At 43.0% G+C, this 1153433-nt stretch overlaps 7 protein-coding genes, 1 long non-coding RNA gene and 1 other non-coding gene across 15 annotated transcripts; 5 read left to right on the top strand and 4 right to left on the bottom strand.

Moving 5' to 3' along the window:
• Window positions 1–272187: 272187 nt before the first annotated feature.
• Window positions 272188–818671, bottom strand: BBS9 (Bardet-Biedl syndrome 9). The gene is made up of 23 exons (XM_055119377.1): window positions 818025–818671; window positions 798795–798917; window positions 796729–796879; window positions 792826–792890; window positions 786082–786195; window positions 675787–675961; window positions 667570–667654; window positions 662304–662487; window positions 655252–655381; window positions 581562–581743; window positions 575960–576036; window positions 572360–572410; window positions 567168–567270; window positions 565354–565458; window positions 564462–564476; window positions 559234–559374; window positions 555758–555853; window positions 534741–534913; window positions 527267–527419; window positions 390651–390833; window positions 359443–359665; window positions 275723–275833; window positions 272188–275523 (listed from the first exon to the last, which is right to left on the bottom strand). Exons 2-23 carry the CDS (start codon window positions 798904–798906, stop codon window positions 275498–275500), a joined length of 2655 nt encoding a protein of 884 aa, XP_054975352.1. The 5' UTR covers window positions 798907–798917; window positions 818025–818671; the 3' UTR covers window positions 272188–275497.
• Window positions 539593–539699, top strand: LOC129401271 (U6 spliceosomal RNA). The gene has a single exon (XR_008628202.1). It is a non-coding gene; the product is annotated as a U6 spliceosomal RNA (small nuclear RNA).
• Window positions 818672–819499: 828 nt separating the features above from the next.
• On the top strand, window positions 819500–840933 carry RP9 (RP9 pre-mRNA splicing factor). Of its 2 annotated transcripts, XR_008627246.1 has the most exons (7): window positions 819500–820108; window positions 827496–827526; window positions 829208–829337; window positions 831956–832047; window positions 834213–834274; window positions 835183–835655; window positions 836510–840933. XR_008627246.1 is itself a non-coding variant. In XM_055120504.1 (6 exons), the coding sequence occupies exons 1-6, from the start codon at window positions 819972–819974 to the stop codon at window positions 835379–835381; spliced, it is 651 nt and encodes a 216-aa protein (XP_054976479.1). In that variant the 5' UTR covers window positions 819500–819971; the 3' UTR covers window positions 835382–835690. The 2 variants fall into 2 exon arrangements, 1 of the variants encoding a protein (XP_054976479.1); XM_055120504.1 differs by lacking the exon at window positions 836510–840933 and having other exon boundaries at window positions 835183–835690.
• A 16281-nt stretch (window positions 840934–857214) lies between these two features.
• NT5C3A (5'-nucleotidase, cytosolic IIIA) lies at window positions 857215–911595 on the top strand. Of its 5 annotated transcripts, XM_055143673.1 has the most exons (11): window positions 857407–857502; window positions 885227–885489; window positions 888814–888868; window positions 896494–896592; window positions 898072–898141; window positions 902782–902828; window positions 904104–904189; window positions 907554–907643; window positions 908930–909092; window positions 910077–910277; window positions 910917–911595. In XM_055143673.1, exons 3-11 carry the CDS (start codon window positions 888833–888835, stop codon window positions 911016–911018), a joined length of 894 nt encoding a protein of 297 aa, XP_054999648.1. In that variant the 5' UTR covers window positions 857407–857502; window positions 885227–885489; window positions 888814–888832; the 3' UTR covers window positions 911019–911595. The 5 variants fall into 5 exon arrangements, with proteins under 5 accessions (XP_054999639.1, XP_054999653.1, XP_054999642.1 ...); XM_055143667.1 differs by lacking the exon at window positions 885227–885489 and having other exon boundaries at window positions 857363–857502; XM_055143676.1 differs by lacking the exon at window positions 885227–885489 and having other exon boundaries at window positions 857391–857502; window positions 888817–888868.
• LOC129405956 (protein lin-28 homolog A) lies at window positions 898158–902774 on the top strand. The gene has a single exon (XM_055143680.1). It carries the CDS (start codon window positions 898956–898958, stop codon window positions 899571–899573), a length of 618 nt encoding a protein of 205 aa, XP_054999655.1. The 5' UTR covers window positions 898158–898955; the 3' UTR covers window positions 899574–902774.
• Window positions 911596–911876: 281 nt separating the features above from the next.
• FKBP9 (FKBP prolyl isomerase 9) lies at window positions 911877–973301 on the bottom strand. 2 transcript variants are annotated; one of them, XM_055142534.1, is made up of 10 exons: window positions 972949–973301; window positions 961156–961301; window positions 960576–960765; window positions 959216–959361; window positions 954158–954347; window positions 943307–943452; window positions 934864–935050; window positions 930283–930428; window positions 927759–927922; window positions 911877–912188 (listed from the first exon to the last, which is right to left on the bottom strand). In XM_055142534.1, the coding sequence occupies exons 1-10, from the start codon at window positions 973293–973295 to the stop codon at window positions 912177–912179; spliced, it is 1674 nt and encodes a 557-aa protein (XP_054998509.1). In that variant the 5' UTR covers window positions 973296–973301; the 3' UTR covers window positions 911877–912176. The 2 variants fall into 2 exon arrangements, with proteins under 2 accessions (XP_054998509.1, XP_004606938.2); XM_004606881.2 differs by lacking the exon at window positions 911877–912188 and adding an exon at window positions 921589–922896 and having other exon boundaries at window positions 972949–973299.
• A 46689-nt stretch (window positions 973302–1019990) lies between these two features.
• LOC129400062 (uncharacterized) lies at window positions 1019991–1027181 on the bottom strand. The gene is made up of 3 exons (XR_008627403.1): window positions 1027127–1027181; window positions 1024621–1024707; window positions 1019991–1021093 (listed from the first exon to the last, which is right to left on the bottom strand). It is a non-coding gene; the product is annotated as an uncharacterized LOC129400062 (long non-coding RNA).
• A 24796-nt stretch (window positions 1027182–1051977) lies between these two features.
• UBXN8 (UBX domain protein 8) lies at window positions 1051978–1069085 on the bottom strand. The gene is made up of 8 exons (XM_055122912.1): window positions 1068944–1069085; window positions 1067260–1067382; window positions 1064719–1064789; window positions 1062261–1062383; window positions 1060465–1060602; window positions 1058641–1058682; window positions 1055294–1055368; window positions 1051978–1053037 (listed from the first exon to the last, which is right to left on the bottom strand). The coding sequence occupies exons 1-8, from the start codon at window positions 1069029–1069031 to the stop codon at window positions 1052867–1052869; spliced, it is 831 nt and encodes a 276-aa protein (XP_054978887.1). The 5' UTR covers window positions 1069032–1069085; the 3' UTR covers window positions 1051978–1052866.
• Window positions 1069086–1081694: 12609 nt separating this feature from the next.
• Window positions 1081695–1130677, top strand: GSR (glutathione-disulfide reductase). The gene is made up of 13 exons (XM_004606949.2): window positions 1081695–1081925; window positions 1095464–1095490; window positions 1097356–1097444; window positions 1098312–1098381; window positions 1100874–1101021; window positions 1103342–1103396; window positions 1108908–1109007; window positions 1110537–1110623; window positions 1110876–1111034; window positions 1113115–1113226; window positions 1121106–1121237; window positions 1122791–1122924; window positions 1129416–1130677. Exons 1-13 carry the CDS (start codon window positions 1081707–1081709, stop codon window positions 1129563–1129565), a joined length of 1482 nt encoding a protein of 493 aa, XP_004607006.2. The 5' UTR covers window positions 1081695–1081706; the 3' UTR covers window positions 1129566–1130677.
• The last annotated feature ends 22756 nt before the right edge of the window (window positions 1130678–1153433 follow it).

The raw sequence follows: 1153433 nt of genomic DNA, 5'->3' as shown, positions 1-1153433 counted from the left end.
TCAGAGAAAGTAAATCTTTCTGCCTTATTAGTCAGAGGAGACACATTTCTACAAAGGCCAATGAGGACACTACAAGAAGAGGGCTGCTGTGTGCAAGCCACAGGGAGACCAGGAAAAACCAAACTTGCCAGATTTTCAAGCTCTAGAATTGTGAGAAATGAACCTTTAGACTTCATTTCTCACAATACTTAGAATTTGGCTATAGGAGCCTCAGGGTTGAATGAATCAATGTATGAATAACGAAGAGTGTCCTTTTAGAAAGATATTTCAAGGACTGGGAATATGGCTCAGGAACAGATAAAGCAAATACTTTGCACCCTTGTATATATGAGGCTCTGAATTCAATCCTGACACAAGAAAGAGAGGTGGGGGGGGGTGGAGGGAGGGAGAGAGAGAAGGAAAAGGAAAGAGACAGAGAATACACATGTATTAATCTTATCTTTTGCTATTAAGCAGTATTGGCTTTCACTATGTTAAGAATATGATTTCACCCAAACTTTGACAAATTAATTTAATTTAATTTTGGCTTTAATAAATGGGGAAGAAAGAAGCAAAGGAGCATATAACTCTGCCACTGAAAACAAACAGATATTTTCTCCATAAGCATATCAATATCTCTAATTTTTGAGGTTCTTTTTCTCCCTTTTTAGGTTTGGTTTAGACAGAGAATGATGAACCCAGTAGAGACCCGGGAACTATGCACAAAAAGGAAATATGACCAAGGAAAGGGGTTGCTTTCATCTCCCATGAAAGCAGTGCTGTTTTTTGTTGATACATATGGAAAAAATCAGGCCCAATTATACATTGTGATTTGGCACTGAGGCTGCAGCCTCACTCCAGGCTTTTTCTTTTCTTTCACAGGGGCCGCCCACCAGGCCCCTGTCCCTGTCCCCAGCAAGAGCCATCCCTGGAGCGGTGGATGGAGATGTGTCTACATCATGGCTAGGATGGGTTTCACATGTCAAGAGTGTTTCCTGTGTGTTAGCTCCCAGGAAAAAGAACTGGACTGGCTCAGGCTCCTGCAGGCAACCATGCACTGCTCCACACAAGCAGATTGGGGACACTGACGTAGCACCCCTTCTTGCCTGCAGGGAACCCCAAATCTGGAGTCTCATACCAAAAGTTGCTGACTTCACGTGGATTTTCAGGTGATCATAACCAATCCTCTTTGCTAACTCCTGGCTTTAATCAGGGATTTTTTTGGTTTTGTTTTGTTTTGTTTTTCAGCTATTTTATCTTTCCTTTTCTTTCCTTTGTGGTCATGAAGCTGGGGCAGACACTCTTGGTTTGGGTGCTTGCTGAAGATTACAGAATTGTAGTGACACCTGGGATCATGGCAGCAGTAGCGGCACTCACACTCCGCAATGTGGGATGGTTATGGGGATAGAACTCGCAGCCTTACACACACACACACACACACACACATGCGCACATGTGCACACAACGCATGCACACACACATACACACATGCACATATGCACACAAGGCACAGACATGTATGCACACACACACAAGCACACATGCACAATGGGTTGTCTGTTGGAGCCACATCTCCAGGGCGGAATATCAGGGTTATTCTGCTTTCGACCTGCTCTTGCCTCATTTTCTCTATGATCTTGAGCAAGTGTCTGCCCATTTAAGACTCCCCAGTCTTCTCATCTGTGGAACGAAGAGTTTAGACGATGTGATATCCAAGGTTCTCTACAGCCTAAATCACCTCCTGTGCCATCCTTTTTATGGCATTGACTACACATGACTGTTTAAAGTAATTGAAGAAAACCTAAAATGAAGTTCCTCAACCTCACCTGCCATATCTAAGAGACTTAGAAGCACACATCAGTCAGATAGCAAAAAATGTTTCCCTCATTGCAGAAAGAGGCACCAGTCAACTGGCACAATCGCTCCCATTTTATCATGACTACAAAGAACTTCATAACAAAGCCTGTGCGCTGAATAGCTCCTTTGTGTGTACGTGTCTTTCAAGGCTGCACATTGAACATTCAAACATCCAACATAAGTGAGAGCATAATTATTGTGCTTACCTCATCAGACGTGTGGCAGGCAAGAATCCTACCAGAGCGATAGCACAGCTGGTAGGGCATTTGCCTTGCAGGCAGCTGACCTGGGTTTGATTCCTTTGTCCCTCTGGGAGAGCCCAGCAAGCTACTGAGAGTATCCCGCCCGCACGGCAGAGCCTGGCAAGCCCCTCATGGTGTATTTGATATGCCCAAAACAGTAACAACACACATGCACATACAAACAGTCTCACAATGGAAACATTACTGGTGCCCGCTCGAGCAAATCGATGAACAACGGGACGATAGTGCCATAACAGGGCCATAACATCGTCAGACAAGGATAGAGATATTTGGGGGCTAGTGGGAGTGTTTGGGGCCATGCTCAGCAGTGCCTGGTGGTTACCCCCTGTGTTGCATTTGGGGATCATTCTCAGTGGTGCTCAGGAGACTCTGTGCCCAAAGGGGATTACACCAGGGCCCACAGCATTTAAAGCAAGGGCTGATGGCAGTGCTTTAGTCTGTGTTAATAAACTGCATTCAAGAATGAGCTGCTGATGGTACCTGCCCATATCAATGCCTTCACCCTTGTACTATGTGGCCAGACCCAAGATTTCAAAGGCTTGTTAGATCATGATGTTAGTGAGTAAATATTATCTCCATCCCAGGGCTCACCTCCTCACATGGCAGTATGTCACAAACACAGGTAGCCTGGCAAGACCCCACCAGTCATGGCAGTGTAGGCCTGGCCTAGGCATTAACTGGGAAAACCTTTGCTGTGTGGCCTTGACAAGTTATTTGGTGTCTCTAGGAAACTCCGCCCATCCTTGACAAGTGGAGATGGTGGCACCACCCAGTGATGGGAGTGAGAGCAGGTGAGAGCAAGTGTTCCCTCAGAGCTGGCCACGGCCATGGCGAGCACCGCCACTGCCTGAGGTCCTCTCTGCACACGCCTTTGGAAGGAAAGGGGCACCTCCTTTTTTTTGGCTTTTTTGGGTCACACTCAGCGATTCTCAGGGGTTACTCCTGGTTCTGCCCTCAGAAATTACCACTGGTGGTGCTCAGGGGACCATATGGGATGCTGGGAATCGAACCCGGGTTGGCCACATGCAAGGCAAACGCCTAGCGCTCTGTGCCATCACTCCAGCCCCAGGAAGCACCTTCTCACACGCAGCATTCCTGGGTGCCACAGACACCTAAGCTCCTGAGGCTGTGAGCTCCCCAGTGCATCACAAGCTGCTTTGAACTGTTCTCACGAGTCATTGACTCTGGGTAAGTTTTGCCCTCTAGATTATTTCATCCATCTTTCATCCCAGGAACATGCTGGGTGCCTGTCCCAGAAAGGACAGACTGCAGTAGGTCCTAGAGCCGTGGGTCAGGGCTGAAAAGGGAGGGGGACTCCTGCCAACTGGGATCCAGCTACACTCCAGGTGCTTGCTGGGAAGGAAGAGCGTGCACATGCAGTTCTGCAAGGGCCCCTTCCTCATCTCCCCTGTGGCATTCTGCAAAGAGCAGGATTCACCACAATGGGCACAGTCCTGGGGGCCAGGCTACAAGACCAACTCTACAATAGGAGAGGGGCTACCAGAACACAGGCCAACACCCCTGATATTGCCCACACCTGCCCACCCTCTGCTGTCCAGCTCTGCGCCACGACAGCAAGGAAGGAGCTAGTGGCTAGGCTGCATTTTTCCAGAGTAGGAAGGGGACTGGGGTCACATACTAGGGGCCTTCGTGGCAGAAAAATGAGGTGCTTCTGCTACTGTGCACAGCTACCAAGATCGTGGCACCTAAAGTGGAGTCATCAGCATGGCCACAGGATTGATTCTCTCCGTGGATTCCTCCTTTCTCGGCACCCAGAGCCTGTGCACCCTCACGATCCCAGGCTTGCTCAGACTCCCACACATGCTCCTTCCTTTACTTATCAAACTGGAAGTACTTAGCTCTGGGTCTTAGGATGATTCTGAGATATGCAAAATCAACTTCCTTTTATGAGAACAGTACATTAGCAGGGGGAATGGACAGTATAAAAGAAAAATCTGGGGCAGCAGATCAGGTGTTGGAACTGTATCTATTACAGTATCAGAGGCAGGATAGGGTCAAGGGCTTGAGCTGGGACTCTGTATAAATGAAACTTTTGTGGTGCTGAGATAGAAGTGAAGATGTTGTTGGGAAAATATTGTGCATCCCTGTTGGGGGAGACACTGATGTTTTTGAGGCACTTGGAGAACCACTGTGGAGTTAGAGAGATGTATATTGCATTTAGGGAAAACTTTAATAGACTGAGCAGATATTTTTATGAAGTCTATCTGACTTGTCTACTGACAAGACAGATGAGAATGGAAACAAAGAAAACAATTCAGGGGGCTCTTATGATTATTCAAACAACCAATGATGGGGCTTGTTAACTCACATCCCTGAAAGTACCTGGTGTACAGTGGACATGCAGTCAGGGTTAAAAGAAAGGAGACAGATTGGAAGTGTACTAACCACTCGTACCAGCTGGTCAAGCCAAACTACTTGCCCCCTTGTTCAAGGCTTTTGGCATTTGAGGCCTTATCTCAAGTAATGGTCAGAGTTCATTTGTGTATGTCTTTGTGTGTGTGTTAGCTTTTGGTGTACATCCAAGTGTTTTAAGGGCTTACTCCTGGCTCTGTGCTCAGGGGTGATTCCTGACAGGCTCAAGGGACCATATGGGGTGCCAGGGATTAAACTTGGGTTTGTTGTGCACAAGGCAAGTATCTAGCCTGCTATACTATCTCTCTGGCCCCTATGTTATCTACTCTTGCTCTAATTTCCATCTGTGTCTTCAAGTAGGATCAGTAGAATCACTCGGTTTCTTTCTCTCTGGATCAAATTGTCCTACTAAGCATCTGCCCCATCTCCAGAGTGGTAACAACCCTCTGTTTTGGACTCAAAGGGCCCCATTTAGAGATAATTGCTGGGTCAAGACCATCCTGAGTACCCAGAGAACTTAAAAAAATTCCTACAGAACAAACCTTTGTCCTGAGAATCAGGACAAGAGATGTGGAATAACAAGTCAGCTAAATGCCAAGTATGGGCAAAACACGCCATTCTTCCTGGAGTTCTTCGGAGTCTGGCTACCATGTAGAAGACCCTTTTTGTTTAATTTCTCTCCTTCCCACAGTGAGCACTGTCATTCAATGAAAGCACTTAGAGGAAACTGTCTCCACAGGCCTGATTCCTTTATTTGAAAACATAATGATGCTCAAGAATGACAGCAATGTAAATCACCAGAATCATTAGGCAGAATCTTGATGAATTAAAATTACATCAGGTTAAGATTAGGTCAACTGCCTTGAAGGGAGCCAGATCACCTGGGTTTGTGGACTTTCAGCCTCTCAAAAGCAAATGTTATCAGAGCTCACTGTCTTAGTCTTAGAAGCATGGGCAGACAGTCCCTGATAAGAGCATCCTTGTCTGGAAAGGAACAAATTACTCTGCATCTCTGTCCCAAGACCCCTTCATTACCCATCCACAGAGACAAATCACTCTGAAATGGTGGTACAATGATCCTCTACCTCTCTTAAGCTTGGCTGGTTCTGCTCCATTCAGCCAAGCACATGGGACAGGAGGCGCTGCCCAGGAAGTCCACCTAGCCGATGAGAACAGCTGACTTCATTCACTAAGCAAAGTCCAGGAAGATCGGAGTGCACCAGGGCAGGGGAAAACCTATGCATGAGATAGATCCACTGTGTCTCAGGTCTAGGGAAAGTCTGAGAGATTCTGGTGCCCGAAATAAATGGCAGGAAAAATACGTCAGATGTGCAGTTGGGGCATAAATCATGAGCAAAAACACAAATGACTAGAAGATTCCAGAAGAATGGGAGGAGAAGGAGGACAGTCTAGGCAATGATTGAATACAATTTTCAAGGCTGAGAGCAAGTGGTTTGTACTCAGGTTTATTTTAGTGTGTCAGGAGTGAGTTGCTCTGAGAAGCTTATGATATATATCTTTCCCCCTCCATCCCCCTGCAGCCCCCACTGAACATAAAGCCAAACTTACCTTAGGAAGATCAGAAGTTTGTTCCTTCGAGAATAGAGGTTCAATCTCAGGCCTGAGGTCTCTGTAGGACAGAGAGGAAGAATGCTGGTTAGGCCAGGACACCTGCTGGGGTCCAAATCTCATACTGTTTCTCCTTCCACCCTCACCATTCACAAATAGGCCTTTTTTTAAATTGAAGCAATTTACAAAGTTGTTCATAATTGAGTTTCAGATGTACAATGTTCCATCACGAATCTCTTCACCAGTGTCCACTTCCTTCCACCAATGTCCTAAATTTCCCTCTCATCCTCTTGCCTTCCTCTATGTATGGCACTTTGTTTTCTTTTGAGCATTGTGGTTTACAATACTTTTATTGATGTTTCGTGTATTATACACTATCCCCCTCTTGCACACTGTCCACTGGCCACTTCACCATTATCATAGTATTCCCCTCCCTGTCCAATCCTTCACCCACCCCACAGCGAAATGCGTCCTGTTGAAGACCAGTTCTCATGCTACTAATTTCTATTGATTTTAAGTATATTTTTATTCCTTTACTATGTTTTTAATTATATTTCACATAGAAAAGATATCATTCTGTGTCTGCCCTTCTCCCTCTAAATTTGAACATGATTCTCTCCAGATCCATATATGCAGTAGCAAACTGCATGATTTAATCTTTTCTTACAGATGAGTAGATTCCATTGTTATATGTATCATAGCTTCTTTATCCAGTCATCTGTTCTTGAGAACTTGGGTTGTTTCCAGATTTTGACAAGTAGATATTTTGATTAATGTGTGATTTGTGCCTTTTGATTTTCAGTTCCATTTTCTCCTAGGTAAATGCACAAATCTGGATGCCTGGCTCCTGGGCTAGACCACTGGGCTTCAAATCCCACCACTACCACTTATTAGTTGGATAATCTCAGGGAAGTTGCCTGGTCTGCCCATCTCTTGTCAATAAAACAGCAATAAAAATAAAGTAGACACAATGACTATAGAGCTTCCATGTAAACCAGTTAGCTATCATTTAATATTTTCAGAATTTTATTAAGAATTTATTAGAGATAAGGAGAAGAAAGTAATAATTGAGAGTCTGTATAATAGACAAAACATAAGCCTAGTGAAATCCCTTATCCCAGAATAATCAAAAGTTGATCTAAAAATATAACAACTACATTTCAAAGCAACCCATTTTTATTTAGGGGAAATTGCTCTACAACATCAGTAAGAGAATATGGTTTGAGGTGGGTAATGATCCAAAGGATCTAGTTGACACAGTTTCCAAAATAGAGACAAGTAACACAAAGTAGCATGTCAAGGATACAGAACAATGTAGATAATGCTTATTTTCAGTCTCTGAATCTAGCCATTCCTTACTGTTCTCTCTAAAGAATCCTCTTGATCCTCTTGGTGCATCATCTGGAGGATGGAGCACAAGCGACAGGAGTCAGCCTTTTCAGGAACTGGGAGACTCGGACTGCAGAACAATTCATACACAACACAGTTCTTAAAGCTCCTTAGAATCTTAAGGTCCCAAGGAAGTATCCCTGTGTTACAGATGGGGACACTGGGGCTCAGAAAAGGAGGGAAAGCATTCTGTCCCTCAATGCCTAGTCAAGTGCTCAGGAAGGCAGAAAAACTGGGATTGCATCATTGGTTTTAATAAAGTGGGAGTGGAAAGGTGAGTACCAGGTGAACTAGTAAACTTACTTGGCCACTTTTAGTCCAGCCCACTGAAAGGCTATCCAATCAAAACACATATTGGAATGGCTGAGAGTGGGAGACAGCCACAGATAAAAGGAAGCCCCCTTCTTTTGAGAGAGACCATCTCTTTCTCTTTGTCCCTTCAGCTATGCCTAGACAGATGGCAGGACAGAGGGAATCTCACCCACATGCATGTGCTCAGAGGGGACAGGGGACCACTAGGGTACAGTCTTGGAGAGATCCAGGTACAGGCTACAGAGCTGCAAGCCCCAGAAGAGGATAGGGGTCCAGCTGCAGATTTCTGACTAGGAAAGTGGGCACTGGATGGAGCATGGATGTGACTAGACCAGGTCATTGTACACTGAAAGTGAGCAGATATTGAGGGACAGGACTTAGGACATGGTGCACTTGACTAGGCATTGAGGGACAGAATAAGTGATGCCGTCTATGGGTAAAAGGAGAGACCTGGACATTGGGGAAGGAGCCGGACACATTGACTGAAGCTACACCAAGCACTAACTTCTTAAGCTTCTGTGTTTTATATACAAATGTTTCATACAATTCTCAAGAACCCAGGAGCTCAGGAATAAATCCACTTTCATGCTAACAGTCTGACTTCCAAGCATCAGAGGTCAACAGGCACACTCCCTTGGGGAGAGAGATCAGTTCGTCCAAGCTGCCCATTAACAAGCCAGATGGTGATGCTGGTGAAGGGACCTTGCTCTCTTTCTCTCTCTTACTGGGCCCTCCCTGCCCCCTATCTGCAACCTTCCATTGCAGTCACCCTCGGGCATGTTTCTGAGAGGCAATTTGAGGTTTCAGTATCTCAGAATGTCAAGTTGCCAAGCAGAAAAGAAAGCCAGTTTTAACAATGCATCTCATTTTTCATCTAATTAGTACCAACACACTTAGGGATGTTAAGGGTGAAGTCGGACTTGTCAGCTGCTGGCAAGCCAGACCCATCAGTGGGAACTTCATCCAGGACTAAAATGAGGGGGGCATTTCCCCAGATGAGGGCTGTTGTTCTTGGCTGGGTGATTGACAAAACACGATCCCTTGTCTTCTCTGTCTATGTTTTGGGGAGCATCTGGCAATGCCTAGACTGAGGCTGACCCCCAGTCCCATGACTAGTGATTCCTAACACCTAAGAGGCCCGGCTCAGGGGGAGAATGAAGTGACCCCCTTTTTTTGGCTGGGGAATAGAAGCTGCATTATATCAACTGTCCACCACTATGGATTCTCCCTCCTCTATTTACAAAATGGAAACAGATGAATTCAATCAAGCCTAAGCCCACCGAATTATGGCTTCCTTTCTACCTTGTGGTAAAGGAGTTTATACATAATTGGCACATGATTTTCTCCAGTGGTTTCAAGTTGTTCCCAAATGTAAAAAGGAACCTTTCAGTTTGGGAACGAGATGGTTTTGTTTCAAGCCAATCCATCATGCCTTCCAAAGGCGGTGAGGGTAGGTCAGCTGAGTGAAACCAGGAGAGTAGACGGCTGGGCAGATGGAGGCTGGGAATGGGTCACTAAGGAGGGGCAGCTGTGACCCTTTTGGGGAGTGAGACTGTCATGATTGGACTAGCAACCCCAGACTCCCCTCCTGCCCCTGCCCACAGAGAGCTGGGTGGAGCCTCTCCCATTGGACCAGGCAATCCAGAAGTCAGTACTTCCCCTTTCCAAGTCAAGGTCAGCCAACACCCCAAGACTCCACCTTCTATAGACTGCAGATCAAAACCCCCCTCTACCAGGAAAGGCCAATTTACATAATTGGCTGGCACCAACAGCCACCAAGTCACCAGTCAGCTATGTTTACGCAAATCTCTAATGAAAGTCAGCACAGAAAACAAGGAAAGACCACTTTACACTTGGCTTTAAAAAGCTGGGTTTGGAGCTGGAGAGGTTTTCCTAAATTACTATTAACAAAATCAACAGGTTAATATGCTTGCAGGGCTTCATCCAAATGGGGCACCTAGATAATGATCCTATTACATTGAGGTAAACAAAGGGGGGATTGTGCTCACCCCAGGGTTAGGAGGCATCTTAAAAGCTCTTTCATATTTATTTTCCACAATTTAGCAAGCCCAAAAGGGAAACATTCAACTTCTTTGGAGAGGATTGCTTACATGTTGAGGAAACATCAGGTCACTCCAGGTTCTCAGGGCATTAAAGATTCATTTAGGAGTATTACCCAGATCACAGGCATTGGTGGTTTAGCCTGCACACTCTCCTAGGAGATGGCGGATACAAATTTGGGATGAGACATGAGCCACTCAGTGAGAGAAAACATCTGCCACAACCTGTTCTGAATTTCAATTTGGGGATGAAGAGGCTTTGGTTATCAAGAATGTCAGATACAAGTTTAGGAGACCCCTAAAGGGATGATTTAGGGTGATGCAAGTTAATCAGTGATTTCCTTCCTGAATAAGGTGGAGCAAAGATCTCAGTGCAGAGAGAGAGAGAGAGAGAGAGAGAGAGAGAGAGAGATAGACAGACAGACAGACAGACAGAGACAGAGACAGAGACAGAGAGACAGAGAGAGACAGAGACACAGAGAGAAAGACAGAGAGAGAGAGAGAGAAAGAGAAACCCAGTGGGAGTCAGAGAGCTAAGTGTGCTTTTTTCGTCTTTGACTGTGGAAGCCAAAGGCAAGTTCTGGGTGTGCTCTAGAGAATATAGAGAATATCACCAAACCCAGAGCCAAGACCATCAACTCATTCAGAGCCACTGGAAAAGAACTACTGGAGGCACAACTGAGTTTAGAGACTGTGAATCGCCTCTCACAACTCACAAGGAGTCCAGTAACAACTCTTTGTGGGGCCTGTGCTATGTGAGGGCTCTGTGTTGGCTCCTAGTAAGCCTCTCCATATCGCCTTCTTTTGCAACCTCATCCCTGTGAGTATGGACAAGCCCTAGTCCCCAACTCCAGATAAGAGACTAACAAAAAAGCAATGGGATGTTATTTACTAGATGAAATTACGGTAAAAGAGAATGAAACTAGGGAGAAACTAAAGCTGTAAGACCATTTTTCATTTTGGAGCTGTGGCAGTCTGGGAAAAGAAATCTTGGTGTAGAAATTAACTTGACTTGGATGCAAGTAGGACAGGTGGAAATCTGTGGCCAAAGAGCATGGTGGCTGGTGGTAGGAAGATGGAAAATGACTACGGAATACTAGGGATAAGGGTTCAGAAGGTTCTTGCTGGAGGCAGGCCAGTGTGATAAGACAGAAAAGATTGGGGGTGATCAGATCAGAGTGTTTCCAGATACCAACAACAGAAGATTCTGATTCAGCAGGATTATTGCTAACACTAGAATAAGCAGGCCAAGGACAGAGTCCAGAGTTAAGGCTTGAAAGATTTGGTACTAGAGTTTGGTCAAGGGGAGAATCTTTTAGCACAAAGAGATGTGACTTTTGTCTCACATACCTGCCTACTCTTTTGAATAGAATTCAGTTGCCATGTTAGAGCTGCTCTAAAAAGAGGCCCAAGGAAATGAGGAAAGCTTCCAGCTGACACAAAGAAAAGGACTGAAACTTTCAGTCTAATTTGCTTCTAGGAGTGGAGTTCTGATAAGAAGCACGCGATTGGGCTTAGGAATGGATCTTCCTTCCACCTGCAATTGAAACCATAGCCCTAAGTCACGATGTCAGACTTGGGAGGGCTCTTGGAGCACCTACCAGGCTGGGTCATACCCTCCCTGAAGAAACTGGGAAAATAAGTTATATTTTAAGCATCTAAGTCTAAGGGTTAGTTTTCCGTACAGTAGCACTGCACTGTAGCACTATCATCCCATTGTTCATCGATTTGCTCAAGTGGGCACCACTAACATCTCCATCATGAGACTTGTCATTACTGTTTTTTGGCATGTTGAATACACCATGGGTAGCTTGCCAGGCTCTGCTGCTAGGGCGGGATACTCTCAGTAGCTTGCCGGGCTCTCCGAGAGGAACAGAGGAATGGAACTCAGGTCACCTGCGTGCAAGGTGACCCTATTCGCTGTGCTATCACTCCAGTCCTGTAGAGTAAAACAAACAAACACAGCTGGGGAGGAGGGATTAAAGGTGTTCACAGACATTAGTACCTGATTCCCATGTTTAGGGCATGTAGGGACCATAGACAGATACCAGATACCAAAGGCAGGGGATTCTGATTCAGCAGGATTGTTACTAACACTGGAATAGTGGGCTGACGCCGCCTGTATTGCTTGTCCACTCTAAGGAGGAGAACTTCTGCTTTAGTTCACCATCAACAGGCAGCAACAAAGCCCACCAGCCACAGTAATTATCGAGCAGAGGGAACTGAAAGGAAAACCTGCCAGAACATTCTCCATTCTCTCCAGATAAAGTTTTATGACCGAAAGAGCAGAATTCATGTCCAAGATAATAAGTAAATGGAAGAGTTGCTCAGAGTTTACAAAGTGTTTTATGTCTGTGATGTCATCTAACCCCCACAAACATCCTGAAAGTTTCTTCTTGGAACTTGGAAAGCTTGTTGTAGGAGCACAATTCCTTACATTCTCAAGTCAGAAGAATGACCTTCTCTGTCTGAGGAGACCGTCTCTGATCAAGTGCACAGCTTTAGATGAACAAAGGAATCCCCTGCCTAGTCAGCCAGATGGGCTGCATGCATTCCAGCCAGTGCACAGGGAGAAGCTCTCTAAGTGGTTACTCTGATATCTATTCTTTTGAGCAGAGGTTAACTCCAATTTGGATGAGGACATTAAAATTTGCAGAGCTCCTCTGGGTTGCAGAGTCAAGGCATGGCACTTTTGGAGAACAAGACCAAGCCCTACATCACACCCTTTGGCTTCTCCTCATCTGAAAGAGTTGTCAACTCTCTAGCATGCAGGCCTAAGGTCGTCTTAAGCATTGCCCCCAAATCTCAACAGGAAATAATCAAACTAGGAGGAGAATCTCGGAAAGAGAATTCTGTTTTGGGAATTATCTCATTTCCTCTGATGTAAGTGATAAAAATGAATGAGAATGGCCCTCTTCTTTCATCCATGTTTAGTTGAAGTCATTGTTTTCCTTTATTTCTCAGTTCCAGCCATCATTTGCCTTCTTAATAATTAAGCAACTCTTTTTCTTTCCTCCAGTGTTGTTCATTGCCATAGTGCAGAGCAGGTGATATCCTGACTGCTTTTTAGCCTAACCAGTCTTGGGTTTGTGCCTTAGCCAAAGACTAAATCTATCAAAGCCAGGATCTAGGCCCGCCACTGGCTATTTTCACATCCCACAATGTTACCCCGTATATTCAAACATGAATCATTTCTTACGTAGCATAGAAGGTCTTCTTCCAAGGATCACCATGCTATCATTCATCTCAGCAATCTGAACTCCTACCTCTCCTTGTCTCCTAGTCTATGTTACAGTGATGCTGGAAGGGTGTCTACAATCTGAGAAAGGCTCCTGTTTTCTCACACTGAGACATGCCACCAACCCCATCTGGGCGACCTTCCCTAAATCTTCCTTCATCTCTAAGATCTAGGCATCCCACCTCCTTCTCCTCTGCTGACCCTCCTTCTAATGCCTAGTAAAGTCGTTACTTTCCCCTGCTCCCATTATTCTCCGGGCAGCTCTCCATCATCTACTGACATCATATGCTGGCATCATTATCTCTGTGTGTCTGCCTCCTATACCCACTACACCCACTGGGACTAAATCCTGTGGGTAAAGCCTATGTGAGTGACAGATTCTGAGAATGTTTTTTTTTATTTTATCCCACACAAATAACCTGGTAATGTTCTCACCCTCAGAATGCAAAGACAAAGGAGTGGGTCCCAGCTTAGATAGCTCACTAGCTTTGGAGACAGACATAGACAGGCTTGCTTGCTCTCATCTCAGAGCATATGGTCACATAACTATTCCCAAGTGGTGCATGTGCATGCACACACACACACACATTAATCTTTCTGGATTCCAACCAAGTACATTTGTGAAAGGAGTTTCAGAGGTTTGGTAAGAACATCATTCTAGCAGAAATAGAGAAGTGGGTGCTCCTCAGAGCATTGACACCACAAAATTGGCCCAGCATCAGAGGGGCAAATCACAATTGACATTCCTTGTATTTTTATTCCTTTTGAGGGAAATGAGGTATTTTTTGGTTTTGGTTTTGTTTGCTTTATTTTTGTTTGTTTTGTTTTGGTTTTGTTTGGGGCCCACACCCAGTGGTGCTGAGAGTTTACTCCTGGCTCTGCTCTCAGGAATCACTCCTGGTGGTGCTGGAGAACCATACAGGATGCCAGGAATCAAACCTGGCAAGCCCCCTACCTGCAGTACTATCCTTCTGGCCCCTGGGATGGGGTCTTCTCAAATCAAATTAATTTGAGAAATGTCAAGTAGCAATACCCTAAAAACTCTGAGCAGCTCTGGAGCTTTTCAAAAGCATATTGATGCCTTTGGTCTAATATTCTCAAAATGCACTTGCTCGGACAGCACGCAGCACCATGCCTCTTTCCATCCGTAGTGTTCCCAATCTGGGGCCAAAGAAAAACTGCAGTTGGTAAGGCCCTTGCCTTGCATGTGGCCAACCTGGTCCATTTCCCTGCACCCCTGTGGTCTAGCAAGCACTACAGGAGTGATCTCTGAGCACAGAGCCAAGAGTAAACCCTACACACAGCCCGGTGTGGCTCTGAAACCAAAACCAATGAACTTAACAGCAACAACAAAAAACCATAGTGTTGTCATATAAGGACACTTGCTGAAAGGCCAGGTTAGTAGCATTGTACATAAGTGATAATAAAAAATGAAGCTGGCCTAGTTTGAGTATCTGCTTTACTTTATTCCAGCACCGTGGCCCAACATGCTCTAAACCCAAATTTCCTCACTGCCTACCAAAATGGACAGTAATAGTCATGGTGTGGATTGTCACAGGACCAAAGAGAGATCCCCTAAGTAAGCCACTTGTTACTCACTAAGTACCTGATAGTCACTAATCACTCTCCCCTGCCATTATTAGCTTATTTTTTCTTTATTCTATAAAGTAAAAATGTATGGCCTTAAAACCTCTGTCAGAGAAGCAAATGCTAGTGATATGCTGACTTGCCTTCTAAAACAGCAAACTAACAGCAAGTTTTCCTTTTGATTTACTTGCCTAAAATAATAATCCTACCGCAGGCATACCTTCAAACCATCCTGAACAAACTGACTAATCATTATTTTCAAATAATGTCTTCTTTTGTGCCAGGGATCTTGGAAGACCAGGACACAGATAATAAAGCAAGATGTGGTGGTGCCTCTGTGTCGTTCAGTTATAAATTAGCCCCCATGAGAGGATTGGAACTGCTGGGATCCTATTCAGTGCACACAGTAGACACAGCTTCCATTTTGTTCCTCTTCCTTTAATAATAATGCAGCCTATGCTTCATCTACAATAAAAATATCCTACAAGTTTTAAAAAACAAAAGTAATAACACACTTCATAGATGTGCTTAGCCATGAGATAATGGTGCTTCTCAGTTCATCAATGTCACACTTCCTCTAAGCTGGCTGTTATAATGCAAGCCTTGTAGTGTGGTGGCGCCCTGAGATATTATTCAGAGGACGTTTATAATAACAAAGCATTACCATAATAAATACTGGTCACAAGAGTTTTCTATGGAAGAGAAGTGGCTACTCTTGCTCACATTTCCTACCCCCAATTTAGGATTGAATTCCCCCCTTCTAAATCAAAGTTCTAAATCTTAAGAACTCTAAACCTTGAAATTGATACCCTTTTTTGGAAAGAAAAATTAAATCTGAACTGTCAGAAGGAGCTATCAAACTGACATGAAGCCAATCAGATGACTTGGGTGCAAGAGGCTTTCTCTAGTTCAGCTGTCAGGAACATATTGAAGTGTCTTATCTACCCCAAAGTCCCAAAGTCAGTATCTCAGAACAGGCAAGCCAAAATTGTTTTAAGAAAAAATAAAGGCACAAAGACTTCTTAGGGCATTTTCTTTAAAATGCTCCCTTAAGCCCACACCTCGAACTAGTGCAAAATAAGAATCCAGGAGGGTGGTAGGCATATGAAATAAGAAATTATTTATCCAGAGATCAACTCCTGTTGAAAATGCTTCTAAAGAGACCAGGGTTGTTTAATTATTCTATCCTATTACCCTCTCAAATATTCTTTGAAAATGTGGATTGGGATTTAGAGTCTAGAAATTTGATTATTATGCTTAATTTTTTTGAGGATCACTTGATAGAATATTATTTGATTCTCTGCTTTGATCAAACCCCTTACCCTCTGCTTTCTATAAAATCCCTCAGGGACTGGAAAGAAAGTATAGCAGGCAGGATGCTGGCTTTCACGTGACTGGTCTGAGTTCAATCCTGGCACCACATATGATCCCACACAAAGATCACCCACCAATAGTGATCCTTGCATGCAGAGTCAGGAGTAAGTCTGAATATCCCTGGGTGTGGTACCAAAACCAATAAGTAATGTAAATTAAAAAAATCCCTTCATCACCCAGTTCTGATCATGTCTTGAGCCAATTGAGGAGTCACCATCTGACTCTCAGATCTTTAGACTGAGAAGAGCAGCAGGCATGAGTGTGTAGTCAGTCACATGGAAGTCACTGGCAGTGACAGTTGCTGTGCTGGGAAAGCTAACTGGAACTCCACTTGAGTTAACCCTTAGCAACAAAATATTAGGAAGAGTTTTCACATGTGTGGCCTGATGGCATAAATGACAGCACAATGGCTTGATGCCTGGACAAGAGGCCTTATGGGCCTCCTCATTGCTTGTACCATTAAGTGATCAGAAAAGCAAACTCAAGGCAAACACAGGGGCCTGAAGCAGAAGCTCAATTCATCTAGTGCAAGCTGAACTACAGCCAAAATGACAAAGTGTGCACAGGTTATTTGGGAAGCCCCTAAGTTTAGAGCAGTAACTGACCCAGAAGTCCCTTGATTAAAGTCCTCCTGGAAGTGATCAGGAGTTCCAAGGGCTAAGTTTTAGGGTGCTCATGGGACAATCAGATGCTTCACTTAACTCGAGCTACTTCCCTAGCTCCTGGATCTCTTCTCTTTTCTAAAACAGTTGAGATGCATGTGCTTAAGAGCCACAACATTCCATCTCAATTACAGCCACGACACTGAAGCTCCCTGCGAGCACAGCTTGAGAAGGGTCATAGAAGCTGACCGTCACAACATCTGAGTACAAGAAAAGACACAAAGTTCAATGGTTCTGCCTTGCCAAAGGGTCATCATCTAAAGAGAAAGAGAACTGTTATGCATCAGTACCTAAAATATAAATAGAGAAAAATTTAGATGAAATTTTTTGGGGAAAGAAATGGTCAGAAATTGCTGAGAACCTTTCTGTGATGTGTGGAGCACCCACAGACTCCCTACAGGGCTATGCTTAGTCTTGCAGAAAGAAGAAAAGCTGCTGAGATAGACAGTAGTTGCACAAAAAATGTCTCTGCGCACAGGTTTGCTTATTTTCTCCCTTTCCATATGCAGTTTTCCATTCTTTTAGCTTCTTCAATAGTTTCTGAGTTGCGACTAGTTTTTAGGCAAGAAAAAGAAACTAAAAAGAAGGGGCGAGGGTGGAAGGGTACACAGCACTATCCATGTTCAAATGCTGTCAGAGGCTCTGTTGGGATTAGACACAAGCAAAATGCCTGTTACTGCCCAGGTGAGGATGGGTAAGCATCAAGTCATGCAGTGACTTTATTTTGTCAGTAAGTAAATGGCTTCACTAGCAGGAAAAGGCCATCACCTTTGATTAACCACAAAAACTTTGAGTATGAAGAAAATCACACACCAGTCACAAAGGCACAACTGGGTTTTCCTGACCCTGGGCCTGTCTGTTCCTTGAGCAAGGAACGTTGACTACAGCTGTTTGAGATCAAAACTGCAAGAAGCATTTGCAAATGAGCATGAATTTACAGAAGCCAGCAACTAGTCCTGGGCTCCATTTGTGAGCCAGGGAGCAGGGAAGCAACAGAGCAATGTGATTGACATGGCAGGGACTCAGAAGAAGAAAACCCAGTTTAACTTCCTCTTATGTGGATCATATCACTCTGAGCAAACTGTCCTCTCAAGATTCTGCTCCTCTCTAAGGGAGAGAGGTAATTGTGCTCAGCATTCTCCTGGGAGCATTCCATAGGAAAACATTTAAAGATTATCCAAAAAAGTAAGAATAGAGCTTCCAGATAGCCCAGAAATTCCTCTTCTTCATATAAAAACTCCAGGATACAAAACAGAGTCGTTTGAAAGGACATTTTCACATCATTATTCATTGCAGAACTTAGTGCAATAGGACCTGGAAACAACCCAAATGTTCAATGACACATGAGTGGATAATGTAAGTATGGTATATATGTATAGTGGAATACTATACAGCTGCAAGGAATGGTATGATCATGTGATTTGCTGCAACTTGAATGGAACTAGAGAATCTCATTTATGGTAAGTGAAGTAAGTCAGTATGATCAGATTTCTTCGTCAAAACCCTGAACAAATTGTTCGAGGTTCTTCATGTTCCTGGAGCAAGAAGATACCATTGGGCTACACTAGTACGCAACAGGGACTAATGGAGAAATTACTGGCACCCGCTCGAGCAAATAAAAGATCAACGGGATGACAAGTGATGATGATGATGAAGTCAGAAGAAAATAAAATAAAATTTAAGGTGTCTCCACTCGTCTGTGGCAGATACAGCAATGAGACAAGGAAATGAAGGCTATGAAAGGCATATAATCCCTTGACCCTAGATTATAGAAATGATAAGGCAAGGACAGAAGAGAAATCACGATCACGATCATGAAATCCCATTAATCACTGATTTCTCGGGCGGGCTCAGTAACCTCTCATTTCGTCCTTTCCTTGAGATCTTAGAAGTCTATCTCGACTCGGCCCTCCCAAAGATGTCGCACTGGAGGCTCTTTCAGGGTCAGGGGAATGAGATCCAGCTTGTTACTGGATTTAGCATATGAATACACCACAGGAAGCTTGCAAGGCTGTCCCATGTGCGCAGGAAACTCTCAGAAGATTGCCAGTTTCTCCCAGAGGGAGAAGTAGGCTACAAGATATCACGTGGCCGCAAAGCGGCTGCGCGCTTCTGAGAGTTTGCTTTTAAGTCTCTCTCTGGATGTTGGCCATTGATGGGATTACACACACCTGGGTTCCTCTGCCGGTACCCTCATGCATGAAGCCTGTCCGAACGTGTGGAGAGGGGCCTCCAGCACGGCTGTAGCTAGGTTCCAGTAGTCTTCAGCTGCCAGGAGCTCTGCTTGGGGTGGGGAGGGAAGCTGGAGCTCATCCCCTCTGAGGGGCCCCAGGGAAGGCAGCCAGGCATGTGGGCAAGAGACTCTCTGCAGAAGAAAATGGAGGGAAAAAGAAAGAAGAGGTGGATGGGAGGTAACAGGGGAGGGAGCAGAGAATTGATACACATTGGTTGTGTACAGGTGAAGTGTCTATATACAACCACAGAGCCAACACTTCTATAAGCATGGAACCCAAACTACTGATTTTAACTTAAAAATGTGCCTGTTAAATTGGAGAGCTGGGGTGGTGGGTGGAAAATGGTGAATATTGCTGGAGGGAAGTTCCCACAGCTGGTGAGATTGGTGTTTCAGCATTGTACAGCTGAAACTGTTGTGGACATCTTTCTAAATCAAGGTGCCTAAATAATATTTTTATTAAAAAATAAGAAAATGGAAACAAAACACTCTAGATATTTGTGTGCAAATTAAGGTTGCACACAATGTTCTAAATGCTAGATTGTATACACACATCATGGGCTGCAGCATGTGGCAAAGAGACTACTAACTTCAACAGAAGTTGGGTTAGGTTAGCCAGGCTCAATAAACCCAACGCATTGAGTTGGTCTATACTTCTCAAGAGGTAATAAGAGAAGAACCGCAGAGGAAAAGTGGGGTTTCCACATCAGCACAGGGAAATGAGAACCTGTAAAGGGATGCTGGTCCAGGTGTCATTCTCCCAGTGCACCATGAGGAAGAGCAGTCTTGCCTCGCAGGCAGTGGCAGCTATGAGAAGCTGTGAGGCAGGGGAGACCCCAGCTAGCTAATGTGCCTTTCTTATTCCATCCCAACCTTCTAAACATGCAGCCTGCAAGCTCAGAGCAAAGGCACTGAAGAAATTCAAGAAAGAGCCCAGATTTGTCTCCTCCCTTATTAGTTAGATTCTGCACAGTGGATTACAAGGAACTGCCTGAGACCTCATCTACCCACCAGATGCTGGCTGGGCCAGGTCTCGTGGCCAGGTTGTTGCATTTTTCCAGACCCCCTTTAGGTATAAAAAAATTTTTCCACTAGGAGTCTACTAAATGTCATGATTAATTTAATCCTAAAGACATTTCCACAGAAAAAAAAGTCTGATGGGTGAACCTTTCCTGTGGCCCAATTTCTTGTTACCCTAGCCCTTCACCCATATCTCCACTCCATCTCTCTCTCTCTCTCTCTCAAGGAAGTATAAATGGACAGGGCAGCTGCCGTGAGGGGCCTCTGCTACTTACTAATTTGTTTTCCATTCTTAGCCCCTGGATTTCTTTCTTCTGATCTGGTCTGGGACAGGACATATGGGATGGTGCCAAGGGGAGACTTATTTATCTTGAAAGCATCAATTAACTCCAATTATCAGAATACCAATTACATCCGAGTAAGCACCTCTGTCTCTGCTTAAACATTTTGGTTTCTTAGCTGTTCATTTAAGTTTTAATGAAGTAGCAGAATGTCAGAAAGTCAGGGAGAAATTTGACTGTGCTGTAGATCTAAGTCCCCACTGCCTTTCTCTTCATTCTTTCCTCACTGTCATGGCAGGGACCTGGAATGTTGGAAAGAGACCTACGAAAACATCTTCACCTTGGCATCAGCCCACCTCCACTCATCCACATGGGGCCCAAATCCTAAACTTTGCTGAGATGTACCTATCTTGTTTTGAACAAAAATTTTACCAGGATCTCTTTTAATTCTTAATGATTTCAAATTTCCAACTTAAATTCACTTTTATGTTCCTGAATCATGCTCAGTTTCATTTCAACCTGTGTTGCACACATGTTTCAACACATGTCAGTACATATGTGTTAGCACATATTTTGCTACTTGAAAGGTAATCTTGGGCCAGGTTAGTCTGTATACTATTGCTGGTCTATGATGGAACAAAGAAGCAAATTGAGAAATAGCATCAAAAACTACCTGGCAATTTGATATGGCCACAGCACCCACATGTGTGAGCAGCGGCCTTGTTTTCTTTCTCTTACATGATGAATTATAAGTGGCACAAACTGTTTCTTTGTTGTGTACAACAAGACTACAAAATGGAGTGAGGAAAAAAATCATCACTTCAGCTAAGCCATCTAGATCAGCACAATGGTCAGTCTGAGGCTCTGTTTTCTGCCTCACACAGCACAGTTTTGTGGGGCCTTTTGTGGTGAGAATGGCACTTGCACTCAAAGGGTCTTTCTCCAGGCATTCCATACTCCACTCTTGTGGGGAGAAAAGCCCCAGTGCTACATTCCAGTAAAAGAACATTCTACAACTTAGTTGTCTTCTATTATTACCTAGACTACAATAAATAGTAAGTCTGGAGAGATAGCACAGTGAGTAGGGCATTTGCCTTGCACGTGGCCGATCCAGGTTCGATTCCTCCATCCCTCTCCGAGACCCTGGTAAGCTACTGAGAGTATCACACCCACACAGCAGAGCCTGGCAAGCTACCCGTGGCATATTTGATATGCCTAAAACAGTAACAAGTCTCACAATAGAGACATTAGTAGTGCCCGCTCGAGCAAATCGATGAGCAATGGGATGACAGTGATACAGTGATACAATAAATAGTAATAGCACCATAAATAAGAATATTTCAGGTTTATAAGGTATGCAACAATGAGACATATACTACACTTATCACCAAAGTGTCAATGACTCTCTACCAAAGCCTTAAGGTCCCTACCACTTCTCTCCTCCTTGGTAAACTCAGTAATTCTACAAAATACTATACCAGTACTCCTCAAAACTGTCAGGATAATCAACAATAAGACAAGCACAAGAAATTTCCATAGTCATAAGGAACTAAGAAGACATAAAATTAAAAATAATGTGGCATCTGAAGAGTGTATTGGACAGATGACAGTAGGCAACAAGTCAGGAAATCCAGGTAACTCCAGACTTTAATTTACTTTTAAGCAGAGTTAAAGTGTGCTTACTGCAGATACTTAAATTTTTTCTCTATCATTCACTAACTTATATAATATTCACAAAGATTTCTGAAAGTATGGACAGTGGGTACTATGGCTGCCACGTGATGATTGACCTGGATAAAGAAACCAAGTTAGCAATACTTGGTGAATTATAAAATGATAAATATTCAAATCCATTTCATTTGACTCCAGTCTCTCTCTCTCTCTTTCTCTCTCTCTTTTCCTTTCTCTCATTTTTTATATATTTTGCTTTACTAAATTGACATTTATATTTAACTGATCTTTCTGATTCAAATAGACATAAAATAATTAGAAACTATGTACAAGAATTTAAAAGATTGCCTTTTTTTTTGTTAGTGAATCATTGTGAGGTACAGTTACAGACTTATAAACTTCCATGCTTGCATTTCAGTCATACAATAGTCAAGTATTCATTCCTCCACCACCCATTTTACACCACCAATGGTCCCAGCATTCCTCCCACCATCCCCACCTTATCCCTCCCCCACCCACCTCTGTGGCAGGGCATTCCCTAAAAGATTGCTTTTTAAAAAATTTTTACTAATAATTTTTCAATCCAAGTACAGAGAAAAACAGTTGTGAATCTTTATATTTCTTGGCTCTTTTGTTGTTTCCTGAGCAATTACTGTTTCAAAGTGCAATGGGTAAAGAGTAGATACTGAAGATTGAATAGAGAGAAAAAGAGAGAGAAGAGAGAGAAGAGAGAGAGAGCCATCCCATAAGAGAGCAGGAGATGGAGAATGGGACCATGAAGGATGTAGTATTTTGCTGGAAAGGGAAAGAGGGAACAGAAGACAGCTTCATCTAGCTTTAGCACCACAATTGTGTGTGCACAACCTGAAGGTCTGGCTCTGATGCAGGGTCTGAAACTACTTAGGGAGAGGCTGGGTGGTGAAACAGATCTTGGAAGAGGTGAAAGGGATGGAGACAATGGGTGGGGGGAGGGTTGGAACTTGTGCCGTGCAGAACAAAGACAGGATTGCATATCTCAGAATCAAAATCAGAAACAAAGAGGAAGAGAAAAAATACAGTGTATGATTTCTAAAGTACTAAAGATACAACTCATGTCAAATGACATTTTCTGATTTTTGTTCGCAAAGCAGGAGTACAGTCAGAGATTAGGTGGGTAAGGAATAATGTAAATTTGGGACACGTGGAGTGAAAATTCAGCCTTAAGAAATAAAATAAAAGCAGTTTCTAGCAGAGCTGAGGTAAGAGATGCGTCATTTCTCAGTTCATCCCTATGACAGTGGCCATACTTGACCATGTTGTGTGATCTTAGCTTCATGAAACCAAATCTTGAAGGTAAGCAGTCATCTCCACCAGGCCTGGGCCCCAAATCTTCAAAGGACTGATTTCAGTGTTCACTGAGCACAGTGATCTGTGAATACAATTTAGGAAAAAAGAAATATGCCCACAACCAGAAATATATGGTTGGTATATTACAATAAGGTACTGCAGGTCATAGAGAAAAGCAGCACATTCACTGCAGAACACAAGAGAATCAAAATAAGACTAAAGGACTCGAAACATGGATCAAAGCAGGAGCAAGGCTGTCATGGACATGTCCAGGAGCTAGGGGAGAGAAACCCGGGTCAGTCAATTGTAGACACTTCCAATGGTCACACTGGTATGGCTCTTCCATTCTTCCTTTTAAAAAATGAGGAGTGGGGGAAAACATCTAACTAAAAGCCTATTTCTACGTTAAAAGCTCAACATATAACTTAAAGCCTATTGCCAAGTTTCCTGTGCCAGAGTGTGTGACATCATTCTAACTATATTGGCATTTAGCTCTTTCAGAAGAGCTCCTTAAAATGTGGATGGGTTTGTGGGAGGAGGACAGACTCTGTCTTCTCTTGCTGCCTCATGCTGTGTCTCTTCTGCCTGGAACAAGATGTCAGAGAACTGGTAAAACTGTTGGTGTGTGGTGGGGAAAGCTGGAGATGGCAGTGACCCTGGATCCTGTCATGCCAAGCCGCTGCTCCATGATCTATGCCTCCAGCTGATCTTTATTGGTTTATTTTGGGGTCACATCCTGAGGTGCTCAGGGTTTTAATCCTGGCAGGGCTAGGGGGACCACATGAAAGCCAGGGGTTAAACCTGAGCTGATTCCATGCAAGGCAACCCTACACGCTGCACTATTGCTCTAGTCCCTCTCGATCTGCTCTTTATCTAAGAAAAAAAGAGAGTAATTTGTTTAAGGCTCTGCCCTGGGGTCTTACTTCTCCCAGCTGAATCTAATCTCTACCCCATACAACAGACACTTAATTTTTATCATTAATTTAGAAACACATAGCATGCCAGATATTTGCTTGCATTGAGCTCCACAGAACAAAAATGTCTGGTAAGAACCAGGCCATTCTTCAGGTGCTGGGAAATCCTTTTGTAGAATACAGTGGTATGTTTATTTTTTCTTTTTTCTTGGGGTGGGGGTTTTGTTTTTGCTGTAAAGCAAGCTGCCCTACATGTACAATGTATGATAAGCATGAAACAGCCCAACTGGTTTTATTAGTTTTCCTAGGGCTTTGGTCTAAAAAGATTTCTTGCTGAGTTGATTTCACCCCCGATAACTTTCTTCACACTCAACTTCCTAATCAAAAAAGGCCCACATCAGGGGTAGAGAAACAGAGACTGATCCTTTCCCAACCCTCTCCTGGGACCCCTTAGCTCTTTACTACACTGCCGGGCTGGCTTAGCAAAAGCAATTTGATGTCCAGAATTTCCTGGCAGCCTTCCATAGGTCTGTCTGCCTCATCAAAAATCTCCAATCAGTAAGTCTGTGGGTTAAAGGGAGTCTGAGCTCATCAGTGGTGTTGCCACACTTTGTTCTTTTCTCTGATATGTTCTGCATTCATAGTGGTTTTGTTCTTTCCTAGTGCTAAAGGCTGACATGATTTTGGAAAGTGTAGCATGTTGCCCTAAATTCAGGCTGTATTCCCTCTCTTGAATCTCTTCAAGTCACTTACTTGAAGATAAATATTCTTGGAGAAGATCTTTGTGTATTGGATTCCAACAGCTACCAGTCCTACATAGAGCTTTGTTTTCAAAGCTGTGAGTTGCAATGCAGCTTTTCTGAACTGAACTAAGACTGACATAAAGTGGATCAAAACAGAACTGTCTGAAGGAAGTACAGGTAGCATGTGGGCAAGACAGGTCTGAGGAGGAGATGGACCAGGATAGCCATACTTTTCCTCTACAGGGACCCTGTGGAAAATGTTGGGGTTCCAAGGACACAGTTTGAAACACATTTGGGCACCATGCTTCAGAATAGCAGGATATTTCATCTTTGACTTTAAGATTATAAAAATAATAATAAGAAAACTTGAATCTGGAGCACTCAATTAAGGACTCATCAAGGAGCAATGCCAAATGATCTCTCTCATCTCTGGTCTGTAGATAAATAAAACATAGGAATGGACATTTCCAAATGCCAGTCACAAACCTTTCACCTTAGATTACAAAACTGAGATTGCCAAGTGAGGGAAAAATAAGGGTCATGAGGTGAACTAGAAATGATATAAATGACATTAGGTGGGGAGCAGGAGCAATAGCACAGCGGGTAGGGCTTTGCCTTGCACGTGACCGACCCGGGTTTGATTCCCAGCATCCCACATGGTCCCCTGAGAACCACTAGGAGTAATTCCTGAGTGCAGAGCCAGGAGTAACCCCTGTGCATCGCCAGGCGTGACCCAAAAAGCAAAAATATATATTATAAATAATAAATGATATTAGGTGGCTGTGGAGGCACCTTGGTGGTGGTGTGGTATGGTAATTAATTTCTTACGATCTTAAACTTGAATAAACTATAAATGTGTTATTCAAACTATAATAGAAAAGGCAATAAACATTGAAAAAATAAAAATAAATGCTCTCTACATTTCTAAACTACATTGATTTTTAAAAGGAGGGATGGTGGGGACACACCCAGCTCTGCTCAGAGACCACTCCTGGTGGTGCTCAGGGGGTCATAGCTGGTATTGAGACTCAAGCTGGGTCTGCTGCATGCAAGACAAATGTATTAACCCTGTATGTACAATATCTCCAGTGCCTATATTGGTCATTTTTATGTAGCTAGAATTTTGTTTAGATTTTCCCAAAAGTGCTTGAAAAACTTGCCAATTGTGTAAACCTAAATGGATATAGATCATTTCCAAGTGTAAATAACCTGATGTGATGTTTAGGCAAATGATCTTGTGATGTGACCCTTCTGAATCAAAGGCTGAAGTGAGGGAGAGTATTCATGCTGTGGTGCTTAGGCATGAACAGAAGGGGTTCCCTTCATTTATAAGGCCAGATTTTATTTCCTGTAGGTATCCTAAGATTATGTTTTTGCTTTTCTCTATTATCTGCTTGTGGTCTCAAAATAAGCACTTCCTTATTGGGATTACGTCGAACTCTCTTCAGCATAAACTACAATCATTCACAAGTAAATGTTTGTAAGTTTTTACCTGCAAAGGTAAAAATCCCATGTTCAAAAGATACTCAGTTGACCTGCCAAAAAAATGGTAAGATAATTTCTCAAAGAAACCTGAGGCCTCAATGAAATAAGGTCTTCTGAAAATACTTAGCATACAACTTAGACACTCAACTCATGATTTAATTTTTTCCTTTCATTACTTACTAGTCTTACAGGAAAGACTTTAGGAAAATCATGGCACCGTGGGCTCAAGGCCACTGATCAGCCCTGTGCTGGGAGCCCCAAGCACTGATGCAGCCCAGCTCACACACACAGCACCTCGCTCTTTCTCTCCTTCGTTCTTTGGCTTGTTTGTGATTTGCTCATTAGGCTGCTCAGAGGAACCTGCACCACTTATCCTGGCTCAGTGCTTACAAGTTTTCATTTCATCTTGTAAAAGGTGCTTCTTGAACAAGGGTTTCCTTTGTCCCAGTAGCTGAGTTGAAAGTTAGAGGGAGGACAGTGTGCCTGTTCTCTGCTCGGATTTGAATCCCTTAGGACAGAGTAATAAGACTGAGAACCTCTGGGAATCACATCCAGTGCGGCAAAGAGGGCATTTCCCCTCAGGATTTCTCCTGCCATCCTGATATTCCTCCACAAAGCTGCCTTAACATTACTTTAGAGACTCAGAACTATTTTGCATTCAGATTTCAATTTTAAAAGCTCTCTCTCTCCCTTTATCTCTCTCACACACACCAATACACTCTTTATATAAATATTCAGTTTTTATGTAAATAATCCGTTCTTGACACTGATTTTGAACAAATAATGTAGTAGTGAAAGTAGGTGCTTGAATAATGTTTAATTTTCAACATCATAAAAGTTACCTGAGTGAAATGATATTATTTACAACCTTGTTGTATAGTTGTTTGTGAATACACCAAAATTCCTGTAGCATCTGATGCATAATAAACATCTCATTTCTGACTTTTCCCTCTAATTCCATCTTACCTTTCAAGATTTCGAGGAAATTTTATCTTTTGTCTCTTGCCAAACCCTGGAGAAAGTAATAGGAAGAGCACTGATTTCTTCTTTTTAACTAGTATTGGGGTTAGATACCATGACGGATGCCCTGGCGCTGTAGGTTAAGTGTTATTATTGCCATTTGAAAATGGAGACTCTGAGGCTAACACTGGAATGTATATCATTCAAGTTAAGATCCCACAGTTAGAACTGTGTTTTTGGTTATTCTGGTACACAGATCACTATTCCTGACATGTTGCAAGGACCCAAGGTTCAATCCGTGAAGGCCCAGGAAGTTGACCAAGAATGGAGACTCAGGTCAAGTTTAAGCACTGGAGAGCTGAAGAGAGAGAGGATCTGGAGAAAGATCTTCCTCACATGGGGGCCTTGTCTGGACTTCCTCAATAGGTGATGCGTCTACAAACAAAACTGAACTTAGGGTGGGAGAGAACTGCACTTAAATTCCCTCCCTGCCAGCTAAGGGCAAAATCGCTTTGCAATTTTTAAATGTTCTGTTTATATTTTCACCTTTCATCTGAAACAAGTGGAAAGAACAGTATTATCATAGATTGTTTTGAGTATGGAATGAAAGAACCTGTGTGAGGCGTGTTAGCTTGGATGCTACCCTAGGAAGGATGCCTTCAGCGGTGGTCTCTTCCTTCCCTGGCGCCAAGCTCAGTAAATTTATAGGCTTTCTTCCTATACTAGATGCAGGCTTATGCTATCACAACAACCCCCAATGTTCACGGTCTCAATGTCTTTATGAAATTGAAAAGTATCTAGAAATGATTATTTTTTAAATTCAGAATAATAAAACAAGAATACGATACAGTGGAATTACTGTCTTCGTTTCCCATTTCCCCCCTGTAATTGAAACCATTTTCTAGTTTATTTAGTACAAAATTAATTTCACATTTTCATTGAGGAACTCATGTGGATCCTGGGGTGAATCAGATTTTCCGATACAGAAATTCATAGCATTTATTACTGGTATTTTTCAAGACAAAGGAGCTTATGCAAGAGGAGACCATCTCAATTCTGCTATATGAGCAAAATTAAAAATTTTTACATAGCACTTCCACATTCAGGTCTAACAATTAATGTTTTGTAAGAGAGCGATTAAAAAAATCTCCACAAGTTTATTAGCCTCAAAGTTTTGTAGTTTCCTGAAGTAAAAACATGACTTGCTTTACCTTAGAAATGAACTGGTTTGTGGAAAGGAATAATAGTACAGCATGTAGGGCACTTGCTTTGCATGAGGATGACCTGAATTTTCTCCTGGAATCCAATATAGTCCCCTAAGCCCCGCCAGAATGCAAAGCCAGGACTCAGTCCTGAGCACTGCCAGGTGTAGTCCAAAAACAAGACACAATTTTAAAAACTGCTTTTCTTTTGCACTGAACTAAAGCAATAATCCTGGACTCACTTTGTCCGGGAGACATGCCCATCATGTCAACCTGTGTGGGTAAAGAATCACAGGAATTAGGAAAGTTGGCAGCATTCTGGGTTGCCCCCACTCTGGCACAGGCAACATGGAGTCACCTCCCAGGGTAGATGCAAGGTGGTTCTTTCATTCCTGGCCTGAGGAACAGCATGGAGGTCTATTTCAGCAGGTATGGAGCTCAGGCTTGCCATGTGCAAATCACCTTTGCCTTTAGAGCTATCACCTACTAGTTCTGAGACCACATACATTCTTCTCTAGAAGCCAGATGTTCTGGATTAGGGCATGGGAGCCACACATTTTAGAGAGCACTCTTGCTTATGCCTCCAGAAGATCCAGTAGGCAAGGGAAAAAAAACAGCTAAAATGGGACAAGTGATCAGAGGCTGAGGCCACGGGACAGAGAGCAAGTGCTCTCCCGACCCTGAGCAGATATGTCTCAGAGAAGCTTTGTTGTCCAGAGCTAGGCTGTGCCTGCCTTTTCTCAGGGCTGGGATCAAACCTCCTTCTCCTTGGCTTTTCTCCCAGGCCTCTGGAATATTATCTAGTCTCAAGGACAAGGTCAATTCATGCAAGGTTCTTAGTTCATGCTTTTTTGTTGTTTATTTATTTTCTTATTGGAACTAAATTCGTTGACCAGAAATGGAAATGGTTAAAATGAATTATTTTAACCATTTTAAAGTATACAATTCAGGATTTCTTGGAAAATTCATAATGCTGTATGATCCTGAATAACTTCTAATTCCAGAACATTCTCATCACCCCCTCACCTGCAAAATAATATGATTATTCACAAGATGCCACATTCCCGGCAACCCTTATTTGCCTCTGCCTTATGGATTTGCCCATTTGTAACTACTGATCCCTTTAAGCATTACTTCTTTTTTTTTTTTAACAAAGCTTTCAGGTTTAAGTCTCAGTCATATAATGATCAAACTCCCATCCCTTCACCAGTGCACCTGTTCCCCCACCAAGAACCCCAATATACCCCCCTCTCACCCTGCCTCCTACACCTGAGTGGCCAGTGATCTTCACTTTATTCTCTCTATACTTTGGATACATTCAATATTTTAACAGACAACTATTATTATTTGGAATTTTCCCGCAACAATCAAACCTGCTGAAAAGGCATCATTTGATAGTTTGTTTTCCATTGCTGAGAATGAAGATTATAGGAGCTCGCACGGCCGCAACAGTGGCCGTGCAGTTTTGGATTTCTGTGTTTTAGCTCAGTTGTTGCTGTCGCTGCTATCTTCCTCGTAGAAAGAAAGCATTGGAAGAGAAAATCCTTCCCCCTCCCTGGGCGGCATGGGGTCATAGCTCAGCTCACAGTCTACATGCGTTTCTATTAAGTCTCTGGGTGCCAAAATGGGTTAGTAGACCTCCCGGATCGTAATCTTTAAGGAGCAGAGGGGTTGTGTCGTGCGCGGCTGCTCCGGATCTCACCTCTATTGTCTCCACTAAAAGACTTTGCGACTGTCAAGTAAGAGAAAGTGTATGATGTTCATTTCTAAGGAGAAAGAAGAGCTCTTGATTACACTCTGGAACACAGGAAAAACAGCACTCCTGGGAGTCAGCTAAGCCACACTGGCTTCTGGGCCCCAGGGTCTTTACTCTCCCCTGACCCCCTGTTTGTTCTGATGGACCTCCTGAAAAGGGGTGTCATACATACTCTGATTGGTCTGACTCTCCTGGAGACACTGGGGGAGCACAATACAGTTTTGTTGAATTATGTTCAAAGGTCAACTCCACTTGTTAAGATTCTTAAGGTGTCTGTTTCATTTAAATCAAGTTTTGTGTTTGTACATGTGTGTTGTTCGAGGCAGAATGGAATCTCCTGAGAGAATGATCCCACGTAAATTAGAAACACGTGCAGGCATTCAGTAGGTCAGCTCTGTAAAGATGTGCAATTGTATCTCATGTTTATAGGAATTTTGTTCACAGACAAGGCCAGCAAATAAATTTTATGATTCTCTGGTGCCAGGTTAGCGTGCTCTCCACAACCCCGGAATAGTTGTTTTGACATGCAATCGACTCTTTTCTGCTCCTTCAGCTAGAGATAATGAAGAAAAGAGAGTATTACAACCAAAGATCTAGAACTTCACTAAATAACGCACATGGAATATTGCCCCACGGCATCATCTTCAATACCGAAAGCAAGAGACACAAGGTGTGGACTGCAGGACTTTAAAGTGGAGTTGACCTTTGAACATAATTCAACAAAACTGCATTGTGCTTCCCCAAATGTCACCAGAGATCTCAGACCAATCAGTATGACAACCTCTTCTGAAGGTCCATGAAATCAAGCCATGGGTTGAGGAGAATAAAGTGCTGGGACCTAGATGGGTAGTTTGGCTGAATCTAGGGGTGCTATTTTTCCCTGTGCGCCTCAGCGGTGTTGTTTCACTGAGGCAGCACTACTTGAACGGGAGCCAAAACCATGCTATTATTCATGTGATTTATGTATTAAAAGGAAAAAGTAAAATGGAATGATATTTCAAAAGCTGCTCCCAATGATTACTTCTTTCTTCCCCTACCCTCCCCAAATTACCAAAGCACGTATACTGTTATTGGGGGAGAGAGAAAAGAAGAAATAAGTAAGAAAAGAAAGCTGCGTTTCTCAACTTCCTTGTCTTCTGTGAAGTTCTTATGGATTTGTTCCATTTCAGAACTACACAAGACAGATAAATTTCTCACCATTTTGCAGGTGAGAAAACTGAAATCCAGAGAGATATTGTGGTCAATCTCCTCACACAATGGGACTAGACTCTGAAGCTAGAATTTAACGCCTGACTGGTGTAACTTGAATCACAGAAGAATAGTCAATATCGGTGCTGGACTAGAAGCTCCCATATTCAATGGGAAGAGCAGATGGGAAGTGCTGGGCCATCTTACCCCTGTGCCAAATGTTGCTACTCTTGGTAACATTGTGAGAGTCTTCAGAATTCCCTGAATTCCTCTCTCTCACAGGTGCCACAGGGAATGGCACTCACCTGCCCTGCTGCCTCTCAGAGACAACAGGAACATCAGAAGACAGAGCAGCACATTACAGTACAAAGGGGGGTTCTCAACCCTTTGCCAGTCATGGGGTCTCAACCCTCCACGAAGTAAAATACACAGAGCAGTACTCAAGAGACTAAGGAAGAATCAAGTCTCTCTAACTAGTCCTATATTTCATTTTACCTTCAGAAAAGAAAGATGTACCAGCAGTAAACTTTTGAAATGTATGTATCTCCTTTAATAAATTCACAGATATTGGAGATGGACACCCCAGATTATTTTGCTGATAGGGTACATAGTATCAAACTTTGAGGACAATGTAAGTATACCAATACACAACAGAAATCCAAATCATTATGGTATTGCTACAGGCATATGGGCAGTGGTGGCCATGGACCTACAATGAAACTACCAAATACATAGCTCAAAGTTCCACTAAGAATGACCAAATATTTGTTTTTAATCTGCCAGTATCCCTACGTGATAGAAAAACCAGAAAAGTCACTTTCCCTTTCTTCTGATAATGTATTCTAACTATATAACTGAATCATTCATTTCTTTGTTTAAACACAATACTCATTAGACAGTGTGAACTTTTTTGTTATTTGTTCATTCACTCATTCCTTTATTCAGTTACAATGTCAAGAATTCCATGAAGCCACTCCTCTACTCAAAAACTTCACTTAGGTTTGTTTTATTCATCTATGGAGATGTTAGAGAGATTTATGATTATCATTTCTTTGCTGCTTAAAAATTTACTAATAGACATGTACATTTAAATAACATATGTTTAGTTCTGTTTCTTTTATAGTTTCACAAAAGTGTGGGTTATCCTAAAACACTTCTTTTGTTTTTGTTTTTATTCAACATTAGATTGGATGTAAAAATTAGTATTGTTGTGGGTAGTCCTAATCACTCCATTTCATTGTTGAATAATATTCCATTGTCAATTATAAGTTATTTAGCCACTTCCTTAAGGATGGACATTTGGATTTTCCCCAGTTTTTGCTACAAAGGGCAATACGAGTTTATTTTTGTATCTCCTGGGGCTCATAGTTTTCCAAAAATTTTGGAGAATATACCAAGAACGGGAGATTGTAAGGGCAATGAAAATTTTGTCTAACATAATAAAACAAAGCTTTTTCCTAAGTAATGGTAATAATGGATCATTTTCTAAACTTGTTTACTCTGAGTTGTCAAGAGGAAACCCAGATTTTTTGAAAAATTACCTTCTATAGGAAGCTGTGAATATTTTTTAAATTTTTAATTAAAGAACCGTGATTTAAAAAACTATTGATAGTTCAGTTTTAAGCATATTTCAACATCAGTCCTACCACCAGTGTCAACTTCTGTCCACCAAGTCTTCCCATACTGCATTCAACATTCTATGCCCCTCTCACCCTGTACCCAGACTGCCACCTTGACAGGCACATTACATAATTTGGTGGTTGCATTTACATCTTATGTTTTCAGTGTTGTTGGTCTGTGTTTTTGGTATATAGCTTTACATCTCTCCCACATCACCAATATAACTCAACCCTTGTCCTCCATGACACCCTTTCTCATCTTCTTCCTTCTCCTCTTGAGTTTGTTCCTTCTCTGTCTTTCTTCCTAAGCTTTGGGGTCAAGGCTGACCTAAGCGTCCTCCTTGACTACATAACTTCCTCATCCAATTATTCTATATACCACAGATAAGTGAGATCAACCTGCATTTGTCTTCTTCTCTTCAGGCTTACTTCACTGAACATTACCTGTGAATATTAAAGAAGTTAACAGGAAAGCCCAGCATACTTTCCAGGTAATGCAAGACTTTCAATAAATTAGCATCTAAATCTATTTCTCCAAGTTACTTTAAAACTCTGCAGACTTCTTTTTTCTCACCTATAAAAAGAGAGTATAGGACTGGGGGATCTGTACACTCGCTGCAACTCTTAGGGGGTGGTAAAACAAGCCCTGAGCCTCTAGCCTCTTGCTGTCTTCATGGTGGAATATGCTTTCTTTTCACCTTGCTATTATTTCCTAATCCTTAACACACATCTTGGAATCCCTGTGATTTAAGTGACATTCGTTCTGTTCTTAAACAGTTGAGATTAGAAAGGGAGCAGAGGAAAACAGAGAAGAAAAGTGAGAAATGAAATATCCCCGAGCTCCAGAGCCACCCAGCAGAGCCCGGCTGCTTCTCCCTTCCTTGGGATTGGCCTCCTTCCTCCCCGGATCACAACCATGGGTCTTGTTCAGTTCCTGGAACACACCAGGCTATTTCCTGCCTCAGGTCGCTGCACATGCTATTTCTTCTGTGTATGTGCTTCACCTCTTGCCCACCCCCACTCTTTATAACTGGCTCTTTCTCATGCGTGAGCCCTCAGTGTAAAGTCATCTGCTCTGGAAGACATTCCGCCTCCCACTCTAGGTAGTGAAGTCGTTTCACACTTACTCCAAATGTTCTCAGTTTCAGTCTTTGGGCTCTTTATGACATTTGGCTAAATTCGTAGTATGCTAAAATGTTAACTCCTAGAGGGCAACGACTATCTATCTTAATCACTCCTCTATTCCCTAGCCTCTAGCACTGTGCCAGATGTTTGTTGAATGAATGGATGTATTGATGTCTACTAGGCATCAAGTTCCGTCCAAGCCACCCTACACGTGTAACTATTTTTATTCTCTCCAACCTTGAGACATAGCTATTATTAACCCTATTTAGAAGGCAAGGAAACAGACATGCAGATGTTCTGAAAATCTCTGTAAAGGAGTAGCACAGCTAGAATTTTCATTTATTTATTTTTGTTTTGGGGCCACACTGAGCAGTGCTCAGAACTTACCCTGGCTCTGTGCTCAGGGATCACTCAGGTGATCCTAACAGCTTCAGGTCACCATCTGAGGTACTAGGGATGAACCTGAGCTGGCCACATACACATCAGGTCCCCTGCCCATAGTGCTGTTTCAGCTCCCAGGGCTGGAATTTGAACACAGATTTCACTTAATGCACTTTCCACTAAAATAGGATATTATATAAAAGACTATTCAGGGTCAGAGAGATAGTTCAACAGATTGGAGCTCATGTCTTGCATGCAGGAGGTCCATGATTCATCCCCTGAGTACTTTCAGGAGCAACCTCTGAGCACTGAGCCAGGAGTAGATCCTGAATAAAGCTGGGTGTGGCCCCGAAACAAAACAAAACAAAAAGGTAGTTAAAGAATCCAATGTCACACAGTCTTTTCAAATTCCCAGCCTAGTTTCTCTGAAATTTCCTATCTTATTTGCCAAATCTAGTACCTGTTAATTTTGAAGTACTATATAACACACTTATGAAAAGTGTCACCTGACTACTTTATCTGCTAAACAAACATTAAGAATAGCTATTTGGCTAACTCATTCTATTGTTCCTTCATTTATCACACTACTGTATTACTTATCAATGGAAAAGTATGTTCCAAAATGACACAGCAGGAGTTTAAAGCTAAATATGCCCGCAAATCATTCGCCTAAAGGCAACAAAGCTGACCTCTTAACACTCACATATTTAATCTGCAAATTATTTAGCTTGCAACATTTCTTTTTCACACTGCTTTTAAAGGTCATTTGCATTTCCTTTCGTATTTTACCAAGTTATTAGAAAGTAGCCTCTTCAGAAACACAAGCCCCATTCATATTTTCAAGTAATGAATTATAAGAACAGGTTTCCATGACCCCCTAGATGCACTGAGTTCTCACAAAAGGGTCTGAAATGCCAAAGGAAACTTGCTGAACTATAAGAAACTTTTGTTTTTAAGTAATAGTGATACAGTTGTTTCTCTGTGTTCCACTTTCTTGGAAAAGATGAGGGACCCACACACCTCTCTGCCAACCACAAGGATAGTGTTATTTTTGTCAAAATCCACTGAATGCTGGGAACATTAGGAGAAGTGGCTCAAGTGGTAGAACACATGCACTGCATGTATGAGGGCCTGAGTCCCACTGCTGGCCCCAAAAGGACCATGAGCCCCAATGTATGTGACCCTGCTAGTCTCAGAGCTATGTACAATCACAGCACCACCAAATTGACTTCCATATTTAAAAATATATATACATTGTCTCCCCCACCAGAAACTCTCCCTTTGAGTAGTCCAACTACTGCTGCTTTTATCCTATTTTTCTCAAGATTTATCTATGACACTCACACTACTTTATACTACACATGTCTAGGTACTTCCTTCCTGATGTTTTTGTTGTCTGTTCAAAACGTTTAATGCATGAATAGATGTTCGGTCTTGTCATATTTAGATGGCAAGCATTTCAAGGACAGAAACAATTTATTCTGATTATTTTGTATCCCTTATGCACCCATAAGTGTATATATTCATCCTTCCACTCCTCCACTTTTTAATTTAATTTTAACTTTTGGCCACACCCAGCGGTGCTCAGGGATCACTAGACTACACTCAGGGATCATCCCTGGCTTTGCACTCAAAGATCACTACCGGCAGTGCTTAGAGGGGGACAAGGGAGATTCTGAGGATCAAACCTGGGTTGGACACAAGCAAAGCCAAAAAAAATCATACTATATACAATGTACTAAATAGTACCACTGTACTATCACTCTGACTCATCCTCCATCTGCTATCAGATCTTCCTTCAGAGCAACTTTAAAGCTGTGTAAAAAGTACTTGCATTCCTGTGGGGGAAAAAATGAAAACGTATAAGCAACTTTAATTCTGTTAAAATAAAGAGGTGCTGATTCAATAGTCATATAAAAAAAGTAACTGAATCTTTATAGTGGTGACATAAATTCATTAAGGTCTTAATTAAAGTGACAAAGTTGTCATTGAGCTTTCTATATTTTCAATAATAATGTTCATTTAGTATCAGGGGAAAATATTTTAAACAAAACCTAATCACTAAATTCAAAGAACAAAGTCATACTTGTAGAATATAAAGAAATACTGTAGATAAGCCCTCATACAGAACTTTGCCTTTGAGTTAGAATGTTGCTCTATACTGCCTATTATTTCAAGGGTTGGTGTTCTGCTCTGTATATAAACTGAAAATGAAAATCTGTTGTCTTCATATAGTTTTTCTGAAGATTTCATGAGGCAGTGAGACTAAAACTGTTTTACAGTCCTGTAAAAGACATCAGTATTGAAAGGTACTTATTTACCTTGTGAATTGGGTCTAATTTCCACTGGCCAGTGCTACAAGTCAGGTCTATTGCAGACACCACTAAGTATATTATGGGATTAAGAGGCTCAAGGCCAATTATCCACAACAGTGGCTTAAATGTCTGTTTTACACAAACACAAACACACCCCCTGCCCCCCTAGATGTCACAATTTGCTCCAGATGAGTGAATGTAAAAATATCTGGCCAATTCAAATGCCCAAATAAGACCCAAATTTAAGTAAGACCCAGCACCGGGGACCACAGGGTGAGTGGGTTGGTAAATATCTCAGCTTCACATTTCTTTCATCTCATTCTGTATGAGAGTAAAATGTCAAATATCTCCTCTGATTTTATTTTTGTGTGTGTTTTTTATTTTATTTTACCTTTTTTTTGCTTTTTGGGTCACACCTGGCAATGCACAGGGATCACTCCTGGCTCTGCACTCAGGAATCAGTCCTGGCGGGGCTCAGGGGACCATATGGGATGCTGGGAATCGAACCCAGGTCTGCCGCATGCAAGGCAAATGCCCTACCCGCTGTGCTATCGCTCCAGCCCTTTGATTTTATTCTTACAAGGCAGGGAAACTCTAGAGTTCACTTTGATTTACTTTTCCTATTCATAAAAGGGGATGGGGAATGGAGTTCTGTTTAGAACTAGGATAATAGGAGAAGGGTCAACTTAAGTTTCCAGGAGAAATGCTTGCTTCTCTACACCGATCATGTCTCAGCTCACTACTATCTTGTTTTTTCTCTTTCCTAAAACCTCCCTAACAGTTTTGTAGTTTACTGCTCCTCTTAGAAAGTTCTTCAGGGAACTTAGAGTTCTACCCCCTGCCACTTGCCTAACAAGATAAATGAATCTCACAGAATATTCTGATGCATTTGAAAGTTCTATATACACACACACAAAAAAATAATTTTCCAAAATTACTTTTAAAAAGTTGGTATAAGAACTGCCAAGAAAATCACTAGGCATGATGCTCCCCAACCTGACTTTTAACTTTCTCCCCTCCCCATCTCTCCCCTCCCCTCCCCTCCCCTCCCCTCCTCTTGTCTCCCCTCCCCTCCCCCCTCTCCCCTCCCCTCCCCTCCCCTCCCTTCCCTTACCCTTCTCTCCCCTCCTCTTCTCTCCCCTCCTCTCCTCTCCTCTCCCCTCCCCTCCCCTCCCCTCCCCTCCCCTCCTCTCCTCCCCTCCCCTCCTCTCCTCTCCTCTCCTCTCTTCCTCTCCTCTCCTCTCCTCTCCTCTCTTCCTCTCCTCTCCTCTCCTCTCCTCTCCTCTCCTCTCCTCTCCTCTCCTCTCCTCTCCTCTCCTCTCCTCTCCTCTCCTCTCCTCTCCTCTCCTCTCCTCTCCTCTCCTCTCCTCTCCTCTCCTCTCCTCTCCTCTCCTCTCCTCTCCTCTCCTCTCCTCTCCTCTCCTCTCCTCTCCTCTCCTCTCCTCTCCTCTCCTCTCCTCTTTTTCCCCGTCTGTCTGTCTCTCTTCTAGCAACCATTAACCTGAATTCAAATCCAAGCATCCTCTGTCTGTCTCGGTGTATCTCTCTCTCCTTGTAGTCACTAACATAGATTCAAATCCTGGCTTCCCTACTTACAAGACTTATGGACTTAGTTGCTTCTTGAAACTCCAGTTTCTTTATGCAAATAAGAGTGTGTGGCTTGCAAAACTGTTACAGGATTAAATGAGATTATTGTAAAGCATCAAACACAATGCCTGGCTCATAATCAGGCTCAATAAATAACGAGTTTCTATCTCCCCCTTCTTGGCCCACTTAGTCCCCATCTATGCACACAGCATATGTCTTGATTCTACATTCATCACACATTCCTGGCACATCTGATGTTCCAAGCAGTCAGAGGTAATAAATTGAGGAAACCCCCCAGGGCTGCGGGAAGCCTGGCCGCCCAGCCCCTCGACAGACCACCTACTGCTGTTGAAAACAGCCACTATGGGAAGGGGGCAGCTGCCAGAGCGAGCGACAGGGGCCAGGCCTCCAACATCACCTCCAGTCTCTGGTCTGTGTGGAGAGCAGCAGGGAGGAGGTTGTGTCTCAGATGACATATCAGCCTGTGCTCCCCCACCCTGCCCGACCCTACCAGAGTCATCTCATTCTCCTATGTCACCAGCAAATGATTTTCATTCACTCCCTGGAGACTCTCAGGCATGCTTGGAACAGCACTGCTGTAATCTGGCCCAGCTCTGCAGCAAGCCTTCACCGGGCCATGGGCTTCACATGCTCCACTAATATTTCACTGGCTGTCAGCCTCAGCCTGTCCGGGGAGCCAGGCTGCACATTCAGCATTCTCATGTCCCTGGACAGTTGAAGAGGGTAGAGGCGAGGAGGGGCAGGAGAAGACTCCAAAGGAAGAAGAAAGAGAAGATGCTTAGGACCCAACACGGTGACTTGCAAAGTGTGGTCCCCAGGCCAGAAGCAGCAACAGCAACTGAGAGTTTGTCAGACATGCAAATCCTCAATTCTAGCTCCAACCAGACTGAATCCAAAACTCTGCGTGGGCCAGCAATCTGACTTGTCACAAACCCTCACATGAACCTGATACTTGTGACAAAGTGAAAGCATTGAACTGGCTACAGGGCATTTAGGTAGATGAACAAAAATCTAGAGTCAAAAATGAAATGCAAGATGCCAGGAAATCACAATGATGATAAATAAAACATCTGGACGTGTATCTTAGTTTAAATTTCAGCATTTGCTAATAGGCAAATCTTAGGCTGGTTGCTTGGCCTCAAATCCCCTTGGGTAAATGGGGATAACTGCACCTTCCTTGAGGATCTGGACGATGAGACATGCTGTCTGTGAATGATCAAGCAGGACTCTGTTGAACACTGAAGTACACAACATCCTGCTCCCTTTTAGGGCATGTTCACTGGTGCTGGGGATTCTTCTCTTGGATGTATCCTAAGGAGATTGAGTAGCTTCCCAGTCCTCTGCTTACTGGTTTTTGCAATTATCTCTGGTTGGAACGACCCCAAATATCTCTAGACACTGCAAATGTTCTCATCTAGTGGCAGGTTGGCCCTACAGTGAAGTAAAGAAATGGGTAAAGACTCTGATTGTCACAGACATGAGCTCAATTCCTAGGTTATACTTAATGACATATGAGCTCTGCTATACAACTAAGACTTCTTGAATCTCAATTTTCATATCTTTAAATGTGGAGAAAAATCGTCACCTCCTGAGGTCTTGTTGAGAAGTTATGTGCACTCATGTGTGCATAACACTTAGCACAGAGAGTGAAAGTTACTGTAGCATGACTGTATCCAAACCACAGGAACCATGGTCTTTGTAATATCATATTTTCTAAGCTGAGGACAAGGTCCATTGTCTCTTAACATTGATGACAAGAACTATACTTTTCATGACCAGTATATAGAAATGAGAAACCAGTTCTGCCTTTCATTCTCCACCCGGAAAGGCCACTCAGAGTCGAGAGGCTGATCAAGCAGTAAAGCTATAGCGTTCATCAAAACTTTTGGATGAAGTACAGCATGGATTCAAAAGGACACCCTGTGTACTCAGAGCTATCTCAAAGGGCTGGTGCACATGCATGACATGCACAAGGTCCTGAATTTGATCCTCAACACAACATGTCGCACCAAGCATGGCCACATGTATCCCTGGTAGCCCTCATCACTGCTGTACCTGAGAAGCAGGACCTCGCCCAGCCAAGCACTGACCTGCCCTGCTAGCTATCCTAACAATATTGCTTGAAATGAATCCTGACCCCCTGACACTGCTTGAGAGCCCCTTCCCATAAAAAGAGCACTTTTCTTAATACTCCTAGGTATATTTACATGTGCATACACGTGTGGGGCGTGTGTGTGTGTGTGTGTGTGTTTATTTTTGTAGACACAGAGAAAAAGAATGAGAAAGAGGATCTCCTTGAACTCAATAACAATCAGCTAGAATATCTACTACAAGATAGGAAGGAAAAAAATTCTTTGCAGGAGAACGAGAGTGGCCACACACACGAAACGGCTCCTCTGCTCCTTAAAGACTATGATCCTAATCACTTTTGGCACCCAGCAGCTTCTTACAGAAATGCATCTAGACTGTGAACTGAGCTACAACCCCAGGCAGCCTAGGAAGGGGAAAGGTTTTTCTCTCTCAGCCTTGTCTTTCAGTGACTGCTGGCAGAAATCTCTCTGGACTTAATTACTACAATATCAGAAATCCAAAACCATGCAGCAGCTGTCGAGGCCACACGAGCTCATATATTCTTCACTCTCAGCAATGGAAAACAAATTATCATATTATGACTTTTCAGCAGCTTTGATTGTTGGGTGAAAATTCTAAATAATAATAGTGAGTCCTCTGTTGAAATATTGAATGTACTCAAAGTATAGAGAGAGTAAAGTGAAGATCATCAGCCACTCAGGTGGGGCGCATTGTGGGAAAAGGGATATTTCGGGGTTCTTGGTGGTGGAACATGTGCACTGGTGGGGGTTTGATTACTATATAACTGAGACTTAAACCTGAAAGCTTTGTAACTTTTTTCACAGTGATTCAATAAAATAAAAAATTTTTAAAAATTATTTGCAAACTATCATCTCTGGATCCCTTTCATTAACCTGGTTTACCATATTTCCTGTTTTACTCACTTTAGACTCCATCTTGTTGTACAAGAAGGGAGACATCCACAACATCGGCAACTATCACCTGATCTGCCACTCATTCGTCGTCTACAAGCTGTTCACTCAAGTCATCCTGAATATGATTGGAGAACACTAGATGAAGGACAACCATGCAAGCAAGCCGGGATCCGAAAAGAACTCAGAATGATCAACCATATCCACACGGTGACCAAGCTCATAAGGTTTTGCGAGAGTTCAAGATGCCGCTTTGTCTAATGTTCATCGACTTTAAGAAGGCCTTCGATTCTGTTTGGACTGAAGTGGCCATTGAAGCCCTAGCCAAACAGGGTGGCGTTCAAACTCAGTACATCAAGATCCTCCTCGAGCTGTATTGCGGATTCACCACCAGGATCTCACCATTCTACAAGGAAGTGATCATAGACATAAAGAGAGGGGTTCAGCAGGGTGATGCTATTTTACCAAAACTCTTCAGTGCCACCCTCAAGAACATTATGTGATGACTGGAATTTAAAGGAATAGAAGTGAAGATAGACAGCCGGCAACAACACCACTCCTGCTTCGCTGATAACATTGTTCTCACAACACCAAATATCAGCCAAGTGGCACAAATGCTGGCTGACTTTGACTGTGAGTGTGGGAAGGTCGGACTGCAGCTGAATCTCACGAAGACAATGTACATGAGAAACAGACTAGTTCCTAATGTCCCATTTGCCCTCAATGGAATAAACATCTCCGAATGCAGCAGCTATGTGTACCTGGGTCAAAAACTCAACATGAGGAATGACTTGGTGCCAGAACTGCGCAGGAGGAAGAGAGCAGCATGAAACTCCTTCAAGAGCGTCAAAGAGGTGGTTAAGAGGACAAAGAACCTCCGGCTCCAGGCACATCTTTTCAACTCTACCATTCTTGCACTAACATACACCTCAGAGACCTGGGCCCTATGAAAACAGAATGAGAACACTATTCAGGTATCCCAAAGAAAAATCGAAAGAGCTCTGCTTGGAATATCACGTTTCACTCAAGTGAGAGAAGGAATTCAGAGTTCCAACCTCTGTCAACGATCATGAATCAGGGACACTGTCTCATTTGCCAAGGTGTCAAAAATCAAATGGGCTGGACATGTAATGCGATTTAGAGATGACCGCTGGACTAGAACTGTTACTGACTGGATTCCATGGGACATCAAAAGACCACATGACCGCCCACCTATGAGATGGTCAGACTTATTTGTCAAGACCCTGAATGAATGGTTTGATGCTCTTCATGTTTCTGGAGTGAGCAGATGCCATTGGGTTACACTAGCACGTGACAGGGACGAATGGAGATGTTACTGGTGCCGCTCAAACAAATCGACGAACAATGGGATGACAAGTGATACTCACTTTAGACTAACAATTGCCAGGTGAATATAAAGATGCTCAGATAACTAATTATTTCTATATCAGCTTGAGCAAGCTGAGTTGGTCTAAATAACTCTCTTCTTAATCCATAGAAATTTTCCACCAGTCTTTGACCAGAAAATCACTGTTTAATATTGTCTACAGTCAGAAGAATTTTCCTCCTCTGACTTAAGCTCAAGTTGCTCTATGACCTTGTTGGGGACTGGAGTTGGGGTCAGGGGCTCGATTTATGGTCAGCCCCAAACATCTTTATATTGAGGGCAGCCACAGTTCCAGAGAAAGAAATTCTCAGAGCTGTAATTCAGTATCTCTACTATCTGTACCAGGATGAGGTTCCCAACTGGTTTTATATAAATGGCAGCTGGAAGACACTTATCTTCTCAATGGCATGCAACACCATTCTGGAAGGTGAGACCCTTCTCTTCTTTGGAAAGATTACAAAATTTCACTGGTTCACACACTCTTCATTTCCTGAATTCCAATTGATCATAACTGAAATATGTCTGTTGATTTTCGGTAAATCATTAATATCTGGACTTATTAAGTGAGGTGGGGAGTCCTCAGACATAGCTGTACTTTGAAGCTCCTAAAATCTATATACTGGGAATATGAAGTAGGCTTTGAGAAATCTCCCTGTGGAGATCCTCAGTGGCTTCCTGCAACCAGACCAATAAAGTCTGACTGAAAGACTGATTTGAATGATCTCTTCACATTCATTATTAAATAACAAATGGTAAATTTTTCAAGGTCTTTTAATTTTTAAGATGATATTTATACTTAAGTCTTCTCTAATTCCTTTCTTTTCCTTGCCACACTCAGCTGTGATTAAGAGTTGCTTCCAGCTCCATGCTCCAGGATCACTCCTGGTGTGGCTCAGGAACCATATAGGGTGCCGGGGATTGAGCTTGGATTGGCCATGTACAAGGCAGCACCCTACCCACTGTACTATCTTTTCAGTCCCATCATTATTTTCTCTTCTGAAAAAAATTTTATTTCATCTACTGTGGTGGGTGGAAGTCCACCTGCAACTAGTTAGGGCACAGTATCAAGATCTTTAACCAAGGACAGACTTGGGTATGTGATGCAATGACTTGTAAGATTATCTTACAATACAAGAACTTGCTGGGTCTTCCACTTTTTAAAGCCGAATCTAATAGAATAACCCTTCCCATTGTCAGCAGAAGAAATAAAAACTAAGCATGTTTTGTATTTGGACTTGTGAATTTTTATTTCTAAAGCGTATTTGTCATTGACTCGAGTTGCAGCACTCACTAGGCAGTGGAAATAATATAGGATTAAGGGACACAGTCTTATTAATCCCCAATCTAGTAAAACTACAGTTCATTTTGGAACTGAACTTGTCTCCAAGGTTTTGAGAACATTTGGTCTTTATGTCTTTCCCTCTCTCAGACACATCTGGACGAATAGACTCCCAGCTAATAAGAACGAAACAAAAGCTTAAGTCTTGTGGCTGAAAAATCTGTTTATTTTTATTTGAAGATCTTAAAAAATTGTATCTGGGAGGAAGTGTGGTCTACTTGTTAATACTGTGAGTGATCATGAATGTCTTGAGTTCTAGTCAAGACATTTAGCAAATAATTATCTGAATCTTTGCTGATCTAATTTAAAGTGCCTGGTTGGGCTTTCGCCTTTCACGTGGCCAACCCGTGTTCGATTCCTCCGCCCCTCTCGGAGAGCCCAGCAAGCTACTGAGAGTATTGAGTCCGGACGGCAGAGCCTGGCAAGCTACCCGTGCGTATTGGGTATGCCAAAAACAGTAACAATAAGTCTCTCAATGAGAGATGTTACTGATGCCCACTCGAACAAATCGATGAGCAACGGGATGACAGTGACAGTGACAGTTTTCTTGGTGCCTTAGGTTTGAGAATTAAAGGTGTTACTCATATTACTAAGTACGCACTTCTTTTACAGCAGCAACATAATCATCTGAATTTATAAGATTTCTTCCAGGCACGCAGAAATTCATGATTTGGTTTTCAAACTGGGTTTGAAGTAACCCCTCTACCAGAAGTTTTAGAAGGCAGTAATTAGTTCTGTTGTTGTTGTTGCTTTGAATACTCAGCACTTAAAACAAAAAACCCAGTAAGTTCTGAAAGTTTATCCTTCATAAGACTACATAGGCACTCTATTAAAACACCATATTTCTTTGATTTTTAAGCTGAAGAAATATAACTCATCTGGTAATACTTATATTTTGAGCAGAAGCTCTTACAGTCTTTGATTAATAAAAATCCAACAATAAAGTTTTATCAAAATTAAAGTTTGCTAGATTAAAGCACTCAAGGTATGGGGCCTATGAGAAAAAAAATTCAAAAGTGTTCTCAGTGGGGATGTTTGTTCATTGAGCCATTGGGCACTTGGCTGGTTTGTTTTGAGGAGAACTGGAAATATGGAGAAAACAGGAAAGTGAAAAGGTCAAGCAACCAGCAAGCAACTCACAAAGCTTTCATACATCAAAGGGTCATAGATGATAGCACCACCTAATGGTTGGAGTAGTTGTTGTTTTGATCATTTATTTAGGTTTCATTCAAGGTTCACTTTTTCTACAAGTCAACTTAAGAAGATGGAAAATATATGTTCTCACTGCCACCAAGATGTGATCCCGGGGGGCGCACATGTGTGCGGCCTCTCTGCAGCTGCACGAGCGTGACTCCAGAAGCCAGCTAAATTTTTCGGCATGGGCAGCTCCTCGCAGAATGTATTTCTCTCTCTCGCCTCTTCCTTGCCGGGGGTGAAGGGTGTGGTGACCGCCATATTATGACGACCAGATGGGGTTTACAAGCTTGCAGTGATCCAATACCTGGAAGAAATCTCCCTGGACTTAGTTGCTAAAGTAAAGAAATCCAAAACCGCGCTGCCACGGTATATCCCTTCACAACAGGTCTGACTCTAGTGGGGTACTCCTAACAATAATAGTGACGTTTGTGTTGAAGTATTGAATGTAACCAAAGTAAATAGAAAGTGAAGTGAAATTTATCAGTTACAAGGCGGGGGGCGGGGCGGGATGGGAGATGTACTGTTTTTTTTTTTTTTTGGTGGTGGGATATGGGCACTGGTGAAGGGATGGTTATTTCAGCATTGTATAACTGAGACTTAAGCCTGAAAGCATTGCAATTTTCCACATGGTGATTCAATAAAAAATAAAAATTAAAAAAAAAAGAAAATAGATGTTCTCTAAATAGGATGCTCCCAGATGAGAGACCCAGGAATTTCCAGCTCATCTTCAAGCATGTCCTGATTCCAAGAATATGGGCTTTTGAGGGGCTGATTGACCATGACTTGATGGTGTCTGGCATAGCAATTGGGAGGTGGTGTTCTGTGAATGCTTCCTCCCAGTCGAATGCCACTGCCAACATATTAACATCACTTTACTGGTGGTATACATTACTAAACCCCAAGTTTACACAGACACAATTCTACCAACAGATGGATTCCTAGCAGTCTAGTGAGAGGGTCAGCATATGGTCAGCCCGTGTGACCTTCTTCTCCCCATAGGACACATGCGAGACATAATTAATGAACCATAGAATCTTGCCCAATAAGAATCTCAATGCAACATTCCAGCATTACTACTAATTGACAGAGCTTGGCATATATCCTAATTGCCTACCCAGCCATAAGACAAAAAGGTCACATAAAGTTAAGATATCACTCTTGAGAGGCAGGCAGTAAGTCATAGGAGAAAGAACATAAGTACATAGTCACTTAACACAGTTTTCAATGGCAGCTCTATCATTCAGCGGTGTATGCTTGGACAAGTTACTTTACCTCTCTGGGACTTGGTTTAATTTTGCTGCATTAAACAAGGATCATAACACCCACTAAACAGGATGACTGCAAATATCAAGTGAGAACTCTTCCAAACCAGGCAGCAGAGTGCCTGGAGTTTTATATATGCTTAATAAATATTAATCTCCTCTTTTGCCATTATTAATCATAAAAGTTCTGCACATTACCTATACTTCCAAATTATTTTTTCATTAGTCACTACTGATCTCATCAGTGTTGGCTCTTCAGCTAGTGTGCATTAGGTACCACAGATCAGTAAAACAATGAGAAAGTACATCAATTACATTAATCAATTTTGGAGATAGTCAAAAAAGTAAACATAGACTCATATGCCATCTACTCTGTTTTTTTGGATCAACTTTTAACATCTCCTGCTAATAACTGTTAATAATCTTATGGTACCCAACATGAGCACTAATCAGACAATTTAACCAATGAAAACATATACATATGCAAACAAAACAAAGTGAAGAAAAGCAGAAAAGAGGCATGATTGAATTGATGTACCATTGCCTGGGTCATTTCTGGCCAGCAGCTTCATTCCTGGTCTTGTGGCTAAGAAATCTTTGCTGAGGATCTCATCTTTACTCTAAGAGCGTTCTCCACTCCCTTCTAGAATAAATAAGTATTCAACCTCTCATTCCCCGTGAATTGATCCTCAGTGAAGATCCTACCTCTCCCTGACTCCATGAGCAGAGGGGGCCAAACCAAAGAAACAGCGAAGAGAAGGCTACTATCTTGATCTGTTTCCAAACAGCAACCCTGCTCTTTTTGATGGGCAGACAAGAGCTGTGAAAGTAATTGACCAACACTAAGATTAAACCCATAAATGATTTGGCCTGAGCTTTCACATGAGATCAAAATTGTGTAGCATAGCAGTGTTTACAGGTTTATAGATTTGCCTTGGGGCATCCGACGCCCTTGACTATGATTTATTATTACAGGACAGAGATTATCTCAGACTGGGCTGGAAATGGATCTTGGCTGAGTTATTTAACTCACCGGATGCAATGTGCGAGGGTTGATGGCCTTGTTTCTCAATTTGTCAGTTGTAAAGGGAGTCCCCAAGGCTCAATTTCAGACCCAGTATTGTTTACATAGCCCAGCAATAATACATCACATGTGGCAAAATATTACAAATTCATTTTTATGCTGATGATATGGCTCATGCATAATAGCAGCTAATGTGCTGCACTTTTTAGTTGAAATTGCAGCTAAGTTTCAAAAGGCACAAAGGGTCTTTTGTGTTTTGAACCATAAAGAAGGGAGGGTATATGACAGCTTTTAGAAGGACTAATGAAGGGTTTAATCTGCCTCGACTGCCATCTGTAAAAAAAGTCCCATTGTAGCAGTTATGGTCATTATAATACCAAAACCATCTGAAGATATCTGTCAGGATTTTTAATACTATTATTATTATTATTATTATTTTAGTTATGGAAAATGGCTTCTCCCCATTTGCTGTTTGCATTTAGGTGATGGGAAAGGAACAATTGACACGATGATTTCCATCTGTTCCTTGATTCACAAGGCCTGCATCAGCCATATGGAGACGACACTCTAGAGCATATTCTGTGTACCAAGGGATACACAATTGTTTAAAGCAATCTCCATATAAATCAACTCATAAAGACAACAAATCGCCTTTACTTGCACCCTAAAGAAGCTATAGCAGGAAAAAATGCCAGCATGTCCTAAGGAACCCAGAATGTCCAAAAGTTCTTTGTAAAGAAATAAATGCTATATTCAGTTTCTGGACTTAGAGTGCAAATTCTGGACCACTTTCTCAGTAAAACCTAGCACCTCTTCAATAAGATTCTCTGCTCTTTGACTTCACAAATCAAAAGCATAAATAATTGCGATGGTGACATCATCAGGAATATGGTGTGTAATAATCAACATTTATGAAAAGAAAAATTGACAGAGCTCTTTTGCACTTTTTAAAAGATACATTCTAACCCTAAAACCCATCTCTTTCCCAATACTAAAAGATAGCAAGTCTCTGCTTGGTTATGGGCAATTTGCCCTTAACTGTGTTTGCTTAAACCATGCATTCCACTCCTAAACCATAAAAAAAGAATCCTAGAAATCCCTTGAAAACTGTCGAACCTATGTTTTGTTTGCCTTCTCATGGGGAGATTCCCAAGAAAGTTTTATTGCAACCTGTGTGTTTACCTTTTGGAATTTTTCTAACATGACCCATGTACTTAGCAGCACCTTTTTTAGAAGCACACATAGAAGATCAAAAGATGCAGATTTGGGGCTGGAGCAATAGTTCAGCTGGTAGAGTGCTTGCCTTGCAACCGGCTGACTCAGGTTTAAACCCCAGCATCCCGTATGGTCCTCGAAACCCACCATGAGTGATCCCTGAGTGCAGAACTAGGATTAAACCCTGAGTATAGCCAGGTGTGGCCCAACTCTCCTTCTGCCAACCCCTCCCCAAAAGACGCAGACACAAGCTTCTCTAAAAAGTGATGAAGTGACATCACAGACAATGGTTAAAAGAGGCAGGAATCAGAGAGCAGAAATAATGCCCAATGCTTCTAGTCATGTTTGCACTCAACATGGTTGTAATGACTCATTCATTTGCTGTTTTAACAAACATTTTGGGTGTGCCCATTCTGTGCATAGGAGAAAAAGATCAGTGAAAGCACAAGGTTGGAGTTAGATGGACCTGAGTCTAATAAATGACTTCTTAGCTTTCTAAATCTTGTTGACCTTGAACTGATTATTCAACCCCTATATACTAGACAGAAAGTAGTAGGTCAATGAAGGTTTGTCAGTGTAGCAGATGACTGCAGTCTTGTTTCTTTAGGTAAAATATGGTGCCCCAACACCCTTGTTTGAGTATCTGGCAAGAAAATGAATAGATTAGAGGTAACAAGGATAGTAGTAGTACCAGCCGAAAACGGATAATGGACCAAACATGATGACCTCTCAGTGTCTGTGCTGCAAGCCATAATGCCCAAAAGTAGAAAGAGTATGAGGAATATTGTCTGCCATGGAGGCAGGGGAGGGTGGGAAAAGGGGAATACTGGGAATATTAGTGGTGGGGAAAGTGCACTGGTGGAGGGATGGGTGTGTGATCATTGTATGACTGTAACCCAAACATGAAAGCTTGTAACTATCTTACAGTGATTCAATAAAAAAAATAAATAAAAACAAAACACCAATAATAGTATCAGTAGTAGTGGCAGCAATTGAAGCAGTAGTAATAGTAGTAGAGTAGTTCTTTCACTCATAGTCAGTGGTTCTGAACCATTAGTCTCAAGGGGAAGACAGAAAGCAAATTAATAATTATTTTAAGTGTGGTTGAAGAAAAAAGCCAAACTGGCATGAGAGAGGCAGTGTATGTGAGCAGACTCAGAAAACCTGTTTCAGGGGAGTGACTCGTGTGGCATTTGATGAGGCAGATAACAAGAGCCTGGATACAGAAGGAAGCAGAGCATTCTAGTTCAAGAGCAGGGACACACAGAAGCAGAGGCCTGAAGGATCAGGACATCCCAAGCAAGTTCAGGCTGCCATACACTGCACCTCCTGGGGTGGATACGAACTAGACGTGCCCTGGAAGCTGTGAGCTGTCAAGGGTATCCAGCATCTCTAAATATCACCAGGTGTGGCCCATCCACCCCTCTACATCCTACATCCAGATCCATTATTGCTGACAGGGGCACTGATAGGAGAGTGACCTACAAACAGGAAACCACTTGCTGTGAACACTGTTGCCAGTGGGGAGAGCCAGTGGAAACCACCAGGAAGTCTACCCCGCCCTCCCCCACACACCACACACAACACACACACACACACATTCACACACACACACACCTGGCTCTATATCCCTGCCCATGCACTTGGCTCTAGGATTTCTGAAAACTTAGAGTTCTAATATTTTCAGTTCAGGATTTTCAGATTTGAAGTTTTATTTTATTTTATTTTATTTTATTAGTGAATCACCATGAGACAAAGCTACAGACTTACAGGTTTTCATGCTTACATTTCAGTCATACAATGATACCTATCCCTCCACCAGTGCCCATTTTCCACAACCAATGGTCCCAGCATCCCTCCCACCACCTCCACACTGTCCCATTCACCCCACACTGCCTCTGTGACAGGGCATTCCCATTTGCTCGATCACTTTTTTTGGGTGTTGTGGTTTGCTACAGAGGTATTAAGTAGGCATCATGTTTGGTCTATAGTCTATTTTCAGCCCGTATTTCCCATCCCTAGTGGGCCTGCCTAGCACCCTTTGCTTGGTGATCCCTTCTCTATCAGAGCTGCTTCTTCACCTAGCATGTGAGGTCAGCTTCCAAGCTGTGCAGTACTCCTCTTGGTACTTATCTCTACTATTTTGGGTGTTAGTCTCTCATTCTGTTACTTTATATTCCACAAATGGGTGCGATATTTCTATGTCTGTCCCTCTCTTTCTGACTCATTTCACTTAACATGATACTTTCCATGTTGATCCACCTATATGCAAATTTCCTGACTTCATCTTTTCTAACAGCTGCATAGTATACCATTGTGTAGATGTACCAAAGTTTCTTTAGCCAGTCATCTGTTCTTGGGCACTCGGGTTTTTTTTCAGATTGTAGCTATTGTGAACAGTGCTGCAATGAACATATAGGTGCAGATGTCATTTTTACTATACTTTTTTGCATTTCCGGGATATATTCCCAGAAGTGGTATTGCTGGGTCAAATGGGAGCTCAATTTCTAATTTTTTGAGAAGCTTCCATACTGTTTTCCAAAAGGACTGAACCAGTCGGCATTCCCACCAGCAGTGAAGGAGAGTTCCTTTCTCCCCACATCTGCGCCAACACCGGTCACTTTTGTTCTTTGGGATGTGGGCCAGTCTCTGTGGTGTGAGATGATATCTCATTGTTGTTTTGATCTGCGTCTCCCTGATGATTAGTGACGAGGAGCATTTTTTCATGTGTCTTTTAGCCAATCGGGTTTCTTCCTTGAGAAAGTTTTTGTTCATTTCATCGCCCCATTTTCTGATGTTTTCTTCTTGTGGAGTTTAACCAGTGCTTTGTAAATCCTTGATATCAACCCCTTAACCAATGGGTATTGAGTTAATATCCTTTCCCATTCTGTAGTCTGTCTTTGTATTCTGGTCGCTGTATTATCTTTTGAGGTACAGAAGCTTCTCAGTTTAAGATAGTCCCATTTGTTTATCTCTGTTTCCACTGCCTGGTCAGTGCTGAGTTCTCTTTGAAGATACTTGTAGCTTCAATGTCATGGAGGGTTTTGCTGACCTTGTCTTCAATGTACCTTATGGATTCTGGTCTAATGTTGAGGTCTTTAATCCATTTTGATCTGACTTTTGTGCATGGTGTTAGGTATAAGTCTGAGCCCATTATTTTTTTGCATGTAGCTGTCCAGTGTTGCCAGCACCATTTGTTAAAGAGGCTTTCCCTCTCCACTTTACATTTCTTGCTCCCTTATCAAAGATTAATGATCATATATTTGAGGTTGTGTGTAAGGGTATTCTACCCTGTTCCATTGGTCTACAGCTCTGCCTTTGTTCCAGTACTATGTATTTTTAATTATTACCACTTTGTAGTAGAGCTTGAGGTTGGGGAAGATGATGCCTCCCATCTTCTTTTTCCCCAAAATTGCTTTAGTTATTTGTGAGGGTTGTTGTTCCATATGAATTTTATTCATCTGTTGTTCCATATGAATTTTATTCATATGTTGTTCCATATGAATTTTAGGAGTGTTTGGTCCACTTCCTTGAAGAATGTCATGGGTATCCTTATAGGGATCACATTGAATGTGTATAATGCTTTGGGAAGGTGGTAGGCACCTTTCTTCTTTCTCTCTCCCTCTCCTTTTGCACATTTTGGTTTGCAATACAGGTACTAAGAGGTCATCGTGTTTGTTCAGGGTGTTCAGTATTTTTATCAAGAAGGTAAGGCTGGAGTAACTTTTTTTTAACTGGGTGGCATCTTTGGGGTTGGATGTGACTGGTGGGGCTTCCAGAAGTACAGGGAGGCAAGGAGTAGTAACCTATCCTGACCCCAAGAAAGCCTGGATATTCAGTCACAAAACCCACATATACAAATTTTCTGCAGGTTAATATTTTCATGAGGTCTGTTTCGAGACAGCAGAGTCCAGTGAGAGACATGGCGGTTATTTTGGACTGTGGAGGCAAGCAGCTTCCAAGGGCTCTGCTGGATGGGCACAGGGCTAACTCACACCCCCCTTTGATGTGCCCTAGTTGTTCAGTCTTTCACGGATCCAGGATTAACTATGGCTTTTGATCTCTCTAAATTTATTTATAGGTCTCTGAAGCAAGGCCAGTAGGAGAGCGTGCATGGTGTCACTGGAGTTGGTTCATGGGGGTGACTGGCAAGGCTCCCAGGTGTATAGGGAAATGGGGAGAGGTAATCCATCCCAGCTCCAAGAAAGCCTGGAGACTTCAGTCACAAACTCCACGTACCTGGATTTTCAGCAGGTTAATATCTCTGTGAGACCCATCCTCAGCTGGCTGGGGGCACAAGTGATTATTTGGATTGTAGGAGCAAATGGCTGCCAGGGGCTCTGTTTGGGCAGGCACTGGGCTAACCTGTCCTCTCCTATCTGCTCTGGGTTGTTCAGCCTTGCACAGGCCCTAGATTAACTGCAGCCTTTGATCTCTTTGGAGATTTATTTATGAGTCTCTGAAGCAAGACCAATAAATGAGCGTGTATGGCTGAGCCAGAGTGGTCTAGGGGCATGGCTCCTGTGTACTTTACTTTCGGCATTTTAACTTCTCAGAAAGTTTGGTTCTGAGTTGTTGGAGTCTGGCCAGCCACATAGCAGCAGTCTTGGTGTGTCAGGAAGCCGAGAGCACTGTCATGCTACCCTGCCCCCTTCCCGTGGGTCCAGGTTGACCTGCTGGTGGTGCAGTGCCCCCCCCAGGGCCCCAGTGGCAATGGCAGCAGTGACCCCAACAAGGACCAGGACAGGGCCAGAACTGCTACCATTTACAGTGTGGGCTCTCCAGGCAGGCCACACCACCAGCCCAGCAGAACCTGACTGGGGGCAGGAGCCTCCATCCTTGCTCTTCAGACAGTTGTTTCTCAGGGAGTCCTCATCCATCATAAACATGCTGCAGTCGGCACGGGCTAGTCTGGGGGAAGAAGTGGCAGCGGCGACTCACCCAGGGGACCCCCCAACTCTGGGCCTGCACTCCATGGTGGCACCTAAGAGCCCTATTCAGTCACTTTGAAACTCTGCTGCAGCCCATAGCACCGAGAGGCCAATGCCACTGGGAGGGAGTTCTACCAGCAAAGGAAGTGAGCCAGCATCTGCAAAACCTCCTGGCCTTTGCCTCTGACTCCCCTAAAATGGCCTGAACTCCCCTCCAAGGCTCTATATTTCCCCACAGTCAACTCCACAGAGCCTTGTCCAGCCATATAGAGAGAAAGGAAGACACTGAGAGAAGAGAATGAGAGCGAAAGAGATGCAATCAATTGTCTAAATCTAAGTGCCTGCCCTTCACAGAAGACACGTAATAAACCACACACACACACACACACACACACACACACGCACACACTGGGGCCTGAGGGAGCATCATCAGAGCAGATTTCACATACAAACCCAAACCAGAGAGCTTAGTAAATCTCGAGTCAGATCTGAGGGTCAGAGTTTGTGTCAAATGCCCCCAGGTATTTTGATTTTTGTCTTCAGGCCACACTTTGAGAAACATGACATGACTTAACCCAAATGGACAAAGCTTTTATAATTTTGCTGGGTAACTCTTCTGGGTTCCTTTTACTCCGTCCTGCTGTCTACTTGCAGCTTTGCTTCAGCATGTCCATGGCAGGTACTGTGTTGCTCTCTAGTTTTTTGTTTATTTGTTTGTTTGTTTGTTTGTTTGTTTGTTGTACTCTCTGGTTTTAGCCTGATGCCAAACAGGTTCACCCCATTCTGCTAGGGAAGCGGTCATGTTCCACTAATGATGGAGGAGTCTGGTTTATCCAACCTTTTGCAAAAACATCTTTTTGGCAAGTCGATATATTAACAGGTGGAAAACTCTGCACAAATTACCGCAGAGGTGGCACTGAAGCTCTTGAAGAAAGATTTCTGTAGAAAGAGTTCTCACTCTTCCCTAGAGAGACTATGAATATATAGATAGAATTTCCCTATTATTCGAAAAGAGATCCCAAATAGCATAAAAGTAATCAGCCCTACATCCCAATTCTTCATTTTGAAGGATAAGGGAAGTGGTTTGGGCCAGTCTAGAGGGGCTCCTGGCTCACTCCTGGTAGTGCAGAAGTCAGCCAAATTCAAGCAAGCACTTTAACCCCTGGAGTATCTCTCTAGCCCCTACCTCCCACATCAAAAAGGGACTTTTATTTCTCAGTATAGAAAATTTGGAAAATCAAGGGCAAGAAAACTAAAAGAAAAAATATTTTTTTAATTTACACTGTGTATCGGGCTGGAGTGATAGCACAGCAGGTAGGACGTTTGCCTTGCATGCAGCCGACCTGAGTTCAATTCCTCCACCACTCTCAGAGAGCCCGGCAAGCTACCAAGAGTATCCTGCCCGCACAGCAGAGCCTTGCAAGCTACCCGTGGTGTATTCAATATGCCAAAAACAATCACAACAAGTCTCACAATGGAAACGTTACGGTGCCCACTCGAGCAAACTGAGCAACAGGATGACAGTGACAGTGACAGTGATACTGTGTATCACTTAAAATAACACCCTTGGAAGGAAACACTATTTACATTTGGGAGTGTGTGCACATACATATGTGTTTGCTTTCTCTCATTTAATAAAATAAAATTATATAGGACAAACTATAAGGCAATATGCTTGTCTCTTTTATACGGCTATTATTATAGTTCTAAGTGAATAATAATTATCCAGAAGTCAGAGAGACCCAGATTCCTTCCCCAGCACCAGACAGACCCTCAGCACTGCTGGAAGTGGGTCCCGAGTGTGGAACAGTACCAGGTGTGGGCCAAAACCAAAAAAACTCATCTAGCAAGATTTTATACTTAAATAATTTTAAAGGTGATTTTTAAATACAGCCAAACCACAATATGTTTAAACCTCTATTTAAATTTTTAGACATCAAAACAATATCTTTATGTTATTAAAGTAGTAATGAATATCTTTATAGCCCTGTCTTGAGCACACCCAGTTATTTTCTTCAATGAATTTCCTAGAAAGAGTGTTCCCCCTGGCTATGCAAGTCTGGATGTGCTTTCTGTCCACATGCCACACCATAAGTTTGCATCCATTTAGTAACATGAAAATTCTGGACTCTATACAGCCTCACAGGTATAATACAATATTATTCTTTTGAATTGTTCTTTCTACTCTTTGTCAACATAATAGCTGGCAAGTGGCTCTGCATGTTTATCTGCCTTTTGTGGATTTCAGAGAGTTGAATATTTTTTTATACTGATGCTTTTTTTGTTATTTTTCAAATTATTTCTGTCTGAACTTTGTAGAACTATTTAAATGTGCATTGAAAAAACATTATAAAGATGCTCACAAAAAAATGTGGGGTTTGTTCGGTTTGGTAGGGGACTAACCCTGGCTCAGGGCTTTACCTCTGTCTCTGTGCTCCTGGAGGTGTTCAGAGGACCATATTTTCTGAGAGGGATTTGGACCAGGTTTGCCATGGGCAAGACAAGTGCCATACTTCCTGTAAATCTTTCTGACTCCAAAATATGTTTATTAATTAGCACATGCCAACTTATTTATTCATATTTATTGCTACTTCTAACGAAAGAAAAAGCAGAGCTAAGTTTTTCATTGGTGGCTTAATCACCTAGGGAAGACCATTTTTTATATTTTTGGTTTTGTTGAGCGCTTTGTTTGTTTTTGGGGCCACACCTGGTGATGTTCAGGGCTTACCTCAGCTCTGCACTCAGGGTTCACACCTTGCATTGCTCGGGAGGCAGTATAAAATGCTATGGATTTAACTCAGATCAGCTGCATGCAAGGCAAGTGGCCAAACCACTGTACTATCATTCCACCCCATTTTTGGTTTTGTTTTAAAGCAGAAGAAACTTAGGAATGACCAAATTCTGAAACAGTGCTTTCCAAGAGGTAGTTCGTAAAACTTAAGACGTAGCTTTCTAGGGAACACATAGAAAAGGAGGCTCATGGATTCAAAAATCAAGGGACTCAGATTTAGATGCAACTGTCTTCCTTGTAGGAATTCTCATGGTCTTCATTGAAGGGTTACATGTAATCTTACCAGGTACCTGCTCTTTTCAGTTGTGAAATTTGTACCCCTGTATCTTTACATGCAGAAATTCTATCCCACTGGAATTTGTCTAACTTAGAGCTGCCCTAAAGCAGACCTTCCAATGATCGTGTGACCCTCATAAGAGGACCTGGGTTGAGGCCCATGTCGTATTTCATCTTGCCCTTTCAAATCCACCTATTTGGGCAGCACTGCCACCCCAAAGCAAAAAATAGGCCCTTCCACTTCTGGGTTCCTGCTGCTTGGAACCATCTTGGCTTCATCTCAGATGGCAATAGAAAGGACAGTTTTGGATAGGTCAATGGTTATTTCAGTTGAAGAACTAAGATGCAGTAACTGAAAAAAGATGATGACATTACTGTGTGGTCTGAAAGGAAGCCATGAGGAAGGACAGCCTAAAGTTCTCAACAGAATGAAGGAAACCAAACCAAGAGGGCAGGCATTTGGAGTAAGTGTTTGATAACAACCCAGCAGGCTGCCATTGAAATGCATTATTGTCCAAATCTCCCACAAGTAGAATAGCAGCCAATGGCCTCCTAGCCTACAAACCTTCAGTAGAGTTCAAATTCACACAGATTTCTCAATGGGAGATCGTCAAGACTTGCTCTGAATCCCATCCAACTGAGTGTTGCAATGTCTTTCAAGCCTCCACACACTCTCCAAACTGCATCAGCTTCCCAGGCCTGAATCCCCTCATTGCCGTGTCGAAGAAGGATGATTAAAAACAGGATCACCCCAGAGACCCTGTGGGGACACAGGACACGCTCAATAGGAATTTAAGGTCTGAATCTCATGTGAACAGAAGGAATTGATGTCATCCATGAAAGCAATCATAACTATGCCCCAGTGACCATCCTTTCCATGGCACTAATGGAGTAACATATTCAAGTTGCAGTACAGAAATAACCCAACACCTAAGATCCTGGACTGCTTCTTTTTGAGTTCTTACGTTTTTGTCTGCCTATTATCAAGTTTGTTCTCTTGGCTCTAGTATTTTTATCCTTTATTATGTTTTATCTACCACCTTCTGAGGCCCAGGAGAGGACATAAAGGTCCTAAAACCCGCCTGCAGAGCTGGAGAGACAGTACAGCAGGTAGAGCACTTGCCTTGCACATAGCTAACCTAGGATCAATCCCCAGCATCCCATATGGTCCCCAGGGCATAATCAGGAGTAATTCATGAGCAAAGAGCAGGAGTAAGCCCCAAGCATTGCTGAGTATAGCCTAAAGACAAAGAGAGAGGGAGAGAGAGAGAGAGAGAGAGAGAGAGAGAGAGAGAGAGAGAGAGAGAGAGAGAGAGAGAGAGAGAGATTGCTCCAAAATCGGAAACCCAGGCAAAGTGGAATCACCTTCTGTTATCCACACCCTGAGTTGCAGGCAGGCCTCTCTAACACAGATGCAGGACCTACAGTTTGTAAGGTGGGGTTTTACACAGCTATGGACTTGTGGAGCTGAGCTAATACATGTAGAGTTGGGGGAGAGGATGAAATTGCAGTGTACTCATAATATCAAACTCCAGTCATGTTGCTGGACACTTCTTTGGTTCACCCACTTTTGCTTAACTGTATCTGCTGAGTGTGATTCATTGTTCTCTAGCACCCCAATCTCCTGATCTCCACCCTTTCTTTCCATTACAATTCTATGCGTTCATTAGACGTTTAGAAATAGAGTCCATGGGTCAAATCCTACATCTGTATTCTGAAAGCTGCCCAAGCAAGTGCTTCTGTGCGTCGAATCTCAAGAATACTGCTCTGCGTTTCCATTCCTGGTGGTCTCCTCCCAAGAATAAGCTGCAAACTGGAGTCCTACATGCTCCTTTTCTACCTCAGGACATGGAAGCTACTCACTGACTCTCCCCCTTCTCCCTGCTGCCACCACATATTCCAGCTCTGAGCTTCGAGGCAGACTTGTAGCCTTCCACTGTTGTCCCACCTTCTGAGGACGTTGCTCCGTCCTTGTATCCCAGTCCACATACATTTGCCTAGCAAGATGCCTGCCTGGTCCATCTGTGGGAGTGAACTCTTCAAAAACAAGGAAAGGGTTTTTATTTGCCCTTAGACTACCTGTGCCTGTTCTCATTCTTCTTACCTCTCGTTTACTTGTTAATTTCTCATAGTCAAACTCTGCCCACACCACTGACTGAATTAATTCTGCAGCAATTGTCATGGAAATGATGATATATTATATTAAAGGGGCACTTTACAGCTCATAAAATACTTTGACACACGGTTTGTCATTTGGACTTCATTACCCTGCAAGAGTCTAGGCAAGAAAATAGCAACAAAAAACACATTTAACATCTCAGGGATTTCCCAATTGTATTCTAAATTGTCATATTACTTTTCTGATTTGTCATATTCATTTACCTTTGCAATATTATTATTCTTAATCTCCTCTCTTTTTCTTAATTGTAATTAAATTAACATGATTGCATTAGTGTTAAAAGTTTATCATTTGGGGCCAGAAAGATAGTACAGCAGATTAGGTGCTTGTCTTGCAAGCAGAGTTCAATCCCCAGAATCCTATATGGTCACCAACCCCATCAGCAATAGGCCCTAAGTACCAACAGGTGTGGTCCAAAAATTAAACAAAATAACAAAAATAAATGAATTTCATTCCAATATATGAAAAATACCACTTAAGAAAAATGGGGAACTTTTCTAAAGACATTCAGTGAAAACCATTATTCAACGCGGTTATTAAAGTTTAAAGTTGAAGGGAGTCTGGCTTGTTGATATATAGTCGCAGGATAGCTGCTACACCTTAGACACGAGTTCGCTCCATTTTCCACCACAGGCCCTGTCCAGAGAACAGATCAGGAAAAGTCAGTCCACTACTGAGATTCTCCATGGCCTTTTTGGGTTCACAGACAAAGGGTGAACATCAAATATTCTCCAGTCCCAAATGCAAGACTTCCTAGGACCCAAGCTCAGCCAACACCCTGTAATTATTGTTCAACCCTGGAGAGAAAGCATCACACAAGGTCTTCTCTAAGTTTATCAACTGAATTCAGAACCTTCATTCTTCCTATTTATTCATAGCTGCCTGCATTAGGCCTTAGAAGAAGCCAACAACTAGGCCTGGAGCTTTGTTTACACTATGTTCCTGGCATCTCCTCCAGAATTCTAGAAACTATTGTGTTGTGAGGCTTAGACCCCCAAATCCATTCTGCTGTATTTAAAGATTATATCATTTTATCTGTTAGGTTATTTCAAGAAAAACAAAAGTAAGTGTACACTTGGATTGGAGAAAGAGGAGAGCACATAGGGATATCAAGTGGCACCACCTCAGTGAAAAACAAAATTGTGGGTCTTTGGAAATTCTACTATTGGGGACACACACACGAGAAATGAAAACCAGCTCCAGAAAAGATATTTATAGATCCATGACCATAGTATTATTGAGTATATTAAAAAATAAAAATTTTGAAACCACCCAAGTGTCCATCAGTGGACGGAACACCACTTAGTTTAAAAGAGAACAGAATCATGATATATTTTATAATGTGAATTAACTCCAAAGACATTATGCAAACTAATCCAGACACAAATGGACAAATAGTGTATGGTTCCACTTATAAGAAAGACCTTGATGAGTCAAACTCACAAAGACAGAAAGAGAAAGAAGTTGCCAGAGCCTGAGGGAGGAGGAAAGAGGCATTATTCTTGCACAGACTTCCAGTAGGGTATGATGGAAAAGTTCTGGAGACAGAAAGGGGTGATGGTTGGACCACATTATTACTATATTTAATGGCATTGAATTTTACACCTATAAATGGTTTAAATGTTTATTTTATGTTACATATTATAAAAATTTTCAAATGATAACAGCAAGTTCTAGTCAGAGAAGTGTAAAAGTTTTAAGTGTAAAGGGAAAGTAAAACTCTCTCCTTACCCAGAGACTGACATGGGTGGCAGATCGAACCCTCACTATGTCACGCAGTATTATGGAAGAAGTAACATTCCATTATCTCTGGTAATATATTTTCCAAATTTTGGAAAAACACTTTAAGAGTTTATTTGCTCACCCCACAAATGAAGAAGTTAAATTCCAGATAAAGGAGACATAAGTGAATTTCCCAAGGTCACAGTAAGCTGCTTGTTACATGTTATTTTGATCCTGGTTTAGTGCCAGCCTCATTAACTTAGAGTTTTCCTTTGGTAACTAAGATACTGAATCCTTTTTGTTTTGTGCTCATTTAAAAATATTTTTGCGGTATTAAAACAGTTTATAGAGTTTATTTTTCAAAGTAGCAAATTAATAGAAAATTTGAACAGAAAGTGCAGAGAATTCCCTATTCCTCTATTATTTATCTATTATTAACATCTTGAATTAGTGTAGCCCATTTGTACATATTGGTGATAGATGACTTTGATACAATATTAACTAGAGTTTCTTTTTTTAAATTTTGGTTCACTCTTTGTCTTGCACATTCTTTGACATCACTTTGACAAATGCATGACGAGTTAGAGCCACTATTACAGGACCACCAAAAATAATCAGTTTGTCTTTTTTTTACCCAAATTGAGATTCTCAAAGTTTCAATCCTAGCCCGTTTCTCTCCTTGGTGTCTTCTCCCACTGTGGAAATTATCCCCATCCTCACATTTCCACCTCTTCCCCCCCTTATGCCCTGTTGGCCTGCCGGACGAGCACACTGCAGGTGGAAATGGCCTGCTTGCTCCCCCAGCTCCCCTGCACCTATTTCTCTTAATGACAAGTCTTCCTCCTAGTTACCTCATCACCCTGGAATCAACTTTGACTCTTCTTTCCTTATCCTTTGAGGCAGGAGTCTTGAAAGGAGGGGGGAGGGTATCCCATGACAGGTCGGAGTCATGTTCATGATGGGCTTAGACTCCCTGGCTGCAGGAATCTGTCTTCACGTCCTCTGACCCATGCAAGGTGAATGGCAAAAATAATGACCTGGTGAGCCAGCAGCCATTTTCGCAGAAGTGCCTCTTTGTAGTCAACCTAGCAAAGACCTCTCCCCTCTTTTTACACATCAAACAGGTCTTCCTCAGCCAACCCCACCTGCTCTTCGCCTTTGATGTCTCTCTTCTATGATCAAGATCTTGGCACTGATGGGAAACAAAGTCGGCCAAGACCAGCTTTGCTAGTTACCAATAGAGTGATGGCGCTTATTTTGTGTAGTCAAAGCTCAAAGGATTCATTAAAAGTCTTCTTTTAAACTGAAAGTCAACCAGTTTGGTGAAAATTGTACTTTACCAAGACAGTATATGACCCAATATGTGCCCTCACGAAGTTCAATGAGGAACTGAGCAGAACCCATGTAAGTGATGAACATTTGGTGTGTTGTGTGAAGTAAAAGAAATGGGACACGTTTATGAGAAGACAAATGAGGATATTGCTTAGATTGTGCCCAGGTGCATGTAACAAGATGCTGACAACAACAATGTAATCAAATAAGGGTCGTTCTTCTCTAATAACAATGAATATTTAGCAGTTTGGGGTTGATAGTGAAGCTCCAGGAAGCCTTTGGGATAAAACTCCTTTTATCATTCCCATTGTAATCTTATCAGCAGCCAAGATCCAGAGACTATAAAACAAAACTTCTGGAAGAGAGCGATGCAGTTTTTCCTCTCAGAGGGCTCAGCAAGCTACTGAGAGTATCCTGCCTGCACAGCAGAGCCTGGCAATCTACCCGTGACGTGTTGAATATACCAAAAACAGTAACAATAATGGGCCTCATTCCCCTGACCCTGAAAGAGCCCCCAATGTGGCAGTGTTGGGTAGGATGAGTAAGGAGAGGCTGCTAAAATCTCAGGCTCTTCGTGTTCCTGGAGCGAGCAGAGGCCATTGGGCTATACTAGCATGCAAGAGGGACGAATGAAGATGTTACTGGCATCTGCTTGAGCAAACTGATGAACAACGAGATGACAGTGATACAGTGATTATCATTCCCTTATGTCATTCTACATTTGTGATTTTCATCTTCACATCTGCAAAATGACTCTATGTCCATCCAATATTAAGATGGGTTTGGAGCAGGGAAAAATAGATAAGAGCAAAGGTCCAAAGGAATGCGCAGTGTGACACTGCCCCTTTCCTTCAGAAATCGAGGATCTACTCTGAAAGCTCCACCCCGTAGACCTACACTTCCACTTCTGGGGCCTGAGTCTGTCTTAGAACCAGCAGAGGTGGCAGTGAGGCTGGAAACACAGGAGCAGAACAGGTGCACATTACTGCACTGAACAGAAATTGAGATCAGGAGCAAAGCAAGATCTAGGTCCAGCCCCTAGTCAGCAGGGCCTGTCCACTGAGTCCAGTTAAGAAGCATCAACACAGTGAAGAACTGAGCTTACTAGTATGCCAACAGCTAAACTAATATACTAAGTAGTAAACTAATACACTCAGTGAATGAATCGTTTCAAAAATAGCAGCTCCAGCTCCAGGTAAGACCTCAGCTCATGACAACACAGCTGTAACCCAACCAAAGCTGGTTTCATGAGCTACTTTGGTCAGAATTCATCGCTCAGCCATTATGGAGTTCTCACCCTCAGGGTATGAGACCCTAGAGGATCATCACTTTCCACAAGCATGGGGTGATTTGTTCTGCACGATGGTGAACTGAGAGGGAAAATAAGAGAGAGGAGATGGAAGATCAGCAGGATGAGGGTGACCTGAGGTGTTGGACCCTCCTCCTCACCACATTTTCAAGCAAGTGGTCAGTGAAGGGACATGTGAGCGCTGAGAAGGGCTGTGGTACATGGGGCAGCTGTGCCTCACAGGAGGAGGAGGCAGGAGACCTTGGAGACATAACAACTGACCCCAGTTTAGCCTTCCAGGTAAACCAGATCCCTGGGCTAGAAGCTAGAACCTGCAAGATGGAGGGAAGCTCAAGGTAGAGCAAGGCTAGTGACAAATGTTTTCTCAGAGAGCAGGGAATGCTAAAGTGTTGGGCCTCAGAGGAGCAGAGAGAGAAGCTGGAAACTTAGTCCAGACAACACGCATGCAGCAGCGAGTCAGGACAACTGCATGCTTGGGGGATGCTTCAGGCCAAGGGTTGGTTCCTGCAATGGTGGGCATGGTTCCTATCCAGAATGGGGGCTCATAGCTAGGTCTACACTTCCTGGTGGCAGCAGAGCGGGGGTTTGTTCTGGAGGGCCCACCTACAGGTCTGAAAACTGAATGAGCTTCCATCATGGCATCCCAAGGAGCAACCGCTCTATGCATCTGGCCATGAGTCATGTGAGGGGTATGTTTCTGCCACGGCTGGGGTCGTTACTCATGCTCATCTCATCTAGCATCATGCTCATCTATGGTTCTCTTTGCCTCCTGTAACCTGAAGAGCACTGAGACTGAGTTTAACTCACATTCAGGGAAATGTTAAACATCTTTAGAGTTTGAATTGACACTGAATACATTTACTTGTGTCTACTGTTGAGCCTGCAAAGTGACCAACTGCAGCTCCCGTGTCACTTACCTCCTGTCTGCATCTCTGTAGAAGAGTTGAGCACTGTAGGATTAGGCCACAGTGAAGTACCATCTGAGGCACTGAGAAAGGAAAGTATGACAATTTTACACGAGCTCTCAGCTCCTTCAGACAGACGCCTGGATTCATGGCGCTTTCCAACAGCAATATCTGTTGGCACTAGGTCTTCATCCTTCTAAGTAAGTATAGGTGTATCAGGACATGAAGTACCTGATACCACAATACCCTGGAAAAATATTCTTGATTATATCCTGCAGTGTACAAATCTGACGTTAACTCCTACACAGCAATACAATGGAAGACAACTACTCATTTTAACACAGCATATCATTATACCATGTTAAACAAAATAAACAAAGACAGAAATTTGCTACAAATTATGGGCCAAACAAAAATCTGGAGAATTGCCTGCCTGAAGAAAAGTTTAAGATACCAATTATAACAATGTCAAGTAACTTCAGGGTAAAAGCAATAATGCAGGATTGGTAATAAGGACAGAGAAATAAAATACCTTCAACAGAAATAATGGACTTGAAAAATATAATTATCAAGCTCAAAGTGGTAAGATGGGGCCTTAGGAGGAACCAAGAAGACTTCATCTGTAGTCAGTGAGTTTTAAAGTATGACAGCGAAATAAACCCAAATATAGCAGCAATTATATAAAATAATTATAGAATTTGAAAATAGTGGAAGAGTCCTTTGATACTACAAGGGATATAATATTCATATCACCGTGTGAATGTGAAAAAGATAAGAAAGATAAAGGGTATAAGCCCTATTTGAAGGACTTTTCTCATTGGGTATGGGGCCACAGGGGAGAAGTAAGCATCCAAACAGAAGAAACCCAAAGAGTCTGCCCTCTTCCCTAAAGCATAAACTCAAAGGAGTATCTAAAATGTATTGTAACTTAAGTGGTAAAAACGGAAGAAAATAACTGAATACTATACAGTATACTCTACAAGAGCACACCACTAGCATCTAGGCAAAAACAAATCACATATAAGGTAACCCCCATAGGATTACTTGCAAACCTTTCCACAGAAACCATACAGGATGAATGGAAATGGCACAAAATATTATAAGTCCTGAAAGAAAAGGAGTTCAAACTGAGAATACACTATTTACCAGATTATCATTTAGGATAGAGACAGAATAAAGTCCTTTACAGATAAATAAAAATTAAAGCAATGCATAACTGCCAAATTAACCTTAAAAGAAATACTAACTGGTCTCTTATAAAATGAAAAACAATCTCACCCAGAAGTAGTAAGAAGCCAAAACCATACAATGTGGGAGGGAAGGGGAAATGTAAGATGTGTCCCACTAAAATGAATGTGAGATAAAACTACTTCATATAGAAATTTACATATAAATCTCAGAACTCCTTAAAATTATTTTTTTTAATTTTATTGAATCACCGTGAGATAGTTACAAGCTTTCTTGTTTGGGTTACAATCTCACAATGATCAAACATCCATCCTTCCACCAGTGCACTTTCCCCACCACCAATATTCCCAGTATACCCCCTTTTCCAAGCCTCCCCCTGCTTCCATGGCAGACAATATTCCCCATAGTCTCTCTATTTTGGGGCATCTTGCAACACAGACACTGAGAGGTCATCATGTTTGGTCCATTATCTACTTTCAGCATGCATCTCCCATCCCAACTGGTTCCTCCAGCCATCATTTTCTTAGTGATCCCTTCCCTATTCCATCTGCCTTCTCCCCTCGGCTCATGAAGCAGTCTTCCAGCTGTGCGGCAGTCCCCTGGCCCTTGTATCTACTGTCCTTGGGTGTCAGCCTCATATGATGTTATTCTATACTCCACAAATGAGTACAGTCCTTTTATGTCTGTCCCTCTCTTTCTGACTCATTTCACTTAGCATGATACTCTCCATGTATATCCATTTATAAGCAAATTTCATGACTTCATATCTCCTAACAGCTGCATGGTATTCCATTGTGTAGATGTACCAAAGTTTCTTATTTAACCAGTCATCTGTTCTAGGGCACTTGGGTTGTTTCCAGATTTTGGCTATTGTGAACAGTGCTGCAATGAACATATAGGTACAGATGTCATTTCTACTGTGGTTTTTTGCATCTTCAGGATATATTCCCAGAAGTGGTATTGCGGGGTCATATGGAAGCTCAATTTCTAGTTTTTGAAAGAGTGTCCATATTGTTTTCTAGAAAGGCTGAACCAGTCAGAAAAACATAAAAAAGAAGAAAAAAGTCAAGCACTGTATAAAGGGTTAACATACAAGAGAATAAACATGGAAAATTGACAATTTTCAAAATACACCTGAAAATTAATTAAATGGCAATAGATGCTTTTATTTTAATAATGACTCACAATATTAATGGTCTGAATTCACCGATGAAAGGTACAGAGAGGCAGTATGGATTTGGTGAATGGGAACCTGGTCCTATAATAAGTTCCTCCCTATGAGGTGAGTTCCTTTTCTTTCTCTCCTATCTCCCAACAAATATTTCTACTTTCTAAAAAAATAATCATTGGTGAACAGAATGTGACACTGGTAATGCTGGTAATGATGTGTGTGGACAAATTGCATACCTGGAAGTCAGGACAAATTATAAAATACAAATAATAAATCACAGTGGCTAAATTTTAAAAATGCTAAAAAATGTTAAAAAACCCACAAAATCAAAATAATTTTTAATTCTCTTTTTAAATTTTGTAGGAGAATGGTTACATCTGGAAGTTCTCATGGCTTACTCCTGACTTTGTCCTCAAGAATCACACCGGTGGGGCTCAAGGGACCCTGTGGGTGCTGGGGACCAAATCTAGGTCAGCTGCATGCAAAGCAAGCTCCCTACCTGCTGACTATCACTCTTGTGTCTCAAAACCATGTTGTGCCCTAGAGGAAACACATCTTTGCTTTCAAATACAGTCCACATATTTAAGGTTTGGGGACTGGAAAGAGAGTACAGCGCATAGAGTGCTTACTTGGCGTGTGGCTCATCTGAGTTCTGCTGCTAATCCTGCATCTGGTCCCCATGATCTGTCAGGAGTTGTCCCTAAGCACAGAGCCAGGAATAAGTCCTGAGCTTTGCTGAGTGTAAGCCCACTTCTTGTCCTCCACCCACAATTAAAGTTGGAAAGTAACCTTACAAGCAAATAGTAACTTTAAGGAACAAACGTATGGTTATATCAAATAGCATGAATTTTCAGCTAAAAAACGGCAATAAGAGACAAGAAAATATTCTTATAATAATTGAAAGGTTAATTTGATAATATTTTATATTTATTAACTTATCTATAACAAATGAATGAGTACAAAATATGTCTTGTGATTATTCATAGTAAATTTGTCATTTATTATTCATAGAAAGGAAAACTAATATTGACAGAATATCATAATAGTAAGAGATTCCCCAACCCCCACCCATTTGCAACTATGAACAGAAAAAATACTTTAAAAAATACTGGATTTTTTAGGTGTGGGGCCTTGTGGGCTGCACCCAGTGGTGTTCAAGTATGAAAAGCATTTGATAAGATTCAGTACCCATAAATGAGAATAGAAGGAACATATCTCAAGATAAGAAAGAGTTTATGCTATAAACCTGCATCTAATATAATGCACAATGATTAAAAACAAAATTGAAATATTTCCCTTCAGAGTCAGGGAAGGGGAAAGCTATCTGTTCATTGTCACTCTCCTACTTAATTGAGTAATAGAGATCTTGGCCAAAATAATTAGGCAACAATAGGAGAGAACCAGATGAGAAACTGAGTGAAACTTCCATCATTTGCAGGTGATATGTAATATATAGAAACTTTAATAAACCTCTATTAGAAGATTATTACATTGACAAAGTTACTACCAGCAAAGTTGCTGGTCAAAATCTCAGTACACAAAAATTCTTTTCAGTGGCCTGAGTGATAGTACAGCAGGCAGGGCACTTACCTTGCATGCAACCAACCTGGATTCAGTCTGCAGCACTATACATGGTCCCACCCAGCATCACCAGGAATGATCCCTGAACACAGAGCCAGGAGTGATCCCTGCATATCATAAGGTATGACCAGAAATCACCCCAAAATATTTTTGTTTCATTCCTATATGCAACTAATCAACAAGAAAAAGAACTATAAACAAAATTTATTTTACAGTTGTACCCCCCAAAATCAAATACCTAGGAATGAATTTAGTTGTATTTTACAAAAGATGTGGAAAAACACTGCAAAATGGAAACATTCTGTTAAAAGACCTGAAATGACACAATAAAATGGGGGAAGTACCATATACCTGAGTGGGAGTTTATTAAAGTCAAATGTCCATTCTGTGGACCAGAGAGATAGTACAGAGATCAGGGCTCAGTCTTAAACATACCAAAGCCTAGCAAGGTCCCAGCACCACATCCTCCACAAACACACTATTAGACAGAGCCCTGGAGGCCCTTCACACACTGTCAGGCTGGCCCTGCTGTTCACTCAAACTGCAGGGTCTGTGCAACTTTTCATTCTTGGGCTCTAATATTGAACTTCTAACTTGCTTTATCACTGGGTGTGACCCCCAGACCTTTGAGCACTTCTAGGAAGACCCCCCAAAATGTGCATTCCACTAAAATCAATATAAAAATAAGATGCAATCTCAATCAAAATTGCTATGGCATTTTTAATGAAATAAGAAAGCACTAAGATTTATATGGAAATATTTTTAAAAATACCTCAAAAAGTATGGGAGTAGCAAATGCTCAAGGGCAATGGGAACTGAGAACTTGTCTTTGATAGGAAGCTTGCTCAGGGGACGAGAGTAGGATGGAGATGGTGGGAAGATGGTGGAAGAAGGTGAACACTGGAGAGTATGGTGCTGGAATGTTAGTTGCCGGAACCCTACCATTAACAGTTTTGTAAACTATCGTGTCTAAAATAAAGTCAAAAATAAAAGGAAAGTTTTTTTGTTACCTGATTGCCAACTTTTTTTGTAAAATTACAGTAATTAGAACTGTGTAACATTGGATAAAAATAAAACATGGATCCATGGATCAACAGAATAAAGTTGAAAATCAGAAATTAATCTAGACCTTTCCCAGTATTTAAATTGTGATAAAGGGCCATATCATGGAGAAAAGAGAGTCTCTTCCGCAAATAGTGTTAGAAAAACTGGTCTGCTCACAAACCTTATGTACAAAAATAAATTTGAAATGAATTAAAGGTGAAAATGTAAGGCCCCAAACCACAGAGCACATAACAGATGATATAAGATTATATAAGTGAAATATTATATATCTACAATGTCATGTAGAGATGCTCTGGGTATCTGTGCAGTGGAAGGAGTTCTGGAGAATTACATGAAGTAAAATAAGTTAGGAATAAAATGACAAATATTGGATGATTTCACCTCTGTGTACAGTATAAGGATATAAAATTGATGAATGAACAATACAGAATAAAAAGACTTGAACAGAGAGATAGATCAATGAGCTGACCCTGAACACAGAACCAGAGGTACCTCAATATTGCTCAGTTTGATGCCAAACCCAAACCATACCAAGACAGAAAACAAAGTTAGAGGATAAATCAGTGACAATGATCATAAAATTAAGGTTACCCGAGAAAAAGAAATGAGAGAATGAGGGCAAAATCAGGGAGAAGAGATGAAGGGAATACAGATTGGGCAGCTAGCTAAGTGGACAAGGAGGAGTTAATGTTGCTTCAGTTTTGTAGTTCAGACAAACTACAAAGGAAACATACTTAGTAAGATGCATGCCAACATATAGTCTACCAAACTGAGCAGGTGCGCAGGTAGCATCCTCTCCAGCCAGAAAGAATATTGCATAACTCACTGAACTCTGTAGGGATGAGTTCTGCAAGGGTCACTATTCTGTCTTGCTTGGTGAGGAGGATGGGAAGAGAGGGCTGGGGTGACCGAACAATGGAAGAAGCAGCACAGTTGGGAAAGAGGTGGATTACATGAGATCTCGAGATTCTTAGGAATCTGACAGGTAAGAAGAGCCATTGACTCTAGGGGGTGGGGGCATATCATGATCACATTTGAAAAAAGTCAGTAGCTGTAGATATGCGAAATCATTTAAAGGAATACTATCTCAGGTCAGACAAACTCAACTGACCGAGCATTGACTTTGGAGGACATCTTAGATTATTTTCCTGAGGCAAAGAGCAGCAGATTATTTAAAATCCCTCCCTCCAATTACAAATAGAGAATTGGGGCTGCGTGGGCGCTGGACTCCGAGCTGGTCTTGAATAATATTTGTTATTTAGGTGACTCCTTATGTGGGACACTGTCTGTGCTTCACTCCAAATGACACTGGGGAAACCTCAGAAAATGCCATGTAAATATCTGAGCAAAGATCCTAGTGTGAGGCAGGGAAAACTAATACTCTTCTGTTATGACCTCACTTCACTACAAAACTGTCCACTGGGTGTGACAGATTGAGCTGAAATAGCCACTTCACAGAGGGGCAAAGGGAATGAAGATTTATGCTTATGGCAGAAATATAATTTAAATTTGGGTGTTTGGGTGGTTACAGTGATGCAAATTACTATGTGCCACTTAGTAATGACATTGCTATGCAATGTCACTTCTTTTTTGAAAATGAAAGTTGAGAAATTTCCATGCAAACAAAATGAATAATCAAAATCAGAATAATAGATTATTGACACAACATGACCATGAGTCTTCTCCTGCTTCCAATTTACACATCTGTCCTTCTTACTTTTATTTGCAGCTCTTATTCATAATGTGCATAATGTGCCATAGGGCAACTAATAAGAAGATGATAGCACTTTTCTATGTATGATTTTAGTTTATGTTTGTAACTGTTCAATGTGCAAAAACCAGGCAGTAGTACATATGTTACGTGATTTTAATTTAGGAGAAGTGAGGATCTAAAATGTGTTGCTTGTTCAGTATTTAAAGGTTAATTAGCTCTGCTGAGTCTGGTGAGGTGTAGTATTTCTTGGTGAAGTCAGATCTCAAAAATACCCCTACAAGAGGGTGGGAGCAATGGTACAATGAGTAGGGCACTTGCCCTAAAAATAGCGAACCCAGGTTGCGTCCCTGGCACCCCATATGGTCCTCTGAGCCCTGCCTGGAGTGATCCCTGTGTGGAGAACCAAGAATAAGCCCTGGGAGCTACTGGTTGTGACAAAGAAAAAAAAAAAGAATCTTTCCCTTGGGGCTGGAGATATAGTACAGTTAGTAAGATGCCTGCCTTGCATGCAGCCAACCCAGGATCCATCCCCAGTACCTCATATGGTACCCTGAGCATTGTCAGGAGTGATCCCTGAGCTCAGAGCCAGGGGTAAGACCTGAGAACTGCCTGGGGTGCCCCCCCAAGACAAAATTTTAAATATATATTTGTATATATTCAAATATATATCCTTATGATTCCAGATGATACACTCTATCCTAAGGGGCAACAACCTTCCCTGAAAGTAGTTCCAGCAACATCGGAGTGGTGATAAGGAGGGTGTGTGCACCCCAACCCCCAGATGTGACATTTTGATGGACGAGCCCAAGCCCACCAGAAAGTCATTTGAGCCAGACAAGGTTAGCCTGAGCAAGGTCCAAGGACTCAGTGAAAAATGTTTGGGAAGTTTCCAGTCCCGACATTGCAGGAGGGAAGGGTATGCAGGCAAAACTGGCCTGAGGTGTGGCTAGACAGAGGCTGGAGGCCTCAGGGCCGCCTCAGGAGGCCGGACATGGTCGCAAACACCACAACCAGACCAGCCATTGGCTCCAGGAACTCCCGTCCATCTTGTCTTACAGGCTGGATTCCACAGCATGCCCCTGGCTGCTACTTCCTCCCAATGCCAGCCTCTGAGTTACGGGGAATCAAGGTCTCTGCTGAGCCCCTGGCGACTCAGCTAAGTACTGTGAGTAAAATACCCGATCAAGAGATGCCTAATCTGGGCCAGGAGGGCAATTTATCAAGGAGGCGAATCCGCTGCCAAGAGAAGGGAGTGGCTAGCCCTCAGAGCTGAACTACAACTGCCAGGTGACCCCCATTTCTCTGAAGCCAGGCCCTGCATGCCCCCACCACACGTCCCACCCTGTTGCCTCCGCTCCGGACAGGCATGTGTGCAAGTAGACCTTCTCTTCAGATCTCAGCTCTACGTAAACAGCATCAACCACACAGAAAGGCTTTGGGGTCCACAAAAGTTGTCATGGCCCCACCACACACACACCGCAGCCCAGGGAGTGATCTGCAGCCCTTGCCTCTCCCAGGAACCAATCTGAGCATTGCATAGGGATGCTGGGCCTCCTAGGATAAAAGAAATTCTTTTTTTGGGGGGTGGGGAGTCACACCCGGCCATGCACAGGGCTTAGTCCTGGCTCTGCACTCAGGAATAACTTCTGGTGGTGCTTGGGGGACCATATGGGATGCTGGGAATCAAACCCATTTGACTGCGTGCAAGGCAAACTACCTACCTGCTCCAGCCCCAGGACGGAAGAAATTCTTTATCACCTGGCACATACAAGGCTGCAGGAGGGAGGCCTAGAAACGCCAGAGCCCCCGTGAACAGGGAACACTCTGCCCAATGATTATTCTCACTTGGCACTCACTGCCTAGCGGGCAGACCCTGAGTTCTGGCTCTGGGGCATTGCATGTCCTGTGAGAGGCAGCCCTGCCATCTCAGCTCCCGCTAGTCCTCTCAAGTGACACAGACCTCGCCAAGGCACATAACCTCCCTAGCAAAGCCACACCACTCCCAAGAGTAAGATACACAAGTATTTGGGGGCCAGGACCTCGAAGTGTTTTGTAACACAAGCGCCTTCCAGCCAGGGTGCATAAGTCACGGTGGGGCTGATTGTGGACTCCAATGAGCCCCTATCGCACTGTTATTGTAGCCTCCCGCTCTTCCTCCTGATTGCTCCGCTGCCCATAATCTACAGAGCTCAGCGATAAACCTGCTGGCGCTCAATTTATAGGCAAACAATTCCCGTCTCTTTTCAGGCACTTATCTTTTCCAGCAGTCAAAGAAAAACTATATATAGTGTCTCTCTGGCGTCTAGTTCCCCCGCTTTTTTTGACACAAGGGAGACATCAAGGTTTTATGTTGGTAGAGGAGCAGAATCCAGCTGCTCTCTGGAAATAACAAACGGCTGTGTCTTGGGGCGGGGCAGGCTGGTGAGGCATAGAAAGGAAAGAAAAGGCAAGAGAAGGTGAGCAGGGCGGGAGACAGGAGCCTGGCATGGCCAATGTGTGATGAGCCCCAACACACAGACTCAGACGTGACAACAACACAATCATGGTCAATAAATCCCGGAGTTCTCCATGCTTCCTGCTTCTTCAGAGGGCAGTGGGTGTGCGAATCCCAGAGAAATCAGAGCATTAATGAAGGAGTTCAAAGCTTCCTTGCATGCCCATAGTAATCCCAAGAGGCAGATTAAGATTTGAGAGCTCCTGACACTTTTCGAAAAGAAAATAATCAGTGATATGTAATAAGTGAAATTTCTTGTTTATTTTTTATTTTGGGTCACACACAGCAGAGTTCAGAGACTTATTCCTGGCTCTGCTCGCAGGGGACTCTGTGGTGGGACTCAGGGAACATATGGGATGCTAGGGTTAGTGCCTGCAAGGCAAGAACCCAGGTTACTTTGCCTCTCTGGTCAAATAATCAATGATTTTCCTTTTTCCTTTTCTCTCTCCTTTTTTCCCTTTTTTGTTTTTGGGTCACATCCAATAGTGACCTAGTGGGGACTCCTGGCACTGTACTCAAGAATCACTTCTAGTGGTGCTCGAAGGACCAGATGGGATGCAAGGGATCAAACCCAGCTGCATGCAAGGCAAGAGCCTTATTGGCGTACCATCTCTCTAGCCAAATCAGTGAAATTTTAAGCAGTGATGTCTAATCTATTCTTTTCTCATTTACTGTATTCTAGTTTTACGTATCATTGGCCAACACAGTCTCTCTGTTTCTCTCTGTCTCTCTGTTTTCCTGTCTCTCTGCCTCTGTCTCTCTGTCTCTGTCTCTCTCTGTCTCTGTCTCTGTCTCTCTGTCTCTCTCTGTCTCTCTGTCTCTCTCTCTCTCTCTCTCTCACACACACACACACACACACACACCACTACCTACCTGTAAGTACTCAAAAGGAACCTAGAAAAGTGATTAGTTTCTCCCTCTGACATGTCAAGGTTCTCCGCTGTCTATTGGTTAGAGGTGTCTGTCCTCTACATAGATGCAGTTGTTGACTGCAAAGAAAATACTCTTAGTCCTTCAGAAGGAAACCTGAAGTTCACCAGAATTCAAAATCTTCACATAATTCACTCTTTTATACTTTCTTATTTTAGAGAAAAATAAATAAAGTTGATAAATAGGAATTTATTTCAGTTATGCCCCCAAAAAACTCTGCTCAATTTTCAGGAAAAGACTTTGCAGTTTATGTAAAATGGCATCAGAGTTCAAAACTAATAGGGAAATTTACCTGTGATAAAGTTTAAGAACATGTTCCCAAATTTCAGGTAATGACAGTTTTTCTTCACAGTCTTACTATAAAAAAAGAATCTGCCTGTCAGTTTTAAGTGACCTTTTATGTTTTTGTTGTTGATGTTTTGGCCACACTCAGCACTGCTTCTGACTTAGTCTTAGCTTTGGGCTTAGGAATCAAACTCAGGTCAGCCTCATATGAAATAATCACCTTACCTACTGTACTATCTTTCTTGTCCCTTTAATGAGTTTTTAAAAACCTATTCTTGATTTCCTATCAAATTCTTCTACCAGAAATTCTTTTATTTATTCATTTATTTTTAGATTTATTTTTTTAATTTTTAAAATCGAATCACAGTGAGATACACAATTACAGTGTTCATGATTGGATTTAAGATATATAATGTTTCAATACCCATCTCTTCGCCTGTGTCCCACCACCATATCCTACCACCAATGCACCAATCTCCCCAGTTCCAAGCCGCACTTTTCTTCGCTCTGTCTCTGTCCCCCTTTCCCTCTCTCCCTCTCCCTGTCTCTCTCCCTCTCTTCCTCTATCTCTCTATCCCTCTGTGTAAGAACAGACTTTGGCAGTGGTCAACACAGCACATGTTCCAGCACAAAGGCCCTAGAGGCCCAAGGAGAAGGAGGGTGAGTCTGAGTGATGTCTGGGCAGGTGTGACACCAGCGGTGACACTGGAGTAGAGGCCTGAGAAATTGTTATCAAAACCGTGGGAAGTAGCCTGAGCAACATTACATAATCTGTTGAGGGTCTGCCTCAAATCAGACCCTAAGTCCCAGACCTGTGACTATCTCTTGATTTAGACCAAGTGTTGTTGCACAACATCTCCAAGTAATGTCCCGTGTAATGTGGGAGGTTCCCAAGTCCAATGACAAGTGTTCCCAGAATAAGACAACACACAGAATAAGAAAAGAGTGCTATTGATTCAGGAGCCACTCGCCAAGGTAAGCTTAGAGCCACCAGATGCTGGACAAGGCAAGCAGGGAGAGAACCCCTGAGGGCAGGTAGCTGGGGATACAGATTTGGAACTCTGACTCCCATCACAAAGAGAATCAATGTCTGTTGCTTGGGAGCACCAGGTTCATGGCCCTTAACAGCAGCAGGCCCAGGAACCAACATAACAACATGAAAGGAAATCAAGACCCAGGGTCCTGGCCCCGAGGTCTATTTCTTACTCTCTCTCCTGCCCTGCTTTCTGGTAGTGGGCTGATGGCTGTGGACCCATTCCCATGACTTCCTGCTGGAATCAGCCAGTGGTTGCACCCAGAACACTGTGGGGTGCAGGGTGTGGGGGGGCGGGGAAGGACGCACCAACTTACACCCCCACTCAGCCCCACGGGGCAACACCAGCAGCAGCTGTGTCTCCTCTGGGCTGACTCCAGGTTTCCCAAGTCATCCTCATCCTCTGTTTGAATGTCACCATCGATTCTAGAAGCATCACAGTGTGCAGCATTGATGAAGGAGGCCAAGGAGGAAGGCCTGGAGCCGCAGGCAGGGCAGGGTGGGGATGGGCTCTTTCCTGCATGATAGGCACCCGCATGGCAGCAGCTCAGGGTTTGGGGCTCCTCTAACAAAGCCGGCCTGCACGGGACACGAGCTCTCCTCCTGGGCTTGACCTGGCCCTGCTGCCCGCACCATCAACACGGACACGTCCTGGCAGGAGGTCTAACAGGACAGACATGGAGGCCTCGGAGCAGACTCCTCTCTCTCTCTCTCTCTCTCTCTCTCTCTCTCTCTCTCTCTCTCTCTCTCTCTCTCTCTCTCTCTCTCTCTCTCTTCCTTCCTCCCTTCCTTCCCTTGTTCCTTTCTGTCTCTCTTTCTTCCTTCCTCTTCCTTTCTTCCTTCCTTTCTTTCCTTCTTTATTTCTCTCCCTTCCTTCCTTCCTTCCTTCCTTCCTTCCTTCCTTCCTTCCTTCCTTCCTTCCTTCCTTCCTTCCTTCCTTCGTCCCTTCCTTCCTTTCTCCCTCCCTCCCTCCCTCCCTCCCTCCCTCCCTCCCTCCCTCCCTCCCTCCCTTTATTTCTCTCTCTCTTTCTTCCTTTCTTTGTCACACAGAGCGATGCTCAGGCTTTACTCCTGGCTCTGCACTCAGGTATTCCTCCTGGCAGTGCTCAGGGGACCATTTGAGATGCCAGGGTTCAAACCCAGGTTGACTGCGTGCAAGGCAAACACTACCTACTGCACTATCACCCCAACCCCAACAGGCTAGCTTCTGCCACAGCCACCCTCCTTACCTGGCCGTGCATGTCTGCCTGTCTTCTCCCTAGTGCTCATGTGGCCTCTGACACGTGCTGGTCTGCTCGAACCATGTCTTCCTACAAAATGTCAGTCCCAGTGAATTAAGGACCACTGAGAGGCAGTGGGACTTGGGGGTGGTGAAGAGGGGCTGAGGAGGCAACGTGAATACCATGCAGAGGGGGGTGCCAAGGATAGCACCAGGTTTTAGGGCAGGGTAGGGAGAGGAAAGAAGCAGAAAGCCTTCGTGGGAAGTGACCAAGTGCACAACTGGACTCACTTTTGAGAGAGGTGAGAAACCCATCAAGGGTTTCCAGAAGCTGGAGCTGAGGTTCCAGTGACCAGGAAAGCAAGAATCAAGCCCAAATGCACTGTATCGTGGGAAGAGCACATGTCAAACTGACGAAATCACTAAGGTAAGGAGTAGGGCCATCAACATCTCCCAAGACTCTCACACACACAGATGGTCTTTGGGGTCCTTAGAGGGGCGAAGTATGAAATCAGGTCAGATACTAAAAGGGGAGAAATCTGCTAAGCAAAGGGGACCCCAGCAAGTGCTTCCCATGGGGGGCCCGGTAAGCTCATGGCCAAGAAGGCCACTTGCATGTGTGCCCCTGCCGAAGGCATGCCTGTCACTTGGTCTGCAACAACTCTGCAGGGCGCCCAGCAGTAAATTGCAATTCGCAAAATTTATAAACTGGGATAGCACTACTGAGAGTCCTGTGAATTGTAATTCTCTTGAGCTGACAAATGAACTGCCCTAAGCCACCACAGCCTCGGCGGGGTGAGAGAAATAAATCAGCCGTCCGGACTGGAGTAAGAAAGCAAACAGTTTTATTGGTCTATGGATCTTGAAAAATGTCGATTAAGTCAGATCTGGAATCCCCCACACGTATTTTACAAGTTGCTTTATCCCAAAGACCCCCCAGGCCTTCTCATATTATCACAAATTCCCAAGGAAAAAAAAAAAACGGGAAGTAAGCTATGCTGTGTTTGGAGTAGGAAACAAAAATATATATTTTATGGTCCTGGGAAAAGGTAAGCCTGGTTGTTCAATGAAGCTCTGTGTTCCCCAAGTCTGCGCTAGAGAAAAACTTGATGGACAGCTTTTCATAGCATTGATCACTCCAAAGTCTCTCCTGAGCAGAGAACAGACAGCCAGCAGCTCCAGTTGTGGAGGCCATGATTTGAGGAGATACTTAGAATAATTGGGTTTCACCAGAGGCTGGCTCTTGAACTGATGAAGTCTGGATATATGCAGATGAAAGTAAAAAATACAGTGGGTAATTTTAAACCAGAGACATGAGAAGAACCTACCTCTAAGTATATTTATGTCCTGAGAGAACCTGCTTGCTCTTGAGTAACTCATGCCAAGGACCGACCAACAGAACTGTGGAGGTGCATGCTCCCCCAGTCACTTCTTTCACGTTGATCCAAATTACCAGGTCTGCAGCACTGTAGCACTGTCTTCCCGTTGTTCATTGATTTGCTGGAACGGGCACCAGTAACGTCTCCATTGTGAGACTTCTTGTTACTATTTTTGGCACATTGAATATGCCACGGTAGCTTGCCAGGCTCTGTCGTGCGGGCGGGATACTATCAGTAGCTTGCCGGGCTCTCCGAGAGGGACAGAGAAATCAAACCCGTGTTGGTTGCTTGCAAGGCAAATGCCCTACCTGCTGCGCTATCGCTCTAGTCCCTAATGTAAGAATAGCACTGTATCACTGTCCTCTTGTTCATAGATTTGCTCAAGCGGGCACCAGTAATGTCTCCATTGTGAGACTTGTTACTGTTTTTGGCATCTTATCGAGTACACCACAGGGAGCTTGCCTGCCAGGCTCTGCCGTAAGGGTGGGGTACTCTCAGTAGCTTGCCAGGCTCTCCAAGAGGGACGGAAGAATCGAACCCAGGTCACCGCATGCAAGGCAAATGCCCTACCCGCTGTGCTATCACTCCAGTCCAAATTACCAGGTCAGAACTATTAAATTCAAAAGCAGATTTTTCCAAAACCAGGAAAGGAGCCAGACCAGAGAAGGAACGGAAAGGAAAATGCACATTGGTGAACTATTCACAGGTCAAGGTAGCATGTCAACATCTCCTGAGACTTCAAGAGGTAATGATCATCTCAGTTTAGGGAGAAGACTGGGACTCAGAGAGGGCCATCAGCTGACCATAGTCACATAGCAACAGCTGGAAATGGCAGAAATTAGTTGACTTTAATTAACATTCACAGGTTCATGCCCTTGTATTTAAAACAGAAACCTAAAATCTCCCCAATCCAAGCCTGTGAACACCTACCGGACACCCCTTGTCTGGCTGCCTGCAGATCTAGAACCTCTCTGCCTTATACTTGGCTGCGAGGCTGGAACAGAGGGGAGAGCTGGTGTGTGTGTGTGTGTGTGTGTGTGTGTGTGTGTGTGTGTGTGTGTATGTGTGTGTGTGTGTGTGTAGGCGGGGAGAGCGCAATCTGCCTCACAGCTCACATCAAGCTGAGGTGAGGGCTCTGGCAGTTTCCAGTTTCAGGAGGTGACAGCCCCAAGATGACAAAAAGCAGGTCAGGGCAGTGCTGGGGCAGACCCCAACAATTTGTTGTTACAGCAGGAAACCTCTGGAACGTATTTCCCAGGAGCTCTGTTCGCCCTGAGCAGCTGTGTGTTTGCAGGCTGCAGCCACCGGCCTCCCTCAGCTGACCCTGCCCCCACATCCCCCCCCACACCCCCCACCCCAGGCCAGGCAGAGTCAGCCATCACAGTGAAATCAGGCTTCAAGGGTGCAGTTCCTTTGGTGTCCATTTCCTAAACATCAAGTTCCCACTGGGGGGCATGGTTGGGGCTGATCCCCACAATATCTGGCCCCCTGAGGGGAACCAGGGGGTGGGGGCCAGTTGGGTGGGAAGGCCCGTCTCCACAGACTCTTCCCCTCACACTGCAGCTTCCTCCTGCCTGCTGTCCCAGCTCTCTCACCTCTTCAGAGCGATTGTCCCGCCACCACACTGTAGCCACAGCTCCAAATCCTTCTTACTTCCTCTTACTTACCCCAGTCTTCCTCCCACATTTTCCTTGCACAGTGTTCAGCTAAGGCGCCAAACCTCCCAGTTTCTTGGCAATAAAGATGGTGATTCTTCGAGTCTGGGCTGAGACTTGGGAGTCTGAGTTTCTCCAATTAATTATGTCACAGGGGTGACAGCCCGTGGAGGTCCCCAGGGTGCACTGAGGACACTTGTGGCCACCCTCAGCCAGGAGACACAGTGCGTGGGCCACCGTGGTGATATTTGGAGCAGCACAAACAGAGCACCGGGGTGGGGCTTGGAGCCTCACACACCAGGCATGTGTTTTGTCACTGTGCTCTCTCCCCAGCCAGAGCTTCTTCCCTAACCAGCTCTTCCGTGACAAAAGTGCTGCTGAATGCCTTCGAGCCACGTTTGATTGGCAAAGGCCAATAAGATGATTCCCAGGTTCTGAAAACTTGGGTTGCCTCCCTACCAACTTTCTTCTCTATCATACATTCCCCAGTGCTTGAGCCACTGACCCAGTCCCTCTAGACCTCCTGCACCTGCCCTGGCCCCATCAGCAAATTCTGATTCCTTCTCTCTGCTGGTCAGCAATTTCCTTCCACAAAACATAGCCTTCTCATAAAAATTTCTGATTTTTAATTAGTAAGCTTTAAACTTTAATCAATTGAGCTTAATATAGTTAGCTTAATTATAATGGAAAAATCTAATCCTAAAATATAGACTTTTACCTTGTTTCCCTCTATCTTTCAATTCTTGCAAACAGTTTTCCCTATTGTAATTTCTTGCAATCCTGTGGTACATTTATTATAATTGATGAACCAACAATGGTTATCCACATTTGGCAGTAACCAAGATGTCCTTTAAATACTTAATGGATAAAAAATTTATGGTATATCCATATAACAGAACTCAGTGATGAAAAGACATAAGCTCTGGAAATGATAAAGAAAGAGAGGGGCACCCTTAATGGTATATTTCTCAGTGAATGAAGCCAGTCTGGGAAAGCCTGTACAATGTATAATTTCAACTACATGACTTTCTGGTCAAGACAGAACTATTGAGACTTATCCACAGAGAAGTGAGTATTTCTATAATGCCAGGAGTTGTGGAAATGGTGAGAGGAATGATGCTAGAACACAGAGGATTTTCAAGATAATTTTCCACAGAACTATCAAAGAATCCAGTTGTACTTCCTGTGAGTACTAACTTTCTCCTAAAAACCATTATCTTCCTAACAGAAAAAGTTGAATCGCAGAGGCATGGCATACAACAGGGAAGGTCCTGCTTTCTCAGAAAGTGTCAAGTGTCAAGGATTGTTTGGCAGTGATCTGAACTACCTTTCTTTTTTTATTTTAAATTTATTTATTAAATCACCATGAGAGCAATTACAAAGCTTTTGTGTTTGAGTCTCAGTCATACAATGATCAAACACCCATCCCTTCCTTCACCAGTGCACATTTACCACCAACACCAACCCCAGTATACCTGCCATCCCACCCCTACCCCTGCCTGTGTGGCAAATAATTTCCACATTATTTCTACTCCCTCTACTTTGATTACATTCGATATTTCAACACCATTCACAACATTATTATTTGGAATTTCCCCCAACACTCAGACCTGCCGAAAAGGCAACAAGAGACATTTTATTTCTATTGCTGGTTATAATAGCATATGATGTTATGTGGCTGCTTGCAGCTGCACAACCTTGAAATTCTAAAATTTTAATAATTATGTTTGGAGAGATTTCTGCCAAGAGCCGCTCATGAACCACCTTTCTTGCAATGGGACAAGCCCATGAGGCTGCCTGGGGAACCATCACTGTGTAGCTGAGATCTCTCCTGCTCCCTGGAGATCACTTAGAAAGCTTTGAAGGTTAGCTATGATTTAGGGACCAGAGTGCTTCCGGCATAGAAAGAATTGAGATGACACAAGTAGAACTGGATTTTCCTACTTCAGATGGGGAAGGTCAAATACCAGCTGCTTAAAAATATGTTAGGTGCTTTCTATTAAAATACACTTGTCTGATATTTACTTAGGGGATGAGCTGAACTATCCTGTTTCAATTTAAATAGTCAAAAGTCCCTGTCCTGACAAAACCTCCTAAGAAAGGCAAGCTGCGGAGCTCCTGAGTTTTCCTTTTTTGTTTCCAGACTGTGAAACTCCAACCAATATTACTAGTTATAGAACCTCTTCTGATCTTGATCTCACTGGCTAGGGAATTATTAAGAACTGGAATGAGAATTTCCACCTTATCTTCCCTCTGCTATTTTTCAGGGAAGGTTGTGGCATTATCAGTCACAATGGGGTGTTAGGAGATTTAGTCTCACAGAAAATTTGTTGAGTTTTCTCTTCCACAGATTTCTGTCAGTTGTTTTGAGGGAAATGGGTAACCGGATCTTAGAATCCCTGGCTGTGATGAGATAACATTGACTATAGGCAATTCTATTTACTGAAAAATACATATATAGTTTTCAAATAGTATCCCAGTGAGTCACTTCTAAATAGTCAGAAATATTTCCTACAATTCTTCTTTGAAATTTGAATGAATATTTAAAGAAAATTTCTCCTCTCACTCAGGTAGTTTTATTGCATACATGTAGCCACTATCTGTCTTTGTGAAGCCACTAGAAAGGATCAAAGCTTAGAATATATTTTCTCATGAGAAAGGTCTTCTTCTCACTTTTATCCCTGGAAACAAGAGATAATATGAGCAAAAATCAAACAAAAAATCTACTGGCCAGTATTTCTAGAATCCCAGGACACAGACAAAAGGCAGACACCCCAAGTCATTGCTGAATGCAGCCAAAATCTGTGAGCAGAACTTGGAAACTTAAAGAAAAACTCGAGAAACTTGGGCTCTTCTCCTGCTCTGCCACTCAGGTCTATGAAGTTGACTAAGTGCTTTTTTTACTTTCTATAGATTTTTTTTAGTGAAGTGACATTGACTTATAGCAGTATATGAATTTCGAGGTGCAAAGCATCGGTCACATTTTTAAGCCAGAGAGACTTCCATTTCCTTAACTGAAAAATAGAATTCACAGCTGTCCCATCTCCCTTTCTTAGTGGCTGTGACAGACTAATCAGATTGTCCCCAAGCCAGCTCCTTCTAAAATTATGAAGGGGTGAATTCTGTGTCGTTGGCAGTTAAAACCAGGTGTCTGCTGTATTTGAAGCACTGAAATGCAGTTCTTCTCAAAGCAACCTCCAAAGTTCTCACTCCCCTCTTTGGTACCAGTAGAGGTGGAAATGGAGTGAGAGGGGGCAGAATCTCACCCAGCCTCACCCTGCCTGCTGTGTGATGCAAACCTCTTCTGCATTTCTCTCATCAAGTCCCCCAATCAAACTTCTTCCCCTGCTTTGTAACAGAATTGCTTCATTCAAACTTCCATTGATACTGTAGCTTTTCCCCTTCCACAAGAAGGAGAAACCGTGATTGGAGTTCTAGGGCTTCCTGAAGGGAAATAGTAACAACACTGGTTATCTCATACAAAATTTGGAGGAGAAACTAACTATTAGAAAGGAAGATTTGAAAAGAACTCTATGGTTTCTCTAGGACTGGAGAGGAATGGTGATGGGTCGTCTCATGGGGCAGAGCTGTTACCTCCCCTGAAAGATCCGCTTGGGGAGGTGGCATGGCCTTGGGAAGAAATCACCGTTATGTCAAGAGAAAACAAAGTTAGAAGCCCCAAGTATGTCATCCTGTTAACTGAGGGTCAGAATCCCCTACGTGAGTGCTCGGGGTGGACAAACACAGGAACTCAGAAGAAGAGGGGTGCTTTACAAAGTTCTGAGATAGAATTTCTCAACATCCTGGCAGGAAGGCTACAATAGTGCATTAGATTTAATTTAAAATAATAAAAGAAATGTGACATTTTTTGTTCCTTGTCATGTGGCATGGAATTCACATGCCTGTTATTCTTCCTGGAATGTTCTAGCAGATAATTCTGTGTTCTTTGGACGCATCAGTATGCAGGAAATGGTTCTAAAGCTCTGCATAGGCCCTTTCTGAAGTTATGGTCCACTCACACTCAGAGAGTTTTCCCAGGTAAATATACCAAGACAGCTAGTGTTTCCTTCACATTCTGATACTTAAGCTAGAAGAGGTCCAACTCCCTGCACTTACAAGTAACTCTAACAAATATGTGGTGGAAAAGAATGCCTTGTATTTCTCACATCCAAAAAGTTACACACAACAAACACATCAAGAAATAAATACAAAGCATTTGTCAAGGACTAAATCCAAAATATTATGACTAGCAAGAATGAATGTTGAACTGCTCTTCCAACAAAATTCCCAGTTGTGAAAATGGAGTCATTTATTGTCCTTGCTTTACCCAAGGAAGCTGAGGTACAGAGGTCGGGAATAATTTGTTAAAGATCTCAAGCTATTATGTGATAGAGTTAGGAATAGATCCTAGCTCTGCATTCTGTTCTCTTAGGCTACATAATTTCAATTACGTGGTAACTTGCAACAAAATACCTATGTCTTTCTCTCTTTTTCTATCTCCTCCCCTCTCTTTGGTTTTCCCCCCTTTTCTCCTTCTCACTCTTTCTCCTATCTCTCTCTTCCTTTCTCTACTTTCTCTCTCCTCTCTCACTCTGTGTGTTTGCATGTATGCATGCAATGAAGGGCTCACTGATGAGCAGAGAATAGACAGCACAGATTTTCAAGTGTAACCATTGTCGTATTAGTTTACGTCTGGAAGGAGGCATTACAACCCACAAGGCCCCTGCTGAGCTCAGGCTGAAATGTGCCCATAGCCCGGATTTAATGTGATAATCAGTGTGAGGGAGGGGGGTCCCAGTGACAGGCTATGATGTATTGTCTGTCCTTCTGCACTTTGATATTCCTCGGTATTTGTCTAAACTTCACTTCAGCACTCTAGAAAGTGCTTTGGCTTCATCTGTCCCACCCTGCCTGCAGGAGCAAATGGCAGGGAGCATCTGCCTGGGGAGGGAAGGTCAACGCAGGTGCAGATCAGAGAGTGCGGACTGGTCTGGAGGGGAGGGAACGCAGCTCCAGGTCCAGTCCTCACACCTTCGCTGTCCCTGACAGAACCTTTACAGATCCCTCCCTGCTGAGCTGGGTCAAGGGGAGTACAGGGGAAGGGCTCCGTTCCTACTCCTGTCGTCATGACGGGGGTTGGTGAGCTCCAGGTTAAGAAGGTGGGTGTAGAGATTTGCTCTTCAAGACTGTATTCTGGGGCTGGAGCGATAGCACAGAGGGGAGGGCATTTGCCTTGCACGCGGCCGACCCGGGTTCGATTCCCAGCATCCCAAATGGTCCCCCAAGTACTGCCAGGAGTAATTCCTGAGTGCAGAGCCAGGAGTAACAGCTGAGCATCGCCGGGTGTGACCCAAAAAGCAAAAAGAATAATAAAGACGGTATTTTATCTTAAACATATATCTCACTGGCTTGTCTCTCTGTCTCTGTTTACCTAGTTCCACTCTGGAGAAGCCTACACTCTCTATTGAACATCTGTCATCTTTCCCCTGTTTCTCTCCTCTCACACCCTTCCTAAGCAAGTTCCATTTAATAGAACTACCTTGTTTCACTAAAAAAGAAGAGGGTGGGTGTAGAATGCCAGAGCATGCTGGCTGCACTTGCTCCCTCCAGAATGCTCTCGAGGTCAGAAGGCCATCAGCGCCCATCCCAGAAGCGTACGTCCCCATGCCTGCTGGCCGCTGTGGTTTCGCAGAGGCAGGGTCAGGCTGGAGGCTGTGCTGATGCTCGTGCTCCAGAACCAAATGAGTCACCACCGGGCGTGCCAGCTGGAGATGGGTGTCTGTTTCCCAAGGCTGGTCTAGGCAGCTGAAAGATTCTGGAAGACTGCTGGCACCCAGAGGCAGGACCTGCGGAGCCTTCTGGAGAGCAGCTGGCCTCTGATGGATTGCCTCATCCTGGACGGCAGGATCCTGCACACAGACTCTCCAGCCGGAGGAGAGAGTGGTAGCTTCTCCTGAGGAGACTAGATCTGTCAAATAGGGGGCCAAGATGACACAACCTCTCCTGAGAAGTCAAGACTCAAGAGAATCAAGAAAAGGCATAAAACTCTTTGTTTTATTATTCACTCTCCAAACATCAGTTCCCTAATTTATAACATGACATTTGCAGTGTCCTAGCCTTGGAAGTCATCTGAGATGTAAGTCTGATGGCAGAACATGAATATGCTTAGAACATCTGGTGCATTAAAGTACTTAAGAAACACCCATCATTATCTTTCTTCTGCCCCTTTTCCTTTCCTGGATCAACTACAATATTCTGTAAATGTCCAAATCAAGATAAATCTCAGTTTGCAATAACTAAAGCTTGGTAAAGGGCAAGCGATATTGTCACTTATTCATGGTTGACAAACCATGAAACAGCCAGAAATCAGTTTGCCACCAGGTTTGGTGTCCAGAAAAGCCAGGGACTAATCCCCCAAGGTATGGGCAGAAAACCAGCTGAAGGCTCTTGTCACTACGACTTGCAGAAGCAAAGATTTTATAATATGGGGCTTGAATAGTACCAGATGGGCCTCAGGGGAGAGTAACTGGCCCAGAGAAGTTGCTAATATCTCTCCCATTTCAACTTAAATAAGGGGCTTTCTTGCCAACCCCAGGGACCCTTCAAAGGGCACTTCTGCCTGCAAAATATTATTTCTGATTGAGATGTGTCCTGAATGTTCACTTGGGAACATTAACTATTGAGACACAATTCCAGAAAGGCCAGCAGACATGAAGATGATTTGGCTCCCTGTGTGAGAAGGTGATATCAGCCACACAGATAAATTCCAGAGAACCTATCACCCCTCCAACTATGCTTTACTAGCTTGTAATGTGTTCCTGAGCTCTTTCCATGCTGACAAGTGCTGGGGACCATCCAGGATGTCCTGGAAAATCACAGCAAGAGAGTCTTTCCAATTCTTCCTCATCCACAGCCTCATTTCTTTTAAATTTGGTCTAATTTCATTTTATCAATGACTGTTAAATGGGCAAGGCTGTTCCAATGCTACTTTGAATTCTAGACAGGAAAGTGGGGAAGAGTGACCCAACTGTAGGTTCTGATCAAATGAAGAGGCCAAAGTTGGGAGATTGAAACGATTACACAGCATTGAAATGATTTCTCTTCCTCCATGAGTTCTTGGAATCTGTGGTCAGTGTCTATGTACCCATTCTGCAGATCAAGAGATTGAGGTAAAGATAGAGTAGACATAATATGCTTATGAGTTTTCAGCAGAACAACTATCAGGGATAGGGACAGAACTCAGAGGGATGCGTTACATGCTGCGCACAGACAAGACACCAAATTTGACAGAAGTTTGACACTTCCAGGCATCGTCCTGATGATCACTGCATCACCAGGCCTCAGTGAGATACATCACATAGCAGAGCACCAACCCTTCAGGCTCCCACCACCAGGTCAAGTATCACCAGGAGGAGTCCATGGAACCCCAAGCACACTGGGAGTCCCCCTATACCCCCAAGCAGCTGTCAAAGCAATCCAGAACTCATGCTATCTTGTGTCCTGACTCCTTCATTATCATTATTAATGAATAATGAGTGCAATATTTCAATCAAAGGGAGACCCACTAGGGCTAAAGCAGTGTTCTCCTTGCTCTGCCAAGCTCCCATGTCCTTGAGGGGTCTCCGGGAGAAAAAAGAAGAAAAACCCTGACATTTGTATGGAGTGGGAAGGAGGAAATATATGGAAATCAGTCGAATTCAAGTCAACTTTTACTAGCAGCCCAGATCACTTCACAAAGAAGGGGATCCATGTTCACAAAGAGCTTTTGAAAATGCACATCTCACTTGATGCTGACAGCAAAGCCATAAACCCACTTGCTGACTGCCATTTTTCAGAAGAGGAAACAGAAGTTTGGAGAGGGTACCTAGCCCAGTGTCAGAGAGTTAATAAACAGTAAAACCAGACCACCCACAATCTAGTCTTTCTGAATCCAAGTCCAGTGCTCTCTGCCTTCAGTTTAGAAATTCTTTTGGAGATGAGCTTATGAGAGCTTATTAGCCACCAGTGGAAATGCTTTTCAAAGGAATCATCACCACATACTGGGGAGCATTGGGGGGTTTTGTTTGTTTGGATGATTTTTGATTTGGGCATCATATAAGTGGTGCTCAGGGCTTACTCCTGACTCTGTATTCAGGAATAACTCCTGATAGGGCTTGAGGGACCATATGTGGTTCAAGGGATCAAAACAGTGTTGGCTGCATGTAAGACAAGAGCTTTACCTGCTACATTCCCTCTTTGGCCCTGGGAAGTTGAGTTTCAAGGTAATGTCCACATGTCGACTCCCCAAACATTGGCACAGAGGGACTGAAAGGCAAGGATCACCTAGGAGGTGTTCCTTTCTCTGTTCAGAAACCTCTTGGGGCTGGTATGGCTCCAAGATGAGATTCTTAAGTTCGTACTAGCCCCTCAGGCCTCAGACTGTGGAGCTTAGAGGGAAGCCTGGTTATCTCAGGCCTCTTTAACCCTGGGATGTCCAAGAGAGCAGAAATCTGGGGTCATCTCCTGATCTCACATAAGTTTCCCAGACTTCTTCCCTCTGCACATTCTAAACACACAGAATGGGCCTCGGGAGGTAAAGTGAGGACAGAGTATTGTGCATAGGTGTCACCTTCAGCCTCAGCCTAGGCCTCAGGAATTCAGTCCACAGCAAAAGGACTTGCCCTGGCAAATACAGTCATAAGCAGAGGCGGTCACACTCCAGGCTAAAAAGGCGGAAAACCAGTAGGCCAGGAAACCGTTTTGTCATCCAAGGACAATAAAGTTTATGTATTCCCAGATGTGGGTCCTCCCACTTAATCAAAGCTGAGGCCCGTTCCAGTGAAAAGAGCTTTTCTCCAGCAAAATGGGAAGGCAGCTTCTTCAGGGCTAATTTTAGACTTTACCCACAGGGGAAGGGCTCCAGTTCTTCGAGGCTGCCGACAGAACAAGCGACTGGTTCAGTGTCCCAGCTGGCCACAGCCAGCTCCAGGGCTGAACCAGCATGAGTCCTAAATGTTCCCAGCCCGGAGTGTGGGCCACGGGCCCCAGGCCTGGGCTCTACCCGGCTGGATCACAGCTTGGAGCATGTTTGGCGCTGCTCACTCAGCTGGTGTGTCAGCCCAGTGCACTCATTCTGCTCGACACCCACCTCCCCAAGACCAGGATTCTGAGCTCTCATGGATTTCAAGGGCTAGAAGCTCGAACTTGCTGTTGTGACTGCATCTTGAAAAATCTTTGTATGCCAGGTGGCAAAACTTGCCTAGGGAATGAATCAAGATTTTTTTTTAAAGTCCATCTTGAAATGAGTCCTATGGAACATAGGGCTATACTCAAAAAGTGTTCTGCACTACATGGTACAACTCCCAAGCCACCTCCTGAGAACACTGTCCAGAGCAGAGCTAATCATCCTTTCAGTCTTCACCCTTGCACCCTCCGGCAGTGACTGCACTTATCCTCGGAGGGTTCAGAGAGGGTTAGCAGAGGCCTCCCCCAGAAACTGAGAACTACTCAGAGTGAAGGTCCTGATATTTGTGATCTTGAATGACCAATTCCTACTACATAGGAGCCATTGAGTGAACTTAGATGAATGAATGATTCTTTTTTTTTTTTTTTTGCTTTTTTGGGTCACACCCGGCAATGCACAGGAGTCACTCCTGGCTCTGCACTCAGGAATTACCCCGGTGGTGCTCAGGGGACAATATGGGATGCTGGGAACCGAACCCAGGTCGGCCATGTGCAAGGCAAACACCCTACCCACTGTACTATTGCTCCAGCCCCTTTTGGTTTTTTTTCTTTTGGAATGAATGATTCTTAAATGTAAAAATAAGATCTTTTTTTAAGTGTCTCGATGTCTTTTTGTAGTAAAATAGAGTCTATATAATTCAAAGGTTGGTAGATGTCTAGAAAAGAGATTATGAATCCCAGAACTTCCCCCACCACCCCTCTTTGACCGAATAATGGGTCAGCCATAGTCCACTCCAGACTCAGCAAGAACTTCTCTCTCCCCCCGCCTCTCTTTCAGAGGTGGCTTTGCTAGTTCACTCTGATGCGGATCCTCAGGTTCAAAACAATATGTCAAAGCACCAGTGCACTATCAGCTGTGAAGCCCCTCAGTGACTTCCCAGCCTGTCTGTCCCTGTAACAATGACATGGCTGTAGGCACCATAGGAGAAAGGACCAATCAGATAGATTCAGGAAATCATTCTAATCCATAATACAAAAGACATACTTGGATGAAACATAAAGTATAGATGGAAAGCTCTCACTTAAAGAGTGAAATTATTCTCGGATAAATCAATCAAGCATAAGCAATCACCCACATTCTAACACCAATGTGAAAGATATTGCTATAGAAATATTCAAAAGGAAAATGTAGCATTGCTGTTATTCCCGAGCCAAAATTTGTTGTGCATCTTGCTTGGTCAATCAAAAAGGAGGAAGAAAGTGAAAATCTTTTCTATTTTTTCTTTCTTTGAAAAGATAATAACTGGGGCTAGAGCAATAGCACAGCGGGTAGGCCTTGCATGTGGCCGACCTGAGTTCGATTCCCAGCATCCCATATGGTGCCCTGAGCACCACCAGGAGTGATTCTGTAGTGCAGAGCCAGGTACTCCTGAGCATCGCCAGGTGTGACGCAAAGAACAACAACAACAATAATAATAATAATAATAATAATAATAATATAACAACTTTAATGGCAATTAGATATATTCAAAGGAAGCTTGCACTACACAAAAATGTACCAAATAAGAATACCTAGAGATTGCTGGGTGGAAGGATTTCTAGGAAGGACAAATATGTTCCTTGAAAAACAAATAAATGCGAATAATTATAAATTGCCATCATTGTACTTCTACTTGATATTTAAGGACTAAGCCAGTGGGAATTGTTGCCCTCTACTGGATGGAATGTTGAAAGATCCTCATGATTTCCTATTTGCAGTGGCCCAAAAGAGCCTTCTGATTTCCTATTTGCAGTGGCCCAAATGCTTTTTATGTTTCTAAAAGTGCTGATGGCTTTGGTGGTGATGATGATAATAATGATGGGGGGAGGTAAGAGATGGCCAGAGAGGTAGTAGAGCAGGTAGCATGGTTGCCTTGCAAGCAGCTCCCTGGTATCCCATAGGGCACCCTGAGCACTGCTGGGTGTGCCCACTTCACTTCTTTCAAAAGGCAGGCAAAATAGATGAAGCAGAAAACAACCATGACGATGAGAAGAATCCCTTTGGTTCATATAGTACTTCAGTGTCTTGAAAAGTGTGTTCACATAAATTCTTCCTTCTGCTTCACAATAATCCTCTGAAAACACTGGCACTGGAGGGAAAGACTTGGACAAAGAATTTAAATTTCTTGCCCACAAATTCAAAGCTAGCTAGGGGAAGCACTAAGGTTCTGACTTAGACTTTCTCAATCAAAGCTCTTTTTTATTCAGTGTTTTTAATTATGTATTTTTAGGGGAGACTTTTTTGAAGTATCTTGTATGCACTGAGGCACCATTCAAGAATGCACATTCTAAGCTTGAGCCTCATACTTAAAATTGGGAGATAGCAAAGAAGGAAAGAAAAGTCAGGTACTCATGGTTAATGTTGTCATTAAACAAGGAAGCCATTGATTGATCTTATTAGGATCAAGATTTCACAGTGGCAAGTGTTTGGAAGACTTTAGATCAAAGTGAACATGTACCATGGCCCTCAAACAAGCAAGCACATTACAGAAGATACATTTCAATAGCTAGAATTTTTTTTTGTAAATGTAAATTTCTTTTTTTAAATTTTTTTATTAGTTTATTTTTAATTAGAGAGTCATCGTGAGGGTACAGTTACAGATCCATACATCTTTGTGCTCATGCTTCCCCCATACAAAGTTCGATAACCCATCCCTTCACCAGTGCCCATTCTCCACCACCCGTAAACCAACATCCCTCCCCCCCTCCCCAGACCCGTTTCCCCCCACCCCACCCTGCCACTATGGCCACTATGGCAGGGAATTCCCTTTTGTTCTCTCTCTCTGATTAGGTGTTGTGGTTTGCAATAGAGGTGTTGAGTGGCCATTGTGTTCAGTCTCTAGTCTGTATTCCGCCCGCATCACCCTTCCCCCATATGACCTCCAACCACATTTTACTTGGTGGTCCCTTCCCTGAGTTACCCAGAATGAGAGACCAGCCTCCAAGCCATGGAAACAATCTCCTGGTACTTATTTCTACTATTCTTGGGCGTTAGTCTTATAGTCTATTATTCTATATTCCACAGATGAGTGCAATCTTTCTATGTCTGTCTCTCTCTTTCTGACTCATTTCACTTAGCATGATACTTTCCATGTTGATCCACTTATATGCAAACGTCATGACCTCATTTTTTCTAACAGCTGCATAGTATTCCATTGTATAGATGTACCAGAGTTTCTTTAACCAGTCATCTGTTCTAGGGCACTCGGGTTCTTTCCAGATTCTGGCTATTGTAAACAGTGCTGCGGTGAACATACAAGTGCATATGTCACTTCGACTATACTTTTTGGCTTTTCTGGGATATATTCCCAGCAGTGGTATTGCTGGGTCAAATGGGAGCTCAACCTCTAGTTTTTTGAGAATCGTCCATACTGTTTTCCAAAAGGGCTGAACTAGCCGGCATTCCCACCAGCAGTGTAGAAGGGTCCCTTTCTCCCCACATCCTCTCCAACAGCGGTTGCTTTTGTTCTTTTGGATGTGTGCTAGTCTCTGTGGTGTGAGGTGGTATCTCATGGTTGTTTTGATCTGCATCTCTCTGACGACTAGTGATGTAGAGCACTTTTTCATGTGCCTTTTGGCCATTTGTATCTCTTCCTTGGTAAAGTTTCTGTTCATTTCTTCACCCCATTTTTTGATGGGGTTGGATGTTTTCTTCTTGTACAGTTCAACCAGAGCTTTATATACCCTTGATATAAACCCCTTATCTGATGGGTATTGTGTAAATATCCTTTCCCATTCTGTAGATAGTATTTGTATTCTGGTCACTGTATCTTTTGCGGTGCAGAAGCTTTTTAGTTTAATGTAGTCCCATTTGTTGATCTCTGTTTTTACTAGATTGCTTAGTTCCGTGTCATCTTTGAAGATACCTTTATCTTCAATATCCTGGAGGGTTTTGCCGACCTTGTCTTCAATGTACCTTATATTTTTGGTCTGATGTTGAGGTCTTTAATCCATTTTGATCTGACTTTTGTGCATGGTGTCAGGTCGAGTTCTAAGCCCATTTTTTTTCATGTGATTTTCCAGTTGTGCCAGCACCATTTGTTAAAGAGACTTTCCTTGCTCCACTTCACATCTCTTGCTCCTTTATCAAAGATTAGATGATCATACATTTGAGGTTGTGTGTGGGGATATTCCACCCTGTTCCATTGGTCTGCAGCTCTGCCTTTGTTCCAGTACCATGCTGTTTTAATTGTTACCGCTTTGTAGTAGAGTTTAAGGTTGGGGAGGGTGATGCCTCCCATCATCTTTTTCCCAAGAATTGTTTTAGCTATCCGTGGGCGTTTATTGTTCCATATAAATTTCAGGATTGCTTGCTCCGCTTCTTTGAAGAATGTCATGGGTATCCCTATAGGGATCGTGTTAAATCTGTATAATGCTTTGGGGAGTATTGCCATTTTGACAATGTTTATTCTCCCTATCCATGAGCAGGGGATATGTTTCCATTTCCTCATGTCCTCTTTTATTTCATGGAGTAGAGTTATACAGTTTTCTTTGTAGAGGTCCTTTACTTCTTTAGTTAAGCTGATTCCAAGATATTTGATTCTCTGGGGCACAATTTTGAATGGGATTGCTTTTTTCATGTCCCTTTCCTCTGTCTCATTGTTTGCATATAGGAAGGCCATGGACTTTTGGGTATTGATTTTATAGCCTGCGACTTTACTGTATAGGTCAATTGTTTCTAAGAGTTTCTTACTAGAGCTTTTAGGTTTCTCTAGGTATAGCATCATATCATCTGCGAATAGTGAGAGCTTGATTTCTTCCTTTCCGATCTGAATCCCCTTAATATCTTTTTCTTGCCTGATGGCTATTGCTAATACTTCCAATACTATATTAAAGAGAAGTGGTGAGAGTGGGCATCCTTGTCTTGTCCCCGATCTTAAAGGAAAAGCCCTTAGTTTTTCTCCATTGATGACAATGCTTGCCCTAGGTTCGTGGTAGATGGCTTTGACTATCTTGAGAAAAGTTCCTCCAAAACCCATTTTGGTGAGAGTTTTTATCATGAATGGGTGCTGGATCTTGTCAAATGCTTTCTCTGCATCTATTGATATGATCATATGGTTTTTATCTTTACTTTTGTTGATGTGATGGATTATGTTGATTGATTTCCGAATGTTAAACCGTCCTTGCATCCCCGGGATGAATCCCACTTGGTCATGGTGTATGATCTTTTTGATGAGTTGTTGGATTCTATTTGCTAGTATTTTGTTGAGTATCTTCGCATCGGTGTTCATCAAGGATATTGGTCTATAGTTTTCTTTGTTAGTGTTGTCTTTGTTTGCTTTTGGTATTAGGGAGATATGTGCCTCGTAGAAACTGTTTGGAAGGGTTCCTGTCTTTTCAATTTCCTGGAAAAGCTTGTGGAGAACTGGCAACAAGTCTTCTTTAAATGTTTGGAAGAATTCGCCAGTGAATCCGTCTGGACCTGGGCTTTTGTTTTTGGGGAGACTTTTGATTACAGTTTCGATTTCCTTGATATTTATGGGCCTATTGAGGTATTTCACGTCTTCTTGGCTCAGTCTTGGGAGACTGTAGGAGTCAAGGAATTCGTCCATTTCTTTTAGGTTCTCTTGCTTCGTGGCATACAGACTTTCAAAGTAGTCTCTGATGATCCTTTGAATCTCCTTGGTTTCTGTTGTGATGTCCCCCTTTTCATTTCTGATTCGGTTTATTAGGGTTTTCTCTTTTTCTTTCTTTGTGAGTCTTGCTAGCGGTTTATCAATCTTATTTATTTTCTCGAAGAACCAGCTCTTTGTTTCATTGATCTTACGGATTGTTTTTCGGGTTTCCATATCGTTAGTTTCTGCTCTAAGTTTTATTATTTCTTTCCTTCGATCTGGTTTGGGTTCCTTTTGCTGGTCCTCTTCTAAGATCTTGAGCTGCGAAGTCAAGCTATCTATATAGACCCTTTCTTCCTTTCTGAGGAAGGCTTGCAGAGCTATAAATTTTCCCCTTAACACAGCTTTAGCCGCGTCCCATAGGTTCTGATAGCTTGTGTCTTCATTCTCATTTGTTTCGAGGTATCTCTTAATTTCTTTCTTGATTTCCTCCGTGACCCACTCATTGTTCAATAGTGAGTTGTTTAACTTCCAAGTGTTTGATTTGGTCCTCCGCGTCTGTGCATGATTAACTTCCATCTTCAGTGCATCATGGTCTGAAAAGATAGTTGATACAATTTCTATCTTCCCAATTCTATGAAGGTATAGCTTGTGGCCCAGAACATGGTCTATTTTGGAAAATGTTCCGTGTGTGCTGGAAAAGAATGTGTATTCTTTCTTTTTGGGGTATATAGCCCTGTATAGGTCTATTAGCCCTGTCTCCTCCATTTCTTCCTTCAGGGCCATCGTTTCCTTGCTGAGTGTTGTTCTTGTCGATCTATCCAGAGGTGATAAGGCAGTGTTGAAATCTCCAACTACTATCGTGGTGATAGTTATGTCCTCCTTAAATTCTGTTAGGAGTTCTTTTAAGTATTTAGCTGGTCGTTCATTAGGTGCGTATACGTTTAGGAGTGTGATTTCTTCCTGTTGTATATATCCCTTGATGAATAGAAAATGACCTTCGCTGTTCCTTCTGATCTTTTTCAGCCTGAAATCTGTGTTGTCGGTTACTAGTATGGCCACCCCTGCTTTTTTTTTGAGGGAGCTGTTTGCTTGCAGGATTGTTTTCCATCCTTTGATTTTGAGTCTGTGTTTGTTCTGACTATTCAGATGTGTTTATTGTAAGCAGCAGAAAGTTGGGTTTAGTTTCCAAATCCATTTTGCCACTCTGTGCCTCTTGATTGGTGCATTTAGACCGTTAACATTAAGAGAAATTATTATCATGGGATTTTGTGTCATTGTTCTGTAGGGTTTGTTGTTCTTGTAGGTTTTTTCCTTGTCTTATAGTAGGCCTTTGAGTCCTTCTTTTAAATTTGGTCTTGAGTCTATGAAGTTCCTGAGTTGTTGCTTCTCTGTGAAATAGTGTATGGTTCCTTCAAGTTTAACTGAGAGTTTAGCCGGGTAGAGTATTCTTGGTGAGGCATTCATTTCATGAAGTTTTTTCACTATATCCCACCATTGTCTTCGGGCTTGGAGGGTTTCTTCTGATAGGTCTGCTGTGAATCTGAGGGGTGCACCTTTGTATATGATCTCCTTCTTTGATCTTGCTGCTTGCAGTACTGTGTCTCTATCCACGGCATCTCTCATTCTGACTATGATATGCCTTGGGGATTTTCTAGTTGGGTCCCTTTTAGCTGGCACCCTTCGGACTCCTTGTATCTGGATGTCCGCATTCTCTAGCTCTGGGAATTTTTTAGCAATGATGTCTTTAAAGGTGTTTTTTTCATTGGGATTGGTTCCGTGTGGTTCCGGCACTCCCATGATTCTTATGTTGTTTCTCCTGAGGTCATCCCCTAGGACTCTAACTCGCTCTAGAGCCAGTTTGAGGTCTTTTGCCATTATTTGTTGTTGCCTATATGCTTTGTGCAGCTCATCTTCAAGCTCACTGATTCTGTCTTCGGCTGTAGTCATTCTACTACTGAGGGCTCCTACGGAGTTTTTAATTTCATCTACTGATTCTTTTAGTTGTGTGACTTCTGTTCGTAGCTTTGAAATTTCTGCTCTCATTTCTTCCTGGATTATCTTGGTGGAGCGTTCCAACGCTGCATCCATATCCTCCCTTAATTTATTGGATGTTCGTTCCATAGTTGTGTTGAGTTCGTGGACCATCCTCACAATTTCCTCTCTGAATTCTTTATCTGAGAGGAGGATGTGTTTCTGGGAGGTCGCTGGTGAGGTTAGTGAGATGTTTTCTTGGTTTTCTACTGGTGGTGGGGATTTTCTCTGTTTCTTCAAGTTGTTATGGGCTTTACTGTCTGGAGCTCTCGTTAGCTTGGGAGGAACCTCAACTGAAGATTTTGGGCTATGCTCCTTTGACAGAGGACTTTTGTGTGCAAGTTGATGTGTTCATTGACAGTTTTCGTGAAGTTAGGATAGGGTGGGTTAGTTGAGCATTAACATGTAGTAACTAAGATGATCAGGGAGTTCTTCGAAGGAATGAATTCTATCAATTGTGGCCAAAGGAGAAGGCATGGAATGGTAAAGAAAAATAACTGCGCTCCGGAAAGAGGCCACGCCCACTTTTAGGCCATGCCCCCCTAAGATGAGGACACGCCCCTAAGCAGCAGAGTGGGGATTGGTCAGGCTCTGACGGAGGCAGCGGAAAGGTGCCAGGCAGGGGCTTCAGGAGAAGCCCCGAGAAATGGCTAGAATTTTTAAAGCAGTGACTTTTGAAGCAGAGGACCCACCTCAGTCTTCCCAAATGTCAATTGGAAAATCATCAGTAGATATCAGAGGGTGATTTGGGAAATTATTTGCTCAGACTCAAAATACACAGATAGAAAAGAAGGCCTTCAGAAATAGATATTTTTTATTTTAATAAAGATTAAGGGGAGCTAATTTCAAAAGTCTATGATGATTGTTCTGCATGTAATGTACCCAACCAATCACATGACTTGAGAAACTTTGTATTATCCCAAACCTGGAAACAACTCAGTGTCCTTGAATAGATGAAAGCTAATACAAGTTACGGTACACTACACTATGAAATATTACTTAAGAAAAAAAAGAACAATTCATTGAGTAGATTCTAAGGACATCATGCCAAGTAGAAAAATGACAGTCTAAAGAAAATATATGCTACATGAGACCGTTGATATATTTGTCATTTGAAATATATTAAAAATTTAGAGATGGGGCACAGGTAGGTATCAAATAAAGGATATCATAATGAAAAGGGGAATATGACAACCCCATCAGAAAATGGGAGATAAAATGAACAGAAAGTTTCTCAAGGAAAAAATCCGAATGGCTAAAAGACACATGAAAAAATGCTCCTCATCACTAATCATCAGGGAGATGCAGATCAAAACAATAGTGAGATATCATCTCACATCACAGAGACTGGCCCACATCCAAAAGAACAAAAGTGACCGGTGTTGGCGCAGATGTGGAGTAAAGGGGCTCTCTTTCACTGTTGTTGGGAATGCCAACTGGTTCAGCCCTTTTGGAAAACACTATGGACGCTTCTCAAAAAATTAGAAATTGAGCTCCAATTTGACCCAGCAATACCACTATGGGAATATATCCTGGAGATGCAAAAAAGTATAGTAAAAGTGACATTGCACCTACATGTTCATTGAAGCACTGTTCACAATAGAAAGAATCTGGAAAAAACCCGAGTGCCCGAGAACAGATGACTGGTTAAAGAAACTTTAGTACATATACACAATGGAATACTATGCAGTTGTTAGAAAAGATGAAGTCAGGAAATTTGCATATAGGTGGATCAACATGGAAAGTATCATGTTAAGTGAAATGAGTCAGAAAGAAAGGGACAGACATAGAAATATTGCACCCATTTGTGGAATATAAAGTAACAGAATGGGAGACTAGCACCCAAGAATAGTAGAGATAAGTATCAAGAGGAGTATTCCACAGCTTAGAAGCTGACCTCACATGCTAGATGAAGAAGCAGCTCTGATAGAGAAGGGATCACCAAGCAAAGGTGCTAGGCAGGCCCACTAGGGATGGGAGATACAGGCTGAAAATAGATTATAGACTGAACATGATGCCAACTTAATACCTCTGTAGCAAACCACAACACCCAAAAACAGAGAACAAGCAAATGGGAACGCCCTGCCACAGAGGCAGAGTGGGGTGAAGGGGACATTGTGCGGGTAGTGGGAGGGATGCTGGGACCATTGGTGGTGGAAAATGGGCACTGGTGGAGGGATGGGTATTTGATCATTGTATGACTGAAATGTAAGCATGAAAACCTGTAAGTCTGTAGCTTTGTTTCATGGTGATTCACTAATTAAAAAAAATTTTTTTAAAAGAAAAAGGGGAATATGAGTAGCTCCTCCATGATGAATAAATAATTCTAGGACTTGATGTGGTGTGGCGATGAGAATCTATACATTTGATAAGAAATATTATTATTACACTCAAAAATTAATAATTACATAGCAAAACTAGTGAAATATGATAAAACTATAGTCTAGTGGATGGTATTAAAGTCATGTGAAAGGAAATCAGTGAGAACAGTGGATAATGGAAATCTGAGATCTCTCTGGGCTGCTGTTACAATTTATCTCAAAATTTAATTTTTTTAAAAAAGGACAATAGTGAGAAAGGAGGAGAAGAAAGAAGGAAAAAGAGGAAAATCAAAAGACAAAGATATTATTGGGATTGCCAAATTCACCTGCTACTTTACTGGGCTCTGCCCTCTTAAAGAGAGCTGTCCTGGAATCCTGAACTTAGAACGATGAGAACATAGTTAGATGGTGGGCAAATAATATGACAAGAAGAATGTCCTGTAAGTTATAGGAAAGAAAAGAAAAGAAAAGAAAAGAAAAGAAAAGAAAAGAAAAGAGAAGAGAAGAGAAGAGAAGAGAAGAGAAGAGAAGAGAAGAGAAGAAAAGAAAAGAAAAGAAAAGAAAAGAAAAGAAAAGAAAAGAAAAGAAAGGAAAAGAAAGGAAAAGAAAGGAAAAGAAAAGAAAATCAGGTTTTAGGAGAAACACTAATTTTTTCCTTCAAACCAGAAGTTCTACATGGATAACTCATTCCATCCACATATGACCTTTCTTCCTTGTGCAGTTGAGAAAAGAGAGTGAGGGTGTGCAGCACGGGCCTGGGACAGATGCAGTGCCCTTTGACCTCTTCACTACTGCTCCTCTGGAACTTTGAGGACCTAGATCTGGGGCAGCAGTCAGAGACCACATGGTCCAGTCCTGTGAGTTGGACTCTAAGTGATGTCTTTGGGACACCTGTAGGGCTGTGGTGGCTCAGGAAGCACTAACTCTTTGAGCTGAAGCCAATCAGAGAGATCCTGGAGAGGGCTTGTTTGGGGGCATTTGGGGACCACGTAAGAGAGCAGTTGGTGGGGCAGGTGCAGCTTCTGGGTTGGCTGGCAGGAAGCCTTGGTGTAAATTCAGTCAATTCTGGAAAATATTTTCTTTTTTTAAAAAAATGGGAGTATTGGATTAGATGACTCTTGGGACTCTCCCCACTCTAATATTTTGCATTTCTATGAGTCACCTAAACTAATTTTAGTCACTGTGATTCAGCAATCACTTCTGCTCTTTGCACTCAGCTTCCTGGCAGTTAAAGTGAAATCATCTAGATTTTGTGCCAAGTATTTGACACTCATCATTGGCAACTGTGTTACTGACTATAGTTTTGAGTATCTTGTCCCACAATTAAATTATAAGTTCCCCAAGAAATTACAACTGATTATTTGTAACCCATGTTAAAAATAAAAAAAATGTGTGTGTCTTTTACATCCAAGGTTTAATAGTAGACTTTAATTGAATATAACTCTATACCTAAGACAAGGATTCAGTTGAAAATATTAAGATATCTGGCCACTTGGCTGTATAAACAGTTAAAGTTTTGTAGAGCAAAAATCAATACGAAGCCAAAAGAGTAACTGCAAATTAGACCACGAACTTTGCAAAATAAATGAAGTACAATTAATATGTCAGACAAGAATAAACAATTTACAGAACAGAAACAACTAGCCAAACTGTAATTGAAAAGTTGCTCAGTTTTTCTACTCATTAAAGACATAAAAATGAAAATTATGAGATAACAGGGGACAGAAAGATGGTATCCAGGTAAGGCGCTGTCTTGAACATGGCCCACCCTGGTTCAATCCCCAGCATCCCAGACGGTCCCCCCAAGCACAGCCAGGATTGATACCTGGGCAACCAAGTAGAGCCAGGAGTAACCCCTGAGCATCGACAAGTGTTGCACCCAAACAAACAAAAAATCCACAGCAATCAAAAACTATGCTATGATGACTTTTTGTCTTGCTTTTTCAAAGTAGCAAAAGTTAAAATAAATCAAAATACAGAATGATGGAGATAAAGAGACATTAATATTTTCAGATTCTACTATTTGAACTGGACTGGAGCCATAGCACAGCAGGTAGGGCATTTACCTTGCACACAGCCGACCTGGGTTCAATTCCTCCGTCCCTCTTGGAGAGCCCGGCAAGCTACCAACAGTATCCCACCCACATGGCAGAGCCTGGCAAGCTACTCCTGGTGTAGTAGATATGCCAAAAACATAACAACAAGTCTTACACTGGAGATGTTACTGGTGCCCGCTCTGTAAATCGACGAACAACAGGATATAGTGATGTATTTGAATAAGATGCACATCTTTTGGAAAGGGGCCTTGGTTATACCCAGTGGTACTCAGGGATCACTATTGATGATTCTGGAGATCCAGGGTTAGCTGCATGTAAGGAACGCTCCTTACTCCCTGCACTACATTTTTAGCTCTGAATTTTTAAATTAAAAGAAAACCGACCATCTGTTGGGCTGCCTTCCCCAATGGTTGTATGCTCCACCCTCTGTATTACCATTCCCACCCTCCATTGCTATTTTTAAGGAATATATATCATATTCCAAAAAGGCTATGCAAATTTACATTTCCAAAAATTGTTACTCATAATTCCTTTGCCTCCAAAGCCTCACTTTTATTTTTTTTCTAGCCTTTTGATATAGACCATCCACATGTATATGAGGTGACGTGTTATCATTATGGTTTTGATTTTTAGTTTCCGAATAAAAAGTGACATTGAGCATCCTTTTGTATGCCTGCAGGCTATCTACATGTCTTCTCTGGATTAGGGTCTTTCTAGATCTTTTGCCCAATTTTTGATTGGGTTTTCTTTTGATGTTGTTTTATTCTCTTCCAATTTTTGTTTTAGTTTCTTTTGCTTTATTTAAAAACATTTTGATTTGATATGGTCCCATTGGCATAGCTTTGCATGTGATTTGATTTCTTTACCTGTGGAATTGCATCCCCAAATACATCTCTGCAATCTAAATTCAGGAGAGTGTCACGTATATTTTCTCTAAGTATCTTATGGCTTGGGGTCTTATTTTCCTGTCATTCATCCATTAGTAGTCAATTTTTGTGTAGCATATTAAATAGTGATCTAAATTTAGATTTTGCATGTGGCTGCCCAGTGTTTTACAAGCTCTTTGTTGAAAGAACCTTACTTTCTCCATTATAAGACCTTGACCTCTTCATTAAAAATTAAGCACTATATGTTTGTGAGTTTATTGTTCTGCCCTCATTCTATTTCATTCTCATTCTATTTCTGTGTCCATTCTTATTCCAAGATCAAACTTTTTATTACTATTACTTTGTAGTATAGTCTGAAGCCAGAGAGTAAAATGAATCTGCTGTTACTCTTTTCCTCATGATTTCAGTTTTCTGTCATTGTTCATATTCCCTTACAAATTAATAATTTATTTTATTTACTTCAAAAATGTCACTGGGATTTTAGTAAGTATCACACTGTATGTTTTGGATAATGTGGAAACATAGACAATATTAATTCTCCCAATCAATGAATGTGAGATAAATTTTCATGTTTTGGCATCTTCTATTTCTTTCAAGCATGATTCTTATTTTCTATATATAGGTCCCATTTCCTTTGTTATATGTACTCTCAGGTATTTTACCATTTTCAATGAATTATAAGTGGAACTGTTTCCTTAATTTCTCTTTTGTTTTTAACTCATGGCTGTGTATTCAATATTATGTGGCGTGGGTTGTCCCACATGTGCCTTCAGTATGAGACGCTCCTCTACCCTGGCCTGCTGCCACCGCCAAAAGACATATCAAAGAGGGAACAGGGTCACGAAGTTAGTTGATGATAAGTTGCCATGTATACCAATTTTTTTCGTTGTTTTTTATTTTTTTTATTTTATAAGTTAGTTCACAATATTTTATTACATTTAATATCCAAACACCAATCCCACCACCATTATACCTTCCCACCACCAAATTCAGAATGTTTCATCCCAAACTCCAATCCCTATCCCAAAAGATAAGTGAAATAATATATTTTGTATTGCATGTTATGAAGAACTGCTGAACATGCTTACAAAAATGTGTCTATATAGGAAACAGTGTGAAGATTGTTCTATTTTGGCAGGAGTCATTAAGACATTCTATAGAATATCACTAACATGTTGTTAAAGTTTGGGTGATGTGAGCTTTGGTATATATATATGTATATATACCATATATATGTGTATATATACCTGAAAATATATATAAATGCATATATATGTATATTTCCCTCTACAATTGTTGCCCACTGTCTGAACCTAATCAAATATGGTGTGGTAATTATGGAGAATGGGTAGGGAGTGTCTTATAATGTGTCGTATGGCCACTTTAGCAGCTGAGCCGTCCAGGAATATGTTCACTCCTATTGAGCTTGGCCTGAGCAGGTGGGGTGTGGCCTGGAGCATGGTGGCAGTTGGGTTGTGAAGTTTGGCTGCCGGGGCTGGGTCCCTTGGAGTGGGGAGGGCTCTCACCTGCCCCTTTCTTGGGCACCCCAAGTGAAAACAGCAAGGCACGAAGTCTGGTGTCATGGCTATAGGGACCTCATTTTATGCTCCCTTCCAGAAGGAAGCAGCTGTGTGATCTGGATGGTGGCCAAAGATGAGATTATCAGGAAGTGTCTTATGGGAGTTTGAGTAGAATACGAATATTATCTTCTTTAAAAGTTTGGTAGATTTTATAAGTAAAACCACCTGAACTGGACCTTTCTAAGGAAGACTGTTCATTACTGTTTTAACTCTGTAGTTGTTCAGAAGCACATAATTCTTGATGATTGTTATATGATTATAATGAGCTGTCCATTTTTTCCAGGTTTAAATTTGTTTGCTCTGCCTGAGCTAAGTAACTGAGGTTTCAGAATCTTCCTTTAGGCCAAGACCTGGGTAAATGCTCTTCTTAGTGCATCATTGGGAGAGCCTTGCCTTGATTTCTGATGCATGGGGTCACTCAGCTTCAACAGATTGAATGGATTCTTCTCTTCTCAAGGTCCTACTGTGCTCCACCAGAATTAGGGGCCTCCAAATTCCTGACTGACCCCCTCTTTGGTTTCTGATTCATGCTACAACTCCAACATTCTTTGTCTAGGCATCAACCTCCTCTCTGCTCTTTCCAGCACCATGGGGTGTTAGCCTCCCACCTTCAAAAATGCAAATGTGGACATGAGTGATAGAACAGTGGGTAGGGCACTTGCCTTGCACATGGCCAATCCAGTTCAATCCCCAGTACCCACCATGGTCCCCTGAGCCCACCAAGAGTGATCCCCAAGTGCAGAGACAGGAAATACTCCTGAACACCATCATATGTGACCAAAATACAAACAAACAAACAAAAAAAGCCCCAAACCCTAGAAACAAAATGAAACTGCTTGCATTGAGTAGGCCATGGCCTTCGTGGAAAATTGATGTGAATTGTGTGAGATAGATAACTAGTCACTTCTTTCCTTTTCTTTTTAAAATTAATTTTCATAAAGTTGTTGACAAGAATGGATTATATTCAATATTTTGACACCAGTCCCACCAGCAAAACACCTTCCCACCATCATTATTTTGATTTTCCCACCACCACCCAAGCCTGCCGAAAAGGCAGATGCTAGATCATTTATTTTGTATTGCTTATGAATAGCATAAGATGTCACACAGCCAAGAGAGCGGCCGTGTACTCCTGAAATTCTAAAATTTCAGACAAATAGGGTCTGGAGAAATCTCTGCAGTGAGCTTCTCAGTTCTGATATTCTTTTGTGTCTTTGGATCATAGCTGTTAAGGAGCTTAAATAGCAGTCAAAGGCAGTTTGTGGTGTGACTTCCAGGGTCCCATGGGTGGGGGGGATGAGAAGGACTGGCTCATCATCCCCTATCCCCTTGAGGCCTGAAGTTTGCCATCACTGAATCCGAATACCTGTTCTTCTCATTGGGTTCTGGAAGTTGGTGGCTACTGAGATTCTTAGGGGGCAGGGGGAGGGACGATGCCTGCTCCTGTCTGAGGCATCAGGTGAAATCGGGCTGGATTAAAGTCCGGAGGCATCTCTGCGGGGAGATGCTCAGTTCTGAGATTCTTTTGTGTGTCTCTGGATCATGTGGACCTGCCCATATTTGGATTTTATTTCTCTTCTGGGTCAGTTTGGGGAAATTATATTTTGCTGGAATATTTTCCATTTTATCTTACAGTCGAAGTGATTTGTGTAGAATTGAATGAAACATTGGTGGGTATCTTTGTTTTTAATTATTAATTTTTATTGGAGTATCAGTTTAAAGTTTTTTATAGTTTCTTGGGATTCTTACAATGTTTTCTCTTATGTTCCTTTATCATTACACACTTTTGTTCTTTTATTTAGTACAGTTCTTTTATTTAGCTTCAGAATAGAACACTTAAACTCTTAAAATTATTATTGAATGTCTAGAAACTACTAAAATTGATTTATTCTTCCACTTAAAATACATTTTTTACATAACAGCACTATAAGCAAAGTCAAAAGTTTGACACAGTGGAAAAATTTTCAACTTACATATGTCAAAGGTAAATATCCTTATAAACATATGCGCTATTTTAAAGAGCTTTTATAGGGTTATTGAGGTCGTTCAGTGGTCAGGGTTCTATGCTTTGAATTCAAAATTCAAGTTTTAATACCAGGACTGCACGACTTAAGAGAACCAATGATTATAGCCCTGGAGACCCGCACATGTCACTGGTAAAGCAATGGTGTCCTCCAAGCACTGCTGGGGTAACCTGGTGGTCCCAGCACTACAGACCCTAAACAGTTCCTCATCTGCGGGCAAGTGTAAAGGGAATACTACCTGGGACCACTGAGCTCTGTTTGGCCCCCAGTGATGAAAAAATAATATTTTATAAGTATAGAGGGAAAAAGACCATACTGGAATATCAAAATTACCAATGGGTTTGATTACAGATTTAGAAACAGCAATACAGATGGCTCTTGAACATATAAGTTTCTGCATTCTCATTCAAAAGAGAAATGAACACTAAAATAAAACTAAACTACAATACTGTAGATAAGTAATGAGGAGTTTGATTCCATGCTCTTTGTGGGGTAGGCTGGGAGTAAAGGAGTCTCATATATCACAGATAGAAATAAAATTCCATGCAAGATCTAAGGAAGACATTTTGAGATTCTCTGTTAAACAGGAAAATGCTTTTACACAGACATTCTACCTGCAGATACATAAACTGCATTTCTGGACTGACTGACAGCCAAATGCAACCTTTAACACCAACTCTGCTTCCAGCAAGTTCCACAAAATTTGATGGGCAGATTTCACTCACTGGAGGACAGAAGCTGCAATACACTCACTTCAAAAAAAATTTTTCCATTGCTTATGTTGCCCAGAGTATCTCTCACAGTTGTTTCTCTCTCCTGGGGTACCCACGTCTCTACACACTCCATTATCTGATCTCCCAGTACAACACCCCCAAGTCTTTGGAATGAAAAACCAAAAATGAGTTGGAGACTTTCACCACAATTTCTTGGAGTTTGATTTAAATCTCTCTCTTCATTTAAATTCAAATATTTCTACTAAATTTGTCGCCCAGGGAGTAATTAGCCCACTTTTTCTAAATTTTGTTTGACAATCTTCCTTAATTTCAAATTTTTGCTGCATTTCTAAAGAAACCTTTGGTGAAAGGTACACCCTCTCTTATGCTTACTAACCTGTTTGTGCTGTTTGTGCTTTTCATCACTGCATTTTCTAAATGGCAAAACAAAAAGGGACATGCACTTCCTTTACAAAAAATGGCCATGATCCTGATATAAGAATTTCTTCCCCTTTAACCTCCTTCCTTACCCCAACCCTAACACCCAACCTCTCCCCATACACTGCCATCTCCCCACATCCAACCACAAATCAGTATAACTCTGATTTTGGCAAAGGAGATAAGAGGATGCTGTGTCCGGATCTTAGAGAAAGGTAGCATTCAAAGGGTTACTCTTTTCCCCCACAAAGTACAGTGTTTTGCTGACCCAGTGTGAGATGGGTTGGACCAAATTCAATTTAGCTGCAGTCAACAGGAAAGTAGGAAGGAAAATGGGATTTAACAAACAAAGCATTAAAAAGGGGAGTCCACAGCAGGAAATAATTATTTGGCCAATTGTTCACTTTGTGAAGGGGCTGGCCTGTGTGAGTATCTACATGGATGCAATGCTATGTCCAGGGGGTTCTCTGCAGCACCCTGTCTGGTCTAATTAGTTACAAAAGTGGTTCTCTGGGCTGAAGAAATTTGCAATTGTGTTGTATTTCAGGGGAACAAACACATATGTCATTGAAGTGGAGTCTGGCTCCAGCTTATTCTGGTGAAACCTCGAGTGGCTGGCCAGAATGGAATCAATACGAAAGGAAGCTCTGAATGCCAACAGAAGTGGTTCACACAAATAATTCGCTGACCATTCCATCTGCCTTGGATTAAGCATGTTAAACGGTTCAGTTCAAGTTAACATTTTTAATATATAGATATACATAAATAAACAAAACCACATATTTTTATCAAATATTTGCATTTGAAAACCTCTACTAGCACACACGGAGCTCAGAGAGTGCTCTTTCATCTAACTAGATACTTTTACCCTTCAAACACTTACACTAAAAACACATAATCTGAAAGAGACCTCAGATTGTCCTGTTCAAAAAGAATCAACCCCCTCTGGAAAGGAAAGTGAAAATAATGTTTTCAGAATAAAAATCATTCTATCTGTGCGTGGAGTTTTATAGGTTCGCTTCAGGGAAGTCAGCCAAAAGTTCAACTAACATGAGAACAAAGGGTCTTGGAGAACCCAGACTTAGCGACGATGTGATTCACAGTCTCATCTTTATGCTCTGACCAAACCAATATTCTGTAAATGGGATAAAAACACCAATTTTCATGTGAAATTCATTGAAACTACACAAAAAATCACAGGGAAAAAAAGAAATGTAGGAAATCTTTGACAGATCAATAGCAGATGAAAGTGCCAACATATAGAGAATACTTACTAAGCTAAGTACTTCTCACATGATGGCTACAACCATGCTGTGAGATAGGAATTTCATTATTCCTCCTAGTTAGCAGATGTGGGAACTTGGCAGGTAACTTGTTCAAGCCACACAGCCAGGAAGCATAAGGAACTTGCCAATTAGCTCTAGCTGATGCCCTACCCTGCTCTTGCATTGACACAGAAAGGACTAAGAGGGCCCAAAGAGGAGTCATCCACAGGGAGTCTGAGGCTCAGAGGGTTCACCTGTTCACCTGCAGGCCTCACCTTCCCTTCTCACTCTGGCTACACTGTTGGAGGTTCAAATCAGCCTCCACGCCTTGATGCTCTGCTCTGCCAAACTTGGTTCCCTGCCTGCCCCGACGGGGTTGGCTGCGCTGTCCCCCACCGATGGCGAGGAGAGTGCAATGAGCAGTTTAGAGTATTCCATCCCGGACAGGGAGTTGGCAGCTTCTCGGGTCCTGGGAAGAGCTTGGTTACTTTGAGCCTCTCCCGCAGGTCAAGGTCAAGAACTTGGAGCCCCCCGTGCGTCCACTCCTAAGCTCTGGGGGGCCCAGTCAGGAGCTCGAGCCACACAACAGAGAACCAGAGCGGGCAGAAGGGGAAGAGGAAGGATGCGCGAGCCCCGACGTGAGCTCCTGGGCCGGACCTCGCAGAACCCTGACAATGAGGGATGATGAGCAGCCAGAGTCGCGCCGGCGGGAGGTGGCAGGGCCGGGTCCGAGCTCGGCCCTTACTGGGGGCCTCCCCAAGCTTGGACCGCGCCTTCAGTCTCAAAGGCCACTTTGTGGGACGTGTTAGAGGTGTCCCTAGGTCAAACGCGTTAGAGTCACTGCATAAAATTGCTACCGTCATTCTAAACATCGGGGTGCACACCCTCCCCCCCGCAGGAGTGGCCCTGAGGCCGGGGGTCCAGCGTGCCCTGCCCCGTGGGTCTTCTTTCCTGGAAGTGACCCCCGGGGCGGGGCAGAGAGGGCCCCTCTGCAGGGCCCGGCGTGAGCTCCTGGGGCTCCCCTGCAGGCTGAGCGAGAACCTGTTCCCAGCACCCGAGTAACGGGAAACGCTGAGCGAAGGAGGTGAAAAGCCGCTTCTTAGATTTCCATTTACCTTCTTTGTCTGTCTGAATCAGTGTCATTAATTCAAACCACGGCAAATGGGGCCTGATGATGTGCGAGACCGGAAGCCCCGGCAGCCGCCCTCCCACCACATCCCTGCTGACGCTGTCTCTCGCCGCGAGCGATCAATCGCGCTCCCGCAAATGCGCCGTGAGTGTTGCAGTTCCGCGCCGCTAATGCGCCCGCGTCTGCGTGTGCGCCGGCGCGCGCGGCGGGCGGGGGCAGGGGCTGCCCGCCCGCTCTGCTCCAGACGCGGTTCCCACCCTCCTTCCTAAAGCTTCCCCCGCCGCCTTCGCGAGCAGGCCAGATACACTTCAAAGGGAGGAAAGACGGATGAGCCTGATTTTCTCTCTAGGAAACACCCAGCCAAGCACCCTTTGGTTTGCTTCTTGCAGAGAATGCTTTTCCTAGCGACTGCAGCTCTCAGCGACAAAGCCAGCCTTGACTCCGCTGCAGTCTGCGTCCAGGAGGAAACTCCATCCTCTTCAAAAATCAAGGACAAAGTCTGAAAGCTTAGCAACCCCCAATTTTAATATTTTAGTTGATAATATGCCATGGACTCAGCCTATTTTCCATTTCCTCTCTGTCCTTTTCCCCATTGATTCAGCAGCCTTTCCTGAACCTATCAAAACCAAAATATAGTTAATTAGGTGAACTTTTAACCTAAATAACACACTAGGAAAATGTATGTTCCAAATCAGTCCCATCTTTTTTCCACAGATCCCATTCCTATATGGGGTCAAAACTTATTTCAATGAAGTCTCTGATTCCTACTCTCTCCAAAACACAAATATGCAGGCAAGACACACACCACCTGTGTAGACCCATGCATGCTTATACATATGCACACACAATGCACAATGTACATATGCATATACGAATATATACATGCACACAAATATATGTACACATGCGAAGAGCAAATACACACATGCATGTCTATATGTGTAGTTATGCACAAATCAATTGTCTACATGAGAAGTCATTTTGCAAATGTATTCAGCACTCAATACATTGTTTCAAATAGTCTTCATTGGGTTATAGTATGAGTTATAGGAAAAGCAATGATACTGAGTGTCATGACCAGTGTCAAAAATAGAGGCTTACCTTGAAGATAGTCTAGGTTCAGAACATTACCAAAAATAGAAGTGAATATGGCAATAAGTCACAAAAACATCTTGGTTTCCCAAGGCATATAGCAGTCATATTTACACTATGCTGTAGTTTAGTAAGTGTGCATTAACATTTTGTCTAATAAAATAAGCAATGTACATTTATATATAACACAGAAACAAGTGAGTATATGATAGGAAAAAAATGGTATCAAGAGCTCTTCTCATGGTTGTCGTAAACCTTCAATTTATAAAACTAACAAGAAAAACAAAACAAAATCCTACCATGTCGTGAAATGCAATAAAATAATCATGATCACGAATCAAGAAATCCCGTTGATCGTCGGTTTCTCAAGTGGGCTCAGTAACCTCTCCATTCGTCCTATCCTTGAGATTTTAGAAGCCTCTCTCCACTAGGCCTTCCCAAAGATGCCACATTGAAGGCTCTTTCAGGGTCAGGGGAATGAGATCCATCTTGTTACTGGCTCTAGCATATGAATACACCATGGGAAGCTTGTGAGGCTCTCCCATGTGGGCAGGAAACTCTCAGTAGCTTGCTAGTTTCTCCCACTGGGAGAAGTAGGTTATAAGATATCATCACACAGCCATGCTGCTGGGAGCTTGCCTTTAAGTCTCTGGATGTTGGGCATTGATTGGATTACACACACCTGGGTTCCTCTGCTGGTACCTTCATGCATGAGGCCTGTTCGAACGTGTGGAGAGGGGCCTAGAGCATGGCTGTAGCTAGGTTCGGGTGGTCTTCGGCCGCCAGGAGCTCTGCTCGGGGTGGGGAGAGAAGCTGGAGCCCATCCCCTCCGAGAGTCCCCAGGGAAGACAGTCAGACATACGGGCCAACAAAATGAGGTCTATCTGTGATCAAGGGAGCACAGGACCTTAAGTTCAGGAAGATATTTCATCAGACATTGTGTTTTCCAAGTAATCCCCACCCCCCACTGATGGGGCGCTAGAACAATCCAGGAGGTTACACTTTCTGTTTGTTTGCTTAAAGAAGGTAGATGTTCAGGAAGAATGCTGAGTGACTTTTTTCTTTTTGTAATGAAAAGGAATGGTAAACAAAATTAGTTTGAAAGCTCTGTGCTAGAACTAAAGAAGTGGATTTTCATCACGTGGCTTGTGAATGTTCTCTGTGGACCACTTCAGGTCTGTTCTGAGCAGAGTGAAGCATTACTGGCTAAACAGAGTCTGTAAGCCTCTAAGAGTCTGCTTTCTCACAGCAAGAACGAGGAAACAAGTGGCTGCTTCACCTACCTCAGAGTGTTCCCTGAAGACCTCTTACTGAAAGGACATTTCTTCAGAAGTAATTTGTGCTCTGGTACAATATCCAGAGTGTATTAAAGTTGGGCCATTTCATTTTGATGGGACAGGAGGGCAGAACCCTATCTAACATCCAGTACTCAAATCCTCTTACCACTGAGAGCCTCTGCCAGTGCCTACACAATTCACAGAGCTCAGACAGATGAGGCAATTTGAAAACAAGTCTTTGTACACTGTAAAGGCTAGATAAACATGAGCTTATTCTCCCCAGATTTGCTCTATCAGCCATGGGGCTTATCACCTCTTGTCGTCTATGATCACTACTAAAATAATAATCATTGCAAATGACCTCTAGCAACTTACTGTTCACAAAGGGGCTCCCTGTTTTCTCTAACTCTCATTACTATGACAGGAAGGTCCTAGTGATGGCACCCAAGATTCTCATCATGGGACATTCAATACAACACTTATATAAGCATGCTGGTTAAAAGACTTTGCAGAGGGAGTTCAGGTTATTTTATTTTAAATGGGTTCATTTTAAAATGGGAAGATTGTCCTGGGTTCTCCAGTTGGGGCTTATGTAATCAAATTATGTGCTCCCAAAATACAGAAAGAGAAAACAGACGAATGAGTTAAACATAACTAAAAAGAAAGGCCAAGGATACATAAGTTGGAAGGATGGTCATAGAGATTTAAAGGTGAAAGACAACAGGGTCAGGGTCAAGGGTACTCAGGTACATGGATGGTGTTAAAGAATGATAGAGTTAGATTTCTCCGCGCCCGCACCCCCAGAATGACTGACGAAGAGGATGGAGCTGCTTGGGACACCGGCAGCCCACCAGCAACCTGCACACAGCATCTACCCCACTTCTGAGCACAAAATGGAGAGACGCACCCAAGTGCGCGGCGCGGCTGGCGGGGGATCGAGGGCGGGAAAGTACCGGTCTCCGCCCACATCGGACACTTAAAGAGAGTGCAGCCACGTGGGCTTTCCCATTTCTCCGCGCCCGCACCCCCAGAATGACTGACGAAGAGGATGGAGCTGCTTGGGACACCGGCAGCCCACCAGCAACCTGCAGTATGTGACTTGAGAGTTTCCGCCAGGTCCCCCGAGCGGAAATCTCTCTCTCTCTCTCCTTCAACTTTTTCCCTGGACTTTAGACAGAAACCCAAAACTGCGCGGCCGCTGCCGCGGCCGCGCGACCTAATGTCATCTTAGTATCAGTAGTATGTAATGGTTCCTTCTTAATGGGTCGGACTTTTGTGGGTGATCCTAACAAGAATAGTAAGTATTTTGTTGAAATATTGAAGGCAATCAAAATGGTAGCCATCTCTCTAGACTGAACTAAGCTATATCCCCACACTGGCTGTGAAGAAATATCCTTCTTTCTCGGGAAGAAACGTGGCGTGGTGTCAAACATAGTGTGATGTCCATTAAGCAAACAGACCTGGTGGCGTGGGAATGGGAAATAAGGGGAAAAATTAGGTACATGGACCAGCGGGACGCTGGTGGTATCTCGAGCCGGAGCCGATATCAGCGCAAGAGCTTTGGTTCCAGAAACTGCTTCCAGACACTCTACTAGACTATCAACTAAGCCAGAACCCCACGCCGGCTGATGATGGGAAATAACCATCCTCTTCGGTATTTTTTCCCTTTGTCAGACAGCGTGGCGATTACTAAACAGGCGTGAACTCGGTGGCGCGGGGCAAGGGGGAAAAAGAAAAGTTATGTAACAAACAGCAGGACTTAATATCTCTATATGCTTAGTAATGGAGAATTATCAAATGCCTCATTGGCAATAGGACTGTCTTTTTCTTTTTGGGGGGAAACCCCAGCAACGGTAGTGAGTTGTGTGTTGAAACATGGAATGTAATCGAGATAAGCGCAAATGAAGTGAAACTTATCATGTATAAGGGTGGGGACTAGGGAGGTGGGAGGGGGCGGCAGATAGACTGGGGGGGTTGGGGATGGAAGATGGGCACTGGTGAAGGGAGGGGTGTTTGAATATTGTATAACTGACTTAATCCTGAGAACTTTGTAACCCTCCACTTGGTGATTCAATAAAAAAAAAAAGAATGATAGAGTTAAATATCCAAATCACAGAGTCAACAACACTGAAATCACCAGACCCAGACTTTAATAATCAAACTTAAAAGGTGCCCTTCTGGATGGAGGGCCGAGACTGGGTAGGAGAGGAAGCCTGGTAGAGTGAAGTTGACACTGGTGCTGGGGTTGGTCTTGGAACATGTATGTCACAAAACTAACTTTGAATAGCTCTGTAGCTCACAAAGTTATCAACAAAATAAATAAATAATAATTTAATAAAATAAATTGTGGAGCAAAAAAAAAGCAGAAAGACTCAACTAGTTGCTGTTACAATTCAAATCATGTGAGTGGTTTCTAGAAACTGAGAATGGCCATGATTGACAGGAAAGGATCTTAATCATGGAGCTGAATTCTTTTTTAAAAATATCTTTACATTGAATTATTGTGAAATAGACCTTTACAAAGCTGTTCATGATTGGATTTCAATCATACAGCATTCCAATACCCATCCCTCCACCAGTGTACATTTCCCAGGACCAGCATCCCCTCCCATAACCCCCCCACCCTCTGCTAGTCTTCTTCTTTCTTTCTCTTCCTCTTCTTCCTCTTCCTCTTCTTCCTCTTTGTCTTCTTCTTCTTCTTCTTCTTCTTCTTCTTCTTCTTCTTCTTCTTCTCTTCTTCTTCTTCTTCTTCTTCTTCTTCTTCTTCTTCTTCTTCTTCTTCTTCCTCTTCTTTTTTCTTCTTCTTCTCTCTCTCTCCTTTTGGGGTTTGCAATACAGATACTGATAGATTATCATGTTTGTTACTTTACCTATTTTCAGCACACAGTACTTATCTAGAGCAATCATTTCCAACTACCTATATCATAGTGGTCCTCTCTCTATCCCAACACCTGAGGCAGGCTTCCAACTGTGGGCAAATCCTCCTGGCCCTTATTTCTACTGTCCTTGGGTATTGGTCTCATATTATGTTTCTTATATATACACTTGGGGAGCTTTTAAAAATTCTTATTTTAATTTTCACCTTAAGTCAATTACATCAAAACATTAGGAAGGGAGTCAATGGAATGTAAACATTCCCAGGGTATTCTAATGAAGGCCATGTTTGGGCATCACCAATCTACTGACTATCTAGACCTGAAGAGAGAAGAAACTTAAACTAGGCAAACTTTTCATTTATTGATAGAAGTTTTGGAAAATGTTCAAAGAGTAAATAATTATGTTTAGGTAATGCTAAGTTATGCTGATGGAGCTGATGTTCATTAATAATGTTTTCAGCAAAAATGTAAGGATTCTCAATCTTGGAAACTTTAATATACCCCCTAAATTCAGAATTTTACAGATTTAATACACAAAGTGTTTATGAATAATCTTATTTGGAGGGTTTTTTTGGTCTTACTTGGAGGAATATGGAAACATTGCAAAGTTGTCTAATGTAAGAATCAAGTGCATTTTCATGGATACAAGCCCTCCTTCCACCTTTGCAGAGAATAACCTTCAGAAGTATATTGTGGCACAATAGGACTGCTGGCTTTACAATGGGGATTAAAGGTCAGTCTGCCCATATTAATACAATTTTCAGACCTCAAAATATTATGTACATCTTCAATAATTGGTCAAAAACACAAGGCAAAAGTAGAAGAGGGTTTAGATTTTGTTGAGTGGGTCTGTAGGATGTGTTCACTGGCTAGTATAAACTCTTAGATATCAGGTAGCTACTAGTTTTCAGAATCTTTCCCACATGAGTTACATCCTTTGACATGAATTGGCACTTTGATCTTGTATTCTCCATTGTCTGGAAAGATCTTTCCCAAATTCCAACATTTGAGAATCATTACCTCTGTGTGGATTTTCTCATAGTGGCTCAAGCTAAATATTCTAACAGGAGATTTTCCCACAATGAAAATGTACAAGGCTTCTCTCTTGTGTGTATTCACTTGTGGTCAGTTTACACCTGAAGCTTCTCCTCAGGTAGTTCTGTGGCTCTTTCAGTCCTGATAATCTGTAAAGGTTCATGGAAGTGTCCTACAACTTCATAAGTATGAATCTGTTTTCATTTGACTGGCTGATAGCCTCAACAAATAACTTTAGTATTTTGAGCACAGGTTAGCATAACAAAATGTTTTTTGAACACACAAATATTACCTTGTCAAAGGTCAAAGAAACAGGATGAATTTTCTCAACTTTTGCTGATGAGAACACTACTTTACGTTTCCCTGACATACCCCATTGAACAGCCAGTTAGTTTAAAGGAAAAATGCAAATGGAGGAGAAATGTCCTAGGAGGAGAGCTTAAATGTAAAACTCGGGTAGCTAAAAAGGTTATATACTTAGTAAAGCTCTTTTCTGATTCAAAAAGCTACTCTAAAAGCAATTTCCTTTGCATTAACTAAAAATGGATATATCTATTGAAAGAAGACAATGGCTGTTATGTTGGGAAGTGTATGTGTGTGTGTGTGTACGCATGCGTGCACTCGCACCTGGGTGCATGTGTTTCTGCACATGCATGAAGCACTAAAGAAAGTGCAGAGGCAAGACTGGTGGAAAGATTGTCACAGGGTTGCTGTCAGTTATTATTTATACAGCTTCATAAATGCACGGCTGTCAAAGCCAATGGCCATCTTACATAACTGCTACCTAAGTGCTGGCAATGTGAAACCTCAGAAGAATGACTTGCCTATTTAATATTTAACCAGATGCTTCCATTTTTGAAAATATATTCTGCTCCTTGTGGAGGAAGGAAGGGAGGCTGGCTTGCAACTTCAGTGATGTATGAGCTAAAGTTGGGAGTCACAGAAAAGCAGTTACTTTTGTTCTAACTTCTCTGTCAATATTTCTACTATGTCAGCAAATAGAGCATTACTGTACATGTTTGACTTATTCCCTATGTTGTATTAGTTAACTTCTGGTAAAATATGCCAAAAATTATTTTCTAGGATCCCACAGAAGATGATCTGAAAATTAAGGCAGAAAGGGTTAATGCATGGAGCACAATAATTCTAGCCAAGAGAACCCAGGATTTTAGGGTTGGATTTAATGCTACAGTACAAAGACTATGTTACCTAGATGACTAATACCACCTAAAAATTGCCCAGATCCCTACAAAGAAACATAATTGTCAATTCCACTTAACATGGAACAGGTACTATATGGGTATGTTCATTCCATCCTCCTGTGCCTAATTATTTTTGCACTTGTCTTCATTAACTTATTCCTCTCCTTGTCTCAAGTACATTCCTTGCCTCTCAATCATTTCTTATATTTTACTTTCAGCTTTGAATCTCCTCTGAGCCCCCTCAAATGCTCTTGCAGATGTTACAGACACCCTGACCACACATGGATCTGAATGCTCATGCATTCCATGGACTCTTCTTGAATCTATGTAAATGACAGTCAATACTAATAGGCATATAGTAAATTAAAACAGTGGAACTGCAGGTGCTCACCTGCTAAGACACCCTCTTCCTTCCTCTATTCTATAAAGATTTCATTCTTTCTACTTTCGCTTTGCTTTTCTATCCTTGCTTCTGATAGTGTGTGTGGTAAGTCTCTAAGTGATTCTGAGCTTCTGCCCATGATGTGGGATGAATGGAAGTGGCAGTCGTGTGAAAGGCCCGGAATTATTCCAGCACTATTATTGTTACAGCCCAACTGTCAAGTTCTTTCTCCCATGTCTCTCACACATCATTTCCTCTCATGCCCTTATATTTTAAATGAAAAAACATAAGGACAATAAGTCTGTCTAAAAATAAGGGAGCAATATTCTCAAAAAGGAAGACTGTCTTCTTAGTGTTGGTTCTTGGTTTACTTTAATCTCACTTTGGGGCCTCTTTAATACATCCCACCTCCCACCCTGCTAAAGGAAAAACAAGAGATGCAGAGGAGGCTCGAACAATGAAGCATTTCTCTGCTCACTTCCCTGCCTCCCCTGCTCCGCTCTCTCAGATCCCCAGGGCGAAGAAAGACTCCCATGCTTCATGAAATTTCAGATAATGTTGGGGGGTGTCAGAATGACTTCACCGGCTTGTGCAGACAGCATTCTTATGGGTTCCTACAGGAAAGGGGATTGGACACAGAGCAGGCCCTGGTATTGGGGCCCATATCAGAGGGTCCCATTGTGAGGACAGACCACAGGAATCTATTTAGCTTTCTTAAGACTTTTTTTACAGGAGCCAGCATTGTAGAATAACTTGTGTATCTGTCCCTGAGCAAGGAATTTGGATACAGGCACCCTGGGTCGCAAGAAGGGTGGTGGTCAGATCAGATAACAAGACCCATATCACAAGACCCATATCACAGGACCCAGGACTGCCCCCAGAACCGGGACATTCCTGAATATTGGCGCTAATACTGATCTCTAAAACCATAGGCTAAGGAGTGATGTCCTTTTAAATGGATTGGTTAAGAAAGTTTGCAATATTACAAATCTATTGGCTATGAAATGCGCGGGCTCTGCTGTAATGGCCAGGGAAGGCCTATATAAGATCTCCTTTGGAGAAGCTTGGGGTATTGCCCAACCTGCTGGACCTGCGTGTCTGTGTAGGCGGCTGGACCCTGGCTAGCCAGTCTTACAATAAACCCTGCTTGATGTTTGCAGTCTCTGGAGTCTTTTTGTTGTTATAGGGAGATTTCGATCCACGCCCTAACACCATTATCTCCAGAAAGATGTGAAATTGGAAAAACTCCAGCAGAGAATGCAGCAAGCCACACCATTTACATGAAATATATGGTGTTGGACCTGCCACAAAGCCAACTGGCTTTGATCTTGGTGAACTTTTGAATCATGTGTGACTAAAGAATTCTTAGCAAAGAATTATTTCAGCTTTCTGAGTTAATGAAAAGCCAGCCTGCAGAATTTATGGAAGCATGAGACCAAGCATTAGGAGGAGGGAAAGAAGTCATTAAAAATAAACAAAAAAAGCTCTAGGAGAACTTAATGTGACAGTCCTCACGGTCTGTGTGGATCTCTAATGCCACAGTTTTCTGTCATATTTATTGGGTTTTATTGGATTCACTATTCTCAATTTATGGAGATAATCTTAGGAAGAAAAAATGTGTCCAAAACAAATGAACTGGATTGATGAGACAAAATTAAGGGAATGAGACTCTAATTATTGGGCATGTCCTATGCTTGCCACACAACAAACACCAGCACTGCATCAGCCCTTCCCTAATCCCAGGAAGAAGACAGAGTCCCCCACATACCTCAAATCAATTGCTCAAGGCCAATATACCCAAACTCCATAATGTCAACCTGCCATATTTATAGAGAACTGCTTTACAAGTCTGGCTCTTATTTCCTAGTAAGACAGCCTGGCTCTTCTGATTCAAACAGAGGCTTGTAGCAAGGTTACCACTATGGTCACCATTTGTTTCTCAATAGCCTATGCCTGTAACAAAAGGACATGTCAATCTGCATTTGTATGTGGGTTCAGACACCATTTCCTCCCAGCAGAGAGGTATAAGTATTGTAGCTGCTAGTAAATAAACTCTCTTCCTCCTTCTTGCTGCTTTCTGGCTCTGCGTCTGTTCATTCAGCTGTATCCCCTCCTCAGCCCCACAGAGGGTCCTCCATGCTGGTCAGGACGGGACCCCCACACCTGGCGCCCAGCGTGGGGAAATAGGGTACCACCGAATGCCTGGTCAGGTTCACGTCAGCCGACGGACTCACGAAGAAGTGAGTATTTTTGAGGGTCCCTCTCTCTTGGTGCACACTCTGGGACCAGGCTCGAATACAGTCTCGTCACACCCTGGCATGGGACCGGACTTGAATATAGTCTAGTGTTAAGGATGAGACGGTCACTGGCGGAAGGCTTGAATTCACTTGTCTTGTGTGTATGTGTGAGTGATTGTTCAGTCTTGGATTTCCTCGTCCTTGTACTGAGTCTGTGGCTCCACGACTTGTCATCCTTAAGATCCCTTTAAGGTTACGGTGTCCGATTGGGCTGTCTGCAATTCCACGAGGAACATATGGTCTAGGGTGGTGCTGGTTTAGACACCGGCCACAAGTCACCTCTCAGGCTGATCCACTATGGCTAAGTTCCTCACTGGCCAGACTTGCATCTGAATGGTCCGTTATGAGTGTCCTCGTCTCCCCCTTCTTATGACAAACCATAAGCCTTGTTCCTTTTGTGTTTTCATTTCTGTCGAGTTGGCAGAAACAGCCTACCAGTGACCCTTTTCTTTCTGTACTTTCATTTCTGTCGAGTTGGCAGAAAGAGCCTACCAGTGAAGACAGTCACTGGTGGAAGGCCTGAATCCCCTTGTCCTGTGTTTTCATTTCTGTCGAGTTGGCAGAAACAGCCTACCAGTGACCCTTTCTTTTCTCTTCTTGTTTTATGGCCAGCTTATCCTCTGTTTCCAAGGCTCCCTCAGTCTGTGGGAATGAGGCCACCCCCATGCAGGGGGCTGACTCCTCAAATTCTACTATTATAGACTCTGACCATCCTGCTCCCCTACCTGAGCCCTCCCGCACAGAGGCGCCTCCAAGACTTTATCCTGTGATTTCTGGTATCTCTGATACCTCTCCTCCAGAACTCGAATCCCTGCCCCCGGAGGACGGGGCTATCCTGGAAGATGAGGTAAGCAAGGTGTCAACCCTCAGCCCCTTGACCCCCGACGGGAAAACAGCCACCCCCTTATCTGTCCCATGCCACTGCCTTTTTTAATTCCCCATATGATGCCAGTGAGGCAGTCCGCCAGCTTGCCCGGGACACTGCCGCCTTACGCGCAGTTCTCCAACAGAAGCAGGAATATGTCCAACTTTTGACTCAAATAAGGCAGCTGGATAAGGAACTAGTGAGTGCCCTGCAGCCTTCTACCCTCTCTTGAGGACCTAGCGTCTCTCAAGGACCTAGTAAGAAAAGCTTGGTCTCTCCTTCACCCCGCCAAACTCTAGCTTTATATGTCGATCCCACCACCCCAAAAATAGGGCTTGCTATAGGAGCTGATTTCAAACAGCTTGCCATTCAACCAGCGAACAGCTAGAACAAGCTGTGCTTTGGTTATCAACAGCCTGGACATCTTTTAAAAAACTGTCCCAATAAAAAACTGCGGCCCAGACCTAAAACTCCTTGTCCTGTGTCCAAACAGGGCTTCCACTGGGTGTCAGAGTGCCGCTGGAAGGCCAGGCCGGGAAACTTGATTGGGGCCAGCCCCAGGGCCCCCAATCAGCTCCCCCTCCCATGACTGGGGCACCTCAAAATCATGGGCCATTCAACCTATAGGTGTCCAATCCCTTTGCAAAGCCATCCCCTACTCAGCCGGATTGGACCTCTGTGCCACCTCCTGCACAATATTAGTTAAAGAACAGGATCCCTAGATAGTGTAGGTCAACGCCTGTGGCCCTTTGCTGTCTGGAACTTTTGGCCTAATTATTGGACAGGGCAGTATGCCCGCTCAGGGCATGCAAGTACTCCCCGGGATTGTAGATGCTGATTTTCAAGAGTAGTAGTTGAATCAACCTCTCCATTTTCAGTCCTGGACGCTGGCGCGCAGCTAGCACAGCTAGTCCAATGAACCTGTACGGGTGGACCAGTGGCCCCTTCCCATTAAAAACTTACAGGACGCCAAGTTGCTAGTGCAGGAACAACTCGAGGCGGCAGGCAGGCCCCACTCAGGCGTACAGGCCAAGCGCCCCACACGCTTAGAACCCACCTCCTCCCCCCTGGAACACACCCATTTTTTTATATATAAAAAAGAAAAATGGCAGTTGACTGCTACAGGATCTATGAGCAGTATATAAAATAATGGTCATTTTTAGGACGCTTCAACCTGGACTGCCATCCCCAGCAGCCATTCCTTCAGAAATGTATAAGACAGTACTCAATTTAAGACTGTTTTTTCTCAATTCCCTTGCATCCTGATGATCACCCCCCGCTTTGCCTTTAGTTTGCCAGCTACTAATTAGAAAGAGCCCAATGTACATTGGAGCAACCCCATTGTCAGGGGGATAAGACCAAAGATAACATGGGCGCCCTTAGGACAGGTTCAGGAGTCTCAGTGTGAACATGGTGAGTGGGGTGCAGTGTGCACCCACGTCTGGTTCGAGCGAGTACAGGAGTGTGATTTGTGCGTGTGCCCTTAGTGTGTGTGTATTTGTCTCATTATCTTTCTCTTAGTTCTGCTTGTTATCAGCAAAGACAGGAAAATGTAGGATCATGTGGTTAAGTGTTTAATAATATCAGGAATGAAAAAAAGTGTATCGCTAAGGCAGCCTATCACCATGTCTGATAAGAAGATACTAGTTCCCTGCCTCAGACTAGTCTTGACCAGGAAAGAAAAATGCTAGCATCTGACCACTTTAGGTTTCAACAATTTTGAAAAGGTTTTGCCGGCTTATATCAACAAAAGCCCTTTCTTGACCCGTTTTTAACAAGCAGGAAACTGGCTGCTCAGGTAGAGAAACGGGGAGCAATGTTCCAAATCGGCCGACAGGGCTCATTTTGCCCTAGGGACTGCTCTTTCCTTTCTCAGTCTATCAGTTTTTTCCTGCCATTCTTGAAGGGTCAGATTGATCGATCGAGTATGTATCTGTGCATATGTATGTGTGATATCTATTGTCTGCCTGTCTGTGGAACACTTGAGTGTCAGAGCTAGTTTGAAGTCAGTAATCCTTAGACCTGGGCAAACAAAATCAAGGGAGGTCAGAGTGATATGAAGCCCAGCAATTTAAAAGATCTAGGTATCTTTGGAACTTGTTAGATCAGGTCTAAACAAAGATTTCTTATCAGAATGTTGAGCCTACAGAGAAAGCAAAATTCTCAATCTGGATTTCTTATTGTAAGAACATTAGTGGCTATTAACAGTTGTAATTCTTCTGAACTTCAGAATCTGTACTATCTAGGAAGAGCTGCAGAAGTAACGCCTAGAACTAAAGTGAAATAAAGAGTTCAGAGGATCCAAGGCTTTATCTTACAAGACTCAGCCAATCTTAATGAGGAATTTAGCCAGTTTACAAGCAGAGGTACAGAAGCCATCAAAATAACATTTTCTTATGTTTCTATAAACATGGACAATCCAAGTGTTTTTTTTCTGTGCTAATGTCAAAGTTTGGTTAAAAAAAGAAAAAGAAAAAAAGGAAAAAAACCAAAGGGCTCTTTCTGTGTCTGAAAGCATGTTTGTATTGTGGAATTGTTAGAGAGCTCATGATTTGAAATAACGAAGGTACAAGAAATATTGAACTTAAGCAAAAGAAGTTTACTCATGTTTCATAAAAATTGATGGTTTAAAGGTCTTGTGCTATTGTATCAATGTACATATGCATCTGCATTGGATTACTAGATTGTGAGCTGAAATAATTGTGGCAAAACAGGTTCAAAGAGTAATGGTTTAGTTAAAACATGAGTTTCTATAGTTATAAATTTGGTTGCAAAACATATCCTACTAGTATTTTGATCTGAGACTTTGGGTAACTAAAATTTCTAGAGTTACTTAGCAAAGAATTATAATAGTTTAATCTCAAGTGTCTGCCTGATAATCTGAAGCCATAGCATTGCGCCTTGGTTAAAGTTTGAGACAAGAATGAGACAAGAATGGAGTATTTCATGGAAAATGTGGGAAATTTTACTGACTATTGTTAAATCAGTCTGTCCAGTATAGGAAAATGCATGTTATTATTCTGATAACTTTATTCATTGCAAAGCTTTGTCATGAGTTATCATACCTAGCTCTGACCATTACAGAGAACTTTGTACTCAAGTGTGAGATCCTTAATGTTTTATGGTAATCTATGAGTGTTTTAATCTTTATATTTGTGTTTTCCTAGAAATCAGAATTCTAAGATGTCTCCTGGTTAATTTCTAATGTGAAGTGAACCTTTGCCCAATGAATATATTGTAAGAACTTTAGTTGTGAGCATCTTTAAAGTTTTTTGAATATCTATAGAATTGACCTAATGCTTTGGAAATAGCACTGCAAATAGTTTTGTCATGTTAAATGAGATGATTGGTAATTTGTGTCCAAACTTGGAAGATCGTGTTGTACTAAATTCAGTAAAAATAAGAACTTAAACTTGTGGGACTATAAAGAATATAGATGTATGTCTTAAGTCAGAAAGATAATGGATGCAGATATCATCAGTTGGGAAAAGGAGAGGAATCCTGTTAAAGTAAGGTTGATTTTGAAATAGGTTGAAGGAAAGTTACAGGACAGAATGAATATAAAGGAATACATCTTGCGACCCAGGGTGCTTGTATCCAAATTCCTTGCTCAGGGACAGATAGACAAGTTATTCTACAATGCTGGCTCCTGTAAAAAGAGTCTTAAGAAAGCTAAATAGATTCCTGTGGTCTGTCCTCACATCCCCCAACCTGTCAATTGGCTACAGTGCCAAGAGTGGACATCTAAGTATTCACTTTTAGTTCTATGAGCACAATCATTTGAAGATAACTAGAATTTTAACAGCTCTTAATTCTTGTTCCATCATGGGATTAATACCCCATCCAGAGAATACTCATCTAACATACTCTGCAAAAGAGGAACAGTAGGCATTGGAACAAGGTTTTCAAAAGGAAATTGATAGATAAAGGGTTGCACTAAGCTTCCCATACTAGTGAAAGCCATCTTTCATGGGAAGGAACTCAGAACTGTGCTTTCTGTTTCATTAATGAATCATGAGCCTCCTTTCCTAGCACTTGTAACTTCAAGGAACTTACCAAGGAGAAGATTGGCAGCTTGACATGCAAATGATCAAACACTCATATTCAAGGTATAAATATCTACTGGTTCCAGTTGATAGCTTCAGTGGGTGGATAGCTTTTCCAATCTGAGAAGTAGCTTGGTGTTTCTATGCCACTAGAGAAATCTAGACATAGGTCATTTTCTATCAACCATGGGTGAAGCAGTTATTCCTTTCCATTGTTTTTATGATAGAAATGGGTATGGCATTATGTTGCTTTGGTTTCTGTTGCTTTAACTCTTATGTTTTTTAAGACAGCAAACTATTTTATCCTTACTAGGTCAGAAAGGACCTTCCACATCTCCAGGGTCTAGTCATTTCAAAGTGTCATCCCTCAGTCTAATTGATCTGATCTTTTCTTTCAGATAACTTCAGGAACACAACAAAGTCATTGCCTGGGGCCCATAAGGTAGCACAAGGTTTCGCCCCTTACATAGGCAGGGTCTGTGCCCATCTGTCAGCATGAAGCAGTTTCAGAAGATGGATCACCGACCATGTTCCCTTTAAAGATTTAAGGAGGTGAAATCTCTAGGGGGGAATACGATGTAGGCAGGTAGATAGGGAAAGGCCCTTGGCAATGAAAATTGAGATTTAACAGAGTCTCTGGGAAGGAGACTCTTAAGACTTGCAGATTCAAGAAAACAAAAGACCCAGAGGAAACCATCAGCGGTCCCTGAGGTAATGGACCCCTCCCCAGAAGGTTCCCCAAAGAAGGCCAGCACCACTCCCAACCTCCCTGGTAACTTAGCAACGAACTTTTACCTGGAAAGAAGCCCCACATAGGAGCAGGTTGAAGAAACCCTATAAGAGACACCTCTGTTCAGACTCATACCTCATCTTCCCCCAGTTCTCTACCTTGAAGGATGCTGGGCTCCCAAGGATTTATTCTTGTGGATCAGATTGCCAGGCAAAGCACTGCAAGGAAGGGCTGATACCCGGGCTCGGCTCCCTGTGAGGTATTCCGGTATAGCATAGAGGTTACTCCAAGACCAGAAACTGATAGGGCCTGTGAGGAGCCCCTTGCAAAGACCCTATCATCCCTTCCCTCCTCTCCCTGCAAAAATGGAGTTTTTGTGTCACAAGGAATACTGGACAATACCTCCCCTGACCACTTTTAATTTAAAACAAAACAGGGGGAGATGTAGGGAGCTGCTTTACAAGTCTGGCTCTTATTTCCTAGTAAAACAGCCTGGCTCTTCTGATTCAAACAGAGGCTTGTAGCAAGGTTGCCACTATGGTCGCCATTTGTTTCTCAATAGCCTATGCCTGTAACAAAAGGACATGTCAATCTGCATTTGTATGTGGGTCCAGACACCATTTCCTCCCAGCAGAGAGGTATAAGTATTGTAGCTGCTAGTAGAATAAACTCTCTTCCTCCTTCTTGCTGCTGTCTGGCTCTGCATCAGCCCCATAGAGGGTCCTCCCTCTTGGACAGGACAGGACTCCCACACATATTATTGTGTGAAATGGTTTTGCCCCCTAACTTACTTCACAGTGTACAATGTATTTGCAGGAGAAGAGAAATATGGGAAGCAAAGGAGAAAGTGACCATTTAAATGCAGAGAACATATCTCTTCTGAAATAGATAATGTGTGTTGTGTTGGCCAGTAATTTGCTACAGAGCCATCACTCAGAGAGTAAATCACTGGATATGTACAAAGAGAGAAATCAGAGCGGAAAGGTTAACCATGAGTCATCTCAGATGTGGGAAATCATTTTTCTCCCAAAGCTGGGCATCATTTATGTTCATTTGTCCTTTTCCCAGAATTTTTTAAAGAAGATAGTAAATACTACTGTGTTCACTGAGATGTCTTCCTTCTTCATGTTGAGGTTATCATAAATCTGTCCCACTTTAGTCAGTAATCTCTCTCAGTGCAAGATTTTATCCATTGGCTATCCTTCAGGTAGTGAAACAGGTCTATAGAGGATTGTTTTTCTACTGCAGGGAAGCATCTTTGTATGGAGATGACTAATTTGGTTTCAGCAGCATGTCCCCTTCTGATATATTAGTACCCCCTTCCGAGGTAGTTCTCTCCTTTTCTAGTTGGGAACTTTGAACTTAGAGCTACTCTCTAAGTGTCATTTTCCATGTGGTTGTAATATTAGTATTTCTCTCCTCAGACTTCAAAAGGATCTAAAGAGACTAGACAATAAAATTCTCAAATACAGAAATCGCCCAATAAATACAAAATGCCATTCTAAAACTAGGAATCTTAGAAAATAGATTATAATTTCACATCATTTTCAGAATGTTTCAGACTTTCAGGGGCCATGTAAATAGTAGAGAAGATAAGATTCAAATTTGGTCTCCAGAACCCCTCAGTGAACACAGTAGTCTAAGCACCGCTAGGAGTGATTCCTGAGCACAGAACCTGAACATCACCAGATGTGGCCCAAAATCAAACCAAAATATTTTTTCAGAATTACAGAAGACATTATACTTTAAAAACAGTACAGTTGCAATGTAATAACATTCTTTGATTACCTAAATAGCACTTTCAATTTTACAAATTCCCACTAGTTGCTTCTTGGGATGTACCTGCATGTGAATATCATGCAGACACTCTGATGCATAATATATAATTTTAATTCAGAAGAAATATAGGGAGGATGTTTGTAATCTTGAACAATGTTCAGTCCTATTCTATCAGGTCAGAGTTGCTGAGCATTTAAATTCAGATCTTTCCAATATTAAATTTAGTACTCATTCTTGACACCAGATTTGTTTTCTATTTATCTCCTAAGAGGTCATGTTCAAAATTTAAATTATGGTATACATATTCTTTATCACTCTAATACCTTCTTACATCACAAAATAAAAATTGGTATCATAAGCTAACCCTTAGATGAATACACGTGATTTTGCAAATTAAGAAAATTTAATTACATGTCTCTTTGGCAGCTAGTAACTGTCAAACATGAGAATGAAAACTAGTGATCCTAAGAACTGAAATTCAGAGAAAAACTAAAGACTCAGTCAAGCCATTGAGATAAAGATTCAGAGTACTACTGAATATTTAGAAACAGTCAATGAAGAAACCTTTTTTTTGTCCTCTGAAAAATAATTCTACCAGAAAAAAAACCTTCTCTGCTTAAAAATATCCCATCATTACTTGTGAATTCTTTTCACTGTTGGTTAAAGTAAGCTAAAAGTACTGATGAGCCTGAAGGGTTGTTTTTCCTCTTTTTCTTCCCAGACCAACATTCCACAAAATAAAAGAAAACTAATCTGCAAATTCTCACTCTTCTCCAGTATGGTTACTGGAATAGGGAACAACAAATGCCCAAAGGCAACCGAAACTCAGAACTGGTCTTCAGGAGGAAGCATACATGGGCATCAGGGTGCGGGGGGTGGGGGGGAAGGAGGGAGCGAAGGTGGGCAATGAGGTTAGATGGGGATAGGAACAATGGTGGAGAGAAGCAGATGCCCTAGTGGAGGGTGTGGTGTCATGCTGGAATTATTTTTGCAAGAACCCCTACCATTAACAGTATTGCAAACCACAGGTGCCTAAAATAAAATTTTTATTAAAAACAAACAAAAAATCCCCAAAATGGCAAAAATCACACCCCTGCTGAATGCTACTGAATTCACAAGATCATATTTAGCACCTCCATGGAAAAGACTCAAGTTTGCTCCTAGAGCACTGAGTCAAGTGGGTACTCAGACAGGGCCAGGCAGCCCTTGCACAGCCACAGCCCCTAGACCCAAAGTCAGGTGTCAGGATGTTTCTCCAGGGCTGCTCTAAAAAACCATCACAACCGAGCGGGTGTCAATAACAGAAATGTGCAGCATCACATTCCTAAGTCAAGATGCTGGAACTCTGGGGCTGGAGGGATATCACAGCGGGTGGGGCATTTGCCTTGCACACGGCCGACCCGGGTTCGATTCCCAGCATCCCACATGGTCCCCCGAGCACCGCCAGGAGTGACTCCTGAGTGCATGAGCCAGGAGTAATCCCTGTGCATCGCTGGGTGTGACCCAGAAATCAAAAAAAAAAAAAAAAAAGATGCTGGAATACTGGAATTCGATGGACCCCTGATGGCTGAGAGGTAGGGACCAATCCATGGCTCTCTTAGCTGTGCGGACAGCTCCTGCTCCCCATATCTCTTCACATGCTCTCACAGCTAGGAGCATTATTTGAAGGTAGCAGGGAGAGTAGTGGGGCCGCACCCAGCAGTGCTTAGAACTTACTTTCAATTCTATTTTCAGGGATCACTCCTGTCAGTGCTTGTACGACCCTTTGTGGTGCCAGAGTTAAACTGGGTTTGGTCACATGCAAAGCAGAGACGTAACCCTTTTTACTCTCTCTCTCTCTCATTCTGTTAGTGTTCATGTCTACATTTTATCTTTTTATAAAGATTAGGAACCCAGTCTACCTCAAGGTTAATTACTCCTAGCTGGACCCCTAGAACCCTATTTCCAATTCTTAAAAAATAAGAATTATTGGGGGAGACATATAGTCACTCATCACAGATTATGGCTCTGAAATTTTGCCTAAGAAAATTGGCCCTTTCACACTAAAAAGAGGCGTTGAGTACCAATCAAATTACATCATATCCATGAACATATTGTTTAAGACCATCTTACAAATATAGGTGGTATTTTCTCTATAATCCTGCAAATTATAGCCCAAAGTGAACAGGCTCTTGGCCAATATAGTCAGTTATAAAATAGCACTTGCACATTTGAGATATTTATCTAGTTTAAGTGATCCGTGAATACCTGGAACTACAAAGATAAGAAGCAGGAGTGAGGACTGAGTACCAAGATCCTAATGTTCAGGTGTATTCTTCTATTTGAGTGACAGTGCACACGTAGTAAGACTGATAAAAGTTTCCCACAGGCAACAAAGAATCAGGGCTCATTCTATCTAGTTGATTTGCAATTCAGTGTTTGAGTCATGTCTAGTGTAACCTTCTCCAGACACTTGGCTCCTCCAGAAACTTGACTCCTCCCCCTTACCAAGATGAATTTTTGACTTTCCTCTGGCCTGCCCAGCACAGCTCAAACTTCACACTACAAACAAGGTAAATGCTTACTAAAGGCAAGAAGCTGATTAAGTTTGTTGGATTAAAGTAGAGAGAAATAAATTCACTGATACATAGAGATTTGATTAATAATGAATGAGTCACGTTAGGGGACTTGCATGGAGAGGGCAGGCAGACACACCCAGCGGTGTTCAGATCCTTCTCCTGGCTCTGCACTCAGGGATCACATCTGGAGGAGCTCGGAAAACCATATGAGATACCAAGGATTGAATCCCGGCTGGCTGCATGCGAAGCAAACTCCGCATCCATTACACTATCACTCCGGCCCCAGGAGCCAAGACCTTACATGGGAAAGGATATGCGATGTCTTCTCTAGATTCTGTGCTCACATGACAGAGGTGGGATGCCTACGCCTTTTTCTTATCTGGAAACCTAATGAGGGAACAGCAGACAGGAGCTGCCCCCCCACTCGGATTGGTTATTACTGTTTCTCCCGCCCCTTGCCAGACTTCCTGTGGTGTATCAGGAAGTACCCATCACAGCTGACCCTCTGGTGGAGATGGAAAGGTTTTTAATTACTTGTATTCTCTTTCAATAAAAAGTTTTAATTTCATTTTTAACATCTTTTATCTTCAACTACTGAATCTCCAGGAAAATACATATAAGTAGATAGATGAATAGATAGATATTTGTAAGAGTTTATCTTTTATGAGAATTTCTCTATGGTATTTATCACCATCTTATTTAGGCACACTTGATTTTCTCTAATAGGACTATATCAACTGACATTAAGAAACCAGAGAGATGTGTTTACACTAAAACACTCTTGAAATGGAATTTACAAGATGGCCTAAGTCTAAAGAGACTGCTATTTTATGAATGCAACTCTGTTTTCTTTCAATTTACTTGTAAAAATAAATTCTTTCACAAGTTGCGCTTGGCCTGGGAAGCACTAAGAAAATTTAAATTAAGTCCTTATCGATTACAAATGATGCTAAGAGGGGAAAAGTTGACCCTGGGTTCCTATCTCTGAACCAGCTCAGCATGTGGCCAGATTTCTGGCAGCACTGAGCAAACTGTCTTCCAGGTTCTGTCTTCAAGTCTCTTCTTGAACCACCTTTGCATTTGATTTCAAGCACTCAGTGGAAGGAGTTTCAGAGAGGGGTTCCAAGATCTCAAGACCATGTGCTCTGGATAAGGAATCCAAGTTAGCTTAATGAAAGTCTTCAAAAGCAAAAGAAAAGAATTATTCAATATTCAATAGCATTTTCATCATAAAAACACCACTTAAGGAAAAACAAAAGAATTTCCTTCACCTCCCATCTACTTGGTTCTGTACATGCATTTTTCTGGGGCTATGCTTTCCAGGGTTCACCCTGGGATAAGACATAGTAGGTCTTATTATTTAATACTGTTCTTCACAGTGCAGATAAAGCCCTTCCTATTCCATGGAGGACAGTGTCAAAAGTAGATGTGTGGCCCCAAGTTGCAAAGGTGAGCCCTTTCATATCACTATCCTTCCCCATCTGCTCACTAAACACTAGTAGCCTATCCTAATCTTTACTCAACACCATTGTGAGCCTTACAAATTACTTCCGATGAGCTGGATTCTGTCCAAGGAGAAGATGAGTTATTTTTTCATTCTTCTTTCTGAAGAACATTTTTGGTGTTTGAGGGCAAACTGTGCATGATGAAGAAACAATAGGAAACATGCCTCCTCTGAAGGCAATGAAAATGGCTCATTTTCTCTACAGATTTAAATTTATATACGGATGAATGTCAGTATGAGCTTTCCTTATGACTTGGACCAGCCAGCACTTATGGATAAAGTTATGGATATGCAAAGCCAAATGCAATGTTATGTGTGAAAACTGAAAAATCTTTGAGAGGTTTTCCTTGCCTGTAGGATATTTAAAACTCACCTTATTTTTCATTCTATAGGCTTAGCCATCACAACCTTACTCTTTACTCTTACACCACTCCATCCCACAAGCTTTCTGCTGTCACATTCTCTTCCTCCTCACACTGCTGTCTACTCTGCAATTCCTGTTACACTTTGCTGTTAATAACTCGATTACCCTTCCCAATATTTCTTCTAAAGTTCTAGTGAATTATGTGTCATAGTCTTGTCAAAGCCACTTTAACAAACTCCATTTTATTTTCTCACTTTTTAAAAAAAATCTTGCTCATAACAGAAGACTAACTTTTTTCTTTTTTCTTTTCTAACATTAAGTACTGGATCCAGTGATTGTCATCATTCTCAATTTCTTTGAAATAATACCTCTGAAACCACTTTTTTAAGTATTCAGAGGTTTCCTCCTTTAACATTATCTCCTTCATTCCTCAGTCTAAAATTTCTCCCAAGTAAGTTCTTTGTTGAAGCCCTTTTCCATCTGCCCTAACCTTTCAAAGCTAGTATGGGCTGTTGGAAATACAGCAGGTCAAATTAAATTTTTTAATGTCATCAAGTGGCATTATGAACTCCTGCACTAAGGGTGACAACCAGAGTTGTGATCAGAGAATTCAGAGGTTTGAGGCAGTGTGAGGAAGCAAGGTCTGGTTATGTGCATAGCTGTGAACTTCATCTGGGTCAACTTTGAAAGGGAGCTAGAATCACATGGGAAGAAAAAATTATTTTCAAAAATCTGTTCTGGTCCTTTAAGAGGACAGATACGTCTTATTCATCTTTGCATCCCTACACATGGAAGAGAGCCTATAGATAGATAGATAGATAGATAGATAGATAGATAGATAGATAGATAGATAGATAGATGTATTTATATACATATCTATGAAACTGGCTGAATAAATTAGTGGCTAAATATATATATGTATATGTGTATATACATACATATATATATATATCAGTCCTTTTTGTCTTGGTTTCAGGAGAAACCTGATCTTTATCAATTCTCTATTTATTCTAGAATCTGAGAATAGGGGAAGACTCCATGTATAAGTTTCCTTATTGCTGCTGTAATGAATTATCAAAAACTTTGTGACTTCAAACAATTCAATTTACTATTAGCTTATAGTTATGGACTTTAGAAGCACAGAATAAATTTTACTGGGTTAAAACCAAGCTGCCAGCTGAACTGCATCTCCTATGAAATTTCTTAGAGAGAAGCACTATCATTTCATATTTCTAGAAGCTGTTCACATTCCTTGGCTCAGGACCCCCATTCTTTACCCCACTCTCATCCTTATTTTTTCTTCAAAGTATGCCACTCTAAACTTGTTCTCATTCTTCCATCTATCCCTGACTCCAGTTCTTCTGCCACTAGAAGGATATTGTGCTCTTATTAAGTCTACCTTTATAATCCAAGTAAACTTCCCATCTCAGGAGACTTAAGTTATTCACATCAGGAAAAAAGTCCCCTTTTGCTATCTACAGTAGTATATTCATGGAATTTGGAGGTTGTAATGTGGTCATCTTAGGTGGAAATCATTATTAAGCCTACTACAATCCATGTAATGTCTGAATTTTATTCTATCACACCTCTGTGAAATATTTTTCACTTGTTTATTTGCACTTCCGAGTTTAAGGACTGCTGGCATCTTTCATGATCCATCCTGCCAATATCTCTAGCAGTTCAAAGTTGCAGTAAATTCTCAACACTCAGTGACCAACCAACATTCTTGTGATCTATAAAACCCAAGGAGAGTTATCTGACCCATTTTGTTTTCTTGTTTAGAGTAGAAGAAATAAACATCTTTCACAGAGAGTTACTGATAAAGACTAAATGAGATTTTTAAATATATAAGAATAGCCTCTATTTGAGTTCTTTGCACTGAAGAAGCTAATTAATGATACTCTAATAACAACTATCATAGATTTATCCAAGTCACTATTTGGCAAGTAACTATTATGTGGCAAACCCTATGCTCCAGTCATTTGGGATATGTCAAAAAAGCAAATCTCCATTCTTGTTGAGTTCACACTCATAGGACATATACAGGAAATTATTAAAGGAGTATGCAATAAGCAAGTCATGCACATTTTAGAAAACCTTAGAGTCGTGAGGAACAGGAGGCAGGAAGGTGGCATGGGAGATCATAATGCAATTCCAAATTGGATGAGATTGTGGGAAAGACAATGACGATGTCCTATGTAGCTGGCACATGAGCAAGGATTTAAAGGAAATGAGTTGAATACCAAACAAAGGGAAAAGAAAGTGCCATGTCCTTAAGACAAGAGGAAGGTGATGTTGAGGAGATCAGGAAGACTGTGAGGCCCGTAGGAAAGGAGGAGCGCAGACCAGTCTGGATGGGACATGCTCCTTAAACCAACTATCAGAAATGTTGTAAGGATCCCAGAGTCTTAAGATAGATCAGGGACTTTAACTTTTTCTGAATTGTATGGCGACTGTGTGTTTCGAGCATTTAACAACATGGTCTAACTTGGGTTTAAAGGCATGTTCCTAAAAGCTATGTTTAGAATTCACTAGAAACAAAGGAGGGCAAATGCAAGGTAATAGATATGATCTATCACAGTGATGCAGAAAAGACATGCCAGGGTTACATGTGGGGATGGCCAGGAAATAACTGAGAAATGTTCAGATTTCAGGTACATTTTGTAAATATAGACAATAGAATTTTTGATGGTATCCATGTGAATTATGAGAGTGGGGAAAAGTCTATAATATGTATAGATTAACGTGTCATAATTAACATGTTTTAATCTATAACATATATGAAGCTTGAAATTTATTTAAGTAAAGGGAACAATAAGCAAAAAGATATATATTGTATGATTCTATGAATATAAGAAGTCCAGAATGTAGCCAGGTACAAGACTGCAGTGAGGAGACATGCAGGGTCTCACAGGATGGGGGTGGAACCATCCGTTCTCCCTGCCCCAGTGAGGTTCTGAGCTGCCACCCACAAATGGCTCCTCTGGCTCCTGAAAGGCCATGAACCCAGAGGCACACAAACCAATCTCGGAACCCATTGGCTTTTGGCAGAAATCCCTCCAGACTTAATTACTAAAATATCAGAAATCCAAAATTGGGTGGCCTCTTGCAACTGCATGACATATGCTCTTCATAATCAGCAATAGAAAAATTACCTAATGATGCCCTTTTGGCAGGTCTGATTGTTGGGGAAAATTCCAAATAATAATGGTGGGTCTTTTGTCAAAATATTGAATGTAATCAAAGTAGAGAGAGAGAGTAAAGTGGAAATCATTTGCCACACAGGCAGCGGGGAGGGGCGGGATGGGGGGTATACTGGGGTTCTTGGTGGTGGAAAATGTGCACTGGTGAAGGGATGAGTGTTTGATCATTGTAAGACCGAGACTTAAACTTGAAAGCTTTGTAACTGTTCTCACAGTGATTCAATAAATAAATAAATAAATAAATAAGTAAGAATGGACAAATTATAGCTACAGAAAGTACATCATCAGTTACCAGGGCCTTGAAGAACAGGGATAAATGAGGAATTATTGTTAATGGTCAAGAGGTTACTTTTTGAGGAGATCACTACACTTTAGAATTTGATGTGCTTACAGATGGAATTAGACACTGAATTGTATACTTAAAATGGATTAAAACTATACATTTTAAATTTTGTAATTTTTTTCTCAATTAAAAAAGTAACTTGGGGGCTGAAGAGATAATGCAAAAGTTTAGCATTTCCCTTGCATGTAGTTGACCTGGGTTAAATTCCCAGCACACCACATAGTACCCTGAGTCCCACCAGGAGTGAATATGAATAATCTTGGATATGAATACAGATCCAAGATTAAGACTGAGTACAGCTGGTTATGGCTCCCAAAACCAAAACTTAAAGAATAAATAGCATGGAGAGCTCTGGCTTGAGAAACTGAAAGAATGGAATGGTCAACAGGGCTGGGGAGCAGGGTGAGGGCTGTGGAAGAAGTCTGTGTTGAAGCTGGTTGATGGTGCCAGAAGCACAGGAGAGTGGTAGACATTGTGGGTCTGATATGCCTATGAAGAACCTGCTCAGAAGTGTTAAAAGAGAATCTTGTACTCAAGTTTTTCCATCGGGAAGGATATTCAGACTCAAAGCTATACTTTTCAGCTGTTGGCATAGACATGGCACCAAAAGAGTGTTATGAAATCAGGAGACTGAATGAAATCACTAATGATACAAATGTACCAAGGACTGTGCTCAGAGATTCTCAAAAGCTTAGGCAGAAAAATAGAAACGGGCCAAGGAGATGGAAATAGAGCAACTAGTGAATAGGATTATAACCAAGATCAGATTATTAGTATATCTTATCACACCTACAAGTTCACCTCCTTGATAACACCTAAAAGGTCTGGTCATTGATGTGATGTGCCATGTCAGAGGGGTCTTAATATATGTTGTTCTCTGTAGCCAGACTGTGCTTTCTCTTTTATCACCTGGTCACCTTCTCTTGCTTCAGCTTGAATGTCACCACTTTTAAGAAACTCACCCTTCTGTAATTATGTTCACCCTTCTCAAACTATCCCTCTATTATTCCCCACAACACGCTTAATGTAATTAACCAGAGCCCTTATCAAGCTGGCTGGCATATACAGTTTACATATCCACCTCTATATCCATCTTTAAAAAAGGATGTCTAATTTTAGCATTCTTAATATTTAGACCATCATTCAATGAAGGACAGACATATGAATGTCTTACATTAGTCAGTAGAAATGTTCTGAAAAAAATGTATATCAAAGTGCTCAGGAATTTTTTCATATTCATAATCTTCTGTTAAATGAATTGGATAGGAATGCTATTAAGTCAACTCTGTGAAAAGGTATTTTACAAAGTGAAGAATTCTACTGCAAAAACACTCTTCAAAATAGGCTATGATTGGAAGGTCTCCTTTCTAAAAAGTTGGGATTCATATTCTATTCTCATGAATTGAATCTGAGGAGACATTTCATATTGCGTTTTTACATGTATTTTTTTCAGTACATATGTAAGTATCTGGATGTTCAGCATGACATAATGTAGGATATCATTGGTTTGTCCTTTCTCCCTTGCCACTAAGAGTTTAGGTTTATCTGTTAATAATCTCTAAACATTTTTAGACAACATCGGTATGTCCTGTTCTCCAATCCACAAGGAGCTTAGGTTTATCAGGTCACACTCATCAAAGTGCTCCCGAGTCACTCCCATTTCTTTGTCTATCTGTAACCACTTCTTTATGCTCTCTTCCCCAACCAGTTAATCAGCTTTTACCACTAATCAGACTCTGTTAATTTGTAAGGTCAGATCTTTCTAGGACACTGAACTTATATTGTAAGTTAATATTGCCTTTCTCCTCTCCTTATGTCTTTTAAATAGTTTGCTTTAAAGCAATGTCCTTTTTGTATGGACGAAGGAAGACAATGTTATGCTTTTGTAACTTGGGATTTAATTGGCTTCGAATATTATTCACTCCCAGGCATCTGCTTTCTTGACTTAAGCCTCAGCTGTTCCTAGCATCCCCAAAAGCAGGGTCCTGATGAGGGACAGGATGGACCCAGGGCAAGCGGTGAGTTATGTGCTACCCTGGCATCGAGATGGGCCTGGCCAAAGCGACTAATTCTTAACTATAAGTTAAGAGCTTGGTCATGGACAAACGCTGTCATGATCCAAAAGTAACGACGAGACCAGGACCCTGCTAGGGATAGGAATGACTAATCTGGCCTGAGCACTGTAGTCTGAGATCAAGATGACCCCAGGAGAGCAATTCTATGAGCTTAATGCATCTCTTGCTGTGTCCATACAAAATTATTGATATTATGAATGCCTATATGTTGGATGCATCTCTTGCTGTGTCCATACAAAATTATTGATATTATGAATGCCTATATGTTGGTTGGACAAAGAGAGGAGAAACACACCCATGGGATTTCGCTCTTGGGCAGGAGTCCTGCTGAAAGAGAATCTATCCTAGAAGTAGCATCCCATGAGGGAAAGAACTTTACCCCTATTGATTGTGACCAAACCTATGTGTAAGCCCCAACCCCTCATGCTGGGGGGATTTAACTAGGCTGTAAGAGTGGGCTTGGGGTCTCAGTGCGAGATCTAGAGAAGCCAGATCGAGATCAAGATCCAGAGAAGAAGAATGAAGTAGCATGGCGGAGGAAGAAGCAGAGAGATGGGAGTGTATAGAGAGGAGATTGGAATAAAAGACAATTGAGACCAACCAGCCTGGCCCTCGTTTCTTCCTTCACCTGCCTTGTCATAGCCATCAACCTCCCTGGGGTGGGGGAAGCGGCTTTAGACTACTGAACTCGGTTGGCGGGAGAGAGATAGAGCGACACTGCCCTGTGCCTGCTGTGCTGTGCCCCTTTTTTGTGTGTTTACACAACATAATATCTAAAAACAAGTGTCAGGATATCTATAAATAATTTCTCTAACTTTAAAATGGAGGCCTGGGACAACACACACTCTAAGTCTTCTATGACTATAAACTATTGAATAATTAAATTTGTGCACAAGTATTTAATACAATGTAAATATCATGCACAAGTCATTGCATCTGAAACTTTAAGAACCTTTCAGGATATTTTTTATCACATGAAGAAATTCTAAACTTTAAGTTTTATAATCTTATTAAAGACAACATAAACTTCACCCCTTAATCATGTTCAGAAAAAGTAATTCCATATGTTTATTAAATCAGAAAAGGCAATTCTGTTAGAGGCTAAACATGAAGATAATAAACACAATTCTAGGGTAAAATGATCCCATGATCAGTTTATTCCCTTTGAAAGTCATCTCCAGCCTTGAGAGAAGATTCTGGAGATGTAGAGTAGGGTCCTAGGTGCCAAAGAAAAGAATGTAAATTTGCATCTGCCTTTTAAAGGTAAAGAGAACAATGGGGAAGAATTGCAACATTATTCTAATTAATTAATTAATTATTTATTTATTTGGTGAAGCAAGGCAGTTTTTTTATTTTTTATTAGTGAATCACCATGGAGTACAGTAACAGACTTACAAACTTTCGTGTTTGCATTTCAGTCATACAATGATCATTTACCCATCCCTTCACCAGTGCCCATTCTCCTCCACCAATGTTCCCAGTATCCCTCCCACCACCCCACCCCATCCCCCACCACCCCACCTGCCTCTGTGGCAGGGCATTCCCTTTTATTTTCTCTCCTTTTAAGTGTTGTAGTTTGCAATAGAGGTATTGAGTGGCCATCTGTTCGGCTATTGTCTACTTTCAGCACACATCTTTCAACCTGAATGGGTCCTCCCAACATCCTTTACTTGGTGTTCCCTTCTCTATCTGAGCTAAAGCAAGGTAGTTTTTGTTGAAACTAATTTAGATGTGAGGGAAGAGAGAGAGTACATGTTTGAGAGAGAACACAGCTTCTCTGGAGTGGATAATAAGCAAACAAAGAAACAATGAAAAGCAAACAAGTTCTGTGTTCAAGGAGAACACGGGCTTGAAGAGTGAGCCAACAATAGTCTTTTAATCACAGCCCTCATACCTGCTATTAAAACCTCCAGCTCTGTGGAGGTTTTAATACAGCCTGTACTCCTGCTTCCACTTTTCTACCTTTAACTTCTGAGGAGTGTTTGGCAAGAGGAAAACAATTTAGCCACTCAAGGTCTTTCATCTAGATTTTGCTACAAGCAGGGTTCAGTTACAGGCAGACTTGGGTAAAATTCTAGACTTCTTTCAGTCTCTTGAGATTTACCAACCATCATTCAGTGAGGAATCGGCGAGCTAAATCCAAAGCATATCATAAGAGTCTTATGTTAGTCCCTCTTTGCTTACTGAATGGGATTCAGCATAATCTCTCTCAATATTAAGCTTGACTTTCTGTCAGATTCTGAGAGAGGTTTAACAGCAACAAAAGAATGAACACCTCAAAAATCAGCCTCGTCAAATCCCCGTCTCCCAAACACCTACTCAGGCTCAAGGTCGGTGTACCACACACAGCAGCTGAGATACCTAATTATGCCACCACTAGACAAACTATTTGTACATGTCAATCACAGGACTACACTGACAAGAAAGCGCTGCAGGCAAACCTATTCACAAATAGGCCTACTTTGAGCCAAAAACATGTTATGTGATGTAATCTTCTGAGAGTGTCTATTGTTCAAAACTTGTAAAAAATGTGAAGTTTGGATGAGTGCTGGCTTTGTGGAAGGACTGGCTTATAGACCTAAGGAGTACATGCCAGAAGATCTTTCTCCTTCACGTTGAAGTTAACCCTTCACCACCCAACATTTCTCATTTCGGATTTCAGGCCCTGACATCTGTCATTTTTAAATGTCAACATTTTTTAGTTAATTTTCCGGTCAAATACTTTTCCCCTAGAGTATGTATATAAGCAAAATGCTTGTAAAAATATAATTATAAACATTCACTTTTTTATGTCAGAGTCCAGGTCCTGAAATTCAGAAATATGTCAGAGGTAACTCCAGAGCTAGGCTCCACTTTCCTGACACAAAAACTCCATTCTTCCAACGAAGGCTGCTTCCGATTTCAAGGCACTGCCAAAGTAATACAGTTCTGGTTTTAGAACTTCAGGCTCTTACACTAAATTGCTTCTGCACCACCTAAAGCACACTATTCTGAATGCATGGTCCTTCATCCACAGACATACAAACCAGATACACTTATTCCTTAAATCCATTGATACATTCACTCTTTTTTTTCTTTGTGGATCACACCAGGTGATGCTCAGGGGTTACTCCTGGCTCTGCACTCAGGAATTACTCCTGGCAGAGCTCAGGGAACCATATGGGATGCGGGGAATGAAACCCGGGTTGGCCGCGTGCAAGGCAAACACCCTACCTGCTGTGCTTTCGCTCCAGCCCTACATTCACTCTTAAGAGAATAAAGAGCATATAGTGCAACATTATATTCAGCACTAAACTCAGCTCCTCAAACTTCAGGTCTGGACTTAGTAGTTAATAAATGAATACGTCATACTAACTTAAATCAACCTTAAAAGGTTTCCCAGGATTTCAATATTCTAGGGCTTTATGCATGAGAGAGTCACAGGTATACTGCAAGCTTTTTACATGAATCTGGCAGTAAGTTTAAATTGTTGAGATTGTAGTTAGAGTCTCATGTTCTTTGTAGAAGGACTTAGCCATTATATATCTTTTTTAATGCTTCCGGAGTCCAGCACTAGCTGCAAACAATTTAAATGTTGGTCAGAAGGCAATATTTTATGCCCAAATGTTATGATCAATAAGTAGAATATAAATTTTGTTACATTTTTCTAATATGGAGATGTAATTTTTTATGCACAAGAAAGTTGTATAGGAAACAATGGAGTCATGAAAATAATATCAATAGAAATGAATAAGGAATTTGTAATTGTTTTTAATCTCTTTTCCCTTGACAAATAGATTGTTGCTTCTCTATTTAAAGTCATAAATTTGTGTAAAATATGGTTTTGGGAAATTCCTTTGCTGTTTCTTTCCTTTCATCTTGTTGGTGATCTTTGCAAAGAGAGGGGGCGAGAAAAAAACACCATTAGTCCTTTTGATAACCCCACATTTGGTAGCTGATATAAAGCATTGAGGGGTACTAATAGACATAATATCAATTACAATTATCTGAAAAGGATTTCTATGTTTAGTTCGGCCTTTAAAACTAAGCACAATCCCCTTCCCCAGCACCAAATCCAAAGTTCACTGAAAATTCATCACACAGTAGTAACTCTCACTCATCGATTTTTTCCCAGTACCTAATAAGTTATCAGATTAATGATAATAGGTGTTTCACAGATATCTGATAAATAAATTAACAAGGAAATAAAGGGGAAAGTGATTCGATGGATGGCTAAAAATAGGTTCTAGCCTTCTTTTCAAATAATTGCTTCAAACAAAAAATACTCTAAAATTTTTTTTCTTTTTGGGTCACACCTGGCAATGCACAAGGGTTAGCTCCTGCCTCTGCACTCAGGAGTTACTCCTGGCAGTGTTCAGGGGACCATATGGGATGCTGGGAATTGAACCCGGGTTGGCCGCGTGCAAGGCAAACGCCCTACCCACTGTGCTATTGCTCCAGCCCCTCTAAAAGAGTTTTGGTGATGCCATTAATAATTTGTGGCACCTTCTTGTCACACGCAGCAGCAAAAAGTCCCAGCAGTCACCACAGCACCAGTGAATTTTCTGGGCCCCATACAGATTTCACCAGAATGCCCCAGATGGAGCAGGTACAGTCTCCCCACCTTCTCCAGATGGAAGTCCGGCAACCATGAGCTTCTACAAGCAAGGTTCCAGCATGTGGGTGTCAGGACTAATTCTCCAAACTACATTGGAATAGCTCCCTGCAGAGATGTCTCTGGAACTGAACCATTTATAATTTAGAATCTTAGAAGTGCGTGGCTGCTTATGTGGCCATGTGACATTTCATGATATGCAAAGTGAGCAATGGAAAATAAATGATCTAGCATCTGCCCCTGGAAGGCAGGCTTGATGGTGGTGGGAATATTTGAGCAAAATATAATGCCCAAATGTAGAGAAAGAGTATCTGAGAAATTGTCTGCCATAGAGGCAGGGTGAGGACTGGGATGGGGGGGGCGGGAAATAATGGGGACATTGGTGGTTGAAAGTTTGCACTGGTGGAGGAATGGGTGATCGATCATTGTATAACTGAATCTCAAACATGAAAGTTTTGTAACTGTATCTTATAGTGGCTCAATAAAAACGTTTGAAATAAATAACAAATAAATAAATAAATATAAGCACAATTCACTACTTCTGAAACAAAAAGAGCAGATGACTTTCTTTCCTACTTTATTTACACAGTAAGATCTCCTCTTTTTTTTAGAGTATACCACTTATATTCAAATACCTAATGCAAGTACATTACTATAAATACATCCACCCTGTCTTCCTGCATGGAAAGCGTGGCAGGTGCCATCTTCTAGACTCCAAACCCAGAGGTATTCGGTTTTTACTTTTGGGGCTCCCAGGAACTCATGGGAAGGGGGCGTAACCGGCACACCCTCAGCCCAGATAAATCCGGAGCCGCTGAGCAGGAATCGGACCCTCTGTGCCTAAAGACTTTGAATTCAGAGACTTCTTACAGAAATGCACTGGGACTGTGAGCTGGGCTATGTAATTTCTGGCAGAATTTTCCCTGGACTTTGTACAGAAATCCAAAACCACGCGGACGCTACCGCGTCCGCACGACTTAACATTTATAATTGTCAGCAATGTGAAATGGTTCCTTTTGAACAGGTCTGACTTGGGGGGAAAACTCCAAATAATAACAGTAAGTTTTTGTTGAAATATTGAAGGTTTTTAATGTAGCAGCCACCTCTCTGGACTGTGAATTAAGCAAAAGCCCCACGCTGGCTGACGCGGCATGGCGTACACCATATTATGAGGCGCGGGAAGGGGGATGAGAGGGAAAAAGAAAAAAAAAAAAGGGAAAAGGAAAAAGGAAAAAAAAAAAAGAAAAGAGAGAGAGAGTTATGTACTTGTAGCAGTGGGGCTACATATCTCTTCATTTCCAGCAATGAAAAACTAATTATCAAATGTAGTAGGTCTGTCTCTCTTGGGTGGAAACTCCAACAACTATAGTGAGTTTTGTGTTGAATTATGGAATATAATCAAGGTAAAGAAAAAATGAAGTGAAATTCATTAGTTATACAGTAGGGGGTAGGGGGTGGGGTCGGGGGGTATACTGGGGTTTTTGGTGGTGGAATATGGGCACTGGTGAAGGGATGGGTGTTTGAATATTGTATAACTGACATATAAACCTGAGAACTTTGTAACTTTCCACATGGTGATTTAATAAAAAGTCAAAATAAATAAATAAATAAACTAAAAAAAATAAAAATAAATAAATAAATACATCCAGAGTAGTAATACTGTCATTTTAAAGAAAGACAGAACTTAAATCTTCCCAGCACAATCTTAAAAGTCTTAGAAGGATTATCTTATTGTTTTCTTTGAAGACTTCTCAAAAAGTCAGAAATTGATCATTATTAAATACTATGTGATGTATAGAAAATGTATAAATATTAAATATATCTAATAACTATAGTATTTGTCATACTGTATGCTTCTCCATGCCTGTCTCATTCCCACAATCCAAAGTTCACTGAAAATTCATCAAACAGTAGTAACACTCACTCATCGATTTTTTCTCAGTACCTTATAAGTTATCAGATTAATGAGAGTAGGTGTTTCACAGATATCTGATAAATAAGCAAGGAAATAAAGGGAAAAGTGATTCAATGGATGGCTAAAAATAGTTTCTAAACTTCTTTTCAAATAATTGCTTCAAACAAAAAATACTCTAAATTTTTTTGTGACGCTATTAATAATGATTTACATTACTTTATAGTGGTACCTGATGTGTAAATTAGAATGAAATTCCATTAAATATTACAAAACTTAGTTATGATGTTTCTATAGTGAAATTTATTCTAAAAAATTGATTTATTTACTATTCAATACACCGTTCTTCAGGATACAAAAGCAGCATTGATATAATAACCACTTTCCCAAGCAAATAATTATAAAGATTATAAATTTTACCCCTATAATTTTTAATCATCATTTTGTAAGTACACTTTATTGGAAAAAATGTTGGTCAGCATAAGGCAAGCTAGACAATGACTGAATTGCTCAGTGCTTCTGATGGAAAATGTAAGCAGAGCTCTACATGCTGATAGAATGGCTTGTGTGATTTACATGTCAACTCATCTTTGATTTTAAAGGAAGGATTAAGAACATATTGGGGATTAACCCATCGCCCTGTCAATGATATATTTAGAAAAGTCCTTGTTAATCTCAACAGTAAACTTTTAGTACTGAGTTAAATGTCCCCACAGGCCTCAAATGAGAAAAGTATATCTTAATTCTACTGCAACCTTTGCAGGAACAAATTTTCAAGGATATCGGGAATAGGAAAAGCCTCGCTCAATCCTAAGAAAAAAGTCTCCTTTGTGGTATCAGACTGAGCGTAAGGATTTTCATAGCCTGATGGCTGTTTGCACAGAGAATTATGCAGAGTTCATAGAGAAGTACAGCAGGGTATAACCTAATACACTGCATTTGTACATATTTTGTGTGTATAGTTTGTACATGCACATTAGATTAAGTTTTAATCTGATATTCAAAGACAGAGGTCAAACTGAACAGCTAAGAGGAAGAAATTGACTTTCTAATGAAGTCCAGTGTCATATCATTCATGGCTAACAGTGTAAAAATTTACCTACATACCACACACACACAGACAAACACACACACCCTTCATTTTCTGGATTTCTAAAAAGTGAAGGGTCCATTGACCAGAAGCTATTTACTTCACCATCCATTGTCCTATCAAAGTTACTTGGTATCTTTGATTGATCTGTTGTTAATTGTAAAAAATATAAACGCACACACAGAAGGGGTGCGATGATGTGTATGTTTGTAGGCTCTCGGGGTGGCTCTCTTTCTCTCTCTCTCACTACGCATGTTCGGTGCTTTCGAGCTGCTGTGTGTGGACTGGATCGGAATGGCTCCTCCTTTATGCTCTGCTTCTGTGTGTGTCACTGTTCTCTCTTCTGTCTCTATCTCTATCTCTGACTCAGACTCTGAGGTCTCTCCTCTGGTCTCTTCTGACCTCTCTCTGTCGACCTTTCTCAGTCTCTGTCATCTCTCCTCTGGTCTCTTCCAATCTCTCCACTGATCTCTCCTTCTGATCTCTCTCTCCAGAGCCCTTCTCCTTCTCTCTCTGGAGTCCTTCTCATGCTCACTTCTGACTCTGACCCCTACTTTTGACTCTGAGTCTTAGCTCATATAGCAATCACTTAGGGCAGTGATGCAAAGGTGGGTTGAACATTAGCAAATCAACAAAAGAGAGGTAAGGTCACTCTTCCAGGAGATTAACTCAAGGATAAAATCTCATCTAAGGAGATTACTCCAGATTACTAGTAGATCCACTTAAGCCCACCTTAAGTGGATCTAGTGGAACTAGTAATCCACTTAAATAGTTATAGTAAATCTACTTCTAATATTTCCAGCAGTCATTCTGTATGAGCACAATAAGAGATATATCAGACTTAAAGTTTGGTTCTTCCTGAGGACATCTCACTATTTATTCCAGACCACAGTCCTCAGGCCAAGTTAGTCTTCCTAACCCCAGCAGGGTCCTAATCTTGTCATTACTTTTGTATCATGACAGCATTTGTCTATGACCAAGCTCTCAACTTATAGTTGAGTATTGTGGCACTTTGGCCTGGCCATTTTCGATGCCAGGGTAGTTCACAGCTTGTCCTCAGTCCATTCAGTCCATCATTGGGACCCTGCTTTTGGGGTGCTAGGAACTAAGGGCAACTGAGCCGAGAAATCAGATGCCCAGGAGTAAATATTATTGGAGTCAATAAACTCTAAGTTACAAAGCATAATATTAACTCTCTTCCTGTGTCCATACAGAAAGGACATTGCTCTAAGGTAAACTAATTTGCCTGCAGCAAGACTGAAAGGACATACCCAATGTTATCTTATAGTTAATGGTCTAAAGCAACCAAACATAGCATCACCAATCAGCACAAGTTCAAAATCCCATGAAAAATAAATCAAATTATTGTAGAAAGAAAAAAGGTCACCTGCTTTCTTTAACATCAGGGCATGTGGCTACTGAGAGCAATATTACAAAAGGAAGGAAGGAAGGAAGGAAGGAAGGAAGGAAGGAAGGAAGGAAGGAAGGAAGGAAGGAAGGAAGGAAGGAAGGAAGGAAGGAAGGAAGGAAGGAAGGGAGGGAGGGAGGGAGGAAGGAAGGAAGGAAGGAAGGAAGGAAGGAAGGAAGGAAGGAAGGAAGGAAGGAAGGAAGGAAGGAAGGAAAGAAGGAAGGAAGGAAGGAAAGAAGAGGATAGACCTATTGAGCAACAGGAGCTCAACAGAAGCACTGCTGGATGGTGACGTTGATTAAGCCAAGTAACTCTGAAACTGAACGTGCTCAGGCGTTGAAAATACCAAGAAGATGCAGTGGGGGCTGTGGATGAGGGCTGAGAACATGGTCCCTATTTGAAATCTATTTTAGAGTCAATTATAAATCCAGATAACATCATTATCAACTGAATCCCTCTCCCCCCTAACCACACCCACACCCACCCAAACCCCCCCACACACCCCACAATATACAATACACACAATAGGTGACATGGTATCCCAAGAAACTGAACTAAAGAGATTGCAGAAGAATCTGATATTATCTATTATCTCATTATCTACTTGAGTTTGAATTAATTTGGGTGAATTGCACATTTAGGAATCTTTTTTTTTTTGCTTTTTGGGTCACACCTGGCGATGCACAGGGGTTACTCCTGGCTCTGCACTCAGGAATTACCCCTGGCCGTGCTCAGGGGACCATATGGAATGCTGGGATTCGAACCCGGGTCGGCCGCGTGCAAGGCAAACGCCCTACCCACTGTGCTATCGCTCCAGCCCCAGGAATCTTTTACTGTTGTCAAGTTATTTGTGAGTCCCACATTCAGATATGCAACCCCATATGGGGTAGCTACCCACAATTTAAGAAGTTATTAGCAAGCCTATTTTATAGTAAGGCATCACACCTACACACTTAGAATCTGCATTGGATAGTCCAAGTTTTATATATGAAGAGACAATCAAACATCACAAGATACTTGATGGGAAATTCTGAGATAAACACAGGAGACTTAAATAAGTAAATAACCAATAAGAAACAGAAATAGCAAAATCACTACAGGAGGAATTTAAGCATTTCGAAGAAGTCATGAATCAAGAATGGATTATTAGCTAAAAGAAATTATCAGAGGAGAAGAAAATGATCATGGGCTCAAAAGTTATATTTTAAAAACATAATTGCTATAGATATTTGGTAACAAAAGTTAAAAAGTCAGGTCAAAGAAATCTCCTCAAAAACAAAACAAAATATTGAAAGGATATATTTAAAGAAAATACAGAGATAGAGAATTTTTTTAGCAAGTCCAACTTTCAGAAAGAGAAATTCCAAGAAACTAGTGAATGTGTAGATAAGATCAAAGAAATCACTTGTATTACTTGTATCACTTGTCATCCCATTGCTCATCAATTTGCTCAAGCGGGTGCCAGTAACGTCTTCATTTGTCCCTGTCACATGCTAGTGTAGCCCAATGGCATCTGCTCGCTCCAGGAGCACAAAGAGCATCAAACTGTTCATTCAGTATCTTGATGAAGAAGTCCGACCATCTCGTAGGTGGGCAGCCAGGCGTTCTTTTGATGTCCCGTGGAATCTCCCTCAATGGTTCACTGCTTCATCATGGTGAGGAGGTGGCAACAATGCCAACTGGAAAAGAGCAAACCAATAGGTTTTTCTCAGAGATGCAGATAAGTGCAGGGCTGGGCTTCTTGCATCGACTGTGTCGGTTTGGCCAGTATGTTCTGTACATGAGCAGCACGTCCATGAACAAGGTGTGTGGCATGTTTGTCAGTGTGCAGATTGTTACACATGACAGTCGACCAAAAGCTTGCATTTGGTAGACTGGGAGCACCTGTAAGGGTGATTAGAGGCCACCCCAAAAGCCTCTATCCCTCTCGCAGAGCCCAGCAAGCAACCACGGGTATCCCACCCACATGGCAGAGCGTGGCAAGCTACCCGTGGTGTATTTGATATGCCAAAAACAGTAACAAAGATCAAAGGAAAAGTATACTTTCTCATACTCTAAATTGTAAGGATCCACTGAGTATCCATCACAACTAGTAAAAGAAGGATCCCACCATGCCATATTATCATGAATTTACCACAGAACATCAAAGAAGATCTTAAAACTTTCAGGAAAAAAAGTATACATAATATTGGAAAACCAAATGACAATGGGCTTCACTTTAAATCTTAGAAGTCACATTAGGCCTAAAAATGTTGAGTGAAAAGATTTTTGAGGATATGTCTTGGCAACTCATAAGTCAAGTGCAAAAGCAAAATAAGAGTTTTAAATCTGCAAGTGAACTTTTTTCCTACCAATGATTCTTTTCACCAAAATAAACCTAGAAGAACAGTAGAAATAGGAACTGGGAAGCAAACGATTCAACAGACAGGATCAAGACTCAGGTTATTCCCCCAAAGTCAGTTAGACAACTCTTTGGAGTGGGAAAGCGATCATTACTAACTATATATAGGAAAAACAAAAAGCTAAGAAGTGATGAAGAAACAATTAATACAAGTTAATTCAGCTTGTGTGTATGTATGTGTGTCATTACATAGGAATATAACCTAAATTTACAATATAGTCCCGCTATTGTATAATATCACTCACTATATGTGAATTTATCTTTTTGCCAAAATGAACAGATTTATTACATATGCAAACATAAGACAGGCTGAATAAAATATTAGTGGAAAAGAAAATTATTCTCCAACTATCCTCAAATACTAAAGTTTATTTTAGCTTGTCTCACTTCTTTTTGGCATGCTATTAAGCTTTTTTTCAGCCACAAAAATATAATGCTCTATTAAGCATCTCTTTTGATCCAGGTACTTAGCAAGCATCTATTTCACCCTCTTTTGTCATATTTGAATGAAATATGGTAGGAAACAGGTAGGAAACTGGGACTATACATGGATTATTTTAAATTCATTGGCTCAAATAACAAATTGGGCAAATGAGTCGGTGAAAATGAGTATTTGCAGACAAAGATATATTTGGTATATATTAGTTTATTTTGGTGTAGCAGTTTTGGCACTCTTTTAAGTATCTTGCGTGTCTTATGATGTGTGTAACAGGCCAAGTATTTCTGTGTGATTTAAGTATTTCCTAGGAGCTCTTCTGAGTGATTCTCAGCTAACCTGGCTGGACGTTTAATGACAGGCCGAGGATGCGGTGCTTGAGGAACCTGGGATGCCTGTGCCATGGATTACATGGCTCACCCTAGTGTGCTGAGGACCTCCAGGGCTGCATCCAGCCATGCTCAGAAGACCACGTGGTGCTGGGGATCAACCAGGGTCAGCTGCATGCCAGGCATGCAGCTTAATCCCTGTACTATCTCTCCAGACTGTTTTCATATTGTGCCTATTTTTGACATTATTTGTTTTTGAGTATTTTACTTGCTTTTAGCCAGTTCTGCCTACCATTTGACATGTTTTACTAATCTAAAGTTTTAGGATCTAAATGAACTGATTGACCTAAAATAAAATAATCCAGAACTTCTTGCTTTTAGTAAGTAGTTTACTTATTGCTAATTGAACCTTTGCATGATTTTTCTGATTTTTAAAAAATTGAGATATAATTGATACAACTGCTGCCATGCTCCAGGCTGCCTTTCTGGACACTCGGGCCAAGCCTCATGCATGAGTGAAGTCCCACAGAACCAGGTAATATGGAACTTTATGACCTTGGACTCTAAGCTCAATGAGACCTGGAAACAGAGATCCTCTGCCCGCTTCCACCAATGTCCAGCGATCCAGGGGTAACAGCCATAAGACCCACCCTGCCAGCGCCAGATAAATTCCTTATTGGCTGACCTCCACTACCCAACTGCCGACATGCTCCAGGCCGCTTTTCCGGACATAAACACTTCCTACCCTTTTCCATCATTACCGAACTGTATTTGATGGGGTTCAAATATGGTGTGAACCATCCAAACACCTATAATGGTGATTGGAGGCTGCCCTAAAAACCTCCATCCCTCTCGGAGAGCCCGGGTAAACTACTGAGAGTATCCTGACTGCACAGCAGGCCCTGGCAAGCTACCCGAGGTGTATTCGATATGCTAAAACCAGTAACAACAATGGGCCTCATTCCTCTCACCCTGGAAGAGCCCCCAATACAGCAGCGTTAAGGACAAACAAGGAGAGGCTGATAAAATCTCAGGGCCCACCTAGGCTGCCAAAACGAAGAAGAACTAAAATGACTGTTTGCACTTTTAATGCACATAAACTGGCATCAGAAGCATCCAATAAGGACCTGATCGTGCAAGCATGGAAGGTCAAGTATAATCTCATTGGTCTGACCAAGACGAGCAGGTTTCAATCCCATCACGCCGTTTTCGACACTGGAGAAGAACTATTCCTCGGAACATGCGACAGTAGTGGTGTCAGTGGTGTGGGTGTCCTTGTCAACATGAACTTGGCCATGAGCATTGATTCATTCAAAAGCCTAACAACCCAAATCAGACACTTACATTTGAATAGATGTGGCTTATTGCCAGCAGTTTCTATCTTCATCGTCTAGGCACCAACATCTAACTATGACAAAGAAGAAATTGAGAAGTTCTACATGAAGCTGGAGAAGTTCTATAAAGAAGACCACACCTTTTACAAGGTCATTGTTGGTGATTTTAACACCAAGATAGGACCTAGACGGTCACCTGAAGAACTCCACATCAGGACCCATGGCCTAGAATGGAAGGAAGGGTGAGAGACTGTCTGAGTTCATCATGTTGAACAAGACCATTCATAGTAACTCACAGTTCCAGAAGGCCGAATCTAAACACTGGACATGGGAGTCCCCCGGTGGGGAGTTCCACAATGAAATTGACCACATCATATTCAATCAAAAGTTTTGCCTGACCTATATCACTGTTGTCCAAAAATTCCAAATGGGAGCAGACCACCGTCTCCTTTGTGTGAAATTCTACTTCACAGAATGGAGAGAAAGGGCTGCAAAGTTTAAGAAAACAAATCCCAGAATGACCACCAACTGGGAGCGCTTTAGCACTACTACAGCAATATGGGAAGATGCTGCCATTGACAACATCTATGAGGAATACAATCAACTGGTTTAGCACCTCCATGATTGTGCAAGGAATGCAGAGAGACAGAAAGCAACATAAAGTCACCTGTCTTTGGAAACTCTCGAGCTCATTCGCTAATGTGGTTTGGAATGAGCCTCAGGCAATCACAAGCTAATGTCCGAACTCATAAAGCTGTGCAGAGGCGATAAAGGAAGACCTCAAAGAGAGAAGAGCAGCAGTGTTGGCCAATGTGGCAGAAGCCGGAAAAAGTACTCGCAACACCCGCCTTCACCAACTGTAAGACCAAGAATACTGCCCTCCGACATCCTGATGGATCTATCACATCTTCTTGAAGGACAGTGGAGAGGATTACTCACGACGTCTACTTGGATCTCTTTGATAGCCAAGTCTACCTGCCCACATAACAAATTCCACAGGATGGATTTGTTGTTCCCTACATTCTCTCTTCCAAAATCCGACACGGCATTTCATCAGTAAAGATGAGTACAGCACCCGGTCCAGACAAGGTCAGACCTGAACACCCGAAGAATCTGCTGGCAGTACTCGTCAATACACTGGCTCGGCTCTTCACATGCTACCTGTCTGAATGTAAGATTCCATCACAATAGAAAACCAGCAGGACCATCCTGTTGTACAATAAGGGAGACATCCATGACATTGGAAACTATTGACTGATCTGTCTCTTGTCTCTCGTCTACAAGTTATTCACTCGAGTCATCCTGGATAGGATTGGCAGAACACTAGATGAAGGACAACCATGCGAATAATCTGGGTTCTGAAAAGGCTTCAACATGATTTACCATATTCACATGGTGACCAAGCTCATTGAGATTTCGTGAAAGTTCAAGATGCCACTCTGTCTAACGTTCATTGATTTAAAGAAGACCTTTGGTTCTGTTGAGACTGAAGTGGTTATCAAAGCCCTAGCCAAACAGGGCATTCAAACTCAGTACATCAAGATCCTCCACGAGCTGTACTACACATTCACCCCCAGGATCTCACCATTCTACAAGGAAGTGATCCTCAACATAAAGAGAGGGGTTTGGCAGGGTGACATCATTTCACCGAAACTCTTCAGTGCCACCCTCGAGAACATCATGCGATGACTAGAATGGGAAGGAATGGGAGAGAAGATAGATGGTTGGCAACTACACCACCTCTGCTTCGCTGATGACATTGTTCTCATAACACCAAATATCTGCCAAGTGGCATGAATGCTGGCCGACTTTGACCATGAGTGTGGAAATGTCAGACAGCAGCTGAATCTCACCAAGACAATGTTCATGAGAAACGGACTAGTTCTTGATGTTCCATTTGCTCTCAATGGAACAAACATCTCCAAATTCAGCAGTTATGTGTACCTAGGTCGAGAACTCAACATGAGAAATGACCTGGGACCTGAACTGAGCAGAAAGAAGAGAGCAGTGTGGAAAGCCTTCAAGAGAGTCAAAGAAGTGGTTAAGAGGATGAAGAATCTCCGGCTCTGGGCACATCTTCTCGACTGCGCTGTTCTTCCTGCACTAAGATACACCTCAGAGACCTGGGCCCTATGAAAACAGGATGAGAACGCTATCAGGTATCCCAAAGACGAATTGAAAGAGCTCTGCTTTGAATATCACGTTTCACTCAAGTGAGAGAAGGAATCAGGAGTTCTAACTTTCGTCGATGATCAAGAATCAGGGACGCTGTCTTGTTTGCCAAGGCGTTGAAAATCAGTTGGGTCAGACAGGTAATGCTATTTAGAGATGACTGCTGGACTAGAGCTGTTACCAGCTGGATTACTCGGGACATCAAAAGACCGAGTGACCACCCACCAACAAGATGGTCAGACTTCTTCGTCCAAACCCTGAATGAACGGTTTGAAGCTCTTCATGTTCCTGGAGTGAGCAGATGCCATTGGGCTATGCTAGCATGCGACAGGGATGAATGGAGGCATTACTGGCGCCCGCTCGAACAAATTGACGAACAACGGGATGACAAGTGATGCAAGTAATAATTTATATAGAACATTTTATTAGTCTGTGGTATTCAACATAATGATGCACTGCTTTTTAAATTTCAAACTGATCACACATTCTAATTAATATTAATTTAAAAAATAAATTTATTTGGATATTTCACTACTTTCATAGTGCCTTGATTTTGAAAAAAATTAATGTATTTTTTAAGTTCATGTCAACTTTGCCTTTTTCATAACTCTAATAAACCTGCACACTCCAGATGCGCAGTAAAGAACTTGATTAAAAGTGCAAAGTGCCTATTAGAAAATAGGCAAGAATTAGTCTAGAGATACATTCCTAAGATTTCTACTCCACCTTTACTTGAAAGATAAAATTAGTGATCTTCTCAGGAATATCAAGTAAACCTTCTACAAAAATATCCACAATGTGGAAATACTGAATTAAGAAGCAAAACATGGGCATTTTTATTTTGCCTTCTTTAATTTTCTCTTGTTCTTTGAACTAGCTGAGATTTTATTTCAAGCTTTGTTTATTTTCATAAATGACTGAAAATAAATTAGAAATATATGGAATCTCTAGAGAAGGTATTCAAATATATTAAATGTTGCTAAACCATCCTAGAAATCATGAAAGAAAAGTTTCCAAACATCTTCTTCAAATGCCTATAAAATGCATTAAATTCTATAAGTAACTAATATTTGAAGAGAGGTGAAAAATAGCAATAACCAATCAATCATTCAAATTTCATCACTGGCAATAGTCTATTTGCATTGCTTTTGTTAGTGTCGGTTATCAATGAGGAAATTGAGGGTGGAAAGTCATGTAACTTGTCAAATGTGGTATGTCAAATGTCAGGGCAGAGATGGGAGACAAGCCCAGGTCACCTGACACAGCTCCCTTTGCTGGCTTCAATCCTCACATCTGCTTTGTCATTGCCCCACTGCCTTACTATTCTCAGTATCTGATTTTAAATGACTTGTCAAGTAAATGTGATGATCTTGTGTTTAGGTACTTCATTTTAACTTTTATTTTTACGAATAGCCTGATTTGAAGGTAAATTGAAATTTGGGGTCAAAACTGGAGATTTTTGAGTGGTACTGAGGATTGAACTCGTCTCATGCATAAACTTTACCATTGAGCCATATCTGGCTAAAATTGAGAGTTTGGTGTTCAAAATGAATTTTACATATAGTTCATATATTTATTATTCTGACTCAATAAGATTTGTGACTAGTCTGGCAAATTTGATGCCCCGCCTATCCCCAAACACAAAATATCTGGACAATTTCTTTCTTTGCAGCAGGTACAAAGAGAGGTAATATCTGAGGCAAATATTTTTTTTTGTACACAGTTGTTCAAAAGTGGAATAGCGGTTTCTTTGCCAAAAGTCCCTAGAATGTATTCAGGTTTGTTAGATAATTTCTGAGCTCTCAAGTTAGGAAGAAGAGTTTTTAAAACAAGCAATGTTTTTTTTTTAATTTATTTATTTTTAATTAGAGGATCACCGTGAGGGTACAGTTACAGATTTATACACTTTTGTGCTTATACTTCCCTCATACAAAGTTCGGGAACCCATCCCTTCACCAGTGCCCATTCTCCACCACCCATAAACCCAGCGTCCCTCCCACCCTCCCCAATCCCATCTCCCCCCCACCCCACCCTGCCACTGTGGCAAGGCATTCCCTTCTGTTCTCTCTCTCTAATTAGCTGTTGTGGTTTGCAATAAAGGTGTTGAGTGGCCGCTGTGCTCAGTCTCTAGCCCTCATTCAGCCCGCAACTCCCTTCCCCCACATGGCCTTCGACTACAATGTAGTTGGTGATCGCTTCTCTGAGTTGACCTTTCCCCGGAACGTGAGGCCAGCCTCGAAGCCATGGAGTCAACCTCCTGGTACTTATTTCTACAGTTCTTGGGTGTTAGTCTCCCACTCTGTTATTCTATATACCATAGATGAGTGCAATCTTTCTATGTCTGTCTCTCTCTTTCTGACTCATTTCACTCAGCATGAAACTTTTCATGCCCATCCACTTAACTACAAAATTCTTGACCTCCTTTTTTCTAACAGCTGCATAGTATTCCATTGTATAGATGTACCAAAGTTTCCTCAACCAGTCATCCGTTCTGGGGCATTCGGGTTTTTTCCAGATTCTGGCTATTGTAAACAGTCAAGCAATGTTTTTACATCATAACCAGTATATTTCTCTAGTGTTGGAGCTAGTCAAAGAATGTGAACAAAAAACCATCATTGTAACTGTCATTGCTCATCAATTTGCTGGAGCGACACCAGTAACATCTCCATTGTGAGACTTATTTTTACTGTTTCTGGCATATTGAATATGCCACAGGTAGCTTGCCAGGCTCTGCCATGCTGGCAGGATACTCTCGGCCAACCCAGGTTTGCTCTCTGAGAGGGACAGACAAATAGAACCTGGGTCTCCAAGTGCAAGGCAAACGGCCTACTCACTGTGCTATCACTCCAGCAACAAACAACAAAGAAAGAGAAAGCCTCTATTAAATAGCAAATCCCATATAAATAAAGAAATAAGATCTAGAATATTTGTAAGGAAACTGATTTGTGCTTAATTCTTTTCCATCTTGTGATAGTAAATAGCTTCAAAGCAATTTATTTGTAAATTAATAATTATTTGATTCAAAAGATGTCTCCCTACCTGTCCCCCAAAAGATCACCATTTAGAAACATCTAAAAAGTATGTCAGAAGCCATAGATAAGAAAGTATATCACATTGTGTACATTATCTCCTTTGATCCTTATTACAGTATTAAAAAAGGGCCATTATTCTGGTCACTTTATAGACAGGCACAGAAAATTGAGGTTCAATAAATAGAGCAGTTTGTTTGGTCAAAGTGAATAAGCGCTAGGGCTGGGTCTGTACTTAAAACCCCATTCCCTATTTTGCTTGCAACCACACGTCCAGAGGAGGGCAAGAGTCTCCAACTCCTTATTATGTTTTCCGAAGAACAGTTATCTCAAGGGGATACTCGTGTTTCAAGACTAAAGGTCATTTATCTGTCTTTGAATGTAGGGATCTCACCACATGCATCTGGTCTGGTCCTGAGATGACCTTACTAAGTGGACGAAAACCTAGGATCTAGGCCTGCTACCCTGACTGGAAATCCATCACAGGAATAATGAGTAAATGACCTCTCTCACATGGGATTGAAAGACATAATAAGGATTACAAATGCCAAAGGCTCAGAACCTGAGAATTGGCCTACAGAACTGAGCCTAGCAAGGGCAGGAGAATGGGGGTGGGATGAGGGTGGCTCAGAGGAACCCTGAGACAGAGGTGGAGGGAAGCACTCTGGGAGTGTGTGGAGTGGGAACATTATATGCATGAAACCCTCTGTGTTCCGGATCACAGCGCATCAAAAATATAAAATTTAGACAATTGATTGGACTGGAGTGATAGCACAGTGGGTAGGGGGTTTTCCTTGCATGCGGCTGACCCGGGTTTGATTCCTCCATTCAGGCAAGCTACAGCAGAGCCTGGCAAGCTACCCGTGGCGTATTCAATATGCCAAAAACAGTAACAAAAAGTCTCACAATGGAAACGTTACTGGTGCTCGCTCAAGCAAATCGATCAACAACGGGATAACATTGCTACTACAGTGCTACTACTGATTGGGTGCTGCATTATTCTTTAGTCAGCTTTCCACATGCCATGTGCCACCAATCACCCCCCATCTCCACTGCTCAGAAACATACACTCTGAGTGTGGCCTTTCTGGTAGCTTCTTTTTGTATGATCCTGGCAGTTTCCCTCCTCCATGCCTGATGTCCAAGGCTCAAATATCGTGAGATTTTACTCTCCAGGAACTGGAATTGGCAGTTACCCCAGGGCTTCTCTTGGTGCTGTGCAGTTCTCAAGAGACAAGCTCGGGTCACACATTATTTCACGTTTCTGTGCCAATGAATATACACTTGGGGAAAAGATCTTGTTTACTCTGTGGGAAAGTTGAGAGAGTCATTCTGAAGAGGAGAGTAACACGGCTCAAAGGGACACTGATTCCACCACAATGAAAGAGAAAAGACATCCAGAGAGGCAGGGGACCAGGATAGTTCTAGAATCTGACAACAGAGCACCATTTCTGTTCCTCAAGTCACACAGGTTTTCACTGTAGCACTGTAGCACTGTCATCCCATTGTTCATCGATTTGCTCGAGCAGGCACCAGTAACGTCTCAATTGTGAGACTTGTTATTGTTTTTGACATATCGAATATGCTATGGGTAGCTTGCCAGGCTCTGCTGTGCAGGCAGGATACTCTCAGTAGCTTGCCAGACTCTTCAAGAGGGACAGAGGAATTGAACCCGGATTGGCCGTGTGCAAGGCAAACGCCCTATCCACTGTGAAACAGTCACATGGAGGCTGTGAGTAGAGGGGCAGGAAGGTCACTACCTTTTTCTCCTTAACGTTCCTTTTTTTTCAAAGATGAAAGCGTTTATACTGTGTGTCCCTGGCCATAGACTGCAGGAAAAGCTGTTCCCTCCCACAGAGACTCAGTCATCTCACTGGTGTGTTACTTTGGGCACACTTAGAACTGAAGGGCATAAACAAGACCAGTCATCCATGTCCTTCTGGCCTAGACAACTGTCTTATTCACTCAGCTTAACTGCAGTATAGCATCTCCTGCAAGCATTTAAAGTGTGAGTTTATATGTGGTTTCTTTGATATCAGCTTTGAAGCAATTCAAAGATAGTTAACTTCAACAAGAAAAGATAAAATGTGGTGTTTCAGGATGAAGGAAAATTGCTTATTTTTCCTCTAAAATAGAATATATTATTTGATTGTGTAAATGTTTTCAGCATCTATTTTGCTTTCTCATTCACTGTCTTCCAGAAAACCATACATCACTGTTACTTATAAAATCAATATTAATTCTACTATAGTAAAAAAATTAGCAATTTTAAACCCACACATACCAAAAAATCCTCACTGGATTTCCTGTAAACTCCTCATTTAAATCACTTTCTTCGACTATAAAGTCACAGAGTAGAGATCAACTAATTTTATGATTCAGGAAATATGATCACTCTGTGCCAAATAACAGATAAAATTCTCTGTAATTTCTGTGTGTTTTAGGATCACAGTTTCACAAGTGAAGTGCTGAGATTACCCTGACAAGAAGAGAGCATGTCATTCATGCCCAGATATGCCAAGAGGTGCTCAGGACCCTTCTATTTGTCTTCCCCTAGTCTTCCTCTTGCCTGCATAAGGCCTGGATAGATTTCCATACTGAAGGCTAGGCCTAAGAGTAAGCTTCGAAGCGGGAGCTACAGATATACAGAAAAGACTCTACTTTGCTCTAGTAATCCTTCAGACAAGATTCACAAAACCCTGTGCCTGGCCGGAAACATACCTAGAAAAAGCTATTTCAAATAGAGATGGAAGCATGACTTTACATAAGGTGAGTCTATAGAGAAAGAGTCACCTTTTATGTGTATACCGTGTATATCATGAACATCTCTTCACTTGACTTGGTACTCCCCACTCTGAAACATCCTAAACACCCTCTCTCATATGTTGTCTTACTTCATTGGGGTCACCATTACAACACACCATAAAACTTGTTGGCTTAGAGACATCAGAAATATATGTAGCACAATTATGAAGGCTGGAGGTTCACAATCATGGTACCAACAGAAGGTTCTGATGAGAGTTTCCTGGATCAAAAACTGCAGTGAGACTTTTTCCGGTGAGACTTCACATGGCAGAATAGAGCTCTTAGAGCACAGGATAAATTCCAGAGGTCCACTGACCCCCCTAAATAGCATCACCTTTCAGCAGAAGAATTTGGGAGGATTCACAAACATTCACACTATAACAGTTTTCTCTTCTTGAACAACAACCAAAAGGGAATCAAAATAAGCAAATCACCAGTCAAGTGATTCTTATCCAGTTTCTCCAGAAATTTCTACATTTCAAAAATCTATGGAGGACATTATAAACAAACTGAACACATTCATCATTAATCTGAAATAGACTAAATATAAGGTGGGAGAATGAAGCATTTGGATTCTGGCTGTGGTATCAAGCAAGACTTCATAAAGGAGAAAAGGTCCAAATGCCTGCCTCTTTTTTTCCACTTCTAAAGCATAATGACATCTCCACTGCCCAGGAAACCTTTGCTATTTATCTGCCTAGCTTTCTGGAATGCTTCGTTACATTTTCTAAACTGTAGTTTCCATGGAAATTAAAGGTTGGATTTTCCAAAGCTGGGACAGAAGCTGGGAAGCCTCACACGGAAAGGTAGTTTCCTAGGGAGTCCAATTTACGAAGAGTATAAAGAAAGTTTGGAAATATCTTGGCAATGATTAGGCCAAATAAAAACTACGTTCTGTGCTGGGGCTCAATGTTTGAGCAAAAGATCAGCGTTAGTGATTATTCCTAAAGTCTCTCGCTCCTGCCAGGCTCTGCTCATCACCGTATCTTATATTGTGTAACCACAAAATAAGCAGCAGTGGTGGTGGCGTGGGCTCTCTCTCGCCCACCACGTGTGTTTGGTGGCCATGAGCTGCTTCCCCACCCCGGCCTGCAGGCACCGCCAACAGAAGCATGAAGGAGGAAACAGGGCTGCCAGGCTGTTTGGTGACCAGCTGCCATTTATTCCACTCTCCCCACGTGCCCATTCCAGTCTCACTAAGCACCCCATTCCAATCCCACACTGCCCCTCATTCCCGGCTCCTCCTGTCCCCCATGCTAGTGAATCTCTCTCGGGCACTCTGTCTCCCAGCCTGGGTCTGGCGCCCAACCTCCAAGCCTTGGGGGTAGCAACTACACCTAGGTCAGGTAGGGCAATCAATATATGAAAGCCCTTCCTGGGCTGGAGAGATAGCACAGCAGGGAGGGCAGTTGCCTTGCAGGTAGCCTACCAGGTTCGGGTTTGATTCCCATCAATCTTCCCATATGGTCTCCTGAGCACTGCCAGGAGTAATTCCTGAGTGCATGAACCAGATGTAAACCCTGAGCATCAATGGGTGTGACCCACAAAGCAAAAAAATAAGAAAAAGAAAAAAGCCCCTTCTTCTAAGATAAGACAAAGATCTCCTGCAGCCGAGGGATCCTCTCCAGGGCAAAATAATACCTAAGGGTGTGTTTCTCCTTTCCTTAGTTCAACAACATCTTAGATTTACTTACTTATAAATAATCTTTCGAGTCGCTTTGTATGGACACCGTAAGAGACATATTAAGCTTGTAGGGTGACTCTCCTGGGGACACCTCGCTATACATCCCAGACTATAGTGCTCAGGCCAGATTAGCCTTTCCTAACCCTAGCAGGGTCCTAATCCAGTTGTTACTCATTGGATCATGACAAAATTTGTCTGTGACTATGCTCTCAACTTATAACCAAGTATTATTATGGCTTTTGCTTTTTGGGTATTTTTTTGCCTTTTTAGGTCACACCTGGCAATGCACAGGAGTTACTCCTGGCTCTGCACTCAGGAATTAACTCCTGGCAGTGCTCAGGGGACTGTATGGGATGCTGGGAATTGAACCCAGGTCAGCCACGTGCAAGGCAAACACCCTACCTGCTGTGCTATTGCTCCAGCCCAGCAATAGAGTCTCAGTGTTGGTGGGCATGTGTTAAAAATAAAGGACCCCTCATTCACTGATGCTGGTAATGTTGTTTGGTTGAACCCCTGTGGAAAACAGTATGGAGCTTTCTTTTTAAAAGTAAGAATAAAGTTTTCATATAACCCAGCAATTCCATTTCTTGGTTTCTTGCTATCTCTAACTTTTTTTAAAAAAGGCGATTATATTTTTACTTTATGGAATTTTAATAAATGGCCCTAGATTATGTTGGAATGGAGTGACTTTCTATTTCAGAAAGTAGGGACTACAAAAAAAAAATCAGAGAGTCAAAAACACACTATAGTAGGTAGGCAGGACAATTAAGTAAAATTATCTGGAAAAACATTTTAGTATGTTTTAATTACTACACTATTATGTAGCTCAAATTATTAACAAAGTATCCAGAATTATTATTGAATTTTCTTTATCAGTGACTTTTGGTTGCTTTTTGCCCTATATTGGAATTGTTTAGTATGGTCAAGTTGTGTGAAATCCTACAACTTATATATATATATATATACATATATATAATATATGTATAAATGTATATACATGTATATATACATATATTTTTTATATATAACATATAACTTATACATAAAATTACACATTTTTAGAATTTGATTTGTGATAGGTGGTAACTGATCACAAAATTTTGGGGAAATTTTGTTGATATTGTGAACAAGGGCTGGAGCAATAGCACAGCGGGTAGAGCATTTGCCTTGCACACAGCTGACCCGGGTTCAATTCCTCCGTCCCTCTCAGAGAGCTTGGCAAGCTACCGAGAGTATCTCGCCCGCATGGCACAGCCTGGCAAGATACTGGTGGTGTATTCAATATGCCAAAAATAGTAACAAGTCTCACAATGGATACAATACTGGTGCCTGCTTGAGCAAATCGATGAGCAACAGGATGACAGTGATGACAGTGACAGTGATATCCCTCAAACAAACAAAAAATGATAATATGGAAAGATTCATGGACATCTGTATTCATTGTAGCATTCAGCATAATAGCCAGGATATAAAAACAGCCCAAATGTCCAACAATAGATGAGTGGATAATGAAAACTTAGATGGAATTGGAGGATGTTGTGTTGAGCAAAGTAAGTCAGAGAGGAAGAAGAACAAATATAAGATGTTCTTTCTTATCTGTAGAAAAAGAGAAACAAGGCAAAAAAAGAGAAAGTATCAAATTTGGGTAATCCTTTGGCCCTATATTACAGAAATGAAAATGCCAAGAAAGGAGAGGAGTATTGGCAGGAGAAAGAAGTGACAGACTGGCCATAATAGGGGCATTGGTTGGGGGTCTTGGACACTTGTTGCTGTTGTGATAAGGTAACTGTATACATCAAAACCATAAAAGCCAATACTATTACAAACATGTGAATCAAACTACAATAATTTAAGTTTTTTTTTTTAAATGACGGAGGCTGGCGAGATAATACAGTGGAGAGGGTACTTGCTTTGCATACCGGGTTCAATGCTCAGCATCCCATATGGTTCCCAAATAACATCAGGAGTAATTTCAGAGTAAGTCCTGATCATCACTGGGTATTACATCCCTACAAAAATAAAGAGCTAAGGAGATGGTGTGGGACTAGAAGGGAACCATGTGACATTGGTGGAGGAACACTACCAACAGTAGTCGATTTGGAGTTTGAGCATCATATGCCTGAAATTGTATTTTTGACAGCATTGTGAACCAAGGTACAAAAACTTAAAAAAATAAAATTTTTTTAAGAGTTGGCTGTTTGGAGAATCTGAAACAGGGGCATGCCTCTTCATCTGTTTGCTGTGTGCTCGCACTAATCTGTTGCTGAATGAATGAATATAAAAATGGATTAATCAATTAATTAAACATTAAATGACACTGACTCTGTAGTCAGAGACTTTAGGTTCAAAACCCTAAGTGTATGATTTTCAAGAACTCTAAAGCTGAGTTTCCACATCTTTAAAATGAAAATGAGAACTACTTCACAGGGTTTAGGAAAGGATCAAATGATAAAATGTTCCTAAAAATGTTTTATAAATAAGAATATAATTTAACAAAAGATTGTATTGGTTTAAGTGATAGAGAGAGAAATGTTAAATGCTCTGGAGGGTGTTTTTGGAGAAGGAGAAACTCCTTGGAGCCAAAACAAAAACAGTGAGGGAAGGTCATGAATGATTAAGGGAGGTAAGTGTCTGCTACTGTCTACGGAAAACAGAAATCAAAACATAATTCCCTGAAAACAGAAAAATGAAGCTTTCAAGTATTGAAAAAATCATGGCAACAGATCATGGTTCTCATTCCTGCATAATGTGAATATGTTTCAGATTATAGATCGAGTTTACATAGGGCACAGTCAGAATCCCCCAAAGCCGTCATTTTCTATTTTGAATGCTTTACCAAATATGTAATATTCAAAATAAATGGTTAGATGCCACACACACAAAAAAAGAGAGTGCTCATGTTTTTAATAGCTTGTGAAATGCAGCCATGGGCCTGCTGGTTGGAGTTGAAAGGAAGTAGCCCATAAACAACTCCATCAAGCGTGACAGAACATGTTTGAGCTAAGTTTCACACAAAGGAAATTCTTCCATAGTTTCTTTCAAGTGCCTGGGTTCCTCAGACAAGATTGCCTCCTAGGTTGAGTTGTAAGACTCTTCAAGAAAGCCATGATGATGCCTTCCAGTCCTACTCTAAGGAAGCACTGAGGGATATGAGGTTTTAATTTTAAGAGAAATGACGGATCTAATGATTGTTCACCTCCAAAATTCTAAGATTAAACTTCGATCTCTTTTCTAATAGTCTTATTACGTTCAGATCTGAGGGACAATTTCAACATATGAAAACCTAAGTCTTTTGGGGGACAGTAAAGGTACAATTCTTTTGGATTCATTTATTTAGCACTTACAATTACCTCTCACAGAAGTTTCTCTGCTCAAATAAGTTTTTAGATTGCCTAAGAGATCTGATACATCCAAATTGATAGAAAGAACTAAAAATTTAAATACATTCTATTCTTAATTCTGCAGTTACTATATGAGTATGTTTAAGTTCTACATTTCCTCATCTAAGCTGTCAACTAGGATAATTGAAGCTAGACGGGTCCCTGGCTAATGTCAATTGATATTTCTTTGGTCCCCACTGGGCTGGAGTGATAGCACTGTGGGTAGGGCATTTGCGTTGTACGTGACCAACCTGGTTTCGATTCCCCCGCCTCTCTCAGAGAGCCTGGCAAGCTACTGAGAGTATCTCTCCCACACGGCAGAGTCTGGCAAGCTACTCATGGCGTATTTGATATGCCAAAAATAGTAACAACAAATCTCACAATGGAGATGTTACTGGTGCCCGCTTGAGCAAATCAATGAGCGGGCTGACAGTGATAGTGACAGCGGTCCCCACTACATGGCTTCACCTCTGGATGCTCTTGGTCGATCTAAAGAGACTCTACTCAGGGTCTTTAATCCCTAACACAGTTTGTCAGTTCTAAAATATTTTCTATCCTCTAGACAGTGGGAAGGCAGTCTAACTGGAAAGACTATTCCTAAATCTTCCTGGAAGACTGTTCTGTAGAGCTATTCTTCAAGATGGAGGAGGAAAGTGTGTAGGAAAAGTGAACAGTGTAGGAAGAGGCACAGGGAGTTGAGAGATTCTCAGTGTCTCCAATGAAGAATCATATCAGCTGTCTCCCACCCTCAGAATTCATGATGAATTTTCAACTTTGAATATAAGCTGAGTTCAGGTTGATTTCCCTAAGTAACACCTCAAATATCCAATTGACATATGCATTTAATATAAGTCCCAAAATTTAGTTAGGCACTACCTGTGAGGTTCACCCCTTACCTCCCACCTTTCCTTTAATGACAGTGCAAATTAGATTTAAAACTTTGGAGGCAGGTTGAGACCATACAAACCATTTGGCACTATTCCCTCAGTTACAGACATAAAACCAAAGAAGTTAATTGACTTCCTGGTAACAACCTTATCTACAGTGGAAAATTCATAGCAACATTCTCTTACAGCTGCAGAAGAATAATTTTAAATTCTAAAATTTTAAAGTCTTCTATTTTCTTTTTTTCTCCCCTTATTCTTTTTTTTAGATAATTCTTGTTACAGTGGGAGAGTGTGTGTTTTTTTCTCCAATATTTGAAACTTTTATTACTTTTCATAATTTCATAATTGTGCTTTCTTTCTCTTTTCAGCTTAATTATTAGACACAGTACTTTAAATACACATGCCAACTTAATTTCTTCTTTCAGGAGTCTTAGTGTCACATGAGAGTTAACCCATTACGAGGTTGTTCAAATCTTGCAACAGAAGAATAAAGGTACTTTAAGAACTCTAAAATATTTTTGTGAATACTTGAAAAGAAAACCCAGATCCAAATGAGATACAAAACTTATTTAATAGGCTGAAAAAGTGCTAACACTATTCTACAAAAATTTTTGAAAATCTTAGTAAAACAAGTGAAAAATTTCTGAATTTAGAATACAGATACATTTCTCTTTGTTTCTTTGTTTTTCCCCTAGTGATCACAAAAATTAATTTTTAAAATTTTTGCAGAGTTATTGAGAGTTGAGTTTTGGCATATAATACTTCAACACCAACTCTGCCACCAGTGCCAACTTCTCTCCACAGTGTCTCCATATTCCCTCCCCAGGAACCCCCATCCGCCCTGCCTGTCAGCTTGACAGGCACATTATAAAGTTTGGTGGATTTACCTTAGATTTTATGTTTTCAGTGTTGTTGAGTCTGTGTTTTTTTGTATAGCTATACCATGGCAGAATGTGTATTCTAAGAAAATTTGATCTAGGAATTTCAGAGGCTGTGACAAAAGAGCAGACACAACATGGAGTTGTTGTGTGATGGTGGGAAAATATGGACATCAGACTGCCTGAGTTGCAACCCAGCTCTGCAATTCACTGGCCAGGCCCTAGGAAGTTGAGTTAGCTGACTCTTCTGAAATTCCGTTTCCTGCTGTGAACATTGGGAGGACAATATCCACCTCATAGGATGCTTGTAGAGTGAAACGAAATCCTATCTGTAAAATGCTTGGTACACCACCACCTCATAAAACTGTCAATGACTTTTATTAAAGCAATGTATATGTAGGAAAAGATACATCCTTTGGGGGCAAACCAACCCAGGAGACAGAGGGAAGGGGGCTGGTCATAGATCTGTTGGTCTTACTGGTTTTACCTTATCAACAATCCTCTCAGCTGAGTCTGAAAGCAAGACAGCTGCCAGGTTGTGAAAAAGAAAACAGACTCATTAGAGATTAGGCAAAGATTAAAAAGCCACCTGTGAGCCATTCACAGCACTCCCAATAGCTCCAAACAGACATGTGTTAAGTGGGTCTTGTGCTTTGTAACTGCTCCCTCTTTCTGAATTTTACCTTCAGGTAAAGTGACTAGGACACTTGTTCATTCCCTGGAGCCAAATACCTTTGAATAGATGTTCTGAATAACTCCCAATTACATCACAGCACTGATATTTTAACTATTTTAGAAATTCATTTTTCAGTGTGCCCATCCCTGCTCCTTGGGTCTTTATTTCTGATGTCAAACAAAAGCTCTCAGGCACTCCTATTCTCAGAGTCACACAGAGAAAGTAATTTAGCAAAGTGGATATTTGTTTAACTGACTGGGCGTTGATTTAAATGCTAGTGATAAATTTGTGGATCTTGCTCTAAAGGCTGTTTTTCTTGGTAATGTAATTGTCATGGATCATAACTATAAGACAAAGTACAGCTTCAGTCATCCTGCCTGTTGCAAGGGGATGGAATGTCAAAGGATGTTTTGACTATGAGCATTTCCTAGACAACAGAGGACAATAGACCCTTCTCAGTATGGGATTAAACACATATGAAAACATTTCTTTAGTTTTTTGGAAGTGTGGATCTATTAAGGTATCATCTGACTATTTCTGTCATTACACTAAATGGCTTCCAATGATCCCTCCGTGGCCTGATGAAATCATTTTGTCTTTTTTTTTTTTTTTTGACTCCTCGAACCCACCGTTCTTCTGATTTCAAAGTCCAATTCCCTGCTTAATTACTTAAGTCAAACTTAACTAATTATTCTTCATTCTTCCTCTAAGTTAAGTTAATCCACTTAACTCTCACTTGGAAAGTTTTCCTAAGAGTCAGGTGAGGATCCCTGCCCAATGTTTGTAAACGTGTTTCTTGAGCCCCATATTGTCAATAATGGATAGATTTTTCTGATGTCCCAGTAACTGCGAATTCCATAATGTAGGATACAAGATTCAGTCATCTCTGCATGTTAGATGCTCAAAGATATTGTTGACTAAATGAATGAATAAGTTCTTAATCTATAAAGGAATCATTTTTATGCCAGAAAGAAATGAAGACTATATTTCTTGTAATTTGTACAAACTGAATATGTTCTGCACTTTTATTCAGCTGAAAATGCCCACTAGATCTTTGTAGGCCAGAACATGGTAGAAAAAAAATACTCATCCATACTGTTGGAAAGCCTTTGTTTTAAAAACAATATAAGATAACAGGTCATTTTTTTCTTTGGTCTTTGAGCCATACCCAGTGGTGTTTAGGGCTTAATCCTGGCTCTGCATTCAGGGATCATTCTTGGTGGATGTGGGGGACCATATGTGGTGCCCAGTCGGTTGCCTACCTGGAAAGCCCTACCCACTGTACTGTTGCTCCAGTCCCAAAAGATCATATTTTCTGCACAATATTCTCTTGTTTTTTATTTCCAAGTAATTTTCAGGAGGAAAAAAAGCAGGATATTATTTGCTTAGAAATAATTTCTATCATGATCAGAATGTTTAGTTTTCAGTTGACAGACATGAAATAAAATTATAATTTCCCCCTCCCAGTGTGATATCAGATAAGTAATAAAAAAACAGTATAAAGACCTTTTTTCTATTCCCCTGTCAGACAGCAAGGAGAAAGTAGAAAACACAGAATCACTCTATTAATGCTATACATATGTATTCATAGGTTGTGAGTACATGAGCACACCAGAAAGCTTCCTCCATTAAATGCTCTAAGTATCCAGAACTGACAAAATATACTATCAAAATGACAATCTGAAATTATTTAACTGTTGTAAATGGAAATTGCTGCAATGGTCTTAATGACCATTCTGTAATCTTTTGGCAAGCTGACAAAAGATAGAAAGTAAATAATGTAAATAATCAGTTCTGGAAGTGTCAGTTCTCCTAATGAATCCTGTAGCTTCAGCTCACAAGAAGGCTTCTTATCTCCAAGGTGAATAAGACTTTGTCTGTCTCTGCGTGTCTAGAGTAGCAAGGAATTCTGGAAAGGACTCCACACCAAGGCAGAATCTCTGATCACTAAATGGTCTGTCAAGGCAGAATCTCTGATCACTAAATGGTCTGTCAATGGGTGATTTTTGTCAAGTCTTTATATAAACCATTCCACAAGCTTCTAATCTAATTTTAATGGAAATGCAAATTAGCACAGTTGTCAGTGTGTTCAGCAATATGTCCGACACATCCTTAGTATTGCTGTTCCCTATTTTACATTTTCCATTTTACAGAAGAATTGATTAGTTTTCTTTTATGAAGAAACTGGATGGGGAGGATCAGATCATCAAGACCTCCAATTGGTTGTTTTATAAAACTTCATTTGTGTGGGCATATGTGTAGGGCATTGGTATTTTCCAAAACCTTGATTTCATGGAACATAGACAAATAACAGAAACAGCTAAAGGGGAGGATAGGTAATATATATGTAGATACACACATGTATATATAATATACATATATGCATACATATATATGTATGTGTGTATATATGTATATATAACATATATACATACATACACAAGTCAGTGCATAGGAGATGAGATTAGTAGATAACTCAGGCAGGAAGACCTCACATAAAATGAAGAAGATACAGTGTGGAAAACACCAGAGAGCAGCCAGAGCAGCATGCAGCCAGGTAGAGGGGCAGCGAGCTGCAGTTGGGATAACCACTCTGAACACAGTGGTTCCTGTGTCTGCAGCCACAGTGGCCCAGAGCACCTTCCTGAGTTGTAAAATTAAGAGCTGCTAAATAAAAGAGCTATAACTTTAAAGACATCCAGTGGTCAGTGTGCTAATCTTAGAGCTGTCCACAAGAACTCAGAAGCTAGGTGGGAACAAATAGAACAGTCTGATTGCTGATGAAGCTATCGTATGGTTGGCCAGATTAAAGCCAGACTGTGCAATTTTCAGGCATGCTTTCTTACCCATATGATACGATGGCGTTCACGGTCTCTACACTCCATCAACTAGAATATAGAAAAAGACACTTCTACACTTAATTAAAAACTACTTATTTAAAAACATTTTAAGTCACTCCCTTGCTCAATGTTGAACAATTGTAATGATTTATTGATTAATTCAGATCATCTTTGAGTTATTACCATCATTATCATTATCATTGATGCCACCAGAATTATTATATTCTCAAACTGTACTAAATACACAACAACATAAAATCCCAAAATGAATATTACCTGCAGCTGTGAATGTACAAACAAACTGCTAAATGAGAAGAACTAATTTTTTTCAATGTCGAGTTTCCAGAAAGAAGTCAGGAATCTAATGGTATTGTGCAACCTTATTTCTCTGCTTCTCTTTGCCATCTTCTTGCTGCAATCTTACTATTGGAGCTTTTGACCCTTTAAAAAATATTGGGGCCACTACCAGTAATGCTCAGGGGTCACTACTGGCTCTGGAGGTGCTCAAAGAATGTAGGGGATGCTGTGGATTGAACCTGGATCAGCCATGTGCAAGGCAAGTGTCCTACCCAATGTACAATTGCTCCAGCCTCCTTGATGTTTTTTTTTTTTTTTAACAGAATTTATTATACTTTCTTCATTTTTTTTTTCTTTTTGGGTCACACCCAGCGATGCTCAGGGGTTACTCCTGGCTTTGCACTCAGGAATTACTCCTGGCAGTGCTTGGGGGACCATATGGGATGCCGGGGATCGAACCCGGGTCGGCCGCGTGCAAGGCAAATGCCCTATCCGCTGTGCTATCGCTCCGGCCCCGCCTCCTTGATGTTTTAAAAGATACTTTGTACTTACTATTTTTATCCTATTGCAAACCCCTAAAAAAAGCATTTAAGGCAGCTCACTATAAAAGACAAGAGGCAAGAGATATATGAAGTCATTAGAAAAGAATAAATAAAGATTCCATTAAAGGACATAGAGGCATAGGACAGAAACTAGAGCAGAGCTTCTCGTGCAGCTGCACATAAATCATCTAGCCTGTGGCATGCAGGTGAGGCTTTGCCAGAGCGTCGGGAGGGGAGCTTGAGATTCTGTGCTTCTAGCCCACCTCCTCATGAAGCAAAAGGACCCAATGGACCACAGTTCACATGGTTGGAAGACACTGCTAACGAGAAAGCACAAAACTACTGCTTCACCTACCAGGCAAACCTTTCTGTAAAATACAGTTTGGCTCCTAAAATAGAAATGTTTCTGATATTCCCTTATTTATAGAAAATTCTAGGGATACTGGTTACTGTCCAGTAGTCCCCCTTCTGAAAACACGCATTCCATGGCTCTGTCACTCCCTCCTCCTCTGGGCCCTCTGTGCTGAAACTGTGAGCAGGAAATCTGGTGTGTCAAGGACGCTCTTTCTAAATGATTTCAAGGAAGATGCAGAAGGATGAAGAGATACTAGAAATGCATGATGTAATCTTTTATGTTCAGAGAAGAGGCTGTCCCTAATTCAAGTCCTATTTCCTTCTGTGAAGAAGATATGTTTGAAGCTGGAAAACATCCAAAGAAAATATTGAATTCCATATATTTATGCAAGTCCTGGCCCTTGAATTATTGGGACCCAATAACCACCTGTGCCTGGAGCCATTTTTTGTCTTTTCTCATGCTGTATTCCTCCCAATTCTAATCCTAACCAGAATGCTCAAGTGTGGCATTTATGGATGAGGAATCTATAAAATACACTTACAGGTTATTGCAAGTTTCCAGCTTTTGTGTTAAAGCTGTCATAGATGATCTCAGTTAACTCACAATGAGGACTTTACAGGTGAGAATATTCAGAAAGATGGTGTATGACACAAGGTCACACATCTATTAGGCATCTTAATAATAATTTTTCCAATTCATGGTTTCTCCACCTTAACATCATCGTTATTTGGGGTTTTTTAGAAGTGGGGGGAGAACTGTCCTATGCGTTGTAGGATGAGTAGCTTCTTTCTTGGTCTCTACCTATGAGAAACTACTTTCAAGCTCTTTCTCTAATTATAGCAGTCAAAACTATCTCAACTTTTGTCAATATAGCCCCTGGTGAGACTATTACAGCATATAGACTTATCCTTAATTAAAAAGGATAGGCCTTCTTTTTCAACACTTTGCAAGGCCAAAACTTATTGACATTACATGACAATTTATGTCTGTCCATTTATTCCCAACTAATATGTTAAAGTCCTTATCCCAAGAACATCAAAATGTGACCAACTTTGGAGATGAAACCTTTAAGAATTGATTAAGTTAAAACATATTTGCTAAAGAGACCTAATTCCAACCTGAATGATCTTTTGGAAAGGCGCCTCCCAAGAGGTTCTCATGGTGCCCAGGAGCGCCCCCCAGTTGGAAACTCAATGCCCAAAGATCCTGCATAATGCTGCTAGCGCCCTGCAGTGCCTGGAATTATTCAGATTGTAGCAGCAGTGTCAGGGGTCCTCCACAGCTGGATCCTGCAGTGCTCAGGGGACCAAGTGCAGATGCTAGGGATCAGACTAGCACCAGTTGTACAAAGAGCATGAGTCTTAACCCTCATGTACAATCTCTCTAGTCCGTGGCTGATGTTTTTAAGAAAAGGAATTTTGGATCCACAAAGAGAAACCAGCAGGGTCACGTACAGAGGAAAGATCACTTATAGAGCAGCTAGGTGGTGGCCATCTACAAGTTGAGGAGAGTGGCTGCAAAAGAAATGGATTCTGTGGACACCTTCAGCACTCAAAGTGTTGAGAATCAAATTCAATTGTTTAAGCCACACCATCAGAAATTTTTTTGTAGCAACCTTACTAAACTTCGCAAGCTAATAAGAGCCACACTGGAGTTGGAGTAACAGTACAATGGGTAGGGCATTTGCCTTGTATGTGGCTGACTTGGGTTCAATCCCCAGCATCCTGTATAGTCCCCAGAGCACTGCCAGGAGTAATTCCTGAGTAGAGAGCCAGGAATAATCCCTGAGCACTGTCGGATGTAGTACTAAAACAAAAATAAAACAAACCAAAAAGAGCCATAATGAGCTTTCTGCCCTCACTGTCCTATTTGAAACAAATTTGTTTTGAAAGTTCTTGGAAGATCAGAATCAATTCTAACCTAGCAAAAGGAAAGATTAACTCATGACAGTGAACTTTAAATTTTATGTTTCTTTTCATAGGCAGTGTCAGAAAATTGATTGTTTTGGACCTGGGTGTTTGGGGGACTATGTAGAGCTGAGAAGTGAACATCCCACATGTAAAACATATGCGTCAGTTCTTTGAGCTATCTTCCTCATCCTAGAAAAATATTGTTGAATATTTATAGTGCCATGGTAATTTGCTTTAGACATTTTGTAACTGCTTCCAACTCATGCTATAAAGTGACTTCTTAAAAATTCTTTTCTTTATGTATCTTTAACATGAATGTACTTTCTAGAAATTGTGAGTGGGATGGCAACACGGTATAGTGCCAAGATAGCGAGATCCTTGGGATGCCATTCCCCAGTGTGACATAGCAGATATTCTAATCATGCTCATTTTCTTCCTTATAGAATCCTTCTTAAATGTAGGCTCCAGGAAAGTCTAGCAGGCTAGGCTTGATGTGACTGGAGAGAAGAAACCTGTATTATTCTAAATTTAGTGCAGTGTTCTCAACCCTGGCTACACACTGGCATCATCTGCAGAGTGTTCATTTAAAAAGAGTAGTCAGACTCCACTCTGCATATCTGATGACCTGGTCTCAAATACATTCTGGGAATGAGAATGTGTATGGTGATGCTAATGCACAGTCAAGACAGACTATTCTGGGGCTGAAGAGATAGTACAGTGGGTAGGGTATGCCTTTCATGCAGCCAATCCAGGTTCAATTGCCGGCATCCCATATGGTCCACCAAGCACTGCCAGAGTAATTCCTGAGTGCAGAGCCAGGAGTAACCCCTGAACATTGCCTGGTCCAAAGCAAGCAAGCAAACAAAAGACAGACTAACCGGCACAGACCACACAGCCACAGGGCATGCACACAATTCTCTTTTTCATATAACCTCAGTTTTCTGATAGTAAACACCCACTGTAACTCTGGTCTTGTCTGTCATAGAAGGTCATTATGTTCAAACCAGACAAGTTAAAAATTATGTTATTTATAAGCAAGAAACATTAACATTAATACTGCTGATACTCCTCTGTACCAATTCAGTGTGCATCCATAGAAAAGTGACACACCTCAACAGGCCCAGCTGACATGCATATAAGTAAGGTCAGGGTCTAAAGTTGGACCTAAAGGTCCAACATTATTAGTGCTTCTCAGGGTGTCTTAATTGGCATTACATCAGGATGGACACCCATCAAGATCTGATTTTCACGTTAGCCTAGAATGTTGAGGGTTTAGATTCTTCCTCTTACTGATCAAGATGACATTAGGAATAAAATTTGAATTATGCTGTGGCTTGGAAAGTAACTTGCAATTTTGGACTAAAATACCTAAAATATTTATTTAGTTGTTTTTGTTTGGTTTTTGCTCAGTTACAATTGTGGAAATCTATTTTAGAGAAGAATCAATATAAGCAAAGATTTATGTGTAAGAATGTAATTAAAGTATCATTCAACAGAAGTCAGTAGGGCTAGAGGCTGCATAATATCTAACCAAAATATGTTCCAATAACTTCTGAGAGTCAAAGGACTAAGAAGTATATATTTTTCAAAAATATTTAGTGGGGATGCGGCCCAGCTGGTAAACTGGTGTCTGCAGGGTGAGTGCCTCTGCAGCCTGATGGTGCCATCAGGCTTCCTCACACCCTCAAATTGCTGCTGTGCCTCTGGCCAGACCCCAACAACTCGGGACCAAGTATCCCAAGAAACCAAATGGCCAAAAGTTAGGTATGTGGGAGCCATGCCTACAAACCACCTCCAGCTCAGCCTTACAGGCTCATGTATCAGCCTTGCTTCAGAAACCCATAAGTAAGTCTCGAAAGAGATCAAAAGCCACAGTTCATCTCAGACCCACACAGACCTGAACAGACCAGGGTAAATCAGAGTGTGTTTGTGTGGGTGGGGGGGAGGTGTCAGGCTGATGCCCACTCAAGCTGAGTCCCAGCAGCCTAAAACTTGCTCCAAAACTCACCACCATGCCTTCAGCCAGACGCCACCATCTCAGCGTGGACCTCACCAACATATTAACCTGTTGAAAATTTGAATATGAGGGTTTTATGACTGAAATCTCCAGGTTTTCTCAGAGTTGGCATGGGATACCTCCCTGCACCTGCTGTTCTCCTTGAAGCACTGGCAGCCACCCCCACGAACCAACTCCAGTGCCACCATGTAAGCTCTTCTACCGGCCTTGATTCAGAGTCTTATAAGTGAATCTTCAAGAAGAACAAAAGCTGCAGGTAATCTCAGGTCCATGTAAGGCTGAACAGACAGGAATATATCAGACAGGCGGTGGTCAGCCTGGTGCCTGCCCAAGCCACTTGCTTCCACAATCAAGAAATGCCACTATGCCCCTGGCCAGACTCCACAGTCTCAGTATGGACATCACCAAGATATAATTTGCTGAAAATTCAGGTGTGCAGGTTTTGCGACTGAAATCTGCAGGCTTTCTCTGAATTGAGATGGGCTACCTCCCCACATGTCCCCGTACTTCTTGAAGCCTTGGCAGTCACTTCCATACTCCAAAGCTGACACCCAGTTATAAAGGCTACTCCAGCCTTACCTTCCTGATAAAATTACTAAACACCCTGAACAAGCATAATAGCCTCTCAGTACCTATATTGCAAAGCATAATGCACAAAGGGAGAGAGACAGAAAGAAGAAAAGTGCCTGCCATAGAGGTAGGTTAGGAATGAGAGGGTGTTGGGGGATGGGGGGACATTGGTCTTGGGAAATGTATACTGGTGGAGGGATGGGTGTCAGATCATTGTACGACTGAAACCCAATCATGAACAGCTTTGTCATGGTATATATCATGGATTGATTTGCTCCAGTGGGAACCAGTAACGTCTCCATTGTGAGACTTGTTGTTACTGTTTTTGGCATATCGAATACACCAGAGGAGCTTGCTAGGCTCTGCCGTGTAGGCGGGATACTCTCCATTGCTTGCCTGGCTCTCCGAGAAGGATAGAGGAATCTAATCCAGGTCAGCCACATACAAGGCAATCACTCTTACCCACTATCTTATCGCTCCAGTCCATCTCATGGATATTCAATAAAAAAATATTTTTACTTATGAGACTGGTAAAATAGCACAGCGAGTAGAGTGTTTACCTTGCATGCAGGCAATCCTATTTCCATCTCCAGCATCCCAAATGGTCTTTTGAGTATCACCAGGAATGATTCCTGAGTGCAGAGCCAAGAGTTCTCCCTGAGCATTGCCATATGTGACCTCCACAAAAAATTAAAATTAAATAGTTATAGAGATGTCATAACAAAACATGATGAATGAGGAAAGAAAACTACACATATATTAAATACACAAACTCATAGACTAGAAAATGATGGAAACATGCCAAAATAGTAATCACTTATAGTAGTTGTAGTTGTTTTTTTATTTTTGTGGGTGGGTGGGTGGGTGGGTGGGAGCTTGGGGTATTTTCCTTTTGATTTGGGGGTCACATCCAGCAATATTACTTCTGGCTCTGCACTCAGGAATTACTTCCAATGGTACTTGGAAGGCCAAATGGGGTGCCGGGGATCAAAATGGGCTGGCTGCATGCAAGGCAAGCACGTCCCCCTATATTATCTCTCTAACCCCTAGTTGTAATTTTCAGAATGTTTCCACTTTTTTCTATTTTCATACTAATATGAGATGCTTTTATCTTCAGAAATTGAAAAACATTATTTAAAGAGCTACAGTGGGTGAAGATAAAGACATTTCTTTGGGGAAACATCCGGTGCAAGAAAGCATAAAAAGTGTTTTAATTTTCCTCTACCTAAGGATCTCCTCATGATGCCCCAGAAGCAGGTCTTATAAAAAAGTAGTGAGAAAAGTTGAATTGAGAAGACTCAAGGAGAGCTGCTGGTGTTCTGTCCTCAGCAAATCTAGAGCTTCAGGTCTGCTAAGTCTTCCCCCACACCATCTGCAAGATTGACCTCTGTCTTTGAAGAAGGCAGAGGAGAGAGGAAAGCCAACACAAAGCATTCAAGTGCATTTCCAAAAGGAAACAGTGAAGCTGAAGCTTCAGACACCTATGTCAATCCCTCCAATCCCTCTCAAGATCCAGGAATGTATCTCTGTGTCCCTTACTAATCCAACCATGTAAAAGGTAAACTATTTAAACCACAGTCAGTTATGACTGTGATCACGTCCATGCTGCCTTTGCTCTTCACACCGCTGTCCACCTAAGGACCTTGCAGCAGCTGGGGCATTAGAGGGCCCGTATAGTCAGATCTCCTGACCTCAGCACCGTTAGTCCTGAGGTGGGCACTTGTTCGTGGCGGGTGCAGCTCTGTGCACTGAAAGCTGTTTAGCAATATCCCTAGTCTCAACTCACTAGGGTTCTTTAGTTCCACACCCTCCCCTAGTCATGACAACTCAAACTATCTCTAGACACACACTAAAATCCTCTGGCATGGGAGGAAGTATGCAAACTTCGACGGTCAAAACCCAGTGACCTAGGGAAAACCACTGACCTAGAGCTAAGAATACATTTAATTTGGGGCTAGAGGAGTTTGTAGCACCGTAGCACTGTCATCCCATTGTTCATCGATTTGCTCGAGTGGGCAACAGTAACGTCTCCATTATGAGACTTGTTGTTACTGTTTTTGCATATCGAATATGCCACAGGTAGCTTGCCAGGCTGTGCTGTGCGGGCAGGATACTCTAGGTAGCCTGTCGGGCTCTCTGAGAGAAATCGAACCCAGGTTGGCCACGTGCAAGGCAAATGCCCTACCCACTGTGCTATCCCTCCAGTCCGCAGAGGAGTTTATTTCTAAATAACTTAGTCATAGTTTTAAGGTCCCAGCCATCCTGTAGGAATAGCTTCTGGGAACAATACTATGGTTCTCTGTGCTTACTCAGCTCAATGTGGACCCCAGACCAGAGCAGAGAGGACGAAAGAAAGGTAAATGATAAATAGTTCACAGCACTTGACACTAGAATATGTCAGTAGTAGAAAAGGAAGAATGTTTGAAATGTACAGAAACTAAAATTATTATAAAGAAGTCATAGATTTTCTTTAAATCAAAAGTGTAAGAAGGTATTTTATTTATCAGTGATCATCAAAATAAAAGTTTATATACACATGGTTTATAAATGCACCAAATAGGAACTCTTTACTTCGTGTGGAATGAATAGGAAGTACCAAAGATTTTGATTTTGTAAAATCAAAAATCACTAAACTGTAACTAAGACATTTTCAGCTCATATAAAGATTACTCACTGCTTAAGGAGAGAGACAATTTATAATTGGAGTAATGAAGATGTCTTTAGAATTCTTGATAATCCACTCATGAACATATTAGAGAAGTATTTTCTTTCCCTTTTTTGTCTGATTGACGTGGAATTATAGTTATGAATGAATATGGCATAATACTACAATGCTTCATTGAAACACAATTTAAATGACAAATAGGTTTGTGAATGCTGCAAATTCAAGGATATTTATTATATGTCACATAAAAAATAAAAGGGGCCTCTGCTGCACACCATGCAAAACAGTTAATTCAAATGGATTAAAGACCTCAATTTTAGATGCAAATCTATAAAATACATGGAGGAAAACACAGGCAAAACTCCCCCGTAATAATAATCTTCAGAGGTGTTTTCAATAATTCGACCCCCATTGGCAAAAGGAAATAAAAGTAAAAATGTACAAATGTACATCAGACTAAATATAAAGCTATGCACTACCAAAGAAACAACATATAAAATAAAAATACACCCTGCTTTATGGGATAAAATATTTTATAACATACAGCTGATAAATGAATAATATCCAAGATATAGAAAGCACTCACAAAGATCAACAAATAAAAATTTAAACAACCCAAATCAAATAATGGAGAAAAGAAATGAGCAGACACTTCCTCAAGAAGACATACAAATAGTAAAAAAGCACATAAAAATGTGTTCACTATCTCTAATTCTCAGAGAAATGCAAATCAAAATGACATATCACCTTATACTGGTAAGAACTGCTTTTATCAAAAGGTCCAGAAATCACAAAGTAGAAAAGAAATTCTAATAAGCTGTGCATAGGATAGGATTGTTATCTGGTTCTGCCTCTGCGGAATACAGTATATAAAAGCCTCAAGAAATTAAAATTATAACTTCCACACAACCTTGCCATTCTTAGGCATCTATCCCAAGAATACAAAAACATTAATCCAAAAAGGTACATGCACAACTAATTTTGTAGTGCTACTTACAACTTACAATAGTCAAGAACTGAAAACAACCCAAGTGTCCAACAACAGATGAGGTAATAAAGAAATTGCAATATATATACACATTAGAATACTACTCAGCTATAAAGAAAGAGGAAATATTGCATTTTGCTACCATTGAGAAAGAACTATAGGGTCTCATGTTAAATGAAATGAGTCAGAAAAGAGACAAATGCCAGATGATATCACTCAGATGTGGACTACAAAGAAAGCAAGCAAGCATTTTACAAATTCAGTGCAATCCCTATAAAAATACCCACGGACTTTTTAAAAGACATAGATCAAATGCTACTAAAATTTATATGGAGTAATAAACTCCCTATAATAGCCAAAGTAATCCTAGGGAAACAAAAAAAATGGGAGGCATCTCTCTCCTCAACTTCAAACTATACTATAAAGTGATATATAATAATAATCAAAATGTGGTACTGGAATAAGGACAGGCCCGATCTTCAGGTATATGGTCAGTGATAGTTGACAAAGGAGGATAAAGTATGAAGTGGAGCAAAGAAGCCTCTTCAACGAATGGTGCTGAAAAACCTGGTTGTTCACATAAATAAATAAATAAATAAATAAATAAATAAATAAATAAATAAATAGAGAGACCTCAGACCCCTTTCTAACACACAAGTCAAATCATAATTGATTAAAGACCTTGATAGCACTGTAGCACTATAGCACTGTCATCCCATTGTTCATCGATTTGCTTGAGCGGGCACCAGTAACGTTTCCATTGTGAGACTTGTTGTTACTGTTTTTGGCATATCGAATACACAACGGGTAGCTTGCCAGGCTCTGTCGTGTGGGCAGGATATTCTCAGTAGCTTGCCGGGCCCTCCAAGAGGGACGGAGGAATTGAACCTGGGTTGGCCGCATGCAAGGCAAATGCCCTACCCACCGTGCGATCGCTCCTGCTTTGATATCAGACAGAATTTATAAGATATATTGAGAGAAACATAGGTAGAACATTTCATGACATTGAATCTAGCCCAAATCTGAAAACAACCAAAAGTCCAAGAATATGTGACTGGATAAAGAAACTATACTACATTTACATAGAATACTATATATAATAATAATAATACTATCTATCTATCTATTTATCTCTCTCTCTATCTATCTATCTATAAAATACGAGCCTCACATATGAAGGGACCAGCAGAGGAATCCAGGTGTGAGGGACCTGGGGCTGAGATCTCCAAGCCTATTTGGATTGGGACTGGGCCTTCTCCACCCAGACCCCTCATTTTCCAGTAGCTTGGCAGTCGCACCCACAAACTGCCCCCTCGGCGCCATGTAATCCCACCAACAGCCAACATCCAAAGACTATAAGACCAAGCTCCTGGAAGCACACGGCACAAAGCAGCCTTGCGACATCTAATAGCTTAGTTCTCCCTCTTGGAGAACCTGACAAGCTACCAAGAATCTATTGCCCACACGGGAAAGCCTTGCAAGCTCCCCATGACATAGTCATATCCCAAATACAGTAAAGATGTATACATACCTCTCAGAGACCCCGGCAAGCTACCAAGAGTATCCCACCCGCGCGACAGAGCCAGGCAAGCTATCCGTGGAGTATTCGATTTGTCAAAAACACTAACGATAGGTCTCATTCCCCTGACCCTAAAAGAGCCTCCAATCGTTGGGAAAGATGAGTAAGGAGAAGTTGATAAAATCTCAGGGCTGAGTGTAATAGAGACATTACTGGTTCCCGCTCGAGTAAATCGACGAACAATGGGATGACAGTGATACATATATACACAATAGAATACTGCTCCACTATTAAAAAAGATAAAACCACGTAATTTGCTGTCATGTGGGCCGATTTAGAGAGTCTCATGCTAAGTGAAGTTAGAAAGAGAGGGACAGACAACTAAAAGGCACCTGCTTTGTGAGCTTTAGTCCAGTATTTCATCCTTGGCACCACATGGTACTCTGAACACCACCAGGAATGACCGTCTAGGCAACCAGTTTGTCATTGCCCCTAAGCCCCCAAATAGAGAATCAGCTGGAAATACGACACCATTTGTGCTCTTAGATCAGTTCCAGTAATATAATCGGTTTGGGTCAACTAAAGTGAGAGATTTCTAGCCTTGTAGGCCATCTGGGAGAAATCTGTTGAATATTTTTTTAAAGTTCCATGACTGTCAGGACTCTGCATTAGCTTTTAGACTAGGACTTGGCACCTATAACCACTCAACAAATATTCACTGAATTTATGAGATTTTACCACTATTCTTGTATTCTGGAAGTGGGGTGAGGTGATATGCAAATTAAAAGCTAGCTTAAATGGAGGAAAACCCACTCTTCAGATATTGTGAGATTATAGAAATAAATACGCTTAGAAAGGAAGCAAAAATAGACCCTAGTGATTAATATAGACATGTCTTAATATTACCAACAGAATACACAATAAATTCTATTAGTATCAAAGTCAGCTAAGACCTAGAAATTCCCTTATAGGGTTTTTTCTTTACCTTAAGGACTAAGTTTAATAATTACGCCTCCCATATCAAAGACCAGGCATTTCAAAGATTTAGTCTCAAGAGAGTACAGCTGATTTTATAACTTATTTTTAATTTCCATATGGTACATGCATTTTTATATATCTGAATATTAGGACTATTTTTAAAAGTATAAGCTTGTGTTGTCCTAAAATATATGATTTATAAAGGTTGCTTCAATATCAACACTTATTACAGAGAGGGACCATTTCCTTCCTTCTGTTTTGAAAATGTATACTCTAACCTCATGTTATACAGGAAAAAGCTTTCTACAGCCAACTTTGTAGAATATGTATTCAAAAGAATTCTAAAGATCATTCCAGAATTCTTTCCTCACCAATGACTGGCTTTGTATTTATTAGACATGAATCAATATACAAACCTCTATATTCTCTTGCTCTTTTGCCTTTTATAAATATGTATTTTGATGCTAATTTTTGTCTGTTTTAAGAGAAGATGGTATGAGATAATTATGCATAAAACTGAAAACTCGCTGTTTGATCTCTCTTTAGCATAAGTTGAAACTCATGGTGTAACTTTTGTACTCTGGTCTTTTATATTCTTTCCTGCCTGCTTATCAATAGGCATTTATGATGGAAAAAATTATCACTTAAAATTGAATAATCTTCTTATTAAATTATTGAATGATTAGCCCCATTTTGTACTCTATTTGTGTAGTATATATCAGATATCATTTTTTCAAATGTGTTTTCCAGAATCCCATAGATGATGACAATCTACCTTTCCAAGTTAATTAGATTTAAAGCAGAGCCCTGTGTGGGAAATACAAGAGATTCCACATGACTCAAAACAGTTTTAGGCTTGAATTATATTTTAATGACTTTCATAACAAATCCTAGTGTCTATTTTGGCAGAGAATATCTTAGAACTTAATTGAGAAAAAAAGCTCTAATTCTAAGATGTAAAACTCTAAAGCACCAAGACATTATTTTGCAAAATATCAGACTTGTGGTTTATTGTTTTGTGATTTAAAATAATAGAAAAAATAATAACAGATCCTGGAATAATCTTCTGAGTTTAAATTCTTCCATAAACCTATACAAGAATGTTCATAGCAGTTATGTTCACATTTACCAATAGTTCAAAGAAACCAAGTTCCCTTTCAGAAGGTGAATGGGTAAATAGACTATGTACATCTAGGCAATAGAATTGTACTCCAATATTAAAACGAATAGTTTTCAAGTCATGAAAAGACATGGAGGAATCTATATGCATAATTCTAGGAAAAAGTAACAAATCTGAAAATGCTACGTACAGAGTATGGCTCCAAGATAACTCATAACTAATAGCAAAAGGATCAGAGATAGGCAGTTATGGGTAGAGGTGAGCACACAGATCATATGGGCTATTTAGAAAGGCAAAAATGCTCTTTATGGTACGATAATGGTGAGTAGAACATATAGCACAAATTGCTAACCAGACTATGGGCTTGCAAAAATATTTATGTGTCAGTACAGGTCCATAAGTTGCAATGAAAGTTCCCCTCTGGTGACAATGAAAGACACTGCATGTGTGCAGGGGAATGGGGGAGGGAGGAGGTGAGGGGGGGATTAGGGAGGGTTGGGAAGTATTTCTGTATTGATCTCCATTTTACTGTGAATCTAAAGCCATTCTTGTGTGTGTGTGTGTGTGTGTGTGTGTGTGTGTGTGTGTGTGTGTGTGTGTTCCCTTCCTGGAGAAGTCACTGTTAGAGTTGGATTCCAAGCCCAGCCATGAATGGGTGCCAGTAATTTAAGATGCAGCCAAAACAAGTCACCAAAATTCTTCAAAGAAAATTAAACAAAATAGAAAAAACACTGAATACATAACTAGAAAATTTAGAAATTAAACAACTCAACAGGAGGGTTAGTAATGTCGAATAATAATGACAAAACATTATTGAAGAATTTAAAATATTAGAAGACAGGTAGTCAATTTGTATCAATATCCATTCACTGACTGCTTCACCGTGTCAGTCCTCATGATGAAGATGATGGTTAGCGTAGTCCAGCTGCTTCATGTAATTTATATTGAGTTGAAAGTGTCCATCTCTTACCACCTCACACCACAGAGACTAGCACACATCCAAAAGAACAAAAGCAACCGCTGTTGGAGAGGATGTGGGGAGAAAGGGACCCTTCTTCACTGCTGGTGGGAATGCCGACTGGTTCAGCCCTTCTGGAAAACAATTTGGACGACTCTCAAAAAATTAGATATTGAATTCCCATTTGACCCAGCAATACCACTGCTGGGAATATATCCCAGAGAGGCAAAAAAGTACAATCGAAACAACATCTGCACATGTATGTTCATCGCAGCACTGTTTACAATAGCCAGAATCTGGAAAAAACCCGAATGCCCCAGAATGGATGACTGGTTGAGGAAACTTTGGTACATCTATACAATGGAATACTATGCAGCTGTTAGAAAAAAGGAGGTCAAGAATTTTGTAGTCAAGTGGATGGGCATGAAAAGTTTCATGCTGAGTGAAATGAGTCAGAAAGAGAGAGACAGACATAGAAAGATTGCACTCATCTATGGTATATAGAATAACAGAGTGGGAGACTAACACCCAAGAACTGTAGAAATAAGTACCAGGAGGTTGACTCCATGGCTTCGAGGCTGGCCTCACGTTCCGGGGAAAGGTCAACTCAGAGAAGCGATCACCAACTACATTGTAGTCGAAGGCCATGTGGGGGAAGGGAGTTGCGGGCTGAATGAGGGCTAGAGACTGAGCACAGCGGCCACTCAACACCTTTATTGCAAACCACAACAGCTAATTAGAGAGAGAAAACAGAAGGGAATGCCTTGCCACAGTGGCAGGGTGGGGTGGGGGGGAGATGGGATTGGGGAGGGTGGGAGGGACACTGGGTTTACGGGTGGTGGAGAATGGGCACTGGTGAAGGGATGGGTTCCCAAACTTTGTATGAGGGAAGTATAAGCACAAAAGTGTATAAATCTGTAACTGTACCCTCATGGTGATTCTCTAATTAAAAATAAATAAATTTAAAAAAAAATAATAAAAAAAAAAAAGAAAGTGTCCATCTCTGATCCTTATGCACCTCATGTCCAGAGTCCCTCATGATTAGAGGAGAGCTTGTTTGAGCAAGACGAGTATTGAACTGACCCGCAGTGTCAGCCCTGTCTCTGGTTCCAAGAGCTGGCAGAGACAGCACTGGAACGCAATGGGCACCCCTCAAGTTCCCGAGGTCGGGAAAAACTGGCAGGAAATAAAACCTGAGGACTCCTGGCTATCATAGAATGTATCTAAAGCTGAGCCCAAGCCGCCTTCCTCAGCTAGAAACAGACCCCAACCAGCCGTCTTTCCCAAAGTAAGCAACGGAGGCAGGGCGGGGGGTGGGTGGGCGGGTAGGGGTTGCTGAGGAATTTTTTAATTTTGGGGGGTGGTGGAAAGTCACACCAGGTCATGTCGGGAATCAAACCTGGATCCTCCACTTGCAAGCAAGCACCCTCCCCACTGTACTATCACTCTGCCTTCCCCCCCCCAACCCAGAGTCTTTTGAAGGGGGCACTAAATCAAATAAGTTTGGGAGCCTCCGAACTAACCACCCCCTTGGTACAGAGTGGGAAACAAACTTGAGCACCAAATGCGGATTCCAGGCTCCACACTTGACCTCGCAAAGGCCATTGGATCATTCCACCTTGAAATAAGCTGCTTTTATTCCTTAACCTTTTAGTGACCATGATTTGTGCTTTTCATGGAATCTCTACTTGTCTTTAACAGCAGTTCTTTGTTACCACTGCATTTACTTTTTTTCTTTTTAGCCAACCTCTAAGCTTTTCATGCTTTAAAGTAAGTACCAAAGGAGGGAGATAATGCTATTAATTGAGTCATCTAATTTCTCCCCATAAATGTTATGAAGTTGCTTGATGAAACTGATTTATTATAGAGTAAATGTAGTGGGGTGGATATGGGACACGGTTCTATTTCAGTTCCCGGGTCCTTGCTGATGAGGCCTTTGAACTCCTGCCCACACCACGCTTATGAATCAGTGCATTTACCCTGTGCATTTAGATAATTGAAATAATAGAGATTAAATGGATACAAAGGGTCTACTATTTCATGAATAACAGCTTCTTTTTATCAATGCCCTGAGTGAAGAAAATTAGGCCACCTACATTTCTGCTTCATAAAGCATTTTGCCCCTATATTTCTCATTTTGTCCCTATCTTTCCACCATGCTATTTTTCCCCACATACCCTGAAGTGCTCAGAGCTTACTCCTGGCTGTGTGCTCAAGGACCACTCCTAGCAGGCTCAAGGAGACCACATGGGAAGCCAGTCATGCTTAAGGCAAGTGCCTTCCTGCTGTAATCTCTCCAACCCTCGCCCCAATTCTGCTATTTTCAGTTTTTTCCTTGAAAAGTGCCAATAGGTACATCTATCTTTATAACCATTTATTTAAGTGAACTGGAAATCATGATTATAATTCCAAATATAAATATGTGGGAATTTATACTTCATAATAATATACAGGAGGGACTGGAGCAATAGCACAGCAGATAGGGCATTTGCCTTGCATGCAGCTGACCCGGGTTCGAATCCCAGCATCCCATATGGTCCCCTGAGCACTGCCAGGGGTAATCCCTGAACGTAGAACCAGGAGTAACCCCTGTACATCTCCGGGTATGACCCAAAATGCAAAATAATAATAATAATAATAATATACAGGAATAAAATTAACATAGGTGCTTACATTTTCTTTCTTCACTGTGGTTATAAAAAAGTTTAGCATAAAACCACTTTCGACACGGGCAGCTCCTTGCAAAATGTCTCCAGCCTGAGAACTAAGCCACGACCCCAAGCCTGCCCAGGAGGGGAAAGGTATCTCTCTCTCTCGCCTCTCCCTTTCTGGGGATGAAGGGCGTGGGGACGGCCATATTATGACGACCACAGATGGGGTTTACAAGCTTGCAATGATCCAATATCCGGAAGAAATCTCCCTGGACTTAGTTGTTAAAGTACAGAAATCCAAAACCTCATTTCTTTTCACAACAGGTCTGACTCTAGTGGGGTACTCCTAACAATAATGGTGAGGTTTGTGTTGAAATATTGAATGTAACCAAAGTAAATAGAAAGTAAAGTGAAATTTATCAGTTACAAGGCAGGGGGGGTGCGGGGGTGGGCGGGATGGGAGGTGTACTGTGGTTATTTTTGGTGGTGGGATATGGGCACTGGTGAAGGGATGGTTGTTTCAGCATTGTATGACTAAGACTTAAGCCTGAAAGCATTGTAATTTTCCACATGGTGATTCAATAAAATAAAATTCTTAAAAAAAAAAGTTTAGCATATAAAAAGTGAACATTTAAAATGTAGCTTACTGTGAACTTTGAAATGCCATGCTGAAAATTATAAAATATAATATAAAATATAAAACATAAAAATAAATAAAATATAAAAGCCACTTAACTTGCTGTAAAGTCAGGAACAAATATCATTCTATAAAACTAAATACCAAAAATACAGACACAGCAACAGATTCCTATTATGTGTGTGTTATTTAGCACATCAAATTTAAACATTATTTTGAATGTTTCAGTCTGTCCTGGAATCCCAGTAATAATTACAAATCATATTTTATCTCATCTCCTAAAAATGAACACAAATTTACATATTAAATATAAAGTTAAAATTTTCAATAATTTTAAAAATAAGGTTAAGAAATAAAAATTAAAGAAGCACAAATGACTTCAAAATTTTTCTCTAGAACCCTTTCTAATTTTCAATCTAGGATTGAGCATCATCATACTAAAACTAACCACTGACAATTTCAAGTTCAAAACAAACCCATAGATACAAAGAGCACAATCTCTGGACATAGAAGATTCTCTAAAAACAATCTCCATACAGCAAGCATCCAGCTAATGCACACAAAAGTGTGACCAATGCATGTTTCTCTTGCTTCCATCACAGGCTAACATGCCAAAAGAGATCTGCTAAAAGTGCGGATTCCTCTTAGCAGACATTTCATCATGGCAACACCATCCATTGTCTCATCATTCTCCCTCAATTGACTTCCCTGGAGCCTGTGACAGTGCCAGGCACACATAAATATTTTTGAATTGCTTGATTAGCCAGTGCTTAGGGTGTGTGAAGGGTGTGAAGGGTGTCTCTTCCACCTAGCTGACAAAACCAGAAGAAGATTCATTTCTCTGAAACTTTTTTTAAAATTTTATTTTATTAGTGAATCACAGTGAGATAAAGTTACAGACTTACAGGTTTTCATGCTTAAGTTTCAATCATACAATGATCGAGTGCCCATTCCTCCACCAGTGCCCATTTTCCACCACCAGTGGTCCTAGCATCCCTCCCACCACACCCATCCTGTCCCCTTCACCCCACCCTGCCTCTGGCAGGGCATTCCCATTTGCTTGCTCTCTTTTTGGGTGTTGTGGTTTGCTACAGAGGTATTAATAGGCATCATGTTCAGTCTATAGTCTATTTTCAGCCTGTATCTCCCATCCCTAGTGGGCCCGCCTAGCACCCTTTGCTTGGTGACTCTTTCTCTATCAGAGCTGCTTCTTCACCTAGCATGTGAGGTCAGCTTCCAAGCTGTGGAGTACTCCTCTTGATACTTATCTCTACTATTCTTGGGTGTTAGTCTTCCATTCTGTTACTTTATATTCCTCAAATGGGTGCAGGTGCAATATTTCTATGTCTGACCCTCTCTTTCTGACTCATTTCACTTAACATGATACTTTCCCTGTTGATCTACCTATATGCAAATTTCATGACTTCATCTTTTCTAACAGCTGCTTAGTATTCCATTGTGTATATGTACTAAAGTTTCTTTAGCCAGCCATCTGTTCTCGGGCACGCGGGTTTTTTCCAGATTCTGGCTATTGTGAACAGTGCTTCAATGAACATATAGGTGCAGATGTCACTTTTACTATACTTTTTTGTATCTCCGGGATATATTCCCAGAAGTTGTATTGCTGGGTCAAATGGGAGCTCAATTTCTAATTTTTTGAGAAGCGTCCATAGTGTTTTCCAAAAGGGCTGAACCAGTGAAAGAGAGCCCTTTTCTCCACACATCCATGCCAACACCAGTCACTTTTGTTCTTTTGGATGTGGGCGGTCTCTGTGGTGTGAGATGGTATCTCATTGTTGTTTTGATCTCCATCTCCCTGATGATTAGTGATGAGGAGCATTTTTTCATGTGTCTTTTAGCCATTCAGATTTCTTCCTTGAGAAAGTTTCTGTTCATTTCATCGCCCCATTTTTGATTTGGAATACCTAAATAGACCCATTACTATTAAGGAAATCAAAACTGTAATCAAAAGTCTCCCCAGAAACAAAAGTCCAGATTTAGATGGATTCACTAGTGAATTCTTCCAAACATTTAAAGAGCACCTATTGCCAATTCTTCTCAAACTCTTCCAGGAAATCAAGGAAACAGAAACACTCCCAGACAGTTTCTATGAGGCACATTGCACCCTAATACCAAAACAAAACAGAAACACCACAAAAAAAGAAAACTACTGACCGACATCTCTGATGAACATGGAAGCACATATCCTGTTCATGGATTGGGAGAATTAACATTGTCAAAATGGCAATACTTCCCAAAACATTATACACATTCAATGCGATCCTATAAGGATACCCATGACAATTTCAAGGAAGTGGACCAAACACTCTTAAAATTTATATGGAACAATAAACCCCCACAAATAGTTAAAGCAATTTTGGAGAAAAAGTAGATGGGATGCATCACCTTCCTGAACCTCAAGCTCTACTACAAAGGGGTAATAATTAAAACTGCATAGTACTGGAACAAAGGCAGAGTAGTAGACCAATGGAACAGGGTAGAATATCCTTACACAAAACCTCAAATATATGATCAACTAATCTTTCATAAGGGAGCAAGAAATGTAAAGTGGAGCAAAGAAAGCCTCTTTAACAAATGGTGTTGGCAACACTGGACAGCTACATGCAAAAAAAAATGAGCTCAGACTTATACCTAATACCATGCACAAAAGTCAGATCAAAATGGATTAAAGACCTCAATATTAGACCAGAATCCATAAGGTACATTGAAGATAAGGTTGGCAAAACTCTCCATGACATTGAATCTATAGGTATCTTCAAAGAGGACTCACCACTGACCAGGCAAGTGGAAACAGAGATAAACAAATGGGACTATCTTAAACTGAGAAGCTTCTGTACCTCAAAAGATACAGCAAACAGAATACAAAGACAGTCTACAGAATGGGAAAGGATATTCACCCAATACCCATTGGATAAGGAGTTGATATCAAGGATTTACAAGGCACTGGTTAAACTTCACAAGAAGAAAACATCTCTGAAACTTTTTATGCAAACTATCTACATATCACCTAGGCTCAGCCTTTGAACATGGTATTTCTTATGAAGGAGTGCTCTCTAGAACTTTCTCTACAAGTAATAAATCAATAATAACATAGGAGGAAAACTGAGGAAATAAGAAAATCATACACTAACTGTCATTTTTTGTTTTCTATTAGTTAAACAAAGTTAAAAGATTTTAGCTCCTTCAGTGACCTTTTTATTCGTCCCCTCCCCTTTTCATAACAAAATGTAGTAGGTGTCAGTCTTCCATGAAGGCTTGAATTTCAGTTAAATTTTTTCAAGCTTTTATTAGTTTGGAAAGGTTATAAGAGTCCAAGAACCAGACTTGAGAATCAGAAGATCTTCTGATTCAGAGGCATTCACAGTAAACTTGACACAACTTTTTAAGATGTCCCAAGGGCCAGTAATATAGTCCAATGGTTAGGAGACTGCATTAGAACCCTGATACTACATGCACCCTCAGCAACACTTTTGTTTCTACAGAGACTCCAGAGCACCACGGGGGTATTTCTTGTGATCCCCAGCATCACAGAACCTGAGCAGCTCCACATCCTCAGGCCCTCACAACATTATGCTGGCCTTTTTGGCCTCAATTTGTCAATAGTGGAGTCCCTCAAGACTCCTGAGCATTTCCTTGGAGATCCTCATAACTCGCTCAAAGAAAACTCATCCCTGGTATATGGCTCAATGGTAGAGTATGTATCTCCTATGTATGAGATCTGGGTTCAATCCCAAACATTGAATAAATAGGACCTTATGTTAAGTGAAGGAATCAGAAGAAGGACAAACACAGGATAATATCATCTATCTGTGGTTTATAGGATAACAGCAGGGGAGAGAATGCAAGGTATCAAGGGGAACACTTAGATTACCCTGGCCCCGAGATTGTAAAAACGAGGAGAGGGAAAGAAATTGAAGGAGAAAGTAAGAAGATATGTCTGTCAAAAAGTAAAAGGGGCAAAAGCCCAGTGCCTCGGGCACATCAATAGTGTTGAGATAAAGGCTGGATAGATGACAGATAGCTAAATACAAACAACAGAGCCAACAACACTCTAACTAGAGGAACTACACAACAATTCCATCAAGGAGGCAGGCTGGGGCTGGGAAGGAAACTGGGGACACAGTGACGGGATGTTGACACTAGAGATGGGATTGGCGTTGGAATAAACAATGTCATAGTAAATTGATCCAAAAAAATTTTTAAAGGAGAAAAAGAAGATCCTCACAGGTCAGGACAGTATGGAGGCTTGCAATTTCCTGACACAGAATTAATACATGATTTGGCGAAATTTAAATTTAAGTCTAATTTTATTAAGAAGAATTTTTTCTGAATTTAAAGTCAAGAAACGGGGAGACAACTCAATAGATTAGAATATATGCTTTGTAAGCAGGAGCTCCAGGCTCCATCCTCAGCATTACATATCCCCCTAAGTGCCACTGAGATCAATTCTGAAGCATTGTACAGGGAGCAGACCCTGAGCACCTCCAAGTGTGACCCAATCACCCAAAATATAAATAAATAAGTCACGGACTAGTATGAAGTTAGAGTGGTAGGTCACATGCCTTGCATATGTGAGAACCTGGATTAAATTTCTGGCATGATAAGGGATCCTGGGAGCATCAACTGTGGTCCATATACTTAAAAAAATTTAAAATCTCAAACTAACAGCATCCTTTGCTTCCAGTGCTTTAGTTTAGAGAGTTTTTTTTTAATTGAGACATGCTTTTAAAATTGGACTATTGATGGAGGGAAGAGAGATCCTGGGGGTAAAATAAATCTCTTGGACAAGAGGAGCTGAATTCATTATATGCATGTTCACGTAAAAAAATGAGCAAAAAAATAATAATAAAAAAGACACAGTAAAACTGCACCATGCCAAGGGATTGCATGGTTTTACTTTCCTCCGGACTGTAAACTGTCTAAAAGAAACAACCCCCAGAAAAGCCCGTCTGGGTTGAATTTCAGCACATTGCATAAGGAATTAATTACCTCCAGTTTAAAAACTAACGTTTCTGGAGTTTGCTTTCAGCTTGGTATATTTATGACTTTGAATTATTTTTACACTAAATTAGCAGGGTTTCCCCTTTTATTATCAATGATACAAAAGCAGCCACATTTCTCTGCTCACAGCACTGATATCCTCGTGATCTCATCATCAGTAAAGGTGGTTTCTCAGAAGCCTTCTGTGTCCCTCCACCCCAAGAAAGGTCAGTAAGGGTGATTCCCTGCCTGCTACTTTTCACCTCTTCAGAGAGGAGGGTAGGATGGAGAGCAGCCACTTCAGTTCCAGGCCAAGAAAAGCGACAGCAAGAATTGAGTTATTTGGTAAGATACTCACTGTCAAGGTCCACCTTTCCATGCTAGCCTACATACAAATCATTTGAGAGAAGATGAGTTCAGGTACCCTGGACCATGTGTATTTGAGATTCACTTGCTACAGTAACTGAATTTCATTCATTTAAGTTGAAATTTCACTCATCTCATTGGTTGAAAGTCAGTAAAACAGCGCTCCTGTGCCCAATTTACATGAGTTTTCAAGTTCCAGAGATGTGCACAGTATGTAGTAATTCAGCCCCTGAGTTGTTTCCTATCTTTTTCCTCTATGAAATGCTCCCACACAATTCCTGCCTTCCCAATCCGCTAACTTCTACACACTCTTCAATACCCAGCCCAAACATCCCTGTAAAGGTTTCTCCGGCTTCCCACAGCAAGGGAGGGCCTTACACAGCCCCATTACTCTTCATTGACTCATCACTGAAGAAATTGACCTGTCTTTCCACATATACCTGATAATCCTGAGCATCACTGTATCACTGCCATCCCATTGTTCATTGATTTGCTCAAGCGAGCACCAATAACGTCTCCATTCATCCCAGCCCTGAGATTTTAGTAGCCACTCCTTGCTCATCTTTCCCGACGATTGGAGGCTCTTTCAGGGTCAGGGAAATTAGACCTGTTATTGTTACTGTATTTGGCATATCAAATATGCCACAGGGAGCTTGCCAGGCTCTTCCGTGCAGGCGGGATACTCTTGGTAGCTTGCCGGCTCTCTGAGATCGACAGAGAATGTATATCAGAGAATACAAGCATGTTAAAACCAAATGTGTGCTGCTTTAGACACATCAGTGGGCAACCCTGAGGATAAAGAGTTGATTCCAAAATACACAAGGTCACTAGTAGGTATCCATTAAGGACAAACTGAAAACTACAGACTCCAACACAGGAATAGTTTAGGGAATTGCTGCATTAAGAGAAAAGCAAGTTGTCTCAAAGGATTTCTTTTGCAATGAGTTTTGTTAAATACCATAGTGGGGTCGCAAGAGGGTTGGAGGAATATCTGTGAGAAAGGCAAATAGTTGCCAGTTAAACCAAGATACTGGTGAATAGCTAATGAAGGGAGAGAATATTGGTCCCACAGCACATTAGAGCTGGAGGGACAAACAGGATCCACCAAAATTGATTTAACTGGTCTTCCCTGCCACAGAAATGAATCGGAGGTACAATGACTGTACATGGACAAATGAGGCTGAGAAGCAGAGTCTGATTAACTCAGGGTGGTCTGAGTGAAACTCCAGCCCTTAGAGTTGGGCAAGACCCGCAGGCTTCAGGATCATCTGCAGTGAATCAGAATCTGTGGGAATGGGGCTGAAGAATCAACATTTGAAGCACGTTCTGTGCTGACTCAAGAGTCTGAAAACCTATGCATGAGAAGAGCATGGCCTCTTTAACATTAAACTTATTTTAAAAGCGAGGTTTAGTGAAAAACATGCGATTTGTTCACAAAGGATATTGGAGCAATTTCAGATATGTGTAGGAGGAGAGGAGTATCTGGAGCTTCACCTTCAAACACACACACAGACAAATCAATCCCAAATGGCTTACAGAAATAACTATAAAGTACAGAACAAGAACACTTCTAGTTCTATACAAAACAGAGAAGAAATGGCTTCTTGACTTAGAATAGGAAAAGGTTTCTGCACAGGTTACCAAAACAGAATTCAACAAATTTTTCCTTTAGGAAAAAAAATGCATAAGTTGAAAGATATGAAAGCCAAGAAGCCGCTCCCCGTCCCCTGCCCGCGGTTTGGGGCTTGCCCTGGCGCCCCCAGCCCCGCCTGGCACCTTTCAGCCAACGCACCATTGTGTCCTCACCACTCCCCACTGTGCTGTTTAGGGGCGTGTCCTCAACTTAGGGGGAGTGGCCTCAAAGTGGGCGTGGCCTCTTTCCTGAGCACAGGCCGCTTGCGCGGTTGCAGTTGTTTTTTTTTTTTAACAATTCCATGCATTGTCCTTTGGCCACAATTGATAGAACCCACTCCTCTGAAGAATTCCCTGGTCATCTTAGTCACTATATGTTAATAGTCAACTAACCTAGCCTATGCTAATTTCACGAAAACTGTCAGTGAACACATCAAGTTGCACATAAAAGTCCTTTGTAAAAAGAGCATAGCCCCACATCTTCAGTTGAGGCCCCTCCCAAGCTAAGGAGAGCACTGGATAGTAAAGCCCATAACAACATGAAGAAACAGCGAAAATCCCCACCACCAGGAGAGATCCAAGAAAATATCTCACTAACCTCAGCAGCGACTTCCCAGAAATACAACGTCCTCTCGGATAAAGAATTCAGAGAAAAAATTGTGAGGATGGTTCACGAACTCAAAGCAACTATGGAACGAACTTCCAATAAATTAAGGGAGGATATGGATGCAGCATTGGAACGGTCCACCAAGATAATCCAGGAAGAAATGAGAGCAGAAGTTTCAAAGCTACGAACAGAAGTCACACAACTAAAAGAATCAGTAGATGAAATAAAAAACTCGGTAGGAGCCCTCAATAGTAGAATGACTACAGCCGAAGACAGAATCAGTGAGCTTGAAGATGAGCTGCACAAAGCATATAGGGAACAACAAATAATGGCAAAAGACCTCAAAATGGCTCTAGAGCAAATTACAGTCCTAGGGGATGACCTCAGGAGAAACAACATAAGAATCATGGGAATACCAGAACCACACGGAACCAATCCCAATGAAAAAAACACAATTAAAGACATCATTGGTAAAAAAATCCCAGAGCTAGAGAAAGCAGACATCCAGATCCAAGGAGTCCGAAGGGTGCCAGCTAAAAGGGACCCAAATAGAAAATCCCCAAGGCATTGTCATAGTCAGAATGATGGATGCCATGGATAGAGACACAATACTGCAAGCAGCAAGATCAAAGAAGGAGATCATATACAAAGGAGCACCCCTTAGATTCACAGCAGACCTATCAGAAGAAACCCTCCAAGCCCGAAGACAATGGTCGGATATAGTGAAAAACCTTTATGAAATTAATGCCTCACCAAGAATACTCTACCCAGCTAAACTCTCAGTTAAACTTGAAGGAACCATACACTATTTCACGGAGAAGCAACAGCTCAGGAACTTCATAGACTCAAGACCAAATTTAAAAGAAGGACTCAAAGGGCTACTATAAGACAAGGAAAAAACTTACAAGAACAACAAACCCTACAGAAAAATGACACAAAATCCCATGATAATAATTTCTCTTAATGTTAACGGTCTCAATGCACCAATCAAGAGGCACAGAGTGGCAAAATGGATTTGGAAACTAAACCCAACTTTCTGCTGCTTACAATAAACACATCTGAATAGTCAGAACAAACACAGACTCAAAATCAAAGGATGGAAAACAATCCTGCAAGCAAACAGCTCCCTCAAAAAAAAAATAGCAGGGGTGGCCATACTAGTAACCGACAACACAGATTTCAGACTGAAAAAGATCAGAAGGAACAGCGAAGGTCATTTTCTATTCATCAAGGGATATGTACAACAGGAAGAAATCACACTCTTAAACATATATGCACCTAATGAACGACCAGCTAAATACTTAAAAGAACTAACAGAATTAAGGAGGACATAACTAGCACCATGATAGTAGTTGGAGACTTCAACACTGCCTTATCACCTCTGGATAGATCGACAAGAACAGCACTCAGCAAGGAAATGATGGCTCTAAAGGAAGAAATGGAGGAGACAGGGCTAATAGACCTGTCTCTATACACCCCAAAAGAAAGAATACACATTCTTTTCCAGTGCACACGGAACGTTTTCCAAAATAGACCACGTTCTGGGTCACAAATTATACCTTAATAGAATTGGGAAGATAGAAATTGTATCAACTATCTTTTCAGACCACAATGCACTGAAGATGGAAGTTAATCACGCACAGACACAAATCAAACACTTGGAAATTAAACAACTCACTATTGAACAATGAGTGGGTTACGAAGGAAATCAAGGAAGAAATCAAGATATACCTCGAAACAAATGAGAATGAAGACACAAGCTACCAGAATCTATGGGACGCAGCTAAAGCTGTGTTAAGGGGAAAATTTATAGCTCTGCAAGCTTTCCTCAGGAAGGAAGAAAGAGCCTATATAGATAGCCTGACTTCACAGCTCAAGATCTTAAAAGAGGACCAGCAAAGGAACGCAAACCAGATAGAAGGAAATAAATAATAAAACTTAGAGACATAGAGCAGAAGTTAACGATATGGAAACCCAAAAAACAATCCGGAAGATCAATGAAACAAAGAGCTGGTTCTTCGAGAAAATAAATAAGATTGATAAACCACTAGCAGACTCACAAAGAAAGAAAGAAAGAAAGAATACCCTAATAAACTAAATCAGAAATGAAAAGGGGGACATCACAACAGAGAAACCAAGGAGATTCAAAGGATCATCAGAGACTACTTTGAAAGTCTGTATACCACGAAACAAAAGAACCTAAAAGAAATGGACGAATTCCTTGACTCCTACAATCTCCCAAGACTGAACAAAGAAGACTTGAAATACATTAATAGGCCCATAAGTATCAAGGAAATCGAAACTGTAATCAAAAGTCTCCCGAAAAACAAAAGCCCAGGTCCAGACGGATTCACTGACGAATTCTTTCAAACATTTTAAGAAGACTTGTTCCCAGTTATCCTCAAGGTTTTCCAGGAAATTGAAAAGACAGGAACCCTTCCGAACAGTTTCTACGAGGCACATATCTTCCTAATACCAAAAACAAAGACACCACTAACAAAGAAAACTACAGACCAATATCCTTGATGAACACCAATGCGAAGATCCTCAACAAAATACTAGCAAATAGAATCCAACAACTCATCAAAAAAAATCATACACCATGACCAAGTGGGATTCATCCCGGGGATGCAAGGATGGTTTAACATTCGGAAATCAATCAACATAATCCATCATATCAACAAAAAAACATGTAACCATAAAAACCATATGATCATATTAATAGATGAAGAGAAAGCATTTGACAAGATCCAACACCCATTCATGATAAAAACTCTCACCAAAATGGGTTTTGGAGGAACTTTCCTCAGGATAGTCAAAGCCATCTACCACGAACCTATGGCAAGCATTATCATCAATGGAGAAAAACTAAGGGCCTTTCCTCTAAGATCGGGGACAAGACAAGGATGCCCACTCTCACCACTTCTCTTAAATATAGTACTGGATGTATCAGCAATAGCCATCAGGCAAGAAAAAGATATTAAGGGGATTCAGATCGGAAAGGAAGAAATCAAGCTCTCACTATTCGCAGACGATATGATACTATACCTAGAGAAGCCTAAAAGCTCTAGTAAGAAACGCTTAGAAACAATTGACCTGTACAGTAAAGTCACAGGCTATAAAATCAATACCCAAAAACCATAGCCTTCCTATATGCAAGCAATGAGACAGAGGCAAGGGATATGAAAAAAGCAATTCCATTCACAATCGTGCCCCAGAAAATCAAATACCTTGGAATCAGCCTAACTAAAGAAGTAAAGGACCTCTACAAAGAAAACTATAAAACGCTACTCCATGAAATAAAAGAGGACATGAGGAAATGGAAACATATCCCCTGCTCATGGATAGGGAGAATCAACATTGTCAAAATGGCAATACTCCCCAAAGCATTATACAGATTTAACGTGATCCCTATAAAGATACCCATGCCATTTTCAAAAATATGGATCAAGCAATCCTGAAATTTATATGTAACAATAAACGCCCACGGATAGCTAAAACAATTCTTGGGAAAAAGATGATGGGAGGCATCACCCTCCCCAACCTTAAACTCTACTACAAAGCGGTAACAATTAAAACAGCATGGTACTGGAACAAAGGCAGAGCTGAAGACCAATTGAACAGGGTGGAATATCCCTACACACAACCCCAATTGTATGATAATCTAATCTTTGATAAGGGAGCAAGAGATGTGAAGTGGAGCAAGGAAAGCCTCTTTAACAAATGCTGCTGGCACAACTGGACAACCACATGTAAAAGAATGGGCTTAGTCCTCGACCTGACATCATGCACAAAAGTCAGATCAAAATGGATTAAAGACCTCAACATCAGACCAGAAACCATAAGGTACATTGAAGACAAGTTCGGCAAAACCCTCCACGATATTGAAGATAAAGGTATCTTCAAAGATGACATGCAATTGGCCAACCAGGTGGAAACAGAGATCAACAAATGGGACTACATTAAACTAAGAAGCTTCTGCACCGCAAAAGATACAGTGACCGAAATACAAAGACTATCTACAGAATGGGAAAGGATATTTACACAATACCCATCAGATAAGGGGTTGATATCAATGTTATATAAAGCACTGGTTGAACTCTACCAGAATAAAACATCCAACCCCATCAAAAATGGGGCGAAGAAATGAACAGAAATTTTCCCAAGGAAGAGATACGAATGGCCAAAAGGCACATGAAACAGTGCTCTGTATCAATAATCATCAGAGAGATGCAGATCAAAACAACCATGAGATACCACCTCACACCACAGAGACTAGCACACATCCAAAAGAACAAAAGCAACCGCTGTTGGAGAGGATGTGGGGAGAAAGGGACTCTTCTACACTGCTAGTGGGAATGCCGACTAGTTCAGCCCTTTGGAAAACAATATGGACGATTCTGAAAAAACTAGAGGTTGAGCTCCCATTTGACCCAGCAATACCACTGCTGGGAATATATCCCAGAGGAGCAAAAAGGTATAGTTGAAATGACATCTGCACTTATATGTTCATAGCAGCACTGTTCACAATAGCCAGAATCTGGATAAAACCCGAGTGCCCTAGAACAGATGACTAGTTGAAGAAACTTTGGTACATCTATACAATGGAATACTATGCAGCTGTTAGGAAAAATGAGGTCATGAAGTTTGCATATAAGTGGATCAGCATGGAAAGTATCATGCTAAGTGAAATGAGTCAGAAAGAGAGAGACAGACATAGAAAGATTGCACTCATCTGTGTAATATAGAATAATAGACTAGGAGTCTAACACCCAAGAATAGTAGAAATAAGTACCAGGAGGTTGACTCCATGGCTTGGAGGCTGGTCTCTCATTCTGGGCAACTCAGAGAAGGGAACACCAAGTAAAATGTGGTCGGAGGTCATGCGGGGGAGGGGTGATGCGTGCCGAATGTAGACTAGAGACTGAACACAATGGCCACTCAACACCTTTATTGCAAACCACAACACCCAATCAGAGAAAGAGAACGAAAGGGAATACCCTGCCATAGTGGCATTTTGGGGTGGGGGGGAGACAGGACTGGGGAGGGTGGGAGGGACGCTGGGTTTACTGGTGGTGGAGAATGGGCACTGGTGAAGGGATGGGTTCTTGAACTTTGTATGGGGGAAACTTGAGCACAAAAATGTATAAATCTGTAACTACACCCTCATGGTGATTCACTAATTAAAAATTTAAAAAAATAATTATAAAAAAAGAAAACCAAGAATCCGCGTCCGAGGGGGTGTCCACAGGCTGGAACAAGTACTGTGCATGAGTCAACCTTCTATTCCTGGCACACCGGGGCCCCTCCACTCTGCCAAGAGCAAGCCCCATCATCAATTTAGAAGTCCCCAAGGTGCTTCTTATGTGACCCTAAAACAAAAATAAAAAATGATAAAATTAAATTACTGATCTTCTTTATATGATCTTATCTAAAGTCATTTTTAAGAATGCAAAACTAGGGCCAGGAGATAGCACAATGCAGTTTCATTCTCAGCATCACATGGTTCCCAGAGCAATGCTGGGTGCAGACTGGAAACCCCCAGCCCCAGCCCACAGAGTGCGAGCAACACTGCATCCTCAGGCCCTTGCTCTGAACTGTTGGCTTTTGGCCAAGAATCACTTGTGGGGCCCCGGGATCTCCTGACCAAGGTTTGGGAGCCAATCCCCAGCCCAACCCTGCCAGCACAAAATAGGAATATAAAATTCAAACCAGTAGTGGATGAAGATATTTATAATATGCATATCCCCTCTGGCAAGGACTAATTACCTGAATAAATAAACCCAATAAAGCCATAAGAGAAAAGGCAACTTGACACAGGTAAGAGGCAAAGGACTTGAAAGCGTACTTCACAAAGTGGAACTAACATATATCAAGGTGTCCAACATTATTTGTTATCAGGAAAGTGAAAATTCATAGGACAATGAGGGTCAGAATGATAGTACAGCTAAGAAGGTTCACTTGGTTCCATCTCTAGCATGCCATATGGTTCTTCAAGCACCGTCAGGAAAAAATCCTGAGAGCTGGGCCAGGAGTGACCCCTGAGCACAGCTGCGAGTGGTCCAAAAACAAGCAAATAAAAAGAAACAAAAGTACAATGATATGTCAATTTATACCTAAGAGTATGGCTAAAACTAAAAGACAAAAGAACAGAGCACACCAATGCTGACATTGCTGTAAAACAAGCAGAGTACTTGGTGACATTTATGAGAATAAAAATGAGCATAAGTACCTGTGTTGGAAAACTGCGTGGTAAGAGGCACCAAAATCAAGCATACACATGATACTGCATTACCCATTTTGCCCATTTCTCAGTGCAAGCTAAACGGATGAACACACTGATATTCACTGGGAGGCATTTGAAAGAATGTCCAGTAGCATTCCATGTAATAACCAAAAATAGAAACAATACTGTATAAAAATAAAAAGAAAAGGCGCGCAGGCGGCGAGGCAGGTGAAGGAAGGAAGAAGTCCAAACTGGTTGCTCGATCGGTTTATTTCATGTCCATCTCCATTCTCCTCTGATTCTCCTCCTGCTTCTTTCTCCCCCATCCTACTTCATTCTCTCTCTCTGCCTCTCTCCCAGCTCTCGGTCTCTCTCTCAATCTGTGGATCTGGCTCTCGTGGATCTGGCCCCGTGGATCGGGCCCGTGGATCTGGACCCATGGATCTGGTGCCGTGGATCTCGCCCCCAACCCACTCTTACAGCCTAGTTAAATCTTCATCACATGAGGGGGTTGGGGCATACACATAGGTGTGGTCAGCAATAGGGTAAGGTTCTTTTCCCTCAGGGGATGCTTCTCCTAGGATTTAATTCTCTATCAGCAGGAGGATCCACCCAAGGGCGGAGTCCCATGAATGTGTTTCTCTTCTCCTCGGCCAGCAAACATATAAGAATTCATAATATTAATTATTTTGTATGGACACAATAAGAGATGCATTAAAGTTTATAGAATTGCTCTCCTGGGGCCATCTCAATCTCAGACTACAGTGCTCAGGCCAGATCAGTCTTTCCTATCCCTGGCAGGGTCCCAGTCTCATAATTACTATTGGATCATGACAGCATTTGTCTATGATCAAGCTATTAACTTGTAGTTAAGAATTAGGCACTTTGGCCAGGCCCATCTCGATGCCAGGGTAGCACATAACTCACCGCTTGCCCTGGATCCTTCCCATCCCACGTCGGGGACCCTACTTTGGGGTGCTAGGAACTGAGGGCAACTGAGGCTTAAGTGGAGAAAGCAGATGCCCAGAAGGGAATAATATTCGAGGCCAATTAAGTCTTAAGTTATAAAAACATAATATCGTCTTCTTGTGTCTATACAAAAAGAACATAGCTTTAAAGTAAATTATTCAAAAGGCATAAAGAGGAGAGAAAGGCAATGTTATAATATTCAGTGTCCTAGAAAGTTCTGACCTTACCAATTAACAGAGTTTGATTAAGGGAAGAGCAGATAAACTGATAGAAATGGTTACAGATAAACAAAGGAATGGGAGTGACTCGGGAGCACTTTGATGGGTGTGACTGATAAACCTAAGCTCCTAGTGGCAAGGGTAAAGGACAAACCAATGATATCCAACACAATACAAGTGTCCTTCAGTAATAGAATGGGAAAATAGTGGTATTTTGGTAAAATTAAATTAATACAATAAATAGAAGAATTACCACATGAATGAATCTTAGCAACAGTTTGCTAAGAAGTCAGATCCTAAAGACTATGTTCAGTATGATATGATCTCAAGAGAGTCTCTTGCCTGCATGCCTGGCTGTCTTTCCCGGGGACCCTCGGAGGGGATGGGCTCCAGCTTCCCTCCCTGCCCCAGCAGAGCTCGTGGCGGCCAAAGACCACCGGAATTTAGTCACAGCCATGCTCAAGTCTCCTCTCCACACGTTTGGACAAGCCTCATGCATGAAGGTAACAGCAGAGGAACCCAGGTGTGTGTAATCCCATCAATGGCCAAGATCCAGAGATTTAAAAGCAAGCTCCCGATATCTTACAACCTACTTCTGTCTTTGGGAGAAACTAGCAAGCTACTGAGAGTTTCCTGCCCACATGAGAAAGCCTCGTAAGCTTCCCATGGTGTATTCATATGCCAAGCTGGATCTCATTCCCCTGACCCTGAAAGAGCCTCTAATGCGGCATGGTTGGGAAGGCTGAGTGGAGAGAGGCTTCTAAGATCTCAGGGCTAGGACGAATGGAGAGGTTACTGAGACTGCTCAAGAAATTCGATGATCAATGGGATTTTGTGATTCGTGATTAGTATGATCTCTATGAAGGTCAAAATCAAGTGAAACTGGTCTGGAGAGATAACTAAGGGTTTAGGCACTTACCTTGCATGTTTGATCCCCAGCACCACATATCATTTCCCCAGCACCACATATCGTTCCCCAAGTACCACCTGGAGTGACCCCTGAGCACAGAGCCAGGAGTAAGTCCTGAACATGGCCAGGAGTGACCCAAACACCAAAATAGAAAAAAAAATCAAGGAAAACTAATCTAAAGTGATACAAACAAAAGTGGATGCTAATATGTTCTATTTCTTAATTTGGTTGCTGATATTGTGGAATAGTCACAATGCTGAAATTCATCAAACTGAACATTTAAGATCACTATGTTGATTTTTCATTGTGTGTCCACTTCACAAAATGGCATACTTTAACAAATTTCTTAAAGCAACCAGCCTATCTGAACATACACTTTGGTGTAAGCATTCTAAAGCTAGTTCTCTCTTCGATCCAGCAACACTGTTAAGCTGGACTCACCCATTAAGTCACTCTTCTGTATGATTATAATGAATTTCTGCATTTATATGGCGCCTTTCCTCTGCAAAGATCAAAGGGCTTCTACAAAATAAAAGATAGCATATCAAATGCAGCATATCAAATGCAGTTAAGCCTGAGAGAATAAAAGGGAAATATTGAACTCAGGGACATATAACCTGGGAACCTTGTAGATATAAGTCATAAAAACTGTATATAAAAACAATCATAAACATCAACTATTAAGGATTCATTTGTGTGAAATAAAAGGCCTGCTTCTCTTGATTTTGCATTCTTAACACGGCCAGGACTGAGAGAAGCCTGGGCATTCAATTTAAGTCTTAGACTACTAGGCACCACACTGCAAGATTTCTCTGGAGTCAACTTGGCACCTCACCACAGTAAAATAGAACAACTAAATAAACTCTCTGTGCTGCTGTTCAAAGAGTTTTCATATGTGTTCATATATGCTTTAAGACGTCCATTCACTAACTCTGACAACTAATTAAACGGGCCTTTTTCATTTGTGAAATATTCTGTTGATATATCTCTCAGAGGCATGTGAAATTATATACATTACTTTTATGTTTCACATTGGCATTCACCTAATGTGTTTGCCTTGAGCTTCTTAGTATTTCCAAGGGAAAAGGAGCACAACTCGGATTTTTTTCACCCACCTAACATTGCTTTGGAGACCTGGGTGGGTGACATTCTGACTTGGCCCCCCAGGAAATGTTTCTGTTAGCCTAACAAAAGCAACCGTCTTTTGTGAATTATGAAGCAGCTGTTCAGATATCTCTCCACAGTCTCTGCACATGTGGAAGAATGGAAAAGCATATGCCTTTAATAATTGAAGAAATTCACGTCTGGCACATGGATAACTTCAATAAAGAAGTTAGATAAATAAAAGCTGCATTTTAATTTCATGTATAGATCCCTTGAGAGGGATGACAATAGTTCATGATAATGGAAGGTGGAGGAAATCGTCTGCAAACACTTGGCAAACACCCTAAATGGACAACCTCATTAAATTGTTCACAGCAATTCTCTTGAGCTTTCAGTTTATTCTATCCATTTCACAGCTATGAAAATTGAGCTTTTAAAATAAGAGGTTAGGGAGAAAGTACAGTGAATAGGGCACTTGTCTTGCATTTGGCTGACCTTGATTCAATTCCTGGTATCCCATATGGTCCACCAGTATCACCAGGTGTGATTCCTGTACACAGAACTAGGAGTAAGTCCTAAATAACATCAGGTGTGGCCATAACGAAAAACTAACTCATTTCACTTAGCATGATATCAAGGACAGCAGACACAAGGGCCAGGAGGATTGCTCCATGGTTGGAAGCCTGCTCAAAGAGCCAGGGGAGAAGGCAGTTGGGATATAGAAGGGATCGCTAAGCCAATAATGGTTAGAGATGTGTGCTGAAAGAAGGTAAAGGACCAAACATGATGGCCTCTCATTATCTGTATTGCAAACCACAATACCCATAAGTCTAGACAGAATAAGAAGGAAATTGTCTGCCATAGAGGCAGGGGGAGGGGTAGGATGAGGTGGGGTGGAAGTATAATAGGGATATTAGTGGTAGAAAATGTACACCGGTGGAGGGATGGGTGTTAGATCATTGTATGACTGAAACTCAAACATGAAAGATTTGTAACTGTAGTGCACGGTGATTCAATAAAAAATAAATAAATAAAACTAACAATTCACTGTCATCCCATTGCTCATCGATTTGCTCGAGCGGGTACCATTGTAAGACTTGTTGTTACTGTTTTTGGCATATCAAACATGCCACAGGTAGCTTACCAGGTTCTGCTTTGTGGGCTGGATACTCTTGGTACCTTGCCAGACTCCCCGAGAGGGACGGAGGAATCAAACTAGGGTCAGCCATGTGCAAGGCAAATGCCCTACCACTGTGCTATCGCTCCAGCCCCTGTGCTATCGCTCCAGCCACAAAACTAACAATTAGATAAACATTTTTAAAAAGAGGTTAATTTGCCTAATTCATACCAAACAGTATCTGATAGAGTGAAGATCCAGGCAATGTGAGCCCAGAATCTGTGGTGGGGGGCAGGAGTGATAGTACAGCAAGTAGGGCATTTGCTTTGCAAGCGGCTAACCTGGGTTCAATCCCTGGCATCCCAGATGGTCCCCTGAGTATGAACAGAAGTAAATCCTGAGTGCAGAGCTAGGAGTAACCCCTGATCTTCACTAGGTGTGGCCCCCAAGCAAAAACAAAACAGAACGTGTGGTGGCTAGCACAAGAGTTTATACTATTGGTAGATGGAAGCTAGAATATAAGTTTTCATGTTGAAAAAGCACCTTGTCGCTCTATGGGGCTCCTGCTTCTTTCAGTCTAGTCTTGCAGGCATCACTTCTATACCCACGATAAGCTCCAAAGAGAGAAAAGCGGAGATGGACCTGAAGTTCCAGGCTTCTGAAGGAACTGTCAAAACGTATGTCAGACCCAAGGACAGTAGATACAAGGGCCAGGGGGATTGCCCCATAGCTGGAAGTCTGCTTCATGAGTGGAGGGGAGAAGGCAGATGGAAAGGAGAAGGGATCACTAAGAAAATGATGGCTGGAGAAACCAGTTGGGATGGGAGATGCATGCCGAAAGTAGATAATGGACCAAACAGGATGACCTCTCAGTGTCTGTGTTGCAAGCCATAATGCCCAAAAGTAGAGAGAGGGTATGGGGAATATTGTCTGTCTTAAAGGCAGGGGGAGGGTGTGAAAGGGGGGGTATACCTGGGATATTGGTGGTGGAGAATGTAGAATGTGCACTGGTGGAGGGATGGGTGTTTGATCATTGTGAGATTATAACCCAAACATGAAAGCTTGTAACTATCTCACGGTGATTCAATAAAATTTTAAAAAATTAAAAAAGTTTTTAAAAATTAAAATTTAAAAATTTTATTAAATTTTAAAAAAGTGTGTGTCAGAAATAAGCACATTCCAAGCAATCCCTCTTTAAAACGCCACTCAGTAAATTGAAAACCTCATCATCTCTTCCATGATTAGAATTCTCTCCCCCACATCCCTCTCTCTCAAATATTAGACTTGTTCTTGTGTTCATTAGCCTAACAGTATTTACAAAAGATTCCCTGGAAAGTAAATTCATATTCATTAGAAGCCCTGACCTCCTCTATAGGCAGGAGTGATGATTCATTCATAACAAGAGTGTTGCTAACCTGTCCAATAGGGCACCAGCCTTCATGGGTAAAAAGCAGCAGCTAGGAGATTTTCATCTGAAGAGGAGGTCACTTTAAAATTCAATTTAGTGACACTCTTGTGGGTTTTCCCTGGCACCCAGAATATATGGAGTAATAATTGGGAACAGCTGCTTGTCTTGACTGGAACCACTCTAAATAGCTCCAAGATTACCCCCTTGGCCTCCGAGTCTTTATGTACTTTGGAAATAAACTACTGTGGATGCCCAAATGTATTCAGACAATGGAAGAAATGATTTATGGGGACTGACCACATCCAGAGCTGCAAGCCTCATTCATTTCCCTGGTTCAGTCATCACCCCCCATGCAATGGGAAGCGAACCAACTGACAAGGTCACATGGCCAGGAATCCCCAGGAGTCACCTGAATAAAAGTCACCCTCAGATGGAAACACTTTTTCATGACCTTCACTCTAAAACATAATTGTTGTGTTTGACTCCACCACACATCTCATATAACTACCAAATCTATTCAGTCTGACTTTCTCTGGGTGCTTACTTCTGGTATGCTTTAAGTAAAGTCCCAGCAGTTAGTAAACTTTCTGTAGAACATGAAATTTACATAGTTTTAACTGCCTGAACGGGCACTTTAGTTTTCTTAACATTTAGGCGGTTTTATCCTGCTCTAACATTCTTTTGAATTACTGTTTGCGTAAAGACTTTATGCAAGCATAGTCTAGGCGAAGTGCTCATCTCTCAAAATAGCCACAGCTAAATTTATTAATGCCAAACGCACTGTAACCTTTCATATCCAAAGTAAATATCCAATAATAAAAAATAATGATATGTAACATGACACATCCACTTGGCACAATAGTATGAACTTATTCACAAATAATGATAGCATCTATAGGATTGGGCACAGTGGTTGGACGTTCTCCTTTCATGCGGCCGATCCGAGTTTGATTTCTCTGCCCCTCTTGGAGAGCCCAACAAGCTACCAAGAGTATCAAACCCGTGCGGCAGAGCCTGGCAAGCTACCCCGTGCGTATTGGATATGCCAAAAACAGTAACAATAAGTCTCTCAATGAGAGACGTTACTGGTGCCCACTCGAACAAATCAATGAGCAACAGGATGACAGTGACAGTGAACTATAGGATTAGGAAAGAACTGGGGATTAGTAAAATTAGTAAAATTAAAAAGAAACCCATTAAATGTAACCAGAATAGCAATTAAATATGCATGTAGAAGAGGTGGGAAAGTCAACATGAAATGAACAATCTATGTTACGAATCTTCATTTATATTTTATTAAATAAAAGCCATATAGAAATATAAGACAAGCAAGTTAAACCACCATTCAGAATTTATGCCTATAACATACCTACTGGATAAATAATAGTATGTTATGCCCCAAAAGATAGCTAAATTATCAAATTTAGAAATTCCAGTTTAGAAAAGAAAAAAGGAAAGCAAGACCATACGAGTAGAAAAACAGATAAAATACCCCTGAAAGAAACCATATCCCCTTCAATGGAAAAATACTGAATATAGATGTGAGACATGGTAGTTTGAAACTCAGTTTCTTACAAAAACACCAGAGGAATGAAAAGGCAAGAGTTAAAAGTCTACAAGAATTGAGGTAAAAACCTTGAGAAAGTGTCTTTTCTAAAAAGAAGGGGGGATTTGGGAAGAGATTTTAGAAACCTCTTGGTAAAATCAAAAACAAAATGTAAACTCAGAGTACCATGAAAAACAAGTTGAAAATTCAGACGTTCTACCACACTCACAAAAGAATGAAATTTGAAAAATAAAAACCAGTACTTCACAAATAAACAAAAGAGGAATCTTTTGAACTAAGAAAGTGCACATAAAACTTAAACCTGGGCTAGGCCAATGATCGTATAATAGGGGCTGTGCATTCTAACCCTGAACTACAAAGCCCCTGAAGCCCTCCCCGGTTTGGCCCTACTGGACCCGAGCACCAAACCAGCTAGCCAGCTCAGATGAGCCAACCATCTGCCAACCAACACCAGGAGTGACCCTTATTTTATTTTATTCCATTCCTTTGCATTGTATTGCGGGGGGGAGAAAGGGTAGAAGTTGGGTCATGCGAAGTGGTACCCAGGAACTATTCCTAACTCTGTGCTCAGAGCTAATCCCAACTGTGCTTAGAGGACCATATGTGGTGCGGAGGCATCAAACCAGCCATCCCAGATAGTGCCCAGGAGCTTGTCAAAGTTGGCTGCATACATACAAGTGCCTTACCACTGTACTATCTCTTTAGTTGAAAAGTAAAACATTTGTGTATTCACTGCCACATTTTCACCTCCATGTGATAGCTGTTTCTTGTCCAGGAAAGCAAAATTTTCTCAAAATGAAGAGTAAGCAATATCCATACAATAGAAAGCCTTTTAGTTTAATTTATCCAGTCCCAACCAATAAAAAATTTGGAAGATACGGGAGCATCTATAAGGACGATTAGAGGCTGACCTAAAAACTCCATAGCAGAGAACCTGGCAAGCTACCGGGTGTATCCCACCTACATAACAGAGCCAGGCAAGCTATCCATGGCATTTTCAATATGCCAAAAACAGTAACAATAGTGGACCTCATTCCCCCGACCCTGAAAGAGCCCCCAATACGGCAGCATTGGGAAGGACAAGTAAGGAGAAGCTGTGATGCTCTTCATGTTCCTGGAGCCAGCAGACACCACTGGGCTGCACGTGACAGGAACGAATGGAGACGTTACTGGAGCCCACTCAAGCAAATCGATGTGCAACAGGACAACAAGTGATACAAGGGAAAACAAACATCCTAACACAGATATGCATATTTTTTATTGAATCACCATGAGATACAGTTACAAAGATCTCATGATTGTTTCAATTATACAATGATCAAGCACCCATCCCTCTACCAGTGTACATTTCCCATCATCAGTGTCCCCAGTATCCCTCCTCCTCCTGCAATCCCCACCCAATTCCACCTCCTGCCTCTATGGCAAACAATTTCCTTCTCTCTCTCTCTCTCTCTCTCTCTCTCTCTCTCTCTCTCTCTCTCTCTCTCTCTCTCTATCTATCTATCTATCTATCCATTGCTTGCTCTCGCTATCGCTCTCTCTCTCTCCCCTTTTGAGCACTATGGTTTGCAATATAGATTTTGAGAGGCCATTATGTTTGGTCCTTTATCTACTTTCAGCACACATCTCCCAGCCCAAGCAATCCCTCCAGCCATCATTGACTTAGTGATCCCTTCTCTATCCCAGCTGCCTTCTCCCCAAGCTCATAAGGCAGGTATCCAACCATGGAACCACCTTTCTGGCCCTTGTCTCTACTGTCCTTGGGTGTTAGTCTCATATCATGTTATTTTATATTCCACAAATGAGTGTAGTCATTCTATGTCCCTCTCTTTCTGATTCATTTCACTTACCATGATACCCTCCATGTCCATCCACTTATAAGCAAATTTCATGACTTCATCTTTCTTAATAGCTGCATAGCATTCCATTACGTAGATGTACCATATTTCTTTAACCAGTCATCTATTCTTGGACGCTTGCATTGTTTCCAGACTCTGGCAATTATTAACAGTGCTGTAATGAACATACAGGTGCAGATGTCATTTATACTGTACTTTTTTGCATCCCCGGTATATATTCCCATACGTGGTATTGCTGGGTCATATGGAAGCTCAATTGTTGTTAGCATTCCCATCAACAATGAAAGAAAGTCCCTTTCTTCCAACATCCACACCAGCACTGGTTGTTCTTGTTTTTTTATGTGTTACTGTCTCTGTGGTGTGAGATGATATCTCGTTGTTGTTTTGATTTGCATCTCCCTGATGACTAGCAATGTGGAGCATTTTTTCATGTGCCTTTTGGCCATCTGTATTTCTTTTTTGAGGAAATTTCTGTTCATTTCTTCTCCCCATTATTTGATGGGGTTTGGGTTTTTCTTGTACAGTTTTACTAATGTCTTGCATATACTGGATATTAACCCCTTATCTGATGGGTATTGGGCAAATAATTTTTCCCATTCAGTGGGCTCTCTCTGTATTTTGGTCACTGTTTCTTTTCAGGCACAGAAGCTTCTTAGTTTGATATAATCCCATTTGTTTATGTTTGTTTCCACTTTCTTGGTCAGTGGTTTTTGATCCTTAAAGATGCTTTTAGTTTTGATGTTATGGAAGTTTCTGCCTACATTTTTCTCCACGTATCTTATGAATTCAGGTCTGATATTGAGATCTTTCATCCACTTTGATCTGACTTTTGAACCTGGCATTAGACAGAGGTCTGAGTTCTTAAGTCTGTGACAGAATATTCAACTCTGTTCCATTGGTCTGCATGTCTGTTTCTATTCCAGTACCATAATCTTTTAATTAATACTGCTTTGTAGTAAAGTTTGAAGTTGGCTAAGGGTGATGCCATTAATCTTCTTTTTCCTAAAGAATTCTTTAGCTATTCCTGGGGGTTATTGTTCCATGTGAATTTCAGGAGCGTTTTGTCTATTTCATGGATATCCTTGAAATATCAGGGACTGCATTGAACCTGTATAATGCTCTGGTGAGTATTGCCATTTTGACAATGTTAATCCTCACTATCCATGAGTAGGGGATATGTCTCCATTTCCTAGTGTCCTCTTTTATTTCTTGAATAGTGTTTTGCAATTTTCTTTGTATAGTCCTTCACCTCTTTAGTTAAGCTGATTCCGAGGTACTTGACTTTCTGAGGCACTATTGTGAATGGGATTGTTTATTAAATATCTCTTTCTTCTCTTTCATTATTTGTATATAGGAAAGTCATGGACTTTTGGGTGTTGATGTTGTAGACTGCCACTTTACCATACAAACCTATTGTTTCTAAGAACTCTTTTTTTTTGTAGAGTCTTTAGAATTTTCTAAGTATCTTGTCACCTGCATGTAGTGATAGCGTCACTTCTTTCCTAACTACTATGGCAAGAACTTCCAGTACTATATTGAATAGGAGTGGCAAGAGTGGGCAGCCTTGTCTTGTCTCAGATCTTAGAGGAAGGCTTTTAGTTTCTCCCCATTAAGGAGAAACTTGCTGTGGGCTTATGGTAGACGGCTTTGACTAAACCAAGAAAAGCTCCTTCAATTACCATTTTACTGAGAGTTTTTATCATGAACAGGTGCTGGATCTTGTCAAATGTTTTCTTTGCATCTATTGATATGATTGTATGTTTTTTCTTTTCTTATAAACCACTCCAGGATGGTTTATACTTGGTCATGATGTATGATATTTTTGATGAGTCGCTGGATTCTGTTAGCTAAGATTTTGTTGAGGATCTTTCCATTTTGTTCTTCATGGATATTGTCCTATAATTCTCTTTCTTTGATAACACAGATATTTTAAAATTTGAAATATAGCTGGTTAAAAATAAGAATCACTTTATAGTGACTAAATCGCATATATTCAAGAAAAGATAGATAAAAGAAAAGACCTAAGAGAAAGTAAGACAAAAAATGTAGGAAAATAGCAAAATGTATTAAAAGAATCAGAACTAATATTTATGAGGTAGAGATTATTTTATTTTATTGATGAACCATTGGACCCCTACTATGTGCATTTTAGTGATATTGTTTTTCACTTCAAAAAATGTTATGCCTTTGCAATAAATACTTTGTGAATTAATTAACTCCAAAATGTTAGTGTTGCACATGGATCTTGATAGTAAGTATTCTTTTAAAATCCCAGGGCCAAATTAATAAATAAATAATAAAATCCTAGGGCCAGAGTGAAAGAATGGGAGGTTAAAGCATTTGCCTTACATATGTCTTACCCAGGTTTGATCCCAACATCACATATGGTCCCCTGAACACCACCAAGGAGTCATCCCTGAAATGCAGAGCTTCAAGCACAGCTAGGTGTGGTCACTAAACAAAAAAATTAAAAAATAATAAAATCATCGTCATTCATAATATTAATTTAACTTAAGCTTCAGTTGCCCTAAGATTGTGTTTAGTTTCTAACACCCCAAAATATGGATTCCTTACATAGAACTGATGGACTCAGAGCAAATGTCACGCTGTATTACCTGGGTTGAACAAGAGAGGGCCTAGGTGCCCACAGGTGCTCAAGAACACTGTCATGCAACAGGTTCTAACCCAGAGGAAGAATGAAGTGTAAAAAACTAAAGCTCGCCAAGGGGTGTGAGCACTCCCGGGCTCTCCAGGCGGCTGTCTCACCGCCCGTGTTCGGTGCTCTGGAACCACTGTGTATGGGCTGGATCAGGACAGCCGTTGGCCAAGGACAGGCGATGGAAGAACGAGGACCAAGCTGGTTGCTTATTAGTTACCGTTTATTCAATCTTCCATCTTTCTCATCTCCCGCACTCCCAGCTCCCATCCTCTCTCTGGATCTACTGCCGCCTCTCTCTCTCTCATCTCTCTCCTCCCTTTTTCCTCTCCTGCCCTTGCCCCTAGGTTACACACTGCCAGGTAGCAAAATCAACATAAGAAAGCCCTTCCTGAGGGCTGTCAGGTTCAAAGGGAACACAACCTAGGGGCATTCCAAAGTCCTTCCTGACTGCCAGTAGGCAAGATACCTCTTAAGTTTTTTTTTCCCTCTCCTTATTCCAAACACTCATTAACATCTTAATATTAGTTATTTTTGTATGGACATAGCAAGAGATACATTGAAGCTTGCAAGGCAGGTCTCCGTGCAACATCTTGCCAGACTCAACTACAGCACTCAGGCCAGATTAATCATTCCTTAATCATTCCTCACCCTAGCAGGGTCCAAATCTAGTTTCACTGTTTGGATTATGACAACATTTGTCCATGATCAAGCCCTTAACGTATAGTTAAGCATTAGGTGCTTTGGCCAGGCCCATCTCGATGCCAAGGTAGCACACAACTCACCACTTGCCCTGGGTCTGTCTCGTCCCTCGTCGGGACCCTGCTTTGGGGGGTGCTAGGAAGTAAGGGCAGCTGAGGCTTAGGTAGAGAGAACAGATGCCCAGGAGGAAAATATCATGTAGAGTCAAATGACTGCCAGGTTACAAAAGCATAGCATTTGCTAAGTCTTCCTGTGTCCATACAAAAAGGACACGGCTCTAAATAAACTATGCAAAGGACTCAAGGAGAAGAGAAAAACAATATTTACAAGTCAACAAAACACTAAGAAAGAAGATACAAATAAACACAGAAGAATGGGAGCACTGTGGTGGGAGTAACCCAATAAACCTAAACTACCAGAGGCTATTTTATCCTACAATGAAGTAATTGATGGGTTAGGAAATCTAAAATAAACTTTCCTGAGGCCCATAGTCTGGGGAAATGACAAGATGTCCCCAGAAAAGGCACCGGCTGTAACCTTTTACTCCTGAGCCCAGAAGGGCCATTTAAGTTAGATCTAAAGTATAGACAAAGGGAAACTATATTTCCTTACTGTGTTTATGCAAATGACTGGCAATATTTAGCAGAAGTAAACAACCCATTACTATGATTATTTAGTGGATTACCAGTGAAGGTGAAGAGAAGACTGTGTTTCAGTAACTTGCCTTTCTGTATAAATTAGAGCTACAGAAATGATTGAACAAGTGTCTTCTGCGGGTAGATTTAAAAGTCATGCCAGTGGGTGTAAAAAATACAGTGGACATAAAAGGGAGTGATGTGTGTCTCGCCGCTCATGTTCTGTACTCTCAAGCCACTGTGTATGGGTGGGATCAGCATGGCTCCTCCTTGTGCTCTGCTTCTGTGTGTGCTGCTGTGCTCTCTTCTGTCTGTCTCTCTGTCTCTGTAGTCTCTCCTCTGGTCTCTTCCTATCTCTCTTCTTCTGATCTCTCTCTCCGGAGCCCTTCTGCTTCAGTCTCTGGAGTTCCACTCGCTCTCACTTCTCACTCACTTTGACTCTGATTCTCACTCGCCTTGTGCTCTTTCTTTTCCCCAATTCTGGCTCCAATGACTCTCTTTTGCTCTGTGCTCTGCTTCTGTGTCTTCTCTCCTCTGTGTCTTCTGTCTTCCCTCTGTGTCTTCTCCCCACTTCTGTGTCTTCTCTCCTCTTCTGTGTCTTCTCCCCCCACTTCTCTTACAGTCTTAGTTTATATAGCAATCACATGGGGTGGTGACACAAAGCTGGGTTGAACATTAACAAATCAACAAAGAGGGGTAAGACCACTCCTCCAAAATCTCATCTAAGGAGATTACTCCAGATTACTAGGAGATCTGCTCAAGGGCGGGATCCCATCTAGGGTGTGTCACTTTCTTCTTTCCTCAGCCAGTAATCCACTTAAATAGTTATAGTAAATCTACTTCTAATATTTCTAGCAATATCATTCTGTATGAGCACAGTAAGAGATACATCAGACAAAGTTTGGTTCTTCCTGAGGACATTCACTATATATCCCAGACCACAGTCCTCAGGGCAAGTTAGTCTTCCTAACCCCAGCAGGGTCCTAGTCTCATCGTTACTTTTGGATCTTGACAGCATTTGTCTATGACAGTGCTCTCAACTTATAGCTGAGTATTGTGGTACTTTGGCCTGGCCCATTTCAATGCCAGATAGCTTACAGCTTGCCCTGGATCCATTCTGTCCCTCATCAGGACCCTGCTTTTGGGGTGCTAGGAACTAAGGGTAACCGAGTCAAGAAAGCAGATGCCCAGGAGTAAATATTATTGGAGTCAATCAACTCCCAATTTACAAAGCATAATATAAACTGTCTTCCTGTGTCCATACAGAAAGGACATTGCTTTAAGGTAAACTAAGTTCCCGGCAGCAAGGCTGAAAGGACAAACCCAATGTTATCCTACAAGTGGGTAATTCAAATGACTGATGATACCAGCCCATTTCAGGAGAGGAAGCAGGAGGCCAGCAGATATGCAGCAGTCTCTGACCTGGCTAATGTGGATCTGCCCCGATATCAGTAGTTCAGTCTGTAGCCAATCCCAACCCAACTAACCCCCTCCAGCTGATTTTCAGGAAAGAACCTTGAAAGTCCCCTCAAGTTCAATGTCACCCTGCAACCTTGCTCTGACCACTGGAAGCTGGTCAGTCAAGACACAGTGAAGGACTGTGGAGCACACAAGATACCCGAAAAGACCAGTGGTTCAGTTCCATCAAGTCTGAGTCTATCTTCATGAGTCTAAACGTGGTCTCTGAGTTGGTTCAGTGTCTCCAACTACCCTGCACTTAGTGTACAAACAATGTTGCTTTACAGGGAACAAACATAGCTCTCCTTCTGGTACTATAAAACTGCTGAAGCTAGGGAATCTGTCTGACTATGGAAGCACCTCTCTAAGTTTTCAAGATCTGCGATCCTGGTCAACCTGTACAAAGAGTTCTTGGTACTGAGTTTGTGACAGGCCAACTCCATCGATTATCCCTCTGCTGGGACTCCTTTCTGTAATAATGATGATTTTTTTTGCACCCTCTCAACCCAACATATTTAACAGTACCCACCTGAAGGATATTAAGCTCCAGCTGCTCCTGACCCTAGATGAAGCTAAAGCAAATTGGTGCCGTGGGCCTAGAGAGAAAAGTCATCAAAATGGGGGAAATGATGAGGAAAAATTGCCCATATTTCAAACAGGCCAACATCAAGCAGGCTAACACCAAGGGGAAGCTGAGTTTGAAAGGCATAACATAACCTTGGATGTCCGTGAGACTGTCAAGTCTCACCTTATAACCTTAGTAACCCAGGGACATATGCCAAGCATATTCATGTTCTTTAGATGGTCCAGATTCCGTTTTGCATGCTCTGAGTACTTTCAGATATAGGCCCCCAAAACAACAGCAAAAGAGAATTGCCAAATCTATATTCAGAAGCTGTCACTTCTCTTTTCTTCTAAGTTTTTGTATAACTGTTTTGCTTGCCTAACTATGATTCAAATTAATTTTTGTAGAGTGCTATGAGATAAGACTTTGATTTCATTTTTCTGCATGTAGTCAGAGAAATGCTTTTGCATGGAGTCAGGTTTTTAGAGGGCTCCTGCCAAGTGGCACTCAGGAGACTGGGCGATTCTTGGTCAATCAGGTTAGTGGTTCAATGCAATGACCCAAGGACACCGTGCTGCTCAGGTCTTGCAAGTCCAAGAATCACCCAGGCCAACAGAGTAATGCTGGGGGTCTTGGGAGCTGCATATAAATATGCCTGGGAGACCATATTGTGCCAAGGATCGAAACAAGGTCAGCATCAGGCAAGGCATCCACCCGAACTCCCTGAACTATCTCTTTAGCCCCTATGTCTCTATAGTTCTTATATATAATTTTTGGAAGATACTCTCTTTCCAACTACTGGATCTTCCTAGCTCCCTTCTCTAACTTTGTAGACTAGCTTTGTTGGCTTCAAGAATGATGTTGCAAATGTTTCCTCACATTCAGCTTTTTGGAAAAGCCTGCAAAGGACTTGTATTAATTTTCCTTCATTGTTTTACAAAGTTAGTCCGTGGAGCCATCTGATCCTGAAATTTTCTGTGTTGGGATATTTTTGACTACTCATATAATCTCCTTATGCATTATTGCTCTATTCTAACTTGCTATTTCTTCGGGTTCAGTTTTGGAAAATTGTAGGATTATAGGAAATTATCTATTTATTCTCACTCACTGTCATCCCATTATTCATTGATTTGCTTGAGCGGGCACAAGTAACATCTCCATTCGTCCCTGTCGCATGCTAGTGTAGCCCAATGGCCCGATGGCATACTGGGGGCTCTCTCAGGGTCAAGGGCGTAGGATTACATAGCTTCAGGTGGTTTAGGTTTATTGGGTTACTCCTGTCACAGTGCTCCCATTCCTCTGTGTTTATTTGTAGCTTCTTTCTTAGTGTTCTGTTGACTTGTAAATAATGTCTTTCACTTTTCCTTGAGTCCTTTGCATAGCTTATTCAGAGCAGGTCCTTTTTGTATGGACAAAGAAAGACATTTATTAATATGCCTTTGCAATTGAGATTTAATTGGCTTTGAATATTATTAATTCCCGGGCATCTGCTTTCTTGACTGTAGCCTTGGTTGCCCTCAGTTCCTAGCCCTCTAAAAGGCAGGGTCCCAACGGGGGATGAGACGGACCCAGGGCAAGCGGTAAGTTATGTGCTACCCTGGCATCGAGATGGGCCTGGCCAAAGTGCCTCATTCTTAACTATAAGTTAAGAGTCTGATCATGGACAAGTGCTGTCATGATCTTAAAGTAATGACGAGACTAGGACCCTGCTAGGGATAGGAAAGACTAATCTGGCCTGGGTACTGTAGTCTGAGATTGAGATGACCCCAGGAGAGCAATTCTAAAAGTTTAATGCATCTCTTGCTATGCCCATACAAAACGATTAATATTATGAATGCTTATATGTTTGTTGGACAAGGAGAGGAGAAACACAACCATGGGATTTCATCATTGATGGGTCCTGCTGAAAGAGTATCTGTCCTAGAGAATAGGCATTCTGCTATTGTTATTGAACCTTTTGTGCCTAGCATTTTATTTTTGTAAACAACACCTGTTTCTTGTTAATTGCACCGTGCTTCAAAAACAACTCCTAATAAGGAAACAGGATGTCTTGTCACGCCCACAAGGTGTAACTAGCCTATCAGCTGTAGACACTTGAGCATAAATAAGCAGCTAGAGGGATAAAAGGGGGGAAGTCACCTAGCTAGAGGCTCCTCCTCGTTCGTCCCTCGTTCCTCCTCTTTCCACGTTTCCCCTCCTTCCCAATGCATGAGAAGGTCTCTGAATAAATCGCTGCAAGAAGAATCTCCGGATTAAGGACTGTCGTTCTTACTGTTCTTGGCATATCGAGTACGCCACGGGTAGCTTGACAAGCTATGTGGGTGGGATACTCTCTGTAGCTTGCCGGGCTCTCTGAGAGGGACAGAGGCTTTTGGAGCCGCCTCTAATCACCGTTACAGGTGTTACCAGCCTAGTTTGTCAATTTGTTGGCATATAAATGTTCATACAAGTCTTTTGATCCTACATATTTATATAGTTCTGAGATGTCAGCTATTATTTCTCCACTGTCATTTCTACTTTCATTTTTTTTGAGTCTTCTTTTTCCCCCTAGGTTCTCCTAACAGTTTGCCAATCTTAATTTTTAGGAAAATAAGTCTTAGTCTTATTATTTTTCCCTAATCTCCACTTTAATTTGTTTCTATTCACATCTTTATTACTTCAATCATTCTACTATTTTAAATTTAATTTTTCCTATATAGTAACTTGTATAAGCTAGTTTGTTTGTTTGTTTGCAATCATTCTTGTATCTTAAAATATACAATAGTCATTAAATGCTTTTGCCTCATATCTGCTTTTGCAATGTCTAGTGTTACAAAAACTTTTTTTAGATATGCATGGCAGATGGTCCCCTGAGCACCAGCAGGACTGACCCCTGAAACAGCAAGAAATGGTTTCTGAAGAACCAGAGACTGGCCCCAAACAAAACAAAAATTGTTTATTTTTTTAACTTTTAAGACTATAAAATTGTCAATAAAGGCTGGAGAGGTTAAGGTTAATACAAGAGTTAAGGAACTTGCCTTGCAAGCTACTGACCCCTGTTCTACCCTCAACATGACACATGGTCCCCAAGCACCACAAGGAGTAATCCCTTAGCACAGAGCCAAGAAAAAAAAAAACCCAAGCACCACTGTGCATGGCTCCCAAACAACAAAAACTGGTGCTGTCAATAATGAACTTCAGACAGACAATGGTCTACTTCCAATCCCACCAGTAGTACCAGCATCCCTCCACCAATGTTCACAGGTTCTCTCCCACTGGGCTCCTCCTTAATGGAAACATTACTAAGTTAAATTATTATAGTTTTATTCCCATCATCAGGCTGCAGAGACTTCATTTTTCAATTTACATTCACTTCTATACTTTTCCAAAATTTTTCAGTTATTAACTAAAAATAAAAATATTTTTGGGTTTATAAGTAAATGTTTAATCTTCAGTTACATTTTTCTCTTCAAGGATGGACAAGAATTAGGAAATTCTAAGGTATAATAAAGTACTTCAATAAAGTATCTTAATACTTAAGACTGATTCAGGAATGTGTTGAAATGTGCACTTGTGAAATGTGAAGTCACTTTATTTATATACCTTGTGTCTTAGTCTGCTGGTAAATTGTAAGATAATGCCACACACTAAAGGGCCTAGAAATAGCAAACCAAAAAGAGTTTTCTCACTATTCTGGTGGCTGGAGGCACAGAATCACTCAATGCATGGGAATTTTAGTTTCTGATGAGAATATGGTTTCTAATTTAGAAATAGCATCCTTTTTGCTCTTTCCTCACATGAAAGAAGAGGCAAGCAGCAAACTTTCTCAGAACTATTTTATCAAGAAGCTAATACCTGGGGCTGGAGAGATAGCACAGCGGGTAGGGCGTTTGCCTTGCACGCGGCCGACCCGGGTTCAAATCCCAGCATCCCATATGGTCCCCTGAGCATAGCCAAGGGTAATTCCTGAGTGCAGAGCCAGGAGTAACCCCTGTGCATCTCCAGGTGTGACCCAAAAAGCAAAAAAAAAAAAAAAAAAAAAAAGAAGCTAATACCTATGAGTTCATTACCTCCAAAAGTCCCCACCTCCTATTCCTATTATCTTGACATTAGGTTTTCAATGTAGGAATTTATGAGGCCACAAACATCCATGAGTCGAGAGCAGCTGTGGCAACTAAGGAAATTTGCATACTAAATATTTCCCTTTGGAGATAAGTAACCATTATTTCATGATGGTTTGACAATGGCTTATTTAAAAATTAGAATGCTTGACTGACAGAGCAAGTAAGCATTACAAAGAAATGAAAATAATTCAAGTTATATCAAGTACAAGGGTGGGGACTGGGGAGGTGGGAGGGGGCGGCAGGTATACTGGGGGGGTTGGTGATGGAGGATGGGCACTGGTGAAGGGAAGGGTGTTTGAGAATTGTATAACCGACATAATCCTGAGAACTATGTAACCCTCCACATGGTGATTCAATAAAATTAAAAAAAAAATAAAAAAAAATTAAAAAAAAAAAAGAAAATAATTCAAGTTAGAAAAATAGAACTAAAATTATCACTATTTACAGATGACCTGGTAATATATCTAGAAAACTCTTAACAACTCTACTGAAAAAAAGAAAAAGTTATTCTGAACAAGTCAGTAAAGTAAAGTGGTAGGTTATGAAATCAATACACAAATTACTTTTTCTCTAAACAATTAGTAAATTCAAAAAGAAAGAAATCAAGTAAACTGTCCCATACACATGAAAAAAATTAAGTGTTGGCATAGGATGTAGTTCAAAGTGGTAGAGCATATGCTTGGCCTATGTAAGACCCTGAGCTGAATTCCTCGTCTGTCATGAACCTGACTACTTCCAAGTATGGCCTGATGGCTGCCAGCAGCACTGGGCCTTGAACACTACGATACTGTCTTAAACACTGAGCCCACAAGCCTCTATGGCTAATGCCCCCCACTCCAATAAATTAAAATAAGTACCTAGGAATAAACTTGACTGTGTAATCTCCAAGCGACTAGGAATCCCTCAGCTCTCTTTCGCCCCTGCATTTGGTGGCCTCATGGCACTTCCCCACAGGGGACAGCCAATGCCATGATTGGACGAAGGAGGAAACAAGAGCCAGGCTGGTTGGTGATCAGTTGCCATTTATTCCATTCTCCCGACACGCCTATACCAATCTCTGTAAGCCCTTCATTCCCATCTCTTCCAGTCTCCCGCTCATCTCTCCAAGCTCTGACTCACTGCCTTGGTCTTTCCCTCGTCTCTTACAACTCCCAGCATTAGGGGTAGCAACCAAACCCAGGTCCCGCTGCACAAGCAATATATAAAAGCCCTTCCTGATCGCCTGCAGCCAGGAGATCCTGGCTCAAGAACCAAATACCACATAGGGGTTTATCTCCTTTTCTTAGTCCAATAACTTACTTAACATCTGAATTAGCATCTTAATTATACTTCTTAATATTAGTCATTTTGTATGGACACACTAAGAGATATATTAAGCTTGTAGGGTGGGTCTCCTGGGGACATTTTGCTATAGATCTCAGACTACGGTGCTCAGGCCAGATTAATCTTTCCTAACCCTAGAAGGGTCCTAATATAGTTGTTATATTTTGGATCCTGACAGAATTTGTCCATGGCCATGCTCTTAACTTATAGTTAAGTATTATGGCGCTTTGGTATGGGCCATTTTTGTGCCAGGATAGCTCACAGTTTGCCACGGGTCCATCCACTCCCTTTTCGGGACCCTGTTTTTGGGGTGCTAGGAAGTAAGGGCAACTGAGGTTTAAGTTGAGAGAACAAATGCCCAGGAGTGAATATTATTCAGTCAATTAACTCCCAAGTTACAAAAGTAGTATTAGCTGTCTTCCTGTGCCTATACAAAAAGGACTTGGTTCTAAATTAACTATGCAAAGGACTTAAAGCAAAGAGAAAAGCAGTATTTACAAGTTAACTGAGTCTGACTAGGAGATAAAGGTGATTGACTGATTGGGGAAGCAGAGCACAAAGAAAGACGATACAGATAAACACAAAGGAATGGAAGTGCCTTGGGAGCACTGTGAATGGGTCAATCCAATAAACCTAAGCTCCCTGTGGCAAGGCAGAAAGGACAAATCAATGTTATCCTACACTTAACAAAAAGGTAATGTACCTGGACAACAAATATTATCAGGGCACTGTTAATAATTGTGAAATAGAAGACATAAATTAATAGAAAACATTTCATGTTTATGGGTTACAAAAAATAACATTATTATAATGGCTATCATAACCAAAGCAATATACAAATTTAATGCAATATTTTTTTAAAAATTAATGACCTAATGAAACCAGGAAAGGAGGAATGAAACTAAAAACAGAATGGAAGAAATAAACTCACAACAGAAATAATGAAATAGAAATTCCTAAATTATAGAAGATCCAATGAAATCGAAAGCTGGTATTTTAAAAAGGATGAACAAAATTGATAAACTACTGACAAGGGTTTCCAAACAAAGTCAGAAAATTACTGTGAAAAGAATAAGAATTAGATATAGTGAACTTGAAACTGATACTTCACAAATGTAAAAGGAAATCAACAACTATTTTGAACATGTATATAATAATTTTTTTCTACACATATGTAGTATTTTTTTTCTAGGACAACCTATACGAAAGAACAGTTTTGGAATCACATGATTTTCCAAGACTGAAGAAGGAATATATTGTTTGAATAGATCAACCTCATGTATAGAAATGAAAACAATAACCAGTCTCCCTCAGACCTAAAGCTAAAACTAAAACCAGAGGGCAACACTACTGTCATCTACAAAACTCTCATAGAACTAATACTCCCCACCAAACTCTCTCCCCAAAATTGAAGAGGAGGTACAAACATTACTAAACACATTGTTCATGCCCAATATTACTCTAAATCCTAAACCTGAAAATTCAACTACATGCAGATTATTTCTAACTCAGAGGCAAAAATCTTCAAAATACATCTTGCAAAGTCAAATCCAACCACACTTCAAAGAAATCATTAATCATGACCAAGTACAATTTATACCCTGAATGCAAGAATGATTCAACATACCAAGTCAATTTGTATGACATATCACATGTACAAAAGAGAATAAAATGATATGATCATATCAATAGATGTTAAGAAGAATTTTACAAAATTCACTACTTACAGTAAAAAAATCTCAAATTGTAAGTCAAAGTAACAAACCCAGTGCTAATACCCAATTACTAAAAACTAAAGATATTTATCTTAAAATCAGTAAAAAGACATAAATGTCTTCATCAATACACATTTTCAGCTAAGTTTTGAAAATACAAACTAGAAAAATTTAACAAGAAAAGGGTATAAAAGGAACTTAAATTGGTAAAGAAATAAAACTATCACCACTTGCGGATGACATAGAAAATCCTACAGACTCCACTAAAAAAGCCACTAGAAATAACAAGTTCTGAGGCTGGAGCAATAGCACAGCAGGTAGGGCATTTGCCTTGCACGAGGCCCACCCTGGTTTGATTCCCAGCATCTCATATGGTCCCCCCAGGCATTTCTGAGTGCCAGCCAGGAATAACCCCTGAGCATCACAAGTCCCAGGATACAAAATCATCGTACACAAATCTGGATGCTGGGGCCACATTATAGTGGGACGCAAGCTTGTTTTACATTACTAATATGTGTAAGGTTTACTCAGGACCAAGTGGCTACCAGCTGATGAGAAAGAGACATTCCCGGAATCAAAGATCACCGTAAATCCCCACCCCATGAAGAAGACAGGATTTATGGTCCATCTGAAACCAGGAATATGAAACCAGCAAGCTGCATTCCATGCTTCCTCACATCCAGCCCCTACAGAAACAGAACGACAGAATGCCAGGCAAAGCACACTGGTCCCACAGGTCTCTGTTCCCTTTTCCCACCCAAGTCAACTTAAAATTCCACTTAGCCTTTCCCAGGGTATGGCTCAACCCCAGCCTCACCAGAGGTCGGCAGGGTCTGCCTGGAAGCACACACCAATAAACTTCTCCTACTTCTTCACTTTCCTCATCTCTGTCCCTCTGTCTGTGCCAGGTAAGGTCCTAGACCTATCTATATGGAAGTTAATTCCCAGAATCCCATATGGTATCCCAAGACTGCCAGGAGTGATCTCTGAGTGCAGAGCCAGGAGTAAGCCCTGAGCTTACTCAGGTTTCTGAGTGTAAACAACAAAGACACCAAAAGCCTTACACAAGTGTGTGTATATTATATTTCTGTGCATAAACAATGAGTTGGAGGAAAGCAACATTAAGAAAACAATCCCGGGGCTGGAGCAATAGCACAGCAGGTAGGGTGTTTGCCTTGCACAAGGTCGACCCGGGTTTGATTCCCAGCATCCCATAGGGTGCCCTGAGCACCGCCAGGAGTAATTCCTGAGTACAGAGCCAGGAGTAAGCCCTGTGCATCGCCGGGTGTGACTCAAAAAGAAAAAAAAATAATAAAACAAGAAAACAATCCGAATCAGCAGCCGCCTGCTCCGGAGAGACGCCTCCGCCTCACCCGAGGTCGCCAGTGGACATGAAACCAGGTGGGCCCCTCAGCATCTGAGAGCTCGCACCTGTCAGGGCCCCGCGTTGCCCGCCAGAAGAAACGAATGGTGGATTGGCCCCAAGTGAAAGTACGGTGTATGTATCCAACTTGCCTTTTTCCCTGACCAACAGTGACTTATACCCGATATTCTCCAAGTATGGCAAAGTTGTAAAGGTTACTATAATGAAAGATAAAGATACCAGGAAGAGTAAAGGGGTAGCATTTATTTTGTTTTTGGATAAAGACTCTGCACAGAACTGTACCAGGTCAATAAATAATAAACAAAGTAGAAGAGAGTGAAGATGAAGGTGAAGATCCTTCTCTTGACAGTCTTAGTCAGGCCATAGCTTTCCAGCAAGCCAAAATTGAAGAAGAACAAAATAAATGAAAACCCAATTCAGGAGGTCCCTCAACATCAGATGATTCAAGACGCCCAAGAATAAAGAAAAGCACGTATTTTAGTGGCGAGGAAGAGCTTAGTGATTAAAATTTATTTATTATGTAAATATCATTAATTTTTTAAAATATTGATGGTACCAGTTTAAAAAAAAAGAAAAAAGATAACAATCCCATTAACATTTGCACAAAAACAAAATCCAAATACTTAGGAGTAAACCTAGACTTTGAAAGACTTCACACTGAAAATTTTAAGAAATTACAAAAAAAAAAATTAAAAGAAAACACATGAAACAGAAAACCACCCCATGTTCGATTGTAAAAAAACTTTCATCTTACCAAAGCAATTTACAGGCTAAACACAATCCATATGAAAATGCCAGTGTCATTTTTCAAAGTAGTAGAATAGACAATTCTAAATTTTGTTTAGGAATGCAATAAAGTCTCAATACAGTAGCCAAAAGCAATCTGAAGGGGAAAATATAGGGGGGAAAAACGGAAACATCATGTTCCCTGGCTTTAAACTATAGTATATGACAATAGTGATTAAAACAGTATGTTATTGGAACAAAAACAAACACATAGACCAATGAAGTAGAATAGAGTCCAGTAATAAATCCAAATATATGTGTATGTATATATACACATAGGCAGCAAGTTCATAAAAAAAAAAGAAAAATAGCCTGTTTAATAAATAATCTGGGGAAAACTGGTCAGCCACATACACGCCCAGAAAAAGAGAGAGGGCCCTAATACCACCATTTAACACCACACATAAAAACTAACTCAAAATGAACAAAAGACTTGAATATTAGACTCAAAACTGAAATACATAAAAATGTAGGTGGTACATTCCAGTGCCTCAACACTGAGTTGAACTTGGAGAGTCAACTTCAAGGGTAAGAAACAAAAGTAAAAATAAACAAATGGGACTACATCAAATTTAAAAACATTTACATGGGGAGAAAAAACTAACACCAAAAAAAAAAAAAACCGCAATCTAGCAAGCAGAAGACGATATTTTAATCTCTTACATCTAAAAGCATATAAAAAATACTTTAACACAATTCAATAATAATAACAAAAAAACCCAACCCAGTGAGAAAACAGGCAGAAGACCCTACTAGGAACTTCTCTAAAGAAAATATGCAGATGGTTCATGGATATGAAAAACGTACGTTACTGGGGCTGGAGCAATAGCACAGCGGGTAGAGTGTTTGCCTTGCACGTGGTCAACCCAGGTTCAATTCTCACAATCCCATATGGTCCCACAATAACCACCAGTAGTGATTCCTGAGTGCAGAGCCAGGAGTAACCCTTGAGCACCTGCTGAGTGTGACTTAAAACGCAAAAAAAAAGAAAAAAAACAGAAAAAGAAAAAACAAATGTACATTACTTATCACTAATGCAAACAAAAAGCACAATGAAGATTTAGTTCACATCTGTGATAATGATCATTATAAAAAAGATCCGCCACAAGTGTTGGAGAGAATGTGGAGGGGAAGGAATGCACGCACTGTTGGTGGTGTTGTAGGCGGGAAGGAGGGGTGGTAATGTATGTTGGGGGACAGTCGTCTCTGAAACCTGATCCAGCCTGAAAGCGTGGAGGCCCTTGACAGGAAAGACCCAACTCAGGAGCCTGGAAGCCTTTGGGATACAGAATTCCAGGCCAATGCAAAAAGGCTTCCTGAGAGGTGGGGGGTCTGGAGCCACTGCGAGGAGACCCTCCAGCACTGGATGGAGTCCAGGCAACTGCACCCAGGTCTCCTTGGCAACCGTGTCTGCAACAGACTGCAGAGGGGCGGGGGGCGAGTGCAGTCTGAGAAAAGTGTGTGGTTCATAGCTAGTCACAGAGGCAGGGGCGTGCGTGCCCCCCAGAGCCCATGCTGCCCCGACACATGCTGTCCACGTCGCCTCTCTCCAGATGTGGACTTTCACACTTGAGGCTGAGATGTGCGATGGTTTTGTCCCCTCTCCCAAGCCGCGTTCTCTCTTGGACACCTATCTCAACCTACTTCTTCCTGTCTTTCCCTTATTCCACAATAAGTGTGTCATACGTGCTTTACTGTTTCTATCCGTCTGCAGTTCTTCTCTATGAGAGAAAAGTGACAAACCCAAAAGGTCTGTTTTTTTAGGCTGACTTTTCTTTCCTGCAAAGGGCAGTTCCTGGCTCCAGCCCAAGTGCACGACTCCCCGGAGAAACCGAGGGTCAGGCTACCCCGTGCCCATGCAGAACACGCGGACCCCAGGCGCAGTTTGGTGGCCTCCCCCTGGGGCTGATGGGACGTTAGCCAATGCTGTGCACGGGCTCATAGCAGACTCTAGGGAGTCCTGAATTTCCCATGAGCTTCCCCTGGAGACAGAGGTAGACAGAGAGAAAGGTAGACAGATTTCTTTCTTGAGGCTACCGCTCTATCCTCCCCACTTGGTGAGCCACCCTGGAACCTTCCAGCAACAGTGGGAAGGCAATTCGGTACAGCCTCTCCAGGAAATTATATGGAGAGATCTTTTGTTTTTTTAAAAAAGCTATAAATGGAAGCATCACAGAATCCAGCAAAGGATTTGTCTAAAAGGTATGAGAATAATAATTTGAAAATATATTTGCCGCCCTATGTTCATAACAGCATTATTATTCACAATAGACAAATCATAGAATCAATCTAAATAGCTACCAATAGATGAATGAATAAAACATACCGAACCTAAATACTTGATGGAAGATTACTTTCTCATTTAAAAAGATAATTGTGCCTGTTGGCATAAAGTAAATGGCACTTGAGGTGATTGTCACTAAGTAAAACAAATAAAGAAGTAAAAGAGATTTACCAGATGGTTTCACCTATAGGTGTAGCATAAACAATTGAAGCAAATAAAATAACCAATGACAAAGTAGCTCCTAATCTCAGTGAAGATTCATGGTGGCTACTGAAAGAGAAGAGGAGGCGAAAAGAATGAGTAAGGAATGGTCTTGGTGGTGGAATGGTGCTGAAATCTTGGCGGAGAAGCTAATGAATCTCACATACATATCGAGGGCCAAAGATATACCCTGAGATTCAATAATATTGTTAGTCAAAATAAATTAGTAAAAATCAATCAAATTAAATAGATTCACTGTATGATCAAGCATTTCCCTCAAGATATCTATCCTAAGAATACAAAATCACCAATTTTATATGCTCTCCTACTTTCTTTTTAGCCTTACTTACGATAGCCCACCTCTGAAAATAACCTACATTATTCTGTGGTAAGGAGAGTATGGTATATCTATAGGTCTCTAAATATGTAAACATTTGTACATTTATGCTGCTCAGGTATTTAAACATTTGCCATGGTTTATGTATTTATTTATTTTAGGAAGAAGGGTAGATGTGGAAGCAAAGCATGAAGGGAGATCAAAGGACTTGGTGAAGGGATGTTGGTATTTTGTATGTGGGCATGATGAAGAGAGGAAAATCGGGACTCCTAAAATATATACAATGTTGGGAACTAAATAAACACAGAAAAAAAATTTTGGAGTCACAAGATAACTCTGGTGGTAAAGAATACGTCTGACCTATGCTTTGCTCAGAATTTGATCTGCCACACTCAGGAATCCTTAGACAGAGAACAGTTAGGTTACCACTAGCATTTAGACCAGCTAGACCCTGTTCCGAACTTGAGGCAAGACACTTACAATGTCTATTTATTTATGATTACATTTGAGAAATAAAAAAATCTTCTTATTCTTATGTTCATTCTTTGCAGATCTACATTTTCAGGTGTCTGCAAGGATAAAGGCAAAGAAATTGGGATAAAGAAAGAAATAAAAACCCAAAACCAGTATTTCTCTACTAGCAGGTACTCCTGTGTTGCTGGACCTAAACAAAAGATTGTCAAGTATTTTTATAAAGGGCAAAAAAATCAACTTTAGGAAAAAGGATTTCAACTTACGCTTTCACTTAACTGATTTGATATGAGAAGAATAGTCCAAGTGCTTCTAAAGTAGATAAAATGAGGAGGGAAATGGATTCTGGTGAAGGGTGTGGCGTTGGAATATTGTGTACATAAAATGTCATTATTAGCAATATTGTAAATCACAGTGTCTAACACAAAAATCTTTTAGCATAGCAGGTAGGGCATTTGCCTTGCATGCCATCAACCTGGGTTCGATTCCTCCACCCCTCTCGGAGAGCTACCGAGAGTATCTCACCTGCACGGCAGACTGGTAAACTACCTGTGATGTATTCAATATGCCAAAAAACAGTAACAACAAGTCTCACAATGGAGACGTTACTGGTGCCCACTCAAGCAAATTGATGAGCAATGATGTAAAAGTGATACAGTGATACATAAAATAGCAAATTCAAAAAAAAAACAGACAGAGACAAGAGGATTCTCAGTATCCTCCCAGGTTCCCATTGGGCTCACTTCTCTGAATGCATTTTTGTACAATGACTAATTTACCTATTTTCCAAACTTGATTAAATTAAGAGCATTTTAATCTTTTTTGGAGTGAAAAAAAACCATTAAGAGGATAATTTGTGTGTTAATGGATGCAATTTAAAACCTTGGCAGTCTCTTTGCATGTGAGCATTCCTGTGCTCTGAGCTCAGTGGGCCTGAGGTGAAGCAGACTTCAGAGAGAAAGCAGGTCTTCTCTGCAGGAGGCTACATCAACTCAGACCTCGGTTTAGGACTAGTAGTATTCTATTTCAAGAAGTACTAAAACTGGGGAATGTCTTGGTCTATATTCTTGGGTGTATGAGCCCCAAACAATTTCAAGCAAGTAGTTCCTGCTGGGTTCCGATTCTCCAGATGCTAGAGGGTGAAAAAGGAGAGAACGGTGGTGAAGATATGGGAGAGGAAGCTTCCAAAATTCATCGGATGAAGGACACCAGCTGGAAAAATTACTTCAGTGTTTGGCTCTGCCCATCCGAAGGAGATTAGCACATTCACAGGCAAAGATTTCATCTCTGGTACTGACTCTCTTACCTCCAAGAAAGGGAGGTAAAGTAGAAGCTGCCTCTCTATCTATTCCAGTAAAATTTATTTTCCCTTGGAAGATCACTGTGCTGCTCTTCCCATGGAAATTGATAGAAATCCTCAGTCAAACCTAGGGAAGAAAAGGAAACTTGAAAAATTCACTCTGTCCATTCTTTGCCTTGGATGAAGATCAAACTAAAGTCATCTCCCAGTTATCACTTTTAACTTTCATTTTCAAACGTCCAGGAAAGGAATGGGATTTCAACTTTGCCACAGAGTTCTAGCAACAGTGGTATCTTTCTCTTTCAATGCAGTTTGTTTTAGGATCTTTATAGGAATGGAGAACATTTCTTATACATTCCATCATTCATTCTTCATACAAGTCCCAACTCAGTTGAGACTTCTTCAGATTGGATCACCTTTAGTCTTTTCATTTTTCCCTTTGTGTCATGCAGTGCATCAACCATACATATAAAATACATAGTAGTGGTGTAGTTCATATGCCAAGCACAATTAATTCAAAAAAAATCTGTCACCTACTTCGGAGGTAGAAAGTTAGTTACCCACAGAGGATTTAGTGGCTGGCAGGAGTGTAAGGTGCCAATATGATTTCTTGACCTGAGAACTGGTTATGAGTAAAATACTCTTCGTGAGATTCACCAACCCAGGGCACTGTGACTTTGTGAACAGCTCTGTATGCATGTTACCGTAGTGAATGAACTGTCCATAAATTGTGTTGAAAAGACCAACTGAATGAATCATGTCATCTACTAACGAGTAGATAAACAGTCACAGTCACAGAAATTGTACCATCTCCTACCTGTCAAGGTTATTATGAAAAAGATGAGAATAACTTTATTCCAAAGAGTTTGTAGAGGCAATAAATAAGTGGGAGGCACTGTTGTCAGTAGCATTCCTATGGATGATGAGTTTCTCAAGGGCTGTGATCACAATTTCACAGAACCAGCCTATATCTGTGAATATATTTACAGTTGTAGATGTGGACAGAGCAGAAGGAAGATATGATTTACATATTGTTGTACCACAGTTGTAACTCTATTGCCCAACCCTTTTCTAACCCACAGTCCCAAGACAGATTATTTTGCAACTAATTACTTGCAGATGTGAAATCATTTTGAGTGTTATTAAAACAGCAGAATGGATCCCGGAATGGGCAGCACTTGGATGAAGTGGGCAACATAATGAAATCTTTGTTGTTCTCAGCTGGGAATTAATTCTGTGGCTCTCAGCTCTGTCTTTGCCTGGTATTCAACCAGGGAGGAAGCTGAGACAATCTATCTCATTAAAACAGACTCAGGTCCTACTTTTCTTTTTAAGATTATTCAGAATTCTCAACTGCAAAACTAACTTCAGCCTTTGCATTGTTCTCAAATAGCTTTTCCCTTCAGCTGCTTTAAGATAACAAAGTGAGAAAAGTGAGACAGAAGGAGCATTTCGTTACTTTAAAATAGTAGGAATCCAAAGTAAATTCATGGAGTTCTTCCACAACTTGAAAGGCAAGAGAACAACATGCTTTTCTTTTGAATTTCAAGGCTGGAAGGAAGGAGTTAAAAAGTAGTCTTCACAAGTGGGACCAGAACAAAGAAGAAAAAATGTTTGTTAGAGAGACAAAGGGAATGGAGCTCTCTCTACAGTAGCAAACTCTGACAACTAAAATTTAGAGGGATAGCACTTGGTGAGAGGAAAAATTGATAGAATACCAATCCCCTTGAATGTCAATTAATCCATGCTTCAGTTGACTGAAGCACATGTACAAGCACACATTTAAAAACCAGATGGATGGATACTATAAATTTCGGAGCTCCAGCTATTGGTGAGCATCACTCCGTTGTTTAGGTAGATGACAAACAGCTCTGCCAGAAATGAATTATTGGGTACGCCACCCCCCAAAAAGCTGAAGAGTTTACTTAGGGTGAAAGAAGTTAACTCAGGTGCAAGAAGACAAAAAAGAAAAAATAAAAAAAAATTATAAAGTCATCATTCCAAAACCAAGAGGGAAGAATTGTTTCAAACTGGAATTCAATTGACAGACAAAATACCAGTCACTGAAAATTTATCAATTGAAAATTCTTTCTATATAAATCATTGTGGGTGGGGCTAGGGAGATACTCAGCAATCACATGACTGGCATGTTCCAGAACCCGAATTTGAAGCCCAGCCTCACAATTAAGCCCCCCCGGAGGGTATCACTATGCTGGCCCCTGAGCACCGGAAGTACCAAACATCCGTTGGCATCACCTGGCATGGCCTCAAGGCTCTCTGAGCATTGAGTAGGAACCTCTACCCACATAAAAGAATCAGTAGATGTCTTCTAGAAGATTTAAAAAAATCCATTCCAAATCCAGGAAAATGGAAAATAAAGGATTTAAAGGAAAGTAATATAGAAATGAGTTAAGTTATAAAAACTCATTGATACCAGGAAAATGTATTTGTAAGATGAGTGGAACTTCAGGCATTATTCAGAAAATTGTGCCTAACATAAAACATAGTATTAAAAAAACACTTAATATCAACATCGATTTTTTGAAAAAACTTTATCTGGATTATTCACAACTGGAAAATAAATCTGCTATCTTTTCCTCCAAATATATTTTAAAAACATTTTTTAGAATATAATATAAGTTGATAAGAATTATTTTAAAACAAAACAATATTCCTTGATCTCCTTTATTGTGTACACTTTGAACATTTAAAATTAAAAAATAAATGTATTACAAAATAAAAATATAACACATTTCCCCCAGTTTAGCATAATAGACTAGGTAACATATTTTAATGCAATTTGATGCTTTAAAAAATGCACTAAATGTTTTTCCCTCCCTGAGCTTCCCAGCCGCCCGTGCCCGAAAACTGCTCACACAGCCCCCAGACCATCGCCAGTGGCCAAAAGGGGCGTGGCCTCTTTGGTAGTGGGTTGGCCCTGCTGCAGTGTGCATGGTCACTGGGAACAGCAGCCGCTTATGCAGCAGTAGTTATTTTCCCCTTCACTAGTATACTTGACAAACCCATTAACTAACATTGTGGAGATCTCCCCAGTTACCTCATGGTACCTTATCACCTCTGGATAGATCGACAAGAATAAAACTCACCAAGGAAATAATGACACTGAAGGAAGAAATAGAAGAGGGAGGCCTAATAGACCTATAGAGGGCTTTACATCCCAAAATGAAAGAATACATATTTTTTTCCAGTGCACATGGAACATTTTCCAAAATACTGGGCTAAAAAACATACTTCAATAGAATCAGAAAAATAGAAATTGTACCAACTACCTTCTCAGACAACAATACAATGCAGATAGAAGATAACCACACACAGACGCAGAGAATCAAAGCAAACACCTGGAAATTAAACAGCTCAGTGTTGAACAGTAAGTGGATCAGGAACGAGATCAAGGAAGAAATCAAGAGATACCTCGAAACAAATAAAAATGAAGACATGAGCTACCCAAACCTATGGGACGCGGCTAAAGCTGTGTTAAGGGGAAAATTTATAGCTCTGCAAGCATTACTTAGGAAGGAAGAAAGGGCCTACACAGATAGCTTGACTTCACAGCTCAAGGCCTTAGAAAAGGACCAGAAAAAGGAACCCAAACCAGACCGAAGAAAGGAAATGATAAAAATTAGAGCAGAAATTAATGACATGGAAACCCAGAAAACAATCCGAAAGGTCAATGAAACAAAGAGCTTGTTCTTTGAGAAAATAAACAAGATCGAAAAACCACTAGCAAGACTCACAAAGAAAGAGAGAGAGAGAACCTAATAACCCGAATCAGGAATGAAAAGGGGGACATCACAACAGAAACCAATGAAATTCAAAAGATCATCAGAGACTACTTTTTTTTTTTTTTTTTTTTTGCTTTTTTGGGTCACACCCAGCAATGCACAGGGGTTACTCCTGGTTCTACACTCAGGATTACCCCTGGCGGTGCTCAGGGGACCATATGGGATGCTGGGATTTGAACCTGGGTCAGCCTGGGTCGGCCACGTGCAAGGCAAGCGCCCTACCCGCTGTGCTATTGCTCCAGCCCCTTCATCAGAGACTACTTTGAAAGTCTATATGCCACTAAACAAGAGAACCTAAAAGAAATGGATGAATTGCTTGACTCCTACAATCTCCCAAGACTGAACCAAGAACACTTGGAATTCCTGAATAGACCCACTAATATCACGGAAAATGAAATGGTAATCAAAAGTTTCCCCAAAAACAAAAGCCCAGATCCAGATGGATTCACTGGCGAATTCGTCCAAACATTTAAAGAAGAATTGTTGCCAATTCTCCTCAAGCTTTTCCAAAAAATTGAAAAAACAGGAAGTCTCCCAAATAGTTTCTATGAAGCACATATCTCCCTAATACCAAAAGCAAACAAAGATACCACTAAGAAAGAAAATTATAGACCAATATCCCTGATGAACACCGATGCGAAGATTCTCAAAAAAATATTAGCAAATAGGATCCAACAACTCATCAAAAAGATCATACACCATGACCAAGTGGGATTCATCCCAGGGATGCAAGGGTGGTTTAACATTCGGAAATCAATCAACATAATCCATCATATCAACAAAAGTAAAGATAAAAACCATATGATCATATCCATTGATGCAGAGAAAGCATTTGACAAGATTCAACATACGTTCATGATGAAAACCCTCACCAAAATGGGTTTTGGAGGAACCTTCCGCAAGATAGTCGAAGCCATCTACCACAAGCCTGTGGCAAGCATTATCCTCAATGGGGAAAAACTAAAGGCTTTCCTCTAAGATCAGGAAAAGACAAGGATGCCCACTCTCACCACTTATGTTCAATATAGTCCTGGAACTACTTGTGATAGCTGTTAGACAAGAAAAAGATATCACGGGCATCTAGATAGGAAAGGAAGAATTTTAACTCTCACTATTTGCAGACGATATGACATGATACTATATCTAGAGAAGCCTAAATCCTCTACTAAGAAACTCTTAGAAACAATAGACTTGTACAGTAAAGTTGCAGGCTATAAAATCAACACCCAAAAATCCATGGCCTTCCTATATGCAAACAATGAGACAGAGGAAAAGGACATGAAAAAAGCAATCCCATTCACAATTGTGCCCCAGAAAATCAAGTACCTCGGAATCAGCTTAACTAAGGAAGTAAAAGACCTCTACAAAGAAAACTACAAGACGCTGCTCCATGAAATAAAAGAGGACAAGAAGAAATGGAAACATATCCCCTGCTAATGGTTAGGGAGAATCAACATTGTCAAAATGGCAATACTCCCAAAAGCATTGTACAGATTCAATGCCATCCCTATAAGGATACCCGTGGCCTTCTTCAAAGAAATGGATCAAGCAATTCTGAAATTCATATGGAACAACAAATGCCCACGGATTGCTAAAACAATTCTAGGGGAAAAGATGATGGGAGTCATCACCCTCCCCAACCTCAAACTTTACTCCAAAGCAGTAACAATTAAAACAGCATGGTACTGGAACAAAGGCAGAGCCACAGACCAATGGAACAGGGTGGAATATCCCACACACAACCCCAAATGTATGATCATCTAATCTTTGATAGGGGAGCAAGAGATGTGAAGTAGAGCAAGAAAAGTCTCTTTAACAAATGGTGCTGGCACAACTGGACAACTACATGCAAAAAAATGGGCTTAGACCTCGACCTGACACCATGCACAATAATCAGATCAAAATGGATTAAAGACCTCAACATCAGACCACAAACCATAAGGTACATTGAAGACAAGGTCGGCAAATCCCTCCACAATATTGAAGCGAACGGTTTCTTCAAAGATGACACGCAACAGACCAACCAAGAGGAAACAAAGATAAACAAATGTGACTACATTAAACTAAGAAGCTTCTGCACCGCAAAAAATACAGTGACCAGAATACAAAGACAGTCTACAGAATGGGAAAGGATATTCACCCAATATCCATCAGATAAGGGGTTGATATCAAGGGTATATAAGGCACTGATTGAACTCTACAAGAAGAAAACATCAAACCCCATCAGAAAATGGGGCAAAGAAATGAACAGAAACTTTCCCAAGGAAGAGATATGAATAGCCAAAAGGCACATGAAAAAGTGCTCTACATCACTAATCACCAGGGAGATGCAGATCAAAACAACCACTGGCACGCATCCAAAAGAACAAAAGCAACCGCTGTTGGAGAGGATGTGGGGAGAAAGGGACCCTTCTACATTGCTGGTTGGAATGCCGACTGGTTCAGCCCTCTTGAAAACAATATAAACGCTTCTCAAAAAATTAGAAATTGAGCTCCCATTTGACCCAGCAATACCACTACTGGGAATATACCCCGAAGAAGCAAAAAAGTATAGTCGAAATGACATCTGCACTTATATGTTCATCACAGCACTGCTTACAGTAGCCAGAATCTGGAAAAAACCCGAGTGCCCAAGAATAGATTACTGGTTAATGAAACTCTAGTACATCTATACAATGGAATACTGTGCAGCTGTTAGAAAAATGAAGTCACGAAGTTTGCATATAAGTGGATCAACATGGAAAGTATAATGCTAAGTGAAATGAGTCAGAAAGAGAGAGACAGACATAGAAAGATTGCACTCATCTGTGGAATATAAAATAACAGAATAGGAGACTAATAACCAAGAATAGTAGAAATAAGTACCAGTAGGTTGGCTCCATGGCTTGGGAGCTGGTCTCACATGCTGGGGAAAAAGGCAGCTCAGATAGAGAAGGGAACACCAAGTAAAATGTGGTTGGAGATCCCGCCAGGGAAGGGAGATGTGTGCTGAAAGTAGACTAAAGACTGAACACAATGGCCACTCAATACCCCTATTGCAAACCACAATACCCAATTGGAGAGAGAGAGATCAAAAGGGAATTCCCATCCACAGAGGCCCGGGTGGGGGGAGATGGGATGAGGGGAAGGGATACTGGGTTTATTGGTGGTGGAGAATGGGCACTGGTGGAGGGATGTGTTTGTGAACATTGTATGAGGGAAAAACAAGTTCTAAAATGTGTGAATCTGTATCTGAACCCTCATGGTGATTCACTAAGAATAAAATTTAAAAATGAACTAAAAAAGGTTATACAGAAATGTTATCAATTAAAAGATGGACAATTATATACTAAATAAACACATTTAAGAAAAAATTAGGTATAGTCGTCGTCATCATCATCATCATCATCATCATCATCATCATTCCATTGATCGTCGATTTTTTTCTGGCGCGGTCTCAGTAACTTCTTCATTTGTTCCAGCCCTGAGATTTTAGAAGCCTCTATTTACTCCTCCTTCCCAACAATGCTGCATTGCAGTCTCTTTCAGGGTCAGGGGAATGAGACCCATCATTGTTACTTGTTTTGGCATATGAATACGCCACGGGAGCTTGCCAGGCTCTCCCATAGGTAGTATAAGTATGACAAAAATTTAACACAACATAAATTAAACATGATAAAGGGAATGTACATTTCATCAAAGATTGAAACATTTTAATAAATCTAATAATCTAATATGCACTTAGATAATAATAGATCAAGTAAAAATTGGTATCTGAAAAGAGGTATATTAACATGCCTGGAGTTATATCAGAAAACTATCCTAAATAGCAAATATGTAAGGCAATTATTGGCAAAAACCTATAGGTTTTAAGCAATATGATGAGGAATAAATGATCTTCAAGAAGAACATATCTAAATTTTCTAAAAACTCATAGAAAACTCATTCTCTACTCACATGGCAATGAAACCAGACAGTAACAATTTAAAGATAATCCCCAAATCCCCTTCACTAAGAAAATGATTTAACTCTTCTCCTAACTAGTTTGAATGTAGAGGAAGTCAAACTTAAAATCTCAGACTATGTTTTGTGTAGCCATTTCAAAAGTTGGGGATGCAGCCAAATTGGTACAGAGAGAAAATAACTTAATGACTTGAGCTTGAAAATAAATACTGGCCACAGGGAACTAACCCTTCAGCCAACAGTAAAAAGAAAAGAAACAAATAAAAATAAAATATATATATAAATTTTATTATCTCATCATTTCTAATTTCACCCTCATTTTTTTCTAAAAAATATTTCTCTTCAGACACCATGTCTGAATTTTAAACCTTCAGTTGGAGCCTTAGCATCTTTCGTAATGGCGATTCCCAGCAGAGTTTGGGCAGAAGAGCTTGAACAGGTGAGGGGCGGTGCCAGCAAGGCCACACCCGAACACACTGCTGAGGTGAGGCACATGGTACCAGAGACCTAACTCAGGGTCTTGTGCAACATGAAGCGTATGCACTCCCAACAGGAAGACTTAACATCTGTTCTACTGTAGTTCGTGAAATAATTTTTTTAAGTAATTGTTATTCCATTTCCCTCTTTTCTCATTGCCTACTTTGTAGTTGTTTGTTTGTTTTCTTTCTTTTTTTTTGGTTACTGTTCTATCTTCTGACCAGGTGCTGTATGCGTTTTTTACCAATGAAATGGCGTGTCAGATTTCGGAAGGGAGGACGTTGGGAACGACATATCCATCCTGCGGAATTTGGTATGTGGGCAGGTGGACATGGCTGTCAAAGAGATCCGAGTAGAAGTCATGAATAATCCTCACCATTGCCTTTCTGGAAGATGTGATAGATCCATCGGGACGTCGGAGGGCAGTCATCTTGGTCTTATAGTTGGCAAAGGACAGGCGAGCATTGCGAATACTTTTCCTGGCTTCTGCTGCACTGGCCAACACTGCTGGTCTTCTCTCTTTGAGGTCTTCCTTTATCGCATCTCTGCACAGCTTTGCGAGCTCGGACATTAGCTTGTGGTTGCTGAGGCTCACACCAAACCACGAAGATGGATGAGCTCGAGAGTTTCCAAAGACAGGTTTCTGTTTGTGGCTTTCTCACTCTTGGCATTCTTCGCACAGTCATGGAGGTGCTGAACCAGTTGATCGTATTCCTCATCGATGTTGTCAAGGACAGCATCTTCCCACGCTGCTGCAATAGGGCCAAAGAGCTCCCAGTTGGTGGTCATTCTGGGAGTTGCCTTATTAGACTTAAATTTTGCAGACCTTTTCTCCCCGCTCTGTGAAGTAGAATGTTGCACGAAGGAGACAGTGGTCCGATTCCGTTTGGAATTTTGGGACAACAGCGACATCGGTCAGGCAAAACCTTCGATTGAATATGATGTGGTCAATTTTATTGTGGAACTGTCCACTGGGAGACTCCCATGTCCAGCGTTTAAATTTGGCCTTCTGGAACTATGAGTTACCATTGATGGTTTTGGTCAACATGATGAATTCAGACAGTCTCTCACCCTGATCATTCCATTCTAGGCCATGGGTCCCAATGTGAAGTTCTTTGGGCGACCTTCTTGGACGTATCTTGGCATTAAAATCACCAACAATGATCTTGTAGAAGGTGTGGTCTTCTTTATAGAACTTCTCCAGTTCCTTTTAAAACCTCTCAATTTCATCTTCATCGGAATGACCCCCTCCCTCAGATGCCGGAGATCGGAGGAGGCAGACAGAGGATCTTGTTTCCAGGTCTCGTTGAACCTAGAGTCTAAGGTCGCGAAGTTCAGACCTGAACACCTGAAGAATCTCCCGCCAGTTCTCATCAATACACTGGCTCGACTCTTTACACACTACCTGTCTGAATGCAAGGTTCTGTCTCAGTGGAAAACCAGTACGACCGTTCTGTTGTACAAGAAGGGAGACATCCACGACATCAGCAACTATAGCCCAATCTGCCTGCTGTCTGTCGTCTACAAGTTGTTCACTCATTTCATCCTGAATAGAATAGGCAGAACACTAGATGAAGGACAACCATGCGAGCAAGCCATGTTCCGAAGGGGATTCAGCACGATAGACCATATCCACACAGTGACCAAACTCATTGAAGTTTCTCGAGAGTTCAAGATGCTGCTCTGTCTGATGTTCATCAACTTAAAGAAGGCCTTTGATTCTGTTGAGACTGAAGCAGTTGTCGAAGCCCTAGCCAAACAGGGCATTCAAACTCAGTACATCAAGATCCTCCGCGAGCTGTATTGTGGATTCACCACCAGAATCTCACCATTCTACAAGGAAGTGATCATTGGTGTAAAGAGAGGGGTGCGGCAAGGTGATATGATTTCACCAAAACTCTTCAGTGTCACTCACCCTCGAGAACATCATGCGATGACTGGAATGGGAAGGAATGGGAGTGAAGATAGATGGTCAGCAATTACACCAACTCCGCTTCGCTGATGACATCGTTCTCATAACACCAAACATTAGCCAAGCAGCACAAATGCTGGTCGACTTCGACCAGGAGTGTGGAAAGGTCGGATTGCAGCTGAATCTCAACAAGACAATACTCATGAAAAACTAACTAGTCCCTGAAGCTCCATTTGCTCTTAATGGAATGAACATCTCTGAATGCAGCAGCTATGTGTACCTGGGTTGAGAAATCAACATGAGAAACGACTTGGCACCAGAACTGTGCAGGAGGAAGAGAACAGCGTGAAATGCTTTTAAGAGCATTGAAAAAGTCGTTAAGAGGACGAAGAACCTCCGACTCTGGGCATGTCTTTTCGACTCTTCCTGCACTAACATACGCCTCAGAGACCTGGGCCCTACATAAACAGGCTGAGAACGCTGTTAAGGTATCCCAAAGAGGAATCGAAAGCTATGCTAGGAGTATCACGTCTCACTCAAGTGAGAGAAGGAATCCGGAGTTCTGACCTCCGTCGACCGTCAAGAATCAGGGACGCTGTCGCGCGTTTGCTAAGGCATCAAAAATCAGATGGGCCGGTCACGTAATGCGATTCAGAGGTGACCACTGGACTAGAGCTGTTACCGACTGGATTCCACGGGACATCAAAATGCCGCGAGGTTGCCCACTAACTAGATGGTCAGATTTCTTCGTCAAATCCCGAATGAACAATTTGAGGCTCTTCCTATTTCTAGAGCAAGCAGGTATCATTGAGCTGCACTAGCATGCAACAGGGACAAATGGCAACATTACTGGCACCTGCTCAAGCAAATCGAAGATCAACAGGATGACAGGTGATACAAGTGAAGTGATAATGTTCTATCTTCTACAAGAAGAGTTATATAAACTCATCATTTGCAGTGGAGCTATCTAAATTACCCAACAATGCACCAACCTTCCTTCTGCTTACTGACCCAATAATTTCTGCTCAAATCAGCCTCAAAGCTGATAAAAAATGTCTTGCTGTTCAATTCCACATAAATACTGGGTACTCATCAAATATGGCTCTGTTGAGATATGATTTAGTCCCTCTGCCACTGAATCTCAATCATCATCATCATCATCATCATCATCATCCCATTGATCGTGGATTTGCTCGAGCCATCTCAGTAACGTCTACATTCATCCTAGCCCTGAGAATTTAGAAGCCTCTCTTTCCTCATCCTTCCCAACGGTGTCACATTAGAGGCTCTTTCAGGATCAGGGGAATGAAACCCATCATTGTTACTGGTTTTGGCATATGAATATGCCACGGGGAGCTATCCAGGCTCTCCTGTGCGAAGCAGGAAACTCTTGGTAGCTTGCCAGGTTCTCCGAAAGGGAGAACTAGGCTATAAGATGTTGCACGCTGCGAAGAGGCCTCTTGCTTCCGGGAGCTTGGTTTTATAGTCTCTGGATGTTGGATGTTGATGGAATTATACGACGCGGTGGGGGAGTGTGCAGTTTCTGGGTGTGACCGTCTAGCTAGGCCATCATTGAATCTCAATGAGAGTGGAAAATGCTTGATCACAGGGTAGCACCAGAATGCACTCCTGTACCCAAGGAAACACCACCAGTAAATAATTATAACTGACTCATCCAAAGCCACATTCAACCTCACACTTCTATCTGAATATAATTCGCAAGGAAACTTGACCCTTTGTCTAGAGTTGTTATATGAGGTGCTACCTATTCTTCTACTCTGCTTGAAATCAATGGATCAGATACACACTCAAAAACCCTGTTTCTCCTTTTTGCCCTACTCAGGCTCTGCTCCTGACAGGGTACTGGCATGGTTATCACCCTTGACCTGGCTCCCCCAGACTCCTCCCTTTAGGAAAATGATCTTCTCCCCAAATTCAGTAAGTATATAGATCAGAGAGTCTCTTGCCCGCATGCCTGGCTGTCTTCCCGAGGGCCCCTCAGAGGGGATGGGCTCCAGCTTCCCTCCCTGCCCCGAGCAGAACTCCTGGCGGTCAAAGACCTCTGGAACCTAGCCACAGCCATGCTCATGGCCCTTCTCCACAAGTTCGGAAAAGTCTCACACATGAAGGTACCTGCAGAGGAACCCAGGTGTGTGTAATCCCATCAATGGCCAACGTCCAGAGACTTAAAAGCAAGCTCCTGATACCTTATAACCTACTTCTCCCTCTGGGAGAAACTAGCCAGCTACTGAGAGTTTCCTGACTACATAGGAGAGTCTCGCAAGCTTCCCATGGTGTATTCATATGCCAAAGCCAGTAACAAGCTGGGTCTCATTCCTCTGACCCTGAAAAAGCCTCCAATGTGGCATCGTTGGGAAGGCTGAGTAGAGAGAGGTTTCTAAAATCTCAGGGATAGGACGAATGGAGAGGTTACTGAGAGCGCTCGAGAAATTCGACCGCTCGAGAAATTTCGTGATATAGATCAGAGGTAAAGATAACATGTTGAGGAGCACCCCAGGCTTCCCTCCCCTCTGGACTGCCGGCCACTCCCGGAACGCTGACCCCAAGCACCGCAGCCGTTCTGTCTTCTGGCCCAGAGGGAACAGGGATACTGATCTTCAAGGTCCCTCTTCCATACCACCACAACAACATGAAGAAACAGCGCAAATCCCCACCGCAAGCAGAGGATGATGAAAGGAGTCCAGAAACCTCAATTAGCGTTTCCTACAAACTTGAGCTCTCTGATAAAGAATTCAGAGTTGAAATCCTCAAGATGTTCAATGAACTCAATGCAAAGACTGACAACTTAAAGGAGGACCTGACAGAAACAATACAACAGACAGCCGACAAAATACGGGAAGAAATGAGAGAAGAAATAAAATACCTACAAAAAGAAATGAAGGATTCAGTAGATGAAATCAAATACTCTCTGGCTGCCCTCAATAATAGAATGACTGTAGCAGAAGACAGAATCAGTATGCTTGAAGATGAGCTGAAAGAAGCCTACAGACAACAATAAACAATGGGAAGAGACCTCAAAATAGCTCTAGGGCAAATCAGACTCCTAGGGGATGATTTCAAGAGGAACAACATTAGAATCACTGGAGTACCAGAAGGACAGGGAACCAACCCCAACGAAAAAGCCACAGTCAAACAAATCATTGCTGAAAAGTTCCCAGAGCTGGAGAATGCAGGCATCCAGATTCAAGGTGACCGAAGGGTGCCAGCTAAAAGAGATCCTAACAGAAAAACCCCAAGACATATCATAGTTAGAATGATGGACGTCATGGATAGAGACACAATACTGAAAGCAGCAAGGTCAAAGAAGGAAATCGCATACAAAGGAGCACCCCTTAGATTCACAGAAGATCTATCAGAGGAAACCCTCCAAGCCCAAAGGCAATGGTGGGATATAGTGAAAAAACTCAATGAAATGAACGCTTCACCAAGAATACTTTATCCGGCTAAATTCTCATTCAAACTCGAAGGAATGATACACCATTTTGCGGATAAACAACAGCTCAGAAAATTCATAGAGTCAAAATCAAACCTAGAAGAAGGACTAAAGGGGCAATTGTAAGACAAGAAGAACCCCTATAAGCACAACAAACACTTACACAAAGATGGCGCAAAATCCCATAACAATAATCTCCCTTAATGTCAATGGTCTAAATTCACCAATTAAGAGACACAGACTGGCAAAATGGATTCAGAGACTGAACCCAACATTATTCTGCCTGCAAGAAACACATCTGAATAGCCAGAACAAACACAGACTCAAAGTCAAAGGATGGAAAATAATCCTGCAAGCAAACAACTCCCTCAAAAAAACTGGGGTGGCTTTACGAGTATCGGACAACATAGACTTCAGGTTGAAAAAGATTAGAAGGGAGAGTGAAGGCCACTTTTTATTAATCACGGGATATGTACAGCAGGAAGAAATCACACTCCTAAATGTCTACGCACCCAATGAGGGACCAGTTAATACCTACAACAGCTGCTAAGAGACCTTAAGAAGGACATTGTGAGAAACACAATAGTAGTTGGAGACTTTAACACCACCCTATCACCTCTGGACAGATCAAGAAGATTAAAACTCACCAAGGAAATACTGGCTTTGAAGGAAGAAATAGAAGAGAGAGGGCTAATAGATCTATAAAGGGCTTTATATCCCCCCCAAAAGGAATACACATTCTTTTCCAGTGCACATGGAACATTTTCCAGAATAGACCATGCTCTGGGCCACACAGCATACCTCAACAGAATCAACAAGATAGACATTGTACCAGCTATCTTTTCAGACCGTGATGCACTGAAGATAAAGGTTGATCATGGACAGATGCAGAAAACCAAATCAAACACCTGGAAATTAGTTGCTCGATGTTGAACAATGAGTGGGTCAGGAAGGAAATCAAGGAAGAAATCAAAAGGTACCTGGAAACAAATGAGAATGAAGACACGAGCTACCAGAACCTGTGGGACGCAGCTGAAGTCTTATTAAGGGGAAAATTTATAGCTCTGCAAGCATATCTCAGGAAGGAAGAAAGGGCCCACATAGATAACTTGACTTCACAGCTCAAGACCTTAGAAAAGGACCAACAAAAGGAGACCAAACTGTAGGCCATCAACCGCCCCCCGGTGTGGGGAAGCGGCTGGAGACTACCGAATGCCGGCAGCGGGAGAGATAGAGTCCCGCTTGGCCCCCCTCTTCTTTTTTGTGTTTTTACACAACTGACGTCCTTAGGTGGGCACGAGCCTCCAACCGGCTTGCAATAAAAGGTAAGAATAGCGTTCGGTACTCTCCCACTCTAGAAAGTGAGTGAGAGAACGGGATTTTTTGGTGCTGTAAATTAGAATACTAGCTGTACTCCCCCACTAAGATGGGACAAAAACTGTGCCACATCAAGCCTTATCAAAATGTATCACGCCAAACTGAACATGGCAAGTTTTTTATTGACTTGGTTAAGCATTTTGCGCAGAAAACTGGACATCGTGTTTCTCAGGACCAACTTCGGTCCTGCCTAAAAAATGTCATAAATTTCATCCTTGGTTTCCAGATAAGGGTACTTTGGAGCCTAAGGTTTGGGAAACGATTAAGGAAAATGTCTTCAGGGAATTTAAAGAAGGGGCTTGGATCCCACAACAATTCTGGTTAACTTGGGAAATTGTTAACTCCATTCTTAAGACTTTGGAAGTTACCTCCGAGGAAGAGGTCATTAGATATACTATGGGATGCTTTCCTCAGGAGTTAAACAGAGATGGTCTTAAATTTGAGGATGAAATGAAAAAAGTTCCTACTACAGAGAGAGCCATACCCTCGGCTCCTCCCATACCTAAGCCTAGGAAGAAGCCCGATGTTCAATGCTTGGTTACTTTCGTACCCAAGCCCAGAAAGAAGCTCAATGTGTTTCCGGTGGAAACACGTTCCCAAAGTAAGAATCTCTCTGATGCTGGTGGATTAGCGTTCTCTACTGATGTCAAGCCAGAGAGACCTTCACTTCCTATATATGACTCTACTTCCAGTGCATCAGAGGAAAGTGATGGGTATGATGAGCCAGCTACCACTTCCTCCGATTCTGAGTCTAAGAAAGGCTTGATAAAGGAGGCTTCTCAAAGGAGCCACCTCTCTTCGGCCAAGCAGCCTCCAGGCCGCTTGAGTCACACTCCAACAAATGCCGAATTTAAGGGAAGTTTTACAAAGATTGTTCAGAGAGCCTCAGAACCTTATGCAGACTTCATAGGAAGGTTGATGGAAGCCATTGAAAGGCAGGTTAAGGGTAAGGAAACTCAGGGGCATTTACTGAAATGTTTGGCCTTTGAAAATGCTAATGAGGATTGCCAGGCGATCCTAGGCCCCATTAAGAAGGAGGATATTATGGGGTACTTGAAGGCATGTAGGAATGTTGGTTGTATCAAACATCAAGCACGTATTAATGCTGTTGATGGGACTACTACCATTGCTGAAAAGTTCTTCAAGCCTCATCGAGACACATGATGTCGTCAAAACGAGGAAAAGTGATTCTCATCATCCCTTGGACAGTGCGGGACATTGGACACTTTATTACAAGCACTGCTCTGGGTTCAGGATTGGACTGAAATCTTAGTATAACTATTAAGACTGTATTGTGATTTGGAATTTTGCCTCTAATTCAAAGTTTTTGTATTTTTGTAAAAAGAAAAGGGGGAGATATAGGCCATCAACCTCCCCCGAGGTGGGGAAGCGGCTGGAGACTACTGAATGCGGGCAGCGGGAGAGATAGAGCCCCGCTTGTCCCCCCTCTTCTTTTTTGTGTTTTTACACACAAACCAAGCAGAAGAAAAGAAACAATAAAAATTAGAGCAGAAATTAATGACATGGAAACCCAAAAGACAATCCGAAAGATCAATGAAAACCAAGAGCTGGATCTTCGAGAAAATAAACAAGATTGATAAACCACTAGCAAGACTCACAAAGAAAGAGAGAGAGAACCCTTATAAGCCGAATCAGAAATGAAAAGGGGGACATCACAACAGAAACCAATGAAATTCAAAAGATCATCAGAGACTACTTTGAAAATTTGTATGCCACAAAACAAGAGAACCTAGAAGAAATGGATAAATTCCTCGACTCCTATATTCTCCCTAGGCTGAACCAAGAAGACCTGGAGTACCTGAATACTCCAATTAATATCAAGGCAATAGAAATGGTAATCAAAAGTCTTCCCAAAAACAAAAACCCAGGTTCAGATGGATCCACTACATTTAAGTTCTTCCAAACATTTGAAGAGGACCTATTGCCAGTTCTTTTCAAGCTTTTCTAGGAAATTGAAGAAACAGAAACCCTCCCAAACAGTTCCTATGAGGCTCATATCTCCCTAATACCAAAAGCAAACAAAGACAGCACAAAATAAGAGCACTACAGGCCAATATCCCTGATGAACACCGATGCGAAGATTCTCAACAAAATATTAGCAAATAGAATTCAACAACTCATCAAAATGATCATACATCACGACCAAGTGGGATTCATCCCAGGGAAGCAGGGATGGTTTAACATCCAGAAATCAATCAACATAATCCATCATATCAACAAAAGAAAAGATAAAAATCATATAATCATATCAATAGATGCAGAGAAAGCATTTGACAAGATCCAGCACCCTTTTATGATAAAAAACGCTCACCAAAATGGGTATAGAAGGGACCTTCCTCAATATAGTCAAAGCCATTTATCATAAGCCTGTGGTAAGCATCGTCCTCATGGGGAAAAAATAAGAGCCTTCCCTCTGAGAACAGGGACGAGACAAGGATGCCCACTCTCCCCACTTCTGTTCAATATAGTACTGGAAGTACTTGCAATAGCGATCAGGCAAGAAAAAGATATTAAGGGCATTCAGGTAGGAAAGGAAGAAATCAAGCTCTCATTATTCGCAGATGATATGATACTATACCTAGAGAACACTAAAACCTCTACCAAGAAACTCCTAGAAATAATAGACTCGTATAGTAAAGTTGCAGGCTATAGAATCTATACCCAAAATCCATGGCTTTCCTATATGCAAATAATGAGAGAGAAGAAAGTGACATGAGAAAAGCAATCTCATTCACAATTGTGCCACAAAAAATCAAGTATCTCGGAATCAGCTTAACTAAGGCGGTAAAAGACTTGTATAATGAAAACTACAAAACCCTACTTCAGGAAATAAAAGAGGACACGAGGAAATGGAAAGACCTCCTCTGCTCATGGATTGGAGGAATTAATATTGTCAAAATGGCAATTCTCCCCAAAGCATTGTACAAATTCAATGCGATCCCTATAGGGATACCCTTGACATTCTTCAAAGAAATGGATCAAGCGCTCCTGAAATTCATATGGAACAATAAGCCCCAAAAGAATAGCTAAAGCAATTCTTGGGAAAAAGAAAATGGGAGGAATCAACCTCTCCAACTTCCAACTCTACTACAAAGCGGTAGTCATTAAAACAGCATGGTACTGGAACAAAGGCAGAGCTGCAGACTAAGGGAACAAGGTTGAATACTCTGACACACACACCCAAATATATGATCATCTAATCTTTGATAAGGGAGAAAAAATGTGAAGTGGAGCAAGGAAAGCATGTTTAACAAATTGTGCTGGCAAAACTGGACAGCTACATGCAAAAAAATGGGCTTAGACCTCCACCTATCACCATGTACAAAAGTCAGATCAAAATGGATTAAAGACCTCAACATCAGACCAGAATCCCTAAGGTACATTGAAGACAAGGTTGGCAAAACCCTCCACGACATTGAAGCCAACGGTATCTTCAAAGCTGACATGCCACTGGCCAAGCAAGTGAAAACAGAGATAAATAAATGGGACTATCTCAAACTAAGAAGCTTCTGCACCTCAAAAGAAATAGTGACCAAAATACAAAGACAATACAAAATACAAAGACAATAGTGACCAAAATACAAAGACAATAAAAAAAAATGGGAAAGGATATTTATGCAGTACCCATCCGATAAAGTATTGATATCAAGGATATACAATGCACTGGTTGAACTCCACAAGAAGAAAACTGCCAACCCGATCAAAAAATGTGGTGATGAAATGAACAGAAACTTTCCCAAAGAAGAAATCCGAATGGTCTAGAAGCACATGAGAAAATGTTCAACATCATTAATCATCAGGGAGATGCAGATCAAAACAACAATGAGATATCATCTCCCACCACAGAGACTGGCCCACATCCCAAAAAACAAAAGCAACCAGTGTTGGCGTGGATGTGGGGGTAAAGGGACTCTCCTTCAGTGCTGGTTGGAATGCCAACTGGTTCAACCCTTTTGGAAAACAATATGGACGATTCTCAAAAAGTTAGAAATTGAGCTCCTATTTGGCCCAGCAATACCATTCCTGGGAATATATCCCGGAGAGGCAAAAGGTATAGTAGAGATGACATCTGCATTTCTATGTTCATTGCGCACTGTTTACAATAGACACAATATGGAAAAAACCAAGTGCCCCCAAACAGATGACTGGTTAAAGAAACTCTGGTACATCTACACAATGGAATAGTATGTAGCTATCAGAAAACATGAAGTCATGAAATTTGCATATAAGTGGTTCAACAAGGAAAGTATCAAGCTGAGTGAAATGAGCCAGAAAGAAAGAGACAGACATAGAAAGATTGCACTCATATGTGGAATATAAAGTATCTGAGAGGTACAAGCTTACAATGATGCAATTTCTGGCAGATATTTCTCTGGACTTAGTTACTAAAATACTAAAATTCAGAAATCAAAAACCGTGCAGCCGCTAGTGTGGCCTCTCAACCTCATATCTCTTCATTCTCAGCAATAGAAAACAAATTATCAAATGCTTCCTTTTCAGCAGGTCGACTTTAGGGAAGAGAAACTCCAAACAGTAATAGTGAGTTTTTGTTGAATGTAATCAAAGTAAAGGGAAAGTAAAGTGAAATTTACCAGTTACACAGGAGGGTGGGGGGGCGGGGGTGGTGGGTGAGAGGGGGGAGGTATACTGTGATTCTTGGTGGTAGAATATGTGCACTGGTGAAGGGATGGGTGTTCAAGCATTGTATAACTGAGACTTAAACCTGAAAGCTTTGTAACTTTCCACATGGTGATTCAATAAAAGAATAAATTTTTAAAAAAAGAAACACACACACAAAGAGATAACGTGTTGAATTAAAAATAACGATCATCTTGAAGGTCTTTGAATAGGTACCCCCAGTAACCCTAACTTAAATCATAACCTAAAGGTACAGCCTACTAATTAGCATTTAATTACTGACAGATTTCCCATTAACTATATGTTGATTAAAACTTAGTCTGGAATGATCTAAAGCAAAATTACCTTTGTTTTTGCTTTTTCAAAACTAAACTGTCTTTATTATAGCCATTCACAACCTATCCCCTGAGCGTATATCTTAGACCACTTAAGGTATATAATAATCTTATAATCAATTTAATTTTCTACTGACTTCTTCAGTGTCATTAAATTTGATTGTCCAAAGAAAAATAATGCATAGACTTGACATTATTTGGAAAATGCACAATGAATTTAAGAAATTCAGTCAGAGAATGGGAGTTGATTGTACAAAAAAATTTTCTCCAGAGAGAAGGTATAATAAGTGCATGGACCAGGCAGGTCCTGCAACTGAGACCAGGGCATGTTCCTAATGTTCCTATCAGTCTGTCTCCAGTCCTCACTTTGGTTTTTGGTTCACTCTCTCCTCTCTCTCTCTCTCTCTCTCTCTCTCTCTCTCTCTCTCTCTCTCTCTCTCTTTCTCTCTCTCTCTCTCTTTCTTTCCCTCTCTCTAGCTCTCACTTCAGTTGGACCCAACCCTTTACATTTTATAGCATACAAAGTTGCTTCACACTTAGTACAAAAACCCAGCATTTCAACTCACAAACCAAAATCAAAAGTCCCTTCATCATTAGCTCATCCCAGGGAAAATTCTGACTGATCTCTGTCAGTTGGAGACACTGGCCACAGGAGACGGGATGAGGTCATCTGAGCATCCAAGTCTGTGTCCTCTGTCCAACCTTGGGGATTGGTTAGTGGCCAGAGAGGGATAGTGTGGGAATGAAGGCCTGTAGGGGATGAAAACCCATAGGACCACTGCCCAGCCTAACATATTTGATAGTGAATGGAGAGAAAAGGAAAGACACTGGGTATATGAGGCCTTAGAATAGCATCACCAAAATGGGGAAGGAGCAATGATGAGGCCAAGGTGCAAAAGGAGAATGTTACCCTTTCAGAGTTTCCTTGCCCCTGAACTCACTCTGAGGATATAAACCATAGATTATTCACACCTGGATCCTGGAATATGCAAGATGTTACCCAGGCTGTCACTGGTCCAACACTCAGAACTGAAGATGTGACTGAATCGCCTTTTCTTAATGTCAGTCATCACTGGGCTGGACTGTGGAACTTGCTTAATCTGACAGATTTCTTTTAGTTTATTGCTTTGGTTTGATTTGGAGAGCACACTGGGCTGTGCTGAGGTTATACTTCTGATTCTGTGCTCAGGGATCACTCCTGGCAGTGCTCGGGAGATCATAGGTTGTGCTGACAATTGAACGGGGTTCAGCCACATGCAAGGCAAGCTTACCCACTGTACTATCTCTCTAGCATTATTTGACATGTTTCAGGTTCAGATAGATTATCTTAGCTCTCAACCTGTTTTAAAACACTTCGTCGGTCTCAGAAACACACGTACCATGTGCTGGTACATTATTGAAATAATGCTTTTATTGAAATGTGGGAATTTTTTTTTGTTTTAGTTGCGCCTTCCATGAATCACAACACCTGGGACTCCATGGAGACTAGGTCCTGACCCACACAGGTCCAGTGTGTGATTGCTGAGGACAAGAGCAGCAACAGATGTCAGGGGAAAGTTCTGAGACTAAATTCTAGTTCAGATCGTGGTTCCTCCCATGTCAGAAAATAGGAAAGATAGCCCACCTAATTGAACTTCAACTTCACAACAACGCTTGTGAGGAAATATTCTCTGTCTGCTTCACAGATGAGAAAGGTTAGTTAGCAGAGGAGAAGGCTACTTAGTCACCTTCAGAGAGGTTCAGAGTGTGAGTTCTGTGGTGTAATCCAGCCCACGGCAGAGTCCACACAAGATTTTCACTTGTCTCTCCTGCCTCACCCACGACATGACCAATAGGCCCTGTCAAACATTACTCCCTCTGGACAGAGCACTTTAGATATACTGAGCCCTGCACAAAGATGCACCTTCCCCCGAAACATAGGCACTTCTAGGCCCAGGGGCACTGGGTGGGCTGGGAGCCTGCAGACTCCTTCATGGCTCTACATGGTGGTGAAGGCATGTACATAGCTTTCCAATGCCCAGATGCTTGGGGAAGGCTGCTGTTGAATCTCCAGACAGTCTTATGGGCTCCATGTTGAGTGGTGCTGGTGGGAGTGGTTCTTTTCCCCAACTTCAGAAGGACTCTGGGAGCCTGGGCTGGCAGGGCCTGGTGCAGATGAAAACAGCCCAAGGTTTTCATACTGGATGCTCAAGTGAGAACTCCACTCTCAGAGAAAATATAGTCCACAGAAGTCTTCCTTTTATGGGTCTTAAAACCACATTTCTCAAGATAATTATGTGAGCACAGTTTTTCCTCCGAACCACACACTGCAGTTGTTCAGTGTATACAAAGGAACAACACTGTAGTACTCCTCAATTATTTCAAGATGAAGCACTTTCAAAAATAAGAAAAGTACTCAGAAAACCATATAGGTAAACCTAAGAGTAAAAAAGCATATGGCTGAAGAGATAGTACTGCAGGTAACATACCTACCTTGCACACAGTCAACCAGGTTTGGTCCCCACACTCTGAGCACAGAGTCCAGAGTAAGCCCTGAGCACTGCCAGAATCAAAACAAGCCAAAACAAGCCAAAAAAAAGCCAAAAATCAGTAAACTTGCCAACTTTATCAAACAAAACAATTGCTCAAGTCCACAAGTTAGCTTTCCAACTCAGCTTTGAACTATGCTTTTTCTGAAAAAAAAAAAAAAAAAAAAACCACTTCCCAAATGCTCTGCTACCCTCCCCCCCCACACACAAACTATTGGCAGTTTCATAAAAAATGCCAACAACTTTTTGTAGTTTGTTGTTGTTTGGGAAGGAGCTTAAAGTCCTTTTCAAAATAAAAGCAAACCATACCAAACTCTTCTAGTAAAATCAGCGACTACATTTTTACTATGCCCTTTTATTGTGGGTGGGGTGGGGGCGGGGAGCAGAAGCAAATCAAAAGTAGCAGGTGAAAAAAAGGAATTTCATGTAAGGACAAGGACTTCACAACAGCACGCCCCTGCAAGTGAGTCTTTCAGGGATTAAGTGCTCCGGGAATAGCTTCCCCCTGTAAAGTGCTTGAATTCACTGGCCCTGTTGGGTCTGGTTAATCCGATTCTGAGCCCCCTAATAGGGTCACACAAATGCTTTCGCCTGCGACCAATCTCCCAGATGAATGGTTTCAATGATGGCTTGTCACAAGCCAAAGAAATTCTTCCTTGATGCTAAAATGAAAATGTTGCCTCAACAGCCTTCAGGCATCCACCTCATTCAAATTCACCCCCAAAGAAACCACAAATCAGTTCAATGCTTTTATTGACATCTGTCTATTTCCACTGTGTATTTTAATAAAGGACACTTGAGTCTGGCCTTTTCATAAGCTGCGTATCTTAAAGCCAGCACACAAAGAACCCTAAATAATGACTTCCTTTGGTTGGCCCAGAATGACGGGAGGGATGGGAGAGGAGGTGCCCTGCCAGAGTCCCGGGCTGGCAACACTTCAACCCAAGTGAGCCCTGGGTTGGGGGAAAACTCAGGCTACAGGAATCTACAGGGTTCATGGGCCAAACAATGAACAAGTCACAAGGTCTCCAGGAAAGGTAATGGCCAATCTAGAGAGAAAGGGTCACCTCTGGGGATTGAGAGGTGCAAGAAAAATGAGGATTTGGGGGCCAGTCAGCGAGGAGGGTGTTTGCTTTGCTCCTGGCCTAGCCAGGGTTTGATTAGCGGCAACCCATTTGAGCACTGCTAGGAGGAATTCCTGAGTGCAGTGCCTGAGCTTCACTGGGTATGACCCAAAAAGTCTAAAAAAATGAAAAAAGAAAAGCTAGAAAAATAAGGACTTATTGGGAAAAGTGTCACACAGCAGAGTCTAGAACTGCATTATGTTGCCTCCCTTGACAAACAGAAAATAGCAAACACTCAGGTTAGAATTCTGAAATTTATGGGAAGCCCCTCTCCCTGTCTTCTCCAGTGGCAGAAGCTTAGAACATGAACAATCAATTCTCAAGAGAGATGCTGCTGCCTGGGAATAGTTGCCAGGGACGGATTCAATAATCACCTTCATGAAGATGATTATTGAATCCTGAGAAATAGCAATGACAGGAGGGACTCAGCCCTCATGAGACAGAAAGGGAAGCATTAGAGAAGGCCCACGCTCAGAACACACACCCCTTCTCCTCTGTCATGTCTCATTACAGTCCTGGAACACCAGTCTGGCTGGCACATCATTTCTTCTCTTCAGTTTCCAGGCTAATTTGTAGGCAAATCTCCCCTCCCTCAATATGAAATACAATACCTTTCTGTGATGAGAGGGAATTTGTTCCATCTCTTCACCAATTAGAGGCTGTGATTTTTCATCCTGGTTCGCCTGTTGCTCACTGGAACTTTCCCAAGAGGGAAGAGTCTCTTTCCAGGATCTCTTTAATAACCCCCATCCTCAAATGCCAGACAGGGAAAGCTGATGAGAATCGGGATGGCACCGGGTGTGTGGAGCATGTCATGGTTGAGTTCTTCTGTGCAAACCGCATGATTCCACCTCACATCCAGCATTCCTTACCATCTGAAATTACATCACGCTGAGATTTGGTTTGAATTAAAATGAAGTGGTCTCTGCGAGGAAAGGGTCCCTGAATTCCTGCCAGGAGTTAGGGCTACCTGCTGGGAGATCCTCCAAGAATTGGGCCCCGACAGCCAAGTGGCTTCTCTCCATGATTAGTGGACAGAGCAATCCCAGGTTCCCATTGCCTCACCACCACCTCCTCTGGCCCTTAATAGCAGTCTGTGAAGAGAGCTGATGGCGCAAAGATCCACAGGCTCTTGTTCTGAAGGAGGAGAGTTCTCCCTTTCAATACCCCAGGGCAGTCCAGTCTCACAGAAAAGGAAGCACTCAATCTGTCTCTCAGGAGATGAAGGTGGTGGCAGACCAGTCTCCAAGGGAGTGAAGAGTAGCAGAATGAACAGCTGATGGGATCCATGTCTAGTCGTGAGTGAGGCTGAGGCCTGGAATGGTCTGTGGCTCTCCCTTGAGTCTGGCTTCATCTTGCGTTCCTTCTTTCTGTAGATCCACCATTTCCCTGTTTCCTCCCTCCCTGCTTGAGCTCCCATCCCTCTTGTGGCTGACACATAATTGTCCTTCTTTCTTTTGTCAGGTCCCCTGTCACGTCCTGACTTCCCAACCCAATCAGGTTCCCTCTTTCACTGGGACAGAACCATCTGAGTGCTTGACAACTTCATCCCTCACAGAACCTTCCTTTGATCAATTCCTGTGGACCTGTTTAGCGAAGGTTCTTAAATGGCCACAAGCCTGAGTTCACCCACTGACTGAGACACACTTAGACAGGACAGATATGTGTGTGTGTGTGTGTGTGTGTGTGTGTGTATAAAATTTTATCAAATCACTGTGAGATAGTTACAAGCTTTCATGTTTGGGTCACAATCACACAATGATCAGACACTCATCCCCCAACCAGTGCACATTCCCCACCACCAATATACCGGGTATACCTCCCCTTTCCCACCCTCCCCTTGCCTCCATGGCAGACAATATTCCCTATACTCTCTCTCTACTTTTGGGCATTATGGATTGCAACACAGACACTGAGAGGTCATCATGTTTGGTCCATTATCTACTTTCAGCATGCATCTCCCATACCAACTGGTTCCTCCAGCCATCATTTTCTTAGTGATCCCTTCTCTATTCCATCTGCCTTCTCCCCTCCACTCATGAAGCAGGCTTCCAGCTATGGGGCAATCCAACAGGACAGATATTTCAAGGTTTTATTCACAAACCAAACACATGCTACAAGGAACTCAGTGTTGAGAGTTTGCAAGCTGGGCCTCTCCCTGGGCTTGGAACTCCAAGCACTAGAGACTCAACCCTGAGGGTCTGCAAGCCTAAGAGACTTGGAGCCTCGAACACCCTCCAGGAGAGGTTTTGAAGCCCCGTGCCCTCTTGCCTGTGTGTCTTTGTGCATGCCTGCTTGTCTAGGTGGCCCCTGTCAGGCACATTCAGTCAAGCTGAGGGTAGAGAAATGAGACAGACATCATTGCATTTACTTGAATCATTCTTGTTATCTGTGGTCAGAAGTCCTGGCATTTATGTCCATGCCTTGGTGTAGGATAACATAGCCTCAGGTAGTTTAGGTTTATTGGGTTACTCCCGTTACAGTGCTCCTATTCCTCTTTGTTTATTTGTAGCTTCTTTCTTAGTATTCTGTTGGCTTGTAAATAATGTTTTTCTCTTCTCCTTGAGTCCTTTGCATAGTTTATTAAGAGCAAGTCCTTTTTGTATGGACACAGGAAGACTTAACAAATGTTATGCTTTTGTAACCTGGGAGTCATTTGACTCTACATGATATTTTCCTCCAGGGCATCTGTTCTCTCGACCTAAGCCTCAGCTGCCCTTACTTCCTAGCATCCCAAAAGCAGGGTCCCGACGAGGGACGAGACCGACCCAGGGCAAGCGGTGAGTTGTGTGCTACCCTGGCATCGAGATGGGCCTGGCCAAAGTGCCTAATGCTTAACTATAAGTTAAGAGCTTGATCATGGACAAATGCTGTCATGATCCAAACAGTGATAACTAGATTCGGACCCTGCTAGGGTGAGGAATGATTAATCTGGCCTGAGTGCTGTGGTCTGAGTCTGTGGCAAGATGTTGCCAGCCCAGGAGAGCTGCCTTGCAAGCCTCAATGTATCCCTTGCTATGTCCATATAAAAATAACTAGTATTAAGATGTTAATAAGTTCCTGGACTAAGGAAAAGAAAAAAACCTTAAGAGTGAGGAAGGGCTTTGGAATGCCCTGCCCTCAGGAAGGGCTTTCTTATGTTGATTTTGCTACTTGGCTGGGTGTAGCCTAGAGGGCAAGGTGGGAGAGAGAAGGAGGAGGAGAGATGAGAGAAGCCAGAAAGAAGCAGCAGTTGATCCAGAGAGAGGCCGGAGCTGGGAGTGCGGGAGATGAGAAAGATGGAAGATTGAATAAACGGTAACTAATCAGCACCAGCTTGGTCCTCGTTCTTCCTTCGCCTGTCCTTGACCACCGGCCGTCCTGATCCAGTCCACACACTGCAGTTCCAGGGCACCGAATGCGGGCGGTGAGACAGAGCCGCCCGGAGAGCACACGAGTGCACTCCCCCTCTAGTTTTTTACACCTTGGGGTCTGGCATGTTTTTCTCACTAGGTTGTAAACTCATGATCCTGAGTCTAAAAATGGAGTCTGGCTTTCCCAAATGGAGTTGCAGTGGTTCTTTCAACAGTCCGTTTCCTTCGCCTGACCATACCTCCTCGAGGCCAGAATGGGCAGTTCTCTCTGGGTTCCCATTGCCTCACCAGCACTGGGCATGGTAGCCATCAGTATTTGTCGGGTCCATGGCTACTCTACCGGAAAGACGGAAAAACGGAAGAGAGGGGAAGGTTTGAGCCATGTGCCTAGGAAAATGTGAGAACAGCCTGATGAGAAGAGAACTGTGGTCGGGAAGGAATGGCTGAAGGAAGTCAGAGAATAAAATGAAGGAACTTGGGTCCACTGAGGCTGTAAACTTAAATTTGATACTGGAAGTTCTGGGGATCTTCTGGAAAAGAGGAGGGTGAGAGGCTGCCTGGGAGACAGAGCATCCATTTGGGGCTCGGACAAGCAGTGAGGAGTGTTTGATCTCTAGCGCAGGGATGAGAAACGTTGCGGTTTAGTAATCCAATTGAGTTTGCTCAACAGGCAGTAAATGCAATTTGCTGTGAGCCATAATTATATATGAGTTTTATATTTTTACTCCAAAAATTCCCCCAGAAACATCAATTATGTTCTGATTGTAAATAAGGGGGAGGGAGAGGATTGGAATTTGTATACTTTACAGTTTCCTTATCTACCTTTCTCACCTTATTCATCTTTTGTCATCCTTCAATTGGGATTAAATCCCCTACAAATGTACAAATTAAGTGTGTTTACTTTTATTACATAGCTTGAAGCTGCAAAAATCATGTGGATATGTCTTGCTTTCCTTCTGCCTCAACCATACTGTTTCTTTGTTTTAATCATCATTTGGCAATAGATTTCCAGATGTAATTAAAAGCAGCTAATTACACCAGAAATTTAGATGGAAAGTTTAAAAAATCTCTGGCACAATGCAAAAAAAAATGTAAATAGTATCAATATGAGAACTGAGGTACGTTTCACAAATGAGAATACAAGCTGTACAAAAGGTCTTGAAATATAAACTGTTGAACAGGGAAGGCCCAAAACTGAAATTGGCCTTTTAAAGTCTTCTAAATATTTACACAGCAATAAAATACAGAGGAGTCTTAGAGGAACTCTGAGGTAACCACAGTAGCAAGTATAATTGTTGAAGTTTAATCTGCTGATAATGTAAGAAAGATTACATTTATCTAGGGGAGATTCCATTGAACACGTGGTTTTCCAGAAATGTAATTTTAACATTAAATAAAATATGCCACTATGATAGCTTAATGTGTGCGGTTGACACACCTTTTTTTCTGATAAAGTTTAAAGACAATGTCTTGCAATGTGTGAAAGGGAAAGAAGCAGAAAAGCATTGAGTTCCCTGTGCAGCAACTATCCTGCCGAGCAGCTTTGCCTTTAACTCAGTCTAGTCTGCACAACCAGCTAAAATAGGAGTTTTCTACTCTTCACAACTTTGTAAGCTACCTCCCCAGTTCACAAAAAATGTCCATTCTCCAGGTCTGCACTTTGGTCCCTCTCTCCCCTTCCCCACTAAGAAATCAGTGTTCCTGGGGCTGGAGCGATAGCACAGCGGGTAGGGCGTTTGCCTTGCACGAGGCCGACCCAGGTTCAATTCCCAGCATCCTATATGGTCCCCTGAGCACCGCCAGGAGTAATTCCTGAGTGCAGAGCCAGGAGTAACCTCTGTGCATCGCCAGGTGTGACCCAAAAAGCAAAAAAAAAAAAAAAAAAGAAATCAGTGTTCCTTTTGCTTTTTTGTGTAACAGACTCTGGATGGGTAACAAAGTCTCAATTGAAGATGAGAACTCAATCAAACTGGACTTCATTTTTGCTTTCCCTGAAAAACTCCTTGTTGTTGTTCCCTGAACAACAACACCCTGAACGGAAGAGAGGGGAAGGCTTGAGCCACGTGTCTAGGAAAGTGTGAGAACAGCCTGATGAGGAGAGAACTGTGGCCGGGAAGGAATGGCCACAGTTCTGGCCCACCCTGAACGAGTCACTAGTCCCGCTCCTGCCTGCTCACTTATCTCAGCCCACCTTCAAATGTTATCATCACTGTATCACTGTCATCCCATAGCTCATCGATTTGCTCGAGCAGGCACCAGTAACGTCTCCATTGTGAGACTTGTTACTGTTTTTATTATATCGAATACACCACCGGTGGCTTGGGGGCTCTGCCGTATGGGCGGAATACTCTCGGTAGCTTGCCAGAGAGCAGCAGAGGAAAAATGTTATCATATTACTTTATATTTAATGTAAGAATTGTACTTACAACCTCTATTCTTGAAACTTCTGTGCACTTGAACCTACTGTATATTTCTACCCATGCATTAAACATTAATATATTATTTTTGCTACAAAAGCCCAATTTAATTTTAAATACAAGATAAGAGAGAAATTTTATTTATCTGTCCACATTTGCCATTTATGACATTCTTTATTCCTCTGTACACTTCTGAGTTTCCATCTGGAAACATTTTCCTTGAACCTAAAGAACATTTAGTATACTTATTGAAATTGAGATCTGCTGGTAATAATCTAATGGACTCTCTTGAGTTATTGGTCTGGAAATGTTTTTACTTTCTTTGTTTTGTGGGATATTTTCACTGCATATAGAATTTTCAGTTGACAATTTTATTCTTTTAGTGAATTAAAGATGCTGCTTTTTTTTTTTTTGCTTTTTGGGTCACACCTAGTGATGCACAGGGGTTACTCTTGGCTCTGCACTCAGGAATCACCCCTGGCGGTGCTCAGGGGACCATATGGGATGCTGGGAATTGAACCCTGGTCAGCCGCATGCAAGACAAATGCCCTACCCGCTGTGCTATTGCTCCAGCCCCTAAAGATGTTGCTTTGTGGGGCTGGAATGATAATAAACCAGTAGGATGTTTGCCTTGCATGCAGCTGACCATGGGGATTTGATCCCCGGCACCCTGAACCCACCAGGAGCACTGATCTTGAGCACAGAGTCAGAAGTAAGCCCTGAGCATCACCAGATATAGCCCAAATCCAAAACTGGAGAAGAAAAAAATTGCTGCTTTGTTTTCTGACTGGCATTGTTTCTAGTAAGAAGCCATGTATTCTTCTATCTTTGCTGTGCAGTATAAAATGTGTGTTTTTCACTGACTCCTCAAATCTTTATCACTAACTTAGAACAAATTTATAGTGCTATGACTTGATATGATCTTTATACTTGCTTGAAACTCAATGAATTTCTTGAGTTGTAGGATTACAGTTTTTACCCAATCTAAAAAAATTTTAAAACTTTTATTGCTTCAGTTACCTCCCAGTATATATTCTGACCTTCTAAGACCTATAATCACACATATTTCATAGAGACACTGACATGTTCATATGACCTATATGCTTTTGTTCCATTTTCAGATTTTTCTCTAATTTGTGGCTTGGGTAGAATCTATTATTGTGATCTCATGTCTATTAATCTTCTTTTTTGTAGAATTAAAAAAAAATTTGGGCCACATCTGGTAAGGTTCAGTCGTTACTCCTGGTCCTGTACTCAGGAATTACTCCTTGTGGTACTCGGGGGACCGTATGGGGTGCGAGGGGTGGAACCTGGATTGACTACATGCAAGGCCAATGCCTATCCGCTGTACTATCTCTCCAGCCTTTTTCAGTGTCTAATTTACTATTTAAGCCTACTCAGGTGTGTTCTTTATCATATGTATTTTTCTCTAGAAGTTCTGTTTTTTACATATTCCCTTTCTTAAATTTTCTTTTAAATTCTTTCAAATAATTTAATTAATTTCTTTTAAATTCTTTAAAGTTTTCTTTTTAAATGCTTGAACTTACATAATACTCAAAGCCTTGTTTACTACTTCCATGTTATTTGGGGTCATTTTTATATTTACTAATTTTTCTCCTAGTTCTGGAATACAAATTTTCTGCCTCTTTACAAGTACATTTTTAATTCAAAGTTTGCTGTTGTCAATAGTACCATGTGAAGTATATGAGTGCCACATTTTGCAACATATGAACTAAGTAAATTAAAGTAAACTATTGAAAAGTCATAGAACTAAAAATTGAGAGTGTTGAGTTTTGTTTTAGCAATCAATTAAATTACATGAATATGAACTAGATCATTTTAAGGCTTGTTTTCAGTTTTTTTGGGGGGGGTAAAGAGAGGGGGGCATTGCCTTTGGGCCACACCTGCCTCTATGCAGGGGTTACTCCTGATTCTGCACTCAGGGACCACTCCTGGTGGTGCTCAGGGTACCATGTGAGGTGCTGGGGAGCAAACCCAACTTCGTTACATGCCAGTCAAGTCCCCTGCCCACTGCACTATCTCCTGACCCCACTGAGACTTGTTTCAACTTTCCTTAGAGTTGATATGGTATAACCTTTTTTCCAGGGCAAGGTGAGTTGGTCCACTAAAATGTAATCTTTTGTAGGTCTTTATTGAATCCTCTGGGTGTTCAAAATAGTTTTCTAACTCTGGCTTATTGCACTGTGAAGATTCCTGTAGCACTGTCTTCCCGTTGTTCATCGATTTGCTCAAGCGGGCACCAGTAACATCTCCACTGTGAGATTTGGTACTGTTTTTTAACATACACCACGGGTAGCTTGCCAGGCTCTGCCGTGCGGAAGGGATACTTTTGGTAGCTTGCCGGGCTCTCCGAGAGGGACAGAGGAATCAAACCTGGGTCATGCAAAACAAACACCCTACCCTCTGTGTTATTGCTCCAGCCCTTGAAGATTTCTATTAATTTTTATTTGAGTTCAGATAATTTTTTAGCTTGCAACTCCCTGGTGGTAGTTATTTTATCCTCAGTAGTTGCTCTTCTGCTGACCTTTGGGGTTTCAAACATAGGAGTTAGAGTTCAATAATTGGAGATGTTTGTGAGGAATTCTGGAGCTTTTCTTAAGCTGCATTCTCTAGAATTCTGCCTGAAAATTCCTACCCATTTCTGGCCTCCTCAGACTCTCACTTGTGTCACCTCACTTGAGGACCCTGCTCATGTTGGGGGGGGTCTCTTTCCCTGTACTGAAAGGTCCTTCAGAAAGAACACGAGGGGCAAGTATGTGACCAAATTAATTTTCCCACATAACTAAGTTGTATAACAGTGGTCTATTATTACTGTTGAATGTTTCAAAATTGTTGTTTGATGTTGTTTGCAAAGTTTCCTAATATTGACAGTGAGAAAAAGGTATATTCCCCTGTCCACACTACAAATGGGAGTCCCACAATGCACAACATTTTTTTTTTAAATCTTTACCTCAAACACCTAATTGGTATGGAATAGTGGTTTGTTCGATGAATCATGACAACTTTTTTAGGACAGGAAAAATTAATTCACAGGTAACAATTTATAATCATCTAGCTTATTCTCTCTGGTCCACATGTAGTTAAGTGGAATTATCAGGTAATCTGCAAATGAAAATAGAAGGCTGATGAAAAAGAAAATCAGGCAAAGAATGGGTATATTTTTTTCTTATTAATCACTCTTACTCCAAAATAGAAGTTTTCAATAAACTGCATTACCTTCCAAAGCCTGGATGAATCTGAGAGTAAGCTGAATGGCTCTTCTTGACAATAACTTAACTGCACTGGTTCCTATTTTCAGGTTCTATATTTGGCAAATGGTCTTTGAAATGGTCTCCAGGGTCAGGTTAACAATTTCAAAGCAATTGCTATAGGAAGATAGAAATAGTAATTTTTTAAAATTTAGTTTGTTTTTTGTTTTAGTTCTGAGGGTACACCAGAGGATGCTTAGGGCTTACTCTTGGCTATGCACTCAAGAATCATTTCTGGCAGTACTCAGGGGACCATATAGGATGCTGGAGAAGGAACCCAGCTTGGCTGCATGGAAGGCAAATTCACTACCCACTGTACTATCACTTCAGCTCATAAACAATATTCTTGTGATTTGATATTAGCCCTCTGAAAGTATCTTCACAAACCAGTTCTTCAATAAAAACAGCTACCTGCTCTTATTCTTTAGGAACTATCTAAATGAATACAAAATATTGTTCACAGAAGTTTATTAGCATAGCTCCTGTACTCACACTTATTTTTATAGGATATATTACATGTTTCCAGTAAGAAACACTTACTGGATAACACTTATCAATTACTTACTATGTTCAAAGTATTTCAAATCTGGATTTATTTACTGTTTATGTAGTTAAGTTAGGTAGTTATTATTATTATTTTTACTTTAAAGATGAGAAAACCCAAGCTCTAAAGTAACTTGACCAAAGTCACTCAAGTATTAACTGTAATAGCAGAACTTAGACACTGTGTCAAAGCCTTCTCTCTTGATCAATAAACTATTCTAACTTTCTAACTTCCCTCTAACCCCGGAAGCTAATCAAGAGATTAAGTATATATCTGAGTCTATCTTCTTAAGCATACTTCTAAAGTAAATGTATATTCATTAATAGATTTAATGCTAACTACCTGCTATTCTTTTTATTTTTTTTCAGACATACATATAATTTAGTCTAATGATTTAAAAATTCTGTAAGCTCTAAGATAAATGAATATGTAATTATCCTGATTGCTAATATAAACAACCTAAATTGTAACTAAGCAACTAAGTGCATCTTATGCATGCAGTTTGAACAATTAGAAATATCATTTTTGTATAAGAAAAAATTTTTTTGATTTGTTCCATTGACAACAGATTCTACAATCATTGGAAATCAAATCATGGGAAGGTGCATCCTAAAGTCAACTTAATTGTAACAGTAGTTATATAGTGGAAATCAAAATGCTACCTTGTGACTATCTAAAGGAAACATGATTCTTGTATTAGTAGTAACATAACTGGAGATATACATGATAAAAGACAAACTCAGAGGCAGCAGGCATTAGTGATAGATGAGACTTGAGTCAGATATACCTGCATTAACACTCTTAATTCTGACACTTATTATTCAACCTCAGCCAAATCCCTTAATATTATCCTCATCCTTAAAAAGAAATTGTAGGATATCATTGGTTTGTCCTTTCTCCCTTGCCACAAAGAGTTTAGGCATATCTGGTAATAATCTCTAAACTTTTCTTTGGGGGGGGGGGTTTGGGTCACACCCGGCTATGCACAGGGGTTATTCCTGGCTCATGCACTCAGGAATTACTCCTGGCAGTGCTCGGGGGACCATATGGGATGCTGGGAATCGAGCCGGGTCGGCTGCGTGCAAGGCAAACGCCCTAACCGCCGTGCTACTGTTCCAGCCCCTAATCTCTAAACATTTTAAGACAACATTGGTATGTCCTGTTCTCCTTTCTACAGGGAGCTTAGGTTTATCGGGTCACACCCATCAAAGTGCTCCCGAGTCACTCCCATTCCTTTGTCTATCTGTAACAATTCTCTATGCTCTCTTCTCCAACCAGCTTTTCCCCTAATCAGACTTTTCTAGGATTTGTAAGGTCAGACCTTGCTAGGACAGTGAACTTGTATTGTAAGATAATATTGCCTTTCTCCTCTCCTCGTGTCTTTTGAATAGTTTACTTTAAAGCAATGTCCTTTTTGTATGGACAAAGAAAGACAGTTGTTAATATGCTTTTGTAACATGGGATTTAATTGGCTTCGAATATTATTCACACCTGGGCATCTGCTTTCTCAACTTAAGCCTCAGTTGCCCTTAGTTCCTAGCACCCCATAAGTCAGGGTCCCGATGAGAGACGGGACGGACCCAGGGCAAGCAGTGAGTTATGTGCTACCCTGGCATTGAGATGGGCCTGGCCAAAGTGCCTAATGCTTAACTATAAGTTAAGAGCTTGGTCATGGATATGTCATGTCACGATCCAAAAGTAATGATGAGACTAGGGCCCTGCTAGGGATAGGAAAGACTAATCTGGCCTGAGCACTGTAGTCTGAGATTGAGGTGACCCCAGGAAAGCAATTCTATAAACTTAATGCATCTCTTGCTATGTCCATACAAAATGATTAATATTATGAATGCTTCTATGTTACTTGGACAAGGAGAGGAGAAACACACCCATGGGATTCCGCTTTTGGCTGGGTGTCCTACTGAAAGAGAATCTGTCCTAGAAGAAGCATCCCCCGAGGAAAAGAACTTTACCCCTATTGATTGTGACCACACCTATGTGTAAGCCCCAACCCCTCATGCTGGGGGATTTAACTACGCTGTAAGAGTGGGCTGGGGGCCAGTTCCAGTGCAAGATCTGGAGAAGCCAGATCGAGATCCAGATCCAGAGGAGAAGGAGAATGAAGTAGCATGGGGGAGGAAGAAGCAGGAGGAGAATCAGGAGAATGGAAATGGGAATGGAATAAACTGCAACTGAGACCAACCAGCCTGGCCCTCATTCCTTCCTTTGCCTGCCTCATCATCGCCATCAACCTCCCCAGGTCGGGGAAGCGGTGTAGACTACTGAACGCGAGCGATGGGTGAGATGGAGCGTTGCTGCCCTGTGCCTGGTGTGCCCTCACTTCTTTTGTGTGTGTTTACACAATAAATACTATAATATGCCTTAAATAAATATTAACTTACCATTTAAATATTTTAATTAAATTTAATTTCTCATATCATTTGATACAAATCAACATGAAATTTTGGACTCCCTGTGCAGTGCTCAGGGATGTGGGAGCTACTGCTGGTGAAACTCAGTCATCTGGGCAGCACAATTTAGTGCTTGAGGTCAGCAATGTAATTGCTAGATGCAGCAGTTCTGGGGGCCATCAGGGTCACCATGTAGTTCTCAGGGATCTTTAATCCTTGGGGGAGACCATGCAGTACCAGGAATTGGACTTGGGATCTCAAGCATGCAAGACATCAGTTCCAGCCTTTTGAGCTATCTTCCTGGCCCCGAGATGAATGCTACGTACTATAATATAACAGAACTCAGGATGTGGGACAGTGTAGGAATTTAACAAAAGCTCATTTTAATCATCTGTAGCTACTTGGAGGCCTGTACAAATATTTCCCATCTCAGCACCAGAAATAATGTGTATTTTCCCGATTTGTTGGAGAGCAGGGAACATCCTGGGTGCTGCTTAGGCTTATTCCCGACTCTGCTCAAGGATCACTACTGGAGGTGTTTGAGGCAACGGATGGTGCTGGGGATTGAACCTGTGTAGACCACTTGCAAGGCAAGTGCCTTACCCACTGTGTTACCTCTCTGGCCCTCGTATTCTCCTTTTATATTAAAGTTTCTGCCTGAATTGAGAGCCCACATGGAATGGGACACAAGGCACTATATTTTGTTACATAAGATGACAATCAAATTTCTTAAAATGATCCCCAAATGCAGTCTTTATCTCAGGTAGATAATAGACACTCGTTGCTGTGTGTAGGTTGCTGAGAATGCTCATTTTCGTTGGACATGTACCCACTTTGTTGGGACAATGAAGCCTACCAGACGTATCTGCCAAGAGTTTTGGTTAAATGGGATATAATTGTAATTATATTGTATAAGTACATATGTAGGCACATTTCTTAATAAAGAATTGTTTCTGTTTATGATGTCTAAGGTGTTGAAACAGAGCCTACCGGGTTAGATTTGTCTTCAGATGGATGCTCATAAGGCTAGTTTTATCTCTAGTCAAGACTTCCCACCCCATTTCCCCCAGGACTGTTTGACTTTGCGTGTGCTTTCCCAGTCTAATGGTTAGCAGTGACCCCTTTCATTCCACAAAGTGTTCCAGGTCAGATAATCAAGTACATGGTCACTCTATCTATGATTGTCCTTTACTAACCATACCTGCAGCTCATTTGGTAGCTGTCATAGGGCTATTGTGCTATTGTTGAAGCTGACCAGGGGTTAAGAGGTATGTGAGCATCTGAAATGTGAGAAATACCACCTGAAGAGACAAAATTACTCTAAGGCTAAATTCCTGGTCAATGTAGAAAAAACACATTGCGAGTTAATTAGAAAATGAAAGAGGAGTCTTGGATCTCAACAGTGCTGCCAAGGAGAATGTTTATAGGGTGAGGAGCTACAGATGGGATTGTTTGATCAGAAAGTTAATATTTGCAAAATGTTCTGCCCACTAGCAATGCTTGGCTTCCAAATGTGGCTACTGTATGGTATTTCTCAAAGACTGAGAATGGCAATAGAGGAGATGTAGATAGTGGGTGGAGAAGAAACCAGATTTAAACAGAAGACAGGTGTATTTAGTTAGAAACAGCATAATATAGTGTAATACATAATTTGACTTTTAGAAAACAGAACTACACGTTGTTTTCTTAAACCAAGAAAAGTCAAGGCTGATATAAACCTCTGCTGTGAGGGTAAATAAAATTTTGCAAAACTGGGCACGTGTCTCAAGTGTTAAATTTTATCAGAATCAAGTGAACCATAGGGTTGTTTATATTCAAAATGTTTTATGGTTAAATAAATGTTACAACCAAGAGATTGTACAAGATATGTTTTTTTTTATTCAAATAAAATATCCTTCTAGTAATTAGTTGCAAAAATAAAATAGGCCTCTGGTAGTGCTCCCCAGTGAGACCCTGTCCCTCCTTGACTTTCAAAAGGTGAACTTGGTACCAAAACTTTATTAATCTCTGAATAACAGTCTGTCATAAGCTATTTACTTCAATAGTGCTTAGCCTGATTTAGCTCCGTGCTTAGCCTGATTTCAAACTTTGTATGAACAGTTTCATTTTTAGGTTTTCTTTATGTACTCATTCTAAAGATTTCCTTTATTGTTCAAAAATGTTCCTTGATATTCATCCACATTAATTTGATAATATTGTACCTTATAGATGAAATGGATTGAATTTAAGACAACTTTGCTAAAAATAAGGAAGTAGTGGATAATTATTATATGGCTTTAATGATATGTAAAACATAAATAAAATAAATGAACTGGCAAAAAACAACAATAAACCTAACTTCTAGACTCAGTGAAAACTATCCTGTCACCAAAGAAAAGGGTAGGGATGAGATGAACAATCTTTTGATGGTGTGATGGTACGAGATTTTGGTGATGGCAGTAGTGAAAATTACATTTATGTAGAATGGTTAAACCTGAATTACATTCAAGCAGAATGGTTTAGGTTAAACCCCTAAAACTCTATCCTATTGCAAACAAATTATAAACCAAAATTTTAATTAAATAAGCCAAAAAGTTATTAAAGATCATTTTATTTTTAGTATGTTGGATTTTAGTAATAGTTTGAATTTTTATGTGTTGCATATTTACCTCAGAGTATTCATTACAAAATTTTAACTGCTAAATAACTTAAATTACTTTTAATCAGTTTAATAATTTTAACTAATCTACATACCTGAAGTAAAAAGAATTTGAATTGATATACTGATGCATTGTTTGCTAGTATTTTGTTTACTTTTGAACTGGATCTATAGCAAGGTGGGTAGGGTGTTTGCCTTGCACGCGGCCGACCTGGGTTTGATTCCTCAGTGTCTACTCGATATGCCAAAAACAGTAACAAGTCTCACAATGGAGATGTTACTGGTGCCCGCTCAAGCAAATCGATGAGCAACGGGACGACAGTGCTACAGTGCTTGTATATAATTATGATTTAACATATTGTGTACAAATGGCTTTAATACTGTTAATACTGGTAGACTATTCTTGATGCTCCATAAGAATTTATGTAAAATTTGGATTACTTAGGTTTTACTAATTTTACTAATGTTCAACATGCCCAGGAAATAATCTCACTTTACTTGACATATTAAGAACCAGGATAATTTTGCTTTGTGTGGTAGAATCTCTAGCACAGCGGGTAAAGCATTTTCCTTGCACGAGGCTGACCCAGGTTTGATTCCTCCGTCCCTCTCAGGGAGCCCAGAAAGCTACCAAGAGTATCCTGCCCACATGGCAGAGCCTCGCAAGCTACCCATGGCATATTCAATATGCCAAAAACAGTAACAAGTCTCACAATGGAGACATTACTGGTGCCCGCTCAAGTAAATCAACGAACAATGAGATGACAGCGATACAGTGATACAATGGTGTAAGACAGAAGTCCTATTTCATTTTTCACATGTGACTGTTCAATTTTCCTAGCACAATTTATTGAAGAGATTGTTCTCTCTCCATCTTCAATTTTTTGGGCACTAAATTTGTCTAAATTAAATTCTATCATCTTAAACCATAGGCAACAACCCTATAAGGGTCATATGACTGAAGATCATTTTAAAATAAATTCCCTTATGATTTATTATGAGTGTTTATCCTTCTCATATACCTATACACCTGGAATCATAAACAATTCTTAGATGAAAGGGGGCCGCAAGTGGAAGAGGTTTAAGATGCCTTAATTAAATGACTCTATATGTGTGGGTTTATTCCTGTGATCTCTAGTCTGTTCCATTGATATGTATCTGTTTTTACATCACTGACATATTTGTGGAAATCTAGAATGGAAAGGGAAATTTTAAATATATTTTGTTTTACAGACACATACTTGTCTCATATACTTTTAGGAAAATTTGAAAAATAAAGTGAAACATATAAAACATAACTTCTCCAAGCAGCAAAGGAGATGGATTTTGTGATGTTAATGATGCTTCAACTTCCAAGCACCCAGCTACATGGTTATATGCTTTCATAAGATTTGAAAAAGACATTTTGTGATTTGTAAAGACGCCACCTCTTCCACTCTGTTTTTCTCCCCTTGCTTCAGGACTGGAGCAGCTGTGAACTAGGGATCTGGCTAAAGGGAATCGGAGTTAGGAGACATCTAATTTAGGAGAGAAAAATTAATGGGAGAGATTAACTTGCAGTCAACTATGAAAATGGTTCCATTAGTGCTCACTGTTCCACTGCAGAAATGGATTCCAGGAATCCCACTTCTGACTACTACTTTCCTCACGCCTTGCCCTGAACCGGAGAGGCAGAGCAAAAGCGCCAGTACCAGGAAAGTCAGTGGTGTACGTGTGGTAGAAATAATGTGTTGGAATGTATGAAATGTGATATTCTAAAACCAAACAAATCAAAGTCCAGTGTCATGGACACCAAATCAAAACGAAAGTTCTTTTTTGTTTTGTTTTTGTTTTGGGGCCACACCCGACGATTCTTAGGGGTTACTCCTGGCAGTGCTAAGGGGACCATATGAGATGCCAGGATTCAACTCAGGTGTGTGGCATGCAAGGCTAGTTAGTGTGTTACCCACTCTACTATCTCTCCAACCCCAAGATAGAAATTTTTGGCTGTCAGGAATACAACTGACAATTCAGTCTATTATTACAAGCCCCATGATACCATAAAATTCTACAAAAAATAAAAAGTGAATAATTTTTAATACAATATGAACAAGAAAATTAGAATAAACATTTTCAAATAACTTCAAGATTAACCATACATTTCAGGCACAAATAATAAATGGGCTCTTGAATTGCTTAATAATCCAGCTAATGAAGAAGTGTTACTTATTTGAACACACTGGAAAAATATTTAATGTCTTTCTGATTTGACATAAAAACACAATCACAATATTGACTTCATTGAGGATATCAATGACAAACTAGGTAGAAAGAGTTGTTAGTCCAATGACTACTCAAAGAACAGAACAATAAAACTTGAAATGCCCTGATAATTGATGATGTGATTAGACAATATGCAGCCCCAAAATATAGAAATATTAAGACATTGGGTAGCTAAAAACATAAATTTAATTTTTAAAATGTTTTGTGGAATTTCTGATTCTTACAAATGTAAAATTTGTAATATTCTTTTCTGAATCTATGTAAATATTCACTCTTGTACCTAATGTCATACTAGAATGTTATTATTTTTCTTTAAAAGTACTCTAAGAAGAGCTAGAGAGATAGTACAGTGAGTCAGGCATGTGGCTGACCCCCCTTTGACCCCCAGCACCACATATGGTCCCCTGAGAAATAGTAGGAGTGATCCCTGAGCACAAAACCAGGAGTTAGCCCTTAGAACAGCTGGATGTGAACCAAAACCCCAAAACAAAATTGTTCCAAAATTTTGGAACAATAAAAACACAAGTTTCAGATAAAACCTGAAACTTGTGTCCAAATTAATGTCAACCAACTGCACATTTCTAAGAATCCTAATTCTCTTCAAAGCTAACTTTATGTAAATGGTGGGTGTGTCACATAAACTTTCTCTAAATACAGTTTACAAAAATATTAAGCTAAGACCACAGCCAACAGATAAATCCTGTGTCTTTATCATCTATCTTTCTTTCAGGAGGTCACGGACTAAACAGTTATTTCCTAAACAGTAAAAAAGACCCCAAGATGTGTCTAAGAGATTTAAAATTTAATGTTGAAATTCCCTGAACCCTTACCTGACAGGTAGGGAGAAAAGTCAGATTTCCGAGCTCCAGTGAAGAGAGAGGCTGGATCTAGACTTCCAAACCAAAAACCCTGACTGCTACCCACAGGCTTTAGGAAAACGTCAGGGGTACCAACAGTGATTTATAATCCGATCATTACAGAAGTGACTTAGGATCTAAAACCCATTGTTAAGGCTACAACTACCTGACCTCCATGAAGTGCTGTACACTGTATGCAGAGATCCTACACTAAAAGTTGGAGCGAGAAAAAAAAAAAAAGATTGTTAGAAGGAGTCAGGGGCTAAAAGGTGTACACTTGGACGCTTTCTCCACGTGTTCTAAGTGGGCTTCAAATACAGGTCTTGGTGTATGAAGATCATTTATTCAGACCAAGTCTTGAGGGAGCCTTGGGGTCCTGAACTGAATATAATTCAAATGGAATGTTGGAAAACTGGAGGGCCTTTGCTGTTTCTCCATTGCCAGCACAGGGGTGCCCTTCTCGCTGGCCCAGGGATGAAGCGTCAGGGATGTGAATGCCTAATCTCACTGATTAGGCCCTGGCAAATGCACTCAACTATAGCAACAAAATCTTTAAAATCAACAGAACCTTTAACACAACTGACTACCACAGAAGGTAGTTGCAAAACCAGCGAGATCACACCTGGTAATTGAATACTAGAGATATAAAAAGCTAGGGAAGGAGGCTGCTGATACAAAACAAAGTGCCTGACATTATCCTTTCTGAGTCTAGTGTTTTTTTATCTGAACTGGTACTTTTTTTTGCATTAAAATATGTGAAATAAAAAGAAAAATGTTGTTTTAATATAATTTGCATTCATATTTCTATTGTGAATCATAATTATGTTATCGTGATGCTATACATGACTCAGAATTACCAGAGCACAACCACTATGTAGACTATTCCCTAATAATCATGTATTAATAACTAAATGCTAAGCAACAAAAGTACATTACTAATTATTATATAGCAGATAATATTAATATTACACAGCAGATGGATTGGAGCAATAGCACAGTGGGTAGGGAGTTTGCCTTGCACGTGGCTGACCTGGGTTCGATTCCTCCATCCCTCTTGGAGAGCCTGGCAAGCTACTGAGAGTATCCCACCTGCACAGCAGAGTCTGGCAAGCTACCCGTGGTGTATTCGATATGCCAAAAACAGTAACAAGAAGTCTCACAATGGAGACGTTACTGGTGCCCGCTCGAGCAAATCGATGAACAACGAGACGACAGTGCTACAGTGCTATGTAGCAGATATCATACAACAGATAATCCTGACATGCAAAGGTGGGATGGGGTCTATTATTTACTCTTCGGAGAGAGGCAGGTTGGGTCACACCCGAAGATGCTCAGGATCAGGGTTTACTGTGGGTTCTGAGCTTGGGGGTTGCTCCTGGAGGTGCTCTGGGGAACATTTGCAGTGCTGGGGACTAAATTTGCATCAGCTGTGGGCAAGGCATGCACCTTGACTCCTGTGCTACCTCTAACAGGGCCCTATATTCTCTTATTTTAAGAACAATACCTATTCATTACAATAAAGACAGACAAGCAGAAGGAAGAAAAATAAAGATACTAATGTAAGTTAAGAGTGAAAAGCACCAGGTTGGCTCTTTCTCTGTCAACCCTGCTCCCACCAACTCCCTGGCTCAGGCACACTCAAGGTTTCTGACTGAAATGACACCGTAGGGAGACAGGGAGGCTGGGAGCTGGCTGCTGACTGACCTCGTATATTGGGCATGTAGCATCTGAAGAATCACTCACATTCTTCTTTTTGACTCCATCCAAATTTTGATATGACAGGCACATTGACATACAGATGATCAACCAGTGGAGAGAAGAGGCTTTGGAAGAAAGCTGTTGGATTTTTTTTTTTTTTTTTTTTGTCAGTAGTGTTAGAGCACCACAGTTTATTTTCTTCTTTTTTTTTTTTAAATTTTATTTATTTTTAATTAGAGAATCCCGTGAGGGTACAGTTACAGATTTATACACTTTTGTGCTTATACTTCCCTCATACAAAGTTCGGGAACCCATCCCTTCACCAGTGCCCATTCTCCCCAAAAGGCACATGAAAAAGTGCTCTGCATCACTAATCATCAGAGAGATGCAGATCAAAACAACCATGAGATACCACCTCACACCACAGAGACTAGCACACATCCAAAAGAACAAAAGCAACCGCTGTTGGAGAGGATGTGGGGAGAAAGGGACCCTTCTTCACTGCTGGTGGGAATGCCGACTGGTTCAGCCCTTCTGGAAAACAATTTGGACGACTCTCAAAAAATTAGATATTGAATTCCCATTTGACCCAGCAATACCACTGCTGGTAATATATCCCAGAGAGGCAAAAAAGTACAATCGAAACAACATCTGCACATGTATGTTCATCGCAGCACTGTTTACAATAGCCAGAATCTGGAAAAAAACCGAATGCCCCAGAACGGATGACTGGTTGAGGAAACTTTGGTACATCTATACAATGGAATACTATGCAGCTGTTAGAAAAAAGGAGGTCAAGAATTTTGTAGTTAAGTGGATGGGCATGAAAAGTTTCATGCTGAGTGAAATGAGTCAGAAAGAGAGAGACAGACATAGAAAGATTGCACTCATCTATGGTATATAGAATAACAGAGTGGGAGACTATCACCCAAGAACTGTAGAAATAAGTACCAGGAGGTTGACTCCATGGCTTCGAGGCTGGCCTCACGTTCCGGGGAAAGGTCAACTCAGAGAAGCGATCACCAACTACATTGTAGTCGAAGGCCATGTGGGGGAAGGGAGTTGCGGGCTGAATGAGGGCTAGAGACTGAGCACAGCGGCCACTGAACACCTTTATTGCAAACCACAACAGCTAATTAGAGAGAGAGAACAGAAGGGAATGCCTTGCCACAGTGGCAGGGTGGGGTGGGGGGGAGATGGGATTGGGGAGGGTGGGAGGGATGCTGGGTTTACGGGTGTTGGAGCTGTTGGATTTTTATTGTTGCTCTTCTCTTGTGTTAGTTAAGGAAATGACAGCCAAGCTGTTCATGCTGAGGAACAAGATGTTTCACAGCAAAAGATAAGTCTTGTAACTCCAGGTTACTTGATCTCGGGAAGTGCTTCCCCTTTACAAAAGCCAGTTCCGGGGATCAGGCACTGGGGAACTCTCTTGCCACAGTTTCTCCAGTGCAACCCACCAGCACCTCACTGAGTTCATGTGGGATGGGACCACGTCTGACCATGAGTGAAGAGCTGGTGTGGCAGTGGGTGAAGCGAGCACAAACACAGGAGGGTGCAAGAGTCTAACACCTGGGTCATGTCTATGACTTGGGTCATTTCCAGGAATGAGGAGCTTGGAGACGCTCATGTAAAACTCTGAGATATGAGAGCAGAGAAGACAGGGAGTGACATCTCTGAGCCAGGATTGGAGTGTGGGGGACGCAAGGAAGCAGGTGGTGGCACAGACACAGCAGCCCGAGCAGGACACGGAGAGCCATAGAGAAGCAGTGAGGGAAGCAATCAGATCACAGAGGCCAAAGGCACAAAAGCATGGAAAGGGAGCACTGCTTAATGATTCCACTACTTACAATTAATGCTTCACCACTTACAATTGAAGAAGCTTCTATTAAAAAAAGAACCCAGAAACAAAGTTTAAAGTGCCACATTGAGAACAAAGGTTATACAATATTCAATCACCAAAGTTAGTATAAGTTTACATAAATGCTATTTTAAAGCCATAAGAAGATAATTATCACTACCAACATCCATTCAGTCCTATAGAGAGGAAAAGAACATGAGCAGGTAATTATATACCTATCATCTATCTATCTATCTATCTATCTATCTATCTATCTATCTATCTATCTATCTATCTATCTAACCATACTGGAAATCAAAGAAATGTTGCTGGCTTCAATTTTAGACCATGAGAAATCAGAGATAAAATCAAAAGGTGAAATGAAAGAATCAGAAACAGAAGAGGAGCAGTAGATGGTGACTGGTTAAGGTAAATTAATATGGAACCATGAGCAAAAAGGGATTGCAATGGACCATATGGATATATATGCACATTCAATAAGAGAAGAGTGAGCAGAGGTGAGAACAAGGATAGTACTAGAACATCTATAGGAATCAAATAACAACAAGAAGAAAGGAACACAGAAATACACTTTTAAGAAGAAATAGACATTGCATGTAACCTTCTTAAACAGAGCTGAAGTGATCAGGTGGTCAGAAGTTGTGTCTTTGCAACTAAGGTACCAGTGTGTGCTGGATGCAACACACAGGCTGGCTGAATTAAACCAGTGGTTTGCTTTGGCTCAAAGGCTACTTTCATGCCTGACAATGAAAATTGTCGATCTTCTGCTACATAAAAGAGCACGTGAACTAATAGCTCCTCCTCTGCAGCCTGACATTTCTCTCACATAGGTAAACCACAAATCATTTACCCATTTGTACTAAATTTAGTATGAGAGATATTTCCAAATCTTGCACAGACATATTTTTGTTTATAAAGCCAGTTTTGTAGCTGTAATTTTAACTCAAAACTAGAAAAATATCTTATTTCAAAATTTAACCTTCTTATTGTAATATAGTGAGTCTTTTCATAATTGGGATTGTTGGAAGTTGTCACTCACTGGGGCAGTGAAGAGAGGGTGCTGGGGCGCTAATTTACTTAAATATTTATTTAAACATTTCATATTATATTAGAAAAATTTACTACTTTCCCTTTCTGCCTAATGGAGCAAATCATGTAAAAAGTTCTAAAGATCCATATGCATGTATAGAACTATATATATATAAATATCTATATATTATATATTTTTAAATTTATCAAGATACATTTGAGTCTTAAGAAGTAGGAAAATTTTCAGTTCAAGAAATAATAAAGATAAATCACCTAGATAACCAAATCAAATCCCAGATATTATTTGTTTGACAATGAGATGCTTTATTAAACTGAATGCATTTATTCTATAAGAATTCTGTGGGGAAAAATGGGGTATCAAATAATTTTGGGTCGAGGTCTTCCAATGATAAAGTCTATCCCAAAATGATGTCATTTCACTTTATCCTGAAATTGGAGCTGCAATCATACAGATGACCAAGAAAGTAGTCATTTCCTTTCCTGGTGGGACAAGCTGAAATTGCTTTTCTTGGTGTCCTCATGAGAAGTCCAGATCCTCGTCTCTGTCGTGTGTCTTCTCCAGATGGGTGAGCCGAACTCTCCATGCATTTGGCATGAGGTTTACACAGGATCAGCACTGGGAAGCCCTCTAGCTTTTGATCAGACAACTCTGTTTAAACTTTACTCTCCCTGGAGGGGCGAAACTTCTGGAAAAAGAAAAAGAGCAAGTGATACATAGAGATTCTGAATCGAGAAAAGAATGCATAAATGATCACATTCAGAAGCACACACACTAAGGGGAAGGGAGAAGGCGCTGGTCTGCAAATGGTCTCTGGTACAAAAAAGGCCGTTCCGAGGGGTCACTGTTGCTCACACGCCATCTGTGAGGGCCACCCAGCCTCTTACCTGGGGTGGACGGGTCTGCCATGAGGTGTTTGTGGTTGGTAAACAGTTCAGGGGCATCTTGTTCGACTGCTCTTTCCTCTAGCTCTGACTCCGGGATCATAGTGCAGCCACCTAGTTGAGAAATAAAGTCAATATTTTAAGAAGCGTGTAGGAAAATCTGCCACTCCACAAGATAACCACCACTTAGGCACATGCTAATCACACAGTAAGGAATGATGTGACGACAATCTTCATGAGTAAACCAAAGGGAATAATCTCAAGTGTCTTTCTTGGGTGAAAATCCTGGGAAGGAATTATTGCACAAAGACATTTATAGCCATGATTGCTTAGCCAGAGCAGCAATGGGAAAATAGTCCTTAACTTGATCCCCCTAAACTCTCTAGCAAGTATGAGAGTCAGACTCTAATGACCAAAATGACACTTCACAGGCTTTCTCTTTAAAGCCAGAGCACGCAGGGGCATGGAAAAGAGGACACAGGGCACAGGGTCCCTGTCAACAAAAGTGAAGGCTTGCTGGTGCTCTGAGATGGTTGCTATGATGATGGCAGTTCTCTGCAATTTGATTCTGCCCCTGACTCCCAATACTTGGCCCAGCATGGACACATACACTTCAGAATTCAACAGTGAAGATATGAACTGTATTGTGAACGTTTTCAACTGCAGCTGACTTTTAGAGTCCTCGAGGATGAACACCCACTACTAGCTAAAATGACCACCAGTGACTTGGTTTTGTCAGCAAAATCATGAGTTGGATACAGAAATCTGCAGCTTGATTCAACTGATCTGCTACAATTTCCTAGAAAGTTACTAACATGGTCTATACCGTACATATTTTTTCCAAGTCATTCTACTTGTTAATGGATGTACATTCCTTTCCCCACCTTTTTCTGAGGATTTTCATACAGAATCCAAAGCCTCAGTACTTATGTGTGAAGGGGTTACTGACAAAAGAGAGGTCATCAGAGGCACTGATCTGTAAACCACATCATTCAAATGAGAGGGAAGTGGCATGGCTCCAGAGCTGGAGGAAAATACACCTTCCATCCACCCTCTGTATCAATTCCAGAAAATAAATTGATGGTGAAGGAGACTCAAGTAAAACTATTTCCATACTCATAAAACTAGAATTAGAGGCAGCCTCGGGGACTTCCCCACATAGGAAGTATTAGAATTAACTTGCCTGGCCACAACTGAAAACTGAGAAGGTTCCCATTCAGAAGAACTGGTCTTCTTTTTCTTTCTTTGGTGTTTGTGTTTTGGTTTCTGGGGCACACAGAACTGTGTTCAGGGCTCACTCCTGTCTCTGTGCTCAGAAGACCATATGTGGTGGCAGGGATCTAGCAGGTTGGCCATACACATGGCAAGCGCCCTTCCTACTATCTTTCCCGCTCATGGGCTTACTTTTAGACTCTTTCCAAAGTCTGTAGATGGTACAAATGATGATTTTCATTATCAAGTCTTTTCTGTGAGCTAGAAACTCTGCACATACTATATCACTTAATTCCTACAAGCAATAGCATAAAACGGAGTTTTACAAGTAAATTCACAGGTAAGAACAGTGACATCATAGAAGACTCAGTAACCACCACAAGGTCACCACTGTAAGGAGGAAGACACAGCTCACACCCAACCTCACAACTCCCGGGCCCAGGTCCACATGAGAGTTCCATTCTGGTTTAGGCAGAGAGACACCACGGCTGTGAGGGGGTCCGTAGGCTTCATTATACCTGATGGCCCACTGTGGCTCCTGGGAGCACTGCTTAGAGAATTACGGGGCCCAGACTGGGATCCAGATGCTGGGACTTCTGAAAACCACAATTCCTTTCTTCTGAAAAGTATTTCCTCTAGAAAAAATGGACTGGTCATGTGAGGTGGGGAGGGACATCTGCTGGATAAATGACGGGGAAAAGCAGAAAGAAAGAGTAAAAGGAAAGGCCAAAGGGTGTCTTTGTGTCTCGCCCCAGACCCACGAACCAAATCACACCATTCCTCCATCCCCGAGGCAAGAGAAGAAGGGGACAGGATAAGGCAGAGACATGGTACTCATGAAGCTACCTTCCACACATGGAAACTTCCAGAACACAGAAGAGTGCAGTGAGCAGTGTCTCCCGAGTGTCTAGGGAGGTGGGTTTCCACTGCTTCTTTAGTGGAAGCTCTGATGCCATTGACTCAACATTGGCCTTAGACAGAAAGAGGAAGATTTATTTACAAGTATTTTCTACTTGTAAATCTCACAGGCCCAGGAGTCATTTGCGACAGATGATCAACTACATAGTCATTTTCTCCCTTCTTGCCACACATGCCTTTCTCCTGTTCTGAATACAAATAGAGGGGAAGTGTCTCCATCCCCCTGCAGGCCTGGCCAGGCACTTGCCCTGGGAACACCATCCTCTTTAACTGGATACGTGGGAAGCCAGACTGGCCAACCAGAGTATCTGCCACTTCTAGTCGCACCAACAGGGGGAAAGATCTGGGCCCCTGCGCCGTGGGAAACAGGAGAAGTGGACAATCTGGGCTGTATTTCCCTGGGCAGATTCTGAATGAGGACTGATCCTCGGCCTGTCAGGAAAAGCGCTGCCCACAGCCTCTGAGAGCAGAGACCATCAGTGCAGAGTGGACCGGGATTCTCCTCACCTATTTCCTTGACTCTTCCCTCCTTCACTCACCCTCTGACCCAAATTTGTCAAATAAGTCACCATCACTGCTTTAATCCTTATCCCAGGCTGTTTCACTGCAAATGGTCACTGATAGCTCACTCTAAGGAGTAGTTCCTGGGTCACAGTGTGTGCCATCTGTAGAGAACACTGGGCCCTGGTACAGTGACAATATCCTGCCCACGGTGAGTGGGGTGATGGGTATGCAGAGGCCCAGACCAGAAGACCAAATAGTGGTGGCATGGAAATGCTAAAAATTCAAGGATCACAGGCTACTTCAATAATTTTTTTTAAAAAACAACACTGTCCTTTATGACCTTGATTTCTCATAGCCCAGGATCTGGCGAGGAACTGGGATTGCATGTTTAGGTGGCACGACAGGCAGCTCTCCAGGGGGAGTAAGGACCAGAGGTACCGAGGGACAATGCAGGGGCACAACGCTGGGACACGGGGATGTGTGGACACTAAGAACTGACCCTGAACTTCCCATCCTCTTGCTAATTCAGTGAAGAAGCAGAGAAAGGGAAGCGGCAGGGCGCAGGGGTCAAAGGGCTCTGGGTTTATCAGTGGTGTAGAGGCATGGGATAGCGAAATGTCCAAACCACAGAGTCAACCACACTGAGAACAAGAGGTCCAAATTCCAACAACAAAACTTTAAAAGGTGCCTGTCAAGGTGGTGGGATGTTGGGGGGCCGGAAGGGAGGAAATGTATGGACCATGACACAGGGAAGAAGACTCTGGGGGTGGGATTGGTGTTGGAACCTAGTCCCAACTATGAATAACTTTGTAAGTCACGGTGCTTTAATTTTTTTTTTAATATGACATTTTTTTTTTCACCCCTGACTGAAAGTCTCAGTTTACTACATGTAAACCAAGACATCGTGTTATTTGCCAAAACTTTCACCACAAGGCTCTCTGAGCCACCCCCGTCCCACCCTACTGCAGCCCTTCTCGGGAGAAGTAGCTTTGCAGATGGCCCATGCAATACAATGTTGCTCATGTGAATAAAAGGAATAATTAGGAACAAATAAAAGGAACATACCAGCCCTCACCTATTCATGTTGGATTTAATCAGTTGTAAGAACACACAGTTAACTGCTACGCATGTCTGAATCCCTCTCAGTGTAAGCAGAGACAGAGACTTACATCAGTAGGTGATTGTGAGTCTCTGGGCCACACTCTGCAGAGCACTGACTTGAGAGTAAGGTCAACTTTGATTATGGGGTGTAGAACGGGAGTGAAAAGAGCAGTGCTGCAGATGCCTCACCACCTGGGGCTCAGAAGCCATGACATCAGAGGTTCTTCACAGCCAGTGTCTCAGCCTTCCTCACTGCCACCTGGAGCAGCCTCCCTGTCCCAGGAGTACCTCCCACTGCAGTGCCATGCTGGTAAAAGTGGAGCCAGCTAGACTTCAAGGGGCGGGGGGGGGGGGATAAAATACTAATTAAAAAACTTTTCCTTTCCCATCATATAAACACACCCATGATGGTCGATTTCAGGCAACCAACATGGCATCACCAAATGTGGAGCTCAGTAGAACAGAGAGGTACCCAAAGTGCCTTTGCCATAAGAATTTTCAGACGGAAACAATCTCAAGCACACAGATAACAGTCACTGTCACTGTCACTGTCATCATGTTGCTCTTCGATTTGCTCGAGCAGGCACCAGTAACGTCTCACTGTGAGATTTGTTGTTACTGTGTTTGACATATCGAATACGTCACGAGTAGCTTGCCAGGCTCTGCCATGCGGGCGAGATACTCTTGGTAGCTTGCCCAGCTCTCCAAGAGGGCCGGAGGAATCGAACCTGGGTCAGCTGCGTGCAAGGCCAACGCCCTACTGCTGTGCTACCACTACAGCCCACAGATAACATCGTAATATAACTAGTTAAGATAGCAGGCCTTTGTTCTTAATACAATTCGTTTGATTACAAGTTTACGTATTTTGATTTAAACTAATGGCTATATTTAGAAAATGGCTTAAAGAATCCCTAAAAATTGAACTAGCCCTCAAAGAACATAAACCAAACTCCCACACTAAAGGTAGTGGTGAAGGGAGTTTAAAGTTAGGCCTTCCTTGGCCTTTGCAAGCCAAAACAACCCGCCTGAACAAATTATTTCACTTAAATGAATTGTTTCTCCATCTGAAAAGACACTGTGGCAGCCCCGCTTCATAAAGTACAAACTGAGGAACTCTGGAAAGCTGCTGGGCTGGCACAGAGCCCAGGCTAATGTCTGGTTCTATCACAGCACGTCATGGTCCCTAGAGCACTGCCAGAGGTAGCTCTGGAGGACGCTGGGGTATGGCCCTGTGGCCCCCAGCACTGCAGGGCTGGATTAGCAGCCCCAATCATTCTCAGCCCTCAGACCACTGGTTGCAAAGTCCTCCCCGCCAAGGGAAAACAAACAAACAAACAAACAAACACAGCCGTGCTTATTTTTTAGACAAAGTTGTAGATAGCAACAAGGAGAAGAGAGCAGAACAAGGCTTACTCTTCATGTCTGTTCTCTCTTGAACACGAATCTCACTCGTCGCTATGTCTCTTTGCTTTCTTCCATGCTGGAAAAATCCATGTTTTCTCTCTTGAACATGTACTTAGTCTTTCTCTCCCCTCTCATCTTTCGAAGTTTCATTCAATAAAAATTATCTTGCTTCTCCCCGCCTCCCCCGGCAAAAAAAGCAGAGCGAATAGCACTGTCGTCCCATTGTTCATTGATTTGCTCAAGTGGGCAACAGTAACATCTCCATTGTGAGACTTGTTGTTTCTGTTTTGGGCTTATCGAATATGCCATAAGGAGTTTGCCAGGCTCTGCCATGTGGGTGGGATACTTTCAGTAACTTTCCGGCTCTCTGAGAGGGAGGGAGAAATCGAACCTGGGTTGGCCGTGTGCAAGGCAAATGCCCTACCCACTGTGCTATCGCTCCAGTCCAGAGTGAGTAGCATAAGGTAAGAATCACTAGAGGGATGTGAAGGGTTTGGATTCACGCAAGATGACACACTCATGGACCAAACTGAGGGAGACCTCAGCTCTCCCACAAAGACAGCACTTAGCCTCCAGATGTGGGCCGCTGGCGGGAGAGGGCCGCATTTCACAGTGGCCTCGCTGATCGACTTCACATGACTCAAAACTTTGAGTTGTAATACTGGATTCTACTTGAGGTGACTCTACTATGTGATTCTGTACTGGTGACCCAGAAGCACACATTTCATGAACTCCTCCCACCTCATAAAGGCTAAACTCGGGACTGTCAGATAACCATTTTTTAAGCTCTAAGGGCTATCTGGACTTGGTTTTGCTGCTGGAGTGTGAACACATCAAACAGGTAATGAACTGGTTATGTGCCAATAAAATATTAAAGCAGGTGGCAGGCCAGATCTTAGCTTGCCAAGCCCTGGCCTGACCCAGGGTATCCTAATTTTAAGGGCTCCTAGAGGAATTTGACACTCTAAGATCATCACATAACATTACTGCAAGTAACCATTAGTTTAAAAGCATACTGTATACTATACTGCTATAAAAGCTCTTTTTGTTTGCATCATGACAATTTTTTTCTTAAAAAAAATTCACTCTGTGGAACAGACTTAGATGCATAGAGAATTCCCATAGTCTCTCACACTTAAATTAACTCTTGCATGCACACAGAACATTTGTTACAATCAGTAAACTGACACATCCTAATGGATGAAAATCCAAAGTAAATTCTGATTTCCTTGTGTCAATTCTGTTTCAGGGGCCCACTCAGTTATCATGGCATTGTCATTTCGTTTTGGGGGTAACACACAGAAGTTCTCAGAAAATCTGATCATATTGGGGATCAAATCTGGGCCTATGAGATACCTCTCACAACAGAACTTTTAGATTCCAAATATCTTTTTTTTTAAATTTAATTTTTAAAAATTTATTTATTTTTTAATTAGTGAATCACTGTGAGGGTACAGTTACAGATTTATACATTTTTGTGCTCATGTTTTCCTCATACAAAGTTCGGGAACCCATCCCTTCACCAGTGCCCATTCTCCACCACAAATAAAACCAGCATCCCTTCCACCCCCCGAATCCCATCTCCCCCACCCCACCCTGCCACTGTGGCAGGGTATTCCCTTTTGTTCTCTCTCTCTAATTAGGTGTTGTGGTTTGCAATAAAGGTGTTGAGTGGCCATTATGTTCGGTCTCTAGTCTACATTCAGCACGCATCACCCTTCCCCCGCATGGCCTCCGACCACATTTTACTTGGTGTTCCCTTCTCTGAGTTGCCCTCTCCCCAGAATGTGAGGCCAACTTCCAAGCCATGGAGCCAACCTCCTGGTACTTATTTCTACCATTCTTGGGTGTTAGTCTCCTACTCTGTTATTCTATATTCCACAGATAAGTGCAATCTTTCTATGTCTGTCTCTCTCCTTCTGACTCATTTCACTTAGCATGATACTTTCCATGCTGATCCACTTATATGCAAACTTCATGACCTCATTTTTCCTAACAGCTGCATAGTATTCCATTGTATAGATGTACCAAAGTTTCTTCAACCAGTCATCAGTTCTAGGGCACTTGGGTTTTGTCCAGATTCTGGCTATTGTAAACAGTGCTTCGATGAACATATAAGTGCAGATGTCATTTCGACTATACTTTTTTGCTTCTCTGGGATATATTCCCAGAAGGGGTATTGCTGGGTCAAATGGGAGCTCAACTTCTAATTTTTTGAGAATCGTCCATATTGTTTTCCAAAAGGGCTGAACCAACAGAGTAGAAGGGTCCTTTTCTCCCAACATCCTCTCCAACAGTGGTTGCTTTTGTTCTTTTGGATGTGTGCTGTGTTGTGAGGTGGTATCTCATGGTTGTTTTGATCTGCATCTTCCTGATGATTAGTGATGTAGAGCACTTTTTCATGTGCCTTTTGGCCATTCATATCTCTTCCTTGGGAAAGTTTCTGTTCATTTCTTCACCCCATTTTCTGATGGGGTTGGTAGATCCCAAATATCTTATACCTTTCCATTATATCTATACAATTTCCTTTCAATGGTCAGTTCTGAGGACTACTGGTCCAGTATTACAGGATGCCCATCTACTAGAATTTTCCCATTATTTTTGTGATTAGACAGCAGAATTTTAAAAATGCACTTCTAAAAACCTGCACCTGAACACCACTTTTGCTTTGTCCTGTCTATTCTGATAATGCGTGTCTTCACTTTTGTTTGTTTCCAATAATTTTTAGACTTCCTCTCTGATTGCCTTTTTGATCCACTGGAGGCTCAAGGGGGAGTTTTGTTTGTTTGTGTTTTGGGGCGAACCCTGTGGTGTTCAGGGTTAACTCCTGGCTCTCAGTTCAGGGCCACTCCTGGCAGTACTCAGGGTGTCTGGGATTGACCCTGGGGTGGTCGTGTGCAAGGCAAAGGCCCTACCTGCTCTATTATCTCTCCTGCTCCATAAGAAAAGTTTTTAAAGATTTTTTTCCCATAAGATTCTTAGTATATTCAGATTGTCTCCAGATGTTTGTCATTCCCTCTATTAAATGCAAAATCCATGTGGGTGGTGAGTAGAGAGGCCATTAGAGGGGAAGGAAATCAACAGGGAGGCCCAGCTGAGCCTGAAGTTGGTAGCAATGGAGCAGGCTTGGTCCTTCAGCTGCTGCACCTGGGGTAGGTTTTTCTATGGGTCAAAGGAGAAAAGATCATGAGCTTCCACAAGCAAGGCCCAGGTATGGGGTTCTACAACTAAATTTCCAAGGTGCATGGCAACAGCGGAGCTGGGCTGTCCCTCCTTGGCCCCCACCCCACATCTGCTCCTGATGCAGGATGTCATGCCCACAACCCGGGCCCAGAGACACAGCAGCAGTGAGTCCTGGAGGGCACCACAGTGCCGGAGATTTCTCCAGGTCCCATACAGAGGTGATAGCACCTGGCCACCCCAAATGGAGCAGGTGCAGTCTCCCCGCATCCTCCAGATGGAATCCCAGCAACCATGAGCTTCCACAAGCAAGGCCTAGGTATGAACACAGCATATTTCATCACCTCTCACTTCTGTCAGCTTTCATGGCAAGGATGCACTTGCACCATTTTAGTCGAATCAAAGAATGTTAACTTTTCTCTTTTCAACTATCTTCTTTGCTCCCCATCAAATCAGAAGTAAACAGAATGCAGTTGAGGCCTTTATTGTCCAAAACTGGTTCTAGTGCTGTTGCTTCTAAAACCACTGGAGCTTACTTAAGAACCTTTCTTTTTCCAGAATATCTCAATGGATTTGCTTGAGGGTTGGCTGTCCTAATGAGGACTTCCTTTCAATGATACAGAAAAATGAAAATGGTTGGCAAGATATCCCTTGGGCATATTTCAGGACTTGATGGTTTATTTTCTTGCAAAGGTGACCTTTGCGATCAATTAGGTTTATGGATGAGAATGTTCCACTCATTCAGAGAAGAGGGAATCTTTTCTTTTTCATTTATTTATGAGGATTCAAACAAGGAGACACTTTGAGAATCACAAATGACCACAGACCCTGCTCTGAGTTGCCAGCCAAAGAATCCTGTGTCCACATGGTCCGAATTGCTACTTGGAATTAAAAACAGCAGAAACCTCAAAATATACACCAGTGACATTTTTCTTTTAATCAAGATTTACTTGGTGGATAAAGTGTTTTTTGAGGTTAACATTCAGATTTCATTTCAAAGGTTTATAATTCACGTGAAGTGTGGGAATGGGTGCTTTGAAAAGAATATTTCAGCCTCTTAAATATGAAGTGTTTCCCAAAGAATATATGAGTAGTTTAAAAGTTCTTGCTGTATCTGATCATTGGGAATAATTTTATTGTTTATCATATTTCTTTCTCCATCTCTTTATTTATAGGTGTGCATAAGCATATACATGCAAACAGAAAATAAAGGAATTTTCCTGGAAATTCTCTTTTCTGGTGATTTTTCTCATTTTTTTAAAATTCTTTTTCTAGAACAATGAGAATGAATACCACAGAAAGCCAAGTATCATATGGTGTGTTCATGCAGCAATTTTAGCAGAGTATTTAGAAATGTTTTGACAAAACAGATTAAAGGAAAGGATGGAAGTAGACACAAATGACAGAAAAAGAATAATAATGCCTTGGTATAAGATATTTGGTGTGATCTAGTAAAGATGTCTATGGTGGAACAGTAAGGCATAAATACACATGAGCAGTTAAAGAAATGTACGCCCAAATAGGACGTACAGTAAGGAAGGACCGCTGGAAAAATGCATGTGAAGACTCAACAAGGGTAGAAGGCAGACAAAAAAGCATACACATGCTCGAAAGTGGGTTGCAGCTTCTCCAATCATTCCTTCTCTGATCTTTCCTTTTCAAAACTGGAGCTCAGATCAAAGTGCTCAATCTGCCCCATTCCTGAACTTCATATTTCCTTCAGACTACACCATCATTGGCAAAGCTATGTTTGTTGGAACGTGTTTGACATGTGTGTGTGTGTCTGTGTGTGTGTGTTTCTTTCTCTCTTTTGTTTAAGAGCCATTTTAGAGAACCAACATTTGGAGAAATGGAATTTACAAAGGTTATTGTTGAGCTTTAAAGTTTTTTTTAACTGAGAAGCTGTGGTTTACAACACAATTAATAAAGGTTTCTTATGCACATAATTCCAACACCACCATCTATCACCAGTGTATCCTTTCCTCTCCCAAGGACCCCAATGCCCTTCCCTTCAAGGACCCCGAGTACCCTTCCCTCCCAGCATGCCCCCAACTGAAGTATGTACATCAGTCCTCCATTATGTTACTGTTGGACCTTTGCTGCTCTCTTGCTGTGTACCTTTAAGTCCCCTTTGAGAGATCATTCCGAATCTCTCCCTTTCCTCCCGCCTGACTTCACTTGGCATGATATCCTCTGGTTCCATTCACACTGGTGTACTTTGCATGATTTTATTCTTTCTGAGAGCGGGATAGTATTTCATTGTGTATGTATAGCACAGTGTCTCAGCCTTGCTGTCTGTAATGGTGTATGTGAGTTGTTTCCACAGCTTGGCTATTGTACTAGGTGCAACGGTGAACATAGCTGTGCATATATCCCTTCAAATAATGTCTTTGTGCTTTGGGAGTTGTGCAGGTAGTTTTTTCTTTAAAAAAAATCTATAAGGATTTAAAAAAAATAAACCCTCACCCATGTGATATCTTCATTCTTTGCACAGCATGGTAAGGGTGTGATATGGGACAGTGCTGACACATGTTTCTCCTCTCCACTTCCATTTCTCTTTTACTTTGCCCTACTGTGGAGACACAAACCGTAACCTGGTACAACTTTACAATTTCAATACTCAGCAAAGCCACAGAAAACGGAAAGAAAATTATTTTCTCTAAAATCTTACTTTCCAGTTTTAACAAATGGCAGTTGTTTTTCTACATTTCTCTTAAATCCATCCTATAATTTGTTTCTCTTGATATCTGTATGACCACCTGACTGTAGCTCCTCCACTGACAACAGGGAAAATGATGGTTAGCCAAGCAGAGATGCAGGTGAGGGTCACTGCAATGTGTGCCCAACATGACATCTTATGGTGTTTTGGAGAATGAATTCCACTGACAAATAACAAACTCTGATCACCCCCTACCACCACCACCAGCTCCACCCACTCACACACACAAGTGAGAACCCAAACTGTGCTCAACACCGTAAATGTACTGACATTTGGAAATATTTGAAAATATTTCCACTTCACACCTCACAGCAGAGACCACGTGTGTGAATAAAAGGGAGTCTAATACATTTTAAGAGGTGTAGCATGTGTCTCAACAAGTTTTAAAACTCCAATAAAGGCTGAACACTAAGTCCCTTGGGGTATAAGGGCTCCAGTCAATGGTTGAATTTAAGAGAGCAGAGTGATCCTGCACCAAAATGTTGCCACAACTTGAATAAAGATAGGTGTCCATGTGTTTTCAGCTAGGCCACCCTAAGAATTTAGGTTTGCTAATGCCGAGGACTCAGAAATGCAGGAACCTAGCCATTTCCATCCATTGGTGATTATGTAAACAGAACATAACAAACAGAAAGAGAGTCCTATTTACAAAAAAGCAAGCACAGACCATAAATCCTACAGATTGGAACAGGTCCAGGTTAAGAATTTCTCCAGATGTCAGTCTGTAAACAGGGATTCTCAAAGTGAATTCTCCAATTAATTGTTGGTAAGAGCGATTTCTACTCTGTCAGTACATTAGGAGCCCTGACCATATGTAGAAGAATTGCTGTCTGGTCTTCTATTATCCCGACTCAGTTCTGATACAACAGAAACCAGTGGAGACTCTGCATAGCTTCCTGTGATTACTCATAGGAACTTAGAGTTTTATTCACCGAAGGAAATGAACTATTTGTTTGTGTTACATCTGTTTTTCTAACACGTTTAGTCCTTAACCTGGGGCACTTGGAAAGACACACACTCAAAAGAACAAAAACATGGGATGTTAAAAAAAAAAAAAGGAACAATAGTCTACTCACTGTTTTGTTAAAAATCTCCAATATTTTTTCACATGCTAACAAGGCTACTAAGTCCTCAGTGTAGGAATACAAAAGTGCTCCCCAGCTATTATGAGGAGGTATGGAAGAACAGAAAGTTAATACTCTCTTTTCTTTGCTAGTTGATCAAATGTCTGGAGCACTTTAAATTAAAAGCAAGATCTGCGGTCTTTCAACTGGATCATTTCCTTGTTGGTAAACACAGTACTTTCTAGTTCAAGAAGTTGGTGATTAATTTCCATTTTGTTTCTAAATCCTACGGAAACCCAATGTACAACTGGAAAGACACAGAACTTTAAGAGACATTTCCATTTCTAATACTTTCCTCTCCTAACTCCCTCTTCAGAGATCAACTCTCTCTCAAAAGTACACACATGCATAAATAAAACATCACAGCTACAGTTGGGAAAGAAAGGAGGCCAATAGTTCTGCAATAACAATTTCATTCTGCAAAGTGCAATGGAATCGAAGGTCCCCTCTGCCTGGACACCACATAATAAGAGCCAGTGTTCTTCGTAGCTTCTCTCCTCTATCAAGTGGCTATTAATTCCCCAGTGATGCTGGCAACTTTTCTCCAACTTGGGTTTCTTTCCACAGCCCAATTAAAAGCTAAAATCTTGACCAAATTGTGTTGTTTTTGAATAATGCTAAAATCTAGGTGGTGATTATGAAACCGAGAGTTCAGCCGGGTTACTCTGGTCATAAACAGGTTGAGGAAAAAGACAAAACACAAAGACTCCAGAGAATGCCTATTTCATCATTTTCTGTTGCATATGATGGGAAACGTGATAAACACTTGGGACTCACTCCAAAGAAAGTCTATTATCTAGTGATATATTTCCAGAATAGCCATGAAACTTTTGCAGAGAAGTAAAATGAACAATCACAGGCCAATCAACGAGTCCAATAATCATGGGAAGGACCTCGAGAGGGTATGAGCAAGAGTCTCCTGAGTCTGAGCGTTAGTTCCCTTTCTTATAAAATGCATAAAATTATACTATTTACTTTATGATTGATGAAGATTATGTTGTTAATGTTTGTAATATGGGAATCACCAAACCTGGCACAGAATGAGCCGCCAATAAATGTTGGCTATTATTTTCAGCACTACTCCCATTCCCCGTCCAACATATATTATTCATTATAGTTGCAGGCAATCACAAATAAAGCTACAAGACACCAAGACACCATGAATTTGTATTTGACTTTCTGTAAAGCGCTCAGGTGAAAACTGATGAGAGGGTACGTAAGCCAGTGATGGAATAGTTTCAGCTTAACCCAGTGGGCAAAGTCAAAATTGTCAATAAGATATGAACAGAACTCATGTGAAAATAGGACACATATTCTTTTTAGGATAAAATCATAGGCACCAACTCTTCTGAGATCATAATGATCTGAGGCCTCAGATTATGATGGTGGTGGTGATGATGAAGATGATGGTGATAATCAGGGTACACAATCACAGTTAGTGTTTTTTATTTACCAGCAGTGCCATTACTACTGAGAATGCAAACCCACATGACATAAATAGATGAAACAGTAAGATAAGAGGGTAACACAGTGGTAAGTTTGCTTTCTCATGGGAAACTGAAATGGCCAGCAGATGAACCTTAAAAGAAGTCTGCTGACCTACAGTTCCTAAACATGGAGGCAGCCAAAGAGCAGAGGAATAAAGCATGTATTTAAATGTATGCCTGGAAGGAAGCAAACACCAATTATTTTTATATGACTTTAATTCTCCCAGTGAATTCTTTATGGGTGTTGGCAAGGCATTCTGGAAAGGAAGGAATTATTAATGAAGGGTTCAGTGGCAACTGCTCTACAGTATAGCTAGAACAAATGTTCAACAAAGAGTCATTTAGTTCACACCTCATCTCTGAAGATACGGGCATTTTAAGGAGCCTTAAAATAGCCAAGTCTTATGTTCATATATATAGTTTTTCCTATTTTAGTTTACAGACAGTTCTATAGCCTGTGTGATAAACAAATAAGCTTCCCATAGGAAAATAAACACACAGGGGTAGGAGTTAATTTTTTATCTTATGAAAAGAGTAGGTGCTTTGTATATAATTGCTGAACTTGAGGAAATACACAGGAAATAGTCTTTTTGTTGTTGTTGATAAAGTTATCTTTGAAGAATGTTCTACCACATCATTTCAGGGCTATGGGTAGGTGATAGTTCACTATTACAAGCTAATAAATCAGAGGGAAAGCCCAGTTGATTAATATTTATATCTCATTATTCTATCTCAAATAACTTAGCCCATTCCCTCTAGTAAATTCTCAGAGTTTATGAAATAAAATATTTTCTTAAAATTCTCCAACTTCTTTTGAGGAAATTTTGTTCTATGCATGCTAAAAGGGCAGACTAGGAAAGGGGGGAACTGGAGAAGGTGAGGGAGGTCACACTGGTTGTGGGATTGTCATTGGAACGTTATATGCCTGAAACAACTGCATTGTTAATCACTTTGTAAGCCATGGTATTTTATTGTATTTTTAAAATTTATTTTATTTTATTAGTGAATCACTGTGAGACAAAGTTACAGACCTACAGGTTTTCATGCTTACATTTCAGTCATACAATGATCAAGTTCCCATCCCTCCACCAGTGCCCATTTTCTACCACCAATGGTCCCAGCATCCCTCCCACCACCCCCACCCTGTCCCCTTCACCCCACCCTGCCTCTGTGGCAGGGCATTCCCATTTGATGACTCTCTTTTTGGGTGTTGTAAACCATGATATTTTAATAAAAAAAATTAAAAACAAAACAAAATAAAAATTTAAGATTCTCCTATTACTTTGTGAATGGGCGTTGGGATTTGACTATTAGAATTTTGACCTCAGTTCCACCACTAATACATATTTTAAATAAAAAAATAACTTAATTTTGGGCTGGTGAGATAAAGCACTTGGCTTGCATGCAGCTGTCCCTGGTTTAAATGTGCCCCCATGCACTAGCAGGAGTGACCCCTGAGAACAGAGTCAGGCATAAGACCCAAGCATAGCCAGGTATGGCCCAAACATTTTTTTTAAAAAATGCTACCTAATTTCCTTATTTGTAAAACAAAGAATAACTGTACCTAGCCCACAGAGTATTTGATAATTTATATATAGAAAAATACTAAACAATATGTTGAGATTTACTAATATTGTCATCATCTTTGACTTAATATTGCCAAAATTTCCTTAACCAAACCAATGATTAAAAAGTAGTGAATCTGAAAAAGACACTTACGACCTACAGGAAAATAACCATTAGCTATCAATTAATGAATTGGTTGGGACAAACGATGGCTAGCAGGAAATAACAGCTTGGTAATAAAGAACAAAAATGGGAGTCAAATAATAATAAAGGGTCACAAATAAACACAAAATAAAGAATAATTTATCATCTCTTGGTCTTACTTTCCCATCAGCATCGTCTCTGTTTCTTTGCTCTCTTGGCAGGAACATTTCCAAAGTATTGTCTATATTTGCTGCTTTCAGTTCTCTGATGGAACCATCCTTGTTTGGCCTTTGCTTCTGTCACTCCACACACATTGCCTGACTGCCACAGACACCCAGGGCTAACAACTCTCAGTCTTCCATTCACTAACTTCCTGTAATACTTGGTCCCACTCATCGTGACATCTTTCATAGTCACTCTCGGCCTGACTTCTGGGACACCACATTTTACTGATTTTCCTGTGACCTCACACTCTTCTCTGGATCTTTTGTGAATTCTCTCTCTTCTCCCCAGCCTAAATCTATTTTGCTCAGTTTTTGATCCTTATCACTTTTCTAAAATCCTGCATTGGTCCCTTTCTCACCATAACTCCACCAACACTAGCTATTTCCAGACTATTTTTGGGGTCTGCGCAATTCTCATAGGCATGAGATGATATCTCAGTGTTGTTTTCATCGGTCTTTCCCTAATCATGAGTGACAATGAGCACTTTTTCATATGCCTATTGATCACCTCATTCCTTTTTTGGGAAAACGTCTGTTCATCTCACCCCACTTTTGTTAGAGGGTTACCAGATTTTTTGTTGTTGTTGAGTTTTGTGAATGCTGCTTTAAAGATCTTGGGTATTATTCCTTTGCCTGATATATCATGTGCAAATATTTTTATCTCTCATGCGTGGTTTTAAAGAAACATGGCAAGATAGGAACAAAGGTCCAAAGGTAACACAGGAAACCTGACAAAACTGAGTTCATGGGAGGTTGAGGGATGGAGGGAGGTACACTGGTGATGGGTGTGGTGTTGGAATTATGTACATGGGAAACCATCATTAATAATATTGTAAATCATAGTGCAGATTTTTCAATTTCTATTGCACACACCAAACGATCCAATACATCTACTTGGACAGCTAATGCCATTTCAATATGCCCCAAACTGTATTCCTGAACTTACCCACAGACCTGATCTATTGTACAGCTGTACTCACTATTTTTTCTTTTCTGGGTCACACTCAGTGATGGTCAAGGGTTACTCCTGACTCTGCACTCAGGAATTACTCCTGGTAATTCTCAGGGAACCATATGGATGCTTGGGATTGAACCGGGAACACTTACTCTTTAATCTCTGAGTGGAAAAATCTGTCACTTTCTTCAAGAGTTCCTAGTTGAAGGAGAGGGGAGGGGTCAGGAAAGGGATCACGATGACAAAGACAGTAGTCATAGTGCAAAATGGTCACTTTGGACCAGATCTGGGTGGCGGAAATGATGTAAGTGATGTTTTTATTATTAACAGTATTGTAAACCACAGTGCTGAAAAGGACAAAAGAAAGTGCCTGCCACAGAGGAGGCCGGAGGGTGGGAGGGAAACTGGGGACATAAGTGAATCTCTGAAATCTGAACATGAATAACTCTGTGATTTTGTAATTTATGGTTATTCAATTAAAAGTTCTTTAAAAATTTTTTACTCTATAAAGCTGTCCTGAATGCCAAATTTTAAATTATAATCCTGTAACTTTCCCTATCCAAAATTCCTTTTCAAAAATGTATATAGTAGTATCATCCTTTGAAACCTACTCTTTTATAGCATATAATAGTATTTACTTATGCATTGTGCTTACTCTTTGGGAGTCTTTCCCTGATGTAATAAGAGTCCCGATATTGAAGGGATATTCATTGCTTGCTACTGCATGCCAAACCCTAGCATACTACCTGGTATTCAGTAATGACTTGTTGATTGCAATGAATCATTTTAGGCTGAAGCAGAAAGTTATGTAAACCAAAATCCATTCAAATTTTCATACAGTATTCTCTGCCTTTTCACCAGTGGTTACAAAGTAATCACAACATAATCTGGTATAGAACCTCTTATTCCTTCCTACTTACTCCACAGCACACCAAAAAATATTTCTGAAATCATGATTTAACTTAGTCAACACACATCTTTAGCATATAAAGTTAACATGGAAAACCTGAGGAACTGAGTAGGTATAACAATGGAATGTCCAACCCAAAGCAGCAAGATCTCATTACTAATTTTTGTAGGAGCTAAAGTTAAAAATAATTAATGGAGAACTTTTAATTCTAGTTTTTAATATTTGTGGATGAAGGAATTTCAAAGAAATGTACAAAGACATCTATTGCATGGGGAACTTCTCAAAATGAATGAAAAAAGATACATCTTATTTTCACTGAGGCATCAAGTTATGGCCTTGAACAGTTTATTTTTCTCAAGCTACTTCAAATCTACATGTGTTTTAAAAAGCAAGCCCAATGAAAGATTAGATAAACAACTGGACAATGTTTTTGACACTCTGGTAACATAAACATTTCAAATTCCTTCTTCTTTACTTATATAAATCTCTAATTCCAGAGAAGGTGAAATATCCTCAAAGTTTAAACATTACTTTGAATTATTCACATTTACCTCCATTTTCATCTTATATTTTCTTGGCAACAAAAAGCCAATTTTCATCCAGCTATGGTACTACAACTCTCTTTCAATTGTAAGATAACTTGGACTAACCCCAACTCTACTTTCTTTGAAGATAGAATATACAGCTGCGCTGCCCAAAGTTGCTGCTTCCTCCTCCTCCTCCTCTTCCTCCTCCTACTTCTCCTCCTCCTCCTCCTCCTCCTCCTCCCTATCTCTCTCTCTCTCTCTCTCTCTCTCTCTCTCTCGCTCTCTCTCTCTCTTTCTTCAGCTCCTATACATTCTGCATTGCCCCTTTAAAATCTAATCTTAATAGGTATGGGGAAATGGGGAGCTTCTGCTTACAATAAAGCTATGGACATTATTCTAAAATGATGTCTAATACAAAAGAGACATATCAGTACAGTTGAAAAATCAAGAAAATTCAGGGAGAGGAAAGTTCTCCCTGATTGACTAAAGCCAGAGGACTTCAAGTAAGACATTTACAGAGCTGCCAAGGAGGAGAGGAAGGCAGGGCAAGGATGAAGGAGAACAGGGCATGGAAACAGTGAAAGAGAATCACACTCACAGTACAACCCACATGTCAGAGGGTTTAACAATGATAGTGAAAACTCTAGGATAATAGAGCTTTTTAAACTTTACTTGCAACAGATTCCACCATCAAGCAATCCAGTTGACGACCCTGACCCTTTGCTACAAGACTACAAACTATAGCTCTGTGAATAAGAATTCTAGGTTGGCATGGATAAGAACAAGATGGCTATTTCATGTCCTGAACACCAAGCCAGCCCGCTATAATCAAAAGAAAATGAAAAAGTCTAGGCAAATGAGTAAAGTTTTAGATCAGTGATAGAGAAATCAGAAGAGAAGTCACTTAAAGAGTACTGGTACAGAACAACCTTAGACCATTTAAACAGACCCTTCAGTGCTTGTCATGGATTCAGAATGGCCGCAGACTCTACAGCTTTCTACAGTATGGAGAACTCAAGAGTGGAGGTTGCCGAGAGCGTGGATGGGATTTGTAAGTAGAAAATAGGATCATAAATAGCAATGTGAAGAATAATTCCCTTTCCTATTGAGGAGATGACAAAGTTGATCTTCTCTCAGTTGGAAATCTTCAAAGACATTCATTGAGGAAAATATTTAATTTGACAAAAATAGATGAGATTAATTAAATGAATCAACTCATGGAAGGTAACTGAGTGCTTTTCCCAGGATGCCAAATGGTATTAAAACAAAAACATTTACATAAAAATCTGTTTCTCCAAAGACAGTAGAATTATTTTAGTAAACCCTCACTAAGCCCTGCATTAAAACTCATGTGGACAAAAACTCAAGGGCGCACTTTCTCCCCCTGAGCTCCCCAGCCCTTGGTGCCCGCGCGCTGTGCGTGTGGCCTCGGGATCCATCTCCAGCCAGTGTCCAGCGGAAAGGGACTCCGCCCTTCACTGCAGCTCAGCGTGAGTCTCCTGCTTCCTCATCCAGGTACGCCTCTCTTCCTCCCTGATCTTCCTTGGTCAGTGGCCAAACAGGGCGTGGCCTCTTTGCTAGTGAGGTGGCCCCGCTTCAGTGGGCGTGGTTACCAGTGGCCGCTTAGCGGCCGCAATTATTTTCTCCTTTACTAGTGTACTTGACAGGCTTCTCAATCCCCATTAACTAACTTTGTGGAGATATCCCCAGTTACCTCACACACAAAACACTAAATTAACCACTAGCCTACTCCGTTTACACCAGAACATTGAAAACTCAAGAGAGATTAGCTTTAGGGAACTGGAAGGTCCCACCTCCATACAACCGTGATATCATGAAGAAACAGCGCAAATCTCCACAGCAAGGAGAGGACCAAGAAAAGAGTCCAGAAACCTCTGTAGGAGTTTCCCACAAATGTGATATCTCTGATGAAGAATTCAGAGAAGAAATTCTGAGAATGTTCATCGAACTTAAAGAAACGGTGGAGCAGTCAGCAAAGAAATTATGGGAAGAAATGAGAGCAGAAATAGGAAAGCTACATTCAGAAATGTCACGAATAAAAGACACAGTAGACGAAATAAAAAACACAGTGGGAGCCCTCAACAGCAGAATGGCTGCAGCTGAAGAGAGAATTAGTGACCTTGAAGATGAGCAACAGAAATCCCAAAGGCTACAACAAACAATTGAAAAATATCTTAAAATAGCTCTAGGGCAAATCAGAGACCTAGGGGATGATGCCATAAGAGAAATAACATAAGAATCATTGGAGTTCCAGAAGGACAGGGAGGCAACCCTAATGAGAAAGCCACAGTTAAAGAAATCATTGCTGGAAAGTTCCCAGAGCTGGATAATGCAGATGTTCAGATCCTAGGTGCCCGAAGGTTGCCAGCTAGAAGAGACCTTAATAAAAAGACTCCAAGACATATCATAGTCAGAATGATAGATGCCACGGATAGGGACACAATACTGCAAGCAGCAGGTCAAAAAAAGAAACCACATACAAAGGAGCACCCCTTAGGTTCACAGCAGATTTATCAGAGGAAACCCTTCAAGCCAGAATACAATGATGGGATATTGTGAAAAAATTCAATGAAGTGAACGCCTCACCAAGAATACTTTATCCAGCTAAGCTCTCACTCAAACTTGAAGGAACCATACACAATTTCATGGATAAACAACAACTAAGGAACTCCATAGACTCAAAACCAACCTTAAAAGAAGGACTAAAGGGGCTTTTGCAAGACAAGAAAAAACCCTACAAGAAGAACAATCTCCACAAAAAGATGACACAAAATCCCATGACAATAATATCTCTCACTGTCAATGGCCTAAATGCACCAATTAAAAGACATAGAGTGGCAAAATGGATTCGGAAACAAAACCCAACATTCTGCTGCCTACAAGAAACACACCTGAACAGTCAGAGCAAACACAGACTCAAAGTCAAAGGATGGAAAACAATACTGCAAGCAAACATTCCCTCAAAAAAGCTGGGGTGGCCATACTAGTATCAGACAACATATATTTCAGGTTGAAAAAGATCAGAAGGGACAGCGAGGGTCACTTCCTATTTATCAAGGGATATATACAACAGGAAGAAATCACACTCTTAAATGTATACGCACCTAATGAGCGACCGGCTAAATACTTAAAACAAGTCCTAACAGACTTTAAGGAGGACATTGCTAGCAACACAATAGTAGTCAGAGACTTCAACACCGAATTATCACCACTGGATAGATTGACAAGAATAAAACTCACCAAGGAAATAATGACACTGAAGGAAAAAATAGAAGAGGGTGGCCTAATAGACCTATACAGGGCTTTACATCCCCAAAAGAAAGAATACACATTCTTTTCCAGTGCACATGGAACATTTTCCAAAACAGACCATGTACTGGGCCACAAAACATACCTCAATAGAATCGGAAAAATAGAAATTGTATCAACTACCTTCTCAGACCACGATGCGCTGAAGATAGAAGCTAACGACACACAGATGCAGAGAATCAAAGCAAACACCTGGAAATTAAACAGTTCAGTGCTGAACAGTAAGTGGGTCAGGAAGGAAATCAAGGAAGAAATCAAGAGATACCTCGAAACAAATGAAAATGAAGACACAAACTACCAAAAGCTATGGGACGCAGCTAAAGCTGTGTTAAGGGGAAAATTTATAGCTCTGCAAGAATTACTTAGGAAGGAAGAAAGGCCTACACAGAAATAGCCTGACTTCACAGCTCAAGGCCTTAGAAAAGAACCAGAAAAAGGAACCCAAACCAGACCGAAGGAAGGAAATAATAAAAATTAGAGCAGAAATTAATGACATGGAAACCCAGAAAACAATCCGAAAGGTCAATGAAACCAAGAGCTGGTTCTTTGAGAAAATAAACAAGATTGATAAACCACTAGCAAGACTCACAAAGAAAGAGAGAGAGAAAACTCTAATAAACCGAAACAGGAATGAAAAGGGGGAATCACAACAGAAACCAATGAAATTCAAAAGATTATCAGAGACTACTTTGAAAGTCTATATTCCACGAAACAAGAGAACCTAAAAGAAATAGATGAATTCCTTGACTCCTACAATCTCCCAAGACTGAACCAAGATGACTTGGAATTCCTGAATAGACGCATTAATATCAAGGAAATTGAAACTGTAATCAAAAGTCTCCCCAAAAACAAAAGCCCAGGTCCAGATGGATTCACTAGCGAATTCTTCCAAACATTTAAAGAAGACTTGTTGCCAATTCTCCTCAAGCTTTTCCAGGAAATTTAAAAAACCAGGAACTCTCCCAAATAGTTTCTATGAAGCACATATCTCCCTAATACCAAAATCAAACAAAGACACCACCAAGAAAGAAAATTATAGACCAATATCCCTGATGAACACTGATGCGAAGATCCTCAACAAAATATTAGCAAATAAGATCCAACAACTCATCAAAAATATCATACACCATGACCAAGTGGGATTCATCCCGGGGATGCAAGGATGGTTTAACATTCGGAAATCAATCAACATAATCCATCATATCAACAAAAGTAAGTATAAAAACCATATGATCATTTCAATAGATGCAGAGAAAGCATTTGACAAGATCCAACATCCATTCATGATGAAAACCCTCACCAAAATGGGGTTTGGAGGAACTTTCCTCAAGATAGTCGAAGCCATCTATCACAAGCCTACGGCAAGCATTACCCTCAACAGGGAAAAACTAAGGGCCTTTCCTCTAAGATCAGGGACAAGACGAGGATGCCCACTCTCAATATAGTACTGGAAATACTTGCGATAGCTATTAGACAAGAAAAAGAGATTAAGGGCATCCAGATAGGAAAGGGTGAAATCAAACTCTCACTATTTGCAGATGATATGATACTATATCTAGAGAAGCCTAAAGCCTCTACTAAGAAACTCTTAGAAACAATAGGCTTATACAGTAAAGTTGCAGGCTACAAAATCAATACCCAAAAATCCATGGCCTTCCTATACACAAACAATAAGACAGAGGAAAGGGACATGAAAAAAGAAATCCCATTCACAATCGTGCCCCAGAAAATCAAGTACCTCGGAATTAACTTAACCAAGGAAGTAAAAGACCTCTACAAAGAAAACTATAAAACGCTACTCTATGAAATAGAAGAGGACATGAGGAAATGGAAACATATACCCTGCTCGTGGATTGGGAGAATCAATATTGTCAAAATGGGAATAATCCCCAAAGCATTATAGAGATTCAACGCGATCCCTATAAGAATACCCATGACATTCTTCAAAAAAATGGATCAAGCAATCCTAAAATTCTTATGGAACAACAAACACCCATGGATAGCTAAAACAATTCTTGGGAAAAAGATGATGGGAGGCATCACCCTCCCAAACCTTAAACTTTACTACAAAGCAGTAACAATTAAAACAGCATGGTACTGGAACAAAGGCAGAAACGCAGACCAATGGAGCAGGGTGGAGTATCCCTACACACAACCCCAAATGTATGATCATCTAATCTTTGCTAAGGGAGCAAGAGATGTGAAGTGGAGCAAGGAAAGTCTCTTTAACAAATGGTGCTGGCACAACTGGACAACCACATGCAAAAGAATGGGCTTAGACCTCGACCTGACACCATGCACAAAAGTCAGACCAAAATGGATTAAAGACCTCAACATCAGACCACAAACCATAAGGTACATTGAAGACAAGGTCGGCAAAACCCTCCACGATATTGAAGATAAAGGTATCTTCAAAGATGACATGCAATTGGCCAACCAAGTGGAAACAGAGTTCAACAAATGGGACTACATTAAACTAAAAAGTTTCTGCACCGCAAAAGATACAGTGACCAGAATACAAAGACAATCTACAGAATGGGAAAGGATATTTACACAATACCCATCAGATAAGGGGTTGATATCAATGGTATATAAAGCACTGGTTGAACTCTACAAGAAGAAAACATCCCAACCCCATCAGATGACGGGGCGAAGAAATGAATATCAACTTTACTAAGGAAGAGATACGAATGGCCAAAAGGCACATGAAAAAGTGCTCTACATCACTAATCATCAGGGAGATGCAGATCAAAACAACCATGAGATACCACCTCACAACACAGAGACTAGCACACATCCAAAAGAACAAAAGGAGAAAGGGACCCTTCTACACTGCTGGTGGTAATGCGGACTGGTTCGGCCCTTTTGGAAAACAATATGGACGATTCTCAAGAAATTAGAAGTTGAGCTCCCATTTGACCCAGCAATACCCCTTCTGGGAATATATCCCAAAGAAGCAAAAAAGTATAGTCGAAATGACATCTGCACTTATATGTTCATCGAAGCACTGTTTACAATAGCCAGAATCTGGAAAAAACCCAAGTGCCCTAGAACAGATCACTGGTTAAAGAAACTTTGGTACATCTATATAATGGAATACTATGCAGCTGTTAGGAAAAATGAGGTCATGAAGTTTGCATATAAGTGGATCAGCATGGAAAGTATCATGCTAAGTGAAATGAGTCAGAAAGGTAGAGACAGACATAGAAATATTGCACTCATCTGTGGAATATAGAATAACAGAGTAGGAGACTAACACCCAAGAATGGTAGAAATAAGTACCAAGAGTTTGGCTCCACGGCTTGGAAGTTGGCCTCACATTCTGGGGAGAGGGCAACTCATAGAAGGGAACACCAAGTAAAATGTGGTCAGAGGCCATGCGGGAGAAGGGTGATGTGTGCCGAATGTAGAATAGAGAGGAACATAATGGCCACTCAACACCTTTATTGCAAACCACAACAGCTAATTAGAGAGAGAGAACAAAAGGGAATACCCTGCCACAGTGGCAGGGTGGCGTGGGGGGAGATGGGACTGGGAGGTGGGAGGGATGCTGGGTTTACTGGTGGTGGAGAATGGGCACTGGTGAAGGGATGGATTCTCAAACTTTGTATGAGGGAAACATGAGCACAAAAATGTATAAATCTGTAACTGTACCCTCACGGTGATTCACTAATTAAAAATAAATTAATTTAAAAAAACTCAAGGGCAATCACATCCACAGATAATTATCAAAAATCCAAATTAAAACATTGGCAAGTAAATCTCAGTTTGACATATGTATAAAGAAAAAGATTCTTCTAGGAATGCAGACTGATTTATATATATTTTTTAAGCCCATATATCAGATAGGAATTTTGGTGACAATATTTAATATCTAATTTTAAATCCACTTTGATTAAAACAGATGAAAACATTCACATTAGGGAGGGTAAAGAGGGTCTAGACTATGCATCACTGCTAATTATCACAATGTTATTGAACGTTTAAGAATATTAAATTAAAATATCTGAAATCAAAATCCAGATAAAATATAAGAAATTGGTCATTGTGTTAACAATTTTACATACAGAGTATTCTCATTTTTAAGCAGCCAAGAGGAAACTTTCCCTTCTGGTGGGTCTGAAGGTCACTTCTCAGTTCTACAAAACTGGTGAAACTAGTCTGAAATCAAAGTTAACATCTGTTCTCACTGATCACTGTAGCACTGTCGCCCGTTGTTCATCAATTTGCTCAAGCGTGCACCAGTAACGTCTCTATTGTGAGACTTGTTGTTACTGTTTTTGGCATATCGAATATGCCAGGGGTAGCTTGCCAGGCTCTGCTGTGAGGGTGAGATACTCTTGGTAGCTTGCCTGGCTCTCTGAGAGGGGCGGAGGAATCGAACCAGGGTTGGCCTCATGCAATGCAAACGTCCTACCCACTGTGCCATCGCTCCAGCCCATTTTCACTGATACAGTCCCTGAATTCTGGAATCAATGCAGAGGTAGAGAGTAGCTGCCGCAGCAAGGAGTATAAACAGGGCTGCGGGAGCGGCCTCTCTACCTAGTCCTTCCCATAGAGCCTGCTCCACGGGAGGCAGCCGGGCACTGGCAGGAGAGGTGAGCGCCGTCACTATGCAAAAGGACACACAGCACCAGGTCATGTCGAGCCCATCAACCAGGCAAGGAAGGGTGGTAAGGACGTCTGTGAAATTTCAATTAAGGAAAGCCTTTACCATCCAAATCCCCATGTTCCGTTTAAGTCCACGTGATTATTCAATGTGCCAAATCAGCTCCTCAGCGCTTCCAGATATTACATGTTTACTGAGTTAACAAAGTGAAAAATGAGCAACATGTTGGGTGAACGGGAACACAGGCCCAAGGAGGACAGGTGTCCAGATTTGTCGACCATGTCAAGCTCCTTAATTAGCAAAAACAGCCGTTTTTGTAGAGACAAGGTGGAGAGTGGAGATCACGCCACACTTTCACTGACAAACAAGCCTACAGTGAGCCTGTGTCAGCTTTGTATTGTATAAAGGCTGTTGTCCTCATAGCCTGGCCACACATGGCCTTCTCACTGCCCCGAGCTGCCCTTCAAGGGCCCCCACACCCCGGAGAGCCACTGTGATCTATGCAGGTCTCTGGGATGGATCCCTGTGCCTCCATGCCTGCACGGTGCCTCCCCTTGGCCAACCACCTGTTTGTCCTGCCCAGTCTGGTCAGACATCTCACAGACTTCCCCTGACTCCTGACCCAGAGTCGGCTTGACTCAGAGACTTTGGATCAATATTCTGCAACTTAAAACGGTTTGGGCAGTGCATGGGCTTGCTGAAAAGAAAAAAAAAATAAGATGTCATCATTTCACATCCACTCTCATGAAAAAAAAAAAGGGGAAATAATGACACTAACCAGCACAGACCCTGGAAGACTCACCGATGCCAGCGTATCTGTAAAATGGGGAGAAAACTGTCCAGAGAATAGCGGAAAAGAGGTGAAATGTGAGAAAAACATGAATGAAACATGGTAACATTTCTGAAAGTTGTGGTTTTAAATGCATGAGCATGAAAAACACATTGAAACAAGTGTTATGAGATATGTGTGTGTGCATGTGTGTACACACATACATATATGGCTTTCATTTCCTGAAAACCACTTTCAGGAGGGCCCAGGAGATGATCCTTCACCAAGGCTGCCCATCTGTGCCTGGCAGCTCTGCTACCTGCCGTCCCACCATCCCTGGCACCACGAGTGACTCCTGGCCACAGTGCAGCCTGGAGTATGTGAGCACCGCCACAAAGTGGGGCACACCTTGGGGTGTGCTGAGCTGTAGGAGATATGAGTACTACAACCTGGACTGTGGCCCTAGCAAGCACATGTGATACCATGATTTCCAGAGTGCCATCTCTAGCATGACAACCACATGTGGGTACAAATTCCCAGATAGCACAACAAAAACAGAGGGGGGGGTAGGGTGGTGCAAGGACAAGCCGGGGCAGGTAGAAGATCAAATTAATAAGGGGAGAGGTCATGACATCAGATAAATGTTAGTGACTGTCATCATTTTGGAACCAGTTATAAGCTTTTGCCCTAAAATGCCAAGAACCATCCTCATGGAAGGTGATCCCTCTTTCAGGAAAATGAAACCAGCCATAATGAGCTGGTTGATCTGTTACTGCAGAGGGCAGATCAGGTAAATAGATTTAGCCAAAGTCTCTGTGCAAATGATAACAATTGGTCCTTTATTTGGTCTTATTTTTCAAGCAAAGATATAGCTAGACAGATCATAAAACAAACCTCTGTTTTTACAAGAAGAAGTCAAGGCTGAGATACAGTGCCTTTTATGTACATGAAAATGTGCTAATGTGTCAGGGTCGTGCTAGTTGTAGAAATAAATTAAAGGCTGAGGATCATGCAGTGACCTGCCGCTCTGTCAGTGAGGGGAACTTACTCTACTATCATTTATTTCTACCACAAAACAGTTTATTTTTGAAACCAAGGGGCTTTATAACTCTTAACCACCCCTCAACTTCATCTCTCAAACACAAATGAAAGTGCTTGGTTCAAAATGGCATTTCAGAACTGAAGAAATAGCTGCCTCAGATACACAGCTTTCAGTGAGTGGCAGACAAACAAACACACACCCATGAAGGCTGTGGCCAAGGACTTGTATATGGCTATTTTGAAACAATAAAATACAATTTCACTTTTCCCCAAGTAAACAACACCTTTAAAAATACTGGGTCACAGAAATCCGCTATCGTGGCCGTGCAACATCATATCTCTTCATTCTCAGCAATAGAAAACTAATTATCAAATGCTTCCTTGTCATTAGGGCTGTTTTATTTGGGGGAAACTCCAATAACAACAGTGAGTTTAGTGTTGAAATATGGAATGTAATCAAGGTAAAGAGAAAATGAAGTGAAATTTATCAGCTATGGAGGCGGGGGTGAAGGGCTGGGGGAGTGGGAGGTATACTGGGGTTTTTGGTGGTGGAATATGGGCACTGGTTAAGGGACAGGTGTTTGAGCATTGTATAACTGAGACATAAGCCTGAGAACTTTGTAACTTTCCACATGGTGATTCAATAAAATAAATAAATAAAATAAATAAATAAAAACACTGGGTCAAAAAAAATACTGGACTTTTCTGCTGCCCTACGATCTCGACCCCGGAGGCAACTGAGCTACTTTGGACACGAGCAGCTCCTGGAGAGGCCCCCAGACTGGGATGGGAGCCCCTGGCCCATTCGCCGCCAGCGGGGCAGGGCTTTCTCTCTCAACTCAACTGGGCGCAGCAAGGCAACAGCCAGTTTTAGAACACAGAATGCAGGTACCAGCAGGATGTCCAGGTGATCCCAGAGGGCAGGTTTGCTGGCCCCGCCCTTACTGATATTTAAGCACAGCGCCACACGGGCCTGGCCTTTTCTGCTGCCCTACGAGCTCGACCCCGGTGGCAACTGAGCTACTTTGGACACGAACAGCTCCCGGAGAGGCCCCCAGACTGGGATGGGAGCCCCTGGCCCATTTGCCGCTAGCGAGGCAGGGTTTTTCTCTCCAGGCTTCTCCATATGAGCACGACAAAAGGGAAGTAAAAGCTTGCAGGGATGCAAATACTGGCAGAATTTTCCCTGGACTTCATACAAAAAAAAAAAGAGCCAAAACCTATTATATCTTTATTGTCAGCAATGTGAAAGGGTTCCTTTTTAGCAGGTCTGACTGTGGGGGTTAAGTCCAAACAATAATACTGAGTTTTTTGTTGAAATATAGAAGGTAATCAAAGTAGCAAACATTTCTTTAGACTGTAAACTAAGCCATAGCCCCACGCCGGCCGACAAGAGAAAATATCCGCCTTTCTCGGTTCTTTTCCCTTTTCTGGGAGAAACGCAGTGTGGCGTCCACCATATTATGAGGTCTATGAAGCAGGCACGAACTTAGAGGCGCGGGAATGGGGGGGGGGAATTAAAATTAAAAAAAAATATATGTACTTGGAACAGCAGGACACTTGGCGAGTCTCGGGCCGATACTAGCACATGCTCCGCCGAGATTCGACCTGGGTGGCCACACTCTTGTGCGGCCATGTTGCTGCAGATCAACCAGAATCCGGAGAAACTACTTTTGGTTCCAGAAACTGCTTGCAGCCATGTCCCTGGACTGTGAACTAAGCCATAGCCCCATGCTGGCCGAGGACAGGAAATATCTCTTTTTCTCATCAGGCGGTGTGGTGTCAGCCATAATATGAGGACTATTTATTAAGCAGGCATGAACTTGGTGGTGCGGGAAGGAGGGGAAAAAAATTCTATGTACTTGACAGTGGAACTTCATATCTCTCCAGTCTCAGCAACGGAAAACTAATTATCAAATGCTTCATTGGCAGTAGGGCTGTCTTTCTTGGGGGAAAACTCCAACAATAGTGAGTTTTGTGTTGAATTATGGAAAGTAATCAAGGTAAAGAGAAAATGAAGTGAAGTTTATCAATTACGCAGGCGGGGATGGGGGTGGGGGGCGGAAGTTGGGAGGTAGACTGGGGTCTTTGGTGGTGGAATATGGGCATGGGTGAAGGGACGGGTGTTTGAGTATTGTATAACCGAGACATAACTCTGAGAACTTTGTAACTTTCCACGTGGTGATTCAATAAAATAAATTTAAAAAAATACTGGGTCATGGTGGCGGGGAGTTGAGCCTCTCCTACCTCAAGTTACTGCACCATGGGTCCGAGATATTCCTGAGGATCCTCACTTATAACCGGAAAAGTCCAAAATTATCTCAGCACCTTGGCTGGATCCATCTCCCTGCATAGGTCTGAACTGTAGGGACAGTTTGAACTGTAGCTCTTTCAGCTGCTTTAGGAGAGGCAGCTGAATGACTCCCCACGTGCCAGTTTTAAATGCAAAAATTTCCCCTCCGAGAAATTATCCCTCAACAACTTCTGGAACTAATCTCCATTAGTTCAGTGTCTTGCAGGGCTCTCGGATGTTTCCTCTGGCCTCTGAGGAGCTACTGGTACAGTGCGACACTTTTAGAATTCACTGAATGGCAGTCATTTTGCATACACATGAGCAGTGGCATTCTCTGACTGCTCCTCTGAGCCACAGTGCCTACAACTGTCTGCTGATAAGGACACATATGAACAAGCTGTCCATATATCCCACTGTCGTGGTGGATACCACACGATCAACTTTCTGTTCTCGGTGATTATCCATTTGCTCCAGCATTCACCTGACCACATTCCCTGGGTGAACTGAGTTTCAAAACAGAAAACCTACTGTCCAGATGAAAGCACACGGACATCGGCTCCAGCTGCACAGCCACATGGCCTTAGTCAAGTGATCTAACCTACAGGAGTCACTTAGTCCTCAGAAAGGAGGAGAATAAAACAGATGATGGTATAGATCCTTGAAAAACATCCACACAGGCAGAAAAAAAATGTCGATAAATTGAATGACTGCTAGTATTATTTCATGTCATAAACTAGTTAAAAACAGATGATGAGTGAATCAATCTTTTGGGCAAATTTTTAATGTTCCAAATTTGAATACAGACACACAAAAAGAATGTTCTTCATTAAGAACACACCAGTTCTGAAGCAAACATCATGGACTACCTTTTTTCATTGCTGCTTTGTCCCAAATAAGTAAAATTCATTTCAGTACAGCACAAACTGATAGTTTTGAAGTTTTAAACCAACATTTGCCTTCAACTTAGAGGAAGAGGTTGAGGGAATTGGGTAATTTTCTAATCTGTCTTGAAAAACTTGGCTGACATTTTATTTTATTTTACCACCATCCAGGGTACTGGGCAGCTCACTAGCACTCCATTGAAATGGATTCTAAAGTCTGGTTGTTTTCCAGGTCATCTCATAATTCAAGCTGTCTTCATCCAATCATTAAGATGACAGGTAATATCCCAGTCACTGCTGAAACTCTTTTATGTCAGAGGCTCAAATTGATGGAAAACAAACCTCAATGCCTCAGGACAAGGCTGTGATCCATGCTGGGGCCAAATCTTCAAATGAGTTTAATAAATATATTATTCAAACACTTAACAATTTAGAAAATAAATTTCCCTTGCATAACACAAATAAATAATATGGCAAATGGCTTGGTGACCCGAAGACCCAGCAGTAGTGGGAACAAGACAAACACGCTGTCTTGTTGCATCTCAGAATAGGGTCCTTTGTCCTGGCTCCCTTTCAGCTCATAATGAAGTGTTTCGGAGGATGAAGTGGTTAGTCTTTGCAGGCCCCTGAAGGAGAGGATGAGTTCCAAGCTAAACACTGCAAAAGGATGGCCCCACTTTTATTACGGATTGCAAATAAGAGCACCCAACATTAAGATTTTCAAGCCATTAGGACTTAAGGGCAAATAAAGGATGAGCATGGAGACACACCAAGTCAGCAGACTGGTGGGAAAGCAGAACCATGAAGGCGGCAGCGTGGAGAGGGGCCGCATTTCCTGCCTAGAGCGCCCTGAGTTTTCATGAACTTTCAACACAGCCTTTCTTCAGCCTGGACTCCAATCTTCATGCTAGTTCTTGCATATGCTTTTCTTTTGCTAAATGTGAGCTGAATATAGATGAAGATGACACATGGCCCCTCTGTCTCAGATGTGGGGAATATGAAAAATGACATGCTGAGATGGGACAGACCTTAGCTGCTCAGCAATACTCACATAGGTTGTGAGTCCTTCCTGAAAGGCACTGGAACATAAAAGCATACATTACTACCCAAAATGCTGATAATGCTTTTGCTACAAGTTGTAGGACAAAGATAAGAGATAATGTACTTCTATATTGGATATTTCTGGCATATCTCCCAGAACTGGCCCAAACGAGGCTTCAGCTGTCTAGCAGAGTTCTGCAAATAAAGGGTGACATGGGGATAGGCAAATGCAAAAGGCTGAAGAACCCTAAAAAGATAATATAGCACGACCAAGTGGGATTCATCCCAGGGATGCAAAAATGGTTTAACATTCGGAAATCAATCAACATAATCCATCATATCCACAAAAGTAAAGATAAAAACCACATAAATCATATCAATAGATGCAGAGAAAGCATTTGACAAGATCCAGCACCCGTTTATGATGAAAACGCTCGCCAAAATGGGTATAGAAGGGACCTTCCTCAATATAGTCAAAGCCATCTACCACAAGCCTATGGCAAGCATCATCCTCAATGGGGAAAAATTAAGAGCTTTCCATCTAAGATCAGGGACGAGACAAGGATGCCCACTCTCTCCACTTCTGTTCAATATAGTACTGGAAGTTCTTGCAATAGCGGTTAGGCAAGAACAAGATATTAAGGGCATTCAGATAGGAAAGGAAGAAATCAAGCTCTCAATATTCGCAGATGATATGATACTATACTTAGAGAACCCTAAAACCTTTACCAAGAAACTCCTAGAAACAATAAACTTGTACAGTAAAGTTGCAGGCTATAAAATCAATACCCAAAAGTCCATGGCTTTCCTATAAGCAAATAATGAGACAGAGAAAGTGACATGAAAAAAGCAACCCCGTTCACAATCGTGCCTCAAAAAATCAAGTCCTCGGAATCAGCTTAACAAAGGAGGTAAAGGACTTGTACAAATAAAACTACAAAATGCTACTTCAGGAAATAAAAGAGGACACAAGTAAATAGAAAGATATCCCCTGCTTATGGATTGGGAGAATTAATATTGTCAAAATGGCAATACTTCCCAAAGCATTATACAAATTCAATGCGATCCCTATAAGGATACCCATAACATTCTTCAGAGAAATGGAGCAAACACTCCTGAAATTCATATGGAACAATAAGCCCCCACGAATAGCTAAAGCAATTCTTGGGAAAAAGAAAATGGGAGGAATCAACCTCCCCAACCTCCAACTCTACTACACAGTGGTAGTAATTAAAACAGCATGGTACTGGAACAACGGCAGAGCCACAGACCAATGGAACAGGGTTGAATATACTGACACCACTCCCCCCACACACAAATATATGATCATCTAATCTTTGATAAGGGAGCAAGACATGTGAAGTGGAGCAAGGAAAGCCTCTTAACAAATTGTGCTGGCAAAACTGGACAGCTACATGCAAAAAAATGGGCTCAGCTCTCTACCTAACACCATGTACGAAAGTCAGATCAAAATGGATTAAAGACCTCAACATCAGACCAGAATCCATAAGATACACTGAAGACAAGGTCAGCAAAACCCTCCACGATGTTGAAGCTAATGGTTTCTTCAAAGATAACACACCACTGGCCAAGCAAATGAAAACAGAGATAAATAAATGGGACTATCTTAAACTAAGAATTTTCTGCACTTCAAAAGAAACAGTGAACAATGTACAAAGACAGTCTACAGAATGGGAAATGATATTCACCCAATTCCCATGGAATAAGGGGTTGATATCAAGGATATACAAAGCACTGGTTGAACTCCACAAGAAGAAAACAGCCAACCCCATCAAAAAATGGGGTGATGAAATGAACAGAAACTTTCCCAAAGAAGAAATCTGAATGGTTAAAAGGCACATGAGAAAATGTTCTCCATCACTAATCATCAAGGAGATTCAGATCAAAAAACAATGAGATATCATTTCACACCACAGAGGCTGGCCCACATCCAAAAGAACAAAAGTAACCAGTGTTGGTGCATATGTGGGGAGAAAGGCTCTCCCCTTCACTGCTGGTGGGAATGCCAACTGGTTCAGCCGTTTTGGAAAACAGTATGGAAGCTTCTCAAAAAATGAGAAATTGAGGTCCCATTTGACCTAGCAATACCACTTCTGGGAATGTATCACGGAGAGGCAAAAATGTATAGTCGGAATGACATCTGCACTTATATGTTCATTGCAGCACTGTTTACATAGCCAGAATACGGGAAAAAAAAACCCTGAGTGCCTGAAAACAGATGACTGGTTGAAGAAACTTTGGTACATCTACACAATGGAATACTATGCAGCTGTTAGAAAAGATGAAGTCATGTAATTTGCATATAAGTGGATCAGCATGGAAAGTATCATGCTAAGTGAAATGAGTCAGAGAGAGACAGACATAGAAAGACTGCACTCATCTGTGGAATATAAAGTAACAGAATGGGAGACTAACACCCAAAAGCAGTAGAGATAAGGATCAGGACGTCTGCTCCACGGCTTGGAAACTGGCCTCATGTGCTGGGGGAAAAGGCAGTTGAGATAGAGAAGGGAACACCTAGCAGAGGGTGTTGGGAGGACTCATTCAGATTGAAAGATGCCTGCCAAAAGTAGGCTATAGACTGAACATGATGACTGCTCAATACCTCTATTGCAAACCACAACACCCAAAAAAGAGAGAGCAAAAGGGAATGTCCTGCCGTAGAGGTGGGGCAGGGTGGAAGGGACAGGGTGGGTGGGGTGGGAGGGATGCTGGGACCATTGGTGGTGAAAAATGGCCGCATGTAAGGCAAATGCCCTACCCACTGTGCTATCGCTCCAGCCCAATAATAGAATAAATAAACAAATAAACATAAAAATAAAAACAAATTAAAAACAAAAAGAAAGCAACAGTGCTCTGGCAGCAACTTGTCACCCCACAGGCTGTAGCAGAAAGGTTACCACAGCCTGAGGTCTAGGAGTCATCCTCTCTGGGCCTGCCCTGCATGGATGGGAAGAAGAAGGATCCGAACAGGCACTCTGCTTGTGCCGCCCACTGCTGGCTCTGCACCCCGACCTACTGCTGTGCTGCCTACAGTGGCGGCAAGACGGTCTGATGGAAATGCAAAGCTGTAAAGCAAGCTGTAAAGACTCCATCATAACACAAAGCCAACTAGTTAAAATAGTGATGCTGGAAAATCAAGCGATAAGAGGAGGACAGGTCTGAACCAAGTTTAAGCCTCCTTAGGGGGTGGACATTTCGGGGCTGGGGAGATAGAATAGTGGGTAGCCACTTGCCTTGCACACTGCCGATCCAGGGTTTCGATCCCTGGCATCCCATATGGTCTCGCCAGCACCACCAGGAGTAATTCCTGAGTGCAGAGCCAGGAGTAACCTCTGAGTATCACCAGGTATGACCCAAAAGCAGAATAAGAAAGGATGAAAGAAAGGAAGAAGGAAAAGAAAAGAAAGGGAGGGAGGGAGGGAGGGAGGGAGGGAGGAAGGAAGGAAGGAAGGAAGGAAGGAAGGAAGGAAGGAAGGAAGGAAGGAAGGAAGGAAGGAAGGAAGGAAGGAAGGAAGGAAGGAAGGAAGGGATTTCCCTGTGGCTTCCCACATACCCTGCATCTGGTGGTGCAATGGTGATCGGATCCAGGAGCACATCATCTTCAAACACTTGGAACAGTGAGCCAACAGAGAGCATAGAGCAACAATTTTCCATTTTTTACTTTTTTCTTGGGAAAGATTGGAATATATACTCTTTAATCACTTTCGATTTTTAAACTTTTTTTTTTGGTCTGGGGGCCACAGACAGCTGTGGGTTATCAGGGGTTACCTCTGGCTTGCTTACAGTTCAGGGATTACTCCTGGTAGTTCTTGGGGAACCCTATGGTTTGAACCTGGGCATGCAAATCAAGCCTTACCTGCTGTACTTTGCCTCTGACTTCCCACTTCAGGTTTTTTAAAAAGGTAAATGTTTAGCAGTTTGAAGTCTCAGCATTCAGAGGGGCTAATCAGCCTCTCACCAGACCTGGTCAAGTGAGATCAGATTATGTAAAAAGCGGACCTACTTAAGCACTCCACTCCTCAACAGAGAGATCATTTCTTTTTAATTTCCATAACTGAAGCTGTAAAGGCAAAGAATGCAGTTTTCATAACAGAGGAATAACAACTGGCCCAGGACAATGGAGCACGAGAACTGCCTAAACTGAATTTAACACAGTAGAGGATGGGGGATGAAGATTCAGTGAGGGTGGAGGGAACACTGGTGGTGGATGTCCTGCTGGAACACTCTATGCATGAAACCCTATCAATAACAGTGCTGTAAATCACAGTGCCTAAAATAAAAATGAAAGACAAAACAAACAAAAAGCTATTTTAAGTCTGCATACCAAAAATGAAAATTGTCAAAACAAAAACCAAACCAAACCAGGGCTTAAGAGGATTTTCCCAAAATTTCTTTTTAACCTTTACCTACTCCTAATGTGGCCCCCTTCAGCTATATATTTCCTAACAGTTCTAGCACAATAGGTGAATTCTTCTTTCCCATACTAGAAAATACCAGTGCCATCCTAGGGACCTTCTCATGCCTTCAGTAAACACATTTTTGAATAATTATGTAAGGTTGAAATTACAACTTCACTGGTCTGGGTCTCAGTTTCCTCCTCTAACACTGTGGCTTCCGCCCTGAATGGTTGAAAAAAAGTAAATATTTGAATACAAGTAACGTGCTAGAAGCTCACTAGCATGCAGCGAGCACTGCAGAGGTTCCCTCTGCGTGCCCCAGCTCAGGGTCACTAAGAAGTGCAGGGCGAGGGCTATAGCGAGAAGTGGAAAGCTTAAATTCAGAGTTCAAAACAGGGCACTTCAAGGTTAAATTAAAAAAATTTTTTTAATCCTTTTATAATCATACTTAAAAGGCTTTTTCAAGGGGCTGGAGCAATAGCACAGCCGGTAGGGCATTTGCCTTGCATGCAGCCGACCAGGTTCAATTCCTCCTCCCCTCTCGAAGAGCCCGGCAAGCTACTGAGAGTATCCTGCCCGCACGGCAGAGCCTGGCAAGCTACCCGTGGCATATTCGATACCCCAAAAACAGTAACAAGAAGTCTCACAATGGAGACATTACTGGTGCCCACTCAAGCAAATCGATGAACAATGGCAGGACAGTGCTACAGTGCTACTTAGAAAGAATGAGAGAGAAAAAAATGAATGAATCAATGAATCAATGAAAGGCATAGTAACAGAGGATGAGCATATGATCAAATTCTGAAGACTTTAGTTCTAATTATCAGTAAAATATAAATCTAAATGACAATCTGTCTTAGTGAGAAAGGCCTCCATCAGAAAGACTGAAAACAACCAGAGTTTGGTGGGCTTGTGGTTGGCAGGAATAGCTTCTGGCGTCTACCTGCCTTTACCCAAGAACAACTGCTTCTCCAGCCACTTCTGGTTCTTAATTTTTGCTGCTCAACTTTAACATTGTTGTAGAGATGTGTGTGTTGTAGAGATTAACTATTTTACTTTGTGTTTGTTGTAGATTAACTATTTTACTTTGGTATAAAATCTCTTGCATTTGATGTACTTTAAATCCTAAGAAAACTTTTTCACAAATAGCACAACAATTCCCTACAGAGAAAGGAAGAAAGGTGGCATAGAAATCTCCCTTTAAAAAGATCAGCATCTGTGTGCTATATCAGTCCTCTTCCTTTTATCAGAGATGATAATTAGATGCTAGGTACGCTCACTCGGGCTAGATGCCTTTGACTCCGGGCTCTTTCATCAGACAGAATAAGGGAATGTTATATACACCAATCATGAGTGTGTACACACACCCACACACCCATACCCCTAGGTTATTTGTGTATGTAGGTATCAGTAAATGTGTGTGTGTATACATAGAGAAATACACAAAAAACCCACAAATTCATACCACCACCTATAATTTTAGCTTTACACTACAGGATGTCCTTCCACAGTTCTAACCTCTCTGCTGAATATTAGCACACACATAAAGCAATTTCAGAACTTAAAATCCACAGCTGGGTGAGAAGCAGATTCACTAGCTCAAGCACAGTATTTTTATACAGTCTCTTTTGTCCTCAGCTTTCCCAAACTATTGATGTTAGCAATTTTCTTTCCCACTTCTTTCAATGTGGATATGCTCTTAATTCAGAGTAGCTTTGGGTTGATCTGATATATTTTTTAAGTACATTTTAAACATCCTTGTTTCATCTGCCTACTCTTATTTTGGAGGGAGTATGCAAAAAATATGTGGTTCTTGGAATCAAAGAAATATACTTAGGAAATTTTAAAAGGAAATAATTGTTCCTTCTTCTCTACAATCCAGTTCCTTGCCTCCCTCTTCTCTCCACCCTTTTCACATTTACTTCCTGTGGGTACATAATTTCTTCAGTTTCCAGTTTATCCTTCCAGTATTTCCTTTGTACAACCGAGTTAGTATGTGTATTTTTTTTACATTCCACTTTTCTTACCTGAAGGAAAGACTGCTGTAATACCACTCTGTATTTTACTTTCCACTTAGCAGCATACACCCTTTCAATATATTCTGTAGGTAAGTTACTGATGAAATTAGGAACACTTCTGAAACTGATGGAAAATGTGGTATGTGATGACAACAGCAAAACCACCATAAAAACAGCCAGCAATAATCACACAAATTTACTGATACACTCCATTTGAGACATACATTGAAGCATACACTATACTCCATGGGTGGACACATTTCAACATCTTACTATCTGAGGAGGAAGTTGAGAGTGAAAGGAAAATTTGAATGCACCAACAGAGATGAGATCTAAGTATATGAGAAGAAACACAAGTCTTGACTTGGTGAGTGGGAGGAATGAAGTGGGGGTATCATCAAGAGCCTCTGGAGAGGAGGTCATGCCAGCTAAGAGGCAGGATAAACCAGGAACTGTGAGGAAGAGGGAGGCAGGGTAGGTGCAGGAGTTGTGAGCAATGATAAGATCATGAAAGGCCTGAAGCAAGGCCAAGAATTTGAACTTTATCCTAGAAATAATAGGCTAGCGGAGTTCAGACTGAAATCAAGGGAGTTCTTCCTGAAACACAGAAAACACACTGAAGAAGAAAGAAAGAAAAAATGTTAACCAGGTTAGATCAACAAGGCTATGGGAAATATTAGAAATGGCCTGGAGTAAGTAAGCGGTAATGGGGATCACACTGCCTTAGAACAAGAGTTATTCTTCTATATTAAAATGTTTCTAGCTTACGCAACTTGACATATAACTGAAATGCAAAAGGCAGTAGACTGAGTCAAGCAAGATAAAGAGATGACTTTAGTTTCATCATTGACACGTCAAGCCTTGTCAATGTCCATCACGCGGAAAAAGGCAGCAATTTGCTGGCAATGTGGACCCTGGACTTGGGAGAGAAGTGGCAAAGATAGAAATATGGCTTACTGACAGAACATGATTTTATGGTCAGAATTTAAAAGTCTCTCCTGAAGGAAGAAGAGAGCGGAGGGAAAAAAACTGAAGAAATATAACTCTTTAGGCTAATCAGAGGAGAAACACGAAGAACTGGAGGCCAATGAGATGAGACAACCAGGAAAGAAGAGTGCGATAGAAGATCACTTCGAAGATCACTTGGAAGAGGAGGAAATCACAACAGCAGCAAAGGCCTGGAAGCAGGGCTCAAGGCAGAGAGTGGATCATTTCAGACAAACCTGGCCTAAAAGAACACAGAAATGGCAACAGATCGTGAGATGCCTGAGTTCTGGAGAAATCCATATATTTAAAATATGCATTTAACAGAGAAAGGACTCGGCTGAGTTCAAATACTATTGGGAGAAGGAATAAATTGATGTATTTCAGGTAAAATAAAGAGTATCTATTATCAGATGGAAAGCGAAAGTATAAAGATGGGGCTTCAGGTAAGCTCACTTACATATTTAATGGAGACCAAACTTGATCAGATTTCAGGATCCTTAAGTAATTCACATCTAGTTGAATCTACTACAACATGACATCAGATTTCCTCTTTTAAGGAGACCTGAGTTCCCTTCTTTTCCTTTCATAGGCCTTAATATCCCACGGAACCACCACTTGGAAGGAACTTAAAACCTGGGGAAATTTAGTTCCTCATATGGTTATTTTTCTTACATAGCAGTTTGTAGTCTTAACAAAAAGGATCTAATATTTGTTCTTCTATTATTTGAGAAAAATGTGTCTCTAATTTGTCAAATATACATTCTTCTTCAATGAAATTTTGAGGCAAGTTAGAATCTTTCATTTGAAAGTTTTGTCTTCTTATTAATAACATATGCACTTTGTAACACTTTGGAAAAAATAAACTGCATACACATAATAGTGACCCAGCAATTTTTGTCATTAAGAACGATACTATACACAATATATTGACAATAAACAGAGCTATAAAAATTGCAAATGGGCACTTAAGTTCAAAATCTACTAATCTTTTTCTCTCTCCCTTTCACATATTAGATACTACTTTGAAATATACACAAAAACCAGAGAAATGCTTCACGAATTTTTAGGGCTGAAGAGCCCACTTTTGATATTTAATTCTCTTAATTAAATGGAAACTTTCAAGCTGTTGTTAGTTTTAAAATTGACTTCCTTCCAGGAAATAACTTATCATCAGAATTATATAAAAAATTAAATATTATAGATAGGTTCCTATATTATATAAACATTAAATACATATGTAGGTGCACATATAAATGGCATACTTCAAAAATAGCAAAAGTGAAGACATAAAGAAAATTATAGCTTTATTTTTTCATTGTTTACTAAATTGTCATTGGCTTACAGTACTATGGAATATATTACAATATTTTTAGGAATGTGGTTTTCTAGTTCTGTTAATACTCATCAACCCACCATCAAAGTTCTAGTCTTATCCCTGGCCAAAGGACCCTTCAACTTCTTGCACATTGACTACCCTCTCTGGATCATCGCAATTTAGCAGAGTAGAACCATTTCACAACAGTAAGAACCAATCTCTCTCACTGGCATATCTCAACATTATTTCTATAGAGAATACAGGAAGCACAAAGTGAAGTCGGTGACCCAGACAGCAGATATCAGCAGAATCTATGTCGAAGGGAAATAAACCTAGAGAGACATTAGGAGATTAAAACTGGGTCAGATGCTATCTGCACACCACACTTCCTCTGCTTTTTTCCAATAATAAGGATTCCCAGTCAGATCCCGAGACACGGGCCCTCCACTTCCCACTTTGTACCTGTATAAATAAATACTCAATTACAGCTGGTTTAATAAGTATCCTGATTTATTTATAGGTATATTTTATTTTATTTATTTTTGGGGGGCTTTTGGGTCACACCTCGTGATGCACAGGGGTTATTCCTGGCTCATGCTCTCAGGAATTACTCCTGGCAGTGCTCGGGGGACCATATGGGATGCTGGGAATCAAACCCGGGTCAGCCAGGGGCAAGGCAAACACCCTTCCTGCTGTGCTATCGCTCCAGCCCCCTGTAGGTATATTTTAGAATCACACTGGTAACATACACCTCATCTAAGATTTTGTATGGATGTGGCCTCTGCTCTGCTCTCCTCTCTTCTCCTCCCTGCTCTTTACCTTTCCTCTCCCCTCCCCTCCCCTTCCGCTCCTCTCCCCTTCCCCCTCCCCTCTCCTTCCCTCCCCTTCCGCTCCTCTCCCCTTCCCTTCCCTTCCCTTCCCTTCCCTTCCCTTCCCTTCCCTTCCCTTCCCTTCCCTTCCCTTCCCTTCCCTTCCCTTCCCTTCCCTTCCCTTCCCTTCCCTTCCCTTCCCTTCCCTTCCCTTCCCTTCCCTTCCCTTCCCTTCCCTTCCCTTCCCTTCCCTTCCCTTCCCTTCCCTTCCCTTCCCTTCCCTTCCCTTCCCTTCCCTTCCCTTCCCTTCCCTTTTCTTCCCTTCCACATGCTGCCCCTGCTCCCCAGCAACCCTACTCAGGAAGTGAACTCTTCTGTTTAAGATGAAAATTTTAAATTATAGTTTAGGTAATGAATACAGTAGTGTTAAAGTTTATGGAGTTTTTAATTCTAATTTTTATTAAGATGCTGTGTTTACTAAATTTTTCATAATAGAGTTGTTTTTGGCGTACAACACCAACCTCACCAGCAAGGCCCCTGTCCCTCCACTAATATCACGGATGTGCAGTTACTGAACTTTCACTGTGCTCGAAGTACCCACGACTCTCCACCACTATGCATGGACCATCTCTCTCTAGTCTGCTTTTTTTTTTTTGCTTTTTGGGGTCACACCCAGAGATGCTCAGAGTTTACTCCTGGCTTTGCACTCCGCAATTACTCCTGGCGGTGCTCAGAGGACCATACTGGATGCTGGGAATTGATCCCGTGTCGGCCATGTGCGAGGCAAATGCCCTCCCTGCTCTGCCATCGCTCCAGCCCCCAGTCTGCTTCTTCATTCTCCTGCTCCCCCAATTCTTGGTGATTTGCAATCCAAGGCTAAGGGTTTGTTACCACCTGATGCACTCTATTCCCTTGTTTTGTTTCTCTATGGACCACAGATAAATGAGATCTTGTGTTTGTTCCTTCCCTCTGACTTATGTTACTTGTCATGATCTCCTTCAGTTCTATCACATTACAGCAAACTGCAAGGTTTCATCTTTTCTTATGCTGTGCTCTGCTTCTGGTCCTACTTGGATGCTGGATGCTATACAAATCTCCCTGAAATCAACCTGAAGATAGACTGGTAAGACTTCAGTGACGTTCAGTGTGCATTTTTCTCTTTTGCTGGTAAGGGAACACCTGGCAAGTAGAAGCTAAATAGAGAATGGAAACAATTTCTGCTCTCTCCAGGGGCTGTGGGGGTAGGGGAGGGAGGAAAGGGGAACCAGAAAAAGAAAAGAATAAACTACTGAATAAGATATTTTATTGTCTGTGATGGACTTTCAGTAAGGAAGATGTCATTAGCTGGCACTCAGGCATTTTCTGCCAGCTCACAAATGTTTTAGTTGTTAAACAGGTAATGCCTTATTTCTTTTTAAAATCATATTTTCCTGAAACATCTCAAACGCTATGGAGAGGGCAGAGGATGAGAATATTTGCTAAGCAACCACTATAATCAGATACTAGGTTAAGTTACTCGATAAATGTTATTTTTTAATATTCCAGTATCTGTGTGAATTACATATTGCAAATATCATATTCAAATTACAATGGAGTAAATTAAAAAATAATAAAAACTCCAGTAGAATCTGGAGTCAAATGGGATTTCATACTCTGCCCATGGCCAGCCCTTAATTTATTTCTGCTTTCCTATGTAATCTCGCCCATCACAGTACACAAATATTCCCTTCTAGTGTTGTATCTCAACTGTAGTTCTACAGCCAAAGAGTCTTAAGATGGGTTCCAAAAAATTAGTGCAAATCAGTCTATACCTCAAAAAGATTATCTCCCAGAAATGAGTTCAGTTTGGGTAGAAACGAGCTGTGTCTGCTTTCAATCTCAGATGCCTGGTCAGGCAACAAGGAAATATTTGCGCAATTGTTATTCTCATCAAAGAATGAGCACATACTACATTTTCACCTCTTTTGCAGAAAAAAAATTGATCAGAACTTTAAAGCAATAGCCAAGAATTTTTCATGTAATCCTCCATGGCAGTTTTTGAACTTCTGATGCAAAAAAAGAATAAATCATTTTCAACTATAGTAATTATAATAAAACAAAAAGATCACTTACGTATTGAGCATTTCCCAAGGGCCTGGCCCTGAGCTGTCCTCCACACATTATCTTCATGAATCCTCACTATGCCACCATTATCTCAGGTGGGTTAAATTACTTGCTCAAAATGATATCAGATAGCAAAAAAGTGGTACAGTAGAATATAAATCTATGTCAACATACACCAATGTATCAGCTCAGAAAATAAAACACATTGTCTCCAACTGACTTCTCTGCTACCTGTCTTAAATTCAAATGCTTTCCAATGTTAAAGTGTAAGTGCTATTATAGTTGAGTAGAAAAAAAATAAAATGAGAGGGGGCATCAGGCAAATAGTATAGGATAAGAGATCAACAGAGAAGCCACAGCAGATATCAAGGCAGAAAATTAATGTTATAATTTCACCAAACACAAGTGAGAGAAGATTCTTTCTCTCACCCCCTTCTGTTTGCAGCAGAAAGAAAAAGCTAACTTAAAAGAAGACAATCTTCATATCTAAAGCAAGACACAGTTAACATAATGAAATATATTTTTAAATTGATGAATTTCAGGCAAGAATTTTTAAAATGCTTTCAAAACTAAAATGAATAAAGCATAAGTTCCAGTAAGTATTTGGTCTTCCTGGCAGCAGCATGATTGGATGCTTTCAGCTTACTTCTTTCATTCTCAGATGCTCATACAATAAGACTCACTGTAGACGTTATCTGAAGAGGCTGACGACTGTGCTCCAGCCCTGCATGCACACTGGCACATACATGCCATCGCATACCCACTCAGACATTCCTTTCCTTCCCCATCACTGGCAATATGCACTATGGCTGACTGACCCACATGAGGAAGTCAAGTCAAGCACAGAGGATGCAGTTATTTCAAAAGAGAATCAATTTTACACTAAACTAAAATTTAAAAGTTGTCTTTACAGTACCTGATAAGAGGCCAAAAGCAGTTTTTCTGCACAGAAAATGGCGGTAGCAGAAATATATCCACGTGGCGGGAGCCACCTTCTAAGACTCCCAACTCAGAGGTATGATTTTTGCAGTTTTGTGGCTCAAAATCAATCATGGGAATCGGGCTTTACCGGCATGCCCTCGGCCCAGATAAGATCCAGAGCTGCTGAGGGGGGCTTAGGGTGGGGGGGCTAGGGGCGTGGGGGGGTTTGGGGTGTGAGGGGGCGGGGTGGAGCTATACTGGGATTCTTGGTGGTGGAATATGAGCACTGGTGAAGGGATGGGTATTCGAGCATTGTATAACTGAGATTTAAACCTGAAAACTTTGTAACTTTCCACATGGTGACTCAATAAAAAATTAAAAAAAAAAAAGATCCAGAGCTGCTGAGCATGAAATGGACCCTCTGCTCCTAAAGACTATGACCCCAGGGGTCTTCTAACCCATTTTGGCACTCAGAGTGGCTTCTTACAGAAATGCACCTAGACTGTGAACTGAGTTAAAATATCAGAAATCCAAAACCTCATATGAGTTCATAGGGTCTTCATTCTCAGCAATGAAAAGAAATTATTAAATGATGCCTTTTCAGCAGGCCTGATTGTTGGGGGAAAATTCCAAACAATAATAGTGAGTTCTCTATTGAAATATTGAATGTATTCAAAGTATAGAGAGAATAAAGTGAATATCATTAGCTACTTAGGTGGGGGCTGGGTGGGAGGGGATATTTTGGGGTTCTTGGTGGTAGAACATGTGCACTGGTGAAGGGATGGGGGTTCAATCATTATATGACTGAGACTTAAACCTGAAAGCTTTGTATTTTTTTCACAGTGATTCAATAAAATAAAAACTTTAAAAAAAAGAGGCCAAAAGCATACACCCATTTCTTTGGCACAAAAGCACCTGGGTAGCTATAGAATGAGCCATAAAAGAAGTTATCAATATTCAATTTCCTAATGAATATCTTGCTTTCAGATCAGGATAATATCAGAAGTGGCTCAAAGAGAACAATTCTTTCCTTGTCGACTTGGCCTCCTGGGATTTTGCAGGTATTTTAAATTCTTTTCAAAGAAGTCTCAAGGGAAAATGAGACTCGGGGTAACACACAATTGCCATGAATCCTAATGATAAATGCAAGCTTTATATCTCCGGGTCCAGTGACTGGGACCTTGCTGTACAATCGATGTGGAATATGCAGAAGGCTTAAAGTCTAGGAGCCATGTGGCCAGGGTCATTGAGTGAATGACGCACATGTGAGACCCTGAGATTCATCCCAGGCAGTGCAACATGTGCCTCTTCCCCAGCACTGACTGGTGTCCCCTGGAACCAGTGACCCATGCTGTGCCACATCACCGGGCTAGAGCAATGGAGCACCCTGGACGGAGCATCACTGGGGTGGTCTCCAGGCCCCAACTGAGCACTGCCAAGGAAACCTCGCCCTAGTACATAGGAGCTTAAATCTAGGTGAGTACCTGATATAGTCACCCAAACTAGTGATCTGATCATTTATCTGAAGATGCCATTTTGAAATTATAAATGACCTAACACATTGGTGTATATCTGACACTATTCCTCCCTTAGACTACTAAACCCATTGTAATTATCAAGGTCTTCACTATATAATGAGCACACTGTAAATACTTACAGTTTGCTTAAGCTCTCACTGCATCAAAATGACAGAAAGTCATCAAAATGGATTTTTTTTGGGGGGGGTTATGTCAAAAGTATGAAGGTTATTTCCTTGGTATCTCCTATACCAATAATCACCAAGTTCTAAGGCATTAGGTTACAGGTTCCAAGTTTAGTATATAACTGAGGGCTACAGCTTATGACAGGGCACAAGTTGATTTAGTGGAAGCCAGTTTTGATTTGGGGGGGGAAGATGCCATTCTGTCCTATCTACAGATTCAAAAATTGGTCAAATGGTACTTTTGCAGAGGAGAGAAAAAAAATTTTTGTTTCCTTTTGAGTAACTACCTTGAGTAGTACTAGGTAGCACAAGCATATTTAAGAAGAAGTCTTTTCTTAAGCTGCCCCCCACCTCTAAAGTGATGAATTACTAATAATGTTTGCTATCCTCTGTTAGATACTCCAGTCTACCCATTCAGTCTATCACCATGCTCGCATCTTTGATTTTCCAGGAAAAAGGGCCAGTGAGATGCTCTTTGAAATGCTCTGTGTGGCAGGGCTATTTCAAAAGACCAAGCCTCATTAATGTAAGCTTCGGTTAATAGAAAAGCACTTCTTATATTCCTTTTCTACACACACACACACACACACACACAAACACACACCCCTCTAGAAAGTAAAGGTTATTTCTGAAAGGCCAGATTACTTAGAACTGTAACAGCCAAATTAATCAAGTCTATCTTTCAACAAAGCATAGATAATTTCTTAGTAACATGATGAATAGGGGTAGTTTTTTTTAATTTTTGGGAAATCTGGTGATGCTCAGGGGTTATTCCTGGATTTGTACTCAAGAATTACTCCTGGAGGTACTCAGGGGACCTTATGGATGCCAGGGGTTGACCCAGGGGCAGCCAGATGCAAAGCAAATCCAACTACCTGTTGTACTATCACTCCAGCCCCAACATGCTGAGGAGGAATCATTGAATTATTACACTTCAGAACCATCAGTAGAGAATCCTGTTTATAATACAAAGTCAGGCTACTTTTAGGGGGTGGGGCTCTCCAAGCAATGCTGGGGGACTGGAGACCATTCTGGCTACACAGAACTACCCACATTCAGGACCTCAGTGGGCAGTACAGGGGTGAGAGGGGGAGTGTTCAGGTGTACTGAGCAGAACCATGCCCAGGGGTTGAACAAGACTCAAGGCCTCTGCATTGCTCCCAGCCTGAGTCACTGTTATTATTCTGGGATTTTATACTTAAATTTTTTAATTATAACCTTACCATGATATTTTCCTACTTGTTGATTACGCTTGAAACACTTTCCCTTCTTCCTACCTGATTGCACCTTCATTTTCTTTCTGCTGTTCCCTCTTCTCTTTCATCTTTATGATTAAATCAATTTCCTTCTCAATCACATCTATCATTCTCTCCTCTCCCATTTTTAGGAAAAGGTTCCTATTTCAGGGTATACACACAGTTATATATTTACTTTGTAATACATCTTTTTTAACATATTATTCCTATTATTATATTAAATTCTCCAAATGATCATTGCTCTATGACCTGGGAATCAGTAGCTTTTGCCAACTCTGGGGGCTCTGGTGTACAAGATCTGGGGAAGTTTAGAGGAAAATAGAGGACTGTCCTCATTCTTTCTCCTTCACCCCCTGAGCTACCTGAGCAGACAGGCGGGCGGCCCTAGGAACCAGAAAGCCTTTCATTGTGACTACATGAATCATACATACAAGAAGCAGGCCAGGAAAAGCATTTCACTGTTAAACATGGAAATGTGGGAACGGCAGAGTACTAGACAATGGTAGGAGATGCTCAGAGAAAATAATTTCACATTCTAAAGCACTTTAGAATAATGCCCATTGATTCTTTCTTAGCATGTTAAGTGGCTTACTGAGGTTTTACAGATTGGTAGACTGGAAAAAAAATATGCCAGGTTAAAACAACAGAACTAAAGTATACTCTCTCTGGTGCTTTCTGAAATAAGAGTGGTGAAGATGTTTGAAGCATGAGTCTCCAAGAAATGGTACCAGAAAAAAGGCAAACTGGGATTCATTTAATCTGAGAGGGAGCATGTTTCCTGCAGGAAGTCAGACATTGGCCAACTACAAGCAAGGATGGCCGGTCTGGTGAGTTATTTTCTTTTTATTTCCACTGAAGGTAGGACTAAAGAAGATGGGCTTAAATAGCAACCAAAGGGATTAAAGTTAGACATTATGGGCATTGGGGGTGGGAGGAAGCATCCAGATGAGAAGGCTGGTGAGATGATGCAACACTTAATTGACAGGGCCCTAGAAGTCTGTCCCTAGGGATGCGCAAGACTAAACCACTCTCCTTCATCGGGGCTTTAGATACAGAAAAATTGGAGTATTAGACGGAAGACTTAAGCTTATCTTCCAGTCCTAACATATTTTTGCTTGATTTATGGAGGTAGCATAGCCACTGAAGCTTCCACAGATGGCAAGGGACTTCCAGCAGCAGCACTGTCTTTTTTTTGACCTTGCTCGGACAAATGCAGTTCTCAGAGCACCTGAACCAAAGTCTATACCAGGTGTAGCTAATCTTATAATAGTTAATGAATGAGTCTCATGAGACTTTTATAGACTTCTGGCAAGTTTAGACCATGCTCCTTCGTTAAGTAAAGAGATTGTAAAAGTGTCTTTAATTAAAAAGGAAACAGTTAAATTGTTTGTAATATGATGAGGACACCAAAGTTTGATTACTTTGCAATTATCAAAATAATCCAGGATGATCCCTAGACTAGCATAGTGAAGAATCAGTTGTTGACTCAGTCATTTAGGGTCAACAACGAGACATGCTATATTCACCAATACACCCCAGCATCAAATATCTATCATGGATTAGACATGGTTTTAGTGGTTAGGGGTTCCAAGGGTATGAAACACTATCTCTATCTTTAAAAGGCTCCCAGTAGGGTGGTAGTAGGGGATCTTGACCCCTGCCATCCCATGTAGGCAAGCAGGGGTAGTGCTCAGGAAGAAAAGGACAGTAAGACTTGGGATAGAGGCAGCAGCAGCCTCAGACAATCCTGTGTGGTGAAGGACCACAGGGCTAAACCAGATGGGAGAGGCAAAGTTACATGCTGGAGGACAGGGAGACCCAAGGGAAGGAAGAGCACGATTTCTTCTTGGAACCCCCAGAGTCAAGGGGTCAGCGAGGTTGCTGGTGCGAATCACAAAGTGGCTAGAAACACAGCGGTACAGAGGTCAGACTCATCAGCTCTGGCTTGTAGCTGGGAGCCACTGTGAGGACAATCAAGGGCTTCAGCTCTGTCTGAACAGGATAACATCGTATGTGTCCACATGAATTGCACAAGATAACTAAACCCCACTGCTAGTGTGCTAGGCTGACATTTCTCAATAACTGGAGAGTGCATGGGTCAGGTGAGCACTTATGTAATTACCAGGCTAGTAAATCTCCTATGTTCAAGCCACAATGCTATTTTTATTGGATTACACTGCTATCAAAAGGTTTCAGCTGGGCAAGCTTGCTGCTCATCTTGCTCCTAGGCCTGGCGGCTAAGTGATGAGGCAGTAATCCTGTCAGCAACTTTAGGCATATATTATTTATTTATTTATTTTAAATTTTTTTTTTAATTTTATTGAATCACCGTGAGATAGTTACAAGCTTTTATGTTTGGGTTACAATCTCACAATGATCAAACACCCATCTCTCCACCAGTGCACATTTCCCACCACCAATATCCCGGATATACCCCCCTTTCCCAACCTCCCCCTGCCTCTATGGCAGAAAATATTCCCCATATTCTCTACTTTGGGGCATTATAGCTTGCAACACAGACACTCAGAGTTCATCATGTTTGGTCTATTATCTACTTTCGGCATGCATCTCCCATCCCAACTGGTTCCTCCAGCCATCGCTTTCTTAGTGATTCCTTCTCTCTTCCATCTGCCTTCTCCCCTCCGCTCATGAAGCAGTCTTCCAGCTATGGGGCAATCCCCCTGGCCCTTGTATCTACCGTCCTTGGGTGTCAGCCTCATGTGATGCTACCCTACACTCCACAAATGAGTGAAGTCCCTCTATGTCTGTCCCTCTCTTTCTGACTCATTTCACTTAGCATGATACTCTCCATGTTTATCCATTTATAAGCAAATTTCATGACTTCATGTCTCCTAACAGCTGCATAATATTCCATAGTGTAGATGTACCAAAGTTCCTTTAACCAGTCATCTGTTTTAGGGCACTCAGGCATATATTTTTTAAAGGAACAAACACTCACGGGTTGCTAAACTCATCCTTTAAGAGCAGTGTATATCACTTGTTACCCTCCTGACACCAGGAAGGAGAGAAGAAAATGTCAAGAGCTAGCAAGTTCTACTTTATCATAATCAAATATCCTGCGGTTCTAGGGCAATTATCCTGGTGCTTTACCCATCAGCTGTGCAATGTTTATTCCTGGTCTCCTATAGACACAAACATGTTTAGGAAATCGGCTACGAAGATAAGTATGGCCATTGGGGACAATTCTCTTGCTGACGATCATTTTCACCAAAAGCAGTGAGCAGGGTTATGAATCATCTGTGACCACTTATGCTTAAGCTGAATACATTAAAATTTAATGACTTCAACACAAGAAGCCAGTTGTAAGTCTGCACATCAATGCACTAATGTGTTGGGCCTAATTGTACTTAGATGAAGTGAGTCAGGACTGCATAGCAGACAACTATATTTTGCTATGAAATGAAAGTTATGAATCTCTAATCTCAAGTGAGGATTCTTTTTTTTTACAATTAATTATTCATGATTTCTTTCATTCTAAATTATTCATTTTCTCAAGTGTTATTGCTTTAGCCTTTTAAACTTTCCCACTACTCTGCTCTCAAGTGATAAATGTCTGAAAACTGAGCAGGCTCAGGCCTTTGAATGCAATAAAGAGCTTTTTCAACATGCTGTTCACCTCTGCGTACAGCTATTCCAGACCCTAATTGCAGGTTGACTAACAAGACTAGGAGTGTCACCTTTTACTTGGGCTCAGAGATAACAGATCCACAGAAGATTTTTCAAGAATTTTCATTAAAAACAAAACAAAACAAAACACCCTAAGCATTGAAAAAAAAAGGCATTCTCTATGATCAGTCACTTTCACCTTTACCGACCCAACTTCTGTTACTCCCAGTTTCCCAGTCACCGTGGCCTTTTTCACTATGAAAACTGGGTTTTCTGCTCCCTCTCTGGGATGGTCACTGCTCTCCTCACCTTCAGCCCTACATGTGTCTCCATAAACTTTCCCCTGCTCATCTCCTGCCCATCTTTCCAGGTAACGTGTCCTCAGAAAGGCAGCCCTAAGCAGATTCTCTATGAGGGACTCTCTATAACCCTCCCAGCATGTTTCTGCCACATTTTGTAATTATCTTTCTAATTATCTGTGTACTGTCTTCCTCCCCCACCAGACGGAGGTTTAGGAGGCAAGAGTTGTGCCAATTTTGTTCGTCACAACATGTCCAGGCTCAAACCAGGTAGAGTCAGGGCAAAAGGATCATAGTAGCTACTCAAGGAAGATGTCTACAATATATGAATTTTTAAGATTTATGAACTAATAATTAAAATATATTTTACAAGGAAATTGATTCTTTTGTTAAGTACAATTTGTCCCAAATTATGTTCAAAATTTTTGATAAAATGACTTCATGATCCAACTTAGGGCTCTGCCTTAAGTCCAGTACAGGAACTGGACCACAGAGCACAGCCCAGAACATGGACTGTTATGGGTAGAAAGATGCATTAGAACATCATCAAGAGAAGGATCCTGAGATGCGAAGAGTCAGAGTGAAAAAAGAGCCAGTGGAGAGAAATCCACCAAAAAAACCATCTGTCAGTATTTAAGCATCCTGCACTCCATGGAAGCTGTTTCCTGCCAACTCTAGGGTCATAGGAAAAAAGAGAGTCTGCAAGCACCCCGAGGGAATAGCTTGGATTGGGTACTCAGAAATGCTGAAAAGCCACAGCACATGTGCAACTTAGTTCTTCATACTGAAACCTGCTCTTGGGAGTGAAAGAGGACAGTTTTTGCCAAGGATCATTCCTCATCTGCTGTCATGGTCCACCATCACAATGCCACTGGTTAGTCACCTCTGATCACAACCACTAACCAGAACGCCCTGTGAAAAAGGCTGATGCAAAATTCAGGGTGGGGGGGAATAGGGAGAAAAGAGATCCTGTTAATTAGGGCATGCCTGTGACTTACCGAAATGAATTTTCACAATAAAAATCAAAGTCTGACTGGTACCTTTGAGCATTTTATGCTTTTTCAAATTAAGTGATGTTTCTGGCTAGCAAACAATGTGTTACTACAATAAGGAAACCTTAGATTCAGATATTAAATATGAGTTAATGATGATGGCCTTTTAAGTAATTCAAAAATGACTTAAATGGAAAGTGAGTGTGTAATTACTATACAATCTTGGCAAATGCAGATGAAAAAAGTAAAAGATGTTCAGATAAGCAGGCCAATGAAGAACCTTGGGATTACTGGGAGATGATTCTATGGTATTCAAGACAGGGTTACCATGATATTTTTCTTCTGGAGTACTAATAAGTTTATCACAACACTTCTTGAAATATTATTATTGGCATCTGTAAAAGACCTAAAGCCAGAGAAAGTAGAGGTACAGGTCTTGTTATAAAATTTATGCCTAAAATGATATAGACTCATGGAAGGGGACTTAGGTAAATATTTCCTAAAATACTAATGAAACAGATAAAAACTAAAGAAACAGAAATTTTTTAATTTCAATTCCCAATCCTATATACAACACTTCAGAGTAAACTGGTCTTCTTTTAGGCAGGCTGCTATTTCTCATTTATTGAAATGAGATCTTGGAATGCCAACTCATCATTCAAATCGCCCTTTTATACCTTAGGTGTATAGTATGGCAATATAATTTACAGAGGATATATTATGTTAGATCTTACAATGGTTCTGAAATGTTCTCAGATGCCCACCAAGAACTCCAGCAAACTGACACCTCTAAAGTCATTTTCCTGGCATCTTGAGATGAATTTTGTGCCAGGTCTTCAAATGTGAATAGCTCATATGTCATCCCATTATGCCACCTGGCATGGGAACAGCACACCTTTAAAGTAGATTTATTTAGGCTATAAACTTAGAGGACAGTGCTTCTGTCTTCAAATATATTACATTTAAACAGCTGGGAAAATAAAATCCCAACCTTCCAACAGTAAAATCTCTGAGGTCAACATGAAGTATAAAGAGAGCTATCAAATTCTATTAAAGATGCAAATTCAGATAATGTTTTGCAATATACTGAAGAGGACAGGAGTGATAGGACAGTGGGTTGGGCGTTTGTCTTGCATGTGGCCGGCCCGGGTTCAATTCGTCTGTCCCTCTCAGAGAGTTTAGCAAACTACCGAGAGTATCTTGCCCACATGGCAGAGCCTGGCAAGCTCTCTGTGGCATATTCGATATGCCAAAAACAGGAACAAGTCTCACAATGGAGATGTTACTGGTGCCTGCTTGAGCAAATCAATTAACAACAGGACGACAGTGCTACAGTGCTACAATATATTGAAGAAAAAACTCACAACAGGCAAAATTTAAGACTGGGGAAACTCCTGAGGGTTCCTTGTTACTTGAAGTTAGGTTAAAGTCTATTCAGTACAGTAAGGAGGAATTTCATGATTTTAATTAGGAAGTAATTCCAGATAGGTAACATATTTCACTAGTATGTCATAATATATAATTCACTTATTTTATTAAAAATAGTCACTCATTTCCACTGTTCTAGAAGATACTTGTTATCTAACAACTCTTTGTAGGTTATTGATTATCCCATAAGAAATTAGGCTGTATCTCAAGAAAGTCATCTAGAAACATCTGAATCCAAATATGTACTCTACATAACATCACACTCTACTAAGTCCTGCAAGTTATACAAACATAAACAGTAATCATGTATGCTACAGTGTCCACAGGGATTTTTGTGTCTTACTAAGAATATACCTACAAACAATTAAAGAACTTGACCCTGACATAAAGTGTCAAGGGAAAATACTGCCAGCATAAAACCAGGCATAGGAAACGACTAACATTATTTAATCTGTTGATGTTATAATAATTACACAGAGTGAAATATTTAGGGAAAGCTTCCTGCAGGGAAGGCTAACATGAGATGAACATTCAAATTCCACATGGACAGAATCAAGCTCAAGATGTGTCTCTCCAAAGTCTTGTCCTTCCCGAGATGCCCTTCAAGGAACAGTCACCACGGGGACTCCTTGAATGCCTTTTCCCTCACTCTCAGACTTTATCTCCAATAATGATCAAAACCTCTTGAATTTACCTCCCGAAAAAGTTCTTATATATATATGGTCCTCTTGATATTTATTGCTATTTCACAAAAATGTGCATTCATCATCTCTTGTCTTCCCAACATTTACTCTGGCTTTGTAACCAGGTGCATGACCAGTCCACTAATTAATAACATGGGCGTTATGGTAGAGACCAAGACTGTTTCGCTCACCGTTATTTTTCTACTGCCTACTACACTGTCTAAAACAGCATTCAGGATAAAAAAAAAGACACAGGAGAATAAAGGCTAATTGATTAAGTCAGGTTATGAAGGGCCCAGAAGTAAAATAAGAAACTTGGCATTGTTTTAATTAGGAATGTATTTAATATTGTGTCTCTCTTTCAAAAGAGGCAAGATACTTGTGCCGTATTCAATATGCCAGAAACAGTCACAACAAGTCTCACAATGGAGATGTTACTGGTGCCCACTCAAGCAAATTGATGAACAATGGGATGACAGTGCTACAGTGCTACAGTGCTTTTAAAAATGTGATGGGGAGGAACTACTGACTTAATACCACACTTACAGTCACTATTTCTTTTTTTTTAAACTTTATTGAATCACCGTGAGATAGTTACAAGCTTTCATGTTTGGGTTACAATCTCACAATGATCAAACACCCATCCCTCCACCAGTGTACATTCCCCACCACCAATATCCCGGGTATATCCCCCCTTTCCCAACCTCCCCCTGCCTCTATGGCAGAAAATATTCCCCATATTCTCTACTTTTGGGCATTATAGCTTGCAACACAGACACTCGGAGTTCATCATGTTTGGTCTATTATCTACTTTCGGCATGCATCTCCCATCCCAACTGGTTCCTCCAGCCATCGCTTTCTTAGTGATCTCTTCTCTCTTCCATCTGCCTTCTCCCCTCCGCTCATGAAGCAGGCTTCCAGCTATGGGGCAATCCCCCTGGCCCTTGTATCTACCGTCCTTGGGTGTCAGCCTCATGTGATGCTACCCTACACTCCACAAATGAGTGAAGTCCCTCTATGTCTGTCCCTCTCTTTCTGACTCATTTCACTTAGCATGATACTCTCCATGTTTATCCATTTATAAGCAAATTTCATGACTTCATCTCTCCTAACAGCTGCATAGTATTCCATAGTGTAGATGTACCAAAGTTTCTTTAATCTGTTTTAGGGCACTCGGGTTGTTTCCATATTTTGGCTATTGTTAACAGTGCTGCAATGAATATATAGGTACAGATGTAATTTCTACTGTGCTCTTTTGCAACTCGGGATATATTCCAAGAAGTGGTATTGCAGGGTCATATGGAAGCTCAATTTCTAGTTTTTGAAGGACTGTCCATATTATTTTCCAGAAAGGCTGGACCAGTCGGCATTCCCACCAACAGTGAAGGAGCGTCCCTTTTTCCCCACACACATGCCAGCACTGGTTGCTTTTGTTCTTTTGAATGTATGCCAGTCTCTGTAGTGTGAGATGATATCTCATTGTTGTTTTGATTTGCATCTCCCTGATGTACAGTCACTATTTCTATAGACTTTGGTGGGGGGAGTGGTTAGCAAGACATACATAAAGCAAAACTTTATTTCCAACAAAGATAAGGAATGTATATATAAGGGAAGGAATACAGCAAGTTTATGAGATCCTTGGGTGAAGGCGTGCCAACTCCCATCACTGCCCTCACTTGCTCCATCTCAGCAGCTGGTGACAATGCTGTCCTTGAAAATCCTTCTCTTGGCTTCCATGGAGCTACTTTCTCACAGTTTTCCTCTTACTCATTGCTTGGCTGCTGCTTCTCAGTTTCCGATGTTGGTGCTTGTCCTTCTTTCTGACCTCTGGATGCCGGAAGCCTCGAGGCTTACATGAGGCCCCTCTCTCTCCCTCTCCATGGAAGGAGACCTAGCCAGATTTAAATGCCACAGAGAGGCCACTGTCTCCCTACTGTCTCTCTGCCACCTCGGCTCTTTTCAGCTCCAGACCACTTGACATTTACAGTGAGGTGCCAGCGACGCCTCTCATGTAGAAACGATCCAAGTTGAGCCTTTTACTCTGTCCTACCTCCCGCATAAGTACATACACTGACTTGACCTCAGATCTCCTTGTTTCATCAACAGCACGACTGTCTACTTCAGCCCTACAGTCAACATTCCAAGACTCATCTTTGCTTTCAATCCCATCTCACTCCTTTGCATGAAATCCACCACCAAGTTCTTTCTATGTCTCCCGACCTCTGAAATATGCTGACATCTCCCAGATTCACACTCTGCCTGGCACACAACCATTGTCTATCACCTAAACTTCCACAATAGTCTTTCGAGCTTTCTTCTGTTCCCACCCCAGCTGTTTTCAAAATCATTTATCAACCCAACGAAAGAAATCCTTAAAATATATCACTTTCCTACTTAAGCCACTGGATGGCTTTTCCACTACACATCGGGGATATTAGCTTTCTCCCCAGAGAAAGTTAGGGAGACAACATGATTTGACATTCCCTGCCACAGTCTTCCTTACAACACGGTGAGGTGATGTGATCACTAGATATGCAAGCCCTTTCCCCCTCCCAGGTCCTTACATTCTTTTTTAATTTGTCTTATTTATGTAAAGTTGATAAAACTATGAGATTAAGAGGTTTTGTTTTTTTTTTTTTTTGCTTTATGGGTCATACCCAGCAATGCTCAAGGATTACTCCTGGCTCTGCACTCAGGAATTACTCCTAGCAGTGCTTGGGGGACCATATGGGATGCCAGGGATTGAACCCAGGTCAGATGCATGCAAGCTATAAGAGATTTAAAGTGTACAATGTAAAGATTTGATCTGTGAATTTGGAAAGGATTTGGAAAGAATTGCTGCTTTAGAGACAATTAGTATACTCTTCAGATTTTGATTGAATATATGTATGTGTGTGTATGTGGGGGGGGCAGGAGGGAGGAAGAGAGAGAGGACATTATAGTTACAGAATTCTGAGCCTGGAGTGACAGTACAGCTGGTATGTTATTTGCCTTGCACGTGGCTGATGCGTGTTTGGTCCCCAAAACTCTGCCAGAAGAGACTCTTGAGCACAGAACCAGGAGTAAGCCCTGAGCACAGCAAAATAAGGTCCCAAAACCAATTTTTCTTAAAAAGTTACAAAAATATTTTTTCCTAGTTTCTGAATTTTTAATTCTTGATCTCATCGAAGCCAATTCTAAGCACTTGGCTATGGTAGCCTCTACCCCTAACTACCAACTCCTGTTTGTTCCACTGTACTTAATATAACATGAATATAACATGCAAACCTCTAAGTTTCTTTGGCAATACTTCTGGTATTACATGGCTTTCCTCCACTAAAAATTAAGCTCCATGAAGGTAGAAATGCTGTCTTTCTCATTATCTGGTGTGAATGCTTCGTACAGTGCCTGGAACATACTTAAAAAAAAATCATTGGAGCTTTTTTGGACCCGGCTGTGGAAGGAGCATGATGGAGGGGCCCGAGGGAGCGCCCTCGGACCCCAAGCAGCCCACTGAACTAATCCCGGCATGGGACCAGAGACCCCACGGCATGCTGAAGCTGTGGGACCCGGGCATCCCCCAATTCTTTTAACCTGTCTCTCTCTCAACTCCTCCCTCCTGAGCACAGCGCAGGGGCCGCGGTTTTCCTGAGCGCAAAACGGAGACACCGATTCAGCCAAAACAGGACGTGAGCGCGCTTGCGGGAGTCCCCAGGGGGCGGGGGCGGCGACCCCCGCCCACCGCAGTTAGATACTTAAACCCACCTCCCCCACGTGTGCTTCCTTTTGGACCCGGCTGTGGAAGGAGCATGATGGAGGGGCCCGAGGGAGCGCCCTCGGACCCCAAGCAGCCCACTGAACTAATTCCGGCATGGGACCAGAGACCCCACGGCGTGCTGAAGCTGTGGGACCCGGGCATCCCCCAATTCTTTTAACCTGTCTCTCTCTCAACTCCTCCCTCCTGAGCACAGCGCAGGGGCCGCGGTTTTCCTGAGCGCAAAACGGAGACGCCGAGCCTCTCTCTAGGTTTCTCCATCTTATGAGCACCATAAAAGGGTAAAAGTTTATAGTGATGTTATTTCTGGTTGTACTTTCCCTGGACTTTATACAGAAACCCAAAACCGCGCGGCCGCTGCCGCGGCCGCGCGACTTAATGTCATCTTAGTATGAGCAATATGTAATGGTTCCTTTCTAATGGGGCGGACTTTTGTGGGAGATCCTAATAGTAAGTCTGTTGCTGAAATATTGAAGGCAATCAAAGTGGTAGCCATCTCACTAGACTGAACTAAGCTATATCCCCACGCCGGCTGAGAAGAAATTTTCTTCTTTCTCGGGAAGAAACGCGGTGTGTCATCAACTACAGTGTGATGTCCATTAAGCAAACAGACCTGGTGGCGTGGGAATGGGATATAAGGGGAAAAATTATGTACAAGGAACAGCGGGACGCTGGTGGAATCTCGAGCCGGAGCCGACACCAGCGCAAGACCGTCGGTTCCAGAGACTGCTTGCAGATACTCTACAAGTCTATCAACTAAGCCAGAGCCCCACGCCTGCTGATGACGGGAAATAACCATCCTTTTCGGTTTTTTTTTCCCTTGTCAGGCAGCGTGGCGATTACTAAAACAGGCGTGAACTCGGTGGCGCGGGGCAAGGGGGAAAAAGAAAAACTATGTAACAAACAGCGGGACTTAATATCTCTATATTCTTAGCAATGGAGAACTATCAAATGCCTCCTTGGCAATAGGACTGCTTTTCTTTTTTGGGGGAAACCCCAACAACGGTAATGAGTTGTGTGTTGAAACATGGAATGTAATCGAAATAAGGCGTAAACGAAGTGAAACATATCATGTGCAAGGGTTGGGACTGGGGAGGTGGGAGGGGGCGGCAGGTATACTGGGGGGGTTGGTGATGGAAGATGGGCACTGGTGAAGTGAAGGGTGTTTGAGAACTGTATAACCGACATAATCCTGAGAACTATGTAACCCTCCACATGGTGATTCAATAAAATTAAAAAAAAAAATCATTGGATTAAATGAGCAAAAATACTTCTGTTTCCTAAATAAAACTCCATTCTTCCTTTTAAGAAAACTATGTCTATTAATTACTTTCTTAAGATTGTTCTTTAAGCCAAAAGATGAATTGTTTACAGATGGTGCTATATAGATTCATCTCAAATTTATATTTAAGAGATCACAGTATAATTGGTATAATTTATAAGTCTGGAAGGAAAGAGAAAGAAGACAGTAATATAACAGAACAGAAAATTTAGCGAAGTGTAGAAATCAGATGGTTAAAAAAAATTAGAGATTTCAAGTGGAATTAAGACAAGGCTACAAAGTCCCATGAGAAACAAGAAAAGGTGACATGAGAGGATACAATTGCCCCATCAACTGTCTTTGGGAAACCCACTACATCAGCTGGGTATATGGTAGCAAATATCACAAACAAGAACATGTTTCTATTCTGATGAACTTACGTGTAGTGGGGAAATACAAAACAAGTTCACAGTCAATACAGAGTCAGGATCTGTGCTTCATGCCAGGAAAAGGATGCCCATGAGTTCCTGAGCAAGCACGGTAGGATGAAAGACCTCCTCACACAGTGACTGGAAGCTGAGGTGGAAGAGTGAGTACAACCAGCCGGTGACAGAGTGTAAGTGGAGCAGGGGTATCTCTAGGGGTGAACAGAGGAGAGATGGAATGGCGACTCTAATGAGCTGGTGATCATATGTGTGTGTGGTGGGGAGAATGTTTTGGGTGAATAAACAAGAATATTCTAGGCAAGAGAAACAATATATGCAAAGACTAGTCATGAAGAAAACTAGACAAATATGGGACTGAATGACAAGTACTTACAGAAAAAAAAAGGGGGTCAGGGGACTCAGGAAAAAAATTTCTTTGGGTGGGGAATAAAGGAATAAAATGAAAGAAGACACAAGATTCTGGTCACCATGGAAGAAATCTGAATTTGATTTTAAGACCAAGTGTATCTCCTTTTGAGAAAGAATGGTATAACCAAGGATGCTTTCGGTCGCAGAGACGTGTTGAAGTCAAGTGTAGGTCCAAGAAAAGGCCAACACCATCAGGCTGCTGCTTAGGGTAGACAGGGTCTCACAAGGCAGAGGGAAAGGAACGAAGAGGCACATGGTCTGGGTGGGTGTGGCAGAGAGTCAGGATGGGAAGCAGAAAACAGAGCGATGCAAAACTGAGTGGGAGAAATGATCAGTAAGCATAATCAACTGAAATCAATCCCATGGAATAGGCTGAGAACCTCTGTGTTCCAACTGGGTTAGATGTTAGAAGGTAGTAATGGGTGAAGCCACTGACTCCCAGATGTCATCAACAGAGCAGGCCGCTAATGCCAGATGGAATAATGAGGGTAAAGACATGATCAAAATAATTTGGAATTTGTTTTCATGGTATAAATGTTGTAATGATTACTCCAGATATTTTATCAAATTTATTATGAAAACGTCTCGAGAATTACTTTGGGTTCTCTTCAGAAAATCAAAACACTTTCTCCCCTGAGGAAACAGAAAACCATAGTGTGCAAATAATATCAATACTATATATCCAGATAGAAGTGTTTTAACTGGTCTCTCGAAAAATCCATCTCACGTAACACAACATGCCACCTTCCCATTTACTTGACTTAGTGAGGGAAAAGAGACTTGGGGTTATGGTAACGAGAGGCTCACGCCGAATGGTTTAAGCTGGGTACTCTTTCCCTGCACCGGGACTTCTTTCTGTGCCACATCCTTATGGCTGAAATTCATTCTTTTTTTGTTTGTTTTTGTTTTTGATATATTTTTAGAGAGCCCTACCCATGGTGCTCTGGGGTTACTCCCAGCTCTGTACTTAGGGATCATGCTGAGTTGGCTCAGGAGACTATATTGGATGCTGAGGTTGAATCTGGGTGAGCTGCATGGAAGGCAAGCACCTTACCTGGCTCGGCCCCCTGGACTTTTGGTAGCCCATTTCCAGGGGGTGCCCCCTGAGGACTGCTGGTTTTGAGCTGGGGAGCGCTGTATCACCGTACCACTGTCATCCTGTTGTTCACCGATTTGCTTGAGCAGACACCAGTAACGTCTCCATTGTGAGACTTGTTGTTACGGTTTTTGGCATATCAAATATGCCAGGCTCTGCTGTGTGGGCGGGATACTCTTGGTAGCTTGCCAGGCTCTCTGAGAGGGATGGAGGAATCAAACCCGGGTCAGCTGTGTGCAAAGCAAAAGCCCTACACACTGTGCTATCGCTCCAGTCGTGTTTTGTTTTTGAGCTACACAAAGAAAGTAAAGCTCAGGGCTTAGGAGAGGCTCATGAATCAGTGAAGCTTAGAGGACCATACAGGATGTTGGGGATCGAATCCAAATTGGACATGTTCAAATGGCCAGTTTCTTGTTTTGGTTTGGTTATGGAGCCACACCTGGTGATGCTCAGGATTTATTCCTTGCTACTCACTCAGGATTCACTCTTGGCAGGCTCAGGGAACCATAGTGGGAGCCAGGACTGAACCCAGTTAAGCCATGTACAAGGCAACACCCTGCCCACTCTACTATCTCTCCAGCTCCAGTTTCTAGCTGGTTTACCATCTGCTCCTAGAACCTAGAACAGTGCCTGGAATATAGCAAACATCAAACAAATTTCACCTGCAGTCACAAATCTTGGCTTGGTGTATAATGTATTCCTCAATGGAGATAACATTTTAAAAGTATATGATTTTAAATTTAAGCATGTAAATTATCATGATTCCCAAGAGTTAACCTAAATGTGAAAAACTGTCCAATTCTGTTTTATTATCTATTTAAAAGGGAAGTTTAAAAAATTCTTAAAAACAACAAAAGCTGGGGTCAGAGTGATAGCACAGTGGGTAAGGCACTTGCCTTGCATGCTGCAAATTTGACCCAGGGCATCCCACATGGTCCTCCAAAAGCCTCCAGGGTAATTCCTGAGTGCAAAGCCAGGAGTAACCCCTCAGCAGTGCTGGGTGTGGCCCCAAACAATAACAAAAAACAACCACCCAAACCAAAGAAAGCAGGTAACATTTCGTTTACTTTTTTGCATAAGTGCATGATCACACAGACTGATTTTGGTGCCCAGGTGCCCAAGTCACATTTTTATGTGGCCACAATCACTTTCAAGTCTATTTCTCAACAAATGCCAAAATCTCTTTCAGCAACCAACTTGTACAAAACAAAAACCGACCTATCAAAATTAGCACAAATCATGGTTTTTGAAAGTGAGAGTCACTTCACTTAATTTCTTGGTAACATTTCCACATGCCACTGTAGTATGGCTCAGAGAGCAAACCTGAAGGGCAAATACATTCTAGCTAACCCAAACATTTATTTTTAAATAAAAAAATCAAAAATTTAAAAACCAAAAATGCATCTTATAAAACATACAGAAAGATGTGATATCCTGTACTGAGGAATACAATCAAGGGTGTTTTACTTTTTCAAATCAGATGGTCTAAGGAATATCAGAGAGATGAAAACAGATTTTTCCCTTTCCTTTTCTTTTATCTTTCTTTCCTTTTCCTTTCTTTACCTTATTTATTTATTTTTTTTGGCAGGGGGAGAGGAGCTGGGTGGGGCACACCTGACTGTGCTCGGTATCACTTCCGGGGATGCTCCGCGTTGGAACCCAGGTTCACTGCATGCAAGGCAAGTCTCTTACCCCTGTACTATTTGATCCTGATTTTCATTTTTCATTGTTTTCTTAAAAATCCACATTAAATTTATAAATGAAAGAGGTTGACTATCCCAACAATTAATTTGAATAAACACACAATATTTTAAAAATACTTTTGGTCTGAAAAAAACTATTTTGTTTTATTTTATGTTTGGCTGTTTTGGGAGATGGAAAAGGTGGCCCACACCCAGCTGTGCTCAGAACTCACTACTGGCTCTATGCTCAGAGATCAGTCCTGGATCATTCCTGGTTGGCTCAAGGGACCACGTGTGGTACTGGGGATCAAACATGTGTCAGTTGTGTGCAAGGCAAGTACTCCACCTGTTATGCTATCTCCGGCCCCATAAAGACTATTTTAAAGGTGGTACCACGTGATTGGCATCATTCAAAATGACAAAGCAAGTCCTCGTGCCTTGCTGGAGCAGTGCCACACCTGAAGCAACGTATTTCTGCTTTAGACCATGCTTGTTGGTCAGAACTTAAAACAGTTAAACATGGGCCTGAGAGACAGTACAGGGAGAAGGCACTAACTTTGGACATAGCTGACCTGGGCTTGATTCCTGGCGCCACATAAGATCCCCTGAGCACTCTGAGAGTAATCCCTGAGCACAGAGCTCAGAGTAAGCCCTAAGTACAGCCAGGGATGTACCAAAAAAAAAAAAAAAAACCACCCCAAACCACAAAAACAAAAATGACTAAGCCATACAAACTGGCCAAATCGTTGAGTCTATCCATCTGTCGATGGATACTCATTTTGTAGTTTACTTTTTAAAAATGAAAATAATATGTTTGACTGAGAATCTCACATAACTTAACTACTTTATCCAGTCACTAAAAATCTAACATAAAATATAAGCAAATAAACCTTTAATCATGAATTTACACCAAAAGCAAAGAAATTTCTTATTGTTGAAGATTGAATTCCAGACATTGGTCAATAGTAGGATTAAAAATGAAAGGGGAAGAAAAACAAGAAGTGAGTAAGGATGCTGAAAATCATAAGGCTGGGGTTCCCACTGCAATATTTCATATGTGAGTAGTCCAAAGGAAAAACAGCTCATATTTACATCTGGGTGAGGGTGAAAATGAGCACTTTATAGATTTGTCCATATGACACAATGAAAAAAAAAAGAAGGAATACTGATGTCCTTTAAAAGTTAATTTATTTCCTTGCTTTCAGGCAGGTTTTTCCTAAATTAGACTGTTGAGTATTCGAATTAAACATCTGCTGGGAAGGAAATTCCTCAAACTCCCCTGGTATTCTATTCCTGTATTCACAACATTACTTCCAAGAAACTCAGCCTTGGTCATCACATTGTAATTAGTTACCAGCCAACTTGTCTATCAACAAGTATTTGCTAAGTACACACAGGGAGAATGTTATTCTATTAAGTCTTTGATGGCAGACTTCCCCCGTTAGTTACCCTAATTGCTTCTCCTGTCAAATCCAGCTCTAATCCTGGGTTCAAATACTACTCCTTTAACCTTCCCATTCATGTCATTATGGACTCCCTATTACAATGGATAAGAATGAGCAGCCTGATGGTAATGGAATGATTTCTTTACTTAATCTACAGAACTTAATTTTCAGGACAATTTTGATTAGGAATAGTACAGAAGTATATATCACTTAATAGCAATATAAAATATCGATAAAAAATTAAATGTATTCCTCAGATCATCCAGGAATTTAGAAAAAACTGGAAAGAATTTGTTGTTCCAAACAAGGAGGTGATATCACAATTTTTCCAAACAGGTATGATAGCTCTAAAGGAATAAATGGTCACACAATAGCTAACAGGCCTCAGCAATAGTTTTCTTCCCAGTGCAACTACTGCAAATCAGCTGATTTGCAGCCTCCCCATTCACCCTGTGGCTCATTCACTTTACTTCTCTAAAGCTCATCGTGCTGGACTCCATTCAACTTTCCCTTTTTCCTTATCTCGATATACTGTCAACTTACTGCAAACTACAGATTCTCAATTTTCTCTTTTCAAATACTAGTTCCATTCATTTCCCTGCTATTTCAAAGCTTCACTTTTAACACAAGTTAGATTTTAGCATTTTATCTTGCTACCATTGCTGCCTGACCTTGGAAGCATCTCAAAACACCTTTCAGAAAAAATCCTGATAATAGCCTGTTAGTTCACCCACAACAAAATCCACTGACCAATTTAACAATCTCCATCAATGGCAAATTAAAAAAAAACTTAACTTTATAACTACTGTAAGACAAAAAGTCTTAAAATAAAGGATAAGTATTACAAAGAATATCAGACATCTTCAGGTGTCTATGCTAGGGGTATTAAAGACAAAACTGTTTTCCTCTGGTGCCCAAATTCATGGTTGACCCCAAACCCCCATGTATTTATACTTGGAGACATAGCCTTTAAAAAGTAATATATTAAAGGCCATGTGAGGTTATAAAGGCGAGACCCAGCTCAACAATACTGGTTTCCTCATAAAGGGAAGAAGACGCCCAGAGCCTACCCAGAGAAAAAGACCACGCAAGAACAGACAGAAGGTGCCATGTAAGAAGAGAAAGAAGGTGCCATCTTCAAACTGAAGGGAGAGAAACCAGACTAGCATCCTGACGGCAGATTCTGAGACTCCAAGACTGTGAGAAAAATACATTTCTGAACCTAAAACCACCCAGACTACGATGTTTTTTTCATGGTGGCCCTAGAAGACAAATACAGGGGTGAAGGATGTAATAAAAATATGAAATAATGGCCCACTATGATAAGTGCAATAAGAGTGATGTACCCATACACTGGATGAGGGGAATAAAAGGGAAGGGTGACTGGAGGTTTATTATTAGAGGACCAGGGACTATTTTTGTGGAGAGACATTTCAGCCAGGTTTTCAGGAGTTAGCGATCACTTTACTACCTAACACCATTCTTTAGCAGGAAGCTATTTAAAAACAATGAAGTTTGCAAAGCAGTATCTCTAGGAAATATTGCGTAATTAAATACCAGTGTAGGAGATGACTAGAAAACAGTAGGACTATTTAATAGAGAACACGACATTTCAGGCTTTGGGCTTATGAAGTATATCACAGCTAGGAAGCTGTACAATCTTCCCAAGCAGGAAGGTAACGGGCCAGATCTCTATAGGTATCTTAGAGGTGGGGCAATGGTTTTCGCCACACCCACCTGTACTCAGGGACTAGTCCTGGAGGGGTTCATGGCTCACTGAACTATGTGGTGCCTGGTCCTTAGTGTACAAGAAAATACTGATTTCTGCACTATCTCCCAGAATCTATATATATTTTTAAGAAACTCACACTCATGGAAAAGTATAAATTTATCATAGGTCTATTCAGATTTGGGCTGGAGCGACAGCACAGCGGGAGGGCGTTGGTAGGTCTGGAGAACCAAGCCTGGCAAGGGAGTAGCCGGGGATGTGGGGACACGGGTGGCGGGGCGCTGGCACTGGTGGTGGGCGTGTGCTAGAACACACAGTGCATGAAACACCATTTTGTAAATCGTGGGCCTAAATAAAAAATATAAAAGAAACATGAAATCTCTTTTTACTTGTAATAAGCACTTTTAAAGGGGATTATAAGCATGAATATATAGATTCAACTTTCTAAAAACACAAGTACATGTATCCAAAGAGGAAAGACAAGAAACAGACAGAACCACAATCCGCAATACATACAGGCACACCCAGAGGCATAAATTTCAATAGCTGCGATTCTGAAGATATAAGTGTAATCATCACATATATAATTCACATTTTAAAATGTTTTATGCAGGGGCCAGGCATGTGGATCAGCAATAGTGAGATGGATTTGCATGTGTGAGGCCCCAAGTTCAACTCCTAGCAATGCCTCTATGAGACTATTAGATAGGCAAATGGATATGATAGAGAAGCAGATAGATAAAACAGGTCTTACTGTATTCACCAAGATGTGAAACCATCATACTCACCTAATTTTAGGACTTTTTTTTTACCCCAAACTCTACATATATCATCTTCAACAACAACAACAATAGATGTATCATCTATCACTGCCTTTTCCCCACACACACTCAGGCCCCAGGAAGTCACTGATAGCTCTCTCATTTCTATGGAACATGACTATTACAGAACTCTACATTAATAAAATTATACCTATAATTTCTGATAGAACACATCATGGCTTGATTTCTTTCACTTAGCATAATGTTTTAAAGGTTCAAACTCTGAAATACTGTTTTTCAAGGTTCAAACATGTACTTCTTGGTGATGGAGAGATAGCCTAGCTGCTTTGCAGAGGGCCAGCCCAGACTCTATTCCTGGCACTCCATATGGTCCCCCAGCCCCACCAGGAGTGATCCCTGAGAAAAAGCCAGAAGTAAGCCCACCACCAAGAGTATCCCAAAAAGTGAAGGAAAAAAAATATACTTTTTCTTGCTAAAGAATATTTCACTTCATGAATATATGTTTATTGATCCATTCATTGGTTAATAAATGTTTGAATTGCTTTCACTTTTTTTGAATAATGTTGCTGTGACCATCCACAGGTTAGTTGCTTTTACGGTATTACTAAAAATAAAATGAATACTAATAGAGAGAGACTATTGGTATTTGGGAGGGGAAGCCACCAGCAAATCTGGTGACTGACAATGTGGAGAATAAAATGAATGGCATTAAAAGTGTTTGATCTGGGCCATGAGAAATACCATCAAGTATGCCATGTAGGAGGAGGAGATTTTCACCCAGCAGGAGGGATTAGAGAGGCCTGTGGGATATTGATGAAAAACGTGATGTTGGAAGAGAGAGAAAGAGACAAAGATAAAAACTTGAAATTCAAAGATGAAAACTTGAACCGCATGGAATTCAGGTGGCCCAGGAGAACAGGAAGATGGGGTGTCACTAACAGTCAAGGGACAGAGAGGCAAGCGAGAGTCCACAGAGTAAAAGACAGGACAAACAGAGTCCAAGAGTGAAAATGAGAAATTGAAGAATAAGGATATTTTAACATAAAAATGGTTTCACGGTAAAATACTACAGAGAAGCCAAGTGGATGGTCAGCCAAGAGTTCGCCATATTTAGCAATTTACAAAGTCATTCATAAAAAAGTAAAGAAACGATTTGAGATCAATAACTTAGGGGACTTGGCAAGTTCTCAGAAAACACAGGATGAGACGGGAAGTAGGCAGGATCTTTAAACGAGCTGTGCACATTACACAGTTCCGTGAAGGACTTGGGTTTGTTTATCAGAACTGAAATACAAACAAAGCCCCAGAAACACATGGCCATTACCCTCAAATAACTTACTTCCTTTCAGGGAAAACGAGCCACTAGTTTTCCTGATGTGTAAAATGTGTCCCTGCATTTTCCTAGCCACCGTTTCTGGTATAATTAAGTTGATTTCCTCATTAGTGCTTCTATCATAGTCTCTTTGAACAGAAAATTATGTGAATGTGCAAGATACATGGAGGATAAAGAGAAGCAATTTCAGACATGATCTGTACCTCGTTTACTCATGGTATCTACCATTAACACACAGTGGCTTGTCTGTACTAGAACTACTTGGAGACATGTAGTTGAGGTCCACTCTTTGTCTTTTGCTGATGCAGTAAGAAAGTACTATCCCATCTCTCTATCTATGCCCCCAAGTTTATTTTCCCTGTATTTTGTGAGTGTTTAAAAATTGAAATCTTTCCATTTAAAATGCATCGTGGCACATGGCATGAGCTCGGGAACCTATTTTCTTTCTCCAAGTAGTCAGTTCCCAGCACCATTTTTTTTTAAATTTATTCTTTTATTGAATCACCATGTGGAAAGTTACAAAGCTTTCAGGTTTAAGTCTCAGTTAAAAAATGTTTGGACACCCATCCCTTCACCAGTGCACATATTCCACCACCAAGAATCAAAGTATACATCCCCCCTCCCCCCCAACTCCCCAGCTGTTGGGGACTGTTCAGGACCCTGAACAAAAGAGGACCCCGAAACCTTTACCCTGGACAAACCGGAAAATTCCATTACCGGCGTTTGCATAACCTGAGGCACAGGTGCCCTTGTGACAAAGGAAATAGCTAAACTCAAGAAGTAAAAGTAGCCCAGGGCAGTTATCCACGAGACCCCAAAAAGCCCGTAAAGTAGAATGCCTTCCTCTACAATGCCTTGTGCATTCCTCCTGACAGATGCTCCTGCCAGATAAACCCTTGTCTTCCTCTCCCCACTATTTCTCAATCTACTCTTGGAGAATGTTGTAAGCCCACCAAATACACCCCGAACCTTTCCTTATTTGGTCTGAGAAGACACTTCCCTGATGATTGACAACTCATGTATCAACCCCTTGCTAAGAAAGGTATAAAACCAGCATGGCTGTTAATAAAGACACTCTTGATCGGCACGTTTCGTCTTGAGCCCCCTGTTTACTAACCTCACCAGTTTTATTTTCAGATTGGGACCGCTCATAGAATCCACCCAATTAGGAGGGCTTTCCACTGTTGTCTCTCCGCGGGCCAGAGAGATCTCTGGGGGAACGCGCACCCAGCCCCCCACCCCACATGTGTAACTGGTAAATTTTACTTTACTTTCACTTTACTTTGATTACATTCAATATTTCAACAACAAAAAAAATCACTATTATTGATTTGGAGTTCCTTCCCCCTAAAGTCAACCTGCTGAAAATAAAGCATTTGATAATTTGTTTTCCATTGCTGAGAATGAAGAGATATGAGGTCGAGAGGCCACACTAGCAGGCACGGGTGTGGATTTCTGTATTTTAGTATTTTAGTAACTAAGTCCAAAGAAATATCTCCCAGAAATTGCATCACTGTAAGCTTGTACCTCTCAGATACTTTATATTCCACATATGAGTGCAATCTTTCTATGTCTGTCTCTTTCTTTCTGACTCATTTCACTCAGCATGATACTTTCCATGTTGATCCACTTATATGCAAATTTCATGACTTCATGTTTCCTGACAGCTACGTAGTATTCCATTGTATAGATATACCAGAGTTGTTTTAACCAGTCATCTGTTTGGGGGCACTTGGTTTTTTCCACATGGTGGCTATTGTAAACAGTGTGGCAATGAACATAGAAATGCAGATGTCATCTCGACTATACCTTTTTGCCTCTCCAGGATATATTCCCAGGAGTGGTATTGCTGGGTCAAATGGAAGCTCAATTTCTAACTTTTTGAGAATCGTCCATATTGTTTTCCAAAAGGGCTGAACCAGTCGGCATTCCCACCCGCAGTGAAGGAGAGTCCCTTTCTCCCCCCATCCACGCCAACACCGGTTGCTATTGTTTATTGGGATGTGGGCCAGTCTCTGTGGTGTGAGATGATATCTCATTGTTGTTCTGATCTGCATCTCCCTGATGATTAGTGATGTCTCGGAATCAGCTTAACATAGGAGGTAAAGGACTTGTATAATGAAAATTACAAAACGCTATTTCAGGAAATAAAAGAGAACATGAAGAAATGGGAAGACATCCCCTGCTCATGGATTGGAAGAATTAATATTGTCAAGATGGCAATACTCCCCAAAGCATTGTACAAATTCAATGTGATCCCTATAGGGATACCCTTGACATTCTTCAGAGAAATGGAGCAAGGGCTCCTGAAATTCATACGGAACAATAAGCCCCCACAAATAGCTAAAGCAATTCTTGGGAAAAAGAAAATGGGAGGAATCAACCTCCCCAACCTCCAACTCTAATACAAAGCGGTAGTCATTAAAACAGCATGGTACTGGAACAAAGGCAGAACCACAGACCAATGGAAAAGGGTTGTGTACTCTGACACACACCCCCAAATATATGATCATCTAATCTTTGATAAGGGAGCAAGAAATGTGAAGTGGAGCAAGGAAAGCATGTTTAACAAATTGTGCTGGCAAAACTGGACAGCTACATGCAAAGAAATGGGCTTAGACCTCCACCTATCACCCTGTACAAAAGTCAGATCAAAATGGATTTAACACCTCAACATCAGACCAGAATCCCTACGGTACACTGAAGACAAGGTTGGCAAAACCCTCCACGACTTTGAAGCCAAAGGTATCTTCAAAGCTGACATGCCACTGGCCAAGCAAGTGAGAACAGAGATAAATAAATGGGACTATCTCAAACTAAGAAGCCTCTGCATCTCAAAAGAAACAGTGACCAAAATACAAAGATAATCTACAGAATGGGAAAGGATATTTATGCAGTACCCATTCGATAAGGGTTGATAACAAGGATATATAATGCACTGGTTGAACTCCACAAGAAGAATCTGCCAACCCAATCAAAAAATGGGGTGATGAAATGAACAGAATCTTTCCCAAAGAAGAAATCCGAATGGCTGAGAGGCACATGAGAAAATGTTCCACATCACTAATCACCAGCACCAATTTAAAATGAATCTTGTTTGCTCTGCATGGCTTTGGATTGCCATAGCAGCACGTGAGGTCCAGGTGTCTAGCATATTCTAGATCCTTACACAGACAACTAGTCAAACACACGTGGGTACTCCAACCTGCACAAGTTCTATTTATCCTAATTGTAGCCCTAGAAATGCAAGAGTAACACAAAAATTTTCACTAAAATATTAACTGGCCAGTTACAAAATTGGTCTGGACTCAAGTATCCTTCCTCATTTAACTCTAGAGAAGTCCCTGCATGCCACCAACTTTCCATGAATAGGTTCATCCCACACTGACTGCTGGAGACTGTTGAGACTGTGGTACAAACTGGCTGCCAGAAGAAACCACGAACACTGTCACAGAGGCAGCATTCCACACAGCTGAAGGGTTACGGGAGTGCTGCCCTTCCTGTGCCAAACAGCCACCAGGACCCGTCTCACACGCGGTCCATTCACACCGAAGAGAAGGGACACAGATGGTGACATGGTGAACATCCCTGAAGAAAATGAGTATGTGCCAAGGGATTAAGAAAGACGTCTAGGAGAAAAAAAAAAAGAATGAAGCCTTCAATAATTTTTCTAAAAAGGACCCTCTCAGGAGTGAAGCTTGAAGATTCAAATCAGAGCATGACCTAGTCACTATGAAATTCTCTGATGATTTTCTTGAAGGCTTAGAACACAGCAGCAAGTATAATGTCAGGGAGGCTGGAGCGATAGTACAGCGGGTAGGGCGTTTGCCTTGCATGCGGCTGACCCGGGTTCGATTCCCAACTTCCCATATGGTCCCCTAGCATCACCAGGAGAAATTCGAGTGCATCGCCAGGTGTGACCCAAAAAATCAAAAAAAAAGTATAATGTCAGTTTTGGCAAAGATATGACAAACAACTTAATTTTCAATTCTACTTATTTTTCAAAAAAACATTTCATATCGCCAATGAGAAGAAGGTAATTTTTATTAATCTTTTTATGATACTAACTAATCTCAAATAATCCATATTTTCCTCAGCTCTGAACTATTTTTTTTTCTTTTTGGACCACACCCAGAGTTGCACAGGGGTTACTCATGACTCTGCACTCAAGAATTACTACCAGCAGTGCTCAGGGAACCTTATGGGATGCTGGGACTCGAACTCGGGTCAGTCGCATGCAAGGCAAATGCCCTACCCACTGTGCTATCGTTCCAGTCCCTGAACTGTCTATTTTACCACATAATCCTCTTTGTAATTCCAATACTGCTATTGACTATTACTTTATAAAAACTACTCAGAAAAATTTACATGTTTCATTTCCTACCTGGTTATTATTTCTGTAAAGCTAAAATGCTTTTGAGAAATTATCACAAGTACCTTTGAGATTTTTGCATTAGCATTGGTATGCTTAGTATACTTGCTAGTAATAAGCTTTTTTATGCACTAATTCTATAGCAAAGTAATATGACTATTCAAGTTGATATCAGAGAAAAAGGATGAGAAGTAGACAAGGTAAGAAACTTGTTCTATAGCATACATTTGGTCAAGATAGCAAGTCAGTTCTAAAACTAATGTAATTCTGATATTCAATGCTACTTCATAATTCACAATATGTATTTTAAACCTTATAATTCACTGCCTTAAAAGTATAGAGGTGGCCAGAGAGAAGAGGGGTTAAGGTGCCTTCCTTGCATGTGGCTGACCCCAGCTTGACCCCTGGCACTACATATGCTCCCGAGCACAGTCAGGAGTGATCCTGTGTACAAACCAGGAGCGAACCCCAAGAACAGGCAGGTATATCTGGAAGCCGGGGAAAATTTTCACAACAATAACATTTAAAATATATTTTATGTACATTTCATTAAAAGTATTATATTCTCTGTAGGAAATATAGGTAAGAAACTATTTACTACAACAAAATAAAAATCAAAAAATTCTGAAGAAGTTACAAATCATATATATTATAAAGCATTAAAATGCAAAGTCCATATAAAATGTACACATATGAACTATATAAGTATATATTGGTAACTCATGAACTATCTAGCAATAAACAAACAATCTTATTAAAAATGGGCAGAAGTAACAAAAGAAAACAGAAAGGGCTGGACCAATAAATAGTAAAGTGGCTTGTCTTCCATGTTGCAAATCTGGGTTCTACCCCTGGCACTACATACGTTCCCCAGAGCAATGCTAATAATTGTGGTCTCGCTGGCTGGAGTGATAGCACAGCGGGTAGGGCGCTTGCCTTGCAAGCGGCCGACCCAGGTTCGATTCCTCCACTCCTCTTGGAGAGCCTGGCAAGCTACCGAGAGTATCCTGAGTATCCTGCCCACATGGCAGAGTCTGGCAAGCTCCCCATGGCGTATTCGATACACCAAAAACAGTGACAAGTCTCACAATGGAGATGTTACTGGTGCCTGCTCCAACAAATTGATGAATAATGGGATGACAGTGACTGATACAGTGAGCACAGTCAGGAGTAAGTTCTGAGCACCACCAGGTGTGGCTCCAAAATGGGAGAAAAAAGAAGCAGAAGCTCTGAATAGAACTCCCCAAGGGCAAAGGGAGGGTCAATAGGTACATATGAAAATGCTAAATATGATTCTTTAAATTAATTAATTAATTATTTTTTAAATAAGCAAATCAGCGTGAGGGTATAGTTACAGGTTTATACATTTTCATGCCCGTGTTTCCCTCATACAATGTTCGAGAACCCATCCCTTCACCAGTGCCCATTCTCCACCACCAATAAACCCAGCATCCCTCCCACCTCCCAATCCCATCTTCGCCCACCCCACCCTGCCTCTGTGGCAGGGTATTCCCTTTTGTTCTCTCTCTCCAATTGGGTGTTGTGGTTTGCAATAGGGGTGTTGAGTGGCCATCGTGTTAAGTCTCTAGTCTACTTTCAGCATGCATCACCCTTCCCCCGAGTGGCCTCCAACCACATTTTACTTGGTCTTCCCTTCTCTATCTGAGCTGCCTTTTTCCCAGCATGTGAGGCCAGCTTCCAAAAGCCATGGAGTCAACCTCCTGGTACTTATTTCTACAATTCTTGGGTGTTAGTCTCCTACTCTGTTATTCTATATTCCACACATGAGTGTAATCTTTCTATGTCTGTTTCTCTCTGACTCATTTCACTTAGCATGATACTTTCCATGCTGATCCACTTATATGCAAAGTTCATGACTTCATTTTTTCTAACAGCTGCATAGTATTCCATTGTATAGATGTGCCAAAGTTTCTTCAACCAGTCATCTGTTCTAGGGTACTCGGGTTTTTTCCAGATTCTGGCTATTATAAACAGTGCTGCAATGAACATATAAGTGCAGATGTCATTTCGACTATACTTTTTTGCTTCTCTGGGATATATTCCCAGCAGTGGTACTGCTGGGTCAAATGGGAGCTCAATTTCTAATTTTTTGAGAATCGTCCATACTGTTTTCCAAAAGGGCTGAACCAGTAGGCATTCCCACTAACAGTGTAGAGGGGTCCCTTTCTCCCCACATCCTCTCCAACAGCAGTTGCTTTTGTTCTTTTGTATGTGTGCCATTCTCTGTGGTGTGAGGTGGTATCTCATGGTTGTTTTGATCTGCATCTCCCTGATGATGAGTGATGCAGAGCAATTTTTCATATGCCTTTTGGCCATTCGTATCTCTTCCTTGGGAAAGTTCCTGTTCATTTCTTCAGCCCATTTTCTGATGGGGTTGGATGTTTTCTTCTTGTAGAGTTCAACCAGTGCTTTATATACCCTTGATATCAACCCTTTATTAGATGGGTATTGGGTGAATATCCTTTCCCATTCTGTAGATTGTCTTTGTATTCTGGTCACTGTATCTTTTGCAGTGCAGAAGCTTTTTAGTTTAATGTAGTCCCATTTGTTTATCTCTGTTTCCACTTGGTTGGTCAGTTGCATGTCATCTTTGACGTTACCTTTATCTTCAACATCGTGGAGGGTTTTGCCTACCTTGTCTTCGATGTACCTTATGGTTTGTGGTCTGATGTTGAGGTCTTTAATCCATTTTGATCTGACTTTTATGCATGGTGTTAGGTTGCGGTCTAAGCCCATTATTTCGCATGTGGTTGTCCAGTTGTGCCAGAACCATTTGTTAAACATGCATTCCTTGCTCCACTTCACATCTCTTGCTCCCTTAGCAAAGATTAGATGATCATACATTTGGGGTTGTGTGTAGGGATATTCCACCCTGCTCCATTGGTCTGTGGCTCTGCCTTTGTTCCAGTACCATGTTGTTTTAATTGTTATCGCTTTGCAGTAAAGTTTGAGGTTGGAGAGAGTGATGCCTTCCATTGTCTTTTTTCCCAAGAATTGTTTTAGCTATCCGTGGGCGTTTGTTGTTCCATATGAATTTTAGGATTGCTTAATCCATTTTTTTGAAAAATGTCATGGGTATCCTTATAGGGATCGTGTTGAATCTGTATAATGCTTTGGGGAGTATTACCATTTTGACAATATTGATTCTCCCTATCCTTGAGCAGGGTATATGTTTCCATTTTCTCATGTCCTCTTTTATTTCATGGAGTAGTGTTTTATAGTTTTCTTTCTAGAGGTCTTTTACTTCCTTGGTTAAGCTGATTCTGAGGTACTTGATTTTCTGGGGCACGACTGTGAATAGGATTGCTTTTTTCATGTCCCTTTCCTCTGTCTCATTGTTTGTAGATAGGAAGGTCATGGATTTTTGGTATTGATTTTGTAGCCTGCAACTTTACTGTATAAGTCTATTGTTTCTATGAGTTTCTTAGTAGAGGATTTAGGCTTCTGTAGATATAGTATCACATCATCTGCAAATTTCTTCCTTTCTTATCTGGATGCCCTCACTGTCTTTTTCTTGTCTAACACGTATCGCAAGTACTTCCAGTACTATATTGAAGAGAAGTGGTGAGAATGGGCATCCTTGTCTTGTGCCTGATCTTTGAGGAAAGGCCCTTAGTTTTTCCCCATTGAGGATAATGTTTACTGTAGGCTTGTGGTAGATGTCTTCGACTATCTGAGGAAAGTTCCTCCAAAACCCATTTTGGTGAGGGTTTTCATCATGAGTGGGTGTTGGATCTTGTCAAATGCTTTTTCTGCATCAATTGATATGATCATATTATTTTCATCTTTACTTCTGTTGATATGATGGATTATGTTGATTGATTTCCGAATGTTAAACCATCCTTGCATCCCTGGGATGAATCCCACTTGGTCTCATGGTGTATGATCTTTTTGATGAGTTGTTGTATCCTATTTGCTAATATTTTGTTGAGAATCTTCGCATTGGTGTTCATCAGGGATATTGGTCTATAATTTTCTTTCTTAGTGGTGTCTTTGTTTGCTTTTGGTATTAGGAGCTGTGTGCTTCATAGAAACTGTTTGGGAGAGTTCCTGTTTTTTCAATTTCCTGGAAAAGCTTGAGGAGAACTGGCAACAGGCCTTCTTTAACTGTTTGGAAGAATTCGCCAGTGAATCCATCTGGATCTGGGCTTTTGTTTTTGAGGAGATTTTTTATTACAATTTCAATTTCCTTGATATTAATGGGTTTATTCAGGTATTCCAAGTCTTCTTGGTTCAGTCTTGGGAGATTGTAGGAATCAAGGAATTCATCCATTTCTTTTAGGTTCTCATGTTTCGTGGCATACAGACTTTCGAAGTATTCTCTGACAATCTCTTGAATTTCATTGGTTTCTGTTGTGATGTCCCCTTTTTCATTCCCGATTCGGTTTATTAGGGTTCTCTCTCTCTCTTTCTTTGTGAGTCTTGCTAGTGGTTTATCGATCTTGTTTATTTTCTCAAAGAACCAGCTCTTGGTTTCATTGACCTTTCGAATTGTTTTCTGGGTTTCCATGTCATTAATTTCTGCTCTAATTTTCATTATTTCTTTCCTTCGGTCTGATTTGGGTTCCTTTTTCTGGTTCTTTTCTAAGGCCTTGAGCTGTGAAGTCAAGCTATCTGTGTAGGCCCTTTCTTTCTTCCTAAGGAATGCTTGTAGAGCTATAAATATTCCCTTTAACACAGCTTTAGCTGCGTCCCATAGGTTTTGGTAGCTGGTGCCTTCATTCTCGTTTGTTTCGAGGTATCTCTTGATTTCTTCCTTGATTTCCTTCCTGATCCAGTCACTGTTCAACACTGTGAATGCCGAATATCATTCACCATCAAGGAAATGAACATCAAATGGGTGTTACCTCCCACCTGTGAGAATTCAGCGACCAGAAAAACCAATAGTTGGTGGGTATATTGTGAAAAGGGGCCCCCAGGCTCTGCTAGCAAAAATGCAAACTGGCACCATGCAATGGGAAACACTATGATGGTTCCTTAAAACATTAAATGCAGTACTAACATATAACTGTATTTATATTTTATATCTTATATAAATATATAAAAAATATATAAAATATATGTATTATAAAACCTAACAAAAAAAACTAAAAAGAACACTAACAATTCCGCTCCTGGGTATTTATTTGAAGAAAAGGAGAAACAACATGGTCAGAACAAATGTATATCCTTTTAACTGCAAAATCATAACTAACCATTATCACAAGAAATCAAGACATGGAAACAATCTTACACGCTCCTCAGTAGATGAGTGAATAAAGAGAAGTGATATATGTGTGTACTTATGTACATATAAGGAAATATTATACAGCCATAAAAAGAATAAAATTTTGTCATTTACAACATAGATGGATCCTGGGAATATTAAGTAAAATAGGCAGAGGAAAGCAACATATACTCTCACCACACACTATACATAAAATTTTTATAGAGATGTTAAACTATATCCCTTAATCCTATACTGTCATAGTCTAATGATAAATCAATGAAATAAAGAAGACCAGAACCAGATTTTAAAAAAAAGGAAAAGATTATAGATACAGGGAACAGATTAATAGTCCTAAAAGGTGGATGCGAGGTTTAAAAAAAATTTTTTTTTTCTTTTCCCCGTGGTCCTTCCTATACTGAATTTGTCTAAATTTCCTTAAAGAAAGACCTCAAACTTACAAAACTTCAATGAAGTATAAAACAAATAGCAAAGTCACACTGGTTATTTGAAAGTTAGTGCCAAAGGTCTTATCAAGAATCTAAGTAAAACCTCTGAGAGCTAAATTTAGATTTTCCTGAAATGGGAAGTAGCCTCCAAACAGCACCAAGCCCTTAAGGAGAAGAGATGAGAACTCGGGTTTAGAGTGCTAAAAAGTGGGAGCTTTAAATTAACGACCAGAAAGATAGCACAAATCCCTTATTCTGATTAGACCCTACTGACTTAATAAAGTAAGAGGAACATAATATTAACTCCTGGGTGGTCCATACCACATTACAATTTTTTTTCTGACCCATATCTGTGAAAAGGTTCATCTTATTTCTCTTCTTTGCTTCCTTTTCTTACCCACTTTTGGCTTCCTTTTGGCCAAGGATTCTGATAATTGCCAAAGAAAACACAGCTGAAGTGATGGCTCACTGCAGCGTCTGACTAATCTGCTCATAGAAGAGCCTATTTCAGCAGAGGCAGTTGGCCGGTGTGGACAGTCACTAGTTTGTTTTTTTTTTAAGCTCAGCTTACTCTGCCAGCCCTGCTATGGGGCTCACACTATTTGCCCCCCAAGTGTCCCTCTGATGGGCTCTCAACCAATTCCACTAGGTGGGCAAAATATGTCTTAGATGACCCGAAGTTTAAAGTCCATAGGACATAAAGTTCACAAAGAAGTGATAAAAGTTTCAGTTCTGAGGAGATTTACAGCAACTAATATCCAATATCATGGGGTAGGTCCACCCACATATGAATTAAATTTTGCATGTTTTTGTCAGAGTCCATGCTTAGCATTAATTAAGGGCCACAGGAAAGATTGTTCTAGACTTTGAGGTCATAAAAGGAAGCCTCTGGCAGCCTCAGGAAAATCCTGCAGACTGCAACACTGGCAGAAAGGAAGCAAGCAACCAAAATGTATGAAAAAGCAGATAGACCAGAAAAAAAGCATTCACATTGAAAAAATCGAAAAAAACAGCTCTACCTTGGTGGCCCTCTGCAAGTCTTGCTCTAAGGAGAACCCAGACAACTGGGATTAGAAAACAGACATCAAATGAACATGGATTCCTTACACGCAACATTCCCCAGCAGAAAGACGAGAATAACAGAGCTATAAAGAGAAACGCTGAAGTTCCATGGTCCTGCACGCAGACTCACTTGGGGAAAGTGGGCTACATCACGACGGCTTCTGTAGCAGAAGTCTCCTACAGTAAGAGCAGGAGACACGGGAGCAGAAGAAACCCATGAGGTGATTCAGTGGGAAGGACTTTCAAGGTCTGGAAGCCAGGGAGCATGGTGTCATCGTGCCCTTTACTGGCGCAAAAGAAAGGGCACATCCACGGTGTCCAGCTCATAAAGTCGTAGGATAGAAAAGACCAAGGGTTTCTTATTCTGAGATGTTTATCCATCTGCATTTTAATAAGGAGCATGGTAAAATCAAACACGCCTGCCTTTTAATACCAACCTCCAAGTTCCTCCATCTTCAGGGTCTCAGTTACCTCAGCTAGGAGGGAGAGAGGGGGTGAACCAGATGATTTCCAGGTTCCTGCCAGCGTGTGCGGGAAGGTCGTGTCTGTGAAAACCACTCGACTGCTGTGGGTTCAGTCATCTTCCTGGGATGCCTTTTCACCTCTGCCTATCCTGAGACGACCATCAATGGCACCATTTGTGGCATGAAGCAGAAAGAACAAACACTGTTTCCTTTTTCTCTTTTGAGTCACACCCGGCAATGCTCAGGGGTTATTCCTAGCTCAGCGCTCAGGATTTACTTCTGGCGGTACTCAGGGGACCACATGGGATGCTGGGAATCGAACCAGGGTTGGCCAACTGCAAGGCAAACACCCTACCCGCTGTGCTATTGCTCCAGCCCCCAAACACTATTTCTTAATGCCTCTTTAAAGTGGTATTGTGTCAGCTTAGGAGATAATAAACATCAGGCACAAAATGAATAAAAGACAAACTTTTCTATGATTTCTCCCAGTAAGGGAAAGAGGCCACTAGAGACTATTTTTTGCCCTGCTGTCACACGCCGCTAGTCCTACTTAAATGGAAGGAGTGGTGGCTGCAGAATGGCACCCAGGGGAAGCTCTGGCTAGAAATGTAGCTGCTCCTTTGTGGCCTGGGTGACCTTGGGAGATTCAGACTGGAGTCACCCTTTCGGCTACCAGGTGTCTCTGGGCAGGGCAGGTGGCCCCTTCTGATCTCAGCTCTCTATTTTTAAAGTAGCAGTAATTCTACATATTTCTTCTACCCTCCAAATATCAAATCACTGAGTATGTTTATTAAAAGAAGTCAAGCTCTGGGAAGGAATAGTATAGGCAATTATGAAGTGAGTTAAATTACGAAGAGCACAGATTCAACAGCTTAAAAAAATCAGCACGTGTCCTTTCAGATGAATGTATTTTTTCCTTGGAGATAGAAGCACACCGATGTTCAGTGCCGCTCTTGGTACAATAGCCAAGATATGGAAATAGCCCAAATGCCCAACCGTGGAGGAATGGATCAAGAAAATGTACAAATACACAATGGATAATGCAGCTCCAAGAAAGAACAAAATCATGCCATTTGCAGCAACCTGGGTAGAATGAAAGGGTCTCCTGCTGAGTGAGGCCGGTCAGAAGGAAAGGGGCAGATACAGAACAATCCCTCTCACAAGTGGGACTTCAAGATGCATAGCAAGGGAGCAGCAAAGAGCCACAAGCAACAAAACAAGAGAACCAATGTACACAATTTAGTGGGGTGAGGGAGAGAGGGGGTGCTGTGGGTCTTGAGGGAGGGAGATGAGAACACTGGTGATGGGTGTGGGTTGGAATTACGAACATGAGAAAAAAGCACTATTAATAGTATTGTAAGCCATAAATCTACTTTTTAAGAGACAAAATCAGCCTCATGATTAGATCATGGCAAGTGGGAGGGAGAGTCATGCGACCAGATTGACAAAGCGGGTCATCGGAAGGGCCAGGGACTCTGCTGCCAGGCATGCCCAAAAGGAACAGTCACCACCTGCCCAGAGCCCTGAGCACAGTTCAGCAAGCATAAGTGGAAACTGACTCAGAGTCAGGGTGGGAACCGGGTTTCCATCTTCCTTCATTCCTTCTTCCCTTCCTGCTCTCCACCATGCCTGTGCCTCCTCTTCTTTCCATACACTTAGATTTCTTGCATCTTGGTTTAGACAGACACAGCCCTCACATCTAGCTTTCAACTCTAACTATTTAAACTAGGTACTAAAGATGAAGGAGTGATAGCACAGCGGGTAGGGCATTTGCTTGCACATGGCCGACCTGGGTTCGATTCCTTTGCCCCTCTCGGAGAGCCCAGCAAGTCACTGAGAGTATCTCGCCCGCATGGCAGAGCCTGGCAAGCTACCCATGGTGTACTCGATATGCCAAAACAGTAACAACAAGTCTCACAATGGAGATGTTACTAGTGCCTGCTCGAGCAAATCGACAAGTAACGGGATGACAGTGGTCCACACAGCCCAGTGCTACTAAAGATGTGACCAAGTGAGTGTTTCTTCACACCAGCAGGCCAGGTCTTCGCTCACAGCACAGCTTCTCAACACGAGCAGCTGTTTCCAAAGCTGAGACAACAGAGAGGTGTGGACCAGGAGACGGCGCTGCTGGGTGTGAATGACAGACAGAACAGCCAGTAGTGGGGCTTTCAGCCTCCTTTCAAACTCCCTTCTCACGTGCTGATCCTCCCTCAAGTCTCCTTCGTTTTTCCAACTGGCAAGCAGGAAGAAAAGAGTCCATACTGAGAGTGAATTACAGTGAATGTTTTTCCTTTGCCATCTCATTACACCTAAATATTTATTCTTTAGAAATAGAATCCTGCAACAGTGGATCTGTCAGAAAATTGACAAGTACAAGCTGAAGGATTCAGTACAGAGGTGTTAACAAGGACAAGATGAAGAGGACCAAATTTAGGACGAACAATATAAAACATATAGAAATGTTATTATGTAGGAAGGGAATTTCTATTACAAAATGGTGTGTTAGAAATATTCTCTTGCAATTCAGACAGGTTCTTTGCGAGTATGACTGACTTTAAAAAAAAATTTAAACATTACAAGAAAGAACCATGATCCCAAACTAGCTATTTTCCCATAAACATTTAGAAACTAATTTAGACACACAACTAGAGAGTGGTAATTATATTTGAATGCTTTGGGTGTACCTCTCTTCCAAGCAGTTTTTTCTCTAGGTGCTTTACAGACATCTACAGACCTTAGAACAAGGGAACATTATTTACACACTTTCAAAAGAAAATTGGGAAGTAATATTCCCAAGGTCAGATATGCAGTACAGGATAAAGGCAGGCCCCAAGAATTGATCTGTCTGTCTCCAGAGTCTGTGCTTATTAGATTACGGCAGGCTGTCTCTCTGGTTAACTTTTTAAAAGTTTTTGCTTCCATTCCTTTTCACTTCTAGGAAGGCTGATTGAGAGGGGAATGGGAGCAACAGAAAGAGCATCAGCATGAGAGGTTCAAAGACAGGAGAGAAAAAAAGAGAGAATACCACCTCACTTCCCATGCTTTGGCCCCAAATAAAGAGCAAAGAAACGCAACGAGGGCTGATTTTCACACCTTCATCTACTGCATATCCTGACTCTGGCACAAGGAGAAATGGTCAGTGTGAGGCCAGGAATGCCTCACACTGCTCAGGTGTTGCCAAGTAGGGACTATTTGTCCTGAAGGTGCAAGCAGGATCTCAATTCTGAAGCCTGCTGACATCTCCTCTCCTGATCTTCTCTTGGTCTCTTCCTCTTATTCTGAAGACCACAATGCGAGCAAAGAGCAGAAGAGATAGGAATCATCTGGATCATATTAGCTGCTTGCATGATGCTATTTACATTTGTGAAATATGGTATCGTGAGATCACATTCAGTACAACTTTTCTTTAAAAAGTTTTATTCGTGAATCCATTTTTATTGGTTAGAAGAAAAAACAAAATGGATCATATACTTAAAAGCAGAGGGAAGGAGGGAAAAGAAAAAAGACATACCATTCTAGAAATGTCTAGCAAGCACATACCCCAAGAATATTTATCCAAGTGGTTACCCCGGGATATCTGAGGGGAAACGTGAAAGCAATTTTCTTGGCTATCATCACTTTAATATGAAATGTAAACCCCAAATGCAACCACAGGCACATTCCTTTAATCTGGGGGAAGGAGAGTTGTGCCTAGGGAGTGCAGGGGCTCTTACCTGGCATGACCATCGTCTGTGGAGCAGCGGCGTCGGCACTGAGACAGAGGCGCCCACCTTTGGCCAACCTATCACAGAGCAAGGTGATGTGTTTCTTTAGCCGGGCGGTGTCTTTGGGGGTGCCCAGCTGGCTGCTGAGGTTCAGAGCCTGCTCCTTTGAGCTCTTCGACAGGCAGGTTTTCAAAAGGTGAGAAATGGCAGCGTCCACTGTTTCTTCCCATCCCTAGACGTGAAAACCAATATTTAATTTGAACAGATGACAAGTGAGCCAAGTCAGTATCAACTGTTCATCAATAAAATTATACAGCTTATGAGTATTTATGTCTAAGTGTGGGGGATTCAGGAAGGGTCTGACATCTGGAACATTCCAGATGAGTCTGGTTCTGAATTTCATCCTGTCAGCTGTTTGACCTTGAGCAAGGTATGTAATTCCTTTTAGTATCAGCCTTGCCTATAAAAACGGGAATCGTTTGTACCTCCAAGGGTTGGAGTGAATAAATGAGGCGGTATATAGAAGCAGTCCTGTTGCCAGTCATAAGCAACAAAATAGCAACAGTTATTTTCTCAGATGCAGGTCAGTTCATGATGCAAGGTGAACTGAACCTGCTTTTTGCCTCATCAGTCTGCTGAAAAAGAGCTGGCCAGGGCAAGGAGGACCTGTTTTCTGGGGAGAGTGTCTCATAACGACTGGCCACACAGCTGTTAGGTGTGCAGGGAGAAACTGGCTGAGTAGCTCTTAAGAGTCATCCTGTAAGACACATGACTAGATAATGTCCCAGTTCCAGGGGACAAAATAATGTGACCTCTGCCCAGGAGAAAATAAAAAGTGACCTAAGTAAAGAGTTGGGCCATTTACGCCCACACCTGTTGGCGGTGTGCAGCAAGGACCAAGAAGTGCAGTGACAGCTTAGCAGTGCGAGGCTCCCAATTTAATGGGCAGGGGTCCTGTCATTGCTGCTGGAAGCACTAGGGCCAGCAGGACCACCGGGACCAAGTGACACATCCCTTAGGCCATAAGAGAACGAGAAGCTGGTGGAGTCTGTTAACGAGCTAGCACGGACATTTCCGAGGAGCCTCCGAGATGACTGGCTAAATTTCGGGGGCATATGGAGATGCTGAGCAGCAGATTGTGTATGTGCTAATGAGGTCTGTTTCATATGTACACACAGAAATGCTGCTTCTATGTTATATAACAACAATAATGTTATTGTCCATGTGTCCGTTGCACTCAGAGACAATGAGGACCTAGACGTGTGTGCTTAGAACTCTCGTAAGATAGGAATGGGGACAACAAAGGAATTGGTTCTCATTGACTACTGCAGAGAAGAGGTGAGAAACTGCAGACTCCGGGAGAAGGAGTTTCAGGAGACTTGGCAGTTAGCACCACTCCATCCCAACTTTATTGATTGCACCTCCTGCCAGATATGCAATCAGGATCAGGTTACTCTGACACTTCAATTGCTAAAGTATACCACCCAGTTTACAACAGAAGGTACACTTTGCCCATCTCTTGCTCCATTTTGCTCTCTCCCGACCCACCTTCGCCCATATTTTCACCCAGGCCTCCACACACACGTGCTCTTCCAGTGCATATGCCGGTAATGCCCACATATGATTCAGCTCATATTCAGACCCATCACTTATGGATTAAATTTGTGGATATTTTCTGGAACTCTGAGACCTCATGCACCCTGTTCCCTCACAGCACATCTTGCCCTGCACTAATGGTCACTGTTTCTACCCCTAGCACTTGTGCTTGGTAAGCAGGGAGTGGTGGTGCAGAAAAATGCCTTTGCTATACAGAGAGATACAGAATCATCCCTTGAGGTTGGGAGTGATCTTCTGGAGTTTCCTCAGGCCTCTAACATAAGAGCAACTGTTTACTGGGTTGGTCATGGCTACCTCCAATCTCAAGGTGGCTAGTTCGCAGGTCTCTCCTTTCAGGCACAGGCATTACCAGCAGAAAGTCATCCAGTGCTTTCCTCCTTGGTCCCTCCTCTGCCTACCACCACCCCGAGCCATGCAAAATCAATCAAATCTTTCTTCTGTATGACAGCCTTGCAGATCTGAGAAGACAGCATTTCTGTAACCTTCTCCTCCAGAATAAACATCCACTGTTCCTCCAGCTCTTCCTTGTATAAACACGGTTTCAAGTTTTCTCTTCATTCTGACCACTTAGCTTTGAATACTCTCCAATTTTACACACTTAAAAGTTTACACAGGGAAGAAGAGAATCCCAAACTGAACCCGAGGACCCCTGGCAGGGGCTGGAAGTACAGGACAACACAAAGCAACTGCAAAGCAACTGAAGTCTGAGCAGAACTGTCCAACTCGATTGGCACCCGTGAGTAAATCTCACAACACCACAGATCCGTGGGCGCAGTTTCCAGAGACTGAATATTGGAATGGTGTTTTACAAAGAAGGTCTCCTGATATAATACAGTAGGCAGAATAGCCTTCCTGCAGAAAGCATCAACTCACCTGGAATTAACCCAGAGCTGAAACTGCAAGACAAGTTTATGCCCCACATCCAAGGCTACCAGGGAACTGCACATAACACGGAAATGAGTTCCCTGCTGTGCACCTATTGGACTGGCTGAAACCACAAACATTAAGCAAGGAATACTGGTGACTATGAGGAGCACAAGGGGTTTTCTGTCGTTGCTGGTGGGAATATCAAACAACAGTCACTTTGTTTACAGGCAAAGCAGGTGCCCTATCGACTGCCCTATCCACTGCACCATCTCTCCAGCCCTGAACTTCCGAGTCACTCTGAAAGAAAATCTGGCAATTTCTCATTCAGTTAAACTATTCATAGCCTATGATCTAGCAATGGTGCTCTTTACTATTTGTCTGAAAGTGTTAAAAAAAACTCATCTACTCAAAAACCTGCACACAGATGTGTAATAACAGTTATAATAACAAAACTGCAGCAACTGTCTGCCCCACAGCAGATGAGCTGAGAAATAACTGTGGTACATCCAAGCCATGGCATTTTATTGGAGAAAAAGAGAAAGCCGCTATCAAGCCCGGTGAGGACACAGAAGGACAGAAGGACAGAAGCCAATACAGGAGGTTACATCACATGTCACTGTAGTTTGTGGCACATCTGGACAGGGCCAAACTGTAGAGGCAGGCCTGAATCAGGGGCTCAAGAACTCTTCCTTGAGAGTAAGGGCTGGATGGCTGGAGCACGGGGGCTGGGGGGATAGTGAATCTATTCTGTATAATAATGTAATGGTGGCTGCCTTTGTCAAAACCCATGGAACTATGGACATAAGAATAAATCTCAAATGTAAATCAAGGACTTTGGTTAATAATAATGTATCTGCTTTGGCTCACTAGTGTGAACAAAGAAATTTCACTAACGTAAGATGTTAGTGACAGGGAGAAAGGAGGGCAAAGAGACAGACAACAGACAGGAACTTGCTGTAGTTCTTGCTCAATTTGTACATAAACCTAAAACTGCTCTTTAAAAAGATCTTTGGGACACACACACACATGCACATGCACACACACACACACACACACACACACACACACACACACACACACACACACACCCTTCACTACCACCACCACCACCACCATCATTACACTACCACCACCAGCAGCAGAACCACTAAAATTCAGATTTCATAGATATCCACTAGAAAACTGTAGCACTGTAGCACTGTCGTCCCATTGTTCATCAATTTGCTCAAGCAGGCACCAGTAATGTCTCCATTGTGAGACTTGTTGTTACTCTGTTTGGCATATTGAATACGCTACATGTAGCTTGCCGAGCTCTCTGAGAGGAATGGAAGAATTGAACTTGGATCGGCCATATGTAAGGCAAACGCCCTACACTCTGTGTTATCGCTCCAGCCCATACACAATGGTATTGTCCCCATTTTAAAAAGGATTATGCCCACAGTGCTCGGGGCTACTCAGTGTCAGGGACTGCTGCTGGACGTGCTCAGGGGAACTTGCAGTGCCGAGGATCAAGCCCAGGCATCCCACTTATACAGCATGTGCTTCAGCTCTTTGAGCCAATCCCTGATGTTGTCCATCTGAAGAAACTGAGGCTCTAGTTAGAAATTCCAAGCAACTGGGGCTGGAGAGACAGGACAGCGGGGACGGTGCTCGTCATGCACACAGATGACTCAGGTTTGATCCATGGCACTCCAGAGGGTCCCCTGAGCACCACCAGGGTGATCTCTGAGAACAGAGCCAGGAGTAAGCCCTGAGCATGACCAGGTGTGACTCCAACAGAATAAATAACTAAATAACTAAAGAATACAACTGTCCATTTATATGCAAATTTCATGACTTCATGTTTTCTGACAGCTACATAGTATTCCATTGTGTAGATGTACCATAGTTTCTTTAACCAGTCATCTGTTTGGGGCACTCTGGTTTTTTCCAGATTCTGGCTATTGTAAACAGTGCTACAATGAACATAGAAATACAGATGCCATCTCTACTATACCTTTTTTGCCTCTCTGGGATATATTCCCAGGAGTGGTATTGCTGGGTCAAATGGAAGCTCAATTTCTAATTTTTTGAGAATCGTCCATATTGTTTTCCAAAAGGGCTGAACCAGTCGGCATTCCCACCAGCAGTGAAGAAGAGTCCCTTTCTCCCTGCATCCATGACAACAACAGTTGTTTTTGTTTTTTGGGATGTGGGCCAGTCTCTGTGGTGTGAGATGATATCTCATGGTTGTTTTGATCTGCATCTCCCTGATGATTAGTGATGTTGAACATTTTCTCCTGTGCCTCTCAGCCATTCGGATTTCTTCTTTTGGAAAGTTTCTGTTCATTTCATCACCCCATTTTTTGATCGGGTTGGCAGTTTTCTTCTTGTGGAGTTCAACTAGTGCATTGTATAACCTTGTTATCAACCGTTTATTGAATGGGTACTGCATAAATATCCTTTCCCATTCTGTAGATTGTCTTTGTACTTTGGTCACTGTTTCTCTTGAGGTGCAGAAGCTTCTTAGTTTGAGATAGTCCCATTTATTTATCTCTGTTTTCACTTGCTTGGCCAGTGGCGTGTCAGCTTTGAAGATACCTTTGGCTTCAATGTCGTGGAGGGTTTTGCTGACCTTGTCTTCAATGTACCTTAGGGATTCTGGTCTGATGTTGAGGTCTTTAATCCATTTTGATCTGACTTTTGTACATGGTGATAGGTGGAGGTCTAAGCCCATTTTTTTGCATGTAGCCGTCCAGTTTTGCCAGCACAAATTGTTAAACATGCTTTCCTTGCTCCACTTCACCTTTCTTGCTCCCTTATCAAAGATTAGCTGGTCATATATTTGGGGGGATGTGTCAGAGTATTCAACCCTGTTCCATTGGTCTGCCGCTCTGCCTTTGTTCCAGTACCAAGCTGTTTTAAAGACTACCGCTTTGTAGTAGAGTTGGAAGTTGGGGAGGTTGATTCCTCCCATTTTCTTTTTCCCAAGAATTGCTTTAGCTATTCGTGGGGGCTTATTGTTCCATATGAATTTTAGGAGCGCTTGCTCCATTTCTTTGAAGAATGACAAGGGTATCCCTATAGGGATCAACATGGAAAGTATCATGTTGAGTGAAATGAGTCAGAAAGAAAGAGACAGACATAGAAAGATAGCACTCTTATGTGGAATATAATGTAACTGAGAAGTACAAGTTGGCAATGATGCAACTTCTGGCAGATATCTCTCTGGACTTAGTTACTAAAATACTAAAATACAGAAACCCAAAACCGAGAGGCCGCTAAGTGTGGTCACTTGACCTCATACCTCTTCATTCTCAGCAATGGAAAACAAATTATCTAATGCTTCCTTTTCAGCAGGTCTGACTTTAGGGGAGAGACTCTCCAAACAATAATAGTGAGTTTTGTTGAAATATTGAATGCAATCAAAGTGAAAGTAAAGTGAAATTTATTAGTTACACAGGCAGGGGGGTTTAGGGTGGGGGGTGTGGGGTGGAGCTATACTGGGATTCTTGGTGGTGGAATATGTGCACTGGTGAAGGGATGGGTGTTCGAGCATTGTATAACTGAGACTTAAACCTGAAAACTTTGTAACGTTCCACATGGTGACTCAATAAAAAAATTTTTTAAAAAAAGAATATAACTGTCCAGAGATACAGTGATCAAAATCATAACTAAAAAAAGAACTAAAATGTAATTGTATCTCAACAAGAGTGGGAAAAGTAAATTAAGACCAAATGACTTGTCATTGGAGAAGGCATATTTTAAAGTTGCTTTGTGTCACTAGTGAAGACCTGTAAAGTACACATAGGAAAGATTCTTTGTATATAATTTGGCATTTGTGTGTTATTTCTGCACCAGAGTTCCTATTATTTTAACTAACTTTTTCCCCAAGTAGGCTACAGTAGCATACAAGATAATTTAAGTTGATATGGTACTTAGTTAATATAAAGGTTCTACAGAATTTCCTATCCAATTGCCAACTTACAGATCAAGTCAAAACCATGTCATGTTTAGGTATTTTGCATGGATATTTTTTTAATATAATGAGGCATAATGCCAATACTTCACAGCAAGATTGCTACTAAAATAAGGGTTATTATTTCTAAGGCCTGAACTGCTATATAAATTCAATTATACTAATAAAAAAGTGATATTTATGATGGGGAAAAAAACCTTGAAATAAGAGTGTACTTATTAGAAAGCAAATGTTATCATTCACTGATCAAACATGTTTCATACCTACCTGATGAAATATATGACAGATCTATGTGGGAGTTGACTCATTTTAGAAAAATGAGAAGAACTTTAAAGAAAGTTTTTTGGGGACCAAGTGATAGTATAAGAGGTAGTGTGCACGCCTTGCATGCAGCTGACCCAGATTCAATCCCAGCATCCCATATGGCCCACCAGACGTTGTCAAGTTACCCTTGAGTGCAGAGCCAAAGTAAACTCTGAACACTGTTGGGTGTGCCTCTCCCCCCAAAAAAGATAAGTTACTTTAACCACAGTTTTGGTGTTTGAATCCACTACTTTTAGTTTCAGTTCTTAAATTTGTAAGTATACTACTCAGTTTTAATGTTTCAACATTCTCTCTCTTTCTCTCTGTCTCTCTCTCTCTCACACACACATGTATACACATACACACACACCACAACCAAACTTTTGTCCTTTAAAATGAAATGTCAAACTAATATTTTGCTTCTTCTAATTGTCAATGAGAAAACTTTACTTTGGGAAAATGAGGAAGACAAACTGATAGCCCACAGGCACATGAAAAAATGCTCACCGTCATTTATTAGGGAACTCTAAATCAAAGCCACAATGAGATACTATCTCACATCAGTGATGATCGTACACCAAAAATAATGAAAACAGTCTGTGCTAGTGGTGATGTGGTGAAAAGGAACTCTCATCCTTGCTGTTGGGAGTGTTGTCTGGTTCATTTCCTATGGAAACTAGTTTGGGAGATTCCTCAGGAAAGGTAAAATTGACCTCCCTGGTTATCTACCCCTGGGACAGAAAGCGCACATGCACCTATTATTCATGCAGTATAATAACCAACGTCTGGGATCAACCTAGATGTCCAATAACGAACTAGGGGATCATGAAGATGGATATATGTAGATAGATAGATAGATAGATAGATAGATAGATAGAGATATAGACAGATACACAATGGAATATTACACAGCTGTAGAGAATTATGAAGTCATGCAATTTGCTGCAATATGGATTGAACTACAAAATATCATGTTGAATGAAGTAAACCAGAAGGACAAACACAGGCTGATGTCACTTCTATGTGATATTTAGAGAACTGGATGAGGACATGCAGTGGTTCAAAAGGGGGGGGTGCTTCGATTACCCTTAGCTCCAGATTACAGGGAAGAGAAGGAAAGAAATAGAGTGAAGGGAAAGGGGAGAAGAGATAGATGAGAAGCAACAGAGACAGGGGTCAAGAGGATTCAAGTACATCAGTGGAGTTAAGGAATGACAGAGCTAAATATCCAAGCCACAGAGTCAACAACACTGACATCACGAGACCCAAACTTTAATAAACAAAGTTAAACGATGTCTGTCAAGATGGCAGCCTGGGGCGGAGGGTTGGGGGTGGTAGGAGAGGGAACCTGGGAACACTGGTGGAGGGAAGTTTATACTGGTGGCAGAATCACTGACGCAACATTATATGTCAAAAAGCCAACTATGAATAACTTTATAACTCACGGTGGTTAAATAAAATAAATTTGGGAAAAAATAAAATGAAAAGTTTGGAAGGGAGGGAACTACTAACCATGAATTCTTCAGTAGAAACCCACTTGACTCTAGCTCTCAACTCCACAATCTCACCCTTAAAGTCCTAGGTTTACCCACAAGGGACTTTAGGATACTGGAGCCGGTATGTAGTCAAATAACCACAGCTGTGATAGGAGCAACAGTAAAAGTGAAATGTTTCTATCGGCCTAACTCCTTCCAGTCCTTGTCAGTTTTGGGGATGAATGTATGTATTTAATGGTTTTGTTTGTATGTGTGCTTGCTTTCTTTAACCAAGTAAGGGCTCCCAACTTGAACCATTCCCCTTTCTCTCCCACAGAAAGGGTTATCTTTCAATGGCCCCAGTGGCCTTGCTCCTGAAAAATCCCGTCAGGGAAACTGGCCCTGTTGGCTGAGGCCCTCTGCCTTTCCTCCAGTGGCTTACCTCTCCAGACGGCTTCCCTGTTTCTCGTCCTGTGCAGTGACTCCTGCACCCCTGCTGGTCCCACGTGCCTCTATTTCCCTGTCATAGCTCACACCAGTTTTTTTTTTTTAATTTTGGCTCTCACCTCTTCGATGCCCCCCGCAGATTAAAGAGAACTGGGTTATGCTTTTTATTATATAGAGACCAGAGAGTCTGAGAAGTGTCTGACTTTTCTGCTCTAACAGTCCTGGTCAATTGGCCTCTGTGGTGCCAGATTACCAGTACAAGCAAGTAGCTTATCAAGAAGAGTAAGAAGCAAAACGTTTGATCAAGTTCCTCAAGTCAGCTGCCTAGGGTATCAAAGGAACTGAAATATAAATAAAGAGTATTATTCTGCCAGCTAAGAATTAAAATTGAGAAGAAGATAGCTTCTGAATTCTGATTTAACCTCAGATGCTCCTTTACTGTGTCACTTTGGATAAATCACTGCATCTTTATAAAGTGTAGCCAAGGCCTCCATAAAACAGAAATAATCATTTGCCATGTCATTCTTATTTGAATGGAAGTATACTCTGAAGTCTCAAGTAGAAGATATATGGAATAAGGAAATATACTACTTTTTCAAAATTCAGAAAGTATAAATAGACTGTTGAAATTCAATGTGCAAAGTAACATCTTTAAACCGGTATTTGAAACAAATTATAACCTCTTGCAAACTTATGTTTATAATAGAAACACTACCACATCCTTAACTATAATAGTATAAGAAAAAACCACAAAATGCCATGGTAGCAAACATTTATTACTGAATGTGCCGGGGCTGATACCAGCTCACACTCCGCTGAGATTCGACCCGGGTAGCCACACTTTTGTGTGGCCGCTTTGCTGCTGATCGTCCACAATCCAGAGGCCAGCTAGACTAATTTTGGTCCCAGCAACTGATTGCAGCCATGTCTCTAGACTGTGAACTAAACCATTGCCCCATGCTGGCCGAGGAAGGGAAATATCCTTATTTCTCGGTTTTTTTCCCCTTTTCAGGGAGAAGCAGCATGGCATCCGCCATATTATGAGGACTATTAAGCAGCTATGAACTTGGTGGCGTGGGAAGGAAGAAAAAAAAAGTGTTATGAACTTGCGGGCCGGAGCGATAGCACAGCGGGTAGGGCGTTTGCCTTGCACGCGGCCGACCCGGGTTCGATCCCCGGCATCCCATATGGTCCCCCAAGCACTGCCAGGAGTAATTCCTGAGTGCAGAACCAGGAGTAACCCCTGAGCATCGCTGGGTGTGACCCAAAAAGCTAAAAAAAAAAAAAAGTGTTATGAACTTGAAACAGCAAGACACTTGGGCAGTCTCGGGCTGGGGCCGATACCGTCTTGCGCTCCACCGAGATTCGACCCATGGGCCACACTTTTGTGTGGCCACTTTGCTGCTGATCGTCCATGATCCGGAGGCCAGCTAGACTACTTTTGGTCCCAGCCATTGCCCATACTGCCCCAGGAAGGGAAATGATGCAATTTCTAACATAAATCTCCCTGGACTTAATTGCTAAATTACTAAAATACTGAAATCCACGACTGCATATCTCTTCATTCTCAGCAATGGAAAACTAATTATCAAATGCTTCCTTGTCAGTAAGGCTGTTTTTTTTTGGGGGGGGGGAAACTCCAACAACAATAGTGAGTTTTGTGTTGAAATATGGAATGTAATCAAGGTAAAGAGAAAATGAAGTGAAATTATCAGTTATGCAGTCGGGGGTAGGGGGCAGGGGGTGGGAGATATACTGGGGTTTTTGGTGATGGAATATGGGCACTGGTGAAGGGACAGGTTTTTGAGCATTGTATAACTGAAACATAAGCCTGAGAACTTTGTAACTTTCCACATGGTGATACAATAAAATAAATAATTTATATATATATATATATATATATATATATATATATAAAGGAAACCCCTTTAAGGAAATACATGGGCAGAGGTAGGGGGTGACAATAGGTCAGGTTTCAGGTAAAGAGAAAAAAACACTTCAACAGTCTATCTTGTGTGATCTATTTGAAGATAAAATAACTTGCACATATTTTATATAAAAATGAAACTATATCAAGAAAAATTAATTTCCTCTTGATAGGTGCTAAATATTCACAATAGAAAGTCTGGTATTTATAACCACGTGTGTAGTCTTATAGCTATTATTGCTTTGAACTACAAGATATATATATATATATATATATTGCTACATATTTATATGTATATCTTTGGTTTGGGGGCCACACCTGGCGATTCTCAGGGGTTACGCCTTGCTCTGCATTCAGGAATTACTCCTGGTGGTGCTCAGGGGATGATACGGGATACTGGAGATTGAACACAGGTTGGCCCCATGAAAGGCACAGGCCCTACCCACTGTGCTATTGCTCCAGCTCCCATCACAGCATATTATACTCAGCCAAGATATATGAAAAGTGACTACATAAGAGAGGGTCATTGTCAACCCAAAGACAAAACCAAATTATATAGTTTGGGAGATAAAGTATTTTTTTTCAGAATTTATCTAGGTTTAATATGTTTCAAAAAAAGATAAGCATTTAGAGAAGGTTCAAAATCTTGTTCTGGTTATCTTTGAAAGTAAAAATAACTCTCTGGACCAAAAATTTCATTAAAAATTAATGAAACCAAACTATATATCCTATATAGCATGTTTACAATTTTAAGATTACATTAAACAGTTTTTAATTAAGTACTAAAAGTTTAATTAGGTACTATAAAGACCAGCTTAATTTTTGTCACCCCTGCCTAACAAAGAACTCTGTTTCTTTTTTTTTTATCTTAAATTGAATTATCTATTGAACCCATACAGTCTCTGTCTTTATCATATTCAAAAGCTGCAAAAATTGAGTTCAGGTTTCAACCAAAAGTACAATTAAGTTACAACAAGCACATTGTCTATCACTGGCTGAAAATCGAAGGCGTCTACAGACAATAGAGCAGTAATGTATGCAGAAAGCACAGCCTTCAGTCCTACCTACACGGATTCGTTTTTAAGGATTTTTGTGGGTGTGGGAAGGTGTGTAGAGAAATTCACATCTGACCTCTACTCCCATCCTGACCTCAGTGCTTTCAGAGAGGAGACAGTGGGTCATCTGAACTATCATGAAACTAACTTCTGGATAGTCATAGTTTTCAGACAAGACATTAGCTGTCCCTTTTACTAAACGTTAGTGTTTGCTTCAAGGAAAAGGTTTCTAGTCTGATGTACTATTAAGAAGCAACTTGTGGAAAAAACTGACTGGAAAAATTGATGATGGAAAATCTGCTTCTTGGGTTCTAGGTTAGACCATTTTGACCAATGTATGGTCACAATGAACAGAATCAAAATTTATATTTTGATTCACAGAATCAAAATTTAAGTTGGCTTCTTTATCTAATTGCACAATCCACAGATGAATAAATAAAATTTCACCACATATATTTTTAAAAAATCATTAAAAAAAGAATCCCTGCCAGTTTGGACAGAGTTTGAGAAGAGAACAAACACAGCAAGGCTTTCAGCACCCCACTAAAATGATATCCAAAAAAGGAAAAAAAAACACAATCTCCAAGAGTGACTTTGTTCCCCAAGTAGAGCCATGGTCAGAGCTAACTCCGGAGAGTTGGGATTATAAAGGGTGATTTCAAGGACTTGTTATGGAGGACACTTGGATCAGTCACTCTGATAACAGCAGCATAAGACATAAGGGAGGGCCAGGATGAAAGCTCGTCAGGCTGAGTGCATCTTCCGGTGGGCAAGGCCTGGGTTCAACCCTTAGCAGTGCAGTCACCCAAGCGATGCCTGCTGGGAGTGACCCTTGAGCACAGAGCGGCAAATAGCTCCAGAGCACCCACCCCCAAATAAGGGGGAAAGACCTACGGGATCAGACTGTGGCTCCCAAAGGACTAAATGTCCCTTAAAGGAACTAGGGAAACTCCTGAAGTTATAATGAGAGAAGAATCATGGGAATAAGCTAAATGCACTGACACGTCCTGACAACACTATGTTCTTAACAATCTCAGGAATAAGGAATGACAAAATCCAGAAGACTATGTCCAGAAATACATGAGACCACTGATTTAAGTATAAGGCAGTATAAGATCCTATTCTTCAGTCTCTCTCTCCTTCCTTTAATTAGTTTGGAGCTCTCAGGACCACCCAGAAACTGGACTATTTAAGACGCGCTGACCTACTTCTTAGTTGGGGCGACCAAAGACTCTCTGACAGCAACATACAGGTATGTGCACGAAATTTCCATTTCTACTTCCTTTTCCGTAGAATTCAAATCTGGAGAAGAGTCACTGAGAAATGGTATCCAGCATGACAGGCTGTACATCACTTGGTGTTGGTGACGTCTGCACGCTGGGGAGGCCAGAAGAGCAGTTTGCACCAGGCACATCAAAGCTGAACACTGCGAGCTGATCTGTTTATCGGATGCTGATTCAAGTTTTATGTATCTTTGTCCACACAGTAAAGGACTAGTTTGAGTCTCTACAGTCAAATCCATGATATTTGTATTTTATGGGCATTTACCCAGTGTGCTCAAGGCCACAATATACCTCAGTGACACTCAGCCCGGCGGTGTAGGGCCAGCAGCTCCGAGTTCAGGTCCAGGGTGCTGAGTCATCCCAGACAGGGTTTCAGTTTCAAGGCCACTAGGGTATTATACCTGGGTGTGCTCAGAGGGTCACGTGGTGTCAAGGGTGTGCTCAGAGGGTCACGTGGTGTCAAGAATCAAACTCAGAGCCTAACACACACAAGGTCTGTACTCCATTCCTTTGAGCTAGGTTCCAAGCACCAATTTATTAATTTTACTACAATAAAAATTCTTTAGGGTTCAAATTGCACCAAGTCCTATGACTCTAACAAGAGAGTTAAGAACTAAGCATGGGGTCTGCTGTCTCAAGTAGCTTGCACTTGGATTGTAATATCAGAATGTGTAAAAATAATCAATGGTGTAGAAAATAAAATGCATAAACAGGTACAAGTGAGAAGTGGTGTTGGGAGTTCTCCTATATATTGATTCAAATATATATATATATTTTGAATTATCATTAATTTTTATTATCTTTTTTACTTGCTTGTTACTCTTCCTGTATAATTTTATAAGTGCAAATAGTCTTACATGATGTCAAATATTTGAAATTAACTTTTTTCTTTTTTTTTAAATTTTTAATTAGTGAGTCACTGTGAGGTACAGTTACAAACTTAGGAACTTTCATGGTTGCATTTAAGTCATATGGTGATTGATTACATCCCTCCACCAGGTGGAAGAGAATGATTCAAACACATTTTAATGGAAACAATTCCACTGATTCATTTTATTCCTCTTCCTAGAATAACATGGAAACTATCTGTGGATTAATAAAGGTTATCTGAGACTGGGAGGTCTCCATATTTGTCGATCAAGTTCCTTCCCATCACTACTGTGCAAAAATCAGTAACATCATTTGACTTCAATTCAGTGCTGTGGAAAGCAAACTCCAAGTCAACTAAATTTGTTAGCATTTTTCAGTAGAGTCCAGCACGAGTAACATAAGGACAAAATGTAAGTCACACCAACCCTTGTTAAAATAGTTGAATTGGAGATGTGTGACACGTTAGCATAAACATTTGCTCACAGGTCTTCCACTGAGTGAAGCATTCATTTGGGTGAGGCCCCCTGAGTCTGGGTTCAAATCTGGCTATTTCCTTCTGGGGAGCCTTGGGCATATTTCCTTGGAGATTCATGATCACAAGGAAAAGATGTGGGCAACAGCAATTTATCTGAGAGCTGACCTCAGAAGTGCCAGTGGTACATGGGGAAGGGCGTACTATAGCACTGTCGTCCTGTTGTCCATTGATTTGCTTGAGCGGGCACCAATAAAGTTTCCATTGTGAGACTTCTAGTTACTGTTTTTGGCATATTGAATACGCCATGGGGAGCTTGCCAGGCTCTGCTGTGCGGGCTCCATACTCTTGGTAGATGCTGGGCTCTCGGAGAGGGGAGGAGGAATCGAACCTGGGTCAGCTGCGTGCAAGACAAACGACGCCCTAGCCACTGTGCTGAGAAAGAGCAAACAACCCTGAGTGTCACTCTCTGTGCTGCCCAATAGACCTCCTTGGCACAATCCTGCTCCGGAGGCTGTGTGCCAGGAACCCCACTTCCCTAGCTACAGGAATGAATGAGCTGAGCTCATTCAATCTACCAGCTCCCACCAGTCAACGGTCACTGACAGAACACAGAGCGCAGAGAGTCCCTGACACACAGGAGGGTCCTCAGACACAAAACTGAATATGCAAAGTGGCAGAAGCTAGCAGAAGGGCAGCAGGTGAAAAGGCACAAGGGAACAGCATCTGCTTCAAAGCCATTACTACAAAATTGTTATGAGGGGGCCTAGCAGTAGTATAGGGGATAAGACATTTGCCTTACACAGGCCAACCCAGGTTCGACCCCTGGCATCCCACAGGGTCCCCTGAGCCTGCGTGAGTGATCCTGAGTGCAGTCAGGACTAAGCCCTCAGCACCACTAGGTTTGGCCCAAAACACAGAAAGCAAACAAACTGCTATGAGAATTAAGTAGAGTACTGTATTTCAAGCTCTTAGCTAAAGTCTAGAACATAATGCTAGAATAACGCGCAATAAAAGCTCATTTTTATTAACAGTTATTGGAATTGTAGGAAGTAACGGTTGGGCGTTCACCTTTCACACCACTGACCTGTGTTCGAATCCTCCGCCCCTCGCGCAGAGCCCGGCAAGCTACCGAGAGTATGGAGCCCGCGCGGCAGAGCCTGGAAAGCTACCCGTGCGTATTGGATATGCCAAAAACAGTAACAATAAGTCTCACAATGAGAGACGTTACTGGTGCCCGCTGGAACAAATCGATGAGCAATGGGATGATGATGACAGTGACAGTGAATTCTCTCCCTCAATCTCTCTGTCTCTGTCTCTGTCTCTCTCTGTCTCTGTCTCTGTCTCTGTCTCTCTCTCTCTCTCTATTCTCCCCTTTCTCTAGAAAATAGGGACATTCTTCTAATTAGTGACTTTGAGATTGCTAAAATTTGTACAAAGAGTATTTATGACCTTGAATTCAGACCCAGTGCATCAAACAGCAAATAACCACCGCCTTCAAAACACAGATATTAGATTCTACTTCAGAGGGAGTTGGAAAGTTTCGCCACCCTAAGCACAGAAAGCGAAGCCTATTCCTGCTAATGATATCTGTGATTTTGCCCACAAATTCTTCTTGACTTCAGTGGGAGAGAAGATCTGTGCTCCCGAAGTTCTCATAAATGACATATCAGTGAAATCTAAACCTCATCATTTACAATTGCACAGTTCTTAATTATGTTATGCAATCTACCAGATTAAATATGATAGCAACAGAGACGCTACTGTTATTACTCCTCAGAGTTTATTTGTGGTTTCTCTTTCAAGGACACTAACTGGTAAGGTTTTCCCATTTATGTAAAATCTGCTTCTGGTCAAGGATGACTGTTTCAAGATGGAGAAAAGCCTTGCCTTTTTTCTATAACATCCTGTCCTCAATTCAAATCACTCACAAATCCCTTATCAAAAAGAGACTAATTACAATTGTTTGACCCTATGGAGTTATGTTCCATTATTTCTAGACCTCGTTTTCTCCTCAAATTTTACCATCTCTGAAATAGAATTGTCAGTAGTATCTCACAGCCACTGGTTCCGAGGCTCTAGTCATGCAATCAGGTCCACTGTCCTCAACTTCACGTCTCATGCACAATCACTTCAGTTACTTCATTGGACACAAAAAATTTAGAGAGATCAGAGATTTAAAAATTCAAAAATTTAGATTTAAAAATTTAGAGAGAGATACTGTTCAAAAGAGAACACAGGATTCTCTAGAATAGCAAAAAAGTCCATTTGAGCATCTTTGACAAGTACTTTCCACAGGAGGTTACACACATAACCAAGTTTTAAAAATAATATTTTACACCTCATCATCCACACCATCAGCAGCAGCTGCATCTTCCAGATGACATACATTAATACTTACTTTTTAATGTGTAATTAAATTTTTATTATAGATTAGGTAACATGATTACAATACTGTGAACATTTTGGTATTGACATACAGAGTTACTACACCTCAATACTACTAAATACTACTCACGAGCATCCCTCACTGTCCCTAGATATATACAGTTGTATATCAATAGTCTTAATTTGAAAACGATGTAAAGACATGTAAGGGAGACTCCGTGTGTATTCTAAATCATTGACATCAAACAAACATGCAATTTTCAGCTAATCTGTGTAAGAAATAGAATGTGAAGGAAAATATTGCATGTGTATATTTTACTCGATGTTTCTGTGTTTCAGAAGATCATTTATGGTAGATGATAGATAAATCTAATGAAGTTCACATTATTTTTAAAAGAAAAAAAAAGAGTGGAAAGAAAGCCCTGAAACATGGGGGGCGTGGGAAGAGGAATCTCCTCAGATGCTGATGCAGAGCACTGACTGGGAAAGGCATCGAGCCTCTCTGGTGATCCTTGGAATGGAGTTTCCCCTTAGAACTGGGAACTTCCATCTGGGATTCGGGCTTCTCCCTGAGAAGTGGGGACTTCTACCACAGAACCCGGGGTTTCCACCTCAGAACAGGGGCTCCTATTCCTCCTCAGAATCAGAGGTTTCCACCTCAGAATAGGGCTTCCACCTTCAAGCCAGGGATTTCCATCTCAATAAATGAGTCTTTTTGACCCTGCAACAACTGTGTCTCCATCAGACTGCAGGTAGGCTTCATGAGGGAGCACTGGAAGTTACTTTCATTTATCTTCTTAATAGTGTTATTTTTCTTAGTAACATTTGTTTATTAGTTCAGTAAGAATATAAAGTGAAAAGAAATCTAGGTGGCTTCTTCTAGGCAAAATCAGACCTTGGGGTCTAGTCTAATTCACAACTGTCCCTAAAAGGAAACCAGGGCTAAAAGAATTTCATAATTTGCCTAAGGATGCAGTTAGTTAAGCATTTGCTCAAAGAGAAATTTGACCCCCAATTTGACATAATGTCCTATTGAACAAATATTCCAAAGTTTGTGTTTTCTAGAGATTTGTATTTAGATTGCTTTTAGCATTTAATAATTATAAACACAGTGGTACCAAATGGACTTTAGTTTACTACTGTCAGTGCATTAACTTGGATTATTAGTGCCAAGTATTAGATTACTTTTATGACCTGTATTTTCCAGAGAGCTCTCTGGAAATACTACATCAGAAATAGGCAGCTGTGTCTCTTTCGCTATGTGTCTGTCGGTACTACTTGTTACCAAATTTGACAAAATTAGTATAGGTATATATGACAATGATTTTATTTACAGACACCCAGAACTGGTAAGATTGAAAATTTTTTGTACTTACTGATTTTAACGGCAGGATATGCAAACAAATACATATGTGTGTACCATGATGATCTAGCCATCAGCCCAACTACATCTTTTATCATCTGTACAGATAAAATTCTGTTCCTTCAGATCCCCACATTTCTGATTACTTGCAAAAAAGGGTAAGTTTGTTATTGTTGGAGACTCTGTAATTGGGTGAATATTATTAAAATAAATGGAGTACCAGGCAAACACAGATACTGATATCCAACTATAAGCTTAATTGCCTTCATTCTGTGGAGATTTAGAATAATCTGTCCCACTCTTAATTGGAATACGAGACAAACACCAAGATCATTTTAAAGCATTGTAAATTACATTGTACCCCCAGGTGAAATTTGCAAGAGCATGGAAGCCAAAGTAAATAAGGAGGAAATGAAAATTGATCTTCCTCTTCAAGAGGGTGGATGGAGGAGTAAACAGAGGACACTATTTTGGTGAAGAAAAAAAAGTAACACAAGCCCGGGCTTGCAGGAGAGACAGTTGAACACCCAGAAGGCCAGCTCTTTAGATAAAAGAAGAGTCACTCTTTGAAGTCATGGACCAAGAGACTTAGAAAGAAGACACAGTGGGACCGAGGGATTAGTGTCTGTAGTAGAGCCGATGCTGGGGCAGGGATGTGAGAACCATGGAAAAAAACAAATGTGGACAGATTAAGTGAGTTCATGAGCACATTCAGGAAACAAAAATCCAGCGACATGGGCCATCAAGCTGCTCTGTGGAAAGCCAGCTAGAATAGTAAACAAGAAGGGGCTTTCAGAAACAGCTGCAATAAGGACGAGCAGGCCAGAGTACCTGACAGCACTGAGGGCTGCGGACCCACATGTGGCCACTGCACAGAGGAAATGCTGGTTTTAAACAGAGTGCTGCCAGTACCCACACATACACTCCCCAAGAAAGGCAGTGCCCAGAAACATCCAACTGCTTTGAATCAAACTTTTAGAAGTGCTTGTCAAAGAATCACGCTCGGGGTGGAAGGATCCTGGGGACACTGGCAGAGGGAAGTTGACACTAATGGTGGGACTGATGCTGAAACATAGTATTTCTAAAACTTAACTTTATGAGTATTGTAAATCATGGTATCTTAATAAAAAGTAAGTTAAAAAATCCTATCTGTCATTAGCAGACCCAAACTAGGTGTGGTAAAGGTATTTTCAGAAACTGAATTTATATGCTTTCAGGACAGGATCAAAGTGGCAAGCATTATGAAGACATGACACACTTTATTCTCATCATTACTGTGATTGCTTGAATTTTATTTAGTAAATTCTTTATGTCACACTTTTTTCCACAAAGGTGTCATGTAGTGAGAGTGAAGTGCCACTTAATAAATTCTTGTTCATTTCTTTAGCCTCTATATTAAATTGCATATAAATAATATTAAATATGTCTATTGAAGACATGTTTCCTATTTCTTATGTATGAGTTAAAAAATTACGCATCACCACTTGCACACTTTCTTCTATTTGGCATACATTCTGATATATTTCCATTTTTTAAAATAGCAAGAAGTAATACAAAATGTTCTGAGATGCCTTTTATTCATGTCTGGTAAGGAAAAATACCGTGCAATTATATAATGTCAGCTGAATCTAACTGGCAACAACAGAGCATGCGGCCATTATGAACATGAAACTAATTCTTTCATGTTTATCTTGTTGGCTAAGATCATGGGAATTGCCAAAATATTTACTTTCTGTGCAATGTTCCCATAGACAGTTATAATTATGATGATACTTTAACAGTCCTAAAGGCAGGCTTGATACTGCACGAGACTTCCTCCTCTTGTTTGCCTTTTGAGAAGAAGTCGTTAATAACAGTAGTGATTAGCATCTCGGTCATCACTCAGCCCCGACAGAGGCACAATGGCCCTCGAATGAGATGTGACCTGTGACGCACAAGTCCTAAGGCCTTGCAACTGAGTCTTGATAATTCCTCTACACAATGGAGTTTCCTATTATTAACATCTGTTGTCTCACATGAGCCATACTGAACATGTTAAAAATAAGTTTCTCTTTCCGTATCAGTTTGTAAAAGAAATAATCAAAAATTAAGGCAAAAAGTCCAAATATCCTTCTCCAGTAGATGTAAATTTCCATCATAGCTTACCCAGGGGTACAGAAAGTTCAACTGAGGGAAGTTAACTCAGAAGCAATACCAAAAAAAAAAAAAAGGATATACATGATAACCTTTCAGTACCTATACTGCAACCATAATGTCAAAAGAGGCTGGAGGTGGGGAGAGGGAGAGAGAGTGTGAGGAGGGGGGGAGAGAGAGAGAGGAAGAGAGAGAGAGAGAGAGAGAGAGAGAGAACGAGAGCGAGAGAGAGCGAGAGAGAGAGAGAGCGAGAGAGAGAGAGAGAGAGAGAGAGCGCGAGAGAGAGCGAGAGAGAGAAGTGCCTGCCATAGAGGCAGACTGGAGGTGGAGCAGTGGAAGGAGGGTAACTGGGGATACTGTGGGAGAAAATGTACACTGGTGAAGGGAATGGTGTTAGAACATTGTGTGAAGAACATTGTGTGATGAAACCCAATCATGAACAACTATGTAACTACGTATCTCACAGTGTTTCAATTAAAATGTTACAAAATAAACAGATAATACAAGTCAAATAAACACAAAAAGTACCACCCCAAAAGCTAAAAAAATTTTCAGGTAAGACCTAACATCTATAAGGGATATTTAATGGAATGAACTTTGAAAGGAAAGGGAAGTCAAGAGAAGATTCTATGTAATGTGTCAGTACTCCTTCCAACTCCATGACTGAGGTCAGCAGGTCCCTATATTAGGGCCCTGTTTATCTGGAACTGAGAGACCCCCATGGGCTCAGTGGGAATGCACAGGGGCATGCAGAGCGGTAGCTGAGACAGTCAATGGAAAATATAAAACTGCTCCTTGCCATCCACTGCATTTTATGGTAAAGAATCTAAACCAGTAGATAGTGGGCACAGTAGTGGTGGAGAATGGGCACTGGTGGAGGGATGGGTACTTGATCATTGTATGACTGAAATGTAATTACGAAAATTTGTTAAGTCTGTAACTGTATCTCATGGTGATTCATTTAAAAAAATTAAAAATTAAAAAAAAGACTGAACCATTCCAGTTGCTCACTAGGAAAATGAGCAGATTTTTTACAGAGATCAAGAAGGGTAAAGGGCTCAACCATACACCTATTTCAGGTGACAGTGAGTATTAGAAGTCTTTGTTCAGAAGGCTCTGAGACCATGTGTAAGTGCTATAGGAAATGATTCACAATGATCCGATGTTCACCAAAGCTCTCTGAAGTGGGAAGAGTGACATGTGTGCCAGTCGTCTTCCTTCTCTCTACAGGAACGCTTCAATCACTCCAGGAAACCCCTGTTCTTAAGAGAAAATCCTCAAAGTGATTATCACACACATGGTTTGCTCATGCTGCAATAGGAGAAGTAAGGCTTGCTCATGCAAGCACCCTGGCACGATTTACTGTGAGCATCCAATTCAATGTCCGTTCATTTGATAAAGTGTGCAGAAATTGTTAACTGACAAAATCCTCTTAAAGATGGCTGATTTCACGTAGCAGCACTTTTTCAGGGATGAAAATGTTCTGAATCTGCACTGTCCTGTGGCTACTGAACAGAAGAAATACAGCGAAAGAGACTGAGAAACCAAAATTTCAATATTGTTTCATTTCTCTATTTGAACTATAATTTAGTTACACTTGGCAAGAGGGTGCCAAGACAAGTTAATGGTTTATGGCGGAATAGATAAATTTGCTTGCAATGCTGAAGGCAGTCCGTACAGGAGTATGTTGGAGACATGCTGCATTCATGGAATATGATCCCTGAGTCAGTATGCTCATCAAAAATTCAATAAACCAACAAATGACTGAATAAAAGACGTGCCCTGGGTATGCACAGTTTTGCAGTTTTTGGCCTTTAAACAGTCTCACAGAAGAAGAGAAAGTGTGCAAGTCAATGCAAGCACTCCCTCTCTGACTCAGCCCGGCAACACACTGGCTCCGTAGGGCCCTAAAGCCCCTCACAAACCTAAGGAGAAGCAGCATTTCCCATAGAAATTAAGCATATCAAGGGGGGTAATTTTAATTCTGCATAGAAAATTCAATTATTCTGATCAAACATTTTATTGATTTAATTTTGATGACTCTTAACTGTGGGGTTTTTTTAATGGAATCACCATGAGATACACTTGCAAAGCTTTCATGTTTGAGTTTCAGTCATACAATGATCAAACACCCATCCCTCCACCAGTGCACATTTTCCACCACCAATGTCCCCCAGTATCCCCCACCCCCATCCCAGCCCTCCCACTGCCTCTATGGCAGATAATTGTCCCCATACTCTCTCTCTACTTTGGGGCATTATGGTTTGTAATACAGATATTGAGAGGACATCACATTTGGTCCTTTACTTACTTTCAGCACACGTCTCCCATCCAGAACTACCCCTCCAACTGTCATTGACTTAGTGATCCCTTCTCTATTCCAGTTGCCTTCTCCCACCAGCTCATGAGATAGGCTTCCAACTATGGAGCAATACTCCTGGCCCTTGTGTCTATTGTCCTTGGGTGTCAGTCTCACATTATGTCATTTTTATATTCCCCAAATGAGTGCAGTCATTCTATGTCTGTCCCTCTTTCTGACTCATTTCACTTAGCATGATACTCTCCATGACAATCCACTTACAAGCAAATTTCATGACTTCCTCTTTCCTAACAGCTGCATAGTATTCCACTGTATAGATATACTAAAGTTTCTTTAACCAGTGATCTGTTCTCAGGCACTTGGGTTGTTTCCAGATTCTAGCTATTGGAAACAGTGCTGCAATGAACATACAGGTGCAGATGTCATTTCTACTGTACTTTATTGCACCTTTCAAATATATTCCCAGAAATGGTATTGCAGGACCAGATGGAGGCTCAATTTCTAGTTTTTGAAGGAATGTCCATATTGTTTTTCAAAAAGGCTGGACCAGTTGGCATTCCCACAAACAGTGGAAGAGTGTCCCTTTCTCCCCACATCCACACCAGCACTGGTTGTTCTTGTTCTTTTTGATGTATGCCAGTCTCTGTGGTGTAAGATGGTATTTCATTGTTGTTTCTATTTGCAACTCCCTGATGATTAGTAATGTGGAGCAATTTTTCCTGTGATTTTGGCCATTTGTATTTCTTTTTTGAGAAAGCTTCTATTCATTTCTTTTCCCCATTTTTTGATGGGGTTGGAGGTTTCTTTCTTATAAAATTCTACTAGTGTCTTGTACATCCTGGATATTAACCCCTATCAGATGGGTATTTGGTAAATATTCTTTCCCATTCCATGGGTTCTCTCTATATTTGGGTTACTGTTTCTTTTGAGGTGCAGAAGCTTCTTAGCTTCATGTAGTCCCATTTGTTCATATTTGTTTCCACTTGCTTGGTTAGTGGTATTTCTATGCTTTTAGCTTCAGTGTCATGGAGGGTTATGCCTACATTTTTCTCCACGTACCTTATGGATTCAGGTCTGACATTGAGGTCTTTCATCCACTTTGATCTGACTTTTGTGCCTGGCGTTAGGCAAAAGTCTGAGTTCATTTTTTGCAGGTAGTTGTCCAGTTTTCCCAGCACCACTTGCTGAAGGGGCTTTCCTTGCTCCACTTCACATTTCTTGCTCCTTTATCAAAGATTAAGTGATCATATATTTGAGCGCCTGTGACAGAATATTCAACTCCGTTCCATTGGTCCATGGGTCTGTCTCTATTCTAATACCATGCTGTTTTAATTACTACTGTTTTGTAGTACAGTTTAATGTTGGGGAAGGTGATGCCACCTGTCTTCTTTTTTCCAAGGATTGCTTTAGCTATTCGTGAGGGTTTACTGCTCCATATGAATTTAAGGAGTGTTTTGTCTATTTCTTTGAACAATGTCATGGGTATCCTGATAGGGACCACATTAAATCTGTATAGTGCTTTGGGCAGTATTGCCATTTTGATAATGTTAATCCTCCCTATCCATGAGCAGGGGACGTGTCTCCATTTCTAGTGAGTATGCCTGCATGGCAGAACGTGGCAAGCTACCTGTGGCATATCTGATATGCCAAAAACAGTAACAACAAGTCTCACAATGGAGATGTTACTGGTGCCTGCTCGAGCATATAGATGAGCAACGGGATGACAGTGACAGTGTTTTGTAATTTTCTTTGTACAGGTCCTTCACCTCTTTACTAAGCTGATTCCGAGGTACTTGATTTTCTGAGGTAATATTGTGAATGGGATTTTTTTAAATATCTCTTTCTTCTCTTTCATTATTTGTATGTAGGAAATCCATGGACTTTTGAGTGTTGATTTTGTAGCCTGCCACTTTACTATATAAACCTATGTTTTCTAGGAGCTTTTTTGTAGAGTCTTTAGGATTTTCTAAGCATAGTATCAGATCACCAGCAAATAGTGATAGCTTGACCTCTTTCTTTCCTATCTGTATGCCCTTGATATCTTTTTCTTGCCTAACTACTATGGCCTGGACTGGAGCAATAGCACAGCGGGTAGGGCATTTGCCTTGCATGCAGCAGACCTGGGTTTGATTCCTCTGTTCATTTCGGAGAGCCCAGCAAGCTACCCATGACATATTAAACATGCCAAAAACAGTAAAAACAAGTCTCACAATGGAGACGTTACTGTGCCCACTCGAGCAAATCGATGAACAGTGCTACAGTGTAATCAAACTACTATGGCCAGAACTTCCAGTACTATATTGAATAGGAGTGGCAAGAGGTGGCAACCTTGTCTTGCACACATTCTTTTCAGGTGTGCATGGGACATTCACCAGGATAAACCACATGCTGGGTCACAAAGCATACCTCCATAAAATTAAGAAGATAGAGACTGCATCAACGATCTTCACAGACCACAATTTGCTGAAAATAGAAGTAAATCACACACCAAACAGAAAATCAAATAAAACACCTGGAAATTAAACAGCTCATTACTGAACAATGAAGCGCTTAGAAAGGAAATCAAAGAGGAAACTAAAAGATTCCTGGAAACAAACAAAACTGAAGACCTGAGTTATCAGAACTTATGGGACATGGCAAAAGCTGTGTTCAGAGGAAAGTTTATAGCTCTACAAGCATTCCTCAGGAAGGAAGAGCGAGCCCATACAAAGTAACCTAACCTCACAGCTTAAGAGCTTGGAGAATGACCAACAAAAGGAGCCCAACCTAGGCAGGAGGAAGGAAATAATAAAACTTAGAGTAGAAATTAATGAGATGGAAGCCCAAAAAACAATCCCAAAGATTAATAAGAGCTGGTTCTCTGAGAAAATAAACAAGATCAATAAACCTCTAGCAAGACTCACAAAGAAAGAGAGAAAGAAAACCCTAATAAACCGAATCAGAAACAAATAGGGGGAACATCACAACAGAAACTACAGAAATTCAAAGGATCCTCAGAGATTAGTTTGAGAATCTTTATGCCACAAAACAAGAAAATCTTGAGGAAATGGACAAATTCCTGGATTCGTATAGCCTCCCATGGCTGAACCAAAAAGACTGGGGTACCTGAACTAATCTATCAGGAAATTGAAAAGGTAATATAAAGTATTCCCCAAACAAAAGTCCTGGCCCAGATAAATTCACTAGTTAATTCTTTTAAGTCTTTAAAGAGGACTTACTCCCAATCCTCTTTAAGCTTTTCCAGGAAATTGAAGAATCAGAAACACTTCGAAACAGTTTCTATGAAGCAAATATCACCCTGATACCAAAAGCAGACAGAGATACCACAACGAAAGAGAATTACAAGATGATATTCCTGATGAACACAAATGCAAACTGTGTTGCATCCTCAACAAAATCCTAGCAAACAGAATCCAATGACTCATGAAAAAGATCATACACCATGACTAAGTAGGATTCATCCGGGGATGCAAGGATGGTTTATCATTCACAAGTCAATCAACATAATCCATCATATCAATAAAAGAAAAGATAAGCACCAGATGACCATATCAGTAGATACAGAGAAAGCATTTGACAAGATCCAGCAGCTGTTTGAGATGAAGACTCTCAGCAAAATGGGCATTGAAGGAACTTTCCTCAATACAAAGACATCTACCACAAGCCCACAGCAAACATCATTCTCAATGGGGAGAAACTAAAAGCGTTTCCTCTATAACCAAATATTTTACACAAAGCTTCTCTATAATCAGAATGCAAAGGTCAGAACAATACTACATTATCAAAATCCACTGGTGGAAGTGAGTTTAAGTGCCCTTTTTGGCGAGGCCAAATAGAACATTCAATGTTTTTCTTACAGTGAAAGGAAATATCCCTACAAAAATGCATTAAGCATATATGACTTCAATCACCTTTGACTGTTATATATAATAGTCCACAATAGCACCATTTACTTGCCTCAAAATAGTTTTAAAAAGTAGTAAAAGTGAAAATAAAATTACCATAGAGACATTTGACACCTGCCACCATAATGATTTCTATTAAATGGGATGGCATTTCTGCTTGTTTGGTTTGGGTGTTTTGAGCCACACCCTGAAGTTCTCAGGGCTTCCTCCAGGATGTGTTAAGGGATCACTCTTGGTGGGAGTGGGGATCCACTTTCAATTCTGGGGATCAAACCCAGATTGGCCACATTTAAGGCAAGCCACCTACCCTCTGTATTATTTCTCCAGCCCAGGCACTGGCATTTAAAAGAAAATAATAATATAGTGCAAAAAATATTACTTTTATGAAAAGTAATATTAAAATAATAAAATTGTAAATATTTTTGCTTTGTGAATTTGTTGCCATGAAGAAAAATAAAATATTCTAGCACTGAATATGGCATTCAGCATGCCTGTGATACATGCACACTAGCAATACAATCAACCATGATGCATGGCCATTTGCAATATAAGTAAAACACTGCATAAAAACTCTCTCCTATCTCTGATACTTGTGGGAACATCTGACCTTGCACTGAGATTCTCCTCTGAAAATATCGTCCACATGTCTAAAATTCTCCCCCTCACACATGTACTTTACCATCCACCCTTAACCAAACCATTTAAATTACATTCAGATTTTTGCGGTATTATAATAACTTCAATATGGGATGTATTTCCTATGTTCTGGTCAGAGACGCTTTTCTTCCCGGACTCACCCTCTTTCCAAGTTATTTCAAGTCCGCGTACTTCATTTTCACATCTCAGTGGGATACCCATCACATAACATTTATTTGTGAGGTCTAAAGGCATAATGTGGGGGACTGTGAACTAGCATGTCAAAACCACATACTGCATGCGTACGTCTTAAAGAATGAAAAAGGATTCCTTTCTTCTCAAGATATATAAGCTGTCTCAACAGTATAAGTCCAAAGTGAATACCACAACCTAATTAAAGATGAAGAGCATAACATGCTGTTATAAAATGTCTTTATTTATTTATTCTTCTCCAAGTTATGTTTTTGTCAAATGTCTTGTTTCATTAATGATTCAACAGACACAAAGAATACATACACCTTCTCATCACACCATATTAAGAGAGCCAAAAGACTAGCCACTACAAGTCTTGGGAGGTATGATGACAAAGAAAGCTGAGGAAGACTAGAAAGGGGCTTTTGTGATGTTAAGATCCATCCACCTGCCTATAGGGATGAACATGCTTATATATTCCCAGCAAAATCTGCTGCTTTCCAATATCCCAAGTTGAAAGATCAGGATCTCACTTAGGACTCAGATGCTATCCTGAAGAATCTCCACTTCTAAGAAGTATCTTCTTTTGGGTCTGACCATGCTCGGAGACGATGTGAGGAGACCAAAAGGCATGTGGTCCAACAGGGACCCGCCTGGCCCTGCAGGTTTGTTCTGGCCATCTTCAGTCGCTTGGTGTAACCACACCGCTGCATTTACTTTCTGTAGGTGAAGGCCTCCAGAAAGGGAAAGCTGTGCTTGTGAGAAGGGGAGATGCAGCTTCCCTCCTTTCTGCCCCAAGCCCTGCAACCCCAGCAGCTCAGGAAGCCCAGGTTTCAGGAGCTCAGAGACCCAACCACATGGAAGGAATTTTATACGCAGGCTGACCCAGGGGCACTGACAGCTCAAAGTGGCTTTCCATCTAAACCAGCATTTGTTCTGACTGAAGAGAGATTTGTAGACGCAAAACACCGTGAATAAGGAAGTCCATGGGGACCCTCTTACTCCTGTTCCTTCCCCAGCTCACTCAGCTACTTCTGCTGAAAATAGAGAAGGAAAAGGAAAGATGAGTGGCATGGAGCTCTTTCTCTTTTCCTTCTTTCCTCCCTGATTGGTGAGCCAGAGCTATAGAGTGTTGGGAGGTGTTTACATTATCAAGAAATGAAATAAAGAGAGTTAAGTCCTCTGAAGCAGTCCACAGTTCTTTCCTGAGAAAGAAACACGCAGATATGCATGAGCTGTCAGTCACAAAAGGCATAATTTTGGTGACTTTACATATGAGTTAATGCTCAAATTTCTATTAAGGCTAGGTACACAAATTGTAAGGATGAATAGTAATATCCATGTTAGCAATTAGACATATTTGATTTTTCTATATAACAATATTTTGGATGCCTGCTTTTACAAGTATGTTAGCACTTTTCCCGACTTCTTTGGAACAAGGTACCTGCATTTTTATTTTGCAGTGGACCCTATGTAAGAGATGGCTGGCCACACCCTGAGGTGCTCTAGGTTTACTCCTGGCTCTGCACTCAAGGCTTCCTCCTGTTGGACTTGGAGGACCAGAGGTGGTGCCAGGGCTGGAACCTAAAATGCACAGGGACAAATGTTTGTGGCTGTGTTCTGAATTTGGTGGAATAGAAGATATGTCTATTGATTATGTCTACTGCAGTCACTAATGAAACAAGACAGGCAGAACTGCATGTAATACAAGCACCTTAGCCCTGGCCCTACCTCTCAAGCCTCTCACACACCTTTTCAGTACTGAATCTTAATTTCAAAGAATTGGAACAATCACCATCATTCTTTAATGATATCATTTTCTATTAATACAGTGGCTCTGTTTTGAGCTTTTTGTTTGTCTTGTGGGCTAGAGGAATAGCTCAGTCGGTAGGGCGTTTGCCTTGCACGTGGCCGACCCGGGTTTAATTCCTCTGCCCCTCTTGGAGAGCCCGGCAAGCTACCGAGAGTGTCCCGCCCACACGGCAGAGCCTGGCAAGCTACCCGTGGCATATTCGATATGCCAAAAATAGTAACAACAAGCCTCACTAATGGAGGTGTTACTGGTGCAAAGCGATGAGCAACGAGATGACAGTGATACAGTGCTACACTGACAGTTTGTCTTGTATTTTTTGGGATTTTTTGGGGGGGTGCTGGGGGCTCAGGCAGAGCTCCATGGGTCTGGGGCCATGATTAGTGATACTTGGCTCACTGGGCCAGACAGTTCAGTACTGGGTCCAGTGACACTCTCTGCTCTGTGCAGGAGCTTTGCTCAAAGTCACAGCTGTGGGCCTGTGCAGCGTCAAGGTTTGAACTCAGGCTCCCTGACGACCTATTCTGCCAACTCTCCATTTCAAGCTTGTTAAAGATCAACTTTGTATGCATTTCAAGCAAAGAAAAATGTATACTTTAGAGTCAAAGACAGCACAGAGGTTCGGGTGCTTGCTTCACATGTAGTGGGCCCCAGTTTGACACCCAATGCCACAAGGTCCCCTAGGATCTCCAGAAGTGGCCCTGGAGGCTCCCAGCATCAGCAGGCGTGACCCAGGCACCTTCAGCACTGCAGAGCCCAAGCAGCCTCACATCCCGGCAGCTGTGCTCCTGACAGTTCACTTAGCAGAGAAAGGCACAGAGGTCCCTGGCCCTCCTGAGCACTGTTTGGGAGGACCCCTCTCCTTTCTACAAAAAGATTTTTTTTAACCTACTTGTTTGTTACTATCTTGTTTAAGAGAGAGCACATGGTTTGATTTTTTTTTCAAATTTGAAAATTAGATTTAATGGACACAACTTCTGATTTACCTAACCCTGTCCCAAATTTTATTTATGAAATACACTGTACTGGTGAGGGACACATTTCTTAGGAGTAGAAAAACCTGAATCTAAAACCTGGCTCTAGCATGTGGCTTCAGAAAAGCACTTCGCTCAGAATCTCTCTCCCATGTGCACATTGAAGATGAGGCCATGTTCTAATGACTGCAGTGGGTAATGTTTATGTTTAAATCATACAATCCAGTGAAATGCTTCATGTAGCTCCTTGCACCTCACCTAGAACTAAAACTAACCAAAATTGTTAGTTCTATTCTTTTTTGTACCATGCTCAAAAATGAATTTGAACTTTTTTCTTGCATAAACAGTAAGTTCAAGTTACTCTAATTTCCAAGAATGTTATTCCTTTGTAAATAAAAACATAAAATGTTCCCCCAAAATGGTATTTGGAGATTCTATACACCTCTACAATTGAAGGGATCTGAGATGTTTTTTATTTCAATGATTAAATTAAAAACTCAAACACCAATCCTCATTTTCTCTTTCTGTTCTGAGCTACCTATTCAAAAGGTTGAGAGGAAAAGTTTATAAACAAAAGATATAGAACCATAAACATAAGCCAAAATATCCCATGGCAAAGCAGTCTCAGTTTTCTATAACCCTTGATGTCACTCTTAAATTTAAGAATGCTGAGAAAATAAAAATGACTAAGCTGTTTTCTCTGGTGGAAAAGGGAAGGGTTAGCTAATCTGAAAGCACACAGTCATAATATGGACTTTCAAATGGCTATTTCCCTGGCTTTTATGTGACTGGAGAGCCCATAAAAAAGATAGATCACCTAAAAGCAGATTATGTACCTATTTTTAAAATACCTCTAAAAAATAAGACTTTACTGGACATCTTTATAGTAGTTAAAAGAAATAGAAAAAAAAAAGCAAGCAAAACCACCCTCTCTTTATGCCTCAGAAAACACAATAGCATTTTTTTTTTTTTGCCTTTTAGGTCTTACCCGGCGATACACAGGGGTTACTCCTGGCTCTGCACTCAGGAATTACTCCTGACAGTGCTCAGGGGACCATATGGGATGCCGGGAATCAAACCCAGGTCGGCTGCATGCAAGGCAAAAACACCTACCTGCTGTGTTATCGCTCCAACCCCATGATAGCAAGTTTTTATCTCCCTAACACCAAAATCCTTTTCCACAGCTCTGGCAGGTGATCACCACAGGCTGGTGGGGCCTTACCAGTTCCTGGGACTCCTGCTGCAGGGGGAGCAATGCCGCCTCCAGAATGGCGACCTGGTCGGCACTGAGCTTCTGCCACAGCCCGACAAGCAGGACCACCAGACGGGTGGCGCTCTTCAGGCGGCTGAAGGACCGCAGCAGATTGTCTTGGTTCTCCTCGACAGCATCTGCTAGAGCAATTACCTGCAGAAAAGACAAACTTCAGTTAGGGGTAATTTCACAATTCTCGAGTCCTCAACAAATTACATTTGGCACACTCTTGTTTTTCTTTGAAATAACTTGATGGACTTTGTCTTCCACAAACACTGGCTATGCTGAGTAATCAAAGAGTTATCATTCATCTGCTCATTCTTTATTTAGAAAAAGGCCCCAAATAATTCCAAATCCATATGGTCAGGAGATGAAAAATCGCTACAAAAATCAACTTAGTAGGGACATTGTTCTGTGTCTGCTTCATCCTGGAGTGACCGTCTAACATACGATGATCCAAGTGACCCCTAACAATCATTACAATCTTACTACAGCCTCTGAGATCGCTTACAAAATTCCTAACAAAATAGTGCACTGGTCATGAAAGTTAAAATAATGACTTGTTACACCCTTTTCAGAAAAATACTGTCTTACTTCGAGTATGACTATTTGCACATGATATGGCATGGGTATGGACACCATTTACCATATCCCACAGATGACACTCAAATATTGGGCCAGTGAGGTAATTTGACTTGAAGGTCACGCATCAGTCCATAGGGATCTGAAGGAAGAAGGGAAAAAAAGTTCAGGTCCTGTTAACTTTGCAAATCCACTTAGGGTAAAACTGGCAAGAGTGTGGTGAACTTTTTATTATCCACTCTCTTGAATAATCTTGGGGGGTGAGGGGGGCAGAAACTAAAGTAACAATTGAACAGAACATCCAAGACTGACCATTGGTATTTCAATATCTTGGCAAAGTTCGTGCTCATTAAAAGTAATGAACTGGGCTGGAGCAATAGCACAGAGGGTAGGCTGTTTGCCTTGCACACAGCCAACCCGGGTTCGATTCCCAGCATCCCATATGGTCCCCTGAGCACCGCCAGGAGTAATTCCTGAGTGCAGAGCTAGGAGTAACCCCTGTGCATTGCCGGGTGTGATACAAAAAGAAAAAAAAAAGTAACGAACTGACTGGCCCAGAGGCTCCACTTGTCTGATAGTTCCCCAGAGCAGGGGCAGCAAAGGCCAGGAGCCCGGGAGTCATCTTGCTGGTCACAGCCAGCTTGAGGTACTAGAGCTCTGAGAAGAGTCAGCAGCTCCTGCAGATAATTCACTGGGTGATGAATTTAGTGGCCCAGTGACACTGGTAAATGTGTGAATCTGTATCTGTACTCTCATGGTGATTCACTAATTAAAGAATAAAATAAATTTAAAAAAAAGGGCTTGCTCAAAATAAAAAAAAACAAAAAACCAAAAAAAACTTCACTCAGACAAGGAGTATCCAGCTACATAGTCTCTCAAATTCCACACAAGGAGAGGACTATATAGGGACTCATTCTCGGAGTGTCTGAAAACTACAGAATGAGAAATCCATGTTAAGGAAAGAGAAAACAGCAGAAGGTACTTGGTTGGCAGTGCCAGACAAACAAGGAATCTCAGCTGCTTGGTGTGGGGGCCAGCAGGAATGACTGAAAGGGAATCAGAACGCAGCGGGTCAAAGCACTCCAGGAGCTTGGACCACAGACGGGAATTGAGAAAGTGCACTGCTTATCATGTGCCTCATACCATGTTTCACTTATGGTCCAGACAAGTAGGTGACATCAAATAACCATGAGGAGATTATAATTTGGCATACAAGAAACACACATGCACAACAAATTAGTGGAAAGAAACATTACTGTAATAATGCCCTAATTGTGTCGAACAGAAAGTAAGTGTGAAAGAAGTTAGCAAAAGAATAGATTACTATGGGCCTGAGTTCATATCCCTGGGGCCTCTTTCAGTCAAATGAGGCTCGGAACTCATCCCTTGCCCTTTACTTCAAGAAGCATCTTCAAAGAGACGGAGAGAGGCCACTTTACTTAAAGCAAACCACCTGGACTCGTCTGCTACCCCACCCCACCATGATTACAACCGACTCCTGTTATATTTACATTTATATTCTTTTTCTTCCTGTGAATCGTCCCAATTCAGCCTCACTGTGGGGACAATATTAGAACACAGATGGTTATTGTGAGAAAGCCCAGTACACATGAAGATCAAGGTCATAAACACCTACTGCGGTGCCAGGTACGTGCAAGAATTTGCAGGAAGCAGCAGAAGGGAGTTCAATGGACAGACTGAATCCTGACCTTCAGAGAATTCAGAATGGAGAAAGGAAAACAGGTCAAGGAGGTGGGTTTTGACAATGCAGAATGACCCAGTGGACTATAAATGACATTAACATGACTAGGTGTTTTTTTTCTTAAAGAGCCAACATGGTTCCCATAAGCATTAATATTTGTGCTTTAGACATACAAAGTTATGGCACCACCTCCGCCACCAAAGCGCCAATGTGTGATCAATAATAATTCCTCCAATTAATTGAGCACAGACTGCATGACTGGCATTCCTCTCCATCCACCCAGGTATTTGTGCCTTCAATCCTCACATTTTCACTGTGACATACGAGGCATGATCCCTCCTTAACAGTCACGTCCACAGAGTGAGCGTAAGAGAGTCGCTCCGCCCTGGGCACGGGCTCCCAGCTGTCCGGGTAGAGTGTTCTCCCTGACTGCTCTAATGCCCTGTGTTTCTCTGGGATTTTTTTTTTCTTTTTAAAATCATTGTATTTTTCCACTTGAATTTGTAAGGGAAGTCAATGCGGGCAGTGGAGCACGCACATGCATAGAGAAAAATGCTCATTACCTCGTGAGTTAAAAATTCTTCTACTTGCATTGAAAACCGGCAATGCATAGTAATCAAATTCATGCTGGCAATTTCAAGTTCCACTTTTTTCTCACTTAGAATAACATTACATCAAAAACAAGGAGCACCATTAGAAGACGGTAGGTGTGAAAGAAAGACCAGTGAGAAAAGAAAAAAGTTTCACATTTTAGTAGCTACTTTTAATAGCATCTCCTTCCTGCCTTTTAATAAGGAACTACATTTTCATTTCGCGCTGGGACTTGCAAACTAAGTAGTGAGCTGACCATAACCTAGTAAATGAGAGACCAGGATTCAAGCTTTGGCGCTTCACCCTAACGTCTGCATAGACGCCTTCTGGGCCTACCTATTCCTGAATGTTGAGGGCTATTAGAATGAGGTCCAGGAAGAAGGAATGGTGAGCCGGAACTGACTCTGCAAGTTCTTGCCTACCCAGGAAAAAGAACCAATTATGCAATTTTTAGGAATTTTGTGAGCCAACTATCAAACACAGCCATTACTAAAAATTAAGCCATGTAAACAAAATTAATTACATTTAAAACAATGGTAATGAACACTCAAAACTCATTACATCCTACCCATTATACTATTATCTAACTCCTTGAAGTTATCCATATTTATTATGTCAGTATGTCGGAAGCTCTCTGAAATGGTGTGCTATTATTCATATTCTCCCTATTCTTCACTCAGGAGCCTCTATTGGTAGCCTGAAATCAGTCCTCTTGGATTTACAACACAGACACCACCAGCCAAGCTTCCCATCCAGTCAGCTATCCACAGAAAGCCAGTTGACAAAGATGTACCAGCAAATCACTGAGAGGTACCTGGAATTTCTACTCAAGAAAAAGATATCATTAAGAGAATAAACTTAAGATAAACTGGAGCAAATACACTTAGAAAAGGAGAGGCTTTTTTATCTAAGAAGGGCAAATATTACAGTTTTGAGGAGCATTTAATGAGACAGACAAACAAGTAAGCTGGGTATTACTTCTGGAGATAACCAGAATGCCCGGTCAACAACTTGCACTTGATGCTGTGCACAGCAAAGGCCAGAGAATGTGTGCTCTGAGTGTGGGTATGACCTGGGGGGCAGCTATAGGGTCACAGTCAGCATCCGAGTGATTTGCTGAGACTTTGAGATAGGCCTGATGCTCGTTCATCAATATAAAGGGAAAACTCTCACTAAGCAAAACAGCAAGTCAGCTCTTGGACCCCTCCATCCTGCAAAACACAGCTGTGGTGGAAGAACGATTTGCCAGTAACACAGCAGCCCATGCCACGGGATCTCTTCTGAGCAAGGCCCCAAATCCATCAGTCCAGGAGAAGCATCGTTGCTCTAAGTCCCAGTTTCACGGACAGATTTCTGTGCCATTATGGAAAGTGTCTGCTATCCCCAAATGGTCAGAGCAATTGGAAAGAAAAGGGATAAACAATTCCTTATGTAAATTGCCCCCAAGGAAAATCTTCCTGACCTACTGGCCAGCATGAAATCCTAAACAGAGATCCATGTTCTCAATTTAGTCTTACACATAACAGCCAAGTTTTTAACTTTGTTCTCCACAAGAGTCTAATGAATTTAGCACAATTAACATAGTTTAAGAGGGCTGGGGAATTTTTTTTTTTTAAAAAAAAAAACTAGACCCATTAAGATTCAGATCTGTCTGACCAAGTCCTTACAGGATCTCACAGCTCACCTGGGGCTGAGAAGCGACAGCTTCTAGGACTGAAATCTGAGGGAGACTGATGTCCTGCTGTGTACCGCTGGCAAGGCGAGCAGCCTGTTCCCTGGCACTCAACAAGGCATCCAGGATGGGGCACGGGGGTGAGGGGGCAGAAAACAATAAGAGAATGAATTCAAGCACAATGTGCTGATGGCCTTTGTTTTTCTTTTTCAAATTGAAGGTTTCCAAATAAAATAAAGACCCTAGAGGACATCTCTGTCCAACTGCCATATCAGCTGATGCCAAAGTAATGAGGCAGAGGCCCAGGGAGCTGCTTGCAGAAAAGCGCTCAGCTCATAAAGTGAGTGTGAAATTAATCCCAAATACTTCCAGCTGCCAAGACAGGCTCTAAAATTGGTTACAGGGAAGCAGCAGAAACAGCAGAGCAGACATGAATCATGCTGTGTGAGCACGAACATGTCCAGCTTCTTCACCTACCTCTAGGATGCAGCCTGTCTCTCAGCCTCATGTGTGGTACATGAAAACATGATGGCCTGTGGCTGGCTGGCTGTCACTGACCTGGCCTAACCTGGGGCCAGGCACTGGGCTGGTGCCCCTGTATTTTACCACTTGGCACTTCTGCCCACAATCTGGGCACAGTGTGCTGATCCCTTGATGATGAAATGAAGGTCCAGAGCTCTGATAAGCTTTGTGCTGAGATGAGTGTCCCATCCACAGCCACACACAAGGAACTCACCCCAGAGAGAGTCAGGGAGGGGACCTCGCCTTCTGAGTCCTATTTGAACACGAACAGCACAGTTGGCCCCTTAAAACAATCCCATGGGTTTTCACCTTGAAAATCAAGTAAAGACACTAAGGAAAAATGATTATCAATATACAGTATTCATCATAGGTACATGAACTTTCGTTGCATTTTCCCAGTATCCAGGGATGTTTGTTGTTTTGTTTCATTCTTTGGGCCACAACCAGCAGTACTAAGAGATCACTCCTGGTGGGCTTAGGAGTCTAGATGGGCTGCTGAGGATCAAACCCAGGTTGGTCACATGTAAGGAAAATGCCCTACCCACTGTATTATCACTTCGGCCCAGTATTGCAGCTTTTAACATGAGGTCCTTCAGAATTGGAATTTACAGGTTGCTCTGTGCCCAAAGAAGATTGCTTGAAAGGAAAATTAATTGACAATTTGTAAAGGATGGGATACTAACATAAGAAGACTTTTTTCCTTCTTAACAAAGGGAATTTTATTATGTTTCACATAGCTCAAAATTATGAAGTCCATAAGAAATAGCTATTTCCCAGATCTGCTCCTTTAGTGAAATAACTTTTAAAATGGTAGTGATTCATACATTTTCTATTGAACCTTACAATTACACTTTTAATGGTCTGGACCAGCTGATGTACTGTAATAAAAACTGTCAATATTTATTGAGGATCAAACAATGCTAACCTCTTTACAGGGATTATCTCATTTCATTCTCAAAACATTTCTGTGAGGTAGACACAGTATTGCCCCAATTAAAAATAAACAAGGACTCAGAGGGTAGGGCTCTTGTTTTGCATGCAGTCAGTTGATCTTCAGCATCCCATATGGTACCAAATCCTGCCAAAAGTACTCCGTGAGTGCAGAGCCAGGAGTAACCCCTGAGTATCACTGAGTGTGGCCCCCAACAAACAAAAATAATAAATAAATGGATAACCAAACAGAAAGGGTCTAGCAAGTTGGTAGGTAAGTTTCAGAGCCAGAGTCCGTACCAAAGCAAGCTCACGTGAGTAACAACCTCACGAAGTAACACTGCCTGCACTGATGTTCTGCTGCACATTGTTTTCATCAGTGGTGATGTATGGAACCAATTCCCTCAGAAGCTTCCTTATGGCAGGTTTCAGCTTTGCTGGCCTTACTACCCCGTATGAGTTAAGATAGGTTTATTTTAATAGAAGGCCAGCATGGATGAAGGAGTTAAGAAAATGTAGCTCTTGTGATATGGATGAGTTTACACATCCCCTACGGCGGACTGCTGGATCTGGCAATGGCCTTGGAGCCAGGAGACAGAGCTTCCGGCCCTGGCTTCACCACCAAGCACTTTTATGTCAGTGTTCAATTCACTTACCCTTTTCTGGGTTCTAGTTTCATCACCTTTAAAACATCAGAGTGGGAAATATGATCTCTCTAACATCCACCATAGTTTAAATGGCAGATTCCAGAACTTTTCAACTATTTTTGGATGATTTGCTATTTCAAACAATCCAAACCACTTCTTCCATTCTAGGCCTCTCATTTAATGTTGACTTGAAGTTTTATCTATTCAATAAATAATTCTCAGTTCCTTTGGTCAATGAGAATTAAATGAGAGTGCTAAGAAGGTGACAATACCAAGCATGGGTAAAGATGTGGAGAAACTGGGACCCACTGGCAGTTTGGAACTTTGCTAGTGGGAATTTAATGTGGCACTGTCACTTTGGAAGACAACTTGGCAGTCCCTCTAAAAGTAAAAAATTGAGTTACCATATGACCGAGGCAATTCTACTTCTAGGTTCATTCCCAAGAGAAATGAAAACATATGTCCACTCAAAAACTAGTTCTCAAATGTTTACAGTGATGCTATTTATAATAATCCCAAAGCAGAACCAATTCAAATGTTCATCAACTGATGAATGGATAAAAGCCAGGAATGATCCCTGAATGCAAACCCAGAAGTAAATTCTGAGCACTGCTGACTGTGGCTCCAAAAAAACTGTGATAATAATAAATATAAATAAATAAGCATACCTGTAATTGCTGAAATTTGGAGGGTGAGTGGTGATAGGAGGGAAAGGGAAGTGATTGCCAAAGGGTGAAGGAATTAAAATGGTGTCTAGTTAGATTATAGTGATGATTGCACAACCCTATGAATATGGTAGAAATCATTAAATTGTATACTTGTAAGTAAAATGTAAGCATGTAAGTGATACTTAAATAATGTGAAAAATAATAAGTTAAAAAGTACTTTAAGAGCATGATTCACAGGACCAGAGAAACAGTACAATGGCAAAGGTTCCTGTCTCACATGCAGCCTACCCAGGTTCAATCTCTGGAACCATAGATGGTCCCCTGAGCACTACCAGGAGTGATCCCTAAGCACAGAGCCAGGAGGAAGCCCTGAGCACAGACAGGCATGGCAACAGAACAGAACAAAACAGAAGAAACATAATTCACATCAGGTAAATAAATTAACACAAATTAAGATAGCTTCCCTTTGTTTTCTAAGCTTGGCAGAGCAATAGCACAGCAGGTAGGGCATTTGCCTTGCATGCAGCCAACCCGGGTTTGATTCCTCTGTCCCTCTTGGAGAGCCTGGCAAGCTACCGAGAGTATCCTGCCCACACGGCAGAGCCTGGCAAGCTACCTGTGGAATATTAGATATGCCAGAAACAGTAACAAGTCTCACAATGGAGACATTACAGGTCCCGCTTGAGCAAACTGATGACCAATGGGATGAGAGTGCTACAGTGACAGACAGTTTTCTAAGCTATAAAATAATATTCAATAAAAGCTATATTCATCCCTAATATCATCCCTATATTCATTCCTAATTTGCTTAGTTCCTACAGATACTCACTTTGGATAGGACTCATTTCAACTTAGCTCCATGTAATACATTTTTTTCCCTAAAAAATTCACAATGATCTTGGAAAAAAATGACCTTTTCCTAGTACTTCAGATGTATCACCACCCCCAGGAGCCAGTTTAATCAAGTTTCAGAGTCAAATATCATGAAGGGCCGAGGATGATGCCCATCGACAAAGCACTTTCTCTGCATGCGTGAGGGCCTAGGTTTGAGTTCTGGTATATGCACGCACACATGCACACACACGGAATAAAAGATCGTGGGAACCAGCATCAGATGTGTAACTAAAGCGATAGGAATTACATCTACTGGGTTCCCTATTTAACCCATTTAACCCGTTAGTGGTTCTATTGAAATGCACAGAGATGCTGCTCTCCCTGGTACACTCTGCTCTCTCAAAATCCTCTGAGGTTTGCCACTCAGAAAGCTAGGTGTTGCTTTTCTCTTTTAATTTATTGAAGATTCTAGAAAATCTGATGGTCTGTGCAACCTGTCTATTAAGTGCACTCTGAGAAGGCAGAGGGACAACAAAACTCATCCTGGACCCAGAAAATTCTAGAGTCAAAGGAGTCTGATATGCCCTCAATCACTCAATGCTGGGCACACAATGACCGCCCCATAAATGTGCACTGAAAATAAAAATCTCAAAATTCATCTGCTGAAGCCTCCATCCAGCTGAGTTAGAAGCCACACTAAACTGCCTCTTAAATCCTAGACAGACTCAATCAGGAACTGTCAGGATCCAAATTTGAATGGAACCCAAGTGATGTCACCTGGAAACAACAGACCTACCTTAATATATCTGTCATCTACTTAAAAAAAAAAAACTTGCTCCAATTCCCCTCTAGCCAGAAGCAGTGTATGAAGCTACAGGCAACTCTAATGACAACTCAAATAAATTTAATCTTCTGTGACAGTTCCCTAACTAGAAAGGCATGATTTCCATCCAGAAGATATTTGGAAACAGGTAAGAAACAGCTCACTTCCCATTCAGCAATGTTATCCATGATGGCACTTGCTATGGACCCCAATACAGCAAAGGTATTGCACAAGAAAGCAGAAAAAGCTTACTAGGGTTTGACTTTTACTTCGGTTGAAATGATACAGTGTATATCCAAGAGAACTGTCTTTTAACCAAAAACAAGAAAAACAATTTTCAAAATAAAAAGGGAGAGGGCCTGGTGATGATTTAAACACCAGACAAGCATTAAGAAGTGTTTCACTGAACTAAATTAAAAATAGCAGAGTCAGGAAGATAGGACAGGGGGACAAGTCTAAACAACGCAAAGAGTGGGCCAGGAAACAATCCAAGAGAGAAGAAACCAAAAAATAACTAAATAAAAATAAATAAATAAATAAATAAGTTCAAAAGTAAATAAAAATAAAATTCAACAGCTAAGAAAAACAAAAAGAACTATTTTATTATTTATATGCAGAACCTAGGTGTTTTAACATAGAAGGTTTAGCAAATTTAATCCTTAACCACCATGTTATTTCATATAAATAGGACAGGGTACTGGATTTTATTCTCTGCACTTCACATGGGACGAAAATACAAAATCCACCCATGTTATATATTTAGTTTTAATTTCTAAACCAAACCTGGGATTAGAAAATGTGCTGAAACATGGTACTATTTTGGTAAGCTACTAAAAGCAGAAAAGTATAGCCATTTAGTAAAGATTCTGTCCATCATACCAGTCAATTCATACCAGTGTCTTCATGAAAAGAGACCTGCTAATTGGCCAATTCACCTGATTCTTTGGAAACACAAAGAATCAGCTTGTGACTTCTAGAGGCCCTGATGATTTTTCTAGTCTAGGGCTATAATTTTCCTTGACATAATCTATACTTGCCAGATGCCTTTTAAGAATTCATATAAAACTGGTTTTAGAAAAACAAATTAATACTGAGAAATTTCTTTGTACTATATTTGGTAGAACCCTTACTTTTCTTTTTAATACCCTGCCCAGAAGAATATAAAAGGTAGGCAGAGCTATAATACAGTCTTTGGCTCGGACTTTAAAAATATATACTTATATTAAAACATAAAAATTTTGAATAAAAAAGAAAATAAATCATTTACAAGTGACAGACAAAGTTTGCTATTTCTGCAAAATTTATTCACTAAATATACATGTAATTTAATCAGCTGAAAGGAAACTAACTCCAATATTTGGCTGATCTAATGCTAAAAATATAAATGATCCCAAACCTGATTACTATTTTTAGCACCCCACCCAGCTGACCAAAACTTTACCCCTTTCCATAAAATCATCTATCCAAAGCCAGGTGAAACCCCAATTAAAAGTAGTAATTAACAGAATCAAGTTGTAAAAAGATGAAATAAAATGAAAGGTCTGGATCATGGCTACTCATGGAACAGATCGCTGGTAAATCTGGAATCTCTGGTTGGCAATGTCAAAACTCCCTTTACAAATTGTAGAATGCCACAGTTATCACTGTCCAAAAACAACACCCAAAAGGTCTGATCAGAATATTTCTTAAGTTCAAAATGTTTCAGACCCCATACCTATATGCAGACATGTAGGCAATTTTACAGCCACCCACACAGCCTGAGTGCCATCAGGAAGGGAAATGATGGATAGCGGGGCCGATGGAAGGTGTCCTAAAAACATTTCTTTGGTGAAGACAGTGAATACCAAGACTCGTGACTAAATGAGATTAGTTAAAGCATGTTGATAATCTACCCCCCCAAAGTGAGACTGGAAACACCAAAATGTTCATGTTATTCTCAATCATTTCCTTTGTTCCAAAGTTTAAGTGAACAAAACAGTTTCATGATAAAGTATAAATATTGATTTTTGTTCTGTGATTTTTTTTAAATATATCATTTCTTTGGTGAGTCTATTCCTTTTGCATACCCTTAGCTCACTCTCTCCTCTTCCTTTCTGTTTTTCCCTCTTTCTCTCTTTCTCTCTCCTTCTCCCTTTATTTCATAAAATGAATAATTATACTACTACTTTTACCTGGTACTACTTTGACAAACCAAACACAGGACTATTTTGCTCAGGTGACATGAAAATAGACCAAAAGCAAGGAGCGGTGCTGACTTCTGTGAAAACTGTGGGTACCTCTACCATTGCAGGTTGCTAGAACACAGGTCTTTGAGGTAGCTACAATGGGCCTTGTGGAACCAGACCACCTCCAAGACAAGACTTTGATTGCTTGCTGCACCCTTCCCACAGTTTCCGACCCACCGCATTAATGCAAGCATCAATGTATGTTGGTTAAACTAAAATATTCCAAGAAGCTCGAAGACTCAGTAGCATACAGTGTTCCCATCTCCAGTCCCATCAAACCATGCCCCCAGCATGCCACCACTTACTTCAGATTCCCAGCCACCTTCTAGCATAAATCTTTGACAGTTATATTTATAAGTTTAATTGTTAAGGCTGGGGTCTCATGCTTATGGTGCTGTTGTTGCTGGTGGTTTAGATATATACAGATACTTCACCTCTTCAACTGTAGAGGGGCCCAACATCCCTAACTCTAAGTCCTATTTACTTACAAGGCCTACTATTTTTTAAAAAAGGAAGTTTATGGTCTATATTATTTATTTGCTACACCATAGTTAGTAAGTAGGCTCTAAGTTCATACTTTCCACATGTACTACATTATGATGAATCCCCAAACTTGTGTAAGTCTTTAACACTAAGGGTATGTGGTTAAAAAGTCTGCAGTTCAACTTTACAACACATCATCATTCACTAGGCCAGCTGATGTGAGCATGTGAATCCATTTAAGTTACACTTGAGAATGAAAGTTCTCAACCTTCTCATTAACTAAAATTGGTGCCAGATAATTCGTTGCTATGGGCAACTGTCCACGGCACTGTTGAGACTGCTTGGACTCTAAATTTTAGATCCCAAGAACGTAAAGCACCCCCAGTCCACTGCAAGTTGTGACTATAAAAGATGTCTCTGGATGAATATCTTCTTGGAGGCAAAATCACCCTGGTTGAGAAGTAATGCTCTAGAGTCTGAGTTTCCGCTAAAAGCAGCCTTCGTTCTATCCCAGAAAACTCACATGCTAAAGAGTCTAGCATAGGCATTTAGGCATGTCTGGTGTCTCAAGAATACAGTCCAAGTTCTATTTCCAACTAGTCCCCAAGATGTCCAGACTTCCTAATGAGGAAAATAGTCCTGGATACTCCCAGAACAGATATTTCACATTTTAACTATATAATACAGACAACAAATAGTTGCCTGTCAATATTCTTTCACAAGAGCCAACAAAGTTTACAAACATAATGTTAGATTGCACTCAGCAGATCCAGGTTTGGTTCCAGGTACCCTATATGGTCCCTGGAGCCTGCCGGCATGATCTCAGAGCACAGAGCCAGGACTAAATGCTGAGCACTGCCATGCATGGTCCCCAAACAAGCAAACAAACAAAACAACAACAAACACCTACCACTGCTGACTGTACTGAAAACTTAATGTAGATTATTTCCAAATCTTTCAGCAATCCTTTGATATAGTTGTTATTTTTGAATAATGAAGAAGATAAGATTCAGAAGTGAAACAAGATTTAGAGAGGTGTAACAAGTTGTTTAGAAATCACACAGCAAGGTTTAGATTTGATTTACTTTGAGAGCCTTCTAAATCCAATGTATTTTCTTGCTTGCTTCTAAGTAACTGAAGTCGAATATATAAGGAAGATAGTATTGCTGAGAAAGGTATGGGTTGCAGGTAGTTTTAAAACTAACTCACTTTCTAGCTTACTTAATTAAATCAAACTGGTGTCACTGTTGAAATCAGAATCCTTCAATACAGTCCATTGGGCAGAACAATGTATCCCATTTTTAGAATCTAACCAAAGAAAAAAAACATCATTATATCAGTAACAGATTTGCATAGCCACTTTGGGTTTAAATTTTTAGTATTGATATCCCAAGAAAAGGTGATATGAGCTGGATTTGGATAAAATAATAGGACTCACACTAACCCAGGGAAAAAAATTTAAATCTTAGGCTATGATTCCCTCTTGCCACTTTGAACCTGAAGGGATGGTGGGAGAAATTATGACTTGCTTATGAAGTGACAGGTTCACCTAAGAACACCTTAGTAAAAAGGTTTATCAATCTTCAAGGACATTATGATTTGATAGTGAAAAAAGCAGTATTATAAAGTATTCTACAGGTTATTCAGGAAACCGCTCATCACATGACTTCAAGACTACCTGTGATCTGTACTGGCAGTTAGGTGGGGATGATGAAATTGCCCATCATAACTGAGTTTACCCATGCTGAGGGTACCTATGCTGTTCCTCTAATATTGTAACAGATACTGTCTGAACAGAGATAGGAGGAAAAAAAGGTCCTGTCCTCCACATTACTTGATAATGTGCTAAATATTCGAGTTTTCCTTTTACTTACTGAAGAAAAACTCAGATTTGATTCCAGCATCAGATTTGTTTTCAAAGGTAAGTGGGCAAAGGGGCCAAATCGCTAACAATTTTCTAACAGTCGACTATCTCAAACAAATGTATTTCTTCAAGGTAGAACTATTGTGAGTTTTGTTTGTTTGTTTGTTTGTTTGTTTGTTTGGGGGCAGCACTTGGTAATCCTGGGTTTTATGTCTGGCTCTGAGCTCAGGGGATCATATGCGGTGCCTAGAACTAAACTCAGGTTGATTCATGCAAGGCAAGTGCCTTCCCTGCTATACTATCTCTCCTGTCCAAACAGAAGAATCTTAGGAAATATCCACCAACAAGCTTCTCTTTTTTTCTAATGCTTCAGGATAATATTTTTTTCCAATAGCTTGGCAATTACCAGAAAACCAGAAAATGTTTTGGATAGGCCTCTTTCAATCAAATAATGCCTGGAGTTCCCAAACATTTTCTGGTATGCTAAGTAAGTCCACCACTCGTATAGACTATCAACCAATGGTGATCTTCTGCAGAAGATCCAGCAAACTGGGCTGGAGAAGCAGAACAAGAAGTAAGGCACTTGCCTTGCACATGACCACTCTGGGTGGGGTCTCCAGCACATATGGTTTCCCAAGCACTGCCAGGAGTGACCCCTGAGCTGTCAGGAGTAAGCCCTGTGCATTGCCAGGGATGGTCCAAAGACAAGCACAAGACAAAATGAAATAGAAGAAGCAAACTCCATTCCCCAATATAAAAACTACTTAGTTTGAGATCTTGTAAAACCCCCTCTCTTTTTTGAAGAAAAGTAAACTAAAAATTAGTGATATTGAGGTACTTGAGATTTGGAGAGTATTTGAGTGGTAGAGTGAATGTGGCACCATAAATAAATAAATAAATAAACATTGTCACTGAGAGAACACTTAAGCCATCCAAAATCAGAAGCATAAAGTTTGGTCTTAAGATTCAACACAGTATACTCAACTAATTTATTTACAACTCTTTACATCCTCTACATAGCACATCCTCTGAAAATGAGAATTATGCCCTTAGTTACAGTAGTCGATATAGTCATCTGAGTTCAACAGAATTCCAAAAAGCCTCAAATAATCTAGTCTAAGCCCTTTATTTTATATGTGTGTATTTATATACATATACATATACATATATATGTACTAAAATACTAAGGTCCCAAGAGGTTCAGTGACTGGTCTAAAATTACCTAAGATGTTAATTCCAGAACTAAGACATTCCACATCATACTTGAAAATTTTCTTTGTAACCTGGGGTCAAAGAGATAGTCCATGGATAAAGACACATGCTTTGAATCCTCCCACCCCACCCCCGTCACACACACAAACACACCTCTCAATGTGAAACTTTATCCATCCTGTCTTATTAGACATTCACATTAACTGTGAGTCTGGAGTGACAGCACAGCTTGTAGGGTGTTTGCCTTGCAAGTGCCCGACCCGGAGAGCCTGGAAAGCTACCAAGAGTATGACGCCCGAATGGAAGAGCCTGGCAAGCTCCCTGTGGCGTATTTGATATGCAAAAACAGTAACAACAAGTCCCACAATGGAGACGTTACTGGTGCCCACTCGAGCAAATCGATGAACAACGGGATGACAATGACAGTGACTATGAATCAAACTGCTGAGCACCTGTCATCCATATGATGAGAAAATAATTCCAAGTGCCAAGATCATATGGAAATTTTGCAAAAGCATAAATCTCAGAATTCCAGGCCTGAGCTTGGTCAAGTCCAAGCTCCAATGAGTTCATATGGTAAAAAGGCCTTAAAACACAGCCCACTGCTACAGCACACCTGAGTCCGGAGGAGGAAGTGGTTCAGGTCTTAAGGAAGATGGGCGGAGAGAAACAAATAAAGAAAAGCTGCACAAAATGAAATAAATATGGGGCACAACTTGAAACTGATTATCACCTGAAGTGGAATGATGGGCTGACTTTGTTTTGAGTTTCCATTTTCTCAAAAACAGTATTTTCTTCACTGTAAAAGTGTTATAACTTGATAATCTGATTTCAACTTAAGTTTACAGTCATCACATCTTTGACATTGGTATCTATCTCCTCTGTGCTCTTAAGATACTAAGTTAAGAGGGGTTATTCTGAAAACATGACTTGATAGTGTATAGCACTGCAGCACTGTCATCCTGTTGTTCATCGATTTGCTCGAAAGGGCACCAGTAATGTCTCCATTGTGAGATTTGTTACTGTTTTTGGTATATCAAATATGCCACGAGTAGCTTGCCAGGCTCTGCCATGTGGGTGGGATACTCTCGGTAACTTGCCGGGCTCTCTGAGAGGGACAGAGGAATCGAACCCGGGGTGGCCACGTGCAAGGCAAACGCCCTACCCACTGTGCTATCACTCCAGTCTGATAGTGCATATACTGCAAAATAATTACCAAAGGTATCTCATTGTTATCCTGGCATATACATAGCTGTAATTTTTTTTTCTTGGGATGAGATCTTTTATTTTATTTTATTTTTATTTTTTGGATCACACCTGGCGATGCACAGGGGTTACTCCTGGCTTTGCACTCAGGAATTACTCTTGGCGGTGCTCAGGGGACCATATGGGATGCTGGGAATTGAACCCGGGTTGGCCGCATGCAAGGCAAATGCCCTACCTGCTGTGCTATTGCTCCAGCCCCGGGATGAGATCTTTTAAGATCTCCTTTCTTGGCAACTTTCAGATACATCATACAGTATTACTAACTCGTCACTATGACTTACACCATATCCAGAGGCTTATTTACTCTTGTAACTGTAAAACTGCATCTTTTTGTCTTCTCAACCATTCCATCCACTTCCCCTGGCCCAACTTTGGAATCACACATCTATTCTCTGTAACTATGAGCTCAGCTTTGTTGTTGGTTGCTTTCTTACTTTTTTAATTTCACATGTGAGATCATACAACACTTTTTGTTCTCTGATTTATTTCACTTAGCAAAATACCGTCAAGTTTCATTCGTATTGTTTAAAAGGCAATTTCCCTCTTTTATTATTAAATATTTCAGTGTGTTACATGTATGTGTATACATGCATGTGTGCATGTGTGTGTATTTAACACACTTTCTGTATGCATTCTTCTACTGATAGTCATGCTGTTTGCATAATCTTGGCCATTATAAACAATGCTAAAAAGAGCATTGGGGTAATCTACCATCTTTGTGCACTCTTTATTCTTGATTTATATTCTCCAAATTGCAGCCTACTATTTAACTAATTTACAAGAAAATAATAATTTACAAGCTGCTGGAAAATATATTACATATGGAACAAATTACTATTTAAGAAATGGGAATAGCCAATAGATGACAGTGAATCCTTGGCATATGTTTATATATAAATGTATATATATGTATGTATATATCTGCTATGTTGTACAGGAGTACAGGAATATGGTTACAAGGTAATGATATATTTAATAAATTAAATTTCTTACTAAAAAGTTAGTTTTCTTGCCCTGCCCCAACAAAAACAAAACAACTGTCTTCTTTAACACTGAAGCTGAATTCAACTATTAAGGCATTAGTCATTGAATTGGACATGTACACAGGGAAGAACTGGGTCAGACATGACCCAACAACAGAACCTTTTAATTGTGGTCAGTGCAGGGCACTTGTGGTTAAGACAATGAAACGTGTTTTCTTGAGGGAGGAGGAGGAGGAGGAAGAGGTGGTGGAGGAGGCAGAAGAGGAGGAGGTGACGTCTAAGGGCAGGATCATGGCTGCGCTACCCAGATCTCATAATTATGAAGCAAATCTATCTTAAGATCCACATGCCCATTCAAACAAACCCTTAGGGTGTGGCGGTGGTCCTCTCAGCTCAATGTCTTTAAGACGGTTCAGTACTTGCACTGAGTAGACTGGTAATGCAAGTCTCAAGAGGAGAAAGAGGTGGGCTGAAAGGTCTAGAAGCAGTGCTGGGGTGAGAAAAGCAAATTGGTGATGGATAAAGGATGGCACCAACACCCTCCCCAAAAGTCACACACACACACACACACACACACACACACACACACACACACACTGACACCTCAATTTTTTTTTAAAAAGGAAGTGAAACAGCAGATGAATTGTTTTGACAAAAAAAAAAAACAGGGGTCTTGAGGGGGAAAAAAAGTCTTCATATGCAAAATTAGGCAAGGACCTCTGAATATGTAAAACCATGAAATGCCACCACCTAGAAGGTTTTATGCACTTGCAGAATGATTCTTAATAGAATCCCCTTCCTGGGCAGCATGCCCCGAGTTTATTCACAAAGAACTCTGGCTGTGTGACTCCTCAGAATCTCACAGATGGTGCCCACAGGAGATTCTTTCTGTCTGCGTGTCCTTCCTGGTGAGGTCCTCTGGGCCACCACTGGCTCAGACACCTCTGTGGGGACCATTGAGAGCCCACTGGAATTTCATGAATGCGCGGTGCCATGGCACCACCTTTCTTCCAAAATTGCTCTTAGCTGTACACTGAAAAATAATCTGGCCTAACTGATGAGGCTCAGGCTATAGGGAAGGAGATTTTCCCAGACTCCAGTTTGGCAGAGTGATGGAGAGGAAGGCTGAAGGTTCCCCCTGAATTTTGGACAGGACAGAGCCTTTCTGGGTGTTTTCTCCACAACACACCCTCAGAAGAACTGAAAACGAGGAAAGGATTTCCAGTTAGGAAATTAGGCTTCAACCAACCATTGTGTGGTCATAAGGGTTTCACCCAACTACTCATGAGTCATCAGAACTGGATTCAATCTGGGAATGAATTAATCTTTTTTCCAATGTCTATCTCCACCATAGCAAGGAACTGGTAAAAATGAACAATTTAAGTAAAGTGAACCAATGACTTTCTTAAGGTTCACACTTAATCAACTACTAGATTCTGGATTTGGATGTGCCAACTAATTTGAAAATATCAGTCCCTTCTCATCAAAGTTCTTATTCACTGCATGTCTATCTTATAAGGACCTAGGAGAAATATCCCTCTCAGACTTCAGCCTAAGAAATAAATAGGAAAGCCAATGCACCTCTGAAAAACCAAACAGTAACAAAAAATAAGCAACCAAGGATGAAAAGAAAATAATTAAAAAAGCATCATTTGTCTCTATAAAACATGAATAACCTTCTAAAGGGCTGCTGCCTCAGCTCTGAACTGACCAGAGGGAAGGTGAGTCAGGGGGCTGCGCTAGCAACGTAGGAACACTTGACAGGTACTTCTACCAAGGGTCACTGGGAAAGTACTTTTCTCTACATTTCCTTTTAGGAACTATCAGCTTGAATCTTCTCATCAGCAAGATGGCTTCTTGCTGAATTTGATGTAAGTGGCTGAAGGCAGGCTGAATTTAAAAAAAAAATGTCTCTCGATTCATTTCAAATAATATGAACACATGTTGAGGACTTATGTGTCCTCATAACACCCTTTCAGAACTTTTCCTCCACATCACCTTAATACCAATGCCAATACTTTATGGCAATTGTGCTAGGTGCTTTATCTTATAAGGAAGGTTCTCACCTTTAGGGCCTTAAAGGAGGTGACAAAAGTTTGTTGAGATCAACTAACATCTATAAAATAAGGAAAACATAATGTGGTACTGAATTCAGTGGCAAACTTCAAAGCATTTCCGACAAAAGGCCTTGATAAGGCTAAATTAAAAATAAATAAATAAAATAAATAACTTACTTCTAAACAATTCCAGAAATTGTTTAGAATTACTCTAAACTGGAATTGCTAAGACTGTTGGACTTTGAAAAACCAAATTAGCTCTGTCAGACTGAAGGTGATTCCAGGCAAGCTCATATACTGGTTGTCTTTTGCTTTGTCTCTTTTTGTTTTTTAATAGACTAATGACACTAGAGTTTCAAAGTGAATGATGAAAACCATGTCAAAAAAGAAAAGTTACAAGTTAGAAAATTTGGGGGAAATTTAAGTATAGAAGGCCATAAAAATAGCACAAAGATTTGCTGTGTCTTAAATTTGAGACTGAAGAAACTTGCCTAATCTTTCCATTTTGGGCGCAGTCTATGTGGAGGATAACTACATCTCTTAATAGAGTGTAAGGATCTTCTACTCCAGGTCACAGACCAAAGTATTTTAAAACAGGCCCCCAAGTTTAAACCATTTCCCAGAAATGAAAGGTGTTTATTCTTTATTCGGAATTCACAACGTACTTAACCTATAAGATTCAAACCTAAGACTGTCCCATTTCTTAATTTCAACCCAGAATCTGGCTATCATTTCCCTAAAAACAGGGATAAATAACATACTTTTATCCAATGAAATTTAATGAAGTCTACATTAATCCCAGAACAATCTAGGAACAGAAATGGCTAAGTGGCCCAAATGAGAGGCCATAACCTCTAAAAGCTACTGGAGCATTAATGCTTTAAATCCTAGCATTTCTGTCAAAGTCTATAGAACCTGGAAAGACACAGGTTTGATACTATATAATTTCAACTAAACTGGAAATAATGTGGTCTCTAACATAGTTTCAACAGACAAATTTAAGGCTGACTAACTCTTAAATTGAAAGAAACGTTTTCTAAAATTAGTAATTAGGGGAGGGAAGAGACCAGTATAATTAGAAACTCTAAAACTTACTCCTAAACATAATATTATTTCCAGGATATCCCTTTTTGTCTCAATTATACAACTGTATTTTCTATTTTGAGCCATTCTTCATGGCATCTCATCTATGTTATTGGTTAAACCTAAAAAATAGGGCACACAGCTATTGGAAACAGCCCTTTTCCATCTGAATTTGAAAAGAAGACTTACAGAACCAATCTTGAAGGGGTACACGAGTATCAGTGACAGACTTTCTCTCTCTCCAAGGTAGTAGTGAACCAACAGGAATATCCTCCTTCTACCACTCAGTAAGCTCCTGAAACTTTTGATTAAAAGTTTCTCCACTCACCTGTTACTTCCTCATTTCTAAAATGAGGACAACTCATAATTGTACCCTGTGTTAAATGATATGTAAGAATTGTGAAGATACACTTTTAAAAAAGAATGTTTATGTAAGATTTGCACCCCATGTCCATGCAATTTTATTTACAACAGTCAAGCTATGAAATCAACCTCCAGGTCCCCTAATAGACTAATGGGAAAGAAATATGATTGATAAATATATACATGTGCATACATGTTATTATACTTATACATACACATACATGTACACACAAAGATACATTAAAATCTTGCCATTTGTGACAACGTGGGTAGTCCCTGAGGGCATTCAGCTAACTGAAATAAATCAAAAAAGTTAAGTACCATATGATCTTACTTATATGTGAAATCTGAGAAGTAACCAACTGCACTCATAAATAAAGAGAACAGATTGGAGGCTGCCAGAGATAGGGTGGGAGTAGGAAAAACTGAGTCAAAGGGTTTAAAGGTACAAATTTTCATTATAAAAATAAGTAAGTCATGGGGCTGGAGAGATAGTACAGGGGTTAAGTGTTTATCTTGCATGTGGCCAACTCTGGTTCAATCCCGACACCACATCCGGTTTCCCAAGCACCACCAGGAATGATCCTTGAGAACAGAGTTTAGGAGAACCCAGAGCACCACTGGGTGTGGCCCCCAAACACAAAAGTGCAGATGTCATTTCGACTACACTTTTTTGCATCTCCGGGGTATATTCCCAGAAGTGGTACTGCTGGGTCAGATGGGAGCTCAATATCTAATTTTCTGAGAATCGTCCACACTGTTTTCCAAAAGGGCTGAACCAGTTGGCATTCCCACCAGCAGTGAAGGAGAGTCTCTTTGTCCCCACATCCATGCCAACATCGGTTGCTTTTGTTCTTTTGGATGTGTGCCAGTCTCTGTGGTGTGAGGTGGTATCTCATAGTTGTTTTGATCTGCATCTCCCTGATGATTAGTGATGAGGAGCATTTTTTCATGTCTTTTGACCACTCAGATTTCTTCTTTGAGAAAGTTTCTGTTCATTTCTTCGCCCCATTTTCTGATGAGATTGGATGTTTTCTTCTTGTGGAGTTCAACCAGTGAAAGACAACTAATTTGGGGGCTGGCTCTCTCCAGCAGCACTTGGGAAAGTGTGTGTGGGGGGGGGGGAGAGGGAGAGATGGGGCAGGCAGGCTGTCCTCTCCTACTGATACTCAGTCTGCCCATGCAAACATGACAGTTCAGTTCACTTTTGGCCTGGCAAAAGTGATGTTGTTCAGGCAGTCTGTTTGGGGACCACCAGAGCCACCTCACCAGTGCTCAAGGGACATAGGCAGTGCCAGGGGTCAAACTAAAGAACTCACACATGTAAGGCAAATGCTCTGATCCCTCGAGTGACCTCCCTAGCCCTGTTTATATTTATTTCATGTAGATAGTTATCCATCATTAGTTGTCATATATGTATCTGTGCACTGTATTATATGTTAAATTTTCTAGTTACCATATAATAAATTTAATAACCTGAAGAATATTCTATTAAAAATAAAACTAAATGCAATGTGATGAACATTGTATACAGGATAGAACCTAAGTGATACCCATCCGATTCAACAGCCACACTCAGGGATGTCTACTGTCTGTCACTTATTACCTGTACATTCATCTCAAAACAGTCCATGTGTTCCTGCTGCCAGAGCAGGTTTGAATGGGTAATACACCTTTAGATATGTCTGTCTTTCCCCTCCATTTCAATGAATAAGATCCTTGTAAACAAAGAACTTCCTCATTTGCTTTCTGAGTTAGCAGAGAGCCTTGCACAAAGCCACAGTGTATAGTTATGACCGTGGTAGCTGCTGACACTAAAATATAAGAATTTGGTTATGACTAATAATAGCATGTTTTTGTTATGGATTTAGAAGGATCATAATAATTTAGAGTTACTTTGGTACTAAGCTGACCTAGAGTTTGGAGAGTTAACTCTCTACCAAAACTTTCTTGTGAGCATTATTTAAGGAAAATAACATTGTCGTTCTTCCAACTAAGTTCAACCAGGTAAGGCTAGAAGTCACTAAGTATGGCATACCACAGTCAATTCTTCATAAAGACAGAACTACTTGCAGGATTCCATAGCCACAACCTAAATATAACATGATTGCTTTACAGAGGAGGAGGTGGAGGAGGGGAATGGAAGAGAAGGAAGACGAAGAGGAGAAAGAGGAGGAGGAGGAGGAGGAGGAGGAGGAGGAAGATAGGAAGAAGATCAGCTTTTCTTGCTGACTTGGAAAAACAATCTATAAGGAAAGGACTGTTTTAAGACAAGTAAATACTATCTAAAAGAGGGTTTACAAATGGTCATAAATCAAACTTGCAGAAATTATGAATTATGTTTTTATTTATGCATAGAAGAAGAAAACAAAACAAATTAAAAAAACTAATATCCATGCTTCATCAACATCATAAAATTAGAAAGACATTACCAAGAATTCTTCCCAGTTGCTTTCAGGTAAAACTTCTATAAGAAGCTAAAATAAAACTACATTTAATGTACTTTTTTATATTTCCCTTAAAGAATATTTCAAATTCTTACTCATTCTAAATTAAACAGTCCTAAACCAATTGGGGCTTTGCCAGCTACTGTAGTTTATAGAAGCAGAACTCTACAGGTATTCTTTAAGTACGTACTAATCATGATGCCCTTGCCAAAGTACAATCAGAAAACTACAGTGGCTTCCAACTGCTTCCCAAAAGAATAATAAAATTATAGACCCTGGCATCTTCCAATCCCACTAACTTTTCATCAAGATCAGAGGTTTAGAACCTGATCCCAAGAATGGGGCTTCAGGCGGGGGTAAATAAGTCCCCAAGAGTTAAAAGCAACGTTTTGGGTGTTTTCCTGTATTTTTTTCTGGAGAAAAGAGCCCAAAGCTTTCAGAATCCCACTGTAGTCTCTGACCTCAAAAAGGTTCACAAGTATAATTTTAATATTCCCCTTTCATCACCTCCATCATATTTAATGGCCTGCATCAAATATTATTTCACAGATCTGGAATTTCTAGCAGAGTCAAGAAAATCTACCTGCTGCCTTGAAGCAAAAGACATATGATTTCCTCCACTCTAAATGCCTCAACCGTCACAAAGCTGTCTTTTATATTCCCTCCTCCACACTCCATCCCACCAGTCTGCACTGACCCAACTCACCCTGATGTTTCAGAGTTAGCAATCTTCAACTGCTGACAGGTGGCACAGCTCACTAACCAGCCTATGAATGCCAGACCAATCCACTGAACCACTGTGGCTGATATGCACTGCATTTCCCAGGCAACTGCCTTACAAAGACTTTCCCAGATAAGTGTTGAAATGAAGCAAATAACTTTGATGATAAAAGCTGTAAGCATCTGAAGCTGAAATAACATAGCACTTTAGGGCAGGTAGGGTTTTACCTCAGCCCTTAGGTCACACCAAGCCAAATCCAGCTCCAGTCCCTCTGAGATGGTCTTCAGAACTGAAATGAATCTAACAGTAATCTATCCCTCAGAATTTACACAATATTAGTGTTTATGTCATAGATAGTAAGTGTGATATTAAGGAAATCAAGCAAATGCTACCTTTGTCCCTTTGTTATCACTTCAATTTCACTTTGAGAAAAGCTACTTAACAAACCTAAAAGGCAAGGCAAACAAATTTTAGGAACATAGCAGAACACAAGTGGCAAATCAAACAAACTTCATGCCTCACACAGCTTCTTGGATCAGCTCTAAGAAATTTAAGACAAGTGAATGAATGAATGAATGAATGGTCATCTGACCTCCGAAAGTCAAAACATTAACTAGATAATCTATTCCTTTCTAACCTAGGAATTTAAGAAAAAAGTCAAGATTAATATTTCCTGCTCCCTTCTTTCTCATTTCTCTCAAGAGACTTTGCTCTTCTTCAAAAAACCAAACAATGCCCCCTCCCACACCGCCACCAAATATAGACATCTTGTACAGGTTTCAATTAATGTTTTGTATGAGGGAAACATGAGCACGAAAATGTATAAATCTGTAACTGTACCTTCATGATGATTCACTAATTAAAAAATAAATAAATTATAAAAAAAGTACTTGATAACCCCCAAAAAATTAAGTAGGAGGCAACCAATCTTAGAGGGGAATATATTTTTATGGATATCTATATATATAGATATACATATATACATATATATATATGCACACAAGGCCCAACCTTTAACAACATGTTAGTGATCTTTTGTGCACTGTAGCACTGTCGTCCCATTGTTCATCGCTTTGCTTTAGGGGGCACCAAGAATGTCTCCATTGTGAGACTTGTTGTTACCGTTTTTGGCATATTGAATACGTCTTGGGGAGCTTGCCAGGCTCTGCTTTGCGGGCAGGATACTCTTGGTAGCTTGCCAAGCTCTCTGAGAGGAAAGGAGGAATCGAACCTGGGTCGGCCACATGCAAGGCTAACGCCCTACCCGCTACGCTATTGCTCCAGCCCAGTGATCTCTTACAGAAGGGCTTAATGGCCCCTGGGTGAAATGTCACAATCTTTACACTCTTTCCTCTAAGGAAACATTTTTGTAGCATTTTCAGTAGCTTTTCATAACAAACTATACAAATTGAATTATTTCGGCTCTGCTTTGGGGGCAGGGGTCGGGGTTCAGGATGGAAACATCCGAAATATGGTGGTAGAAAGGTTATAATGATGGTGAGATTGGTGTTCAAATATTAAATACAATCAAATACTGTGAACTACTTTATAAAATAAAAATATTAAAATTATAAAAAATAAAATGAAAAAAGAGATGTTTGCATACAGAGTATCTATATAAACTTCAATGAATCGTCAAAAGCTCTTCTAGACGTTCCCCACTTACCTTCATCCCACTCAATTCTCTGCCTAACGTGAATCTGATGCTCATAGTCAATCCTATATCTGATGCTACATTTGCTTAGTCACAGTGTTTCAGGACACTAAGCAACATGACTGGCATGCGGGCTGAGCCAGGATCTGCCTTTTGTCAACTCAAACTCACCCATGTTGCCGAGAGAATTGTTCTTTCTTTCAAGGGGGCTGGACCGATAGGACAGCAGGGAGGGAGTTTGCCTTGCACATAGCTGACCCGGGTTTGATTCCATGACCAGCATCCCATATGGTCCCCTGAGCACTGCCAGGAGTGATTCTTTCATGCATGAGTCAGGAGTAACCCCTGTGCAATGCCAGGTGTGACCCAAAAAGCAAAAAAAAAAATTTTTTTAAATTGTTCTTTGGAGGTAGGGATGCTAGAAATCAAACCCAGAGGCTCAGCGTGTAAGACATGTACTCTGCTGTGGGCCCAAGCCCCAGTCCTAAAGAAGTCTTCTTTTTTCAATATTAAAATTAAAGTCCTGACATTCACAAGGGCTTTAGGAGGTAAGCTGCACTATGAAATATTGAGGAGGGGTGTGTGTGTGTTAATTTATAAATGAGTTAAAGCATTCAAATTCACGGTAAACAAGTGAGAATTTAAAAATGGTATTTTGGAGAACATACATACAAAGATGTCTTCCCCTTGATGAGAATTTTCATCCTTATTCTATGTATAAACCTCTTTGAGGGCCTACAGATCTTTTTCATAGGGTCAAGCTGACTCTCTCAGTTATGATTAGGGTGAAGTCTCACAATGATGATGATAATGGCTAGTATTTATTGGGTGCTTATGGTATATTCCAAGCACTTCTCAGAGTGTTTTCGGCATATTACTTACTCATCTAATCTTCCCAATGGCATCTTTGAAACCTAACAGGTACCATTATTAGCAGCAATTTATGGATGAGAAAAGTGAGGTACTGAGATCTCAATCATCTGCTTGAAGACCCAATGCTATAAGGAGAATCCAATTGAACCTGGGTAGTTCTACTTCAGAAGTGGTGTTCTTTGGGTTCCATTGTGAAGTACATTATCAACATTTAAACTTTTCTATTCATAAGAATCTGAAAGTAAGACTGGAGGAGGTATAGTATAGCAGGCAGGGTGCTTGCCTTGCACGTGGCTGGCCTGTGTTCTCTCCCCAGCACCATAGGTGGTCCTCTGAGCCTCATTAGGAGTAATCTCTGATTACAGAGGCAAGTGTAAGCCCTGAGTACCACCATATGGCTTACCCCACATAAATCTGAAATTAGGGTCCAGTAAGATGGGGTAACAGTCAGGAGCACCAGCTTGCCTGGCACTGGAGTTTAAACTAAATTAGCACATGGCCCATCCAACCACAGCACTTCCCAAGGATGCTGCCCTGGCAACCTCTGCACTGCAAGGCGGCAGCTCCACATCCTGAAGCACTTTGAACACAAAGAGTTCAGCACTTTGGCCATATAGCACTGGCAGTGGCCTCCAGGGTCCCAGGGCCTGCCTCGGCGTGCTCCTCCCTCCCCCAATAATAAGGATCAGAGAATGACAGCAATCAAAAGGGTGTATAAGGAAGGACACAGCCTATCATTGACAAAGGCTGGTGGATACCCATGTATTTTTTGAGACAAAAATTCCACAATGAAATATAATTTTTTTAAGGTTTATGTGGTGAGAGAGTTGACCTTGGGCTCTAGTCACTATGGGTTAAATCAAGAAAGCCAAAACAGGGAGAGAAGAAGGGGGGGGGGAAAGAAGACCAAAGCAGAAGAGATGGAAGAGCAGTGGAGGGGGGGGTCCTGGGAGCCTTGGTGGTAGTGTGGTGCAGTAAGTCTGTACATCAATACCATGAACTTTAACACAGTTGTAATGCCCCAAACCAAAATAAAGTAAGTGTTTTGACAAGAAAAAGACAACCAAAACTAGATTGTGTATTTACAGCCTGGGGCGAAGAGTGGTGGTGAGTGGGTGGGTAGGTCGGGGAGTTGTGTGGGGTTTCATGGGCCTGGAGGTTCTGAGGAGAGAGGCTGGAAGTGGTGGTGAGGGAAACTAGTGAGCAGAGACAGGAGAGAGCCAGGAAGCGACCACCACCTCACGTGTTGGAGGGCGAGAGGGAGAAGAGCTCAGGCCTAGGGCCACAGGACAAATGCGACAGCTGGCTCAGGGAGGCTGTGCCCTAGAGGAAGTACAGCCCCCAGGAGTCACTGCTAGAAGCAGAAGAAGAAGAGGGAAGGAAACTAATATCAAAACTCCTGTGGCCTCCGTTTTCTGTGCTCTCTCCTGTGTCCTGAGGAGCCGAGGAGTCACTGCACCACCCCAAGGCTTCACTTCCCAGGAAAACAGTCCGAGTCCTATTTCTAAATAGTCCCGAATGTGTAAAGATTTCCTAACAAGCAAAATGGCCCTGGATACCCCTAGAAGAGATTTTTCACAATTTAACCATATAAAAAATAGACAACAAATTAGTTTCCTGTTAATGTTCTTTTGGAAAGGCCAACACAATTTTATAAACATAACACTATTTTATGGACTTTGTGTGAAAAACATCCTATAAAAACCAAATATAGACGTCACCTTTAGTGGTGGCTTTCCTCAGTGGAATGTTTTACTTATTAATTACCTTCCCACCCTTCTATTTATTGCCAGACTTTACAGTTTCTCCAATTATGCAACTGAATCCTATGCTCAAGAAATCTCCTAGAACATGCAGATTCTTGTCTCATTTTCTGGAATGTCAACCAAGGAGGACTTCTTGCTCACAAGTCAGGATGTGGCTGGAAGTAGACCCCACTAGTCACCTCTCTGGCAGTAAATCTTCTCTCCTCACAGGAAGGTGAATCTGGAGACCCTTCTCCCCGCCAAAGCAAGCCTATCTCCAGGTACAGGAGAGAAAGCTGAGAAGTCTGAGAGGTAGGGAGAAAATCGGTGATGCCTGGTCCTGGGGGAATTCCTAAGGGACAATGTCTCAGACATTTCTTTTTACATCAAACTAGAGGAAGGGCTAGAGGCTACGTTCTCTGGTAAGTGGAGGCCAGAGATGCTACTCAAGACGCACCAAGATAACCCCTACAACAACGAAATAACCCCAATTTTCTATGCCCTTTGTTATTTCTACGACATTTTCTATGTCCTTCGTTGTCACTGTAGTGACCAGAGCTTGTACTCTCTGGACCACAGCACTCGTAGGTAGTCGTGCTCACGCTCACCTGACTGTGACACACAGGACACCACAGAGCCTCCCCAAAGGCCATGCTGGATTGCGTTTGATCCGTGTGACCCCTGGACAGGATGAAAGTTACAACCTCATGCCTGCAAGGCAGGTGCTTTGCCTCCGAGTTACAGCCGGGGTCCATTAAAGTGAATTTCTTAAGTCAGCAGCCTAAGTGTCAACTAGAAACTTGTTAAAAATGCAAATTCAACTGAATGAGGAAAAATTCTATTGCAAAAAGGGGATGGCTAGATTACCCTTGAGCCCTATGTTTAGAGAGAAGATGAACAGAGAAGGAAAAAAAATCAAGTGGGGAAGAAGAGGATGAGAAGAAATGGGTGAGTTGGCATCAGGGCTTGAGTCCTACCAGTGATATGAGTGAGGGGTACAAGCATATACCCAAAACACAGATTCAACAGAACTGAAACATGATATCTAAGCAGCGGCCACGGAAACTCTGCAGTGTGCCTGTCGAGTTGACAGTGGCGGTGGAGCTGGGGTTGGGGTGAAGAGGCAATATGGGAACACTGGTGGAGGGAAGTAGGCACAGGTGGAAGAACTGGTGTTGAATTATTATATGCCCAAAACACAACTATCAGTAACTTTGTAAACCATGGCTCTTTAATGATTTTTTTAGAAGAAATGAAGATTCACTAACTATATGCCAAAATGATGGAATCAGAAACTTGGTGTGAGACCTTACATCTGAACTTGAAGAAATAGCTGGTGGATACAACACTGATATCTCAAAAGTCACCTATCGAAGAGGCAAGAGACTTAGTTCCATTGGGCCTGCCAGCTTTTCCTGTAAATGAAGTTCTATTGAAATCCAGACATGCCCATTTACTTGCTTTTTAATCTACAAAGGCCTTCAAATCCTTCTCTGAAGGATTACATACTTACTATCGAGAACTTCATGGAAAAGTCTACCATCTCCTGAAATCAAGCATGGTCATTTTATTCCGCTCACCTGTTATTGGGCTAAAATCGGTTGCTCGGGAAGCTGTAAGACCAATAGGAGTAACAGGAGAGGAGAGGAATGTTAACCTGACATGAAATTAGAGCATCAGGGAAAGCTGTTTCCACTTCTAAGCAGATGAAGAAAGGAGGGCCCTCTTTCATCTTCTGGGTATTACTGACTGGACTTGATAGAAGGCCCATAGCAGCCATTATGCTACCAGGACGGAAGTCAGGCTAAGGACAAAATCAATCATAAAGATGTCTTGGGAAGTGAGATACAAAATGGTCTTGATTTCTACATGGAAAAAAATGACTTTTCACAGTGACAATGTGTGAGAGTTAAAAGCAACAAAAATAACATGAAGAGGCAAAAAGGCTGGATAAGAAGCCAAGAGAGAAAGGTTTAACCCAAATAACCACAGGCGTTTTTAATTACCTGAAGCCTGTGTTTTCGTGCCTGTATGTTTGCAGCATACATAATCCATACAAATTCTGAAGTAAAACAATTCTGGTTTGAAGCAAATTTAATTTTTGCCCAACAATAGTGCAGAGTAACTATTTCCTTTTCCATTGTAACCAACCAATTTAAACTAACAGGCTTCATTCGCAGAAATATAATCAAAGGTTTCCCACAGAGAGCAAACAGCACAGCTCATCAAATTATATTTTCTCCAAGGAATCAGTAGCAACTAAAGGACCACAGCATCATTTTAACCAACCTGGACTGGTGATACACCAAATCAATACTGAAACTCGTCCAGGTAGAAAGAACCTCATTGTTCCTACTATAGAATACAGTTCTGCACAAATCTATACAATATACAACATAATCAGCACTGTGATGGGTCGTAGAGACACAAAAGAAAACAGTCATGCTCTGTTTCCTTTATGTAGTTTTCCGTACTGTGAGGGAAATAATATCAATTCTCACAGCATGACCAGACAAAGATCTAGAGTTTAGTAGATGACAGTGTTATGGAAATTCAGAGGAGGCCTTGGTGTCTAAACCATGAGTGAGAAAATGTATTTTGCAATCTGTCATTCACCAGACATATACAGATTTTAGGAATTGTTTGGGAAATTTTTTTTTCAATGATGATCACTGTAAGACTCATGTCTCAGGTGAATTTGAATGTAACTATTCAAATTGCAATCAGTTTCATGCTACATTTGTTGACTGCATGCAAACGATCCTTCTAAACCCTGTGCTTGTTAATTGGCTCTTCACTAACTTCCCACACGCACCTGGCAATGAAGGCATGAGCCAGTACCATCACAGGATGGTGCTGATATCATGAATGACAAAGCCTCTCAAGACGGCGGGCAGATGCCAGAACTAGAGTTGAGTGGGACCAGGTCCCTAAACCAGATTAAGGCCTGGAGGCTAAGAGTGCAAAACCACAGAGAACTAGATCCACCCAGACAAATCCCCAGGAAGAAACAGAGATCTGGGATAAATCACTTCATGACACTGGACCAAGTGGCAAAGCAACGTGTTGTGGCACTGGCGCTGTTGACAGTGTTGATCATGTGGTGAGTTCCACAAACAATAAAGTTTAGGTTATATGCTCACCCAAGGAGAAGGCCAGGGTGTTTCAGAGGATTGGTTGGGGCTAATGCTACCGTAAGTTTCTACCCAAAGAATCACAATCTATAAAAAGGCTGCTTGGCTGAAACAGCTCTGACAGTGAACTTTATTCTCAACTGTAGCTATAAAATCTGCGTGTCAAAGTACCCGACAATCGTATCTTTTCTTTTCTAAAGAATCTCTCAAGCAGTTAACTAACTCCAGACCTGCCTAGGACAGTCTGTCCATAAATACTAGCTAACCACCAAGTTATTTAACATCATGCCCTCATCTATTAGATCTTCGAGGTCACCCGGCTTCAAGCTTACTTATTACATTTGGCCCATTTACAAGAATTAGATCCAGAATCTTCTCTGAGAGATATTTTCTCAAGTATTACATAAGAAATAAGTGCTACATTTTTTCTGAAAAATGATCTTCCTTATGAATTTTGCTTTGCTATTATCCACTCTAAATATCAAAAAATAAATAAAATCCTCCATGATCAAGGTCTAGGCCTTCATCCAAGAACCTCATCTGCTCCTCATCTATTTCTTTTCTCTCAAAACTTAATAAACTCACCTGGACATCTTTGCAATGCTTAAGATATGCGTCTTGTCTCTGAAAAAATACAAGTATCATTTCTTTGTACAGGCATTATGTATCATGGAACAATCTTCCTATAGGTACTTACTAACTTCATAATTCTCATTCAGAGCCTAGAGAGAGGTGGATGAAAGTATCTCTGAAAGTTGCTCTGTGCATCAAAAGGCCCTTGATGGAAAATGGGCCTTTGCTGTGGAAAATAACTAAAGAAATATTCCTGGGAGTGAGTGAGTTTAAGCACTTGTGGTAAGAGGCAATTCAGCCTGACGGAAGTTCTCAGCCTGAGCCACCATTACCAGCATGCTGGACCAGCTCTACAGAGCCTGACTCCCCATAAAATCAACTTCACTGACCCAACGGCAGTTCATGGTTTTGAAAATTCCATTTTAACTGGAAAATTTCTAAAATGGTTCTGTAGTCTGGCTGGTGACAACCAATATTTACAAATCTGGCGAGAAACCCCAGCTGCCTCCGATTTCCTGGCCTGGGCAGTCTCTGGCATGGCCGTTGGGCCCTACACAGATGACAACGCCACTGGCTCTGGCAGTGTTAACAGTGGTCAAGCATGGTGGAAAGCTCAGGATGGGCAGGGAAGTGGCTTGTAACCAGTCCTGTCCAAATCCCAGTAAGAACACTCCAACATTCCTTGGACCACGGGTTCTGCAACTCTAAACTCCTCTCTGACTCTAGTCAGTCAATCCGTGCACAGTGAATGACCCACCTCGTAGGATGCATATCAGGCATATCACAAAATCAATCCACAGGAGTTCATAGTAGAATGGCCATTGATCTACGTACAGCCAAACTATCATTTATCCCAAAAACAGAAATGCTGCTATACTACCTCTTGACATTTATCCCTAAGACACAAAAACATTAATATGAAAGGATATAATAATAGCTATGTTCATCCCTGCACGTAACACAATAGACAAGATATGGAAACAATCCAAATGCTCAATTAAAGATGAATGGATCAAGTACTGCACTGTAGCACTGTCATCCCATTATTCATCGATTTGCTCGAGTGGGCACCAGTAACATCTCCATTGTGAGACTTGTTGTTACTGTTTTTGGCATATTGAATACGCCACGGGTAGCTTGCCAGGCTCTGCCATGTGGATCAAGAAGTTGTGGTATATATACACAATGGGATACTATGCAGCTCTATGAAAGAACAAAATCATGCTACTGGCAACAACATGGATGGCACTAGAGAATATCAGGCTGAGTAGGTGAGTGAAGCCAGCCATAAGGAGAGGGACAGATACAGAATGATCTGTGTCATGTGTGGGACTTAAAGATACACAGCAAGAGAGCAACAAAGATCCAAAGTCCAACATACCTGGAATTATGTGATCCACACAACTGAGTTGGGAGGGGGTGAGAGGGAGGTAGGTCTGGGTTTCTTGCTGGAGGGAGACGGGTACACTGGTGATGGGTGTGGTGTGGGAATTATGTCTATGAGAAACCATTATTAATAGCGCCATAAACCAAAAATGTTTAAAAGGCAAAGAAAAAAATTTTTAATTAAAATGTTGCTAATGAGGCCAGAATCAATAAGTACCCCATCTTGGCCAACTTTTCCACAATTTCTCCAACAATTTCTGTATAACTACAGAACAATTTTAGAATAAATGAAAGACAGCGACTTCCATCTTTGTTCCTGCGAACCTCCAGGGCTGTTCATTTAAATATCAAATAATGAGAGAATAAAATAGAGAAACAGGCTGAAAGAAGTCAACAGTTAAATAATTTGCCTCTGAAAGCATAAAAGAAAGACTAAAAGGAAAACCCAAACTTTCTGGTGCTAGCAACTAAAAGAATCTCATGTGAAGATGTCACACTGAACACCGATTACTGAACAATACACATGACAACGGACATGCTGACACTACAGAATCTTCCAAGAACCTTCACCTTACACTTTAGCTGACTCCTCATTCGCTCTTTTAAAACCTCTACCATAATTCGCCACTAGCCCATCTCTGCAGTCCTCTCTGTCCACTGAACTGCCTAAATGCCACAGGAACACAGCAGTTCCAAATACTATTTTGCATTCTTCATGCACTTCTTTGTGAGCTTGTGTGTGATTTCCAAGGTACATTTTAAAATCTTCAGAGGCTCTACCTTATCATAACCTCTGATGAAGCCCACCCTGGTTTCACATCTATCTTCCCAGACTTTTGATGCCAAGAGAGAAGTCCAGTACCACTTTGGAAAAAAAAATCACCACTGATTATTGGCATCAGTAATATCAGCAGAGGAAAAAAATTAACATTTTCATGGAAAATTCAAGATAATGTACAGAAGAGCAAGACAGAAGGACAAAAAAGCGAAGGATAAAACATGAAACATACTTGAAGAGCTGAGTGAGAGGACCTGAACAAGAAGAAAGATGCATCTTTTCACTAATGAAAAACCAGAGAAACAACGGGTTGTGTGACCTCTACTAAATCATTCATCAAAGGAAAAGGAATCTGGTATTCCCTTTCTACAAAAATCTAGGAAGCTAATACTAAAATAACGTGAAATTATGGAGGGGTGAAATATCATGTAATTCTATATTGTTATGAAAAAGCAAAGCAATGCCACAGTTGGAGTTTAGCAAAACAAGCTCTCCTTGCAGGACCGCCATGGCTCCAGGCAGGGTCCAGGGCCGCAGTCCCAAGGATGAACAAGCCGTGGCCTCTACCCTCGAGGAGCTTCCATTCTAGTTCCAAGCACAACAAAGGCTTTCTCAGAACGAATTCAATTTAACACACCAGCATCTGCGAGTTACGGTAATTAAAACAAAGACGCCTTGAATAAATTCCCAAGTATATACACTTGACAAAAAGAAGATATTGTTGTCAGAGAACCAAGACAGCAGAGCCAGCTGGTGGTTCCAGGGCACGAAGGGGGAAGTGAAAGCAAAGAGGAAGCCTGAGGGTGGCTGATTTATGAAGCAGGGTTACAGGCTTGGAGCCACCTCGGACCAAACAGCTTGGTTTTTTGTTTTTTTTCCATTTATTCTTTTTAACAGCTGGGAAAGTTATGAGGTAAGGTGCTTGGTCCAAAAAAGTATTCTTTTGGCTTCGCTTAGTTTTACAAAAATAAAAAGGGTTTCAAATAGACTTCAAAGTTTGTAGTTCATTTAACCCCAGATATTTTCCCACTTTGTCAACCACTTCATTTCGCATCTTAGTTGAACCCAACAGCTTTCGCCATCTTATAAATTTCTCTATTGTCTCCCATTTTTATTTGGGTAATGGTATCCCTCCTGTCTGTAAGGAGATAAGACTGTGCTACAGGAAATCTGAAAAATATTTAGCCAAACAAAATCTAAGTTGATTGGAAAATCAGACTTCAAGATGAAGTCCAAGATCTTGTTATCCAAAACTGCAGAGCTAAAAGCACACGCACAGTTGCTACTAACCATTCCTTGTGCCTCTTATTTCCCCGCAAGGGAAGAGAACAATGTTAACTAAACAAGGCAACAGTAACCGGGGCAAGGATATCTTTGTGTCTCTCTCGTTCCAGTGTATTTGACACAGAAGGATAAACTACTGGCTCATTCTGTGCGTAGATGGCTTTGGAAAGAGTGTACTTCCTGGTCTCTCTATCTGTCTCCAAGTGTCTGCCAATGAGTTCTTGAAAGGGGCGCTGACCAGTCTAACACTACTTAGCATTACACAACCTTTTTTCACTATAATAAGTGCTTATTATTACTGCCTCCAAAAGAATAGTCTCTGAATTCCAATTTGAACTGAGATCAGAACTAAAGAATTCAAGTGTTTATCTCCAGTGGGCTCAGACTTCATTGTGAATAGTGACAAAGCTCTATTACAACAGTTTTCAAAAAGGACTGAAAAGGCGAGGGATGAAGCTCAGTGGTAGAGCACTTACCCTGCAGGTGTGAGGCCCTGGGTTTAATACCAGGCACTGCCAATTAAAAAAAAAATCAGCTTGAACAACTCGAGTTAGCTCTCTAAGTCCACAGTACCCTCATTAATGTCAGGAGAGCTTTTTTCTCCTGCTTTAATTAGTCTTTTTATGTACTCCCTGCTCTCCCTCTTTTCATCTTCTTCCTCCAACTATTTTCTATAATATCAGAGTGAAATAACATGCATGTCTTCCTGTGGTTACATCCCCCCCGCAAAAAAAAAAGAATATTTAGATGACAAAGCAAGATGCCTAAGGCTTGAGAAATTATGAGCAAAGTAATGAGAAAAAATCTTCTAGGTGGCCGTGGAGTGGATCAACTTAGTCAAGTAAACTACAAGCTTAGATTTGTCTCAGAATTTATGTTTTCTCTTAAAAATCTTGCTCTCCCCCTTTCTCATTCCATTAACAGAAGCTGTCACCTTTTCTCTTTATCATCATTTTTCCTAAGTAAAACAACTCCCCCAAATCTGATAGATTGTCTGCACATTATAAGATCCACCTCAGTTCTTACCATTCAGCACAAAAAGTTCATATTTATTTATGATCAGTACAGGTTTTCAATTTAATTTCTAACACTGCAGGATTAAATATACACTGCTATGTGAAAGATATGTTCTGCTACTTGTTTGTGTATATGCAAGAGAATCCCAAATCAAAGTCTAAGTTAATATCCTCAACAGACTAAACATTTCCTGGATTTTACTCAATTGTCTGAATCATCTTCTGTTGCTAAAATACTGGACAACAGAATATGTTTCTCAGCAACAGGGTCTTGGATTATCAGAGTTAAAAGGTGCAGATAGGAAGAGAGCGTGTGGAGTACTAGCTCAGGACCTAGTTTTCAATGTAATTAAAACAAATGGTAAAATCACAACAATGGTTCAGAATAGGAGAAAACTGTGTTCTCTGTCAATAAAAGTCAGAAATCTCAAAATGGTTAAAGATAAATAAAAGTCCTATAGGAACAGCACTGAAACAATGTGAAGCAAATCAGGTGGCAATGTCTGTTGATGGATTCTAAAATCCACACTACCTGTAATAAGTCACAAAGAAATTGGTAAACTTTCTCTAGCAAGTAAAAAACAGGGTTAATATCTTAACAGAAGTGAAGGTACAAAAGGAAATGCAGGCACCTAAAGGAAAAGACACAGAGGGGGGTGGGGGAATCATGGAACAATAAATTCTGAATGAAGAATCTGGCATTTATACCATTATTCTAATAATAATCTTTAATTTACATCAGAAAGTTTCATGGTAAAATCTCAGTTTGGACAGATGATTAACACATTCTGTCAAGAGAGCAATTGGAAAACAGTTACAATAGTGGAGGTGGGATGCGGGTGCTCTACAGAATAACTGGGTCAGTGATAAAGGATAACATTTGAAGAGAAGAAGGCCACACAAATGGGTCAAAGGGCAAAAACCTGCCAGAGGAACAGGTAGATTTATCTGTGTAAACTAGGAACTGGGAAGTAAAACTAATTAAAGTTAATGAACTTGTCCAGAAGAGGCTCACAGAAGATACAAAGAAAATAGGAAATGTAATATAGGACCTGGGCGCACAAATTACTTCTAAATAGAGCTGAAAGATAATACTGAACAGAGCATATCATTCAGGGTCTAGCAAACAAACTAACATGAAAGGAGGTGTTTTGCTGATATAAATAACTAAGCAAGCAGACAATCTGGAGATAGTGCATGGAATGCTTTCTGGAAAACCATCTTGACAAAATAATACCCCTTCCACCCCATCCAGACTCTTCCTCACACCCCACACACACCCACACACCTACCCCCCAACCCCACACACACTCACACACCCTCTAAGCATGCATGAAGCAAATGTCTTTGGGCCATTTTCAGTAATAGCCTCCAGTCCCACTGAAAAGGTTAGCCCAGTCACCAGACATGAATGCTTTCATTCAATGGTTTTCATAACGAAGAGTTCGACTGTCAGAGAAAGAAAGAGGGAGAGAGAGAGCAGAAGAGAGAGAGAGAGAGAGAGGAATAGAGAGAGAGAAGAGACTGCAAGTAGTGGGGTGAAAATATTCTTTTACATATAAGGATTGCAAATGTGATATCATAATTCTCACTACTCAGTAATTAATGTCTTTCAAGACTACAATTACAGGGGCTAGAACAATCGTACAGTGGGTAGGGCATTTGCCTTGCCTGGGTTCTGCCTGGGTTCAATCCCAAGCACCCCCTATCATCCTCTGAGCCCTGCCAGAAGTGATCCCTGACCAACTGTCTGGAGTAAGCCCTGAGCACTTATGGATGTGACCCAAAAACAAATAGCACTGTAGCACTGTTGTTCACCCCATTGTTCATCAATTTGCTTGAGTGTGGGCACCAGTAACGTCGCCATTGTGAGACTTGTTACTGTTTTTGGCTTATCGAATGCGCCACGGGTAGCTTGCCAGGCTCTGCAGTACGGGCGGGATACTCTCAGTAGCTTGCTGGGCTCCCCGAGAGGGACGGAGGAATAGAACCCAAGGCAAACGCCCTACCTGCTGTGCTATCACTCCAGTCATCCTGTATTCAGTACTATGGACAAACTATCAAAGAGCTGCTCTCATTACTTTGTATCATCTAAATCAGGGAGCAGAAAACATTTTTCTCAGAAGTCACTGGATATCTAAAACTTACTTAGGGAGTCTTACAACAAGGCAGGCAATCCTCATGTATCTGCCCCTCCTGTATTAGCGCCAGAACATGTTGATTCAGGGACTTACATGGCCAGCACATGAGCTGTGCACGTCCCAGCCAGAAAAGTGGAGACCTTAAAAGTTCAAGAGAAAAATTAAAATTCAAAGGAAAAAATTTCTTGCTTAGCATCCCTGTTAAAAGAACCCCCAAAGGTCTTTACATAATTGCAATTTTCAAGTTTTATATTCATGACATATTTATTGTTCTCATCTCATCAACTATGATGGGATAAAATAAATCTCCAATTTTGTGACCCCTATCTGTTCCTTGTCTATATTACCCAGACTACCTAAAAAATTACTTTCCTTGTTTTCTTGAAGCTGATTTTTGTTTCATATTGAGGCTTGTTTTCCTAGTAAATATGCATCCCCCTAGTTAAAGAGCTCATCATGTTTTTAAGCATTTTAACCTTCTAACCAGTTCTTCTTAGCCAAAGATGTAGTCAAACTTATAGAATAAGTCTCACAGAAAAATTAAATTTGTTTTGATGAAATATAATTTTCATTAAAAACTCATTTTAAAACATGAAACATTTTAAGAGAGAAAATTTTAAAATATTTCAGGATATTCTACCATAAGATTTGTCAATCTGAAGGGCTAGAGAGAGAGAGTACAGCCCAGGTTTGATCCCCAGCATCCCATATGGTGCCCAAAGAGCCATCAGGAATAATTCCTGAGTGCAGAGCCAGGAGGAAACCCTGAGCATAACCCTGGGTGTTACCCAAAAACACACAAAAAAAGATTTGTCAGCCTCAATGAAGCACAAGCAACAGAATGTGTATGTCATGTGTGAAATGTGTATGTCAACTCAGAATTCCAGAGAGTATGGAGACTAGAGGGAGATGAAATTTTTATCTTAAGTGACTTTAGCATCTTCACTCATTTTTATGTTTATAACCCTATCATATAGGCTCTTCTGCTTTGACTTACAGAATCACTTATAAGCCTAAAATATTTGAAAAAACATCATATTATCTTCTTTTACAACTATTTGCTATAGCCCCATTGTACACTTGAAGCTTCTTCCATAATAGGGGACTTGATTAATTTTCTTTTAAACAAGAATAAAAGATTAAGGGAAATGTTAAGCGCTCATTGTAGCTCCAAAGATATGACAGAACATCCCAGTCGAGAATCTTAGAAATTCTCAGAAATCACAGAAAATCTCAGAAATAAAAAATTAGAAAGGATCACTGTAACAAGGAAATACTTTCAAACATACTTTGCTCACTGCTCCAGAGAGCACAGCTGTTTTTTTTTTTCTTTCGAAGTGCCCCTATCTAAATGTACATCTTCAGAGCAAAAGGCGTGCATCCCTAGGTCGGAAAGTTTAGGCAGAAATTCCCTTTGCAGTTTCACTTCCAAACATACAATGCTAGCACAACAGCCTGAAAAAAGAAAACCCAAGCCTTTGTACATCTATTTCTCAGGCTACTCCAAGCAAATAATCCGGTTCACTTTGCTTTAGTTTGGTTAATAAATTGATCAGCTGAAAACAAAGCTTCAGTACACCGGCCAGTAACAACCAGGTGTAAAATGGAAGACAGAGACCCCACTCCTATGAAGGCATCTTGGCAAACCATTGCTCCTTAGGAAGACCTTCCTGGTTCCCAGGTCTCAGTTTGGCCCACGCCTTCTGTTTCACTCATCACACACTGTCACACATGCTTCTCTCAGCTGTTTTTTCCTGGATTGCCCTAACAGTCCCAAATCTTAACAGGTTTCACATGCAAAATGGCTAAGCAATTGATCTGCTCATTCAGACTTTACAAAGTCATCCATGGTTAAGTTGTAGACATACTATGTTCTAGCACCAGTCCCCCGCTAGTGTCATCTTCCTTCCACCAGGGTGCCCAGGTTCCCCACCCCACCCCTGACAGGCAGGGAGATTGAAGTTTGGTTGCTGGGGTTTGGGTATCCTGGTTTTGGTGCTGTCGACTCTGGGTCTGGATACATTGCTCTACCACCTGTGTGCCCGAGACCCCTGCCGCAGCCCCTTGATTTTTCCCCTTGCTGTCCTCCTCCTTCCACAGCAGTCAGACTTTCTTTAAATACTTCCTTAAGCAAGTCATCTCTGGTAAGTGAACAAAGCAGGCACTTCCTGGGTGTTCAGCAAAACAAATCCTGGAAAGCAACTTCACTGTGCAGTAAAAGCCATTCCCCACACACTCTCACACTTCCTGCGCAACCTCACTTGCAAGGGTTCTGAGAAATATCTACATATGAAGAACTCCTCAGAAATTATTCAATACTTTTCCATAAATTTGTGCCTAGGAACTTTTTTTTTAATTTAGTTAAAGCCAAGTAAAACTTTTTTGTTCCTGCCAGAAATAGCATGAACAATTCAAGCTAACTTTCACAGTTTTGCATTGAGCTCCTGTATATTTCCATGTCAATTTATAGTAATCATCGTTAGAGTCAGCCTGTATTGTCTCCAGGTAAGTGTAGCTATCCACCCTTAAGAGAACATTTCTGGTATTGATTAATTATTGCAATTTAAGGTTACTATGTGTCCTCTTCCAATGTGCCAAGTCAAGAAGTAAACTATATGACTTCATATCCTATTATGGCATATTTCTTGTCAAAAAGCTCCCATGTTTCCGCAATAAAGGAAGTGATTGAAAGAAAAGCATCAAGTGACTTCAAATGTAAATGTAAATCACATCTGGCATATAAAACACAGCTATGATTATGGATACAAATCTTGAGTATTTTACATATTTGATACAATGAAAACTTTTCAAAATAGGAGAGGCACTCAAATAACCATGGAATATCACAATAAAATGTTCTTGTGTAATCAAAGTTTAGGTTTTAAATTTAAAGTTGTTTTATTATTTAACAATTATTCTAGCTTCCCTACCCTAAAGAAAACCTATATATTTACATCTGAATATCATAAGTATACCAAAGAAATGAAATTTAAATGATTTTTAAAATGGGAAGAATTACCTTCAGAAGATTTCAAGTGCTTCAAGAGCACTAGAGAAATATTTGTGTGGTGCATTTGAATTCATTTGTTCATTAATTCCACAAACATTTTTTATGTAAAACAGGCAGTGTAAGAGGCAGGAGATATTCCCATGACCAGACATACAACTTGTGTTCATGAATCCCTGCCTGGAATTTACCTTGAATTCAACTAAACAAGAATTTATCATGCATCCAGAAAGCTGATGCTCTTGTTACCTATTTGAGGACACAGACAGATAATGAGGGATCCCCCAAACTCCTTTCTGTGTTTTTGGAAATAAAAATCTCACATTAGTGAAGGGCTTAGAAAACAGTAAAAACTACAACTTGCTAATAATGCCGCAGAAAGCACACACTATCTGTGGATCCACTAACAATGACACATGGAGCGTGAAGTCATGTGTGCAATCCAAAAGAGTATCTTTCTAGTTAAAACTCTAGCCACATAACAAAGATGGAAAAAATTAGCATTCTATTTCATGAGTACATCTTAAAACACTGATCACTATTTTTCACATTCAGAGTAAACAAAATATTTATTATCTCCTTAAAAACAAAAATGTTACTGAAATATTTGGTATAATTTTTTGTTTGCCTTTTATGGCTTTTCATCAAGTCACATGGAAAGCAGATTCTGTGTCTGAACATTTAAATTGGCATATGCTAAGCTCCAGAGAGAGCAAGTTAATTGTCTTAGAGGGAAAGAACAGAAATTAAAAGCCTTGAACATCTTTCTGAGAGCCTTACGAATTCTCCTGAGAGGAACATAGAAATTATCCAACAATGTTTTTCAAGTAGCTTTGGAAAAAGAGTGAATGTGTTAAAGAATAATCTTTGTTTTAATAGTAAAATCAATGCACTGAAGAAAGTAAGCTTCCAAATTGAGAATTCTGATTTAAATAACAGACACCAAGTTAGAACACTTTCAAAAAAATTGTTCCACTGCTGTGGAAAAGAGTTTGATGATTCTCCACTAAGTTAAACATAGAACTAGCCACTCCTGGGTATAATTACAAACAAAACGAAGACGGCCACTCACACAACATACATATACACACACGTTAACAGCACCATTTGCTATATCAAAAAGGTACAAACAGCCCCAATATCCACCAACAGATGCGTGGAAAAACAAATTGTGGCATATCCATATAACAGAATATCACTTGGCTACAAAAATTGAGGAAGCACTAACATAGGTTATATTGTGTGTGAACCTTTGAAACACTCCATGAAATGAGGAAGACATAGAATACCGCATTTAAGAAACTGTATTCCTCTAGAAGAGCCAGAATAGACCCATCCACAGAGACAGAAGTTGAGCTGGTAGTTGCAGGTGTTAGAGGAAAGAGGAGATGAGGCAAATATGATGGGTAAGGTATTTTCCTTTGGAGAGACGAAAGACTTTTGGAAACTAACAGAGGTGGTGAACACAAAATATTTCAAATGTACTAAATGCTAGTGACTGGTTACCTTTAAATGTTACATCTTACAAATGTTGCCTCAATAAAGTGTATAAATTTTATCTCAATAAATCAACTTGTAAACCACACTATGTCACCAAAACTTCTGCTGACTGAGGGCATAACTGTTTAGAAAAATACAGATACTGACAATCTTAGGTCTGAAAGTGATTCCTGAGCTGCAGGTGTGGCGCAGGGTAGAGAGCACACATCTTACAGGGGTATGGGCCTGGGTTTGGTCTAGCACAGCCCACCCTCACTCCTCCACCTCCCAGTGTGAAGTACAGCAACCAAAATATGATTCCAAACAGACCCTGAGTGTGAAAACATTTTAAGGACATCTTTATTTTTAACAGCTTTCATGGTATGCATCTGCAAGAATGGTAAGTTATAAAACTAAACAAATCTTGTCAAATGAATGTAGTCATTCTATGTCTGTTCTCCTCTGACTCATTTCACTCAGCATGATACTCCCCATTCATTTATAAGCAAATTTGATAACTTTAAAAAAAATACGTAACATGAGGTTAATACCCAAGGACAGTAGAAATAAAGGCCAGGAAGGTTAGTCTATGGCTGGGGTAGAAGGAAATTAATTGGGATAGAGAAAGGACCATTATGACAAAGATAGTTGGAAATGATCACTCTGGATAGAAACTGCCTGCTAAAAACAGGTAAAAAAATAAAGACGATAACATCTCAGGATCTGTGTTCCAGACCACAGTGCCCAGAAGGAGAGAGAGATGGGGAGGGAGGGAGGGAGAGAGAGGGTGGGGGAAGGAGGGAGAGAGAAATCAAGAGTGAGAAAGAGTGAGAGAGAGAGAGGGAAAAAGAAGGAGGGGCAGGAAGGGAGGGAGAGAGAGAGAAGGGGGAGAGAAGGAAAGCGCTTGCCAGAGAACCATGAAGGCAGGCTGGGGTGGGGGGCATAGTGATTGGGGAAACTGAGGTTACTGGTGGTGGGAAATGGGCATCAGTGGTGCGATGGTGTTGGACCACTGTATGACTGAAACTTGATCATGAACAGCTTTGTAACTGTGTATCTCAGTGACTCGATTAAAAAAATAAAAAATAAATAAACAAATCTCAAAGCATTATATTAATAAATACAAAAAACTATAAATATGAAATATGAACCCCTGAGCATTGCTGGGTGTGGCCCCAAATCCAAACAATAACAGTAACAACAACAATAACGATAAAATAAAATGAAAGTCAGCGATGCTACTTTATAATAAAGCCCTACAGCAGACTATAATAGCTCATGAACACAGAATACTGTTTTAAAATGAACAAAGCAGTTAAAGTTAAAAACAGGAATTCTACGTTTAAGTGTGTACAGAAATGTGAGCACTGACTAAGAAAAGACTATCAAATAAAGTTCATCACAGTAGCATTCCTACAGTTTGTGCCACTATTATGAAGACCTTCAGAGCAGGATGAGGCACTTTCTTTCTCTCATTCAGAAGCCCAGGAAATAGAACTCAGTGAAACTACATGTGACAAAAGTAATTCTTGCTACATAGTAAGAATTAACTTAAAGCAAGATATGTTTCAATAATATCAGCAAGTTATAACAGAAAAATATCTTTACAAATCATCTTTTTTGAGATTTGATTGAGAACAATATCATTAAAAGATATAAAATTTGCATATGCCTGCCAAAAAGCAAATGTAAGTGCAAACAGAAGGAAAGCCTTTCATGGTGTCTAAAGCTGTCTCCTCCCTGAGGGTCCCAGCCAACCAGGCGTAGGGTCAATGCAAGGGTCCAAGAACAGGTGTGGCATGGCTCTGTCCCTTCCGGGGAGGTCCCCTGAGGTTCTGGAGATTCTTGGGGATCCATGTGGTGCCAGGATAGAAATGTGATCAGATGTACACATGTGGCTTTATCTGTCCTCGGGACACTGTTTTCAAAGTATAGTTAGACAGCAATGAGTGAGAGAGAGAGAGAGAGAGAGAGAGAGAGATATGGGGGGCAGGTAGAGAGGGAGGAAGGGAGTGAGAGAGGGAGAGGGAGAAAGGCAGGTAACAGCAATAGATAATAATCTTTAACATAGATGTGTTAAATATTAACATCTTATAAATGATTTTAAGTTTAAAAATTATGTTTACATTATAAAGCTTAAACATGTGGTGCAAACAACACATCTAGCATCTAGACCTTGGTTTCTCACAGGAATCTCCAACAAAAAGAACCGAAGCTCCTGGGAGAAGTGGCCAGTTCTGGGGCTAAGGCAGGAAATCCTAGCTGAGCCAAAAGGGAAGAAGGACTCTAGAAAAACAAAACCAGAAACCATCCAGTGTTCCATTTCCCGGAGGGCAAAACTGAGTATCTGTCTGCACAATTGCTGAGACCGGCCAGCCATACTAAGAAGGGTGCTGGGATTTCTTCAGGCAACTCCGATGCTGGTCAGCATCAGCGTTCTTGACACCAGGGCCCGGTGGTGCGTCTGTGCAGGTGAACTGCCCTCAACATGGTGGGAAATAGAGCACTGTCCCTGAGCCCATCAAACAAGGTTTGGGTTGGGGTCCATGGGTCTCACCAGGTGTAGCCCTGAAAGCCCTTGGCTTCTGGGGTAGCTCAGATGATCCTGGCATCTCATCCTCAGTAAACCACTAAGCCACAACCATGCTCACTAACCTGGCTGGCTGAGAATCTCCGGGGTATGTACCAGGATCCATGGGTACCACTTGGGATATGCCCCCAAAAAAGAAAAAAGGAAAGAAAAGAGAAAGGAAGAGAAGAGGAAAAGGAAAGGGGAAAAAGTACCAAACTGTATGCCAACAACAGCCTCCAAAGAGAATTACTGCTCTAGAGAAACTTCCAGAATGATGAACTAAATAAAACATGTTAGTCAAGTAAACCAACTTAACTATGGGCAACACTCCAAGGTCCTGGCTGGTGTCAGGCAAGGACCAGGCTCGTGAAAGGAAAAGGGTCTGCAGCTGGCTCTGTCTTGCTTGTCCTCCTCTATTCTCCCTTCCCGCCAGCAACAACTGGGCCTCTGAACCACTGCTTCCTTAGCAGTGCCATCCAGATCCCCTCACCCGTCCTGGCTGCAGTCTAGGAGCTGCCTGGCAGAACAGAGAAAGGCCCTAGCACTTCACACACTTCACAGGGGCTCCATCTCAAAAATATCGAGAGCCAGGACAACTGAAGTAAGGGCCGGGGCAGTGGCCTGCCAGTTAAGCTGAAACAGCCCGGAGGCGCCCTCATTTCTGGAATGCAGTCTCTTCCATCGCCAGCAAGCTGACCTCAGAGCGACTTCCAATATGTCTGTATCGGGTTAAGAATCGAGGATCCGCTGGCCTGCTCCAGTGATGGCCTTTGCACAGCATCTGTCAAGAGGGTGGCCAGAGTCCCCTGGGGCACACACCTGTCCATAGACAGACCCATCGCCAGCAGTGACTCTCTTACACCCTATGCCAACTTCAGGGCGACTCACTGAACCTCTTTCAGGAACGTATCTCTAATCCGGTGCTTCATTAGCACCAAAACTTAGCTTGATATTGAAATAAGTCTCAAGAATATTTCCACATAAGAGAAATGGGTGTAGGAGAGGCCGTGTCAACCCTCTCTGCAAAGGGTAACTAATCCTACATCTCTCACGATGCACAGGGACGCCAAGCTCCAGTCTATTTCCATTCACGTGAGATGCTGTCGGGTGAAGCACAGGGATAAAATGAACACACAGGTACGCTGGCACCAGGATCTCGAAACCCCATTTTTAAAAAGGTAAAAATAGCTGCTTGTTTTATCTTTTCTTTTTTCTCTCTCGCTCAGCATAGCAGGTGAGAGATGGAAAATTAAAAAATATATACTTAGTCTAAAATAGATGCTTTCTGTATATATTGTAAAAATTCTTTAAGAAGAAAAATTTCTCTTTTCTTAACAAAGTTTAGAAGATTGATCTCTTAATGTAGAGAAATGGGTTTGAGTGACATTCAGTTGATTAACCAGAGTGGAAGTGCTTATTAAAATAGTAACATTAGTTAAGACTGATGAATTCTTATTTGAGAAAGCCTTAAAATCTTGTCCTTAGGGCAAGTGGAAGAAAGGTCCCCAAATCTGCCTCATCCCATTTCTCAAAAGGCATTAAGAGACTAGTTTTGTAAAGGTAAAAAATTCCCTTGAGGAAGCAAAAGCGTCACTCTTGACGCTCCTCTTATATCTTAAGAAAATGTGTGGCCTCCTGCCACTTACATTCAGCATGCCAAGGCTAATTGCTTCTGTGCTTATCAATCAGAGTGTCCCATGGATTTTCCAGAAAAATGACCCTCTGAGTCAAGGAGGTGTAAAGAGGCCTGCGGAAGCCAGAGATGAGGACAAAAGGATAAATCCTAATCTGTCTCCTGAAGGATGAGCTTCAGAACTGTTCTGGATTGCAGCCCCATCTCCCTCCCTACAGCATGCCATGGAAAGCATGTCTCGGGCCTGAAAACAAGTCATACCACTCATCAGCAGCATGACTCACCTGCTCCATAAACACGTATGAAGGAGAATCATCACATCAGAATCATTCTGACAAGGATAATTGTCAATCCTTCCACTTTCTATTCTGGTCTATGTGGGTTTTTTTGTTTATTTTGTTGGCCCACACCCAGTAATGCTCAGGGTTATTTCAGACTCTGCACTCGGGAATCACTCCTGACAGTGCTCGGGGGACCAATGAGGTGCTGAGGATTGAACCTGGGTTGACTTCATGCAAGACAAGTGTCCTAGCCGTTGTACTATCACTCTGGCCCTCAGGTCTATGTGTTCTACATAAAAAAAAATTAAGTGAACAATTATCATATGGCCCAGCAATCCCACTTCTTGGATCTACCCCTAGGGCTCCAACACTCTGTTCAGAAAGAGACATGTGTCGCCCTATGTTCATAACAGCACTGCTCACAATAGCCAAAATTTGGAAACAACCCAAGTTTCCAAGGATAGATGACTGAATATAGGAATAGTGGTATACGTACACAGTGGACTACTACTCAGCTATGAGAAAACACAGAACCTCAAGTTTGTTGCTCTGTGGATGGATCTGGAGAACCTGTGCTGAGTGGAGTCACAGGGAGAGGGACAGACACAGAGAGATCTCTCATACACGGGGTATAAAGAAACACAGTAAGGGAATTGCAAAAGCCCAAACACAAAGAGATGAGAACTGGTCTTCAGCTCACCAGCTGAAGAGGGGATGTGGGAAGCAGATAGTTTGGTGGAGGGTGCAGTGCTGGGAGTTTAATGTATAAAATCCGACATTAACTGTTTTATAAGACATGCTGCTTAAAATGAACTCACTAAACAAACTCTTGAACCGTTTGGGTGCTATTACATCTCGCCACTTTTCTATCACAACCCATCTGGCATGGCAGAGACAGTACTTAGCAGGACCCTGTACTCATAGTTCATCTCTGCCAGCAATTCTACACTTCATGGTTTTTATCTAAGAAGAAAACAAGTGCTCCATAAAATAAGGAGGAAAACCAAAGGAGGAACTGTTTTTGCTTCAATTGGGTTAGGGGTGAACTCTTGGAAGTTCTCAGAGGCCACCAAAGCCATACCAGGGAGTGAACCCAAATCCTGAACTCGAGAGACATCCCTGAACCTCATCTATTCTTCCCTGCACTCATGTTTATAGTAATTCAGTTGCCACTATGGAAGGGTTTCTTGACTAAATGCAGTTTCTCTCTGAGTGGAATTAGTTCCAGTACCTATGTTCAAATTGAAAGCCTGTCGGGAATCTGAAGTTGCAAAGTAGTTCAAAAGATTTAAACTTAGAACTTGAATTTTTTAAGACTTACCACCCCTAAATGAATTCCTTTCCTCTACTACTAAACATATTTATTTGTCTCTTTCTGATTAGAACATTGTCCACCAGAGAATATTAATACTGCACAAACATATCTTAAACAAGTAGGTATACGTGCATGGGAGCCCGCACTCCAGCGTAACGGTGCATGACAACTCACTGTCTTATACATGCCAAACAGTTCTGACTTGCTTGTTATCAAATATAAAAAAGGTGGATATATTTATTTTATCAAGATATCTAATTAAATAGGTGATTTTTTAAAAAATACTGCAACAAAACACATTGAGTCAAGTAAGCTAGTCACTAGTGCTCTGTTAAAACAGAATTCAGAACAGGCTGGTCAGAATGTGCTAGATCCCAAGTTTGATCCCTGGCACCTACCTCTCTGTGACCACCACCAGGTAAGTCCTGGTGGGAATTAATCTGGCCCAGGGTCTGAGTATTGCTGAGAAAAGCCCAGATCCCCTGAGTGCTGCTTGGGAGACCCCCAAATTCATTAACTGCCCCGTTAATTAGTTCAAATATGACATCAGAAAGGCCAATGCGGAGTCTTCTCACAGTCTCTGTAGCTGGAGCCCCAGTTCAGACCTGTTCTCTTTGAGCAGCCAGGGCCCCCTCCCTGTCGCCAGGCCTCCTGGGGGTGACTGCACTGCAGGCCTTTTTCTACACTTTCTGCCAAAGTCCCTGTTAATTTCACTGGGGAGATGATTGTGAGGAAGTAAAGCCCAGAGAAAACAAGACTGAATTTGTCAGACTGCTCTGGTTAGAGGCGGGGCATGAAGGCAACACCTTGAAGCAGAGGAAAAGGAAAGAACAGAAATTCCCTTCTGGCTAAGCAACTGGTCTCCCAAAGTCTGAAGGAAGGATTTGGCTGTTCCTCAACTCTGATGTTCCAGCAGCAGCAAACCAAATTAGATGGGAAAGTAGCAAAGGCGCCCACTGAGCTCAGCAAAAACAGTAACACAGAAGGCTCAACTGGCAGTGAATGGCTGAGTAAATTTGTAGACAAGGACTTAATAGCCCTGTGACCAGATATAACAATTTTCACACCTAAAACTGATTGCTCTTATACTTATTGATTTCAAAATCACAGCTTTGTTATCTAATCAATTTCAACTCCAGACCCCTGCCAACAGTTGTGGCTTTTTTCTACATTAAAATAAATTTAAAACTTTTTAGACTAGAGACTGAACACCATGGCCATCCAATACCCCTATTGCAAACCACAACACCCAAAAGGAGAGAGAGAACAAAAGGGAATGCCCTGCCTCAGAGGCGGGGTGGGGTGAGGGGGATGGGATTGGGGTGGGAGGGACACTGGGTTCATTGGTGGTGGAGAATGGACACTGGTGGAGGGATGGGTTCTCGAACATTGTATGAGGGAAACACAAGCATGAAAATGTGTAAATCTGTAACTGTACCCTCACGGTAACTCACTAATTAAAAAAATAAATAACTTTAAAAAATAAAATAAATAAATTTAAAACTTAAAAAAAAGAAGAAAGAAAGAAGTGACTTGATGAGAAGCAAATTGTACCTGGAAAGTTTCACCTGGAAACTATGGATCGTACTGAGTGGCGACACCCACGAAACCAAGGCTTCCTTCTCTCCCGTCACTAAGGGATCGTGGGGCACAGCTGGGTTCACATTATTGCTTTATCCTCAGGTGCTGTGGGCCACAACTGGCCACAGACTACCCATATCCCTCTGCCGGCCACCTGCACCCCCCACTCCTGCACACACCTGCATCTCAGTCCCGTCGACTGTAATCCAGGGGTGAACACAGGGTCCTGAGGGTGCGGGCGGCTGCAGAGGTTGTGCAGTACCCGCTGTGGCCTCGCTCGACCCCCACTTGCCCAAGACCCCTCCATCAGCAGAACAAGCACGCCGAGAGCGCAGGCGCTGCCGACGCTGGCACTGAGCCCTTGGCGTGTTCCTTGCACTGGGCCCTCGCAATCGGCACGCTGGCCAGGTCCGTGTCGGTGAGCCATCGTCATGCCACAGCTTCTCAGAATGGGCCTCACGCCTGGAAGGTGCATGTGCCGAAACCTGGGTGGGAACGGGACCGCTGTCTCAATCCCTCCCGCAGGCATGACGGTCCGGGAGACCAAGGGGGCTGTGACAAGTGAGGCGGACACGCTCCTCCTAAGACTCTCCACTCATTCAGGTCCTCCCTCCGCTGCCCAGGGCCCCCAGACACTTCTCCCTCCCTACCCCGGGTGGCAGCCGAGCGGGTGCCACATGTCCACATGCCCAAGCACAGGGTGCGGCCTCGGGGTGGGGCTTCTGCTCACACTGCAGCGCAGCTGTGGACAGGCCAAGGCAGACTGCACTACCCTTCCACAGCCGGGGCCCAGGGCGCCTCCTCACGGCCCAGGCTCCAGTGCAAACGTGATCTTCCGATAAAGGCGTCTCTGGCAGGGCTTGTGAAAGCAGCCGGGTTTCCTAACTTTGAGAAGTGATGCCTGCCGTGACTGAAGGCCAGTGAGCCCCCATTCGTTCTCCCCTTCGGCCTTCCCTGGGTGCCACGAAGGGGCTGTTGTCATTTGCCGGCAGAAAGACCCCGACCAGCAGGAGGAGCAGACTGGCCCTCGAGAGAACAGTGCTGCCCCAGCAGCTCCTCACACACAGCACAGCCCCTGCCCGCGGGCCCGAGTTTTGGTTTCCACTCTACACATCTGTCCTGATTGGTCTAAGCCAATCACAAAAGGTCTGTGGGAAGCTGCCTCGGAGGTGCAGGCCCGGGCGTGGGGGGAAGGGAGATCCAGCCTGACTACCAGTCCAGGATGAAGCCAGAGCCCAGAGGAAGGCAAACCTCAGGTGAGTCACAGGACACCCGGAGGGAGGCCACCAGACACAACCCTTACCCCTCCGACATCTGGGGGCATGCCGCCCCTTACTGCACTGGTCTGAGGAGGATATTCATTCCCCACAGCCGAGCAACCCTCTCTGGGAGAGCTCAAAACTCCGGCTCGCCTCCAACGCAGGTCAAGGAGGGGCGAGGGGCAGCCTGGACTCCCCATGAAGGGGCTAACCTGGAGTTCCTGCCAGTATACAGCTCTGCAGACCTCATGCTCTGGCTCGGGGGCCGAGTGGGGTCAGAGAGTGAGACCTGGAACCACGGCAGCGGGTTCTGTCTAATGACATAACCACCCTGAGCCCGACCCAGCAGTCCAGGTCAGCCTGTGTTCCAGCCCTTGAAAATTTCAGGCCTGAGGAATAATGGGAGCTTCAGACAGGGTCTGTAAGGCCATGCGTGACAGGGGCACTGTTTGGGAGGAAACCACTGCTGAACCCCTGTCTTCTTAAGCAGAGCGCCCCTCGGAGAACTGAATCTTTGCCCCATGACTCAGAGAAGCCAACATGAAAAGCATCAATTGCTGTATTAGTCTCTAGACCTATTCAGCTGCAAGAAATTACAGGAAGTTCCTTTGATCCTAAACTACATGCCTGTAACAATGCACTTATAACTACATACCTATAACTATAGTTGTACTTCAGTTTCTTGTTTGTTCTGATCACACAATCACCAGTCACTTCTCACCATTATTATTCTCCCCACAAAAACTCTCAACATTTCAGTATACTTCGTTTACTCCACTGAGTTTGCTGCAACACATGAAACAGTAAGAATGCATATTTAAACAATATTTAATAGTGGCATTTACTCAGCACCTAGTATATTCCATAAATTACTTTCAACTTTGTGTCCATTATTTCATTACACATTCAATTTCATGACAGATATGTTCTCCCCCAACTAAAGAAATGAGAGTAATGAATTGACAGTAAACTGGGGTTCTCCAGCGTATACTGGCCAAGCTGGAAGAGAGGGTGTGCAGATAAGCCAGGGTGTGCAGGGCTTCGGATGGCAGGGGCATGATTTTTATGATGCAAAGCATTCTTGTTCTTAGTTACAGAAAAGAAGAGCCAAATTACGAAAGATAATGTGTTACTCTGCAAAAAATAAAGTGGAAAATAAACTCAATTCCATAGAGTTTAAGAAATAAGATCTTCTATGCACGCTGAAAGTAGACTAGAGACGGAACATGATGGCCACTCAATACCCCTATTGCAAACCACAACACCCAAAAGGAGAGAGAGAGAAATTGGAATGCTCTGACACAGAGCGGGGTGGGGGGAAGTGGATAGGGGGGTGAGAGGGATACTGGGTTCATAAGTGGTGGAGAATGGACACTGGTGGAGGGAGGGGCTCTCTAACATTGCATGAGGGAAAAACAAGCATGAAAATGTGGGAATCTGTAACTATACCCTCACTGTGACTCACCAATTAAAAAATAAATAAATTATAAAGAAAAGGAAAAAAACACCAAAAAAAAAAGAAATAAGATCTTTTATTGTTGAGTGAACATGACAGAATTCATCTCCTTGATTCCTATAGTAAAATAGAGACCTTCATAAATATGTAATTGGAATGGTTTGCTTACTTCTTCTATGCTTTACTTCAAAATTCTATGTGAAGAAATATGACTTTATAAGTGTCTTTGCACTTTAATTGCTACACAATGTCCTTCTCCAATCATATAAATAATAAATTGAGCTACAAGACTTTCTCAAATTTAGCAAATTTCTCAAAAAAAATTAAGTTTGAGGCCATTCCAAACCACCTGATTTCCATAACTGAGGAAGTTACAGAAGGCTTTGTCCTCCCAGCCCCCAGAACCTTGCAGGGTACTAAGTCTTAGAATTACTGCAGTTCACTCTACAGAGAAACTTAGCCATTACCGTGAATTACAGTTACAAAAATACTCATGATTGAGTTTCAGGTGTACAATGTTTCAACACTAATCACTTCACCAGTGTCCACTTACTTCCACCGATGTCCCCAGTTTTCCTTCTGTACTACCCCCCAGTCTACCTCTATGGCAGGCACTTTTTCCTTCTCTCTCTCTCTCTCTCTCTCTCTCTCTCTCTCTCTCTCTCTCTCAGAACTGTAGCTTACAACACTGTTGCTGATACGGTATGATGAAATGACACTTTAAAAAAAAATGAATCACTGTGAGGTACAAACTTACAAACTTTCATGCTTACATACAATGATCAAGTACCCAATGCCTCCACCAGTGCCCATTCTCCACGACCAATGATCCCAGTATCTCTCCCACAACCCTCCCCCCCCCTGTGGCAGGCCCATTCCCTTCTACTCTCTCTCTCCTTTTGGGTGTTGTGGTTTGCAATACAGGTATTTAGAGGCCATCATGCTCGGTCTATAGTCTACTTTCACCACACATCTCCCATCCCGAATGGGCCCTCCAAGCATCCTTCCTTTACTTGGTGTTCCCTTCTCTATCTGAGCTGCCTTTTCCCCAGCATGTGAGGGCAGCTTCCAAGCCATGGAGCGATACTCCTGGGAAATGACACATTTTAGAATCAGTCTGCTCATAAATGGGAAACTTCCTGTGGCCAGCACCACTCTGTTCCTGATATTCTCTGCAGTGCAGTGAACTGGCACACCTCCTCCCTTGCTGAGGACTTTACCAGATGCCTGGGGACTACATGGCACCTTCAGGGCTGATGCTTTCTGTGACTGACAAAGCAGAGGCAATACCCATATCTCTTCAAAGGCTGCTGTTGATTAACATAATAATCCTATCAAATCATCTCAGTCAAATGAGTGCATAGGGCCATGGTGTTACACATGTGACCTCATTTACTCCCTGCAACAGTAATTCGAGACAGACACTATCACTTTCATTTTAAAGCCCAGGAAAGGGAGGATAACCCAAGACTCAAATATCAGTCAGCCTGATTCTCATTGGTCCAGGACAGGACTGCATGCAGCTTTCCTGTCAGCAACAGGGGCAGCTTCAGCAAGAGCCACCCAAACAGAAAACTGTCAAGGCAGAGGGAGGGCCAGACCCAGACCCCAGCTACACGTGCAGGACAGCAGAAGAACACAGCAACAGGCCCACACTAGAGAAATACCCGAAAAGCTCAGAGGGGGCTAAGACGGGGCTGGCGGGGATAACAAGGGACCCAGGCACTGGCACAGGAGCAAGTCCCCACTTTCCCAATGTTACAACTCTGCAGCTTCTGGGTCCTCACAGGTGGGAGTGTGGCCTGTGGGAATCACAGTGATGGAAAATGAGAGTGCACACATGCCTTCCAGTGCCATCACGGGGCCAGGACTGTGCAATCTGCCCACTCTGAATTCAAAGAGGCCCAAGAAATTGTGTGTATGTGTGTGTGTGTGTGTGTGTGTAAAACTAAGAACCAATCAAATTGTGCCCACTCTTTCTTGCTCCAATCACAAATAAAACTAACGTACTACTAGTAAGAAAGGTAATGTCTCCCATCATGCAAATTTAAGGCTCTGAACAACATACATACAACTTTTCTTCATCTATAAAATGAGACATCATTCTTTCATTTTTGGCAGAAACTCCCCCGAAATAATGGACTTGTTCTATCTAGGGCAAAAGCTATCCAGAGTCATCACTGATTTAAAACCTCTCCAGCAGTCACATGATCCAGTCAGTTGAAAGATTCATTTTCAGAATCTTTTGACATAGAAAGCAAATAAATATGTTCAATGGCAAATCTCTGCAAAACAGCAGTGAACATATGTAGTAGCAAATTAAGCCAAGTATTGACGAGGAAAGTCTTTGTAGAAACAATCGAAAAAATATCTCTCCTAACAAGCCTTCAAATCAGATCTAAATTTTCTATCTGTAAACTTCTTTAAATTTCAGGGCAAGGAACCAGAGTGTGAGAGAGTGGGTAGGTACTTGCCATGCAGGCAGCCAACCCAGGTTTGGTCCCGAGCGCCCCATCTGGTTCCCCAACTGCCAGCAGGGGTGATCCCTGAGCACAGAGCCAGCCAGCCTCGAGCACCGCCAGCCAACAAATGAACCAAAGAAGAGCCAACTTAGATATCAGGGCAATACGCAAAAGTCAGTCCAACTAAGCACTGCTGAAAATACAGATTTTTAGTAGGGGCAACAATCCTCAGTGCTGGTGGCCACCAGCAGGTAATTAAAAGGTCACTATGCAAGGACCCTGGGCCTGTGGACACGCAGGCATGCACAGGCTCTATGGGCATGCATGTGCCCACAACTATTGCTTTTCTGCAGCTTCAGTAATTAATTACAGCCCTGAGGCCTCTCTCATTGCAGAATCAGAGTGTGGCCATCTGGCCTAGAAGTTAGGGACACAATTGCCAAGTAGGAACACAGTGAAGTATTCTGGCTTGGCTCTTTTTGCACATCTTTAGCAATCTTTGTTTTTCTGTTTTTTCCTCTATGATAATGTGTAAGAAACACAGTTTCTTAAATTTCTTTCTAAAAATACTTGCACTGCTTTTGTATGAAGGCTTCATGGCTTGACCCTGGCCTTTTATAATGTGACATGTTTCTTTGCTGATCTTAGGAATTCATTAGTTTGTTTACTGCCCACATTAGGCTCTTGCCACAAACTATTAAGCAACCTTCACTTAGTAGCAAAACTTGCCACCTTTGGCCTAATCTGGGGTGAAATGAGCCTCACAGTCAACTCAGACTAAATCTGTTCTCCACATGTTCAGGCCTTTTCCAGATGCCAGCTGGAAGACCTCTGCGGTACTCAATAGCGAGTCCAATCTTGGGGGTGGTGTGTTTCCCAGTAAAGAAATAGAAAGACAAGCACAGCAGGCCCTCGCTCATGATGCTCACTGCTCACCCTAACAGCATGGGAGGAAGCAACTACTCTCGAAAAATCTGGATTGTCTTTTTGTTTTTTTTTTTAATTTTTTTATTGATTCACAATGTGGAAAGTTACAAAGTTTTCAGGTTCAAGTCTCAGTTATACAATGCTCGAACACCCATCCCTTCACCAGTGCACATATTCCACCACCAAGAATCACTGTATAGCTCCACCCCGTTCCCCCACACCCCTAACCCCCCACAACCCTAGCCCCCCACACCCTTAGCCTCCCCCGCCTGTGTAACTGATAAATTTCACTTTACTTTCACTTTGATTGCATTCAATATTTTAACAAAACTCATTATTATTGTTTGGAGAGTCTCCCCCCTAAAGTCGGACCTGCTGAAAAGGAAGCATTTGATAATTTGTTTTCCATTGCTGAGAATGAAGAGGTATGAATGAGGTCGAGTGACCGCAGATAGCAGCCTCATGGTTTTGGGTTTCTGTATTTTAGTATTTTGGTAACTAAGTCCAGAGAAATATCTGCCAGAAATTGCATCACTGCCAACTTGAAATTCTCAGTTATATTATATACCACATATGAGTGCAATCTTTCTATGTCTGTCTCTTTCTTTCTGACCCATTTCACTCAACATGATACTTTCCATGTTGATCCACTTATATGCAAATTTCATGACTTCATGTTTTCTGACAGCTACATAGTATTCCATTGCGTACATATACCAGAGTTTCTTTAACCAGTCACCTGTTTTGGAGCACTCTGGTTTCTTCCAGATTGTAACTATTGTAAACAGTGCTGCAATGAACATAGAAATGCAGATGCCATCTCTACTATACCTATTGCCTCTCCGGGATATATTCCCAGGAGTGGTATTGCTGGGTCAAATGGAAGCTCAATTTCTAATTTTTTGAGAATTGTCCATATTGTTTTCCAAAAGGGCTAAACCAGTTGGCATTCCCAACAGCAGTGAAGAAGAGTCCCTTTCTCCCCACATCCACGACAACACCGGTTGTTTTTGTTTTTTGGGATGTGGGCCAGTCTCTGTGCTGTGAGATGATATCTTATGGTTGTTTTGATCTGCATCTCCCTGATGATTAGTGATGTTGAACATTTTCTCCTGTGCCTCTCAGCCATTCAGATTTCTCCTTTGGGAAAGTTTCTGATCATTTCATCACCTCATTTATTGATCGGGTTGGCAGTTTTTTTCTTGTGCAGTTCAACCAGTGCATTGTATATCCTTGTTATCAACCCTTTATTGGATGGGTACTGCATAAATATCCTTTCCATTCTGTAGATTGTCTTTGTACTTTGGTCACTGTTTCTCTTGAGGTGCAGAAGCTTCTTAGTTTGAGATAGTCCCATTTATTTATCTCTGTTTTCACTTGCTTGGCCAGTGGTGTGTCAGCTTTGAAGATACCGTTGGCTACAATGTCCTGGAGGGTTTTGCCGACCTTGTCTTCAATATACCTTAGGGATTCTGGTCTGATGTTGAGGTCTTTAATCCATTTTGATCTGACTTTTGTACATGGTGATAGGTGGATGTCTAAGCCCATTTTTTTGCATGTAGCTATCCAGTTTTGCCAGCACAATTTGTTAAACATGCTTTCCTTGCTCCACTTCACATTTCTTGCTCCCTTATCGAAGATTAGATGGTCATATTTTTGGGGGAATGTGTCAGAGTATTCAACCCTGTTCCATTGGTCTGCTGCTCTGCCTTTGTTTCAGTACCATGCTGTTTTAATGACTACTGCTTTGTAATAGAGTTGGAAGTTGGGGAGGATGATTCCTCCCATTTTCTTTTTCCCAAGAATTGCTTTAGCTATTCATGGGGGCTTATTGTTCCATATGAATTTCAGGAGCACCTGCTCCATTCCTTTGAAGAATGACAAGGGTATCCCTATAGGGATCGCATTGAATTTGTACAATGCTTTGGGGAGAATTGTCATTTTGACAATATTAATTCTTGCAATCCATGAGAAGGGCATATTTTTCCATTTCCTCGTGTCTTCTTTTATTTCCTGAAGTAGTGTTTTGTAGTTTTCATTATACAAGTCCTTTACCTCCTTAGTTAAGCTGATTCCGAGGTATTTGATTTTTTGAGGCACAATTGTGAACGGGATTGCTTTTATCATATTGCTTTCTTCACTCTCACTATTTGCATATAAGAAAGCTATGGACTTTTGGGTATTGATTTTATAGCCTGCAACTTTACTATATGACTCTATTGTTTCTAGGAGTTTCTTGGTAGAAGTCTTAGGGTTTACTAAGTATAATATCATATCATCAGCAAATAGTGAAAGCTTGATTTCTTCCTTTCCTACCTGAATGCCCTTAATATCTTGTTCTTGCCTAATCGCTATTGCAAGTACTTCCAGTACTATATTGAACAGAAGTGGAGAGAGTGGGCATCCTTGTCTTGTCCCTGTTCTCAGTGGGAAGGGGCTTAGTTTTTCCCCATTGAGGATGATGCTTGCCATAGGCTTGTGGTAGATGGCTTTGACTATATTGAGGAAGGTTCCTTCTATACCCATTTTGGCGAGACTTTTCATCATAAACGGGTGCTGGATCTTGTCAAATGCTTTCTCTGCATTTATTGATATGATTATATGATTTTTATCTTTTTTCTGTTGATATGACGGATTATGTTGATTGATTTCCGAATGTTAAACCATCCTTGCATTCCCGGGATGAATCCTACTTGGTCGTGGTGTATGATCTTTTAGATGAGTTGTTGAATTGTGTTTGCTAATATTTTGTTGAGAATCTTTGCATCTGTGTTCATCAGGGATATTGGCCTGTAGTTTTCTTTTTTTGTGCTGTCTTTGTTTGCTTTTGGTATTAGGGAGATGTGAGCCTCATAGAAACTGTTTGGGAGGGTTTCTGTTTCTTCAATTTCCTGGAAAAGCTTGAGAAGAACTGGCAATAGGTCCTCTTTAAATGTTTGGAAGAATTCGCTAGTGAATCTGTCTGGACCTGGGCTTTTGTTTTTGGGAAGACTTTTGATTACCGTTTCAATTTCCTTGATGTTAATAGGACTGTTCAGGAACTCCAGATCTTCTTGGTTCAGGCTTGGGAGATTATAGGAATCCAGGAATTTATCCATTTCTTCTACGTTCTCTTGTTTTGTGGCATGCAGATTTTCAAAGTAGTCTCTGATGATCTTTTAAATTTCTTTGGTTTCTGTTGTGATGTCCCCCTTTTCATTTCTGATTCGGTTTAAAAGTGTTCTCTCTCTCTCTCTTTCTTTGTGAATCTTGCTAGTGGTTTATCAATCTTGTTTATTTTCTCAAAGAACCAGCTACTGGTTTCATTGATCTTTCGGATTGTCTTTTGGGTTTCCATGTCATTAATTTCTGCTCTAAGTTTTATTATCTCTTTACTTCTGCCTGGTTTGGGCTCCTTTTGTTGGTCCTTTTCTAAGGTCTTGAGATTTGAAGTCAAGTTATTTATGCAGGCCCTTTCTTCCTTCCTGAGATATGCCTGCAGAGCTATAAATTTTCCCCTTAAAACGGCTTTAGCTGTGCCCCACAGGTTCTGGTAGCTCGTGTCTTCATTCCCATTTGTTTCCAGGTACCTTTTGATTTTTTTCTTGATTTCCTTCCTGACCCACTCATTGTTCAACATCGAGCTATTTAATTTCCAGATGTTTGATTTATTTTTCTGCATCTGTCCATGATTAACTTCTATTTTCATTGCATCGCGGTCCGAAAAAATAGCTAGTACAATGTCTATTTTGTTGATTCTGTTGAGGTATGTTGTTTGGCCTAGCGCATGGTCTATTCTGGAAAATGTTCCATGTGCAATGGAAAAGAATGTGTATTCCTTTTTTTTTTTTTGGATATAGAGCCCTGTATAGATCTATTAGCCCTCTCTCTTCTATTTCTTCCTTCAAAGCCAGTATTTCCTTGGTGAGTTTTAATCTTCTTGATCTGTCCAGAGGTGATAGGGTGGTGTTGAAGTCTCCAACTACTATTGTGTTGCCCAAAATGTCCTTCTTAAGGTCTGTTAGCAACTGTTGTAGGTATTTAGCTGGCCCCTCACTGGGTGCGTACACATTTAGGAGTGTGATTTCTTCCTGCTGTACATATCCCTTGATTAATAAAAAGTGGCCTTCACTATCCCTTCTAATCTTTTTCAACCTGAAGTCTATGTTGTCTGATACTAACTAGTAAAGCCACCCCAGCTTTTTTGAGGGAGTTGTTTGCTTGCAGGATTGTTTTCCATCCTTTGACTTTAAGTCTGTGTTTGTTCTGGCTATCCAGATGTGTTTCTTGTAGGCAACAGAATGTTGGGTTCAGTCTCTGAATCCATTTTGCCAGTCTGTGTCTCTTAATTGGTGAATTAAGACCATTGACATTGAGAGAGATTATTATCATAGGGTTTTGTGCCATTTTTCTGTGTTTGTTGTGCTTGTAGAGGTTTTTCTTCTCTTACAGTAGCCCCTTTAGACCTTCTTTTAGGTTTGGTTTAGAGTCTATGAAGTTCCTGAGTTGTTGTTTATCCTCAAAATAGTGTATAATTCCTTTGAGTTTGAATGAGAGTTTGGCTGGATAAAGTATTCTTGGTGAAGCGTTCATTTCATTGAGTTTTTTCACTATATCCCATCACTGCCTTCGAGCTTGAAGGGTTTCCTCTGATAGGTCTGCTGTGAACCTAAGGGGTGCTCCATTGTATGTGATTTCCTTCTTTGACCTTGCTGCTTTCAGTATTGTGTCTCTATCCATGACGTCCATCATTCTAACTATGATATGTCTTGGGGTTTTTCTGTTAGGATCTCTTTTAGCTGGCACCCTTCGGTCACCTTGAATCTGGATGCCTGCATTGTCCAGCTCTGGGAACTTTTCAGCAATGATTTGTTTGACTGTGGCTTTTTCATTGGGGTTGGTTCCCTGTCCTTCTGGTAGTCCAGTGATTCTAATGTTGTTCCTCTTGAATTCATCCCCTAGGACTCTAATTCTCCCTAGAGCTATTTTGAGGTCTCTCCCCATTGATTGTTTTTGCCTGCAGCTGATCTTCAAGCTCACTGATTCTGTCTTCTGCTGCAGTCATTCTATTATTGAGAGCATCCACTGAGTTTTTTAATTCATCTACCGAATCCTTTATTTGTGACATTTCCTTCTGTAGGTGTTTTATTTCTGTTCTCATTTCTTCCCGTAATTTCTCTTGGCTGTCTGTTGTATAGTTTCTGTCAGGTCCTCCTTTAATGTAATGAATACCTTGTCAATCTTTCCATTGAGTTCATTGAACATCTTGAGGATTTCGCCTCTGAATTCCTTATCGGAGAGCTCCAGTTTGTAGGAAAGGTCTACTTAGGAATCTGGAGTCTTTGCTTCGTCCTCTCCTTGTGGCAGGGATTTTCGCTGTTTCTTCATATTGTTGTGGTGGTACGGAAGAAGGACCTTCAAGTTCACCTCTGGTTGTGAAAAAGGATTCAGAATGGGCTTGGTCAGTGGTGATCAATTTCTTCTGTACCCCCTCTAGAACATGTCCCTCTCTGATGTTCCTCTATTCTTTATGTGAAACTTCAAGCAATGCTTTTGGAGAGTGGGGTCCTTTAGCTTTGGCTTGAATAGCTGCTTATATTCATTGGTAGTTTTTAAACTTGGAATTAGCTAGCAACCTATGCAGGCCCGCTAAGATGATATTCGGGGATATAGGTGATGAATATTGAGAAGTACTGAATAAATGCTTGGTATTTGAAAAAAAAAATAAATGCGGCTGTGTAAGGGGCTGGTGCTCAGAAGGAGGCCACGCCCACTTTTGTTGAGGCCACGCCCACTAAAACAATGTGGCTGGGTGACCTCAGGGAGGGAGTGGACTGGTGTGCTGGCGCTGAAGGGTGGGGAGGGTCTAGGTGGGCGTTGCTCTGATAGGGTGGAGTCGGGGTCAGAAGGAAGATGGGGGGGGGGGCGGGAGGGGGGAGGTGCAGGCGCAGATGAGATGGCGCCTTTCAGTCCACTAACCTGCAAAAGGGAGCAGACCGGCGGGCCTGCACTGGAGGTTGGAGAGGGTCTAGGTGGGCGTTCTGGATTGTCTTTTTGATGGAACAGGAACAAATGCACACAAGACAATGAAGGCAGAAATTAATCCACTTTCTTATTCAATCACTGTCTGCCTTTTCTTGGCCAAGCACCAGGCTTCCAGCTTTAAATAAAGTTCAAATAAAGACCTTACATTTTAGAGAGGCTGTTTGTCAAAGTTGATCTGAGTAGCAACCCCATTGCTACTTAACATTTATCCAGTTTTAGGTTTGTGATGAGTGTCATCAGAACACTTAGGAATCTTATGTTCTTTCAAAAAAAAATATCAATGAACAAATCATGTATTCAGTATCAAGACACCAACTGGCAATGCTGTGAACTCAGAACTGTAACCTAAAGTTAGAGAAAGAAAGGACTTTTTTTTTCCTTTGGGAGGGGCTAGATACTCCCAGGCCTGGGGGATGGGGGGGCAACAATTCTTGGCTAATTGTGACAGTAGATATGGTGTTACTCAGGACTTGCGGTGCTGGGGATTACCTGGGCCAGCCCAGCACTGTTCAGGGGACCCTGCAGTGCCCCAGATGAAACCAGGGTCTGTCACGAGCAAGGCATGAGCTTTAATTCCTGTATTACTTCTCTCGATCCAGAATCTAGGAACTTTTACATCATGTAGTTATTCTCTTTGCTCACAAGAAATGCATTTTTAAGGGAGAGAGAGAGAAAGGGAGAGAGGGGGGAGAGAGAAAGAGAAGGAAGAGAGAGAGAGAGGGAAAGAGAGAGAGAGAGAGAGAGAGAGAGGAGGGGAGAGAAGAAAAGTGCCTACCATAGAGGCAGGCTGCAGGGATGAAGCGGAGGGGTGGGGAACAGGGCACACTGGTGGTTGGGAAAGTGCACTGGTGAAGAGACGGGTGTTGGAACCTTGTATAACTGAAAATCATGAATCACTTTGTAACTGTGTATCTCACAGTTTTTGAAAAGTGCATTTTTAGGGTACTTTGGTCACTTAGCAATACCATGACTGTTATAAAGGGTGTGCTGCCACTGCTGCTATTTATACCCCAAGCAGCCATATCCTAAGAATCCCACCCCCACATCAGATAAATTTATATTTGAGATCAATATCGTAATATTAGTATTATATAGAAGGATTTACAACAGTTTCAACAGAGGGAGAAATGGATTCAGACAACAGAAGCTTTGTCTGCCCCCCAACCCCCGTTGGTGTGGTCGGAGAGACCTTATTTCCAAGCCTAGCCTGGTATACCAACAGTCAAGTAACTTACCAACTAGATGCTTCCTACGGCACACCCACATTGCTGTTCTAAGCGTGATTAGTTGTGCTTATGCAGAACTTTCTGTCCTGTAAACGCAGTTGCTGCTGGCTTTTAAAAGAAACAGAGTGAAGGCCAGAAGATAGCCCAAAAGAGTGTGAGGGCATGCCCTGGACACTCGGGCACAGTCTGATCTCTGCATCACAATCGCCTGGGAATGAGCAGCACGGGGCTGGGCACAGAACTACTGCACTGTGTGGCTGCCCTTCTGGGCTAAGTGGCATCTGGAGTGGTTCCTTGGGCCCCAAGAACACAGGGAAGTACCTATAAAATTACATATATAAATATATACCTATATATGTGTTTTACATGTATTATGTTATGTGTGTATAAATGCACACATAATGTGTGTAAGTATATATAATTATATAGCACTGCACTGTAGCACTGTTGTCCCGTTGTTCATCAGTTTGCTTGAGCGGGTACCAGTAACATCTCCATTGTGAGACTTGTTGTTACTGTTTTTGGCATATCGAATACGCCACAGGTAGCTTGCCAGGCTTTGCTGTGTGGGCGGGATACTCTCGGTAGCTTGCCAGGCTCTCTGAGAGGGACAGAGGAATCGAACCCAGGTTGGCCATGTGCAAGGCAAACGCCCTTCCCACTGTGCTATCGCTCCAGCCCATATAATTATATATGTATAAATGAATAATTTTTACATATATAAAATTCTGTTTTATATATAAAAAATACACATTTATGGAATTGTGGATGAGGGATTATAGGTTGATCACACAAAACATATGCAATTCCAAAATCAAATCACTAACTTAAATGCTAACAGCTCTAATAGTAATATCAGCTTAGTTCAATCTTCACTGGCATTCACATCCAGAAATCAAGGAGTCAGTCTGAACTGCTTTTCAGTCTTTAAATCCAGACTCCTGCAAAATGGATGTCTGTAGGAATTCATTTCTAATTCAAAACATAGGTTCTTGGATTCAGCTTCCCTAGAGACAGAAGTCATCAAAATACAAACTTGGACCAAAGGATGTGACGTAGCGTGTAACCCAGCTCATCTTCTCTTCTTCCAAGCTTCCCCCTTGCCCCCAGACCAACACACACATAAACAATGTCACTCTTTTTAGTGGTAATGGGTCAGAGGTGCATGTGGTACAGGGATCAAACCTAGGGTTTCGAGTAGGCAAAGCATGAGGCTGGACCACTTGAATTACATCCCCAGCCACTCCTGATGTTTATAACACATCATGTTATAAAGATGCACTGTATAGTTTCAATTTCACATGATAACTAATGGTTATAATCACGTTCATAAAGATACAGCAGGTCTTGAAGCAAATAAACCACTATTAGCCCTAGAGTTCTGCAGAATGTTCTGTTAAGGTCTTCAGGTACTGGAAAGGCCCTGTCTTCAGTTTGGAGACAATTTAAAGCATGTTCTACAAGAAGAGACTTTACTGGCCTCTGTTCTCGACCAACAACAGATTCCAAAACGTGGATTGAGATCCTATCATAAAAAAGCAGTTAGCTTGACTCCCAACATGTGAGTTCTGGGCTCTTACTTGAAGATCACTAAGTCTTAACCCGGGTATAAATTCAAGCCAACGCTCATTTAATACACAGGCTCTTGAAGCCAAGACATCTGTGTATTATAATGACATGCACGTTATAAAGCAGTGTTTATATCTCACTTAAGGAAAAGATGAATATTTAGCTGTTTCAAATCAGCTTTATTTAGCAATAGCTCTTACTTAAACAGATTTATTATATTTCCAATTAAACTCCACAGCAATGTACAACAACATACAAAATTTCTATGACCTGATTAAGCTCTTTACTACTGCAACTCCAGAAGTGCTACGAGGAGAAGACAGTAGCAAAACATACTGGAAAGCAGGAGATAGTTTGAAATCATCTGTATCATACAAAATAATTATATTAGACTTGACTGCTTTCAAATGACATTTCACTTTGAACTCCTTAAATTTAAAAAAAGTTATCTCCAAAACTGACAGTGAAGAAAAGCGCAAGACAGAACAACCCTCCAACTAGTCTGGGTTCAGAGCTCACCTCCCTAAATCCCATTGGTGGCCCTAAACCCCTATTCAGTGGTTTTAGTGAAATACACATGTGCTGGGCCATGCACAGACCTAGTACACTGAACCAGTGTCACCCTTCAAAAACCAAGCTGAATTTCTGGCTAGAGCTGCCTTAAGGAAAAAGAAGGGCAATTATTCTTTAAACCTGATGAGGTCATGAGAAAGGTCACGACAGAGGTCAGGGGGTCCACTCAAATAGCTCACCAATTCAAACACCTTCTCTATATTTTTAAGTACCTTTGCTTATGATAAGCACAGTTTGAACACAGCTTTGGTGACTCATAACCTCTGCTGATGACTTCTCTTCTCAGGCATTTACTTTATTCTGAGACAAAGTACTTTGGGACAACCAAGTATTTTAGGCAAAGTATTTGCCTAAAACTTGTCCCAAGTAAAGCACTGGTTGAACTCTACAAGAAGAAAACATCCAACCCCATCAAAAAATGGGGCGAAGAAATGAACAGAAACTTTACCAAGGAAGAGATATGAATGGCCAAAAGGCACATGAAAAAGTGCTCTACATCACTAATCGTCAGAGAGATGCAGATCAAAACAACCATGAGATACCACCTCACACCACAGAGACTAGCACACATCCAAAAGAACAAAAGCAACCGCTGTTGGAGAGGATGTGGGGAGAAAGGGACCCTTCTACACTGCTGGTGGGAATGCCGGCTAGTTCAGCCCTTTTGGAAAACAGTATGGACGATTCTCAAAAAACTAGAGGTTGAGCTCCCATTTGACCCAGCAATACAACTGCTGGGAATATATCCCAGAAAAGCCAAAAAGTATAGTCGAAGTGACATATGCACTTATATGTTCACCGCAGCACTGTTTACAATAGCCAGAATCTGGAAAAAACCCGAGTGCCCTAGAACAGATGACTGGTTGAAGAAACTCTGGTACATCTATACAATGGAATACTATGCAGCTGTTAGAAAAAAATGAGGTCATGACCTTTGCATATAAGTGGATCAACATGGAAAAGTATCATGCTAAGTGAAATGAGAAAGAAAGAGAGAGACAGACATAGAAAGATTGCACTCATCTGTGGAATATAGAATAATAGACTATAAGACTAACGCCCAAGAATAGTAGAAATAAGTACCAGGAGATTGTCTCCATGGCTTGGAGGCTGGTCTCTCATTCTGGGTAACTCAGGGAAGGGACCACCAAGTAAAATGTGGTTGGAGGTCATGTGGGGGAAGGGTGATGCGTGCCGAATACAGACTAGAGACTGAACACAGTGGCCACTCAACACCTTTATTGCAAACCACAACACCTAATCAGAGAGAGAGAACAAAAGGGAATTCCCTGCCATAGTGGCAGGGTGGGGTGGGGGGAGACGGGACTGGGGAGGGGGGGAGGGATGTTGGGTTTACTGGTGGTGGAGAATGGGCATTGGTGAAGGGATGGGTTATCGAACTTTGTATAGGGGAAACATGAGCACAAAGATGTATGGATCTGTAACTGTACCCTCACGATGACTCTCTAATTAAAAATAAACTAATAAAAAAATAAAAATAAAAATAAATAAATAAAAAGCTATAATCCATGTTCCCACAAGAGAAGTCTGATATCACCTGTACTGTATTCTGACTTGATTACAGGTCAATACTCATTAACAGGACTGGAAGTAAATGCCTCCAACATAAATTCTTGAGTCAAAATAGTGACATTTCAAGAATTTTGTAGTTAAGTGGATGGGCATGAAAAGTTTCATGCTGAGTGAAATGAGTCAGAAAGAGAGAGACAGACATAGAAAGACTGCACTCATCTATGGTATATAGAATATCAGAGTGGGAGACTAATACCCAAGAACTGTAGAAATAAGTACCAGGAGGTTGACCCCATGGCTTCGCGGCTGGCCTCACGTTCCGGGGAAAGGGCAACTCAGAGAAGCGATCACCAACTACATTGTAGTTGAAGGCCATGTGGGGGAAGGGAGTTGCGGGCTGAATGAGGGCTAGAGACTGAGCACAGCGGCCACTGAACACCTTTATTGCAAACCACAACAGCTAATTAGAGAGAGAGAACAGAAGGGAATGCCCTGCCACAGTGGCAGGGTGGGGTGGGGGGGAGATGGGATTGGGGAGGGTGGGAGGGACGCCGGGTTTACGGGTGGTGGAGAATGGGCACTGGTGAAGGGATGGGTTCCCGAACTTTGTATGAGGGAAGTATAAGCACAAAAGTGTATAAATCTGTAACTGTACCCTCACGGTGATTCTCTAATTAAAAATAAATAAATTATAAAAAAAAAATTAAAAAAAATATAGTGACATTTTATTTTCCAAAAAATTATTTTCAATATATACCTTTAAATGATAGGAAATACATATTAGTGCACACTATGGCTTCCAAAGTGAAGCAAAAGGTCAGGTCTGTTTCACACAGATCAGAACGTTTTATATGAAAGTTTCATGTGGTATCAAATTATGTCTTTAATGAAACAGAATCCTTGAGAGAGAGAAAATATTTAAATCATTGAGTTCACTGGGAAGATAATATATCAATTCCCAGAATGGGAAAGAGGGGCATGAGATACAGAATTTAAAATAATCTGAATAATTTAAGATAATTTAAAATGATCCCCGAGACAAAATTAACCCTCCATTAGCTTTGCCTAATACATGACAGGGATGAAATTTTCCATACTGCTTTCTGTTTGGCACCCATCAGCCACAGTGACAATCAGATCTCCTTTCCCATATTCATCTTTTTTTCTCAAATGTAAACTTATTAATTATAGTAAACATGACAAATTGAAAATTTTGAAATGAAGTTCATTTTTATTAAAACCAATCATTAATCGATAAATTCTTGGTAAGAGTGCCAGTTCTATTATGTATAACAAAGAAGTTATAATTTTCACAGAAATGAGTGCATGATCCATCCATTTACCCCTATTTTGGTGTGACAGTAAAATAATGAGACCAATTACATGAACCAGCCATATAAACCAACTCAACTAACTTCTCATATGTGACATATAAGACATCAAAAATACTTTATGCTTGCAAGAGACTTCCTTAGTTTTCAGAGCCATTTCTTAGAGATATTTTTTCTGTCTATATATTTACACAGTGTGAAAGCTGGATAGAGACCGAACCAGGGAACGCAGTCTTGAACTCTAAGTAGACCTGAATAACTATAAAAATCCAACACTACCAAAGCTAACAAGGAAAAAAATGTGACCATTTCATCTTTAATGTACACGTTATTCAAAGGGCAGTCTCTTCAAATCTAATGTGTGTTTCTGGTGATTGTCCCACTGCTGCAGATTTTCTTTTTTTTTTTTTAATTTTATTTTATTGAATCACGTGACAGAAGTTACAAAGCTTTAAGGTTTAAGTCTCAGTCATATAATGATCAAACTCCCATCCCTTCACCAGTGACCCTGTTCCCTCACCAAGAACCCCAATATACCCACCTACCCTCCCCACCCCTCGAAACTGAGTGGCCAATGATCTTCACTTTATTCTCTATATACTTTGGATATATTCAATATTTCAACAGAGAACTGACTATTATTATTCGGAATTTTCCCCTAACAATCAAACCTGCTGAAAAGGCATCATTTGATAGTTTGTTTTCCATGGCTGAGAATGAAGATTATAAGAGCTCTTCATTTTGGATTTCTGTTTTTTTAGCTCAGTTTACAGTCTAGGTGCATTTCTATAAGTCTCTGGCTGGCAAAATGGGTCAGTAGAACCTACTGGATCATAGTCTTTAAAGAGCAGAGGGGCAGTGTTGTGCATGGCTGCTCCGGATCTCATCTGGGCTGAGGGCGTGCCGGTAACATTCCCATCCCATGATCTCTTGCGCGCCCCGTCACTACAAAGTGAGTACTTCTGGGTTGTGAGTCCTAGAAAATGGCAGACACCACATGGGCGCTGGTGCTGCTGCCGCTGCTATCTTCCCCGTAGAGACAAAACGCTGGGAGAGAAAATCCTTCCCCCTCCCCGGGCGGCAGGGAATCGTAGCTCAGCTCACAGTCTAGAAGCATTTCTATAAGTCTCTTGGTGCCAAAATCTGCTACAGATTTTCAAACTACCAATTACCTTTACCTTCCCAAACAAACAAACACAAAAAAATGTAATAACTTTGTTTGTTAGTTGGGGGCCACACCCAGTGATGCTCATGCCCAGGGGTGACTCCTGGCTTTCACTCAGGGATTCCTTCTGGCAGTGCTCCGGAGACCATATGGGATGCCTGGGTTCAAACCTGGATTGGCTGCATGCATGGCAAGCACCCTGCCCCCTGTACTATTGCTCTGGCCCCCAAAAGTAACCATTTTTTTAATTAAAAAACCCTGACCTCTATTTTAATCAATTGTAATATGTTAGATTATTTTTAACTATTTAAAACAATTTTCATTCCCTCAAATTCACTATAAATTCAATAAATTGGTGAAATTATGAAACAAAATGTTTCTAAGCTTTTCGAATAAACGTATGATACTTTTCCTAAGAACATTTTAGTTCTAAAAAGTTCATACTTATTTTCTACATATAGCTGATGCACCACAAACCACACCACTATTTTTCTGTAGTTTATATTACAGTGTGAATTACACAAGCTGCTGTTATCTTAATCTTTTTCCTGTTCTTTGATGAACATAATACAATAATTACTATCAGTGGCTTTTAGACTAAGAGTTCATGGATTCAACTGTCAAGCTAACTGAATGTGGCAATTTCTTAGGAGTACATGCCAAGGATGGTTGAAAACATCCCTATATCTGGTGGGAAACCTTTATAGGTTGAGTTGAAATAGCGTTTAAAAAAAGTCTTCAGGGGCCAGAAATATAGTACACCAGGTAGGGTGCTTTCTAGACCTGAGTTAATTCTTGGCACCACATGTGGTCCCCAAGCACCACCAGGAGTAACTCTTGAGTGCAGAACCAGAAGTAAACTTGAGCATAGCCAAGTATAGTCTCCCAAACAACAGCAACAACAACAAAAATGAATTTAAAAAATTAACATGTCTTAAACGTTCTAAGTACCAAAAAAATAAATCCAAGTCATAATGGATTCTTAGAAAATGAAACAAATCTAAGAGATAATGAGATAAAACAAAAGTCTTCAAAGTCTTCAAAGAGAAGCATAGTTCCGAATTGAATGGAATAATAAGTATGTGAATAACCTCTTAACATATAGAGAAATTAGATACATAATGTCCCCAAAAATAGCTGTTCAAGCTCCAGGCCTTCCTAATGAAAATTCTCAAGAACTCAAAAAAAATAGCATAAAGAAATATGTATGTTATAGAGTGATAATCCCAAATATCATTAAAGTATTAAGTTTCCACAAGCCATTGTTGGGATTCTTGTTTTATAATTGAAGCAACATTAAATTCTTTGAAAAGTCAATCTACTGTCCCACCTTGGTTTGTACCTTGCTCCTTTTATGTCCTATACCTCTGTGTGTGTCAAGTACTGAAAGTCAATCTATGGCTCAAACTTGCCTCAAATCCCAGTTTAATTTTTTTTTCATGTTCTGACCTCACCTTTGTTAATTTTTAAAAAAATTTTTAATGAATCACCGCGAGGTACAGTTACAGACTTACAAACTTTCATGCCTATATTTCTGTCATGCAATGATCGAGTACCCATCCCTCCACCAGTTCCCATTCTCTACCACCAATGTTCCTAGTATCACTCAGAACTCAAAAACTAAGGGACATTCTTGGATTAACTCCACTGTAGGCTATTTTGAGAAATTTCCACTCTCTACCATTACAATCAGAAGCTCTGTTTGCATTGTGATGATCTGTATTCACTTGGGTTTTCATTTTATACCTAGAAATTTTTTCCATTTAAGCATTGTTTAACTTTTTTGTTTTTATTGAGTATACACACATTTTATGTATGCAGTTCTATATCTACTGACAAATGGCAGCTGTATTACCAATACCTATTACCTATTACCTATACCTATACCTATTACCAATACCTACTTAAAATACAGAACGTTTACATCACCTGAAAAGTACCCTCGTTCTCTTTTTCCAGTTAACTCCTCTTTGTTACGTAAAGCAACCATTCTGTTGACTTCTAATCCCCTAAATATAGATCATGTACATTTGCTAAATTATGTCACACATGTTGGTGCCACAGATGCTGCCAACATGTTTTTATTGTTAAAAAATCATCTACATAGCTGGCTTCCATACTTTATCTTTTACAGTCAAACCAGATTGCTGATTTCTGGGTTAACAAAGAACCTATTTCAACAAAAGATGTGTCACACAAAAGGTCACGGTTCTTGATTGGATAACATAGGTAATGTGGTCTTTGTGAATACCAATGAACTATTGTAAACTATGCCAATAATTTAGAACTAGGATCTTAATCCTTATCTTTCCATAGCAAATAATACATATCTTTTCAATCAATGTACAACAGCCTTCCGGGTAAGTAGATGCAAATGGTACTCTCAATTTTTAGGTGAGGAAGAGATTAGAATTGTAAGTGACTCTTCAAAATCACTTTACAAGTTAATGGGCACCAGCATTAGGTTTGTTTTTTCTCATTTCACTCTCTTGAGCAACATGTGCGCGAAGAAAGATCTGACTTGTGATCCACACACTTCATTTCTTGAAGCTTTTTGCTTCCATCTTCAGCGTGGTGCTGAGCACCACGTAGCCCAAAGGCACAGCTGAGTCCAAAGTCGCCTTTTTCTTTTACATCTATAGCCAGACACAAAAATACTAGACTGCCAGATTTGACTGATTTTACTTCGCTGCATTTTTCTTTGAAGCATCTTGAGTGCATGTGTGAATGAACACCACCAAATATCTGAGGTTCTCACATGAACCCGAAATATCTGGTTCTTATATCCTATCTTACCCCATGGCATGTTAACAGAGCCTGGAACTTACCAATATTCAATAATGTCCATATTTACTGACTAACATACTTTCTAATTTAGTGGGTGTTTTAAGTTCTTAATAAAAGACTACTTTTGGAAGAAAATAATGACATTCTCACAGCATCTCTTTATTCTTCCCAAATCCTGAGTGTGGCATTCATACTGAGAAGGGTCACAAACCAAGCACATAGCACATAGTAGCAGCAACACCACACTTAGTGACGCTGAGGTTACAAGGGATGTCCCCAGCTGCAATTTATCTCTGAATAAATAATCTACTTTTTAAAATTGAATAGCATTGATTTACAACCCTATTTAAGTTACCATTGTAATCTACTTTTTCTTTATAAAAGGAAGACCACCAAGGAAATGGATGGAAATTACTTTATTCTAAGCTATGACCACACTGACATCATGTATTAATGAGATGGAAGAAAGATCAAAAGAATGCTAAGCAATATGAAATAACTTATTAATTATAGCCGCATCTCAGATGTCTATGATGCTTGGTAATTTAGAGACTAGTTGTAAATAAATTTAAGCCATGGCCTCTCTCCAAATTCTGTTACTTCCATCCTTTAATAAAGAAAACCATGGCTGAGAGAGACTACATATTTTTTTTCCAAGAATAGAGATTTAGAAAAACTGCCAACCCCAAACCCATTTTTGTACCACACCACCAGAAAATATTTTCTGACTTCATATCAAATTTCCTCTGAGGTAGCATATACTCCTCTAGACAAGCAATTGATGCAAATCGCAAAGGAGGATTTCATCAACTGTTCGCTTCACCGCCTCTCTTTTTGCCCCGCTCTAGACACCAGAGAAGACGAGCGAGGAATAAAAAACCATGAGAAACAGGGAAAACAGGTATGGGCACAGTCTCAGGGAGACAAGAGTGGCTCCAACTGGCACAATGAAGGCGGCAAGAAAAATCATGGGGGCAGGGAAAAAGTAAGAGCAACCCCTTTCCAAACTGAAGGTAGTAAAAGGCAGTTTTTGACTTAGAAAAAAAAAATGTTTTATGTTAGAAATACAGTAGAAGCTTAAAGAGGCAAGTCATAGGGCTCGAAAATAGTACAGCTTGCCTCATAAGCAGCTGACCTAGGCTCGATCCCTGTGACCCCATATGGTACCCCGAGCACTGCCAGAAGTGATTCCTGAGATCAGAGCCAGGAGTAAACTCTGAGCACTGCTAGATGTGGCTCGAAAATAAACACACAAAAACTGCACACAGAGATAACAAACTGCATGTAGGCCCCTGAATACAAAAAATGCCACTGCAAAATCCCATGCATTCCACATACTGCACCACACTCCCAAAGCTTAAACAGAAGACTAAAGGGCTTCTATTCAGTCAGCCTTCCCACACGACCTTCCCTCGAGGAATTCTCCTGTGTTTTCTCCATTCCTTTGAGCACAAAGTAGTTAAAAGAGGTAAGTATATAGTATAGTAGGGCTGGAGTGATGGTCCGGTGAGCAGGGTACTTGCCTTGCATGCAGTCAACCTGGATTCAATCCCCATAACCATACAGGGCATCTTAAGGAGTTACTCCTGAGCACAGAAGTCAGAGTAAACCTTGAGCCTCACTGGATGTGGCCCAATACACTAAAGGAAAATATAATAACAGGCAAATACCTGTCATTTGCAAGTCTTAAGTATCCTGTAAGAGCCACAGATGTTAAGAAAGTAAATATTTCATATTAAGGCTGCTCTGACACCCCATCTCCTCTCCTCCTGGAAGTAAGCCACATCCGGAATAGCTTGTTTTTATACTTTGATTCCATCTGTATCCCCAAACAATATGCACAATTGTTCTGCATATTGAATTACGTCACACCATAGGTATTCTCTGCAGTCTTATTTTCAGCATTCATTGTACTCTTCAGATCATTTTAAATGTGACATATAAGCTCGTTTATTCATTTTAAATGCTTCCAAATACTCTACCAATATCTACTTCCACTAGTAATGTACAGGAGGTTCTCAAGGGTGCATATTCTTGCCAACACTTCATCCTATCAGACCTTTTAATTTTTGTTTTCAGTTGTGATATGTGTGAAATGGAATTTCACTGTGGTTTGAAGGAACATTTCTTGATTACTGCCAGGACTGAGCATCTTTTCATATGCTTTTTGGCCACATACATTTCCTCTGTTGGAATTTTCTTCACATAATCCTACCCATTTCCTACTGGACAAGTTTTTCTTATTTATGTGTAGTTCTTTATGCATTCCCATGTTGGTTAAGATTTCACAGAAAAAGTCTCCTAACTTTGCTTCTGCTTTCCATTGTATAAAACGTTTGTCATTTTCTGTTTGTGGGGAGGACTGCGGTGCTTGGGCCACACCTTGTGGTGCTCAGAGCTGATTCCTGACTCTACTCAAGGATCACTCCTGATGGTGCTAGGGGATCATAAGTGGTGCTGAAGATTGAGTGGGGTTTAGGATAATTATTCCTGAGCACAGATGTCAGAGTAAACCCTGAGTCTCACTGGGTGTGGCCCAATAAGCAAAAGGTAAAGATAACAACTTGTCATTTGCAAGTCTTAAATATCCTATAAGAGCCACAGACAATAAGAAAGTAAATATTTCATATTAAGGCTCCTCTGACACCCCATCTCCTCTCCTCTTCCTGGAAGTAAGCCACATCTGGGTTGGCTTCATACAAGACAAGTGCCTTACCTCCTGTACTCTCTCACTGGCCCCCAAAAGGTTTATCTTCTAATGTAGTTAAATACATCCATCTTTTCTTGGGGGGTGGGGTACATGTGTTTTTTGTGGCTTGTTTCGGAAATCCTTTCCAACTCTGAAGTTATAATCTTCATATTTAGGTATTTAATTCACTTAGAATTCATTTCACCTACAGTGTGTTGAGGTGAGTATTCAACTACATATGTTTACCTATGAAAAGACAACTGGTTTTGTTTCACTGCCAAAGGATTAGAACTGCTAAAGGAGAGAACCTGCTCCTTTCTTTCCATATTTCAGAATATATTTTTACTTATATATTAGAAAGTGCTCATTCAAGTATACTGCGTCAACTAAAAGTCAGCTTAATGAAACTGCATCACAATTCCAAATCAAATAAATTACAAGTTTTGTTACACAAAAACAATTTGGGGCCAATAATATATTGTAACATGGTATTTTATAGAGCATACCATATTTAACTCACCAGGATCATTTGGAAAATACTTTATCTGTTACTTATTAAAAGTAGGGACTCTTACTAGCTAGGATAACACTGAAGAAGATAGAATCCCTCTCATTAAACAGCTCACAGTTCAGTTACTAGAACAGATGCGACCAAATGATTGCAATGCAATGTCATAATGCTATGTTGAGACAGATGTAGGAAGTACTGTGATAAAAAGTTGACAGTCGACAGTACATTAGTCTTCAGTAAATGTATAAAAATGTATGTTCAGTAAATGTATGTTCTTGTATGAAAGTTTAAGATCATCAATTATATAATTAAAGTATAAGTGTATGATACCTAAGAAGCTAACTTTTAAAACAACCATGTTGTTAGATGTCAGATGATTCAAAATTAATATGTGACCAAAGGGATACTGCACTAATCACTAATAATAACAAAGTAAAAATTTAGCCAACGAATATCTTTCTACAAGTACACTATGATATGCAAAATTATGATCGAAGTTTACATCAATCATGATAACAGTGGCCATAAATTTCTCCTTACAGGATTCCACCATTTCAGGATTCAAGAAAGGGTAAAGTAGCCAGAAACAGAGTAGAATGGCAACCACTGGAACTTTTTAATGTGTCTGTTAAGTTGACAAATGGGGGTGAGGAACACTGGTGGGGGGAAGCTGACATTAGTAGAGGGATTCGTGTTCAATCGCTGTATGGCTAAAACTCAACTGTCAATAACTTTGTATATCATGGCTCCTAAATTTAAAAAAAAAATTTTTTTAAGAAAAAGAGTAGATGTTGGCAAACCAACAATTCTTGCTAAAATATGAGCAAACCCAAATTGCTTTGGTGTCTTGTTCAATGTAGCAATGTGCTCTGGAGAAATCTTGATGGGGCACTTGTAAGGCATTTCTACAAAAGACTGCAAATACATTGCTTCTTTGTACCAAAGAATTACTAAAGGCTGTAAAAGGCAGGACTAAAGAGCCACCTCATTCAAGTGGATGGTTGGGGCCATCTCTGAATCAAAGAATACCCTGGTAACTCTTCCGAGGACCTCTTCCTCACCATGGTGACCAGAATCATTCTGATCACTTAGTTTTCACACAGCAGAGACACACATGAACCTAATAAGTGAAAAAGACACACACCAGATTTTCCTGGAGGCAATTTGATGACTTTTTTTTTCTTTTTGTGTCATACCCGGCAATGCACAGGGGTTATTCCTGGCTCATGCACTCAGGAATTACTCCTGGTGGTGCTCAGGGAACCATTTGGGATGCTGGGAACAGAACCTGTGTTGGCCGCATGCAAGGAAAATGCCCTATCCGTTGTGCTATCGCTCCAGCCCCAATTTAATGACTTTTGTAGAAACTATGTCTCCACAACGAACATGCACTACAATTTTGTGAATAGCACATTTATAATTATGATTCCTACAAATAGGGCAAAAGTGGCGCAACAGCTACAGACACAAGATGATTGTGTCAACTCACAAACTCAGATTGGCACTTGCTTCAGTAGTGATTGGTGTACCGATATTGCAGAGAAAGAATAAAGTTTTGAAAGGGTGACTTTTCTTATTTTACAGTTTGGTTCAGTGATTCTGCATGCAGAAAGTGGGGACAAACTTTCACTAAGAGCTTCAACCTAAAACTCACAATTCTACTCAGTCTGTGAGACAATGTTAGATGAGAAAACTAATGTTTCAAAAGGATCAAGAACTTACAAAGTTACAAACAGGCTGGAGTTATTCAGTTATAATGCCACCATGTGCCATCAACTGGCTTCAAGCCCATGAGCAAAGAAACTTTGGTTTTGACCTAACCCTGCAGATGTCTTCTTCGCTGGCAATGCTTAGGGTTTCCCCCTGTTCTGGGATAACTCTGGGATAACTCCTGGTGATGCTCTTGAGACTGTGGGTCCTTCGGGGAGCAGGCTGGATCAGCACACACAGGCTTCCTGCTGACTGCTCGGGGCAGGGCTCAGGAGATCATATGCAGTGCAGGGGATGGAACCCAGGTGGACAGCATGCAAAAAGAGCTTCACCACTTCAAAGGTCTGCACCACCTCTCCAGACAGGTCAATTGTACTCAAACTGACAAAGTTCAAAGACAAAAACAGAATATTAAAAGCAGCAAACTCAAAAAAGAAACTTATGTACAAAAGAAAGCCTGTAAGAGTGACAAGAGGTCTATCAAATGAAACCTGAGCCCAGAGAGAATGGAGGGATGTACTAAAAAAACTCAGGGACCAGAAGACGTCACTGATTCCTCCACCCAGCTAGTTTATCATTTGTCCCGTCCCGCGGGACAAGTTATTCCAGGGTCTGAAGAGGCGCTACCTGAAATAGCAAGGGCGAGAAAGAAGAGGGAGACCAAGCAAGGAACTATTGTCAAAGTCTCGTTTATTGAAGGAAAGTATACAGAATATACAGGCTGAGGGGCAAGGCTCTTGCAAGGGGGCCAGGGTGGATCATGCGGGGCATTCGCGGGGCATTTGCGTAAGGGGGATCAGCAGGCTGGAACATGATATGCCTGTCATCTTTGTGGATTTCGCCCTTGGTACGGGATGTCTGTTTCATAATACAATATCTTGGTGGGCACTCCCTGTCTGGGGAAATGGCTAAGTTCTCCTTTTCCCAGGGTCTTGGTCCCCCACAATCATTCAGACTTGAACGAACGATACTGGGCTTCAAAGACAGGCAACCGCTTAGGGAATTCATAGTATTGAAACCAGTCTTACAAGCAGCACTAAGAAAGCCTTTTTAAAGGCAAAACAAATTCCTCAGCACTTGGCATTGAGTATGGTATTCATTCATGGCACTGATGGTTGCCCTCTACTAGACTGAGAAAGATTTGTTTACTCCTACCCTACTAGGGGATTTTATACATGCCCATAATTAGCATTTCATTTATAGCAAATTTGTATAATCTGACAGGTATTTTTTTAACATCCATAGAGCTTTTCATTACAATACTTGACTTATTAATGCAAGCATTTAGGCAGTATCTACAAGATAATATTTTCTAATACAAAGCCGATATTCCTTTTTTAGGATAAAAACACAATGTTATATTCCTTAGTACTATTCAGATTCTCCCCTTAAATTTTTCTTAACTCTCTTCACTCTTACTAAATTTTATATTTGTAGGACTTGTCTATTCCATGTAAATATTAAAATGTAAAAGTACAAAATTATTTCATCAATTTTTAATTTAATACCTGTAAAACACATATATAATTTTTGAAAAAAAAACTATCATTTTATCACTGATTTAAAATCTTGCGGAATTCTGGGAGTTTGCTCTAATTACCTATTTGTTTAGGTGTCACCACCTCCACAATAGTAATTTTAAAAAGAGAGAAATCTATCCCAAATATGAGATTGAAAAAAGGAATCATAGTAATAAAATAACAAAGAGTCAAAGTCATAGAAATGAAGATTTTGTCTATAGAAATGAGCTTACATTGGGACAGGTGGAAGTAGGGGATGGGTGTGGGGTTGGAATGATAATTCTTGAAAAGCATGAGTAACAGTAAACAGTACTATAAACCCCAGTACCTCAATTAAAGTGGCTAAACACATGTCTAAAGGCTGAAGCAATAATACAGTGGATATGGCATTTGCCCTGGCAAATGGGTGACTTTCAAACTCTAGCTTCCCCGAATCCCACCAGGAGTGATCTCTGAGTGCAGAGCCAGGAGTAAGCCCTGAGCACTACCTAGTGTTGCCCTCAAACAAAAATAAAATAAAAATAATTTTTTGTGTCCTGATAACTCCTAATTCCACTGCTTCTGTCCTTTCTCCAATAATAAGCAGCCATCTTAAGGAGGTAATTTCAAGTAAAATTTTTACAGAGAACCAAATTAGACAGTTTTCCCAGAATTAAGATTTTAACGTTTACCCAAATTTTAGCCTCACAGAAAACAGTAGTCCCATGTGCTTACTCGGTAAAATAGAAATTATTCTTCATTTTACATAGATATAGTGGACTTTACAATATTTCTTAAAATAGCTTATGATAGAAGGTTAAAAGAAAGCAAGAGAGAGAGAGAGAGTAAGCAATTCAATTAAAACATTTCCTTTGAGGGGCCGGAGTGATAGCACAGCGGGTAGGACGTTTGCCTTGCACGAGGCTGACCTGGGTTTGATCCCTGGCATCCCATATGGTCCCCCAAGCACTGCCAGGAGTAATTCCTGAGTGCGGAGCTAGGAGTTACCTCTGAGCATCGCTGGGTATGACCCAAAAAGAAAAAAGAAAAAAGGCATTTTCTTTGAACTGAGTCTTCTCTCTTTTATGAGGTCAAAGTAATAATACCACTTTAGATTCATATATGATAGGACATCTCTGCACTAATTTGTAGACCATTAGTCAAGATCCAATGAAATAGTGCCCAAGCTTGTTAAGTATAACCTGTTTTAGTAGTTACTGCACATATGTGTGAGTTTCTATTTCATCTATTAATTCTGACATCTTTATAAATAAAAAGCAAGGTCAAAAATGATCCTGTGAACCCGATAAAAACACAGCTGAAAGGGAAAAACAGGACTCATTTCAATGAAAGCTTGCATCTGGTCCAATAATCTCACTTTTAGAAATTTTTTGTAAGGAATAACTGAAGACATAATCAAAGATTTATAAAGAAGGGTGTGTATTACTATTGATTAAAATAAAACCATGGACAAATATAAATGTTTAAAAATTAATAATTAGAATTATTATAACATAAAAAATTTAAGTTTTCCAAAATGTTGTTACGATACTAAAAAAAGATCAAAAGATCAGCATTCAAAATTGTACCACTGAGTCTCCGGCCATGGGGATATAGGTGTGCGCTCCACTGAGATGCGACCCAAGTGGCCACAAGTTTGTGTGGCCACTCTGCTGCTGATGACCACAATCTGGAGGCCAGCTAGATTACTTTTGGTACCAGCAACTGCTTCCACCAACGTCTCTAGACTGTGAACTAAGCCATAGCCCCATGCTGTTCCAGGAAGGGAAATGATGCAATTTCTAACATAAATCTCCCTGGACTTAGTTACTAAAATACTAAAATACAGAAAGCCCGCTATTGCAGCCGCACAACTTCATATCTTTTCATTCTCAGCAATGGAAAACTAACTATCAAATGCTTCCTTGTCAGCAGGGCTGTTTTTTTGAGGAAAACCCCACAACAATAGTAATTTTTTTTTTAACTTTTTATTGAATCACCATGTGGAAAGTTACAAAGTTCTCAGGTTTATGTCTCAGTTATACAATATTCAAACACCCGTCCCTTCACCCATGCCCATATTCCACCACCAAAAACCCCAGTATACCCCCCACCCCCACTCCCCCGCCCCCGACCGTATAACTGATGAATTTCACTTCATTTTCTCTTTACCTTGATTATATTCCATATTTCAACACAAAACTCACTATTGTTGTTGGAGTTTCCCCCCAAGAAAGACAGCCCTACTACCAAGGAAGCATTTGATAATTAGTTTTCCCTTGCTGAGAATGAATAGACATGTAGCCCTACTGCTCCAAGTATATAACTCTTTTTTTCCCTTTTTCCTTTTCCTTTTTTCCCCCCCTCATCCCCCTTCCTGCGCCTCATAGTATGGTGTACGCCATGCTGCCTTTCTCCCTGAAAATGGGAAACAACCTGGAAAGAGGGATATTTCCTCTTCTCGGCCAGCGTGGGGCTTTTGCTTAGTTCACAGTCCAGAGAAGTGGCTGCTACATTAATTGCCTTCAATATTTCAAAAAAAAAAAAAACACCTCAGTGTTATTATTTGGAGTTTCCCCCTCAAGTCAGACCAGTTCAAAAGGAACTGTTTCACACTGCTGACAATTATAGATGTTAAGTTGCGTGGACGCTGCAGCATCCGCGTGGTTTTGGATTTCTGTATAAAGTCCAGGGAAAATTCTGCCAGAAATTGCATAGCCCAACTCACAGTCCCAGTGCATTGCTGTAAGAAGTCTCTGGAATCAAAGTCTTTAGGCGCAGAGGGTCCGCTTCACTCTCAGCAACTCCGAATTTATCTGGGCCGAGAGCGTGCTGGTTACACCCACTTCCCATGATTCCCTAGGAGCCCCAAGTGTAAAAATCGAATACCTCTGGGATAGGAGTCTTAGAAGATGGCGCCTGCCATGTGGATGCTGTTGCCGCCGCCGTTTTCCATGCAGGAAGACAAGGTGGGGAGGAAAGATCCACCCCCGGGCAGCACAGAGTTGCAGCCCAGTTCGCAGTCCCAGTGCATTGCTATTAGAAGCTGCGCTGGATGCCTGAATGTGTTAGGTCTCTGGAATCAAAGTCTTTAGGCGCAGAGGGTCAGTTTCACTCTCAGCAGCTCCGAATTTATCTGGGCCGAGGGCATGCCGGTTACACCTACTTCCCCAACAATAGTGAATTTTGTGTTGAAATATGGAATGTAATCAAGGTAAAGAGAAAAAGAAGTGAAATTTATCAGCTATGCAGGCAGCGGTGGGGGGTGGGGGGATGGGAGGTATACTGGGGTTTTTGGTGGTGGAATATGGGCACTGATGAAGGGAGGGGTGTTCAAGCATTGTATAACCGAGACATAAGCCTGGAAACTTTGTAACTTTCCACATGGTGATTTAATAAAAAATAAATTAATAAATAAGAATAAAAATTAAAAAAAATTGTACCACTGTATCACTGTCATCCTGGCGTTCCTCGATTTGCTCAAGCGGGCACCAGTAACATCTCCATTCGTCCCTATCATGTTCAGGGTCAGGGGAATGTGGCCTAATATCGTTACTGTTTTTGGCATATTGAATACACCACAGGTAGCTTGCCAGGCTCTACTGAGAGAGATTCTGCATTGCTCTCTTCCGGGAGCTTTATTTATATAGTCTCTGAATCTTGGCCATTGATGAGATTACATGGCTGGGGTGGTGGGGAGGGAGTTTGTGAGTGTGACTGCCGAGCTACTGGAAAAAGGAGGATGTGGGTGAAGGAGGCTCAGTCCCAATCCAAGCAGGCTTGGAGATCTCAGCCACGGGTCCCGCACACCTGGGTTCCTCTGTCGGTTCCTTCAACCGTGAGGCTCATCCAAGCGTGTGGAGAGTGACCTTGAGCATGGCTGCAGCTGGGTTCTGAAAGTTTGAGGCTGTCAGGGCTCTTCTTGGGGTGGAGAGGGAAACACAACCCACCCCCCTCAGAGTGGGCCCCAGTGAAGACAGCCTGGCATAAGGGCAGGAGATTCTGCCTCAAAATTATATGTCGCTGTCACTGCTCATCCATCGATTTGTTCGAGCGGGCACCAGTAACATCTCTCATTGTGAGACATATTGTTACTGTTTTTGACATATCTAATACTCCACGAGTAGCTTGTCAGGCTCTGCCATTCAAAATTATGTATGCCCGAAGCTTTATTTTTTCTAAAGGTGAGGAAAAATAAATAGAAAGCAATATAGTAGGTCAACGTGAGAATAAGGTAATAAAATTACCAATGATTTAATTTTATTCTGTGTACCAATCCAATTTTTAAAAATATGGTATAAGAATTATAAACTGAAAAATTACTTAGGTGGCTACTTCTACATCAGCCTCATATTAGCTTCTTATGTCATTCCAACTGGTAGCAACAAAATAAAGGGATATAATACATAAAAGACAATTCTTCTATGTATGTGAAACAGAACATAGAGCTCAGGATATAACTGTGTCTCTTTTGACAGAATACTAATGCTGATAGCACTAATGGAATGAAACCAAAATGACATGAATAAAACATTATTTGCCCCAATCAATGCTACAATATTATAGTTACAAGCTGATGGAAAATAAATACTCAGATTAAAAACAGAAGAAGAACTTTTCAAACAAGCACAGTATAGCAATGCATCCAATATCTCTTGTAGAACAGAGTATGGGTGAATTGTTGCAATGCTGCTGAAATAAGCAAAATCGATAGCAACTGTTGCTTTCTCACTGCCAAATCATATTCTGCCAAGGGTGTCTCAGAGGAAAGAAGCTCTACAAATGAATGTCATTGAAGGTAAATTGCTGATTAGTAGATATGTTTTCATGGAACTATGTGTACCCATCAACATAACACTTGCTTAATGCCAGGAAATGCAAAATCTTAATTTCCCATCTCTGCAATGAGCATAAAATCATATGTCATGTGTTTTTAAAATAAAAGAACAGAAACAGAATACATATGAAAGAGTTAACAGTAGCACAATTCTGCATATCCCTAAGTCAGAGGTCTTCTAACCGTAACACTGAAGGAAATGATTCACAATTTCAGCCTCTAAAGTGGCTGGGTGAATGATAGAACATGCCTCAAAGCATACATGAGTCCACTCATATTCACGTACATGTCAGTTCCCTTCAATGGAGAATCTGAATTATAGAAGATATCAGTGCCTGAGCAGACAGTGAATGATTAAAGGACCTAGCATGGAAATGGCTCCTGACCCCAGAGTCATACAGGAGAAACTCTTCAGGCATTATGTTCTACATATGGTATAAATGGCAAGAAATGCACTAGGGAAAAAAAATGTATATCATAAGAATGTCCTGAGAGGATCCAGAGTAAATTGCACAGTGGGTAAGGTGGCTTGCCTTGCAGATAACTGACCGGGATTTGCCAAGGCTCCTGAGCCTGCCAGTAGTGATCGCTGAGCACAGAGTTGGGAATAAGCCTGAGCACTGCCAGATATGACAAAAAAAATAAGGAACTTGCTTAGAAATCCAAAATCATTCTCCCATGTGTCTAATAAAAATGATACAGATTTTATTTCAACTCTTCCTCCATTTCAAAATAAAATACACAAATTAAGTTTTCCAAGTTAAGCAAGAAAAACCTGACCTTGCAAAACAGCCCTTAAGTGAAGCCTCGAAAGACGGAATAACTGGGCAAAGAGAGTAAAACAGGGCTCCGGCAGCATGTGTCTGGCATTGGGCCTCACTCAGCCCCCTCGTCACTATGCCCAAAATACAGAAACTGGGGGCTGGAGAGATAGCACAGCGGGTAGGGCGTTTGCCTTGCACGCGGCCGACCCGGGTTCAAATCCCAGCATCCCATATGGTCCCCTGAGCACGGCCAGGGGTAATTCCTGAGTGCAGAGCCAGGAGTAACCCCTGTGCATCGCCAGGTGTGACCCAAAAAGCAAAAAAAAAAAAAAAAATACAGAAACTGTCATCACCCTAATAGCAATGTACAGCCCAGAAGGGGCTTGGATGGGGGCAGAGCAGAGCAGAAAAGGTGACAGGCCAATCGTGTTAAGCTCTATACGACTGGACCTCCTGCAAGCCATGACCCTCTATAAAAATGTGTGTATTTGGCAATGAAGTGAGCTGTGTCAACTGCTCTCCGTGGGGCTTCTCTGTGCGCTCATCGCTCATCCTCCTTCACCCCATGGCAGGCCCCTGCGGACCCGATGTGCACTGTGTCCAGGCATATTGGGGATCACTGTTCCCCAACATCCCAAGGACATTTTTCTGCTAAATTATCTCTTTAAAGTAAGAAAGTGAAAAAAACCACCTGTGATAATTCTTCTGTATAGTGACCAAAAAGAATATTTTAAATTTGATGGTTTCATTCCATTAGTGCTATCAGCATTAGTATTCTGTCAAAAGACCCCTTTAGGTTTAGCAACAACAAACAGAAGCTTTGTAAAATCACATCATGATGAAATTATACTGCAAAATAAAGAGTTCTGGGAATTTTATTCTGGGATTTCTTTTTTAATCCTAACACAAGAGAGTCTCTTGCCCGCATGCCTGACTGTCTTCCCAGGGGCCCCTCAGAGGGGATGGGCTCCAGCTTCCCTCCCAGCCCCGAGCAGAGCTCCTGGCAGCCCAAGACCACCAGAACCTAGCCACAGCCATGCTCAAGGCCCCTCTCCACACGTTGGGACAGGCATCACGCATGAAGGTACCAGCAGAGGAACCCAGGTGTGTGTAATCCCATCAATGGCCAAGCAAGCTCCTGATATCTTATAACCTACTTCTCCCTCTGGGAGAAACAAGCAAGCTTCTGAGAGTTTCCTGCCCACATGGGATAGCCTTGCAAGCTTCCCATAGCGTATTTATATGCTAAAGCCAGTAACAAGCTGGATCTCATTCCCCTGACCCTGAAAAAGCCTCCAGTGCGACATCCTTGGGACAGTCAAGTCGAGAGAGACTTCTAAAATCTCAGGGAAAGACGAATGGAGAGGTTACTGAGTCCACTCGAGAAATCAACGATTAACGGGATTTCGTGATCGTGAATCCTAACACCAATGCTGCAAAACTTAAATGAGTCTCTTGAGAGTACTAGAATGTACTTTTCTTTGGTGGTCTCTACAAGAACAAATGCAAGAGCTTTCTCACTGACAATGGTGGCTAAGTTATGTTCTCTGGCCTCCTGTTTGCACATGGATATCCTTCTTGAACACACAGGAAAAGAGAGCAGTGGCAAAGTGCGCAAAATAAGACTGTTTCCTGCATCAGAAGTAATTTCCTCTAAACCTGAGGCTTTATTTCTCCACAGGAAATCCAGGCTAAGCAGAGAGAGTTTAGACCTTCAAAAATCATTTCCACCAAAATCCTGATCTATCCTGGGCCCATAGAGACCCAGCTATGTGATGTTTCAAAGAACAAATGTTCTGGTCAGCTTTAAAACCACTAAGTATTAGAAGTGAATGTTTCTAAATCTTGCTCTTTTTTTTTTTTTTTTTGCTTTTTGGGTCACACCCAGTGATGCACAGGAGTTATTCCTGGCTCTCCACTCAGGAATTACTCCTGGCAGTGCTCAGGGGACCATCTGGGATGCTGGGAATCGAACCTGGGTCGGCCGTGTGCAAGGCAAATGCCCTACCGCTGTGCTGTTGCTCTAGCCCCCCTAAATCTTGTTCTTTGACAAAGAATCATTCTCCTAAATAGCTCCTTTACAATTACCATGCCAAAGTGAAATTAAAAGTGCAATTACAAAGCATTTGCAATTTTTTTAAAAAAACACAGGTACATATTGGTCAAAAATCTATTTTCTGCATACTGTGCTACAAATACTACTGACAAAATTTAGTCGTATATAGTTAAGCTGGAAAAACAACATATGGATAGACCTGCTTTACAGTAGAGACCGAGGCCATGCCATGAATAAGAGAAAGGACCCTAACAAAGATCTGACTCATCCCAAGCCAGTGCTTATTTGGCCAAGCCATACTGCACTCCCATTATGCTTAAATATGTATGTTAGCAAAGCTGTACAAATTCATAGTCCTAGTGTTCAAAAGAAATGAAAATAGGTGGCCCGTGGCCCCGTGACAGGCAGAAAAGTTGGAGGATGTTTTGAACACAAACTCTGAATGGAGGCTACACAGCCCTAATGCCTAGCTACACCCAGAGGTGGGAGAGGTTTTCAGAGCAGCCACCAGTTAATCTCCCCCTCTATATCCTCTAAGATCCACAAATCTGCCTCTATTCAGAATTCTCACCAGGGCAGCACGGCTACCCCCAACCACATTAGGCCAATATCCATTAGTCCCTACTCTAATCAACATATCCCCAAAACTTACAAAATTAACAGTGAATGCTAGAAACAGCACAACTCTGATCAAAAAGTAACAGTAAGGTCAGGCAAAAGAACACTCTCCAAACAATAATAGTGAGTTTTGTTGAAATATTGAATGCAATCAAAGTGAAAGTAAAGTGAAATTTATTAGTTACACAGGCGGGGGGGGGGGCTAAGGGCGTGGTGGGGTTAGGGGTGTGGGGGTGCCGGGTGGAGCTAGACTGGGATTCTTGGTGGTGGAATATGTGCACTGGTGAAGGGATGGGTATTCGAGCATTGTATAACTGAGATTTAAACCTGAAAACTTGTAACTTTCCACATGGTGACTCAATAAAAAAATTTTAAAAAAAAGAACACATGATCTGAATTGGCACTAAGGCTCCACACAAATACACAGGGGCATCAAGCTGGAAGGGAATATCCTTGACAGGGAAAGAAGAGACCACCATCCATCAGGCTCCCCTAGAGTCCCAGTGGCAGTGAAGGGGGAGGGGTGGAATGATAATGTATTAAAAAGAACCACCTCCAGACTACCACAGTTACCCTGGGGAAACAGTGCAGAACCCTACCACAACAAGTGGATGAAATTAGGAGCCCTGAAGCCTCGACAAGAAATATCCATATACATAATCTCTCTGATAAAGAATTCAGAAACAGTGAGGATGTTGAATAAGCTCAAAGAAATAGTGGAACATAAATCCAATAAAATATAGGAGTATATGACAGAAACAGTAGAATAGACAGCCAATAAAATATGAGGAAATGAGAGCAGAAAAAAGGAAAAACTACATACAGAAATATCATTAATAAAAAAATTGGTAGATGAAATAAGAAACTAAATGGATTCACTCAAGAGTAGATGACAAAATTGATAAGCTTGAAAATGAAGTGCAGAAAACCTGGAGGCAACAGCAAAAAACAGAAAAATACCTCAAAATAACTCAAAGGCAGAAAAAAGAACTATGGGGTGAATTCAAGAGAAACAACAAAAGAATCACTGGAGTCCCAGAATCACAAGGAGGCAACCCCAATGAAGTAATCACACTTAAAGACATTGCTGAAAATATGACAGAGCTGGAGAACACAGGCCTCTTATCGAAGAAGCCCAAAGGGTAGCAGCTAAAAGAGACCCTAATAAAGACCCCAACACATATACTAATCAGAATAACAAAAACCATAGACAGAGATACAATACTGAGAGCAGCAGGATCAAAGAAGGAAATTACATCAAAGGCTTGTCCTTTAGATTTACAGCAGATCTATCAAAGAAATCTTTCAGGGCCAAAGATAATGGTGAAATATAGTTTATGAACAAAACAAAATAAATGAATTTCAGGAGTGCTTGATCCATTTATTTGAAGAAGTTCATGGGCATCCTATAGGGATTGCATTGAATCTGTATAGTGCTTTGGGGAGTATTGCCATTTTGACAATGTTGATTCTCCCTATCCATGAGCAGGGGATATGTTTCCATTTCCTCGTGTCCTCTTTTATTTCGTGGAGTAGTGTTTGGTAGTTTTCTTTGTAGAGGACCTTTACCTCCTTAGTTAGGCTGACTCCAAAGTACTTGATTTTCTGGGGCACAATTGTGAATGGGATTGCTTTTTTCATGTCACTTTTCTCTGTCTCATTATTTACATATAGCTATGAAGGCCATGGATTTTGGGGTATTGATTTTATAGCCTGCGACTTTACTATACAAATTTATTGTTTCTAGAAGTTTCTTGGTAGAGGTTTTAGGGTTCTATAGATACAATATATCATCTATCACCTGTGAATAGTGAGAGCTTGATTTCTTCCTTTCCTATCTGGGTGCCCTTAATGTCTTTTTCTTGCCTAGTTGCTATTGCAAGTACTTCCAGTACTATATTGAACAGAAGTGGAGAGAGCGAGCATCCTTGTCTTGTCCCTGATCTTAGAGGAAAGGCTCTTAGTTTTAACCCATTGAGGATGATGCTTGCCATGGGTTTGTGGTAGATGGCTTTGACTATCTTGAGGAAAGTTCCTTCTAAGCCCATTTTGGTGAGGGTTTTCATCATAAACAGGTATTGGATGTTGTCAAATGCTTTCTCTGCATCTATTGATATGATCATATATGATGGATTATGTTGATTGATTTATGACTGTTAAACCATCCTTGCATCCCCAGGGTGAATCCCACTTGGTCGTCATGTATGATCATTTTGATGAGTTGTTGGATTGCATTTGCTAAAATTTTGTTGAGGATCTTGCATCGTATTCATCAGGGATATTGGCCTGTAGTTTTCCTTGTTAGTGGTGTCTTTGTTTGCTTTTGGTATTAGGGAGATATATGCCCCATTGAAACTGTTTGGGAGAGTTCCTGGAAGAACTGGCCACAGGTCCTCTTTAAATGTTTGAAAGAATTCAGTAATGACTCCATCTGAGTCTGGGCCTTTGTTTTTGGGAAGAATTTTGATTACAGTTTCAATTTCCCTGATAGTAATGGGTCTATTCAGGTATTCCAAGTCTTCTTGGTTCAGTCTTGGGAGGTGACAGGAATCCAGGAATTTATCCATTTCTTCTAGGTTCTCTTATTTCATAGCATACAGACTCTCAAAGTACTCTCTGAAATTCATATGGAACAACAAATGCCCATGAATAGCTAAAGCAATTCTTGGGAAAAAGACCTTGGGAGACATCACCCTCGCTAACCTCAAACTCTACTACAAAGCGGTAACAATAAAAACAGCATGGTACTGGAACAAAGGCAGAGCCGCAGACCAATGGAACAGGGTGGAATATCCCTACACACAACTCCAAATGTATCAACATCTAATCTTTGGTAATGGAGCAAAAAATGTGAAGTGAAACAAAGAAATCCTCTTTAACAAATGGTGCTGGCATAACTGGACAACCACATGCAAAAAAAATGGGCTTAGACCTCGACCCAACATCATGCACAAAAGCCAGACCAAAATGGATCAAAGACCTCAACATCAGACCACAATCCATAAGGTACATTGAAGACAATGTCGGCAAAGCTCTCCACAATATTGAGGCTAACAGTATCTTCAAAGACAACATGCCACTGACCAACCAAGTGGAAACAGAGATAAACAAATGGGACTATATTAAACTAAGAAGCTTCTTCATCACAAAAGATACAGTGACCAAAATACTAAGACAGTCTACAGAATGGGAAAGGATATTTACCCAGTACTCATCTGATAAAGGGTTGATATCAAGGCACTGGTTGGAATGTGCAAGAAGAAAACATCCAACCCCATCAAAAAATGGGGCAATGAAATGAACAGAAACTTAATCAAGGAAGAAATACGAATGGCACAAAGGCACATGAAAAAAATGTTCTTCATCCCTAATCATCAGAGAGATGCAGATCAAAACAACTATGAGATACCACCTCATGCCACAGATACTGGCACACATCCAAAAGAACAAAAGCAACCGATGTTGGTGCAGATACGGGGAGAAAGGGACTCTCCTTCACTGCTGGTGGGAATGTCGACTGGTTCGGCCCTTTTGGAAAACAGTATGGACACTTCTCAAAAAATTAGAAATTGAGCTCCCATTTGACTCAGCAATACCACTCCTGGGAATATATCCCAGAGAGGCAAAAAAAGTATAGTCAAAATGACATCTGCACTCGAATGTTCACTGCAGCACTGTTTACAATAGCCAGAATCTGGAAAAAACTCGAGTGCCTGGGAACAGATGACTGGTTAAAGAAAATTGGTACATCTACACAATGAATACTATGCAGCTGTTAGAAAAGATGAACTCATGACCTTTGCATATAAGTGGATCAACATGAAAAGTATGTTAGGTGAAATGAGTCAGAAAGAGAGAGACACACATAGAAAGATTTCACTCATCTATGGAATATAAAGTAACAGAATGGGAGACTAGCACCCAAGAATAGTAGAGATAAGTATCAGGAGGTTGGCTCCATGGTTTGGAAGCTGGCCTCATATGCTGGAGGAAAAGGCAGCTCAGATAGAGAAGGTAACACCAGGTAAAGTGTGCTTCGAGAACCTGCTGGGGATGGGAGAGCACGGTGAAAGTAGACTACAGATCAAATACGATGGCCACTTAATACCTCTATTGCATATCACAACATCCAAAAGGAGAGAAAGAGAGAACAAAAGGGAATGCCCTGCCACAGAGGTGGGATGGGGTGGGGTGGGGGGTAGGATGGGGGATGGGAGGGATACTGGGACCATTGGTAGTGGAGAATGGGCACTGGTGGAGGGGTATTCAAGCATTGTATGACTGAAACACAAGAACAAAAAGTTGTAAGTCTGTAACTGTACCTCACAGTGATTCACTAGTAAAAAATTAAAAAAAAAAAGCAAACAAACACACACAAAAAACACCTTAATAAAATTGGACTGGAGCGATAGCACAGCGAGTAGGACATCTGCCTTGCATGCAGCTGACCTGGGTTTGATTCTTCTGTCCCTCTCGGAGAGCCTGGCAAGCGACCAAGAGTATCCCACTCGCACGGCAGAGCCTGGCAAGGTACCTGTGGCATATTTGATATGCTAAAAACAGCAACAACAAGTCTCACAATGGATTCATTACTGGTGCCCACTCGAGCAAAATCAATGAATAACTGGATGACGGTGCTACAACAGTGTGACAGTGCAAATAAAATGGAGGTCTCAATAGGAATATTTTATCCAGCTAGACTCTCATTCAGATTTGAAGGAATGAGACACAAATTCATGGGGAAGCAGCAGTTCAGACTCAAAACCAACTTTGAAAGAAAAACAGAGGAGGCTACTCTACGGTAAAACAAGCCCCACAAAACACATAGCAATCCTCTAAGGAAAGATGGCACAAAGCCCCATGACAATAATCTCTCTCAATGTCAATGGTCTAAATGCACCAACTAAGAGGCACAAGACATGGGGTGGCAAAGTGGATTTAAAAATTAATCTACTGCGGCAGTCCTCACCCCCTCCTCTCCATCAGGTAATTGGGATTTTTCCTCCGACACCCTGCCCCCTGTTGAAGAGCGCTCCGATCTCCCCCATGTTCGCAGTCTGGGCCTGGAGCCCCGGAGCCCATCTAGTGCCTCTCAGTCTCCCTGTGGAGGTCCTCACCCCCTCCTCACCATCAGGTTGTTAGGGGCGTGTCTATAGGTCAGGGGGTGTGGCCTCAAAGGGGGCGTGGCCTCCTTCTGGAGCAGTGGCCACTTATGTGACCGAAGATATTTTTCACACTCAATGAATTGTGCTTTGGCCATAATCGATAGAATCTATCCCTCTGAAGAAAACCCTGGTCATCTTAGTCACTATATGTTAATAGTCAACTGACCTAGCCTATCCTCATTTCACAAAAACTGTCAATGAACACATTAAGCTACACATAAAGTCCTTTGTAAAAAGATCATAGCCCCACCCTTTCTCTTGAGACCCCTCTCAAGCTAAGGAGAGCGCCTAATAGTAAAACCCATAACAACATGAAGAAACAGCGAAAATCCCCACCACCAGAAGAGATGAAAGGGAGGATCTCAGCAACCCCAACAACGACTTCCAGAAATACAGTCTCCTCCAGATAGAGAATTCAAAGAGGAAATCGTGAAGATGGTAGAAGAACTCAAAGCAACTATGGAGCGAACATCCAATAATTTAAAAGAAGATATAGATGCAGCATTGGAACGATCCACCAAGATAATCCAGGAAGAAATGAGAGCAGAAATTTCAAAGCTACGAACAGAAGTGACACAATTAAAAAAATCGGTAGATGAAATAAAAAACCAAACTGAAGGAAAGAAATAATAAAACTTAGAGCAGAAATTAACGATACGGAAACGCGAAAAACAATCCAAAAGATCAATGAAACAAAGAGCTGGTTCTTCGAGAAAATAAATAAGATTGATAAACCGCTAGCAAGACTCACAAAGAAAGAAAGAGAGAAAACCCTAGTAAACCGAATCAGAAATGAAAAGGGGGACATCACAACAGAAACCAAGGAGTTCAAAAGATCATCAGAGACTACTTTGAAAGTCTGTAAACAAGAGAACCTAAAAGAAATGGACGAATACCTTGATTACTACAATTTCCCAAGACTGAACCAAGAAGACTTGAAATACCTGAATAGACCCATAAATATCAAGGAAATCGAAACTGTAATCAAGTCTCCCCAAAAACAAAAGCCCAGGTCCAGACGGATTCACTGGCGAATTCTTCCAAACATTTAAAGAAGACTTGTAGCCAGTTCTCCTCAGGCTTTTTCATGATATTGAAAAGACAGGAACCCTCCCGAACAGTTTCTATGAGGCACATATCTCCCTAATACCAAAAGCAAACAAAGACACCACTAACAAAGAAAACTATAGACCAATATCCTTGATGAACACCAATGCGAAGATCCTCAACAAAATACTAGCAAATAGAATCCAAAAACTCATCAAAAAGATAATACACCATGACCAAGTGGGATTTATCCCAGGGATGCAAGGATGGCTTAACATTTGGAAATTAATCAACATAATGCATCATATCAAGAAAAGTAAAGATAAAAACCATATGATCATATCAATAGATGCGGAGAAAGCATTTGACAAGATCCAACACCCATTCATGATAAAAACTCTCACCAAAATGGGTTTTGGAGGAACATTCCTCAAGATAGTCAAAGCTATCTACCATGAAACTATGGCAAGCATTATCATCAATGGAGAAAAACTAAGGGCCTTTCCTCTAAGATCGGGGACAAGACAAAGATGCCCACTCTCACCACTTCTCTTAAATATAGTACTGGAAGTATTAGCAATAGCCATTAGGCAAGAAAAAGATATTAAGGGGATTCAGACAGGAAAGGAAGAAATCAAGCTCTCACTATTCGCAGACGATATGATACTGTATCTGGAGAAGCCTAAAGTCTCTACTAAGAAACTCTTAGAAACAGTGGACTTGTACAGTAATGTTGCAGGCTATAAAATCAATACCCATGGCCTTCCTATTTGCAAACAATAAGACAGAGGAAAGGGACATGAAAAAAGCAATCCTATTCACAATCGTGCCCCAGATATCAAGTACCTTGGAATTAGCTTAACTAAAGAAGTAAAGGACCTCTACAAAGAAAACTATAATATGCTACTCCATGAAATAAAAGAAGACATGAGGAAATGGAAACATATCCCCTGCTCATGGAATACGGAGAATAAACATTGTCAAAATGGCAATACTCCCCAAAGCATTATACAGATTTAACGCGATCCCTATAAGAATACCCATGTCATTCTTCAAAGAAATGGATCAAGCAATCTTGAAATTTATATATAACAATAAATGCCCACGGATAGCTAAAACAATTCTTGGGAAAAAGATGATGGAAAGCATCACCCTCCCCAACCTTAAACTCTACTACAAAGCGCTAACAATCAAAACAGCATGGTACTGGAACAAAGGCAGAGCCGCAGACCAATGGAACAGAGCGAAATATCCCTACACACAACCCCAAATGTATGATGATGTAATCTTTGATAAGGGGGCAAGAGATGTGAAGTGGAGCAAGGAAAGTCTCTTCAACAAATGGTGCTGGCAAAACTGGACAACCACATGCAAAAGAATGGACTTGGACCTTGACCTGACACCATGCACAAAAATCAGATCAAAATGGATTAAAGACCTAAACATCAGACCACAATCCATAAGATACCTCAAAGACAAGGTCATCAAAACCCTTCACGATATTGAAGCTAAAGGTATCTTCAAAGATGACACGGAACAAAGCAATCAAGTAGAAACAGAGATAAACAAATGGGACTAAATTAAAGTAAAAAGTTTCTGCACTGCAAAAGACACAGTGACCAGAATTCAAAGGCAATCTACAGAATGGGAAAGGATATTCACCCAATACCCATCTGATAAAGGGTTGATATCAAAGGTATATAAAGCACTGGTTGAACTCTACAAGAAAACATCCAACCCCATCAGAAAATGGGCTGAAGAAATGAAGAGAAACTTTTCCAAGGAAGAGATACGAATGGCCAAAAGGCACATGAAAAAGTGCTCTACATCACTAATCATCAGGGAGATGCAGAGCAAAACAACCATGAGATACCACCTCACACCACAGAGAATGGCACACATACAAAAGAACAAAAGCAATCGCTGTTGGAGAGGATGTGGGGAGAAAGGGACCCCTCTATACTGCTGGTGGGAATGCCAACTGGTTCAGCCCTTTTGGAAAACAATATGGACGATTCTCAAAAAAACTAGAGGTTGAGCTCCCATTTGACCCAGCAATACCACTGCTGGGAATATATCCCAGAGAAGCAAAAAAGTATAGTCGAAATGACATCTGCACTTATATGTTCATCACAGCACTGTTTATAATAGCCAGAATCTGGAAAAAAAGCCGAGTACCCTAGAACAGATGACTGGTTGAAGAAACTTTGGCACATCTATACAATGGAATACTATGCAGCTGTTAGAAAAAATGAAGTCATGGACTTTGCATATAAGTGGATCAGCATGGAAAGTATCATGCTAAGTGAAATGAGTCAGAGAGAGACAGACATAGAAAGATTACACTCATGTGTGGAATATAGAATGACAGAGTAGGAGACTAACACCCAAGAATTGTAGAAATAAGTACCAGGAGGTTGACTCCATGGCTTTTGGAAACTGGCCTCACATTTTGGGAAAAAGGCAGCTCAGATAGAGAAGGGAACACCAAGTAAAATGTGGTTGGACGCCACTTGGGGGAAGGGTGATGCATGCTGAAAGTAGACTAGAGACTTAACACGATGGCCACTCAACACCCCTATTGCAAACCACAACACCCAGTTGGAGAGAGAGAACAAAAGGGAATATCCTGCCACAGAGGCATGGTGGGGTGGGCGAAGATGGGATCGGGAGGTGGGAGGGATGCTGGGTTTATTGGTGGTGGAGAATGGGCACTGGTGAAGGGATGGGTTCTCGAACATTGTATGAGGGAAACACGGGCATGAAAATGTATAAACCTGTAACTATACCCTCACACTGATTTGCTAATTTAAAAATTAATTAATTAATTAATTTAAAGAATCATATTCGGCATTTTCATATGTACCTATTGACCCTCCCTTTGCCCTTGGGGAGTTCTATTCAGAGCTTCTGCTTCTTTTTTCTCCCATTTTGGAGCCACACCTGGTGGTGCTCAGAACTTACTCCTGACTGTGCTCACTGTATCAGTCACTGTCATCCCATTATTCATCAATTTGTTGGAGCAGGCACCAGTAACATCTCCATTGTGAGACTTGTCACTGTTTTTGGCGTATTGAATACGCCATGGGGAGCTTGCCAGGTTCTGCCATGTGGGCAGGATACTCTCGGTAGCTTGCCAGGCTCTCCAAGAGGAGTGGAGGAATCGAACCTGGGTCGGCCGCTTGCAAGGCAAGCGCCCTACCCGCTGTGCTATCACTCCAGCCAGCGCGACCACAATTATTAGCATTGCTCTGGGGAACATATGTAGTGCCAGGGATAGAACCCAGATTTGCAACATGGAAGACAAGCCACTTTACTATTTATTGGTCCAGCCCTTTCTGTTTTCTTTTGTTACTTCTGCCCATTTTTAATAAGATTGTTTGTTTATTGCTAGATAGTTCATGAGTTACCAATATATACTTATATAGTTCATATGTGTACATTTTATATGGACTTTGCATTTTAACACTTTATAATATATATGATTTGTAACTTCTTTCTTCAGAATTTTTTTATTTTTATTTTGTTGTAGTAAATAGTTTCTTACCTATTTTTCCTATATTTCATTTTAATGAAATGTACATAAAATATATTTTAAATGTTATTATTGTGAAAATTTTCCCTGGCTTCCAGATATACCTGCCTGTTCTTGGGGTTCGCTCCTGGTTTGTACACAGGATCACTCCTGACTGTGTTCGGGAGCATATGTAGTGCCAGGGGTCAAGCTGGGGTCAGCCACATGCAAGGAAGGCACCTTAACCCCTCTTCTCTCTGGCCACCTCTATACTTTTAAGGCAGTGAATTATAAGGTTTAAAATACTATTGTGAATTATGAAGTAGCATTGAATATCAGAATTACATTAGTTTTAGAACTGACTTGCTATCTTGACCAAATGTATGCTATAGAACAAGTTTCTTACCTTGTCTACTTCTCATCCTTTTTCTCTGATATCAACTTGAATAGTCATATTACTTTGCTATAGAATTAGTGCATAAAAGAACTTATTACTAGCAAGTATACTAAGCATACCAATGCTAATGCAAAAATCTCAAAGGTACTTGTGATAATTTCTCAAAAGGGACCCTTCTACACTTCTGGTGGGAATGACGACTGGTCCAGCCCCTTTGGAAAACAAAATGGACACTTCTCAAAAAATTAGAAATTGAGCTCCCATTTGTTCCAGCAATACCACTGCTGGGAATATATCCAGGAGAAACAAAAAAGTATAGTCAAAATGACATCTGCACTTATATATTCATCGCACACTGTTTATAATAGCCAGAATCCGGAAAAAAGTATTGTTCTCTTTTTGTTTTAACTCCTACTGATGTCAAGAAAACCAAGGTTTAAGTATTTTATCCTTTGTCAGTGGACATTGAGAGGACAAGATAGTGTTGCAATTTTCCACCCTCAGCTGGGTTTCATTTAGATGAAAAATGTGGACCTTATAAAGCCAAGTCAATCAAATGTCTTGGTTTGAGTGGGTGGAGGAAGAGAGAGGAGAGGAATTCTCCTGTGTCTTGCTTTTTAAATGTCATAGATAATCTCTCTACTTTGAGCTGCAGTAAATTCTGGAAATCCATAAAACACTGAAGTGTGAGAAAAGGAAATGCAGTAATCCATTTTATCTATATTGGAACTATCAATAGGGGTGGATCTATCAGGGCCATAAAACACTTTTAAAAGCATAATCAAGTATTTAAAACTACTTGAATGCAAAGTATTGACTCAATAGCAGATAATGTCCTAGAACCTCAACTGTCAGACATCAAGAGTGCAAATTGTACCGTGATGTATCCTGATGCTTACTTACTATGAACTGTATCTGCCATACAACCCGTATTGCGAAAATAGTATTTATACCTGCTGTACTGAGACCATTAGTAATATTGCTCTTCTTTCCTCTCCCAATATTTAGTTTGGACTAGAATTAAACAGACACCCAATACTCACAGAAAATAAAATATTATTTTCATAAAACCTCAAGTTTCAGGAGAAGAGGAACCTTGTATTAAAATCATATGTACATACAAACATACATGCACATGCAGACAAGTGTACATCCACAGTGCATTCTAATCGTAGTTCTAAAAATTGTGTGCCCTGGGTCTAATCACTTCCTGGCTGGTCCTCCATTTCCTCATGTATAGAGAATAGTAACACTAACCATTTCAGAATCATATTAAGGATGAAGTGAAAAAATAAATATGCTCTGCCTCTTAGCCAAGTAACTGTTTACATGCTAGCAATGAGTATATAACAATTACCACCTCAGAGCCCAAGTTTCTTCAAATGCAAATTGAGTTTAACAAGGATGATGGTGATTGAGATAATAACACCGCCAAATTTCCCAGTAACATAGCAGATCACATTTGAAAATCCATGGAATCTGCCTCATAAATATCTACTATGCCCGGTACAAAAAATCCTATTCAATAAAAGTGTGTTTCTTTCTTTCATTAACTCTAACCACATTGTGGTACTAATGAGCCCGTGCCACTGTGGGTTTCATCTTATAGCAAGCAATTCTACACCTGCAGAAATGAAGCACAGAGAAGAAGAGCAGTGAATCATCAATAACTATTGGCGAGAAAATAATCCCTGAAAGGAAAACAACAGACAGTGAAATTAACTGTCTCAGAGGAGAAAACCTGTAAAAAGCTTCAATATTTCAGAACGTCTGGGAGGTTCATGATTTTTGAGATGTGAGTTGCTGCTGCCTACTGTCAACAGTAGGCAACAAATCATAGAGTTATATATACATATATACACACACCTCTCGGAGAGCCTGGCAAGCTACCGAGAGTACCCCCAACGCATGGCAGAGCCTGGCAACCTACTTGTGGTGTATTCAATATGCTAAAAACTGTAACGATAGGTCTCATTCCCCTGACCCTGAAAGAGCCTCCAATCGTTGGGAAAGATGAGTAAGGAGAGGCTGCTAAAATCTCAGGGCTGGTAGGAATAGAGATGTTACTGGTGCCCGCCCAAGTAAATCGACAAACAATAGGATGACAGGACAATGACAGTGAGTTGCATTTTCTCATATTCTCATGATTTTTCCCTCAGCTATGCCTCTAAATCCCAACCTAGTCTGCGAGAGGTATCTAGATCAGCCCTGAAACAAGGATCTGTTCGCTAAAAGTTTTATTTCAGCATTTCCTAACTTCAGGTGCTGTGAAAAGTCTATGATTTTTAACCTCTGTGGAAGCTGATGAGGGTCTCTGCTGTGAATAATGCTCCTGGGTGAGAGGAGGCAGAGGCTGCATCACTCAGGGCAACGGCAGGTTGTGACCTGCCCAAGCTCAGATCCCCAGAGCTGACATGAAACGCATCAGTGGCATCTACACCTGCAAATCCAGAGCTGAGGGAACCCAAGTCATTTTTTTTGTTATTTTTGTTTTGGGGGCACAACCCATGGTCCTCAGGGCTTATTCCTGTCTCAGTGATCAGAAATCACTTCTGAAGGGCGCTGGGTACCAGCTGGGTTGCTGGGAACTGAAACTGGGTCAGCTGCATGCAAGGCAAGTATCCTGCCCTCTGCGCTGCTGCTCTGGCCCCTGGTGAACACTGATACCTAAAATACTCTTCCTGGGGCTAGAGCAATAGCACAGCAGGTAGGGCGTTTGTTTTGCACACAGCCAACCTGGGTTCGATTCCCAGAATCCCATATGGTTCTCTGAGCACCGCCAGGAGTAATCCTGAGTGCAGAGCCAGGAATAACCCCTGTGCATTGCCAGGTGTGACCCAAAAAGAAAAAAAAAAATGCTATTCCTTTGCCTGAGAGGGAACACCCATCTCTGTCATTCAGGCTAGCCCCTGCTTAGAAAATGTCCTTATAGTTGGACATGATGTCTCTGGACAAAAAGTGCTATTGAAAGTAGGTAAAGAAATATATAATGTAACTCTTCAGTATTCATATTGCAAACCATACTGCCCAAAACAAAGAGAGAAAGAGAGAGAGAAAGAGAGAGAGAGAGAGAGAGAGAGAAGAAAAGTGCCTGTCATGAAGGGGGGGCAGATGGGGGGACTGGGGACAATGGTGGTGGGAAATGTACACTGGTGAAGGGACAGGTGTTGGAGCATGATATGACTGAAATCCAATAATGAACAACTTTGTAACTGTGTATCTCATTGTGATCCAATTAAATTTTAACTTATAAAAGAAAAGAAAATGTTCTTAAAAACATTCCCAAGCAAAGGTAGTAACCTGCTCTCCCTCAACCCCAGCATCCCTGCAATGCACTCCACCCCCCACTCTGCATCTTCATCAGTTGGGGAAATATTAAGCTCAGGGATGGGGCTTTTAAAAAGTTATGTTAGAGCAGAGCTTAGAGTCTTTTAATAACCCAGTGTGGCTTAGTGAAGTCTACCAGGAGGATATAGATTGCAGTGTTTCTAAACCCATTTTTCACAAAACACCTACTAACCTCACCCAGGGGAATATGCCTTGGATCTCAGTCTGGGAAATCAGGACCGTTCCTAGCATGCGCCCCAAATCATCATTCTTTCTTGTACAAGGTTAGGTAATATTTTCCCATTTATTTCCTAAAATCCCAAATCTGCAGGGAAGTGTTTACATAAAGAAATGCTTTTTCAAAGTATTAAGTTGTTGAAAGCAAAAAGATGTCGAGTTCCTCTGTGCAAAAGAACCTTAAAAATAATTGAGATAATGTAGGTAAAGTACGTAGCACCAGTTGGCATGCAGTAAATGCTCAAAAATAAAAAATAAAAAAACTAGCAGCTATTCTAAGTCTGAGCCGTTTTTATCACGGGGCACTCACAGACCCCTCTTTGTTGTAACACACTGAATTCCTATTATAAGTGAGCTAGTGTGGCCATAGTAACATCAGGCCATGACTAGTGATTTTTCCTTCTACCACCACACATTTTCCTACACGCCATGTTTCCATTCTCCTCATGCCAACAGTTTGTTCCACAAACTGGACCTTATAAGCCTCGAGGTTTATTTTAGTCTAAATTTGATCAATGTTGCTCAAAGCCAGTCTTCCCCTTTGTTTTCTTCGAACACAAAGTATTAGATACCTACGTGCTGAGAAAAGATCACTCAAAGCTTCCAGATGTGCAGGTCCTTCCGTCTCTGTCCCACCCAGGGGTGTCACTGATACCCCTCGTTGGATCTGTGACACATGATCTGAATGACAAGGTGGTTCCTGCAGCTCCACTGGGAAAGAGAGTGAGGCCTCCCTGACACTTCCCAGTAGAGGAACATCCGGTCAGCCGGAGTCCAGCTCAGAGACTTCTTAACTCTCTGCCACTTCCAGCTGCTTGCAGGACACTGCGCTATCCTAGGAGCCCTTCCAGGAAGGGATCCCTGCACACAGGCTGGCACCAGGCCTGACTTAACACCTACCATCATAACAACTGCTTCCTAAACTGTGCCTCTGGGCGTCATCATCAGACTTGGGACTGACCTGCCACTGGATAATAGCGTGGAGGAAGAAGGCTTAAGAACCGAATCTGTAGCAATGTCTAAGTTTAGGTGAGAAGAAGGGAGGGAAGAACTTCTCCAATTTTACCAGCATGGCAGATCACAAAAGGCAAAGAGCAAGAAAATAGTTTGGTGTTCTGCTTGCTTCTCAAAGGTCAGCATGCTCTTAGGTGAGTGTTCTGCCTCCTACTGCTCAGTCTCTTGTCTATAAACCAAATGTCATTTTCATTATTTCATACCTTAGAGGAGTAATTCACAAATGTTAGAAACATTCATTGATATCCAATCATAGAGGTTTTTTTTATTCTCACCATAACACGGTGGTGATTATCAGCAAATAGGAGCTAGAAGGACTAATCAATGGTTGGAATCAACCACAAGTATGTGGGGGGCGGAGGGTAGGTGAGATAGAGAAGGGGGCAGTAGGACAATAATAGCTGGGAATGATCATGCAGACAAAACTGAGGGTTAAAAGTAGGCAAAGGGATATACCTGATAACCTTTCAGTACCTGTATTGCAAACCACAATGCCCAAAATGGAGAGAGATAGAGAAGGGAGGGAGGGGGGGGGGAGAGAGAGAGAGAGAGAGAGAGAGAGAGAGAGAGGAGAAAAGCACCTGCCACAGAGGCAGGCAGGGGGAGGGGGATGATGGGAGGGAAACTGGGGACATTGGTGCTGGGAAATGTACACTGGTGGAGGGATGGGTGTTGGAACACTGTATGACTGAAAACTAAACATGAACAGCTTTGTAAGGGTCAATCTCACAGTGATTCAAAAAAATATTTTAATATAAAAACAAAAATGAAATATAAAATAACTTATATTACTTCCCCATTCTAGATCTTCCTTGCATAGCAGCTAAGCAAGAGAACACTTTCTCCATTTCTAACATTTTAAACACAAATTTAATGTATCTATAAATAATTCGTATGATAAAGAAACAGATAAATAAGAATTCTCACCAGAATTTCCTTCCAACCTGTACCAAAAACCTCTGCTTAAAATATGATGTAGTCGCGAGGGTAGTAGAGCAAGTAGGGTGATTGTTTGGCGTGCAGCAGACACAGATTCAATCTCTGCCACCAGTATGGTCCCTGATCCACACCAGGAGGAAGCTCTGAGCACCAGCGGGTGTGACCCCAACCCCCTCCCCCAATATTGTTATATTTAGTGTATGTAGATACTTTGGAAAATCATTTCCAATCAAACTTTTCTAAAAGTCAATTCTGATGAATTCCCTTAATGGTAGAGTTCTCTTGAGCTATAAGAAACGTGCCACACACTTTTCCAAGCCTTGCATCAGAATCACCGGGGAAAAATCGTTCAATACTTCCCTTCTCCCCTGACTTCCGGTGAAACTACCATGATGGGACAGAGAAAACTGCATTTTACAGGCTCTCTTCTGGGGTTCAGCCCAGTGAAAGCTTTAGAGCGACTCAAGGACCGAGTGCAGACAATTCAAACACACCAACAGTAATTGCAAGCAATCTCATGCCATTCTTTCAAAATGGCAAGTGCACTTGTCCTGTTACTTCCTGTGACCAATTCTTCAGACAGAACCAAAATGCACAGAAAAACAAAACTATCACATAGACAAGGTGCCACACGCATCGCTCCAGCAGCATGGTGATGTGAATCATGAAGGACTTCAGCCGCTGAAGGAAGGGAAAGTTCGTGCTGAGAGCTGAAGGCAAAATGCCACTGAGGAGCAGAGAAGGCCAAGGACGTGTCCTTTCAAACAAGTCAGGAAAATAATCAGACGTTTAGACCTTTTTTTTATCTCTTTTTAGTCATTTTTTTCTCCAATTTATTTAAGCATCGTGGTTTATGAAGTTGTTCATGATGATTTGTTATGGGCCTTCAATATTCCAACCCCACAACCCACAACCACTGTCACCTTCCCTCCACCATTGTCCCCATTTTCCCAACCACCCCTCAAGCCTACCTCCGAAACAGATCCACAATACTTTTTTTGTGAAGAAAGTCTAGAAAATGGGAGAGAAAGGGTAACATGTTTAAGACAGAAACATGCTTCTCCAGAAGACCGCCTCAGCGAAAGAAAAGAATCATACACTACAAGGGGGAAGGGGAGAATACCCCGGAATGGAATGCCTACTTTCTTTTATTTTATTGGCTTTAGTTGAAAAGGGAAGAAAAATATTCCTTTGACTCTGACTTCTGCACCTAAGAGAACCCTGGACTGCTCAGATGTGTTAGTTTAATCAAGCCCTGGCTGTCCCCTGGTGGCAGTTTACCCCAATTACAAGACTTTTCTTCTTTAAAACTAAAACAAGTCTTGAGAAATCCATCTTTGATATAAAAACAGAAATTAAGATCAGAGAGATATGACAGTAGAGAATGCACTTGACTGCATGTGGCCCCCCAGATGGCCCTCCGGGCCACACCAGAACTGATTCCTGAAGACTGAGTCAGGAGTAAGCCCAGAGCACCACTGGTGGCCTAGCACCCACACACCCGAAACATCCTCCCCCCTCACACCACTACCCAAAATAAGAAAAAACAAAATATATACAGAAACAAAAATTGTTTCCTAAATATTCTGGTATGCTCATTCTTATCTCTTAGGGCATTTACAAAATTCAAATTCTACAAACAGAACTGTGTTGCTAAAATAAGCAAGTTATTTATAAGGGGTTTTGGTTGTTTTCTCTGTGTATTCTTACACAAACTCTAAGACAGCTCCTTCATCAGAGCTCCTGCCAAGCCCCAGAGTCAGCAGAAAGCAGGCCCACCCAAAGGCCTGACTCTGCAGCCTTCCGGGGGTGCCCTCAGCCAGGGCTGCCCTGCCATGGGGTAAAGAGAGGCACGTGTTCTTGCCATGTTCTCTGCTATAGGACAGAAATGAGCAAGCATAGGCTTCACGTGGTCTCTGCACAGAACAGACCACAGCGAGAGTAGTTTTCACACGGTCTGTGCTGTAGCATAGGCCAAGCGAGGCTAGCTTTCACGGGGTCTGCTCTCGAACAGGCCACAGAGAGCATCTGCAGGGGTCTCGGGGCTTGTCACAGCCACTGCCCCTCCTTCTCCCTCTGACCTGACTAGTTCCCTGCCTTGCTGACGCCCTTACTCTCAAATCAGCAAGAGTCTGCCTGTGCTCACAGCACTCACAGTGACCACTGCCCCAGCTGTGTGGGAAGTGCCACTTGCCTCTGGTGACACAGAACTGGTGAAGAGAACAGGCCACACTGTTCTCTCCCAGCAGGATTTCTTCAAGAGTGCTCGTGACAGATAAAACTTAAATATATGTCTTCATATACAAAGCCAACAGTACTATTAATCCTACATTTAAGAATCTTGATACTTCTGCTTCTCTTTATAGAAAGCCATGCAGGCTATCACTAGGGTTCTATTCGTAAACTACTGTGTGAGCATAAGGGCATCATTATTCTTTTTTAAATTCTGAAAATCCACAATGCACTTTATTTATTTATTTTTGTTTTGTCTGGGCAGTGCTCAGGACTTGCTCCAGGGTCTCTCATGAGAGTCTCAGGGCTAGCATACTTTCTCTCCAGCCCCTATTTTACTATCCTTTTAAGGAAGGAATTAGAGTTGGAAAATCAAAAGTAACAAAATTTTGTTAGACAAAGAGCAAAACTGGGGTTCTGACCAACACAAAATGATCACCAAGTTTATGATACTATTACTTATATAATCACATTCTGGTATATTCACTCCCTCTGAAAATGAGCTAGAAGTGAGAGAACTTTCTTAAAGCAAATAGCCAACAGAAAGAACAATCAACTAATCTGCAATGGTAAATATTTACTTTGTGGTACACATCAAATATACAGTGGTCGGCATCATAATAATATTTACTCACAAAGTGAAATGAATTACTTACATGCTACTATAAAGCAGTATGTCACATTTTTCTCCAAAAGAAAGACACATACTATATGAATGTTATTGGAACCACCAGCTAGAGTAACTTCTAGTAAACTGTATTTATTATAAGCTCTAGTAGCAAAGAGTGTGTGTATACACACACATACACACACACACACACACACGGAATATGCTAGAAATTTAATTTCACAATAAAAAAAGAGTGGACAAACATATAGTCCCAGTTAAAAAAATCTCCATTTTTAATATTTTTCATGTAATATACTCACAAATCTGGGAGTATTTATGTATCTACATATACATTAATTTTTAACTTAATTTTTGTGTGGTGGGATTATAATTTTTAGTTCCTTCTCTTCATTGCTTAGTACTTTTACAAGTAATACTTTAAAATGCGGAGAATAAGTATGCCGTGTCCTAAGTTTGGAGTGGTACCCTGGGAAACCCACGGATTTTCTCCAAGAAAGGTCTGTGCTGCTGAGTAGGTGAGCAAACACCTCTTCCTGTCGGTATGGGGCACACAGGGAGCACTATTCCAGGATCTCTATTGCTTGTCTTCATCATCTTTTTAAATCTGAAGCCCCTCTATGTCTTCACATTTCAGACTGAAGAGAAGGAAAGACAAGAGTATATTTTTGCAATAACTGGATTTTGCTGCACTCTGCTGGAATGTTCTCTGGTATTCCATACAAGTGATCCTTGCTATATCCAGCTAAAATGTTCACATGGAGGTCTGCACACTTGTACAAAATAAAAATATTCTTTATCCAATAAAATGGATACAATTTACAAACATTACACCAAGGATCAACACCATGCTCCCAAACTAACACAGGGCTTCTTATAGTAAATACAAATAGTGCTTTAATATTTATTTTGTACCCTCTCAAAGATCTATTGTTCCTCATTTCTTCTAAACAAATTCAAATTAGCTATCTTCGACCTTGTAGAGGTTCCTGTAAATTTCCTGGATGCACCTATCAAGACTTATTTTATAGACATTAAAATCATTCTCTACCCTTATAAAATTAAGGCAGTTTTGCAGCTTCCTGGGAAATGGCCAAATGACTGACATTTGCTTTGTCTTAACCACCAGTTTCCCCAATTTTATTTTTGCCCCTTCCCCCAGAAATACACCTTCAGTCAGCACCAAGCCTGAAGCTCTTGTGGTAAAAGTAAACTGTTTGTGTTGGTCCAGGAGTCCACAAAACAGTGTCCGGAGAGACCTCAGTAACTCAGATGCAATGAAAAAGAATTGTGGTCAGCTTGCTACCAACATCTCTGAAGGCAGTGAGGAAAAATCTTCACCTAAGCTCTGTCTTGGTAGTTGCAAAAACAGAAATGTCAAGAGTCTCAGCATACACGAAATGCTTCTCGATTTGTACTAATACCTGCTAAAATGATGCTTGGATCTCTTTGCCTGGAAAGAGAAGTCTGGGCTCACCCCATCTCTGGATCTGAGAATCTGCATAAATCTCTTGACAAGGGCTCACAGGGCAAGTGTCCAGGGAACATGTTTCATGTGAAAAGGAACAAGCAAGGGGCTCCACACCATCTCCCTCTCTATGGCCTTTGCTGTTATGATGGTGAAGGACAATGTGGACATCTGCAAGGCCAACGCCAGAGAGTAAGTGCGACACAGTCTGAAAGAATATTGGAGCACCCGCCTCCCCTGGGAGCATGCAAAGCGTCCACATGACTGCAATGCAGCCCTCACTGCTGAAACTGAGAGGGGCTTCCTGGACATCAATAACTAGTCATGAGGTCAGGGAGGCACTATCCGGGCCAGGGAAAAGAGGGCCCAGACCCAATCCTCCCACCTCATTCCATCCTAGAATCACCCAGTAGAAAATCATCCTCCTCTCAGGAAAGAGGGAGCTGAGAGGCAGAGAGCACCGACCACTCATCGGTGACTACCACAGGTGGACAGCTGTGAAGTCAAGGTTGGAATCTAGCTCTGTCCAACCACAAATCCCTTTCAGATTCCACAATTTTTTGAAGCTCACCTCAGCTACTCAGTTTGGGCAGCTAGTGAATCTTTAGGGCTGCTTTCCATCCATTACAAAAATGAGGGAACTAACTCTCATTTCCAGGACTTCTCCACATTCCCCAAACTCATTGTTCACAGGATCCGCTCATATCTTCCACTGCCTCATCTCCTTTTATTTCCCCCTCGATGTGACATAAGAATTAAACTCTCCAGAGCTAAAAAACTAAATAAATCAGTCAAACAAGGGGCCCTTAAGACTTCTATGTCAGACTGCTGGTATAGTTTATAACTGTCGATAATGTCCCTTCTGAACATACCGATGTACAATGGTATAGACTAGCTACTGAATAAAAGCATATTAAACTAACATGAAAATATGTAACATGATCTCAGAAAATTTTATTCCCTACAGCTACTCTCATTTATTTAAGTGTGCAAACACGCAAAAAATAATCAATATTCTAATTATTTTTTACTTTTTTAAAATTGAATCATCGTGAGATAGTTACAAAGCTTCCATGATTGAGTTTCAGTTATACAATGATCAAACACCCTTTCCTCCACCAGTGCACATTTTCCACCACCAATGTCCACAGTATCCCTCCTGAAATCCCCAACCCATTCTCTGCCTCTGTAGCAGGTGCTCTCTCTCTGTCTCTCTGTCTCTGTCTCTGTCTCTGTCTCTCTCTGTCTCTCTCTCTTTTTGGGTGTCTAATATATTTTAATCAAATAACTAAAGGTGCTTTTTCCCATATCACTAATCTTAGAACTTCATTTCACAACACTTTGTTATTGTCTCATAATCTGTGAATATTTATATAAGGTGAAACTGAATTATGTGGAAAATTGTTACATTTTAAAAGCAAGTATTTTCAAATTTTTACAATAAAAATAAGTTACCTATTTCCAGTTGTCTAATCAATTGTTTGGCCTTCATCAAAGTAAGGTTATTTCAGAAAGAAAGAAATCAATACTTTAAAATCTATTTTCCTCAATAAAAGATATATTTTACTTCACTAACTACCTGTAATTTAAACTCAAGTTCCAAGAACACATTGTGTTTTTTAAATGACAGATATTTTCGATTACTACAAAGTGTTAACCCAATGCCACCAGCCTCCAGAAATAACGTGTGATGAAGAATAATTAAGGTAGCAAGGGCAAAAGGTTACTTAAGACTTTACTACAGTGTGAGCTAAATTATAGGTTTTAAACAAGATGTAAGGGCCAATGCACATAAAAAGTGCAATTTTAATGGAATGCAGAACAAATTAACTTTTTAGCATTTAATACTACCCAATTGCATAATGGGATTTTGCTGAGTGTTACAGGGAGCAGAAAATAAAAGTAACACTGCACGGTATGCATGTTAACTACTTTAAGCTAAGGCATTATTGGCCCACTAAATGCTGTACAAGATGGGCACATGGTGACATGAAAGGTACTGGATTCTGCCATCTGCTGGGTGTGTTTTATTTGTTGCTTCTTTTTGGAAGAGGGGAAAGATCAAATGCCTTCAAGGAGTTTTGTCAGCGAGCTTCCAAAACATCTTCTCAACTCTTCCCGAGGCTGGGAAAATCTCCTGCCCTGGGTTCCCTTCTCCCCAGTGAAGTCACCCAGAAAGAGGGTGATGAGCTGCCTTTCCCCTAGGTCTCTCCTTGGGGCATAGCCACCCTGGAATTCCCCTCCTGCCTCTCAGAGTCTGCAGCTCCACCCCTGCCTCACTTTCCCCCCACTTTATGTAAACATTAATTTTTCATTTTATTTTTAAACACCGTGATTTACAAAGTTGTTCATAATACAGCTGTTTCAGGCATACAGTGTTCCAGCACCAATTCACCACCAGTGTGACCTCCTGCTTATAAAAGCAATAACCACAGGGCTTGGACCTGACTCTCTCTTCATCAATTAATTGAGTGAAAATAGTTTCCATTATAGAAAGACTCCCATCCTCCCCATCACATCACCCCACTGCCTATCTCTAGAATCATACAATAAAGGAATGAAACACAAGCTTGAAGACACAGTTCCAGACACATACAAAATCTCCCAGGGAAACAGGCTCGTGACACAGTTAGTTCTTATTCTTCAAGATAAAGGAGAAGATGCATCTATCATTCTTCTCTAAGTAGATCTGTCATATGAGGGAAAAATCTGTTTCCCCATTCAGGGCCAGGAGGATTGCTCCATGGCTTGAAAGTCGATCTCATGTGCTGGGAGAAAAGGCAGCTGGGATACAGAAGGGACCACTAAGTAAATGATGGTTGGAGGGCTTGCTTGGGATGGTAGACGCGTGCTAAAAGTAGACTATAGGCCAAACATACTCTGATGGCCACTTAGTACCTGTGTTGCAAACCCTAACAACCAGAAGGAGAGAGAGAGAGAGAGAGAGAGTAAGAGGGAATGTGCCTGCCACTGAGGCAGGGGTGGAGTGGGCCGGGGGTAGTGGGAGGGATATTGGGAACATTGGTGGAGGAGAATGGGCATGGGTAGAAGGAGGGGTACTCGAACATTGTATGACTGAAACATAATCATGCAAGTTTGTAAGTCTGTAACTGTATCTCACGGTGATTCATTAAAATAAAAAAAATTAAATCTGCTTCCCCATTCAAAAGAACCAATAAGTACATCAATTTTACAGGTGCTGAGACTCCAGAGGTGCCGGAGGTTCACTCCCTCATTCATTCATTCATTCATCCAGAACGCTTTTGAGGAACCTGCCATATGTCAGGCCATGGACTTGACAAAGTGATCACAGGAGATGGACAACAGGTCATCCCAGGCCACAAGCAGCCCCAGGGGCCCGCAACAAAGTAACCCAGGGGCAAAAGGAAAGCTCCCCAAATCAGAAAGTGCAAGACGCAGGTCTTTAGAGACAGTTTCTATCGCTCCTAAACATGCTGTAATCCAAGGGTGGCATTCCTCAGAACAGGACTGCGTGGAAGACTGGCCATTAGAGGGAGAAAATGATAGGGAGACGGGTTTCCAAAGGTTAAGGGTGAAAACTCATTCTGAGTAGCCAGGAAATCTCCTTTTTCAAAGTCAGTCAGGCATATACTGCAACACTTTTAATTTCCAGGTCCAAGTCAGACTCTAACCTTTGCTCTAAGATCCAGGATAGAGCCTCAGGATCACTCCACTCAGGGCTTTTGTCAACTGCCACCAACTGCTCAGGAATGACAAGGGGGTGGGGGGCGGGAAAGAATGGCTTCCCAAGGCAATCAAAAGAAAGTGTTCCTGCATCTATCGGAAGGCTGTGCTAGGCAACAAAGGTCGGGGGCCACATGGAGAATCTAAGAATGTGGAACCCCAAGACAAAAGCATTCAACATAAATTAACTCCAGCATTCCAAAAGCACGCTTAGTAGTACAGTATTTAAACCCACAGAAGAAACTTCCCCTCAGACAATATTGTAAATTGTGTTTATTTCATAAATCAGTCCAAAAACCACTCTTTTAGCCCATTATGTGCCCAAATGGAACTAACCCAGTATATATTTTTAATTAAAAAAAGAAAATAGAGGGAAATCTGATAGACTTATGAAGGACTGGTATACTATTCACACTCAAAGTTTAAAAGAGCTTTGTGGACTAGATTCAAGAGCTAATAACTACATAAACTGGGGGGGGGGGCGGAATGTGTCTATCACAAATACTGGAATGCTTATATCACCTCCCCGAATAGTCTTGAAACTATTCAAGGAGAACAACCATTTGGACACATTTGCATACTTCCACCCCTGCCCTGGCCTGATAGACACTGAATAAATAAATCTCCATGGAGCGGTCTAGATCAATGGCAGCATTCCACCGAAGGGAGCCTAGGAGCACCAGAGGAGCAGGTGGCCATCCCCCTCACCATCACATACAAGGAAAAGAGAGAAAGGGGCAGTGGAGGCATTTTTTCCCCTAAAAGAAAAGAACTGCTACCTCCTCCACTGAATGGGCATTTCTATTTGAAAGAAAAGCACTTAGAATAACATTTAGAAGGATGTGCAAAATCACACTAGAGTGTAAACCCCATCATGAAGCACCTGGGGCTGTCTTTTGCATTGCTGAGGCCCAGATGACTGCACATAGCATAGATGCCCAGTCTACAAGGGTCACTCAAATAATATGAGCTGGATGAATGAACCAATGAATGAATGACTATAGCATCCAGGCAATAGCCTTCAATAGCCCTGCTGGGATCAGGCTGATCACACAGTAATCTGAACTCGGAAATATGCATCTCAATCCATCACTCATTTCCCATTTCTCAGAAATGTGAGTACATAATTCCCCTTTCTAACTTTATAATATGAAAAAAGCAGCAAAAAATTATGATATAAAGTGACTGATGGCCAGAGAGATAGTACAGGAGTTCAGCTTGTCTTGTACACAGTCTACCCAGGTTCAATCCCCAGCACCTCATATGGTCCCCAAGCACTGTCAAGAGTGATCTCTGAGAGGCTGGAGTCATAGCACAGTGGGTAGGGCATTTTTATCGATGAGGAAATAACTGATAGAGCAAAGGCCATGCATTTAGGAGCTCCTTAAGAAGTATCGGCCAGCCCTGAGACAGTGTCAGAGAGTTCAATAATATGCCCCCCGCACAGTAAAAACAATTAGGTCAGGGAGTTCATCAATCCCAAAGACAGGCTAAAAACAAACTGAGAATTCATTTCAACAAAAATTTACAGCTAAAATGTACTTAAGCACTAAGTAGATTGGTCCTGGAAGAAAAATGACCTGGAAGTATAGTTATATTTTTTCTTTTAGGATAGGCTGTCATACAAAAACTATATTACCCTAACCTGCTGTTAAGTTATATGGTCCCTATTAGTCACCAGTAATATCAATTTTTAATTTGATATGACATTTTCATTTCAAAACTGTGTGCAATTACTCGCATGTTGTTTAGGAAGCAGCATTTTATATTTCTAAACATTTCAGTGATTATCCTCATCAGATAAAGATTAAATTATGAGGAAGTAAAACACATCATAAACATCTTTACATATCTCTTCCAATCACAAGTAGCCTTAAATCCAGTAGTTGCTCAGTAAATATCTAAATAAGCAATCCTTTGACTCTTAATCCCTCAATTTCAATAATCAAATATGCTATCATTTCCAGTAAATTTTTTAAAAACTTCACAAATGTCTGACACATCGCAATAAAGTCTTCTATATTAATCTTTTAAGACTCAGAAATTATAAAATACATTTCGTAGGCCAGATTGAAAGAATTTTAGTTAAGCACAAATACAAATTTGTATGAAAAACAGTAAGACATACGTCATTTTGCGGGTGTTTCTTGAAAACTAGCCAGAGTCTGCATTTAAATTTAAATGTGTGGGGAAAAGAATCAATTTATTTATTCCAAAGAGACAGTTTTGTTAAGTTGTAAAACTAGTTCCACAGAACATGAAGTTTCAGCTGTCATTAGTGAACCTAACAATAAGGTTTGTGGACAAGCAACAGTGTTGAAACCTCATCAAGAAATATTTTAAATTTTAAAAACTATGTCAATCCTTGTTCTGCTCATAACTAAGCCTGATACAATCAAGAAAAATTAGTTTCGGATGTGGTATACTTTGGGGATTTGAAGTAGTTTGCTAAATAGGAAGCTAAATCCAATTACTTTTTCTGAAGATTTGGCCTCTTCAACTGAAAACCAATATTCCAATTAACATTAGACAAATATCCAAGCTTATCCACATGTTCCAAGCATCCTTCCTGGCTAACAACTAGGCTGCATTTCTGCATTTAATCATTCCCTTAAGGGTCCAGAGAACAGACATTATGCTTGAGGTACACGGAGTAGAAGAAAAAAAAAGAATAAATTCTCCTGAGGTTCAGTTCTACATATACACATTCAAACTTGCCCTCCTTTAAAATATTACCTTCTTTTCTAAATTGAAATTTGTCAACTTATTTGTGTTTTATAATATAAGATACTTCAAGATATCTAAAAGGTATTCATGTTAAAGATATGTTCTAAGTTGACTCTACGACCAAATTACAAACAAAAACAGCTTCATTAGCAAAAATTACCTCAGCTTGCCTTAGATATATTCTATATATTCATACACAAGACTCCTTTAATTTCAGAGAAAACTTTATAGGAAGAGTGGCTTTGAGGAGGAAAGATTCCACTCATTGTCAATCAGTAGAAGTTCTTCACAATGGAAGCAAACTCTCCAAGAGTATAAAACTCAGTGAGCACAGCTAACACAGATTTGCGGCTCTAGGCTGTCACAGCTGAATTCATCTCGCACAGTCTATTTAACCAGATGTCAATTTTATATTAACACTGCATTATTTAACATAGTATCTAATTCCTTCCTGACTAGAGAATCATCAAAGCATTGTGACGAGAACGGTGCTGATGAACTAATTTGTTAGCTGACCACTGGACACATGAGACAAGACTGATCTTCTGCAGTTAGAGAGTACAGTGGGTAAAGTGCTTGCCCTGCTGGTGGCTGGGACCATATGTGGTCCTCTGAGCAAAGCCAGGAATGACCCTGAGCACAGAACCAGGAGTCATAAGCCCTGAGGACAGCCAGGTAGGCCCCAACCCCACCCCAAAATTAAATTATTATTAAGACACATTGTGTGAATGGAGAAAAGAAAAAAGGGTTGTATCCAGAAGAGAAATAAAAGATAATAATAATTTCAGAAAGCAGGTATATTCCACTGGGCTACACTAGCACGCAACAGTGATGAATGGAGATGTTACTGACGCCTGCTCGAGCAAATCGAAGATCAACGGAATGACAAGTGATAAAAGTGATATGAAAATCAGAGTAAATGACCAATAAAATAATACATAGAAGCTAGGAGATCATAACTGCCAAGTGAAGGGGAAATCTTTGAAGAGAAGGAAACATCCTTTGAGATAAGAAGACAGGAGAACTGATGTAGATGAGTCTCTAGAGGGTTTGGTAAGAATGACAAAGGTATATCTGATGGTTTCAACCTTCCCAACAAAAGAGAGGGCAAGGTCTTCTGGGAGGGATAAGGACTATGTGGGCTGGGGGAGAATGTTCACTGAAAAGAAAGATAATGGAGAGTTGAGCAAATAAGGTTAAAACTAACATTTTAGATAAAGGAGTCTGAAGGTGTGAATTTCAACTTGTGACAGAAACAGAGATAGTGTCTGATAAGGCTGGCATCCAAAAGGAAGGCAAAGTCAAAGCCTACGACTCAGGTATAGAGGAAAGGAATTGAGATGAACAGTACTGAAGTCCCTACCCTCAACAGAGTAAGGAACATGAAAACAAACTGGAAAACAGCACTCCCAAAGTGAGGCAGAGAACACTTGCCTACAATTTAGATAGTCTGATGAAACTCAGCCCAGAGTCTGGCTGCCATTTGGACTAATCAATAAAACCTCCCTTCACTGCACTCATTTCTGGAATATAAAATAACATAACACAAGACCGACACCCAAGGACAGCAGACACAAGGTCCAGGAGGATTGCCCCATAGCTGGAAGCCTGCCTCACGAGCGGGCAGGGAGAGGACAGCTGGAACAGAGAAGGGATTACTAAGAAAATGATGGCGGGAGGAATGAGTCGGGATGGGAGATGTGTGCCGAAAGTAGATAAAGGACCAAACATGATGACTTCCCAGTGTCTGTGTTGCAAGCCATAATGCCCAGAAGTAGAGAGAGAGTATGGGGAATATTGTCTGCCATGGAGGCAGGGGGAGGGTGGGAAAGGGGGGGGGGTATACTGGGGATATTGGTGGTGAGGAATGTGCACTGGTGGAGGGATGGGTGCTTGATCACTGTGTGATTGTAACCCAAACATGAAAGCTTGTAACTATATCTCACTAGGAATCAATAATTTTTTTAAAAAAAATTTTAAAAAACTTTAAAAATAAATAAATAAAACTTCCCTTCTTCAAAGTCCTTAACAACCTTCTCAGCATCTCCAAGGCAAACAGAAATGGAATGCTTTTTCCAGGGGGCCGCAGTACTGCTTGACTGGGAAACAGCAGCATTATTCATGTATTAATCAAATGATAAAAATAAAAATGTGTTATATCCATAGCATGAAACACTATTTAATAATAAAAAGGAACAAATTGGCACATATTACTACACCACAGATGAACCTCATAAACATTTGTTAGATAAAAGAACCCAAATGCAATGGGCTATTCATCGTATGACATATAAAGTCTCTAGAAAAGTCTAAATTACAGAGCTAAAAAGCACACAACCACTTTATTGTTGTAAGAAGTTAAAGGAGGAATCATGTATAATTGGGTTCAAAGGTGCTCATGAGAGTAATGGCAATATTTTAAAACTGGACTCGATGCAGCTGTGCATCTTAATAAAATTTATTAAAAGTAACTCAAAGTACAAATACATTGAGTGAATTTTGCAATATGCATGTTATACATGTTATATAATATGCATGTTATACAAATTCAAAACCTTTTTAAATTCTTTTATTTTTACAAAGGCCACACATAGATGTGGTCTGGGACCTTGGGCCCATTAAGTGTTCAGAGTCCTGGGATCACTTGGCTGTGAAGTTGGATGTTTAGGCTGAATGGCTCTCATCAGGCCACACCCAGGGGTGCTGCGTGGCAAAAGTATATGCTATTGGGGACTGAACTGGGTCTCACCATTGTAAGCATATATCCTATCTCGCAAAGAGAATAGAGTCCCTTGACTATCGTGTACATTTGACTGAAACAGGTGTGGAAATTAGAGATCACTCTGGCATCTTAAAATTTTCCATTTTTAAGATGCCAGAGTGAGAAGTCTCAACTTAATCTAAGAACAACAGATAGCCTTACTATGAGATATGACAAAAACAAATGAAGTCCCAGATAACTGTATAATTGTGTTTAGAAGACAAGTATTCTTGGTTTGGGTTTGTTTTTGGCTTTTTTTTTTTTTGAAAAGGGAGGGCATTTGGGACCACATCCACTTGTGTTCCTGGCTTAACTCCTGTCTCTGTGCTCAGATATCACTCCTGGCAATAATTGCCTGGGAGACTATACATGGTGTCTGGAATCGAACTCAGGTCAGTCGCATGTAAGAAAAGTGTCTTGCCTGCTGTGTACCTCCCCAAACCCAGATCGGTCTTCTATAATGTGTCAAACAGTTAACACATTAGTCCATATGATCTGAGCCCTCTGGGTTTCCTTGAGTTCATGGACTCAACGTAGCAAGGGCTAAGCAAGGATCACTCTTACACACATTTTTACCTTGAATCACAAAGGGATGAGAAATGGAAGGAGACAGTTGCATGAAACCTATCACTTTCAGGGGCTGGCTGGGGAGGGGCAGGAGAAATCTCTTAAAAAGTGGCTTTTGAGTCCATCATTCTAACTGTAGAATGAACTAAAGAAGTCTATGAAATACAGGAGAGAAGCCATCCTTAGAAATCTAATGTGCTGCTACAGGAGTCATAAAATTGATACAGAAGAGACGTTAAACACAATATAGGGAGGTTTGTCATGGGACATTGTTAAGTTGTACAGAAGCTGGCCCTACGCCATTGCATGACCACAATACACGTGAATGTATCTAAAGTCTGATGTGCAAGGTTCCCTTCATTACTTTACATTTCTTTTTACGCATTTAAGATTTACTATCTTGATCCAGGATATACAATTGGGTCAAACAGAAATATCTCTCAAATTCATTACCACCTCAATATACCTTGCCTGCATTTGACGCATTCAAGCATTCCTTGGCCCTGGTGGCTCTGTGAGCGTAGAGGGAGAACAGGACAGCACTGACAGTGACACAAATGCCCTTCAGAGGGACGCTTATCAAGAGAGTACATAGTTTGCTTTTGTTAGGAAAGGTTACACAGTAATTTCTCCAGGGAAGTGGCTTTGTTTCCCTTTATTTAAGAAAAGAAAAGGAGAAGAGGGAAAGACTAGGAGACAAGGCTATGGAGGTTGTGATCATTGTTACTGTACAATTCAAACTATTCAGTTCTCCATTTAGAAAACATTAATACAAAAGGAATAATTGTGCCAGATGGGATTAAACAGGAAGACAGATAACAAAAATGAAAGAAAACCTCATACAATTACAGATAATTATGGACCACTTATATATTTTTCTCTCATCACTAATACAAAAAGATAAAAGTTTTCATTTCCTTAAAATGGGTCCACTAATAGTTTTATTGTAATATTAGAAATATCTTCCTTCTGAGTATATCTCAAAGGACTAATTTTTTTAAGATCAAACAAGAAACAGAATGAGATGTTAGCACAAGAAGGTACATCCTAAATATCTTCGGTTTAGAATACTTTCTATGAGATTGAATTTCTAAATCGGATAACACCAGCCAAAATCAAATCCTAATATTAAATTTACGATCTAGGCAGTTGTTCAAACTAACACTAGCAAACAGAAAACGCAAATATTGACTAAAGACCAAGTAGATTAAAAAAAGTATGCATGCGATTTATAAAAAACACACATGCCCCCAGGAAGTAAAACATACCAGATGGATATTAAAAGTAGAAGGTTTATAATACATTAGTAGGTCTGTTTTCCCCTGGATTTATGCACTCACTCCATTAATGTCAATTAGTGCACATACCTAAACCCAGAAAAGCATAACTACAAAGTAACAGTAATACTTTGCATGTATTATTTTAAAACAAATTCAGCCCCTCGTAAAGCCCTGTAAGTTAGATCACTATCACCAGAGTTCACCAAGCAAATGCTGACCTGTCAACAACTATTTTACAGTCTACTAACTAGCAAGAGCTGACCCCAAACACCCCATCTCTTTCCCAAATCCTGAACTGGTGGAGTTCTATGATTAGGTCTCTGTGCTAAGCTCCCTGTCCTAAACATTAGACAGATATAAGACACGTTTGTGGACATTTTTGCTAGAAAACAAGTGTCATGCTGGATACTGTTCAAATAGGTTTTAAGGAAGGGGTGAAGAGAAGAAAATGAAGAAACTGAGGCTTAGGGAGGATAAGTAACACACCAGATAGAGCTGCATCTACGACCCACATCCTTTGACAGGACAGGATGCTTCCCCACGTGAAACAATGCCGAAGGCATGGTTTATGCCAGCCCAGGCTCCCGGCAATCTGCTGACCAGCTGTGTGAGGCCTAGCTCAGCTGACAGACTACAGAGCGTGAGACAGAGCAACACCATATTTATCCATATACTCATTCTCTAGCACAAGCTGACCCCAGTGTGTTAGATATCCAGTTATCCAATTATTCTTCTGAATGACTGAAATTAAGGAATCAAATCAAGCAGATATTATAAATCTCTACATTCTGGGAGTAGAAGAATGTAGTGTTAAATATGCTCACATCATCATGATATAGATTATAGATACTGATAATCTGCATATTCTGAGAGTAGAAATTAGTAGTGTTAAATATGCTTACATATAAAAATATTTTCCGTGCTTATCAAATTACTGCTTATAAATCTTACACAATAATGTAAAATTAAATCACTTAAGAATCTATAGTCATCTAAAACCAATAAATGGACACTCTTTTCAGTTTTTCATCCTCCTTTCAAATTTTTGTATACTCAGCTACTAAAGATATACCTATTTTATTATCATCATATACTAATTACATACTAATTTGTTCTATAAAATTGCTTGAAATGCTTTCTATTATTCCAGTTTTAAAAATAATGAAGTAAAATAAATGGCATAAGACAAAATCAATTCAAATAGTAGTATAATCAGATACATACATATTTTCAGCCATGAAAATATGCTTTAAAATTTTTCCTTTAAAATTGGAAAGTATCATGCTGAGTGAAATGAGTCAGAAAGAAAGAGACAGACATAGAAAGATTGCACTCATATGTGGAATATAAAGTAGCTGAGAGGTACAAGCTTACAATGTTGCGATTTCTGGCAGATATTTCTCTGGACTTAGTTACTAAAATACTGAAATACAGAAATCCAAAATAGTGAATTTTTTGCTGAAATATTGAATGTAATCAAAGTAAAGTGAAATTTACCAGTTACGCATGCGGGGTGGGGGGCTGGGGAGGTGGGGGGAAGTGGGGAGGTATACTGTGATTCTTGGTGGTGGAATATGTGCACTGGTGAAGAGATGGGTGTTTGAGCATTGTATAACTGAGACTTAAAACTGAAAGCTTTGTAACTTTCCATATGGTGATTCAATAAAAGAATAAAATAAAAAATAATAAAATAAAATAAAATAAAATTTTTCCTAAGGTGATAAATATTATGGATAAACGACATAATAAATGTATTATTTTCCTTATAAGTAATTCTTTTTTGTTTAAATCTTTATTGAAGTATTGTCGTTTACTGTAGGATTACATAGCCTCAGGTAGTTTAGGTTTATTGGGTTACTCCCATTACAGTGCTCCCATTCCTCTGTGTTTATTTGTAGCTTCTTTCTTAGTGTTCTGTTGACTTGTAAATATTGTTTTTCTCTTCTCCTTGAGTCCTTTGCATAGTTTATTCAGAGCCATGTCCTTTTTGTATGGACACAGGAAGACTTAGCAAATGCTATGCTTTTGTAACCTGGGAGTCATTTGACTTTACATGATATTTTCCTCCTGAGCATCTATTCTCTCAACCTAAGCCTTAGCTGCCCTTACTTCCTAGCACCCACAAAAGCAGGGTCCCGATGAGGGATGAGACAGATTCAGGGTAAGCGGTGAGTTGTGTGTTATTCTGGCATCGAGATGGGCCTGGACAAAGTGCCTAATGCTTAACTATAAGTTAAGAGCTTGATCATGGACAAATGTTGTCATAATCCAAACAGTGATAACTAGATTCGGGGCCTGCTAGGGTTAGGAATTATTAATCTGGCCTGAGTGCTGTAGTCTGAGTCTATGGCAAGATGTTGCCAGGAGAGCTGCCTTGCAAGCCTCAATGTATCTCTTGCTATGTCCATACAAAAATAACTAGTATTAAGATGTTAATGAGTGTTTGGACTGAGGAAAGGAGAAAAACACCATAAGAGTCAGGAAGGGCTTTGGAATGCCTGGCCCTCAGGAAAGGCTTTCTTATGATGATTTTGCTACTTGGCTGTATGTAACCTAGGGGCAAGGGGGAGAGAGAAAAAGGGAGGAGAGAGACAAGAGTATCCAGAGAGGGATGCAGTAGATCCAGAGAGAGGAGAAAGATGGAAGACTGAATAAACGGTAATTAATCAGCAACCAGTTTGGCCTTCTTCCTTCCGTTGCCTGCCCTTGACCAACACAACCACACACATCGGTTCGAGAGCACCGAACGTGGGTGGTGAGACAGAGTCACTCGGAGAGCCCGAGAGTGCACACGCCCTTCGCCCTTCGTGCTTTAGATTTTTACAATTTACAATACTGTTAATGATGCACTTATGCATGCATCCTTCCAGCAACACGACATTCACCTCCAGAGTGCTCTCTTCTGTCTACCAAAGTTCCAAAGGCTCAAAAATGCACCCCTCCCTCCAACTTCCCAAAAACTCTGTGGACTAAATCTCTACATCTGTTGCCTTTACTCACTTGTTGCTTCCTTGCTGTGTATCTCTATAACCCACATATTAGAGATCTCATCCTGTATGTCTCTTTCTTAACTGACTTTAATCATGACATGATTTCACACAGTTCCATCCATCTAGCAGCAAATTGCATGAGTCTATTCTTTATTAGAGCTTCATAGTATTTCATTGTATACATATACCAAAATTTATTCATTCATTTACCCATAGCTGGACATTTGGATTGTTTCCATATCATGGCTATTGCACTAAGAACTACACTTAACATAGGCATGCATATGTCCTTTTGAAAATGTTTTTTGTGTTGCGGGGTAGATGCCAAGAAGTGTATCACTGGGTCCTATGAAAATTCTATTCTGAGTTTTTTTTTTTTAATTTCTGTAGAGCTTTCCATAAAGGTCAAACCAGACAACACTCCCACCAACAGCAGATGAGGGTTCTTTCCACACCACGCCCCACCACCAATGGCTGTTTCCAGATATTTGGATATATGTCATTCTCACAGGCATAAGATATCTCATTGTTTCAATTTGCATTTGCCTGACAATAAGTGATGCTGAGCACCTTTTCCTGTCTACAAGCCACCTGTGTGTCTGTGGGGTGGAGTGTCTATTCATCTCCTCACTGCACTTTCAGATGGAATTGCACTTTCAACAATCCTGTAGCTGGATTTTTTGTTGCTGAACTTTGGCTGTACTCTTTGTGAATAATTTTTTTAGTTAAATATCTCAAGAGTAAAGTGATTGAATTAAAAATATACAAATCTCCCCTCTTTTGCTTCTTCACCGCACTCTCAAAAAATTTAATCTTTTACCCCCAAACACTAATGATGCAAGCTTTTGTGCCTGCCTTTCTTATTATTTTAAAAAAAATTTTTTTCACAACACCCAGAAGTACTCAGGGCTTATTCTTGACTATGTGCTCAGGGATTATTCCTGGAGCGGCTTGGAGTACCATATGAGGTGCCAGGGATAGGACCCAGGTCTCCTGCATGCAAAGCAAGTGCCTTACCAGCTGTACTGTCTTTCCTGCCCTTTCACCTATTCCTTGAGAGAAGAAATAACTTATTTCAGCCTTTAAGTGGTATAAGGAAAATTAGCTCAGAAATATCACCGAGTTCTTGACACCTCCTTCTTTACTGTGTGTGTCTGCGTGTGTGTGAGTGTGTGTGTGTGTGTGTGTCTGTCTGTCTGTCTGTCTGCGTGTTTGGGCCATACCTGAAGGTGTTAAGGGCTTTCTCCAGACACTACACTCAGGTATCAATCCTTGCAGTGCTCAAGGGACCATATGGGGGTGGGAGAAATTTAACCTGGGCCAGCTGCATGTAAGGCAAACTCCCGGCCCAGTTTATCAGCACTCCGACACTCATCAATACATTTTTTACTTGCCGATGGCAATGAGAAAAAGAGGCCTCTGTATGTGTTTACCACATATGAAGACGTTACTGGTGCCCATCAAGCAAATCGATGAGCAATGGGATGACAAGTAACACAAGTGATACAAGTGATCCCTTTGTGTTATCAGTCTGTATCACACTCTTCTCAAAACTCATGGACCAAAAAGCTATTAGAGGGGCTGGAGTGATAGCACAGCGGGTAGGGCGTCTGCCTTACACGCGGCCGACCCGGGTTCTAATCCCAGCATCCCATATGGTCCCCTGAGCACCGCCAGGGGTAAATCCTGAGTGAAGAGCCAGGAGTAACCCCTGTGCATCGCCGGGTGTGACCCAAAAACCAAAAAAAAAAAAAAAAAGCTATTAGACTTCTGCGTGACTGAAAATGGGATTTTTATATCAGTACTACACAAATAAACAGAGTGGAAGGAAGTTTTGAGTACAGGAAAAGTAACAAATAGCAAACTTCAAGCCACAGATCTCTGTTTAAAATTATATTTAATACAGTCTCTGTTCTCAGAAGAGAAAAATCAGCCAAGTCCCTTTCTAGAACACTACTATCAGTCGCTACATCACATATGTCATCCGACATAATTAAACTTTAGATTAGTAAATATTTTCCCTGTGTTATAACAGAGGGCTAGTGTTCATGTGAGGGAAAAATCACAGCACACAGAAAAAACACCAAAACACAAGCCAAGCCATCGGGTAATTCCAAATCCCTCTTATTTCAATTCACTCAACCAATCAGCCTGAATAGACTAACAAATGCAGATGAAAATTTTATACCATGAAAGAGAACTTATTTTCCAAGGCTTTTCTGCCTAAAGTAATAATCATTAACATTTCATGGCTAAGAAATTGTATTTTAGAATAAGTTAACCATGCAACAAAGTTTTTCTTCCTCTAATACATAAGTTCTAGGTGTAATAAATACTTTGAAGAATTCTTCAGAAGATTTTGTTACCTTTCTGATAGATGTATACACAATAGATATTAGGTTATCATAAATAAATGCATGCACCCCTAGAACATGTATAGTTTGCCTGACTCTTCTTTCTCTTTAACCTGACTATGGTTTAGTTAACAAAAATCTAAAATGTCTATGCCCACATAAAAATATTAAACTTAAAATGTTATATGCAATCCTACAGCACTATTTTGGAATAGACTGCCTAAAACTTGTGTAACACGTTAGGGCTGGAGTGATAGTACAGCGGATAGGGCATTTGCCTTGCATGCAGCCAACCTGGGTTCGATTCCCAGCATCCCATATGGTCCCCCGAGCACAGTCAGGAGTAATTCCTGAGTCCAAAGCCAGGAATAACCCCTGTGCATCACCGGGTGTGACCCAGAAAGAAAAAAAATAACAACAAAAATATGTGTAACACTTAAAAAAAAAACCACTAATTTGGTTTGTTGTCCACAAACTGGGAATAATGACACCCTGTGAGGTTTAAATAAAGAAATAAAATTTACCTGAACCCATGCTTAGTAAACATGGATTTCACTTCTCTCCATTACTTCCTTTCTTAGGTTCTCAGAAACACATTTAGGTGGTTGACAAGGCACTATTCCAATTATTTAAAAAATAAATTTAACTTTCTAACTGCCTAAAAACATTCTCTACATGGTTACTCTAAAGCTAGAAGTAAACTTAAAAGTTTCCTCAAGACATTATTTTTAATTCTAGGATCTATGGAAATACTGTGGACAACTGTGGTTTCTTCATTTTCTAAAGGCCTACTCTTTCCCATGTCAGAAACACAGAATGCTTTATTCTCATTGTCTCCGACACAGCTGAACTCTGAGAGGGATGCTAGGTGGGTGCCACAGGGGGTATGCTGGAAGGTGGGCAGAGGAAAGGCTTGCAGAAAGAAGATAGAACATTAATGTGGGGATATAGATTTCGCATTCCTCTCTAATCAAAGGCAGGAGATGTGGATGAATACTGATGAAAACAAGAGAAGAGTGGTTGGCTAACCCCTGCACCCACAGACCCCAGACACAGCCTCTCTCCCGGTGCACCCAAACACAGAACAACTGCTGTTGCTGCCTGGAGCCAGTGATCCACCTGCTGGGAATCAAGAGTCTCCCAGCCACATATGCTCAAGACAGCTGCAGAAGACGTTCTAGATGAGATCAACCTGGCCACTTCTTCATCAAGACGTCTGTCCCAGAGAGCTGTCTCTGGAGACCCTTTGTTCAACTGTGGAAAAGCAGAGGTGGAGGGTGGTTCTGGGGTAACAGGAATGAAGCCTTTCCATCTTTGAACTCTTTCATGCATTTGAACTCATTATTATTCTCATGAGAGACGAGCTAATATCCTACATATGTTATTTGAGGGGCCCAAAGCTAAATAAAAAGAGAGGCTTTGTTCAAACACGTTAAGAATTTCAAGATGGCTCCCACAGCATAAGTGAAACAAGACTGTGTGACTGCCCAGGCCACATGCCCCCAACATCTGTCCTGCACAAAACAGTGATGTGGAGTCATTGGAACTGAACAACTGATTCCATCCTCACAATGACTGATCAGGACCAGAGTGATAATAGAGCAGGAAGGGTGCCAGTCTGGCACTTATCTTACCACTGTCCAATTCCCAGCACAAACAGCCCCAAGAACCACCAGGAGTGATTCCTGAGCACAGAACCAGGAGTAAGCCTGAGCACAACTGGTTGTGTCCCAAAACCAAAAACGTAAAATAAAATAACATAACGTACCATGACCATAGCTAAGTATAGTAGTCTTAGCCACTGGAATGTTGTTGTAGGCATGAAACTATCATTAACAATACTTTAAATCATGGTACTTTAAATAAAAAATAACTTAATTTAATATTTTGGAAAAGCACAGATGCTCTATTTGTTTTGAACTATGCTCAAAATTTTAATTACAAATTAATATCTTCAGAGTTCATTACCAACAACTGATTATCAACAAAATAGATTTTAATGCAACAAAAATTTGGGTTGAAGGTCAAAATTATATAAGTAAATACAGCTATTAGTACATAAAATCTAAGTTTAAGGATTAGAAGCATTTGAAAAAAAATCTTACTGTGTTTTCAATTTAGTATACTTAAATTATTTTTATTTCATTTTGTTTTATTCTTGGTTCTGTGCTCAGCGATCATATGTCGTGGTCGTGGTGCCAGGATGAAATCAGGGTAGGCAGCATGCACAGCAATACCTTATCCTGTGAACTATCTCTCTGGCCCTGATCTACTATATTTTAAAGGATGTCTAAATGTCTCTGATTCTCCCTACTTCCCATAAGAGGCAGAGTTATTTCCCACATGCCTTTGAACTGGAGTGGGTGAACCAATAAGAAACTAGAGATGTGAGAATAGAAACTTTAGACCTCCGGGCTTAATGAGCACGTGTGCTCTGTGACCCACAATCATCATGCAGACACATATAAGCCAGTGTGCTGGGACAGGAGAGACAAGTGACCTGATCACGCCACCATTCTGTGAGCCAGACCCCTGAGTAAGTCTCTCGGGCAGTGCACTCCCTGGCTGAATCACAGCAAGGCAGAGGCGCAAGGGGAGGGGCAGCCAAGATCAGCCCAGCAAGGCCCAGATCAACAGAGCTGCTTGATACCAAGACCCACAAACAACAAACTGCTATTGTTTAAAACTGCTAAGGGGTTATTTTCTTTCTTTTTAAAATTATTTTTTTTTAATTTTAGTAAAGCACTATGATTTACAAAGTTAATTCATAGCTGAATTTTAGACACACAATGTTCTGGCACCGGTCCCGCCATCAGTGTCCACCTTCCCTCACCAATGTCCCCAGTCTCCCTATACTTCCCCCAGTCTGCCACCTTGAGGGCACCTTTGTAAGTCTGGCATTGCTGTTCGGGTGTCCTGCTTTCAGTGTTATTGACCCTGTAGCTCAAGTATATAACTATACCACTACACACCACCACTGTGCCCATGGCCCTGATCCCTGCCCTGTTGCTTCCTCACTGCCTCTCACTTCCTCCCTTGATTCCTCTCCTTCTTTGACCTTCAACTCCCTACACTCATGCCTCCTTTAATACACTGCATTCTCTCATCCAATTATTCAATAGATCACAAACAGCTGAGATTATCCTGTGTTTTTTTTTCTTATCTGGCCTATTTAACATTTTATCTTCCAGTTTCATCCATTTGCAGTAAATTGCATAATTTTATCTATCATTACTTACAGCTGCATAGTATTCCATTGTGCATATATACTAAATTTTCATAATCCATTCACTTATCATTGGACACCTAGGTTCCATATCTTATCTACCTTACTAACTGCTATAATGAATAATGGTGTGCATATGTCCTTTAAAATAAATGGTTTTGTATCCTAAGGGGTAGATACTCAGGACACATATACCCCTGAGTCATATGACAGCTCAATTCTTAGTATACTGAGAAATCTTCATACTGTTTTCCATAGAGAGTGGCCTTGAGCATGGCTGTGGCTGGGTTCCGGAGCTCTTCAGCTGCCAGGGCTCTGCTAGGGGCAGAGGGGGAAACTCAACCCACCCCCTCCAATGGGCCCCGGTGAAGACAGCCAGGCGCGGGGGCAAGAGACTATGTCGATCTCTTCTGGGAGCATAATATTAACTGTCTTCTTGTCTCCACAAGCTTGGACAAGCCTCACGCATGAACCCAGGCATGCAGAACCCAGGGCTGAGATCTCCAAGCCTGCTCAGATCAGAATGGGCTTATTCCACCCAGATGCCCCATTTTCCAGTAGTGAGGCAGTCACACCCAGAAACTGCCCCCCCCCTTGTGTAATCCCATCAACGGCCAACATCCAGAGATTATAAAACCAAGCTCCTGGAAGTGACATCTTATAGCCTAGTTCTCCCTCTCAGAGAAACGGGCAAGCTACCAAGAGTTTACTGCCCACATGGGAGAGCCTGGCAAGCTCCCTGTGGTGTATTCATATGCCCAAAACAGTAACAATGATGGTTCCCATTCCCCTGACCCTGAAGAGCCTCTAATGAAGCACCTTTGGGAAGGATGAGTAAAGAGACTTCTAAAATCTCAGGACTAGGATTAGTGGAGACGTTACTGGGCCCGCTCGAGCAAATCGATGATCAACGGCAAGAGAGTGATACACTGACAGTTTTCCATAGAGGTTGAACTAGACAACAGTCCCACCAGCAGTGGATGCAAGTTTAGGAGGTAATTTTCTATTACCTTTTAAAATATACTGGTGATATTATTTTCTCAGGAGGAGAAAATAGATTATGCAATAGGAGAGACTAGGAACAACCTAAAATTCACCAGTTTAGGCAGTGAGATTAGATTTTTGCTTAAATTGTATAATATGTTCCAGATGATTTTCTACAGTATATATAAAAAATGATTGCACAAAAATGTTAGAATAAATTATAGGTCTATATTCATGTATTTTGGCATGTGTAAGTCTTTTTACTAGGTAAAGAAACCTAAAGGGAAAAGACAGACCTTACTATGTAAATACTTTTTAAATTTTTACATGTCAAAAAAACATTATAAATAAAAATAAAAGGCAAATGACAAATTGGTATAACTATTTTATATATAAAGAGAAATTATATCCCTTACACACAAAAAAATTTTTATACATGACAAAAGTAAAAGGTCACAATTCCTACTACAACCAAAACTGAAAACTGAACTACCTAACAGACCATTAATCAATTAGTATTTATATTATTAAAAGGGCAACTAGGCAATTAACATTTTTAAATGCTCAGTGTTATTGGTAAAACAGTAAATGATCTTTTCATTCAAAAACTGAAGCTTGGGGACAGGAGAGATAGGACAAGGGGTAAGCCAATTTCCCTTTGTAGACCGCTGACCCAGTTTGATTGCCAGCACTACAGGGTATGGCCCAAACACCTCCGCAATCCTCAAAAGAAACCTAAAGATTAAGGGCCAGAAACATGGCTCAGTGGTAAAGCATCAGTCCCACATGTATGAGACTGGATTTGGTCCTGGCATTACAAAATACACACAAACAAAAAAAGATTAAAGGGCTGGAGCAATAGCACAGCAGGTAGGGAGTTTGCCTTGCATGTGTCCAACTCAGGTTTGATTCCCAGCATCCCATATGGTCTCCTGAGCACCGCCAGGAGTAATTCCTGAGTGCAAAAAAAGAGTAACCCTTGAGCATTGCCAGGTGTGACCCAAAAAAAAAGTAAAATAAAATTAAAACAAGAAGTATAACCTACGAAATTTCATATACTTCTGGTAATTTGTTTCTACAAAGCAGTGTGTGTGTGTGTGTGTGCACGCGCGCATGCAGGCGCATGTGTGTGGTTGTGTGTTTGCGTGCACACATAGCAATTTTTTACTGGCAAATTTTCTTTTTGAGAATACATCCCCATAAAACAATAAGGTCTAGATTCACAGTACTACCATATAGCAGTGCTTCAAATAGTAAATTATTATAAGCTCTTTCATCTAATCAGTGAATAAATACTACATCTGAGATGTCATAACTGATTAGTAGAAAAGGATGAAGAATATTTCCCTAAATTATAACTAGCATTTAAAATATACTGAGTAGGGGCTGAGAGATAGTACAGCAGGTAGAGTGCTTACTTGCATGTGAATAACCTGGATTAGATCCCTGGCATCTCAGATGGTTCCCAAAACCCACCAGGGGTGATCCCTGAGCTCAGAGCCAGGATTAAGCACTGAGCACCACTGGGTGTGGCCCAAAAACAATAATTAAAATAAACTGATTATGAGGCACTATTCTGAGCATTTAATGTGTTTACACATTTCAATTCTTATAGGAATCTCAAGAAAGACGCACCATTTTACAGTGGAGAAAAAAGGTACTGTAGGTAAAGTATGGGGAGGTTTTCTCTTTGTCTAAATAATTTGTTCAAGGTAACAGAATCAGGACTGGGATGCTGGCAAGTTGATTCTACAGAGAGTCTATAAAAAAATCAACACTTTTAATTAAAGTAATAATATTATATAAGTTTTGGGTGTGCATCATTGAATGTTCAAATGGAAGGACACTGCATTAAGTTTACCACAAATTGCCTATCTCTCACCATACAGTTGTTGCTTTGTCCTGATTTACCCAATTCCTTCCCTTTCCCTTTGGTAACCATTAACTGGAGACACACAGAGTTGTTAATTTTTATACTACAGTATATCAGAAATGCCACTTCAAACCCTAGAGTATTTATCAGCAGATTTTTTTTTTATTGAGTCACCATGTGGAAATTTACAAAGTTTTCAGGTTTAAGTCTCAGTTATACAATGCTCAAACACCCATCCCTTCACCATTGCACATACTCCACCACCAAGAATCACAGTATAGCTCCACCCCCCCTCCTAGCCCCCTCCCCACCGCCTGTGTAACTGATAAATGTCACTTTACTTTCACTTTGATTACATTCAATATTTCAACAAAACTCACTATTATTATTTGGAGTTTCTCCCCCCTCAAGTTGGACCTGCTGAAAAGGAAGCATTTGATAATTTGTTTTCTATTGTATCAGCAGGAATTTAAAGCAACAAAATTGGATATGTTGCTACAACCTTAGAAGAAATAATTCTCTAAAACTCTCTTTAATGGACTCTAGCTGGAGCACAGAATCAAAGACACCTGAACCCCAAGATATTTAAAGATTAGAAGGACACTTCACTGCCTTGCTATGTGAGCTCGCAAGACCCAGAGCTCGTGTCAGGGGCAGGAGAAACAACCCTCCATCTCTCATCCTGGCCTCCCTACCTCTGTGACAGGACATTTTCACTGCCTAGATAACTGACCTCAGAAGTCTGCCAGGACACCGTCCCAACACTACAGCATCGAGGTCTTAACCACTGATTCAGAAGGGCATCCGTCCAGAGAAATCTCCTGCTGGCCTGATAATTTTAAATTTAAATAAGCATAGAAATTTCATTTTATAACATAACACTTGAAAACTGATGCACAAAATACTAACATACATAGTGGTTGTATTCCTTTCTCTCTCTGCCTCTTTGTTTCATTTTGGGGCCACACCTGTGATGCTCAATCAAGGGTTACTCCTCACTCTACATTCAGGGGTCACTCCTGGTGGCTCAGTCCCTAAGCACCACTGGGTATGGCCCAGACCATACGGAATGCGGGGATCAAACCCAAGTCAACTACAAGCAACGCAAGCGCCCTACCCTCTGAGCTATCTCTTGAGTCCCAAAAGTGATTTTTGTTTCTGCCTTAGTGGTCCTCAAAACATATTTTCACCAGGCCCGTGGGTATAAAAAATGTTGAAAACCATTGCATATTAAAATGACTACATCATACCAATCATCTCAAATTAACTACCAATAACCAATAACTACCAATAACAAATTAACTCCCATGCAGAGAGCCGTGGGCTTCACTTTCAGACTGTCCAATTACATTACTGGAAGCCAGAGCAGTTCCTGGCCCATCAAGCACGCAGAAAACTCCCCAATTCCTCCAGTTCGACATTTCTGTAGCCTATTTATGCAAAGGTTTACTGTTTGTTTAAATCTTCCTGTTTATTTTTGATTTGAGAGCCATACCTGGCAGTGCTCAAGGCTTACTCCTGGTCTGTGCTCAGGGGCCACTTCTGGTGGGACTCAGGACACCAATATGTGGTGTCTGGAATTAAACCGCAGTCTAACAGGTACAAGGCAAGCACCTTGGCCTTGTAAGGTAAGGTGCTCTGGCTATGGGTTTTTTTGTTTATTTGTTTTTGTTGTTGCTGCTGTTCTTCTTTTGAGGAGGGGGGCACCCAATATTTATTTCCCAACAGATAGACAGCACCGGCAGTAAACCTACAGGGTTTCTCATAGACTGTACATTCATGAGGCAGCACGGGCTTAACAAAGAGGAAGGCGTCTCTGTAACAGCATCAACTCAGTGTAGACGGGTGCTAAACTGTGTTCACCAACAATTCCAGAATGAAAGGCACAATTTGGGAATAATGGGTTTCTTTCTCACTCTTTTTTTTTTTTGGTGGGGGGATGAAAGAAATATCTTCCAAGAAGAATTCAAGAATCATTCAATTAGGAAACAAAGATAATCAAGGTTTTCATGTTCCTAGACATTGTGAAAACTTCAAAAAAAATTCAAGGAATTTCATGTCACTAAGAATATGATGGCATTCAACTTAAAAATGGCACATCCGGGGCTGGATCGATAGCACAGTGGGTAGAGCATTTGCCTTGCATGTGAACGACCCAGGTTCGATTCCCAGCATCCCAGATGGTCATCTGAGCACCATCTGCACTCAGGAATCACCCCAGGATGGTGATTCCTGAGTGCAGAGCCAGGAGTAACCCCTGTATATTGCCAAGTGTGACCCAAAAAGCAAAAAAAAAAAAAAAAGAAAGGCACATTCATGAGGCTGGAGAAACAGCTCGATGGACTGAAACACATGCTTTGTCTCCCGAAGGTCTAAGTGTGATCCCGGGCATCACATCAGTACCCAAAGCACAGTCACAAGTAGACCCTGAGCACTGCTGGGTGTGGCTCAGACACAAACCCAAAATTCCTCCACGTAGAGTGATCTTAACAAATGATTACTACCTAACTACCTTCAGTCCACACATACAAACAAGAACAAAAATTAAATTGTCAGCCAAGAATTTGCTACTGCATAACCTTTTTAGGACAGCCACTTAAATTTTTCCAATCAGAATTACGGGCAAGAGGGTTGCTATTTTTACTGGCTTTTGAAGATTTTAGAATAAATCACCCCAATGATTCATAAGTCTGAACTGAATTTATTCTATACTCATTTCTCTTTGACTTGAATGAATTCTAATCAAAGCCATATAATTTTAAGAAATTATCCTAGCAGCAATAATGCATTTATTCATAGAACAAAAGGTACAGTACATACTGTTAGAACAAAAGGAAAAAAAGAGAGAGATTGAACATAAAAAGTGATTGATTAATTTTATTCACACAAACAGTAAGTGATTTCATTTTTAAATGCAAAATAAATATTTGGAAAGACATAAAAATATATAAGAATGAATATATTTCTGAGAGACTTTTAAAAAGGAGAAAAAGTGAGATTTAGTATTATGTACAGTGTTGCAATTTTCTTTGGAAAATTATATTATATATTAACTGTTATTTAAAATGTAAAAGGAATTTAAATAGGAAACAAAAAATGGTAACAGAAATGTATATAATAAAACTGAATAATAAATTATATTAAAACTACATCAAATTCTTTATAGCATTCATTCATATTTTCCACCAAAGGCTTACATTCTCTTTTTAATCTGAAAGTAACAGGGACTAAAAAGTACATATCCAAGTGAAAACCAACAGTTTTCATCATCTTGTCTTTAATACTGTAAATCATGGAAAATACCAACCCTAAGGTGAAGCAGAAGTAAAAATAACACCAGCACTTAAATCTATAAAAGTCAAAATAAGTCTTCCATGTAGCAAATATGGAAGGCACAGGATGGAGCAACAGTACAACTGGAAGGCTGTTGATTGCATGTGGCTGACCCGGGTTCGGTCCTCATCACCCGTGAACACGCAAGCCCCAGGAGCAGTGATCCCTGAGAGCAGATCCAGGAGTAAACCCTGAGCACAATCAGATGTAGCCAAAAATATAGAACTCCCCCCAAATTTTTTTATAGAGAGAAAGTATTAAATCAAGTATTTCACCCAACCCCTTTAAACACCCCTTCCTCTTGCCACATACACACACACACACACACACACACACACACACACACACACACACACACACACACACACACACAAGACATTCCTCCCCCTACGTCCCTGCTCTTCATCGAGCCTGGCACTCACACCCATGAACCTCTTCTGGCACCAAATATGCTTTCACTCATAAATGTACCTCAAAAGAGACCAACAAGTTGCAGAGATGTTTCCAGACCCCAAACCAGGCTGAGTCTCATCTGGGACACCCCAGAGGGGGACTGGTGAGCCCATCATCGACCAATCAGAGCCCCAGTGGCCCCCAAACCTCCATATCCCATTTGCCACCGAGCTCACACTTCATAGCCTCAAGACAAGTCTCAGACAGGGATTAATCTGTTGAAAACCTCAGGTATGCAGATTTTGTGACCAAAATCTCCAGTCTCCCTGAGTTGAGGATGGGCTACCTCCCCACATCTTCTGTGCTTCCGGAGCCTGCCTCTGAAACTGCCTCTGACACCAGATAAGCTCACAAACCAGCTATGACCAGCATCCAGTTAAAATTTTAATTTCAGCTTCATCACTCCATTGAAAATTTTAGAACTCCTGCGTTGTGTGGCTGCATTCACGACTGCACAACATCTCAAACTCCAAATCACTGATAAACTGAAAGTAGCACACCATGTTGGATGGGATGTAAAGTAGAAGGTAGCCAATCTCTGATTAAGAAAATATTAAGACGCAAAGCTTAACCTGTAACAACATAGTTGTAATCTCTCATACAGAGGTTTAATGGCTCCAGAGTGAGATACAACAATCTTCACACATTTTCTTTTAAGAAAGCCTTTAATATCATTTTTAGTGAATTATTCATAACAAGTAACATAAAATAAATTATTTAAGGCCTGCTATTGGAGCAGGCTTGGGTGGTGGTTGGGAAAATTGGAAATAATGGTGGTGGGACTGGTACTGGAATATTAAATGTAATAAATTACCAAGAACAACTTTATAAAAATTTAAAAAAAAATTGTTTTAAATCAAGACTCTAAAGATAAGGGCTATATCTTCGGCTACCAAGTAAGGCAAGTAGAGCAAGGGACCTAGAATGAAACAGAGAAGTAATGAGAGAGATAGAAAGGAAGAGGAAGAAAAGAGAAAGTGAAAAACCAAAACAAAATATGTACTCAAAGGGTCAATTCCCAACACCACATATGGTCTTGTGAGCACCACGGGGAGTAATCTCTGACTGCACAGCCAGGAGTAAGCCCTGAGCACTCCCAGATATGCACCCCACCACACAGTGTATTAAAGAGAGAAAAATAATATAAAACAGAAAAAGCATCAGTAGTTACTGAAGTAGCACTGTTGTTCCGTTGTTCATCGATTTGCTCGAGCGGGCATCAGTAACGTCTCCATTGTGAGACTTGTTGTTACTGTTTTTGGCATATCCAATATGGCACGGGTAGCTTGCCAGGCTCTGCCATGTGGGCGGGATACTCTCGGTAGCTTGCCGGGCTCTCTGAGAGGGACGGAGAAATCGAACTTGGGTTGGCCGCGTGCAAGACAAATGCCCTACCTGCTGTGCCATCAATCCAGCCCAGTTACAGAAGTAAAAGTCACAAATTACTCTACCACACACACAAAAAAACTGGTAGTCTGGATTTGTGGGACAATTTACCATACCTTTCCATATACATTATGGACTACAAATGTGTAACAGTACAGTGAATATTGAACCCATCTGACGAAAATAAAAGAAACCAACAAGTTCTCAGATGCCAATGCAACTGCCCAAATCCATACGACAAATCAGTGGTGAAACTGGGTCCTTGAACTCCAAGCCCAATGTTCTTCCCAAAACCTTTGCCAGAGCATCTTTCCTATACTTTGTAGGGATACTAGCAAGCAGGCCTCAAACTGCCACTTCAAGAAAAATTGCCTATTCAAGAAGCAAATCACTATTTCAAGATGCAAATATAGCATCGATATAAACAGAGAAATTTTTTTCTTCTAGGGAAACTAACTCTGACCAAAAAAAAAAATCTTATTTGTCATTTCAGAACCACCTGAAGAGGCAGGAAAGAGGGGCAGTGGAGTTGGGGCTTGTAATACAAGAGCAGCATGGTGGCCTCTGGTGGCAACGGCGCTGTTGAGCGTCTCAAATCTGATAGTGAACATGGACCTACACATGTGATGACATTGCATAGAACTGCACAGAGAGAGAGAGAGAGAGAGAGAGAGAGAGAGAGAGAGAGAGAGAAAGGAATACAAGTGCAATTTGGGATGTAAATAAAAATCTATATATTTTATCAATATTAATATCTTCTCTGAGAGTATACTGAACTTAGAACTTTGCAAAAATGGCACCCTAAAAGGAAAATGAGTAGAGTGTATGTGAGATACACTTTCTATTATAACTGTATGTGAATTGACATAACTCTCAATAAAAACTTCAATTAAAAACCAATAGACTATCATGCCACCTGCACTGACTTGGAAGTGGATTATTTGCTGTACAGAAATATGAGGGCTGGAGTGATAGCACAGCAGTAGGGCGTTCGCCTTTCATGCAGCTGACCCATGTTCGATTCCTCTGCCCCTCTTGGAGAGCCCAGCAAGCTACCGAGAGTATCGCGCCCGCACGGCAGAGCCTGGCAAGCTACCCGTGGCGTATTGGATATGCCAAAAGTAGTAACAATAAGTCTCACAATGAGAGACACTACTGGTGCCCGCTCAAACAAATAGATGAGCAACGGGATGACAATGACAGTGACAGTGACAGAAATATGAGAAGAGATACTGTAGTCACCGAAAGCCACCTCACTGCAGGGAAGTGAGCAACGGAATTAGCTCTGAAATTATACCAGAGGTATTAACTCTGCATATTTTTTGAAAATATAACACTTCAGGAATGAGAGCCATATCATCCTGCCATGCAAATGATAAACCACAGGCAGAAGGGAGAATGAAGAAGAGGAAGGGGAAAAGTCTCTTTGAACTAGAACAAAGGGCTAAAAATTCCATTTTAAAACATCAACTGATAGGAAGTACAAGCCAGTTGCTCAATAAGACAACTAGAAAATTATGGTAATTATTATGGGATGCACAGAGAAATATCTAGAAATAACACTAATCACTGTAAGAACAGTAAGCTACTCTTCAACAAAAACACCATGTGCTTGGCAGCCTCGCATAAACAATCAAAATTCCCAACAACAACTCTGGGTGGCAAAATGATAGTTCCTAGTTAGAAAGTGGCAAAGTCTGACTTTGAACCTGGAAATTTGTGACTCTAAATAAAGCTTGTGTGCTACTCATTGTCCCACATTAAGGAGACAAAGCTTCGGTGGATGCTCTGGCACATACTTGAGAGTGAGCAGAAAGGGTATGTCAGTGGAAAACTCTCACTGACTTTTGGCTTACCTGCTTGTAAGTCCCATCTAGCAGGGTGTCCAGGTGCTGGAGAGGGGCGGGTGTTTTATCTTTGAATCTTGTCAACAGTCGACACTGGATAGCCCGGAACTGCAAGGCTCTTTCTGATAAAAGTTCTTCTAATCTTTCACCATTTATCCGAAGCTGAAATAAAAAATTCCTTGAATTCAGATTCAATATGAACAACAAAACATGCTTAAAGTAAGAATACAGAGAACAGTCTGGACAGTTTAAGGAAGAGTAATGAAAAAATTCAAGTCTTAGTTTAGAGAATTAAAAGATATATTTCATGGATGAATATATAAGAGCAGAAAAGGTGAAAACAGAATTCAGTAAGGATGATATAGCCTTACAAGGAAAAGAAAAATAAACAGATGTTTTGTACTGATTAAATAAATGGAGGAAATAGAAATTTGTTCCCAGTTTCTATGGTAAAGTCAGTTACAAATACTAGAAAATACTAGGAAAAACTAGGATTTAAAAAAAAAAAAATCTCAACATGGAAAAGTTCCTTATTAGCATAAGTCAAAAAAGCCAAAGCCACACATAAACATATAACTGGTAAATTAATAACTAAAAAATTGCAATTCTTCATGGTTAATAAAAAAGTAATTATTGTAAGTGATAAGACAAACATCATACTGCCAAAATTAACACCAATAACCAGAGACAAAAAGCCATGCCCAGTATATTGAGAAAATATCTATCATCAATGGGTAAAGGATCACAGCCTAATATAAATTAGTGAAAGAAAACAATACAATAAAAAAATGGATAGAACACAGAAAATTTAATAGAAACAACTCTTAAAAATATAGCTTTCCATCTAATAATCCTATACTACCACACAGAGAATATTAAGGATTGCTCAAGCCATTGCTGATACATAGCATTATACCAATCAAAATTCTCATCAAAGGGGGTTGGCTAGTAGATAAAAACAACTACTTTGTAAGTACTACTTGGTACAGATATTCATTCTGTCCTTTCCAAACGTACATTAAATGGAACAAAGCAAACAAAAATAAAAACTGAATGCATAATCGGCTACCATTCAAGCTTTTTTACCCCATTGTATTTATTTATGTATTCTGAACACAAGAATAAAGTGTAGAACAAAAAAGGTATTTTTTTGTTTTTTTTACCAAAATAGAAATGATGAGGAAGGAAGCCTGAAAGAGAAGCATATGTTAAAAAAAAAATGCAAACTATAATTTCTAACTAGAGGTTGTCTCTAGAAAAAAAAGTATACTGATTGATGTTATTTTCCCCACCTTTACTGGTAATTTACTAAATAACTATAGTAATAGATTATGTTTAGCAAAATTATTTTGCAGAATCACGGTAAGAATTATAAAGAATTTTTGTGATTTATAAAGTTATTCATAATTGAGTTGTTTCAAGCATACAAAAATCGTGCTTTAAAAAATAAGAAACCTATATATTAACAAAGTTGTGACTGTACAAAGTATTTCTAAATACACAGTGATAGCAAACATACACACACACACACACTATCCAAAGTGTCTAAAAGTAAAAGTGGTTGGAGGATGAGAAAGAAAATGACTCTCTCCTGTAATTCTTCCTATAACTGTTTCATTAATCTCATTTAAATAAAAGAAAGCTAGTCAAGGTCAAGGACAGTGGAAATACCTCATGAATCAGATCATGTGAACTTTGAGTTCACCATTATAGAAAAGTAATAAAACAGTTCTTTTTTTTAATACTTTATTTATTTTTAATTAGTGAGTCAGCATGAGGGTACAGTTACAGATATATACATTTTTGTGCTCATGCTTCCCCCATACAGTGCTGCCTGTTTACAATAGCCAGAATCTGGAAAAAAACCCGAGTGCCCTAGAACAGATGACTGGTTGAAGAAACTCTGGTACATCTATACAATGGAATACTATGCAGCTGTTAGAAAGAATGAGGTCATGACGTTTGCATATAAGTGGATCAGCATGGAAAGTATCATGCTAAGTGAAATGAGTCAGAAAGAGAGAGACAGACATAGAAAGATTGCACTCATCTGTGGAATATAGAATAATAGACTAGGAAACTAACACCCAAGAATAGTAGAAATAAGTACCAGGAGGTTGACTCCATGGCTTGGAGGCTGGTCTCTCATTCTGGGCAACTCAGAGAAGGGAACACCAAGTAAAATGTGGTTGGAGGTCATGTGGGGGAAAGATGATGCGGGCCGAATATAGACTAGAGACTGAACACTCAACACCTTTATTGCAAACCACAACACCTAATCAGAGAGAGAGAACAAAAGGGAATACCCTGCCATAGTGGCAGGGTGGGGTGGGGGGAGACGGAACTGGGGAGGGGGGGAGGGATGTTGGGTTTACTGGTGGTGGAGAATGGGCACTGGTAAAGGGATGGGTTATCAAACTTTGTAAGGGAAAAACATGAGCACAAAAATGTATAAATCTGTAACTGTACCCTCACGTTGACTCACTAATTAAAAATAAACTATTAATTAAAAAAAACAGTGCTGCGATGAACATATAAGTGCAGATGTCATTTCGACTATACTTTTTTGCTTCTCTGGGATATATTCCCAGCAGTGGTATTGCTGGGTCAAATGGGAGTTCAATCTCTAGTTTTTTTGAGAATCGTCCATATTGTTTTCCAAAAGGGCTGAACCAGTCGGCATTCCCACCAGCAGTGTAGAAGGGTCCCTTTCTCCCCACATCCTCTCAAACACTGGTTGCTTTTGTTCTTTTGAATGTGTGCCAGTCTCTGTGGTGTGAGGTGGTATCTCATGGTTGTTTTGATCTGCATCTCTCTGATGATTAGTGATGTAGAGCACTTTTTCATGTGCTTTTTGGCCATTCGTATCTCTTCCTTGGTAAAGTTTCTGTTCATTTCTTCGCCCCATTTTTTGATGGGGTTGGATGTTTTCTTCTTGTAGAGCTCAACCAATGCTTTATATACCATTGATATCAACCCCTTATCTGATGAGTATTGTGTAAATATCCTTTCCCATTCTGTTGATAGTCTTTGTATTCTGGTCACTGTGTCTTTTGCGGTGCAGAAGCTTTTTAGTTTAATGTAGTCCCATTTGTTGATCTCTGTTTCTACCAGATTGCTTAGTTCTGTGTCATCTTTGAAGATACTTTTATCTTCAATATCATGGAGGGTTTTGCCGACCTTGTCTTCAATGTACCTTATGGTTTGTGGTCTGATGTTGAGGTCTTTAATCCATTTTGATCTGACTTTTGTGCATGGTGTCAGGTCGAGGTCTAAGCCCATTTTTTTGCATGTGGTTGTCCAGTTGTGCCAGCACCACTTGTTAAAGAGGCTTTCCTTGCTCCACTTCACATCTCTTGCTCCCTTATCAAAGATTAGATGATCATACATTTGAGGTTGTGTGTAGGGGTATTCCACTCTGTTCCATTGGTCTTCGGCTCTGCCTTTGTTCCAGTACCATGCTGAATAAAACAGTTCTTTAATAAAGTAATATCCAAAATGTTCAGAGTCAAACATCTCGGAACCTTACATTCCTGTTACTGAACTAAATTTCCAGATACATGATGAAATGCAAATAGATTAGGCACAGATATACAGCAGGTAGGGTGCTTGCCTTGCACTCGGCCAACCTGGGTTTGATCCCCGGCACTCCATCTGGCCCCCAGTCCACCAGAGTGACCCCTCTCACAGAACCAGGAGTAAGCCCTGAACACCACCAGTGGACCAACAACTGCTTAAAACAACAACAACATAAGGAAACTAGAATTTCATTACTTCACCTTAATCCCAATTATAGAAATACTGAGCAACTAATGAAAACAAAGAATTTTTTTTGTTTTTTTAAGGGAGTAACTTTCATTATAAACAGTAGTAAGATAAATGTTTTAAATACCAAAATTTGGTTTGGGGGAAATATTAACTTGTTTAGAAATCATTAATCCACTCTTTTATAATTTTATACTTTTCTGCTGCAACATTTTCTTTCCTGAATTTATGAAATACACAAAAAATATCAATCATATGACAAGAGCCCACATAATCATTCCTTGGAATGTGTAACCAAAAACAGTGACTGAAATGTTTTTATGTATCAGCATTTCAACTATACATATAGATCTCTCAATCAAGCCCCATTTAGGCAATAAGAATTATAACCATGGATTCAAAAGACACTGCCTTCATGGAGTTTGAACAAGCAAAGTGTGCATTCCAACAATCATCTTAAAGTTTTAGAAATGTAAATTATGGACTGGGTAGATAGTACAGGGATTAAGAGCCTGCCTTGCAGTCTTGCATGCATCTGACACTGGTTCTGATCACCACATATGTTGTCCTAACCAACAACAGGAGTGATCCTTGGGCACAGAGCTTGGAGTAAGCCCAGAGCAACACTAGGTATGCCCCTACACCAAAAATTGAAATTAAAATGTTTAATGCTAATGGCTCATTTATGCTCCCTCCCAGGAGAAGCAGCCGTGAGTTCAGTTCTGGACAGTAGCTGATGAGGATATTATCTGGTGCCACCAGGAGGTGGCTTATGGGTGTGTGACCAGGTTGTCAGGTCGTTGGAGACTGGGGGAAGCAGGCAGAGGATCTCTGCTCCCAGGCCCGCTGAGCCCAGAGTCCAAGATCACCAAGCATAAAATAAGGCCCCATAACCATTCCACTGGACTCCACACCAGGCTGTTTTCACTCAGGGCGCCCCAGAGGGGAGCAGGTGCAAGCCCTCCCCGCCCCAAGGGACCCAGCCCTGGCAGCTGACCTCCACAACCCAATGGCCATCAGGCTCCAGGCCACTTTCTACACGCTTGGGCCGAACCTCACACATGAGTGAACATATTCCTGGACCGTGTGGCCACAAACACATCATTATAGAGGGAAATAAATATATATGCCTCTCGGAGAGCCCAGCAAGCTACCTAGAGTATCCCGCCACATGGAAGGGCCTGGCAAGCTCCCCGTGGTGTATTCGATATGCCAAAAACAGTAACAATAACGGGTCTCATTCCCCTGACCCTGAAAGAGCCTCCAATCGTTGGTAAAGGTGAGTAAGAAGAGGCTGCTAAAATCTCAGGGCTGGGATGAATGGAGATGTTACTGGCATCCCCTCGAGTAAATCGATGAACAACAGGATGATACAGTGATACAGTAAATGCTAATGGCTAAAAGCAGAGAGTGGAGACAAGAAGCTAAAAAAAGTACAACCTCCTCCCCTTGAGTATGTAACTAACGAAGAGCTTGTGGTTCACCAAGTCCCTCCCGTACCTCCTTTCTGGGGGTAATTTGGGAACTCCAGAGATCGCCCAGAAACAATTAAGGAGAGAAAACTGTGTTGAATTCAGTAACTCGTAACATAATATTTTCTATAAAGCATTATAGAAATATAATTAATTAGTTTTTCTGAGTGGAAAATTATAAATTGCTAGATTCCAGTTTTGTAGTGAAACAGGAACTTCTATTTATTTCCCAAACTTTTTAATAGGATTTTCTATCTTTACTTGAAATACTGTGATTTAGGACACAACCCTGTTAATGATAAGGGTGCATGCACACATGATTGCAACACCACACCCTCCACCAATGTCCACTTCCCCTGCCACTGGGTGAAGGGCTCCCCACTCCCGCCTCCACCCACCCAGTCCACCAGTTCCCCGGTAAACTCCATTTTTATAGGTCAATTCTTTGGTTCTGTTGAAACAAAAAGTTTTCAAAGTTTCTAAAAAATTATAAAGGTTTGTTTTTTTTTTTCTTTCGGGGTCACACCCGGTGATGCACAGGGCAGGGATTACTCCTGGCTCTGCGCTCAAGAATTACTCCTGGTGGTGCTCAGGGGACCATATGGGATGCTGGGAATCGAATCTCGGCTGGCCGCGTGCAAGGCAAACATTCTACCTGTTGTGCTATATCGCTCCAGTCCCGAAAATTATAAAGATTCTTGAACTTTAAAATGCCTAACTACATTGTCCAAACTGTCAATTTAGGTGTTATGATTTGATGCAAAGTGTACTGTCATATAAAATATTATCAGCATAAACCAGGGAAAATCCAAATAAATTTATTTCTTGAATGACATGTTTGTAACAAATTACATGCACTAAAATGTATGTAACTGTTAACACCAAAAGAAGTTCAGATTAGGTCAGTGCTCTTAGAATGTTCTAGGAGCTAAACATTATATAGAATGTTAGACTGACTACAAGATACTGACTGCATGAGTGATTGTGGGCAAACTCACTCACACACACACACACACACACACACACATATACACACACACACTCACACCATATCACACCACACCACACACCATAGTTTTTAAACCTTTTGATTGCTAAAAATTAGCCACTCTAGGAAACTAATGTTCCTCTTAATAATGTTCAAAGATGCTTTAAAAAATTTCCTTTGTAATGGCTTTAAAGATTCTATTTAAAGACAATTGAGTAGTTCCTGATAACATTTTTAAAAAGCAAGACATTTAAAACAATGACATTGTCCAATTCATTCACATAACATGATTTTTTTTAATTTTTTTTATTAGTGAATTACTGTGGGGATACCATTACAGACTTACAAACTTTTGTGTTTGCATTTCAGTCATACAATGATCGAGTGCCCATCCCTCCACCAGTGCCCGTTCTTCACCACCAACGGTCCCAGCATCTCTCCCCCCCAGAATTGGAGACATGATTCTTGAATATTTCAAAATATCAAATCAGTCTTAAAAGAGTAAAAAGTTGACACCATTAAAATGCAGAAACCTAACAGGTTCTGAAGGCACCTTCAATACAGAAATGTAAGGGTTGGAGAAGCGGGTACAGTGCTTGCCTGACACAAGGCCAGCCCCTTTGGTCTGCTGCACCAGGAGTAATTCCTGAGCACAGAGCCAGGAGTAAGCACTGAGCACTGTGTCCCCCCAAACAAAGACAACATAGAAATGCAAAAATATTCAAGTGACAAAGTCACTGCCAGATCTCATTTATTTTAGATATTTAATCATTCCATATTTACTAAATATCCATTGTATTAGATACTAGAGGATACTTATGTTTCCTTGCTCAGATGCAGTTCTGCTGTGCTTGCTTTAAAATAAATTTAAAAAAAGAGAAAGAAAAATCACTTTATTTTACAATCACACCTCATTTATGGCTTGCTAGAATTAGTTAGCCAAATGGCTGTCTATAAGCTCAAATAGTTTTAACACAGGGTTATTGGGATCAAAGGTTAAGTTCCCTTGAGGGAGAATTAAATCAGCCCCATTCCAAGGACAGACCACAAGCTTAGCTCCAGGCAGCCACTTTTTAAATGTCTGCAACTGATCACAAATGAAGCAAGAGGGTAGAAACAGCATCACAAAATCTACCCAGAAGAAAAACAGCTCTAAGTACACGACCTAATTATATGCGTAGTAGAATTCTTACCTCTACAGCACCTCTCTTTTATATACTGAAAAGTTCTAAATTATATGGGTTATGCTCATACACACCTCAAAATGATGATCTATCAACTCAAAATATTCTTGAAGGGGCATCGATCCAGAAAAAGAACAGGCAAAATCTTTGACTCCCTGTTTCTCAAAATGCTCTTGAAGGCGGATAATAAGCTCATTTGTTATGAGCCAGAGATCTTCAAACTGTTCACTCTGAATGCGGTATCGTTCTACAATAGAAAAAAATATTAAGGGAAAGTTATTACTAACATAATTACTAGTTTCACACAAAGCAGCACCAATTCTGATTAAAAAATGGCAAAACTTAAAAGGACAGAGATCTTTTTCTTGAATATAGGTGTCATTTCTACGTTTGGTAAAAATGATTGGTTCTATTGGAGCTCTCTGCTTCAATCACTGACCATTTTCAAATTTCACTCAAAATATATGTGGTCACAAGAGAAAGCTTCAGAGTGTGGTCCTTGGGATTATGTCTTCTGAAGGTCTCTGTGCAAGAAAAATACTCAAATGTAGGCCCTTCTAAAATAAGTTCACTTGGAAGATAAGAAAATTGGCATCATACAAGCATTATCTGATATGAAAATTTCAGAATACGAATGAGAAATAGAATGGAATCTAAAGCAAAACATGACGTGGTGGCCATCTTAAACACTGAAAATCGTAATTAAACGTTTGTATTTTAATAGCTTTTTTATTTGAAGAAAAACACTTTTTTAATATTTTTAATTTTTTAAATAAAAAAATCTGGTCCCTCCAGTTCCATCAGGAGTAATTCCTGCAAAACAGAACTAAGCCCTGAGCACCATGGGTGTAGCCCAAAAGGCAAAATGGGGGGGGGGGGGGGTGGAAGAGATTTAAGAAAGTACAAACTCAAGAACCAGAAGAGCATCACTTCTAGGACAAACTGTTTATTAACAAACAGAAGGCATACCTGGAGACAGAGAGTGCATACTATGTCAGCGCTCTCAGACTCCTACACTATACAGGCATAGAAATAGGGTGAATTAGTCAGGGGGTGAATATTCATGGGGTTCCAGAGAAGAGGGAGGTGTTCTGAATGGTGATTTCTATTAGTCAAAGCATCACCCAAATTCTAACCATATTTGGTCTCTTCCAGACAGCTGCCATGGCAATTGAAAACTATTCTGGCACCGTGGCTAAGATTTTTAGAATGTGAACATTTTCACCTTTGTTGACCAGCATTTGTAACTCATTAACTCTGTTGGCAAAGATGCACTGTACATCGAGACTTTGTGTGTAGGCTTGCAAGAAAATCCTGGTCTAAGGTGGGGACTGACCAAAGATGCAGGGGCGGAGGGGAGGGAGGGTGAGGATGCTGGCCTGTTAAAGACAGAGTAAAATAGTCACTAGCTCTTGAATAAGCTCACTGATGTTTGCTCAAGGGATTCACGAAATGTTGTGGATATTAAGCTTTGCAGTATCTGCACAAGGGAAGACTCTCCACAGTAGCAAAGAACTCTGATTCTTGCCCTGTCTACATCGGCTGTGAATATTTCCACAGGCTCTTCCCTGTGTTGGGACCCCTGTGTCTGCCAGGGAAATACTGTTCCCCATTCCACAGGAGAATAAATCCACTTGCAGAAGGATTTAAATAATCTTCAAAATCACATAGTCAGTAATACATAGGGGCTGGAACTTCAAAGATGAAATATTTTAATCTTAACCATTTCACAATACCGCATCCCTTTACTGATACAATGACACAGGAAGTCTACAGTTCACTAAACACCTAATCACACACCATCTTATTTAACTTTCCAATTGATTATATGCATTCTCTTCGCAGAAATTATGTATTCTTTTAGGGATCAAGTTCCCAATTCCACTTGAACTATTTATTGATCATTCTATAATGTGCAGTTTCATAGGAAATGTTGAGAGGAGATGATGAATCTCAGGAGCCTGAGGTCTAGCTGAGTCAGTATGACTATCTGATTTATTGCGAAAAATATCATTAAACTGATCATTGGGAATTTACCACCCTTAGTCCTAATTCAAGAATACATCTCTTTTATTTTATTTTATTCTGCGAGTAATCTACTTTTCCAATGATACCAAGAATACAATACACCGGGTATGCTGCCATGGCATGCAATCGATAGCTGGCCTTTTCTGCGGCCGCGTTTTCCACCTCACACTTCCCCCAGCCCTGCCTGCACTCCAGTCTCAGACCTGATGTTGATTTCTGCCAAATTTATTTACCTCACACACCACATCCACCATCGAAGGTCAGATGTAACAGCCTTAACCTTTCTTTCTAAAGGTACCAGAAGGTTTACAGTTTTGATGAGTAGAGAAAGCACAATTAAATGCAAGCAGAGAGTTGAAGGGAAATCAAGATAAACACATTACTAAAGTTCCCTAAACGCAGAGTTCGACCTAAAATAGCACTGTGCATTAAACCTAAACTGCCGTTTGTTTATTCTTTTATTCACTTGTAAAACGCAATACAAAATGCTGGGAATGTAATCATGAATAAAGCAAGAACTTCTACTTTCAAAAAGCTCAATAGATAGGAGAAGACAGAGTGATGGAAAAGTGATGAGACTTGGGGGCCAACTTGAAGGTTAAAAGAAGCCCAGAGTTCCGCCCTCAGGGAGAGATCACCTTTCCCAAGTAAGTGGAGGTCCAGCACACAGCAGAGGAACTAAATAGCAAAATGCCTCAAGGAGCAAATAAAAACAATATTATCTTCACAGAGTGCGTTGCTTTAAAATGTAGGCAGCAACCATACTCCATGGGACATAGTTCAGGCTGAGCTTCTTGATCTTTGGGACTGTCTTAAAAGCCTTCTTGGGAGCTATAAAACCCAGTGGGTAAAAACATAAATCATTTTCTCAGGCCCAGACCTGTCTGCTTCTCTCTCTGTTCTGGGAAAAATATCAGGTGCTAGCCCAGCACCGCTTCTAGGTTCTGGCCTTGGTCCCTCTTGGACAGATGTTTGGACATGTGGGCTCTGGATCCAGGCTGACTGCAAGGCCCATCTTTCTGCGTGTCTGTCCATCCTGGTGTCGGGTTTGCTCCTGCCCAGATAATACCCTATGCCTTTCAGGACAAAACAGCAGAGTTGGGCCAGCTACAGACTGACCTTCCGGGGCAGGAGCTGATGTCCCACTGCCCGTAACACTCTGCATGGAGCAGAAAGAGGTCGAAAGGTGTACCGTGCAGAGATAAGAGGACAGCGAGATGTGGTGACAGCTATCCAAATCACAGCCAGGTGTAGAGAGCATCTGGGCAGAAAGCCCAGCACGTCTGCCTTCTCCACACAGGAATATTCACCGAGCAGGCTTGAGGGCTGCGTGGAAGAGCCCACATCAGCAGAGTTCTCCATCCTGTGCAGCTACTCCTCCAGGGCGAACACCCTCCGTGCCAATCCAGTGGGGTCTCAGGTTAACACAGGAGAAGAGAGCCTTTTAAAGGCCTATCACAGGACAAGATCCTTTGCCACAACCCAGTTCTAAAAGTGAAGAAACACTTCCCTAATGCACTCACTGTACCCATATATCTGAACCTTTCCAGAAGGCAGAGAAGAGGCACCTGGGGCATATGCCACATTCAACTGATGCCATTACTGTCATCATTATTTCCTCTAAGATATTTGTAAAGTAAAAGAGAGGAATTTGTCATGAATTTCTTAACACTACCCCAGCACCTAAGAAACTGAATACTAAACGGCAGTAGTCCCCAATGCATTATAGAGATTCAACGCAGTCCCTATAAGGATATTCATGACATTTTTCAAAGAAATAGGCCTAACACTCCTGAAATGTATATGGAACAATAAACCCCCATGAATAGCCAAAGAAATCCTAGGTAAAATGAAGATGGGAGGCATTACCTCCCCCAACATTAAACTGTACTACAAAAGAGTAGTCATGAAAACAGCATAGTATTGGAACAAAAACAGACTGTCAGACCAATAGAACAGAACTGAATAGTCTTACACAGACCCTCAAATATATGACTAATCTTTGACAAGGGAGCAAAAAGTATGAAGTGGAGCAAGTAATGCCTCTTCAACAAGTGGTGCAGGGGAAACTGGGCAGCTACATGCACAAAAAGTGAACTCAGACTTCTTTCTAATGCCGTGCACAAAAGTCAGGTCAAGAAGGATTAAACATCAATCCTGAACCCACAAGGCACCTTGAAGAAAACATAGGCAAAACCCTCCACAACACTTAAGTTAAAGGACCTTCAAAGATTTAACATCACTGACCAAGTAAGTGGAAACAAAGATAAGCAAATGGGACTACATGAAACTAAGAAACTTATGTACCTCAAAAGAAATGGTGTCTAAGATACGAAGGAGTTGACAGAATAGAAAAAAGTATATACCCAATATCCATATGATAAAAAGATAATATCAAAGCAATATAGGAAACTGGCAGAACTTTACAAGAAATAAGCATCCAACTCCATCAAAAATAGGAAGAGGAAATGAACAGAAACTTCCTCAAAGAAAAAACACAAATGACCGAAAGGGTCATGAAAAAAAAAATGCTCTACAAAACATCAGGGAGATGCAAATCAAAACATCGAGATATCAACTCACAATACAGAGACTGGTACACACCCAATAGAATAAAAATAACCAGTGCTTGTGCAGATGTGGGAGAAAGGGATACTCCTTCGCTGTTAGTGGGAATGTTGACTGGCCCAGGCTTTTTAGAAAATAATATGAACATTCCACAAAAAAAAACTAGAAATTGAGCAAACAATACTGCACTTGGGAAAAGGCCCTGGGAGCCCCAAATCACACAGCAGAAACACCATCTGCACGACTATGCTCATTGCCACAGAAGAGCAAGACTCTGGAAAGAATCCAAATGCCCAAGAACAGATGACTGGTTAAAGAAACTAAGGTAATGTGCTTGCCTCGGCAGCACATATACTAAAATTGGAACAATACAGAGAAGATTAGCATGGCCCCTACACAAGGATGACACGCAAATTCGTGAAGCGTTCCATATTATTACATAAAAAGGAGCACCCATTAGATTTACAGCAGACCTATCAGAGGAAACCCAAAGACAATGGTAGGACATAGTGAAAAAACTCAACGAAATGAACGCATCACCAAGAATACTTTATCTGGCTAAACTCTCACTCAAACTCGAAGGAACCATACACTATTTCTCGGATAAACAACAGCTCAGGAACTTCACAGACTCAAAACCAAACTTAAAAGAAGGACTAAAGGGGCTACTGTAAGACAAGGAAGAAGCCCACAAGAACAACAAACCCCAAAGGAAGATGACACAAAGCCCCATGACAATAATCTCTCTCAATGTCAATGGCCTAAATGCACCAATTAAGAGACACAGAGTGGCAAAATGGATCTGGAAACTAAACCCAACATTCTGCTGCCTGCAAGAAACAAACCTAAACAATCAGAACAAACACAGACTCAAAGTCAAAGGATGGAAAACAATCCTGCAGGCAAACAACTCCCTCAAAAAAGCTGGGGTGGCCAAACTAGTATCCGACAACATAGATCAGGTTGAAAAAGATTCAAAGGGACAGGGAAGGTCATTTTCTATTTATCAAGGGATATGTACAACAGGAAAATACCACACTGTTAAACGTATACGCACAAATGAACGACCAGCTAAATACTTAAAACAACTCCTAACAGACTTTAAAGAAGACATCGCTAGCAGTACTATAATAGTTGGAGACTTCAACATCACCTTATCACCTCTAGATAGATCGACAAGAACAAAACTCAGCAAGGAAACACTGACTCTGAAAGAAGTAATGGAAGAGAGAGGCCTAATAGACTTATATAGGGATTTACACCCCAAAAAGAAAGAATACACATTCTTTTCCAATGCACATGGAAAATTTTCCAAAATAGACCATGTACTGGGCCACAAAACATACCTCAATAGAACTGGAAAAATAGAAATTGTATCAACTATCTTTTCAGACCTTGATGCGCTGAAGATAGAAGCTAATCAAACACAGACACGGAGAACCCTGGAAATTAAACAGCTCATGTTGAACAATGAGTGGGTCAGAAAGGAAATCAAGGAAGAAATCAAGAGATACCTCGAAACAAAAGAGAATGAAGACACGAGCTACCAAAACTTATGGGATGCAGCTAAAGCCGTGTTAAGGAGAAATTTTATAGCTCTGCAAGCATTCCTTAGGAAGAAAGAAAGGGTCTACATAGATAGCTTGACTTCAAAGCTCAAGATCTTAGAAAAGGACCAGAAAAAGGAATGAAAACCTTACCGAAGGAAAGAAATAATAAAAATTAGAGCAGAAATTAATAACATGGAAACCCAGAAAACAATCCGAAAGGTCAATGAAACAAAGAGCTGGTTCTTTGAGAAAATAAATAAGATTGATAAACCGCTAGCAAGACTCACAAAGAAAGAGAGAGAACCCTAATAAACTAAATCAGAAATGAAAAGGGGGACATCACGACAGAAGCCAAGGAGATTCAAAAGATCATCAGAGACTACTTTGAAAGTCTGTATGCCAGAAAAAAAGAGAACCTAAAAGAAATGGACGAATTCCTTGATTACTACAATCTCCCAAGACTGAACCAAGAAGACTTGAAGTACCTGAATAGACCCATAAATATCAAGGAAATCGAAACTGTAATCAAAAGTCTCCCCAAAAACAAAAGCCCAGGTCCAGACGGATTCACTGGCGAATTCTTCCAAACATTTAAAGAAGAATTGTAGCCAGTTCTCCTCAAGCTTTTTTATGAAATTGAAAAGACAGGAACCCTCCCAAACAGTATCTATGAGGCACATATCTCCCTAATACCAAAAGCAAACAAAGACAACACTAACAAAGAAAACTATAGACCAATATATCGATGAACACCGATGTGAAGATCCTCAACAAAATACTAGCAAATAGAATCCAACAACTCATCAAAAAGATCATACACCATGACCAAGTGGGATTTATCCCGGGGATGCAAGGATGGCTTAACATTCGGAAATTAATCAACATAATCCATCATATCAAAAAAAGTAAAGATAAAAACCATATGATCATATCAATAGATGCAGAGAAAGCATTTGACAAGATCCAACACCCATTCATGATAAAAACTCTCACCAAAATGGGTTTTGGAGGAACTTTCCTCAGTACAGTCAAAGCCATCTACCACGAACCCCTGGCAAGCATTATCATCAATGGAGAAAAACTAAGGGCCTTTCCTCTAAGATCGGGGACAAGATAAGGATGCCCACTCTCACCACTTCTCTTAAATATAGTACTGGAAGTATTAGCAATAGCCATTAGGCAAAAAAAAGATATTAAGGGGATTCAGAACAGAAAGGAAGAAATCAAGCTCTCACTATTCGCAGACCATATGATACTGTATCTGGAGAAGCCTAAAGCCTCTACTAAGAAACTCTTAGAAACAGTGGACTTGTACAGTAATGTTGCAGGCTATAAAATCAATACCCAAAAATCCATGACCTTCCTATTTGCAAACAATAAGACAGAGGAAAGGGACATGAAAAAAGCAATCCTATTCACAATTGTGCCCCAGAATATCAAGTACCTTGGAATCAGCTTAACTAAAGAAGTAAAGGACCTCTACAAAGAAAACTATAATACGCTACTCCATGAAATAAAAGAGGACATGAGAAAATGGAAACATATACCATGCTCATGGATAAGGAGAATCAACATTGTCAAAATGGCAATACCCCAAAGCATTATACAGATTCAGTGCGATCCCTATAAAAATACCAATGAAATTCTTCAAAGAAATGGATCAAGCAATCCTGAAATTCATATGGAACAACAAACACCCAAGGATAGTTAAAACAATTCTTGGGAAAAAGATAATGGGAGGCATCACCCTCTCCAACCTTAAACATTATTACAAAGCGGTAACAATTAAAACAGCATGGTATTGGAACAAAGGCAGACCCACAGACCAGTGGGACAGGGTGGAATATCCCTACACACAACTTCAAATGTATGATCATCTAATCTTTGATAAGGGAGCAAGAAATTTGAAGTGGAATAAGGAAAGTCTCTTTAACAAATGGTGCTGGCATAACTGGACAACTACATGCAAAAGAATGGGCTTAGACCTCGACCTGACACCATGTACAAAAATAAGATTGAAATGGATTAAAGATCTAAACATCAGACCACAATCCATAAGGTACATCGAAGACAAGGTTGGCAAAACCCTCCATGATACTGAAGCTACAGGTATCTTCAAAGATGACACGTTTCTGACCAACCAAGTGGAAACAGAGATAAACAAATGGGACTACATTAAACTAAGAAGCTTCTGCACCGCAAAAGATACAGTGAGCAAAATACAAAGACTATCTACAGAATGGGAAAGGATATTCACCCAATACTGATCCAATAAGGGGTTGATATCAAGGGTATATAAAGCATTGGCTGAAGTCTACAAGAAGAAAACATCCAACCCCATCAGAAAATGGGGTGAATAAATGAACAGACACTTTTCTAAGGAAGAGATATGAATGGGCAAAAGGCACATGAAAAAATGCTCTGCATCACTAATCATCAGGGAGATGCAAATCAAAACAACCATGAGATACCACCTCACACCACAGAGACTGGCACACATTCAAAAGAACAAAAGCAATCACTGTTGGAGAGGATGTGGAGAGAAGGGGACCCTTCTCCACTGCTGGTGGGAATGCTGACTGGTCCAGCCCCTTTGGGAAACAATATGGACGCTTCTCAAAAATTAGAAATTGAGCTTCCATTTGATCCAGCAATACGACTTCTGGGAATATATCCCAGAGAAACAAAAAGGTATAGTCAAAATGACATCTGCACTTATATGTTCATCACGGCACTGTTTACAATAGCCAGAATCTGGAAAAAACCTGAGTGTCTGAGAACAGATGACTGGTTAAAGAAATTTTGGTACATCTGTACAATGGAATACAATGCAGCTGTTAGAAAAGATGAAGTCATGAACCTTGCACATAAGTGCATCAACATGGAAAGTATCATGCTAAGTGAAATGAGCCAGAAAGAGACAGACAGACATAGAAAGATTGCTCTCATCTGTGGAATATAAAATAACAGAGTAGGAGACTAACACCCAAGAATAGTAGTGTATAATACAAGGAGGCTGGCTCCATGGCTTGGAAGCTGGCCTCACATGCTGGGAGAAAGGCAGCACGGATAGAGAAGGGAATACCATGTAAAACGTGGTTGGGGATCCCGTGCGAGAAGAGATGCGTGCTGAAAGTAGACTAGAGACTTAACACGATGGCCACTCAATACCCCTATCACAAACCACAACACCCAAAAGGAGAGAGAACAAAATGAAATACCCTGCCACAGAGGCGGGGTGGGGTGGGGGTGGGGTCAGGATTGGAGGGTGGGAGGGATACTGGGTTCATTGGTGGTGGAGAATGGACACTGGTAGAGGGATAGGTTCTCGAACATTGTATGAGGGAAACACAAGCACAAAGATGGGTAAATTTGTAACTGTACCCTCACGGTGACTCACTTATTAAAAAATAAAGAAAAAAAAAGAAACTAAGGTACCTGTACACAAAGGAATACTACACAGCTGTTAGGAAGAAAGAAGTCATAAAATTTGCTTATAAATGGATAGACATGGAGAGTATCGTGCTGAGTGAAATAAGTTAGAAGGAGAGGGACAGGTATAGAATGACTAAAATCCAAGGCAATGTTAAACAGGGGCCAGAGGACAGGTCAATGGTTGAAAGCTTGCCACAAGAGTGTGTGGGGGCAAAGGGCAGTTAGGATAGAGAATGACAGTAATAGCTGGAAATGATAATTTTGAACAGACACTGAGTGTTGAAAGTAGGTAAAGGGATATACCTGATAACCTTTCATTATCTATATTGCAAACCATAATGCCCAAAAGGAGACACAGAGAGAGAAAGAAGAAAAGGAAAATACCTGTCATAGTGGCAGGCAAAGGCGCGGAGATTGGGAGGAAACAAGGACCTCTGGTGGTGAAGGAACGGGTGTTGGATTCAATAAAAAATAAACAAACAAATAAATAAAATGATCAAAAAAGAAAGAAAAAAGAGACTGAACAAACTAAATGGCAGATTTTTTTAAGGTGCTTTAATAAAATGTGCCCTATTACAGAGAATCTATTGTCATTTTAGATAGCACTGTCATACTGCCCTCCCATTGTTCATCAATTTGCTCGAGAAGGCACCAGTAACATCTCCATTGTGAGACTTGTTGTTACTGTTTTTGGCATATCAAATACGCCATGGGTAGCTTGCCAGGCTCTGCCGTGCAGGCAGGATACTCTCGGTAGCTTTCTGGGCTCTCTGTGGGGGACGGAGGAATCAAACCCGGGTTGGCCACATGCAAGGCAAATGCCCTAACCCTGTGCTATGACTCCAGTCCATTTTAGGTAGAGCTATACATTTTATGTAACTATTACAGTAGTGATTTTCAAAGGAAATTTAATTCATTTTTGTTCTAGAAAATGTTTGAATAAGCATTCAAAGCAGGTAGAAAACAATGAATCATAACCTAAATATATGTAAAGATACATTATCTTATACATAAAATAAAATAAAATGAGGAAACTATTTCACTCAACCACAATTATCTCATACAAACATATCGCAGGCTGGGTATCTTCAAAACTGTGCATGCAGCTGGAATTAGCACAATATATTGAAAAGAATTTCATCGTCTGGCCCATCAGTGATACACTTCCAGGGTCCATGAGGTGAAGGAGGAAGCCAGGGTAATCTATGGGGACATGCCAAGTCAAGGGGCAGAACACAAAGGCCCTATGACATGAACAAGCCCCAGGAGCACTGCAAAGGCCAGCGGTCTGGTGCCTCGGGAGCACTGTACTCAGCACCAGAGTCAGGCAGCACACTAATATTTGTCACTCTATGGGCAAAAGGCGACAAGGCACATTTAGGTGTGGCAGGCAACTCTGCCCAGCAAAAGCCAGTGTGAAAGCTGGTTAGAATTTACCGGTGAGCCAAACATGAGCAAGAACTTTGACAGAATGCCAACAGAACCTCCAGAGAGGGCCTGAGGGAACGGAGCGGGGGAAAGACATATCCAATTAGCACCTAGCAAAGCCTTCCAAGAAGCACTGGGCTTAGTCCTCACTCCCAGCTTCTGCTGGGCATAGGTGCTGTGTACTGAGGAAGCCAGGAGAACTTGCCAAGCAGTAGGATGCCCCAAACCCTTCTCCAGAGATGTGAGGTGCCTCCGCTCTCCAGCACTGCAGCAAGTTTCCCAACTGGAAACAAAGCCTCTGTTCAACATTTAGGGATAGAGATGGAATTTCCTGCAGGGGCTGCAGGGAGAGATTAGGGGTAGGAGTCATGTCTCTGGCCCCCAAATATCACTTGGCAAAGGCCTAGAGGTCCTGGAGCACCATCAGCACCACTGGACCCACGCAGCAGGGCTGAATGAATTTCCTAGGAGTGACCGCCAGGCCCTCTGCACATTACTTGGGAGGCAAAAAAAACAATGACGAGAGAAAGAGAGAGAGAGAGAGAGAGAGAGAGAAAGAGAGAGAGAGAGAGAGAGAGAGAGAGAGAGAGAGAGAGAGATCCTTTCCCTTTAATCATCAAATGATCGGAATAGCAGCATACAAACTCTGAGGTCCATACTGATTTCCCATACTGAAAAAATAGACTGTTGCTCTCTAAAGTAGCAGAAAACTCATGCAACACAGACTCAAAGAAAAGGACAAATAAGAGAAATGAAATGCAATTAGTTTTATGAAATAGCCATAATCCTGAGGGAATCCACTGAGCTCTCTCTCTCTCTCCACCTCACAGACAGGACATTGCTGAGGCAGAATACCACCCCCATTTTAAAATTTTTTAATAGGCATAGAGCCTTTCCAAAGTCAGTCAAATTTAGTTTAAGCCACTGATATTTAAACTACCAATTTGAGTCTAAATCCACATTCCTGATCATTTTGTGTGTAAAGCTTGCTCCTTAAATACAGGAAAAACAGCACAGGGGGAAAGAATACACAGTCAAATCAGACCTGGACAAGGCAAGGCAAGAAAGTCAGGGGAAGACCAGAGTGCTGGAAGTGACGTGAATGTTAGATCGGAGCTAGAGCATAAAGGGAACCCAATCGGGCCAGGGAAAGAGTTTTGAATATTACTACAGTTATGCACAAAGAACTATAAACTAGAGAATGGCATGATATGATTGGTAACAGGTTAGAATGTATTTGAGCAACCAAACAGAAATGAATTTGGAAGAGACAAAACCATGCTTATAGTTAGGAGATTATAAATATGGTTCAGGTGGTGGCACATGTGACGAGTAAACGCATTTTGTTAGGATGGCAATTCTTATTTCTTAGGTAGTCTCCTGTGAGCAAACCTTGGAATCAAGGAAAGTTTTTAATCTGTGAATTTAATCTCTGAAGAAGTAAATTATCTAGTCTTCCATTTCTTCATCGACACAAAGGGGGAAACAAAACATACTGTACAGAAATGCTATAAAGACCATCACCACAATGTAAGGGAAAAACCAATACAAATTACCTTTGTATTAAAACATTTTTATCAACAAAAAATAGGTGTTAAAAAAAAGTTGAATTCAACCACTAAAACACTGTAATGTGCCTGTCAAGTTGACAGGCAAGGGACTGGGTGGGAAATGGGACAAGGAGAAAATATGGGAAGAATGGTGGAGAGAAACTGACACCGGTCGTGGGATTGGTGTTGAAATATCATATGCCTAAAACGCAACTATCAATAATGTTTTAAAGCACTGTATCACTGTCACTGTCATCGCATTGTTCATCGATTTGCTTGGGCAGGCGCCAGTAACATCTCCATTTGTCCCAACCCTGACATTTTAGCAGCCTCTCTTTACCTGTCCTTCCCAACAGTGCTGCACTGGAGGCTCGTTCAGGGTCAGGGGAATGAGACCCATCTTTGTTACTGTATTTTGCATATGAATACACCACAGGGAGCTTGTCAGGCTCTGCCACAGGGGCAGGATACTCTCAGTAGTTTACCAGGTTCTCTGAGAGAAAGAACAAGACAATAAGAGGTCACATGGCCACGAATGTCTTCAGCTGCTGGGGCTCTGCTCAAGAAACTCAACCCACCCCACTCTGAGAGGCCCTGCTGAAGACAGCCAGGCAGAGGGCAGGAGACTTTGCCTTTTAAATCACAGTTCTTTTATAAAAAATAATTTTTAAGTTGAAAATGTTTAAAATTACTTGATACTAAAAATGTGAAGTGGAGAGGCCAGGGCGATATCGGTGCGCACTCTGCTGAGATGCGACCTGAGTGGCCCCATGTTTATTTGTGCGGCCGCTCTGCTGCTGATGACCACAATCTGGAGGCCAGCTAAACTACTTTGGGTACCAGCAACTGCTTCCACCAATGTCTCTAGACTGTGAACTAAGCCAGAGCTCCATGCCGGCCGAGGAGGAGAAAGATCTCTCTCAGTTTGCCTTCCCCTGCCGGGGGAAAGCGGCGTGGTGTCCACCATATTATGAGGACGTTTAAGTAGGTAAGAATTTGGTGGCGCGGGAAAGAAAAAAAAAAAGTGGTTAGAACTTAAAACAGCTGGACACGTGTGGGCAGTCTTGGGCCAGGGCGATATCGGTGTGCTCTCTGCCGAGATGCGACCCAAGTGACCACATGTTTATTTGTGCGGCCGCTCTGCTGTTGATGACCACGATCCGGAGGCCAGCTAAACTACTTTTGGTACCAGCAACTGCTTCCACCAATGTCTCTAGACTGTGAACTAAGCCAGAGCCCCATGCTGCCCCAGGAAGGGAAATGATGCAATTTCTAACATAAATCTCACTGGACTTAACTACTAAAATACTAAAATACAGAAATCCTAAACCGCGAGGCCGCGCTGCCGCACAACTTCATATCTCTTCATTCTCAGCAATGGAAAACTAACTATCAAATGCTTCCTTTATCAGCAGGGCTGTTTTTTTGAGGGGAAATTCCAACAACAATAGTGAATATTGTGTTGAAATATGGAATGTAATCAAGGTAAAGAGAAAATGAAGCGAAATTTATCAGCTACGCAAGCAGGGGTGGGGAGTGGGGAGGTGGGAGGTATACTGGGGTTTTTGGTGGTGGAATATGGGCACTGGTGAAGGGATGGGTCTTCGAGCAGTGTATAACCGAGATAAGCCTGGAAACTGTAACTTTCCACATGGTGATATAATAAAAAAAAATTGAAAAAAATAATAAAAATGTGGAGTGGAAAAACAGGCCTAAAGCCCAATGAAAAGACCAAATATAATCAAAATTATGTATGTCCATAATCAGTGCCCAAATTAGGGACATGCAGGAGAAGTTCTTGTAAATGTTCCACCAAATCCATATATTCTATCCTAATAGAGTGTGATGCCATTTGGGGACAATAAGTAATCTGGTGGTGCACCTGTGACCAGGATTAGTGCCCCTTGCAGAGACCCCAGAGTGTGCCTTTCCCCATCAACTTTTAACCACAGGTGAGCACAGCAACAAAGAGTCCTGGGAAATAGAAAATAAGCTCTCGTCAGTCATGGAGGCGGCCACGACTATGACTGTGACTGACCTTCCAGCCTCCAACAGTGAGAAACACATTTCTCTCATGAAAAGGCCTAGTTGGCAGAATGCCCCAGGACACTGAGGTTAAAAGCATCTTCAGGATGAAACACCATTGACCAAGTGAGTGGAAACAAACATAAACAAATGCGACTACATTAAACTAAGAAGCTTCTGCACCTCAGAGGAAACAGTGACCAGAATACAGAGAGAGCCACGGTATGGAAAGAATATTTACCCAAAATGCATCTGATAAGGGATTCATATCCAGGAGATACAAGACACTAGTAGAACTGTACAAGAAAAATTACTCCAACCCCATCAAAAAATGGGGAGAAGAAATGAACAAAGCTTCCTCAAAAAAGAAATACAAATGGCCAAAAGGCACATGAAAAAATGCTCCACATCACTAATCATCAGGAAGATGCAAATCGAAACTACAATGAGATATCATCTCACACCACAGAGACTGGCACACATTCAAAAAAAAAAAAAAAGCAACCAGTGCTGGCGTGGATGTGGGGAAAAAGAGACGCTCCTTCACTGTTGGTGGGAATGCCGACTGGTCCGGCCTTTCTGGAAAACAATATGGACAGTCCTTCAAAAACTAGAAATTGAGCTTCCATATGACCCCACAATACCACTTCTGGGAATATATCCCAAGGGCACAAAAAAGCACAGTAGAAGTAACACCTGCACTATTCTCAATAGCCAGAACCTGGAAAGAACCAGAGTGCCTGAGACCAGACGACTGGTTAAAGAAACTTTGGTACATCTACACAGTGGAATGTAATAGCTACACTATGCAACTGTTAGGTAAGATTAAGTCATGGAATTTGCTTATAAGTGGATGGTCATGGAGAGTATCATGCTAAAAAAATGAGTCAGAAATAGAGAGACAGACATAGAATGACTGCTCTCATTTGTGGAATATAAAACATGAGACTGACACCCAAGTCCAGGAAGATTGCTCCATGGTTGGAAGTCGGCCTCATGAGCTGGGGGAGAAGACAGCTGGGATAGAGAAGGGATCACTAAGTCAATAATGGTTGGAGGGATCATTCAGGATGGGAGATGTGTGCTGAAAGTAGATAAAGGACCAAATGTGATAGCCTCTCAGTATCTGTATTGCAAATCATAATGCCCAAAGGAGAGAGAGAGTATGGGGGGAATTGTCTGTCATAGATGCAGAGGGCTGGGGTAAGGGGGGATACTGAGGACATTGGCAGTGGAAAATGTGCCCTGGTGGAGGAATGGGTGTTCAATCACTGTATGACTGAAATTCAAACATGAAAGCTTTGCAACTGTATCTCATGGTGATTCAATTAAAAAAAAAAAAAGGAAAGGTCTTGTTTATGTTATTTTGGTATAGCAGTCAGAAAGCCTAAGACAGTACTCAGCAGTTACTAATGCTACCAAACATAGAAAAATTTAAAAATTATCACAAAAATTTAAATAGCTTTGCTATTTTGCAGATGGCATCATTTCAATTATTTTCTAACTTTCACCTACCCATACAGGAGAAAGAAAAACTAAATTATTTTGCAATGAAAAATTCACCAATAGACTTGAGATTTAGAAATATAAACACAGTATTTTTAAGTTGCTTTTTTTCAAAGTACCAAAATCAACAAGAATCAATGAGTCAAAGATTTCTAAGGCATTATTTTGATTACTAAACATTTTCTCAGTATTAGTAATCCAAGATGGCTAGCATTGCCATGGAAGTTTTCCAGAGTATACATTTCATGGAAAGGAGAAATGAAAATTTCTATTTATAATATAACATGAAAGAAGAAAGTTGTGTTTTAAAATATACCCTTACAATATTGGTAATTAAAATAGCTGCCAAAATGAACATTTAATTTATTTTTTTATCTCTATTCCTTTGTATCTTATAATAGTTCAATGGAAATAACCATTTCAGATTCCAAATGAAATAAATTTGAATGATTGGAACTCAGTCAATTGCCATTTCACCCTACTACAAATAGAGAAAAAATACGTTTAAGGAGAGCACAGAAATACATCACATAGTCTTCAGAAAACATCTGAAGTTCATCAATATAAATAATGTTTGTATCATATTGTAAATAAAGCATCAAAATAATTTATGCTATTTGGAAGTGTTTTAATCTGAAATGGAAAAGCAGATGAATGCTTTTTCAGCCACAAAATTGGGAAAAATAACATAAACAATTTCAGTTGATATTAGTACAATATTCTAAATATACAATCTCTGCAATCTTAGTAGAAACTATGGGTGGTTTCTCTAAATTTACTGTTCAAAGGCTTTTTTTTTTCCATAATGGATTTATAAAAAAAAAAACTCCCATGCCCCTTGATAATATTGCTAAGAAGTTCTAACATCATAACAGTAATATAGTATTAATAAAGTGGGCATCAGAAGACTTTAGAAATGATTATGACATTTATCCCGAAATTTTTCTTTTTGTAGGAAAAGGTAAATCATCACAAATGCCCTATACAAACCAGGACATTTCCTGATGTTAAAAAACACTGTGCTAAAAAAAAAAAAAAAAACACTGTGCTTTATCAAGACACCCCTCTCTGCATGCCCTTCACCTAATAACCCATCCATCCCTCATGGCCCTTCACTAACAAAATATTTTATTTTAACTTCATTCCTTTGGGATCCAATAGCACCTACAGTGCACTTCTGTTAGCACCACAAGTGTTCCATTCTCAGTTGCCTTCCTATTTCTCTCCCATAAGCCTATAACAGCCTTTGCATGAATATGTGTGCTGACGCGGAGGGAGAGAGGAGACCGAGGCCATGGTCTACACAGGTGAAGCCGGACTCTTATTTTCACTCCTCTGAAGAAAGTTTGGTTAACACAGCTAAAGATCTCATATGCCAACTCTTGGGTGATGCGCAAAGGAAAGTCTTTTCCAAGATCCAACCATTTTCACATATACAACTAGAATTTTCATCATACTGGACAGCAAAATAATCAAAATAATCAAAGGAATTGTTTTCAGTGAAGTGAACAGTTTTGTTTTGTTAAGGCCACGTGCAGCCTGCTCAGGGCTTACAACCAGCTCTGCACTCAGGGTTCGGTCACTCAGGGGACCGTATGTGTTGCTGGGGACTGAACTCAGGATGGCTGCATGCAAGGCAAGTGTCCAATCCATTGTACTATCATCTCCCCAGTCCCTGAGAAAAATAGTTTTTCCTTTTAATTTTACTTAGATAAAGCAAAGAGATTTTTCAATTTGACTTTAATTCGATCATTCTCCTTACTTAACATGGTTTAAAAAAATCTTTCCGGAATAGTGAAATGTTCACTGTACTGCTTGCATTTTCTATTTCCAAGGTCTACCTGGAGTTTCATAAATTTGCTACAAACAACTGCTTAGCCATTCCTGTGACACTGAGCCTCTCTTAATAGCACAGCATTTACTGCCAGTTGCCACTTTCGCAGGCCAGAATTCCAGTTAAAAATCTTTCCCCACATCCTGGAGGGCAAAAATGTCCACTGTTGTTTAGTAAGCTATGACTCTGATGAAAACTTAAACACCCTCTAGATCATGTTCCTTAAGTTGCTTGATTATCCTTTTCCAATCTTTAAAGATATACTCCTGAGCCTCTTTTGCTCTAAATTTTCAGAATCATGTTTGAATGTGCTTCTCTTAGTTACCACACTAGCATCAAGCAGGTTCTCTGACTACCCACAGTGACATTGCACTTCTCTGAAATCTTTATCTCCACTAGTCTCTAGAGCCAGTTCCACGGGCACACCTCCTTCAGTAAGCTTCCTGTTATCACAGCTGTAGGCCCTCTCAGTTCTTGACATCAATTTTTGACCCAATCTCTTATCATTATCTTTAGTTCCTCTATTTCACTTCAACTTTATCATACTGGAGGTCCACTGAACTCATTATTTTTTCACTATGTATCAATTTTTCTCTGTCATTTTTCTTGAAGCACCATGATTTACAACACTGTTAATGACAGGGTTTTCAGCAATACAATGTTCCAACACCACCCTCCACTACAGCATCTGCTTCCCTCCATCACTGTCTCAGGACCCCTCTGGGCCCCCACCCCGGCCCCACTCCTGGCTAAGCTCAGTTCTGTAGGCCAATTCTCACGTTCAGCTGCCTTTGACCACCTGTTGTTCCTTTCCATATGTTTCTTTATATCCCACACACGAGAGAGATCGTCCTATATCTATCACTCTCCTGTGGATTTCAGCAGTAAGATATTCTCCAGTTCCATCCACACAGCAGCAAACTGCATGACCTCATCTTTTCGTATAGCCAAGTAGTATTCCTGTCTCTTGGAGACACACAGCTCGCAGTGCTCAGGGCTTACTCCTGGCTATATGCTCAGGGATCACTGCTAGTTGTGTTTGGGTGATGATATGGAATGCCAGGGGTCAGACCCAGGTTGGTCGAATGCAAGGCAAGTGCCCTGACTATTGTACTATCAACCTGGCCCTAAATAGGATTTCATTGTGTACTAATGTATCTAGATATGTTTATCTAGATATGTTTCTGGACACTCAGACTGTTTCCACTTTCAGTTTACATCATTCATTTGATTACTTATTTACAGTGACCTGTCCTAGTCCATTAGTCTATCTGCCCACACTGGGGCCATCAAGGCACTGCCATTCGCGGATGAATGAGAACAAACCAGTTAAGTATCTGACTGGTAAAAATTAAAATATGGTAATGTAATCGTGAACAAGAGTAATATTCTAAGAGGTACTTTATCTAAAAATAAATAAATAAATATAATTCATTAGAAATTAAATATCCCCATTTCCACAAAGAATTCTATCTTTTTTAATGATCTCAATTGCAGAATCATTATACAGCAAACAGATGTCTATAATTTCCTCAAAAACTGTTGGCAAGAAATTTTTAGTTTAACTAAAAAGAATAGTTTAGCTAAGAAAAAAGAACCAAACTCATTCCATCATCCAACTGAAGATTAAAGCTAGTCAGAACAAAATGGTACCAATGCAAAGACTACAATCGTACTGAATCACAGGGACCACACAATTTAAAACCCTCTTATTCTTCCCAGAATTGCCTTTTTTATTTCTGTGATTATTCTAGAAACTTTAGCTGAATCCAAATGTACTTTATCACTCACCAGTCTATTTATTCCAGAAGCTGCTGTTATATTAGCAATAGAAACACCACTATAATCCTAGAATAGGGAAGTACATGACCCTCCTTATTACACCTTTATTTTTCAAAAAGGATTATGTCCTTCTTTGACTATGTTTCATGATTATAAAGGAAAGAAAATGACCAAATAAAACTTTATGTGCAAAAAGTTGAAAATAAAATACATCAAATAAGCTAGAATTTTTTAAATGGAAATGTATTCAATTAGACTTTCATAAAATTTACATACAATATGGATTATATATACACATTATTTCTCCTCCCATATTCTTAGTATTAGTAAAACATTCTCTTTCACTTAAAATTTTTTTTTTTGTTATAGGTTAGGCAATGTGGTTTAAATCGTGTTGAAGTTTAAACTATTGACTAGAAAGTCACTGCATCCCATCACCACCAAAGTGCCCCATAACTGTCCTTAAGAGTCACTTCTAGTCCAGTCTTCTTCCTCTGGATCCAACCCTGCCCTCCTATTTGTAAGTCAGTTTTGTAATCCAAGGCTAAGGGCTTGTCACTGTTCAATGCTGTTAATTCCTTTATTTTTCTCCGAATATTCCACAGAAAAGTGGATAAGAACCAGATGATCCCACTTATTTATAAGCATTCCCTTTTATAACTTCCTTTCCACAAGATATATCTAAGTCAGTGAACTTATCTTCAGTGTTCCCCGGAATAGAACTAATTTTTATAGTTTTCAACTATTAGTCTTATACAAAATAACCAAGTCAATAAAACATATTTATATCTGAAATTTAAATTTCACTCTCTAATTACTACTTCTCATTTTACTGGAGCCAGTCTCAGCAAGTGCCATTTACTTAAAAACCTTTTTCTGCCCAGTGTTCATGGAATGTAAACACACACAAAAAATTAATCCCAGTCTTGGGGCTAAAATGATAGCACAGTGGGTAGGGCATTTGCCTTGCCGGGTGGCCATCCCGGGTTCGATTCCCAGCATCCCATATGGTCCCCTGAGCACCGCCAGGAGTAATTCCTGAGTGCAAAGCCAGGAGTAACCCCTGTGCATTGCCAGGTGTAACCCCAAAAAGCAAAAACAAATAAGCAAAAAATTAATCCCAGTCTCTAGTATATTCTAAAACCAAGGTCACCATATTTTAACCCAAGACACTTATCAATTCTTTAAATTACTCTCCGACACACCTCATTTCGGAAGCTATAATTGCTTATCTTTAATAAAACAGAATGTCATTTTCATAACTTTGAGGCCTAGATACTTAAATATTACAAGTTTTAGTTTTCAGCACCTTCAAGTTGATTATGACCTGTGATGTGGTGTCTTCAAAAAAATTAAAAAGCTATAAATATCCTGGTTTTACTTACGAGAGGTTTTAGAAGCAAGAACAGTAACTCGGGAACCTCCTAAGAAGCGGAAACCCATTACATTCACCTGATCATCTTCTGATTGATTGGCAAAGCCTATCAACAAAAAAGAAGAAATCACCAACATGAGAATAGAATAATAAAAAAAAAAAACTTGATCTTTCAGGGGTTGAAGTTCAGCACAGTGGATATGACACTTGCCTTACAAGCAGCCAACCAGATTCACTCCTTAGTACCCCCTATGGTACCCCAAGTTTAGCCACAAATTCTGGAGATATTCCTGAGTGCAGAGCCAGGAGTAAGCCCTGAGCATTGCTACAAAAACCCTGGTTTTTGTGTCTCTGAAACCAAATTTTTTCAATATTCAATTTATAATACTTAAGTTATGCTCCAAGAAAGTTGTTTCTTTATAAAAAAAAACAGTAAAGGGGAAAAAGACACACTAAATCTGTGTCCAAGAATTAAATAATGCACTAAAATGCACAGGAAGAAGGTCTGGAGAGACGGCACAGAGCCCAGGGTATGGGCTTTGCATGTGGCTGATCTCAGTTTGAGCCCATCCGACATGGTTCCCTGAACTTCACAAGGGAAAGCCCAGGAGGCCCAGATCCCTACCCTGGTAGCCCAGGAAATCCCTGGCTGGTCAGAGCCCTGTGGCACTATACGTTGGGACCCTGGCAGTGAAACTCCTACACCTCCTACTGCTGGAAGATTACGTCCCTAAGAAAGCGCCAGAAGAAAATACAAGTAAATATAATCTAAAAATAGATTACTCTAAACATAATGAAAACTTGAAACCATAAAGAAATCAATTAATAAAATTAAACTGTATAATAAATATTATGTAAAAGTATAAACATGATTAGAAATAGAGTAGCTAATAGAGATTATAAAATGTGTATTGACATAAAATCGATAACTGCAAATTTTCTTAAGATACATCATCAATTTTTTTCTAACCACGTGAACATTTTTAGAAGCTTTAACAAACTATTTGCTACCCTGGATATGAATACTGGTGCTGGGCATGTAACAGGTATCATCAGACTAGAAGGACTTTGGCGTTTGAATAAAGGTCTCAAATAACTATCCTCTTAAATGCAGGCATTTTGTCTTCAAGTAGCACTGCACTGTAGCACTGTTGTCCCGGTGTTCATCAATTTTGCTCAAGCGGGCACCAGTAATGTCTCCATTGTGAGACTTGTTGTTACTGTTTTTGGCATATTCAACACGCCACAGGGAGCTTGCCAGGCTCTGCTGTGCAGGTGGGATACTTTTGGTAGCTTGCTGGGCTCTCCGAAAGGGACAGAGTCAGCCCTACCCGCTGTGCTATCGCTCCAGTCCAATCATTTATTTAAGATAAGCAAAATCTAAACTAACATTACAGAACCAATATCACAGAAACAGAAGGGAGACAAAGATTGAGACTTTACAAAAAAAAATACATAAACTCTAATCCATATAAATACTTTTAATGTAAAAGCAATACATACAGACTAGTGGTTGGGTAAGAATAAGAATGTTAAAAAGAACTACTTTGATATAGTCAAGAAAAGTATAAGGTTTAAACTATCCTAAAACTCTTGTTCAGTCAAAGGTAATGTTATTAGATTCTAAAAAATACTTTTGATATATATAATACATAATGTATCTATATGCACATTTATATATTAACAAATTATCTGGTATTTCTGAATTAGTATGTTAAAACAGTATAAACTTTTAGAGAAGGTTTAGAGAACTTGGGAAGGTTTAGGACCTTAAATAAAAGATTAATATAGATATCTGTAAAATTAAAATAACTGAAGCCAAAAAAGGCAGAAAACAAGGGGAAAGCGCTAGCTAAGTGTATGTGTCTTACCCCGAATGCCACAAAGATTACCTCTCTGGTCAAAAACATGCATTTTTACTCAATCTTTGTAGGAGTTACACTTGTAGAGTAGAAAGCTCAATTCTGCAATCAAGGTCTTTAAGATTTTTTTAAAAGATACTAATAAATTTGGGGTTCAACATATAATTATAATATCCAATTAAATTCCTTGGTAGCATAGGAAACCCCAAGAAAGTGCTGCATTTGTGGAAAATATTATAAAGATACCAACTCCTGCCTTTTTATATTTGCTGTAAGAAACGGGAAAGGGAAGGGCAGGCATGAGAAAGAAGAGGGGAAGAGAGAAGAATACCTGGGAAGTGAGGAAAGGGAGCTTTATATATTATATATGTATGTAAATATATATTTTATGATATATACACTTATATATACACATATATAAATTATTGTATATACCACATATTTGCATATATGTGTTTATATATGTAAATATATAGTATACACTATATGTGTATCAAATATACACATATGAATAAATATATAATATATACTATGTATTGTATATACTATATATGCTATATACTATATATACAAATTTACATAAACATACATACATATTTGTATACATGTTATATATGCTTAAGCTCAATACAAACTAAAGAACAGATTTATTACATTCAAAACATTTAATTTGGGAGATTTTTCATAGAGTTAATTGAAGACTTCAAACAAATAAAAAATAAATTTCAAGTACAGTCAGCAGTTAATAACACAAAAGTTAACTTACCATAAATTCCTAAACCACGTGGGAAATACTCTTTGTACTCTAAATCCTATCCACTAAAACAAGGGTGAGGATGTATATTAGACCCAACAGTGTTGATTCTTAATGAGGGATTTAAAAGGGCTGATTTAATTCCCACATTTTTTTTTTAATTCCACCCATCACCAAGAAAGTTAATAGATGTGACATATTAGAAATTCTGGTTACTAAAGATGCTTTATCCAATCAACACTTCTATTTTCTAAGCTACTCAGAAAGAAAAACTGACACTTGGCATAAGTCACGCCCTCACAAATTACCCTCAATATGCCCTGTGATATTCAAGGCTTAAATACAAGTTCCTTCTAAAGTATCAGAGCCAGAGAAAGAATATTCAACCTCTCCAGCTGCTAGAGAGAGTAGAATTGCAAAGAACAACTACTTATGAGATTAATTTCCAGGGCTATAAGAATATACTTTAGTAAGGTATATTTAAAACCCTGCAATAAAAATGAATAATATTTATATTCTTAGAAAAGGGATATCCAAAAACCTACAATAAAGGTGAATAATAAATATTTACATTCCAAACCCAAAATTCCTGTCTAAAAAGACACATTTGATGTTTCCATTTCTGAATACTAAAGCAAAATAATCATTATAATGATTTTAATCAAACTTAAAAGGTACACCTTATTACGTTGTTGATATAAGCTCTTCAAGTTTGAAGGGATAAACAAGAAAGGAAAATCCTTGAGGCATTTTTATCTTCTTACTTAACAATTATCTGATAATTACCCTATCATTACCTACTGATAAAGGATTCCATTCTAAATTCTTCACATTTCTGATGTTAGTGACATGTGACTTCAAAAGTCTTACCTGGAAAGAGGCTGAGAAGGCTGACTGGAGCCCTGTTTGTGTCAATAGTCAGCTTATGGCTTGCTGTTTTGGAAGGCTGGCCTGGTAAGCATATCAACTTCAAGGGAAGTCTAAATTTACATTGCATAACTCGAGAAATGCCTAAAATAAAGAGAGATATAGCGATAGAGCATTGAGAATAATTTGACTCAAAAAAATGCGCCGCTAGTAATTTAAAGATAAACTCTATTTAAAAGGTTGTTTCCTGCCCGTTCTGATCAGCATAAGTGAAACAACCACAAAATATTATCATTACTTACATTTTAATATCAGTGCCAAAAGTAGAAGTCAAAGGTCCAGAGGGACAGCAGGGTGGGTAAGGCACATGCCTTACATGAGCCCAACCCAGGTTCAATTCCCCGGCATTCCATATAGTACCCCAAGTCATTCCAAGAATGATCCCTGAGCACAGAGCCAGGAGTAATCCCTGAGCACCACCAGGTATGACCCAAAGACAAAGTGAAAGACAAAATGAAATCTTTAAAAGAACACAGGCATGAGAAACATGAAGTCTCTCTTTAATAGTAATATCATATCCTTAAATCAGCGCAGTTGAGTATTACATAAAACATTACATATAGTTACATTCAATTTCTGGACTAAATTTTTTAATTAAGACCTTTAGAGCTCTCGTGTCAAGTTAAGACTACAAGCAAAAATGAGCAAAATAATATGAAATTGATATAATCATTTCTAACCATTTCCCTACCCACTCACCAAGTTTCAACTTTTTAGGGTATTTTTTCTTCTTAAAGATTCAAATTAGATAAACAAATTTTAATAAATGATGTGCATGAGAACAGAATTAGTTCTACCGAAGTTCATTTTAGACTTCATTATTAGACTTCATATTAGACTTCAATATTAAGGAATATTATTGTTATATGAATTAAATCTCTCTTAAATCACCTAACTTTACATATCACCTTTACATGCCATTTTGCAACTCTTACATAATCAGTTGTCAAGTCTTATAAATGTATATGAATGAACCAAAATATGTAACTGAATAAATAAATAACAAGGAAGAGTTTTATTTCAGAAATAAAAGATTTTTAATGATTCCATTAAATTTTTAACTATAATAAAACTAAAAACAAATTAGGCTCTCAACTCATAAATCTAGATAAACAATTCTACAGCTTTGGTTTCCTCTATTGTTGTATCATTCATTTTGAGTGAAATAAGGTGATATACTGTGAAAAATAAAGTACAAAAACCTGTATCATGGTAGACCACTATACAGAAATAGAAAACTTGTAATGTTTTAGTCTATTTGAAGGGTCCAACATGACAATTCCATCATTTCGTTACAGGGGAGCCAGTGAGTATCTTGAATATAACAAAAGCAAAAGCTCTTGAAAGTATGGGGGTATGAGAGCCCAGGGCAAGGTCAGGAGAATTGGCTCTACATTTTGTTTATGTCCACTGAAGTTGTGTGGTTAATTACACATCCACTCTGGGAATACAATTCTCAGTACCACTTACTCGCTAGGACCATGAGAGATCCTCCAGAATGGCAAGCGCATTGACATATGAGGTCAATTAAATACTTTTTCAGAACATGAGGAGTATACTTGCCATTCTCATCAACATAATCTATTATCCATCGAATTTTACATAGCTCACTTTTTGCTCATAACTCAACAGATGTTAATTCACTTCTCTTGGAATCCTAGATGCAAATTATAACTGGTGCCTCTTTTCTAAGTCCCAGATATTATTATTTTCTGACATTCTGTGAGTTGTCAGGGGCATGTGTATTTGTACTTTACAATGATGAGATATTTTGACTCAAATATTATGGCAACATGATCTAAGCTACTGCTCAAACCACAACTATCAATACTGCCACATGAAAATTTACAAAGCATTAAGCTTTTCAACTTCAAGGAAATTTCCCTATATTCTATATATCCCCCCAAATTATTGAAATAGCCCCCACGGAAGAGCCTGGCAAGCTACCGGTGGTGTATTCAATATGTCAAAAACAGTAATAAGTCTCACAATGGAGACGTTACTGGTGCCCGCTCGAGGCAATCGATGAACAACAGGACGACAGTGCTACAAATGCAGTGCTACCACCTAAACGTGTTTCCTCTATAACATATAAATTGCACCCTCAATTGACAGATACAGTCTGGAAATAACAAGGAAATGGAAATCAATTTTCATTTATTTCATTTTTAATGAAAGATGAAAAATGCTTTATTTTCTGTCCATTCTGCATGTGTACAGAGAAGCCATGTTCCCTGTACTTTCAACCGAAGTCTGAATTAACTGCTCAAAGTTCAGCTGTAAATGTCCTTCCATAGTCAGACTGCTAAAGTCGTGACATCTACTCCACTTGGACCAGACACTGGACTGAATTTGCAGTTAAAAACTAATACTGACTTGGTGTCACAGCAAGAGTATTGTATGGGTAGCATGTGGTCGACCTGAGTGTGACCCACAGCATCCCATATAGTGCTCTGAGCACTGTCAGGAGTCAGCCCTGAGCACCACTGGGTGTGACCCCAAAACCAAAACCAAAACCAAACAAACACAAAAACTTAACAGTTATCAACAACAGTAGACTTCTGTTATTAAAAATTATGTTTAAAAAGTATTGTTCAAAATCTTCAAGAATCCAGAATTAAAGAAACTGTTGGTCTATACTTGTTTTGTCAAATGGAAACAAATGTATTTCAAGCATTAGTAAACCCAAGAAAAGAAATACTCTATCAGATCAGCTAATGGCAATATCATACTGAGAGCAGTGGTTGGCCATTGCTAAGATTTGTAGGCCTCCTCCAGAATTTCTTTTCTCTGCAGGAATTATAAACCCGCTACAGAAGACATTTGGAAAACATTACTTTGAAAAATGGTGACACTGATACTTAATAAAATGATTATGGCCATTTTTTAAATGATGGCAGCTTGAAAAGTTTTACCATCGGGTGTGGGGGGGGGTAGTGAAAATATCTCTCAGAAAGTAGTTAAGGGAAGTTTATCTTTGAAAAGAAAAATTACAATGTATTTTATATTGTTTCCCATCAAATTAAACCCAAGCTTTTAAAAATACAGTCTCTGGTGTTTAAAAGTGAGTTTGTCAGTGGCACACTTCAAAACTGATATACTCCTGAGAAAAACTGGAAATTTTAATTTTGCTACCAATTACTTCTCAGGATATGACTGTGTCTACCAGCCTGAAGCCAGAGAAAAGGGGGGTAGTCACATAAGATTATCTGCAAGAAGGAAAGGACAAATTATAGGTAAACATTTTTCAAAGCTGCTCATAGGATATCTTCCAACTTAATTACAAGAATCTAAATGATCTTAACTTTGCCTTATTATTGGTTATTACCATCAACAATATTTTCTTGAGGTAGCTGATAAAATAGTTTCTAAATCTGGTTCATTAAATTTTCAGAAAGAAAATAAAATTTAGTTATTTAAAATACTCAGATATTGCCCGAGCCAGTCATCAGACTATAACAAGTAGAATCACCTGTCCTGCAAATACTTCCTTCCCTTCCTAACTTACTACAGAACAAATGAACAGTTGAAACCACTATGGTGCAATTAATCATAAATTACTTAGCACTTAGAAAATGTTCACAGAAATCCCTCATGACATTTTTCTTGCAGAGATAATCCTAACTGGACTGACCACACCCAAGAGCCCTGTATTACAGTCAAGAGAAAAGCTAACACATACTTTTAAAGAAATGGATGAAGAAAGTGGAAATCCAGGTCAGAGTAGAATAAGTCTACTCTATATTATGTATCTATGTAATGCCTTTACATCTCTCTCCAGGGGCCTGCTAGAGTCATTTCATAGTGAAAACAAGGAACCCCAAAGCAGTAGCAATGTCTGGTAACCAGAATTTCCTTGATCCCTTCCTGTTATGTCTGGCTATGTACTTGCTCCATCTGTAGTCATGTTTTACACTGCCCATGTCATGTAACTTTAATGCAAAAATAATGGAGACTAACTCTTATGGGACAACATAAAACCTCATGTGCTTCTCTTTTTCCACATGTAAAGCAGGACTGCTTATCTGTAATATAGCCTGTACAGATCAGGCCATAAAATGGAACAGCCTTTGAAATTTGAAGACCTGGGTGAAAGTAAGGTCTAAGTGGCACCATATTTGTTTTTTGCCTACTAGGTGATGCTGAATATTTCAGTGCTACTCCCTAAAGCTTAATTATAAATGTCTCATAAGATGTTATCAAAATGTTATCAAAAAATCTACTTTATATTAAGATGTTTAAATGGCCATTCCTGCGTGGGGAGGTGGGTTACGGCTTAGGCTGAATTTACACTTTTGAGGGAATACTTTTTTTATAATAACCTTCACTGACTTTCTCTTAACTTACAACACATAATTTAAGTAATATCATTGATTTTTATTAACTGAAATCTTATCAGTTATGTAAGCAATCGTGCAAACTAAAATGTAAATATTCATGATCGATAATGGGCTATTTGTCATAACTATTGTTTGATGATTATTCTTTGTTATTTAGCTAAATGCCTCCATGTATTAAAAAATTGATCATAGAAATGTATTTTCACTTTCTAGCAGCATTTATCATGTTGCCTTTCTCGGACAAAAATAGAATGCAAGTGTAATAAGTTTAAGGCCTGATCACAGATACCGCAAACTTTTCAAAAAAATCATATTACTTCTTTTACTGTCTACAACTTTGTAAATAATGATTTTTGGTGGACAAAATTCCAACACCCTTCAGCAGTGTAAACTACTTTCTCTCCTAAAGACCTCACATTTATGTTCATTGCCACACTTAGTACAAGAGCCAAGATATGAAAGCAAGCCAGATATCCAACTAGAGGTGAATGATCAAGAAGTTACGGTATACAGAAACAGTAGAGTATTATGCAACTCTAAAAATTAACAAAAGCATACAATTTGCATCAATGTTGATAGAACTAGAGGAGCTTCATTCTTATGTACAATTCTGAAATAGCTATTAATGAATGACAAGTCCCTATGAAAGGAAACATCTACCCATTATCTTTTCCAAAGCAAGATCAATACACTGAAACATAACAGAAAAAAAAGGTTTGTTTCTACAGTTAAACAGCAGTCCATATAAGGAATACTTTCATAGTAAAACACCAATTCATTGTCCAAATTTTAATTCTGAAACTCATTTTCTTCTGTTATATTTTTGCTTACCTTCGGGGTTTCGATCTATCCATCAAGTGCAATGAAAACAGGGACCAAGAAAAAGAATAAAACAAATGATCAGTGGTAAAATGCACACTTAATGCACATATACTTAAACTTAAGTGTCAAAAAGAAACCCTAGGGGTTGAATGGAGCACAAGCTTTACATGTGATTGGCCCTAATTCAATCCCCAGCCCCACACAGCCCTGACAGACACTTTGAGGGGGACTTCTGTTGGTCCACAACTGGGTCCCTGAAACATCACATCAGTGGGAACAAGCCCTGAGCTATCACAATCTGTCCAAGAATACCCCTAAGTGTACAATGTTCCAACTCTCACCCTCTACGAGACTGCCCCCTCCACCATCATCCCCAACTCTGCACCCCCACTACCCCCCTCCACACTGTGATAAGCTCAGTTCTGTACATCAACTCTAATTTTCCGTTGCCTGTGGACTTTTTTTTTAAAGTAATAATTCATCTTTTCATTCTATAAATCAACTGACTGTTAAAATCCACCACTGAGGCATGTCGGGAGTGGAGGGGGGGGGACCTAAAACTGGGTCCAAGTAAATTGAAACTTAAAATATATGAATCTCAACTGGACAAAAGATAATTTTCTTAATCTACAAAATTTGTCAAAAATATAGACCAAATTTTGGTAGATGTGCTCTTAAAATATTAAATTTGTTATTAATTGAAAAGATGGAATCAAATATGTGAGAATCATCTAAATACAACTAATTTCTCATAAGAAGCTGAACAGAAAAACAATTTTATCACTAAAAACACTTTTAATTTAATAATATTTGTCAATGTATCCCCCATCTTAAACAATTAATCTTAACAACTTCACAGGGGTCATTAGGTCTATAAATCTGTGATCAAGTGCACATATACCTGTTGGTCTGGAATAAGAAACAACCGCATTTCCTTCCAACTCAGATGGCATATAATTTCCTTTCAGGTACACAGAAAAGACTGCTGTTTTAGACATCTCTGGTGCTATAACCAATAATAAAAGTAATGTGTTATATTTTTATTCAATTATTTTTAGCAAATGTCAAGATTAATTATACAATGCCTGCTAGCTGCTAACTATATACTGGACATGGATTGACTCACTTAATTTTCTAACATCCATATGAGGTGGCTGAAAAATATGGTTGTAGAGAAATTAACTTACCCACAGCCACATGGTCAATAGGAGGGGGTCGCTGACTACAGAACAAAAATTCCCAAAACTTTGCAGAAATACTATTTCCCTTGATTTAGAGGAACAGAGTAAAAGTACACCAAGTGGGTAAGAAAATGAGCAGGGAGGTAAGAGTCATTAATGACTGGAGAGGAGAGGGAGAGGGTCGTTTGGATATGAACATAACAACAAAAGCAGCAGTTAGCCATATTGTGCAGCCTCCTATATTCGTGTATTTCATCCCCACCATAGAGGGTTTTAACTGGTACAGTAATTGTTAAGAACATCCTTTACAAGGGGCCAGAGCGATAGCACAGCGGGTAGGGTGTTTGCCTTGCACGCGGCCGACCCGGGTTCAATCCCCGGCATCCCATATGGTCCCCCAAGCACTGCCAGGAGCAATTCCTGAGTGCAAAGCCAGGAGTAACCCCTGAGCATCGCTGGGTGTGACCCAAAAAAAAAAGCAAAAAAAAAAAAAAAACATCCTTTACAAGACAAAATGGAAATAGAGGAAAAAAATTGGAAATAAAGTAGTTAGATAACACCTACAAGGTTACTTCAACTGTTCATTTTCATGCATTCAGTGATTATTTATTAAATTTGCACATTGCCAAGCACTCAGTCAAGTGTTGGTTATACAATGGAGAGAGAGAGCGAGAGAGAGAGAGAGAGAGAGAGAGAGCGAGAGAGAGAGAGAGAGAGAGAGAGAGAGAGAGAGAGAGAGGGAGGGAGGGAGGGAGGGAGGGAGAGGGAAAGAGAAAGGGAGAGGGAGAGGGAGGGAGGGAGAGGGAGGGAGACTGGTATTCTTGTGTTCATAAACAAGAATAAGGACCTCAACAGGGCAGTTGTAGTAAACAAACAAAGACATGAAAGATCAGCACAACCAACGACAACATGAAGCTAAGTCGTAGGAGATGAGGGATTCTAGACGAAGAAGTCTTAGTAAGAGTTGCCTTTCAGATATAGTCAAATTGTAGACACAATCTATTATAGATATCTCATATAGATTTGGTTTCTAATCAAACTTCAAAACTGGCCCCCACAAGACGGTTATCATTAGCCTGTTTTGCAGATTTAAAAAATAAAACCATGAGGCTTCAAAATAATGACTGAAGTACCCTGTCCAAGGTTACATATCAAATTAGTGCCAGAGCCAAGATTCAAATTCAGGCCAGACTCCAAAGCCAATATTCTTTCCTCAGACATTACTGACTCAATAAATAGGTCACTAGAGAAACACCAATAAAGAACACCTCCCAAATTATAGTATTTAAGTACAATTATAGGTCCAACTAGTTAAAGAACACACTTGGCAATCTGTAATTACTCCAACTCAAAAGCCATTCCCTGAATGTCCTTCCTTTACAGTGGGAGGGAAACTTAAGAAAAACACCACCATCATCGATTTCAATAAAATACCTGTCTCACTACTCAGACAAGAAATATAGCCATGAACTAAACACAATAAAAAATATTTTAAAATAACTTCGTACTGTGGTAGACAAAACAAAATACCTACCGGTAAGTTCAAAGGTGAACTGATCACAAGTTAATACCAATGGTGAATGCACATACACTGACAATTTGACTTTTTGCAATGCCACTCGATTCTGCAGTGTGATCTAAGGAAACAGAAATTGTTATCAACAAATGTATATTATTCTAATTTACAGGATATCACAACTACTTTAATATTCATTTGCAAATAATTAGGAAACACCATCTGAGAAAAAAATGAGCAGTCACACACCACATATAACACAATGGTTCGTTAAAACATTCTACCCAGTAGAAAATGGGCAGAGGAGGAGAACAAACTTCTCAAAAATAAAGATAACTCAATGGACAACAAGCAATGGAAAAAATTCCCGATATCTTTAATCACTATATAAAACAAATTAAAACCACATTGTGATACCACTACACATACACTAAAATGCTAGAGTCAAAAGGAAAGACAAAAGTGGGTGTCAGTACAGGGGGGTAAAGAACTTGTCTTTTTTGTGGCCAAGCCACCAACAGGAGTGACCCCTGAGCACAGAGGCAGGAACAGCCCTGAGCACTGCCAGGTATAACCCAGACCTCCTTTCTCCCCAAAGAGAATGGGTGTTTTCAAGAATGTGACACTCACAAATTGCTGACAGAAATGTACTTAATGTTTTTTTTAATTAAATATAAATTCATTATACAGAGAACTTCACAACTCCATGTCTAGAGAAATAAAACATATGTCTACACAAACACCTGCACACAAATGCTCGTAACAGCACTGCTCATAACGCCCAATGCAGAGAGAATACTCATATCTATCAGTCAATGTTTCCATAAACGGTGCTAGAGCCAAAAGATGAAATAGGACTCAGTGAAAAAAATGATTGCTCACATGCTAAAACATCCACGAACCTTGAAAACATTATTCTAAGTGAAAGAATCCAGTAACATATATAGAGAGACATAGATACAGATACATATATACATACATATATGAGGTATGACAAATTTATAGGACATCTCCAGAATAAACAAACATATAGAGAAAGGAAACAGTTTAATAGCAATTTATGGATGTAAGTCAGGAGCTGAGGCAAGAAGGAAAGGGACCGAGAGATAATTTATGAAGAGTAAGGTGAGGGAAAGGGGTGGTCTGAAATTAAATTGCAGTGATGTTCATACAGCTCTTAAAATACACTAAAAATAACTGAATTGAACATTTTACTGAATTGTAATGAACATGAATTCTACCTCAATAAATCTATTTAAAATATTCTGTCAAAATGTTCTATCAAAAAGTAAAGATCTGATCACTTACCACCAGTTGGCAAATAATTACTGCTAAAAGATTATCCATATTTCTTTCCATATAAAGACGTCATATGGTAAATTTTTTATCTTATCTAGTTTCACATCATTGTATTGCTATATTTTGTAAAGCTCTAAGGATTTCCTGACCTGGCAGATATTTATAATCGATAAATATCAAAGCATTACATTCCTTCCATGGCTTAACACAGAAATATATGACATCCACTCGCCACTGTTGGACACGGGTTGTTATTATAGTTTGGCTATTGTAAGTAACATTGCAATGAACACAGGGATGCATATGAGAGAGAGAGAAGGACAGACACTGAACGATCTCAACAGCTATAACCCAGGATGGGATGAGGAAGAGTCAGGCCAGAAGTGACCCCAGGACAGTGGTGAGGGCTCTTGGGCATGTTGGTTGTGGTAGAGGATGTTACCATAGGTACGATACCATACACGTAAACACAAACACTCCCATAACTGTGCTACCATGTTACCTCAATGACAATATATCCATGAAATGACATAACTAATTCCCGACAATATCAAAGAATGGCAGTACTGACTGCACAGTTCCAGGCTGGCCACCCACACTTCCCACCTGATGCTCCTGCGTTATGGGTCTAGGAAAGGTCCCCCGCTCCAATAGGAACTGAGAGCTGCAAATGCTGAGGGAACAACTGGCCCAGGAAATGGAATGGGTACAGTGAGAAAGCAAGGAAATGACTCTCATTCCCGCTGGGGTGAAATGTCAATAAAAGCCATCAGCTCCAAGGATCTATACTGGACCACAGTGCTAATGGTCCAGTATAGATTTCCACAATTTGGCATTTTTCCCACAATTTCCACAATTTAGCATCAAATAAACCAATTAAAATCGAGCTTTTACTGAGCATGTTCTCTCTTCGAATTTTGACAATAAAGACCCACCCTCCGTGAAAAGTCTCCTTTGGAGGGTTCCTCCACATACCACGTTTAGGAAACTGAGTCAGCACAGTTCCCTGCCCACTGGGGGTGCTGAACAACTGGATTATGAATCTCTGGAGAACACCTAGATGTTGGTATTTCTTATAGCTCCCATACAATTTCATAGACAGAGTCACTAGTGGGAACCATGCTTCGTTCTGGTATCTTCGCAGTGGGACAGTTCATTCTAGTTACCAGACATGAGTCTGAAAAAAAAAAATGTTTCACTATAGCAGCAGCTTTCTGTACTGATGAAATCAGGCTAAATAACTGCTTACATGATCTCTCTTAATCTTTACATTATTGATCTCTCTTAATCTTTACATTATGATATAGGCACCATCTCAACACACTATTTTACAGACGAGAAAGGGTGCCTCAGGGACACTAAGTAACGCAAATTAGGTGGCCCAAATCTTCTAATTACAAGTGGGAGAACCACAATTTAACTTCCTTCTGCCAGAATCCAGAGCCCATGTTCTTAATCAACTGTGGTCAATTCTCAAAATAAGTCTGTGGATGAAAAGGCAGCCTCAGTACATATTTTAAAAATAGAGGTCAAGAGATGCCAAGTAACTACTCAAGACCATAGAATCAAGAGAACTTAAAAACAAGGCACAGGAACATCTCATGAGAGCTCCGTTTTACAACTGAAAAATGAAAAATCCTTAAAGTAGTAATAAGCCACTCATAAGAGAGCAGACATTCTGACTCTGGTTGGACTGGGCAAGAATGGCACAATTTTACATTGTTACAAGAAGAGTTCACATTTGGTTTAGATGCATGATCGTGATAGCCCTCATACACAGATTTACTGAACCCCAACAAAGGGCTAGGCACATCCAAACTGGAATCAAGGAGATGTGTAATGAAAATAACCACAGTAACAAAGAAGACTTGTGTTTGAGCCAAAAAAAAGAGTTAAAGGCTTGGCTAGGTCCAAAACCTCATATTTTAAGAGAAAAATAATTATAGAATATTAAGGGAAAAATATAAAATGTTAATATGAAAATTTTCCATGCTATTTTCTGCTTCTAACAAAATGAAATATGATCCCTAGGAAATATAATACCAACTTTTTATCCTAGATACATAAATATGACTCCAATGAATGGTACGAGCAAGCGCGCTGCACAGCTGCCTGCAGTAAATGGTCACGCATCAAACTCACATACTCAGGGTAGCCACATCTTCATTCACTTGGAACGGATGGAAAAATTTTCTCAATTAACAGGATTTATTATGATGGAAACTTGCATGGTTATATATCTTGGCTGCCGCTATTATAAAGGACTATAAGGAGAGATTTATAGCAGACATTTGTGCAGAAACTGTCAGGTAGAAGCAGGAAGTCATTGTGTCTGCTGTGAGTCCAGCTGATGCTGTATGACCTCCCGTTCTTGGAATGGCCACCGGGATGGGAACTGTAACTTCGTCATTCTCCAACAGTGAACCCTGCTCAGGAAGGGGGGTTTCCAGTAGCGTCGAGCCATAATTTTAAGGTGCAATTCCACATGAAAGACTAAGAACGGCATAGGAGGGAAGGTGTGTGGACTTCACGCAAGAACCAGAAGTTGGAGCGGGGGAGAATAAGCTGGAGCAATTGCATCTGGTTTAGGCACAGGATTTTTTTTTCTCCTGCAATTTATAGTGTGCTCCTGAATTATTATGTGTATGTGTCTGAACAATATCAGTAGGCAGAAATAAAAGAGATTTCCCTACACAAAAGTCTATAGATCATTCCTGGAACTCAGCAGGTTTTTTTTTCCCCTTAAGTGTTTGATTCCTTGCCACTAACACTTTTCCAGACTCAGAGGTATTAATGAGATAGAGCCTTTGATTGGTTTGTGGGGAGAAAGACAGGGAAAGACCACCCTTGTTTTCAGTGGCAGGAATCCAGAAAAATTAGCTTAGGAAACTGTTACAAGATTGGGCTCTCTTCAACTTTTACCAGAGATCCCCACACTTCGGCCACCCGCTGGGTCCAGTACAAGCGAGCACAATTGGTGGAGCTGAGTGCTCTGTCAAGCTCCTCCAAGGACATCAACCCATAATCTATGCAAATAGAAAGCCTTGTCCAAGTTTTGACTAAGTGAATCGCCAAAATCCACAACTTTCCCTGGCTCCAAGGTCTGGGCAGTGATAAATATTTTCAGCTTAATAATGTGCTGACTGATTACCACACTTTAATCTAAATGCCTTAAGAGGATCTACATTTGAGTTCTAGTCCTAATATTCTACAATGACAGGACTAAAACTCTCAACCAAAACCACATCCTTCTTATTGTGTTTGTTCAGGACCATCAATTTGTCAGTACTCTACTTTGTGGCTTCTTCATTTAATATTTCCTTGCTATAAATACATACATTTAAAACTAATGTTATGGCAGACTGATGAGTTGATGAGTAGGAATCCTTTTTAAACACACAGATATAATCAGACAGAAAAATAAATTATCAAAATTTATATAATTCATATATTTATATGTATACATAATGTCAAATCAACTGGTTGATCTTTTATGAGTGGTGATGGCACACTTCACTTAGCATATTTAAAATGTTAATTTTTATCTGTACAAAAAAAAGACACTGGGTCATGCCACACCTTTTCTTCCTTTTGTTCCCCAGTGCTGGGGGAGCAAAACCAGGTCTCATGTATGCAAGGACTGTGCTTTGCAGGTGAGCCACACCTCCAGCCTCTACCAAACATTTTAACAGGGGGAGACATTATTGTTCTTATTACGAACACACTGCTAAAAATACAACTACCAGTTTTATATAAATAAATAGGTAACAATGAAGATTATCTATTCCCTACCCAACACTACAGCAGAACTTTCAGATGGTTATTTCACACCTAATAGATTCCTTAGAAGATCACAGTGAAGTTGTAATGAAGGTGTATCACTGTTTGAATGTCACATGAAAGCACAATACCTTCACTGTGACAGAAGGGACGAGATCAGGTCCTGCGTCAGCATCAGTAGCCTGCGGCAAACACAGAAGGAGAGAAATAATGGGTTCAGCACCACATACCCATAAGTACAAAATACACCCCCCTTGCACCTTGAGAGAGACTGGTGAGAGTCATCGAATATAACAGCAAGGATCAGGAAGCTGTTGAACGACTTCCTCTGCATGGTTATGAGCTAATACTCAAAACTGTACCTCCTCCTCGCCCCAAAATGGAAAAGCCCCACTTCATTGCCACATTTCCTTAAGTGTTGAAACTCATTCTATTTACTCATTCTTTGTATACACAGAAGAGCTTCTGATGTTTCCCAGATAAACATTTTAGGTGCTGGTATCTTCTATTTCCTAAAGGTGTGTTTTATTCTGATTAGTAATATGTATCAAGGACATATACCTTCACAACTCTATAAAGTGAAAACCTAGAGAATAAAATAAAACTGAACACACACACACACACACACACACATACACACACATGATAACGTTGTGTGTAGTCAGTCTGGGTTACTTAGTCTGGGTTTCAGTCTGGGTTACCTAGTCCTATCTCTTAAGGAATTCCAAATGTGAGAATAAGCATTTCCTTGTAATTCATAACTTATTTTTAGACTGGCAAATTGAGAGGGAAAGTCCTCATCCTATAAGAGAATATGGCAAAAGGTTATTTTGTCATATTTTCAAATAATACCTTCAAATAATATTTGAACATATTTTCAAATAATACCCTCATGAGTTCTTGGTATTAGCACTGTATCACTGTCATCCCATAGCTCATCAATTTGCTCAAGTGGGCACCAGTAACATCTCCATTGTGAGACTTGTCGTTACTGTTTTTGGCATATCGAATACGCCACGGGGAGCTTGCCAGGCTCTGCTGTGAGGGCAAGATACTCTCGGTAGCTTGCAGGGCTCTCCTAGAGGTGTGGAGGAACTGAACCTCGTTTGGCTGTAAGCAAGGCAAACGCCCTACTGGCTGTGCTATCACTCCAGCCCCCTTGGTATTATCTGATACTAAAATAATTAAGATGAAAGACTCTATATTGAATGGTATTGATAATAGACTCTCTATTGAACCTATGAAGAAACCCACGGAGCTTTTAAGTTAATCAATTAGACATTTTTACTAAGAAAACTAAGGCATGTCTAAGCAATGGGAGTCACTATGCTGTAATGAGTATCAACATAACTAAACATTGGAAAGTTCATTTTCTATTTGTGGCCATATGGAACCCTGTAAGAACTCTGACCCAATTTCCCAAATAAGAAGAGTCATAATGATGGTCTCTTCTTTATTTTGATATTTCTGGATGATTTTTTATAATAATGATTTAAAACAGATTACTAATTCAGGGTTTTTGCTCTAATTTTACCTAAATGCCAAGGAATATGTTACATTTTGTTGTCTGCAAATATAGAAGAGAAACCAATTATCTCCTGTCCCCTGCTCTTTTCAATCCATGTCTAAACACCAAATTACTACAAGGACAGCAATATTTTAGAACCATAAAATTATAACTAGAGAGAAATAGCTATACAAAGAAACTACATAAATTCTGGAGCTAACAATTTCCAATGGGAAGAATGTGATATTCTTAATAATTTCTTAACAAGGAAAATTAATAAGAGATGAAAATTAAGCTGAAGAGACACCTAGCTAAAATGAAACAGCACTCCACTTACCAATAAGGAGGTATATATTACAAAATAGTGCTATTACATAAGGTCTTTTCCTATAAAGATCAAAAGTGCGAAGGGACAGAGGGAATTCCTCACTCCAAATAGCCTATATTTAAGAGAACCTAGAAGAAATTATGTAAGTTTCCCAAAGGGAAAAAAAGATTCATTTCCAAGGAAAGAAAATGTGTGTACATTTGTCAGCTAACTAAGCAGAAATGTTCCATTCAAACTACACCCTTTCAGGTACAGTGAGAGATGGTGTGTGCTGTGTGCCCAAAGTTTAAAACAGTGCCTCTACTATGTGACTTGGCTGGTGAATGTTTCTTTCATATACAGTTTTATTTTTTTTGGTATACCCAACTTACTATTCTATGGCAATCTTATACCATGATTTGGATGGGCTCAGTTTTTATACTGAGATTAATCTTGAAAACTTATTATAACTAACAATTATATTAAGCTCTAATACCTAAATATTAAAGGCATTTTCTAGGCAAAATTACATAGCATGTATTACAAATACAATAAATCCAGTGAATTTACTCTCTGAAATTGATCAAATTTTGCCACACAGATAAACCACTGACTTTGCCCAAACTGAAGACAGTGGAACAAGTACTGTATGTGCTGTGCAAGTATGTACTGAGAAGTACATACAGAAGACTAAACAAAGATGCTACAGTGATCTGACCAAGGACCGCCCTTCTTTGATCCTTGTCATTTCTCAGTTTTACTCTTTCATTCATAAGCCAATTATATAAACTGAAATGTCATTAAGTGACAGACACTAAGGATATGGCAGTGAATAGCACAGACAGTAATAAATAGTATGTTATAATTATGACAATGATGAAAGGACTAACATATAACTTTAGCAGGATGATGATGGCGAATTATCCTAACAAATCAAGAAATTTCCATTTAATAAGAAATTCGAGACTAATAAAATGAGCTGGCCCTAGTCACACAGCTAAAAACAAGGATAAAAATTCCTGATGCAAGGGCCAGAAAGATAGCAGAGGGGGCCGAGTGCTTGCTGTGCATGCAGCCAACCCGGTTTGACCCCCAGCACCACATATGTGTCACCAGGAGTGGTCCCTGAGTGTAGAGACAAAGTATGGCCATAAGATTATGCTTATGAAAGACCTTGGTTTGATAGTTTGCAATTTTAAGTACATACTGGTGATGGTAGGGCTTAATTTTAAAGTAGGCCATTGATCAGGAACTTTTGTATTAAACAATAAGCATAATCTTATGAAGCCTTCAATACAGTCAGCATGCGGCTGGAGCAATAGTAAAGGTAAGACCTTTACCCTGCACACAACCAGGCTGGATTCGATCCTTGGCACCCTATAAGGTCTCCCAAGCCCACTGGGAGTGGTCACTGAGTGCACAACCAGGAGTAAGCCCTGCCAGGGTTGGCCCAGACCCATGTCCACCCTCTAAAGTCATCATTATCCATCCGGATTAGGATCCACTCAGTACCCCAGCACTCAGACTTGGCCTTGTTTTGTTCTTCAATGCTATGAAGACGGACACCGGCACTGTGGTGCAGAACACTGCATTCCCCACTGCAGGCAGACATTTGCACTCTTGCACACCAAAGTTACATCAGTAAGGTAAAGGCTTAACACAAAACTGCACCATAAGAAAGACAAGAAAGATTCAGGACAGGAGCAAAACCCTGTTCTGGTCTCCCCTCTTCCCACACCCCCCTTCAAAGATAAAGACATTCCTTTCTGCCTCTAGGGCTAGAAGCATTTTTTTTCTAGAAAGGAAGAGAGCCCAAAATTTGTTATTCTTAGAGGTGCAGAATTTAAACTAACTTTGTCCCTGATAAATAAGTGCCCATCACTACGATAAGCTCTTTGAAAACCATGAATCACCTACAGGCACTGAATCACAGTTAGGAGACACCACAGCAGACACTTTCAAGTCATCTTCCCTCTCAGTCATGGGCCAAACACCTGTAATGTTAAAAAAAAAAAAATTAATCATAAAGTCAATAGCACTGTAAGAAATATAAGAATTTTTTGTCAAACAATATATTTGCAGTTTGGAAGTATTGCAGTTTGGAAGCTTGATGAACTTCTTTGCTTCTAGAGTACATAAAGAAAAACTCTCTCTCCCAAGTGTGAGCTGAGAAGTAAGCTACTGACGTGCCAGGGCCAGGAATTTCCCTTCCCTCTCCAATCACGATAGTCTGTTTGAAGTTGGTTATGACTATTAAATTATAAAATGGACAGATCCTGGGATGTAACAATTCTATTACTAAACATTTCAACGTAAGAAAGGAGTTTCCTGCTACTGAGAGAAAGAAGAAAGGGGTATGGTGAGGAAGAGAGAAAAGCAGAGCTAAAAAGAACAGGGAGCAGGGAAACCTGAATCTTTACATTTCTATCAGCAGAAAAATGGTTAACTAAATAATGGTCTATCCATTTTGCACAATAGTCCAGACTTATAAATTACGCACTTTCCACTTGTGTACACAATAGGAAAAAACCTCTAAGATATCCCTATTATTAAGAAAAATCAGAATGCAGTACATATGTGTACAGGTATTAAAACCAATTCTATAAATATGAAAATTACCTTTAAAGAACACACAAAACCCCTTGATAAAGGTTACCTAGAGGTAAATACTAAGATTTGGAGTTGACACTTTCAGTATTTCAACTCTCTTCAACACAAACACATTATTTTTACAAGGCAAAACTCCACAGTGTAAGCAACACTTCAGTTGCGTCGTAAGGTCTGAGCAGGAGGGCTGGTGGGCATGAACGGGGAGCCATCTCTCTCTCTCTGCATATGTACGTGCACATGGGACAGAGGGTCGGCCGCCGGCCCACACCCACTCTCCCCTCTGCCTTCTTCATGGCACAGCCCTCCTTCTGATGCTGTGTTCACCTTCACTGGCAAAATCTCCTCTCCTGGGCCCCAGAGTGAAATCCAATCCTGGTGACCCCAGCCCCCAGCCATCTGCCATTTTAGGCATAAGCAGAGGGTCAATCCTGGCTGACGAAAGATAAAGGCCCATGGCTGAGAGGGAGCGAGGCAAATGCTTCTGCGCAAACAACCACCCCCGTTAGAGGGAGACAGGAAGCCACGTCTCATCCCTGAATTCCCTTCACCCACAAGGCCCGGGACCCTGGGAAACCTCCCCACACTGGTGATGGCTGGCTCAAATTTGGGAAGAACCTGCGGCAACGGTGCCACTGAAATTAGCTGCCTCCCAAATGAGTGCGGCCGCCAACTAGCCACAGACATCTCCACCACGCTCACTCTGTGGAACCGAAACTTCTATGAGGCACTGAACGTCCAAAAAGGCTGCACCGGATCCATCCTTCTGTTCTTCGTTGGAGAGAAGTCTGATTTGTACCCTAGCAGCAAAGTGCTTGGCTGCAACACTCCCCTTCCCCGCGCCTCTGCAGCACTGAGAGGCCCTGAGATGTGTGTGAGCAGACGCTGCTGGGGTGGGGCTTCCAAGAAAGAGCCCGAGGGGCTGACTCAGCTGCAGCTGTGAGGACAGGGTTCCAGAAGCCTCCTGGACCAAGAGACGATTCCTGGTAGAGAAGGAACTGGGGTCCCTGGTGACAGCGGAATTGCCAAACCAGCCCGAACTGTCCATTGCTGGCTTCTTTTTTCATGGGAAACAAACAAAACTTGCTGTTGTTTAAATTGCTCTATTGGGGTGTTCATCACTAAAACTTAGTTTTGTTAGTTTTGTTTTGTTAGTCGTACCAAACACTAAGCAATACCTCTTGCAATAAGGCCACCAAGCCCATGGTGATTTTGTTATCCTAGGCATATTTAAAATGGGGAGCAGAACTATGGTTTTGTTTTGTTTTGTTTGGGGGCCACACCTGATGGTGCCCAGCAATCACTCCTGGCAGAGCAGAGGGGACCAATGAGGGCCAGGAATGGAACCCAGGTTGGCTGCATAAAAGACAAGTATACTATCCGCAGTACTATTGCTCCAGTCCCAGAATTATTTTTAATTCTTGTTTTTCCTTTAATGAAGGCATTGTGACAGAGTTGTTCATGACACCATTTCAAGCATACAAAGCTCCAACACCAATCCCACCACCAGTGTCCCCAGGTTCCCTCACCACCACTGGCCTGCCTCCTTGACAGGCACATTTAACTAGTTTCTTTGGTGGCAACACCAGGCTGTGCTCAGGGCTCACTCCTGGACCTGCCTGTGCTTGGGGAAGCCTAAGGGAGCCGGGGATGGGACCCGAGTTAGCTGTGGACAAGGCCAGTGCCCTACCCACTGCACTATGACTCTGGCCCCAGACAAGCAGACTTTTATTTTTAATTTAATTGCATATATTTCCAGATAATTCTACTTTACATGCTTTTTTTTTAATTGAATCACAGTGATATACAAAGTTGCTCACTACTGGGTTTTATTCATTCCAACACACTTCCCTTCACCCGTGTACATTTCCCACCACCAATGTTCCTAGGTTTACTCCCGACACCCCCACTCCCATCGCCTACCTCTGTGGCCGACACTTTGCCCCCCACCTCGCCCTCCCCTTTCTGGGCACCAAGGTTGTAATGTAGGTTCTGAAGGCTTATCATGTTTATCTCCTCACTTCCTTTTAGCTCTGAGTTCTGTCCACAGTGATCATTTCCAGCTATCATGGTCACAGAGAACTTCTCTGGCCTAGCTGCCCTCCCCCGCTCTCCTGGCCCTTCTTTCTACTGTCCTTGGGTGTTAGTCTCCTACAGTGTTTTTTCACATACCATAAAGAAGTGCGATCATTCTGTGTCTGTCCCTCTCCTTCTCGCTCCATGCACATTTTCAAGCTCGCTTATTGTAGTTTGGATCTCAGGCTTACGATGCTGCTGTCTCTGTGGCTGAGATGCCAACACGGAGCTCACAGCTAGACCACAGCTCCCCTGGATTTCTTTCTTTCCCTGTTCTCATTTCCATACTCTAGGTCCAGGCCAGTCTAGGCTCCCACCCCCGACACTTTGCATTCCCTCATCCTGTTATTCTATGTACCACAGATAAGAGAGATAATCCAGTATTTGCCCTTCCTCTGACTTACTCTGGAATTCCTTCAAGCACCCCTAACTCGATGCTCTCTCTCTTCCTGAGGATACAGCCACATGGAAACATGAGCCTACATCATACCCATTCCTTGGCACCCACCGCAGGGAGTGTGACCCGACACTGTGAGTGTCTACAGACAGAAGGAATTCCACTGCTGGAAACAGGGTTCACACAAGGCGGATTCACACTAACGAGCTGGATATGAAAAGCTTCAAAATCCATGAACCATAATCCATGAACCATACAGAAATTATTACTATAATTTCATGCTTCCATCAAACATTCCTCATATAACTTACACACATAAAATCAGCTTCAAAAACACTTTTATTACAGTAGATAATATACACCAGGTGTACAACAAAATGTACTTTTAAACTGCCTTTAAATATTGCTGCAACTCTTTCTTTTAAGAAACAAGTTTTTTTAAAAGCCTTTAGTACTGACCATAACCCACAGACTGAACATTTTTTAACTTAAACCACTATGCTAAAAGAAGTGGCACTTAAATCAATAATAAGGTCACCAAAAGGTTCGGTTTCATACACTGCTGTGATAAAAATGAGTTAGTGCTTTTCTGTAATTATAGATATTTTAGCAAACAGACATACCACTACTTTATAGGGGCACAGAATACTATATTTCATATCTCAAAAAATATATTTTTAAAGTCTTTTTTGAAGTTTCCCTCTGTTTCTTTTTTAGGAATCAAACTAAGTGAGAGTGGCACATAAGAGGCAGGAGTGTCAAATATTAACTTCAATTTGAGGTTATGCAAATAATGAACTTTGCACCAAAAACTCTGGCCACATCTCTAGCCTAATTAGTAGTTATTTCAAAATACACAGAAGATAAAGGTAGTGACAAGTAAAACAGCCTAACCCTTCTCACCCAAGTCATCATTGTGGGCACCAAAGAATAATTTTTAGCTGTAAGAAATTTTTCCGAGAAATGTTATACACAATTAAGCATTAATCAAAATAGAATGAATACACTGTTTATGGAAAGGGCAAAATCTCCAGGTTCAAAATTTGAAGTGAAAGTCATTAAATTTTGAACAAACACTAGGAACTCCATGCTTTATATAAATGCCACTCTTCCCCAACTACACTTTGAAATGACAGGATGAGCATTAGAATTCCATTAATACCAAAAACACCAGTATTGGAAATAGGAAAGACTGTATGTTACAATGAGACACACCCAGTTTCAACCTTTTTCTATTCGGTATAACCATGCTAACAATGAGTATGTTTTTAGGTATCTGAGGCACTTAACAGACCTAAGGTTCACTGGTCTACTGTCAAAACTTTCTAAGAGAACATATGAAAGCCAAGAACAAAAATTTTCGTTTCGGGCCAGAACAGATCGGGCATTTGCCTTCAATGCGGCTGGCCCAGGTTTGATCCCTAGCATCCCTTATGGTCCCTATGTCCATCATGATTGATCCCTAAGCACAGAGGCAACACGTACGCACTGCTGCTGTGCCCCGAAAAAAAAAAAAAAGACAAATTTAGCTTAGCATTATCTTAAAATATACTATTCAAATTTCCCTGAATCTGTCTTAGTAATAGGATCAAAAATGCCTTAGTCTAGTAAAGTGATTGAACCAGAATTTAGATTGGCTCTGCTGTTTAGGTTGGCATTCGATACTCTGGTTCTTTCATTATCCTTACTTGTTTTAACATTTCTTTTATGTGAAAATAGGACATATTTTTTCTCATTAAAAACATACTCTTACCTGACCCCAAAAAAGGAACTTGAAGTAATGCTTTTCACATGCCCAACTCAAACTACAGGTTTGGTGTTTTGTTTCTCATTTTAACTTATAATAAAGTCATACACATAGGAATCTCAAAGTAAGATAATACTGAGTTATTCAAAATTCAGTACCTGAAAATATCATCAGTACCCTGAGTCCTTAGAAGTCAGCATGCCATGGGCTACACTCCATTTTAACGGCTAATTAACTACAAATATAAATTATATTACTAAGCTGCAAATGACTACATTTTTAGTAACAAAATGGTAACTCATGTACTATTAGGGTTTCTTTCCAAAGAAGAAACTAAATTTCTCAAGGACATCAGAAGCTAATAAATGACCACTTCAAATGAAAATGTTCTGAATTTTCAAAGCCTCAGAAGCACTTATTCCATTTGTAATTTAAAGGGGAAAAAATGATAGATCAGTCTTTGAAACTCATTAACAGAAACACCAGCTTAAATTTGACTTAAGTTTTCAGAAGCTATGAGACGAATTAAGGATAAAGACCTTCTATGCTGAAGAGCAACACTATTTATAATATATAATATTTATTATGCCAGGGGGAGAGAAAATTAACTATTACATACACAATGTTGTGAATAAGGTTAAGCTTCACACTGCATATTAAGATCAAATAATAAAAAGTGCCCAATGAGATACCTTGTGATCTGTTAACATCTTTGATGATTTTCTGAAGTTCTTTCAACTCTACATCAAGCTCATCGTAGTTCAATTCTCTAGCTTCAACCTTGGGAGCTTGGAACAGAGACGGATCTGTCCCCAGATAGGAACACTGCAAGTGGCCATCATCGCTCAGAGTGACTATCACTCCCTTTAAATCACTACAATGAGAGAATTAAAACAAAAAGATATGAAAATTTTCTGAGCATTTAATCATAGCGATCTACATTTTTTATTAATTCAGCTTAAACATACCATTAGGAAAATAACTATATATCTATTGCTAAACTCTTACATCAGAGAGTCATTTCAAAGATTTTGAACATGATTTATGTTTACAGTGACGCACTCTCACTGTAATAATTCATTACAGAGAAAAAACAATTATTTTAATAACTGTCACACTCCCCAGCCACGCCTCCCTGGGTCCCCTGGCTTCCACGCAGCCACCTGCCCCGCATCCCGCGACCCTCGACTTCCCGCCTGGCTCCCTAATATCGGCCCTCTCCCCAGGTAATCAGGCCACTCCCCGGCCATGCCTCCCAGGGTGATACTGGGGGCGTGGCCTGTATCTCAAGGGGCGTGGTCTCAAAGGGGCATGGCGTCCTGCCGGAGCAGGGCCACTAATGCAGCCGCAGTTATTATTTTTTAACTTAGTACAATAGGTATTGTCTTTTTTTTGAAAATTGCTTTAGCCATCTCAATCACTTATGCAAAATAGCTGACTGGCTTACTTTTACTTTAAAAAAACTATCAGTGAATAAGAGAAGCTTAGCAAAACCTTCTTAAAGAGAACTTAGTCTTAAGCCTTCATTAGTGCCCCCACATGAATCAGGAAGAACGCCTGAGTATAAGGAAGAACTCTAGAATAGGAACAAGGCTGCCATCAGCAACAGCACAAACAGAGCTCCGCCTTCCCACAGCAAGAGGGAATAGGAATAAACAAGTACAAAGTTCCAACTCTATACTTCCATAACAACATGAAGAAGCACCGAAAATCCCCTCCACAAAGAGAGAGAGAAGAAAAGATTCCAGAAAACTCAACAGGGGCAACTCACATCTACGACCTCTCAGATAAAGAATCCAGAGAGAAAATCTTGAGGAGAGTCAACATACTCCAAGCAACCATGGAACAGACATCCAATAAATTAAAAGAGGATATGAATGAAGCACTGGAACGGTCTACCAAAAAAACGCAGGAAGAAATGAGAGCAGAAATTTCAAAGCAACAAACGGAAGTCACACAAATAAAGGAATCAGTAGATGAATTAAAAATCTCAGTAGATGCCCTCAACAGTATAATGAATACAGCCGAAGACAGAATCAGCGACCTGGAAGATGAGCTGCAGAAAGCTTACAGACAACAACAAATAATGGCTAAAGACCTCAAAATGGCTATAGAGCGAATCAGAATCCTTGGGGATGACTTCAAGAGGAACAACATAAGAATCATTGGAGTACCAAAACCACAGGGAAGTAATAACCACAATGAAAAAAACACAATCAAAGACATCATTGCTAAGAAATTCCCAGAGCTGGAGAAGGCAGGCATCCAGATCCAAGGAGTCCGAAGAGTACCAGCAAAAAGAGACCCAATAAAAAGACTCCACAGCATATCATAGTCAGAATGACAGATGCTGTGGATAGAGACACAATTCTGCAAGCAGCAGGGACAAAGAAGGAAATCACATACAAAGGAGCACCCCTCAGATTTACAGCAGACCTGTCAGAGGAAACCCTCCGAGCCCGAAGACAATGGTGGGACATAGTGAAAAAACTCAAAAAAATGAACGCCTCACCAAGAATACTTTATCCAGCTAAACTCTCACTCAAACTCGAAGGAACCATACACTATTTCTCAGATAAACAACAGCTCAGGAACTTCATAGACTCAAAACCAAACTTAAAAGAAGAACTAAAGGGGCTACTGTAAGACAAGGAGGAACCTCATAAGAACAACAAACCCCACAGAACGATGACACAAAACCCCATGACAATAATCTCTCTCAATGTCAATGGCCTAAATGCACCTATCAAGAGACACAGAGTGGCAAAATGGATCCGGAAATTAAACCCAACATTCTGCTGCCTACAAGAAACACACCTGAACAAACAGAGTAAACACAGACTCAAAGTCAAAGGATGGAAAACAATCATGCAAGCAAACAACTCCCTTAAAAAAGCTGGAGTGGCAATCTTAGTATCCAACAACATAGATTTCAGGTTGAAAAAGATTAGAAGGGATAGTGAAGGTCATTTTCTATTTATCAAGGGATATGTACAACAGGAGGTAATCACACTCTTAAACGTATACATATGTAATGACGACCAGCTAAATATTTAAAACAACTCCTAACAGACTTTAAAGAGGACATCACTAACAGCACAATAGTAGTCGGAGACTTCAATGCCGCCTTATCACCTCTGGATAGATCGACAAGAACAAAACTCACTAAGGAAACACTGACTCTGAAAGAAGAAATGGAAGAGAGAGGCCTAATAGACCTGTACAGGGCTTTACACCCCAAAAAGAAAGAATACACATTCTTTTCCAATGCACATGGAACATTTTCTAAAATAGACCTTGCACTGGGCCCCAGAACATACCTCAATAGAATTGGAAAAACAGAAATTGTATCAACCATCTTTGAAGACCACGATGCACTGAAGATAGAAGCTAACCACACACAGACACGGAGAACCAAATCAAACACCTGGAAATTAAACAACTCAATGTTGAACAATGAGTGGGTCAGGAAGGAAATCAAGGAAGAAATCAAAAGATACTTAGAAACAAATGAGAATGAAGACACAAGCTACCAAAACATATGGGACGCAGCTAAAGACGTATTAAGGGGAAAATTTATAGTTCTCCAAGCATTCCTCGGGAAGGAAGAAAGGGCCCACATAGATAGCTTGACTTCATGGCTCAAGACCTTAGAAAAGGACCAGAAAAAGGAACCCAAACCAGACCAAAGGAAAGAAATAATAAAAATTAGAGCAGAAATTAACAATATAGAAACCAAAAACACAATCCGAAAGATCAATGAAACAAAGAGCTGGTTCTTTGAGAAAATAAATAAGATCGATAAACCGCTAGCAAGACTCACAAAGAAAGAAAGAGAGAGAACCCTAATAAATCGAATCAGAAATGAAAAGGGGGACATCATAACAGAAACCAGTGAGACTCAAAAGATCATTAGAGACTACTTTGAAGGTCTATATGCCACAAAACAAGAGAACCTAAAAGAAATGGGTGAATTCCTTGATTCCTACAATCTCTCAAGACTGAACAGAGAAGACTTGGAATACCTGAATAGACCCATTAATATTAAGGAAATTGAAACTGTAATCAAAAATCTTCCCAAAAACAAAAGCCCAGGCCCAGATGGATTCACTGCCGAATTCTTCCAAACATTTAAAGAAGACCTGTTGCCAGTTCTCCTCAAGCTTTTCCAGGAAATTGAAAAAACAGGAACTCTCCCAAACAGTTTCTATGAAGCACACATCTCCCTAATACCAAAAGCAAACAAAGACACCACTAAGAAAGAAAATTATAGACCAATATCCCTGATTAATAACTGTCACATTTGGGGATCTAACTAAGCAGCAAACCCTGCTCTAAGGGCTTTTCAAGCAAAGATCATGCAATCCTCCTGCAGCAACCACTTCACAGGTCTTGGGGGACCACACAGGGTGCCAGAGATAGAACCCAAGCAAAGCAAGCACTCTCCCCACTTGTACCACACTCACTCTCCGGCCCCACCTGACATGGCAAATTCTTACTGACCACCTGGACAGCATCTGTGGGGATACCATGGCTCAGGAAATTGGCTGCTGGTTGGCTGAAAACCAAAGTGAGGAACAGGAACAAAGAGGAAAATTCAAGGGAATGGGAAAGAAACCTTTTCTAGGCCTGAGGAGAAAGATGAGTCCAGCCCTTCCCTCCTCCTTTTCTCTATTTCTGGGACTCACTTGTCCTCCCATACCTCACTTCCTTCACACACCAAGCAGGTCTCTCTGTGCTCACTCTTTGACAGACTGTCCCCACTTCTCATCTTCCTCCTCATCCTGAGTGATCTGGGTTTCCTCTCCATACTGCCTTTCCCTGATCCATGCTCTGAGGCCTGCTTACTTCTGCTTTACTCTGGAAACGTGCCATAGGACACCTGGTTTTATCCATGCAGTGACTGTCAATGATGTGCACTTAAAATGTATACCATTGTTGTGTTACTTTAATTTTGAGAGTTAAAATTTTGAAAATTAAAATCCACAGGGTGAAGAGATGGCTCAGGGGTCTGAGACACATGCCAGGCATATGCTAGGCTGAGTCCAACCCTCAGCACCTCCTAGAACCCAGAGCATCACCCAATGGCATCATCCTAGAGCACTGGACAGTCAGTCCTAAGGAGCTGGGCTGGTACCTCATGGAGTAGCTGACAGCTCCTAATTAGGAGCCCTTGATTCCCCAAAGCAGGAATGAGAGGAGCTAGACAGATCACAGGGGGCTGGAGTATGCGCCTGGTATTTGGGAGGCTCTTCACCAACACTTTATCAGTCCCGGAGAATGGCCAGGCAACACAGGGACCAAGAGCACTGTGTCACCTTTCTAAACCTGAGGGTCTGAGTAACACTGAGAGGAACTGAGTCACACTGTCTGACTCGCACTGAGGGACTGAGTTACACTGAGGGTCTGAGTCATACCAAGGGTCTGAGTCGCACTGAGGGTCTGGGTCACACTGAGGATCTGAGTCACACAGAGGATCTGAGTCACACAGAGTGTCTGAGTCACACTGAGGGACAAAGTAACACTGAGGGTCTGAGTCACACCAAGGTATTGAGTCACACCAAAGAACTGAGTCACACTAAGTGTCTGAGTCGCACTGAATGTCTGAGTCACACTGAGGAACTGAGTCACACCGAGGGACTGAGTCACACTGAGGGATTGAGTCACACTAAGGGACTGAGACAAAACGAGAGACTGAGTCACACCGAGGGATTGAATAACACTGAGGATCTGAGTCACACTGAAAGACTGAGTCACACTGAGGGACTGAGTCACACCGAGAGACTGAGTTACATTGAGGGACTGAGTCAAATTGAGGGTCTGAGTCACACTGAGGAAATGAGTCACAATGAGGGATTGAGTAACACCAAGGGACTGAGTCACACTGAGGATCTGAATGACACCGAGGGACTGAGTCATACTGAGGGTATGAGTCACACTGAGTGTCTGAGTCACACTGAGGTACTGAGTCACACCAAGGGACTGAGTCAACTGAGTCAAATGGAGGGACTGCCACACTGAGGGATTGATTCATACTGAGGGACTGAGTCACACCAGGGATTGTCACACTGAGAAACTGAGTCACTCTGAAGGACAGAGTCACACTAAGGATTTGAGTCACACTGAGGGTCTGAGTTACACTGAGGGACTGAGTCACACTGAGTGCCTGAGTCACACCGAGGGACTGAGTGTCACTGAGTATCAGCGTCACATTGAGGGTCTGGGTCACACGGAGCGACTGACTCACACAGAGGAACTGAGTCACATTGGGGGATTGAATCACACTGAGGGACTGAGTCACACTGAGGGATTGAGTCACACTGAGGGTCTGAGTCACACTGAGGAACTGAGTCACACTGAGGGACTGAGTCACACCGAGGGACTGAGTGTCACTGAGTATCAGCGTCACATTGAGGGTCTGGGTCACCCGGAGGGACTGACTCACACAGAGGAACTGAGTCACATTGGGTGATTGAATCACACTGAGGGACTGAGTCACACTGAAGGTCTGAGTTACACTGAGGGACTGAGTCACACTGAGTGCCTGAGTTACACCGATGGACTGATGGACTGAGTCACACCAAGGGACTGAGTGTCACTGAGTATCAGCATCACATTGAGGGGCTGGGTCACACGGAGGAACTGACTCACACAGAGGAACTGAGTCACATTGGGGGATTGAATCACACTGAGGGACTGAGTCACACTGAGGAACTGAGTCACACTGAGGGATTGAGTCACACTGAGGGTCTGAGTCACACTGAGGAACTGAGTCACACTGAGGGACTGAGTTACACCGAGGGACTGAGTCACACTGAGGTATTGAATCACACTGAGGGTCTGAGTCACACTGAGGAACTGAGTCACACTGAGGGTCTGAGTTACACTGAGGGACTGAGTCACACTGAGTGCCTGAGTTACACCGAGGGTCTGAGTCACACCGATGGACTGATGGACTGAGTCACACCGAGGGACTGAGTGTCACTGAGTATCAGCATCACATTGAGGGGCTGGGTCACACGGAGGGACTGACTCACACAGAGGAACTGAGTCACATTGGGGGATTGAATCACACTGAGGGACTGAGTCACACTGAGGAACTGAGTCACACTGAGGGATTGAGTCACACTGAGGGTCTGAGTCACACTGAGGAACTGAGTCACACTGAGGGACTGAGTTACACCGAGGGACTGAGTCACACTGAGGTATTGAATCACACTGAGGGTCTGAGTCACACTGAGGAACTGAGTCACATTGAGGGACTGAGTTACACTGAGGGACTGAGTACGGACTGAGTTACACTGAGGGACTGACTCACACTGAGGAACTGAGTCACACCTAGGAACTGAGTCGCACTGAGTGTCTGAGTCACACTGAGGGACTGAGTCACACTGAGTGTCTAGGTCACACTGAGGGTCTAGGTAACACCGAGGGACTGAGTCACACTGAGGGACTGAGTCACACTGAGTGTCTGAGTCACACAGGGACTGAGTCACACCGAGGGACTGAGTCACACTGAGGGTCTGGGTCACACCAAGGGACTGAGTCACGCTGAGGATCTCAGTCTCGCAGAGCCCATACAAAGTTACCTAGTGTCAGTAAGAGTGGCCCAGCACCCATTGAGCACTGCTTGGGAGTCAGCCTTCCCCCCACTCTAAAAACCAAACTGAAAGGAGAAAAACCAATACACAATGAAGATGACTTACAGTATCATTTCCAAATTTAACGTGAAGTTTTCAGGACTCACAGAGGTAGTAGAAGAGTTGAAACACTTCCCTTGTAATGCAACTAAGCCCAGTTCAATCATAGTTCCTGGAGCACCACCAAGTACTCCTGAGCACAGAGCCAGGAGGGAACCCTGAGCACTGCGAGGTGTGGTTCCGCGCCCAAATAAATACATGAATAAAATCTAAGTTTTCAGGACATGCCATAAGAACGTAGTTTTTAGAAAAGTCTCTCAGGTCAGGGAGACAGCACAGAGGGTCAGAGCTCATCCCAACTTAATACCTAGCACCACTGGGTTCCCTGTGCATTTCAGAACAAATATCACTGTTAAATTTTTGTTTGCCTTCCAGTGACCTTTAATTTTGTCTGTTTTTTTTTAAATGCTAAAGTTGTTTTAATAACAGAATCTTTAAAAGAGAAAAGAACTTAGAAAGTGTTGCTGCTCATCTGAACTACGTGCGGTAAGAGGAACAGGCAGGCCTTACTGGGAGTAAATTAGAGTCTCAAATACTCCCGTGCTCTAGATCTTGGCCAGGTGATCAGTTCATTCATAAGAAAAAAGAATAAATAAATAACTTAGTTGATGGGGCAGAGTGGATAAGGCATTTACCTAGCTTCAATACACAGCATCCCATGTGGTTCCCGAGTACCATTAGGTGTAATTCTTGAGTGCAGAGCCAGGTAACTCCTGAGCCTCACTGAGTGTGCCCCCCCCCCAAAATAAATAAATAAATCAACAAATAATTCAACTAGTTGGGAGTAGTTGTCCCTCGTTCAGTCAATCCCTCCTATACGGTGGTCACCAGCACCTACAATACCACTTGTCTGCACAGGAAGTTTGTACACACACTTTCTGCAGGCTTAGGCACAGCTGGTGCCACATAATCCAGTGGTAGGACTTCACCACCAGATTTCTTTCCTTACTGTATTGCTAGCACTGATTAAACAATGAAAGGACAAAAGAATGAAAGATACTTGAGCCTTAGCTGCGACTCGGGTGCTATCACACTGAGTTAATTTGGAGAAGTCTTCCAAAAAAGAAGGAGGAGGAAAGATAATCATAGAAATAAAATTTAATTTAAAAATAAAATAAAGCAATGCTAGATGACCCTCAAAGCTTTCTGAGTATTATGGATTAGCTCTGTCAATCGAGCTCAGGAAAGGAATCCTTTCTATATGAAATTAATCGCCTTGATTAAACTAAAAAATAGCCTTTTAGTGCCTATGGGTTTACCCTTTCTTTGTAGATATCTGAAGCCACCTAGTGGCCATGGGAACCGCCTTCCAGCTCTGAGGCTATTTGTCCCTTTAAGATACACGTTATCTATGCCCAATCATTTCATTTAGCCCCACTAATGTTTAAGAGCTTAATCAATAAATCCTCAGGAATTGGGGTTCATACAGTACAAGAAGTCCAGCACAATCTGAATCTACTGGGTCCTCATTACCGAAATTTATTTGGTCTTCGAGTTTAAGGGCTTATTACTGAATACATTCCATTTTACTGTTATAGTCAGAAAACATTTAGACACAAAGAACTTAACAAAAATTTTATCTGAACATACTAAGTTTCTAGTTTCAGGCAGGTGAGAGTTTGGAAAACAGCAGATACATGTTTTGTTTTGGGTTTGTTGTTTGTTTGTTTTTGTTCAAGAGTCTGGAGAAAGTTCAGTGGAGCTTAAGAAGCTCAAATGGAAAAAAGAAGACTCAGGGTCTTCCCTCACTGAAGACCTTAACCAAAGGCACACAAATGTCCTCATACAAAATGACAAAACATAAACAACTACGCTTTACTTTTCAATGTTAGTTAGTCACACTGATTCAGATGAAATGCAGAAATTTAAATTACAAGTGAACTTATTCAACACTACATGATTTATCCCACAAAACACTAAGACAAGAGTCAGGGTGGGTCATATCGGGGTTAGGTACGAGCCTTTCATGCCCTGGAACCCACGTGGTCACCAGCTCACCAGATGGCCCTGAAGGTCCCTTGAGCACTGGCTGGTGAAGCACTTGTGTTCCTGAGCTCCAAGCATCCTATTGACACTGGCATCACACAACCCACGCAGTATCGCATCCTTAGGCTCTCCACGGAACCACCAGCCCAGCTAGCCAAAAATCAGGCTTAAGAAGACCCATGCCCTCCACTGATCGAAAACATTAAGGCAAGTCTGAAAGAGCAGGAAAAAGTCAATGGAACTTCAACCTAAAAATTATGATAGCACTAACATTTAAAATTTGATTCAGTCTTACAGCAGAATTTCTAATAAAAAGTAATATCATCACTTAAGATCAGTCCAGAACAAATATTTTTCAAAAAATATATCTCAAGTTAAGCCTAATTCTAAACATAAAGGGGAGGGAAAAAAGCATTTTTAAAACATTTCTCTATTTAAAGAACATTCTACTTAATAATTCGTCTATGTAAGTTAATGTATATGGTTCTGTAAAAGACAGTTTTATGCTGAAAGAAGTCATCAAGTAAACACTATTACTGAATACTTGGGATTTATATCTTTGCAGTAGACAGGTCTACAAAACTTAAGATCTCTAGATTATTACTGGTCCTTGAAGAACATCAGATAATCCAAGGCAGCAGGGCAATGTATCTTATATTGAGAATTAAACCCAAAATACTATACTCCAAGAATACATACTTATTTTGTGATTTTAGCAGTAGGGCATGAAATAGTATTTGCTCAAGAATCTGAAAGTAATTGTTTTGTCACTGAGTAAATAGATTCCCCAATACATTAAAACAAAATTCCAGGTGGACTTTATTTATTTATTTTGGTTTTAGGGTCAGACTCAGAGGTAACCTGGCTCTACGCTCAGGAATCACCCCTGGTGGGCTCGGGACCACAGCAAGTGCGTAAGATGGAGCCCAGATCAATCACAGGCAAAACAAGCACCCGGCTCACTCTACTATCACTCTGGCCCAACCAGATGAATTTTTAAAATTAGATTTAAAAATATGAAATTATAAAATAGTTTCCTTCCCTTGAAATGGAAAGAACTTTGGCTGTAAGAAAGCAACAAGGAAGATGACAAAGAGAAGGAACTCAAAAAGCAAAGTGTTAACCTGTTGGGTGCTTTTTTAGAAAATATAAAACAGTAAGAAAGAACAGAAGACAGATTAGAAAAGACATTAACAGCCAAGGCAGCAGAAATAAGACAAGAGTTGCCTTAAGTGAGGCCAACCCTGGTCCAATCCCTAGCACCAGGAGTGCTCCCTGAGCACACAGCAAGAGTACGCCCTGTTCACTCTGGCTGTGGCCCCAAAACAAAAACTAAGAAAAAGTCTCCTTATTGCACCCATTTTTACTCTGCCTCAGTAGGGCACATCCCTTTAGAGTAGACAAGCAAGTCTGTGGTAACAATCAACGTAATATCAATTATTGTGGGCCTGCTAAAGTGGCAGGCTTAAGGGGTGGTGGGAAAAATGGGGACAATAGAGAAGGGAAGGTGTGAGTGGTGGTAGGGTTGGTGTTGGGATACTGAATGTCTGTGACAAATCATCATGAACAACTTTGTAAGCCATGATGTTTAAGTACAGTGTGGGGGGAGAAAAAGAGCTACACTCTATTTGTGAAAAGTATTGAGTACTGCAAATTATATTGCAATGCATCAAAAACAATGTGATAACTTAATAAAGATATGGAATAATGCACTAAAGAAAGTATAGTAAAATATTAATTACAACTGTGGCAAAGAGTATCTGGGTGTCATCTAAAATTCTTTCAAACAGAAATAGAAATATTTTCAAACAGAATAGTTTGAAAATTTTCATAATTAAAACATTGAAGAGGAAGTTCTGCCTCACTATAAAAGATTTATTGGATTACTGTCCTCATTCACAATTTGAATAAGGGGATATCATTTTAGATTTTTATGTTGCAGCAGAAACTTTAATTAAAACTATACACAAACTGTTTTTTATTAAAATTACATCTCCCCCACAAAAAAGAAAGGCACGCAGATGCAGGAGCTTCTCATCCTTCCATAGCCCCAAACAGGTGAACTTCATCACTTGAACAAATTTTGAGTCATCCCATTATCTCCCTTTAAGATGCATTTTATAAGGGTCTATATACGATGGAAGTTAAAAAGACCAAGAAATCATGGTGTATGCCCCATAAAAACTTTGGTCTAGGGAGCCAGGAGCACGGCTCAAGCATTTGAGCAGAGCCTTGCACGTAGGAGAGCCCAGAGTCCACACCCAGCACTGTTGGCCGCTAGTCCCCAAGCCTGGATTTGACCCTTCGATATGCCAAAAACAGTAACAATAAGTCTCACAATGAGAGACGCTACTGGTGCCCGCTTGAACAAATCGATGAGCAACGGGATGACAGTGCTACAGAGACAGTGACAAATAAAAATTACTCTAATTAAAATTCAGTAGATGAAATAAAAAAACACAATGGGTGCCCTTAACAGTAGAGTAGTAACAGCTGAAGACAGAATCAATGAGCTTGAAGATGAGACGCAGGGAACGCCCAGGGAATAGCAAAGATGGAAAACATCCTCAAGGTAACTCCAGGGCAGACAAAAGAACTACGGGGTGAATTGAAGAGGAGAAACATAAGAATCATCAGAGTCCCAGAGGCAGAGGGAGGCAGCCCCAAGGTAACAGTTAAAGACTAAAGTGCACGAAAATCCCCAAAGCTGAAGAACACAGGCATCCAATCCTCGAAGCCCGGATGGGTACCAGCTAAAAGAGACCCTAATAAAGACTCCAAGGCATATGCTAATCAGAACAACAAACACCATAGACAGAGATACAAAACTGAGAGCAGCAGGATCAAAGAAGGAAATTACACACAAAGGCGTGTCCCTTAGATTTATAGCAGATCTATTAAAAAAAAAACCCTCCAGGCCCAAGGCCAATGGTGGGATTTTAAAACCTAATGAAATGGAGGCTGAACTACGAATACTTTACCAGCTAGATTCTCATTCAGATTTGAAGGAATAATACACAAATGGAGAAGCAAGAGCTCAGGAACTTCATAGACTCAAAATCAATTCTGAAAGAAAAACACAGGGACTGATGTAAGGCAAGATTAACCCCACAAACACAACAATCCTCTAAAGAGAGATGGCACAAAACCCCATGGCAATAATCGCTCTCAATGTAATGGTCTAAACACACCAATTAAAAGACACAGGGTTGCAAAACTGGAATTAAAAAATTGGACCCAACATTCTGCTGCCTAAAAGAAACACATCTGAATGGTCAGAACAAACACAAAGATTCAAAGTGAAAGGTTGGAGAACAATTCTTCAAGCAAACAACTACTTCAGAAAAGCAGGGGTGGCCATACTAGTAACCAAATAATAGATTTTAGACTGAAAAAATGTTAAAAGAGATAGTAAAGGTCATTTCTTAATAATAAAGGGACACAGACATCAGGAAATGATTACACAGCTGAATGTATCTGCAGTGAATGAAGGAACAGCAAAACACTTAAAACAACTGCTAAAAGATTTAAAGAGGGCATTGGTAGCAACACAATAGTAGTTGGAGACTTCAACACTGCCTTGTCACCCCTTGATAGGTCAACAAGGCTAACTAACACTCAGCAAGGGAATATACTGGCTTTGAAGGATGAAATGGAATAGAGGAGACTAACAGATCTGAACAGGACATTTCATCCCCCATAAACGAATATAATGCTTCTCCAGTGCACATGGGACATTCTCTAAGACAGACCACATGCTGGGCCACAAAACATACTTCCAAATAGAAGCTATCTTTTCACGCCCTGAGACACTGAAAATAGTTAATCACACAGAGAAACAGGGAATCAAATTAAACACCTAGAAACTGACAGCTCACTATTGAACAAAAAGTGGGTGAGGGAGAAAATCAAAAGAATCCTGGAAACAAATGAGAGAAAGGAATGGAGCTACCAGAACTTGTGGGACACAGCAAAAGCAGTACGAGAAAGTTTACAGCATTGCAAGCATACATCCGGAAGGAAGAATGGGCTCACACAAATAAATTAACTTCATCGCTTAAGATATTAGGAAATGAATAACAAAAGGAGCCCAAATCAGGCAGGAAGAAGGAAATAATAAAACTTAAACCAAAAATTAACAAGCTGGAATCCCGAAAGAACAATCCAAATGATCAATGAAACCAAGAGCTGGTTCTTTGAGAAAATAAACAAGATCAATAAACCACTAGAAAGACTCACAAAGAAAGAGTGTTGGAATATAGCTCTAAATATTTTAGGCCTAACATTGGTTTGTCCTTTCTCCCTTGCCACAAGGAGCTTAGGTTTATTGAGTCATACCCATCACAGTGCTCCCAAGTCACTCCCATTCCTTTGTTTATCTGTAATCACTACTCTATGCTCTCTTCCCCAACCAGTCAATCAGCCTTTTCTCTAATCAGATTCTGTTAATTTGCAAAGTCAGATCCTTCTAGGACACTAAACTTGTAAGTTAATATTGCCTTTCTCCTCTCCTTATATCTTTTGAATAGTTTACTTTAAAGCAATGTTCTTTTGTATGGACAAAGGAAGACAGTTAATATTATGCTTTGTAACTTGGGAGTAAATTGTCTCCAAACAATCCGCACTCCGGGGCATCTGCTTTCTTGACTTAAGCATCAGTTGCCCTTAGTTCCTAGCACCCCAAAACAGGGTCCCAACGAGGGACTGAAGGGAACCAGGGCAAGCTGTGAGCTATTCTGGCATCAAAATGGGCCAGGCCAAAGCACTATGATATTCAACTATAAGTTGAGAGCATGGTCATGGACAAATGCTGTCATGGCAAAAGTAACGGCAAGATTAGGACCCTGCTAGGGATAGGAAAGACTGATCTGGCATGAGCACTGTAGTCTGAGATCAAGATGACCCCAGGAGAGCAATTCTATAAGCTTAATTTATCTCTTACTCTGTCCATACAAAAATGATGATTATTATGAATAATCAAGCCTATATGTTTGTTGGACGAGGAGAGAAGAAACAATCAAGCCTATATGTTTGTTGGACGAGGAGAGAAGAAACACACCCATGGGATTCCACTCCTGGGTGGGTCGTCTCCTGCTGAATGAGAATCTGTCCTAGGAGAAGCATCCCCTGAGGGAAAGACTTGACCCCTATTGATTGTGACCACACCTATGTGTAAGTCCCAACCCCTCATGCTTGGAGATTTAACTAGGTTGAAAGAGTGGGCTGGGGAGCCAGATCCAGAGCGGGAAGGAGAATGAAGTGGGATTGAGAAGGAGAATGAAGTAGCATAAAAGAGGAAGGAGCAGGAGGAGAATCAGAGGAGAATGGAGAGGAGATTGGAATAAACTGCAACTGACACCAACCAGCCTGGTATTTCCCTCCTTCCCATTTCCCTCCTTGGTCCTCCCTTCGCCATCAACCTCCCCGGGGTGGGGGAAGTGGCCTGAGACTACCAAATGAAAACAGCAGAGAGAAAGCCACTGCGTGACCCCCTCCTATTTTATTTTTAGTGAATATATGAGAGAAAACTCTAATAAACTGAATCAGAAATGAAAGAGGGAACATCACAACAGAAACCATAGAAATACAAAGAATCATCAGAGATTACTTTGAGAACCTTTATGCCTGAAAAAGGTAAACCTCAGAAAAATGAATAAATTCCTGGATTCCTATAACCTCCCAAAGTTGAACCAAGAAGATTTGAAATGCCTAAAATAGACCTACCACTATCAAGGAAATTGAAGTGGTAATCAAAAGTCTTCCCCAAAACAAAAGCCCAGCTAAGATGGATTCACTAGAGAGTTCTTTCAAACCTTCAAAGAGGACCTAGCACCAATCATTTTCAAGCTTTTCTAAGAAATAGAAGAAACAGAAATACTTTGAAACATGTTATGATGCAAATATCACCCTGATACTAAAAGCAAACAGAAACACCACCAAAACAGAGAATTACAGACCAGTAACCCTGATGAACACAAAGGGAAAGATCCTCAACAAAATTCTAGTAAATAGAATCCAACAAATGATCAAAAAGATCATATACCATGACCATGTATCTGTATTGCAAACCATCCAGGGATGTGAGGATGGTTTAACATTCACAAGTTAATCAACATTATGTAACATATCAATAAAAGAAAAAAGAAAACCCATATGATCGTATCAATAGATGCAGAGAAAGTATTTGACAAGATCCAGCACCACTTATGATTTAAAAAAATAATAAAAACACCCAACAAAATAGGAGTTGAAGGAACATTCCTCAATGTAATCAAAGCCATCTTCTACAAGCCTTCAGCAAGCATTGTTTTCAATGGGGAAAATCTGAAACCTTCCCTCTAAGATCAGGCACAAGACAAGGATGCTCACTCTCACCATTCCTATTCAATATGGTACTGGAATTAACAGCCATGGTATTTAGGGAAGAAAAAGATATCAAGTGTATCCGGATAAGGAAGGAAGAAGTCAAAGTTTCACTATTTATAAATGACATATTATATTTAGAAAATCCCAAACACTCTTCAAAAAAGCTCCTAGAAAGAATAGATTTATATAGTAAAGTTGCAGGCTACAAAATTAATACCAAAAAGTCCATGGCTTTCCTATATACAAATGAGAAGAAAGTTATATTAAAAAACAATCCCGTTCACAATTGTGCCTCAGAAAATCAAATACCTCATAATCAGCCTAACTAAGGAGGTAAAGGACCTGTAGAAAGAAAACTACAAAAAGCAACTTCAATAAATAAAAGAGGACAGGAGGAAATGGACACACACCACCTGCTCATGGAGTGGGAGAATTAAGATTATCAAAGTGGCGATACTCCCCAAAGCATGATACAGATTCAACGTGAGCAGGAGGGGGGAGGGGAAGACAAAGGGCAAGTAGGATAGAGAGGAACCCAGGATGACAATAACAGTTAGAAATGATCACTCTGAAAAGAACAAAGTGTTGAAAGTAAAGGGATATACGAGACAGTTTTTCTTTTTTTTTTCAACTGGACTTTATTGATCTAATAAAATTACATTAAGAATTGAAATGAATTATACATTATTGCGCTCATGTTTCCCCCATACAAAGTTTAAGAACCCATCCCTTCACCAGTGCCCATCCTCTACCACCAGTAAACCCAGCATCTCTCCCACCCTCCCCAGTCCCGTCTCCCTCCCCACCCCACACTGCCACTATGGCAGGGTATTCCCTTTTGTTCTCTCTCTCTGATTAGGTGTTGTGGTTTGCAATAAAGGTGTTGAGTGGCCATTGTGTTCAGTCTCTAGTCTACATTTGGCACGCATCACCCCTCCCCCGCATGACTTCCGACCACATTTTACTTGGTGTTCCCTTCTCTGAGTTGCCCAGAATGAGAGACCAGCCTCCAAGCCATGGAGTCAACCTCCTGGTACTTATTTCTACTATTCTTGGGTGTTAGTCTCCTAGTCTACTATTCTATATTCCACAGATGAGTGCAATCTTTCTATGTCTGACGAGACAGTTTTTCAGTATCTGTACTGCAAATCAAAATGCCCAAAGGAAAAAAGGGGGGGAAGAAAGAAAGAAAGAAAGAAAGAGAGAGAGAGAGAGAGAGATGACAAGTGCCTGCCACAGAAGCAGGCAGGGAGTGCAGATGGGAGGGAAACGAGACGTTGTTGGTGGGAAACATACACTGGTGAAGGGATGGGTGTTGAAACATAGAACTGAAACCCAATCATGAACAATCTTATAACTGTGCATCTCACCATGATTCCATTAAAAACTTAAAAATTAAATTAAATTAAGTTAAAAAAATATGTCAAGACACAAGTAGAAAGTACTTTAGTATTCATAAGGACTGCCACTGCTAATCAGGGAAGTGAGGGGAATCTTAATAGTGTAAATAAAAGCTAAGTCTGACACTGAAATGTAGTTTGCTCTTCAAAGAATGTTCTGAAATCAGAACTAATTAGTATATGATTCATAGCAGGGAAATTATGTCAAAAGTACTTTGAAGTTGGTTCATACTCAATTTTTCCCATTACCTGAATATTTTGAACCTCCAAATAATTGCAGGAAAAAGTAGCACATGACTGTATGCAATGCATTATTATTATCCTCTATTCATGGCTTTGTCTGTACATGTGTCCTGGATTGAAAGTACTTCTTACACGGTTTCATGACAGTAATATTTTGCTCTTGTTTCTGCAATCATTTCTTTAAGCTGCATTGCCATTTGTATTAAAAGCAAGTCCTAGGCTAGGGTTGTATCTCAGTGCTACAGCACCTGCCTTGCATGTGAGACCCTGGGTTGAAACCCAGTGTTTTTTAGTTAAACAGATACTTTCCTTTGGGGGAGGGGAGCGGAGTAGGGGGCGTCCACACCAAGTGATGCTCAGGGCTTACTTCTGGCTCTGCACTCCTAACAGGCTCAGTGGACTACGTGGGGTGCCGGGAATCAAACCTGGGTCAGTCACATGCAAGACAAATACCCTCCCTGCTACACTATCACTCCAGCCCCCAAAGGCACTTTGTTCTTTATTGAGGATTTATAATACAGTTTAAATGATGGCTTGACGTATCCCTCCTCCAACACCACACCACCACCAGCTGACCCTCTTCCCTCTACCAAGGCTCCAAAAGCTCCTCCCATCCCGCTCCCCCACACCTCACCCACAGCTCAGCCCTGTGGACTACTCTCCAGGCCTACTGCCTGTGGCCATTTGCTGCTCCCTCTCTGTAGATCTTTAAGTGGTGTATATGAGAGACAACATTCTGTGAATCTTCCTTTCTTTCTCACTAGCTTCACCTAGCATGATACCCTCTAGTTCCAGTCACGTCCTGGCTAATTGCATGATTTTGTCTTTTCCTTTCATAATTTTTAGTTTACTTTAGGCTCCATGGTTTAAAATACTGGTTAGTGACAGGTTTTATGCATAAAACATTATAGCACCACACCCTTCACCAGAGAGTCTCTTTCCATGGTAGAAGGAAGTGGGGTGTGTGTGTCTGTGTGTGTATCTGTGTGTGTCTATGTGTGTCTATGTGTGTGTGTGTGTGTGTGTGTGTGTGCAGGCATACGTGCAGTTTCTCTGATTTCTGGGTTTGTTTCACTTATCTTTTGGTGTTCTAATTATGAAGTTGTTAATACAAAGTTGACTGAACTGGATGGACCATGATAATTCTTTCTCAGTCTTCCTATTGTTAATTCATACTTCTTTACATGATAATGAATGCAATAATTCAAACATAAACATAATAACAGATCATAAAATCTATTTGTTATATTAAAACACTAATATTTGTAATAATGAGCCTTAGAGGTTTAGAGAGGAAGAGTGTAGAACATTCAGAATGAAGGACATGAGGGGAAAACACATGAAGGAATAAAAATTTAGATAATGTCTAATAAGTCATTGGGGGATGACTTAATAAGAAAAAGGAAGAGACTGCACAACAAAGTCAGCTCAAAATATTAAACTTATTAAATTTTAATATTAAAATATTAAACTTTAGTATAAACCAGTATAAGAGCATACACAAGTTTTTAAATCTTGTTTATTTTTGAAATATTTGATGTTTCTAAAAATGCTACTTCTTATCCAAATGATGCATGAATATAAAACAAATCAAATAAGCAGTATTGTAACATTGGGCCCAAGGCCACTGGTGCCTTCACTGGAAGGACGTGGTGGTATTTACTAGAAGGACAGGCCATGCACCTCAATACACTCCCTGGCAGGGGGGCCTAAAAAACTTCAAGTGGGATGAATCTCTGATCCAAAAAGAAGAGTGAGACTATGAAGCTTCTTCAAGAAAATTTAACAGTATAGGAAGACTGTGAAAGAAAGAAATCCTGGTACAGAGCTGACAGGATTGTCAATAGCTGTACACTAAGGGAAAGAGTGTGGACATTTCTTTGAGAAAGAAAAAGTGCCATATGATTCAGCAATACCACTTCTAAGTACTTACCCAAGAACACAAATACGCTAATTAAAAAATATATGCAAACCCCAATTTTCATAGCACCATTACTCACAATAACCATAAAATGAGTCAACCTTAATACTCATCAGCAGATAACTAGCTAGAGTAGTCATGGCATATATATGTGATGGAAAACAACTCTGCTTTTAAAAAGATTAAACTGCATCTTCTAAGACAACATTGATGAATCTTAAGTGATTGTGCTAAGAATTTGAAAGTCAAGTATGGGGTGGTTTTATTAATCTGTAGAATATGAATAACCAAGCAACCAAGCTGGCAATAAGCTACAAAACTAACTCAGGGAAAACTATGTTGATTACCAAAAGGAAAGGGGAGAGGGTATGGGAGGAATGAAAAGTCATTTTGATGGATGATGCCAAAGGAAATTTGGTATTGGAATTATACATGTACAGAAAATAAAATGCATCCATCAATACATAAGTACATATATAATGAAACCACCAAGGTTCTCGTACAGAGATGACATACCCACAAGTCAAAACTTCCACACATTCCACACACCAGTCAAAAGATTGCCAGGAGCACCAGAAGCCCACAAAGAAGAGCTGTGTGGAGAGCCTCCAGGGGAATCACACCATGACCTCCACTTCCACCCTCCAGAACTGTGAGGGAATAAACTCATGTTGTTCAATGGTATCGGGTCTATAATTGCGTAGCCCAAGAAAACCAAGAAGCCAATCAAGAGCAAAGGACCGATAAGGTAAGCTGGAAATGGATAATCCACAGAATCCTAACAAATAAAAGCTGATTTTATCTATTTTCGAGAATATTTTTCATAGAAGCCTCAATCAATCTTGCAAAAATTCATTCCTCTTTTAAATTATGTCTCCAATAACCAATCCTGTCACCCACAAATAACATGGACACTCTTGGGACAGCAGAAATAGGACACAGTGTGAGGTGCTTGCCTTCCAAGCAGCAAGCTAAGGTCTATCCCAGCATCATGTACACCAACTAAAGAGTGCGTAATTGCACCTATAAAACATTACAGCATTAATGAATTAAAGATTCATGTCTCTTACCTCTGACCAAGCTATAAACTCCCTCAGGGTACAGATTATGTGAGACCAAATATAAGCCAGATACAAAAACTTCAACTACACAAAAATTTCCAAGTAACTTACTCTAAATCTCTTTATCTTTAATATTCATAAGCAAACACAAAAACACCACACATTCCACACACAAGTCAATAATAGGAGACTAAGAAGCAAATGTAGAATGGTAATTGTCTATAATATTTCAAAGGGAACCCTTGAAATCAATAAAGAAAACACCAAACTTTATATACATTTTCTAATATCCTCTTATTAGTCCTTCTAATCACCAGAAAACAAGGTAAAGCTAAAGGTGGAAAGATCACTCAGTAGCTTCAACCAGGCTCTTAGCCTTGAATGCATGAGTGCTAAGAAAAATAGTACGTAAATATATTCTCTCCTAAGGAAAATAAGAACACTGAACTTTTTTACTTTGTTTTATTTTGGGGGGCCACACCCACAGGTGCTCAAGGATCTGAGCTCAGGTGTTCCTGAGCAGATTCAGGGGTGGGGCGGGAACGGGACGAACCCAATGGGATGCCAGGGATAAACCTAGGTGAGGCACATGCAAGGCAAATATGCAAATAGGCCCTACCTGCTGTACTATCGCTTTGGCCCTGAACATTGAATATTTCAAAATAAAAGTTCAAGGCAAGAAATCTTTCGTAAGTAAAAAGGAAAGCTGGAGGCCTTCCTTGGTGCTGTAAAGAAGACTCCATTCTGTGCCATAAATGTCTAACATAATAGGACCTTACTGGGAAAATGCAGTGAGTGCATTTCTTGTGTATATTTAGTACGTATGTATTAAAAATTTATTTTTGCAATTCATTATTTTTATTTTGGGCCACGCCAGTGGTGTTTAGAGCTCACTCCTACTCTGGGCTCAGGGGATCATGTGTGGTGGCAGGATCAAACAGGCCAAGTGTCTTAACCCCTACATTATTTCTCTGGCCCCAATTTTTTAAAAAATTATTACTTGTTGGTCCCTATTCACGCAGCTGACACTGAATACAGAAATCTGGGAACCAGAAAAAATGAAGCATGGAACCTAGGTTTCCTGATTCACAGTGAGTTATTTTTTGCATACTGTATGTTCCATGTTGACTTGTCAAGAATGGAAAATTCACAATTTTTTAAGGTATAATTTGAGGTTTGTATAAAACGTTTTCAGCTATTATTGCTATCCATAATTAGCCTTGATAATCAAGAACTGAATTATTCAATGAGAGAGACACGGTAATTAGAATACCTAAGACAAGGGCAGATAAAACAGGGCAGCGAAGGCCAGCTTCCAAAGATATCAGTAACAAGTGCTCCAGCAAAAGAAGCTGTCACAGAAAATTGCAGGAATCACAGTGGTTATAGTAGGGATACTGGACAAAATACCTTTTGTAGCACAGAAATTTCTAAATATCAAGAAATGAGAGTTTAGTGTGTTCTTTCAAATCTGATGCCAATTAGACCTACTAGAAAGTTAACAGAACCAACAATTACACTCACAGACCAAACAAGTTAAGTTGCTGAAAAGGAAAAATTAAGTGACTTTACTTGCAGAAGTGCCTATTTTTAACTTGTGAGCAAATTATGTTTATAAGGATTCAACTATAACTACTTCAATTGTTAGGGGGGAAAAAAATCACTTAACACCTACTCCTATGGTGTTTAGGCACCTGTCCTACTGTTAAAGATAAACAGATGAAATTGGGAATTTTCCTCAAAGAAATTCAAGTGTAGCAAATTGTACAGATATGTAAATCAAACAAGATATGTAAACAAAACATGTGTGAAGCATGTTCTGAAGAAAGATGGAACATGGGTGTCAAAAGGAGCAAAGTAAAAGAAGGCTAAAATCAAAAAGTGAGAGAAGAAACCTTTCCTATGATAGAACTGACTTGTGAGTGCCAGGTGTACAACATAATAATTCGACATTTGTTTATACAGCAACATGGTCATAGTAATGTTAGTTAGCACTCCATCTCCACACAGTTACAACTCTCTTTCATATTCTGATAGTAATTTCTAGGATCTAGTCCCCCAGCAACTCAAACACAATCAGCATATGAAATACAGCCACCATGCAATGCTTTATATGCCAGCACTTATTTTATAACTGGGAGTTTGTACCTTTTGACCCCCTTCACCCATTCTGCTTACCCACCCTCACAAGAAACCTTTCCTCTTTTTTTTGTTTTTGGCCTTAAGAGTTGATTCAGGAAATATGCAAATATTTTGGCGACATTAGTATTGTCAAGCTTTAAAATAGTTTTTAATATGCCCCTTGGTGGGTGGGGGAATGTTTCTTTTTCTTTTTTATAAGGCAACATGATCTACAAAGTTAGTCACGGTTAAGTTTCAGGTATACAATGTTCCAACACCAATCTTGTCATCAGTGTCCACCTGCCTCCACCAGTATCCCCAGCCTCTCTCCCACCCCCAGAAATGTCAGGGATCAAAAGAGTTAATCCAAGATTAACCTGGGCCTGAAATCATAGAAATAAAAACAGAAAAGACAAGAAATCAAGGGAGGGAATTAAAAGAGGCGAGGTGGTAAGAGATAACAGGGGCAGGGCCTCGCACACAGGGGGACTTGGAGGTGTGCTGAATCTACATATTCGAACCATAGAGCCAACAAAACAAGTTAGGAAAGTATAGCACTGTAGCACTGTTGTCCCAATGCTCATAGATTTGCTCAAGTGGGCACCAGTAACGTCTCCCTTGTGAGACCTGTTGTTACTGTTTTTGGCATATCCAATACGCCACGGGTAGCTTGCCAGGCTCTGCTGTGCAGATGGGATACTCTCAGTAGCTTGCCGGGCTCTCCGAGAGGGATGGAGGAATTAAACCTGGGTCAGCTGCCTGCAAGGCAAATGTCCTACCCCCCTACCCTCTGTGCTATTGCTCCAGTCCCAGAAAAGTATATTTCTTACAATTAGGTTAACAGTCTATTGAACAAAGACCATCTATGGGGAAAACAAATAAAGGCCACTATTTTTAAGCCACTAAAGTATTAACACCTAGATTTTAAAACTATTTTATTAAGGCACCATGATTTACAAAGTTATTCAGAGTTGTATTCAGACATACAACATTCAACACCAATCCCATCACTGGTGTCAATTTCCCTCCACCACGGTTCCTAGTTCCCCTTCCACACCCCAGCCTACCTCCTGGACAGACACATTTTTAAGTTTGGTTGTTGTCATTTGAATCTTGTGCTTTCAGTTTCATTGGTTCTGAGGTTCAGATACATAGTTATAGGGAGAGAGAGAGGGAGAGAGAGGGAGAGAGAGAGAGAGAGAGAGAGAGAGAGAGAGAGAGAGAGAGAGAGAGAGAGAGATGGTGCACCTGCAAACAATGAGTAATGCAGGTAAGCAAGTATTATAAAAAGACACAGGAGACCACAGACACAAATAGGACAGACTGACACAGATCCAAGAGGTCAGAACAGTCTCCTGTAAGCATGCCAGCAACAGAATTAGAAACTATTCCAGAAAGGATCTTCTTTAGAATGCAAATCTCATTGTATCCAACAGTCCCTGCATTAGACACTCCCAGGCTTAAAATTAAAATCCTTCCAACAAAATTATGGTAATACCCCTGCTTGCCACACCGGTGACCTCTACACGTCTCTCTCTCTCCTGGACCCATTCTCCCTGCCTTCCCCAGTCCAGCCTCTCCATGACCCCCCCCCCACACACACACACACTCCACTCCACAAAGACCCTCCCTGATTGTCTGGAATCCACATTCTATGCGACCTGTCCTGTTCCTTCCTGCCCTAGCCTTGAAAAGGATCTTTTTCTGATTTAGGACTATTCAATCAGACTTAACATATCTTCTGACCTAGGGCTCACATTCAAGGTTAGATCCCTAGCTACAAGCACCCAAAATTCAAGTGCAATTTAATTGTAGTCTCCAGCACTATAAGTCACAAAAATTCAGTAGCACTGCACTATAGCATTGTCATCCCGTTGTTCATTGATTTGCTCGAGCAGGCACCAGTAATGTCTCCATTGTAAAACTTGTTACTGTTTTTGGTTGTTGTTACTTTTGTTTGTTTGTTTGTTTGTTTGTTGTTACTTGTTGTCACTGTTATTCAACAGTCGGAACTTTTTTAACTCATAAACAAATCTCTATAATTTAGAACAGTACCTATCAAATAGAGAGGGGCTAGTGAAATAGTAAAGAAAGCTAAAGAATTCCTTGTTAGAGGTCCTCCCACGTGTTGCAGAATGTTTCACAGCAGCCTGAGCTAACAAGCATTAAACACCAGCAGTCACTGTGGCTCCTCCAGTGATGACCATCAACGTCCCCAGGCACTGCCCTATGTCTGAGTGGCAGGGAGAAGTAATCACTCCAAGATGAGCTTCACTGAGCACAGAGTGGTCTGCAGAGGCCCTACCTAGATCTGTGTCTCAGTAAAAACATTACCAGGACTTCCTTGCACTCCCAGTTTGGATGTCCTCTACTTGTAGATGTATCTTCATGGGCTTAATGGCCCAAATTAAGTGAATAGGTATCATGATCACAGTTTTGCTCCTAAAATCACACAAATGTTAATATTAACATAATTTCCAAGAAATGTGGTTCTATAAAAACCTTACCTTTGTAGTGGACTTTGTTATTCACTGTATCACTGCCATCCCGTTGTTCATTGATTTGCTCGAGCGGGCACCAGTAATGTCTCCATTGTGAGACTTGTTATTACTGCTTTTGGCATATCGAATGCACCACGGGTAGCTTGCCAGGCTCTGTTGTGCCGGTGAGATACTCTCAGTAGCTTGCCAGGCTCTCTGAGAGGGGTGGAGAAATTGAACCCAAGTCGGCCTTGTGCAAGCCAAACACCCTACTCAGTGTGCTATCATTCCAAGTAACAACAAAAATAAGAAATCCAGCAGAAATAAAATGAAATAAGCAGAAACAAAATGTGGAGATCAATTGTTGGGAAAGAGTGAAAAAAGAAGTAAAAAAGTTTTAGCATGGGAGAGCTGGGTATAAAGTTATCTATCAAAGAAAGATACGCAGAAGGAAAAGGCCAGAGCAATAGTACAGTGGATAGGCCATGTAGCTTGCATCCAACCAACTGGATTAGATTTCTGGCACTCCACATGGTCTCCTGCATGAGCAGGAGTGACCCATGTGCTTAAAACTAGGAGTAAATTCTGAGCACAGCCAGGTGTGGCCCAAAACCCAAAAAAATTTTTATTTAAAACTGTGCATGCCTAATACCACTCCTGGGAATATATCCCGGAGAGGCAAAAAGGTATAGTAGAGATGGCATATGTATTTCTATGTTCATTGCAGCACTGTTTACAATAGCCAGAATCTGGAAAAAACCAGAGTGCCCCAAAATAGATGACTGGTTAAAGAAACTCTGGTACATCTACACAATGGAATACTATGTAGCCGTCACAAAACATGAAGTCATGAAATTTGCATATAAATGGATCAACATGGAAAGTATCATGTTGTGTGAAATGAGTCAGAAAGAAAGAGACAGACATAGAAAGATTGCACTCATATGTGGAATATAATGTAACTGAGAAGTACACGTTGGCAATGATGCAACTTCTGACAGATATCTCTCTGGACTTAGTTACTAAAATACTAAAATACAAAAACCCAAAACCCAGAGGCCGCTAAGTGTGGTCACTCGACCTCATACCTCTTCATTCTCAGCAATGGAAAACAAATTATCTAATGCTTCCTTTTCAGCAGGTCTGACTTTAGGGGAGAGACTCTCCAAACAATAATAGTGAGTTTTGTTGAAATATTGAATGCAATCAAAGTGAAAGTAAAGTGAAATTTATTAGTTACACAGGTGGGGGGGTAAGGGTGGGGGGTTAGGGGCCTGGGGGGGTTAGGGGTGTGGGGGTGCGGGGTGGAGCTATACTGGGATTCTAGGTGGTGGAATATGTGCACTGGTGAAGGGATGGGTATTCGAGCATTGTATAACTGAGATTTAAACCTGAAAACTTTGTAACTTTCCACATGGTGACTCAATAAAAAAATTAAAAAAAAAAAACCAATAGAATAAAAAAAAACTGTGCATCCCTTTATTTTTTTAACTTTTTTATTGAATCATCGTGAGAAAGACCATTACAGAGCTGTTCATGATTGGATTTCAGTCATACAGTGTTCCAACACCCAACCCTCCACCAGTGCACATTTCCCAGCATGTACAGGTCCCCTCCCATCACCCCCTTCCCCTGCCTGCCTCTATGGCAGGTGTTCTTTTTTTTTTAATTTTTTAAATTTTATTGAATCACCGTGAGATAGTTACAAGCTTTCATGTTTGGGTTACAATCTCACAATGATCAAACACCCATCCCTCTACCAGTGCACATCCCCCACCACCAGTATCCTGGGTATACCCCCCCCTTTTCCACCCTCCCCCTGCTTCTATGGCAGACAATATTCCCCATAATCTCTCTACTTTTGGGCATTACAGCTTGCAACACAGACATTGAGAGGTCATCATGTTTGGTCCATTATCTACTTTCGGCATGCATCTCCCATCCCAACTGATTCCTCCAGCCATCATTTTCTTAGTGATGCCTTCTCTATTCCATCTGTATGGCAGGTGCATTTCTTCTCTCTCTCTCTCTCTCTCTCTCTCTCTCTCTCTCTCTCTCTCTCTCTCTCTCTCTCTCTCTCTCTCTCTCTCTCTCTCTGTCTTTTTTGAGCATTGTGGCAAAAACCAAAAATTTTTTCAAAGATATGCAGAAGGAAGAGGATTGAATTTTTCAAAATAAACGGAGTGGTGAAGAGAGCAAGCTTCCATTCTGAGGCAAACCCTCAGTGTCAGGAAACACCCACAGATATAGTAAGTCATGAATCATGTAAGCACACTAGTATTTGTCCAGGTAATGCGCTACTTGAATCTAGATTTGCTCCAAAGCTAATGGACCTCTCCTACTTCCCAAACTACTTATTTTCCTCAAAAATTCTTTCTAACTCTAAATTTTGAGAGTCCCTGTGTATGACGCCAAGCTCTTCTCCACTGTTAACGCTGAAAGTTCAATGTCTATTACTCATTAGCTCTGTGCTGACAACTGTCAGCCTTACACATGGCACATTTCTCAACTATCAGGTGACCAGATCATTTTAGAGTGTTTCCACTTGAACCAGATTAACTTACATGTATACAGGCCTTTCCAGTTTAAAAATGGCTTTTTCGGGGCTGGAGCAATAGCACAGCGGGTAGGGCGTTTGCCTTGCACGCAGCCGACCCGGGTTCAAATCCCAGCATCCCATATGGTCCCCTGAGCACAGCCAGGGGTAATTCCTGAGTGCAGAGCCAGGAGTAACCCCTGTGCATCACCAGGTGTGATCCAAAAAGCCAAAAAAAAAATGGCTTTTTCAATACATTTCCATGCATGTATCTCTGTCAGCTTGAAGTCTAAGCCCTCTGTCACACTCACTCTGCAGAGGAAGAAACTTGCACTCAGAGAAGTCACCAAAATTCAACATTAAATTGAATTTTGTAAATGAACCAATTTCTCTGTGATTCCAAAACTCAGATTCTTTTCATTTATACCTGGAATTTTTTTCTGTTTTCCTCCCCCTTTATTGGAGCACCAGAGATGGAACCAAGCTCTCACACATGGCACGGCATGGCATGAAGTGCTGTATAACCAACCTGCATTCTCCACTCCGAAAGCAGCTGGTTTTTACCTACGACCTATGTGGGTATTGTTGGTGTTCCCGTGAGGGCTGCTCCTGGGCCAAAGCTGAACTTCTCTACTCCCTTGTGAAAACATGTCAGAATAAGGACACAGAGGTAACAAATCTATTATTTGAACATTTGTCATAAAACAGTGGCTTGGGTTAAGGTTCCCAAAATGCCTAGAAGAGTTCTATTCATCACACAAAAACACTACAGATTAGGAAAACTGTCAACTGAGAAGGAAAATCAACATAGCATGAAGTTCAGAAGAAAAGGACAACTCCTGTGTAGCCTGTTATGAATAATCCACTAAAAAATATCCAAAAAGGTTTCCTTAGAGGAAAGTGTATGAAAATTGTTGCATCTCATCTTGGAGCCATTAAGCCCCTGTATTAGATCACTAACATGTTGTTACAGGTTGAGTCTTTGTGAGTATGTGTATGAATATATATGTATATTATATATATATATATATATATATATAAAACGCCTGGTATAGCAGTGTTATAAAGTATAAAGTGTCACTTCAGGAATTCTGAAACTGTTAGTAGGATGCTAGAACTGGATTTAAATTTTTAATTGGATGGTGGTTTTGGGGTCTGGAGACATCTCTGCCACGTTGTTTTCTTCCGAGATTTATTTGTGAGTCTCTGGATCATGGCCATTAATGAGCTTATATGGCGCCCAGAGGCAGTTCATGGGCATGACTGCCAGGCACCCGAAAGCACAGGGAGACTGGGGGCGGGTTCCACTCCCAACTCTGTGTGAGCCTGGAGTTTTCAGTCACAAAACCCGCATACCTGGGTTTTTCATTTTCATTCTCATCCCAAGCCTGTGAAGATTGGCTGTGAGCATGGCAGTGAGTGGGTTCTGGAGTTTGCAGCTGTCGGAGTTCTGTTTGGGCAGCAGAGGGACTCACCCACTCCTCTCACCGGTACCCAGTGAAGTCCGTCTGACGTGGGATGAAGAGGTATCTCTGCAGCATGCTGCTCTCTTCTGAGATTTATTTGTGAGTCTCTAGATGATGTTTTTCTTAGATAAATTCAAGTTACCAACCTTTCAGTACTTCTGTGAATGATCGTATCTGACGGTTAGACACCTTCACAACAGCAATTTTTATTATTAGTTTACATATTTACAAGAGTGTTAGCACTCACAGTTTTGCTATACAAAACGACTGCACATGATCATAACCAATGTGTCCACGACCTCCCACCACCATCATGATGTCATTTCTAGCCCATCTCTTCTTTAATCCTCACATGCTCCCTCTACTGTTTGAACATGAGTTTTGTATTCTAAGCCAAGGAGTTGTCATTGTTTGACACCATTGATTCCCTTCTCTTGTTTCTCCATGTACCACAGATTAGTGAGATGATGGTGTAAATGTCCTTCTTCTTAGCCTTATGAGAGTTCAATTCATGTTCCAGACAAGTGCAAGCTTCCATCTTTTCCCTCGAGCTGCATCTGACTACACTGGGTACACACACATACCACAACATCTTTATTCACTCACCTGTTGAGGACCCTTGGGTTATATCCATACCACAGCCATTGTACCAAACACTGCTAATAACATAGGTCTGTACATATATTTCTTACATTATGCTTTTGTGTTGGGAGGGGATGGATGCAAAGAAACAGAATTGCTAAGTTATATGGAAGCTCTATAGCCTTTTAAAATATTTTTTGAGAAATTTCCATACTGTTTTACACAAAGGCTAAACCAGATAACATTCCCATAAGCAGTGAATGAAGATTCCTGATTCACCAAAGCTAAGTCAAATCTAGATGCTTCAGCATTTTTGATTATGTGCCATTCTTACTGGCATGAGATCATATCTCCATTATTTTGATCTGTATTTTCTTATAATAAGTGACAATAAACACCTTTTCCTGTGCTGACTGGCTGTTCATATGCCCTCTTCAGGGAAGCATCTGTTCATTTCTTCTTCCCATTTCTGTTTTTTTTTTTTGCTTCTTAGTTATTAAGCCTTGTGATATATTAGCCCCTTATCTGATGTACTGTGTGCAAATATTTAATCCCATTTAGCAGGGTAGGTATCATTTTATTTCTACCTGATATTTTTTGGTTTGTTTTTGCATTGCAAAAATAAAAAACCTTTTTAATTAGATGTAGTTCAATTGGTTTATTTTTAAGAAACTTTCACTAGAGTTGGCAATTAAGTTAAATCTTTGAAGAAACCTCAGAGGCCTCTGTGGTGCATATCCTGGAGATTTGCCTATATTTACCTCGATGCATTTTATAAATTCTGGACTAATCTCAAGATCTTCAGTCCATTTTGAATTAACATTTCTGTGTGATGTGAGTTACAGACCCAGTTTCTATTTTTTGCATGTGACTATCCAGTTGTGCCAACATGTTTTATTGAAGAGATTTCACTTGCTCCACTTCATGTTACTAGCTAATTTATCATAGATTAACTGTCCTTAATTTAGAAGGTCTATCTCTGGCTTCTCTGCTCTATCCTGTTGGTCTGAAGAACTACTGTTATTCCAGTACCACACAGTTTTGATTAATATAACTTTACAGTACAATTTAAAATCAGGAAATACAGTATCTCCCATCTCCATTTTTCTCAGAATGACCGTTTGGGGGAAATTTAATGCTTCCACATAAATTTTAGTATATTTTCCCCTAAGTAACTGAAGAATGTAATCAGAAGTTTGATGAAATTACATTGAATTCATATAATACTTTGCAGATGATGGTGATTTGACCATGTTAATTCTTCCCATTCATGAGCATAAAATATTTTTCTATTTCCTCTTCTTTTACTTTCAGTAACCACTTGTGCTCAATGTCTAAGTCTTTCACATTCTTTGTTAAGGTGATTTGTAAAGATTTTAAATTTTTGGACACTTTTAATGGGGTTTCCTTTTATCTTCTAGTCTATTGCATGCATGCAGAAATGCAGCAGATTTTCAGGTAATAATTTCATAATCAACTACTTTACTGTATAAATTTATTGAACCTAAAAAAATTTAATGAAATTTTTAAAGTTATCTATGTGTATTATATCATCTGCAAATAACGAGCTTAATTTCTTCTTTTCCAAATAGGATACATTTGATTTCTTTTTCCTCCCTGAATTCTGGAACAAGAGCTTCCAAATCCATCTCAGTTAGCAGTGGGAAGAGTGAACGTCCTTTCACGTACCTGATCTCAGAGCCAAATCTTTCAGTTTTTCACCATTTGGTATGATGCTGTCTGGGGTTATGTTGGACATGACCATTACCATCTTGAAGTATGTTTCTTCTATCCTAAGTTATTGAGTATTTTTTATCATAAATGAATATTAAATCCTTTCAAATGCCTTGTTTCTTTCAATTTGTATGATTAAATGTTTTACCATTCCTTTTGCTTATATACTGTATTACATTAATTGATTTCATATCTTAAAATGTTCTTACACCCCTAGGATGAATTCCACAGATGTGGTATTTGGTCTTTTTGATATATTACCAGATTAAGTTTAGTAAGATTTTGTACAGGATCTCTGCATCAAAATTGACCAGGAATATTTGCCTCAAAGGTTCAGTTTTAGTAATATGTCTGCCTTTTGGTATTAGTGCAATGTTGCTTCCATTGAAGCTGTTAGGAACCATTGAAGCTGTTCAATTGTTTTTCATTGCTGTTTTATTTGTTATGGGGCCACAACCAGAGGTGCTCGAGGCTTTTTCCTGGCTCTGAGCTCAGAAATCACTCTAGGCTAGGCTTGAGAGGCCGTATGGGGAGGCAGGGGAGTAAATAACATAAGCAAAGCAAATACCCTGCCCACTGTTCCATCATGCTAGTCCCTACTGCTTCAATATTCTGGGAGTACTTAGAAGTGTAGGTAATAAGACCCCTTTGAAGTTTTGGTAGAATTCACGGGTGAACCAATTTAGTCTCAGGCTTTTGTTCTTGGGGAGAATTTTTACTGTTTCAATGTCCTTACTCATGCTTGATCTGTTCCAGCTTTCTACTTTCTCCTGATTATTATCAGGGGTATATGCTTCTAAACCTGCATCCTTATCTTACAGGTTCTCCAGTTTAGTGGCAGAAAGTTGTATATAGTAACATAACCTTTTGTATTTCTTTAGGGAGAGGAGACCACCAACCGGTGCTAAGGAAGCCTGGGGGCCCCACACCAGCAATTATCGGCCAACCCAGGGTCCAAGGATGCAGCATTGCTCAGACTCGATGGTACAAGGGGTGATCTGGGACAGCCCTGGTGGTATTCAGAAGACCCTGTGATGTCAGGAATCAAACCTAGCAGATGTAAGCCTTGTAATTACCTCTTACTCTCTCACCCTAGGCCTTTTGTATTTCTGAAGCATCAATTGTGATTTTTCCTTTTCATCTCTAATCCTATTTATTTTATTTTGTTTCTCTCTCTTTTTCCCTCATGAGTATGGGTATGTCCATCCTGTTTATTGTTTTTTTTCTTTTTTAATAGATCCTGGTTTCATCTACCCTTTCATTGAATTGCTTTATGTTTTCTTCTATCACTGATTTCTGCTTTAATTTTTATTATTTTCTTCCTTCTACTTACTTTGAGAATCATTTGTTGCTCTTTTTTTCTCACTTCCTAAGCTCTGAGGTAAGGTCATTGACTTGAGCATATCTTCCTTCCTGCTGTAAGCCTGCATTGTTATGAACATCCCCCTATATGCTGCTTTTCCTGTGTCCTATATAGATTCTAATAGTTTGTACATACTAACTCATTTGAAAAAAATCTTTTTATTCCTTCTTTAATTTCCTCTTTCACTCAATGGTTGTTTAACACTATGTTGTTCAGTTTCCAAATTTTAGAGTTTTTCCTGGCTTTCTTCTTATAACTAATTTCTGCCTTTATGGTACTATGGTCTAAAAATATACTTGATATTTTCATGACTCCATAGACACTCAAATTATGCCATAGCATGTGGTCTACCCTGGAGAATGTTCCAAGTACACTGGAGATGGGTATGTATTCAGCATTTGCTAATGCTGAATTATCCAAATGCCTATTAATCCCAGTTCTAATTCCTCGTTTAGGGTTCAAATTTCTTTGTTGATGTTCTGTCTGGCTGATCTGTTTGTTAAAGTCTCCCACGTTGGTGTTGCCTCCAGTATGTCCTTGGGTCTATTAAAAGTTGCTCTATATACTCTGGCTGTTCCTTCATTCGGTGCGTATGTTTTAACAAGAGTTAAGTCTACGACATCTACTGATCTCTTAATCAGAATGTAATGACTGTCCCTACCTTCTTATTAATTACCTTAGCTTAGAAATGCTACTTAGTATAATACAAGTAAGGCCATCTCTGCAAGTTTCACAACTATCATTACTATTTGTGACTGTTTTTCAACCTTTCACTCTGAGACTGTTGGAAGTTCAAGTGTGTCTCTCATAAGCAGCAGAAAGTTGAATTTTGTCATGATCCACTCGACTCTTATGATTTCTGTTTATTGACATTTAATGAAATTATTGACATGAAGGAATCTGCTGCAATTTCTTTTTGGGGATTATAGTTGCTTTTGCCGACTGGCCTTTGTTTTTAATATAAGGTTGTACAGTACCCTACTAGAGTTGATTTAGATGTTCAAGAATGTTTTTTTCACTCCTCAAATATGAGTTGCAATCTCGCAGGTATATGTTTCTTAAAGGTTCCTTTCATTTAATATTTTGAATATATAAGTCCATCCCCTTCTTGTGGAGTTTCATTTTAAAATCCTAATTTGAATTTAATGCTTTTTCTTTTTGAGTCACTGCTTCTCTCCTGCCACATTTTTTTATTGTTTTTTATTTTTTTTAAAGAATCACTGAGAGATTGTAAATTATAGACTTACAAATTTCCATGACTACATTTCAGTCATACAAACATTGAGTACTCATCCCTCCACCAGTGCCCATTCTCCACCGCCAATGTTCCCAGTTTCCCTCCTGCCACCCCCACCCAATTGCCACCCCCCGACCCCGCCTCTGTAGCAGGCACATACCCTTTACTCTCTCCTTTTGGGTGTTATGGTTTGCAATACAGGTAGTAAGTGGCCATCATGTTTGGTCCATAGTCTACTTTTGGCATGCATCTCCCATCCCAAGCAAGCCCTCCAAGCATCTTACTTGGTGGTCCCCTCTATATCTGAGCTGCCTTTACCCCCAGTATGTGAGGCCGGCTTCCAAGCCGTGCAGCAATCTTCCTGGACCTTATCTCTATTATCCTTGGGTGTTAGTCTCCTATTCTATTACTTTATATCCCACAAATGAGTGTAGTCATTATATGTCTGTCCGTCTGTCCCCTTCTCTCCGACTCATTGCACTTAGCATGATACTCTCTATGTCAATCCACTCATATGCAAATTTCATGACTTCATCTTTTCTAACAGCTGTATAGTATTCCATTGTGTATATGTACCAAAGTTTCTTTAACCAGTCATCTGTTCTCAGGCACTTGAGTTTTTTCCAGATTTTGGCTATTATAAATAGTGCTGCAATAAACATACAAATGCAGATGTCATTTCTACTCTTTTTTGGTTTTTTTGCATCTCCGAGATATATTTCCAGAAGAGGTATGCTGGGTCAAATGGGAGCTCAATTTCTAGTTCTTTGAGAAATGTCCATATTATTTTCTAAAAAGGCTGAACCAGTCAGCATTTCCACCAGCAGTGAAGGAGAGTCCCTTTCTTGCCACATCCACACCAATAACGGGTTCGATTGCTTTCGTTCTTTTGAATGTGGGCCAGTCTCAATCGTGTGAGACGATAAATCTATTGTTGCTTTGATCTGCATCTCCCTGATGATTAGTGATGAAGAGCATTTTTTCATGTGCCTTCTGGCCATTTGGATTTCTTCTTTGAGAAAGTTTCTGTTCATTTCATCGCCCCACTTTCTGATGGGATTGAATGTTTTCTTCTTGTCGAGATCAACCAGTGTCTTACATATCCTTGATATTAACCCCTTATCAGAAGGGTATCACTGTATCACTGTCATCCGGTTGATCATCGATTTGCTCGAGTGGGCCCAGTAATGTCTCCATTCACCCTAGCCCTGAGACTTTAGCAGCCTCTCTTTACTCATTCTTCCCAATGGTGCTGCATTAGAGGCTCTTCAGGGTCAGGGGAATGAGACCCACCATTGTGACTGTATTTGGCATATGAATACACCATGGGGAGCTTGCCAGGCTATCCCCCGTTCGGGCAAAAACTCTCAGTAGCTTGTCAGGTTCTTCAAGAGGGCGAACTAGTCTATCAGATGTTGTGCGGCTGCATTGTTTCCGGGAGTTTGGTTTTATAGTCTCTGGATGTTGGTCGTTGATGGGATTACATGGCACCAGGGGCAGTTTTTGAGTGTGGCTGCCTAGCTACTGGAAAATGGGGAATCTGGGTGGAGGAGGCCCAGCCCTGAACCAAGCAGCCTTGGAGATCTCAGCCCCAGGTCCTGCACACCTGGGTTCCTCTGCCGGTTCCTTCATGCATGAGGCTTGTTTGAACGTGTAGAGAGTGGCCTTGAGCTGTGGCTGGGCTCTAGAGGACTTTGGCTGCCAGGGCTCTGCTCAGCAGGATACTGGGTGAATATCCTTTCCCATTCTGTAGACTGTCTTTGTATTCTCATCACTGTTTCTTTTGAGGTACAGAATCTTCTGAGTTCTCCTGCCATTTTAAGGAAGCTATTTATGTCTTTTGCTCATCATTTTGATAACACCATATCTAGGTATTGTCTGAGTTTGCTTTGCACTCTGCTTTGGGCTCCTGCACAAGGGCACCAGTCTCCGTTCAGAAGTTCTGAGATAGCACTCCTTCAATTGGCCATGTTCTCCCTTTCCCTCTCTCCCTCCTCCTGGAATCCCCTTAATGCTGAGGTTTCTCCTCTCCACAGCAACTACAGAATGAATTCCTCATTCTCCCACCAACAATCTCTCTTAAATTCTCCTCATTTTTTCCTAAATTCCTTTTCATCTACTTCTTCTTCATTGGTGGAATTGTGCACCTTTTCTTCACATTTTTTTTATTATTATGATTTGATTTGATTTCCAGGATCACCTACTCTGTTCTCAGATTTGTTACTGTATCCTTTTGCTCTTTTGTTTCTATTTGAATGAGTTCCTTCATTTTTCCCAGCAGAGTCTCCTTAAGCATACTGATCCTATGTTCAAGTGGTACTTTCATTTGAACATCAAGAGGACTGTTGTTCAAGGTCTTTTTCGGGCGGCTTAGGAAGATCTGTGATAATTGATGGACCTTTCTGGACTTCTCTCTCCATCAGTGATGGGGCAAAATTCCTTCCCTTCGTTGTTTCTAGTGCTCCGTGGGGCTTCTGCTTGTAGGGTAGAGTGCACGTGCCCCTGTCTCAGGTGCAGACACTCCTCTCCAGGCACTCTTAGGAGTCACAGCAGCAGAAAGACCCACCTGGTCTGTTTGCAAATCAGGCTGAGGAGGGCACGGGCTGCTGGCGCCTCTGGGTTCAGGGGCACGTGCCCACGAGTAATAATAATTCTTTGGCACCAGCCAGTTTTTTTAAAAAAAATATAGACAATCAGTGAGGTATACTTGCCCACGTACTTTGCTCCTACTGAGCATTCAGGCTAAAATTGACAAATGTACCCTTAAAGGTACTTTCAAAAAATGCTTCAGCAGCTTACTGCATATCTCTGACTGACATCCATTTCTAAAAGATAGAGGGCTCTAATGAACCATCCTCCAATGCCAGTCCTTTCTATCTCATGCAATTTCTTAATGTAGGCTGCACATGGTCATTTTGTTCTTCAAGGTCCTTGTAGACTTCAGGGTACGACAATAGTGAGTAGGGCATTTGCCTTGCACGCGGTCAACCCTGGTTCGATTTCCAGCATCCTATATGGTCCCCTGAGCACTGCCAGGAGTAATTCCTGAGTGCAGAGCCAGGAGTAAACCCTGTGCATCGCCAGGTGTGACCCAAAAAGAAAAAAAAAATCCTATCTCCTTTTTTCCAATAAGAAATAGTATTTATCACAATATATGAGACTAAAACCCAAGGACAGTAGAGGCAAGGGCTAGGAAGATTGCTCCATAGTTGGAAGCCTGCCTCATGTGCTAGGGAAGAAGGCAGCTGGAATAGAGAAGGGATCACTAAGAGAATGATGGCTGGAGGGATCGTTCAGGATGGGAGATGTGTGCTGAAGTAGATTAAGGACCAAACACGATGGCCTCTCAGTATCTGTAATGCAAACCATAATGCTCACAAGTAGAGAGAGAGTAAGAGGGAAATTGTCTGCCACAGAGGCAAGGGGTGGGGGTGGCGGAAGGGATACTGGGGACACTAATGGTAGAAAATGTACACTGTTGGATGGATGGGTGTTCAATCATTGCATGACTGTAATTCAAACATGGAAGTTTTGTAACTGTAGCTAACAATGATTCAATTAAAAAATGATATTTAATCACTTGTACATCTCATTCCCATTCATCTACAGACATATATGTAAAATCATGTGCCACTGCTTTTTTCACTTTTTCTTCATCCCATGATTACCATTTTACAAACCTGTATATAACTCTAATAATTGGTTTGCTTTAAATGTCTATTTTGTAAGATATAAAAATAATATTATGTCGAAGTAAAATATATTTTGAAAATCAAATCCTTTTGATATATATTTTGAGCCTCAAATGGTTTCAAGAAAGATAAATCTGTCTCCTTTTATGTAGGCCTACAGAATTTACTAATCTACCATCACAGTTAATAATAAACAACTCATTCAAAGCTGCTGAAATGCTGCCCCAATGTGACATCTTTTACTGTGAAACATAAATTATTTTTTAAAATTTATCAGCTTCTGTATCTGAGGAATCCAAAGTAACAAATATTATAAAATTGAACAATTTTTGAAATGCAGTTCCCTAACAGTATAAAGAAATTCTTTAAAATTCTGATGAACTATGATATCCCACCAATAGAAACCAACACAGAAGTCCATATCCTGCTAAAAGTGGTCCATAAGAACGGCTTTCTTCACTGCTGGTAACTGCTCCTGCAAGTACAGATTACTACGATTTCTACAGACTATAGGACTGAAATCACTTTAAAAATCTGCCACCACCTAAAGACCAATAAAAACTAACTATAAGGAAAAAAATCCTAATTTTGTTACTGCACATACACAGATAAGTAAGCTGTAATACATAGGCAACTACATATAACTAAAGTAAACATATGTTATAAATTGAAAAGTATAATATGCTGTAGTTGCCCATTAAGTGCTCGTCATTCAAGCAAGTTGTTTGTGTTCTTACTCATTTCAATTATGTAACTTAATGACAGAAGTCTTGAATTTAGTTGCCTTTTGGGTATTTGATAGCTTTTTCAAAGAAACTGCACTCTCAAAATGTCCCTGCAAATACCATTATTTTATTCAATAGACAGCCCAAAGAATTTGCTATTTCAGTTACTTGATAAAATCTTTTACTCTGGGTGATTTCTATTATATATCATACTAAAGTCACAAGAATGCTAAATGTTAAGGGACAATTTTGATGCTGAAAATATAAACCAAATTTTCTATCTAAAATATCACCACTGTGAAAGTAACTCCTACACACATGTGGTAACAATTTGCAAAAGCTATCTTCTACTGAATTCTAAGTAATAACAATGGCATATGTTTTTTGTATGTCTACTCTTACAAAACAAATTTTTCACAACATAACCTTTCAAGGAATCAAATGCTTCAGATACTTTCCATCATGCAATATCAAACTAATAATTCAACTGGTTTACAGGATTCGGTATACAACTTTTTTCAGATGACCATCAAAGAAAAGCATTTCATCATTTTTTACTCCAGCAGAATTAAGGATAATAAAAAGACCTTTAAACTTTAAATCATAAAATACCTTTGCTTTTGTTTTTGTACACTGTTTGTTCTGAATAACAGGACTAATTATCGAAGACTTCATTGGGTAATGTTAAATTAATTTCAGTAGATGAAAGAAAAAAGTTTAAACTGCATCTTAACCTTCATTATGGTTTAATATTCAGTAAGTTAAAGAATTTGTATTTATAGTAAACAATCTTTTCTCAATTCACACATCCTTCACTCCAAATAGTGCTTCTGATTTGGCAAAATACTTTCCATTAAAAAGCATTTGTCCCTTCAAATGCATTATTTCATCATAAAACAACAGAGACAAAAGTGATGCTAACAAGCTTGAACTCTAGCGTAAAAGGGAACAAGATTCCTGCTACCCTTCTATCAAAATTTTACCCCTGGATGTCAGCTCATCCAGGCCAGGTGAGAGGCAAAATTGTGATGAGAAACAATAGTTAAAGAAATCAAGGATTTTCCTAAATTTAGAAACATGGGCACCCAGATCCTAGAGGCCCAATGGGTCTCAGCAAAAATACTCAAATGGGAATACTCCAAGACATACTGTACTCAAAACTGACAAAATCCAAGAATAGAGACAAAACATTGAAAACAGCAAGATCAAAAAGGAATTTACATACAAGGAAAGCCAGTGAAATGTACAGCAGATCTCTCAAATGACACACTATGAGCCGAGAGAGGATGGTTATAGTACAAAAATTCAATAAAATAAACACATCACCAAGGACACTCTGCCCACTTAGATTGTCATTCAGATCTGAAGGAACCATACAGAGCTTCAGGGACAGGCAACAGCTTAGAGAATTCAAGGACTTGACATTCGTCTTACAAGAAGTATGAAAACGCCCTCGGCCCAGATGAGATCCGGAGCAGCCGCGCACGACACAGCTCCTCTGCTCCTTAAAGACTATGATCCAGGAGGTCTACTAACCCATTTTGGCAACCAGAGACTTATAGAAATGATCTAGACTGTGAGCTGAGCTACGACCCCATGCCACCTGGGGAGGGGGAAGGATTTTCTCTCCCACCGATTTCCTTCTACAGAGAAGAGAGCAGTGGCAGCAGCAGAGCCCATGTGACGTCCGCCATTTTCTAGGACTCACAACCCAGAGGTACAGCTTGTAGTGGCATGGCGCACGAGAGATCATGGGAAGGGGGTGCTACCAGCATGCCCTCGGCCCAGATGAGATCAGGAGCGGCTGCGTGTGACATGGCTCTTCTGCTCCTAAAAGACTATGATCCAGGAGGTCTACTAACCCATTTTAGCACCCAGAGACTTATAGAAATGCATCTAGGCTGTAAACTGAGCTAAAACAACAGAAATCCAAAACGGCTATTGCGGCCACTCGAGATCCTATAATCTTCATTCTCAGCAATGGAAAACAAAGTGTCAAATGATTCCTTTTTTGCAGGTTTGATTGCTGGGGGAAAATTCCAAATAATAATAGTCAGTCCTCTGTTGAAATATTGAGTGTATCCAAAATATAGAGAGAATAAAGTGAAGATCATTGGCCACTCAGGTGCGGGGGTGGGGGGAATAGGAGGGAGTATATTGGGGTTTTTGGTGGGGGAACAGGTGTACTGGTGAAGGAATGGGCGTTTGAGTATCACATTCATTTACAGAGTTTTTGGTTGTCCTCTAATAAATGAACAAAAGTTGTTGACTCCTATCCTACTAACAGATTGTATACATTTGCAGTAATGAAACAATGTTTCATTGATACTAATTGTGTATAACACTTCTTGTGATAAAGTAGAACTAGCCCTGAGCAGATCTCCCATGGTCAAAGTCCTCTGGAACCCAGCCACAGCCATGCTCAAGGCCCCTCTCCACACATTCAGACGAGCCTCACGCATGAAGGAACCAGCAAAGGAACCCAGGTGTGTGGGACTCAGGGCTGAGAACTCCAAGCCTGCTCAGATCAGGACTGGGCCTCTTCTGCTCAGATGCCCCATTTTCCAGTAGATAGGCAGTCACACCCAGAAACTGACCCCGGCCGCCATTTAATCCCATCAATGACCAACATCCAGAAACTATAAAACCAAGTTCCCCGGAAGCGACATCTTATAGCTTAGTTCTTCCACTCGGAGAACCTGGCAAGTTACCACGTTTCCTGCCTGGACGGGAGCCTGGCAAACTCCCCATGGTGTATTCATATGCCAAAACCAGTTACAATGATGGGTCTCATTCTCCTGACCCTGAAAGAGCCTCCAATGTGGCACCTTTGGGAAGGACAAGCAAAGAGAGGCTGCTAAAATCTCAGGGCTAGGATGAATGGAGACATTACTGAGACCGCTCGAGAAATTCGACGATCAATGGGATGATGATGATGAATTATGTATATACATATATATATATATATAACTGGTCAGATGTCTTTTTATACTATAGAGATTCTTATTATAATCCTTAACTTAATGCAGATACATAAGCAGTATCTATAATGAAGCCAATATTCCGTTTTTTCGGGAAAAGTATATATTTTTACTTCTGTAGGCCTCTTAAGATTCTCCCCTCAGATCTGTGCTGAAAGTAGATAAAGGACCAAACATGATGGCCTCTCAGTATCTGTATTGCAAACCATAATGCCCAAAAGTAGAGAGAAAGTAAGAAGGAAACTGTCTGCCATAGAGGCAGGAGTTGGGGTGAGGTAGGGGTGGGGGAGGGATACTGGGGACATTGTGGTGGAGGGATGCATGTTGGATAATTGTAAGACTGAAACTCAATCATGAAAGCTTTGTAACTGTATCTCACGAGATTCAATAAAATTTTTTAATTAAGAAAAAGATTCTCCCCTCATATTTTCCTTAACTTTCTTTACTCTTACTAAATTTTACAATTCTACAATTTATCTATTTCATGTAAGTCTTAAAATGCATTAGCAAAATTCATAATGTTAACTTTTCAAGCTTTTATACCCATAAAAATTGTATAATTATTGAAAAAAGTCTACCCATTCATTCTCCTACTTTCCTGTCATTATAGAAAGGAAAGGGGGAACCTTGCTCACTCTAGTGAACTTGCTGACTTCCCCCACTAACATCAGTCTTCTGCTAAGAAGCAAGCATTAACATACACAAGCACATATATACACATACACTCACACACACAAATGGTTGCTATGTGGAAAAATGAAACTATGAAGAAATAAGATTGTGTTAATCACTCCACAATGCATACTTTTAACAAACCATTAAGTGTGCACCATATTTCATTGAAATTATTCCTCAAAAAAGGAAACAACGTTGAAAAAGAAAAGGGCAAAAGTGCCTAAAAATGAATGACTACTAGATGAACCTTCATTATCTGATTTATCTTATTAGTTTTCTTTTCAAAATGAGTTAATTAGCCACCCTACTTTGGGAGTGTTCTTAAATTAGGTGCTCTTGAAAGAAGCAACTTGTAGATAAATTCACAACACTGTCTATCATAGTAAGCTTCTGAAAGCCAAGGAGAAAAAAATCTCAAAAGTAGCTAGAACACAAAAGAACAAACTTCATAGCCTCTCAGTATTTTTATTGCAAACCACAATGCCCAAAAGGAGAGATTTTGAGAGAGAGAGAGAGAGAGAGAGAGAGAGAGAGAGAGAGAGAGAGAGAAGGAAAGTGCCTGTCAGAGACAGGTTGGGAGGGTGGAGGTAAAGGGTGGGAAACTGGGAACACTGGTGTTAAGAAATGTGCACTGGTGGAGGGATGGGTATTGGAACATTATATGACTGAAGCCCAATCATAAGCAGCCTTGTAACTGTATCTCACAGTGATTCGATTTGTTTGAAAAAAAATTAGTAGCCAGAATAGGACAGAATGTCTCCAAAGAAATAATAATTAAGGGCTGGAGTGATAGCACAGTGGGTAGGGTGTTTGCCTTGCATGCAGTCGACTGGGATTCGATTCCCAACATCCCATATTGTCCTCCGAGCACCGCAGGAGAAATTCCTGAGTTCAGAGCCAGGAGTAAGCCCTGTACATCACCAGGTGTGACCAAAATGCAAAAAAAAAAAAAGGTAATAATTAAAATAACATATCTAACTTATCACTGCAGAAGCCAAACGCCTAATGGACTGATACTGATAGTGGTAATCTGAAATTCTACACCCATCAGCAACTTTCAAAAGTGAACATGAAATAAATGTCTTTTTTGGCAGGGAAGGACGGGGAGACACACCTAGTTGTGTTCAGGGTTTAATCTTGGCTCTGTGCTTCCAGGATCACTACCTGTGGTCTTCAGGGACCAGAGATCAGACCTGAGTCCGCCATGCACAAGGCAAGTGACACAGCCACTGTACTCTCTTTCTGGCCCCAAAATAGATGTCTTTTTAGATCAAAAAAAGAAAAAAATTGAAAGATATACTTATTACTATACTATATTAAAAGAAATAGAAAAGAATATTTTTTGGCACACAGGGGAAATAATCTCTGATAATAATCTAAAAAGACAGGACAGAGAATGTAAAGATTTAAGATGTAAATGTGACTACATGTTATTTGATGTCCCGGGCTGAGTATTACTTTATGACCCCTACTGCATCTATGTTATTAAAAAAAAAAGAGGAAATCTTGGTATTTTTATTAATATTTTACAAAGAAGCAACATAGCCAAAGGCCCTAAAGGTAACCCTGACATTTGCAAGGGAAGAATCTGGTCTACATTCTTTCTGTCAACACATGATCGTTCTGATATCTGTAATTAAGGGACAAAATTTTTAAAAAACTGAAAATAAAAATAGCCAGGTCAAATGATTAGAGGAGAAGTAGAAAATCTTGGCTCCAATGAAGTTTTGACATTTAAAAAAAAAAACTATTTTCTTGGTAGTGAATCCATAAACTGGCTATTTTCCATTTACCCTGCAAACTTTCCATCTGTTTCCAATCTGCTCTGTGCCAAAAGAAGCTGACCACTGCATCAAAGGAACCCTTTCCTCTGGCTTTCATTGAGTTTGGCCAGTGAAGTATCACTGGCAAAGGCTAGAGAAAAGCAGAAAAGTGAGGTCGGAGTATTTATTTGCTCAGATCCTTACCTGCTAGGTCATCAATGTCCACTCTGTCCTTCAATCTAGGTGATGTAACTACATCTTCAATATCGATCAACCATTCCTGCTCTCATTCTGTCACTGGGGATGGGAACAGTCACCATTGTTTAGCTTCATCATCCCATGTTACTCTCGCCTCTCCCCTCTCTCCCTCTCTCTTTCCCCTCCTCCTCTCTCTCTCTCTCTCTCTCTCCCTCTCTTTCTCTCTCTCCTTCTTTCTCCCTCTTTCTTTTTCTCTCTCTCTTCCTCTCTCTCCCTCTCCCTGTCCCTCTCCCCCCTCTCTGAAGTAAAATAAATTTATTAGGAAAACAAAAGGGAAGGAAGGAGAAAGGTAGATTTAGATATGTGCTCCTACTCTTTGTTTGCAACTACTCTCTAAATTACCCATTTGAGTTTACCATCTATTTGTTGCCAAAATCCAGATCTATAACTCTGTAAACCAATTTATAACATGAAAGAAAATAAAATTAGAATAGACCCTAACAACTCAGATTCTAAAGTCAGAAACAACTGAAGCTGGATTCCCTAGTACAAAACTATATTCGGGATCTGTAAAAGAGTTTGTCAGTCACATTTAACTCATCTGTAAAACAGAATACTAACACTAGTACCTATTTCAAAAATTTTTCAGTAAGGACCAGAACAATAGTACAGCAAATTGGGCATTTGCCTTGCATGTATGTATTCAACCAAATTCAACCTCTAGCATCCTATACGGGCCCCTGAGCACCACCAGAAGTGATCCCTGAGTGCAGAGCCAGGAGTAAGCCCTGCATACAACTGTGTTGCCCCAAAATAAAACAACAACAAGCTTTCAGTATAAAGCTTACACCAGTATCTGGTGATAATTTAGAAGTTAATAAATATTAAATGATCATTCTCATTATTATTATTGACTACTATTTGTTCCAACAATATGGTACAAAGTTGATCACATGACACACTCTCTACCCAAGCCAGTTTTTTGTTTTGATTAAAATATAATAAATCAAGTTTCATACCAAAAAACCATGTCAAAGAGGTAAACTGTGCCTTTTACAATACTCTGTGTTTCTTGCCACAAGATTAAGTAAGACTAGTATGTATAATTTCTCTATGGAAATAAGCATCTGTACATTTTAGAAGAAAGCATTAGCACAATAAGTGGTTCTGCTCCAGCTCAACATTACTGGAAAAAATAGTGGCATAAATTATCTCAATCTTATTTCAGCTGGCTCAGGGCTAAAGTAAATTCTAATCGGGTCAAGTCAAAGCAAATCATTTCAGTACATCATATACTTACATAACTGCCCTGAATATCCCCTAACCCCTCTCTAAATGACAGATTAGAAATAACTGAATGCATACTTGTGATCCAAATATCCAATAAAATAGTAGTGATTCAAGAATTAAAACAAAGAACAGATGAAACAGGAGGCAAAAGATAGTCAAGATACAGAACCTATCCTTCAATTCTAATTTTGCAACTAAAAAGTGTTAGTATGCATGCAACTGTGAGCAAAAAGCCAGATACAGCCAGCAAGACTAATGCAGGGTGCATGACAGCCACACTTGTTGCATGTCCTTCAGAATACACCCACAGCTGCTGCCTGCAGGGTCTGCATAATAACAATATACTTGGCAGCACTGAACAGATAACCATCTTCCAAATTTTCTCCAAGTGAAAAACAGGATCAACAACAATGAGAGGCTGCTGAATGCTATTTAAACCACGAGCCAAACTATTTTTTCCAGGATAGTTATGGTACTGGTTCAGTCGGTAGGAGGTAGGAAAGAAAAGTATGACTTGTTCTTTCTACTGCAACAAGGTACCAGCTGGATGCTGTTTCCACGTGGACCACCACTCAGTCCTTTATGTAAGAGTCCATAACAAGTGGGTTTCTAAGTAAAAAAATCCCCTAAAGAATCACAATTCCCAAAGTCTTCTCATTTAAACTGTTTGAACTTGATGCACTCGAGCAAGTAGGAGAGGTTAAAACAAAATTCTACGCTGATGGGTTCTAAATGACGTTCCTGACTAAGAGACACAATCCATAATATCTACCTGGAAATGACCTGACAGAAAGCATCTAGTGCTAGGTCCAATACTGTAAGAGAGGGGACTCAGAGGCAATCGTATCTCTTCAAGGAATTAAATGTAGTAAGCATGGATACAGGTACTCAGTAGAATAACTATGAAATGAGTAAACTAACAAACATAGAAAATCAAAGAAGAAATGCTGACTAAAATATACAGACTACAACTGCAATAACATATGCATTCCTTAGAACAAACACATGAGATAAGTCCTACTACTTGACGCATTTTATTAAAACAGGGTTGAGGCACAGAGCATTTCAATAGCCTTTCCCAGGTCCCAGAGCTGTGAGTAAATTTGTAAGCAGTCAAGAGTTCTCTACGGGCCAGAGCGATAGCACAGCAGGTAGTGGGCTTGCCTTGTGTGCGGCCAGCCAGGCATCTCCAGGAGTAATTCCTTAGTGCAGACCCAGGAGCAACCTGTGAGCATCACTGGGTGTGGCCCAAAAGCAAAACAAAAGAAGAGTCCTCTACTTTAACCATCAAGATATCTCAACAGCCAAAACATGACAATTTTTTGACATTTCTGAACTGCTTGACAGTGTTCTAAAGTTCTAGTCTCTCCTATCATAGTATTCACTGTCTATCATAGCACTGTCGTCCCATTGTTCATTGATTTGCTCAGGCGGGCACCAGTAACATCTCCATTGTGAGACTTGTTACTGTTTTTGGCATATCAAATATGCCATGGGTAGCTTGCCAGGCTCTGCCGTGCAGGTGGGATACTCTCGGTAGCTTGCCAGGCTCTCCGAGAGGGAACGAGGAATCAAACCCAGGTCGACCGCATGCAAGGCAAATGCTCTACCCGCTGTGCTATCACTCCAGTCCATCACTGTATTCACTAGGGAAAGCTAAATTCATTAGAGAAAGTCTAAATTTACAAATAAGAGAAAGGAGCATATTTCTTTTTTTTATTTTTTAAATTTATTTATTTAATCACTGTGGGATAGTTACAAAGCTTTTGCGATTGAGTTTCAGTCTTCCAATGATCAAACACCCATCCCAAAGAAGCATATTTCTATTGAAAGAGAAGGCCATATGGCGACTAGACACTCTTTTGATAAAGATTTACATGGCAAGGTATCCAATTATTTTAAAAGTTTTCAATAACATGATCGTATTCATATCTAATGAAGTTCATTAAGAACTATGTTTAATGTTTATTTTTTATTCTTATTCTTATTCTGGTCCTTACTGAACAATTTTTGAAACAGTTACTAGTGTTAGTATTTTGTTTTACTAAATGAGTTTGATGTGACTTAGAGATACTGACAAATTCTTTTACAGATCCTGAACACGGTTTTGTACTAGGGAATCCAGCTTCAGTTGTTTCTGACTTACGAATCTGAATTGTTAGGGTCTGTTCTAGTTTTAGTTTCTTCCATGTTATAAATTGGCTTGCAGAGTTATAGATCTGGATTTTGGCAACAAATAGATGGTAAACTCAAATTGTATTGTAATGTGTAATCCAGAATGAACTATTGAAAAACAACCTCTATATACCACAGCAGTTGTAAAAAAGAAGCATCTTTTTATTAATTTTATCAAACAAACTCATAACTTATCAAACTATATCATTAAATGTCTGTTTCCATTTTCTTCTGTGCTTAAGAGTCCTACCAATACAGCTGGTTCTTAATAAGTTCTAGTAGTATTGGTAGCATTATGAAATACATGTTCTATTGCCCACTATATTTTGCAAGATAGTGTAAAGTATGTGCCAAAGAAGTATCTACTCTTCCTTTCCACTTCTTAATTTCTCTATTGCTTCAAGATAACTATATATGATGCCAAAAGTACCTAACTGTTATTGGCAAAATGCATGCCCTGGCTGGAAATTCTAAATTCAATAATCCAAGTCTCCAACTACTAATGATCAATTAATACAATTCATTACATAAATGCTTTCTTAAATTCACTTAGTAATACTGAACCTATTTTAATCGTCATGATATATACAATACAATGTCTTCTATACAAAATCATCTTATGTATTCAGAACATCAGTATCTGTTACAGTGATTTTTTCACTCTAAAAATCGATGGACACTCAGTAAGGTAAGTTCATAAAATCAAGGGCACAGAAGAAAACATGAGATATCAACTGAATTTTGAAGTAACTCACAACAGGTCATCTGTTAGAGTCATGAGTTTTTCATTTCTACATGCTCTTTTACTCTGGCCCATTTTCCAAGGCTTAAATCCCAGAAAATCACAGTGTTTCCCTTTCATCAGAGGCAGAAAGAGAGTTCCATTGAAATTTCTGTTTTACTCTGCAACTCTTGAAGATAACCAGGCACAGAGAGACACAATCCATTCTTTGAAAAGTAAAGGTTACTGGCACTGATTTTCTTTATTTGGGGGTTGTTTGTAACTAAAGTACCAGCCCTATGAATCAAGATACACTATTGAATTCTCTCTGGTTTCCTATCATAAGCAAACCACAACTGGAAGTGCCAAATTAATTCCAAACAAATTAGCTCTGGGCACCTGCAGAGACCAGGGATCTTTGATATTCCCAAGAGAAAAGTTCCCTCACCTTTGTTGAAAGAAACAGGTCTGGGTTAGCCAAGGAGGGTGGGGAAGCTGGGGTGAGGGGTGGGGGATAGAGGTGGAGAATGGGCAGAATCTCTCAAGTTGATAGGAAACAATAATGAACCCTCTAAGTATTGTCCCTGGCAAGCTAAGAACTGGAAATTTGGGTCAGAGATCTAATTTAAGGAAGAGTCTTATCTGTTTCTTTCAGATGATAACATTATCAACAAAACTGACATCCTTAAAACTTGAGAGAGGGGCTGGAGCAATAGCACAGCTGGTAGGGCATTTTGCCTTGCACGCAGCCAACACGGGTTCGATTCCCAGCATCCCATATGGTCCCCTGAGCACCGCCAGGAGTAATTCCTGAGTGCATGAGCCTGTAGTAACCCCTGTACATTGCCGGGTCACTGTCACTGTCACTGTCATCCCACTGATCAACAATTTTCTTGAGTGGTCTCAGTAACGTCTACATTTGTCCTAGCCCTGAGATTTTATCAGCCTCTCTTTACTCGATCTTCCCAGTAGTGCCATACTGGAGGCTCTTTCCAGGTAAGGGGCATGAGACCCATCATTGTTACTGGTTTGCCCATATCGAATACGCCACGGGGAGCTTACCAGGCTCTGCATGTGAGATGCTCACATCTCACAGGATGCTCTCGTTACCTTGCAAAGTTTTCTGAGACAGAGAACTAGGCTATAAGAGGTATGTTTCTGGGAGCTTGGTTTTATAGTCTCTGGATCTTGGCTGTTGATGGGATTACATGGCTGAGGAGGGGCAATTTGTGGGTGTGGCTTCCAAGCTACTGGAAATTGGGGGGTCTGGGTGGAGGAGGCCCAGTCCCAATCCGGGCAAGCTTGGAGATAGCAGCCCAGGGACCCATGTACCTCGGTTCCTCTGCCAGTTCTTTCATGTGTGAGGCATTGCTGGGTATGACCCAAAAAGCCAAAAAAAAAAAAAAAAACCTTGAGAGAACTCTGAATTACAAATTCAAAATAAAAAAACGCCAAATAACCCATTTTAAATCAATTTTTAAAAATCGTATAAATTGCCTTAAATTTATTTATTTGAGTCTCAAGTTTGTTCACAATCACTGTTATCACTTCATCCCGTTGCTCATCGATTTGCACCGGTGACATCTCCATTGTGAGACTTGTTGTTACTGTTTTTGGCATATCGAATACGCCATGATATGCCAGGCTCTGCTGTGTGGACGGGACACTCTCAGTAGCTTGCCGGGCTCTCCAAGAGGGAAGGAGGAATCAAACCCGGGCTGGCCACACGCAAGCAAACACCCTACCAGCTGTGCTATCACTCCAGCCCTTGTTCACAATATCAACAAAATTTCCCAAAAATGTGGTCAGTTACCTTCTATTCACAAATCAAATTCTAAAAATGTGTAATTTTATATATAATTATATATTTGTATATAATTATATATAAATTATACATTTATATATTATATATAAGTTGTAGCATATCACACAACTTATAACTTGACCATACCAACCAATTCTAACATAGGGCAAAAAGCTACCAAAAGTCACTGATAAAGGAAATTCAATAATAATTCTGGATACTCTGTTAATAATTTGAGCTACACAATAGTGTAGTAATTCAAATATACTGAAATGCTTTTCCAGATAATTTTACTTGTCTTGCCTACCTACTAACACGTTTTAAACTGTCTGATTTTTTTTATAGTTCCTACTTTCTAAAATAGAAAGTCACTCTATTCCAACATAATCTCAGGCCATTTCTTAAAATTCCATAAAGTAAAAATATAATAGCCTAGTTTTTTAAGTTTAGATAGCAAGAAACTATAGAAATTCAAAATTATGAGGACAAAACTAGAAATTTAATTGGTAAGTAGGAAAACTCAGGCTTAAATTTTAGATATTAAAATGTCTCTTTATGTCCTTACCTCTACAATATCTTTCACATATTCGGTTTGCCCAGTCAGGCAGTACCAACTAAAGAAAGAGCTCCTGGGGGTGGAGAGATGGAGACAGAGACTGCCTTGCATGCATGCGGCCTGGGAGAGCTCCCCAGTATCCTATGTGGTCTCCTTAGCCTTGCCCAGAGTTACCCCTGAGCACACAGAACCAGGAGTAATCCCTGCGCACAGAGAAGGAAGGAAAAAGAGGACAAGGAGGAGAGAGTGGATGGGAAGGCAGAGGAGGAAGAGGTGGTGGAGAAGGAGGAGGAGGTGGAAAAGGAAGAGGAAAAAGAGGAGGAGGAAGAAGGAGGAGGAGAAGAAGAAAATGAAAAGAGGAGGAGGAAGAAGAGGAGGAGGAGGAAGAGGAAGAGGAGGAGGAGGGGGAGGAGAAGAAGAAGAAGAAGAAGAAGAAGAAGAAGAAGAAGAAGAAGAAGAAGAAGAAGAAGAAGAAGAAGAAGAAGAAGAAGAAGAAGAAGAAGAAGAAGAAGAAGAAGAAGAAGAAGAAGGCTTTTTTAAAAAAAACTATGTAAAAGATTACATTGATCTCATTGCAACAATAAAACAAAATTTAAGTTACTTTCAACTAGAGCATAGAAGAAGAAAGAAGAGGAAGAGGAAAAAGGGGAAGGAGAAGGAAAATGAGAAGAAGAAGGAAAACGAGAAGAAGAAGATGGAGAAGTTTTTTAAAAGACTAAGTAAAAGATTATATTATCTCAATGCAATAATAAAAACTGAAGTTACTTCCAACTGGAGCATATTTCCGCATAAGAAAGAAGAGACGACCCCGAAAGCATTAGACAGAATGAATTTGCCATTAACAGAACTTGCAACGGGACACACAGGATCACAGCGCCGGCTTCCTGGCTGTCAGCTGACATGAATGCCCACTAAAGCAACTGTTTGACTTTCTATATGAATTGATTATTACCTAGAAAATCAGATTTGGCTTCATGAATATAAATTAATTTTTAATGTTTATCATGTTTAGAATTTATGAAATACAAGCATGACTATGACTGCATAAAAGCTTCTAAATGTGATTTATTTACTAAGAACATTACTCTATGATATCACGTTAAAGTCGCCACATACAGCTTGAGTATCCATCAGCTAAAAGGGTCAGTTGCATTATCAAAAGTAAAAGAGCAGATGCTACCTATTAAAAATGTTCATGCTTTAAATCAATGGCAGCTTCCAGAAATTCACCAACATTATATCAACTGTGAATGGGGAGAAAAACTTTCTAAAACTTACATTAAAGCCACATAAAAAAAATTTCTTTTCCAGGAGTTAGAGAGATAGTACAGTGGGTAAGACACTTGCCTTGCACATAACTGAAGCAGATTTGATTCCTGGCATGACATATGGTACACATGGTTTGCATGACAAAGGCAATCCCTAGGTACCACCAGAAACAATCTTTGAGCTCCAAAACAGAAGTAGTCCCCAAATACCACCACAGATGTAACCCAAAGATTACATCTGATTATATTCAGATCTCTTATTATAAGTAAAGCATGTCTTCCAGAAGAATAAAGAGATAGGTATAATAGAAATTATAAAGATATTGGGAGAAATAAAGTATATTATTCATTAGTATCACTGTACCACTGTCATCCTGTTGTTCATCGATTTCCTTGAGCAGGCACCAGTAATGTCTTCATTGTGAAACTTGTTGCTGTTTTTTTTTTAAATTTATTTATTTTTAATTAGAGAATCACCGTGAGGGTACAGTTACAGATTTATACACTTTTGTGCTTATACTTCCCTCATACAAAGTTTGGGAACCCATCCCTTCACCAGTGCCCATTCTCCACCACCCGTAAACCCAGTGTCCCTCCCACCCTCCCCAATCCCATCTCCCCCCCACCCCACCCTGCCACTGTGGCAAGGCATTCCCTTCTGTTTTCTCTCTCTAATTAGCTGTTGTGGTTTGCAATAAAGGTGTTGAGTGGCCTCTGTGCTCAGTCTCTAGCCCTCATTCAGCCCGCAACTCCCTTCCCCCACATGGCCTTCGACTACAATGTAGTTGGTGATCGCTTCTCTGAGTTGCCCGTTCCCCGGAACGTGAGGCCAGCCTCGAAGCCATGGAGTCAACCTCCTGGTACTTATTTCTACAGTTCTTGGGTGTTAGTCTCCCACTCTGTTATTCTATATACCATAGATGAGTGCAATCTTTCTATGTCTGTCTCTCTTTTCTGACTAATTTCACTCAGCATGAAACTTTTCATGCCCATCCACTTGACTACAAAATTCTTGACCTCCTTTTTTCTAACAGCTGCATAGTATTCCATTGTATAGATGTACCAAAGTTTCCTCAACCAGTCATCCGTTCTGGGGCATTCGGGTTTTTTCCAGATTCTGGCTATTGTAAACAGTGCTGCGATGAACATACATGTGCAGATGTTGTTTCGATTGTACTTTTTTGCCTCTCTGGGATATATTCCCAGCAGTGGTATTGCTGGGTCAAATGGGAATTCAATATCTAATTTTTTGAGAGTCGTCCAAATTGTTTTCCAGAAGGGCTGAACCAGTCGGCATTCCCACCAGCAGTGAAGAAGGGTCCCTTTCTCCCCACATCCTCTCCAACAGCGGTTGCTTTTGTTCTTTTGGATGTGTGCTAGTCTCTGTGGTGTGAGGTGGTATCTCAAAGTTGTTTTGATCTGCATCTCTCTGATGATTAGTGATGCAGAGCACTTTTTCATGTGCCTTTTGGCCATTCGTATTTCTTCCTTGGTAAAGTTTCTGTTCATTTCTTCGCCCCATTTTTTGATGGGGTTGGATGTTTTCTTCTTGTAGAGTTCAACCAGTGCTTTATATACCATTGATATCAACCCCTTATCTGATGGGTATTGTGTAAATATCCTTTCCCATTCTGTGGATAGTCTTTGTATTCTGGTCACTGTATCTCTTGCGGTGCAGAAGCTTTTTAGTTTAATGTAGTCCCATTTGTTGATCTCTGTTTTTACTAGATTGCTTAGTTCCGTGTCACCTTTGAAGATACCTTTATCTTCAATATCGTGGAGGGTTTCGCCGACCTTGTCTTCAATGTACCTTATGGTTTGTGGTCTAATGTTGAGGTCTTTAATCCATTTTGATCTGACTTTTGTGCATGGTGTCAGGTCAAGGTCTAAACCCATTTTTTTGCATGTGGTTGTCCAGTTGTGCCAGCACCATTTGTTAAAGAGGCTTTCCTTGCTCCACTTCACATCTCTTGCTCCCTTATCAAAGATTAGATGGTCATACATTTGGGGTTGTGTGTAGGGATATTCCACCCTGTTCCATTGGTCTACGGCTCTGCCTTTGTTCCAGTACCATGCTGTTTTTAATTGTTACTGCTTTGTAGTAAAGTTTGAGGTTGGGGATGGTGATGCCTCCCATCATCTTTTTCCCAAGAATTGTTTTAGCTATCCTTGGACGTTTGTTATTCCATATGAATTTTAGGATTGCTTGATCCATTTCTTTGAAGAATGTCATGGGTATACTTAAAGGGATCGCATTGAATCTGTATAATGCTTTAGGGAGTATTGCCATTTTGACAACATTGATTCTCCCTATCCACGAGCAGGGTATATGTTTCCATTTCCTCATGTCCTCTTTGATTTCATGGAGTAGCGTTATGTAGTTTTCTTTGTAAAGGTCTTTTACTTCCTTGGTTAAGCTAATTCCAAGGTACCTGATTTTCTGGGGCACGATTGTGAATGGGATTGCTTTTTTCATGTCCCTTTCCTCTGCCTCATTGTTTGCATATATGAAGGCCATGGATTTTTTGGTATTGATTTTGTAGCCTGCAACTTTACTGTATACGTCTATTGTTTCTAAGAGTTTCTTAGTAGAGGTTTTAGGCTTCTCTAGATATAGTATCATGTCGTCTACAAATAGTGAGAGTTTGATTTCTTCCCTTCCTATCTGGATGCCCTTGATCTCTTTTTCTTGTCTAATAGCTATTGCAAGTACTTCCAGTACTATATTGAAGAGGAGTGGTGAGAGTGGGCATCCTTGTCTTGTGCCTGATCTCAGAGGAAAGGCCCTTAGTTTTTCCCCGTTGAGGATAATGCTTGCCGTAGGCTTGTGATAGATGGCTTCGACTATCTTGAGGAAAGTTCCTCCAAACCCCATTTTGGCGAGGGTTTTCATCATGAAAGGATGTTGGATCTTGTCAAATGCTTTCTCTGCATCTATTCATATGATCATATGGTTTTTATCTTTACTTTTGTTGATATGCTGGATTATGTTGATTGATTTCCGAATGTTAAACCATCCTTGCATCCCTGGGATGAATCCCACTTGGTCGTGATGTATGATCTTTTTGATGAGTTGTTGGATCCTATTTGCTAGTATTTTGTTGAGGATCTTCGCATCGGTGTTCATCAGGGAAATTGGTCTGTAATTTTCTTTCTTAGTGGTGTCTTTGTTTGCTTTTGGTATTAGGGAGATATGTGCTTCATAGAAACTGTTTGGGAGAGTTCCTGTTTTTTCAATTTCCTGGAAAAGTTTGAGGAAAACAGGCAATAGGTCTTCTTTAAATGTTTGGAAGAATTCGCCAGTGAAACCATCTGGGCCTGGGCTTTTGTTTTTGGGGAGGTTTTTGATTACCGTTTCAATTTCCTTAACATTCATGGGTCTATTCAGGTATTCCAGGTCTTCTTTCTTCAGTGTTGGGAGATTATAGGAATCGAGGAATCCATCCATTTCTTTTAGGTTCTCCTTTTTTGTGGCGTAAAGACTTTCAAAGTAGTCTCTAATGATCTTTTGAATCTCACTGGTTTCTGTTATGATGTCCCCCTTTTCATTTCTGATTCGATTTATTAGAGTTTTCTCTCTTTCTTTCTTTGTGAGACTTGCTAGCGGTTTATCAATCTTATTTATTTTCTCAAAGAACCAACTCTTTGTTTCATTGATCTTTCGGATTGTTTTTTTGGTTTCGATGTCATTAATTTCTGCTCTAATTTTTATTATTTCTTTCCTTCGGTCTGGTTTGGGGTCCTTTCTCTGGTCCTTTTCTAGGGTCTTGAGTCGTGAAGTCAAGCTATCTATGTGGGTCCTTTCTTCCTTCCTGAGGAATGCTTGGAGAGCTATAAATTTTCCCCTTAACACGGCTTTAGCTGCGTCCCATAGGTTTTGGTAGCTCGTGTCTTCATTCTCATTTGTTTCTAAGTATCTTTTGATTTCTTCCTTGATTTCCTTCTTGACCCACTCATTGTTCAACATGGAATTGTTTAATTTCCAGGTGTTTGATTTGATTTTCCGTATTTGTGGGTGGTTACCTTCTATCTTCAGCGCATCGTGGTCTGAAAAGATGGTTGATACAATTTCTATTTTTCCGATTCTATTGAGGTATGTTCTGGGGCCCAGTACATGGTCTATTTTTGAAAATGTTCCATGTGCACTGGAAAAGAATGTGTATTCTTTCTTTTTGGGGTGTAAGGCCCTGTATAGGTCTATTAGGCCTCTCTCTTCAATTTCTTCATTCAGAGTCAGTGTTTCCTTGTTGAGTTTTGTTCTTGTGGATCTATCTAGAGGTGATAAGGCCATATTGAAGTCTCCGACTACAATTGTGCTGTTAGTGATGTCCTCTTTGAAGTCTGTTAGGAGTCGTTTTAAATATTTAGCCGGTCGTTTGTTAGGAGCATATACGTTTAAGAGTGTGATTTCTTCCTGTTGTACATATCCCTTGATAAACAGAAAATGACCTTCGCTGTCCCTTTTGATCTTTTTCATCCTGAAATCTATGTTGTCGGATACCAGGATGGCCACTCCAGCTTTTTTAAGGGGGTTGTTTGCTTGGAGGATTGTTTTCCATCCTTTGACTTTGAGTCTATGTTTACTCTGTTTGTTCAGGTGTGTTTCTTGCAGGCAACAGAATGTTGGGTTTAATTTCCGGATCCATTTAGCCACTCTGTGTCTTTTGATAGGTGCATTTAGGCCATTGACATTGAGAGAGATTATTGTGATGTGGTTTTGTGTCATCTTTCTGTGGGATTTGTTGTTCTTATGGGGCTCCTCCTTGTCTTACAGTAGCCCCTTTAGACCTTCTTTCAAGATTGGTTTTGAGTCTATGAAGTTCCTGAGCTGTTGTTTATCCGAGAAATAGTGTATGGTTCCTTCGAGTTTGAGTGAGAGTTTAGCTGGATAAAGTATTCTTGGTGAGGCATTCATTTCGTTGAGTTTTTTCACTATGTCCCACCATTGTCTTCGGGCTCGGAGGGTTTCTTCTGACAGATCGGCCGTAAATCTGAGGGGTGCTCCTTTGTATGTGATTTCCCTCTTTGACCTTGCTACTTGTAGAATTGTGTCTCTATCTACAGCATCCACCATTCTGACTATGATATGCCTTGGAGTCTTTTTATTTGGGTCTCTTTTTGCTGGCACTCTTCGGACTTCTTGTATCTGGACGCCTGCCTTCTCCAGCTCTGGGAATTTCTTAGTGATGATGTCTTTGACTATGTTTTTTTCATTGGGGTTCCTTCCCTGTGGTTCTGGTACTCCAATGATTCTTATGTTGTTCCTCTTGAAGTCATCCCCCAGGGCTCTGATTCGCTCTATAGCCATTTTGAGGTCTTTGGCCATTATTTGTTGCTGTCTGTAAGCTTTCTGCAGCTCATCCTCAAGCTCGCTGATTCTGTCTTCGGCTGTAGTCATTCTGCTGTTGAGGGCATCTAGTGAGATTTTTATTTCATCTACCGATTGCTTTATTTGTGAGACTTCCGTTCGAAGGTTTGAAATTTCTGCTCTCATTTCTGCTCTCATTTCTTCCTGTATTTTCTTGGTAGACCGTTCCAGCGCTTGATTCATCTCCTCCCTTAATTTATTGGATGTCTGTTCCATAGTTGCTTGGAGTAGGTCGACTCTCCTCCATATTTCCTCTCTGAATTGTTTATCTGAGAGGTCGTAGATGTTGGGAGACTCTTTTGAGGTTTCTAGTATCTTTTCTTCTCCCTCTCTTCGTGGAGGGGATTTTCGCTGTTTCTTCATATTGTCACGGAAGTGCAGAGTTGGAACCTTAGAGTTATTTATTCCTCTTCCTTTTTGTGGGAAGAAGGGGCTCCGATTGTGCTAGACTTCCCTTATTCACTGATAGCTTTTATACTGTCAGCCTAAGCTAATGGCTATTTTGCGTAAATGTTTGAGATCGCAAAAGTGAGTTTTCAAAGGAATACACAGTACGGATTGAGATGAGGTAGCAAAGAATAACTGCGGCCGCGTTAGCGTTGGCCGCTCTGAGAGGAGGCCACGCCCACTTTAGACCACGCCCACTAAGACACAGGCCACGCCCCCAGTGCGTTCCTGTTGATGGGGGGGACGTGCGCAGTTACAAGCCGGTTCCGGAGACAGGGTGCGCCGGGCGAGCAGGGAGTGACTTCAGAAACTCGGGAGACGCAGACGGCAGCGGGAAGTGGGGGAAAGGGAGGGCCTCAGGGAGTTCTTTGAAGGAATGAATTCTATCAATTGTGGCCAAAGGAGAAGGCATGGAATGGTAAAAAAAAAATAACTGCGGCCGCGTTAGCGTTGGCCACTCCGGAAAGAGGCCACGCCCACTTTTTAGGCCACGCCCCCCTGAGATGAGGACACGCCCCTAAGCAGCAGAGTGGGGATTGGTCAGGATCCGACGGCGGCGGCGGAAAGGTGCCAGGCAGGGGCTTCAGGAGAAGCCCCGAGCCGCGGCGGGCAGGGGGCGGGGAGGGGGGCTTCTCCGCGCTGAGGCAGGCTCTCCAAGGGATTGCCTGTTTACCTGCAGGATGGAGATTGGTCAGGATCCGACGGCGGCGGCGGAAAGGTGCCAGGCAGGGGCTTCAGGAGAAGCCCCGAGCCGCGGCGGGCAGGGGGCGGGGAGGGGGGCCCTTGTTGCTGTTTTTGACATATCAAATATGCCATGGGTAGCTTGCCAGGCTCTGCCATGCAGGCAAGATAATCTTGGTAGCTCTTGAGAAGGTCGGAGGAATCAAATCCATGTGCAAGGCAAATGCCCTACCCGCTGTGCTATCGCTCCAGCCCATTCATTAGTAATCACAAAAATTAAAAGTATATAAATAAGTAGGAATGTAATTCAGCCATAAGGCACATGCTTTGTACATATAAGACCTTGAATTCGATCCTTGGTATCACAAAGACGAAGCAATGTGAAAATCAAGATTGAGTCTCACTGAATCACGAAGACAGGACGCCACAGACTCCGATTTCATCTTACTGATTAAACAGGACACAATCTTATTTAGACACACAGAGAAGATAAGAGGAAAGAATCCAGAGCTAACATATCACACTCAATCTTTTTTAATAATGTAGAAGTACTGCTATTTATTCAGCCATTAATTAAGCTGATTGAATTGGGCATGAACTCCACATTACTTTTTTTCTATCCTAAATGTTAACTTTATTTTATTATTTTATAATTATTTCCCCCCTTTTTTTGGATTCACCGTATCACACTCAATTTTAACCATCCAAAAAGTTCAAAATTACTTTTATTGTCAGCTAAGAGTTTTCCTTCTGTTTTGTTAGCTCATCTGTTTTATCTTCCACACGAGTGAAATCACGCAGACTTCTGCTATCTGGCTCACCGTACTTAGTTCAATGCCCTCTAAGTCCATTCAAGTTATTGCAAACAGAAAATATCCATAATCTCTATAGTCAATCGTCATTCAACTGTGTACAGCTAGTACACCTTATCTATTCATCAGTTGATGGGCATTTGGATTGTTTCTGTATTTTGGTTATTGAAAACAATGCTGTGATAAATACAGAGAACACCTCTGCTTTATTTCTAAATAACACTATATTTATATTGTATTTATAAATAACACTATTTCTCTTAGAAACAGTATTTTCATATTCTTACCACAAGAATTCTTGAGGCAGCCAAAGACCTCTGGAAGCCGAAAATACTTCCGGAAGCCGAAGACCTCTGGAACCCAGCCACAGCCATGCTCAAGGCCACTGAACTTCACACGCTCAGACAAGTCTCACGCATGAAGGAGCCGGCAGAGGAACCCAGGTGTGCAGGACTCGGGGCTGAGATCTCCAAGCCCACTTGGATCGGGACTGGGCCTGCTCCACCCAGATCCCCCATTTTCCAGTAGCTAGGCAGTCATACCCACAAACTCCCCCTCCCCCACTGCACTGTGTAATCTAATTAACAGCCAAGATCCAGAGACTATAAAACAAAGCTCCCTGAAGCACTCGACTACATTTGTGGCCACACAACCTGTTGCAGTCTAGTTTTCCCTCTCAGAGAACCTGGCAAGCTACTGAAAGTATCCTGCCCGCATGGCAGAGCCTGGCAAGCTCTCCATGGCACATTCGATATGCCAAATACAGTAACAATGATGGGTCTCATTCACCTGGCACTGAAAGCCTCCAATGCAGCACCGCTGGGAAGGACAAGTAAAGAGAGGCTGCTAAAATCTCAGGGCTATGACAAATGGAGACACTGCTGTGCCCGCTCGGGCAAATCGATGAACAATGGGATGACAGTGATACAGTGAGGTAAAAACTCATGAGAGAAAAAGAGTTTGTTTATATTGTTCTCCACAGAGCCACACCAGCTGCGACTCCTACAGCAATGTGTAAGATCCCTTACTCTCCACGTGGACAACACTTGCTTTGGGCTTTCTGAGGATTAACTTTGTTTTACTCACCGCTTCATAGACGATATCATAAAACCTTTTATTTAAAACTGTTATTTTATTGGAACAGAAACCTATATTAGAAAGCATAAAACTGTCCAATGGCCAGAAGGAAATTGCTACGTATCCTAACCTGTGCTGATTCCTTCACTTACCTTGTGAGAAGTTACAGGTTCTTTGGTCCTTGCCTGTGGGCTCACAGTTGATCTACTTTATCATCAGAACACTGCAGTTTCTACCAAAGAGCATCAGGGTATTCTGAGTTTTCTTTTTGCTCTAATCTCTCCTGCTTTCATTTTCTTTTATTATGCATTTCAAGTGGCCAGTACTTATATGCAGTTTGATTAAAAAATAATTTGCTATAAAATACATAATTATAAGGAACTCAGTGTGCTAGAGGTATCTGTGGAGTATTTGTAGAGATCTGCTCTCTACAAAGTAATCTGAGACATTTAGTACATTAAAAAGTTTGAACTCAAGACACTGAAATAAAATAGTCAATGCCAACAAGAACTTTTTTTTGGTTTTGGTTTTGGGGCCATTCTGAGCTCTATTCCCAGCTATCCTTGGCTCACATAATCCTGGACTCTCGGCTCACTGCTACCCATGTCCTGTAAATCTGCTGCAAATGTTCCTCAATCTATTAGGAAATTAGTACAGCAGGAACTACTCTGCCCTAACACAGACCTACCATGGCACAGTGCGCTGGGCCCCACTCTTCCTTCAGTGCTGCCTGAACACAGAATTCCGAGACCCTCATGGGTCAGATTACCTGGCAGCAACAAAGGGGTCACTCGAGACCCAAGATCCGAATCCAGGTGGGTGAACCTGAGCTCTCTCGAGTGGAGCTGGTACCGGCATGTTCAAACTGCCCAGAAGGGGCAACAAACACGGAACAGTCCATTGAACGGCTGTCCAAGGGCATATGTGCCCACAACTGATAGTCACTGTCCAGTCAACCGGATTTCAACTCCAAGATAGTAATCTGCTGGAAATTCTGGTATGTGGGTTTTGTGACTGAAATCTCCAGGCTCTCGTGGGGTCAAGGATGGGGCACCACCCCTACCGCCCTGTACTGGAAGCACTGTCAGTCACATCCACACCCCAAAGCCACCACCCAGTTGCAAACCAGAACGCACAAAAGAAGAGAGAGACAGAGAAAGAGAGAGAGAGTGAGAGTGAGAGAGAGCACATGCAAGAAGGTGCCTGCCACACAGGCAGATGGGGGAGGGGGGTGGAAGGCATGAAACTGGAAACACTGGTGACTGGTGGTGGAAATGTACACTGGTGGATGGATGGGTGTTGGAACACTGCATGACTGAAACCCAATCATGAATAGCTTTGTGATGGTCTATCTCACAATGATTCAATTAAAAAAAAATTCCGGGGGGGGGGAGAAATAACACCTTTACTTTAAATTAGTATAGATTTTTCTCTATGGTTTTAAATGTTTCATAAAACAGATAATGAACATCGTCATATTTTTACTTTATATTAATAAAACAAAATACAATTCTTTTTCATTTATACTTATATTATCAGGGTGAGGGTAGGGGAGTTAGGCTATACACAGGGGTGTTCAGGGGCTACTCCTAACTCTGTGCTCAGGGATCATGCAGGGTCATAGGGATTGAAGCAGGGTCAGCAGTGTGGAGAGAAGCACTTTACCTTGCTGTCTATCCCTTCAGCCCCAGAACCTTCATTTTAAAAGAAATTCACAGCCTCAATAATAATAGATTTCCATGGAAATGCGTAGTAATAATAATTTTCCTATTAAAGCATTTAATTTCTAAAACAGAAAAAACCAACTAGCATTCTAATTGCAACTCCTTATCCTTGGCTATAGAGTGTTGCTAAAACCTCTGGCAGTCAAATTAAGCAGATTTATTAAGGAATAAAACAAAATCAAAGAATCTGGAACTATAATTACTTTAAAAGTTTTCATGAGAATAGAAGACGCTGTGTTTTACATTATTACATAAAAAAATAAAATGAGGGGGGTTGGAGTGATAGTACAGCAGGTAAAGACAGTTCATACAGGCAGCTGACCTAGGTTGGATCTTCAGAATCCCACATGCTCCCCTAAGCACTGCCAAGAGTGACCCCTGAGCACAGAGCTAGGAGTAAGCCCTGAGAATCACCAGGTGTGGGTCCACATACCCCACAAAAAGGGATCTGAATCACTCAGGGAAAAAAATAATGAAAACAGCATTTACACACATAAATTAAAGCACAGAAAAATGAGCTAAATTAACTTAAATTTAATTACAATACCAAAAGCATGAGTTACAGCAAAAATAAGTTTAAAAAAACATAAGTGTTCTGGGGATATGGTGCCGCCATCAAATCAACCTGTAATTTGGGGAGAGTACATCAGCAGCCTGATGGTGCCTTCAGCCTTTCTGATAGCCCAAAATTGCTGCTGTGCCTTAGGCCAGATCCCAACAACTTGGGACCAAGTTTACCAAGAAATTAAACGGCCAAAAGTTAGGTATGTGGGAGACACACCCACAAACCACCTCCGGGTCAGCTACACAAGCTCTACATAGGCAGGGGAAGGGTTGGAACTCGGCAGGGGGGTGGCAATACCGGGGATTTTGGTGGTGGAAAATGTGCATTGGTGAAGGCACGGGTGTTTGATGATTGTATGACTGAAGCTCAAACATGAAAGCTTTGTAACTGTATCTCATGATGAATCAAAAAAAGGGGGGGGGGAGAAATAATAACAAAATAATAAAATAAAATTAACATTCAGAATAAAATTTTTTTAAAAGTCATGTGCAGATCAGCCACCATCCAGATCACAAGGCTGTTTCTCCTGAAAGGGAGAGTAACATGAGGCCCCCATAACTGTGCCACTGGACTCCATGGCAGGCTGTTTCACATGGGGCGCCCCAGAGGGGGACAGGTGAGAGCCCTGCCTGCCACAAGGGACCCAGCCCCAGCAGCCAAAAACCTCCACAACTCAACCGCGGCCACACTCAAGGCCGCTCCCCATTTGCTCAGGCCAATCCTCACGCATGAGTGAAGTCTTAAGGAATCCAGGTAATGTGGAACTTTGTGACCTTGGACTCTGGGCTCAATGGGACCAGGAGCAGAGATCCTCTGCCAGCTTTTCCCAGACTCTGGTGATCCAGGGGTCACACCCATAAACCATCTTCTGCTGGCACCAGATAATCTCATCATCGGCCAATGTCCAGATCCCACGGCTGCTTCTCCCGAAAGGGAGCACAACATGAGGCCCCCATAACCATGCCACCAGACTCTGCACCAGACTATTTCACATGGGCGCCCCAGAGGGGTCGGGTGAGAGACATCCCCGCTTCAAGGGACCCAGCCCAGGCAGCCAAAAACCCCCACAATCCAACTGCCACCACACTCAAGTGTCAACTGCCATTCCCCATGTGCTCGGGCTCACATATGAGTAAACATTTTCTTGGACCACATGGCCCCTTTTGTAGCCACTCGACACATCATAAAACATTCCCTACCCATTCTCCATAATTAGCACGCCATACTTGATGGGGTTCAGGTGGTAGGCAACAAATCATAGAGGGAAATATATATATATGCATATATACATATTTTCAGATATATACCAAAACTCACATCATCCAAACTTTAACAACGTTAGTGATATCCTACAGGATGTCTTAATGGTTCCTGCCAAAATAGAACAATCTTCACACTGTTTCCTATGTGAACATTTTTTTGTAAACATGTTCAGCAGTTCTTCATAACAGACAGCACAAAATATACTATTTCAGTTGCTTTTTGGGACAGGGATTGGGGCTTGGGATGGAAACATCCTGAATTTGGTGGTGGGAAGGTGTAATGGTGGTGGGATTGGTGTTTGAATATTGAATGTAATCAAACGTTGTGAACTAACTTATAAAATTTTTTTTAAAAATAATGTGGAGCAGAGACTAGCACACATCCAAAAGAACAAAAGCAACCGCTGTTGGAGAGGATGTGGGGAGAAAGGGACCCTTCTTCACTGCTGGTGGGAATGCCGACTGGTTCAGCCCTTCTGGAAAACAATTTGGACGATTCTCAAAAAATTAGATATTGAATTCCCATTTGACCCAGCAATACCACTGCTGGGAATATATCCCAGAGAGGCAAAAAAGTACAATCGAAACAACATCTGCACATGTATGTTCATCGCAGCACTGTTTACAATAGCCAGAATCTGGAAAAAACCCGAATGCCCCAGAACGGATGACTGGTTGAGGAAACTTTGGTACATCTATACAATGGAATACTATGCAGCTGTTAGAAAAAAGGAGGTCAAGAATTTTGTAGTTAAGTGGATGGGCATGAAAAGTTTCATGCTGAGTGAAATGAGTCAGAAAGAGAGAGACAGACATAGAAAGATTGCACTCATCTATGGTATATAGAATAATAGAGTGGGAGACTATCACCCAAGAACTGTAGAAATAAGTACCAGGAGGTTGACTCCATGGCTTCGAGGCTGACCTCACGTTCCGGGGAAAGGTCAACTCAGAGAAGCGATCACCAACTACATTGTAGTCAAAGGCCATGTGGGGGAAGGGAGTTGCGGGCTGAATGAGGGCTAGAGACTGAGCACAGCGGCCACTCAACACCTTTATTGCAAACCACAACAGCTAATTAGAGAGAGAGAACAGAAGGGAATGCCCTGCCACAATGGCAGGGTGGGGTGGGGGGGAGATGGGATTGGGGAGGGTGGGAGGGACGCCGGGTTTACGGGTGGTGGAGAATGGGCACTGGTGAAGGGATGGGTTCCCGAACTTTGTATGAGGGAAGTATAAGCACAAAAGTGTATAAATCTGTAACTGTACCCTCACGGTGATTCTCTAATTAAAAATAAATAAATTAAAAAAAAAAATAATGTGGAGTTCATGCCCAATTCGATCAGCTTAATCAGTGGCTGAATAAGTAGCAGTGTTACTACATTAAAAAAAAATAAGCCTTCAAAAATCATGAAAAGAGCATAAATACTATAATATGAAGGGAAAGGGAAGTTAAGAAAATAATCACATTGATATCAAACCTTCCATGTCAAATTTTATCAACTTATGAAAATCATTTCACTGAACTAGAATTTAGCTATAATAAATACTGCTTATAGTAATATATTAGCTACATGAGGAGGAAAGTGGTAAGTCCAATTACTGGAAACGAATATTTGTCTACAAAACTAAGGGCTTAGATACCATGAATGATCTGTATCTTTCTTAAAAGGTCGACATTTTATTTTACACACACACACACACACACACACACACACACTCACACACACAAAATTACTCTGTCTAGCTTTAACAGAAATTATTTTTAAATTTAAAAAAAAGGGGGGAAGTCAATTTCTTCAGCTGTATTCTTAAATTTGGAATATTCAATTTAATTCCTCTATCAATTTGTCCCTGCAATTCAATATCATGATCCTACGCCTCTTCAGAAATGTTTACTCTGATAAGTCAACTGCTTTATTGTAAGCTCTACAACAGCTAATTAAAATAGCCATGGTGAAGCTAAAAAGACAAAAGTAGGTACAGGATCACTGGGAAGGGGAGATAAGGGAGCATAAAGAAAGTATATTAAATCCATAATTTGCAAATTTAGAATGTAAAACAATTTAGGCTCTCAGGCAGATGGAAAAAATTAAGGCAGTTTAAGCTTGAGTTTCACTCAAACCCTTTCATAGACAACCATCTGAACAGAGGTAGAAATAGGTTTTAGTTTTCTTCCTTAATCTTAATCAAGTTGTCCACAGATCTTGAACCTATAAAAACAAACATCAATTGACAATAAGTAAATCACTGTCACCATCACTGTCATTCTGTTGTTCATCAATTTGCTCGAGCAGGTACCAGTAACATCTCCATTGTGAGACTTGTTGTTACTGTTTTTGGCATATCAAATACGTCACAGGGAGCTTACCAGGCTCTGCCATGCAGACGGGATACTGTCAGTAGCTTGCCAGGCTCTCCGAGAGTGGAAGAGGAATCGAACCTGGGTCAGCCATGTGCAAGGCAAACACAGTACCTGCAGCGCTATTGCTTCAGCCCAATAAATAAATAAAAACTTTTTAAAAATGTTTTATTTTTATTGAATCACCGTGAGATAGTTACAAGCTTTCATGTTTGGATTACAATCACACAATGATCAAACACCCATCCCTCCACCAGTGCACATTCCCCAGTGACAATATTCCCCATACTCTCTCTCTAATTTTGGGCATCATGGCTTGCAACACAAATACTGAGAGGTCATCATGTTTGGTCCATCATCTACTTTCGGCACACATCTCACATCCTGACTGATTCCTCCAGCCATCATTTTCTTAGTAAAAAAATATATAAATAAATAAATTTAAAAAACTTGATTCTAAAGATGACCCAAAAGTAACCAGATGTCCAAAATGCCTCAAAGTAACCAGAAACAAACACCACAAAAAGAAAAACCTCCTCAGTAACAGCTACAAAAACCCTCCCCCCAAAATGTTAATGAGGAAACAACTAACATGAACAAACCAAGACACTTGTTCTTCTGCCAAAATGGATCAGTCTCTGGTAAGGCTCCAAGAGCTGTGCATGCATCTCCGACCTCACATGGAATAAGTGATCAGGTCCTAGGCTAGAGGAATGAAATCTAAGGCCACAGGTGGCAGGCAGATGTAACATCCAAAACTCACCAGGAAAGTGAAAAATTCATCTAGACGGTCAGTTAGCTTCCTAGCCAATGAACACCAGAGAACAAGCAGCACCCACTGATTCTTAAGTCAAGGGTGTGCAATTGGGGATAAAATAGAACTTCCTTTAGACATACTATTCTCTTAAGCCCTGGAAACAGAAGAGATGAGATCCAGACTAAAAGTGAAAATGAACGCAGAAAAGGTGATCCAAACATAACACTCTCTCTCTCCTAAAAATTCCCACATCAGCAAAGTGCTACCACCAAGATAAGATCTGGAGTTGCGGTGCGAGAAACGGACCCTCTGCTCTTAAAGACTATGATCGAGAGGTCTTCTAACCCATTTTGGCACCCAGAGCGGCTTCTTGCAGAAATGCATCTAGACCGTGAGCTGAGCTACAACCTCGTGCCTCCCAGGAGGGACTTTCCCTCTACGCACTGTTTTCCTGAGCAAAAAATGGTGGCGGCAGCATCCACATGGCAAGAGCCACCCTCTAAGACCCCCAACCCAGAGGTAGGACTTTTTAGTGACGTAGCCTGTAGGTGGTCCTGGGAGGGGGGGGTGTTACCGGCACACCTTCCACCCAGATAAGATCTGGAGCTGCGGCGGGAGAAACGGACCCTCTGCTCCTAGAGACTATTATCTTATCAGAATATATCAGAATATATCAAATATCAGAAACCCAAAACCGCGAGGCCTCGAACTCAGAGTCTTCACTCTCAGCAATGAAAAGAAATTATTAAATGATGCCTTTTCAACAGACCTGATTGTTGGGGGGAAATTCCAAACAATAATAGTGAGTTCTCTATTGAAATACTGAATGTATTCAAAGTATAGAGAGAATAAAGTGAAGATCACTAGCTACTTAGGTGGGGGGCGGGTGGGAGGGGGGTATATTGGGGTTCTGGGTGGTGGAACATATGCACTGATGAAGGGATGGGGGTTTAATCAGTATATGACTGAGACTTAAACCTGAAAGCTTTGTAATTTTTTTAAATTAATGAAAAGTGATTCAATAAAATAAAAACTTTTAAAAAAAATTTTTTAAGTGCTACCATCAAGGTTAAAATGAGCAGCAACTGGTAATTAACAGAGAACCTAGGCATAAAGATGCAAATAAAACAAAGTGAAGTGATAATGAGGGAAACAAGAACATAAATAAAAAGCAGAACATACCCAGAGCAAGAATAATTCCCCAAGAATACAAATCTGACAGTTTCCATTGGACCAATGAATAATGAAAACATTTTTCTTAATTTGAAAACATATTTCTTTGTTTGAAAAGATCAAGGAAAAACTATAGGAATAAAGTAATACCGAAGCAATGACAAATAAATAAATAAGTAGAAAACATGGTAGAGAGTAAAACAAAAAATTACACAAATTGAAATAGAAAAAAATATATACAAATAAGAGGAGTTGCTAGGTTATAAAACAATGCAGAGCTAACATTTATAATAATAATACTTATCAAGAAAATGGAAGAGTAGTGTAGAACCAATATTTAAAGGAATGATTGTTTTATACTAAAATAAAAACTTTATTCTATGAAAAAGCACCATCTCCCGGGTTTTGAGTTATTTCGGGTTTTTTCCTCAATTTTTTAATTTGTTTTTTGTATTTGGGGCATACCAGGCAGTGCTCAGAGCTTACTCCTCAGTGTCCACACAGAGATCACTCTGGCAGTCTCGGGGGACCAGATAGGGTGCCAAGGATCAAACCTGGATTGATTGAGGTCTCAATTTTTTAAAAAAGATCTTTCAGCTAAAAGATCCTTTAAGGTCTTTCTAGCCACTTCTCCCCAGACATCCAGAGATCACAGTGATTTCCATGGAGTAACAGTGTACACGGTCTGTTCAACTGTAGGCTGATGACATCAATGCACGAATGTAGGAGAAACTTGACATCAAAAGAGTGGCTGACCCAGTTGAGGAGTCAGGAAGATCAACCAGCAGATGTCAACAAAAGAAAATTATAGTGTCTGACAAGAAGGTGACCAGGGTGAAAGGGGAGAAAGATTTATTTATGTGATTCAGGTAAAATTTGTAGAAAAATATAAAGATTCAGAAAAGGAGTGGGAGGGAACATCCTATCAATAATAGCCAAAAACAAAGTTATTGTAGGGCCAGAGAGATAGCACAGAGTTCAAGCACTGCTCTGCGTGCAACCAAGCAGAGGACCCCAGTGCCACTTGCCATTCTACGAGCCCCACCAGGAGTGATCCCTGAGCACAGCCAGGTGTGCTCCCCTCAATTTTAAAAAGAAGTTGCTACAGTGATATAGCTCAGAAAGAAAATGCAGGCACCAAACTAGCTCAAATGTGAGCACCTGAGTCCAGGAACATGGATCAGGAGTCGGCAGCACATGATTTGAATGTACAAGGGCCCAGGCTAGACCGCTGGCACGAAGTATCTCGTATCTCACCAGGCATGACGCTGGAGGCACCCCTGGCGGCCCCCAGCAGCACTGCGCCTGGGCAGAGCTGCAACAGCGAAGCCCTAGCATGGCTTTTCAGTCCAGCAGGCCAAGGGCTGTCAGAGGACCCTTGGGAGGACCCTCCACCTGCCAACGAGTGAGTTGCAAGAAAACTCCATCACTATGACTGTGGCTGCCAGCAGCTTGGAGAGCTCTTGCCGTTTCAAATGTTCACTGATGTCGACCTTCAGTTTTAGGCTCCTTTCATTGATACTGCTAGAGACTATCATTATGATAAATGATGGCCTTTACTTGCCATCTGGGAAACGGGCCACAGCAAAGTAAGCTGCTTGGCCAGGCCCCCATAGCTACGGGGTGCAAAAAGAGAGGGAAATAATAATAGTGAAGAACTCAAAGCATTCTTACAGTCAATCTCTTATGATTCCAACCTGTACTTTACATTCCCTGAGCGGAACCCACCAAAACTTACATAATTGAGCTGAAGGAAATACAGACAAATTTATAATGGCTATAATTAACGAGGTAGCAAGCACTACAACTGCCAAGTAGGTGGAGTAGGAAATAATGCATCTGAGTTTTAGAGCAAAATGCTGTCATTAAATATAACTGCATCAACTTGATCTAAATCCAATATTCTCATTCAGTTAAAAGAAACATTAGAATAGCAGCAGTTTCCTTTATAAGTAAGCGTATTCCATTACAAAAGCTTCTACCATAAAAGTTAACCCTAAAAACAAAAAACAAGGAGAAGCAAAATTATTCCATTACATCTAATTTCAACTAGTAACTCGTACATATGCAACTTAGTAATAATTGCTTTTAAATTGTTTAACATCACCATAAAATTCTTTCAGTCTAATCATGTCTTTATACTAAAGTATGTAAAAACATTAAAAAAAAATCTCCTACTGAGGGGCCAGAGCAATAATACAGCAGGTTTGTAGTATTTTTCTTTTGCACAAGGCTGACCTGGGTTCAGTCCATGCACCCATATGGTCTCCTGAGCCCGCCAGGAGTGATCCCTGAGTACAGCGTTAGAAATAAGCCACGAGCAATGCTGAGGTGGCCCAAAAGCTAATTTAAATAAATAAATAAAATCTTCCAATGAATAATCAGACTATAATGCTATATTTAACAATAGAAAATACTAAAGGCAATTTGCATTTAATTAATCTTCAAAAAAATAGTAAGAAATAAAGTTCCTCAAAGAAAAAATACACCAGCGACACTGAGCAGCAACTAACACGGCGGGACTGGGACACATCCGAGCCATGGGGGGGCACTGGAGTGGGGCAGCGCCAGCCCAGCCTCCAAGTGGTCTCGGCCGCCGGAAGTCACGCCCTCGACCCACCCTCGGCGCCATCTTGCCACATTCAACAGAGAAGAGGCCAGGCATTCTGGTGAGCAACACGGCCAGAGAAATGCTCCGAACCCGAAACCAGGCCAGCTACACCGGGGATCCAGATGGAGGAGGTACAGCCAGCACAACTTCTCCAGATGGAGCCCCGGCGACACTGAGCAACAACTAACACGGCTCCTGGATCCAGGACTGGGATACATCTGAACCGTGCAGCCTCGTCTAAAAACCGAAAACATACAATCTTTTAATGGAAAACTAATTATCAAATGCTTTCTTAGTAGGGCTGTCTTTCTTGGGGGAAAACTCCAACAACAATAGTGAATTTTGTGTTGAAATACGGGACGTAATCAAGGTAAAGAGAAAATGAAGTGAAATTCATCAGTTATACAGTTGGGGGTGGGGGGGCGGGGGCGAAGGGTATACTGGGGATAGACATAAACCTGAGAACTTTGTAACTTTCCACATGGTGATAAAATAAAAATTTTTAAAAAAAAGAAAAAATACAAATGGTCAAAAGCCACATGAAAAAGTGCTTGATGTCACTAACAGGGTGTTACAAATCAAAACAATGACACATCATTTCACACCACGGAGACCGGCACACATCAAAAGAACAACCAGTGCTAGCGTGGATGCAAAGAAAAAGGGACCCTCATTCACTGCTGGTGGGATTGTGAATGGTTCAGCCTTTCTGGAAAACAGTATGGACATTACTCAAAAGAACTAGAAATTGGCTTCCATACCATCCAGCAATACCACTCCCAGGAACGTACCTTAGGGCCCCAAAAACACAATGCAGAAAAGCAATCTGCACCCCTATGTTCACTGCAGAACTCTTCACAACAGCCAGAATCTGGAAATAACCCAAGTGCCAAGAAAAGATGAATGGATAAAGAAACTTTGGTTCATCTACACAGTGGAACATTATGCAGCCGTTAGGAAAATAGAAATCATGAAATTTGCTTATACATAAATGGACATGGAGAGTGTCATGAAAGTCAGAGAAAGAAGGGACAAACATAGGATGACTGCATTTATTTGCAGGATATTAAAAAAAATTACATGAATAATGCCCAAGGGCAGTAGAAATGAAGGCCAGGAGGACTGATCCACTGTAGAAAGCCACAAAGGGGAAGGGGAAAGCAGTTAGGACAGAGAAGGGGCCATTATGACAATGACAGGTGGGAAATGACCACTCTGGACAAACAATGAGTGCTAAAAGGAGGTCAAGAGATGTGCATGATAACAGTACTGAAAGGCACAGTGTCTGAAAGGAGAGGGAGAAGGAGGAGGAGGGGGGGAGAGGAAGGGGGAGGAGGAGGGGGAGGAGAAGGAGGAGGAAGATTTGGTACATACTATATGGAAATTTGGTTTGTTACTTATTTTAATTTTGTACTATTGAACCAAAATGCATATTGAACCAGATTTAAAAGCTGCATCTGGGCCAAACTGATGGATTCATCATAAATACCTGAGAAGAAGCCATGTCGTTGAGCTTCCCTATGTAGAGTGACTTGAAATAGGCCCATGCCTTATAAATAATACAAGTTGAAATACTCTTGCCCTCAAAAAAGATCTTATGTGGCACTCTCCCACACCCCCACAACAGAGAGTGAGTTCCTTATTACGTGGAGGTCCTGATTCCGGAGGGGCTGTGAGATTGTGGGCCAAGGTGGGCTGCACCTGCTGGCCCCAGCCAGGCTCTCACCCTCTCCCGCTGCAGGCGAAAGGGGCAAGGTAAAGAGAACAGTTCTTGGAAGGGAACAGGGACTCCTTCGAGAATTACTCTCCCAGAAGTGAAATACTCGACCCTGCCCTGCTGGCAAGATGTTTTTCCTGCTTTGAATCCTCCTAAGTAAAATTGATGAAAAAGGCAGGTGAACTTAAAAGACCATCTGGCGGACCTGCAAAAGCCAATCTCAAGAAATTTTTCTTCATACAAAATAAGCTTTGGGTAAAGGTGCATACCATATTAATTATATGCAAGTGTGCTAATAAAACATGAGAAAGCAACTACTTTTTAAAAAGATAATTTTTAAAAATCTATTGCCATTAGTGATTGATCTAAAGCCAACTGATCTAATCATTACTAGATAAATGATTAATTGTATTAACTAAGGTTTATAACAAAATATAATTCCAGCAGATATTATATTTTGTTATTTTTATTGTTGGTATTCACACTACAAGATCACCAGTCACTTTTAATAAAAGTACTTGCAACTTGTTTAATGAAACTCTTAGGGAAGTTTCTTGACAAAAATCTTTCCTTGGGCTAGGAGGTACAGCCAGCAGTGCTCAGTGACTACTCATAGCTCTGCACTCAGAAATTACTCCTGGGCTCCAGGAACCAGAAGGGCTGCAGGGGCTGGACCTGAGTTTGTGGAGTGCAAGGCAAGAACCCTACCTGCTATACTATCACTCACACCCCTAAAATCCTCTTTCGAAGATGTGTTATCCTCAATATATTTTAGCACAGCGGGTAGGGCATTTGCCTTGCACAGAGCCGACCTAGGTTCAATTCCTCCATCCCTCTCGGAGACCCCAGCAAGCTACCAAGAGTATCCCACCCGCACAGCAGAGCATGGCAAGCTCCCGGGGGGTATTCGATATGCCAAAAACAGTAATAACAAGTCTCACAATGGAGACATTACTGGTGTCTGCTCGAGCAAATCAATGAGCAATGGGATGACAGTGATACAGTGATTATAGTTTCTAAGATATGAACCCAGGAGTACCTTCAATGATTTGATTCCAGTGGAAAAGATAGCAATGACAAAAATAAACAAATAGGACTATATCATATGAAACGTGTTTCCTGGCAAAAGAAACAGGTCAAAATAAAAGGTAACTTACTGAATGGGAAAAAATATTTGCAAACAATTTACCAGATAAAGGGCTAATATTAAAGATATATAAATCACTTATAAAGCTCAACAACAAAAACTTAGCAACCCAATTAAAAACAGGGAGAGAGATGGGCAGACGCTACCCCCAAAGAAGTCACACAGATGGGCAATGACACACAACTCATCATTTATTGTCAGGGAAAGGCAAACAAAACAACAAAGAGGTATCATCTCACACCAGGGAGAATGGCTACATTCAAAACACAAATCACTCTTCTAAGAGAGGCATCAGGTTAAGCAAAATAAGTCAGAGAGAGAACAAATATCAGATTATCTCACACATCTGATGCAATAGACAGAAACAAAACAAGGGAACAGACAGGACTATACTGTGATAAATCTTGGCTATAATATAAAACTGATTAATAGAGAGGAGAAAAGTAGAGGGAAGGGGGTATAGCAGAGGGGACCAGAGGGGACATAGGAGACCAGTGGGCACCTTTGCGGAGCTGGGGTGTGGTAACTTTGTATATCAATGTCATAAGCTAATACTCTTGTAACCATATTATACAACGGACAATAAAAATATAAAAACAATAAAAAATGAAAACTTAATAGACTAAATCACTTACTGTAAAGATCCCACTCTTACTGCGACAGGAATATGAGGAAGTTGAGAGGCCCATTTCAGTGTCACATCCTGATAAATATGCAGCATGCTATTATGGTTTCCAATCAAAGTATTTATTGTTCCTTCAGAAACTACAGATTGAAGATAGAGGGAAAAAAGATAATAATAAAAGAATCACTTGAACCAGCATATTACATCCTTTTTAGGCAGTTGAAGATACAATTACATAAAGATCTAAGTACATGAAGATTCTTGGGGTTAGAGCGATAGTATGACGGGGAGGGCGTTTGCCTTACAAACCAGCTGACCCAGATTCAATCACCAGCATCCCCTATCGTGCTCCAACCCACTAGAAATGATCCCCGGAGGCAAAACCAAGAGTAACCCCTGAACAGCACCAGGTGTGGCCCAAACAGCAAGAAAAATTCAAAATTCAAAATTTAAATTCAAAACTAAACACATAAATATTTTAAATAATAAAATATTATTTTTCAGCTTCAAGCTACAAGATTTTAAAAAGCAATTTACAACTTAGAAAATCTAACTAGTGGCCAATATTTTTATATTTAATCTAGAAAGCATGGACTTAAATAATATTTAATGCATTTATTAGGCATTTACTAGAAGTAAGTAATTATATTATATACTGCTGTGTTTCAATCTGCTTATAATGAAGGAGTCTAATATTCTCATAAAAGTGTCTTGAACAGTCACAGTTTGAAAGAAGAAATGAATATAAACTGGAGGTCGAATCTACACTTTGATCTAAGTAACATGACTGACAAAACCAAATTGTGCTTTATAGAAAAATTCTACTCGAACGTGAAAAATCTCAATTTCCAATAGCCCCCAGGGTCGTGATTAAGCAGTGACAGGGACCTGGATGGTGACTCTTTGGCCAAGCTGCCCAAAGGAACACTCAGGCAAAATGGGATAACTTTGGTTTCAGAAGTGCACTGAAGTCGAAATGCAACCCAGGGTCTACACCAACGCAGAGGGGGCACCAGTTAGTTTCCCCTTTCATAGTGCACTGGACTCCTATCTCAGCCTCCATTACCTAACCCTTACAAGGGCAGCCTGGCTACCCCAACCACGTTAGGCCAAGAGTCCACTCATCTCTCTCAACCAAAATACTCCCAAAACTCACCAAAATGATGGTGAACATAAGGATCGCACAAACCTAATCTAAAAAAACACATCCCCTGAAGCTGCACTTGAGGCCCCCCGTACGTCACATGGGAGCACCAAAGAGAAGGCAATATCTTTGAAGGGGAAAGAGGAGACCACCATTGACCGCGCCTGTCCAGAGTCCTCCCTGGTAGTGAGAAGGGGACACTGACGGTGAACTGGAGGGATCCACCTCCATGCCACAACAGTAACATGGGGGAAAAGTGCAGGTTCCACCTGAGGAGAGGATGGAGAAAAGAGCCCAGAAGTCTCAACAGGGAATACCCACATACACAACCTCTCTGATAAAGAATTCCGAGATGAAATGATGAGGATGTTCAATGAGCTCAAAGAAACAGTGGAACAAACATATAAAATATATGGCTGTCTTCCTCATATGAAAGAAACAGTGGTATGGACAGCCAATAAAATGCAGGAAGAAATGAGAATAGAAATAAAAAAACTATAAACAGAAGTGTCACTAGTAAAAAATTCAAGAGATGAAATTAAAAACTCAGTGGGTGCCCTCAACAGTAGAATGACAACAGCTGAAGACAGAATCAGTGAGCTTGGAGATGAACTACAGAAAGCATAGCAGATACAACAGAAGATGGAAAAGGACCTTAAAATAGCTCAAGGGCAAGAAAGAGATATAAGGAATGAATTCAAGAGGAACAACATAAGAATCATCGGAGCACCAGAAGGACAGGGAGGCAACCCACATGAGGTAGTAACAGTTAAAGATATCACTGCTGAGAAATTCCCACAGCTGGAGAATGCAGGCACCCACTGGGAATGAAAAGGCTGACGGATACTAGCTAAAAAGATTCCAAGACATATAATCAGAACAATTAATACCATAGATAGAGACACAATATTGCAAGCAGCAAGGTGAAAGAAGGAAATTACATACAAAGGAGCATGCCTTAGACTTTTACAGCACATTTATCAGAGGAAACCATCTGATCCTGAAGACAGTGGTGGGATAGAGTGAAAAAACACAATGAAATGAACACCTTACCAAGAATACTTTTTCTAGCTAGACTCTCATTCAGATTTGAAGGAACTATATACTATTTCATGGATAAACAACAGCTCAGGCACTTCACAGACTCAAATCCAACCTTAAAAGAAGGACTAAAGGGACTACTGTAAGACAAGACAAACCCCACAAACCTTTATAGAAAGATGGCACAAAACCCCATGACAATAATCTCTCTCAATATCAATGGCCTAAATGCACCAATGAAGAGACACAGAGTGGCAAAATGGATTCAAAAACTGAATCCAACATTCTGCTACCTACAAGAAACATATTCAAACAGTCAGAGCAAACACATACTCAACGTCAAAGGATGGAAACCAATCCTTCAAGCAAACAACTGCCTCAAAAAGCTGGGGTGGCCATAACTAGTATCCGACAACATGGATTTCATGCTGATAAAGATCAGAAGGGACAGTGCAGGCCACTTTTTAATAATCAAGGTATATGTACCTCAGGAAGAAATTACACTCCTGAACATATATGCACCCAATGAGGGTTCAGCAAAATACTTAAAACAACTGCTAACAGACTTCAAGGAGGACACTGGTAGCAACACAACAGTAGTTGGAGACTTCAACAGTGCTTATCACCTCTTGATAGCTCAACGAGAGTAAGAGTCAGCAAGGAAGTACTGACCCTGAAGGAAGAAATGGAAGAGAGAAGGCTAATAAATGTATACAGGACTTTTCATCCCCAAAAAGCCAAATATACATTCTTCTCCAGGACATATGGAACATCTTTCAAGATAGACCACATGCTGGACCACAAAACATACTTCAACAGAATAAAGAAGATAGGAATTATATCAACTATCTTCACACCACAATGCATTGAAGATGGAAGCTAATCAAACACAGAATGGAGAATCAAATCAAACATGTGGAAATTAAACAGCTCAATGCTGAATAAACAGTGGGTTAGAGAGGAAACAATGAAGAAATCAAAAGATTCCTGGAAACAAATGAGACAGAGGACACGAACTACCAGAACTTGTGGAACACAGCTAAAGCAGTGTTAAGGGGAAAGTTTATAGCTCTGCAAGTGTTTATCAGGAAGGAAGAAAAGGGCTCAGATAAATAACTTGACTTTACAGCTTTGAAGGTCTTAGAAAGTGACCAACAAAAGGAGGCCAAACCAGGCAGGAATAGGGAAATAATAAACATAAGAGAAGAAATTAATGAGCTGAATTCCAAAAAAAAAACAATCCAAAACATCAATGAAACCAAGAGGTGGTTCTTTAAGAAAATAAACAAGATTGATAAACCACTAGCAAGACTCACAAAGAAAGAGAGCGCAAAAATCCTAAGAAATCAAATCAGAAATGAAAAGAGGGATATCAAACAGAAACCACATAAATTCAAAATATCATCAGAGATTAATTTGAGAGTCTGTATACCATGAAACAAGAGAACCTAGAAGAAATGGATAAATTCCTGGATTCCTATAACCTCCCAAGGCTGAGTCAAGAAGATTTAAAATACCTGAATAGACCTATCACTATCAAGGAAATTGAAACAGCAATCAAAAGTCTTCCCAAATACAAAAGCCCAGGTCCAGAAGGAATGACTAGTGAATTCTTCCAAACCTTTAAAGAGAAACGGAGAAACTATTGGCAGTCCTTTTGAAGCTTTTCCAGGAAATTGAAGAAACAGAAACACTCCCAAACAGTTTCTATGAGGCACATATCACCCTGATACCAAAAGCAGAGACATCACAACAAAAAAAAAAAATTACAGGCCGATATCCCTGATGAACATGGATGCAAAGATCCTCAACAAATATGAGAAATTATAATCTAACAACTCATCACAAAGATCATACACCATGGTCAAGTGGGATTCATCCCAAGAATGCAAGGATGGTTTAACATTTACAAGTCAATCAACATAATCTGTCATATCAATAAAGAACAGATAAAAACCATATGATCTTATCAACAGACTCAGAGAAAGCATTTGACAAGATCCAGCACCCATTTATGATGAAAACTTTCGGAAAAATGGGAATTGAACTTTCCTCAATATAGTCAAAGCCATCTACCACAAGCCCATAGCAAGCATGGGAAAAAATGGGGAAAATCTAAAAGCCTTCCCTCTAAGAGCAGGGACAAGACAAGGATGCCCATTATCATTCCAATTTTAGTATACGTGCTGCTAAAGTGAGCATGGATGCCCACTCTTAGCACTTCTGTTCAGTATAGTACTGGAAGTACTTGCCATAACAGATAGGGAAGAAAAAGATATTAGGGACATTGTGATAGGAGAGGAAGTCAAGCTCTCACTATTTGCAGATAACCTGATACTATATTTAAAGAACCTTTAAGCATCTACCAAGAAGCTCTTAGAAACAATAGATTTCTATAGTAAAATGGCAGGTTACAAAATCAACACCCAAAATTCCATGGCTTTCTTATATGCAAATAATGAAAGAGAAGAAAATGATATTTAAAAAAAACAATCCCTTTCACAATCATGCCTCAAAAAGTCAAGTACCTCAGGACCAGCCTAACTAAGGAGGTAAAGGACCTGTACAAAGAAAACTACAAAACACGACCTGAGGAAGTAAAAGAGAACACGAAGAAATTGGACACACATCCCCTGGTCATGGATTTGGAGATTAACATTGTCAAAATGGCAATTCTCACCAAAGCATTATATAGATTCAATGAGGTGCCTATAAGGATATCCATGACATTTTTCAAAGAAATTGATCAAACACTCCTGAAATTTTTATGGAATAATAGACCCCATGAATAGCTAAAGCAGTTTCTGGAAAAAAAGAAGATGGGAGGCATCACATTCCCCAACTTCAAACTGCACTACAAAGCAGTAGTAAGAAAAACAGCATGGTACTGGAATAAAGACAGACCCGCAGACCAGTGGAATAGGGTTTAATCCTACACAACCCTCCAAGATATGACCATTTAATCTTTGATAAGAGAGCAATAAGTATGAAGTGGAGCAAGGAAAGACTCTTTTAACAAGTGGTGCTGGCAAAAATGGACAGCTACATGCAAAAAAAAAAAAGGGGGGGGGCTCAGACTGCTATCTAACACCATGCACAAAAGTTACATCAAAACTGATTAAAGCCCTCAACATCAGGCCAGAATGCATAAGGTCCACAGAAGAAAATGTAGGCAAAACTCTTCACAATATTGAAGCTAAAGATATCTTCAAAGATGAAACACCAATGGCCAAGCAAGTGGAAGCAAAGATAAACAAATGGGACTACTTTAAACTTCTTTAAGCTACTACACCTCAAAAGAAATAGTGACCAATATACAAAGACAGCCTAAGGAACAGGAAAGGTTATTCTCTCAATACCCTTCTGATAAAGGGTTAATATCAAAGATATACAAGGCACTGGTTGAACCATACAAGAAAAAAACATCCAATTCCATAAAAGAAAAAGGGGGCAATGAAATGAACAGAAACTTTATCAAAGAAGAAATTAGAATGGCCAAAAGGCACATGAAAAAATGCTCTTCATCACTAATCATCAGGGAGATGAAGATCAAAACAACAACCTTATACCACAGAGACTGGCACACATCCAAAAGAACAAGAGCAACCAGTGCTGGTGTAGATGTGGGGGAAAGGGACTCTCCTTCACTGTTGGTGGGAATGCTGACTGGTCCAGCCTTTTTGGAAAACAATACGGACATACCACAAAAAACTAGAAATTGAGCTCCCATTTGACCCAGCAACACCACTTCTGGGAATATAACCTAGAGTCCCAAAAACACACAGCAGAAACACCATCTGCACTCCTATATTCATTGCAGCTATTCTTCACAATAGCCAGAATCTGGAAACAACTTGAGTGCCTAAGCATAGATGGCTGGATAAAGAAACTATGGCACATCTACACAATGGAATATTATGCATCTGTTAAGAAAAATGAAGTCATGAAATTTGCCTATAAATGGATAGACATGGAAAATATCATGTTAAGTGAAATTAGTCAGAAGGAAAGGGACAGATATAGAATTACTGCATTTATTTGTGATATATGTGTGTGTGTTTGTGTGTGTGCTGTGTGTGTGTGTGTGTGTGTGTGTGTGTGTGTGTGTGTGTGTGTGTGTGTGCGCGAAGACTAAATTTCATGGTCAGGGAAAACAGGGACTAGGAGGACTGGTCAATGGTTGGAATCAACCACAAGTGTGTGGGGAGCAGAGGGTGGGTAAGAGAGAGAAGAGAGAAGGGAACAATATGACAATAACAGCTCGGAATGATCACTCTGGACAAGAACTAAGTGTTAAAAGTACGTAAGGAAATATTCCTGATAACTTTTCAGTATCTGTATTGCAAACCACAATGCCCAAAAAGGAGAGACAGGCAGACAGACAGACAGACAGACAGAGAGGAGAATGTGCCTGCCAAAGAGGCAGACTCGGGTAGGGCGTGGGGGTGATGGGAGGAAAACTGGTGCTGGGAAATGTAACTGGTGGAGAGACGGGTGTTGGAACACTGTATGACTGAAACCTAATCATGAACAGCTTTGGGAGGGCCTACCTCACCGTGATTCAGTTTTTAAAAATCTTCTTTTTAAATCTAAATTTCCGTGTCAGAAAGATGAGCAAAGGACGGAGTATATGCTGTGCATGCTGGAGGCCTGGGCCGATCCCAGCACCTCACAGCCCAGTGAGGTGCATCAGGAGCGGCCCCTAAGCACAGACCTGGAGGGCAGAGATCTGAGCATCACTGCAGTGCTCACTGTGCCCAAATTTTTAAAATTTCTTTTGTATACTCAGCACAAAATGATTTACTTATATGTCTAAATATAAGTATGGCTTTTTCTTACATAGAAAAAAATATATAACAGAAAATTTCTGTACATACCTGAGCAATACGGGAGAAAACAGCTCGGACTACAATCAAGTTTCTTCATGAATCGAATTTGTCCATTTTCCTTAAGGCAAAAAAAGTTTCTCTCACCAAGCACAAAAATGGAAGATACTGACTGATTGAAAGAAACAATACAGATATCAAGGGCTTGCTCCCCAATATTTAGAGTCCAATCCACCTAAAAAGCAAACCCAAAAAAGATTTAGTTGCCAACACTTAGATTCATATCACTTAAGAAATAGCTTTGTAAAAAGCTGATGTACAGCTCATCTTTGTTCACTTAGTTTTTTTGTTATGACCATATTTATTTTATCTTATAGACTATTAAATTTGGTCCAATCTTTTACCATATGATATTAGTTATAAAGTTGTTTTAAAATACCTATAATCAAGTAGTTAAAAGGCCAAACATTGAAAACTATAAAACATTGATTTAAAAAACTCAAGAAAGTACCAATAAATGGATAAATTGAGATGATAATAAGATCATTATTATTGAGATAATATAATGATAACATAAATTGAGAAGATGATAATAAGATCATTATTAATATGTCTATAACCCCAAATGAAATATGGATTCAAATTCCTATCAAATATTCCAATGGCATTTTTCACAGAAAGAGAAACAATCCTAAATTCAAACAGAATCACAGATAACACAATCTTTTACCAGTAAGCAAGTAAGAAAGAACAAAGCTGAAGGCAAAGTACAGCTTAATTTCAAAATATAACACAGATTTATAGTAATCGAAAGTCTGTGACACTGGCATTGTTAAAAGATACAATAAATGTTCCATAGTACTTCAAAAAAATAATGGAGTGAACATAAAATGGGAATGTAAAAGAAAAACTTTTCAAAGTTCCACTCCCAAGCAATTAACATTTTTAAATAAAGAAAAAAGAAAACAGCAAAGAATGTTCTGAAAAATTGTGAAAGCAATTCATTATACTTTTGTCATTAAAAGTATAAGGACCAAAAAAAAAAAATCATACTGCCCTCCTTTGGAGCCTCAAAGAGTGACAAAGGAAATAAACCTAAATTAGAAGAAGCAATATGCATTCATCGTAAGTAAAAGGGCAAGAACGGAAGACAGAGATAGAACCCATGAAAAGCAGCAGAAGACTCAGATATCAGAGAACGCACGGAATACACTTAGCAGGGCTAGCAACTGGACTCTGCAGCCAGGACAGCATAGTGCAAGATAGCCTAAGTGAAGTGAAGGGGGCAAAAATCTCTATGTCTACAGAGGGACAATAATTTTTCAATTACCATGAATGGTAGGAGGAAGCAGGGCAAAGGCCAGCAGACTCCGCATGCTGAAGAGTTCAGAAAAAAAACAAGAGAGCTTGAGTTGGTAAGTCCTTGCCAAAGAGAAAAAAATAGAAAAAGAGAATGCTGAGACTGTCCAAAGAATCCCTGCAAACGCTCAGATGAGCTCTTCTCAGTATATTAATATAGGAAGCCTCCCCGGGAAAGAGAGCCTGCCACAGGCTCAGAGATGACAGAGACTAGATTCTCAGGGTCTGTGTACATGCCTGTGCTGCCCACTGAGGGGACCTCTGCGACTCAGAGCAGGGCAGACCAGGGCACTTACAGGGTCTTCCTCTAAATTAGAAATAAGTAGCCCTAAAATGAGCTCAGTTCTGGCACAGTGGAGAAGGCACTTGCCTTGGACACTGCTGACCCAGATTCGATTCTCAGCACCCCAGACAGTCCCCAGGTGTGATCCTTGAGTGAAGAGCTATGAATAAGCCCTGAGCACTGCTAGGTGAGGCCAAATATCAGAAAGGAAGTTGGATGGGTGCTGGAACACCATATGACTGAAACCTAATCATGAACAACTTTGTAAGGGTCAAAAATAAAATAAAATAAAAATTGAAAGAAATAAATAGCAGAAGGGAGGGAGAGGAGAAGGAAGGAAAAAAGGAAGGAAGGAAGGAAGGAAGGAAGGAAGGAAGGAAGGAAGGAAGGAAGGAAGGAAGGAAGGAAGGAAGGAAGGAAGGAAGGAAGGAATGGAAGAGGGAGGGCAGGAAAGAAGGAGGGAGAGAGAGGGAGAAAAAAATTCCTCAAAAGGAAGGAAAATAACACCAGATAAAAAACATAGCATGCAAATTAACAGAGTTCCAAAAAGTGAGTAAATATATGCAAATTAAATATATGAAATTTTATTATAATTGGAATATCATTAAAATATATCAATTTTCTAAACAAAAATACCTACAGTGCAATGTGGAGTTTACAGTGTACATATAGTCTATGTAAAACTTTAGGACAATAGCATGAAGACTAGAAGATGAGAAGCACAAGTCTTATTATGGTACCAGAATTGAAAGTAGATTGATAAGTTGAAGATATAGAATGTAAACTCTAAATAGCCACAAAGATAACCATATAGAAAGTTATGGCTGATAAGTCAAAAAGGATGAAGAGAATCATGAAATATATTTGGTAACTCTAAGAAAAGCACCAATAAAAGAGGAAATATGAAATAAGACATGGAAAAAATCAAATAACCAGAACACTTGTAAGTATTAAGGGCTCTTGATTTAACAAATAAAAAACTTTCTAATTGGAAGGCTTAATTGGCCACCAGCACTGGAGTGCTTTGGATGTGGGAGTCCCAGATTTAACCCCCCAAGAACATGCCAAAAGCAGCCCCCTGAGCACTGCCAGGTATGGACCCAAAATCTAATAAATTAAAACAATGGAAAAAGATATATCAGAATACCAATTAAAAGAAAACTGAGTGACTATATTAGTAACTTAATAAGTGGGTTTCAGAGCAGAACAATCTTAAATTTTTATATACTTAATACCAGAATTGTAAAACTCATAAAAGTTTAAAAGAAAATGCAAGGAAAAACAGAAAACCCACAATTATAGTGAGAGACCTCAATACCTTATCTCAAAAATTAGCATAATTAAAAAAAATTGTACAATGTTATCATCCAACAATACCTCATCAACTTAAAACAGTTCACCCAGGAATAGAAATAAATTGGCCATTGTGCCTGGGTACATAGTGATAGATCTTACTCTTCACTAGACAAATCTCAAGAATATCTCAAGAAGTCTAACAACACGGAGAATTTCTCTTACCATAAATGAATTAGAAATCAACAAATAGATAACAGATAACTCAAAATAACATAGGTAGCCATTAACTGCCTTCCCACCACTATGATCTTTAAACACATTCCACAGGCTAAATGCTACTTCACTCCAACACTGAACAACGTTCCATGGTGTCACGGTCCTGCCAAATGACGCTGCTGTGGTAAAAGGTGGTGTTTCTGCTACTTCTCACTTTCTTCATTGACTACTGAGAATGGAAAAATCACCCAGTTGTAATCACCTTCAGAATGTATCATCAGCATAAGGCACAGCAAGAGTAGCGGCCTGTAGAAATATGCAAAGACTACACCAGATGAAGGCAAGCCACACCCAGAAACATGTAGTCATCAGACAGCTGGTCTTCAAAATCCAATTAAATGAGAATCCCCAGGCACAACTCCTCAAAGGCACTACTGAGAAGGCTGGGGCTGGAGCAATGGTACAGCAGATAGGTACTTACCTGGCACACAGCCAGCCCAGGTTTGATCCTGGCATCCCTATGATCCCCTAATCACCCCAAAACATACGTTCCCCCTATCACCCTGCCAGTAGTGATCCCTGAGCACAGAGCCAGGAGTGGGACCTGAGTACCACTGGGTGTGGCCTTACTGAGGAGATCAAGGAAAGCTAACGACCATCATCACAGGCCTCTCCATTACCCAGATATTTTACTAAGAAATGCATATTTTCCTAATGATATCATCACCATTTTGCAACTGAGAACTAAGACTTAGCAGGGTTAACACCCATGTTCAACTTGCTCAAAGTAAAACTACAGCTCTCAAACTCTGACACCAGTCTCTGCACTTCATCTGCTTTCAGATTTTGTGCAGTCAATCACAACTTATTTATATTTATTGTACTCTCTCATTTTTACTCCCGTTGAGAAAATGTGTCTTTATCTCATTCTTCACTCTTTTCTTACCCTCCCTTTCAAACTATCCCGCCTAACTTTGGTCTCCGGTTACAGAAAATCACTCCTCCTGGACAGTCCTTTCTTTGTGGAATTTTACAGTTCACATCATAGCTTCATCTACTATCTTTCTTTTGCGTGTCTCAAATTCACTTGATACTTTCCATCTGAGTAATTGCAGTATAAATTACGTTTTTGTCTTCCTGTTCATAGAATTACCAGAATAAGAAGAGTTCACAATCATCTAGTTGTTAAATTCTGGAGAATTCGTCTGCTGGAGCGATGATAGCACAGCAGGTAGGGCATTTGCCTTGCATGCAGCCGACCAGGGTTCGAGTCCTCCGTCCCTCTCAGAGAGCACGCAAGCTACCAAGAGTATCCCGGCTGGCAAGCGACCCATATTTGATATAACAAAAACAGTAACAAGTCTCACAATGGAGATGTTACTGGTGCCCGCTTGAGCAAATCAATGAGCAACGGGATCATACAGTGATCATTTTCTTCATATTGTTTTCAATTAGAAATCTACCTTTGTCTTTAAGAAAATTTTATCTATTTTTTCCACCTGTTTTTGTTTGTAAAGCCACACCCAGCTATTCTCAGGGCTTACTCCTGGCTCTGTGCTCAGGGGTCAGTTCTGGCAGTGTTCGGGGGAACATATGTGGTGCCTGGGAATAAACCCTGGGTGGCTGCCTGCAAGGTGTCCTACCTCTCCATGCTTTAAGCTAATTTTATCTTTGTAGGGCTTGTGATTTTTTTCTTTTAAATGCCTTGGTCAAATGCCTATGGGTAGTAACTTGCCCATTAAAAGTGGGGGATCCTCTATTTTGTTTTATTACTTTATAGTCACTTCGATTAAAAAATCTGTAATTCTTGTGTTTCAACCCTATAATCTGATATATTATGACCATGACCAGGCAGGAATTTCCATTGCTCAATAAGAGTCAACTAAATTCTTTGATCATCGAAGCATAGATATGGCCTGTATTAAAACACATGCCTTATATATCTGAGACTTTGGGTTCAATACCCAGCACCACAAAAAAACCTTTTTTTTTTTAATTCTTAGACCTTTGATAATTTCATACTAGAAAGGAGAAAAGTCTAAAATATATTGTTCAACTTTATTTTCAGCAATTAGAATTCTATGCAAACACTTATGAAAGCTATAAAATTACTGCGATTTATGTTTTGTTTTGTTTTTTTTTTTAAAAAAAAAAAAGGCTTACAACTAGTCTTTTTCCAGAACCAAGTTTTTGCTGTTCAGTCTCCTGTTTTTTATCCGCATCCGTTGCAAAAGCAAGTACTTGGTACCTATTTGGGAGATATGAAATAACTGTAAGTAACTTTATAGCTAAAAGGTCTAAATTATTTTAAACTATAACGGCACATAATTGCAATAAACTGAAAACACAAAGAAAAGCACATATTGAAAAGTCTTATGAATCATAAACCTTAAGAATCATTTTTTCCTTGGTTTAAAAACTAAAATTTAAGATTGGATTTACATTAATGATACAGTGACATAAAATTTTATTAAGACTGATGATAAAGAACTTATAATCATTTCTTAAGATTCAATATTAGGTAAATACTTCTGTCACCAAAGTACTCTATTATATTTTTTATGTAAAAAATAGCAACACTCAAGAAATATCTAGCACCAAAATATCAATAGAAAACAATCTATATATGATGCAAAGCAGCCAGATAGTAAGAACAGAAAATGTTAATTATATTCTATGGAACACAGAGACTTGGGTTGAATTCTCAGATACATAACTACATAAGTCTGTTTTGACAAATTAATCACAGTGCCTTATCTTTTCCATCTACAATAACAATAATCTCTAGCTCAACATTGTTTAAAATTTTTTTCAATAATTTAGTGCTAGTACAGTATCTATTATCTACTAGGCACTCAACTATCAACTGAAAGGTTGACAGGCAGATGCATACTTTATATGCAACTAGTGGTTTACCTGATATGTAATAAGTTCTGAATAATGAATAACTTGGACCTTGTGACTCTTCTAACTATATTACAGGTTTTATTTCAGTAAGAACACTTAGCTCAACTTATTCTCAAAACCAAGTTTTAAGTATCACTCAATCCAGAAATGATTTTGTCAACAGAGTTTGAATATCCTTACTTCCCATTAGTAAACAGCATATTGTTAGAGAAACAATCCTGCTGGAAATGAAGGAACAAAAATCACATAGATTATTTTCCCTCCTATTAAATCAAAATTCCTCACACTGTCCCTCAATGGCCAAAAATAAAATAGTATACTGATACAATAAGACATCACGTCTGAAGGAGAGACAAACAGCAAGGGCTTGGGTGAATAAAGACAATGCAGAAGATCTTTTTAAGGCTTGAATGTACACTGGTATGCAAATATCTATCTCAATCAGGAATAAAAGCCTCTAATTTCACTTAAAAAAACTAAATTAAGGTACACTTTTTCTTTTTCATGATTTTACATCATAAAAATCAGTTTTATGTATCAGTGTTATATAATGTGAAAGCTTAATGTATATAAACTTCACTCAATGAATATATTGAGTGAAGTTAAAATAAGTAAAAATTAAAATAATATAAGTTAAAATCTTATATTTAGTACTAACAATGGGACAAAACTATGTTTATATCCATCAAGACCTCTCAAAACAGTTATGGAAATTCATATCAAAAAAAAATCCATGTAACATACTCAGTTTGCCCTCATGCCTTCGGAAGTACACACGTTGTACCCAGAGAATATAGAGGCCAAACAAGTAGCCAGGTGGTAAAGAACTCAGGCAGCTGGGGGTAAGAGGATGAGTGAAAACTCATGACGATGTAAAAAGGCAGAGGTATTGCAGCAAAGCAAACAATGCATGTAAAGGCATGCAGCAATAAACAAGACAGGAAAGCTGTGGCCAGAGTTGAAGGGAGATGCAGAGTGGGGAGGAAGAGTCACAGGATGTAAGGCCAAAAAAGGTGGGAAGGTGAAGGTGGCAGTCTCTTAAGACCATGTTGAAAACTCCTATATACAGCTGCGACACGCCATCATACCAGCTGACTCTGCCTTCCAAGACCCCTACATCCACCAAAACACAAACTTAGACTTCACACTCCAACTTCCAAAGGACTGTTGCCTCTCCCTAGTTCGTGGTAATAGAACTAGTATGCACTGGTGGTTAGAACATCAGCCAGAGCTAGTCCGTGATGGACCTAACTTAGCAGCCACCACGCCACGGGAAGAAAGATATAGACATTAATGAGATTGTTGCCAGGAACCCAAATCGTCATCAGCAAAGAGCTGTTATTCCGTCTGACAAGTGAGCCCCTCAAGAGCGTCCTCATTAACATGGGAACAGCAGGAAGAGGCAGGGACAAACCTGACTCATGACTTCCAAACCCAGACCATGTCTCTTCCTGGAAGACAACTCAGAAGAGCATTTTATTACTAACTGTAACTGACAGTAAATGGAGATAATGACATACGTACATAAGAGCAACTGTTTTATGGCTCATCCTAAATCGTCTTAACTGTAACTGATAACATACATGGAAATGTATTTCCAAAATCAAATGTTCTGAGCCAACTTAGAAGCAGTATTTCTTTTTTAAATTGAATTCTCTTTTCTCACCACTGAAGTACTCGTGATGTAAGCTAAAAAATAAAATACCCTATTTGGGCTGCTGAAAGAATAATCATACCCAATGTACTAAGATTTCACGAGAGAGTTACATATGTTTCTCAGAACAGAAAAGGCACTAATCACAAATACAGCAGGCCCAGGTGAGTTTAGCATTTCTTGACCCAATAAGCCACAAATGTTTCACAGGTCCTGTGGGCACCAATGACAACTCAACCATGTAATTTAGTACCCCTCCTACATGTCACATCATAAAAACAGCACCAAAATGTAAGCTATGGACTCATGTGTCACAGAGCACCAAAGCAAACCCTCTGGGAGAATTTCTTTTAAGAATCAAAGTTGCCATCTCAAAGGGGGCCACTGGAACCTTTCAGTCCCTCGGGGCCCTACGAGCAATGGAAGATGAGGGTCTGGAGCGCAAACACGCTCATCTCTCAGCTACAGCTAACTGAGGAGAGCCACTTCCACAGAGATGCTGGTAACGAAAGAGAAGCCTTCCTGACACTCCTCACTCTCCCCTCCAGATCCTACGCAACATCTCCTTTCAGGACACTATTATGCCAGGCACTTCTAGAGAGACAAAATCTCTGCCATCCAGGGGCTGGAGCGATAGCACAGCGGGTAGGGCATTTGCCTTGCACGTGGCCGACCTGGGTTTGATTCCCAGCATCCCATATGGTCCCCAAGCACCGCCAGGGGTAATTCCTGAGTGCAGAGCCAGGAGTGACCCCTGAGCATCGCCAGGTGTGACCCAAAAAGCAAAATAAATAAATAAATCTCTGCCATCCAGGAGCATTAGCCAGATTAAGGAACAAAACAATCAACTATGCCATATCTAATAAAGTATGATGGAAGCCCAGATAAGTTACTGAGAACGGAAAAAGAGGCAATGAAAGAGGAAGCCGGGTCAGGAAAGACTTCAAGGAGAGCAGAGAATGTCAGGCATAATTTTCACATGCAGAGAGGAAGGAAAAGCAGTTTAGACAGAATGAGCAGAAAAGAAAAAAATTTTTAAAACTCAACACTCATGGATAACACTGAGCATTTCAATGTGGCAACAGTGTAAGACTAAGAACACGCTCTTTTTCAAAAATACTGGCAAAGTAGGAGGAACAGTAAAGTGGGTAAGGTGCTTGCCTGGCATGAGGAAGACCAAGGTTCAATCCCCAGCACCCCAGGGTGATCCCTGAGCACAGAACCTAGAGAAAGCCCTGAACACAGTCAAATCTGGCCCCAAAACAAAAAGAAACAAATATACATATAGTCGAACTCAACAAATAAACTTTAAGAATTATTCAAAGCATATGAGCACCTTAGCAAAGTTATCTGAAGCCACTGTAAGGGTGTGAGGGAATGCTTGCTTAGAGCAAAGAGAAGCAAGGAAAACAAAGCTCATGGCAAGTGCATTTCTGCAGGCGGCCTCCCTAGTTCTAACCATCATTCTTTTTTAGAAGGGAGGGAAGGAGGGAGGGAGGGAGGGAGGGAAGGAAGGAAGGAAGGAAGGAAGGAAGGAAGGAAGGAAGGAAGGAAGGAAGGAAGGAAGGAAGGAAGGAAGGAAGGAAGGAAGGAAGGAAGGAAGGAAGGAAGGTCATAATTTACTGATTACATTAACTTTTCCAGGTAAAAGAAGAAAGAGTTAATTAAAGATGATCCAAAGTTGGGATAAACATGACCAAGAAAACGATGGCATCCAAACTCCTCAAAGGAAGGAGAGATAGAGGGAGGAAGAAAGAGAGGGAGGGGGAAGGAAGGAAGGAAGGAAGGAAGGAAGGAAGGAAGGAAGGAAGGAAGGAAGGAAGGCAGGAAGGAAGGAAGGAAGGAAGGAAGGAAGGAAGGAAGGAAGGAAGGAAGGAAGGAAGGAAGGAAGGAAGGAAGGAAGGAAGGAAGGAAGGAAGGAGGGAAGGAAGGAAGGAAGGAAGGAAAATAATTTTCTTGCTCCAAAAGAAACTCAATGTTCAAGTTATGTCCCTAAACTGGACATCTAGAGGTTCTGGGTCTTATCCCAAAATCCACAAAATCAAACTCTAGGGCATTGGAGAATAGGAATCTGAAAACAAGCATTTCACAGTGGATTACCCAGGTAATCTTTATACACACCCAAGTTAGAGACTCAGAGATTTTCCCAGTTCCTATTTGAATAAAACGAACTTGTTTAAATATACTTAAATATTGTTATAAGAATGAAAATGAATTGTATCTTAAAGTATATTCTATTAATGCACTGCTCTCTATATAAGTGGGCATAAATAAATTTATTAAAGGCTCAAATGAACAAATGTAGCTCTCATGCTTTCTTCCACCCTAAAATGTGCCAGTGATTATCATTTATTAGATTTTAAAGTGCCTATAAATAAAATATTTAACACAAACCACCTTGATTTTCATCATTTCACTACAGTCACATAACCCACGCATTTTTACCACTGTAAAAGATTCATATAATGGATAAAGCATGTGTTTTTAGTCCTTGATAGAGATGAATTTAATAGATTGATACAATGGAAAATTGCCACGGTTAAACCTCTAAGCTTCCATCAGATTAAACACACATAGAGGGAGTGCTGAGCTGCCAGCAGATCAACCAGTACCCAGAGGTGAGGCATCAGCAGCCTGATGGCGCCTTCAGGCTTCCTGACACCCCAGATTGCTGCTCTACCTCTGGCCGGACCCCAACAACTCAGAACCAAGTTTCCCGAGAAATTAAACAGCCCAAAGTTAGGTATGTGGGAGCCACACCCACAAACCACCTCTGGCTCAGCTATGAAAACTCATTAATCAGCCTTGCTTCAGAAACCCATAAATAAATCTCAAAAGAGCTCAAAAGCTGCAGTTGATTTCAGACCCATGCAAGGATGAAGACCAGGGTAAGTTGGAGGAGGGTGGGCCAGCTAGTTAAGCAGAATCCCCAGCACCTACTTGCTTCCACAATCCAAAACCACCACCATGCCCCAGTCAGACTTCACCATCTCAGAATGGACCTCACCGAGATATAATCAGCTGAAAATTCAAGTAAGCAGGTTCTGTGACTGAAATCTCCAGGCCTTCTTGGGGTGAGGATGGGCTGCCTCCCCCCACTTCACTGCACTTTCAGAAGGCTCAGCAGTCACGTCTACACCCCAAAGTGGCCACCCAGTTAAAAAAGCTACTCCTGAGAACAGACAAATGGGTAAAGAAACCATGGCAAATCAGAACAGTAGAATACTATGCAGATGTTAGGAAAAATGAAGTCATGAAATTTGCCTATAAATGGATGGACTTGGAGAGTATCATGCTAACTGACATGAGTCAGAAGGCGAGGGACAGATATAAAATAGCTGCACTTGTGGTATATAAAAATATGTGTAGTAGAAGACTAATATCCATGGCCAGGGAAAACAGGGACTAGGAGGACAGGTCAATAGCTGGAATCAACCACACATAGGGGGCAGAGGGTGGGTAAGATAGAGAAGGGAGCAACAGGACGATAATAGCTGGGAATGATCATGCTGGACAAGATCTAAGTGTTAAAAGTAGGTAAAGGGATATTCCTAATAACCTTTCAGTGTCTGTACTGCAAACCACAAAAAGGAGAGAGAGAGAGAGAGAGAGAGAGAGAGAGAGAGAGAGAGAGAGAGAGAGAGAAGAAATGCATCTGATGCATCTGCAGTAGGGGGTGAAGAGTGGGAGGGTGATGATGGGAGGGAATCTGGGACTCTGGTGGTAGGAAATGTGCACTGGTGGAGGGATGGGTGTTGGAACACTGTATGACTGAAACCTAATCATGAACAGCTTTGTAAGGTTCTACCTCACAGTGACTCAATTTAAAAAAAAAAAAATTAAGCTACTCCAGCCTTACCTTCCCAATAAAAATGAACGCCCTGAACAAAAACAAAACAAAACAAAAACCCACATAGAAACCCACATATTGTTTTCTTACTCACTCACTAGCTTTTTACAAGATTAATCCCTAGGAGTCTATTTCAAAGTCATGGGGTATTTAGATCTTTGCACTATGACCCCAATGCATGAAGCAGTGAAAATTATCACTGCTTGAGAGCAGCTGAGGCACTGACCAGGTGGAAAGTTGAAAAGCTAGTAACCTTCACATTATTTAACTTTGGGCAAGCTTGAATGAACTACACAAATAATTTTCTCACCTCGCAAAACAGACACAGTTTTTATATCAGTATCAATGTAGCTCAATATTCTCCTTTGGACAAGAGTCACAGAAGTTACGGAAAGAGCACGAAATAAAATAGCTCCATCAGATAACTTCTGCTCCGTCACAAACATTACCTATTTTCAGAGTTTGAGACCCTACAAACCATGACAATAATTCACAGAGAATAGACTGACTAGAGTGAAAACTGCATTAACATCCTGCAATTAACACCCTATAATTGAAGCTTAGATAAAATTTTTCAGCTATTTCCCTATAAATGTTGTTTTCTTCCTGCCTTGGAAAATAATCATCTAGCCAAAAATAATACTAAAAATCTCTAATGATGTGCTGCTTAGATGTTTAAAGCAGGTAACAACACTAAATTTATATATTTAGATTTAAATATATTGTAAATCTCCTATTTTCTAAGTTTTGTCTAAAACGTACTAATTTCTGGGGTGGGAACAGGAGTTAAACTGTTTTCATTATATTATATGAGTCTTTTTCATAATTCACTTATACAATGCACTGTTCCTTTAAAAAATTATTAGCATTCAGTTGGCTGGTTCTAACTTTTTGGACAACAAAATAGACACTCCTCAAAAAGCTTCCATATGACCCAGCAATTCCACATCTGGGCATCTATACTCTTTTCCAAAAAGACATCTGCACTCCTATGTTCATTGTTGCACCATTCACAATAGCCAAAATCTGAAAACAACCGAGTGTCCAAGAACAAATAACTGGATAAAGAAACTCTGGTTTCTTTTTGAAACAATGCAATACTACTTGGCCATAAGAAAAGATGAAATCATGCAATCTGTCACTCTGTGGATGAAATGGGAGGGTTATCAGCCTGAGTGAAGTAAGTCAGAAAGAGAGGAACAGACACAGAATGACCTTCCTCATGTTTGGGATAAAAAGCATGGTCAGGGAGCAGCAAAAAGCCAAAGGCACTACCTGAGACTTGGTCTAGAACTGAGCTTCTGTAGACCAAATCTACAGGGAGACAGCAGGGAGACAGAGGGGCAGGAAGGGAAGGTGGGGGTGAGACAGCGGTGGAAGGAAACAGACGCTCTGGCAGAGGGTGTGGGGCTGGAACAGTGTATGCATGAAATTCTATCATTAACAGGACTGGAAACCATGACAGCCAAGATGAAACTTTTAAAAAATTATTAGCACTAAAATATTATGCAGTTCTTGCCAGTATTCTTCTTATATTTTGGTTATAGAATCATACATTTAAATACATCTTTGTGGATTTTTTTACTCTCACTCTTATTATTTACAATTCAAAGAAGAGACAATAATTACTGTACATTTTCTAAGGGATCACAACTTGACATGCATTCAATTCTCTTTGTCAAAAAAGAGTTATTATTAGCACCCTCCTAGTGGCTGGATAAGGAAACTGGTCACGAAAAACCTATGAGCACCCACAACAGGGCTCCAATCCAGGGCAGTCCCTCCCCTTCTCTCAAATGTTCATTTCAAAGAGCCCTTAGGATATTTTACAATACATAAATGATAGCCTCAACGTCCAGAGTGACATCCACAGGCACATTTTATTAAAGGGGACAGTCTCTCATGTGGAAGAGTCCATCAGTAATAGAAACCCCAATTGTAATTCTGAAGATGAAGTGTCCAAACTTACTTGTAACTTTCCACTTGTCGGCAAGAAGAAACAGTAATGAAGGAATCAGTCCGGGAACTGTAAGCAAGAGGACCAGGGAGAAGAGAACCGGGGAGAAACCTCCCGAAAGCATAGCTTTCCTGCTCAAACACCATCAGCATTCCGTCCATTGACTGGATACAAATTAAATCTCGACCTAAAGGGGAATTAAAGGACATCAGATGAACTATTCTTCTAAATACCTTGATTTTTGACCTTACGACTAAAATTATGTTATATTTAATTTCCCTCAAGGCAAAATGAGTGCTTTAATTTTTAAATTACATAACTGATCAATTTTATATATGTATACAAGTATTTCCAAAATTTTTTATTACAAAAGATATGTTCCATTATACTTCTTTCCACTTACAATATGCTAATCTCTAGATGAAGAAAATTCCTGAGAAAGATCATAGTTCTCTGTAAGATGTCGATTTTGCCAAATCAAGAAATGTACTGAAAACTGCTCTGCCAGAGGCTGCTTCTCTCTCTTTAGACAGGATATCTGCATACCAGCCTTGGACTTTCTTATGCCTTAGATGCCAGTCAAGCACAGAAGACCAAAGTCATCAGCACACACGGGGCAAAGATATATATAAATACTCATGTTAAGCACTTTGGGAAATGAGAATATTAAGCTGAGAAACACTAATCAGTATATGGCCAAAGCTATACTGTTAACTGCTGTCTTCACCGGGGCCCCTCAGAGGGGGGTGGGTTGAGTTTCCCTTCCTACCCCAGCAGAGCCCTAGCAGCCGAAGACCTCTGGAACACAGCCATGCTCAAGGCCCCTCTCCACACATTCGGACGAGCCTCACGCATGAAGGAACTGGCAGAGAAACCTAGGTGTGTGGGACCCAGGGCTGAGATCTCCAAGCCTGCTCCGATCAGGACTAGGCCTCCTCCATCCAGATCCCCAATTTTCCAGTAGCTAGGCAGTCACACCCAAAAACTGCCCCCGGTGCCATGTAATTCCGTCAATGGCCAACATCCAGAGACTATAAAACAATGCTCCTGAAAGTGATTTCGTGATCTCTTATAGTCTAGTTCTTCCTCTTGGAGAACCTGGCAAGCTACCGAGAGTATCCTGCCCACACTGCAGAGCCTGGCAAGCTCCCTGTGGCACATTCATATCCCAAAAACAGTAACAATGATGGGTCTCATTCCCCTGACCCTGAAAGAGCCTCCAATACAGCACCATTGGGAAGGACAAGTAAAGAGAGACTGCTAAAAGGGAATGCCCTGCCACAGAGGCAGGGTGGGGTGGGGGGATGACGGAGTGCAGGTGGTGGGAGGGATCCTGGGACCACTGGTGGTGGAAAATGGGCACTGGTGGAAGGATGAGCACTCGACCATTGTATGACTGAAATGCAAGCACAAAGGTTTGTAAGACTGTATCTGTACCTCATGGTGATTCACTAATAAAATTTTTTTTAAATAAGAGGCTGCTAAAATATCAGGGCTAGGATAAATGGAGACATTACTGGCACCCGCTCAAGCACATAGATGAACAACAGGATGACTAAGAAGCTTCTGCACAACAAAAAATACAGTGACCAGAATACAAAGACAATCTACAGAATTGGAAAGGATATTCACCCAATACCCATCCAATAAGGGGTTGATATCAAGGGTATATAAAGCACTGGTTGAACTCTACAAGAAGAAAACATCCAAACCCATCAAAAAATGGGGCAAGGAAATGAACAGAAACTTTTCCAAGGGAAAGATACGAATGGCCAAAAGGCATATGAAAAAATGCTCGTTATCACTAATCATCAGGGAGATACAGATCAAAACAACCATGAGATACCACCTCACACCACAGAGACTGGCACACATCCAAAAGAACAAAAGCAACAGCTGTTGGAGAGGATGTGGGGAGAAAGGGACTTTCTACACTGCTGGTGGGAATGCCGACTGGTTCAGCCCTTTTGGAAAACAATATGGATGCTTCTCAAAAAATTAGGAATTAAGCTCCCATTTGACCCAGCAATACCACTTCTGGGAATATATCCCAGAGAAGCAAAAAAGTATAGTCAAAATGACATCTGCACTTATATGTTCATCGCAGCACTGCTTACAATAGCAAGAATCTGGAAAAAACCCAAGTGCCCGAGAACAGATGACTGGTTAAAGAAACTTTGGTACATTATACAGAATATATATGCAGCTGTTAGAAAAGATGAAGTCATGAACTTTGCATATAAATGGATCAACATGGAAAGTACCATGTTAAGTGAAATAAGTCAGAAAGAGACAGATATAGAAAGATTGCACTCATGTGTGGAATATAGAATAACAGAGTAGGAGACTAACACCCAAGAATAGTAGTAAAAAATACCAGGAGGTTGGCTCCATGGCTTAGAAGCTGGCCTCACATGCTGGGGGAAAGGCAACCCAGATAGAGAAGGGAACACCAAGTGAAATGTGATTGGAGATCCCATGCGGGAAGGGAGATGCATGCTGAAAGTAGACTAGAGACTGAACACAATGGCCACTCAATACCCCTATTGCGAACCACAACACCCAAAAGGAGAGAGAACAAAATGGGATACCCTGCCACAAAGGCAGGGTGGGGGGTTTGGTGGGATGGGATTGGAGGGTGGGAGGGACACTGGATTCATTGGTGGTGGAGAATGGACACTGGTTGAGGGATGGGTTCTCGAACATTGTGTCAGGGAAACACAAGCATGAAAATGTGTAAAACTGTAACTGTACCCTCACGGTGACTCACTAATTAAAAAAATAAATAAAATTTTTAAAAAATGAGAGGTTGGCGCCCTCCCGTCCCCCACTTCCCGCTGCCGTCTGCGTCCCCCGAGTTTCTGAAGCCACTCCCCACCCGCCCTGCGCACCCCGTCTCCCGAACCGGCTTGTAACTGCTAACGTCCTTCAGGTACGAGGACCATCCCTCGGCCACGCCCTCCCATCCCCCCCCATCAACAGGAAGACACTGGGGGCGTGGCCTGTGTCTTAGTGAGCGTGGTCTCAAAGTGGGCGTGGCCTACTTTCGGAGCCGCCACAGTTATTCTTTGCTACCTCAGTTCAATCCGTACTGTGTATTCCTTTGAAAATTCACTTTTGCGATCTCAAACACTTACGCAAAATAGCCATTAGCTTAGGCTGACAGTATAAAAGCTATCAGTGAATAAGGGAAGTTTAGCACAATCAGAGACCCTTCTTCCCACAAAAAGGAAGAGGAATAAATAACTACAAGGTTCCAACTCTATACTTCCGTGACAATATGAAGAAGCAGCGAAAATCCCCTCCGCGAAGAGAGGGGGAAGAAAAGATACCAGAAACCTCAACAGGGGCTTCTCACATCTACGACCTCTCAGATAAACAATTCAGAGAGGAAATCTGGAGGAGAGTCGATCTACTCCAAGCAAATATGGAACAGACATCCAATAAATTAAGGGAGGAGATGAATGAAGCGCTGGAACGGTCTACCAAGAAAATCCAGGAAGAAATGAGAGCAAAAATGAGAGCAGAAATTTCAAACCCTCGAACGAAAGTCTCACAAATAAAGAAATCGGTAGATGAAATAAAAATCTCACTAGATGCCCTCAACAGTAGAATGACTACAGCCGAAGACAGAATCAGTGATCTGGAAGATGAGCTGCAGAAAGCTTATAGACAACAACAAATCATGGCCAAAGACCTCAAAATGGCTATAGAGCGAATCAGAGCCCTGGGGGATGACTTCAAGAGGAACAACATAAGAATCATTGGAGTACCAGAACCGCAGGGAAGCAACCCCAATGAAAAAAACACAGTCAAAGGTATCATTGCTAAGAAATTCCCAGAGCTGGAGAAGGCAGGCATCCAGATACAAGGAGTCCGAAGAGTACCACCAAAAAGAGACCCGAATAAAAAGACCCCAAGGCATATCATAGTCAGAATGACGGATACCATGGATAGAGACACAATTCTGCAAGCAGCAAAGTCAAGGAAGGAAATCACATATAAAGGAGCACCCCTCAGATTTACGGCCGATCTGTCAGAAGAAACCCTCCGAGCCCGAAGACAATGGTGGGACATAGTGAAAAAACTCAACGAAATGAATGCCTCACCAAGAATACTTTATCCGGCTAAACTCTCACTCAAACTCGAAGGAACCATACACTATTTCTCGGATAAACAACAGCTCAGGAACTTCATAGACTCAAAACCAATCTTGAAAGAAGGTCTAAAGGGGCTACTGTAAGACAAGGAGGAGCCCCATAAGAACAACAAATCCCACAGCAAGATGACACAAAACCACATCACAATAATCTCTCTCAATGTCAATGGCCTAAATGCACCTATCAAAAGACACAGAGTGGCTAAATGGATCCGGAAATTAAACCCAACATTCTGTTGCCTGCAAGAAACACACCTGAACAAACAGAGTAAACATAGACTCAAAGTCAAAGGATGGAAAAAAATCCTGCAAGCAAACAACCCCCTTAAAAAAGCTGGAGTAGCCATCCTGGTATGCGACAACATAGATTTCAGGATGAAAAAGATCAAAAGGGACAGCGAAGGTCATTTTCTGTTTATCAAGGGATATGTACAACAGGAAGAAATCACACTCTTAAACGTATATGCTCCTAACGAACGACCGGTTAAATATTTAAAACAACTCCTAACAGACTTCAAAGAGGACATCACTAACAGCACAATTGTAGTCGGAGACTTCAATACGGCCTTATCGCCTCTAGATAGATCCACAAGAACAAAACTCAACAAGGAAACACTGACTCTGAATGAAGAAATTGAAGAGAGAGGCCTAATAGACCTATACAGGGCCTTACACCCCAAAAAGAAAGAATACACATTCTTTTCCAGTGCACATGGAACATTTTCTAAAATAGACCATGTACTGGGCCCCAGAACATACCTCAATAGAATTGGAAAAATAGAAATTGTATCAACAATCTTTTCAGACCACGATGCGCTGAAGATAGAAGCTAACCACTCACAAATACGGAAAATCAAATCAAACACCTGGAAATTAAACAATTCAATGTTGAACAATGAGTGGGTCAGGAAGGAAATCAAGGAAGAAATCAAAAGATACTTAGAAACAAATGAGAATAAAGACACGAGCTACCAAAACCTATGGGACGCAGCTAAAGCCGTGTTAAGGGGAAAATTTATAGCTCTCCAAGCATTCCTCAGGAAGGAAAAAAGGACCCACATAGATAGCTTGACTTCACGACTCAAGACCTTAGAAAAGGACCAGAAAAAGGACTCCAAACCAGACCGAAGGAAAGAAATAATAAAAATTAGAGCAGAAATTAATGACATCGAAACCAAAAGAACAATACGAAAGATCAATGAAACAAAGAGTTGATTCTTTGAGAAAATAAATAAGATCGATAAAACGCTAGCAAGACTCACAAAGAAAGAAAGAGAGAAAACTCTAATAAATCGAATCAGAAATGAAAAGGGGGACATCATAACAGAAACCAGTGAGATTCAAAAGATCATTAGAGACTACTTTGAAGGTCTTTACGCCACAAAAAAGGAGAACCTAAAAGAAATGGATGGATTCCTTGATTCCTACAATCTCCCAACACTGAAGAAAGAAGACCTGGAATACCTGAATAGACCCATCAATGTTAGGGAAATTGAAACTGTAATCAAAAACCTCCCCAAAAACAAAAGCCCAGGCCCAGATGGTTTCACTGGCGAATTCTTCCAAACATTTAAAGAAGACCTATTGCCTGTTTTCCTCAAACTTTTCCAGGAAATTGAAAAAACAGGAACTCTCCCAAACAGTTTCTATGAAGCACATATCTCCCTAATACCAAAAGCAAACAAAGACACCACTAAGAAAGAAAATTACAGACCAATTTCCCTGATGAACACCGATGCGAAAATCCTCAACAAAATACTAGCAAATAGGATCCAACAACTCATCAAAAAGATCATACATCACGACCAAGTGGGATTCATCCCAGGGATGCAAGGATGGTTTAACATTCGGAAATCAATCAACATAATCCAGCATATCGACAAAAGTAAAGATAAAAACCATATGATCATATCAATAGATGCAGAGAAAGCATTTGACAAGATCCAACATCCTTTCATGATGAAAACCCTCGCCAAAATGGGGTTTGGAGGAACTTTCCTCAAGATAGTCGAAGCCATCTATCACAAGCCTACGGCAAGCATTATCCTCAACGGGGAAAAACTAAGGGCCTTTCCTCTGAGATCAGGCACAAGACAAGGATGCCCACTCTCACCACTCCTCTTCAATATAGTACTGGAAGTACTTGCGATAGCTATTAGACAAGAAAAAGAGGTTAAGGGCATCCAGATAGGAAAGGAAGAAATCAAACTCTCACTATTTGCAGATGATATGATACTATATCTAGAGAAGCCTAAAGCCTCTACTAAGAAACTCTTAGAAACAATAGACTTATACAGTAAAGTTGCAGGCTACAAAATCAATACCCAAAAATCCATGGCCTTCATATATGCAAACAATGAGGCAGAGGAAAGGGACATGAATAAAGCAATCCCATTCACAATCGTGCCCCAGAAAATCAAGTACCTCGGAATCAGCTTAACCAAGGAAGTAAAAGACCTTTACAAAGAAAACTATAAAACGCTACTCCATGAAATCAAAGAGGACATGAGGAAATGGAAATATATACCCTGCTCGTGGATAGGGAGAATCAATGTTGTCAAAATGGCAATACTCCCTAAAGCATTATACAGATTCAGTGCGATCCCTATAAGTATACCCATGACATTCTTCAAAGAAATGGATCAAGCAATCCTAAAATTCATATGGAACAACAAACGTCCAAGGATAGCTAAAACAATTCTTGGGAAAAAGATGATGGGAGGCATCACCCTCCCCAACCTCAAACTTTACTACAAAGCAGTAACAATTAAAACAGCATGGTACTGGAACAAAGGCAGAGACGCAGACCAATGGAACAGGGTGGAATATCCCTACACACAACCCCAAATGTATGATCATCTAATCTTTGATAAGGGAGCAAGAGATGTGAAGTGGAGCAAGGAAAGCCTCTTTAACAAATGGTGCTGGCACAACTGGACAACCACATGCAAAAAAATGGGTTTAGACCTTGACCTGACACCATGCACAAAAGTCAGATCAAAATGGATTAAAGACCTCAACATTAGACCACAAACCATAAGGTACATTGAAAACAAGGTCAGCAAAACCCTCCACGATATTGAAGATAAAGGTATTTTCAAAGGTGACACGGAACTAAGCAATCTAGTAAAAACAGAGATCAACAAATGGGACTACATTAAACTAAAAAGCTTCTGCACCGCAAAAGATACGGTGACCAGAATACAAAGACTATCCACAGAATGGGAAAGGATTTTTACATAATACCCATCAGATAAGGGGTTGATATCAATGGTATATAAAGCACTGGTTGAACTCTACAAGAAGAAAACATCCAACCCCATCAAAAAATGGGGCAAAGAAATGAACAGAAACTTTACCAAGGAAGAAATACGAATGGCCAAAAGGCACATGAAAAAGTGCTCTGCATCACTAATCATCAGAGAGATGCAGATCAAAACAACTTTGAGATACCACCTCACACCACAGAGACTAGCACACATCCAAAAGAACAAAAGCAACCGCTGTTGGAGAGGATGTGGGGAGAAAGGGACCCTTCTTCACTGCTGGTGGGAATGCCGACTGGTTCAGCCCTTCTGGAAAACAATTTGGACGATTCTCAAAAAATTAGATATTGAATTCCCATTTGACCCAGCAATACCACTGCTGGGAATATATCCCAGAGAGGCAAAAAAGTACAATCGAAACAATATCTGCACATGTATGTTCATCGCAGCACTGTTTACAATAGCCAGAATCTGGAAAAAACCCGAATGCCCCAGAACGGATGACTGGTTGAGGAAACTTTGGTACATCTATACAATGGAATACTATGCAGCTGTTAGAAAAAAGGAGGTCAAGAATTTTGTAGTTAAGTGGATGGGCATGAAAAGTTTCATGCTGAGTGAAATGAGTCAGAAAGAGAGAGACAGACATAGAAAGATTGCACTCATCTATGGTATATAGAATAACAGAGTGGGAGACTAACACCCAAGAACTGTAGAAATAAGTACCAGGAGGTTGACTCCATGGCTTCGAGGCTGGCCTCACGTTCCGGGGAAAGGTCAACTCAGAGAAGCGATCACCAACTACATTGTAGTCGAAGGCCATGTGGGGGAAGGGAGTTGCGGGCTGAATGAGGGCTAGAGACTGAGCACAGCGGCCACTCAACACCTATTGCAAACCACAACAGCTAATTAGAGAGAGAGAACAGAAGGGAATGCCCTGCCACAGTGGCAGGGTGGGGTGGGGGGGAGATGGGATTGGGGAGGGTGGGAGGGACACTGGGTTTACGGGTGGTGGAGAATGGGCACTGGTGAAGGGATGGGTTCCCGAACTTTGTATGAGGGAAGTATAAGCACAAAAGTGTATAAATCTGTAACTGTACCCTCACGGTTATTCTCTAATTAAAAATAAATAAATTTTAAAAAATAAATAAATTTTAAAAAATAATAAAAAAATAAAAATAAATAAATAAATAAAAATTAAAATTAAAAATGAGAGGTTGCTAAAAATCTCAGGGCTAGGATGGAGACATTACTGGCGCCCACTCAAGCAAATAGATGAACAACAGGATGACAGTGATACAGTGATACTGTTAATATTTAAGTATTATCTCAAATTCGTGCTTGAAGCATACTAAGATAATATAGTGACGGTGATTTCCATGCTAAAGTATCCTACTTTGAGAAAGACTAGTAGCTAAAGCTATAACTTTTTAGATCCTTCTAGTGTAATCTATAATACATTACAGAAAAAACAAAACTTGTCAGAGAAAAATTAAGCTAAATTTTTAAACGTCATTAAGAAAAATTTGTTTAAATGTCCATCCTCTACTTTGTCATATTGAGCCCATAACAAATACAGTCAACTCTAAGCAAGTATTTCATAGTACATGAATATTGGTGTCAGAAAATAGATTTGGAATTTGAAATATAATGAATACTTTGCTCCAAATCACTAAATTATAGAAAAATAGAATATATTCACAAGGATCATAATTATACAATCCTCAGCGGGCTAAAGAGAGAGCACGGGGACTGTCCCTTGGACTGCATGAAAATGCTCATTGTTCCACTATGGCTTGATCAGTGGCACTTTCCAGATCCCCACGCACTGCCAAGTAAGCCCTGACCACTACTAGGTGTGGCCCCAAACCCCAAAAATAAGTGCTCAAAAATAGAGAAATAATAAATAAATAAGTGCTCCAGGTTGACTTAGCAATTGCCTCAACTACGAATGCTCAAAAACAGAAACTTGGACTGGACAGCAAGCTCAGAGGCTGAGTGCATGCTCTGCATACAGGAAGCCTGGATTTGATCCCTGCCCTTAGCACAGAGCTGAAAGGAGACCCCACGGGCTAACAGGTGGAGTTCCAAAACAAAAAACTGGGTAGAACCCTGGAGCCCCCTAGCAGAGATACTAACTCTTCTCCCCAGTAGCCATTCTTTCCATGGTACCTGATCATGGAAATCCAAACACAGCCAAAATTTCCAGGTCTCCACTACAGACACATCAGTCTTGCTCTTAGAGCTTTGAGCATGCACCCACCCCCTGCTCTTCCAGCACTATGGGTACAGCTGCAGCATTTCTCCTGGTCTCCGAGAGGAAAGGTACATACTACAACCACAGAAACCCCACGATGCAGGGAGCACTTGACCACTATGTGGCCAAGTGTGGCAGATAAGCATCGTCTGTATTTAAGTAGGGTGTTTCCCTTTTTGGCAGTTTTGGTGCTTAAGATTAGTTCCTGGGTCTGTGCTTAGGGATTCCCTCCTGGTGAGTTTAGATGCCAAATGTGGTTCCAGGATCCAACCCTGGGTCAGCTGTGTGCAAAGCAAGTACCCTATCTGCTGTACTATCCGTTTAGGGTAATTAGGGTGATTCTTAAAGCAATCAAAACCTAACACAAAATTTATCTGAGATTCAAGACCCCATCCAACATTGCTACCTCTTACAATTTAACTTCACTTGACTGGATTCCGATACCAACCAACCACCAACACAGAAGACATTGGAAAAATCCCAGGAATGGGAAAATGATTTTCATGTCAGGCATCATTCAGAAACGACTGTTAATTTTCTCTAAGAGGGATCACGGTATTGTGATGAGGAAAGTACTGTTGGGAGACAATAAGTGAAAAAGGTACAAGACATGAAAATCTCCTTCAAATGGCTCATTAAAAATATCTGCAACTCTTGACTCTCGAATGGTGGAAAAGGGTGGAATGGATGTTGATGTTACTTCTTCTAATATGTAAAAATGTTCATGATACTTTAAGTATATAAAATTAAATTACATATAAGTTAAATAACTCTGGTACGTTTTCCACCCTAGAGATTCACCCACATTTCTACCTGAATGCCCTCTGGAAAAGTTCGTGGGTTTTTTTCTCTTTCCTCTCTTCTCTCTCAATTCTTTTCTCTCTTTTCTTGCTACCCCATATTCCTCCAAATAAGTTTATGCAATGACTCTGATGTATGGGAAGGATAGTACTCTAACCAAAACATACTTTCCTGAATGCTCTTACTGACTTTATTAATAAGGAATGTAAGGTCACCTGACACGTGCACACCATAGGAGAAGCACCAAGCAAACTTGCTCATTTCCATTTGTGTATCATTCCATCACACACCTTCAGTCTCCCAGAGTCTTTCAGGAGTGTCACTCCAACAACACCAATATCAGCATAATCTAGAAGCTTTATAAATGCAAACTCTAAGGCCGATATGGAGACCCACTGAATAAGAAACTCCATCGTTAGGGTTCAGAGAGTCTAGATTTTTTGTTTGTTTGGTTTTGAACCTGCAAAGCAGCGCTCAGGGTCTCTGGAGACTCACCAATGATTCGTGACCACCCAGGCCTGTGGTGCAAGTGAAGAGCCAAACATGTGGGACTGCTCAGGCCCTGCAGTGCTCAGAATCACCCGGTCAGCCCAGTGGTGCAGGGGCCTCTGGAGTGACACCCATGATGCTCCTCAGTGCTCATGGGACCAGGTGGTGCCAGAAATCAAGCCTGCTAGGCTATCTCCAGCCCCTCAAGTCTTCTAGGTTTCTAACTTAGCCTAGAGGCGAGATGATGCAGCTTAAGTTTGCTAGCCACTTAGTACAATGCAACAATGAGTTATAGCTTGAGCGCCAAAGAAAACCCAGCTATTTTACATGCTACATGAGGACTTGCTGGCTAATAACATATCATGACCTGCTTGATCTAGTTTTGAGCCTTGGCTCCTATTTGCAAAGTATGCAACCCAGAGTTTTTGGGCTATCTCCCTGGCCCTTTGGTGGCCCTCTTCACTGTGCCCTTGTCATGTGTTCAGTGGCCTTTGTTATTCTAGACCTTAATCTTTTCACACATTTCTTCCCTGGGGAAAGTGTTACCTTTTTCTCCTTTCAGGTTAAGTTAAGGATTTTCATAGCTCTGTCTTGCAATACTTTGTACTTATTTCACTGTATCCAAGATATACTCATTAATTCATGTAAGTCTCAAGCATAAAATGAAGTTGATTTCATTCAAACCTTGTGGCTAAAGTGGTAAGGGATTACTCTAAAGTCAGAGTACGTGCATTTGAGTCCAGGTCTACAAATTATGAGACTGGACTAATTTCCTTACTGGCAGGATGGCGTATCTACCTTAGTTTGCTACTGTAAAAATCAAATGAAGTGACATATTAAAAACTAGATCAAGCAGGTGGTAAATACTTGATAATATTTTATAATTGTTTTCTACTTTTGTTGTACAGCTATTTAATATCTTATTTTCTCTGTGGCTGTCTGTATCTCTTGATCTCACACATACACACACACACACACACACACACACACACACACACACTTACTTTTGCTTATAATCTTATTTCACCCCTACTATTATTACCCTTCTGAAAAACTCTTTAACTTTCTTCTTCACTGGTCTTGTGAACACTTGCTGGCTACTTCCTGATTCTCCTTTATCCTTCACCCTTCCACTTTAGCCACAAGGTTTGAATGAAATCAACTTCATTTTATGCTTGAGACTTACATGAATTAATGAGTATATCTTGGATACAGTGAAATAAGTACAAAGTATTGCAAGACAGAGCTATGAAAATCCTTAACTTAACCTGAAAGGAGAAAAAGGTAACACTTTCCCCAGGGAAGAAATGTGTGAAAAGATTAAGGTCTAGAATAACAAAGGCCACTGAACACATGACAAGGGCACAGTGAAGAGGGCCACCAAAGGGCCAGGGAGATAGCCCAAAATTTTTACTCTGGGTTGCATACTTTGCAAATAGGAGCCAAGGCTCAATCCTTGGCTCTAGGTGGTCCCCCAGATATGCCAGAAACGAGCCACCTCACACACAGTGGAGAGTGATCGATCACTCAGCATCGCCAGGTGCGACTCCTCCCAGAGAAACAGTAACAATGGAAGACAGTGTTCAGCTCAGAATATTGAGCCTCACTTGCAGCCAAAAATATTTGTGAATTTTGTGAACAGTAAATCCCCATAAATACTGAGACCACGTTGAATTGGATGGCTGTCCTCTGAGAGACATCACAGACTGAGGCACATCTTCCCAAAGGTCTCTTTCCCCAGCAACAAGCCTCCATCCTCCAACTCATGGTTTTGAGTCTTTCATTCACCCTGGACTAAACACAAAGACTCAGAATCATATATTATGTATTTTGTGGATCCTACCACTATAAAAACATCTGGTGCTTAAGAGATACACTAATAATGTCTGTTATGCTGGTTTAAGTAAGGCAAAATAATTTATTTGTCTTCAGCTTGGATTGAATGAGGATTTTATTTTACATGTTTCATATACTGCATCTAAAGTACTTTTAAAATGCTTTATTTATAACAATCCTGGCTGCTGACACTTAGAAAAATGCAGAGATCAATTCAAAGTATTACTCAAAAAATTAATAAATAAATCCTTCAAATCACTGTTTTGGAAGCCACTGCAGAATGCATACCAAAGGTTCCCCTTACAATAATGGGAACAGAAAGAACAGACCAGAAGACCTCATAAAAGTTTCGCTGTTCTGATACAACAGAGCCAACAGGAAGCTTTCATAAAAGGAATGGGATTTCGGAAGCTATGTAAATGACCTAGCCATGAACCATTCTGAGTCCTTACCATATGCTCATTATTGTACTGAGCGGTCTGAGAAATATAGAACAGCAAAGATGAACAGTACTGCCAGTTACCTGTTATATGTCCATCTTTGTGCTAATCACTTTACCAACATATAGCAACCATCTTTAATAACTTAAATGTGAACAATGCTTCCATTTTATTTATATACATGAAGAGTACAAACTGTAGAACTTAACTAATTTGTTTAGTGTCAAAGATCCAGAAAATGAAAGCGCTAGCCCTCATATTTATCTGGCTCCTTCACAGGGCAGACACTCCGTTGGAGGCTGCCCTCTACTACTGGATCCATTCTCTAAAACAGTATCATCATGGAGCTGGAGCAATAGCACAGCGGGCAGTGCATCTGCCTTGCACACGGCCAAGCTGGGTTCAATCCTCAGCATCTTATGGGGTCCCCTGAGCACCACCAGGATTATCTCTGGGTGCAGAGCCAGGAGTAAGGCTGAGCATCACCAAACATGGTCCAAAACCCAAAGTCATGATAATAATTATGATGTTTATCATATAAGGTATGAAACCTAAAAGGTTTAAACGTTTAGTTACTTAATAAAAGCAAAGAGTTTCACTCCACTGAACTTCTTTTTTTTTTTCTTTTTGGGTCACACCCGGTGATGCACAGGGGTTACTCCTGGCTCTGCACTCAGGAATCACCCCCGGCGGTGCTCAGGGGGCCATATGGGATGCTGGGAATCGAACCCGGGTCGGCCGCATGCAAGGCAAACGCCCTACCCACTGTGCTATTGCTCCAGCCCCTCCACTGAACTTCTTAAGAAAGATTTCATCACAGAAGCAGGAGGTCCTCTAGCCTGAAAAATAGGTGGAATGAATGGAGCACAAAGGTAAGAGCAGAGGAAACTTCTGTGAGAGAAAGAAAAAGATGCAGACAGTCAGGCATCCATTACAATGGGTCATGTTTTACAATGTGAATGGAACATAAAAGCAAGATATTGAAAAGATAATAATACTTTAACTATGATTCCTGCCCCCACGCCAGGCATTCATCACTGGGGCCCACTCAGAGGGGGGTGGGTTGAATTTCCCTCCCCACCCCAAGCAGAGCCCCAGCAGCCAAAGACCTCCAGAACCCAGCCACAGCCATACTCAAAGCCACTCTCCACACACTCGTACAAGCATCACCCATGAAGGAACTGACAGAGGAACCTGTGGCTGAGATCACTGAGCCTGCTCAGATCGGGCCAGATCCCCAGTTTTCCATTAGCTTGGCAGTCACACCCACAAAACTCTGCCCCCCCGACCCCCAGTGACATGTAATCCCATCAACAGCCAAGATCCAGAAACTATAAAACAAAGCTCCCGGAAGAGAACCATGCAATTTTTCCTGGAGTGCACAGCCACATTTGCAGCCGCACAACCTCTTTATTCTTATTTTATTTTTATCATTATTTTCTTTTCCCCACACAGCAGAGCCTGGCAAGCTACCGTGCCATATTTGATATGCCAAAAACAGAAACAACAACGTGCTCTTTGTGTTCCTGGAGAGAGGAGATGCCATTGGGCTACAATAACATGCAACAGGGACAAATGAAGACGTTATTGGCGCTCACTGGAGCAAATAGATGAACAACAGGATGACAGTGATACAGTGATGATTCCTTATAAAAATATGCCTATACTATACAGAGAAAAAAAGTATTTTAAAGGTTGGCTGATTTCATCATAATTTAAGACATAAATGTTTATCCCATTGATCCTAATCATGATGAAAGAAAAATAACCTCTGTGACTTGCAAGATCTGTGACTTGCAACAAACTGAGAAAGGACCTACCAAAAGCATTTTGAAAGAATTTTGGAAATCAATGTTTTTCATTTTCAAAGGCAGAGAAAAAAATGTGTGTCTGTGGGGTAGGAGAGTGAACACATACATTTAATTGGTAGCCTTGAGAGATTACTGCTTATTAATCAGTGGTGCTAAGGTATACAATGAATAAACCGGTAATTGATTTACATGCTGAATAAGACTGTTAGGTTCAGAGTTTTCTCTCCTAAATTATTTGGTCTGTTCACTGAAATAATGTGTAGGAAAGAGAGAGAGAGAGAGAGAGAGAGAGAGAGAGAGGAGAGAGAGAGAGAGAGAGAGAGAGAGAGAGAGAGAGAGAGAGAGAGAGAGTCTGTGTGTGTGTGTCCCCATCCAAAAATTCTTTAATTCCTACACGACCCAGAGCATTTTCCATCATTCACTATGGCAACAAGGTCCCACCGGGAAGTCATGAATACAGTTCCCTCCGTTTCTCTGCTGTCTTCTGCTGCCTCTGGAGTCCTTGCGGCAGAGTAAGTGGTAGCATACATGAAAGCAAACCACCATTACTCAGCATGCTACATGTTCTGAATCTCTCTGTGCTCATATTTCTTTTGCATATTGAGTGAAAATACAAGTGAAGAAATGCAAACATGACCAGTGGCCAAGCATATATTGCAGTTCGGCATGCAGCTGTCAAAAGTACTTGGTCTTTCTCCAAGTCTGAGAACATACATGAAAAACAGCTGTATAGGTAGTCAAAAAGGCAGACAGGAAACATCAAGAGGCTGATACATAAGAACAGGAGAGTCCAAAAGTCTGTGCAACTTCCTCACAGAAGGGGGTAAAACCATTGTTGTTGTTACATAAAAATTAAAACACTAACTCATTAATCTTTATTGCAAACTAAACTCAAAAATGATACAATATGTTTGCTATGATCAAGGATATAAAAATGTTCAGAGCAGAATTTCAACAGATACTGCCTTAAAAAAACAAGTGGTAGGTAGATTTCCAGGGCTTTTGGAATTAAAATTTTGTCACTGACTACAGTTTTTATACTTTTTCATTCATATTCTACAAATAAAACTATCACCATTGGCTTAACATACACACTACTATCTGATTATAATAACTGGTAATTAAGTGAATAAAAGAACAGGGGTTATTTTTTAATCTTCCTCCCTCAAATGCCTTTTTATTTGTATATTCAAAAAGTAATTGATGACTGTTATAAAACAATACTCAACTCAGCTCTAGGTTTTTAACCTTAGGTATAAATAAGTAAGTAAGATGACTGTTATAAAACAATTCTCAACCCAGTTCTAGGTTTTTAAGCTTAATAATAAGTAAAATTTATAATCCTAAACAGGGGAAATTAACAAATATAATACACTTGTTTAGCTAAATAGGCAATATTTTTAAATATGTATGGGAAAAATCACACAAATTCTCAACTATTATTCAAGTGTTGCCCCAATAAATAATTTTATGGAACTAATTATTTTAAGATTTAAGAAAATTAAAATTGAATCTACTTCTTATTGTCTTTTTACATCTTAATATGCCTCATTTTAATAGGAACTTTAATTGTCTTACAAATACAACTAGCATATGTTCTGTCAAGCTATTTAAAAACAATTCTTTTCCTAAGCAGTGAACAAGGTTAATAACATTAGAAAGAAATTACCACCATTCATTAAATTAACATTATATGTGATGGATTCAATATGAATGTAATATTAGAGCTTAAATAGACTCTGAACATTATACTGTCACTTATATCCACAAAATAGTGGGTAAATGACCTTGTTGGGTAGAGTGGTCATGAAAGGTTTGCTACTATCCTCCAGAACTCATGTTCTACGATTCTCACTACCATTCACTGCACACCTATTGCATCGAAGACAGCCAGCCACTGTCTTCAAAATGTTCAGTTGGGAGTTAAACCATTCAATCTAACAGCACTGGAAGAACAGAGACATATTAAAATAACCCAAAAGGCTACTGTTACATAATTATCAGAGCATGAAATGAAGAAGAAGTTTCAAAACAGAGGTAACTCTTGCATCTTTGCAGAGAGGGCAAGAATTTGCCAGGCAAGGAGTGAAAGCAAAGCAAAAGCCCACACAAGCGATCAGTGTGCTGTCTGGAGAACAATGAAAACAGGGGGGCCAGAGGGACACATACGTCAAGAAGCTCACAGAACTGACCGCTACAGCCACAACACAAGGCCACCTTGTGTGTCCTGTGAGTTCCCTCAGTCCCTCTGTCCAGCAAGCACGGCTATGAAGAATTAACTGCTGCTGGAAATCAAGACCCCTGACAATACTCCCCACCTGCTCCCTGGGAAGTGCCCAGTAAATGGTGGGTCCCTGATGGCCCCACAGGACCTATTTCTTACCAAAAATATTATATGGAAACCTTAAAGAGGGGGAGGAAAAATTTTCAGAGCAAAAAAATAGAATGAAGTTTAATGTGAGAAAGAACACTATACATACTCGGGAATTCCTCAAAGGACTTTTAAGACTTTAAGAATTATGGGAAATATACCAAAATTCAGGTCCCTGTGAATTGCTATCAGTTCAAAAGTATTTTTTGTTTTAAGTTTGCGTTCCTCAAAACCATAATTTCTCTGACATGATGACTAGTGAATCTGTAGAGAAGTGCAATGAGTGCCCCAGACACACAAACTCGGGAGGGAACTGTCTCCATCTGTGCCCCTATAACCGCCCCCAAATCACACACATGTGTTGTCTTCCACATTCCCACCCATTACCCTCGTTTTACTGAGATTACTTGGGGTACAGGGTGCATCCAGCAACACTCAGGGGTTACTCCTGGCTCGGCTCAGAGATTACTCCTGGCAGTGCTCAGAGAACCATATGGGGTGTCCAGGGTCAAACCCAGGTCAGTCACATGCAAAGCAAGCGCCTTACCCACTGTGCGATCACTCTGGATCCTTGAGAATTTTTTGCAGGGCATAATCTCCTGCCCCTGCACCAGGCTGTCTTCACCGGGGCCCCTCAAAGGGGGCGGGTTGAGTTTCCCTCCCCACCCTGAGCAGAGCCCCGGCAGCTGAAAATCTCCAGAACTAAGCCACAGCCACGCTCAAGGCTCATTCACTCACACACTCAAACAAGCCTCATGCACGAAGGAACCGGCAGAGGAACCCAGGTGTGCAGGACCCATGGTTGAGATCTCCAAGCCTGCTTGGATCGGGACTGGGCCTCCTCCACCCAGATCCCCAGTTTTCCAGTAGCTTGGCAGCCACATCCACAAACTGCCCTACCCCCACCCCACAATCCGTGCCATGTAATCCCGTCAAAAGCCAAGACCCAGAGACTATAAAACAAAGCTCCCAGAAGAGAGCAACGCAGTTTTTCCTGGAGCGCGTGGCCAAGAAACCTCTTATACTCTATCCCACTGATGTACCTAAAGCAGCACACATGTGTTTGGTTTTAACATACTTGCTTGTAATCTCTAATATATGGGCTTAAAGGGCCCCTGAATGAAATCAACAACCTTTACACACTTCCCTCTTATTGTGATGGGAAGATGCTTGCTGGTTAGGTGGGTGTTTGAATTATTATATGCAATGTACTATTGTGAACTACTTTATGAAAAATTTAAAAAGAGAATTTTTTGCAGGATGACTTGAGTGACATAAAGTATCACAGCCAATGTCACAAAGAAAAGCACATGTATTTTTCTATTTCCTTCTCTTTTTTTCCACACAAAAAGAAAAATTCTTAAGGGCAAGTATAATGGAAGCAATTTTTTTCTAAAAATAACCTGCAGCTTCAAAGTGAAGTAAATTGTTCAAGGTAATGGCTTGCCATGGTAAGAAACCCAAAAAAAATCAAAATATTTATTAAATACCTTTCACTTTGTATAAAACTTTCTGACTGGCAATATTATCAGCCATATAAAGCAGTAACTCCAAAAGTTAAATGCTGCTTTTGATAATTATTTTAATTCTGAAATGATCAGAGTACTAAAAGAAAGGACTAAAAAATACTATGTCTTACACTAAACTCACCATAACCAATTAAATTAAATCATGGGAAAAAAAAGAAACTCCAGGAAACCCTCACAACTGAGGTTAAACTTCATCTAAATTCATCCAATTTTAAATTCATCCAATTCAAAATGAATTAGGAATAACGGCAATGCTAACTTTAAATTTCCTGAACTGTCAATTCTTATATAAAGTTCAATATTCCATTTAACTATTGTTTTGCCTATTAACTTTCCTTGGGTTCTTCTGAAAGGAGCAATTAAAATACCAGACCTCTAATGAAAAATCATAAAAATAAATATTCCAAAGTAACTGTCTTAAAAAGACACAACCGTGTTATCAGCATCCTCAAAATCTTCAAAGGCACATCGGAGTCTCCAGAAATAAACATAAACTCAGAAGCAGGATATGGAAGGATTCTAAGTGTCTGCCACACAAATTCTGACTATTCCCTCTCATCCAGTACTCACCACCAAGGGCTTCCAAATACCCCACACCTACATGAGCAACCCTTGTCACTGTTAGTCTAGTCTAATTCACCTCTGGTGCTATATTCCCTGGTGACAAACTCACCAATCCTTCCTCAACCCCCTGGACTCAAACCTAGCACTTCCATAAAGTCTTTCCAAGTCTCTGTGCATATAAATAACCCCTTCTGCTCTTTCCTAATACATTATACTTTGCTTCCAATTAGAACTGAAAGTATGGAAGAGAACTGAAAACTTAGCTCCATTGCCATTTCTCCTGGCAATGAAGCTAAATTGGGCATATTACTTTTCTTCCCCCACTCCCATAAATGAATCATAAAATTCTCTAGGATGTCCATTATAAAATTCCATTGGTTGGTTCTGTTTCACTGTCCAGTTCATAGCACTGACCACAGTCCTGTAGGTGTTGATGCTCCAAAACTATCCATCCAAACAAAACCTAATGAAAGTAAGAAACTCCCAAACTACAGTGCCTGAGACCAGGATGACAAAGATTATCAAAGGGCCCCAGATGTTTGACACTAGCCCTATATCCACATGGAAACTGAGAACCGGCATTATGCTTTCTTATCATAGCCCTTCCCCCAGCAGTCATAAGCTCAGTAGGTACTTGCAAGCATTGAAGTAGAAATGCTGTAATATAGGCCAGCAAATAGTGTGGAGAGACGTTCAAAAGATACCGCATGTGTCTGGCAACTACTTGGTACCATGTTTAATTCCTTCGCCACAACCGCCCCCAACACCACTGGGTATGGTCCTGATGGACCTCCAGGACCAAATCATCAGGCTAATCCTGCCAAGGAGTGCTATGAATGTTTTCTATAAAAATAAATAAGCTTATGGGGATGCATAGATAATACAGTGGGTAGAATGCTTGCCTTCCACACACAGTCGATCTGGGTTCGATCCCCAACACCCCAAATGGCTGCCTGTACACCACCAGTAGTAATTCCTGAGTGCAGAGTCAGGAGTGACCCCAAAGTTTCTGGGTGTGGCCCAAAAATCAAAAATAAACAAACTTAAGAAATAACAATAATTTTTCTTATAAGACTAAAATTCTAAATGATGTCAAGCCATACTAAAACTGTAATGAAAGACAAAATACTGCCGGTATATCCCACCCTAAATATGAAAAGAAGAATCAAGATGAATAGGGGGTGGGGGAATTATGAACAGCTCTATACCAAAGAAAGATGAAGCTGCATGGGAAGGCAAATATAAAGAAGAAAGAAGCTAGGGCAGGGGTGGTGTGGTGGCAGAGGGAAGATGATATGGTGGAGGGGCTGATGCTGAACTACTGTATGTCTAAAACTGTAAATCTGTAAATCACAGTTCTTTACTAAATGTTTTTTAAAAAATTCTCCAAAATATCGTGCCAAATAAATAAACAAATGAACCAAGAAAATAAAAAGAAGAAAGAAAGAAAGAAAGAAAGAAAGAAAGAAAGAAAGAAAGAAAGAAAGAAAGAAAGAAAGAAAGAAAGAAGGGAAGAAATAAAGGTGGTGGGGAAAGACTCAAAGGAAAATATGTAAATGATTGGGAAAAGCATTCAACCACAATAAATTGTGAGAGACTGCAGAGAATAATAACCAAATGAGAAGAACTGATCAATAGCTCGTGAGCATTTCATAAAATTCTAACTTCAAAGACATACTAATTAAACTTTAAAGCATTAGTCAATATTATAGCCCTTGATACAAAGCCTTTTTCTGTGCTTTTCTGGACAACAGGATACAAGGCATTATTGCCAGGAGGAAAAATCAACCCAAAGGCCATAGATTAACAAACTATCCTGAGGAGTCAGAGAGGCAGTACAGCGGATAAGGTCTTTGTCTTGCACATGGCCAACCCTGGCTCGATCCCCGGCATCCGATGTGATCCCCGAGTACCACCAGGAGTAATTCCTGAGTGCAGAGCCAGGAGGAACCCTTAAGCATTGTCAGGTGCAATCCAAAAACAAACAAACAAACAAAACCTTTCCTGTCTGTCTCATTCCTAGAGCAGGTAGTATACCATAAAAGAACAAATAAAGCAAATATGAGGAAAGTACCAAGTACAATTAAAGTATCAGCATGTTTTTTTAAGAAGGGCAACGATTTAGAAAGAAAAGCTAATATGGTTTTGAACCCTTGTTCTGACACAGCCTCAGCATGTGACGCCGGTAGCTGGATTAATTATACTATCTGTATCTTCCCATGCTAGATAAACCTGATTGCAACTTGATACTACATTGGCTTGCTGCAAAAATTAAAGGAAACACATAAAACACTACCTAGGTTAGTAACTGGGACATGCCAATCTCAGTCCATTTCTAGCATTCTTTTAAAAAATTATCAAACCAACTTTCCCTAGTGCATTTATTGATATCCTGGATATCAGGCAGTTTCAATTTCACTCCCTAGGCATGAAAAGATAAAAAAGTATCTAGGGAAACTTAGGACAATAGGAGACCAGGAGGTTGGAACTGGTTTGGTTCCAAGCTTCTAGCCTTCATTTGCTGAAGTACATACTGAAGCCGTGCTTCCTTGCGCCTGAATTTCACTAATGTGCAAAAGTTCAGAGGGGAAAAATAAATTTCTTTCTAGACACTTCTGAGAAACAACATAGATTTGTCAAACTTGTGAACTGCCCAATCAGGAATTTTTTTATTATTATTATTTTATTTTAGAGGTCAAGGACCTTGGACCACACCATGTTGTGCTCAGGGTTTACTCTTGGCTCTGAGCTCAGGGATCCACCCCGGGGGGACTCAAGGGATCATATGTGATGCCAGGGATCAAACCAGGCTTGGTTATATGCAAGGCAAGCACTGTAAGCCCTGTACCATCTTTCTGGTGGCACAGAGTTATTTTTTTAAAAACACAGACACTATGATCATCAACCTTTTCTACAAATACAATATAATGCAAACAAGCAGTAGAAAATGCCAGAAGTAACTAGGTTTTTGTTGTTGTTTTTTTACCTAAGTGAAACCTAGCGCTTATAGCTATTTTTTTACTTCCTCGAGACCATTCAAAACTGGGATTCGCCTTTGAGAACAACTATTTCATCCCAGTTTTGAGGAATCCCTAATACCAAAGAAAACAAGCACAAAATGTTCTTTCTTTACAGAAACAAAGGAACAAAGGAAAATCTTGTTCCAAAACTGACGCAGGTCCAGGTACAAAAAGCAGCAGTTTCCATGAATTTGTTGATTCTTTACAAACACCAATGGCAGACTTCGGAGTCGAAACGTGAGGCAAGGGCTCCCTCTACTGACAAGCAGGTAATATGACCCTATCAAGAGGGTGTAAGTAACTTGTAAAAGTCAGAATCTTCTCGAAGCCGATTAAATATTATATTTTTTACTGGTCTCTTACAATGACAGGTTTTTCCCTTTATGTCTTAAAATACCAGCATTGGCGGCTGGAGCAATAGTACAGAGGGTAGGGCGTTTGCCTTGCACGCTGCCAACCAGGGTTCGATTCCCAGCATCCCATATGGTCCCCAGAGCACCGCCAGGAGTAATCCCGGAGTGCAGAGCCAGGAGTAACCACTGAGCATCGCTGGGTGAGACCCAAAAAGAAAAAAAAATTCCGGCATTGGTGTCATACAATATAAACGTGAAAGGAACATAAGCAGATGGCACTCCTTGTATATTCCAGCCCATTGTCTGGAACCAGCTCGAAAACACTTTAGCTTCTTCTCTATAATCTAAAGGTTAACTGAGCTCTGTTGTCATACAGAGTAGACTAAAGAGCTGAGCTGGGTTTTTAAGAGATTATGTGAAACAAAGTTAAGCAATCCATGAATATAGGAACAACCTTTTCTTAGAGAAATCAACTGAAGAAAAATAGAAGTTAATAACAGTTTACAAGCATTAGTTCACCCATTATTAAGCACAATCAATTCCTACCTATTTTATAAAAAAGAAATGTTGCTTTCACTTGACTTGAAAGCGGGCTAAATCTGAGCAAATTTGGTGATTTGTTAAAGATACAAGTTATAAATAGAAAATCTGAACTCAAACCTAAATACCATCTTCTCTCCATTGCTTTTCTAACTCAGTATTATTCACACGATTCCCTCCTGACTTAATATCTAACTCCCTGGCTGAAACCAAACCTCCTATGGTCAATCATTATAACAACACTTTTTATGGGTATAGGCGACATAACATTTAAATGTAAAATATTAAATTAAATATTTTACTTTGGCAAACAAAACTTGAAATAGATGCTTGCTTGAAGTCCTCACTGTAGCCTATTAGTTTCTTTTTAATTTTTTGGGTTTTGGGTTCACACCGGACAGTACTCAAGGGAACATTTGTGTTAATGGGGACTGCACCCGGGAGGGCATCGTGAAAATCATATGTAATAGTAATAGTCAAGTGAGGAAGCCCACTGTACTACCCCTCTAGCTCCTGTTTATTTATTACTGTATTCTTGTACAATAATTTTCTATAATTATTATACAGTAACATAATACTGTATTATTATACTGTTTATTGTATTATTTCCAAAAGAACTTCTTGCAAACATAAATGAAACTCACCGAATACAAAACAAATGGATGAAGAAAAACAGCAGCTAAAGCTGATTCTCCCACTAAAAATTATTACATTAAGTATCAATAAAAACAGCATTTTTAAGTACATTAAAAAAACTACTGAGAAAAGAGTAAGTAAATATAATTTGGAAGCAAAACTCTTAATTGGAAATGGGAACAGACAAAGGTAAAAAACAGACATTAAATCAGATCACTTCAGCTTCAGTCTTTAGGGTCTCAAAAGATATTTTAAAACAGAGAAAAGCTGTGGGGGCCGCACTATGTGGGAAATCCAATTGATCCTAAATATTCTCCCACTTTAAAAACACAAAGGTCTCTCTCTACCCGTAGCATAAGGAGAATTTAGAAAACCACTCCCCTCAAACCTAAAAGAAAGCAAAATAATAAGCACATCCCAAAATCTGGAAACAGATGAAGGAAAAACATCTCTTGGAAGACTTCATAAACCCCAAGCTGATCTCAATGTGGGTCTGGAGATGAAATGATTTATACTGGCTTGCCCAAGAAGTTTCAAACTGTAAATTTAGCATAAAGTGATATGAAGTGGTACCTGACAAAAGAAGCTCCAAATCTCTGAAGAAACACCCCAATCATTCCAATGGATAGGGACCAGAGCAAGAGTCAAGTGGGGTAGGGCATGTGTCTTGCACGTGGCTGACCTGGGTTCAATCCCCAGCACCCACATAGCCCCGAGCCCACCAGAAGTGATCCTCTAGTGCAGAGTTAGGAGTCGGCCCTGAGACCTGCCAAATGTAGTCCCAAAATAACAACAGAAATAAATCCTATGGATGGGGCTGCAATTATATTACCTCACTGACTAAATCACAATGTATAAGAGATTGAGAAAAAGAGGATTAAGATAGCAAACATACTAGAGCAGAATTAGAACCACAGATATTTAATATATTGAAATTATCAACAGAGAATACACAGATATGATGTTTTGTATGTTTAAAGAAATAGTGATAGACAGTCTTGGGTGGTGAGGTGCAGTAATTTGTACATTAATACCACTAATACTGACACTAGTGTAAATATCTAAACTATTGTTAAATATATGAAAGGAATATGATGAAATATTTCTAAATGACTAAGCAGATTTTTGTAAGGAGAAGGGGCAAGTGGGCCACACCCAAAGTACTCGGGACATACTCCTAGCTCTGTGCTCAGGAACCACTCCTGGCAATGCAACAGGAACCTGATGTGGTGCTAGGGACTGAATCAGAGCAAGTACTTGTCCTTCCTGACATATTTTGCTTACTCCAATTTAATCCAAGTTGCAGCAAATTGCAAGATTTCGCCTTTTCTTACAGCTACATAATATTCTATCGTGTGCATATACCACAACTTTTTCCCATTCTTATTGATATCCTGTGATTTGCAATACTGCCAATGGTTGTTTAATTCATACATTGTTCGAATCCCACACACATCGCCCACTTCCTTCACCTATGTTCCAGGAACCCTCTGCAAACCAAGTTTCCCATTCTGTCACCATGATTTACAATTTTACAATCCTGTCACTGCTATGGTTTCATGCATACAGCAGTCCAACTCCACACCCACCAGCACTGTCTGATTCCCTCCACCACTGTCTCAGGGTCCCCTCAGCATCACCACCCCCCTCCCTGTGTCTCACTAAAACCACAACTTCCTTATCCATTTATTTGCCACTGGATATTGGGTTGCTTCCATACGCAATCTACAGTACTTAGTGCTGCCATAAAAGTAGGGGTACACATGGGCCAGATAGATGGCACAGCAGGTGGGGTGCTTGCCTTGAACATGGCTGACCCAGAATTGAACGCTGGCACCCCATCTGGAGTGATTCCTGATCTCAGAGCCCAGAATAAGTGTTAAGCGCCAGGTATTTCCAAAATCAGCAACAACAAAATTTTTTGCATTAAAAATACATTTTGGGGGCTGGAGCGATAGCACAGCGGGTAGGGTGTTTGCCTTGCACGCGGCCAACCTGGGTTCGATTCCCAGCATCCCATATGGTCCCCTGAGCACTGCCAGGAGTAATTCCTGACTGCAGAGCCAGGAGTAACCCCTGTGCATCGGCAGGTGTGACCCAAAGAGAAAAAAAAAAACATTTTGTATTAAAAATTAAGAAAACAGGTGCACACATATCTTTCTGAGTTAATGTCTTTGTGTTCTTGGAGTAGATGTCTGGGATGGAATCACAAATCACTTGGAAACTCTAATCTTAGTATTTTGAGAGGTCTCCATACTGTTACCCACAGAGGCCGAACCAGAGAACATGTGCCCAAGAGTGAGTCAGGGTTCCTTCTGCACCACTTCCAACACTGATTGATGCCAGTCTTCCAGATAGCAGTCATTCTCAGGAGTGATATGGCTTCTCAATGTTATTTTTATTTCCATTTCCCTGATAATAAGCAATGAAGAATACTTTGCTGTATGTCTAAGACCCGTCTGTGTCTTCTTCAAAGAAGTGTCTTCATCTCTTTCATCCCTTCTTTTTTTGTTCAGTTTGGTTCTGGTTTTGATTTGGGGGCTGACACTAGGCCATGTTCAGGGGTTACTCCTGGCTCTGCACTCAGGAATTACTCCTGGTGCTGCTCAGAGAACCATAAGGTATACTGGGGATTGAACCCAAGTTGGTCACATGCACAGCAAATGCTCTACCCACTGTACTATTGCTCTGGCCCCTCCCATTACTTCACGATGAAGTTACTGGTTTTCTGTTGCTGAGCTTTATGAAAGCCTATACATGTTGAACATTAGTAGATGCCTGATATGCAAATATTTTCTCCCACTCAGTAAGATGTCTTTCTTTGGCATGCAAAAAATTAAGTTTGATGTAGTCCTATTTGTATATTTTTGTTTCTGTTTTCTTTGCCAGTGGAGTTAAATCACAAAAACACCTATGAGGCCCATATCCTGTAAAAGTTTGCCCGTTTTCCTCATTTTATGATTCTGGTCTCATCAAGGTATTTAATTTCATTTGAGTCAACTTTTGTGTATAGTGTGAGACATAAATCCAGTTTTTCTTTCTTTCTTTTGATTGTTGTTGCCTGTGGCTTCCCAACAACATATGTTGAAGAGTTTTTCATACTCCACTTCATGTACCCACATTTTTTTGGTCATACATTAATTGTCTATATATCTGAGGTTCTCAATTCTATTCCATTGGTCTGACAGTTGGTCTTTATTCCAGTACCATAAACTTTTGATTACCATAGCTTTATGGTATAATTTCAAGTATTTAAATTTGCAGGTCACCTCATGAATACTTTTTTTGCAATAATTTTAATGCTACAAAGAAAAGGTATCCCTTTGACTAAGCCTAATCCTACTGTTATGGTGCAGTTGTATAGCTTCGAGTCTTCAATTATAGTCTTTAATACATTTGGAGTTCATCACGAAGTGTGATAGAGGATCAGTGTCTGCTTCCATTATTCTGGATGTGGCAATCCACTTTTCCTTTGCCATTCATTAAAAGGATTATTATAATGCATAGTACATCTGCACTCCTTGTTATAAACAAATTAATCATATATATATGTGGGTTTATTTCTGGGCTCTCTACTCTGGTCTCCATATTTACATATCTGTAACTATTATGTGCCATGTTCTTCTGATTATTATCACTTTCTGAGTTTGAAATCACAAAATATTGTATTTCCACCTTTGTTCTCAATTTTTTGTAGTCATTTCGGAGTATTTTATGGTCTCATACAAATTTTATGATGGCCATAATATTTTGAAAAGCAAATTATTAGAAACAATTCCACTAACAGGGATATACCACAGAATTATCTATACTATAATCAAATTATATTATAGTAGAATACTTATTAATTTGGCAAAAATATGATGAAAGTTACTGAATGATTTATGCAATAAATCCTTCATTAACAATATAATAAATCATGATGCCTAAAATAAAATTTAAAAATTAAAAGAATAAATGAAAGTAATCCAGTTTTATAGCATTCAGAGCAAAAACACTAGAATGGTCACAAAGATAAGTAAGCTCTCAGTGGTATGGATAGTAATCATATTATTTTCTTCCTCGTGTAACCTTATCTAAAATTTTCTGTAATTAACATGTTTCCTTTGGGGGGGTTGTTGATCACAGCCAGTGGTGCTCTGGGGTTACTCCTATGTCTTTACTCACGATTATCCTGGAGGTGCTCCAGGAACCAGATGAGCTACCAGAGACTAAGCCCAGGTCAGTCATATGCAAAGCAAGTGCCTTACCCACTATACTATCAGTCTATAACTATAACTGACATATTTCTTCAGTTAAAAATATAACAAACATTGGAGATGGAGTGAGGATCATCCAAATCCTCTGCAATCCCTAAAGCTCAGATCCCATCAATAACTTGTTCTGCCATTGGGTTTGAAGAGCAAAATTCAGGAAGACACTTTCTTAGATCACTTGTCAAATTTATAAGCTAAACCTTGGCAAGAATGCAAGAAGTTAGAAGATCTTCTATAACAAGATGACCTTGCTAGGAGTGTAACTGTGTTTCAGAGCTCATGCTTCAGGTTCATGAGGCTCTAGGTTTAACAACCGGCAAAGAGGGACAAATGCTGACCTAAATTTGAAAACAGCTAACTCTCCTTTCCAGAATTAAGCTGAAAATAAGCAGCTGTCCCTGAAAAAATTCTCCTAACTTCATGAACAAAACAATGTTCTCTATAAAAACTATTTATTCATTTTTGTTTGCAGGTCACACCCAGTGACTCACAGGGATTACTCCTGACTCTGCATATAGAAATAACTCCTGTCAGTGTTCTGAGGACTATATGGGGTCCCAGCAGGCCGTGTGCAAGGCAAGTGCCCTACACACTGTACTAACTCTCTAGCCCCTATCTTTCTATTCTTAAGTAGTGGGAGGAAGGAAGGAAAGCAATGAGAAAACAGAAAGTAGAAAAGACATTCGCATCATCATCAGAAGAAGAAGTTGATAAATAGTTATTTCCTTTTGAATTCTTATTAAGGCACCAGTGATTTACAATACCATTAATGCTAGAGTTTCAGGCATACAATGTAACAACACCACACTCCACATCAAACACCAGTATCCTCCACCAAGGCCTCCAGGTCCTCTCCAACACCCCACTCTGCCCCCTAGGCAAACTTACTTCTGCAAATCTACCCTGAGGGGCTGTCAGTATTGGCCATTTTTAATTCCCCAACTATGTATTTTTCTATCACAAATATGAGAGACATTCCGTGTTTGTCCCTCTCTTCTGACTAACTTCATGCAACATCATATTCTCTAGTTCCATCCTAATAGCAGTGAATTATAGGATCCTTTTTCTTATAGTTGAACAGTATTCCATTTCGTAGATATACCAGTTCCATTATCGACTCATTCATTATCGGGCAATTGGACTTTACCAGATCTTAGATACAATGAATTGTGCTGTAATGAGCATGAGAGTGCAAATATCTTTTTGAAACACCATTTTTGGGTAGATGCCAAAAATGGCATGTCAAAAATAAGAACTGCTGCTCATATGGAAGGTCAATTCTTAAATATTTTTGAGATGTATCTATACTGTTTCCCACAGAACTAGAACCTTATTTACCTCAAAGGAATGTTATCAGGTTCAATTTCTGTGAAAAACAGTATTGAAACTTCAATAACTTTAAAATATAACTACTATTTGACCCAGTGGGTGGATTCCATTTCCTATTGTCTATGTTATAAACACAAAAAGAGATTAATTTGTAAAGATATATGCTCACCTATATTCACTGCAGCTACTTATAATAGCCAAGATCTGGAAACAACCCAAAATAGATCTGGATGAGTTTATAAATAATTTATTTTTTAGTTTTTGAGCCACATCCAGCAATGCTCAGGGATTACTTCTGGGTTTGCACTCAGGGATCACTCCTTGTGGTGCTTGGGGAACTATATGGGATGCTGGGGATCAAAGCAGGGTAAGATGCATGCAAGGCCAAGAACATTATCTCCGGCTCCAATAAAGAAATTTACACTTACACTTATAAACACACACACAACACACACACACACACCACGATGTACAGTGGAATACTATTCAGCTACTAAAGAAAGAAGCCTTGCATACATATTGCTACAACTTAGAACTGGAGGCTGTCAAGCTAAGTGCAATGAATCAGGAGAAGAAAGACAAATATGGAATGATCATTTTCAAAAAAAAAAAGCAAGGGACTAGGAAACAAACTCTAAGACTTTTATCCCACTTTATTTAAACACATGGTTTACCAAGTTGTTCATCATGATTTGCTATGGGCATTCAATACCCCAACACCAGTCCCAACACCACTGTCTCCATCTTCACAGTCACCCCTCAAACCGCACCCCCCCGTATCAGGCTGCAATAATTTATCTTATATTTCTTTTAACCACTACATGGCTAAAAGAATGATCAAAAATATTTCATAAAAGAAAATTTGTGGGAATGTTTGTATCTCGCCATGGGGATATTAAGCCCTCATCTGAGCGTTTACTAAGCTTTTTGTTGCAAGTTAAGCCTTCTGTGTTGCCTTGTTAGTTAAGATTGGTTGGCTTCTACATTACATCCCATTCAATCTGGTGCGCTCCTGCTGAGATGTCGGTATTGTAGACTGGAGATTTCGCTCCAGAAAATCCAGAATTTTTTTTAATTTTATTTTATTTTTATAAAGTTGTTCACAATAATTTATTACATTTAGTATTCCAACACCAATCCCACCACCATTACACCTTCCCATCACCATATGTTGAACGTTTCCACCCCGACCCCCAAGCCCTGCCCCCAAAGCAGGACCTAAATAATTTATTTTTGTATTGCTTGTTCAGACGGGCCTCACGCATGAAAGAACTGGCAGAGGAACCCAAGTGTGTGGGACACAGAGCCAAGATCTCCAAGGCTGCTCGAATCAGGACTGGGCGTCTTCCACCCAGATCCCCTGTTTTCCAGTAGCTAGGCAGTCACAGCCAGAAACTGCCCCCTACGCTGTGTGATCCCATCAACAGCAAACATCGAGAGACTATAAAACCAAGCTCCCGAAAGACATCTAATAGCCTAGGTCCCCCTCTTGGAGAACCTGACAAGCTACCGAGAGTCTATTCCCCACTCGTGAAGCCTGACAAGCTGCCTATGGCATATTCATATCCCAAATTCTGTAACAGATATATACATACCTCTCAGAGAGCCATGCAAGCTACTGAGAGTATCCCGCCCACATGGCAGAGCCTGGCAAGCCACCCTTGGCATATTCAATATGCCAAAAATAGTAACGATAGGTCTCATTCCCCTGACCCTGAAAGAGCCTCCAATTGTTGGGAAAGACTAGTAAGGAGAGGCTGCTAAAATTTTAGGGCTGAGTGTAATAGAGACGTTACTGGTGCCTGATGAGGTAAATCAACGAACAACGGGATGACAGTGATACAGTGATTGCTTGTTATTGGACTGGAGCTATAGCACAGCGGGTAGGGCGTTTGCCTTGCACATGGCCGACCCAGGTTCAATTCCTCCATCCCTCTCAGAGAGCCTGGCAAGCTACCGAGAGTATCCTGCCCGCATGGCAGAGCCTGGCAAGCTACCCGTGGCGTAATTGATATGCCAAAAACAGTAATGACAAGTCTCACAATGGAGACGTTAGTGGTGGCCACTTGAGCAAATCGATGAACAACAGGAAGACAGTGCTACAGTGCTACTGTATTGCTTGTTATTAATAATCTGCAAAAATAATCCAAAAAAGTTTCCTTAGAGGAAAGTGTGTGAGGATAGTTATATTTCACCCTGGAGCCATTAAGTCCTTGTATGGATTACTAACATGTTGTTACAGGTTGAGCCTTTAGTGCTAATAAAAATATTATTTTTTCTCACCAAGATTGGTTGCCTTCTACTTTACACCACATCAAATGTGGTGTGCTACTCTTGGTACATCAGTGGTGTACAGTATGAGATGTTGCTCTGGGAATTCTAATATTTTAAATATGGGTATACAGCTGAGGATAATTTAATTTTTTTTAAGTGGATAGTGACTTTGGGTCTGGAGATATCTCTGTGGTGTGTCACTCTGTGTTGCTTTTTCCAAGAGGTTTATTTTTGAGTCTCTGTATCATAGCTGTTAATGAACTTATATGGTGTCAGAGACAGTTCTTAGGTGTGACTTCCAGGCCAGGGAAGCACAGAGAGATGGGGGGAAGTTGCCCATCCCCAACTCCATGAAAGCCCAGAAAATCCAGAATATTTAACTGGGCTGGGGCTTTGGCAGGTGGAAGCTGCCCATCCCCTTCCCATGACAGCACGGAAGATCTCAGCCGGAAACTGCAAACCCTGAGATACTGCAAACAGAACTGAACTGTAACTGAGGCTGCCAAAGACCAGGTAGGAGTTTGGAAGGGGGCGGAAGGGTGCTAGGGACAGTGATGAAGGGTACTGGCACTCCAATAGTGTGATACAGTAGCTTTGCTATTATAAAACAGTAATGTTAATACTATGGCACATGAGGATAGCTGATTTATTAAAGAAATTATTAAGCCACAAATATAGCACAGATTCGTGTATATTACTCTCATCTCCGACCACGTGTGGAAAGCCACCAAGAGAAGGAAAGGTAAGCACCAAAAACTATTTGTCTGTCTGAATCTTGTTAGTTTTCACACTTGCTAATTTGTTATGGTTATCTCCAGTAAGTTTTCTGGAACTTTTCCATTACTCAAATGGAGTTTTAATGAGAGTACCAATTAAGATGATTATTAAAGAATATGTTAGATGGATTTTGTATGTTAAGTGAGCAACCTCTCATGCTTGGCTTATTTGATCCAACTGTCTGTAAACTTTCTAGAATATTTATTCAGCTGCCTCTATTTATTCTCTCCCATTATAGAAACAAATAAAATTGTATTTCTTAGGAGATAAATTGTAAATGGTAATAGTAGATGCCAAAGGGGTGTGACAGTCACCTGTGAGAGTCATTCTAAATCTATATAGCAAAGCAGAACGAGTTGGTACTAAAAGAAATCACTCTCCACAATGAATTCTGAGAGAACTCTCTGATCACATAAATGATGGGCTATAGAACTCTACACAGACAAAGACAAACTCTACACAGCACGTGTATGTGGTTGAACATGGAAAGATATCCATGAAAAGAATACCAAGAAAATTACAGGCTAATACAAAATTATCCAAGTTATCTGAAACAAAATATGCTTCCAAATGAGTTCAATGATATGTGCAGGTGTGTGTTCACTCAACAAACCATTTACTTTGGGAAAAGAATGAAATATCATCGATATTAAGAAAATAAAGAGGCTCTTGGTCTTTATTCTTTTTATTCCAAAGAGAACAGTTATTTTAACAAATAGAAACTACATTAAAACTCTACATCAAAAATATTAATATGTATCAATAGAAGACTGATTAGTCATAGTGTAGGGGTCTGGGAATATTTCGGGAGTAGAGCACATGCCTTACAAACATGATGCTGAGTCCAAAGCCTGGGCCCACCCTGTATGTACTGTATTTATTCAGATGGAAAGAAAGTGACAATTTATAAAGCAAAAAAGCCCAGAATAGATGATATAATTTACAATTTTACAGTAATTGCACATTTTCCATAAAATCGAATGGGAACCACCACTGGTGTAACTCTTTTACACTTATTTGATTATACTTGCTAGTTTGGAAAAGTTGTAGATAAAATAAAGAAAAATACTTCTTAAAGAACTTTGAATACACAATAATTGCAATATGTCTAAATTTCCTGAATAAAGAATTGCTAATACAGTGTTTAGTTACACAAAGTAAAATCTGAAAACAAAAGAAATTGCATACCATAAGGGGAAAGTGAGAAAAGTCAAGTGTTTCCAGCAAAGGTTATTAGGAGCTGAAATTGCTCCAGTTGGGGAAGAAGACAATTGAGATACAGAAGAGACCACTATGATAAAGGTAAATTGGAAATGGTTACTCTGTATACGAACTGCCTGCCGAAAGTAGGTGAAGAAACAAACATTATAACCTCTCAGTATCTGTGTTGAAGACCACTGTGCCCAGAAGGAGAGAGAGAAGGAGAGAGAGAGAGAGAGAGAGAAGGAAAGTGCCTGCCATAGAGCCATAGAGACAGATTGGGGGGCGGGGGGTGGATGGAAGGGAAACTGGGGTCACTGGTGGTGGGAAATGGACACTGGTGGAGGGATGGGTGTTGAAACACTGTGTGACTGAAACCCAATCATGAGCAGCTTTGTAACTGTGTATCTCACCAGTGACTCAATTTAAAAAATTAAAATTAAAACAAAAAAAGGAACTGTTCCAGTTGGAATTCCTCTGCTTTCTCATTTCCTGCATGAACACATACAATCTCATTAACTCTACATCTCTCAGTGCACATGTCTATCTTCACTCCTGTCTATAACTTTCAAAGTCCAGTCAATTGTGTCAAAGACAAAAATGCCAGTAAAGCCAGAAAGTTAATTTAACATCCAACAGAACCTGCTGCTGTTTAATTCGCCTTCATGAAATCCATAAAATGGGCATTATAATGCAAGAGAATGGCTATTAGGATGATGACTTTTAACCTATTTTAGTGCACAATAGGCAGTCAGCAGCTTATTTAATCCTGAAGCCCAAATGCATAAAAAGGATTGTAAGACAAATCTCCATTCCCAAACTCAAAAATCTCTGTACTCAACATAATAGAAATTCCCTTAAAAAACGCTGGGCTCTGGCTTTAATCAGGGTAAACTCGGTAAGATTGCCACCTCCTGCAGAAAGGAAAGTCAAGTCTCTCGTGACTCTAGAAAGACTTCAGTCATGAATGCTGTCTTCAAGGGAGGGAGACACAGAAAGATATCCAGTCTCATGGAGAAAGGAAATCAGGCCGATTAAATGACTCTGCAAAAATCCCCCTTCCCAAAATACAAAACATGCCACACACACACACAAACTTGGGTCCAAATACCCAGCCAAATTCCTTACTTGACAGTAACCGGCACAAAACTCTAATAAAACTGTAACATATACTTGCACGAGTCAAATTCAACACTGAAATGTCGCAGCAATAATTAATTCAAAGAGAAAAATTCAATGATAAGAATCGTGACTCTTTTCCAAGGCGGGGAGTCCCAAGCACTGAGAGTCAGCAGACAGGCCTCAAGGATGCAGGCGCTGCTCGCCCTACCGGCGGAGTCACCCAGTCACTCCTCAGGGCCACACCGACAGGTACGCAGGGTCTCTAGGGCATTAGCCCCATGCTGCTCAGGGAACCAGGGACAGAGTCTGGGTCACTACTAGCACTTTGTTTGAGGAAGGGGTAGTGGTGCTCAGGACTTACTCCTTGCTCTGTGCTCAGGGCATACCTGCTGGGGATACAATCAGGGTCATTCACATGCAAGTATTTTATTTTCTCTACCTCTTCACAATTTTACACCTTGTCACATGTGCATGTTTTTCTATGTGTATACACACAACACTGCAGAGCCTGGCAAGTACCCGTGGCGTATTTAATATGCCAAAAACAGTAACAAGTCTCACAATGAGAGATGTTACTGGTGCCCGCTCGAGCAAATCGATGAACAATGGACTGTGCTTTTATCACTGTCACTGTCATCCCGTTGCTCATCGATTTGTTCGAGCGGGCACCAGTAACGTCTCTCATTGTGAGATTTATTTGTTACTGTCTTTGGTATATCCAATATGTCACGGGTAGCTTGCCAGGCTCTGCCATGCGGGCTAGATACTCTTGGTAGCTTGCTGGGCTCTCCGAGAGGGGCGGAGGAATCGAACACCAGTTGGCTGTGTGAAAGGCGAATGCCCTACCACTGTGCTATGTACGTTTATACACACACAAATATACATAGGTGAATGGAATTCTGAGTGGCAAGTTCCTTATCTGCAGGCTGTGGATAATAATACATACTTCACAGGTTGCTGTAAGAATTAAGTGGAAACACATGATAGAAATTGGCATAGTACCAGATAACCTACATTACTATAAGACCTACAGCTTTCTATTGTCTAGAAAGACAATAAATTTTTTTTTACAGTTACAGATTTACTCATCTTTGTGCTCTTGTTTCCCTCATACAAAGTTCGAGAACCCATCCCTTCACCAGTGCCCATTCCCACCACCAGTACACCCAGCATCCCTCCTACCCTCCCCAATCCCATCTCCCCACACCCCGCCCCGCCACTGTGGCAGGGTATTCCCTTTTGTTCTCTCTCTCTAATTAGATGTTGTGGTTCGCAATAAAGGTGTTGAGTGGCCACTGTGTTCAGTCTCTAGCCCACATTCAGCCCGCATCACCCTTCCCCCGCATGGCCTCCGACTGCATTGTACTTGGTGAGAAAAACAATAAAATTTTAAATTTAGTATTTTTTTCTCTAGAGACATAATTCACATCAGAAAAATAATATCCACAATTATCCTTTTAATCCTCCTTATGTCAAATACAACACTATTTTACTTTTACTGAGCTCACATTTTGGGGGATGCCATTTATAGACTACCAGTCACTTTCATAAGAAGAAAAAGGGATGTTTTGAATGTACAAAATGTTGAAATAAGTGAATTCATAATTCCTAAATATATAAATGAATATATTGAACACTTCCTCCATATAGAAGGTTCATTTCCTTTACTATCATAAAATAAAAATTTTAGCAAATAATTATTGAATCATTAATCAATAATTCTCTAATGACTCAAAAAACTCAACAGAAAAAGTTAACAATAAAAAGGCACCATTTGCTAAGCAAAATAAGATTCAGAACAGATTCCTTGAGTTCTATAAAAGTGTATTTGCAGGCTGGAGCGATAGCACAGCGGGTAGGGCGTTTGCCTTGCACGCGGCTGACCCGGGTTCGATTCCCAGCATTCCATATGGTCCCCTGAGCACGCCAGGAGTAATTCCTGAGTGCAGAGCCAGGAGTAACCCCTGTGCATCGCCAGGTGTGACCCAAAAAGCAAAAAAAGAAAAAAAAAAGTGTATTTGCAATTCTGACAACATGTTATCAGTCAAAATTTATAAGGAAATCTAAGACAAAACCAAAAATAATTTAACATTTCAACATCATCAATAACCACCTAAAATTTTTCAATGCCATGATTCAGAATTAATCTATAAGATGATTTTTGTTTTCCGGATAGCATCTCTTTCTCAAGCTCTTTATTTCATCAGTGGACACTATCTATCTCATTCTGGGAAATTTCTAATTGTGCTAAAAGTTTAAGTCAATGAACAAATGCTTCTCATTACAAAATTCAATAACTGTAATAGAATTAGGGATTTAACATGTAAAGTTCTGAAAGCATGTTCTAAGCAGACGAACTGTTCGAGAGTTACGGCTTTCCTCAGGTTTACCTACACGGAAACACATGTTTTTTCAATTACAGAGTAAAGACTATGACTTCTGTTCAAACCTAGATTTTATTGTTTATAAAATTAGAAACAGATATAAATATATATGCATATGTATAGGCACACATACACAAATATATATGCCAAGACAATATATTATATATAGAAACAGTTGAAAGGCCGAATGTGTTATATCAGAAGGTACTAATAAATATATGAGGAAAGGTAAATGCTGATATCTCCAACAGCTAATGCATTCATGAGCAAGCCTTTTTGGACCTCACAGTCACAGTGCCCCCCGCCCGCCCCAGCACCATCTGGAGTAAGCCCTGAGCACAGAGTCAAGAGCCTTGAGCATGCCCAGGAGTGTGTCATTCTCAGTTTTCATTCTCTGTTCTCATCCCCTCACACTTTTTAAATGTAAAGTCAAATCAACAGACCTACGAGATGTAAAGAAAAGTGGCCAGGGAGAAAGCTCCAGAATTGGAGGGCAGGCATGGTACGCACAGGCTCTAAGTGAGATCCCTGGCACTGCACTGGTCCCAGGAGCACCTGATGCTGCCCTGCTGGGCCCCCCAACTGCCAGACCAAGAAATAGGACATCCTGGCTAAGCATCAAACCACAGTTATCTCATTTCCTTTCATGAGTGTGTTCTGGAAAGAGAAAAGCCAAAAGACTTCTGGATCTGGAATAAAGATCACTGAATTCAACTGTTAAGATCTTTACTATGAGTTAATAGGTATTTCAATCTTTAATTGATACAACTAAATAAAGATTAGCTTTAATGGCTAAAAAACAAACTATGCATTATGTGATGCACTATAGCTTTCTATTTTACCCATACCCCCTCTGGATGTTGTGTGTGTGTAGGATAACATAGCCTCAGTAGTTTTAGGTATATTGGGTTACTCCCATTACAGTGCTCCTATTCCTCTTTGTTTATTTGTAGCTTCCTTCTTAGTGTTCTGTTGACTTGTAAATAATGTTTTTCTCTTCTCCTTGAGTCCTTTGCATAGTTTATTCAGAGCAAGTCCTTTTTGTATGGACACAGGAAGACTTAACAAATGTTATGCTTTTGTAACCTGGGAGTCATTTGACTCTACATGATATTTTCCTCCAGGGCATCTGTTCTCTTGACCTAAGCCTCAGCTGCCCTTACTTCCTAGCACCCCCAAAGCATGGTCCCAATGGGGGACAAGAAGGACCCAGGGCAAGCGGTGAGTTGTGTGCTACCCTGGCATCGAGATGGGCCTGGCCAAAGTGCCTAATGCTTAACTATAAGTTAAGAGCTTGATCATGGACAAATGCTGTCATGATCCAAACAGTGATACTAGATTTGGACCCTGCTAGGGTGAGGAATGATTAATCTGGCCTGAGTGCTGTGGTCTGAGCCTGTGGCAAGATGTTGCCAGGAGAGCTGCCTTGCAAGCCTCAATGTATCCCTTGCTATGTCCATACAAAAATAACTAGTATTAAGATGTTAATAAGTTCCTGGACTAAGGAAAAGAAAAAAAACCTTAAGAGTGAGGAAGGGCTTTGGAGTGCCCTGCCCTCAGGAAGGGCTTTCTTATGTTGATTTGGCTACCTGGCTGGTGGTAGCCTAGAGGCAAGGTGGGAGAGACAAGTAGGAGGAGAGATGAGAGAAGCCAGAAAGAAGCAGCAGTAGATCCGGAGAGAGGATGGAGCTGGGAGTGCGGGAGATGAGAAAGATTGAAGATTGAATAAACGGTAACTAATCAGCAACCAGCTTGGTCCTCGTTCTTCCTTCGCCTGTCCTTGACCACCGGCCGTCCCGATCTAGTCCACACACTGCGGTTCCAGAGCACCGAACGCGGGTGGTGAGACAGAGCTGCCCGGAGAGCCCGCGAGTACACTCGCCCCTCGGCGAGCTTTAGTTTTTTACAGTGTGTGTGTGTGTGTATGTGCTTAATAAACATGCATAACAAAATTTACTAAGTTAACTATTTTAAAAGTACAATACACATAGAATGACTGCACTCATTTGTGGGATATTTAAAAATAAGAGGGAGAGAAACAAAACATAATAGGAGATTAACACCCAAGGACAGTAGAAACAGGGTTCAAGACAAATGGCCAATGGCTGGAAGCCTGCCTCAGGGACTGTGGGAGAAGGAAGCTGGGACAGAAAAGGGACCGTTATGACATTAATGGTTGGAAGGGATGGCTCTGGATTGGAGATGTGTGCTGAAAGTGGGCAAATGACCAAACAATATGGCCTCTCAGTATCTGTACTGCAAACAATAATCCCCAAAATCCTCTCCTCTACCACAAAACAGGTTCTTTCCACTCTCTAGCTATTATAAATTGGCTAATATGAATATTGGGACACAGCTGTCCAAGTTCCTTCTCTCACACACCATGGCTATATTCTCAGAAGTGGAATTAATGGGCCAAATGAAAATTATGCTTAAGTTGTTTTGGTTTTAGGGGTGGGGAGTGTGTCACAAACTGTACTCAGGAGGCCTGGGGGTCCACCATCAAGTCTCACATAACTATACCAAGAGCTCTGTGCAAGGACTATAAATGTAATGCCGCATTTGTCACTAACCCTGTATCACTGAAGGGAAAGTGCAATACCTTTGGACTAGTTGAGAAAGGAATGTCATGAAATAGGATACTGCTTCCCAAAATGGTCCGGCAAATTTACTTGTATTTTCCTGTGTGTATGTAGAAGACTAATGAGGGTAAATAAAATTTATGTTGCTCTAAATATGAACTAAATTATCAATAGAAACCATGATATTTTTAATCTTTATTAATTATAACAAGTGGATTGTAACAAGTCTCATAATGAAGATGTTACTGGTGCCCGCTCCAGCAAATTGATGAACAATGGGAGGACAGTGCTACAGGGCATGAACTATTCATATGCATTTCCTAGCATTATCCACCAAAATAGCCCAAAAGCTATAACCTACCAATAACATGATCACCACTATCACCAATCTCCAAATTCCATCCACACATAAATGAACTAGGCTCCTTTTTTAAAAAAGATTAATTTCAATTCTGAAAGAAGAAATAGACACAATGAGGCTGGACCAACTCATAACAGAGCAAAAACGTACGCAGAAACAACTGGACCTATGTCCAAACATCTCAGGAGTTAATTTGAACAAGCTCCCTTAGCCAAAGCCTGGGTGCTTTTTAGCATAATTAAAAATAATTAATTTACGTGGGATTAAAATAAACATAATGAGGGAAAAACGGCAAAAGTCACTAGAGACTTTTTGTTTGTAGAACTAGATTCTTCTTGTAGAGCTAATATGTGTGCTGGGGTCAGGGAGGGGCCCTGGGGACACTGGGGGAAGGAAGTGGGCACCTGGTGATGCGTGTGGTGTGGGAATAATGTATGCTTAAAAGTGTAACAGTAATGTCAATCCTCAATAAAGATGGGTTTTATAATTTAAATAATGACTTTACTCAATTAAAGTACATCAAATTTATGAATTCATAATGATGCACAAATATCAAAAACAACTATCTGTCCTCTCTGGAGGATGCGAGGAAACCTGTACGTTGACTTCCTGTTTGGTCCACTGTTTGGTTTAGGCCCCCAGCAGTGCTCAGGGCTTACTTCTGGCTCTGTGCTCAGGAATCACTCCTGGGGGTCTTGGGGAACCATATGTGGTGCTGGGGATCAAACCCAGTCAGCCACATTCAAGGCAAATGCCCTACCCACTTTACTACCTCTCCAGTCCTGCAGAACTGGATTTTGAAAACAAAGGAAGGGCACACAAACGAATCTCGAGCAACTTGCTGCAGAGATGGCCCTGGACTTTGCAATGGGCCATTTCTGCTGGGCTGCTCTGGATGGCAGTAGGTGCTGTCCTGCCCTCTGGGAGCCCTGGTGGCCACCATTTTCTAGAAGCAGCAACAAGCTCTAGTGGCGGTGGTGGCAAATGCCAGGCATCCCGGGACAGGGGAGGAGTGAGCCTTTCTCCTTCCCCCCTCCCATGGGACTCCGAGATGACGCCACATCCCGCCATCTTCTACTTTTTTTTATTTATTTTTTAATTTTTTTAATTTTATTGAATCACCATGAGATAGTTACAAGCTTTCATGTTTGGGTTACAATCTCACAATGATCAAACACCCATCCCTCCACCAGTGCACATTCCCCACCACCAGTATCCCGCCCTTTCTCACCCTCCCCCTACCTCTAAGGCAGACAATATTCCTAGAAGACTTAAGTAGCCACCGTCTACTTAAGCTCCCACACGGCCACAATCCAGAGACACACAAACGGATCCCAGACCGAGCAACTTGCTGCAGCAATTTCTTCAGACCCCAAACATTAAAATTTTAGAATTCCTAGAGCACATAGCCGCTCTCTCAGTCACGCGATATTATTATTGTATCCATAACAAGCAATACAAAACACATTGTCTAGCATTGCCTTTTAGGCATGTGTGAGTGGTGGTGGGACTGGTCTCAAAATACCGAAGGTAACTAAAGAAGAGAAAGAGACTATTGTGCAAATTGTCTGCCACACTGGCAGGAGGAGGGTTTACTGGGGATTTTGGTGGTGGAAAACGTGCACTGGTGAAGGGATGGGTGTTTGATGACTGTATGATAGAAGCTCAAAAATGAAAGTTTTGCTACTGTACCTCACACGGCCGACCCGTGTTCGATTCCTCCACCCCTCTCAGAGAGCCTGGCAAGCTACCGAGAGTATCGCGCCCACATGGCAGAGCCTGGCAAACTACCCGTAGCATATTGGATATGCCAAAAACAGTAACAATAAATCTCACAATGAGAGATGTTACTGGTGCCCGCTCGAACAAATCGATGAGCAATGGGATGACAGTGACAGTGACAGTGACCTCATGGTGAACCAATTTTTAAAAATTAATTAAAAAAATAAACCAGGTGAATCCAAAAATATAAATAAGAAGAAAACATAGGGAAAGAACTAAACATTTATACTGCCTTTCCTATAAGAAGTATACCTCGGCATGACCAAGTAGTTGACAATTTATCAAAGATTTGTTCTTTTAGCTGTTTAAGTCTATACATAATAAAGGAATAATAAAAAACAAATTATAACCAGTGGAATTCCCAATAAAGTAATGATCTAGGCAAAACTCACCAGTGATTACTAACAAAGCAAAAACAACAACCAACTATGACAAATCTCATTATGAAAACATGCCAATTGCAAAAGTTACCTTGACACAAGAAAACTACATATGTAATCACACCTGAGGGAGGAAGACATATCCAAGAAACTCTGAGAATGTAATTAGAAAAATCCACACCATGGAAATCACTGAGACAAGCAATCTAATTTAAGAAACAAATAAGCCACAGGGAGGTGGGGGGGCGGGAAGGAAAGAGAGAGAAGAGGCAAGATAATCAAATTTTGACTCACTAACATATCTTTAAGGAATTAAAGAACTTGCTTGCATTATTTTGCTACTGTATTTTCAATCAAGAAAAACTAAAACATGTTATAAAAATGTGTTTTAACACTTGAACTTACAACTTGCTGTCATAAAAGGTACTGAAGAAAAGCAATGGTTAAGATCCACGCAGGTCCAAACTTCAGCTCTGCACTTAGTAAACTCAAGCAAGGAACATTATTTTTACAAGTCTTGGTCTACCATCAGCAAAATGAAGCCAATCATCATTGAATAGGATAGTTTAGGAAATTGGATAAGATAACATAAACAAACTTCGCACAGGGTCACTCATATGTGCTCAATAAATTTGGCCACTGTTAACAATACTAAAAATAATAAATCACTTAGAATTTTTAGGACACAAACTGGGGGTCCAGGGTGTGACTCAGCTATAATTCTATAATTATAGAATTTACAGGATTCTAAACAAACAGAACACATGTCTTGCATGTATGAGGCCTTGGGTTCAATCCCCAGCACCACAAAAAATTAATGAATAATACAAACACATATCCAACAAATACAACTCACATTCAAAAGTAAATTCCACCATTATCCCACTTACACACCCATGACTCATTTAAGAAAACATCAAGGAAAAGGGAAAAATTAATTTTAAACATTGCTCATCAGTCCCACAGAATGAGAAAAAAATATTTACCCAATACCCATCTGATAATGGATTAATATCCAGGATATACAAGATACTAGCAGAATTACATAAGAAAAAACCTCCAACCCCATCAAAAAATGGGGAGAAGAAATGAACAATTTCCTCAAGAAAGAACTACAAATGGCCAAAAAGCACATGAAAAAATGCTCCACACTGCTAGTTATCAGGGAGTGCAAATCAAAACAACAATGAGATATCATCTCACACCACAGAGATTGGCACACATTCAAAAGAACAAAAGCAACCAGTTCTGGCATGGATGTGGGGGAAAAGGGACACTCCTTCACTGTTGGTGGGAATGCCGACTGCCCCAGCCTTTCTAGAAAACAATATGGACAGTCCTTCAAAAACTAAAAATTGAGCTTCCATATGACTCCGCAATACCACTTCTGGGAATATATCCCGAGGATGCAAAAAAGCATCCTACAGTCAAAATGACATCTGTACCTATACGTTCATTGCAGCACTGTTCACAATAACCAAAATCTGAAAACAACCCGAGTGCCCTAAAACAGATGACTGATTAAGGAAACTTTGGTACATCTACACAATGGAATACTATGCAGCTATTAGGAGAGATAAAGTCATGAAATTTGCTTATAAGTGGATAGACATGGAGAGTATCATGCTATGTGAAATGAGTCAGAAAGAAAGGGACAGATATAGAAGCACTGCACTCATTTGTGGAGTATAGAATAACATCACATGAGGCTGACACCCAAGGACAGTAGATACAAGGGCCAGGAGGATTGCCTCATAGCTGGAAGCCTGCCTCACAAGCAGGGTGGAGAGGACAGCTGGAATAGAAAAGGGATCACTAAGAAAATGATGGCTGGAGGAACCAATTGGGATGGGAGATTTGTGCAGAAAGTAGATAATGGACCAAACTTGATGACCTCTCCGTGTCTGTGTTGCAAGCCATAATGCCCAAAAGTAGAGAGAGAGTATGGGGAATATTGTCTCCCATGGAGGCAGGGGGAGGGTGGGAAAGCAGGATATACCCAGGATATTGGTGGTGGGGAATGTGCACTGGTGGAGGGATGGGTGTTTGATCATTGTGTGATTATAACTCAAACATGAAAGCTTGTAACTATATCTCACAGTGAATCAATAAAATTGAAAAAAAAAGGAAAAAAAACACATTGCTCAGTGGTCCCAGAAGATACCACAGAGCCAGAGATCTTTCCGGGCCCCATACTGAGCCAATTTCACCAGGGCACCCCAGATGGAGCAGGTGCAGTCTTCCCACCTACTCCAGATGGAAACCGGCGACCAAGAGTTTCCACAACAAGGCCCAGGTGTGCGGGTTCCAGGACTAACTCTCCATGCCGAATGGAGGCAGAGGTGCCGGGTGTCCCTCCCCGGCTTCCTGCCTGCTCGTTGGAGGGGCTGTCACCCACACAATGTGCCTCCAGACACATCTTAGCTCACCAACAGCCCTGGTCCAGAGACGCCCAACTGAATACCAAAATGGATTAGTTCTCTACAGAGATGTCTATGGAACCCAACCATTTACAATCTAGGATTCCAGAAATGCAGGTCACGGCACCCAAGATATTCAAAATGAGCAACAGACAATGAATGATCTAGCATCTGCCCCTGGCAGCCAGGCTTGAATGGTGGTGGGAAAATTCGAGGAAAACATAGTGCCCAAAAGTAGAGAGAGTGTATTGGGAAAATTGCCTGCCATGGAGGCAGGGTGAGGACTGGGTGGGGGTCCTCTGGGGACATACTGGGGACACTGGTGGGGGAAAGTGTGCACTGGTGGAGGGATGGAGCCAATCATTATATGGCTGAATCTCGAACGTGAAAGCTTTGTAATTGTAACTCACGGTGATTCAATTTTAAAAAAAAAAAGAGTAATGTGGAGTTCATGCCCAATTCAATCAGCTTTAATCAATGGCTGAATATATAGCAGTACTCCTACATTAAAAAAGAAAATTCTCAGTCAAAAATCTAGGGGCTGGAGCGATAGCACCGCGGGTAGGGCATTTGCCTTGCACGCGGCCGACCCGGGTTCGATTCCCAGCATCCCATATGGTCCCCTGAGCACCGCCAGGGAGTGATTCCTGAGTGCAGAGCCAGGAGTAACCCCTGTGCACCGCCAGGTGTGACCCCCCCCAAAAAAAAAAAAAAAAAGCAAAAAAAAAAAAAAGCAAAAATCTATGTTAACAAACAAAAGCAAACATTAATTATAAAGAATTTGAAAAATCAAATTAACTGACTGTTACTACTTGGTTTACTAATAAGTGGAACTGCCCTTTGACCTAGCAGCTACCTGAGAAGAGGCCTCAAATACAATAAAAATTAAGTAACACATTAAGGGCCAAAGAGACAGTACAGTGGGGAGGGTATTTGCCTTGTACACAGCTGACCTGGGTTCGGTTCCTAGAATCCCATATGGAAGGAGTAAATTCCTGAGTGCAGAGCCAGAAGCGACCTCTGACATCACCAAGTGTGACCTCAAAACCAATAAATAAATAATCAATACCTTGATTTTAATACAGTTCTAAACAAACAGAAATATGTCAGGTATCATAAAAGGAAATCAGTCTATTAAGATTTAGACAAAGAAAAAAATTAATAGAACAAAATTTAGACAAAGAGGGATGGAGACACAGTACAGAGATTGAGAAGCTTGCCTTGCATGCTACTAACCTTAGATTCCCAGCACCCCCTTGCATTGCCAGAAATGATCCCTGAGCACAGAGGCAGGAGTAAGCCCTGAGCACAGACAGGTGTGGCTCCAAAACCAAAACAAAAAGTAAAAAAGGGATAAAAATATTAAGAGACAGAATCCCAGTATCATAGAAATATGCAAAGGTTCTTGTACTTTCATATAAAAGGCTTTCCTACAAGAGAATGAAAAAGGAAGGTAGTTATGATCTCAAAGTCCTCCCACCAAACAAAGTAAAGTTTGAACTAAATTTGAACTAGTTGGAGGGCAAACTAGTCAAATGAAAAACTGAGGGAAAGTATATTTCAGTGTCTAAGTAAAAATGTAAAAATGTACTGTTCCCAGCCAGTCAGAAAGAAAATCACATAGCTTTATTATTTTTTCTCACAGATAATAGGGACAGAAGCAGCTATAAGCAGGACAAAGCAAGACACAACCCGGTGCTCACTCTGAAAAATAACCCTAAGGCACAGGAATGAACACTGGAGAAAAGAACACGAGGGGCATGCAGGCAGCGAGACCACGATGCCTCAGGAAGGGAGAGGGCAGGCACAGGCACTGGAAAACAGAGGCAGCTGAAAGCAGAGAGTGATGCAAGAGACGGTGACAAGGCGTCATACACCGCCACTTTTCTTTCTCCAGAATTCCTTGCTGGGAGGCCTGCAGATCAGCAAAATCAGTGTCGATTACCCTGATGCTCACAAGGTAACTGAGTATTTCACCCAACTGCATTCATTATGCTGATCTAGAAACTACACCCCAAACCTTCTCTCACTCAAGGCCCAGGACCACACCACTTCGAGTCTTCCAGTGTAAGAAAGGGAAAAATATTTCAAAGGCAAAACTCACTGTAATCTCTACCATTTCTCTCAACAAATGATTAGGAGCAAGAGTCTACCTTCTTGGAAACATAACATATATACACATTAACAAGAAATAAGAAAAAAGAAACATTTTTGAAAAAATCTTTACTGAAAAAATTTTTCAGTAGTTTCTGCTATATAGATAAGAGAAAAAAATACATCCAGAGGAATCTCACAGTCAACTACTGCTAATTACACATGGATGTCTTTTCATTCACAAGACATGGATTTCTTTGAGGCTGAGAATGCTGAGTCGGGTGGGTGGCCTCCCCGCCCAAACAACTCCAGAAGACCTGGCAGCCATGCCTGGTAAATATTTAACTGCCCAATTAACGGCTCGATTAAATACTCAAGATTTTCTGGAGCTGTCTAAAGTGTACAACCCTGACACCCAGCAGCAGCACACCAGATCGGGTGGGATGTAACGCAGAAGGCAACCAATGTCAACTAACAAAAACAGGAATCTAGAAGGCTTCACTTGCAACAACAGCTCAGTAAACCCTCAGACTAGGACTTAACATCCCCATGGCAAGCGATGACAATTTTCACAAGTATTTCCTTCAGAAATGATTTTTTTTATCATTCCGTTAGTGATCTAATGGTAACAAGCAACTTAAAATAAATTACTTTGGGCCTGCAGACTTTGGAAAAGGTTGGGAAAATGGAGACATTGGGGGAGGGACGGTGACAGTGGTGGTGGGGTTGGTGCTGGAATACTGAAGGCCTGTAACAAATCGTCATGAACAACTTTGCAAACCAAAGTGTTTAAATAAAATGGGGGGGGAGGGATAAAATAAAAACATTCACAATGAAAAAAAAAGAAAAACTGATTCCATCTAGAGAGGAGACAAGACAGACAGGAAGCAAGAGGGGGTGGGTGAACAGTGGAAGAGCAGCTAGATACCTAAACCACAGAGTCGGCAACACTGAAGACAACAGACCCAAACGTCCACAACTTAAAAACATTCCTGTCAAGAGGGCAGGATGGTCCGGTGCGGGTGAGGGGGTAGAACCTGGGGACAGTGTTGGAGAGCAATTGACAGTAAGGGTGGGATTGGTATGTATGCCTAAAACCCACACAGGAATAACCTTGTAAGTTATGGTTCTTTAATAAAATTCTTAAAATACTGATTCCATTGCATATATAATACAATATTTCCCTCTTAGGGTTGAAATTCCTATACTATATTTTATCTTTAACCTCTCAAATATATATAGGAATATATAGATATAAATTATACATGTGATACAGATGTATAAATATTAATGGCTGTTTTCATTTCTGCCACTTCCAAGTTCCTCAAACAAATTGTAATTTCCTTCTCAAAAAGTCCTTATTTAAAGCTTAAACACTTTGTGATTCAAAACTGCCGCATAACTCAATGAAGAACAGCAACACTGGCAAGGCTTTTACAGTTGTTTAAATATATATATATATATATATATATATATATATATATATATATATATAAAAATTACAAGCAATTAAAAATTCACTCTAGTATATGAACAGTACAAAACCTTTATCACTGATTACATACGTAGCCTGAAGCACTCTAGATTTATTCCTAAATTACAATGCACTACAATTTCTGTCTAGCAACAAAGTGGGTAATTTAAAAGCATGAGAATTATTTAATCAAGGACATAATCTCCCACTGCAGAAAGCATTTCCCCAATTTTTTTTCTTGTTAAAATAAAATGCTCAAAAGAAAAGATACTTTAATTCCAAACCTCATGGTATTTTTGCATGTAACTCCCTGTACTTGATGATTTCATCTTACACACTATTTTTTTAATCAAAATAAAATTAGCATATTCATTCATTCCAGACATTGATTATTTGCAGTCTGTCTGTAACTGGGCTATGTACTAGAGATTAAAAACATGAATAAAATATGGTACTTGATCTCAAGAATGAAATACTGGTATCAAGAACTACTAAAATCATTACAACATATAAAATATATGGAATAATTAAAAGCATGGTATAAACAAATGCTGTAGAAGTTAAGCAGCAGGAACAATCAAACCAGCAGAGCTAATAAAGAGGGCTCAAGGGGGGAAAGGAAATGGCAACGGAGCTGGGCCTTTGGGCAGGGTCTACCAGCTATTCCGAATCATCATTTGGTAACTTCGATCATTCGATACTTGCAATCATCACAGGAGAAACTGCTAAACCTCAAGAACGGCTTTAGCATTTTTCTCTCACACTTAAGAACAGATACATGGCTTTAACTTCGAGGTTGTAAAACAAACTTCTTAGTCTAAATCAAAACCATAAAACCTGATTTCATTCCCCTTTGAACTTGGATTTTAAAGTTGAGCTTCATTCTGTTGTTATTATTCCACACTCATTTCAGAATTACAAAAAGAGTTGGCACTTATACTCTAGTTGGTATAAAATTAAACACAAGCTAGTAAACACATGAAGTAGATAAGTTCTAATAGGTAAATAATGTATAAAAGAGGGTATCACATAAAATTCATTTCTTTTCTAATAAAATCATAGGGTGCCTGAGGACTGAATCTCTTCAGACCTCATACACCTGACTGTGCTCAAAACTGTTTAGCTCTATCTTCGATTTTTATGAACACAGTTGCATACAAAGTACTTATACATTGGTGACATAAAAGACATCACCAGAAAAATGGAGACAATCTAACCACAGTATGAATCTGGAAAGGTCAAGCCATAACCCAAATGCAGGTTGCCTGGAAGTAACCCCAAGGCCCCAGACCCAGAGAGCTATTCACATCTGGCCAGAGAGTGTGGAACTAAAGGTATTCCTGACCTGACTCTGACCATCCCACAATATGGAAACATGCTTCCCTTTTCTAAGCGTGCTATGACACCCAACTCTCAAACTCTCATTTCCCAAGAAGACGAATTTCCCTCAAGTATGAAGTAGTACAGACATCAATGTGCACGTTACTCTTACCAGCTACCTGCCCTACAAACATGATTTAAAGCCTTAGTTTCTCTATCATAAGATAAGCGGGTTTAGCAATAGATTTAGCAAAAGAGTCTATCTGACCTTCAACTGACAAGATGATCATACATGAGATCTGTCAGTATCTGTCAATATCTGTCAATTTGCAAAGTAACTCAGAACAAATTCCTGTTGGTGTCTTATACTGGTTCCCCCCACCTTTCTTAGGGCTGACACATAAGGATATGCCTTTTTTATCTGTAACAGTATTAAACAAAGAGCCCCACAAAAGTAGTGAACCCTGAGTAAATAAAAAAAAAAATTGTAACTACTTCTAAATAAATGCTCACCCATGGCCCAATGCCACATAAGGTTCATAAAGTAACTTCACCAGTTCAATTACAGCACACTATAAAAATAATGCCCTGAATTGACAAAAATGGCTTTCTTACCAGGAGCTTAAACCACTTCTAAATAACAGTTCATTACTGACAATGAGGGGAACAGGCAAATACAGAGTGAGGGAAGCCCATGGCTAAAAGGAGTAAAGGTTTATATACCAACCAAGTCATTTAGGGCTCAAACTCAGTAATTGCTACCTAGAGTTGAAAGCTTTTCCAACTGTGATTGCACTTCCTCTGAGGAAAAAGTACACTGATTCATTTTCCACCTTTCACTCAATAAGTATGCACTCTATTTAGAGTTGTAATCAAACATTTATGAAAGGCACAGAGACTGGAGTGAGAGCACAGCAGACAGGCATCTGCCCTGCATGCCATCGATCCAGGTTCTGTCTTCAGCATCCTATATGCTCCCCAACTCAGCCAGGAACAATACGCAAGCACTGAGTCAGAAGCAAGTCCTGAGCACTGCTGGGTATGGCCCAAAAATTGTCACTGTCACTGTCACTGTCATCCCGTTGCTCATCGATTTGTTCTAGCGGGCACCAGTAACGTCTCTCATTGAGAGACTTATTGTTACTGGTTTTGGTATATCCAATACACACGGGTAGCTTGCCAGGCTCTGCCGAGTGGGCTCAATACTCTCGGTAGCTTGCCGGGCTCTCCGAGAGGGGTGGAGGAATCGAACTCGGGTCAGCCATGTGAAAGGTGAATGCCCAACCGCTGTGCTATCGCTCCAGCCCCAAAAACAAAAATAAAAAATAAATAAAACACGTCCAAATATTTTCTTAACTTCTCCATAGTGACTGAGGTTTATTCTAAATTTTTAAGGAGGTGGGCCTGTTATGGACTGGAGCAATAGCACAACGGGTAGGGCATTTGCTTTGCATGTGGCCAACCTGGGTTTGATTCCTCCGTCCCTCTCACAGAGCCTGGCAAGCTACCGAGAGTATCCCTCCTGCATGGCAGAGCCTGGCAAGCTACCCGTGGCATATTCAATATACCAAAACCAGCAACAATGAGTCTCACAATGGAGACGTTACTAGTGCCTACTCGAGCAAATCGATGAGCAACGGGATAACAGTGATGACAGTGATACAGTGATAGAAATATACTATAAGCTTTTTATAGCCCATCCTGTTTTCTTTGGCCATTAGCTTTCTATGTGAACCTGTGACTAGTTTATTTTATGCCTCACATTTTAAAATACAGTCCTGCAGAAGCCAAAGCAACAGTACAGTGGATGAGGTGCTTGCCTTGCATGCAGCCAACCTGGGTTTGATCCCAGTAACCCTATGTGCGCCCCCCCCACCCCAAGCCTGCCAGAAGTGATCACTAAGCACAGAGCCAAGTGTAAGCCCTTAGCATACCAGGTGTGGCCAAAAGACATTATTTTGATTTTAATAAAATGGAGTCTTCCAAAACTTCAGACAAAAATGCCCGTTTCAAAAGCTCACTCCAGGCACTTGGCTTTGTTAGCAACATGTGCAGCGTGAAAATGCAACCATAATGACTTTCTGCAGGACGGATGGAATCATTTAGCAGACTCTACATGGTTTCCAGTCTATGCCTCAAGAGCCATTCCTTCAGCTAGCAAGCATGCCTTCTCAACATTAGACCAGCTACTGCTGCCTGAACATTAGAAGTACCTTAGCTAACTACTACACATGTGTATTCTGGAAATGATGAAGGGAGATCTGCCTCAAATAACCTGAATATATTTGCATAATAAATATAAATATAAATAAGTATAAAATTTAATAAGCAGGTAGTGTTTGGGGGAAAAACATTTTAATTTTAACCATTTACTGTCTTCAAACTTTTGTAAACTCAAAACAAACTCCCTACAGATATAATCAAGGCTCACATAATGACTCATTCAGAATGACAATTGTCAAAAAGCAGCATCTTTGGTGCTAAAAAAATAGGAAATAAAAATAATCTAATGTATGCTCTTTTGTCACAAAGCAAACATCTAATAGTATCCACCTTTTACTAAGAAACTACCACAAATTCACATATTGTGAGAAATCTTCCATTTATCAATTAAGTACCTAATATCACCAAATGTTGTGTTTCTCCAAGAGTTATACCTTAATTGTCCAAAAAAAGGGAAATTGCAATTGCACAAATAAAAAAAAATCTGATCCATCCAAAAAAGTCTTTCCTTCACCACAGTATCACTGTATCACTGTCATCCCACTGTTCATCGATTTGCTCGTGCAGGCCCTAATAATGTCTCCATTTGTCCCAGCCCTGAAATTTTAGCAGCCTCTCCTTACTCAACCTTCCAAAGGGAGCCGTATTGGAGGCTCTTTCAGGGACAGGGGAATGAGACCTGTTATTGTTACTGTATTTGGCATATCGAATACGCCACGGGGAGCTTGCCAGGCTCTGCCGTGATACACTTACACATGAACTTACACAAAAAAATTACACCACAGCACTTTTTCTACAAGTTCTTACATTATTGGTTATCTAGGTACAACATTTAAGTAAAAACAATTTTTCCAGCTGTGCTGACCGAACCTCAGATCTCAGGCATGCAAGGTGTATGCTTTACCACTGAGTCACATTCTCAGCAGTCAAAATAGTTCTTTTAAAGATCTATTTATTTGATCTATTTATTTATTAGATCTATATATCTAAATAAATAGATATTTGCTATCTACTTTTTAAATAAATAGCAAATTGGTATGATTTGATTGCAATCATACCATGAAATTGGGAGTTATTTCGCTATATGGAAAGAATACTTTTTCTTCAAAATATAGAAATGTAAGGGCTTTAAGGCCAGAGCTGTGTCTTAGTGGTAATGCAGATGTTCTGCATGTATGAGACCTGCAGAGCCAGGAATAAATCCTGAATAATCTGCAAAATACAAACCAAAAATCACTAGGACCACTAAGACTGCCATTAGATTCTTTTTTAAGCCACATTCTGGGATGCTTCAGTTATTCCCTATGCAGTGCTTGGATGTCACTCCCAGCAATACTCACGGAACCATGCAGTGATAGGAACTGAATCTAGCCTCCAGCATGCAAAGCCTGGGCTCCAACCCTCTGAGCTATTATCCTAGCCCTCAGAATGAAACTTTCCTAACAATGAAGTTTTAGCAGGCACCATGCTTGTCAAATGAGAGTCAACCACTGCAGTTTTCTTTCCTTTCCTTCATACATCAATATTATACGTTTTCTTCCCTTCATACTACATCAATAAGTTGTATTTAGAAAAGGAATATTCTTAATAAATGCAGAAACCCTTGGCCTTGGATTACAACACGTAGTAGTGACCAGTGATAGCAGCAAAGGGAGGGATGAAGATGGGTCAAGAGATGACAGAGGGGGCAGGGCATTAGTACAGTGAGATTAGTACAGAGAGGCAAGTACACTTGCCAGACATACATGGCTCAATACCCAGCATCCCATGTGGCCTCCTATTCACTGCCAGGAGTAATTCCTGAGTACCACTGTTGTGGCCCAAAAATTTACAAACAAGAGGTGGCATAGGAAGAAAGGTGGTGGGTCGTGGAAACTTGGGATGTGGAGGGTGTACAATAACACCATACATCAATACTATACATTTGTTGCAACCATATTAGCTAAACCATAATATGGTTACAATATTGTAAATATCTTACATAGTTATGATCACTGTATCACTGTATCACTGTCTTCCTCTTGTTCATCAATTTGCTCAAGCATCACCAGTAATGTTTCCATTGTGAGACTCGTTGTTATTGTTTTTGGCATATCGAATACGCCTCTGGTAGCTTGCCAGGCTCTGCCGTGTGGACGAGATACTCTCGGTAGCCTGCCGGACTCTCCGAGAGGGATGGAGGAATTGAACCCAGGTCAGCTGCATGCAAGGCAAATGCCCTACCCGCTGTGCTATTGCTCCAGTCCATAGTTATAATGAAAACGTAAAATCACTATGACCACATAGCCATAAAAATAAGAGCAGAAGTGTAAACATCATTAAACTAGGTCAATAGTGTACATATAGTGAAAGTGTAGATTTAACAAGAATACAGAAAATCTACTGGATACTGTCAGAAGTGCTGTCTTGAGCAAGATGATAGCTCAAGACAGGGTGTTTGCCTTGAATGCAGATGATCAGGGTTTAATCCCCAATATTCAGATGGTCCCCCGAGCACCACCAGGAAAATCCTTGACTGCAGAGCCAGGAGTAACCTCCGAGCACCACCAGGTGTGTCTCCAAAATTAAAATAAAAACTAAAAAAAGTGCTGTCTTGTAGCGACACTAAACAAAGATGCTGATCCTCCAATGGGCAGGCATTGGGAAATTAGTGAAATGACAGGCAAGTGGTAAAACAACTCTTTCCCTAGCAGATGCAGGAATCAAAATTCTATGCTCCCTCTTATGTTTGTTTTCTAAAACAAACATTTCTAAGAATAAAATTCAAGAAAAAAGGAACAGGATTCGAATCAAAGAGAAAACACATCATAATCTACATTCACATATATGCACTCAAATAATAAAATGCTCCTGGAATTCATGCAAAATTATCTTGATAAGAAAGGTAATTTATTAAGCATAATAAGGATAATAATTTTATCATGTAATTCTGATTCTTTGTTGGGAGTCACATGCAGTGATGCTGGATGTACATTGCTGGCTCTGTGCTCAGGGGTCACTCAGCCATGCCTGTGTGACTGTCGTGCCAGGTATTCATTTGGTATTTCTACTTTTTTGGTATGGGAAGCACTGAGACTATCAGAACTCTAAGTAAAAGTTCAACCATGCTCTTCTTTTTCTTCTTTCTTCTAAAGAAAAATACCAGAGTAAAACTGAAAATGCAAACACATGCCTTTATGTATACAGCACTGTAGCACTATTGTCCCGTTGTTCATCAATTTGCTCGAGCGGGCACCAGTAACCTCTCCATTGTGAGACTTGATGTTACTGTTTGGGGCATATCGAATACGCCACAAGTAACTTGCCAGGCTCTGCCGTGCAGGCGGGATACTCTCCGTAGCTTGCCAGGCTCTCTGAGAAGGATGAAAAATGGAATCCGGGTCGTGTGCAAGGCAAACGCCCTACCTGCTGTGCTATCTTCTCTCCAGTCCATAAGCATTATGTAAACCATAAAATGTCTGAGGTAATTGTTATCAGACTCATACAGTCTATATAACCTACCCTAACCTTGGGTTTGGATGGTTCTGGGGAAACTTGTTTGGGGATTTTAATTTTTGTACCACAGCTGGAAGTTCTTGGGGTAGTGGAGGTTGGCTGCCTGGGCTGGGTCCCATGGGGCAGGGAGGGCTCTCACCCACCCTCCTCTGGGGCACCCCTGGTGTGGAGTCCAGTGGCATGGTTATGGGGGCCTCATTTTATGCTCCCTTCTGAGAGGAGCAGCTATGAGTTCTGGAGGAGATAAGATTATCTGGCGCCGGCAGGAGGTGGTTTATGGGTGTGACCCCGGGTCGCCTGAGATTGGGAGAAGTAGGCAGAGGATCTTTGCTCACGGATCCATTGAGCCCAGAGTCCAAGATCACAAAGTCCCTCTATGTATACAGTCCACAAAAATACATCACTGACCCCAAGATCAAAGGCCCAGGTTAGGGGCTAAAGAGATAGTACAGCATAAGATACTTGTTTTGCATGTAGTTGACCCAGATTCAATCTCTGGCACCACATATGGTCCCCTGAAACTGGCAGGACTGACCCCTGAGCACAAAGCCAGTGTGACACTCCCAAAAAATACATATATTCTTTTTGAAAAGAATATGATTTATTTCACATTTCCAAAGATGTAGGAAAATACTATCTAAAGGAGCATTTATCTTTATGATATTTTTGTAGACACACAGTGTTACAGAGATAGATACTGCCGCCAATTAGCTCCCTTTCTATCAGAAAAGTGACCCTCTGGTGTTGTACTCCAGATATTCCAATTCAAAAGACATCTTTTCCTAGAAACCATATTGAGTGTGGTATGAATAAAACACCTTCAGTGAAAACTAACCCCCATTAGTAACATTATAGCAGCTTTAAGAACTGTTAAGTGGGCCACCAGGATGTGATCCCGGGGGCCGCACATGTGTGCGGCCTCTCCGCAGCTGCACGAGCGTGACTCCAGACACCAGCTATATTTTTCGGCATGGGCAGCTCCTCGCAGAATGTCTCCAGACTGAGAACTAAGCTGAGGCCCCATGCCCGCCCAAGAGGGGAAAGATATTTCTCTCTCTCACCTCTTCCTTGCCGGGGGTGAAGGGCGTGGTGACCGCCATATTATGAGGACCACAGATGGGGTTGATAAGCTTGCAATGATCCAATATCTGGAAGAAATCTCCCTGGACTTAGTTGTGGCCACAGTAGCCGACCTCATATCTCTTCACAACAGGTCTGACTCTAGTGGGGTACTCCTAACAATAATAGCGAGGTTTGTGTTGAAATATTGAATGTAACCACTGTACATAGAAAGTAAAGTGAAATTTATCAGTTGCAAGGGGGGGTGCGGGGGTGCAGGATGGGAGGTGTACTGTGTTTTTGTTTTGTTTTGTTTTGTTTTTGGTGGTGGGATATGGGCACTGGTGAAGGGATGGTTGTTTCAGCATTGTATAACTGAGACTTAAGCCTGAAAGCATTGTAATTTTCTACATGGTGATTCAATAAAATAAAATTCTTAAAAAAAAAAGGAACTGTTAAGTGACCAGAGCAACCAAATACTCTCCAGATTTAAATGGTGATAAACATCTACTATGACACATTATAGATCCGTCACTCAACTGGACATACTTTAGGAATCTCTGTTTTAAATAAAGCAATTGAAATCAAGAGTCTGAGAAATCATTTCCTCACCCAAAAGGTAGGTATGACATTTACAAAACAACAGTAGAGGGGATATATAATACTCCAGTCTCACCAATGGACTGATCAACCAGACAGAAAATTAACAAGGAAACAAGCCAAATAAAAATTTGAACCAAATGGACCAAATAGACAAGTACTCTCTACAAAAAAATAAATAAATAATCCAAAGTGCACAAAAAACAATATCAAAGTTAAACCACATTTTGAGATAAAAACGACTGTCAATAAATTCAGGAAGATTGAAATCATATAAGGTATCTATTTCAGTTACACAAAACAACTGTGAGAAACAAATACAGGGATACTAAACAAACAAACTTCTAAATAGCTACTGGACCAGTGAGGAAATAAATCAAAGGGAAAGAAAATTTCTGGGAGCAATTGAAAATGAAAACAGCTACCAGAATACCTGAGATACATTGAAAGTATTCAAAGCAAAGTTCACTGAAGTATGGGCTTACATTAGAAAAGAAAAGAAAATCTCAAACAGCTTGCCAGGCTCTGCCATGCAGGCAAGATACTCTCGGTAGCTTGCCTGGCTCTCCGAGAGGGACGTTGGAATCGAACCCAGATTGGCCGAGTGCAAGGCAAACGCCCTACCCGCTTTGTTATCGCTCTGGTCCAAGTAATGAATAGGAAGTGAAAATTGTACAAAGTTAAAAATTGTCAGAAGAATCAAGTGCTTTTAGATGGAATTTTGATCTATGGATATATAATATAATTTGGGAAATATAATCTGGGAAAATTAGACTTGGTAGAAAAGAGACCAAAGCCCTAGTCAAAGCACCACAAGCCATAATAAAGTATATCTATACTTTATTTAGAAAAATGTATTAACTTATTTTTCTAGTCAAGATTTAATGTAAAATTACTGATCTCAGTAAAAAAAAGTTAATCAAAATAAAAATGGAAAAAAATTAAATACAACTTAATTGTTCCATAATCAAGAAATTAAAGTGGTCAATTGAATTTACCTCAGAGGGGGAAATTGCCTTGAAAACTGAAAATTCATGGGTTTTGACATGTTTCTAAATAAAATGTTTCATAAAGATCTGAAAAGAATGATCATTTAACTGAATTAGCATTTGCCCTGGTTAATAACTAATTAAAAAAGAAAAACAGCGGGCTCATGTTTCATATGAGTGAAACCCTGGGTTTGATCCCAGCACAGCAAAAATAATGATAATGATTATCATAATATAGGAGCTAGAGAGAGAGTACAGTGGATAGAGCACTTGCCCTGCATCATATGAGTCAGGACAGGAGTGATCTCTGGGTGCAGAGTCTGAGGACCAGCAAGTGTGGCTCAAAATCCAATTAATAATAATAATATAACCAAACACCTCTGCTTCTGGGTATCTATGTGAAGAACACAGAAACATCAACTAAGAAAAAATAAATAAAGGCATACCTAAACTCATTTCAGTGCCATGTGCAATACCTAAGACATGGAGATGATCCAAATGTCCAACAAAAGATGAATACAGGGCTGGAACAATAGCATAGTGGGTAGGACATTTACCTTGCACGTGGCCGACCTGGGTTCAAATCCCAGCATCCCATATGGTCCCCAGAGCACTGCCAGGAGTAATTCCTGAGTGCAGAGCCAGGAGTAACCCCTGTGCATTGCCAGGTGTGACCCCCCCAAAAAAAAAAGATGAATACACAAAGATGTAGTATATACGGAATATCACTCAGCTATAAGAAATGATGAGGTTTTGCCACCTGTACTAACATAGGTGGAACTAGTGTGGATCACACTAAGCAAAATGAGTCAGAGGGGAAAGACAAATACTGGGTAATTTCACTTGTCTGTAGGACATAAAGAAACAAAGTCAGGGAACAGATAAAACCAAACAAAATCAAACCCAAAAAATACAGCTTACAAAGTCGGGGTGAGGAAGGTTGGAAGAAAAGACAGGGTCCAAAAATCTGTAACGAGGGGATATTGGCGGCTTGGTGATAGCGTGATTTGGTAACGCATGATAATGCATTCTTGTAAACATGGTTATCCCAACTTAAGTAAACCACTACAAATAAGTAAGCTGCCATCCATGAACAGGCGAGAGTATGCCATTTCCTCAGTAAGCCCTTGCTCTCAAGGAGGGCCAGACTCAGCTCACACCTAGAAGTTCCTGAGGGTCAATCCCATAGCAAGCCATTACTTGGAAGGAATTCTCTGCAAAAGACTGCCAGAATTCTAATACTATGAGCAACAAAAGATTTTAAATGTGTATCTTCCATCATTGCCAACATGACAGAATGCCTGTAAAAAGGATATTTGTGACTATCAAAGAGATGGATAAAGACCAAACAGGGTAATAAGAGTCTATGACATCAACTTAAGGCTCTAGAGGGCCACCTTCAGGCATACCCTCTTGCTAATATATTGTGTTTATATTAGTTTTATAAACTGTATTTATATTAGTTAAAAGGTAAAATAAAACCATTGCTGTATCCAATGTTCCCCCAATAGACTGTGATTCTTCTCCATCTTCTATTACAAAAAGAAACTCCCTCATACATATATTTTTCTAAATAGTTGAGATCTTTCTCCCAGGTCATTAATTTAATTTCCATTAACTATGGAAGTGACTAAGGAAAATACTGATTTTCTGTATATTCCTCTTGCATCTGATCTTCTCATGATATCTTCATCTAGAATGCAATTTTCATGGCACATGAAAATACTCTTAGGTTCATAGGCCAGAGTGATGGTACTGTGGGTAGGACCTTTGCCTTGCATACAACCAAACCAGGTTCAATACCCAGCATACCATATGATCCCCAGAGACAATCAGGAGTGATCCCTGAGCCAGGAGCAAGCCCTGAGCCTTACTGGGTGTGGACCAAAAACAAAACAAAACAAAAAAAAAAAAAAGAAAAGAGCAGACACGCAGCGCACGACACGGCCCCTCTGCTCCTTAAAGACTATGATCCGGGAGATCTACTAACCCATTTTGGCACCCAGAGACTTATAGAAATGCATCTAGACTGTGAGCTGAGCTACAACCCCATGCCACCTGGAGAGGGGGAAGGATTTTCTCTCCCAATGCTTTTTCTCTACAGGGATGATAGCGGCGACAGGAGCAGCAGTGCCCACATGGCGTCCGCCATCATCTAGGACTCACAATCCAGAGGTACTTGCTTGTCGTGACGTGATGCGCAAGAGATCATGGGACGGCGGTGTTACCAGCACGCCCTCAGATGAGATCCGATCTCATCTGGGCCTATAATCTTCATTCTCAGCAATGGAAAACAAACTATCAAATGATGCCTTTTCAGCAGGTTTGACTGTTGGGGGAAAATTCCAAATAATAATAGTCAGTTCTCTGTTGAAATATTGAATGTATCCAAAGTATAGAGAGAATAAAGTGAAGATCATTGGCCACTCAGGTGTGGGGGTGGGGAGCAGGAGGGGGTATATTGGGGTTCTTGGTGGGGGAACAGGAGCACTGGTGAAGGGATGGGGGTGTGATCATTATATGACTGAGACTTAAACCTGAAAGCTTTGTAACTTTTGTCACGGTGATTCAATAAAATAAAATTAAAAAAATAAAAATAAAAAAACTAAGGTGATCCAAAAAAAAATGTGGGCTTAAAGAGCATGTCCAAATTAATAATTTTCAAGAGAAATTTTATAGATTGCATTCTTTGAAATAAAAACACAAGAAATAAATTTTAAAAAAAAGAAAATATTGTTAGACTCTGATACAATCACAGCACACAACAGAGACTTTGAGAGATGGTTAATTAATGAACTGACATATTCTGAGTTACTATTTACAATGACTCACTCTCCATTGTCCCCTCCTTTTACTGAATAAATATTCTCACTCACTGTTGTGAGACATGCCAGTCTGTCTATAGGGGAAATAAATAACCTCATATTATTTATTCTGGTCTGAGGCCTATAGCAGGATGTACTGCCCTGTGACTCTGCATCTCCACAGATCCAGAAAATGGTCGCTGTTCTCTCATCATCAGGTGCATCAAGGGCTCCAGCCCCCATCCTGCCCATGACTCCTGCACCATCTTCGACCTCTTCCTGAGTCCTCCAAACTGAGGAAGCCCTTCCCAAACCCCTCTCGAACCCAACACTGTGTGGACACTAACATGTCTGAGCGATGAAACCATCCTCATCCCCATCAATTCCAGGGGGGTCTTGGATCTTATATATTTGCTCAGATATGCCATTTTAGCCATTGTATACAAATGAAAATATCAGACACTGAACTGCATGACCAGTGAAGTAACATCCTAAAGACACAAACATTGTTAGACTAATAGATTAGGGACTGGAGCAACAGCACAGTGGGTAGGGCATTTGCCTTGCACATGGCAGACCCGGGTTCAATTCCTCCGTCCCTCTTAGAGAGCCTGGCAAGCTACCAAAAGTATCCTACCCGTACAGCAGAGCCTGGCAAGCTACCTGTGGCGTATTCAATATGCCAAAAACAGTAACAACAAGTCTCACAATGGAGACGTTACTGGTGCCTGCTCGAGCAAATTGATGAACAATGAGATGACAATGCTAACAACACTGTCATTGCACTGATGACAGTGCAAACTGCTTGTTGAAAAATAACAAATTAGATTAAATTTCAGGTATCTGAGAATCTGAAACTCAAATCATAGCACCCACAAATCTTTAGAAACAATAGTGGAACAAAGGATTTAACCAGCTTTGGAAAATAGGGACAAATCATTGAGTTTTAAGAAATTATCAAGCTCAAATGTGATTGTTAAAGACAATAGATGATTCTAGATTTTCTAATCCAGAAATATGACATGTATTTCCTTTTACTTCTATCTGCTTTAATTTCTTTCAACAATGTTTTATAAGCATCAATGTAGACGTTGTAACAAATCTTTTGTTGAATTTATTTCTAAATATTTTAGGTTTGTGGGGTCAAACTCAAGGCCTGGTACATGTGAAACATTACTGTATCATTTTTTTTAACTTTAATTTTCCATTTGTTTCTAGCACATATGAATACAATTGATTTTTTGTGTGATGATCATTTCTCTAACCTTGCTAAATTTACTCATCCACCCTATGCAGGAGCATGTGTGAGAAAGAATAAAAAGGGGGTGAGAAGTGAGGGGATAGTGTAGGGTAACATGGGGTTTGTCCTTTTAGCCTTGCCTTAGGGAACATAGTTTACCTTAAAGCAATGTCCTTTCTGTATGGACACAGGAAGACAATATTGTGCTTGTAACTTGGGAGTTGATTGACTCCAATAATATTTACTCCTGGGCATCTGCTTTCTTAACTCAGTTGCCCTCAGTTTCTAGCACCCCAAAAGCAGGGTCCCGACGAGGGACAGGACAGGACGGATCCAAGACAAGGGTGAGTTATGTGCTACCCTGGCATCGAGATAGGCCAGGCCAAAGTGCCACGATACTCAACTATAAGTTGAGGGCATGATCATGGACAATGCTGTCATGATCCAAAGGTAACGACGAGACTAGGACCCTGCTGGGGTTAGGAAGACTAACCTGGCCTGAGGACTGTGGTCTGGAGATGTCCTCAGGAAAAAACAAACTTTATATCTCTTACTGTGCTCATACAGAATGACATTGCTAGAAATATTAGAAGTAGATTTACTGTAACTATTTAAGCAGACTACTAGCTCACACCCTGACACACCCTTGTTTGGAATCACTCCCTTGAGTGGATCTCCTTAGATGAGATTTCCTTAGATGAGATTTTGTTAATCTCCTCAAGAAATGGTCTTACCCTTCTTTGTTGATTTGTTGATGTTAAACCCACCTTTGTGCTACCGCCCTATGTAATTTGCTATATAAACTGAGACTGTGGGGCAAAGCGGGGGCCAGACTCAGAAGAAGCAGAGAGAGAGAACAAAATAAACTGATCAAGCAACCAGTTTGGCTTCTTCCTTCCATCGCCTTCCCTTGACCGACAGCACACACAGCGGTTCCAGAGCACCGGACTCGGGCGGTGAGACAGAGCCACCTGGAGAGCCTGAGAGTACACGCGCCCCTCGGTGTGCTTGAGTTTTTTACAGATAGGAAAGACAGAGAGACAGAGACAGAGACGGAGACAGAGAAACAGAGAGTCCTTTCGGTAAGTTTTCTAAATTTACCCTCATCTTTTGTCAAGAACATCAATTTTGAACTTTCATTTCTTTCTAATGTGTATTTTTTTAATTTCTTGCTTTTGACTTACTGCAGGGATAGTACCTCAGAATAAAATTGTTCACTGTGTATATACCTGCTTCACCCACTTGTTACAAAGACAGCATTCAATATTCCACATTAAACATGGTAACTGTAGGGATTGTAGATGTAGTGCATAAGGTTCAAAGTACTACATTCTATTTCTAGTTTATCAACAGTTTTTCTCATAAAGGATGGAAATTACACAAAAGCTCGTCTGATTCTGCTGAGATGATCTGGCTTTTCTTCTTGATTTTATATTCAGTTATTTCCAAATGCTAAAGCAGTCCCGCATTCCTGGGATAAATTCCACTTGGAATTTATTTGATAAATTATCCATTTGCATATGCATAGATTCTATTTGCTATTTTAATATTTTTATGACTATATGTGACTGGCTTTAATTCTCTCTTCCTGAAGTATCAATCATATCAAAATCATATGGGCCTCTTTCAGTGTCTGTACTACAAACAATAATGCCCAAACGGAGGCGGGGAGGGAGAGAGAGAGAAGAAAACTGCTTGCCTTAGAGGCAAGGCTGGAGGGCAGTGTCAGCAGAGATGGGGGACACTGGTGGTGGGAAAATACATTGGTGGAGTACAGGTGTTGGAACCCTGTATGAACGAAAATCATGAAAGCTTCATAACTATACCTCACAGTGACACGGTGATTCAATTAAAATACATAGTTATATATGCATTTGGAAGAGAGGAGAGTCCACAGGCCCAGAGCACAGGCCCTGCATGCGCAAGGCCCCAGACTGGTCCCCGTCTCCCCACCGACATCACCAGGTAGGGCTATGATGCCAGGGTGGCCCCGGAAACCCCAGCATCACTAACCCAAGCGTAGAGCATCACCAGCCCTGAGCAATGACTCACTGGGCCCACACCGTGAACCAAGCAGGCCATGAGTAGCCCGGGGGATCCCTAAGCACCACCACCAGCCACGTCCCCTAGAAAGGGCTAAGAAACATTTGTTCCTGACATGTTTTTGGATAGAGTTTGAGTAATTCTGGTATTATTTCTTCTTTAACACTTACTAGTAAACATATCTGAATAAAAGTTTCCTTTTTGGAAAGTTTTAACATGAATTGAAATTTTCTTGATAGAAATAGGGAATTCAGGGCTGGAGCGATAGCACAGCGGGTAGGGCTTTTGCCTTGCACGTGGCCAACCCGGGTTCGATTCCCAGCATCCCATATGTCCCCTGAGCACCGCCAGGGGTAATTCCTGAGTGCAGAGCCAGTGCAGAGCCAGGAGTAACCCCTGTGCATCACCAGGTGTGACCCAAAAAGCAAAAAAGAAAAAAAAAGAAATAGGGAATTCATATTAACACATTTGATTTCTTTTTCCCAATTTTAGTTAAGTGATGGTTGTCTGTTTATTTTATCTAAATTATCAAGGTATTAGTGTGATATTCCTTTACATCTTTTTAATATTTGTGGAATCAAAGTGTCTTTTAAAAGTGTCTTTAGACCCTGCCCAGCGCAGAGAAGACCCCTCCCCACCCCCTGCCCGCGGTTTGGGGCTAGTCCTGACGCCCCCACCCCCACCTGGCACCTTTCGGACTCCACACCGTCAGGTCCTGACCACTACCCACTCTGCTGGTTAGAGGCATGTCCTCACCTTAGGGGGCATGGCCTCAAAGTGGGCGTGGCCTCTTTTCGGAGCACAGTCCGATTACGCGGCCGCAGTTGGTTTTTTACCATTCCATGCATTGTCCTTTGGCCACAATTGATAGAACCCACTCCTCTGAAGAATTCCCTGGTCATCTTAGTCATTATATGTTAATAGTCAAGTAACCTAGCCTATCCTAATTTCACCAAAACTGTCAGTGACCACATCCAGTTGCACAGAAAAGTCCTTTGTAAAAAGAGCATAGCCCACATCTTCAGTTGAGGCCCCTCCCAAGCTAAGGAGAGCACCGGATAGTAAAGCCCATAACAAGATGAAGAAATGGCGAAAATCCCCACCACCAGGAGAGATCCAAGAAAATATCTCACTAACCTCAGCGACTTCCCAGAAATACAACCTCCTCTCGGATAAAGAATTCAGAGAGGAAATTGTGAGGATGATTCACAAACTCAAAGCAACTATGGAACGAACTTCCAATAAATTAAGAGAGGATATGGATTCAGCATTGGAACGGTCCACCAAGATAATCCAGGAAGAAATGAGAGCACAAATTTCAAAGCTACAAACAGAAGTCACACAACTAAAAGAATCAGTAGATGAAATAAAAAAAAACTCGGTAGGAGCCCTCAATAGTAGAATGACTACAGCCGAAGACAGAATCAGTGAGCTTGAAGATGAGCTGCACAAAGCATATAGGGAACAACAAATAATGGCAAAAGACCTCAAAATGGCTCTAGAGCGAATTAGAGTCCTAGGGGATGACCTCAGGAGAAACAACATAAGAATCATGGGAATGTCGGAACCACAGGAACCAATCCCAATGAAAAAAACACCATTAAAGACATCATTGCTAAAAAAATCCCAGAGCTAGAGAAAGCAGACATCCAGATCCAAGGAGTCCGAAGGGTGCCAGCTAAAAGGGACCCAAATAGAAAATCCCCAAGGCATATCATAGTCAGAATGATGGATACCGTGGATAGAGACACAATACTGCAAGCAGCAAGATCAAAGAAGGAGATCATATAAAAAGGAGCACCCCTTAGATTCACAGCAGACCTATCAAAAGAAACCTTCCAAGCCCGAAGACAATGGTGGGATATAGTGAAAAAACTTACTGAAATGAACGCCTCACCAAGAATACTTTACCCGGCTAAACTCTCAGTTAAACTTGAACGAACCATACACTATTTCACGGAGAAACACAGCTCAAGAACTTCATAGACTCAAGACCAAATTTAAAAGAAGGACTCAAAGGGCTACTATAAGACAAGGAAAAACCTACAAGAACAACAAACCCTACAGAAAAATGGCACAAAATCCCATGACAATAATTTCTCTTAATGTTAACAGTCTAAATGCACCAATGAAGAGGCACAGAGTGGCAAAATGGATTCGGAAACTAAACCCAACTTTCTGCTGCCTAAAAGAAACACATCTGAATAGTCAGAACAAACACAGACTCAAAATCAAAGGATGGAAAACAATCCTGCAAGCAAACAGCCCCCTCAAAAAAAAGCAGGGGTGGCCATACTTGTATCCGATAGCATAGACTTCAGGCTGAAAAGATCAGAAGGGACAGCGTAGGGCATCTTCTATTCATCAAGGGATATGTACAACAGGAAGAAATCACACTCTTAAACATATACGCACCTAATGAACGACCAGCTAAATACTTAAAAGAACTCCTAACAGAATTTAAGGAGGACATAACTAGCACCACAATAGTAGTTGGAGACTTCAACACTGCCTTATCACCTCTGGAGAGATCGACAAGAACAACACTCAGCAAGGAAACGATGGCTCTGAAGAAAGAAATGGAGGAGACAGGGCTAATAGACCTATACAGGGCTATACACCCCAAAAAGAAAGAATACACATTCTTTTCCAGCGCACATGGAACGTTTTCCAAAATAGACCACATTCTGGGCCACAAATTATACCTTAATAGAATTGGGAACATAGAAATTGTATCAACTATCTTTTCAGACCATGATGCACTGAAGATAGAAGCTAACCACACACAGACACGGAGAACCAAAGCAAACACTTGGAAATTAAACAACTCACTATTGAACAATGAGTGGGTCATGAAGGAAATCAAGGAAGAAATAAAAAAATACCTCGAAACAAATGAGAATGAAGACACAAGCTACCAGAACCTATGGGATGCAGCGAAAGCTGTGTTAAGGGGAAAATTTATAGCTCTAAAAGCCTTCCTCAGAAAGGAAGAAAGGGCCTATATAGATAGCTTGACTTCGCAACTCAAGATCTTAGAAGAGGACCAGCAAAAGGAACCCAAACCAGATCAAAGGAAAGAAATAATAAAACTTAGAGCAGAAATTAACGATATGGAAACCCGAAAAACAATCCGTAAGATCAATGAAACAAAGAGCTGATTCTTTGAGAAAATAAATAAGATTGATAAACCGCTAGTAAGACTCACAAAGAAAGAAAGAGAGAAAACCCTAATAAACCCAATCAGAAATGAAAAGGGGGACATCACAACAGAAACCAAGGAGATTCAAAGGATCATCAGAGACTACTTTGAAAGTCTTTTTGCCACAAAACAAGAGAACCTAAAAGAAATGGACGAATTCCTTGACTCCTACAGTCTCCCAAGACTGAACGAAGAAGACATGAAATACCTGAATAGGCCCATAAGTATCAAGGAAATCGAAACTGTAATCAAAAGTCTCCCCAAAAACAAAAGCCCAGGTCCAGACGGATTTACTGGCGAATTCTTCCAAACATTTAAAGAAGACTTGTTGCCAGTTCTCCTCAAGCTTTTCCAGGAAATCGAAAAGACAGGAACCCTTCCGAACAGTTTCTACAAGGCACATATCTCCCTAATACCAAAAGCAAACAAAGACACCACTAACAAAGAAAACTATAGACCAATATCCTTGATAAACACCGATGCGAAGATCCTCAACAAAATACTAGCAAATAGAATCCAACAACTCATCAAAAAGATCACACACCATGACCAAGTGGGATTCATCCAGGGAATGCAAGGATGATTTAACATTCAGAAATCAATCAACATAATCCATCACATCAACAAAAGTAAAGACAAAAACCATATGATCATATCAATAGATGCAGAGAAAGCATTTGACAAGATCCAACACCCATTCATGATAAAAACTCTCACCAAAATGGGTTTTGGAGGAACTTTTCTGAGGATAGTGAAAGCTATCTACCATGATCCTATGGCAAGCATTATCATCAATGGAGAAAAACTAAGGGCCTCAACATCAGACCACAAACCATAAGGTACATTGAAGACAAGGTCGGCAAAACCCTCCACGATATTGAAGATAAAGGTATCTTCAAAGATGATATGGAACTAAGCAATCTAGTAAAAACAGATCAACAAATGGGACTACATTAAACTAAAAAGCTTCTGCACCGCAAAAGATACAGTGACCAGAATACAAAGACTATTTACAGAATGGGAAAGGATATTTACACAATACCCATCAGATAAGGGGTTGATATCAATGGTATATAAAGCACTGGTTGAACTCTACAAGAAGAAAACATCCAACCCCATCAAAAAATGGGCCGAATAAATGAACAGAAACTTTACCAAGGAAGAAATACGAATGGCCAAAAGGCACATGAAAAAGTGCTCTACATCACTAATCATTAGAGAGATGCAGATCAAAACAACCATGAGATACCACCTCACACCACAGAGGCTAGCACACATCCAAAAGAACAAAAGCAACCGCTGTTGGAGAGGATGTGGGGAGAAAGGGACCCTTCTACACTGCTGGTGGGAATGCCGACTAGTTCAGCCCATTTGGAAAACAATATGGACGATTATCAAAAAACTAGAGGTTCAGCTCCCATTTGACCCAGCAATACCACTTCTGGGAATATATCCCAGAAAAGCCAAAAAGTATAGTCGAAATGACATCTGCACTTATATGTTCATCGCAGCACTGTTTACAATAGCCAGAATCTGGAAAAAACCCGAGTGCCCTAGAACAGATGACTGGTTGAAGAAACTCTGGTACATCTATACAATGGAATACTATGCAGCTGTTAGAAAAAAATGAGGTCATGACGTTTGCATATAAGTGGATCAGCATGGAAAGTATCATGCTAAGTGAAATGAGTCAGAAAGAGAGAGACAGACATAGAAAGATTGCACTCATCTGTGGAATATAGAATAATAGACTATAAGACTAACACCCAAGAATAGTAGAAATAAGTACCAGGAGGTTGTCTCCATGGTTGGAGGCTGGTCTCTCATTCTGGGCAACTCAGAGAAGGTAACACCAAGTAAAATGTGGTTGGAGGTCATGTGGGGGAAAGATGATGCGTGCCGAATATAGACTAGAGACTGAACACAATGGCCACTCAACACCTTTATTGTAAACCACAACACCTAATCAGAGAGAGAGAGAACAAAAGGGAATACCCTGCCATAGTGGCAGTGTGGGGTGGGGGGAGACGGGACTGGGGAGTGGGGGAGGGATGTTGGGTTTACTGGTGGTGGAGAATGGGCACTGGTGAAGGGATGGGTTATCAAATTTTGTAAGGGAGAAACATGAGCACAAAAATGTATAAATCTGTAACTGTACCCTCACATTGACTCACTAATTAAAAAATAAACTATTAATTTAAAAAAAAATACAATGTGTTATACTGCCTGCTTTACTGTGCCCTTCAGCATATGTAACTACACCAATCAACACTGGCTTTTTCATTCTTAGAGAGTTTCATACATGCAAACAAAAACTTGTACATGCACACATATGGCCCGGGCAGCCCAGTGGAGCTCAGGGGGCCCAGGAACCACTTCTGGTGATAATCAACCGGAAATCAAGGCCTCACCATTGAGTCCTTGGAACTGGTGCTGCAGTGCTGCGGGAAAGCATGCAGTGTCTGGATAGAATTCAGGGTCTCTAGTCATGAATTGGGCTGAGAGAGAACTCAAAGGTTTGGAGCACACACCTGACACGCATGAAGCCCTGAGTTCTATCCCTGGCCCCACGGCATTGCTTGTGATCAGCAAACATCACCAGCAGGTGTGAGCACTACAGCCATCAAGCCCCACACATGAATGAGTCTCAAAAGAAGTGACCTTGCACTTCCCAGGCCACCACTGGGGTGTTCCCTGACGCCCACTCCCAATCAAAGGATAAAAGAAAGAGATAAGTGGGGTTTTTCTTTCTCTAAAGCTTTCTTGGAGATCAGGGGCTTTATCTATGAAAGTTATTTACAACCTGCATGAAACAGCAGGCTGCCTCAAAATTGTTCTTCCCCATTCCGAGTTAAAATAGTGATTGTTAGTTTTATCATTTGGGATGTGTTTAGTTTCTCTTAAAATTACTAGCCAGATAAGGGGTTGATATCAAGGGTATATAAGGAACTGGTTGAACTCTACAAGAAGAAAACATCCAACCCCATCAGAAAATGGGCTGAAGAAATGAACAGAAACTTTCCCAAGGAAGAGATACGAATGGCCAAAAGGCACATGAAAAAGTTCTCTACATCACTAATCATCAGGGAGATGCAGATCAAAACAACCATAAGATACCACCTCACACCACAGAGACTGGCACATGTCCAAAAGAACAAAAGCAACCACTGTTGGAGAGGATGTAGGGGAAAAACTGCCAGTGGGAATGCCGACTGGTTCAGCCCTTTTGGAAAACAATATGGAGGCTTCTCAAAAAATTAGAAATTGAGCTCCCATTTGACCCAGCAATACCACTGCTGGGAATATATCCCAGAGAAGCAAAAATGTATAGTCGAAATGACATCTGCACTTATATGTTCATCGCAGCACTGTTTACAATAGCCAGAATCTGGAAAACACCCGAGTGCCCTCTGGGGTTCTAACAGATAACTGGTTGAAGAAACTTTGGTACATCTATACAATGGGATACTATCCAGCTGTTAGAAAATATGAAGTCATGAACTTTGAATATAAGTGGATCAACATGGAAAATATCATGCTAAGTGAAATGAGTCAGAAAGAGAGAGACAGACATAGAAAGATTGAGCTCATCTGTGGAATATAAAATAACAGAGTAGGAGACTAGCACCCAAAAATAGTAGAAATAAGTACCAGGAGGTTGACTCCATGGCTTGGAAGCTGGCCTCACATTCTGGGGAAAAGGCAGCTCAGATGGAGAAGGAAACACCAAGTAAAATGTGTTTGGAGGCCACACGGGGGAAGGGTGATGCATGCTGAAAGTAGACTAGAGACTGAACACAATGGCCACTCAACACCCCTACTGCAAACCACACCACCCAATTGGAGAGAGAGAACAAAAGGGAATACCCTGCCACAGAGACAGGGTGGGGTGGGGGTAGATGGGATTGGGTGGTGGGAGGGATGCTGGGTTTATTGGTGGTGGAGAATGGGCATTGGTGAAAGGATGGGTTCTCGAACATTGTATGAGGGAAACATGAGCATGAAAATGTATAAATCTGTAACTGTACCCTCACGGTGATTCACAAATTAAAAAATAAATTAATTTTTAAAAATTTAAAAACATAAATTTACCTCTTTGTATTGCAATAAATAAATAAATAGATAGATAAAATTACTAGCCAACAGAAATCAAGAAAATATTTATGTTATTACTTGGCATACTCATAATCATTTAAAAGTAAAGAACTTTTGGTCATGAAAAAAATTGGCATTAGACATTTTACTCTCTGATTTCAAGGTTACTTGATTTAATTGACTTCAGGGTATTTCTATGTTTTCAGTAGTCCTGATTTTCGTGATACCCCAAATTTTGGATTCAGAATCGTAGAGGTAAACAATAAGTAAGGTAAACTATTTTTAAAGCATTGAATAACATTAAAGAAGCATAATATAAATAAAAGTGGTCATTATTGATTTAAAAAAAGGTTAATAATAACAAACAAGGTCAAACATAAATGCCTAGAAAAGAATTTGTTGATAGCTCTTAAATTTCTAATTCTATGAAAACTGGGATTCCTTAGAATCCAAGAAACTAGTGTGAGGCAGCATCTGAAAATAAGACTGTGATTCTAAAGTCTACATAAGGCAGAGTTATATGTCTACATCTCAAGAGGGAATACAAAGTCCAGTCTCTGGCCAAGTTCAAGTAAGCTCAGATGGAGGGACACAGAAAATACAGTAATGGCGCAAACACCAAAACTGGAAGCATGAAGCCCAAAGTCTACTGCTTAAGCTGTAGATTAATAGTCATTCTCTGACCCCACCACCAAACTCAGTGCCAGAATTCACAGGACTAGCTCCCATGAGAAGCTAAAGAAACCTCTGAAGAAAAAAAAACCACCAGACAAGGAAACACATGGCAATAAATCTATGATTCCCAACATGATAACCAGGGAGCCCCTAACTCCCCTGATGCCAAGCCCAGCGGTGGAAAAGCTCTGTTCCCTAGCCCCAGGGACACAGACTCTTGGACTGGCTTTGCTGTTCGACGTGAATATAAATGAGAGACCAACATGCACAGAGGAAGAGGCTCATATCACCAACCACCAGAGAAATGCAGATCAGAAGCACAGAAACTATGTGTCAATTATTATTGGTAAGGCTGGAGCGGGAAAAAACACACATTATTATAACTACATGAGTTTTCTTGGCAAATTACTTAAGAAGAATGCTACTTTAGGGAAACGATGCAACAGATCTTCTATAACACATTTAAAGATAGCTCCAAGGGCTAGAGTTCATGCTTTAAATGCTACCCCGAGTTCCATTCCTGGCACTGCACCGTGCTCCAAGCACCACAGAGTGATCCCAAGCACCAACCCAGGAGTAACCTGAGCACTGCTCAACATGGTCCATAAACAAAAAATAAACAATACAAAATGACACATCCAGACAATGGAATATTCCTGAATTATTTACTCAGCTCTGAAAAGAAATGCACTGCAAAGTCATAGGAAGCTCAGAGGTACCTTACACGCTTATCAGTCACTGAACTCACCAACCCTGCACACTATGCACAGTAGGATTCAATTATGCTGATATTCTCGAAAAGGCAAACCTATGCTGAGAAAAATTAGTCACTGCCAAACTGGGTCTGGAAGGAAACATGAGGACTTTTACATCAGTAAAAAATAGTCTGCAAAACACCATAATGATGCTTCTGTGACATATATTATTACCTTTGTGCAAAACAGACTGTACAGCTCTAGTGAGATCAAGGTAACAAAGAACTTTAACTATAATTTATGTCAAAGTAAGCTCATCTACTGTATGCAATGTAACACTTAGCAAGGAATGTTCAAAAAAGAGAAGCTACGCATGAATGGAGGTGGTGGTTTATGGAAACGGTTGAGAGAAAGAAAAGGGGACCATACCCTCAATTTTGCTGGGAAGTGTAAACCACTCTCACAAAAACAGTCTTCATTTTAAATGGCTTTTAATAGATTAAGTTTAAAATTTCCAATAAAAACAAAACAAAAGTAAATAAAATTTACTCCAGAACAAACTGGGATGATTGTAAAAGTAGAAAATTGTGTGGATAAAATCTCATGCCTCCAGCATTAAAGGAAAGTCCCCGGGAACCAGAGAAAATTGAGAACCTTAAAGTATGACTGAACGTTTAGAAGGCCTTGAAAAAATGTACAGCTATGCAAATAAACAATGTTTTAGGTTGTTGTTTGTGTGTGTGTATGTCTTTTTTTTTTCTTTAAACTGCCACTATTGCTGTTAACAAAGACTGTGGCTGTCCTGGGCTCTCGAGAAAGCAGGAGAACCCAGAGAGCACAGAGAACCGGAGCCCGTATCAATGAGACTCTGGAATGTGCGCTGCTCAAATGAAAACATGCTAGCTTCCCATCCCACCGCCAGTAAAGAATTAGCCTTACACTCAGCCAACGCTGTTTAATCTCAGGCACCACCGGGTTCCCTAAGCTTAGAGGTTGAAATGACCTCCAAGCTTAGAGGCAAGAGTAAGTAGTCCCATACACCATCAGATTTTGCCCTTAAACCCCAAAACCACTACAAAATAAAGGAAATCAAAAAAAGGAAATAAAAAAAAGAAGTCAAAAAAGGCCTAAAAGATAGCTCAGTGGGCACACAGAGAATATGCTTCCCATGGAGGAAGCCCAGGTTCGATCCCCAACACTTCATAGTCCCCAAGTACCACCAAAAGCAACCTTTGAGCAAAGAGCCAGGAGTGGTTCCCAAGCACTGCCAGGGGTGCCCCACCCCCCAAAAAATAGGAAAAAATAGAAAAAAGTACAGCAGGACAGGAGGAATATTTTTCTTTGAGTACAAGAAAGCATTGTACCCAACAATTGAATGATAGTTACAAAACTCAGAGTATTAAAACCTTTAAGGATAATTGATAACAAACTAACATAAATATGGCTATAACTATAAATGAGTAAGAAAATATGAATCTGACAAAGCAATAACAAAAGAGCTCACAGAAGTCAAAAGATTTAAGGTGTGGAGAAAGAACTGGAAAAAACTCATTCTACAAAACACTAAAGAAAAGGATTGATACTGCTGAACAAGAAATAGATATTAGTGGAATGGTGCCAAGTTCAGCCTCAGTGAAAAACATTATGGAGAGTTCTCAAAAAAAAGTAAGACTTGGGGCCAGACAGATAGTACAGCGAGGAAGGCACCTGCCTTGCATGCAGCTGCCCGGGTTCAATACCCAATACCCAGTATGGTCCCCCAAGCCCACTAGGAGTGACCTCTGAGTGCAGAGCCCAGAGTAAGAGTCCTGAGCACACCTGAGTATGCCTGAACCCCTCCCAAAACACACACACACACAGAGTTTAAACACCATCTTTCCACTTTTTGGCACCTACTCCCAAAACACAAAAAAAATCAATTCAGAAAGATATGTACACCTATGTTAATGGCTATACTTAGTACAATAGCCAGGATGTGGAAACAACTCCACATGAAACTCCAATGAAATAAGAATGAATAAAGAAGCTGTGGTCACACACACAGTGAAATACTATGCAGCTATAAGAAAAAATAGAGTAGTGCAGTTCACTGCAACTTGAATAGCACTGGAGGGGTAACATTACTCAAATAAAGTCAGAAGGAGAAAGACACATACTGGGTGAGATTACTCATCTGTGGCAACCAGAAAAACAAAACAGGAGACACCACAGAGTCGAATGAAGATAAACCTTTGTCCTTAGATTACAAAACTTGGATTACCAGGGAGAAGATGTAGGGACTGAGGAGTTTGGACTATAAGTAACATATGCTTAGTGGTGGAGAGTTTGGGGTACTTTGGTGGTGGTGAGCTACAGCAACTTTGCACATCAAAACCATAAATGTGTAGCCAGAGAGACTGTGTAATAGTAAGGCACTTGCCTTGCACACAACTAACCTGGGTTCAATCTTGAACAACCCCTATGCCTCCCCAAGTCCCCCCAGGAGTGATCCCTGAGCAAAGAGTCAGGAATAAGTCCAGAGCAAAGCCAGGTGTAGCCAAATACAAGAAACAACAACTTAAAAGAAAAAGCATTACCACTATTGTAACCATGTTACCAAAATTACAATTTAAAAATCATTATCATAAGTACATATTTTTCAAAGAAAGAAATAGATGTTTCAGTATCCGGCTTGAAACTGCAAAGGAAATGGCAGATATGCCTTCTGATTCCATGGTAGGCTGAGTTGCCCTGGGCACCCCCGGAGGCGGGTGGATGAGCCCACCACTCACCCAAACAGATTGTCAAGCAGCCGAAAAACCTCCACAATCCATGATCGCCACCAAGGACACTGCCAGATTCCACTGCTCAGGATAAGCCTTATCCAGAAACCCAGGGATGAGGGGCTTTGTGACTGAAATCTCTAGGCTCTCACAGAGTCAGGGAGGGGTGACCTCCCCACCCACCACCCACCCCCATCTCCCTATTCTTACAGAAGCCTTGGCAGTCACACCCTGTTCTGGTGCCAAATAAGCTCATTAACCAGCCATGATTCAGAGACTCATACATAAGTCTCAAAAGAAATTAACAAGGTGCAGAGATGCTTCCAGTTCTCACGCCCAGCTGAGTTGTCCGGGGAACACAAAGTCACCATCAAGTTAAAAATTTAACTCTCGGGGGCTGGAGTGATAGCACAGCGGATAGGGCATTTGCCTTAAACGCGGCCGACATGGGTTCAATTCCCAGCATCCCATATTGTCCCCCAGCACTGCCAGGAGTAGCATGACCAAGTGTGACCCAAAAAGAAAAAAAAAATTTAACTCTAGCCATATCACCCCACTCAAAATTTTTGAATTTCTAGAGCATGTGACTGTGAATGCTATGAACTTTACATCTCAAACTCAACATCATTGATAAATCAGGAGTAGAACACCACAGTGGATGAAATGTAATGTAGAAAGCAACCAAACTTGATTAACAAAATATAAATACAAAAGGTTTAACCTATAACAACATATTAGTAATCTCTTACATAAGGTATTAATGGCTCCATGCTGAGATACAACAATCTTTACACACTTTCTTCTAAAGAAACATTTTTGATTATTTTTAGCAAATTATTTATAGCAAGCAATATAAAATAAATCATATAGGGCCCGATATAGGGGCAGTCTTAAGGGGTTCTTGGGAAATTTAGAAACAATGGTGGCAGAAAGGTGCAATAGTGGTGGGATTGGTGCTGGAATAGTGAATGTAACAAATCATCATGAACAACTTTATAAAATGGTTTAAATTCATAAAACTTTTTTAAAAAGGAAAGAAACTGCAAAGGAGACTAGCAACAGAAATGAGAATAGTGATAAAACAGGAAGAAGGACTGAGAAAACACAAGGTACCAATAAGCAAACCTTTTATCATTGTGCATCACCAAAAGACAAAATCTAAATATAACCAATCTGAAAATAGCAGTGTATGGTAATACTATTTAGATTAATTATCTAAATAATTATAGTATTCTGATAGTTAACCATAATTTTTAAAAAAGAACCAAAGACAGAAATTAATGATATGGGAGCGTAGGGAGAGTTAGATGATGCCTTCATAAGCTTGACTGTACTATTTGACATTTTATTTCTATCAAACCAACTGCACATGGTTAGAAATTATTCTGAATACTTCTGTGATCTTGAAAGGATTAGAGTAAATGGATTATTTTTAAAGGTGTGATTAACATTTCTTGCTAACACACTTCTAACGTCTCTCCCCAGAACCGAAAAATTATATCCCTGATTTTCTAATAGCCCTACAGTGAACTGAACCACATTAAAGTGTGTCATGGGGGAAACTCCAAACAATAATAGTGAGTTTTTTGTTGAAATATTGAATGTAATCAAAGTAAAGAGAAAGTAAAGTGAAATTTATCAGCTACACAGGCGGGGTGGGGGGCTGGGGAGGTGGGAGGGCAGGAGGGGGAGGTTTACTGTGGTTCTTGGTGGTGGAAAATGTGCACTGGTGAAGGGATGGATGTTTGAGCATTGTGTAACTGAGACTTAAGCCTGAAAACTTTGTAACTTTCCACATGGTGATTCAATAAAAAATAAAAAAATAAAATAAAAATAAAATTAAAAAGTAAATAAAGTGTGTCATTAAATTCATCACCTTCATTTAAAATAGTACATAAAACACGTGTGGCATATAGTCAATTTAAGTGAAAGGGAGAATAAGTTGAGGTTTGATATTTTTAAAAACAGATTAATGAAAAGACAAAAGTTCAAAACCTGACATCTACATTTCATCTAGCTCACTTCAACAAGGTTGATAAATACACAGTTTGACTATTCTATAATAAGCACTATATAAATCCAAAAACTCTACCATAACATGGCCTTTAAAAGCCAGAAAAACACAGCTGCTGACAGTTAATCTCAAAAGGGGGAGAGGGGAAAGGGTGGGGAATTTGTAAAAAGTATACTTCAAACACAATAGAGCCCCAAACTTTAGTGTCCTCATTAACTGGACAGCCTATTACGCCAAGGCTCCTATCATGCCACTTGTCAAGCTTACACTGATCTCCAAATAATAAAGACAGATAATCTATTCTATACACTCACATCAAAGCAATATGGTTTTCAGGAAGCTGAGCAGCAATGGCAAAGAAAGCATGAAAGATGAATGACGGAGACAATTTCCTAAGTTTCAAAAGAATTTTGTCACCATCTTTCAAAAAGAAAAGAACCATTGATTGGACTCCCAAATTACGGTATGTGTTGACCAACTCAAGAACAACCTAACACTGCCACAAAAAAAAAAAACACAAAATAGCAGGATTTTGAACAAACTTCCATTGAAAGGTAAGGGTTAAAGATCATATTCTTTAAGAAAACCAGCCCTAGTGGACATTAATATTGCTAGGACTGCCCCTAATATATCAGGACTCACACTAAAACCACTGCAAAATTCTAGAAATGTCATAACAAATCTCTCAACCTTATAGCATAAAAGTCAGTTGATAATTTCTTTGTCTAACACCTAATAAAACTCATTCTTCCAAAATTATGGAGAAGCTAAGCATAGCCCTCCCTTATTATAAAGTTTCCTGTTACCGAGCTATATGGTTTACACACATGGTATACTTTATTATTGAAAAAATAAAGTCCTCCTTATAACACCCTCTTTGTTGTAAAAGTCAACATACTTTGCCTCCAGGCTAGATATATAATGAAAGCAAAATGAATACAGACAGGTTGCTGAGGGAAAAGCTAGTTTCTTTTTAGCAGTCTTTTAAAAGTCTTTCCTGCAGTTTTTCATCATCTCAACATTTGGTTCCCCCTAAACATTTTCTTTCTTTTCTGCACATTTCCTTCAGTAAATCAAAGATGATAGATTATGAAAACCAGCTTGTACTACATTGGGAAGAAGCACTTCTGTTACAGAATTTCTGCCTTCCAAAACCTTGTACAAATTGCACCTTCAGGACAATGAACTGTATAGGACTTAATCAACCAGCTGCAAAACACCATATGAAATCATAATTTTCTGCTCACACTTTTTATGTACATAGTTCCCTAAATTTGTGAAATACAAATTTCCAAATTAGATTCAGTAATACTTCTCAGTTATTGTTTCCATATTTAACAGTAGTCTCTTATTTTATTTATTTATTTATTTATTTATTTATTTTTGCTTTTTGGGTCACACCCAGCAATGCACAGGGGTTACTCCTGGCTCATGCACTCAGGAATTACTCCTGGTGGTGCTCAGGGGACCATATGGGATGCTGGGAATCGAACCCGGGTCGGCCGCATGCAAGGTAAATGCCCTACCCACTGTGCTATCACTCCAGCCCCAGTAGTCTCTTATTTTAGCAAAAATCCAGGATGCCACTTTTAAAAGGTTCTTATTCACAAATTCCAATGTAAGGAAATTTGATTTTTTTTTCAAGTGTTCACATTTTATTTTTTTATCTGTAACAATGCCCAGGTTTTTTTTTATTGAATTGCCATGAAAAACCTGATTTTTAAATCCTTCTTATTTTTAACTTATGCATATATAATTTAAATACTAACAGAATGGAAGACTAGATATACCACACTCAAGCATCTCTGATGTTCTAAATTAGCCACTTCATGCCACTAATATTATAACTTCACTTTCAATATTCTTAATGTCTAAAAATTCCAAATGGGAAGAACTAGGGAAAAAATAGAAATACAATTTTTAAAATCATTCTACATTTACAGTCTACATGACACTTTCCTTTTTGCACCTTATGCATAGAGTTAATAAAGATGCAGTGAAAACTGTTGCTCTCAGTCAAAAGCTGAAAATCACCCAAATTTTCTTTTAAAAAGCTATGTTAAACTATATCTGCATGTATATGTGTGTATCTTGTGCGTACGTGTGTACATATATGCGAATGAAAAAATGCATGTGTGTCCATACATATGTATACGATCCTCTGTGAGGATAAGCATGTCTGGTTCCAGGCCATAGAAGATCCACCATCAATGAGGTCCAGCCTGGTACACTAAGGGACAGACAACTGACCTTCTTATCAGGTGCTGTCAGTCTGCTGGAGCTGTCCAACCCTGAATAACATTATAAATATCAAAATGGCCTTTCACAACAATTCCCCACCCCTGGCCTACCTACCTAGGGGCACTCTCTTGCCCCCGAGTCTGGCTGTCTTCACCAGGGCCCCTTGGAGGGGGTGGGCTGAGTCTTCCTCCCGGCCCCGAGCAGAGCCCCTGCAACCTCCGGAACCTAGCCATAGCCATGCTCAAGTCCCCTCTCCACACGTTCGAACAAGCCTCACGCATGAAGGAACTGGCAGAGGAACCCAGGTGTGTGGGACCCGGGGCTGAGACCTCCAAGCCTGCTCGGATCAGGACTGGGCCTCTTCCACCCAGATCCCCCATTTTCCAGTAGCTAGGCGGTCACACCCAGAAACTGCCTTCGGCGCCATGTAATCCCATCAACGGCCAACATCCAGAGACTATAAAACCAAGCTCCCAGAAGCAATATCTTATAACCTAATTCTCCCTCTCCAAGAACCTGGCAAGCTACCGAGTTTCCTGCCCGCATTGGAAAGCCTGGCAAGCTCCCAGTGGCTTATTCATCTGCCAAATACAGTAACAAAGATGGGTCTCATTCCCCTGACCCTGAAAGAGCCTCTAATGCAGCACCGTTGGAAAGGACGAGTAAAGAGAGGCTTCTGAAATCTCAGGGCTAGGACAAATGGAGACATTGCTGAGACCGCTCGAGAAAATCAACGATCAACGGGATGATGATGATGATGATGATGATGATGATGATGATGATGATGATGATGATGATGATAACCTACCTAGAGTACAACTAACATACTTAAAATACCTAGGGTTGCCTTTCCGGCCCCGCGCGAGATCGACCCCGGAGGCAACTGAACCACTTTGGACACGAGCGGCGCCCTCAAAATGCCTCCAGACTGTGTGCTCGGAGCCTCTGGCCCAGGCGCTGCCGGCAGGGTATGGTCTTCTCTCTCTCAACTCTTTCTTTTTGAACGCAGCGAGGCAATAGCCGGTTTTTAGACTATACAGGAAGCCCGGGAAAGCCGATGGGGCGGGACTTCCGGGTCCGCCCTGTGCCGGCCGACATTTAAGCACAGAGCCATGTGGGGACGCTCCTTTCCAGCCCCGCGCGAGATCGACCCCGGAGGCAACTGAACCACTTTGGACACGAACAGCGCCCCCAAAATGCCTCCAGATTGTGTGCTCGGAACTTCTGGCCCAGGCGCTGCCAGCGAGTGATGCAATTACCAAAAGAATTTTCCCTGGACTTCATATAGAAATCCAAAACCACGCGGCTGCGATTGCAGCCGCGCAACCTAATATCTCTTGATTGTCAGCAACGTGTAAATGTTCCTTTTTGGCAGGGCTTACCGTGGGGGGAAACTCCAAACAATAGTACTAAGTTTTTTGTTGAAGGGTGAAAGATTGTAGCGATAGAATTTTAGGCAGAATTTTCCCTGGACTTTATATAGAAACCCAAAACTGCGCGGCCGCGGCAGCCTAATGTCATCTAATCATCAGCAATATGAAATGGTTCCTTTGTAATGGGTTGAAATTTGGGGGGACCATAATAGGGTTAAAGTTTGTAACGACGTGTAATTTCTGGCTGTACTTTCCCTGGACTTTATACAGAAATTCAAAGCCGCGAGGCTGCTGCCATGGCCACGCAACCTATTGTCATTTAATCATCACCAATATGAAATGGTTCCCTTTCAACGGGTCGGACTTTGGTGGGAAATCCTAACAAGAATAGTAAGTCTTTTGCTGAAATATTGAAGGCTACCAAAGTGGTAGCCATCTCTATAGACTGCACTAAGCCATATCCCCACGCCGGCTGAGAAGAAATATCCTTCTTTCTCGGGAAGAAACGCGGCGTGGCGTTAACCATAGTATGATGTCCATTAAGCTGACACGGACCTGGTGGCGTGGGAATGGGATACAAGGGAATAAATTATTATGTACTTGGAACAGCGGGACGCTGGTGGAATCTCGAGCCGGGGCCGATACCAGCGTATTACTTTTGGTTCCAGAAACTGCTTGCAGACATTCTACCAGACTATCAACTAAGCCAGAGCCCCACACTGACTGATGACGGGAAATAACCATCTTTTTTGGTTTGTTTTCCCTTTGTCAGGCAGCGTGGTGATTACTAAACAGGCGTGATCTCAGTGGCGCGGGACGAGGGGGAAAAAAAATTGAAAAGTTATGTAACAAACAGCGGGACTTAATATCTCTACATTCTCAGCAATGGAGAGCCATCAAACGCTTCCTTGACAGTGGGACTGTCTTTTCTTTTTTGGGGGGAAACCCTAGCAACAATAGTGAGTTATGTGTTGAAACATGGACTGTAACCAAGATATAGCATAAACGAAGTGAAACTTATCACTTACAAGGGCGGGGACTGGGGGGGTGGGCGGGGACTGGGGGGTGGGAGGGGCGGGAGGTATAATGGGGTGGTTGGTGATGGAATATGGGCACGGGTGAAGGGAAGGGTGTTTGAGTATTGTATAACTGACATAATCCTGAGAACTATGTAACCCTCCACATGGTGATTCAATAAAATTTAAATTAAAAAAAAATACCTAGGGTTGCAGGGGAGTTGGGGGTAGAGTGGAGAGAGAGTACAATGGGGAAAGTGCTTGCCTTGCACAAGGCTGACCCGGGTTCAATCCCCAACACCACAGATGGGTCCCGAGCCAGACATGACTCCTGAATACTGAATCAGGAGTAAGCCCTGAGCACCACCAAGTGTGACCCAAAAGAACAAAAAAAATAACTCTAAGGGTATAGAGGACACAAACACTTGTTTTAAATCTCTCTCTCTCTCTTATATGTTAGAATTTAATCTTCAGGCCATCCATCCAGCACCAGAGAGATAGTACAGCACTAGGGCACTTCCCTTGCACGAAACCAGCCCAGCATCTATCCTGGACACAGCACAAGGTTCTCCCACACCTTTCCAGGAGTAAGCCCTGAGCGCCACCAAGTATGGCCAAAAAACGGAGAGTTTCCAAATATAGTGGAAAACAGCTGCTGAATCAATTAAATTTAAGAGAAAGGGATGAGAAAGGGAAGGTTACTCACTTCCCAAGGCAGTGTATATGGTAGATAAATTTCTGGAACCATTGGAACCCTTTATATCACAGTGTTGTCTAAATAAAGTAATTTGATGGTAATTATTTTCCCTCTCAGATAAACAAAATAATTAGCAATTTAGTTATTCTACCAGTATGAAAAGGATCTAATGGAATCTAGTGAAACAGATCAGATAAAAAAAGGTGGTTAAATCCTATCAGGACTCCTGTCAAAGGCCCCGTGTTGACACAGAGGTCCCTGTAACAGTCTTGGCATCCAAACACCAGGGAACCACTACTATTTTCAAAACACCTAACAACTTCAGGTATTATTTTCAATCTTTCCATCTCTTGGCAATCGTAGGTCTAGAGACGTTTTAACTACTGAATGTCTATCATGCATATGCAGAAGAAATCAGAATTCACCATTCAAAAAAGATAACAACTTTAAATGATCATATCAAAAATGAGCACACAGACTCTACGGAATACTCCTTATAGCCTGCCCCCAGGAACCAAAGCTTTTATACAGCATAATATACAGGAAGGCACTATTTGAAAGTAACACTGTTTTATGGGTCCTGGATGAGAGATTTTATAAAGTAAAACCATACAGATAAGAAAAATCCAGCACAGGATGAGGATAAATCCTCTTATCCCCTTGCTCGTCCAGCTTCTCACTGAAGATCCATAAAGACTCTTCAGATCAAAGGAGAGCAGTTCTGCACTATTGCAAACAGCTACGCTTAGATGCGCTGTTCCACGGGGCCTTCGCTCGTGTTACTCTCTGACATCTCAGCCACAGGCTCGGTGGGGAGGCAGCATTCTCACTGACTGCCTTAAGGAAAGCAGGACTGATCTTGGGGTATCACTATCATCGGAACCCACCAGAAGGCGAGGCCCTATTCTGGCAATCACTCAGCCTTGGTGAGCATTATCAGCTCTCACTCCCTGGACGGCATCAGAGACCCTGGGGGGTTAGGAAGCTCCGTCACTAACCCAGGGCTGAGGCAGACAGAAAAGGGCTCCAGCTTAAAGGGCAAGGAGGTACTTGGGGGCTTAGGCTAAGTGTGCAAGAGGGTTTTGAGATGAGGAGAAGGCAACCTCCTGAGCCTTCAGCTCCCTGTTTTCTTTGGCAGCCTTTTATTTCCAAAGAATTCGTGAATTTTTATTTATGTGACAGGATAATCTTATACATGCTTGCAGAAGTTATTCTACAATTTAAAAAACATTCAGCCATGCTCATATATATTATTAGTAATACCTGTTCTCCTCCTTTTATGATAATTTTATTCCAAACATACTGAACCTTTTACATATAGTGTTTTCTTTCAAACATGGGACTACTGTGCTGTCAGAGCTTTACAATCTACACCATGCCCACATTATGTCTAAGCTCTAACATATTTCCCCCAGCCCCTCTAACATTTTTTAACTTGCTTAAAATTCTACTTTAATGTTCTATTTGACTAAAAAAAAAAAACAAGTGAAATAAAAGAATTGGAATAGTTTAAAGAAAAATGAGGCTTTCATAGCTGCAGAAAAAGAGATAAAAGAGTTAAAACAATTTTCTACTAAACATTTTTAAGTTTAAATCATTTGGGGGCTGGAGAGATAGTACAGCGGGCCAAGCACTTAGCTTGCATATGGCCACCCCAGGTTCAATCCCTGGCACCACAGATGGTCCCCTGAGCACTGCCAGGAGTAATTCCTGAATGCAAAGCCAGGGAGTAACCCCTGAGCACTGATTTAAACCATTTGCCATTGGGGGCCAGGGAGATGGTATAGCTGGCAAGATATTTTGCTTGCACACAGCTGACCTCGGTTCAATCCCCAGAACCACATATGGTTTCCTAAACCCTACCAATAATGATCCTGAGCACAGGGGTAGCCTCTGAGCACCCCAAAACAACCAAAACAAAAAAATCATTGGCCACTGGCACTTGAGTTTAGCTTCTACCCCTCCTTCTCCACTCCAGAGTGGGATGTGTGGGGACAGGGCATTCCAGCCCTCTAATACAGAGTTCATTCTTTAGGACACCATTACCCATCATTATTTTTATAAAGCTGTTTACAATAATTTATTACGTCGAATATTACAATACCAATCCCACCACCATCACACCTTCCCACCGCCATTATTTTGAATTTTCTCACACCACCTAAGCCTGCTCCAAAAGCATATCCTAAATAATTTATTTTGTGTTGCTTGCTATGAACAAGCCACTAAAAAGGATCCAAAAAAGTTTCCTTAGAGGAAAGTGTGTGTGTGAAGATTGTTGTATCTCAACCTGGAGCCTTTAAGACCTTGTATAAGAGACTACTAACATGTTGTTATAGGTTGAGCTTTGTGTGCATTTTTTTTTATCAAGATCAGTTTCCTTCTACTTTACACCCCATGAAATGTGGTGTGCTACTCTCTATGACATACAGTATGAGATGTCACTCCAGGAATTCTAAAACTTTAAATAGGGCAATAACAGCTTGAGTTAAATTTTTAACTGGATGGTGACTTTGGGGTCGGAAGGCATCTCGGCAACTAATCTCCTTTGAGATTTATTTGTCAGTCTCTGGATCATGGCTCTTAATGAGCTTACATGGCAGCAAAGGCAGCTCGTGGGTATGACTGCCAGGCTAGTTCTGGAGGTTTCCGGCTGCTGGGAGCTCTTTTCGCTATAGGCTCCCACCCCACCCCAGGGTGCCCTGAATGAGACAGCCTGGCGTGGAGTCTGAAGGCATCTCTGTAGCTCTCTTTTGAGACTGATTTGTGAGTCGGACATTATCCATCTTTAGATGCTTTATAAAAGTTAGCTTCATCAACATATGATATGAAACTATTTGAGAAAAGATTAATATTCAAGATATATAAAGCACTGGTAAAAAAAAACAGTTCCTAAGTGTTTTATCACAACACTTAGGAAACTTAAAAGCTTTGGGAAGAGGTGAATCAAAAGCTATGGATAAAGAGCAAATATACCTGCGAAATATATCTTCCATCTTCTGGATGAACAAAGTATATAGTTCTTATTAATCCCAGTGCACTGGTTTCCTGATAACCTGATGTATACAACAATAGTACTGCCCACTCACATGGCTATTTTGGTGCCTTCACCTCAGAATGTGCAGCAAGGCCTCGAGCAAGCCTTGTGCATCTAGACAAGAACCAAAGATCCAGTCTCTGTCCCCGTCAAGCTTACAGAAATGCCTCCTCTCCTTCCTCTTGGGAGTTCACATAAACCCTCAAACAAGCAAGAAGCATTATCTGAGGATATGGGTTTGGTAATCAAACAGATCTAGATTTAAGTCCTTCCATGCCTGGATATGGTTCAGAGACAGACCCTTATCATCTCTCTGCGTGCTGTCGACCTTAGATAGTGGTTAAGTCCTCCTACGGCATTAAATGCAACAGAAGAACAATGAGCAGACTATAAACATCAGCTCCCTTTCCACAGTCTTGTCTACAAGTAAATATAAAAATTCCTAAAACAGAAACTGCATGACAAAAACAGAAATATTAAAATTGTACAGGAGGGAGACAACTCTCCATGCTCAGGAAAAAAAGAATAAAATATTTACAAAATGAACAACCTGACTACATTAAAATAAACAGACATAACTCAAAAGTGAAGAACAATCTGGCAAAAAGATATTTCACATCAACTAAAGAAATTAATCTGTAAGTAAGCACTGGAGCACTGTCAAGCTCATCGATTTGCTCGAACAGACACCAGTAACGTCTCCATTGTGAGATTTGTTGCCACTGTTTTTGGCATATCAAACATGCCACAGGGAGCTTGCCAGGCTCTACCATGTAGGCGAGATACTCTCCTGTGTGAGGGCTCTCCGAGAGGGACGGAGGAATAGAACACAGGTCAGCCGTGTGCAAGGCAAACACCCTACCTGCTGTGCTATCACTCCAGTCCATCTGTAGGTAAAGAGCTCATAAAATGAACTAAGAGACTACCTACCCAAGACTCTACCCGAACAACTGAATAGTTGAACTATTCAATAGCTGAAATATTGAGTCCATGAGAATTTTTGTGATAAATATTCATCCTTCAAATCTGGCAGCTCAGAGACTGCTTTCCCAAAAATGCTTTTCAAAATGTAATAATGTAGATTAAATAAGTAAATAAAAAAATAATAAACATTTGTCAGCATCAATAAAAGGAGAGGCTATTTCATGACATGATCTTTGAAGAACGAGCAACATCAAGAATCTGAGATAGTTTCAAAAAAACTTCAGGCTTGACTCCATGTTCCTCGAAAAGGTGCAAACTCCAGATGTCACACAAGGTAAAGGAGTGGTAAGGCTGTAAATAAATGAAACTTTGAGAATCTTATTGAAGCTGAAATTTAGAGAAAGACAGATCTAGAGGGGATTAAGAGCCTGAAGAAATGGGAATGCCCAGAATAGCAGAAGTTCTGCCTTCACCACATTCCCTTTCTACCAGACAGGAAAAATGAAGGAAGAAGGAAAAAGAGGAAGGAGGAGAAGGAAAAAGGAGGAAGAAGGGGAAGAAGGAGAAAAAGAGAAAGGAGGAGAAATAGAAGGAGGAGGAGAAAGAAGAGAAGGAGGTGGAGAAGGATGAGGAAGAAAGGAGGAGGAAGAGGAGGAAGGAAGGCAGGAAGGAAGGCAGGAAAGAAGGCAGGAAGGAAGGCAGGCAGGAAGAAAGGCAGGAAGGCAGGAAGGCAGGAAGGCAGGAAGGCAGGAAGGAAGGAAGGAAGGAAGGAAGGAAGGAAGGAAGGAAGGAAGGAAGGAAGGAAGGAAGGAAGGAAGGAAGGAAGGAAGGAAGGAAGGAAGGAAGGAAGGAAGGAAGGAAGGAAGGAAGGAAGGAGAAGGGAAGGCAAGAACAAGTGGATGGCACTATAAAAATATTTGCCAGTCTGGTCTCTCATTCTGGGCAACTCAGAGAAGGGAACACCAAGTAAAATGTGGTTGGAGGTCATGTGGGGCAAGGGTGACGCGTGCCGAATGTAGACTAGAGACTGAACACAATGGCCACTCAACACCTTTATTGCAAACCACAACACCTAATCAGAGAGAGAGAACGAAAGGGAATACCCTGCCATTGTGGCAGTTTGGGGTGGGGGGAGACGGGACTGGGGAGGGTGGGAGGGACGCTGGGTTTACTGGTGGTGGAGAATGGGCACTGATGAAGGGATGGGTTATCGAACTTTGTATGGGGGAAACATGAGCACAATAATGTATAAATCTGTAACTGTACCCTCACAGTGATTCACTAATTAAATAAATAAATAAATAAATAAATAATTTTAAAAAATAAAAACTTTAAAAAAAATATTTGCCAGTATTAAGCATTTTAATAAAAATCTGAAACAAAACAAGGACCAGTAGCAGGGTGACATCAAAGGCTGCAGATTTTTTGTTTGGAGATTAAACATAAATAATATGTTGTGTGTGTGTGTTTGCAAATAAATCATGCTATCAAAGGATGCAAGATATGCAATATGTAATAAACTTAACTGACTTCAAGATATATTCAAAGAGTTTTCTGAAACATACTTCATATATATTTTATATATTGCCATCCACTGTTAATATCCACATTATACATCATCACACTTTACAGGATAAACCTACTTTTTCAGTAGATGTGCCCTACTGATGGTGAGATAGCAAAATTTTAGAAATATTAAATTGTTCAGGTTGAACTCAAGTTGGAACATGTTACATTACACTGAATTAAACACCATTTGTATTCATATTGTATTCATATTCATCCTTCAAATCTGGCAGCTCAGAGACTGCTTTCCCAAAAATGCTTTTTTTTTCAAATAGCCAAATTCAGAAAATATTTTAATTAAGGGAGGGTAGAGGAAGGGACAGCAGATCATGGGAGGGGTTCCTGAAGGATTCCAGGGGAAGGCAGATACCTTGATTTTATACCTTTTTAACAGAGGAGGGTGAGTGTTGGGTAACACAGGGTTGTCCTTGCTCCCCCACCCCCACCACCAGGTACTAATAATACCATATTGCTTTTCTCTTTGTGTCATTTGTATGGCTTATTTAGCAATGTCCTTTTTGTATAGACACAGAAAGACAGTTCATGCTATGCTTTGTAACATGGAAGTTAACTGACTCCCAAATAATGTTTACTCCTGGGCATCCATATTGACTTGACTTAAGCCTCAGTTGCCCTTAGTTCCAAACACTTCAAAAGCAGGGGCCTGATGAAGGGACTGGAGGGACTCAGGGCAAGCTGTGAGCCATCCTGGCATCAAAAGGAGACAAGCTAAGTGCCATACGTATAATAAATTAAGAGCACGACCATGGAACAAACTCTGTCATGAGCCAGAAAGAAATAAGTGAATAAGGACCCTGCGGAGGTCAGGAAAGACTAACCTGGCCTGAGAACTGAAGTCTGAGATCTCCCCAGGAAGAGTCAATCTTTAAACTTAATACATCTCTTATTGTGTTCATACAAAATGACTAAAAATATTGTAAGAAGTAAATTTACTATGATTGTTTAAATAGATTAGCTGAGGAAAGGAAAAAGCAATACATCCGGTCATATCTCCTAGTAATCTGGAGTGCTAAACCCTCAAATTGTCCTTGAATTAATCTCCTGGAGGAGTGGCTTTACATCCGTTTGCTGTTATGATAATGCTCAACCCCACTTTTGTGAATCCCCACCCTTCATGATTTCGATCTAACTATGCTGGAAGGGGTAAGGGGGACTAGAAAGTCGATGACTAGAAGGAGAACGAGAACTGAGACTTTGGAGAGTTGGGACTTTGGGACTAGGAGGACTAGATGAGGAGGATGACGGGAAGGAGAGGACTCTGGGGCCTACAAGACTAGGATGGAGGAACTATGACGACTGAGACCACAACACAAATCACAACTGCAACTGAGCCTCAGACTGGACGATGCTGGGGAGAGAGAAAAAAACTGTCTGCCCACCAGCCTGGGCCCAGCTCCTGTTCCCCTGCTCCCTCAGTCCTTCATCCGTCCGGCCCTACCAGGGACTGGCCTGGGGAGGCAGCTCTCAGCCACCGAAGGCTCGAGTCCCCGCATGCCCATGCGCCCCCCATGCACCATTTTCTCTTGGTAATTCACAGGTGAGGATGAGCATTTTTTTCTTTTTTTTCTTTTTTATTAAGTTGGGTATTAAGTACGGTTTATGAATCTAAAAACGCAACTTAGGAGACTTTTCGGATAAAGCTTGAAGGGAAGTATTTCCGTTTTTAAGTTTTTTTCTTTTTAGGTCACACCCGGCAATGCACAGTGGTTACTCTGGCTCTGCACTCAGGAATTACTCCTGGAGGTGCTCAGGGGACCATATGGGATACTGGCAGTCGAACCCAGGTCGGCCATATGCAAAGCAAATGCCCTACCCACTCTACTATGGCTCCGGCCCAAGCATCTCGTTAAGGTGCTAAATTATTAGCTTTGTTCTACTCATAAATCCAATATTTAAAATATATCTTCTATAAAAGAAAGCATTAAACTCATCAGATGACACAGAGTATGACATTCACGTATGGAGCTTATGGCAGCCCCCTATAGAGTAAGAAAGCCTTGTTTACTCCTGTCCTGCTAAAGAAAATTATACATTTTGTAATTGGCAATAATGAATTAACATTCATTTATATCAGATGTTATATACTGGATCTAGAGTTTTTATTTTACATCCATAAATATTTTATTATAATCCTTTACTTAATATAGACATTTAAGCAATATCTATAATATTTCTAACATAAAGCCAATATTCCCTTTTTCAGAATAAAAGATATATTTGCTTCCATAGTTCTATTCAAATTCTTCTCTTCAAATTTTCTGAACTTTCTTCACTCTTACTAATCTTACATTTGTAGGATTTATCTATTTCATGTAACTCTTAAAATGTATCAGCTCATAATTATTCATAATATTAACTTTTTAGTTTACACACACGTTTAAAAATATACAGTGGGGGGGGAATACTTTATCAATTTATGACTGACTTGCTATTTTGTGGAATTCCAGGAGTTTAGCTGGAATGAATATTTAGGTGAAATATGTGTATAATTATTACCTCCACAATAAACAAGAAAAAAGAAATCCCCCCCATGTGAGATAAATAATAAACAGTAAATAGTCAACAAATAGTCAAAGTCATTAGAACTGAAGATCTAGTCTGCAGAACTGAACTTCCATGGGAGGGGAGCTGGTGGTGCCCTTGGACACTGTGGAGGGAACTACGCTCCCTGGGGAAGTGTGGGGTGTTGGAATGTTGTATCCATGAAAAGAATGAATAACAATATTATGAATCCCAAGACCTAAATTTTTTAAAGAAAAATTTTTTATCATGTCCTACATTAATTCAAGTTTCAATTGCTCTATAAACAATGTGGACCACATTCCCCAGTTTAAAACACTGGTGCAAACCAAGACACATATCTTTGCAAAGATTTCGATGAAAATGAATTGCAACAGATTCTAGAAATCTGAACAATGCCCCCGACACACCAGAAAAAGAGCGCACGAGGCCCAGAGCAGAGCTGCCTGTGCACGACTTAGTCTGCCTGTCCCAGCCAGACCCCAAGAGGCGCCAGTGGAGAAGGCGAGGTCAGAAGCAAGATGGGCATTTACACTCGCTCGCCCATTTCACTCTTTCCTTGATACAAAGAAACGGGGCGGGGATGGCCCTTGCACTGTGGCCCAATCTATGAGTTCCTCAGAGCATGTGAACTGGAGGATGTGTAGCCCCAACATGAACCTTTCTACCTAGATTGCTAGAAGGTAGCCTGAATTTTCAGACTTTTTCAGCTGTCCAGTGCAGGCCTGCCTTGCACACCCAGCCCATGCCACCTGACATCTGAGTCTGATGAGAAGACCACACTGGGGCCGAGAGTTGCTGCTCCAGCTCTGCCCAAGCAGCTCCACCTGCCACAGGAACACAACGAGGCTCGCACCCTGCCAGGAGACAGCCAGGCCGCCTCCACTTCAGGGGCCACCTCTGACACCGTCCAGAAGGGCCTCGGGTGCAGGGCAGCCTCCAGCAAACAGGCCCAGCAGAGCACCGCCCCAAGAGCCCACCATGAGCACTACTATCTCACAGGCCACCACTGCTGGTTATCCGAGGGCATCATCCCGATGACCCGGCCCTCCCCCACCCTTGGCAGGGCAGTCCCAGACAAACCCCTTTCACCTGGGTCACAGATAGTCTAACTCCAATGACCAAACTGGAAAACCACCTTGGCCAAACCAGGGGGCAGGACTGAAGGTCCACTGTCACATAACCAGAATCTGAGGAGTAAGACTTAGTGCTCGCCGAAGCTCCTGCCCCAAACAGCCAAAAATTGTCAAAACCCAGCCACAGCCATGCTCAAGGCCACTCTCCACACACTCAGAGGAGCCTCACGCATGAAGGAACCGACAGAGGAACCCAGGTGTGCGGAACCTGGGGCTGAGATCTCCAAGCCTGCCTGGATCGGGAATGGGCCTCCTCCACCCAGATTCCCCGTTTTCCAGTAGCTTGGCAGTCACACCCACAAACTGCCCTCAGCGCCAAGTAATCTCATCAACGGCCAACATCCAGAGACTGTAAAATAAAGCTCCCAGAAGAGAGCAATGCAAAATCTCTTAGAGCACGCAGCTGCATTTGTGGCCACACAACCTCTTATAGTCTAGCCCACTGATTGTACCCAAAGTAGCACACATGATAAAGCATGTGTTTTAACATACTTGTTTATATTCTTGTATATACGGGCTTAAATGGCCCCAGAATGAAATACAACAACCTTCACACACTTCCTTCTTATTGTGGTGGGAAGATGCTTGCTGGTTGAGTGGGTGTTTAAATATTATCTGTAATGAACAACTGTGAACTACATATAAAAATAAAATGTATAAAAAAGAAAAAAAGACAGTGCTGTCCCAGCCACCTTGTAACCAGCCAGAAGGCAAGAGCCCGTCCAAAGAAACAGAAGCAAAAGATGAAAAGAGAGAAACCAGATCTGGGAATACTGGAAGGCCCAGTGATAGCAGCTGGAAAATCTGTTATTGCTGCCTCAGTGACTTGTCAGCTGCAGTCAAAGGAGCACTCAGCTAAGCCCAATGCCGGGCTGGAAAGAAAACAGAAGTTAACCACTGGAGAAACAGAACTATGACCTGCGAAGAAAGTAGAGGTTTGGGGTTTCAATGGCAGCAAGTCTTTAAGCTGTGAGATGTCTGCTACCAGGTTAAGTTTAAAATATAAATATTACCCCAAGCACAAAACCTGACAACCACAAACACCAATTTTAAGAATCTGGGTTAGGAGGGGTGAGGGCAGAGGCCTTGCACACACCTGACAACAGTTTCATGCCAGCACCACACAGTGACCTGAGCACGCCCAGATGTGCTCCCAGAGAACCCCTGAGCACCACCGGGTGAGCTGGGGACCCCAGAATGGCAGAAGCCAGCCCTGCCAGTCAAGGCATGGAGAATCACCAGGAGGGACCTCTGGACACCTGAGCACTGCACAGGTGACTCCAAAACATAAAAATCAGAGCAATGCTGCATTGGATCCTCTCAGTTTCTTCAGCATACAGCTCATGTTTAGGACTCGTACCACAGTAAAATTATATAAAATACATAAAGACATATGATAAGCAGGTAGGTAAACAAATGTATAAGCTACATTTTTTTAAATAATGAGGGTGAAAAATGCTGGAGCAGGGTGAAACGGAAGGAAGATCCAGACCGTGGTGATGAATGAAGTTTTAAAGAGTCTTTTCTCAAATGAAAATGAGGACACAAGTTACCAGAACTTACGAGAAATGGCAAAAGGTGTTGTTCAGAGGAAAGTTCATAGTTCTACAAGCATTCCTCAGGAAGGAAGAGAGAGCCCACATAAGTAACCTAACCTCACAGCTTAAGAGCTTGGAGAATGACCAACAAAAGGAACCCAATCCAAAGAGAAGGAAGGAAATAATAAAACTCAGAGCAGAAATTAATGAGATGGGAACCGAAAAAAAACAATCCAAAAGATCAATGAAACCTAGAGCTGGTTCTTTTGAGAAAATAAGCAAGATCGATAAACCTCTAGCAAGACTCACAAAGAAAGGGAGAGAGAAAACCCTAATAAACCAAAGCAGAAACGAAAAGGGGGAAATCACAATAGAAACTGCAGAAATTCAAAGGATCCTCAGGATTACTTTGAGAATCCCTATGCCATGAAACAAGAAAACCTCAAAGAAATGGACAAATTTCTGGATTCCTAAAATTCCCAAGGCTGAACCAATAAGACCTGGAATACCTGAACAGACCTATCACCATCAAGGAAATTGAAATAGTAATAAAAAGTCTCCCCAAACAAAAAAGTCCTGGCCCAGATGGATTCAAAGTGAATTCTTCCAAGTCCTTAAAGAGGACTTACTCCCAATCTTCATTCAGGAAACTGAAGAATCAGAAACACTTCCAAACAGTTTCTATGAAGCAAATATCACTCTGATATCAAAAGCAGACACATACCACAAAAGAAAGAGAATTACAGGCTGATATCCCTGATTAACACAGACACAAAGATCCTCAACAAAATCATAGCAAATAGAATCCAATGACTCATCAAAGAGATCAGATACCATGACCAAGTAGGATCCATCCCAGGGATGCAAGGATGGTTTAACATTTACAAATCAATCAACATTATCCATCATATCAATAAAAGAAAAGATAAAAAAAACATATAATCATATCAATAGATGCAGAGAAAGCATTTGGCAAGATCCAGCCTGTTTATGATGAACACTTTCAGCAAAACAGGCATCAAGGAAACTTTCCTCAATACAGCCAAAGTCATCTACCACAAGCCCACGGCAAACATCATTCTCAATGGGGAAAAACTAAAAACCTTCCCTCTAAGATCGGGCACAAGACAAGGTTGCCCACTCTCACCACTCCTATTCAATATATTACTGGAAGTCCTGGTCATAGCAGTTAGACAAGAAAAAGATATCAAGGGCATACAGATAGGAAAGGAAGAGGTCAAGCTATCACTATTTGCAGATGATGATACTACACTCAGAAAATCCTAAAGACTCTACAGAAAAGATCCTAGAGACAACAGGTTTGTATAGCAAAGTGGCAGGCTATAAAATCAACACCAAAAAGTCAATGGCTTTCATATATGCAAATAATGAAAGAGAAGAAAGAGACATTTAAAAAAAATCCTGTTCACACTAGTACCTCAGAAAATCAAGCACCTCAGAATCAGCTTAAAGATGTGAAGCACCTATATAAGGAAAATTACAAAACACTGCTTCAAGAAATAGAAGAGGACACTAGGAAATGGAGATGCATCCCCTGCTCATGGGTAGGGAGAATTAACATTATCAAAAATACAATACTTCTGAAAGCACTATACAAATGTAATGTGGTCCCTATCAGAATACCCAGGACATTTTTCAAATAAATAGAAAAAACACTCCTGAAATTCATATGAAACAATAAACCCCCATGAATAGCCAAAGCAATCCTTGGGAAAAAGAAGATGGGTGGTATCACCTTCCCCAACTTCAAACTGTACTACAAAGCAGTAGTAATGAAAACAGCATGGTATTGGGCTAAAAACAGACCAATGGAACAGAGCTGAATATTCTGTCACAGACTCCCAAATATATGATCACTTAATCTTTGACAATAGCAAGAAACATGAAATGGAACAAGGAAAGCCTCTTCAACAAGTGGTGCTGGGAAAACTGGATAGCTACCTGCAAAAAAAAAATGAACTCTGACCTCTGTCTAATGCCAGGTACAAAAGTCAGATCAAAGTGGATTGAAGACCTCAATATCAGACATGAATCCATAAGGTACATAAAAGAAAATGTAGGCGGGGCCGGAGCGATAGCACAGTGGGTAGGGCATTTGCCTTGCACGCGGCCGACCCGGGTTCGATCCCCGGCATCCCATATGGTCCCCCAAGCACTGCCAGGAGTAATTCCTGAGTGCAAAGCCAGGAGTAACCCCTGAGCATCGCTGGGTGTGACCCAAAAAGCAAAAAAAAAAAAAAATGTAGGCAGTACCCTCCATGACACTGAAGTAAAAACATCTTTAAGGATGAAACACCACTGACCAAGCAAGTGGAAACAAACATAAACAAATGGGACTACATCAAACTAAGAAGCTTCTGCACCTCAAAAGAAACAGTGACCAAAATACAGAGAGAACCCACAGAATGGGAAAGAATATTTACCCAATACCCATCTGATAAGGGGTTAATATCCAGGATACACAAGACACTAGAGAACTGTACAAGAAGAAAACCTCCAACCTCATCAAAAAATGGGGAGGAGAAATGAACAGGAGCTTCCTCAAAAAAGAAATACAAGTGGACAAAAGGTACATAAAAATTGCTCCATGTCACTAGTCATCAGGGAGATGCAAATCAAAACAACAATGAGATATCATCTCACACCACAGAGACTGGCACACATTCAAAAGAATAAAAGCAACCAGTGCTTGGATGTGGGGGGGAAAGGATGCTCTTTCACTGTTGGTGGGAATGCTGACTGGTCCAGTCTTTCTGGAAAACAATATGGACAGTCCTTCATAAACTAGAAATTGAGCTTCCATATGACCCCGCAATACCACTTTTGGGAATATATCCCGAGGATGCAAACAAGCACAGTAGAAATGACATCTGTACCTATATGTTCATTGCAGCACTGTTCACAATAGCCAAAATCTGGAAACAACCTGAGTGCCCTAAAACAGATGACTGGTTAAAGAAACTTTGGTACGTGGACATGGAGAGTATCATGCTAAGTGAAATGAGTCAGAAAGAGAGGAAAATATATAGAAGGAATGTAGTCATTTGTGGAATATAACATAATATGTGAGGCTGATACTCAAGGAAAGTAGACACAAGGGCCAGGAATACTGCCCCATAGTTGAAAACCTAACTCATGAGCTGGGGGAGAAGGCAGCTGGAATAGAGAAGGAATCACTAAGACAATAATGGTTGGAGGAATCATTCGGGATGGGAGATGTGTGCTGAAAGTATATAAAGGACCAAACGTGATAACGTCTCAGTATCTGTATTGCAAACTATAATTCCCAAAAGTAGAGAGAGCATATAGGGAAAATTGTCTGACATGGGGGCGGGGGAGGGTTGAAAAAGAGGGTAATGAGGATATTAGTGGTGGAGAATGTGCACTGGTGGAGCAATGGGTGTTTGATCATTGTATAACTGAAACTCAAACATGAAAGCTTGCAGCTTTATCTCATGGTAATTCAATTTTAAAAAATTAATTAAAATAAATTTTTTCTTTTTTTTCTTTTTTTATTTTTTTGCTTTTTGGGTCACACCTGGCAATGCACAGGAGTTACTCCTGGCTCTACACTCAGGAATTGCCCCTGGCGGTGCTCAGGGGACCATATGGGATGCTGGGAATCGAACCAGGGTCGCCCCCGTGCAAGGCAAACGCCCTACCTGCTGTGCTATCGCTCCAGCCCCTAAAATAAATTTTTAAATAGTCTTTTCTCCATAAACCATAACTTCATTTTGGAATAACACAAAATCCTACACAACTACAAAGTTCATATTATGTAATGAGAAACAAAAGTAAGAATCAAAACCACAGGGTCAGGGCAATAGTACAGTGGATAGGATGTTGCCTTGCACATGGCCAACCCAGGTTCTATCCGCAGGACCCAAGTGGTACGCCAAGCCCTGTCACGAGCAATTCCTGAGAGCAGAGCCGGGAGTAAGCCCTGAGTACTGCCAGCCAAGGCACTGCATAGTCTCAAAACAAAAATAAAACACTCGTGATCACTGATGACGTCTGAATGGCTGGGGTGCTCTGAGTGTTCCCACATCAGCAAGCTCGCCCACCTCTTCCCTCCGCTCCCCGGCATCAGCACCCTGGCTCTCCATTTCCATCTCTCCATCTCCGTGGAAGTTCCCTTCCTGCCCTCGACAGCACAGTCTCAATACTCGTCTATTTCCATCTTTCTCCCTGAGACAGATGAGCTAGTAGCTAGGGGAGACAGCACTGCATTACTGTGGGCTTTACACCAAACATAAAGAGGTCAATTTGGTAACCTAAAGATACCAATGTCTTTTAAAGCAAAGCAACTTTGAGTGTTGCCAAGTCTAAAAGCATAATCTTCTCAAGTGAAACAAATCATGTCAGAAAGAACCTGAAAGAACAGCTCATCCTATGCAATGAAAGCTTACACTACAGACCAAGAAATTGGGAGGATAGGACAAGACAAATTGTGGTGACAGGATGCAACGAGAGTGGCCGGAAGTGGACACTCTGGTGGGGGGTGCCGTGTGATAATCGGTGATATGTGATATGCATGAAACTCTGTAACAGGATTGTAAACTGCAGTGCCTAAAATAATTTTTTGTAATAGTCCGTTTACAGGAAACTAGGATTAGTAATAACCTCTGAACTAAAGCAAACTAAAATGAAAGTTCCAACTAAGGATGGTTGCAGCATACTTGCCCACTGAGCTCACAAAACCCAATGGAGAGTCTCTGGTCTCAGGGACACAGAGCAACTTTACACAGACTGATCCCTACCCTAACAGATTTCTATAGTAGAGTTTATTCGTAGTCCCTTTTTTGTCCCTTATGTTTTGAGGCATTTGAGAGAACGTGAGCTGTCTTTAATGTTATTGTTTTATCTTTTTAGCTGAACAAACTAGCACAGTGCCTGGACATTTAAAAGACTCTGGATGGGGCTGGAGCAATAGCACAGCGAGTAGGGCGTAGGCCTTGCATACAGCCAACCCTTGTTTGATTCCCATCATCCCATATGGTCCCCTGAGCACCAGCAGGAGTAATTCCTGAGTGCAGAGCCAGGAGCAATCCCTGTGCATCACCTGGTGTGACCCAGAAGAAAGCAATAAATAAATAAAAAGACTAAATTTTTAAAAGACTAAATCTGGAAGACTAATCCAGATATATTTCAATCCCTGAAAGTTCCCATACATCTCCAACAAATCAATGATTTGTGTCCTTATGCCCTGTCAAACCAAGAATAAATTCCAACAACAACAACAAAAAAAGAATAAATTCCAATAGACAGCTGACATATCTAACATAGAGACACAGTCATTCTCAGACTTATCAACCTGTCACAGCCTTACAACACTAATTTTGGGTAAGTGAGGACAAGGTTTCAAGGTCATAGTATGAAATTCAAACTCAGGTACCTTGGTGCCAGAGTGAAGCACAGAGGCTAAGGTGCATGCCTTGAATGTGCTCGACCCAGGTTAGGCTCGATACTTGGTACCCCATATGACCCTCCAAGCATTGCCAGGAGTAATCCCTGAGCTCAAAGCCAGGAGTAAGTCCTGGGCACCACTGGGTGTGACCCCAAAACAAAAAAAATTACTCAGATACCTTGATGGTAGTGAGACACATTACAAGGACAACATAAAACATCTTAGTTTGCCAAGCTAAGTAGATGTAATTGTTCACAATAAAGACAATAAATTCTTAAATGAAGTCATGAAATTTGCTTATATGTGGATGGACATAGAGAGTATCATGCTGAATGAAATGAGTCAGAGGGAAAGGGACAAACATAGAATGACTGCATTTATTTGCAGGATATTAAATATATATCTACATATATATGTATATATACATATATGTGTGTGAATAATACCTAAAGACAGTAGAAGGGGCCAGGAGGAATGGTCCACGGTAGGGAGCCTGCCACAAAGGGGGAGGGAGAATAGATCACTGCGACAATGATAGTTGGAAATGATTGCTCTGGACAAAACTGAGAGCTGAAAAGAGGTAAAATGATATGCATGATAGCCCTTCAGTAACGGTACTGCAAACCACAGGGCCTAAAAGGAAAAGAGAGAGATAGACAGAGACAGAGACAGAGAGAAAGACAGAGAGAGACAGAGGTGTCTGCCATAGAGGGGTGGGGTGGGAGTGGGGTACAAGGAAATACCTGGGGGCATTAGCGGGCTGGAAAAGTGTACTGGCAGAAGGAGACGAGTGTTGAAACATTGTGTGACTGAACCTTAATCATAAACAACTTTGTAACTGTATCTCATAGTGACTCAATAAAATAATAATAAAACTTTAAAATAATTTTAAAAACAATAAATTCTTTCTTTGCTCCAATATTAGCACTGGAAGCTGTAGTGACACAATGAAATAAAACAGAAAAATCTGGCAGGAATAGTGTGTATTCCTTTTTTCAAAACAAGTAGAGTTCAAATTACCAAGCCAGATGAATTCCACCAATTCCACCAATGTTACTAACATTTTTAAAACAACTCAAACCTACCTTTTCAAAATTAATTTAGTGTTTCCAAATTATAACTTGATTATTCATGCTTTACTAATCACTAACTTTTCCAAGCATTAATGTGTTGATATTATAAAAGCAAAGATAAACTAATATTGCTACAAAACACCAGTCGTGTTTCTTTTTAAAAAACAGACATTTAAATCCAAGAAACTACTAACAATTTTTAATTTTCAGCACATAGCCACATACCTACTATGTAAAAAAGGACATTAATGTATCCCCAAGGAGCTATTACACATTGCACAGTTGAGTCATTTCCCTCTAAAACATAATATGAAAATCATTTGAATTTATTTTTTTTGCTTTTTGGGTCACACCTGGCGATGCACAGGGGTTACTCCTGGCTTTGCACTCAGAAATTACTCCTGGCGGTGCTCAGGGGACCATATGGGATGCTGGGAATCAAACCCGGATCAACCACATGCAAGGCAAATGCCCTACCCACTGTGTTATTGCTCCAGTCCAAGAATCATTTGAATTTAAGTTCTAAAAAATTAGTCTAAAGAATGGAAACTGTGTTTTGTTACTTAATCCCTAGGTATGAAATGAGAATTCTTCAATTAGTTTATAGAACTAGATTTTCTACTTCTTCATTTTCTTATCAGTACAACACAAGTAGTCTGAGATAAAAATCAAACCTACTAAATCAAACAAATGTGGCTTTAGGTTTTTGTAAATGAAGAAAAGTCATTTTTTGAAAAATTTTTCTTATGAAGCAAAAAAAGGTTTTTTTAAAAGGTAATAATCTTTTGCTAATTTCAAAAGTAACATATTTTATTCCCACATATAATCTCTGATCTATTTACTTTTCTTATAAACCCTAAAGTTCTCAGCATATGGCTGGAGCAATAGCACAGTGGGTAGGGAGCTTGCCTTGCATGCGGCCAACCTGGGTTCAGGTTCGATCCCTGGCATCTGGTCCCCCACAGCACTGCCAGGAGTAATTCCTGAGTATAGAGCCAGTAGTCACCCCTGAGCATCACCCTAAAGAAGTTCTCAACATGTATCCTATAATCAACGAAGAGAAAGAATCAAAGTTATGCACAAACTTTGGCCAAATCCAAACGAACCTGCTCTGCCAGGATGTCTGCTGACAGCCCAGAGAAGGAAGCAGTCTAGTACCAGTACTGTGCCCCCACAAGCTCCCAGCACGGGTGCCGGGTGGAGCCCCTCCCCAGGTCTACCCGGGCAAGTACCTCGTAGTAAGTTTAGAGCTTACTCCGGCTGGCCAGAATGGCACTGGGGGACAGGCCCAGAGCGGAATCCCAACCCCTGGCCTCTGCAGCTGGGCAGGACCCAGGAAACCAGCGGAAACTCAGGCTCTCCACTCAAGTCTTCTAGAACTGACACATTTGTATCATCATCCCACATCATCTGAACAGACTAAAATTTGAGGCAAAGAACTAGAAAAAGTTTTCCCTAATTCCCTCTCAAGAAGAGAGAAGCGTACTGAAAGTAGACTAGAGACTGAACACGATAGCCACTCAATACCCCTATCGCAAACCACAACACCCAAAAGGAGAGAGAACAAAATGGAATACCCTACTACAGAGGCATGGTCGGAATTGGAGGGTGGGAGGGATACTGGGTTCATTGGTGGTGGAGAACGGACACTGGTGGAGGGATGGGTTCTCGAACATTGTATAAGGAAAACATAAGCACGAAGATGGGTAAATTTGTAACTGTACCCTCACGGTGACTCACTTATTAAAAAATAAAGAAAGAAAAAAATTTAAAAAGTTTTTTTAAAAAGTTTTCCCTAATTCTGAGATGTTATAGTTGGGATTGATTTTTTAAAAGACATTCCATTATTCTCTGACAAGTTAAAGACATTACTTTATATTTAATAAAAGGGGGGATCTTTGGGGGGGTCAACATTCTCCTGCCAGGGTTTGGTTTTGTTTATTTTTTCCCTTTTTTTTTAATTTTTTATTAGTGAATCACTGTGAGGTACAGTTAAGAATTAGAAACTTTTGTGCTTGCATTTCAGACATACAATAGTCGAGTGCCCATCCCTCCACCAGTGCCCATTTTCCACCACCAATAGTCCCAGCATCTCTCCCACCACCCTCACCCCGTCCCCCCCACCACACCTGCCTCTGTGGCAGGGCATTCCCTTTTGCTCTCGCTCTCTCTCCTTTTGGGTGTTGTGGTTTGCAATAGAGGTATTAAGTGGCCATCATGTTCGGTCTATAGTCTACATTCAACCCGCATCTCCCATCCCAAACAGGCCCTCTTCGCATCCTTTACTTGGTGATCCCTTCTCTATCTGAGCTGCCGTTTTCCCAGCACACAAGGCCAGCTTCTAAGCTGTAGAGTAAGCCTCCTGGTACTTATCTCTACTGTTCTTGGGTGTTAGTGTCCCATTCTGTTACTTTATTGCAGCCGCGGTTTTTTTAAGCCCTTTTACCAAAAGCAGCGCCAAGGAACATGGCTGTAGAGGACTGCCATCTAGTGGGGCTTCCTGCATTCACACAGGTAACAAACGGCCGACCGGAGAGCGTCAGATGCCTGGAGGGTCTAGCTGGGGCAGGGGAGTTCCAGGCCTGAGCTTTCCTCAGGGGCTAACCCAGACGCCCTGCCCGCCAGGCTCCTCTCTCACCAGAACCCGCCAGCATAGGCTCTTTGCAGACTAGCTGTGCCAGGCTCACAGGACTATTGCCTCATGGGCCTCTTGCCTTGCATTACTGCCCTGACCATCAGCACCATGCCCACTTCTGCACGTGCCCACTGATTGTCCCTATGTCTTCCCTGGGAAAGCATCTGTTTGGCTTCTCACCCCATTTTTGGGTGTTCGGTGTGGTGCTGGAATTGCATCCACAGGAAACCCTCATTAAACAATGCTGTAAATAACAGTCACCCCATCGACAGAAAAATAAATTAAAAAATTTTTTAAATAAAATGGTGTCAGGTGCTCAATAGAAATGTGACCTAAGGGTTTTTGGGGGGGTGAGAGAGAAGGGACCTTGATATCAAGTTGGGGGGGGCTTGAGATAGTTGAGGGGGCCTTGAGTGGTGACTGAGGGGCCCTGGCAATTCTAGTGGTGGGCATGAGGTAGCAGAGCTACAAGGATAAGACGGTTAACATCGCTACTACTGTAAAATATAAACTTTTTTTTTTTTTTTGCTTTTTGGGTCACACCCGGCAATGCACAGGGGTTACTCCTGGCTCATGCACTCAGGAATTACTCCTGGCGGTGCTTGGGGGACCATATGGGATGCTGGGAATCGAACCCGGGTCGGCCGAGTGCAAGGCAAACGCCCTACCCACTGTGCTATCGTTCCAGCCCCAAACACATTTATTTTTAAGTAAAAAATTTATTTAGACTAAATTAAAAAATGACTTTAGACCAAAGCAAGAAAGAGCCACATTTTCAGGTGCTGCAGAGGGAAACGAGGGGCAGCCCAGAGGAAAGAGACCCTTCTGAGGAGGACAAAGCAAAGGGAGCAAGAAAGCGAAAATGCTTCAAGAGGTCAGCAGAGCTCGGTGGTTCCTGGAATCTGAAGACACAGCGTCCAACACATAATTAAGTTAGGGTCTGTCTCACCGCTTTATCTCCAGCTTACTGGGAAATATTTTTCATGCGTAATGGAAATTAAGGGCATAAGGAGAAATGGGAAATACAGAATCCCCTCCGTGGCTTGATTTCAAGTAAAGCATTATCTCCAGATTCATCTCCAAAAAGCTATGTCAATGCAAGTTAACTAAGTGGAGAGAAAATCCTCCTAATGAGACACGAATAAAACCTGCCCTTAATGCACCATGGATATAAAATATGCTGATGCTGACTTCGTACATTTATTTGAGTGTGTCTGTTAGCTAAGTACAATCTTTACTCTGGTGGTATTGAAATCACTACAAATCATGTGCTGATAAGATGCATATGACCTAGTTCTCAGAAAGCATTAAACTACAGATGACTCTTTAAAATAAGAGAACAGGGGTCAAAACAATAATACAGTGGGTAGGACATTTGCCCTGCACACGGCCGACCTACTTTCAATCCCCAACATCCCATATGGTCCCCCGGGGACCCACCAGGAGAGATTTCTGAGTGTAGAGTCAGGAGTAGGCCCTGAGCACTGCTGGGTGTCACCCAAAAACTAAAATAATAATAAAAATAATAATATTAATAAGGGCCAGAGAGGCAGGACAAGGGCTCACCCACAGGCCCCAGATTCGGCAGAGCAGCCTTGGAAGCCAGTCCAAATCCTCAAGCCCCCCACAATTATATCCCCACCCCAGTCAGCTGAGAACCACCAAGAGGGGGTCCCAGGCCTTGTGCGCACCTCAGGAGAGGCCCAAACAAAAATGATTCATCATAATCATGACAAATATCCCAGCCTCCTTCTATGCTGTATTCCTTTCTTGAGGATTACTGACAGAACTTCAACTTCCACAAGAAGGGATCTGATATACGCAGACAGGAAGAGGGAGGGAAAGAATTTTCTGAAGTTTTCTATTCAAAGCTCTGATCCCACCTAGGGAAGTTTCCAATTAAAAGCCTGACCTTCTCAGTCCTGCAAACGTCAGTCTTGCATCAGACATACTCTAGAAACACGGGGCTCTTAATAAATATGTGCATCTCGGAGTGACTTCACCTATCTCTTCGTAAGTTCTATACGTTAAAACATTTATTAATAAGGAACTCATGTATGGAATGGAAGCTGCTTTCAGATGGAGAAGAAACAGTATTTTTTAACATTCTGATTCAGTAACTCTATTTCTACAACTCTATCATATGGAAATCTTTAGAATCACAGATAAAGATTCACATTCAAAGATGTTCTTTTCAGAAAACAAGATTTAACCTTAGTCATATAATACCCACTGAACCTATGCATTAAAACTGACTTGGCCCTTCTACTTAATTACTCATTTATTTCTATTTTTCTTATTTTGACACATGCAAAAGAAAGCAAAGGAGAAGAGAAAAATGAATTAAATAAATGACAACTGGATATGACCTTTCCTATTCCCATCAGTCACACTTCAAGAACATTTTCGCGGTTCTCAGCACAATTGATCTGCTTTATTATAAGAGCACCGTATTGTTTTAAACAATGTAAGGGTGGCCAGGCTGGCCTGTCATCAGATTTTATTCCATGGTTAGTTTCTAACAGTTTTATGGAGATACAATGTATATACCCCTTTAAAGTTTACAACTCAACAATATTTCACATATTTACTGAGCTATGCAACAATTGCCATAATCTGATTCGCAAACACTCTCACATCCCAGAAAAATCCCTGCACCCCGAGCCGGCACCTCTCCCTACTGCCCCAGCCAACCCTCCCCCACGCCAATTTTTATTCTTCTACCACCCAACTACTTTCCCATTTTCTTGTAGCAACCTCAATGATATTACATAAGTGTCCCTCTGCTGCTCAAATACTTCTGTTTCAAATTGTGGAATATGCTGCTTAACTGCAAGAAGGTAAAACATGTCAGAATATTTTTCAAACAGTACTTCTTAATGTTAAAAAAAAACAGTAACAGGCGCGGGGGGAAAAAAAAAAAAAAAATGTGTGCTTTGAACTTGAAACAGCCGCGGGATACAGGGCCAGCCCCAGTCGGGGCCCGTGCTCGGCTCCGGCCGGCCGGGTTTTCGGCCCCGGCGCCCATGCCCCTGCAGAGCCGGTGGATGTGGAACAAGCGGGAACCAGAGACAGCTTTAGGAATTGGGGTTCCAGCAAGTGCTTGCACCCATGTATGGAGACTGTGAACTAACTTTGGCTACTGCAGTTCCAGGAAGAGAAATGATTCATTTTCAAACTTAAATCTTCGCGGACTTAATTACTATAATACAGAAATTGTAAACCGCGCGGCCGCGGACATTTTATCTCTTCATTCTCATCAATGGAAAGCTTATTATCAAATATTTCCCTATTAATAGAGCTGTATTCTTAGGGGATAAATTCCAACAAAAATAGTGAGTCTGTTTTGAAACTCTAACAACAATAGTGAGCTATGTGTTGAAATCTGGAATGTAATCAAGGTAAAGAGAAAAGGAAATGAAATTATCACTCACCTACGGGGTGGGTTGGGGGGTGAGGGGTGGGATGTAATCTGTTTTTTTCTTTTGTTTGTTTGTTTGTCTGTTTTGTTTTTGCTTTTGTTTTTGTTTTTATTGGTAGTGGAATATGGGCACTGGTGAAGGGATGGGTGTTTGAACATTGTGTAACTGAGATATAAGCCTGAGAACTTTGTAACTTTCCACTTGGTGATTCAATAAAATAAATTTAAAAAAAAAAAACAGTAACAATAAGTCTCAAAATGGAGGAGACATTACTGGTGCCTGCTCGAGCAAATCGATGAACAACTTCTTAATGTAAGCTATAACTGAAAATAATTTAGAGAAGATATCTAAGCACAAAGTCAGCTGTTCTTTGCAAAACTAGAAGCAATGCTCTTCACTTTGGAACTCCATTGCTGAATCCAGCAAAATGTTATAAGAAAGCAAGACAGCTTACTAACTTAAAACTTTATTTTAGTTAACTTGATCTGAAAAGTTAAAGTACCATCCTCATGCTATCAAAAAAAAAATTTTTTTTATTTATCCAAGCCACTTTTTTCTCATATCACAGTTTTCAGAATCTAGATGTACAGATTCAACAATTTGCCTCTGGGGAATTTAGTAGAAAACTGAATAGTTAATTAAGTTAGGAAGACCTAGGTCCCATATTCACATCATGTATACTTTTTTTATTAAAGCTTCAATGAAAATTAGGGTCAGGGAGTTGTTTCAGCAACAAAGCACACACCATGTATCTGTGAGAGCAAGGGTTCAAGAGAAAGAAAGAGAAGGAAGGAAAGAAAGAAAGAAAGAAAGAAAGAAAGAAAGAAAGAAAGAAAGAAAGAAAGAAAGAAAGAAAGAAAGAAAGAAAGAAGAGAGAGAGAGAGAGAGAGGGAGGGAGGGAGGGAGGGAGGGAGGGAGGGAGGGAGGGAGGGAGGGAGGGAGGGAGGGAGGAAGGAAGGAAGGAAAAAAGGAAGGAAGGAAGGAAGGAAGGAAGGAAGGAAGGAAGGAAGGAAGGAAGGAAGGAAGGAAGGAAGGAAGGAAGGAAGGAAGGAAGGAAGGAAGGAAGGAAGGAAGGGAGAAAGGGAGAAAGAAGGGAGAAAGAAGGGAGAAAGAAGGGAGGGAGGGAGAGATGGAGGGAGGGAAGAATAAAAATCAGTTCTGACACCAGTGGCGAGAAGGACCCTGGGCAGACAGAAGGGGGCTCTTATCCAACTGTTGCTCTTTCATCTAACTCTTAACACCTCTCATATTCCTCAAATAATTGAAACATTCCTTCTACTCACTCCTGCAATCCAATTAAGTCTTTTGTCTCATACATCACCCAGAATATTCCTGGTGCTAAGGAATATTTTAAGCTCAAATTCACATGACAGCACTGAGTTCTTGGTGACGAATGACACCTCCCAAGTCAAGGGGTTTTTCTCCTATCACTAAAAATGTCTGACAGAGGCAGCCTAGTGACAATCACACAATAAACGCAACCACCTGAGCCAACAAAGAAGGGCTACAATTCCAAGAAATCCCTAGCTAAAATCTCTGCGAGTGCCCCGGGCATCCCCAGCAGACCGCGCCACCCCATCTCAGTCCCCAGTCCTGCACTGGCAGCGCAGGTGCCCCGGGCCTGTGGCTAAGAGAGGTGAGCTGTAAGAAAGCCCCCACCCCACACCGCAGTGGGGACTGCAGCTCTGGGCTAGGGCTGCACACTGCACACAGCTCTTGCACTAATTAGAAAACGCCTCTGAGGAAGAAGAAATGCTGCCTCAAGTGGTCGGTGGAGCAGGCAAAACCCACAGAGGCCAGCCCTTGCTCCCGTTCTTGGGGAAGTGTCATTCCAGCCGGCACACAGGGTCACCCAAACGTGAGGACCCCTTCTTCCATGGACAGAGGCAGGAACACAGTCCCACCACCCAGAGCTCAGCTTCAGGCAGGAAGGTCCCCACTCCAGTCAGCTCACACACAGATGAAAAAAGATCAGAAAACTGTGACTACAGACATACTTTTAAAAGTGCTGGTTGTGTAGATGTACCAAAGTTTCTTTAACCAGTCATCTATTCTCTGGCACTTGGGTTTTTTCCAGGTTCTGGCTATTGTAAACAGTGCTGCGATGAACATATAAGTGCAAATGTCATTTCAACTATAGTTTTTTGCTTCTCCGGAATATATTCCCAGAAGTGGTGTTGCTGGGTTGAATGGAATACTATGCAGCTGTTAGAAAAGATGAAGTCATGAAGTTTGCATATAAGTGGATCAACATGGAAAGTATCATGCTAAGCGAAATGAGTCACAAAAAAGAGACAGACATAGAAAGATTGCACTCATCTGTGGAATATAAAATAACAGAGTAGGAGACTAACACCCAAGAGCAGTAGAAATAAGTACCAGGAGGTTGGCTCCATGGCTTGGAAGCTGGCCTCACATGCTGGGGGAAAAGGCAGTTCAGATAGAGAAGGGAACATAAAGTAAGCTCTGGTTGGAGGACCTGCTCGGGAGGGGAGATGCGTGCTGAAAGTAGACTATAGACTGCACACGATGGCCACTCAATACCCCTATTGCGGACCACAACACCCAAAAGGAGAGAGAGAGAGAACAAAAGGGAATGCCCTGCCACAAAGGCAGGGGGGAGGGGGATGGGATTGGGAGGTGGGAGGGATACTGGGTTCACTGGTAGTGGAGAATGGACACTGGTAGAGGAAGGGATGCTTGAACATTGTATGAGGGAAACACAAGTATGAAAATGCGTAAATCTGTTACTGTACCCTCATGGTGACTCACTAATTAATAAAAATAAATAAATAAATAAAATTTTAAAATAAATAAATAAATAAAAATTAAAGTGCTGGTTGAGACTCATAATAAATCTCGAAAGAGATCACATAGTCACAAAACTTTCTCGGACTGCCAAGTTAAATTTTCTAGATTTTCTGGAGTGCGCAGCAGCATTTGTGACCAATGCCACCTCCAAACTCTGCAACATCCCAAACTCTACCAATATCCCAGGAGAAGCATCCAGATTGGATGGGATGTGACACAGAGGTCAACCAATCTCCACTACCCAAACAACACAGAGGTGAGAAACAACAATTTCACAAACTTTCTTCTATGGAAATATTCTTGAATGGGTAGGGCGTTTGCCTTCCATGTGACCGACCCAGGTTAGATTCCCAGCATTCCATATGGTCCCCTGAGCACCACCAGGAGTAATTTCTGAGTGCAGAGCCAGGAGTAACCCCTGTGCATCACCGGGTGTGACCCAAAAAGCGAAAAAGAAAAAAGAAAAAATATTCTTGATCACTTTGTTCGCAATTTAATGGAAACATGCAATATAAAATAAACTACTGTGGGCCTGTGAAATAAACTACGGGGGTAGATGTGACAGATGGTCCAGAAAACGGAGACACTGGTGGAGGGAAGGTGACAGTGGTGGCGGGACTGGTGTTGGAATATTGAATACCTGTAACAATCTCCGTAAACCATGGTGTTTAAATAAAGTGAGAGGGAAAATAAATAATTTTTTTTTTTTTGCTTTTTGGGTCACACCTGGCGATACACAGGGGTTACTCCTGGCTCTGTACTCAGGAATTACCCCTGGCTGTGCTCAGGGGACCATATGGGATGCTGGGATTCAAACCCGGGTCGGCCGCGTGCAAGGCAAACGCCCTACCCGCTGTGCTATCGCTCCAGCCCCAGAAAATAAATAATTTTTAATTAAAATTAAAAAATGTTTTAAAGACACTCCCCCCAAAAAATTAAAGTGCTGGTTATATGGAGATCAAACACATTCTGTGTATAAAGTTTTTTCTTTTTTGTTATTTTTCTTGGGTATTTCAACACAAAGGTATTAGTAAACTATATTTAATTTTCTCTGATATTCCTATCACAAAAGTCCTCCATTTTTATATGGCCAGATATTCTAAAATCGATACTTGCAATAACATGCTAGGATTAAACGCAAATTACCTTTGACACCACCAAATGATCCATAAGCCATATTGTACGCTGTTCTCTGAAGATTATGTTCATACATCAGTTTGATCTGATATTGGTTACCATGTTCCACATTACCCAAGGTACCTAAAGAGAAAAATAAACAAATGAATTGCTTTATGCTTGTTTATATTTCAATATTATAAATAAATATTTATAAATATTCATTTCTTCTCATCAACTACACCAGTTCTGAGTACTTGGATCTCAGTGAAATTCAAAATGGCAAAGCTCTAACTTTATGTAGTAAGAATGATTATCACCCTGATGACACAGAATGCCAGCTCAGTTAACAGTCTTTAACTGTGTAAGTGCCTTACATTTATAAACACTAATAGAGCAAAGAAATGACCATAAGCATCTAAGGAAAAAATTCTCCAAGCCTTGTTCAACCTTTTTCAATGTTCTGTCCAAACTCTCAAAATATGCAAACCTCAAATACATGATACTATTATCGAGAAAGTAAATAGGACACTACACTTAGAGAGCAATGTTTAGCTGAATCTTCTAAGAGGAATCTCTTGGGCTGGGGGAGGGGGAGATCTTTCTCTACATTCAACAGATCACAGGAAGCCTACAGGCAACAACAAACAGTGGGTAGACACCTCAAAATAGCTCTAAGGCAAATCAGAGTCCTAGGGGATGATTTCAAGAGGAACAACATTAGAATCATTGGAGTACCAGAAGGACAGGGAACCAACCCCAACGAAAAAGCCACAGTCAAAAAAATCATTGCTGAAAAGTTCCCAGAGCTGGAGAATGCAGGCATCCACATTCAAGGAGCCTGAAGGGTGCCAGCTAAAAGAGACCCTAACAGAAAAACCCCAAGACATATCATAGTTAGAATGATGGACATCATGGATAGAGACACAATACTGCAAGCAGCAAGGTCGAAGAAGGAAATCGCATACAAAGGAGCACCCCTTAGGTTCACAGCAGACCTATCAGAGGAAACCCTACAAGCCCGAAGGCAGTGGTGGGATATAGTGAAAAAACTCAATGAAATGAATGCTTTACCAAGAATACTTTATCTGGACAAACTCTCATTCAAACTCGAAGGAATGATACTCTATTTTGTGGATAAACAACAGCTCAGGAACTTCAGACTCAAAACCAAACCTAAAAGAAGGACTAAGGGGGCTATTGTAAGAAGAACTCCTACAAGCACAACACACCTTTACAGAAAGATGGCGCAAAATCCCATAACAATAATCTCTCTTTATGTCAATGGTCTAAATTCACCAATTAAGAGACACAGAGTGGCAAAATAGATTCAGAGACTGAACCTAAAATTTTGCTGCCTAAAAGAAACACACCTGAACAACCAGAACAAACACAGACTCAAAGTCAAAGGATGGAAAACAATCCTGCAAGCAAACAACTCCCTCAAAAAAAGCTGGTGTGGCCTTACTAGTATCAGACAACATAGATTTCAGGTTGAAAAAGATTAGAAAGGATACAGAAGGCCATTTTTTATTAATTAAGGGATATGTACAGCAGGAAGAAATCACACTCCTAAATGTGTACACACCCAATGAGGGACCAGCTAAATACCTACAACAACTGCTAACAGAGCTTAAGAAGGACATTGTGAGCAACACAGTAGTAGTTGGAGACGTCAACACCACCCTATCACCTCTGGATAGATCAAGAAGATTAAAACCCACCAAGAAAATACTGACTTTGGAGGAAGAAATAGAAGAGAGAGGGCAAATAGATCTATGCAGGACTTTATAGCCCCAAAAAAGGGAATACACATTTTTTCGCAGTGCACATGGAACATTTTCCAGAATAGACCATGTGCTGGGCCACACAACATACCTCAACAGAATCAGGAAGATAGACACTGTACCAGCTATCTTTTCAGATCATGATGCACTGAAGATAGAAGTTAATCAGGTACAGATGCAGAAAACCAAATCAAACACCTTGAAATGAAACAGCTTGATATTGAAAAATGAGTGGGTCAGGAAGGAAATCAAGGAAGAAATCAAAAGGTACCTGGAAACAAATGAGAATGAAGACATGAGCTACCAGAACTGTTGCTTGCAACTAAAGCCGTGTTAAGGGGAAAATTTATAGCTCTGCAAGTATTCCTCAGGAAGGAAGAAAAGGCCCACATAAATAACTTGACTCCACAGCTTAAGATTTTAGAAAAGGACCAACAAAAGGAGCCCAAACCAGTCAGAAGGAAAGAGATAATAAAACTTAGAGCAGAAATCAACAGCATGGAAAACCAAAAGGCAATCCAAAAGATCAATGAAACCAAGAGCTGGTTCTTTGAGAAAGTAAAAAAGATTGATAAACCATTTGCAAGATTCACAAAGAAAGAGAGAGAAAACCCTTATAAACAAAATCAGAAATGAAAAGGGGGACATCACAACGAAAACCAAAGAAATTCAAAAGATTATCAGAGACTTCTTTGAAAAGCTGTATGCCATGAAACAAGAGAGCCTAGAAGGATAAACTCCTGGATTCCTATAATCTCCCAAGGCTGAACCAAGAAGACCTGGAATACCTGAACAGTCCTATTAATACCAAGGAAGTTGAAACTGTAATCAAAAGTCTTCCCAAAAACAAAAGCCCAGGTCCAGATGGATTCACTAGCAAATTCTTCCAAACGCTTAAAGAGGACGTGTTGCCAGTTCTTCCCAAGTTTTTCCAGGAAACTGAAAAAACAGAAACCTTCCCAAATAGTTTCTTTGAGGCTCATATCTCCCATATCAAAAGCAAACAAAGACACCACAAAAAAAGAAAACTACAGGCCAATATCCCTGATGAACATGGATGTAAAGATTCTCAATATAATATTAGCAAACAGAATACAACAACTCATCAAAAAGATCATATACCACGACCAAGTGGGATTCATCCCAGGGATGCAAGGATGGTTTAACATTTGGAAATCAATCAACATAATCCATCATATCAACAGAAGAAAAGATAAAAACCATATGATCATATCAATAGATGCAGAGAAAGCATTTGACAAGATGCAGCACCCATTAATCATGAAAACTCTCACCAAAATGGGTATAGAAGGGACCTTCTTCAATATAGTAATAGCCATCCACTACAAGCCTACAGCAAGCATCATCCTCCATGGGGAAAAAATTAAGAGCCTTCCTTCTGAGATCAGGGATGAGACAAGGATGCCCAGTCTCTCCACTTCTGTTCAATATAGTACTGGAAGTACTTGCAATAGCGGTTAGGCAAGAAAAAGGTATTAAGGGCACTCAGGTAGGAAAGGAAGAAATCAAGCTCTCACTATCTGCAGATGATATGATACTATACTTAGAGAACCCTAAAACCTCTACCAAGAAACTCTTAGAAAAAAAAGACTCATATAGTAAAGTTGCAGGCTATAAAATCAATACCCAAAAGTCCATGGCTTTCCTATACACAAATAATGAGAGAGAAGAAAGCAACATGATAAAAGCAACCCCGTTCACAATTGTGCCTCAAAAGATCAAGCACCTCGGAATCAGCTTAACTAAGGAGGTAAAGGACTTGTATAAAGAAAACTACAAAACGCTACTTCAGGAAATAAAAGAGGACACGAGGAAATGGAAACATATCCCCTGCTCATGGATTGGAAGAATTAATATGGTCAAAATGGCAATACTCCCCAAAGCATTGTACAAATTCAATGTGATCCCTATAAGGGATCTTCTTCATTCTTCAAAGAAATGGAGCAAGCACTCCTGAAATTCATATGGAACAATAAGCCCTCACAAAAAACTAAAGCAATTATTGGGAAAAATAAAATGGGAGGAATCAACCTCCCCAACTTCAAACTCTACTACAAAGCGGTAGTCATTAAAACTGGAACAAAGGCAGAGCTGCAGACCAATGGAACAGGGATGAACATTCTGACACACCCCACCAAATACATAATCATCTAATCTTTGATAAGGGAGCAAGAAATGTGAAATGAAGCAAGGAAAGCATGTTTAACAAATTGTGCTGGCAAAACTGGACAGCTATATGCAAAAGAATGGACTCAGATCTCCACCTATCACCATGTACAAAAGTCAGGTCAAAATAGATTAAAGACATCAACATCAGACCAGAATCCCTAAGGTACATTGAAGACAAGGCCAGCAAAACCCTCCACGACATTGAAGCCAAGGGTATCTTCAAAGATGACATGCCACTGGCCAAGCAAGTGAAAACAGAGATAAATAAATGGGACTGACTACCTTAAACTAAGAAGCTTCTGCACCTCAGAAGATACAGTGACCAAAGTACAAAGACAGTCTACAGAATGGGAAAGGATATTTACTCAATACCCATCCAATAAGGGGTTGATATCAAGGATATACAAGGCACTGGTTGAACTCTACAAGAAGAAAACTGCAGACCCTATCAAAAAATTGGGTGATGAAATGAACAGAAACTTCCCCAAAGAAGAAATCCGGACGGCTGAGAGGCACATGAGAAAATGCTCTACATCACTAATCATCAGGGAGATGCAGATCAAAACAACAATGAGATACCATCTCACACCACAGAGACTGGCCGACAGAAAAGAAAAGAAAAGAAAAGAAAAGAAAAGAAAAGAAAAGAAAAGAAAAGAAAAGAAAAGAAAAGAAAAGAAAAGAAAAGAAAAGAAAAGAAAAGAAAAGAAAAGAAAAGAAAAGAAAAGAAACCGGTGTTGGCGCAGATGTGGGGAGAAAGGGACTCTCTTTCACTGCTGGTGGGAATGCCAACTGGTTCAACCCTTTTGGAAAACAATATGAACGATTCTCAAAAAGTTAGAAATTGAGCTCCCATTTGACCCAGCAATACCACTCCTGGGAATATATCCCAAAGAGGCAAAAAGGTATAGTAGAAATGACATCTGAATTTGTATGTTCATTGCAGCACTGTTTACAATAGCCAAAATCTGGGAAAAAAATGGAGTGCCCAAAAACAGATGACTGGTTAAAGAAACTTTGGTACATCTATACAATGGAATACTATGCAGCTGTTAGAAAAGATGAAGTCATGGGGCTGGAGCGATAGCACAGCGGGTAGGGCGTTTGCCTTGCATGTGACCGACCCAGGTTCAATTCCCAGCATCCCACATGGTCCCCTGAGCACCGCCAGGAGTGATTCCTGTGTGAAAAGCCAGGAGTAACCCCTGAGCATCGCCGGGTGTGACCCAAAAAGAAAAAAAAAAAAGAAAAGACGAAGTCATGAAATTTGCATATAAGTGGATCAACACAGAAAGTATCATGTTGAGTGAAATGAGTCAGAAAGAAAGAGACAGACATAGAAAGATTGCACTCATATGTGGAATATAAAGTAGCAGAATGGGACAGTAACACCCAGGAGTAGTAGAGATAAGAACGAGGAGATCTGCCCCACAGCTTGGAAACTGGCCTCACATGCTGGAGGAAAAGGCAACTGAGATAGAGAAAGGAACACCTAGTAGAGAATGTCGGGAGGACCCACTCGGGTTGAAAGCTGCATACCAAAAGTAGACTATAGACTGAACATGATGGCCACTCAATACCTCTATTGCAAACTACAACCCCCAACAGGAGAGAGAACAAAAGGGAATGCGAGGAGGAGGAGGAGGAGGAGGAGGAGGAGGAGGAGGAGGAGGAGGAGGAGGAGGAGGAGGAGGAAGAGGAGGAGGAGGAGGAGGAGGAGGAGGAAGGGGAAGGAGGAGGGAAGGAGAAGAGGAAAAGGAAGAGGAAGAAGAATCAACCCCACATGATATAAAACATATACATATATACATATATATTACATAGCATGAGACTAATATCCAAGGTGAGTGTAAACAGGGGCCAGGAGGACAGGTCAATGGTTGGAAGCTTGTCACAAGAGTGTGTAGGGGGTGAAGGGCACGAGGAAAGGGGTACCTGATAACCTTCCATTATCTGTATTGCAAACCATAAGGGCCAGAAGGAGACAAAGAGACAGAGAGACAGAGAGACAGAGACAGAGAGAGAAAGAGACAGAGAGAGGCTGGAGCGATAGTACAGCGGATAGGGTGTTTGCCTTGCTCGCGGCCAACCCAGGTTCAATTCCCAGCATCCCATATGGCCCCCCGAGCACTACCAGGAGTAATTCCTGAGTGCAGAGCAAGGAGTAACCCCTGTGCATTGCTGGGTGTGACCCAAAAAGCAAAAAGAGAGAGAGAGACACAGAGAGACAGACAGAGAGAGAGAAAGAAGGAAAGTGCCTGCCATGGTGTCAGGCAGCGGGACAGTGGGCACAGGGCACAGGGGCACTGGGACCATTGGTAGTGGGAAAAGTACACTGGTGAACGGACAGGTATCGGAACATTATATGACTGAAATCCAATCATAAACAACTTTGCAAATGTGTATACCACTGTGATTCAAACAAAAAATACATGGGGAAAAAAGAACTATAGAACACATATCAAGTGGAAAAACAGTAAGAATCAATCCCATGTTTTATTGTTTTGAAGGGGCAGGGGGCACTCCCTGTGACACGGAGGTCACCCAGGCCAGTGTTGAGAGCAGGACCAAGGGCAGCCTTCAGGTCTGCACCCAGCAGGACCAGGTCTCAGAGTTGGGTCTTGGTTTCCCAGCCCCAAGAAAGCCAAATTTTAACATGTTTTAATGTTAAATGTTAATGTTTTAAATGTTAAATGTTTTAATGTTTAATGTTAATGTTTTCTGTTTTACTACAGAAAACAAAACAAGACAAAACAAAACAAAACAAAACAAAACAGAAAAAAAAATCATTTCTTACCTGAGACAAAGTAGACACAGAGCTTCCTAGAATGCAGCACAGCCAAATGAAGCAATTCAGTACCTCTGGGGAAAGGGGACATTTTAGAAGGTTAATATTAGTTTGGGAGATAACAAAAAAATATGCAAAATCGTTTAAAGAAACTTTGAACTGCAGCTCATCATGAGGAAGCAATTCACTAGATAACATGCTAAAATGAAAGATAAACGTCATCTAAAATAGTGTGACCATCCTGGAGACGGGAGGATCTGCCTGTCAGGCAGAAGCCAAAGGGCCCTCCCAGGAGAGAGAGTCGGGGGCCTCTGGCACTCTGCTAACACCCTCTGTGACCCTCTGCTTTCACTAATGGATCTGTAAACTTCGACAAATATGCAAATCTCTGAGCCTGATTTCCTCTATGGGAAAAAAGCTTCCCACTAGACTCTTTTCTAGACTTCTAAAAGTGCCAAGTTAGGGATAAAGTTCCACAGAATAACAGTCATTAGTAGAGACAGCACCATCCATTCCCGCTCTGACATGGGGGCCAAGGGCAGGGAAGGCTGGGCACACCTGGCCATGCACAGAGCTAACTCCTGCCTCTATGCTCAGGGACAGGCTGAGTCGGGCTGGCTTTTCTTGCGAAGTGTGGCACTATGGCCCAGAGCTGAGCCCTGATGTGGTGCTAAGGTGTGGTGCCAAAGACCTAAGCCAGCGGACAGGGAGCAGGTGCCTTCTAGGCTCCCCAACCCTGCCAGCGCCTGCTCTGAAATTTTCACAACGCTACTGACCATTTCAGGGTGGGCTATAGTTTCAAGTAGAAATAGAGTACCACTGCCACGACACTTCCAGGCTTCTATCAAATGGTCTTCTGAGTAGGACACAGCCTAGAAATCAGACCAGCAAAGTCTTCAAGGATCAGAAGTGGACAAGGTGTGTGGACAAGGACAGGGTGAAACGGCTGCTATCAGGCAGAGGCCAGGCCCGGGGACCGGCTACCGGAGGTGAGCAGGGCTCAGCTCTGGGCCATAGTGCCATACTTCCCAGGAAAAGCCAGAAAGCAGGAAGGTCTCCTAGTTCACAAATGTTTCCTACTCATATCTGAAATGAATCAGTAGCCAATGTCTGGAATGGTTCCACATCATCTCTGGTCCTCTGATACAGACTCTGTTCTCAGGAACAACCTCTCAAGTCTGAAGGCCAAGAATGAGGTCCTGGGGCTGGAGCGATGGCTGCCTTGCACGTGGTCAACCCCGGCTCGATTCCCCAGAGCACCAGGAGTAATTCCTAGTGCCAAGCCAGGAGTAACCCCTGTGCATTGCCCGGTGTGACCCAAAAAGAAAAAAAAAAATAGATGGAATAATGTCCTGACATTTGAGCCTTGTCTTTTATATGATCACTTTATCCTTTGTTTGGTTGGTTTTGAGCCATAACCAGCAATACTCTGCTCTGCACTCAAGAATTACTCCTGGTGGTGCACGGTGGACCAAATGGGATATATACAAAGCAACTGCCCTACCAGCTATACTATTGCTCAAACCAAATCATGTTATCTTTGAGTGTTAGATTCTATTTACAAGAAGAATTATATTAGATAATACCTGTAAAACAGTGTTAGGGGGCATATAAATATTCACCACTCTCTCTACTAGCAGAAAATGCAAATATGCGTAACTGTCCTGTACTATTACTACAAAATTCTTTTCAATGTTTCCTTTCAACATTTCCCGAACTTTGAAACCACCTTCACATCACGCACAGGTGAAAAGCACAATGTCAGAGAAAGCAAGTAACAAAGCAAGTGCTTTGTTTCCTGATTTCTAAATGCATATCCCATCTGGGACCTGGAGAGACAGTACAGTAGGCAAGGCACTTGCTTTGCGTGCACCCAACCTGGGTTCCATCACAGAACAGTCCTGAGTCCCTACAAGAGTAACCCTAACCACCACACAGTGTGGCCCCCAAACCAAAACACATGATAAATAAATGCGTACCACACCTTACAGATGAGATCAACAAAAGATCAATAGCTCACACTTGTACCATAACCACTCACTACTGCAAACCCCAACCTTCCAATAAATATCCACATTGAGTACTGTCTCACAGACAGTACAGACAGCCATAATAAGCATTGGTTCCATTCTGTCCTGCGGCCACACATGGCAGTGTTCAGGGTTTACCCCTGGCTCTCCACTTAGGAATCACTCTTGGCAGGTTTGGGGAGCCACATGTGCTGCCAGGGATCCAACCCAGATCAGTGACATGCAAACCAAGTACCCTCCCCACTGTACTTTGTCTCTAGCACCCAGAATAAGCATTTCACATCCTTAAAATATAAAAACACAAAAACAGTTTTTAGAACCAAGAATTTTTTCTGCTTTGTAAATCCATCCTGTTTTATTTATCATCATCTAATGAACCTCAGTTTTTAGCTAGAGTAGCTTTTTACCACATGAGATCTGCCCAATTCAGTCTGTGACTGTGAATAATTGTCCCATCTGACTTTTAGCATCCTCAAAACAGCAACGCCTAGAATGAAGCATGTCACTAGAAGGGAATCCACGCCTAGAAGCGCTGGCTTGTGTCTTCGCAGCAGCACCGTCCTGAGGTCAACAGACCACGCTGAGCAAACGGAGAGAGCCAAACCCAGCGCCCAAGGCATCCTCCCCCTGACGAAGGCAACAAGAACCCAAAGGCTGGAAAACAGGTAGAGGAAGCAGGAGCTCCCTTCACTCTTCCACAGCACTTCTTTTACCTTTTTGCTTGGGGACCCCCTGGCTCTGCTCTCAGGGGGTCACTCCTTGTCCCTACAGGTTTGGGAGACCAAATTCAGGTTGGCCACATGCAAGGCAAGCGCCCTCCCTGTTCCCTGTTGTACTACAGCTCTGGCCCCAAGCAACAATATTTTTAAAATAAAATTCTCTGAAACAAAGATTTTATCTTATTTTGGGGAGTTTTTGGGTCACACCTGGCACCACCACACAGGGGATACTCCTGGCTCTTGTACTCAGGAATTACTCCTGGTGGTACTCGGGGAACCATATGAGATGCTGGGAATCGAACCGGGGTCAGCGGCATGCAAGGCAAACGCCCTACCCGCCGTGCTATCACTCCAGTCCCTGAAACAGAGATTTTAAAGAGAGAAGACTTACTTCATGGGTTGAACTGGCTTCTTTCAAGAAACCAAGGACAACTTTACCCCAAATCAGTCACTCCTTTTTCATTTTTGAAGGAAAGGCTCAGGGGGCGGGGCATGTAAGGCGTGTGTGAGGTCCATACTGGCACAGCCTGGCCCCCAAGCATGGCCAGTACGACCACCGCTGGTAAAGCAGCATGGTGCCACTGGGGCAGAGTTGCCCATGCACTGAGCAGGTCCAACCATCTCATCTGGCCCAACAGGTGAAATACTGAAGAAGGGCGCCCGGGTCCCCCTCAGCCTTCCTGAGGGGGTAGTGGAGGGAGGCAATAATCAACTGATCAAACAAGCTGTGATGGAAAACTAAGTGGCATCTAAGTGGCAATTCTTATTGGCACACCCTGTGCCAACAGCAGCAATGCTGTCCTGCCCCTCTGTGTGACCATTCGTATATGCACTCAGGCGTCGAGACCTATGGCTGGTGAGAAGTGCGGGAAGGGAATGCTTCCTACTTCATCATTTGGTTACCAATTCTCAAACCTGTCTTCGCTGCAAGTGGGCATTGTAGATCTGTACTTATAAAAAGAAGTCGTTAATCACTTTATCGCAAATGCAGAAGTCTGTATAAAAGTGCTTAAGGAATGCCTAGGTAATGATACCCTGGAAATACACTGAATTCATGACTAGCATAGAAACACTGTTTTTCTCTGAAGAATCCATACTGACATCCTGACAGACCGGCATACTCCAAATAAGGTGAAATGCCAAAAGCAGTGAATCATACTTACGAGACAAACTTCCCTACTTCCACCTGCAGGATGGGGTCCTGCAGGTGCACTTCTAGAAGCAGATCTTCAGCGTGGGCTCCATCTCCAATTTTCACGGGATGGGGGTTATAGATTCTTAGGTATCCCATAAAGCTACCCACAATGATTTTATCTGCAGAGAGATTTTTTTTAAATAAAAGTTAGAGGAAAAAGCAAACAACAGAGGCAAAATTTCCTTGAAAACATCTTTCTCATGTCTAAAAGGGAAATCTGAAACTAAAATAACCAAGTCCTGTTTCATACACAAAGTTCATTCTACCAAAAGACGTCATTAAAATGAACTTACTTAAATAATATACAACATTTCAAAAGTAGCTTTATATCACCAATTTTCATAAGCATTACCACAGTAAATTTTTTCCTCAATCAACATTTCCAAAGGACTAATATTATAAATGTATAAACCGATCTAATCATGGAAAATCAACTCTACAGCTGGTATTTTTTTTTTTTTGGTTCTTGGGTCACACCCGGCGATGCACAGGGGTTACTCCTGGCTCTTCACTCAGGAATTATTCCTGGCGGTGCTCAGGGGACCATATGGGATGCTGGGATTAGAACCGGGGTCGGCCGCATGCAAGGCAAACGCCCTACCCGTTGTGCTATTGCTCCAGCCCCTCAGCTGGTATTTTTAATAAAAACACTGTATTAGAATTCTGAGGCTGTGATCAACCAGGTCTAGTCTGTGTGCAGGGGAGGGGATGGTAATAGAGGTTTATGAACTGACTGTGTCCCTCTAAAACAAAAATATGTGGTAATTGTAGCCCCATGCCTGTGCCATTCTTTGAAAATAGAAGTTTGGTTTTGTCTTTTTGATGTTGGGGCTACATCTGATGGTACTCAGGACTTACTCCTGGCTCTGTGCTCAGGGATCACTCCTGGCAGGCTCTGGGGACCAACTGGAGTGCCGGGAATTGAACCCAGGTCATGGAAGCAAGTGTCCTCTCTGCTGCACCATTGCTCTGCCCCAGAAACAGTCTTTGCAAGATTAAACAAGTTAAGGCCAGTAGGTGATGGAACAATCCTACATAAGAAGGGAAAAGAGAGCTGGAGAGAGGGGTGTCACATGAGGACAGAGACACAGGAGGCAGAGACTACAGTGAAACTCTACAGAAACTCTACAAAAGTCAAAGAATGTGTGGGGTCACCAGAAGCTGGACACAGCGAATAACTCTAATTGGGTCCATAAGCAGCATGGGCCTGCCAGCCCCTGGCTAGTAAAGGACAGAGTCTCTGTCTGGTGGATTCAAAATTAGAATTCTGTATAAGTGTTCCTCAGGACGCACAATTTTTTTTTTCTTTTTGGGTCACACCCAGCAATGCACAGGAGTTACTCCTGGCTCTGCACTCAAGAATTACCCCTGGCAGAGGGTGCACATTTTTTTATAGGTTCTCTTTCTCTCCCCCCCACCCCCCTCTCTCTCTCATTCTCTTTCCCTCTCTTTTTCTCCCTCACTCTCTCTCCCTCTCTCTCTTGCTCTCTCTCCCTCACTCTCTCTTCCCTCCCACACTCTTCTTTCTTTCCTTTCTCATATTTCCAAAACATTTACTTCAAAACTAATACTAATAATAGCATAAAATACCTTATAAAATTTTCCTGAGTTCTAGCAAATAATATAACAAAATCAACATAAAGCAGCAAAACAAAATAACCAAGCAGAAGGTCTCCGGCCTACTGCCTAAATGTTACTTATAAAGAAAATTACCTGCAAAACTAGGGTATAGTTATGACAGTTCATTAAGTTCTGCAAACTACACATTTTCTGTTAGTTTATTTTGTACTGATAGAGGCCCTGCGCTTTACAATACTGTTAATGATGCTTTCCCGTGCACACTTTAGAGTATGCTTATTATTTGGGTGGGGCCATGCCAGGCCGCAGTGTTACACAGAGGACCATGTGGTACAGAGACAGAGCTGGGAATTCTGTGGACAAAGCGCCTCTTCCAGTCCTCTGAGCATCTCCTGGGCACAGCAAAATCTCCCATGCCATCTGGGAAGCCAGTTTCCATCGGGCATACAAGCTTACCTTGGCCACTCCCTGTATTGTCCACATCAGCCAAACACAAACAGCCTTGATCAAATTCTTCTTTTTCACCCAGAATAGTAGACCACCAATCACGGGCTTTAAATAAAGACATTTTTGTTCACTCTAGAAAAGAAAGTATCTGTTGTAGTAAAACTCCAATACACACACACACACACACACACACACACATACACACACACACATGAAAAAAAACACCTCACATCGTGGATTATTATGCAAATTACTAATTTACTTTGGTTTGGTTTGATGGTGCTCAGAGCTTACTCCTGCCTCTACACTCAGGAATCACTCAAGGTAATACTTGGGGGATGCAGTTCTGGGGATCAAACACACGTCAGCGGCTAGGAAGGCAAGTATCTATCTCTGTACTATCTCTCCAGCCCAAATATTATTTCCTTTAGGGGTGGACAGTGCTTTTTGGACCACACCCAGCAGTGCTCCTGGCTCGGTACTCAGGGATCATTCTTGGCAGTGCTGGAGGGACCGTGTGGGATGCCAGGGATCCTTTACCCAGGTTGGTTGGACGCAAACAGTGCCCTACCCACTGTACTATCTCTCCAGCCCCATCCATAATTCAAATTTTACCCGGGTTAGTTAGTACATAATTCTTCAGCAAAAGTTGAGATTTCCTCTCAGTTTGGTCTCTCCTGTCATGCTGAAGTTACAAAGAAATCCAAAAGAAGGTGTCAAATGGCTGTCACTGGAACAGGGACATTAGAGAGATTCAAAAAGCATCCCCACCCTCCCATTTGACCCAGCAATACCACTTCTGGGAATATATCCCAGAGAGGCAAAAAAGTACAATCGAAACAACATCTGCACATGTATGTTCATCGCAGCACTGTTTACAATAGCCAGAATCTGGAAAAAACCCGAATGCCCCAGAACGGATGACTGGTTGAGGAAACTTTGGTACATCTATACAATGGAATACTATGCAGCTGTTAGAAAAAAGGAGGTCAAGAATTTTGTAGTCAAGTGGATGGGCATGAAAAGTTTCATGCTGAGTGAAATGAGTCAGAAAGAGAGAGACAGACATAGAAAGATTGCACTCATCTATGGTATATAGAATAACAGAGTGGGAGACTAACACCCAAGAACTGTAGAAATAAGTACCAGGAGGTTGACTCCATGGCTTCGAGGCTGGCCTAACGTTCCGGGGAAAGGTCAACTCAGAGAAGCGATCACCAACTACATTGTAGTCGAAGGCCATGTGGGGGAAGGGAGTTGCGGGCTGAATGAGGGCTAGAGACTGAGCACAGCGGCCACTCAACACCTTTATTGCAAACCACAACAGCTAATTAGAGAGAGAAAACAGAAGGGAATGCCTTGCCACAGTGGCAGGGTGGGGTGGGGGGGAGATGGGATTGGGGAGGGTGGGAGGGACACTGGGTTTACGGGTGGTGGAGAATGGGCACTGGTGAAGGGATGGGTTCCAAACTTTGTATGAGGGAAGTATAAGCACAAAAGTGTATAAATCTGTAACTGTACCCTCACGGTGATTCTCTAATTAAAAATAAATAATTTAAAAAAAAAAAAAAAAAGCATCCCCACCCTTCCCCAACCCCCATTCCAGTCACAGAAAGGCAGGATGGAAGCAGGAAGTCCACAGCCAACAAGATGAAGGAGAGCTGGGTGGGCTGTGAGCAAGGCCCTACCCCACCCTCAGGCCATCTGCACTAGTTGGCGGAGAGGGGGACATGCTCAGATCCCTCAGCCAGAGCAAGGCCAGAGCTCACCTACTGCAGAGCATCAAAGCACACGCCCACCTGGCCTCCTGAGTACCACACCTCGGAGAGCTGGCAGAAGTCACAAAATAAGGCTTTCCTTCCCGCTACTCTAACTGGGACCATGGGGAATGCACCCGTTCTGCCCATGCCCAGAAGGTAAGTTCTGGGAAGTAACAGTAAACATTTAATCAGGAAAAACTCAACCGCTGCTCATGGGGGATATCCGAGGTGAGGCTCCTGAGAGACTCCAGTTACGTGTTCATCAACCAACCAATAGGCGACTTTAGCTCTTATGTTGTTGGTTAAAAAGACTTCACAGAGCTGGAGAGATAGCACACCAACTAAAGCCTTGCATGTGGTCAACCCGGGTTCGATCCTGCACACCCCATGTGCTCCCCCCAGCATCACCAAGAGTGATTCCTGAGTGCAGAGCCAGGAGTAAGAAAGCCCTGAGCACCACAGGTATGACCAAGACACCTAAGTAAATAAATAAAAATATTTTCTTTGTGGCCAGAGAGATAGGACAGGTCGTACATGTAGACACTGGTGTTGCCCATGGCCGACCACCCCCAAAATAAAGAGACGTCATTGCATACAACTTTGACTCACGACCACTGATGCCAGCAGTCAGTGGCCCTCTCCACTCAGCATGGAACAATTTGCCAGGTTTGTGCATTTTTTCCCAGCTGCACCCGGCGCCCTGGAGTTTGGGAATATTGGGTGACACTTTAGCAATGAATCTGGGGACTGACTTCAGGGTGGACGCCTCCAAGCAGCACACAGGGGCATGCTCGGTGCCAGGCAAACCAGCTCGCAGTTCCACACAGTGTTGCTCGACCCTGCAGTGCCAGGGACCACCAGGGTGCTGGGCACCTCCAGGTTACACCCAGGCATGCCCAAGGCACCTCATGGTACTGGGATCAAGCCCAGGTTGGGCACCTGAACCCTGCTCTATCTTCCAGGCCCTGAGGACTACTCTAAAGGGCAAGTCACAAATACAGAAAAACCTTTTCTTTCTCAGGGCTGGAGCAACAGCACAGCAGTTAGGGCATTTGCCCTGAACACTGCCAACCCGGGTTCGATCCCTGGCATCCTATAGGGTCCCCTCAGCACCATGAGGAGTGATTCCTGAGTGCAGAGCCAGGAGTAACCCCTGAGCATCGCTGGGTGTGACCAAAAAAGCCAAAAAAAAAAACCAAATCTTTTCTTTCTCTTTCTTTCTTTTTTGCTTTGGTTTTGGTTTCTGGGTCACACCCAGCAGAGCTCAGGACTTACTCCTGGCTCCGTGCTCAGAGATCACTCCTGGTGGGCTCAGGGGAACATATATGGTGCTGGGGATTGAGCCCGGGTCGACGGTGCTCAAGGCAAGCACCTACCCGCTGTACTATAGCTCCAGTCCCAACATAAAAACAATTTTTTTTAAAGAACAAAGACATGCCGCAGGGCAAATGCCACATTACCAAGCATGGAAAGGACAGTCTGCGGTGTGGGAACTGAGACGAGCAAACAGAATAGTTGTGCCACCAGCTGGGAACCCAAAAGCACTAGGCGTACTGATCCACAGTCACAAATACATTTTTAACAAGAGGGCAAACGCAGAGATGGAATGAATATCTGCAAATGACTGTAGCAATCTAATGATCTAATGTTATCATTACTGTGGTTTTGATCCTGTGTAGGGTCCTTGTGTGTGTGTGTGTGTGTGTGTGTGTGTGTGTGTGTTTTGTCTTATTTGGGGGCACACCCAGTGATGCTTAGGGGTTTAAGTGGCTCTGCACTCAGGAATTCTTCCTGAGGGTCCCTGGGGCACCATCTGGGATGCTGGGATTGCAAGGCAAACGCCCCACCCATGTACTATCTCTCCAACCCCTTCTAGGGTTCTTTTAAAGAATATTTCCTACAGTGAATTTCTCCTTTCTCCATTTGTCTTTTCTCCATGAAAGGCAAAAGCAAATGCCCTTCAATGTGGAAACTTAAGCAATTAGTGGACAAGGAACAGAACAAAATTCAGAGTTCTTAAAAAATGAAATATAGCAACTAGAATAAATCTCAAGGACATCATGCTAAGTGAAGGAGAAGTGGGAACTCAACACCAAAATGTCACAAATTTGTTTCTAGCACATTTCAAAATGACACAACTATCCTGAAAAGAACAGATCAGGGCTAGCACAGGTGAAAGACTTCAGGGCTATGAGAACAGATGACTGGTTAAACTTTGGTACATCTACACAGTAGAATACTATGTAGCTATTAGAAAAGATGAAGCCATAAAATTTGTTTATAAGTGGACAGTCATGGAGAGTATTATGCTAAATGAAATTAGTCAGAAAGAGAGGGACAGACATAGAATGACTGCGCTCATTTGTGGAATATAAAATAACATAATATGAGACTAAAACCTCAGGACAGTAGAGACAAGGGCCAGGAGGATTGCTCCATGGTTTGGGAGCCTGCCTCATGTGCTGGGGGAAAGGCAGTTGGGATAGAGAAGGGACCATTAAGTAAATGATGGTTGGAGGTATCGCTCAGGATGGGAGATGCGTGCTGAAAGTAGACTAAAGACCAAACATGATGGCTTCTCAGTATCTGTATTGCAAACCATAATGCCCAAAAGTAGCACTGTAGCACTGTCATCCCATTGTTCATCAACTTGCTCGAGCAGGCACCAGTAACGTCTCCATTGTGAGACTTGTTGCTACTGGTTGGTTTTTTTGTTTGTTTTGTTATGTTTTCTTTTCTTTTCTTTTCTTTTTGGGTCACACCCGGCAATGCACAAGGTTTACTCCTGGCTCTGCACTCAGGAATTACTCCTGGTGGTGCTGGGGGACCATATGGGAGACTGGGAATTGAACCCAGTTTGGCCACGTGCAAGGCCAATGCACTACCCGCTGTGCTATCACTCCAGCCCCCTGTTGTTACTGTTTTTGGCATAAAGGAGAGAGAGAACAGGAAGGAAGGTGCCTGCCACAGAGGCAGGGAAGTGGGATGGGGTGGGGGTGGTGGGAGGGATACTATGAATATTGGTGGTGGAAAATGCACACTGGAGGAGGGATGGGTGCTCGATCATTGTGTGACTGAAACTTAATCATGAAAGTTTGTAACTATCTCACAGTGATTCAACAAAAATTGCAAAAGACTTAAGGGCTAGTGACTATAAGGAAATTCCAGTGGAGTTACAAAATTACAAAAAAGCAATACAATCTAATTTGGTGATAGTTTTATGAAATAAATTTTAGTTCCTTAGAATTATATTGCAAAAAGGAAAAAGTTTATAATTTAAAACCGGGTGAGCTAAAATAACACCACTAGGCTAACGCAAATTTAATAGTTTTGATCACTGTACTATTATCATTAGGAAACCACCATTTTTGCAACCTTTATGTGAGTATATAATTATTTCAAAATCACAAGTTTAGAGAAACACATTCCTGGTAAAAGAAATAAAACTCCATCCAAAGTCCTCTATAATATTAAAAAAAAAAATAGATAAAGGCAATGATGAAAATAAAAGGAAAAAAATCATGGCAGGTGATTTTTTTAATTTTTCTGTTTGTTTTGGTTCAGGGGTCACACCCAGCAATGCTCAGGGCTTACTCCTGGGTCTGTGCTCAGTGATTACTCTTAGCAAGACTTGGGGGACCATATGGGATGCTGGGGACAAAATGCCGGCTGGCTATATTTGCTGGCTGGCCATGTACCCATATGGGGCGCTGGGGATCAAATCCCAGCTGATCATTTACCAGGCTGGCCATGTACAAGACTCTACCTGCTGTACTGTACTATCACTCTACACTGCCTTTGTTTGAACTTTTAGAAGTATTTGCTCTGAGCAAACACTTATTTTACTATTTTTTCCAAGAGATTTTTATGGAATCATTGTGAGATAGACCCTTACAAAGCTGTTCATGATTAGGCTTCATTCATACAGTGTTCCAACACCATCCCTCCAGCAGTGGCCATTTCCCAGCACCAGGGTCCCCAGGTTCCCTCCCCACCCCAGCCTGCCTCTGTGGCTCTCTCTCTTTCTCTTTCTTTCTCTCTGTCTCTCTGTCTCTCTCTGTCTCTCTCTGTCTCTCTCTCTGTCTCTCTGTCTCTCTGTCTCTCTCTCTCTCTCTCTCTCTCTCTCTCTCTCTCTCTCTCTCTCTGCTTATTTTAAACCTACAGCCAACAAAGGGCTCTCCTTTTAAGACCACAGCTACTTTAGTTACTTAGACCAATTGGCTTTCATATTAATTCTTCCCTTTCTCCTAGAACAACAGCCTACTTATAATAGAGACTAATAATAAATTAATACTTAAATAGAGCACTCATTTATTTTCAAATTCAGAAAGACACAGGCCTTGTCTTTGAGATATCACAATCAGCAGCTGGTGAGGAGATCATACTTGTAGAGAGTACGATCTGTCTCTCTCTGTCTCTCTGTCTGTCTCTGTGTCTCTGTCTCTGTCTCTGTCTCTGTCTCTCTCTGTCTCTCTCTCTGTGTCTCTGTCTCTCTCTGTCTCTGTCTGTCTGTCTGTCTCTCTCTCTCTCTCTCTCCCCCCCTCTCTGTCTGTTTTGTGGCCACACCCAGGGTCCTCAGGACTTACTCCTGGCTTTGCATTCAGGAATTACTCCTGGCAGTGATCAGGGGACCATATGAGATTCTGGGGATTGAAAATGACTTGACATAGTACAAGGCAAATGCCCTACCCACTGTATTATCGCTCTGGCCCCAAGCCTGTTTTTTCTGAAAAAGAAAAAAAAAAACTGTTGCGAAGTCAAAACTATTAGCAAGTATTTCAAATAACAGGATTAAATAATTATAAATTGACCTTCTACTTGATTCACTTACTCCTAGATGAAATCTGAGGTGCCAGTTATAGAGATAACAAAGGGTTTCAATCTCCAACACTGCAAAGTCTCCCGAACTTCACCAGAGGTACCCCCGGGGACCCTGAGCAACAAAAGCACTTTCAAAAGTGCACGAGCGATGGTTCCGTGAGCTAAGGCACACAAAGTGGCACAGTTCCAGCCCTGGCACTACTCGTTACCCTGAGTACTCCAGAGAGAACCGTCAGACGTGTCCAAAAACCAAAGAAAAAAGAAACAGAGGTGCCAGGAGATAGGTCAGAAGTCACAGGGGTCAGGGGCAGGTCCCTTGTACATGCAAGGACCCAGCTGGGGCCCCCAGCATGAACACTAATACCACCCCACCACCAGATCAAGCACTGCCACACCCCCAGCCTGCTGGCACGGCCAAGGAATGCAATGAATGATCCCAGAATACTGCATGGAAGGTCCCCCAATATTTTTTAGTTAAAAAAATTTTCTTAATGGGGGTCCAGAGTCCAGCGAGAGAGAGCCCAGCGAGTAGGATGCTTGCCAAGAGCTTGCGGCTGACCTGGGTTCAACCCCTGGCATTCTGAGGATTCCCTGATCACTTCCAAGAGCAACTCCTGAACACAGAGCCAAGAGTAGGCCCTGAGCACCATTGAGTGTGGCACCAAAAAAAAAAAAATTAAAAATTGGGACTATGGAACTAGTTCAGAGGGCTGGAGCACCTGCTGTCCATGCAGAAGGAGACCCAAGAATATACATCTATTTAATCTTGTTTACTTGAAGACCATGATTTGCAACACTGTTGGTGACAGGTTCCGTGCATACCATGTTCCAACACCACACCTGCACTGGAGGGCCCACCTCCCCCACCACAGTCTCTGGGTCTCGCCCACCTCCACCCCCCCATGGCACTGTGTCACTGTTGCTTCTGTTTTTGTTCGGCTGGTTGTTATCCTTGGTGGCCATTCTGGGCAGTGCTTAGGACTTACTCTGCATTCAAAGATCATTCCTGGCAGTGCTTGGGGTACCAGGTACCAGGGATGGAACCAGGGTTGGCCATAAGCAAAGCAAGTGCCCTAAAACCCTTTACTAACTCTCTGTCCCTTCAGTAATTCTCTTCATAAAAAATAATAACCAAGGCTATGCTGAAAAGTAGAAAGTTACCACCCTTGCCTTGTGCCTGATTTTAGAGTAAAAACTTTCAGCTTTTCACCATTGACTGGGATGTCAGTTGTGAAAGAGTAAAATAAACAAAAAATAAAAATATTCTAAACTCATGGACTAGAAAAACTAACATTGTTTAAAAAAGACCAACCCACAGAACACATTATAAAGTCAATGCAATCCCTATCAAAATTCCAATGTCCTTTATCAAAGACTATAACAACACCACTCAGTCAAAGCAATCCTTAAAACAAAAAAAGAAAAGAAAATAGGAGAACTCCTATTCCCTGATTTTGAACTAGGCTGTAAAGCTACAATAACCAAATCAGTGCGGCAGTGGGATGAAGGAAGAAAAACAAATGAAATAGAATTAAGAGCCGGCTGGGGGACTGGAGCAATAGCACAGCATATAGGGCATTTACCCTGCACGCAGTCGACCCAGGTTCAATTCCCAGCATCCCATATGGTCCCCTGAGCACCGCCAGGAGTAATTCCTGAGTGCAGAGCCAGGAGTAACCCCTGAGCATCGCCAAGTGTGACCCAAAAAGAAGAAGAAAAAAAAAAAGAGCCAGGGCTGGAGCAATAGCACAGCGAGTAGGGTGGTTGCCTTGCATGCAGCAGACCCAGGTTCGAGTCCCAGCATCCCATATGGTCCCCCCAGCACCCCCAGGAGTAATTCCTGAGTGCAGAGCCAGGAATAACCACTGAGCATTGCCGGGTGTGACTCCCCCAAAAAATGCAAAAAAAAAAAAAAAAAAGGAATTATTAAGAGCCAAAATTAAATCCTCAGATATATGGACACTAAACTTATAATTAAAGGAACCAAGAGCATAAAGTGACAAAACAAAGCTTCTTCAACAAATGCTGCTAGGAAAAGCCATGAAAAAGGAAGCCTCAGTTTTCCTCTGCCAGTTGCTGCAAACAACTTTATTTTAGCTGTCCCCATCATATATTTTAAACATTCCTGCAAATTCCTGGGTTCTTTCTGAATGAAGAAGGTTACCATTCCCCAAGACCATAAATTCTTCCCCAGATCTTGAGCTCACAGGAGACTAAGAGATAATGGGGCAATACCTGAGCACATGATGAAACAGATAACACAAAAAGTCTTCAATAGACCATCCCTCCAGCCTAAGTGGGAATGAGAGATGTTCATCTTACTTTAACAACACAGATAGGCCAAAACTGACAAGAGATCTCTGGGAAACTAATGGGAATCCTCTGATACTCTGGTAAAGTAACACAAAGACACAGTTTTCCTATAAAAACCCACAAAATGAGCAACACTACTTAACTCAGTCCTATACTAACTTCCTCCCCTGCTAGGGGGTTTCTCTTCTACTTTCCAACAAACTCTTCCATTTACTACTCTGAGTTTGAGCATTACTTTATTACTCAGTATTTTCATTCCTGAAAGTAATGAAGAACCTGGGAACTGTGGAAAACCAGAGACCTGCCCTCACCGCTCCTGCCATCAGCCATGAGCAAAAAAATATTCAATTAAAATCACTACCTCACACCACACATGAAGGTTAATTCAAAATGAATCAAGATGATGGAGAATGGATGAGAAATAAATGATAAATAATAAACCCTGGTTTATTATAAATAACAATACTATTCATTATTTATAATAAATCAGGATTTATTATTTATAAAAACTAAACCAAAAATCATCTCTCTCTTCATCTAAAAGTAAAATAAGTAGCTAATATTTAATAATCATTTACTAAATCTCAGGCAGTGTTCTAAATGCTTTGCAACATTCTATGCATAACAGAATTAGAAATCAAAATTATAGGGGGCTGTAGAGATAGTACACCACGCTGGGCATCTGCCTTACATGTGGTGAAACAGGGTTTGATCCCCGGCATCTTATATAATCCCCTGAGCACCAAAGGGGTAATTCGTGAGTACAGGGCCAGGAGTAACCCCTGAGCATCACCAAGTATCACCCCCACATACAAACCCAAAAGAGAAAGAAATTAGAGCTATAGATTCTATTATTCCAGTATCCCTGAACACAAGTTAAGGCACCTGCCCAATTAAAGGTGGAAGCAATACCCAAACCCATGTTATAGACTCCAGACTCCAAAAAAAATTCAGTCATCTCATAAAAATATCAAAAGCTATAGTAATGCTTTGTTAATATTAATCCTCATCCTGACAAATTCAAACTACAGCAATTATGAATTTTACTCATTTAATTCAGTATTTAAAAAATAAACAGAAAACGAGAAGCCTCGTTTTCATAGCTGCCCAGCTATGGTCACAAAAAGATTCGTCTCTCATGCTGTATTAAAATGTTAAATTGGCTATAATTGGTTTATTCCCTAGGCTTAAGAAATTCTCTTCCTTGTGTGTCACCTGACGTCAGTTTTCATTTTTGTGCTGACTTCTGGACAGGCTCTCTCCCACGCCTACTTGTACTGGGGGTTCATGCAAGGTGTGGATGCTGGCAGATTCTACAAGAGAGAAGGATATCTGGAGCGGTTCATGCCATAAGGAACCTGGGCCTTCGTGGGAAGATTTGCATTTGGAAACAGATTTGGAATTAGGAGGCTTGCATCCCTGGAGACACCATTACTCAGATCTACAGCTTCACCTTCCTATCATGAGAAGGTGATGTCTAGTTCTGGGAAACAGAAATGAGGCCCTCCACTCCAAGGAAGATGACAAATGCATGCACGGTTGGAAGAACACCGTTCTGGAAGACAGCTGCATAAGATTCAGTGTGGGAGTGTTCTGTAAAAGACACCCAGCCAAAGAAAGAGCACAAAAGAGCATGTCATTCCCTGACCTCCCCCACAGGAATGTGACCTGATGAGGGTCCCTCACCTCCAGTGTCCCAGCTATTGCGGGTCAGGAAGAATTAAAAATGAGCTGATCCTGGAGGATCAGAAAAACAGAATAGAAGTTAAGGCATTGGCTTGCATTCCGCCAATTCAGGCTCAATCCATTCTAGGTCTTTTATTTTATATTTGGTTTGGGGATCACATCCAACAGTACTAGAGTTTATTCCTGACTGCGCTCAGGGATCACTCCTAAGCCGGGCTCAGGGGACCCTACGGGGTTCCAGGGATTGAACCCAGGCTGGCCACATGCAAGGCAAGTGCCCTACCTGCTGTACTCCCTGCACCATCTCTCCGGCCCTGGGGTTTTCTCAAATATAATCCAGGCAAGCAAAAATACACCCGGGGGGCTGGAGCTATAGCACAACGGGTAGGACATTTGCCTTGCATGCAGACAATAGACAATCCGGGTTTGATTCCCAGCATCCCATATGCTCCCCAGAGCACTGCCAGAGGTAATTCCTGAGTGCAGAGCCAGGAGTAACCCCTATTCATCGCCGGGTGTGACCCAAAAAGCAAAAAAAAAAAAAAAAAAAAAGCACCCAGGAAAGAATGGGCATATTACAAAGCGAAAAAAAATGTGATTATGAAAGAATAGAATTAAAAGGTCGTCTAGATGTAGTGGGCAAGATGGGCCAAACTAGAATAGGAAGTTGTCATGACTCTCTATTTCGAGGGTGCCTTCTGAGGGGCTCTGAAATAGCCCGGGTCCTGCTCCTCAGCACCCACGGGATACTTATGTGCTCCCCAACGGGCCTTAATATCAGTCAACTTAAGCAGTTCACATGGTGGGAGCCAGAGTGGTGATACTGTACTCAATAAATGGTAAGCCTGTGACACGCAGGGCTGCCCAGGAGACCCCAAAGATCGGACAGTCCGTGTCTATCGGTTTGCCTCCTTCTGTGTCCGTCTCAGTCTGTTAACTGACATCCGCTGGACAGAGCTGTAGGCGCCATTCCAACCAGCGTTAGACTGCACGTCCCAGAGCACCTGTTGGTATACAACATCCCATAATCTCAGGCCTAGCTAGGCCCAGATGTAAACGTCCTTTTCTGTTACTGTTACTGTTTAACTGACTATAGTTCCAGGTGTGTAACTGACTTTCATACTGTTTCCGTTGACTAAGTTAATTTGCATATTCTGCCTATGTGGCTGAATATCATTGGTTAGTTCATCAACCTACTTAATAAAAGGGGGTTGAACAGGCTGCTCTCTGGCAGGCCACAACACAAAAACCTCCAGAGACAGTCATGTGATACTCCCCAAAAATGTATATTTCTTCTGCGAGTGAAATGCCTCGGACTGTCAAGTAAAACTGCAACATTGTTGCAACATATGGCGCCCAACGTGGGACTCGAAGATAAAGGCTCAGTATGGAAGAAATAGGGAAAGGGGAGAGATAAAGAAAGGGAATTAAGAAAGATAGAAAGAAAGAAAGGAAAGAAGAAGAAAAAGAAAGGGAATAAAGAAATATAGATAGAAAGGAGGAAGAAGAAAAAGAGAAAGGGAATACAGAAATATAGAAAGAAGAAAAAGAGGGAAGAAGAAAAGAAGGGACAAAGAAGAAATATAGATACAAAGAAAGGAAGAAGAAAAAGAGAAAAGAAAGGGCATAAAGAAATAGAGATAGAAAGAAAGGAAAGAAAAAGAGAAAGGAAATAAAGAAATATAAAATAGAGAGAAAGAAAGAAAGAAAGAAAGAAAGAAAGAAAGAAAGAAAGAAAGAAAGAAAGAAAGAAAGAAAGAAAGAAAGAAAGAAAGGAGAAAGAAAGGGAGAAAGAAGAAGAAATATAGATAGAAATAAAGAAAGGAAGTAAAGAGATAGAAAGGAAGGAAGTAAAGAAATAGATAAGAAAAGAAGAAGAAAAAGAAAGAAAAGGAGAAAGAAGAAATATAGATAAGGAAGAAGAAAAAGAGAAAGAAAGGGAGAAAGAAGAAATATAGATAAGGAAGGAAGGAGAAAAAGAGAAAGGGACAGAAAAGAAATATAGATAAGGAAGAAAAAAAGAAAAAGAGAAAGAAAGGGAGAAAGAAGAAATATAGATAAGGAAGGAAGGAGAAAAAGAGAAAGGGACAGAAAAGAAATATAGATAAGGAAGAAAAAAATAAAAAGAGAAAGAAAGGGAGAAAGAAGAAATATAGATAGACCTACTTTGGCTATGACCTTTGAGGATGGAACAAAACTGGAGGGTATGTTAGATTCAGGTGCTGATGTTACTGTTGTCGCCTCCCATCATTGGCCTAAAGTTTGGCAAAAGTATTGTGTGGACGTTACTGTTTCTGGTATGGGTGTGGTCACTGATGTTCAACAGAATGTGCAACCTCTTCATTGCAGTGATCCTGATGGAGACACGACAGTCATCCAGCCATTGCTCCAATAGCTATTTGTTGAAAAAACTTGGTGTGAAATACATTAAAGAAAAAGAGGTATCTCAGCAATCGCCTTTTAATTTGGGCCACTGCTCGAAGAAGAGCTCTCCCAATAGTCTGGAAAAAGGTTCAGTCTGTTTGGGTTGAGCAGTGGCCCTTAACAAAAAAAACTTAAGGCTTTAAATTAATTAGTCACAGAACAGTTTGAATTGGGACATACTGTTTTCAGCTTTAATCCCTGGAATTCACCAGTATTTGTTATCAAGAAAAAGACTGGTAAATGGCGAATGTTAAGTGATCTAAGAAAAGTTAATGACTTCATGGAACCAATGGGCCCTTTGCAAATGGGCCTACCTAATTTAGCCATTATTCCAAAACAATGGAATATTATTATAATTGATCTAAAGGATTGTTTCTATAGCATCCCTTTGAGAGAAGAGGAAAGAGAAAAATTTGCCTTTACTGTGCCTTCCTTAAATAGTGAAACTCCTGCTAAAAGATATCATTGAGGGGCTGGAGTGATAGCACAACGGGTAGGGCGTTTGCCTTGCACGCGACCGACCCAGGTTTGATTCCCAGCATCCCATATGGTCCCCTGAGCACCGCCAGGGATAATTCCTGAGTGCAGAGCCAGGAGTAACCCCTGTGCAGAGCCAGGTGTGACCCAAAAAGAAAAAAAAAAAAAAAAAGATATCATTGGACTGTTTTGCCTCAATGGATGATGAATAGTCCCACAATGTGTCAATATTTTGTTAATCAACCATTAGATAGAATTAGGGCACAGTACCCTGACGTCAAAATTATTCACTACATGGATGATATTCTTATCACTGCTCCACCTCATATAAATTTGCAAAAGGTTTATGAAGCTGTAACTTATGAATTAGTCATGGGGTTTAAAAATTGCACAGGACAAAATTCAATGTCAGGTTCCTTGGGAATTTCTGGGGCAAATAATATGGGATAGTAGAATTACACCTCAAAAGGTTCAAATTCGGAGAGATAAATTAAGAACTTTAAATGACTTTCAAAAATTATGAGGAAATATAAATTGGCTACGGCCTTCTTTGGGTATTCCAACCTATGCCCTACAAAATTTGTTTCAAACATTGGAAGGTGATCCCTCTTCAAATAGTCCAAGGAACTTAGCCCGGCAGCTGGAAAGGAATTAGAAATAATTGAGTAAATTGTTAATAAGGCTCAGCTGGATAGAAATGACTCTTCAGAAAGCTTAAATCTGATAGTGTTGCGACTTCACATTCTCCTACTAGGATTTTGGTACAAGGAACTAATATTGTGGAATGGAGTTTTTTATGTATTAAGTCTAGTAAAACATTGGTTACGTATGTAAATAAAATATCTCAAATAATTTTCAAAGGAAGAAGAACTAGACAATAGGGAGCAATCCTACTGAAATTATTGTACCATTGACTAGTGAGCAAATTCAAGAGCTATGGGAAATTGATGAAGACTGGCAAATTGCTTGCACTAATTATCTGGGGAAAATTCATAGCAACTTTCCAAAGCAAAAGATATTTCAATTTCTTAAATTTACTAATTGGATTTGGCCTAACATTATAAAGGCTGAACCTATTGAGTCCGCTGTTACATTCTTCACAGATGCTAGTAAAGAAGGAAAGGCTGCTTATACTGATATGAAAAATGACGAGGTTTTACAAACTCCATATAAATCAGTTCAGAAGAATAAATTATTTGCAATTATTTCTTTTACAAAATTATTCTGAACCAGTAAATATTGTAACGGGGGGCTGGAGAGATAGCACAGCGGGTAGGGCGTTTGCCTTGCACGCGGCCGACCCGGGTTCAAATCCCAGCATCCCATATGGTCCCCTGAGCACGGCCAGGGGTAATTCCTGAGTGCAGAGCCAGGAGTGACCCCTGTGCATCGCCAGGTGTGACCCAAAAAGCAAAAAAAAAAAAAAATTAAAATATTGTAACGGACTCTCAATATGCAGATTGAACTGTCAATCATATATTTACTGTTGTTTTGCCTTTGAGTGACTAAGAGCTTATTTCTTTATTTAAAAATTTGCAGCAAGTTTTGAGAGACCGTAAACATCCTTTATACATTGTTCATATGCGAGCTCAATACGGGTCTTCCTGATCCATTAGTTCAAGGCAATGATCGAGCTGATAAGTTGGTTGCTTTAGTAATAAATGCAGAAAAATCTCATACCTTGCATCATCAAAATGCTTCTGCGTTGAAAACCAAATATGCCCTTACTTGGAGGCAAGCTAAAGACATTATTAGGCAATGTCCTACTTGTCAAGCAATCAATATACCTCACATGCCTTTGGGAGCTAATCCTCAGGTATGCAAATGAAATTTGGCAAATGGATGTAACTATTGTCCCAGTTTTTGGTAAACAAAAATATGTTCATCAATCAATTGATATCTATTCACATTTTCGATGAGCTTCTGCGTTGTCTTTGGAAAAAGCAGGAGCTGTGATTACTCATTTGTTGGAAGCATTTGCTGTTATGGGTGTCCCTAAGACAAAACTGATAATGCGCTTGCTTATACCTCTGCAAAAATGCGTGATTTTTTCTCTGCTTATGGTATCAATCATATTACAGGAATTCCATATAACAGTACAGGACAAGCCATTATTGAACGAGCAAATCGTGGGCTTAAAGATATGTTACTTAGACAAAAAGGGGGAATATATGCGGATTCTCCTAGACAGCAACTATCCAGAGCACTGTTCACCTTAAAATTTTTTAGTTGCTCTGATGAAATGACACCGGTGGAAAAACACTGAGAAATTCAGAATAGTTCAGAAGAAATAAGTTCTAATAGAATTACAAATGATTTAGATAAAATTAATAGGAAACGTGAGGTCCTTTACAGGGACCCAGTCTCTGGGAGTTGGATGCCAGGCCAGGTGGAAAGGCGGGGACGAGGTTTTGCTTTTATTTCAGCAGACAGAAACCACTTTTGGTGTCCTACAAAAAGACTAAAGCTTCTCAGTGAATAATGGATAGCAAATGAACTGCAGTATGGATTCCTTTTTCATGGATTTTTGCCAGCTTTGTAAAAACAGAAGCGCTTCTCTTCTTTTCTTTTTGGATCCAATTCTACAAGCAGGAGACAGGCTAGTTGGACTGAGAAACGGGGAATAATCCCAATCGGCCGACAGGGAAATTTTTACCCTGGGGACTGCCCTTCCTTTCTCTGTCCATCAGTTTTTCTTCCCTGGTTCTTGGAGAGTCAGATAAATCGATCAGGTATGTATGAATGCACATGCATGTGATTTTATTGTCTTTCTGTATGTCTGTCTGTGTTAAGTGTTTAAATATTGAAGTCAGATTGAAATCAGAAGTGGCAATCCTACTCCAAAAAATTTTTTAAAGTGTGTTTTGTGGATCTTATTCAGAGTTGTAAAATTAAAGCATGAAACCAAGGTGAAAACTGTTAAAGATTGATATAAAATGTTCATGATTTAAAATATCTAAACTATATGAATTATTAAATGAGCTGTTAAAAGAGAATTGAAATAATTGTATATAAAAATAGGTTCAAAAGATATTGGTTTATTTTAAGAGATAACAGGTTTATTATGTAAGACTGGATGATATTCCATGCATATTTTGTCGAGACATCTATGAAGTTTGAGAAGGAGGAAGTTTCTAATTTTACTTATGGATGCTGGTGATTCTTCTTTGTCCATAAGAGAAGAATCTGATAACGGGCGTGCTTCGGCAGTTACTGATTGTGGAAAAACCTGGACTGTGAAGTTCATCCAGAAATAGCATGAAAATGTTCTTTTTGTTTAGAGACTAATTGGGCTTCGTTGACAAATGTCTCTGAACCAGGACTGGAACTGAAATATTGCTGAATGTGTGTAAACTCTGTATATGTAAACTCTGTACCATAAAATGAAAAACAATTTCTGTAAAATAAGGTTAGATTTTCTTAAGATTTTCTTGAGGTATTACTGGAAAGATTTGTGAAAATGTTTGTACTGTTTATTACTGGTCATTTTAAACAAAAAAGGGGGAAATGTTGGTATACAACATCCCATAATCTCAGGCCTAGCTAGGCCCAGATGTAAACGTCCTTTTCTGTTACTGTTACTGTTTAACTGACTATAGTTCCAGTGTGTAACTGACTTTCACACTGTTTCCGTTGACTAAGTTAATTTGCATATCTGCCTATGTGGCTGAATATCATTGGTTAGTCCATCAACCTATTTAATAAAAGGGGGTTGAACAGGCTGCTCTCTGGCAGGCCACAACACAAAAACCTCCAGAGACAGTCATGTGATCCTCCCCAAAAATGCATATTTCTTCTGCCAGTGAAATGCCTAGGACTGTGAAGTAAAACTGCAACACTGTTGCAACCAGCACCCTCAGGAGTGACTCCTGAGCACAGAGCCAGAAACAGCCCCTGAACACTGTGAGCCCCAAAATTCTAACTAAATCAACAATAAAGTGAGCTAGCACTTGAAAATGCTTAGTGCCCCACCCTTGGGAGTCCTTAGTCAATATCAGCAGTAAGCAACTGTGGCACTGCAGGGAGCAGTGGGGGGAGGGGGATGGAGAAAGGGAATGTCCCGAGTAAGACAGCAGTTACAAGTGACAATGTACACTCTGACCCTCTGCTTTGGAGATTTAAAAAAAGATATTTTAAGTGGCTGATAGAAATTTTCATTATGGGCCAGAGCGGTAGAACAGCGGGTAGGGCATTTGCCTTGCAAGCGGCTGACCCAGGTTCGATCCTTGACATCCCATATGGTCCCCCAAGCACTGCCAGGAGTAATTTCTGAGTGCAGAGCCAGGAGGAACCCCTGACCATCACTGGGTGTGACCCAAAAAAAGCAAAAAAAAAAATTCATTAGCAATATTTATTAGCAATATTAGCAATATTTATTAGCATATTTAACTCCTTATTAGCAACATTCCACCCCTCATCATTAGCAATATTCACCCCTCATGACTTCAGATTTCCAATTTTTGGGGGGTTTTTTGAGCCACACTCAGCGATGCTAAGGGCTTACTCCTGGTTCTATCTTCAGTAATCACTCCTGGTAGTGCTGGAGGGACCATATGGGATGCCAGGGATCACTGACCCAGGTTGGTTGCATGCAAGGCAAACGCCCTACCTGCTATAGTATCGTTCCGTACCATCCTTTTTTAATATTTGAAAATTCTTATTCTGAGAGATCAGAATTGCAACATAAGTCAAAAGACTCAGGGTCCTGGACACCCCTCAAAGACGTAGACCACAAGCATGAGTGGGGTCCCCAATATGCATGGCCCCTCAGAACAGCCAGATATAATCCTGGTAAACCCCCACAGATCCCAGGATCCCTTCGGAATAAGATGTGAAACTTTTAAAAGTATTCTACATTCTAGACAATGCATTCTTTGCCATGAATATTTTCACCAAGAAATTGTGCTATGAACATGTGAGCAGTCCTAATTTAAAGATAATAACGTAGTGACACAAAACCAAAAAAATCCTTACAGATCCCAAAAATAACTTGTAATGATTTGCAAAATGCTTTTCTTTGTCAATTCTCTAAATAACGGATCGATCTATTCATCAAAAGACAAAATCTCAGCGATTACTCACTTCACATATTTCTAACAAGGCTTGGCAAGTGGCCAAGATGATGACTATAGTTTTTTTCTGCAACACATTCAAACTGCACATTGCATATTTGTTCTGTGAAAGATGTGTGTGTTTGTGTGTGTGAGAGAGAGAGAGACAGAGACAGAGAGAGAGAGAAAGAGAGACAGAGAGACAGAGAGAGAACAATGAAAAAACAAAATCCTGAACTTCCCCAGGGAACTGGAGCCAAGGGTAGGACCTGACTGGGGAAGGGGTACGAAAGAATTAGCCAAATTCCTCTGACCTGCTGCGTCCGCAAGTGGAGCGGGAGCAGCACTAATCCTCCTCCAAGAAGGAATTAGGGCCACCCGCGCCCCGTCCCCCGCCCCCTCCCAGGCAGACCTGTTGAAGAAGCCACGGGAGGATGCTCTGGGCACACGTGACTCTCCAAAGGAAGCGTTCCCATTCGCACCCTTTCTGGAAAACGTGCGTGCACAGCGCCCGCAGTTGCTCCTGCCAGGGGAGTTGTTGTACTCGTCTGTTTACTCTGCTTCGGTCTGGTGGTGAACACACACATCCTTTCTAAGAAACCAATCGCCTCGCCCCAAGACCGTGACAAGGACCAGTCTTGCCCGGGGCGTGAAGCAGAGAGGGCGTTCGTGGCCCGCGACACCCAGCTCCAAAGGGGCTTTCTTACCTGGCGTCCCCTGCCCCTCTTTCGGCGCGGATCGCCCCCGAAGAACGCCCGCGGGGTGCCCGGAAGCGGGAAGGCTGGGTGCAAAGAGAGCCCGGGCAAGACCCGAGCCGCGGGGGCTCCGCGCTGCCCCGGGCACTGGGGGTCTCTCCCTAGGTGGCACCTCTGGCTGCACCGGGCTGGGGCGGTCCCCCTGAGGAGCGCCCCTGCATGGCTCCCCGGTCAGCCCTGGACACGGGCAGGGCAACACATCAGTCCCTGAGCGGACCGGAGCGCGCGGACAAGGGCAGGTTCTGCAGCTCACAAAGGCGGCGGCGGGCCGGGGCGCAGCGGAGCGGGGACCAAGGCGGCGGAAGGGGCTCCTCCCCACACTGCCTAACTCCAAGCCATCTCCGCGCTGTTGTCATAGCACTTTGCAACGAACGCCAGTGCGCAGGTCGCGGCGCGGCCCCGCGGCGCCCGCTGGGGCTTGTAGTCCCAGAGTCCTGAGCCCGGGGCCCCTGGCAAATGGAGTCGGGCCTCGTGGGCGGGGCGGGCGACCCGCCGCGGCCCTACTTTGACGAGACTGCAACTCCCTTCCCTGTCTGAGAACAGCTGCCTGGTCCGACAGTGCCAGCAAGACCTGCTCCCGAGTTGAGGAGGACGCAGGCCGCTCCCGCCAGTCCCTGAGGATGGCACGGGCGGGGCGGGGCTTGCGGTGGGGGCGGGGCTTGTCTCTTATGGGCGGGGCTTATTGCTTAGGGACGGTCATTGCTCTTTCGGGGCGGGGAGGTGCGGGTTTGCCGCTGGTGGACGGGGCTTTCCGCTGGGGGGCGGAGCTTGAAGCACGAGAGGCGGGGATGGTCGCAGTGGGCGGGGTTACCGTCGTGGGCGGGGCTTCACGCGGGAGTCTCGGGACTCGGCGCTGACGGGGCGGGGCTTGCCGCGGCGGGGCGGCGGCTGCAGGTCCGCAGGCCCCTAAGTGACCGAGAAGGACCAGGAGGCTGACAGGCCCGACGGTGACTGAGTGGCCATGGCGAGGGGTCGCGCGGAGCGAGCGCCAGCGCTTGTGGATTGTTGGCTGGGGTGCGGCAGGCCTCGGCCATCCTCCCCTGGCAGAGACGGGTGGGGGAGGGGGGAAGGGAGCCCGCCTCCTGGAGATGGGGTGCTCGAACAGCGGACACAGGGTTACTGTCCTCGCGCCGCGCTGCTGCTATGAAATGCTGGTGCAGATCTGGTCACACGCACTAAATAATCTCTTTGGTGTGACGGAAGTGCACAAACGTTCGGTTTTTGATAACAAGCCATTCCCAAGGGCGAACTACCCAACACATTCACGTCACTTCCTGAAATCCACTGGCGGCACGACGACGATACCCATCTTCCAGATTATTTCCTTTTTTTTTTTTTTTTTTTTGCTTTTTGGGTCACACCCAGCGATGCACAGGGGTCACTCCTGGCTCATGCACTCAGGAATCACCCCTGGCGGTGCTCAGGGGACCATATGGGATGCTGGGAATCAAACCCGGGTCGGCCGCGTGCAAGGCAAACGCCCTACCCGCTATTCCTATTCCTCCAGCCCCCAGATTATTTCCTTACTGTGCTGAGTGCTCAAAGAATACACTGTGGCCCGGGCACTATGATGGCCCAGCTGTAATACTACCCCATCTGCGTCATATTCCTGTCATATTTCTAACGATGATGTCATGGTAGGTCCTGCAGTCGTATAACAGCGCTGTCATCTAGTATTGGGCCCTTTCAGTGCCAAAACATCTTAATCATTTTTGCCTTTTAAAAAGTAATAAACTCAGCAGTGTGGAGCGCTGTCATCCCGCGGGTGCGCAGGACCCGCCGCGCCTCACGCCGCCGCCAGGGGGCGCGCTGCGGCCCGCGGCCGACTGGACGCCGAGGCCCGACGCTGGCTCGCGGCGGGGCGGGCAGGGCGGCTGCGTGGCGTGGCCGCCGGCCGCGATGTCGTCGGAGCCGGGGCGCGCGGGCTCGCGGCGGCCGCGGGAGCCGCCCGAGCAGGAGCTGCAGCGGCGGCGGGAGCGGAAGCGGCGGCGACACGACGCGCAGCAGCTGCAGCAACTCCAGCACCTGGAGTCCTTGTGAGTCGGGCGGGGCCGAGCCGGCGGGGCGGGGAGGCCGCGGCCGTTGGCGGCCTCGCGCGGCCCGGGGCCGGGGAGGCCGCGCGGCGCCCCAGTTCCGGGGAGGGCGGGGAGCTGCGAGCGCCGGCTCGGACCCGGGTCGGCTCCTGCGCACCTGCGGCCGGCTCGGGCGGGACGGGGCAGGCCGGGACGCGGGCGGGGCAGGGCCAGACGCGCGCCGCCACCCCAAGCAAAGCAGCGCCTCCCGGAGCCGGCAGGACAGCCAGGACAGCCGCGCTCACCAGCGCCGAGGACGTCGGGACAGTGCGGGACAGGGTCTCCGAGGACAGGGTCTGTGAGCAGTGCGGGGACAGGGTCTTGGGGACAGAGTCTACGGGGACAGGGTCTGAGAGACAGTGTGGGAACAGGGTCTGTGAGCAGTGCGAGGACAGGGTCTTGGGGACAGGGTCTGAGAGACAGTGCGGGGACAGGGTCTGTGAGCAGTGCGGGGACAGGGTCTGTGAGCAGTGCAGGGACAGGGTCTGTGAGCAGTGCAGGGACAGGGTCTTGAGGACAGTGCAGGACAGGGTCTGTGAGGACAGTGCAGGACAGGGTCTGTGAGGACAGTGCAGGACAGGGTCTGTGCTGGGACAGTGTGGGGACAAGGCCTGTGAGACAGTGCGGGGACAGATTCTGCTGGGACAGTGCAGGGACAGGGTCTGTCAGGGCAGTACCGGGACAAGATCTGTGAAAACAGTGTGGGGACAGGGTCTGTGCAGGGACAGTGTGGGGACAGAGTCTGTGAGACAGTGCGGGGACAGGGTCTGTCAGGGCAGTACTGGGACAAGGTCTGTGAAGACAGTGTGGGGACAAAGTCTGTGAGTACAGTATGGGGACAGTGTGGGACAGGGTCTGTGAGACAGTGCGGGGACAGAGTCTGTGCTGGGACTGCACGGGGACAGGGTCTGTGAGGACAGTGTGGGGACTGTGCGGGGACAGGGTCTGTGGGGACAGTGTGGGGACTGTACGGGGACAGGGTCTGTGAGGCCAGTGTGGGGACTGTGCGGGGACAGGGTCTGTGAGGACAGTGTGGGACAGTGCAGGGACAGGGCCTGTGAGACAGTGCAGGCACAGGGTCTGTAGAACAGTGTGGGGCCAGGGTCTGTGCTGGACAGTGCGGGGACAGGGTGTGTGAGACAGTTTGGGGACAGGGTCTCAGACATTGTGGGGACATGGTTTGTAGGACCGTGTGGAGACAGGGTCTGTGAGGACAGTGCGGGGACAAGGGTCTGTGCAGGGACAGTGCGGGGACAGGTCCCGCGTAGGCTGTGTGGGACACTGATTAATCTTGCATATGTTCTGTGCCGCTAGCACTGGGCTTGGAACAGACACAAGCCTCGGATTAGTCCAGATCGCAGCCCTGTGGAGGAGCAAATAAAGTGGATATGGTTCTCCCGCAAGGGGTCCAGTGTTAGAGATTTAAACTATCAGAATTTGTGGCCTGTTTTCCCTGAGTGGCTGAGAATCATCTTTGCTGCTTTTGGGGTTTTTGTTTCATTTTTGGGTCCCACCCAGTGGTGCTCAGGGCTTACTCCTGACTCTCGGTCCACGATCAGTCCTAGTGCGACACAGGTAACCATTATATCGGGTGACACCTGGGCTCCCCCACGATCAGGCCACTGTACTCTCTCCAACCCTACTTCTTTGCTTTTAAGCCCAGGTTTTATTTCCAGGGCCACATTTTTGCATAGTTAAGCATGCAGCATGAGGTAGTTAGTGCTAAGAGACTGGCTTCAGAAAACGTTTCTTTGCACCTGCCATTGCTCTCAGCGGCCCCACTCACTTCCTGCACCTCCTCATAGTGCCTTCTGTGGGGAGCTTGGAAGCTTTTCTTCTAGGTCTAGCTCCTTATTTCTAAGTGACTTTCCCAGGGGACTCTCCCTGCTCCATGTCTAAGGGTGAGAGTAAATAATCATTTGACCGGCAACGGGAGAAGGAGAAGTCTGGGCTCCAGCCCCTTCTTCTACTGCTGACAGCTCACTTCCACTCTCCTACTTCCCATCACCTTCCTTGGTCTATCTTGAGGGGCTGAAGCAGTAGTACACTAGGTAAGGCACTGGCCTTGCATACAGCCAACCCAAGTTCGATCCCCAGCATCTTATATGGTCCCCTGAGCACTGCCAGGAGTAATTCTTGAGTGCAGAGCCAGGAGTAACCCCTAAACATCACTGGCTGTGGCCCAAATGGAAAAAACAAAGCACAGATCTATCTTGAAATTATCCCCAGTGTTTTTCTCCTCAAGATTCTTTGTGCTGGGGCCAGAGAGAGATAGTACAACAGGTAGGGCATTTACCTGGCATGCTGCTGACCAGGGTTTGCCCCCCTGGCACCACAGGTTCCCTGAGCACCACCGTATCTGATATCTGAGCAAGCCCTGAACACTGTCATGTGTGGACCAAAAATAAGTAAAGTTTTCTTCGTCGCTTTGATTCCTTTCCCTTTCCCTGGGAAAGGGAACTGAAGAAGTTAGTGCCGTGGAAATATTGAGGGTTTGGGGGGTTTTGAAAAACTAAAAGACTGTATTTTGGCAATGCTCAGGGGATCTTCCTGGCTCTGCACTCAGGAATAACTCCTGGCAGGGCTCAGGGAACCATGTGGGGTGCGAGAGAATAGAGGGGATAGACCCCGAGTCAGCTGTGTGCCAAGCCAGTGCCTTCCCCAGTGCTGTTGTACTGACCCTGGCAAGCCTTCTTCATGTCTTCTCACACGCTGGCCATTTTGAACTTGACCTTCACTTTTTTTGTGTTGTTGTATTGTTTTATTAAACTAAGTATGTGTCTGCAGGGCCCTGGCCCGATCACCTCAGGCACTGCCCCTGTCCAGCTCTGTTGTCAGTCGAAGTGGGCTGCAAGTCCTTGTGTCTCTGACACTTTCCTGGGGGCCCACACAGAGCACTGAGACAGGCTGTGCTTATCGGAGGCCTGCCTGCAGGAACCCAACCCAGGACTGGGAACAGCATTTGTTCCTTTATATGGGGACAAGGTGGGGCAACACCTGGTGGTGCTCAGGAGTGCTCCTGGCATGCTGGAAATCAAACCAGCCTTGGCCGCCTGCAAGACCTAACACCTTGCCCTTTACACTATCTCCATGCTTCCCAAGAAACAATGTTTGTTAGTACTTGGCAAAATAATGCTTTCTTTCTCTATAACCACCTGGGACAATAACTTTTCCTCATCTAAATATAGTCTTCATATTTCAGAGCAGTTGAATCATATGATTTAGGCTTTGCAGCTGTACAGAACAGTGCTCTTCCAGCATTATTGTTTGGTTTGGGTTTTGTTTTTATTTGGGTTTTTGGGGGTTTGTTTTGTTTTGTTTTTTTTTTTTTGCTTTTTTGTATGTTTTGCGACCACACCCAGCAATGCTCAGGGGTTGCCCTGACTCTGCACTCAGGAATCACTCCTGGAAGGCCCAGGAGACCCTTGGGATATCAGGGATCAAACCCAGGTCAGCCGTTTGCGAGGCAGACACCCTGCCCGCTCTACTATCACTCCTGCCCCCAACATTATTTAATACTGAGAATTAACTACAAAATTCAGCCAAGGAGACAACTGAAGAACTGGTGTCCCCATGCATGCGGGAGGCCCATCCCTGGGAGTAGAGTCCCTGACCACACCCCAGAGCAGCCCCCGATGCCCAGTCCCCCAAAAGGAAAGAATGAAATGCTCAGATAAATGGGATATTTGGGGCTCTCACTACACATGCACATACTCCATGTCCAGATGTTGGATCTAATAGTAATTTACCTGTGGAGATCATGACCATTTTCCTTACCATACTAACTTAATGAATTCCCACAAGGAAAAGCCGTCCAGTACCTTCCCTCCCTTGGGGAGATGTGGCTTAGGGGGGAATGCCATCACTAAACACAGGTTCCCCGGCACATACTCCCCTCACACGCCTTCCGTCTTGGCAGCGGCAGCAGCAGACTTTTCAGGAATTTGGATCTCGGTTTGCTGTGCGTCTGTTGTTGCTGCGACTCTGGCAGCTCCCAGACCAGCTGGTCAGACTCTGGGCTGAGACAGTGCTGCCAGATTCACGTCTTTCCCTGTGGCTGCGGGCAGACCTCAGGGTGCTAAGAAAGCCTGAGCCCAAGGCAGGTCCTTGTGTCCCACTGGGAAACGGTTGAAGTCTTGACTCCAGAAGTAAATTCTGCTGAAGCCCAGTTATGTACTGGGCAGGACTGAGCTGAGGGTAGATGTACTCTCCTTACTTGGGGCATCCAGAGATGACATCCAGGAACTGACTCTCTGCCCTCTCATCAACTACAGGAATCCTCCTGTGTCCCCACTCTGCTGCACTCTCAGCTCCATTCTGTTCCCAGGATGTGATGTACAGTGGGCACGGCCCTTCTTTTGCACTCAGCCAACCTGAATTTGATTCCCAGCACCCCATATGTTCCCCCAGCCCCACCAGGAGTGATCTCTGAGCACAGAACCAGGAGTAAGTCCTGAGCACCACCAGGAATGCCTCCCCACCCCCAAAAAATAAAAACTGGGAAAGCTGATTTGGTTTGAGAGATAGACTGTTCAGTTGGGTTAAGATCTTGACTTTGGGACATGTTGGCACTCCAGTCTTCTTTTTGTTTTCTCTCCTTCCCTTCATTTTATTCCTTGCTGTAGTTGCAGCAACAAGGGGTCACACACACTTGGTTGCAGAACTCACACATTCCATTGTTGCCCATGCTCCCACTTTTAACTGTGTGCAGAGGTATGAGGGACAGTTCTCAGTTGTCAGTGACAAGATCACACTAAGTAAGGGAGGGAGGGCGCCATGGACGGACTCAGAGCCTTGTGCCTGCGAGGTGGGTGCTCCAGCATCTGCCTCAGGTCCTCAGCCCACTGCCCCTCCAGAGCTGAGAGCACCAGGTCACTGGAAACAGAAGGAAAGAAGTCAGCCCGTGCAGAACCTTCTGGGTGTGCTCTGAAAGATGTGCCAGTGAGTGAACCTCAGGTTTAGTAACTCACTAAAAATGCATAATAAGAATGTCTTGTAAAGCAAAGCAAAGCCCACAACAGTGATGTAGAACTAGAGAATGTTCAGCTGAACATGGCAGGAAGAAGGAGGGAGGGAGGGAGGGAGGGAGGGAGGGAGGGAGGGAGGGAGGGAGGGAGGGAGGGAGGGAGGGAGGATGGAATGGATGGAGGAAGGGGGGGACGGAAGGAAGGAAGCTCATTCAAGCTGAGTGGAAGCTCGTGGTGTTTGTCGGGTGTGTCACTGCTCAGGCTGACCTGCTTTTGGATGTGCACCTTCACCAGGCAGCTTCTGGTCCTGGCCCTGCGGAACTGATGGTCTCTGTCTAGAGTCATGTGGGTGTTTCTAACCCCACTCCCCTGCTGAGACTACATATGTTGTACGCGTCAAAAGTACAGTTACACACCTCTTCCAGATGGGTGCTCATGCCACACCCATGGCCCAATGTCCCCTGCCACCTTCACTCAATGACCCCATTCACCCCCTTTCTGCAGTCACTCACATGGCATAGCTGAGAACAGTTGTGATTTCTTGCTTTTCTAGATTCCATCTGGAGCATCTTTAGGCCTTCATTGGTTGCTTCGGGCATATAATTTTAAATGTGGCATGATAATCATCCAGTGGTTCCTTTTTTTTTGTTTTGTTTTCTGTTTTTTGTTTTTTTGCTTTTTGGGTCACACCCGGCAATGCACAGGGGTCACTCCTGACTCTGCACTCAGGAATTACCCCTGGCGGTGCTCAGGGGACCATATGGGATGCTGGGAATCGAACCCAGGACGGCTGCATGCAAGGCAAACGCCCTACCCGCTGTGCTATCATTCCAGCCCCCCAGTGGTTACATTTACAGGAAGTAAGTTTCCAACTTGAACCTAAAATCATTTCATTCAAGAGTTGTTTTGCTCACTTTTACTTTATTGGTAGAAGAAAACTAACAAGTTAGTCAGTGCTGGAATGGGGATATAATTCCAGGACCCATTGAACAAGTTGCATTGAGTGGTCAGAGCCATAGTACAGCAGGGAGGGCACTTGCCTTGCATGCAGCTGACCTGGGTTCGATCCTCAGCATCCCATAGGGTCCCCCGAGCCTGCCAGGAGTGATTCCTGAGGACAGAGCCAGGAGTAAGTCCTGAGCACCACCTGGTGTGGCCCAAACCCAAAGCAAAGAGAAAGAAAGAGAGATGGAGAGAGAGAGAGAGAGAGAGAGAGAGAGAGAGAGAGAGAGAGAGAGAGAGAGAGAGAGAGAGAGAGAGAGAAGTAACATTGAGTTGGAGGGTAGAGGTGGAGATTCCAGGGGATTGACCCTGTGGAAGTGTGAGTACAGGTGCTCGCCTACCAGAGCCACACCCCCAGAATAAATGTGCATCCTGTAAAGTCCTGTAGCAATTATGAGCTCCAGCTGGCACACTTTTCCTTTTTCCTGACTTAAAACTCTGTTTCATTTGGTTGGACTGTAGAGAGGTATTAGTCTGGTCTTGGAGCAGCGCTGGTGTCAGGAGGGCTGCACTAATTTCATTTCCATTTGTAACTAAAGGACAGTGTCCCTCTCCTCTGCACGTAAATAGCCATGGACCAGAAAGTCTGTTTCATTGGGTTCCTCAGGACCTCTGTCAGTGTGGATACGGATGGAGCTCTTTGCTCTAACACTTCTGGGAGTTTTGTCCACACACTTTAATGGGGTCTGTCCTCCAGCACCCCACAGGGATCCTGCACCCCAGTCCAGCAAGGTCAGAGAGCCCACCACCACGAGGCGGCGCCCTCTGCAGGCAGGGAGGTGCATTGGGAGGCACAGGGTATGGGGACAGTGGTCTGGGATGGTTCACTTCAGCTGCCCTCCCCTCACCGGCCCCAGCTCCCACTTGAGCCCCCCAGACATCTCCTTCCTTGCACCTCTTCAGCACTGAGAGAGAATCATGCTAAGAACCTGACACCGTGAATGACTGGGTGTTTGTCTCTCACATTTTCCTTGCCTTTCCTTTGAAAATAAAATAGTGTTTAAGTATTATTTCAGTGACCTGAGGTTGTAGATCTCAACAAGATGTGGTACAATTTCAGTTTGAATTTCTGACCTCCAACTGTTGACCAGACCTCCAGGGTTTCAAATAAAGAGCAGGGTTTTGTTTGTTTTGGTTTGGTGGGGGCCATACCTGGCTGTGCCGGGGCTTATACCTGCCTCTGCACTCAGGAATTACTCCTAGTAGTGCTCAGGGGAACTATTTGAGATGACATGGATTGACCTGGGTTGGCCACGTGAAAGACAAGCGCCCTCCCTCTGTGCCATCTCTCAGGCCCTAGCAATACCATTTTAACCTGTAGTAATTTGCTCTTGAGTGTCTCTGCCCTGTTGATGATGGATTTCTTTTCCCTTCCTTTCTAGTTACGAGAAGCCTCCTCCAGGCCTCATCAAGGTCAGTATGAAGTCTCTTCTGGGGATCGTCCTCTAGACATTTTTTTTTTTTTTGGCTTTTTGGGTCACACACAGCGATGCTCAGGGATTACTCCTGGCTCTGCACTCAGGTATCACTCCTCGGAGTGCTGGGGGACCATATGGGATTCTGGGAATTGAACCCGGGTCAGCCACGTGCAAGGCAAACACCCTGCCCGCTGTGCTGTCGCTCCAGCCCCTCTAGACATTTTTGACTCAGAGCTCAGAGAGGAACGATTGCACAGAAATTTGACTCGCCCTTTCGGACAAGGTTCTTTCTCCCTCCATTCCAAGCCCGTGCCTCTGTAAAGCTGTGACCAGCCCTGCCCTGTTCCCTGGTGCTTCTCAGCTGTCAGCCCCGCCTCATGACTGCCCCCTCCCCAGCTTTGTCACAGGTTCCTGCTCTCTCCCCAGGCTGCTGTCCCCCGTCTTCCCTGGGGGAGAACAGGAGACTCCTACAGGCCACCTTCCCACCACACTGTCTGTCTCTGAGAGTGATGCACAGAGAAAGGGCAAAGAGTTTGGTCCCTTTGGCAACTTTATGTAATATGGATTGGCTTTGGTTTGGGTGTGGGTTTTTTTGTTTGTTTTGATTTTGGTTTTTTCTCCTTTTTTTTTTTTTTTGTCTTTGGGTTTAGGTTTGGTGCCACACCTAGTGATGCTCAGGGCTTATACCTTGCTCTGCCCCCAGGAATTATTCCTGGCGGTGCTCAAGGGACCATATGGGATGCCGGGAATCAAACCTGGGTTAGCTAAGTGCAAGGCAAGTCCCTTACCTCCTGTACTGTCACTCCAGCCCACATAGCTTGGGCTTTTGTTGTTGTTTTGCTTTGGGGCCTCACCCAGTGATGTCGAGGGGTTATTCCTGGCTCTGCACTGAGGGATCACTCCTGGCAGTGCTCAGGGGAACATATGGGGTGCTGGATATCAAACCTGGGTCAGCCCCATGTAAAGCAAGCACCTTACCCACTGTACTATTGCTCCAGCCCCAACTTTATATATATACTTTAAATATATACATAAATATATATACATAATATATACATAATTAAATATATACATAAATATATATATTTAAGTTTAGGAAATAATTTAAGTTTAGGAAAGATTGAATGTTTATGGATATTTGCAGAGACTCTGATTGACCAAAGCATGTTGAATATATAACACAGTTGTTTATTGGCCAAAGTGTCCTTCACCTTTCCAGCATGATAGACAGGATCAGGCCCCACAAGGTCATCTATTTCATATGACATGTTATTTTTGTTCCCAGAGGTAATCCTGCTTATTTAGTTCTACACTTTGCTTCATTCCACAAAACTTCTAAGTTAGCACCATATGTGACCCTAGAATATGGTGACCCCTATCAGAATTTGGAGCCCAGAGGTCTTTGCTATGTGAATAACACTAAGTAATTTGGCTCTAATAACAGCCGTTTTACTTTTCATGATACAATTTTGATAAAATCACAGTATGTGTGAGTGGGAGAGATCGGAAGCAGGGTGTAATTTGTCTTTCCTCTGGTTCTTGAGAGGGAAATGGAGGATGACATCAGGGTCTCCAGCCTATGAATAAGAAAGCCAGGTGGTGCTGTGTTCTCAAGCCAGAGGAAGGGGACACCACTGCCACTGGCCACCTTATTTATGCACTGTTTCCCTTGTTAGGAGGACGAGACAAAGCCAGAAGACTGTATTCCAGACGTGCCGGGCAATGAGCACGCCAGGGAGTTCCTGGCCCATGCACCCACGAAAGGACTATGGATGCCCCTGGGAAAGGAAGTCAAAGTTATGCAGTGTGAGTATGGAGGGGGCAGCCCGCTTCTGGTCCCCAGCCACCAGAGAGCACCGCTGACACAGCATGCTCCTTCTCCACTTGCTCCTCATGGCATTGTCTCTGTTTCATGATAAGGAAGCCACCTTGTGCATTCTGATAAGTGATTCAGAGGAGCAGGTGGAGTAAAGGGCTTCTGTCTCTGAGCGCCGTCACCATGCTGCCACAGCTGCCTTTGGAGCAGACGCCTCAGTGATAGTCCTGCAGCAAAAGTGATGGTCTGTGCCGGAGGGGCAGGTGCCTCTGTGCCTTGCCTGTGCCTGTCAGTCACCTGCCACCATCACAGTGTTGATGCTTGCTACAAGTGGCGGGGCACAAGCCCTAGGCCGCAGAGGGTCGGTGTGATGGCCACAGCCCCTGTGCACAGCCAGAGCAGCAGCACCTTGATCTGGGCTGCATGGCCTTTTAAAGACTTTTTGGCTATGCCAGTGTTCTTCATGCACACGATTGAAAGAGCAGTTTCTAGTTCCGGTCCCTGCACCACCCCAAAGGTAATCATCACTTGAGCTCCTTTAGGAAGGTCCTTTGGAACTTGCTTGTTTTGGGTTTTCTTTGGGGGCCACACCCAGCTGTACTCAGGGCTTGCCCCTGGCTCTGAACTCAAGGACCACTCCTGGCAGTGCTTGGTGAATCATATGTGATGCTGGGATTGAACCCAGGTCAGCCACATTGCAAGGCAAATGCCGTGTACTAAGGAACACTTTTTTTTTTCTTGTCCCCAACCTACCTCTTAACACACACTTCCTCCTCCCCATTTTCCATAGTAGTTATGCTATAAATAAATCGTTTGTGTTCATTTGACTACAGCTATTTTCAGAGCCTAATCACACACTAAAGCTGATGCATCTCCTTGCATGCAGCCAACATATTTTCATTTTCCATGCAGTTCACAATTTTCTTTTTGTCATTTGTCATTTCTGCTTCGTTTTCTATGTGCAAGCCGTGAACCGGGACCATTGGGAGCGTGAGGCACTCTGTGCACTTCCCCTTTCTGGACATAGCAGCTCGCACACAGGCAGGAGCAGCCTACCCCACCTCTGGGATTTCCTCACCCTGTATCCCAAGCTGGATCTCTCTTTCCCAGGTCTCGGGGCTCCTTTCAACGTCTCATCTTGCTAGAAGGGAAAAACAGATTCTCCAGTAGCTGAGAAATAGATTTGTGGAAATTAACCAGACTTTATTTTTATTTCAAAAAAATCTTTTTTAAAAAAATTATATTTAGGGTTGCTACACTGTAGAATTCACAGTTAAAAATCAGCTTCCTTCAAAAATTTGAAGGAGGCTGGAGTGATAGTACAGTGGATAGAGCACAGGCCTTGCATGGCCCACATATGGTCCCCTGAGCACCATATAACAGTGATGGGTCTCATTCCCCTGACCCTGAAAAAGCCTCCAATGTGGCACTATTGGAAAGGCTGAGTAAAGAGAGGCTTCTAAAATCTCAGGACAAATGAAGACGTTACTGAGACCGTTTAAGAAATTCAACGATCAGTGGGATGATGATGATGATGATGATGAGCACCATTGGGTGTGACCCAAAAACAAAAAAATAAATAATTTTGAAGATGGGAATCCACTGACTTCTTATTTAAGGGATTGCTGCTGAAAAGGCTAAAGATTCCAAAATTTAACACTGATGTGACATGCTTTTGGGTTTTGCGTTTTGGTTTTTGGATTTTTGTTTGTTTGGGGACCACACCCAGAGATGCATACTCCTGGCTCTGTGCTCTAGGAGCTCTTCTGTTGGAGCTCAGGGACCCATTTGGGGTGCCTGGGGTCATATCTGAGCCTGTTTGCAACATCAGATAAGGTGCTGTTTGCAAGATAAGCACCTCACACACTGAAGTATCTCTCTGGGCCCGATGTAATATGTTTTATATTACCTTTTTTATTTGTTTTTCTTTCTTATTCCTGGAAGTTTATAGTCATCATGTCTCCAGTGTTCTGAAGTTCTGAAATTTCCCAGATTGTTTCATTCTATATTGGGTATTGTTGTGTTTGCAAGTCTCTCATTCAGATAGTGGCCCTACAGATGGAGTTCCTGGCTTCTGATCTTTTCTCTCCTGTTTTTACTTTCTGCCTCCAAGACTGTTTCATCCCATATCTCCTGATTCCTCGGTTAAGTTTTTCATTTTTGCCTCCACATTTTTCATTTCCACATGCTCTTTTTTGGTTCTTTTTGGTTTACTCTGTTCTTAGTCTGCTGTCACAGCGTGCCAGAGTTCTAAGAATTTAATGTTTTTTTCTCTGCTCTGTGTCTGTAAGTTGATTTTTCTTCTTTCCCCTCTCCCTTAATTTTATTCATTAAGAGGACTTCAGATATCTCCTAATCTGTGACTGACTACTGATCACCAATGACATGGATCCTTCTTGATATTTACACATGAATTCATGCATCAAGCATCTCTCTAGTTTTGCCATAAATTGCCGAAGCCATAGCATAGCAGATTTATTCAGAGCATATTTGCTTTTGAAAATTTAGATTTTTATGAAGAATATCCTTGTTATGATTTACTGATTCTTTATCTTGACTGAGTCAAGAACACTGTCTTACAGAAGGCATCCTTATCCTTTGCTTTTAGGTTGGCGTTGTAAACGGTATGGTCACCGGACAGGAGACAAAGAATGTCCTTTCTTTATCAAAGGCAACCAAAAGTTGGAACAGTTCAGAGTAGTAAGTAAAGCCTGGGAGTGTCACTTCACCTTTACTATAGACAGTGAATCTGTGTGTCTGTGAATGAGGCATCACTAGTGAGCTGGAGGTTGGCATCTTCTACTACATGTCCAGAAGTCATTTGGTGGAAATGTGTGATGTTAAACTGCATGTGTGTTAGATTAATTGTTAATTTAAAATTAACCTCTTATCAAAGTGTTATTTGCCTTGCTAACACTATTTTACTAAAGCTGACATTGTTATCAATTGTAGGATGACATTACTGACAAGCTACTTGTGGCAAGGAGGGAAAGGACAAAGTAATGTCATCCTACAATCAATGATATTTTTAGCTTATATTTTATAACAAAAATTAAGTTTCATAACTATCAAAGTTATATGCATCCAAACTTTTGCTAAAGGTTAGCTATCTTTATGTTGTAATTTCGAAGTGTGTGTATAAATTACATAGTATCTTTTGATAATAATCAATTAGGTCTATCATTTTCTCACTTTCACACAACCTTCTTTATAGACAATATTTTATATATTATGCTTTAATAAGCTGTACAGGGCTAGAGTGGGTAGGGCTTTTGCCTTGCATGCACCCGATCTGGTTTTGATCCCCAGTACCACATAAGGTTCCTCCAAGCCCACCAGGAGTGATCCCTCAGCGCATGACCGGAAGTAAGCCCAGATCACAGCCAGGTGTGGCCCCAAAACCAAAAATAATAATAACAATAATAATCTACACAAAATATTCAGGATAAATCCTCTCTCAGATACACCCATTTTTTAACTCATAACATAACTTGGTGTTAAACCTAAGAAAACTTATACATACTCATATTCTTGTAACTCAACCAAATTCTCAGGATTTATCCTAAGCTATCATAGAATATTAATACACAAATTTTAAAAAACATATAACATAATTCCCAGAATAATTCATATGGGAAAATTGAAATCACAGTAAAACTAGGAAACAGCTTTAATAGCCCACATATAACAAACTGAATATAATACAGAAATCACACCTTTTAAGGGGGCATAGAGATAGAACCAGCAACCCCTTATGGACTACCAAATACTGGTAGGAGTCAGAGTTCAGAGGCATGAGTAGCCACTGAGCATTGGCAAGTATGACGCAAAAACAAAAATATAAATACTTTCAAGAATTGTGATTTAAAAATGTGTAATATCATGGGAAGATGTTCATAAGGACAAAGGGAAAATAGACATATATATAATATTATGATAATTTTTCCTGAGTTATGAATAGTAACTGGGAAAAGCACACTAAGACATTCACAGTGTATATTCCTGAGTGTTGAGATAATGTATCTTCTCCTTAAATTTGTATTTTTGCAGCATTTTACTTTTTTGAAGTTTTTGAATTTTTTTATAATGTAGGAGTACTATTTATTCAGCCATTGATTAAGCTGATTGAATTGAGCATGAACTCCACTTTTTTTTTCAGCAAACATTTTAAAAATCATTTCCATAACACAGAATTCATTCTACACATATTCATATTTTAAGTAATCTAAGTGATTCTAAATGGTGCAAATATTACGTGAGTATATTTGCTTTATTTTAACAAAATGAAAACATTACTAAACTTTGATTTTCCAAGTCAAATTTTGCCTCTCACCAGAGAAGTTTGGGAGTCGGCCACTCTTGGTGGATGTGTTCCAGACTGCTCTGACATGCTCCTTCCTTTTTTGTCAGCTTCCCCTTGGCAGAGCAGGGCCCATGCCAACACTGCATTGAAAACAGCACATCTTGGCCCTCAAGCCACAGCCTCACACAGGCCTGGCCAGACCTTTGACCTGCTAAGCCATCCTCATCCTTGTCCTCTACATTATTTTTCTTTCTACGCCTATAAGTGAGTTGTTCTTGCAAGTCATTTCCGGCTCACTTAGTTTTCCTTACTCAACTGTGGTCAGACCAATGATTTACTTTAACATCTTATTTCCTCAGAACAGCTATTTAAACCTTAGTCTGTATTTGGGGAACCTTTTTTGTAGCCCCCCTGCATTTCAGGCCATGATGACCCTTCAGGTTTTGAACAGGTTAAATATAAATTACACCAAGCAGGAGGAAATGGCTTGCTTCAATGAGAGTTGCACTTATATTTCATTTAGCAAGTGTATGAAGCCTAACTCTGTCTCCTCCAACTCCAGGCTCATGAAGACCCCATGTATGACATCATCCGAGAGAATAAGAGACACGAAAAGGACATAAGGTGAGGCCTGAGGCCGTACGCCACAGTGATGCAGTGTAGGGAACAGCCAGTGCAGTGTCAGAGAGGAGTGTCGCCTTCAATGCGGAAATACCTGGAGTGGCTGCAGAAAAGGACTAGGGCAGGGGTTGGGGACAGCATGTTCTTATTGGCCTAGGGTGTTACCCCAGTGGTAACTGATGTTGTCGACTCTGCCCGTGGTCAGTTCCTTATCTGTAATCACACTTTCTGTGATTGCAGATTCATCAAGTCAACCAAGGTTAAGTGTATATTAAATCCTGAGAGAGACCATATTCACATAAATTCTATTACTGTACATGGTGACAGTCATTCTGTTTTATTATTATTGATGTTTTGCTCTGTCTCATTTATAAATGAACTTAACATAGGTTTGAAAATATAAGAAAAATAATATAAACAAGGTTCAGTTTTATCTGTGGTTCAAGGTATTCACTAAGGGCCTTGGAAAATACTTTGCAGAGACAGATAAGGAGGAACTATTTTTCTTTTCCAGTGTCTTTAAATATCTGGGGTTTTTTGTAAAATTCTTTGGCTGATGATGAGGTGAAAAAAACAAGAGCTTTTTAATTTTTCTCAAATTGAAGGCATTGAGATATAATTATTGAGGTGTGTAGCACTGGTGGTAGGATGTAGGAAAGTGCATTAATTACATGTTCTCATTGTAAGGATGGTAGAAATGTGCTGGAATACTTAGGACAATAAAAGAATACAAAATGGCAAGGACACTAGTTACAGAAAATAAACACAGCAGTGGACAAGAAAGGAAGAAAACGTGCAAAAATTTAAAATTAGCTCTGTCTTTAATACAGCGATTGTTTGAGAAATGTTTTGCCCTCACTCCTGTGATCTGAGCAAGGTTCAGTGCTAAGTGAGACTCTGTCCACATTTAGGATACAACAGCTAAAACAGCTCCTGGAAGATTCTACCTCAGATGAAGATTCGAGCAGCAGCAGTTCCTCAGATGGTAAAGAGAAACACAAGAAAAGGAAGAAGAAGGAAAAGCAGAAGAAAAAGAAGAAAGAAAAGAAAAAGAAGAAAAAACGAAAACATAAATCTTCCAAGTCCAACGAGAGCTCTGACTCAGAATGACCAGAACCCGTTCCCCTTTCTGGCCTCAGAGTCTGGGGGCCATGACTGAGGACAGAGGAGTGGAGACCGCGTGGTGCCACTATGACATCCTTCAGAGACAGGGACCCGGCCCTCGTCCCCCACTTGCTCACCCTGGACAGCTCCAGGCAGGAGCCCTGCGTCCAGGCTCCCCCCTTGCTTGTTGCAGGGGTCAGGAGCCCCTCCAGTGCTACCAGCCTCCCCCTTCGAAGGGGCCGCTGTGACTTCCAGACTGCCGGCCTGACTTCTCTCTGTTGTGAGGACAGTAAAGCTCATTATTTATTTTTAAAATGCATTGTCTTTTTTATTTCCCAGTGACACGCGCATGTGCTGCAAATTTAAAAAGGGCATTAGGCTTCAGTTGGGTGAGCTGCTTCTCGTCCCATTTCTCCCATTTACCCTTTATTTGCACTTTTTTTGTTTTGTCTTGTTTGAGGGACACACCCACAAGTACTCAAGGCTTAGTCCTGGCTCTGCTTTCAGGAATCACTCCTGGTGGTGCTCAGAGGGCCATATGGGTATTAGTGATTAAACCTGGGTCTGCCGTGTGCAAGGCAAGCACCCTACCCACTGTACTATTGCTCTAGCTCCCACTTTTAACCCAACAGTATAAAGCTGATTTGTGTGTGTGTGTTTGTTTGTGTGTGTGTGTGTGTGTGTGTGTGTGTGTGTGTGTGTGTGTAGTAGGGGTCACACTGGCAGTATGCAAACTAAAGCCATGCAGTGCCAGAGGTCAAACTCAAGGCCTCACTCATGCTGGGCATGTGCGCCACCACCTAGGCTATCTCCCTGTCCTGAAAAGATTTTAAGACCAAGTACATTCAACTTTGATACATGTACTTGGAGAGAAACAGGGATTGTCACACATGACAACAGCCCACGTCTGCTGTTGGACCCGAATTCAAACCCGGCCCTGGGTCCCCCTCTAGCACGGCTGGCTGCATACTAACATCAAGACCTGGCCTGCTTGACTTACAACATCAGGAGTGGCCCCAGGTGCCTGGAGCACTGTTTCAGAGCTCCACCCAGAGAAAATTATTGGTGTGATTTGCATTTTCTTGACAATAATGAGGCTGACTTTGACTCTCATTTTCATTTTTTTTCCCATAGTCCCAAAAGTGCTGGAAATACAGTGTGACAAAACAAAGCAAATACAGGAACATCCATTTAATGTCACAGACACTGGGAAGAAGTCAGGACAGGCCTTGAGGACCACGGAATCTGGAAATGCACTCTTCCACTCTGGAAACCTAGAGAGAGAGTACAGGCATCAGCACCTGCCTTCAGCCACACTCCAGCGCTCACAGGCATCCTAACACTGTCCTCCACACCAGCTAGTGACTGCCTGTTCTTCCCAGTACATCCCCAGGATTCGCCACTGAATGGACAATGAAAAAATACCTGAGTCTCAACCCTATATGGGGTCATGTGACTTCTTAAAACTTTGTTTATTGAATCAATTGTTTTTTGGTTTGGGGCCACACCCAGCAGTGCTCAGGGCTTACTCCTGATTCTGTGCTCAAAGATCACTTCTGGCAGACTCTGGGGACCATATGAGGTGCAAGGGATCAAACCCAGGTCAGCTGCCTGCAAGGCAAATACCCTACGCTCTGTACTATCACTCTGGCCTCCTGGATCAATTTTTATTTGCATGCCTATTTTTTTATTGAATCACTGTGATAATTACAAAATTGTTCATGATTTTCAGTCATACAATGTTCCAACACCCATACCTCCACAGGTGTAATTTTCCAGCACCAGTGTCCCCAGTTTCCCTCCCACCCCTTCACCCCACCCCAGTCTGCCTCTATGACAGTGTTGGGGCTGGAGCAATAGCACAGTGGGTAGGGCATTTGTCATGCATGCGACCAACCTGGGTTCGATTCCCAGCATCCCATATGGTCCCCCAAGAGTAATTCCTGAGTGCAGAGCCAGGAATAACCCCTGTGCATCAACAGGTGTGACCCAAAAAGCAAAAATAAATAATATCAGTGTTGATGAGGGTGGGGCTCCAAGGATGAACGCATGGCTAAAAGTAACAGTCATGCAAAGTTGAACCCATGAGTCTGAATGTGACCCTGGAAGCCGCTCACATGTCCTGAGCATGGTCATGATGGATCTGCTACTTGGACCCGTATCACCACAGTGTGTAAGCCACAGCCAGGTGTCTGGAAGCACAACTAGTGCTGTTACCTCCCTTCCCAGGAAAATCTGGTCAAGAGACATTCCAGTGAGTACCTTGATTTCCTCCTAAGAGGCTGGGAGGGGGGGGCAGGTGGGAGGAGTCCTTTGATTATTTTCCCACAAAGTGTGAAGAGATAATCCACACGTAAGGTTTGCTCAGACCAGATGGCGATTGGATGATGAGATTTCCCCAAATCAGAGATCACCGAGCCCCTCGGTGCCAAGGACAGGACTTATGGCCCTCCTGGTGATAGGAAGCTACCAGACTGGTTCCATGCTTCCTCACATCGACCTTCTACAGGCAACATACAACCAGACCAAACTGCACTGGCCCCACTGGTCTTGTTCCCTTTTCCCTCCCAAGACCCAAAAGGCCACATCTGCATGTAGGAGCCAGGGACAAGGGCACCTACAAAGGCAGGCCCCGTGCACTGTGGCAAGAATGCCATGGACACAGAGCTGCCTGTTGACACTTTGATCTCTGTCTAAAAAATAATCTGAGCCAGTCTCAGCTCAAAGGATATTTTGTCCCTCAGCGGTTATTTGAATGATTGCGCTTATTAAATGATCAGGTCCAGAGGAAAGCAGTGATGAATGCCCTTCCCTTCCCTGATCAGCCTCAGCCTCACTGCACCAATGAGTTCCATCTCGAAACACTGCTGTTGTGACCCCTGGTGCCACAACAAAGGATACAAAAACACAGCTGAAGTGTGCAACCCCTGTGAACACACAACCAAGCATGCAGACACCAGGCATATATGATGCCCAGTCATTGCAGCAGCAAGAACCAAGGAAACTAAACCACCACCAGCACCTCCCATGGTTTACCTCAGCTTTGAGCTCACCTGCTACGCTGAACTCACCTATAGAACAGCCCTGCCTTGGCCAGGAGGGTCATGCTGGTTAGTACAGTGTCATCATGCTATCTGACAGCTTCCGAGCTGTTCCTCTCACTTCCTATTGAATTACCCAAAACTGACATGCATCATCTTCAACACACTTGTATTCAACATCTTTTCAATGATCAGTATTCATTCTAGCTTCTTTTGATAACAAGCCCTTTGAAGTTTTTTTGGAAAAGGAGGAGAATGCCTGTCTTTCTCCAAACACTATGCTCTACATAAGCTCAGCCCACCTTCAACAAGTTGCGCATAATTTTCAGTCTTGATGAGCATATCTTCCCTGATATGGTAACTAAAAGAGAAAGATCAAGTGACAAGGCAGACTAAGGGAGTAAGTCTGTTGAATCATTGGAAAATAAATCTCTTCCTAGGCCAGAGAGATAGTATAACAGATAGGGCACTTGCCTTGCACATGGCTGACCCAGGTTCGATTCCCAACACCCCATATAGTCCTCTGAGCCCTCCCAGGAGTGAACCCTCAGCCCAGAGCCAGAAGAATGTCCTGAGCATGGGCAACTGTGGCACAAAAGCCAAAGGGAAAAAAATTATATCTCTCTTGAATGGAACAGAGGAAGGAATCTTGGTGTTTCAGACACAACAAGCCAGGGCACATACACTAAAAACAAAAAAAAGGGGGGGGATTATAAAATAACATAGTATGAGACTGTCACTCGTGGACAGTAGAAATGAGGGTCAGGAGTGAGGACTGGTCCACTGGTCAGGAGTGAGGACTGGTTGGAAGCTTGCCAACAGTGCAGGGGGAAGGAGAGGGTAGTTAGGATAGAGAAGGGACCACTATGACATTGATAGTTGGAAATGATCACTCTGGACAAGAATTGAGTGCTGAAAGTAGGAAAAGGGTTATACACAATAAACTTTCAGTGCCTGTATTGCAAACTATCATGCCCAAGAGGAAAGAGAGGGAAAGAGCAATCGAGATTCAAAGAAAAGTTCCTGCCATAGAGGCTGACTAGTGGTGGGGGTGTGAGGCAAACTGGGGACATGGGTGGTTGGAAATATACACTGGTGAAGGATGGGTGTTGGAACATTGTAGGACCAAAACCCAATCATAATCAACTTTGTAACTCAGTGATTTATCTCACAGTGATATAATTAAGAGGAAAACAATTTTAATTTCAAGTAGGGTTTGGGGATGATGAAGTCTGGCATCACTGCCTTCAAAATATGCATTGTTTTCTGAAGAGGAATTCACCGCCTCGGGCAAAAAGTGTGTTCATAATTAGGAACTCTATCCACTTAATCCCATAATATTCCAAACAGGTAGAGAAGTCTGCCAGTGCAGATCACCAATCCTGGATGGAAAATCCCTTCTGGAACCTTCCAGCTAGCTCGAGGTCGGACCCAGAAGGCTACATCTGCGTCTAGGAGCTGGCGGGCACGGCACCCTGCAAAGACAGGCTCCGCACACTGCCAAGAATGCCACGAGCATAGAGGGGCCTGTGGGGACTTACATCTCCCTTCTGCATGTCCTCAGGAAGGGGGAGCTGCCCTCCTATTCTCTGTTTCCCCCACTTCAGTAGGCTGAGCTCCTGCTTTCCTCCTTCCCTGGACCTGAGGTCGCCAGGCCGAGGAGGCACCAGCATAGACACGACAGCCTGAGAGGAGGAAGGCTGGAATGGGCTCACTCATGCCTGCTCCAAGCCAGGACAGTGATGCCCCCGAAGAAGAGGCATGGCTAGGAGGGGACAATGGGTTGGGTCAAATAATGGAACAGAACCAGAGATGTGGAGAGTATCGTGCTGAGTGACATCAGTCCGAGGAGAGGGATAAACGAAGAATGGTTGCACATGTTTTCAGAATATCAGAAAACAAAAAGAAAAAAATAGTGTGTGAATAATACCCAAAGACAGTAGAAATAAGGGCCTGGAGGACTGTCTGTAGTAGGGAGCTCTCCACAAAGGGGGAGGGGACTGCACTTAGGACAGAGAAGGGACCACTATGACAGTGATAGCTGGAAATGATCATTCTGGACACAAACATTGTGGAAGGCTAAGTGATATGTACAAAACCCTTTCAGTAACAGTACTGCAAACCACAGTGCCTAAAAGGAAAAGAGAGAGGGAGGGAGAGAGGGAGCAGGGAGGGAGAGGGAGAGAGAGAGAGAAAGAGAATGAGTAGAAGTAAAGTGACTGCCATACAGACAGGCTCTGAGGGCAGGGAGGTGGGGGCAGGAACTGAAGAAAAACTGAGTACATTGGCCGTGGGAAATGTGCTCTAGTGCTCAACACCATCTAGGGATGGGTGTTGGAACATTTTATGACTGGAACTCAATCATGAACAGTTTTGTAACTGTATATTTCATGGTTATTTAAGAATAAAACTCGGGGCTGGAGTGATAGCACAGCAGGTAGGGCGTTTGCCTTGCACGCGGCTGACCCGGGTTCGATTCCCAGCATCCCATATGGTCCCCTGAGCACCGCCAGGGGTGATTCCTGAGTGCAAAGCCAGGAGTGACCCCTGTGCATCGCCGGGTGTGACCCAAAAAGCAAAAAAAAAAAAAAGAATAAAACTTATTTTGATTAAAAAAATTATGTTCTCAAGAAAAAAAGAAAGGAAGGGATAGAAGGAGGGAGGGAAGGAGAGGGAGGGAGGAAGAAAAAAGGATGGAAGGAAGGAAGGAAGGAAGGAAGGAAGGAAGGAAGGAAGGAAGGAAGGAAGGAAGGAAGGAAGGAAGGAAGGAAGGAAGGAAGGAAGGGAGGGAGGGAGGGAGGGAGGGAGGGAGGGAGGGAGGGGGAGAGGGAGGGAGGGGGAGAGGGAGGGGAAGAGAGGGATGGAGGGAGGGAGGGATGGTGGGGAAGGAAACCAGAAATGTACCAGACCAAAGACTCTGCTTGGCCTGGATTCTAAAGAAAGGTGAAACAAACACAATTTTCAGAGTCCCTGGACGTCCGTGAGAGAGCGCGCAGGCCGGCCAGTCATTCAGTACAATATCGCTTCCCACCATGTGCCCCAATGCACCAGCCATTGTTTCCATGGACAGCAACATTAAGACAGCTATGCACACAGTCAATGGGTGCCTGAGCAGCAGGGGCTGGACACTCCCTACAGCCAGTCAGCGCACGCCCTTCACATCGAAAGTCAGGACAGTTTCCTATTCAATGATCCCCGTGTTGCCTTTATATCTAAAAGACCCAAAACTTTTATTCTTGCCTGGGTGTGCTTCTTTGCTGCCTTATGTGCAAAAGGCCTCCAATGTGTTTTACCCACAGGGCTCTCATGACCCTTGGGTTCTGTTATGATTTCCCAAAGGAGCTGTAACTGGGGAATGCACAGGGTGGTGAGCTATGGGTGAAGTCCAGAGGATGGAGGGGAGGGGCACCTCGGGGCACCGGGGCTGCTCTGAGGGAGCTGGTGGTGGTGAAAGGGAACAGGAGCCCACAGTGCTCACATCTTCCCACTGGCCATGCTCCTGCAGGAAAGATCTGACTTACAGCTCTGAAGAGGAAGCCTTGTTGGCAGGGAAGTGTACATGTGGGACAGGGAAACACTAAAGAGTGAAGACAGAGTCCGAGAAGTACAAGGGCAGTACTGGCAGACACCCATTCCCCACTGACTCTCCGCCCCTCCATTGCTGGTTGGGGTCCTGCAAGTGCTGAGCACATCTAGGCATGGCCCTGGTGACCCGAGCTACTGCAAGGCCCAAGCGGTTTTGAACTTTGAGCCACCAGCACTCAGCTGTCCTGCCTGGTCAGCCATGAGTCACCACAAGTGGCCCCTGGTCTGAGTACCCCTTGGGAGGTCACGTCCCCCCACTCCGCCCCAGAGAATGACAGTCAGTGATGCCGTGTGAGAGGCCTCTTCGTAGGCCTTCCCACCTCCAGCTGTACTTTTCCTTATGTCATTTACACAAGTTTGGTCACGGTGTGCTGCCTCTGAAACAAGGAAGTCTTGAGGTAGAAGGGAATGAAGCCCTGACGGCAATCATTTCAGCACAGTAGCCTCTGATGAGCTCGTTGTGGTTATTTTCTGACAAGAGGGGCTGGGAGAGGGGGAGCTCCGGGAGTTTGCAGTGTCTGAATGGTACGTGGGGGTAGAAACTGTGTGTGATCTGCGGTGCATGAAACCGGGCACATGGCGTTCCTTCAGCCTAGTACTGAAGGCATGTTCAGAGGCTTCTCTCATGGCTTCTAGATTCCACAGAGGACCCAACTCTCTCCATCCTGTGTTTTCTTGTTAAAATTCACTGTTGAACAAGATCCCTGTTCCACGCTGGAAGGAGAATAGGAAAGAGTTGAAAAGGAGAGAGAAAGCGCAAAGATTTCTGCTCAGTCCTTAGTCTTCCGTGGAGCTTTACTCATAAAACCCATTTAATGTACAGAGTGATCATTTCTAACTGTCACTGTCATAGTGGTCCCTCCTCCATCCAAATGGCCTTCCTCCCTCACCCCTCCACTTGTGGCAAGCTTCTATCCATGGACCTATCTTCCTGACCCTTATTTCTACTGTCTGTGGGTATTAGTTTCATATTACACATTTTTATATCCCACAGATGAGTGCAACCATTCTATGTCTATATTTTTGACCTATTTCACTAAGCATGATTATCTTCATACCCATTCATTTATAAGCAAATTTCATGACTTTTTTTCCTCATGGTATGTTTTTCCTCATAGTATTCCATTGTGCAGATGCGCCACAGTTTCTTTATCCAGTCGTCTGTTCTCAGGTATTCAGTTTGTTTCCAGATTCTAGCTGTTGTGAACAGTGCTGCAATGAATATAGAAGTGCAGATGGGGTTTCTGCTGTATGTTTTTTGACCCCAGAATATATTCCCAGAAGTGGTATTGCTGGGTCAAATGGGAGCTCAACTTCTAGTTTTTTTGAAGAATGTCCATATTTTTTTCCAAAAAGGCTGGACCAGTCAACATTCCCACCAACAATGAATGAGAGTCCCGTTCTCCCTACGTCCTCGCCGGCACTGGATGTTCATATTCTTTTTGATGTGTGCCAGTCTCTGTAGTGTGAGATGATATTTTAATGTTGTTTTGATTTTCATCTCCCTGATGATTAGATTAGTGATTAGAGAGTTTGTGCTGAATCACTAATCATCAGGGTGATACAAATCTCTAATCACTGAGTGCTGAAAGTAGGTAGCACGCGTGAGAGAGATATAGAAGAAAAGTTCCTGCCACAGAGGCAGGCTGTGGGTGGGGGTGAGACAGGCGGGGAGAGTGGCAGGAGGAAAACTGGGGACATCGGTGGTAGGAAATGTATAGTGGTGAAGGGGTGGGTATTGGATCATTCTATGACTGAAACCCAATCATGAACAACTTTGTTACTATATATCTCACAGTGATTCAATTTTTAAAATAATTAATTTAAAAAAGAAAACTAATTCTAGTGTCTATTCCCATTGATTATCCAAAGTTGAAAGACTGAGTTAGGAATTCTGAGTTTGGGGCTGGGCTTGTTATCAACGGAAATAAACTGGGATGCTGAGGGGGCTGGAGCCATAGTCCAGTGGGGAGGATTTTGCCTTGCACATGCCCACCTGGGTTCGATCCCCAGTATCCCATATGGTCCCTTGAGCCCCACTAGGTCAGAGCCAGGAGTAAGAGTAATCCCTGAGCACTGCCAGGTGTGCCCTTCTCCAACTGGGACGCTGTGATTCTTGAAGGGGGAGAACAGTTATGAATTGGGCAGGCAGTGAACAGTGTTGGCTCTGCTGCTTCAGGCAACAAGAGGGACTATTTTCCCAGCGCCCAGAATGTTATTCCCACTCATCGTTTGGAAGCGTAAAACACCCAGGCTTCTCCTACTCCTTCACTCACTGCAAATTTAGACTTTGTTACTACAGCGCCCACTCATCCACCCTCGCCAAAGATATTAAGGAGCCACTTGCTGTTAAATGGCATGGAAACTTCTTATTATGTCACTGAACATCACCTCTCAGTTCCCATATCCCCCGGTCTTCCTGCTTCTTAAAGTCTACTACTGGATTCTTTCTCCAAGTTTCTTTCTTTTTTTTTTGCTTTGTTAGGTCACACCGGCGATGCTCAGGGATTACTCCTGGCTCTGCACTCAGGAATTACTTCTGGCAGTGCTCAGGGGGGACTACATGTGATGCCAGGGATCAAACTCTGGTGGACCAGGTGCAAGGCAAATGCTCCCCTCCAATCACTCTCCTATAGCTCTGGCACCCCCAGGTTTCTATTTAATGTTCATATTCTCTAAATTATGGTCATTAATTTCCTTGTCTTTAGTCCACCTTCTCTCTCTGCAGCTTTGGCCCACTGGTAGTATGTCACAATCACTAGCATACTGCGCACCCCCAAACCTCTATCTTTACTTTATCCACTAGACATTTCTGCGTCAGCATATGACTTTTGCTGTTCAGACATTCATGGGTGATGCTTTTGTGTACATATCTGAGCAAAGACAGAATACTTTAAACTTCTAGCATACTATGACCTCCATAGGTAACATCTGATGAGAAGTTCTAGTACACACTTATTGGAGGACTGACAGTTATTTGGGAAATAAGTATCCCTTCCAACCCAGATGAGCAGGTGGAGTAGAAATAGGTTTAAACTGTTCTCTATGGCAGCATTTGTGAGATAGAACTGCTTTTTGTAAGCCAGTCACTGGGAAGTCATAAGATTGAACTATCTCAAGGTATGCAGTCTCTGAGAAACACCGAAGTATTCTCTTTGAACAGAAGGTGTCTCTGCCGTCTATGATGTAAGGTAAGGGGACCAGATTTTCCTTAGAAATCTGGGTGTTAGGTCTTCTGTGCAAGTTAGGGACTCCGACCTGCTTCCCTATACAATTACCTTCCTCCCCTAGGTTCTACTGTTTCCATTATAAGCAAAAGAAATTAATAAACAAGAAGGAGTTCTTCTGTATCACCAAACAATAGATAATGTTTGATTTTTTGAGAAGTCAAAAGTTATCTGATTTAGTCTAAGTAATTGGAGGATTTTATAAAATATGCTTATGCCTTTGCCCATGGGTTATTAAAATAAAATGAAAAAAAAACCATTTTGTTGGGTCTCACCCAGCCATGCTGAGGGCTTGCCTAGTTCTGGTATTTGGGCCACACGCAGCAGTGCTCAAGGCTCATTCCTGGCTCTGTGCTAAGAAATCACTCCTGGAGGGGCTGAAGGGGCCATGCATGGGGCTAAGGATCATCGTCTGACTGTTCTATTGCTCCAGTTCCTAAAGTGCAATTCTCAAATAGCAACATCACTGTATCACTATCATCCCGTTGCTCATCGATTTGCTTGAGCGGGCATCAGTAATGTCTTCATTGTAAGACTTCTTGTTACTGTTTTTGGCATATTGAATACACTACGGGTAGCTTGCCAGGGTCTGCCACGCGGACGGGATACTCTCGGTAGCTTGCTGGGCTCTCTGAGAGGGATGGAGGAATCGAACCCAGGCTGGCTGCATACTAGGCAAATGCCCTACCCGCTGTGCTATCACTCCAGCCGGCAACAACATAGAGCTAAAATATTTTCAATATATTTCAAAAGATTCAAATGTGGTCCAAGAGGTAGTACAGAAGGTGCTTGATTGCACTTGGTCAACGCTGGTTTGCTTCCCCAACAGTGAACATGCTCCCCTGAGCACAGATCCAGAAAGAGCCATGTGACAGCTGGGTATGGCCCCAACTTCCCCACCTGGAAAAAATACAAAAATTTGAGAGAGTAAATTAATTGAATTGTGTCTTCTTAAAATTCATAGTTAGAAGACAATCCTCAGGGGTCTCAGAATATAATGTTATTTTGGAGGTAAGGGATTTTAATAAGATAATTAAAATACCAACACGTGGATGGTACCAACTTATATATTTTATCAAATAATCTTTAGGACTTTATAAGAAGATTGAATTAAGGATCCAGCTTTATGCAGGCACAAATCACGTGAGAACAGAGTCTAAAACAGCCATCTGCCAGCCATGAAAAGGTCACAGATAAAAGCAAACCTCTGCTGGGGACATTGGTGGTGGAAAATGTACACTGGTAGAGGGATGGGTGTTTGATCATTGTATGACTGAAACTCAAACGTGAAAGTTTTGTAACTGTATCTCACAGTGATTCAATAAAATAAATAAATAAATATTTTAGAAACAGTCAAAACAAAAAGAACAAGCCTCTGACAGTTTGATCTTACATATGTGGACCCCAGAATTATGAGAAAGTGCATGACTGTCATTTAAGATAGTGGTTTAAACTTCTTTACATGTGTGATGCATGCAGATTGATAGTGGGTCTGTATCCTGATGGTTTAGAACCACTGATATTCAATATTCACTATCATTATCCTAGTAAACTTTTACAGAGGCAATTAATAAAAGAGTAGAATAGGGTGTTATTCTATCCTGCTGATACCACAATATTAAAAAAAGGAAACTACCTTTTAAACATCTATTTAAGGACAACTTAATTCTTTACTGTCATGTAAGTGGTGTTAATTTGAGGGGGCCACACCCGGCAGTGCTTCTGGCTACTCAAGGCTCTGTGTTCTGGGATCACTCTTAAAGGGACTTGGGTAACAATATGGGGTGCTGGTGATCAATCCCAAGAAGACCATATGCAAGACAAGCACCCTATCTGCTATACTATCTCTCTGGCCCCAATATACTTAATTTTTTTAAGGGAAGTAATTTTTGTTTAATCTCTGGAACACATCCCTACAATATAATATGTGATCTATTTCCACTCTTATTAACCTCATTTCCACTTGTATCAACCTCAAGCCAAACAACCTTATTTAAACTTTTTCCCTTAAAAAATGGTAAAACATAGCCCAAAGAATTTAAATAATATTTTCTCTCATCTTATAATTTAAAAATATTTATATAAAGTTTTAGATTAAAAATGCTCTCTGAAGGCATAACCCATTGAACTCATGCATATTTGAGGAGAAACATTCTGTATTTACTCTACGTATTTTAAGATCATGGGTGGAACTACAGTTCCATAATGCTGGAAACATGATACTTTTTAATGTTATTATAAGTCAAACTGAGAAATTCAACATTTTGTTTGGACAAATTCTCCCTTCTGGAATATTAGGTGATAACTATACAAGTAACTAAAAGAACCTGTAATCTTTGGAACCCAACAAAAGTCAACTTCTAGGGCTGGGGATATGACCACATGGTGAAACATCTGCCTAGCATCTGGAGAGCTTGGAATCAATCCCTGGCATCATGCATCCCTCCATGTATACTGCCAGGCACTATCTTATAAAAGAAACAAGAGACAACATTTAAATTCTATCAGTCTGATTTATCTATCACCTATATCTTCAGTAAACTACTTGACTTCCCTTTTTTTCTGCTTTTTGGGTCACACCCAGCGATGCACAGGGGTTACTCCTGGCTCTGCACTCAGGAATTACTCCTAGCAGTGCCCAGGGGGCCATATGGGATGGTGGTATTTGAACCCAGGTTGGCCGAGTGCAAGGCAAAGGCCCTACCTGCTGTGCTATCACTCCAGCCCCTACTTGACTTCCCTTTTGTTTTGTTTTTGGGCCACACCTGGCAGCGCTCAGGGCTTACTCTTGACTGCGTGGGTAACTGGGGAATGAACTTGGGTTGACAGCGTGCAAGACAAGCACCCTACCCACTGAACCATAATTCCAAGCTGTGGCTTTAACTTTGGAAAGACTGTTATTTTTCTCTGTCTTTGGAACTGCTGAAGTCAAGTATGTCAGCTATTTAGCTCTGAGATGGTATACCACAAGTACTCAAAAAGTGTCCATTTCTTCTCCCAGTCTAAAGTGAGAAAAGCTACATCATATATCCTGGCATGTACGCTATTATCTAATATTATGGCACAATAAAAGCTTATCTTTGAGTTTGCATCTTGTTCATAGCACAGAGCTCCTAAAACTCTTGAAATTTCCTGAGTGATAGGAAAATCCCACGTATAATAACAAGACCCCACTTTTTAGGGGGAGTTGGGTCACATCCAATGATTCTCAGGGCTTACTCCTGGCTCTATGCTCAGGCTCTATCACTTCTGGCAGTGCTCAGGGGCCATACGGGGTCCAGGTGCATGTGTGCAAGGTGAGCACCCTGCCAGCTCTACTATTGCTCTGCATCCCCACACCCTACTTTTACTTTTTTTTTTTAACTATATCATAGTTTAAGCTAATGGGAGACTCAAGGTGAGGTTTCTAGATAACTACAGGGTGGAGGCTAGTCTCAAGAATGGCCACACAAGATTAGAGGGTTTGGACACTCAGTGCCCCTGCTTCCACCTCGCTAGATAGGACTGCATTAGGATTGACTTTAACAGAAAAGAAACTTAAACAATGGCATTGGGAAAATGCCACACAGGTGAATGTCTTTTCCCATCGGATTCTCCAGTTTTATAATAATCAAAGTGTAAAAAATTACAAAGACACACGTAGGAGGGGGTGATGATGTGTGTGGTGTGTTCTGTTATTGTTCGAGGGCTCTGGGGGCAGCACTCTCTCTCTTTCTCTTTCTCTGTCTCTCTGTCTCTGTCTGTCTCTGTCTCTCTGTCTCTGTCTCTGTCTCTCTCTCTCTCTCTCTCCACTCGTGTTTGGTGCTCTCGAGCCGCTGTGTATGGACTGGATCAGGATGGCTCCTCCTTGTGCTCTGCTTCTGTGTGTGCCGCTGTGCTCTCTTCTGTCTCTCTATCTCTGTCTCTGTCTCTGTAGTCTCTCCTCTGGTCTCTTCCGACCTCTCTCTGTCTCTGTTTCTGTGTCTTCTCTCTTGCTTCTGTATCTTCTCTCTCCACTTCTGTCCCTTCTCCTTGCTTCTGTCTTGCTCCTGCCTCTGCCTTTCTGTGTCTTCCCCCCTTACAGTCTTAGTTTATATAGCAAATTACATAGGGTGGTGACACAAAGGTGGGTTGAACATTAACAAATCAACAAAGGAGGGTAAGACCATTTCTCCAGGAGATTAACAAAATCTCATCTAAGGAGATTTCTCCAGATTACTAGGAGATCCGCTCAAAGGTGGGATCCAAACAAGGGTGTGTCACTTTCTTCCTTCCTCAGCTAGTAATCCACTTAAATAGTTATAGCAAATTTACTTCTAATATTTCTAGCAATGTCATTCTGTATGAGCACAGTAAGAGATATATCAGACTTAAAGTTTGGTTCTTCCTGAGGACATTCACTATATATTCCAGACCACAGTCCTCAGGCCAGGTTAGTCTTCCTAACCCCAGCGGGGTCCTAGTCTTGTCATTACTTTTGGATCATGACAGCATTTGTCTATGACCGTGTTCTCAACTTATAGTTGAGTACTGTGGTGCTTTGGCCTGGCCCATTTCAATGCCAGGGTAGCTCACAGCTTCCGTCCCTCTTCAGGACCCTGCTTTTGGGGTGCTAGGAACTAAGGGCAACTAAGTCGAGAAAGCAGATGCCCAGGAGTAAATATTATTGGAGTCAATCAACTCCCAAGTTACAAAGCATAATATAAACTGTCTTCCTGTGTCCATACAGAAAGGACATTGCTTTAAGGTAAACTGAGTTCCCTGTGGCAAGGCTGAAAGGAAAAACCCAATGTTACCCTACACAAAGGAAATAAGACAAAGAAAAAATAATTATTTAATTATTTGTGTATTCCTAGATGTGACGGGAAGGAGGGCATGAAGCTTTGTGCTTCCTTCAGCCCTGCCTACCTCCTTAGGCGTTACTTCCTTTGGGGTGTGTTCTTGAGAATAAACGGATAAGGAAGAGAAAGGCACACTCCAGTTCTGTGGTTGATTCTAGGAAGTTAGTAAAACTGAACAGGAGCTATGGAACCCCAGCATTGGTAGTACTAGATACTTGTTTAGTGATTTGGGGACCCCATCTGAACCCGGCTTCTGCTGCGGGACAGTCTTGCGGGACCAAACCCAAGCTAACCGAAGGCATCTGCATAAGCCCTGGGTGCTATCCAAATTGAATTTTTCAAGACTTAGTTGTTGGAGAATCAGTGGCTGTTTGCAAAAGACGTACTTGCTTTTAGAAAACGTAGGATTCCCTAGAATTTCCCTAGCTCAGGTCAGTGTATGGTTTGGGAACAGAATGAATGAAAAGGAGCATCATGATGATAAGGAGTATTTGGTTACTGACTGTAAACATCAGCATAAATATATTTAAGTGAGGTCAAGAGGCCAGAGGAGGTTCACACATATGCAACCAGCTAACTTGCATTTCAGATGGAAAATGGTGTTTCTTGGACACCCTCGCAGAAGGAAGAAACACACATCATTTGGGACCTGAGGATAGCTCAATGGTAGAGCACCTGCATTGCTGGCATGGAGTCAGAATTAGACTCTCGGGAACCAAAAACCCACTTTTCAAGTGTGATCCAGGGGGCAGGAACATGTCACAAAAAGCATGCAAACTACAGGACTCTGTGACCGTGTTTTTGTTGGTTAGTTTGTTTGTTTTGTGTATGTGTGCGTGAGAGAGAGAGAGAGAGAGAGAGAGAGAGAGAGAGAGAGAGAGAGAGAGAGAGAGAGAGAGAGAGAGAGAGAGACCCCTATCCCCAGGTCATCAAAACAAATACAGGAAGGTTTATTTCTTATTTCCCAGTAAGTCTATTTTTTTTGGATCCTGGTACTCTGCAAGAGAATGAGGTCAAGGATATGCCAAAGTTTTTGGTTTGAGTAGCTAGAAATTCCAATGACTCGATGGATAATGCAGTGAGTGGAAGACACTTGGAAAGAAGGAATCGGGCTGGGAATGTTGCTTACAGGCAGAGAACATGCCTTGTATGTGTACAGTCCTGGAGTCTAGCCCTGGCATTTCAGTGTTGCACACACTCCATTGGCAATATCTGGCATATATCTCAGTGGGTGTGCCCAATCAACAATGGAATATGCCCGTCTCAGCATGCAACTCTGAGAAGGAAGATTCTCAGCACTATTTAAAGGCATAAAACAGGAGGAAACCTCTTACAGGAAAAGATGCAGAGAAATAAAAGGGTGGCAAATCAGGAGCATTATCTGGAAAAAATATTTTTTAAAAGAATATCTAGAAGGGAGTAACCAGCTGTATCAAGTGCTGCTGATACAACATAAAGAATGAAGATTTGGAACACAAGATCCATCTACAGAGTCAAGGACAGAATGGGCTAACCAAAGAGTAAGTGAACCTTCCCACATATTCTGCAGCAATTCACAAAGAATCTCAAGGATCGAAAATACCAAGGAAAGATCTTTCAGTCCTTGGAGGGATCTTACTTTGGCCTCCAACAGGCAGAAGGTAACACTCAACAGGCCTGCCTAGAGAGCATACTGAACAGTCAAATAATAGGGCAAAAGAATAGTTCTTTTCCATCCACGCTGTTAAACAATACATAAAAAAAATTAAATGTTTAGATAAGAGACATAGCTCCAGATTGAACTAAAACAGTAGTTATTGTCTTGTTTGGTTTTGTTTTGTTTCCACACAAAGCAAGTGCTAAATAAAGTGATGATATCAGGCAAAAATGGCTGTAATGGGACAATGGTCTTGAGCACAATTTCTTGCAGAAAAAATAATCCAGTCAACTTCCTAGAATGAAGAAAAAGGTTTGGCTTCAATGAGCAAAAACTAACTTTCCAAAATTGTCTATAAATGTTAATATCAAACATTAATTTCTCATGAACATCAAACATAAAATGAAGACCTACTTCCAATGACAAAACAACATGGGTAAACTTTAATTTCTTTAGTTTCTTCTATTCTGTTTATTCTCTATAGTTACTAATCTCTTCATTTCTTTAAGTTCTTAAAGACTCCCACTCATAATTTAGCTGCCATTATCCAAAATGCAGTGTGAGGATTGATAGTGGAAGCAGAAGCAACACCAAAGAGATTCATGGAAACACAGGATCTTGGTCGTGCCCAAACAACATCCCCAGTGGTTTCTGTCTGCCTCAAAGTTTGACACCACTGTTTGAATGGATACTTGAAAGTCTAATGGGTATTCAAAATTATTAGGCTCCCTCCTTTTTTGTGGGAATTTTTGTTTGTTTTGTTTTTGTGTTTAAGACATACCCAGCTATGCTCAGGGCTTATTCCTGGCTTTTTGCTTAGGGGTCACTCCTAATCTCAGAAGACCATTTGTGGTTGACCAAGTGCAAGGCAAATGTCTTATCCCTGTACTATCTCTCTGACCCCTAGGGCTCTCTTTTTGCAGTATAAGAAAGCAAGACCCAGCTGGGAGTTCAGCCATAAAGCTCTTGGCTTGTATATGGAAGGTCCTAGGGAAGGAAGGAAGGAAGGAAGGAAGGAAGGAAGGAAGGAAGGAAGGAAGGAAGGAAGGAAGGAAGGAAGGAAGGAAGGAAGGAAGGAAGGAAGGAAGGAAGGAAGGAAGGAAGGAGGGAAGGAGGGAGGGAGGGGGAGAAAGGGGGGAGGGAGGGAGGAAGGGAAGGAGGGGAATATTATAAAACTATGTAAAATATATTATAGATTTGATAATCTAATAGTGTTAAGGTTTATGGTATCCATAAAAAAAAAATTTTGCATCCAACCACCACCAAAATGTCTACAACCTCCACCACTGTCTCCATGTCTCCTCTAATCTGGTCTCCCATCTCCCTTCTCCCCTCCATCATTTCTTGGTAACTGGTCTTGTATTCCAGAGCCAAGGTTTTGTGATTGTTTGGTGTGATGTAAAACTACTCTAAACCACAAAACTAGTGGCAGAACCTAGCTATGCATATCTTCCTGTTGTCTGTCAGGCTGACACCACTGTATAACTTGCTATTTTTTAAGGTGGGGGTGGGAGGAGTGATAGTATAGCTGGTAGGGTCTTGCCTTACATGAGACTGACCCCAGTTTGATTCCCGATACCCACTATGGTGGCCCAAGCCCCACCAGGAGAGATTTGAGTACAGAGGTAGGAGTGAGCCCTGAGGACCGCCAGGTGTGGTCCCAAACCCCACTTCAAAAGAAAAAGAAAGGGGGGCGGGGAGGGAGAGAAAGAGATGTTAGTGTGGTGGGAAGAGCTTTTTCACCTTCAGGAAATGGTTCTTCCTCTTGTCTACGTAATGACTTCAAATCAATGTGATGCCAGTTATCACACCAGAACAAAGTATAAGGTCAAACATAATTAGCAAAAATGAAAAATTTTATCACCTAAAAAAACCTGCATAGTTTTCTATGTTTCCTTCTCTCATAGTGACAGCATGCATTGTTATGAACAATGGTTACTGAAAAATAAAGTTTTACACACTTAAAGAATTCAAAACAACAGTAAGATCAACCACATGAGTCAGTGGGAAATATATGAGGTGCTTTCCAATTCTGCCAAAGTCTTCAAAGGTAAAAACCACAAAGTATCATTTACTGAAGGCTTCCATTTCATTGATTTCTTTTTATTAAAAAAATTACATTTTTAAAATGGCAACTTAACGATTTCCATTTGGCTTCAAGACTTGATATTATGCTGAACAAACTCATTTAGGTTTCTGAATATCCTGTCTTCCACAAACTTAATAACAAGTATTTGGTTCAAAGCCAACACACATAAAATTCTTTATATAGACCAATTGTTCTAATAACCTGTTAATGTACAATTCATTTTTTCCTAATCTCATTTTATTTTAGGAAGATGTCTTAAAATGATCTTTTGTAACTTCGTCTCTGCTAAATTAATCTAATGACTGTGTAGAGCATAGTGAAAAGTGCAGTTGAAGCAATAATATTTTCAGAAGGAGAAATTAAGGAGTTTCTTATTGGAAGAAGAAATTAAGAAGTACAAAAGCTGAGGGGCTGGAGAGATAGCACAGCGGGTAGGGCGTTTGCCTTGCATGCGGCCGACCCGGGTTCAAATCCCAGCATCCCATATGGTCCCCTGAGCACGGCCAGGGGTAATTCCTGAGTGCAGAGCCAGGAGTAACCCCTGTGCATCACCGGGTGTGACCCAAAAAAAAAAAAAAGAAGTACAAAAGCTGAAATTTGCTGTGCCTTACCCAGAGATTTGCTGACTTTTTTTGTGTGTAGGGTTGCCACACCCAGCAATGATCAAGGATTATTCCTTGGAGGCTCAGGGACCATATGGGTGCCCAGGAGTGAACCCAGATTGGCATGTGTAAGGTATACTTCCCATCAAGAATGACTCTAGGGGATTTGGAGAGCTATACTGCGGGGAAGCACTTGCTTGCATGTAGCTCCCCCAGGTTCAAATCCCTGTACCTCATACGGTCTTTGAGCCCAGCCAGGAGTGATCCCTGAGCACAGAGCTAGGAGTCAGCTCTAGGCACCGCTGCACATGGCTCAAGAAACCAGGTAAGCATTTTTAATGAAAAGGAAAGACTGTAAGGAGGGTTCCAGTTATGAAGCAGGAAGGGCGGTGCAGAGAGAAGTCCCAGAATCACTAGCCCCTCTGCTCTAAGACCTTGTTCCACACCCTGGGTAAGGAGAGAACATCCCAGGCAGCACCATTAACACAGCTCTACCATAACCTTAAAATAAGGTGACACTGTAAATTTGTGATTGTTATTTGATATCACAACTTGTTGGGTTTTTTTGTTTCTTTGGGGGCCACACCTGGTGGTGCTGAAGGCTTACTCCTGGCTCTGTGCTCAGGAATCACTCCTGGCAGGCTCAAGGGACCATATGGGATGACAGAGATCAAACCCTAGAAGGCTGCATGCAAGGCGAGACCCCTTCTGTATGTACTATTGCTTCTGCCCTCTGTTATCACAATTTTAAAAAGTGTCCTAGGGTAACAGAGTGAAGATCAGCTGCAGTCTGGTGCTATGAAAGAACATCAGATGATGACCAGTCTCACTGCCCAGGAAGAACGAGGGAGGCAGAGAGAGGGGTTCCAGGGAAAGGGATGCCTCACCTCAGGGCAGAAGACATAGTGCAACCAACCAGTAAGGGGCTTGGGTCCACCCAGTTCCATCCCTGGCAGTCCATATGGTCTGCCAAGCTCCATCAGGGGTGATCCTGATGGAGCTTGGCATGGAGCACAGCCAGGTGTCCCCAAAACCAAAAAAGAAAAAAGAAAAAGGGACAACACCTCCCCACCCCCACCTCGAGCAAACTCAAAGTCATCGTCTCCGTACTGTCGTAGCATTTGTCTATGTGCGATATAGAACACATGACAAAATCACCTGTGTGACATTCCAAGTTTGTACTACAGTCGTACTAACTATATATATATATATGTGTGTGTGTATGTATATATATATACATACACACACACATATATATATATATAATTTTGCAACACATCTGTAGGACATTTCCAGCCTGCAAGACTGAAATACAAAATGCAGCTAAGTCTTGCTTTTCCCAGCCCGGGTCCTGCCCCAACAGTTGCACAGCCTCGTCTAAATGGAATAATACAACCTCATTGGAACAGACTTATTCCACTTAGTTTAGCATAATATCATGTAGGTTCATACATGTTACCAAACAGTTCAGAATTTCCTTCTTTTCATTTAGGTGGACTATTTTCCAAAGCTGTGCAGGAAACATGCAGAGTCCCTCCCTGTGGTTGTCAGCTCAGGCGGCTCATGGTGCCAGCCATTATCTGGGCCCACTCAGCACTGCTTTGAGGGCACCGTTGGCCATCATCTGGGCCCACTCAGCACTGCTTTGAGGGCACCCTTGCCGACCCTGAGGCCTCTGGGATGACGGGGCCCAGGGACACTGCCTTGCTCCCTGCAGTGTCTCCCAGGAGCCCAGAAAATGCTTCTTTTTTGAATTTTTAAAACTGGGGTGGGGATGGGGGTAGGGAAGCTTTGGGCCACACCCGGCGATGCTCAGGGGTAACTCCAGTTTCGGGACTCAGGAATCACTCCTGGTGGTGCTCTGGGGTCCATGTAGGAAGTTGGAGATCGAACCAGGGTCAGCTTCCTGGCAGGCAAATGCTCCACCCGCTGTACTATTGCCCGGTCCCACGTGCTACTCTTCAAAGACTACACGGCATCCCACTGGCACAGAGCGCACTGTCCCAGAGCGCACTGTCCCACCTTTGATGGTCTCCTCCACCTGTGGTGAGCTTCACCACGCAGCTTTGTGCCCACTGCGAGTTGACAGGCCCGCATAACGCCCGCGTCCCGGGCTGTACGCGCTGTCACCCGGCAGTCAGTGGCGGCCTGGGCTAGACTCATGCACGCATGCACCCCAGGGTGCTGTGCGCCCTTTGTTCCAGGCCTTCCCTGCACGTCCCATCGCAGAGTCCAGTCTCTGCAGCCGGGCTGTCGCTCGGGATTTCTAGGCGGCATTCTCTTGCTTCTGTGCGGTGGTCGCCCTCGGGAACGTGGGGTGACGGCTCACGGGTCGTGGGGGTTCAACCACACCTGAGGGCTTCTTAGAGGATCTTTGCACGTTGCCTGGGCCACGTCGGGGTGCACGCAGGGCCCCACCGGGCTAAGGCCCCGGCTCGACCACTTGAGCCATATCCCTGGCCCCTGGATCACTTGTTTTGTGACTGCAGCTCTTCGCGCGTTCAGGGCACTCACTTGTTAGCAGGTACTGGGCGCAGCGGCGCCCTCCCACGCACAGGACACCTTTCCCCGGACTTCTCCCGCTCGGGTGAGACTGCGCATGTCCGCGTCTGGGCCCCGCGGCATGCTGGGAATTGTAGTCCAGGGCGACTGGAGGCGCCGCAGAGGACGCTTTCGAGTGCGCAGTGCTGGAATCCAGATTTCTAGCGGCGCGAGCTGGCCCTCCTTGGCGAAGAGAGGATCGATGCCACTAAGTCTTCTGTCTCTTGGGCCACTTTCCTTTCTGAGATCTGAGGAACGCCTGACAGACCTGCCTATTTGGGTGTAGGCCCCGGCCCGCCCGGTCTCGCCTCCCGGCCCCGCCGGCCCCGCCCCTGGTCCTCAGGCCCCGCCCCAGCCCTCCCGCCCCGCCCCGTGGGCGTGGCCTCTAGGGGGCGGGGCGTCGGCGCGGTCGGCGCTCGGCTTTCCGGCGCCCGAGCGAGGCCGCAGCATGGACCGGGCGGCGGTGGCGCGGGTGGGCGCCGTGGCGAGCGCCAGCGTGTGCGCCCTGGTGGCGGGCATCGTGTTGGCCCAGTACATCTTCACCTTGAAGAGGAAGACGGGCCGGAAGACCAAGATCATCGAGATGGTGAGTGCGGCGGGCCCGGCTGGGGGCCCGGGGTGCTGAGCCGCCGCCGCCGCAGGACCCGCGCCCCGAGCCTTGCCCGCGCCCCGCGGTGCGGGGGTCCGCGCTGCACGGCGAGCCGCCCGTCGGCGCCTGCCTCCCGCCGGCGCTCCTCCCGCCCGCCCGCCGGCGCGAGTTTATGTTCAAACGCTCCTGCTTCAGAGATGCTGTGTTTCTGGGGCTCGGGGGAACTGCACTCTGAGCTGTGATGGGCCGGGCCGGAGCCGCTATGGGAGGTGCGAGCCCGCCCGGCGGGGCGAGCCGCACAGTGCGCCGACCGGGCGCCCGAGCCCGCCGCGGTGCCCATGCCCGGTGCTCCGCGCCCCGGTGCTGGGCACCAGCGTCCAGGGTGAGTCACGGTGCCGCCGCCCCCGCCGCTCCGGGTCCGCACGCAGCCGGGGTCGTGGGCTCTGAGGGCTATTCAGAGGAACTGTGTGGTTGCTTGTCGTAGGCTCCAGGTTGAGTACAGAAGTGGTTTCAGGGGCCCGGGTGTGGCACTGGTGACAGCGCAGAAGTGAGGGGCCCTGGTAGTTCCCCAGCACCGGCCCCTCGCAGCCTTGCGGGTGTGGCCCTGCCTGGTGACCCAACACTCCTGAGTGTGGCCTCTTAACAGTTTTTTCCATCACTTAAAAAAAATTGACTCATGTATTCCCTTCGTTTTGATTATGTTAGAATTTAGTTATTTGGGACCCACCTCCATGCCATAGCTGTGACTGGTGTCCTGTATGCTTGGACTTTGGTTACTTGTTTTGTCCCAGCCCCAACTTTTATAATACCCACATATAAAGAAATGAACAAATTGTTGTATCATATGTTACATGCTTAAACTTAAAGCCAAAAATAGATGCTTTCACAAGAATCCCATGGTCATAACATTGTGGGAACATTTTGTCACCTTTGGGAAGAATAATGGTGCCCACCAGCTTTCATTCATTGTACCCTAGAAGTCAGTGCTTACATATATATGTATCTGTATACATAATAATGTATTGATTCATACAGTTGTATCGTAAGTGAATTCTGGGAATAGTTTTTGATAAAAAAAAAAAACTCAGAAGAGAGCTCAGTTTGTAAGCTTCCAAATTGAACAGATTACTTCTTCAAGTGGGATAAGCATTGACGGAGTCTGAAGACCTGCGTGCAGACCCCGGGTTCATCTCTTTGGGTAGCTGTGTTTTAGAGGCACTCACTGTCCACCCTCAACACGTAGGGAGTCTGTACAGACCTATTGTCATCCAGTGGACATAGCTCAGACTGGTCATGGGTGGGCCATTGGCTACCGGCTGAGTAAGGTGAACCTCTCCCTGGCTGCTTTGGACCCAGCGGTAACCAAGCGAGCTGGACCTGTCCGTGGCTAGTTTGGAAAACAGAGGGCTCCTGATTAAAATGATGGGTTGCTTGAAGTGTTGGTCCTTAAGGTACACAAGGAAGTCAGCAGTGTACTGTGCAGGCCCAAAGGCCTGGAGAGAATGCTTTGTGTGTGGTACGTCTGGGTTCCATCCCCAGTTTGTCCCTGAACACTAGTGAGTAACCTGCTCCCAGGCACCACTGGGTGGCCCCAAAGGGGGGAAAATGGAAGGGGGAAAAAAAAAGAGCTGCAAGATAAGTATAGAAGAAACCAGTGAGAAGATTGGAGATGTTCAGAGCTCCGTGATAAGAGGAAGCCTTTCATGAAGTTGCTGTTTCAGCCTAATTCATCCTTTGTGTTCCCAGAGACTATTGGACCAGCCCTGTCTCTCAACAACCAATTTGAGATTTTTTTCCTCGAAATCACTTTAAGATTACTAGTTTATCTTCTTTTAAAATAATCTCTCAGAACAAGGGAGACTGACAGCCAAATCTGCACCTAAGGATATCTGCGCTTTCCCTACAGAGCCAGCTTTCCGTGTGATAAACGTCTCCCGTGGTACGTTCCTTGCAGTGGATTAACAGAGTTCCACATTTTAGCTGCTTATACTTCTTTCACATTTCTGCTGGTGTACTGTTTCCATTCTCTGTCCAGGTTCTCTGCTTGAACACCTCCTTACATTGAGTCCCGATATCTCCTTGACGGATGTATATAGACAGTTTCTTCTTGCTTTTATATCCATGATAAAATAGGAAATACAGATTTGGTCTTCCCTTTGGGCCCAGGTGCTTGGTGCTTGACTCCTGAACCACTTGGACTCTGATGTTTGTTAGATTTTTTTTTTTGTATTTTAATCGGGGACCCCGAAATGTTGTGTCTGGGGCCTGGCTACTAAGAACTTCGAGGCATGATGAGAGGATGGTACGTCGGAGGAGGTGGGAAGGTCTGGAGTTTAGCAAACTACATCTGGCCATTGATTCAGTCCATCTTACCTGCACAGCCTCTATGACCCCCCCCCCGCCCCCAATGGAAAACGTCTGATGGGGGTATGTAGTGATAGAGAGCACTGGAAGCTGAGAGCCCCTGCCATGGTCTAACCAACGCCTCCCTTCCATTTGGCTGTTCTGGGTTGTGTCTTCTTATAAACTTCTAATAGTATGGAGAGTGCTTTCCTGAACTCTGAGAACTGCCTGAGCAAGTGGTGGGGCATGTGGGTGTCCCCAAGTCTGTGTCTAACTGGTCAGCCACAAGTGTGGCTGGCACCTGAGGCTTAGAACTGGCATCGGAGATTCGGGTAGGCTTGTGGTACTGATGTGAGGGACTAGTGTCAGACATGTAGTCTCGCATCTCAGATACAAATAAACAGTTCAGAGAGGTGGGGAATTGGTTGTTTAAAAAGAGACAGTTCAGTGGAAGGCCTTTGGTAATACCTCGTTCCTAATAACTACTTAATAAGTATCTGTAATATACCAAGGAACAGCCTGCTGACTCCTCACACATGTTAACAGTTTTTTCTTTGGTGGGGCAACGTGGGTGAGGGGCATAGACCTGGCGGTGCTCAAGGCTTGCTTCTGGCTCTGTGCTCAAGGATCTCTCCTGCAGGGGATTGAATGTGGGTCTGCCACATGCAAGTCAAGCCTCTTACCTTCTGTACTATCTCTCCACCCCTGTGGGACTTATTTCTGAGTTTCATTAAATTTTGCACTTGGCTATACCCAAATCTATTCTCATTTATTTATAAAAATAGCATAGAATTTGGTGTCCCATTGTATTTATTCCAGAGAGGAATGCAAAAAAATTCAGTGTTCATATAGAACAGAGAATATAATGTCTTTATATATTGATAGCAAATTAAAAGCTTTTGACAATGATTTCAATTGTAAATCATACTTAATATTTGTCTTTTAAATTGTTTTAGAAGGCTGAGAAGACTTTTAAAATCCACGATACTAAGAAGTTCTGAAGCTCATTTTTACATTTACTAGGGTCTGGGGATGTAGCTTCAAGTGGTAGAACACACATTAGCATGTGTGAGACCCTTAATTTGATCCTAGCACCGCATGCGTGGCCCCAACATTATCGGGTGTTGCCATGGTGACCCCCAGACACCATCTCTGAGAACATATATGGGTTTGGCCTCAGTGCAAATAAGAATAGGATGCATCTATTTTGTTTGGATTTGTGTTTTTGTGTGTGTGTGTGTGTATGTATGTGTGGTTGTTGTTTGGTTTTGTGGCAACACCTGGCAGTGCTCAGGGCTTGCTCCTGTCTCTATGCTCAGGGGTCACCCCTGGGAGTGCTCAGGAGACCATATGGAGTGCCAGGGATTGAACCAGGATCAACTGCCTGCAAGCACCTTCACCGCACAACTATCTCTCCTATCCGCTTCTGTTTGCTTGAAAGTAAATTTGACACAGACCTTTTCCTGTAAGAATCTCAAAGCTAAATTAACAAAGAATCCTGGACTAAGTTATGTTCACAGAAAGAATAACCATATTTTTGTGGAATTTTCAGTAAATAGCTGATGGGACCAGAATTTCCAGCTGTGAGTTTCTGAGGGAAACAGAATCACTGTCTTCAAACTAGAGAGAGATGAAGGGTTTTATCGGGGGCAGGGGGAGTTGGCCATACCTGGCAGTACTTATTCCTGACAGTACTCAGGAAGCCATATGTGGTGCTGGGGATTTAGTCTGGGTTGGCTGTGTGCAAGCACCTTCCCCACTGTCGTATCTCTCTGGCCCTGAATGTCTTCATTTTTATTTATTTAATTAAAAAATCTTGTGTTATGTTTTGGACCATACCAGGCAGTGTTCAGGGTTTACTCCTGGCTCTGCCCTTAGGGATCACTCTTGGCAGGACTCAGGGGACCCTAGGGGATGCCAGGGATCAAACCTGGGTCGGCTGCGTGCAAGACAAGTGCCCTCCCTGCTGCACTGTATCTTTGACCTGGATTATTATGTACAGGTGGGAGCTGGGTGTCCTCTAAGACCTTCCTTTGAGGGTGTGATTGGGGTGTAGACAGGGCACGATGTAAGGGGCATCAGGCACCCAGTATCTTTCTCTCCGGCCCCTTGAAAATATATTCGGTGGAGCTTTCTGTTTTTCTTGCCTGGTGAAGCCCCACTACACACAGGCCACGTTTGCTTTCTCTTGGGTGAGGAGTCCTTCAGCGCCATCATGGTATGGTGTGGGTCAGTTATGGGAGAAGTATCTGGTCTCATCTCAGTATTGGCACAGAGCCGCCCCGTCCTCTCCCTTTCCCCTTGCAGAGAAGCAGGTGCGCCATTGCCTGTTCAGCTGGGGTCCCTTGGGAGCACATGCAAGATGGGGATGGCAGAGCCCACCAGCTCCTGGCTACCGGTGAGAACCTGGAAGAGCTGCCCCAGTGGGGCATGGTGTGAACGAGAAGAAACTTTGTGCTGAGGAACCGTGGCGTTTGTGTCACCACGAGGCCATCAGCTGGCCTGCTTCTTAGGGCATTCCCACTGGCACAGCTACTGTGCCTGCAGGCAGCAGGCCCGATGGCTGAGTGTCTGCGCTCCCGCCCCCCCCCACGACCCGCCTCCACACGCCTTCACTCCAGTCGAGCTTGGACTTGCGTCAGGCTAGAGGAAGGGAAGAGCTGGGAGCTGTCCCCCAACTTCATAGCCACTCTCAAGCACTGGGCAGTCAGCGCCCTCGAGCAGGGCCCGTGCTCCTCTCTCTGCCCCAGCGCTGCCATTGCCCCCGCTCCCATGTCCACGCTGCCTGGTGAGCAGTGACTCCCCCACTGCTCTGTCCTGGTGTCTCCGTGTGATTCCACGTTGAGAAGGCAGCACCACGCCCCACCACGCTCCTCTTTGAAGGCGGAGGACAGACTTCAGAGTCACTCTCTTCCTTTTTGTGTCCTTCTTCATCTGGGGGGCGGGGTGCAGGGCAGGGTGGGCAGAGGAGACCCCTTTGGGCAGTTTCTGTCAGCTGTCAGCCAACCAGGCCAGTGGCTTCACCTCCGGTGCCGTGAGGTGGCATTGCCGAGTGCCACCAGGTGGCACTCTGGGGCCAGTTCCTGGCAGTGCTGGGGGGGATAGGTGAGGGTCATGCCCTGCAGGATGGAACCCGGCCTCGGCTCTGGCAATTGTGTTTGTGTTTTAGTGGGTGTGATTAGTCATGACGCCAACTTTCCCCATTTCTCAAGCTTGACCCCTGTTACACTAACCCCGCCCGGAATGGAACCCAGACCAGGAGCTAGCTAGTTTGATGTCCTGCTACCTAGATTTAACGTGCTATGAAAAGCAGTTCCGTTCCCCCAGTGATTCGGGGCTGAATCGTGTCTCCCTAAGTTCTTGTATTGAGGTCTCAACCCGGTACCTCGGGGAGGGATCCAGTTCCAGCATGGCATTTCAGGAGAACTCTGGTCCAGTCTGACCGAGGTCCCCAAAAGACAAACAGGGCCATAGGAGCGAGCAGAGAACGAGCCCTGTGGGAGAGGCAGCAAGAGGCTCGCACGGGAAGGTCAGGGTGGAGATGGCAGAGGACGCCGGCTGCCAGCACATAATCCGGCCCTTCTGAGCCCTCAGACTGGATGGCTAGCTGCTATTTCCGTCACCAGGGTGATACTCTTCTGGGCAGCCCTCGCAAACCAGTGTTCTTCTGGCTGTGTGCGAGGTGTTTGGGTTTGCAGGCCACACCCACCGGCACTCAGGAATCACTCGCGATCAGTGCTTAGAGACTGCTTCTCAAAAACTCGGGGGATTAATTGGGTTGCCTGAGACTGGTGGAGTCTGAGTGGGCTGTGTGGCAGGCAGTGCCTTACCCACTGCACTCTCTGTCCCTACTCTGGCTCCGGTCCAAGTGTTCCTTTTGTATTGCCTGTTTGGAGAAGCTCATGAATGTCTTTGGTTTCATTTGCCTTTGTTTTTGTTTGATAAACTTATCTACCTTTCATCAGCCTGATCAGTTTTTGCCCAGAGCCATGTTTACCACTTTAATGAAAAGAAAATCATCTCATCAGTGGCCAAGACCCAGAGACTATGAACTAAAGCTCCCGGAAGAGAACAACACAGAGTTTCCTGGACATTATATTCTATCCATATCAAGCAATACAGAACAAATCGTCTAGCGTTGCCTTTTCGGCAGGTTTGAGTGGTGGTGAGACTGGTGTCGAGATATCAAGTGTAACCTAAGTAGAGAGAGAGTCTGGGGGAAGTTGTCTGCCACACAGGCAGGGGGAGGGTTGGAAGGGGGGTAGTGGGGGGGAAATACTGGGGATTTTGGTGGTGGAAAGTGTGCACTGGTGAAGGGATGGGTGTTTGATGATTATATGACCGAAGCTCAAACATGAAAGCTTTGTAGCTGTATCTCACCATGAATAAAAAAAAGAGGAGAAATAATAATAAAATCATAAGATAAAGTTAACATTCAGAATAGAATAAAAAAAATGGAGTTTATTCCCAATTCAATCAGCGTAATCAATGACTGAATAAATAGCAGTACTCCTACATTATTTAAAAAAAAAGAAGAAAATCAGCCTTTTGCTTGAAAAATTAGATGTTTTGTTTTTCATAAGAAATTGGGGCCTGGCTCAAAAATGAAAGATAAAGTATTACCCTTCCTGCAAAACCTCTCAGATTTGTGCAAAATCATTTGAGAAGCTTATTTAAAGCTTATACCTGGAAGAATCCCATGTGGTTGTGCTGTGTGATCTTTTTGATAGGCTGTTAGATTTGTTTTGCTAAGATCTTGGTGAGGATTTTGTGTCCATGTTTATCAGGGAGATTGGTCTGAAAAAATTTTTTTCTAGTAGTATTTATCTGCTCTGGTATTATTAGTATAATGCTGGCTTTATAGAAGTAAGAGAAATTGCTGTTTCTTCAATATTTTGGAAGAGCTTAAGGAGTAAAGTAGTAATCTCTGAAGGCTGGGTGAAACTCACCAAGGAACCCGCCTGGACCAGGACTTTTCGTTCTTGGTGAACAAAAGTAAATAAAAATTTACTTTATTTTGTTTATTTATTTATTATTATTAATTATTTTTAAATTTATTTATTTATTTAATTTTATTACTGTTTTTATTTTCTTGCTCATGACTGGCCTGTTGAGATTTTCTACTTCTTCCTCATTCAGTTTTAGGAGATTACATGACTCTAAGGATCTGTACTTTTATTCTAGTTTCTCCAGCTTAACAGCACAATACCTTTTTATGGTATCTTTAATTTCTAAGAGATCTGTTGTTACTTCTCCCCTTCTTTCTCTTCTGATCAGATTTATTTGGGCATTTTCTCTTTTTTCCTATGATTCTCGGTAAAGGTTTATCATTTTGTGTATTCCTTTGAAGAATCAACTCATGGTTTTATTGATTCTTTGTATCACTTCCTCAGTTTGTATATTATTGACCTGTTTGCCCACTTTTTATTATTTCTTTCCTCCCTCTACTTTTTGGGTTCATTTGTGTTCTTTGTCCAGATATTTGACATGTGCATTTAGGTCATTAATTTTTTTTCTAGTCTTGTCATGTCTAACCTAGTCTTGTCTTGCTAGGAATTTCCCTTTTTGTTTGGCTTTTGCTGTAGCCCATAGATTCTGGTATTTTCTTTCTTCATTCTCATTAGTTTTCAAGGAAACTTTTTATTTCTTCCTTGATTTCCTCTTTGATCCAGTTGTTAACTCAGCAGTGTTTTTGTTCAGCTTCCAAGTGTTGGACGTTTCCCCCCATCTTCTTGTGGTTCATTTCTGCTTCTGGGGAATTGTCTGAGAGGATGCTGCTTGTGGTTTCTTCTTTTTTTTTGGGGGGGTCACACCCAGTGATGCTCAAGAGTTACTCCTGATTTGCACTCAGGAATTATTCCTGGCGGTGCTTGGGGGACCATATGGGATACCGGGGATCGAACCCGGGTCAGCCACATGCAAGGCAAACGCCCTACCCGCTGTGCTATCACTCCGGCCCCTCTTATGGTTTCTATATCTGTAAATTCATGTATGTTTTAGCTATACTCTGTTATGTGATCTGTCCTAGAGAATGTCTGGTGCAACAAAGAAGAATGTGTTTTTGGCTTCTTGTATATATCTATTAATCGCAGGTCTCCTGACTCCTCGTCTAGGGCTCTTGTCTCGTTACTGACACTGTCTGGTTGGTCTGTCTCGTGTAGATGTGAAGTGTCGAAGACCTCGCTGCTGTGTATTCCTGTCAGTGTATTTCTTCTTTTCTTAATTTAATTTTATTTTTATAAAGTTGTTCACAATAGTTCATTACAGATAATATTCAAACACTGATCCCACCACCATGCACCTTCCCACCACCGTAAGAGGAAAGTGTGTGAAGATTGTTGTATTTCCCTAGGTTTGTGAGCTGAAGGTTTATTAACTTCACTGACTCTTCATTTGCTGTATGTAAGTTGCTGACAGTTAGTACTTCTTGATCTTTTGTTCCCTTGAACAATAAATAGTGTCCTTCTCTGTCTCTAATTACCTTCTTTAGATTGAAGGCTGTTTGCTCTGGTATGTGTGGCTGTTTCACGTTTTTCTGTCTGCCATTGGGTTGTGTGGTTGTTTTCCATCCTTTCACTCTGACCTGTATTTACCCTGTGAATTTAGGTGTGGTTCCTGTAAGCAGCAAATAGATGGATTTTCCCCCTAATCCATCCAGCTACTCTATACCATTTAATAGAGGAGTTTCAGTCCATTGACATTCAGAGATATTATTGATATAATTGCTATGTTGCTGTGTGTGTGTGTGTAGTTATTTTTGCAATTGGCCATTTGCTTTTTATAGATAGACTTTCAGTAGCTCTTGTAGGTGGTTTAGTTGGAGCAAATGTCATCAATTCTTGCTGTTCTTAAGCTTTTTTTGTTACCCCCTCAAATCTAAATGACAGCTTTGCAGGGTTGTGAAGTCTGGGTTTAAAGTTTTTTTCATTCTGTCCTTTGAATATGTCATTCCACTTTTTTTTTTATGGGTTTAGATGGGAAATCTCTCCTGATTCTTGCATGATTTTCCTTGTAATTCGACATTTCTCTCCTTATAAGTTCGCCACTTTCCTTGGTTTTTACCGTCTGGATACACTATCTTAATGTTGTTCTGTTTGAATGTTTTGTTTGGTAACTTTGGGCCCCTTGACTCTGTGTAGAAGCCTCCTTCTGGAAACTGGCAGAGTTTTCAATTAGTAATTCTTCCACCAGTTGTTCTTGCCCTTTCTTTTCCCTTTTCATAGGTGCCACCTTCATGGTGTGGGGGTGGTGCTGAGGGCGCAGGTACCACCCGATGGGGCCAGGATGGAAGGGCTTTCAGTGCTGTTCAGGCAGTGGGCTCGGGACCCCGAAGAGCCGGACGGGAGGCATCACAGCCTGCTTCCTCATGTCTCCTGGTGCTTTCGCCTTTCCTTGCTCAGGCTGTTTGGCATAGAGCACATCCGCTACTGAAATCTAAGTGTCACTTCTACATTATTTATGGCCAGTCAGTAAAAAGAAAAATCCAAGAGTCGTAAAGAGCAAGCTGGACCACACTGGTATTGATGATTGAAAAGGGGGTTTGAGAGCAGCTGGGACTCAGGCAATGTGGTGCGGCCAGTTCACTTTGTACTTACTAAGTTTGAATCGCCCCAATGAGGAGCAGCCGAAATGTCCACATCAGTAGGGTGCTTACCAAAGCACTTGGTGGCTGTGACTCCACGTATCGGCGGATTCAGGTACAAGGTCTGTTCCTTGCAACTCAAGATAGGGCTGGAGCTCAGTCAGGATTGGGAACAGTACCTGCCCACACGTGCTCTGGACAGTAGGCGGACAGCTGGATATGATTGCCGCAGGCTCAGAGCAAGAGGAACGGGGGACCGAGGGGATGCTGATCTCTTTGGGTGGCTGGCCGAGAAGGCAGCTGTCAGGGGCAGGTGGCAGCCGGTATTTCTAAAAGTAGGGGCGAGATTGGCAGCGCCTGTCTTGAGAGGTCACGGGCAGCTTCCCGGGGAACCCAGAGGCAGCCCCGGAGGTGACAGACCTGCACGTGGCACCTTTGGGTTCGTATTTGAATGATTGGAACATGGAGAGAGGGGCAGTAGAGCGGTGAAAAGCAAGCAGTGGGAGAAGAAGGAATGAAGTCGGTAGGCAGACACCTTTAAACTTTAAATAAAATTCATGGGCTTGGGGGGCGTCACATCCTGCTGTGCTCAGGGCTGCTTGAGCCAGACTGTTCTGTGCCAGCCGGCGATGCTGGGCCACCAGAGGCCCCCAAGCCCACAGGCTTGTCCAGCCCTTTCAGCCCTGCAAGTGCCTTGTCAAAGGAATATGGAACATCCCATCTTCTTTTATTTTTTTCTTTTTGGGTCACGCCTGGCGATGCTCAGGGGTTACTCCTGGCTCTGCACTCAGGAATTACTCCTGGCAGTGCTCAGGGGACCATAAAGGATGCTGAGAATCGAACCTGGGTCAGCTGCGTGCAAGGCAAGAGCCCTACCGCTGTGCTGACACTCCAACTTCCCCCACACCCCATCTTCTGAAGAAGCATATTACCTTCTTAAAGCATGTTTCTGCACATCCTGGTTTACATTATGGAGTATTAGTTTCAGCCGTACATTAACTACCTTTTGCAACCTCATTCTGTTTCTGGTTTTGCTTTTTGGCTTTGGGGACACACCTGGCAGTGCTCAGGGCTGACTCCCGACTCTGTGCTCAGAGGTCACTCCTAGTGTGCTCAGGGGATCCTATGGGATGCTGGGCTTGACCCCGAATCAGCTGTGTGCAAGGCAAGCACCCTAGCTGCTGTACTCTCTCTCCAGCCTCTTAATTCTATTTTATTTTTATTTAATTTTGTTTTAGCAGTCTAAAAAGCACTGATGCATTTTGATGGGGTGTGGGACTCATTCTGTATTTCAGCTGCCCTGCTTTTCCCTGTCAGGGCCTCTCTTTGCATTTCTCTGCCAACTGATTTCCTGACCTCTCCTGCACCACCCAAGTATAGTCTCGTTCTATTCTTACAAACAGATGGTTTATTTCTCTAATAAAAAACAAGATTTTAGAGAGGATGACATAATTTTGTCTCATTCAGTTTTCATATCTTTATTTAGTTCTCCTGAAGTGTCTGTCAAATGAAACATTTTATCCAGTGAATTTCATTGCACAGCCAGAACAAGTGTGCTGTCTTCATGTGATCCCTGAAGAGCAGCATGCAGGGAAGGGTTGTTGGACAGCAAGACCGAGGAGATGGAGGGGCCAGAGTAGTAGCACAGGGGAGAATGCTCACCTCAAACTTGGCCCACCAGGTTTATTCTGCGCCATCCCCTCTGTTTCCCCCAGCCGGTCAGGAGTGATCCCTGAGCACAGAGCCAGGAGTACTGGAAAAATGGGGGATCTGGGTGGAGGAGGCCCAGTCCCGATCCGAGCAGGTTTGGAGATCTCAGCCCCGGGTCCCGCACACCTGAGTTCCTCTGCCAGTCCCTTCATGTGTGAGTCTCATCCAAACGTGTGGAAAGTGGCCTTGAGCTTGGCTGTGGCTGGGCTCCAGAGCTCTTCAGTTGCCGGGGCTCTGCTCAGGGCAGGGAAGGATACTCAATCCACCCCATCTGATGGGCCCTGGTGAAAACAGCCAAGCGAGGGGCAAGAGACTGCGTCACCTCTTCCAACTAGTTAAAATTGTTATTTCTGATCCATGTTTATTTCAGCCATTTATGACTTCCTTGTGAACTTCTGCTGTTACTTCCTCAAACACAACTGGATCTGGACTTTAATGTTTCCATTGTGGAGATAAACCTCCAACAAAAACTCATCCCTGAAGCACATATTTAGTGACTTACGTGAGTGACTTCTCAACAACAGTGTGGGGCGGGGTGAGGGGGGGGGCGAGCGACACTTCCTTCTATTTTAGGATGGTGTCACATGTTCTCTGGTTGCTGGACCAGAGTGGGAAGCCCGCAGTAGTCTATGTTTAGAAAATAGAGGCGGAGCCACTAAGTGGATGCTTTAGGGGCCCATCCCTACCCGCCACGCTTTCCACTTTAATTTATGTCAGTACATGAATTGAGAATCTTTAGGACCAGTGTTGAGTTCTTTGTTTTGATTTTTGGGTTTTGGGTCACCCACCCGATGATGTTCAGGGCTTACTCCTCGCCCTGCTCTCCAGAGTCCCTCCGGCAGTGGTCTGGGGGCCACATGTAGTGCCAGGGGTAGAACTTGGGCTGGCCTCATGCAAGGCAGGTGCCCTACCAGCTGTAATGTCTTTCAGCACCCAATGTTGAATTCTTTTTTGTTTTGTTTTGTTTGGGGGTTGTACTCAGGAATCACTCCTGGCATTGCTCTGGGGATCCTGTGGGATGCCGAGGATTGAACCTGGGTCGGCTGCTTGCAAGGCAAGTGCCTTACCCGCCGGACTATCTGACTCCCAGTGTTTAATTCTTGATGTGTTTATTGAAGCATATTTCTTGAACCCTGGTGATATTTCCTTGTGACTTCTCAGTTTAGCAGCTGATACAACTGTCTTGCATTGCTGTTATATGTATTTTTTAAGGGTTTGGATTGGTACATATTCCTTTGCCTTATTATTTATATTGTTGTTGTTGTTGTTTTTGCATCACACCCGGCAGTGCTCAGAGGACCATACGGGATGCTGGGGGTTGAACACGGGTCAGCCACATGCCAGACAAATGCCTGATCTGCTCTTCTATCGCTCTGGCCCTCTTTGCCTTTTTCAATTAGTTGTGCTTGGTTAAGAGAAGCAGGCTCCAATAACCAGTGCTTGTTTCACTTTTATGAAACAAGAAGTTTAGAGGCAGTTGCCGGGTTTAAGGCCACAAGACTATCAAGGCAGACCTTTTTGAAATTTCTTTGGCCTTTTCATGGTCACGAGGTAACTGGCAGATTCTGGTCAGCTTGCCCATCACTGGGCAGCAGAAAGGATAGAGTGAAGGATATCTCATTTAATTCAGTAAGGCCGAATCTCCTGCTCCCTGCCGCTGGCTGGTCCACACCCTGCATAATAGGTTGTAGCCAACACATGGTGACTTTGATCTCTCTCTACCCTAGAACAGAGACTTAGTCACTCACCCCTGACTTGTTCATACCCTAAGATTCTTGAGGCATAGTCTAGGGCCTTTGTATGTGCTAATGAGATTTAGAAGGTAGTCTCCTAAATTATGACTCAAGCTTGGTTGAAAGCTAGATGCCTAGCAATGCTTCCAGAATGTATAAATATGAATGAGGTGTGTGTGTGTGAGAGAAGAGAAGAGAAGAGAAGAGAAGAGAAGAGAAGAGAAGAGAAGAGAAGAGAAGAGAAGAGAAGAGAAGAGAAGAGGAGGGGAGGGGAGGGGAGGGGAGGGGAGGGGAGGGGAGGGGAGGGGAGGGGAGGGGAGGGGAGGGGAGGGGAGGGGAGGGTCATCACAAGCCCAGGTGGAATTCCAAAGCAATGGGAAGTGCCATGGGGATATTGCTTGGCTGATAGGGTTGTAGAATGTTTGCTGGATATGGTGGTGAAGCAATCATCATCGGTCCAGTTTGACTGAAAGAGACTAGGTAAAGAAAATACATGAGACTCCTCACATTGGCAATAATAAAATGTTTGATGGATATAGTGGTGGAACAGTTGTGATTGTTCCAGTTTGATTAAAATGTATTGTAAAATAGGGAAATAATTAAGCTCCTAATATTGGCAAGGATGATATCTAAGATCACTTGAACTCCCAGATTTGCAAGTGTGGAAATGTACTAGGCATGTAACTTTGTCCTTTTAAATGAAAGTGGTGACATTTCCTGTGTATTATCCCATGCAACAAGTTGACCACATTGTCAACTTTATTTATTTATTTATTTTTAAGTAAATAGATTTTATTCAGAGGTTTCTGAGGGAAGGAGGAAGGGATAAGTGGGAGAGAGAAGAGTAAGAATAACACGCTCAAGAGAGAACATGGGCTTCTCCAAGGGTGGAGAGCTCTACACACATCCTAGCACTAGACACAAAAGCATGAGAGTACACATCTCAAGAGGGGAGGTGCGCGCGACACATGTGCTTGGGCGACACATGTGCTCAGCCACATGGGCGCAAGCAGCATGTGGGCTCAGGCAGCATATGTGCCCACACTGTCAACTTTAATAAAAAAAAAAAAAAAAAACCTCTTGGTGAGTTATTTTTATGTTGGCTAGAATACTTCCTGAAACAGTTTTACCCATTTTTCCAGTATTCCTTTATCCAGTTGTTACTTTTTTGGGGCTGGAATGATAGCACAGCCGGTAGGGCCTTTGCCTTGCACGTGCTGACCCGGGTTCGATTCCCAGCATCCCATGTGGTCCCCTGAGCACCGCCAGGGGTAATTCCTGAGTGCAGAGCCAGGAGTGACCCCTGTGCATCACCAGGTGTGACCTAAAAAGCAGAAGAAAAAAAAAAAAGAAACAGTTGTTACTTTTTCTAGCCAAAAGTTATTTTATCAGTAATCTCCGAAGTGCTGACTTTAGTGGGACATAACTAATAGATAGACAAACCTTATTCTATGAAGTACACTTTACCCTTGAACAACAGGGTTTTTTTGGCTTCTTTCTCAGAATACGGGCTGTAAACACCTTTTGCTTCCCATTGGTTTTAAAACTGCCTTGTCTTTTTTCTCTAGCATACTTGATTGTGAGAATAGAGCATGTATCACGCACAGAGTGTGGTTCCTAGATGCGATGCTTTGGTTGGGCTGCTGGGCCTGGGGTGCAGAGGCAGCTCCGTGCCCAGCCAGTGTGGATGGGATGTCCTCGAATCCAGCGCCTCTGCCCAGCACACCGCGGAGTGCCCAGTCTGCAGGACCTAAATCAAGCACTGGTGGGCATCCCCATCCCTGAAGGTGTGAGCCCAGAGGTAGCACAGTGATCTGTGCCTGAGCACCGATGCCCTCGGGCCAGCACATGTATGAGCACTGATGCCCGTGTCAGCTGGTCCATGTATAAGCGCCGACACTCAGGGACCTGGTCTGAGCACGAGTACCAATGTGTGAGCTCAGCCTGTAAATGAACATCAACGTGTTATAACAGACAGTGCATGAGCACTGATGAATGAGCCCAGACAGGGCATGAGCACTGATGAGTCAGCCCTGGCTATGCATAGCACTTGGATATGCACGATCACTGAGAAGTGAGCCCAGGGTATGCACGAGCATTGAGAAGTGAGCCCAGGGTATGCACGAGCACTGACAAGTGAGCCCAGGCTATGCATGAGCCTTCTATTTTTCATAGCATATTGGTTATGCCCTATAATCTACGGGAAATCATTTCTAAATCTTTATCTTTTGTTTACTGTTAAATCCTTCACATACAACATTAGTTGTTAAATTGAGAACAATATGAAGAATCTTAAATCCTATTTTAATACTCTGCTTCTAGAATCTGCACTTGAGTTTTGTTTCCTGAGGTATTTGCTAGTTTGTGCGCTCCCTTTAGAACTGTAGAGGATGGGTGCAGTTCCCCTTTGCCGCCGGTAGGTGGCAGACGAGCCGTGCACTTGCCGCAGCCCTTCTCAAGTTACTTGTCCTGTTTGTGTATTTTTATGTTTATTTTCTCAGTGTTGCTAAAACCTTGAGAGGAGCAAAATATTCCATTCCAGAATATGCCACTTGGGCATGTGGATTGTGAATTCTTTTGTGCTGAGGAAGTCAAGATCCAACCAACTCAGGGAAAAGCTTTCTAATTTTCTGTCAATTGCTTACAAGAATGTAGAAAGGAAACCTACAATACCAACATGCCGGATTGGGTAGGATATACCCAGAAACCAACCAGTCTCGACTAACGGAAACATTCGCACAGGTGGCTTGACTTGCATCAACAGCTCAGTAAACCCTCAGACAAGGACTTAATGTCCCCATGGTGAGATCCAACACTTTCCACAAATTTTCTTTTACTGAGATATTCTTTTAATTTAATTTTATTTTTATAAAGTTGTTTGGACTGGAGCGATAGCACAGTGGGTAGGGCGTTTGCTTTGCACGCAGCCTACCTGGGTTCGATTCCTCCACCCCTCTCAGAGATCCCGGCAAGCTACCGAGAGTATCTCGCCCACACGGCAGAGCCTGGGAAGCTCCCCATGGCGTATCTGATATGCCAAACATAGTAACAAGTCTCACAATGGAGACGTTACTGGTGCCCGCTCGAGCAAATAGATGAGCAACGGGATGACAGTGATAACAGTGATACAGTGATAAAGTTGTTTACAGTATTTCATTACACTTAATATTCAGATACCAATCCTAACACTATTGCACCTTCCCACCACCATATTTCAAATGTTTCCACTCCAAATCCCAAAACATGCCCTCCGAAGCAGAACCAAAATCATTAATTTTGTAGTGCTTATTATGAGTAATCCACTACACTCCAATAAAGTTTCCTTAGGGGAAAGTGCATGAATATTGTTGTGTTCCATCCTGGCCCACTAAGCCCTGGTGTAAGAGACTACTAACATGCTTGTTGAAGCCAGTCAGGTGTTGTGAGCCGCTCTCCGTACAGCAGTGCTGCGGAGTATGAGAGGTCAGATGTGGCCAATGCGGCCGCGCGCCAGTATTCTAAAATTTAGAATACTTGACTGAAGTATTTTTTCGATTGTTCCACTAGCCATTTAGTGGTAACAAGAAATATGAAATAAGTTATTGTGGGACTGCTTGGGGGGTAGTCTTGAGGGGTGGTTGGGAAAATGGAGGCAGTGGGAGGGGAAGGAGACAGTGGTGGCTGGATTGATGCCTTTATCAAAACATTATGAACAGCTTTGTAAAACATGAAAGAGTGTCCTCATTCATCACTCTTTAAATAAAGAGTGTGTGTATGTGTGTGTGTGTGTGTGTATGTGTGTGTGTGTGTGTGTGTGTGTGTGTGTGTGTGTGTGTGTGTGTGTGTGTGTGTGTGTGTGTGTTGGGGACGGGTGGCAAGACTGTAGGAAGGGGCTCTGGCTAGAACCAGAGCTATCAGCAGGGGTGAGTTTTATCTGAGAGACCATCTATATGTTTGTTCACCGCTTGCTCTTCTAGTTTTCCTGTGAATTGCCTTCCCCCAGCAGTGCCTCACTCCCTCTGGGGGTTTTATCTTTGTGGGAGTTCGGCACAGAGGAAACTGAATTTGTTTTTCACTGGAGAGGAAGGCATGTCTCAGTTAAGAACCTAGAACAGATAGAGGGAAATTCTTTTCCTTGCCTTCCAAACCAGTAATCTTTAAACTTTATACCAAGTATAATTGTCTTCTGATATTATCAAGGTCAGTGCTGTTTGTCTCTCTTTATTTTTAAACCTAGTTTTTTTTTTAATCTTAATATTCAAGTTGTTTTCAGATTACCATGTTGTTTAGCGGTTGATTAGAGAATTGCTTAATTTGTTGGGCAAGTTCCTGCATATTAGTGGGTGGAACTCAACAGTCACATTTTAACATGCTGTGGCTTCCTGTGAGAGCCTCGTGTCCCCATTCTTGTCTCGTCTGGAACTATGCCCTGGGCCAGCCCTGGCCTTGCATGAGCTCAGCTCTCCAGCCAGGGCCTGGGTGCAGAACGCTGTCGTCAGAGCATCTCCTGTCCTCCCTTCATTTCTCTGTCTCAGCGAGCTGCTCGGTCAAATCTGATGACAGGAGTATTTTAGAAGCATGGCAGTAGAGAGGAGCATTCCAAGAAGGGCAGAAACGAGGGCCAGGGGGACTGGGCACAGTTGGAAGCTCGCCTTGAGTATAAAGCTTATCAGATCCATCATTACTTCAATGTCTTTTCGGTTTCTCCTTGTGATAGTAAACCCATTGTTCTTTGCCCAGTTTCCTTTTAGACTTGGTGTTTTTCTATAATTAAAGTAATGCATTTAAAAAGGATACTTAAATGGTGCCCTGTTTCAGCTCTCCAACTTGGGAAAAAGCGAGAAAGCCAGTTTTTTATGGTTCTTATTTTTGTGGGGAGAGCGGAGGGAAGTTGGGCCGCACCCGGCCGTGCTCACGCCTTGGACCTGGCTCTGTGCACAGTGCTCACTCCTGACAGTGCTCGGGGACCATATGTGGTGCCAGGGATCAGCCTAAGGCAGGCTACATGCAAGACAAGCATGTCAGATAGGTCTTTAAAATTCAAAGCATTGAGGTGGGGTAGCATCCAGTGTTATGGTAGATTTGGGCTGGTTGGGGCCACACCCCGCAGTTCTAGGGCTGACTCCGGGCCATGCTTGGGGACTGCCAGGGATTGAACCTGGTTCGGCCTCATTCATGCAGGGCAAGTGCCTTCCTGCTGTACTGTCACTCCAGCTACTGAATTTTTAATGGAGCCTAACAGAGCTTGCCTCCTGGGTGCCCGCCTGGTGCACTGTTGATGGTTAAACTGAAAGGGCTGCCTTGGAGACCCGGCACCTGCCTCTGACATTTAGTTTCTATGGTTCAGTTTCCCTAAAATCACATGAGAGGCCTGGATTGGTACATGGAATAACACTTCTATAAGCACTCACTTTTGTTGTTTTTATCTTGTTATTTTGGGGTTTTGTTGTTGTTTGGTTTGTGTGTGTTTGTGTGTTTCACTTGCTTTGGTCCCTTTCTGAGGCCTCTAATATATTAGTACTTACCAGTCTGTACCAATAAATACAAATCATGTATTCCACTTTAGCTTTCAAAAAATAAACTTCAGAAAACAGCTCATGAGGTCTCCTTGTACAGATTCCCAGTCCTAGGACCCAGCTTTTTAAAACTCCATTTCTGTAGGCAAAGGGATATCCGTGGTATCCTTTCAGTACCTTTTCATAAGAAAAGAGACATTGAGAAATATATATATATATATACACATATATATATATATATATAGAGAGAGAGAGAGAGAGGGAGGGAGGGAGGGAGGGAGGGAGGGAGGGAGGGAGGGAGAAAGAGGGAGAGAGAAGAAAATTCTCTGCCATGGGAGGGACACTGGTGGTGGGACATGCACAGTGGCGAATGGAGGGGTGTTGGGTGTTGGAACACTGTGGGACTGAAACTCAATCATGAACAAGTTTGTAACTGTGTCTCTTAGTGATTCGATAAAATAGTAATAATAAATTCACTTCCTTCATGTAAAAATAAAGCTCCATTTCCCTCTTTTTTCTTATGTCATTCATACTGCTGATATAAAAGTATATCTAGATATGCAAAAGGAATCTATGTACTATCTCATCATCTAAGAAAACCTCATGTGAACCCAGGTATGCGGGACCCATGACTGAGATCTCCAACCCTTCTCAGATCGGGACTGGCCCTTCCCCCCCACCTGCGCCATGTAACCTCATCAACGGCCAAGATCCAGAGACTATAAAACAAAGCTCCTGGAAGAGAGCGATGCAGTATTTCCTGGAGTGCATGGCCGCAAATGCAGCTGCATGACCTCTTACACTCTAGCCCACTGACGTACCTAAGGTAGCACACGTTTGGTTTTAACATACTTGCTTGTTTCTCTTATATACGGGCTTAAATGGCTCCAGAATGAAATACAACAACCTTCACACATTTCACTCTTATTGTGGTGGGGAGATGCTTGCTGGTGGGGTGGGTGTTTGAATATTATCTGTAATGAACTACTGTGAACTACTTTTTGAAAATAAAATAGGGCCTTGCATGTGGCTACGGTGGGTTCGATCCCCAGTATCCCAGATGGTCCCATGAGTTCAACAGGAGTGATTTTGGAGCACAGAGCAAGGAGTAACCCCTAAACATCACTGGATATGGCTGGGTATGACCTCATAACCTAGAAATAAATAAATGATGGATGGGTGACTATTCCTGAACCTGTGCACATGTCCCAGTTTGTCTGCTCAGGTGGAATTGAAGAGTCACATGTCGGGCACAGATCTAAGGATTTGATGGGGGTGGGTAGGACATCCAGAAAGGCTTATGGCTTACTCCTGTTTCTGAGCCTTGGGATATTCCTGGTGAGGCTTGAGAGACCACATTTGGTGCTGAGGGTTGAACCTTGGTCAGCTGGTTGCAGGGCATGCCCCGTGACCTGTGTCCTGTCCCTAAGGCCCCGAGATCTGAGGTTTTTGAATATGCTCCCAGGTTACCCTCTGAAAGGGTCACACCAGTTTATATTCTCATGGCCAATATATTCAGCACCTGATCCCTCCTTTCCTGGGGATAGGGATTATAGTTTTTTCACATCATTTGCCAAATGATTTGTTGTTGTTCTGTTTTACTTTGCATGGATGGGGTAAGGGTGGACATTAAACCCATGGTTTCACACGTGCATGGCAAATGCTTGAGTTACCTTTTAAGTATTTTTTTACTTTTAAAGTTGTACTTTGAAAAATAGCCGGCTTGGGGCTGGAGCGATAGCACAGCAGGTAGGGCGTTTGCCTTGCCAACCTGGGTTTGATTCCCAGCATCCCATATGGTCTCCTGAGCACCACCAGGAGCAATTCCTGAATGCAGAGCCAGGAGTAACCCCTGTATATCCCCAAAAAGCAAAAACAAAAAAAAACAAAGAAGAAAAATAGCCAACTCTGATCGGACAAGGGTTCAAATGGTGATGCAAGACCCTCAGTGGACAGCCAGCACTGCTGCCCCATGGACACTGCCAGTGTAGCCACAGTGGCCCCAAGAACCTTAGGTCCACACTGCTGCCCAGGCCAGACATTTCAGGGGAGGCTTTGGGGCCCCAAGGCCCCGTGAGGGAGACTCCTTAAAAGAATAACTGGCAGTTTTGGAGTTGTTTTGTTTTGTCTTTTTTTCCCCTGAATCATCTATTTTTCTCAGTTTACAAGGGCTCTTTATAAATTGATTTGAACAAGGAGAGTATGTGAGAAGTCTTGTTTTTCCAGCTCCTTTGGTTTTAGTTTCATTTCTTTGCAATCCAAAGGTGATCCTTTTCCCACTTGGAAGTAGCTCTAGGCCTGTGTGTCACTCTTCAGACATCATTCTGGACTTCCTGGCACATGACTCTGGGCTAACACATTAGGACCTCATTCCATCTCCAGTGTGGGAGAATGGGGCATATTGTTCAGGTGGGCTGTGGATCTTCACCTGGCTTACCTGCCCAGGCAGAGAATGAGGAAGGCCAGTACTGGAAAAATGGTACGGTATGATTTTGCCCTAGTGGTGAATTCCATTTGCCCTTCATGAGCATGACGTAACATCTTGTGTCCATTTCTTCCAAAGATGTAGCTGTGGTCTTCATACTTTCACTCTCTTATCTTTTGGAACATGTAACTTAAAAATTAGTCTGCCTTTGGGTATTAACTTAATATGAATTATAGAAAAATTAGAAAATACCAGAGTTTGAAGAAGAAAATACGAATCATCAGTGATCCTGTCATTGCTCCATGATGACTGTTAATTGGCTCCTGGCATAGCTCTGATTATGTCATACTAGATGATTGTTTGTGCTATTAAATTTAGCTGCTGGTTTATTATTTGTGTCTCTGTATTTCTGTGTGAAGGTAGGTATATTTTCTTGTTTGTGTGCTACTTTCAACAGACTTTAATCTCAGGGTTTTATATTTGTTCATTTCATAAACAGAATTGCATAGTTTAACTTCCTTATAGCTTTGCTGTGGGGCCACACCTGGCGATGCTCAGGGCTTACTCCTGACTCTGTACTCAGGGATCATTCCTGGCTGTGCTCAGGGAACCATACAGGGTTCCTGGGATCGAACACAGGTCGGCCATGTGCAAGGCAAATGCCCTGCTCGCTGCACTAAGTCTCCAGCCCCTAGCTTCTTTCTATCTGTGTTTTAAACAGTTTATCTAACATGAGACATCTGTCCTTTACGAGGACAGATGGATAAATTTACCAGTATAAAATGTTACCATGAAACTTTTCTGAAGTCCATTCTCTAATAATGTCATTTTAATAAGTTCTTCCTGATAAGCAATCTTCAGTCCATTACTGAAGATTATATGTGTTACCAAATTTTTCTAAGGGTAAATTAAATACTTTGGCACAAGGAAATTTGAAAGGGCTTTATTTTGTGGTTTATTATATTTTTGTATTTTAAAATTCAAGTTATACCAATTGATCTTCCATATAATCTCAAATAATTATCTGTTATAAGTTATTAGTTTATAAATTTGGATCTCTTTCCAAAGAAATTTCTTCATTATTTCTCTACCATTTTTTATCACTAGTTTTATACAGCAAAAAGAGGGTTAGTAAGTTTAGTCCTTTTTCTCTGCATTTAAATTTAATAGTTGCAGTATACCAATAGTTGCAGTAGAATAAAAGCTTAAATTGATAAATAATCCTTTTTGGAAGTGCTCAGGGCTTCCTCCTAGCTCTGTGCTCAGAAATCACTCCTTGGTGGTATTCGGGGGACCATATGTGATGCTGGGGAATGAACAAGATCAGCCATGTGCAAAGCAAGTGTCTCAATTACTGCATTCATTAGCCCAAGTTTCCATCTTAAGTATCTTGAGGTATTAGAACGGGGAGGATTTGACAGAAAAGCTAGAAATGACTCCGGCAATGATGCTGCCTTCCAATCCAGTTTTCTTGAACTTGACTCATTGCGAAGTAAGCAATTTCCTTTAAATGATTTTGAACTACAAAATTTATTACTTTTTAAATACAAAGGATCAAGACTGTTCAAGAACTTAATATGAGTTCCTGAAAATTAAGTTAGTCAGAACTAGATTTTCACATAGTTTTTAAGAATGAGCAATTACAACCATTTCTAACACCTTGTTATAACCTTTTCTGGAATAGTCATTGTGTTGAGATTATTGATATTTGCACTATCACTATCACTATCATCCCATTGATCGTCGATTTGCTCGAGCGGGCCCAGTAACATCTCAGTTCGTCCTAGCCTTGAGATTTTAGAAGCCTCTTTTTACTCGCCTTCCCAACAGTGCCACATTAGAGTCTCTTTCAGGGTCAGGAGAATGAGACCATCATTGTTACTGTATTTGGCATATGAATACGCCACGGGAGCTTGCAAGGCTCTCCCATGCTGGCAGAAAGCTCTTGGTAGCTTGCCAGATTCTCCCAGAGGGAGAATTAGGCTATAAGATGTCGGGGAACTTTGTTTTATAGTCTCTGGATGTTGGCAGTTGATGGGATTACACAGTGCCAGGGGTAGTTTCTGGGTGTGGCTGCCAAGCTACTGGAAAATGGGGGATCTGGGCAGAAGAGGCCCAGTCCCGATCCGAGCAGGCTTGGAGACTCAGCCCCGGGTCCCGCACACCTGGGTTCCTCTGCCAGTTCCTTCATGTGTGAGGCTTGTCTGAGCGTGTGGAGAGGGGCCTTGAGCATGGCTGTAGCTGGGTTCCGGAGGTCTTCGGCTGCCGGGTCTCTGCTTGGGGAGGGGAGGGAGACTCAACCTGTCACACTCCAAGGGCCCCAGTGAAGACAGCCAGACGTGGGGGCAAGAGATTCTGCAATATTTGCACATTAGTAAAAATCATCTTACTATATGGATAATGCAGCAGTAAACAGAAAAAGTTTTGTGAGGGTGCACATAGATTATTGCAGCTCACCTCCTACTGAATTGTCTCATAAATGCCTTTATTGTTTTGTTTGGAATAACTTCCTTGGGTGTAAGTCAAATTCAGATTGAGTTTTAAAAATATATTCCATGGCCATGTGATAATTATTGTCAGTCAGTAATTAAACCTTAGTCAGTAATTAAACCTTAGATTATTGAGAAACGCCTATAGTTGTGACAGGTTTTATATGTGATTACAAGGGGATTTCTTTCACTGAAAGTTACTAACGTAGTACTTTTATTTCTTTCCTTATCCAAGGTTAAAGACCAAATGAGTCCATTAGTAAATTATTGAGGTTTTAATGGGTAGATGTGGTTTTCTGTGGACTTTTTTGTTTGTGTCATTGTTTGAAAATTTTGAGACGCTTTTTGATGACAAAAGAGGACATGCTAGGTTCAGCTTTTTGAGCTGACTGACCAGTGTCTGAGAAAGTGCCCGCCAGGTGCTGAGAAGAACAAATGAAGAGCCTTTTTTCCTCACTGACCAGGAGCCGGTGTCCTGTTCTGAGGGAAGGACTGCCTTCCTGGAGAGTTGACTCCTGCTGGCAACATACCAGTTTCAGGTCTGAGTTTGCCTTGGGGGTGTGGGGTGGCTTCGTTCCTATGACAGTGGGTAAAGACACTCCCGGGCAACAGTCCTGCCCTGTGCAGAGGTGACAGTGCACCGTGCTGTCAGCAGCCCACCGCCATTTGGCCCTGCCGAACCCTTCGTATCCCACCCCACACAAACCCAGACACAGACCTGAACCTGCTGCGAACAAACTCATTTGCTTTTATTCTGCGCTTCACTCCTACCCCTGTACCTTTTCTGTGGCCGTTTCAAAACATGGTTCTTATTTGTAGCCCTCCCTGAAAGTGTTGTGTGTATGCCTATTACCTAGAAACCAGGTGCAGCAATAAAAGAATGTTCCAGTTCCTGTACATGAATCATACAAGTAATGAATGACTCAGCATCTCCAGTGTTCATTCCTTATTGAATAGATAAAGAGGGAGGGACTATGACTCTTATTTTTCTTTCCTTAATGATTTTATTTTTGGTTTGGGGGTCCCACACCCCACAGTGCTCAGAGCTTACTCCTAGCTCGGTGCTCAGGAGTCTCTCCTGAGTGAGTGCCTGACCCGCCGTCCTCTTGCTCCGGCCAGGAGGTGAGATTTTTCTCAAGGTTATACAGATAAACTACGTTCGACCATATGGTGCCGGTCACTGCATGCACCTAGCCTGGAACGCACAGGGTTGGAGAGTGCTGAGAAATGGCAGCTCTTGGAATAGGAGGAAGGGCTGGTTGTGAAACAGAAAACCGTAGGGGACCAGGTGCAGTTGAGGGGGATTGAACCGGGGTCAGCTGTGCCCAAGGCAGGCGCCCTGAGCCTGAGCTCTCTCTCTGCTTCCCCTGCTGCCAAGGAGTTACTCACTTCAGCTGACATCATGTCCAGTACACTGTTTCTGTCAGTCGGTCTTTCGGGAAGAGTGAACGGCCTCACTCATTTGAGGTGTAGAGAGAAATGGAATAATGGACAATATCTAAGGAAAACAGACTCGCCCTGCAAGGGGTGGGCTAGAAGTGACACAGGATTAGTGGTTGAGGGTTTAGGGCATGTTGGTGGGGCTGAGGGTCAGTCCCATTGTTCATCAGAATCATGCAAGCTGACACTGGTACTGGAACCATTTTCCTGAACAACAACTATATGTGTGTGTGCGTGTGCGTGTGTATGTATATATGTTTGTGTGTGTGTATGTATGTGTGCATAAATTATTGATCTCACAGACTCGTACTGTTAATACTTAACAGCGGTGTGTCTGAAGCCTCTGAAGGGAAACCTGAGTTATCCTATTAGAGGAGGAATGTCAAGTGCTCAAAAGTATTTAGTATATAGAAAATGCACAGTGGGGGTTGGAGCAATAGTACACCGGGTAGGGCGTTTGCCTTGCACGCAGCCAACCTGGGTTCAATTCCCAGCATCCCATATGGTCCCCCAGGAACCACCAGGAGTAATTCCTGAGTGCATGAGCCAGGAGTAACCCCTGTGCATCTCCAGGTGTGACCCAAAAAAGCAAAAAGAAAGAAAAAAGAAAATGAACAATGAATTTTAACTATTTATGATAACCATTCTTTGGAGTAATTCAGCTTATGTGTAATATACACACATGAGCTTGGCAAGCTACCCATGGCATATTCGATATGCCAGAAACAGTAACAACGAGTCTCACAATGGAGAGGTTACCCGCTCGAGCAAATCAATGACAACGGGGATGACAGTGCTACATTACACACACACATTTAGAGAGTTTAGAGTTCCCACTATTATAAATAATTATGTGATATGTTTTCTTTCAGCCAAGCCTTTGTGTACTTCCAGTTCCCTCAGGATTGATTACTCGGCATAAAATAGGAACATGAAGGGGAAGTGTATATTTCAAATCTTTTAATAGGCCTCCAAATCAGTTGGGGAACTCTTCACTCCATCATCCTTTGTTGTTGTTTAAAATTCACCTTGAGTCATCATCAAAACAATGTATTTAAAATTCTTGACATTGCTAATGTCTTAATATATTACGGGACAGTTGTCTTATTCATTCATCCCACAGAAGGGTTTTCAAAATGTATGGCCTAGTTGCTGTGACCCTCCATTACTAGAATAAAGAAGAGTTTTCTATTAGTGGAATATTTTATTATGAATTTTCTCATTTTATTAAATGAAGAAAGCAGGATTAGAACTTCTAACATTTGATAGTCGGTGCATTTGTATAACTTAGTTTAGATAGTGATGTCTTTCCAAAAGAGAATTTTAAATTCCATGTTGTTTTTAATACTACTTAACAAATTTCATTGTTGAATATGTGAGGTTTGGAGCCAGAGAGACAGTCCAGCAGGTAGGGTACTTGCCTGGCTTGGATCCCTGGCATCCCTAGCTGGCCAGGGGTCATTCCTGTGCCGAGAGCCAGTAGTAGGCCCTAAGCACAGCCAGGTGTGACTTAAAAACGGACAAACAAACAAAAGTAAATACATGAGGTTCAGTTTTCCTTGTGGATAGAACAGAGAGGCAGATATAAAATTTCATTTACACAGAGTAGTTTAGTACCTAGATAAAGTTTCCCAGTGTTACTATTATAACTCATCTATCACGACCTGACACATGTTCTTAGGTGTTGCATTCCAGCTGCTCAGGTTGAGAGCCACATGGATTCTCTTAAAGAACACACACACACACACACACACACACACACACACACACACACACACACACACACACACATTTAGTACAGTCCCTCTACTTTTCTTTTCAGAAGAAAAGAAAAATTAAAGCTTGCAACACAGACACATTATCTACTTTCGGCACTCACATTGATTCAATAAAATTTTAAAAAAAGAAAATTATTTCAATTTTCTAATGATAAAAATTTGTTTTCGTTGCATACAGATTGCACAGCAGGTCCACTCCAGGGTGTTATTAAAATGTCTTTAGTACAGGGAAAAGTAAAGAGAAACGAAACACAGACCTCATGCCGTGCCCTGCAGCTCTGAGACTCATCGCGCTTAGATGGCTCATGGCTTCTGTATCTGAAACGAGCCAGTCTGGTGAAAGTTATTGCAAAATACACGCCACAAAATTCGCTGTTTTCATGTTGTTAGCAGTACCTCTTAGTGGCCATAAGTGTGTGTGTGTGTGTGTGTGTGAGAGAGAGAGAGAGAGAGAGAATCAGGTGCATTTAGATCACTGTGCAGCCACTAACACCATCCTTCTCCAGGACCTTTTCATCTTCTGCATTAAATTTTGTGCCCGCTGAGCAGTGGCACCCCCGTCCCCACTCGCCCCATTGCCCTGGGCAACCACAGCCTAATCTTCACTTCTTGTTGTAATGCAGCATGCACACAGCAAAGATCTCATCCCATGAGTAAGTTCCTGCAGAACCCCTTGGGGGAAGAGAGTATTTTGCATTCTAATACCAAGGTTCCTTTTCTTGGCAGCTCATAGCGCTGTGATGTGCAGGGGTACCTTCTCTTGACTGTCACATAGCTGCAGCTGCTCCTGTCGGCGGCCTGGTGACTGCCCGGCATTGCAGACCTGCCCCCAGCATAAAGAAGCCCTGTGCGGCGTGTCACGGGACTGGTTTTGCATACTGCTTGCCAGGCCTGTGGCACCGCCCTCGGGTGTACCCTGTGCTATATTAGTCCTTCTCAAACAGGAAGAATTTTCTTTTGCTCCAGCAGCTCCTCCGATTACCTTCAGGGTAAGTGTTTGTAGTTCATGTCAGCAAATGAATTTCTCTTGTTTATCTGATTCTTAAGTCGCCATCTCAGGGGACTTTCAGGCCTTTTCAGGAGACAGACTTAGGAAAGAAAGGTAAAACAGCAGCTCCAGGAGGAAATGTAAAACTTCAAGCTGTGCCTGCATCTTTGCACACTTTAGGTATGGAAAATTACATTTTAGAGGATTTAATTTTAAGAGCTTCTTGTTTGACAGCAAGAGGCGAAGCAGCAGCAGCCATCCAATAACCTCTCCTGGGGACAGAAGCACTCTGAGACCCAATTGTGTGCTCATTTAGTTGCATGTGACTCATTTTCCTGGGAGCCACTTGCTTTTCGTGTGCCTCGTTTGGGAGCTGTGTGCGGTGGTGACTAGTAACAGTGATGAATTTTTATTTTACATCTGTGAGCTAAATGCAGGGTATCACAGAGTGAAATTATGTTGGGTATCAGGAATTGGTAGAAGCTGGATTTCTGCCCCAAAGGCTTATAACAAATAGCATATTAAAAACTAAGACTCAAACTTATATATTAGTCTAGAATTCTAAAGTATTATGGCTGTTATGTTAATATAATTAATGTATTTTTACTGGATTTCCTGAAGACACGGAAGTACGAGGAGTAGATAATGCGGTAGACGCTAAGCTGTGCCTGGGTTTGCACTGGCAGTGTCGACCCTAGCCTGGCACCTCGGCTGCTCCTTACCTTCTCTGCTGTTGTAGGGCGCACTCAAGGACAGAGGGACTCCGAGTGCCTTGGTCTGTCACTTAGTTTTCACGTGCCTAAGTTGACTCATCTTGACAAATGCTGATCGATATTAGGATAGAGTGGCCAGGGGGGGATAGGTGAGTGAATTCTAAGTCTTGAGGTTGTGTATGTTTCTAAGTATTCAGATAAGGTTTTTAGGAAAATGTAAAAATGATGACAGAGGAGCCAAGTTTTACAGTTTAATGAATTTCACGTAAAGTAGCAACCCTTTGAAATCTGTCTGTCTTTCTGCCACTTTCACTTCCTGTCCCACCTTTCGCAGTTTAGTTTCATTTCAGATCTCCACTGAGAAAGTTTCATTTCCAGCTGTATTGCTTTGGCCTGATGATTAAACATCTAATTAAAATTATAATTGTGCAAATTGATTTTTGATGCTACCAATAGCCAGGTTATACTAATTTCCAATGTGGTAATCACTCTAAGAAGGTATTTTAAAAACAAACTGCCCAAGACAGGTGCAGTCACTGGAAAGGTGCAGTGAAGATGAATCCACCTGGGGTGGTTGGAAGTGGTTGTCATGTTGGGGATCCCCATCCATATTAAAGCAGTGCACGAAGTCACGCATGCCTTCCTATGTTAGCAGGGCACAGTTTGCCGTGCACATTCTCATTGCCTTATTGGTACATAGTTTCGATGTCTTTGGAGGTATCACAAGGGAAGCAGAACTACAACTTTTGGAGCCTAGTAATTAATTTATCTTCCCATAAGAGAGTCAAGAAGACTTTTCAAAAAGAACTCGATTTGCATTTAGATATTTTTAAAACCTGGATAAAGGCAATTGACTTTTTCGTCAAAATGTTCGATCCTTGATTTGTAAAGCTTTATTTTTGAAGTAAAGTTCATCATCCCACAATAAAATACTATGAGAGCAAACATTTTCAGTCCTCAGATTTGTTCTCATTAAGTGGGTTCTTGCCTTGCACTTCAGCCTTCAGCTTCTTCTTGAACAGTTACAATGAGAACCTTTGCCCTCTCCCAAAAGCACTCAAAGTAATTATTTTTCCAGTTTCCAGATGTCTCAGTTCCCATTTGAAAATTGGAGATTTAAACGTGCCTTTGAAGAGAGCTCATAGCTCAAAGATGATTTTTTTTCTGGGTTTATCCCTATCTCCTTCACTGGCAGTTTTTTTCCAAAGCACATATGTTTTCCCTTGAAGCATCTGCAGCAGATGACTGCTGGCTGCATAAGCAGAACTTTATATACCAGGTATAGGTTTACAGGCTTATTTGTTTAAAAATACTCTGCCCTCATCTTTAGGATAGTGCCAGAACGCTGACATTTATGCCGGAGTCTTCACACTGTCACAGTGATAGAGAGACCTGTGGCTGATTTTTGTATTAAAATTGCAGTCCCCCCATGTGATATTATGCATGTATATTAATTATATTTTATGCATTTATAATACAAGAGGGAGTACTAGATTTTAGGTTATGAGAGAGCCTTTGTCTTTACTGCACATATTTTAATTATAGACAACACATATTCTATCCAGCTTCTTTCTACACATGGGTCTTAAGAAAAGTCAAATTAATTGCATATTTATTATACAGCTTTACTTAAAATACAAGACATTGAGAAGCTGAAATAAGTAATCCCCATATGTACTACAATATATATTGTATATGTATATAATTTAAAATAGTTTTTTTAACTGTGCTTTTGGTTTAAATAAATAGATTACATGTTAATTTCAGTCACCACCATAAAATGGTCATTCACTTACCAATGTTACCAATATTACTGCTACATAACTGTTGTCTGCCAGGCACTTTGCTAGAAATAGTACAACTAAAGTCTTAGTCACAAAATTTTTAACATTTAAATCTCACAAAGTCAAACATTTGATTTTATAAAATTAAACATTTTAATATGAAAAGTTGAATACATTTGATGTAATGTATTGTATTTCTGGTATATTATATTTCTGTATATATTATTTATATATTTATTCATGGATTCAGTAATAATAATTATTTGCCCATGAAGATACTCATTCTTACATGTAAAGAAAATGTTGGAAAATGTTTTCTCAGTACAAACATTTTCTTTTAAATATATACTGCATTTTAATTCTTAATTCACATATTATGAAACATATTTTAAATTCTTAAAGAACTACAGACTGTTTCAACAAAAATTTTAGCTTCAAACTTTGTGAGAAAGAGCAGGACCATTACTGAGCTTCAGAGGCAAAAGATGCCTTTTATTTATTTATTTATTTATTTATTTATTTATTTATTTATTTATTTTTGAGTTTGGGGCCATGCACAGGGTTTACACCTGGCTCTGCACTCAGGAATTACTCCTGGCGGTGCTTGGAGGACAATATGGGATGCCGAGGATTGAACCTGGGTAGGCTGCATGCAAGGCAAACGCCCTACCGGCTGTATTTTCGCTCTAACCCCATACCTTAGCATTTAAATCAAACCCCAGTACTACCTTAGTCTGTCATTAACAACAGGAAGAGCCTGAAATGTATGTATGTCACGTGTCCCTTTTTTCTCTCTCTTTTACTGTGACATCACCTGGGGAAATCCAGAAGATTGGATAACCAAGAAATGCCTATTCAAGATTCTGCTGTACTTGTGAATATGGTGGGTATTTGAACATTTCCAGTTCATTGTGTTCATGGTGACTCATCACCACTTTTACCTGTCTCTAACTGTAGCACTCACTGTAGCACTGTCCGTTGTTCGTTGATTTGCTCGAGCGGGCACCAGTAACATCTCCATTGTGAAACTTGTTAACTGTTTTTGGCATATTGAATACGCCCCGGGGAGCTTGCCAGGCTCTCCGAGAGGGACAAAGGAATGGAACCCGGGTCAGCTGCGTGCAAGGCAAATGCCCTCCCCACTGTGCTATCGCTCCAACCCAACTAGATGATTAATTATGGAACTTAAGCTTTTGTAGGTTTTTCTTTTATTTTTTTGATACAATTTTTGATACCCAGAAGAACATCAAATGTTTGTTGAATAGAATCTCAACTTACCTTAGAAAACTTTTTCTTGGCATATCATATGCCTCGAAGCACTTCTCAGGATATAAGATTGTTATTCCATTGCTTCCATCCCCCACCCCTTATGCTAGATTTTCCTTGCTCAGCACAACACACATAAATTTTATCTTAAGTCTCTAAATTAAAATGACAAGTATTTACATTTTTTAAAATGTCCTCAATAACCACAGAGTTATTGCATTATAGGATGAGTTAGGAAGAACAGGAGGTCTGGGGTGAGAACTGGTTTTACATCTGAATTCTTTTTTGTGGTTGTTTGTTTGGGGACACACTCAGCTGTGCTCAGGACTTACTCCTTGGCTCTGTGCTCAGGGATCATTCCTGGTGGGCTCGAGGGGCCCTGTGTGGTGCCAGGGATTAGACTCAGGTCAGCCTCATACAGTGCAAGCACCCTACCCACTGTACTATCTCTCCAGCCCTTACTCTTAACAAGCTGTGATATCCTTGCTCAAGAGACTCATCAAACCTTTAAGAAATGAGTATGGGCCACAGAAACCATGCAGGAGGTCATCCGTGGCACTCGACTGACCACAGATGACCCTGGCACTGCATATAGCCCTCTCAGCACTGCCCAGGGTTTGAGCACAGGGCCTGGGACACTCCTGTGGGAACGACCCTTACGTCCCATGCAGAGTAGCCCCAGAGTGTTGTGCAAAAAAAGAAAACAAAGCAAGTAGCAAAAAAGAAACGGATATGATACCAACACCCTTATAATGTACAGGAGTATAATAAACCTGTCATCATGTTGTACATTGCATCCTCAAATCTTAAAACCGAAGTGTTCTTATGCTATTTAACTGGATATATGTAAGATGCCCCAGAGTACCTGATAAGGAAGCACTCACAAAATTTTAATCTCCTGTGTTATGTTAGTGTTGTAACTTGTTAAGTAGCATTCTTTAACATGTGGGGAAAATTATACTCATCTCCTTATTCACAGTGATAGAATAATCCCTAAAAATCAGTTTCCTTTTCTTTCAGAAAGAACTGACCCACCATCTTCTCATTTCTTTCTCTTTTTTTTAAATCCTCTTTCTAGCTTTCTTTTTCTCTGTTGTTGTTTGTTTGTTTGTTTGTTTTGTTTGGGGACCGTACCCTGTGGTACTCAGGGCTTCTTCCTGGCTCTGTGCTCGGGGATCACTCCCGGTGGTGTTGGGGGGGGACCATATGGGATGCCAGGGGTCTAACCCAGGTTGGCAGCATGCCAGGTGAGCGCCTTATCCACTGTGCTCTCTTTCCAGCTCCACTTTTTCTGGTTTAAGATATGAAACCGTAACGATTGGACACCCAGAGGGGTTTGCGGGACGTGGTTTCCAGGGTGTGAGGCAGGTGTAAGCTAGCCTGGGGTGCTGATTTAGTCGCTGAAGTCGGGATTGCTATGAAGGATCGCTGTGAAGCATCTGAAGTAGCCGATTTTATATGTCAAATTTCACCCAGTATTGGCGATTGTATAAGATCCAACCTAATACTTGACATGGTGTTTAGGTCCTTTGCAGGATGAGCGTGAAACCAGGCGGCTTTTGTGTGCGGCCCCAGGTGTGAGATCCTGGCCTTCCCTGTGATGTCAGTCATGTCCCTGGCAGGGTTTTAACCTTTATTTTTGGGGAGGGGGGTGCTCCCAGATGTTGCTCATGGACCTGGGGGCCTCCAGGTGATTCTCAGCCAGCCGGGTAGGTGGTTCTAGGTGGTGACCTAGATATGGATCTGGTGGGTCCAGGGTCTGCTTCGACCCTCAGTGCCGAAGATTTACCTCAGCCACCACAGCAGTGCAGGGAAATGGCGGGAAGGTCCCCTGCAGTGCTTGGGGGGCTTTGAGATGCTGGGGATCGACGGATGAGCCCGTGGAAGGCCTGTGCCCTCACTGCTGTGTGCCCTCTCTCCTTCTCAGTTTCATCTTTAAACAAAATGGAATCTAAGGGATATGGAAATATCCCACCATATAATTGCTTTGTGGGTCCCAGAACCATCTAAGTCTCTCAGAGAAGAAAATAGCAAATGCTGCCAACCCGCAAAAGAAGAAAAGCAAGCCAAAAGATGAGGCACTGTTTGATTTTTCTGAAAAAGTTGTGACATCTTTCAGACGGTCTCTCCCCTCCTCCACTTCCATTCTTCCCACCAGCTGCAAACTGCTGTTTCCCCTCTTCCCCCATCGCTCTCGTGGAAGCCATTTCCTCCTCTGTTCTTGGCTTGTCCCCAGTTGGCATCATTTGGTCCCTGTCCTGCCCACGTTAGTGTCTGATCACCTGTTTGTACGAGGTGAGTCTTGGTCAAACTCTTGTATTTCTTAGAGATGCTTAACTCTCCCCCTTTCCTTGGTCACTCTGTGATGAATGAATTGAATAAAAACTGTGCTGTCCTGTCATTCTGTGGAACAGATCAGACAAGAGGTTGGCAGGGGAGATCCCGTCACCCTGAGTCAGAGACGTAAAGCCTGTGTAGATACATCAGTTGTCATATGAAGCTGGAACTCTTTACCTGAACAGCTGGGGCCCTGGGAAACCTAGGCAAGTTCCCCTGGGGACTTCCAGAAGATTCTTTTCCTCATAGTTGTGGGGGGTGGGGGAGACACCTCACCAGTGCTGGGGTTGAGCCCTGAGCTGGCAACTCTGCAGGTGTGTACTAGACCCATTGGGCCACATTCCCTGCCCCAGTGAAGATTCTTTTTTTTTTTTTTTTCTTTTTGGGTCATGCCTGGCGATGCACAGGGGTTACTCCTGGCTCTGCACTCAGGAATCACTCCTGGTGGTGCTCAGGGGACCATATGGGATGCTGGGAATCGAACCCCGGGTCGGCTGCTTGCAAGGCAAATGCCCTACCCGCTGGGCTATCACTCCAGCCCCCCTAATGAAGATTCTTAAGGAATTTCAATCAATTTTTATGCAGGTTATTTTCAGGAAAAAAACAACAACAACGAGAAAACACTAATTTCCAATACTGTCTATGATAAGGGATCCTTGAGTAACTTACTCCCGCATCACGCTTCCCTCAGCATTTTTCAGTATTCCCCCGTCCTACCTGCGCACTCTGTCACACACACCCGGACTCAGCACCAAAGACCCTTTCTCAGGTTCTGTTTGGACGTTTGTTGCTCTCCTACTGTGTCTTTCTATCCCAGATCTGAGAGAGAGCGCTCTGTGTCTGCCCCTCTGCTGACTCATTTCACTGTGATCCTTCCCTGTAATAGCAGACTGCATGGTTACATCTTTTCTTATAGCTGAGTGGTACTCAATTGATAAGAAACCATAGTTTCTTTACCCAGTTATCTGGTCTTGGACACTTGGCGTGTTTATAGATTTTGGTGTTTGTTAATGGTGATGCAATAAACATAGAAGTGTAAATGGCTTTTCTGAAGAGAGTTTTTGGGTGCGTGGGGTAGTTGCCAAGAAGTGAAATTGCTGGGTCCAGTGGGAGCTCAACTCCTAGTTTTCTGGGGTGTCCATATCATTTTCCAAAAGGCCGGACAAATCAACATTTATTCCCACCAGCAATGAATGAGGGTCCCTTAATCCCTGAATCGATGACAGCACTCATTGTTTTGTTCCTTGTGATGGGTGTTAGTCTTCTGGTGTGAGATGCCTTAGTGCTGTTCGGAATTACATTTTCCTAACAATAACATGATGCCTTGTGCCTGAACTAATCATTACTATGTTAATTAACAAAAATTCTGTCATATTTTTCTACAATTATATTACAAAAAGTGAAATTTTCCCTCGAGTTGTGTTGGTTCCATGTTGCTGATTTTGTTTTTTGCTCCGTTTTTTTGGGATGCTTACTAGTGCTTCAGAATCATTATATTTATATCCCTTTGCTTAACACATGGAATGATTTGAACTGAAGTAAGAAGCGAACAATGCTTTCACTTGAAAATTTGGGAATCTTGGTGATGTTGAGGTTTTTAACACCAACTTTGATATTTATTTTCCATTAATAAAAAATAAAGGCCACCATTTAAAAAATAGTGAGAAAAATCCGTAGGGCAAAAGTAAAAATGAAATAAAAAAGTAAAAAACGAAGTGAAAACTTAAAATGAAATTGAAAAATTTATGCCATTGCAAAAAAAAAAATTTATGCCATTGCATATTCACCCAAAAATACGAATGATTTGTTTTCTCTTGTTGTCTCATGCTTTCAGTACACGGTCAATCCACTTATTTTGCGTTTTGTTCTCAGTTGAGGACAAACTGCATGTGCAGGTTTATCCTCAGGCACGCCCCGGGCAGCTCGGGAGTACCTTGAGCTCATGGACAGTACATCTCGCTGGGGCCCACGCAGTAGCCCCTCTGAGAAGCCTCGCAGCATCCTGTCAGAAGTAGGATGCATTTGCTTAGTGCTTCGTATCTGTCTTTCTCAACAGAAATTTTAACACTTTCACTATGTGTTTCATTTGACAGTTTTTCAAGTTTTCATAATCTCTTTGATAATCCTGGGAATTAGGAATACCAAAGGCTCTGCCTGCACCCGAGGAAACTTCTGTATCATCTCTCCATGTAACTGTGCAGGGTACTATTGAATAATCTGTTCCTGCTACAGGCTTGTGAGGACATAGTTTTGACATCAGCTTCATGAGTTTTTTATTGGATGGTTGGTTGGGTTGGGTTTTGGGTCCACAACCATCAGTACTCAGAAATTAGTCCTGGGGGTGCTCAGGGGACCTTCTGTGGTGCTGGGATTCAAACCTGGGTCAGACGCATGCATGGCAAGAGCCTGGCCCACTTTCTGTCGCTCCAGCCCTGACATCAGCTTTTTAAGAACTCACTGTTGTTTAAGTTCAGTAGCCTGCAAATACAATACATGAAAGATCAGTCAAAATAAACAGATTTTGCTTAGTCATCTTTCTATAGATTCTTAGCTCTCCCCACAGCCAAAAGAACCTCATTCTTGTCAGCAAAGTTCTACTCCTTCTCCAACATTTGCTTATGGATGTGTTTTCTTTTGTTTGCAATGATGGAAAAATTTAACCCCTTATTTATTTTCCATGAAACTGTGTCAGAGAGATGGTATAGTGGGTAAGGCTTGCCTTGCATGCGGCTAGCTCGGCTCAGTCCCCAGCACCCACCTGTTCCCCAAGCCCACCTTGAGCACAGAGGCAGGAGTAAGCCCTGAGCACCACTGAATGTGGCCCCCAAACAAACAAACAGTTGCATCATAACCAATTGGAAAATCTTTTTCTTGTTTCGGGGGCCACTTCCGTTGCTGCTCAGGTTTGCTCCTGGCTCTGCTCAGGGGTCACTCATGGCAGGGCCCTGGGTACCGTATGTAGTGCCAAAGGTCAAACCCAGGTCTGCTGCATGCAAAGCAAACACCCTGCCCACTGTACTGTCACTCGGGGCCTGGAAAGCCTTAAAATGATGCAAAATTCCATGGTTTTCACATCTGAATTATTATTTGGGACAGAGGACACTTCCTTTGGTACCCAGGGAACCCCAGGAACATGCCTGGCAGTTGGGGGGACCTGGAGGGAGGGTGCCATATCATTTTATGTGCCCCCCTAGCAGCTGCCGCTGTCCAGGAGGACTGTGGAGGAAGGGCTCTGAGGAGGTGGCAGGGAGCAGGAGGGAAGAGGAGACGCATGCTCCCATCTACACTGTGACTGCTGTGTTACTGGACTGAGTTCCCGACCCCCCACGTGCAAAGCCTCTGCTCTTCTGCCAGGCTGCGGCCCAGCCCCGTGGGTGCTTTTTATTTTATTTTATTTTTTTTAACTTTTTTGGGTCACACCCTTTGTTGCACAGGGGTTACTCCTGGCTCATGCACTCAGGAATTACTCCTGGCAGTACTCGGGGGACCATATAGAATGCTGGGAATCGAACTCGGGTCGGCCGCGTGCAAGGCAAGCGCCCTACCCGCTGTGCTATTGCTCCAGCCCCCTGTTGGTGCTTTTTAATTGTATCTGCTTTCAACATATTTTTATTTTGGAGTTTGGGGCCATACCGCAGGGCTTGGGGCTTATTCCTGGCTCTGTACTCAGGGATCACTCCTGGTGGGCCCAGGGGACACTGTGGGGTGACAGGGACCATAAAGGGCCCAGCCTCCTATTCCAGGCATGTCTGGTTTATAATTTTGGTGTACCTGCGCGTGTTCTCTGGAGGAGGAACTGTGTGCTGCATCTGTTTCCAGGACGGCCCCACCCCTGCCGTTTGACCTCTCTCCACTCTCAGCCAGACGGGACTGCCGTGCACTGTGCAGAAGCTGGGGTGCAGATAGGAGGGCCTTGGTTTCGCCCTGGCACGTGGAAGAAACCAGTCTTGGAGTTGCTCTCACCTGGCCTTCAGGTGTTTTGGTTTGGGGGTGTGTCCATTCACTCCATTGGGTGCCCGACTCCGAGCTGTGCTGCTAGCTCAGGTGGTCTTGATGCATTTCTGGCCAGTGTCTGAAACTTGAGGGCTTGGTTTGCTTTAGGCAGGACATCTTCCTCCTTGTGGACACATTTGTTTCACATTTTTGGAAGGAAATCTGGTGGGTGATACTCCCAGTACTTTCAAGAATGGGTTAGTTTGTTTTGTTTTTGCCACATCCAAGAGTACTCAGGGCTTATAACCTGGCTCTGTGCTCAGGGAGCACTCTTATAGGGCTCGGGGGACCATATGGGATGTCAGGGATCGAACCCGAGTCAGCTGTGTGGAAGGCAAGCGCCCTGCATATTGTACTCTTTCTCTACTTCATTTCTCTTTTCTTTTCAATATTTTTCCTGTTATTTCTATAGTAAACATTTTTATGAGTAGAAAAAAATTACACTAGAGCGATAGCACAGCAGGTAGGACGCTTGCCTTGCATGAGACCGACCCAGGTTCGATTCCCAGCATCCCATATGGTCCTCTGAGCACCGCCAGGGGTAATTCCTGAGTGCAGAGCCAGGAGTGACCCCTGTGCATCGCCGGGTGTGACTCAAAAAAGAAAAAAAAATCACAGTCAAGTAATGTGTTACTATACAGTTTTTCTTGATCTTGCAAGTAGAAACTACTGACAGGGTTGCTATTTTTGTGTATATGACTGGTAACTGAATATAGCAGTTTGCCTTTTTAAAAAATAATGCTGGTTCTGGAGAGATAGCACCGTCTGCCCTGCTCCCAACTCCCCTCACCCCCCCAAAGCCTCAGCCGTTTGTTCTTAAAGTAATAAAAACTTCTGCTTGGTCTCAAAGAAACCTGGGCAAAGAGGAATTAAAACTAACACATTTCTCTCTCTCTCTCTTTTTTTTTTAAGATGCCAGAATTTCAGAGAAGTTCAGTTCGCATCAAGAACCCGACAAGAGTGGAAGAAATTCTCTGTGGTCTTATTAAAGGAGGGGCTGCTAAACTTCAGGTCTGCTGAGAAGCCTCGTCTGATAAGCTTTTATTTTCAGGGTTCAGCAGCTTGTGTTCTGTGAAAACACGTTAGATAACGTTGGGGTGGATACACTGTAAAGTCTCAGTGATGCAGCTATAGAGCCCGTGTGAAATACTGAGAAGAGTATGTGGGGGAGTATCGGGAGCCTGGAAGCCAGATCAGTTCGAGTGATGCCTAAGCCCCTCCTGTGCCCTGAGCGGGCTGGCACCACACGAGCCTTCAGGCTTGGCACAGGGCAAGGTGTGTGCAAGCACCTGGGAGATGTGTGAGCACCCTGGCTGGAGCACAGCCACAGTGAGGAAGCAGGAAACTGCAATAGCCAGAGGCAAGGGAGTGAGAACACGAACCTTTCTCTAAGGTAAAGTTCCAAGCTCACCTGTGCTAGAGCTTTAAACTGTCTTAAGAATGTTGCAGATATTCTTGAAAATGTTGTACAGTTGCAAGTTGCTGTTCCATCTTGAAAAGAAATAGGATGTGAGGCTGGAGCCATAGTAGAGCGGGAGGGCTTGGACACAGCCAACCCAGGTTCTATCCCCGACACCCCAGATGGTCCCCAGTCCCACCAGAAGTGAGTGATCCCTGAGCGCAGAGCCAGGAGAACACCAGGTGTTACCCACCAGGAGAAAGAAATAGAATGTAACTTTAATAGGGGATAACTGGTCTTTCAAATCTTTACCTTTTTTTTTTTGCCACACCCAGCTGTGCTGAGGGGTTATTCCTGGCTCTGCACTCAGGAATTACTCCTGGTGGTGCTTGGGGGGCCATGTGGATTGCCAGGAATCAAAGCCTGGTTGGCCGCATGTAAAGCAAGCACCCTATCACTCTGCCCCCTTAAATCTTCACTTTCAAAGAAATGCTTGAAATTTTCATTTCATGAAAATTAGCAGGCTGGACATTCAGTAAAAAAGTACTTTTTTAGAGGGGTGAGGATAGGGGTGCCTGGGGGGCCCACACCAGTGATGCTCAGGGCTTCTCCTGGCTCTGCATTCAGAAATTACTCTTGGCAGAGCTCCGGGGACTATATGGGATGCCAGGGATGAAAGCTGTGTTGGCCACGCACAAGGCAAATGCCCTCCCCGCTACCATAGCCTATTACCACTTTCAAACTGTGATCAGATCTCCTAGCTGTCAGGGACTGGCAGGCTGTCACATGTCATTCCCGCTGTAGCTTTCTTGGGCAAGTTTTAGCCACGTGCCATGGTTGAGTGTCAACACTCGCTGTGGTTTCACTGCATTCTCTTTATTGATCAGCGTTATTTTATGTATTGCCTGCAACTGCAGATTCATCTAGTATGTTCCAGAATTGCCTTTTCCTGATTGTGGTCGGTCCATTAGGGCTTTCCGTAGGAAGCGCCTATGAAGGACGGGAGGCGAGAGAGCCTGACGTCAGCGGCTGGGCTCCTGGAAAGCGGCAGATCCTTGCCGGGTTCTCACGGATCTCCCCTTTTCTTACAGATAATAACAGACTTTGATATGACACTGAGTAGATTTTCCCACGAAGGGAGAAGATGCCCAACATGTCATAGTAAGTGCAACACTCATGAATAAACGCAAGGGTACTGCCACCCTTTCCTCTGTGTATTGTCGGAGACAGACTTTTTCTTCCCCTTCCTTTTGCTCATTGAAAGTGAGACTTGCAGGGCTGCAGCGCTAGCACATCAGGGAGGGCATTTTCCTTGCACGCGGCCGACCCAGGTTCAATTCCCAGCATTCCATATGGTCCCCCGAGCACTGCCAGGATAACCCCTGAGCATCGCCGGGTGTGACCCAAAAAAGAAAAAAAAAAGTGAGACTTTTTTTTTTTCTTATATTTTGGGAAATTTGCTTTTTTCATGATAAAAAAAAAAGCATTGGTCAAATGCTCTCCTTTCTAAACATGTTGTCCTATGTTTATGTTGTTAATATACAAATTAAGTAAAAGATTAAGTTATTTCATACATCTCAACATGTGTTGCTAATATACTTGTTTTTCTCTTACTCTTCGTACATAATTTGAGAAAGTATTTTGATAATTTGTATAAAAATTGCCTAAAAATCCTATCCCTTGGTCCAATGATTCCTCTTTGTAGACTTTTTAATCAAGTAATCTTCACAGTAGGAAGAAATTTTATTCACAAAAATAGTGGTAGCTAAGTTCAGCATTTAAGTCACAAAAAGCAAAAGCTTGGAAGCAACCTAAAAATGTTAGCACTGTGGAAGTTTTCAAAACTGTGAAAGTACCGATTGTGCTGGGGAAGATGTAGCAGCCTCTTCTCCGAGCCACCCCTTTGCCTCCGGACTTCTCTGGGGCCAGCAGCCGCCCGACCTGGGGCCCGGGGCCGCGGGCTCAGCCGACGACCATGGGCTCTGTGTCAAACCAGCAGTTTGCAGGTGGCTGCGCTAAGGCGCCCGAGGAGGCGCGGGAGGACGCGGCCCGGCCGGCGGAGGAGCCGCAGCTGCTGCACGGGGCCGGCATCTGTAAGTGGTTCAACGTGCGCATGGGGTTCGGCTTCCTGTCCATGACCGCCCGCGCCGGGGTCGCGCTCGACCCCCCGGTGGACGTCTTTGTGCATCAGAGTAAACTGCACATGGAGGGTTTCCGAAGCCTGAAGGAGGGGGAGGCAGTGGAATTTACCTTTAAGAAGTCCGCCAAGGGCCTGGAATCTATTAGAGTTACTGGTCCTGGTGGGGTGTTCTGTATTGGAAGTGAGAGGCGGCCCAAAGGGAAGAACATGCAGAAGCGGAGATCTAAGGGAGACAGGTGCTACAACTGCGGCGGTCTAGACCATCATGCCAAAGAGTGCAAGCTGCCACCCCAGCCCAAGAAGTGCCACTTCTGCCAGAGCATCAACCATATGGTAGCCTCCTGTCCACTGAAGGCCCAGCAAGCCCCCAGCTCCCAGGGGAAGCCTGCCTACTTCCGGGAGGAAGAAGAGGAGATCCATTCCCCTGCCCTGCTGCCTGAGGCCCAAAATTGAGCCAGTGGGTGGGGGTTATTATCCTTTTGCGATCAGCAAGTTTCAAGGAGCAGGCATCAATCAGCAGAGGAGAAAGTGGGAACAGGGTGGGCAGGGGGCAGCTGGCACTGCCATGTACGTATCTCAGGCCGGGGTCCAGAGCTTCACCCTCTCTTCCCTCTCTTGGCAGGGGGGAGGCGGTGAGGCAAAGGAACTCCAATCACGCTGTCTAAATGCACCTGAGGGCTTTGAGGGCTGACCCCCTCTGCATGCTTTATCTGAGTCTCTATGCCCAGGATCTCTTGCTTTTGAAATGTTCTGGACACGGAAGTGGTTTTCCTTTTAAAGAAGGCCGTGTAACTGTTTTCCATGCCAGAGTGAAAAGATTGATCAGACAAGAGACCAGATTAATGGGCCCAACCCACAAGCTTCTGCATTCCGTGGGAGGGAATCTCAGGGCTAAGACAGGCTTTTTCTACATCTTGCCTCCCTACACTCTTGGGTTAGAGTGTTGGGAACTGTCCCAAGCCATGGATTGTGATGAAAGGCCAAAGGGGGACTGGAACAGCGCTGACCTACCTGCTCCTAAGCTCCCTCCCCATTCTGGGCCAATATGATTTTATTTATTTGCTGCCTTGGATTGCTGCACCGTGGTCCCACCTTCTCCAGGATGCCAACTGCATTAGCTGTGTGCAAATGACGTATCTTGTGCATTTTAATTTTTTTTCGTAATATAAATATTCTGGTTTTGTATTTTTGTGTACTTTAATCTAAGGCCCTCATTCCTGCACTGTGTTCTCAGGTACATGAGCAATCTCAGGGATAAGTCAGCGGCAGCTCCGGGTCTGCACAGCAGGAATACCTTTTGTTGTTTGATCAGCAGGGAGAAAAACTATTTGAAGTGGATTGAACTACCTCATATTCTTTTTTTTTTTTTTTTTTTTGGCCAATTGTGAGCTGACTTTTCTGCCGTTATGTTGTCTTGAAACCCCTCCATCTTCTTCAATGTTCTCAGGGGGTGAGGGGGCTAGGTTTTCCCTGGGTGCCCTGTGACTTGATTTCCTCCCCAAGATTGGAAACTGGTCTGAACAGGAAAGGTGGTGCAGAGAGGTTAGGAGAAGCCAGGACAGGTTAAAGGCACCAAGAGGAAGCCAAGATCAGGTGAGGTCTGTGTGTAGGATGGAGGATTGCTGTCCCAGACCTCTAACCCCAGGGCACAGGACTCTTGACATCCCAGCTCCATCTTTCACTGGATTGGGCTAGGCCTACCATGCACAACAGAGTGAATGTGTGCTTGCTAAAAAAACAAAAAAAACTTGAGTTCATAAGGATAGTTTTCAGAGTATATCTCTGTATCCACTTTGAGATGCCCAGGTATGGATATGAAACAGGGACCAAATCCAGATCCTTTAACTCTTTGGCTTCCTGATGTCTCCTTTTTTGGGGCCCAGAGCCAGTGTCCTGCCCTGCGGTATCAGTGATTCATGTCATGGTGAATAGCCAAAGGAGAAAGGGTGGGGTGGGCGTTCGTTTACGTGCTGTGATCCCTGCAAACCTCTACCTCACTGTGTTGAAACGGGGCAAATGCAATAGACCGCATTGGGTGATTTGTGTCTGATCCTGGGTTCTTGTTCTTCCCCAATTTGCAGCCCCTTCTAGTTATTGTATTTGTCTGGGCTTTGTAGAACTTATGAGTAGCTAATTTGGTGATTTCCAGGTGGCCTAGTTTGTGTAAATATAATGTGTTGGTCTTCTCCATGTTATTTTGGGGTTTTATTGTTTACAAAACTGTTGTATAAGAAAAATAGCCAAAGCATCTTTGACAAAAGGTTCTGCACCAGGTAAAAGGATCTGAAGCAAGCTTGGGGACCCTTCTTGAAATGGGGGTCTTGAACCACCCTTTCTCTTGTGTTCCCCTGCCCTTATTTCCTATTTTGAATCAGGTCTTCTGTTCCTCAAACTTCTACCATTTCCTGAATTTTCTTACCACCTCCTTGATTCCCCCTTCTACCCCCACTTCCTCCATTCCCCTCTAGCCCCCCAACCAATCCACACAACCTTGCAATTTTGTGGTGTATCCCCACAAGTCTTAAAGTGATTTTTTACAAAAGTCCTTTAGAAGTTCAGAACACTCTATTTCTTGCACCCAGCCTTTGAAGAGAGGACTATCACTTGCTAACTTTTATGCCAAACATGCGCTGCTGTATTACTTTAGTTTTGAATATTAGGGTAGAGAAGCAATGAGGGGGCCTTCCATGTAAAGTGGGATCAGGAAACCAAGGAAAGGGAAGATGAATGTATATCCAAGTCACTCAGGAACTTTTGTGCAGGTGCAAGAAACTTAGGTCAAAGTGGCCACAAGATTGTTTAATAGGAGATGGACGAATGTAACTCCATGTTTACTGCTAGAAACCAAAGCTTTGTGTGAAATCTTGAATTTCTGGGGAGGGAGGGCGGGAGAGTAGGGAAGCATGTACCTGATCCCCTTCCCTCATCCCATGGGCTGAGATGGGAGCCCATGGGCTTTGGTGACCCCATCCTTGGGAAATGTTTATTTGATGGTTGATTTTGCGGTATGGGTTTACTTCCTTTCCCTTTTGCAATCATTTTGCTACATATATGCTGATCCTTTTCCCATTCCCTTTCTGTACCCTGGGAAAATACAATGAATAAATAAAAACTTATTGGTACTAAAACTGTCAAAAAAAAAAACTGTGAAAGTACCTACAAGACAGAAAATATGCAACTATTGTGAACAACGTTTAGAGAACTTTTATTTATGTGAAAAAATACAGAGTACAATGTGAAAGGAAAAATCAGAGCTCAAAATTACCAATCCTTGTTTCATCTCTTCATTTATTTGATGCCACATAAGACATTAAGACTGAAGAGATATAGACCAAAGTATATTTATTTTCTTTACAAACTTGTTTTTTCTATAATATCATACTGTTTGTTATGAGAAAGAAGTATATTTCAAGAATGAATTCCATGTTTCTTTTAAATTAAAAAAGGGAAGAAAAGGGGATAAGAGTAAGAAGACTGAATTTTCAAGCCCAGTAGTGGAATGAAGCTGCCATTAATCTTGGTTTGAAAACCAGTAGGTTTGGTGCTATCGAGACCAAAATCCGTAATGACTGTGCTTATTGGCGTGGCATTTCTAACCCTAAAAGAAGAAGACATTATGGATGGCTGTTTCTGTTAATTCCTATTCTGATTTTCTCTTTAGATGTGATTGACAACTGTAAGCTGGTTTCAGATGAATGTCGGAAAAAGGTAAACACTAGCCCAGAGTTAGATAAACAGCAGCCTGGATGTTAGCCAGAGACCCACTGCTCTTTCTGCCTGAGGGTCTCTGTAGTTCATTCACAGAAACAGTCTGGCAGCAAAGTGATGATATAGCTATACCTGGCACATAGAAACCACTAACCAAAACTAAGGTCTATCGTATGGATCCTATACTCGGATGTTTGTTTCTTTATTCATTTGGGCTACACCTTGGGTGCTCAGGGCTGGGCTTACTCTGGGCCCAGTTCTCAGGAAGGACTTTTGGTGGGGCTCAGGGGACCACATGGGGTTGGTCCTGCTGGGGTCGTGTGCAAGGCAAGCACCTTACCCCCTGTGCCCCTGTGCTGTCCCTCTGTCCCAGCTGTCTGTATTTGATGTTGCTTATTTTTTTACTCATGCCCCATAGTTTATAATGGTATTAATACTGTTGCTGTCCATTTACAGTGCGACTGTACCACACCTGCACTTGTGTCAGTATCCTTCCCGCCTTGTCCTGGAGATTCTTTCTTTTCTTTTTCTGCTTTTTTTGGGGTCACATCCAGCGATGCACAGGGGTTACTCCTGGCTCTGCACTCAGGAATCACTCCTGGTGGTGCTCAGGGGACCATATGGGATGCTGGGAATCAAACCTGGGTTGGCCACGTGCAAGGCGAATGCTCTCCCCGCTGTGCTATCGCTTCAGCCCCAGGTTCTTTCTTTTCTGACCATCCCCTCCTTCTCTGCTTTGTTGGCAGCATCTCAGGGTTGGTTTTCATTGATCATCGTCTTACTTTGCTTCTTTATTCACTGGGAACATCATCTAATACTTGTCTCTTCTGACTCACTTCACTTAGCACAAGACCCTCCAGTTTCTGAGTTTAACTGAAACGTGAGGTTTTGGGGGTTGGGAGGAAGATCAGCTGTGCCACATCCAACTGAGGTCAGGGCTTACTTCTGGCTCTGTGCTCAGGAATTTCTCCTGGTGGTGCTCAGGGGACGATATGGAATGCTGGAGATTGAACCCGGGTTGGAAAGTAAATGCCCTGCCCACTGTACTCCAGCTCCTATTTTGTTGTTGTTTTTGTGTCACACTTGGAGATGCTCAGGGCTTAGTCCTGGCTTTGCACTGAGGCATTACTCCTGGTGGTGCTTGGGGAACCATATGGGATGCTGGGGATCTAATCCCGGGCGGCCCCATGCAAGGCAAACGCCCTACCTGCTGTACTATTGTTCTGGCCCCACATCTCTGGAATCTTCATGACTGTGTTCTGTGTTTATTTCTAGCTATTAGAACTAAAGGAAAAATATTATGCAATTGAAATTGATCCTCATCTAACCATAGAACAGAAGTGTCCTTACATAGTTGAATGGTAAGTGTGTCAAAGGTAATGGGAGGGTTTATATTATAACGAGATAAATTATATATACCAGTAAGGTTTATTTCTCCTCTAAACTATATTTAAATACATCTGTGAATAATTCTGCAGTGATTAAATAAAGTTAAGTTTTATTATTTATTTATGACCAGACCCCGCGCCAGGCTGTTTTCATTCAGGGCACCACAGAGGGGGGTGGGTGAGAACCCCCACCAAGGGACCCAGCCCTGGCAGCTGACCTCCACTATCCAACTGCTGCCATGCTCCAGGCCACTTTCCGGAAACATTATAAGACACTTCCTACCCATTTTCCATAATTACCACACCATATTTGATGGAGTTCAGACAGTAGGCAACAAATCATAGAGAGTAATACACACACACACACACACACACACACACACACACACACACACACACACATCTCAGAGAACCCAGCAAGCTACCGAGATTATCCCACCCTCATGGGCAGAGCCTGGCAAGCTACCTGTGGCATATCCGATATGCCAAAAACAGTAATGATAGGTCTCATTCTCCTGACCCTGAAAGAGCCTCCAGTTGTTGGAAAAGATGAGTAAGAAGAGGCTGCTAAAATCTCAGGGCTGCGTGTAATAGACGTTACTGGTGCCCGCTCAAGTAAATCGATGAACAGTGGGATGACAGTGACAGTGATACAGTGATAAGTTTTATTCTCTAATCATTCCAGAATTTGTTTGATTCACATTTTCTCTCTTTTTTGGTGGGAGCCACACCCAGCTGGGCTCAGAGCTTATTCCTGAGTGCTTATTCCTAAGTCTCTGGTGGGACTTGGGGGGCTGTACAGGGTACCAAGGGTTGAACCTATTGTGCCTGCTGCATTACTGCTTCAGTCCCTGTTTTGGGGGGTTCCTTTTTTCTGTTTTTTGTTTTAAGATGAAGATCAGGGGCTGGAGAGATAGCACAGTGGGCAGGACACTTGGTTTGCAGGCAGCCCATCCAGGTTCCATTTCTGGCATCCCATATGGTCTCCTGAGCACTCCAGAAATGATCACTGAGTGCAGAGCCAGGAGTAGCCCTTGAGCATCACTAGATGTGGCCAAAAATAAATGAATAAAAAGATGAAGATCTGTCAGAATAAATTTAAAATCCTAAACATACATCTTAAAAACAAATTTAGTTTTGGTTTTGAAACACACGGGCTATGCTCAGGGCTTACTCCTACCTCTGTGCTCAGGGCTAACTCCTGCCTCTGTGCTCAGGGATCACTCCTGGTAAGCTCAGGGGAACATACTGGGCACTGGGGATCAAGCCTGGGCTGGTGTCTTGCAAGACAAGTGCCCTGGCACTGGACTATCTCTCTGGCCCCTGAAAACAGCAAAAGAATTTTCAGATATTTGGTAGGATGCATATGAATGTATAAAGAAAAAGACTCATAATTTAAATCTAGTCCAGACTCATTTGGAGCCAGCAGGTGATAGAGTTACTGAGAATTAAATTTCTGATGATGGTTATGCTAAAGGAGACACAGCACTGCAGGGGAGGGTGCTTCCCTGACGCAGCTGACCCAGATCTGATCCCTGGCACCCTATTTGGAGCCCTGCCAGGAGTGATTCCTGAGCACAGAGCCAGAAATCAGCCCTGCACACTTCTGAGTATAACCCCAAAACAACAACAATGAAACATAGTTTTAAAAGGCATCCTTGCAGCAGACCTTTGAAAGCCCTGTGCGTACTCAGTGATGACACGATGTCAGAGAAATGTCGACACAGAGTCAGCCAGAGCAGCCTGTCCCAGGGGAATGGTCTGACTCCTGACTCGGCCCCTAATTGGGTACCGCAGGAAAGATTTGCAAACAAGACTATAGGTGTTTATGATGTTCTGATTTATCAGGATGTCTAAATGGATGGCGAGGTGCCTCCCGGTGTCCAGCCCCTGGTTTTAGAACATTAAGAGACCAGGAATGATGGGTTTTTCTTCATTATCCTATAACGTGACAGAGTACTTTGTACAGTCAGTGATTAGGGGATGAAGAGGCGGAAGTGGACTTAGATGTAGAAGGACTCTGGCAATGAGAATCTTTTTGCAATGGAATAAGCATGCTAGGAAGACGAATTGTTTCTGTTAGGAGCACTAGCCAGACAGTAGGTTTCACTTAGGAATATTGTACAGGAAATTCTTTTTTTTTTTTTTTTTCTTTTTGGGTCACACCCAGCGATGCTCAGGGATTACTCCTGGCTTTGCACTCAGGAATTACTCCTGGTGGTGCTTGGGGGACCATATGGGATGCCGAGGATCGAACCCGGGTCGGCCGCGTGCAAGGCAAACGCCCTACCCACTGTGCTATCGCTCCGGCTCCTGTAGAGGAAATTCTTTTTTTTTTTTCTATTTTATTTTTTTTAATAAATTTTATTTTTTATTTTTAATTAGTGAATCACCGTGAGGGTACAGTTACAGATTTATACATTTTTGTGCTCATGTTTCCCCCATACAAAGTTCGAGAACCCATCCCTTCACCAGTGCCCATTCTCCACCACCAGTAAACCCAGCATCCCTCCCACCCTCCCCAGTCCCGTCTCCCCCCACCCCACACTGCCACTATGGCAGGGTATTCCCTTTTGTTCTCTCTCTCTGATTAGGTGTTGTGGTTTGCAATAAAGGTGTTGAGTGGCCATTGTGTTCACTCTCTATTCTACATTCGGCACGGCACGCGTCACCCTTCCCCCTCATGACCTCTGACCACATTTTACTTGGTGTTCCCTTCTCTGAGTTGCCCAGAATGAGAGACCAGCCTCCAAGCCATGGAGTCAACCTCCTGGTACTTATTTCTACTATTCTTGGGTGTTAGACTCCTAGTCTATTTTTCTATATTCCACAGATGAGTGCAGTCTTATCTTGCACAAAAAGGCTTTTATGTTGAAATGCAGCACCTATGTGTAACCTTTTCCATGACAAGGATTTTCCCTGTTACTCTCAAACTAGGCACACCATCTTACTATTATGTTCCATGAGAATTCAGAATGCAAACAGGTGAAAGGAAAAAGTTTTGCTTTAATTTTACTGCAGTAATAGAAATGTTTATGCCTTCTTAGGGTTGCCTCAGTTCTTCAGTGTAGGCTTGAAGAAATGTTTATACCCTTTTATTATATCATTAGCACATTTGCTAAGCCAGAGATTGGTTTGACCTAGACAATATATAAGAATATGCAGATCCCACTTTCAGACACCTGGGGCAATATATTCTCTAGTGATCAATTTAAATCTCTAAAACCGAAAGCTAACATATGATGGATAAAATTCTGCTTTGCTTAAATGGAAGAATAGGGATGGAAGTTTTCACTTTCTGTAATTGATGTTTTCTTTCTCCTGCTCATATCTTCAGGTATACTAAATCACATAGCTTGCTGGTTGAACAAGCTATACCGAAAGATAAACTTAGAGAAATTGTGGCAGAATCTGACATTATGCTCAAGTAAGTTTCTTGGATGTTTTTATTGTGAACTTTCTATAGACTTGAACTTGTTGTGGATGTGTTCACACATTTTATTAAAATAATTCATAACATAAAAACATAAACAAGATATACCACCTATCTATCACACAAGACAGTAGTGAAATAAGGATTTGAGAACCTAGGTGAAACCTTGGTATAGGGATTTGTATTTTCTTTCTTCAGATTAGAAATTTCAGGACAGGTAAAGATTGGGGCCAGAGCAATAGTACAGCAGGTAGGCACTTGTCTTGGAGATGGCCGACCCAGATTTGGTCTCTGGCATCCCATACGGTCCCCCAAGCACCACCAGGAATGATTCCTGGGTGCAGAACCAGGAGTAAGCCCTCAGCAATGTCAGTGTGGCCCCCAAACAGAAAACTGTTTGAAATTTATGAAACTAAGAGCATTTTGGATTTCTTTTGCAACTTTTCTTGCAGTGCTCATGGTGTGGGGTGAGGGGGAGGGCGTCACAGGCCACTCTATATGCTTGAGCCCAGGAATATCGGTGCCTGGTGCAAGTGTGCTGACAGTTTCCAGGGTCAGAGCCCTGGCATTCCAGGGAGAACATGCAGGTATGGGAGTTGAACTTGAACTCCCGTGTGTGCCAGGCGCGGGCTCCCGGGAAGAGTCAAGGAAGACAGATTTTCAGATCAAAACATGACCTGCAACTGCCAGGTGGGAAAGGTTCCGGCTGGTTTGTAGCAGCAGGGAGGGAATGAGCAGGCTGCAGCTCACCCTTGGGTATTCCAATGTACGGTGTAATCCTTTACTGTTAAGCAGTATATATTTGGAAAAGTCTCTGCAGCTTATCTAAAAATCCTCTTATTTGGGGGCTGGAGCGATTGCGCAGCGGGTAGGGCGTTTGTCTTGCACTCAGCCAACCCAAGTTCAATTCCCAGCATCCCATATGGTTCCCTGAGCACCGCCAGGAATAATTCCTGAGTGCAGAGCCAGGAGTAACCCCTATGCATCGATGGGTGTGACCCAAAAGCAAAAAAAAAAAAAATTCTTATTTGTACTATTAGAATTTATTAAAAGGCCAAAAATCATCATATTTATGCTATTAGCACTTACTAAAAGGAAGGTAAAGCATCACCTGTTGTTTGAAAACACTGTTCTAGTTCTAACGTCACAGATGTCAGCAAGAGACCTCCTGGGCACTGTCTTGAGATGAGCGTGGCAAATAAGCCTCTGGGCATTCAGCTTCTGGACTTTTAGGCTAGGAGGAGGTGCCTGTTGCTCACCGACTATCTGACTCCTTGCAGGGAAGGCTATGAGACTTTCTTTGATAAGCTCCATCAACACAATGTCCCTATGTTCATCTTCTCGGCTGGAATTGGTGATGTACTAGAGGAAGTTATCCAGCAAGCTGGTGTTTATCATTCAAATGTCAAAGTAGTGTCCAACTTTATGGACTTTGATGACACTGTAAGTACATACTTTCAAGATGTGGAAATATTTTAATCATGTAGCTGCATTTTATTCTCATATTTAATGTTTATAGTCATTAAACTTAGCCAAAATGACAGGTATACTCTGGGTCTCTAGGGCTGTTTCCCTTTTTTTTTTTGGCTTTGTGGGGTTTTGGGGTCACACCTGGTGATTATGAGGGGATATTCCTGGCTCTGCACTCAGGAATTATTCTTGGCAGTGCTTAGGGGAATCATATGGGGTGCCAGGGATCAAACCTGGGTCGGCCATGTGCAAGGCAAACACCCTCCCCTCCATACTATCACTCTGACCCCTGCTATTTCTACTTTTTAAAACATACTCCCTCTAGATGCATGCCAAAAGTAGATAATGGACCAAGCATGATGACCTCTCAGTGTTGTGTTGCAAGCCATAATGCCCAAAACTAGAGAGAGAGTATGGGGAATATTGTCTGCCTTAGAGGCAGGGGAAGGGTGGGAAAGGGGGGTATACCCTGGGTATTGGTGGTGGGGAATGTGCACTGGTGAAGGGATAGATGTCTGATCATTGTGAGATTGTAACCCAAACATGAAAGCTTGTAACTGTCTCACGGTGATTCAATAAAATTTAAAAAAAAAAAAAAACACTCCCTCCATCTTTTATTCCCCAAGCTCTGGACTCACATTAAAATTATTAGAACTTCTTTTAAAGCCATTTGATGGCTTCACAGACTTAACATCTTCTTCTAGAAAGAAAGAAGTGAACTGTTTGAACCGACATTATTTGAAAAATTGTTTCATCAAACAATGTATTATGAAATGCATAAAATGGTATCTTTCGGAGAGAAACCAGAGGAAAAGTAAAATGTTGAATTTTTAAGTTACTGTGTTCAATGCTAGAGTCACTTCTAGGGAGCAGTTTACTGACTTAGAACCCTTTGTGTATCTGTTACGATTTTGTAAAATCAAAGTCTGTATTTGAGACAATTTCTGTTTTGAACAGGGAGTGCTCAAAGGATTTAAAGGAGAACTAATTCATGTATTTAACAAACATGATGGTGCCTTGAAGAACACAGAGTATTTCACTCAGCTGAAAGACAACAGCAACATAATTCTCCTGGGCGACTCGCAGGGAGACCTGAGAATGGCAGATGGGGTAGCCAACGTTGAGTATGTCCTCAAAATCGGGTATCTCAACGACAGAGTAAGTATACCTGTCCTTTTGAGAGAAAAATAATGAGCATGAAATTATGTTTACTAGCAGGGTGTTTTTTGGGGGCGGCGGGGTGGGGGGCGCACAAGGATGAACATACGTGTATGACAGATTGTTCCCAGAGGTACTTGTGAACAGTTAAACATTTTGATTGCTTCTAATGTTGGTGATGATGAGGACTTGTCACGCCATGTGCGTGGGACGGTGCTAGAGGAGAGCAGGCTCCATACTGCAGGAGGCTGCTGACGTTTCCTGGTATCCCCGAAGCACAGACTCACTGCATTGGAGAGAAATTATTTTAGAAGAAAAGCCGTAATGTAGGAAAGAGTCTGTCATGAGTCAGAAAAGTTATTGCTTCTCTGTTTCAAAGCTTTAAGGAGGGGTCAGATAGCACAAAGGTTAAGACACTTGCTTAGTGCACAGTGCAGCCGTGATCCTGGTTCGAATTCTGACGCTGCATGTGAACCTCCGAGCACTGCCTTGTGCCCCACCTCCACCCAAAAACGGTTCTATGAAAGTGAACTTAAATGTAGTGCACTTTGCAGTAGATCAAACAGAACAGTGAGATTTGTATTGAAATTTGCTTCTCCCTGCACCGATCAAATTGGTGTTTCTCTTGCTGTTGATTAGGTGGATGAGCTCCTGGACAAGTACATGGATTCTTATGACATTGTTTTAGTCAAGGATGAATCATTGGAGGTAGCCAACTCGATCTTGCAGAAGATTCTGTGAGGACGTGTTTTTCAAGAAGGACTCCTTCCTTCAGGTGCAATTTATGCAAGAGCTACTCGTCTTGCAGCTTTGTTTCGGATATGCTCCGGCCCTCCAGTTTCTCCTTTACATTGTGACACTCCTCAGACACGTGACTCCACCGGCCGGAAACCCTCCTTGCTCGACACACTCCTTACTACGTTGGTAGCAGACGAAAAGAAAAGTCCTAAAGCCAAAGTTTGAAAAAAATAACCCCATATGTCTCCAGAGTGAATTTCGTAGGTTAAAAGTTTTTGAAAAGTCTTTGACAAGTCTTTTTGCACTGCAAAAGCTTATAGAAGTTTTAAAAGTTTTATGAAATGCTAAAACATACATGACTTAAAAATATTGCCCTTTTTTGAAACTGAGGAGACGTGCTAATAATCATCATCCTCTGAAATGTGTGTTATTCTGGGTATGCTGTTCGGTGTGAAATCAATACCAGAAAATATTGATACTTGATGTTTGAAAAGCTACTGGTGTCTACACATCACTAATTATTATAAAATGTTCTGTATTGAAGCACTGGTAATAAACATGAAATGGAAAATCTTTGTAATTCTATTGTAAGGACTATTATTTTTCATTTCTTCAGCAGACATCTATTAAGCATTTGCCATGTTTTTATTGTATACGTGGATGCCTCTCACAGTGGCTATAAAAACAACTTATTTTTTAAAATTATTTATTTTATTGAATCACCATGTGGAAAGTTACAAAGTTCTCAGGCTTATGTCTCAGTTATACAGTGCTCGAACACCCATCCCTTCACCAGTGCCCATATTCCACCACCAAAAACCCCAGTATACCTCCTACCCTCCCACCCCCCCACCCCCGCTTGCGTAGCTGATAAATTTCACTTCATTTTCTCTTTACCTTGATTACATTCCATATTTCAACACAAAACTCACTACTGTTGTCAGAGTTTCCCCCCAAAAAAACAGCTCTACTTGACAAGGAAGCATTTGATAATTAGTTTTCCATTGCTGAGAATGAAGAGACATAAAGTTGCACGGCCGCTAGTGAGGCCTCACGGTTCAGGATTTCTGTATTTTAGTAATTAAGTCCAGGGAGATTTATGTTAGAAATTGCATCATTTCTCTTCCTGGGGCAGCTTGGGGCAAAGGCTTAGTTCACAGTCTAGAGACATGGCTGCAAGCAGAAAAACAACTTATTTTTAATATTACAGACAGAGTCAGGAGTTTACATTACATCATATATATTATAGACAGAGCCAGGAGTAAGCCGTGTGTTCTGCTGGATATAGCTTCCCCCAAAACCACAAAAACAAAATATAAAGATCAGATAAGGTTCAAGGACCCAAGCCATTAGGCTTTGAAATCAGCCAAATCCTGATTGGAAATGAATCTGATTCTACCTGGGACCTCACGTAAATTTCTAACTAGAAGTCTTGGTTTCCTTATGTGTCACAGGACTGTTAACTCCAGAGGGAAAAATCTAATTCATTCAACAAATGACATTTACTTATTATTGAATCACCATGAGATACACTTACAAAGCTCTCATGTTTGAGTTTCAATGATCGAACACCAATCCCTCCACCAGTGCACATTTTCCATCACCAATATCCCCAGTATCCCCGCCCCCCCCATTCCAACCCTCCCCCTGCCTCTGTCATCCCGTTGCTCATCGATTTGTTCGAGTGGGCCCAGTAATATCTCTCATTGAGAGACTTATTGTTACTGTTTTTTGGCATATCCAATACGCACAGGTAGCTTGCCAGGCTTTGCCGCGAAGGCTTGATACTCTTTGGTAGCTTGCTAGGCTCTCCGAAAGGGGCAGAGGAATCGAACTAGGGTGGGCCGCGTGAAAGGCGAAAGCCCAACCACTGTGCTATCGCTCCAGCCTAGTCCCCCTGCCTCTATGGCATACAATTTTCCCCATACTCTCTACTTTTGGGCATTATGGTTTGCAGTATAGATACTAAGAGGCTATAGCATTTGGTCCTTTATCTACTTTCAGCACACATCTTCCATCTCGAATGATCCCTCCAACCATCATTGACTTATTGATCCCTTCTCTATCCCAGCTGCCTTCTCCCCCAGCTCATGAGGTAGGCTTCCAACTATGGAGCAATATCCCTGGCCCTTGTGTCTACTGACCTTGGGTGTCAGTCTCATATTATGTTATTTTATATTCCACAAATAAGTACAGTCCTTCTATGTCTGTCCCTCTCTTTCTGACTCATTTCACTTGGCATGATACTCTCCATGACCATCTACTTCTAAGCAAACTTCATGACTTCATCTTTCCTAAAAGCTGCATATTACTCCATTGTGCAGATGTACCATAGTTTCTTTAACCAGTGGTCTAGTCTCAGGCACTCGGGTTGTTTCCAGATTCTGACTATTGTGGACAGTGCTGCAACGAACATACAGGTGCATTTGAACATACAGATGTCATTTCTACTTTTTTTTTTGCACCCTCAGAATATATTCCAAGAAGTGGTTTGCAGGGTCATATGGAAGCTCAATTTCTAGTTTTTAAGGAATGCCTATATTGTTTTCCAAAAAGGCCGGACCACTCGACATTTCCACCAACAATGAAAGAGATTCCCTTTCTCTCCACATCTGCGCCAGCACTGGTTGTTCTTATTCTTTTTATGTGTGCCAATCTCTGTGGTGTGAGATTATATCTCATTGTTGTTTTGATTTTCATCTCCCTGATGATAAGTGTTATAGAGCATTTTTTCATGTGCCTTTTGGCCATTTGTATTTATTTTTTGAGGAAGCTTTTGTTCATTTCTCCCCATTTTTTGATGGGGTTGGAGTTTTTTTTTCTTATACAATTCTACTAGTGTCTTGTATATCCTGGATATTAATCCCCTATCAGATGGATATTGGGTAAATATTCTTTCCCATTCCATGAGCTCTCTCTGTCTGGACAGCTACCTGCAAGAAAATGAATTCTGACCTCTGTGTAATGCCAGGCACAAAAGTCAGATCAAAGTGGATTAAAGACCTCAATATCAGACCTGAATCCATAAGGTACATGGAGGAAAATGTAGGCAGAACCTTCCATGACACTGAACTTCAAGCATCTTTAAGGATGAAACACCACTGACCAAGCAGGCGGAAACAAACATGAACAAACAAATGGGACTACATGAAACTAAGAAGCTTCTGCACCTCAACAGATGACATTCAAACCTACTATGTGTAGGTTGCTAAAAAGGGAGAAGCAGGGAGCACTGGGCAGACAGTACAGGAAGTAGGACACTTCCCTTGCATGCAGCTGCAGCGTTCACGATACTGGTTTGAATCCCCAACACCACATGTGATCCTTTGAGCACTGCCAGGTGTGGCCCCAGCCCCCAACAAAAAAAGTTTTACAATATGATGAGATGAAACCTCATTAACAGGTATGAGAAAAGCTATAGGAGGGGCTGGGGCAATAGCACAGCAGGTAGGGCATTTGCCTTGCATATGGCCGACCTGGGTTCGATTCCCAGCATCCCATATGGTCCCCTGAGCACCAGTAATTCCTGAGTGCAGAGCCAGGAGTAACCCCTGTGCATCGCTGGGTGTGACCTAAAATGAAAAAATAGAAAGCTATAAGAAATGGGGGTAGGGTTAAGGAGGAGAATGAGAGGCAAAGATGAAGAATAAGAGGACCAGCTCAGGTTGGCCAGCATCTTAGAAAACAGTCCTAGAGAGTGGACAATATTAAGTGAAGAACGTTGGCTAAGTCAGACAAGTCAGCAAACCAGACCATCAGACGTTTTTCTGGCCCAGGATGGCCCAGGAGGAGAAAGGGAGCTACTCTAACAGGACCAGTGTGGCAACGAGAACAACTCGTCACTACACAAAAGGGTCATCTGAGAGAAGGTGCCAGGTGCTGTCGAGTCCAGAAGCTAAAGGATGAGCCAGAGCCGCCATCCTCATGCACTAAGGGAGAAGCACTCTGAGGAGAGCATGGCACAATCAAGGAGTTTGAAGAACCGAGACCTGGTTTCCCGCTGTCAGCCAAAGGGAAGAAAAATGGCCTCAGCTAGACAGGAAGTAGCGGGTGCAGGTGACACAGCTTCTGACAAACGTGGTTTCCCTCTCCTGCAGGCCGTGCTGTGCTGAGAGCTGCTGAGGTGGAGTGGACAGGTACAGGTATGGACAGATGCAGGCAAGCCAGTAAGGGGCCTCCGCCATAGGCCACACTGGTTTTCCACAGAATGGAGCTGCAGAAAAGTAGATCATTTTCAGCAGCAAAGATTAAGAACTGCGGCTGGGGAGATAGTTCAGAGGGTGGGGTGCTTGCCTCACATGCAGCAGACCCAGAATTGTTCCTGAGCACCACCAGGAGTGATCCCTGAATGCAGAGCCAAGAGTAAGCCCTGAGCACTGCTGGATGTGTTCCCAAAAACAAAACAACAAACACACATAAAGAACTGTCAGGACTCACTTTGGATTAAACGTCTGGCAAGAGAGAACAGAAGAGAGCTTGCAGTTGTCCTGTTTGAGCAGATGGTCCAAGGGTGGAAAAGGCTTGGACGGGCTGTCGGGAAGAATTCTCCCTGAGTATATTCTGTTCTGGAATATTCTATTCGGATGCACAGTCTCTGAGGTGCTAGGATATATGAGTGACACCATATAGGAAGAAGGAGAGTTTGGCAAGAACAATGAAGTTGGGCATTGTACTTCAATGAACGTTCAGCTGGTCAGCATAATTTGGAATGAATCCCAACATAAGAAAATTTTGACATTTTGGACAGAGATCACACAGCCAAACTACAAGCACCCGTGTTCTATTCAAACCAGCAATAAACTGGAACAGTATTTTTTTACTTTACAAAGAGCATGACACTCCTATAATGCATGTTGCTTTCATTAAAAGATAATCTCCTGGGGGCTGGAGAGATAGCACAGCGGGTAGGGCGTTTGCCTTACACGCGGCCGACCCAGGTTCGAATCCCAGCATCCCATATGGTCCCCTGAGCACGGCCAGGGGTAATTCCTGAGTGCATGAGCCAGGAATGACCCCTGTGCATTGCGGGTGTGACCCAAAAAGCAAAATAATAATAATAATAATAATCTCCTGGGGCTGGAGCGATAGCACAGCAGGTAGGGCGTTTGCCTTGCACGTGGTCGACCCGGGTTTGATTCCCAGCATCCCATATGGTCCCCTGAGCACCGCCAGGAGTGATATGTAAGTATTAAAGAACTCATGTATGACGTCTTGCAGATAGGCTGATTTTTCTGCCAAAATAGTTTTGAGGTTTTTGTCATTTTTGTTTTGTCTTACAAGAAGCGTTTTGAGGGCTGGAGGAATAGCACAGTGGGTAGGGCGTTTGCCTTCCACTCAGCCGACCCGGGTTCTAATCCCAGCATCCCATATGGTCCCCTGAGCACCGCCAGGGGTAATTCCTGAGTGCAGAGCCAGGAGTAACCCCTGTGCATCGCCGGGTATGACCCAAAAAGCAAAAAAAAAAAAAAAAAAAAAAAAAAAGAAGCGTTTTGAAAGGCCTTCTATATTCCTAAGTAGTCAGACCTTAATCCACACGGGCGGTAACAGAACTGTGTAGCTCACTGACATAGCAAGGTATGGATTGGGCCCTTGTGTGGAGTCAGGGGGTCACGTTCTCATAAATGATCCCCTCCAGGTGTCAGTGACCTCATCTCCGGGGCCCAGAATTCAGTTCTTGCCGGTGAGACATGGTTGACCCCACCGATGCTTATGAGTGAACATCAATTAGATCCAGGCCGCCCATCTCAGCAACACAAACTGCCAACAAATGCTTCAGAAAACTCACATGAGGGGCCAGAGTCATAGCACTGCGGGTTGGGTTTTCGCTTTGCGCTCAGCCTACCTGAGTTCAGTCCCCAGCACTACATATGGTCCCCCTGCACTACCAGGAATGACCCCTGAGCACCACTGACTGTGCCCCCCCGCAGCTCCAAATGCCATGTGGCATCTCTGTCCTGTGTGTGATCTTCCGCTCATCCCATGACTGTCCTGTGAAGACAAGCAACTGGTAGGCAGCCACAGTGAGGCCAACAAGGCTGCTTGGGAGATGAAGGCCCCGGATGGCCGCTGAGGGCGTCCGGCAGCCCCTTCTGCTGCACTGCAAGACAGACCACAGATTCTGACTTACCTGTAGCACTGCAGCACTGTCGTCCCATTGTTCATCAATTTGCTCGAGTGGGCACCAGTAGCGTCTCCACTGTGAGACTTGTTACTGTTTTTGGCATATCGAATACGCCCCGGGGAGCTTGCCAGGCTCTGCCGTGCGGGCGGGATACTCTCGGTAGCTTGCCAGGCTCTCCGAGAGGGATGGAGGAATCAAACCCGGGTCGGCCAGGTTTTGGAGCAACTGCTATTGCTCCAGTCCCTGACTTACTTGTAGAATATAAAAACAAATAATCTAATTCATAGACAATGGAGAGATAGCACAGCAGGTAGGGGATTTGCCTTGCACGCAGTAGACCCGATTTCAATTCTCCGAGAGCCCGGCAAGCTACCAAGAGTATCCCACCCGAGCGGCAGAGCCTGGCAAGCTACCATGGCGTATTTGATATGCCAAAAACAGTAACAAGTCTCACAATGAAGACATTACTGGTGTCCACTCTAGCAAATCGATGATCAACGGATGACAGTGCTACAGTGCCACAGTGCATAGACAATGGATAAAAGTGCTGGTAAAAAGTTCTATTTAAGGGCCAGAGAACTAGTCTAGCGGGTAGGTTGGTTGCCTTGCATGTGGCTGAGCTGGGTTAGATCCCTGGTATCCTGTATGGTCCCCTGAGCATTTCCAGGAGTGATCCCTGAATGCAGAGCCAAGGGTAACCCCTGAGTACCACTGGGTGTGGCCCCCAAACAAACAAAAACCTTACATAGCTAAGGTGAATATTATATAACTGAGACATTGAAATAGAACTTTCATAAAACGGGTGCAGGCTGGGGAGAGCTCACAAAGCCAGGGCACAGGCTTAGCCTGTGGGCGGGTCCCGATTTGAGTCCCAGCACCACATGGTCCCTGAGCACTGCACAGGAGTAATGCCCAGGACCACTAGGTGTGACTTCAACATAAAAAGGGGTGAGACTGGAACTCAACCACCACCATGTTTATAGCCATTCTCTGCACTCGGGCCGGGCCTCACCCACGAGGGAAGCTGCAGAAAACCCAGGTATGCAGGATTTTTTGACTGAAAACTCTGGGTTCCACGGAACCGGGAACGGTGTCCCCCCCCCCGCCCCGCCCACCTCCCCATTTCCAACAACTCAGCAGTCAAGTCCATACCCACCTCTGGCATCTCGCCATTGACCACGATCCACAGTCACACTGGCTTTCTCTCCCAAAAGGGAGCATAATATGCCACACACCACAGCCATGCCGCCAGACCCAGAGCCAGGCTGTTCCATTCAGGGCTCCCCGGAGCGGGGCAGATGTGACCCTCCCCGCCCCAAGTGACCCAGCCCCAGCAGCCGAAAACCTTCAGAACTCAACTGCTGCCATGCTCACGGCCACTCTCCACACATTTGGGTTAAGCCTCACCCAACGAGTGAACCTACTCCAGGAATGCACGGCCACAAATGTCTCACACCTCACACCACCTCATACTCCAAGAGTAGTGCACCACATCTGATGGGGTTTAAAATAGGAGACAACCAATCTTAGAAGGAAATATTATATATATATATATATACACACACATACACATATATATAATATATATGCATATATACATATATATATATATATTTAAAAGCACACAAGACTCAACCTTTAGCTACGTTAGTGATCTCTTATAGAAGGGCTTAATGCCCCCTGGGTGAGATACAACAATCTTCACACTCTTTGCTCTAAGGAAACTCCTTTTGGAGCATTTTCAGCATTTTTTCATAACTAGACAAAATAATTTCGGTTCTGCTTTGGGGCATGGGTTGGTGTTCGGGATAGAAACATCCTAATTATGGTGGTGGGAAGGTGTAATGGTGGTAGGATTGGTGTTAAAATATTAAATGCAATCCAATATAGTGAACTACTTTACAAAATTTTTTAAAAATGGAAATTTTTTTTAAAAGGGGGGAGAAATACGTAAGTTTATGGGTGTGTTGACTTGATAGGGGATTTCTTTCATAGCATACAGGCATATAAAGTAACCTCAGTATATTTTAAATTAACATTTGATGTTAATTTAATATCCCGCCCACATAGCAGAGCCTGGCAAGCTACCCATGGCGTATTTGATATGCCAAAAAACAGTAACAAGTCCCACCATGGAGACGTAACTGATGCCTACTCAAGCAAATTGATGGGATGACAGTACTACAGTGCTATTTTAAATATCATACAATTTTGTTTGTGAGGAGCCAAGGAGATAGTCCAAAAGTTAGGGCACTTGCTTGAATGTGGCAGTGAGTGTTGTAACCCCCCCCAGCACCCAATACAGTCCCCCAAACTCCACAGTGGTCCTAGAGCACCGCCAGGTGTGGCCCCCAAACTAAACCAAAAGTATCATGTACAGATGTCTTGAGAGAGAACCCACATTCACATCTTTATTACGACCTGTTGCCATAATTGCTCTATTAGTGCTCACTGTTCTTTTACTGTGCCTAAATTGTATAAGTTGTTTGTTTTGGGTTTTAATGTGGTGCCACAGACCGAATCCAGCACCTCAAACATTCAAGAGAATGTCTGTCTGCTGAGTTACACCCTGGCTTGTGCCCCAAACCGTTGATCAAACTCTGCCCCAGCCCACCGTGTGTAGGAAGAAGACGTACTGAATACCAGGTTTCACATGGCCACGGGCTGTCCTTGAGCAAAACCCCCAGTGGAGGGGACGAAAGTCTCCACCCGAGTCGGAGATCAGAAAACACCGATGCGGTAGCTCACACCCAAGTTTAAAACAAAATCCAAGGTCAGAGCGATGGCTCAGAGTGGGGGCACCTGCCCCGCATGCACAAGGTTCTGAGTCCACCCCAAGCAGCCACGTGGCCCCCAGCATCACCGGGTGTGGCCCTGGTGGCTGGTCCCCGAGTACCAGGTGAAGCTCCTCGGGCTCCTATTAAAAAAAAAAAAAGAAAATGCATAGTGGAGGGATGGGTACTCAAGCACTATATGACTGAAACACAAGCACGAAAGTTTGTAAGTCTGTAACTGTACCTCAGTGATTCACTAATAAATTTTTTTTTAAAAAATGGGGCTGGAATGTAGGTCAGTGGTCAGGCTCATCCTACATGTGTGAAGTCCTGGATTCGATCAAGGCAGTATGAAATAATAATAAAGACATAAGAAAACAAAAACCCAAACCAAAGATTCTCTGACCCTGAACTCCAAGGCTACAACCCTTTACTTCCCCAGGAAGCCTTTTCTATCAGCCAGCTTGTCCTAGAAGCTTAGAAAATAAGTCGGTGAAGAATGCAAACCCAACAAGGCTGGAGTGAAGGGCAGCAGACAGGTTCTATCCCCAGCACCCGCTATGGTCCCCTAAATCTGCAGGAACTGCCCTCGAGCACAGAGCTAGGAAAAAGCCCTGAGCACCACTGGGTGAGGCTCAAAAGCCAGAAAAAAAAAAAAGCACGGAACCCAGAATCTGGCAAAGAGATAAGGTATGGCGTCATCTGCACAGACACGGGTCATGGGCGAATGCGGTGTTAGAGTCAAGCACAGTTTAGTCTAGCAAGGACTGAGAGGAAACTGACTGAGAGGCAGGTGGGGCACAACTGACCACAGCAGCTGCGGCCCAAAACTCTAGGCATCTCTTTTGTCTCCACAACACACATGGAATCTCCAAAGTGGCTTCTGCTGTTGCCTTGTGATCATGCACATATATAATCACCCCGCAGTGCTCAGGAGTACCCTGGCTCTGTGCTCAGGAATCACCCCTGCAGACTTAAGGGACCATACGGGGTGCCGGGAACTGAACCCAGCTTGGCTGCCTGGAAGGCCAGCGTGCCCCCCGCTGTGCTCGAGCTCAGTGCACATGTAGAATGCCCACTCGGCTCGGCTCCCCTTGTGTCCCCGACACTGGCCTCAGTCCTGCACCCCTTCGGTGACCTCCAACAGCGGCTCTTCCCCTCCTCCTCGGGGCCCCGGCTGGTTTCCAAGGACAGAGCCAGCGGTGCTGCTTCAGGCTGCGTGGCCAATTCCAGCGGTGGCGCTCACCGTCCAGGAATGCCAGCCAGTGCCCTGCCCGGGCTCCCGAGAGCCCCTTCTGCTTCCTTTGGAAGCCTTCAGGCTCAGGGGGGAACAGTCCCCTCCCTGGGGCCAGAGGCTCTGGGGAAGACCTTGAGCGTCTCTGCAGGACCTCTGGGCGCAGCCCACCACAGCTGGGAGCTCTCTTCGCCCATCCATCAGCTGCCCTTCAGAAGTCCCCTGGGAGGGCCTGTCCACCCCGGACTGGGTCACACTCCCCACCCTCTCAGGCGATGCAGCCCCCGGAGAGCCTCTCTCCGGGGCTGCAGACTGGGCAGCACATCGCCTGGGCCTCAGCCTTCAGAGGAACAGCAGCCGGTGCACAGTCCCTGGCAGCACCCACCCACCGGGGCTCCTATAAACACCTTCCAGAGCAACAAAAGACAGCACGAACCCAGATGATGACATTCAACCTTTTTATATACGAAAAGATCAGTTTCCCAACATTCGTTCCACGGAATGAGTGCACGGCATTTTCAGGAACTACCTCAGGGCTGTGTCAGTACAAAACAGTTTAAATTAGTTGAACAGAGCAATTTCCAGAGAGGAATTGTTGATCACTGCAGCATGTGTCCCCACTTGGGAAAGGGGCCATGGAAGAAGGGGCCACGGCAGGCTTGCATCCATCTCTGCACACAGGCCCCATCCGAACACAGAGGGCCAGCACAAGGTCGCCTTGTTCCTGCATTGTAGAGAAGACGCTTTCCTGTCCAGTGCCCAGCCCGGCCAGCTGCCAGGTGTCTTGGACGGCTAGGGCACAGGAGGATACCTTAAGGGCCAGTGTCGAGAAGAAGAAAGGACAAAGCGAACATGCAAGCCAACTTTCTGCCCATGATCTAAGGTACCCTGGCTCTGATCCACGACTTTCTTTTCCATTTCCAATTAAATACGGCCAACTGCAGAATCACAAGGTGGGCATGTGACTGACTAAATATGTATGCGTGTGCATGCGCTGTGTACACAGGTGCCTGTTGTGCATGTGTGTGCATGGCTCATGTGTCTGTGTGTGTGTGTGTGTGTGTGTGTGTGTGTGTGTGTGTGCGTGCGAGCGTGTGTATGCGCACTCGGTAAGGTGGAGACCAGCTAACCCTATCCCGGCTTCCACTTTCTGAGAAGACATGCCCAACCCTCTAAGGAAGCCTCTGTGTCTTTCTTGCTCATCTGGAGAATACTTTTTAAACACTAGCAAGAAAAAAAATTGAATTCTCTCATGCAGAGATCCTGAACACTTTTTCTTCTGATTCCTTCCGAACAGTTGTAACGTCTGTAAGACACTATTTCCTTTTTGTAACAAAAACTACCCAAAGGCTCACCCAGCCTTTTCAGTACTCTACAGATCCCGTGCTAAGACCCTGACACTACTTTGGTTCCTGTCCTGGCAGATGACCTAAAACTTTCACCATGCGATAGACCCAATTTTGGGCTCCAGACACATGAGACTGCCCAATACACCTCCCTGAGCCCTGCCCCCCACTCCCGTGCCCACTCTGCTGGGACAGGGGCGGGTATCACACAAGTGGCTGGTGTCGGGGGTCAAAGTTCATCATGTTTGGCCTCCTGGTCCTTGAGTTTGAATTCCGTAGCCGTGACCTTCCCGTCTCCGTTCCGGTCTTGGTTGGTGAACATGTTCTTCACAATCATCTCCGCATCAAAACCAGGCGCGAGCTTGCCCCTGCCACTCGCCACCTGGGCGTGGATGTACTCGGAGAACTGGAGAAGGGAAAGGGCAGTGGGTGAGAGCAGAGCTGGGAGGCAGCCCTGGACGTGGCCAGAGCCTCGGGCCAGGAGCTGGACCCGGAGTGCAAGCCAGCAAAGCAAACACAGATTTTCGGAGATGGGCTTTCTCTTGGTGCAGGTTAAACAGTCCTGACAACAGAATTCTGAGTCCTTAAGTTCTGGCCACTAGGGAGATCTCGTCCCGCCCTTGCCTCTGAGAACACTGCAGAATGCAGCCTTTCATTCAAACAACAGAGACTTAGTAACTGTGTCCTGGCACTGAGCTCCAGCCTAGACCCTAGTGAAACCACATTGATTTGATTGGCTTTTTTTTTTTTGGCTGGAAGAGGGTCTTTGGGTCAAGTTTGGTGGTGCTTGGGGCTTATTCCTGAATTTGCACTTAGGGATGGACTGGAGCAATAGCAGAGCAGGTAGGGTGTTTGCCTAGCACGCAGCCAACCCCGGTTCGATTCCTCCGTCCCTCTTGGAGAGCCCGGCAAGCTACCGAGAGTATCTCACCTGCACGGTAGAGCCTGGCAAGTTACCTGTGGCATATTCAGTATGCCAAAAACAGTAACAACAAGTCTCACAATGGAGATGTTACTGGTGCCCGCTCGAGCAAATCATTGAACAATGGGACGACAGTGCTACAGTGCACTTAGGGGTCATTCCTGGCAATGCTTGGGGGCCCATCTGTAGTATAGCAAGTACCCTACCACTGTACTATTGCTCGGACCACAAGACATCTCATTTAAATGTAATATCTCACCCTTGTAACTAGCATCTCCTGGCATAAAAAATAAACCACAAAAGCAAACATAAAAAGGTTGTTCCATTTATGTATTAGGTCAGAAAGTTAAACTTTCCAGAAAAAAGGAAAAGTTAAGCCAATTAAAGATGCGTTAGTGGGGCTGGAGCAATAGCACAGCGGGGAGGGCATTTGCCTCGTACTCGGCCGACCAGGGTTCGATTCCCAGCATCCCATATGGTCCCCTGAGCACTGCCAGGGGTAATTCCTGAGTGCAGAACCACGAGTAACCCCTGTGCATCGCCAGGTGTGACCCAAAAAGCAAAAAAATAAATAAATAAATAAATAAATAAATAAAATAAATAAAGATGCGTTAGTGTCAGGAGGAGCAGAATGGGGAGATGGCTCACAGGGGCACAGTAAGGGGCGAGGCCCTGAGTCTGACCCGCAGCAGTGTGCCCCAGTCCCCAGTGCCATTCCTTAGAGCACCCCAGGGGAGGGAGAGGGGAGCTGGAGAGGATGTGTGAAGTGCCTCCCCTGCACAGCCAGCCTGGGCTCCATCCCTGGCACCACAAGCAAGCTCCTGAGCACTGTGGAGCACAGCCAGGAATTGGCCCTGAGCATCGTGGGGGGGGGGGAAGAAAAAAGAAAAGAGACAGGAGAGCAGGTTTGAAGGTTCAAGATGCTAGTGAGCATTAAAAAGAAAAAGACCCGGAAGAGAATGACACAGAGTTTCCTGGACATTATATTCTGTCCATATCAAGCAATACAGAACAAATCGTCTAGCGTTTCCTTTTCGGCAGGTTTGAGTGGTGGTGAGACTGGTGTCGAGATATCAAGTGTAACCTAAGTAGAGAGAGAGTCTGGGGGAAGTTGTCTGCCACACAGGCAGGGGGAGGGTTGGAAGGGGGGGGTGGGATACTGGGAATTTTGGTGGTGGAAAGTGTGCACTGGTGAAGGAATGGGTGTTTGATGATTGTATGACCGACCGAAGCTCAAACATGAAAGCTTTGTAGCTGTTTCTCACCGTGAATAAAAAAAAAAAAAAAAACAGGGGGAAATAATAATAAAATCATAAAATAAAGTTAACATTCAGAATAGAATAAAAAAAAGTAATGCGGAGTTTATGCCCAATTCAATCAGCTTAATCAATGGCTGAAAAAATAGCAGCACTCCTACTTTGTTAAAAATAAATAATAAATAAATAAAAAGAAAAAGAGAAGGAGAAAGAAAGGCCTGTGAAAGGCCTGAAGGAAGCAAGGGGCGGAGCAAACAGCATGGACCATCAGCGGGGCAGCGAGTGGGCCAGTGCAGGCCAGAGAGCGGGCAGCAGGCATTGGGCAGGCCACTGCCGGGCTTCTGGCCAGAGGGCATGTGAGGGGCTGTGTGATGCCCGTCGCAGGCCTCGCCGCTGTGCACACAGGCAGGCTGCACAGGGCTGGCAGGAGCCCGGACAGGTGGGACCGCGAGCAGGGCCCACCCTTCATGTCCTTTTGTGAGAGCTGGACCATCTCTTTCCCTGGGGCTCGGTCTGGGCAGTTCCAGGGGCCGGCGGACAATGAGGTCTGGGAAGCAAAGGGTCCGAGCTCCAGAGCATGAAGAGGGAGCGGCCGGCGCAGAGCCTCAGCAGGGTGTGGACAGCCAAGCCCAGGGCGGTGGAGCACCCAGCAGCAAGGCACTGGTCAGCCAGCAGGATGTTAGGGGCTCCGGGGTACCTGCACAGGAGTCACCTGCATGCAGCACGCATTGGCCTGAGGGTGGGCCCTCAAGGACCAGGCTCACCAGCCCCAGGGACAAAGGTCACGAAAGAAGCTCGAAGGACAAGGAGGACCAGAGGCAGAGCTCAGACAACTCTCTCACTGTGCCTCACTGTCTTCCTCACCTCCAGCCCCGTTTGTACTACGGTCACTTTTAATACAACGGTCTGTCTCACGGATGCACCGTTCCAGCACCACACTGGCCACTGGGTTTCCACTTCCCTCCACCGGCGTCCCTGGCCCCTCCCACACCCACGCACCACCAGAACTCTCCTGAGTGGACATAAAGAAGCACAGTGAGGTCGAATGGCCAAAGTCCACTGATTCTTAAAAAGAACACTGATTCTTTTAAGGTTTTGCCATAAAGGGTGCAAAGAAAGGGGAAAAAATAGGAAGAGGCGCCACAAGATGGGAAAATCAGAATAACAGCCCAGTAAGCAGGGAAATGCTGACGATGCAGGCAGAGGGCGGGAACCAAACCCTTGAAAAACAGATGTGGAATCATCTGGAATTCAATAGTGATGTGGCAGGACAGCAAAGATGTGGTGCAGGACAAATGACACAGGATCTAGATGATCAAGATCAGGGTGTCTGTCTCACACACAGCTGGTGGTCTCCACCCATATTTATTGGTTTTTTGCTTTTGTTTTTGTTTTGGAGCCACACCTGACCTGACAGTGCTCAGGGCTTACTCCTGGCTCTGCACTCAGGGAGCACTCTTGGTGGACTCAGGGAACCCTATGGGATGCAGGGACAGAACCCGGACTGACCACGCACCCGGACTGACTTGCCCCGGACTGGCAAGCAGCTCACCCGCTATATTATCGCTTCTGTCCCCATTCGTCCACACTTTTTTTTTCCCCTTTTTGGGTCACACCTGGCGATGCTCAGGGGTTACTCCTGCTCATGCACTCAGGAATTACTCCTAGCGGTGCTCAGGGGACCATACGGGATGCTGGGAATCGAACCTGGGTCAGCCGCGTGCAAGGCGAACACCCTACTTGCTGTGCTATTGCTCCAGCCCCCTCGTCCACACTCCTTGGCTAGCAGTTCGCCAAGCCCTGAGAATCCCCTGAGTGTCAGGGATGATAATAATGCCTATTGGTATATTATTAAGGCGAGCTGCCGCAGCACCTTGGGGACACGGGCTGGCTGTCGAGGGAACCAGCCCTGCAGTCAGAGGATTAGGGATGCAGGGCTCAGGCGGGCAGAGGCTGGAGGCTGAGATCAGCGGCCAATGGCTGGTGACTTCGTCAGTCACGCTGCAGCCACTGTGCCTCATAAAAACTCGGGACAGGGGCGGAGTGAGAGTACAGCAGGGAGGGCGTTTGTCTTGCATGTGGCTAGTGAGTCTAACCTCAAGCACCCCAAATAGTTCCCTGAGCACTCAGGAGTGATTCCTGAGTGCAGAGCCAGGAGTAAGCCCTGAGCACTGCCAGGTGTGGCCCCCAAAAAAACAGAAATGAAAAAAAACCTCAAGAGGACAGGTTAAAGCATGGAGTTCTGGGGAGGAGGGACCCCTGAGAGGGGGCTGCACGCCAGCCCCCTGCTCTGAGGTCTTCTCCCACTCGCTCGTTCCTGAGTACCGGGAGCTGCTTCAGCGAGTCAAACTGGCCCATCCTGAGAGGGGATTCGGGATGTGCGATTTATAGCAGGTCGGACACACAGGGCGAGTCCCGGGCTTGCAGTCCCATTCCGGGGCGGAGGGACCACAGGAGACTCGGGAACTAGGTGCTCCCTTCTGGAGGACGGCACCAGAGCTGAGCTGAGGTCCCCAACACCGCACGGGGGACTGAGAAAGGCCTGTTGGTACAGGCAGCCCCCACACATGTGCGCTCTGGGACTGGGCTGGGAGTTCCCAGCTTGGTGCGAGGGCTGATCGTCTCATGCCATCGGCACCATGGCCTCCGCCACTGACGGTCACAGTTAGAAGGAAATGGACAGATCAGGAAGTTGTGGTATATATAGACAATGGAATACTATGCAGCTCTAAGAAAGAACAAAAAGATGCCATCTGCAACAGCATGGATGGAACTCGGAGATGGTGAGAGCAAAGTCAGTCAGAAGGAAAGGCAGAGAGAGAGTGACCTCTCTCCTAGGTGGGGCAAAGGCAACGGGACTGATGCACTCAACTGAGCTGGTGGGGTGAGGGTGTGAGAGGCAGAGGCACAGGGCTCCTGGTGGCCGATGGGGACCCCGGCAATAGTGGTAGTGTTGGCGCGGGCATGGGAACCACCAAGAGCAGTGCTGCACCTCACAGAACTCCAATCAATACAAATGAATCTCAGACAGAAGTGCCCTGAGCTGTGTGGCGCTGAGCACCTGCCCCACCTCCCCCGGAGACACCTTACCTCCTCCAGAAGGACCTGTCCATCACCGTCCTTGTCGATCTCTTCAAAGAGGTTGGGGGACACCTCGTCGTTCCAGATGAACATGTAGCCCTCGGGCAGGCCTGCCACCAGCTCCAGCAGCTCGATATCAAACATCAGCACGGCACTGCCGGGGACCTCTCCCTCTGCCACCGACAGGAGGGCCAGCGTCAGGGCCCTGCCTGCTGGCCCCGGGCCACCGCCTCTCTCTCTCTCTCTCTCTCTCTCTCTCTCTCTCTCTCTCTCTCTCTCACACACACACACACACACACACACACAGACACACACAGACACACACTCATACACACACTCATACACATTTACACACACATTCACACACACATACACATTCACACACACACACATTCACACACATTCACACACATACATTCACATACACACAGACATGCACTCACACACTCACACCCTCTCACACACAGACATACACTCACATACACATTCACACACACACACTCACACACACACACACACATGCTCACACACACTTGCTTCCCTACACAAGCAACTCCCCAAGCTGTAACTGGGCACCATCACCAAGTCTGAGGCAAGTTCAGAAGGTGCTGAACAGCATTTAAAAAAAAAAAAACTAAGGAAGAGGGGCCAGAAGAGATGGTATAGCGGGTAGGGCGTTAGCTGTGCATATGGCTAAACTGGGTTTGATACCCTGCATCCCACATGGTCCTTCGAGCACCACCAGGAGTGATTCCTGAGTACAGAGCCAGGAGTAAGCCCCGACCACCACCAGATGTGGCCCAATAAAATAAAATAAAGTAAAATAATTAACATTAAGGAAAAGAACAAAATGCGGATTGGTCCACTGCCCATAGAAAGAACAGCTTTATGAAATGAGTTTTGATTTCCTATTTGACAAAACATGTGTTTGTTTAAGTCATGTTTATGTAGACACAGAATGGGAAAGAAAAAAGAATTACATAGTGTATATCTTGGTGAAAAAAGCAGGATAGGCACTATCAGAGATGACAATAGTAGAAACCTTGATAGAATGAAGAGAAGATTTTGCTTTAAGTGGGCCATCCCCAGGGAAGTGCTGCCAGCAGGGCTAGGCTTGGTGGAGCTCAGGGCCCGTTACACTGGGCCGGCACTCAGGCCTGTGTTGCCCACATGCCCTCCCAGCTCCCCACAACAAAATATCAGGAAAAACATACAAAGCCTTAAAATTATGATGTGGGGGTCAGAGAGATAGCATAATGGGTAGCACAGTTGCCTTGCATGCAGTCAACCCTGGTCTGATACTGGCATCCCACATGTTCCCCCAACAACAGCCAGGAAAAATTCCTGAGTGCAGAGTGAGGAATAAGCCCTGAGCATCACTGGGTGTGACCCGAAAACCAAAACACAACACAATAAATAAAAATCATGATCAGAGATCACTGTATCACTGTCATCCCGTTGCTCATTGATTTGCTCGAGAGGGCACCAGTAACGTCTCCATTGTGAGACTTGTTACTGTTTTTGGCATATCGAATATGCCACAGGGAGCTTGCCAGGCTCTGCCATGTGGGTGGGATACTCTCAGTAGCTTGCCCGGCTCTCCAAGAGGGACGGAGGAATCCAACCGGGGTCAGCTGCATGCAAGGCAAACACTCTACCCGCTGTGCTATCGCTCCAGCCCTAAGACTGCAAATATCAGTTTGAGAATAACACATAGAACAGAGGCCAAAGGAAGTCCTGTAAGTGTATGAGTGTGTGTATATATAGATATATTTTTAAATATATATGTACGTATGTACAAGTAATATAAAAATAATTAAAATCCTGTAGATTATATGATTACGTATAATATGTCTCACAGGTACATAGGATATGCAACATTTTGAAACATTTCTTTTCAGATTGCTGGGAGTAACAATATTTTTCCTAAACTTTATTTCCAAAATAAAGTAAAAATTCTGAAAAAGAGAAAATCATTCTGAGGAGCTTAATCCCTTCAACACATGAGTGCTCCCAGTTCGCACCTACAGATGACAAAAAGTTAAGCACAAGAAAGCAAGGCTCCCAGATTTCCCAGGCGACTCATTCTGGCCAAAATCTCACTTGGGAGGGGGAGTCACACCTGTATTCCAAACCTGACACTAATCTCTCCCAAAAGGAATCTTCCCAGACAGCCAGAGAGTTCAGGGGACGCGAGAGCAGAGGCCAGTCACTTTCCACAATCCCAGGACGTGGTGGAGCAAGACGCATGGGCCCCCCACCACCCACCCAGAGCAAGAGCCTCAAAGGCTCCTCTGCGCCATGTGCAGATTCTGTGATCCAAGGGTGAGTCCCCTATAACCACGGTGCAGACGCAGCCATGGTATTCTCACCGGATCCAGTGAGGTCTTTGCACAAAAAAGTTAAATGCTTATGGAATAGTAGCAGTATTCCATGGAGTTTAGATGAAAAAGATACTGCAGTTCCAAAGGCCCCCCAAAAGCACAAAACACAGTGACTGGTCAAGCCCCAGGGAACACTGCCACACACTCACCCACGCCAGCCTCCCCGTAGCCAAGGTGCGGGGGGATGATCACCGTTCGCTTCTCGCCAACACACATCTCTCGGAGACCCATGTCCATCCCCAGGACCACCTGCCCGGAGCCCAGAACGATGTTGTAGGTTTTGCCTAGATTCCACCTGGAAAAGAGAAGCACCAAGGAGGCCCGGGTTAGATCCAGGGAGCGTGCTGATGGAATACACTGCACTTCCTCTGACAGAAACTCAGCACCCGTCTCACCAGGAGAGAACACCTACCCAAACTCATCAAATGATCGCCTGGGATCCTCGAGTTGCTGAGAGGGGTTGGAGCGATAGCACAGGGGGTAGGGTATTTGCCTTGCACACGGCCGACCTGGGTTTGATTCCCAGCATTCCCATATGGTCCCCCAGCACCGCCAAGAATAATTCCTGAGTGCATGAGCCAGGAGTGACCCCTGAGCATCACCGGGTGTGACCCAAAAAGCAAAAAAAAAAAAAAAAGAGTCGCTGAGAAAATCAAGGCAAGACTGTGAAGGGCAGTCTCAGGATATCCGGGAGAGGAACTTTTAACAATGAGAATATCTGGCAAAATATTGTGGGGTCTTAGGGCTAAAGGTAGTAATGGGGGCTAGGCAGAGTGCTCAGGTGGGAGCCCTGCTGAGCACTTGGGGGGCCTGAGTTTGATCCCCAGAGCAGAACTGCAGAGCCCACAAAGCACCAAAAGGAACTGATGCTAGAAACGAAAGACAGTAATATTTCAGCGTAACATAAAACCTGGTTTCAGTGCATGTCATGGAAGCGAGCGTCTATTCCCATAGGTTCCCAAATCTGTTGCTCCTTTACAGAAAATAAATCGGCGGTCCTCTTGCCCCCAATTTGCCCTCTTCAAGTCAAGAGACAGAAAATAGCTCCCAACCACACCCCAGACCGCTGCCCCCCCAGTGCTGCCCACAAATGGGGGGGTGGGGCAGCATCCCCCACTCTGAGAAAGACTGGTTCTAAGAAATGCACCCTAAGCAATGAGGGGCGGTATCAGAATATCAGAGTAGCACTGCACTTGCCAACAACTGAAGTGGGAAGGGCTCGGATTTGGAATGGCATTGAAACGAAATGTCTGAAGGTTCCTGGTCTGTTGGAGACCATGACAGCTGCCTCCAGGTATGTTGTGAGCAGAGACTATTACAAGTGACATATCACGCTCGTCCTGTGCAGCCCAAAGGGCTCCAGAGAGGCGTGTTTTGTGGGCTAGAGTGCTGGGGTCTGCTTTTTGTTTGGGAGCCACACCCAACAGTGTGAAAAGCCAGGCTTATCCTGGCTCTCCACTCAGGGATCACTCCTGGCAGGGCTCAGGGGACCATATGAGATGCTGAGGATCAAATCTGGGTCGGCCAGGTTCCAGGCCAGCGCCCTAACCACTGTACTATCTCTCTGTCCCCTAAAGTAGAATTTATAACAAACCAACTCCTGAAAGTGACAGAGTTGACCGAGGGACATGACTCAAGTGTCCTGGACGCCTTCGGAAACCCAGGTAAATGAAAGTGCCATCACCTCAGTCATGACTGAAACCTGTTTCCTAATCCCCATCATTCCTCTCACTTCCTCAAGGTTGCACAGGGGCACCTTCTCCAAGGCCAGAAAAGAAAAGCTTCCGCCCAGCCCTCCGGTGTCCCCTCTGTCCCTCTTCACCCTGACCCCAGAGCCAGGCTGATTTTCTGGAAACAGCTAACCAAATAGGGCTGGTACCTGAGACGAAGGAAAGAAAACCAGCCGACTCTGGGCAGGACACCCCAGCCCAAGGCCTCAACACCCCCCCAGCCCGCCCCACAATTGCTCCTTTGTCAGCCGCACACAGGCCGCCTCTCACCGCCTGCCTCCAAGGTCTCACAGAAGAGCCAGGCGCCCATGGAGCCACCACATAACAAATGTTTGTTCTTTCTGTCTGAGGGCAGACGGAACCCACATGAAGCAAATGTTCCCAACAAACACTGTGTTTTCCTGAGTCATCCTGACAACCCCACGGCTTCCTTTTCCTCAGGCCAGTGCTGCTCTCACACATCCTCCTTCACGGCTTGTATGAAGAGACCTGGGAAGCGTCCACCTCCACATCCTGCTCTCCACCTTCTGGCCCTGTTGTCCCCTCAGCAGCATGCAGGTACCACAGCACCACATCGCCCTTACTAGGCGACGCTCCCCTCCGCCTCATTCCCATCACCCCATTATTCTGGGGTGTCTCAGCCAGCAGAGTCAGCCCCCGCTGCCCTTCTGTGTTGGTCTCTGTGAGGAGGTAGCACTGGGCAGGACAGGACTCAGCCTAGAGCCCTCGCTGGGCTCGTGTGAGGCCCCAGGGCTCTGCCCCTGACACACTCCCAGTCCTGCAGAAAAGGGAAGAACGTGTGAGTCCCAGGCCTCTGAGTAAATCTACCAAACACATGTGAAAAGACTGGAAGCCTGACCCGGACATGAGAAGCACATCCCAAACACGCCCAAGCCGGGAAGACCCCTTTGTTCTCTGCACCCCACTTCCCCTCCTACTCCCTCTGGCCTCGGGAAGTGGCAGCTGAGACCGTGAATGTGAGACTAATGAGGGCATGACTGTGAGCTGGAGCAGTGACAACAGGCCACTGACCTGACAGAGGGTCTGGCCCTGAGGGTCACAAACAGGTTCCCCTGTCTGCAGACATTGGCAGGCCAGGCTTCCTGCCTGCTGCCCTCAGAGCTCTCAGCCCTGAGGCCTCTGTGGAAACACGGTCCTTGGAATCTGGGCGTCAGGGGCCAGTGCAGCTGTGGGTTAAGTGACACAGGACCGACCTTGTCTTGCATTCAGACCTCTCTGATCAGGAGACTCTTTTAAATGGACAGGACGGGCAGCATTTTTGTCTTGCCTGGGCAGCATGTCCAGGGGTTTGGTCTCTCTCTCTCTCTCTCTCTCTCTCTCTCTCTCTCTCTCTCTCTCTCTCTCTCTCTCTCTCTCTCTCCCTCTCTCCCTTCCCACCACCCCCATCTCTGTGCTTTCCCCAATCACACTCTCTCTATCTCTCCCTCCCTCCCTCCCTCCCCCACCGACCCATCTCTGTGCTTCCCCATCACAATTTCTGTCTCTCTGTCTCTGTCTCTCTGTCTCTGTCTCTCTGTCTCTGTCTCTCTGTCTCTGTGTGTCTCTCTCTCTGGTTTCCCCATCATGTTCTCTATCTCTCTCTGTCTCTCTCTCTGACTCTCTCTGACTCTCTGCTTTCCCCGTCACACTCTGTCACCTGAAGGTAGAAGGCAGAAGGACAGGTGGGCAGGAGAGAAGGTCTTCCCCTAGTGAATACAAAGACTGGGTAGGAGCAATAGTACACAAGGGAGGGCCCTTGCCTTGAATGCAGCCAACCCAGGCGAAACCCCATATGGCACCCCATATCAGTCCTCGGAGCCTGACAGGAGTGATCCCTGCAGAACTAGGAGTAAACCCTGAGCACCATCAGGTGTGACCCCAAAAATAAAACATTTTATGGGGCCAGAGAAATAGTATAGCAGGCATGCAGCCAACCTGGGTTCTACCCCTGGCACCCCATCTCCCCTGGTCTCCTTTGAGATCAGGGGACCCTATGAGGTGATCCCTGAGCACAGAGTCAGGATTAAGCCCTGAGCACCACAAATAAAACAAAATATTTCATTTTTATGATGCCATCTGTGTCAGGAGCACAAAAGGGATATATTGTGTAGATTTTTTTTAAAAAAAGACAAAAAAGTGCTTACGATCAATTATCACTCCAAAGATGTAGCACTGTAGCACTGTCGTCCTGTTGTCATCCCTTTGTCACTCCAAAGATGAGGCTATTATAATACTTGACTCATCACCTAAAGATCCAGCCAGACACACGGCAAATGCCTTTCATCTCTATCATTCTAATTTATACTATAGATTTTACTCATGTATTTTCAGATTCCTGTCAACCAACTGACGTTTATACAAATGTTCTCCTTGTGCTATGCTCTGGACCAAGAGTCAAATATGGATCGACTTTGTTGGTGTCCCAAAGTTCTAAGCAGCTACTTTACTTCCAAAGACAGAAACAAAAATGAATAAATACAAGGCAGCAATGCATTGAACAGGAGCTGCCCGCAGGAGCTACGGCAGGTGTTTCTGCCAGGAATCAAGGAAAGATCTGAAGAAAACAGGGGCCAGAGCAACAGTATGGAGGGTGAGGTGCTGGCCTATAGGTGGCCAAGCCGGGTTCAATTCCCTGACATCCCCTATGGTCTGCTGAGCATGACCAGAGGTGATTCCTGAGCCAGGAATAACCCTGAGCATCGCCGGGTTACTCGTTAAATACAAAAACTAAAATAAAATAAAGGAAAAAAGAAAAGAGACAAACCGAGGTCAGGGCAGGAAGGGCCACAGCCCGAGAGGCAGAGGCGGGCCCCAGGACGGTGGGGCAAGCCCCCGGGGCTGCCCCAGACACGCGCTCGGACTGCCTCTGAGGGTTAGTTTTCAGTCTCCCCCTGGGGACAGTGTCACAGGGGACGCCCACCAGTGAGTGGGAGTAAAAGCACTCGGCCAGCACGACCCACAGGTGAGAGGGCCACGGGGTGCCGCGGGGCCTTCCCTTACGTGGAGTCCAGCAAGGTCCCGTCCAGGAGTGAGGCGTTGTAGTGGTACTTGAGGAAGTCCCCCTTCTTGCTCAGCACCGAGCAGTCGGGGGGCTTGTAGCGGGAGGTGATGCTGATGGAGTCGGACGGGTTGTGGAAGTCGATCACGTGGACGTCAAACACCAGCACCGCTGAGCCAGGGATGTTCCCTGAGGGAGAGGGACAGACACCTCGGAGTCAGCGGGCTCTACGGTGCCAGATCTGGGCGCCCACCCGCCTGCAGTCTGGAGAACAAGGCCGGAAGCCATTAGAAGCACCCTAACCCTCACTTTACAGATGGGGAAACTGAGGCACTGTGTTCTACAGTGTCCTAAGCCACTTGGCCCCATTTCGACCAGAACCCAGAACAATGGACTGCTGGCCCAGGAAGGGTCAAACCCGAAGACAGACGGGATGGTGAGTCCCTTAGAGACCAGAAAAACAAAGCGCCACCAGATGAAGACCCAGACCACTCTACAGGTGAGCTAAAAACGAGAGTGGAAGAGCTGGCACAGTGGGTAGGGCTTGTAGTGTGCAAAACTACATTTCCCTGTATGTGACCCCATGAAATCTGCAGCGAACTGTAAGCAGGTGCCCCTGAGAGTCCAGGCCATCAGACCTGCTGAAACTCCATGCCAGCCCTTGGGGGCAGGGCACAGAGAGCGATTGCTTCTGCTGGCTTCCAGATGGTTTCAGAAAAGTCTGGAGGTAGAAATGCTGTCAGTAGCGCTCCTCATAGGCAGAGCTGTCTAATACCTTACTAGATTTTCACGAGGAAGAAAATGGCTCACACTTAATAGAACATGTCAAGAAAGCAATACAACTACAGACAGAATTCAACCTGAGCCGGAGGAGGTCTCACGGTCACTCACGCCCTGCCTTTTTGTCCCCCACTGGCCCTGCTATGCATGTTTCAGTTTCTATGCTACACACATAGACACACACATGCACATACACACACACCACAGGTCTGGACACTCTTCTAAGTGCTTTATAAGAATTATTTTATTTATTAATTTTAATCCCACGTTCTTGATCTTCAGAAGAGTAAACTGAGGCACAGATTTGGGGGCTTGTTGAAATGACTGACACAGGCTGCCCTAGACAGTCCACTGGAGACCTGTTTCCCAGCTGCTGATGTAGTGGTGACAGGCAGGAGTGTCCCTGTGGGAACAGGTACTGGCCCAGAAAGTGGCTTAGAGCCGGGCTGAAGCCAGCACTGGGACGGGGGAGGCAGAGGACCAGCACACACTTACTCAGGCCTCCGCTGTCCATTAAAATCAACAGGGGATTGGGCTAAAGCAATAGCACAGCGGGCAGGGCATTTGCCTTGCACTTGCTGACCAGGGTTCGATCCCAGGCATCCCATATGGCTCCCCGAGCACTGCCAAGAGTACTTCCTGAGTGCAGAGCCAGGAGTAATCCCTGAGCATCGCTGGCTGTGATGTAAAAACAAACAAAAAAGATTCAGTGAGATCAGTCTGGATGCCTCTGCGGGCGTGATCTAAGTCAGAGAGAGAACAGAAAACCTGTTGCCTATCACTTCTACGTAGAATCTGACTCTGCCAAAGCCACAAGGAAAGGAGGGGTTACTTGAGGTGGGCATGGGGGTGGGAAACTGGAGAGAGGTTAAGGGTAGAAAATGGCAAGTAGAAGATAAAAAAGCCCTAGAGATATCACACGCAGTACAGTGAGACAGTCACCAACATTACATTATCAACATTAAACATACCAACAGATGTCAATTATTCCCACCACAAAGAAAAAATGGGATGTATCCAGGCTCTAGCCAACACTATGGTGGCATTCCGAGTGCAATTCATAAACGCATAAGGTCAGCCTGTGCGCACCTTGAATTAACATTGCTTGTCACATGTATTTTAATAAAAATTTGTTTGGGGGGAGGCAGGACAGGGATAAAGGTTTGAACTCATGCCCTGAGATCTCAAAGATCTCAAATGGGACAAGAGGACTTTGCCATGCTGAAGTCTAAGTGACCTTAAGATGCTCGTTTGACTATGATTAGGCAAAGCTAAGAATCCATGAAGGAATGGGAAAAGTGACTGAAAACAAGATTTCACCCTGACGCTGAAAAAAACCCAGTCTGTGGCTGTGGCAGCAGCTGAGCAGGCCCCAGGCACAGAAAACCCAAATACTGAGGGCATCGCGGCTGAGGGGAGCAGAGCTTTAGGATAGCAAGGCTGAGGGCAGCGAGGCTGAGGGCAGTGGGGATGAGGGACGCAGGGCTGAGGGCAGCAGAGCTGAGGAGAGCAGGGCTGGGGGAAGCAGGGCTGAGGGAAGCAGGGCTGAAGGCAACGGGCTAAGCGGTCCAGGCTGAGGGCAATGGGACTGAGGGGAGCAGGGTGGATGGAAACAGAGCTGAGGCCAGCAGGGCTGAGGGGAATAGGACTGAGGGGAGCAGGGTGGATAGAAACAGAGCTGAGGCCAGCAGGGCTGAAGGGAGCAGGGCTGAGGGGAGCAGGACTGAGGGGAGCAGGGCTGAGGGGAGCAGGACTGAGGGGAGCAGGGCTGAGGGGAGCAGGACTGAGGGGATCAGGGCTGAGGAGAGTGATGCTGAGGGGAGTGATGCTGAGGGCAGCAAGAACTGAGGGCAGCAGGGCTGAGGGAAATAAGGCTAAGGGCAGCAAGGCTGAGGGGAGCAAAGCTGAGAAGAGTGAGGCCAAGGGCAGTGAGCACAAAGCACAGAGCAGCTCACCTGAGCCATTCATGTGCCACAGACTTCTGACAATGGAACCAACGATGGGCCCATTTCAAAAACCATACTCACAACTATGGGTGTTGATTATACAACACTTGACTATAATGACACTGAAGGGGACTGAACACTGGCTTAAGTGATAAATCTACTTTGAGCAACATCACAATGAAAAACCAATCCATTACTCTGATGCTTCACAAAGAATCTGGAAACCCACGGAACAAACAAAAAAGGATGACCTCAGAGTGTCAACGATAATGTTAGAGGGATGGGACTCTGGTGCTGACAGGTAGGAGGCCCAAACTGACCCTCGTGCTGAGTGGCACTGCCACAGGGCAAGGGATCCCCACAGTAAAGGGTGTGTGATCTCCAGGGCACCACGACACCAGGGGGGAGGGGAGAGGAAATGTCACAGCAGGCTATAGCCCATCTGAAATTCAGATGACTCTCACCCGGAGCAAAGGTCTTGGAATATTCCAGAGAGCCTGACACAAACTCAGAGGGCTGGTAAGCCTGGGCTCTGTGACCGTTAGTGGGGGCTGTTTTTCCAGGTGATTCTTGCCTCTGACATGAGACTGTGATGGGAATCCCTGGTCTGGTGAAGCCAGGCATGGTACCTTTGAAGTATTTCAGGAGGCTGGAGCAGGCAGATCCTTGGACTTACAAGGGTCACTAGGTTCAATGGCCCACAGGCGAACAGCAGAGGCTGAGGAAATGCGGTCACCATGAAGGCGACTGGGTGAAGGCCAAAGGCTGTGAAGTGCCGGGCTGGATGTCAAATTAGCCGACCCAGGCCCTCCTTGAGGAAACTGTGTGGACAATGCCCTCGGGGACGCCCAGCACAAGGACCCACAGGTATCGGGTCAGATCAGACGCTGCCCCCCCCCACCCCGCACACACCGGATGCAGGCCTTTCCCGGGGCTGAGGGGATGCTCCCACCCGAGCCTGCCGCTCGCCAGCTTTCACACCAGCCGGCTGGCACCTGAGAACGTCTGCTCCCTGGTGCAGGGCACTGTGGAGGAGACCAGAACCCGCGCCAATTAGCGAGAGCACCCAAGAAGCCGCTGAGCAGACAGTGGTTGTCTGAGCAGGGCGTGGCACGCTCCAACGGAGCACCAGAGAGGACGTAAGCTGCTGTGCTCTGGGAACTGTGTGTCTTTTCTCTCTCCCAAATATCCAACAAGCCGACTCATGAAGACACTCAAGGAGTCTCAGACGAAAACATGCAGTTTCAGGACCAGTGTCAGGACTGCAGGTAGGGCATTTGCCTTGCATGTAGCTGACCTGGGTTCAATTCCCAGCACCCCAATATGGTCCCGAGCCTGCAAGAAATGATACCAGAGCCAGGAGCAAGCTCTGAGTACCACCAGGTGTAGCCCCAAAACCAAAAAAGGGAAAGAAAATATGCAGTTCTCTGAACCTTTAAATATGAAGACCAGACCTTGAGCCCAGCTGTCCAGCCACTATGCCCTCCTGGCCAAATCGCGCTCTGCCTCCCACGAGAACTGAGGGTGTGAGAGGAAGTGTTGGACAGCAAATGGGCAGAGTATAATACAACAATCCTTGGTGGCCAACAGATCATTTCCCCCACCAGAATGCGTCCTGGGGAAGAGACCCCAATGGCAATTAATAAAGGCTGCCTCTGGGTTTCTGGCCTTGTGGCCGGAGCCCTCGGTTCTCCACATGTGGGCATCAACAGTCCAGCGGAACAGAAATTCCGTCTTCCAGTCTAAGGCACAGGGGGGTGGCAAAGGTCTGGGTCCAATTCCAGCTCTATCATGGGTTCCTTACGGTGGTCTTGGGCCAAAGACTCAACATCTCAGGCCTTATCTGGACTAAGAATGCTTCCAAGGTTCCAATCACCTGGAGAAGTTTCTGGTCTATTGGGGTAAATAGGAGTTGTCTTTTGCTCATTGCTAAGAGAACCTGAAAAGTAATTTGGAAACTGGGGAACAGAACACCATGCAGGACCCAATATTCTCCTCAACCCAAGGGCATTTTCCACCCACCCCACAGAACACAGCAGATGGCACAGCCCGCCAGAAGGGCCCCACCTGGCCTCCACAGCCACTCAGAGGTTGGTGCTGCAGGAAAGCGCCAGGCTCACTGGGGCCCCACAAGCCACCACATTCCTCTCCTCTCCCACACTGGCCTCTCTGCCCAGGCCCTGTGAGTGGGGGGGAAGCAACAGTCCCCAGAGTTCTGACACCCAATGAGGTCAGTCCTCGGTGATCGCTGTTCTGGCCTAGGCAAATCCAGGCTCGGGACTGGGTCATAGTACAGCAGGGAGGGCATTTGTCTTGCACATAGCTGACCTGGTTCAATCTCTGGCTTTCCATATAGTCCCTGGAGCACTGCCAGGAGTAATCCCTGGGTGCAGAGCCAGGAGTAATCCCTGGGTGCAGAGCCAGGAGTCAGACCTGAATATGGTCAGACTGGATATGGCCCGAAAAACAACAGCTCAGCAGCAAGGAGCCTGTCTCTCCCCTACAGCAACATCTGATTCATGAAGCAGCCTCATGCCCCAAAAATTTATGAGCCCTCAGACGCATCCTAGAGCCTTATTTAATTCTTCACAGACTGTCTCATACTTGATGGAAAGCCAAAAGAAGAAAAAACTTTAAGCAAATGTTTTCCATCAATATAATCTTTTCAGAGAAGGGAAGTCTTAGTCCCAAGGGATCATACAACAGGAATTTCTCAGAAAGTATGTGTCTATTTCTGTATGTATTTGGCCAGAGGTAGAGATTTACATGCTAGACAAACAACAGAGCCTCACATACTAGATAAACAGGATGTGAAGCATGTGGCCTTATGTGTGATCTGTGATATTTTAAGTCATGGGGCACTCAAATCCATACCATGGTGCACTCAAATCCCAGTCAACCTGATGTTTCTTAGATTATCTGGAGTAACCCTACCTGGAAAATTCTATGTGATCCATCAGTAGAAGTCGAAAGAAGGCTGACATAATGAATGTATTCAGGCAGAACTCAATGATCAAAAAGAATGTAAAAGCCAAATAAAAAGTGCACTAGCTATTCTTGAGCAAGCTCATAAAAAAAAAATGGCATGAGAAAAATTATGAAAATATGATTTGGGATACTATGTAGCTTTATAACTATCTACTGTCATATAAGTTGTCCATAACAAATAAGATAAAAGAGAAATTAAAAAAAAATATGTACAGATGATCCTGATTTTGCCAGTGAGTGTGGGTAGATAAGTATTTTCTTTTCTTTTATTTATACAGATTCATGTACTTACTCAAAAGTACAGAGGGGAGGGCACTTGCCTCCATGCAACCCACCCGGGTTTGATCCCCAGCACCTCACATGGTTCCCTGAGCCCTACCAGGAGTGATCCCTGAAAGCACAGTCAGGAAAAGCTCGGAGCTTTGCCGGGTGTGGCCCACAATTTTTAAAAAAATAATAATAAGTACAGAAGCCCAGAAGAATAGTCACTCCATGGTTCTCTTAGTTTCTTATTTCTGCTACCACAAATGACCAAAACATGGGGGGCTCAAAAGACCCCACAGTCCTGGAGGAGGTGGCGGCAAGGCTATGTCCCTCCTGGACCCTGTAGGAGAGACTGTCACTGGCCTTCACTCTCTGCCTCCACCTTCTCAGCCAGCAACTCGCATCTTCCTGCTCGAAACTCTGCTTGTCCTCCATGAAGGCTCTCTAGGACAGCAGAGCCCGGGGACGAGCCAGGACTATCTCCCAGGAGGAGGGCTTCACCTGAGCCATATCTGCAACCCCCTTGCCCACGTGACACCATCCAGGCCACAGTGCTGGGAGGAGACGGACCTCCTTGGGGCCACTCTCTGCCCTTCTGCTACTGTGTCCCTCCCGGGTGGTGGGGCTTACGGTTTCCATTTTCGCTTGTATGCATTTTCTTTCTCTCAAGTCAACATATATTATCTGTGTCGTGTTTCAAAGGAACGTGGCTATTCAGACGAGACTGAGGACAGAGCAGTGGGAGAAGGCCTTGCATGCACCCTGGCCCCAGTTCAATCCCCCAGCAAGAGTCCCTCAAAGCCCCCAGGCAAGTCCTGAAGGCCCCGGGTGCCACTGGGTGGGCCTGCTGACTCCCTGCACCTCAGGGACCAACAGCAGGGCACCCTCCACCCTGCATCAGACTCTGCGGCCTTGTGGTCACCAGAGGTGACCCTAAGCCCTGAGATCTCAGGACGCCCACACCTATAAATATATACAACTAAAGGATATTTGCTAAAATATTCTGCATCGTATAATTTAAAATGAGTGAATTTTAGGGCCGGAGCAACAGTACAGCAGGTAGGGTGTTTGCCTTGCATGCAGCTAACCTGAGTTCGATTCCCGGCATCCCATATGGTCCCTGGAACCCCATCAGGAATAATTTCTGAGTGCAGAGCCAGGAGTAACCCCTGACCATTGCTAGGTGTGACCCAAAAACACATAAACAAGGTAAAGTTTATGGTATGTAAATTATAACCCAATGAAAGTGTCATTTAAAAAGCAGAAACCAGGACTGGGGTGACGGCTCGAAGGAGTGGAGCTCGAAGGGGTGGAGAACACGCCTGGCACGAGTAGGGCCTGGTTTGGCCTCTAGCCCGGCCCTCGAGGACCACTGTGGCTTAGCCCTGGTCATCGCCAACACCTCCAAGGAGACCCCCTTAACAGCAAAAATAAGGGGCCAGAGAGAGAATACAGAGAGCAGGGTGCTTGCCTGGCTTACAGCTGACTAGGCTTGATCCTCGGCAACCCATACGGTTCCCTGAGCACTGCCAGGAGTGATCCCTGAGTGCAAACCAGGAGTAAGGCCTGAGCACCACCAGTGGGCTCCCAAACAAACAGCAATGGAAAAACAAAACGGATGGTATCAGTCTTGAAAACGACCTACCCCAAAAGGGGCAGTAACAGAAAACAGCCAGATTCCAACAACTGGTGAACTGTGGAGTTCAGTGTCAAGAATAATTCTTTCTACTCTATGTAGATTTAAAATCTTTCAAAGGAAAACAAAAACGTACCCGGTGTGTTGTGTGTGGTATGTTTGTGGGTGTGTGTGTGTATGTGTGTGTGTGTGTGTGTGTGTGTGGGTGTGGGTGTGTGTGTAGGACAGATGGGGGAGTTGGAGTCATAGTCATGGTAGGGTGCTTGCCTTGCACGTGGCCAAGCTGGGTTCAATCCCCAGCATCTGATATGGTCCCCCGAGGCCTTCAAGAATCATTCCTGAGTGCAGAGCCAGGAGTAGCCCCTGTGTATCACCAGGTGTGGCCCCCAAACAAAAACAAGCACAGTAGCACTGTAGCACTGTCGTCCCATTGGTCATCAATTTGCTTGAGCGGGCACCAGTGATGTTTCCATTGTGAGACTTGTTGTTACTGTTTTCGGCATATCGAATACACCAGGCTCTGCCGTGCAGGCGGGATACTCTCGGTAGCTTGCCGGGCTCTCAGAGAGGGACGGAGGAATTGAACCCAGGTTGGCAGCATGCAAGGAAAACGCCGTACCTACTGTGCTTATCGCTTCAGCCCTACCAAAACAAACAAAAAATGGTTCCAGGATGACCAGGAGAAATGAGAGCCCCTGAGAAACTAAGGCTCTCTGGGAGTCGTGTCCTGGAGCCAGACTCAGCGTTAGCTCTGGCCTGGCTGCCTGCGGGGTTCACCTTGGGGCTGCTGGCCGCTCGGTCCACCTAAGGATGCCCGAGGGGCTCACTCACCTCTGCCTTCCTCCCCGTAGCCCAGATGCGGGGGCACCACAATCCTGCGCTTCTCTCCGATGCAAACCCCAAGCAAACCTTCATCCATGCCAGCAATCACGTAGCCCTGCCCGATGTAGGTGTCGTAGGTGCGGTTCCGGGAGTAGCTGCAAGAGAAGATAGAGGTCAGGGGCACCGGCCAGCACAGGCCGGGGACACGCAGCGTCTGCTCCATGAGAAGGCCACGGCTGGGACACGGGCACCAAACCAGCCGAGCCAGCCGTAGTGGCCACCCACAGACACGCCCAGTGAAGATCCCCCAGCACGGCGACTGTACAGTGGGGACGGCATCTGCCTGGCCGCAGCCAACCCAGGCTTGATCCCTGGTGCAGGGGCTGTAGCCAGCCCACGGGTCTGTGTGCTTGGCACCAGGCCCAGCTGGCGGCTGAGTCGGCTGGAGAGTGAGGCCAAGCCACAGGGCATGGCGTCTAGGCTCCCCAGAGAAGAGCTCAAGCCCACACGGACAGAAACATGTGAGGGGCCAAGAAAGACACATGTGCTGAGACTGCCGGTCCTGCCCGGGCCTGGACAGACGCTCCTGTCCAATCTCTAACCACCAGGGCACCTCTGGCAAGAGTGTGGATTCCCCGGTGCCGCCAGAGGGACGCACAAAGGTTCCGCTCTGCAAAGGGACTTGGCCCCTTAGACGGCCACGGAGGCAATGGTTGCAGGGAGAGCAGCGGTCCATTCCCTGAAACCCGAACGCTCCACCGTGAGACCATCCAACTGCATCACCAGTCACACTGGGAGCCGCCGCCACCCAGAGCACAGGAGGCAGGGCTGGTGAGGAAAGAGCCACGCAGCCTGCCGCGGCCTCGCCCCTCATAGCCAAGGAATGACCGTCTGGGAGAAACGCCAGCGGGGAGGGGGGCTCAGCCTGCTCCAAGAGCGCAAGGAGTGCAGAGAAGTGATGCTCCGAGGATGTTCCACCCAGGCCCCAGGCCCTGAGACAGCTCACAGGGCTGGCGCTTGAGTCTGGCGTGCTTGAGGCGCTGCCCAGCGCTTCCCTGCATGGCCCCAGATCATTAATACAGAACAGAAGAGGCTCTGGGCTGGAGCGCTAGTGCACCGACACAGCATTTGCCTTGACCGCAGACAACCCAGACTCGATCCCCAGCATCCCACAGGGGCCCCTCAGCACCTCCAGGAGGGATTCCTGAACATCACCGGGTGTGGCCCAAAATACAAACAAACAACAACAAATCACTGGAAAAAGAACAAGAATGGTGACAGAGGAGGATACAGCAAGCTCTCATTCCTGTAATAAAATCCAGTGGGGATTTTATTTATGAATTTCATCATATGTGTATGGAAGACCAACAAAATTAGCAACACTGGTTCCCTGCGGAAGGAGGCGCTGGGGAATGAAGGATGAAGAGAAGGCAAATTTTCCACATATGTCCTTTTGTATGTGTGCAGTGGAGCCGGCAGGGAGTGCTGGGCCACACCCAGCAGCGCCGTAGGATCACTCCTGGCCTCCTGGCGGTGCTTGGGGATCGAAACCAGACGGGCTGCAGGCAAGGCAGGCATCTTACCTACTGTACTCTCTGGCCCCATCATTAGATTCCGGTTGGCACTTTTTTTTTTTAATTTTAATTTTTTTATTGAGTCACCATGTGGAAAGTTACAAAGTTTTCAGGTTTAAATCTCAGTTATACAATGCTCGAATACCCATCCCTTCACCAGTGCACATATTCCACCACCAAGAATCCCAGTATATCTCCACCCTGCACCCCCACACCCCTAACCCCCCCACGCCCCTAGCCCCCCCACCCTTGGCCCCCCCGCCTGTGTAACTAATAAATTTCACTTTACTTTCACTTTGATTGCATACAATATTTCAACAAAACTCACTACCGGTTGGCACTTTTTATACCATGCCAATAAGTAGGGGGAGAAATGAAACTAAATGGGTGTGTGTGTGGAAGGGGGCAGGGGGCAATTATGTTTAAAAAAGAAAAGAGAAGGCTGGAGGATTCGTAGAGCAAGAGGGCCTTAGCCTTGCACACACTGCCCGGGGTTCTATCCCCGGCATCCCACACGGTCCCCGCCAGGAGTGATTCTGAGTGCAGAGCCAGGAGTAACCCCTGAACACAGCCCATGTGGCCCATAAAAACATAAAACAAAAAGGAAAAGAAAAGAGAGGCTAAGGACATGCTTAAGGGGCTGGATCCTATTAAAAAGCCCCTCCCTCCCACTTAAGCCTCATAAAAAGCCTTGCATGCTTTTATGAAGGCCCTGAGTTTAGTCCCCAGTGTCCCATGGACCCCCCACCTTGGAGCGCCGCTGCCGGTGTAGCCCTGGGCCCCCTAACACCACGAGGCCTGGCTGTGAACTATTGGTGCAGCTGGCCAGGCTCTGCAGAGAGTAGCCCAGGACACCGGAAGACCCAACAAGTAAGTGCAAGGGAAAAACTAGTTCTTCCTACATCAATAAAACAGCTATAAAAGCTGAAGGGGATGACACTGGTCAAGGGTAGCTAGGTTGAGGGGGGAGATTCTGAGTGACCCCCAGGCTCGGGAAGCTGGACGATGTGTGTGGCCAAGGGACCCCGAGCATGAGCTGCAGCACACCACAGGCGGAGAGCTCTGCCGGGGTGCGGGGAGCTCAGCACTGCTGACTGTGGCCCCAGAAAAATATTTCAGACACAGACTCAAACACAGATAAAGACTCTCCCCAGGCCAGAGCAACAGCACAGCAGGTGGGACCCTCGCCTTGCACACTGCCGACGGGGTTCATCCCCAGCACCCCATATGGTCCCCGAGTTATTCCTGAGTGCAGGGCCAGGAAGAAGGCCTGAGCATCACCGGATGTAGCCCAAAAACCAAAAAAAAAAAAAAAAGAATTTGGAATATAACAAAAATCACATTTCAGATGAGCGAGGAAAGAAGTATTCAATAACGGGTGTTTGTTGGAAACACTAGCTTAACCATCTGGGAAAAAACTAAGTTAGATGCTTACTGTTACACTGAATAGTACAGCAACATCCAGATGGATTAAAGATTTAAACCACTTATGAGCACACAGAGAAGATGGAATGTCTGCTTCAAGTTGGTGAGAGCAAAAGGAATAAATGGAAAATCATTACATTTCATTTACAGTTCTGCACTGATCACTTATACAATGAGAACAAAATACTTTTCTAAACATTCTAATAAAGAAAAAGTCATTCTACTAAAGAAAAAGAAAAACATTTTAATTTAAAAAAAAAGGTCAAACCATTCAAAAAGCTTAAGGAAAATATGGTCAAATATCTAGGTAGAGTTTTTATTAGCCAGTCACCAAAGACAATATACAAGAATTTACATTAGAGTATCACTTTATCACTGTCACTGTCACCCTGTTGCTCATTGATTTGCTCGCGCGGGCACCAGTAATGTCTCCATTGTGAGACTTGTTGTTACTGATTTTGGCATATCAAATACGCCACGGGTAGCTTGCCAGGCTCTGCCATGTGGGCAGGATACTCTCGGTAGCTTGCCGGGCTCTCCAAGAGGGACGGAGGAATCGAAACTGGGTTGGCTGAGTGCAAAGCAAACACCCTACCTGCGGTGCTATCGCTCCAGCCCACATTAGAGTAAAGAAAGTAAAAAAGGGGAAGAGGGATGTGTTTAACCACATAAAAAGTTTACATTTAAAAAGTTCCAAAATCAGGGGCTGGAGCGATAGCATAGCGGGTAGGGCGTTTGCCTTGCACGCGGCCAAGCCAGGTTCGAATCCCAGCATCCCATATGGTCCCCTGAGCATCGTCAGGAGTAATTCCTGAGTGTAGAACCAGGAGTAACCCCTGTGCATCGCCGGGTGTGACCCAAAAAGCAAAAAAAAAAAAAAAAAAAAAAGTTCCAAAATCATAACCATGAAAATTAAAAGTGAATATGCTTCCAAAATAGACAACTCATCATAAGAGTTAATATCTTTAGTACAGAGCTATCTTCAAATCATCCAAGACAAATACCATCTCCGTCAGTGTGGAGGAGGAAGGTTCGCTCTTCAGGCCTGGGTCACTCTCACTTACTTGTCTGTTTCCTTACTTGCTTATTTCCACTCTGGAGAAGACTATGTTTGTTCTCGAAGTTGTATTTCTACCTTTCTCTTCCCTCACATCTTTCTAAATAAGTTTCAATTAAAACTTTCTTGCTTCACCAAAAAAAAAACAAAAAAAAAACAACAAATGAAAACCAAAAACCAGATAAAAGACACGAGAGTGAACAGGAGAAGATATCCAACAGTCGCTAAACAATGGAAAGAATTTCAACCTAAACCCCAGAAAAAAATTTCAGGGGCTGGGGAATGGTGAGTGTCTGAACACAAGTGGCCCTACAGACGCTACAGAAAAGTTAGAGCAGATCCACAGATCTGTGGAACAGAGCTGAATATTCTGAAACAGACCCTGAGGCATACAGTCAGCTAATCTTCGATAAAAGAGCCAAAAATCTTAAGTGAAACAAGGAAAGCCTCTTCAGTAAGCAGAGTTGAGAAAATTGGTCGGCCACACACAAAAAAATGAACTCAGATCTCTAACACCATGTACAAAAAAAAATTTCAGTAACAGAAAATATACAGACATGAAAAATGTATCACTGTACCACTGTTATCCCATTGTTCATCAATTTGCTAGAGCGGGTGCCAGTAACGTCTCCATGTGCTAGTGTAGCCCGATGGCGTATTGGGAGCTCTTTCAGGGCCAGGGGAATGAGGACCATTCTTGTTACTGTTTTTGGCATATCAAACACTCCACGGGTAGCTTGCCAGGCTCTGCCATGCGGGCGGGATACTCTCGGTAGCTTGCTGAGCTCTCCGAGAGGGACGGAGGCTTTTGGGGAAGCCTATAGTCACCCTTACAGGTGTAATCTATGAAAACTATATGTTAGCAGGCACAGATAGGTGTAGGAGAGAAATCACGAATAACCAAAGAATATAAAGAGTTTGGGGACTGGAAGCTAACTCAACAGGCTGGCGGTTGGCTTTGCACAGAGAAATCTGCGTTCTTTCTCTTTTCGTTCAGGGGCCACAGTGCAGAGTTGACTCCAGGCAGTGCTCAGGGCTTACTTCTGGCTCAGCACTCAGGGATCACTCCTGCAGGGCTCTGGGGACCCTATGGGGCACTGTGCACACAAAACAAATTAGGGTCTGGAAAAGTGGTTCAAGTGGGCATGTGAAAAGTGGGCACAGGTGAGCATGTGTGAAAGCATGTGAACACATGTGATCATGTGTGGGCACAAGGAATGCACGTGAACATGTGTGATCACTGTGAATGTGTGGGCACATGTGCAGGTACACGTGGAAATGTATGTGTGGCCATATGTGAACACACGTGAGTATGAGTACAAATACTGTGAATGCACTGAGCATGTGTGAGCACAGAAATGTTCACAATCACATGTGAACACTGTGAGCATGTCACCATGTGAGCCTAGGTTGGTCTATAAGCACATGTGTGCACATGTGGGAACATGCAGGCACGTGTTACTGCATAAGCACTGTGAGCATGTGAGTAATGTAAACACATGTAAGCATATGTGAGTGTGTGCCTAGCGTGTGCAAGGCCCTGGTTCAAACCAGCACCTCACCACCTACTCATTTCCCTGCCCCAATGCCAGTGGGTGCTTTAAAAAAGCTCAAATTAGACCAAAATTCCACTAGCAAAGAGCCTTCTTCGATATTCCTGAGTTTGCAAGGGGTGAGGAGCTCCCTGAAGCACACACAAGCAATGACGAGGGGAAGCCCTGGAGAGGCTGGCTGGGAAGTGACATCCGAGAGCTGTAAAGCACACATAACCTAAGGCCAAAAAGCATTCTAGAAATTATGTCTAAAGAGACAATCTTTTATTTCACCATATTTTATTAAAATAATTACTCCAACCTAACTTATACGTTAAAGACAGAAAACAACGTAAGTGGCAGATAGGAGAGATTGGTGATCTAAAAAAATTGTTTCTCAACTTTTTCCACCTGTGGCCCTTGTTTTCTTCCTACAGCCTCTAGTCAGTGCCAATGGCCCCCGTTTATGCAACTTTCACCCAGAGCCCCTTTGAGATATCCTGGGGCCCCACCTTCGAGACACTGGCATAAACAAAGGCAAATCTATGCAACAGAGTATTACATATGGTCAAGATGGACTAGATCCCAGTGCTCTAAAATAGAAAAGCATCTGAAACCCACCAAAGGGATACTCAATTAACATGGAAAGAAATCTCTAGAAACACGGTCTTTCAGAAAATCAGAAATGTACTTCCAGGGAACAAAGCCAGAACTGAGCTCATATGTGACAGGAATAACATGCAGCCACGTTGTTTGTTTTTTGTCTGTAATTATAAAAGAACCACTCGGGGCTAGGTGGGAGCCTGGTGTCAGAGTGAAAGAGGCGCTTGTCTCCTCCTCACCCCCCCCCCCCCCCCGTGAAATATGATGCAGCAACGAAAGCACAGAAAGCAAATGAGCGGCGGGAGACAGCTCCAGGGCTGAGGGCATCCAGTGCTGCAGCACTGCCCACTGCCCACCGAGCTCTGGCAGCCCATGAGCACGCCTGGCCCAGTGCTGCCGCAGTCCTGGGCCTGAGCAGGGAACTAGCAGATGGCACGGCAGAGAGGGGCTGAGTATCTCCTGGGCTGGACCCAGGTTCTTGAGTACTGCTGGGGAGTGCCAAAAAATAACAACAGGGACCAGAGCAAAAGCACAGCCAGGTCCTAGATACTCTATACTTGAAAGGAAAGAAAACTGAGTAGTAGGGGGCTTTCCTGGCATATGGCTGACCCGGGCTCAATCCCGGGCAATTTTATATGGTCCCCCAAGCACAGCCAGGAGTAACCCCTGACATCACCAGTTGTGTCCCCTCGGTCCCCCAAAAATATAACAGTAACAACAGAAAATTCCTTTCTATGCATCAGTAAGGAAAAAAAATCTCACGGTTAAAAATAAAAAAGCGGGGCCAGGGCAATAAAACAGCCAAGCAGGGTGCTTGCCTTGCATGTGGCTGACCCAGGTGCTATCCTTGGCATCCCACATAGCCCCAGCACTTTGAGAAGAAATTCCTGAGTCCAGAGCCAAGAGTAACACCTGAGCAGTGCCAGAGGTGCTCCATAAAGCAAAAAATAAATTTTTTTTAAAAAGGCAAGAAGCAAAACAATAATGTATAGTATCTACTGTATGCCAGATTCTGTACGCTCTATACTTCCAAAGGAAAAAAAAACCATTACATTTGTATTTACTTATATCTGCCATAGGAAACAAAAACACCTAGATATAAAAATTAAAAATAATTTTTTTAAAACTTGGGGCTGGATGGGGGTATGGTGCCGCCAGCAAGTCAACCTGTACCTGTGGGGCAAGTGCATCAGCAGCCTGATGGTGCCTTCAGACTTCCAGATACCCCAAAATAGCTGCTGTGCCTTTTGGCCAGACACCAACAACTTGGGGCAAAGTTTACCAACAAATTAAATGGGCAAAAGTTAGGTATGTGGGAGACACACCCACAAACAAACCACCTCCGGCTCAGCTATATAAGTTCTCTTATTTCAAAGACCCATAGACAAATCTCGAAAGAGATCAAAAGATGCAGTTAGGGCCTGTAGCACAGAGATAGGCAGGAACCCATGACTGAGATCTCCAAGCCTGTTTAGGTCAGGACTGGGCCTCCTCCCACCAGGTCCCCAGTTTTCCAGTAGCTTGGCAGTCACACCCACAAACTGGCCCCAGTGCCATGTAATCTGATAAATGGCCAAGACCTAGAGATTAGAAACTAAAGCTCCCAGAAAAGAACAACACATAATTTCCTGGACATCATATTCTATCCATATTCTAAGGCCAAGATCTATATTCTATATGTATATTCTATATTTATTTATATTCTAAGGCCAAGATCCAGAGACTATTTAAAAAAAGCTCCCAGAAGAGAGTGATGTAGAGTCTCTCGCCACTCCACACATTCGGACAAGCTTAACGCATGAAGAAACTGGCAGAGGAACCCAGGTGTGTGTGTCCTGGGGCTGAGATCTCCACGTCTGCTTGGATCATGCATGACTGGGCCTCCTCCACCCAGATCCCCCATTTTCCAGTAGTTTGGCAGTCACACCCAAAAATTGCTTCCGGCACTGTGTAATCCCATCAACAGCCAAGATCCAGAGACTATAAAACAAAGCTCCCAGAAGCTTATAGCCTAGTTCTTCCTCTCAGAGAACCTGGCAAGGTACTGAGAGCATCCTGCCCTCATAACAGAGCCTGGCAAGCTCTCCGTGGTGTATTCAACATGCCAAATACAGTAACAATGATGGGTCTCATTCCCCTTACCCTGAAAGAACCTCCAATGCGGCACCGCTGGGAAGAATGAGTAAAGAGAGGCTGCTAAAATCTCAAGGCGAGGACAAATGGAGACATTACTGGCAAAATGATCAATGGGATGACAGTGATACAGTGATAGTGATATTCTATCCATAGCAAGTAATACAAAACAAATCGTCTAGCATTGTCTTTTGGGCAGGTTTGAATGGTGGTGAGACTGATGTCAAAATATCGAATGTAACCAAATAGAGAGACAGTCTGGGGGAAATTGTCTGCCACACAGGCCGGGGGAGGGTTGGAATGGAGGTGGGGGGATACTAGGGATTTTGATGGTGGAAAATGTGCACTGGTGAAGGGATGGGTGATTGATGACTGTATGACCAAAGCTTAAACATGAAAGCTTTGTAACTGTTTCTCACAGTGAATCAAAAATAGAGGGGAAAATAATAATAAAATAAAATAAGATAAAATTAACATTCAGAATAGAATTTAGCACTGTAGCACTGTCATCCCATTGTTCATCGATTTGCTAGAGCAGGCACCAGTAACGTCTCCATTGTGAGATTTGTTGCTACTGTTTTTGGCATATCGAATACACCACAGGGAGCTTACCAGGCTCTGCCATGCAGGTGGGATACTCTCGGTAGCTTGCTAGGTTCTCCGAGAGGGGTGGAGGAATTGAACCAGGGTTGGCAGCATGCAAGTGATAGCTCTACCCGCTGTGCTATCACTCCAGCCCAGAATAGAATTAAAAAAAAAAAGTAATGTGGAGTTCATGCCCAATTCAATCAGCTTAATCAATGGCTGAATAAATAGTAGTACTCCTACATTATTTAAAAAACAAAAAACAAACTTGGGGCTGGAGAGATAATACAGCAGGTAGGATGTTTGCCTTGCATAGGGCTGACCTGGGTTTGATCCCTGGTACCCCCTATAATCCTCTAAGCCCACCTAAGGATTTACCCACCTAAATCCTCTAAGGAGTGATTCCTGAGCACAGAGCCAGGAGTAAGCCCTCAGCACTGCCGAGTGTGGCTCAGAAAAAAATTTTTTTTAACTTGGACCTCCTGGGGGAGCAGGTACAGGGGGTAGGGCATTTGCCTTGTAAATAGGTGACCCGGGTTTATTCCCAAGCAACCCACAGGATCCCCCAAGCACCGCCAGGAGTAATTCCTGAGTGCAGAGTCAGGAGTAAACCCTGAGCATTGTTGGGTGTCACCCAAAAAGGGAAAAAAAACTTGGACCTCCTACATGCATATGCTCTACGTGTAGGAGGTCCAAGTTCCATCCCTGTCATAATGGTGCTTCAAGCATGCCAGGAATGACCCCTGAGCACAGAGCCTGGAGGGCTCCTGAGCATCTCCAGGTGTGACCCAAAATACAAAACAAAACCCAAAACATTCATAAAAGTGGCTAACTCTCAGAGGCTAGGTAAGGAGACATGAGCAAACACAATAGATTTCAATACATTTTAATGCATGTCTTTGTTTTAATTTTGAACCATGTGACCATTACTTCATCCCTTCTAAAATTGAAGAAAATTGTAAAAAGACCCCCCAAAATAGGAACGATGACTCACACGCACACAATACCCTGTTAAAATTCCTCTGCAATGTCTGTGGGTGATGACACAGCCTGACGTCCATGGCTGCAGGGGGGTATGAGAAGAGCTGTCTCCACCTGTTTGCTCCCCACAATCTGAAGGAGTGGTGTGCAAACAACACAGCCCACACGGACCACGGGGCACTGCATGGGCTATCTGCTCAGCTGCAGGACCACACGGTGGGGCTGGAGCAGCCTGCACCGCCCGTCTGTCTCCCTCGGATGATCCCTCTGAGAAAGGGGCTCATTACAGAGGACGAGGAGAGGCCGAGGGAGTAAGTGCTGCCCAGAGTCACCACACACTGAGACGGGGTCAGGCTTCCAGCACCGAGGACTGTGCTCTCTCTGGCACCTGGTCCTCACTCCTGGCTGCACCCCATCACAGGTCCCAGAGTCAGTGTGGATGCGGGGAGCCCAGCACATCTGGGGCGAGTGGAGGCTGAGGGAGCACTGGGAATGAAAATACGGATTTCCGGGAGGAGGGACTTAGGGACAGTGATGGGGGGGAAGCGGGGACAAGAAGGGGGACGCAGGGAGCTCTCAGTAGCTGTGCATTATATACCAAAAGCAGAAACATCAACACTGCCATAAACCATGGCATCTCAATCATCTTTTTCAAAGATTTTTCACACAAGTATTATAAATTCTGGTGCTGGGGTATTAGCAGAGCGGGTAGGGCATTTGCCTGCACGTGGCCAACCTGGGTTCGATTCCCAGCATCCCATCCCCGAGAACCGCCGGGAGTAATTCCCTAGTGCAGAGCCAGGAATAACCCCTGTGCATCGCCGGGTGTGACCCAAAAAGAAAAAAAAGAAAGAGTGCTAGATTCTTCAGCACTGACAGTTTCCAGATCAAGCATGGGCCCGCCTGTGGCCGACCTCGCACAATCAAATACAAGTGTTCTCAAGAGTAAAGGCCGGAGTCCTTTTCCTACCTGGAGTCAAAGAAGGTGCCATCCAGGAGTGTCCCGTTGTAGTGGTACCTGAGGAAGTCCCCGGTCTGACTGCGCCGCTCGCAGACCCCAGGGACCACCTGGTTCTCGACAGAGATGCCGTCTTTGGGGTTATGCAGGTCCAGCAAGGCCACATCGAACACCAGCGAGGCCTGCCCAGGGATGTCTTTGCCTACAGAGCAGGAAAGGAAGGAGATGGAGCCAGGACAGGGCAAGGGCCTCACCCCAACTGTACTGGTGTGACCCAACCCTGAAGTCCAGCCAAGGACTCGGACGTTCCTTCATGTCCTGGGCAGGCAGCTATCCTCATATCACCAGGGTTTCCTGTGTGGGCTGGGAGGGTTAATTTGAAGTCTGACTTATTCAGGAAACAGGAAGAAACCAATGACTGAAGAGATGGCAGCGGTCGTGTCTGCAAACAGGGTGGGTGTGTACCCCATGACACCCAGTCAGTGTCGACCTGTGTACAAATCAGACACTTCAAAGCTCACACCCCAAAGCTAGGTCAGCTTCCGGAGAACACTCGTCCTTAAAACCAATTTTAAGAGGAAAAATGCAATATTTAAAAAAAAAATTTTTAATGAACCACCGTGAGGTATAGTTACAGACTTACAAACTTTTGTGCTTATGTTTCAGTCAAAATGCAAATTTTAAGGCCTCATGTGTACCCAAAATCAAGATACAAATAAAACCAAAGTTAGCTGAGATGCTAAGTTTATCTATTTATTTATTTTTTTTACTTTTTTATTGAATCACTGTGATAGACCATTACAAAGCTGTTCATTATTGGATTTCAGTCATACAGTGTTGCAACACCTATTCCTCCACCAGTGCCCATTCTCCAGGACCAGTGAAGCAGATCCCCCTCCCTCCCCCTCCCCCTCCCCCTCCCCCTCCTCCCCCCCTTCTTCTCCTCCTCCTCCTCTCTCTCATTTTAGGCATTGTTCCAATAATTGCAATACTAAAAGATTATCAAGAATATCCCTTTACCCTCAGGTTTTGTCCAGCATGATCATTCCCAGCTATTATTGCCATAGCAGTCTCTTCTCTATCTTACACCCTCAGCCCCCCACACACTTTTAGTTAGGAGATGCTAAGTTTAAAAGGAAAAAATGGCACTCACACACAATCCGAAGTAGAAACGGTCTCCAAATCATTTCATTTCTCTTGTTTCTTTGTTATTGCTGCTCTTATTATTCTTTTTTTTGGGGGGGGGGGTGCTTTTTGGATCACACTCAGGGGTTTCTCCTGGCTCTACACTCAGGAATTACTCCTCAAAGTGCTCGGGGGACAATATGGGATGCCAGGGATCAAACCCAGGAAGCTGCATCCTGACAAATGCCCTACCCGCTATACTATCACTCCAGCCCTCTTCTTTTTTTAAAAAAAAAAAAACAGGACCGTATCCAGCAGCATCTGGCAGCCTGTAGGATTACATGGGGTTTGTCCTTTTAGCCTTGCCACAGGGAACTTAGTCTACCTTAAAGCAATGTCCTTCCAGGGCCAGGAGGATTGCCCCAGAGCTGGAAGACTGCTTCATGAGTGGAGGGGAGAAGGCAGATGGAATAGAGAAGGGATCACTAAGAAAATGATGGCTGGAGGAACCAGTTGGGATGGGAGATGCATGCCAAAAGTAGATAATGAACCAAACATGATGACCTCTCAGTGTCTGTGTTGCAAGTCATAATGCCCAAAAGTAGAGAGAGAGTATGGGGAATATTGTCTGCCGTGGAGGCAGAGGGAGGGTGGGAAAGGGGGGTATACCCAGGACATCAGTGGTGGGGAATGTGCACTGGTGGAGGGATGGGTGTTTGATCATTGTGTGATTGTAACCCAAACATGAAATCTTGTAACCATCTTACGGTGATTCAATAACATTTAAAAAAAAAAAAAAAGCAATGTCCTTTCTGTATGGACACAGGAAGACAGTTAATATTATGCTTTGTAACTTGGGAGCTGATTGACTCCAATAACATTTACTCCTGGGCATCTGCTTTCTCATTCATCTGCCCTTAGTTCCTAGCACCCCAAAAGCAGGGTCCCGACAAGGGACAGAATGGACCCAGGGCAAGCTGTGAACTACCCTAGCATCTAAATGGGCCAGGACAAAGTGCCACAATACTCAACTATAAGTTGAGAACACGGTCATAGACAAATGCTGTCATGATCCAAAAGTAACGACAAGACTAGGACCCCGCTGGGGTTAGGAAGACTAACCTGGCCTGAGGACTGTGGTCTGGAATATATAGTGAATGTCCTCAGGAAGAACCAAACTTTAAGTCTGATATATCTCTTACTGTGCTCATACAGAATGACATTGCTAGAAATATTAGAAGCAAATTTGCTATAACTATTTAAGTGGATTACTAGCTGACACACCCTTGTTTGGATCCTACCCTTGAGGAGATCTCCTAGATATCTGGAGTAATCTCCTTAGATGAGATTTTGTTAATCTCCTGGAGAAGTGGTCTTACCCCTTTTTGTTGATTTGCTAATGTTCAACCCACCTTTGTGTCACCACCCTATATGATTGCTATATAAACTAAGACTGTAAGACATGTAGGGGGCAGAGGTAAGACAGAAGCAAGGAGAAGACACAGAAGTGAGGGGGAGAAGAGACAGAGGCAAGACAGAAGACATAGAAGAAAACCACAGAAGTGGAGAGAGGTAACACAGAATCAAGGGAGAAGACACAGAAGTGAAAAGGCTCTGGAGAGAGAAATCAGAAGAAGAGAGATCGGAAGAGACCAGAGGAGAGACTACAGAGACAGAGTCAGAGACAGAGAGACAGGCAGAAGAGAGCACAGTGGCACACACAAAAAAGGAGCACAAGGAGGAGCCATCCCGATCTGGTCCATACACAGGGGCTCGAGAGCACTGAACATGAGCGGAGAGAGAGAGAGAGCGAGAGAGAGAGAGAGAGAGAGGGAGAGAGAGAACCGCCCTGAGAGCCCAAGAACAACACAACACACATCATATTGCAACCTCCAACACGCGCACACCTTTATAATTTTTTACAGCAGCCCACGGGGTGCCAGGTTGAAACCCAGTCTGCCCTCCCCACCCATACCCTGAGTCACCGCTCTGGCCTTCCGTGTTATTTCTAGATACTGCTTCTCCTGGATGTTCCTAAGAGTGAAAATTTATCAGTAATTCATCTGAAGATTATTGGGCACTCATGCTTCTACACTGACCAATATGAACCCATCAATAACTTAGATACTCTGGTGTCAAAGAACTGAACTGAGAAACTACCTGTTTTAATGCTCTTATTTGCCATTTGTTGTACCACGAGAAAGCACGGGCCTGAGAAGTGAGGGGCTTACCCACTCTGCCTGAGAAGTGAGGGGCTGCCCCCACCGACTGCCCACACTGGCAGAGCCCACACTGGCAGAGCCCACCCTCTGTCTCTCTCCCCCTGAGAGATGGTGAACATGTGGGAAGTGGGGAAGTGGACTCTGGGAAGCAAGGTGTGATCAACCCCTTAGAGGACTCTGTGTGTGTGTGTGTGTTGTGTATATGTGTGTGTATGTGTGTGTGTATAGAACAATAATCTTTATACTTCCTATCTTTCACATACACACACACACACACACATACACATCCTTAAAAGCAACCCCAGAGTCTATACTTTCTACCATTATCAACCAAATACTTGGTTTTATTTAAATAAAATGTTTTTGGGGGGCAGAGCTATAGTATAGTGCACAGGGCATTTGCCTTGCATGTGGCTGACCTGGGTTCCATCCCTGGCATCTCATATGCTTCCCAGAGCATGCCAGGAGTGATTCCTGAGTGCAGAGCCAGGAGTAACCCCTGAGCATGCAGGTGTGACTCCAAAAAGCAAAAAAAAAAAAAAAAAGGGGGGGATGGTTGTCCCTCCAGTGATGCGATGCTAAGGAGGTTAGGACCAGGCTTCTCAGCCCAATGCTTCGTCCAGTGGTGCTGGAGGAGGCCACCAGGGCCACATCTTAAGGGCATCAAGATGAATTCCTCTCAGTCATCAGTCCGGGCCTGTAAGAGCTGTGCTGATCCAAAACTCCCATAGCACACTACTCAACCTGCTGTGGTTATACCTGGGGGTCAAGGCCAGTTCAGAGATGCAGGTGTTTGCCTGGCTCGATCCCTGGCACCACACATGGTCCCTCAAACACAGATGGGGGCCAAGCCTGAGCACAGAGCCAGGAGTAAGCCCCGAGTACTGCTGGAAGTGCCCAAACACCAAGACCGGAACCAGAGTGCACGTTCGATTCCTGGCACCAGAGGGTCCCCTGGGCACTGCCAGGAAGTGGTACCTCCCCCAAAGATGGGAGATGGTCTATGAATAAGTCTCGGTATCTGCAACTCGGTTACCAGCGAGCGGATGCTGGGAACATGCTTCAGTCCACCCTTCCTGGGGCCCCTGGAATCCACCAGGGAGACTCTGAGGAGAACATGGTTCCAGGGGAACGCTCGCTGTCTGCGCTCAGGCCAAGCAGCCTCAGCCGTCCCTGTGGCCCGTGAGACACTGAATGAGGCAGTGTGACCATGGAAGGGAATCTACAATTTCATTCCATTTTTGTTTACATGCCAATCGCTTCAGAGGGGGAGTCAGCGGCAGATAAACTGGGCAGCGCCATTCTAGATCCAAGGCCTGCTGAGTCTCACGGGGTGAGGAGAGTCAGGCCCTGTATGAAAGGACATTCCTGGGGGCTGAAGCAATAGCACAGCGGGTAGGGCATTTGCCTTGCATGAGGCCGACCTGGGTTCAATTCCCAGCATCCCACATGGTTTTCCCCCTGAGCAGCGCCAGGAGTAACTCCTGAGTGCAGAACCAGGAGTAAGACCTGAGCATGGCTGGGTGTGACCCAAAAAGAGAAAAAAAAGAGGGGGGCACTCCTGGGGACACTGGTGCTGGGAAATGTGCACTGGTGGAGGGATGGGTGATGGAATACTGTGTGACTGAAATCTAATCATGAGCAGCTTTGTAAGGGTCTATGTCACAGTGATTCAATAAAAAAAATTAGAAAAAAAGAAAGATGATGAAGAAAGGGCACTCACCATCCCCGTCTTCACCGTAGGCCAGGAACGGAGGGATGGTGATGAGGCGCTTCTCTCCCACACACATTCCCAGCAGCCCTTTATCCATGCCGGGGATCAGCCAGCCAATCCCCACGTAGGTGTCGTATGTTTTCATGCGATTGTGGCTGCAAACCAGTGAGAAAAGGGACAGGCCTAGAGCTGACATGTGTTTGATTCATCCCTCAGTAAAGCTTTGCTAGCCAAGCCTCAGCTAAGCAGTGAGCCAGTCCTGCCCTGGGAACAGGCCACTCTGCATCTGCACCCCCAAACACGGAGCACAAGCCTCAGGTTGATGAAAAGCCAACATTCAATGCCACTGAGTCACAGGACGGGCCGCTGAGGGGAGAAGAAAGTCCAAAAACTCACCCGCTCTACCCTGCATGTACGCTCACCCTCCTCCTTCTTTCACGGGACAACTGCAGAAATGAACCTCAAATGCAGGGACCCAGGGCCAGGAAGGCAGAACTGGCTGAGATGCACACATCCTGCAGCTGCAGGCCCCCAGCTCGGTCCCCAGCTACCATATGGCCTCCCCAGGCACCACTGAGGTGGCCCTCACGGTCCCAGACACGACAGGGCCCAGACAGCACCCTATCCTCAGGCCTTGGCAAAGAACCACCCTGCCCAGTTGGCCAATATCATAAGGACTGAACCCAGAGCACTGCTTGCAAGACCCCCTCATAGACACAAAAAATGCACAAGCCTATTTGAAAATAGGGTCCTTTACTTAGTAATGAGGTCTTAAATACTATTCATGGACATAACGATGCTCTTAGATTTCTTTCTTTGGATTTTTTTTTTCTTTTTGGGTCACACCTGGCGATGCACAGGGGTTACTCCTGGCTCTGCACTCAGGAATTACTCCCAGCCGTGCTCGGGGGGCCATATGGGATGCTGGGAATCGAACCCGGGTCGGCTGCATGTAAGGAAAATGCCCTATCCGCTGTGCTATCACTCAGCCCCTAGATTTCTTTCTTTCTATTTATTTATTTTTTTTTGCTTCTGAGAGCCATACCCGGTGATGCTCAGGGCTGACTCCTGGCTCTGCACTCAGGAATTACTCCTTGTCAGTGCTCAGGGGACCATATGGGATGCCGGGATAGAACCCAGGTCTGCTATGTGTAACATAAGTACCCTACCTGCTGCAATATCTCTCCAGCCTCACTTGTTTCCTAAGAGGCAGTGACTATGGACTCTGATATTATGACGCATGAAACATTGACCAAAAGCCTGACATGAGGGCTGGAGGAGGGCCTTTCCTGGTTTCTCTGAGGGCATGAGAAGCAGGTGAGCCAGAGGACACTGGGGATGCCCCACAGCCACCACCCTGAACTTTTACCTCGAGTCAAACAGAGTTCCATCCAAGAAGGTTCCATTGTAGTGGTACCGGACAAAATCCGACACCTGGATGCTCCGAGGGCAAGTGGGAGGCTTGAAGTACGTGTGAATCTGAACTTGGTCTTCAGCATTCCAAATATCCATCAGGAGTACGTCAAAATGCAGCACTGAATTCGGGGGGATCACGCCAGCTGGAACGGAAAGAGAAGTCCCAACCAGAAGCCACTGCCATTCCCACCACACAAGTCAGCCCGCGGACTCAAAAGGGACCACTGACTTATAATTCCAAAATCAAAGTCCAAAAATAAAAGAAATCAATTTCCCTCTACACAGGGAATATTTAATACACCTGTGCTCACAGCACCTTCTTTTCATTAGGAAAAATAAACAAAATGAAATTTGATCTCTCTGTATGTCTATGTCTGTCTCTGTCTCCCTCCCACTCCCTCTCCCTGTCCAATGCTTCTTTCTCATTTTCCCTAAGTTAAGGCTACAGTAAGTTCCCTGGTGCCTAACTGAACAGCGTGGCAACGCTGCGGTGGTTTCTGCAGGTGGGTCAGCAGGCCGGGCCAAACACTCACAGACGCCGTCACTTCCATAGGCCAGCTTTGGTGGGATGGTCACAAACCGTCTCTCGTTCACACACATCCCCACCAGGGCTTGGTCCATCCCGGCGATCAGCTGGCCTTTTCCCACAAACACATTGAAGGTGGAGTCTCTGTCGTAGCTGAAGATCAATAAAAGAGAAAAGGGGGGAGGCATAAGTAATCCTTCCCTTGGTGAAATCAACCTGTGAAAATGCATTCTGGATCACAGTGAGGTCGCTGCAAAGACAAAGGCCACCACAGAGCACTTACAGATCCAAGAATGTCTTTGCTGAGCACCCAGGCTTGGCACCACCCGGCACCCTAACCTTGAGCACTGCCAACAGCATCAGCTAAGCTGGTGACCTCTCCCAGCGCAGCGTCCATGTGACTCTGTAGAAGGGAGCATGTTCTCTTCTCGGAAGAGCCAACAATTCTTCCCCTAAAACATTTCATTCATTTCCCAATGATTGGTACCTAAAAGCAATATTAAAGATACTAAGGCCCAAGTCGACTTTGTTTTTCTTTTTTTCTTTTAATGAAGCCTCTTGCATGTGAAACATGCACTCTGCCACTGACCTACATCACACGTAAAACTTGGAATTACTGACTCAGAACACTTGTGCATCAGTAATAGTATTACTGAATCATGGCACCTCAAATAATTTTTTAAAATATCAAAAATGAAAGTTAAGTTAAACAGAGAGGCAGCTTGGTATAGCATGGAAGGTAGCCTCCCAACCTGTTTCTCCCCACTGCAAAACTGGAGTCATAAAAACTGCCATTGCAATACCTGTATGATGACGATGTGAGTAGAGCTCAGAAAACTCTGAGTAATGTGCTCTGCCAGCATTCCTATCACCATGGCAGTAACAGAAAGACAGCCCAGCGCAGACTGGAAATCATTAAGATAAGAGTTAATAGCCTGAGGTTGGTAGCCTTCCCATGACTCAGGAATTATGGCCACGACCCTATTCTTGTCAATGCCCAGTGCAACAATGTCAACCACACCCTAGCTCCCAGGTGTGGTTTGTGGGAGACTTGTCTAGGCGCCATGGCGGGTAGAAAAGAAGTTCAAGGTTGGGGCTGGAGTTATGGGGCTTGCCTTGCTCCTGCCCACCCAGGTTCTCCTGCCCCACCATGAGTGACCCTGGGCACGAAGCAGAGAGTCAGCCTGAGCACAGCCAGCAGTAGCACAACATGCCCCCACCCCCGAAAAAGTCCTAGGTATGGACTTGTCTTCAAATACCTTTCAAACTGGCAGGGACACGCCCATGACCTTCAGGGCTTATTTTATAAAAACGAAACACAAAGAGCTGAGAAGTTCAAGGGCCCTGACTGCTGTCCGATAAGGGTGTGCCATGAACTGATCGTTAGCCCATTAGAAATGCCAGCTCCGGGACTGGAGCGGCAGCACAGCGGGTAGGGCGTTTGCCTTGCACTCGGCCAGCCCGGGTTCGATTCCCGGAATCCCAAATGGTCCCCCAAGCACCACCAGGAGGAATTCCTGAGTGCATGAGCCAGGAGTAACCCCTGTGCATCGCCAGGTGTGACCCAAAAAAGCAAAAAAAAAAAAAAAAAAAAATACCAGCTCCCAGGGTCAGAGACATAGTGCAGGGTGGAAGTCTCTGGCTTGCACAATGGCAGAACCCGGTGCGATCCCTGGCACCACATTCGATCCCAGAGTACTGCCAGGAGTGATCCCTGAGCACAGTAAGCACTGAGAATTGCCAGGGGCAGCCCAACATCCCCAAAATACTTTACAATGGAAATACCAGATTTCTGTGCGCTGACAAAGGAGCAGGTGCACATTCAAAGTACATGTTACATATGAAGTGGAGCAAGGAAAGCCTCTTCAACAAGTGGTGCTGGGAAAACATGCAAAAAAAAAACAAAAACCCAGACCTCTGTCTAACACTAGGCACAAAAGTCAGATCAAATGGATTAATGGATTAAAAACCTCAATATCAGACTTCAATCCATAAGGTACGTGGAGGGGAAATACAGGCAGAACCTTCCATGATACCGAAGCTAAACACACCTTTAAGGACGAAACACCGCTGACCAAGCAAGTGGAAGCAAGAAATAGGACTTACATGAAACTAGTAAGCTTCTGCACCTAAAAAAAGTGACCAAAATACAGAGAGACACAACAGTACGGGAAAAATTATTTACCCAATACCCATCAGATAAGGGGTAAATATCCAAGATATATAAGACACTGATAGAACCTTACAAGAAAAAAACATCTGATCGCATCAAAAAAAAAAATGGGGAGAAAAAGTGAATAGAAACTTTCTCAAAGAAGAAATACGACTGGCCAAAAGGCACATGAAAAAAATGCTCTACATCGCTAATCATCATGGAGATGCAAATCAAAACAACAATGAGATACCAGGGCTGTAGCAATAGCACAGGGTAGGGTGTTTGCCTTGCACGCGGTCGACCCAGGTTCGATTCCCAGCGCATCCCATATGGTCCCCTGAGCACAGCCAGGAGTAATTCCTGAGTGCAGAGCCAGGAGTAACCCTGTGCATCACTGGGTGTGACCCAAAAAGAAAAAAAAAAAAACCAATGAGATACCATCTCACACCTCAGAGACTGTCACACATCAAAAAGAACAAGAACAACCAGTGCTGGTGCGGATGTGGGGAGAAAGGGACTCTTTCATTGTTGCTGTGAATGCCAACTGGTCCACCCATTTTAAAAAACAATATGGACAATATGGACAGTCCTCAAAAAAACTAGAAATTGGGCTCCCATTGGACCCAGCAATACCACTTCTGGGAAAGTGGTATTTCAGGGGTCCCAAAACACACAGCAGAAACACTATCTACACTCCTTTGTTCATTGCAGCACTATTCACCATAGCCAGAATCTGGAAATAACCCAAGTGCCCAAGAACAGATGAGTGGATAAAAAAACTATGGTACATCTACACAATGAAATACTACACAACCACTAGGAAAAATTAAGTCGTAAAATTCACTTCTATGGATGGACATGGAGAGTATCATGCTGAGTGAAATGAGTCAAAAGGAGAGGGACAGACATAGAATGACTGCACTCATTTGTGGGATGTGTGTGGGGGGTGTGTATTTTTTAACTATAGTATGAGACTAATATCCATCCATTCCCTCACCCCCGAAAAAGTCCAAGGTATGGATTTTGTCTGTAGAAACAAGGACCAGGAGAATTGGTCTATGGCTGGAAGCCTGCCTCAAGTGCTGAGGCAGAAGGCAGTTGGGATAGAGAAGGGGGCATTATGACAAAGATAGTTGAAAATGATCACTCTGGGTGCTGGAGCGATAGCACAGCAGGTAGGGCATTTGCCTTTGCATGCGGCCAACCCAGGTTCGATTCCCAGCATCCCACATGGTCCCCCCAGCACCGCCAGGAGTAATTCCTGAGTGCATGAGCCAGGAGTAACCCCTGGGTAACGCCAGGTGTGACCCAAAAAGCAAAAAGAAAAAAAATCACTCTGGATAAGAGCTGAAAGGTAAAGAAACAAACATGATTATCTCAGTATGTATACTGCAAACCATAATGCCTAAAAAGGGGAGGGGGAGAGGGAGAGAGGCGGGGGAAGGAGAGACAGAGAGAGGAGAAAAGTGCCTGCCACAGAGGCAGAGGCAGGCTGGGGGGTTGGTAGAAGGGAAACTGGGGACACTGGTGGTAGGAAATGTGCACTGGTGAAGGGATGGGTGGTAGAACATCATGTGATTGAAACCCGATCACAAATAGCTCTGTAATGGTGTATCTTATAGTGAGTCAATAAATAAAAATTCAATTAAAAAACAGTGCAGATTACAGAGCCCCGTGTAGAACAATTCCACTGAGAATGTATGTTTAGAGATGCACATGAAGAATCCACAAGGGGATCCAAGAAAATATCACCAATGTTAACCAATGGGCAAGGGATTTCTGGCCAATTGTTTTCTCTTTTATTCTGATTTTTCAAGCTGAAGATGTCATTCTTCTGGAATCAAAGATCAGGGGTTTGGGCTAGAGCAATAGCACAGCAGGCAGGGCGTTTGCCTTGCATGCAGCCGACCTGGGTTTGATTCCCAGCATCCCACATGGTCCCCCCAGCACCGCCAGGAGTTATTCCTGAGTGCAGAGCCAGGAGTTAACCCCTGTGCATAGCTGGGTGTGACCCAAAAAGCAAAATAAAATAAAATAAAACATCAGGGGTTTGCCTTGCTTGTACTGCCACCCTGCACCCAGCAGCTCACTTCCACTTGGTCCCCATTTCCCTCCAACCAGCTCGGGGGGCAGCTCTGTCCCTGCCTTTCTTCTCCTTTCTTGCCCAAAGTTTAGAGTCTCTGCTCTAAACTGCTCTAAAAAAAACCACTTTACTGTTTTATTTTTTGTTTTGGGTCACACCAGTGGGTCTCCAGGGTCATTCCTAGCTCTCCGTTCAGGCGTCACTGCTGGCAAGGCTCTGGGGATGGTATGGGGGCTGGAAATCAAACCCAGGGCCCCACCCGCTGCCCCATGGTTCCTGGCCCCTGCAAGCCACTTTAAGAGTGATCCTTTCTCCCAAGGTCAGAGAATGGAAAAGGATTCCAAACTGAGGCCAAGAGCAGAGAGTAGAGACACATGGTCAGCTGTGTGTCCAAGAAAACTTCACACTTCCACCCTCACTGTCCGGGCCAGTCCCCACGCCCTGGAATACCAGCTCGAGTTTCACTGACCCGGTAACGGGCCAGGACTCCGGGTTTCCGAGATCACCAGTGAGTGCAGCTTCTTTCAGAAAGAACCTGACTTCAGTTTGCAACTTTAACAAGTTTTTTTGTTTGTTTTTGATTTGGGGGGACCATACCCAGCAGTGCTTGGGGCTTATTCCCGGCTCAGCACTCAGGGACCACTCCTGGCAGTGCTCAGGAGATTATCTGGGGGGCTGGAGATTGAACCTGCGTCAGCCACATGCAAGGCCAACGCCCTACCCACTGTACTGTCGCTCTGACCCCTAACAAGTTCTTAAAAAATAATAAACTACTACTTAGAGACTGTTTATTCTGTCTGGCCTGGTTTTAATTGGAGCTTTTCCAACTACCAGCATATACCAATCCTCATACAACACTTTGAAGTAGAATGTTGATGTGGATGCTCCTTGCTGGTGAAAATTTTCTCCAAAACACCCCGAAGTTTGCAAAGTGGGAAAAATAATCTAGACCTGTCCACACTGAGAGTTCTGAATCTGGAACCAAAGCAATAGCACAGAGGGTAGGATGTTTGCCTTGCACGTGGTCAACCCGGGTTCAATCCCCAGCATCCCATATGGTCTCCCGAGCACCAGGAGGAGAAACTCCTGAGTGCAGAGCCAGGAGTAGCTCCTGAGCACTTCCCAGGGTGACCCAAAGAGCAAAAAATAAAAAACTAAGCCTGACCCTCTGTGCTCAGGACCCACTCTCCATGCTTCCAAAGGACCATTCTCAAAATACAGGGCTGAAAACCACCATTTTTTAAAGAAAATGGAAACTTTTTCTTATAACACAAGAAACAAGCCTTATCGACTGCTTTAAACTCGGACCATCTGGAAAAGTAAAATCTTTCTCAGCAAACCTGTGCTCATCGGCCCAACTGGCACCCGCGCGTGTGCCACGTCCAGCCAGGACCTGCAAGCTCAGGGTAAGCACTTCCACAGCCCCCGCTGGTATCTGGTTCATCCACAGCTTCTGCAGATGTTCCAGACACAGCAGGGGAAACAGGGGCACAGCCAGCAAGGCAGCTCCAAGAGAGCTGGGCAGAGGCCTGCGTGCAAAGGTGTGGTACTCGGCGGAGGGACACCAAGGGCAAGAAGAGGGAGGGGGGCTGTGTCCCACCAGCCAGAAGGACCCGAGAGCCAGGGGCAGCCAGGGCACCTGACGGAAGCCAGCGTAGAGGAAATCTAGCCGACACCCCCTTGTCAGAAAAGAAATCACTCCGTGCCCCCCAAGTTCAATCACCCCCCGCATTGTTCCAGCCCATCCCCCACCCAAGGAGCGGTGTCAACCACTCTGGGGAACACTGAGCCAGGCACTGGGGCCACAGTCTGCGGGGATGCCACCGGCAGAGGGCAAGAGCCAAGGGACCAATGCCCCCCCTCCTCCCCGTCTAGCCTACGGATGGCTGACGCCGACAGCCAAGTGCTCCCTAAGCCGCGTCAGACCCTGTGTACAAAGCAAAAGGTACGGGACGAGGTGATCTGGAGCAGCAAATGGGAGCCACGCAGCCAATCCAGCACTGCCTCTAACATTACCAACTGCCCTTGCCTCCAGGGATGCTCTTCAATATGACCATCTCGGGGCGGAGGGAGCTTGCCTTGCACGTGGCCGACCCAGATTTAGCACCACATATGGTCCTGAGTGCCACCAGGAGTGAGCTGCACAGAGCCAGGAGTAAGCCCTGAGCACTGCACGGGGAAGGGTGTGTGTGTGTGTGTGTGTGTGTGTGTGTGTGTGTGTGTGTGTGTGTGTGACTCAAGGGATGGACCACAGAAGTACAACAGAAGCCACTAGAACGCCTGGGGGCCGTGCTCAGCCCACCTCATCCAGGTCACTGAGCTGTCCACCCCCCTCCAAGCACGACCCCGCAGGGCTCAAGGACCACCTGTGGGGCCGTGTACTCCAAGCCACACAAGCACCGGGGCTCAATTTCACTGTGAAGTGAAGACGGACTTTCCGGGAGGGACGCTGACAAACGGTAGCCTCTCCCTCCAAGACTCCAATGCCCATTCCTGCCCCCAAGCACCTATATGCGCTCAGGAAACTCAAACACAGACCACTGCTTTCAAGTGGTGAGAACATTCTAGAAGACAGGGAATGGAGGAGCAGGAACTCACCCAGAAGGTAAGAGACGGACGTAGGTGTCTGTAAATGGGCCAGCTAGGAGGCCCAGGGGCAGGCGGCCTGGAGCTCAGAAGGGCGCTGGTTTTGAGCCTTGAACTAGGGCCAGAGATAGTACAGTGGGTAGGGCCCATGTCTTGCCTGTGACTAAGGGGGTTTGATCCCCAGCACCACATACGGTCTGTCAGGCCGCCAGGAGTGATCCCTGAGCACACAGGCAGGAGTAAGCCCTGAGCACACCAGGTGTGAACCAAAATCCTGTAGCACTGTTCATAGATTTGCTCGAGCGGGCACCAGTAACGTCTCCATTGTGAGACTTGTCATTACTGTTTTTGGCATATCACATACGCCACGGGTATGCAAGGCTCTGCTGTGAGGGCGGGATACTCTCGGTAGCTTGCCGGGCTCTCCGAGAGGGATGGAAGAATTGAACCCGGGTCGGCGGCGTGCAAGGTAAACGCCCTACATCTGTGCTATCGCTCCAGTCCTACGTGATCTCCTGACTGCTGTAGGAGTAAGCCCAAGAGGGGCTGGTGCGGCCCCAAAATCAAAATAAAATAAGAGCTCCCCATCAAGGGCCGAAGGACAGTGGCTAAAGCACCCGCCCTCCAGGAAACCAATCTGGCTTGGAACCCTGGCACCACCAGCCCACTGGGAATGCCGAGGGACCCCCAGGCTCTGCCAGTCCCACGCATACGAGCGTGTCCTGCTCTGATCAGTGCTCCTGCCCCCACTGACCCCATCCAGAGATGCTTCTGTCTGAGAATCAGGCCCACAGAGGCAGTGGCCCAGACACCGCTTCAGTGACATTGGTAGCACCCACCAGTGTGAGTCTGTGTCCCAAAGGGAACAAAGATTCTGTCCTGGAAGTGAGCCAGCGCTGCTGGACACGGGAGGTGTCCTTAGCTCTCCCTCTGCAGGGAGCACAAAGGCCTCTGTACCCTGGAATGCACTTGAGGAGCCCTTGCAGAAAGAAACAGACCCTTTCCCAAAATTCTTCCTGTTCCTGCCAGTTGGGATGGGGTTCTTTCTCCCACTCCAACTTGAGTGCAAAAACCCCCACAATTTTAGGATTAGAGCCAATCCCATGAAAGGTCCAGAGACTTCCAGCAGGCACGGCCCTGACGACCCCATGCCCACTCTCAGGTTATCAACATCCTCCACCAGAGTGCACAGCTCAGGCGACCGGTGGCGGGCCTGACCAGCAGCAGACGTTAGGGGTCACTGTTGGTGCTTGCACCTAGGGTCTGAACAAACGTTCAAAGACACGAGGAAGCAATGAAGTGGTTCCATTGGAAAGCAGAGGCTTGTCTGTTGTATTCTTCACTACGTTCCAACCCCTGGAAAAGTGGGTACTCAATAAACCTATGGACTGAATAAACAAACAAATGACTGTGTAAAACAAAGCTGCCTCACGGGAACCTTCGGTAATGCAAATTACCGACCTGCTTGCTCAGGAGGAGGTGTAGTAGGAAATACGCAGAACAAGCTCAAGAACGGTACTATAGTACTATACAGTACTATTACCAACAGTACTATCACTGTTACCAACAGCACTACTATCACCAACACTATGGCTGTCAGTACTGTTACTGGCAGCACCATAATGCTACCACTGACAGTGCTCTAGTACTGTGCAGCACAATACTGTTACTGAGTATCAGCAGACAGGCCTGGAGGCTGAAAGAGCTGAGCAGCGACTTGTTTTGTCAGATAAAGGTAAGAGAAAAACATGTTACACATCAATCCCCAGAAGGAAATTAGAGCAAAGAGATCATGCCTCCTATCCTTGCTCAGAAAGCTCTAGAACTCCTAACCAGAAGTCGCGAGAGGTGGGCCAGCAGCTCCCCAGGGCCGAAGAGAGAGGGAGGCACTCCAAGTGAAGCAGGGGTCTGTGTGCTGGGGGTCGGTGTGCTGGGCTCTGTGTACTGGGGTCTGTGCTGGGGTCTGTGCTGGGTTCCGTGCTGGGGTCTATGTGCAGGGGTCTGTGCTGGGGTCTGTGCTGGGTTCCGTGCTGGGGTCTGTGTGCAGGGGTCTGTGCTGGGGTCTATGCTTGGGTCCATGTGCTGGGGTCTATGTGCTGGGGTCCATGTGCTGGGGTCCATGTGCTGGGGTTCATGTGCTGGGGTCTAGGCTAGGGTCTATGCTAGGGTCTGTGTGCTGGAGTCTGTGCTGGGGTTGGTGTGTTGGGGTCCCTTTGCTGGGTTCTGTGCTGGGTTCTGTGCTGGGTTCTGTGTACTGGGGTCTTTGCTGGGGTCTGTGTGCAGGGGTCTGTGCTGGGATCTGCGTGCTGGGGTCTGTGCTGGGGTCTGCAGCAGCAGCTCCAGCCACACAAGAATAAACAGGAGTTCAGAGATGGCCTTCAGTAAAAGATCCCAGCTAGTGGCCCCGGGTTGAAGGGCAAACACCCAGAAGCTGAAGACAAACCACGTGCCCACAAAAGCCAAGCAGAGCAGCAGGCAGACCGCTCCCTGCAGCAGGCCCTCTGAGGTTCACGACCCCGCAGGGCAGGCTTGCTCCCTCTGGGCCAGACCTGTGAGTCTGCTGCCAGGCCCAGAGCAGGAGACTGCATTCCCAGGCTCGCTCTGCCAGAATGAGGAACACCTGCCCCTGCTCCCTCTAATGTCTCCAGGGAATGGGGCTTAGGGGAGACTCCAGGGGGCTACCCTCTCTCTGTGTCTGGGCAGTGTCTGATCCTGCCCTCAGCCTGAATCCCCCTCAGGACCCCCCCACCCCGTGTCCCCACACAGGCTCCAGATGCGGCAGGAAGAGACCAGCGTTCAGCACCTGTAGTGGAGTGGGAGGCAACACAACTGTGGTTGTGGGCCTGTGTGGCTTCACCTGGTGGAGGTGTGACAACACACTCCTGAAACTCAGCCCATACCCCCTCAAGACCAGCCCGGCTGCCTCCACCCCAGACCTCTGCAGACATGCAGCCCCTCCCTGGTAAAATTTAAACTATTCAAATCCAATCTTTAAAACATTGACTTTAAAGCATAAATAATAGTTTTTTCATATATAAAGATGGACAAAAAAATTAATGGTCCACATTCCATTTTAGGAGTGATGGAAATATTCTGATATAGATTATCATGATGGCTCTGGGACTTGGAGAGTATACTAAAGCAGTGACTTTATACTGCACGTGAATGAATGTATAATGCATGAATGATGATTGTATGGTACGTGAATGCTATTCTGTAAACTGTATGATATTCATCAAAGAGAAGCAGGAACCAGGATATGACTCAAAGGACAGGATATCACCCTGGCCTTGTGGACATGCGTGCCTGAGGTCATTCTTGCTGCACAACGTTGGGGGCAGGGAAGAACCTTCCTGGCGACCAGCATCCCAGTGGCCAAGCACCAAAAAAATCAGTCAGTCCCACACAGCCAGACTGAGTATGCAGGAATTGATTCCTGGACCCCCTTGAAAGAGAAGGGGCTGTAGAACCAGCTCATCGGTGGCTGATTTCAGTCTCTCATGCTCTGGCAGACTGGCACAGCGACACCCCGCAAAGCTGAATATTCCGACTACTGTGGGGGGAGGGTGCTGGAACTGACCCCGAATTCCAGCTAGGCAGGCCCCACAAAAACAAATAAGAGAAGTAACTGAAGCAAAGGAAGAATGCTTTTATTTTTATTTTTTTGGTTGTTAGGGACCATTTAGTATTGAAAGTTTCTGTGTATTTCCTCATCAACTGGACTTCAAAAAAGGCAGGAGGACTTGTAAACAGTGCTAAGGAATGAGCAGTGGCAAGCTACAGCATACAGTAGACTCATTGGTAGTGCAGGGGTTGAGTGCTTGCCATGCATGCAGTCGACCCAGGTTCGATTCCCACTATCCTATACCATCCCCTGCGCACCACCACGAGTGATTCCTGAGTGCAGAGCCAGGGGTAACCTCTTAACACCGCGGGAGTGGCCCAAAACCAAAAGCAAAAGCTGGGGCAGAAAGACAGTAAAGGCTCATCTGCCCAGCCCGTGTACTGATTCACTGTGGAATAATACAGCAATGTACATATATAATAGTACATACAGCAATGTACTATTACTGATGGGCACAGACCTGACTCTGCAGCAGGCACGGGGGTAAAACTACAGAGAAGACCGGAGACACCACGTGTAGGCCAGGCATGGGGGAAGAGGGGTGGCTGGCTCTGGACCTCACACTCAAGGAAAAGCACCGCGCTCCCCCAGCCATGGGCTGGCCTGCGCGGCTCCATCCCGGCTCCATCCCACTGATCAAGCTCAAAAATCAATTAAGTTCAGTCGATGGGACTCCCTAAAGGGACCCTCAGCTTCATGGCCGTCCACCCTTATTTTGTGCAGAATCACTTCCTGACAGATGCTCCGGGGAGGAGCAAGAGGCCGTCCACATCTCTGGACCTACGACCGGAGGCTGGGGCGGGGCTGGGGCACAGGGGAGCAGGTGTGGGCCCATTTTCGGAGGGAGGAGGCTGCACCAGAGCAGGGCCCAAAGCAAAGGGGGAGCAGAGTTGAGTGGCCATTCGAACACGCACTGGGCGCGGCCACCAGGGTAGCTGGGAATGTGCTGGGAACGAGGGGGGGGGAGGAGGAGGAGGAGGAGGAGGATCGGGCGCGCAGGCAGGGGCTGGGAGGAGATCCGGTTGCCAGCAGGAGGAAGAGGAAGAGGAGGGGGAGCTCGGGGCACGCGGGCAGGAGGGAGGAGGAGGCAGAGGAGGAGGAGCCTCGGACGCGCAGGCAGGGTCTGGGAAGAGCCCCGGCTGCGCGGGCAGGAGGAAGGAGGAAGAGGAGGAGGAGCCCCGGGCGCGCGGACAGGGGCTGGGAGGAGCGCCGGCTGCGCAGGCAGGAATTGGGGAGAAGTCCCAGGCGCGCGGGGCGGAGCCGGGGTGGTCCGGCAGGAGGGAAAGGCCCGCGAGGAGGGAGGGCAGCGTGTACGCCGCGGGCGCAGCCGCTTGGGGTACAGGCGCGGTACCTGGAGTCGAACTTCTGCCCGTCGGGGAAGGTGCCCACGTAGTGGTAGCGCACGAAGTCGCCGCTGCGCACGTTGCGTGGGCACTCGTCGGGCACGAAGCGCCGCTCGATCTGCAGCTCGGGGTCCAGGGCCAGCCCCGCCACGGGCGCAGCCTGGCCGGTCACCCAGAGCAGCAGCAGGAGCAGCGGCGGCGGCGAGCGCCAGCCCCGGGCTCGCGTGTCCATCGCGGCGGAGGGCGCGGACGGGCGGCACCCTCGGCCTGCGCGCGGCGGCGTGTGCAAACGTGGAAAGGGCTCCCGGCGCTCCCGCCACCGCCGCCGCCCCCTCGCCCGCCCCCCGGGCCACATCCGATCCGGGGAGGAGCCGGGGCGGGTCCAGAGCGCCCCGGCCCGGCGGGGGGGCCGGTCCCGAGCGAGCCTGAGTGGCCCGCGGCAGGCCCAGGCGGGTCGAAAAACCGCTTTTGCAGCCCGGGCATCCCCGGGTCCCCAGACGCCCGGGATGCAGCCCTGCAGGCGCCGACGTGGCGCCGGATCCCGTTACCCCGGTGCTCTGCAGAGGGGGCTTGATCTTTAGATCAGTTTTAGGATCAACTCTATGTTTGCCGGCGAAACCCGCCCTGGGGGGTTGCCAGGTGTCCTGTGCGTGCCCAGGGGTCGGGGAGCAGTGCTCGGCTCTGAGGCTGCGGCCGGCGCGTGCGGGCGCGCGCGAGCCTTCGTGGAAACCCACCCGCCCGGCGGCCCTGCGGGGCGGAGACCCGCAGGGAATTGTGTCACTTTCCTACCGAAACTCGTGGGAAGGGGACGCCGGCAAATCAGAGAGGGTTTTCTCGGTTCGGTTTTGGCAGCAATGCCGATCCAAAACCTTGTGGAAGACAGGCAGAGAAAGGAAACACTTTAAGGTATAGATGGCAGACTCAAGCGTAGTGAGTCAAACATCAGCAAAGAGAATTCGACACATTTATCAAATAAAAAAACTCATTCTGCGAAGCTAGTCTTCCACGACTTCATGTCCTCTGTAAGGTGAAGAGAAAGTAATAAAAGATTTGTGTAATTTTTCACTTTTCATGAGAAAAGGCCTGTAGCATTTAAGAACTGTTTGGTGCTGTGGATGTGGCTTACGTCTAAAATTCGATTTCTGGTACCCGAAAAACCCCCAAACACTGGGTCCAGTGCCCCAGCCGTCAGGCCTGCTCTGCTGGTAAGTGTGGCTCTTATTTTAAGAAAGAATATGCGGGTCCAGAGGTGGCACAACATGTAAGCATCCACACACAGCCACCTGAACTTAAGCACACAGAAAATGACAAAGGGAAATGCACGAAAAGGTCTTTCTAAGCATGACTCGAAAACAAGCATGAGCAAACTGATCACTATGAGATCCAAGTAGATAATTAAATCCTTATATGTTTTTTATAAAAGTCACATTTAAAAAGAAAATGACATGCTTTGGAAAACATCTGCAGATCTGTCACAAATGCCTAAGTATAAGAATAAAAAGCCTCTCTGTAGCAGGGTAAAAACAAGGCTAACCCCCTCTTAGAAGTGGAGTCTAGGGGCTGGAGCGATGGCACAGCAGTAGGGCGTTTGCCTTGCACACAACCAACCCGGGTTCGATTCCCAGCATCCCATATGGCCCCCTGAGCACGGCCAGGGGTAACTCCTGAGTGCAGAGCCAGGAGTGAACCTTGTGCCTCAAAGGGTGTGACCCAAAAAGAGAAGAAAAAAAGAAGTGGAGTCTAGGGGAAATAGCTCAGAGCTCCGGGCATATGCTTTGGGACCAAGTTCAAACCCTGCCACCACATGCCAGCTCCCCTGGCCCTGGCCGAGCACCTGCCTCCCCAGCACTGCAGCCCGCCCAGACAGCCAGGTGTCACTCAGCCCCAAGAGCACCGGCATGTTCTACAGTAATAGACAGCTGGAACAATGCCTAGTAATAAACTAATCAGAGTATTCGTGGGAAATATATTCAGCCTTACTGGTAAGCTAAAGAAGATCTAGAGCAGGGGCAGTAACTCCTGATGGGTAGAGCACAAGATGCATGTGGGGGTCTGGATTGTTTACTCCAAATTCCCCAACCCCCACCCCAGCCTCTCAAATTATAACAGTAAAAGAATTAACTTGGGAACTGAGCAGATAGTACAGCTGGTAGGGTGCTTGCTTTGCACAGGGCTGACCCAGGTTGGTTTGATCCCTGGCACCCCATATAGTTCCTTGAGCCCAGCCAGGAGTGACCCTGAGTACAGAGCCAGGAGTAAAGCTGAAAACAGCTTTTACTCCCTGATTCTTGATCATCGACAGAGGTCAGAACTCCGGATTCCTTCTCTCACTTGAGTGAGATGTGATACTCCTAGCATAGCTCTTTTGATTCCTCTTTGGGATACCCGAATAGCGTTCTCATCCTGTTTGCGTAGGGCCCAGGTCTCTGAGGCGTATATCAGTGCAGCAAGAGCGGTGGAATTGAAAAGATGTGCCTGGAGTCAGAGGTCCTTCGTCCTCTTAGCCACTTCTTTGACGCTTTGAAGGTGTTCCACGCTGCTCTCTTCCTCCTGCACAGTTCTGGCACCAAGTCATTCTTCATGTTGAGTTCTCGACCCAGGTACACATAGCTGCTGTATTCAGAAATGTTGGTTCCATTGAGAGCAAATGGAGCGTCAGGGACTAGTTCATTTTTCATGAGAATCATCTTGTTGAGGTTCAGCTGCAGTCTGACCTTTCCACACTCGCGGTCGAAGTTGGCCAGCATTTGTGCTGCTTGGCTAATGTTTGGTGTTATGAGAACGATGTCATCAGCGAAGTGGAGGTGGTGTAGTTGCCAACCATCTATCTTCACTCCCATTTCTTCCCATTCCAGTCATTGCATGACATTCTCAAGGAGGCTGAAGAGTTTCGGTGAAATGGTATCACCCTGCCGAACCCCTCTCTTTACATCAATGATCACTTCCTTGTAGAATGGTGAGATCCTCGTGGTGAATCTGTAATACAGCTCGAGCAGGATCATGATGTACTGAGTTTGAATGCCCTGTTTGTCTAGGGCTTTGATGACTGCTTCAGTCTCAATAGAATCAAAGGCCTTCTTTAAATCGATGAATGTTAGACAGAGCAGCATCTTGAACTCTCGAGAAACTTCAATGAGTTTGGTCACCGTGTAGATATGGTTGATTGTGCTGAATCCTTTTTGGAACCCAGCTTGCTAGCATGGTTGTCCTTCATCTAGTGTTTTGCCTATTCTATTCAGGATGACACGAGTGAACAACTTGTAGATGACAGACAGCAGGCAGATTGGGTGATGGTTACCAATGTCGTGCATGTCTCCCTTCTGTACAACAGAACGGTCCCTGCTGGTTTTCCACTGAGACAGAACCTTGCATTCAGACAGGTAGCATGTGAAGAGCCGAGCCAGTATATTGATGAGTACTGGTGGCAGATTCTTTAGGTGTTTGGGTCTGACCTTGTCTGGACCGGGTGCTGTACATGTCTTTACTGACGAAATGGCATGTCAGATTTCGGAAGGGAGGACATTGGGAACAACATATCCATCCTGCAGAATTTGGTATGTGGGCAGGTGGACATGGCTGTCAAAGAGATCCGAGTAGAAGTCGTGAATAATCCTCTCCATTGCCTTTCTGGAAGATGTGATAGATCCATCAGGACATTGGAGGGCAGTCATCTTGGTCTTGTAGTTGGTGAAGGACAAGCAAGAATTGCAAATACTTTTCCCAGCTTCTGTTGCACTGGCCAACACTGCTGCTCTTCTCTCTTTGAGATCTTCCTATATTGCATCTCTGCACAGCTTTGTGAGCTCGGACATTAGCTTATGGTTGCCTGAGTCTTGTGCCAAACCACGTTGACGAATGAGCTCGAGAGTTTCCAAAGACAGGCGTCTCTTTGTGGGTTTCTTACTCTTGGCATTCTTCGCTCAGTCATGGAGGTCCTGAACCAGTCGGTAAGCAGAACTTTGTGACCTTGGACTCTAGGCTGAACGAGACCCAGTAACAAGATCCTCTGTCTGCCTCCTCCAATTTTCGGCACCTTAGGAAGGGGGTCAAAGCCAGGCGCCCCACCCTTCCCAACCCAGATAAATACCTTACCGGCTGACCCCCACAACCTCCTCTACCCAGCCACCGCCAGGCTCTAGGCCACTCTCTGGATTGGTCACTTTGTGGCCGCACGACACACCATAAGGCACTCAATACCCATTTTCCATAATTCCCACGGACTAGATTGGAACGAACAGGGTGAGAGACTGTCTCAGTTCATTATGTCGACCAAGACCAGCCATGATAACTCACAGTTCCAGAAGGCCGAATCTAAATGCTGGACATGAGAGTCTCCCGGTGGACAGTTCCACAGTGAAATTGACCACATCATATTCAATCAAAGGCTTTGCCTGACCGATGTCGCTGTTGTCCCAAAATTCCAAATGGGATCGGACCACCGTCTCCTTTGTGCAAAATTCTACTTCACAGAGTGGGGAGAAAGGTCTGCAAAGTTTAAGTTTAACAAGGAAACTCCCAGAATGACCATCAACTGGGAGCTCTTTGGCACTATTGCTGCAATGTGGGAAGATGCCATCTTTGACAACAACGACAAGGAATACGATCAGCCCAAAACCAAATAAACAAATAAAAAATATTGTGGTGAAAGCCTCATGACCTAACCCTGCACTTCCCCTGTGAACAATGAGTAGCCTGATTTTTGTGTTCACAAAAATATAGATGGACAGTTTCTGGAATAATGAGAACCAAACCTAGAGTAGAATTGATAGGTCATTGAGAGGTGGGGAGCTGACTCAGAGGCTGGACCCCAAGCTTTTTATGCAGGAGCCAGCGTTGGAGGCCAGCACCTGCCAGCTGCCATACCACCACTGGAGTCCCCATTCCCCACCCTCCAGAAAATTACTACTAGGAATGTAGCTCAGATGTAGAACACTGGCGTTGCCTGTGTGAGGCCATGGAATCAATCTCCACACCACAAAAACAAAGTGAAAACACAGAAACACAAAATAGCTGCATGCTTTTACTTTCCCACCTGCAGGATATGAGGGTTCCAATTTTTCCACATTCTTACCAACACACCAACACCCTTTAGTGTCTATAACTTTATGGGGGGTGGGGACCCAGCAAACATTTCCTGGCAGGGACCACATATGGCAGACTATATCAGAGGGAGGCAAAGCAAGTGCTGTGACCCCAATGCTCTCTCTCTCCAGACACCCACTCTTGTTTTTCAAGGTAATAGTGACTTACAACACTATGAGTTTGAGGTGTATCACTTTTCACTTTAGCAAATATATTTCTATTGCTCACCATGCCACGACTATCCCCATCCACCACTGCCCAATCCACTCCCTCTGGGACTCGAATTCCTGCCCTCTCTGCCCACCAATGGTTCAGTCTGTGGGACTGCAGGGGCTCCACTGCCTGCCTGCTCTGTGCACCTGCCTACAGTCCTGCCAGCCTAGGATCCCTGCTCACTCTGCACGCACGGGGGCCCGGGTCTGCTGGGTCTGGGGGTCCCTAGTCACATCCCTCAGTCAGTGTTACAGGCTTTGCATTTGGTTTGTGCTTTGTTAATTTGCTTTGTTTCCTTATATTGCACAGATGAATGGTGACAGCTTTCAAAAATGTGTTTAGTGTGTTTCGTTATCCCTTCCTTCTCTACTGGGCAGGGGCGAGGGGGGTGTGGGCCACACTGGCAATGCTTGTGGGACACTTCCAGTGGTGCTATGGGGCCAGGTGAAGCCCGGGATTGACATGCAAAGCAGCATCTCCCCCACTGTCCCTCCCTGCAAGGCAGTGTCTCACCCCTGCACTATCCCTCCCTGCAAAGCAGCATCTCACACTACTATCCCTCCCTGCAAGGCAGCATCTCAGCCCGTACTATCCCTCCCTGCAAGGCAGCATCTCAGCCCGTACTATCCCTCTCTGCAAGGCAGCATCTCAGCCCGTACTATCCCTCCCTGCAAGGCAGCATCTCAGCCCGTACTATCCCTCTCTGCAAGGCAGCATCTCACCCCACTATCCCTCCCTGCAAGGCAGCATCTCAGCCCAAACTATCCCTCCCTGCAAGACAGCGTCTCAGGCCCGTACTATCTCTCCGGCCCTCATGCCAATTGTTCTTGAAGCTCCAGGTATGAACCCCAGCAATAATTAAGAAAAAGAAAGATTCCTGGGAGATGGCTTAGTGAGATGAGCCATGTTTGCATATGAGACACCTGAGTTGACCCCAAGTATCACACGGAATCAGGTACCACTGGACTCATCTCTAGGCATAAGCCTCGGCCTCAAGCCTTAGCCCTGGAGCAATTTGTGTTGCTCCAAACCCAAAAAATAAAATTTTAAATGTATTATTTGTCTTTTTCCTTCTGACTTATTTCACTTAATACTACCCCTCTATGAGGGAATTAAGTCCCTCTATGTTCTCACAAACAGCAAAATTTCCTTTTCTCCCTAGTAGTATTTCACTGTGTACATGTACCATATACACTTGTTTCTTTGTTTTTGTGTCACACCTGGAAGTGCTGCTCAAGGGACGAAACCCTGGGGCTGTTTATATATATATTACCTATTGTGAATAGTGCCACAATTAACAAATGAATGCAAATATCTTCTTTTATTGTTATTATTTTTTAAATTTCTGTCTTTTAAAAAAAATTTTATTGAATCACCATGTTCCTCCAGCCATCATTTTCTTAGTGATCCCTTCTCTATTCCATCTGCTTTCACCTCTCCGCTCATGAAGCAGGCTTCCAGCTATGGGGCAATCCTCCTGGCCTTTGTCTCTACTATCCTTGTGTGTCAGCCTCATGTGATGTTATTCTATACTCCACAATGAGTGCAGTCCTTCAATGTCTGGCCCTCTCTTTCTGACTCATTTCACTTAGCATGATACACTTCATGTCTATCCATTTATAAACAAATTTCATGACTTCATCTCTCCTAACAGCTGCATAGTATTCCATTGTGTAGATGTACCAAAGTTTCTTTAACTAGTCATCTGTTCTAGGGCACTTGGATTGTTTCCAGATTTTGGCTATTGTGAACAGTGCTGCAACGAGCATAGAGGTACAGAGGTCATTTCTACTGTGCTTTTTTGCATCCTCAGGATATATTCCCAGAAGTGGTATCACGGGGTCAGATGGAAGCTCAATTTCTAGTTTTTGAAGGACTGTCCATATTGTTTTCTAGAAAGGCCGGACCAGTCAGCATTCCCACCAACAGTGAAAGAGCATCCCTTTTTCCCCACATCCACGCCAGCACTGGTTACTTTTGTTCTTTTGAATGTGTGCCAGTCTCTGTGGTGTGAGATGGTATCTCATTGTTGTTTTTATTTGCATCCCTGATGACTAGCGAAGTGGAGCATTTTTTCATGTGCCTTTTGGCCATTCGTATTTCTTTTTTGAGGAAGCCCACATAAGTAAGCTGACCTCACAGCTTAAGAGCTTGGAGAATGACCAACAAAAGGAGCCCAATCCAAACATGTGGAAGGATATAATAAAAACTCAGAGCACCCTTTGGACCCTGCTGTGGAGCGAGCATGATGGAAGAGCCCAAGGATGCGCCCTTGGACTCCAAGCAGCCCACTGAACTAATTCCGGCATGGGACCAGAGACCCCACGGCGCGCTGAAACAGTGGGAACCGGGCATCCCCCAATTCTTTTAACCTCTCTCTCTCTCAACTCCTTCCTCCTGAGCACAGCGCAGGGTCCGCGGTTTTCCTGAGCGCAAAATGGAGACGCCGAGCCTCTCTCTAGGTTTCTCCATCTTATGAGCACCATAAAAGGGTAAAAGTTTGTAGTGATGTTATTTCTGGTTGTACTTTCCCTGGACTTTATACAGAAACCCAAAACCCTAATGTCATCTTAGCATCAGCAATATGTAATGGTTCCTTTTTAATGGGTCGGACTTTTTTTTTTTTTTTTTTTTTTTTTTTTTTGCTTTTTGGGTCACACCCGGCGATGCACAGGGGTTGCTCCTGGCTCTGCACTCAGGAATTACTCCTGGCGTTGCTCAGGGGACCATATGGGATGCTGGGAATCGAACCGGGGGGGGGGGGGGTCGGCCACGTGCAAGGCAAACGCCCTACCCGCTGTGCTATTGCTCCAGCCCCAATGGGTCGGACTTTTGTGGGAGATCCTAACAAGAATAGTAAGTCTGTTGCTGAAATATTGAAGGCAATCAAAGTGGTAGCCATCTCTCTAGACTGAACTAAGCTATATCCCCACGCCGGCTGAGAAGAAATTTTCTTCTTTCTCGGGAAGAAACGCGGCGTGTCGTCAACTACAGTGTGATGTCCATTAAGCAAACAGACCTGGTGGCGTGGGAATGGGATATAAGGGGAAAAATTATGTACATGGAACAGTGGGACGCTGGTGGAATCTCGAGCCGGAGCCGATACCAGCCCAAGACCTTCGGTTCCAGAAACTGCTTGCAGACACTCTACTAGTCTATCAACTAAGCCAGAGCCCCACGCCTGCTGATGACGGGAAATAACCATCCTTTTCGGTTTTTTTTCCCTTGTCAGGCAGCGTGGCGATTACTAAACAGGCGTGAACTCGGTGGCGCGGGGCAAGGGGGAAAAAGAAAAGTTATGTAACAAACAGCGGGACTTAATATCTCTATATTCTTAGCAGTGGAGAACTATCAAATGCCTCCTTGGCAATAGGACTGCTTTTCTTTTTTGGGGGAAACCCCAACAACGGTAGTGAGTTGTGTGTTGAAACATGGAATGTAATCGAGATAAGGCATAAACGAAGTGAAACTTATCATGTACAAGGGTGGGGACTGGGGAGGTGGAAGGGGGCGGCAGGTATACTGGGGGGGTTGGTGATGGAAGATGGGCACTGGTGAAGGGAAGGGTGTTTGAGAATTGTATAACCGACATAATCCTGAGAACTATGTAACCCTCCACATGGTGATTCAATAAAATTTAAAAAAAACAAAAAAACAAAAACTCAGAGCAGAAATTAACAAGATGGAAACCCAAAACACAATTCGAAAGATCAATGAAACCAAGAGCTTTCATTGAGAAAATAAACAAGATTGAAAAACCTCTACCAAGACTCACAAAATAGGGGAGAGCGAAAACCCTAATAAACTGAATCAGAAATAAAAAGGGGGACATTACAACAGAAACTACAGAAATTCAAAGGATCCTCAGAGATTAATTTGAGAATCTTTATGCCACAAAACACGAAAACCTCAAGGAAATGGATAAATTCCTAGATTCCTATAACCTACCAAGGCTGAACCAAGAAGACCTGGAATACCTGAACAGACCTCTCACCCCCAAGGAAATTGAAACAGCAATAAAAAGTCTCCCTAAGCACAAAAGCCCTTGCCAAGATGGATTCACTAGTGAATTCTTCCAAATCTTTAAAGAGGACTTACTCTCAATCCTCTTTAAGCTTTTCCAGGAAATTGAAATATCAAAAACACTTCTATGAAATTAATCAGTTATGCAGGGGGGGGGGTGGTTGGGAGGTGGGGGTGGGATGTATACTGGGTTTGTTTTTGTTTTTGTTTTTGGTGGTGGAATATGGGCACTGGTGAAAGTCCGGGTGTTTGAGCATTGTATAACTGAGACATAAGTTATACTGAGAACTTTGTAACTTTACACATGGTGATTCAATAAAATAAATTAAAAATAAAACACTTCCAAACAGTTTCTATGAAGCAAATATCACCCTGATACCAAAAGCAGACAGAGATACCACAAAGAAAGCGAACTACCGACTGATACCCCTAATGAACACAGACGCAAAAATCCTCAACAAAATATTAGCAAATAGAATCCAACGACTCATCAAAAAGATCATACGCCATGACCAAGTAGGATTCATCCCAGGGATACGAGGATGGTTTAACATTCGCAAGTCAATCAACATAATTCATCATATCAATAAAAGATCATAAAAACCATATTATCATATCAATAAATGCAGAGAAATCATTTGATAAGATCCAGCACCCATTTATGATGAACACTCTCAGCAAAATGGACATCAAAGGAACTTTCCTCAATATAGTCAAACCCATCTACCACAAGTCCATGGCAAGAATCATTCTCAAAGAGGAAAAACTAAAAGCCTTCCCTCTAAGATCGGGCACAAGACAAGACACTCCTATTCAATATAGTACTGGAAGTCCTGGCCATAGCAGTTAGACAAGAAAAAGATATCAAGGGCATACAGATAGGAAAGGAAGAGGTCAAGCTATCACTATTTGCAGACGATATGATACTATACTTAGAAAACCCTAAAGACTCTACAGAAAAGCTCCTAGAAACAATAGGTCGATATAGTATAGTGGCAGGCTACAAAATCAACACCCAAAATCCATGGTTTTCTTATATACAAAAATGAAAGAGAAGAAAGAGATATTAAAAATCCAATCCCGTTCACAATAGTACCTCAGAAAATCAAGTACCTTGGAGTCAGCTTAACCAAATAGGTGAAGGACCTATACAAGGAAAATTACAAAACACTACTTCAAGAAATAAAAGAGGACACGAGGAAATGGAGACACATACCCTGCTCATAGATAGGGAGAATTAACATGATCAAAATGGCAATACTGCCCAAAGCACTATAGAAATTTAATGCGGTCCCTATCAGGATACTCATGACATTTTTCAAAGAAATAGACAAAACACTCCTGAAATTCATATGGAACAATAAACCCCCACAAATAGCTAAAACAATCCTTGGGAAAAAGGAGATGGGTGGCATCACCTTCCTCAACTTCAAACTCTACTACAAAGCAGCAGTAATTGAAATAACGTGGTGTTGGGCTAGAAAGAGACCTGCAGACCAATGGAATAGAGTTGAATATACTGTCACAGACCCCCAAATATATGGCCACTTAATCTTTGACAAAGGAGCAAGAAATGTGAAGTGGTACAAGGAAAGCCTCTTCAACAAGTGGTGCTTAGAAAACTGGATGACTACCTACAAAAAAATAAACACTGACCTCTGTCTAATGCCAGGCACAAAAGTCAGATCAAAGTGGATTAAAGACCTCAATATCAGACATGAATCTATAAAGAATCTATAGAGAAAAATGTAGGCAGAACCCTCTATGACATTGAAGCTAAAAGCATCTTTAAGGACGAAACAGCACTGACCATACAAGTGGAAGCAAACATGAACAAATGGGACTACATCAAACTAAGAAGCTTCTGCACTTCAAAAGAAACAGTGACCAAAATACAGAAAGAGCTCACAGAATGGGAAAGAATATGTACCCAATACCCATCTGAAAAGGGATTAATATCCAGGATATACAAGACACTAGTAGAATTGTATAAGAGAAAAACCTCCAACACAATCAAAAAATGTGGAGAAGAAATGAACAGAAGTTTCCACAAAAATCTTCTTAAGTTAGAGGTTTTAATTCTTTGAATAAATATCTAAAAGTGAAATTCCTAGATCATGTGCTAGTTCTATTTTTCATTTTTTAAAGAGACTTCATAGAAGCTGCACCAACTATTTCCAGCAACAGTGCAAGAAGATCCTTTTTCTCCACGTCCTTGCCAACACTTGTTTCTTTACCTTTTAATAATATCTGTTCACAACCGGAGATGTGGCTTAGTCATCGAACATAACCTTGCATGCCAGTTTTGATCCCTGTCCATTTAAATTTTTTATTTTATTTTAAATTTTTTTATTTTATTTTTATAAAGTTATTCACAAAAATTTCTTACGTTTAATATTCCACTACCATATTTTGAATGTTTCCACCCTGACCCCAAACCCTGCCCCCAAAGCAAGACCTAAATAATTTATTTTGTATTGCTTGTTATGAATAATCCATTAAAAATGATCCAAAGAAATTTTCTTAGAGGAAAGTGTATGAAGATTGTTGTATTTCAACCTGGAGCCATTAAGCCCTTATATAAGAGATTACTAACATGTCGGTAACAGTTGAGTCTTATGTTCTTGTATATATAAGCACAATTTTCTTTTCTTTTCTCTCTGAGATGGGTTGCCTTCTACTTCACACCCCACCAAATGTGGTGTGCTACTCTTGGTACATCAGTGGTGTAGAGTATGAGAATCTGGGAATTCTAAAATTTTAAGTATAGTTATAAGCTGAGGGTAATATTTTTTTAACTCAATGATGACTTTAGCTTGTGTGGGGCCCAGAGGCATTTCTGTGTCGCATATTGCTCTGTGTTGCTCTGTTCTGAGAGACCTATTTGTGGGTCTCAGGATGATGGCTATTAATGAGCGTATGTAATGCCAGAGCCCTGCCCATTTTTTAATAGAGTTGTATATATTTTGTTGCTGAGTTGTACGAATTTTAAGTACCTTTTGATTTGTTGCCTGATAAATGATTTGCAAATATTTTCTCTCCATTACTATACTGCCTTTTCATATTAGTGTTTTCTTCACTCATGCAATTCATTTACTCTCTCTGTCTCTCTCTCTGTCTCTCGCTCTCTCTCTCGCTCTCTCTCTGTCTCTGTCTCTCCCTTACTCACCTGGCAGTGCTCAGAGCTCACTCATGGCTCTGCATTCAGGGAGCATTCTTGGTGGGCTTGGGGACCATATTGGGATGCTGGAATCAAACCCAGGTCGCTTCATGCAAGGTAAGTGTCCCGCCAGCTATAGGCCCCCGTATTCTCTTTCCCTGAAATGTATTAGGATCAACACCCACTACATCCGACCTTACACTGCTGTGATTCTGCCTATCATTTATGTCACTTCAATTGCAATACACAGACATTCATGTTAGCATTACTATTAGCTTTACTGGGTTTGTGAAGCTGTTTGAACTCATCTCCAATGAATTCACTGGGAATTGTGTAAAGAATTAGGAAACAAGTTCACTCTCATTAAACAGTGTGCTAAGGTTCAACAGTCATTTATTTGTGTCCTTTTATTTGGGGGGCATTACGTTCTACCTGGAGCGATAGCACAGCAGATAGGGCGTTTGCCTTGCATATGGCTGACCCAGGTTCAATTCTTCCGTCTCTCTCGGAGAGCCCGGCAAGCTACCGAGAGTATCCCACCCACATGGCAGAGCCTGGCAAGCTATCCGTGGCGTATTCGATATGCCAAAAACAGAAACAATAAGTCTCACAATGGAGATATTACTGGTGCCCGCTCGAGCAAATCCATGAGCAGTGGATGACAATGCTACAGTGCTACATTCTACCTGGATTCTGGGCCCTCTTGGCCCCAAAGTGGGACCAGGGCGTCCTCTGCTGGCCGAGGTTCCCTCAGCAGCCACGTGTTCTTTCTGTGCCTGCCCAGACCAGGCACTGTCCTGGAGGAAACTGAGGCAGGGAGAACAGAGAGCACTTCCCCAGCTCACCTCGCTTGTCAGTGGGAAAGCTGGGGTTTGCAGCAAGGACATCTGGTCTCATATTTTACTTTCTCTCTCGCTCAATTCTTTTTTTTTAAATTTTATTGAATCACCGTGAGATAGTTACAAGCTTTCATGTTTGGGTTACAATCACAAATGATCAAACACCCATCCCTCCACCAGTGCACATTCCCCACCACCAATATCCCCAGTAACCCCCCCATTTTCCCACCCTCCCCCTGCCTCCATGGCAGACAATATTCCCCATACTCTCTCTCTCTAAATTTTGGGCATTATGGCTTGCAACACAGACACTGAGACATCATCATGTTTGGTCCATTATCTACTTTCGGCACACATCTCTCATCCCAACTGGTTTCTCCAGCCATCATTTTCTTAGTGATCCCTTCTCTATTCCATCTGCCTTCTCTCCTCTGCTCATGAAGCAGTCTTCCAGCTATGGGGCAATCCTCCTGGCCCATGTATATACTGTCCTTGGGTGTCTCACCAAATTCTGTCCCTGCACTTGGAACCAGGTTCTTGGAATCCTCGGGCTGGGCACATCTTTAAGTCCAGGACTGTGCTGGACTCCGCAGAACGGGTTGGTGTCCCTGGCTGTGCACCTAAAACCAGGGCCACCCCCAGTTTCTGGGATGACCCAGCTCATCTACCCGTGCTGTTCTGCTTCAGTCCCTGGATCCTCGGGGCGAGCCTTCTGCCTGCTCTCCCACAAATCTCCCACACCCCCACTCCCCACACAGGCCTCCAGAGACAAAAGCCCACTGGCCTCTAAGGGTGTCAGGACATCAGCTACTTCCTGCCAAACTCGGGAGCACTGGGCTGGAGCATTCCCAGTTCTGGACCACCCTGCAGGTAAATCTGGACCCCGGAAACACGGGTAGTTGCTGGGTACCAGGGCCACGAAGCCAACAGGAACAGGGCCACAGACTCTGCAGGAAGTCCTCAGGACCTCAACACCCCATAGTGGTCATGACCTCTAGGGGGACAGAAGGGCCATGGGCCCCCCATAGTGATTGTCTGCTCCTGTGCACACACGTGACACTCCACGGTCTGTGTGCGAGGAGGCGATCAGCAGGAGAGAAGAAAGATGATTTCAGAGAATGGGGATGTGGCTCAGTGGCAAAGCACTACATGATCCCTGAGCAAGGAACCTGGAGTGACCCTGCACACCCCCTTCCCGCAGGAGAGCCAGGGAGCCCCATCCTGCATACGACCTCTCCAGGCTGGCCGGGAAACTTCTACTTGGTCGGATAAATTCATTTCTCCACCTTTGTCTGACGCTGGTTCGCTTCTAAACTTGTTCCCTCTGGCAGTCTCCGCCCTTCCTACCTGCAGGCCCCCTAGTCTTGTGCCATGGTCCCCGTTTATGTGATTGTCACCTGTGGCCTTTTGACATGCTCTGGGTGCCCACAGGGAGCCAAGGGACCCATGGTGGGGAAACACTGGTTTAAACTCCCACCTTGGAGCCAGGTTGAAACCTCAGTCAGACTGGAGCATCAGGGTCAGTGGGGTCCCACACTGTCCGACGGCCTGCTGAGAAACTGTGCTCTGAGGGGCTGGAGCAGTTGTACAGCAGGGGGGCATTTGCCTTGCATGTGGCTGAACTGGGTTCTGTCCCTGGCACCCCAAATGGTCCTCCAAGCCTGCCAGAAGAAGTCCCTGAGCATAGAGCCAGGACTAAGTCCTGAGCACCCCCAAGTGTGGCTCCAACACAAAATAAACAAACAAACAAACAAACAAATAAATAAATAAATAAATAAATAAATAAATAAATAAATAAATGGGAAAGTGGGATCTGAGTTGGCAGCACTGGTCTCAGCAGGAAAATTCTCAAACAGAACTCGGAACCCCCGTCCCCTCAGGAAAGGAGGGCATAAGTGAGCAGATGAATCTTCAGGGTGCTTTGTGGGGTGCTTCAGTGGTGTCTGTGGGGAGGCAGCAAAGACCTATTGATAGAAATACTGAATCAGGGGCCAGAGCTATGCAGGAAGTAGGGCATTGGCCTTGCACACACCAGACTGCATTTGATCCCCAGCACCCTATATGGTCCCCTGAGCATCACCAGGAATAATTCCTGAGTGCAGAGCCAGGAGTGATCCCTGAGCACTGCTGGATATGACCCAAAAACAAACAAAATATTGAATCAGAATCACACAAAAATAATCATGCACAATTTGGATTGTTGAAATCATACGTGATTTGGATTGTTGAAATCATACGTATCTGCCATTCTGAGTCAGTGTGTGCAGTTCTCCTGACTAGCAGAAAGGTCCCACTCTCTTTTCTTTCCTCTGTACTTGCCCTCGGCTCACATTTGACCTGGGAATTCACACAGAGGGCCAGCTCCAGTGGCTTGGTTAGCATCTATAGCTGCTGCTCTCATCCCTGGCTCACCCGGGCATCCAGAGGGACCAGCGGCTGGGGTAGGGGTCTGGTCTGGGGTAGGGGTCTGGTCTGGGGCAGGCGTCTGCTCTGCACAGGGTCAGTATCTGATACTTTGCTGAGGTCCTGGCCCATGCCCCTTTTCTTTTGGTTTTTATGCTCAGGGTTCTGCACTCCCCTGGTGCTGCTCAGGAAACAAGGGATAGAACCTGGGTAGGCCGCATGGACAGAAAACGTGCTACCCACTGTACCATCACTCTGTACTATCTTACTATCTTCTGAGTCTGTGGGAAGTGCTCCCCTGCCCTGTCTGGGTGTGTAACAACAGGCAGAAACATCATCCCCTTTTGGTGAAACCAAAAGGTGAGTTCTGTGAGCGGGAGCTCTCACCCCAAAAGAACACAGAGAGGCACCTGCTGCTCACAGGTGGGACTCGGAGCATCTGTGGGAAGGCGCTTTGCAGATACCGCTGGGCTCAGGCTCAGAGGGAGAGACAGCTGCACGAATCCGGCAGGGTGTGGAAAGAAAAGAGAAAACTTTTGAGCCCCTTTGCGGAGCTCAGACTCTTTGCAGAGATTCTGCGGCGTTGCTTGGGGTGGGCTGTGCATCTGAGTATGTGTGCATGTATGTGCATGCATGTGCGCGTGTCCTCTGGTCAGAGCAGGGCTGAGCTGCGATGACACTTCAGAGATACACACCCCACGAGACCCACCACTCTCCCCCTGCCTCCCTCCGGGCTCCCCCCTCACCAGCTCCTTCCCAGGATCCTCGGCCATCCCCAAGCCTGACCTGGGGTTCCTGAGTCACACCTTACCGTCCCCACTGGGGCTGCTCCCGGAGCCCAGGAGCAGAGACCTGGGAAATCCATGGCAGCGGTTGCTCGTGCCAGCCTTCCCCAGTTCATGCCCCCTGCCAAACTGCTGCACATTTTCTTCCATCCCAACTCATTGCACTCCACTCCCCACCCCAGGTCACCCCACTCCACCCCCTAAAGTTGTAGGGAGCCATTTTACAAGCCTGGCTCTTCTCTTCTAGTCAAGCAGAGGCTGCTTGGGATTCCTGTAACAAATTAGCCACTGCTGATCTTATCATTTCGCCATTTGTCTCTCACTAGCCAACGCCCATGCCTGATCTGCACTTTACTACTGTTCCTATGGGGGTCCAAGCATGCATACTGTACCACCTCCTCCCAGCAGAGAGGTATAAGTATTGTAACTGCAGTAGAATAAACTCTCTCTCTCTCTCCTCCTCCTCCTTCTGGCTCTGCGTCTGTTCATTTTGCTGCGTCCCCTCCTTAGCCCCGAAGGGTCCTCCCTGCTGGAAAGGACGGGACCCACACACAAAGTCATTTCACCTCACCCCCACAGTTCATTCCCCCAATTCTGTATCCATAGCTCACACCTTACACAAAAGTCAGTTCAAAGCAGATCGAAGATCTTGAGATCAGACCAGAATCCATCCATAAAATACATTGAGAAAAATACATTGAGAACTCTCTAAAGCTGGGACTACAAGAACATTTTCAATGATATGATTTCATTGGCAAGACAACAGAATCAGAAATAAACAAATGGTTGGAACCAAAGAGACAGCGCGAGGGTTGAATCACTCATCTGGCACACAGCTGACCTGATCTCAGCCCCCAGCATCTGAGCACTGTCAGAGTGATCCTGAGTACAGAGCCAGGAGTAAGCTCTTAGCACAACTGTGTGTGGACACAAACCCTAAATAAAGAAATAAATGAATAAGAGGGGCTATATTAATGAAAAGGTATCGACATGGCTAAAGAAACACAGGTTAAAACTGAAGGACTCCTTGCTGAATAGAAGGAAATATTTGCCATTCAACATGTCAGATAAAGGTTTAATCTGTCACTGTCATTCCGTTGCTCATCGATTTGTTCGAGCAGGCACCAGTAACGTCTCTCATTGAGAGACTTATTGTTACTGTTTTTGGCATATTCAATACCCACAGGTAGCTTGCCAGTCTCTGCCGTGCGGGCTCCATACTCTCGGTAGCTTGCCGGGCTCTCCAAGAGGGGCGGAGGAATCGAACACGGATTGGCCGCGTGAAAGGCAAAAGCCCAACCGCTGTGCTATCGCTCCAGCCCTAAAGGCTTAATATCCAAGGTATATAAAGTACCCACAAAGATCAGCAGTAAAATATTCAATAACACTATAAAAAATGCAGAGAAGAAATGAACAGACACTTCTCTGAAGAAGACAGATGGATGGCAAACAGGCACATGAAAAGTTCTCATCTCTTATCAGAGAAATCCAGATCAAGACAACAATGAGATACCATCTCTCAGTGGCGAGAATGTCATTTATCAAAAATCCTGGGAACAATCTGTGTTGGCATATATGTGTGAGAAAAGGAAGTGCTGCTGGGAATGTGGTCTGGTTGAACACTATGAAAAATAGTATGAAGATTCCGCAAAAAAATAAAAGTAAGAAGAAGCTTCTATATAATTCAGCTATTCTAATTTTTGACGTCTACCCCCAGGATACAAAAACATTCCCAAGTCCATATGCACACCCATTATTTACTGCAGCATTTAGCACAATAGCTAGAACATAGAATCAATGCAGGTGTCCTGCACATATAAGTGGATAATGAAGGTGATATATACATGTGTATAAATACATATTATGGAAATCTATGCAGTTATAGGAAGTGATGAAATAATAAAATTCGCTGCAACTTACATGGAACTGGAGGGCCCTGTGTTAAGTGAAGTAAGTCAGAAAAGAAGGGCAAATTCTGAATGATCTTACTCATCTTTGGCATATAGAATGCTATGACAAGGGAATGCAAGATATTCTAGAATATTATAGAAATAAAAAGACCAGGGAAGGAGAGAAATGCCTCAGGAAAGTAAGAAGAGGTGAGGAGGAGGAAAAATGGGCAGAGGGAAGGGGCCTTGGACACATGAGCTGTCGTATTTGTACATACTAAACCACAGCACCAACAGCACTGCAGGCATCAGGACCAAACTCAGTAACAAAACTTAAAAATGTGCCTGTGAAGAAGGGGTTTGGGCCAGAGAGATAGTACAGAGGGTAGGGTGTTTGCCTTGCATGTGGCCAACCCGAATTCATATGACCCAGAAATTTCACTTAGGGGATCAACCTCAGGATACAAAAATATTTATTGAAAAAAATATATGCACACCAGTGTTCACTGCAGCAATTTAGTACAATAGCCAGGACATGGGAACAACCAGGCACCAATGGCAGCTGAGTGGATCATGAGGTTATCGTCTATGTACACAGTGGAATACTACGCAACTGCAGCAATGATAAAGCCGTGCAATTTTCCTGAATGGAACCGGAGAATTTCATATGAAGTGAAGTAAGCCAGAAGGACAAGGGCAAATGCCAGATATTCTTAGTTATCTGTGGCATATAGAATAATATGTCTAGGGAATGGAAAATATTAAAGGTAGGCAAACCATTGGCTCAAGAGTAAAGAAACAAAAATATCCATAAAGGAAAGAAATTAAATGGGAAGCAAGAAAAGGTCTGGAAGTAATATAGGGAATTGATGACCAGATGACCCAGCAATTCCACATTTGGGTATCTATCCCTAGAAAGAAAAAAGATTCATTTAAAAGAACATATGCACACCATTATTCATTGAGGCACTCTGAACAATAGCTAAGATTTGGAATCAACCTAGATGTCCAACAACAGAAAAGTGGATGGTGAAAATGTGGTATGCATACACAATGGAATACCACAATGGAATTTCATGAAATCACAAAATTTGCAGCTATATTCATGGAGCCGAAAGACATCATGTTAAATGAAGTCAGAAGAGGAAGGATAAACACAGGATGATATCACTTATATGTGGCAGTTAGAAAAATGGATGAGGGAATGCAATGTTATAAAGGGGGTAATACCCAGATCAACCTTGGCCCCAGAATACAGGGAGGATCAGGAAAGAAAGAGTGGAGTGAGAGGGAGAAGAGACAGACGAGAAACAGCAGGGACCACGTCTGGAGAGTGGGCTTAAGGAATGAAAGAGCGAAGTATCCAAATCACAGGGCAAACAACACTGAAATCATGAGACCTAAATTTTAACAACCAAATTTGAAAAGATGCCTGTCAAGAGGGCAGGCTGGAGGAAGTTGGAATACGTGCGGGAGCCTGGAAACATTGGTGGAGGGAAGTTGTCACTGGTGGTGGGACTGGAGCTGCAGTACTATATGTCTAAAGCTAACTAGAAATAACTTTGTAAATCACAGTGCTTTAATTGAAAAGTGGGGAAAAACTCAATATTTATAACACTGATTTTCATTAAAAAGTCAAAGACATACAACACACACACACACACACACACACACAGAAATCTGAAAGCAGTACAGCGGTGAAGCTCAGGGCAAGGCTCCTCTGTGGTATGGAGGCAAGATATTTGTTTACATATAAACCACTGGACCCAACATTACTCCAAACATGGGGCCCAGATGACAATAATCAAACTTTAAAAATGTGTCTATCAAGGAGACAAGTGGGGTGGTGGGGGTGGGAACCTGGGGTCAGAGGTGGAAGGAAGAAGTCACTGCTGGTGGGGTTGGAGTTGGGAATGTTGGTGCATAAAACTCTATCATCAACACCTTTGTAAATCACATTACCTAAATAAAAGTAGTTTATCTAAAACTCTGCACATTTGACTTGATCTCCAGTTTTAAAACGATTCATTTTATAGTTGAGTATGCAAGTGAGCAAAGGAGAAAGTGGGCCCTCTGTGTATCAGCAGGTGCTGACGATTACAGTGCTTTCAGGAAGTCAGAGCTACAGTATCAGGTACCAGGTGGATTTATCCTTCTCAGCTAAGATGTCTTCATAAGACACTCCTGAATTTTTAAAAATTTGACGGCAGGAACACACCCAGCAGTGTTGAGGGCTTACTCCTGGCCTCGTGCTCAGGAATCACTCCTAGCAGGCTCAGGGAACTATATGGGATGCGGGGATCAAACTCAGGTTGGTCACATGTGAGGCAAGGTTCCTACTCTGTTTATCTCTCCAGTTCCTTCTTCTCTACAAGTCTCTTCAGAGCCAAACTGAGACCAATATCAGATTTCTCTGCAGGATGTCTGCTAATGGCAGGTGTTTGTTTGTTTGTTTGTTTGTTTGTTTGGTGGGGGCACACCTGGCTGAGCTCAGGGTTTACCCCTTGCTCTGTGTTTAAGGATCACTTCTGGTGGGCTCAGGAGACCAAATGGGATGCAGAGGGTGGAACCTGGGTCAGCCGCGTGCAGGCCTAGCACTCTGCCCGCTGTACTACCCGCTGTACTATCTCTGCAGTCTTTACTGCAAGTTTTGGTCTTTGTTTATAAAGGTAAGTTACAAGCACAGAAAGAACACATGATCCTTACATGATTATCTAGAAAGGAAGGCGTCTGAGTTCATGGCTGACATTTTCAGCTAAGTGGAAAACATGTTCAGTTAAGTAGACAGTTTTGATTGCTGTCTCTTTCTAACAGACTTAATTCCTTGATAGAAGAGAAATATTGTTGCTAACTTGAGAGCAATTCCTTGATTTAACAGAGATGAATCTGGTCACAGCTATCTGTGTTTGGGAAGACAAGTGGCAAGGATCATTTGAATCTCTTAGTACCCGCAGGAAAGTGAGACCATTAGCTGTGCTAATTCTGGAAACTCACCTGACAAGGGCAGGCTAAGCTGTGGATTTCTTTCAAATCTTCTTGTTTTCATTTTTGTTTGGGGGCCATAACTGATGGTCTTCAGGGCTTACTCCAGGCTCTGAGCTCAGGAGAACCATGGGAGGTGCCAGGGACTGAATTGGATTGTCCCGTGACCCCTTCTAAGTCTTCTTGCTGATTACACCAGGGCAAAGAGCTATCACTGACCTTAGTGTCTTCTTGGCCTGGGTCAGGACCAAGGTACCCAGTGAGAAGAATATGTGATAATGTGGGATTTTACTTCATTCATTTTTTAAAATTTATCATATAGTAGTAATCATTCTTACCATTTTTTTTTCTTTATTTAATGTAGGCACCAGTAACGTTTCCATTGTGAGACTTGTTGTTACTGTTTTTGACATATTGAACACACCACGGGTAGTTTGACAGGCTCTGCCGTGTGGGTGGGATACTCTCGGTAGCTTGCCGGGCTCTTCGAGAGGCACGGAGACATTACGGATGCCTGCTCAAGCATATCAATGAACAAAGGGATGACAGTGCTACAGTGCTGATTGAATTGGGCATCAACATGGGAGATGTGTGCTGAAAGTAGATAGAAGACCAAATGTGATAGCCTCTCAGTATCTGTATTGCCAACCATAATGCCCAAAAGTAGAGAGAGAGAGTACAGGGAAAATTGTCTGCCATAGAGGCAGAGGAAGGTACACTGACCTTGATGGTTCACCGCCTCATCTGGCAAGAGGGCAGCAACAGTGCCAACCGGCAAAGAGCAAAACAACACAAATCGTTACACATGCCACCCACATGGCAGAGCCTGGCAAGCTATCTGTGGTGTATTCGATATGCCAAAAACAGTAAAGAAAAAAAAAGGGCCTCATTCCCCTGATCCTGGAAGAGCCCCCAGTACAACAGAAGGACAAACAAGGAGAGACTGCTAAAATCCCAGGGTCAAACTAGGCTGCCAAAATGCAGAAGGAGTAAAATGACTATCTGCACTTTTAACGCATGAATGCTGGCATTGGAAGCATCCATCAAAAACCTGATGGTGCAAGCTCTGAAGACCAAGTATGATGTTGAGATGAGCAGGCTTCGATCACATCACGCCATTTTTGACACTGGAGAAGAACTGTTCCTCAGAACATGCGATAGTAGAGGCATCGATGGTGTCAGTGTCCTTGTCAACACAAACTTGGCCATGAGCATAGATTCATTAGAATGCCTAACAACTTGAATCGTATGCTTATGTTTGAGTAGATGTGGCTCATTGCCAGCTGTTTCTATCTTTATTTTCTAGGCACTAACATCCAACTACGACGAAGAAGAAATTGAGAAGTTCTACAGGGAGCTGGAGAAGTTCTATAAAGAAGACCACACCTTCTACAAGGTTATTGTTGGTGATTTTAACACCAAGATAGGACTGAGAAGGTTGCCCAAAGAACTCCACCCGCTCAAGCAAATCAATGAACAACGGGATGACAAGTGACAAGTGACAAGCATGGTAAGGCCCACAGAGGGTAGACAGGATTAGGACTCTTTCCAGGTGTTCTTCATGTACGTGAAAGTTATGAGTAAAATGTCTTCAGGGCAATGTTCCAGACTTTCTGGATTCAGTTGGAAGTGTGTAGCACTAGGAGAGTCATTGGTGATTTGAGAATGTGGCATTCCCAGTGTCCCTTGGAGTTGTCACTACACACAGAGGACAGTGGGGAAACTGAGAACAGTCTGACCACTCTGGAACTGTAGGTAGCAGTTCAGTATCCAAGGAGCCCCAACTAGGGACCTGCTCTGTGCAGACGGAGGAAGGATGCATTGAGAACAATGTCAGAGGTATGATATCTGGACTACACTGTACCAGGATGTAACAGAAAGTAGTGCCTTTCTGCTCTACTCACACTGACAATCCAGGCTGGCCTTCAGGTCGGGCCTCTGGCTCTGTACTCTGCATTGACCCCAGTTGAAACTTTGACCCATATTGTGCTCATTGTGCCTTCAGAGATTAAAGGGTCGTCCTGATTCATGTATGTTCAATGTTCTCCTACGAGAGGGAATGAAAATACTCTCGCATCAGATATGAACAATTTCCTTGTCATTGGGAAGGTTTTGTTCACTTTTTGTAAATTGACTATTTTGATAAATTTGGTAACATTTTTCAAAGTGCAGGTATGAATCTTGGATTCTGCACAAGAAGAAAAGGTCATAGTCCAACTACGGAAGCATATATATTCCCAGTAATACAGTGGTCTGTATGGCTGATAGCCCATCACACAGTCATGTTGTCTGAAGCTTCTCTAATGTGTGCATTTGTGCATGGGTTTATGTCCTTGATATCAATTGGGAGAAAGTGATACATTTTGATTATTTATTCCCAGATTGCAAAGCATGCACAAAATTAATGTTTCACTCAATACCATATATAGCACAGGAATATTGGTCAATGGGTGAGATCAGACCCCAGGTAAACTCAGCTTGGCTGCATGACCCTGGGGTGGAGGGAGCAGCACCTGAGGCCTCTCTCTAGTTCCTGTCTGCTGATCCATGCTACTGCCATCCCTCCTGGACACACCCCAGACCATGTATCTGTGCTTGGGTAACAACCTTCCCAAGCTGAGCTGAGATGCCCCCAATATCAGGATATCACAGACTCTGAAACTGACCATTTCCATACCACCATGTGATAGGAGAAATGTGACCATGGTCTCTTTCATACATTCTGTGAATGTTTGTATCTGCATATTCCTGAGCTGGAATCCTGCTGTTGGTCATCTTTCATAGTGATGACCAACGGCAGGATTCCAGCTCAGGAATATGCAGATACAAACATGCACAGAGGGGCAGGGCTCCACAGAAACTCCATCAGAGGGTCATGCCAAGCCTCAAATTTCATTTTAGAGAAATATATTTTTTTGCTAAGACTATCACACATTAAAATAAAATGTGTGATAGTGGAAGTCTGCTATGGGTAGATAGATCTACAGTCCATGAATGTGCAGTGGCACCAGTCCAAATTTCCATGTGGCTCTTCCTGTACCACCGAAGGTTCTCCACTGAAAAGTTCTAGAAGAAAATAGGTGTGACACCAGGTGTTCTAGAGAGAAGCCATCTTACTCTTGGCTGTTGCTGTAGGACAGAGAGATCCTGAGCCTTTCTCTCAAATGAAACCTCACCTTGTAAACCTCATTCTGTGTCTCAGACCCTGACTCTGAGGAGAAAGTCAGGAGTATCAGCGTCCCTGTCATCTCCTCACAGCTGCCTCTCCCTCCGGTTTCTGATACACTCAGGATGTGGTTGTCACACTGTGTATATCCAACAGTAATACACGGTTGTGTCTTCAGTGTTTACTGCTCAGTTCTATGTAGACTGTGTCCATAGATCTGTCACCGTGAGGTGAGCCTTCCCTGGAACTTCTGTGCGTAGTTTGTACCATCAGTATTACTGTATCCCTGTCATCCCGTTGCTCATTGATTTGCTTGAGCGGGCACCAGTAACATCTCCATTGTGAGACTTGTTACTGTGTTTGGCATATCGAATACACCACGGGTAGCTTGCCAGGTTCTGCCGTGCGGGTTAGATACTCTCAGTAGCTTGCCAGGCTCTCCGAGAGGGGCAGAGGAACCGAACCTGGGTTGGCCGCGTGCAAGGCAAACGCCCTACCCGCTGTGCTATTGCTCCAGCCCATGTACCATCAGTATTGGGTTTATGTTTCCCATCCACTCAAGTCCTTGTCCTGGGGCCTGCCACACCCAGCACATCCCATAGCCAGTGAAGGTGTATCCAGATGCCTTGCAGGAGATCTTCACTGATGTTCCAGGTTTTCCCACCTCAGCCCCAGAGTGCACGAGTTGTCCCTGGGAGTTCACTCCCAGGACAGCAGACAGGAGTGGGTGGACTCCACTTGGCTGGCCCCATTCCCTCAGTCCAAGGGATGGGGATGCTTACCTACAGGCTCTGACACCAGGAAGAGAATTCTCCAAGTCCAGTACATGGTGGGGACCATGCACTAAGGGGCTTCTGAAGGGGTGTGTGTGTGTGTGTGTGTGTGTGTGTGTGTGTGTGTGTGTGTGTGTGTGTGTGTGTGTGTGCCTGCTGTGTAAAGTTGTCAGGACACAGACACATCTGTATTTATCTCAGTGTTCCTCGTGTAATTTGCATATTCATTAGGAGGGAGAAGTCATAGCTGAAGGCCTGGTCCAACCTGAGAAGGGGCTGGTTGAAGCACTGGGTCCATCCTCAAGTGGAGGGAAGAGGTCCACGTTCTGTCCCTTATTTGAGGAGATGAGATCCTGCCCTGTCCCAGGACTCTGTGTACACAGAGCTCCCCCTCTGGAGGGCCAAGCCCTTTCAGAACCTTCCCTTTAGCCTGGCCCCGCCTCCCAGCTATATGGCCTGGACACATCTAGACACACCTGGCCTTTAAGGTTATTTCTGGGATCCTGTAACTCCCCAAGGGATACTACAATGAGACTACAAAATCACCCTAATGCTCCAGTGGTTTCCATTGGAGATATTAAGAAGTCCAGAAATACCACCCGCATACAGGTTTTACTGCCTTATCAATATGAGAAAATTTCCTCCCCAAAGAATAAGTACACACAATTTAATCTTCTGTGTCCTATATTTATTTTTAATTTGAGTTTTCTTGAGAAAGCAAACTTTGGTTTTATTGAAGAAGAAAATTCCATTTCTGAGGAGATTTCTGCATCTCTGCACCCATTTCTCCCATCTCTGCACCCTCTTCAGACCTGTAACTTGGTGCTCTTGGGACTTGGCACCCCTTTCAGCCTGGTCCTCACCCTGCAAGGAAAGCTTTTGGGTTATCAAGGGCTTTAACCTCTTTAACCTGTGTAGCTAATACAGGATAGAATTCTGGGACTTTACTTCAGAAGTCTTGTTCATGAGTGACATTCTTTTGTGGACCTTTTGTTTTGATTTTGAGCCATACCTGGCAGTTCTCTTCACTCTCTAGTCAAGATTCACCCAGGTAAATGCATCCTAGGAAAAGAAATACTGGCAAATCAAGTAGTTATATACCTAAAAAATAAAAGGTGACACGGAGTGTTCTTTCCTGAAATTATATAGAAGTGATACAATTTTCTCAGTGGAACTGGGAGGGCCAGAGGTTGGTTGGCAGGAATAACTGTGGGTTCTGGTGCTAATTTGGCTTCACTGAGATCTGTGACATCTCCTGGGGAACAGGCTTTAAATAATATCATGACTATAGAAATTAACCCCCGAGTTTCAGGAATATAAACTCTCAGTCCAGATGCATAGAATTGAGAATACAGAATGATTCCTTCAATCTTTCATGGTCAATCTTTGGGAAAGGATTCCATCCTAGGGAGTGAAGCAAGGAAAATCTCTTCAAGAAATGGTGTTGAGAAAACAACTGTATCACTGTATCACTGTCATCCTAATTTACTCGAGTGGGCACCAGTAACTTCTCTATTTCTCTCTGCTCTGAGATTTTAGCAGACTCTCCTTACTTGTCTTTACCAATGATTGGAGGCTCTTTCAGGGTCAGGGGAATGAGACCTATTGTTACTGTTTTTAGCATATTGAATACACCACGGGTAGCTTGCCAGGCTCTGCCCGTGCGGGCGTGACACTCTCAGTAGCTTGCCAGGCTCTCTGAGAAGTATGTGTATATCTGTTACTATATTTGAGACATGAATATGCCACGGGGAGTTAGCCAGGCTCTCCCATGTGGGCAGTAAACTCTTGGTAGCTTGCCAGATTCTCCAAGAGGGAGTACTAGGCTATCAGATGTTGCATGCTTCCCGGAGCTTGGTTTTACAGTCTCTGGATGTTGGCCGTTGGTGGGATTACATGGCAGCGGCAGTTTCTGGGTGTGACTGTCTAGCTACTGGAAAATGGGGAGTCTGGGAAAACAACACCACATACAAAAACAACAATAGAAGATAGAACTGAATCCATATCTCACACCAGATACAGAGTTTAATAAAAAGTGGACTTCTGGTCCAGCTTTGACAGCTGAATCCCTAAAACACACAGAGGAAAACTCGGCTGGTCTCTCGATGACACTGATCTGAGAGAGCTCATCTATAGTTTCACTCCATTGTCAGAGACAAGATAAACTAAATTACATCAGCATCATCATCATCATCATCATCCTGTCGATCGTCAAATTTCTCGATCGGTCTCAGTAATGTCTCCATTTGTCCTAGCCCTGAGATTTTAGAAGCCTCTCCTTACTCCTCCTTCCCAACAGTGCTGCATTGGAGGTTCTTTCAGGGTCAGGGGAATGAGACCCATCATTGTTACTGGTTTTGGCATATGAATATGCCATGGGGAGCTTGCCAGGCTCTCCCATGTGGGCAGGAAACTCCCGGTGGCTTGCCACGTTCTCCCAGAGGGAGACCTAGGCTATAAGATGTCGCACGGCCGCAAAGCTGGGAGCTTGCTTTGAAGTCTCTGGATGTTGGCCATTGATGAGATTACGGGACGGGATGCCGGGGAGCAGGCCCTGGGTGTGACCACCTATTACATAAATGGGACTAAATCATTTAAAAGAATTTAATGGCAATATAGACTACATTAAAATTAAAGTATGCTACTGACTGGAGAAAACGTGTACCCACTGAGCACCAGATCCAACCTAATATCTAAATTATTCATAGCACTCACCAAAATCAACATCAGAACAAGTCACCTATCATAAAGTGGTGTGGGAAATAAACAGATATTTTAAAAAAATTTTTATTTATTTATTTTTAATAATGTAGGTGTACCACTATTTATTCAGCCATTGATTAAGCTGATTGAACTGGGCATGGACTCCAGATTACTTTTTCTTTTTTTATTCAGAAAGTTAATTTTGTTTTATTATTTTATTATTATTTCACCCCACCCCTTTTTTGATTCACCATGAGAAACAGTTACACAGCTTTCATGTTTGAGTTTCGGTCATACAATCATCAACACCAATCCCTTCACCAGTGCACCTTTTCCACCACCAAAATCCTCAGAATTCCCCTTCCCCCAACCCCTTCCAACCCTTACCCTGCCTATGTGGCAGATAATTTCCCCCATGCTCTCTCTCTACTTTGGTTGCATTTGATATTTCAACACCAGTTTCACCGCCACTCAAACTTGCTGAAAAGGCAATGCTAGACAATTTGTTTTATAGTGTTTGTTATGGATAGAGTATAATGTCCAGGAATTCTGTGTCATTCTCTTCCAGGAGGTTTAGTTTATAGTCTCTGGGTCTTGGCTGTTGATGAGATTACATGGAGCCCAGGGTCGGTTTGTGGGTGTGACTGCCAAGCTACTGGAAAACTGGGGAGCTGGGGGGAGGAGGCCCAGTCCCGATCCAAGAGGGCTTGGAGAGCTCAGTCACAGGTTTCCGCCTACCTGGGTTTTCTGGCTGGTCCACTCCCCAGTGAGGTTCATCCAGTCTCGAGTGAGGCTCATCCCCTCTTAGGAGAGGTCATCTGAGTGTGTGGAGAGCGGCCTTGAACATGGCAGCAGTTGGGTTCTGGAGGTTTTCAGCTGCTGGGGCTCTGCTTGGGGCGGTGAGGGAGACTCACTCACCGCCCCCCTCACCGTGCCAGGTGCCCTGGTGAAGACAGCCTGGCGTGGGGTCAGGACATTCTGTGGTGCTCTCTTCCCAGAGCTTTAGTTACAGTCTCTGGGTCTTGACCGTTGATGAGATTGCATGGCGCTGTGGTCAGTTTGCGGATGTGACTGCCAAGCTACTAGAAAACTGGGGAGCTGGAGGAGGAGACCAATCCTGATCCGAGCGGGCTTGGAGATCTCAGTCACAGATTCTTGCCTACCTCTGCGCTACAGGTCCTAACTGCATCTTTTGATCTCTTTCAAGATTTCTGGGTCTCTGAAATAAGGCCAATAAGTGGGCTTAGGTAGCTGGGTCGGAGGTGGTTTGTGGGTATAGCTCCTACATACCTAATTTTTGGCCGTTTAATTTCTTGGTAAACTTGGATCTAAGTTGTTGGGGTCCGGCCAAAGGCACAGCAGCAATTTTGGGGAATCTGGAAGCCTGAAGCCACCATCAGGCTGCTGATGCACTCACCCTGCAGGTATAGGTAAAGATATTTTCTAAAGCAACATTCCTAGGGCTGTAGGCATATTAAAAGGTGTTTATTTAACGCTTACTATGAGTGATATGTCAATATAAAGGACAATGAAGACCATCTCTCTTCAGTGATATTGGCTTGTATAAAAAACACTGGAAACAACCAGTGTTGGGATATTGTGTCATAGAAAACACTTTCTATGTTTGTGGGAACCTATCTATAGAACTATCTATAAAAGAGATTTCTCTAAAAAGTAAGAATTGAATTTCCAAATTACATATGATTCTACTTTTAGAACATTCACCCAAGCATGAAAACAGTCATTTGAGAAAATATATTTAAGCATATGTCAGTTGTAGCACTTAGAATATTAGCCAGGGTATGGGAACAATCCTAATGCTTAATGAGAGTTTCAGGGATAAGAAGTTGTGGTGTATATACACAATGTGACACTGTGCAGTTACAAGAAAAGACAAAAAAATCAATGTTTTATGTACCATGAATGGAACTAGAGAATATCAGATTAAGTGAAGTTTTTCAGAAGGTGAAGGATAAATTCAGACAATCTCATTCATCTGTGGAACACAGAGAACAGAGCATCAGGATGGACAGGATCCAGTGATAACAGCCCTGCATCCTAACCACACTCTCAGGTTCCTAAGAGGAGTCGGGTGGGGGCTCAGATCACTGGGAAAAAGAGGCCAAGCACAGGGGCCACAGCAGAGTATGGGGGTCTGTGGGGTTTGGTGCTGGGAGAAGTGAAGCGAGTTTGTGACAAGCAAGTATCAACAACAAGACTATGGTCATTGTGTTCCCTCAGTGACAGTAATGAAGGTAATGGGGTAAAATCCTCTTTCTTGTGAAAGAAGGAATGATTTTTTTTTTTTTTTGCTTTTTGGGTCACACGCAGCGATGCTCAGGGGTTACTCCTGGCTTTGCACTCAGGAATTACTCCTGGCGGTGCTTGGGGGACCATATGGGATACCGGGGATCGAACCCGGGTCGGCCGCGTGCAAGGCAAACGCCCTACCCGCTGTGCTATCGCTCCGGCCCCTGATTTTTATATTAAGGAAAATCAACCACACCTGACCTAAAGGAATAGAACAGTCTGTAGTGGACTCTGAGATTAGAAGCAGAATAAACAAATTCGTCTAGAAAAGGAAATAGAAGAGGAAATAATAACTAAAATTTTAATACTTTTTAATTAAATATGGCTTACATATTATAATAAAAAAGAAAATTATCCCCCAAAATAGGGAGAAAAAATTGTAAATAAAATGAAGAAGAAAGAAAAGAAAGCGACCCATATAAAACTCCTCTCTCACTGCCTCTGGGCACAGTCCTGTAGGCCAGGAGCAGATTGCCCCCTGCTGGTCACAAGCACCCCTGCAGCTCCCCTGTCTCCCTCAGCAGGTTTGTGTCTGGGCTCACAGGGACTTCCCCGCATTGTGTCTTGTACAGTAATACACGGCTGTGTCCTCAGTTACTGAGTTGCTCAGTCTTAGGTAAACTTGGTTCTTGGCGGTGTCCCTGGAGATGCTAACTCGGGACTGAAGACTTGGGTTATAGCTTGTGCCACCCTTATTATATAACACCAGTCCAGTCCAGCCCCTTTCCAGGGGCCTGGCGGACCCAGTTTACTTGATGCTTAGTTATAGAGAATCCAGAGATGGAGCAGGTGAGGGACAGTGTCTGCGAGGGCGTCACCAGGCTTGGTCCCGACTCCTGAAGCTGTACCTGGGGACAGGACACTTGGGGACAGAGACCCACAGTGAGTCACGGGCTCAAAGGCCCCATGCCCACGTTGGAGCCTCTGTCCAGGGGATACTCACATCCGGGACCTGCCTGCCACCAGAAAGCGGAGGCACCAGTGCTGATGCACATTCCTGCCCACGAAGTCCATGATCTCAGACTCTGTGTCAGGGAGAAAGAGAGCCCGAGTTGGGGTGCATGTGAACGTGGTTTTAACCCTGGGTCCCAAGTGCAGATTTGCATGGGGGAGACTCTGTAGAGAAAGGAGGGTCCCAGGGGATGCTTGTGTCCCTAGGAGAAGGTGCTGCTTGTGGCTCATAGCACTCTGTTCCTGGTGTCCTGTCAGAGCCGGGCCTCTTCCTCCAGCACAGGAGACATGCTGAGGAGCTCTCAGGAAATAGGAATTGCTGAAGGGAAAACGGCAGTTGGGGAGGAGAGTCCCCGTGTCTCAGGTCCCTGATGACCAAACCCAGCCCAGGGCCTCTACCCTACAGACAGGCCCCTGCCCCTCCGTATCCCTGTGTGGTGGCTCCTGCTCTCCCACTGTGAATGCAAATCCTGGGGCCTAACAGGCAGTGTCATTGTCCCAGTAAATTCTAACTTGTTTCTATACTAGCCATTGTTAATTAATTTTCACTCTATTCACTCATCTTGGATGAAATTTCCTTCACCTAGAACAGCTTTACTCCTTAATGTCCAAGGAAGCTATTAGGGTAGATTTGTTTATTCTCACTGCTAACACTTTTGTATTGGAGAGGAAGATGCTTCTGCCCAGGTGACCTTCCTGGTGTGGTTGGCCTACCAACAGCACCTAAACCTAGTGTTCAAAACATTACCATGAACCTCAGGACACTGTTCTTGGGGTTCATCAATGAAGAGTCGCAACTCTGTATGATGCTTAGAAAGATCCAGTAAAGGGTCCTCAGCACACAGTCTATTGGCCAAAGTTTTATTCCTTGTGCACAGACTCACACATTCTACAACTCTACAGTGTGCAAAGCCCTGAGCAGTGACATGTGAGGCCCTACCTGTAGGATAGGTTTGTCCTTCCCGCCTCACCACAGGGAGCTTAGGTTTATTGGGTTACTCCCATCACAGTGCTCTGATTCCTCTGTGTTTATATTCCTCTGTGTGTGTGTCCTGTTAACTTGTAAATATTGCCTTTCTCTTCTCCTTAGGTCCTTTGCATAGTTAATTCAGAGCAATGTCATTTTTGTATAGACACAGGAAGACAGTTAATGCTATGCTTTTGTAACTTGGGAGTTAATTGACTCCAGATAGTATCACTCCCTGGGCATCTGTTCTCTCAACTTAAGCCTCAGTTGTCCTTACTTCCCAGCAGGGTAGGAAGTAGGGTCCTGACGAGGGACTGGATGGAACCAGTTCAAGAAGTGAACTACCCTGGCTTCAAAATGGTCCTGACCAAAGCGCCATAATACTTAACTATAAGTTAAGAGCATGGTCATGGACAAATTCTGTCATGATACAAAAAGTAATCACTAGATTCGTACCCTAATAGGGTTAGGAATGATTAACCTGGCCTGAGAACTGTGGCGAGATGTCCCCAGGAGAGCCACCCTACAAGCTTAATGTATCTCTTATTGTGTCCATACAAAATTAAGAATTAATTTATTCTTGGATCTATATATCACACCTCATACAAAAGTCAAATCAAGGTCTATTAAAGACCAAAGTCTATTAAGGAAAACATTGAGGAAAATACAGGCAGAACACTCCAAGACTGGGCCTCAAAGGAGTCTACAATGATATTATGCTATTGGCAAAGGCTACAGAATCAAAAATAAGTTTTTGCTATTTTTCTGTGAGGGACTTTACCAATAGGGTGTAAAATATAGTTCTTTCTGAAATTGGATTGCTATGATAGGAAAACAAGGCCAGAGATTGACTAACTCCAGTATTAGAAGTTTTTACATTTCTGCATGGTAAAAGAAACATGGGCTAAAAGTAAAAGACAGTTAATTAATATGTAGAATTAAGATGTTAATTAAGATGCTAATTAAGTTACTGGACTAAGGAGAGGAGGAATACCCCTAGGTGGTATCTGCCCTTGAGCCTGATGGGCCATCAGGAAGGGCATTTGATATGTTGATTTGACTACCCCCAATTCTGGAGTTGGTGAGAGATGGGAGAGACACCAGGGCAGCAAGATGGAGCATGAAAAGACTAGCAAGGGGGACAGAGGAAGAAGTATGTAGAGGAATAATGCAGTAGCAGGCGTGTGGAGAGACGAGAGACTAGGTTATGAGAGAGAGCATGGAGAGATGAGTGGGAGAGACAGGAGGAGATGGGAGTGAGGGGCAGTGTGAGACTAGAATGGGGAGCTTAGTGAGACTGGAATAGGTGCGTGGGGAGAATGGAATAAATGACAACTGATCATCAACTAGCTTGACCCTTGTTTCCTCCTTCATCCGCCCATGGCATAGGCCACCCTGGGAGGGGAAGCATCCCCAGTCCACCAAAAGTGGGTGTGGAGAGAGAGAGAGAGAGAGAGAGAGAGAGAGAGAGAGAGAGAGAGAGAGAGAGAGAGAGATAGAGAGAGGGAGGGAGAGCGAGCACCGCTGAGGATTTCCCTAGCCTTCCGGAGATTACACACTACCCTGCCCCCAAATGCATGGAGCCTAGACACAGCCTATGTCACATAAGTGTCTCATAAGTCTACCCCTAATTCCATGGAGCACCAGAGAGTTAAATCTAAGGAAACAGAAAGTGTGCTTTATAATTTGATGCTTAAAAAAGTCAGCATTTAGCATCAAAAGTAATCAAAACACCCTGCAAGTTCAACAAGATTCTACTAAAAATAAGTACAGAGATAAACAGCAATTCAGGCTATATGATTATTGAGAGAGCTGAATATTATACATCATGTACATGATGGCTCTCATAGGATTAATAAACATTCTTTTATAAAGCCATGACTCGCCGTGGCTCTGTCCCAGAGCACCTGCAAGCCCAGGACGGTGAATCCTCACAGATCTAACCCCACTTGTACTGTCTCTGTAAGCTCCACCACTGGCAGTAGTTTCCAGGGGAGCTGGACCCCCAGACCTCAGATATAATCTGGAGAGGACAGGGAGATGCACAATGATGGGACTGTTTCCTAAAACTACTTCACTAGACCAACAGGAACTTTCTTAAATCTATGAAAACTTGTTTCAAACCACCAACTTTGACTGTAGATTTTATAAAATATTAAAAAATTTATTTTCGGCATATTAAATAATATTCATTTCTTTTTTCAATGCTTTTCGACACGTTTTGTGGGTGTTCCACTCTTACAGATGTGTGCTAAAAATATCCTTGTTAATCCTTAGTAATTTATTAGAAACAAGGTAAGAAGTCGATTAGAAATTAATGAAAGCCTAGATAATTCATTTTGTGTTTTCTCATTGTTATACACTCCTGGCACTAAGAAATAGTTTTTAATTTTGTTCATAATAGCATTTTGTTATAATATGAGACTAACACCCAAAGAGAGTAGAGACAGGGCCAGGAAGATTGCTCCACGGTTGGAAGCCTGCCTTAGGAGCTGGGGGGAGATGGTAGCTGGGATAGAGAAGGGATCACTGAGTCAATGATGGTTGAAAGGATTGTTCGGGATGGAAGATATGTGCTGAAATTAGGTAAAGGACCAAGCATGATGGCTTCTCATTATCTGTATTGCAAACCATCACTGTGTCACCGTCACTGTCATCCCATTGTTCTTTGATTTACTCAAGCGGGCACCAGTAACATCTCCATTCATCCCAGCCCTGAGATCTTAGCAGCCTCTCCTTACTCTCTTTCCCAAAGATTGGAGGCTTGTTCAGGGTCAGAGGAATGAGACCTCTTGTTGTTACTGTTTTTAGCATATCGAATACACCATGGGAAGCTTGCCAGGCTCTTTCACATGGGCAGGATACTCTCGATAGCTTGCCGGACTCTCTGAGAGGCATATATATATATATATATATATATATATATATATATATATATATATTTCCCACATGGGGCTGGAATGATAGTACAGTGGGTAGGGCATTTGCCTTGCACGTGGCCAACCCGGGTTCTATTCCTCCACCCCTCTCAGAGAGCCCAGCAAGCTACCGAGAGTATCCTGCCCACACAGCAGAACTTGACAAGCTACCTATAGCATATTCGATATGCCAAAAACAGTAACAAGTCTCACAATGGAGACATTATTGGTGCCGCTCAAGCAAACCGATGAACAAAGGGATGACAGGGATGACAGAGCTACAGTGCTACTTAGAAAGAATGGACTGGAGCGATAGTACAGCAGGTAGGGCATTTGCCTTGCACATGGCTGACCCGGGTTCAATTCCTCCACCCCTCTCGGAGAGCCTGGCAAGCTACCAAGAGTATCCTGCTCACATGGCAGAGCCTGGCAAGGTCCCCGGGGCGTATTCAATATGCCAAAAACAGTAACAACAAGTCTCACAATGGAGACAATGCTGGTGCCTGCTCAAGCAAATCGATGAGCAAAGGAATGATAGTGATACAGTGTGTGATTTCCCACACGATGATGTATTGTCAGTCCAGGAATATGTGTGAGGCTCGGCCTGAGCATGTGGAAAGCATGACAGTGGTTGAGTAGTGGAGTTTGGCTGTCGGGGCTGGGTCCCTTGGGGCAGGGAGGGCTCTCACCGACCCCCCACCCCGGGGCGTCCCAAGTGAAAACAGCCTGGCATGGAGTCCGGTGGCATGGTTATAGGGGTCTCTCTACTTATAATGCCCATAAGTAGAGAGAGAGTAAGAAGGATACTGTCTGCTGCAGAGGGACGGGGAGGGGTGGGGCAGGGGGGCAGGAGGGGGAGACTGGGGTCACTGGTGGTGGAAAATGTACACTGGTGAAGGGATGGGTGTTTGATCATTGTATAACTAAACTCAAACATGAAAGCTTTGTAAGCGTAACTCACAGTCATTCAATAAAAAATAATAATAGTAATTTGTTTGGGATCAATGAAATGCTTTCCTTGTGAGTGTCCCAAGATCATTTTCCAGGATCACTAATTGATACCTGAGCACTGCAGATGGGAACCAGGACACAGATAGGAATTAAAAACAGAGAACTTCCAGGTGTGTTCTCCAAATCAAAGAAAGACATATATTGTCCATATTTGGATAATATCAATTTTACATAATGATTAGATATCTGGACTGGAGCAATAGCACAGTGGGTAGAGCATTTGCCTTGCACTTGGCTGACCCAGGTTCAATTCCTTCATCTCTCTTGGAGAGGCTGGCAAGCTACTAAGAGTATCCCGCCCGCACAGCAGAGTCTGACAAGCTAGCCTTGGCGTATTTGATATGCCAAAACAGTAACAAGTCTCACAGTGGAGATGTTAATGGGGCCCACTTGAGCAAATTAATGAACAATGGGACAATGGTGCTACAGTGCAGTGCAGATTAGATATTCATCATTTAAAAAAATTAAGCTTATTTAATTTTTAATTGAATATAAGTGAGATACACAGTTACAAAGTTGTTCATGATATAATGAACAATTTCAATCTTATATTGTTCCCCCATCCCTTCACTAGGATACATTTACCATCACCAATGTGCTCAGTTTTGCTCTTGTATTCCCCCATTCCACCCCAGGTGCCTTTATGGCAGACACTATTCTTCTACTCTTTCTCTCTCTCTCTCACTCTCTCTTTTTCCCTTTCTCTCTCTCTCTCTCTTTCTCCCTGTCTCATTTTGAAATTATGGTTTGCAATAAGGATACTGAAAGGTTATTAGGTATGTCCCTTTACCTACCCTTCAATACTTAGTTCCTGTCCAAAGTGGAAAGAGCTGTAAAATGTTGGCTGCCTGGCTCCTGGCTCTCCTCGCTGATGCCACCTCCTCACAAGCGGGCAACACAGTGTTTACAAATGTGGCTCCCCAAACCCCAGTGATTGTGGCTCAAATAATAATCTCAGACAACCCTGTCTTTCCTTAGCATTTCTGGTTCACAGATGCAAGCTAACAAAAGGTGACTGACAGTTACCGGAATTTTACATTCAAACTAATACACACAGCACCTCTGTCTTTGTTTACTTTGATCTTGAAATCTTTAAAAAAAATTTAATGAACTACCACGAGATAGTTACAGACTTACAAACTTTCATGATTGTGTTTTGATCTTGAAATCTTTTGAGGCGAATAGAAAGTGGTTTGTAGGAAGCTCATAGCTCTGGGCATGATGTATGGTAATACCCTCAATGTAATACTCAGGAAGATTAAGGTGTTTTACTGGAGCGATAGAGAAGTTATGTATTTCTCAATGTATATTGTTATTTTATTCAGTTTAAATTGCTTGTCTCTTGGTTGGTTAGTGTATACAAGGTCTTATAAACCTGTTCCCTTTACCCTGGCAATGAGGCAAGCCAGTAGAGAAGTCCAGTGTTTGGTCCCAATGCAGCCCCCAGAAGCCTGATGGCTGGATCCCCCTCTGTCAATGCAGTCCCCACGCGCTCCACTCCCCCTGCCCGCAACAGAGGCTCCTGAAGGGCCAGGCCGAGACCTGCTGGAACTCAGCGCCGCCAGGGACGGTCCTGCTGCTGCTCGACATGGGCCCGCTGGCTTCGGACAGTCCAGCCAGAAGACTGGCTTCCGACTGGGGCCCATCTGCTTCAGTAGCTGGGAGTCTGGGGGGGGTCACGGGAGGGCAGTCGGGACCCCCCCCACACTAGTGCTGCTGAGGCCTCAGCCACCCTATTTATCTTCCCCTGCAACTGCCTCACGGTCAGACAAGAGGAATCTCCTTCCTTCTTTAGCCCCTGGGGGACCCCAAACCGCTCCCCTCCTCTCTTGGGGGGCACCGTGGAAGTTTAGCCGGAAGTTTAGCACTGCTGCATCCCATACAGAGGACTTCAACAGCCCCCCAAACCTTCCTCCCGCCCTGTCCCCCCAAAACTCTGGTGCTTCCGGACCTCCTTGTTGACCACTGGATTCCCTCCTGTTCCACGGAGACTGCTGGTTATCTTTTCCTGACATTTGGGGGAGCAGGTTGGGGGAGGAGTTCCCGAGTGTGAGAACCAAAGTTGGACTCCAGGAAGAACTGGGACCCCCCTGGTGGAGCTCTGTGGCCCACCCTCAACCCAACTCCTGACACTCCCCACCCCTGCCTCCGACCCCCTCCCTCGAATCACCAGGCCAGATCAGGAGGTGGGGACAGGGTGGGTGGAGTGGGGGTTGGGGGTGACCCTGGATCCCAGTGGTGCTGTCTTCATTCTCAAGGCATCCATGTGCCAAGAGGAGGCCGCCTCTGGTGCAATTGACTCACTTACACCTGCCAAGGGTTGGAGGGGATGAGTCCAGCATCTTCCAGTCCTGCCTGCGCCCTGCCGGGCCTCAGTCAGAGAATAAACTGGTGAACTGTGTCTGGGTGTTTCTGCTGCCTGGGGCTCGCCCCACTCACCCTCTGCGTGGAGGGACACCCAGTGAGCAGTGCTCCAGAGCCAGCTGCCCGAGAGCGAACAGGGTGACACAGGAGAGGCTGTGCCTTCCCGCAATACAATGTCTCCAACCAACTCAGTTCTGAAGGTCTCCAGACCCCACGTCCCCAGACCACAGCACACCACATTGCTGAGGGTGCCACCTGCCGTCCTGAGAGTTTTGGGGTTCCTATACACATGAGAAGTCCCATGTCTTCTGTTCTCCGTGGAGGAGGGTGGCAGAGGCCAGATTCAACTCCAGCATCTCCAGATGTCTGGCGTGAAGGTAACAGCCATCAGAGGAATTAGGGGTGGGTTAGGAAGAATTTTAATTAACACAGGAATAATGAGCCTAAGACTGGGCAATCTACCCCCTGGATATTATAAATACATCACTTCTGCCAAGGAATTCCTTTTTAGCTTTTTGGGCCACACCAGTGATGCTTTGGGGTTACTCCAGGCACTGCACTCAGGAATTACTCCTGAGTGCAGGAGGTGGTGCTTGGGGGACCGTATGGGATGCTGGGGATCAGACCCAGGTTGGCTGCATGCAAGGCAAATGCCCTACCCACTGTACTATAGCTCTGGCTCCGAGGATTTTTTTTTTTTGGGGGGGGTGCTTTAACGTGGGCCCACAGGGTTCTGGGGGCCATTGAGTACCTGGATTGAACCTGGTCAGCTACGAGCAGGGTGAGATTATTTTGTTGTTTTGTTCACCTTGAAAAGAAAAATTCTGAACCCACTTTGCTCTGTGACCAGCTCTTTGGAAAGGTTTCCAGTTATAGTCAACCGCATGTGCCATCACCCCACGTTCTGAGGGCACCCCAACCCTCTTCTACAAAGATACAGGGATACAGCAAGATACAGCTCAGAACTCACCAAGTTGGGGTGAGGAAATCCACCATCAAGGGACTGAGGTTGTTTTCGTTTTATTTCGTTTTTTCATGGTTTGGAGGCTACAAACCCAGCAACGCTCAGGGGTTCTCCTGGATCTGCACTCAGAAATCACTCTGGCATCATGGTGGGACTGTATGGAGAGCCAAAGAAAGAACCAGGGGCCTGTGACAGCAAGTCAAAAGCTCTAACTGCTCTGCTCACGTTGCAGCGGCCCGAACTGCTTGCTTGATCCTTAATGATTCTATACCTAACACTGAAGCAAAGAAGCACTGTAGCACTGTCCTCCCATTGTTCATCGATTTGCTTCAGCGGGCACCACTAATGTCTCCATTGTGAGACTTGATGTTACTGTTTTTGGCATATCGAATACGCCACTGGTGGCTTGCCAGGCTCTGCCATGCAAGCAGGATACTCTCAGTAGCCTGCTGGGCTCTCTGAGTTGGACAGAGGAATTGAACCCAAGCCGATCACAAGTAAGGCAAATGCCTACCCGCTGTGCTATCACTCCAGCCCACACACAATGATATTGTCCCCTTTTTAAAAAGGACCACGTCCAACAGTGCTCGGGGCTACTCAGTGTCAGGGACTGCTGCTGCAGGTGCTCAGGGGACCTTGCAGTGCCAGGGATCAAGCCCAGACATCCCAAATATAAAGCCTGTGCTTCAGCCTTTTGAGCCATGCTCCGATGTTGTCCATCTGAAGAGCTGAAGAAACCGAGGCTCTAGTTAGAAATTTCCAGGCTACTGGGGCTGGAGAGACAGGACAGTGGGGAGGGTTCTTGTCATGCACACAGATGATTGAGGTTTGATCTCCGGCACTCCAGAGGGTCCCCTGAACACCACCAGGGTGATATCTGAGCCAGCAGTAAGGCCTGAGCATGACCAGGTGTGACTCCAAAACAAAATAAAACAGAAGCAAAGAAAAGGGTTGGAAATCTTAAGCATGGATAAAGTCAAGCCGCGATAGTTCTGCCGAAACGCCACAAGGTGGTGCTGTTTCTGTCCCTGCCCTGGCCCATTTCTCTCCATTTCTCTAAGAATTTTCCACCCTTGGTTTTGCTTCAGTGTTAAGTATGGTCAATAGCCCGGCAAGCTACCTGTGGCATATTCGATATACCAAAAACAGTAACAACAGGTCTCACAATGGAGACGTTACTGGTGCCCACTCGAGCAAATCGATGAACAAGGGGATGACAGTTAATTATGGGGTAATTAGGGATCAAGCAAGCCGCTTCCACCGGTGCAGCGGTAGAAGAGAATGTGGGTGCCTGTCTTTCACTTGAGTAATCTGGGTTCGATCCAGCCTTCAGAACTTTGTGGGGTACATAGCTGAATCTCCTTGGGGAGGTCAAGTGGGTTGCCCCAGCTTTGCCTCTGGACCACGAGGGGTGCAGAGGATTGAACCAGGCCTGGTATGAGCAAGGCAAGGTTATTTTCTTAAAAGTTTTGTTCTCTTCACGCTGAGCAAGTTCTGAACCCCCTTGCGATGTCTGTGATCGAGCCCTTTGAATGTTTCCTGTTATGGGCAACTCCAACAACCCAAACCCAAATTTGAGTTTGCACATAAATTTGGGATTAAGCACACAGCGCAAGGCCATGGATCGAAAACTGAGCCTGGAGGGTACTTTCCTTGATGGGGCGATCCGGGTTCTATCCCTGCACCAATAGGTTTTCCGAGCACTGTCAGGAGTGATTCCTGAGTGCAGGGGCAGGGGAAACCCCCGAAGATCGCCGGGTGTGGTCCCCGAAACACGAACAAAAGCCTTTCACGGAGGATTCCTTCACGCGAAAATTGGGGGGGCCAAGCTGAGTCTTGCTCCCACCACCTTCCTCCACGGAAAAGCACCAAGGTGTGGGGATGACCGGGACAGGAACCGTTGGGGAAAGGGGGATCAGAGGAAGAGATTCTACTGTGGGCTGAAGGCTCTACCCCTCCCCACAGCCCGTCAACTGCCCCCATTTGGGTTGTGGGCTGCACGTGTTTAAGGACCCAACAGAGCTGGGTCCGAGCTGGAGCGCCCCCAGCTCCAGGCAACAGCAGCTCTGGGCGGGGTGGTGGGCGGAGCTCTAGCTGTTGGGCGGGGCGAACGGCGATGGGCGGGGCACTCAACAAAGACCAGGGCCTTGAGGGGAAGGGGTGGGATCCCGGCGCCAGCGGTGGCTGAGGGTCTCCAGGCGTGGTGATCCCGGGCAGGGGGCGCGTCGTGTGGCCGCTCATGGTCCCTCCTCCTCCTCCTCCTCCTCTGCTGCTGCTGCTGCTGCTTCTGCTGCTGCGCTCAGGCCTCGCCGGACAGGTGGGAGCCCGGCGGGCCTTTGCAGACGCAGGGGGATGGAGGACTGGCGGGCGCGGAGGGGGGCATCCCGCGGGCTCCCCTACAGAAAGGGTGTGTGTGGGGAGGGGTTCTCGGGCAGCGGCGACCACCCTGGCTTTGGGGAGGTGTGTGTGGCTTCGAACCCGGCCTCAGGCACGCGTGGCTTAAACTGACAATCTGACCTCAGCTTTGGAGTGTTCAGCCCCTGGGTGACCCTCTGTCTGGCCGGAGCTGAGTGGGGTGGGAAAGGGGACTCTGAAGCTCCTTGTGGGTTTTCTCTGACCCTTTGCTCCCCCTCATCCTGCCAGGGGTTGTCAACCTCCGAAGAAGGCCCCCTGCCGGTGCCCGCACCCCCACTGTGTGGGAGGGGGAGGGACTCGGAGTGACTGATGGGACTCGTGTGTGTGGAGGGGGTTCTAGGTAAACGTCTTTGTGTCATGCTGGGCGTGACAATGTGTGTGTGGCCATGAGGGATCCCCTATTGTACAGGAGTCGGGGTGCCAAGGGGAGAGTCAGTGTGTGACCGTGCAGGTCATAGGAACCTGGGACATGTGTGAGGACCATGCCAGTTCATTCCCACTATGTGTACAGGCCACCACCCACCTGTCCCCTGGAGAACGGTGGTACGCCCTGTGCGTGACCTGGTGTGTAATCTTTGGGTGACCGCGTGCCATAACGTGTCACAGGATCAATCCTTAAAAAATGTGTGCAGACATGTATGCCTCATGCACACGTGTCTCACACACCCCATTCATGCTTTTCTGGAAACACCTTGCTCTCCAGGGCACCCCATGCCGTAGGTGTTTTTCCCTTTTTGGGGTGGGGACACCAGCTCTCTTCAGCTCTGGGTAAAACTTGTTTCTTCCTTCATCTTGTGTTGGGTGTGTTAAGAGTCCCCTTGAATTCTCAGGTATGGGCGCTCGCTAACGGGGACACTGGGATGGAAGATAACTGGGACTTTGGTGAGGCTGCTCGTGTCTGGGGCGTGGTTTGAGCCTACGCGCCCTGCAGCTGTCGTGCAAGGGGACTGTTGCCTAGCCAGGGGAGCTCTTGCTCCCCCTTTTCCACTGGCAAGGAGAAGTTGGGCGGCAGTGGGCAGCCAGCTCTGGCAGCAGCGGGAGGGGCTATCCTCAGCCACAGTTTCACCCTCTTGTCCAAGAGTCACTCCCTGGGGGTCTGGAGAGATACTCTAGGGTTTGAAGCACTTGCCCAGCAATCGGGCTGACCCAGATCCCATCCTCTGCACCCCACCGGAGTCCCCCAATCCTGCCAGGAGTGACCCCTGAGCAGAGTCAAGGAGGAAGTCCTGAACACCGCTGGGTTTGCCCCCACCCCTCCTTGCACGCACTTGTGCACGCACACACGCATACACAAGGAATCCACTCACTGGGTGCCCCAGTGACTGGTTGGTGATGGTGGTAGTGGTACTGAGAACAAAGACACCCTTGTATCTCCCTTCTGGGCGACACAGTGGGAGGGAATGAGCCCGGACTGCAGATGGAAGCATTTTAGGCCTCTGTCCCGCTCCACAGTGGCAGAATGGGAACTGTGCTTGCCTGATAACACCAGGCTGTATGCAGTAGGTGCCTAATGCATGCACGAGCCCCTGGAACCAGGAAAGAAAGAGAGGAGATTCTGAGAAGCTATAGGGAGAAGAGAACGGGGAGCGTAGGGGTGGGGTTGGGTTTGGGAGACCCCTCTCCCTGGGGTGCTCTGGTCCTGGCTAGCATCTAAGAGGTCAGACTGGCATCAGTGCAGGAGGGGAGGAGCTGGTGAGACATGTCCCCCCCCCCACCCCGTCAAGGTGGTATTTGGAGAATGGACACTCTGTCCCCTCTCCACTCCACCCTCCACCCTCCCTTTCCAGCTCCCCTTTCCCATCTTCCTCATTCATCCTGCCATGATTTAGCACAGGGATTCTCTGCTAAACCCAGCCAGGCAGCTACCGCTCCGCCCCCTGCCCCTGTGCCTACCTGCGACACTAGCCGAAGCCAAGGACTGGTGATGTGTGTCACTGTCAGCACGTCAATCCACACGGAATCAGGGACTGGTGGTGCGGAGAATGAAGAATGACAGGGGCGATGGGTGGTGACTGGATGGTGGGGGGTGTTCAGCAGGACCCAGAGGTGGAGCCCACCAGGGTGGGTACGAGGGCACCCCAGGGGGCGGTGAGGCTGGAGAGGCGGGGGGGTCATGGGGGACCAGTCAGCTTCCCTAGGGGAGATGGTGCTTCTTCATAACACTGGGAATCCCCCTAAGATCTAGCCACATCTTTGGCACCACCTGAATCAGCATCACTTCCCCCCTTTGTGGAGCCACAGCCCCTCCCCACCCCAGCGCCTGACTCTGCATCAGCTTAAATGTCACCTCCTCTGCAGATGTGACCCAGTAGCACAGCACATTCCCTACAAGTTTAAAGTCCTGGGTTGCAGATGGCAGGCACCACAAGCACACATGCAAAAATAAAACAAACATGAAACCACACAAAACAAAAATGCCCAATGCCCCAAAGGGTTACCTCCTCCAAGAAGCCCTCCCTGAATAGCTATCTCAAATAAACCCCCCACCTCCCACACTGAACTCCAAGAGCTCCAGGTTTTCTTCTCCCTGGCTGTCATATGCCCTGCCCCCAACTCCCCCGCCACTGAGCAGGGCTTCTTTGGGTTTCCACCGTCCCTAGCAGCGTCTGAGACATGGCAGGCGAGCAGCAAGGCCAACTGCAGGAATGGATGGATGGGAGCACGGGGCTTGTTCCATCTCACACCGTGGGCCACCCTGCCAAGAGAGAACTGGGGGAAAGAGTCTCCCCACCTCACGTAACATCCCCACCTCACGTCAGCGACAGCTCCTGGCCCTGACACATCAGGAGAAAAACACCTTCCATACCTGAAATAATAATAAATATTATATTATTTTGTTTTGGGTGCTCCGGTTGACTCCTGGCTCTGTGCTCAGGGATCACTGCTGGCAGTGCTCAGGGGACCCTGTGAGGTGCCAGATATGGAATCCGGGTCCACCATGTGCCAGGCAAGTGCCCTCCCCGCTTTACTCTGGCTCTGGGCCCCATGACTAAAATTCTATCATTCCAGGGCACTGCTGTTGGGGTAAAACACTGTCTTCCCAGGCCCCTTTGGAATGTCTCAGAGGGCGAGAAGTAAAAGGAAATCGTGAGGATTTTCAGAGCACAGGAATTGGCTGTTTTTGTAAGAGCCCAGTGGGTGGGGTGGGAAGGGGAGGAGGGCTGAGCCCAAGTGGAGCTGCGGCGACACCTATTGGTGAAAAGAGGTTAGCGCCCAGCGAGAGCGAGAGAGCGAGAGTGAGAGAGGGAGGGAGGTTTGTTTCTGAGTCACACCTGGCGGTGCTCAGCACTTAATTCCTGATTGTACTCAGGGATCATCACTCCTGGTGGGGCTCAGGGAGGGGACCCTATGGGATGCCAAGAATTGAACCTGGGCCAGCTGTGTGCAAAGCAAGTGCCATACCTGCTGTCCTATCTCTGGCTCAATGATTTTTCTGCATGTGACAGGGCTCAGGGTTGACTCTTGGCTCTGTGCTCAGGGATCACTGGCATTGCTTGGGGGAGATGCTAGGGAGTGCTGGAAGCTGAACGCTGATTGCCCTCATAAACGACACAAGTTACTCGCTGTACTATCTCTTCAGCCCTTATTTCTTTTTGTTGTTGAAATTTTTTTTTATTAGTGAATCACCGTGAGTTACAGTTACAAATTTACGAGCTTTCATGATTGCATTTTGTTTACATCCCTCCACCAGTGCCCAGTCCCCTCCACCTGTGTTCCCAGTATCCCTCCCACCCTCCCACTCCACCCCCCCACGCCCTAACCCACCTCTGTGGCAGGGCATTCCCTTTTGATCTCTCTGTCCTTTCGCAGTCCTTATTTTCATTTTTATTAAATTTTTATTCTACCACAACCACCAGCACTCAGGGACCACTCCTGGCTCTGTGTTCTGGGGCCACTTCTGGTGGGGCTCTGGGAAACATGGGGAGCCAGGGATTAAACTGGTTTCTGCCATATGCCTGGGGCGGGGGGCTGAACCCCTGCCCTGTCTCCCCACGCCCACCTCCACTTTTCTGTCTCCCACAGCCAAGTGCGATTATCCTTTATTTATCTTGCTCCTGCTAACGTTTTTGCTTGGTTTGGGGCCACACCTGGTGGTGCTCAGGGATCACTCTTGATGGGGCTAAGGGAACTATAGCAGGTGCTGGGGATTGAACCCAGGTCCTTACCAGCTGTTGTCACTCAGACTTGACTTAATTTTGTTTTAGTTTTGAGGCCACACCTGGTGGATGCTCAGGAATCACTCCTGGATCTGCACTCAGGAATTACTGCTGGCGGTGCTCAGGGGCCCGATCGGATGCCGGGAATTAAACCCAGGTTGGCTGCGTGTAAGGCAAATGCCCTCCCCACTGTGCTATCACTCCATCCAACCCCTTCTGACTTATTTCACTGAACACGAACCCTGGGTCCATGCATGCCAGTACAAAAGGCCAGATTTCCTGAGTTCTTCTTTTCCCACAGTTGAATCTCATTATGTCCTGGACACACCCCTCAGCTTCTTTACTCCCTGATATCAGTGGGAACATGGAAGGATTCCAAATCTCTTTTTTTTGTCTTGAGGGGGATACCTGGCAATACTCAGGGGCTACTCCTGACTCTGAGCTCAGGGATCACCCCTGGCGCTGCTCAGGGGATCCAAACCTGGGTCGGCCACGTGTAAGGCAAAAGCCCTCCCCACTGGACGATCGCTCCAGCCCTCCAGGTTCCAAACCTTGGCTGTGGTAGGTGGTGCGGCTGGAAGGCAGGCACACATCTGGCCTTTCAGATGTGGTTTGGGGCTCTTCAGATGGATGCCCAGGAGTGGAGTGGGCAAGATCATCTGGTGGTTCTATTTTTAATTCTCCGATACTATACCGATTTACCTTCCCACTTGCTAATCCACGGAGGGAAATTTGTGGAGAATCAGTGGAACCAGTAAGCACAGCGGGCGGCTGGTTGCAAAATCAATAGACAAAAATATGTTATGGACCTGGGGGCACAGCTAGGGTGGGTGGCTATTTGCCTTCCGTGACTGTTTCATGAACGTGTGTGTGGTCAGAGGCGCTGAGACAAGGAACACAGAAGAAATGTATTTCATGGAGGGTCTAGGTTCTCCCTGACTCTTAGACAAAGGTAGAGAGCCCTGTAGTCTCCTTTTATTGATCACATCATCAAGGCATCAAAAGAAGTTACAGAAAGAACATTGAGGCAGCAAAACATGCATTGTTTCCTTGCATCTGCAGGCCAGTAATTTTGGCCTCCGGAAAGATACAAAACCAAAACATTTCTTGGGCTACAAGCATTTGGATATACATTCCAAAGACAAGGCTGGGTTGCCAGCTGAAATCTACACTTCAAATACAAACTTTCCACCCCCCCACCTGAAATCTACATCCCAAAGACTAGGCTGGGCCAGAGCCTACAATTTATACAATATCAAAGGTCAGGTCTGGCTAACACCTGAGATCTGCATGCCAAAGATCAGCAAGGCTTCTGTGAGAGAAGGAAAACTGCTCTTTTCAATATACTGAAATTATTTTCTGAAGGCAGCTTGAAGGGGGAAAATGTTCCTGTCTGTAATACAGTCTATGTAGGCTCGCCCTGATAGCTCAGTCCATCCCCAACATGTGACCGCTGCCCTGCACATGTGCAGGGTTCCCTAAGTCCGACCAGGAGCTATCCCGAAGCACGGAGCCAGGAGTCAGGCATGAGCACCGCTGGGCAAGGGTCCAAAGAAAGAAACAAACCAATGGCTGCATTTCCATTCGCCAACAATTAACAAGAAAAGAAAGGAAGATAACAGCCATATTTGACATCACAGCAGTGAGCGGGGCACTGGGCCAGGGGAGGGCGTGAATGCTGAAGCATGGACCTGGCACCTGTGAGGTTCTGGGTTTGATGTCTAGCGCTTAGTGAGGTCTCCGGGTGTGACCTCAGAGCACTGCCAGTGGTTCAAGACCCCCAAGCACTGCCCAGCGTAGCTCCCTATGGAAACAATCAGAGGACCAAAGACAGTGCAGAGGTGAAGGTGCAGGCGTGCCATGGCCAATCTTGGTTCAGTCCCTGGTACCATATGGTCCTTTGAGATTTGGATGACGCAGGGGCCGGAGTGATAGTACAGCAGGGAGGGCGTTTGTCTTGCACGCGGCCAACCTGTGTTCAATCCCCAGCATCCATATGGTCTCCCAAACACTGCCAGGAGTGATTCCTGAGCACAGATCTAGGAGTAACTCCTGAGTATCACTTGGTGTGAACACCCCTAAAAAACGCAAAAAAAAGAAAAAGATTTGGAAAGACCCCAAAACTGCCAGGGTGACCCCCAACCGGCAGGGCCCCCACAGTCTCGGTGTACACAATGAATTCACAGCGTACTTAACTGATGGCTAAGAATCCCTGCAAGGCCACCCCCATTGAATTAACTAAGCTATTTTTAAATTTTTAGTTGGGCCACCCCTGGCAGTGTTCATGGCTGACTCCTAGCTCTATGCTCAGAGATCACGTTTGGCCACACTGTGGGGACTCTAGGGGATGCCAGGGATCACACCCAGGCCAGCTCTATGCCAGGCAAGCACCCTCCCCACTCTACTGTGGTTCTGCTCGCCTCCTCCCAATTATAAACAAGAAATAACCAGAAACGCATTCATCAGGGGAGACAGAGACTTGTATGTGGAAACGGCCATAACTGGAGGCGGAAAGAAACAGCACAGAGGGCAGGGTGTGTGCCTTGCATGGGGCTGGATCAGGTTCAATCCCCGGCACCCTCCAGAGTTCCCTGGCACAGAGCCAGAAGTCAGCCCTGAGCAGTGCTGAGTGTGACTCCAAAAGCAAACCAACAAATCACCTCAAATTATAGCATTCTTTAAGGAGTTCAAACTCTGTACAAACACACAAAGAATGCAACAGCTGAATCCCTAAGACTGGAGCTAGGAGTCCAGAGGGGCCCTCAGAACTATGGGTAGTGGGTGCAGGAGGAGGGCCTAAAGGCAAGCGAGGGGCCCAAGCGACAGTAGGGTACTGGTCTTGCACGCGGCCGACCTGGGTTCAATTCCCAGCATCCCATAGGGTCCCCCAAGTACCGACAGGAGTAATCCCTGAGCATTATCGGGTGTAACACCCCCCCCCCAAAAAAAGTCCTAGTGAGAACAAATGAAACAAAATAGAATGTTATATGATGATGATTATAAAGGCTGTTGAAGAAAAAAAAAACAGGGACCCAAGCAAGAGTACAGCAGGGAGGGTGCTTGCCGTGCACACGGCAGACCCGGGTTCGATTCCTGGGCACCCCCCAGGGTCCCCAGCACCACTAGGGATGGAAGAACTAACTAACACAGGAGGGGAAGTGCCATACAGAGTCCATCGCCACGGCCTGAACTCCTGGTCTATCTCTGACCCAGGAATTAAAATTCTATATAAATCCTATGAGCCTTGTGAGAGGAACACAGACTGGCTCTGTAGAATCACCTGGAAGAGAAGTCAGAGCCGTGAGCACCAGAGAGGAGCACAACTGATGGCTCTGACCAGAAAGGAGGGCCAGAAAAGAGCTGGAAAGGCCCTGACCAGCCTCACCCTCAGGCACCAGCTCACAGATCCGCCCAGAAAGACGGTGTCAGATGCTCCTTCCTCTCCAGGAGACACATAGGTGGGTTGGGATCCCGGCTGCCCATCGTTCTCATGGACGGCAAAGCAAGCAGCTGACCTGCTGTCCTGTTTCTCAGGGCCCTTGAGTTCACTCTAACTGAAAATTTTATAATGTTTGAACACACATATCTAGCTCAGTGCATGAAAACTAGGGCCTGGAGCCAGAGCTATAGAACACAGGGAAGGGAGTGCACTTGCCTTGCACATGGCTACCCTGGTTTGACCTTCCGCATCCGTATGGTCCCCAAAGCCCACCAAGAGTGATTCCTGCGTGCAGAGTCAGGAGGAAGCCCAGACCAATGCTGGGTATGGTCCCAAAACAAAAACAAACTCCACAAATATGAGTTCTGTACTTAGTAGAAAAAAGAACATCTACTATCACAACTTTCTGGAATTGACCCAGAGTAAATGCTTTGTTACGGTGGCCACAGAGACAGCACAGAGTATGGGGTGCCTGCCTGGCACGCACTTCAAGCAAGTTTCAACCTAATCAGCCAAAGGGTCCCCTCGGCTTCCATGGGGTGATTAATCAGCAGAGCCAGAAGTAACCCTTTAGCATTGTTGGGTGTGGCCGCCAATTAAAAATGGACCAATTATACTGTGGCAGGCTGCTTGCTAGGCCAGGGCCTGCACTCCTGGCCTACCTTTGGCCCCAGGAATTCAAATTCTATGTAAATCCTGTAAACCCTGTGATAAGGACACAAAATGGCATGCCAGAGGAGGGTGGGACAAGGCCCAGCTGGTAGAGGCCATGGCAGGGCTGCTGACACCTGAAAGTTCCTGATGAGACCCTGAGCCAAAAACACAGGCTGCAATTTCGAAGGTTTGTAGGGGCCAGAGAGAGACCAGTGGGCAGGGCACGTGCCATGCATGTAGCAGACTCAACTTCACACCCTGAATCCCTAAGCAGTGATCCCTGAGCACTGCTGGATTTGACATCTTCGCTCCCCTCCCCTCCAATAAAGGGACAGAGGAAGTCATCTGCCAACAGTGATGTGTGATATCCAGCAATATATCTCAAGGGTCAATTCTTTGGTTTGTTTATGTTTAGAGGCCACACCCTGTGATGCCGAGAACTTACAGGTCAGGTTTTCACAGACTATGTCATTTTTTCCCCCCACTTTTTGGGTCACACCCAGCATTGCACCGGGGTTACTCCTGGCTCATGCTCTCCTGAAATTACTCCTGGCGGTGCTTGAGGGACCATATAGCATGCTGGGAATCGAACATGGGTCGGCTACGTGTAAGGCAAACACCCTACCCATTCTGCTATTGTCCCACCCTGACTAGGCCATTTTACTCATTCAGTTATGTGATCTTGTGGAAGGAAAATAGTGGGGAAAGTACATCTGGCCCAAAAGAAGTCTAAATGATGAAAGTCTGTAATTTTTCTCAGACTCAAACTCCTTTGTTTCCTCCTGATAGCCTCTTGTTGAAAGTATTCCAGAATGTTCATATCTAAGGACTTCCAATGAAGGTATGAAGAGGGGCAGGAGAGAGCACACCAGGTTAGAGCAGATTTCTGGCCACATGGAAGCTCAGGGACCTTCACCAGTACCCACTGTCACTGGTACTGTGAGCAAGAGCAGGGCACAGCCCTCAAGCACTGCCAGGTGTGCTGACAGATCCCACCCCATCTGCTCCCCAAGTAGTGAGATAGACCCAGGGACAGGAGCTCAAGGGCTGAGCATCTGCTTTACTGGTGGGGGACATGGCACGGCTTCCCTGCATTGAGAGACACATAGACAGAGGGGCAGAGTCCCTGACCAGCTTCAAGTTTGTAGCAAAAATGGGAAAACAAAAAAATGAGGCAGGAGAGAATCCCACAACAGCCAAAAATAATTTGGGAAACACCAGGCAGTGCTCAGCGAACTCTATGGGGTGCGGGAGAATGAACTGCTCGGCCGCATTCAAGTCATGTGCCCTGTCTGCTCTCCTATTGCTTTGGCCTTTTCTTTCTTGATTATCTTTTGTGGTATTTGGACCACACCTCTCGAAGCTCAGACAATCCTATGGGGTATGGGAAGATTGAACCCAGGTTCATCCTGAGACTGTGCCTCCTGGCTGTACTAAGGCTCCCACCCCTAGAGTGAGACATTTAAAACCTAGGACAACAGGTCTGCAAACCCCGTTTCTGAAAGTACTCACCCAAAAAGACAGGGGGTCTCTGACCCGGGAGAAACCGACAATGAGAGAATGCTCTGAAACTTGACAGGTGCAGCACAAATTCCTTTTCTGAGAAAAAATAAAACCATACAGAGTTAGCAGAGACAGTAAGTGGATAGGATGCAGCTGAGCCGGAGTCAATGTGCAAGAGCACACAGGTTTCCCCACCCCAATGCTGCCAGGACCCATACCTGAGCTAAGATCCAAGAGTGAGCCCTGAGTACCTGTCAGCTGTGGCCCCCAAGCTACAATTAATAATAATAATAATCCCGTTGCTCATCAATTTGTTTGAGCGGGCACCAGTAACGTCTCTCACTGAGAGACTTATTGTTACTGTTTTTGGCATATCCAATATGCACAGGTAGCTTGCCAGGCTCTGCTGCACGGGCTCGATACTCTCAGTAGCTTGCCCGGCTTTCCAAGAGGGGCGGAGGAATCGAACTCAGGTCTGCTGAGTGAAATGCGAACGCCCAACCACTGTGCTATCGCTCCAGCCCAATAATAAAAAATAAATAAATAAATAAATAAATAAAAATACAGCGGGTGGAGTTCTTGTCTTGCACATGACTAACCCAGGATTGATTGCCAGCATGCTGTTTCCCTGAGCACCACCTGAGGTAGGAAGAACAGCTGAACATTGCCAAGTGTTCTCTCCCCCTGAAAAAAGAACACTAAAAATTATTTTAAATAATTGACAGAGAAGCGGCAGGCATTCTGGTGAGCAACGCGGCCCGGACAATGCTCCAGACCCGAATCGGGGCTAGCAACACTGGGGGGCCGGAGGGAGGAGGTGCCGCCAGCACACCTTCTCCAGATGGAACCCTGGCGACACTGAGCAGCAACTAACACGGCTCCAGGATTCGGGACTGGGACAGATCCGAGCCGCGGGGGCCACTGGAGTGGGGCGGCGCCAGCCCAAAACTCTGAGTGGTCCCAGCCGCCGGAAGTCACGCCCTCGACCCACCCTCGGCGACATCTTGATGCCACAATCCACAGAGAAGCGGCAGGCATTCTGGTGAGCAACGCGGCCGGACAATGCTCCGGACCCGAATCAGGGCCAGCAACACTGGGGGGCCGGAGGGAGGAGGTGCCGCCTGCACACCTTCTCCAGATGGAACCCTGGCGACACTGAGCAGCAACTAACACGGCTCCAGGATTCGGTACTGGGACAGATCCGAGCCGCGCGGCCGCTTTAGCTCTAAAACTTTAGTTCTAAAACCTGAAAACATACAATCTTTGAATGGAAAACTAATTATCAAATGCCTCCTTATTAGGGTTATCTTGTTTTGGGATATAACTCCCACAACAATAGTGAGTTTTGTGTTGATATATGGAACGTAATCAAGGTGAAGAGAAAATAAAGTGAGGTTCATCAGTTATACAGTTGGGGTGGGGGGCGGGGGTATACCGGGGATTTTGGTGGTGGAATATGGGCACTGGTGAAGGGATGGTGTTTGAATACGGTATAACTGAGACATAAACCTGAGAACTCTGTAACTTTCCACATGGTGATAAAATTAAAAAAAAAAATTAAAAAAAATTATTTTAAATAATTAAAGGTGTGGTGACCAACGGTGATCCTAGATTCCATTATGGTAGGGCTTGGGGTACATCCTGAAAGTGACCAGGCTACATCCTGCTACATTTTCACACTTGGTTGCACGAACCCCTCTGGTCCAACACAGCCCAGATGCTATACCCGCTTCCGCCAGGGTCTCTTACAGCTCCGCATCTCCCAGGATCCCAAAACCATACTGCGGGAGCATGGAACCTGGGAAAATCAAAATGATCAGCCAAATACTTCTGAGTCCCAAGCCAGTGAAGAGGGTAGTGCACTGGGAGAGCATCTGCCTTGCACGAGGCTGACCAGGACCAATCCTGACATTCCATAGGACCCTGAGTACTGCCAGGGAGTCCCCTAGTGCAGAGACAGGAGTGACCCTGAACGCAGCTGGAAGTTGGACAAAAAATTATGAAAAAAAACATTGTTTTTTAATTAAAAAGAGAGAATCGCCTTTCCCCCCTTTCCAGGGAAACCGACCCTTTGGCCCTGACTCCATAATCACTGTGATAATGGAAGTGGCCTGCAAAGGACCGGCCTGGGAACATTCCTGAGTGATCCCCAGCCCCAGCCCGTGACCGCCCTGGGGGCTCCCAGTGTCCCTGCAGGACCCAATGGTGAGGCAGCTGCGCATGCCCCACCGACATGCGGGGAAACTGGGGAAACTGAAGCTCCCTCTTGCTCTCTCTTTCTCTGTGGTTGGCGGCCAGAGCGATAGGGGAGCAGGGAGGGCGCGGGCCTTGTCCAGACATCCCATGGGGCCCCCCGACCCCCCCCCAGGATCCCGATCGCAGAGCCAGGAGTCAGCCCGGAACCCCGCCGGGTGTGGCCTGACCTCCCCGGGACTCGCGCCCCATCCCAGCTCTGAGGTAAGTTCCCTCAGAAACTCCCTCGTCTCCCTGAAGGGCAGGAATGAATAAGACAGACCTCGGCAGGACGCTGGGGCCACCTGGGTGAGGCCGCCAACCCTGGCCATGGACAGAGTGACCCCGCAGGGACGCCCACCCGCCCTGGGCACCCCCTTCCCGTGCCGACCCTGCGCCTCGCGCTCTGACAATGGCGGCCAACTGGAAATGCTGCCACCCTCAGACAGGAACTCTGTGACGTCACTCGCACTTCCGGCCAGAGATTTAAAGGGCCAGGCTCCAACTATTTCTGACTGGGTACTTTCTGGTCAGAAAAGTTTTTTTTCCTGTTTCTCATCTTGGATCAAGTCAGCAGGAAATCTTGGTGACTTGGGATCACCAAGTACTGAACAGACAGACTTCTGTGAGGCTTATTTCTGAGCACTGTCAAAAGTAACCCGAGAACCACAAGAAAACGCCCTCTGTATCGCTGAGTCCAAAAACAAAACAAGAATTTCTTACTATATTTGACAACCACTTTTGATTTGAGGGCAAATTTAGCCAGAGAGAGAAGAGAGAGGGTCACCCAGGTGCTCCTGGAAAGGGCACCCGAGCTGTACATCCTGGCTGGTAAGGCACAGACAGGGATCAAAAGGACCGTGGATCCCATGGGCTATTCTTTTTTTTTTTTTTTTTTTTTTTTGCTTTTTGGGTCACACCCAGCGATGCTCAGGGGTTACTCCTGGCTTTGCACTCAGGAATTACTCCTGGCGGTGCTTGGGGGACCATATGGGATGCCGGGGATCGAACCCGGGTCGGCCGCGTGCAAGGCAAACGCCCTACCCGCTGTGCTATCGCTCCGGCCCCCCATGGGCTATTCTATACGCATAATAGATGAAGAAGAAAGACAAAGTCGGAAAACAATGTGCACGATCGTTCTGTGACAAAAACTCCTAGGGAGTGAATGGCAGAGTGCGGAACGGACACCTGGATCTGGGAGCCCGAATTCCCAGAAACAACTGCATGTTTTCCACTCGCTTAGGGCAACCACACAGTGCCCAGCCCCTGAGCCATGGAGGGTCCTCAGACACTCACCCGCACACACGCCTCTTCTCCCCAGCCTCATGGCTCCTCCTTCCAGCCAGATCACTGCAGGCTTCACGGAATGCCCTGCCACCACAGAGAGAAAAGCAGGGATCAGTGACAAGGAAAAGGTGACAGGTTAATGGTATGTTTTCCTATGAAAATGGGAAAATTCCTCAAAAGGCATGAAACAGAATCCCCAATTCTGATAAGCTGCAGATTGCTGGTATCAGAGATGTACCCAGGTTTCCATTTAAGAGTAAAATAGGAGGGTCTGGAAAACACTGTAAACTCTATAGCCCTGACCTCATATATAGGTGGCATGCGTTTGATCCAAGCACTGTATGCATCTTTGTCAGAGTGACATATGGTGATACTCAGGGGTTATTCTGACTCTGTAGTCAGGAATTATTCGGGTAGAGCTTGGTGACCACATAGGATGCCGGGACCTGAACCTGCCTCAACTTCCTGCAAGACAAACGCCCTCTACTCTGCAGTTATTTCTCTGTCCTGGCACCATAAGGATTTTCTTGAGCCCCTCTAAAAGTGATCACTGAGAGTAGTAAACCCATGAGCAAACTAAACCCCAAAATGAACAGAGATGGCCAGACCCAACAATTTTTTAAATCTTTAAAAAATCAATATATCCAGAGAGCAGATGGACCTTTGCCTTGGTCACAGTCAATCCAAGTTCAATCCCCAACATCCCATAAAGCCCCCTGATTCAGCCAGGAGTGAGCCCAGGAGCAAACCCTGAGATGTACTAAAAACTCCCAAGAAATACTGGAAGTGACCCCAAACACTGAAATAGAACAGTACCTGATGGAGTAAGGCCTAAGAAATAAACAAAGTGTGTTGGGGGAGATATTACAGCAGGTTGGACACCTGTGCTGCGCACAAATTACGGGTTTGATCCCCCACAGTCTACATGCTCCCAGAGTAGAATCAGGAGGAGTCCCTGAGCTTTCCTGGGTGAAACACAAAAACCAAATCAAAACAAGAAAAAAATTTTGAACTTTGACAGCATGATGCAATTGTACTGACAATTGAAGTTGGCAACCGGGTCCAATCATCAGCATCCTGGGGCTGGAGCAATAGTACAGTGGGTAGGGCATTTGCCTTGCATAAGGCTGACCCTGGTTCGATTCCCAGCATCCCATATGGTCCCCCGAGCACCTCCACGATTGATTCCTGAGTGCAGAGTCAGGAGTCAGCCCTAAGCATCGCCAGGTATGACCGAAAAAGCAAAAAATTTTTAAAAAAACTAACAAAAACAGACAAACAAAAACAATCATCAGCATCCCCAGGGTCCTTGAGCATCCTGAGAAATGATCATTTTACACAGAGCCAGATGGAATGTGTACTTGGTGCCAAAGGAGCCCAAAAACCAAACCAAAACAAACACAGTAAAGTTGTGTGTAATAAAAGAAGCAGATTGATTTAGCACTGGAAGGAACTATTCAGATCATGGCCCCTGCTGAACACACAGACCCGGTCACACCCCAGGAGTGCAAGTAGTCTGTGCCGGCAGGGTGCACATGCGGCTGTCACCGGTGGCCCACGGGTGCTGGTAGGTCTTCAGCATCACATCTCTGTAGAGCTTTCTCTGAGAGGTGCCCAGGCATGTCCACTCTTCTGGAGTGAAGTTCACTCACGGCCACATCAGAGAAGGTCGCTGAGCAGACACACACAGTGGCAGTCACCACCCATTTTCCAGGCCATGAGGACGGCACTAGAGGGGCTAAGGACATCTCCCCTCTCTCATCAGGAGGAACCAGCCTCCATGCACATTCCTGGCTGATGGGCCCAAAAAATGAGTCTAAGGCGGCCAAGCCTGCAGCAATGTGAGGTTACTACAGTAAAAGGTTCCTGGAGGCACCCGCCTTACACAGACAGGACGTGGCCAAGCCAGCACCACTGGTGCAGTGAGCACTGCAGAGTAAGACCTGAGCACATGCCTAGCAGGACTGAAAATGAGATACACTAGGGTGAAACAAGACACTAGACACCCCTCCCCCATGATATATCCCATATCCCTGTTTTAGGGATAAGAAGGGGCCAATCTATGTCCAGTTAGCAAGTCAAAGCTGTGGGTGGACATATGTGCTGGTAGAACTCTGAACTCATGGTTCAGGGCTAGGCCAAACCTTCTAGGAGGAGGTAAAAGTTACTTGACCCCCAATAACTCAGTCGGCCCTAGAGATCTTCTGATCGGTCTCCGTGGGAACACCACATGCCTGGAACAACACATAGCAGTTAAGAACAAAATAGGGGAAGGATAAAATAGGAGAATCGCAAGTTATGAGGTCTGCATATATTACAGGGGCCAGCACACACTGGGGCCCGTGATGCCCATCAGGTGTGAATCCCAAGCTCTTCCTGAGTACCTACACTGTGTCAAGAAAAAAAAAAGCAGAAGGCTGGAGTATCAGTTCACTGAGTACATGGCAATAACCGTGCCCCAGATGGTCCCCCAAGCACTGCTGATGCAATGCCAGAGTGGGTAGGTAACTCCAAGAATCACAAGGTGTGGCCCCACCCACCAACCATTCCGCCATCCAACAAAATAGCAAAACCCCCAAGAATTCAGACTTGCCTGTCATCTGTAAGGTCCTGGAGAGCTGTCAGGATTGACAATTGACCCCTAAACTGGAAGCCCTCCTTGAGAGTCACTAGGTGTCGCCTCAAAGCCAAACAGAAAACAAATAAACAGGGACAAAAGCGGCCTCAGACAGCAGAATCGGGCAATCCACCAGACAGAGCCACATCCCACATCTCCTTTCTTTTTTTTTTTTTTTTTGGTCACACCTGGCGATGCACAGGGGTTACTCCTGGCTCTGAACTCAGGAATTAGCCCTGGCGGTGCTCAGGGGACCATATGGGATGCTGGGATTAGAACCTGGGTCGGCCGCGTGCAAGGCAAACGCCCTACCCGCTGTGCTATCATTCCAGCCCCCCACATCTCCTTTCTGAAATGACTCCCAGACAGTCTACCCTGTCTCTGTGCAATCCTGTCCCTGTAGAGCCTCATCGCATCACTCTCCTCCGACCTGAGGACAGCGTGTCAGACGGCGCAACACCATCTTCTCCAGCCTGTTATTCTTGAGAACTCCACTGAGGTTTTGACAAAGACCTGGAGAAGTCAGAGCCATGAGCACCAGAGAGGAGCACAATCCGTATGACCCTGACTGTAAGTCCCTGCATCGATCTGGAAAGGGTCTGACTGGGTGCACCCTTGGGCACCAGCTCACAGAAACACCCAGGTTCTCCTTCCTTCTTTAAGGGATGCAGAAGTGGGTTCGAATCTGGACTGCCATTGCTCTCAGGGAAGGCAAGGCAAGCAGTGGACCTTCAGTGCTGTCTCTCCTCTCAGGCCTTGGGCCCACTCTAACAGAACATGTTGTAACATCTAAACAGAAATCTAGTGAAACAGATAAAAATTAGTTTCTGGGGCCTGAATGAAATCACATCAGGTATAGCACTTGCTTTTACCCAGCTGACTCTGGTTTGATCCCAGCATCCCATAGGGTCCCCCAAGTCCACTAGGAGTGATTCCTGAGCACACAGTAAGGAGTAAGCTAGAAGTACTACTGGCTGACTCATATACAAAAACAATCAATTAAAAAGTTCTATTACTATGTACTAACAATGTAAAATAAATGGAAAAAAAGTTTTGCACTTAGGAGAGTCAAGAACATCTAATTTCACAACTTTCTGGACATTAACCAGTGTAATTTTTTTTATTTTTTTAAAATTTATTTTATTCTTTAATTAGTGAATCACCATGAGGGTACAGATATAGATTCACACATTTTCAAGCTTGTTTTTCCCTCATACAATGTTCGCAAACACATCCCTCCACCAGTACCCATTCTCCACCACCAATAAGCCCAGTATCCCTCCCACCCCCCAATCCCATCTCCCCCCAACCCCACCCTGCCTCTGTGGCAGGGCATTCCCTTTTGTTCTCTCGCTCCAATTGGGTGTTGTGGTTTGGAATAGGAGTATTGAGTGGCCATCGTGTTTAGTCTCTAGTCTACTTTCAGCACGAATCTCCCTTCCCAGGCAGGATCTCCAACCACATTTTACTTGGTGTTCCCTTCTCTATCTGAGCTGCCTTTTCCCCCCAGCATGTGAGACCAGCTTCCAAGCCATGGAGCCAACTTGCTGGTACTTATTTCTACTATTTTTGGATATTAGTCTCCTACTCTGTTATTTTATATTCGACAGATGAGTGCAATCTTTCTATGTCTGTCTCTCTTTTTCTGACTCTTCCTTTTATTTCACTTAGCATGATACTTTCCATGTTGATCCACTTATATGCAAAGTTCATGACTTCATCTTTTCTAAAAACTGCATAGTATTCCATTGTATAGATGTACCAAAGTTTCTTTAACCAGTCATCTGTTCTCAGGCACTCGGGTGTTTTCCAGATTCTAGCTATTGTAAACAGTGCTGAGATGAACATATAAGTGCAGATGTCATTTCGACTATACATTTTTGCTTCTTCGGGGCATATTCCCAGTAGTGGTATTGCTGGGTCAAATGGGAGCGCAATTTCTAATTTTTTGAGAATCGTCCATCTTGTTTTCCAGAAGGGCTGAACCAGTCGGCATTCCCACCAGCAGTGTAGAAGGGTCCCTTTCTTCCCACATCCTCTCCAGCAGCGGTTGCTTTTGTTCTTTTGGATGTATGCTAGTCTCTGTGGTGTGAGGTGGTATCTCATGGTTGTTTTGATCTGCATCTCTCTGATTAGTGATGCAGAGCACTTTTTCATGTGCCTTTTGGCCATTCGTATCTCTTCCTTGGAAAAGTTTCTGTTCATCTCTTCACCCCATTTTCTGATGGGGTTGGATGTTTTCTTTTTGTAGAGTTCAACCACTGCCTTATATACCCTTGATATCAACACCTTATCGGATGGGTATTGGGTGAAAATCCTTTCCCATTCTGTAGACTGTCTTTGTATTCTGGTCACTGTATCTTTTGCGGTGCAGAAGCTTCTTAGTTTAATGTAGTCCCATTTGTTTCTCTGTTTCCTCTTGTTTGATCAGCTGCATGTCATCTTTGAAGATAGCGTTAGCTTCAATATCATGGAGGGTTTTGCGGAACTTGTCTTTAATGTACCTTATGGTTTGTGGTCTGATGTTGAGGTCTTTAATCCATTTTGATCTGATTTTTGTGCATGGTGTCAGGTCGAGGTCTAAGCACATTCTTTTGCATGTGGTTGTCCAGTTGTGCCAGCACCATTTGTTAAAGAGGCTTTCCTTGCTCCACTTCATATTTCTTGCTCTCTTATCAAAGATTAAATGGTCATGCATTTGGGGTTGTGTGTAGGGATATTCCACCCTGTTCCATTGGTCTGAGGCTCTGCCTTTGTTCCAGTACCATGCTGTTTTGATTATTACCACTTTGTAGTAAAGTTTAAGGTTGGAGAGGGTGATGCCTCCCATCATCTTTTCCCAAGAATCATTTTAGCTATCTGTGGGTGTTTGTTGTTCCATATGAATTTCAGGATTGCTTGATCCATTTCTTTGAGAATGTCATGGGTATCCTTATAGGAATCGCGTTGAATCTGTATAATACATTTGGGAGTATTGCCATTTTGACTATGTTGATTCTCCCTAACCATGAGCGGGCATATGTTTCCATTTCCTCACGTCCTCTTTTATTTCATGGAGCAGTGTCTTGTAGTTTTCTTTGTCTTTTACTTCCTTAGTTAAGCTGATTCCGAGGTACTTGATTTTCTGGGGCACAATTGTGAATGGGATTGCTTTTTTCATGTCCCTTTCCTCTGATTCATTGTTTGCATATAGGAAGGCCATGGATTTTTGGGTATTGATTTTATAGCCTGCGAGTTTACTGTACAAGCCTATTGTTTCTAACAGCTTCTTAGTAGAGGCTTTAGGCTTCTCTAGATATAGTATCATATCGTCTGCAAATAGTGAGAGTTTGATTTCTTCCTTTCCTATCTGGATGCCCTTGATATCTTTTTCTTGCCTAACAGCTATCGCAAATACTTCCAGTACTATATTGAACAGAAGTGGTGAGAGTGGGAATCCTTATCTTGTGCCTGATCTTAGAGGAAAGGTCCTTAGTTTTTCCCCATTGAGGATAATGTTTGCCATAGGCTTGTGGTAGATGGCTTCTACTATCTTGAGGAAGGTTCCTCCAAAACCGATTTTGGTGAGGGTTTTCATCATGAATGGATGTTGGATCTTGTCAAATGCTTTCTCTGCATCTATTGATACGATCATATGGTTTTTATCTTTACTTTTGTTGATATGATAGATTACGTTGATTGATTTCCAAATGTTAAACCATCCTTGCATCCCCAGGATGAATCCCATTTGGTCATGGTGTATGATCTTTTTTGATGAGTTGTTGGATTCTATTAGCTAATATTTTGTTGAGGATCTTCACATCGGTGTTCATCAGGGATATTGGTCTATAATTTTCTTTCTTAGTGGTGTCTTTGTTTGCTTTTGGTATTAGGGCGATATGTGCTTCATAGAAACTGTTTGGGAGAGTTCCTTTTTTTTTCAATTTCCTGGGAAAGCTTGAGGAGAACTGGCAACAGGTCTTTAAATGTCTGGAAGAATTCACCAGTGAATCCATCTGGACCTGGGCTTTTATTTTTGGGGAGACTTTTGATTACAGTTTCAATTTCCTTGACATTAATGGGTCTATTCAGGTATTCCAAGTTCTTGGTTCAGTCTTGGGAGATTGTAGGAATCAAGGAATTTATCCATTTCTTTTAGGTTCTCTTGTTTTGTGGCATATAGACTTTCAAAGTAGTCTCTGATGATCTTTTGAAATTCATTGGTTTCTGTTGTGATGTCCCCCTTTTCATTCCTGATTCGGTTTATTAGGGTTCTTCTCTCTCTCTTTCTTTGTGAGTCTTGCTAGTGGTTTATCAATCTTGTTTATTTCCTCAAAGAACCAGCTCTTGGTTTCATTGACCTTTCGGATTGTTTTCTGGGTTTCCATGTTGTTAATTTCTGCTCTAATTTTTATTATTTCCTTTATTCGGTCTGGTTTTGGTTCCTTTTTCTGGTCCTTTTCTAAGGCCTTGAGCTGTGAAGTCAAACTGTCTGTGTAGGCCCTTTCTTTCTTCCTAAGGAATGCTTGCAGAGCTATAAATTTTCCCCTTAACACAGCTTTAGGTGCGTCCCATAGGTTTTGGTAGCTCATGTCTTCATTTTCATTTGTTTCGAGGTATTTCTTGTTTTCTTCCTTGATTTCCTTCCTGACCCACACACTGTTGAAACTGAGCTGTTTATTTTCCAGGTGTTTTCTTTGATTCTCTGCGTCTGTGTGTGGTTAGCTTCTATCTTCAGCGCATCGTGGTCTGAGAAGGTAGTTGATACAATTTCTATTTTTCTGATTCTATTGAGGTATGTTTTGTGGCCCAGTACATTGGAAAATGTTCTGTGTGCACTGGAAAAGAATGTGTATTCTTTCTTTTTGGGGTGTAAAGCCCTGTATAGGTCTATTAGGCCTCTTTTTTCTACTTCTTCCTTCAGTGTCAGTATTTTCTTGGTGAGTTTTATTCTTGTTGATCTATCCAGAGATGATAAGGCGGTGTTGAAGTCTGCGACTACCATTGTGCTGCTAGCAATGTCCTCTTTAAAGTCTGTTCGGAGTTGTTTTAAGTATTTAGCCAGTCGCTCATTAGGTGTGTATACATTTAAGAGTGTGATTTCTTCCTGTTGTACATATCCCTTGATAAATAGAAAGTGACCTTCGCTGTCCCTTCTAATCTTTTTCAACCTGAAATCTATGTTGTCGGATATTAGTATGGCAACCCCAGCTTTTTTGAGGGACTTGTTTGCTTGCAGGATTGTTTTCAATCCTTTGACTTTGAGTCTGTGTTTGCTCTGACTGTTCAGGTGTGTTTCTTGCAGGCAGCAGAATGTTGGGTTTAGTTTCCGAATCCATTTTGCCAGTCTGTGTCTTTTAACTGGTGCATTTAGGCCATTGACATTGAGAGAGATTATTGTCATGGGGTTTTGTGTCATCTTTCTGCAGGGTTTGTTGTTCTTATAGGTTTTACCTTGTCTTACAAAAGCCCCTTTAGTCCTTCTTTTTTTTTTTTTTAAATTTTATTGTCGAACACATCACATAATAACATCAATGATCCTTACTTTTTTTTTTTTTTTTTGCTTTTTTTGGGTCACACCTGGCGATGCACAGGGGTTACTCCTGGCTCTGAACTCAGGAATTACCCCTGGCCGTGCTCAGGGGACCATATGGGATGCTGGGATTTGAACCCGGGTTGGCCTCGTGCAAGGCAAACACCCTACCCGCTGTGCTATCTCTCCAGCCCCTAGTCCTTCTTTTAAGCTTGGTTTGAGTCTATGAAGTTCCTTAGTTGTTGTTTATCCATGAAATTGTGTATGGTTCCTTCGAGTTTGAGTGAGAGCTTAGCCAGATAAAGTATTTGTGGTGAGGTGTTCATTTCACTGAGTTTTTTCACTATATCCCACCATTGTCTTCAGGCTTGGAGGGTTTCCTCTGATAAGTCTGCTGTAAATCTAAGGGGTGCTCCTTTGTATGTGATTTTTTTTTTGACCTTGCTGCTTGCATTATTGTGTCCCTATCCATGGCATCCATCATTCTGACTATGATATGTCTTGGAGTCTTTTTATTTGGGTCCCTTCTAGCTTGCACCCTTCTGGCTCCTAGGATCTGAACATCTACATTATCCAGCTCTGGGAACTTTTCAGCAATGATTTCTTTAACTGTGGCTTTCTCGTTAGGGTTGCCTCCCTGTGTCCTTCTGGAACTCCATTGATTCTTATTTTATTCCTCTTGGCATCATCCCCTAGGTCTCTGATTCACCCTAGAGCTATTTTAAGATCTTTTCCAATTGTTTGTTGTAGCCTGTGGGATTTCTGTTGCTCATCTTCAAGCTCACTAATTCTCTCTTCAGCTGTAGCCATTCTACTGTTGAGAGCTCCAACTGTGTTTTTTATTTCGTCTACAGTGTCTTTTACTTGTAATATTTCTGAATGTAGCTTTCCTATTTCTGCTCTCATTTCTTCCCTCAATTTCTTCACTGACTGCTCCACCATTTCTTTAAGTTCGATGAACATTCTCAGAATTTCTTCTCTGAGGTCTTTATCAGAAAGATCACATTTGTGGGAAACTCCTGCAGAGGTTTCTGGACTCTTTTCTTCATTCTCTCCTTGCTGTGGGGATTTGCGCTGTTTCTTCACGCTCCCACAGTTGTATGGAGGTGGGACCTTCCAATTCACTAGAGCTAATCTCTTTTTTCGTGAGTTTTCGATATTTTGGTGCAATTGGAGTAGGCAAGTGGTTAATTTAGCCTTTTGTGTTTGAGGTAACTGGGGAGATCTCCACAAAGTTAGTTAATGGGGATTGCGATGTCTGTCAAGTACATTAGAACAGGGGAAAATAACCGCGGCTGCGACCACGCCCACTGGAGCGTGGCCACGCCCACTACCAAAGAGACCACGCCTCTTTTGGCCACTGTTCACTGGCTGGAGATGCGGTCCGGGGCCTCGTGCACAGCACATGGGCACTGACGGCTAGGAAGCTCAGTGAGGGAAAGAGGAGCACCTGGATGAGGAAGCAGGAGGCGCAGGTTCAGTTGCGGCTAGGGGAAGAATCCCTGTCTGCTGGACACTGGCTGGAGATAGGGTCCAGGGGCCGCGCACACAGCGCGCAAGCACCGACAGCTGGGAAGCTCAGTGATGGAAAGAGCCATTATAAAATTTTTTAATGATATCCACAGATACAGCCGAGTGCAGGGCGTGCTTGCTTAGCACGTGCCCAACCCAGTTTAATTGCCATCACTCTACAGTGTCCTCAAGCAATGCATAGAGGGATCAATGAGCCCAGAGCTTGGAATCACCCCTGAGCATTGCCGGGCATGGCCTCCAGCAAAAACAAGTCATTAAATTAAAGGTTGGACCTATAGTCTGCCAGACTAAATACCTGTAGTCTGGTATTTACCTTGCAACGGCTGACCTGCGTTCTCTCCCTGGCAACCCACAAGGTACCAGAAGCAGCAACTACAAGGTATGACCCAAATTTCTGTGCCACTTTGGGCAATGTTCCGAGGACCCTATGTGGTGCAGGGATCAAAAGAAGATCTGCCAAATGGAAAGTAAATGCTATACCTCCTTTACTATCACTCCAGCCTTTTATTTATTTTTTCAATTTCTTTGATTTGAGGGACACAGATGGTGATGATGGCGCAGGGGACCCTATGGGCTGGTGGCACAGACCCCTAGAGTGAGACATTTAAAACCTGTGGCAGCTGGTCCCTGGAAACCCCCTGTCTGCAAGTACTCACCCGAATAGCAGGGGGCACCCCTGGTCTGGGAGAGATGGACAGTGTGGATGATGCTCAAAAATGTGGCAGGTGGAACAGAAATAATTTTTCCTAGGGCAAAATAAAATCATAGAGGGTTAGCAGAGATAGCAGAGTTGATAGGGTACTTTTAATCAGGCAGTTAAGTTGGGTTCAATTTTCAAAAGTTCATAGGTTCCCCACAGCACTTCAAGGAACGATGCCTGACCTGGCCTCACAGCCAAGAGTCTAGGGCTCTGAGCACTGTGTGCTTTGACCCCAAAATTGCAATTAAAATAATAATAAATTTAATATTTACTATACAAAGAGACTGGAGATACAGTAAAGTGGATTAGGTGCTCATCTCGAAAGCATTTGACTCAGGTTTCATTACCGGAAACTCAAAAGATTCCTGAGCACTGCAAGGAGTGATGCCTGAGTGCAGAGGCAGGAGGACTGAACCACCCTGATGCATCCCCCCACCTCCACTCTGTGTTCTCTAAAAGCTCTGCATCTCCCTGGACCCCCAAATGCACTGAATGTGTTAAATCATATGAAAATGAAAACACTCCACCGAATGCTTTTGAGCCCCAAGAACGTGAAAATTGGGCCTTGTCCCCCAAGATTCTGGACCCAGACTGCACCCCAGTGCCCCATAGGATCCCGACTACAAGCAGGAGAGATCCCTGAGTGCAGAGTCAGGAGTGACCCCAGAACAGTACTGGCCCTGGCTCAAAAAGTGCCCCCATGTCCCTTTGATGAGAAAAATTGAAACTTTAACCGACTTTAATCAGCCTAATGAATAAAAGGGGCCAGCAAAGGGCTAGCCTGGGACACTCCTGGAGGACCCCACCCATAATTGTTTACAGCGCAAGGCACTACCAGTTCCTGGTGTAACTTCAACTGTTCATACTCTCACAGTTACAAGAGTGGATTAAAACCTAAGTGAAAAACATGACCCAGAAAGGGCTCAGGGATTGGTGATGAGTGAAAGTATTATATGTGTAAGCAATATTCCTGTGTGTGTGCTTATAGCCATTGGTGCTCTCACGCTACTCCTCTCACTGTTAAATGACTCTTCAGTGCTTGAGTCAACAGTGTAGTGAATTTGACCGGGATCTAACATGGATCATACACATAAACAGAAGCTCTTGTTCCTCACCGGAGAGTTGCTGATGATCTTCTCTCTGGGTCTGTAAGTCACTGTCTAGGACTGAGTGGAAGACTGGATGTAGCGCTACTGCCCCATCAGGCCTGGACTCGACTTCTCCAGATGGCACACAGGGGCCATTCAAAACATCTCGGAGCAAGCGCATTATTCTCAGGATTATTTTTTGTTCTTTTTATTTTTTATTTGTATTTATTTTGGAATGGGGCACACCAAGAAGTGCTCAGGGATGAGTCCTAGTGGGGCGCTGGGGACTGTATGGGGTTTGGGGGACGGAGCCCAGGTTTCCACTTCATAGAAAGCAAGTATCCTTCCAACTACACTATCACAAGGGCCCACAAACCAGTTCTTTGTAACAATTTGCACTTGTACTAACTTTCTATAGAAGGCAAACTCACAGTATTCCATTAGTATGAAAAACAATAAAATATTGTTTTTAGGTTTCAAACTTACTAATTTCACTGTCCACTAAGACTACGGCCCTCCACTCCCAGCCATTAGGCTCTGGATTTCCTCCTAAGGTATCAAGAGACTATTTTGCAGGGATGGAGCCTAGGCCCCCCTTTCAAATCACATGCTTGATATTTAACGTGTGTATCTTGCTATCTTGCTGTTGTAACTTGAGAGTTAATTGACTCGAATAATATTCACTCCTGGAAATCTGTTTTCTTGACTTAAGCTTCAGTTGCCCTTAGTTCCTAGCACCCAAAAAGCAGGTCTCAACGAGGGTCTGGGTGGACGCATTTGTAAAACATTTGAGTCATGGGGTTCCTGGATCATCTCAAAGAACCAGCAAGTGTCTTTCTAGGCAGAGTAAAGTCCATGGAAACTGTCTCCAATCCACCCTATTAAAGAACCTTGCCAAGGCCATTTTGCTAACTTGATACTTTTTGGAATATTTTTAATGCTTTTATAAATCTAATGAAGACCTTGACACAGAGTGTGCAGATATGCTGCATCAGGTAAGATGCCTCGTTGTACACAGCTTATGTGGACACCAACCCCAGGACCTCATAAGTTTCCCTGAGTCCCCCCAATAATGGACAGCTGAGGACAACCACATGCAAAAAAATGGGCGTAGACCTTGACCTGACACCATGCACAAAAGTCAGATCAAAATGGATTAAAGACCTCAACATCAGACCACAAACCATAAGGTACATTGAAGACAAGGTCGGCAAAACCTTCCACGATATTGAAGATAAAGGTATCTTCAAAGGTGACACAGAACTAAGCAATCTAGTAAAAACAGAGATCAACAAATGGGACTACATTAAACTAAAAAGCTTCTGCACCGCAAAAGATACAGTGACCAGAATCCAAAGATTATCCACAGAATGGGAAAGGATATTTACACAATACCCATCAGTTAAGGGGTTGATATCAATGGTATATAAAGCACTGGTTGAACTCTACAAGAAGAAAACATCCAACCCCATCAAAAAATGGGGCGAAGAAATGAACAGAAACTTTACCAAAGAAGAAATACGAATGGCCAAAAGGCACATGAAAAAGTGCTCTACATCACTAATCATCAGAGAGATGCAGATCAAAACAACCACAAGATACCACCTCACACCACAGAGACTAGCGCACATCCAAAAGAACAAAAGCAACCGCTGTTGGAGAGGATGTGGCGAGAAAGGGACCCTTCTACACTGCTGGTGGGAATGCCGACTGGTTCAGCCCTTCTGGAAAACAATATGGACGATTCTCAAAAAATTAGAAATTGAGCTCCCATTTGACCCAGCAATACCACTGCTGGGAATATATCCCAGAGAGGCAAAAAAGTATAATCGAAATGGCATATGCACATGTATGTTCATCGCAGCACTGTTTACAATAGCCAGAATCTGGAAAAAACCCGAATGCCCTAGAACGGATGACTGGTTGAGGAAACTTTGGTACATCTATACAATGGAATACTATGCAGCTGTTAGAAAAAAGGAGGTCACAAATTTTTTATTTAAGTGGATCGGCATGAAAAGTTTCATGCTAAGTGAAATGAGTCAGAAAGAGAGAGACAGACATAGAAAGATTGCACTCATCTATGACATATAGAATAACAGAGTGGGAGACTAACACCCAAGAATTGTAGAAACAACTATGAGGAGGTTGACTCCATGGCTAGGAGGCTGGCCTCACATTCTGGGGAAAGGGCAACTCAGAGAAGGGATCACCAACTATAATGTAGTCGAAGGCCATGTGGGAGAAGGGAGTTGGGGGCTGAATGAGGGCTAGAGACTGAGCACAGTGGCCACTCAACACCTTTATTGCAAACCACAATAGCTAATTAGAGGGAGAGAACAGAAGGGAATGCCCTGCCACAGTGACAGGGTGGGGTGGGGGGAGATGGGATTGGGGAGGATGGGAGGGATGCTGGGTTTACTGGTGGTGGAGTATGGGCACTGGTGAAGGGATGGGTTCCCGAACTTTGTATGGGGGAAGCATAAGCACAGATGTGTATAAATCCGTAACTGTACCCTCATGGTGATTCATTAATTAAAAATAAATAAATTTATTAATTAAAAAAAATAATGGACAGCTGACCTCAGAGGCAAGATGATGGCCTGAGCACAGCTCAACGAGTCTCCCAAGAACATAGTACAGGAGGGCCTTAAGAATGAAGGTTTGCCTGTTTTTCTAATTTCAAAGGATTTGCTGAAGCATCATGGTTAATCCCAGTCATTAACCCCCACAAACAAAGCCAGGGCCTGTGAACCAAGCCAGTCAGAGCAAAAATTGAGACAGTGGTGAGCTTTGACAGCCTGAAGTGAGGGGAGGATTTGGTGCCTACTTATTTAGTTCTCATTTAATCACCTTCTTCCTGGATTCTATCACCAAGACCCATTATTTACAAGTTAACAGACACATCAAGTCCAAAAGCTGGAACAGTGACATAGCTGCACCTGGGTGATAACAAGGAAGTACCTTTTCCCTTATTGCTGACGTCATCGGAAAGGTGTCCCACACTACCAGGATTATTTCCTTCTAAACTTCACAGTGGGGCACACCTACCTCCTAATACAAACAAACCATGTATTACTGAAGGGGCCTGGTTCTTACTTGGGGTTTGGTGTTAAGGCATCAGTTATCCAGTATGAATTCAACAATGTCTCCTAAGACCCGAGTGGAACAAAGGCCTTCCCACATTCTTGACATTCTAAGATTTCACACTGGTATGCATTTTGATGACTAGTAAGGCATGAGGATTCAATAACGGCCTTTCCCCATTCCTTACACTGGCTTCTATCCAGTGTGAATTCTCAGATGCACAGTAAAGCCTTAGTACAGAGGGAAGTCCTTCCCACATGTCTGACATTGATGAGGTTTATCGACACTATGATTTTTCTTTTTTTTCTTTTTTGGTCACACTCAGCGATGCTCAGGGGTTACTCCTGGCTCTACACTCAGGAATTATTCCTGGCGGTACTAAAGGGATCTTATAAGATTCTGGCAATCGAACCCTGTCAGCTGTGTGAAAGGCCCTGCCCGCTGTTATCGCTCCAGCCCGCTCCACTATGAATTTTCATATGCTGAGTAAGTTATGACAAAAGATGGAAGGTCTTTCCACATGTCTGACATGGATGAGGATTCTCTTCACTATGAATTTTCCTGTGCTTAGTAACCTATAGAGACTGAGAAAATGCCTTCCTGCATTCCTTATAAACAAAAGTTTTCTCTCCAGTATGCATTTTCATGTGCCTAGTGAACCTGAGGAATGAATGAAGGCCTTCCCACATTCCTTACATATATAAGGCTTCTCTCCAGTAAGAGCTTTGATATGCACAGTAAAGAATCAGGATTGACTGAATGCCTTCCCACAAACCTTACAGTGATGAACAGATTTTTTTTAAGGAAGAAAGAGAAAACACTTCCCACAGATACCTTTTACAAGGGAAAATGACCTTTTAGATCCGACCACGTGCTTTTTCTGGATTTTTGCTAGATTTGGGGGCAATAACTCCTGGCCGTGCTTAGGAGACTCTGTGTTGTCACGGAGATCAAACCCATGTCAGCTGCGAGTAAGGCCAACACCCTCTCTGTGAGACTGGAGTCACCACTTATGCACCTTTCTAAATAAGTTCACTTCAGGAAAATCTGTTTTTTCGTAAAAATCAATTAATAAATAAAACTTTTGGCAGGACCACTGGGTGCATCCCGTGTGAGGGGCCACCACTCCTGGCCACCTTCACGGAGTGACTCCACTATTCACAAGGCAGAGAATGCAGAGAGGTTCAGGTTACTCAAAGCAACCATTCAGAAGCTGGTGAGGAAACTGGGCCTCCAAGAAACCCTGTCTCCCTGGGTACCCCAATACCTGCTCCTTCCCCGCTCTTCACCCTCGGCAGCAATGGCAGCTGACTGAAACTTCCACCCAGAAAGTAAACCTTGGTGGGTGGAGGGCGGGGTGGAAAAGACTTGGGTTCCCTGACGACACCTGCATTCCCAACATAGCCTTAAAGGGCCAGATTTAAAAAAAGATTTAGAAAAAGATTTTAAAGATTTTTAAAAATCCCAACTACCTTGCTTTAAAATAACCCCTTTACATGCAATATTCACCCCAACAGCTGGAGGTCGCCTGGTCAGGGTCAGGGAGCTGATGAAGAATGGAGGAATGCTCTTCAACTTGACTTGGGGGAACAGAAATTCTTTATCAGGAAAAAGACACCAAAGTGAGCCCAGAGAGACAGTTAAGAGAATAGAGTGCCTCCCTTACTGACAATGATCAATGCTCAGCATCGCATATGAAATAATTTCTGAGGGTAAAGCCTAGAGCCTGGAGTTTACCTCTGAGCACCTACACATGTCTACACCCAAAAGCTGTAGGACAGGGCCCAGCACAGCCCAGTGTTGGGAGGGTTGGGATGGCCAAGAATCCCACCATCGGCATGTCCTGCACCCTGAGACCCACAGCCCCCCACGCTCAGCTCCGCACCCAGGTGACGCTGCCCCATCCCAGACCTGGAGGCAAAGATGGCCCCAGGATCATGCACTCACAACTGCGACCTCTGTGCCCTGCTAAATTGACCCATTGCATCCACCAAAGCTCTGCATCTGGACCCCAGGAACTGCCTGGACATATGAGGTAGAATGAAAAACAACCACAAAAGAGCCCCACACGCTGGTGTGGCCAGTTGGTCACAATACAGAGACTGGAGGTGAGAGGAGCTCACATCCTGCCAACAATACGGTCTTCAGTGGCCACCTTCCATGGTGGGGCATCACTTTGTCCTTTACACATGTGTCCATACACGCCCTGATCCAATTGAAATCTGTCAGGAAGTAAAAGTGCACCTGGAAGACTCCTGTGACATCATTCATTTCACCAAGGAGCCTTGAAGCGCCAGGTTCCAGGTGCAGACAGACCACTTTGCCAACCCAGGTGAATGTGCTGCAAGGGCTTGGATAAAGGAGAGGAGAGGCAACTGCTGGAGTGGCCGGTCACACAGTTCAGGGCAGCGATGTAAGCATCCTGTACTGGTCAAACATTGAACCAGTGACCTCACACACACGTTCATCAGGAAAAATAGAAGCAGGTTGACTCAAGGTAAACCAGGCAAGTAGGTTGTGAATGGGTCATGGGACAATGAGTTTCTCAGAGAGTAATCAATCAATATGGGAATGAAAGCAGTGACTCTGAAGCATGCCATGGAAATGCAGAGAGGAACTGACTTAGCAGCAACTGAGAACTGGAGACACTGGACAGGAGCAAAGTCTGGTAAGAACATCAGACAGCACTGTATAGTGAACACTCTACCCCTTGAAAACAAGCAAGTATTGAACTCTCACCTCCAAGGAAACCCCAGGATGCAGGTTTAGAAAAAAAGTTTTCAACCCAGAGTTTGGGACCAGAGACATAGTACAGTGGCTTGGCGATTGTGTTGAACATGGTTTCTCCGAGTTCCATCCCTGGCATCCAGAGCAACGCCAGGACAAACTCCTAAGAACTGCCAAGGATGGCATAAATAACATAAATATACTCCAATAAATAAATCCCATGTATGGTCCAACCCTAAGAATGGAGGTGTATATGGAGCTAACGGGCACCAAACAATACAGGATCATTTTGTAGACTTGGTCCTTTGGACAGACCAGAATGGTTTCAATCATTCTGACATCCAGTAGAGCTGAGGTTTCACTGCTTCAAATGGAAACGTTTTATTTCCTTTTCTCTTAATTTTACCAATGAGAGGGTAGAATCAAGGAATGTGTCCAGCATTTACTGTTATTCATCACAGCTGATGCTATTGCCTGCTGAGATGGGAGTTTGGGTGCTCTCCCATGTCCCCAGCATTTGTAAAACATTTTGTTCAAGAGGCTCCTTCCATCATTTCATAGAACCATCAGAAATCTTTCTATGCACAGTCAAGTCCATTTCAACTCTCTCCAATCCACCCTATTAAAGAACATTGACAGGGCCATTTTACTATACTTTTCAGAAATATTTGTCCTTAATGCCTAGGCAAATCTAATAAAAAATCTGAATAAAAGAAGAGCAGAGCTTATACAGCAGGTAGGTGCTTGATTACACAAGGCTAATCTGGATTCCAAGCCCAGTTCCCCATACTCTGTCCCCCTCACAGGTATAGATGAGCTCAGAGCCACAATTATGGCCTGAGCAAATCAGTTGTGCTCCTCAAAACATAAGAGGAAGGCCTGAAGAATGAAGGTTTGCCTGCTTTTTCATTCCAAAGAATTCACTAAAACATCTTGGTTGACCTCTACAATAAATCATGCAAACTAGGGTCTCTGAGTCAAGCCAGAGTCTGAGCCAAAAATGACAGTGACAGCTCCGATTGAGGGATAGTTTTTGTACCCATTTACTTAGTTCTTGTTAAATAAATTTCCCCACCTGGATTCCATCATCAAGACCCATTATTTACAATTTAACATACATGCCAAGTCCAAATGTTGGGACGCTGGGTAGGTAATGGTAATCATTACCATGCCAAGCCATGTGTAATCATGAGCCTTCCCTGTATAGTACTGAAGTTACCGGAAACTTGTCACATACTACCAGGGTTATTTCTCGACTGCATTTTTGCAACCCCCGATCCACCTGGTCCAGCAAATCTTTATTTTTTGAAAGATCTTTGTTCTGACTTTGGGGATTATTAGGGGATGGAGTCATCCAGTATAAATTTTACTATGTTTCCTAAGGCTTGAGTGGAAATCAAAGGGCTTCCCATATTCCTTACAAACATAAGGTTTCTCTCCAGTATGGCCACTGTGTATTTTCATATGTTTCCTAAGGTATGAGTTCCCGGCGAGGGCCTTCCCACATTCCTTACAAATATAAGGTTACTCTCCAGTATGAGCATTCATATGGTTCTTAAGGCCTGCAAATTCAGTGAAGGCCTTATCACATGCTTTACATTTGTAAGGTTTCTCACCAGTGTGAATTCTTCTATGCCTAGTAAGTATTGAGGATGTGATAAAGGTCATCCCACACTACTGACATACAAAATGAGTTCTCCTATGTACAGTGAGCAGTGAGTATGTGCTAAAGGTCTTCCCACACTCCTGACACACATATGGCTTTTCTCAGCATGAGTATTCATATGGCATTTAAGGTCTGACTGTGTAGTGAAGGCCTTTCCACAAACCTTACATTTATGAGGTCTCTCTCCGGTGTGAATTCTCCTATGTACAGTAAGATTTGAAGAACTTCTAAAGGCCTTCCCACACTCCTGACACAAATAAGGTTTCTCTTCACTATGAGTTCTCAAATGCAAAGTCAGGACTGAACTTTGAGTGAAGGTCTTTCCACAAACCTTACATTTATGAGGTCTCTTTCCAGTGTAGATTCTCCTATGTACACTAAGATGTGAGGATCTGCTAAAGGCCTTCCCACACTGTTGACACACATAATCCTTTATTCCAGTATGAGTTTTTGTGTGATATGAAAGTCTTGAAGGATAATTAAAGACTTTCCCACATTCCTTACAGAAATACTGTTTCTCAACAGTGTGAATTCTCTTGTGCATAGAAAAACTTGAGAAATGAGCAAAAATCTTTCCACAGTCCTGACATGAATACTGTTTCTGTCCAGAATCACTATTCCTGTGATGTGAAAGTTCTAAATAGCAAGTGAAGGCCTTCCCACAGTCCTGACACGAGTAAGTTTTCATTCCTGTATGAATTTCCCTGTGGACACCAAGTTTTGAGGACAGGGTAAAGGCCTGTCCACATTCCTCACATGCATGAGGTTTCTCTGCAGTATGAACTCTCCTGTGTATAATAAGGTTTGACGGGAAAGTGAAAGCCTTCCCACAGTCCATACACATATACAGTTTCTCTCTGGTGCAGATCTTTGGACTGTCCTACTGGGATGATGCCTGACTCAAAATTTGTCCTGGATGCTGACAATCCTGGGGATTCTGACCACTGTGGGTCTCTAAGGGGATGTCCCAGTGCTTAGGACATGAAAAGGCTCCCCAACATTCTTTACTTGTGGACAGGTCCGGTCCACGGTGACTATGCTATTGGGACTGTCAGCACGAGGTACTCACTAAAAATGGTGCTCCTCTCCTACAGTCCAGGGACTGCCCCCCCCACCCCCCGCCAGGGGTGGTTGTGTCCAAAAACTGAGGGCAGCAGAACGTGAGGTGCTTCTTCACAATGAGGTCGCTCCCTTTATTCTCATCACCCTCAGAAAACTTCCAGCCTATCTCAGCATCTCCACGGAGCTTCGAGCACAATGGCTCACTTGAGACTTTGTCACAGTGTGCAGAATCAGGGACATTCCACCTGAGTTGGCTGCTTCCGGTAGAAGAGCAGAGGAGGATTCCAATTATTGCTCCATTCCGTAAGAGTCTCCCTGTCAAACGAAACTGAGTCCTACAGGTTGGTTTCTAACATTTCCAATAAAAGAAATGCAACTACAGTTTGTGGATGGGTTTTCCACAGAAAAACTCAATGTTTCTACATGGTGGTTGTACAGAATTAAAGAAAACACAATCATTAATCTGTTTAATTTTTTTTGCTTTTTTGGGGGGTAATACCCCCCCCAAAAAAAGCACAGAGGTCACTTCTGGCTCATGCACTCAGGAATTACACCATTGGGATGCTCAGGGGACCATATGGGATGCTGGAAATCGAACCCAGGTCGGCCGCGTGCAAGGCAAACACCCTACCCACTGTGCAATTGCTCCAGGCCCTGTTTAAGTTTTTTAACCAGACTTGATGATACCTGGAAAACCATATGCAATGCAAGGGATTCATCCTGGGTCAGACATATGAAAGGCAAGAACCCTCCCTGCTGTACTATCTCTCCAGCTCAAGTTACCTTGGTTATGGACTCACTCATTCACTATTTAAACTGAAAAGTAAAAGATATTCTTAGTGGGTTAGAGAGAATAGCAGGTAGGGCATTTGCCTTGCATGAAGCTGATGGGCTGAATGTCCCTCGAAGAGAGCCTCCGCTTGCCCCTTCAGGATACTCCACAGTATCTCAGTCACACTCACCCTGAAAGGAGCTTGGCCTGACCAGGGCCCCGATGCTCAGGGCCGCCACCAGGGGAAGGTGTGAAGCAGCGCAGGCGCCAAACTCGGGACCTAACCTGCAGCTTGTGTGCACTGCCATTTGAGCTATCTCCAAACCCTATATATTGTCTGTTTTTGTTTCGGGTGCTACAACCAAAAGTGTATACTCCTGTCTGTGGATACTTCTGACACAGTGCTCAGGGGCCCATGCAGTGCCAGGAATCACACATGGCTTCTCACGCAGAACAGCAGAGTGCACTGAGCCTTTTGAGCTTTCTCTTCTGTCACTTGCAAATTTACAAATCTGTACCTTTGTTTTTATCTTATGCCTGTTTTTATCTTTTAAGTTTTATCATGGAACCTACAGAAATAAGAATATAAGGTGCTTATTAGTTTTAATAATTTGTATTTATATCACCAATTAACACTTCCATTATTTTTGTTTTTGGGGGTGGCCCACATCTGGCAATGTGCCCCACATCACAAAATAAGTGGTCCACTTGGGCTACCCCCAGCTCTTTTCTGTGCTTGGGGGTCACTCCAGCTGATATTCAGGGGTCCACGTGGTACCAGGCTTCATGTATGCAAAGCATGTGCTTCAGCCTGTTGAGCTGTCTCCCCTGCCCACCATTATTTTCAAACTTTTTTTTTACTGTAATTCCTGTCATTGCATTTTTAGGATAAGAGTTCACTCTTGGGGGCTTGAGCAATCGCACAGCGGGCAGGGCATTTGTTTGCCTTACATGTGGCCGACCCAGGTTCAATCCTTGGTATCCCATATGGTCTCCTGGACACTGCCAGGAATGATTCTTGAGTGCAGAGCAGGAAGTAATCCCTGAGCATTGCTGGGTGTGACTCAAAAATGCAAAAAGAAAGAAATAGAAAATAATTCAGTTTTATCTAAACACAGTATCATGGTCAGAGTTGAGGGGGAAAAATGATCTATCATCATGTTTCTAATTTTTCCAGCTCTTGCAAGGGACAACACAATAGCATTATTTTTTCGGGGGGGGGGCACACTCATTGGTGTTCAGGGCTTACTCTTGGCTTTGTGCTCAGAGATCACTCCTGGTGGGGCTGGGGGGACCATATGGGATGCCGGGAACCGAGCCTGATTTGTTCACATACAAGGCAAGCACCCTAGGAGCTGTGTTATTACTCCAGTTCCAAGAATAATATTCTTAGCCAAAACGCTAAAGAATTACGGCACCTTTGGTTTCTTTTGCTAAATTCAGAGGAAGAATGATGCTTTTGTAAACAAGGAAACAAGCATCTCTATTTTCAGTCTTTTAGTAGTACAAATGATGTTTTTTTTTTGGACCACACCTACTGGCCCCAAGTGTTTTTTCACTGTATAAAAGAAGTATGTAGGATATGCTGTAGAGATGCCCCAGACCCTGGGCCTGGCTGTCTCATCTGGAGCAGTACAGAGGGGGACTCTACTCCCTGCCCACCAATTGCTGCCGTGCTCACAGCCGCTCTCTCCACAGCCTCGGACAAGCCTCACCCAGAAGTAAATCTGCTGTCTACTTTTTTTTTCTTCCTTTTTTGGGTCACACCCGGCGATGCCCAGGGGTTACTCCTGGCTCTGCACTCAGGAGTTACTCCTGGCGCTGCTCAGGGGACCATATGGGATGCTGGGAATCGAACCTGGGTCGACCACATGCAAGGCAAACGCCCTACTCACTGTGCTATTGCTCCAGCCCCATGTATGGCTGTATTTTAAGTGTTAGAATTCCTGGGGCAAGGAGCCGCATTCAGGCCATGCAACATCCCATATTTTATATACCAAGAGTAGCATACCACATTGATGGGTTTGAAAGTAGAAGGCAACCAATGTTACGGGGAAGTATATATGTGTGTGTGTGTGTGTATATATACACACACATATATGTATATGCGCTCAAGGCTCAACCTTTAACAACATGGTAATAATCTCTTATAACAAGGGCTTGGTCGCTCCTGGGTAATACAACAATCTTCACACACTTCCCTCTAAGGAAACTTTTGGAATCATTTTTAGCAGATTATTCATAACAAGCAATACAAAATAAATTACTTCGGTTCAACTTTGGGACCAGAGTTTGGGGTTTGGGATGAAAACATCCAAAAATATGGTGGTGGGAAGTTGTAATGGTGATGGAATTGGTGTTTGAATATTAAATGCAATCAAATATTGCGAAGAACTTTATAAAAATGCAACAGTTTTTTTATTTTTTAAAATTTTTTTATTTTTTTTGCTTTTTGGGTCACACCCAGCGATGCTCAGGGGTTACTCCTGGCTTTGCACTCAGGAATTACTCCTGGCAGTGCTTAGGGGACCATATGGGATGCCGGGGATTGAACTCGGGTCGGCCGCGTGCAAACGCCCTACCTGCTGTGCTATCGCTCCAGCTCCGCAACAGTTTTTTTAAAAAGAAGTATTTATATGGCCACACCACTAAGGAATTGTGTGTATGAGAGAGAGAGAGAGAGAGAGAGAGAGAGAGAGAGAGAGAGAGAGAGAGAGAGAGAGAGAGAGGGAGAGAGAGAGAGAGAGAGAGAGGTTTATTATTCCCCAAAATTTAGGTACTGTTTGTTAAACAATTACTAGCATTGTGCTGTGGGGCCCATAGTACAGTGGGCAGCGAGGGGTTATGATACCAGCCCCTGGGCTTGAGGACTCGAGTCCCTAGCTCTCTGTGCCAGCTCCCCGGTCTGTGAAAGTGGGAGGCCACACTTGCAATGCTCAGGACTCCCAGCTCGATGCCAGTTGGGGGCTTTGCTCCCGAGGTGTTTGAGGGCCCGCATGCCAGGGATCCTACTCAAGGCTTCACCAGGCCCACATGCCGTCTCGCCCGCAGAGTAGGGAGACACGGAGATGCTGCTTGGTTGGTCAGTTTTGATCCCTATTTATATTGGAGTCTGTTTCAAATACCAGTGGAAGCTTGCTGAATCTCTGAACAGAATCCTGATGAACAAAGATCAGTAGTTCGGAAACCTGCCAGAAAAAACTGGTCATGCAAAAGGACGCCCTCATCCTGGGGAAAATGTCCTGGAAGTTTCTTGTCCTAATTATTTACCACAAATGAAATTTCCCCAAAATGTAAGTTTATTTTAACGTAATCTGTCAAAGTCCAGGAATGATTTGCTGGGCTTGGGGAAGGGGGAACGGGAGTTTTTCTGACCCAAATCTCTCATTACGGTATAGCCAAGGTGGTTGGCCTAGAGAATAAATATCCCTTCTCGGAGACTCTGAAGAGCTAAAATTGTTTAATGTTAAGTGGGAAACGACTAACTGAAGAGGTGGCAGTTACTGATCCCTGAGATCCTCTGGAAAACACATGTTGGAGACCAAAACATTCAATTAATCAAATTAAGATCTAATAATTAATCTCCTCACCTCAGCACACATTCCCCCAAACACTGTAAAATGCACTTGAACCAATTACAAGATTACATGATTACGAGATTATATGCAGGATCAGGCTGGCAAGGCGTGGAATGGCAAGCCTTTCTAGTATTTTTTAAATTTCTCCTGGCTCAGTGCTCAGGGATCAGCCTGGTGGGGCTCAGGGGATCAGAGGGTGCTGGGGATTAAAGCCAGTGGGTGCATGCAAGGCCAGAGCCCCACCCACTGTACTGCGCCCCTACAGCCACCCTTTCCTAACCCCTCATTCCTCTCTCCCTGGTGAGCTGCAGGAGCTAACGCATCTGCCACAAGTCAAAGGTGGATCCTTTATTAGCCCGTAAGTTCACGGCCTAGGGCGTCTGCTGAAGAACGGTCACTCTTCACTCTGCACCTTCTTCTCCACATTGAGGACGGTGTCCACAGTTATCCCCACGTCCCACAGCGACCAGCCCTCGTCCACTTGCAAGGCTCTTCGAGGAAAAGAGGTGGAGAGACTGTAGAGGGAAGTGTGGTAGCCAACTTTCGCCATCCAGTCAAGTAAGACCTGGGGGTCAGAGGTCGAGGTCATCAAGCTGGCAGCTGTGCCCGCCCTGTCCCTGCCCGGCTGGACAGGCCTCCCACTGTGGAATCATGCCCCCAGAGTTCAGAAATGAACTTCCAGAACTTGCAGAGGGGCTTCCCGTGGGGGGTTTTTGGGGTGTTTGGGGTGGTGCCAGGAATCAAACCCATGCAGGGCACATGCACTACCTTTGAGCTATAGCCCTGCTCCCGAAGGAATGTTGCAGTTTTTTTTGTGTTTTTTTTTTTCTTTCTGGGTCACACCCGGCAATGCACAGGGGTTACCCCTGGCTTTGCACTCAGGAATCACTCCTGGCAGTGCTCAGGGGACCTTATGAGATGCTGGGAATCGAACCTGGGTTGGCCGCGTGCAAGGCAAAAGCCTTACCCGCTGTGCTATCACTCCAGCCCCCGGAACATTGTAGAGTTTGACCTTGCATGTCTTACATTCTCAGAAAAGGCCCTCTCAAACAAGAGAGGTGTTTATTTAATCATCAGGCAAGCCCCAGACAAAAGGAATGGCCCAATTATTCAGTAAGTTTAAATACAGTGGGTTAGCAGCTGAGGATGGAGAAACTATTTGGGTCAAAAACTAAGCCAACTGTTCACCTCAGCCTCACTGAGGGGAGGCCAGCATGCCAGGGTTCAGACCCCAGCAGGCAGGGCCTCTGATCACTGCAGAGCTGGGAGTAAAGCCACCACACCTTCAGCTGTGGACCCAGAATCAGAAAACAAAGGGAGAAAAATCACTGAGGAACTTGGTCACACTAGACTTGCCTATGTCCCAAAGAATGCCTGTTATGACAGACTGCGGCCTCCTCCACATGGCCTCCTTCTAAGCGGACACCGTCTCCTGCAATAATGGTTAAATATGACACTTACTACAACCTAAAAAAACTGCCTCCAAAGGATGGCTTCTTTCTCTTTTTTTGCAGAGCAGGTACACCCCAAGGTGCTCAGGGTTATTTCTGGTTCAGTGCTCCAGGAACTTTGTGGTACCAGGGATTGAACCTGGGTCTCCCTTACACATAGTGTGTACTCCAACCCGCATCTCAGGAAGGATTTTTGTGGTTTGTTTTTTTTTTGCCTTTTTTGGGGGGGTCACACCTGGCAATGCTCAGGGATGCTGGGAATTGAAGCTGGGTCAGCCTCATGCAAAGCAAATGCCTACCCACTGTGCTATAGCTCCAGCCCCTCAGGAAGGTTTCTTAATTTACCGAGAAAGCTTGATGCCAAAGACTTCTCAGAAAAGCCTGTACCAAGTCGCTAACAGTCAGACAGTCGCTAACGTACCTCCCGCCCCCCTGCTGATTCTGCTGGCATCCCGTGGCTTAAGCCACTGTCACTGCACCCCTTCGTCCCCCAAAATATGGCAATGCCTTATGATCATTTTGTCCTTCACCCAGTGGTGCTCAGGAGCTACTCCTGGCTCAAGGGCCAGCTCCAGGAGATGTGAGGGACCATGCCATGGCAGGGCTGGCCCCTAGGCCTCCTGTGTGCCAACCGTGTGCATTCAGCCTCTTAGTCATCTGCCCAGCCTATACTAATGGTTCAAAAAAAAAATTACTGGTAAAAAAGAAAACTAAGCCTAAACAATGATCTGAAAGGTAAGTGTAAGTAACCGGCTTAAGGTAAAAGTCTTGAAGGACAGCAGGAACATAGGAACATAGTTACTAGACTTGAAAGCATCTTACCCACCCAAACTGAAAATGAAATTCAAAAAAAAGTTTCTGGGGCCAGAGTGATAGTACTTGCCTTCCCAACCCAGGTTTGATCCCCGGTATCCCAAACGGTCCCCTGAGCTTCTCCAGGAGTGATTCCTGAGCACAAAGCCAGGAGTAAACCCTGAGCACCACCAGGTATGGCCCCCAAACAAACAAAAAAGAAATAGTGGCCGGGGCAGTAGTACAGCAGATTGGGCGCTTGCCTTGCACACAGCTGACCTGGGTTCCATCCCAGGCATCCCATACGGTCTCCGAAGCACCACCAGGAGTAATCCCTGAGCACTGATGGGTGTGGTCCCCAGACAACAACAAACTAAATAGGTGAAAGAGCTGAAAAATTCTGAATGGAGCAATCCCAATCCATTAAGGGAATTCTGCCACACAGAACACACTGAAATACCATCCTCGTAAGCCTCGCCTTTGGGAATCCCGCACAGTGGCGTGATGATACCCCATTGCCAGGGGTCAAACCACTACCAGCTCGGACCAGAACATCCGCCCGGCAGGAGCATTCTCACCTGTGAACTGCAGGACTTGAGGAACCGCCTCCGTGGGGTGCGTCCACCTGGACAGCGGAGAGCAATGGTGACCGCCTGCAGGGAGAGTTGGGTGAGTACTCAGAGCACTGCCCGGCTGCTGCAGGGACCCTGAGACCTGTCGGCATGATGGCGACACAGACACCGGGACGTTCAGTACAAGGACGGCAGGCAGGGGGAGCAGTGGCTCGAGCAGTGGGCACACTGGCACGTGTGCGGCCCCGTCTGACCCTGACACTGCAGACTGAGAACTGCAGACTGGGGCGTGGACGGCAGAGCGTAGACTGAGAATTGTAGGTGGGCATAAAGGTCCACATTCAAGTGTTTGAAATATACTACTGACATAGAAATAATTCCCCCCCTTTTTTTTCTTTTTGGGTCACACCCGGTGATACTCAGGGGTTACTCCTGGCTCTGCACTCAGGAATCACTCCTGGTGGTGCTCGGGGGACTATATAGGATCGAACCCGAGTCCACTGCATGCAAGGCCAACACCCTGCCCGCTGTGCTACTGCTCCAGCCCCAGAAATAATACCTTTAAAACTGAAAAACATCTCAGTTTTAGGACTGAGAAGCCCAGTGCTGCCCAGACTAACGGGGCTTCTGAAGGGCCCTCCTGATCAGGGCCCCGTGCGGCCACAGAGACCACTGGCGAGGCGATGGCCGAGGAAACACCAGTGAGCCCGTCGCCCTACTGCTGCCTTTGGCCACCGCAGCACCCCTGGGGCACCCTCTCCGGGGAGCGGGGCTGCTGACTCACCCTGCTTCAGGCCCAGGTTTTCGTGACTTTACTTTCATAAGACACAGCTCAGGAGAGTGTGCAGACTGCAGGTGACTGAAGGAGTTGTCAGCAGAGATCTCTAATAACCAACCCTGGGGCTGTTTGCCAGTGAGGAAACCCATCCTTGTCTCTGGCAAACCCAGCCACAGCAGCCTGGGCATCCGCTGAGGCAACAGTAGATTCTGGGGTTGGGTTTGCGGGGAGTTTAGGGCCACACCGGGCTTCTGGCTCGTGCTGAGGGGTCTGTGTGTAGATGGGCCATGTGCTGCCAGGAGTGGGTCCCACGCCCCCAGGGCAAGCTCCCCTGGCCCCTGAGCCCAGGTAAAATAGAGGAGAAAAGGAGGCAGAGAAATGTGCAGGGACAGGGTGACTGCCAGAAACAGGCCATGAGATCTAGGGCGGGAACATCAGCTGGCCAGCACCACATCCACACCCCCACGCACCACCAGGGGTGATCCCTGAGTGCAGAGCTCACGAGTGGCCCAGACACAGAACCCAAGGCACATGGGACTAAGATGGTCAAGTACCTGCTTCGCGTTTGTGTCTGCTGGGTGTGAACCCTGGCACCACAGAAGAGATGGACTGGGATACTCGAAGTTATCCCAGAAAATAAAACTAACACCTTGTGGCTAGTTAGTGGAAAGCCAGGTTGTTAGGGATGGGGGGGCTGCTAAAGGCCGTAGCACGTGCTTCCCAGGCACGGGCACCACAGGCTTCCCTCGGCACCGTGAGACACGGCCAAGAACCCTCTGGCTGCGTGCTCGGAAACACGAGTGGGGCACTACACACAGATCGTGCCTTGCCCAGTGGTTCGGAGACAACACATCTCTGATCACTAGCTTTTCCTGAACAGTGTAGAATAAAGTACACTGTAAGTGTCAAGCAGCATCAACTACAACTCAGTTATTGTTTGTTTCTTGAGGGCCACCCAGTAGTTCCAAGTACTACTGGCAGCTTGGTGTTTGGGGTACCCTGAGGTGCCAGGGTGCGGGCCCAGGGGGCCGCCTGCAGACCTCATGCTCCAGCCCTCGGAGCAATCTCCCTTGCCACATTACGGATATTCCTGATGAAACTCCGTTAACATTATGAAACATGAAAGTCTATGTGTTTATGAAATTTGTACTAAAAAATAAACAGATTTGGGTTGGGGGTCAGAGAGGTAGTACAGTAGGTAAGACACCTGGCTTACATGCAGCTGACCCAGGTCTAATCCCTGGCACCACATACGGTCCCTGAGCACCAACAGGTATGATCTCTGAGCATGGACGCAGGAGTAAGCCCTGAGGACCCCTGAATGAGGAGAGGGATGAGATGGGAGGGGCAGATGAAATGGGTAACTTCTAAATAGCTAAGCAGGGGCTGGAGTGAAAGTACGGTGGGGAGGGTCTTTGCCTTGCACACAGCTGAACCGCACTGGCTCCCTGGCATCCCATATGGTCCCCTGAGTACTGGCAGGAGTGATTCCTGAGTGCAGAGCCAGGAGTAACCCCTGAGCATCACAGGATGTGACCAAAAAAGTAAAGAAAAGAAAGAGCTAAGCAAAAGCACCATCTCCATTGCAGGGGTCAGAATCTAGAGATGCTAAAGAAAAACAGTCTTTCCACCGACAATCACAAAAAGGTACAGGTTCAAAGGATTCACTGACAACCCAGTGTCCAGAATCTGATGTGTGTGGGTTCAGACCAGGCAACGGCACAGGAGTCCGGCTTGGGCTTCCTACTCGGAACGCACAAAGGGCCGAGCTGGCAGCTGCTCCAAGAGCATAAGTGGTCACCACAGCCTCCCTCCCCCGCCCCGAGCCTGAGGAACAGTGGGAAAGGGTCGGATGGGTGGGCGTGGGCGTGGGTGGTGTACCAGTGATTGATGAGAGGTTCGCTCTGCATTCTTTTATTTTTAAAGTCCTTTTTATGGGGGGTGGGGCAGGGGGACATATGCGGCGCTAAGATTCAAACCCAGGGCCTCACACAGGTGAGCAAGAGTGGTGTCACTAGGCTTCATCCCTGGCCCCTGAAGCCTGTCTGGGAACTGCGGTTCCTCAGGGGAGGTGGGTCAGTGACGAGCAAATGGCCTGCATGCATGAGACCAGGGCTCAGTGCCCAGCGTGCAGACAGATTTGCCCACTGCATTCAGCGAAGTCATTTGGTGATTCTGACGATGTCCGGGTGACGCCCTTGCTATAAAAGTGCTGGCTGCAGAGGAAGGGCTGGAAAATGCAAGCATGGTGGACAGCAGGGCAGAGTAGCGCTCAAAACCAAACCTAATTACAGTAGCGCTGTAGTACTGTTGTTCCAGCGTTCATCGATTTGCTCGAGCAGGCACCAGTAACGTCTCCATTGTGAGACTTGTTACTGTTTTGGCATATCGAATATGCCACTGGTAGCTTGCCAGGCTCTGGGTTGATTTGGCTGATCTGACTGGCTAATCACAGTACTCGCACATAAACATTCATGCTAGTTTCCTTGCTGAACCCAAGTTCAGATAAGGCACACTTGATGTTAGAGAAATGTAAAAATACATTAATTTTAAAAGAGAAAAAAAATGAGCTTACTTCTTCAGCTGTTTCAGGAGGTTCTTCGGGTAATTCAAGAACCTAAGGAAAAGTTAGTAACAAGAATGTAAATATTATTCTTTTGATTGGTTTTGAAGCCACACCTGGCTGTGCTCAGGGCTTATTCCTGGCTTTTCACTCAGGGATCAAACTCAGGTTGGCTGTGAGCCAGGCAAACACCCAACCTGCTGTGCTCTCTCTCTCCAGCCCCAAGAATGGAAAATTTTGAAGAAAATTTTCAAGAAGTATTCCCTTTACTATAGAGTTTACACATAGCACTGTAGCACTGTTGCACTGTTATCCCATTGTTCATCGATTTGCTCAAACGGGCACCAGTAATGTCTCCATTGTGAGACTTGTTACTGTTTTTTGGCATATCGAATACACCATGGGGAGCTTGCCAGGCTCTGCCGTGAGGGCGGGATACTCTCGGTAGCTTGCCGGGCTCTCCAAGAGGGGCGGAGGAATCGAACCCAGGTCAGCCATGTGCAAGGCAAATGCCCTACCCACTGTGCAGTTACTCCAGTCCATACCTAAACTTAATGCGAGATTTCCATTAAATGGTTTTAGGTGAGCAACTCTGTCCTAATAGGTAAAGTAGGAGTTGGTTCTGTTCTTCACGCCAGTGTTCTCCCTTGAACATGTACCTCTCTTGCTTATCCCTGTGTTTCTTTGCTTATTTCCACTCTGGACAAGTCCACGTTCTCTTGTGAAAACACACTTCTCCTTTTTCTTCCCTCTCACATCTTTCTAATTAAGTTTCAAGAAAAACGATCTTGGAGTAAAACTTGTTAAAATATTCCTTTTAAAAAATGGGTGAAAAAATGCTGGAGCAATAGTACAGTAGTGTTTGCCTTGCTTGAGGCCAACCTGGCTTCAGTTCCTGACATCCCATCGGACCCCCAAGCAGCACCAGGTGTGATTCTTGAGTACAGAGCCAGGACTAGTTCCCTGAGCATTGCTGGCTATTGCAAAAACAAACAACAAACAAAAACTCTATTTCGGGTATTTCTGAGGTATCAGGGATCAAACCCAGTGCTCAGAAGTTTACTCTGCCCCTGAGTCATACCCTCAGCAATAGAAACCAGCCTTGCAGAGCACCTACAAGCTTTCTGTGGGGTCAGGAAAATCAGAGCTGTTATTCCAAATCTCTCCAGCTCCAAATCAAAGTTAATTTAGGAATAAAAGTTGTTGTTTTTTTTTTTTTTTAAAAAAAGAAAGAATAGGGGCTGGCGTGATAGTATAGTGGGTAGGGCACTTGCCTTGCATGCAGCTGACCCAGGTTCGATCCCCAGCACCTGATACGGTCCCCTGAGTCCTCCAGAAGTGATCCCTGAGTGCTGAGCCAGAGTCAGCCCTAAACCTAGAACCTTACACCCACGCACTGCACAACAGCCAATGGCTACCAGCTTTACCTCCTTCCGGGGAAGGAAGAGTGAAGAAAAGAAGTTTCGTTATTAGTCACTCACGAATAAACATAGCTTAATCGTACCTTAGTTATTCAAAGAAAACTTTCCCTGAGTACAATTAACATTATATTTTTTCATATTTACATAATCAAGTTATTTCCTAGGAAATAAATGAGCATTTAATAACCCTATCATTATATCCATAGCTTCCTTTTCAGTTTGGTTCAGAAATCAATGTTAAGTAAATTTACATTTACTATTAATTTTTAACAACCTAGATCACTATGCAAAGTGCTTGAAAGAAACTATCTAGATTACAAGTTTATCTTCATCTTCACACAGTACATGTCCTCATCCAGAGAACAATGTTCCCACCACACTGATATGTCTCAGTGATAAGGACTAAGCAATAAACCTTCTTTTGTGTGGATTGTCCAATAGGTGATGAAATTCTGATTGAAGGTTCAGGCAAGTTACGTTTCCTTGCTGCTTCTCTGTTTGATGTTTCAAAAGATGTCTGGCTCTTATTTTCATGCATCAGATCTTCATTACCCTGGTCAAAAACAGAGACAATTTAGACAACTTCTAAAGAAATGTTCTCAAACCAACTTTAACTCAAAATGGTTATTTTCTGGGGCTGGAGAAATAGTACAGCAGGTAGGGTAATTGCCTTGCACACAGCCAGCCTGGGTTCAATCCCCAACATCCCATAGGGTCACCCAAATACCACCAGGAGTAATTCCTGAGTGCAGAGCCGGAATAACCCTGAACATCACTGGGTGTAGCCTCCCTCCCAAAAAAAAAGTTATTTTCTTTCACCCTTATGGCATTCAATGAAATATATAATTGAGTCATTATTCACTGTGTCACTGTCATCCCATTGCTCTAGCGGGCACCAGTAACGTCTCCATTATGAGACTTGTTGTTACTGTTTTTGGCATATCGAATATGCCATTTGCGTACATTCATTTAAAGGTGAAGTGAAAGAAAATTTTTAACTTTTGTTTTGGTGTAAGAACTCAAGGAACAAGAAAATGTTGCTAGTGGAATGTGATTCTGTGGCCCAAAAGTGGACCACCTTATCCTTACTTGATGTAGTACCTACCTCCACCCTCCTCCGTGCCACATAGCAGATTTTTAAATTAATGCTATTTTGAAAATTTTGGACTTCAAATAAGCACCTTTGGAACAATGGGACATTCCTGCAGTATCATGTTTTAAACTCTTTTGGGGTTATAACAGAAAGTTTCTTAAATGTGCAGGAAAGTTATGAGTCAGTTCTTCCTTTATAATATCAAAATCTTTGTTATATATTTTTGAGGTGTTATATACTTATGAGGCTGGAGTGATAACACAGCAGGTAGGGCGTCTGCCTTGCATGCAGCCAACCGGGTTTGATTCCTCTGCCCCTCTTGGCAAGCCCAGGAAGCTACCAAGAGTATCCTGCCCACACAGCAGAGCCTGGCAATTGAGTCATTATTAGGCCCAGAAAATTAAGGCTCCTTTGCCGAGAAAAACCTGAAGGGCCAGAGAGATGTAGCTCAGAGGGCTGAGCGCAGGCTTTGCATGCAGGAGCCCCAGGTTCAATCCTGAGCATTGCACAGTCCCCTGAGCACAGAGCTGGAGTGACCCCTGTCCACGGCCCAGTGTGGCCCCAAAGCAAACCAAACCAAACCAGAGTGGAACTCTGGGGGTATGAGCTTGAAGATCCTACTTCAGGGAAGAGCTGAACCCCTTTATTTAAAATGATTTGGGCTGGGGAGAGTCTCAGTGATCAGAGGTGCATAACATACAGGCACGGGGTGTGGCCCCAAGGCAACAACAGAAAACAAACAAGGGACCAGAGAGATGTACAGCGGATAGAGCGTTTGTTCTGCACACAGCCAATCCATGTTTGATCCCCGGCATGGTCCTCTGAGCCCCACCAGGAATAATTCCTTAGTACAGAGCCAGGAGTAACTCCTGTGCCTCACCAGATGTGGCTAAAAAAACAATCAACAGTGATTCAGTCAAGTTTTTCCAAAGGCTGCCTTTTTCAAGGATTGAAATCTATGCTTTTTCAGCACCAAAAACCACTGAAGCACTCGACAAAATTACTCAGCAATCACTGTCAGTAAACAGTCAAATCATCACCCAAATTTCAAACGTAAAATCAATACATGCAAAAGGAAGCACATGCAATGAACAGAATTCCAAAGAGCAATTCCTTACCCTGAGCTTAAGGCCAGTGCTCAGCTTCCAGGCTTCACCGGCCATCTGATAAAAGCGCTCCTCCAGTTTTCTTAATTTCATTTCCTGCTGAGGTTTTAAAACAGTCTCTCGATATCTGCTGGCCTGCTCAAAGAAATAAATTGGGGGGCATTACTCTCTATGCAATTTCCTCTGACTTTACATTACTTAGCAAGCTACAAAGAAAAAACCAGAGATGCACATGTGGAATCACCCACGTGCCCATTTGGGGTGTGTGTTCCCTTTACTTTATGGAGGTTCCTCCACAACGCCTGCCCCCATTCTTCTCTCCCTTGTCCTTTCCAAATAAAACTATATTACTACACACACACACACACACACACATACACACACACACACACACACACACAGACGCTGCTTTACACTAACTCAGTTTTGCTGAAACTACAGTATACTCCGGGCGGCAAGCTGAGCGCATGTCTGCACGTAGAAGCGCCACCAGGGAGCCCCAGGTTTCACTCTGTGAACTCACAGACAGGGGCTGGAGAGATCACACAGCAGGCAGGGCATTTGCCTGGCATGCGGCCAACCTGAGTTTGATTCCCAGTACCGCGTATGGTTCCCCAGCACTACCAGGAGTAATTACTGAGTGCAGAGCCAGGAAGAACCTGAGCATCACTAGGTGTGGCTCAAAACTCAACAACAACAACAAAAAAAAACAACAAAACCCAAAAATCATGCACACAGATATAATGCAAATAAGTACAGATGTTTCTGGTCTTTCCTTGTGGAGGGAAGGGCAGTTTGCGGTACTCCCACTCAGCAGTGCTCAGAGACAAACTCTGTGCTTAGAAGTGACCCTTGGCAGTGCCCAGGGGATCATATGCAATGTTAGGGATCCAAGTGGGTCAGCAGCATGTTAAGGCAAGTGCTATCCTGTCCTATCTCTCCGAACCCCTATTTTTTTTTTTGCAGAGGAGAAGGGGTCTGGCCCATACCCAGTGGGGCTAAACGCCTAAGCCAGGGATTAACAGGCCAGGGACTGTTCAGATCAGCTGCCCACAAGGCAAGCATCTTAGCTGCTATAGCAGCTCTCCACACCAGCCCCCATTCTTGCACTTAAAAGGGGGCCTATGTATAACCTTTAGTATTAGGGGGCCAGGGATGTGGCTCAGTGGTCAAGTGCACACAAGAACTGCGGTTGATCCCTCACACTGCAAAGAAAGACAAGACTTACTAGAGCAGGTAATGTTCATATACAGGAAGTGTTCCGTGACAACGAGGGCGAGAAGACACACCGTCGAGGTGAAAGCCCTCTCGAGAAAGATAAACTCTCTTGGAAGAGTTTTCACTGGATATGGAGAAAAGAGTTTTTGGACTTACGTGGATTCTTTCAAGACATGAAAAGGTGCTTGTTTACGGCCAACCTATACGTCAGAGTGACTGTTTGATGGATATGGAATTTGGGCAGAAAAGAAGAAAATGTTCTGGAGAAAAGCAATAAATGTTCTGTCACTAAACTGTACATTTCTTATTTTTATTTTAGGGGTCCAGAGACAGTACAGCAGCACATTCTTGCCTTACACACAGCTGACCTGGGTTTACTTTTCTGCACCCCATACGGACCCCAGAGCACCCAAGGGGTGATCCCTGAGCACAGAGCCAGGAGCAGCCCTGAACACAGCTGTGACCCAAACACTCTCCCATCCCCTAAAAAAAATTTTTTAACTAATGATTTGATTTCAATATTCATTTCAAAACCTAGCACAGAAACAAAAAGCAACAAACCCAAATGTTAAATGCCAGGACTAGAGAGGTGGTACCGGGGCACTGGCCTTGCAGGCTGCTAGCCCTGGTTTGATCCCCAGCACCAGATATGATCCCCAAGTACCGTCAGGGGTCACTCCTGAGCACAGATCCAGAAACAGCCCCTGGGCACAGCCAGGTGTGGCCCCCAAACAGACAAAAAACAAACAAATTGATGGGTCAGAGAGATAGTACAGCAACTACAGTGCTCACCTTGCAAGCGGCCAACCCAGGTTCAAGCCCTCGCACCACACGTGGTTGCACGAGCCCTGCCAAGAATGACCCCTGATCACAGCCAGGAGTGAATCTGAGCACTAGTGGGTGCCCCCTTACCAAATGTTTTTTTAATCTAATATGTAAACACTGGGCTGAAGCGGTAACGCAGCGGGTATGGCGTTGGTCTTGCACGCAGCTGTCCCGGGTTCGGTTCCTCTGTCCCTCTCCGAGAGCCCTGAAAGCTACTGAGAGTATCCTGCCCACACGGCAGAGCCTGGCAAGCTACCCATGGTGTATTCGATATGCCAAAAACAGTAACAACAAGTCTCACAATGGAGACATTACTGGTGCCCGCTCGAGCAAATCGATGAGCAACGGGATGACAGTGTAAACGCTAAGTGACTGGGTGGCTGGTATTCTGTGCCTGTCCATACATATTCCAACAATCCTGTCTTACCTTCTCACCCTGAGCCTCTTGTTGCTTTTTCCTCACAAGTTTTTGCCTTTTCTCATTCTCCTCCTCTTCTCCTAAGACATCAAAACAGAAAAGTGTTTTTAAATTTCCGAGTTACCAGTGAAGTGAATGCTCTTTTTTTTAATTTTTTTTTTTTTTGTTTTGTTTTGTTTTTGGGTCACACCCGGCGATGCAACAGGAGTTACTCCTGGCTCTTCACTCAGGAATTACCCCTGGCGTTGCTCAGGGGACCATATGGGATCCTGGGATTAGAACCCGGGTCGGCCGCGTGCAAGGCAAACGCCCTACCCGCTGTGCTATCGCTCCAGCCCCAATTTATTTATTTTTTAATTCAGTTACCATGAGAGCAGTTACAGGGCTTTTAGGATCAAGTCTCAGTCATACTATGCTCAAACACCCATCCCTTCACCAGTGCACATGTTCCACCACCAATAGCCCCAGCATACCCCCTCTCCCACTCTCCCTCTGCCTGTGTGGCAGATGATTTTCACTTTACTCTTTCCTTACTTTGATTACATTCAATTTTCGATGGGAAACTCACTATCATTATTTGGAGTTTCCCCCCAACAGTCAGACCTGTCAGAATGGCATCATTAGATTGTACGTTTTCTATTGTTGGTAACAAAGAGCATATGATGTTGCACGGTCGCGAAAGCATCCGCCCAGATTTGGAATTCTGGTATTAAGTCCAGAGGTATTTCTGCCAGCAGCCGCTGCATTCCGAGATTGGTTTCTGTGGCGCTGGGATCATGGCTGTTCAGGAGCGTAGGAGCTGTTCATGGGCGATCGCTTGGGGTCTCATTTGGGCAGGAGGCAGGGCCGGTTCTGCCTCCCCATCACAAGATTCCCCATGCATCCCGTCCCATTGAAGTGAATGTTCTTTTCACTAAAAAGAGTCTGTGGATCTTAACGGTCTGGGAAAGAGAGGCCTTCCAAAACATTTTTCAGATAATGAAGTGATAATCCATGCAGACATCAGAAATAGAAAATAAATCTGCAACCAGGAGCAAGAGAGCTAGTACAAGGGTGAGTGTTTGCCTTACGTGTGGCCAACACCGGGTTTGATCCCCAGAACCACATGGTCCTCTAAGCACTGCCCAAAGGAACCACTGAGCACCACCCGAGGTTGCCCCCAAAGATTCTATTCCTGGGCCTGGGAACACATTCTTGGAATGCAGGAGCCCCAGGTTTTCTCCCCAACACCGCCTGGTTCCCTGAGCACCTCTGGGAATTGCCCCCAAGCACTGTGCTGGGCATAGCTCCCGAACACCGCCAGCATCTCAAACAAAAACAAAAACATAGGGGCTGAAGCAATAGCACAGAGGGTAGGGCACTTGCCTTGCACGCGGTTGACCCGGGTTCAATTCCCAGCATCCTTTATGGTGCCCCCAGCACCACCAGGAGTAATTCCTGACTGCATGAGCCAGGAGCAACCCCTGTGCATCACCGGGTGTGACCCAAGAAGCAAAAAAAAAGAAAAAAAAAACAACCATGTATGCATGGTATTGTTTGGGAGAGAATAATCACCCACAGATTTTTATGGTAGATTTATTTTTCCTCTTTAGAGTCATGAAAACCAGGGCAGCTCCAGAGCATGAGAACCTCCATCTGCACATATGGTGTGGACTGGTGCACAGGGAGGGGCATTCTGCCACCCTTACACTTGGCAGTGAAAGTGAAGGCCTAGTGGGAGGGTGCCGAGCAACTCTGAGAGTGAGAGAACAGTAGGCCATCATTCACCGAACCGACCAAAGGAATTGAACTGTTGGCTTTGAGAGCTGGTTCCATGGACTGAGTTCATTTGTCATGAGAGGGAAGCCCAGGTTTGAACTCCGACCCTGCATGCTCACCCCTGCTCCCTCCCAGGACCACTGGGAAACACCCTGAGCAAAACAGTTAAATAAAGGGACCAGCGCAATAGTACAGTGGGCAAGGTGCTTGTCTTGCATGCAGTTGACTGGTTTCATCCCCAGCATCCCCCACGGCTCCCTGAGTACTTCCAGGAGTAATTCCTCAGTGCAGAGCCAGGAGTAAAAGCCCTGTACACTGCTGGTGCTTTTGGCCCCAAACAAAAGCATAAACAAAAACGTGGTACATCTCAAACAGAAGTTAAGTTGCATACGTAAGACAATTTAAATTTAGAGACGATGTAATGCACAATTTAGAAATAATATGATCTCTAATGCAAGCGTAAGAAAAAAGTATGATTTCTCATTAAAATATAGAGGTTTATACTTCATTCAAACCCATAGCTAAACTTTGAAATAACACCTATCAAAACAATAGTAAAATGTTGCTTTGTTTGGGGGCCATGCCTAGTAGTGCTCAGGGAGCACTCCTGATGCCACTCAAGGGACAACTGACCAAGGATCAAACCAGGGTCAGACACGTACAAGGTTAAGTGCCTTACCTTCTGTACTCTCTCATCAGCCCAGAAGTATGTTTATTACTGTGAAAAGTGCTAGAACAAATAAAGGAGAAACTTACTAGAAAAGTATAATGTAGCATAAATAATAAACTTACCTTTCAGATAAACTGGAGAAGATTTAAAAGAGTTCAGCCATGAGGTAGTCACAGAAATAATTAACGTAAGAAGAGCAAGCAGTAAGAAAATCCGGCCACAGAGCAAAATTATATCTTTAATTCCTTAAAAGATAAAAAAGAAAAAGTTAGGGCCAAAGTGATAGTACAGTGGATAGAGTGCTTGCCTTGAACATGGTTGACCTGGATTCAATTCCTGGCATGCCATAGGATCTCCCATACCCTACCAGGAGGGATCCCTGAGCACAAAGCCAGGAGGCAGTCCTGAGAACCACAGGGTGTAAACACCCCCCAAAAAAGTTAAAGTTCACTTATATTAATATTACAAATAAATAAATACATTATACTATTAACATATAGAAAAAGTTATGATACAACTGTACCATGACTTCCTGTCTCCCTGGATTCTAAAACTGATCATGATCATCATTATCAGAACAAGTTTTGGGAAACAATTCTAAAACATCTGAAACATAGATATGATCCAAGTGAGTTCACATTATAAATTTATGAATAATGCATAAATTCTGTTTATAAAATGCAATTTTCCTTCTGCTCAGAGAAGATAATATTACCCTGGTAATGAATTGTGGAGATGGAAGAATAGCTCAAAGTGCTAGAAACCCCGTCTCCAAAAAAGTCATTCAATACCACAGCGCTGAGTTATGGGATTTATGTTCCTTTTGTTTTAACAAGCAAGCAATCTGCATGTGGGAATACAAAAAACTAGACTTCTTTGTGTGTGTGTGTGTGTGTGTGTGTGTGTGTGTGCACATGTGTGTGCGTGCATGCAGCATTCAAGTGAAAAAAATTTAGGTTAATTCTTCAGGTCCCTCTCTCAAGAGTCCATGTGCAGAGAGAGTTAAGCGAGGAACAAAAGTGAGGAATAAACTTGCAATATTGAATGTAACTACAAGTAAAAATGTACCGACAATAATAACGCTTTTTGCAACGAAAAAAAGAGATAGGGATCATTTTCAATATTGGTGCACAAGCCCAGCCCAGGAAAGTGGAAGAGTACTAAAACCTTTCCCTTGGGCACTCAATGGGCAGCTCCAGCCAAGAGTGTGACTATGAGGGCTTGCGAGGTAGGACAGCAGGTAAGGCTGGAAGTGGAATAAAATAATAATGGCGACGATGATAATAATAATAAACTATTCCAGGTGGTTCTCTAGGCTGCTCTCCGCCAGACTTCCTGCGGGTCACAGAGTCTCCGTGCACCTCCTTCAGCACGTCACAATTCCTTTACACCAGAATTTCCTCCCGACCCTCCTTCCAAAGGCCTTCATCCTGATTTTCGATTTCTACATATATTCTGCAGAAGGCAAATAAAACCGTCAACCCGTCTGTTTCCCGTCGGTTCTCCGAGAGGGATCGAATAGTGTCTATGCTTCTGCAATTCGTGCCTGACCTGCCACGCAAGGCTCGGCCAGAGCTGGGGGGGCGTGGCCCCGCCGCGGCCCCTGCTCCACCCTCGCCCCGGGACGCCCGCGCCGCTCCCCGCCCCGGCCCGCGAAACGGAAGCGGAAGCGGTCGGCCGGCGCGGTGTAGCCTGGGAGTTGTAGTCAGTCGCTCGCGGCGACCTAGCCGGCCGACTGTGTTTCTACAGCACCGCAGGAGAGCCGCGCGCGTGCGAAAGCCTAGAGGAGGGTAAGGCGCCGCTTACCGAACTCCGGGGTCGCGCGTCGCAGCGCCACGCACAGCAGGGGCACGGCCGAGAGGAGGAGGATGCCCAGCAACCCGCGGGAGGCCATGGTGCGCGGCGGCGGCGGCGGCGGCCCACCCCTTCCGGCGCGCGTGGACGGACGGCCGCGGGGTGGAGCGGCCGCGGGGTGGGCAGCTGGCCGGGCCGCGCGTGCGCCTTCCTGACCTCCGGCCCGGCACCGCCCAGGACCCCGCGGCCTGGGCGAGACCGGAGCTGGGTTGCGCGGTGCTGGTTCGGGGTCCTGGAGCCCGCGACCCCCGCGGGTCCCCCCAGGGCCAGCCCCGCCGCAGCGCAGCGACCCCGCCGCGTGCGCCTCTGGGGCCCCTTTACCCCCCGCCCCCTCGTAGGCCCTCGGGGGGTCCGAGTCTGTGCGAAAGGCAGGTTTCGCCCCAAAGGCCCCTCCGGCCCGCCCAGGACGCGGTGCTGTGATGCACTGTGCCCCCAGGGTTCCACCCTAAGTTGGGGGGCCTGGGAGGGGGCGCACCGACTGTGCCCAAGGCTCACTCCGGGCTCTGTGCTCAAGAGTCACTCCTGGAGGTGCCCAGGGGCCACATATGGTGGGGGAAGCAACCTGCCAGTGGCGCAGCAAGGCCCCTGTCCGCTGTACTTCCACCCTTGAATTTGGCGGGGGGGGGTCGGGGGGGTCTTTATAAAGGGGGAGAAGCGAAGACTTACAAAGGAGAATGGTGGGCCGGAGAGGAATACAGCACGTAGGGATCCCATGCTGGGATTCCCCCAGCTCCTCCAGGAGGGGTCCCTGAGTGCAGAGCCGGTGGGCATGACCCCCCAACCAAGGACAGAGAGTGGTATGGATGGCTCAGCGAGCACTTTGCATGCAGAAGGCTTGGATTCCACCCGAGATGGACCCTTGGGCCATCCACGGGCCCGGAGCAGCACCGGAACCGCCAGGCGTGCCCACCCCCTCCAGGAAAAAGAATTGCAGGAAGGTGGGTGTGGGTGGGGGAAGCGGCTGGCTCTGGGCTGTGCGCTTTCTTTGTGTGTGGCCCTGGCACGTGGGAATGGAGAGCAGGAGGCGAGTTCCTGGCCAGGAGCAATGCAGAAGCATCCCCTAGTTGCACTGTTCGTGAAGAGCCGACGCCTCCGTCCACTGAGGAACAGTGTCGGTTGAGAAAGCTTTATTGGCGGTGAGTAGCGGGAAGAGGGCCCTGGAGTTAGCACACCACTGGCTTTGGCAAAAGAAAAGCTTTATGGCGGGCGGAGAGGTGCAGTGAACCCAGACGCCTGACTTGCACCCAGCCACCGTGTTTGATCACTGGCATCACATGTGTTCCCGAGTCCCGCCAGGAGTCACCCATGAGTCCAGAGCCAGGAATTAGCCCTGAGCACCACTAGGTGTGGCCTGAAAACAGAACAGAAACTTTACAAGGACAGAAATGAAGCCCATTTTAGGAAGTGGTTTGTGGAATGGTGGGCTCCAGAGAGGTCCACATCGTCTCCGGGCTGGTCCAAGGCACACTTCCATCACATCTGCAAACGAAAGCTGAAGGTTTCAGAGTGTGGACTCAATCTGTCGTTACCTTAGATTTCTGTTTTGTATTCTTTCTGGGGTGTGTGAGACCCTGTAGTGTCGGGAATCGCTGGCCTCTCCACGCGAAGCACAGAGGAGGGAAGTCTCTTACCTTGCATGCAGCTGACTGGTTAGATCTCCAGCACCGCATAACCAGCACCACCAGGAGTGACCTCTGACCACCACTGAGTATGGCCCCCAAACAACTACAACAACAACAACAAAATAATAACTTCATTTACGTAACAAATCTCTTCCGTCCAACTATGTCACCCAAAAGTTGCTGTTTGCCGCAGATCTCTTGTGATCAGAAATCCATGGTTTGATGCTTTGGGCAGCTGGCAAAGCTACTGTCAGGATGACAGCAAAAGAATCAGGATGAGTGCCTGGGAGAGACAGTGCGAGGATTAAGGCTCCTACTTCGAGAGGACCTTGATTCAATTCACAGCACCACCTGTGGTCCCCCGAGTACCACAAGGAGTGATCTCTGAGCACAGAGTCAGGAGTAGCACCAGGGACCCTCTAGTTGTGACCCCAGCTCCCCCAATGTGAACAAACAAAACTCCAGGTTGTGTGTTGGTGATCACAGCTGTTCTTCTCTGGCGAGATCTCCCTGAGGCACCAGGCGCAGCTTCTGAGTCTGGCTTCATCCTCCTCCTCCAGCTCAGTCTGAACGGCTCATCACCAGGGGATCGGGAGAGCGGTGAATAGGTTCCATTAGTGCCCACAAAGATCCTCCTCATGTCACTCAATTTGTCTTCAATCTCAGGAATGTGACGAACTGGGTGTTTCGGATTTGTTTTGGTTTCGGCCAGGCCGCCCCTGGGGGTATTCAGATGGTACTCCTTTCTTTGTGCTTGGGGACCCTTGCAGAGTGGGGACTCAAACCAGGTCTTCTGCCTTCAGAGCAGCACTCAGCCCACTGGGCTACCCGTCTGGCCTGCCCACCATCATCCTAATGAACCGTGGCTTCCAGGTCAGCACCTCGCCAGTCAGAGCACTTAAGCCTGTTCTCTAGGGGAAAAATTTGTGGGGACCAGTGAACAGAAGCCAAGCACACAGCATTTGATTATTAGCATCCAGTGCCCGGGAGCTGCCACGTGCTTCCTTGGGACCATGAGCCGTGACTGCTTGGCCCAGAAATAAAGTGGGATAGGGGCTGGAGTGATAGCATAGCGGGTAGGGTGGTTGCCTTGCATGCAGCCGACCCGGGTTCAAATCCCAGCATCCCATATGGTACCCTAAGCACCGCCAGGAGTAATTCCTGAGTCCAGAGCCAGGAGTAACCCCTGTGCATTGCCAGGTGTGACCCAAAAACCAAAAAAAAAAAAAAAAAGAAAGCGGGATACTGATTAAGAGAAGGGAAAGCAATGAAGCGAACCCAGTGGAGACCTCTGCTTTCAGCTGTCTGGAGGCACATTGCATACCACAGTACTAGGGGGGTCCCGAGCAAAGCATGGTGGGCGCCTTAGATGCATGCCCAAGTTTAAGCAAGACTGGGAAATGAGAGAAATAGGCAGAAGAACATCTCCGAAGATCGACTTGGGGCTCTTAATTTCACATGTAAAGGGAGGTTGTGTACAGGACCAGGCAAAGTCAGATCAGGAAGCTAGAAGATCCGTGAGTCACACAGCCTGAGACAGACCTTAATGTGCCAGAATCCTTGCTGGTCACCTAAGGAAGCAATCTGGAAACATTCTCTGTAAATGATCAACTGGATTTTAGACTTTGCAAGTCATGTGATCTCTACCTAACCTGTTTAATTATTTTTGTAGCATGAAAACAGCCAAAAAAGGGATGGACAGCAAGGGATCTGGGGACAGTGATGATGTGGTACTGGCCTTTGGTGGTGGCATCCGCACTTATGTTGTTTGCTCAAAACAAACGTTTACAGTATCATAGAGAGAGTACAGGGAGTCCAAGTGCTTACTTTGTGTGCTGTCACAGGCTCATTCCCAGCACTCCATTTTGGGCACTTTCAGGAACAAAATCAATACAGCCAGGAGTCAACCTTGAGCATTGCCAGGTGTGGCTCAACACCCCTCTCCCCCCAAAAAGTACATGATTGTGTTACCTCAGTTAAAAACAAATACGTACAAGGAAAGCATGGCTGTGTTCTGATAAATAAGTGTGGCTGAGTTCTCATAAAGCTTCATTTATAGTCTTATGGGCTGGATCTTACCTGCAGGCCATAATTCCTGACCCCTAATCTGGAGTATTTAAAAAACTTCAAACTGTCTTAATCATGGGGTAAGACTTCCTTGTGGTAAAGGCAACCTTTCTAACCTTGCTTAACAAAGCTTAAAAAAGTCACAAATGACTTAGCTTATCCTCAAGTCATCGCTTCCTGCACAACATAAACCCAACACTGTGAAGAAAAGAATTTGAGGGGCTGGATAAGGGTTCAATTTCCGGCACTTCATTGACCCCCTGAGCCCGCCAGGAGTGAGCCCTCAGCTCAGATCCAGGAGTAAGCCCTGAGTATCACCGGGAGTGGACCAAAAATCAAAAATAAAACTTTTTAAATTTCAGATACTTAGTATCATGATGTCCACTATGAAAGAAAGAAAAGATTACCATATTTTTATTCAATGGAATATTACTTCCCTTTATCATAGAGCATTTTGTTAATTTTACATTCAATTATAGCTGTTTTTTTAGTGTTTATCTTTTGTCTCAATATTATTAGTATTGGCGAGGGACCCCATACCTGACAATGCTCAAGGATTCTTTCTAGCTCTGTTGAGTTATTATTCCTGATAGTGCTTATGGAAACATACTCAAGATTGAATCAGGATCAACTGTGTGTAAAATGCATTTCCTGCTGTTCTATGTCTCCAGCACACACACTCTCTCTCTCTCTATATATATATATACACACATATGTATATGTATATATGTATGTATATATGTGTGTATATAATCATTGGGCCACACCCCGCAGTGTTCATGGCTTGCTCCTGGCTCTACACTGGCTGTACATGTAGGGATCACTCCTGGCTCTGCACACCTGGCGGACTCAGGAGACCATATTGGGTGTCAGAATTGAACCCCAGGTCGGGTGCATGCAAGAGAAGCACCTTACTACTGTACCATCTCTCTGGCCCCAAGTTCTCAATATTTAACACTGATGTTGAATAATAATGTTTCTTTCCTAATTGCTATTGTCATAAATAACAATTATGTCACATATACATGATCTTAAAGCATTAAACAACCTCTACAGCTTCTTGGATTTTCTATAGACATATTATTATCCCATTCCCTTTGACATAATAGCTAGTGACCTCTAACCTCAAATAACACTAAGTTGTAATGTGACTTAGAAGTTACTGATACATTTCCAACAAATCATGCTATAGAAAAACACCAAGGGAGAGGTAGGACACTTTTTTTTTCTTTTTGGGTCACACCCGGCAATGCACAGGGGTTACTCCTGGCTCTGCACTCAGGAATTAGCCCTGGTGGTGCTCGGGACCATATGGGATGCTGGGAATCGAACCCGGGTCAGCCACATGCAAGGCAAATGCCCTACCCACTGTGCTATCGCTCCAGCCTGAGGGAGGACACATTTAAAAAATAATTCAGAAATAAAAAATTGGACCAGGGAAAGAGCTGAAAGTGCTAGGGAGTGGCTGTAACCCCAGATTTAAACCCCAGCATCACATGACCTCCCTAGCACCCTGGGTAGAGCCCCAGTAGATCTCTGTACAGCTGGGGAAGCCCCAAAAGCAAGCAAACCAGCAAAGAAGAAAAGGATATTCAACATTGTCTCCTGCAAAAACAGAATCACTGAAAAATTAAAAAAAAAAACCTCTTAGATCTTGTATTTCTACCTTAGATAATTATCAAAGATGTTTTATTTCAATATTGTTTAAGAGAATAGACTTTGTGATCAGGATATGCTCAGTGGTAGATAGTTTGCTTCCCCAGCCTGCAACCCAGAGTTCAATCCCTGGTGCCACTTCGGTCCCCAAAGCACCATCAGAAATGATCCCTGAGGGGCTGGAGTGATAGCACAGCGGGTAGGGCGTTTGCCTTGCACGCGGCCGACCCGGCTCTGAATCCCAACATCCCATATGGTCCCCTGAGCACCGCCAGGGGTGGTTCCTGAGTGCACAGCCAGGAGTAATCCCTGTGCATCACCAGGTGCGACCCAAAAAGCAAAAAAAAAAAAAAAGAAAAGAAATGATCCCTGAGTGTAAAGCCAGGAGTAAGCCCCAAGCATCAGTGGGCATACGTACTCCCACCCCCGTATGAGTTGGCTGCATGCAAGGCAAGAACCCTACCTGCTGGACTATCTCTCTGACCCATAATTATATGGGTTTTTTTTTGTTTCTTGTTTGTTTATTTTGGAGCCATACCCAGCAATGCTCAGGTTGTGCTTCTGGGGCCGTGCAGTATCAGGAATTAAATGTGGACCTCCTCCATGCAGAGCATGCGCTTAACTTTTGAGTCATCTCTCTGGCCCTAATTGTGTAATTTTTAAATTGTAATGGCCATATCCAGTGATGCTGGACAGCGTTGGGGCGGGGCGTGTGGCCCCTGAGTTCAAACCCATTCAAACTTATTTGAGTCACTCTTGGACTTCACTATCATAACTAATCTTGTACAAGTCACTTACCCTCTCTGGGACTCCGTTTCCTCCATAAAGAGATAATAGTCCTTTTCTCAGAGGGCTGTGTTTCTAAGCCACACCAGTGGTGTTCAGGGGCTCCTCCTGGTTCTCTGCTCAGGGGCCATTCCTGATGGTGGCAGACATGAACCCAGGTCAGCGCATACAAAGAAAGCGCCTTAGCCTCTGTAATATCTGTGAGAAGGACGATAGAACCCTGCCCACACGTGAGACCAGCTGACACCAGAAAGCTGGAACTGCCAAGGGGCCATTGAGTCTGGGTGGTGTGATATGCCCGTGGAACTCAGGAGGTCCTCGAGACACTCTGTAATCCAGAACTTATCCCCATGTGCTCTGCTTGCTTTTCTGCTCTCTCACAGTGAGGATTTCTGCAACACTGGCTTTAACTTATCACATGGAATTATGAAATTAGGTAACAGAGTTCTTTCTTTAGGGCTGGAGATGGTATGTCTCACACACAGACATTTGAGGTTGGATCACCTGTACCTCGTATGGTTCCCTGAGCCTCACCAGGAGTCGGTTCTGAGTGCAGGGCCAGGAGTAAGCCATGAACACCACCAGCTATGGCCCTCAAACTAATAAAAACAAAAACTAATAGACTGGAGAGATAGTTTAGCGGGTAAGGTGCTTGCCTTGCATGTAGCTGACCTGGGTTTGAACCCTGGCATGCCCCGTGATCCCCCAAACCTCCCAGGAGTGACCCCTGAGAGCAAAGCCAGGAGTGATCCCTGAGCACTGCCAGGTGTACCTAGCTCCGACTCAAAAAAAAAAATAGTAACACCGCTAAGGCACTTTGCACAGCCCTCTGTGGTTCAATTTCCCCAAAACCAAAAAGCAAAGAAAACAGCAAACATACACCTTTTTCTTCTTTCCAAATCTTGTTTTATGGGCATCATTTGTCACCTGTATTTCCTGGTTGAAGACATCCTTTTTGACCCAACTTCTTAAACTGGTCATGATCCCACGTGGTGTCATGTCACGTTTTAAAACTTGTTTTAAAATAAGGGAACAACAAATGGCCAAAGACATCAGAAGTAGAAATTTTCTGAGCTTACCTGGAGGGAGGGAGCAGTATGGATGGTAGTTGGTGGTGGAACGGTGCACTCGTGAAAAGTATAGCAATCACAGTACCTCAACAAAAAGGGTAACTAAATTGAAATACATTTCTTTATTCACTGTATCACTGTATCACTGTCATCCCGTTGTTCATCGATTTACTCGAGCAGGCACCAGTAACGTCTCTATTTCTCTCGGTCCTGAGATTTTAGCAGCCAAAAACAGTAATGATAGATCTCATTTCTTTATCATTACCAGTAAATGTTTGTTTTCTATATCATTTTTGGAGAGGGGGCTGTTTTGGGCCCCTCCCCAATGGTGGTCAGGGTCACTCCTAGCTCTGCACTTAGGAATCAATCATGGTGGTGCTCAGGAGATCATATAGGGGAGCCAGGGATTGAACTTGGGTGGGCCACATGCAAGGCAAGAACCTTTTGTCACTCCAGTCCTATATATAATCTGTGCATCTGGAGTCATGTAAAAAAATTTTTGTTGATTTTCCCCTAATCCTGAATCCTAAGCAGAATCAAACCTTGCCTGTAGTTCTGTTTCCTTCTTTTCTTTTTTTAAAAAAAAGTGTGGGGTTTTTTTTTGGGGGGGGTCACATCAGCAGTGCTCAGGGGTTACTCCTGGCTCTACACTCAGGAATTACTCCTGGTAATTACTCGGTAGACCACATGGGATACTGGGGATCAAATGCAGGTTGGCTGTGTGCAAGGCAAGCACTTGACCCACTGTACCATCTCTCCGGCCCCTCTTCTTTTCTGCAAAGCCAGGAACTGAACCCAGGACAAGTGCTCTATTATATTTCTAGCCATCTCCAATCTTTTCAACTTGGAACAGTTTCTCAGACTTGCTTTAATACAGTGCATATTTGAAAAGCATAGGCCAGTTCTTCAGGAAACTGAGTTCAAAAAGTGTGGGCATATCCAAAAGAGCAAAAGCAACCAGTGTTGGCGCGGGTGTGGGGAGAAAGGGACCCTCCTTCACTGCTGGTGTGAATGCCAACTGTTTCAGCCCTTTTGGAAAACGATATGGATGACAATTCTCAAAAAATTAGAAATTGAGCTCCCATGTGACCCAGCAATACCACTCCTGGGAATATATCCTGGAGAGGCAAAAAGGTATAGTAGAAATGACATCTGCATTTGTACGTTCATTGCAGCACTATTTACAATAGCCAAACTCTGGAAAAAAACAGAGTGCCCAAAAACAGATGACTGGTTAAAGAAACTTTGGTACATCTACTCAGTGGAATACTATGCAGCCGTTAGAAAAGATGAAGTCATGAAATATGCATATTAGTGGATCAACATGGAAAGTATCATGTTAAGTGAAACGAGTCAGAAAAAGAGAGACAGACACAGAAATATCACACTCATCTGTGGAATATAAAATAGCAGAGTGGAAGACTAACACCCAAGAGTAGTAGAGATAAGAACCAGGAGGTCTGCCCCACAGCTGTAGGATGACATTACTTTGTCCTCTCCCCCCTTGCCATGAGTAGCTTGTCCCAGTTTTTCCCGGAGTTTAGGCTTACCCCATTCTCACTCATCAAGGTGTTCCCGAATCTCTCCCATTCCTTTGTTTAGCTATAATCACTTCTCTATGCTCTCTTCCCCAAAACAGTTAATCCGCGGCTTTCCCTTAATCTGACTCTGCTAATTTGTAAGGTCAGACCTTCCTAGGACACTGAATATTATAACATTGCGTTTCTCCCCTCTTTATGCCTTTTGAATAATTGACTTTAAAGCTATGTCTTTTTTGTATAGGCACAAGAAGACAATATTATGTTTTTGTAACTTGGGATTTAATTGGCCTCGAATATTATTCCCTCCCGGGCATCTGCTTTCTCCACTTAAGCCTCAGTTGCCCTCAATTCCTAACACCCCAAAAGCAGGGTCCCGATGAGGGACGGGACGGATCCAGGGCAAGTGGTGAGTTATGTGCTACCCTGGCATTGAGATGGGCCTGGCCAAAGTGCCTAATTCTTAACTATAAGTTAAGAGCTTGATCATAGACAAATGCTATCATGATCCAAAAGTAATGATGAGACTAGGACCCTGCTAGGGATAGGAAAGACTGATCTGGCCTGAACACTCTAGTCTGAGATCGAGATGGCCCCTGGAGAGCAATTCTATAAGCTTTAATGCATTTCTTATTGTGTCCATACAAAATGATTATGAATTCTTATATGTTTGCTGGCTGGGGAGAGGAGAAACACACTCATGGGACTCTGCCCTTGGGTGGATCCTCCCGCTGAAAGAGAATTAAGTCCTAGGAGAAGCATCCCCTAAGGGAAAGGAACCTTACCCTATTGATGGTGACCACACCTATGTGTACACCCCAACCCCTTCGTGCTGGGGAGATTTAACTAAGAGTGGGTTGGGGGGCCAGATCCACAGATCCAGAGAGAGATCCAGAGCCGGGAGAGAAGCAGAGAGAGAGAATGAAATAAACTGATTGAGCAACCAGTTTGGCCTTCTTCCTTCCGTCGCCTGCCCTTGACCGACAGCACACACAGCGGTTCCAGGGCACCGAACGTGGGCGGTGAGACAGAGCCGCCCGGAGAGCCCACGAGTGCACACGCCCCTTCAGTGTACCTTAGTTTTTTACACCACAGCTTGGAAACTGGCCTCACATGCTGGGGGGGAAGACAACTCAGATAGAGAAGGGAACACCAAGTAGAGGATGTTGGGAGGACCCTTTCGGGTTGGAAGATGCGAACTTAAAGTAGACTATAGACTGAACATGAAGGCCACTCAATACCTCTATTGCAAACTACAACACCCAAAAGGAGAGAGAACAAAAGGGAATGCCCTACCGCAGAGGCACGGTGGGGTGGGGGTGGTGAGAGGGTTACTGGGATCATTGGTGGAGGTGAATGAGCACTGGTGGAGGGATGGGTAAATGATCACTGTATGAGTAAAATGCAAACACAAAAGTTCATAAGTTTGTAACTGTACATCACTGATTCTCTAATAAAAAATTAACAAATAAATAAAAAACCAAAAAGTGTGGGAGTGCAACACGTGTGTTTGGTGGCTGGGAAGTACCTCCCCAGGCCAGCTGACAGTAGTGAGTGAGCGAGGGAACAAGGAAGAGAGGAGCAGGATCACAGGCTGTTGGTAATCAGTGACCGTTTATTTCTCCTTTCAGCATAGGTATGTAGAAATCTTGAAGGGTGGGGCTACACATAGGTGGGACTGAACATTGTCATAACAATGAACAGATGAAAGCCCCTCCTCTAGGGGAAGTGGGGAAGTTCTTCCAGGAGAACTTGGACAAAATCTCACTTGGGGGTTCGGCACTCTACAGTACTAGGAGATGGGCTCATGGGTGGGATTCCAACAAGAATGTATTGCTTTCTCTTTTTTTTTTGCTTTCTCGGTCACACCTGGCGATGCTCAGGGGTTACTCCTGGTTCTGCACTCAGGAATTACTCCTGGTGGTGCTCAGGGATATGGGATTCTGGGGATTGAACCCAGGTCAGCCACATGCAAGGCAAACGCCCTACCTGCTGTGCTGTTGCTCCAGCCCCATGCTTTAGCTATTAATCCATTTATTTCTAGTCATTTTGTACAAACACAGTAAGAGATATATTGTGCTCAAGGAGAGACTCTTCCTGGGGACATCTTGCTACAAACCACAGACTGCAATCTTCAATCTTCCTTCATCCCAGCAGGGTCCATCAGTTACTTCTGTTTGGGTCATGCCAGAGTTTGTCAATGCCAGGGTAATTTACAGCTTGCCCTGGGTCCATCCAAGTCCCTTGTCAGGACCCTCCTTTTGGGGTACTAGGAACTAAGGGCAACTGAGGCTTAAGTCAAGGAAATATGACAGATGCCCAGGAGTAAATATTACTCGGAGTCAATTGACTCCCATTTTACAAAAGCATAGCATCAACTGTCTTCCTGTGTCTATACAAAAAGGACACTGCTAAACCATGTGAAGGACATAAAGGAAAGAGAAAAGCAATATAGAATTTGAAGGGCCTGATGGAATTGGGTGTGCTTGGGAGCACTGTGGGAATAACTCAGCAAAACTAAGTTCCCTGCGGGTGGGGCAAGCGCAAACCAATGTTATCCAACAGAAACATCTCTCAATTTGGATTTTTCTGAGTAGTCCGTTGGGGATCAAATGCGGGCTTCACATTCAGAGTTCTGAGGTATTAATTCCTTTTTGTTGTTGGTTTTGGGGGTGGCACTCTGGGTGGTGCTCAGAGCTTACTCCTGATTCTGCGTAGGGATCAACTCCTGGCAGTGCTCTGGGGCAAGATGGGGTACTGGGGATGGAACCCCAGTCCGCTCTGTGCAAGGCTGGTGCCTTCTGCCGTCCTATGGCTCCAGTAGGAGGTGTATATTTGGACTGTGTCAGGGCAGGAAGCACACAGTGACAACATTCTCATTACTGATGGCATTTAATGATTTGCAGTAGACCTGTGGGAGTTCACATTCTACCTTTCTGGCCAGTAAGCAGCTTTGGAGGGCATATTCTGAAACTGACATAGCCCCTCATCCTTCAGACCTTTATCCAGAGGTCTTAATAGTCATCGGTGGTTAAATGACACAGATACCACAATGACAGTTGAAATGGCCATATATATATATATATTTTTTTGGTCTTCCTCAACATTATTACAGGCCATTCTGCAGGAAAGCATTTTCCCTTCTACCCTCTGATGCTTTTTGGTTAGGGGGAGGATTGGGTGGGTCTCCAAGGACAGGCTCTCCCTCTGCGCCTATTCCCGTTCCCTTTCCCAGTGCTGAGGCCAGCTCGTGCCCCTGGAGCGCTCTCCAGGACAGAGAGCTCCCACCATGCACTCTGTTCAAAGCCCCCGTAGGACAACGCCGGGCAACGCCGGGCCTTTGGTGGTGACAGCTACTTAGAAAGGACCGCTTTTACAGCGTGGGAGAAAAGTGCACTGTGTCTCCGTTTCCACCCTATTTCCTGTTTGTTTATCTGGGGCCACAACCCTGGGTGTTTAGGGACACACGAGGCCCTGTGTTATAGAGTTGCTGCTGGCGGGCCCTGGGACCACAACAGGCCTCGCGTCCACAGGGCCACGTGCGTGCAAGCTTGCACTCAGCCACTTTGCTCTCTCCTGCTCTTCTACCCTTTTTTAAATTTTGGCTTTTGGGGTCATACCCAGCGACCCCAATGAACCAGTGCATTCCTGGCTCTGCGCTCTGGAATGACTCCTGGCGGTGCTCGGGGGACCCTATGGGATGCTGGGAATTGAACTCGTGTCGGCCGCGTAAAAGGCAAACGCTCTCCCCGCGGTGCTATGGGATCAGAGAGTACTGTAAAGCTTAAAAAAAAAAAGGGTGAACCCCAGGCAAAGGCCACCTCTCCCCCTCCCCGAGAGCGCCCTGCGGAGAGCTCGGAGACTCGCGGCCCCCGCGCGCCCCGCCCCCCGCCCCCGCGCCGCCCCCGCCCCGCGCCCTGGCCCCGCCCCCGCCCCGCGCCCGCGCCTGCGCCCTGGGCCGCCCCGCCCCCCGCGCATGGCCGCGCTGCCCCGCGTTCTGGGCGCCCGCGCCGCTGTCCGCCCGCTGCCCGCGTCGCGCGCCATGGCCGGACGGCCCGAGGGTCCCGCGGCCCGCGCCGCCTACGACTTCCTGGTGATCGGGGGCGGCTCGGGCGGGCTGGCGAGCGCGCGACGGGCGGCCGAGCTGGGCGCCAGGGCCGCCGTGGTGGAGAGCAGCAAGCTGGGCGGCACCTGCGTGAGTACCGGCCGGGGTGCGGGTGCTCCCCTGAACCTCGCCGCGGGGCTCGGGGTGCTCCCAGCGCAGCCGCGGGGGCTCGGGGGTGCTCCCCTGCCGTCACCGCGGGGGCACCGGGGGTCGTGCTCCTAGTGTCAGGCCGCGGGGGCCCTGGGGGTGCTCCCTGCCCCACCCGGCCGGCCGCTCCTCTCCCCACCCGCGGGGCAGGGGCGCAGTGTCGGCTCCCCGCGCCCGGTGGATGCCGAGGCCGAGGCAAGTCCGCGGCCGGCTGCAGCTCTGCTCTGAGCACCTTGTCGACCCGGCCTTGGCTGGGGGCCACACCCCGGGAGCCTAGGGTCCTCCTCCCTGCTCTATGCTCGGGGGTCGCCGGCCGGCCCGTGGCTGGGAGACCCTGCGGTGCCCGCATCAGGCCTGGCCTTCCACAGGGCAAGCATGTGCCAGGCCCTGGGCCAGCTCCTCTGGGCCAGGCTGGGGGTTTCAGAAGCTGGGCAGCTGATTCTGAGTGGCCACTCGGGTGGGGGTCACTCGCCCCTGTTACCCGGTAGGGTTTGCCGGGAAGAGCTTTCCCGGGCACTTTGTCATCCTGTGTGTGGCTCCTGAGCACTGCTAGACGTGGCCCCATTATTGTCCCCAAGGTAGTTGTGAATCCCGTGTCAGATGACATTATTTTTAAATACCCATTTTTTAAAAATTTGCTTTTCTTGGCCGGAGAGACAGCAGAGCCTGCAGGACTTGCGTGCGGTTGATCAAGTTTGTCCCCCAGTACCCCATAATGTACCCTGGTCCCTCAGCACGGAGGCAGGAGTGACCCCTGAGCACTGCTGGGTGTGTCCGTCCCCCAAGTTTTTGGTATGGCTTCTTTAACAGATTTGGGTGAGATACAGGCTGTTCTTGTCAGAGTGCTGCACAGGAGTGATCTGGGATTGGGACGGGCCCACAAGCCCTTTGGAGACTGAATTGAGGGTGAATTCCTCAGGGCAGGGAGGGGCTGGTGCGTTCACCCAGCTGTTTTGTGAGGGGCTGCTCCTGGCCCTGCGTGCCAGAGACCCTGTGGGAACCCAGGGATCAGTCGTGCAGAGTGCAGGGCGGGAGCCCTACTGATAGATTCTCTCTCCAGCCCTATTCAACCACCTTATCCCCGTGCAAAGTAACCTTTTGTGAAATTAATAAAAACTCAGATGTGACAGCTCAGAGCGGGCTGATTCCCGTCCTGTTGTCCGGTGCCCAATTTTCAAGTTCAGACGGAACTGGGATGAGGAAAGGAAAAACCCGTGTTGCTCGTGCTCCTGCCCCTTGACCGTTGGGCAAACTATCCCTGCAGGAAGGCTGCCCAGCTCAGCTGCTGACGGGGCTTCTCCTTTTCCCAGCGTCCCCCACCCCGGATTCTGTTGCAACCAGCTTGTGGCTGCCTGGGTTGCACCTGCATTAACCAGGCAGGGCAGGGGTGTGCCCCCACCCTTGGTTTCCTTTGGGGAGTCTGAGCACACTGAGAGAAACTACTTCCTTGAACGAGCCTGGGACAGCCAAAGAGTGCCCTGTGACCCGTCTTGAGGTCAGCCACCCACTCGAAGGCCAGTGTTCCGCAGGCAGCAGTGGATGCAGAAACGTTTACTTGGGGATGAGCATCCTGGGAAGGTGGGACCCTCATTCCAGAGAACACGATCATGCTGTCAGGTTGATAGGGCTTCGGTAGGGATCTAGGGCTTTCCACTGGACTGCTTGGGAAAGTCCGATGTCCAGGGGCAGAGAGCCAGAGACATGGCACAGCAGATAGGGTGTTGCTTTGCCGTGGTTGACCCAAGTTCGATTTCCAGCATCCCATCCCATTAGGATTCCCCGAGCACCCCTGGGTGTGGCTCAGAAACAGAAAAGAAGAGAGTCCATGGTCAGGCAGCTGGATGGAGTTCGGACCTGAGGCCATCTGTGCTGTCCCTGTGACATAATCTGGCATCGTCCTCCTCCAGGTCTGCATGATGACCTTCAGGAGTCCTTCCGTAGCTGCTGCCGCAGGTTCTCTGATAGAGAGAGGCGGCCTACAGCGTGACCCGGCCCAGGGTTTCTCCCAGCGCCCAGTGTCTTCTCCAGCCCTTAACTGCACCTGGTTCAACACCACATGTGCTGCTCCAGGACGCCCCAGGGCTGAGGGGTAGCCAGTGACCCCAGGGGAGGGAGAGGAACAAGGAGTCTCTCATGCTTGCTCGACGAGTAGCCTCGAGATGACCACCTCAGGCTCCTGGGAAATTCATAAATATTTGTATTTGTAAACAAAAACGATGTGTTTTTAATATAAAAATAAAAGCTTTCTGCTAAGTAGTGACATTTTAGGGAGTAATTCTCCACTTAACATCTCAGGACATTTCATTTGGCCTTTTCTCCTCCTGGCTTTGTATTTTGAATTGTGGGGAGGGTCTCTGCTGGCTATCAGAAGGAAACAACAATTTAAAAAACATTTTTTTTTTTTTAAGTTGGGAGGGCCTATGCCCTGATGTTTCCAGGGTTTCCTCCTGGCTCTGCACTCAGGCATCACCCTGGCAGGGCTCACTCATGGGATCACAGGCAGGTGTCAGGAATCAAGCCCAGGCCAGCACGTGCCAGGCAAGCACTAGCCTCTGTCCCGCCCGTGCCAGGAACAGCCAATTGGTGTTCCCAATTGTCATCATAAACCCGGTGGGCCAGTGGTTTGCAGGGGCTTCGGGAAGACGGAGACCAGCAGCTCGTGGTTTCCATGTACGTGCCTTGATTTCCTGCCATCTAACTGCTAAGTCCTTGCGTCTAGACTGTGGTTGTTACCCTGGCTGGGGGCCTGCCTTTGTTTAGGGGCAGTGGGGCCATGCATCAGGTCGTGGTGCCAGCATGTTTGCTCACCAGAGGTTATACTCTTTGTTTTTAGGCTGGACTGGACTGGAGCGATGGCTCAGTGGGTAGGGTGTTTGCCTTGCACGCGGCTGACCGGGGTTCGATTCCTCCGTTCTCCTTGGAGAGCCCGGCAAGCTACCAAGAGTATCCCGCCCACACGGCAGAGCCTGGCAAGCTCCCCGTGGCATATTTGGTATGCCAAAAACAGTAACTACAGGTCTCACAGTGGAGACATTACTGGTGCCCACTTGAGCAAATCGATGAGCAACGGGACGACATTGCTACAGTGCTACAGTGCTACAGTGCAGTGCTACTGGGCTCTGGGCTCAGGGGTCGCTCAGGGAACCATAAATGTTGGCTGCATGCAAGGCAAGTGTCCTACCCACTGGGCCCCTGAGCACTACCTACGGGAAGCCCTGAGCACTGCTTCTCCACTCTTGGTGAGGGACATGGGCTGTGTTTGCCGCAGTGTCACACATGTGCTTTCCGGGGGCAGACTTCCTGGCTGGGGTGTGTGAGGTTCCTTTCATCATGGGGCTCACTGAGGCCCGCTCCCCCTTCTGGACACTTACGTGCTCCTCAGTGCTGTGTGGCCATGTCACTGTGGTGTGGAGGCTGCAGAGGGCTGCCAGGATGATTCTCAGCACATGTGGAACTCTGTGGACTTGAACTCATGACCAGATACTTGCAGCCAGATGCTCTAGGCCCTGGTACTATTCCTCTAGGCCCTTGAGGTTTCTGTATGACACCGCCAGACCCCGCAGCATTCCGGAAGTACGACCGCCCTCCTCAGAGAGATGGAGCAGTGGGTAGGGCGCTGGCCTTGCACACAGCCAACCCGGGTTTGATCCCCAGCACCAATATAGTCCCTTGAGCTTTGCCAAGAGTGATCCCTGAGCACAGAGCTAGGAGTAAGCCCTGAGCACTGCCAGTGTGCACTGGTGAGAGGACAGGAGTTGGAACATTATATGACTGAAACCCAATTATGAACAACTTTATAACTGTGTATCTCACTATGATTCAATTTAAAAAGCATCCCAGTGAAAAAAATGGAAACACAAAACAAAAAATGGGTGCACACTTCGATCAGTCTTTCTCTAGGTTAAGTTAAATATTAAAAGTGGGAGACAATTTCTTTTTTCCCTTGGAACTTGGTTAAAGATAAGTGATCTTGTAGTTGCCTTCCGCGATGAAGTAATTCCTGAGATGCAGGAGCTGATCTCTGGCCCCGGCTGTTGGCATCTTCTGAAAGCTCTCTCTAATAGCTTCTCCGAATCAATTACAGGCTCAGGATTGCTCAATGCCAAGGTGAAGTCGAGTTTTCTGGGAGCTTTGTCTGCGGTTCAGTTCTCTGCCTACGCAGAGGTAGGAAGAGTTGGTTTGAGCAGAAGTTCCTTCTAACCCTTTGCTCCAGGGCCTGTGGTAGCACAGGGCCCGCTGTTCTCCCTGATGTAGTGATGCTGTGATAAAGAAGAACATGATTCTTGCGGCATTGCCCGTGAGAGTTGGGCAAAGGAAGGGTTGAATGCTTCATATTCTTTTGCTTTTTGGGGCCCCGGCCAGTGGTGCTCAGGGCTTAGTGATCTGTACTCAAGGATTACTCCTATGGTCGTGGTTCCAGAAATCATTTTGGGGTCAGCCAGCGCCCCTCCCCCTGCCACTGTTTTTGGGGAGACCACACCTGACTATGCTCAGGGATCTCTCCGAGGGTGCGGGGAATAGAACCCAGGTCAGCCGTCGGCAAGGAAGCACTTCAGCCCCTGTACTGTCTTTTTGGCCCTACTTCAAGGAGCCCGGAAGTTCCTTCAGTATCATAGATATCCCTCACAGGAGAAAATCACTCTGGTTTTTCCATGGGCTTGGTTTCATAAACGTGGCACACCTATGTTTAAATAGAGTGATCAGTAAGGGTGGGGCTAGTGGAAGTTTTACTATTTCTGCCGTTTGTTTCCTCGTTGGTTAATTTTTAGTTCTCCGCCTTGAGCCCACTAACTGCAGGTCAGGAAGGAGAGTATAGTTTGCAGAAGAACCTTGAACCAAGTAGCCAGAATGTCTTATAAATTACCATGAAGGGGATAAATACCATTTTGGGGAGCTGGTGGTAATTGTCCACTGCTCTGCTCAGGGGTCACTCCTGACTGTTCAGGGATCACCCCTGAACGGGGCTTGGGGGGGGACCGTGTCCAGTTCCCGGGGTCCAGCCAGGCTCAGCTTCGGGCAAGGCCAGCACCTTAACCCCATGCTGTCTCTCTGGCTGCCCTCTCTGATCGCATTGGAGGGATTTCACTCAAGCTGTAGTAAGCTTTGGTGTTTGTAAGTGGATTCCAGTTAGTCATGATTGTGACCTTTCACGCACTGGTTGGGGTAGCATTCGTGGTGCCTAGAGGTTGTGGGAATTGAACTCAAGGCTTTCCTGGGGCATGGCAGGCAAAAGATCCAGGGCGAGATCTGCTGCTCGGCGCAAGCGGGTAGAGAGTTCAAGTGCCAGGAGAGTTTTGTCTTGCCCAGCGCTTCCGGCCCTCCTTGGAGACCCCAAGTGGCAGTTCGTTCCCATCTGCAAGTCCCACCCTGACCTGATGTTCCGCTTGCCTAAATCAAGAGCCACACAGTCAAGCCCCAGCCCATCGGAATACTTCTTTGTGTCGGCTAATTTTTCTTTTCTTTTTTCTTTTTGGCTTGGCATCCTACTTTATGCAGAGTTCTCTCTCTTACACTCTAGGTGCTAACTTTTTCTCTGAAATTTGAAGGGAAAGACGTGTGTATTGAATGTTCTATGTGTGTTAAGATGCAATGTCAGTAAGTAGATGGCCCATGTTCCCAATCCTGGCGCAAGATAAAAGAATGAAGGAGTCTTAGCATCTGGGACAAACCCCTGACAACCGTCCTCAGCGGTTGTTGATGAGATGTGACTTTGAGGAGTGCCCGGTGATGGGGCTTGGCATGGGGATCCAGTGTTTGGACAGGGGGGCTGGCCAGTCCCACATCCCCGCCCAGAGGGAAGGGTTCCTGGCATGCTTGTGTAATGAAGCTGCACCAGGACCCCAAAAGATGGGTCCAGAGAACTTTGGTGAATGCATGGAGATTTAGGGGGAGATTGGGGAGTTTGGGGCGCATAGCACTGAAGCTACATGCACCCCACACCCGTGCCCCAGCCATCTCTCACCTGCCAGTCCTCTCATATTCATCTACAGTGGACTGGCACTCAAAAGCCTTTTTTTTAAAGTCAGTTAGGTGGTGGTGGTTGTTTTGGTTTGTGGGTTACACCCAGCAGTGCTCAGGACTCACTCCTGGCTCAGTGCTTAAGAGCGTAGGGGGCTTGAGGGGTGCTAGGGATCTAGCCCTAGTCGGCCCTGTGCCAGGCAAGTGCCCTACCCGCTGTCTTCTTCTGAGCCCCCATTTGATAAGTTTTGACACCTGTACACTCCCCTGAAAACATTGTCATCGTCATTCCTGAGTGACCTCCTGGTTTCTCTCCCCCTCTGCCTGTCCCCGCTCTACCCAAGACACCGTGTTTTGTTTTTTTTTTAAGTTTTCCCATTTTGATCACACCCAGTGGTGCTCGGGACTCTGTGCTCAGGGTTGACTCCCAGCAGGGTCCGGGGGACCATATGGAATGCCCAGGATTGAACCCCAGGTAGCTGCATGCCAGGTAAATGCCAGACCCACGGTACATGCTCCAGCCCATTTGAAGAGACTTGCTTCGGAAGAAGTGAGACAAGAGAAAGATGGAGTATGTGTTCAGGAGAGAACACGGGCTGCTCCAGAATGGAACTAAGCAAGCCAACAGGCAAGCAAAGGAGACCCGTGTTCAAGGGGACACGTGCGAGGAGAGCAAGCCAGAGGTCCCCAGTGGATTTTTTTTCTTGCTTTCTCTAGGTGGGAAGAGGGAATTGGCTCCACCTGTGGTATCCAGGGTCTGCTCCAGGCTCTGCGCTCAAGGGTTGCTCCCAGCAAAGCTCGATGGACCATGTGGGGCCGGGCTTGAACCTGGGCCTCCCGCTTGCAAAGACTGAGCCTCCGTCCTTTGCGTGTCTCCTTTGCCCTGAGTGGATACTGTTTTGCTGGTCTTTGATCCATCTCTCAGCATGCCTGCCTTCTGCGTATTGGAGCTGGATTATACTTTTATCCTTTGGATCTGGGGGCCATGCCCAAATGATGCTCAAAAGCTGCTTCTTTTCGGAGGTCGGGAGCACACCCAGCAGTGCTCCGGGCTTCCTCCTGGCTCTGTGATTAGGGATCCCTCACTGGGGATGGCAGCCGGGTTGGCTGTGCCCAAGGCTAGTGCCTACTCGCTGTACTGTTTCCACAGCCGCTGGGGAGCTGCTTCGGGCTCTGCTCACACATCGGTGTGCTTGGGGGGAGCCGTGTGCAGTGCTGGGAGCAGGCCGGGCTAAGGCAAGCTCCCAGCGCTGGGATGGTTCTAGGTGGACGCTGTAGGCAGCTCTAGATGCAGGGACTGATCAAGGATGTAGACTGGGCCTCCATTCTTTTGTATTTTTTCTGTCGTGCTGTCCGTACCTAGTGGGGCTTGGCAGCCACTCCCCAACGGGGCTACAATCCCGGCCTCCTTCCCTGCAGAGCGTGTCCTTGGCTCTCGGAGCCACCTCCCTGAGCGCTCAGGTGATTTTCTTGGCAGAGGCAGTTGTCAATGAAGTTCTTGTTTCACCGCCCGCCCGGGGCAAAGTGGCGGTCGAGCGTGCCTGGGCAGAATCGCAGGTTTGGGAGCCTGGAAAAAAAACGGTGCGGCTCTGGACTTGAACTCTTCCTGGGCCCTGCCCGTTTGTGGGGTGCTCCCTGTGAGCCAGAGAGGCCCCGCAGAAGGGTCTGCCCGCCACTGGGGGTGGGGAGCCCTGGGAGGTGGGGGGAATTGCCCCCTTGCAAAGGGGGACTGATTCAGGGATCTGATGGTCTCTGCCAGCGTTCCCCAACGCCGGTGACATGGCCCATGTGGGCCGCGGCACCACCCACAGGGGTGGTAGATGCCCAGTACCAAGTGAGAGATCACTTTTGCTTGTTCACTTAGAGAAGGTGGATTTGCAGCAGGGATGGCGGGGGGGGGGGGCTGGGGAGTCGATGATGATTTTGATTTTGAGAAGGGCTCATTCAGTTTGGGAAGCTCCACTCTATTCCCACAACTTCCTATTGGCTCCTGTGTGCCTGGGGCATGTATTTAAGGATTCTTCCAGGTGCTTGCCTGGTCCTGGCCGAGAGAGTTGGGGGCAAGTGTGCATGTCTTACCTTCACCCGAGCTCCGGCCCCGGGGTCCCCAGGGCCACAGACCCAAGCCCCAGCATTGAGCTCTCGGGCTGTGTTGACCACATGTTGCCAGGGAGCCCCTGAACCCCCTGAGAGCTGCTTTCAGGGCTCCCCCACGCCCAAAATAAATGCATATGCTTCAGGTATTACCAGCCCTGTGCTCTGTTGGGAGCCATAGCCCTGACACCCTGTCACCCAGCTGCTCAGGGAGGGACCAGTCCCTGCCAATAGGCGCACGGCAGAAAGGATGAACAGGGCTCAGGCCCAGGGTGCAGAGGGCAGGGTGCCTGCCTTGCACATGCCAGCTCTGGCTGGTCCCTGAGCTCTTGGCTCCAAAGGTACTTGTGGGACCAACGGATGGAATAGAGAGTAATTCAGGACACTGCGTGCCTTACAGCAACTTGAATTACTTTAATTTTTCTTTGTGTGTGTGTGTGTGTGTGTGTGTGTGTGTGTGTGTGTGTGTGTGTTGGGAGGATGGATGCCAGGGCCCCATACTCACATACCCTGGGCTCTACGACTGGGCTCCATCTCCAGTCTCCAGGGGCTGGAGCACACCCGGTCCTGCCTGCAGCATGGGAGTGCCCTGGGAGTGACCCTGGTCAGCACCATGGCCCAGAAGTTGAAAGGAGAATGAATGTTGGATGCTGGCGAAGGTTGAGAAGAAGACAGATGGAGCATGAGTACATTCACTGATTCATTGAGGGCAGCTCTGTTTTCCGGAGATACCGAATGTGGAGCCGTTGTCGAGGCCTCTTTGAGGTTCCACCTGGCAGTGTGTGGGCTGTGCCTGGCTTGGTGCTCCGGGTCCAGCCCTGGTGGTTCCGGGGCCCACATGGTGCGGGGCTTGACCCCAGGGTGCCAGCTTGCAGAAGCATGTGCTCCAGCTCTTTGGACGCCACTCGAGACTTCTTACTGTACTTCAGCTTTGACTGCAAGGAATAGAAGTGACAAGTGTGGGTCAGGGAAGGCGAACCTGATGATCAGGTCACCCCTAGATGTTGGATGGCTCCCCACAGTGACTCAGCTTCCCTCCTCTCACTCTCCTTCCTTCCCGGGCTGCCTCTCTTGTGCTTGCTCAGAGGGGAGGGCGGGCCAGAGAGCCATAAATCTGCTGATTGCTAAGGCACGGCACTTTCCCAGTAATGTGCTTGTAAGTGCTTGTAATTCTGCTCTAGGTGCATATGCCCCGCCCATTCTTTTTAATGAGACTTGAACTCTTCACCCCACCGCAACCCTTTAATTCCTAAGTTCCCACTTCTGTTGACTGATGAATCTTTACTGTATGTAACATAACCTCATAAAAAGTCCAAGTTCACAATAGTAGATGGTACATCACTTGTTGGTTTCCTTCCTTCCTTCCTTCCTTCCTTCCTTCCTTCCTTCCTTCCTTCCTTCCTTCCTTCCTTCCTTCCTTCTTTCCTTCCTTCCTTCCTCCCTCCCTCCCTCCCTCCCTCCCTCCCTTCCTTCCTTCTTTTATGTATGGGGTGCTGGGATTTGAACCTGGGTTAGGCACATGCCCAGCAGGAGCCTTACCTGCTGTGCTTTCTCTCTGGCCCCAAACCACAGGTTCTTTATTCGTTCATCTATTGTTGGACATTTGGATTACTTCCATATTCCGTCTGTTCTTAGATGTGGGTAAACGTAGATGTGTAGATAATCTTTTCAAATGAATGATTCTGTGTTTTGTGGTAGATGCCAAGTGGGGGAATTGTTGGGTTGTACAGAAGCTCGTCTTTTTTAAAAAGTCTCCGTACTGTGGGGCTGGAGTGATAGTACAGGGGGTAATGCATTTGCCTTCCATGTGGCCAACCCGGGTGCAACCCCTGGCATCCTTTATAGTCCCCCGAGCACCAACAGGAGGAATTCCTGAGTGCAGAGCCAGCAGTTACCCCTGAGCATCACCAGGTGTGGCACAACCCCCCCCCCCAAAAAAAAAAGAAACACCCAAAAGTCTCCATACTGTTTTCCAGAGAGACTGAAGCAAATAAAGTTCCCGTCAGTAGTGGATAAGCGTTCTTTTGTACCCACATTCCCGGAATATTCCCTGTCACTGCCCAGAGGGTCAGATATTGGAAAAAAGAAAGAGTTGTCTTCTGTTGTTAGCTGTTCTACTAAGTTGCCCCAGTGGTCGCCATTCATCAAGCTCACTGAGTGGTGCCGGAGACTCAGGCCTGTCTGTTGGCTTCAAGGCAAGCGCCTCGACTTACCCGGCCAAGCTTTTTGGGATTGGCCATTCTCACTGGTGTAAGAGATTCCCTGGTTACAGTAGAGAGGAGGAACACATTTTTTTGCATGCCTGTGGGCCATTTGTTTATCTACTTTGAGAAACTGTCGTTTCTTCTATTCACCCCTTTTGGTGGAATTACATTTTGTGAACACTTTTTGTGTCTTGGATATTAACCCTTTGTCAGACTTATGGTGTGCAAATATTTTTTCTCATTCAGTTGTCTTTTAATTTAAGCCCAGGTTTCTTCTGTCATGCAAAGTTATTTTAGTTTGATATAGTTCTGTTAGTTTAGTTTGGGTTTTGTTGTCTTTGCCAACGGGCTTAAATCAGTGACAACAACTCTAAGGTCGACATGCCTATGTCTTCCTCACTATGTCTTTCTGGATTCTGGTCTAATGTTGAGGTTTTCTATCCATTTTGAATTAACTTTTGTGTATGATGTAAATGGTGGGTCCTTCCTTCCTTTCTTCCAACCCTCCCTCCCTCTCTCTCTTTCAAATATCTCTTTTTTTTCCCCAGCAATTGGGGAAGAGGCTTTTCTTACTTAACATATCCATCTCCTTTATCATAGATTACTCCTGGCTCTGTATTCAGGAGTTACTCCTGGCAGTGTTCAGGGGACCATATGGGGTACCGGGGATTCAGCGTGGGTTGGCCACATGCAAGGAAAGTACCCTACCTGCTGTACCATCTCTTTGGCTACAGTATTTTTCTATATAATATCTAGTACTAGGAAAAATAGTTATTCCTGAGTATGTGTTTAGACATGCATTCAGCTTTTCTATCTCTTAGATTACTTCTTTAGGCTAAATGTCTGGAATAGTCATTTTTGTGAGATGTAACATGTATCTTCAGCATCAACATTCTATACAATATATCTTATTTCAGGGTTTTTGATAAAATTGACCAATATCTAAGTCACCCTTCAACCGTTGCCCACTGGTAGTTTGTCCTTCTGAGATGAGTTTCTTTTTGCCATTGGCTTCTCTGTGAGGGCACACCAGTGGTCATCATCTCATCAAGGACAAACTTGTGGTTGTGTAGCCAGTCTCACTCCGGTTTTATTTTTATTTTTTTTTCTTTTTGGATCACACCCGGCGATGCACAGGGGTTACTCCTGGCTCTGCACTCAGGAATTACCCCTGGCGGTGCTCAGGGGACCATATGGGATGCTGGGAATCGAACCTGGGTCGGCCTTGCACAAGGCAAACGCCCTACCCGCTGTGCTATTGTTCCAGCCCCCCACTCCGGTTTTATGTGTTTTGTTTTTTGAGTTACGCATTTTAGGATTAGAGTAAAGGAAACAGTTTTTTAAAATGATCATCTCAGCCTGTTTACAGGGTTTTGGAAGGACTTTCTCTCTTGTCTGATATATGTGGGTCGTTGTTGTATTTTTATCCCCATAAGTAACTTGTTTTTTTTGTGGGGGGTTTGCATACCAGGGGATGCTCAGGTTATTCCTGGCTCTGCACTGAGGAATTAATTACTCCTGGTGGTGCTCGGGGGACCATATGGGGTATGGGGGTTCTAATCCAGGTTGGCTGTGTGGAAGGCAAACACTACCTGTACTATCGCTTTGGCCCCCATAAATAATTTGTCAGGCAATTTTTTTGTTTTGTTTTTCTTTTAAGAAGGCGACCCAGGAGTCTAGTGATAGACTAGACTGTTTGGGTATCTATTTAGCTGTCCCAGATAGTCCAGCTGTGTGGGTCAAACTGATCAATTCTCAGTCTAGAGGAATACGGGACCATCAGGCCATCTGTGGTGCCAGGGGCCAAACGCGGGCTCCTGTGTGCCCGGCCTGTGCTCCAGTATTTTTAATTCTCTCCCTGGACCTGTTTGTTACTGAAATTTTTAATTTTTTTCCAGTGCTGAGGATCAAACCCAGGCCTCACGCATGGAAGGGAAGTGTTCTACTGAGGAGTTTCATTCATGGTCCCACTTGTGTGTTTTGTGATGGGGCCCCAGTGCCTCTCCCCATGATGCAGGCCCCTAGATTGGTGCTGGGCCTGAGGCTGCCCTGCTTGTCCCATTGCTGAGACCAAACCCGGGAACTCTGACGTGGCTTCCCACCCCAGCTGCTCTCTTCCAGGCCTCAGCTTGGTTTCATGTGAAATCTCTTTGGGGGGTGGGCCACTCTGACAGTGCCCGGGGGGACCGTGCTGTGCTGTTTGGCCGTAAGCCCCAAGCCCCTGTTGTAGGCTTGTGAGTGCAGTCTCGCTGTTCTCTTTCCTTTGCCTGTTGGCTGCCCGGTGCTGAGTCAGATCTGTGGCTTATCCCTAGCACCCCCAGAAATGCCCTCAGCGTGGGTGAACCTTGACGGCCCACAGGATTTTTTCCTTGCTTTTGTTTTTTTGGGCCACACCTAGCCATGCTCCAGGGATACTTCTGGCTCTACACTCAGAAATTACTCCTGGTGGTGCTTCGGGGGCCACGTGGGATGCCGAGGATTGAACCTGGGTCTGCTGTGAGCAAGGCACACGTCCACCCTGCTGTGCCGTCGCAGTTTGTCCTGCCTAGAGCTGAAGGGCGCCTTCCCTGGAGAGGCCTGCAGTGGGGCATCCAGGTGTCTCGCTCACAGCACGTCCATTTCCCGGGAGTCCTGTGGGCTCTGCGGGGCCCCAACTTTGTGCTTCTGTTCTCAGCCCCCCCACCCCCGCCTCACACACACACCTGAGCTGTCCCTGTGCCACCTGGCCCTGGCCAGAGGAGCTGCAGCACTCACTCCCAGACTCTTGTTGAGCGCAAGGGAGGGTTGGGGTGACTTTGGCCCATACCATATAGTGCTCCGGGACTGTTCCCAGCTTTACTGGTGGTGCTTGGGGGACCATAGTGCCAGGGACTGTTGCACGACCACCACGCAATTTTATCCGGTAAAGCGAATGATTAGAGATCTTGGGGCCGAAACACTGACCGGGGTTGGTCCAGTGCGAGGGGTCGCCTCCTCCTCCTCCTCTTGCCTGTTTGCTCGAGAAGATGCCGATGAGTGACACCATCAGCCCCGTCCTGTAAGAAGCACAACCTTCCGCCTTTGCTGCCATGCTAAGAGAAAACAGGATGTCAGTGTCCTGTCTCCAGACTCTCCGCCCAGTTCCGGCTCAAGTTGAGCCTCTCAGCACAGTGTGATGCCGGGCTCAGCCCTCTGCGGGGCCGCTGGGAGCTTAATATTCTTAAAATATCTTCTTTTTTTCCCCAGGTGAATGTTGGATGTGTGCCAAAAAAGGTGAGTTTTTATTTCTTCTCTTTCTATGCTTTGACACATCAGTTAATTTATGATCAGAATAACCATGTTTCCAAATGCATCTACTTGGGGGGTTGATTTGGGCCACACCTGGCGGTGCTGCAGGCAGTGCCTGTAGTGGTCAGGGAACCCAGCTGCCATACGAGTGAGTTTCCTCTCCCTCTTCTTTTGTTTGGGGCTTCTTCCCGACTCTGCACAGGGATCACTCCTGACGGGTCAAGCTGTGCCGACAGCATGCAGAGCAAACGCCTAACCCCAGTACTGCCGCTCCAGTCCCAAGGACAAGGACATTTATTTTAATGTCACAAATTTTATTTGTGTGTGAGGGGCTGCACTCAGTTATGTTCAGGGAACCTGGGGAACCTGTCCAGCACAGGGAGAAACGGGTCTCCTACCAGCTCGGCCCGAGTGACCCTTCCTAAGAAGCAAGTGAAGAGATCATTTCTGAGACTGGTTTCTTAGCACTTACCTTCCCAAAGGACCCTGGGTTCTCTCCATCTGTCCATGTGGACATCCCGTATGTGACTCACAGTAAACCTCCCCCATGCCCCCCATGGAGCCTCTCTGGACCCCCTGAGGCACTCATCACTCTCCTCTGAAGGCAGGGAAATTCTCTAAGCCTTTGCCTTTCTTTTTTGGCCCTCAGGGCCTGAGCCGCTCTGAAACCCTTGGTCTTCACCTCTGCCTGCTGGCACTGCGGGTGGGGTGCAAGACAAATCTTCTATGTAAAGTGACTAATTCTATTCTGTATGTACTCCAGCTCCATGAAGAACTGTGGCGGACTTACTAATAAGCACTTTAGGCTTGAAGGGAGTCGGGAGGGGCCTGAGTGGTAGGGCACTTTCCTTGCATGTGGCCAACCTGGATTCCAACCCCCGCACCCCCATGTCCTCTGAACACTGGCGGAGGTAGCCCCTGAGCATCTCTGAGTGTGATCCACAAACAAAAAAAGAGGAACAAAATGTGGTAGGTCCTCTGTGAGTTTGTGCCAGTGTGTTGGTACTGTGATGATCATTTGCCATCAAAGGCGTTTGCAGGTTTTATGGTACATTCCATGTGAGTGCATCAGTCCTCTTGTTCCAGAGGCATCATGCACATTCCTGCAAGGCCATGCTTGTAGCTGCAGGACACATAAGAGGAAGTAATCCCCATAAAGTCTTCCATCTTAGTCTTTATTCAGAGCACCCTCTGATTCATGTTTCTGTAAAGCTACACATGCAATTCCATTTCCAAGAACTAATTACAAAAAGCAGGACTTAAAGCAGAAACTCCGAAAGAGAGTAATAAGGAGTAATATATTTTGTTTGTCTTTCTACTTGGGGGCCACATTCTGTGGTATCCAGAGGTCATTGTGAGCCTGGAGCGTCTGTCTGCAAAACATACCTTCCAGTCATCTCCCCAGCCTGGGATAATAAACTTAATGGAAAAGCTTACATGCAGCTCCTTTGGGAGCTGGGGGTGCATATTCAGTGATGCTCAGAGTTTTTTCCTGGCTCTGTGCTCAGGAATCACTCCTGGAATTCCCTCGGTGAGCCAGGCCAGGTGTTGGGATTAAACCGGGTCGGCCCTCTGCAAGCTAAACCCCTCAGCTTCCGTATTCTCTCTCCAGCCCAGATATTTGGCTTTTAAAGATTTTATAAAGTTTAATAATGGAAGCAATGTTTCCCAACTTTCATTAACTTCACCGTAAGATCTTTCTAGTCTTGTGTCTGATGTTTCTCTTTCAGAATGTTTGGTTTGTGATTTAAAGGTTATTACCTGTTGCTACACAGTTATCTCGCATAATTTCTGTTTTCCCTTAGAACTCAGACACGACTCTTGAGGATGTTTTTTTTTTTTTTATATAGGTAATGTGGAATACAGCTGTCCACTCTGAATTCATACACGATCACGTCGATTACGGCTTTCAGAACTGTGAGAGTAAATTCAATTGGCGGTAAGTTAAGGCTGTGAGTGTATTGGTACATAAAGAAAAATATTATTTTTCATTATTATGAAACAGATTTTTTGTGAGAAGTATTGTTGTGGTAAAGAAGTATATAAATTATATAAGCTTTTGAAGGTAATGGTTATCGGCTATTTTTTTTTTTTTTACCAAAGTGCCAGGGATTGAACCCAGTGCCTCCCATGCATGCCACATACTGTACCACTGAGTCACAGCCTCTGCCCTGTCCAGCTGGTTTTTGCCTTGTCTTGGTGTGTGAGTCGCTCCTGCTCTGCTCAGGGGCTGATGCAGCCTGGGATGGAGCCTGCGTGGCAGGTGCTCTCGCAGCCCTGCTGTCCCCTGAATAATCTTCATGCTACCTTAGGAAAGTGCCTGTTCTGTTCTGTTGTGTTGAGAGTCAGAGCCACGGTCTCAGACATGGACGCTTACACTCTAACTCCATGCCCCGCCACCCTGACACAGCCCACACACGTACAGAGGGACACACCACAGCGTTCCCTTGTTAGCTGTTTTACACGTGTTATTCTGTGATGCCAAATCCAATAGGTTCAAATGTGCCGTGTCACCATCACCACTCTGTCCTGTAACAGGAGCTCTTTATCCCGTCCTCCAGCATCTCGTGCCTCTCCCCGGCCCATCTCTCTGAATTGGCTTATTCTATATCTGTCCATCCATTCGTTGTTTTTTTTTTTTCTTTCTTCTATGCCTGCACCCAGTGGTGCTCCTCAAAGTGGCATGGTCAGGGGTCAGACCGGAGATGGCTGCTTGCAGAATCGGTGTTCAGGTCTTTATGCTCCCCTGTGTGCTCTCCCCCTCCCCCCATCTGCTTTCTCTGTACTGACTCAGGTTTTGTTGCAGAGTGATAAAGGAAAAGAGAGACGCCTACGTGAGCCGCCTGAATACCATCTACCAAAACAACCTCACCAAGGTGAGGATGCTGCGTTTGGAACTCGCAGGAGGTGGCGTGGGCTCTGCTGGGGGCCCAGCTGGTCCAGACTGCCCTGTGCGGCTCTTCTGGGGTCGGTGGGTCGGGGTCAGCGGTGGTGAGCTAGCCTCCAGCCCTGCTTTGGAAGGGGTCCTGCGCGTGCATTAGCCCCAGGTTGGTAGCCAGTCTTGTCAGGCTGGGCCTCGCCTTACTCACCCTCCACTTGGCCCCAGAAACCGAGTGGCGGGTGTGGTCAGTGGGGCCAGCTGTACCATCTGCCATTTGCTCAGATCAGTCTTGTCTGGGGGCAATGGCGCGGGTCAGCCTTCCGAACAGTGCTCAGGGCATCCCGGGCTGCTGCCGAGAGTCCTCGACCAGTGGGGCTCAGTGCTCGGTGCAGCCATGGTGGTGTGGTACCAGGGAGCTGTTAGCTCTCCTCTCTCTGGGCCCACTCAGGCCGCCCTTGTTCTTCCAGATCATCCCAGGAGACCAAATGACTTACGGATTACACACCACACGTGGGTTGTTTGTTGTTGTTTTTGGTGTTTTTCAATTTTTGAATCACACCCTGCGATGCACAGGGGTTACTCCTGGCTCTGCACTCAGGGGACCATATAGGATGCTGGAAATCAAACCCAGGTCAGCCACATGCAAGGCAAATGCCCTTCCCACTGTGCTATTGCTCCAACCCCATCGCAAGTGGGTTTTTGGTGTGTGGGGTGTTGGGGACGGAACCCCAGGTGTTGTGCTGGCCAGGCAGGTACTTCACCACTAGGGCCACACTCCTGGCCCAGTTCAGAAAATTTTGTGAATGAAGCTTGGTCGGGAAAGTCAGGCAGGCGGGGGTGTGCCTACCAGCCACTGTGTGAGGTCTTTGTTCTTTGAATGCTGCTTTGCTTTGTCTGGGGGCTAGGCTGGGGTGGCTGTGGGGATCCTGCTTCACTGCTGTTTTCGGGTCACTCCCAGCAGGCTCAGGGCTATGTGGTGCCACAGATTGAACCCTTGCTTCCCACCTGCCAGGCATGTGCTCGATCCTTTGTGCCATATATCTCTGCCTGGAAATAGCATTTTTTTTTTTTTGGTGGCAGTTTTTGTTTTGGAGCCCTACCCAGCAGTGCTCAGGGCTTACTTCTGGCTCTGTGCTCAAAGATGACTCCTGGTTGGCCTTGGGGACCATCATGGACGCCAAGGATTAACCCCAGGTTGGCCTCGTGCAAAGCAAATGCTGCTCCAGCCCCTTGGAAAAAACATTTTTAAATATCACACTTCCTGGTATGAGGTAGAATCAGCTGTGCCCTTCGGGGGAAGTTCGCTCACAGTGGATCCAGGTACCCTGGAAGCGCCCCACCACGTCTGCTAGGAAATGAGAGTCTTCAATTCCATCTGGGCCAGGGCTGAGACTCAGGGGTAGAGACCTGCACGCGTGAGGTCCACCAACCGGTGTGAAGCCCCACAGTCACCATTTCCCCCACACTCCATGGATGTTGTTGCCAGCCAGCTAGTATGTATTTTTTTCGGGCCCTTTCTGCACTGCACAGGCAATACTCAAAAGGTGTTGGGGGCAGGGGATTCTGTGTGGTTGAGCAGCTGTGGGAACAGGCCTGGAAGGCTGACTGGAAAGAGGAGATAAAGCATGTTCTGAATTGTTAAACATTCTTTTCTGTGACTTACAGACTTCATTATTCCTGTGAATTGCTCATTTGCATACTAGTACCAGCCTGGTGGTTAATTGTAATCCCCAAGCCCAGGTACCTGGAAGCCAAGTCTGAATGCCACTTCATCACCTCTGCAGTGCCCTGCTGGATTGCCTTGGCCTTGGGTGATTCTTCCCATTTAAAGAAGACAAGTACAGCGGGGAGGGCGACCCAGTGTGATCCCCAGCATCCTGTGTGGTCCTCCATGAGGGATTCCCAGTGCAAAGCCAGGAGTGAGCTCTGAGCACGGCTGATGTGCCGCCCTCCCCCCAAAAATAAATAAGACCGAAGTTCCTCTTTGCCTGTACTCTTTCCTTTTTTTTTTTCTTTTTGGGTCACACCCTAAGCTACACAGACAGCTTTGTAGGGTAACACAAAAGAAGAGCTACCTTGGCAAGCCAAAACTCAGAATCCTCAGCTGAGAAGTGGAGAGACTGGGACGCAGCAGTAGCTGGCTTCTTTCCCCCACTTCCCCCTCCCTCCTCTCCCCTTTGTGTTCCCCCACTCTCCTGGTCGCTCTCTTCTCCTCTTCTCCAGCTCTGCTCAGACCCTGGGCCTCTCCTGACCCAGCCCTTGGCAGCAGCTTCACAGGCCCAGTGGTGCTCAGGGGCCCACGGGGTGCTGGGCATTGAGCTGGGGCCTCATGCATGCCAGGCGTGCTCTCTGTCCCTGTGATCTGCTTGCCGGGCCCTCTTCCAGTGTGTGTGTAGTGCGAGGGGGAGCCCGGGGCCGCCCCCAGCAAGGCAGGTGCTCGATTTCTTTCCTGTTCAGTCTTCAGGCTAATGTTTTCGTGCCCTCTAGTCCCATATAGATATCATTCACGGCCACGCTGCCTTCACCAGCGATTCCAGGCCAACGATCGAGGTCAACGGGGTCAAGTACACAGCCCCACATATCCTGATCGCCACAGGTGGGGTGCCCTCACGCCCGCAGGAGAGCCAGATCCCAGGTGAGTCTCCCCCAGGCAGAGTGGTGCATGCCGACCAGAGGGATTTGCCGTTGGCGTGTTGGCCTCGACAGCCTCCCAGGGGTCTGCTGTGGCTGTGAGGAAGGACCTGAATGTCCTTGGCAGTGTCTTGTCTGGGCAGAGGCAGTAAGTGCCGGTAACTGCAGGCTCAGGCTCTGTGGGTTGTGAGTGTGCGTGCAAGGACATGTGAGTGTGTGAATGTGAGAGCATGAGTGTGTGAGTGTATGAATGTCTGTGAACGTGAGAGCATGAGTGTGTGAGCATATGAATGTGTGTGAATGTAAGAGCATGAGTATGTGAGTGTATGAATGTGTGTGAACATGACAGCATGAGTGTGTGAGCGTATGAATGTGTGTGAATGTGAGCATGAGTGTGAGCATATGAATGTGTGAATATGAGAGCATGAGTGTGTGAGCGTGAGCGTATGAATGTGAATGTGACAGCATGAGTGTGAATGTATGAATGTGTGTGAATGTGAGAGCATGAGTGTGAGTATATGAATGTGTGTGCATGCATGTGAGTGGCTATGGGAATGTGTGAATATGTGTCAGCATATGAATGTGTGAATGTGTGTGTACGTATGTGAGAATACGTGTGGTAAGTGTTCCACATCTGGTCTCAACGGGGCTCAGGAACTACGGGGTGCTGGAGATTGACCTGCTGCCACGCGCGTGCAGGTGTGCTCAGGCCTAGGCGCTGGCCTCTGTTGACTGTTAGGACTGAGGGAAAGAAACCTGTCTCTGGATTAGCCCTCTTATTATGCATATTCTTTTCTCCTCTAAAGAGTTAGAGGAGCCTCAAAGCTACCTCCTGCTGTGTTTCTCAGTCTCAAGAATGGTCTTGCCCAAAGGATCGAGGCATTTCTCTCCCAGGGATGACAAACCCTCGGGGCATGGGGAGCAGAGTTTATATACTTCATAGCTTTATATCTACTATGGACTCCCTTCTTTAGTTTTTCAGTTTTTTAAGATTTATTTAGGTGTTGGGGCCACAGGTGGCCATGCCCAGCTGTGCACTCAGGGGTCACTCCTCTGAACAGTTAGGGTGTCAGGACCTACCTGGGCTGGCTGTGTGGAAGGCACATGCCTTACCTACTGTACTATTACTCCAGCTTCAGATTTTCAGTTTCTAAAGTCAGATCTGTCGTGTGGGGCTTGGAGCACAGAGGGATGGTACGGTGGGCAAGCCTTGCATGCAGCCACCCTGGTTCAATCCCAAATGCCCCGTGTGGCTCCCAGAGTTCTGCCAAGACATCCTCGTGTGCCGAGCCAGCAATTTGCCCGGAGCACTTCTGGGTGTGGCCCCAGAGCCCAACAAAGAATCTCTTTCACTGGTTGGGGGACCACATCTGGCAGTGCTCTGCAGTCACTCCTGTTGGTGGTAGGGGGCCCTTTCCTGCTGGGGACCAGACCCAGGACTCCTGCCCGCGAATCTGTGCTCGGACCTGCGCTATCTCCGTGGCCCTAAGTCCCTTCTTGGGGCCCCTCTTAGTGTCAGCCCCAGGACAGTGGCTCTCTGGGAGAGCAGAGGAGGTGGGACTACTTGGACCTTGCCATGCCGAGATCACCTGGGACAGCCCAGCTGTGCTCAGGGGCCGCCGGCTGCATACTGTGATGCAGGGCCCCTGCTCCTCCTTTACACATGCCGTGTCAGGGATGGAACGGGGGTCCTCAGGCAGGCCAGGCCTTTGCCACTCACATTGCCACCCCCCTCCCTGTTGCCCTTTAATCACGATGTCGTGGCTTTAGCAGATGCGTCATATTTTGAGAACTGATGACATAGGAAAAGCTGAAAGGACTAGAGAGGGTCCAGCACGTAAGGTGCTTGCCTGGCACGCAGCAGACCTGTTGCTCCCCAGCGAGGCCCCCAGAGCCCTGCCAGGAGTAAGCCCTGACCACTGCCCCCTGTGGATCAAAAGCCAAGGAAGAAGAAAGAGTTCCACTTTCAATATACTGAGATTGAAGCAGAACGGAACTGTACGGCAGAAGAGTCAGGAAAGAGGGCTTGAACCCAGAGGGGAGCAAACCAGAGTGACATGTTGGGTTGGTGAAGGGAAGGCTCCGGAGGGCTTGGGGCAGCGGAGTGCTCCCGAGAGCGGAGGAGTGCTCCCGCCTGGCTCGCTTGAGCCGCTCCTCTTCCTCGAGAAGACAACTGGCTTGACTCGACCCGGGGCTGGCGGCTCCCAAGTGCAGAGCAGCAACTAGCCCCGCAGCGTGTCCTGACTAGACGCAGGGTGTGCATGAGGCGACTCTTTCCGGAGAATACTGGCCGTGACCTGTCTTCTTCACCTTTCCCTGCCTAGGGGCCAGCCTGGGGATCACCAGCGATGGATTTTTCCAGCTGGAAGAGTTGCCAAGGTAAGCTGGTTCCGTCCTGACCCTTCCTCTCCTTCCCCTTACGGCCCCCCACCCAGGAGTGTTCTGGAGGCGCCCGCCCGCCTGTTTCTTCTCGACTGTGTGATTTCATCTACTCATACCTCTCACTAAGCAACTCAGAACTTCAAGGTCAGGAGTCTTTGCAGAAACATTAGAATGGGGGCTGGAGCGATAGTCCAGCCTGTAGGGCACTTGCCTCGCATGCGGTGGGCCCGGGTTTCATCCCCCGCACCCCATGTGGTTCCCCCATGCACCGCCAGGAGTGATTCCTGAGAGAGCACAGTCAGGAGTAACTCTGAGTACCCCAGGATGTACCCCCCCTCAAAAAAAAAGGGGAAAAAATGTTAGAATCAAGCCCAGAATGATCTTGAAGAACAAATTGTAAAGCCCCGGAAACTATCCTATTTCTTCAACGTGCTACATACCAATTGATGATTGTTTTCCAATCGACTAATTTTTCTCTTTCTTTTCTTCTTCTTATTTTTTTCTCTGTGAACCACACCAGTTGTGCTCAGGGGCAGGTCCCAGCTCATTGCTCAGGGCTGGCTCTGGGAGGGCCTGGGGCAGGGGCATGGGGAGCCGTGTGGTGCTAGGGATTGACCCTGGGCCTCCCATGTGCAGACACTGAGCTCTCCCTCTGCTCTGACCCCTTGTCAGAACAGCTCTGTGCAGGGGTCTCCAGAAAGGAAGGTGCTTGGAGTCACAAAAGCATAACTTTCTGAAATTGTCCCTTTTCTATTTGTCCAGACAACCTTAGAACACTTCCCAGTACAGGTTTAGACAGAAAAAAAAGATAAGATAGTTTGCTGTTTTTTTTTTTTTTTAACTTGGTTTTGGGCAGAGGTGGGGGTTTCTGTACAGGGCTTGGACCCAGGGCTGCACTATGGTGGGCACCATGCACTGAGTCCCATCTGCATCCTCAGCCCCGTCCTTCCAATTTGAAGATGCTGCCAGGTGCGTGCCTTCTAGGGCACAGGGCCCGACACTCACTCCTGAGAGGACGCCCAGCGGGCCCGCCTCGTACTTAGTCCTCAGCACCTCACCAGGCCTGCTGGGCACAGTGAGGAGGAAGCCCCGGGCGCAGCTTGGTGTGTGTCCCCCAGCCCCCGAAAGAAGATAAGACATGGAGGAACTGAACTGGTCAGCCCCTTTCGGTAACATGCTCCCAAGCCATTGTGCATTGCTGCTCGACTCAGCTGCCTCCTCGGTGTACTCTACTGGCCCAGGAGAGGCCTGACCCCTGTTCAGTTAGAGCGGCCTTCATGGGGGGGGACAGTGCTCAGGCCTTTCCCTGAGCTCATCAGGAGCCACAGAGGTCTTTGTGGCTCTCCTGTGAAGCTCCTCAGGCTGGGCCCTCTGCTGACGCGGAATGGAGTCGTCCTTAGGCTGCCTGCCTGCAGGGGCGGGTGTGGGGAGCCGCCCGGGATCCTCCCAGCATTGCTGGCCTCTAGGGTAGCTTTCCTGCTGCACTCGAGAATGTGGCCAGAAGTGTGGTTGTGACTCATCCTTTTTAAGTGAATTCACTGTAGACGCACCTTCAGAGAAGCTTTATTGGCATCCCAGGCCATTAAATAATGCTTAAGCCAGTTTTAAACAGTGTGTGTAACAGTGCAGGTTTTATAGAGAGGCATATGTGCCGCTGTGCTCCGTGCCACGGTGCTCCATGCTCTGTTTCCTTTCGAGGGGGCAGCACTGCTCGCTGTACAGTTCCCTTAGGGCCTCGGTTTCCCTTTCCTTCTTGGTCTCGGGTGGGGGGGTCAACCAGTGCTCAGGGTTCACTGTTGAGGTGCTGGGGGGCCACTCGGTGTTCAGGATGAACCCAGGGCTCCTGCGTGCCTGGATCTGATTTTGAGGCCTCACCAGGCTCTGTTGTGTGGGTACTGGGGCGTGGCCCCTGTGGGCCACTGGCTGGGTTACAAGAGGCCTGTGCAGTGGCCCCGTCAGTGGGGAGAGGCAGGTGGAGGAGAAGGGGACACCCGCACTTCTGTTCCTTGGAGGTGCCAGGCCACTTGTTTCCCCCCGTGGACTCTGCCCTGCTGCAAGGATCAGCCTTTGACCTTGCATTCCAGTGAGTCCTGGGCCCCCCTTTCCCCTCAGGACCCTCCGCCTCCTGGTGCTGTGGTTCTCAGAAGCAGGACTCAAACAGTGTTTGGGGGTGAAGAAGATGGACGAGGGGAAGGAGCGGAGGAGGGGGCCGGGGCAGTCATACAGCAGGCTGGGTGTTTGCTGGGCAAGATGGACCTGGCACCCCATATGGTCCTCAAGCCCCTGAGAGGGACCCTGAGGGCAGAGCCAGGAGGAAGCCCTGAGCATCACCCAGTGTGGCTCAGAAAACAAGACCAAAAAAGGGGCAAGAGGAAATTAATAGTGGAAGAACCGTTTTATCTTTTTATTTATTCATTTATTTTGATTTTGGAGCCACCCTGGTGGTGCTCAGGGCTCTCTCTGTCAGTGCTCAGGGACTATTTGAGATGCTGCATCAGCTGCATGCAGGTGAAACAGCTACCCACTGCGCTATTGTCTGGGCCCTGTTTCATCTTTGGTCAGCTAGAAAATTTTCTCTCTCTTTTTTGTTTTGTCGTGGCAGTCTCCGGGTCTCAGCACCCTGGGGTGGGGTATGTCACTTTCCCGCCTGGTGCAGGACACACTGGCGGTGTTGGGAGGTGCTGGGGCCTCGCCCGCCGGGCAGGCACTGCCATTGAGCCGCATGCCTGGGCGCCCGGCAGGGCACCTTTTACTTTACGGGGTTGTAGGCCCCCATCCGTACCCTCCGAGGGCCAGTGTGGCTGTGGGACCCCTTTCCCGTGGAGGCTCCGGGTCCCAATTCTCTCCCTGATGGTCCTGCTCCAGGCTTGGTGACGGGGGCAGAGGACCATGCTGGGAGCTTCAGAGCAGTGGGGAGGTGTAGGATAGGTGGTTGATTTTGGTATTGTGGATGTTTTTTTAAATTAATTTATTTGTTTTTAATTTATTTATTGAATCACCGTGAGAACAGTTACAAAGCTTTCGGGTTTAAGTCTCGGTCATACAATGATGAAAGACCCGTCCCTTCACCAGTGCACATTTTCCACCACCAAGAACCCCACTAGGGGCTGAAGCGATAGCACAGTGGGTAGGGTGTTTGCCTTGCACATGGCCAACCCGGGTTCGATTCCCAGCATCCCATATGGCTCCCCGAACTCACCAGGAGTAATTCCTGAGTGCAGAGCCAGGAGTAGCCCCTGTGATTCACCAGGTTTGACCCAGAAAGCAAAACAAAAAAACCCCAGTATAGCCCCCATCGCACACCCTCCTCCCACCTGTGTGGCTGATGATTTTCACACATTCTCTCTCTACTTTGATTACATTCAATATTTTGACACCAGATCCACCATAATAATGAGATTTTACCCCAATACTCAGATCTGCCAAAAAGGCAACATAAGACAGTTTGTTTTCTATTGCTGATTATGAATAGCATGTGATGTCACGTGGCCGCGGTAGTGATTTTGGAGTTCTGAAATTTCAGTAATTAAATCTGGAGGGATTTCTGCCAGAAGCCGCTGGGTTCCAAGGTTTGTTTCTGAGTCTCTGGGATCGTGGCTGTTAAGCGACTTGATCAGGAGCCAGAGAGGCTGTTCGTGGGCGGCGACTCTGGGGTCTCATTGGGATGGGGGAGGAAAGGGCCAGCTCCACCCCCCTCCTGTGAGGATAGCTTGGGGTTTTAGGGGCCACATCCAGCGATGGCTGGAGGATCTTGTTGCCTCGGTGCCTCAGGACTGTCCCTGGTGGTGCCGGGCTTCGAACAGGGTTCGCAGGGTGCCAGGCAAGCCCCTTCTCTCCTGCAGCCTCCAGCCCTGAAACAGTGCCCCTCGGCCTCTCCACAGGCTTCTCACCGGCACGACTAATGGCTCTGTCAGTTGCGGCACACAGGGAGCGGGCTTTGGCCCCAGCACTGCTTGGGGTCAGCCCAGAGTGCAGCAGGCACATGTTCCCCGTGTTGTTTCGTCAGGGGTAAGGTTGCTTCACTACCTTCGGGTCAGATCTTTGTCCACACGTTGACCTAGTTTTCAATGCTTTTGTAGGCCAGAATGCACTCAGGGAGTCTGGTTTCATGGTAGATGTGTCCTGCGGGTTGAAGTCGCTGAAACTGACCTGACTCACGCCGCGAGATGGATGAACCGAGTCCCAAGCAGGGGAGAATAGTTCTGGGGGGGGGGCGTGCCAGGGGTAGACTCGGTGCCAGAGGTCACTGCGTGACTTTGGAAGTTTGTGTCCTCTCTGAAGAAGTCAGCCTGGGTGCTAGGGAGGGGGTGCCGGGTCAGGGTACCCCCTGAGTGTGCCGGGCTGGCCTGGTCCCCAACTCCGCAGTGCCCATCTGCCTGGCCAGGTGGCCAAGCATCACTGGAAGTGTTCCCTGAGCCCCCCGGGCACTGATGAGTTCCCCCTCCGCCCCAAAGAAGTAAATCCAAAGGATCTTTTAAAACAACTGAAATAGGGGCCGGAGAGATAGTTCAGGGGGACACTTGCTTTGCGTGTGGCTGACCCTGGCTCAATCCCTGGCATCCCATGTGGTCCCCCTAAGCCCCTCACGTGAACCAGGAGTGCAGAGCCAGGAGTAAGCCCCCAGGACCACTGGGTGTGGCCCCAGAACAAAATTAAAACAACTGGAATATATTTCCCCTGTTGCAAAGAAATTCTCTACTAAAAATCATCCCGAATAGGGTCCTGGAACAGCGAAGGAAGATGATGGGGAGAAAACTGGGGAAGCCAGAAAGTCCCATTCAATCAGTGGTGATGTCGGTGTTGGGGACAGTGTCTTAGCTGGGCCGCAGTGGCCTGAGGTTTCCCTCAGAGGTCGGGGCAGGCCGGCAGCCAGGGGTGCACCCAGCTCTGAGCACTGACCCTTTCAGCGGGTGTGCTGAGCACTGCCATCTGGGTATCGCCAGGCGTCCCCTCAGTCCCTGAGTGCCGCTTGGGAGATGCCCCTCAGAGTGTTAAAGAGCACTTTATGGTCTGGAGTGAGAGCATGGCGGGTAAGGTGCTCGCCTTGCATGCAGCTGACCTGGGTTCAACCCCCAGTACCCATACGGTCTGCCGAGCCCACAGGAGTGACCCTTGAGTGCAGAGCCAGGAGGACGTCCCAAGCACTTAACGGGTGTGTCTGCCCCATCCTGAAAAAAAATTGAGAAATTGGATAGGGGATATGCTACCTGTACTGGACTTTCAGCTTCCAACTTCACTAGGTTTTGTGTCCGGCACCACATCTGGTGGTGGTCAGGGTTATTCCTGGTGGTGCTCTGCGGGCTGCAAAGCAAGTGCCATCATCCCTGGACCATTTCTCCAGCCCACTGCGTATATTGGATTTTAAAATCCTTATCCTGGGTCCTCAGACGTGGTTCAGTGGCATGAAACATGGACTCGGTTACCCACCCCTGTCTCTCTCTCTCCCATAATAATAATAATAATAATAACAGTAACAAAGTGAAAGCTTTCCCTGTGCTCTTGCTGCAGCCGCAGCGTCATTGTCGGCGCAGGTTACATTGCCGTGGAGATCGCCGGGATCCTTTCAGCTCTGGGTTCTAAGACATCGTTAATGATACGGCACGATAAGGTAAATTCTGCCTTTCTCTCTTCCCTTCCCTTGATTCTGATTTTCTTTAAAAGTTGGCCTTGGTTTGTGGTGTGGAGATGAACTGTCTCCACACCCAGGCCTCGAGAGGCTTGAGGAAGCACGTGACTCAGATTCACACTAGAGAAGTTTTCTGTCCTTCCAGGAGTTTGCTTAAGCTGTAGGGTGGGCAGAGGGAGCAGGGGTGAGTTACTGGGGGTGGGGGTGGGGGAGACGCCAATGCCGGTGCAGGATTTGGAGTTGGAACACGAACTCTGTCATCAGTAGCTTTGTGAATCATCGTGAATAAATGTGAAAAGAAAAAAAAGTTGTCATCGTGTTATGTTGCCATTGTATACATGTGGTGGGTGTGCTGGTCTGGAGGGTGGGGTATACCTCTCCGAGCCACCCCTGACTGGCCTTCCAGCCTTCCCAGGGCCAGCTGCCATGGGTAGCGATTTTTGTTTGCACACAGTGGCCAGTATTTTCATTGTAAGTAGCACTGCACTGTTGCACTGTCGTCTTGTTGCTCATCGATTTTCTCGAGCAGGCACCAGTAACATATCCATTGTGAGACTTGTTGTTACTATCTTTGGCATATCAAATTTGCCATGGGGAGCTTGCCAGGCTCTGCTGTGCGGTCGGGATACTCTCAGTAGCTTGCCGGGCTCTTCGAGAGGGACGGAGGAATCGAACCCGGGTCAGCCACATGCAAGGCAAACGCCCTGCCCACTGTGCTATCGCTCCAGTCTATAATATATAAAAGGAGATTTACTCTTAATAGAAATTATTTCTGGCTTATATTTAAAAGGGCAAAACACAGCTTTAAGAAAAGTTTTTTGAGGAATGACCATATTGACTTCCAGAAAGGCTGGGCCAGTCAGCATTCCCACCTGCAGTGAATGAGGGCCCTTCTTTCCCCCACATCCACACCTGTACTGGTTCTTTTTTGACAAGTGCCACTCTATGGTGTGAAGTGGCATCTCATTGTTTTGGTTTGCATCTCCCTGATGATTAGTGATATAGAGTGTTTTTCATACAATCTGACCATTTGTCTTCCTTCTTTGAGGAAGGTTCTGTTAATCTCTCCTCCCCGGTTTTTTTCCCCGGGTTGGATGTTTGTTTTCCTCATAGAGTTCTGCCAGGGCCTGATAGATTTTGGGTATTTATCAGATGCCATCTAGATTACTGGAGCGTTGTTCTCTCTAACCAAGAAGAAACGGTTGAAATGCCTGTGATGAGTGACGGGGTGAGCAGAATGTGTGAGGCGGATGACCAGGGTGGAATATCAGCCAGCCGGAGCCCTGGCTCACGGGGCCGAGTGTAGGCCTGTGGGCAGGGCCTGGGCCCCACCCAAAAGCAGGGCCTCTGCCGAAAAGACAGACTAAGGCACATGCCCTGGATCCTGAGCTGGCACGGGAAGAGGAGGGGAAGGGTCGTACGAACACTGCCCGCCGTTGTTGCTATACGAGGCCCCACTGGCCTGTTCTTTGCCCACCCCCACGCCCTTTGCTGCCCTTGTTCGTGTACAGGTGCTTAGAAATTTTGATTCGTTGATCAGTTCAAACTGCACCGAGGAGCTGGAGAATGCCGGCATCGAGGTCCTGAAGTTCTCCCAGGTACTCGCCCCAGCCTGCTGCCGCCCTGGATTCTGCTCACAGTGACTCAGTTTCCACTCCTCCCTTCGGGTGTGTTGGGGAAGGTTGGGACTGTGTCTGGCTCTGCTCTGGAGTGACCTCTGAGGGTGCCAGGGTTGGGCGGGGCGCCTCGTGCCAGGCAGGTGCTTCTTGGACCGTCTCTCCGACCCTCCGGCTCATTGCTTTGCTTCTTTTCTCCCATCCCCCCAGCTAACTCCTTTTATTTGCCATTAGGTCAAAGAAGTTAAAAAGACTTCTTCAGGCTTGGAGCTCTGTATGGTCACTTCAGAACCTGGTCAGAATCCCTCTGAGACCACAATTCCCGACGTGGACTGCCTGCTCTGGGCCATTGGACGCGACCCGAATTCCAAGAGCCTGAATTTAGAAAAAGTGGTAAGCTGATTGAATCTGCCCAGAACATTCTGGAGACTGGGTTCGGGAGACTCTATGTGATGCTAAAGCCCGGTTGGCCACGTGCCAAACAATTGCCTCTCCCACTCTACTATGTTCTAGCATGAAATGAAGAGTTATTTTCCGTTTCTCCCTTGGTTGGCCAAGAGAGAAGATAGATTAGATTGACAGGTAGCTGAGGAGATATTTCATTCCTCTAACGAAGAATAATGACTCCGTAATGAAGAATAATTATGTTCCACATAAAACATAATTAGCTTAGATTCTGGGTCAGTCGGCCACTCAGCATATGTGTTAACAAGCTATTCCTGACAGGATGGCTCTTTTTCCTGACATAGCAATAGAATTCTTGTGCTTGATGGAGCCTCTTGAGCAGGCATAACGTTCAGGTATGAATATCTGTTACAGTGTGAGTTCCTGGCCAGAGACAGTACTGGAGGTAAGGTCTGTTGGCTGTAGCCCTGGTCAAACCCCGAGCACCTGATGAGCACAGATCCGGGAGGGGCACCAGCACGCCACCAGGCACGACCCAGAAACAAAAACAGAGCAAAAAATTTCTTTTAAAATTCTATTTGAAAACAAACAGGTGGGGTTTTGTTTGTCTGTTTTTGTGATTACTAATGGTGGTACTGGAGGCCGCCCCCAGTGGAGTTTGGCGAGCCCCAGCCTACGAAGAGCTGGTCTGGTGCCCCTTGAGTTAACTCCGCCCTAAGAGATAGCTTTACCCTTCAGAAAGTTCAGTCAGGGACAGCAGTGGTACAGGAGGAGGGCTTGCGTGCACCTGACCCGGTGTGATCTTCTGGCCACCAGAAGTGATTCCTGATTGCAGAGCCAGGAGTCTGCCCTGAGCCCTGCCGGGTGTGACCCCCCCAAGAAAATCATAATCATTTTTAACATTTAAAGTTTAAGGTACTTGCTTTGCATGTGGCTGACTTGAGTTTAATCCCTGCCACTTTGCGGACCCCCGAATAGGACGATCCTATTGGGGTGCGGCCATGTCACCACTGTTCCCCTTGGCGCTCTCGACAAAAAATAAATATATCCTTGGCCAGGGAGATAGCTCAGCAGTCGGGGCACACATCTGTACACACAGGGACCCCAGTTCAGTCCCCAGCTCTGCATGGAGCCCCAGGTACCACTAGGGGTGACCCCACTCACTGTGGAGCCTAAAATATCACCATGTCACCACCTGAGCATTGAGCCAGAGAGCCCTGTGCTTGACCAGGAGCCAAGAGGAGTGGTTGCCCCCGAGCTCTGCCCGGGAACCTAGGGTGAGGGATAAGGTAGATTAGATTGACCGGTAGCTGAGGAAATACCTCAATTAATTTCCATACCATTGCTAGGTAAAGTTGAATAGAACTGTCTTTTAGATTCACAGAACTAGTTCAGCTTCTCACCTTTCAAGAGAGGCGTTAGTTCTGTTTTTAGCTAGATTTGCTGGATTCTTTCTTTTATTTTGCTTTTTGGGTCTCACCCGGCGATGCACAGGGGATACTCCTGGCTCCACACTCAGGAATTACTCCTGGTGGTTTTCGGGGGACCATATGGGATGCTGGGGATTGAACCCAGGGTGGCTATGTGCAAGGAAAACGCCCTACCGCTGTGCTATCGCTCCAGCCCCTGGATTCTTTTTAAGTGCAGCAGAAATGGTCCATCTCATTTAGCATTAAGATATATTTATATCATGCAAATGAACTTGTTCCTAGGCATTCGCCTTGTCAGCGTGTTACTGACCCAATTAAGCCTTGCTCCCAGCTCTCTGAGGGGCCAGGCTGAAGGGACCAGAAGCCCAGTGGTAGTAGATCTTTGCCCAGACTTGCAGACTTGGGGGAGGGGAGTGTGGCTGCTTCCCTTAGTGCTGGATTCACCGTGACTAGCAAGCACCTCATTTATACTAGGAGCTCAGGTACTTGCTATGATTGGTGACTTGGCCTTGTGGTTAAGACCTGTGTCTCCCAGAGATGGGGGCGGAAGAGGGTTCTGAGGTCAGAGAGAGCTGGAGACGCTTGGTCTCCTTCATATCAGTGGACAGATACTTATTGATGTTCCTTCCCAATTCTAGGGGGTTCAGATCGATGATAAAGGTCACATCATCGTAGATGAGTTCCAGAACACTAGCATAAAAGGCATCTATGCAGTGGGGGACGTGTGTGGAAAAGCCCTTCTTACTCCAGGTAATGCCGCTGCTTTTCTTGGGCCTGGGAGGGTTCTCTGTGTTCCATGAAATGTGTTACACTCGTGTGTTTATGTGAGTCGGTGTGTTTCATTCTACACCGACAAATCTGTCTACACACACTTAGTGCCCTCATGTCAAAATGGTAAAACCTGGAGCACTCTGGGCTTCCCTCCCCTCGGGACTGCCGGCCGAGTGGCTGGCACGCCGACCCCAAGCGCTGCCGCCGTCCTGTCTTCCGGCAAAGGTCTGTGACGCTCCCTCGACCCGCCCTTCCGGACCCAGCCTGCTCCGCGGCCCTGAGCACCCCGGGCTTCCCTCCCCTCCGGACTGCCGGCCGAGTAGCCGGCACGCCACCCCCAGCACGTTGACCACCCCCAGCACGTTGACCGCTGTTGGGTTGTGGGAAAGGGGCGTGGCCTAACCGCCAGGGGGCGTGGCCTAAGAAAAGTGGGCGTGGCCTCATTGCCGGCTGGCCAAAGCTCACGCGGCGGCAGGTAGTTTCCTCAACATCCTACCCAAGACTAACATCCTAGCTATTCGCAAGCAGTAGGACAATAATGCACAAGACCTCACATAAGGGTTGAAGGAAACATCACAGTAGATCAGTTTCTACAAACGGCAAGTTAAAAGGTAACCACTATTAACTGAGCCTATCCACAATCCTTTTTCACAACAAAAGGAGACAGGGATACTCATCTTCAAGGGCCCTCTTTCATATCACTTCAAACAACATGAAGAAACAACGAAAATCCCCATTGCAACCAGAGGATGATCAAAGGAGTCCGGAAACCTCAATGGGCGCTTCCTACAAACTTGACCTCTCTGAGAAAGAATTCAGACTTGAAATCCTCAACATGTTCAATGAACTCAATGCAAAGATGGACAACTTCAAGGAAGACCTGACGGAAACAATACAACAGACAGCCAACAAAATACGGGAAGAAATGAGAGCAGAAATAAAAAAACTTCAAAAAGAAATGAAGGATTCCGTACATGAAATCAAAAACTCTCTGGCTTCCCTCAACAATAGGATGACTGAAGCCAAAGACAGAATCAGTATGCTTGAAGATGAGCTGCAAGAGGCCTACAGGCAACAACAAACCATGGCAAGAGATCTCAAAATGGCTCTAGCCAGAATCAGAGTCCTAGGGAATGACTTCAAGAGGAACAACATTAGAATCATTGGACTACCAGAACCACAGGGAACCAACCCCAACGAAAAAAACACAGTCAAACAAATCATTGCGGAAAACTTCCCACAGCTGGACAATGCGGGCATCCAGATTCAAGGTGCCCGAAGAGTGCCAGCTAAAAGAGATCCTAACAGAAAAACCCCAAGACATATCATAGTTACAATGCTGGATGTCTTCCAGAGAGACACAATACTCCAAGCAGCAAGGTCCAAGAAGGAAATCGCATACAAAGGAGCACCCCTTAGGCTCACAGCAGATCTATCAGAGGAAACCCTCCAAGCTCGAAGGCAATGGTGGGATATAGTGAAAAAACTCAATGAAATCAACGCTTCACCAAGAATACTTTATCCGGCTAAACTCTCATTCAAACTAGAAGGAATCGTACACTACTTTGGGGATAAACAACAGCTCAGGAACTTCATAGACTCAAAACCAAACCTAAAAGAAGCACTAAAGGGGCTATTGTAAGACAAGAACAACCCCTACAAGCACAACAAACCCTTGCACAAAGACGGCACAAAATCCCATAACAATAATCTCCCTTAATGTCAATGGTCTGAATTCACCAATTAAGAGACACAGACTGGCAAAATGGATTCAGAGACTCAACCCAACATTCTGTTGCCTGCAAGAAACACATCTGAATAGCCAGAACAAACACAGACTCAAAGTCAAAGGATGGAAAACAATCCTGCAAGCAAACATCTCCCTCAAGAAAGCCGGGGTGGCTTTACTAGTATCGGACAACATAGACTTCAGGTTGAAAAAGATTAGAAGGGATAGTGAAGGCCACTTTTTATTAATCAAGGGATGTGTACATCAGGAAGAAATCACACTCCTAAATGTCTACGCACCCAATGAGGGACCAGCTAAATACGTACAACAGCTGCTAAGAGACCTCAAGAAGGACATCTCGAGCAACACAATAGTAGTTGGAGACTTCAACACCGCACTGTCTCCTCTGGACAGATCTAGAAGATTAAAACTCACCAATGAAATACTGGCTTTGAAGGAAGAAATAGAAGAGAGAGGGCTAATAGATCTATACAGGGCTTTATATCCCCAAAAAAAGGAATACACATTCTTTTCCAGTGCACATGGAACATTTTCCAGAATAGACCATGCGCTGGGCCACACAACATACCTCAACAGAATCAACAAGATAGACATTGTACCAGCTATCTTTTCAGACCATGATGCACTGAAGATAAAACTTAATTGTGGACAGATGCAGAAAACCAAATCAAACACCTGGAAATTAAATAGCTCGATATTGAACAATGAGTGGGTCAGGAAGGAAATCAAGGAAGAAATCAAAAGGTACCTAGAAACAAATGAGAATGAAGACACGAGCTACCAGAACCTGTGGGACGCAGCTAAAGCCGTTTTAAGGGGAAAATTTATAGCTCTGCAAGCATATCTCAGGAAGGAAGAAAGGGCCCACATAAATAACTTGACTTCACAGCTCCATACCTTAGAAAAGGACCAACAAAAGGAGCCAAAACCAGGCAGAAGGAAAGAGATAATAAAACTTAGAGCAGAAATTAATGACATGGAAACCCAAAAGACAATCCGGAAGATCAATGAAACCAAGAGCTGGTTCTTCGAGAAAATAAACAAGATTGATAAACCACTAGCAAGACTCACAAAGAAAGAGAGAGAGAGATCCCTTATAAGCCGAATCAGAAATGAAAAGGGGGACATCACAACAGAAACCAATGAAATTCAAAAGATCATCAGAGACTACTTTGAAAATCTCTATGCCACGAAACAAGAGAACCTAGAAGAAATGGATAAATTCCTCGACTCCTATAATCTCCCAAGGCTGAACCAAGAAGACCTGGAGTACCTGAATAGTCCAATTAACATCAAGGAAATTGAAATGGTAATCAAAAGTCTTCCCAAAAACAAAAGCCCAGGTCTGGACGGATTCACTAGTGAGTTCTTCCAAACATTTAAAGAGGACCTTTTGCCAATCCTCCTCAAGCTCTTCCAGGAAATTGAAGAAACAGAAACCCTCCCTAACAGTTTCTCTGAGGCTCATATCTCCCTAATACCAAAAGCAAACAAAGACACCACAAAAAAAGAAAACTACAGGCCAATATCCCTGATGAACACAGATGCAAAAATTCTCAACAAAATATTAGCAAATAGAATTCAACAACTCATCAAAAAGATCATACACCACGACCAAGTGGGATTCATCCCGGGGATGCAAGGATGGTTTAACATCCGGAAATCAATCAACATAATCCACCATATCAACAAAAGAAAAGATAAAAATCATATAATTATATCAATAGATGCAGAGAAAGCATTTGACAAGATCCAGCATTCGTTTATGATGAAAACACTAGCCAAAATGGGTATAGAAGGGACCTTCCTCAATATAGTCAAAGCCATTTATCACAAGCTTATGGCAAGCATTGTCCTCAATGGGGAAAAACTAAGAGCCTTCCCTCTGAGAACAGGGACGAGACAAGGATGCCCACTCTCTCCACTTCTGTTCAATATAGTACTGGAAGTACTTGCAATAGCGATTAGGCAAGAAAAAGACATTAAGGGCATTCAGGTAGGAAAGGAAGAAATCAAGCTCTCACTATTCGCAGATGATATGATACTATACTTAGAGAACCCTAAAACCTCTACCAAGAAACTCCTAGAAACAATAGACTCGTACAGTAAAGTTGCAGGCTATAGAATCAATACCCAAAAGTCCATGGCTTTCCTATATGCAAATAATGAGAGAGAAGAAAGTGACCTGAGAAAAGCAATCCCGTTCACAATTGCGCCTCAAAAAATCAAATACCTCGGAATCAGCTTAACAAAGGAGGTAAAGGACTTGTATAATGAAAACTATAAAACACTACTTCAGGAAATAAAAGAGGACACGAGGAAATGGAATGACATCTCCTGCTCATGGATTGGAAGAATTAATATTGTCAAAATGGCAATTCTCCCCAAAGCATTGTACAAATTCAGTGCGATCCCTATAGGGATACCCTTGACATTTTTCAAAGAAATGGAGCAAGCGCTCCTGAAATTCATATGGAAAAATAAGCCCCCACGAATAGCTAAAGCAATCCTTGGGAAAAAGAAAATGGGAGGAATCAACCTCCCCAACTTCCAACTCTACTACAAAGCGGTAGTCATTAAAACAGCATGGTACTGGAACAAAGGCAGAGCGGCAGACCAATGGAACAGGGTTGAATACTCCGACATACACCCCCAAATATATGATCATCTAATCTTTGATAAGGGAGCAAGAAATGTGAAGTGGAGCAAGGAAAGCATGTTTAACAAATTGTGCTGGCAAAACTGGACGGCTACATGCAAAAAAATGGGCTTAGACCTCCATCTATCACCATGTACAAAAATCAGATCAAAATGGATTAAAGACCTCAACATCAGACCAGAATCCCTAAGGTACATTGAAGATAAGGTCGGCAAAACCCTCGACGACATTGAAGCCAAAGGTATTTTCAAAGCTGACACGCCACTGGCTAAGCTAGTGAAAACAAAGATAAATAAATGGGACTATCTCAAACTAAGAAGCTTCTGCAACTCAAAAGAAACAGTGACCAAAATACAAAGACAATCTACAGAATGGGAAAGGATATTTATGCAGTACCCATCCGATAAAGGGTTGATAACAAGGATATACAATGCACTGGTTGAACTCCACAAGAAGAAAACTGCCAACCCGATCAAAAAATGGGCTGATGAAATGAACAGAAACTTTTCCAAAGAAGAAATCCGAATGGCTAAGAGGCACATGAGAAAATGTTCAACATCACTAATTATCAGGGAGATGCAGATCAAAACAACAATGAGATATCATCTCACACCACAGAGACTGGCCCACATCCCCCAAAACAAAAGCAACCGGTGTTGGCGTGGATGTGGGGAGAAAGGGACTCTCCTTCACTGCTGGTGGGAATGCCGACTGGTTCAGCCCTTTTGGAAAACAATATGGACGATTCTCAAAAAGTTAGAAATTGAGCTCCCATTTGACCCAGCAATACCACTCCTGGGAATATATCCCGGAGAGGCAAAAAGGTATAGTAGAGATGACATCTGCATTTCCATGTTCATTGCCGCTCTGTTCACAATAGCCACAATATGGAAAAAACCAGAGTGCCCGAAAACAGATGATTGGCTAAAGAAACTCTGGTATATTTACACAATGGAATACTATGTAGCTGTCAGGAAACATGAAGTCATGAAATTTGCATATAAGTGGATCAACATGGAAAGTATCATGTTGAGTGAAATGAGTCAGAAAGAAAGAGACAGACATAGAAAGATTGCACTCATATGTGGAATATAATGTAACTGAGAAGTACAAGTTGGCAACGATGCAACTTCTGGCAGATGTCTCTCTGGACTTAGTTACTAAAATACTAAATTACAGAAACCCAAAACTGAGAGGCCGGTAAGTGTGGTCACTCGACCTCATACCTCTTCATCCTCAGCAATGGAAAACAAATTATCTAATGCTTCCTTTTCAGCAGGTCTGACTTTAGGGGAGAAACTCTCCAAACAATAATAGTGAGTTTTGTTGAAATATTGTATGCAATCAAAATGAAAGTAAAGTGAAATTTATTAGTTACACAGGCGGGGGGGGGGCTTAGGGTGGGGGGGCTAGGGGCGTGGGGGGGTTTGGGGTGTGAGGGCGCGGGGTGGAGCTATACTGGGATTCTTGGTGGTGGAATATGAGCACTGGTGAAGGGATGGGTATTCGAGCATTGTATAACTGAGATTTAAACCTGAAAACTTTGTAACTTTCCACATGGTGACTCAATAAAAAATTTAAAAAAAAAAATGGTAAAACCAGATTCAGCAGAGGCGTTGGCTGGGCCTATGATCTTTCCTGAAGGAGCATATTTTAAGAGGTCTGAAGCACTTCTGACTGAAGGTGACACCTTCATGTGGGAGACAGTGAGTTGTTTGGGTCGTGTGTGACGGCAGGAGAGGTAGCTTTGGGAGGACGTTGTTTACACTGCGTTCATTTCTGTTTGTTGGGGGCCATAGCCAGCAGTCTTCAGGGTCTTTCCCCGCTCTGTGCTCGGGAGACCGCCCAGGCCTCCTGCGTGCAGACCGTGTACTCAGTCCCCGAGTGTATCTCCAGCCCCAGCAGTGGCGTTCCTAGATGACTATATAAGAAACGGAGATCGAACCCAGGTCGGCCAAATGCAAGGTAAACGCCCTACCCATTGTACTATGGCACTGGCTCCATATGAGTTTGTCATATGCTTATTTAGTCATGATTTAATCCAGGGCCCCGGCCCAGTTTCACTCTTTAGCCTATTTCCCAAAGTAAGTGGCCCTGCTTCAAGCTCTTTGCCCCAGTCGTGCACTTTGTTCCTTTGGGACCTCACCGGTCTTTCCAAAATGGCTCATAGTCTTTCCTCAGAATGGAAACTTAAAGCAAGCAAGCACTTGAGCAAAGTTCTAACAAAAGCAAAATAGCTTTAGGGATGGGGTTTGTATGTATGAGATCAGGTTCAGTCACTTCAACTGAGTGTGTGTGTATTTGTGTGTGTGGTGGGACACATAGAATGATTAGCAACATTTCTAAAACCTCATGCTGTAGTAAATAGTCCCAAATCATATTGATGTGGAGAAAAATTCATATGAGTACTATTCATCTTATTTGGGGGGAAGTGTTCTCAGCTTGAAATGAGTGAAATTAACAACAGATACCTTTTTTGAGCTCAGATGTATTTTCCTAAGTGCAAGAATAGGAACAAACTAAGAAGAGTAAAATTTAAAAGCTAAGACACTGGACTGGGGATCATGCTTTCTATGCAGGAGACCTGGCTTTGACTCCTGCCCCACGCCCACCCTGCAGGCCACCCCAGAAAAATTTTTAAAAACACATTTGAAAAATAGGACATGGTTGTATAGCTGAGTGGTTGGGCTCTCGCTCACCCGTACAAGACCATGGGTTTGGTCCTCAGCACCAAAGTAAGTAAATAGCATTACATAAAAAATAATATTTGAAGAGCTGTTAAACATCATACTGTGAAATTGGGTTTTCAGTACTAGTGGAGATACTTGAAATTAGTAATGTGTTCATTCTGTGAATGTTTCACCCGAAAGCTCTTTAGTAGATAACGACTGAGGGTTGGGAACTTCTAAGTGTGCTTGATTTTTTTTTCCAGTTTTGGGTGACAATAGAACGTACAGGATTTATGTAAGCTGCTGGTCTATCTACCTACCATTGGTTTGTAGTTTTGTGGCTCCTTTCAACTCTGTGTGTGAAGGTGTTACCCCTTACACACACACACACACACACACACACGCACACACGCACACACACATGCACGCACGCACGCACATGTGCATGCGCACAAAAGCCCTCTCCCTTATGGATGATAAAAAAGTCAGAGATCAGCAAACAGTCAGTCATTGATACTGAAGATTTTGTCCATAGAACTCAGCTTACATTGGGGGTCCCTGGGGCACTGGTGGACATCTGGTGACGGACCTGGGTGTTGGTATGACGTGTGCATGATGCGTGATGGACAGTATTGTAAATCCTGGCCCCTCAATAAAAACAGTTTAAAAAGCAGAATTTTGTTAGAACTGGTGTTCTGATCTGGCGGGAGGCAGTTGGTGATCTGTCCTGCTGTTCACACGAGGCGGAACCTGAACAGTAACTTTGCGATGTCTTGATAGTTGCCATCGCTGCTGGCCGGAAACTTGCCCATCGGCTGTTTGAATGCAAAAAGGATTCCAAACTGGACTATGACAACATCCCCACCGTGGTCTTCAGCCACCCGCCAATCGGGACGGTGGGCCTCACCGAAGGTGGGTTCTTGGAGGCCAGCAGCCTCATGTCCACCCCCCACCTCCATCTAACCCTGCCCCCTGTGGCACGCCTTTCTTTTAGCCTTGTTCTAGCCCCCGTGGCTACTTCTGAATCCTTTTTCTACACCACCTCTTCTGTCTGTTTTGGCTGTTTTTCATTTGATTTTCTTTTTTTTAAGTGGAGATGGAGAGTTGGGGCTATATCCAGTGGTGGTCGGAAGTGGCACCACTGGTGCTGAGATGCTGTCCCAGTCCAGGCATGCTGCGCAGGTGCCTCCCCTGTGCTGTTTCCCCAGCCTGTTTGAATGAAACCGAGCCCTAGGGCCAGAGAGTTAGTGCAGTGGGTAGAGCTCGCCACTTTTCTGAACCAAGTTCTGTCCCCAGGACCTTAGATAGTTTGCTGAACCCCGCCAGGAGTAAGCTCTGAGCACAGCTGGGTGTGACCCAAAAAGCAAACAAGCAAACAAAAATGTTAATTTTGTTTTTTGTTTTGTTCATGTGCAATACCCAAGGTTTACTTCTGGCTCTGCACCCAGCAGTCACCCTCAGGCTCAGGGGACCGTGTGGAATTTGGCTGTGTACAAGGAACCAGCCTAACAGCTGTATTGTTCCGGCAGCCCCCACTGTTGTTCCTTTTTCTTTTTTTTTTTTCTTTCTTTCAGTTTTTAGAAAGTTGCAAAACTAGTGTATGGGACTCCCCCGTGCCTTTAACATTTTTTCTTTAATTTTTCCTCCACACATATGTGTACACATATATCAATATCTATTTCCGGGGGAGGGGACATGGGATAACCATTCCCTTATAGCAGTGCAAACAACTATAAAATGAGGGATTTTTTTGTTTTGTATTTTTGCTTTTGGGCCACACCTAATGGTGCTCAAGGGTTCCTTCTGGCTCTGCACTCAAGAATCACTCCTGGTGGTGCTGGGGGGACCATAAGGGATGCCGGGGATCAGACCCAGGTTGGCTGCATACAAAGCAAGCGCCCTACTTTCAAGTTTTGCCAGTCATCACTGCTAGTATTTACTTGCTGGGGCCCAGATGTACCCTGGGGGTGCTTTGGGACCATAGGCGGTGCTGGGTAGGTCACACATGGGACAAGCACCCTACCTCCTATACCATCTCGCTTTCTCTCCAGCTTCTCTTGGAGGCATTTTTGATTTTTGTCCCACACAGATTTCAGTCCAGAATAATGCATTACATTGCATTTTGTACCTTGTGGCTTTTTTGTTTTGTTTGCTTTGGGGCCACACCCAGTGATGCTCTGGGGTTACTCCTGACTATGCACTGAGTCATTCCTGGCTGGTTGTTCTGGGGACCATATGGGATGCCAGGGCTCCAGGCTGGGCCAGCCACCTGCAAAGCCAGCCCTTACCTGCTGCACTCTCTCTGGTCCCATGTTTGGGTTTTTTAAATCAAGAGGCCAAATTCCTTAGTCTCCTGGTTTTGTACGCTGTGTCCTCATGATTTAGGTTTTATATCTCTGTTCAGTGTAGATGTCAGAGTAATTGAAATGTCTTATTGATTTCTGTGCCCTCTCTGTGCATTCCAGAGGAGGCTGTTCATAAATATGGACGAGAAAATGTGAAGACCTATTCAACCACCTTCACCCCAATGTATCATGCCGTTACCAGGAGGAAAACAAAATGTGTGATGAAAATGGTTTGTGCCTTCAAAGAGGAAAAGGTATGGGGGAGCATAGTAAGCTAAAGAGTGGCAGGGCTGGGTGTATTCTGGGCCCCCAGGAGGGAAGGGACACGGGGACTCACTTCCCCGAGCTTGCTGAGACCCCCTCGAGACTGCGTGTGTGTCTCTGCCTTCTGCAGACTGCAGACACGGGGGCAGAGATGGGAACCAGGAGATTCTCACTCACCACTCTGAGCTGAAAGAAAACTGAGAAACACTGGGGTATAGGAATCTCCTTTCCTTTTCATTTTTTGGGGTGTGGGGAGTTGGGCCTACCCTTGGGAGTGTTCAGGAGTGGCCCCTAGTAGAACCATACGGGGTCCGTGTGCCTGGGACACCCATGTCAGGGTTAAACCAAGGTCGGCCACATGCATGACAAGACCCTCCCTTTTACACTGTCTCTCCAGCCCTGGGAGCCCCTGAACTCATCGGGTGTGGCCCAAAATGCTCCCATCACCCCTCCAGAAAAATTTAGTGAAAGAACATTTAAATGTTTATAAAGTTTGTCAGTGAAAAAAGAGGACATTTGTTCAATAGAATTTTCTGACAAAGGGGCCAGAGGGATATAGGGCACTTGCCTTGAAAAAGCCGACCTGGGTTGGGTCCCCGGCATCCCATGTGGTTCCCCAAGTACCACTGGGAGTGATTCCTGAGTGCAGAGCCAGGAGAAACCCCCGAGTATTGTCATTTGTGGCCAAATTGTATTTTCGGAGGGCTGGAGCGATACTACAGCAGGTAGGACGTTTGCCTTGCAGGCAGACGACCTAGGCTTGATCCCCAGCACCCACTGTGGTCCCTGGGACAATCCTGGGGGTGCCCTCCCCCAAAAAAACATTTCTGAGATAATCAGTGATCTGGTTTGCTTGGGGGAAGAGCTCCTACTCCAAAACTCAGGGCGGGGGTGGGGGGCATGTGTTGCCAGGGGCTGAACCCAGGTCTCCCTCACACAGAGCCCCCTCCCAGCGTCAGCTGATTTTGTCTGGTTTGCTCCTTCCCCACCCACATTCCTTCCCTGTGATTTCCTTTGTTGACCGGAATCACCTCTCTGGTCACAGGATGGTACTCCCCGAAGGGCACACGCTGTTCTTAGGTGCAGTGCTTGCACACTTGCCTCAGGGCTTGTGGGGGGGGGCACCGGAGTCTTCTGCAGTGCCCACCTGGCCTGCATCAGGCATACAAGGGTGGCACAGCCTCTCGCTAGCAAGCAGATGCTCTAACCCCTGAGCCTTCTGGCCCCGATTATCTGTTGTTTAATTGGGTGAGGAGGTTGTTGGGGCTGTTGCTAGTTCTCTGCTCAGGAGTGGCCCCTGGGTACTTGGGGCCACAGTGGTGCTGGGGATTCCACAGGCATTGGTAGGCTCCTTCCTCCTTTCTGTCTCTCCAGCCCCCAGCTTTGTTTTTCCAGTTTATGTTATAATTATACTACTCTTATTTTCCTGCAAAGTTACTGCTTCGTTGTATACTAGTAGCAAACACGGTGTACTGCAGAATTCAGAGTCTTGTTCGCCTGCCACTGCACAGCCTACAGCTTCTCTCCACTGCCAGTTACTTACTCCCAATGGAAAGAGCAAAAAGAGGGTTTTTTAAAATTTTTTAAATTCTATTTTCATGAGGTTGTTCACATTGATTACATTCAACATTTCAACACCAACCCCACCACCATTACACCTTCCCACTATAATTTATTTATTTATTTATTTATTTATTTATTTATTTATTCTTTGCTTTTTGGGTCACACCCGGCGATGCACAGGGGTTGCTCCTGGCTCTGCACTCAGAAATTACCCCTAGCAGTGCTCAGGGGACCATATGGGATGCTGGGAATCGAACCCAGCTCGGCCGCGTGCAAGGCAAACGCCCTATCCGCTGTGCTATTGCTCCAGCCCCGATACTTTATTTTTTATTGCTTATTATGAATATCATGAGAGGTTGCATGTCTGCCCCTGGAATCCTTAAATTGTAAGTGGTTGGGGTCCAGCGACATCTCTGTAGGGAGCTAGTCCATTTTGAGATTCATTTGTGGGTCTCTGGATCAAGGCCGTTGATGTACTGAGATGGTGCCCAGAGGCAGTGCGTGGGCATGACTGCCAGGACCCTGAGCAGGCAAGGAGGCAGCGGTCCCCTCTGCCGCCATGTGGCCTGGCATCTTCAGTCCCTGCTCCCACATACCTGGGTTTTTCTTCTGGAAGTTTGTGGCCCCTGGGGGTTCATCTGGAGTGGGCAGTAATTAAGAATTTTGAACTGTGATCCCCAGCATCTCACATGGTCACCCAAGCACTGTCAGGAATAATTCCTGAGTGCAGAGCCAGGAGTAACCCCCAAGCATTGCTGGGTGTGGCCCAAAAATAAAAGAAAAAGAAATTCTTTTTGAACTAAATCTAAGGGTGGATGTGAGCCAATAACAATAAATAAGGCTTACAAAAACAATGTTATTGTTGAGTAACATAAATTTTTTGTTTTTGGACCACACCCAGAGGTGCTCAGGGCTTGCTCCTGGCTCTGTGCTCAGGAATCACTCCTGGCAGGGGTGTTCTAGGAACCCTACGGGCTGTCTCGGGGTCAAACCCAGGTCAGCTGCACGTAAAGCAAGCGTCCTACCCCTCTCTGTACTGTCGCTCCAGTTCCAAAATTACATCGTTTTGACAACTGGTTTTTACCAGAGCTAATCTCAGGGATCCTGATTCTAATAACTGGAGTCTAGCCGGAAAATAATAGTAGGTGAAAAAGATGCATGTAGCAGTCTTCTCTAATCATTACAAAGGGAAGAAGTGTTTTTCCAGTAGCAGTGTTTCAAGTACTTTTTCCATTGCTTTTGCTAAAAATTGTAAATCATCGCTTTGATTATGCTAGGTAAAGTTGTTTCATAGCAGTTTATTTACATGTTCCGGTTTTTGGGCAGGAGAGGTAGTATAGCAGGTCGGGTGCTTACCTTGCACTCAGCAGACTTTAGTTTAGTCCTCGGTGCCCTGAGCCCCACCAGGAATGATCCTGGGACAGTTAGGAGTAAGCCCTGAGCACCACCACAATGCCCTCCTCCCCTCAAGAGAGACAGATTTGCATTTTCACTCCTCAGTACAGTTTATCTGTGCCTCATACTCGTTACTTCACCTCAGGGTCATAGTAAGAAGTCAACCAACTTTCCTTGTTTTGTTTTTTGTTTTTTGGGGCCATGCCCAGCTGTGCTCAAGACTTACAAATCCTGGTAGGCTCAGGGGACCATATGGGATGCTCATGGGGCCAGGGATCAAACCCCGGTCAGCTACACATAAGACGAGCCCCCCTCTCTGCTCTACAATCACTCCAGCTCCTGGTCTTCCATCACAAGATTTGTCAGCAGGTCCTGAATTTTCTGGAAGAGCTTCATGAATTTCAGTTACTTGTCATGTTCTCTGGATACAGGGAATCTAGTTCACTCACAGCTTTCACTCAGTTTCCAAATCACAGGTTAATCTTGTTTGGTCAGTTGTGTCCCTGCTAAAACATCCCTTCCCCAAAACTGCCTCTGCAGAATAGCTGATTCCACTTTAGGTTGTTGTTCGTCCACTCACAGCCATGAATTCATGACGGAGAGCCGCGCCGAGTGTCTGCAAGCCTGAGCCTTGCCAGGAATAGTTTCTGAGTGCAGAGCCAGGAAGTTACCCATGAGCACTGCTGGGTATGGCCCCAAAACAAAAGACAAAAACAAAAAAGTCTATGAAAGTGCCGGGAATTGAACCCAGGCCCCAAGGCCATGACCCTGGATCCCAAAATTAATTTCTAAATTGTACTTGAACATGAGTGCTCCGTGGATCTGTGCTTCGCCGTGTGTGGGAATTATGCTACTAAGCTCCGTAGCACTCCAGTGGTGTAAAGTGTGTGTACTGCCGAAGTGAGTGCAAAGGAGTCTTTGTTTCAAGCAACCACACAAAGTCCTGTCGGGGGCCGGAGAGCATCTGATGGGCTGAGTGCCACGGGGCAGCTGGGAGCCCCAGAAACACAGCAAGAAGGAGGAATGAGAGCAACCCTGTCATGGTTAGCTAAAGTTTCACATGCAGTTCCTACTGTCGGGGGACCAGAAGGAGCATAGTCTCAGACCGGGGGGCTGGTGCGGGGTCTTGGACACTCAGCGTGTGTGCAGCTGGCCCTGGTTCAGTTCCTGACACTCTCCCCGAGCATCACCAGGAGTGCTCTCTGAGCACTGTGCCAGGAGAAAGCCCCAAGTGTCGCTGGTGTGCCCTCTCCCCGGCAGCCTGTGTGGTAGTCTGGCTCTGAGACAGGACTTGAGGACAGGCAGGGCCAAGTCAGCCAAGAGAACACAGGGAATGGCAGCCCACCCGCCCTTCTGCTCTTGGCCCCAGGAGCCTGAGGATCCCAGAGAGGGAATCACCCTGAGGGCTCTCCTTGTCTCTTTGTGCCAGTTCTTCATACCAGTTATCATTCATTCATTTGATAAGCGTTATTTGGTAGTCTACAAAAGCCTAAGAATTAGGCGGCAGTGAGAGTCACATTTAGATCACAGTATCCAAAAGTGTGTCTGTGTTTAATACACATAGAACATGTGACTTGGAAGTTCGGCGGTTTATATTTGGGTTTTTTTTTGAGGCGGGGGGCACACCCTGCAGTGCTGATGCTCCTGGCTCTGTGTTCAGGGATCACTCTTGGTGGTGTGGGGGTGCCAGGCACGGGGGGTGGGGGGGCAGCCAGAAACAACAGTGGACAGTGACGACACACAGCCATATGGCGTGCTGGGGATTAAACCCAGGTCAGCCGCATGCAAGGCAAATGCCCTCCCCACTGTGTTACCATTCTGGTCTCCAAAGTTTGGGGTTTTATCCAAAGTATTTGCCAGAAGTGAACTTAAACTGCTATTTAAAAGTATATTGAGTATATTGAGGGGGGCGGATATACAGTGGTAGGGCATTTGCCTTGCACGCAGCCAACCCAAGTTTGATTCCCAGCATCCCATATGGTCCCCCAGTACCGCCAGGAGTGATTCCTGAGTGCAGACCCATGATGTGACCCAAAAAATAAGTAATAATTAGGAGCTAAAAGGTAGTACAGTAGGTTGGGCGCTTGTCTTGCATGTGGCTGCCCAGGTTTGATCCCCCGCATCTCTCTGGTCCCCATAATCGTCAGGAGTAAGCCCTGAGCACCCCGGGGTGCCGCCCCCAAGCAAAATTAAAGTGTTGATCTGACTCTTTGGGAAATGTGCTTTTGTGGCCGGCAGACTCAATGGGATACACAGCCCAGGAGCCTCTGTGCCTCTGCTGCAGGCTACCCAGCGCTGGGCCCAGGAGTGTGGCCCAGGAGTTAGAACACCTGCATGCCGAGTCTCTGGGCCTCACCCTAGCACCATCCGTCGCGCCACCGCCCCCAGCAGTGATGAATAAATACAGCTAAGAAAGTGCAATTGCTCATCATCCGGGAATAACAACTTTTCCTTTGCAGCTGAAAACCACTTTGGGGTGGGGGTGGGGCACATCTAGTGGTGTCAGGGCTCACTCCTGGCTTTGCGCTTAGGGCTCACCCTGGCAGTGGACCATATGCCCACGACTGAACCCCAGGAAAGGCTAGGCCCTCCCTGCTGTACTGCACTCCGGCCTGGCTTTCACTCTGAAGAGCAAGGCTGTGCACTCTGTCTGGGAACCCCACTCCCCCATGTGGGCGTGTGATTCCTGTCTTCTTCCTAGGTGCTTCTCTCTCCTGCAAAGCCACTCTCTCCCCTGAATGAGGGCCTTTCTGACCTGTCGGGCTCTGTGCTTGGGGGCTCTCTCATTCCTGGCGGTCCCTGCACTAAACCCGGTTGCAGACTGTTCATTGATCCATCTCTCCGTCACCTCCTCCCTGTATTTCTCGTGCTTTTATTCGTTCATTTGGGACCACCCCTGGTGGTGTTAGGGGACATTGTGTTTGGGTGCATGTAGCATGGGTGCTCAGCCCATGAGGCCATCTCTCCCCTCTAAATAAAGTTTCTTCTTTATTAAAAAAGAGAGCAAGGGGCTGGAATGATTGTATAGCAGGTAGAATGTTTGCCTTGCGCGTGGCTGACCTGGGGTCTCATGTGGTCCCCAGAGCACCGCCAGGTGTGATCCCCATTCCCACCCCAAAAAACAAGAGAAAGTGAAGAGGGGAAATACAGTCCAGATAGAGGGAAGAAGGCAAAGCAGGAAGCAGAGTGAGCAATGAGAGTGGAAGGAGGAGAGCCTGGGGAGGGTCGATGAGAAACCTCCAACCAGGGCTGCTTCGGGCTGGGGAGAGAGCACAGAGGGAGGGCACTTGGCTTTCGTGTAGCAGCCCAAGTGGCCCCCTGAGCACTGCCGAGATTAGTTCCTGAGTACAGAGTCACCCCTGGGCATTGCCGGGTGGGGTGACTGCAGAGTCAGGATCCAGGCCTGTCAAACTGTCTAGCCTACGAGAAAGAAAATTTAGTTTCATAAATACCAACTTCTCATGACTCTGGTCTTCACACATCTTTTTCATTTTACAAATGTCTTCATTGCCCCCTTCCCCAGGTGATTGGGATCCATATGCAGGGAATCGGCTGTGACGAGATGCTGCAGGGCTTTGCCGTGGCCGTGAAAATGGGCGCAACAAAAGCCGACTTTGACAACACTGTGGCCATTCACCCCACGTCCTCGGAGGAGCTGGTCACCCTGCGCTGAGGGCCCCGAGACCGCCGAGCAACCACGCTCGTCCACTGTTTCCATTTGGCGTGTTTCTTTCATCTTCTGCTCGCAAAAATGATCGGTCAATTAACGACTTATTTCATGTCCTCGGACACTCGTGATTTTCATTTGATCGCATTTCATAGTAATGGAAAAGGCTTTTTGTTTTCGATGACCAGCGCTGGGCAAGGCAAGTTTGGTTTGTCTCAGCCACCTCCAAGGTCCGAGGAGGGCTGGAGACACGGCTCCACAGGTGGAGGACCTGCCTCCGTGCAGAGCAGGAGGCCTGCAGGGTCTGGACCCACACAGCCCCGGAGCGCTTAGGGAGCGACCCTGAGCACAAATCCACAAGTGGCCTGTGAGTGTCACTGGGTGTGCCCCAGCTCCCCAAAAAAGAAATTGTATGAAGTACAATGAAATGATTGTACTTGCATATAGCTTGCTGATTGTTTTCATAGAAGAAGATGATTGTAGCTTTTTATATTTAAAGAATGCAAATGCACAGCTTCTCTTTTTCATTTTTAAATCCAGTAATGTGTTCTGCACATCACAAGTAGCTACTTGTGGATAGTCTTTTTTTTTTAATTGAAGTATCATAATTTGCAATAGTGTTGAACTTGTTGTTTTATAGTTGCAGAGTTTCAAGATACCTCCCCAGAGCCCTCAAGGATAGTCTTAATGTGAAAGCATGTGATGAGGGGAGGCCTCCCTGAGCCAGAGTAGTCCCCAGTATTGCTGGGTTTGGTGCCCCTTCTCCCCCCAGAATAAAACCCCCCAACATGTGTTAGGACCGGGAATGCAGCTTAGCCATAGAGTACTTGCCTTGCATGTGTGAGCATGCAAGAGTTTGACCCCTATACTGGCCCCCATCATTTGTGACACTTTTATGAGATGAAGTTCATCAAACTTAGAAAAGGTATTCAGAAGCCGGTTGCATCAGTGAGGGACATTTGCGAAGTGATCTGCTTTCAGAGTAAGACACACTCAGACTTCTTCCTGTTCAATGAATACTTCCAATTATTCAATGTGCTGTTGATGTTTTGTTTTGTTTTTTTCTGAAAACCACTTCTAAAAATTCAAAAATAAAAGCAATCTTTTCTTCCTATAAATTGTGTTCACATGAATTTATGGGTATCAGTTCATTTTCTCAGAATATTTCACACTAGAGGACTAAATACCAACACTGAGCTACCTTTTGAAGAGCACAAGACCTCGCAGGAGAGAAAAGGAAATTCTCTTTTGCAGAGAAGGACTTGAGAGGCATCCAGAAGCATCTCACCAGTTTCAGGGTAGAATTGGAGCAGCCAGCTGGAGATCATTGGGGTTTCTCTGTGCCTGTAGTCTCCTGAATTCCACGAGGCTCTTCTGGGTGGCTGCTGATTCGTGGTAGCCAGGCTGCCACAGACTTTGTCTGCAGGCCCAGTGTCAAAGAAAGAGTATGTCAGAACTAAATTACATGGGCCAGAGCCATAGTCCAGCAGGGCGGGCGTTTGCCTTGCATGCAGCCAACCTGGGTCCAATCCCCAGCATCCCAGACGATCCCCTGCACACCATCAGGAGTAATTCCTGAATGCAGATCAAGAGTCAGCCCTGAACATTGCTGGGTATGACCCAAAAAGAAAATAATAATTACATAGCTTATATAATTACTCTGCACCAGGCTGTTTTCACACGGGGCGCCCCAGAGTGGGGCGGGTGAAAACCCTCCCTGCCCCAAGGGACCCAGCCCCAGCAGCTGACCCCCACTACCCAACCACCGCCACACTCCAGGTTGCTTTCTGGACCGCGAGGTCGCTTCTTGGACGCGCAACACATTATAAGACACTTCTACCCATTTTCCATAGTTACCATACCATATTTGATGAAGTTCAGACAGTAGACAACAAATCATAGAGTTTTATATATATACCTCCTGGCAAGCTATCGAAAGTATCCCGCCCACATGGGCAGAGCGTGGCAAGCTACCTGTGATGTATTCTATATGCCAAAAACAGTAACGATAAGTCTCGCTCCCCTGACCCTGAAAGAGCCTCTAGTCGTTGGGAAAGACAAGTAAGGAGGGGCTGCTAAAATCTCAGGGCTGGGAGGAATAGAGACGTTACTGGTGCCTGCTCGAGTAAATCAACGAACAATGGGATGACAGTGACATAGCTTATGGGGCAAGAAATCAAGTCTAAAATTCTGGATGTGGACTAATACAGCCATTCACCAGCCTGAAAGGTCATGAGTTGATGTTCCATTGGCCTGGTGGGCTGAACCTTTCGTGGGACGCCATAGGAAAAGGGAAGACCCCTTTCCCCCCTCTTACTTTGTTTTGGGGCCATACCCAGTGGTGCTCAGGGTTCTCCTGGTTTGCGCTGAGGAATTTTCCTGCGGTGCTCAGCCATATATGGTGCCGGGGATCAAACCTGGGTTGGTTGTGTGGAAAGCCAATGCCCCACTGCTGTGCTATCTCTCCGTGAGGCCTCTTTAATCACATCTCTTGCCACCCTATCTTTGGGACCTCTGCTATTCTTTGAACTGCCTGTTTCTGGCTCTTCTGTTAACCAACATGGAAGTCATCATCGTCAAGTTGTCTTGTTCTTATTAGTTCTCAGTGGATCCACCCATGAGACCAACCATTCGTCGAGCAGTTTCCATTTCACAGGCTCCAAGCGAAGGAGCAGCATGTCCCAGCATCCTGCGCATTCCAAGTGCCCAGGAGACAGTGAGGAAGAGGATGGTATTTGCGCTCAAGTAGCCTTAGTATCTAGAATGAAAATATTCTGAGCTGGGGAGATACTCAGTGGGTAGGCCTTCAGCCTGACACCACATATGATCCCTTGGGCACTGTTGTGAGTAATCCATGAGCACAGAGATAGGAGTGAGCCCTGAGCAGTCAGGTGTGCACAAAATGAAACCAAGAAACCTACCCAAAAATTGAGTAGCTAGAAACCAGTCATTTATTGCATCTCATAATTTTGAGGACCAGGAATCAGGACTACTGGTAAGAGGGCCTCGGGAAGAGATAGCACAGCTGGCAAAGCACTTGTCTGCATGTGGCTGACCCAAGTTCAATCTCCAGCATCTGAAATGGCTCCTGATCCAGAAATAAGCCTTGAGCACCACGGGTTTTGGCCCAGTACATAATCTCCTGAGCTCTGCCCAGGTTGCTCCTGAGCACAGGGGCAGGGATAGCTCAGGGGGGAAGGGGTGGGGGGAGGGGCGGGGGGGAGAGAGAGAGAGAGAGAGAGAGAGAGAGAGAGAGAGAGAGAGAGAGAGAGAGAGAGAGAGAGAGCTCTGCTGCTGACAAGGTTGAGTTAGAATCAGTTCTGTCATGATTCATGTGACATTCAAGGATGACAGGAGAGCTGACTCCAGTGTCAACCAGAGCATCCGCATGACCTCTCCACCCATTCCTAGACACCTTGTGACCTCATCTTGGAATTCTAGAATGACACGTTACTGGTTCAGCAGGTTACTAAGGCCAGCCCAACTTTCAGTCCATGGAGGAGCTATCAGGAATTTGGAGCATTTTTAGTCACCCCGACCTGGCAGTCTCTAGTCATTCTTTCTAGACTTTCTCTTCGGAAAGACCTAAATATTAGAGGGTCTGGTGCTGCCAAAGGTCAACCTGTACCTGCATAGCAAGTACATCAGCCTAATGGTGACTTCAGGCTTCCTGACACCCCAAAATTTCTGTTGTGCATTTGGCCAGACCCCAACAACTTGGGACCAAGTTTACCAAAAATTAAACGGCCAAAAAGTTAGGTATGTGGGAGCCACACCCACAAACTGTTAAGTTGAAAGAAATTATATTGGGTTAAATGGTTGGCAGCCCACTCCTGACTTTTGTAACCTCACTTTGTTCTGCTTCTGTAACCATGCTTATGCCCCTGAACTGTATATAACAATGTACTATGCCTGGGTCCTGTCACATACATCCTGACATCTGCCTGTCGGTTGGGCTGGGATTCACGTACATGCCTAAAAGACAGGGACCCGCTCACAGAAGGAGTTGCTGAGAACAAGGAGCCCAGATAGTGACTCCGGTCCCACGGCCCAGCAGATAGTGATTCCGGCCCAGCAGATAGTGACTCTGGACCAGAGCTCTGGTCCCACAGCCCCTGACACAGAGCCCAGATAGCGACCCCGGTCTTACGGCTCCACAGATAGCGACTCCTGACGCAGGACCTAGATAATGGTTCTGGACACGCGGATCCGGGAGATAGTGGCTCCAGACGAGACTACGTGACTACGTGACTGGCCCAGAGGACTCAAGCCCTATAAAAAGGCTGCCCTAACTAGCACAGACTGCTGCATCCACCAGAGGTGTAGCCCCAGCATATTGGTCTGAATAAACTTTTTCTCTTCCAAGAGTCTTCTCGACTATCCCGTCTCTCTCTCTTGCGGCTCCGGTCCCAACAAAACCACCTCTGGCTCAGCTATACAAGCTAATTTATTGGCCTTATTTCAGAGACCCATAGATAAATCTTAAAAGAGATCAAACGCCACAGTTAATCTCAGACCTGCGCATGGCTGAACAGACTGGGGTAAATTGGAGGGGGGCAGGTTGGCCTGTGCCTGCCCAAGCAGAGCCCCAGTAGCCACTCACTTCCACAATCCAAAATCACCGCCATACCCCGGTCTGACTCCACTGCCTCGGGATGGACCTTACCAAGATATAACCTGCTGAAAATTCGGGTATGCGTGTTCTGTGACTGAAATCTCCAGGTTTTCTCAGAGTTGGGGTAGGCTACCTCCCCCCACTTCACAATACACATGGAAGCACTGGCAATCACCCCCACGAACCAACTCCAGCACCACTCTGTAAACTCTATTACTGGCCTTGTTTCAGAGACCCATAAATAAATTTCGGAAGAGATCAAAAGCCAGAGACACAGCTGTGAGTCCCAGAAGACACCACAGAGCCAGAGATCTCTCTGGGCCTCATACCAAACCAATTTCACCAGAGTACCCCAGATGGAGCAGGAGCAATCTCCCCACCTACTCTAGATGGAATCCTGGCGACCAAGAGCTTCCACAAGCAAGGCCCAGGTATGCCGGTTCCAGGACTAAATCTCCAGGCTGCATGGCGGCAGGGGTGCCGGGCTATCCCTCCCCAGGTCCCCATCCACTCCTCAGCCTGGCTGTCACTCCCACAATGTGCCTTCAGGCGCCATCTTAGCGCACCAACAGCTCTGGTCCAGACACCAAATTGAATCCCAAAATGGATTAGTGCCCTACAGAGGTATCTCTGAAGCCCAACCATTTATAATCTAGGATTCCAGAAGCGCACAGCTGCGGTACCCATGATATTCAAAACGAGCAATGGACAGTAAATAATCTAGCATCTACCCCTGGCAGGCAGGCTTGAATGATGGTGGGAAAATTCCAGCAAAACATAGCACCCAAAAGTAGAGAGAGAGAGAATTGGGGAAATTTCCTGCCATCCCAGGATGAGGACTGGGATGGAGGGAACACTGGTGGTGGAAACTGCACTGGTGGCGGGATGGGTGTTCGATCATTGTACGGCTGAATCTCAAATATGAAAGCTTTGTAACTATCTCGTGGTGACTCAATAAAAAAAATTAATGTGGAGTTCATGATCAATTCAATCAGCTTAATCAATGGCTGAATAACTAGCAGCACTCCTACATTTAAAAATAAGACCTAAATATTGTTTATTTGAGGCAACAATTGGCATTGCTCAGGACTTACTCCTGGCTCTGCACTTGGGTCATTCTTGGTGGTGCTTGGGGGACTATATAGGATGCTGGGAAGAGGCTCAGGTGGGCTGCATGCAAGGCAAGTGACCCACCTGCTATACTATCGCTCTGGCTCTAAGACCTAAATAATTTTGTTAATGTGTCCTCATGCCATCTCGTCACAGAGAAGTCCACACTCCATGCCCACCATGTGTATGACATCTGAAACTTGGTATCAGTCACTTCTCTATTCTCCATACTGGGTCTCAAGCTTATCATTCCTGGTATGTTAATATAGGAAATGTGGCTGCAAGAGAGCAAAGTTGTGTTGATGTGGAAATTTCCTGACTAAAGGGATCAACATTTTTGTTTGTTTTGCAGACACACCCAGCTAGGGCTGACTTGTGGCTCTAAGCTCAGTGATCTCCTGGTGGATTAGAGGATTTATTAGATGCTGGGAATCAGAGTCATGCAAGGCAGATGCCCTACCTGCTGTATCGCTTTGGCCCTGAAAAGGCCAACATTTGTTTTTTATCCTTTGCTTTTGTTATTGTTTGGGGAGGGCTATAACCAGCTGAGCTTGGGACTTACTCCTGCCTCTGCTCAGGAATCACTCCTGACAGTGCTCAGGAGACCGTATGTAATACCTGCAATCAAACCGGAATTGGCTTCATGCAAGGCATGCACCTTACCTGCTGTACTGCATCTCCCGCCCGCAATTCTTTGCTTTAAAAAATTAAAAAGTTATTAGGCTTTTCAGATCTTCAGAAAATTTCCCTCCTTTTTTGTGACTGGCCATCTGGCTTTCAGTGAGTCCTGAGCAGTGAACAGAGAAGATGATTTCCACTATGCCCTACTCTTAGCAAAAACCTAGTAATGTCCTTTGATGCAATATTTCAGTATGTTAATTCCTCAATGAAGTTCAGAGTCGGGGCGAGAAGTGATTCCATGTCAGAGCACTTGCCTTGGTGAACACATGTAAGTATGCTGTGTTGTCAGATAGTACAGCGGGTAGGGTGCTTGCCTTGCCCACCGCTGACCCAGGTTGATCCCTGGCATTCTGTATGGTCCCCTAGTACCTTCAGAAGAGATCCCTGACTGAAGAGCCAGGAGTAATCCCTGAGCGGGTGTGGCAAGAAATAAATAAATAAAAATCAACCCCAGTGGTCTGCTGAACATTGCCAGAAGTAGATTATGGCTACAAAACAAAAACAACACAAAGACCAGAATCAAATACTTTAAATAGTGAGAATGATTATTTAAAGGTAAAAACTAAGGGGCTAGAACGAGTACAGCACTTGCCTTGCACAAGGTGCGCCCGGCTTCAATCCCCAATATCCCCCAAGCCCTGTCAGGACTGATCCCTGAGCGCAGAGCCTTGAGGATTTCTGGACGTATCCCCTGCAAAAGAAAACAAAAAAAAATTTTTTTTTAATTAAAAAGATGAAGTTTTCGTTTTTTTCACTTTGCTTTCTTCCCTTTTTTAAAAAAAATGTATTGAATCACCATAAGATAAAGTTATAAAGCTTTCATGTTTGAGTTTCAGTCATATAATGATGGAACACCCATCCCTCCACCAGCACATATTCCCCACTACCAATGTCCCCAGTGTCCCCCCATCCCACTCCTCCCCCTGCCTCCATGGCAGATAATTTCCCCCATACTCTCTCTCTACTTTTGGGCATTATGGTTTGCAATACAGATACTGAGAGGCCATCATGTTTGGTCCTTTATCTACTTTCAGCACACATCTCCCATCCAAAACTATCCTTCCGACCATCAGTGACTTAGTGATCCCTTCTCTATCCCAGCTGCCTTCTCCCCCAGCTCATGAAGCAGACTTTCAGCTATGGAGCAGTATTCCTGGCCCTGTCTGACAGTTTCATATTATATTGTTTTCTATTCCACAAATGAGTGCAGTTTTTCTATGTCTGCCCCTCTCTTTCTGGCTCATTCGTTGTTGTTTGGGGGGGTGGGGTGGGGAGGAGGGGCATGGGCAGCAGGGGAGATAATTCAAGAGCACTTGTCTGGCATGGCTTGTATGGGCATGCCTGGTGGTGCATAGGAGTCTCTCCTATTTTCCCAGGTCACTGGAAACTGTAGTCTGGGCATCCCATATTGTCTGCTGGGCACTGCCAGGAGTCATTCCTGAGTCCAGAGGCAGGAGGAACCAGAACCCTTTGGGGAAGGTGACCAGAGAGGGAGCGTGGTTCTGGATCAATGTCAGCCAGCAGGAGTTATTCTGTGGTTGGGTCTCGCAGCAAATGCTGGTCTGTGGGAAGCCAGTCACGGGGCGAGGACGCAGCGCACACGTTTACATTCCCCAGAGCCAGGTAGCTGAGCCCCAGGTTCAGTCCCAGATGCTGGGTGGTTCTTTCTCGTGGCGGTTGTTGGTGGCTTTTTCTTTTTTCCTTCCTGTTGTTTTGGTGCTGGGATTTGGCGCTCAGGGTTGCTCGTAGTGGCGTTCTCAGCATGCCACAGTGCCAGAGACTGAGTGCTCTGCTGGATGCCCCAATTTTAGTGAAAAGGGTTTTAAAAGAGAGCCCACAGTAAGGGAAAAAACACAGATTCTCTAAATATTCACTCACTAATTTAAAAGAAATACCAGTTCTAAGGAGTAGAGGTCAACTTGGGGCGGGGGTTGCAGGGAAAGGTATATGAAGAAAAGCACTCGCTCTTTTTTGGCAAGGGGCATACACCTGGCATTGCTCAGGGTTACTCCTGGCTCTGCTCTCAGGAATTACTCTTGGCAATGCTTGGGGACCATATGGAATGCCAAGGATCGAACCCGCGTTAGCTGCATGCAGGGCTAACACCCTGCCTATGTATGATCACTCTGATCCCGAGAGCATGCGCTGAAAGAGCATATTTTCACCTGATGTGGAGCCAGTATGTAAAGGTTTGATGGTTTGATTAGGGCTGCGCAGGCTGTGATAATTGAATAATGGTTCTTTTTGGTCTGTTTTTGTTTGGTTTATCTGGGCCATACCTCATGGCACTCATGACTTAACCTGGCTTAGTGTTCAGGGTGGTGCTCAGGGGATCATATGTGGTGCCAGGGATCGAATCAGGGTCAACTGTGTGCAAGATAAGTGCTCTAACCCTTCTTTCTCCAGCCCAGAAATTGGTTTGTTTCTTCTTTCTTTGTGAGGAGGGGGAGTTGGGCCACACCTGGAGATACTTGTGGTGCTGGGGATTGAACCACAGCCCCTGAACTCCAGGCGTGAGCACCAGCCTTTACCAATAATTCTTTTGGGTGGATGGGGAGTGTTTGCTCACACCTGACATTCAGGGAATATTTTGGGCTCAGTGCCCAGGAGAGAGCCCCTGGTGGGGAGTGGGACCACATATGGTTGATGCTTGAAATTGAACCTGGATCGGCTGTGTGCAAAGTGCTTTACTGCTGTACTCTGCCTCCAGCCAAGAGCTGGTCTTTTTGGAGCATTTGATTTCACTGATTTATTCATCGTCCAGACCCAGGCCCAGACACACGCAAGGTGGGTACTGGACTGCCAAGCTGCTTCCCCGGCACTCACTCTTTGTTCTGTGGGTGAACTGAGGGTGAACCCTGCTTGCAAAACATGTGCTTTGCCACCACGTCACACCACTCGCTCTTACTTTTATATTATTTTAAATGTGTCTCTTTAGGATTTCATTTTTGTAATGGCAAAAAATTCTGTTTGCTTCATGGTGGGGATGGTTTCTCCTCGTTGATGCCATTCCCTTCTACCTCCCAGGAGATGTGTTCCTCAGACACACAAGCCAGATTTACTAATGGCCTGAGTTTTCTCTATGCTCTCATCTCCCTTCTCAGACTCCACATTCCCGCCTGACCAGAAGTACAACTCTCTTCTCTGTGCACAATACTTTTTTTTTTTAAATTTGCTTTTTGGGTCACACCCGGCGATGCACAGGAGTTACTCCTGGCTCTGCACTCAGGAATTACTTCTGGCAGTGCTTGGGGGACCATATGGGATGCTGGGAATTGAACTTGGGTCAGCCACATGCAAGGCAAACACCCTCCCCGCTGTGCTATGGCTTCAGCCCCTGTTTTTGTTTTTTGTTTGTTTTTGTATTGGGTCCCACCTGGAGATGCTCAGAGCTCACTCCGGATTCTGCGCTCAGGGCTTGTTCCTGACTCTGTTCTCAGGGCTCACCCCTGACGCAGCTCTGGGGACCATGTAGTATGCAGGTGATTGAACCCGGTTGGCCACAAGTAAGGCAAACACCCTACCTGCTGTACTATCCTCTGGTTTTCTGCACAATATGTAGCACTACACTGTAGCACTATCGTCCCACTGTTCATCAATTTGCTCGAGCGGGCACCAGTAACCATTGTGAGACTTGTTGTTACTGTTTTTGGCATATCGAATACACCATGGGTAGCTTGCCAGGCTCTCTTTCTCAATTAGATCTGAACCATCAACACACACAGGTCTGGAATCAATAATCCCACAGAAGTGAATCTTTCCTTGACTCAGTACCTTCTCTGTTGTAATGAGTAATCAATAACACTGAGTCCATTTTAAGGTTAAAAAAATTTTACTAATGTCTGGATAGACCATAGCAAACCAGCCTGAAGCTATGGTCCCAAGTAGGGGTACAGAGCACTTTTTTTGGGGGGTCACACCCAGTGATGCACAGGGGTTACTCCTGGCTCTGCATTCAGGAATTACTCCTGGCGGTGCTCGGGGGACCATATGGGATGCTGGGAATCGAACCTGGGTCGGCCACATGCAAGGCAAATGCCCTACCCGCTGTGCTATTGCTCCAGACCCAAAACACTTTTTATAGGAATTTTTCTAGCAGTCTATGTAACTTGTAGGACAAAGAGGAGAAAAGTAAAAGAATGAAGTTTCTTGACTGATTACATAGTGACCATATGGCAAGGCAGATCTAGGGACCAGCAACAAACCCCCTTAGCTAAAAATCTATGTTCAGTACATCCTAAGTTTCGTGATGTCATCTATCAATTTTTTTGCACACACCTCCTTCCCCTGGCCTAGGGGACCAGCTCGGCCTGCCCTTCTGCTCGGCTCTGGTCAGTGTTATATGATTTATCACATTTCCTTCCTGCCCAGTTCCTAGAAGGGGTAACTCAGAGTTCCTGCCTCAGCTATGCTTCTAAGTTCCCCACCTTACAACAATATACCAAGATAAGGCATTTCTTTTTTCTTTTTTTTGAGGAGGGGTGGTGCACTCCTGGCGATGATCACTACTGGTTCTGCACTCAGGGATCAGTCCTGCTGGGTCTCGAGGGGTGGGAGGGTCATATGGGGGGGCCGAGGATCAAACCCATGTAAGACCGCTCAAGACAAGCACCCTACTTTCAGCCCAAGGAAAGGAATTTTTTTAAAATTAAAAACCTGAGATAGTGCGGGCTGGAGCAATGGCACAGTGGGTAGGGCGTTTGCCTTGCATGCGGCCGACCCGGGTTCTATTCCCAGCATCCCATATGGTCCCCTGAGCACTGCCAGGGGTAATTCCTGAATGCAGAGCCAGGAGTGACCCCTGTGCATTGCCAGGTGTGACCCAAAAAGCAAAAAACAAACAAACAAACAAACAAACAAAAACAGCAACAACAACAGAAAACTGAGATAGTGCAAAGTTGTTCTTGACTGGGTGTCAGCCATACCATGGAACACCTGTTCCTGCACCAGTGTCTGTCTCCCACCAGTATTCCCAGTTTCCTTCCCCGCCCCTCCCCCCACCCCAGCCTGGCTCTGTGACAGGCACAAGAAAAGGTATTTCTTAATCCAAAGAATGCATGAAGAGCGGAGCCAGGCTGGAATGTAACCGTGATGTATCACACTCTCTTGCTGCTACTTTTTTTGGGTGGTGGGTACTTTTGGGGTCCGCCAGGCAATGCTCAGGGGTTACTCATCGCTCTGCACTCAGATATCATTCCTGTCAGTGCTCAGGGGACCATATGGGATGCCGGGGATGGAACCCGGTTTGGCCGTGTGCAAGGCAAACGTTTCAGCTGCTGTACTACCGTTCTGGCCCCTCTCTTCCTACTTCCTCATTACTTGCCACTCATTTCTGGCAGAACCCATTAAGTGCTATGTCCACTTTCTGTCTCAATTCATAGGCATCTCTCCCTGTACATGAGAAGAGCTGCAGTGCGGTTCCTAGCAACCACACTAGGCAAAACCTCACGAGATGCTTAAGCTCCATCTCACATCACCTTCCCCAGTATTTGACATTAGTCAAAACTTCTCTTCATCTTATTTTTTTTCTATTTAAAATTTTTATTTTGGTGGGGGCAGGAGTGGATAGCACAGCAGGCAAAGTTCTTGCCTTGTGTTGGATAACATCGGGTTGTCCTTGCTCCTCCAGCTGGGGGGCGAGTTACTCCCACCACAGTACTCCTGAGGCACTCCCAATCCCATCAGGCACTCCTAATCTCATATTGCTTTTCTCTTTCCTTTGTGTTCTTTGCATGGTTTAGCAGTGTCCTTTTAGTATAGACACAGGAAAACAGTTAATGCTATGTTTTTGTAGAATGGGAGTTAATTGACTCCAAATAATATTTACTCCTGGTTATCTGTTGTATTTACTCGACTTAAGCCTCAGTTGCCCTTAGTTCCTAGCACCTCAAAAGTAGGGTCCCAGTGAGGAACTGGATGGACCTACAGCACGCTGTAAGCTACCCCAGCATTGAAAGGAGACAAGCTAAGTGCAATAAGTATTCTAAGTTAAGAGCACAGTCATGGGACAAACTGTCAGAACCCAAAAAGAAGTACCTGAATAAGGACCCTGCCGGGGTTAGGAAAGACTAACCTGGCCTGAGGACTGTGGTCTGGGATATATAACGAGATGTCCCCAGGAAGAGTCAAACTTTAAGCTCAATATCTCTCTTATTGTGTTCATACAGAATGACTAGACATATTTGTATTCAATATGATTGTTTAAATGGATGACTAGCTGAGAAAAGGAGAAAGTAATATGCCCCAGATGGAATCCCTCCCTTGTGTGGGTCTCCTAGTAATCTGGAGTGCTGAACCCCTAGATGGGATTTTGTCCCTGAGTTAATCTCCTAGAACTTCCCCTAAAGGAGGGGCTCTACACCTGTTTGTTGTTATGACAATGTTCAAGGCCACCTGTGTGTACCCCACCCTTTGAGATTTCTATTTAACTATGTTGTTAGGAGGGAGGGGAGGAAACAGTGACATTGTAGGAGAATGAAGCTGTAAGGAGAGGGAAGAGCTAGAACTAGGCTTGTTTCAGCTGCTGTACTACCAGCTTGAAGATTCTGCTTCAATCTTACAGATTCAATCTGTAAGATTGAAGCAGAAAGAATGGAGCTGTAAGGATGAGGGTGAGAATGAAATCAATGTCACTGACTGCCAACCAGTCTGTGTCCCTGTTCCTCTGTCCCTGTTCTCCTATCACCTTCAACGGCCTGGGAAGGCAGTTCTTGGCCACCAAACGCATGTGTCTCATGCCCACACTTTTTTAAAAATTTAATTTGATTTCTATAAAGTAGTTTACAATATTTGATTACATTTAATATTTGAACGCCAATCTCACCACCTTTACACCTCTACACCACCATATTTAGGATGTTTCAATCCCAAACCCCAACCCCTGCCCCAAAGCAGAACCAAAATAATTTATGTTGTATTGTCTGTTATGAATAAGGACTGGAGTGATAGCACAGTGGGTAGGGCGTTTGCCTTGCACGCGGCCGACCGGGGTTCGATTTTTCTGTCCATCTTGGAGAGCCCAGTAAGCTACTGAGAGTATCCTGCCCTCACGGTACAGCCTGGAAAGTTACCCATGGTGTATTCGATATGCCAAAAACAGTAACAACAACTCTCAAAATGGAGACATTACTGGTGCCCACTCGAGCAAATCGATGAACAACAGGATGACAGTGCTACAGTGCTACAGTTATGAATAAACTGCTGAAAATGCTTCAAAAAAGTTTCCTTAGAGGAAAGTGTGTGAAGATTGTTGTTGGGTTAGGGTTAGGGTTAGTGTTAGTGTTAGGGTTAGGGTTAGGGTTAGGGTTAAGTTTAGGGTTAAGGGTTAGTGTTAGTGTTAGTCTTAGGGTTAGGCTTAGGCTTAGGTTTAAGCTTAGGGTTAGGGTTAGGGTTAGGGGTAGGGGTAGGGGTAGTGTTAGGGTTAGGGTTAGGGGTAGGGTTAGGGTCAGGGGTAGGGGTAGGGGTAGGGGTAGCGGTAGGGGTAGGGTTAGGGTTAGGGGTGGGTTAGGGGTAGGGTTAGTGTTAGGGGTAGGGTTAGAATTAGGGGTAGGGTTAGCGTTAGGGGTAGGGGAAGGGTTAGGGTTAGGGGTAGGGGTAGGGTTAGAGGTAGGGTTAGGGGTAGGGGTAGGGTTAGGGTTAGGGTTAGGGTTAGGGTTTTCCTTCCCTAGCAGATGGCTGGGGGGTTGGGGATGGGGGAAGGAATCGGGTTTTTTTTTTCTCTTTGGGTCACACCTGGCGATACACAGGGTTACTCCTGGCTCTGGACTCAGGAATTACTCCTGGCGGTGCTCAGGGGACCATATGGGATGCTGGGATTTGAACCCGGGTTGGCCGCATGCAAGGCAAATGCTCTACCTGCTATGCTATCACTCCAGCCCCCAGGAAGCAGGGTTTTAAGAAAAACAAAAAGGTTTAAGTAAAGCAAAACGTAAAGCAGGAACTAGGCATAATGGTGTTATTCCAACTGTTATTCCTGGCTCTGCACTTAGGAGTCACTCTTGGCAGTGCTTGGGGGACCATACGGGATGGCGGGATTGAATCTGGGTCAGCCACATACAAAGCAAATGCCCTACCCACTGTACCATCACTCCGGCCCCTCTTTTCTCCTTCCTTCCTTCCTTCCTTCCTTCCTTCCTTCCTTCCTTCCTTCCTTCCTTCCTTCCTTCCTTCCTTCCTTCCTTCCTTCCTTCCTTCCTTCCTTCCTTCCTTCTTTTCTTCCTCTTTTCTCCCTCCTTCCCTCCCTCCCTCCCTCCCTCCCTCCCTTCCTTCCTTCCTTCCTTCCTTCCTTCCTTCCTTCCTTCCTTCCTTCCTTCCTTCCTCCCTCCCTCCCTCCCTCCCTCCCTCCCTCCCTTCCTTCCTTCCTTCCTTCCTTCCTTCCTTCCTTCCTTCCTTCCTCCCTCCCTCCCTCCCTCCCTCCCTTCCTCCCTTCCTTCCTTCCTTCCTTCCTTCCTTCCTTCCTTCCTTCCTTCCTTCTTTTCTTCCTCTTTTCTCCCTCCCTCCCTTCCTTCCTTCCTTCTTCCTTCCTTCCTTCCTTCCTTCCTTCCTTCCTTCCTTCCTTCCTTCCTTCCTTCCTTCCTTCCTTCCTTCCTTCCTTCCTCCCTCCCTCCCTCCCTCCCTTCCTCCCTTCCTTCCTTCCTTCCTTCCTTCCTTCCTTCCTTCCTTCCTTCCTTCCTTCCTTCCTTCCTTCCTTCCTTCCTTCCTTCCTTCCTTCCTTCTTCCTTCCTTCCTTCCTTCCTTCTTTCCTTCCTTCCCTTCCTTCCTTTTTTCTTTCTTTTTCTTTCTTTGTTTTGAGGCCTCACCTTGTGACATTCAAAGGTTACTTCTGGCTCTGTTCTCAGAAATCACTGCTGGTGGTACTCAGGGGACTATAGGGTTTGCCGGGAATCGAGGGAATTGAACCCAGGTTAGCCACATACATGGCAAATACCCTACCCACTGTACTATTGCTCCAGCCCCACATTCTTCTTTTTTGCTCAGGGGCTACTCCTTACTCTGTGTTTGGATTCACTCCTAATAGTGCTTGAGGGCTAGGTAGTGGTGGGGCTTGAACCAGATCTCCTGTATATAAACCACGCACTCAGTCGCTGAGGCATTTCTCCGGCCCCAGGATCCATTTTCATCCAAGAAAGGATGAAGTAAGTCCAGAAGCCCTGCCTATCATCATTGCCAGGGAAAGGCTGGCACTGGGCAGATGGGATCCCCACTCTCGGGCATGTTCTGTCTAAGACTGCAAGGCAAGTGGGACCACTGGGCCAGCTGACTTTCCTACTGGAAGCCCCCATTCCAGGAACCCTTTTTTTCATAGGATAACAGGTCAGCCATTAGGAAGAGTCTCGAGGAATCAACGGCAGGTTAGTCCTTATCTCCAGATGTGCGAAGTGCAAATGATATACAGATACCCACTCTTTCTCAGGCAGGTGAGGAACTCAGTGGCCCCAACCAAAAATTTTCTTCTCATTCCTGCTCCCTACCTATTGAGACTAGACCACAGCTTGCTCCATGCCATCTTCACTCCAGAATCAGACTGATCAAGCTTCCTAACCTGAGATATGGCAGCGTCCAGGCAGAGAAGAAATCAAAACAGTGCATTATAAGCTAACTCATCAGTGGGAGCTTCTCGGATGTCACTTGTTACTTGGTTCCCATTCCACAAGCCAAAGCAAATCACAGACCACTCGTAATACTCAATAGCAAGCTCTTCCTCCCTGGAGGAAGTGACTAGGAACATTTACACAATCTATGACAGAGGTCATGGAATTTGGCAACTGGAATGTCACTGGTAACCTCTGAAATTAGTTTAATTGGAGGGTTGGGCTCTAATAGTAATAGCTACACTTTTTTATTGGCTGGGTTGGCACTGTGTTGAGCGCTTTACATTTCTTGGCCCATTTGCTATGAACTGTGTGCATATGCTCAAATTCATACGTTGAAACTCTTACCCTTCTGTTAATTAATGTGATGTCTTATTTTTAATTTTTATTTTCAGCACCGCAATTTACAGTGCTGATAATGGCGGCGTTTTATGCATTAGACATTTTCACACCACACCCTCCACCAATGTCAGCTTCCTCCACCACTATCCCAGTATCCTTTCCGCCCCACCCCCCAACTTCTAGTCCCATTCTTCCTCTCCTTTTTGCTACTGTGATGTGCTTCCCATTAAAGAACAGTTCTCTGTTTCTGTTGCTCTGAATATTTGGTATTTTTGTGCTATGTTTCTTTCTATTTACTATTTTTTAATTGAATCACCATAAGATACAGTTAGAAAGCTTTCATGACTGAGTTTCAGTCCTTTAATGATCGAGCACCCATCCCTCCACCAGTGTCCATTTCCCACCACAATGTTCCCCAGTATCTCTCCCACCCCCCACCCCACCCTGCTCACTATCTTTATGGCAGACACTTTCCCTTTTACTCTCTCTCTACTTTGGGGCATTATAGTTTGAAATACAGGTATGGAGAGGCCATCATGTTTGGTCCATTGTCTACTTTCAGCACACATCTCCCATCCCAAACGATCCCTCCAACCATCATTGACTTCCATCATTTGTCCTTTGTCTATCCCAACTGCCTTCAGCACATGAGGCAGATTTCCAACCGTGGACCAATCCTTCTGGCCCTTGTCTCTACTGTTCTGGGTGTTAGCCTCATACTATGTTATTTTATATTCTACAAATGAGTGCAGTTATTCTATGTCTGTCCTTCTCTCTCTGACTCATTTCACTTAGAATGATACTCCCCAGGTCATGCTAAGGTCATACTCCCCTTATAGGCAAATTTCATGCCTTCATCTTTTCTAACAACTGCATAATACTACACTTTGCAGATGTACCAAAGTGTCTTCAATCAGTCATCTGTTATTGGACACGTGTTGTTTCCAGATTTTGGCTATTGTGAACAGTGCTGCAATGAACATACAGGTGCAGATGTCATTTCTACTGTGGTGTTTTGCACCCCTGGGATATATTCCCAGAAGTGGTATTGCTGGGTCATATGGAAGCTCAATATCTAGTTTCTTGAGGAATGCCCATATTGCTTTCCAAAATGACTGGACCAGTCACCATTCCTACCAACAATGAATGAGAGTCCCTTTCTCCCCTCTTCCACGCCAGCACTGGTTGTTCTTGTTCATTTTGATTTGTGCAAATCTGTGGTGTAAGATATATCATTGTTGTCTTGTTTTGCATCTTCCTGATGATTAGCAATGTGGAGCTTTTTTTTCATGTGCCTTTTCGCGATTTGTTTTTCTTTTTTTGTGAAAGTCTCTATTAATTTCCCATTTTTTTGGATGGACTTGAAGATTTTTTTCTTGTAAAGTTCCACCAGCGTCTTATATATCTTGGATGTTAACTCCTTATCTAATGGGTATTGAGTAAATATTTTTTCCCATTCTGTGGGTTTTCTCTGTATTTTGGTCACCATTTTGTTTCTATTTTTAGTTTTCTGAATTACTTCTGGCAGGGCTTGGGAGACCATACGGGGTGCCAGGATCCAGCACAGGTCAGCTGCATGCTAGGCCAACACCTTACCTGCTGTACTCTCTTTGATCCCTGAACTCCCTCAGTAGGGGTGCTTGCACACATCCAGGCATTGCTCTTGGGGATCACAAGCCCCAGCTGTGCTGCTCTCATACACTTGGCTATAAATGCGGCTGGAATTGCTTGTGGTTCCAAATCACAGTAGAGTGGCCAGGCACAAACCGCGGGACCAAGGGACTGGCCTCAGTGCATGATGGTAAGGGGGACTGAGCCCTGGGCCTTGCAGCACAGAGACACAGCACTGAGCTCCGCACTCCCGCCCCAAAAGGGTTATTTTGAGTTATAGGCTAATAAAGAAGCAGCTTCATGAGAATAACTTTTTGCTTTTCTCGTTTACTTAGAACAGAGACATACATTAAAAAAAAAAAATATATATATATATATATATATAGTGTGTGTGTGTGTGTGTTTTATTTTATTGAATTACCACGTGGAAAGTTACAAAGTTCTCAGGCTTATGTCTCAGTTATACAATACTCAAACACCCATCCCTACACCAGTGCCCATATTCCACCACCTAAAACCCCAGTATACCTCCTATCCCCGCCCCCCACCCCCACCTGCGTAACTGATGAATTTCACTCCATTTTCTCTTTACCTTGACTACATTCCATATTTCAACACAAAACTCACTATTGTTGTTGGAGTTTCCCCGCAAAAAAGACAGTCCTACTACCAAGGAAGCATTTGATAATTAGTTTTCCATTGCTTAGAATGAAGAGATATGAAGTCCTACTGCTCCAAATACATAACTCTTTTTATTCTTTTTTTTCTTTTTCCCCTTCCTGAGCCGCCCAGTTTGTACCTGATTGATAGACCTCATAATATGGTGGTCACCACGTCGCGTTTCTCCCCCAAAATGGGAAACAACTGGGAAAAAGGGACATTTCCTCTCCTCGGCCTGCGTGGGGCTATGGCTTAGTTTACAGTCTAGAGAAATGGCTGCTACTTTGATTACCTTCAATATTTCAACAAAAAACTCACTGTTATTGTTTGGAGTTTCCGCCCATAGTCAGACCTGCTAAAAAGGAACCATTTCATATTGCTGACAATTAAGAGATGTTAAGTCACGAGGCCGCTGCTGAGCCATACGGTTTTGGATTTCTGTATAAAGTCCAGGGAAAATTCTGCCAGAAATTGCATCCCTGCAAGCTTTTACTTCCCTTTTGTGGTGCTCATAATATGGAAAAGCCTGGAGAAATAAACCCTTCCCCACTGGCGCCGCATGGGGCAGCGGCTCAGCTCACAGTCCAGAGGCCTCTCTGTGAGTTGCTAGTGTCCAAAGTAGTTCAGTTGGCCTCCGGGATTATGCTCATGCGGCAGCCGAAAAGCGAGACATACATTTTTAAATGACTCTCCCTGTCCAGCACACCTCAGCCCCCACTTCTGGTCTCTAACTAGTCATCCCCCAGGGGACCAATTCTCTCCCCTTACCCCCAATCTCCATCATAAGTTTTAAACCTTAACTTTCCCATAGATTATTTTGGCTTTTTTTTTTGGTGGGGGTGGTCACACCTGGTGATGCTTAGGGGTTACTCCGGGCTCTGCACTTTTGAATTAGTTCTGGCGGTGCTCCAGGAACCATATGGGTTGCTGGGGATTAAACCCAGGTTGGCCGCTTGGGAGGCAAATGCTCTACCTGCTGTGCTATCACCCTAGTCCATTTTCCTTTAGATTTTATGGGTATAATTTACCTAGAAATTCAGCCTCTTTTTTGTTTGCTTATTTTAAAATTTAAATTAATTTTTATAAAATTATTAACAATAAATTATCAATTCAATATTCAACACCGATCCCACCACTGTCACACCTTTCCACCATCATTATTTTGAATTTTTCCAACCACCACCCAAGTTTGCCCCAATAGCAGGTCCTAAATAATTTATTTTGTATTGCTTGTTATGAATAATCCACTGAAAATGATCAAAAAAGTTTCTTGAGAAGAAAGTGTGTGAAGATTGTTGTGCCCTGGTGAGACTCAGCCTGATGCAGGGTCCGGAGGGATCTCTCCAGTTTTTTGATCTCTTCTGAGGTTTATTTGTGAGTCTCTGGATCATGTCCATTAATGAGATTACATGGCACCAGAGGCAGTTTGTGGGTGTGATTGTCAGGCTTCCAGAACAGGGATATGGGGAAAGGTCACCCATTCCCGACTCCGTGCGAGCCTGGAGATTTCAGTCACAAAAGTTTTTCAACAGATTCACTCTCTCTCCAACCCTTTAGAAATTCATCTTTTTCTCTCAGAATCTTGTGACTTCTCCAAAACCTTATTGCTCTTTTGTTAGAATGCTGTATAAAGCCAAGTTCTAACCACTTTGAATTACTCAACTCTAGGTACTTCACATATGTGTACGTATAATACTAATCCATTTCTGTTTCTTTTTCTCTTATTGATCTATTGATTATTAGACTAATTATAGGGTTCCAGTTTGAGAACTAAGGTGAGTAGTAGGAAAGCATAACTTTTTTCCCTCTCCTGGATGGATGTTTGAGGAGGAAGCAGTGTGGTGGAAAATAATGTCCGGCTTGGATAGACTATGTCACCGTCACTGTATCATTGTCATCACGTTGTTCATCGATTTGCTCGAGCGGGCACCAGTAACATCTCCATTAGTCCCTGTCATGTGCTAGCGTAGCCCGATGGGGTATTGGAGGCTCTTTCAGGGTCAGGGCAATGAGGGCTGTCATTGTTACTGTTTTTGGCGTATCAACTGTTTGCAATGTAGGTGTGATTCATGGGCCAGCCCACGTCTGTGAATTGTCATCTGCTCACCACAAGAAAGTAATTTCATAGTTCACCCTGAGAAGCTCTTAGCTCTTAATGATCTGCACAAGACCACGGTCTGTGGGACTGTCCAGTTCTGTGCTTTTCAACGTGGTGAACCCCGCCCTCCTGATGGAGTGGGAACTATCCAGGGAAGTTAGGCATCACTCAGTGCAGCGAGGGGAACACTTTCTGTCTGTTCACTTGAAGGTGTATTTCCAGCTCTAGGTACTTCACATGTGTGTAGGTATAATACTAATCCATTTCTGGTTCTTTTTCTCTTGTTAATCCATTGATTATTAGACTAATAATAGGGTTCCAGTTTGAGAACTAAGTGTGTTCTCAAAAGATGAGTAGTAGGAAAGCATAATTTTTCCCCTCTCCTGGATGAGTGTTTGAGGAGGAAGCAGCGTGGTGGAAAATAATGTCAGGCTTTGATAGACTATGTCAGAGGCAGGAAAAGTCTTCCATGGAGGGCTGGAGAGATAATGCAACAGGGTGAGCACTTGCTTTGCATGCAGGAGGCTTGGGTTCTATCCTCAGCACTGCCAGGAGTGATCTCTAAGCATTGAGCCTGAAATAAACTCTGAGCACTGCATGGTGTGATCTCTAAACAAAAACAAAAGGTTCCAAAGGACAGAAAGCTATTGCTGGTACTAAAATCCAGAATGTGTGTTTAGCAAAGCATTTACATTCATTATTATGGGTTAGAACACTGCTATGCTTTATTTGCTATTTTCAGAATGTCAGTATCTCATTCATTCACTGAGATGAACTGTCATGTGGAAGAAGGAAAGAAGCAGCAGTAAATTTATTTGCCTTACCTCAAATTTCCACTTCCATGTGTAAAATGTAAAATAATGGAATGTAAAATTAGACTAAATCATAAAAATGAAATTCAGACATGGTGTTATTAGAAGGGTGAAATTTGAAAAGATTCTAAGAGTCAAAATAAGCCATAAGACACACACATAAAATGTATTATTTCACATAAATCAAATATCTAAAATTAGGTCAACGTCAGAAAACTTCAAAGTAAATTAGAAACGGAGAGAGAATGCAGGGGTTGAGGCACTTGCCCTGCATCCACCCCACCCTGGTTTGAATCTCCAGCCCCCTACATGGCTCCTGAGCACTGAGAGGGCTCACGTTTGAGACAGAGCCAGGAATAATCCCTAAGCACCACTGGGTGGGGCCAAAACAAACAAAATAAATCAAAATGTTTTAAATAAATCAAGGGACTGTGGAGAGCAGAGTCTGAAACTTGGGAATTAATGTTTAAAAGTAGAGTTTGTGTGATGAGAATCTTGGTTGCTTTTTATTTTGGGGGTCACTCCTGGCGATGCACTCAGGAATTACTCTTGGAAGTGCTCAGGGGACCATATGGGATGCTAGGAATCAAACCCGGGTTGGCTACGTGGAAGCCAAATGCCCTACCCGCTGTGCTAGCTCCAGCCCCGTGATAAGAATTTTGGAAATTGTGACAATGACTGCACAATGGACTGGAGCGATAGCATAGCAGGTAGGGCGTTTGCCTTGCACGCGGCCGACCTGGGTTTGATTCCTCTGCCCCTCTCAGAGAGCCTGGTAAGCTACTGAAAGTATCCCGCCTGCACGGCAGAGCCTGGCAAGCGCTAAAAACGGTAACAACAAGTCTCACAATGGAGACATTACTGATGCCTGCTCGAGCAAATCGATGAGCAACGAATGGGATGACAGTCACAGTCACAGTGACTGCACAATATCGTGAATGTAGTTAATGTTATTTAGGCGGACAGCTTCAAATGGTTGAAATGGAAAAGTTGATATAATACTATCTTACTATTCTTAAAATAGAAAAATGTTAATATGCTAAGTTGGAATTTAGTTGCAACTAAGTTGGAATACACACCCTGGGAATTTTTCATTATATTGACCTTTCATTATATTGACGGAACTGGGCTCTTCCGTATGCAGAACCTGCATGCAGATCATTGCGCTTCCTCTCTGGCCCCAGATTACTGTTATTTTATTTTTTTAATTTTTTATTTTTTTCCCTTTTTAGGTCACACTCAGCATTGCACAGGGGTTACTCCTGGCTCATGTACTCAGGAATTACTCCTGGTGGAGCTTGGGGAACCAGATGGGATGCAGGGAATCGAACCCAGGTAGGCCACGTGCAAGGCAAAAGCCCTACCCACGGTGCTGTTGCTCCAGTCCTCTGCTTTTTTTTTTTTTTTTTTTTGGTCACACCCGGCAATGCACAGAGGTTACTCCTGGCTCTGCACTCAGGAATCACCCCTGGCAGTGCTCAGGGTAACATCCATATGGGATGCTGGGATTAGAACGTGGGTTGGCCTCGTGCAAGGCAAACACCCTACCCGATGTGCTATTGCTCCAGCCCCTGTTAGTTTATTTTTGTAGTGTCAGGTTTTAGGATAGCCATCAGGGCTGATTCTTAATGGTTAAAATCTACATAGACAGAGGCTTCATGACCTGGGCCCCACATGTTTGCAGAAACACTTGAGAGCAAAGCATCTTGACTACCTTTCCTTATAGATAACTCCACCATCCATAAACAGGGTTCCAAATGACCTTAGAGACCTAGCAGCCTTTCTTTCTTTCTTTCTTTCTTTCTTTCTTTCTTTCTTTCTTTCTTTCTTTCTTTCTTTCTTTCTTTCTTTCTTTCTTTCTTTCTTTCTTTCTTTCTTTCTTTCTTTCTTTCTTTCTTTCTTTCTTTCTTTCCTCTTTCTTTCTCCTTCCTTCCTTCCTTCCTTCCTTCCTTCCTTCCTTCCTTCCTTCCTTCCTTCCTTCCTTCCTTCCTTCCTCCTTCCTTCCTTCCTTTCTTTCTCTCTTTTCAAATGTAGGAGTACTGCTATTTATTCAGCCATTGATTAAACTGATTGAATTGAACATGAACTCCACATTAATTTTTTTTAATTAAAAATTTTTTTAATTGAGGGGCCGGAGCAATATCATAGCGGATAGGGCATTTGCCTTGCACGTGGCCGACCTGGGTTTGATTCCCAGCATCCCATATGGTCCCCTGTGCACCACCAGTGGTAACTCCTGAGTGCAGAGCCAGGAGGAGTAACCCCTGTGCATCACCGGGTGTGACCCCCCCCAAATTTTTTTTATTGAATATCCTTGAGATAGACCATTACAAAACTGTTCATAGTTGGGTTTCA

Source organism: Sorex araneus, chromosome 1, assembly GCF_027595985.1.
Source record: "Sorex araneus isolate mSorAra2 chromosome 1, mSorAra2.pri, whole genome shotgun sequence".
NCBI classification, from domain to species: domain Eukaryota; kingdom Metazoa; phylum Chordata; class Mammalia; order Eulipotyphla; family Soricidae; genus Sorex; species Sorex araneus.
The sequence above is the reverse complement of the archived record's forward strand: the minus strand, read 5'-3'. Positions and strand labels throughout refer to the sequence as shown.

What these genes read in the sequence shown, in the direction of transcription:
- BBS9 (XM_055119377.1), bottom strand. Translation starts at nt 798,906, where the DNA reads ATGTCTTTATTTAAAGCCCGTGATTGGTGGTCTACTATTCTGGGTGAA. An exon ending in GAAGTAGGGAAGTTTGTCTC is followed by an intron (nt 792,891 to 796,728) that starts GTAAGTATGATT and finishes CCCTTTCCCCAG; the next exon opens with AGGTACTGAATTGCTTCATT. An exon ending in GTAAGAGTGGGATCTTTACA is followed by an intron (nt 581,744 to 655,251) that starts GTAAGTGATTTA and finishes CTCTCATTGTAG; the next exon opens with TGATTTAAAGGGAGTGATAG.
- RP9 (XM_055120504.1), top strand. Translation starts at nt 819,972, where the DNA reads ATGTCGTCGGAGCCGGGGCGCGCGGGCTCGCGGCGGCCGCGGGAGCCG. An exon ending in GGAAGTCAAAGTTATGCAGT is followed by an intron (nt 829,338 to 831,955) that starts GTGAGTATGGAG and finishes CTTTGCTTTTAG; the next exon opens with GTTGGCGTTGTAAACGGTAT. An exon ending in AGACACGAAAAGGACATAAG is followed by an intron (nt 834,275 to 835,182) that starts GTGAGGCCTGAG and finishes GTCCACATTTAG; the next exon opens with GATACAACAGCTAAAACAGC.
- NT5C3A (XM_055143664.1), top strand. Translation starts at nt 857,365, where the DNA reads ATGGACCGGGCGGCGGTGGCGCGGGTGGGCGCCGTGGCGAGCGCCAGC. An exon ending in CAGATGAATGTCGGAAAAAG is followed by an intron (nt 902,829 to 904,103) that starts GTAAACACTAGC and finishes GTTTATTTCTAG; the next exon opens with CTATTAGAACTAAAGGAAAA. An exon ending in TGTCCTTACATAGTTGAATG is followed by an intron (nt 904,190 to 907,553) that starts GTAAGTGTGTCA and finishes TCATATCTTCAG; the next exon opens with GTATACTAAATCACATAGCT.
- LOC129405956 (XM_055143680.1), top strand. Translation starts at nt 898,956, where the DNA reads ATGGGCTCTGTGTCAAACCAGCAGTTTGCAGGTGGCTGCGCTAAGGCG.
- FKBP9 (XM_004606881.2), bottom strand. Translation starts at nt 973,295, where the DNA reads ATGTGGCCCGGGGGGCGGGCGAGGGGGCGGCGGCGGTGGCGGGAGCGC. An exon ending in CTACGGGGAGGAAGGCAGAG is followed by an intron (nt 935,051 to 943,306) that starts GTGAGTGAGCCC and finishes CCTCTCCCTCAG; the next exon opens with GGAACATCCCTGGCTCAGCG. An exon ending in GGGACCTTGCTGGACTCCAC is followed by an intron (nt 930,429 to 934,863) that starts GTAAGGGAAGGC and finishes TCTCTTTTCCAG; the next exon opens with GTGGAATCTAGGCAAAACCT.
- UBXN8 (XM_055122912.1), bottom strand. Translation starts at nt 1,069,031, where the DNA reads ATGGCCTCCCGCGGGTTGCTGGGCATCCTCCTCCTCTCGGCCGTGCCC. An exon ending in AAGAGGCTCAGGGTGAGAAG is followed by an intron (nt 1,062,384 to 1,064,718) that starts GTAAGACAGGAT and finishes TTCTTTGAGCAG; the next exon opens with GCCAGCAGATATCGAGAGAC. An exon ending in CTCCTGAAACAGCTGAAGAA is followed by an intron (nt 1,055,369 to 1,058,640) that starts GTAAGCTCATTT and finishes CTCTCCCTGCAG; the next exon opens with GCGGTCACCATTGCTCTCCG.
- GSR (XM_004606949.2), top strand. Translation starts at nt 1,081,707, where the DNA reads ATGGCCGCGCTGCCCCGCGTTCTGGGCGCCCGCGCCGCTGTCCGCCCG. An exon ending in GCAAGCTGGGCGGCACCTGC is followed by an intron (nt 1,081,926 to 1,095,463) that starts GTGAGTACCGGC and finishes TTTTTTCCCCAG; the next exon opens with GTGAATGTTGGATGTGTGCC. An exon ending in TAATGATACGGCACGATAAG is followed by an intron (nt 1,109,008 to 1,110,536) that starts GTAAATTCTGCC and finishes GTTCGTGTACAG; the next exon opens with GTGCTTAGAAATTTTGATTC.